This window comes from Oryctolagus cuniculus, chromosome X (genome assembly GCF_051225735.1).
Source record: "Oryctolagus cuniculus isolate XC-2025 breed Fujian yellow rabbit chromosome X, ASM5122573v1, whole genome shotgun sequence".
NCBI lineage: Eukaryota > Metazoa > Chordata > Mammalia > Lagomorpha > Leporidae > Oryctolagus > Oryctolagus cuniculus.
In genome coordinates, this window is record NC_142888.1 from 83,901,106 (window position 1) to 84,955,046 (window position 1,053,941).

Below are 1,053,941 nucleotides of genomic sequence, written 5' to 3' on the forward strand. Positions count from 1 at the left end.
AAGTTAAAAAAAAATGGCCTTCTTCCACCCCAAACAAAGACTATAACCAGGCTTTGACAGGATCCAGATATTCCCCACTAACTGAACTATCTTTCAAAATAAATATTAATCTTTGATGGAAGATAACACAATCCACTATTCTTTTTACCCTAAGTAGTAGAAAAGTAAGAGATTGAGCATTTCGTCAAGTCGTTGCAACAGTTACACATGCACGGCCTGTGGGATCATATAGGAACTGTGAGTACACAGTAAACAAGGCACTTACCCCCCATCCCCACCCTTGCAGACAGGCCTGGGTATCAAACAGCTCCTTGATAGTCTTGCTAGCAGGGAGGCCTCAGTAAAATGACCTTGTCCAAGCCTATCACCCACCAAGAAATGATACTAACACGGATGGCATTAAGGGCATTCTCAGAAAGGAGTCTTCTGAATTAGGTACACGTCATAGATTCAAATGATCAGCTTTGGAGTTCCTCAATATTTCACAAAGACTGTATCTGATGATACTAGGTTTGATATTATATTTTAATAATATCTTAGGGCATTCCTTCAAGTCTTGATTAACTGAATCAAACACAAGAAACAAGAAAGCAAAACATTCGTTGTACCACTGTTATTTTCTTAGGTAACTGCAACCTCACTACCCACTCCTGCCCATCCACAGAAAGGAGAGTTGCAAGAGAATCCTCTCCCTTAAAGGAGCAAGATTTATAAGCTTTCCTGCGGCAACTCAATTTTATGGTGTTTTTCTTCCTGCAAAGTCAATAAGTGAGTCACTTCATTGTGTACTGAGAAAAGAGTGTGTGGTTTCAAGTGTATCAGTACATGGACAGCTTGTAGGCTATTAGCAAATGATTGGCAGGGATGGTGCTGTGGCATAAAGTAGGTTAATCCTCTGTCTTTGGCGTCAACATCCTATATGGGCGACAGTTCTAATCCCGGCTGCTCCTCTTCCAATCTGGCTCTCTGCTATGGCCTGGGAAAGCAGTAGAAGAAGGCCCAGGAGCTTGGGCCTCTGCACCCCGCATGGGAGACTTAGAAGAAGCTCCTGGCTCCTAGCTTTGGATCAGTGCAATGGCTATTTAGGGAGTGAACCAGCAGATGGAAGACCTTTCTATCTGTCTCTCCATCTCACTGTCTGTAACTCTACCTCTCAAATAAATAAATAAAATAAAATTAAAGAAAGAAATTATTGGTTTCCATGTATGTGTCAGAATGGTAAGTTGAACACTGATCACCTCTTTCTAATTCCTCTTAATGCCCAAATGTCACATCATATGGACATTGCCACCTGCTCATAATTTAAGAGCAAACTTATTTATACATAAGAATTTTGTACAAATTGTCAAGGCAACCCTGTTATAATGGACATCAAGAAAAAACACAAATAACTCCATAGTTGTGTCTTTACTATTTGTACTGTTGTCAAGTCTCTCTGAGGACTCCACATCAGGAGGAGATCTTCTCTCTATCATGTCACTGGGTAGACAGTATTATAGTCCTTTGTGCGTTCCCAGGACCATAACCATTGATATAGTATACTGAGCCATAGGCCCCTACAAAGTTTAGGTTACATTGAAGCACATCTACTGGAAATTTTGGTGCTGAAAGATGTTCTAGATTAACTTCTTCAAAATTTTCATAGTCAAATTTGTGGTCAAATTACACAATAACACAATCCAGAGGAGCTATAACACATCATGCACAGTGCCTGGTATACAAGAAAATAATTTCTAGGATAAGTGCAGGAACCAGGAAAATGTGAACCATGATAGTTAAAATTCATTTGAAGGAAATCTAGAAGTGATATATCTATTAGAATTAACAGGAAAAATGTTTAAATACTTGTTAGTATAAATATGTATTATAAAACAGAGAAAATACGGGAAAACTCTATAAAGAAATGTAAAATTTCAACAAAGAAAGGGAAAATTTAAAAATAACATGCTTTCTTTGTGTTAATATCACATTAACATGAAAAATAAGCTATCAGATGATAAAAACTATTTCAAATACAAAAACATTTCTTAAATGAAAAATGGAAAATCTTAGCAAAGAAATAGGAGGTATATAAATAAAGAACTGGATGGTAATTCTAGAATCAATACACTGAAACAAAGAGGTCATTAGAATGGAAGAAAAGTGAATATAACAAAAGGATTAAACTCAAAAACAGATATTATTTCATCTCAAAGATATAAAAAATTCAAACTAAACCAAAAATATAAAAAAAGAATAAAAGGGAAGGAAAAGAACACACCATTTGAGACATTTAGGGAAATATCAAATAGTCTAGTATACATGTAAGCAGAGTCCCAAGGGGTAAAGAGAAACAGAAAGAAGCATTAGCGGGTAAAGCCACTGACTGCAGTGCTGGGATCCCATATGGGTGGCAGTTCGAGTCCCAGCTGCTCCACTTCTGACCCAGTTCTCCTCTGTGGCCTGGGAAAGCAGTGGAAGATAGCCCAAGTCCTTGGGTCCCTGCACCCTCATGGGAGACCTGGAAGAGGCTCCTGGCTCCTGGCTTTGGATTGGTGCAGCTCCAGCTGTTGTGGCCATCTGGGGAGTGAACCAACGAATGGAAGATCTCTCTCTCTCTGTCTGTCTCTGCCTCTCTGTAACTCTGTCTTTCAAATAAATAAATGAATAAATCTTGTTAAAAAATGAATAATGGTCAAATCTTTTGAGTATTGGTAGGTGATGCAAACCAAACAATACAAGAAACTCAGTAATTTTCAGACAGGATAAACACAGGGAACACGCATATGGACATCATGTTTGAGTACTAGAGAACACTGGTAAGCAGAAAAGCTTGAAAGCAGTCAGAGAAACTCAAGAGGCTTCCATAGCCTTGGCAACTCATGACAGGAGCCTTGGGTGATCACTGACACCATAAACAAGAGTGTCAATTGTTAAATCAACAACAGGAGTCACTGTGCACTTTCTCCCCATGTAGGATCTCTGTCCTTAATGTGTTGTACTATGTGAATTAACGGTATAACTAGTACTCAAACAGTACTTTATACTTTGTGTTTTTGTGTGGCTGCAAAATGTTGAAATCTTTACTTAGTATATACTAAATTGATCTTATGTATATAAAGATACTTGAAAATGAATCTTGATGTGAATGGGATGGGAGAGGGAGTGGGAGATGGGATGGTTGCGGGTGGGAGGTAAGTTATGGGGGAAAAACCCGCTATAATCCAAAAGTTGTACTTTGGAAATTTATATTTATTAAATTAAAGTTAAAAAAATAAAATTATACTAAACCTGTAGCTTGGGGGAAAAAAAGCAGTCAGAGAAGGAAGTGACATTACATATAAAACAATACTGATAAGAATGATAGCTGACTTATTATCAGAAATAATGAAATACAGAATACCATATTATATTCTTTAAAACGAATGTAAATATAGATATTTTAGAGAGATAAAGGTAAAAAAAAATTCCCATTAGACTTGTTCTATATGAAGTAAATTAAACAGACTGAAGAAAAATAACATAAGTTAGAAACCTAGCTCTTAAGGAAGAAATAACAGGAAGAGTAAATTGGTCAATAAAAATAAATAGGCTTTTAAACATATATTCTGATTTTTGTACATTTATTATTAAATCTCTTAAAAACTATTGACTAGTATAAACCTGAAAAGCGATGTGCAGTTTATGGCACATGTGAAAATAAAATATATGATAAGAACCAAAATGGTGGGAGTAGTTGCATATACTATCATACAATTTTAAATAGTTGATGTAGTTATAAATTTTGAAGATAGATCATGATAAGCTAAAGATGTGTTTTATTATCTCTAGAATGATAATTAAATATTATAGAAAGAGGAATAACTAAAATGTCAATGGGGAAATACATTGAAGTACCTAAGAAACTTGATTAAACTCAAAAAAGTTTAGGAAAGTAGGAATTAAACAAAGAGCAGATGAGTCAAATAGAAATCAAGCATTAAGATGCGAGAGTTAAATCTAAAATATCAATAATTATATTAAATGAAATACACCAAACACCACAATTAAAAGGTAAGGCAGTCAACTGGATGATAAAGTTAGACCCCCATACGTTTCCTAAATGACACAAACAATAAACCTAAGAATACAAATATATTGCAAATGAAAGGATAGAAAAAGGCATTCAATGAAGACTGTAAGCATTAGAAAGATGTGATTATCACTGCCACACAAAGTACAATTCATGAGGAAGAGAATACCTAGAGATCAATATGGATAACTCATAATGATAAAAGTGTTAACTCAATCAGGAAAAATAGCAATCCTAAATATGTTGCACCTAAAGACAAAGTCCATAGTGGTGGGTGTTTGGTGTAGCAGTTAAGTCACCTCTTGGGAGGACCCACATCTAGTATTAGAGTGCCTCGTCCAAGTCCTGGCTCCTGGCTCCTCCACGTCCAACCCATGCTTTCTGTTAATATGCATCCTGGGAGGCAGCAGATGATGGCTCAAACACTTGGGTCCTCACCACCCATGTGGGAGACCCAGATAAAGTTCTAGGCTCCTGGCTTTAGACTGGCATAGCCCTGGCTGTTGCAGGCATTTGGGGAGTGAACCAGTAGATGAAAGCTCTCTCTTTCTCTCTCTCTTTCTAATTTTTCTAAATGCAAACTCTCCAAATATAGGAAGCAAAATGTATCAGAAATTTTAAAAGTACAGAGAAATCTATAAATGCGGAGATTTTATTTTCTCAGGAATTGATTGAATGCATATAGAAACAATCAGAACAAATGATCAAATATCAAGCATTTCACCATTTATGGAATATCAGACCCATAACAGAAAAACGTGGATTTGTCTAAAGAATCCATAAAACAAGTCCCAATATATTTCTAAAGATTTACATCGTATGGATTATATTTTCCAACTACCTAATGATTAAAATAGAAACCAGTAATACCCATCTGTATAATGAGCCTCAGATATCATGAAACTATATAACACATTACAAAATATCTCAAAGGTCAATGAAAAAAAAATCACCGACACTGGAAAATATTTTTAAATGAGTTATAATAAAAAGATTTTTCAAAAAATGTGTGATGTAGCTAAAACATTTCTTAGAAATTGATAACTTTAACTGTTTGTCAAAGAAAAATTATATATAGAATCAATGACCTCTATTTCTATCTTAAGAGCCAATTAAGCCCAAGTAGAACAAGGGAAATAATAAAAATAATATTTAAATTCATAAAATAGAAACAAGCAATAGAGATTGCCAACAAAGACAGAACTTGAGGTTTTTTAGAGGTTAATAAGATGAATAAACACTGAACAATATTTATTAATTATATAAAAACAAAACAAAGTATTAATATCAAGAATAATAAAGAGGATGTCATTACACATTACACAGATGTTACAAGGATAAAAATAGGATACAGGGGTGAGCATTTGGTCCACATCCCACATCAGAATACCTGTATTCGATACCTGGCCCAAACTCCTGAGTCCAGCTTCCTGCTAATGAAGAACCTGAGAGACAGTAGTGATGGTTCAAATAGTTGGATTCTTGCTATCCATGCAGGAGACCTGGATTGACTTTCTTGGTTCCCTGCTTTGACTCTCCAGCCATTGCAGTCATTTGGGGAGTGAATCAGAGGGTAGGAGGTTTCTCAAGCTGTCTCTTTCTTGCTGTCTATCAATTTCTTTTTTAAAAAAATAAGGGATATGATGAACAACTCTAAGTCAATAATTCCAGCAATGTAGAATTTTTAAAAAATTATTTGAAAGAAGCAAATTACCAAAATGAATATAAGAAGTAGGAAATCTATATTAGTCACACACATGGGAGACCCAAATTGTGTTACAGGCTCCTGGCCTGGTCCTGGCCCGGCCCCAGCTATTGCAAGCATTTGAGGAGTGAGCCAGATATTTATCTGTCCCTTTCAATTAAAATGAAAAAAATTTTTAAAATGCCACTCCTGAGACATTTGGGAGGTTAGAAGGACTAGATGAGGTCATGAGGGTGGCATCTCCTTGACTGCATTAGTGGCTTGATGTATGAAGGAAGAGAGATTGAAGCCACCCAGCTTGCTCTGTCTCACCACATCATGCTCTGCACTGGATCAGTATTCTGTGGAGAGTCTCCACCAGCAAGAGTGCCTTCACAATACAGACACAGAGCATTGGCCCAGAATTTCTCTTTCTTCTATGCCACACTTTGGCCTCATCTTCAAATACCGTTAACATATGACTTTGTGGATTAAGTCCCCAATACATGAATTCTTGGAAACGTACCAAACCATATATTAGAGATATAACATGTTGTGTAGGAAGCCTCAGTACTAAGATGGCAATTCTCAACACATTGACCTGGAACTGTGCTTTCCAATATGGTAGCCACTAGTCGCATATAGCTGTTTAAATTTAAAGTAATTATTGTTAAATAAAAAAAAATCATTTTTCAGTCTTACACACTGCATTTCAATTGCTGAAAAGCCAACTGTGTATAACGACTACTATGTTGGATAGCACAGATAAATATTTTCATCATTATAGAAAATTTGATTGAACAAAAGTAATTCAGTTAAATCCTGGAAATTCCATGACATTTTTCTAAAACTTCGCAAATTGAGGTGGACATTTGGTGCAATTGTTAAGACATTGCTTGGGATGTACTGTATCCTACATTGAAGTAGCTAGGTTTGAGTCCTAGCTCCACTCCTGATTCTAGTGTCTAGTAATGTTTACCCGGAAAGGCAGCAGGTGATAGATCAAATAGTTGGATCCTTGCTAGCCACATAAGAGACCCAGACTGAGTTCTGGGCTCCTGTCTTCAGCCTGGTTCCATCCCAGTTGTGGCAGGCATTTGAGGAGTGAATCAATGGGTGAGAGCGCGTTCTCTCTCTTTCTCTCTCTCCCCCTCCCATCCTCCCTCTTTCTCTCTGCCCTTCAGATAAACAAAATAAATTTTTAAAAATAAACAAAAAATTACAAGCTGATTTTAAAATTTATTTGGAAAGGAAAAGGAACTAGAATACTGAAAAAGAACAATCATGATGCCTCACATCACCTGACTTCAAGATTGTATGGAGCAACAGTAATCAGGAAAATGGGGCACTAACAACAGGATAAACAAATACATCACTGAGACAAGGTAGAGTCCATAAATACACCCACATATATGATTTTCAGAAAGGATACAAAGTTATTCACTGGGAAAATGGAGCATTTTATCAACAAATGATTCTGGAACAACTGGATATCCATATGAAAGAAAACCCTGGACTTTTACATCAGACAGCACACAAAAACAGTATTTAAGATGGATCACAACACTTAAAACTATAAAGCTACTAGAAGAATTCATAGGATAACATCTTTTCAAACTTGTGGTAGGTAGAGATGTCTTACAGAAAACACAGAAAGTGGGAACCAAAGAAGAAAAAGGATTTTTTATTTAAAGATTTACTTTTCTATTTGAAACTCAGAGTTATACAGAGAGAAGGAGAGGCAGAGAGAGACAGGTCTTCCATCCACTGATTCATTCCCCAGATGGCCAAAATGGCCAGAGCTGTGCTGATCCGAAGCCAGGAGCCAGGAGCCAGGAGCCAGGAGCCAGGAGCCAGGAGCCAGGAGCTTCTTCTGGGTCTCCCACATGGATGCAGGGCATCTTCTACTGCTTTCCTAGCCCAAGCAGAGAGCTGAATTGGAAGTGGAGCAACTGGGACTCGAACCGGCACCTACATGGGATGCCGACACTGCATTTCGTTCATCAAAATTAAAAACGTCTCCTCACCAAGAGACAACATTAAAGGGTGGGAAAAGCAAACTATAAATTGGATGAAAACTATTTGCAACAAAGAACAAAAAAATGACATGTGTCCAGTATAGAAAAAAAAATAACTCCTACAACTCAATAGCATGAAAATCTACTCAGTAAATGTGGGCAACATACAAATACACTGTATCAAATAAGATATATTGATAGCCAGTAAGAATATCATAGAGTGCTTAATATCATTGTTTATCAAGAAAAGAAACACAACAACCATTACAAATGCCAGGTAACTTGGTCTACCGGTTAAGATGCCAGTTGGGCTATCTGATTTCCATTCTAGGGTACCCACATCCAGTTCCCGTCTCCAGCTTGTAATTCCATCTTCCTGCTAATGTAGACTCTGGGAAACAGAAATGATGGCTCAACTAATTGGGTCCTTGCCACTCACATAGGAGACCCAGACTGAGTTCCAAATTCTGGGCTTGGGCCTGGCCCAGCCCAGGCTATTACAGGCATTTGAGGAGTGCACCAGATGATGGAAATCAATCTCTCCCTCCCTCTCTCTCATTCTCTCTCTTCCTCCCTCCCTCCCTCCTCTTTTTCAAATAAATACATAATTAAAACAATATACTCACTAGAATTGCTAAAAAAAATTGACAACAGTAAATGTTGGAGAAACATGGAATAACTATCAGTAATACATTAGTGATGAGAGAGCAAAATGCTACAACTTTGGAAAATTATTCAGCAGTTACTTATAAAGTTAAATACATATTTCCCCTATAACAAAGCAATTTCACTTTTAGGCATTTATCCAAGAGAAATGAAAATGTATGTTCACAAAGGCACCTGTTCGAGTATGTTGTAGCAGCTTAATTGATAATAGCCAAAATACAAAAGCAGCGTATGTAGCTACAGACAGGATTATGATAAACTGTGGTTATAGTTGTACAATGGAATACTGCTCAGCAATAAAAATTAATAACCTACACCAGTGATTGAAGTTAAAAAAATATTCTGTGTGAATGAAAGTAAAGGGGATGGCGCTGTGGCGCAGTGCGTTAAAGCCCTGGCCTGCAGCCCTGGCATCCCATAAAAGCGCTGGTTCAAGTCTCAGCTGCTCCACTTCCGATCCAGTTCTTTGCTATGGCCTGGGAAATCAGTGGAAGATGGCCCAAGTCCTTGGGCCCCTGCACCCACGTGGGAGTCCTGGAAGAAGCTCCTGGCTACTGGCTTAGGATCACTGGCTTAGGATCAGCTCAGCTCTGGCCGTTGCAGTCATTTGGGAAGTGAACCAGCAGATGGAAGACTTCTCTCTCTCTCTCTCTCTCTCTCTCTCTCTCTCTCTCTCTCCCCCCCCCCTCTCCTTCTCTCTCTGTGCAACTCTTTCAAATAAATAACATAAATCTTTTTTAAAAAAGAAGGACGGGGCCAGCACTGTGGCGAAGTAGGTTAATCCTCCGTCTGCGGCGCCGGCATCCCATATGGGCGCTGGGTTCTGGTCCCGGTTGCTCCTCTTCCAATCCAGCTCTCTGCTATGGCCTGGGAAAGCAGTGGAGGATGGCCCAAGTGCTTGGGCCCCTGCACCCGCGTGGGAGATCCGGAAGAGGCTCCTAGCTCATGGCTTAGGATCAGCTCAGCTCTAGCTGTTGCAGTCATTTGGGAAGTGAACCAGCAGATGGAAGAACTTTCTCTCTCTCTCTCTCTCTCTCTCTCTCTCTCTCTCTCTCTCTCCCCCTCTCTCTCTCTGCTTCTCCTTCTGTCTGTGTGCAACTCTTTCAAATAAATAAATCTTTTTTAAAAAGGAAGGACGAGGCTGGCGCCTTGGCGAAGTAGGTTAATCCTCCGACTGCAGCGCCTGCATCCCATATGGGCGCCAGGTTCTGGTCCTGGTTGCTCCTCTTCCGATCCAGCTCTCTGCTATGGCGTGGGAAAGCAGTAGAAGATGGCCCAAGTGCTTGGGCCCCTGCACCCTCGTGGGAGACTGGGAAGAAGCACCTGGCTCTTGGCTTTGGATCGGCGCAGCTACGACCGTTGTGGCCATTTGGGGAGTGAACCAACGGAAGGAAGACCTATCTCTCTGCTTCTCCTTCTCACTGTCTGTAACTCTTCCTCTCAAGTAAATAAATAAAATCTTAAAAAAAAAAGAGAGAAGGAAATAAGGTGAACTCGGAAAGTACATACTGATGATTGAATTAATATGAAATTCTGAAACAGAAAAACAACCAACTTGTGATGACTGATACCAGATCAGAAGATAGTTGGTGGTGGCAAGATTGACTAGGAGAGCTTGAGAGAATTTTCTAGGGCAAAGGAAAGAATCTGGATCTCAATAAAAAAGCAGATAACCTGCATGTATGCATTTTACACAACACCGAATGGCATACTTTGGATCTGGGCCTTTTCTTGAATGCAGAATATAACTTGTATTCACTTCCTTTCACTAAAAAGCAAATTGTCACACACTTACTGACTTAAAACATCACCTGCTTATATTTCAGAGTTCTGTACATCAGAAGGCAGCATTACAAAATTGGATTCTCTGTTAACGGTGTCACCGGGTTGAAACCAAAGTCCCAGCTGGTTTGAGTTCCCAGGTGGGAGTCTGTGGCTAAAATATAATTCCAAACTTATTGTTGACAGAATTTATATCCTTGAGGTTGTTGGACTGAAAGTCCCCCTTCTACTCATGAATGTCTGCCAGGGACTGCTCTCAGCTACTTTGAGCTCCTTGTCCCATGAGCTCTGACATCTCAGCAACAGAAAGTCCCCCTTATACTGACTGTCACTTGAAAGTCTCTGACTTCCTTCTTCAACTATCAGCCAGGAAAAAAAAAATCTCTGCTTTAAAAGGGTTGATTTTATTAAGTCAGGCCCAATCATATATTTTAAAACAACTGATTTGTTACTTTAATTATATCTGCAAATTACTGTCACAGCAGTACCTCTACTAATGAACAGTGAAGGGCCAAGAATCTTGGGGGAGGAACATTTTAGAATGCTGTCAACAATGTAACCTAATAAAAAATGAAGGAAGAACAAAAACCTTTTCAGACAAACAGCTGAGAGAATTGTTACCGAGAGACCACTGCATGAAATACAAAAGGAAATTTTTTCAGTCAGAGTGAAAAATGATGACTCCAGGTGGAAGCCTGAATCTGCAGGAAGGGATGAATAACACTAGACATGGTAAATATAAGTATTCTGTTAATATAAAAGACCATTTTTAAATGCCTCCAGAAACTTACTGCCTGTTTAAAGGAAAAAAAGATAGTAAAAATGATAAATTACGGACTGTCTAAAAGAAAGGGAAAAATAATAAGAATATAGAAGTAAAATATGTAATGATAATTGTACAAAGGGCTAAATGAGTTAAAAAAAAGGAATTGCACTGTTGTGAATTTCTTACATGGTCTGTAAAATGGTACCATAGTAATTCAAAGTAAGCAGTGATGAATTAATGATGCATATTGTATCTTTATAGAGAAACCATTAGAAAATTAGTTAAAATGTATGCAGTTTAGAAAGCAATAGAAAAATGCAAATTTAATTACTAACAAATTCTTGATCAACTAGCAATTAGACTGGGAAGGGGAAGATGCTTATTTGGCTTAGTGTTAAGGTGCTGCTTGGGATGCCCATATCAGAGTGCCTGCATTCAAGTTCCACCTCTGTTTCGATTCCAACTTCCTAATAAAGTGAACCCTGTGAGGCAGCTGATTCTTGGGTCCTCACCACCCACACGGGAGACCAGGACTGCCTTCCCAGCTGCTAGCTTTGTCATGATCAAGCCCCGGGTTGTGTGGGCATTTGGAGAGTGAAACAGAAGAGGGGATCTCTCTCTCTCTTTCAAATAAGTTAAATTAATTAATTAATAATGAAAAAGAAGTCATGGAAGCAAATTATAAAGCAAATAACAAGATCTTAGACTTAAAGTCAACCATTTCAATAATCACATTAAATATCAATAGATTAAGCCATTTGATTAAAAACAGAAATTGCAGATTATGTTTTTAAAGAACCAGCTGTATGCTACCTAGAAGATATACTTTAAACATAGGGACATGAACATTTAAAATATAAAGTTGGAGAAAGGTACTTGTATATAATGTAAAAACTATTATTGGAGTATTAATCTTAGATAAAATAGACTTCCAGAAATGGAATACTAGCAGATATAAAGAAGATTATGTTACAATGAAAAATGGTTCAACTAATCAAAAAGACAATAATCCTAAAGGCACCTGATAACATAACTTCAAAATAAATTAAGAAAATATTGGTAAAACTAAAAGTAAAATTTCTTAGGTCCACCATAAGAGCTGGAGATTTTAATGCTCTTTTCAAAGTAGTTTATAGGACAAGAAGACAAGACATTAATTTATAGAAGAGTTAAACAATCTGATTGAGATTATTGAACACAACATCTAAAAACACTGAAATACACATTCTCCACAAGTGAGCATGAAACAGTTACTAAAACAGACCATATGCTACATCTTAAAATAATTATCAACAGATTTCAAAAGTTTGAAACACTAAAATCAGTTGAAAAGTCAATTTTACTGAATGCTAATTATAATAATAAATAATATGTTAATCAGACATCTAGCAATAGACTAACGGAAGTTCGAGAAAGAAAGAACAGCAAAATACAGAAAAGGAAATTATTTTTAAAATAATGCATAAAATCTTCCTAGAATTGCAAGACAGTAATCTTTTTTTTTTTTTTTTCATTTTCGATTATCTTAATATACAGAAGATCAGCTTAGTATACATTAAGTAAGGATTTCAACAGTTTGCTCCCACACAGAAACATAAAGTGAAAAATAATAGATGATTTTTTTTAATGATGATGAAATCAGATCAGACCTATTGTCATGTTTAATCCCAGTGAGAGTCAAGTTGGGAGTTGATAATTTCTTTTCTTTTTTTTGTTTGTTTTTTTTTTTTTTTTTTTTTTTTTTTTTACAGAGGATCAGTTTAGTATGCATTAAGTAAGGATTTCAACAGTTTGCACCCCCATAGAAACACAAAGTGAAATATATTATTTGAGTACTCGTTATAGCATTAAATCTCAATGCACAGCACATTAAGGACAGAGATCCTACATGAGGAGTAAGTGCACAGTGACTCCTGTTGTTGACTTTACCAATTGACACTCCTGTCTATGGCATCAGTAATCTCCCTATGCTCCAGTCATGAGTTTCCAAGGCTATGGAAGCCCCTTGAGTTCTCCGACTCTTATCTTGTTTAGACAAGGTCATAGTCAAAGTGGAGGTTCTCTCCTCCCTTCAGAGAAAGGTACCTCCTTCTTTGAAGACCTGTTCTTTCCACTGAGATCTCACTCACAGAGATCTTTTGCCAGAGTGTCTTGGCTTTCCATGCCTGAAATACTCTCATGGGCTTTTCAGCCAGATCTGAATGCCTTTAGGGCTGATTCTGAGGCCAGAGTGCTATTTAGGGCATCTGCCATTCTATGAGTCTGCTGAGTATCTCACTTCCCATGTTGGATCACTCTCCCCTTTATTTATTCTATCGGTTAGTGTTAGCAGGTACTAGACTTGCTTATGTGCTCCCTTTGACTCTTAGTCCTTTCATTATGATCAATTGCGAACTGAAATTGATCACTTGGACTAGTGAGATGGCATTGGTGCATGCCACCTTGATGGGATTAAATTGGAGTCCCCTGGTATGTTTCTAACTCTACCATTTGGGGCAAGTCAGCTTGAGCATGTCCCAAATTATATATCTCTTCCCTCTCTTATTCCTACTCTTATGTTTAACAGGGATCACATTTCAGTTAAATTTCAACACTTAAGAATAACTGTGTATTAATTACAGAATTGAATCAGTCATATTAAGTAGAACAGACAAAAAAACTACTAAGAGGGATAATGTATTAAGTTGTTCATTAACAGTCAGGGCTATGCTGATCAAGTCACCGTTTCCCATAGTGTCCCTTTCACTTCAACAAGTTTCCTTTTTGGTGTTCAGTCAGTTGTCACCGATCAGGGAGAACATATGGTATTTGTCCCTTTGGGACTGGCTTATTTCACTCAGCATGATGTGTTCCAGATTCCTCCATTTTGTTGCAAATGACTGGATTTCGTTGTTTCTTACTGCAGTATAGTATTCTAAAGAGTACATATCCCATAATTTCTTTATCCAGTCTACCGTTGATGGGCATTTAGGTTGGTTCCAGGTCTTAGCTATTGTGAATTGTGCTGCAATAAACATTAGGCTGCAGACCGCTTTTTTGTTTGCCAATTTAAATTCCTTTGGGTAAATTCCAAGGAGTGGGATGGCTGGGTCGAACGGTAGGGTTATCTTCAGGTTTCTGAGGAATCTCCAGACTGATTTCCATAGTGGCTTAACCAGTTTGCATTCCCACCAACAGTGGGTTAGTGTCCCTTTTTCCCCACATCCTCGCCAGCATCTGTTGTTGGTAGATTTCTGAATGTGAGCCATTCTAACCGGGGTGAGGTGGAACCTCATTGTGGTTTTGATTTGCATTTCTCTGATTGCTAATGACCTTGAACATTTTTTCATGTGCCTGTTGGCCATTTGGATTTCCTCTTTTGAAAAATGTCTATTGAGGTCCTTGGCCCATCTCTTAATTGGGTTGTTGGTTTTGTTTTTGTGGAGTTTCTTGATCTCTTTGTAGATTCTGGTTATTAACCCTTTATCTGTTGCATAGTTTGCAAATATTTTTTCCCATTCTGACGGTTGTCTCTTCACTCTCCTGACTGTTTCTTTTGCAGTACAGAAACTTCTCAATTTGATGCAATCCCAATAGTTAATTTTGGCTTTGACTGCCTGTGCCTCCCGGGTCTTTTCCAGAAACTCTTTGCCTGTGCCAATATCTTGAAGGGTTTCTCCAATGTTCTCTAGTAACTTGATGGTGTCAGGTCGTAGATTTAGGTCTTTAATCCATGTTGAGTGGATTTTTGTGTAAGGTGTAAGGTAGGGGTCTTGCTTCATGATTCTGCACGTGGAAATCCAATTTTCCCAGCACCATTTATTGAATAGACTGTCCTTGCTCAAGGAATTAGTTTTAGATCCTTGATCAAATATAAGTTGGCTGTAGATGTTTGGGTTGATTTCTGGTATTTCAATTCTGTTCCATTGGTCTATCCTTCTGTTTCTGTACCAGTACCATGCTGTTTTGATTACAACTGCCCTGTAGTATGTCCTGAAATCTGGTATTGTGATGCCTCCGGCTTTGTTTTTGTTGTACAAGATTGCTTTAGCTATTCGAGGTCTCTTGTGCCTCCATATAAATTTCAGCACCAATTTTTCCAGATCTGAGAAGAAGGTCTTCGGTATCTTGATTGGTATTGCATTGAATCTACAAATTGCTTTTGGGAGAATGGACATTTTGATGATATTGATTCTTCCAATCCATGAGCATGGAAGATTTTTCCATTTCTTGGTATCCTCTTCTATTTCTTTCTTTAAGGTTTTGTAATTTTCATCGTAGAGATCTTTAACATCCTTGGTTAAGTTTATTCCAAGGTATTTGATTGTTTTTGTAGCTATTGTGAATGGGATTGATCTTAGAATTTCTTCCTCAGCCATGGCATTGTCTGTGTATACAAAGGCTGTTGATTTTTGTGCATTGATTTTATACCCTGCTACTTTGCCAAACTCTTCTATGAGTTCCAATAGTCTCTTGGTAGAGTTCTTTGGGTCCCCTAAATAAAGAATCATGTCATCTGCAAAGAGGGATAGTTTGAGTTCTTCCTTCCCAATTTGTATCCCTTTAATTTCTTTTTCTTGCCTAATAGCTCTGGCTAGAACCTCCAGAACTATATTGAATAGCAGTGGTGAGAGTGGACATCCCTGTCTGGTCCCAGATCTCAGTGGAAATGCTTCCAACTTTTCCCCATTCAATAGGATGTTGGCTGTGGGTTTTTCATAGATTGCTTTGATTGTATTGAGGAATGTTCCTTCCAAACCCAGTTTGCTTAGAGTTTTCATCATGAACGGGTGTTGTATTTTATCAAATGCTTTCTCGGCATCTATTGAGAGAATCATATGGTTTTTCTTCTGCAGTCTGTTAATGTGGTGTATCACATTGATTGTCTTGCGCACATTAAACCATCCCTGCATACCAGGGATAAATCCCACTTGGTCTGGGTGGATGATCTTTCTGATGTGTTGTTGCATTCTATTGGCGAGAATTTTATTGAGGATTTTTGCATCTATGTTCATCAGGGATATTGGTCTGTAATTCTCTTTCAGTGCTGCATCTTTTCCCGGCTTAGGAATTAAGGTGATGCTGGCTTCATAGAAAGAATTTGGGAGGATTCCCTCTTCTTCGATTGTTCTGAATAGTTTGAGAAGAATTGGAGTTAGTTCTTCTTTAAATGTCTGGTAGAATTCAGCAGTGAATCCATCTGGTCCTGGGCTTTTCTTTGTTGGGAGGGCCTTTATTACTGTTTCAATTTCTGTCTCAGTTATGGGTCTGTTTAGGTTTTCAATGTCCTCCTGGTTCAATTTATGTAGGTTGCATGTGTCCAGGAATCTATCCATTTCTGATAGGTTTCCCTGTTTGCTGGCATACAAGTCCTTGTAGTAATTTCTGATGATTCTTTTTATTTCTGTGGTGTCTGTTGTTACATTTCCTTTTTCATCTCTGATTTTATTGATTTGGGTCTTTTCTCTTCTTTTTTTAGTTAGTTGGGCCAATGGGGTGTCAATTTTGTTTATTTTTTCAAAAAAACAGCTCCTCGTTTGGCTGATTTTTTGTAATGTTTTTCTTGATTCAATCCTGTTGATTTCTTCTCTGATTTTAATTATTTCTCTTCTCCTACTAGATTTGGGTCTGGTTTGCTGTAGGTTTTCTAGATCCTTGAGGTGAATAGAAAGCTCATCTATTTGGTGCCTTTCCAATTTCTTGATGTAGGCACCTATTGATATAAACTTTCCTCTTAACACTGCTTTTGCTGTGTCCCATAAGTTTTGGTATGTTGTGCTGTTATCCTCATTTACTTCCAGAAAGTTTTTGATTTCTCTTTTGATTTCTTCTATGACCCATTGTTCATTCAGGAGCATGTTGTTCAATCTCCATGTGTTTGCGTATGCTCTAGGGATTCCTGAGTTGTTCATTTCCAACTTCATTCCTTTATGGTCTGAGAAGCTGCATGGTATGATTCTAATTCTTTTGAATTTGCTGAGACTTGCTTTATGGCCTAGTATGTGGTCAATCCTAGAGAAGGTTCCATGTACTGCTGAGAAGAATGTATAATCTTTAGCTGTAGGATTGAAAGTTCTGTATATATCTGTTAGATCCATTTGGGCTATAGTGTCGTTTAAATCTACTGTATCCTTGTTGATCTTCTGTCCTATTGATCTGTCTATTTCTGAGAGTGGAGTATTGAAGTCCCCCAGTACTATTGTATTGGGGTCTAAGTCTCCCTTTAAGTCCGTTAACAAATCTTTTAGATAAACCGGTGCCCTGTAGTTAGGTGCATATACATTGATAATTGTTATATCTTCCTGTTGAATTGATCCCTTAATCATTATGTAGTGTCCCTCTTTGTCTCTCTTAATGGTTTTTGTGGTAAAGTTTATGGTGTCTGATATTAAGATGGCTACGCCTGCTCTTTTTTCATTTCTGTTGGCATGGTATATCTTTTTCCAGCCTTTCACTTTCAGTCTGTATGGATCTTTGTTGGAAAGATGTGTTTCTTGTAAGCAGCAAATAGATGGGTTTTGTTTTTTAACCCAATCAGCCAAACGGTGTCTTTTAACTGGACAGTTCAGGCCATTCACGTTCAATGTGACTAATGATAAGTGGTAACTTTGCCCTGCCATTTGCCAAAGATAAGTTCTAATATATGCTTTGAATTCCCTGTGATCTTTTGCTGTGAGCTTTCCTTCCTTGGTTTCCTTCCTTTACCTTCTTTCATATTGATGACCGTGTTTCTTTGTTTCTGTGTGTAACACATCTTTAAGCATCTTTTGTAGGGCTGGACGAGTGGCAACAAATTCTTTCAATTTCTGTTTGTTATGAAAAGTCTTTATTTCACCTTCATTCACAAATGATAGCTTTGCAGGATATAATATTCTGGGCTGGCAGTTGTTCTCTCTTAGTACCTGGGCTATATCTTGCCATTCCCTCCTAGCTTGTAGAGTTTCTGATGAGAAGTCAGCTGTGAGTCTGATTGGAGATCCTCTGAGAGTAATCTGACGTTTCTCTCTTGCACATTTTAGGATCTTTTCTTTATGTTTCACTGTGGAGAGTTTAATTACAACGTGCCGTGGTGAGGGTCTCTTTTGGTCGTGTTTATTAGGGGTTCTGTGAGCTTCCTGTACTAGGATTTCTCTGTCCTTCTCCAAACCTGGGAAATTTTCTGCTAATATCTCACTAAAAAGGCCTTCTAATCCTTTCTCCCTCTCCATGCCTTCAGGAACTCCTAGAACCCGAATGTTGGGTTTTTTAATAGTATCCTGAAGATTCCCGACAATATGTTTCAGATTTCTAATTTCCTCTTCTTTTCTTTGGTCTGACTGTATCCTTTCCTGTTCTCTGTCTTCTAAGTCCGAAATTCTCTCTTCTGCTTCTCCCATTCTGTTTGTAAGGCTCTCTATTGTGTTTTTCATTTGATCTATTGAATTCTTCACTTCAGTCACTATCCCAGTTTCCTGTTGTACTAGTTGTTTCGTTTCATTTTGATTCCTCCTTAATATTTCATTTTCACGAGAGAGATTTTCTATCTTGTCCATTAAGGATTTCTGTAGTTCAAGAATTTGTTTTTGAGAACTTCTTAATGTTCTTATCAATTTTTTGAGATCTGCTTCTTGCATTTCTTCTATGTCATCATCCTCATAATCTTGAATTGGGGTGTCTTTTTCATTTGAGGGCTTCATGGTGACTTCCTTGTTTTTATTACCTTGGTTTTTGCGTTTGTTATTTGTCATATTGGAGATATTTGGTTTCTTCACTGTGGTGCTTTTTCTTGTTATACTATGACTCTAGATTAAGTGGACTATCTGTTTTTGATGGAGCCTTAGGGCTTGAGATGGGTGTGGCCTGAGAGCTCTGTTTGGTGTGCCAAAGGTGACACTCCCAGGTTAGGCGTGGTAAACCTCTCTCTCTCTCTCTCTCTCTTTTTTTTTTGATTCAACAGGGAAGTTATTCTGCACAGCTGAACAAAGTTGGAGGTAGTTAGCAGGCAAATGATATACCCACAGGAGCCAGAGATCGGAAGCTCTTTCCCAAGGACCACACAGGGAATCTGTTCGGCCCTTAGCGTGGGCTCAAATTCTCCTTCAGTCTCCCACTGGGTTGCCAAAGTTACGGAATTGTAGCGTCTCTGGAGAGTTCTCACGTGAATTCCGTGAGTTCTCTCCCCCACCGTCTCTTTTTTCACAGTCTCAGTTCAGTAGCACCATAAATTTACTAAGTCCTAATCTCCTGTTAATTTGCCCCACCCAGAGTCAGGTTTTACTGCTAGGCTCAGGGCCGGTGCAGACCTGAGGTCGCTCTGCTTATGACGTATGTCCAAGATGGCGCCTAAAAAATATGGAACGCTTCACGAATTTGCGTGTCATCCTTGCGCAGGGGCCATGCTAATCTTCTCTGTATCGTTCCAATTTTAGTATATGTGCTGCCGAAGCGAGCACGCAAGACAGTAATCTTCAGATTGAAAGAGCCCATCATGTTTCCATAATAGTAAATGAACAGGAAACATGCACAGGCACAAACACACAAACACGTACACGAACACAAATACACTAGGTCTTGTTATTGGAAAATTGCATAATACCAGAAATAGAGAAGTTCCTAAAAGTTTTCAAGTATCTTTAAAAACCCAACCCATTTAAAACAAATAGAGCCAAGATGGCCTCAGTTTTCTCTGCAGTTCTGAACACTTGAAAGATAACAGACAATGCTTTAAAAATTCAAAAGCAACATTATTCTCAATCAAAAAATCCTAAAGCAAGTCAAATTGTTAATCAAAGGAGACTTATACTCACCCACCCCACCAACCCCCAAAACGAATGCAACTTTACTTAGGGAATTAGTTGAAGATGAGCTTTAGCAAAATAAAGGAATAAACAAAGAAGAGATTCAGGAAATTTTGCATTCAGCCTAGGAGAGCAGCCAAATCACAAAAAGAGCATTGCACAGTTTGAAGTAATTGGTCAGAGAATCTAGCAGAAGTGAATAATATTTGAGTGTCCACAATAATGTAAACACTGTTTGTCTAACTAAAAAGAACACTATAACTATGGTGGAACAATTGGATTTTCTGAAGTGGTAGTAGAATATGAGAATAAAATCCTAATGTGTCACATTTAGAAATAAATAGATAATATCTAGAACTAAAATATCAGAAATAATATAATGAGCATATTATTTAAGCATTGGATTGACCGGCGAAAAAGTGAACAGGGATTGTATTTGAGGAATGAGGTATAAGAATAAATTAGACAGAGAATTTTTTTTCCATTATAAACCTATTGTATTTGTTTTTTTTTTAAATGAGGAGTTTGTACTACTTTGAAATATAGTGCATACTATACAAGACTAAAATCACACTTTTATTTAACTACCAACTAAGAAGAATTTCAACAAATAAAGAAAATATTTCTGTGTACATTTTGAAGAACATACAAACTAAAGATATAGACAAAGAATAAAAATTTAAAGAATTTTTTATTCAATTTCTGTGACACTTAATGGCATGCAATAGACTAGAGTCTTTCCTTGACCCTTTGTAAAAGCATATTTTATTTCAGCAAATCAATGCCTTTGGTATTCCTGCCCAAAAGGACAGGCTGGTTAGATGTATTTATTGCCATTTCCTCCAATAATGACAATTATCAATAACAATACATAATAGTACCAAACACATATATAGTGTTTACTGTGTAGCAGGCACGATTCCAAGACTTTACATACCTTAATTATATTAATTCTCAGAGCAACACAATCATGTAGGTGCATTTATGTTTCTGTTTCACAGATGAGAAAGCATGGTTCTTCTGTTACCTAGTGTGTGCTTATTGCTCAGAGTAGTGTCTGCTACAGAGTCCTCTAAGTTCCCAGTCACTGTGTTGGGGGTGAAGGGAATGCAAAGAGAATGGAATGAGTTGCAGTCCCTGAATAGAAAAGGGAACTCAACAAATTCCTGGAAGCCAAAAAAGCAGATTGAAAAATGGTTAACTGTTCAAGTAGAAAAGAGGAAGCCATAATCTAGGAAATACTCAAATGGAAGCTTAAGTACGTGGAGTTAGGAAGTCCTTCCACAAGAATCGAAGAGTGGGAGAGAGAAGTGAGCTGAAAAGGGAGAAACTAACACAGATCTGTGTATGGAAATGTTGGCCTCCTTACACATTTCCCTTTCCCCCACATACAATGTCATGAAGCTAAGCATTTACCCTTAGGAAAAGACTGATGGGAAAGAACTTGAAAGCTAATGTGGGTGCCGTTGTCTCAGAATGAAGCCCTCCTCATGCCAGCATCTAGAGTTCTCCAGCACAGCAGCTAACTCATGGCCTACTCGCCCTAAAGCAAAGCCTGCTAGACCAGAAGCCCTGTTCCTGCACACTGACTTAGTCTTTCTGTTTTTTGTTTTTTGTAAATTTGAATGGATAATCACTGACCATAAGACAAGTGAAGAAAACTCTAACTTGAAAGAGACCAAATTAATAAAAGATGATCTTCGAGAAAAAGAATGTGTGGAATTAAAGATAACTCCAAGACAACCACAAAAAAACAAATAAACAAAAAGTTCAACTAACTGCCAAGAAATCATAAAAATGAAAAGATACCATAAAGAAAACACAGAACAGCCAAGGGCTGTTGTAAATTGTGAATGCAAAAAAAAAAAAAGTCAGATAGAAAAATTGAAACATAAAGTCATGGAAACTGTCAGTCTTTCATTTATATTAAAATATTGATTTGGGGGCTGGCGCCATGGTGTAGTAGGCCAAGCCTCTACCTGTGGTGCCAGCATCTCATATGGATGTCGGTTCATATCCTGGCTGCTCCTTTTCCCATCCAGCTCTCTGCTTATGGCCTGGGAAAGCAGTAGAAGATGGCTCAAGTCCTTGGGCCCCTGCATCCATGTGGGAGACCCGGAATAAGCTCCTGGCTCCTGGCTTCGGATCAGCACAGCTCCAGCAGTTGCGGTCAATAGGGGAGTGAACCAGCAGATGGAAGACCTCTCTCTCTGTTTCTACCTCTCTCTGTAACTCTGTCTTTCAAATAAATAAAATAATTCTTTAAAGAAAAAGGCATTATAAACCACTTGTCAGTAGTTTGATATTTTTAAAAAATTTATTTGAAAGGCAGAAGGAGAGAGAGAGATACACACAAAGAGAAAGATATCATTCATCTGTTGGTTACTCCCCCAAAGGCCACATTGTCCAGGGCTGGACTTGGCCGAAGCAAGGGGCCAGAAACACCATCCATGTTTCTCTCACATAGCTGGTAGCACCAAAGTACCTGGTCATCTGCTGCTGCTGTGGCATACTGGGTAAAGCCATCGCCTGCAGTGCCAACATCCCATATGGACACCAGTTCTAGTGCCAGCTGCTCCACTTTGATCTAGCTCTCTGCTAATGCACCTGGAAAAGCAACGGAGAATGGTCCAAGTCCTTGAGCCCCTGCACCCACGTAGGAAACCTGGAGGAAACTCCTGGCTCCTGGGTTCGGATAGGCTAAGCTCTGGCCATTCCAGCCATTGTTGGAGTGAACCAAGGGTTGGAAGATCTCTCTCTCTCTCTCTCTCTCTCTCTCTCCTTCTTTCTTTCTTTCTTTATCTCTGCCTTTTAAATAAATAAATAAATCTTTTAAAAAGAGAAAAAAGACACAACACCAAGAGCATAATCCACAAAAGAAAAAAATGGAGGGAGGATGGGAACATGGGCAGAAGGGAAGGTAGAGTGTGAAATACCACTATCCTAAATCTGCATATATGAAGTATATGAAATTTGTTCACCTTACGTAAGTATAAACTATTAATAATAAATAAATAACTGAAATTCATGAAGTTTATTAATAATATGCATTCTCCATAAACTTCTTGAAGGTTCCTCATATGCATGGATTTCTTTTAATTGAATCTTCCAATTTTCCACTAACTTTTTGAGATACCCTTGTATCTAACATTTCAGAGGTAACTAGTGGAGAATAAACTACCCTGGGAGAAGGAAAGTTGGACAAGGAATTTATACAAATTGACCACGTCCTTAACTTGCATTGACAGGATAGCAATAGCCAATGCTTCAAGTCAATTAAGGAATGGCAACTTAAGCATATTAGACATATTGAGATGATTTGACAACATTTTAAAACATTTGAGAATGTTGAAAACAATTGGCGGGTCCGGCGCTGTGGTGCAGTAGGTTAATCCTCCACCTGTGGCTCTGGCATCCCATATGGGCGCCGGTTCTAGTCCCAACTGCTCCTCTTCTGATCCAGCTCTCTGCTATGGCCTGGGAAAGCAGTAGAAGATGGACCAACTCATTGGGGCCCTGCATCCATGTGGGAAACCCAGAAGAAGCTCCTGGCTCCTGGCTTTGAATCGGCACAGCTCCAGCTGTTGCTGCTATATGGGGAGTTAACCAGTGGATGGAAAACCTTTTTCTCTATCTCTCCTTCTCACTGTCTATAACTCTACCTCTCAGATAAATAAATAACATCTTTAGAAAAGAAATTGGCACTGTGGACCAAGGTAATGAGGTATGGGTAAGGGAGAATTTCATTTCATTTCATTTTATTTTTAGTATAAATTTGTCCATGCTATTTCAATTTTTACCATGTATTTGATCATTTTACTATGGTACAAATTTTTTTTTTTAAGTTTTAAAAATGAATGACTTTGAAGGATTTGATAGTGAGCTACACACATTCACACACAGAGACAGAAAGAGAGAGAGAGAGAGAGAGAGAGAGAGAGAATACTCTGTATACTCTACAACATTTATCTAGGAATTCTTCAAAATTGTGTTGGTAAGAGAGATACAGTTCTGCAACTAATGCAGAAATGCCCTCACAAGATGATTAATTCTAATTGTTTCAGTTATTCAGTGATTATTACTGATAAAAAAGTGAATTCTCTGTAACTGCACAAGTTCATACCATGTCTTCATACCATGCCACAGATACAGGAAACCATGGTAAATATAAATAGCAATCATTGTGGCATTGCTTCCCTAGTCTTAGACACTAGGGAAGTACAATGTATTTTAGCATATGAATTTTGGAACAGGCTGACTTATACTAGATTGTTTAAGATATTTCCTGGAAACCATTCCATGTAAAGGATTTTTTAATGTAGTGTGGATAATTAATTCATTTATTGTTCTTTTAAAAGGATGGGCTTGGAGCCAGTGCTATGGCATATTAGGTTAAGCATCCGCCTGTAGTGCTGGCATCCCATATGGGCGGGTGCTAGTTTGAGCCCCAGCTGCTTCATTTCCAATCCGGCTCCCTGCTGATGGCCTGGGAAACCAGTAGAAGATGGCCCAAGTGTTTGGGAAACCCAGAAGAAGCTCTTGGCTCATGGCTTAGCATCAGCCCAGCTCTGGTTATTGAGACCACTTGGGGAGTGAATCAGCAGATGAAAGACCTCTCTCTGTCTCTCCCACTCTCTGTCTGTAACTCTTCTTCTCAAGTAAATAAATAAATATTTCTTTAAAAAACGGGCTCAAAATTGACAAATGGGATTACATTAAGCTGAGAAGATTCTGCAGTGCAAAAGAAACGCTCAGCAAACTGAAGAGGCAACCAACAGAATGGGAGAAAATATTTGCAAACTACACAACTGATAAAGAGTTAACATCCAGTATCTATAAAGAGCTCAGGAAACTCAACAGCAACAAAACAATCTAGTTAAGAAATGGGCAAAGGACTAGAAAAGGCATTTTTTAAGAGAGGAAATTCAAATGGCCCACAGACACTTGAGAAAATGCTCAGGATCATTATCCATCAGGGAAATGCAAAAAAAAAATCACAATGAAGTTTCATCTCACTCGAGTTAGAATGGCTCTCATACAGAAATCAACAAATGACAAATGCTGGCGAGGATGTGGGGAAAAGGTACCTTAAGCCACTGTTGGTGGGAATATAAACTGGGGTAGCCACTGTGGTAGACAGTATGGAGGAGATACCTCAGAAATCTCAGTATAGACTTACCATGTGATCCAGCCATCCCACTTTTGGAATTTACCAAATCCAAAGAGAATCCAAGAGAAATCAGCATATGATAGAGTTATTTGTACTTTCATGTTCATTGCAGCACAATAGCTAAGATATATAATCAACCCAGATGTCCACCAACTGTTGACTGGATAAAGAAATTATAATATATAAATACTATGGAGTACTACTCAGCTGTAAAAACAAATTGAAATCCTGACTTTTTCAACAGAATGGATGCAACTGGAAACCATATACTTAGTGAAATAAGCCAGTCCCCAAAAAACATATATCATGTATTTTCTCTAATCCAAGGTAACTAATAGAGTACCTAAAGTGTAATGTATTGGAGTGAAATGGACATTTTGAGATTCAATAATTGTTTACAGCCCTTGTCTCTTCTGTTGAGGAATATTGCTTTTTTTTCTTCATACTGCTTGTTGAACTCATTTACTTAGTGTAGGGTTAACTTTATGATCATTAAGTAAACTGAAAGTAGATCTTTGTAAAAAAATTTATCAGTGGGAATAAGAGAAGGAGAAAGAAGAAGGGTTGTAGCGTGGGCTGGAGGGGGTTGGGTGGGAAGAATCACTATTTCTAAATCCATATACGAAATACATGGACTTGTATAGCTTAAATAAAATTTTTAAGAAAAAGATTGACTCATATATTGAACTAATGCTCAAATTTTTAAAAAAGTAAAACAGAATCTCATTCTCATAACCATAAAATTGTTGGTATTGAGTACCACTAACCCAGACAATACACAAAATGACTTAAAACAGAAATAATATTTTAATTGCCAAATACTCCTGAAATTCCCTCTAAGCACTCTGTCATAAAACCACAATCGCTAAAAGAAATAAAACCAGCAAATACACATATAATCATTTCATAGGTAAAGGTTTTACTTCCAGGACCCGTGTTGTGTGACAGTGAGATAAGCCTCTACTTGCAATGCTGGAATCCCACACTGGAGTGCTGGTGCAATCCCAGCTACTCCACTTCTGATCCGGCTCCCTGCTGACGCATGTGGGAAAGCTGCAGAATACGGCCCAAGTACTTGGGTCCCTGTCATCAACGTGGGAGGCCTGTTGGAGTTCCTGGTTCCAGGCTTCCAACTGACCTAGTCCTGTCTGTTGCAGCATTTAGGGAGTAACTAGTGGATGGAAAGTACTCTCTCTCTCTCTCTCTCTCTCTCTCTCTCTCTCTCTCTTTCTCTCCCTCCCTCCCTCCCTCCCGGCCCTGTCACTCTGTAATTCAAATAAATACAATTTAAAAAGGTTTTACCCCCAAGAGCACTTGAAATTTAAAATTTTAAAAATAAACTAGTTTTATAAGCAGCATTTTACTTTATCTTTTATATTTAAAACCCTAATTCATAGTCTTGATACCAGAGGATGATAGCAGAAAAGTGGCTCCTGCCTATTGCCTCCATACATATTTCTCTTTTCCTTCTTTCTTTTCCATCTTGCCTTATTTCCAACTGTCCTACTTGCTTTATGGTTTTTCTCTTCCTCTCTTCCTTCAGCCCAAGCCTCAGGACTACCACTGGCACCCAGTGGCGCCCCAAGGCATTGCTGATTTTACTCAAGTGTTTTCAGTGGTTGCTGAACATTAGCATTATTTCTATGCTAAATACCTTTTCCCTTAATATTTATTTATTTACTTACTTATTCATTTATTTGCAGAGAGATAGATAGACAAAGAGAACTCCCATCCACTGGTTCACTCCCCAAATGTCCACAATAGTCAAGGCTGGACCAGGCCAAAGCAAGGAAATGTGAGCTCATTCCAAGTCTTCCACATAAATGGCAGGGACCCAAGTTCATGAGCCATCATCTGCTTTCTCCCATGGTATGCATTAGTAGGAGACTGGATTCAGGAGCTGGAGGCAGGTATTAAACCCAGACACTGTGAGAAGGGATGCAGATCTGTTTCCTGCCCCAGGAAATATCTTGATATTTTAATTGGGACATCCAAATTCTTCCTTAATGCTTCCTTCACTATAGCACAACTTTGTTCTTAGATGCCAGTGCTCTATTGTCTTTGCTATTAGTGTGTTTTCTTTTCTTAAAAGATATTTATTTATTTTTTTGAAAGGCAGAGTTACAGAGAGGCAGGAGAGAGAGAGAGAGAGAGAGAGGTCTTCCATCCGCTGGTTCACTCCCTAGATGGCTGCAATGGCCAGAGCTGTGCCGATTGGAAGCCAAGAGCTAGGAGCTTCTTCTGGGTCTCCCACGGGGGTGCAGGGGTGCAAGCCTGGTCTTCCAGGCCATAGCAGAGAGTGGGATTGGAAGTGGAGCAGCCAGGACTCAAACCGGCGCCCATATGGGATGCCGGCGCTGCAGGCCAGGGCTTTAATCCACTGCACCGCAGCACTAGCCCCAGTGTGTTTTTGAAAATATGAGCACCACCTGTTTGCATTTAAAAATTTCTTTAAGATGGTTAAACACATCAGTTCACTTAACCTTTCTGCTTGAGTCAGAGTCACAAATGTCTGTTTCTTTGGCTACATTTCACAATACTTATTTCTCACTAACTTATTTTTTAAGAATGAGATGTGAGGCCGGCGCCACGGCTCGCTTGGCTAATCCTCTGCCTGCGGTGCCAGCACCCCGGGTTCTAGTTCCTGTCGGGGCACTGGATTCTGTCCCGGTTGCTCCTCCTCCAGTTCAGCCCTCTGCTGTGGCCCAGGAAGGCAGTGGAGGATGGCCCAAGTGCTTGGGCCCCTGCACTTGCATGGGAGACCGGGAGGAGGCGCCTGGCTCCTGGCTTCGGATCCGTGCACCGTGCCGGCCACAATGTGCCAGCTGTAGCGGCCTTTTGTGGTGTGAACCAAAGGAAGGAAGACCTTTCTCTCTGTCTCTCTCTCTCACTGTCTAACTCTACCTGTCAAAAAAAAAAAAAAAAAAAGAATGAGATGTGAAATATAATGCATTGGCTTAAGAAAATGAACTTGAATGTCTAGCTATGACTTGGCAAACATAGTCCAAAGGAGATGCTTATTAGCAAAGACCAGTCCTTCAGAAGTGAGTTGCCAATGAGGCGAGGAAATGGGTTTGTGAGCTGAAGGGTCCTGCTAATGGAAATCAACACTAGTTTCTAGTTTCTGTTTGAAGAGGCAGGTGGGGGTGGGAGGAAACTTGAGAATTCCTGTTCTGGGGTCTACTTATTATGTTTATGAAAGAGTCGATAGCATTGTTCACACACTTCTCCCAAAAGAAAATTGCAGCCAGCTCAAGGACTCTAGTTTTCTTCCTGAGGGCTTTCCCAAGCCCACTTTCACGTTCTGTCTGGCAGAGCTGCCCAACAAGCATGCCTTTCTGTGCACATACTGTCATTCATTTTATTTTCAAAATCTCGATCGTTGAAGATCATTTTCAAACAAGATAGTACTGTATTAATACTTGTCTCCCCATCCTGAATGCTTTCCTCTGAGGAATGGTTGCTTAGTGGATAAGTACAAAGAGGTAACACAATACCCTCTCATGCCAGCCACCTCAGTCAGAAAAGAATGCTGTGTAGTGAAGTCAATTCGTAATTAACCAGGGCCATGAGGAGCAGGCAAAATATGGATTAAGTGTGATTCTACAGGTGAGCCCTACAATTCATTTTATCCATTAATTTCTAACTCTTTCCTAATCACGAGTTTTACTAGATCTCTTGATAATTAAGTAAATATAGAGATTTGTGTTTCACTTCCTTTCTTATCCCTGTCTAATGAGCAGGGAACTGGAGAGTGGGGAGCAAGGGGTGGTGGTATTATCTTCTAATATGATAATTAGTTACTGGGTCTGAAAGAGTAGTTGTTATTGGCTCATTATATAGCCGTAGTTTCTTCGGGGGTTTTATTATTAACATTGGACCACAAATCAGCAGTCAAAAGAATAAAGCAGAGGTGATTTTTCATAAATCCAGAATTGCATTTGATGTGTGAAACACAACTACCAACTTGTAGTCCTGGGATCTACTATTACTACTGCAGGAAGTTTTGGCCCTAGTACCGCTTTAGTGTCTTGAGAAATATTTCTGATCATCTTTCACATCTATGAAACAGGAATTCCTCAGACTATCCTAGGGTTAGTTTGAAAAAAAAAAAAAAGCCGATAATGACCGAAGAGCGTGTTTGGTAAAAAGAAATGCACAGTCAGTGTGATCATCGTTGAGCTGTGTTCTGCCGGGACTCTGGCCCCAGCAGGCTACACTGGGAGAGTCTGGCCTGATGGGGATCCCTAGCACCTCTGAATCTCCTCCATGTGAATACAAACCGGGGCAAAGGTCGCTAAGCATTTTTCTAACTTAAGTTGTGGGTGATTCCAGATCTGCATTATGGTCTCCCCTTCCTAACACAAATGAGCAGTCAAGGCAATTGTATATAATAATTGTGTGCTAGTAAATAAATCAATAAATCCTTAGCTAGATTAGAGTTTCTCTTTTTCTTGACCTCATTTACTCCCCATTTGTAAAATGAAGAGGATGGAGTAGGTGACCTCCAAAGTATCATCCAGCTTTATAAATCTGTGATGCTACTTGTAAAATTTGCAGCTCTGCCCTTTTTCTTCTATCCTTTGAGCCTTACCCTCAGTAGAAAATCAAAGTCTTAACATCAGTTCAAGCCATACTGCTGAATAGAAAAAAAAAAGAAGAAACATGAACTTCTCTACTGCTTTTTTGTAATTTTATTTTACTTCCAAGACAATATATTAAATATATATAACATATTAATACATATTTAATATAAATAAAATTAATATGGATGAAAATTATCATTTCTATTCTCCATTCCAACTTTTATACTTTGTAGTCTAACAATTTTACCAAGGTAAGTCCATATGTTAAATGAAACTGAAAACAAGATACCACTTCACAATGATGATTTAGGTTGGTCTTCATAATAAATAAATAGCATTTTTGAGTGAAAATACATACATTGATGTTATTTTTTTACATGTTTGGAAAGAATGGATCACTAGTATCCTGGGAAAACATATATAACATGTTGGGGCAAGCGCTGTGGTACAGTGGGTTAAACTGGGGTCTGCAGTGCCAGCATCCCATATGGGTGCCAGTTCGAGTCCCTGCTGCTCCACTTCTGATCCAGCTCCCTGTTAATGAGCCTGGGAAAGCAGCAGAGATTTTTTTCTAAGTCCCAGGGCCCCTGCACCCTCATAGGAGACTTGGAAGAAGCTCTTGGCTCCTGGCTCTGGCCTGGCACAGCCCTAGTTATTGTGGCCATTTGGGGAGTGATGAAAGATCTCTCTGTCTCTGTCTCTCCTTTCTTTGTAATTCTACCTTTCAAATAAATAAATAAATCTTTTTTAAAAACGCCTGCCATCTCACATCAGAGTGCCTGGGTTCAAAGTGCATGTGTTTGATTCATAGCTCTAGCTCCTGACCCAAGGTGCCCCCTAATAACATATTGAAATATATACATATATGTATACATCATATATAACAGATGTTATGTTATGTTACATATAACATAACATATATTATATTATAGACATCGATCAGCAATAATTTTCTTAAGCCAGTTTAGTAAAGACAAAAATAGATGTCAATAGAAAAATGCAAAGCAATGTGTCTGTATATTGACGTAGAGGATGTCACAAAGAAGTACAGTATCAGTTTGAACTAGAAGCAGAGGAAGTAACCAGAATAGAGGTGTGAGTGTACACACACAAAGTAATGCTCAAGAGCCAGATTATAAAAAATGCTATAAATCCCAATAAAGAGTTTCAACTTGATCTTGCAAGCCACTGTCTCTCAACATGAGATATACATAGGAAGAATGGTTTTGAGGGTCTATAGGTAAATGTAATTATTTTAATAGCTTGTTATTCATTTTAATGTGTATCAGAAAAATAAATTAGTCTAGGGCTGGAACTGTGGGGTAGTGGGTGAAGCTGCCGTTTGCATTGCTGGCATCCCATATGGACGCTGGTTCAAGTCCCAGCTGCTCCACTTCCGAACCAGCTCTCTGTATGGCCTGAGAAAACAGTAGAAGATGGTCCAAGCCCTTGGTTCCCTGCATTCATGTGGGAGACCCAGAATAAGCTCTTGGCTCCTGTCTTCAGATTGACTCAGGTCCGGCCATTGTGGCCATTTGGGGAGTGAACCAGCGAATAGAAGACCTTTCTCTGTCTCTCTCTGTCTCTCTGTCTCTGTCTCTCTCTCTCTCTCTGCCTCTGCCTCTGCCAGAGTTACAGAACTCTGCCTTTCAGATAAACAAATACATTAAAAAAAAGAAAATAAATTAGTCCATCCAAACTTTGATTTAATAAATATTGCTTAAAGAAAAGCTATTTTTAGGCCGGCGCCGCGGCTCACTAGGCTAATCCTCCGCCTTGCGGCGCCGGCACACCAGGTTCTAGTCTCAGTCAGGGTGCCAGATTCTGTCCCAGTTACCCCTCTTCCAGACCAGCTCTCTGCTATGGCCCGGGAATGCAGTGGAGGATGGCCCAAGTGCTTGGGCCCTGCACCCCATGGGAGACCAGGAGAAGCACCTGGCTCCTGCCTTCGGATCAGCACGGTGCGCTGGCCGCAGTGCACCAGCCGTGGCGGCCATTGGAGGGTGAACCAACGGCAAAAGGAAGACCTTTCTCTCTGTCTCTCTGTCTCTCTGTCTCACTATCCACTCTGCCTATCAAAAAAAAAAAAAAAAGAGAGAGAGAGAGAGAGAGAGACTGGATTCGACATTCCTCCCACCCTTCAACTTCCTACTAGTATCTTCTGTCAGTTGAGTCCAATCAAAGGGTCTCCACATGAAGGCCTGGGAAACAGAGGCTTCAGGGTTTAGTGCTTCTGTAAGAACAGGGCAGACCATGGAAGAGTGATGAACATGTCAAAGGGCAAGCTTGCCTATGATTGGTACATTTGGATGGAAAGTGAAGAAGAAACATGTACAACAAAACTTAGGCTTATGGCTTGAGTAACTGGTTTATGTTGTCATCGTTTGAGACAAGAAATGTTGGAACAGAAATAGCTTTCAGGGTAAAATAGATTCATTTCTTAACCAGTTACCTCTAAGGTAATTGGTATTTGTGGAGTATTCGATTGGAGAAAACCAGTAGGGAATTGAAACACAGTAGGAAAACTGGCTGGGGATAGAAATTTAATCATTTTATGGGTGATAGTTAAAAACATGAAAATAAATTAAATTACTCAGAGATATTGTGTATGTTGAGAATATATGAGGGCCAAGGATGATGATCTAGGGAAAGCTACCATTAAATTCGTAGAAAGAAGAGAAGCCAGAATAGGATCCTGAGAAGGAAGCCTCAAAAAAGTGGGATTAAATGTAGTGTCTCAGGAGACAAATTAGGAAAATGTCAAGAAGGAAACCTTCAACAACGCCAACTGCACTCAGCGTCATCAAGTAAGATGTGATTCAAAAAAGAATCCACTGGCTCTGCTATTAAGTCATTAATGTCCTTTGCATAAGCAGTTTCAGTGAAGACTTAAAAGGAGACATCAGTTTATAATGATCTGAAGAGGGGATAAAAAATAAGGAAGGCATTAGAAATAGTGGTGTGGATCCCCATGTAAGATGCCCGTGAAAGTAGAAGCGGTGGAGAGAGAGAGAGAGAGAGAGAGAGAGAGAGAGAGAGAGAGAAGTAGTAGTAGTAGCTTGAGCAGAATGCGGGATGCAGGATCCAGATAGAGCTAATGAATTTTTGTCATGACAGCAATTATGACTTGTTTGTATGTCAACAGAAAGGTTGGAGATATATTTAAGATACAAAGGAGAGAAAAGAGCTGATAGAATGAGGTTCCTGAAGAAAGGTTCAGAGGTAGGCAAGAGCAACAGTCCATTTGGACAGGAGCAGGAAAACTTCTAGGACCAGAAGGAAGCAAATGAAAGTGGATCCTGATAAAGGTGATTTCTAGGTGTGGGAATTTGAGAGTATTTGTGGAATAGCCTCAATTTACTCTGTTAAACAAAAGACAAGGTCAATTTCAAGAGAGAATGGGGAGATGGTGTAGTGGGAAGCTTCAGAATGGACACCCTAAGGTTTGCACAAGTTCAGTAACTAGAGGCAAAAAGCTGAAAGTCAGTTGAAATTGGAGAACACAAATTTGCCACAACACTGATTTTTTTGCACCACTGTATGAGTTTTTCAGAACACTAGTTATTTACTGGTTGTAGAAATTGAAAAGCAGGTTCTTGGAATGATCTGAGATTGGAGTTTAGAAAAATAGACATATCAGAAAGTAAAGAAGTGGAAGACATGGAAATTGTTGATCAAGAAAGTGCTTTCACTGAAGTAGTATGCAGTCCAAGCTCAAGAGGGAAAGAACTGAAGTGTAAAAAAGAAACTAAAGATAACAATTATTTGCCCAATTCTTTCTCTAAAATTTACAAATACAACAATGCTATAGTATTGGTTTCTTCGTGGCATATTTCTCTTTAGTTTTGTGGTCTAGGAAAAGAAAGTAAAGGAATGAGTTGGAAGTCTATCTTTGTGTTATATCCTAGTTATAAGGTGTATTATTTTAGTTATTCTTCACACAATTATTGTACAGAGTAGATATCCATTATACAGAGCACACAAATGATACTCACAGAAATTGAGAAAACTTGCTGAAGTTAACCACAGTTATGAGCACAGAAAGGATTCAAGTTCAAACCCATGTACCTTCAAGTTCAGTTCAATTTCCACTATTAACTGCTGTCTCTTTACCAAAAAAGAAAAGAAAAGAATTTATGTGAATTCACTATATAATCCAATGAGCATGAAGCATTCTTGGAAAGCAACATTCACAGAATGGAATCTCCAAATGGGACCAATGGTGGTCTCCAAAGGTCACTCTTAGCAGGTCTGGAGACTGATCTCTTGTATGCGTTAACATTTGCAGTACAGCAAGGCCTATACTTTGGTTTCTGGCATGAATAAATCATTCACTTATGACATTTAAACCAGACATCATCTCATTGGTGTCTCATTTAAAGTAGTGCCAGGCTTCCCATTAGTTTGAAGGAGTTTGGGTTTTGTTTTTTCGCCTGTGGCAAGTGAGAGTTGGAGGAGCAGGTGATCCACAGAGCCTTTACAACTGGACGAGGTCCACATGCTGAAAAAGACAGAAAGCCACTACATCAATGTCCTGGAAGCTGTGCCTTGCCTTCAGGGTTTAGTTAAAGAAGTGACTGTGTATTTCAATGAGGTAATGCTGGACACTCAGACTCCTGACTACAGTCAATGAAGGCCCAGAGTCAGGGCACTTTAAAGTGGCATGACAACCAAAGCTAGTGAGCCAGAATCCAGCATCTTCTCTCCAGAAATCCTTCTGACTTCCAGCATTAAGCTCGGATGGATATAGGAGAGCTGACTGCTCTGGACTCCGGCATTTGCTATTGAAAACAAGAGAAGGCATACTTTTCTCTCTTGATGTAGGGACCTACCCTTTCAGAAAAAAAAAGCCTAATACTTATAATATGATTAACTTAGGCAGCAGACAATCTGGAATGTGTCAGTGATTCTCTAAAGTAAAAGGAAGCAAGCATTTATTGAGCACCTAATGCATGCCAGGCACTCATTTTTATATTCATCATAACATTCTGAAGCAAGCGTCATCACTTCTTCATCACATTTTTAAAAATGAAGACCAGAGAGCCAAATTAAGTTTCTCAGTCATGCAGTCAGTAAACAGCAGAAATGGGGTTTGCACTCAGATCTATCTGCATGACTTCAAAATTCCTTATACCATAAACCATCTGAGTAGCAAGAAGGAAGCAAGCATTTCTGATAGTGATCTAAGCAAGGAGACTACAGCTTGCACATCCTGCAAGCTATTTGCAATGATACTGCCCATGCATCTGGAACAACTTATAAGAGTTCCCAACAATTATTTTTAGTGCCATGGACTCCTTTAGTGTCTGGAGAAGCCTATGAAGCCCTTTTAAACCACCAAAATAAATAGGATGATGAAGAAAATGTATTAATGTCAAATTTAGTTATCAGAAATGTTTAAATCCATATGGCAATATATATGTATTATCTTCATTAGTCAGGTCGACAGTGGATCTATTCATAATTTCAAAACACATTCATGATCAAAGGAAATCCTAAATTTCATTGAGAGGTTAATAAAAGTAAAGATGTAATTTTTCTTATAGAACTTAAAAAAAAAAAACCTGAATTCTATCTATGGACATGTTAAGGGCTCCACAAGGAGTCTACACAGCGGTGTCTTGGAGCTGATATGAATTGACTTGCAAGAGAGGATTGCTGAATTTTTCAGAAAGTTTACAAATTAGTTGCATTTAGCAACTAATGTTGAACTATATAAAAATATAATATAAAAGTGAACTATATAATTTTACAATTCAATTGATTTATTAAAAGCAAAGATAACACAAATCTAAAACTTATAATTTTATTGTTTCACTGTGTTTTATTATTATCCATAATCTCAAGATTATTTATTCATATCTATTGCATATGTCTAATAGAAATACTATATAACAGCATAGTACCAGGCCAGCTCTTCTCAGCTCCAGGGACATTGAGTTGGTAACCTAAAATATGGAAACTGGTAAATGCTACAAACCTGGGCTTTTCATGCTTCAGAGGCAAGTGTTAAATATTTAATAGCACTCCACTGGATCCCTGGCTCCAGTTTAACATCTAGTAGGACAAATAACACACCTGAATATTTATCTCTAGGGATCACTTTCAAATCAAGTATTTTAAGGTAGGCCTAACAAACCTTTTTTAGAAACAACACCAAGAGGGGCCAGCACTGTGGCTTAGGCACTGGTTCAAGTCCCAGCTGCTCTGCTTCAGATCCACCTCCCTGCTAATGTGCCTGGGAAAACAAGAGAGAATGGCCTAGGTGCTTGGGCCTCTGCACCAACGTGGGAGACCCAGAGGAAACTCCTGGCTCTTGGGTTCTGATAGGCCAAGCTCTGGCCATTGAGGCTGTCTGGGGAGTGAACCTGCAGATGCAAGATCTCTCTCTGTCTTTCTCTGCCTCTGCCTCTCTGTAATTCTGCCTTTCAAATAAATAAATAAATCTTTTAAAAAAGAAACAACACCAATAGTATAATCTACAAAAGAAAAAAAAATAGGCTTCATTGAAATGAATGATTTCTGCTCTTCCGAGACACAATTAGAAGAATGAAAAGACAAGCAACAGATCTACAGCAAATCACATAACTGATAAAGGACTTATATCTAGACTATAAAAGAACTCTCAAGTGTCAATAATAAGAAAGCAAGCAACCAAGTAAATAAGATCTAAGCAGACACTTCACCAAACAACATATACGAGCACCAAGTAGGCCCATGAAAAATATCCAATATCATTAGTCATTAGGGAGATAAAAATTAAAACCACAAGGGAATATCACTACACACACACACACACACACACACACACACGAATGGCTCAAAGAATATTGACTATACCAGGTGTTGGCAAGTATGTGGAGCAACAGAAATTCTCATATATACATGATGGGAATGTAACGTGGCACAATTACTTTGGAAAATAATTTGGAAGTTTCTTATAAACTTTCTCCAATCATATCACTCAGTCTGTCCAGTTCTAGGTATTTCCACAAGAGATATAAAAGCTTATGTCCACACAAAGATGCATATGCAAATGCTCATAACATCTTTGTTTTTAATAGTTCCAAACTGGAAACAATCCATATGTCCATCAACAGATGAGTGTATAAAAAATGCGCTGTAATAATTTAACTAAATACTATTCAGTAACAGGGAAGAAGCTATTAATAACAAGGAAACTTGCATGACACTTTTAAAAATTATGTTGAACAGGGCTGGCATTGTGGCATAGTAGGTACAGTTGCTGCCTACAATTCCTGCATCGTATATGGGCAACAGTTCATGTCCCGCCTGCTCCACTTCTGATCCATCTCCTTGCTAATGACCTGGGAAAAGCAGCAGAAAATGGCTCAAATGTTTAGGCCCCTGCCACCTACATGGTAGACCCGGATGAAGCTCCTAGCTCTTGGCTTTAGCCTGGCCCAGTGCTGGGCATTGTGATCATCTGGGGGAGTGAACCAGCAGATGGAAAATCTCTCTGTATCTTTCTCTGTGTGACTCTGACTTTCAAATAAAAATAAGTAAATCTTTAAAAAAAAATCCTGAAAAGGCTAATCCAAAAAAATACATGCTGAATGAAAGAACTCAGCCAATAAAGAGTAAAGAGTGCATATTGTATAACTTCATTTATGGAAAATTCTAGAATGTTCAAGCTGTGGCCTAGAGCAGAAAAATGGTTGCCTGGGCATGGAGAAAGTCAGGGAAGAGCAAGAAGGACATATTACTAAAGGACATTAGGAAACTTTTGAGAGTGATGGACACGTTCATTATCTTTCAATTGTAGTGATAATTTCATGGGTACATGCTTATGCTAAAACATTGAATTGTACACCTTAGACAGTTGCAATATGAGGTTACTTCAAAAGGTTTGTGGAAAATGAAATTAAAAGATGTCTATTTTGATGAAAAAAGTTTAAAACCCATGCATATGAAGCCTTTTTTAAAAATTCATGTAAAATGTCTTATATGAAGAAGTTATGCATAGATTTCAAAATGTTCTTGCATCCAAAGAAACTTGCCTTTTAATTCTATTTTTGAAGTGTCCTCATATATTGTATGTCAATTATATCTGAAAATCCTTTGTTTTTAAAGAATAGGACTGATTCTATTAGCAAAAGATTTAAACAGGCATAATAGCAAAGAAGATATATGGATGACAAATAAGTTCATTAGGCAGGCTTATTATCTTTCTTGATTAATGTTTTTGATGCCGCTTAATTATGGCTAGTCATTGGGGGCCAATTATTTGCGGAGGTAACTGTTTCAGATTGGCTTAATGTATTCTAGTAAAGTTCTAAATATCCCCCTCAAAAGTAAATCACATATTTTCCCTCATATTCCTCATTTATTACATAAACATATGTGGAAGGAGCAAGAGGAGTGAGTTTTCCTTTATAGGTGGGGCAGCTGAAACAGAGAATTTAAATGATGTGTCTCAGATCAAACAAGAGGTCAATCAATGGCAGAAATAGGACTAGTTCAGATCTCCATCCTCTCAGTCAAATGATTAAGGAAAAGGTCTGTTGGAAGAAAGAATCTTCTGTGTAGTTTTGCAGGTTATCAAATTACTTGGAATTCATGGCAGGTTAATGAAAGGTAAGCTTGCCTGCTGGAGGAATCCATGTACTGTTCAAGTTCAACATGACCTTAGGAGAGATTTCAGGACAATCTTACAAACTTGGCACTCCTAAATGAATAAACCATGTCTTATGTTGGGTGGCAATTTTGCTTCTTAATCAAAAGGTCTCTTATCAATATGTTGTTGCTTGATGCTACTAATCTGTCCATGTAGTACAGAGAAAACTCCAATTGGTTGTATTCCCCCCCTCCCCACACCATCCCTTTTCCCTTTAGATGTTGCTTGGGAGATTTGGGCACAGCTTAGAAAGAGCAGAAGGGAAATGGGTAGGAAAGAGGGAGTTAAAGGGCCAGTTACCAGGGGCCACTGCTCTCACAACAGTCAAAAAAAAAAAAAAAAGGAGAAATAAGAATGGGAAAACCCAAGTCTGTGCACCAATCTCTCAGAGGCAAGGCCGCTGTGTGTGGGAACCCTGCCAGAAAGGTTAAGGTAGCTCAGAGAAGGAAGGCAACAGGGACTGAGCATGCTCTTTTACTCCTGTAGGGACCATTTACTGAGTACAGACCATGTGTTATACACAAACCCTTAGTCTTTAATGCAGATACATGGCCACCCACCCATGCACACACAATGGTCAACAGAGACCTCGGCAGCTACAGAGACAGGTGCACACTCTCTGGCAGAAACAAAGGGGCACATCAAGGAAACACATATTTTTTTAAGTCAGCAAAAGATTAACCAGGCACAAAGGAGAAATATGGGAAAAAAGAGGAGGGAACGCCCTAGATGATGGGAGAGGTAGGAGGGGGACTTGGGTGCGAGTAGGGGACAGAGGTGAGAAACTGGATTAGCAGTTAAGTGTGAAAGAGAAAGGGTCAATGAGGTAGTCCGATTCCATAGAAACTCCACTTAAGGGTGAATGAGAAGAGAATGAGACACAAATCTCCGCACACACCAGCCTTTCAAAGCTAGAATTTTCTTTCAAGCCTTTGTATTTTCTCTGTACTCAGATAAATTCTGCTCACTTTTCCCATATTTTCCAGTAGATTCACTTTCCAGAACAACTAACTGTGGAAGTGCAAAATGATCATATTAGTGTGTATGTATAGACTTACTTTACTTAAATCATTCAAACCTGTAGAAAGTATAGTTCCGAGGAAATGAGACTATACCTTAACTGATAGAAAGGCAAAAGGCCAAAAGTAAAACAATCATAGCTGTCTAAGAAAAAAGTGCACCCAATTGAGAGCATCTTCTAATCATTGAAAAGCAGAAATTAAACAAAGAGAATTAAAAAAACTACCTTTTTTTTTCCTTTTGGAATTGTTTTTAGTGCTGGCACAGATTTGAAGGCACACACACAAGCTGTTAAATCAATGCCCAATATAGTCCCACTATTGTGAGTCAGCGGAGGCAGGGCTAGGCTGAAGTAGTGGAAAAAGTGAAATAGACAGTATTTTTAAAGACATGCACTTTTATTACTTTCAAGGGCAGACAGTTACTCTAACCATGTTAAGAGAATTTTGCCTAGTAAAGGACCTGCTTTCCACGAAGAGTCCAGAGTGGATTGTTTAGCACAACTGCAATTACCTTGAATCCCGCCAAGAGAAATTTTCAATGAAGTAGATTTTCCCTTGGCACTCCATCTTTCTGAGAAATAACAATGGCTAATGTTTATTGAGTACTTCCAACATACAGGCAAGCGATGGCGCAAGCAATTGTACATGCATTGGCACATTTACTTCTTAAGGAATAGCCTATAAATAAGTTACGTGTTTATCCCCATTTTACTGATGAGGAGACTGAGACCTTAGCGGGTTAGATAGCTTCCTCAAAATCACACAGGTAATAAGAGGTAGAGCCCAGTTTTGGACCCAAATTGGCTGATTGCAGAGCCTGTGCTATTAACTGGAGTACTGTGCTGCCTCAGATAAACAAGCTCTTTTTTTTTTTTTTTTTTTTTTTGCCTCAGGTTAAAAAAAATCTGATATCAGGGATTCCTTTTCAAAACCAATGCAACTTTCAGAGTATGTTTTGGCACTGGCACACACTGAACCCTCTCTTCTATATCCTCCGTCTCTGCAGCTACAGACGTGGTTCCAAACAAAGACCGCTGGCTGGCCGAGGCCTGAGCCTCAGGGACTGCGGGATACTCTGGCATCGAAGAAAGAGCCAGTGAGCTGCAGTAGGCTGTATTACTAAACTGGAAAGTAAACTAGCCCCTTCAGAGGAATTTGTGATGTGGATGGAAAACATAAAGGTTTACTGCTTAGAAGTCAGTTACAAGCACCAATCCCCGAACAGTCCATGTAATCCAGGCTTTGCTGCAATGAGGGTAACAATTGCTCACATGTATACCAGTGTGCTTTTAAAAGTGCACCTCCAATCATATCTATTTGGCAAAGCTTTTATTTTTTTTTCTTTAGCTAATTTATAGACGACTTTCCACCCAGCCTTGCCTCATCACATTGCTCAAAGATGATTACTTACAAAAGTCCGGATTAATGAAGATTTATGTATTTACCCTGGATGAAAAATTAAAAAAAAAAAACTAGGGACATTCTAACATAATCATGCAACATTTTTATTGTGTAATAAGCAATATTACTGTATGGATCAGAAATGATTACGATTAGAACCCCTCCCTCTCCCCCTCCTCCCCCAAAAAGCAGAAGAAAATTGAAGAAAAACTAAAGGAATCATCTCTCGATTGGTTGAAAAGTTAAAAAGCTGCTGGGCAAGTTGCCATGGATACCATGCCCTGAATATAATAGTGGGCTTTTCCTCACAGTTAAACACTAAAGGCCTCATTCTCCAGCTGCACACCTCTTTTCTGGGCATGCAATAGCAAGTACTTGAAATGGAAATTCTGTATTTTGATGAATAGGGATACAATGGGAAATTTCCTGTGCAAGAATCCGAACCTTCAGAGGAGATACTCGAATGGGGTTAATTCCAAAAGGATTTTTTAATCAGATTTCAAAACTACCCAAGACTTCTACATCAAACTCAGTGTCCAACAACCCTTATAAATCTATAGCAAAGAATCAGCAATCAGGAATTGGTCAAAGCTCAATTGATCTGTATGGCGCTTTTTCATCATTAATGCCTGTCACCATTGGCACATATTCTTACTGTCTGTTTATTGGGACTTTACGGGGTCTGGGAAAAACAAATAATATGGCAGACTGAAAATCCCCTCCACAGATCACAGAGACAAGCACACCAGAAACATTTACCAAAATAAGTTAACAGTTCACTGCTCCTTCATATTCTTTGGATTTAACAAAACGACTAAGCCATTTCTGTTAAATTATAAGAAAAAAAACTGAACGCCTAAGAAGAGTCCTTTAAAAAGGTAAATAAGGCACGGAAGAAGCACTCTGTGTAGCACATGAACCATCAGGTGAAGCGAACCCAAAGTTAGAGTCTAGTAGGTTCAGATCCCACCTCTGTCACTTTATTAGCTGGCAGCCCTTGGTTAGGGAAATGATTCAATCTGAATAGTACCTTTGTTATAGAGTTGCTATATAGATAAAATGAGTCATAAATGTAAAATATTTGAACTAATGTTTATTCATCACTCTCTGACAGCTCCAAATCACCTGTTTCACTTTGACTAAGGCAAAAATGCAAACTTCTGGTAGCATTCATTGGTACTTGCCATATTCTCAGGGTGCACTGGTGAAATTTTCATGAAGCTTCCAAGCCCTCTCCCTCCCTCCCCCTCCCCCAACTCATTCATTAACCTACAAACCATGAGGCATTGTAGCCTGCTGCCATCTGACCCCTGCTTCACCTGGCAATGCCTTATATATATATATATAGCTCATGTTCTTCAATACCCCACTCTGTTCCATGGGAAATAGAACCTACCTTTTGTGTGGCCTTGACTCTTCATTGCCCCTTAGTTTTGTGATTCAGTGGTTTTCCACAGCCTTCGGGACTTCAGCTTGTTCTCAAACTGTCAATTCACACCTTCCCTTATTTCAATTTTGTGAGGTGCCTACTTAATCCCAAATGGTCCTCCTGCTCTGCCTCTGGGAGACATTTCTAGTTCTGCTTTCGCCTGTTCCCTCTATAGTGCCTCTCTATGAGCCATATACATTGTTTGTTTCACAATCTTCAAATATTGTTATACATTGAGAACATAGATTAAAATTCTACCTAAACTTTAAGAATGAGCAAGAAAAATAAATATGCATAACTATTCCACAAAGCCAAAGAGAAAACTATAGGTACAAACAGAATTTTAAAATTATGACACTATATATAATCTCTTATAAATTAATTTGAAAGCCTAAATGAAATGAAATTAAACAAAATGACACAAATCTGTCCAAAAGAAACAGAAAATATGGGGCCGTTGCTGTGGCACAGCATGTTAACGCTCTGGCCTGAAGTGCTGGCATCCCATATGAGTGCCGGTTCAAGACCCGGCTGCTCCTCTCCCACCCAACTCTCTGCTGTGGCCTGGGAAAGCAGTAGAAGATGGCCCAAGTCCTTGGGCCCCTGCACCTGCATAGGAAACCGGGAAGAAGCTCCTGGTTCCTGCCTTAGGATCAGCACAGCTCCAGCCGTTGCAGCCACTTGGGAAGTGAACAGAAGACCTTTCTCTCTCTCCCTCTCACTATCTGTAACTTTACTTCTCAAAAAATAAAATCTTTAAAAAAAACCAGAAAATACGAATGAACAATCTCTTACAGATTTTAAACAGTAGTCAAACGTGTATTCCCTAAAACTCACTTGTGGCCCCGGTAATAGTACCGCCAGACATTCAAGAAAGAGACAATTTCCATTCAAACTATCCCTGAGTATTAAAAGCTGATGAACACTATCAACATGTTTCTCCCCATTTTATATACCTTGAAAAGAAAGGTAAAAATCAGAAAACATCCAGAGGTAAAAAGAATAGTATCCCGTGATAAAAGGCAAATAAATCCTACAAAATCCATTAATGAAATCTATCCATTAACAAGTCACTGGACCAGCATTGTGGCATAGTAATCTAAGCCTCCACCTGCAGTACCAGCATCCAATATGGGTGCTGGTTTGAGTCCCAGCTGCTCCACTTCCAATCCAGCTCTCTGCTATGGCCTGGGAAAGCAGTAGAAGGTGGCCCAAGTCCTTGGGCCCCTGCACCCGCATGGGAGACCCGAAAGAAGCACCTGGCTCCTGGCTTCGGTTCAGGCCAGCTTCTGCCTTGCAGTCATTTGGGGAGTGAACCAGCGGTTGAAAAACCTTTCTCCCTGTGTCTCCCTCTCTCTGTAACTCTACCTCTCAAATAAATAAATAAAATCTTTAAAAAAAATTACAAAGGAAAGTGCCAATAAATTTTGAAAATAATTCAACACACAAATATAATTTTTTAATCAGAAAATTAGACTTTCTGTAACTTAACAAAAAGTCTCTACCAGAAACCCACATAAAGTATCAGACTTAACTGTTTATCATTCAAATTCTCCCCTCTCATATCAGAAACAAGGGAGTAGACATTTAGTCTAGCAGTTAAGATGCCAGCATCTCACATCTAAGTGGGTTTGATCTCTGCTTCCATTCCCTGACTCCAGCTTCCTGGTAATGCAGATGCCGGCAGTCCGCAGGGCTGATTCAAGTAACGGATTCCTGACACCAACTTGGGAGACCTGAATTGCATTTCTGTCTCCCAACTCCAGCTCTTCAGCTTCATCCCTGGCCCATGCATTTGGAGAGTGAACCAGCATACGGAAGTAGGTTTCTCTCTCTCTCTCTCTCTCTCTCTCTCTCTCTCTCTCTCTCCCCCAACATGTGTGTGTGTATGTGTGTATGCGTGTGTGTCTCCTTCTCTCTCTGTAACACTGATTTTCAAATAAAATAAATAAACCTTTTTTTTAAAAAAAAGAGGGAAAAATCAACATCATAATTTAAAAACACAGGCAAAAGACAAGCAGATTTTTAAAGTGATGTACAGCATTTGAAGATATTAAAAAGATGTTCAGCAGTGGGTACTGTGATGCAGTGGATTAAGTTGCCCCTCATGGCACCTGCAGCCCATTCTGGGGTTGCCAGTTCAAGTCCAAGCTGCTCTGCTTCTGATCCAGCTTCCAGCTAATGTATCTTGTGAGGCAAGTGGATGAGAGCTCAAGTACTTTGGCTCCCATCACTCATATGGTGAGTGTTCTCTGGCTCTTGCTTTCAGCCTGGCCCAACCTTGACTGTTACAGGCATCTAACGAATGAACCAGCAGTTGGAAGATCTCTCCATCTCTGCTCTGTCTCTCTCATCCTTTCAAGTAAATGAAAATTAACTTAAAAAATTTCAAAAAGAGGTTTAACTTCACTCAATAAAACAAATGCAAATTTGAAATAATCCAAAACATTACTTTCAATCTATCAGATTGGCAAAAGATCAAAGACATTTATAAAACACTGTTGAAGAAACTATGCATAAAAGTCAGTCTCGTATATTGCTGAATTGAATGTGAGCTCGTATAATTCCTGTGGCATTGGGGAGGGATATGGCATTATGGAAGCCAATTCTATATGCTTTTTTTTTTTTGACAGGCAGAGTGGACAGTGAGAGAGAGAGAGAGAGACAGAGAGAAAGGTCTTCCTTTGCCGTTGGTTCACCCTCCAATGGCCCCCGGCCGGCGCGCTGCGGCTGGCGCACCGCGCTGATCCGATGGCAGGAGCCAGGTACTTCTCTTGGTCTCCCATGCGGGTGCAGGGCCCAAGGACTTGGGCTATCCTCCACTGCACTCCCGGGCCACAGCAGAGGGCTGGCCTGGAAGAGGGGCAACTGGGACAGAATCCGACGCCCCGACTGGGACTAGAACCCGGTGTGCCGGCGCCGCAAGGCGGAGGATTAGCCTAGTGAGCCGTGGCACCAGGCCTCTATATGCTTTTGATGCAGTAATTCTACCTCTAAGAATTTATTCAGGGGCCGGCGCTGTGGTACAGTGGGTTAAAGCCTCAGTCTGCAGTGCCGGCATCCCATATGGGCGCCGGTTCAAGTTCCAGCTGCTCCACTTCCGATCCAGCTCTTTGCTATGGCCTGGGAAAGCAGTAGAAGATGGCCCAAAGTCGTGGGGCCCCTGCAACCACATAGGAGACCAGGAAGAAGCTTCAGGTTCCTGGCTTCGGATTGGCTCAGCTCCAGCCATTGCAGTCATTTGGGGACTGAACAAGCAGATGGAAGACCTCTCTCTCTCTCCTCTCTCTCTACCTCTCTGTAACTCTGCCTTGTCTAATAAATAGACAAGGCAGAGTTTAAATTTTAACTGAAAAGTGATCCCTGTTAGGAATTTGGAAAACATTATGTTGAGTGAAATAAGCCAATCCCAAAGGGACAAATACCACTTGTTCTCCTTGATAGGTGACAACTAACTGAGCACCAAAAAGGAAACCTGTTAAAGTGAAATGAACACTATGAGAAACGGTGACTTGATCAGCCCTTACCCTGACTGTTGATGAGCAGCTTAATATGTTATCCCTCTTAGTATTTTTTTTGTTTGTTCTACTTAATACTTTTGGTTGAATACTGTAATCAATACACAATTCTTCTTAAGTGCTGAAACTTAACTGAAAAGTTAATATTCATTAAATAAAAGTTAAAAAAAACTCTGCCTGTCTAATAAATAAATAAATCTTTTTTAAAAATTTACTTGGAGTCTACTCTTCCAAAAATATCCCCTAAAATGAAATTTTAAATTAGGACATTATTTTTAAATTGTAAAATATAAGAAACATATAAGGGCCTGTACAAGGGAAATTGAACACACCAGTATTATAATTAAGATTCACAAGCTGGCGCCACGGCTCACTAGGCTAATCCTCTGCTTTGCGGCGCCGGCACACCGGGTTCTAGTCCCGGTCGGGTGTCGGATTCTGTCCCGGTTGTCCCTCTTCCAGTCCAGCTCTCTGCTGTGGCCAGGGAGGGCAGTGGAGGATGGCCGAAGTGCTTGGGCCCTGCACCCCATGGGAGACCAGGAGAAGCACCTGGCTTCTGCCTTTGGATCAGCGCGGTGTGCCGGCCGCAGCACGCCTGCCGTGGTGGCCATTGGAGGGTGAACCAACGGAAAAAGGAAGACCTTTCTGTCTCTCTCTCTCTCTCACTGTCCACTCTGCCTGTCAAAAAAAAAAAAAAGACTCACAGTAGAGTATTATGTAATTGTTAAAAACAAAAAAGTGATCAGGATCTCCAAAAACAGTGATATGAATTCCAGGATAAATTAACTGCTTTTAAAAATGCAGAGTGAAAGATCCTGAAAGTTCAGAAACAATCAAGCAGGATAAATGCCAAAACTATACCTATCCATATCATTTTCACCAACAAAATCAAAGATAAAGAAAAACATACTGGGGGGAGGGCAGAGCTGTGGCAGGTTAATCTTTTGCCTGTGGCTCCCGCATCCCATCTGGGCACTGGTTCGAATCCCAGCTTCTCCTCTTCCAATCTAGCTCTCTGCTATGGACTGAGAAAGCAGTAGAAGATGGCCCAAGTCCTTGGGCCCCTGCACCCGCGTGGGAAACCCAGAAGAGGATCCTGGCTCCTGGCTTCAGATCGCCGAGCTCCTGCTCTGCGGCTATTTGGGAAGTGAACCAGCAGATGGAAGACCTCTCTCTCTCTGTCTCTCCCTCTCACTGTCTGTAACTCTACCTTTCAAATAAATAAATAAAATCTTAAAAAGAAAAGAAAAGAAAAGAAAAGAATAGAAAAAAACACTGAGACCAGCACTGTGGCTCAGCAGGTTAAAGCTCCAGCCTGCAGTGCCAGCATCCCCTATGGCTGCTAGTTCATGTCCTGGCTGCTCCTCTTCCGTTCCAGCTCTCTGCTGTGGCCTGGGAAAGCAGTAGAAGATGCCCAAGTCCTTGGGCCCCTGCACTCGCGTGGGAGACCTGGAAGAAGCTTCTGGCTCCTGGCTTCGGATCAGCTCAACTCTGGCCGTTGCTGTCATCTGAGGAGTGAGCCAGAATGGAAGACCTCTCTCTCTGGCTCTACCTCTCTCTGTAACTCTGTCTTTCAAATAAATAAAATAATTCTTTTCTTTTTAAAAAAAATACTGAAAAAAAAGAAAGAAAATATACCTTCCTTAAAGCCTCAGAGTGTAGATAAGAATTACATCTGACTTTTCCTCAGGTGCAATTCTACAAAATTTGGATTAATTTTATAGCTTAATAGTGTTCTATAGTGTATTGTATTGTCTGCCGGATTTTCTACATCCATTCATCAGTTGATAGATATGTAGATTGTTTGTAATTCTTGGCTATTGTGAATAGTACTGCATTAAACATGGCAGTGTGGAAGTCTTTGATGAACTGATTTCAATTTCTTTTGCATATTAAAGATTTCTTTAAAAAGTACATGGCAGGGGCCAGCGCTGTGGCTCACTAGGTTAATCCTCTGCCTGTGGCGCTGGCATCCCATATGGGCGCCGGGTTCTAGTCCCGGTTACTCCTCTTCCAGCCCAGCTCTCTGCTGTGGCCCGGGAGGGCAGTGGAGGATGACCCAAGTGCTTGGGCGCCTGCACCTGCGTGGGAGACCAGGAAGAAGCTCCTGGCTCCTGACTTTGGATCAGCGCAGCACGTAGGCCATAGCAGCCATTTAGGGGGTGAACCAACGCGGAAGGAAGACCTTTCTCTCTGTCTCTCTCATTGTCTGTCAAAAAAAAAAAAAAATAGTACATGGCGGGGACAGCGCTGTGGTGCAGTGGATAAAGCCTCCACCTGCAGTGCCAGTATCCTATATGGGTGCCAGTTCGAGTCCCGGCTGCTCCACTTCTGATCCAGCTCTCTGCTGCGGCCTGGGAAAGCAGCAGAAGACAGCCTAAGTGCTAACCCGGCCCACAGGAGCCCACTGGTTTTGGCTTATAAACAAGCTTGGATTCTAGTTTTCACCTGTCAAAGGGGCTGCAGCTGTTTCTCCAGGTGGTCGATTTTCTCCAGTAAATGGTGTTCTCCTTTTTTCTGAAACTCTTCCAAGTGCAAAACTGGGAACAGCCTGTGAACCAAGGATTTCACGTGTTCCATCTCAGTGGTGTGTTCACTACTTAGATGTTCTTTCTTGGGGCACTGCACATCATATGCTATGTTATTAATGACAACTTTAAAATGTTTCATTAGCAAGATCTCCAGCAAAGTGACAGCTGGAATGAACCCACTGTTGACAATCGTGGTTTGACTACAACTTGACAGCGCTCTTTTCTGGATGGCAAAGTAAGTGTTATCAAAGGAAGGCGATGTCTATAATTAATTGTTATTTCATCGGGTGGCGCCACTGACCTATATAGGTGTCACTGGTAGTCTTTCAGATTCACCCATAAAATCTCCGACGTGCGCGGCCTCGGCAGCAGCAGCAGGCACCGAAGCCAGAGGAGGCTCCTCGCGAGCATCATCGCCAGGGCTCCCGCAGCGTCAGTGGCGCACAAAATGAAATCTTTTTAAAAATGTATTTTTTGCCTTTTAGTCCATCCTGTAGTTTTTTCTTCGTAGTCAGACATGGCATAATAGGCAGAAGGGACTGCTATAAATAGGCCTTTAGTAATGTGGTGGCAAAGGGTCAGGGATGGAGACATGTTCTATAGTCCGATGCCCGCATTTCCGTCTGTTAGTGACATCTCCGGATATTCTCAGTCCTTTCCCCGTTCTGGCAGAACAAAGAGGGCTGAATTGAGTATTTATTTCCCTTCCTCCAGGTCGGTTAGGCTCCCGTGAAACAGTTTCTTCTGAAGGCAGCCTTTATGAAGAACAGAAAGCTCTGGTAGATTTCAAAAAGGTTCTCCGCTGCGCGCACACACCCCCCCACCCCCCCACCCCCGCCTCCGTGCCTCCCCGCCACCGCGCGTGCGCTGCAAGCACAAAGGAGATTTTTCTCTAACATTCTAATATTGATTCTGCCAACCTGGTAGAAATCCAGGAGGTAAAACTAACAAAAATGAAGGAAATGTCTCCAGTGACTGGGTCCCCCCTAATTTTTTTTTAATCTCCCAGATTTGTGTACACTTAGCCTCCAACAATTGCTTATAAAGCAGGTTTCCCTACCTGAAGACTTGTTCCTGTGGAGACTTGTACCTGTGGGTTTCCGTTCCAGCAAGCTGGGATAGTCTGCATTTGTCTCTTGGTGTTTGGGGTAGTAGTTTGCCCTGTATTCTCACCTTATGATAGGAGTTACTGAGTTTTTAGTTTGTTCAGTATTTTTCTTAATTTTAGGATAGGATTGAGACTACCAGTTTCGTCTATACTGAATCACAAACTAGACGTCCATAATATTTCTGGAGAGTTGTCCATTCAATGCATATTTATTGAGTACCTAGTTTGTGCTTGGAGATAGAGCAGGAACCAGACACATTTATTGCTTTGGGATTGGGAGGTGCTTATCATCAAGTAATTTCTGTGCTTCTTGTATTGCTTGACATTTTCGCAATGAGGATATATTGATGTGGTATTTTTTGTAACAAAAACATTATATTTAATTAAAGAAAAAGACTGTTCAGAAAACAATGAAGTCGAGGTCTTGTAAGAGAAGGAGAATTGGGGGTGGGGACGAGTCTAGGTGTTAGGTGCTTTGAGGATGAGATCAGGAATGCCAACTTCATTGGAACACAAGGGACTCCAGCATTCCAAGAAAGGCTGTGGTCTCTGTGCTAAAGTAAATTTAAAAGGAGGAAGAAGGTCCTGGGGCACATGCTCAAAGGGTTTCCACACAATGTTTCAAAAAGTTGTAGGAATTATCCAGGCCTGAGGGGGTAGGGAGAAAGGAGTGCATGGGAAAAAGCTATAAGCACAAGATGAAAGGCATGGAGCTACAAGTACTCTGGTGAGGCGGCCTATACAAGAGGAACTAGTTTTAAAAAGTAATAAAGTAAGGCTGAACAAGGAATGTATCAGTTAGGGTTCTTGGTTGCAAGCAACAAAATCCACGCTAGCTATATAAAGCCATAACAGCACTTGTTTATATACCTCAGGTGGACGAAATAGCTTATGGCCATGCTTCTAAGTGCAATACCCGAACTACGCCAGAAAACAGGCCTGAAGAGCAGGAGATTAGAGTGTCTGGCTCTGCCAACCACTAGGTTTCAGGAACTTGACTGGATTAGACTGTAACTGCATGTCTCTGCTGCTGCTCCTGAAAATTGGACGCCTCTGCTACACTTGTGTGAGAAAAATGAAAAATCCCAAGTCATTTTCCCCATGTTTCTCCCTTGCAAGTCAATGTGTCACATAACTGCCTGTTTGCTTCCTAGCTGCAAGTGATGCTAGAAATTTGAGTTCTGACTTCTATAGGTGAAGGGTGAGCCTAATATCAGGAGAATTTTTCTAAATATAGAAAATATATTCAGAATATGATGAAATATCAGTGACCACTGCAAGAATCAGACTGTGAAACTCCTTGCATATCTCTGCAAACAAACAAAGAAAAAAGGAGTTGGGACCGGCATTGTGGTGTAGAAGGTTAAGCCTTTGCCTGCAGTGCCAGCATCCCATTTGGGCGCCTGTTTAAGTCCCGGCTGCTCCACTTCTGATCCAGCTCTCTGCTATGGCCTGGGAAAGCAGCAGAAGTTAGCCCAAGTTTTTGAGCCCCTGCACCCATGTGGGAAATCTGAAAGAAGCTCCTGGCTCCTGGCTTCAGCCTGGCCCAGCCTCAGCTGCTGCAGCCATTTGGGTAGTGAACCAACAGATGGAATCTCTCTCTCTCTCTCTCTCACACACACACACACACACATCTATCTCTATCTCTGCCTTTAAAATAAATAAATAAAAAACTTTTTCAGAAAAAGTTACACCTCATTTCAGTAGGCAATGAGGAGTAAGCAAAGGTTTTAAAGTAGGGTAATGGATTGCTATTTCCGTGGCTTTTAAGATATTTGTAAAATTTACTAGAAGTTGAAGTAGCAAGATCACTTAGCATCTTAGAGTGTCCAAGGGAAATAATATAAAATTCTAGGCCATGGTAGTAGGAGAGAATAAGAAGGGGCATGCTACAAATTACTTTGGCGATCAGATGTGGAGGGGTAAAGGCAAAAGGGGAGGATGAGGTCTACTTCTGATTTTAGACAACTGTCCTAGATTAGCTATCTTGTTTTTCATTTGCTTGTTTGTTTTTTGTGTGTTTTATTTTGGCTTACTATAATGAAATATTTTCATTTTCTTTTTCACAAATAAGATTGTTCACATGGGTCATTTTTTTTTCATTTGACAAATATGCTTTGTACTTAAAGAGATTTTTTTGGCTCTGAATTTCAGAAGGACTTTAATTGTCACTAACCTTCTTTATATTCAACTCATTATCTGGGGGAAATATTATCCTTGTCATTCTTTCACTTTTTCAGAATTATTTAGTACATTCTATGGACTGAGTGTTAGCTTCAAATCTCTGATGGCAGATTATTATACTTATTACATTAGAAGTATCATTATTTCATCAAATTAAATATTTTATAAGTATAAAATATTATAACCAACACACAATCACAGTGAAAAAGTTTGTAAGTAAAATTGGAAAGAATGAAATATTGGAAGAAATGTTTTAAAGATATTTGACATTTCTGAGGATTGAGAAATTATTTTCCTTTTGGCTTGCTGGATTTAAAGAAAGGCCTCACAGACTGTCATTTAGACATGCAAGATAAGTAGGATTTGTATGACAGTACAAATGTGGAAAATGGAATTAAAAGACAAGTTATTTTCATGCAAAAAAAGTTTGAAATGTATGCATGGTTTTTTCATGATACACAATTCTCCCTATGAAATATCAGTTGATGGCCCAAGTGCTTGGGTCCCTGCCACGCATGTGGGAGACATAGATTGAGCTCCGAACTCTTAGGTTGGTCCTGGACCAGCTCCAGGTGTAGTTGGCATTTGGAAACTGAAATAGCAGATGGAAGATATTTCTCTCTCTCTCTCTCTCTCTCACTCACTTTCTCTCTCCCTCTCTCTCTCTCCTCCCAACCTCTCTCCCTCCATTTCAAACAAATAAATAAAGCCATGCCTAGAATACATTTTCACTAAACGTTTTGAAGAACCCTCATACCTATAGAGATATGGGTTAAAGGGGAAGGAAAAGCATGAGTAACAAGGACTATTTGAAGAAAGAACACAAGTCATTTTGTGCTATGGTAAAAGGGCGAAGGTGAAATGGTACATTGGGACCATATAGTGGAGGATGTTGAATCCCAAGCTGAGTGTTCTCTGTTGCATCTAGTAGGCAATGGCAAGCCACTGAATGATTTGATGAATGTGAGGACTGTGAGGTGAGTGGTCTCATGATTCAGAAGCAGGGAGATCAGATAGAAAAATATTGCAGTGCTTCAGGTGAGAGATAATAAAGAGTAATGGGGAGGTAGTATAGAGAAAGAAATGGATCTCAGGACCGCTGGGGAATGGAATTGAGTAGTTGTGGGCTGCAAGGAAACACACCAAATGTGAGGCTTATCAGCCTGGATGAATGAGAAGGATGTTATTCACCCTTCAGACTAATTACATAACATCAAAGAGAAAAAAAACACTTAGTGATTTGTATACAATGAGTAGGAACAATTATTTAGATAATTGAATGGAAAAATCTGCCCTGGAGATAGAAGGAAATTGTCCACACCTAAATTGACAAGTTCCATCATCTAAATCACTCAGCACTCCTTTCTGTCATGATTATGTAGACAGAGGTTTGTGAACTCACGGCAAGGGAAAAACCACAAAATATGATCTTTGCTAATGGGAAAGACCAACATTCATCATTCTTCACCAATTTCTAATACAGTAAGTGTTAGTAAGACAGAGTATTTAAGTTTTACAAGGGCAGGAACTTTGCCTGCATTGTTCAGTGCCATAACTCTCACACCTACAACGGTGCTTATCACCTGGTAGGCAACCAATACACACAGGGGTACTTCCAAAAATTCTTGGAAAATTGGAAGGAAAAGATAAGCTTATTTAGGTGCAGAAATATTTTGAAATTCGTGGATTTTGTTTCATAACATGATTTACCATGAATTTTTGAACAACCCTCATATGCATAGATTTCAAAAAATTTTCTCAACAAAATAAACTTAGCTTTTCATTGCTGTTTTTCCACAAGGCTTTTGAAGTACCCTCCTATATGTTGAATGAATAACTATATATAAACAAACTGGGAAACTTTTTCTCTTATTTATAATGCTATCATAAAGCCACATTGCTCTAATGGGTATACTTTGTTAATCCAATAGAGAAACTGCACAGCAACAAAATTAACAAGATTACAGATTAATAGGATTTTTAAATTCTTAAGCAGTGAAATATTCACCAGCCCACTTCCACTGGGTGAAAAAGTAGAGGGCTAGCACTGTGGCATAGTAGGTAAAACTACTGCCTGCAGTGCTGGCATCCCATATGGGCTCCAGTTAGAGTCCCAGCTGTTCGACGACTGATCCTGACCTCTGCTATGGCCTGGGAAAGCAGTAGAAGATGGCCCAAGTACTTGGGCCCCTGCACCCATGTGGGAGACCCTGAAGAAGCTCCTGGCTCCTGGCTTCAGATAGGTGCAGCTCCAGCTGTTCCGGCCATTTGGGGAGTGAACAAGCAAATGGAAGACCTCTCTCTCTCTCTGCCTCTGCCTCTCTCTAACTCTGCCTTTCAAATAAATAAATAAATCTTTAAAAAAAGAAAATAGCCCCTCCACCTTCCAATAAACAAATAAAAAAACCACAGAAGCACTATCAGACCTGAATAAGATCAGCTACATGATTTGCAGGTGACAGTGCAAAATAAAAAAAAGTAGGACTCCATATTTTAAAATATTCCATCAGAAATATTAAAACATAAAACGTTTCCCTTCCCTCCATAATTTGTCATCCCCTAGGATTTTAAGTGATTTATATTTGCTATTTAATGTTATTATAAATAGTAAAAAATTAAATTAACAACATGAATTTTATTATTTATCCTCATATTGTGCAATGTCAGTTTCAGATGCATGCAAAAGAGCATTAAACTCATATCTGGAATCACCAAATTAACAATTCATATTTCAGAACCCAAACATGCATATGCATTGCATTCTTGCAGAGCTGTGGAAACACTGCACAAAACCAACTCATCTGTTGGGTTCTTTTTTCACTTATTGTTACCCTCTTATTCTCCCATCACTCCCTATCTTCAGTTTACTAATGAGTATGGAAGGACTGAAATGAAAAGGAGAAATGTTTTGCTTTGGTTTTCTTTTTCTTATATGCATTGTTTCTAGATTGAGTGGCAGGATGGCATGAATAACAAATACAGGTAAGAAAAAACACGATATGTTTTCTTGATGATCTTTTTTAGAATGCTATTGACTTCCTTCTGTGTTAGAAGAAAGTGTCGGTAGGTATGGAAAATATGACCTCTCCAGCAGATAAAATCTTACTCATTTTGTCTGAATGAACTCCCACATTGACCAGGACCACAGGAATTCTTGCTGTGGGACATCATGAACACCACATGAAAGTAGGGTGGCATGGTGGCAGACACAGATAGTGCATATATTTTCTCTGCTCGCATGTATATCTCATTGTCCCATCTGACTATACTTCCACAACACAGTTTCAAAGGAAAATTATTGAGACAATCAAGATGGAAACAGCAGAGCAATAAATCAAGTATGGGACTCTCCTGAATGTGGAGCCCTGCATGACTCCACGTGTTATATGCCCATGAAGCTGGCCCTGGACCTTACCTTATCCATCTTAAATTCTTCGTTATTGACAAAGGTTGTGGGTGGTGACATGAGATTGAGGAGGCAGCAAACTCTTCTGAAGTCCATCTGCAAGGAAAACTATGAAAGAGAATCTCCAAGTCACTTCGGTCAGAAAAAGTGTGTTTAATATTGTGTTCTGCCAGTTGGGGCATCTGTGAGTGTCTTCATTCACATCAATGGGAGCATCACAATCAGAGTTTACACTCCTTATGCAGGTCCTCCACGCGGAGACAACCACAGTTGATTGTAAACTCCACCTGCAGGCTTTAGGAAAAAAACACATAAATCCCTATAGCATGTTGTCTACCTTCACAGTAAGGAAAGGAAGATCGAAAGGATATGAACGAAAGGGAGAAGGGAGGAGAGATAAAAGGAAGACAAGAGAGGGAGGGAGGCAGGCAAAGGATAAACAGACAAGCAAGTGAAAGAAAGATGAGGGCTGAATGGTGGCTAAGCAAGAAAAGAAGGTGAAAGAGTCACAGTCACTTGTTGCTGTTCTCTACTGACAGAACAGGAAGTTGAGTGATTCAAAACCATGACTTGTTTACAGATAATGACAAATTTCCTCTAAAGACAGGAGACACTCTGCCCCCTGCAGATGCGTAGGTGGTGGAGTTGAACCATTTGAAACTAATAAGAGAATCAAACAAATATACGATTTCACCATGCTACAGAATAGAACTTATCCAGCTCCTGTCTTTTATAGGGTTTACTGAATTTCTTAAAAGGAAATTGGGTTTCTTACCTCATTAGCCACGTCCAGGTAATGCTAGTTTGCTGTTGCTTACTTTATCAAGATTTCTGTGATGTCCATTAGTTCCAGTTGCAACTAGGCATCTGTGCATAGTGGGTCTCAGCCAATAAGACTTTGATTTTCTCCTCTTATGAGAAGTATGAAGTCTCCAAGGAAACAACACAGGACAATTGTACCAGCTGTTGTTTAGGTTCTTGAAAAGCTGTTGGAAGTGAATTCTTTCACAATTGAGACCTTATTGAACTTTATAGTTCATTTTCCTCCAAGGACATCAGCAGGAGCAGCATTTTATAAGCAAGATCATTATTATCTGAGAGCAGGTCAAAAGCACTGCACATTTATTTGGTTCGATTTTAGTGCTCCCTCTCCACCCACCCGCCTTCTACTTCTTTCTTTTCAAGGGTAGTTGTGGTCTTCCTGTCTGTGTACTTCAGGGCATGCTCACTAAATTTGAAATAGGAATGATACTTTCCACTGTTCAGAAACTTTCATGAGTCCAATCACAGTGTATTGCAGGGGGAAATGGCTAATGCTGCAATATCCAAAAGAAATTGTGCAGGTTATTTTCCCTTTATAAACTTTACTTGGCTACTGTAAGCAACGAGGAATGCCAATATAAGTAAATGTAGAAGATTTAGGATAGTCAGATAGAGTCCTATATAGTACACCTAGTTCCAGTGGGGAAGAGGGGGACCATAGTATGAGAGATCACATCCTTTAATTTTTTCCTTTTTTCCCTACTTTAATGAGCTATAATTGATAAGCAAGTATTTTATACATTTAAGGAGTACAATATGATGATCTGATATATGTATACAGTGTGAAATGATCACCACAATCAAATTAATTAACTTATCTAACTAATATTGTTACTTTTTTCTTGAGAGAACTTTTAATATCCATTCTCTAGGCAAATTTAAATGATAAAACATAGTATTATTAACTATAACAGGTTGCCTCTTAAAACATTTCAATAATAATGATAGCTTCAGATAAGCTTCTTCCACTTAACTTCATAGATTTCTACAAGGTAGAGTAAGTATTAATTTGCTTGTGGATGATAAGCAAGACACATGGCCGGCACCACAGCTCACTTGGCTAATCCTCCACCTGTGGTGCTGGCACCCCAGGTTCCAGTCCTGGTTGGGGCACCGGATTCTGTCCCGGTTGCTCCTCTTCCAGTCCAGCTCTCTGCTGTGGCCCAGGAAGGAAGTGGAGGATGGCCCAAATGCTTGGGCCCTGCACCCGCATGGGAGACCAGGAGGAAGCACCTGGCTCCTGGCTTCGGATCAGTGAGCTCGCCAGCCCTAGTGGCCATTTGTGGGGGGTGAACCAATGAAAGGAAGACCTTTCTCTCTGTCTCTCTCTCTCACTGTCTAACTCTGCCTGTCAAAAAAAAAAAAAAAAAAAAAGATAAGCAGACACAAAGAGGTCAAATTACTTGCCTGATAACACACATCTAACCAGTACCAGAACTAACCTGGGATCTCAGGGCTGTAATAAGACACAGCATTATTGTTAATTTTATTGCAGTAGTACATATGCACAGAAAAGTGAAGAAAACCTTTCTATTCAATAAATTTTCACGTAGTGAACATTCCCAAGTAACAGCACCCAGATGGAAAGGCAGAACAACATCAGCATTCCAGAAACCCTCCTCAAGTCTCCTGCCAGTCACTGCATCATAAAAGGTAACCACTATCCTGACTCATAACATCGCGTTTCACTGTTGCCTGTGTTTGTACTTCCCACAACGCAATCATTCTCCATGTACTCTTTAGTATGCATTTTTGACTTACCATAATGTGTTTCTCCATAGTGTTTATGGTCGTTTGAATACAATGTTTAGCTCATGATAATGCAGCTATAAGTATTCTTATAGTTGATAATTTAAAAGCATTTATTTTGAGGGAGTAGCTAGGAGTGAAATTTCTGTGTTGTATGGTATGCATATATACATATCATAGAATCTTTTGAAAAATGAGTTTTCCAGAATAATTGTCTCAATTTATACTCTCAGCAGTACTGTATGAGTTCCAATTACTCTAAATATTTGCTGTTTTTCTTATTTTGGAAATTTGGGGTTTATATCCAGTGACATCTCATTATAGTTTTAATTTGCATTTCCCTGATGGTTATCGATCTCGAGCATTTTTTTATGTATTTATCGACTTCTTTTGAGATGTGTCTTTTCAAATCTTTTACCTATTTTTGTATTGGGTATGTTATATCTGTAAAATTGATTTGTGTGTATTCTTTATATATCCTAGATGCATCCTCTATCAGATATATAGATGAAAAACAACTCATTCCGTGACTCGCCTTCCTAATGACAGTTACTTGTAAAACAACAATAATGCCTTTTCAAAATGGTACTCCAACTATTTCATTTGTCCTTGGATAAATCCTTCAGCAAGGCGGGGGAAGAAAATGCTGTCAATTTCACAGCTGTGGACATCAAAGAGCCAAGTTAAGGCATTAAAGCCTAGACAAGAATCTCACTACCCTGATTTTGTTGATGTCCCATTAGCACCAGATTCTATTTTGAATTCCTCTCTCCTCAGCATCCTCAGTCCCTCTGACTAACACAAATCTACACACAACTTGATTGCAAATTAACACTTGTTCCCTCTCTGAAGAAGATCAAGCTTGATGTCAACTGTACACCAAATTAGTTTCTGGTTCTCTACTCCATTTTATGTTCCTAAAGAGAAAACACAATCATAAAATTGGTCAGCAATTAAATATTTAAAATAAGGGTAAAGTACAGTATGGGTGGAATGATGGATCATCTATTAAAAGTATAGTAGTAACTTCTATGTAATAATAGCAAAATTCACACTGAAATTTTAAGGTTAGCTGAAACAAAAGACCAAGGTACCCAGAACACTTACTTCTGGGTGGAAATAGGTTTTCAGATTCTCACTCAATATTCATCAAAAGTTAAAAAATAAGGTTTGCTTTGCCTCCAGAGAGGCCCTGGAAGCCTATAGGAGTTCATTGGGACATATTTACCAATTTCATAACAAAGAATAAGATTTTGAACTTTGATATTTCATCAGAGTAGAATAAAGATACATGGGAGCACTTCCAAAAGTTTATAGAAAATGTATATTATAAAAAAAATTATGCATGAATTTCAAAGGTTTTATAGCAAAATAAACTCATCTAATTCTATCCCGCATGAACTTTTTGAAATACCCAAATATACCATCACAAATTAGTTAACCCAACATCCTGATGTCTGTGCCTTTCACCCAGTGCAAGGCTAGTCAGAGTCACAGAAGGATGAGAAGCCAACAGTTAAAATGGAGTAACTTTACAGGCCCAAGGGTGGCTCATTCCCCAACACCCAGGTATTTCCCTATGATCTTGAAAATATGCTCAGATTTCATTTTCTACTTTAAGGTTTTGATCTCTCTTGAAACTGAATTTAGATATATGGGTCCATAGAGTCAAGAACATTCTTTAAAATTTGTTCAGATATTTTCTTGCTGATAGATTGAAAGAGGGAAAATTTGTGAAAGGGGAAGAGGTGTGTTGAGAGACAAATGCATTTATTGGAGGTTTTTATGATTGGAGGCTTAAGCTGTAAAGGAGATTTCAGTAGTTCTTTTGGCCTAAATGTGCTTTGCTCTGAGTTTGTCTCCCATTCTGGATGAGCAATCATTAAAATTCAACTTTATACTCTTTTCTCACTTTGAGTTCCTTCCCAATAAGTATCATCATTGTCAAGCACATATCATAATTCAATATAGGCTAACAAAAGCCTGTACTCTGGAAGAAGTCCTTAAGACAATCTGCTTTAATAAAAATAGATAAGAATACTTGTTAATTAGGATATCAGTTGTTTTATATGAAACAATTTTTAATTTTTTTTCTAGGGTTCTTGAATACAGTTACTAGTATTTTGCAAAACTGAAGAGAGGAATCTCTAGCTAGGTTGATTTTGAGTCTGGTTCATCCTGATTGTTTCAATTACTGAATTGTTATAATCAGATTTTGTGAGGGTTCTCATCTAGATTACATGGGTACCCAGGTCTGATTAGTTCATAATGCATTCTGTACAACTTCCAGTACAATGGACACTTACTACTAATGATTTACATAAAGGTGTGTTTATTAATAGATTTTGTAATTATTGAATTCACAATTTACAATATAATATGTTCATGTATTAAACAATTGAGTGTATTTATCAGGCACTGTGGTAGAAGTTAAGGATAAAAATTCATCCTTCTATATGAAAGATAGAGGTCTATAGTGGATGATACTCATATAAGCAAATCATCTGAATATCAATTGAAAAATATTATAGCTTCAGCAAAATATCATAATATCACAAAAGTAAAAAAATCATTATTTCAGGTATTGTGTCAGAGAAAGGAACATTTGAGGTGGCTCTTGAAGGAAGAACAGAAGTTCGTGAGACTGTGGTGGAGTGGAGAATACAGACCAGCAATGTTAAGAAAAATGGCAGATTCTTTTTTAACTTTTATTTAGTAAATACAAATTTCGAAAGTACAGTTTATGGATTACAATGGCTTCCCCCCCATAACTTCCCTCCCACTCGCAACCCCCCATCTCCCGCTCCCTCTCCCATTCCATTCATATCAAGATTCGTTTTCAATTAGCTTTATATACAGAAGATCGATTTAGTATATATTAAGTAAAGATTTCATCAGTTTGCACCCACACAGAACATAAAGTGTAAAATACTGTTTGAGTACTAATTATAGCATTAATTCACATTGGACAACACATTAAGGACAGAGATCCCACATGAGGAGTAAGTACACGGTGACTCCTGCTGTAGACTTAACAATTTGACACTCTTGTTTATGGCATCAGTAATCACCCTAGGCTCTAGTCATGAGTTTCCAAGGTTATGGAAGCCTTTTGAGTTCGCCGACTTCGATCTTATTCCAACAGGGTCATAGTCAAAGTGGAAGTTCTTGCCTCCCTTCAGAGAAAGGTACCTCCTTCTTTGATGGCCCATTCTTTCCACTGGGATCTCACTTGCAGAGATCTTTCATTTAGTAGTTTTTTTTTTTTTTTGCCAGAGTGTCTTAGCTTTCCATGCCTAAAATACTCTCATGGGCTCTTCGGCCAGAGCCGAATGTCTTAAGGGCTGATTCTGAGGCCAGAGTACTGTTTAGGACATCTGCCATTCTATGAGTCTGCTGTGTATCCCGCTTCCCAAGTTGGGTCGTTCTCTCCCTTTTTTATTCTATCAGTTAGTATTAGCAGACACTAGTCTTGTTTGTGTGATCCCTTTGACTCTTAGACCTATCAGTGTGATCAATTGTGAACTGAAATTGATCACTTGGACTAGTGAGATGGCATTGGTACATGCAACCTTGATGGGATTGTATTGGAATCCCCTGGCACACTTCTAACTCCACCATTTGGGGCAAGTCCGGTTGAGCATGTCCCAAATTGTACATCTCCTCCCTCTCTTATCCCCACTCTTATATTTAACAGGGATCACTTTTCAGTTAAATTTCAACACCTAAGAATAAATGTGTGTTAATTACAGAGTTCAACCAATAGTATTAACTAGAACAAAAAAAGTACTAAAAGGGATAAAGTATTAAATTGTACATCAACAGTCAGGACAAGGGCTGATCAAGTCACTGTTTCTCATAGTGTCCAATAGTGTCCATAGTGTTAAGAAAAGTGGCAGATTCAGACAGTTTATATAGGAAGAATTTGGGATGATAATCTGGATCATATAAAAGTCATATAAAAGTCTAGGGAACTTTTCTTAATGTAGAATAAGCCACTTTTTCATAGGATACCCATCAGTGAGCATTTATTTGGGATAGCTTTGGCAAGCCAGTGGAGGTTATGGGGGCTCCAAAGTCTTTCCAAGTTTTGCCTACATGTTCAGCAAATGACAGAGAACAAGTTCAGTTTGACAGAGACATTGCGATGTGGAAAGTTAGAAAAGATGACCTTCCCTTCCCTAGTAGAAATGACAAGTGGTAAAGCTTTCAATGTAACAATCTTTCCACCTCCCACTGGGGGACAATTAGTTATGCAAAAATACAAACTGACTTTCTATTAAGACAATTAATTTGGTTTTAGTAAGGTGATTTACCATCACCAAAGTCATTATTTCCTGATAAGGCAATAGCACTTTTGAAATTTACAACAATATTTAAAGTCCATGTGACTTCTATTTCATGGTAGGGTTAAGAGTTTCCATAAATAGTTATATGTATTTGTCATTATAATCAAGGCGTAACAGCAAATGGATGTTTTTTACACTACACATGGTAACCTCAACTCCATATCATAAATTTCCTGGTGTTCTTCCTTGTGGAGGAAATTAACTGATACCCCTGTCTATCATCTTGCTATTTCCAAATCAAATACACCTTAGTCTAGGTTGACCTACAAAATCCACAAGCAGCATAAACTTTACAACCAACGGTATGCATTTTCCTCATTTCTCTACACACTATACAGAACACAAACAAAATTATAAGAATAAGCAACAAGACAAAGATCAGATATCAATTTCTTCCCTTAAACTGTCAGTATTATGGGTGAATGCTTATCCCAGCGCTTAAAACTTCGGTTATGATGCCCATGCCCCATATCAGAGTGCCTGGATTCAATGCCCAGCTCCTGATTCTGGCTTCTTACTAATATGCATCCTGGAAGACTGCAGGGACGATTCAAGTAATTGGGTCCACGCCACTTATGTGAGACACCTGGATTGCATTCCTGGCTCCCAGCAGCACTTTGGGGAGTGAATTAGTGGGCGGGAGTGCCAGCTAGCACTCTCTGCCTTTCTGTCTCTGCCTCTCAAAAATGCCAATATTAGAAGAAAATATGCTAATGGAATTAGTTTGTTTTTCTCTTGAAATAGGCAGATATGTAGTGGGAAAGAATGCCAAAAATATCCGGAAGTTTCAGAATTGGCACAGACTGCAATCTCGATGGTTATCAAGACTGACTATGAGGTGTACTCTGGGAAGATAGAATACCTGCTTAGTTGGGAGCCGTGGGCCAATGGTGGGCAGGTAAGTATTAAACAAACAACACAGGGAAAAGAAAAAAGCTGAGGCTTGGTCACAGGCAAAAGCAGAAACTTGAACAGAAACATATTACCATGGCAGGTAAGGTGGGGAAAGGTCATGGAAAGGAAGGAGAATTGAACAGGTAAGGGCATCGTAGGTAGCACTTGTTCCAGCAGATCTCTGAGACAAGAGTTAGTGAGTTAGGCAGAAATGGGATTTACAAGAAATCTAGAACTATAAAGGGTACAGGAGTGAGAGATGGCAGTCAGGCTGGAGGGGAAGCCCAGCAACATACGAAAAGAATCAATGATCTGAGTGAAGTGAGTGAAGTCTGAGCAACTGCGCATCGCTGTGAAATGTCCCTGAAAGCATGCAAGAAGATTGTGATTTGAAGTAGAGCTGGGCTGAAGCCAGACCTGTTATTGTGAGTGTCAAATGTTACATAAGGGCAAACATGAACAGAGATTGGAGGAGTAAGGACTCTTCTATCCCTGGTATCTGTCAGGTCACCGACAAAGAACATGTATTGACACATTGTGCAGCATAGATGTTGCAGAGAAAATGGAAAAGAAAGAAGTTAAGAGGGAAAAGGTCATCTAGGTGCTCATTACCCACATGAGAGAAGGTGCGGCAAGGAGAGAAGTGAGTCTGAGCTGTCCATGTGATGAAGAGTATGTGAATGAAAACTGAGATGTACTAAGTTTAAGGAAATATTTCTCTACCTTACCTGTGTCCTCTGAAGGATGTGGTGGGAGGAGGGTGTTGGAATAATGATCAGTAGGGTCTTCAGTCAGCACTGATCCTCCCAGGTTTCCTTTGTACCGGGAAGCTCTTCGTGTGTCACCAGCATGCCTCTTCTCCAGTTCAATGGAGGTGAAAGGATCTCCCATGTGTTGAAAAAAAGCCTCATTGGTGACTCCACGGAGAAATATGCATTTGCAGGCTAGAACCAGAGTTCCAATTTGGGAAGTAGTAAGGTAAAATAGGTTCTAAGATTTGGTAGATTTTAGGTTGTCTTACATAATTAACTGGAATAAAGAGAGAGAAGATAAAGAGTCAGATATGATTTCAGGAATGGATTGAAAGAATACTGTGGGGTTGTTAGGTTTAAAGGGATGACCACCGTAATAAGAGGGTTGAAATAGTATTAAGAACATGCAGAAGAGTGATGTGGGAAGGATTTTATTGAATAATACATTAAAGATCAAGGGGCAGGCATGCACAGAGAAAAGAGAGTACAAATGAACAAACTCGGGATCACAGGAAGAATATCAGTTTGAAATGAAATAACTTGACCTTTTAGTCTCATCCTTCTCTTCTGATTATTCAACACATAAGTATGGATAGATCTTAATTTTCCCGAGGCATTATGCCATAATTCAAACACAGGAGCTTTACAGCCAAACAAACCTGGTTTGAATCCAGTTGTGTCCTGGCTGATTGACCTTGAATAACTTACTTTGATGTGCTGCACCTCATTTTCCTTAGTTTCAAAGAGGGTGATAATAGTACATACATCATAGAATTATTCTGAAGCTTAAAGGAATTAACGCAAATACAAATCTTCTGTCCTCTTCTCTATAGCCAATCAACTCCCATAGCTATTACCTTAATCCTTATGCTACTCTTGTGTCCCAAGGTGGGATCCAAAAGATAAAAGACTGGTAGGTTGCAAAATGTTGTTAAACATCCTGTGGCCACACTCTTACGTTGGAATGCATGCAAGTCTTGGAATGAGACAAAACTAAGTTCAAATCCAAATTCTGTCTCTTATAAGCTGTTTCACCTTGTATTACTTAACTTCCCTGAGCCTTCATTTACTCACTTCCATTATGAGGAAGGAATGAGGTAAGTACAGTATAAAATAGCAGGTGACCATCAATAAAATTCATTCCCTATTATTTTCAAGACCAAATTTCTAGAGTGAGTTGTGAATACTTTGTGTTACAAATCTTTGGATTCTCCTTATGATTTGGCTTATTAGGGCCACGAAAAAATGCAATGCCACATCAAAGAAAAGTTTTTCTTTATCACTTCTACTTCTCTGCTGCTGTTGGTACCATAAATCATTACATAATCCCAAACACACTCCACAGTATGGACTCCAGTTTGCGTGTTGTAGCTTTGGCTTCTTCTATAATATTTGTTTCCATACATCCACATCAAAGCATTTCCCACTGGCTTTAAGACTCCCATTTGGGCTTTTTTTTATTACTATACAAATGAGGCCCTGTCTGTTCTTAGAAGAACTGTTAGCGATCTAAAGGGACTCATAGACTTTCTCACTATAAGAGAGGAGAAAGTTAGTTTAAAAACTAAAAGCTGCGAACAAGAGAGATAAAGGTACCCCTTCCTTGGTGAATTAAAAAAAAAAAAAAAACCAGCCAAGCTAAAAAGTGCTATCAAGAAAGATTAGCAGCTATGTGCTGATTGCCCAGGCTATAGGGTTCTTGCTGCAATTCGAACACCACCAAGGAGAACAATTTTGAATGTGGTGGGTTTCTTGTATCAGGGTCAATACCATCTGTCTCCTGGATTCAATTATCGTCTCCGTGGATGACACACAAATCTACTTGTCTATGCTGTGCTTAATCCCTGGGTTCAGTCCTGTATAACTAAGGCAACCATATTTTCTGCACCAAAAACCAGGAGAGACATGCATGGCCTGACAAAGGATTGTGTTTTTTTTTTTCTGATCTGTGAATTATTCATATGAAGACTTGAAACTATAGAAAAATTCTATCTCATTTAGTTGTACTTTTAATGAATTTACTTTACTGAAAAGATATCTGGCAGATGTCTATCGGTGTCACCATCAGTACAAGCACACATTTCTCCTCTGCAATTTCCTTCAGGCTAAACTTTCCTGTCACAAATGCAAAATCTGATCATTTTTCTTACATCCCAAGTGAGGTAATTTAGGGTGATATTCAACTCATCTCACTCCTTGTTCCACACATCTAACCCGTTTTTAAATTATCACATCTTTAAGGGAAAAAATGCTTTTTCTCCCTACTTTATTACCCCAAATCTGCTGCTATTCTCTTCACACAGGATGATGTCTTATCAACTTCTGCCTGTGCCAGAAACAAGTGGGGAAGCTGATTAAAATGACAGATTCCTGGGCCCCCATCCACACCGTGATCGATTTATTAGACCTAGGTGTGGCTTCAGAGATTTGCAGTTTCAACAAGCTTCCCATTGTTTCTAGTGCAGGTGATCCCAGTACCAAACTTTGGGTAACACTGTTCTGTGTGAACTATCCACTTCGACATTTCATGTTTAAATTTAACTGTTATAACAAAGGCTTCTATTTATGGCCACAAAAGGATATTGAGGAAAAACTGATGTCTGTGATCCAACTCGAAGATAAAGCGTGTGTCTTGTAGATTTAATCATGATACTGAATAGATCAGGGCACTACTGGCCTCATTCTGCTAACACCGGAATCTCATTTTGGACAAAATTCCAACAAGGAAAAAAATCGCTCCTAGAGGACTGAATCTACATCCTGAGAGTCACAGCATAAGAATGACAATGGCACCAAAAAACCCCACAAGATGGACAGGCAAAAGCTGCTTGCACTTTGTTTTCATTTTTATTTCAGTCTTATTTGTCACCTCTTTTATACCGTTAACCAACTGCTTATGTTCAGTTAGCAGTAACTTCAGGTATCTGTGCATGCCCATTTTATCATGCAAATTGACAGAGAGGTCATAATCTGACTTTATATAGCATCCAGTCTTACTTCTTATCCACTTTCTAATCTGCGATGTGGGGTCATCCCAGGCCCCGAGGAAAGTTGGATCTAAATGAAATATGAAGTGGTCTAATATGTCACCTCAACAGTACACACTGCCTCTCACCAACTTCATGTTCCAGGAGCACACTTTTAGAAACACTGTCACAGGTTCACTTGTACCGTCTCTCTTCTGGTATATGACCCATGATGTTGGAATCTTTTTCCTACCCAGCCTCAAGTCTACCTCCAGCATGTCCCTGCATACCATTGCCATTGATCTCCACTGCTTACATTTTACCTTGCTTCCCTTGTAATCACTGCTTACACAGGCAATGTTTGTTTAGTCCTGTACAGGCAAACGGGAAAAAGAAATCTTTTACTACCATTGTACTTAACAAATGTTCCAGGATAAAGGCAAAATTATATGATGTTTCTTGACTGATGCCAGTTCTGTTTTCCAACTCTTGAGCCTGTTGAAGCTCTTTGTCACCTCCTTGTGTTTTATAGCTTAGCAATATCAGTATGTCCTGTGAGGCTGCCATTCTGCTCTTGTTTGTTGGTTTGAGGGATAAGAAATACATATATATATATATATACACATATATATATATATCTTTGTATAAATGTGAATTTACTATATTTACTATACACAATGTTCTCCACATTGTTTATTTCACTTAATAATCTATCTTGGACATCTTTCCATATCATTAATACAGAGCTGCCTCTTTTGAAATACTGCCAAGTATTCCATTGTATGAATGTACAACTGATTTAACTAACCTCCTAATGAAATATGTGTTTTCTTCCAATCTTTTGCTATTACAAATAGTGCTTTAATGAATGTCCCAATACATACATTATATGCACATATGCTTCTAGAAGACTGACTCAGGGGATGTGTTTTTTATGTGGATATATATGACCACTTTATCCTCCAGACAGTTTACATTCTATTGATGATTTAAAATGCTAACAGTAAATAGTTCTTCCCTTATGGATGCTAATAATATTCTCTACTTTATATCATTTTTACATTATTTAAAATTAATATCTCTCAGGGCCAGCACTGTGGCACAGCAGGTTACAGCCATGATCTGTAGCACCAGCATCCATTATGGGCTCCAGTTTGAGTCCTGGCTGCTCCACTTCCAATCCAGCTCCTTGCTAATGTGCCTGGGAAAGCAGTGGAAGATGGCCCAAATCCTTGGGCTCCTGCACCCATGTGGGAGACCTGGAAGAGGCTCCTGGCTCCTGGCTTCAGCTTGGCCCAGCCCTGGCCATTGCAGCCATTTGGAGAAGTGAAACAGTGGATGTAAGATCTCTCTCTTTCTCTCACTCTTGCTCTCAACTCTGCCTTTCAAATATATAAATCTATTTTTAAAGAGATTAATTTTTAAAGATTTATTTATTTATTTGAAAGGCAGAGCTACAGAGACACAGAAGGAGAGTCAGAGAGAAAGCGATCTTCCATCTACTGGTTCACTCCCCAAATGGCTGTAATGGACAGGGCTGGATCAGGCTAAAGCAAAGAACCAGGAGCTTTTTCCAGGTCTCCCACATGGGTGCAGGGGCTCAAGGACTTTGGACATCTTCCCAGGTGTCTTTGGCTGCTTTCCCAGGTGCATTGGTAGGGAGCTGGATTGGAAGTGGAGCAGCCAGGACTCAAATCGGTGCTCATATGTGATGCCAGCACTTGCAGACCATGGCTTTAATTTGTTGCGGCACAGTGCTGGCTCCTAAAATTAATATCTCTTTGAAAACCAACACATTTTTAGAGTTGGTTAAACCTCTTTGTCACCATTCCCAGGTCTTAACTAATTACTTTTGCCTTCAAAGTAAAGACCGTTTTAAATGTACATGTTATGGTATTCTTGACATTTTTGAATGCATTAGAAATACATGATACAGCTATACAGTATTATTTTGTGGTTTGAATTTTTTCATAAATGTTATATCAAGTATATCATTTTGCATCTTTTTTTCTTCTTACCAATAAATTTTGGAATTCCCTCAATATTTATCAACACACAAAAAAAAAGATGTAGTTCTCGTGCAAGCTATGTGTTCATTGAGAGTTGCTAAAGGGTTCTACTCATTATAGTCACTCAAGGAATCAGGTTGGTGGAGCGGCCATCATTTTTAACTTTTTAAAAAATATTTATTTTATTTGAAATATAGTGTTAGAGAGAGGGATACATCCAGAGAGAGATAGAGAGGTCTTTAATCTGCTGGTTCACTCCCCAAATGACTGCAATGGCCAGAGCTGAGCTGATCCGAAGCCAGGAGCCAGGAGCTTCTTCCAGGTCTCCCACATGGGTGCAGGAGGCCAAAGACTTGGGGCCATCTTCTACTGCTTTTCCAGGCCATAGCAGAGAGCTGGATTGGAAGTGGAGCAGCCGGGACTTGAACCCTGTGCCCATATGGGATGCTGACATGGCAGGCTGGGGCTTTAACCTGCTGTGCCATGGTGCCAGCCTTGCAGCTGCCATTTTAAACATTGACAGTATCCACAGCAGAAGGAAAGAGAGCTCATCACATGTTCCCACTTGACACAGAAATAGCATCTCATTGGCCAGACTTCGATACATAACCCCAATCAACCATACCAGAATCACTGAGTGCAGTCCTACGGTGTACCCAGAAGGAAAGAAGAGCTGGTTAACAATGAATAACACTGATGACTCTAATTATGAGAAGTAAAATTGATGAGTCATAATGTATACAGATTTCCCATTTTAATAGACACCTCCAAATTATACTCCAAAGTGTCTATGCCAGTTTGCATTCTCATTGTCAGAATATGAGCATCTGTACTTACCCATATTCTTGTCAACACTTGTTATTATCATGCTTTTATAGAGTATTTGCAGTCTAATGAGGGAAAAGTGGTGTGGAGATTGTATTTTTCTGATTGTTAGTGAAGTTTGACATCTTCTTACTTGTATTTCCTCTTCTGTAACTTACACATTCACATCCTTGACCATTTTGATATTGTCATTTACTATATTGTTATCAATTAATAGAAGTTCTTTATGTTTTCTGGATACAAATTCTTATCATGTGTGTTGCAAGTTTTTCTCTTCTTGCCACTAGATTAACTTAAGTCCAATTTTTTTGTGTTATTCTTCATGGACACAGAAAACAATTGCTTTTACTCTATCTCATGAAGTCCTCTCAGTTGTTTGAAAATAGTTACCAAGTTACACTCTAGCTTTCTCTTCCTTGGGCTAAATAGCCCCAAGTCCCTTTCCCTTTCCTCATAAGACTGATATTTCAATTTCTTTAATGATATTTCCACTGTGTCTATACCTTACTACACAGTGGTCTACATAGACATTGTACTAAACTCCTAACTGTATCACTGGCCTGCTTTCTTTCTTTCTGCCCTTTCAAGTTAGGAGCTAAAAACTTTAAAGGTAAGTTTACATTTCACCAACATAAAGACCCATATCTTTATATAGTTTGCCCCATTTCCAGTCCTCTTATGTCTCCAAACTTGTTTATTTTCTTCTTTGCCATTTACTTTTAATTCACATTGCATTTTATTTTATGTGTCATTATAAGAAGCCTAATTTTTTCTGGGAAAAGGCAAGGTATAAATAAATAGCATAGATGGTGAAAAAAATAGAGAAAGGAGAAAGAGAAAGAGCAAATGAGCAAGCGAGTAAATTTATGATTAAAAAGATCATTTCCCAGAAAATGTTTACCTTAAATTCATCTCAGTGTTTGGTTGTAAAATTTTTCTACAGCTTGATGCTTCAGATTCTGCAAAAAATTCTGTTCCTCTCCACCCCACCCAGGTTTTTTAACTATCACTCTCTTCTAAAAGTAACAATTCACATTTCCCCTTTTTAAGTTTCATTCTTTTTCTGGTGGGGATTTTCCCCAAATGGCTAAGATTTTTTTGAACTGAATTTTGTCCTTGAGAATATTTAGCAGCCCCTGTGTAATTCAGTATCATCTGCAAACTAGATGAGTTTTTCCTCAAACATATATCTTGGGCCAAATTGCATACTTAAAGACAATTGCCATCTTGATAGTTTGATTAGAATTTTATTGTTTTCTGATTGCTGATGATTTCTAGTGGCACAGCTATTTATTTCAGTCTGAGTTGGTAATGTCAAGCAGTGTTCCTGCTAAGCAGAATCACCAGAATGACAGTGCTCCTTACAAGATAATATACCCAGACCTGCTGGGAACAACTGGAGGCGCCAGAAAACTTGCAAATGAATTTCTATGGCTTTGTCTTCTTTCCTTCCAGGTAGCACTTGGGTCAAATCCCTCAACAGCTACTGTGTCTTCTTTTCAAAAACTCTTGTTACCGCTGTCACTGTTACTCCTCCTTGTCTGCGTTCATCATCTACACCTTGTGCCAGTTAGTTGTTTCAATCACCTTTATTCTATGAGATCATTTTGTAGTAGAACACCACCTAGTTCAGCATTGTTCCAACAAGAAGAAAATTGAGGCAGGCAGATTTCAGCTTGCTATAAGCAAAACATTTTTACGATTGGGGCTTGTTACAAAAGTGGAACAGACTGCTTGGAGTAGGCAGCTCCTGATCCCCAGAGGTAATCAAGCAGAGGTTTGGAAAGCTGCTTTTTCCCTCTAAATTATACCATCTGTCATCATTAAACCAATTAATTAAATTTTTAAATGGAAATATCTATTGTTTTTTCTGAATACACATGAATATTGTAAAACATTAAAACTGTACAGAGAAAATTATAGGCCCCCTTATTATCCTAATCCCCCAAGGATTCTCCAGTGTTAAAATTTCATGTATGTTCTTCCAGACACCTAATTGTCTGTATAAACTTACTGGTTTTCACACAAATGAGATTATACTATATATAATTTTTTTATTTATTTTTTATTTATTTTTTATTTATTTATTTTTTGACAGGCAGAGAGAGAGAGAGACAGAGAGAAAGGTCTTCCTTTGCCGTTGGTTCACCCTACAATGGCCGCTGCGGCAGGCGCGCTGCAGCCAGTGCACCGTGCTGATCCGATGGCAGGAGCCAGGTGCTTCTCCTGGTCTCCCATGCGGGTGCAGGGCCCAAGCACTTGGGCCATCCTCCACTGCACTCCCTGGCCACAGCAGAGAGCTGGCCTGGAAGAGGGGCAACCGGGACAGAATCCGACGCCCCGACCGGGACTAGAACCCGGTGTGCCGGCGCCGCAAGGCGGAGGATTAGCCTAGTGAGCCGTGGCGCCGGCCACTATATATAATTTTTATAAACTGTTTTGTCCACTTGAAAGTTGGATATCATGGGGCTGGCTCTTTGGCTGCAGCACTGGTTCAAGTCATGGCTCCTCCACTTGCAATCCAGCTCTCTGATATGGCCTGCGAAAGCAGCAGAGGATGGCCAAGTCCTTGGGCCCCCACATCCCCATGGGAGACATGGAGAAAGCTCCTGCTCCTGGCTTCAGATAGACTCAACTCCAGCCATTGTGGCCATTTTGGGAGTGAACTAGTGGATGGAAGGACTCCCCCTCCCCCCACCTCTGACTTTCAAATAAATAAATAAATCTTTTTAAAAAGTTGGATTTCTTTCCTTGTCAATAATGTACATTTTGTATTATAACCTTATAGTAACTGTTCATTTATAAGCCTATGGCAAACTCAGGGTCATGGCAAATCACAAAAAGAGAGTTACAATGAGAGCATGGTATGCACACTACTTTTCAAATTTTTATTATGAAAATTTTCAAACCTTCAGAAAAATTGCAAGAAGTGTACAACAAATCTCTCTCTATGCCTACCATCTTGGTTCTGCAATTGTTAATATCCTTTTTGCTTTATTATACATCAATCCATTTTCATTTTTATGCCTTTCAAACTAGATTGCAGAGACTAATCAGTTTATCCCTAAATACTTCTGTATGCTTATCTTTAACTGGAGTCCAATAGTTGTTTATGGTTCTTTAATTAAACAAAATTCACAAACAAGAGCATGTGTTTCACCTAGCAGTTAAGATGCCTGCATCTCATACCACAGTGCTTGGATTCAAGCCCTGGCTCCATTCCTGATTCCTGCTGGTGTGCACCCTGGGAGGGAGCTGGTGATGGCTCCAGTGGTTGGGTCCCTACCACCCATGTGGGAGGCCAGGATTGAGTTTCCAATCTCAGGCCTTTCAGGAATGAACCAATGTTCAGAGCTCTCTGTCTCTGTTTCTCTGTATCCTTATCTGTCTTCTATTGCTCTGCCTCTCAGATTCATTAACTTTTTTTAAAAAAAAGTATGCAGTGAAGCACACATATTTTAATGGAGTAGTTTAATTAAATTTTTTACAAACAATGTTATTCATTTTTATTTGCGAGACAAGCAGAAGGATCTTCAGTCTGCTAGTCATTCCATCATTGCCTGCAATGACTGGGGCTGGGCCAGGCTGAAGCCAGGAGTCAAGAACTCAACCCAAGTCTCCCACGTGGGTGACAGGGATCCAGGTATTTGAGATTAACCCAAGTAACTGCTGACTACAAGGGTGCTGCTCATTGATATCCAAAGCAGAGCTGAGACTCAAATCCAGACACTCTGATATGGAATGCTGTGCTGAACATCCACCCCTAAAAAGCTTGGTACACAATGCCATCTCACTTGTTAAAGTGATAAGTTTAAGTACATAATTGATCAAAAAGATAGGTTAAGTGTCGAAGAGATTTCACAAATAAGACCAGTGCCTGCAAATAATAAAGGATAGAATTAAAAGGGAGAGAATGATCCTGCGGGGGAAGCAGGACACACAGCAGACTCATAGAATGGCAAAGGCCCTAAACAGCACTCGGGCCTCAGAATCAACCCTTGGGGCATTCGGATCTGGCTAAAAGGCCATGAGAGTCTCACAGGCATGGAAAGTCAAGACACGGTGGCAAAAACGACCTGAATGGAAGATCTTGGTGAACAAGACCCCAGCAGAAAGAATGGGCCATCAAAGAAGGAGGCACCTTTCTCTGAAGGGAGGAAGGAACCTCCACTGTGATATGGCCTTGACTAAACAAGTTCAGAGTTGGTGAACTCAAGGGGCTTCCATAGCCTTGACAGCTCATGGCAAGAGTCTCGGTGATTGCTGACGTCATAAATAAGAGTGTCAATTGTTAAATCAACAACGGGATTCACTGTGCACCTGCTCCCCACGTAGGATCTCTGTCCTTAATGTGTTTTACTATGAGAATTAACGGTAAAACTACTAGTTGAACAGTACTCTATATCTTGTGCGGTTGCATGGGTGCAGTCTGTTGAAATCTTTGCTTAGTATATACTAAGTTGATCTTCTATATGTAAAGATAATTGAAAATGAATCTTGATGTGAATGGGATGGGAGAGGGAGTGGGAGATGGGATGGCTGCGAGTGGGAGGGAGGTTATGGGGGAAAAAGCCACAATAATGCAAAAGTTGCACTTTATAAATTTACATTTATTAAATAAAAAAAAAGCTTGGTACAAATGCAAACATTCATGTAATCTAAGGTCCTCTCAAGATGACACTTAGCACTCCCAAAAGTTCTTGCTGTATGCTATTAAAATCATAGGGTGATCATCATTTGTTGTGAATAAATATAGATTTTTATTCATTATAATTATAGAACATGTCTATGTGTAAAATTCAAATGGTCTTTTCCTACCCAAAGAGCTGATATTATATAAACAATATTGTTCTGCAACTTGGTTTTGACTTTCATTTTACAGCATGAAGGCACTTCAAAAAGTCAGTACAAAGTGGAATTAAAAAGTTAAGTTTATTTTGGTGCAGGGGCCAGAGCTGTGGTGCAGTGGGTTAAAGCCCTGGCCTGAAGTGCAGGCATCCCATATGGGCACCGGTTCGAGACTCGGCTGCTCCAATTCTCATCCAGCTCTCTGCTATGGCCTGGGAAAGCAGTAGAAGATGGCCCAAGTCCTTGGGCCCCTGCACCCACGTGGGAGACCCAGAAGAAGCTCCCGGCTCCTGGCTTTGGATAGGCACAGCTCTGGCCATTACGGCCAGTTGGGGAGTGAACCATCTGATAGAAGACCTCTCTCATCTCTCTTTCTCTCTCTGCCTCTCCTCTCTGCGTAACTCTGACTTTCAAATAAATAAATAAATCTTTAAAAAAAGTTTATTTTGGTGCAAAAATATTGAAATCCATGCATATATTTTTCATAATTCACATTTTCCATGACCTTTCTTGAAGGCTGTTCATATGTTCTGGGCATCTTTCCATACAAGTACTTACTGAGCCATTAAATCATTTAACAGATATATAGTATTTAATAACATATATGTACATAATTTATATAACCACTCCTCTTTTAATGAATATTTTTTCACAGGTTAACATTGCCTTTTAATTCTATTTTTCCATGAATGCTTTAAAGTATCCTTATAGATAGCTAGGCATATCATGGCTAGGTTTTACGATAAATATACATGCATTTAACTTATTTTTTTATTCTGATCTCCAAGTGCAGAGATCTTTTATTTAGTAAATATAATTTCCAAAGTACAGTTTATGCATTACAGTGGCTTGTTCCCCCCATAACTTTCCTCTCACCTGCACCCCTCCCATCTCCCGCTCCCTCTCCCATTCCATTCATATCAAGATTCATTTTCAATTATCTTTATATACAGAAGATTGATTTAGTATATATTAAGTAAAGATTTTATCAGTTTGCACCCACACAGAACATAAAGTGTAAAATACTGTTTGAGTACTAATTATAGCATTAATTCACATTGGACAACACATTAAGGACAGAGATCCCACATGAGGAGTAAGTGCACAGTGACTCCTGTTGTTGACTTAACAATTTGACACTCTTGTTTATGGCGTCAGAAATCTCCCTAGGCTCTAGTCATGAATTTCCAAGGCTATGGAAGCCTCTTGAGTTCTCTGACTTCAATCTTATTTAGACAGGGTCATAATTAAAACGGAAGTTCTCTCCTCCCTTCAGAGAAAGGTACCTCCTTCTTTGATGGCCTGTTTTTTCTACTGGGATCTCACTCGCAGAGATCTTTCATTTAGTAGTTTTTTTTTTTTTTTTTTTTTTTTTTTTTTCCAGAGTGTCTTAGCTTTCCATGCCTAAAATACTCTCATGGGCTCTTCAGCCAGATCCGAACTCCTTAAGGGCTAATTCTGAGGCCAGAGTGCTGTTTAGGACATCTGCCATTCTATGAGTCTGCTGTGTATTCCGCTTCCCAAGTTGGATCGTTCTCTCCCTTTTTGATTCTATCAGTTAGTATTAGCAGACACTAGTCTTGTTTGTGTGATCCCTTTGACTCTTAGACCTATCATTGTGGTCTATTGTGACCTGAAATTGATCACTTGGACTAGTGAGATGGCATTGGTACATGCAACCTTGATGGGATTGTATTGGAATCCCCCATCACATTTCTAACTCCACCATTTGGGGCAAGTCCGGTTGAGCATGTCCCAAATTGTGCATCTCCTCCCTCTCTTATTCCCACTCTTATATTTAACAGGGATCACTTTTCAGTTAAATTTCAACACCTAAGAATAAATGTGTGTTAATTACAGAGTTCAACCAATAGTATTAACTAGAACAAAAAAAAGTACTAAAAGGGATAAAGTATTAAATTGTACATCAACAGTCAGGACAAGGGCTGATCAAGTCACTGTTTCTCATAGCATCTTTTAATGAATATTTGAGCAGTCTAGTTTTTCAATATTGAGAACAAGGTTAAAATTAAAACTGTATATTTATTCTAAAAATACATATAGGTATGTACTTTATACTTAGAACAAATTCCTAGAAATGAAATAATTGGACTTTTAAGCAACGTTCATTCCCACACACATTCTGCACATCCAAAAAGCAGTGTATGTGATTTTTATTATTTGAATATATATTTTCTGGATTTCCAGGAGTGACAAGATAAAGCTTATATTCTAAGGCTGGAAAGTCAAATGAGATATATAGGCATGGAAAGCTAACCTAGGGTTTCTGATCGAGAAATCCAAGCATCACAAAAACCATGCACAAAAAGAACTGGAATAATCCTCACAATAATCATAATAACAAATGCCTAAAAAGAATTTATTGCCAACCCTATACAGGAAAACCATGAGCAAAAAAATTTGTGATTATCCAAGGAATTTAATAAAGTGCAGAAATCTAGAGAAGTGATTCTCAAACTTGAATTCATACCCTCAAAAGTTTCTGATTCAGTTGGTCTTCAAAAAATTTATTAACAGTAACTGTACATATTTGTGGACTACATTGTGAGGTTTAGTACATGTATAGATCATGTACTGATCAAATAGGGTAATCCGCATTTGCTGTTCTTTGAAATTGCTTTTTGTGATTGGAAACTTGGAGCTCCTTTCTTCTATTTGCTCATAAAGTATATACAAGTTTATTGTGAACTGTAGCCTCCCCATTATATTATATAACACTGAGAACTAATTTTGATTTGATACCCATTATACAAACTCCCTCTACCCCCAACCATCACATCCAAGCCTCTAGAAACCACTCACTCTTCTGTAGTTCAAATTGAATTTGATGAGACTGAGAATTTGAATTTCTATCAAGTCGTCAAATGATGCTGATGCTGCTGGTGTAGGGGCCACACTGAGAAGCACTGATCTAGAGAATGTAATCTAGAAAGATAACTCTCTTATTTTTCAATCCATATTGTTGTAACTTTTCAGTTTATGTGGGCAAATCTATGTAAATAGAGATCTAGTGACAACAATTTTGTTTAGCTTCTGTTTGAATCTCCTTTTTTCTACCTCTTTATGAAATCAAGCCAATTCCCATTTAATCTCTGTTAACTTGATGTTCCGAATCTTTCAATCTCCACTACAAGACTGATAATACACATTTAAAATTTAATGAGAAGCATCTTCAATATCTGAATTTATCAAGCCACTACATCTGAATCGTAGGTACAAATCTTTGTCACACATGCCTGCATAGACCCTATCTAGACAAATATACCGAATTAATATGTGTAGTAGAAAGTTGAATTAACTATGTTTCTCTAGAAGCAATGAATATTAATTCTGCTAATTTACAGGGCTACATGCCAAAGTCAAATCATGCTGAATCAGTAAAAGCAAAGTACAAATATAAATGCTTGTGTATGCGCATACACAGTATCCCTCAGGGCTATTTAACTTTTGAGACATGAAATTTACTAGACTTTCAAGAACATAGCACATCCACATGTCACAAAATCTCATGTAAATTATCAAGAAATATTAAATGAATGAAAGATTACATGCTTAGTTTTGCCATTTATCTCATTTCTGTGTTACTGATGTTTTAATTAAAAATAAACTTCTAAATAAAAAGGGTAGCCAAAATAATATCATATCATGCAGTTCAAAAGTATATATGTTTCCCATATTTACTGAATACGCAGTTTGTAGTGCTCACTAGATTCGAGGAGTATCAAGAATACTGAAGACAATGGTTCCCGTACTTCAGTAGTTCAGTCTAGTGGGAGACACACATCAATAAATACCTATAAGATGATGTGAGAAGGTCTGTCACAGGAACATAGAAAGAAAAAGTGTGGAACCACCAAGGGAACGAATCGCTATGTTTCTTGTTGAAGGAATGAGAATGATCTTCACAAAGATTGTGGCATTTTAAGTGGGTCTTCCAGGAGTTGCTTGCTGATAAAGACAAGAAATCCCATTTCAAGCAAAGGGCTTGTGTGTGGGAAGATATGTGGACTTATGAAAGAGATTAACGTCTTGAGGAGAGAGCCAGAGATTTTGTGCGAGTGCATTCTAGGTGCTAGGGACAGGAGCAGTGGGGGCATTGCAGGAAATGTGGGTAGAGGCTAGCCTGTGAAGGCCTTTGGAATCCATGCTCAGGAGCTGGGGCATTATGATGAGTGGCGAAGCTTTGAAAGAAACAAGTGGTGTTTGTCTGTTCAAGAGAAACACTTCATTCCACGTGTGGAAGTGCTTCATTCATTTATTCATTGATTCAACAACATGGGACTCTCCTATGTGAAAAGCACCACACCAAATCACTTTGAGAACTCTGAGGTACAGAAGATACACATTGTGAAAAAACTACACACGGGTTGTAAAGTCCTTTACAGATAACTTGATTATGCACAAAAGTATGGCAGAACCTCTGAGCCTTACAGATTGAGGTCAAGTGCTCACAGAGCATAAGAAGCACATGTACAGTATCCCTTGGCGTAGTTATCCAGTGACAAAGGACTCACTACATAATGGAGTAGCCTATTCCATCATGAATAACTTGGTAGTTATAAAAGTCTTATAGCAAGAATGTACTGTCAGTCTTTAATTGGCACTTGTCCTTTATTTTGCTCTCTAGAGCCACAAAGCACAGATTTTTTTTAACTTTTATTTAATAAATATAAATTTCCAAAGTACAGCTTTTGGATTACAGTGGCTCCCCCCCCATAACTTCCCTCCCACCTGCAACCTCCCCTCTCCCACTCCCCCTCCCCTTTCATTCACATCAAGATTCGTTTTCAATTATCTTTATATACAGAAGATCAATTTAGTATAGATTAAGTAAAGATTTCAACAGTTTGCACTCACACATAAACACAAAGTCTAAACTACTGTTTGAGTACTAGTTATAGCATTAATTCACATTGGACAACACATTAAGGACAGAGGACAGTGACTCCTGTTGTTGACTTAACAATTGACACTCTTGTTTATGATGTCAGTGATCACCCGAGGCTCTTGTCATGAGTTGCCAAGGCTATGGAAGCCTTTTGAGTTCACCAACTCCGATCTTATTTAGACAAGGTCATAGTCAAAGTGGAAGTTCTCTCCTCCCTTCAGAGAAAGGTACCTCCTCCTTTGATGGACCGTTCTTTCCACTGGGATCTCACTCGCAGAGATCTTTCGTTTTGCTAGCTCCAAGAAGCGTCAAGAATTGATTTTAAAAACTTAAATCTTGGGCCAGGTTTTTGGCAGAGATTAAGCCATAACTTATCATGCCAGCATCCCATATCAGAATGTCTGTTAGAGTCCCAGCTACTCCCCTTGTGATCCAGCTCCCTGCTAATGCACCTGGGAAAGCAGCAGAAGATGGCACTAGTGCTTGGGCTCCTGCCATTGATGTGGGAGACCTGCATGGAGTTCTGGACTCTTGGCTTCAGCCTGGCCCAGCCCTGCATGTTGTGGCCATCTAGAAAGTGAACAGGCTGATAGAAGTGCTCTCTCTCTCTCTCTCTCTCTCTCTCTCTCTTTCTGTGTGTGTGTGTGTGTGTGTGTTTCACCCCTCTCTCTGTGTCATTCTGCCTTTCAAATACCTACCTACATACATCTTTTTAAAAACAGACTCCATTTACCGTAAATTTACCTTTATAAAATGATGAGACTGAAGATTTGTGCTCCTTCCAGGAACCATATTTGGAAAATGTAATTGGCTAGGAACTCCTACCAGAAAATTTACCTTAAGTCACTTGCTTGGTGCTTACCAACACGATCGTTGCAACTGCTGCTCTTACACCTGTGCTACATCCCATCTGATTGCAGCTTATGGGTTGTGTGCTTAAGATTCTCCAGCTCTTCAAGAGCTCTCTGTGTTGCCACACTGTGCTGTTGCATGGATGCGTTTTGTTATTAAAACACAGTCTTTTCCTTGCACCTAAAAGGTCGGCTGTGTATTTGGATTAGGAAGAATGGTGTAGTAGAAATTCCCCAGATTACTGGGCAGAAGAACTGAGCTCCTTCATTATAGTCACTTAGAAACTATTACACGACTGTGAGAAGTATCCTAATACCTCCGTACCTCAATTTCCTAATCTCTAGTATGGGAGTATCATTTGCCTTTCAACTATGATTTTGTGATGAGAGTAAAGTGAAAAGTTATTAAAAATAACAGTCTGTACAGTCTTATTCTAAAATCACTTTAGAGACTTCCATTTCTGGCAAGATCTAGCAGACATACATTTCTCTATTCCTTCCACTAACATAAACTCTATATATGGACACAATATATAAAAGCATAAAAAGACTCTGAAAGGAAGAGAGGAGTAGGCAGACTAAATAGAACCTTCAGCATCTGAACAGCAACACAGTGATGAGTTCTCTAGGTTTTCTTTTCGCTGCATATAGCTCGGATTAAGTGTGAAGGAGCCTGCAAGCCACACATGCCAACATGCCCAAAGAAAACCCAACAAAATCCTGTTTTTTAAGCCAAATGACCAGGAAAGAAGCAACTGAGCAGGACAGAAAACCTTTAGAAAATGAATACTATATTCTTGCTAGACACCATAGAAAACACTGTGGTCCCCACCCCCAACCCCCCCCCCCCCCCCCACACACACCACGGAAGGCCACACTAATCAGGCTGTAATAAGGTGCCACAAACATCCTGCTATGGTGGTATAGAAGACCAAGAGTAGAAATTAGGCTTCATCAATGCTGGACAGTAATAAAGTTCTCTTCGCTGACCCTTGGCACCTCAGTGTCAGTGATGACCACGTGGGGAACCTGAACCTTACTCCCATCTGTCAGTAACAAGCATCACTCCTCCTTCCACTGGGCTATTGTCAGATGAGGCCTGCAGAGCCAAGACTGTCACTATCACCCTGCAGTAATGGGACCACCATCTGCTAAGGCAGCACTCATGTAATGAGGTATTACTCCCCCTCCTCTACTGGTGCAGTCTTAGAGGAGCCCAGTTAAATAGAAGGTCTAAATAGGAACCAGATCCTCACAACATAATAACCGCAACCTAGATCTGAATAGAAAATCACTCACAAAAAGAGTCAGGAAGATATCTAAATTGTATGAAAAAAGAAAATGAATAGTTGTCAACACAGAGAAGAGAGACATTAGAAAAGTCTGACAAAGACTTTAAAACAACCATCATAAAAAATGCATCAAAAGCAATAGTGATTTTGCATGAAATAAATCACAAATAGAAAGAAGATGCCAGCAAATAAATAGCAGATATAAAAGGAACCAAAGGGAATTCATCAGTTATAGGGTGCAATAGCAACATACAAAAATGTGTTGTATTTCTATATACTAGAAATAAACAAAATGAAAATGAATTTAATGAACCAATTCCATTTACAATAGCATCTAAAAGCATAAAATACACAGAACTAAATTTAATCATGGAGGTATGAGATGTGCACACTGAAAATTACAAAACATTGAGGAAATTCAAGAAGACTTAAATGAATAGAAAGGCATCCAATACTAATGGATTAGAAGATTTAGTGTTCTTAAGATGGCAATACCACCCAAAGCAATCTACAGATTTAATGCCATAGCTATCAATAACTCAATAGCCTTTTTGCATAAATGGAAAACCTAATGCTGAAATTAACATAGTAATTCCAAAGGATTCATATGATTTCAGGATCACGTGAACTCACAGGCAAATCCTACTAAACTTTTAAAGAAGCATTTTTACCAGTTCCATATAATTTCTTCCAGAAAAATATAAGGGAAAGAGGAAAGTAATGTTATGAAGCTAATATTGCTTTTTATCAAAGTGATACAAAGTCAATTAAAAAATTACAGATCAATGTTCCTTATTAATATAAGCCATTCGTTGAACACATCTTTTCTTTATTGAACTGAAAAAAAAAAAAACATAACAAAAACTAGTGATGAAAGTCAGAACTAATTGAAAGGATTATCCAGCATGATAACATGGGGTTTATTCCAGGGATGCAATTATGTTCAAGTATTTGAGAATCCATCAGTAAAATCCACATTACTAGGCTAAAACATTCATATGATCTTATCGATCAATGCAGAAAAACATTGACAAAATTCCATACCCATCCATGATTAAAATTGTAATTCTAGGAAACATAGAGGTAGAAAGAAATTTCCTCCATTTGGTGAAGAGTTATACTTAATGGCAAAAGACTGAATGCTTTCCTTTGAAGATGGGAACAAAACAAGGATGTTGACTCTTACCACTCTTATTCGGTATAGTTCTAGACATGCTAGCCATTTGTAACAGGTAAAGAAAATGAAATGAAAAGAACAAAGAATGTAATGAAAAAAATAAAGCGGTTTCTATTTGCAGATCCGTTGATTGTATTTGCAGAAAATCTCAAGTGTCCTACAAAAATCTCCTAGAAATAATAAGTGAATTCAGAATAGTCGAAGTATGTAAGCTAAACATGCAATAATTTATCATGTTTCTCTATGCTAATAGTGAAAACATATGGCTAATGAAATTTTAAAATATAGTATAATTTATATCATTGAAAAATAAATTACTTAAGTATCAACATAAGAAACTTATACAGTACTGAAAATTAATGAAATAAATCAAAAAGATCTAAATAAATGTAGATAAATGCTGTCTTATTGGATTGGAAGACTCAGTTAAGATCCATTTTTTCCAAATTGATGAACAGGAGACATTCCTAACAAATTCCTGTCAAATCTCAGCAAGATTTTTGGTAAATACACACAATATTATTCTAAATCTAGAGGATTTTAGTCTGTGAAGGCTGCTGTAACTAAATACCCTAGACTGGGTAAATTACAAATAACAGAACCTTTTATTAATGACAGTTTTGAGGGTTGGTAAGTCCAAGATCTAGCAAGAGCAGACACAACATCTGGGGAGGACTCACTTTCTGCTTCTTTCTATGCCCTCACAGGGTGGAAGCTGGCAAACAAGCTCCCGAAGGCTTCTTTTATAAGGCCACTAATCCCATTCATGAGGGCAGGGAAACCTCATGACCTAACCACCCCTGCCCCCGCAAAGTCCCCATCTCTTATTACCATCACCTTAGGGTTTAGGTTTCAACATATGAATTTTGGGGCGACACAAACATTCAAAATAGAGGATATAGAAAGGTAAGGTAACTAGAAAAGAGGAAACAATTTTGAAAAGTCAGTCAAGTGAGGGATTCACTCTGCTTTGAAGACATATACCATCAGTAATCAAGGCTGGATGGTATTGACTGTGGGATAGACAGATAGATCAACGGAATAGAATAAAAAATCCAAACGTCGACTCACACATTTATGGCCAACTGACTTTTGACAAAGCTGCAAAAGCAATCCAATAGAAGAAAGGTGTCTTCAGAAATGATGTTTGAGCTCTTGGGCATTCATAGACAAGAAGAAAAGACCACAATAAACATTGTCCTAAGTCCCACACATTATACAAACAAATGTTAACTTAAAATGTATTATAAAATTAAATGTAATCTGTAAAACATATACACATTTTAGGAAGAAAATAGGAAAAATTCCTGAGAGTCTAGAGCTAGGCAAAAGACTTCTTGAAATAAATAACAAAACCACAATCCATAAGAGCAAAAACTGATAAATGAAACCTCATTGAATGGGGGGAAAAAAGCCTTTTGCTGTATATATAAAAAAAAAAACTGGTGAGCAGATTAAAAGGCAAGGTATAGATTTGGAACAAATATTTGTAAACCACAAGTCTGACAAATAACTTGCTTATGTAACATGAAAGAAAAAAGCAGGGGCCGCGCTGCGGCTCACTAGGCTAATCTTCCGCCTGCGGCGCTGGCACTCCAGGTTCTAATCCCGGTCGGGGTGCCGGATTCTGCCCTGGTTGCTCCTCTTCCAGTCCAGCTCTCTGCTGTGGCCCAGGAGTACAGTGGAGGATGGCCCAGGTCCTTGGACCCTGCACCTGCATGGGAGACCAGGAAGAGGCACCTGGCTCCTGGCTTCGGATCGGCGCAGTGTGCCTGCCAAAGCGGCCATTTCGGGGGTGAACCAATGGCAAAGGAAGACCTTTCTCTCTGTCTCTCTCTATCTCACTGTCCACTCTGCCTGTCAAAAAAAAAAAAAAAAAAAAAAGAATTCAAAAGCAGGGAAAAAAATGTCACTTAGAAAATGAGCAAAAGACATGAGTATGAACTTCACTAGGAGGATGTACAGAGAACAAAGAAGCACATGAAAAAAATTCGAAATTTGTCATTATGAAAATGCAAATTAAAATCACAAAGAGGGATGGTGGTTGCGTTGTGGTGGGTTGAACCTTTGCTGGGACACTTGCATTCCATATCAGAGTGCCCAGGATCGAGCTTGCCTCCATCTCTGTTTCTAATCCAGTTCCCTGCTAATGCACCTGGAATGCAGTAGATGTTGGCCCAAATACTTGAGTCCCTGCCACTCATGTGGGAGACCAGGACGGAGTTCCTGGCTCCTGGCTTCATCCTGGTCTATCCTCGCTGTTGCAGGAATTAGGGGAATGAAAATCTCTTTCTCTTCCTTACTCTCTCCATTTTAAATAAATCTCCTTACATTATGATAAATAACATGAATCCCTTACTTTTTGATATTAATATCTCTGTTTTCAAGGAAAAAATAGTATGTATAATATCTGCACATGAAGTGAATGTGGCAAAGAGTTTAAAATTTTTAAATTTTACTGCTGAAAACAATAAACAACAAAAAATTTTAAAAATTAAAAAAACTATTTTAAAGCACAATAATTAGGTGTCAACACATTGCATGAGGTTAGTTCCCGTTTTATAAATAAGAAATTTAAAGAAAATGACTAAAATTTTAAAAATAAGCAATAATATCAAATACTGGTTAGGATTCAGAGAAAATGGCTCATTTGATTGTAGTGTGAAATGGTGCAGCCACTTGGGAGAACAATTCAATGATTTGTTAAAAAGCAGCAATTATCATACAACTGAGCAAGTGCATTTTTGGACATTTATCTCAGAGAAATGAAAAATTACCTCTAGAAAACCCTGTGTATTAATGTTCATAGCACTCTTATTTGTCCCATAGCACTCTTAATAGTCCCAGACCGAAACAATCCCAGTGTCCTTCAATGGGTGGGTGCTTAAACAAACTGCCGTATAGCCACACCATGATGTGATGGCTCATTTGAGGTGTCAACTTAACTGGGTTGGGGGATATCTAACTAAGTGTTTTGAGATACTTCTGGGTTTGGTTTGTGGGGAATTTTCCAGAGAAGGTTGGCATGTTGGTCAGCGAACGGAGTGGGGAAGATCCGCTCTGAATGTAAGCAATAGGCAGCACCATGGAATAGGCTGGGGGCCCAGGTGGAATAAAAGGACAGAAGAAATCTCTCTCTCTCTCTCTCTCTCTCTCTCTCTCTCTCTCTTTTTATTTGGAAGTCAGAGTCACAGAGATAGAGGGAAAGAAAGAGAGAGACAAGTCTTCCATCTGCTGGTTCACTCCTCAAATGTCCACAACAGCAGGGGCTGGATCAGACTGAAGCCAGGAGCCAGGAGCTTCTTCTAGGTCTCCCATGGAGGTGCAGGAACCCAAGCACCTGGGTCATTTTCTGCTGCTTTCCCAGGCACATCAGCAGGGAGCAGGATAGGTAGTGAAGCAGCTGGAACTCAAAGCAGCGCCCATATGGGATGCCAGCATCATAGGTAGTGGCTTTAACCATTACACATCAATGCTGGGCCCAAGATAAATCTTTTTTTTTGTTTGTTTTTAAATGGAGGGGCCAGCACTGTGGCATAGCGGGTAAAGCTGCCGCCTGTGGTGCCGGCATCCCATATGGGTGCCAGTTCAAGCCCCGGCTGCTCCACTTTCTATCCAGCTCTCTGCTGTGGCCTGGGAAAGCAGTAGAAGATGGCCCAAGTGCTTGGGCCCCTGCACCCACATGGGAGACCCAGAGGAGGCTCCTGGCTCCTGGATTCGGATCAGCACAGCTTCGGCCATTGCGGCCAATTGGGGGGTGAACCAGCGGATGGAAGACCCCTCTCTCTCTCTGCCTCTCCTTCTCTCTGTGTGTTGTTCTGACTTTCAAGCAAAATAATAAATCTTAAAAAAAAAAAGAAATGGAGAGAGAGGAATAATGAGGACTCAGGGTACTAGTAATGCTTTTTTCTTAATTTGGTTATTGATTATTAGTGTTCTCAGAAGACAAAAACTCATTCATCTGTACACTTTGGTGCCTTTCTTGGTAAGTATACTATATTTCAATAAAATGTTTATATGATTAAAAAAAGAAAAAAGTCATTGAGCTTGTGTCTCACTGGACTATGTCCCTCATAGTCTACCCTGAATGAAACTGCTATTAACCTTCTAAAAACAATTAAAAAAAAAGGCTACACAAATGCTGTGAGTTATAACATTCCTTTTTATTTTACATCATTTTAAGGGGAGATTATTTTTCTTCTCCATGGTCTTTCTGAGTTGGAAAACACTAAAGAAATTGGAAAGATTATTCTAGAACCAAAATCTAAAATCAAAACAGAGTAAGAACTAAGCAACCAGCAGTGTATGCATTTAGAACTGAGCATGTGAATATATTGCGATGGGTTACAGGAAAGTCTAAGAAAAATGCCCTGCTTTTGAGCAATTTATAGCCTAGGCAGGTACACAAGAAATGATACAATTTACATAAAACCATATTTCATCAGTTCTAATATTATGTACATTTTTCTCATGTAGAACTTTTCTGAAATCAGAATGACATCTGAGAGTCAGTGAAATGCCATAGACAAAAGGCAGTATGTGACGTACTAAGGAAATAGGATAGGCAGAGTCCTCATAATAATTTACAGGATAAATCATTGTAATAAGAAAAAAAGTAGAAAGAGAAGACTACATAAAGGATGTAGGAATGAACTGGACCTAAGGCATGGGGAAAACCACAATAGACAAATGATAGGTACTTGAGTGCTTTAAATGGAAAAGCAAAGAAAATGGAGTTGATCATATGGTATGGAAAGAGAAGAGTAGTAGTTGGGAATATGCGGCTCACATTTCAGGTAAGAGACTATGAACCCATCAGCTTGAATAGAGTATACACTGAAAGGAAAAAATAGAACCCCTGTTTCTGACAGTTGTGGACTACGTAATTCTTACTGATGGCTCCCAGTAGAGAAATGGCTTAAAAATCATCAGAATGCTAATGTCATAGGAATTACCTTTCAACATCAGAAGCAAGCAGTATCCCAAAGAGGTGAGCCTAGTACTGAAAGCTGCTTTTTCCCTAAGGTGGTTTGTGGGCAGTCAGGAAGAAGCAACTGTGAAGCCGAGTTACGGTTTTGGCAATGCCACAGGGTGAGAGGGCAGAAATCAAAGCCTGGAACTTTATCAAGTGGATAGTTTTCAAAATCTTGGACCCCAAAATGTTCCATCCCTTCCATATAGTCGCAACTCAGTTCATGAGTGATTCAGGGAATCTCATGCCATCAATTTAGGGTAATAGGATCCCAGATTGCTAATTGCCTCAGTGTCTTGCAGAATCAAGCAAAAATCTGCTCTGGTGAGGCTGCATACATTCTCTACCTCTAACCATTTTTATTAAATGCTATGCATAGGTAATTGTTAGTCTACAAAAAAAACCAGGCTCACACAGGAACAGTGTATCATTCAAATCAAATAGCCAAGATGGGTCCTTAACACTTCAGATTTCGTATTTATCAGCCACGGACTATAAAAAAAGGATACTTTAAAAAGTTAGCTGAAAATACAACTTTTATGGGGCCAACACTGTGGCACAGTAGGTTAATCCTCCACCTGTGGTGCTGTCATTCCACATGGGCACCAGTTCGAGTCCCGACTGCTCCTCTTCCTGTCCAGCTCTCTGCTGTGACCTGAGAGGGCAGTAGAGGATGGCCCAAGTGCTTGGTCCTCTGTACACACATGGGAGACCTGGAGGAAGCTCCTGGCCCCTGACTTTGGATCAGTCCAGCTCTGGCCATTGTGGCTATTTGTGAACCAGCAGATAGAGGACCTTTATCTCTGTTTCTCCCTCTCACTGTCTGTAACTCTGTCAAATAAATAAATAAAATCTTAAAAAAGTTAAAATATAACTTTTATTATCATTTTTATTTTAGGTAAACAAATTTTATGTATTGCATATATACAGGTTTAGGAACATGGTGATACTTCCCACCCTAGCCTCCCTACCACCCATGGTCCCACACTTCCTCTTCTTCTCTTACTCCCACTCTTAAATTTTACAGTGATCTACTTTCAGTTTACTTTATACTCATAAGATTAACCCTGGACTAAGTAAAGAGTTCAACAAATAGTAGGAAGAAAAAAAAAAAAAACTGTTCCTCAACAGTAGAGGCATGGGCTGTAAACAGTCATCGAATCTCAAATTCAGCTTCACTCCTTTGCATTACATTTTTGGTACCACATATCAGGGATAACATATGGTATTTGTCTTTTTGGGATTGGCATATTTCACTAAGTATAATGGTTTACAATTGCATTTGTTTTGTTACAAAAGGCAAGATTTCATTCTTTTTTATAGCTGAGTAGTATTCCCTAATACATATATAATATTATATATATATAAATATATACACACACACACAATTTCTTCATCCAGTCATCAGTTGAAGGATGTATGGGTTGATTCCGTATCTTAGCTATTATGAGATGGTCTGCAATAAACATGGGGGTACAGTTCACTCTTTCCTATGCTGATTTCATTTCCTTTGAAAATATAATTAAAACATAAACTCATTTTGGTGCAAAAAGTTTGAACCCCATTCATATGAAGGGTATTCGAGTTAACAAAAAATGCTTGAAATGAAAAAAACTGCAGGGGTTTCAAAATTTTTTGCATCAGAAGGAACATTTAATTTTATTTTCCACGAAGTTTTTGAAGTTCCTATCTATGTTTACAGTTCTTAAATAAACAAAAGCATGGATATTTCCATATAGAACATTCAACCAGAAAAAAACTGACATAGCAGATCAGAACCAAATATAACTTACATTACTGAAAAATTAAATATCAAAGTTGAGTCTTTGTCAGGTGTAACAACAGATTATACACAGCTAAAGAGAGATGGGTGAGCTAAATATATGTCAAAACGAAATATTCAGAATACAATATAAGAGCAAAACACACAAAAATTGTAGAATACTCAAAAGAGAGGTTAAAAGGATAGAGAAAAAAGAGAAGAAAAAAGATTTGACATATATATAATTTGAACACAGAAGAATAGCAGAGAAATATTTGAGTAGATAATGGTGGAAAGTTTTCCTAAGGTAATGAAAATTCTCAATCTATAAATTTGAAAAGTCCTAGAAATATAAAGCAAAATAAATATAAAGAAAGCCCTAACTGTGGGGTGCGAATGGTGGCTCAGTGAGTTAAGGTGCACCTTGGGATACCCACATCCCATCGCACACTGCCTGGGTCTGAGTCCTGCTTCCCCTTCCAATCAAGCTTCCTACTAATGTGCACTCTTGTAGGTAGCAGATGATGGCTCAAGTGCTTCGATCCCTGACACTCACATGGGAGACCCAGATGGAGTTTCTAGCTCATAGCTTCTGCCTGGCTCATCTTCAGCTGTTGCAGGCATTTGGGGAGTGAAGCAGCAGATGGGAGATTTCTCTCTTTCTCTCCCTCTCCTTCTCTCTTTGTCAGTCTGCCTTTCAAATAAATAAATAAATAAACTTTAAAAAGGAAAAACATACCTGGAAACATCATGATGACATTGAACTAAACAAATGGAAAGATAAGCCATCATAGTAAAATGGAAGTAAATAGAGAAAACCTTGAAAACAGCTTGAATTTAAAAACAAATTAACATCGGGGCCAGCGCTGGGGCACAGTAGGTTAATCCTCCACCTGCAGTGCTGGCATCCCATATGGCTGCTGGTTCTAGTCCTGGCTGCTCCACTTCCAATCCAGCTCTCTGCTATGGCCTGGGAAAGCAGTAGAAGATGGACCAAGTCCTTGGGTCCCTGTACCCCTGTGGGAAGACCAGGAAGAAGCTCATGACTCCTGGCTTCAGATCAGTGAAGCTCTGGCCATTGCGGCCATTTGGGAGTGAACCAGAGAATGGAAGACTTTCTCCCTCTCCCTCTCCCTCTCCCTCTCCCTCTCCCTCTCCCTCTCCCTCTCCCTCTCCCTCTCCCTCTCCCTCTCCCTCTCTCCTTCTCCCTCTCCCTCTCTCCCTCTCCCTCTCCCTCTCCCTCTCCCTCTCCCTCTCCCTCTCCCTCTCCCTCTCCCTCTCCCTCTCCCTCTCCCTCTCCCTCTCCCTCTCCCTCTCCTTCTCTGTGTAACTCTGACTTTCAAATAAATAAATGTTAAAAAAAGAATGTACTCCAGGAAAAATGGAGGAAGGAAACAAGGAAATTCATAAACCTATAAATAAATCTAAATTAATGTTGATTGACACACTAATAATTGTTATTTTAACAACACAGAATTTAAACACAGCAGGGGCTGTCTCTGTGACGAAGCAGATAAAGCTGCTACCTACAGTGATTGCATCCCATATGGGCTCCAGTTTGAGTCCTGGCTGCTCAATTTCTTTCTTTCTTTCTTTCTTTCTTTCTTTCTTTCTTTCTTTCTTTCTTTCTTTCTTTCTTTCTTTCTTTCTTTCTTTTTGACAGGTAGAGTTATAGACAGTGAGAGAGAGAGACAGAGAGAAAGGTCTTCCTTCCGTTGGTTCACCCCCAAAATGGCCGCCACGATCGGCACTGCACAAATCCGAAGCCAGGAGCCAGGAGCTTCTTCCTGGTCTCCCATACGGGTGCAGGGGCCCAAGCACTTGGGCCATCCTCCACTGCCTTCCCAGGCCACAGCAGAGAGCTGGAATGGAAGAGGAGCATCCAGGACTAGAACCCTGCGCCCATATGGGATGCTGGCGCCGCAAGCAGAGGATTAGCCAAATGAGCCATGGCGCCGGTCCCCAGCTGCTCCATTTCTGATCCAGCGCTCTGCTGTGGCCTGGGAAAGCAGTGGAAGATGGCCCAAGTCCTTGGGCCCCTGCACCCACGTGGGAGACCAGGAGGAAGCTCCTGGCTTTGGATCTGCACAGCTCTGGCTGTTGTGGCCAATTGGGGAGTGAACCAACAGGTGGAAGACCTCGCTCTCTCTCTCTATCTGCCTCTCTTCTCTCTGTGTGTAACTCTGACTTTCAAATAAATAAAATAAGTCTAAAAAAAAAAGAAAATACGGAACTTGCAACTGACCAAGTGTGGAAAACTAACAGAAAAAATGTTAAGGTTTCACACCTGGGAAAACAGTCTGTCAGTGAAAATAGTTTTCAAAAGAATCATCACCTTAGCAGGATAAGCACCAAATTCAATAAGTTATTTCAATAGATAATGAGTGAAACAACCAAGTGAGATTTGAAAAGTAAAGCAGCCTAGAAGCATATTAGGACCTGCGGAAAGACTTGGCAGTCATACACGTTTTAGGGACATTTGAAGCAGTGCGAGAAAGGACATGCACAGAGAAAAGCAGAAGAGTTAAAGATTGAAGTACACACATTTGAGAAATAAGATTAGAGAAGAGATCCAGCAAAGACAGGAAAAAAAAAAAAAGAAAGTAATGGCTAGAGAGGAAAGACAAGAGCACTGCAGTGTGCAGTGTCATGGAAACCAAGAGAAAAACATTGCCAGAAGAAGAGAATGATCTACATTAAGAATTACACCTAGAGATGCAGGAAAATGGAGTCTGAGGAGAGGCCCTTGAGGCATCACCTTTTCTCTTGTTACAGCCTCATCAGCTGCCACTCAAGGGGGAAAAAATCCCTTGTGAAATCCCAAGAAAACAGAAATTGAATTAAAGGTCATGTGCATGTCATTTTCATTTACAGTTTGAATTTAAACTTCTCCAAGATTTGTATGGTGGTGTACTATTATGCTGTTCAACCAAGCCAGCAGGGATAGCTGTTGGTAATACAGATGCAGAAGTCTCTGAGTGTTCCCCAGAATCTACCAGGAGAGGCAAAGGAGAGAAACGTGACATCAGTGTTTCTGGCAGTGAGCTGTATGTATGGGGCATGGAGCTAGCTTTCTCTGTTCTCTTTTCTAGCTTCTCTCTCTCCCTCCCTCCCTCGATCTTTCCTCCCTGTCTGTCTCCTCTTTCTCACCACTACCTTGTGACAAAAAGTAGTGTATATATTCACTGTGTACAAGATGATGTTTTTAAATATGTACATAATGTGAAATGCCTAATTAGAGCGAAATAACACATGCATTACCTCACATTACCAATTTTGTGGTAATAGCATTTAAAATCTACTCTCTTGGCAACTTTCAAGAATCCAACTCATTGCTTTTAACTACAATCATCATGTTTTACAATAGATTTCTTAAACTTTATCCTTGTATCTAGCTGAAAATGTATATTCCTTGACAGGCATCTCCAACCACTCAAGCTACTGGTAACTACCATTCTACTCTCTGCTTCTTATGAGTTTAACTCCTTTAGTTTTCACAGATGAGAGTATATGGTATTTGTTATTCTGTGCCTGGCTTATTTCACTTGATGCAATGACTTCCAGGTCTATCAATTTTGTAGCGAATGATAAGATTTCATTCTTTATGGCTGAATAGCATTCCATTGTGTATGTATATGACATCTTCATCCACTCATCAGCTGATGAAGATTCAGATTTTTCCCATTTCTTTGTTATTGTGAAGAATGTTGCAATGAACAAAGGAATGAAAATATCTCTTCAACATACTGATTTCATTTCTGTTTGACGTATACATAGTAGTAGGATTTCTGGGTCCTATGGAATTTCTATTTATTGATTGATTTTGGATTTTTTAAATTTATTTTTATTCTTCAGATTTAACCAGTTTTAACATTTTTCCATATCCACTTCATTTGCAAATTCTATGCACACTCATATATACTAATTTTTCTTGCAAACGGGGATATTAATAGCACAAAATGTGAGACCCATGACAATGATCATAGAGTGGGGAAAGAAAGGTATATTGTTATGTATATGGTATAATTCAAGGAAGAAATATTTATAACTATATATCAAGTGATATGACACCCACACAATTTTCTACTTACATATTAACTTCCACAAATAAGACATGTGCTATTCGTCTTTCGGGGTCTGGCTTATTTCACTTAGCATAATAATCTCCAGTTCCACCTATTTTATTGTAAACATTTATTCCTTTAGAAGTTCCATACTGTTTCCCATAACAGACACAAAAATTTACATTCCCACCAAAAGTGTACAAGTGTTTCTTTTCCTCCACATACTTACCAGCACCTGTTATCTCTTGAATTTGGGCAATTAGCAAACTCACTATCATTTTAATTTGTTTTCCTGATTATTAGTGATGTTGAACATTGTTCCATATACCTGTTTGGCCACTTGTATGTCTTCTTTTGAGAAATGTCTATACAGATCCTCTGTCTATTAATCAAGTTAATCAAGTTGTTCCCTTCCTATTGATTTGTTTGAGTTTCTTATTTATTTTTGATATCTGTCCCTCATGAGATAAATGGATTGCAAATATTTTCTTCCATTTCATAAGTTGTCTTTGTTAATTGCCTCCTTTGCTGGGAAGAACATTTTTAGTTTGATATAAACTCATTTGTATATTTTTGCTTTTGTTGCCTGTGCTTTTGGATTGTTATTTAAAATCCGTTGCCCATATCAATATTATAGAACATTTTCCCATTGTTTTCTTTTAGTAATTTTACAGTTTCAGGTTTAATATTAAATTCTTTATTCCATTTTGAATTTATTTTTTGCATATAGTGTGAGAGATAAGGGTCTAATTTTATTCTTCTGCATGTAGATATCCATTTTCCCTACCATCACTGAAGAGAATGTCTTTTGTGTTTTTGCCACCTTTGTCAAAAATCAATTCACTGTAAATTTGTAGATTAATTTCTGGGCCCTTTTTTCCTTTTCACTGGTCTGTGTATTTGCTTTTATGTCATTGATATTATATTTTTATTACTATACCTATTTAATGTATTGTGAAGTTGGGTAGTTTGATATTTGAAGTTTTGCTATATTGTTAGTTGAAAGCCTTGACATTTCAGGGTTTTTATGGTACCATACAAAATTTAAGCTTTTTTTTTACAAGTTCTATGAAGAATGTCATTGCAATTTGGTTTGGATTACATTGAATCTATAAATCTCTTTGGGCCTTATGTACATTTTCACAATATTAATTCTTCCAACTCATGAGCATAGGATATATTCCTATTTATTTCTCCTCTTGAATTTTGCTTATCAATGCTCTATGGTATTCAGTGTACTGGGTACTCATTTCTTTGATTAAAATTGTACTAAGAATTTTTGTATTATAATTTTTATACATGTATTTTATTGTAAATGGGATTGCTTTGTTAACTTCATTTTCACATGCTTCAGTTTTTTGTGTATAAAAACCTTACTGATTTTTGTATGCTGATTTTATACCCTACAATTTTACTCTATTCATTTATTAGTTATAATGAGATTTTTGAAGTGAAGCTTTTAGGTTTTTCTACAGATTTGATCATATATCATCAACAAAGAAAATATCAACAGAGACCATTTTATTTCTTCGTTTCCTATTTGGATGCCTTTTCTTTTTTTCTTACTCCTTATTGCACTGACTCCAAGTAGAATGGAGAATAGAAAAGGCAAAAGATTGTATCTTTTCCTTGCTCTTCATATTAGTGGGAAAGCTTTCAACTTTTCGCCCATTTAGTATGATGTTAACTGTGAATTTGTCATATATAGCCTCTATTATATTGAGATACATTACTTCTAAACTTTTTTGTTGAGAATGTTTGCCATGAAGTGATTTTGAGTTTTGTCAGATACCTTTTCTGCATCTACAGATGATGATAGTTTTTGTCCTTCATTTTGTTAATGTGATGTATCACACTTAATCTTTGGCATATAAGAGTATCTCAGGGCTGGCGCTGTGGTGTAGTGGCTAAACCTACCGCCTGCAGTGCCAGCATCCCATATGGGCACCACCAGTTCCTGTCCCGGCTGCTCCACTTCCGATCCAGCTCTCTGCTATGGGCTGGGAAAGCAGTAGAAGATGGCCCAAGTCCTTGGGCCCCTGCACCCACTTGGGAGACCCAGAAGAAGCTCCTGGCTCCTGGCTTCAGATTGACGCAGCTCCGGCCGTTTCGGCCAATTGTTGAGTGAATCAGCAGATGGAAGACCTCTCTCTCTCTCTGTAACTCTTTCAAATAAATAAATGAATCTTTTTTTAAAAAGGAAAGTATGTCAAAGAGTTTTTTGGAAAAGTTAATTAATAAATAATTATATTTTGATACAAAATGTTTTGAAATCCAGGCATATTTTTTTCATAATATGCATTGTGTTTTGTAGACTCCACATATGCATAGAATTAAAAAATTTTTGCATCAAAATAAACATCTTGTAATTCCATTTTCCACTAACATCTGTGAAGCATCCTTGTGTGTTTAACCAGCATTATATATCAGGGATAAATCTCACTTGACTATGGTGAATATTCCTTTTATTGTGCTGTTGAATTGGTTTGCTAATATTTTGTCAAGGACTTTTACATTTGTATTCATCAGGGATGTTGGCCTGTAATTTTCTTTCCTTATATTGTCTTTATCTGGCTTCAGAGTTATGGTAATTCTGGCCTCATAAAGGAGTTTGGAACGATTCCCTCTTCTTCCAGTTTTTGAAATAGTTTGAGAATGATTGTTGTTAGTTCTCCAAATGTTTGACAGAATTCAGGAGTAAAAACCATCAAGTTCTTCATTTTTAGTTTTTAGTAGGCTTTATGTTAATGATTTAATTACTTTACACCCTATTAGCCTATTCAGATATTCTATTTCTTCATGACTCAGTCTTGGTAAGCTGCTTGTATCTATAAATTTATCTATTTCTTCTAGTTTATCCAATTTATTGGTATATCATTGTTCTCAGTAGATTCTTATGATCTTTTATATTTCTGTGGAATCAATTGTAGTGTCTTATGTTAGTCAGTTTTCATCATTATAAATACCTGAAACAAGCTACTTATGATGAAAGGAGGTTTATTTTCACCCATGGTTTTGGAGGTCCACAGTCCAAGATTGGGTACAAACATTTGAATTGGCAGCTTGGTAAGCCTGGAAGATGGAAATGGTGGCATGTGGATGAGTAGGAATAACCATATGCCAAGCCAGGAAACATAGAGAATGGCAGAGTCCAAGTCAGGTTTTTATAACCAACCTACTCACAAGAACTACCTTATGAGAACATGTATCCAATAACCTAGTGACATCTTAGTAGATCGACCTCCTGAACACCATTATTGAATTAAATTTTGATTTTCTTAGTATCATTAACTTATGACTTTGGGAATTAAACATGTCCCGGAGTTTGGGAGCCATATCCTATTCAAACCGTAGTATATCTCTTTTTTTATTTCTTTTCTGACTTTATTTATTTTAATTTTCACTTTTTTCTTAGTCTAAAGATTTTTAATTTTATCATTTCAAAAAAGCAATTCTTAATTTCTTTGATCTTTTCTGTTATTTTTTGTTGTCTATTAAAGTGACTTATGCTTTTATGTTATTTCTTTTCTTCTGTTAACACTGGTCTTTATTTGTCTTGTTTTTCTAGTTTCTTAGAGTGTTACAACAATTTCTTTTTATTTGATCTATTTCTTGGTTTTGGTTGAGGTAGGCATTTATTATAATACACTTTCCTTTTGTAATTGCTTAGGTTACAGTCCATAAATTTTGTGTTGTATGTCCGTTTTCATTTCTTTTTACTTTTTAAGATTTATTTATTTATTAATTTAAAAGTCATGGGGCCGGTGCTGTGGCACAGTGGGTTAACACCCTGGCCTGAAGAGCCAGCATCCCATATGGGCGTCAGTTCAAGACCCGGCTACTCCACTTCCGATCCAGCTCTCTGCTATGGCCTGGGAAAGCAGTAGAAGGCCCAAGTCTTTGGGCCCCTGCACCCACGTGGGAGACCCAGAAGAAGCTCTTGGCTTCTGGCTTTGGATCAGCGCAGCTCTGGCTGTTGCGGCCAATTGGAAAACCTCTCTCTCTCTCTCTCTCTCTCTCTCTCTCTCTCTCTATCTATCTCCCTCTCCTCTCTATGTGTAACTCTGACTTTCAAATAAATACATAAATCTTTAAAATAAAAAAAGAAAGAGTTACACAGAAAGAGAAGGAGAGGCAGGGAAAAAGAGAGGTCTTCCAACCAATTGTTCACTCCCCAAATGGCCGCAACAGCCAGAGCTGTGCTGATCCGAAGCCAGAAGCCCGGTGCTTCCTCCAGGTCTCCCATGCGGGTACAGGGACCCAAGCACTTGAGTCATCTTCCTGTGCTTTCCCAGGCCATATCAGAGAGCTGGATCAGAAGTGTAGCAGCCAGGACTCGAACTGGTGCCCCAAGAAATACCGGCACTGCAGGCAGCGGCTTTACCTGCTATGACACAGCGCTGGCCCCTGATGGAATATTTTATGTGTCTGGTAAGCTAACTTGATTTGAAGCACAGTTCAAGGCCAATGATTCCTTTCTTCAGTTCAACTTTTTAGAAAATGTTTTACCTTTTTATATTTTATTTGAAAGGCAGAGAAAAAGGCATGAAGTGTGATATGGTTCACTCATCAAATGCCCAGTGCCTAGAACTCCATTCAGGTCTCCCACATGGGTGGTAGGGACCCACATACTTGGGCCATCACCTGCTGTCTCCCAGAACACACATTAGCAGGAAGCTGGATTGGAGATGGAATAGGCAGTGCTTGAATCAGGCACTCTGATATGAGATCCAGGAATCTGAAGCAGTGACTTTAATTGCTGCACAAAACACCCATCCCAATGTGTTTTTTTTTTGTCTTGATTTGTGCATTGCTGAAAGTGGAGTAGTGATTTTTCCTAATATTATTGTATTATATTCCCTCTTCAGATATATTAATGTTTGTATTATATATTTAGATGCTCCAACAACAGGCACATATTTTCAATTGTTACAGTCTCTTGTTGACTTGACTACTTCATCATTATATAATGACTTCCTTTGTCTCTATTTATTTCAATTTTAATATTCAGTATTGACTTCTATTTTCCCTAATACAACTAGAGCTCACCCTGCTCTCTTTAGTTTTCATGTCATGTGATGTGGTTTGAATGTCTCCCCCCAAAAACACATGTTGAAATCTTAATCCCTGATGCAACAGAGATAGAAGGTAGGAAAAATGGGAATAGTTTAGGTTCTGAGGGCTCTGCACCCATTAATAATTAATACTGATCCTATAAAGGATTAAAGCTGCAAATTTGCTCTCATTGTCAAATTCTCTTGCTCTTCCGCCTTCCACCTTGGGATGATGCGACAAGAAGGTTCTTGTCAGATGCAGGCTCTTGACCTTGAAATTTCTAGGCTCCAAAACTATTAGAAATAAATCCATGTCCTTTATAAATTACCCAATCTCAGATATTCTGTTAAAGCAACACAAAACAGATTAAAATGGAATATCTTTTTCCATTTTTCACCCTAACTCTGTGTGTTCTTAGAGGTGAATCTCTTATGTTTATCATGTAGTTGAATCTTATTTATTTATTTATTTTTGACAGGCAGAGTGGACAGTGAGAGAGAGACAGAGAGAAAGGTCTTCCTTTGCCATTGGTTCACCCTCCAATGGCCGCTGCGGCCGGCGCACCGCGCTGATCCGCAGCCAGGAGCCAGGTGCTTCTCCTGGTCTCCCATGGGGTGCAGGGCCCAAGTACTTGGGCCATCCTCCACTGCACTCCCGGGCCATACTCTATGTATTTTTGATGGAAAATTTCATCTCTTTACATTCAACATCTTTGTTGATAGGTAAAGACATAATAATGACATTTTGCTAATTGTTTTCAGGTTATTTTATTTGAATACTTCATTTCTTTCTCCCTGTCTTCCTTCATAGCAAAGTGATTTCTCTAGTGATATGTTTTGATTTTTTTATTTTTATCTTTGTTGTACCTATCATTAATTTTGGCTTTGTGGCCACCGTCTGATTATACAGAACATCTTATAGATTTTGCTTAGCAGGTAATAACTTAATTTTGATCACCTAAACATATTCAACGCTTTTATTCAACCCACCCAAATTTTGTTTTAATTGTCATACTTTACATCTTTTTGTACTGTATACACTTTAATAAATCATTGTAAATACAGTTTTTGATAGTTTGTCTTTTAACATTTATGTTGAAGACATAAGTGATTTATGCATCACTATTAGGGTGAGAATCCTGAATTTGTGTACTTAGCTTTACTGATGAGTTTTGTACTTTCTGCTGTTCTTGTGTTCCTTTTCTTTCCTCTTGAAAAACTCTAACATTTCTTTTAAGACAGGACTGGTGGTGAAGAATTCCCCCGGCTTTTATTGGTCTGGAAAATCTCTGTTCTTCATTTGCGAAGTACAGCAAGCAAAACTAGATATAGTATTTTTGCTTGGCGAGGATTTTTTTTTTTTTTTTTGCTTCAGGTCATTGAATATGTAATCTCTCTCCTGGCCTATAAGGTGTTTACTGAGAACACTGCTGCTGGCCTATTTTATTTTCCTTTTATAGGCTATACTTCTTTTCTCTGGCTATTGTCAGGATCCTCTAATTATCTTTGATTTTTAACAGTTTGATTACAATATGCCTTGGTATAATATCATTTGACATGAATCTTCTTAGAGATCTTTGACTTTTCTATACCTAACTAGTTAGGTCTTATCCTCATCAGGAAATTTCTTTTTTAAATATTTATTTATGTATTATTTATTTGCAAGGCAGAGTGACAGAGAGAAAAAGAAAGAGACAGAGGGGGAGAGGGATGGGGGGGAGAGAGAGAGAGAGAGAGATCTTCCATCCACTAGCTCACTCTTCAGATATCTACAACAGCCAGGGCTGGGCCAGGATGAAGCCAGCAGCCAGGAATCCACTCAGGGTTTCCCAGGTGGGCAGCAGATCACAACCATGTGGGTCATCATCTGCTGCCTCTCAGGTACATTAGCAGGAAGTTGGATTGGAAGTTTGTAGTAATCGGGGCTCAAATCAGCACTCCAATATGGGATGTGGGCTTCCCAAGTGACAGCTTAACCTGCTGCACCACAGCACCCACTTAGAAAATTCCTGTATAGATGTTTTGTAATGTGCATTCTAATTCTAACTCCGTTTCCCCCCCGTCTTCTTCAACACCTACAGCTTGAACATTTGCTCTTTTCAGGCAGTCCCATGAATTCCATAAGCATTTTTCATCCCTTTGCATACGTTTTTCCTTCTCTGACTATATATTTTCAAGTAATCTGTCTTTAATTTCAGATATTATTTTTTTTGTTTCATCAGTTCAGCTATTGATGCTTCCTGTTGCACTTATTTGCATTTCATTCACTATATTTTCTTTTTTTTTCACAAAGAAATCTTTTATTTAAGGAATACAAACTTCATGTATACCATAACTAAAACTTCAGGAATATAGTGATTCTTCCCACTGTACCTGCCCTCCCACCCACAGTCCCACCTCTCTTCCTTCTCCCTCTCCTATTCCCAGTATTATTTTTCACTAAGATCTATTTTGAATATACTTTATACACAAAAGATTAACTCTAGAGTTCAGCAAATTGTATGGGAAAAAAAAAAAAACTGTTCCTCAACCGTTGAGACATTGGCAGTTCAAAGTCATTGGATCTCAAAGTTAATTTCACTTCTTTTTCTTTTTTTTTTTCTTTTTTTTCACAGGCAGAGTGTACAGTGAGAGAGACACAGAGAGAAAGGTCTTCCTTTTTGCCGTTGGTTCACCCTCCAATGGCCGCCACGGCTGGCGCGCTGCGGCCAGCGCACTGCGCTGATCCGAAGGCAGGAGCCAGGTGCTTATCCTGGTCTCCCATGGGGTGCAGGGCCCAAGCACTTGGGCCATCCTGCACTGCACTCCCGGGCCACAGCAGAGAGCTGGCCTGGAAGAGGGGCAACCGGGACAGAATCTGGCGCCCCGACTGGGACTAGAACCCGGTGTGCCGGTGCCGCTAGGCGGAGGATTAGCCTAGTGAGCCGCGGCGCCGGCCAAATTTCACTTATTTTTTAAGCATTTTTTTCACTATATTTTCGTTTCCAGAATTTCTAATTTCTTTTTTTTTTTGAAAAGTGAAGGAAATTTAGTTTCAGAATTCGTTTGTGTGCTCTCGCTCTCTGTCCCTCCCTCTCTCTCTATATATATGTGCGTATATATATATATATGACATGTACATATGTACAAATATATGTGTGTATATAAAATATTATATACAGTGTAAAATTTTAATCTAGCTCCAATTTTCCATTTGAATTACTTACGATTTTCCTGATTTTCTGAGTTGTTTCTGTGTATTTTCTGGAAGTGTGTTGAGATTCTTCATAACAATTATTTTGAATTCTTTGTCCAGTGGTTCATTATTCTCCATCTTCAAAGGTTCATTTACTAATGCTTTATTTTATTATTATTTTGTTCCTTAATATTTTAATAAGAGTCTTCTGACAGACTGGCCTGATGCCTGAGTCAAGAAGTATCTAGGTAATGGGCCTGGGTCTAGGGGACTGCTCCAGGAGCCTGGATCCACTTGGGTGGGCCTATTGATTGAGCTCATGTGGATGGGCATACAGTCTGGGTCTCTGGTAAAAACCTGGATCCTATGTCTGTGGGGCCTAGCCTGAATCTTGGCTCCATAAGGGCTGACCTGGGACTCAGTCAGACCTTAAAAGCTTGAGGGCTGGAATGGACCTGGAGCCTACAACCTTGGGGATGGGACTGGATCTTGATTGCATAAGGACTGGCCTGGAATTCAGGTGAAATTGAAGCCTGAATTTACAGAGATGGACCTGGAGTTAGGGTCAATGGGAGCTGGCTTGGAGTCTGGGTCTGCTGGAGCAAGTCTGTATCCTGGATCCATGGGAGCCAGGTGATTTGGTGACTAGTCTGGAACCAGGGACTGCATGATGCCCAGACAAGCATGGAACCTGGGTCCATGGGTTCTGGACTGGATACTAAGATGGTAAATTTTTGCACTGTGCTGGATCCATGGGGTCTGACCTAGAGATTGGATATGTATTTGATGAACTGCAGTCTCAGTTCATGGAGAATGCCCTGTGTCATGGAGGCTGGGTCTGTGGGAGCCTGTGCAGGGCAGTAGGGGGATCTATAGGGATAGGTCTAGAACCTGAGCTTGCAGGATAATGGGAGGACAGGGCTGGAAATTAGGGTAAAGCTTCAGGGACTTGCCTGACACCGGGCAGGTGTGCAGCATGGATCCATGAGTACTGGAATGGTGCCTGAGGCCAAGCAGGCCAACTTGATACTGATGTAGGCTTGACCCTGGAAGTGTGTGGGCACATCTGGTTCTCTGGGAATCTGGAAACTGGCCTGGGCCTGGATTCTGGATCCTCAAGGGCTGTCCTAGAGATGGAGTCTATGTGTTCGCCTGATGATTAGCTCTGCAGGGGTGGGCCTGGTGGTGGGGCTGGGCTAAAGCCTGAGGCTATGGAGGCATGCCCAATACTGGGAGTGGTGTGGAGTCTAGTGTTACTGGGGCCTGTGTGATCCTGCGATGAGTCTGAAGACAGTCTTCTAAGTGAGCCGACAGCCTGAATATGTGGGTATGAGTTTGGCTTTCGGGCCAGCTTAAACCATTGGGTTTTGCCTGACAGTGAGGCAGGCTTGGAGACCAAGTCTGCTCAGAAAATCTGGAATGTGGAGCTGTGCAATCTGGCCTAGTACTGAGGAGGACCTCCATCCATGGGTACCAGTTTGGAATCCGGAGCTATGAGAAACCAGCTTGCCACTAAGTTTTACTGGGATAGGCCCAGCTTTGGGGTTTAAGGCAAAATAGAATGCCTACTTCCCTCTCCTATACACAATTAAAAAGTGTCTCTCTCCATGCAGTGCTGCTTGGGGTTGGGGTTACTCAGCTAATGTAAAACTGTCCATCATACCGCCTTTGGTGCATCTTTTCTTATTTCTTTGCCATGTGAAGTTGTGCTCTTTCATCTGATTTCCTCAGCTCATATGTATGTATTTTTTCCATGTGAAAAGTTGTTCAGATTTGTATTTCTGCAGAGGGATGAGTGCTAGAAACTCCTTTTACAACATCTTGTTGATATCCAGGCTAATGATGTGTGAACATTGTGATGCACTATCAGCCAAGTTGGATTTTACAATAAACCAAAGGAGGAAGTGATCAGTAGCTAATATTTCCCAAAGAAATTTCTATGTGACTTTTTTTCTCTGTTGTAATTTAAACTGCACATTAGTACAACCCCCGAAAAGCATCAACATTGTGGACAACAAAGGATATATGTCTCTATTTTCATGCAAACTTTATTATTTTTCTATAACTTCTTTTCAGGAGGAAATATTGTTTTTTGTTACTTAATTAATTAATTTTTTAAGGAATACAAATTTCATAAGTACAACTTATTCTTCCCACCATACCCGCCCTCCCACCCTCATCCCACCCCCTCCTCCTCCTCCCTCTCTATAATTTCTTTTACAAACTTTTTTTCTCATTGATTCAGGTAAGGCATAGTTTCTGATCATGATTAAATGTGCATTCTTTGGTCCAAACATCAATTTTCAGCGTTACTTTTTGCCTGAATCTCAGTCATAAAATGAATTAAATTGATTATGAATATGTCATATTCACTATTTCACACTCTAAACTCTACATGCTTTAAACATCTTCAGGTAATTTGGCTGAGTTATAAATACGATCATGATAAAGATCATATTTGCTTTGCTGGGAAAAGATGGCCAATTATAGCTATCTATCTTTGTGCTAGTCCATGTCTCACCTACTTTAATCACATGCTACCATTCCTGATCTTGGACAACTTCCTTCCATCTTACGAGTCTGGTCCCAGATTCCTTCAGCTACTTGCAATTGTTTCATATTTCTGCTTATAGCATCATTATCATTTCTGTTTACTCTCATCATTCTGTATGCTGCCTGAAGCTATAGGAGCTGAAACTATAGAATGTTTGAAAGTTTTCCCCTCACACTCATGCGCAACTATCAGGAAATCTTTCTTTTATCAAAACATTCCATTGAAATTGTCACCCCCAGAGGGAGATTCTGGGCAGATTTGTAAGCATAGAAGAAGGACAAATAGACCTGCTGCATGATTTATATCAGCCCTTAAAGATACAACTATTAATCTTCTTATAAAGTATGCAGAATTAAGGAGGTTGATGTTTAGATGAGGTCAACTCCATATTTCTTAGTTGATGGAGGACACAGAATGGAAACTCATTGTTGTAGTTGATGTAACGATTTCATTTCCCACATCATCAGACTCATGTATTAATTTTATGATTGTATCAGTCAGAGTTCTCCAAAGAAGCAGAACCAATAGCACATGTATGTATATATACAAATGCATCTGTAGATGAATATACAGAAAATAATATGAGAGATTTATTTATTATTAGGAGAATTTCCCACATGATTATAGAGGCAAAGAGTTCCATGATCTCCCATCTGCAAATTGGAAATCCAGGAAAGCCAGTGGTCTAATTTAATCCCAGGGCAAAGAACTGAGAGCTAACGTAAACCAACGGCATAACTCTCAGGCCATTGCTGAAGGCATGAGTAACCGAGGGGCATCTGGTATTAAGTCTTAGTGCCCGGGGCTGGCGCTGTGGCACAACGGGTTAAAGCCTTGGCCTGAAGCGCTGGCATCCCATATGGGCACCGGTTCTAGTCCCGGCTGCTCCTCTTCCGATCCAGCTCTCTGCTGTGGCCTGGGAAAGCAGTAGAAGATGTCCCAAGTCCTTGGACCCCTGCACCTATGTGGGAGACCCAGATGAATTTCCTGGCTCCTGGCTTTGGATCAGCGCAGCTCTGGCTGTTGTGGCCATGTGGGGAGTGAACCAGCGGATGGAAGCCTTCTCTCTCTGTTTCTACCTCTCTCTGTAACTTTGTCTTTCAAATAAATAAAATAAATCTTTAAAAAAAAGCTTTAGTGTCCAAAGCTCCAGGGATTCAGAACTTCAATATTCTAGAGTAGAATAAGGCAGTTGTCCCAGTTCCAGAAGAGAGAATTCACTCTTCCTCCACCTGTTCAGACCCTCTGCAGATGGATGATGCCTACCCATATTGATGAAGGCAGTCCTTTATTAAGTCTACCAATTCAAATTCTAATGTCGTCCAGATACACCACCACAGGAACATCCACAAAGAGTGTTTCGCCAGCTATCTGAGCATCTCTTAGAACTATCAAGTTATCACAATAGTGATAATAATAATGCATTGAATAGCTAAAATTTTTCGAGCCCTTAACATATGCAAGGTACCTTTTCTTAATGCTCCACCCGTATAGTGCCAGACACAATTTATAAGAGTCAAATACCACACTAGGCATTGTGGAAAACACAAGGTGAGTAAGACTTGACTCCATTTACCACGCAAAAGTTAACATCTACAATATAAATTATAAGTAGAATATAAAATCAAAAGCTTTTCTGTGGCAAAAGACTTGTTAAGCAACCAGAAAAACAACCAGTGAGGAAAAATATTTGAAACAAGAATGACAGATAAAGTTCAATGTCTTTATTACAAAAATAATTCTTTTGGGGTTGACGTTGTGCTGTGTGTTAAAGCCAACAATTGTGGTGCTGACATTTCATATCAGAGTCCCAGATCGAGTCCCAGATGCTCTGTTTTCCATGAAGCTCCCTGCTAATGAACCTGGGAAGACAGGGGAAGATGGCCCAAGTGCCAGAATCCCTGCACCCAAGTGGGAGATCCAAAAGAAGCTCCTGGTGCTTGGCTTCATTCTAGCCCTGCAATGGCCATTTTGGCCATTTGGGGAGTGATCAACAGATGGAAGACTCTCTCTCTGCTTCTGCCTCTGCCTTTCAAATAAATAAATAAATCTTTAGATTTATTTGAAAAGGTTTATTTGAAAGGCAGAGATACAGAGAGAAGGTGAGAGAGAGAGAGAGATAAAGAGAGAGCTTCCATCTGCTGGTTCACTCCCCAGATGGCGACAACGGCCAAGGCTGGGCCAAGCTGAAGCCAGGAGCCAGGAGCCCCTTCCAGGTCTCTCACATGGGTGCAGGGGCCCCAAGGACTTGGGCCATCTTCTACTGCTTTCCCAGGCCATAGCAGAGAGCTGGATTGGAAGTGGAGTAGCCAGGATTCGAACCAGTGCCCATATGGGATGCCGGCATTACAATGGAGGCTTAACTCTACTCCACAGTGCCGGCCCCTCATATATTTCTGATGGTAGGATAAGTTATTGTAATCCTTTCTGAGGGGCTATTTGACAGTATGCACCAAAATTCCTGAAAAAAAAAAGAAAAGAATGTCTTTCATCTAGAAAGAATGTATTTACTATAAGAAATGTATTTACTATAAGAAAATAATAAAATAATGTTGCAAGAATACATGGACAAGGATATTTATCCCAATTTTGTATATAATATTGAAGTATTGAAGAATAAATTTCAACCATAGAGGATATATTGAATATAATATAGTATGTATGTAAATTGGAATATGATATAACCACTAAATATTATGTCAAGTTGTATGTGTTGGAGTAGACAGATATTCTTGATGAATGAAGTGAAAAATTTACTATAAAATGGCATGCATAGAATGGTCCTATGTCTGTACAAAGCATGTACATTATAATGTATTTGCACAGACAGCAAACCAGAAGGTACACTCCCAAATGCCAATAATATTAATTATTATAATTTTATTTATTTATTTTTATTTTTTTGACAGGCAGAGTGGACAGTGAGAAAGAGAGAGACAGAGAGAAAGGTCTTCCTTTGCCGTTGGTTCACCCTCCAATGGCCGCCGCAGCCGGTGCGCTGCAGCCGGCGCACCACGCTGATCCGATGGCAGGAGCCAGGTGCTTTTCCTGGTCTCCCATGGGGTGCAGGGCCCAAGCACTTGGGCCATCCTCCACTGCACTCCCTGGCCACAGCAGAGAGCTGGCCTGGAAGAGGGGCAACCAGCACAGAATCTGGCGCCCCGACCGGGACTAGAACCCGGTGTGCCAGTGCCACAGACGGAGGATTAGCCTAGTGAGCAGTGGCGCCAGCAATTATTATTATTTTATATATTATTAAAATTAAATCAACTTGAAGAGAGTATAGTTGGCCTAAAACAAAATGCATAAATTTTTTAAAATTAAATTTTTACTATATGTAACTTAAGTACAAAATACAATGTTATTAGATAGAAATAAGTAGCAAAATGCTTACAGTAGTGAAATATTGACATATCCGTTATCTCATATAGTTATTTTGTGTGTGGCTAAAGTGGATACAATCAACCCATCTATCAAAGATCCTGAATGCAATTCATCATTATTGACTATAGTCCTCATGCTGTACATTACATCTCTATAGTTGTTCATCCTACACATCAGCTACTTGGTTTATTCGGACCTATATGCCATATGTCCCACTGCCACCTCCCCCCCTCAACTCCTGGTAACCACTTTTTATTTTCTTTCTCTCTACCTCTCTCCCTGTCTTTTCCTTTCCTTCTCTTTTTCTCTCTGTATATATCTTTAAGGTTTCATGTATAAATGAGATCATGCACTGTTTTTATTTTGGGCTTATTTCATATAACATAATTACCTCCAAGTCCATCAATGTTGTGGCAAATGACAGGGCCTCCTTCCTGTATAAGACAAAAGAATACACACACATATACACACACCTTCAAAAAGTTTGTGAAAAATATGTACTATGACAGAATTATACACGCATTTCAAAATTTTTGCACCAAAATAAGTTTATTTTTAAATTCCGCTCTCCATATAATCAATAGGTCCAATTTCAAATGGAATCTCACCAAGGTATTTTATAGGCATAGACAAACTTATACTAAAAGTTATGTGGAAAGAAAAAAAAATAGAAGAGCTAAAATAATTTTGAAAAAGGAGTATAAAGTGAGAATATCACTGTTCCTGATTTCAAGAGTTATCTGTGGTAATCCATACTGTGCAGTATTGGTGAAAGACTAAACACACTGTGCCACAACACCAGTCCCAATTTTTCATTTTTTAAAAAATATTTAATTGTTTGAGAAACAGAGAGAAATAACTTTCATCCACTGGTTCATTCCCCAAGTGCCCATAATGGCTGGGGCTCACTTGAAGCCAAAACTAAGAGCTACAACTTAATTTGGTTCTTGCCTATGGTTGGCAGGGACTTAACTACTTGAGCCATCACCTAGTGTCTTTCAAGGTCCACATTAGCAGGAAGCTGAATCAGGAGCCAATGTCAGCAATCAAACCCAGGTACTCTGGTGTGGGTTGCAGCTGTCTTAACCACTTGCTAAATGCCTTCCCCAAACCTTTGGGGAACGTTTTGTGATGTATAATTTTTTTCTATAATGCTGAATTCTCTTCAATATTATTTTGTGAAGGATTTTTTCACCTCTCTTCTTAAGTGGTATTGGTGTGCGGTTCCAAAAACGTATACATTCTAATCCTCAGAACTTTTAAGTGTTACTTTACGTAACTAAAGAGATCCTACAAGTATGATTAAATCAAGGACCTTAAGAGTTGGAGAGTATCCTGGATTTTCTAGGTGGACCCAGTTTAATCACAACCATTCCTAAAAGCAGAGAGCTTTTCCCAGAGAGAAATGCAAAAATGGAAGAGAGAACCAGACCGATGACAGTTTGGGAAGAACTCACCTTGTAGGTTCCAGCTTTGATGGGGCCATGGGTAGCCTCCAGAACTAGGAAACTTCAAGGAAATTCATCCTGCTCTAGAACCCTGAGCAAGGAATACAGACCTGTTGACATCTTTAGTTTGCCTGGTGAGACTCATTTGGGACTTTTGAAATCTAGAACTGTAAGACAAAGAATTTTGTGTTGTTTTAAGTCACTAAATTTGTGGTCATTTGTCACAGTAGCAATTAAAAACTAACACTGGTTTTCTTTCTTTGTGCTTTAATTTTCTGCTTATGGAATTCTGCTAAAAATAACTTCATAAAATGAACTAAGAAATTTTCTTTTCTACTTTCTTAAAGAGATGGTGTCAAATTGAAGAAAATTATTCTGTAATTATTTAGAATTCTCCAGTGAAACCATCTGGGCCTAGGAAGTTCTTTTTCATTAGCCTTTAAAGATTATAAATTCAATGTCTTTAAATGCTGTGGGATGATTCAAGTTGTCAATTTCATATTGGATAAATTTTGGTAATTGATATTTTTCAAATAATGTTCCCATTTGATCTAAGTTGTCAGTTCACATGGCAATATTTCCATCCTTTTTGTGGCTCAATATTCCATCGTGAGTGTATATATGTCTATATAAGAAAACTTTAAAAAAAAAGAAAAGTTCATGGAAATGGAATTAAAGGAGAAAACTTAAAAATACAAACTATTTCTCAATGCAAACTCTATCCAATTCAAGACACCTTTGTGAGCAATAATATCAAGTTTATGTCTAATGATTTCTTATTGAAACTCTCTCAAAATTTCCCATGATTGATGAAAGGCAGAAGCAGAAACATTGTTATGGTGAAGAATGCTTGTCTTGTGAAGAGTGTTCAGATTTTTTTGCTAAAGCTTTGGCTAACTTTCTCAAAACAATTCGTGATAAGGAGATGCTGTTCTTTGGTTCTCTAGAAGATCAATAACCAAATATCTTGAGGGTCTCTAAAAAGCTGGTGCCATGACCTTTGCTCTTGACCAATGTGCCTTCTCTTTGATTGGACCCCTTTCACATCTTAGTTGCCATTGCTTTGATTGTGTTCTGCCTTCAGGACTATACTGGTAAAACCATGGTTCATATCTGCTTACAGTTATTAAAGAAATGCTTCAGAATCTTGAAACCATTTCATTGTTAAAGATTTGTTTATTTATTTGAAAGGCAGCATCAGAGAGAGAAGGAAAGAGAGAGAGAGAGAGAAACAGAGAGGTCTTCCATCCATTGGTTCACTCCCTAAATGGCCACAACAGTCAGGGCTGGGCCCATCTGAAGCCAGGAGCCAGGAGCTTCTTCTGGGTCTCCCACATGGGTTCAGGGGCCCAAGGACCTGGGGTATCTTCAGCTGCTTTCCCAGATGCATTAGCAGGAAGCTGGATTGGAAGTGGAGCAGCCAGGACTAGAATTGGCACCCATATGGGATGCTGGCACTGCAGGAAATGGCTTTACCCACTATGCCACAGCACCAGCCCCTCATCCATTCATTTTTAAAATGAGTATGAATTTCTTTACTACTGATTTCTTTTCGACATTGTTTCCACAAAAATCTCACAAAGTATATTTTTCACCATTTTCTACCCTAAGAGTCATCATTAATTTGTTGTTTTTTTCTTGTTTCAAGTTTAGCAGAATTCTAGTCATTCTTATAGAGTATCTTTGCAAACTGATGTCATCTTTAATGCCTCAAATAGATTCTTTTCAAACACGTTATAACAAGTTAGTGTGAGTTTATTTTGGCCCAAAATGTTTCTGAAATTCATGTCTAGTTTTTTCATAATACACATTTTCATTGAAATGTTTGAAGATTCTGTGTGCGTGTGTGTACACATATACTATATGCTATGTACTCTTTATCCATTCATCACCAGAGGGCACAGGTTGTTTCTACATCTTGGCTATTGTGAATATGCTGCAATGAATGTGATAATGCAGATATTTCTTAAAGGTATTGATTTTGTTTCTTTGGGGTATGTACCCAAAGAATTCAGATAGCTAGGTAGTTCTATTTTAAAATTTTGTCAGGATATGATATGATAGTTCTATTTAAAAAGAAATTCAAGAACTATCATACTATTTTCCATAGTGGTTGTACCAATTCACGTTCCTTCCAACAGTATGCAATGCTCCCCTCCTTTGCACAACTTATCACTTATATTTTTATAATAGTCACGGTAAGAGATATGAAGTGATATCTGACTGTGATATTTATTTTAAATTTCCTTTTAAAGATTTGTTATTTTTTAAAGATTTGTTATTTTTTGTCTTTCTAGCCATATATTTGGAATTAGCTTATTTATCATATGACATCAATAACAATTATAGTTACAGAGGTTAAACAAGTCTAAGAAAAAAATCTTGTAGCTAAATAACTGATAGTAGAAATTATAAGTTAATTTAAGCAACTTTAACATATGATATACATTTGACACTTCTCTTGTTATAGGAAAACGGTGGCAAAGAAATTGTTGTTACCTCGGTTCTTTGTCGTACTTGGAAGAAAAATTTCAAAGAGGATGGCAAAGAGATTTAAAAGTATTTATTAGAATCAAGGACCTCCGGCTGGAGCAACATGGAGGGGGGCTCCCAAGAGAGGAAAGAACCCAAAGGGACTGATGGTTGTGGACTTTTTAAGTACAATTTTGAAGGAAAAAAAAACCTTGACAATCAGATTGTCATTCAGTTACCAGGCAAGGAAACCCATCAAAGGTCTGATTTACAATTCTCCGTCCTGCTAAGAAATAGCATGTGAGCCTGGAAAATCAGGCTCCATGCTATTCTGTAATACAGAGTCCACATGTCTGCTCAGAACTTTGTTGTGAAAAATAATTCTTACTAAAATAAATAAGGGTTGGTACCTCATATAAGCTTAATTGTGCAGTAGTTTTCCTTCTGTGTTTGTCTTATTTCATTGAGTATGATGTTTCATCTATTCCACTTATTTGAGACATTGAACAAACAGTCAAATTCATAGAAGCAGAGAGTGGACTGGTGCTGGCCAGGGACTGGCAGGAGGATGAAATAGGGAGTTGTTGCTCAAAAGGTATACAGTGAAGAAGTCCTGGAGATCTACTGAACCAAACGCTGCTTATAGTTAGCAGCACAGTACTGTGCATTTAAATGTTGTTAAGAGGGTAAATCTCGTTTTAGCAGTTCCCACCACAAGATGAAAACAAACAACACACACACACACACACACAAATTTCCTGATAATTGGTGACATGAAGCATCTATATACCAATTGATCATTTACAGATCTTAGTTGGAAAAATATCTATTGAGAACATTTGTCCATTTTTAAATGTTTATTTGTTGGGTTTTTCTGTTTGCTTGGTTTGCTATTGAGTTGCATGAGTTACTGATATATTTTGGATATTAGTCACTTATCAGATATATATTTTAAAATATTTTCTTCCATTTCATATGTTAGCTTTTCATCTTGCCTCTTGCTCCCTTTGCTGTGTAGAAGTTTCTTAACTTGAAATTGTCTTACTTTTTGATTTTTGCCTTTGTTGCCTGCCCTTTGTTGTTAAATTCAAAACTATCATTTTCAGAATTCATGTTTATAAAAGATTTATCTGTATCTTTTATTCTAGGAGATTTATTATTTCACATTTACAGTTAAGTCTTTTATACATTTGAGTTAATTTTTCTGAAGGGTGTGACCTAAAGGTGTAATTTCATTGATTTGATGTGGGTAGACAGTCTTCCCAGAATCATTTATTTCAGAACTTTCTTTCCCAATTGTGTATTATTGGCACCTTTGTCAAATATTGTTTGCCTGTGTATGTGTGGTTTTATTTCTAGCCAATTGATTCAGTTCCATTATTCTATGTGGGTTTTTTTTAATTCCAGGATCAAATTATTTTGATCATTGTAGCTTTGCAGTATAGTTTGAAAACAGGAAGTGTGATTCCTCCCAATTGCTTTCAGGGCCGACATTGTGGTACAGCGGCTTAAGTCACTGCTTGGGATGTCTGCATTCCGTATTGGAGTGGCAGTTTGAGTCCTAGCTACTCCATTTTTGATCCAGCTTCCTGCTAATGCATCGTGGTAAGCTGCAGGTGATGGCTCAAGTGCTTGGAGCCCTGTTAACACACATGGGAGAATCTCTCTCTCTCTCCCTCTCTCTCTCTCTCTTTCAAGTATATTAACATAAATAAGCTTTCTTTTAAAAATAATGCTTTTGGGGTCATTGGAAACTTGAAGATTGCTCTTAATCTATAGATCATTTTGAGTATAATGGGCATTTTGAAAATGTTTATTGCTCCAATTACTAACATGGAATATCCATTTGTTTTTGTCTTCTTCATCCATGTTTTATAATTTCCCATCTACAGATATTGCTCCTCTTTGGTTAAATTTATTCATAGGTATTTTATTGTGATTTTTCAATGATTCTGTAAGCAGGATGGTTTTCTTTATTAGTGTATAGGAACACTGCCACTAGGTTTTGTATGTCAATGTTGTATCATGCACTTCCTTGAATTTGGTTATTAGTCCTGTTACAGGTTTTCTTTGGTGTTGTTCAGTCTTTAGGCTTTAGACATGTAGTCTACAAACAGACAATTTCATTTCTTCCTTTCCCATTTAGAAGTCTTTTATTTATTTGCTTTTGCCTAATTGCTCTGAAAGGTAAGACATGAAGTCAATTTCAATTAGTAACATTAGATGTTTTCCCTATAGGGTTGTGAGGTTACTTTGGAACTGTTATCCTTTTCTCCTTTCTTTTTACACCTTATGGAATGGAAATACATATATATATATATTGTATATATAATATCATAATACATATAATATATATTTATATAATATATAATATATATTTATATATAATATTTATATTTATATATAAAACAGCTGTCTCACTATTACATCTTGGCGGGGTCAGGTTATTTCAAAGAGTTCATGGGAGCCAGCGCTGCAGCTCACTAGGCTAATCCTCTGCCTTGCGGTGCAGGCACACTGGGTTCTAGTCCCGGTCAGGGCGCCGGATTCTGTCCCAGTTGCCCCTCTTCCAGGCCAGCTCTCTGCTGTGGCCAGGGAGTGCAGTGGAGGATGGCCCAAGTGCTTGGGCCTTGCACCCGCATGGGAGACCAGGGGGAAGCACCTGGCTCCTGGCTTCGGATCGGCACAGCGCGCCGGCCGTGGCGGCCATTTTGGGGGTGAACCAATGGAAGGAAGACCTTTCTCTCTGCCTCTCTCTCTCTCACTGTCTAACTCTGCCTGTCAAAACAAAACAAAACAAAACAAAAACAAAGAGTTCATGGGAAAACTGATTTTTTCATAATACGCATCTTACATGAAATTTTTGAATACCCCTAGTACACAGCACTTTCAGGAGCTTTTTTGCTCCAAAAATATACCTTCTACAATTCTGTTTTCCATGAACTTTTTGAAGTACCATGCATAGAACTTCTTTGCTGTCATAAATTCACAACTGGAGAGCAATTTGCCTCAGATGAATCATATCTTGATCTCACCTATACCTTGTTAAAATAATGTTTAGTAAGACTTTGAATTCACACTTTGAAGTTGGAAATAGTTAAGCCATTGGAGGAGCTTTGGGGGATAGAATGAATGCATTTTGTGTAGGAGAAGGACATGAATAGGGGGACATGGCAGAATGCTATAGTACGAATTTTGTGAGCCCTCCAAAATTCATGTTGAAACTTAATGTTGCATGCAGTAGTATTAACAGGTACAGCTTTTAGGAGGTGTTTAGGCCATGACGGCTCCTCCCTTGCAACTGGAATTAGGATCCTTGTAAGAGGCTTCACATAGGGTTTGGCCATTTTTGACCCTCTGTTTTTTTCTTCTGTGTGAGGGCCCATCATTCAAGGCACCAGCTTGCAAGCAGAGTCGGGCCTTTGCCAGGCACTTAACTTAATGGCACCCTGCATGTTACCTTTTCCAGCTTCCATAACTATGAGAAATCAACTTTGTTCCTTATAAATTACCCAGTCTATGGTGCTTTTCTTATAGCAGCACAAACAGACTGAAACTTTCACTGCTTTCAAATTATCTCTACTTTCAAAAAAAATTTTTTACTGTATTTGAGAGAGAGGCAGCAAGCTCCCACTCCCTTGTTTATTTCCCAAATGCCTGCACTTTCTGAGGCTGGACTGAGGCTGAAGCCAGGAGCTAAGGATTCAATTCAGGTCTCTCATATGGATGGCAGAAACTCAATTAATTAAAACACTACTCCTGCCATCCACGGTCTGCATTAGTAGGAAGATGGAGTGAGGGGCGGAGCCCAGACTCAGGTACTCCCATGTGGGATATGGATGTCTTAACTGCTAGGGCAAATGAGTGTCCCTAGAAGCATCCCATATTCCCAGGAGACTCTGTCTTTTCTCATCTGCCACTCAGGCACCAGTGCTGATAGGACATGGAATCTGAAGCATTTGGCACCTGGTGAACGCCCTTAGTACCAAGGGAGTCTTTAGGGGAACACGCCCTGAAAAAAATAGGCTAAAAACTAAAGACATATTTATGGCTTTTCTCTCACCCCAAAGGTATGTGCACATCTGTCTCTGTCACCAGAGATGCTTCTAATCTAGCGTGTCACAGTTTTCATCTCCTCATCTATCTCTACGAAGCCTTTCTTCCCCACCCCTTTCCCTTAACCTGCAGCTGGAGCTGTGGTTCTCAATTTTTCAGCTCCCTTTTCTACTTGCCTGTGAGCCGGGATGAAAGCACCCAGCCTCTGAAAGACCCATACCCAGGGCACCCTTTCTAGGACTCAAAGAAGTTAGAGAACTAGACGAGAAATCTTCCGGGAAGAAGACTCTTGAGAACAGAGGGTATCCGAAGCAGAGGGTGGGGGAGGAAGTCAGCTGCAAACCTCTCTTACTAGCAGCTTCACTTCTCTCCACCTCTCTGGTGTGCAGGGCAGGGTAAGGTGTCAGTCACACAGCCTAGAGTGCCTGCCGTGTGGAATCCTGATCCTGGGAACCAAGTATTGAAGTTATTAGGTTGGCACAGTCAAAATATTACCCACTTCCTTATTTTTCTCCTTTGTCTGTTTGGAGCGTTCCCATGGATTTCCATCCAAGAGGAATATCATCCAGAGTCTGAGTTGGCATCTGGAGAGGTAAGTATTTCTCGTTACCTCCTAAATGAGCAACAGTTGTCAGTGGGCTTAGTTGCATCAATAATAAAAGTCCTTGTGGGGTAAATGGTGAAGAGGATGTAAGGGCCAATTGATAAGCTACAGGGCAATAAGATTAATCCTCTCCATCATAGGGCAGACACAAAGATGTGCCCACTCTCCATCTTCTGGAGAAGGGGGTTATTGCGTCTAGAGCGACAAGATGATTTCGCCTCGAGGTAGTTGAGAATTGGGAACTCTGGACTGACTCATTGGATTATTTGCAGGAAGAGCGATTTTGAGTGAGACATAAAATGATAAGTAGATAAAATATTGCTCAACCTAGCTCCTGACAGATTGCTCCAAGGTCATCAGCAGAAAGACAGATTAGCTTTTAGGAGGCTCAGTGAAAATCACAGGCATCAGTGAGGTGAGCAGCTGCCCTACCTAAGCCTGGGAGCAGAGAGTTCAGCTTGCTGGTTTTCTCCGCTGTCTGCACAGCCAACCCAAGGGTGTGCCACATTTAAGCGCAGCTCCTCAGCTGAGCCCTGATACACTCACAAGCTGCCTAGACAGCAGCCTCTGTTGCTGTGAGGCCCAGAGCAGGGTGGAGCATCATCTGGCTAACTACAGAGGGTTTCATGCTTGAAAAGAATTTGGAGGGGAGGTTACAGGAAGTGGGGATTGTGGGAGAGAAATAAAGAAAAAAACAGCAAGGCAGTGCTTGAGTATTCACAGTAAGTGCTGGGAAATGTTAAGGTAGTATACAAGGGGTCTTCAAAAACTTCGTGGGAAATCCATATTATGAAATATATGCATATGTTTCAAAATTTGGGGCATCCAAATAAAACTATCTGTTAATTCCATTTCCATGAACGTTTTGAAGTTCCCTCATAGATGGTCATAGGCAACTTTACTGAGACAAGTTTTAAGTCTGCTCAAACAGCAAAATGGTTTTAGACCCTCTCAAGAGAGGGTGGGAGGATATCTGGGTGCTGTATTTATGTGCACAATATTTTGGACAACATGATGAAGGAAGCACAATTTTCCTTTGCTCTACTCATATTGTAACCAAATCAAATTTGAGAAAAGTGGTGTGTGTGCGCGCGCGCGCGTGTGTGTGTGTGTGTGTGTGCAGTTTCCAGGGGCACAGAGTATTTCACCCACAGCATGATTTTCAATGCCTGTCAAAGTGCCTTTCTTGGCCCCTCCTCCAGCAGCCCCTGCTCACCACCTCCTGGATTGGGTTTTTCCTGCTTCCCTTCCCCCCCCCCGCCCCCTTCTTGGTTCCCCTGCCTCCTTTCACCTTAGGTCCCTGGCCCTTTTCCTTCTTGGCTTCCTTCTCTGGGCTGCTCTCTCTCTCCTTGAGTTCCGCTCTCTGCACTCCCCTTCTTGGGACCCCTCTCTCTCACTGTCTCCTCCTTCCCTCTTAATCCACCTCCTGTTTTCCTTCCTTGTGATCCATCTGCTCAGACCTCCCAGATTTCTCCCCTCCAGGGCCTCAGTGTTGATGTTCTGCTCTCTGCTTACTTCCTTCTCATGCAAGGCAAAAAGGAAAAGAAAAAAAAAAAAAGTTAACTGCCTTATTACCTTGATTTATCCTAATTGTGGGGTGGGTGTTGAGGATGGGAGAAAGGAAGGAGCTAAGATCTGTTTCAACTAATGAAAAATCTAAGTGATGGAGCAATTTGCAAGAAATATTATACTACTTTCAAATACATTCAGTAATACTGCTAACACGAACACAATCCAGGAGTCTTGTAAGTACTTTAACAAAGAGATAAAAATCATGTGTAATTGGCTTTATTTGAGCATAAATGCAACTGTTGAGACCCTCACCATTAAAGAGTCTGCTAATTCCCTTCTTAGACTCTAAGTCTGTTTGCAAACCCCATTTCCTAGCCACAGGTAAAAGTCCTGTTATGAGGGTTCTTTATAACGGTGATTTCCATTTCACTGCAGATGGTCTGTTATAACAGTGCTTTTCTTGATCTGTTTACTAGAATTATTGATGCCAATAATGTACAACAAATGGTTCCTATCTATTTAATAGCTAATCTCTATAAAGAATGTGAGTTCTTTTCCACTGCAGATGGTAAACAGGAGAGAGGAGTCAAGATGAGTTCTTCTGCAGCTGAGCCATGTGGACATGTGCGTTAGGTATCTGTGCACAGATCTTTGGCTGGCTATTTGTGAGCGCTGTAGAAGCGAGAAGGATTTAAGGTTATAGTAGGAGGTAGAAAAGAGTCTGCCTGTGTATCTGTATGTCTAAGCATGGTACCTAGATATGTATGTAGGTATCTAAGTGTGTTTGCATCAGTGCGTGTGCGTCTGTGTGTGGGGTGGGGGAGAGAGAGAGAGAGAGAGAGATCTGAGTCTTTATATAGACACTTTGTGAGAAAACTTGTATAAATATTTGTGTGGAGTGTAGAAAATTGTAGTTGAACTCAATATATAACTGTGCGCAATGTATCGTGTGTGTGTGTGTGTGTGTGTGTGTGTGTTTGAAAAAGAAGAGTATGGCTCTGCACCTGTATTTCTCAAACAAGATTGCAGGAGCCTTGTTAAGTCCTACTCCTCTCCAAATCAGATCCGTGGAGCTCTCCCCTCCGTCTTGCTTTCTCAGTTTCCTCTTTCTCTCGATTCTCTTCCTCCACTTGCCTTTTCCCCCCTTTCTTGTTTCACAGCAAAATTTCTCAATACTTAACCAGTAATTCCTGTCTCTTATTCTCCACTCACAGCTTTGTCAGTTTCACTCTACCGGAACATTCACCCAGGGTTAATTCAGAATGCCATTCCAAAGCGTGCTCAGCTCTCTTCCAGGACACCAAGGCAGGCCATTATAGGGAAGGAGATTAGCCTCCTGTGTTGAATCCAGCCACTTTAGTATAGCCGGTCTCTCAGGTAACACTCCTTCCATCGCCCTGGTGCCCCTGCAAGCAGCCACAGTGGCCTTAGTTTCCTTCCTCCCCGTGGTCTTCCTCCCCACTTCCTCAGCCCTCTCAGGGAAGCTTCCTCCTTTGGCTTTCTTACCACTGACAGCTCTTCTAGCTCCACGACTTCCATCAGATTCTGAATTTTGATCACTCTTACTATAATCTCTTGTTCATTCATTTACTGATTCATTCAATAAATATTTAATAACATATTATTCCAGGTATGTGTAATACATACTCAAAGTCAGATAATATTCCAGCTATGTGCAATCCATCAGTGAACAAAAGGGACAAAAATGCATGCCACTGACTTCACTCTAATGTGGAGAGACAGACAACTACAAACGAACATTAAAAGGTAGGTAAACAACATGTTATGTGGGCAGGTGATAAGTGCGGTTGAACAAGGTCAAGCAAAGTAATAGAGATTGGGAGTCTGTGTGTTTGAGTGTGGTGGTGGGTGCACGGATTGCAGTTTCAAGAAGGGTAGTTTGGATTGACCTCACACAGGTGACATTTGAGCCCAAACTTAAAGCAGTTGGGAATGCATTATGCAGATTTCTAGAAAAGAATTTTGCAACTAGTGCAAAGCTCCTGTGGTGAGAATATGCCTAATTACTAGAACAAAGTGAGCAAATAGCTGGAAACCTGAAGGAGGAAGGGATGGGAAAGGATGGGGAAGGGGTGCATTTACCCACACACTTCTTATCCTTCGTGTTCTGTTGTTTGCTTGCACTTTGATTTCCTTCCTAATAAAATAGTTAATAATTAAAAACACACGTAAGGTACTTGGGCCATTGTAGGCCCTATGGAATGCTGGTGTCCTTAGCACTCTCCATCTGCATCTCATGACTGGCCCTCTCAGCCAGAGAGCAGGGAGATTCAGTGAGAACACCTATGGCTTCTTTCTCAAAATCTTTAGCTTCACCCTCTCTCTCCCTCTCTCAGTACAATTTGTCTTTAAGAAAGACTTGTTCCTCCTTTCTTGCAAGGCTCACTCTTCTCTACCTGTGCATTCGTTCCCCATCTCTTCTCACTCTTCATCCCCTTTCTTGTCTGTAATTTTCAAACCCTCCCTTTCAACTAGCTGCTTCCTTACTGGAGACAAGTATGCACAGGTCTATCTTGGCACAGAATACCTTCCCTTAACCCTACTACATGCTCAAGCCACAGATTCATCTCTTTTCCCTATTAAATGTGTTCCAAGTGTCAAGTTGCTATTTCCCACAGACCATATGCAATTTCACTTTCATTTTCATTTCTGTACAAAAACTGAACTCTCATTGGCTCCTAATGTCCTCTTTCTCATCAAGTCCAAAAGTACATTATTAGTCCTCCTTATTCTTACCCCTTTGCTGTATGCTTTGATGAAAAGAACAGTCTTTGTCTCAAAACAGATAGATTAAGATTAAAATTCTGCTGACTTTTTAGAGCTACATTTTTTCATACATAAAAAGGAGTTGAGGGGCTGACGCTCTGGCATAGCAGGTAAAGCCGCTGCCTACAGTGCCGACATCCCGTATGGGCACCGGTTCCAGTTCCAGCTGCTCCACTTCCGATCCAGCTCTCTGCTATGGCCTGGGAAAGCAGTAGAAGATGGCCCAAGTCCTTGGGCCCCTGCACCCGTGTGGGAGACCCAGAAGAAGCTCCTGGCTCCTGGCTTCACATCGACGCAGCTCTGGCTATTGTGGCAAATTGGGCAGTGAACCGGCAGATGGAAGACTCTCTCTCTCTCTGCCTCTCCTTCTCTCTGTGTGTAACTCTGACTTTCAAATAAATAAGTAAATCATTAAAAAAAAAGGAGTTGAAGGGAGAGCATTGTGGCACAATGTGTTAAGCCATCACTTGGGAGCTTACCTCCCATACTGTATTACCTGGGATCCAGTCCCAATTCTGCTTCTGGTCTAGCTTCCTGATAATGCACACCTCAGGGGCAGCAGATGATGACCTAATTACTTGGATTCTTACCACTCCTGTGAGAGACCTGAATGGAGTTCTTGGCTCCTGGCTTCAGCCTAGCCTAACCCCACCTGTTATGGGCATTTGGGGAGTAAACCAACAGGTGGAAACTCTCTCTCTCTTTCTCTCTTTCTCTCTCTCTCTCTCTTTCTCCCTCTCTCCCTCCCTCTCTCCCTCTCTTCCCTTCTTCTATCTCTCTCTCTGTCATTCTGTCTTTCAAATACCTAAATCTGTTTTAAATAGGGGGAGGTGGCCATGCAGTCCAGCTTCACGAAAACTCTCGCTGCACTATGGCCCACAGGCACGTGGCACGCGCCCACCCTGCCGCCAGGATGCCCAAGGGGAAAGTCAGCTCTGCCCAAGGGACAGCGAAGGAGGAGCCCAAAAGGAAGTTGGCGCGGTCGTTGGGGAAGCCGGCCCCCGTGAAGGTGGAAGCAAAGCCCAAGAAGACCGCAGGCAAGATAAGTCATCAGTGCAAGCGAAGGAGAAGAGAGGAGCAAAGGGAATACAGGCCGAGGTGGCTAACCAAGAAGCTAAAGAAGACTTGCCTGCAGAAAATGGAGACACTCAAAATGAAGAGAGTCCAGCCTCTGATGAAGCAGAGGAGAAAGAAGCCAAGTCCGATTAATATCATACACCATGTGTTATCAGTGGTTCCTGTCTTCCTTCTTGTACAATCCAGAGGAATATTTTTATCAACTATTTTGTAAATGCAAGTTTTTTAGTAGCTCTAGAAACATTTTTGAGAAGAAAGGAAGCCCACCTCATCCCATTTTTTAAGTGTAAATGATTCTTTTTTAGGAGGTGAAATCATTTGTTGGTTGGTTCTTTTTTGGTACAACCAGAAAATAGTGGCATATTGAATTATGGGAGGCTTTCACTGTCCTGGGGGTAAGCTTAACATTCCATAGGCGAGGGTGGTTTTTGTATCCTACAGTACAATTCATACTAAATGGCGATTTGGAGTCTCAGTTGTGCATTTAATCTGTCTTGAATATTCTCAATTACTTCTCCTATGCTGTTTAGTAGAATTGTTTTCTACAGAAAGCCACTCCTTGTTGCTGTGTCAGAACCATGTGCACTCTGTAACACCTTTGGTTGTGGTAGTCCAGTTTTCCTAATGATTATGTTAATGTGCCATGAAAGATTGAAAATTTCAGTATTCAATTGTGGAGGCAGGGGATTTATGTAGCAGCAATATTTGAAGATACTGGCAATTCATGGCTTTTTAGATTTTTGGTACATATGCAAAGAATTGTGTACAAATTAAAATGTGTGTGCTGATTCTCAACACCAATAAAATCTCAATTATGGGGAAAATGGAGGGAGGGAATTGACAATATCTGTCTTATCAAGAGTTGGTGAGAATTGGAGAAAACTGATGTCAAGCACCCAGTATACCACAGGCATTAGCTGTTTTCTATACATCTGTGATTGCATTAGTAAAAAGATTTTTTTATTTATTTGAAATGAACAGTGACAGAGAGAGTGAGAGAAACAGAGAGACAGGGATCCACAAATGGCCACTCAGAAAGGTCTGTGCAAGATCAAAGCCAGGAGCAGGGATCTCGATCTAGGGCGCCCACGTGGTTGACAGGGGTCCAAGTGATTGGGTCATGTTCCATTGCCTTCCCAGGCACGTTAGCAAGGAGCTAGATCAGAGGTGGAATAGACAGAATTCAAACAAGTGCTCCTATATGGGATGCTGGTGTCACAAATGACACCTTAAACTGTTGCACCACAGAGCTTTTATAAAGATTGCTTTTTAGAAAAAGGATTTATTTATTTATTTATTTATTTGAAAGTCAGAATTACAAAATGAGAGAGAGAGAGAGAGAATGAGAATCTTCCATCTGCTGGTTCACTCCCTCAAATGGCCACAACAACCAGGCCTGGCCAGGCTGATACCAGGAGCCAGGAGCTTCATCTGGGTCTCTTGTGTGGGTGACAGGTGCCCAGACATTTGGGCCGTCTTCTGCTGCTTTCCCAGGCGCACTACCAGGAAGCTGGATTGGATTGCACCTGTGTCATGATGCCAGCCCTAATTGCTAGTTAGAATAATTTATTTTTGCTGGTTTTCCACCTACTGCCTTCTTAGAAGGTTTTGGATACTTCAAGATTTTACCCTTGGATCTCTTCTCTCATCATACCATGGGTCTTCAAAAAAGTTCGTGAAAAATATAGATTATGAAAAAGCTGTGCAAGGATTTCAAAATTTAAATATATTTTCTCATTCCATTTCCCAGGGACATTTTGAAGTCACCTCACATTGTAACTCCCAAGTGTCTTACGTATGCCCACCTCTTTAAGTCATACAATGTGTCCATGTGGGTCTAGATATCACAAAGGCCTCTCCTAGATGCCTTACGTGGATTTCCCACTCAAAGAGCCATTCCACTACAGGAGTTTCACTTTCCATGATTCCAGTTACTTTCTTTTTCTTTTTCTTTTTTTGACAGGCAGAGTGGACAGTGAGAGAGAGAGAGAGAGACAGAGAGAAAGGTCTTCCTTTGCCGTTGGTTCACCCTCCAATGGCCGCCGTGGCCAGCGCACCGCGCTGACCCGATGGCAGGAGCCAGGTGCTTCTCCTGGTCTCCCATGGGGTGCAGGGCCCAAGCACTTGGGCCATCCTCCACTGCACTCCCTGGCCACAGCAGAGAGCTGGCCTGGAAGAGGGGCAACTGGGACAGAATCCAGCGCCCCGACTGGGACTAGAACCCGGTGTGCCGGCACCGCTAGGCGGAGGACTAGCCTAGTGAGCTGCGGCGCCGGCCTCCAGTTACTTTCAGTCAGTCGTGCCCTGAAAATACAAAACGGAAAACTTCAGACATAAGCAAGTCGTAAATTTTAAATCACACACCATCCTGAGGAGCATGATGAAATTTCTTGCCGTCCCACTCCCCCCCCCCCAAGACATGAATCATCCCTGTGTCCAGGTATCCATGCTGTATCTGCTACCCACTTGTTAGTCCCTTGGAGATGCCTCTGTTAGCAGATCCGCTGTAGTTGTATATAGAGTTTGGATTCAGTTAACCCTTGTTTTACATAGTAATGCCCTCTGAAGCACAAAATCAGTGATGCTGGCAATTCAGATATTCCACAGTGAAGCTGTCAAGTGTTTCCTTGAAGTGAAAGGTTGAAAGTTCTTGGCTTAAGGAAAAGAAAATCATTTGCTGAGGTTGCTTAGATTGATGGTCAGAATGAATTTTCTGTCCACAAAATTGGGAAAGAAAAAGAAATTTATTTTAGTGTTACTGTTGTACCTCAAACTGCAAAAGTCTCGGCCACATGGTGTGCTAAGTGCTTTGTGCAGAGGGACTAGACATTAAATTTTTGGGAAGACATGAGCAGAAAATGTTTTCCAACTGACAGCAAGGCGTTACTTAAGAAAGGAATGAGCCTGTATGAATACTGTAGTACGGGATCCTCTGAAATGAGTGGCAGCTAGCCACTTAAAGTAAGGGGTGGTTGCACAGATTCAGGAATGGTTGAACTGAAAAATACATAGGCAGCACTTGCCACTACCTGAAGTTGTAGATATCCACGGGAAGGTCTTGGAATGTGTCCCCTGTGGATAAGGGGAATCTGCTGTATATTCTTTCTTGATTATTTTTGGGATGAGAGCAGAATTTGGGAGGGATATGAACAGAGAGAGATCTGAAGTAACATACTCAATTTTAGGCTAGAGTTTGGCTTGATAAACTCAGCAGAATAAAAAGGTTCAGTGGAATGGAGGAACAGGGTTTGAGTTTAGCATCTGTATGAGAAATGCACTATAGCCAAGAGAAGCTGGGACAGGAAAACCATTTACGATGATATTGCTTAGGGTTGGCATTGTGGCACAGTGGGTTGGGACACCGCCTATGGCGCTGGCATCACATATGAGCGCATGGTTCAAGTCCCGGCTGCTCCACTTCCAAGCCAGCTCCCTGCTAATGCACATGGGAAAGTAGCAGAAGATGCCTCAATGCTTGGGCCCCTGCACCCATGTGGGAGACCTGGATGAAGTGTCTGGCTTCTGGCTTCAGTCTGGTCCAGGCCTGGTTGTTGTGGCCATTTGGTGAGTGAAAGAAGATATTGCCTTAACCTAGATATAACTGAATGTGATTTTAGAAAGGAAAAATAAGTGCCAACCCAAGGAGTTTTATAGAAAAAGGAGGGAAGAGATGTATAATTTGGGACATGCTCAGGCTGACTTGCCCCAAGTGGTGGAGTTGGAAGCATACCAGGGGATTCCAATTCAATCCCATCGAGGTGGCATGTACCAATGCCATCTCACTGTTCCAGGTGATCAGTTTCAGTTCACAGTTGGTCATGGTGAAGGGACTGGGAGTCAAAGGGAGCACATAGACAAGTCTAGTACCTGCTAACGCAAACTGATGGAGTAAATAAAGGGGAGAGTGATCCAACATGGGAAGTGAGAATCTCAGCAGACTCATAGAATGGCAGATGTCCTAAATAGCACTCTGGCCTCAGAATCAGCCCTAAAGGCATTCGGAGCTGGCTGAAAAGCCCATGAGAGTATTTCAGGCATGGAAAGCCAAGACACTCTGGCAAAAGATCTCTGCGAGTGAGATCCCAGTGGAAAGAACAGGCCATCAAAGAAGGAGGTACCTTTCTCTGAAGGGAGGAGAGAACCTCCACTTTGACTATGAGCTTGTCTAAACAAGATAAGAATCAGAGAACTCAGAGGGCTTCCATAGCCTTGGAAACTCATGACTGGAGCATAGGGAGATTACTGATGCCATAGACAGGAGTGTCAATTGGTAAAGTCAACAACAGGAGTCACTGTGCACTTACTCCTCATGTAGGATCTCTATCCTTAATGTGCTGTACATTGAGATTTAATGCTATAACGAGTACTCAAACAATATATTTCACTTTGTGTTTCTATGGGGGTGCAAACTGTTGAAATCCTTACTTAATGCATACTAAACTGATCCTCTGTAAAAAAAAAAAAAAAAAAAGAAAAGAAAGAAATTATCAATTCCCAACTTGACTCTCACTGGGATTAAACATGACAATAGGTCTGCTCTGATTTCATCATCATTTTAAAAAATCATCTATTATTTTTCACTTTATGTTTCTGTGTGGGAGCAAACTGTTGAAATCCATACTTAATGTATACTAAGCTGATCTTCTGTATATTAAGATAATCGAAAATGAATCTTGATGTGAATGGAAGGGGAGAGGGAGTGGGAAAGGGGAGGGTTGTGGGTGGGAGGGACGGTACGGGGGGAAAGCCACTGTAATCCATAAGTCGTACTTTGGAAATTTATATGCATTAAATAAAAGTTTAAAAAAAAATAAAAAATAAAAAAAAATAAAAAAAATAAAAAAAAAAAGAAAAAGGATAAGAAAAATCTGGAAGTACACTGGATGCAGTACAAAGGTTTGAGCTGAATTGAAAACATATTAATGATACCCATTGAAGTGAAATGGACACTATGAGAGACAATGACATGATCAGCCCTTGTCTAGACTGTTGAAGAACAACTTACTATTTTATTCCTTTTAGTATTTTTGTTGTTGTTGTTGCTCTGTGTGTTCTACGTAAGACCACTGGATGAACTCTGTAATCAATGCACAATCATTCTTAGGCATTTAAAATTAACAGAAAAGTGATCTCTGTTAAACATAGGAGTGGGAATAAGAGAGGGAGGAGATATATAGGTTGGCACATGCTCACTTGGACTTACCTCCAATGGTGGAACTAGAAATGTGCCAGGGGATTTCAACTCAATCTTACCAAGGAGGCAGGTACCAATGCCAGCACACTTGGTAAAGTGATAAGTATAGATACACAACTGATCAAAAAGATAGGGTATGTGTCGATGAGATTTCACAAATAAGACCAGTGTAAGCAAATAATGAAGGATAGAATTAAAAGGGAGAGAATGATCCTGCGGGGGAAACAGGACACACAGCAGACTCATAGAATGGCAGCACTCCTGCCTCAGAATCAACCCTTGGGACATTCGGATCTGGCTAAAAGGTCTATGAGAGTCTCACAGGCATGGAAAGTCATGACACGGTGGCAAAAAACAATCTTAATGAAAGATCCTGGTGAACAAGACTCCAGCAGAAGGAACAGGCCATCAAGGAGAGAGGCGCCTTTCTCTGAAGGGTGGAAGGAACCTCCACTGTGATACAGCCTTGACTAAACAAGTTCAGAGTCAGTGAACTCAAGGGGCCTCCATAGCCTAGACAGCTCATAGCAAGAGTCTCGGGTGATTGCTGACGTCATAAATAAGAGTGCCAATTGTTAAATCAACAACGGGAGTCACTTGGTACATGCTCCCCACGTAGGATCTCTGTCCTTAATGTGTTTTGCTATGAAACTTAAAAACAACACTACTAGTCGAACAATACCCTATACCTTGTGCAGCTGTGTGAGTACAGCCTGTTGAAATCCTTGCTTAGTATATACTAAGTTGATCTTCAGTATATGAAGGTAATTGAAAATGAAACTTGATGAAGGGCGGGATGGGAGAGGGAGTGGGAGAGGGGAGGGCCACAGGAGGGAGGGAGGTTGGGGGGGGGAGCCACAACAATACAAAAGTTGTATGTTGTAAATTCACATTTATTAAATAAAAAAAACTATATAACAAACAAACAAAAAGAACTTAATACTTTACCCTTTTAGTATTTTTTATGTTCTACTTAAAACTGTTGGTTGAACTCTGTAATTAATACACAATTACTCTTAGGTGTTTAATTAATGCTATAACTAGTACTCAAATAGTATTTTACACTTTGTGTTTCTGTGTGGATGCAAACTGTTGAAATCTTTACTTAATATATGCTAAATTGATCTTCTGTGTATAAAGATAATTAAAAATTAATCTTGATGTGAATGGGAGGGGAGAGGAAGTGGGAGAGGGGAGTGTTGTGGATGGGAGGGAAGTTATGGGGGTGGGGAACTATTGTAATCCATAAGCTGTACTTTGGAAATTTATGTTCATTAAATAAAATAAAAAAAAACATATTGCAGCTGCAAGGATAAGGCACTAGAATACTTATGGTGCCATCAGTGGTAACACAGGAGTTAGGAAGAATTCTTATTTTGAAAAGCCCAGGCCAGTGAAAGAGGAGAATGATTAAAATTTTGATATATTAAATTTCAGGGGACAGTGGGAAACCCATGAGAAAAATATCTTGTAGGCAATTGGAACAGAAAAGACTGCAGAAAAGAAAATGGGTTCAAGTTAGTCAGTGTTGGCGCTGTCTATATTGGAGTCATTTGTATACAAAGAGTAGCCAACATCAGGAGGATAGATGAACACCCCTGAAGGGGTGAGGACAAAGGGGAGCTGGTGGGGAAGAACTGACTTTGGGAAACAGCTGCAGGGAAGAAGTGGGAGGTAGAAGCAGAGCTGGCAGAGCTAGGGTGAGAGAAAGCAAAAATACAAAAGTAGAAGCAGTATGAAAGAAGCCTACTGATTCTACTGCTAATTCATTGGTACCGGACTTGTGCTTCCGTTATGTGCCCACTTTCTTTCACTCCCCCATCTTAGTCCCAGGCTTTTCTTGCCATCCATTGTTTAGATGGACCTCATAGGCCTGGGAGTCTTATTCCTCCCGTCTAAACCAGTCTGAATGTATGACTCCCTGCACCCATCAGCCATTAACTCTTCCTGCCTCCATGGTAAATAGAGTTTACTTACGACCTGCTGAATTCTTTATTTACTGGAGGGTTAAGCTTGTCATTATAAAGTAGGTTTAAAGTATGTCATTGTAAAAGTTAAAGGAAAAATACAAAAAGGAGGAGGATGGAAGGTGGGAGTAAGGGAGGGAGGGAGGGCGGAATGGGAAGTATCATTATGCTCTTAAAACTGTATTATGAAATACATGAAATGTGCTCCCTTTTTACAAATAAAAAAGTAAAAAAAGGAATATCCATTTATGAAAAACATGCAAAGGATGCCATCTTTGCTACTATACTGGGATGCAATAGTAGTCATATTTCTTTCCCAATAGGAGGGCCTGCATTTATTTGTTCAGAAACATTGAATGACATATCACATCATGATGTTTCTACCAAGTTCCTACTATGTGTCCAGTTTCTACAAATTTATGAAGACATTGTAAACAAATTAACATTTAATATGGATAGTAAAAATGTGTAACATCTTACCTTATGAGTATTCTGTTGCTATTTTAAGTGTTTTCTTTCCTCAATTTACATTGTACATTTTTCTTCTATTTATCTCCTTTTTTCTTTTTTATACATTTGTTTATTTAAAAAGAGAAAGAGAGACAGAGACAGAGAGCTCTTCCATTCTCTGGTTTACTCCCCAAATGCCTACAACAGCCAGGACTTGGCCTGGCCAACATCAGAAGCCCAGAATTCCATCCGGATATCCCATGTTGGTAGCAAGGGCTCAAGTAATTGGGCCATCATATACTGCCTACCCAGACAAGTTAGCAGCAAAGTGGATGGAAGCAGAGGAGCCAGGATTTGAAGCAAGCATTCCAATCTGGAATGCAGGCTCAACCTGCTGCGCCTTTTTCTTTTTTTTTTTTTTTTTTTTCTTAAGATTCATTATATTTATTTGAAAGAGTTCCAGAGAGAAGTAGAGACAGAGAGAGAGGTCTTCCATCCACTGGTTCACTCCCCAGATAGCTGCAACGGCTGGAGCTGCGCCGATCTGAAGCCAGAAGCCAGGAGCTTCTTCCGGGTCTCCCACATGGGTGCAGGCGCCATCCTCTACTGCTTTCCCAGGCCATAGCAGAGAGCTGAATTGGAAGAGGAGCTGCTGGGACTAGAACTGGTGCCCATATGGGATCCTGGCGCTTCAGGCTGGGGCTTTAACCCGCTACACCACAGAGCTGGCCCTGGCACTACCTTTTTCTTTCTTTACCCTCAATCACATCTCTTTGCTTTTGCATGCTCACATTATACACACATCCACAAATACTCTCAAAAACTCAATAACATTTTGCGTACTAGCTTGCACAGAAAATCTTCTATTCATTTGTTTTTTATGCTTTTTCCAGCTTGGGAATTCAACCAACATTTATAAGACAATGAAAAAAATGTCCTAGCCATGTGACGTAAGAATTAAATAATTTATACCTTTCTGTCTTAGTATCTCTAATAACATTTGGTAATAGAAGGTACAACATAGGGATTTAATATTGCCTTTCATTCATAAATAGAAGTTTTTGCTTTGATTTACTTTTCCTTTATTATATTCATACAAAATAAAAATGTCTTGGGGCAAGTGCTGTGGAGTATCAGGTTAAACCTCTGCCTGCAGCACCTGCATCACATATGGGAACTTTTTCGAGTCCTGGTTGCTCCGCCTCTGATCCTGCTCCCTGCTAATCCTTGTAGGGAAGCAGCAGAAGATGGCTCAAGTCTTTGAGCCCCTGAACCCGTGTGGTAGATCTGGAAGAGGCTCCAGGCTCCTGGCTTCAGATAGGCCCAGCTCCAGCCATTGCAGCCATTTAGGGAGTGAATCAACAGGTGGAAGACCTGTCTTTTTACTTCTACCTCTCTGTCTGTAATGCTGCCTCTCAAATAAATAAATATTTAAAAAATAAATAATATGTCTTTATTATTTCTTCTGATTAGTGAAGCAGTATGTACTCATAGTAAAATTCTAAAAATTTGTGAAAGTGTAAGGAACAACAACTAGAAGTCTTCTGTAACCATGAAAGAATAACTGGTAATTGACTTGCCCTCCTGCTATAAATAACTATGAAACTGAAAGAAGTATTTGAGGATACTGTTGTTGGGAATTGCAAGAGCAATGTGAATTGTAGGAGAATGGAGGCAAATGAGATGAGCTGCACATTCTTCTCATCTCTCTGGAAGCGATTTCCATCGACGAGGCAGGCTGCAGTAGTGTGCAAGAAGATTTCCTATAGGCATTTGGCTTTGGTATGAGCTGCACAAGTACATGACAAGCTACCGTGAGGCTTGACGGAGAGTGACTACTAGAGGTTGTGAGAAGAACAGAACTATAGACATAATACCAGTGTAGGGAAATATTGGAATGCACTCCAGCCAGACTGAAGAGATTTTGTTTAAAAACCTAGGTACAGAGAAGAGGCAGCAGAGACACCTCCAAAGAAAGTTTGGAACCAAAGCTCCTGAGGTTTAAGGAAAACCACAAGTAAACTACCTGCCAGAACAAAACTCATCACTCTTTAATGGTAGTCAAACTGAGACTGCTTGAAATGCATCACTTACACTTACTAGTATACAATAAAAAATTACCAGACATGTGAAGAAGCAGGAAAGTGTGAACGAAAATAAAGAAAAGAATATACTGTCAAAAGAAAACAACTTTGTCATGATCCAGATGTTGAAATTATCAGTGAAGAATCCAAAACAATGATTTTTAAATATGACTGAGTTGAAAACATGGTCCTAATGGATAAAACATGGTGAATCTTTGCAGAATGAAAGTTGTAGAGATTAGAAGTACAAGCATAACATAAAAGTAAGCTGGATGAATCTAACAGCAGATTGAAGATGACGGACGAAAGGGTCTGTGAACTTGAATACAAAGCCTTAGAAAGTACACAATTTGAAGAATAGATAAAGAAAATATTGAAAAGAGAAAAGCTTCTCAGTGACCTCTTGGAATACTGGAATAAGAGGAGATAGAGCTAGAATATGAGCAGAAACAAATATTTGAAAAATTAATTGTTGAAAGTTCTTCAAGTTTGGCGATAAATGGCAATCTTAAGATCCATGAGTGTTTGGTTGAGCTATTTACTTAACATAGAATTAATCATAGGTGTATTAAGTCCATTGGAAATAGATCCCAGTTAAAAATAAGAGTGGGAATGAGAGAGGGAGGAGCTGTACAGTACAGCACACATTCCCACAGACTTACCCTTAAGGGTGAAGCTAAAAACTTGCCATGGGACTCCAAATTACATTAAGCTGGGTGGTACTAATCTCATCTTACATGATAAAGTGATCATATTAAGTGTGGAATTGATCATATAGATAGGATTAAGTGTCAACGGGATCACATAAATAAGACCAAGTATCTGGCAATAGCAATAGATAGAATTACAAAGGAGAGAATGATCCAACATGGGAAGCAGGCCACACAGCAAACTCATAGAATGACAAATGCCCTAAACAGCACTCTGACCTCAGAATCAGCCCATAAGGCATTTGGATCTGGCTGAAAATCCCATGACAGCATTTCAGGCATGGAAAGCCAAGACATAGTGGCAAAAACAGTTCTGCATGAAGGGTCTCTGTGAGACGCCAGTGGAAAACAGGAGCCATCAAAGAAGGATGTGCTTTTCTCTGAATGGAGGAGAGAACTTCCATTTTGCATATGGCCCTTTCTAAATACTGATGGAGTTTGTGGACTCAGAAGTCATCAATAGCCTTGGAAGCTCATGTCAAGAGCCTTGCGTGATCACTGACATCAAAAATAAGAGTGTTGTTAAATCAACAGCAGGAGTCACAGTGCACTTACTTCCCATGTAGGACCTCTGTCCTTAATGAGGTGTACTATGAGAATTAATGATAAAACTTGTCTTCAAACTGTACTTTATACTTTGTGTGTCTGTGTGGGTGTAAACTGTTGAAATCTTTACTTAGTATAGAGTTGGTCTTCTGTATAAAAAGTCAATTAAAAATGAACCTTAATGAAGAATGGGATGGGAGAGGGAGCAGGAGGTTGGATGGAGTGGGAGTGGGAAGATGGGAATGGGGAGAAGAACCACTATATTCCTAAAAGCTGTACATATGAAATTTGTATTCATTAAATAACAACCTTCTTAAAAAATATCCATGAGGCTAAGTACACTCAAAGCAAAAGAAAATACAAGGAAACTCATACGTACTTCCATCACAGACAACCTTCTGAAAATTAAAGAGAAGGGAGTGGTTTTTAGCCTAGAGGTTAAGATACCTGTATTCAACTCCTGACTCTGACTCCTGGCTCTAGCTTCCTGCTAACGAAGACCTTAAGAGGTTGTGGTGATGGTTCAAGTAATCAGACCTGGGCCATTCATGTTGCAGATCTAGATTGAGTCCCCAGATCCTGGCTTCAACTGCAGTCCAGCCCCAGCCATTTCAAAGCATCTGGGGAGTGACCCAGCAGATGGAAAGTCTCCTTCTCTCTGGCTCTCAAATGAATTGAAAGTGGTGAATTAACCTGTGATTATAGAATGAACTGAAATTATGTTTCTGCAAAAATTAAAGAAATAAAAAAGCAAGGAAGGAAGGAGGGGAATTCAGGTATTGAAGGAGAGAGAGAGGGAGGGAAAGAAGTATGATTATCTTCTTAGAACTGTACCAATGAAATACATGAAATCTGTTCTCTTTATGTCAGTAATTTTTTTAAATTAAAAGAGAAAAGTTGAAATTGGTGATAGTAAAATAGCACATTACATACAGAATGTTTCAGTCTATTTGTGCTACTGCAGCAAATGCCATAGACTGGTAACTTATAATAAAAAAATTTATTTACATACAGCTCTAGAAACTGGAAAGTCCAAGATTAAGATGCCAATAAATTCAGTGCCTGGTAAAGGCCTCATCTCTCTGTTCCAAGCTGGTGCTTTGAATGATGAGTCCTCACATGGAGGAAGGCAGAGAGGCAATAAGGGCCAAATCCTGCATGAATCCTCTTTCATAAGACCTTAAACTCCATTCACTAAGGAGGATCCCTTATGACCTAAACATCTCCTAAACACTGCACTTGTTTTTTTAAAGATTTATTTATTTGAAAGGCAGAGGTACAGAGAAGCAGAGGCAGAGAGAGAGAAAAATTGACAAGTGAGATATTACATCAAATCGAGATGCTTCTGTACTGCAAAAGAAACACTCAGCAAATTGAAGAGGCAACTGACAGAATGGGAGAAATTATTTGTAAACTATACAACTAATAAAGGATTAATTAGCAGAGTATATAAAGAAATCAAGAAAATCAACAACAAAGCAAACTATCCCATTATTAAATGGACAAAGGATTTAAACAGGTATTGTTCAAAAGAGGAAATCCAAATGGCCAACAGACACATGAAAAAATGCTCAAGATCACTAACCATCAGAGAAATGCAAATCAAAACCACAATAAGGTTTCACCTCACCCATGTTAGAATGGCTTTCATACATAAATGAACAAACAACAAATGCTGGTGAGGATGTGGGGAAAATGGTACCCTAATCCACTGTTGGTGGGAATGTAAACTGGTAAAGCCACTATGGAAGACAGTATGGAGATACCCCAGAAATCTGAATATAGATGTACCACATGACCCAGCCATCCCACTCCTGGGAATTTACCCAAGGGAAATGAAATCAGCATATGAAAGAGTTATTTGCACCCCTATATTAGGGTTGTGAATGCAGCTCAATTCACAATAGCTAAGACATAGAATCAACCTAAATGCTTGTCAACTGAAGAATGGATAAAGAAATTATGGGATATGTACACTATGGAATATTACACAGTGGTAAAAAAAAATGAAATCTGGTCATTTATAACAAAATGGATGTATCTGGAAAACATCATACTTAGTGAAATAAGCCAGTCCCAAAGGGGCAAATATCACATGTTCTCTATGACCTGTGATAACTAATGGGGCACCTAAAACTAAATCTAGCCTAGGCAGCTCATGTCAAGAGCTGCTGGTGATCACTGATGTCATACATGAGAGTGTTAATTTTTAAAGTAACGAGTGTCACTGTGCACTAACTTCCCATGCAGGACCTCTGTCCTCAAAGAGTTGTATTATAATTATGTATAAGTGCTTGCAAAAGATATATCATTCCTGAGGGCTTCTTTAAAGTTAATTAAGTTTTTTTTTTTTTTTTTAAAAAGCACAGCAGACCCATAGAATGGCAGATGTCCTAAACAACACTCTGGCCTCAGAATCAGCCCTTAAGGCATGCGGATCCAGCTGAAAAGCCCATGAGAGTATTTCAGGCATGGAAAGCCAAGACACTCTGGGGGGGGGAGACCTAAATGAAAGATCTCCACGAGTGAGATCCCAGTGGAAAGAATGGGTCATCAAAGAAGGAGGTACCTTTCTCTGAAGGGAGGAGAGAACTTCCACTTTGACCGTGGCCTCGTCTAAATATGATCAGAGTCAGTGAACTCAGGGGGCTTCCATAGCCTTGGCAGCTCATGACAAGAGCCTAGGGTGATTACTGATGCCATAAACAAGAGTGTCAATTTGTTAAGTCAACAACAGGAGTCACTGTGCACTTACTCCTCATGTAGGATCTTTGTCCTTAGTGTGCTGTACATTGAGATTTAATGCTATAACTAGTACTCAAACAGTATTTTTCACTTTATGCTTCTGCGTGGGAGCAAACTGTTAACATCTTTACTTAATGTATGCTAAATTGATCTTCTGTATATAAAGAGAATCGAAAATGAATCTGGATGTGAATGGAAGGGGAGAGGGAGTGGGAAAGGGGAGGGTTGCGGGTGGGAGGGACATTATGGGGGGGAAGCCATTGTAATCCATAAGCTGTACTTTGGAAATTTATATTCATTAAATAAAAGTTTGAAAGCAAAAAAAAAAAAAAAAAAAGTAAAATTAACTTCAAGATGCAATGACTTTGAACAGCCCTTGTCTCGACTGCTGAAGAATCATTTTTGTTTTGTTTTGTTTTGTTTTTCTCTTTTGTGCAAATTGTTTAACTCTTTATTTAGTATAGAGTTGGTCTTCTGTGTATAAAGTCAATCAAAAATGGATCTTAGTGGAGAATGGGACTGGGAATGGGAGAGGGAGGAAATGGGGGGTGGGAGGGTGGGTATGGTGGAAAGAATCGCTATATTCCTAAAGTTGTACTTACGAAATGCATGAATTTGTATTCCTTAAGTAAAAGATTTTTTGGGAAAAAAAATATTTATTTATTTGAAAGCTAGAGTTACAGACAGGGAGACCCAGAGAGAGGAAGTGGGAGAGGGACACACACACGCGCGCGCGCACACACACACACACACAGAGAGACAGACAGACAGACAGAGAGACAGAGAGAGATCTTCCATCCACTGGTTCACTCTCTAGATGGCTGCAATGACCAGGGCTGGGCCAGACCAAAGCCAGGAGCTTCTTCCAGGTCTACATAGGTGTCAGGGGCCCAAACACCCTGGACATCTTCCACTGCTTTTCCCAGGCCTTAAGCAGAGATCTGGGTTGGAATTAGAGCAGCCAGGACAGGAAGTGGCACCCCTATGGGATGCTGACATCAAAGACAGAGTCTTTACCTGCTATGCCTCTGGCCCCCTGATTTAGTTATCTTAATATGCCACATTTTCTGTTGCTCTGGAAATAAGAACCTCTGTTCGGTACTGTTCAGAAAATATAATGTTTTTTTTAAAAGAACTATATATTTAAATTACATAATAAAAACACAAGCAGCATACAATTTCACATAGAAGTTTTAAAAGCACATAACAAGTTGCCTTGTTGAGGTAGCTAGCTAAACCATCACTGAGAACATCACAGCTGATGGTATATAACCACCTGTAAGGAAATTCCTACACTGAATTGGTGTTTTAGTTCAGCTAATCTTTAAGGTTTCTTCTGAATCATAGAGCTCAAGAAGTAACCTTGGAGGGTTTATCCCATGATATTTAGCCCACAGACAAAAATACTAGGCCCTGGGAGCTCTCCATGTATGTATCGTGGATGTCTGACATTTTGGGCATGCCTGGTGCACACTCTGATCTCTGGAATAGTTTTAAGACAATTTCAGGACTGCCAGAGTGTCTGATTGTCTCTTTCCCCTAGGTAGGCAGCATCGGCTATTCCTCAGTCATACCATATTAGGGACAAAATGAATGATTGCAAATCCAAAGCTGTCACAGAATACCTGCTTTCTGCTATCTAACAGCATAGTACTGACACTCTGTCCAGGCCATAGTCCCTGGTCTAGACAATTTGCATGCAAGTACTCCTTTACCAGGGCATTCTGTCAGGTAGCAGGAACCAATAGTCTTTCAGAGGAGGAATTCCTGGAGAAATTCTTACCAAGTGATTCCATAAACCCTCTCTACATATGTCTAGATCTCCATATAGTAAACTAAGACACAAGTAGAACTGTGCATTGAAATTAACATTAAATGAGAAAAAAAAAGTTAAAGTAGAGGTGCTGGAAGTGGAAAACAGTGTTCCAATTACTTTGCTTCGCAGATAATTGCATATTTTATGAGATAATTGTATGTTTAAAGGTATCAAATGTTTTTAGTGCTCACATGGGGAGTCACTTCTCTCTTAGTACTTATCCTCTTGATCAAAGAGGCCAGGACAATTTTGAATTCACAGTGGTCTAGGAAAAACTCTGCCTCAAATCTGCTACTGGGGCTGGCGCTGTGGCGTAGCGGGTTAAGCTGCCGCTTGCAGTGACGGCATCTCATATGGATGCTGGTTCAAGTCCTGTCTGCTCCTGTTCTGATCCAGTTCTCTGCCATGGCCTGGGAAAATAGTAGAAGATGGCCCAAGTCCTTGGGCCCCTGCACCCACGTGGGAGACCCAGAAGAAGCTCCTGGCTCCTGGCTTCAGATAGGCACAGCTCTGGCAGTTGCGGCCAATTGCGCAGTGAACCAGTGGATGGAAGACCTCTCTCTCTCTGCCTCTGCTTCTCTGTGTAACTCTGACTTTCAAATAAATAAATACAGCTTTTAAAAAATGCTACTGATTTATTGCTTAGTTCCTAAGATGTTGAGTTACTTCTAGATAAGATGCAAGGTCACACAGTGTACCAGTAAATACAGTGATGACTGAAATTATTTCATATGATATATGCTTTAGTGGGTAAGCAGAAAGAAAAAAGAACAGATGAATGGACAGGTAAATGGGAGAATAGTTTGCACTGGAATGAATAGCTCTGTAGGGAGTTGGTGGAGCCTACTGTTGAAATCTTAGAACTATCACACTTAGCCTCTCTGAATTTTGTATCAATTGTTAAATAAGACAAAACAATAGTCCTTTTTAATAGTAAAAATATAGATTGGAAGATATAGCTGTTATTATTGGTAAAGTGGATTTCCTGACACTGAGTCTCAGAATTAACAATAATATCCACCGAGTCATAAGCAATACGGTATGGGAACATGGGATTCATGGAAAATTCTTCCATTACGAGTGCAAAAGAAGATGCAGATCATTTCAAGAAGAAAGAGGGAGGCCATTCAAATCCTGCTTTTGTTTCCAAACTCAGTAGTCACATCATTCCAGCTCTCACGGGGAAGAATAGGGAAGGGTGGAATGTATTACAAAAACGACACTCCTTCCACAAAGCAGGAATACCAGGAGTGGAGAAGAAGCATTTCATTCCACTCATCTCAAGGTGGGCTTTGAGAGAGGAGAATGAGTGCTTAGAGAAAAGACGATAAAATATTTCTCACTTTTTTGATGACAGAAACACTCTTAGCAAGATCCAAAGTGTTCTATTATTTCAGCCTACTTATGAGGGATCTTCAAAAGTTCATGGAAAATGTGTATTATCAAAGAAAGTATACATGGATTTCAGTTTTTTGCACCAAAGTAAACTTATTTTAACTCAATTTTTTGAACCAACTTTTTTTGTTAACTAACTATATTTGAATCTAATTGGCTTAGTGAAGTCTTCAGGTCATATACTACAATGTTGGGGAAAAATGTTACAGGCACATTTAAATATCCTCTGTGATATAGAAATGAAATGACCTCATCTAAGGTAATTTTAGCACAACAATGATGATTTCTCTCGCCGAGCTTGGTAAGAGTTCCAAGACCCAGAATAGAAATAAAACATCATTATTCATGGAAAGCAGCTGCTATTAGCATTGAATAGCAAATATCTAAGAACTTGCATAAGCAATAGCAGAATTCCTTTGGGACTGATCTTTTAGTGACAAACACCTGAGTAAGGCAAGCTGTCTCTTGGATTTTGTAACCACCACCATCTATCCTAGATGTGGATAGGAAATTAATATTTTTCATTATTCTAGAAGGCAGCCGCATAAACAAGACAAAACTTAATAACCTTGTCTATCAATCATTACTTATAGATGGACAAATGCGATATTGGACTTAGAACTATGGAAGAAGTTAGGAAGAATTGCAAGCAACACAAAAAAGATCTAATAATATTGCATGAATTCTGAACCAATCTCCATCTGCATATTTAGGATGAATCCTGGATGGAAGGCATTACTTTTAGCATGATTATTTTCAAATTTAAAATTAAAAACATATTTCCTTAATCACCACACGTAATTATAACCTGCATTATTTCTCTGAAGATGTTTTAAAGCTGCATGCAATGTAAATATAATTTGGTTGGATACATAACTGATATTGATATCAGGCAGAGACTAGTTTATAGTTAGAACATGCAAATTACATGCAGTGCCCCAATTTTGATCCTCTCCATAATGACTAAGGCTGTTGCCTCTGAGATCAAATTTCCAAATGAAACAAATGGAAAAGATGATGAGAGACTGTCTTTTGATTACTATACAAGCTACAGTGAAGACAAACCATCAATGAGAAAAGTGATTAACAACACCTCTGCCAGTTGACACGGAGTTATTCCCTATTTCAATTTCTCCAACACTCATGAGAAAAACAAACAGCATAAAATATATAATTTGATAAACATGTTAGCTTTAATGTTGGTTATCAACATCTGATTTTAACATTTAAAATATAGTCTGTCAAATCTACAATATCCACCTTCCAGAGTTTCTAAAACAATCAAAACATCAAGGGTATTTACATGACAACAAATGTTGTTATCCATGACGTTAGATATGTAGTCTTGTGTGTGCTGTGATTTATTTTTTTGGGTCCAATCAATATATTTCCCACACTTATAACTGAAATTCTATCCATTCTTTGCTTTCAGGAACTCCCTCTATGGCTTTTTACTTCCTGTTATCCTATAAAAGCAACCAATATTTATTGAACCTGACAATTCCAGACAGAGTACAGGTTGCTGAGGTTACAAAGAGGAATAAGAGCCATTCCCCACCCCCAGGTAGTAAAAATACTCCTCAGAGGAGTATCATTAAATCCCTAACACCTTAGTGAGAATTAGTTTTATCGATTTTTTCCTGCAAGAGATACCGAAGGATAAAAAGGTAGTTGGAAGGTGATTGCACTCTGGATTTGAAAAGACAAGGAAAGGAAGGATTTTGAAATGGGGATTTGGAATGTACATCTCCTAGCAGTAATGAACGACTTTCCTGAAAGACATTCATCTCTAAGTTTTATCAAGAATAAATTCCAAATGCATGAAATGTAACAGTAATTATGCAAAAGCTCTAGCTGCTCTAGTAATATATAGTCTTATTTCTTCTCAACTACGAGCTAGAAGCAGGTTCTGTTGACATACTTCAATTAGTAAAAGTCAGGTCAGGGTAAGGTGAAGAAAGCCCTCCATTCAGAGGCAGAATTGCACAAGTTTCAATCCAAACGCTGCTGTTTATTACAAGTGTGATCTGAATCTCTTATTGGTCCTGAAACTGTTTCCTCATCTATAAAATCAGGCCAAGAATGGATAATGTATGCAAAGCAATAAGCAAAGTTCCAGGCTCGTAACAGGTGTTTCATAAATATTGTGCCCTTTTCTTTACACAATACTGTAGCCAGTCTTCATACCTTATCAGGGTATCCATAAGATCAAAACTATTTTCATAAAGATACTAAAATAACATTTTCCTTTTTTTCCCTCATCCTACAAGTTTACAGTAGAGTGGGATGTCACAATAGATTGAATGTAGAAGCATATATGAGACCAGTTGTATTCTATTAAGCTAGACATTGAAGAGATTCGCCAAAATGTAAAATAACGTCACACTTGCCACTGGTATTTTTTATTTTTGAAAATGCGGGGCTTTTGTTACAAATATGCTACTATTTTAATATCTAATGGATTATTTTTCATTTTAAGTGAAGTGAGTAATAAATATTATTTTAATATTTGTCACTTCATTTCTAATGCACCAAACATTGATGCGTATGATTCATTCAAATGAAAACTCTTTGGGTGCTCACATTTCAGAAGGACTGAGCACAATCACTGAAATTCTTAACATGTCCCCAATCTAATTTTTTTAAAGATAAATTTTATTTATTTGAAAGAGTTACAGAGAGAAGTAGAGACAGAGGTCTTCCATTTGCTAGTTCACTCCCCAGATGGCCACAATGGTCGAAGCTGAGCCAATCTGAAGCCAGGAGCCAGGAGCTTCCTCTGGGACTCCCATGAGGGTGAAGGGGCTCAAGGACTTGGGCCATCTTCCACTGCTTTCCCAGGCCATAGCAGAGAGCAGAATCGTAAGTGGAGCAATTGGGACTAGAACTAGTGCCCATATGAGATGCCGGCGCCTCAGGCCAGGGCTTTAACCCACTTCGCCACAGCGCTGGCCCCCCAATCTAATTTTAGATCCCTGAATTTCCTCTATTTACTTGTTTACTCTCCATAATTAACAAGTATCAACTGACTTAAGTCTTTACTCATTCTCATTTTAAGTCCTGTAGTTTCTTGGCAGAAGAGTGACTATGTCAGGAACCAGCCAAAATGTGGGCAAAGAGAAAAGACAAGACCTTGGGGTTTTTGTCAAATAGTTCATTAATTCTAAAAAATTGTTAACTTTTAATGGCTAAATAATATTTTCCATTGTACTTGTTAAAATATGATTTATTCAGATACAGTAAAATTCTCCATTTTGGTGTATGGTTCTGTGAACTTTAACATGCAAACCAGCAGTGTTTCCACAACCAAGACCCAAAAAGTTTCCTTGTACACCTTTGAAGTCAACTCCCTTCACCCCCAGCCCAGTCGCTGGCAGTCACTCGTCTGATTCGCATCATTATGGTTTTTCATTTTCCAGAGTGTCATACAAATGGAACTGATCATGATATGGCATTTTGAGTTTGACTTCTCTCGATTAGCAATACGCATTTGAAACTCATCCATGTGGTTGTATGTATCAATAGCTTGCTCCTTTTTATTGACAAACTGTATTACGTTGAATGGATGGAGGAATCAGTTTGTTTATCCAGTCACTAGCTGACAGATATATGGGCTTTTCAATTCTGGAGAAATGATAAATAGAGATGCTATTTAAAAAAAAAAAAAAACCACATACAAGTTTTTGTCTGGGCATACGTTTCCCTTTCCCATCAATAAATATCTACTAAGAAATATTTGAACTGTTTCACAAAGTAGCTGTAACAATGATTTTTCCAGCAGGCATGCCTTTGTTAGAGATTTTAGGACTTTGATAATAAGAAAGTCTACCTCGTATTGGAAAATTTTGTTTATAAAGAGTAAAGAGAGTCCTGGGGCCAGTGCTGTGGTGCAGCCTAAAGCGCGGGCATCCCATGTGGGCGCCGGTTCTAGTCGCGACTGCTCCTCTTCCAATCCAGCTCTCTGCTGTGGCCTGGGAAAGCAGTAGAAGATGGCCCAAGTCCTTGGACCCCTGCACATGTGGGAGACCTGGAAGAAGCTCCTGGCTCCTGGCTTCGGATTGGCGCAGCTCCAGCCATTGCAGCCAACTGGGGAGTGAACCATCAGATGAAGACCTCTCTCTCTCTCTCTCTCTCTCTCTCTCTCTGCCTCTCCTCTTTCTGTGTAACTGACTTTCAAATAAATAAATCTTTAAAAAAAAAGTAAAGAGCAGGCATTTAGGAGTATAAATGCATTCTGATTTTCATCTTAAATTTAATTCCAAGGAGAGGCATTTGGCACAGCAGTTAAGATGCCACTTGGACTGCCTGCATCCCATATCAGAGTGCCTAGCTCTGCTCTCAAGTCCAGCTTGCACTCTGGGAGAAAGCAGGTGATGGCTCTAGTACTTGGGTCCATGCCACTGACATGGGAAACCAGGACTGAGCTCCCAGCTCCTGTCTTAAGTCTACTCCAGCCCCAGCTACATTTGAGGAGGGGAGTGAAACAATGAATTAGATCTCTCTCTTTCAAGAAAAAAAAATTTAATTAAATTAATTTAATTCTGAGGAACTAGGTAAAAACTAATGCAACTGTTGCTTTTCAATTTTATGAATTACAAAATATTATTTATATTTTATTGCCCACTATAAAATATGAGCTTACCCATGCTTTGTAGTACTGTCTTTTTGTCTGTCATCACCCTAAAATATTAAAAAAGCTTGCAGAAAACATTCTTTTCCCCACTTAAACAAGGGAGTGACCACTGGAGAGTTTAAAATCGTGACCCTAACAATGTGATTTTATCTGTTTTTCAATAAAACCTTAATGAGCCAGTTAGAATCAATGTCTAGATCATGGAGTAGTAGTTGCCTTCACTCTCAAAATCACACAGAGCCAAAGGAGATTATTACTAGGATAAGAGACCTGAGAATTGAGGAAAGACACATTCTCTAAGGTTCAGTTTTTCTGTCAATAGCTAGAATTGTGGAATCTATATTTTTTTATAAGACACTATTCAAAATCTTGTAAGCTATCTTGAGTTGCAGGTACCTCTTTCACACATTTCTTACAACTCGAGTTTCTGTATTAGTACATTAGATTGCAACAGTAAGTCACGTGGTTCTTTTTGAGAATGATGGTTAGAAATTGGGCTTCATAATCATATCATGTTGAGTACTACCATAAGAGAAAATGTCTTTTCATTGGCCATATGAAGGTCTAATCACTTGGCTACAAGGATAACTATCAGTGTTCAAGTGAATGTATTTAATAATATTAAGTTAAATTTTAACTCCGACAATATTTTACAGAGAAAATGCCTACTTCAAAACAATTGTTTATAAGTCTATTCTTTTTTAGCTGTTTTGGCAAATGTTGACATCTCTTTTCAAAATTTCAAAAGTCCATGGGGCCTGTGCTGTGGCGTAGTGGGTAAAGCTACTACCTGCATTGCTGGCATCCCATATGGGAGCCTATTCAAGTCCAGGTTGCTCCACTTCCAATCCAGCTCCCTCTTAGTGTGCCTGGGAAAGCAGAAGAAGATGGCCCAGGTTCTTGGACTTTAAGGAACTTATGGCTTCTGTAATTTGAAGCAATACAGCCTGTCCTCCTCAAAATGGGCTTATGTTAAAAATAATCTCCCTTCTTACTTTTCCCTCTCCAAAAATTCTTGTTTTGTCGTCTGACTAGCCAAGAAGAAATTTGATTACTAAATAAAATAATTCATACTAAGGTGTGAATGACTGATATATTCAAACTACCTGTGTGAACTATTTTTTATTAGTTCTCCCAAATCTATTTCCATCCTTCTCCATCTTGTTCTATGATCTTTAAAAGGTTACGTGAGCTGTATCAAAGAGTCATCTGGCCTCTGTCTTCCTATCAGGTTTGGCTAATGAAAGGTACTGACAATTATGAACAGTGTGATCAAGATAACTATTTGCCAAGTTGCCACTATGCTGTATCACCATGGGTTGTCAAAATCCTCTAATCAAAGGCCAACTCTTCTCTCAAGCAACCCTTTCATCTAGGTGTTTATACATTCTAGTAACTGTGAAGTCCTCTTGCCTCTTTGGGCCTATATGCTTCCCAGTGTTTCTAGGCTTAGAGTTTTGTACCATCCTTTGTTGAATTCCCTTAACTCTGCCCACATCTTCGCTAATAGTACATTTAATAAACTTTCCCTATTTATCCCATTTAGTGTGCCATCTTTTCCTCTGCTAAGATGCTAGCAGAGATCCTAGAAATGAAGAAAACTGTGCCTGAAGTTGTGATATGTTAAAAATGTGTCTGAAGTAAAAACTAAAAAGAAAGCTTTTACAGTAGATTTGATCAAGCAGAAGAGGGAATCAGTGAACTCAGGGGCATAACATTTGAAATAATCCAGTTATAGGAGCAAACATATTTCAAAAAATTAAGAAAGTTTGTGGCAATTTTAGGATATTATCAAGCTACCTTGGAAGGAGAGAAGGAAGGGAACCAGAAAACACTTTTAAAGAAGTAATGGCTGTAAACGTCTTCAAATGGGAGAAATATGACAACATTTAGGTACAGGAAATGCAGAAGACTCCAATCAAAGTTAACCAAAAGAAACATTCACCAAGACAAGCATAAAATCAAAAAGAAAAGAAAAAGAAAATTCTGAAAGCAGAAAAAGACGCATATCAAATACAAAAGAGTCCCAAAGTGGATATCAGTAGAATTCCCAGCAGAAGCATGGTAGACTAGGAGACAGTCGGGACAATGTATTTGAAATGCTAAAAGAAAGTAACTGCCAATGGAGAATACTTCAGCCAGAAAAATTGCCCTTTGGAAATGAAATAAAAATAAAAACATTCCCAGAAAAAAAAACTAAGCCAATTTATCAGCACTAGGTCTGCCTTATAGGAATTGCTAAAGGGAATTTTTTTAAGCTGTAAGAAAAGGCCAGTAATTAGTAATGTTAAAAAACATGAAAACAGACTGTACATTGAGATTTAATGCTATAACGAATACTCAAACAGTATTTTTCACTTTGTGTTTCTATATGGGTGCAAACTGTTGAAATCTTTACTTAATATATGCTAAACTAATCTTCTATATATAAAGATAATTGAAAATGAATCTTGATGTGAATGGAAGGGGAGGGGGATTGGGAGAGGTGAGGGTTGCAGGTGGGAGGGAAGTTATGGGGGGAAGCCATTGTAATCCATAAGCTGTACTTGGGAAATTTATATTCATTAAATAAAAGTTAAAAAAAAAAACATGAAAACATAAAACTCAACAAATAAGTAATATTCAACTTCCAAATACTCTAAAACTGTAATGGTGATATGTAAATCATTTCTGGTACAGAGATAAAAAATAACTATCAAAAAATATAGATAAAGGCTGGCACCATGGCTCACTTGGCTAATCCTCCACCTGCAGGACTGGCATCCCATATGGTTGCCGGGTTCTAGTCCCGGTTACTCCTCTTCCAATCCAGCTCTCTGCTGTGGCCCCGGGAAGGCAGTGGAGGATGGCCCAAGTGCTTGGGCCCCTGTACCCGCGTGGGAGACCAGGAAGAAGCTCCTGACTCCTGGCTTCGGATCGGCGCAGCGCCGGCCATAGATGCCATTTGGGGGGTGAACCAACGGAAGGAAGACCTTTCTCTCTGTCTCTAACTCTGCCTGTCAAAAAATATATAGATAGATAAAATAAATTTTTTAAAAGCCTTATTTATTTATTTATTTGAAAGGCAGAGTTACAGAGAGAGGAAAGGAGAGACAGAGAGAGAGAGATCTTCCATCTGCTAGTTCACTCCCCAAATGGCCACAATGACATATAATGATATATAATGATATATAATGACATATAATGATAAAGATATCGAATCATCAAGAAGATATAGCCATTGTAAAAATATATGCACACAATATCAGGGTAACTAATACATGAAACAAACAGTAAAGAATCTGCTGGAAAAAGCAGCTTGCAGTATAATAATAGAAGACTTTAATTCCTCCCACTTAACAGTGAAGAGATCATTCAGACAAAAAAATCGCTGAGGAAATATCAGACTTAAACTATACTGTAGACCAAATGCACCTAGCTGACATATATGCAACATTCTATCAAAGAGCAAAAGAATACTCATTCTTCTCAAGCACACATGAAGTGTTCTCCAGGCTGCATCATATGTTAGGCCACAGAACAAGTTCAAATAAATTTATTAGTGAAAGATATCAAGCATGTTTTCTGAGCAAAATGGTTTGAGACTAGAGAACAATAAAAGTAGAAATCTAGGAAAATGTATAAATATGTGCTACTTATACAACATGACCCTAAACAACTAATGAGTAAAAAAAAAAAAAAAAAAAAAAAAAAAGAAATCAAAAAAGGGGGACTCCAAGATGGCTGAATAATGAGAAGTCATACTGGCTTCAGCTGCAGTAGGATATCAAAACAAACAAACAAAAAAAAAAAAAAAAGAAAAAAGAAAGGGTCATGTTTCCAGGGGACTGACTGACAGAAGTTTTCAGTGTGGAAGTGACAGAACAGAGACTCTGTGGGACAGCGAAGAAAGAGGACAGACATGCTTCTGTGGCTGGCCACATGGTGCAGCCAACTGCTAGCTAGGAGTCATCATCTTCCCAAGTCAAGATAGGAAGAATGGCCATGCACCATGCCCCTGGCAGCTGCAGCAGAGGGAGAATTCCACACTCAACCATTGACTTGAATTCCAGCCTGAGGAAGGGGCTGGGTCTGAAGAACTGCTCGGCTCTGAGAAGGGAAGCCATATCGCCTCCCTCCATTTCCCCCGCCCCTGCAAAGCGCCAGACTCGACTGTGCAAAGTTGTGCACTGATCCCTGTACTGCTGCTACCAGAAGTGGTGAGAGCCAGAGTCAAGGCAGCTTGGAGGGAGGATAATAGATCCCTGCATCCTACAACTGTGGGAGCTATGGGCATAAGTCCCAGGGCAGCCCTCACTCTATAGGATCCAGATGGGCTGCCTTCAACTTCTTGGGTCTACTACCATCAGCAACAGCCCATAAAAAATCTTGGTGTGACCCGAGAAAGTTCTCTCTTCATCTCCTAGTTCATGGTGTTGTGAACCCTGGATACGAATTCCTGCGATACCCTTATCATGCCATCTGAGAACTGGAGGCAGTTTCATTTGTGCCTCGTGGAACTGCACTGTTAGTATTGCAATCTTGTGAGTAGTTTACACTCACTCACAGTATCTGGAGTACTCTATCTGCAACACTTTTCTTCTGAGAGCTGGCTACCACTATACACAACACCTGACTCACACCCTAGGAGATCTGGGTAATGACCCCCACTGTACCCGGCAACACCAGCACTGTGACAATCAGTACCAATTTCCTCAAACCCTCTGGAATCTTCCTGGTGTGATGTAGGAAAGAATCTACCTGCATTCCATCTCTCCGGATCCATCTCTGCCAGTGCAAATTATCCTGTATATATTATTGTCACCCTGTAGCACTAAAGCAAGGTTTGGTTCTGGGATTAAAGCTGTTGATGTTATAAGCCCAAGTACCAGTTGCACACTCTTAGCAGGACCTGAGGAAGGGCCCATCCACATCACACAGTCCTAAAGCCACAGCTGTTGGTGCCACGAGCCCCAGCATCACTCAGGCTTGCAAATGGGAAAAGGGTACAACCCCATTTGTCTCCCTCAATACCAAGAACAAGGCCCTGGCCATCCGAATCCCCAGTGTAACTTACATCAAACTCTGTGGTGACTGAAAATACACATGCTAGGAAGCCAACATTCACCTCAAAGTCACACTTCTATCCCTACCTCTATAAACTGCAGTGGACTAGACATCCATGGGACTTATAGACCCAGCTTACTTAATTAAAACAAAAGAAATAACTTAGAGGCTACACTTCTGGGCTCGCCTGGAAGTCAAAAGCCAAAGCAGCCAGCCAAGCAATACCCCGCATTACATCTAAACCGTAACTATTTTAAAATAAAGCATATTACATAAAAAGGGACTATTATACCAGATGTGAAGAGTCAACATAAGGACACAGGAAACATGAAGAAGCAAGGTAACATGACACCTCCAAAAGAACAGACTAGTTCTCCAGAATTAGATCCTTATCTGAAGGAAATATATGGAATGCCAGAAATAGAATTCAAAATAATAATTGTAAGGAAACTCAATGCAATACAAGAGAATACAGATAGACAGCATAAATAAAGGAGGAAATCAATGAGTGAAAGGAGTGAAAAATTCACTAAGGAGTTAGAAATCGTTAAAAAGAATGAAATACTGTGGAATACTACTCAGCAATAAAAAAGACTGAAATCCTCTCTTTTGCAACAAAATGGATGCAAATGGAAATCATTATATTTAGTGCAATAAGCCATTCCAAAAATGACAAATATCATATGTTCTTCCTGATATGTGGTAACTAATAGAGTACCTAAAATGTAATGTATAGGAGTGAAATTGACATTTTGAGATTTGATGATTGTTATAGCCCTTGTTTCTACTGTTGAGTAACAGTGTTTTCAATTTTCTTCTTACTATTTGTTGAACTCTTTACTTAGTGTAGGGTTAATCTTATGAGTATAAAGTAAACTGAAAATAGATCTTTGTAAAAATTAGCAATGGGAATAGGAGAGAGAGGTGGAAGAAGCATGGGAACGTGGGCAGGAGGGAAGTTATGGGGGGGAAGCCATTGTAATCCATAAACTGTACTTTGGAAATTTATATTTACTAAATAAAAGTTTTTAAAAAGTTGCCAATCATTTTCAAACACTTACAAAACATTAATGAAGAAAAATACTTCCAAGCTATTTTGTGAGGTCAGCATTATCTTGACTTGAAGTCAAACAAAAACACTACCATCCTCAGTACATTAAGTGCTTGAGCCATTGCCCCTATTGGGGGGACTAGGATGGACATTCTGGCTACTGGTTTTGATCTGGCCCAGTTCAGGCCTTTGCAGCTATTTAGAGCGAACCAGCAGATGGAAGACACCCCCGCCCCTTCTCTCTCCTCTCTCCGTGTGTGTGTGTGCGTGTGTGCATGCATCTTTGCGATGCTCAGCTTTTAGCTTTTCAAATAAATATTTTTTTGACAGGCAGAGAGGACAGTGAGAGAGAGAGAGACAGAGAGAAAGGTCTTCCTTTTGCCGTTGGTTCACCCTCCAATGGCCGCCGTGGCCAGCGCGCTGTGGCCGGCGCACCGCGCTGATCCGATGGCAGGAGCCAGGTACTTAACCTGGTATCCCATGGGGTGCAGGGCCCAAGCACTTGGGCCATCCTCCACTGCCTTCCCGGGCCACAGCAGAGAGCTGGCCTGGAAGAGGGGCTACCGGGACAGAATCCGGAGCCCCGACCAGGACTAGAACCCGGTGTGCCAGCACCGCAAGGCGGAGGATTAGCCTAGTGAGCCGCAGCACCGGCTTCAAATAAATATTTTTAAAAAGAATAAAAGAATCTACATAATTTACAATAGCCAAAGAAAAGTAAAATACTTATGAATAGACTTAACAAAGGAGGTGAAAACTATAACATTTTTTTTTACCTTTTATTTAATGAATATAAATTTCCAAAGTACGACTTATGGATTACAATGGCTTCCCCCCCATACCGTCCCTCCCACCCACAACCCTCCCCTTTCCCACTCCCTCTCCCCTTCCATTCACATCAAGATTCATTTTCGATTATCTTAATATACAGAAGATCAGCTTAGTATACATTAAGTAAGGATTTCAACAGTTTGCTCCCACACAGAAACATAAAGTGAAAAATAATAGATGATTTTTTTTAAATGATGATGAAATCAGATCAGACCTATTGTCATGTTTAATCCCAGTGAGAGTCAAGCTGGGAATTGATAATTTCTTTTTTTTTTTTTTTACAGAAGATCAGTTTAGTATGCATTAAGTAAGGATTTCAACAGTTTGCACCCCCAAAGAAACACAAAGTGAAATATATTGCTTGAGTACTCGTTATAGCATTAAATCTCAATGCACAGCACATTAAGCACAGAGATCCTACATGAGGAGTAAGTGCACAGTGACTCCTGTTGTTGACTTTACCAATTGACACTCCTGTCTATGGCATCAGTAATCTCCCCATGCTCCAGTCATGAGTTTCCAAGGCTATGGAAGCCCTCTGAGTTCTCCGACTCTTATCTTGGAAAACTACAACATTTAAAAAAGAAATTGAAGAAGACACAAATACTAAGGAAAAAAATAATCCATCATCATAAATTTGACAAATTAATACTGCTAAGACTCCGTATAGCCCTGTCTAACTACAGATGGAGTTTGTGGACTCAAGAGGCTTCCACAGCCTTGGCAGCTCATGACAAGAACCTCGGGTGGCCAATGAAATAAAAAATAAGAGTGTTAATTGTTAAATCAACAATAGGAGTAACTGGACACTTACTCCCCATGATGGACCTCTGTCCTTCATGATGCGTACTATGAGAATTAACAGTAAAACTAGTCTTCAAACTGTACTTTATACTTTGTATGTCTGTGTGGGTGCAAACAGTTGAAATCTCTACTTAATATAGAGTTGTTTTTCTGTATATAAAGTAAATTAAGAACAAATCTTGATGAAAAATGTAATGGGAGAGGGAGTAGGAGATGGGATGGGAGTGGGGATGGGAGGGTGGGAATGAGGGGAAGAACCACTATATAAGTATGAAATTTGTATTCATTGAATAAAAAACTTCTAAAAAAGACTCTCTATAATCCAAAGCAATCTTTTTTAGCATTCCAATAACATTTTTCACAGAAATAGAAAAAAGTCGTAAAATTCATATGTAGTTACCAAGAAGCCTGAGTAGTGTAGACAAATTAAGTAAATAAAATAATGGTGAAAATATCAGACTACTTTATTTCAAGCTATATTATAAAATTATAGCAAGGGGCCTGTGTTGTGGTGTAGCAGGTAAAAGCCACTGCCTGCAGTGCCAGCATCCCACATGGGCACCAGTTTGAGTCCTGGCTGCTCCACTTCTGATCCAGCTCTCTGCTATGGCCTGGGAAAGCAGTAGAAGATAGAAGATTCTCTCTCTCTCTCTCTTTCTCATTCTGCTTTTCAAATCAATAAATAAATCTTTTTTAAAAATATAGTTATAGCACAGCAGACTCATGGAATGGCAGATGTCCTAAACAGCACTCTAGCCTCGGAATCAGCCCTTAAGGCATTCGGATCTGGCTGAAGAGCCCATGGGAGTATTTTAGACATGGAAAGCCAAGACACTCTGGCAAAAAAAAAAAACCCTAAATGAAAGATCTCTGCCAGTGAGATCCCAGTGGAAAAAACGGGCCATCAAAGAAGGAGGTACCTTTCTCTGAAGGGAGGAGAGAACTCCCTCCCACTTTGACTATGACCTTGTCAAAATAAGATCAAGTCGGCGAGCTCAGGGGATTTCCATGGCCTTAGGAACTCATGACTAGAGCCTGGGGAGATTGCTGACGCCTTAAACAAGAGGGTCAATGTGTTAAGTCAACAACAGGAGTCACTGTGCACTTACTCCTCATGTAGGATCTCTGTCTTTAATGTGTAGTTCAATGTGAATTAATGCTATGACTAGTGCTCAAACAATATTCAGCACTTTGTTTTTTGTTTGTTTGTTTTGGTTTTTTTTTTTTTTTTTTTACAGGCAGAGTGGACAGTGAGAGAGAGAGACAGAGAGAAAGGTCTTCCTTTGCCGTTGGTTCACCCTACAATGGCTGCCGCGGCCGGTGCGCTACAGCCGGCGCACCGCGATGATCCGATGGCAGGAGCCAGGTACTTATCCTGGTCTCCCATGGGGTGCAGGGCCCAAGCACTTGGGCCATCCTCCACTGCACTCCCTGGCCACAGCAGAGAGCTGGCCTGGAAGAGGGGCAACCGGGACAGAATCCAGTGCCCTGACCGGGACTAGAACCCGGTGTGCCAGCACCGCAAGGCGGAGGATTAGCCTAGTGAGCTGCGGCGCCAGCCTGCACTTTGTGTTCTGTGTGGGTGCAAACTGATGAAATCTTTACTTAATATATACTAAATCAATCTTCTGTATATAAAGATAATTGAAAATGAATCTTGATGTGAATGGAATGGGAGAGGGAACAGCAGATGGGAGGGTTGCGGGTGGGAGGGAAGTTATGGGGGTGAAAAGCTATTGTAATCCATAAACTGTACTTTGGAAATTTATATCAACTAAATAAAAGTTAAAAAAAATAGTTATAGCAAACAAGAGTGCATAGCACAGGCATCAAAGTAGACACATAGACCAATAGAACAGAATACAGAGCCAGGAAATGAACATAGTCACTTACAGTCAACTGATTTTTTGCAAAGTATCAAGAACCCACAATGGGGAGACAATATTCTCTTCAATTAAAAATGTTTGGAAAACTGGATATTCATAGAAAAAAAACTAAACTCTTATTTCACAGCATATACAAAACTGAACCAGAAATGAAGTAAAGATTTTAACATATCACTTGAAATTGTAAAACTGCTAGAAGAGAACATAGGGGAAAAGCTATAATATTGGTCTGGACAATTTTTAATTTGACCACAAAATCTTGGGCAATAAAAACAAAAATTGGGGCCAGCACTGTGGCGTAGCAGATAAAGCCATTGCCTACAGTGCCGGCATCCCATGTGGGCGCTGGTTCAGGACCTGGCTGCTCCTCTTCTGATCCAGCTCCATGCTAATACACCTGAGAAAGCAGCAAAAGATGGCCCAAGTCGTTGGGCCCCAGTACCCACGTGGGAAACCTGGGGAGGGAGTGCTCCTGGCTTCAGATCAGCTCAGCTCCAGCCCTTGTGGCCATTTGGGGAGTGAGCCAGCAGATTGAGAACCTCTCTCTCTTCTCTCTCTCTCTCTGCATCTCCTTTTTTCTGTGTAACTCTGACTTTCAAATAAATAAATCTTAAAAAAATTTGTGCAAAATTTCCTTCGAAGGACTAAATGGAATTACCATATGCCCCAGCAATCCCACCACTGTGTGTTTATATAAAAATTTATAAACATATCATAAATATATATAAATTAATCAGTGAATCCAAGAGATACCTGTATATCCAAGAGATATCTGCAGGCTCATATTCATTGCAGCATTATTCACAATGGCCAAGATGTGAAATCAAGGGCCGGCGCTGTGGCATAGTGGGTAAAACTGCCACCTGCAGTGCCGACATCCCATATGAGCACCAGTTTGAGTCCTGGCTGCTCCTCTTCTGATCCAGCTCTCTGCTATGGCCTGGGAAAGCAGTAGAAGATGGCCCAAGTCCTTGGAATCCTGCACCCACGTTGGAAGACCTGGAGGAAGCTCTTGGCTCCTGGCTTAGGATCAGCGCAGCTCCTGCCGTTGCGGCCATCTGGGGAGTGAACCAGCGGATGGAAGATCTCTCTCTGCCTCTCCTTCTTTTTCTGTGTAACTCTTTCAAATAATAAATAAATCTTTAAAAAAAAAGATGTGAAATGTCCATCAGTGGATGAATGGATAAGGAAATTTATTGGAGTCAACGCTGAGGCTTAGCAGGTAAAGCTGCTGCCTACAAAGCCGGCATTCCATATGGGCACGGGTTCGAGTTCCAGGGGCTCTACTTCAGATCCAGCTCCCTCTTAATGTACCTGGGAAGAGAGAGAGATAGCTAAAGTGTTTGGGCCCCTGTACCCAAATGCGAGACCTAGGAGAAGCTCCTGGCTCCTAGCTTTGGATCAACTCAGTTCCAGCTATTGTAGCCATTTGGAGAGTGAACCAGCAAGTGGACGTTCTCTTTCTCTCTGTCTCTCATTCTGTCTCTCTCTCTCTCCCCCTCCCTCTCTCTCTCTCTCTTTGTGTGTGTGTTGTATAACTCTGCCTTTCGAATAAATAAATCTTAAAAATAAATTTATTATACATACACAATAGAATACTATTCAGCCTTTAAAAGAATGAAATTCTGTCATTCATGACAACATGATAAACCCGGAGACATTAGGCTGAGCGAAATAAACTAAGCACAGAAAGACAAATACCAGACGATCTCCCTTATGTGTAAAATTTACAACAATAAAACTCAGAAGCGAAGAGCAGAATCGTGATTAGCGGAGTCTTGGAGATTGGGTGGAGGGGAAAGGAGAGATATTGGTGAAGGAATACATAATTTTGTTAAGCAAGAGCAATGTTTGAAATCTATTTCACGGCCGGCGCCGCGGCTCGCTAGGCTAATCCTCCGCCTTGCGGTGCAAGCACACCAGGTTCTAGTCCCAGTCTGGGCACCAGATTCTGTCCCAGTTGCCCCTCTTCCAGGCCAGCTCTCTTCTGTGGCCAGGGAGTGCAGTGGAGGATGGCCCAAGTGCTTGGGCCCTGCACCTGCATGGGAGACCAGGAGAAGCACCTGGCTCCTGCCATCGGATCAGCGCTGTGCACCGGCCGCAGCGCGCTGGCCACGGCGGCCATTGTAGGGTGAACCAACGGCAAAAAGGAAGACCTTTCTTTCTGTCTCTCTCTCACTGTCCACTCTGCCTGTCAAAAAAAGAGAAAGAAATCTATTTCATAGTAATACAGTTAACAATAATGTATTATCTATTTAAAAATTGCTGAGAGTAAATTTCAAATTTTTCCACCACAAAAGTAAGTATAGTAGTTCTTCTTTATCTGCAGTTTTGCTTTTCCTGGTTTCAACTGCCTGTGGTTAACCATGGTATATTCCTGATAAACAATTCATAAGCTTTAAATCTCGGGCCATTCTAGGTATCATGATGAAATCTCCCAACATTCCATAAAGACCCACCCAGGAAGGGAATCGTTTTATTGTCTCTTGTTTCCACATATTATATGCTGTTCATTCTTTAATCCTTTAAGTAACCTGTGCAGTTTTCAAATCAACCATCATGGTATCATAGTACTTGTGTTCAAATAACCCTTATTTTACATAATAATGGCCCCCAAACCCAAGAATAGTGATGCTGGCAATTTGGATGTTTCAAAGAAAAATTTCCTTTAAGATAACAGGTGAAAAATATGAAAGAATATTTTGAGAGAGAAGAGACCACACCATTATTATAGCATATTGTCATAATAGCTTTATTTCATTGTTAGTTATTATTAATTTTATATTGTACCTAATGTGTACATTAAGCTTTATGCTATGTATGTATAGATAGGAAAAAGTATAGTGTGTATAAAGTTCAGTACTATCCACAGCTTTAGTCATCTGAATCTTAGAACAAATCACCCATGGATAAGCAAGAACACTATACGTGAAGAGATGGATATGTTAATTAACTTGATTTATTCATTCCATATTGTATCTGGCTATCATAAGGTCACTTTGTAACCCATATATACACATCACTGTACTGTGTCCATTTACAATAAAATAATAAAAGAAGGACCAAATATTTTGTGAGTACATTGAGGAAAACCCATAAAGCATTCTGTGAAGAAAATCACAAAACTTTGCTAAGAGACAGAAAGGACAAAAAAAGAAAAGCTACATAAATGCAGAGATGTGTCATCCCAGAAGACAATTATGTAAAGACGTGCCCATGACACATTCTTCTCTTGGCATTTATGCTAGAACCCTCCCCTGGTTTTTCTGTTGTCTTGCCAGCTATTTTCCAGGCGTCTTTCCTGGGGTCTCCTTTTCCAGGAAATTCTGAAGGATTTGCTCCTTAATTTACTCCTCTATTTGCATTCTCCTGAGCAAACTCACCTTCTCTTATGGTTTTAAAGATTAACTATGTGTTGACACCAGCCCTGACCTCTCCCCTGACTGCCAGAGTCATATATCCAACCATTTGTTTGACATGTCACATGGATAAATCTTAAGAGGCTTATCAAACTTGAAAGATACAAAACAGAACTCTTTTAACTTCAGCTTGGAACACTTTTCCTTGAGCTCTCCATAGGCTTTTTCTCATTATTCAGATCTCCTCAGGTTGCCTTATGTAAAAACTAACCCTTGGGGCCAGCGCTGTGGCTCAGCAGGTTAAAGCCCTGACCTGAAGCGCTAGCATCCCATATGGGCGCCAGTTCTAGTCCCGGCTGCTCTTCTTCTGATCCAGCTCTCTGCTATGGCCTGGGAAAGCAGTAGAAGATGGCCCAGGTCCTTGGGCCCCTGCACCCACGTGGGAGACCTGGAAGAAGCTCCTGGCTCCTGGCTTCGGATCGGCACAGCTCCGGCCGTTCGACCAATTGGGGAAAGAACCAGCGGATGGAAGACCTCTCTCTTTGCCTCTCCTCTCCCTGTCTAACTCTGACTTTCAAATAATAAATAAATAAATCTTAAAAAAAAAGAATTGTATCTATAAAGCACATAGACTCTGTTAAAAACTAAATAAAATTTTTAATATTTTTAAATCTCCAAAAGTGTATTTTTTCTAGAAATTTATTTAAGGAAAAATTAAACAAATTTAAATATATGTATGTCCTTAATGCTATTATCTGTAATTCAAAAAATTAGATGGGGCCAGCGTTGTGCTGTAATGGGTATAGTCTCTGCCTGCGATGCCAGCCAGCATCCCTTATGGGTGCCTGTTTGAGTCCAGGCTGCTCCACTTCCAATCTAGCTCCCTGCTACTGTGCTTGGGAAGGCAACTGAGGATGGCCAAAGTGCTTGGGCCCCTGCACCCACATGAGAGACTCGGATGAAATTCCTGGCTCCTGACTTTGGCCTGGCCCAGACTTAGTCATTTTGGTCTTTTGGGGAGTGAACCAGTGGATAGAAGATCTCTCCCTATCCACTCTCCCCCAATAACCCTGCCTTTGAAATAAATAAAAATAAATCTTGGTTCTATCACTGTGGTGTAGCAGGTAAATCCACCGCCTGCAGTGCGGCATCCCATATGGATGTCCTGACTGCTCTCTGCTCCATCCATTGTGGTCATTTGGGGAGTGAGCCAGTGGATGAAAGACCTCTCTCTCTCTCTCTCTTTCTGCCTCTCAAATATATAAAATAAATCTTCTAAAAATCTTTAAAAAATTAGAAACAACTGGCCGGCGCCACGGCTCAATAGGCTAATCCTCCACCTTGTGGCGCCAGCACACCAGGTTCTAGTCCCGGTCGGGGCGCCAGATTCTGTCCTGGTTGCCCCTCTTCCAGGCCAGCTCTCTGCTGTGGCCCGGGAGTGCAGTGGAGGATGGCCCAAGTGCTTGGGCCCTGCACCCCATGGGAAACCAGGAGAAACACCTGGCTCCTGGCTTCAGATCAGCGCAGTGCGCCGGGCGCAGCACCCTGGCCGCAGTGGCCATTGGAGGGTGAACTAACGGCAAAGGAAGACCTTTCTCTCTGTCTCTCTCTCATTATCCACTCTGCCTGTCAAAAATAAAATTAGAAACAACTTAAATCTTTCAGAATAAAATTGTTAAATATTTTAATTAATGTAATAGAATAGTATGAAGACACTAAAACAAGCATATAGGTGATGGGGATGATGATGATGACAGATAGATAGATAGATAGATAGATCATTAGATATATTAGGTATGTGGAGATAGGTAGGTAGATATATAGGAAAAGAATCCCTGAAAATCAAGTGAAAATAGTTATCTGTATTATTGTCATATTTACAGAGGCAAATTGTGGAAGGATGTATACTAAAAAGTTAACAGTAGTGGGCTACAGGTTATTGAATTTCACTTGCTTCCCTTCTAATTTTGGTCATCAGTATTTCTAAACTTTTATAGGAAAATAATATATAGCTTGTGGAACTAAACATATGCTATATGTGCATACAAAGTATTTTTACCAATCAATTAAAAAACCCTGGCCGGTGCCTCGGCTCACTAGGCTAATCCTCCGCCTGTGGCGCCAGCAAACCAGGTTCTAGTCCCGGTCGGGGCGCCAGATTCTGTCCCGGTTGCCCCTCTTCTAGTCCAGCTCTCTGCTGTGGCCCAGGAGTGCAGTGGAGGATGGCCCAAGTGCTTGGGCCCTGCACCCCATGGGAGACCAGGAGAAGCACCTGGCTCCTAGCTTTGGATCAGCGCCGTGCGCCGACTGCAGCGGCCATTTGGGGGGTGAACCAACAGAAGGAAGACCTTTCTCTCTGTCTCTGTCTCTGTCTCTCTTTCACTGTCCACTCTGCCTGTCAGAAAAAAAAAAAAAAACAATGTCAGGGTAAAATGAACACAAGACATAAGAAAGCAATTTATCAAGTAGGCAGTACAATGGGAGGTAGGACAATAAAAAAAGTGCTAAACAACTTAGTAGTTAAATTAATTTAAATAAAACAATATGCCATTCTTCCACGTTGGATCCACAAAAATAATCCGTAGGAAGCAGTATTCCTCTAACAAAGGTGGCTGGTCTCTGATATAAGCATTTTGAATATGTTTTTGTCAGTAAAGACCAAAAACTTTTAAAATGTGCACATCGTAGAGTTCAAGCATTTTACTTCTTTTTTTTTATTTGACAGAGTTAGACAGTGAGAGACAGAGAGAAAGGTTTTCCTTCCGTTGGTTCACCCCTCAAATGGCCGCTACGGCCGGTGCTGACAAAGCCAGGAGCCAGGAGCTTCTTCCTGGTCTCCCATGAGGGTGCAGGCGCCCAAGCACTTGGGCCATCTTCCACTGCCTTCCCAGGCCACAGCAGGGAGCTGTACTGGAAGAGGAGCAACCTGGACTAGAACCCGGTGCCCATATGGGATGCTGGTGCCGCAGGTGTAGGATTAACCAAGTGAGCCACGGCGGCACCTGCCCGCATTTTACTTCTTGATATGGGTGTTTGGTTTCGCTGTAAAGAAGCTGCTTGTAATGCCTGCATCCCGTATCAGAGTGCTTGCATTCAAGTCCCAGTACTGGATCCCTGTCACCCACATGGGAGAATTGGAATGCGTTTCTGGCTCCTGGCTTCTGCCTGACCCAGCCTTGGCTGTTGCAGCCATTTGGGGACTGACCCAGCTAAAGGGAGATCTCACTCTCTAGCATGTACATGCTTCATCTCTCCCTCTCTTTCTCTGATTTTCAAATAAATAAAATAAATTCATAGGAATTTTGAACATGTTCATGGTAAAATCGAATTAAAAGGCAAGGTTATTTTTTTTTAAAGATTTTATTTTATTTATTTGAAAGACAAAATTACAGAGAGAGGTAGAGACAGAGAGAGAGGTCTTCCATCCGCTGGTTCATTCCCCAGGTGGCTGCAACAGCCAGAGCTGCGCCAATCCAAAGCCAGGAGCCAGGAGCTTCCTCCAGGTCTCCCACGTGGGTGCAGGGGCCCAAGGACTTGAGCCATCTTCTACTGCTTTCCCAGGCTGTGACAGAGAGCTGGATCAGAAGAGGAGCAACCAGGACTCGAACTGTTGCCCATATAGGGTTCTGACACTGCAGACTGGGGCTTTAACCCACTGTGCCACAGCACCAGCCCCAAGTTTATTTCTTTTAAAAAAGAATCATTTTAGAAAATAATCAGACAAGGGTAAAAAATTATGTTTTATTTAGAGTATTCACAAATATTAATTATGATACCAGGATGTCAGAATTAATCTCAATATCAGTTGGTTAAATTATAGTAAGTCTATGTTATAAAGAAATGATATACAACCATTAAAATTCTTGTGGTAGTTTGTGTGTGTGCACTACTGGCACAGAGAATCAATACATTTTTAAGTAACACAAATAGATTACATATATATGCTAAAACACAGATGAACTTTGAAAATATGATGCTAAGTGAAATAAGCCAGACACAAAGGACAAGTATTGTGTGTTTCCACTTACCTGAGGCATGTAGAAGAACCAAGTTCATAGAGACAGAAAAAAGTATAAAGGTTACCCAGGGCATGGGAGAGGGGGGAATGAGAGTTAGTGTTTAATGAGTAAAGAATTTCTGTTTGGGATGATGTTAATATTCTGGAAATGAACAGTGGTCATGGCTACAAACATTGTGAATGTACTTAATGCCACTGAACTCTACACTTGAAATATTTAATACAGTAAATTTTATAATACATACATTTTATATCAAAAACATATCATAAATACATATGCATAATATGACCCCATTTTGTACCTCCCCATTTATGTTCACATTCACTAAAAGACCCAGTCGACTAGGCATTACATTTTGTGAACAGTTCAATGTCAAGTGGCAGCTTTATAAGTAGGTTTATTTATTTTCCTTATCTATGTGTGTTCATACTTTTTCTTTCATGAGTATGCAATACTTCTGTAAAAATGTTCTTTAAAAATAAAAAATGATAAATATATGATTAGTGAAACTATTGAATTAGCAGAAATGTTCAGAATTTTAAGAGAAATGAAAACCAAATATAGCTCTTAATTAACGTACATTTCCCAAACGAACATTATTCTTTACTACTCTTTGGAAGCAGAGTCTCCACTTTAGGATTCAGGCTGTTTATTTACCTATATGAATGTTTTAAAGTTAAACTTAAAGTCTTATTTCATTTAAAACAAAGGGAGAAGGAGGGAGGAGGAGGATTGAGGGCATGAACATGGTTATAGTCTTAGAATTGTATCTATGAACTATACTGAATGTTCTCTTTGTATTAATATCACATTAACATGAAAAAGGTAATGTATTAGATGGTAAAAAAAATCTTCAGGAGAGGAAATTTTAACATAAATCTTTATTGTGACTTCAGCTTCCTTTTAGTTACCTTGAAGATTTCTGCATTTTGTTTTTAAATCGGTATCTCCAAAGTCTTAACATTATTTAACAGATACATATTGAAGACCTTTTTGCCTTCTAATTCAGATAATGCATTAACTTAGAAATGATGCTTCTAGCAACGCACTGCAAATTAAAATCTAATGGAAATGAGAGTAAATAAGATGGCATTCACTCAGTCATCAAAAATATTTACTGAATACCAATACAGCGGTGACCAAAACAGACTTCATCTCTACTTTCATAAAAAGGAGAATCTCAGTTAAGACCTGAAGAATGAGCGGAGTAAGTAACGATAGTTAGATGAAGAATCAGCGGGGGAGGAAGGACACTAAAGCAGGAAGAGGGACTAGCTTGTGCAAGTTTCCAGAAGCAGAAAAAAGCTGAAAATGCTTGGACAATGGGTCATGAGGAAGAATATGGCTAGAGCAGACAGTGTAGCGATATGAAGGAAAATGAAGATGGAGAGATTGCGACCGGATCGTGGAAGGGCTGGAAGGCCTAATACTGCTTTTAAGCACAATAAGAAGTCATGAGGCGGTATGATATAATTAATGTGCGTTTTTCAAAGGTCACTTACCAAAACTCCCTTTGCTGTATTTATAGCCAGTAGGTTTTACGGGAGTACTTGAAAGTCTCGGAGGCCTATCCACGCAATTATCCCTCCACATCCTGTTGGGTAAATATATTTTCCCCTTTATCCTTGGGAGGAAGGCTAAGTTCACACAATGTCAAGTGTATTCACCCGGGTCAAGTAGTGAAGGGGTATGATCAGGACTCTAGTTGAGTTCTCCTGACTCGGGATCTTGTACTGTCCATTAACCCACTTTGAATATGAATCATGCCACGGGGATTCAACTCTCCAGGTCCTTTTCAGTAGGCTTTGAAACTTTCATCTTAAAAATACAGGGCACCAAGGCGGTGACAGCAGCAGCGGGGACTGTGGAGGGGTCGGGGCTCCAGGCTGGCGTGGCGGCACCATCTTGTGCCCTGGACGGGGCCCCTGGAGGCTTAGGGGGACTAAGGGAACAACCTGGAGTCTGACAAACCGGAACCTGGGGAGCTGTTGCCAGAGCCTGAGCCCGAAGAGGTGACACCCAGGCCCTGCGCTCCCCCGGGAACTCTGGGTCCTGGGCCTGGCTCAGAGCCCGCCCTCCCTCCCCCAGCAACCAAGAGGAGGAGGAATCCGGACTGGTCAAGGGTGACCCGGGGGACAGCGCCATTGAGGACCAGGAGTTGGAAGCGATCAAAGCCAGAGTCAGGGAGATGGAAGAGGAAGCGGAGAAGCTAAAGGAGCTGCAGAACAAAGTGGAGAGGCATATGAATAGGAGTCCATCTCCAGGCGGTGCTGGCCCAGTGATCGTGTTTACTGAGGAGAGAATGGAGGCTGACGCCCATTCCATCTGTGTTGGCAATGTGAACTACGGTGCATCAGCGGAAGAGCTGGAAGCTCACTTTCATGGTTGTGATTTTGTCAACCATGTGACAAGTTCAGTGGCCATCCCAGAGGGTTTGCATATAGAGAGTTCTCAGACGGTCAAAGAGGACTTCTCTGGCCTTAGATGAGCCCCTATTTGGATGAAGACAAATCAAGGTGATTCCAAAACGAACCAACAGACTAGGCATCAGTACAATAGACCGGGGTTTCCCACGTGCCCGCTACCGTGCAGGACCACCAACTACAACAGTTCTTGCTCCACATTCTACAGTGGTTTTAACAGCAGGCCCCGGGGTCGCATCTACAGGGGCCGAGCTAGAGCGACATCATGGTATTCCCCTTACTAAAAAAAAGTGTGTATTAGGAGGAGAAAGAGGAAAAAAAAGAAGGAAGAAGCAAAAAAAAAAAAAAAAAAGAATTAAAAACAGATGACCTTGATGGAAAAAAAATTTTTTTTTAAAGATCTAGTGTGGAAAGGGGAGAATCCTATAACTAACTGCTGAGAAAGGGCCTGCTTTGGGGAGTAGGGGAAGGCCCAGGGAGTGGGGCAGGGGCTGCTCATTCATTCTGGGGATTCGCAGTGGACACGTCTCAACTGTGCAAGCTGCTCCCCGTGTTTCCCTGCCCCACTCCACGCCTTTGGGGGCTGCTCAAGGGTAGGTGGGCAAGGGTGGTGGGAGGGTCTTTTTACCCAGGGCTCTGGAAGGACACCAAACTGTTCCGCTTGTGACCTTCCCTCCTTCTCCTCCAGCCTCTCACAGCCCCCTCCTGCCTGCTCCTGTCCTGCCAGCTCTGCTGCCCACCCCACCCTTCTTTCTCCGGCTCCCTGCCCCTGCAGATTACCTGGTGATCTATTTTGTTTCCTTTTGTGTTTCTTTTTCTGTTTTGAGTGTCTTTCTTCGCAGATTTCTGTAGCCAGAAGATCTCTGTCCAGCTCCCAGCGGCTCCAGGGTAAATTTCCCTTTCCCCTGGAGAAATGCACTACCTAGTTTTTTTTTTTTTTTGGGGGGGGGGGTTTCTAGTTTTTTGGGTTCTTTTTTTCTTTACCTTTTTTTCTTTTATTTGGAGGGAATGGTAGGAAATGGGAACAGGGCAGTGGGAGGTGGATTTTGTGTATTTTTTAGCTCATTTCCAGGGGGTGGGAATTTTTTTAATATGTGTCATGAATAAAATTGTTTTTGAAAATAAAAAAAACAGGACAGGAGAATTCTTTGCAATCCACTTATTTTTAATAGAAAAATAAAGGTCTTGTGGATGTGGAGAAATAGTTGAGTGTTCTACTTAGGAGAAATCCAGCTAATAGTAGATTATTTGTACAAGATGAACTGCATTCAATGTGGCTAATGCAGTTTTCCAGAAGTTTGATTATGAGACATGAGAAATATAACAAAACAAAATAGAAAAAGGCTAAGGTAGACGCACACGAAATAGGGTACAATAGTTAATACAAGTAAACACTGCAAAATGAAAAGCACTTACCCGTAAGTCAAATGTAACCAATTATTGGAGAATGTTTTCCATAGAAAATGGTTTTAATAGTAGCTGTAGCTAAACGAAAAGATGCACCTTCAAAAACATACACAAAACCATGGAGCATGATTTGGGTACATACAGGCAAGTACTATTTACCAGCAAGGCTCTATCTATCTATCTATAAGTGCACAATGAAAGCACTGAAACCTAACCAATCTGTTTACCTTGTTACTCTCATGATTGACATGGCCAGCCAGATGATTGAGTGAGCCAGAGCAAGCAACATCAATATTGATGATGACCAAAATGAACAAAACGGCTGTCCCTAACTCAACAACACAAGAAGTCAGGTGAACAGATGTTTTTATAGCATCAATCATATACCCAGAAATGTTCTAAATAATTTTGGAGCTACACAAACTGAGAAGACATAGTCTGTGCCCTGAACTAATTTATAATTTTGTTAAGGACATGAATTCCAAATATATAAATGATCAAAATAATATTAGTACAAAGCAAACAATATATGCTTTATGGCTTCAGAGATCTATATGAAACAAAGTGAGCAAAAATATGTCAGACATCAAAGAAAAGGCTTGAATTGTTGAAGAGAAACAGAGAATTGAAGCTCACATTTGCTGAGTGCCTTCCAAAAAGCCTGTTTATAGTTTCTCTGGTAATATTACTTAATTCATGTTGGGGAACCTTTCCATCGACAATTTTCAGCCAAGTGCTTTAAGCAGAGTGACTCTAGTTCTAGGAGTGCATCGTAATTGTCTTAAGTCACTCAGGCTATTCCATCTTCCCAGCACGAGTGGCAGACACAGGGGTGGACATGTAACCAAGCCTAAACCAATTACTGCATCTTATTCTGCTGCACCCAGTAATCAATTTGAAGTAGATACTGAAAGGATCCCATTAGAGGAAACTTCTGTACATTTTCTGAGAATGCCAGGTCACAGATTCTCTGTTCTTCTAAATAGTGTTATGGGGTTTCAAAGCATATAGCAAATCACATTGTGTGGCGGAGGGAGACTGGCAGAACTATGCTGTGGTCCTTGAGGGTTGGTATGGACACCACTGCAACCAGAGCAGAAGCGATTCAGTATGAGCATGGATCCTTGTAACATCATTAAGCCACTAGACGAATCCTTCTCAGAAGCCATCTCGGGTGCTTCAGTTCAATAAACTACTAAATTCTTTTCATCGTTAGAGTGAAAGTTGATTTTGTTCATCGCTTGCCACACTGCATACTGGTAGAGGAACATTCTAAGTAATAGTACTAAGGTAAAGGTGAGATGAGAGATCAGGTATTTTCTAGTGATTACCTGACCTAGAGCAAAGGTTTCATGTTGAGGTATACTGGACAACCATATTAGATATTGAAAAAATCCAAGATTATAGAGAAATTTGAGTATTAGGGAGAGGATTTGGGACCTGACTTTATAGACAACTTGGAGTCATGAGTTCTCCCTGAAAAAGAAAAATCAAATATCATAGATTTAACCAAGGATGCCAAAGATCTCTATGATGAGATTTACAAAACATTAAAGGAAGAAATAGAAGAAGATAAAAAAAGGAAAAATCTTCCATGTTCATTCATTGGAAAAATCAATATCATCAAAATTTCCATTCTTCCAAAAGTGATCTACAGATTCAATGTGATACCAATCAAAATATCAAAGATATTCTTCTCAGATCTATTGAAAAAATGATGCTGAAATTCATATGGAAACACAGGAGACCTCACATAGCTAAAGCAATTGTACAGAACAAAAACAAAGCCAGAGGCATCACAATACCAGATTTTAAGACATACTACAAGGCAGTTATAATCAAAACAGCTTAGTACTGGTACAGAAAACAGATGAATAAACCAATGGAACAGAATAGAAATGCCAGAAATCAATCCAAGCATCTACAACCAAGTTATATTTGGCCAAGGAGCTAAAACCAATCCCTGGAGCAAGGACAGTCTATTCAACAAATAGTACTGGGAAAACTGGATTTCCACATGCAGAAGCATGAAGCAAGACCCCTACCTTACACCTTACATGAAAATGCATTCAAAATGGATTAAAGACCTAAATCTACAACCTGATACCATCAAAGTACTAGAGAACATTTGGGAAACCCTGCAAGACATTGGCACAAAGAGTTCTTGGAAAAGATCCCAGAGGCACAGGCAATGAAAGCCAAAATCAACAAATGGGATTACAACAAATTGAGAAGCTTCTGTACTGCAAAAGAAACAGTGAAACAGGAAAGTGACAGAATGGGAGAAATTATTTGCAAACAGTGCAACTGATAAAGGATTAATAACCAGAATATATTAAAAGATCAAGAAACTCCACAACAACAAAACAAACAACCCAGTTAAGAAATGGGCAAAGGACTTAAACAGACATTTTTCAAAATAGGAAACCCAAATGGCCAACAGACACATGAAAAAATGCTCAGGATTGGGCCGGCACTGTGGCGTAGTGTGTAAAGCCACCACCTGCAGTGCCGGCATCCCATATGGGAGCCGGTTCGTGTCCCGGCTGCTCCTCTTCTGATCCAGCTCTCTGCTATGGTCTAGGAAAGCAGTGCAAGTTGGCCCAAGTCCTTGGGCCCTGCACCCCGTGGGAGACCCAGAAGAAGCTCGTGGCCCCTGGCTTTGGATCGACGCAGCTCTGGCCATTGCTGCCAATTGGGGAGTGAACCAGCAGATAGAAGACCTCTCTCTCTATCTCTCCTTCTCTCTGTATAACTCTGACTTTCAAATAAAATAAATAAATATTTTTTAAAAATGCTCAGGATCACTAGCCATTAGGGAAATGCAAATCAAAACCACAATGAGGTTTCACTTCACCCCAGTTAGAATGGCTTTCATCACATGTTGTGATGTTTGTTTATTTCTATATGAAAGCCATGAATGAATGAAAGCCAAGAATGGCTTTCATATAGAAATAAACAAACATCACAACATGTGATGAAAGCCATTCTAACTGGGGTGAAGTGAAACCTCATTGTGGTTTTGATTTGCATTTCCCTAATGGCTAGTGATCCTGAGCATTTTTGAGTGTCAACTGGTAAAGTCAACAACAGGAGTCACGGTGCACTTACTCCTCATGTAGGATCTCTGTCCTTAATGTGCTGTGCATTGAGATTTAATGCTATAACGAGTACTCAAACAATATATTTCACTTTGTGTTTCTATGGGGGTGCAAACTGTTGAAATCTTTACTTAATGCATACTAAACTGATCCTCTGTAAAAAAAAAAAAGAAATTATCAACTCCCAACTTGACTCTCATTGGGATTAAACATGACAATAGGTCTGATCTGATTTCATCATCATTAAAAAAAATCATCTATTATTTTTCACTTTATGTTTCTGTGTGGGAGCAAACTGTTGAAATCCTTACTTAATGTATACTAAGCTGATCTTCTGTATATTAAGATAATCGAAAATGAATCTTGATGTGAATGGAAGGGGAGAGGGAGTGGGAAAGGGGAGGGTTGTGGGTGGGAGGGACGGTATGTGGGGGAAGCCATTGTAATCCATAAATCATACTTTGGAAATTTATATTCATTAAATAAAAGTTTAAAAAAAAGAAAGAAACAAACAACAAATGCTGGCTAGGATGTGGAGAAAAAAGGTACCCTCATCCACTGTTGGTGGGAATGTACACTGGTAAAACCACTGTGGAAATCAGTTTGGAGATACCTCAGAAATCTGAGTATAGACCTACCATATGACTGAGCCATCCCACTCCTGGGAATTTACCCAAGAGAAATGAAATCAGCAAACAAGAGTTATCTGTACCCCATGTTTATTGCAGCTCAATTCCCAATAGCTGAGACATGGATTCAACCTAAATTCCCATCAATAGAAGACTGGATAAAGAAATTATGAGATATGTACTCTGGAATACTACACAGCGGTAAAAAAAAAAGGAAATCCAGTAATTTGCAACAAAATGGATGAATCTGGAAAACATCGTGCTTAGTGAAATAAGCCAGTCTCAAAGGGACAAATACTTTATGTTCTCTCTGATCTGTGACAACTGAGCACCTAAAACGAAATCTATAGAAGTGAAATTGACACTTTGAGAAGCAATGACTTGATCAGATCTTGCTTTGACTGTCGAGAACATGTTTTTTTGTTTTTGTTTTTGTTTTTTCTTAATGGAGAATGGGACTGGGAATGGGAGGGGGAGAAGGAGATAGGGGTGGGAGTGGGGATGGGAAGGCAAGTATGATGGGAAGAATCACTATATTCCTAAAGCTGTACTTATGAAATTTGTACTCATTAAATAAATGGTTTCTTTGGAAAAGAAAATGAAAACCAGAGGCAAAAAATGTATGAAGCAGCTTAAATGTATGACTTAATTTAATTCTTAAAACAACTCTGTGAGGTAGAGCATTCTACAGATAAAGAAACTGAGACTCAGAGGGTTTAATGGACATCTTCAAGAATGTATAGTTGAAGCTCAAAGTCAGAGCTTCAGACTCTGAACACCATAGCTTTTAATGGCTTGCTGTCTTCAATTTAAAATACAAACATCAGGGTGGGAGCTCCAGTGCCTCCGAACTCTAGGCCCTCAGAGCAAAAGTCCATTATTGTTGGTAAGTGCAGCAGAGGCAGCAGATGCAAACAGCATCAAAGAGCCTCTGGATTATTGTGCAATATTCCCACTTCCATGAGGAATGTTACCTTTGTGCTGAGAAGAAAAAAGGTCTTATTTATGCCATTACTTACTAAGCAATCTCAGAGACATATTTCCCGGTGTGTGGCATACTGTGGCATCATACTGAAGCTAGGATCTCATCTAAGGGTCTTTTCCTATTTAAACCCACATTCTAGCAGAGAGCTTGATCAGAAGTGTGGCATTCAAGACTCAAACCAGCACCGACATGGGGTGCCCGCATCACAGGCCCCACAGCAGACTTTTTTTTTTAAGATTATTGATTTATTTGAAAGTCAGAGTTACAGAGAAGGAGAGGCAGAGGGGGCAAGAGAGGGAGAGAGACAAAGAGGGAGGGAGAGAGAGAGAGAGAATCTTCCACTGGTTTACTCCCCAAATGGCCACAGCAGCCAGATCTGGACCTGCCTAAAGCCAGAAGCCAGGAGCTTCTTCCAGGTCTCCATGTGGGTGCAGGGGCCCAAGGACTTGCTTCCCAGGAGCATTAGCAAGGAGCTGGATTGGAAGTGGAGTAGCCAGGACCTTAACAAGCACCATATGGGATGCCGGCACTGCAGGTGGCGGCTTTACCCACTACACCACAGCGCCAACCCCAGCAGAACTCTTTTAATAGTAGTAGGCTACACAGGAAGACTAGGCTCTCCTTGAACAGAAGGCCACCAGGAATTTGTATTATGAAGGATCATGAAGCAAGCTAGCGGAAGAGGCAGACTGGTGTACATGTCAGTAGAATAAAAGAGGCGAAATAGAGTTAGTGACAACTGTGTCAAGGCCAGGTGGTGGTAAACAGAAGATTGCAGGCTATACAGGATACTCTCTTAAGTAAACAATGACACACATAGGGGATGGTTTAAAATAAGAATACAGTATATTTAAACATGTATTTTCATACTTTGTATGGGAGGTACACACATCTTCCCATATACTTTAAGTCTAGATTACTTAATATACTTAATACAACATAAATACTTATGGGTGTTACAGTGTATTGTCTAGGGGACAATGACAAGAAAAATTTCTATACATATTCACTACCAATGCAGCTTTTTAAATATTTTCAGTGTGCGGTTGGTTAAGTCAGGGTGGCTGAATGTATGTGTGTGTTTAAGGATCAATATATGCCATATAAGCATAGCATGTTATCCAAGGAAATTTTATGAATAAAACAATATTTTTAAAATATAAAATGTGTTAATAAGGTTAGTAGCCTACAGTTGATACAAAAGACTAGACAAGGACGGGTACGGTGAGAAGAATCACTATATTCCTAAAGTTGTGTTTATGAAATGCATGAAGTTTGTATTTCTTAAATAAAAGGCCAGGGCCAGTGCTGTGGCATAGCGGGAGAGGCCGTCGCCTGCAGTGCTGGCATCCCATGTGGATGCTGGTTTGAAACCCGGCTGTTCCACTTCTGATCCAGCTCTCTTCTGTGGCCTGAGAAAGCAGTGGAGGATGGTCCAAGTCCTTGGGCCCCTGTACCTGTGTGGGAAACCTGGAAGAAGCTTCTGGCTCCTGGCTTCGGATCGGCGCAGCTTCGGCCATTGCAGCCAATTGGGGAGTGAACCATCCAACGGAAGACCTCTTTCTCTCTGCCTCTCCTCTCTTTGTGTAACTCTTTCAAATAAATAAATAAATATTTAAAAATAAATAAATAGTTTCTGGGAGAAAAAGAATAATATTATTTTGAAGTGATTTTTAAAAGTATTTGTGTGAGCTTTTAATTTGTGAAAGTATGTTTTTAAAAAATATCAACACCTACATTTTATCGTCACTCTCTCTCCTAAAATTGAGTAACCAAGTGATAGATAAATCACATTTTCTTGTTTGAGCTACAATGCAAAATTAATTTCCTGCTATGTAGTAGCTCCTATAGATAAACTTTTGGGTCTTGGCAGGTTTCTGGCAGGACTTCTTCTTTACCTATAGGAAGGGTTTCTAATTCAACAGGAATCAGGGCTCCCAAACAAGACTCTGAAATCCCTCATGGATTTGGAAACCCGCATCTTTCTGGTAGCTCATTCTAGAATTATTTCATCAGATAAGAACACAAGTAAAATACCAGTAAATTATTTAACAGCAGAGATAAACATGCAATTTCCATAGAAGCTCACAATTCTGTTTTTCTTTTAATGCACACTTGACCTTTACAGTTATTTTCCATAAAACTACTTCTCATAATTTGGCTTCCCATTTTGGCTATCTAAATTGCAGCTTTGTCAAATGGCATCATTCTATGAATTTTAAAAATGACTTTTTCATACACTTAAACAGCTTCTAACTCTATTGCCAACACTATACTTTTTTTTTAACAAATGTGCCACTTTATTTTTAAAGATTTATTTATTTATTTGAAAGAATTACACAGAGAAAGGAAGAGACAGAAAGAGACAGAGAAACAGAGAGACAAATCTTACATCCATCAGTTCACTCCCCAAATAGCCACAACAGCTAGGGCTGGGCCAGGCTGAAGCCAAGAGTCAGGAGCTTCTTCAGGGTCTCCCATGTGGGTGCAGGGGCCCAAGCACTTGGGCTATCTTCCACTGCTTTCCCAGGTTCATTAGCAGGGAGCTGGATTGGAAGTGGAGCAAACAAGTCTCAAAGCAGTGCCAGTACGGGACGCTGGCATCACAGGTGGCGGCTTTACCTGCTAACACCACAATGCCAGTCCTCACCACCTGTTTTTAATTGAATTTTTATTTAGAGATCATCTTAGATTCATGTGTAGTTGTAATAATAAGACAGAAATATCCCATATACGCTTTAACTGGTTTCCCTAAATGCTAACATTAACATAGCACAGTATCACAAACAGAATACTGACATTAATAAAATCTACTTATCTTATTCAGAATGTGCCAGTATTACTTGTACAATTCCAACACCATAAAAATCACACATGCTGCCCTTTTGTAACCACATCCATTTTCTTGCATATTCTTAATCCCTAGCAATCACTAATCTGTTCTTTATTTTATTAGTTTTGTCATTTCAGGCATGTTATATGAACTGAGTCATACACTATATAACCCTAAGGATTGGTATTATTTTATTTTATGCCATTTAACTTTATTTAAGGTCTACAAATTTCATAGACACAGATTCAGGGACATAGTGATACTTCCAATCTTATCCTCCCTCGCCACCAGGCTCCCACCCTTTTCCCTCCACTCTTAGTTTTTACAAAGATTTATATGTATAAGGTTAACCCTACACTGAGTAAAGAGTTCAACAAATAGTATGAAGAAAAAAAAAAACTGTTCCTCAGCAGTCAAAACAAGGGCTATTAAAAATCATTGCGTCTTGGGGCCAGCACTGTGCCTTTAGCTGGTAAAGCCGCCACCTGCAGTGCCGGCAACCCATATGGGTGCAAGTTTGAGACTCTCCCGCTCCACTTCTGATCCAGCTCTCTGCTATGGCCGAGGAAAGTGGTAGAAGGTGGCCCAAGTGCTTGGGCCCCTACACCCACATGGGAGACCTGGAAGAAGCTCCTGGCTCCTGGCTTTAGATCGGCGCAGCTCTGGCCATTGCAATCATTTGGGGAGTGAACCAGCGGATGGACAATCCCTCTTTCTCTCTGCCTCTGCCTCTCTGTAACTCTGCCACCCAAATAAATAAAGAAATATTTATCCACACACACATGAAAAATCATTGCATCTCAAAGTGTCAATTTCACTCCTATAGATTACCTTTTAGGTACTCTATTAGTTACCACAGACTGGGGAGAACATGTGATATCTGTCTTTTTGGGACTGGCTTATCTCACTAAGTATAATGGGGACAGGTCTTTTTACCCAGCATAATACCCTACAGATTCAACCAGCCTGTCATATCAATTATTTATTTAAAAAAAAGATATTTATTTATTTGAAAGGCAGAGTTACAGAGAGGCAGAGAGAGAGAGAGAAAGAGAGCGCTTCCATCTGCTGGTTCACACCCTAAGTGGCTGCAGTGGCCAGAGCTTGGATAATCTGAAGCCAGGAGCCAGGAGCCAGGAGCTTCCTCTGGGTCTCCCATGCAGATGCAGGGGCCCAAGCACCTGGGTCACCTTCCACTGCTTTCCCAGGCCACAGCAGAGAGCTGGATTGGAAAAGGAGCAGCCGGGACTCAAACCAGTGTACATATGGGATGCCGGCACTGCAGGCGGCGGCTTTATCACTATGCCACAGTGCTGGCCCCATCAACCACTTATTTTTATTGCTGAATACTATTCCATAGTACAACTGTTTAAGCCTTTGTTTGTTAAAATATATCTGGGGTGTTTCTAGTTTGGGATTAGTAGTAAAACTGCTGTGAACATTTTTTAAAGATTTTATTTATTTGTTTGAGAGGTAGAATTACAGACAGAAAGAGGGAGAGACACAGAGAAAGGTTTTCTATCTGCTGGTTCACTCCCCAAATGGCCACAACTGCCAGAGCTGAGCGGATCTGAAGCCAGGAGCCAGGAGCTTCTTTGGGGTCTCCCAAGCAAATGCAGGGGCTCAAGCACTTGGGCCATCTTCCATGGCTTTCCCAGGCCATAGCAGAGATCTGGATCAGAAGAGGAGCGGCCAGGACTCGAACCGGCACCCATATGGGATTCTGGCACTGCAGGCGGAGTCTTAGCCTATTAAAATACAGTGTTGGCCCACCGAGAACATTTTTATGCAGGTGTGTGTGAACAACTTTTTTTTTCATTTTTCTGGGATAACTGCCTATGACTGAAATTTATGATTCATATGGTAGTTGAATGTTTAGATTTTTAGAAATTGGCAGTTTTCCAAAATGAGTGTACAATTTTATGTTTTCATCAACAATTTATCAGTGATCTAGTTTCTCTGAAACCTTGACAGCAATTTGTCTTGACACTATTTTTATTTTATCCATTCTGATGAGTGAACAGTCATAGCTCACTGTGGTTTTATTTGCATTTAGGTGATGTTGAACTTTTTAATGTGCTTATTTAATACCCATACATGCATCCACTCATCCTTTTAGGTGAAATGTCTATTCGCGTCTTTTGTCCTTTTTCTGATTGAATTGCTTTTTTTAGTGAGTTAGTTTTGGGAATTCTTTTTATAGTCTAGATACTAACTTTTTTTCAGATATAGGGTCTGAAAATATTTCTTGTATGTCTATAGTTTTTCTTTTCATCCTCTGAACAGGATCTTTCATAGAGCAAAAGCTTTTAAAATGGCAGAGGTCCAATTTATTAATGTTTGTTTCCATACAGTGTATTGTTGGTGTTAAGGCTAGGAACTTGTTGCCTAACTCTCAGTCCTAAAGATTTTTTGCTTTATTTTCCTTAAAACTTTGATAGTTTTGTGTCATACATTTAAGATCATGATCCATCTGGAGTTATTTTTATGAGGTTAAGGTATGAGATTAAGTTGACTTTTTTTTTTTTTTTTTCGCTTGCCTACTGTTGCCCAATTGTTTCAACATCATTTGTTGAAAAGTCTATCCTTACTCCATTGAATTACTTTCACATCTTTGTAAAAACCATTTGGGGTGTATTTTTGTGGGTCTACTTTTGGATTCACTATTCTGTTCCATTTATCTATGTGTCTATTCCACCACCTATGTGACACGATATTGATTACTGTATCTATATAACAAGCCTGAATATCAAGTGGAGTCACTTCTCCCAGTTTATTCTTTTCAAGATTATTTTAGTCTAGGACCTGTATTTTTAATATGATTTTTAGAATAATCTTGTCTGTATTTTCAATTTATTTGTTAATGATTATAATTCAGGTTGTAATCCAAATCCTTTCTCTTTTATCTTTTTTTTTTTGAGGTGGGAGGTAAGGAGGGAGGGAGAAAGAGAGAGAGAGAGAGATCCCAACTGCTGGTTCACTCCCCAAATGCCTGCAACAGCTGAAAGAATGGGCAAATCCCAGATCCAGAAACTCAGTACAGTTCTCCAACACTGGGTGGTAGGAACCTAACTGCTTGAGCCATCACCACTGCCTCTGAGGGTATGAACTAGCAGGAAGCTGGAATAGGAGCCAGAGCTAGGTGTCAAACACAGGTACTCTGATGTGGAACATGGGCATCCTAAATGGGGTCCCAACTACTAGGCTAAATGCCTACTGCTTACCTATACTTTTAAAGATTTATTTATTTTATTTATTTGAAAGAGAGAGAGAGAGAGAGAGAGAGATTGATTTTCCATGCACTGGTTCACTCCTTAAATGACCACAATGGCCAGAACTGGGCCAGGCTGAAGCCAGGAGTCAGGAGCTTCTTGAGCCATTGTCTACTGCTTTCCCAGGCCACAGTAGAGAGCTGTATGGGAAGCAGAACAGCCGGGACTTGAACCGGTGTCCATATGGATTGCCAGTGCTGCAGGCGGTGGCTTAACCAATAACCACAATTCCAGCCCCACCTATACTTTTAAATATTTATTTCAGTTAATTTTAAAATCAGAAATACAGAGATAAACAGACAGACATCTTTCCTCTGCTGGTTCACTCTCCAAATTCACACAACAACCAGAATTAGGCGAGGCTGAAGCCAGGATCCAGGAACTCAATCCAAGTCTCCCACATAGGTGACAGGGATCCAGTACTTGAGCCACCATCTGCTGCTTCCCAGTGTGCTCATTGGCAGGAAGCTGGAATAGGAATGGAGGCATGACTCAAACCCAGGCACATAGATGTGGGATGCCGGCCTCCCACGTAATATCTTAATTGCTGGACAAAACACCTACCAGCTTTGTATTTTAAAATTCTGGCTATGACTTTAATAGAAATTGTATTAAGTCTACAGATCAATTTCAGAAAATTAACACTCTTCCTATATTAAGTCTTCTGATCCATGAATGTGCAGTACCACAGCACAATATGTCGGTCTTCCTTCTGCTCAAGTCAGGGTTCTCCTGCACATAATACATCATTTCTCTTTGGTTCTTGTGATGATTTTTCATTTGCCTTTATTTTTCCTGTTTAATTAGGATGTGTCTTAGATTCTTTTGGATTTATCCTGCTTGTGACTTGCTCTTGCTTTCAAAATCTGTAGATTTATGCCCTTTTCCAAACTTGGAAAGTTTTCAGTTATTATTTCTTTCAAAACTTTTCAGTCCCACATTTTTTCTTTTCTCTTCCTAGGTTTCATAAAGTGAACGTTATTTCTTAGTGTTAGATTTTTCAATATTGTAACACAGGCCTTTATGCTTCTTTACATTTCTCTCTCAGTCTATTTTCTTTCTGCTATTCAGAATGAGTAAATTATTTATCTGTCCTCTAGTTCACTGATTCTATGTTTGATCCTAGCAACTATAATTTATTCACTCCAACCAATGTTCTTTTATTTCAGCTTGTATTTTTACTTCTATAATACCCATTTGGTTATTTTTACATCTTGTCTTTCTTTGCTGGTATTTTCCCTTTTTACATTGTTTTGAGTTTTTTTGGTTTTTTGTTTGTTTGTTTTTGTTTTTTTTTTTTTAAGAGAGAGAAGAAGAGATAGAGAGATCTTCCATCTGCTAGTTCACTCCCCAAAATTCTGCAATGGCCAGAGCTGAGCCAGTCTGAGGCCATATACCCTCGTGGGTATAGAAGCACAAGCACTTGGGCCATCTTCTACTGCTTTCCCAGGCCATTAGCAGGGAGCTGGATCAGAAGTGGAGCAGTCAGAACTCTAACCAGCTACCATATGGGATGCCAGTGCTGCAAGTGGTGGCTTAACCTGGTACACCATAGCACTGTTCCCCTCCAAGATTATTTTTAATTACTGTTGGGGCTGGCGCTGTGGCATAATGGGTAAGGCCGCCACCTGCAGTGCCAGCATCCCATGTGGGCTCCTGTTGAAGACCCAGCTGCTCCACTTCCAATCCAGCTCCCTGCTGTGTCCTGGGATAGCAATGAAAGGTGGACCAGGTCCTTGGGTCCCTGCACTCACATGGGCGACCCGGAAGAAGCTCGTGGTTCCTGGCTTCGGATTGGCACAGCTGTGGCTGTTGTGGCCAATCAGGGAGTGGACCAGCAGATGGAAGACCTCGCTTTCTGTGCCTCTCTCTCTCTCTCTCTCGCTGACTCTCCTTCTCTCTCTATGTAACTCTGACTTTCAAGTAAAATAAATCTTAAAAAAATTACTGTTGAAGCAATTTTACAGTGATTACTTTAAAATCTTTTCGTGTTGTTTCAACTCCTGATTCACTGTTACTTACCATCAGTTGCTTTTTTTTTCATTAGTTTCTGATTTTCTTGGTGAATTTCTATGGTGTATATTTTGTTTACTAGGAGACTCTTGATAAGATATAGATCTTCCATTTTAGCAGATAATCATCTTGTTTAAGTGTGGCACATAGGCTCTGGCCCACTCTTTTTTTTTTTATAGGCAGAGTGGACAGTGAGAGAGAGACAGAGAGAAAGGTCTTCCTTTACCGTTGGTTCACCCTCCAATGGCCGCCACGGCCGGCGCGCTGTGGCCGGCGCACCCCACTGATCCGAAGCTGGGAGCCAGGTGCTTATCCTGGTCTCCCATGGGGTGCAGGGCCCAAGGACTTGGGCCATCCTCCACTGCACACCTGGGCCATAGCAGAGAGCTGGCCTGGAAGGGGGACAACCGGGACAGAATCCGGCGCCCCAACCGGGACTAAAACCCAGTGTGTCGGCGCCGCAAGGCAGAGGATCAGCCTATTGAGCCACGGCGCTGGCCCTGGCCCACTTTTGTGTTCTGTAGTCCCAAAATCAACTTAGATTTCTGAGGTCTTAACAAGCTATTCTGTTCAGCTTCCTTTTTCTAGCTCTGTTTAAGCCCCTCCTGGATCCTTGCTGGCAGCACCCTGTATCCTTAGGTGTGTAATGGGGATGGATATCAGTCTCCTAACACGCAGAGTGTTTCCCCTAGCCTATTGTCTCATCACTAGATGTTTATCAGTGAGCTATCTATTGTGTCTCTGCTTTTGCCCCCAGGGGCAGAAAATACCTATTTTCTGCCACTAGGTGGCGGGCCAGGAGCTACTGAGACTGCCACTGCCACTGACAAAAGGGTTGGGAAACACCAAGTCATTCTGTTATTGGTGAAAAGTTAGGGGATACCAACCATGCTGGTGCCTCTACTGTGCACAGAGGGGTCCACTTGATGCCTCCTGGTGTGGGGCATGGGGTGAGTTATCCTGCTCCAGTTCTGCTATTACTGCTGTTGGCAGACTGTGACCATTTCCGCTGGCAGGTGGGAGGCGTAGGGTGGGGCAGCACTCCTCAGGTCAGTGCACTTTTGCCATTTCTTCGAGTAGGTCTGGTGTGCTGACCAGTGTGGGTCTCTCTGCTAAGTCCCTGAAGTAGTTCCTTTTTGGGGATTTTCAAATTTATTTATTTTTTGACAGGCAGAGTGGACAGTGAGAGAGAGAGAGACAGAGAGAAAGGTCTTCCATTGCCATTGGTTCACCCCGCAAAGGCCGCTGCGGCACGCCGGTGCACCGTGCAGATCCGAAGGCAGGAGCCAGGTGCTTCTCCTGGTCTCCCATGGGGTGCAGGGCCCAAGCACTTGGGCCATCCTCCACTGCACTCCCGGGCCACAGCAGAGAGCTGGACTGGAAGAGGAGCAACCGGGACAGAATCTGGTGCCCCAACCGGGACTAGAACCCGGTGTGCTGGAGCCGCAGGCAGAGGATTAGCCTATTAAAAAATATTTTTGGTCTTGCTTTTCAGGTTATTTTGTGAGTTTGTCTGGGCTGCAGAACATTCCAGCAGGCAGCCCAGGGTACCTGGAAGATAAAAAAGAAAACCAAGAGATCTCACTCCACCGTCCTTCTGTTACCGCTAAGTGCCCTATCCAGTCCACCTTTGCCTTCCTACATTTTGGAGTCCTTTCGTGATAATATTCAGTTGTATTTAGAATAAAAGAACAGAGAAAACTGAGACTATGCCATCTTGCCCCAACAGCAACATCCTTTTTCTGTTGGCTTTCCAAGTATTAATTAAGACAAATTTGACATCATTTGCACCTCTTTGGGTGATAAAATATCCAATGATTTTATATTTTAGTATGCATTACTGTGTATCATAGGTCAAAAAACGATGGCCTGCCATGGGCCAAATCAACTTCCACATTACAAAGTCAGAACTCAGTAGTTAGTATGTTTGCTTTTCAAAAACATTTATTTTATTTATTTTCAAAGTCACTGTTATGGAGGAGGATGGGGGAGTGGGGGAGAGAGAGAGAGAGAAAGATCTTCCATCTGCTGGTTCACTTCCAAGAAGACCACAATGGCCAGCGCTGGGCTAGGCCAAAGCCAGGAATGAGGAGCTTCATTCAGGTCTCCAACATGGGTGGCAGGGGCCCAAGGACTTACGGCACCTTCTACTGCTTTTCCAGGAAGCTGGATTGGAAGTGGAACTGCTGGGACACAAACTGGCACACATATGGGATGCTGGTGTCACAGGCAGTGGCTTTACCAGCTATGCCACAACAGAGGCCCTGAGACTGCATGTTTCTCATTAAACCTAAAATATTTATTGTATGACCCTTTACAGAAAAGCTAATCTTTGCCCTATAATACTTTAAGCTCTGTTATTTAAATAATTATTTTGTAAATATAGGCACCACCATAAAAAGACTTATTACAATGTAAAGATGAATTTGTACGCCGGCGCTGCGGCTCAATAGGCTAATCCTCCGCCTTGTGGCGCCAGCACACCGGGTTCTAGTCCCGGTCGGGGCACCAGATTCTGTCCCGGTTGCTCCTCTTCCAGGCCAGCTCTCTGCTGTGGCCCGGGAGTGCAGTGGAGGATGGCCCAGGTGCTTGGGCCCTGCACCCCATGGGAGACCAGGAGAAGCACCTGGCTCCTGCCTTTGGATCAGCACGGTGCACCAGCCGCGGCGGCCATTGGAGGGTGAACCAACGGCAAAAGGAAGACCTTTCTCTCTCTCTCTCTCTCTCTCTCTCTCTCTCTCTGTCTCTCATTGTCCACTCTGCCTGTCAAAAAAAAAAAAGAATTTGTATAGAATGTTACCAATGTTGCACCAGTGTAACAAAAATTGATATCCTAAATACAAATGCAAAATTATGAAATCCCTGGAGATAACGTTGTAGAAAATGGGGGTCATCTCAGGTTTGGCAATCTGCTGTGGCCAGGGAGTGCAGTGAAGGATGGCCCAGGTGCTTGGGCCCTGCACCCCGTGGGAGACCAGGATAAGTACCTGGCTCCTGCCATCGGATCAGCGCGGTGCGCCGGCCGCAGCACACTGGCCGCAGCGGCCATTGGAGGGTGAACCAATGGCAAAAGGGAGACCTTTCTCTCTGTCTCTCTCTCTCACTGTCCACTCTGCCTGTCAAAAAAAAAAATAGCTTCTTAAATAAAACATTCAAAACACAATTCTTAAAAGAAAAATTTGAAAATCTAGACTCAGTCAAATGAAAAGAACTACTCTGAAACTGACATTGTTCAAAGAAATCTACAGCCTGGGAGAACAGCTTTAATATAGCCAAAGACTGGTATCCAAAATATACAAGGACAGCTTCAAGTTCAACAACAAGAAAACAAAGAACCCAATTAGAAAATGGGCTGAAGATGTGAAAAAAATCATAGAAGAAAGACAAATGGCACTAGATGCCCCTACATCATATGTTGTTATAGAATTCCAAAGTAAATAACCATGATATACCACTCACATCCAACACTGACAACACCAAATATTGGCAAGGATATGGAGCAACAGGAATTCTTATTCATTGCTAATGGAATGCAAAATGATACAGATATTTAGGAGGCTAATTTATCAGTTTCTTATAAAACTAAACATGCTCTTCACATATGATCCAGCAATCATGCTCCTTGATGCTTACCTAAATGAATTAAAAATTTACGCCCACCCAAAAGCCTGAGAACAAATGTTTATAGCAGCTTAATTCATAGTTATGAAAACCTGGAAAGAACCAATATGTCATTCAATAGGGTCATGGACCCACAAATCAAGCTGCATTCATACCACGCAATATCCCATTCAGTAAAAATAAACGAGCTACCACAAGACCTAGACAAACCATGTATGCTAAGTGATGGAAGTCAGTCTGAAAAGGCTACATAATGTATGACTCCAGCTATTTGGCATTCTGGAAAAAAAAAAAAACTACTACTATAGACACAGTGAAAAGATCAGTGTTTGTCAGGAATTTGGAGAGCGGGAGAGAGAATGGAGGGAGGGGTAGGTGGAGCACAGAGCATTTTCAAGGCAGTGAAATCTTTTTTCTTTATGATACTGTGATGATGGATACATGTCATTACAAATTTTTCAAACCCCATTGAATGTACCACAAAAATAATGAGCCTGAATGCAAACTGGACTTTAGTTAATGAGTCACCATTGGTTCATGATTTGTAACAAATGTACCATATTAATGGATGATATTAAAAACAGAGGGAATTATTGGGGACAGTGGTGATGGGCATATGAGAGCTCTACACTTTTTAAAGAACTTTTTCTATAAATCTAAAACTGCCAAAAAATCCTTAATTGCTTTTCATCTATGAGGAAATATCGGTGAACTTCAGTTCCAGGATATATGATGGCGTTTCAAAAAGTATGTGGAAGGGGCCGGCTCTGTGGTGTAGCAGGAAAAGCTGCCACTTGCAGTGCCAGCATCCCGTATGGGCAACAGTTCGAGTCTCGGCTGCTGCAGCTCCTAACCAGCTCTCTGCTATGGCCTGGGAAAGCAGAAGATGGCTCAAGTCCTTAGGCCTCTGAACTCACGTGGGTGACCAGGAAGAAGCTCCTGGCTCCTGGCTTCAGATCGGCATAGCTCCGGCCGTTGCAGCCAACTGGGGAGTGAACCAGCAGACAGAAGACCTTTCTCTCTGCATCTCCTTCTCTCTGTGTAACTATGACTTTCAGATAGATAAATAAATCTTTAAAAAAAAAAAAGTATGTGTAGGGGGGCCAGCAGTGTGGCACAGCAGGTTAAAGCCCCGGTCTGCAGTGCTGGCATCGCATATGGGTGCTGGTTCAAGTCCCAGCTGCTCCACTTCCAATCCAGCTTTCTGCTATGACCTGGGAAAGCAGTGGAAGATGGCCCCAGTCCTTGGGCCCTGGCACCCACGTGGGAGACACGGAACAAGCTCCTGGCTCCTAGCTTAGGATCAGCACAGCTGTGGCTGTTGTGGCCATTTGTAGAGTGAACCAGCAGATGGAAGACCCTCTCTCTCTCTCTCTCTCTCTCCCCCTCTCCCTCTCCCTCTCCCTCTCTCTCTGCCTCTGAGTCTCTGTAACTCTGCCTTTCAAATAAATTAATATTTTTTAAAGTACATGGGGGCCGGCGCCACGGCTCAATAGGCTAATCCTCCGCCTTGCTGCGCCGGCACACCGGGTTCTAGTCCCGGTCGGGGCGCCGGATTCTGTCCCGGTTGCCCCTCTTCCAGGCCAGCTCTCTGCTGTGGCCCGGGAGTGCAGTGGAGGATGGCCCAAGTACTTGGGCCCTGCACCCCATGGGAGACCAGGAGAAGCACCTGGCTCCTGCCATTGGATCAGCGCGGTGTGCCGAATGCAGCGCACCAGCCACGGTGGCCATTGGAGGGTGAACCAACGGCAAAGGAAGACCTTTCTCTCTGTCTCTCTCTCTCACTGTCTACTCTGCCTGTCAAAAAAATAAAATAAAAATAAAGTACATGGGAAATTAAATTAAAAGATGTCTATTTTGGTGCAAAATTTTTTAAAATCCTTGCATATCAGGGTTCCACAAACAAGGTTATGAAAAGAAGGAAGAGAGGTGGGAGTGCAGGTGGGAGGGTGGGTACAGTGGGAAGAATCACAATATTCCTATAGTTGTATTTATGAAAAAATAAATAAATTGTTATACATTCAAAAAAATAAGATAAAAGAAGCTAAAAAGGTTATGAAAAATACAAACATGAAAAACTATCCATGGATTTCAAAAAATTTTTGCACCAAAATAAACTTATCTTTTAATTCCACTTTTCCACAAACTTCTTAGGGTGCCCTTTCGTGGTTAAATGAGAAAAATAAGGCTCAAAATATCATCTATTCTATGCTACCTTTTGTGTAAGGAGAAAAAAAGAAAGAAAAAATATGTGTATGTAATCATTAATGTGCTCACTTATGCGAGAGGAAACACAGGGAGGAAAAAGTAGAAATAATGAGATTGGTACCTACAATTTCTATGACTATATGGCATCTCTGAAGTTCTGATTTTTGGAGCCATGATAATGCTTCACATAACCAATAAAGGCATGACTTGGCCGGTGCCACGGCTCAACAGGCTAATCCTCTGCCTGTGGCGCCGGCACACCGGGTTCCAGTCCCTGACGGGGCGCTGGATTCTGTCCCAGTTGCCCCTCTTCCAGGCCAGCTCTCTGCTGTGGCTCAGGAGTACAGTGGAGGATGGCCCAGGTCCTTGGGCCCTGCACCCGCATGGGAGACCAGGAGAAGCACCTGGCTCCTGGCTTCGGATCAGCGCAGCGCGCCGGCCACAGCGGCCATTGGAGGGTGGACCAACGGTGAAGGAAGACCTTTCTCTCTGTCTCTCTCTCTCACTGTCCACTCTGCCTGTCAAAAAAAAGGGGGGGGCATGACTAACTGTCGCTCCCCCCCTTCGCGGAGAAACGACACAGGACCCTGCACTGTTCTTTTGTCTGCTCGGCCCTTCCCTGGTTGGCTGCCGACCCTTCCACCTCCGTGGAAGGGCGGTGCCCCCTGCCACTTTCCCCACTTCCGCGGGGGGGTGGCACACCGCTGGCCGGCTCTCTCGGGGGCTGCACAGATGTTCCTTCAGATAGATGTTCCTCTTAGATGTTCTTGGTGCATGTTGTCTCTCTCCTCCTTTATAGTCCTCTTCCACCAATCCCAACTCTGCTACCCACACGCCGAGTACGCTGCTCTCCTCCAATCAGGAGCAGGATCAGCTCCTGCAGGTTACTGGTTGAACTGGAGGCAGCTGTGTAAAAGTTGTTTTTACTCCTCTCCCAGCGCCATATTGTGGGAGAGCAGATGCATAGAATAAGTCTTAATTCCAGTAACTTAGTCTAGTCCTAGTTGCTCCCCACAACTAACAACAAGGATGGATAAAACAACATAAGATGGAAAGAGAAACAAATGAAGCTAACTTATATTGAAAAAAAAATACATTCAATTGATATTTCAACATAGTATTTTATCTATGTATCCTAAGACTAAGGAAAGAAAAAAGAAGTAGAAACAAATATTGAACTTGGTTTCTAGATGGGTTTTTCACAGTGGCATGGATTAGCAGGTTTTTTTTAAGATTTATTTTATTTATTTGAAGGACAGAGTTACAGAGAAAGGTAGAGCCAGAGAGAGAAAGAGAGGTCTTCCATCTACTGGTTCACTCCCCAAATGACCTCAACGGCCAGAGTTGAGCTGATGCGAAGCCAGGAGCCAGGAGCTTCTTTGCACCACAGCGCTGGCCCCAAGGGATTAGAAGTTATAAAACTGCCTGGCATCCCTTCTAGGAATGAGACAACACAGATGTCACCTTGAAAGGGCTTTTCCTGTTCACATCTAGGACCACCTGAGTATTAAAGTAATGATGACAGTGAATTACAATATCTCAAATAATATAAGAATCCAGGAATCTATATTACCATAAGTAAATAAATATATAAATAAATAAAAGAAACTCATCCTACAGTAGAAGGCCAACTAATAAATGTAGAGGGGCTGATGGAATTAAGAAATCATTTTTTTTTCAATCATCATAACAATCAACTCAGGCAAGAATTTCCAGTGTATAATACAAGTCAGTGAGAGTTTCAGGAGTAATAAGATATTTAGACAGTCTCAAAATATCTCTCCTAAGATACGATTACTTACAAACTGTAACCTCACAGATTCTGCCCTAAGTCATCAAAATCAATATTAACAGAAAGGTGCAATCAACATTGTTGCTTCTTCATATGATCTCCTGAGAAGGAAAGGAAATTATTTTTGTAGTGCTTTTACCAAAATCTGTAGCCTGAATCTAGTCGTGGAAAAAAATTAAATACAATTTAAATGTATGCTACTAAAATAGCTAAACTCTTTAAAACAATCAAGGTCATTAAAGTCTAAGAAAGAATGAGAATTGACCTAGGTAAAAAAAAAAAAAAAAAAAAAAAAAAACAAAACAAAAAAAAACAAAAAAAAAAAAAAAAAAAAAAAACAAAACACTAGAGGGGGCAGTGCTGTGGTGCAGCAAGTAAAGTCCCAGCCTGCAGCACCGGCATCCCATATGGACACCGGTTCTGGCTGCTCCTATTCAGATCCAGCTCTCTGCTATGACCTGGAAAAGCAGTAGAAGATAGCCCAAGTCCTTGGGCCCCTGCACTCGCATGGGAGACCCAGAAGAAGCTCCTGGTTCCTGGCTTCGGATCACCCACCACAGCTCTGAAAGTGTTGGTCATTTGGGGAGTGAACCAGCGGATAGAAGACCTCTCTCTCTCTGGCTCTATCTCTCTCTAATTCTGTCCTTCAAATAAATAAAATAAATCTTAAAAAAAAGAAACTAGAGACATGACAAATGTGATACGCGATCCTGAACCAGAAAACCAAAATATTTTTCCAAAAATTTTGTTATTAGGATAATTGACAAAACTTGATGACATTTGTAGATTAGATAATAGTAATGAGGCAACATTAATTTCCTGATGGTGATAATTATAATGGAAGCAGTTAAGGAAAAAATTTTAAAGCACATTCAAATACTTAGGGATAAAGGATCATTATGTCACCAAATTACTTACATATTTTATATCCTATATATTTGATATCCATATTTACATCTATATTTGATAGAGAGATACACACATAATGTGGTATAGATAACACTAGCCAACCTTGGTGAAGGATATATGGGAATGTATCATTTTTTCAAATTATGTGTAATCTGAAATTGAGTAAAATATTAAACACTTTTCTTTTTTTAAAGTTAAAATATCATAGACTAGGCAGGCGCCGCGGCTCAGTAGGCTAATCCTCTGCCTTGTGGCGCCGGCACACCGGGTTCTAGTCCCAGTTGGGGCACCGGATTCTGTCCCGGTTGCCCCTCTTCCAGGCCAGCTCTCTGCTACGGCCCAGGAGTGCAGTGGAGGATGGCCCAAGTGCTTGGGCCCTGCACCCCATGGGAGACCAGGAGAAGCACCTGGCTCCTGCCTTTCGATCAACGTGGTGCGCCAGCGGCAGCGCACCAGCCGCGGTGGCCATTGGAGGGTGAACCAAAGGCAAAGGAAGACCTTTCTCTCTGTCTCTCTCACTCACTGTCCATTCTGCCTGTCAAAAAATAAATAAATAAAAATAAATAAAAAAAAGTTTCACTTCTCCCTTAAAAAAATCATAGACTAAAAAATGTTCACCTGTGAGTATATGATAAAAAAAGTACACACCAAAATATAAGGACATGGTTAATTTGAAAGTAAAGTAGTGAAAATAAAGATAAAACATTTGTTAGAGTGAGTGTTGTAGCACAGTGTGTTAAGCTGCTGTTTAGGATGCCTGCAACCCCTGTGTGAGTATCTGATTTGAATTTTGGCCATTCTGCTTCCAGTCCAGCTTCCTCCACTATGCCTGGGAGGCAGAAAATGATAGTTAAAATAATTGAGTCCCTGCCTCCTACATAAGAGATCCAGCTGGAGTTCCCTGCTCCTGGATTTGTCCTGGACCTGCCCGAGCAATTGCAAGCATTTGGGGACTAAACCAACAAATAGAAAATCTCTCTCTCTCTCTCTTTCTCTCTCTCAACAGTTACAAACCTGGATATTTTTAACAATATGGCCTTCAAATACACAAAGCAAAAACGTCATATAATTAAAATAAACAATAGACAAGTGTGTCAGCATAGTGAGAAAAATTTAACACACTTCTTTCAATAATTAATTTATAAAGAAGATGAAATATTGGTAAGGAAATAGAAGAGCTTAATGGTACAAATAAACACTTGAGCATATATATGTGTATATATATTATATATGGGGGGAGAGAGAGAGAGAAAGGAGGGAGAATATTGAATCTAGCTACTATAAAACATACATTTCCAGTTATACACACACATGCGCTTATACATAATATAAACAAAAAGCAGTAAAGCATACCAGGCAAGACAGAAAAAGAAAATAATATTGAAAAAAGCATAAATTTAGGAAATAAGTGAAAGTAAAAAATAGAAAGGATGAAGCCAAAAGATGATGCTTAGAAAAGACTAATAAATCACTGCCAAGACTGATGAAAGAAAAATATCATGCAAAGAGAAATAAACAATATTAAGAAAGAAATAGAATACCTAACTACAGGTACTGCAGGAAACAAAATGAATTTTTTAAAATATTTCTTTTATTTATTTGAAAGACAGAATTAGAGGGAGTAGGGAGAGAGAGAGGTCTTCCTTCCATTGGTTCACTCCCCAGATGGCAACAATGACTGGAGCTGCACCGATCCAAAGCCAGGAGCCAGAAGCTTCTTCTGGGTCTCCCATGTGGGTGCAGGGGTCCAAGCACTTGGGCCATCTTCTACTGCTTTCCCAGGCCATAGCAGAGAGCTGGATCAGAAGACTGATACTAGAGCCGGAGCCTATATGGAATGCTGGTGCTTCAGGCAAGGGCTTTAACCTGCTGCGCCACAGTGCTGGCCCAACAAAATGAATTCAATACATAATGAGGGACCCGCATTGTGGTGAAGCAGGTAAAGCTGCCGCCTGCAGTGCCAGCATCCCGTATGGGCGCTGGTTCGAGTCCTGGCTGCTCCTCTTCTGATCCATCTCTCTGCTTTGGCCTGGGAAAGCTGCGGAAGATGGCCCGAGTCCTTGGGCCCCTGCACCTGCCTGGGAGACCTGGAAGAAGCTCCTGGCTCCTGGCTTGGGATCAGTGCAGCTCTGGCCATTGTGGCCAATTAGGGAATGAACCAGCAGATGGAAGATTTTTCTCTCACTCTCTGCCTCTCCTTCTCTTTGTGTGTAACTCTGACATTCAAATAAATAAATCAATATTTTTTTGGAAATAGCTTTTTTATGCTCTATCTATAAATTTATTCCTTTATTTATACACATAAAATAGAAAATTGCTAGATTAAACCTCTGTTATAAGTACATATCATATATATGATATGTGGTATGTCACATATATTATGATAGGTATTTGCAAAAACCAGTTCAAACTGGCACCCCAAATTTCAATCAAAATGAAATGAAGAACTCAATAGATCAAATGACAAACATATTAGAGAGCTTTAAAAACAGAGTCAGTGAGACACAAGAGAGAATATCGGACTTAGAAGACAGAGCACAGGAAAACATACAGTCAAACCAAAGAAAAGAAGAGGAAATTAGAACTCTAAAAATATTGTTGGGAATCTATAGGATACTATTTAAAAAACCCAACATTCGAGTTCTAGGAGTTCCTGAAGGTATGGAGGTAGAGAAAGGATTAGAAGACCTTTTTAGTGAGATACTAGTAGAGAACTTTCCAGGTTTGGAGAAGGACAGAGACATCCTAGTACAGGAAGCTCATAGAACCCCTGGTAACCACTACTAAAAGAGATCCTCACCATGATACATTGTAATCAAAGTCACCACAGTGAAGCATAAAGAAAAGATTCTAAAATGTGCAATAGAGAAAGGTCAGATTACTCTCAGAGGATCTCCAATCAGACTCACAGCTGACTTCTCATCAGAAACCCTACAGGCTAGGAGGGAATGGCAAGACATAGCCCAGGTGCTAAGAGAGAAAAACTGCCAGCTCAGAATATTATATCCTGCAAAGCTCTCATTTGTGAATGAAGGTGAAAAAAAGACCTTTCATAGCAAACAGACATTGAGAGAATTTGTTGCCACTCGTCCAGCCCAGCAAATGATGCTTAAAGATGTGTTACACACAGAAACACAGAAACACGGTCATCAGTATGAAAGAAGGTAAAGGAAGGAAACCTCACAGCAAAAGATCACAGGAAGTTCAAAGCATATATTAGAAAATATCTGGGAAAATGGCAGGGCAAAGTAACTGCTTATCAGTAGTCACATTGAACGTTAATGGCCTCAACTCTCCAGTTAAAAGGCACAGATTGGCTGAATGGGTGAAGGTACAAACCCCAACTGCTTACAAGAAACACATCTTTCCAACAAAGATGCATGCAGACTGAAAATGAAAGGCTGGAAAAAGATATACCATGCCAACAGAAATGAAAAAAGAGCGGGCATAGCCATCTTAATATCAGAAAACATAAACTTTAACACAAAAACTGTTAAGAGAGACAAAGAGGGGCACTATATAATGATTAAGGGATCAATTCAACAAGAAGATATAACGATTATCAATGTATATGCACCTAATTACAGGGCACCGGTTTATTTAAAAGATATGTTAAGGGACTTAAAGGGAGACTTAGACCCCAATACAATAGTATTGGAGGACTTCAATACTCCACTCTCAGAAAAAGACACATCATCCGGACAGAAGATCAACAAGGAAACAGTAGATTTAAATGACACTATTGCCCAAATGGATCTAACAGATATCTACAGAACTTTTCATCCTACACCTAAAGAATTTACATTCTTCTCAGCAGTACATGGAACCTTCTCTAGGATTGACCACATACTAGGCCATAAAGCAAGGCTCAACAAATTCAAAAGAATTAGAATCTTACGATGCAGCTTCTCAGACCATAAGGGAATGAAGTTGGAAATTAGCAACTCAGGAATCCCTAGAGCATACACAAACACATGGAGATTGAACAACATGCTCCTGAATGAACAATGCGTCATAGAAGAAATCAAAAGAGAAATCAAAAACTTTCTGGAAGTAAATGAGGATAACAGCACAACATACCAAAACTTATGGGATACAGCAAAAGCAGTGTTAAGAGGAAAATTTATATCAATAGGTGCCTACATCAAGAAATTGGAAAGGCATCAAATAAATGAGCTTTCAATTCATCTCAAGGATCTAGAAAAACTGCAGCAAACCAGTCCCAAATCTAGTAGGAGAAGAGAAATAATTAAAATCAGATAAGAAATCAATAGGATTGAATCAAAAAAAAAAAAAAAAACAGAACAAAAATTCAGCCAAACGAGGAGCTGGTTTTTTGAAAAAATAAACAAAATTGACACCCCATTGGCCCAACTAACTAAAAAAAGAAGAGAAAAGACTCAAATCAATAAAATCAGAGATGAAAAAGGAAATGTAACAACAGACACTACAGAAATAAAAAGAATCATCAGAAATTACTACAAGGACTTGTATGCCAGCAAACAGGGAAATCTATCAGAAAAGGATAGATTCCTGGACACACACCACCTACCTAAATTGAACCAGGAAGACATAGAAAACCTAAACAGACCCATAACTGAGTCAGAATTTGAAACAGTAATAAAGGCCCTCCCAACAAAGAAAAGCCCAAGACCAGATGGATACACTGCTGAATTCTACCAGACATTTAAAGAAGAACTAACTCCAATTCTTCTCAAACTATTCAGAACAATTGAAAAAGAGGGAATCCTCCCAAATTCTTTCTATGAAGCCACCATCACCTTAATTCCTAAGCCGAAGAAAGATGCAGCATTGAAAGAAAATTACAGACCAATATCCTTGATGAACATAGATGCAAAAATCCTCAATAAAATTCTGGCCAATAGAATGCAACAACACATCAGAAAGATCATCCACCCAGACCAAGCGGGATTTATCCCTGGTATGCAGGGATGGTTCAATGCTCACAAATCAATCAATGTGATACACCACATTAATAGACTGTAGAAGAAAAAACATATGATTATCTCAATTGATGCAGGAAAGCATTTGATAAAATACAGCATCTTTTCATGATGAAAACTCTAAGTAAACTGGGTTTGGAAGGAACATTCCTCAATACAATCACAGCAATTTATGAAAAACCCACGGCCAGCATCCTATTGAATGGGGAAAAGTTGGAAGCATTTCCACTGAGATCTGGTACCAGACAGGGATGCCCACTCACACCACTGCTATTCAATATAATTCTGGAAGTTTTAGCCAGAGCTATTAGGCAAGAAAAAGAAATTAAAGGGATACAAATTGGGAAGGAAGAACTCAAACTATCCCTCTTTACAGATGATATGATTCTTTACCTGGGGGATCCAAAGAACTCTACTAAGAGACTATTGGAACTCATAGAAGAGTTTGGCAAAGTAGCAGGATATAAAATCAATGCACAAAAATCAACAGCCTTTGTATACACAGGCAATGCCACGGCTTAGGAAGAACTTCTAAGATCAATCCCATTAACAATAGCCACAAAAACAATCAAATACCTTGGAATAAACTTAACCAAGGACATTAAAGATCTCTACAATGAGAATTACAAAATCTTAAAGAAAGAAATAGAAGAGGATACCAAAAAATGGAAAAATCTTCCATGCTCATGGATTGGAAGAATCAATTTTATCAAAACGTCCATTCTCCCAAAAGCAATTTATAGATTCAATGTGATACCAATCAAGATACCAAAGACATTCTTCTCAGATCTGGAAAAAATGATACTGAAATTCATATGGAGAAACAGGAGACCTCAAATAGCTAAAGCAATCTTTTTTTTTTTACTTTTTTTTTGACAGGCAGAGTGGATAGTGAGAGAGAGACAGAGAGAAAGGTCTTCCTTTTGCCGTTGGTTCATCCTCCAATGGCTGCCGTGGCCGGCGTGCTGCGGCTGGAACACTGCGGCTGGCGCACTGCACTGATCCAATGGCAGGAGCCAGGTGCTTTTCCTGGTCTCCCATGGGGTGCAGGGCTCAAGCACTTGGACCATCCTCCACTGCACTCCCTGGCCACAGCGGAGAGCTGGCCTGGAAGAGGGGCAACCGGGAAAGAATCCGGCACCCCGACAGAGACTAGAACCTGGTGTGCCGGCGCCGCTAGGTGGAGGATTAGCCTATTGAGCTGTGGCGTCGGCCATCTAAAGCAATCTTGTACAACAAAAACAAAGCCAGAGGCATCACAATAACAGATTTCAGGGCATACTACAGGGCAGTTGTTATCAAAACAGCATGGTACTGGTACAGAAACAGATGGATAGACCAATGGAACAGAATAGAAACACCAGAAATCAACCCAAACATCTACAGCCAACTTATATTTGATCAAGGATCCAAAACCAATCCCTGGAGTAAGGACAGTCTATTCAATAAATGGTGCTGGGAAAATTGCATGAAGGAAGACCCCTACCTTTCACCTTACACAAAAATCCACTCAACATGTATTAAAGATTTAAATCTATGACCCGACACCATCAAATTATTAGAGAACAATGGAGAAACCCTGCAAGATATAGGCACAGGCAAAGACTTCTTGGAAAAGATCCCGGAAGCACAGGCAGCCAAAGCCAAAATTAACATTTGGGATTGCATCAAATTGAGAAGTTTCTGTACTGAAAAAGAAACAGTCAGGAAAGTGAAGAGAGAACCAACAGAATGGAAAAAATATTTGCAAACTATGCAACAGATAAAGGGTTAATAACCAGAATCTACAAAGAGATCAAGAAACTCCACAACATCAGAACAAACACTTAAAAGATGTGACAAGGACCTCAAGATATTTTTCAAAAGAGGAAATCCAAATGGCCAACAGACACATGAAAAAACGTTCAGGATCACTAGCAATCAGGGAAATGCAAATCAAAACCACAATGAGGTTTCACCTCACCCTGGTTAGAATGGCTTACATTCAGAAATCTACCAACAACAGATGCTGGCGAGGATGTAGGGAAAAATGGACACTAACGCACTGTTGGCGGGAATGCAAACTGGTTAAGTCACCATGGAAGTCAGTCTGGAGATTCCTCAGAAACCTGAATATAACCCTACCATTCAACCCAGCCATCTAATTCCTTGGAATTTACCCAAAGGAAATAAAATTGGCAAACACAAAAGCTATCTGCACCTTAATGTTTATTGCAGTTCAATTCACCATAGCTAAGACCTGGAATCAACCCAAATGCCCATCAACAGCAGACTGCATAAAGAAATTATGGGACATGTACTCTATAGAATACTATACAGCAGTCAAAAACAATGAAATCCGGTCATTTGCAACAAAATGGAGGAACCTGGAAAACATCATGCTGAGTGAAATAAGCCAGTCCCAGAAGGACAAATATCATATGTTCTCCCTGATTGGTGACAACTAAACGAGCTTCAAAAAGGAAACCTGTTGAAGTGAAATGGACACTATGAGAAACAATGACTTGATCAGTCCTTATCATCACTTCTGATGTACAATTTAATACTATATCCCTTTTAGCATTTTTGTTTGTTCTACTTAATACCATGGGTTGAGCTATGTAATTAACACACAGTTATTCTTAGGTGTTCAAAGTTAGCGGAAAAGTGATCTCTGTTAAATATAAGAGTGGGAATAAGAGAGGGAGGAGATGTACAATTTGGGACATGCTCAAGCTGACTTGCCCCAATTGGTGGAGTTAGAAATGTGACGGGGGATTCCAATTCAATCCCATCAAGGTTGCATGTACCAATGTCACCTCACTAGTCCAAGTGATCAATTTCAGGACACAATAGACCACAATGATAGGTCTAAGAGTCAAAGGGATCACATAAACAAGACTAGTGTCTGCTAATACTAACTGATAGAATTAAAAATGGAGAGAACAATCCAACTTGGGAAGCGGGATACACAGCAGACTCAGAGAATGGCAGATGTCCTAAACAGCACTCTGGCCTCAGAATCAGCCCTTAAGGCATTTGGATCTGGCTGAAGAGCCCATGAGAGTATTTTAGGCATGGAAAGCCAAGACACTGTGGCCAAAAAAAACCTAAATGAAAGATCTCCACGAGTGAGATCCCAGTGGAAATAACGGGCCATCAAAGAAGGAGGTACCTTTCTCTGAAGGGAGGAGAGAACTTCCACTTTGACAATGGCCTTGTCGAAATAAGATCAAAGTCGGCCAGCTCAAGGGGGCTTCCATGACCTTGGCAACTCATGACTAGAGCCTGGGGAGATTACTGACGCTTTAAACAAGAGTGTCAATTTGTTAAGTCAACAGCAGGAGTCACTATGCACTTACTCCCCATGTAGGATCTCCGTCCTTAATGTGTAGTTCAATGTGAATTAATGATATGACTAGTGCTCAAACAGTATTTGGCACTTTGTGTTCTGTGTGGGGACAAAGTGATGAAATCTTTACTTAATATATACTAAATTGATCTTCTGTATATAAAGATAATCGAAAATGAATCTTGATGTAAATGGAATGGGAGAGGGAGCAGGAGATGGGAGGGTTGCAGGTGGGAGGGAAGTTATAGGGGGGAAAAGCCATTGTAATCCATAAACTGTACTTTGGAAATTTATATCTACTAAATAAAAGTTAAAATAAAAGAAAATCATAGGCACACAGACACACACATATACACAATGAAATAATATTCATCCATCAAAACTGGTGAAATTCTGAAATTTGAAACCAATGGGTGAAACTAGAGATCATTCTACTAATTAAAAAGCTAGACATAGACAAATACCAAGTTTTCATTCATATGTAGGAGTTAATACTATATATATAGATAGAGAGAGGGATATTATTTGGTTTAACAATATATAGATATTTATAAATGTTATCTTCACTGAATTATATTCCTTCGTAATATATACTCTTCTTTCTTCATTTTATGAACTTTGTTATATGGTATTTTTTTTTGACAGGCAGAGTGGACAGTGAGAGAGAGAGAGAGAAAGGTCTTCCTTTGCCGTTGGTTCACCCTCCAATGGCCACCGCAGCCGGCGTGCTGTGGGCGGTGCACCGTGCTGATCCAAAGGCAGGAGCCAGATACTTATCCTGGTCTCCCATGGGGTGCAGGGCCCAAGCACTTGGGCCATCCTCCACTGCACTCCCGGGCCACAGCAGAGAGCTGGCCTGGAAGAGGGGCAACCAGGACAGAATCTGGCGCCCCGACTGGGACTAGAACCCAGTGTGCCTGCGCCGCAAGGCGGAGGATTAGCCTGGTGAGCCACGGCACCGGCTTTCTTATATGGTATTAATATACCCACCCCTGCTTCTAATAAATATAGTATGCACATACATCATACATATATTATATATAAAGTATTTATATATGAAGCAATATGGCAAATATTTAAAAATATTAAATCTATGCATGCTCATTGAAAAAAACTGGAAAGAATTTAAAACCATTTCTAATATATATAATAAAAATTTCAGATAGCTGCAAATAAATTTAATGAAATTTAAATTTTTACAATGAAAACTACAAAGCAATGCTGAGAATAGACATAGATAAACTGAGTGTTATATCACGTTTGTGAGTTGGAAGACAAAACTATATTGGGATGTCCATTCTCAAACAAGTCAAATTACACATTCAGCCCAATTCTAATAAACTTCCACGATGTTTGTTTGTGAAAAATTGTTGAGGCTAATTTAAAAATGTATATGAAGTGCAAAGGATCTAACATAATGAAAAATATGTTGAAGAACAAAGTTGGAAGATCTACACTAGTTATACTAGATTGCATGACTTACGGTGAAGCTGTAGTAATTAAGACGGCATCATATTGGCAAAAAGATAGGCAAATAGATCAATGATAGCAGAGTCCAGAACAGCCTATCTGATGACTACCTCACCTCACACCTCAGAGAAAAATTAATTCAAAACGTATTGTTTAGGGGCCGGCACTGTGGCGCAGCGGGTTAATGCCCTGGCCTGAAGTGCTGGCATCCATTTGGGTGCCGGTTCTAGTCCTGGCTACTCCTCTTCTGATCCAGCTCTCTGCTGTGGCCTGGGAAAGCAGTAGAAGATGGCCCAAGTGCTTGGGCCCCTGCACCCGCGTGGGAGACCCAGAAGAAGCTCCTGGCTTCAGATTGGTGCTGTTCCAGGTGTTGCGGCCATCTGGGGAGTGAACCAGCGGATGGAAGACCTCTCTCTTTGTTTCTACCTCTCTCTGTAACTCTGTCTTTCAAATAAATAAAATTAATCTTTAAAAAGTATTATTTCTAAATGTAAATTGAAACAAAAACAAAAACATAAGGAAATGATTTAATGTCCTTTGGATAGACAAAGATTTTCATTTTTGAGGATTTATTTGTTTATTTGAAGGGCATAGTTAGAGAGAGAGGGAGGTATTCTATCTGCTGGTTCACTCCCCAAATATCCACAATGGCCAAGACTGAGCCAGGACAAGCCAGGAACCAGGAGTTTCATCCAGGTCTCCTGTGAGGGTGTCAGGGGCCTAAGCACTTAGTCCACCTTCTTCTGGTTTTCCCAGGCAGAAAGCTGGATTAGAAGTGGAGCAGCCAGTGTTGCATAGCAGGTAGAGCCACTGTCTGCAGTGCTGGTATCCCATATGGGCACTGATTCGAGTCCTGGCTGCTCCTCTTCTGATCCAGCTCTCTGCTATGGCCTGGGAAAGCAATACAAGTTGGCCCAAGTCCTTGGGCCTCTGCACCCGGAGATGAAGCTCCTGGCACCTGGCTCCTGGCTTCAGATTGGTCCAGCTCCAGCTGTTGTGGCCAATTGGGGAATGAACCAGTGGATGGAAGACTCTCTCTCTCTCTCTCTCTCTCTCTCTCTCTCTGCCTCTCCTTCTTTCTCTGTGTAACTCTGACTTTCAAGTAAATAAATAATTTTTTTTAAAAAAGAGAGAGAGAAGTGGAGCAGAGGGCCTTGAACCAGTGCCTATATAGGATGCTGGCACTGCAGGTAGCAGCTTAACCTGCTGCACCACAACACCTGTCCTGACAAAGATTTTCTAAATAGAATAGGAAAACCACCAATAATTTTAAAAGGACAAACTGGAATTTATCGATATTAAAAACTCCTGTTACTCAAAATATCATTATTAAAATAATGAAAATTCAAAAATTTTGCTTGTGAAAATACATTATGAAGAAAGTGAAAAGGTAACTCATGGAATGAGAGAACATAATTACATATTATATAGCTGGCAAGGCACTTTTATCTAGGAGGTGTAAACAGTTCTTACCCTCAACGATAAGAAGGAGAAATATCCAATTAAACATGGGCAAATTATTTGAATATACATTTCTCCAAAGAAGGCATACACATGGCCAATAAATAAGAGAAGCTAAACATCATTAGCCTTCAGAGATACTCAGATTAAAACTATAATAAGGTATCACTTCACATCCACTGAGTGGCTATAACAATAAAATAAAAGAGGCTTTAGGAATCATATGGACAGATTGGAATTCTCTTATATTTCTTGTGGGAACATAAAAAGGTTCAGTCACTTTGGAAAATGATCTTTCAGTTCTTCCAACAATTAAACAGATACTGTATCAAAATATGATACAGCAGTTCCTAGGTATGGTCCCCAAAGAAATTAAAACATATGTCTTGGGGCCGGCGCTGTGGCATAGCAGGTAAAGCCGCCGCCTGCAGTGTCGGCATCCCATATGGGCGCCAGTTCAGGTCCCAGCTGCTCCACTTCCAATCCAGCTCTCTGCTATGGCCTGGGAAAGCAGAAGATGGCCCAAGTCCCTGGGCCCCTGCACCCACATGGGAGACTTGGAAGAAGCTCCTGGCTCCTGGCTTCGGATTGGTGCAGCTCCAGCTGTTGTGGTCAATTGGGAAGTGAACCAGCAGATGGAAGATATCTCTCTCTCTCTCTCTCTCTCTCTCTCTCTCTGCCTCTGCCTCTCCTTCTCTCTGTGTGTAATTCTGACTTTCAAATAAATAAATCTTTAAAAAACGAGAGTGTCAATTTGTTAAGTCAACAACAGGAGTCACTGTGCACTTACTCCTCATGTAGGATCTCTGTCCTTAGTGTGCTGTACATTGAGATTTAATGCTATAACTAGTACTCAAACAGTATTTTACACTTTATGTTTCTGTGTGGGAGCAAACTGTTGAAATCTTTACTTAATGTATGCTAAACTGATCTTCTGTATATAAAGAGAATCGAAAATGAATCTTGATGTGAATGGAAGGGGAGAGGGAGGGGATAAGGGGAGGGTTGCGGGTTGGAGGGACATTATGGGGGGAATCCATTGTAATCCATATTCTGTACTTTGGAAATTTATATTCATTAAATAAAAGTTAAAAAAATAAAAAAATACATATGTCTCTAAGATCATGTACAAGAGTATCCATAACAGCAGTGTTTATAATGGTCACAAAGTAGAAACACTGCAAATGTCCTTCAGTGATGAATGGATAACCGAGCGGGGGTGCCTTTATGCAAGGAAATGTTATTCTGGAATAATATGGAAAGAGGTGCTAACACATGCTCTAACATAGTTGGATGTGATTATTCTAAGTGAAAGGATCCAGTCAAAAATTATCACACTTTGTATAATTGTTTTGTTTTACATGAAATTTCTAGAAAAGGCCTATCTACAGAGAAATAAGGAAGATTAATGGGCACTGGAAGACAAGAGACAGAGACTACTAGCGAATAAGTAGTTTCTTTTGAGGGTAATGAAAATATACCAAAGCTTATTGTGTTAATGGTTGCACAATTCAAAAAGTTACTGCATTATAACTTTCAATGAGTAAATTGTGTGGGAAGTGGATTAAGTTTCAGTAAGGCTGTTTAAAAATACATCATTAGCAAAATGAAAAAAATAAGCTATATAATTGCAAAAGACATCTGCAATGCGTATATTTGAATAATGACTCAATAGATTATACATAAAGAAAACTGACGAATTAAGAAAAAGGGAGCTCTCTCCATCCCATCCCCTCCCCGCTGTGGCATAGCCCATGATGCTGTCACCCACAGGGTCAGAATCCCTGGTTCACAACCCAGATGCTCCATGTCCGATCCAGCTACGTGCTTCTATGCCTGGGAAAGTAGTAGAAGATAGTACAAGTGCTTGGGTCCCTGCCACCCAAGTAGGAGACCCGGATGGAGTGCCTGGCTCCTAGCTTAAGATCGGCCCAGCTATGGCAGTTGTGGCCATCTGGGGAGTGAATCAGTGGATGGATGATCTCTCTCTCTGTCTCGGCCTCTCTGTAACTCTGCCTTTCAAATAAATAAAGAAAAAAAGAAAAAAGAGAAAGACATAACAATTAAACATGGCAACAAACATGAAGAAACACTTTACAAGAAAAGATACATAAATGACCATTAGTGTATGTAAGGATGCTCATCATCAACCAATAGTCACAAGTGAAATGTAAAGTAATGCAACAATGATATACCACGCACCAGACTTGCTCTAATTTAAAATACTGGCTGTAGTGCAATGCATTAAGCTGTTGCTTGTAATGCCAGCATCTGGTGTCAGAGCCCTGGTTTGATTCCCAGCTGCTCAGTTCCAATCCAGTTCCTTGCTATTGAGCCTGGGAAAGCAGCTGAAGATGGCTCAAGTGCTTGGGGCCCTGCCATTCATGTGGGACACCAGGATGGAGTTCTAGGCTCCTGGCTTCTGCCTGGCCCAGTCTTGGCCACTGTGGCCATTTGGGAGTGAACCAGCAGATGGAAGATCTCTCTCTGTGTGGATGTGTGAATGCATATGTGTGTATCTCCCATTCTCTCTGTCACTCTGCCTTTCAAATAAGTAAATACATCTTTAAAAAAAATTTAGGGGCCGGCATTGTGGCATAACGTGTAAAGCCACTGCCTGCAGTTCCAGCACCCCGTGGAGGCCACTTATCAGTAGGATCCTTACCAAACCAAAAGGGGTACACCAGCATCCCGGTAGGAGCCCCAACTCTAGGTCTATAGCCACATCCAGCAGACCTGCAAGAGTCACCCAGGTGCATCCCGAAAACAATCCTTACCTCTCCAATCCAGAGAAAAGGCCCTCTTGCAGGCCTTTAACTTTCCTGGCCAATGCACGAAATGTTGCATCCACTCATCAGCTAAAATACAGTGCTACAAAATCCAGTGACAGACACACATGAATTTTATTGAAAATGAGAGGCAAATAAGAGACAAATGAGAGGCAAGGCAACTGATTGGACCAGCCACCGATTGTAACCAACACTCCTTACCAGGGTGCGGCCCCCAACAGCGAGTTACACAGCTTTTTATAGTATTCTGTCCACTAAGGCTCACAATTTCAAACCCCTGGTATGCAGTGAAGAATTAAAAAAAAAAAAAAACAGAATATGGCTGTAAGATAACAGTTAACAATAACAAACCCAGGAACAAATCGCAGATCCAAGATGTGGTTGTAAGATAACAGTGCAGTGCATAAGATGACAGTGCAGGACACATTTCTGCCAACTTAGTTCCTTGGACTTTGGGTCCACATGGTTTCACAAGATACACCCTTAGCCCTTAGCAAGCAAAACTAATATGTACAGAAGCAAGAGATCTGCAATTAGCTTTTAGCCACACTCACTCCATTTTGATTTTGACTCTACAAAATGGGCACTGGTTCAAGTCCTGGCTGTTTCACTTCTGATCCAGCTCCCAGTTAATGGCCTGGGAAAGCAGTAGAAGATGGCCCAAGTGCTTGGGCCCTGCACCTGCATGAGATGTAGAAGAAGCTTCTGCTCCTAACTTCAGCCTGGCCCAGCCCTAGTCATTGTGGACATTTGGGGAGAGAACCAGTGGATGGAAGACTGATTCTCTCTCTCTCTCCGCCCCCCCTTCTCTCTCTGTATTTCTGCCTTTCAAATAAATAAATAAATCATATGTGTGTGTGTGTGTGTGTGTACACACACTTTGATTGGAATGACAGCAGGAACAATAATAGGGGAATGTATGAGAATAATATATTTATATTAACAATGACAAGGTTGGGGATTATGTTGATATATAGAATTTTTTGTGTGAAATAATATTAAAAACAATGTCAAATGGTTCAAAGATCCTGATTCCCTTATTATAGCTGTTCAAAATCATGTGAGTCTGCACTTAAATACAGAAAAATAAGAGTTCCAATAGAGTGTATTGTTCAGTGACTTCTATTTTTTGTAAAAAAAAAAAAAAAAGGTTTACTTCATAAGAACTCCATCAAATCTGTTCGTGCCAAACACCTAAGCCTCATCACTGATTCACCCCTTTTCCTTATACTGTAAATCCAATCCCTCTGCAACTTCTGTAGATTTTACCCTCCAAATATATCTCAATTTTGTCCACTTATCTCTACCTCCAGCGCTATCACCGTGCCTAAGCCACCTTTATCTGGAGCACTAAAATACTATTTTCTTAGCTGCTCTTCCAGCTTCCAATTTTGACCACCTACAATTGGAGTGACAGCCAAAGTGTTCTTTTGAAAACATAAATCAAATCATGTCACTCTCTTGCTAAAACCTCTCTAACGGCTGTCCATTGTAATGAGAATAAACTCCAGACTCTTTACCTCAACCTATAGTTGAGTCAGGTGGCTCTTTGCTCCCTGCCTCCTGCTGTTTGACCCAGGGGTCTTTCAGTTCCTCAAGTACTCCAAACTCATACACGTTTTAATACCTTTGTACTTTCTCTTCCAGTGTCTGAAATTCTTCTGATCCTTGCATGACTAGTTCCTGCCTGGCATCTGCATCTCTGAGCAAAGTCATTTCCTTAGAAAGAGACCTTGACTACCCAACATGGTTGAATTCCCTAGCATATCATCCAGGTCCATTTCTCATCACAGAACCTGTCTCCACCTGATATTTTCTTATATGTTTGTCAATCCCCTACTACAATATAAACTCCATGAAAATAAAGACCTTGTCTGTGTTATCCACTACCACTTGTGCAGGACCTACAGCTCATTTGCAGGAAACATTTTTGAATAAATGAGTAAAGGAAGGGCTGGCGCTGTGGCATAGTAGGCTAAGCCTCCGCCTGCTGTGCTGGCATCCCATACGGCTGCCAGTTCATAATCTGACTGCTCCACTTCCGATCTAGCTCTCTGCTAATGGCCTGGAAAAGCAGTGAAAGATGGCTTGGGTCCCTGCACCTGTGTGGGAGACCTGGAAGAAGCTCCTGGCTTCAGTGTGGCCCAGCCCTGGCTACTGTGGCCATTTGAGGAGTGAACCACTGGATGGAATACCTTTCTCTGTGTCTCTCCCTCTCTCTGTCTGTAACTCTACCTCTCAAATAAATAAATAAAATCTTTTAAAAAAATCTTAAAAAGGAAAGTAAAAAGAGATGTAAGCAAACTTGCATCTTAATCATTTAAGATGTCCAGTTCTTAAGATGTTTGATCTCAGGGCAGAGTAAAGATTTCTGTGGATATTCAAACTAAGGAACTGTCTAAATATGTAGCATAGATGGATAGACACATCTGAATGGTGTCCAGCCTCTTTCTACCCATCTCAGAAACATTAAAAAGCACTTTGCTCTAACCTCTCATTTTTTAAGAGTAAACTAGGATTAGGGACCAATGCCATGGCGCAGTGGGTTAATCCTCTGCCTGTGGTGCTGGCATCCTATATGGACACCGGTTCTAGTCCCAGCTGCTCCTCTTCAGATCCACAGTGAGTTTATGTATGTGTGTATGTTTTTTGAAAGGCAGCGCTATAGAGAGAGAAGAAGAGAATATATGAGTCTGCTATCCACTCACTGGCTCATTCCCTAAATGGACACAAAAGCAAGGTCTGGTTCAGACCTAACTCGGTAACTTGGAACTCCATCTATGTCTCCCATTTGGATTATTATCTGCTGCTCCCGAGGCACGTTAGCAGGGAGCTGGAATGGAAGCAAGGTAGCCAGGAATGGAACCAGCACTATAATTTGGGATAGAGGTGTCACAAGCAGAGGCTTAGCCCACTGTGCCACATGCCAGCCCCCAAAGTGATTTCTAGAATAATGCTTTAAAAGATTCACAAATCACATCATGCTATACAATTTATATTTCAATCATTTTAATTGTACAAATACCCTAAAACAATTAGTGATTCTAATTGCATCCAGAGCATATACTTGGCATGACAGGAGACTGTGATCCTTATATTGTCCAACACATTCTTTTGGGTAGAAAATGGGGGAGACAAAGCAATCACAAGCTATCTGAATGTGACATGCATGAATTTGCAAATCAAGCAAAAGTAATAGATGACTAACAGAACGAGCCATGCAGGGAGCATGAATGATGGACAATAAGGTACCCCTCTCTTCAAGAAATTTCCAATCTTGTTGATGGCATCCTGTTGTTATACTGTACACACATATATACAGAGTGTATAAAGAAACAAAACTAGTTGCAAAGGAAAAGTAAGTACGCCTTGATGAATATCAGCTGGTACAGCTCAGTACTGGGAGTAGAGTTTCAGAATTTACATGACTCACTTTGTGGAGTGCTGTTCTCAGCTTTAATTCTATAACACTGCAAAGATGGCAGAGGAGTGCTGAACCGTGTGACAGGATGTTGCATCCAGTCGTCAGCTAAAACAGAGCATTACAAAAACCAGTAACAGTCACACATGAATTTTATGGAAAATGAGAAGCAAATGAGAGACAAAGGAGAGGCAAGGCAACCGATTGGGACCGGCCACCAATCGGGACAGACACTCCTTGCCAGAGTGCGGCCTCCAACAGCGTGTTACACTGCTTTTTAGAGTATTCTGTCCACTAGGGCTCACAATTTCGAACCGGACCCCTGGTATGCAGTGAACAATAAAGAGGAAAACCAGAATATGGTTGTAAGATAACAGTTAACAACAACAAACCCAATGACAGATCCAAGATATGGTGGTAAGATAACAGTGAAGGACACGTTTCGGTCAACCTAGTTCCTGGGAATTTGGGCCCACAGAGTTTCACAAGATACACCCTTAGCCGTTAGCAAGCAAAGCGAATATGTACAGAAGCAAGAGATCTGCAATTAGCTTTTAGCCACACTCACTCCATTTTGATTCTGATTCTACAAGAAGTTTTCAGAGGGCTCTTCAAGCAATTAAAAAAAAAAGATTGCTTTTTAATTTATTTGAAAGACAGAATGATAAGGAGAAGGAGAGACGTGAGAGGGGGAGGAGAAAGAGATCTTTCAGCCACTGGTTCACTCCCCAGCTGCCTGCAACAGCCCAAGTTTGGGCAGGGCCTTAGCCAGGATCCCAGAATTCTGTTCTGGTCTCCCACCTGGGTGGCAAGAACCCAAGTACTTGGGCCATCATCTCCTGCCTCTCAGGATGCTCGCTAGCTGGAAGCTGGATCAGAAGTGGAGTAACTGGGACTCCAACTGCCAGAATGCCCACCCCAAAATATCCTTCTTTTAAAAAGATTCATTTATTTTATTTGAAAGGCAGAATTACAGAAAAAGAAAGAGAGAGAGAGAGAGAGAGAGGTCTTCCATCTGCTGGTTCACTCCCCAAATGGCTACAACAGCTGGAGCTGTGCCTATCTGAAGCCAGGAGGCTGGAGCTTCCTCCGAGTGTCCCATATGGGTGCAGGGACCCAAGCACTTGGGCCATCTTCTACTGCCTTCCCAGGCCATAGCAGAGAGCGGTGTTGGAAGTGGAGCAGCCGGGACTCGAACCAGAGCCCAAATGGGATGCCAGCACTGCAGGTGGCAGCTTTACCTGCTACACCACAGTGCCAGCCCCCAAAATGTCCTTTTAAAAAATCTTTTTAAATGGGCAAGATATTTTTTTGCTTGTTTTGTATTTATTGATACTGAAATCATTAATTTTATTTTCCAAGGGACACTTCATTCTGGATACAAATGTTACCTGTTTCTTGAACATTACATTATTATTCCTTTCTGAATGCTAATTAGCAAAAATGAATGGTTTATACAGATCCTTGATTTTTTTAAAAGATTTATTTATTTTATTTGAAAGGCAGAGTTACAGAGAGGCAGAGAGAGAGAGAGAGAGAGAGGTCTTCCAGCCACTCCCCAAATGGCCACAATGGCCAGAGCTGAGCTAATCGGAAGCCAGAAGCCAGGAGCCAGGAGCTTCTTCCAGGTCTCCCACACAGGTGCAGGGGCCCAGGCACTTGGGCCAACTTCTACTGCTTTCCCAGGCCATAGCAGAGAGCTGGATTGGAAGTGGATGAGCCGGGACTTGAACCGTCGCCCATATGGTCTGCTGGCACTTCAGGCGGTGGCTTTACCCACTATGCCACAGTGCCAGCCCCACTGGTCCTTGATTTTTTTTTTTGGTCCTTGATTTTGAATCAGTATGAAGTATTAAATGCTTACCTCTTTGAATCTGATTTTTCTTTAATATGTTTTTTTTTTGGTGGTAAAACATATCATATACATACAGACACATGTATAAAATACATGTTTAATACAGCTTAAATAACAATTAAAACTGAATGCCCATGTAACTCTCACACAGGTTAGGAGGTATGATCCCATGTAATTTTAATACATTGTCACAGAAGGAAGTATAGTATGAGGAAGTCTAAATTTCTTTGTCCTCTGATCAAAAATGAAAGTTTTCTCTGTTTACTCTTCTTGACTGCTTAACCTCACATTTGGAAAATGTCTTGAAATAAATAAGCATAATTATTTCACTTCCTAACTCCTTAACTCAAGTAACATTCTTTACATAATAGTTCATAATTCTCCCTGATGATGTATTTAAGAGGAAGAGGGAACATATAATTAATGAAGAATGAAATATTTTAAACCTATGCTGCTGATATTTTTATAATTATGATTTATTGTTGCTCTTTTTAATAAACGTCATGTGAAAGAAAATACGACAAGAAGCAATGATTAACAAGCCTGAACAAAATGTGGTCTCTAACCTGGCTCTCAACAGCAATGACCCTAAGTACTAAAGAGTGTCTTGAATGCCTGATATTTTATCTTTTGCAAAAATAATAGTCTCTGGGCTCATCATTTCGTGTTGTATTTTGCATTTAGATAAAAATCGATAATTCAACATTTGGTCACGGAGTTTAGTGCAGTATTAGATGCCATGAAGAGAAGAACAAAGGTAGAAAAGTGTGATCCCTGCCCTCAGTGGGGTGGGGCTTACAAAACACCTGGAAAGATAAAGCATCCACATAGGAGGCAACTGAAGAGTTCTTACAACTCAGAACCCATTCTCTCACTGTAAAGTATTGAGTGAATACAAAATTCAGGACTAACTCACAATGGTTACATTTCAGATAGCAGTTTGTAAGATGGTTGTTTGCAACTTGGAGCATATTTTCCCAACATAAACGTGCATCACTACTGATTGGATTTATAAATTTTCCCAAAGACTCCTATTTGATGAATCATTAATGACATTGTGTGGTACGTTTACCAGTGAAATATAGTAGAAAGCAAAATTGTTGTGATGCAAGCAATTAGGCAGAAATCAGAAAAAAAAGTGACTATGAGATACACTTATGAAATACATCTGGGCATATTTTGAATGCTGCTGCTTGAGAAAGAGTATGCTTAATTAGATAAGTGAGGCTTTCTGGGAGATTCTGAAGGAAAGCTCTCAAGAGCATTTGTAGTTCAGGAAGTTTCTATTCTACTAGCAAACCATGTATTTTTTTTTTTTCATTTTCATTCACTAATCCAATAGCGTTTTAAAAATATTTGTTTACTTATTTATTTTGAAGGGCAGAGAGACAGAGACAGAGAAACAGAGAAAGAGAGATCTCCCATCTGCTCGTTCACTGCCCAAATGCCCATGACAGCCAGGACTGGGCCAGGCTGAAGCAGGCATCTGGGAACTCAATCCAGGTCTCCCACATGGCTTGGACAGGCACCTAATTACTTGAGTCATTACCTCTGCCCTCGAGGGTGTGCAATAACGGGAACCTGAGATGGATGGGGAACAGAACAGGGACTGGGACCCATGCACTCCAGTATGGGATGTGGGCAGCCCAAGTGGTGTCTCAACCACTGTGCCAGACACCTTCCCCTCAACAGTATCTATTGAGAATCTCTACTATGTGTTAGGCACTGTTCTAGGCTCTGGGAATACATGGTGACATACATGGAAAATGTATAGGAATACAGGGAGCTTACATTCTAGTAGGGGAATAGTAGGGAAAAACAACAGTATCAAGAACAGACAAGTGTGGGGCTGGCGCTGTGGCGCAGTGGGTTAATGCCCTGGCCTGAAGTGCCAGCATCCCATATGGGAGCCAGTTCGAGACCCAGCTGTTCCACTTCCAATCCAGCTCTCTGCTATGGCCTGGGAAAGCAGTGGAGGACGGCCCAGGTCCTTGGACCCCTGCACCCATGTGGGAGACCTGGAAGAAGTTCCTGGCTCCTGGCTTTGGATCAGCGCAGCTCTGGCCATTGCAGCCAACTGGGGAGTGAACAATAGGATAGAAGACCTCTCTCTCTCTCTCTCTCTCTCTCTCTCTCTCTCTCTCTCTCTCCGCCTCTCCTCACTCTGTGTAACTCTGACTTTCAAATGAATAAATAGATCTTAAAAAAAAAAAAGAACAGACAAGTACCAGGTTGATCTTTATTTATCACCCTCCAGGATCAGAGTTAGAATTTCTTCATCCTCAGATGTAATAAGGGAGGGAGGGACAAACATAGGGTACAGATACTTCCTGAGTTTCCAGACAACCATCGCAAAATGACACGTGAGAAGAGTCTCGGACTGATGACAAACAAAAAGAAAAGATGGGCAGGATGCTTTTGAAGGGGAAAAGATGTGAAATCAGGCCAAAGCCACCTAGCCTTACCGGTCGTGGGAGGCCTTGGGCACTGTGACAAGTGATCTGGAGGGGGACATAGTCTGCATTGACCATTTAGACCTGGCTTGAACATTTCTTTTCTCTTCTTTCCTTTTTCCTTCCCTCCATCCCTCCCTGCCTCGTTCCTTCCTTCTCTTCCCTTCTTCTTCCTCCTCCCTTTACTCCCCACCTCCCTCCTTTCCTACATTCTCCCTCCCTCCCTCCCTCCTTCTTTCTTTGCTTTTCTTCTTTCCTTTTCCTCTTCCCTTAGCTCCCTACCTCCCTCGGTCCCTCTCTTCCTTCATCCTTCTCTCCCTTCTCCCTCCATTCCTTCCTTCTTCCTTTACTGCTCTTCCTTCCTTTTGCCCCAACTCCCTTGCCACTTCCTCCTCCCTTCCTTCCTCCATGCCGTCCTTGAATCAAACACATACTAGGGAGAAAACCAAGATGAGTATGACAAAGTCCTGATCCTCAAAATGTTTATAGTCTAGAACAATATTCCCAACTCGGGGATTAGTTGTATTGATTATTTTAACTATTTATTTATTTTTAAAGATTTAGTTATTTTATTTGAAAGGCAGAGTTACAGAGAGAGAGAGAGAGAGAGAGAGAGAGAGAGAGAGACTCAGAGAGAGACAGACAGAGAGAGAGAGAGATCTTCCATCTCTAGTTTATTCCTCAGATGGCTGCAACAGCTGGAGCTGGGCTGATTTGAAGCTAGGTGCCAGGAACTTCTTCTGGGTCTCCCACATGGGTGGCAGGGGCTCAAAGACTTGGGGCCACCCTCCTAGGCTTTCTCAGGCACATTAGCTGGGAGCTGGATGGAAGTGGTGCAGCCCCAACTTGATCCAGGATGCTGACACTGCAGGTGGCCCCCCATTTTAACTATTTAACAACCTGTGTAGCACAAGTCAACCAATCAGAATGTATGCTAATCAGGGTTCAAGTTCTGGGGCCCAGGAAGCCCCCCACTGCTGTGTTAGCAGCTAACCTCATAATTGTTAGATAGTGAAGAGGAGGTGGGAGTTCCTGAGGGAGGGACTTGAGTAGCCAGTATTGGGTGGACAAATGGAGTTGGGGGTAGGGGGGTGCAGATTACCAAGTGGTAAGAGGAGTGTTACTGATTTTAACAACTGTCATTTAACAATGATTTGACTATCAATGAATACCATCTAATTCCTTATCTCTACCTACATCCAAATGTTTAAGAAGATTAGGTGGTAGTGGCATTGGGATTATGTGAGTGAGGAAAGCTTTACTGAGTCTTGATCTTAGTCTTGAGAGAGATGACTGGCATCAGTTGGTAATGATAATGGAAAGAGCATTTTAGACCTGTGGAACAGGTTAAGAAAAGGTGGAAATGGACAAATCATATATGAAAAGCCATATAGAAACCAATGAACCAGAGTGTGGACAGTGAGAGTGGATTCTAAGTAGAATAAGGGGGAAGTTTGGTTATATGCAGCAAGAGTATATGAGAAAGAGGGTTGGTTTTGGTGTCAATGGGGAAAAAGTAAACTTACATGTTAGGGTTAGGAGTTTAGGTCTGATGCGGTGGGGGTGGGGTAAAGGAGGGACGGGTATGATGAAAGTGACAAGTAAAGGAAAGTATTCTGCTGGCTATATGAAGAGACTGACAAGAGAGAAGCCAGTTGAGGAGGTTACTTCAGCCATCCTGCTAGAGTTGATCATGGCACAGACCTGGATGGTGACTGTGGAATTGAAAATAGGATTCAATCTGATGACCCCTGAAAAGAGTAGAGAAAGAAGACTCACGATTAAGCATAATACCTATGATAGGGCCTTCAAAATGCATGGAAATGTGTATTTTGAGAATTCTATGCATAGATTTCAATTTTTTGCACCAAAATAAGCTGATTTTTTAAAAATCTATTTTCCATGAATTTTTTGAAGTACACTTGTATTGTCTTAAATTATCTCCCATTGTAAGATAGCTGGTTTTCTAAACATCCAAAGGAAAATGCAATTCTATAATACTAACTCTTTTAAAAGAGCAACTGTAAGCATTTAATGATCCTCTTTAATTTACAAAGATTCTAACTTGAAGACAAGGTGGGATGAACTGACAATTTTGAGACTAAAAACAATCGTGCCACATGATACCGATAAGAAACAACATTCAGCAGAATTTCCTGTTGTTCATAGAGAACGTATGTGGTTTGAAATTGATGAAATCTGCGTGAAACCTAGCAGATTTCATTGTTCTGATGTTTAGCTTCCTTACTGAAAGTCATTCCTATGTGAAACTTTTATCTTTTGAAGGTGGGAAAAAATGCTTGATTTTTAACTGAGTTAATTTTCAGTTGACTCTTCAGATAACAGGGAAGCTTTAGCAGCCTAATTAAACCACATATTTGTCCTAATTACTTTAGCTGCAGACTGCTAGGGAACAAAAGCAGCAAACAGACCTGTTCTGTGTGCAGCAGTCAGGCATTTGATGGTTGTTTTCTCCAGCAGAGGTTTTGAGTAGCACAGAAGTAAAATCTGAGAAGCAAAGCCATCATCTGCAAACGGTGGCTGCAGCCACAAATCACAGGGAAACCCTTATTCACGCGCCGTGTATAAAGCATCATTCATCCTGCATGACTTCAGTGATGTCCAAACACAGAGAAAGCGATCATCACTGCTAGCATCATTTTTTCAGTATCATGAGCAGCACTGCATTTTTATCAACGTAATTGGGCATTAGCTTACAAAGACTATAGCGTTAATACTTAAAGGATAATTTACACATTTGGCAAGACTAATAGTTCTCTTCATACTCCTTACTTTGCCCCATAAGCTTTAGCCTTTTAAAATAATGTCATTCATAGTTAATGTAGCAGTTTAAATTAAGTAAATTTACACTTCAATTATCCATTTTGATTTTAGCACAAGTTGAGTTTGGAATACTGACGATCATATATGTATTATCCTTATGCACAAAGGAAGAAGTCAGACGAGTTTTTATCATCACTGACTAGTCAATTCAAACAATTGCTTTTTTAACACCAAAATCACAGGAAATTCCTTTTAAAGGCAAACCCATTAAAGACATGTTTCTTCGTTAGATGGGATTTGGTATAAAGGTAGTGTGTTTGTTTATTACTTTACCTTAGTTTCTAGATGCAAAATGCCAGCTGCAACTTTGCTTTTTTTCAGGGGAACTGGAAAACTAATATAATAAATACTGTGGATTCTATTACTTCTTATCTGTTGTTTAAGGAAAAAAAAATCTGTATTTCGGGCTCTTGGTTCCAGACATTTCGCAGACATTCTAAATAGACATGCAAACCCACTTTAACTTTGAAAGCAGTAAGTTGCCCTAAAGATAAAAACAAAAAATGAAAAGGTAGGAATCTACAACCAAAGGAGGTTAAAGCAGTAAAGCAACCATCTGGTGAGTTCAGGGCAAATACAAAGTCTCCAGTTTTTGCCTGACTCTCTAGATGTCTGTACCACCCCTCTGCTTTATTTTGCCTATGGAAACCTGACCTAAACTAAACAACTATTCTATATCATTAAGTTGTCCAGGAAGATGAAAGTTTAAATATACGTCAGACAAGCCGAAGCATCTGGTGCAATTCAGTAATGATGGTCTCCTTCGGAGAGCTCAGTGTTGGAACAACTTTAGAATGGAGGAGGTTTGGTTGACTTGTGGGAGGAAAATAATGTCCTTCTAGTCAAACATTCTCGGTGTTCACAAGGACTCGTACTTGCCAGTTCCTCTCCCATTGAAGGCAACGCAGAGTAAATCCCTTACGAAAATCTCCCTGTGTACAAAGTGCTCAGTACTGTTGTTCCTTTTCCACTATGGCTATTTTACAAATTATTCCCACACTGCTTTGTTAATACAATAACTAGTACTAGGCTTTTCCTCCTAAACTATCATGTCTTATAAAGTACTGTTGTAGAGTGAGCCTTAAAATCTAACTAATTTAGACGCTCTCTTATAGTTTGTTGACATGAGAACAAACTACGTTCTCCCTTAGATATTTTAAAAGGTTAGAAGTGATCATGCTGACATGTGTGTGTGTCGATTGCTGCCTTTTAAACTGTGCTGCAAACTACCACATACCAAATTTATAGATCTTTCAAAGTAGAAGAAAATCTGATTTAAATGTGATTTTCAAAATCAATAAGGAAGACACTTGCAACAAACATAGAGTTTTAACATTTTTTATTATGTCAACAAGTCACAAATAATAAGGAAAAATCACTAAAAATCAAATCCATAGGGCAAAGGACATTAAAAGACATTTTATAGTAGATAATATATTGTCAGTAAACTTACACACAAATGTTTTATCTCACTAGGAAACAAAAATGCAATTTAAAACAACGGAATGCCATTTCATCCACCATATTAGTGATTTATTTTTAAAGTAAGAATAACCAATGTTGGCAAATGTGGTGACAGAGTAAATTGATATAATATTTTTGAAAAATAAGGTATCAAATATTCTTCCTTTTAAGTTCAGTAATTCTAGTACTCAGTTTGCATCTCAAAGGATGAACTTAAACATAAAAAAGCTGCAGGAACAAGATACCCATTGCAGCATATTTATAATATTGAAAAAAATGAAAACACACTAAAAACCCCAAAGCAGAGAGAAAATCAGTTATATTAATATATTTTAACTGTGTGAGATACTATACTGCATTTAAGTGATGTTTTGGCTGATCCATACTAATATCAGTACATATTATTGTGCAATGCTGAGTGAAAACAATAGGACACAAAATTACATATATTGAAGAGCTTGTGCTTTATGTAAAACTCTATGCACAGGAGAATAAAGGCCCCGAGAATTTTTAAATTTTTTCTTTACAGTGGTTTCCAAATTTTACATAACATGCATTTTCATGCTTCCAATGGATTAAAAACTGTCATGTTATTCTTCAAAGCTGTTTCTAACTCAATGTTTTCACATTTTTCTCTAATGCAAAACCTTGTGCTTAGCAAGACTGATAAAATATCATAATGTTTATCACGAAAATTCCAAGTGAGTATTCATCCTTATTTTGGCTGTAAGTGTAGCGAATCCCGGACATATGTGACTAGGCAGCTGAAACCCGCAGGTAGCAGCCCCAGCCAGGGCTCTCTCAGCATCCACACTCATTCGGCCTTCAGCCCTTTTCAGAAACCACCGCTGCTCCTGCACTTGTGAATATACTGTGCTGATAAACAACTGGCAGCACAGGGAATGTTAACGATCGTTTCTAATATTTGCAGCACAATCAAAAGCAATTTCTTTTCCTTCAAAATTAGAGCATCGAAAGGGAGCCATTTATTCAAATATGTTTTTTTAACAGAGTAGATTCTCAAGAAAGCAAAGATGAGGTGTATTTTTATGATGTATACATTGCCTAGCATACTGTTAGCTTTTATAAATAACACCCTTTGCAGTATTTACCCTAGGGCAATGGCGAACTGACATTCCATTCCCGTGAAGAAAAATATCGTGTGTCTCCCCTTTTCTCCAGTTGAATCCCTCTTTGTAAATGTGGTCACTGCTTAGACTCTTCAATGTAATCCCGACCCATCTCCACCCCTGAAGAGAGAGAGAGAGAGAGAGAGAGAGAGAATGAATTAGTTCAGGAGGTTGTGGGTTGTGGTGTCAGGAAAGATCTTTTCTTGATGCGAGGGATGTGAAATATACTGGGATATATTTATTCGGTATGGTTCTTTGTTCTGGGTAGGAGTTTTTCTCTTTCTAAAGTTTTTCAATGTCGCTCAAGGAACAGAAAAGTTTATATTTTCAAATTCCCGTTGAAGGCACCTCTCAAAGCCTCCCCCACGGAAAACTCTCATCTCAGCTCAACACTTATGGGTTTCAGAAGAATACATCCCGATTTTTGAAAAACATGGCTGTAGACTCTGCAGCCCACCAAATCTGTGCTTTCCTAGTTATCATTAATCGTACAGCCAGAAACACCATCTTTTAGCGAACCTGTGTTTTGTGGGCGACGAATGCGCTCCGATTAACGATTAGGTTCATTTGGAAGGCATCACCGTTATTCGTGGGACTCAAGAGTCGCGGGCTTTTGTCAGCGGACCAGCGGGGCCGACGAGCGCCAGCAGCACAGTGGGCGGCAGGTCTGAGGGCTCTGGTCCTTAACGTTTTCAGGGACGTAGTATTTCAGGGACACTCCCCCCCCCCCCGAAACTCACGGTGGCAGAGAGTGGACCAGACTGCTGTGACAGGAATAGAGAATGTTTGGGAGTGACAAGGAGCAAGAGAGAGGGTGCCCGACTGGGTCCCCGGGTCCCCGGGGCTCTGGGATTTGCACGAGTTTATCACCACCATTAACAGCGACTTGCGGAGGGTTGTTTACCGCCTGAGTGCGCTACAAGCAGGCAGCGAAGCCCACTCAGGGACCCCGGCCACGCCCCCTCGCCTCTCCGTCCCCCCCCCCTTCCCCCGCCAAACTAATGAATTCAGGGCCGCCTTCAGGCCAGACCCTCCCATTGGCTCCTGTCCCAACCAATCAGATCCTTGCAACAGTTTCACCTGGTTCCCGCTTCCCAAATAAACAAACAAACCGTCCCGCGACTGTGCCAGTCCTGCTCTCCGGTGTCGCCGGCGCCGAAAGCGCCCCGCCGCCTCCCGCCACCTCTCGCCACCTCTCGCCTCCTCCAGCCAATGGAGCCCTGACCGTGGGGCCCCCGCCCAGCCCCGATCCCTGACCTCTCCCTCCTCCGACCCTCCGAGCCATCTCCGGTTCCCTCTGGCCTTCTTGGACTCCCAGCTAGGGTGGGCGCGGCCAGGCAGCCCTGCACCCTTCCTGTCGCTCCTCTGCTGGCCCACAAGCCGGGAGATTCACAGAGAGGGCTCGGCCGAGCCGCGGCTGGCCCCGCCTCCCGGACTCGCTGCCCCCCTCCCTCGCACACCTCTACTGGTGGCCGCCTGCTCCCCTCCAATGCGCCGGTAGCAGGATCCGCAGCGGCCGCCGCGTGAGGCGGCGGTCACGTGTTGTTTTGCCCGCTGCCGCGCGCTCGGAGTGAAGTGGGCGGGGGCGCGGGCCAAGGCGGGAGGGGGCTGGGGCGGGCGGAAAAGGGTAGACGGCCTCTTTCCCCAGCCCTCCCTTCCCCGAACCCCCCCCTCCCCTTCGCGCACCTTAAAACCACCGTGCATCACCATGGCGAGTTGCTCCTTCGCTCGCGACCAAGCGACAAGGAGACTGAGGGCTGCAGCAGCGGCAGCGGCGACAGCTCCAGCAGCGGTGGCGACCACCCCGCTTCTTACCTCGGGACCGCCGACCGCACTCATTGGGACCGGGTCGTCTTGTCCGGGAGCCATGTGGCTCTCCACGGCCACTGGCTCCCGGTCAGACTCCGAGTCCGAGGAGGAGGACCTCCCCGTCGGGGACGAAGTCTGCAAACGCGGCTACCTGCGAAAGCAGAAGCATGGGCACAAGCGTTACTTCGTGCTTAAACTCGAGACCGCCGACGCCCCAGCTCGGCTGGAATACTACGAAAATGCCAGGAAGTTCCGGCACAGTGTCCGCGCCGCGGCGGCTGCGGCGGCAGCGGCCGCCTCGGGCGCCGCGGTCCCCGCGCTCATCCCCCCGCGGCGCGTGATCACCCTGTACCAGTGCTTCTCGGTGAGCCAGCGAGCCGATGCAAGGTACCGACACCTCATTGCCCTATTCACCCAGGACGAGTACTTCGCCATGGTGGCCGAGAACGAGTCGGAACAGGAAAGCTGGTACTTGCTGCTCAGCCGCCTCATCCTCGATAGCAAGCGCCGCCGCTGCGGCACGCTCGGCGCACTGGCGGACCGAGAGCCGGCCGCGCGGGCGGCAGCGGCGGCGGCGGAGCCACCCTTCTACAGAGATGTGTGGCAGGTAGTAGTCAAGCCCAGGGGGCTGGGGCACAGAAAAGAGCTGAGCGGCGTGTTCCGGCTGTGCCTTACCGACGAGGAGGTCGTGTTCGTGAGGCTCAACACCGAAGTGGCTAGCGTGGTCGTCCAGCTCCTGAGCATCCGTCGCTGCGGGCACTCGGAGCAGTATTTCTTCTTGGAAGTCGGCAGGTCCACGGTCATCGGTCCGGGAGAGCTCTGGATGCAGGTGGATGACTGTGTCGTGGCCCAAAACATGCACGAGCTGTTTTTGGAGAAGATGAGAGCCCTGAGTGCAGACGACTACAGAGCCCGCTGCCGCAGCTACAGCATCAGCATCGGTGCCCACCTGTTAACCCTGCTGTCCGCTAGGAGGCACCTGGGCTTGCTGCCGCTCGAGCCCGGCGGCTGGCTCAGGAGGTCCCGCACTGATCAGTTTTGCCACCTCCGGGCCATCGGTGACGGGGAAGACGAGATGCTCGTCACCAGGCGCTTCGTGACACCCAGCGAGCCCGTGCCCCCCTGCAGGCGAGGGAGACTGTACCTGCCCAGAGCGCGCAGGTCCAGGAGAGCGATTTCCATGCCAGCGAGGTTTTTTCGCCGATTACCAGCCAGCCAGGTACGTGCCCCGCACCGTGAAGCAGCCGCTAGCGACAGAGCTTGCCTGTCTGCTGAAGCAGCTGGCTCCGGCTCCGGCTCTGGCAACTCTGCGGAGGAAGGCAATCCCCAGAGCAAAGAGGGTCAGGAGGGAAGTGGAGACGACTACATGCCCATGAACAGCAGGGGCTCAGGAAATGGCCGAGGCTCGGGAGGTGGGCATGGCTCAAGTGGCCAAGGCTCCAGTAGTCGGACCTCCGGAGGAAACCAGTGCTCTGGCGGGGAGCAGGGATCCGGAGGCGGCCAGGGCTCAAGTCGCCGGCAGGGGTCTGGAGGTGGCCAGGGCTCAGGAGGAAACCAGTGCTCCAGAGACGGACGAGGCACTACCGGTGGGCATGGCTCCGGCGGTGGCCCGGGACCCGGAGGTGGGCAAGGCTCCGGCGGTGGTCAGGGACCTGGTGATGGCCATGGCTGGGGCAGAGGCAAGAACTCTGAAGGGGACAAGGGCTCAGGACGTGGGAAAGGTTCCAACGGTGATGGTGACCGTGGAAAATCTCTGAAGAAAAGATCCTACTTTGGCAAATTAACTCAAAGCAAGCAAATGCCACCACCTCCCGCGCCGCCGCCGCCTCCACCCCCAGCAGCTGGGGCAGCTGTTGGCAAGGGGAAGTCTGGAGGAAGATTCCGACTTTATTTTTGTGCTGACAGAGGAGCCACAAAAGAACGCAAAGAAGCCAAAGAACTGAAAGACCTGGAGACCCCAGAAGGTGCTGCTCGGGGTCTCCACAGAGCAAGAGCTTTTGATGAAGATGAGGATTACGCGTACATGCCAATGAGGCCCGGGGTGGCTGCTTCTCTGGCAAGCTCCAATGATTATATGCCAATGGCTCCTCAGAAAGTCTCTGCTTCACTAAAGCGCCACTCTCGCCCACCTTTTGAAGATGCCAGAGGGTACATGATGATGTTTCCCCGAGAGAGCCCGCCACCTGCCCCAAGTCCTCCCAAGGCAGCTGATCCCAATAAAGAAGGTGACTCAAAGGATGATGGGGACAGTGACTACATGTTTATGGCTCCTGGGGCTGGTGCAATTCCAAAAAACCCCAAAAATCCTCAGGGTGGCGCTTCCTCGAAAAGTTGGAGCTCCTACTTCTCTCTGCCAAATCCTTTTCGGAGTTCATCCTTGGGACAGAGTGACCACAGTGAGTATGTGCCAATGTTACCTGGAAAGTTCCTGGGAAGGGGCTCGGACAAAGAAGTGTCTTCTAACTGGGGCCCCCAAGATGCAGGTCCAAAACCTTCAGTTGAGGGGTCACACTCAAAGCCTAGAAATGGGGGGGCACCCTTAAAGCCTTCAGATGATGGGCCCCCAAAGAATAAGGCTAAGAGACCTAACCGACTCTCTCTTATGATAAAAGGGAATACAATGAAGCCCAAACTGCAAAAGCCCAGGAGTGAGCAGAGACAAGCTGACTACGTCAACGCTGACTTCAGTGAAAGAGTTCGCAATATGCCAGCCCCTTCCACTGAAGGACTGCCAGGTTCGTGGGGTGCGATTGCTAATCCCAGACACTCACTCTTTTCTAGTTACCTGAATGTTGAGTTCGGAGTGCCATTTCCAAACCCAGCAAACACCCTCTCAGATCTCTTCTTAAGGGCTATGCCAGGTGCCAACCCCTTCTCTCTGGACGGTGCTAGGTGGCCACTTCCTCTTCTTCCTCTCAGGGCCACGGGTAGCAACGCTAATGGGGACGAGGGGGACTGCATCAAAGTGATTTTCAATCCAGCGATGACACCAGCCGTGCCTTTTGCTGACAGTGCCATTCGCTATGATGCTGAAACAGGTCGAATCTATGTGGTCGACCCATTTTCGGAGTGCTGTATGGACATTTCACGCTCCCCTAGCCGATGCTCTGACCCCCCACCTGTAGCTAGGCTGCTGCAGGAAGAAGAGCACGGAAGAAGACACCCACCAAGCCGTTCGCAAACTTTCTTTGCAGCCGCCAGAACCGCAGTGTCAGCTTTTCCAACTGACAGCCTCGACAGAGACCTTTCTGCCTCCTCAGCCCCGGCTGCTGCTTGGGCAGCAGCGCCAACCTTAGCCGTGGGCCGGGCGTTAGCTGCAGCCTCGGCGCTCGCCGCTGCCCCGGGCATCGGCGCAGCCGCCGCGAGCTTCGAGGCCGCAGCTGGGTTTGACTCCGCCTCCGCCCGCTGGTTCCAACCTGTTGTTGCTGCTGCCGCTGCCGCTGCTGCCGCCGCCGCCGCTGCCGCCGCCGCTGCTGCGGACGCCGAGGCGCTAAGCGGGGTGCAAGACATTGCCGGTGGCTCGAGCCCTGGAGCCCCAAACCCACCCGCAGACCTTGTCAGAGGCGAGAATGGGGCGGGCCGGGCCGCCACTCCCCCACGGCCACTTCGCCGTCGCTGGGTCCGGAGACCCCCGGAGAGAGAAGATTCTGACAGTGACAACTTTTACCTGAGAATGGGCCTTGTCAAACCTGACTACAAGAAGTTTAACTCTCCCAAAAGAGGTTGGTAATTTTAGAATCAATTTCCCTTAAGTTAATAGTCATTACTTAATGAATGAGTCCATGTGGTACAACGTTAGGGATAAGCGGGGGCTAATATTTCCTGAATTGGTGCGATTTGACATGGAGGAGAACTTCAGTTTTAATTATTCGCACAATACCCCCTTTGATCTTGGCATCAACTGACGCTTTTATCTGCAGAACCAATTACTGTTGAAACGTGGGTGCTACTGTTTTAGGAACGGTTAAATCTCAAGGGCATGTATCATGAATAAGCTTTCACACATCCTTCCCCCAGCATACAGTAATAATGCAAAGCAGGGCATCATAAATTATTTGCAAATTGACAGTAGAAACCTGCTTCCCTACAACTGCCCAAAGTTAAGCGCAGGAATTTAATAAGAGCATGCAATATTATTCAATGACAGCTGTTAACGTTGTGGGGGGGGTGACTTTCTGCTCTGAAAGTCACTTTGTTAACAGGAGTCATTGTTATGGTAGTTTGCTGTGATTTACCTCGTCAATGAAATCTCAGTGGTTAGAATGAATGTCTGGGTGGTAGGGAGGGGAACAAAATATACGCAATCCAAAACAGCAGGTGACTAAAAGAAGACAGCTTTCGGTTCTGGAATGGGCTTTTGTGTTGATTATTGTTTTATTTTCACACGCGATCACTTGCCAGAAATCTGGAGTGTTCCTTTGCTCTGTCACTGGTAGTGATGAGCAAGTCATGTTTGCTGTGCCTTATTTTCTTCTTTTAATCCACCCCCGCCCTCCTTAAAGAGTATGTGGTGACCACTTGATCATGGATATGAATATTGTTTCAAAGGTTTAAAAAGCATTGGAAATATTGAATTGGTGTGTCTTCTTAGAAAGCAAGGAAAGCAAGATAAGAAAGCTGGAGGAAGACCTGAGCCTAGGGGCAGTCTACTGTGGAGCAGTGGGAACTGTCTAAAGGGCTGATTTTCCAAAGGAAGAAGGAAGAGTGGGAACTCTGGGATTTGGAACCAAGACTTAGCAGAAATCCACATTGCACGATGTTGTCATCAGTGTGTCTTGAGACATTCTCAAGAAATGATTGCAGAAGATGGTGTCTCCATAGGACTGCCTTTTCTCTTTAGTAGAATATGCTTCTTTCCCAGTGAAGGGAAGGGATGGACCCCAGCAGTTTTCATTCCAGTAGTCAGTTTAGTGAAGATTTTTGCTTTGCTTGCTCTGTGGAATGCTTTTGTGATTGGATCTGTGCCCACTGTGCCTGATCAGGCAGAACAAGTCGGGGACTGATCACAACAGTCACCTAACAAGCTCCCTATTTAGTGCAGGTGTAGCCCCCTCCCTTTCCCTTTCTCCCCCTGCTGTAGAAAACTGGCCATACAAAAACTCACATTTGCAGCACGGACACATTAAAGAGTGATCATTAAAACAACAAAAGGATGCTTTGGCTTGCCAAATGATTCAATTCAGATCTCTTTGTAAATTGTGAGCCCCTCCCCAACACACACACACACACACACACACAGCACTATTACCATAAGTATGCATTTAAAATATATAATTCTATTTCCAAGAATTTAATTCCTAATCAGCTTTTCAAGAACAGATCTACTTTGTTCTGTAAAGTACACCTGAAAATTGGCCTCAAGCTATGGTTTGAACCTAATTGTTGAAGATATGGTTTAAAATTTTGATGTAGGTGATATAGCGAAGTAGCTGCCTATACCACTGCGGTGCTTCAGAAAGAATACACTTTCCTAGAGGTTTGTCTGTACTTTTCAATACTTTAGTCTTTGTTTAAACCCAAATTAAAAACAGTGACATCTTGTTGTTCCTCAAATAAACCCTGACTTCCTAAGGAGTATCTAGAACCATTGGCCATCATTTTAGCATAAATTACTGATTTGTGATGTTACAGCTATTTTGGATTTAACTTTCTCTAAGTGTGTTGCTTGTGGAGGAACTCCCTACCTTTGTTGATTGACTAAGCAAAGAGGTTATATCTTACTGAGAGGCAGGAGCTAAGGTTGAAATAAGAGAATGAATGTGGAAACACTTTGGAACATTAAATCTAAGATATTTTCATTGTGTTATTGGATTAATACCAAAATGAAAATTCAACAGTTAAACTTGATTATTTCTTTTCTTGGCAAAATGATTAGTCCCTATGGTGATCTCTGCATGTAATTTTCAGAGATTATGTAGAAGGGACGTCAGAGGAAGGGGTGGTGGCAAAACAACTCATTACAGGAAATGACTTTGCTGGGCATATTAATGTAAATTAATAAGGTAGAATGTTGTTTGGGAAATGTAAAGAACAGGCTGGATGAATCTGGGGGGTGCTTTTTTGGACTATAAACATATAGGCTAATTTTAACCCATTTCAGATCTATCTTCATTTTGCTATGTAACAGAAAAAGAACAACTTTGACAGAGGAACAAAGGCACAGTCTTTAGGACTCACTTATCTCTAAAAGTAATTTTAACTTCTGGAAAGTACTTAGAACAGCGTGTGGCACATAACAAGTGCCACATATGAATCATTATCAAGCTGTTATCAGTGTTGTGGTTATAGTTACTATTACGATTTGGAAACTGAATTAAATTCTCTACTCAAGTCACATGTTTTAGTAAATCTTTACTTTTCATTTAAAGGACTTTACATGGTTGTTCAGCATTGAGATTTTTCTGGGTGGAATTTGTTTATTATTTAATGAAGTGAGATTATAAATCAGTGGGACCTTTTTTTTTCAAGTAACACAAAATGACTATGTAATCTCATTTACCTATAGTCATGCTGCAATATAAGTCAATACATAATGGCATTTGTTCAAATCGATTAGAAACACCAAGAAATGTAACCTGGCTGTGACTTTTTTTATAAATGAAATAATTTTAAGTAATTATTGGAAAGGAATCCCTGCATGTTAAGCACTTGGATTAATGGGCACTAACATTCAGGGGGAGAATGTAGTTTCCCATGTGGTTTAATTGCAGTCCTAACCTGCATTTGACATGGAGTGTGCTACTGCCACATCCTGCTGCTATCAATTATATGTGCTGAGAGCAAATTATGTTTATTGCCTCGAAATTATTTATTATAAGTTACTAGAATAAAATCTCCATATAGCAGAAATTTTCCAGTTACCACTGATGGGTCACTTAGGCAGCATTCATCCCCCACAAAATTGGACAGTCGTTTGGAATAATGAGGTATTTGACCTATAACAACTAAAGAAGACCTCATTCAATTAAAGTTAGCTAAAGTTGTTGGCAATCATTATTCATTTGCATTCATTCTATTTTAAGAGTAAAAATTTTGGCCACTAGCAAAGCATCAACTTTAAACAAGTACTAAGGCATTAATTGAGCACAGCAGACTACCACACATTCATAAAAATTCAAGCAAGAACCCTTGCTTTCTTTTCCTCTCCCTAATCGCCAAACATTAACCAAAATACTTCAAGTCTTTGGCAGGGAACTGTTTTGGGAACAAACTCAGGCTTTTCAAAGGGACCCAAACAAATTTCACACTGCAACAGGTGCAACTGAGCAGTGTAGGCAGAAGTAAGGAATTGTGTGTATGATTTTTAAAAAGGGCTGTTAAGTTGTTAACTTGTTGATTTGAGGGAATGCTTTTCAGTTGCAGATTGCCTTATAGTTTGCAAAGCACATTCACATTCATTACGTTACTGATGGATGGTAAGTTTTGGAAATGAAGCTGGTGTTAAGATTTTTCCTGTGGTCAAAAAGGTAAGTGTCAGAGCTGAAAATCTAATCCCATACATCTGGTTTCGAGCTCAGCACATCACACCTCCCTTTAATCAGGTGTTTAACCTGTATTTTCCTATTGATGAAAGATTATGATATAGTCAAGGGCTGGGACAAATTACCAGCTTGCCTGAATTTATTAGTGGCAAATTCATTGTAAGTGGCTTATTGAAAGTGTTATAACTGGGGACCATCTGGCAGGGCTTGGCTGATTTTCATTACTTTGAATTTAACAATTTTCATTGCTAAGAACCATGGTTCTTCAAATAAAATAATTTGACCTGTGCTGGAATTGAATGTCATAATCTGATCTGGGGAGGGGTTAGCTAATATTTACCTCCCAAATGCAAATAGTCTGTGCATCTATTTAGATTCCACTGAAACTTTGGAAGAAAAAAAGTGAATTGAGAGTGCATGCAGTAAGCTTCCAATAATGATCGTTTCCTTAACTGAAGTTACATTTCCTTGGATTTCCTAAAAAGCCAGGGTTATATGCCAGTTATAGCAAAAGTCTTTTCATTTAATTTTTTCCTCCTGTACAAAATCTGATATCCTAATATAAACCATTGCAGTGAGCAACACAGTATAAAATACGGCAGGTAGACGAAAAAAAGCACTTGTAGGCATAGAGGCTTTTCATTTGTTTAAAAAGCAAACTTGCTTTTGGCATTCAGGCAAGCAGATTTTAGAAGCGTTGGTACATAAAAGTCCTTGTTTAAAATTAAATTCATTTTGTTTAGCACCTTTTTAAGGCTTTAAGACTATGTAAAAATAGCCCAGACATTTTATTGGCAGTATTGGAAAATAGCTTTTGTAAAATGCTTAATTAAAGCCTGCAGTATGTTTTGTCTAAGAGGTGCTGCCAGGCTCTTAGATGGTGAGGATCACTTACTGGAACACATTGCTTGGTCCTGAGTGAGAAATGGGAGACTTTGAAAGCTACCTATTATAATAGTGAAATGGACCCCACCAGGCACTCAGTGTTGAGCACATCTATTGGACTGCAAATTTCAAAGCTATTGATAACATTGCCAAGGTATTTCACTTGCCATTTGACCTGAAATACATTCCCTGACAGTTCTGCAGTGAACATTGGTTATATAGTTTTACATTTCCACCATTTCTTTTCTTTTTTAAGTAGAGGTCACACTTGAGAAATGGGAATTTTAAAGGATTTCTTTAATGTAGACATATTACTATTTTAGATTTGCGTTCCTTCGGAGGATACCTTTGAACTGAGGAATTAATTCATGTTAGAATGGAAAATGTGCACTTAAATATTTACTTAGCAAAGTGAAAAAGTTACTGCTATTTGCTTTTTTTTTTAAAAAAAAGAATTATTTTATTTATTTGAAGGGCAGAGTTACAGAGAGAGAGAGAAAGAGACAGAGAGATCTTTCATCCGCTGGTTCACTTTCCAAATGGCTGCAACAGCTGAGGCTGGGCCAGGCAGAAGCCAGGAGCCAGGAGCTTCTTCCCGGTCTCCCATGTGGGTGCAGGGGCCGAAGGACTTGGGCCATCTGCTGCTACTATCCCAGGAGCATTAGCAGGGAGCTGGATCAGAAGAGGAGTATCTGGCACTTGAGATGAGATGCCAGCATCAGAGGCAGAGGCTTTATCTGCTACGCCACAGCACCGGCCCCGTGGTTACTGCTGTTTTCCCCCCAGCTTCCTGACATACCCTTCTTATTCAGTTTTTGATGGTTGTATTCTGTGAGTCTTGCCTTCATGTAACCTTTTCCACACTTGTTCCCATAATTTCAGGAAAACATGCCCTTTCCTGATTTGTCTCTGCCTGAAAAAGTGAGGACCACTCTGGGAGTCCCACAGGGCCCAAGACAACTCCTTTCCCCAGCTGCTGCTCACTGCTAGTTCCCAGCCCGCTCATGCTTAGCCTGCAGGAATAGCCTTCCATGTAGAGGTACTTGTTGTACTCTTTCCAAAGCTGTGGCTGCTTGCTGGGCTCTCACTTATTGGCACAGAGGCTGCTGTGCTGGTTGCTAAAGCTATTTTTATGGTTGCATTGACCACAATATGTTTGATGCTAGCCAGACTTTCTGAATTTAAGAATATCCGATTCCCCATCAATTGTAGTCACTTTGGCTAATTTTTCACAATTTATGTCATTTGTCCTAAGATTACTAGTTCTTGACTTGTAGACTTGTAACTTAGAGAGAATATCAATGGAGTCTCTATCTCTAAATTCCTCTTGAAAAATACTCACATGGGCACCCATGGTGCCTTTAAAAGTCTGAGCAACTGGGGCTAGTGTTGTGGTGTAGTGGGTAAGGCCACATCCCATATGGGAGCCAGTTCAAATCCTGGCTGCTCCCCTTCTGATTTAGATTCCTGCTAATGCTCCTGGGAAAGCAGGGGAAGATGATCCAAGTGTTTGGACTCCTGCATCCAAGAGGGAGTCCTGGAAGAGGCTTCTGGCTCCTGGCTTCAGTGTGGTCCAGCCCTAGCCATTGCAACCATTTGGGGCGTAAATCAGTGGATGAAAGATCTCTCTCTCTCTCTCTCTCTCTCTTTTTCTCTCTCTCTGTAACTCTGCCTTTAAAATAAGTAAATCTTAAAACAAAAAAGTCTGAACTACAGATGTTGTACCTCCAGCCTTGAAGGGATACCAGCCTGTCCTCGTCAAAGCCCCCTACCCCACATGAAGGAGTCCTTATTGTGGTGGCAGCTCTTACCATTTCCTCTCTGGGGTCACTGTGCCCGAAACTGTTCCAGCCACTTCAGATTAGGGAACACTGTTTTTGTTGCCATGGCTGGAAGACATATTTTCCTGGAGTCATAGATGGAAACTTCAAATGCATCTTTACGCAGAAATGATGGCTGCGTGTACTCAAAGCAGTTCCTCTGTTAGTTCAGGAACTGCGTAGGTTAAATACAGATGTGTGTAGGTGAAACCATGAACCTACCTACCATTTCCTTGACTTGATTTCTATGAGGTAGTTTACTCTGAGTATCGACCAAACAATGAGCCTTAGAACATGTGTCTTTTAAATTGGAAACTGCCGGTATTAGGATTCTCGTAACTTGCATTCTTTAAGTTGGTGGTAACTTTGCAGCAGACCAAAGTGGCTCAAGTGTGTGTTGGGAGGTGGTGGACAAGCTGCCCTGGGATGAAAATCCTGTAGCTGATTCCCAGTTTGTGGTCTTGTCTTCTTTCTTTCTTTCTTTCTTTCTTTCTTTCTTTCTTTCTTTCTTTCTTTCTTTCTTTCTTTCTTTGACAGAGTGGACAGTGAGAGAGAGAGAGACAGAGAGAAAGGTCTTCCTTTTGCCGTTGGTTCACCCTCCAATGGCCGCCGTGGCCGGTGCGCTGCGGCCGGCGCATCGCGCTGATCCGAAGCCAGGAGCCAGGTGCTTCTCCTGGTCTCCCATGGGGTGCAGGGCCCAAGTACTTGGGCCATCCTCCACTGCCTTCCCTGGCCACAGCAGAGAGCTGGCCTGGAAGAGGGGCAACCGGGACAGAATCCGGCGCCCCGACCGGGACTAGAACCCGGTGTGCCGGCGCTGCAGGCAGAGGATTAGCCTAGTGAGCCGCGGCGCCAGCCCCAGTTTGTGTTCTTATCAAGACTGAAACAACCATGTTGAAGTGGTCCAGGACCAGCTAACAGGTGTGAACCAATTGAGCTGAACTCTGAGAAGGAGGTTTTACAAGTGTCATCCATTTCCCTTACAGATTCTTTTGGCTTTTCTGTCACCAAGCTGTTGCCACCATGGGGAGAAGTTGCATTTTATCATCTGATCTATGTAGGAGATAATAGTCTGGCAGGATTGGTGTTGTAAAGACTAGCAGCAATTATTGCACGGTTTCACCCTTAAGGGATAGCACTTCATTTTTATCAAGTCCAGGTTACAGGGAAGGTGTGACCTGTTCTTAATTGAAAATAAAAATTATACATTAGGGGGTTTCAAAAAGTGCATGGAGGGGCCGGTGCTGAGGTATAGAATGTTAAGCCTCCATCTGCAGTGCTGGCATCCCAGCACTTCCACTTCTGATTCGGCTCCCTGCTAATGTGCCTGGGAGGGCAGTGGAGGATGGCCCAAGTGCTTGAGCCCATGCACCCATGTAGGAGACCCAGAAAAGCTCCTGGCCTATTGTGGCCATTTGGGGAGTAAACCAGTGGATGGAGGATCTCCCTCTGTCTCTCTTTTTCTCTCTGTATCTCTGCCTTTTAAATAAATAATCTTTTTTAAGATTACTTATTTATTTGAAAGAGTTACACAGAGAGGCAGAGAGAGAGAGAGAGAGAAAAGAGGTCTTCCATCTGCTGGTTCACTCCCCAATTGACCACAACGGCCAGAGCTGCGCCGATCGGAGCCAGGAGCTTCTTCCGGGTCTCCCACGTGGGTGCAGGGGCCCAAGGACTTGGGCCATGTTCCACTGCTTTCCCAGGCCATAGCAGAGAGCTGGATTGGAAGTGGAGCATCTGGGACTTGAACTGGTGCCCATATGGGATGCTGGCACTATAGGCGGCGACTTTACCTGCTATGCCACAGCACCGGCCCCAATAATCTTTTTTTTTAAGTGCATGGAAATGCAATTATAAAAAAAACTATGCATAGTATCCAAAATTGTTTTTGCACAAAAATAAACTTATTTTCATTACATTTTGTGTGAACTTTTGGAAGCTAGCTCGTGTACTCCAGAGACAATGATAAATAATATAACTGTGTTACTATGTACCCATTTTGGAGTATACTCTTCCATTTCTCTGTATTTCCTTTTGCTTAGTTTCCTTCAACACTTTACTTGGTTGCCCCGATTTATGTGATCAGCAGTTGATCCCTGGGATAGCATACTAATGAACAGAGTGAGGATTTTTAAAAGACCTTGAAAGACATTTTTGAGTTCTATGAAAATTGGAATTGAAAAGATAGTTGAGACAAGAAGACAGGGGAGAATGTAAAGAGAATGAGCGAACAACTGGAGATTTTGGTATACTTTCCCCTTGCTCTGGGCAGGGGGACCATTGCTGTTTTAGACTGTAATAGAGACATGTTCATGATTCCTAGGAAAGAGGTCTGCACTGCCCAGGAGGAACTCCCTGCTTTGCTTCCCCTGCAGATTTCCAGGGATATTGAAGTCATGTGTGCTTTAGTAGTATACTAAAGATTGATGTGCAGGTTTGCACCAGACACACATGGAAACAGAGTGTTCACTTCATTAGCTTTTGAGAAGAAAATGCTACCTGCCAGATTTTGGAGGAAGAGAGAAGTGTTTTGAAGCGTCATAATCCATTGAAGTTTTCTCTCTTGCAGTGAATAATTGTTTGAATGGTATATATATACCACCCATTAAAAGGGGTGATATTAACTTGTCATTAAAAGAGTCTTTGATTAATTGGAAAACAAGAATATACAACAAGGTAATTATTTGTGACATGTCATTATTAATGTGACTGATACATTAAAACCAGACCTTGTTATTAAAATCATTGCCATTTGCCTTGCTGTCGGTAAACTACTATAAAAATGAACAGGAGACACATCTACGGTTGAATTGTCAGCCCTTTAATAGCCCTTGTGGGGACTGTTCATGACTCAGTTTTGACCTCGGATTTCTTTCCATTGCCACCCAGAAAGCTTCTGAGTTACTTCCTTATGCTGTTCTTTGGAATGTGCTCAGGGAATGTAAGCTAATTTTAATATTGGCCTAAGTGAAACAGGATTATAAAGGCAAATCTGTAGCTCAAGTTCCCATAATGCATTTTGAAAGCAAATCAAATTATTTTGGGATTATCCTGTTTCAGATAGTCTTATTCCTTTCTACTAGCAGTTTACCAAGAATTGACAGATCTATTTTGTAAAGTTAACTTGAAGTTACAGTTATTTGACAGATTTTAGTAAGTTATAAAGCATTCATTCAATGCTGGTGTAGGTGTCATAGGAAAGCAAGTGAAATACGTGTCATTTTTAGTAGAGCCCCTGTCATTGACAAAAAATGAAGAAAGAAAGAAGACTGCGTCCTAATTTCAGGCTTACTGTTGATGGGGTAGCTATATAGAGCTTAGCTGATATGTTTCTGGAAAAAAATGTGTTTGAAATGCAATGTATCATATCAAATAATAAGAAATTCCTGTTAAAGTACATGCAGTATGCTTACTTGAACACATGATGATATTTTCATTGTAAAACCAAATAGTCAATTATATTAGGTGATGTACCTTTCTAACCTTGAATTTCAGGTAAAAACACGTAGCTGATGTCTGCTGCTGAGTGCACCTAATTTTGCAGGAAATAACATAGTTGCTAATATGGACTTCCACGGTTAACCTGTGCTTATCCCAGGTGGCTTTCTTCCTGTATAAACTAGATACCCAGGATCGAAAACTTCCTAAGTCCACGGCTGACAGGAAAACTGAATAGCTTTACTACTCTAGGCCATTTATTTTTTTAAGCTCCTTACTGTGGAGGAACAGACCTCTAAGTGAATCATGCCCAACAGCCACATAAAGGTGAAAGGGGACTGGAGACCTTAGATGCACCTTCCAGTTGCAAGTTGGGTACATTTCGAAAACTTCTGATGAAACAATGAATAGTTAAAGCTTATATTTCTGGTTTACTGAAGGCAACTCCAAAAGGTTCCTTGCATGGATTTGTTGAGGTTGTCTCAAATGAAATAGAATACTGGGGACATGGATATGACCCAATCTTATGTGACACCGGCCTCCCATAATCAATTTGCTGACCATTTATCCCCAGTCCAGCACCTTCATCTATGCCTGATTCCCACCTCAACCACCACCACCCTCTCTTATGCACTGTCTCAATAAGTAGAAAGCCTAGAGACTAATACTGGAACTCTGTTTTTATTAGGCTGATGGGGACTCCAGTCAAACCTCCTTTGCAGTTATGATTTTTGTTCTTTTAGAAGACATTCATTGATCAAGCCTAAAAGCTATTACCAGGGCCATACTTAAATCTGCTGATGTGTGCCACGTGATCTGGTGAAGGCATAATCAAGCATGTTGGAGAAGGAAAAACAATGGTAGCCTAATGCCAGGCTCACTGGAAGTGGAGCAGTGCACATAACTGCAAAGCCGTCAGCCGCTAGAAATGTCCGGGTGGCAAAAGGACGTAGACAAAGGAACTGCTCTTGGGTCTTTGACTGGCTTGTGCTGGTATTCGTCACAGGCAGCTAGCAGAGCTGATTAAGCGCACCCATGCCAAGGCAGTCTCCTCAGTATCTCTCCAAAACTTCGAGTTAGATTTTGTTTTAGAGTGAGGTCAGGGGTGAAAACTCTTCATCTCAATTCTGAAATAACCTTTGTTTTATCTTTTTTTGTAGAGTGATTACATCGCCACAAAAATACATTCTAGAAGAAAAGTGGTGTTACAGAGATTCATCTTCGTCTACGCTAGATCTACCTAAAAGAAAGCAACTCCAGAAGCTTCTGAATAGAGAACAACCTACGTTTCTGCACGCCAACACGTGGACTGTGGCAGGTGGATAATCCTGTTCCTGCAGATTGGTCATACTGTTGCCTTATGGAGCCAGTGATTTGGAATTGAGAGTATTCACACTGTGCTTTGTTTTCCTCCCCAGTTTGACTCTTTGAAAGGAAACAAAAACTATAAAAGTGAGCACCTCTTAACCTTTTCTTTCTTTAAAAGTGTTATTTACAATATGTGTAAATGTGACCAATTCCAATACTGACAGTGTACATTTTAATTTTGAATTTTAAAAGCCTCTGAATAACAGCAGATAAAGAAAAAGGTGTATTAACGAGAGGGTAGGTATGATCTAGAATCCTTTTGTCTGAGTAGTACATACACAAAAACATTTCTTGATCAAGGAATTTAATGTCTGAACTGACAGACAGGCAGAACTAAAGGGCAGATATCTCAGTTTTGGCTCATAACAAAACTGCAACTTTCTGTCCATATTAATTAAATGTCAATTAAACCGATATCTTGATCGGGCATTTCCAACATTTGCATGGCACAACTGAGGGACAGATGATCCATTTGCTCATTTACAACCCTGCGGTATTCTGCCTGTCAGTCCATTGAGCATTTCCAAACCTACTCTTTTCATGTTCTTTTAAAACCAACGTTTTCCTCATGAAAGAAGCAAGCTTCTTCAAAACTCTCCTCCTCACTCAGCTCCTCTCTACCTATCTGGGCCTCTTTTTGGTCACCCTCCTCCCCTCCCCTCTTCCTAGCCTTCTTCATGGTACACACTCTCCCTCCTGTGCCCAGGACTCCTATAAATAGATCAGTTTCCCACATTCAAGCAATTAGTGTGCAATTATCAAGCAAAATTCAGACTAAAATGCAAGCCAAAAGGAACCTCTTATAAGGCATTGTTTCCTCCTGAACAATGAGCTGATATGAGATGTACCAATCAAAAAAAAAAAAAAAACACACAATCAGAGCAAGCTCCCTCCTCCTACTGTTGCTTGCCTCTGATGGAAACTGAGTTAAGATTTTAGGAACCTGGACCTTTGAGAACATGACACCAACGGGTGGTGGCCACAGAGGATAGGTGCAAAGGTCTTGAAGCTTGCTTAGAGCTTTGTTACGTGGTGGTACACACATCTTGGCTCGTTGTACCATCACTGGCAAACCTCATCATATCACAGATGGGTATGAGTGTGTGAGTGTGTAAGTGTGTGAGTGCTAGTGTGTGTGTGCATGCACATATTTGTGTGTATGCACACCTTTGTGCACCTGTGAACACGTGATTGTTGATGTACCTGTTGTGCGTAACTCTTAAAAAAATTGCTTCGCATTTAATGTGCAACTTTGAAATAGTGTAATATTTAACTGAAGTTTATCGCCACTCGGGTTTTGATGTCTTTGAACGTGTACTTCTATCTTTCAGCAGGCTTACAGTACATGTTGCTAAACTAACCTTTCCAAAGAGCTAAGTCGACTTGTATTGTTTTTCCTTGCCTACCAACAAAAGGGATTGGGGGGGGGGCTCTTTGTTTTTCCCCTTGTGAGTGATGCTGAGGAGGGGATGTGGCTAGGGTACCAGTCACTACTCCAGTTACTGGTCACTGCTAGGGCATCAACTTCATCAGTTCCTTCTGTTCCTCTCTTTTCCCAACCTAATGAAATATTGCAGTGTGGCTTTTGTTCATTATGATAACCGTGTGCTCTTTTTGGCAGCCTTTATTCAAGCCTTCTGTCACTATCTTATATTCAAGTCAGTTAAGTCATAATCGTTCAGAATTGTGGGAAGGGAAGATTATTTTGGGGAAAAGGCTTTAACACTTTTATTTGCATTTTAGGTTCAGGGCTGCCAGCAGACAGGGTGCAGAGGGGACAGCACAGATATAACATCGCTGAATAAATGAATGGGAGACTTCATACATAACAGTACATACAAATAGTAACAGGTACAAATAGTCACAGTAAGCATAACAAATATGCAATCTTTTTGACACTACTTCTTAGTTTACAGACACAATTTATTCAGTATTGTGCTGGAAGAATCTTTGTAGAATATGTGTACCAGCATATCACTTACCTTCCAGCTACCAGTTTATGCTGCTGTTAAGAAACAAAACAATGATGGAACGATTTTTTGTGACCTCTACATTTAATTTGGTATCAGACATACTCACTTGGTCAGTAAAAGCGAAAACTTGACAGTTTCAACAGTCTTTACATTTACTGTTTCTGCTTTACAGATCTGCTTTGAGTTGCTCTGGCTTTGTCTTCCTTTGTAAATATTCTTAGACTTTCTTTTCTTTGTAAACATTGCATTTGCAGTTTTGGGAGACAACCTTGCAACTCTGTATAGTGTTTATATATATATATATATAAATAAATATATATATATATCTGACTTGCCGTCCCATAGAGCTACTTGCAATAAATGTGTTCATGTAAATTTATCGTGTGCAGATTCATGTTTTTCTTACCAATATTGTCTCTGCTCTCATAAGTTTTCCTGCTTTGTGATAGAATTGACTGTTTCAGATACTTGGTTTTTCAGTAGAGTTAATAAAGTCAACTGTCTGTGTTTCAAATGTGGAGGTGATCCTGATTTACAAAATGACTTCCCAGAGCTTTCATGTGGAACATGATAATGTGTAAATTCTATCCTGGAACGTCTGATCAAGGAAACTGAGGGGCCCATTTACAATTGTTTTTCTGTCCCTTTCCCGTGCTGCTTACTCTTGGCCTTTAAACACTCCATTTTCATTTCCTTACTTGTAAGCACTAAGAAGGCAAATATGAGTAGATGGAAAATATACCAATGAACTAATATCACTTTGGCATTGATGGAATATAGGATAGGCAGACTGAATATCAATAACTTATTAGCAAATTCTATGTCAGCCTTACCGAAAGTTTAAAGAAACACTAGAAAAATAATTGCACCTCCTTTGCTGATTTATTAATTTATTCATTTATTTTTACCAAATTACCCTTGCTACGCAGGAGGGCAATGAACATAAACAAGACTCTAGGACCAATGCCTGGCCCAGATCAATGGTGAGGAAGGAAGGCATCTGGGGGTTCAGATGAGCCAAAGAGTAAGAAGGCAGGTGCCATCAAACTCCAAGAGGTATCTGTACGAAGACAATTTGCTTGATTGTATAGCTTGACCTTACTTGATGCACTTTAGAAGTTGCATATAGAAGTAGAGCACAGTAAGGGGGTGTAATAAGGTTCTTATCATTAAAAAAAACTGTCCACACAGGGACAGGCATTGTGGTACAGTGGGTTGAGCCACCACTTGGGATTGCTGCATCCCATATCAGAAGGCCTGGTTCAAGCCCTGGCTTCTCCTCATCCCATCCAGTCTCCTGTTAATTCAGTCTGAGAGGCAGCAGATCATGGCTAAAGCACTTGGGCCCCTGCTATCCACGTGAGAGACCTGAAAGCAGTTCTAGACTCTTGGCTTTAGCCTGGCCTAGCCCTGGCTGTTATGGGCATTTGGGGAGTAAACAAGCAGATAGATATTCTCTCTCTCTCTCTCTCTCACTCTGCCTTTCAAGTAGATAAAAATAAATAAACATACAAAAAGCTGTCTACACAGAGCATTTTCAGGATCTATCTATGTACTTCAAAAAGTTTGTGGAAGATGAAATTAAAAGACAAGCTTACTTTGGGGCAAAATTTTTGGAATCCATGCAGAGTTTTTTCAAAATAAACATTTTCCCCAGAACTTTTTGAAGGTCCCTCATACACACACACACACACACACACACATATATATACACACTTACATATGTGTGTGAACTCTAAACCTCACTTCAAGGGGCAATCTATGTTTCTCAGGGCATAACTCAAAAGTATTTTATTCATCTCTAATAGCCTGTCAAAGACAAACAGGTGCATCTGTGCTTACTAAGCCACATGATCATTGTGTGTTTATTTGGGTTCACATCTTAATGGGACTTGAATTCTTGGAACAGTAGGCATAGTCTGCGACTGCTTCAATAATCAGCAGAACTCACTAACAGGATCTGCATTCAAGAGTGCATAAATACAATTTCAGCTTTCCTGCTCTCCTAGTCTCACACATAGAAATCAAGTGTTCTTTGTAGACTGTATAGGGGTACTGTTTCCTTAAAAGATAAAACCTGCCCAGAAGACTTGTGAGGTAGGAGATGCCTAAGTATACATTTGTTAAGCACCTCCAGTGACTTCTTAGAAAAATATTACCAGGTGTAAATTGATCCCAAAGGGCATTTTGGAAATGCATCAAAATGTTTTTTAAAAATGATTCCCAGAACAATACCAACAAAGGCGCAACTCAGAAAATGTGAACATGAGAGTTCGTGTGGGTAAACCAGACACAGCCCCTAATTTTTAAAATGTGCAAGAGAGAAAATAGGCAAAATTAACGTGCAGGAGGAGGTCGAATTGTATTCTGTTTTAGCAAAACCAATTCATTTCCCCTCCAAGATATGCATGTTAATGGATGCTGGTTTTCAGGCAGCTACCTTAAGTCCCCGTTTGCTGCTTAAGTGTACTTCAGAGATAAGAAATGCAACTGAGCTGTACAAAATGAGACAACTTCCCTCCTGTCTCTCGTGCATGATAAATGCTCAAGCAATTAGGAACCACTGTTGCATGCTGCTTTGGAATTTGTCAGCGGCATCAGTGCTGTGCTATGTAAATTGAGGAAACTTATTCAGAACAAAGTCCAGAGAATTTAGCAGGAGGCTGGTCATTGATTTTTCTTCATATTAAACATTTAGGTCCATAGACTTGAACTAGAAACAAGTCTGTCCTGACTTTTCAGTCTCAGAATATCCATTATAGGGTCTTCTATTTCACTGGGAGAAATCTGAATTAGCATTTCAATAACAAAATGAGCAAAGAAAAATTGAAATGGAAAGCGGATCCTTAAGTGTCTAAAGAAAATGTGAAGCTTACTATTCATTCTGTATTTTCACACTTGTAACCCTCAAGAAAGTATTCAACACTTGCATTTTTGACATCACTTTCAGGGAATTAAATGTATGTCGGCCATTTAAAATATATCCCTGTTCAGAATTTATTACTGTTTTGTTTTAACGTCTTGGAAACAACTTAGGAACTATCTGACTGATCTTGCTTTTTTATGTTGTTTTTTCCCCTTTTTATATAAAGATTATACTTATTCCAGGAAGACATGAATTGTTGGTGGTGGTGCTTAGTACTTAGAATTAAAGCTAAATCTATTATATTACTTATGGTAAATTTCACTCATCTAAGATATAGATACTCAAGCAATTTTTTTGTCTTTTTGTGGGGTGTGATAATAACACTAGGTCATGATGTATTATCAGAGCGTGGTTTGGTTCCTTAACACTTTAGAATGTGATAGTTGACTCTTTGTGTAGACTTGATAGTCTGTAATTGGGTTTAGAGCTACAAGGAGTCTTAAATGTTGTATAGACCAGACCCTACCAGCCTTTCCACTATTTCTTGTTTAGCCACTCCTCCACCTTGCAGAAGTTACTTCAGTCACCTTTCATAGCTATTAAAGTCCTGATAAAATGTCCAGTAGGGCAATCGGATGGAATTATTGAAAAGACTTCCTAGTCTAGACATGATGAGCCAGGATTGTCCATGGAAAATGAAAGTTTTCCATATAGGATTTTTTATGTAAGATTTATTTAGTTTTTGTTTGAAAGGCAGAGTTACAGAGAGGCAGAGGCAGAGAGAGACAGAGAGAGAGAGAGAGGGAGAGAGAGAGAGAGAGAGAGAGAGGTCTTCCATCCGATGGTTTACTCCCCAGATTGCTGCTATGGCTGGAGCTGTGCTGATCTGAAGCCAGGAGCCAGGAGCTTCCTCCAGGTCTCCCACGTGGGTGTAGGAGCCCAAGGACTTGAGCCATCTTCCACTGCTTTCCCAGGCCATAGCAGGGAGCTAGATCAGAAGTGGAGCAGCTAGGTCTTGAACCGGCACCCATATGGGATGCCGGCACTGCAGGCGGTGGCTTTACCCTCTATGCCACAGGGCCAGGCCTGCCATATAAGACTTGAAAGATTTTTCCTTCTCTCTGTTTTGACAATCCACATCCTTACTAATAAATCTCTTCATTACACCTGACACAATATTTCTCTTTGTAAATTCAGATTTTACCCACTTAAAATTAACTAAAATCTTATTCTGCTCGAATTAATGATAAAAATAGCTTGAGTGAAAACTTCAATTACTCAGAACTGAGACAAAAGACTAGACCATCTTAATACAAATATAAATATACCATAAGAGACATACTTGATGGCCCTACATTGTAAGTTCAATGTGCCACACAGTAAGCAAAATTCCATAGAATAATTTTGATCTACTGTTTAGTGAATACATATCCTGAGCTGTCACCAAGTCATTGCAAGTAATGAGAAATAAAAAAAGCTTTAGGAAGACTTCTACTCTTGGCCAAGATAGACCAGATTTACCTTCCCACTTGAATGACCCTAAAATATAGAACAAGGATGTTCAAGATACTTGAGGTCAGACAGTAAGAGACAGAGATCCCTGAGAGATGAGACACAAACTGGTTGAGCCTTACAATTGCCTTGGCTTACTGCATAGACAGCAATTTCAGGCCATGGAACAGTAGGGGAGCCCAAGAAGACTTCTGGAATTGAGGAGGTGGAGCTCAGGGTGCAGAGGCCAGGATGGCTAGGCTCCATGGAAGGGAGTATCAGGGAGGAGAGGTAGCTACACACACACCCACACACACCTACATGTGCACCTGCAGAACACTGATCACCCCATGCATCTGAGTAAATTATCTGAGTGAAGAACAAGGACTACCTGATTGCATTAGAAGTAACAGTGCTTGACAGTCACACAGATTCAGAAATAGCATATGATGCCACCAGGCAGAATAGAAAACCTCAAGATGCATGGAATACAAGTACAAAGAAGGGACTTGCACTAGTAATGAGAAAAAATTAATCCTAGACTGAGCACTGCTCCAGACTTATTTTAAAAATCTTACAAGCAAGACATAGAGGGAACAATTTTCAAGAAATTTAGCTATGTTCCAAAATTAAGCTAACAATCATAGAATTACAAGAATATCAATCATCCAACAGGACAAAATCACAACATCTGGCACTCAATAGAAAATTACAAGACACGCAAACAAACAAAATTATGAGTAATAGTGAAGAGAAAAATCTATGTAAATCTTTCCAGAAATGACACAGATAATGGAATTGTGTACAGTTACAGTTGTTATAACTATATTCTATATATTAAATCACTAAGTAGAGATGGGGAAGATATAAAAATGATACATATGGAACTGTTACACTTGAAACCTGCAATATCTGATATAACATGTATACTGGCTGGAACTGACAGAAAATTAGACAGCAAAGAAGCAAAAATAGTCAACTTGAGGTCAAAGCAGTAATTTAGTATGAAACAGAAAGAGAAAAATAGAAGTGAAAAATCAAGAGAGCATCCACGAAACATGGGAAAACAGCAAATGGCATCATGAATATGAAAGGAGTCCACGCAGGAAAGGTGGGAAAATATTTTAAGAAATAACAAGTGAAGTTTATCAACAGATTTGTTGAATGCTGTAAGTCCACATGTCTGACAGACTAAATGCATGCTAAATACAAGAATCATGAATAAAATCACACCAGGACACACCATGATCCCAGGATGTATGGAGGAACAAAGTTAGATATGACAGTAGCTTTCTCACCAGAAATTGTGCAAATGAGAAGACACCGTAAAAACATCTTTAAAATATGGATAGCGTTTAAAAAAACTGTTCACTAGAGTTGTAAAACCAGTAAAAAGATGTTTTAAAATTGAAGGTGAAATAAAGATTGTTTTTCAGATATATAAGGCTGAATGGATTCATCACCCGCAAAGTGCACTACAAGAAATGTTGGATGGTGTGCCCTCATGCATAGCAACACAGAGATACAGATCCACACAAAGGGATGGAGAGCGCTGAGAATGGAAACTATGTGAGTACACAAGTAAACCACTTTGTTTATTATTTTCTGAGATTTAAAGAGGAATATTAGTGGGAATGATGCTGTAAGTTTCCCCCAAGTCTTTTATTCATAAAAGCCAGAAGACCACTAAGGAAAATGATCAGGATCAACATTTTTTTAAAAATATTTATTTATTTATTTGAAAGGCAAAGTTACAGAGAGGCAGAGAGAGGGAAAGAGAATCTTTCATCTGCTGTTTCATTCCCAGATGGGCACAATGGCCAGAGCTGGGCCTATCCAAAGCCAGGAGCCAGGAGCCAGGAGCATTTTCTGGGTCTTCTATGCGGGTGCAGGTGCCCAAGGACTTGAGCCATCTTCTACTGCTTTCCTAGGCCATAGTAGAGAGCTGGATTGAAAGTGGAGCAGCCAGGTCATGAACTTGGCCCCAGGATCAACACTTTTAGAAGTCTAAAAATATTAACCAAAATCTTGTAGCATCCTAGGCAGTGTCTATTCAATAAAAATGGCTGGATTTCTATAAAAGCAGTAAGCTTCTTGGTAGTGTTTTTTAAGATTTATTCATTTATTTGAAAGTCAGAGTTACACACAGAGAGAGGGAGAGGCAGAGAGAGAGGTCTTCCAGCCGCTGGTTCGCTCCCCAGATGACCATAACAGCTGGAGTTGCACCGATCCAAACCCAGGAGTCAGGAGCTTCTTTCAGGTCTCCCAGGTGGGTGCAGGGGCCTAAGGACTTGGGCCATCTTCTACTGCTTTTCCAGGCCATAGCAGAGAGCTGGATCGGAAGTGGAGCAGCCAGGACTTGAAGTGGCACTCACATGGGATGCGGGCACTGCAGGCGGCGGCTTTACCTGCTACGTCAGAGCACCGGGCCCTCTTCTTGGTGGTTTAACTTGTTCTACTTCCATCTCCTTCTACCCAGATATGTACTAGCTGAGAAAACTCAATCATATGGAAAACCACCTGGAAGCCACTGGCAGGAAGTAGAAAGGCGTTGAACCTCCTTCAAAGACTCATTCCCAGAAAACACCCATTACAACCTTTATTTAGCTTGGCACAGAGCTCCACTAGTGGAAACAAATTTTCCTTGGGAGCATTTGTTGAAAACAGCCAATGCCAATTGTTTAATATTGCAGCTGTCTGAAGTGGTAGATAACAGTTGAAAAAGCAATTGGCTAACCAACAACCTGAAAAGGAAAATCTAATGGGTGAGATGCTAATAGGAAGCTTTGAGAAGGTCTAAAATAGTTTGATAGTCTAGAAGAAGAAACACACCTATAGAGATATAAGCATGCTCAGGGATCTGCGCATGTTCACAAAAGACTTGAGAAGGCCTGAAACTCTCAGCGTCGCCTGACATTGAGGATCCTAGGCAAGCAGGGAATGAAGCCTAAGACAAAGTTGTAAACTTCCTGGCTACACGTTGGTGGTGTGCATTCATGAGCACATAGAACTGGCCAGCAATGACTGGGAGGTTTTTTGGTTCTAAGTATTTAAGGGAATATCTGTTGTTGTGTTTTTTTTTTAAGATTTATTTTATTTGAAGGTCAGAGTTACACAGAGAGAGAAGGAGGAAGACAGAGGTCTTCCATCTGCTGCTTCACTCCCCAATTAGCCGCAATGGCCAGAGCTGTGCCGATCCGAAGCCAGGAGCCAGGAGCTTCTTCCAGGTCTCCCACGTGGGTGCAGGGGCCCCAGCACTTGGGCCATCTTCCACTGCTATCCCAGGCCATAGCAGAGAGCTGGATCGGAAGTGGAGCAGCCGGAACTAGAACCGGTGCTCGTATGAGATGCTGACACTGCAGGCGGCGGCTTTATCTGCTACACCATGGCGACGGCCCCAGGAAATATTTGTAAAATAATTAGTTGGACATTAATTTAACCGAGAAAACAATATTGTGTCACATATGGCAAAGAATATCTATTTTACAAAATTAGTACAGTGGGGCTGGCGCTGTGGTAAAGCCACTGCCTGCAGTGCCGGCACCCCATATGGGTGCTGGTTCAAGACTCTGCTGCTCCACTTCCTATCCAGCTCTCTGCTATGGTCTGGGAAGGCAGTAGAAGATGGCCCAAGTCTTTGGGGCCCTGCACCCACATGGGCGCCCTGGAAGAAGCTCCTGGCACCTGTCTTTGGATTGGCCCAGCTTCGACCTTTGCAGCCAACTGGGAAGTGAACCAGCGGATGGAAGATCTCTCTCTCTCTCTCTCTCTCTCTCTCTCTCTTTGTATAACTCTGACTTTCAAATAAATAAATAAATCTAAAAAAATTAGTACAGAAATACCATTAAAGAAACAATAGGTCCGCCGGCGCCACGGCTCACTAGGCTAATCCTCCACCTAGCGGCAACGGCACACCGGGTTCTAGTCCCGGTCTGGGCGCCGGATTCTGTCCCGGTTGCCCCTCTTCCAGGCCAGCTCTCTGCTGTGGCCAGGGAGTGCAGTGGAGGATGGCCCAGGTGCTTGGGCCCTGCACCCCATGGGAGACCAGGAGAAGCACCTGGCTCCTGCCATCGGATCAGCGCGGTGCGCCGGCCGCAGCGCGCCGGCCGCGGCGGCCATTGGAGGGTGAACCAGCGGCAAAGGAAGACCTTTCTCTCTGTCTCTCTCTCTCCCTGTCCACTCTGCCTGTCAAAAAAAGTAAAATAAGGCCGGCGCCGCAGCTCAATAGGCTAATCCTCCACCTTGCAGCGCCGGCACACCGGGTTCTAGTCCCGGTCTGGGCGCCAGATTCTGTCCCAGTTGCCCCTCTTCCAGGCCATCTCTCTGCTGTGGCCCGGGAGTGCAGTGGAGGATGGCCCAAGTGCTTGGGCCCTGCACCCCATGGGAGACCAGGAGAAGTACCTGGCTCCTGCCATCGGATCAGCGCGGTGCGCCAGCCGCGGCGGCCATTGGAGGGTGAACCAACGGCAAAGGAAGACCTTTCTCTCTGTCTCTCTCTCTCACTGTCCACTCTGCCTGTTAAAAAAAAAAGTAAAATAAAAAATAAAAAAAAGAAACAATAGGTAATAAATAGCTGGAGCTGGAGGTGGGAGGAGTCTGATTTCCAAGGTGGCCACAGGATATTATTTTTAATATCCAGCTTTCAATAAAATAATTGTGAATAGATAAAGAAGCAAGAAAGTATGGCATGCACTACAAAGAAGAGAAACAATCAACAGACAGTCTCTAAGGAAGCCTGGAACTTAGAATGACTAGCAAAGACTTTAAATCAACTATAGTAAAGTATGATTAAAGAACAAAAGAAATCGTGTATAAAGAATTAAAGGAAAGTATGAGAAGTTTCCTCATCAACTAGAGAATTTCAAATACAGAGACAGAAATTATAATAAAAAAATCTGGAGTTAAAAACACGGAAATGAAAATTTCACCAGTAGGGCTCAATTATAGATTTCAGCTGGAAAAAGAAAGAATCAGCAAGTTTGAATATAGGTCAACTGAAATTATATGGTTTGAGGAACAGAAAGATCAAAAATGGGAAAAAATATGATCAGAGCATCTGAGAAATACTGGGCACCATCCAGCATACCAACAGTCATATAATGGGAATATCAGCAGGAAAGGAAAAGGAAAGAGGAATAAACAATAATCAAAAATTAATGGACATAAACTACCCAAGTTTGGTGAAATACATTAATCTATACATCCAGGAAGCTCAATTAATTCTACGTAGGAATATCTCAAAGATAACTTTATAGCACACATGATAATTAAACTATCAAAATCCAGTGACAAAGAATCTTGAAAACAGCAATCTAGAAGTAACTCGTCATGCACAAGTGTTGCTTCGTAACATTATCAGTGAATTTCTCATTAGAACTATCAAGGTCATATTCAAAGTGCTGCATGAAGGAAAACACTGTCAACCAAGTGTCCTAATCTAGCGGAATTATTCTTTAACAATGGAGGAGAAATTCAGAAATCACCAAACAGTCCCTGAGAGAATCCAGCGGCAGCAGACTGCCTTACAAGAAGTACTCACTATGTGGGATCCTTTAAGCAGAATGAAAGGGCACGAGACAGTAACTCAACAAATGAAGCACACTGGCATAGGTAACTGCAGGAGTAAATATGGTGGAAAGTAGAACTCTTTTTTTCTCCTAACTTACAAGACAGCTACATAAAACAGTAATTATGAATCTGTTTTGGTGGGCATACAATTAATAGAGATGTAATTGTAATACAATACCAGCACAAATGAGAAGGAAAATAATGGAGTTATAAGAGGTAATGTTTTAGTGTACTATGAAATTAAGATGCTAGACTATTATAATTTGTTAACGATACTCCATAGGGCAAAAAACTGGAAATTAACTCCAAAATATATAGTAAAAGAAATGACAAGGGCATGTACACAAAACAAGCAGTGGAATTGTCATCATAAATCCTACAATTCAATCCTGTATGACATGAGAGTGGATCGACCAATCCAATCAAAAGAGATTAGCAGAACATAAATAAATATGTAAAGTATTATCCAGGCATGTGCTTCCAAGAAAAGACACACGTAGAAGTCAAAGACATGTGGGACAGACATTGTGGTACAGCAGGTGAAGCCATCACTTGTGATGCCAGCATCCCATATGAGAATGAGGGTTCAAGTACTAGCTGATCCATTTCCAATCCAGCTTCCACCTGGAAGGCAGTGGAAGATGGCCAAAGTGCTTGGGCCCTGCCATCCATGTATGAGGTGAGTATGGAGTTCCTGGCTGCTCGCTTCGTCCTAGACTAGCCCTGGTTATTGTGGTCATTTGAGGAGTGAGCCAGTGGATGGAAGGTCTCTGTCTTTCCCTCTCTCTCTGTTGCTCTGCCTTTCAAATAAATACATTTTCAAAAAGACACACACAGATTGAAAATAAAGGGATAAGAAAAAAATGTATCATTAACAGTAACAAAATTGGAGTTGTAGTGTCTACACTAATATTAAACAAATAGACATTTAGGACTGAATTGCTACTAGTGATGATAAAGGACATTTTATAAGATTAATTTTAAAAGATTAAATAGTAAAGGTGATATAATAATTATAATATATACACATCTAAATGCAGAATATAAATATTAAAAAAAGAATGACCTCAAATCAATAATCTAAATTTCCATCTAAGCTAAAAAATGATGAACATATAAAACCAAAACAAACAGAAATACTGGAGTAAAATCTATGACATGGAGAGTAGAAAAGATGGAAAAAATTACAAAATCAGAAACTGGTTCTTCGAAAACAAAATTAACAAGATGGAAAACTATTTAGGTACACAGACTAAGGAAAAATAGAAAGGTAAAATTATTAAGGTCAGAAATGCAAGAAAGAATATCACTACCTACACTAGAGAAATAAAAATGTCTACAAAAGAATATTAGGGAGTAGTTTTGTTCTGCCATGGATTAAGCAACTGCCTGCAATGCTGGCGTCCCATATGAGAGATGATGCGGCCATTTGGGTGGTGAACCAGTGGATGGAAGGTCTTTCTCTCTGTCTCTCCCTCTCTCTGTAATTCTGCCTTTCAAGTAAGTAAATAATCTTTTTGATTTACTTATTTATTTGAAAGAGTTACAGAGAGGCAGAGGCAGAGAGAGGTCTTCCATCCGCTGGTTTACTCCCCAAATGGCTGCAACAATGGCCAAAGCTGGGTTCATCCGAAGCCAGGAGCCAGGAGCTTCTTCTGGGTCTCCCACATGGGTGCAGGGGCCTAAGGATCTGGGCCATCCTCAGCTGCCTTCCCAGGCCATAGAAGAGAGCTGGATCAGAAGTAGAGTGGCCAGGACTCGAACCGGTGCCCATATGGGATGCTGGCACTGCAGGTGGAAGCTTAACCTACTATGCCAAAGCACCAGCTCTATAAGTGAGTCTTTTTTTTTTTAAAGAAAATATTAGGAAGAAATATATGAAAATCAATTAGATACACTATATGTAATAGCAAATTTTTAGAAGGATATGAACAACAAAAAGTGACAGGAAGAAGGAGAAACTCTGCAAAGATATAAAATACAGACTAAATTATTAAAATATTTCTTTTTAAAAATATTTTATTTATTTGAGAGAGAGAGGAAAATCTTCCATTTCCTGGTTCACTCCCCAAGTGGCCTTGATGGCCAGAGCCAGGCTGATCCAAAGTCAGGAGCGAGGAGTTTCTTCCAAGTCTCTTACAGGGTACAGGGGCCCAAGCACTTGGGCCATCTTCCACTGATTTCCCAGGCCATAGCAGAGAGCTGGATGGGAAGTGGAGCAGCCAGGACTCGAACCGGTGCCCAAATAGGACACTGGCACTGCAGGCGGCGGCTTTACCAGCTATGCCACAGCGCCGGCCCCAACATTGTTTCAAGGTGAAAACACTGGACAGCTGGGAACACAAGAGAATTTCCCTAAACTGACAATGCGCATCTATGAAAAATCCAGATAACATTACACTTTTTTCCCACTTTCCCAAACTTTATTAAAGAAAAAAAAAAGTTCTGGTAAATCTTTAGAAGAAAGTCAGTTTCCTGGGATTCCTCCTATGAAAATGTGACATTAGATTTCCATAGACATGCCAGAAGTGTATGTGCTTCCCAAGTAGTCAGGAGGGGAGAAGCTGAACTCCAGTGTTCACCTGCCACGTTCCCCAGTCTGTGGTCTGTCTTTGGGTCAGCATTAATTGCTTGCACAGCAACTGTGGCTTCATTAGTTTTTGTCTGTAGCTCTCTCAGCTCTTCTCTATTCAGCAATCACAGAATCTGAGCATCCCCTGTGTCAAAACCAAGGATACAAGAATATGTTTGTCTATAGCAACAGGCAAGCCCTCTTTTGTTTGATTTGCTTTAGCAACTGCATCACATGTCTGGTGCTCCTGACCCAAAATGCGAATTGCCAATTGCTGTAAGCATTAGCAGGTAGTCGTCATGTCTGACATGAGGTTGACTCTGAAGAAAGTTAGCCAAAGCCATTACACCTGCCTTGAAATCAGGATTATTTACACCCAAACTGATCAGTGGCTCTGCATTTTTAGTTGCATTGTCAGCTTTTTTGAATTATCAGGTACTAAGCCCTTGTATTTTCAGCATTATCTCCATATTCAAGTTTAACATCTGAACCAAGAAGGCTGTCAGTTGCTTCCTGTCAATCTTGAATCTTGACAGGACAGTTAACATCTCTAAGATACATTTCAAAGAACTTGGGCAGGTCACTGCTAGGGATGTTTCTTAAATTTCCTGTCTTCAATCTTCTAGTGCCTGACTTTCTTATCTTCAAGCCAAATAACAAAGTTTCTAAATTCCCTTTCACCTTTGTAGTTAAAGCCAGCAGGGCTCCAATCCAGCTCCCTGCTAATGCACTGGGGAAAGCAGCAGCAGATGGCCCAAGTACTTGGGTCCTTGCCATCCACGTGGGAGACCCAGACGGAGTTCCAGGCTCCTGGCTTCAGCCTGGTCCAACCCTGGCTGTTACAGTCATTTGGGGAGTGAACCAGTGCATGGAAGATCTGTCTCTCTGTCTCTCCCACTCTGTAACTCTGTCTTTCAAGTAAACTAAACAATCTTTAAAAAAATAAAAAGAGTGGAGTACTGGCACACGCTACGGCATGGATGAGCTTTGAACACATTCGGTAAAAAGAAGCCAGGCACAAAAGGCCCTATATCTTATCATTTTGTTTATGTGAAATATCTGGAACAGGCAAATCTGCAGACAGAAAGTACATTAGTAGTTGCACAGGGCTAGGGTTAGGAAGGAGTAGAGAAAATATGGACTGACTGCACATGGCATGGGGTTCCTTTTGAGTGATAAAATGTTCTGGAATTAGATAATGATGATAATTCAACAATTTTGTGAATATACTAAAAACCATTATATCGTGCCCTTTAAGAGTGCATTTTATGGTATGTCATATCCCATAAAAAGAGAATATACTATTTAAACAAAAATAATAACAGTGTGGATTATTTAAAAAGTACAGCATGTGGAGATACTCAAGGGGGAGAATTTTTAAATAAATTATTTGAGAGGCAGACACACACACACGAGTAATACAGAGAGAAAGTGAGAGAAAAAGAATGAGAGAGAAAGAGAGAATCTTCAATCCTCTGGTTTATCCCTCAAATGACTTTGGTGGCTGGGATTGGGCTGGGACCAAAAAGTGTGGAAGCCAGGAACTCAATCCATGTCTCCCATGGGGGTGGCAGCAACCCAATTACTTGAGCCATCACCACTGCCTCCCAGAGTCTGCCTTAGCAGGAAGCTGGAGTCAAGAGCCATAACTGCATATCAAACACAGCCACTCCAATGTGAGACACACACATTGTAACTGCTAGGCTAAACGCCTGCCCCAAACCAGGAGAGGTGAATGTATGCTATTGTAACACATTTAGAGCATACAAATGTACTTCAAATAGTCTGTGGGAAATGAAATTAAAAGATAAGTTTATCTTGATGCACAAAAAGTGGGAGTCCACGCACAGATGTTTCAAAATATGCATTTCCATGAACTTTCTGAAGACTCCTTTTACATACAGTAGTATTATGTGACTTAAATACAGACTGTGATAAGTTAAAATGTGTGCCTTTATGGTAAAGCAGCCACCGAATTTACCAACCAAAATGTTATCATTACTGTGCCACAAATGACACAGAATGGAAATAGAAAATAATATTCAATGAATCCAAAACAGAGCACCAAAAGTGAACAAAATACAAATGGAACAAAGACAAAACCAATAACAAGAGGACAGGTTTAAACTTAACCATAACAATACCATGTTAAATGCAGTCTGTTAAAAAAAAAAAAAAAAACCCAGACTGTCAGGTTACATAAAACACTAAGATCTCAGTATACTAATAGAAAATAAAAGGTTAAAAGTAAAATAATGGGAAAAATGTATCAAAGAAAGCTAGAGGACTATATTTCTATCAGTGTAGCCCTCAGAGCAATGAATTGACATATCCTTCACTTTATTACAATTATCATAATGACAAAGGGATCATTTTATCAAGAAGACATAAAAATCAGGAGTAACTATGCACCTAGTAACAGATTTTTTTTTATTTTCTTAAAGATTTATTTATTTATTTGAAGGCAGAGTTACAAAGACGCAGAGGCATAGAGAGAGAGGTCTTCTATCCACTTGTTCACTCTCCAGATGGCCATAATGGCCAGAGTTGTGCAGTTCTGAAGCCAGGAGCCAGGAGCTTCTAACGGGTCTCCCACAGGGGTACAGGGGCCCAAGGACTTGGTCCATATTCTACTGCTTTCCCAGGCCATTGCAGAGAGGTGGATTGGAAGTGGAGCAGCCGGGACTCGAACTGGCACTGTAGGTGGCAGCTTTTCCAACTATGCCACAACACCAGCCCCACAGATTTTCTTTTTTTTTTAAAAAAGCTTTTAATTTAGCGGTTCTCCCCCCATACCCATCCTCCCACTCCCACTCCCACTCCCACTCCTGTCCCACCTCCTACTCCCTCTCCCATCCCATTCTTCATTAAGATTCATTTTCAATTAACTTCATATACAGAAAATCAACTCTATACTAAGATCTCAACAGTTTACACACACACAGACACACAAAATATAAAGTACTGTTTGAATACTAGTTTTACTGTTAATTCTCATAGTACAACTCATTAAGGACAGAGGTCCCACATGGGGAGTAAGTGCACAGTGACTCCTGTTGTTAATTTAACAATTAACACTCTTGTTTATGACATCAGTGATCATCCCAGACTCTTGTCATGAGCTGCCAGGGCTATGGAGGCCTTTTGTGACCACAAACTCCATCAGTATTTAGACAAGGCCATAAGTAAATTTTCAAAATAGATGAAGTGGGGGCTGGCGCTGTGGTGCAGTGGGTAAAAGCCACTGCCTGCGGTGTTGACATCCCAGATGAGCACCGGTTTGAGTCCCGGCTGCTCCACTTTCGATTCAGCTCTCTGCTATGGCCTGGGAAAGAAGTGGAGGATGGCTCAGGTGCTTGGGCCCCTGAGAGACTAAGAAGAAACTCCTGACTCCTGGCTTCAGATCCGTGAAGCTCCGGCTGTTGAGGCCATCTGAGGAGTGAGCCAGCAGATGGAAGACTTCTCTCTCTGCTTCTCTGTAATTCTACCTTTCATAGAAATAAATAAATCTTTTTTTTTACAGGCAGAGTGGACAGTGAGAGAGAGAGAGACAGAGATAAAGGTCTTCTTTTGCCGTTGGTTCACCCTCCAATGGCTGCCGCGGTCGGCGCACCGCGCTGATCCGATGGCAGGAGCCAGGTGCTTCTCCTGGTCTCCCATGGGGTGCAGGGCCCAAGCACTTGGGCCATCCTCCACTGCACTCCCTGGCCACAGCAGAGAGCTGGCCTGGAAGAGGGGCAACCAGGACAGAATCCGGCGCCCCGACCGGGACTAGAACCCAGTATGCCGGTGCCGCTAGGTGGAGGATTAGCCTAGTGAGCCGCGGCGCCAGCTGAAATAAATAAATCTTAAAAACAATAGATGAAATGAAAGCAGAGCTGCAAGGAGAAAAGCCTCAGCACAGTTTCAAACCCCACGGCTGCTTCTGCTTGCTCAGGGAGAATAGAAGAAAATGCAGGTTTCCCAGAGTAGAAGATGAGTGTGTGAAGATGGCTTAAGGCTGTTAGCATGTTACACTCCACAGTGGGGAGTTCTTGTGTTGCCACTGTCCTTAAGGTGGGCGACAGCTGTCACATCTGAATGTACATAGTGGAGTTGAGGACATACTTTAAGTCAGTAACCCCAAGGGCACACTTTTTATTTTCTGACTACTCTGAGCCAAGCACGACACTATTTTAGCCTAGATGTTTTCCAACTTTTCTTTAACCTTTTCTGCCTCTCTAATCAGATAAACAGCTACATACTGCTTGGCCCACTTGGCTTGATATCTCTTCATTTGATTCCCAGCCTAAATTTCTGCTGAACGGGGCCAAATAAGGAAAACTATTGCGTGTGAAATATGACCAATGGAGGTTATGGTTAGCAAACTCAAGTTGCCTCTGTGTGCATTTTGGTATAGTAACTAAAATATTAATGAACTTTTCTGTTGGAACTAAAGGAATTTCCCCCTCCTCTGAGCACTTTCTGCGCTGTCTGTGACAGATGATACATAGATATTATCTTGATGGTCTCATACTTATGTAACTGGTCCTTACTTGGACAATAGTCAGGCTGCAGACTTTGTGGACCAGAATTTGGATTCAAGAGCTCGAAAGCAGCTCACACGGGGTGGGTGCCAGGTCAGATCCAAAAGGGTTTCTTTAGCTACAGAAGTTTAATTCAGACAGACAAGAATATCCTAACATATGGTGGATTCACTACAAGTCCCCCATGTCCAAGGGCTGATTTCAAAGGGTCTCTGGTGCTGCAATGGTGCTAGGAAAAGCATCCAATTTTAACTCGGAACCAAGATTTCCAAAATGTGCAGGCTCTATGAGTCTCTAGCACACAGTATTCTGAGTCTTTTTTTTTCTGATAGAAATATCTTTATGGCTAAATGATAATGGATAGATTTTCCCCCAAAAGAAACCTTTTATTTAAGGAATACAAATTTCATGCATTTCATAAGTACAACTTTAGAAATATAGTGATTCTTCCCACCATACCTGCCCTCCCACCCATTCTCCCACCCCTCCTCCTCCTCTCTCTCCCATTTCCAGTCCTGTTCCCCACTAAGATAATGGCTAGATTTTGAGTGGAAAGAACTTAGTAACTTATCCTGTGACCTAGAGAGAGTCAGTTAACCATTCCAAGACTCCGCTCTGTGACTGTAAATTGGAGCTAATCCTTGCATTGCATTAATATGTTGAGGCTAAGATGAAACATGTCAAGAATGACATTTTAATGACAACTACACAAGATGTTACTCAGAGCTACTGAAGCATTAAAGGTAGCCTTTCTCAGAGGCCAAGTAAGGGTCAAATTATTGTGCAAAGAAACACATGAAGATTGGACATGCGAGTTTACCATTGTATCTAATGATACATGGGCAACAGCAAGTACTTTAATGGCCTTGAAGAAATCAACTAGAAAACTATTTTATATGAGAAGAAAGCATGTTCACATCTTGGTAGATGTCAGGTGGCCCTGATTGAAATTAGCAAGTCGTCTTAGACTGGTTTTGGCTTTAAAATCTGTCCTGCCTTCCACATTCCCTAGTGTGAGCATTCACTCTGGTATCGTTGTTGAACAGATGGGAAGCAGATCTGAACTACTGCAGGCTTACCTCTCACAGATGTTCTTGAAGGTAGAAAACCACGACTAAACTGCCCATGTCCCAGCTAGTAACACTTCAGGGCTTTTCACTGGCTGCAGGCCCGTCCACCTAGCTTGGCAGATCCCTCTAGTGGGAGTACTGGAGCTTTCAGATACCAGTTATCAGTAGTTACAATCTAGCCTGCCAATGAGGCAACAGAAATTCTTCATTTGGAGTAGGATGGAGCAAGCCAAATGACCCCCTAGAGAAAGTCAAAGTGCATTCTTTAGAGATCCAACAGGACCACGTTTGGGAAAAGCTAAGTAATTTAGGAGTATAATGAATATATTTTGCCTCATTTCACCCTAAGAACTTTGTAAGATAGCTTCCAATACAGCTTATTGAACTAAGTCTTAATTAAGTGGTGCTAAATCATGTTTGCTAGTCTAGTCCAAAATTGCAAGTGGAAGATGCTTAATCACGCATCTCAATTTTATTAATTCCCCCTAATTTTCCACCTATAGAAGAAAGCACCTCCCCTAGATTTTGGAAATGAAAAGCAGTTGTGTACTCATCAGGATATCAACAGCAAACAGACAACACCCTTAGGTTAGAATCATCTGAGGAGAGTTTAATTAGAAAGATACAAGTGGTTTTAAGGGAACCACAAAAGGAAATTCAGGAATCCAGGTCTACAACATAAGACTTTTACTGTACCTAGACCCAACGGGATGAGAAAAAAGAGGTTACTGTAATCAGAAGGGGAGATAATTTAGAACAGATCATCCAGAAAGGAATAGGAATCCGAAGGCAGGAGCCAGGTGCTTCTCCTGGTCTCCCATGGGGTGCAGGGCCCAAGTACTTGGGCCATCCTCCACTGCCTTCCCGGGCCACAGCAGAGAGCTGGCCTGGAAGAGGGGCAACCGGGACAGAATCCGGCGCCCCAACCGGGACTAGAACCCGGTGTGCCGGCGCCACTAGGTGGAGGATTAGCCTAGTGAGCCACGGCGCCGGCAAGGATTGCTATCTTTCATGGTACCTTATAGCTATTAAACATCCAATGAACTCTATAGATAGACCCTCTGGATTAATTCCCTTCCATGGCCCAAGTTATGAGTGTTTTTACAAAACAAACCTTCCTAGCATCCTGAATATACTCTATACTGCTATAAAATGAAAAAATATGATTTCACAATATTATTCAGTTTAACTTGGAGCTGCCTCAGGATGAAGGTGTTTGTACAGTCCAGCATAGAATCAAGCTTTTCTGCCAAAGAAGCCAATTGAAGTCCTCACCAAACAAAAGTGATTTCTCTCTGCTTCTGTGTTGAGAGCCATGAGGGGTGCTACCCCAGCCAACTCCTAATCAGGCTCTTAAAAAGAGAATCTTTGACAGCAAGTTTGTTTCTTCACAAGGGATGCAGACATTGGGAACTGGCCCAACTCGTGGAATATCTGCTATCGATTTTTATGAACCTGGAAGAGTACATGCAACTTAAATCATGGAATCTAGAGGTAGACTTTTGAGTAACCTACCATTAACTCAACAAACTTTTACACATGCTGATTCATTTTTATAGGCAATAGTGCCCTCTTGTGATTAACTTCTGAATAAACTTTAGATGGCTTGGCATGACCAGTGAGTTTTCAATTAACCATGCTAGAGCAGACAATCCCGCTGGCATAAAAAATATATGAAGTGCTCTTCAAATCTGTCTGGATGGGGAAAAACACTGCACAAACACATGATGTCAAATAAAACCTCTATTGGAAGTTATCAGTGTGACACCAACATAGCATTAGACTGCAGGCCAAGCCAACGAGACAGAAAAACAATAGGAACATAGAGTTTCCTATATAACATATATGTCCATCCATCCATCCATCCATCCATCACCTACTGACCTAGCTACTTACCTCTTTTGTTTCTTTTAAAAGGTGGAGATCGTGAACCAGTTTTTCCATATAGCTATAGGCCATTAGGATTTAGTCCTTTACAAGTTGAATCATGAAAGATCCATCTTTTAAAACCACATTTGTTACACTAAATCATTTGGTAATCAACCTATATGATTAAATGAACAGCTCACTCGTTGCCTGCTTATGTGGGAAAATCATTATTTGTGTATGACCCCAAAACTCACCAAAGGTAACTATAAGAGTAGCTGGACCGAAATAATCTTTGGGTAATTGGTGGCAAAGGAGTTCCACCAACACTAAGGTCCTGGAATGGAATTAGGTGTGTGTACTTCAAAGAGCAAACCAGGGTTGGGGAGTCTTAGGGGATTTAAAAAACACAAAGAAGCCAGTGCTGTGGCATAGTGGGTGAAGCTGCCTCCTGCAGTGCCAACATCCCATATGGGCACTGGTTCGAGTTCCAGCTGCTCCACTTACAATCTAGCTCTCTGCTATGGCCTGGGAAGGCAGTAGAAGATGGCCCAAGTCCTTGGGCCCCTATTCCCTTGTGGGAGGCCTGGAGGAAGCTCCTGGCTCCTGGCTTCAGATCAGCCCAGCTTTGAGCCATTGCGGCCATTTGGGGAGTGAAGCAGTGGATGGAAGACCTCTCTCTCTCTGCCTCTGCCTCTCTGTAACTCTGCCTTTCAAATAAATATAAATCTTTTAAAAAAGTTATATAAAAAACCCACATAAATCCATTAACATGCAGTAATTTATAAAGTAATAAAAGGAAGTTATTTTTGAGCCAAGGTTTACATTCAGCTATATACAAAGACAGAAAACTACAAAGGGCAAAATCATTAGTGTTTACAATGCACCTCAAGCAGCAACCTTTGAATATAAAGCATGTAGGAAAACATATAAGATGTAATATGTGTGTTTTCAGTTATAGTGACCCACTGGTCTTTGCATGTATGGGACTAAATGGAACAATAGAGCTATAATTTTTAATTGGCTAGCCAAAATCAACTAAATAATTAGTTACTATTTGTTTTTTTTGACAGGCAGAGTGGACAGCGAGAGAGAGACAGAGAGAAAGGTCTTCCTTTGCCGTTGGTTCACCCTCCAATGGCCGCCGTGGCCTGCGCGCTGTGGCCCGCGCACTGCGCTGATCCGAAGGCAGGAGCCAGGTGCTTCTCCTGGTCTCCCATGGGGTGCAGGGCCCAAGCACCTGGGCCATCCTCCACTGCCTTCCTGGGCCACAGCAGAGAGCTGGCCTGGAAGAGGGGCAACCGGGACAGAATCCGGCGCTCCGATCGGGACTAGAACCCGGTGTGCCGGCGCCGCTAGGTGGAGGATTAGCCTAGTGAGCCGTGGCGCCGGCAGTTACTATTGTTTATATCCTAAATTTTACCACTATTGGCTCCAAACTGTGAGATTTTTTTTTTTTTTTTTACAGGCAGAGTGGACAGGGAGAGAGAGAGACAGAGAGAAAGGTCTTCCTTGGCTGTTGGTTCACCCTCCAATGGCCGCTGCGGCCGGCGTACCGCGCTGATCCGAAGCCAGGAGCCAGGTGCTTCTCCTGGTCTCCCATGGGATGCAGGGCCCAAGCACTTGGGCCATCCTCCACTGCACTCCCTGGCCACAGCAGAGAGCTGGCCTGGAAGAGGGGCAACCGGGACAGAATCCGGCGCCCAGACCGGGACTAGAACCCGGTGTGCCGGCGCCGCTAGGCGGAGGATTAGCCTAGTGAGCCGCGGCGCCGGCCCAAACTGTGAGATTTTTGCATGGGTTCGTATTAGAACAAAAAATTCTCAAAACTATTTTCATTGTCTAACATTTTAGCTGCAACAGAAAATCTTTTAGAGGCTTTTAGCAAGTCTTCAACTATTTTGGAGAGTGACGTGTTCATCTCAATAATTAAAAATATCAGCACACTAATCTGCTTTAAATGTTATTAACAAATTCTTCCCCAAATAGAAACTAGTTCTACTTCCTCAGTCATCAACAAAATGTTGTGAAGAAATTTATTATCTCAAAAACACCCTCTGAGAGATAGCTTTCTTACTCAGCTTTCTTACTATATTTTGCTGTCATCTCTCAAAGTGATTAAAGTTCACAGAAACCGATTCTCTGAGAAAGATGACTTGTTCATGTGTAGATGTGTAATTTATCTATAAACGAGCAGGTTTCTTAAATGTAGGCTGAAGAGACACACAACAAACCATGCTTATGATATGTATCTTTAATTAAATTTATATTGGTGGGTTAAAAAACATTAAGTGAGAAGATGATTGCTAAGGAAGTAAAGTATCCTATAGCTATTTATAATAAAATGTTTAAAATAAAAAAAGAGTAAGAAACATCAGTTGACGTTTTGTAATCGAAGAGACAAGACTAACAGAGTGTTGTCTCCCCAGTTCTCATACAAGCATATACCACAGGAGAATAATTCTTACATAAGAAGCACCAGTATAAGAATCATTAACTTTTGTGTGTAACTTTTGTTTCTCAAAATTGTGGGGGAGAACTTTGCCCAGTCAGGGATGAGCAAAAACAAGAGTGTCTTGCAGAATATAGTAAAAAAGGAATTACTCTTAGGTATTATAATTTGGTATGTGTATGTATATGTGTATACTTTTTTTTAAAAAAGTGAAGTGAGAACTTTGGGGGATAAAATTCAAAATAAATTTTCTCTCAGTAGTAATGATGTAAGACTATAAATTCTCTCACTTTGAGAAACATGGATATAAAATCTTTCCATCTGTATTCTAGGCTTTCTTACATTTTCTGTAAAGAGTGAATCATTCCAGGTCACATCTAAATGACTCAACATTTTGAGCTAAAAACTGTTTACACAATATACACATTCTTTACTTACAGAGTGAAATAAACTTAACATTTTTATATTAAAAACCTGGGATACAGTAGGATTAGTAGCACCATGAAAAATAATTCTTCCCCCAAACTGCAGTGTGATTCTTCTCTTAGTTGACTTTCTAATGTGCCATTTTAATAAGTGGGCAAAACATATATTCTTCATCTTGTAATCCTCAGAAAAAGTCATTCTGATCCCAAAAGGTAAATCCATTTTCTTATTTCTTTCACAGAAAAACTTGCTCTGGCACATTGCTGAGGTACGTCTGAATCTTCGTGGTTACTAGTCAGCATGCTCTCTTGGTCATATATAGTAGCACCATTGGTGGCAGCAGTGGTAAGGTTGGGGAGAGTGAGACATTGCATTCTGGGAATTTTATATATATATGTATATATATATATATATGTCACATTTAAAAACACACAAGGAATTCTTCAAAATGTTATGTCCTCTTCATGCACACTTGACACCGGCTAATACGTGTCCTCAAGTCTCCAGCTTTCAGTGTTTCTGATTGAGGTTTACTGGGAAATGAGAAAGAAGACAATCAGATTCACCCTCCCTGGTATTTCAACTCTATTATGGGTTCAAATTCAGAGTCAGACGTTCTCTTTGTGGGAGGTAGACATAATGGTTTATTTTTGAGAAGTGACTGGTATGGCCTTAGAGCCATAACTGGGTCATAGGTATTTTATAACTGTTCTCTCCACCACTATTACCTTTACATCCTTGTGCCTCCCTCTCTACCTCTGAAACCTTTTTTCTAATACTCATAGAATGAAAGAGATCTGTGCAACTAATAATGAATACATGATACAGACCATAACAATATCCAGAAATGATAAGTTGAGAGAAGCAGCAAATAAAAATAAATTTAAAATGAAAAAAATTCAATAGATTGAAATATCCTGGGGTAGATGTATTATATGTGTTCTTACTCATCCAAACAGAGAAGAGAGCTTTTGAAAATATTCTGGGAAGGTAGATAAATGGACTTAAGGAGAAAACACAGACTACAGTTTCAGTCCCTGGCTGACCTTAAGTCTAGAAGAAGAGCAGCTGATTTCTTACCATACAAGTCACATAAGGTTTGCTTGTCTCTACCTGTTAGTGAAGAATTAGTATCAAGCCATCTCAGACATACTTACCCTATGTTAGTGAAGTCTGTTTTTCTGACCTGAGTCACATAGATGAGAACAAGCCATAATAAAGAATACAGACCAGTAAGTTCCTAACATTCGTTGGGGATAAGCCATCTAAGAATTCTCCCTCTCTTCCCCACCATCTCTGAAGGAAGCTATCAAAAGGAACTAAAGCCACAAGCACCTTACCTGAACATGTCTGACACATCTACAGTTGCCAGCCAAAAACTGTAGGAGTTGGCATAGTAGTTACAGGTACCCCGCCCGTGACATTCAATGAAGGGAGCTGAACGAAACTCCTCCAAGCAGGAACCAGGGGATGCCAGAGCTTGGCCTGAGCCCTCTGCTCCAGCACTTGTATGCTAGAAATGACAAAGAAAAATATGCCATGATACTCATATGTCATAATAACTTAGAGAATCTTCAAAGATATATGCTAAGCTTGCTAAAAAAATTCACAGCCAGTGAAGGGACAAAGACCAGTAGTAACAGGTTAAGCTGCTGCTTACAATGCTGATATCCTGTATGGGCACCACTTTGATCCAGCTACCTGCTAATGTGTGTGGGAAAGCAGCAGAGGATGGCCCAAGTGCTGAGGCCCCTGCACCCATGTGGGAGACCAAGAAGAAGCTCCTGGCTTCTGGCTTCAGCCTGGTCCAGCCCTGGCCACTGCAGCCATCTGGGGAGTGAACCAGTGGATGGAAGATCTCTCTCTCTCTCTCTCTCTCTCTCTTTTTCTCTCTCTCTCCCTCCCTCTATAACTTTTTCTTCCAAATAAATAAAATCTTTTTTTTTTTTAAGAATAGTATCCACACCAAGGGCAGTGAACAAATGCAGTAGGTAGATTATGAAAATATGTTCCGGAAAATGTGTGAGAAGGAACCTGGTGGGTGGACAGAAGTTGCTTCGGGATAGCTCGCATTGAGAAGAAATGTACATACTGGGGTCAGTCAGCTATGATGAGGAGGCGAGGCAGAGTGTTTCATACCATCATGAAGGAATAGCCAATCCACAGAGAATCCCATCCCTGAGGACAGTGGGGAATCTGGATGGTCTGACTGTGAACGGCGATCACCACAGCTGGAGCTTCGCACACTGCACATCTGGTGAAGGAGAAGGAAAGGAACACAATCCACAGAGTGAGTATACAGGAAATAGCCGGCTCGCTTCTTTGGAAAGCTTTCTGGTACAGAAGCCTAGGTCACGACTAAGAAAAGGAGAAAATGCACATTGAGAACTGCTTTTACATAAGCCCTGTCTCCCAACATATATAATAAAGTAACAGACTAAAACTAAACTTTTTTTCCATGAAATTGTAGAATCACTGCTCTAGCATTTTAATTTTCCATTCTGACCCACATTTGTATTCCAGCTTGTTATTGGCAATGCCGTAACTGCTGTAAGAGCTTGGCTTAGTGTATACTACTTGCTGTCCAAGTGCCCAACTGGAGAGTAGAAACTTTGTAATGCTGAAATTGTGTTAAGAATGATGTCTAATGAACTAGAAAAAGATGAGAAACAGACACTTTCTCCATCTTTACCTGTTATTTTTAGTCCAAATGACATTTATTAACCATTTGGCCATGTTTGGAGGAGTGTGACACATCCAGAATGCTGGGCATGTACCCAGGCACTTGGAGATGTGGCTGAAATCTATTAAATCAAGTCAAATATCAAGAGAGTGAATATGGCTGAGTCCACCAGATCTCTAATAAAGAGCATGAGGGGCGCTCTTGAAATATGACTGAGGCCAACTTGGCACACTTTACTTATATAGCAGGCCTTTTACTCTCAAGGGTTGAGACCGACAAAAATAGCATACATACACACACATACCACATACAGACATACACATACACAAATTTCTAAAGAACACAGACAAATGTATTATAAAGCACTCCATGAATTTGCAGTTAAGGATGAACTAGGTCTAATCTTTTTATATTCAATGGCAAAGAAATGAAAATTTTCAATGATTCATCCTCTATGGTTACTATAATCCCAGGTCATGATCAGAATAGAAATGGCAATAGGCAACCCTCTTAGGAGATTGAAGTAAACTAGCATTTCCAAGTGGCAAAATCCCAGGAAATCTCTATTAATGATACCATCTGTCTCCTTGTTACTTGTGTGCCAAACCTCAGCTATCACTTTCTCCTTCCTACAGCTAATAAATTGCCAAATACTGTGATACATGACCCCATGATGATTTTTAATCCATTCACATCAGGCCTGTAGCACTAGCCTTCGACCTAACTGGAGTCTTTACCTCAGGACTGTCCTTTTTGTAATTAATTCATGTTACACACTGATGACTCTTCCTTAAAGTGTAACTCAAGAATTTAGGGGCAGAAGCTTTTTCTTATAGAGCAAATAAATTCCAAACCATAATTTGGCACTTTAGTCTTCTACCATCTGGGCTCAAGTTATTTTCCCAATCTTTTGCAACATTTCTATATTAAATTCTAAACACATTAGTGCATAACCCATTCTTATTTTCTCAGTTTAGTATGTCTTTCCTCTTTACAACTTCCTATGCCTAAAGTCCTCCAATCCCTCAAGGACTGACCAGACCAAAACACATTTCTTCCATACAGTCATCCCAGATTTCTCCAGTTGGAATTATAATCTTTCCCTTACACTTTCATAACATTTTATTAGATCTTTTTCTAGCACTTAACCCAAGCCTGACATGCATTAGATTAATTCATACATACATTCGCTGCAATTTTCGATATGGTTTGAGTTTTCCCCACGGCTTCCTGTGTTGAAATGTAATTCCCAGTGTGAGGTATTAAGAAGGTGGAAACTTAACCTGACTGTGGTGTTCAGAGGTGGGGCTTTTGGGAAGTGATTTGGATTGGCTTTATAGGAAGAGGGAGAGAGACCAGACACACACGCATGTGCACTGTCTCTTGTCATGTGATGTTGTGTATTGCCTCAGGACCCTGCCAACAGCAAGGTCATCACCAAACGAAGTCTCTAGACCTTAAACCTCCAGAACCATGAGCCAAAAATAAATCTCCTTTTTGTTATGAGATAGCCTACTTCAATATTTCACTGCAATAACAAAAATAACATGGACTGACATATTTGCCTAGTGGCTAGACTGTGAGTTCTTTGGATATTATACGTACATGGGGTCTGGTCAAAAGCAGATCTTATATGTGCTTTGGACTTATTTCTGCCTAGCTAAACTAACTGAGAATTCATGAGTCAAAACTAGACCAACGGCTCACCGACTAATGAATGGCTCGATGCTTTGGCCCTTCAGGGGTTCCATGCTCATTGGCATGGGTTCTGGAGTGGATAGCCAGTATGAATAGTCATTTCTTGAAGCAAAGTTGCAAACATTATTGATGTTGCAGAACATGAAAGGCATGGTACTGAAGCGACGAAGGCAGCTGCCAGCCGTTCCTAGGAAGAATCAGAGACAAAAAGATGAGGGACTGCATCGTGATGAATCTTTCATTTCTTCTAGAACAATAACACATTTTCAAAAAGAAACTTGCTTTAGTTCTTAGATAATAAATACATTTTCCTTTGAAAAGTCTAAGATATACTCAGTTTAACACTTCTAAATTTAGGATGTATTTTATAACTTACGTGGACATTTATTGTGATAGTTCACTATATATGCCCCAATGCTGTTTTTAAACTATGTTGTACCTTATAAATAATGGTGTCTTATGGAGAAGAGTCAGTAATTTACGGGTACAAGTGAAGGACACACACTGAGTCCTTAGGAGACCATATCAATATTTCCTGGTCCAGGTTGCCCTTCCTCTAGGTTTCCCACAGTATGTACCTTGTGTGGGTTTGCAATCACTTTATGTCTAGAGACAAGACTAGTGTTGACCAACATGTGCAGCAACCACAGACAGATCTGAGGGTGAATAAATAAAAGGAAAAAGAGAGGAAGAAAGGATGTGAGTGGGGAGAAAACACAAGGAGGAATCTTTGAGTTTCAGTGCTAGTAGGTGCAATAGAAGTTATCTCAACCAGTGATCAAGTCTTTTTTCTCTAATTTCCTAACAAAAGAATAAAGAGAAATGATGTTTCCTCTCTCACATTTTTAAGCGCTACTGTATCTAAATCTTTGACACCTAAATTTCTCTGTCAGAAGTTTAAATTATTACTGTGCCAATATTAAAATATTTGTTGTTGTCTCTCACCTTTAAACTCATCCTTGTACACTCCCTTTTGTAGTACCAAAGGCTAGAAATTTGCAAGCAGCATTTCTGCATTGCCAGCTGGTCATGTTTTGGGTTTGGGAATATAGATATTTAAAAGCAAACTTTTTAAAAGATTTATTTATTTATTTGAAAGGCAGTTACAGAGAGGCAGAAGCAGAGAGTGACAGACAGACAGACAGACAGGTCTTCCATCCACTGGTTCACTCCCCAAATGACCACACAGTCCAGAGCTGGGCTGATCTGAAGCCAGGAGCCAGGAGCTTCTTCTGGGTCTCCCATGTGGGTGCAGGGGCCCAAGGACTTGGGCTATCTTCCACTGCTTTCCCACTCCTTAGCAGAGAGCTGGATGGGAAGTGGAGCAGCAGCTTTACCTGCTATGCCACAGCACTGGCCTCTAAAAATAAACTTTTGCATCACTCTTTTAAAAAAAGATTTATTTATTTATTTGAAAGTCAGAGTTACACAGAGAGAGGAGAGATGGGGGTGGGGGACAGTCTTCCATCCGCTGGTTCACTCCCCTATTGGCCACAACAGCTGGAGCTGGGCTGATCTGAAGCCAGGAGCCAGGAGCTTCTTTCGGGTCTCCCATGTGGGTTCAGGGGCCCAAGCACTTGGGCCATCTTCCACTGCTTTCCCAGGTCATAGCAGAGAGCTGGATCAGAAGTGGAGCAGCCGAGTCTTGAACCAGCACCCATAAGGGATGCCGGCGCTTCAAGCCAGGGTGTTAACCCACTATATCACTCTTTTAAAATGTATCCAATGTCATGATCTGAAACCTAACATTAACCTCTTTTTAAAAATCCATAAACTCATCTTTGATAGCTGGAAATTTACATTGCCTTTTGTAACTGGAAATGATATTTCTATTCTACTCATCTCACACAGTTTTATCTCAATATATTTTTGTGGTTCACAGTCTGTTATTGAACATCTTATTATGTTTCTTAAAACAGAATGTTAAAAGTTTTAAATTTTCTTGAAGTATGTCTTTACACATTAAATCTTTTATTTTGATCTGTCATTAGTTATTATCGATTCACAACTGATCAAAATATAGATATAACTGTTAATAATTATTAAACTAAAATGTAAACTCTTAGAAATATATTTCTTAATGAGATAGATGAGACGTAGTTTATAGATCCTGAGTTAATAGACGCTTTCAAAAAAACTGTTTTTTTAATTGTCCTTTTGAATTTTTCTCTCAGAGGTTTTCATACTACAAGGCAGAATGCCATAGTGTGATTCTTCTATAAAGTGGGAGAGCCTGACAGGGGACATGGGAAAGATTACCCAAGGCACATTCACCAGCAGAGTAACTTTAGGAGAAAGTGCACAAGAAAGTCAAATATTTGGCAATGGATTCCTTTAAAATTATGCTTGTGTACCACTTGGAAATTCTTCATGTACCCGAAGGGATAGCCTTATTTATTAGACTGAAGATAATTGATAAAATATCAACTGTTGTTTAAAACAGTAGATACTCAGAATCATTTGAAGTTTTTAAATAATAGGTTTTGGATGGACCTAGGAATCTTCCAAAGTTTCCCAGGCTGAAAATTACTTAGTCTATTTTATAAAACAAACAAACAAAGTGTAACTCAAGGTAATGTGAGAGTGAAAGACAATATGGCATAATTTAAAACAATTGATTTATAATTGGAAGAGGTTAGATTCAAGTCTTCATCACTTTCTGTGTGGCTTTTGTATAAATGACTGAAGCTCTTAGCCAGTTTCTTTGTATAAAATATGGAGGGGCCGGTACTGTGGCGTGGTGGGTTGAGCTGCTGCCTACAGTGCTGGCATCCCATATGGGCACCAGTTCGAGTCCCTGCTACTCCACTTCCCATCCAGCTCTCTGCTACGGCCTGGGAAAGCAGTACAAAATGGCCCAAGTGCTTGGGCCCCTGCACTCGTGTGGGAGACCTGGAAGAAGCTCCTGGCTCCTGGCTTCAGATCAGCCCAGCTTTGAGCCATTGTGGCCAGTTGGGGAGTGAACCAGCAGATGGAAGACCTCTCCCTCCCTCTCTCTGCCTCTCCTCTCTCTCTGTGTAACTCTGGCTTTCAAATTAATAAATAAATCTTTTAAAAAAAACATGGAATAAACCCCACGAAATATTTGACCTATATCTTGATCGTAGTTGTGAAAATCGTTAGATAATGTACATGAAAATTCTTTGTATATTATAAAGCAATTTATAAAGAAAATTTACTGTCTAATTTGAGACAGAGGTAGAAATGTTTTTGCTTTCATAAAGATAAAAGGAAAAGGTACATAAAAGGAAGGCCCATAACTCTGTGATCAGAGGTGTTTGTGTCTGTGTTATGCGCTGCCCACAATGATGCAGAATCCTGAGTTACAGTCTCCAAAGTTTCAAGCAGAGGGTGATCCTATGCACCCTCAATGCTTCCCATAGCCTAAAATAATATAACATTTAATAGACTAATGGTTCATAGTATGTTTTATCCTCCCAGAAACATTTATAGTAACCATCCTCTTTTTCACATACCATAATCCTTCCACTAATCCAATGTGGACTGTATGTATCTTACCAGTTGCTTGTTTAACAGCAAAGCTATAGCTACCTTTATTCTTTGTTCAGTCATAAAGATATCTCCAATTTGATCCTTCTGTGAGCCCTGGTAGAGCTCATGCAATCGAGGAATTCTCTTGAGATCCTAAGCCCTACCATAGACATCCTGTGTCTGAGGCCTAAATGGTATCAGAGTCATGGCTGGTTTGTAGGATTGAAGTCTTAATGCCTATTTTGATGACTTCCTTGAACAAGTACATACATTCTGAAAAGTGGCAAATGGCCTACTGGATAGCAGATCTCATTTTCGCTTTGCATTATATTTTTTAATCTCATAGGGCTCAAAAACTTCTAATAGTTCTTATTGATTTGATAGTTCAGGGATTTGAATTTTATAAGTTTGATCGTAACTTTGACTTTGTGACACAGAAGAGAGAATGGACAAGAAAGGAGAATTTGATGGGAAAAAGATGACAAAATCATCCAAATATTTTTAATGAATTTGATATTTAATTAAAACTACCTAGATAATTTAATTAATTTAATGAAGACATCAATTATAACATTAGAAAATGATGGAAAAAACAAAAGAAGGAAGGTAGCAGTATAAAAATCAAAAGGAGAAAAAAAGAAAAGGAGAGGAAGAAAAGAAAAGTTGAAGAGGAAGAAGAACGTTGTTGGGCAAACCTCTACTTCATTTGGCTTCATAAAATGGCCTATGGCCATCGGCTTCCACATCAAGTGGACGTGACTACTTGGGTAGACTTGTATTGGCTAGCAGGTGTGCCATACGCCCTCGGAACAGATTGAGTAGAGCACACCCCTGCTGAAGAACTGTTTTTAAACAGCTAATGAGACCTCAGGAGGCCTCGTCCCATAGAGATCTCAGAAACTGGGAACCCAGATTATCCATCTCGTCTTCTTTTTTAAAGTTTAAAAACAATATTTTGAGAGGCGGAGGAGAGAGGGGGAGAAGGGGAGAGACAGAAAGAGAGAGAGTGAGAGAGCTCGCTATCTCCTGGTTCACTCCATATATGTCTCCAACAGCTGAGACTGGGCCACAACCAAAGCCAGGACCTGGGGACTCAACACAAGACTCCCACATAGGTGGCAGGAACCCACCTACTCCAGTGATCACCACTGCTTCCCAGGGTCTGCACTGGCAAGAAGGCAGAGTCAGCAGTTGGAGCTGGGATTTGAACCTAGGAACTTTGACATGGGACATAAGCATTTTAACTGCAAGACTAAATGCTCACTCCCAGACTATCTTCTTGAATGTCTTTATGGAGGTGAATGAGATAATAAGTCCTAAAATGGGCAGTCCCAGGGCAAACAATGGAACCTCAACATCCAATGTCAAATTGCAGAAGAAGAAATCTTGGGAACTGAAGAGTCTCCGAGAGTTATCCAGTTCACCATTGTATTACCAAACAAGCTGCTCACTCCAGTAGAGAAGATATAAGGTGTCTTCAAAAAGTTCATGGAAAACGTGTATTATGAGAAAAAGGCATGGATTTCAAATTATTTTTTCAACAACATATACTTATCCCCTAATTTTATTTTCCTTAACCTTTTTGAAGTTACCTTACACATGGGAACACTTCAAATGAATTGGATTTTATATCAAAATTTGGTGCTCTGTATAGCTTTAAAGTACTATGGTAATACTTTATGAAGCCAAGGCATACATTTCAGAAACTACAAAGCAGCATAATTCAGCAATGACTTTACTTTTTTTGATCTAGGAAATCAAGATTTTCTTAAGAAATCATCTTTCAACTTGATGAAGACTGATCTTAATGAAGAGAAACCTATTTCCCATGAATTACAAACATTGCCCACTGAAGAAGCTGCTATGGTATAAAGAACACAGAGAATTTGTTCTCTTAATAACTAACCTTGGGGCCGGCACTGTGGCTTATTGGGGAAAGCTGCCACCTGCAGTGCCAGTATCCAATCCGGGTACCGGTTTGAGTCCCGGCTGTTCCAATTCCAATTCAGCTTTCTGCTATGGCCTGGGAAAGCAGTAGAAGATGGCCCAAGTGCTCGGGCACCTACACCCATGTGGGAGACATGGAAGAAGCTCCTGGCTCCTGGCTTTGGATTGGCCTAGTTCCGATCATTGTGGCCATTTGGGGAGTGAACCAGTGGATGGAGGACCTCTCTCTTTGCCTCTGCCTCTCTGTAACTCTGTCTTTAAAATAAATAAATAGATCTTTTTAAAAAAAGAACTAACCTCTAACTAAAAGTAAAGGTGCCCTTTCTTTTCAAACATTTCTTGCTTTAGTTAGGCCAAGAATTGTAACTTAAACTAGTTCATTAATGCTTTCAGTTAAGTGTTTATTTAAACTCACAGAAGTTATATTCAATTACCCGTGATATGGTCTTCAATTTGGAAGTCCCAAAAGAATGGAGATGCGTTCTGGCCAAAGCTAATCTGGAATCCACCAGGATTTTCAAAACAAAAACAAAATGTATAGCAAGCAATAAGATGCTGATTATCTCACCCAAGTCTTGACCGTGAGCTCTTTTATTTCCTTGTACATACAGGAGAGAGAAGCCATCATAGATGTGAACTGTTCCCTGTGGGCATTGTGGTGCATCTGTTGTCTGGCTGTGGCGTGTGATGAGGAATCCATGGGCAATAGAGGAGGTTCCAGGGGGACCTGGGGGACCCTGCAGTCCATCTGGCCCAGGGGGTCCATCCAAACCACGGGTACCTATTTCCACAAAATCATCAGTATACAACATTAAGTAAGCCAGGATCCATTATTATGGCCATTGAAAAACATCTTGACCTCATTTGTTTAGTTCATATATTCAATAATTATAGAATATCTTCAAAGGCTTGGTTACATATCATGGGGTTGGAGACAAATAAGATATGTTCCCTGCCCTCAAAGAGATTTAGATGTGTTTCCCCCCTCTGACATTAGTTGAAGACAGCAGGCAATAAAACACTGGGAAATGGAGCTTTCGATGGGAAGAACTGGTCCTTATTTGGAGAGATTGTAGGTTATCTAGTTTCTTCCTGTATTGATGAAGGCATTCGAATCCCAAGACCACATTTAGGTTCGCTGTTTTGCTCAGCAACAAGAAAGGAAGGGTGTGGTTACCCTCAGTCTTCCATCTTCAGTGCTGAAAAACATTTTCCTGTGGATCTGCCTGGGGAACTATTCTTAAGCATACCTTTTTGTTTAGAGAACAGGCAGGGCGTTCTGAAGAAGCCTTTTCAAAATGTCTATTTTCAATCTATCATTGACTTCCCTTTCCCATTTAGCCTCTTGATTTGAACTTATTTAAAAATTCTCAGGCTGTTCTCTGGTCAATGTGTCTATAGATTTTTATTGGGGAAAACTTGTCAGCAACACCTGTAATGAAGATGATACTAACCTGTTTCTCCCATAGAAACAGAGTTAATGAAATGTAGCATGTTACCTCTAGGGAAGCCATGTGTGTCACCACATTGCCTTGTTGCCATGTATATGTTTTGCCAACACAAAATCATTATGTTTATATTATTTTATATTATTTAGAATTATATTATCTATAGAGTTGCTAACATATATTAGTAATCTATTGAGTTTATGATCTTCTATTTCTATTTTAGCAGTCTTACATTAGTGTGTATCTATGATTTTTGCAAGTTACCTTCAATTCTTTTTGCAAGTAGGTGCAGTACAGGTTGGAAATCTAGTAGATAACAGATTCAGTATTATCAGGAGCACCTAATAATGAGTGACCTCAAATATTTGCATAGCAATTTATCATCTCAGCCTGAGATAGCGCTATGACTCTCAAAGGTCTACGGGGATCAATTAAACTTTTTCTTTATATTTACCCCATCTTATGGGGAAAATTACAACCTATTGTGATATTTCAAATGTGGAAGGGTCGGCAAGGGTTTCATGGTAGTCAAGGGATTTAAACCAACACTGAGAACTAACTCAACAGGTAAGTACAATGAGTACCTGGAAGCTCCCCATCTTGAGGATGAGCTGAGTTTCCTGGGGCTCTAAGTACATAGATAAAAGGGACTTCGGTAGTTGTCTCTCAGAGTGGCAGATCTCCTTCTACGTGCCTTCCTGTTTTCCCTCAGCTACAGATTTACAAGTCAGCCGTGCTCTCTCAAGAGGGAGATCTCAAGCTCCACGTGGAGGCCACAGGTCCCGAAGTCTCCCAGACTTAATGACCAGCCGCAGCAGCACCGTTTTACTTGTCTCACCTGGCTGGCCTGGCAGACCTGGGTCTCCTTTGCGTCCTCCTGCTCCATCAAAACCAGGGAGTCCATTGCGCCCCGGATCTCCTGGAGGGCCAATTGGACCTGCAAGAAAAGAAATGGGATTTTAAATGCGGCTAGAATAATTCCTCATTCACATCGATCTAAGAGACTCAGGTTCTTGAAGATGCTGGATTCATAATCTGATATTGGCTTAAACCCAAGCAAATGAAAGAGTATCTAAAATCCAAGACAAAAGAAGCAGACGAGGACTTGGCTTTGCTTTCAAACATTCCATTTGCTTCTGAAGAGATCCCCTTAATATGGCAGCTGTGTTCCTTTGCCTTCATGACCACACAGGAGTGCCGGTCCTAACTTTTTTTATCTATCCCACCATAGGTAGAGCTGTTACTATGAGGCACACTTTATTTATGGAAAGGCTGCCACTCAGTCTCTTAATAAGGGGAGGAAAACTGAAGTTAGTTCCAGCTTTTTAAATTGGCTGTAAGCACAGAGTCAAAGCCAACTAGAGAGCAATTTTCTTAAAAGTCAAGGAGCCTCACAGTGGGAACCTAACAGCACACCAAATCAGCCTTCCATCTTTCTGTTGGGCGAGGCAAAGAGAACACCAGATCTTCAATGCATTTCCACTTCATTACAGAGTTTTAAACATTATTCTAGTTCAAGTTAGAATAGCTACAGGAGGTAAAATAAATCTAACTGGGTCTGAAAGACATTCTGACATGATAAATTAACAGTTTCAAAAAAAAAGGGGGGGGGGGGGAAATAGGTCCTGTGGTGGTCTGGTATTCTGCCAGTGTCTGACTCCTATTGTCAGAGACAAACTCTGAGCTGTAAAAAGAAAACTAGGGAGATGTTCTTAAACAGATTGGCCTTAAAAATCAATGTGCAAAGTACCTGGTAAGCCTTGAGGTCCTGGTAATCCTGGTGGACCTTTTAACCCAGGTTGGCCAGGGACCCCTGGAGGACCAGCATCTCCTTTGATTATAATACTCTGTCCCGAAGGACCAGGTAATCCAGGAGGACCTAAGAGGAAAAACACTGGGATTTAAAGGTGAGGAACAGAACATTGAGAAGAAATGGGTGCTAAAGTGACCTAGTGTCAGAAAAGGAATAATATTGAGACAAACAAGCTACAGGAATGAGGGGATTTCAAAAGGTTCCGGGAAAATGTGTATTATCTTTTAATTCCACTGTTCCATGAAAATGTGGGGGTTTTTAAAGATTGATTCATTTACTCAACGGGGCTGACGTTGAGGCACAGTGAGTTGAGCTACTGCCAGCAATGCTGGCATCCCATATGGGTGGCAGTTCGAATCCCAGCTGTTCCACTTCTGATCCAACTTGCTGCTAATGTGCCTGGGAAGGCAGTGGATGGTGGCCCAAGTACTTTGGCCCCTGACACCCAGCGTATGTATGTATGTATTTATGTGAAAGGCAGAGGGAGAGACATAGAAAGAGATATTCCATTCTCTGGTTCACTCACCAAATGGCCACAACAGCCAGGGCTGGGCCAGGCAAAACCAAGAGCTGAGAACTCCATCTGGATCTTCCACATCTGTAGCAGGGGCCCAAACACTTGGATCATCATCTACTGCCTTCCCAGGCACATTAGCAAGAGGCTAGATCAGAAGTGGGGTAGCCAGGACTTGAAATGACATTATGATATAGGATGCTGGCATTGTAAGTGGCAGAGTAACTGCTGTCCCACAAGGCTGGATTTCCATGAAAGATTTTTTTTAAAACATTTATTTATTTGTTTGAAAGGCAGAGTTACAGAGAGGCAGAGGCAGAGGCCAAGGCCGAGGCTGAGAGAGAGAGAGAGAGAGAGAACTTCCATCCACTGGTTCACTCCCCAAATGGCTGCAACAGTTGGAGATGGGCCAATCCGAAGCCAGGAGCCAAGAGCTTCTTCCCTGTCTCCCATGGGGGTGCAGAGACCCAAGGACTTCAACCATCTTCCACTGCTTTCCCAGGTGCATTAGCAGGAGCTAGATTGGAAGTGGAGCAGCCGGGACTCAAACCAGCGCCCATATGGGATGCCAGCACTGCAGGCAGTGGCTTTACCTGCTATGCCACAGTGCAGCTCTCCATGAAAGTTTTAAAGTACTTGATTACTGTTATATCCAACAGAAATCTGGGGAAACTACCATTATCTCATCTAGAAGACTGAAACATAAAAAGCTTTCTTAGGGTCATTGGAAAAATAATGCTTATCATCTATATTTTCAAGCTGTGAGCATTACAGATTTACTAGAAAACCTAGTCCAAATGTAAACATTGCTATCAGAGGAAGACGAACCGATTCCTTGACAAGTCCTTTCTGATTGTAACATAACTTGCAGTCCTGTTTGTTTGTTGCATTTCTCAAGGAACTCACTGAACTACTATGAAAATTGAGTAGATGCCCTATTTGACAGTTTATAGGAAGGTTTTATAAAACCTCTTAGCAAAAAGAATTATTTTAATGCAAAAAAATACAAACCTGTATATATGGCTTGCTCTTGTCATTTGTGTAACTGAATATGGGAAAGCTGGTATAAAAGCCAGTAAAAATCTCAATGAGGAGGCTGGCATTATGGCACAGCAGATTAAATCACTGCTAGTGACATTGTATATCAGAGTGCTAGTTCAAGTCCCTGCTGCTCAGTTTCTGATTAAGTTTCCTGCTAATGTACCTAGGAAGGCAGCAGAAGATGGCCCAAGAGCTTGGGCCCCTGTCACCATGATGTCACCAGATAGAGTTTCTAGCTCCTGGCTTTGGTTTGGCCCAGTCCCAGCTGTTGCAGTCATTTGGAAAGGGAACAGTGGATGGAAGATCTCTCTTTCTCTCCCCCATCCCCCACCATGCTCTACCTTTCAAATAAAAAAAAAAAAAACAATCTTTAAAACATCTCCCTGAAGTATTATTATTCATCCTGCATTTATCTTAAATTTAAAAAGTCTACTATTGGGGCTGGTGCTGTGGTGTAATAGGTTAAGCCTCTGCCTGTGGCGCCAGCATCCCATATGGGTGCTGGTTCATGTCCTGGTTGCTCCTCTTCCAATCCAGCTCTCTGCTTATGGCTTGGGAAAACAGTAGAAGATGGCCCAAGTGCACCCATGTGGGAGACCCAGAAGAGGCTCCTGGTTTTGGATCAGCCCAGCTCCAGACATTATGGACATTTGGGGAGTGAACCAGTGGATGGAAGACTTCTGTCTCTCCCTCCCTCTGTCTGTAACTCTCTCTCTCAAATAAAGAAATAAATATATTTTTAAAAAGTTTATTAATATTACATGAAAAAATACAGAGTTGAAGAAAATAGCAAAAAGGGGGAGAGACTTGCATAAGACTTTAGCTTTTGAGAATTTGCTTAAAATACAGAATGCAAACTTTCAAATTATTTAATGTATCTAGGTATTGAGTATGACTAGCTTTAGTAGTGAGTCTTACCTGGAGGTCCAGTAAGTCCTGGTTCCCCCTCAGGGCCAGTTGAACCAGGCATTCCACTTGGTCCTTTCATGCCTGTAAAGAAGGTAAGTACAACTGTATGGCAAAGCAAGAGGGTCATAGTATTTACTCAATCAAATCAGAAAATGGCTATCTTGTTCCAAAGGAATTTAAAGGAAAACCCAAGAACATTCAAATACCTGGGAATCCTGGAACACCAGGGAGACCAGGATCTCCTTTCATTCCATTGAGACCAGGCCGGCCAGGGTTACCCTGAGTAAATGAAATCATCAATGTCAGAAAAAAATTGGGGTGATGTAGGGGAGTCAAGTCAGAGGTATAGCATAGTGGTTTACAGCACTATGTCTACAGTCAAACTTTCAGGATTCAAATCCAAATGCTGTGACCTGAGTTGGATATTGGATCAATTTGATCCATAATATTTTTTTCATTTCTTTTTTCATTTTATTTATTTATTTGGGAGGTAGAGTTACAGACAGGCAGATGGAGAGAGAGAGAGAGAAAGGTCTTCCATCTGTTGGTTCACTTCCCAAATGGCTGCAATGGCCAGAGCTGAGCTGATCTGACCCAATTCCACCCAGGTGCAAGGGCCCAAGCACTTGGGCCACCTTCTATTGCTTTCCCAGGCCATAGCAGAGAGCTGGACTGGAAGAGGAGCAGCTAAGACTAGAACCGGCACCCATATGGGATGCCGGCGCCACAAGAGGAGGCTTGGTCTGCTACGCCACAGAGCCAGCCTCCTTTTCATTTCTTCTTTAAAGATTTATTTATTTGAAAGATGGTTACAGAGAGAGAGAGAGAGAGAGAGAGAGAGAGTGAGTCTTTCATCCACTGATTCACTCCCCTGCAGGGGCTTGGCCAGGCCGAATCCAAGAACTTCTTCTGGGTCTCCCACATGGGTGGCAGGGGCCCAAGCACTCGGGCCATCGTCAGCTGATTTTCCCAGGTGCATTAGCAGGGAGCTGGATTGGAAATCGAGTAGCCAGGACTCGAACTAGCACTCATACTCAGTGCCAGCATTGCAGGAGTTGTCCTAACCCACTGTGCCAGAACACTGGCCCTGTTTTTTCATTTCCAGCACTGAGAAAACATAGTGCCTACTTCAAGGTGGGGAGGGATATTAATCAATTTGCATGTAGTGTGTACTTGATATATGGTCACAATTACTATTAACCAAAACACTTAGTTTTTAGTATAGACCTGAGGTGCTGACCACTTGGATTAGAATCACATATGCAGAAATGATAATATCTGAAATGCATAGCAAAAATATAGTAGGGCCTGTTAATTAACTGGGTTTGCAAATCACAAAAGGTATGGGAAGAAGAGTTGAAATTAATTCTAGAATGGATCTAGAATAGTAATATTGTTTAGGAGGTTACAATGCTAAGCCAAGTGCAGGACAATGAAGCTTGCATTAGTAGGAACAAAGAAGAAACAAGCCCAAAATGTCTTATAATGTAAAAATAAAAGAAACTGCTAACTCAATGAGGTGGGGCATTTGTCAGGAAAATACAGAAAGCAGCTTGAAGGGGCTTATAAATCTAGAACAATATGAGCATTCAAAATAAGTAATGGTAGTTTTAAAATGTATAAATCATTGAAAAAAGGGAAATAATGAATCCATACTGATAACAAATACATAAATAAATAGGCAAGAAGGGAGAGCTCTTGCTTATAGTGAGCTAAGTGGTATATGTGGTAGTGCTAGAGTTGGAAATTAATTATTTTGCCACTATTCCTTTAGAGAGTATTTGAAGCAAAAAATCATTAACAGATGTTAAGTCTCAGGGAAAATTTTCACAAAGAACAGTATGCTTGTATGCTCTTAATGTACCTTCCCATAATTTTGCTTACCTATTAGCTGCAGGGAAGAAAAGTAGAAATTATCACAGTTGAGAAACTGAACAACAAATTCATCAAAAGTAAATCACAAGGTGGGCACTGTGGCACAGTGGGTTAAGCTGCCACTTGGGGAACCTGCATCCTGTGTTGGAGTGCCACCTCCGCTTCTGATTCAGCTTCCTGCTAATGTGCCTGGGAGGCAAGAGATGATGGCTCAAGTACTTGGGTTGCTGCCACCCACGTGGGAGACCTGGATAGAGTTCTGTCTCCTGGTTTTGACTTGATCTAGCACTAGGTGTTGCAGGCATTTGGGAAGTGAACCAGCAGATGGAAGATTTCTCTTTCTCGCTTTGCCTTCCAAATATGTAAATACATATTTTATAATACTCAAATCACAAATGAGGGGTAAATGGACATATGGATCCATTTATCTGTTATTGTGAGAAGGATATATCATTCATGTAATATTCTAGCTGAGTATTCTAACCTCAATCTATTTATGAAGAAACATCAGAGAAAAGAAGGAATATTCTATTTAAAAAATGGTGAGGGTAAGGCTTTTAAATGCCAAAGTCATGAGAGGAAAAAGAAGGCTAGGGAATTTTCCCTGATTAAAGAAGACTAAAGAGATATGACAAATGCAACACCTGATTTGGCCTGGGTCGTCTTGTACTGGAGGACACAATGCTAAACAGGATATTACTATGTCAACTGACATCATTGGAACATGAAAGGTAGAAATTAAAGTATTTATATCTATGTTCGATTCCTCAAAGTTGATTAACTATACTCTGGTTATGTGAGAATACCTTTAACCTTAGGAAATATGCACTTAAGTGTTTAGATACTTTTCTTTTCTGGAAGACAGCAGCCTGTGGAGTTAAAAGACAGCCCAGAACATGTTGGCTGCCAAATCTACTAACAATCCACTTGAATGAATGAAGGAAGCTTTCAGGATTCATAAAGAAGTACGTGACTCTCAGGGTTACTCAGACCAAGGTAGAAAGCACATGAGTGGATATGCTATTATTCTTTCTTTAATAGGTGAAGACAGAAACCCAGAGTGTCTGTTTTCCTCACACACAAAGCAGAAATGTGCACTGGAGCTGAAATTGGACCCTAACTTTATCTAATTTCAAAGTCTAAAATATTCCCAATCACCATAATTACTTCCCTATGGGTGGACTCATCCACATGCAATGCTCTGACATATGTATCTCCTTTACATAAATTTACTTTCACTGAAATGAAAGCTTCTCAAATCTAAATACTATACACACCAAAGACTCTAGATAACGTATCTTTTGAGAAACCTGTTTGGTATAATATAGCAAAAATCCCCTTAGTAAGACTACAGGAAACTTGCTTCCTACATTCTTTTTAATTTGCCAGTGAGCCATGCATAGAGACTTGTCCAGAGAGTGCTAATTAAATGATGCAGTTTAGAATTCTCATTTTGAATGCAAATATCCACATTCTTCTCTTATCAATTACCTACTCCCATTTCCTACCGGGAGTCCTGGTGGTCCTTGGTCTCCTTTCAAACCAGGCAAGCCAGGCTGCCCGGGTGGGCCTGGGTTTCCTCTCTCTCCTTTAATAGCTCCATTTCCAGGGAGACCCCGAGGACCCTCTGGACCTGGTAGACCTTGATAATGCACAACAAATGATCACAAGTTCAGTATAGCATAAGAGTAGCACAAAACGCAGGCTTGTAAAATATCAGCCATCTTCCTATTAGTTGGAAAAATCTAATTGTATAATGTAAAATCTAGACTACATCAAAATATATAGACCTGTGCTGACTCCCTTTCTAACATAAATTGGACTAGGTTCTTTCTGTTATTAACACTGGTTTGTAGACTCTTTTAGTTTATTTTTTTATATAGTAAACCCAATAAGCTCATATCTAAAGAAAGGACTCAGGACATAATAAAATTTGCTTCTGTAAGCTTCTCACAAAATGACTTAAATCAAAATGAAATAAGACACTGCTGGGTCCTGTTCTCAAATTGGAGCATGCATACATCAGAATCGCATGGAGGAGTTGTTAAAACAGATTCCTGGGCCCACCCCCAGAGCTTTGGAATCAGCAAAGCTAAGGAGGGGCCTAAGACTTTCCATTCTCCTAAGTACCCTATAGCAGCTGAAGCTTCTAGTTCCAGGATCACATTTTTAAGAAGCACTACTATAGGGCAATCAGGGATTTAAGCCATTTGTCTTGCTGTGATTAAAATCAAATTGTTTTATTTGTAAGTAGCTACATTTATTCAGCTTTTTATTACTATGCAATCAAGACAGTTATTTAAGCAAATTAACTGATCTCATTTTGATATGCTTGATACATGGGAACATTTTTAAAATTTTTATAGAATAAACATACTTTTATTTTGCATTACACTACTTTAAAACAAAGCAAATAGTCTAGTACATAACGTGTCTTTTTCTTTCTCCAATATAATTGTGTTATTTGATTATAAAGTTCAGGTTTTCTATTTGACCTTAGGAGACATGCAATTTTGGCAGTCAGTGCCAGGTGGTAAATGGCCAATTTAAGAAAAACAGGTAATTCTTTCTTTATTTTGATTTTAACAAGAATGTGAATCACCAATCCAGCATTTTTTGAAGTACCATTAGTGTTCAATCCCTTACATTTCCCCTTCGCACCTATTATGGTTCATTTGCTTCAAAGAATTTGTCAGCTTTCATGGTAGTTACCATTGGTGATAAAATAATGTCAATTATTCAATGGATAACCACATAATCCCCATAAAAATAATTGAGGAAAATTATTTTATGATCAATGCATTATAAATCCAAAAATGGAATCCAAAATATAAAATGCAATGATTTTGTATTTTTTGCCATCTAAGAAAATGCAAATATATTTATTTTTAGATGTTAACTGACACATAAAAATTGCACATATTTATGGGGTACCACACTTCAATACATATATGCATTGTGTGATTTCCAGATCAGGGCAAACATACTTATCTCCTCAAACATTTATCATTTCTTTGTGGGAAAAACATTCAAAATCCTGTCTTCCATCCCTTTTAAGAAATATACAGTATATTACTGTTATCTTTAGTCACCATGGGAATGTTTTTAAATGTCAGAAATTTGTACTTTAAAATTTCTTCATATTCTTTACAATTTATTTTGAAAAATAAAGAATTCTACACATGTCTTGTAAACAAATAAGATAATTTAAAATGGGATTTTTGCTAGTTTTTTTTCCTACTGCTATGTTTTTAATCTGCCTTTGCAAATAAATGTAGAAGGTCCATTAGGCAACCATGGAGATAGTATCATTCATTGACCAAGTGTTTTGCCACTAGGTGGGAAATAGGTGCTACTTGCTTGCAGTGTTTAGTGGCTAAGGCTGAGACTAAGTTGTCCTGCCTTAAGAAAATAATTACAAAACCCTAGTTAGCACTTATGCCTTCTCTCCTCTGATAGTCTCAGATACATTTTATTGATTTCAACCGAACAGGAAAATATGTTAAGATTTTTTTAAAGGAACTACCATAGATATATGCATTTAGAATACTGAACTCATGCTTACACGTGGACAAAGGGTCATCTTTTTAATCAGAGAGTAAATTTGAACATTAGTTCCTTTCCCAATACTCTTACGATTCAGAATCAGTGGCTACACAATAAAAAGGCAGGATGGCATAATTATTGAGAATATTAACTCTGGAGACACAATGCTGGATTGGAATCCCAGATCCATTAATCATTAGCTATTTGACCTTAGCAAGAGTATCAATTTCTTTGACTTCATTTTCTTTAAGAAAAATGAAAATAGTAATAGCCTCCACTTTATCAGTATGTTGCAAGATTTAAATGAGATAGCACATATGAATTACTTAGCACAGTGCCTAGTACAAAGTAAGAGCTATAGGAAGTTTTTTAATTCTTATTTTAGTATTATTATAATTATTATCTTAATTATTAGTAAAATTAAAGGTAAGAACATATCTTAAAATATGAGCCCACTTCTAATCTTTCAGATATTCCTACATGATTTCATAATATAACACTATTGGCACACGAGAAAGAAGAAGCAGGTTCACAACACTACAAAAATCATTTTTTTCCAAAAAACAACTCATATAAGTCTCCTTACCCAGGCAACCAGACACCACAAATTTTTTTTTACCGAATCATAAAGAAAAGGCTGGGGTACTTGGTATACAAAACAAAACAAAACTTATTTAATTCATATCCACTAGATAGTTATCTCAGTAAACCTGCTAGTTTTCATACATAATGTGTGATTTAGACTAGAAATTAGGTAGCATATCAATGTATTAAGAGAAAAATAAGCCGTGAGTCAACCTGATAACAATGGCAAGATAAGGGGGGTCGGGGGAAGAAATTTTGTGTAACTGTATTCCCCAGTTTGAAAAGTTACCAGAACACTGTATCATTTGAAAACAAAACAAAAAACTAGGACACTGCTCTTTTTGCAATTAAAAGATACACGTTAATTCGGATCTGCTATTCAGAGTCCTACTAAAACAAAAGGGACATATAATTTATTTAGCAGTATTCAGAAGTTTCCCTCTTCCATTACTGAAAATAATCATGAGTATACCGATCAGGGCAATTTGAGGCAACAAAATTTGAGAAAATGAAATAAATATGAAGAGATCACAAACGCACCACATGCTTGCCTAAATATCTTAAGTGTATTTCCATTTAAAATTCAACATGCTTTCACATATGGATTAACTATTAAGAACAATCTAAATCACAAAGACCTAATGTCATTTCAAAGTCAATTATAAACAAGTCACATTACCTTCACCAAAATGTTAAAACCTGAGCAGGTGGTATTTGAGGATAATAGCACTCTTCAATGACTTCTGAATTATAGCAAAAAAGGTGCAATTTCTCTTATCATACACATAAAGCATTAAAAAAAAAGAATTGACCAGTGAAGAGTCTAACCTTGAAAACCTGGGAAGATCAGAGTTCACCAAAGCCCAAAGATCGATGTTAGCAGTATCAGACATCACACAGTACAAAATAAGATTATGAGTTAGAAGTGGTTCACATTATAGCACAAGTTAAACAATAATACTCTTTGCCAGCATTTTTAATATCTACAGCATAATATGAATGCAAACAGAACCATACAGGAGTATGGAGACTCAGACCTTTTCAAATAGAGCTTGTTCTACAGAATAAGTTGTCTTTTTTCATTAATTCAAAAAATGAAAAACTACTAAAGACATTATGTTAACACTGCTACTGTGACTTTTGAAAAGCCACATGTTAGCGTCTCAAACATTAAAGTTGGCAAAAATAGTACATTTCACTGACAGCCTTCAGTTCCTGTAGCAAAAGGATAATTATGGATAAATGTTTATCTTGGCTTCTGCTATCCTTTATTAAAGACACAAGGTGCATATTTCTTGCTATGTTCAGACTGATTCAAAGAGATAGCAGTTAACTTTAAAGGCCTCATTGACAAAAAAAAAAACTACAAAGAACATAGGTGAGTGAATAGAAAAATAAAAACATGCTTATGCTATGTCCATATTAACCTGTATTTTTGTCTTATTTGAAAATCATTCCATGAAGTCACATTCTGATTTTTTTTCATAACTCATCGGGAGGTTTTTTCCATATATTACTACTTCCAACTAGTTACTTAATGAGAAAAAAAAGTACACTTGCACATCACTAAATTGAAAATTAAGATTCACATTTTCCAGAAATGTGAAGACTGTCAGTGAAGGGGTGCTTTAACATATCTTAGCATGCGATATTCCACCCCATACCACAGAAAATATCACATTTACTTTATTATTATTCAATGCACATATTAAGTTAAGCTATTCACTATTAAAAGAAGGCTCATTAAATAAAAAGATAAAACCTTTTGGTTAGTGTTAACTGACTACAAACACAATTTCTGCTTCTTACAAGTCTTGCTATGATATATAAACACTGAATATCAGAGAAGAGAACACTGAGTTTAAGAATCAGAAGACTTAAGACTATTCTTGACTCTGCTGTTTGATAACTGCAGTGAATTATCTGGGCAATTCATTGTCTCTGAGCTCATATTCTCACCTGTGTAACGGGAACGCTATTATCTGCCCTAACCTCCTTCACAGAATTTTTTAAAAATCAAATTCAATTTAAATAATATTGACCTAAAATATTTTAAAAAATAAAAAATATTGACCTAACATCTGCCATGTGCAACGTGCTACAAAGGAAGACAAAAATGAGTTAAGATCAAAACTCTGCCTTCAAGGAACTTACAATAAAATACATTAAATGATGTAAATGAAGATATGTCATATAAATGGAAAACATTATCATCATTGCCTAATAACGCAGCTTTTAAAGCATCCAAGACTTTGAAATTCATAAAGCTAAAATTGGCTTCTGTTTATTTAAATGGTTCCTGAACCATGTACAGCAAGCTAACACAAGACAACATTTAGAGCAGAGTCTGGCCACATGGCTAGTTAAATAAATTAAAATTCCTAGCTAAGATAATTCAGAATTTAAGTAAAGATAATTTATATGTGTGTTTGATATAGAAGGACCAATAACAGAAACTATTAGAAAAACATTTCATTGAAATATGATGCTTCAGTCTGAGTCAGGAGTAAGAAAAACTTTGGATCATATCATAGCAAAACTTCTAAGATTTTCATTTCTAAAATGTAACATTTTAATGAGTTATATGCCAAGTCAATTTTGTATATAAGGCCTTCAATTCACCATTTTTTATAGCATCTAACGAATTTTAACTGAAAAACAAAATGAAAACAAAACCTAAAGTCTTGTACATAAGTGATAATTTTTTAACGATCAGCTGTTGAGCTTACTGGTATATTTTAAATCCAGCTTCTACTTAAAGTTTTAGTTTTCAACTATTGCAAAGAATACAGCGCCACAGAAACCAGGTTCTAATAGTTATGCAATTTAGAGCATATTTGGTAAATAAGAAGTTGTTAAATTGATTTCAAACAATGTGGCTATTTTTCTTTTTTATTCTTTGAATATATTCTATATTTTGTCTCAGCTGAAAGAAATTTTCTGGCTGACAGTATAGTCTAGCAGTGATCAAGGTAGCAAAATTCCATGCAAATCAGACAGTGGAGATCTTAAAATTACTTCAAAGTTGTCCCTGGCCTTCTCTTTATCTTGGTAATAGTTAAATTAAATAGCAGGATAGCATTCTTTTATGAAGGACAAAGGAAGCAGCTATTAGGGGTTTATGAAGCTTTTGAGATTACAGAAAACCAGAAAGTGGATGTGAGGTCCAAGCTGCTATGGTTATGGCTAAGAGTCTTCTAAAACAGCAGAAACAGCTTTGCTCATCACTTGTCATATTTATAGCTAGAATAAGACACCAGATTATAAACATGAAGCCATATAAGAGCCTTTGTGGAAGGATGATATGGTGCTCACCAGGATAGTCATGTAACTAAGCACAGATGTGCACTAAGGCAGATTCCCAGGTGTGACAGTCACTGCATTACTCTAACCAAGCTGCTTCTTTGCCCCTCAGTCTTCTCATAGGTCATCAAACTCTTATCTTCACCATACTTTAGGTGGGCTCCCCCCTGAGCTGCTTCTTGACTAGGCCACCTCCTTGGTCCCGGATACAGCAAGAATCCTGCTTTATCAGTTTGGGGAGACTCCCTCAGTCACTCCTCCAACCCCTTATGCCAATAGTTTCTTCTTCTCTGCAATAACCTTGAATAAAATGTCTCCCAGTCTTTAACAATGTCCAGTGAGTAATTTGTCTTGAGCACATCTAAGATTTTGGTTTCTTCTAGAAAAGACATTCTAAGCTTCAATGAAATAATGGGTTTGTGGGGAAGTACAAAACTAGGCGATCAATTCAGATAGATATAGATGACCTCCTAAAAATAATAGTGAAAAACTATTGACTTTAAATATGTAAGAGATAAAATTGTCCTACTCTCATTAGCCACTCCTCAGGAGTATACTTTTTCCTCTTTTAATTCCACCTTAGAAATGTGAAAAGAATGATTTACCTTGAACAATAATAAATACATTCAAGTATTTATGGCTTCTTTTTTACTCTTGATTACATCAATGTATTTCATTATGAGCCTGCAATTATCCGTAGATAGATCTTGGTCATTTTTCTTTGGCGTGATTATTTACATGTGTATGATGGATATAAGATGGAAAACCTTCTAATCTGTGCTGGATGCATTGATTTTTCTTTTTACTCTGTACCTATCAGTCTTTTTTCACATAAGTATAATTTAGAACTTTGTGACAATTCAGGATGTGAAGATGGGATGGCTTCACAACCTGCAAGAGGTATGGCAAACCGACAATTTCATATTTGCAGGAATTGATAATACATATTATTTCAAAATGAATGCCTCTTTGAAGGATAGCTTGATACAATTGGCAATGAAAGATATAAAGCAAAGATCAGAAATATTCTTTATTCTGAAGGAAAGGTAAAATATTATGCAATGCTGTTTTGGGTAGTATAAATTTTCAGGTAAAATAATACGAATTCATGCATTTTGGAATGGAGACAATAATTTTTCTAATTAGGTAATCTGTGGTCATTGCAATAGACAGAAACACTGAGCTTTACAAGTTCCTGACAACGTACAGAAATAGGCCACCATGTAAGAATTGAATTGGCATATATGCTCTGCTCTTAAAATATATTCAAACACTTAAAAATTAAGTAGAGGTGTATATATATACATATACATAATACACACATATATGTATACATACCCACATATAAAATATATGTATATAAGTATATAAGAAAAGTTTCAAACTTCATGCAGTTACTACTTTAGAGTTAAGGAGCTAACCTGTAGGACCTGGATAGGGATCAAAGTTCACCAAGGCCCAATGACATCATTAACAAAAGGGAAAAATATCAAAACTGTTAGAAATATCAAGATACTAAATCATTACACTAAATATTTTCAAGTTAAAATTTAATTCAATGAAAGAATATCCTGCAAGTTCGTTTTCATGCATGTGTACATAAACCAAATTATCATCACTTAGCATCAACACTAAGATGAAAATAGCACAAGTGCCATATTTTGAAAGGCCAAAAATCATTTTCTCATAATCCTTACATGAGCTCAGATTAACAGTAACTGAATTTAAAACTTCATTTTCATTTGTAGTATACAAACAAGTTAAGAAGTTGAACACTCATCAGGTATATGTTCTTCTGAGTTGTTTTTAGTATTTCTTTAAATCCAGTAATTTTCAAGCAACTTTGTGACTAGCAGTTTTATGCTGACATGTTTTAAAATGCCAGTCAACAGTGAGCTCCATCATCAATAAAAATGACAAATCACAGTGCTGAACTGAAGGGGATAATAGTTTGGTTTATTTGAATTATTACATGCAAAACAAACCAAGATACTTGTTGTCATTTTTTATATTACATGCAAGAGACTTAATATGGCTGAGACGTTCACTGGTTTTTCTCCAACAAAAAACAAAGGTAAAAACCTTAATTAATGCTTCTATAGTCAAGTCAGAGCAGATTAACATTTTGTTTTGAAAATTATTCTCTGAACATGGTATGTTATCTCATATGTTTTCAGATAGTGTCTTATTAAAATTAACTTCAACCACTTAAGATTTTACTGTAATTTAAATGAAACTTTTCACTTTTAAATGCATTTTAAAAATAAATCATGGATATGGACATGAAAGGATAATTGCTGTTTCTTTAATCGTAGAATTCTCTTATTTCTTTCAATCAATGAAGGCCAAATTCTCAAGGACCAGAAATAAAAACTGAATATCAAGTCTCAAAAATCTGTTAATAGCCTATCACCAGTGATTGAGCTCGGCAATATTAATCACAGATGAAAATGAACATTTCCAAATTAGTAAAATGAAATGACACAGCATAGACACAAAATGGAAACGTGACCATTGGATGCAAAATTGTGACGAATAAAGCAATGAACACAAATGAGGTATAGACACAAAGATGGTATGAAGAGATCACTAGTCAATTTGATCATGCTGTGATGCTGAAGATAAATTTGATTGCCTAATTCCTAGACAAGATACAATTTTTTATTGTGCCTGGTGATATTTGCTGATCACGTGACAGAACCATAGCAACACTTTTGATATGGGCCACAAGCATCTATTGGGTGATCACTAAAATGATTTCTGTGATGACATGCTGAGAAGCTCACATTTAAAAATGCACATGGCAATTTGCTGCCAGGTTATCAGTTTAGCTTACTCTTTGAATAACAAGACTAATAAAACCACTATTTCCTTTTGCTCCTCTAGTCTGCTTTGTCTTACTTCAAGTTTAAGTAAATGATTAAACATGTTATTAAAAAGGATATACAAGAGGCTAGGGACATGGATGGAGGAAGCTATAAACCAAGCTATTTATTTGTAAGAAATTCTAATACTACAGATTCTCAAGTACTAAAGTCTGAATAACCTGCCAGCAAAATGCAATAAATGGGCTAATAAATAGAGCATTCTCCTACCACTCATGAACATACCTGGTCTCCCAGGAGGACCTTGGGGCCCAGGGTTGCCTTTGGGGCCTTCCAGAGCTGGACCTGGAGAACCAGGAGGGCCTGGAGGACCTTGCACACCAGGGAAACCCTGAAATCCTGGTTCTCCCTTTGGACCTGGAAGGCCAGGGTTTCCTGGCATGCCAGGTAATCCTCCATCACCCTTTTGACCTATAAAAGTAAAGTGATATTAGAGAACACATTAAATGACACTGAGTTATAGGTTTGCCTTTAAGGGTAAAGCTATTCACTGTTATTTGAACACCTAATGGAATTCACTACAGTGATTTCTATCTCCCACAAAACCTAAACCCACCCAGAAAATCCCTTTTCCTATTCAATGTATGTATCTTTTATCAGAAGTATTTGTTAAAGTATGTATAGGAACAATAACAGCTTGGACACAGAAAGTTCTCTCTTGCATTGGGACATAGAGCCATAATCATATGACCAGTAGTTATGAGAAAAAAATTAAAAAAGTATAATGCTCAAGAATATGTTCAAGGGGTAGGTGCTGTGGCATAGCAGGTGAAGTTGCCACCTGCAGTGCCGGCATCCCATATAGGTGCCAGTTCAAGTCTCCACTGCTCCACTTCTGATGCAGCTCTCTGCTATAGCCTGGGAAAGCAGTGGAACATGGCCCAAGTGCTTGGGCTCCTACACCTGCGTGGGAGACCCAGAAGACGCTCTGGGATCCTGGCTTTGGATCCACACAGCTCCGGCCATTGTGGCCATCTGGGGAGTAAACCAGCAGATGGAAGACTTTCTCTGTCTCTCTCTGTCTCTCTGTCTTTCCCTGTATCTCTGTCTCTCTCTCTCTTTGCCTCTGTCTCTGCCTCTCTGTAACTCTGCTTTCCAAATAAATAAATAAATCTTTAAAAAAATATGTTCAAGATAACTAGAGGCAATTCTTAGAATATGTTTCAAGCCTAATTTTGAGACTAACGGAAGATACAGATTTTCAATAATCACTATGTGTCCCTGAAGATCATTCTAAGCAAGATTTATAATCACAATCCAGACAAACTCTTCTTTGAATTTTTTCTGCATCACTAATATGCTTAGCCAAAAGACAGTGGTGCATTAAAATAATTTTTATGTTGCAATCTGAGAAAGATATGAGCATTTCTAGGAGATAGGTATATGGTTTGAAGAAAGCCTCCAGAGACTAGCCAATGGTCATTTCAGAACACAAATAAATATATGTGTGTGTGTGTGCGTGTGTGTGTGTTGTGTGTGTATATTGTATACACACTTATATTTTTTTCTATTAACTATTTGGTGCTTACAGGGAGAGTATGCATAAGCAAGAGAAGGTTGATGTGCATATGCACATACCCATCCAAATATGCAGAAGACATAGTAAGATGGAGTTTTCAAGAAAGTTTTATATTGGTACATATTCCTACAGAGTTTCCTTATATTGCCTTGATACTGCTTCCATGGGGGAGAAAAGAGTAGATCTTTTTCTGGTTCAGTGAGTTCTTAAAAGACTAATGAAATCTACTTTTTCTATAATTTTGCTTGTATTATTTCATCAGTATTTATTCCTGAAGTTAATTAAGAGTATATACAAGTAAATTTCCTTAAGGACACATTTTCATATAGTACAATTCCTTATACTAACTTGATAATTAAGAAATACTTTCAGGTATAATTCCAGTTTTGAGCTTCTGGGTTTGCTTGTGTATTTTATTATAGAAAGTGGTAGACATGTAAAAATAATCTTACTGGAGAGTATTTTCATTTTATGAATTGATTTAGCATGTTTTATTAAGGTTTACCAGAAAGTCCTGGGAGTCCAGGGGGTCCTGGGATTCCAAAGCCTGGTTGACCTGTCAGGGTACAGAACAAAAAATAAATCCCAAATTGATAATAATAACTGAAACAGGTATTATGTGACCACTATGGTTTTTATAAGCTATATAAACCATGTGGAAGATTGATTTCCAATACAGAAAAAAAATTCCAGCACTATTAGAATACTATACAAAAACATATCCTATTTGATTATTAAATACACCTTTATAGATATATATCATATGAAAATATATAAACAGTATATGCTGCATACTGAAGCAGAGAAATCTGAAAGAGCTGGGTAGCATCTTGACATGAAAATTGGACAAGGAAAGATACGGAGTTTTTTGTAAGACAGAGGCAACTTGATCAACAAAAAAAATGACCTAATAGTCTCAAGAATAAGATGGTAATTAGGAAGGAAAAAATCTACCAACAACAGATGCTGGCGAGGATGTGGGGAAAAAGGGACACTAACCCACTGTTGGTGGGAATGCAAGCTGGTCAAGCCACTATGGAAGTCAGTCTGGAGATTCCTCAGAAACCTGAAGATAACCCTACCGTTCGACCCAGCCATCCCACTCCTTGGAATTTACCCAAAGGAATTTAAATTGGCAAACAAAAAAGCGGTCTGCACCCTAATGTTTATTGCAGCTCAATTCACAATAGCTAAAACCTGGAACCAACCTAAATGCCCATCAACGATAGACTGGATAAAGAAATTATGGGATATGTACTCTTTAGAATACTATACCGCAGTAAGAAACAACGAAATCCAGTCATTTGCAACAAAATGGAGGAATCTGGAACACATCATGCTGAGTGAAATAAGCCAGTCCCAAAGGGACAAATACCATATGTTCTCCCTGATCGGTGACGACTGACTGAACACCAAGAGGGAAACCTGTTGGAGTGAGGTGGACACTATGGGAAATGGTGGCTTGATCAGCATAGCCCTGACTGTTAATGAACAACTTAATACATTATCCCTCTTAGTAGTTTTTTTTGTCTGTTCTACTTAATATGACTGGTTTAGATCTGTAATTGATGCACAGTTATTCTTAAGTGTTGAAAATTAACTGAAATGTGATCCCTGTTGAACATGGTGGTGGGAATGGGAGAGGGAAGAGATGTATAATTTGGGACATGCTCAGGCTGACTTGCCCCAAGTGGTGGAGTTGGAAGCATACCAGGGGATTCCAATTCAATCCCATCGAGGTGGCATGTACCAATGCCATCTCACTGTTCCAGGTGATCAGTTTCAGTTCACAGTTGGTCATGGTGAAGGGACTGGGAGTCAAAGGGAACACATAGACAAGTCTAGTACCTGCTAACGCTAACCGATGGAGTAAATAAAGGGGAGAGTGATCCAACATGGGAAGTGAGATACTCAGCAGACTCATAGAATGGCAGATGTCCTAAATAGCACTCTGGCCTCAGAATCAGCCCTAAAGGCATTCGGAGCTGGCTGAAAAGCTCATGAGAGTATTTCAGGCATGGAAAGCCAAGACACTCTGGCAAAAGATCTCTGCGAGTGAGATCCCAGTGGAAAGAACAGGTCATCAAAGAAGGAGGTACCTTTCTCTGAAGGGAGGAGAGAACCTCCACTTTGACTATGACCTTGTCTAAACAAGATAAGAGTCGGAGAACTCAGAGGGCTTCCATAGCCTTGGAAACTCATGACTGGAGCATAGGGAGATTACTGATGCCATAGACAGGAGTGTCAATTGGTAAAGTCAACAACAGGAGTCACTGTGCACTTACTCCTCATGTAGGATCTCTATCCTTAATGTGCTGTACATTGAGATTTAATGCTATAACGAGTACTCAAACAATATATTTCACTTTGTGTTTCTATGGGGGTGCAAACTGTTGAAATCCTTACTTAATGCATACTAAACTGATCCTCTGTAAAAAAAAAAAAAAAAAAAAAAAAAAAGAAATTATCAATTCCCAACTTGACTCTCACTGGGATTAAACATGACAATAGGTCTGCTCTGATTTCATCATCATTTAAAAAAATCATCTATTATTTTTCACTTTATGTTTCTGTGTGGGAGCAAACTGTTGAAATCCATACTTAATGTATACTAAGCTGATCTTCTGTATATTAAGATAATCGAAAATGAATCATGATGTGAATGGAAGGGGAGAGGGAGTGGGAAAGGGGAGGGTTGTGGGTGGGAGGGACGGTATGGGGGGGAAGCCATTGTAATCCATAAGTCGTACTTTGGAAAATTATATGCATTAAATAAAAGTTTAAAAAAAAATATTCAAAAAAAAAATTAAAAAAAAAAAAGTGTATGATAGCTTAGAAGGTAAGAAAGAGTGTGTCTTGGAACAAAAAAATGTCTTGGAAGTTGGTTTATGTATTCTGTATTGATAATAAAAGAAGTTTAAAACTGTATAAAAAAAAAGAAGGTAAGAAAGAAAATGTAACCTCACTGTTGAAAAAATAGCAAGTTAAAGTAGACAAGGAGGAAATCAGAAAATTAGGAAAAATGAAAAAATATATACAGCACCTGGTTCACCCTTCTGTCCAGCTGGTCCAGGAATACCATCTTGACCTGGTTTGCCCTTCTCACCTGGAGGCCCTGGTGACCCAGGACGACCTCCACCACCTAAAGAATAGAATACAGCAGGTTAATCCCTGTTGCCGACTCCCTTTTCCTTTAATATACTTCATTCTTTCCATGCTTCCTTCAAATAATTCTACTGAAATGACATAAAGTGCATCTGACACACTCCTTTAAATAATGAACTCCTATAAAAAGGAAGCATAAAAATGAAGGAAGATAATAAGGAACATCTTAATCATTCACTCAATATAAAAAAAAAAAAACTCCGTTTTTCATTTTAGTATGGCTTCAGAATATCCAAGAGAGTAATGTGCAAGAGGTGGAAGAGTACATCATAGGCGTCACATGGAGCCAAGAGAAGTCTTACTATAGATGGCCATGCACGAATACAATTGTTGTGGCCTGCCATTCTAAAAAGAAAAATATCAGTGTCTATCTTCTATTATAGAACACTTGAATTAACTCTCTCCAGAAAAAGTGAGCCTCGCAAATAAGGTCTCATTATAGTAATTTTAAGTAACGTTTATTAATAGCTTGTTCATTTTGTACCTAACACACAGAGCTAAATGAATGATCACTGCATTTTCTTGGTTTGAAAATGTTCATGGCTCAACATGATTTAACTTTCCCAAACTGAATATAACTTGACTTTATCAAATAGAGTGTGATCAGCTTCAGTTTTACAGAACAGCAAACTCTTATTTTTTTTAATGCTTACCTACAGGACCAGGTTCTCCTGGAAGGCCAGGGTTTCCTGGAGGACCAGTGACACCTTTTGGTCCAGGAAGGCCTGGGGTTCCTAAAGTAAAGAGCTCAATTTAAAAATGAAAGACAAACTTCATTGCTTTTAGAGCTACAATTCAAACTTAAACAATTTGTTGTGTTAGCAGAGAAATGGTGACGAACAAGGTATGGAATTGCAGGGACTTAGAAAAGGCATATGTTGTGTTTTATTAAAAAAAAATACTGTTGAACTGTTTTATGCCAACAACAATGTATGAGAATTCCAGTTGTTCTAGATTCTTGCACAATATATTGATGACATCAGTTGTTTGTAGCCATTCTGGTAGGTATGTATTACCACTTCATTTTGGTTTTAATTTGACTTTCTCTGGCTAATAATATTGACCATATTTCCATGTGTTTGTTGGCCATCTTTATATTTTTTGTGTGTGTGAAATGTCTATTTAAAAATTTCTCCATTTTTCAAAATTTGACTGTATGTGTTTTTGCAGAAGTTCTTTATATATCCTAGATATAAGTCATTTGTGGGGCACAGCGGGTTAAAGCCCCGGCCTGAAGTGCTGGCATCCCATATGGGCACCAGTTAGAGACCCAGCTGCTCCACTTCCAATCCAGCTCTCTGTTGTGGCCTGGGAAAGCAGTAGAAGATGGCTCAAGTTCTTGGGCCCCTGCACCCATGTGGGAGACCTGGAAGAAGCTCCTGGCTCCTGGTTTGGATCAGCACAGCTCTGGCTGTTGCAGCCATCTGGGGAGTGAACCAGCGGATGGAAGACCTCTCTCTGTGTCTCTACTTCTCTCTGTAACTCTTTCAAATAAATAAAATAAATCTTTAAAAAAAAAGATATAAGTCATTTGTCACATACATGTTTTACAAATATTTTCTCCTGGTCTGTGCCTTTCTTATTCACTCTCCTAAAAATGTCTTCTTTTTTTCAAAAAATCATTTATTAATTTGAAAGGCAGGGGCTGGTGTGGTGGCATAGTAGGCTAAGAATCTGCCTGTGGTGCCAACATCCCATATGGGGACTGGTTCAAGTCCCAGCTGCTCCTTTTCCAATCCAGCCATCTGCTATGGCTTGGGACACAGTAGAAGATGGCTCAAGTGAATGGGGCCCTGCACCCATGTGGGAGACCCAGACAAAGCTTGTAGTTCCTGGCTTCATATCGGCTCAGCTCCGGCAGCTGGGGACATTTGGGGAGTGAACCAGAGGATGGAAGACCTTTCTCTCTGTCTCTCCCTCTTTCTGTAACTCTAACTATCAAATAAATAAATAAAATCTTTAAAAAATTCTAAGGCAGAGTAATAGAAATAGAGAGATCTTCTTTGTGCTTGTTCACTCTCTAACAGCCAGTGAAAGACAGGCTGGGTCAAACAGAAGCCAGGAGCCAGGAACTCAGTTGACCTCCCATGGGAGTGGCAGGGACCCAAGTACTTGAGCCATCATCTGCTGCCTCCCAGCAGTATATATTAGCAGGAAGCTGGATTGGAAACTGATGTAGAAGGCAGAACTCCTAAGCACTCCTATATGGGTGTGGCCATCTCAAGTGGTGGCTTAACCTGCTATGCCACAACATCCACCTAATGATCTCTTCTAAGGAGCCGAGGTTTTAAATTTTGATTTCTTCTAATGTATAATTTTTCTTTTATAATTACTGATTTTTATGCCCTAAGAAAATTTTACCTGATCCAAGTCATGAAAATATTCTATTTTTTTCCTCTAAAAGCTTTATGGTTTGAGCTTTTAGGTTAGGACTAATAACAAATTCAAAATAATTTTTCTATATGACATAACATAGATTAAGTTTCATTTTGCCCCCGATGAACATCTAGATGTTCCAGAGCCATTTGTTGAAAAAAGTTTGCTTTCTCTATAGGATTACTTTGGTACCTTTATCAAAAGGCAGTGTGCTGAATGATGTCACTATGTTCTATTAATAAATATATCAATCCTTACACAAGTACCACACTGCCTTACTTACCATACATCTTGAAATCAGGTGCAAGTCTTTCAAATCTATTTTCCTTTTTCCATATCCTATGTACTTTCCATTTTTACATGTATCTTAGAATTAGTTTGTCAATTGTTCTCAAAAAAGATAGGAAAGCCTGGTGGGTTATTAACTAGAATCACTTTGAATCTATGTAACACTTTGAGAAAAACAGGGATCTTAGCAATTTTGATCTTCCAATCCACAAATATGCTCTATTTCTTCATAAATTTATCAAAGCAGGTTTTATAGTTTTCAGTGAACATATCTTGCAAATATTTTATAGGAACTCTTAAATAATTTTCAGACCAGCTAAAATGGAATTAGCCCTCTACAGCCTGTTTTATCCACTGATTACAATTAAAAATTGGACAGAATATAAAAAGCAATTATTCAATGACTCTGAAACAAAACAGGCATATTTGGGAGGGAAGTAAAAACTTGAAGAATAACCAGAAAAGCAGTGCATTTGTTTTCTATGGTTGTATAACAAATTACTCCAAACCCAATGACCTAAAACAACACCTGTTTATTATCTCACAGTTTTGTAGCTAACATCCTGGGCATCTCTGAGCTGGGCTCTCTGTTTAGTATAGAATGAAGCCAAAATTTAAGGTGTCAGTCTGTCTAAACTCTCATCTAGAAGCTTTAGGGAAAGATGCACTGCCAAGTTTACTGAGGTTGTTGACCAAATTCACTTCCTTCAAGTCTCTGCTTCCTTGATGGCTAGCTACCAGGATCCACTTTCAAATTCTGGAGGAAATTCACTTTTACACCCCATAGGTTTTCTCCATCATAGCAATGGAGATTCTCCCTTACGTATAATCTGTCTCATATTTTTAACCCCCTCTGACAGCCTCTTCTGCTACCAGTTAGACAAATTTTTAAAGACCTCATTTGATTAGATTCGGCAACCCAAAATATTTCTATCCAGTACAATCAACTGATTTGGAAGTTTTATACCATCAAAATTCTTTCACAGTACCTAGATTGAATAACTAACAGCCAGGAATCTTAGTGGGGAGCATCTTAGAATTCTATCTACTACATAACTCAATAATTAAAGAACAATAAGGGGGTCCGCGCCGTGGCTCACTTGGTTAATCCTCTGCCTGCGGCGCTGGTTCTAGTTCCGGCTGCCCCTCTTCCAGTCCAGCTCTCTCCTGTGGCCCAGGAAGGCAGTGGAGGATGGCCCAAGTGCTTGGGTCCCTGCACCCGAGACCAGGAGGAAGAACCTTGGTCCTGACTTTGGATCGGCATAGCTCCAGCCATAGCGGCCATTTGGGGGATTAACCAATGGAAGGAAGACATTTCTCTCTGTCTCTCTTACTGTGTAACTCTATCTGTCAAATAAATTTTTAAAAAGTTAAAAGAACAATAAGAACATTTTTCTAATGAATGGCAGCTGGAATTTGTTGTCAAGAGACTCTACTCCAAGAAATACTAAATGTGATTTTTTTCAAATGAAATGATCCCACATTTAAAAATCCTCACATTCCAGGTCTAAGGGGATATACCTAAGACCAAGGGCAATGGAAAATTGCCCTGTCTTAACAAAGCCTAAAAATCATCACTGCAAAGTCAAGTTGATTCCCATGTAATTGATCTGCCCACAAGAATAGTATTCAACATTCTTCAAAGAAATTTAGCAGAATCCAGAGAACTTCTGTACCACACTACCATGGTATTCAATATACAAATATAATTTAAAAATTGGGGCCGAACTGTGGCGTGATGGTAAAGCTGCCACCTGCAGTGCCTGCATCCCATATGGATACCGGTTCGAGTCCCGGATGCTCCACTTCTGATCCCGCTCTCTGCTATGGCTTAGGAGAGCAGCAGAAGATGGCCCAAGTCCTTGGGCCCCTGCACCCACATGGGAGACCTGGAAGAAGCTCCTGGCTTCAGATGTGCACAGCTCCGGCCATTGTGGCCATCTGGGGAGTGAACCAGCGGATGGAAGACCTCTCTCTCTCTCTCTCTCTCTCTCTCTCTTTCTCTGCCTCTCTGTAACTGCTTTTCAAATAAATAAATAAATCTTTTAAAAAACAAATATAATTAAAAATAGATATGAAGGCACTGAAAAATATGACTATTGTAAAGAAAAAAAGACCTAACAATGTAAGTAGATCCATGGATATCTAAAATATTGGAAGAAGCAGAGAAGATCTTTAAAATATCTATAATACGTATGTTAAGGAATTCACAGGCAAAGATGTATATAAGTTGTGAAAAAAACAGGGAATTTCTGGAGAAGGTAACTGTAAAAAGAACCAAATGGAAATCAAAATTTTTGTGGCAGGGATTAGCAGCATATTGAACACATTAGTGAAAAAGGATCAGTAAGCTTGAAGGTGGGGAATAAAAACTACTCAAAGCACAGAGTGAAAAAGCATAGAAAAACATTGACAGCACAGCAGTGTTCTTTCAGACAACAGTGAGTGATTTAATATGCATGCAACTGCATTCACATAAGAGGGGAACAAGTGGCTAAAGAAATGTCCAAACAAACAGCTGGCATTTTCCAGTTATTCAAAACAACACTACAGATCCAGGAATATAAGCACATATAAGATGAAATAAATACATCCACAACTAATAATGATGAAAAGAAACAATGACAGATAAAAATCTTAAATATATTCAAAGAAAAAAACAGATATTACAAAAAGAGGAAAACAATCATTGTTGACTTATTATCAGAAAAAATGGGAAAAAAAGAAAAAAATGGAGATCAAAAGAGAGTATAAGACATTTTCATATAATTTAAAATTGAGACACTTTATCAACAGCAAAATCACCATACAAAGTAAATGATAGTGGAAATATGTCAGCCTTTAGGGAATGATACCAAATGGATGTTTGATACACAGGAAAATAGGACATATTTTCCAGTACTTTCATATCTGTTTTTAAATTATATTTGTATATTGAATGCCATGGCAGTGTAGTATAAAAATTCTCTGAGTTCTGCTAAAAATATGTAGGTATGCATAAAAATTAGTTTTTTTCACAGTAAATTCTTTAGAAGACAACAGTCTATTAAAAATTATAGCAATAAATTCTAAGACTGATTATAAAAACATGAACACAATAACATAAAATAATATGTAGTAAGTATAATATTATAATAAGTAAATAGAATTATACTGTTATAAGGATCTTGCATTATATGAGAAGCAGAACATTGTTCATTTAATATAGAGTGTGGTAAATTAAGAGAGCATATACAAATATCTGAGGCAGTCACTTAAGTACAGTAGAAAGAGGTATGCGTTAAAGGAAAGGAATATCAAAGCATAGTTAATTGACACAAAAGAGAATAGGAAAGGAATGATGAAGGACAAACAGCAAACAAACAGAAAGACGGTCAACTAAAACACAAATATAATAATAATTACATTAAATATAAATGGACTACATACAACAAATAAAAAAGAAAACTGTCCAACAATTGCAAAAAAGGAAGATAGAAATTCACACTTGGATATAGGAGACATATTTTAAATATAGACAGGTAAAAAGTAAAAAAATAAAAAAGATATAGCATACAAACATTAAGCATAAAGAGTCTGATATATCTAGATTGATATCAGATAAAGAAAGACTCCAAAGAAAAGAGTATTATGAAAAAGAAAGACATTCTTGACAGTTTCATGCCAAACTTGGTAGAGAAATCAGATGTTATAAACAAGCTTGGAGTCATTTTCTGCTGTTGTCAGGATTTGTTCATTAAAATGCTTCATCTCTGTGTCTCAAAACATGGTCATCAACAAGAACGGGGACCTGTTATGAACATTACCCTGATTTCGTCAGTAAAATCTATCAAGAATATGGTGGGTATAGGTAGGAAGAGGGATTAAAGAATATTTGTTGTGGCTTTTTAAAAAGATTTTATTTATTTATTTGAGAGGTAGAGTTACAAGACAGTGAGAGGGAGAGACAGAGAGAAGGTCTTCTGTCTGCTGGTTCACTCCCCAGATGACCACAATAGCCGGAGCTGCACTGTTCTGAAGCCAGGAGCCAGGAGCTTCCTTCAGTCTCCCACATGGGTGCAAGGGCCCAAGCACTTGGGCCATCTTCCACTGCTTTCCCAGGCCATAGCAGAGAGCTGGATTGGAAGAGGGGCAGCCAGGACAAGAATTGGCGCCCATATGGGATGCTGGCACCGCAGATAGAGGATTAATCTAATGCGCCACAGCACCAGCCCCTCCCTGCTGTAGCTTTTTTTTAAAACTTGGAAACAGCCCAAACGCCAATCAATAAATGACTAACCAACAAAAAGAGTGCCAAAAAGAGGTTCTTTATCGTATGACAAAATAGTCAATTCTTCAAGAATACATGTTTCCTGAGTTTATATACACCTAATACAAGAGTTCCAAAATACATAAGACAAAAAACTGAGGGAAATAGAAGACATAGAAAAATCTACAATTGTATTGGAATATTTAACACCTACCCCTCAGTGATTCCTAGAACATTTGGACAAAAAGTTGGTAAAAATATACAAAATTGTAGTAACACTACTAACCAAGTTGAAAATGGATATTTATAAAATGACATATAAAATTTAAAGTGTAAATTATTTTCAACTGTATAGGGACATTTTCCCCAGATACAACATAAGCTGTGCCTATGATAAGTCTTAATGGTTAAATTGTATAAAGAATGTATTCAGACCACAACAGAAGGAAACTAAGAATCAGTAACACCATGATATTTGAGAAGTCCTCAAATATTTGGAAATTAAGAAACAGTTCAATAGCTGAGACAGAAAAAGAGAAAGAAAATTATATAGAGTAATAGAGCAAGAGAGAGAGAGAGAACTCCTACCCACTAGTTTACTCCCCAAATGGCTGCAATAGCATGGTCTGGGTCAGGCTGAAGCACAGAGCCAGCAACTCCATCCAAGTCTCCTACATGGATTTCAGGGGCCCAAGCACCTGGACCATCATCCACTGACTTCTTGGGCACATTAACAGGAATCTGGATCAGAAGCAGAGTAGCTGGAACTTGAACCAGCGCTCTGATTGGGATGCTTGGGTGGTTTAACCAACTGGGCCATACCACCAGCCCCCAAACACTCATTCGTGATTTTAGAAAATTTAAGTAAATTATGAATATGAAGAAATTTTCTTAATTTTATACACACACAGAGACACACATACAATAAAACACACACACCTCTGGCACTAACAATAAATTTATTGGAAGAACAGTAAACATAGTTCCTCTGAGTTTCAGAAAAATATAAAGATGTTGACTATATTTACTGCTATTAGATATTACACTGGAGGTCCTAGTTAGGGTAATTAGGGAATAAAAAGAAATGAAATGTATAAAGAATTAAAAGATATAAAAAATCTGAGATCATATGTTAGTTCAAAAACAAAAGAAAAAAATCTATCAACTAAGACTGAGTGAGGGGCTGGTGTTGTGGTACAGTGAGTTAAGCTGCTACCTGTGACTTTGGCATTCCATGTGAGTGCTAGTATGAGTCCTGGCCTCTCCTTTCCAATCCAGTGCCCTGGGAATACACCTGCAGCAGAAGATGGCCCAAATGCTTGTGCCTCTGTCATCCAAGTGGGAGACCCAGAGGGAGTTCCAGGCTTCTGGCTCTAACCTGGCCAAGCCCCAGGGAATGCAGCCATTTAAGGAGTGAACCAGTGGATGCAAGATCTCTCTCTCTCTGTCTTTGTCTCTCTCTCTCTCTGTTTATAACTCTGTTTTCCTTTTAAATAAATACTGTCTTTAAAAAAAAATAAGTGAAACCAACGATCTTCCTGCACACAAAATCAATATTTCAAAATCAATTATTTAGACAGGTGCTGTGGCACAGTAGGCTAAGCCTCTGCCTGTGGCACCAGCATCCCAAATGGTTAGTGTCCCAGCTGCTCTTCTTCTGATCCAGCTCTCTGCTATGGCCTGGGAAAGCAGTAGAAGATGGCCCAAGTCCTTGGGCCCCTGCACCCACGTGGGAGACCCAGAAGAAGCTCTTGGATCCTGGCTTCGGATCGGCGCAGCTCCGGCCATTGTGGCCACTTGGGGAGTGCACCAGCGAATGGAACACCTTCCTCTCTGTCTCTCCCTCTCTCTGTTTGTAACTCTACCTCTTAAATAAAGAAAATCTTTTAAAAAATCAGTTATTTATATAGAATTATAACAAATGATTGGAAAATTAACTTGGAAAAGCAATACTGTTTAAAATACCATGAAAGGGGCGGGCATTTGGCCTAGCAGTTAAGAAGTCCCTATCTCATAAAGGAGTACTTAAGTTTGATACCCAGTTCTCTCCTGGCACAAGCTTTCTGGTAACGCAGACCTTGGGAGATAGCAATGATGGCTCAAGTGATCAGTTCTTGCCACCTAGGTGGGATACCTGGATTGAGGTCCTGGCTGCCCGCTTTAGCCTCAGGACAGTACCAGTACAGGTATTTGGGAATTGAACTAGTAGACTTTTCTCCTCTTTCACAAAGATAAATAAAATAAATTAGTACATTGAAAATACCATCAGAAAGCATCAGATTTCCAGATAAACTTAACAAAAGATGTTCAAGATTTATAAAATGAAAAGTGTAATGTATTGTTGAATTAAGTTACATATCTAAACACATATTCATTGGGTTATAAGATTAAATACTGTTAAAACTGCAATTCTCCTTAAAGTTATTTAAAGATCTATTGTAATTCTAATCAAAATCATAGCAGGAATTTTCTAATGTAAATTGATAAAATGACTCCCAAACTCATACAAGAGACCCAGAATAGCCAACACAAACTATCATGGCTCAAGACTTTATATAAATTTACAGTAATTCAGACAGTGTTGTATTAAGTAAGAATAGAAGATAAACCAGTGGAACAGATTATAGAATACAGAAACAGACCCTATAAATTTGGTCAATTTGAGTTTCTGAAAAAGGAATGACTGCAATTTATTGGGATAACTCAGGTTGCTTTATAAAATAAAATAATGGGGAGCAACTACATGTGTATAAAGTTAACTGAAAATAGACCTTAGTAAAAAATAAGAATGGGAATAGGAAAGGGATGAGGAAGAGGGGTAGGAGTGTAGGTAGGGGGGTGGAAACAGTGGGAAGAATCACTATATTCCTAAAGTTGTATTTATGAAATGCAATAAGTTTGTATTCCTTAAATAAAAGGTTTCTGGGGAAAAAATGAACCTTGACCCCCTACCTCACACTATAAAAATATTTTTATTTGAGATATATCATAAACCTAAATGTGAAAGTTTAAACATTAAAGTTTATAAAAAACTAAGGGAATAGCTACATATCCTTGAATAGGCAAATATTTATTGAATAGGACACAGAAAGTACATGGAAGAAAAGATTAATAGGGGCTGGCGCTGTGGTGCAACGGGTTAACACCCTGGCCTGAAGCGCTGGCATCCCATATGGGCGCCGGTTTGAGACCCGGCTGCTCCACTTCTGATCCAGCTCTCTGCTATGGCCTGGGAAATCAGTGGAAGTTGGCCTAAGTCCTTGGGCCCCTGCACCCACGTGGGGGACCTGGAAGAAGCTCCTGGCTCTTGGCTTCGGATCAGCGCAGCTCTGGCTGTTGCAGCCAACTGGGGAGTGAACCAGTGGATGGAAGATTCTCTGTGTAACTCTGACTTTCAAATAAAAATAAATAAATCTTTAAAAAAGATTAATATACTAGATTTTATTAAATTAACAACTTTTTTCTCATTACATGACATAATTAAGAGAGTGAAAGGCAGACCTGAAGGAGCAAGAACATATTTACAGTATATTTTTAGTATATATTTATAATATATAATGAAGGACTCATACTCAACATAGGTAAATAACTACTCCAAATCAATAAAAAAGCACACTTAAAAAATGAAAAATAATTGAGCAGTCACTTTAAAAGATGCTATCAAAATGGCCAATAAATTTATGAAAATGTTTATTGTTTTGATTCTTCAAAAAGATACTTCTATATACTCTCCAGGGCAGATGAAATAAAAAGATTGACAATACACAGGGATGGTGAGGGTATCGGCAGCTGTATGTAACATACACTTTTTGTGGGACTCAAATGTATAAAATCACTTTTGAAAATGGCGTGGCACCACCTACTAAAGTTAAATGTACATCTATCCTGTGATTTCAGGAAATCTATTGCTAGGCTTTTGTCTAAGAACAATCAGTATATATGTCCACTGAAGCACATGTAAAAGAATGTCAGTAGCATCTTTTTGTATAAGAGTCCCACAAAGGAAATAACCAAAAAGTTCATCAATAGGAGATGGGTAATTTAATCTCCTCAATGAAATATTACATAGTAGTGATAAATAAAATTATAGACACATAAAAATATTTTTACAGACATAATGATGAATGGAAAAATCCAGATATGACAACATTCTGTATGGTCCCATTTATATAAATTTTAGTAACAGGCAAAATGAACTAGTGATGATAGAAATCATAGTAGTATTTATCTTGGGGTGTGGGATTCCCTGTGAAGAGGTATTGGTAAACTTTATTGGATAACTGTCTTATATCTTGATGTGTATGGTAGGTTTATGGAAATACACATGGGTAAAAACTCATCAATAGTCTTGTATACTTAAGTGCTTCACCATATGTATGTTACACTTCAATAAGATTAAGTAAAAGATAATCAGAGACCCACTCATCTGTCCTTCTGTGCAATTAAAGCAATAAACAAAAAATTAAGTGTTAGTATGAACAAGTAGGTACTATAATAACCTAGTTCAGGCTACCAACTTGAATATAGTGCAAAGTCCCTTCACTTGAATGATTGAATCCTTGCCATCTGAGTGAACTGTGTGATTGTTCCACCAACAGTCACCAACTGTGTGCCTGCCTACAATTTTCTAAGAGAATCAGCAGCAGGCAAGAACTTGGCAATGTATATTATCACCTACAAAAATAGTAAGGCTTCTTAATTGATTTGTGGCTAACAGTCAAAGATTGAAAAATGCTTCACCAAACAAGTCTCTCTGCCCACAGGATATTGTCCTGCTGAGTCAGTAACACTCATTCTCATTTTATATAGAAAAAAATGTTAAAGAGCTAGCTTGAGGTTATGCTGCAAGTTAGTATCTGATTGGGAAATAGAATGTTAAGTCCTGTTGCTCTGTGACACTGGTTAGAGTAGATAAGGAAGGAGACAAGGAAGTAGTTAAGAAGAGGAATATTTACCTGGAAATCCAGGAAGGCCCGGTTGTCCTTTTGCTCCAGGGGACCCTGGTAACCCAGGCAAACCAATATCTCCCACGGAACCTTTGATGCCTGGGTCTCCTGGGTGTCCAGGTAGACCAGGTTCACCCTGAAAGCACAATAAAGAAACTGAAGTCTGTATATGACATAGGTTGTCTAACAAAGTGACATTATTTATAGAGCTTTTACTATATGTAACATACATTGCTTCATTTAATCATCACAATATACTAGTTAGGCTTTATCATCTCAATGTATAAATGAGAAAATTGAGTCTTAAAGAAGCAAATGCCAAGGTCTTTAGGAAATGGCTAATGGGATCAGAATCAAAGTCTGTCTGACTCAAGAGTTCATGTTATTCCCACGGTAGGTAAATGCATCAATCACATTAATCCTTACCAGTATTATCAGAAAGCTGTTATTATTATCTGCATGGTCTAGTGATATAGCTAGAAAGTGGTGAAATCTGGATTTGCATCCAACAGTTGGACTTCACAACCTGTGACTGTCCTCCCTACTGTATTACAGTGTAATTCATTGCTTACAATAAGCATGTCAACTACAGTAGGTTTTATTGCAGAAGGTTAAGTTCATTTTAATGTGAAAAAGTCTATGAACTCTACAGTGGACATTTAAATCCCACTTCTTCCATGATATCATGTTGTACTAAGCTTACCCCAGAAACTTAAGGTAGACTTTACTGTGGGGAGCAACTAGGAGCAACTCGGACTAGACTAAGTTACTGGAATTAAGACTTATTCTATGCATCTGCTCTCCCACAATATGGCGCTGAGAAGGGAGTAACAGCTTCTACACAGCTGCCTCCAGTTCAACCAATAAACTGTAGGACCTGCTCCTGATTGGAGGAGAGCAGCGTACTTGGCGTGTGGGTAGCAGAGTTGGGATTGGTGAAGAGGACTATAAAGGAGGAGAGAGACAACATGCACCAGGGAACATCTAAGGGGAACATCTATCTGAAGGAACACCTGTGCAGCCCCCGAGAGAGCCGGCCGGCGGTGTGCCGCTCCCCTGCGGAAGTGGGGAAAGTGGCAGGGGGCCCGCCCCTCCACGGAGGTGGAGGGACGGTAGCCAACCTGGGAAGAACCAGCAGCAAACCCGGGGAGGGCCGAGCAGACAAAAGAACAGCGCAGGGTCCTGTGTCATTCCTCCACGAAGAGGGGGAGCGACACTTTACTCATATCATGTCTGTAAAAGTTTCACATATGCAAGTCTTAACTCTTCAATTATACCGAAAGTTTTTTTGTGGTCAGAGATAATTCATATACAACCACTGTGCTCAATGAATATTTTCCCCATATCTTCTTATAGAGCCTTAGAAGAATTCATACCAGCTTTCAAAATTAAAATGTTTTTCTGAATATTAATTAAAACATAAAAGGTTATTTCAGAAAGTTTGTGGAAAATGAAATTAAAGATAAGTATATTTTGGTGTAAAACATTTATCCATGCATAATTTTCTCATATACAGATTTCCCCTGAACTTTCTGAAGTCCCTTCATGCATTACAACTTTAAGTCTCTACTACAGTGGGCTTACAGCTCTGCCTATGAGGACAACGACCTCTCCAATGAAGTGTTAGTGTTCAACGTCACCTACTGAATGCTTCCTTGCTCACACTTCTCTAAGTAAAATCTCTAACACATGTTTCTGCATTAATAGCCTTTTATTTATATTTAAAATTATTTATTTATTTATTTATTTGAGAGGTAAGGAGAGAGAAACCTGCAGAGGGATGGAGGGAGGGAGAGAGGCAGAGAGCAAGTGAGAGAGAGTGTGTGTGTGTGTGTGTGTGTGTGTGAGAGAGAGAGAGAGAGAGAGAGAGAATTAGTTCCCATCTACTGGTTCATGCATCAAATCCATGTAATGGCCAGGGCTGGGCCAAGGTGGAATTCAGGAGCTCGGAACTTAATCCAGGTCTCCATGTGGGTGGCAGGAACCCAACTATTTGAGCCATCATTGCTGCCTCAGTCTACATTAGCGAGAATGTCAGAATCAGGAGCTGGGGCTGGGAATCAACCCCAGGCAGAAGTCGTAATTGGCATCTTAACTGCTAGACCAAATGCTTGCTCCAGGCGATAGGTTTTTAATGTAATTGCTTTTTCATGACATTCTTATAAAAAACAAGAATCACGTTAATATACTGTACATTTCTCTATTAGAAAACCAGGAGATGGGATTTTGCATATTTTCAAGACAGGAAAATGTTAAATGTTTGAGGAGATACATATATTTACCCTAACTGGGCATTACACAATGTACACATGTTGAAACATCATATAGTATCCCACAAATATGTACAATTTTTTTTGTTCTAGTACCATTGGTTGAACTCTGTAATTAACACACAATTATTCTTAGGTATTTAAATTTTAACTGAAAAGTGATCCCTGTTAGGAATTTGGAAAACATTATGCTGAGTGAAATAAGCCAGTCCCAAAGGGACAAATACCACTTGTTCTCCTTGATAGGTGACAACTAACTGAGCACCAAAAAGGAAACCTGTTAAAGTGAAATGAACACTATGAGAAACGGTGACTTGATCAGCCCTCACCCTGACTGTTGATGAGCAACTTGATATGTTATCCCTCTTAGTATTTTTTTTTGTTTGTTCTACTTAATACTTTTGGTTGAATACTGTAATCAATACACAATTCTTCTTAAGTGCTGAAATTTAACTGAAAAGTGATCACTGTTAAATATAAGAGTGGGAATAAGAGAGGAAAGAGATGTGCAATTCGGGACATGCTCAAGCTGACTTACCTCAAACGGTAGAGTTAGAAACATACCAGGGGATTCCAATTCAATCCCATCAAGGTGGCATGTACGAATGCCATCTCACTAGTCCCAGTGATCAATTTCTGTTCACAATTGATCATAATGATATGACTAAGAACCAAAGGGATCACATAAACAAGAATAGTGTCTGCAAATACTAGCTGATAGAATCAAAAAGGGAGAGAATGATCCAACATGGGAAGTGAGATACACAGCAGACCCATAGAATGGCAGATGTCCTAAACAGCACTCTGGCCTCAGAATCAGCCCTTAAGGCATGCGGATCCAGCTGAAAAGCCCATGAGAGTATTTCAGGCATGGAAAGCCAAGACACTCTGGGGAAAAAACAAAAGAGGACCTAAATGAAAGATCTCCGCGAGTGAGATCCCAGTGGAAAGAATGGGTCATCAAAGAAGGAGGTACCTTTCTCTGAAGGGAGGAGAGAACTTCCACTTTGACCATGGCCTTGTCTAAATATGATCAGAGTCAGTGAACTCAGGGGGCTTCCATAGCCTTGGCAGCTCATGACAAGAGCCTAGGGTGATTACTGATGCCATAAACAAGAGTGTCAATTTGTTAAGTCAACAACAGGAGTCACTGTGCACTTACTCCTCATGTAGGATCTTTGTCCTTAGTGTGCTGTACATTGAGATTTAATGCTATAACTAGTACTCAAACAGTATTTTTCACTTTATGTTTCTGTGTGGGAGCAAACTGTTGACATCTTTACTTAATGTATGCTAAACTGATCTTCTGTATATAAAGAGAATCGAAAATGAATCTTGATGTGAATGGAAGGGGAGAGGGAGTGGGAAAGGGGAGGGTTGCGGGTGGGAGGGGCGTTATGGGGGGGAAGCCATTGTAATCCATAAGCTGTACTTTGGAAATTTATATTCATTAAATAAAAGTTAAAAAAATGAAAAAGAATTATGGGCTGGTAATATGTGTATTTTTTTCTGAAGCCTTATAAATCAAACAACTAGCTCATTTTAGGCACACAGTAGATGTACAATAAAATTCTGGATTGGTTTCAGTTTAGATGTTTACCCAGAAAAGCACTGATTCTTTTTATTATTTATGAATATTAAATATATATACATACCAAAATATAAAACAAGAAGAAAATTCTACTATTCTCCTAGTGAAAGGCAGTGGACAAACTCATGCTTATTTATGATACTGAAGTATGTTTAATTCTAAAAATAATCCTGTCGCTAACTTCAGTCACCGTCAATATAGTTCCTTTCATAAACCTTACACCTCTACTCCTTTGAGTCAAGGAAATTTTAAAAAGAAAGTAAATATTTTGTTAAGTTTTTTGAAACAAGAAAATTTGCTAGCTTCAACTTTATCATTATTTATACACTTGCAGGGAAAACAAAGAGTTTCAAATAAGGTAAGCAAGAACAGACAAAGAAACAAGTACTAAGAAAATCAACAAGCTAGCCAGGAATCCCATATATCACTCACAGAAAGGAAAATTCGGGTCTATTTGCACTACTTACATTAAAAGTGGTGTGAATTCAATTAAACTGCAAATATTGACATCTGTTATAATCCCAAGTTTTGATAAAATTTTGAAAATGAAATTTATTATTACCCGATGAATCAAATTTATCACTGTGAAATTATCTAACAAATATAGTAACACTGGAAGACCAGAATGTTTTTCTAAACTAGCTTGAAAACAGAACTGCTGTATCACATGCAGTCTATGTAGAAAAAGAAGCCAATTTGGTACCTTTCTTGTTGTTAAAATTCAAATATGTTATCAGAGTATTAGCTCATAGTCAATCTTTATTATGTCATAGTAGTAGTATCTTCTCTTCCATTCCATCCTATAATAACTTAAGGCTCAGAATAAAATTATAAGCCTGCCATACTTTACAGAAAGGGAGACATCAAAGTTGGTGAGAAAGATAATCTTTTATGTTCTTGTGTTGTATTATAATATATTGAAGTAGCATTGCCACTGAAAACAAATGAATACAAGTAGAAAATTTTGGAGATAAAGAGTAAAAAATATATTTTGCTTTATGGTAAGAAGAATATAACAAAAGTAGTCCCTCAAGTGGAAGGTGTGCTCTCCACACAACTGCTAATTTTTTGTAGTCCTATCTGTATTTAAAGACTAAAAATACTATGGAACAAAGCCATAGTAGTTTCTATGTTATACAACAGATTACTAACAACAGAGGAAATTGAGTAAATACAAGTATCATTTTTCTTAAAAGCTTTGAGATATAATTGATACATAAAAATGTACATATTTGGGGCCAGCGCTGTGGTGTAGTGGGTAAAGCCACCACCTGCAGTGCTGGCATTCCATATGGGTGCAAGTTCAAGTCCTGGATGCTCCACTTCCAATCCATGGCCTGGGAAAGCAGGGGAAGATGGCCCTAGTCCTTGGGCCCCTGTACCCGCGTGGGAGACCTGAAAGAAGATTTTTTTTTACCATGCAAATTGTTGAACTCTTTACTTAGTATAAAGTATAGTGTAAAGTTAATAAAAATGGATCAGCACAGCCCCAGCCATTGCGGCCAATTGGAGAGTGAACCAGGGGATGGAAGACCTCTCTCTCTCTCTCCCTCTGCCTCTCTTCTCTCTGTGCAACTCTGACTTTCAAATAAATAAATAAATCTTTTAAAATGTACATATTCAATATATATATTTTGATGATTTGATACATGCACACACCTATGTTAGTATACCCACAATCAAGATACTAAACATATTCATTACCTTCAAAATTTTCCTGTGTGTTTTTGTGTGTGTTTTGTATTAAGAGCACTTAAAGTTAAACCCAGCATTTTAAAAATTTATTTATTTCCCCCCAAAGAAACCTTTTATTTAAATACAGATTTCATGCGTTTCCTAAGTACAACATTAGGAATATAGTTATTCTTCCCCCTTACTCACGCTCCACTCTTTCACCCCTCCTCCTCCCCCCTTTCCCATTCCCAGTCCCATTCTCCATTAAGATCCATTTTTGATTAACTTTATACATGGAAGAACAACCCTATACTAAGTAGAGTTCAACAATTTGAATGGCAAAAAACAACAACAACAAACAAACCAAACCAAAACAAAAATGGTTTCTCAACAGTTGAGACAAGGGCTGTTCAAAGTCATTGCTTCTTAAAGTCAATTTCACTTTTTTTTTTTTTTGGAAACTTAATTAACTTTAATGAAGCACCCAAGAATAATATATCTTTTGGGAGCACTTAGACATGTCTAATTTTTTAGAAGGTTTTTCTTTAATGAATACAAATTTTACATATACAGCTTTTAAGAATATAGTGGTTCTTCCCCCCATTCCTGCCCTCCCAGTCCCACACCCATCCCACCTCCTACTCCCTCTCCCATTGCATTTTTCATTAACATGGCCATTTGGGGAGTGAACCAGTAGATGAAAGATCTCTTTCACTCCTTCCCTGTCTCTCCCTCTCTTGTTTTGCCTTTCAAATAAATAAAATAAATCTCAAAAAATAAATGGTTTTGAAAAAGGAGTATACAATCAGATCTTCAAGTTTACATGTCAGTTAGCTCGCTCATGCGATGAAATGGTAAGCTGATAGGGCAACCTGACAAATAATGGCCCAAGGCTGCCTGGGCAGGCCAAAAAGGTACCTCCATGAGATTTAACATGAGTACATGTAAGGTGGTGGACTCAGAAAAATAACTTGAGCTAAGTTTTTAAGATAATGGATTCTATAATGTCCTTTACTGTTTAAGGAAGCAATATTAGCAAACTGCTGCAAACATCATCCCAGTGTAGTCAAAAATGATTCAGAATGTTAAACATTAGGGAAAAAATATCACTCGTCAAATCATGCTATGCCATACTAGCATAGCATGTGTAGCTATAGTAGTCACACTACACAAAATTACTTAAAATATATTAAAAATGAAGTGTGCAGAAAAGAATAATGTGCATTTGCTCAATGAATATTAGGAATCTAGAAGAATAAACACAAGACAGGGCTTAGAGAACAGGACGTCCAGCTTCCCAGTCCGGGTCTTTGGAGGGGAGTGCGAGCCACTAACGAGCGAGTTAAAAATGGGTGATGTTGAGAAAGGCAAGAAGATTTTTGTTCAGAAATGTGCCCAGTGCCACACTGTGGAAAAGGGAGGCAAGCAAAAGACTGGACCAAATCTCCATGGTCTGTTTGGGCGGAAGACAGGTCAGGCCATTGGATTCTCCTACACAAACACCTACAAGAACAAAGGCAACACCTGGGGAGAGGACACTCTGATGGAGTATTTGGAGAAGCCCAAGAAATACATCCCTGGAACCAAAATGACCTTAGCTGGCATTAAGAAGAAGAATGAAAGGGCAGACTTGATAGCTTATCTCAAAAAAGCTACTAATGAGTAAGAGTTGGCCACCTCAGAATCAGCCCTTAAGGCATTCGGATCTGGATGAAGAGCCGATGAGAGTATTTTAGGCATGGAAAGCCAAGACACTCTGAAAAAAAAAAAAAAAAAAAAAAGAAGACGACCTAAATGAAAGATCTCTGCGAGTGAGATCCCAGTGGAAAGAACGGGGCCATCAAAGAAGGAGGTACCTTTCTCTGAAGGGAGGAGAGAACTTCCACTTTGACTATGACCCTGTCTGAATAAGATCGAAGTCGGCAAACTCAAAAGGCTTCCATAGCCTTGGCAACTCATGACTAGAGCCTAGGGAGATTACTGACACCATAAACAAGAGTGTCAAATTGTTAAGTCAACAACAGGAGTCACTGTGTACTTACTTCTCATGTGGGATCTGTCCTTAATGTGTTGTCCAAAGTGAAGTAATGCTATAACTAGTACTGAAACAGTATTTTACACTTTGTGTTTCTGTGTGGGTGCAAACTGATGAAATCTTTACTTAATATATACTGAATTGATCTTCTGTATATAAAGATAATTGAACATGAATCTTGATGTGAATGGAATGGGAGAGGGTGCAGGAGATGGGAGGGGTGTGAGTGGGAGGGAAATTATGGGGGGGGAAGCCATTGTAATCCATAAACTGTATTTTGGAAATTTATATTTACTAAATAAAAGTAAAAAAAAAATAGTTGGCCACTGCCTTATTTATTACAAAACAGCAATGTCCCGTGACTTTTTTATGTGCACCATTAATTTAATTCTCATACACCAGAATTCAGATCATGAATGGCTGACAGGCTGACAGAATATTTTTTTCTGACAGTCTAATATTGCCTTGAATGGTTAAATAGGATTGGGTTTATTGAAATTTTGGTAGTAATTCTAGTTCAGTAAATGCCCTCACTGTTTTCCCCTTCTAAGGATATGATTGGACTTAACTAACAAAAATTGTGAATGTCATCCCAAAACCTGCTGGGAGGTTGGATTTAGATTTCAATACTGGGGAAACCACTGTCTCAGAATGGAGCAAGATTCACCTGCTAAAGACAAGAGGTGAAGACAGCTGAGAACATCTTCGTATTTCTGGTCTTAGCTGTGGCAATCTCATTAGAATTTCCTGTATCTAAACTTCTGCCTTTTATTTACTGAAAGGCATTTTAGTGTGGTTTATGTATATCAAATAAAGAATATTTAACACTTAAAAAATTAAAAAATATGATAGTAATTTTAAAACAAATAAGAACATTATATGTTACTTGTATAAACCTGGCAGATTTTCCAATAATTAAGTCTTTAAATTACTTCATTGAAACATAATTCACATCCCATTCAATTAATCCATTTAAAGTCAATAATTTGGCATTTTTAGTATAGTCATAGATTGAATGACCATAATTATGTCCTTTTCTGGGCATGTCAAACAAGTGAAATCATTTGACTTGTGGTCTCTTGTGTCAGGCTTCTTTAACTTGGCATAACATTTTAAAAAATATTTTATTTATTTATTTATTTGAGAAGTAGAGCCACAGAGAGGAAGAGATAGAAAGGTCTTCCGTCTGCTGGTTTACTCTCCAAATGGCTGCAATGGCTGGGGCTGGTACGGTTCAAAGCCAGGAGCCAGGAGCTTCCTCCAGGTCTCTCACATGGGTGCGTGGGCCCAAGCACTTGGGCCATCTTCCACTGTTTTCCCAGGCCATAAGCAGAGAGCTGAATCATAAGAGGAGCAGCAAGGACTTGAACTGGCACCCATATGGGATGCTGGTGCTGCAGGTGGAGGCCTAGCCCACTAAGCCACAGTGCCGGCCCCCAACTTAGCATAACATTATGAAGTTTCATTCATGCCATACCATATATTAGATCTTTATTCTTTTAAATTGCCAAATAATATTCCATTGTACTGATTACAGCACAATTTGTTGACCAATTCATCCACTGCTGAACATCTGTTTTTTCCTCATTATGAATATTATGAATAACGCTGTTATGAATAATCACACACAGACACACACACAAAGATATATATATGTGTGTGTGTGTGTGTGTGTGTGTGTGTATCTTTGTGGAAATAAATCCTTATTTCTCTTGAGTATATACCTAAGGAGCAGAACGGCTAGGTGATATTTTAACTCTGTGTTTAACTTATTGAAGTATTACAAAATATTTTTTCAGAGCAGCTCTAATATAGACATTCTCAACAGCAATGCGTAAGAGTTCTAATTTTGTCAAAACTTTGCCAAACTTTGTTATTTTCTGTCCTGAGTATGGATATCCCAGTGAGTGTGAAGTGGTATCTCACTGTGGTTTTGACTTGAATTAACAATATAACTGATGAGGTTGGACATCTTTTCATGTACTTACTGCCCATTTGCTCACTTCATAAGTGAAATGTCTATTCAAATCCTTTGTGCATTTTTTCACTTGTCTAAAATTGGTTTATTTTTAATTCAGAAATAATTGTATATATTTATGAGGTAAATATTATAATACATATATTTTCAAATGGTTCAATCAGGCTAACTACCATATTTCCACTTCTATGCAGCTTTTTATTGTGGTAAAATACACAAAACATAAAATTTTATCTTTTTATATGCATGGATCAGTGGCATAAAACACTCTGACTTTATTGTGCAAACATCACCACCATATTTCTCCAGGACATTTTTTCAACTTTCTCAACTGAAATCACATCCATATCCACGATTATGGAAGTTAACACATCTATCACTTCATCTAGTTACCATTTTTCTCTTGTGTATGGTGAAAATATTTTAAAACCGCTCCCAACAAATTTCAATTATACAAATCAGTTAACTATAGTTAACATTCTATACATTAGATTGCCAGAAATTAGTCAACATTTTTATTCAGATGCACAGAGATACGGAGAAAAGCAGAAAGACACCCCCAAATACTTGCAACAGCCAAGGCTGGACAAGGCCAAAGCCAGGACTCCAGAACTCAATTCAGGCCTATTTTGGTGGCAGGGAGCAAAATACTTGAGCCATGATCTGCTGCCCCTGCCTATATGCATACATTAGTAGGAATCTGGATGGGAAGCAGAGTAGTTGGACCTGAACCAGGCATTCTGATATGGGATGCAAGCATCCCAACTGGAACATTTTTTTAAAAGATTAATTTATTTTACTTGAAAGTCACAGTTATACAGAGAGAGAAGGAGAGGCAGAGAGAGAGAGGTCTTCCATGTGCTGGTTTGCTCCCTAAACAGCCACAACAGCCAGTGGCCAGAGCTGGGCTGATCTGAAGCCAGGAACCAGGAGCTTCCTCCGGGTCTCCCACGCGGGTACAGGGGCCCAAGGGCTTGCGCCATCTTCTACTGCTTTCCCAGGCCACAGCAGAGAGCTGGATCGGAAGTGGAGCAGCCCACACTAGAACCATATGGGATGCCAGCACTGCAGGTAGCAGCTTTACCTGCTATGCCACAGTGCCGGCACTCCAACTGGCATCTTAAACCACTGTGCCAAATGCCCACCCCATATTCACCTTATAATTAAAATTTTATACCCATTGGCCAATATCTCACCATTGACCTGTCTATTGCCTAATTTCAACAATAATCAATATACAGTCAATTTTGTTTCATACTACTAAATTATTTTGAAATAAATCCAAGATCTTTGCTTTAATCTCTATTTCCTTCCTTCTGCTAGCTTTGGATTTAATTTGTTCTTCTGTTTGCAGTTCATTAAGTTATAAAGTAAGGTTTTTTATTTGATATCTTCTCTAAAGTAAGCATTTAGAGCTACTAATTTCCTTTTTAGCATTACTTTCAGTGTATCTCTTAATTTTTGGTATGTTTCATTTTCATTTGTCAAGATAATTTCTAATTTCTCTGTTGACTTTTTTCTGTTTTATTAGTTGTTTAAGAGTGTATTATTGGGGCCAGCATTGTGGCATAGCAGGTTAAGCCTCTGCCTGCAATGCCAACATCCCATATGGGTGCTGGTTTGAGACCATGCTATTCCACTTTCACCCCAGCTCCCTGCTAATGTGCCTGGGAATGCAGCTGAGGATGGCTCAAGTCTTTGGATCCCTGCATCTGCCTGGGAGACCTGAAGGAAGCTCGAGGCTCCTGGCATTGGCCTGGCCCCGCCTTGACTGTTGCAGCCACTTGGGGAGTAAACCAGCAGTTGAAAGATGATTTCTCTCTCTCTCTCTCTCTCCGTCTATCTCTCTTTTTCTCTCTTTGTAACTCTGCCTTTTTTATAAAATAAAAAGTAAATCTTTAAAAAGGGTGTGCTATTTAATTTACATATGGTTGTAGATTTTCATCTACCTTTCACTGATTTCATTCAATTGTTATTGGAAGTGATTTATACAAATGTTTTTATATTTATTTTAAGTTTTTATATTTTAATATTTTCATATTTATTTTATATTTTAAATATAGCAGTAGTATTATATTTTAGTTATTAGATTAAAAAATTTAAGTTGTATTTATTTACTTGAACAGCAGAGATACAGGATGGGAGAGTCAGAGTGGGAGATTTTTCATCCTCCATTTCACACCCCAAATGGCCACAACAGTCAGAGCTAGGCCAGACTAAAGCTAGGAGTCAGTAACTCCATCTGGGTCTCTCACATGAGCGGCAGGAATCCAAGTACTTAGGATACCTCTGCTGTCTTCCCAGGTGAACTAGCCGGAAGCTGGATTGGAAGTGGAGTAGGCTAGGCCTTAAACTGGCACTCCAATATGGGATACTGGCATCACAAGCAACAGTTTAACATGATGCACCATAATGCTGGCCTCAGATTTAACAATGTTTAATATTTTTCCATATTCATTTCACATGTAAATATTATACACATATACATAATTACTATTTTTCTTGAAGGCAAGGACATTAATATATAAAGTAGGATCCATGTCAAGGATCAGAAAGTGAGAAAACAAGGACATATTATCATACAGAGGGTATAATTCAGCGAAGGCAACATTTTTAACTATCTATATACCAAATAATGATACCCACATATTTTTATACTCTCTATATATGTGTATGTATATATATTCATATATATGTGTGTATTCATTTTGATTCATATTTATGTGTGTATGTGTATTAAGCTCCACATTGAGAGAAAATGTGGAATTTGCCTTTCTGTGTCTGGCTTATTATTTTTAATCTTCTAAAATTAACATATGGTTTATTTTGTAGAATGTTTCATGAGCACTTGTGAAATACATAATCTGATGTTGAATAGAATATTGTTTGTCTATTAGCTTTAATTCACTTTGTGTATTATAAAAATTGAGTTACTTGCTTTCCTATTGAACTACACATTTCTTTATATATTCTGGATATAAACCTTTATCTGATATATTGTTTTCAAATATTTTCTCCAATTCTGTGACTCCTCTTTTTAGTTTCTTGATAATGTCACAGCTAATGTGTGTCATAACTAAGAAACCATTACTTAACCCAGCCAGAGTCATTGTGATTTAGTCATGTTTTCTTCTAAGCTCTTCACAGTTTTAGTTCTTATGTTCAGGTCAATTATCCATTTTCAGTTAATTAATTAACTGAATTAATTGTTTTGTTTTGCATGCAGATATCCACTTGTCCCAGTAATACTTGTTGAAAAGACTGTTCTTTACCTTTTTAACTGTCTTGGCATCCCTGTTGAAAATCAATTGATCCAAAATGTATAAGTTTATTTCTGGACTCTAGTCCATTGATCCCAAACTATCAACTAAGTTTTTAAATCTAGAAGAGCGTGTGCTCCCAATTCGTTCTTTTCAAGATTTCCTTGGCACTTCTGTATCTTTTGTATTTCCATAGGAATTTTAAGATGCGCTTTCTAGTTTCACCAAAAACATCCATCAAGGATTATGACAGGGACTGCAGTGAATCAGTAGTATGATTAGATCTTAGGAAGGTGTTATGGAGGTTAGAACCATTATGTCATGTAGAAAGAATGTTACAGATTCATATAGTCCCACAGATTGATTAAATTTAAGGTATTTTAGGGGCTGGCACTGTGGCATAGTGGGTAAAGCCTCCGTCTGCAGTGCCATCAACCCATATGGGCTTTGGTTTGAGTTCCAGCTGCTCTACTTCAGATCCAGTTCTCTGCTATGGCCTAGGAAAGCAGTAGATGATGGCCCAAGTCATTGGGCCCCTGCATCCACGTGGGAGACATGGAAGAAGCTCCTGGCTCCCAGCTTCGGATCAGCCCAGCTCTGGCAGTTGTGGCCATTTGGGGAGTGAACCAGTGGATGGAAGACCTCTCTCTGTCTCTGCTTCTGCTTCTGCCTCTCTGTAAGTCTGCCTTTTAAATAAATAAATGTTTTTTTTTTAAAAAATTTAAGATATTTTAGAAATCTTAGCAACCACCTTCTCCAGCCTTATCATTTTACAGATAAAGAAATATTATGTATAGGGTCTTTTATAATCTTCAGGTTTTTAAAAAAATGTCATTAAGGCTCACAGTAACTACGCAAAAGGCAAGATATTGCCTCTTCTCCTTTTACTGAAAAGGTAGTGAAGATACATAAGAATTATAAATGACTTGTCAAGGTCATATATACTCAGTATCCTAAAAATTAGTAATATTGATTGGAGAGGGATTTAAATTGTCCAGAGAAAAAAGTATTTTCAAAACCATCAAATACAATATCTCTATTATAAGTAATTTGTAGGCTAATTAGTAATCAATTTAGCTATTCATTAAATCTTTTTCCAATGATATGATATTATAGAAAATATTTGGATAACTCAATCCTTGTACCTGAAATAAATTAAATAGCATTTACATAGAAAAAAAAATCAGGACTCAAATTTCTGCTCATTAACTCACTTTCTTAGATTTCAGTATATAATATTGATCATGCTTTTTTTTTTTACTATCAATGACACTGTCTCACAAACTATGCCCTTTGAAAAACAAACTGATTTGATCTTTTACCACTATTCCTGTTTCTTAACAGTGTAATAACTATAGAAATTTATTGTATACTTGTCACTCTCCAATCATTATATTTCCTCAAAGTTTTCTTCCCCTCTTCCTTCATGATATAGGCACCCCTTGATTTATCTGGTGGTGTGGAATTGTAAAAAGCCCAAACTACTTCAAGTGATCTTAATAATCAACAGGAACTATTATGATTATTTCAGGGACTTTGACATTATTTTAAAAAATTTCTCTATATGTCAGTTATACATGTATAGAGAATTAACAAATATTAATGTTAATTTAGCGTATTTTAATTTAAAATATTAAATACAATTATAGAGTGCCTGACTTCTTTGTAAAAATTTAACCAAGAATAATTTGAGTACTGTCTCACTCCTTCTCAACATAAAACTTACAATATGGAACACACATCTTTTCCTCAACTTGACATAGAAATTGCCACATTACTCGAATCAGCTTCCAACATTTTTATCTTTGCACTTCCAATTTTGTGAAATATCTCTAAGAGATCTTTTAATATGCAGTTATGTGTACAGTGACACTTACTTTACATCTTCACCTTTTTTCGTCAGTGCCATGTGCCCCATTCATGTTGATAAGTTTGCCTTTACCAAGATTCTTAGCTACACATGTATTTTCTCTAATGGTACCACTATCTACATTCCTATGGTTACCTATTTGTACTACTCCATTTACATTAGATTCAAATCTTGCAGTGTTATTACTTTTCATTACTTGCTACACTTTTTTCCTTCTTTTTTTTTTTTTTTTTTTTTTTTTTGACAGATAGAGTTAGTGAGAGAGAGAGACAAAGAGAAAGGTCTTCCTTCCTTTGGTTCACCCCCCCAAATGGCCACTAAGGCCAGCGCTACGCCAATCTGAAGCCAGGAGCCAGGTGCTTCCTCCTGGTCTCCCATGCGGGTGCAGAGACCCAAGCACTTGGGCCATCCTCCACTGCACTCCTGGGTCACAGCAGAGAGCTGGACTGGAAGAAGAGCAAACAAGACTAGAACTGCCACCCACATGGGATGCCGGTGCTGCAGGCGGAGGATTAACCAAGTGAGCCACGGTGCCGGCCCCCATTTTTTTCCTTCTTGGCTAATTTTTTCTTTTAATTACAATTTTTGTAAAATGCCACATTGGTTTATCACTGGGAAGCAGTGACTACGTGCCTTTCTCTCAGGGCATGAACTGAGCAGATGCATGGCAATTAATACTGTTGGAATTTGAAATCTGTGAAATAACTGCTCACTACTTAAGATGCACATCTCTTTATTTACACGGCAATTTATGGACTTATATGCTAATATAATATGGTAACTGAAATTTGAGCTCTGCTATTGTGGATCAGCATTATTTAACTTAATCATGGTAACTGAAATTTGTGAAATAGAACTTGCTTGTTGAAATATAGGCCATAGGGCCAGTGCTGTGGCATAGCGGGTAAAACCGCCACCTGCAGTGCCGACATCCCATATGGGCACCAGTTCGAGTCCCAGCTCCACTTCCAATCCAGCTCCCTGCTATGGCCTGGGAAAGCAGTAAAAAGATGGCCCAAGTCCTTGGGCCCCTGCACCCATGTGGGAGACCCGGAAGGAGCTCCTGGCTCCTGGCTTCGGATCAGCACAGCTCCAGCTGTTGTGGCCAATTGGGGAGTGAACCAGTGGATGGAAGACCTCTCTTTCTCTCTGCCTCTCCTTCTCTCTTTGTGTAACTCTGGTTTTCAAATAAATAAATAAATCTTTAAAAAAAAAGAAATATAAGCCACATAGAAAAGCTCAAAATTAGCCTCTTACTTGAAGAATTGAATATAAATTAGTCAATTGAAATAATTTTTCTCTATCATTCATTATAAATTGAGAGATTATTTACTATGGTAATTTCTGTTCTATTACATACATGTTAAAGTTCATTCATTCTGTAAAAAACCATATGAACATATGTAGGAATTTTTTAAAATGAAATTTTGAATCAGTGAGTAGAATTCGAGTTTGTAACAAATGGGGTTGGATTGATAGGGTACTTATTTGGGCAAAGTATAAAGTGACTTCCTCCCTCAGAAAATCTACAAAAAATTCAGAAGGATTTAAGATATAAAGTACAAAAACACAAAAATACTGAAAGAAATATATAAATCTATTTTTATAATAGGATGTAGAAATCTTAAGTAGATCAAAAAATAAACCAACAGACTTAAAAGTCAGGCCTACAACTTTAGTCATCTCTTTCTCCCTTTTCCCTCCTGATGAATTTCCACCTTAGCGTGTGTTCCTGATCTTTCTCACCATACCTACTTCTTCCAAAATCTTTCTAATCTCAGCATATAACAACTCCATGCTTACAGTTGTTCAAGATAAAAACATCTATGATCAATTTCCAAAAGTAAAGCTGTGATATTTCTTTAATCTTTAATGTGGAATCTTTTTTTATATTTGTTACCAATTTTCCTCAGTAATAAAAGCCTTTACAGTAACTTTTAATTACCTAACTTATTTATCATGCTTTGTAATGAATTTTCTGATGTGAGCTTTGATTTTGAGGCTGGAATATAAAAAAATATAAAATATTATATATATTTTATATATATATTGTAAAATATAAAATATAAAAATTATATATATATTTTATAAAATATAAAAAATAAAAAATATAAAAAATAAGAAAACTGTGTTCCTGATCTTTCTCACCATACCTACTTCTTCCAAAATCTTTCTAATCTCAGCATATAACAACTCCATGCTTACAGTTGTTCAAGATAAAAACTTTATAGTCATCCCTGAGACTTCTATTTCTCTCATATTCTGTAAGCAAATCTTTCTGGCTTAGAAAGTACCTTCAGAAATCTTGGGACAGGCATTTGGCTTAGTGGTTAAGATGCCACATGGAACATCACATCTCATACTGGAGTTCTGGGGTTTGAGTTATGGCTCTGCTCATAATTCCAGCTTCCTGCTAATGCACACCTGGTAGGCAGCAAGTGATAGCTCAAGTAAATGGGTTCTTGCCATACATGTAGGACACCAGAATTGAGTTTATGGCTCCTGGCTTGGGCCTGGCCCAGTCCTGGCTGATGTGGACATTTGGGGAGTGAACAAACAGGTGGGACATTCTCTCTCTCTCTCTCTCTCTCTCTCTCTCTCTCTCTCTCTCTTTCTGGCTCTTTATGACTGTCTCAAATTTAAAAAAGATAAAATATGTTCACAATCTGACAATTTCTTATTACTTCTACTGCCACCACCATCATCAAGTTACCAGTATCTCTAACCTGTATTATTTAAATAGCATCATAACTGGTCTCCCTGCTTTAATCTTTGCTCATCTATGATCAATTTCCAAAAGTAAAGCTGTGATATTTCTTTAATCTTTAATGTGGAATCTTTTTTTATATTTGTTACCAATTTTCCTCAGTAATAAAAGCCTTTACAGTAACTTTTAATTACCTAATTTGATGTCCTTTAACAAATTGAGCTCATCTGCTCTTTACTTTAATTTCACTCATTCTGTTTAACCATACTGGCCTCACTTGTGTTCCTTAAATATGTCAGGTACGTTCCCCACACAGGGTCGTTGCATGACTCATTCCCTTAATACAGAGAAGTCAGTCCTCAACTGTCTTTGGAGAGACTCTCCCTTACTTCTTTCACAATGTAACTTCTCAGTGGTTCCTATTCCCAAGCATTGCTTTAATTTTTCACGAGTTTTACCACCTTCTACCCTATTTTATGCTTATTTTGTTTACTACATGAGAGGACTTCAAAAAGTACATGGAAAAATAGAATGAAGATAAGGTTACTCTTATGAAAGATACTTTGAAATCAAAATTGTTTTTCCATATGATATATTTTCCATGAATTTTTGAAGACCCCTCCTATGTCTCTTTGACTAGATAAAAGTTCTGTGCAGGCAGTGAATTTTTTTGTTTCTTGAATGTTGTATCTCCAGAACCTAAAACAATACTTGAAACATGTTAATACTCAATAGATATCTTTGAATGAATAAAAGAATGAGTATAAAATTTATTTATGTCAAAATTTTAAACTTCTACATGATAAAATGCACAGTAGACAATGATCTCAGACAAATAATTGGAGAAAGTACTTATAACATACAAAATAGACAGTGGATACATCATCCCTATATGTCATTAATGGACTTTCACAAATCACTAGGATTTATACAACCAATTCCCTCCTAAGAAAGTGTGACAAAGGGAATGAATAGACAATTTATAGAAGAGATATAAACATATAAAACCCCAATTGTAATCAGAAAAAATTCAACTAAAGGAATAATTATATACCATTTTTCACTCATTAGGTTGGTAAAGTTCAAAAAGTTCATTAAAGAGTATCATCAAAATGTTCATTCTTCTGAAAACAATTTACAGATTCAATGTGATACCAATCAAAATACCAAAGACATTCTTCTCAGATCTAGAAAAAATGATGCTGAAATTCATATGGAAACACAGGAGACCTCGGATAGCTAAATCAATCATATACAACAAAAACAAAGCCGGAGGCATCACAATACCAGATTTCAAGACATACTACAACAAAGCAGTTTTAATCAAAACAGCCTGGTACTGGTACAAAAACAGATGGATAGACTAATGGAACAGAATCAATCCAAGCACCTACAGCCAACTTATATTTGACCAAGGAGTTAAAACCAATCCCTGGATCAAGGACAGTCTCTTCAACAAATGGTGCAGGGAAAACTGAATTTCCACATGCAGGAGTATGAAGCAGGACCCCTAACTTACACCTTACATGAAAATCCACTCAAAATGGATTAAAGACTTAAACCTATTACCTGATACCATCAAATTACTAGAGAACATTAGAGAAACCCTGCAAGACATTGGCACAGGCAAAGATTTATTGGAAAAGATCCCAGAGGCACAGGCGATCAAAGCCTAAATCAACAAATGGGATGACATCCAATTGAGAAGTTTCTGTACTGCAAAAGAAACACTCAGGAAAGTGAAGAGGCAACCGATAGAATGGGAGAAATTATTTGCAAACAGTGCAATTGATAAAAGATTAATCACCAGAATATATAAAGAGGTCAAGAAACTCCACAACAACAACAACAATAACAACAAACCCAGTTAATAAATGGGCCAAGGACTTAACAGACATTTTTCAAAAGAGGAAATCCAAATAGCCAACAGATACATGAAAAAATGCTCAGGATCACTAGCTCTTGGGGAAATGCAAATTAAAACTACAACGAGGTTTCACCTCACCCCAGTTAGAATGTCATTCATACAGAAATCAACAAACAACAAATACTGGCAAGGATGTGGGGAAAAAGGTACCCTAATCCACTGTTGGTGGGAATGTAAACTGGTAAAACCATTATAGAAATCAATTTGGAGATACCTCAGAAATCTGAATATAGACCTAGCATATGACCCAGCCATCCCACTCCTGGGAATTTACCTAAGGGAAATGAGATCAGTAAGCAAAAGAGCTATCTGTACCTCCATGTTTATTGCAGCTCAATTCACAACAGCTAAGACATGGAATCAACCTAAATGCCTGTCAACTGAAGACCAGATAAAGAAATTATGGGATATGTACACCATGGACTATTACACAGCGGGGAAAAAAAAAGAAATCCAGTCATTTGCAACAAAATGGATGTATCTGGAAAACATCATAGTGAAATAAGCCAGTCCCAAAGGGATAAATACCATATGTTCTCCCTTATCTGTGATAACTAACAGAGCACCTAAAAGGAAATTTGTAGAAGTGAAATTGACATTTTGAGAAGTAATGACTTGAATAGCCCCTGTCTTGACTGTAGAGGAACAGTTTGTTGTTGTTGTTTTTCTTAATGGAGAATGGGACTGGGAATGGGAGAGGGAGGAGGAGGTGGGGTAGGAGTGGGAATAGGGGTGGGAGGGTGGGTGTGATGGGAAGAATCACTATATTCCTAAAGTTGTACTTATGAAATCTGTACTCATTAAATAAATGGTTACTTTGGGGAAAAGAGTTAATTAACACTCAATATTTTTAAATGAAAAGAAAACGGTCTTATGCTAATAATTTTCATAAGAGAATAATTATTTAATAGGAAAATTTGGCAGTAATTGTCGATATTAAAAGGCATATAAATGTTAGCTTCCTGTAATTCTACCCAGAATTTATTCTGTAGCAGCATTTACCCAAAATTCTTAAGATACGCATATGTAAGAATCATCAGTATCACATGTATCTAATTATACAATTATGGAAATGACTTTAGTACTAATAACAAGTGAAATTATGGGAAACCAACAAAAGGATACTAGATACTTATTGAAAAGAATGAGGCCTGTATTTATGAGCTGATAAAGGGAGTTTGCCAAGATTTACTAAGTGATGATAACTACATAAGAAGATGCACAGGGTGATTTTTAATGTGTAAATAAAAATATCCAAAGAAATACAAATTTGGAAGATGCAGCATCATTTCATGCATGAGCTATTTAGGAAAACTTTTTCCAAGTTGAATTGTAAAATGCTTTTTAAGATGTACTGCAGTATCAGAGATTTTGAATATAACAACAATGACTCTTAAAATCATTTAAATATAATGTAGGCATGTGTTAACAAATGTTTTCTTGAAAAGCACATTAGAAAGTGCTAAACTGATTACCCTGGGGATGACAAACTGGGGGTTTTGGGTTTGAGAACATGTAGAAAGAAGACTTCTCAATTTACATCTTTCTATTCTGGTTGTATTTTATAATCAAGTTCGTATGTTATCTATTATTTAAAAAAACTAAAAAGACAATAATTTAAATGTACTTATCCTTTCATCCAAAATTTCACATTCCAGGAATCTATCCAGTATAAATAATTATATGTGCATCCACAGATATAATATATAATGACAAAGGAAAATTTTTAAGATAAATTGAAAAAGAAAATTGTGATACAGCAAGGTATAGGATAGCACATACACCATACCCTCATATATACACTGTGTAGAAAAAAGGAGAATTCCACATACATATACATAAATGTGTAGAACAAAGGATTCAAACATAGACACCAATTATTGACAGTGAGCCTCAATAGTGAAGGGGATGGAGAAACAAGAGGATGGGTATGACGATTTTCACTATTGCTTTTTATATGCCTGAATTGTTACTTTTTAAAAAGGATTTACTTGTTTATTTGAAAAGTAGAGATGGAGGGAGAGGGAGAGGGAGAGGGAGAGGGAGAGGGAGAGGGAGAGGGAGAGGGAGAGGGAGAGGGAGAGGGAGAGGGAGAGAGAAAAGGTGAGGGAGAGGATGTTCTATTTACTGGTTCACTTTCCAAATGGCTGTGACAGCCATGTCTGGGCCAGGCTGAAGCCACAAGCCAGGAACTCCATCTTGGTCTCCCATGTGGGTGGCACACAGGTACTTGGGTAATTGTCTACTGCCTTCCCAGGCACCTTAGCAGGGAGATCAATTGGATGCTACTTGGCACTCATACCAGCATTCCGATATGGGATGCAGGTATCTCAAGTGGGGGCCTAAGCTGCTATGCCACAATACCAGTCCCTGTATTGTCATTTTTTTAAAGATTCGTTTTCATTTATTTGAATGGCACAGTTATGGGGTGGGGGTGGGGGACAGAGAGAGAGATTGGTTTCCCTATCTGCTGTTTCACTCCCCAGATGGCTGCAACAGCAGGGGCTGGGCCAGATTGAAGCCAGCAGCCTGGAACTCCATCCAGGTCTCCCACAAGGGTTCAGGAGCCCAAGGACCTGGGCCATCCTCTGCTGCCTTCCCAGGTGCATAAGCAGGGAGCTGGATCAGAAGTGGAGCAGCTAGGACTTGAACTGGCACCCACATTAGATGCTGGTGTCGCAGGCAATAGCTCCACCTTCTACACTACAATGCCAGCCCCACACTATTAGCTTTTTTTTTTTTTTTTTGACAGGCAGAGTGGACAGTGAGAGAGAGAGACAGAGAGAAAGGTCTTCCTTTGCCGTTGGTTCACCCTCCAATGGCCGCCGCTGCAGCCGGCGCACCGCGCTGATCCGATGGCAGGAGCCAGGATCCAGGTGCTTTTCCTGGTCTCCCATGGGGTGCAGGGCCCAAGCACCTGGGCCATCCTCCACTGCACTCCCGGGCCATAGCAGAGAGCTGGCCTGGAAGAGGGGCAACCGGGACAGAATCCGGCGCCCCGACCGGGACTAGAACCCGGTGTGCCGGCGCCGCAAGGTGGAGGATTAGCCTATTGAGCCACGGCGCCGGCCAACTTTTAATGAAAGTGTATATGGGAGTCAGTGCTGTGGTATAGTGGGTAAACCTGCCTCCTCCAGTGCCAGCATCCCATGTGGATACCGGTTCAAGTCCTGGCTGTTCCACTTCCAATCCAGCTCTCTGCTATGGACTGGGAAACCAGTGGAAGATGGCTCGGGTCCTTGGGCACCTGCATCTGCATGGAGACCTGGAAGAAGCTACTGGCTCCTGGCTTCAAATGGGTTCAGGTCCGGCCATTGCAGCCATCTGGGGAGTGAACCAATGGATGAAAATGGGTGGAAGACTTCTTTCTCTCTCTTTCTCTCTCTCTCTCTCTCTCTCTCTGCTTTTTCCTCTCAGCAGCTCTGCCTTTCAAATAAATAAATCTTTTTTTAAAAAAGAAAGCATATATATATATATATATTACTGGTAAAATATAACAAAAATTAAAATCCAATTCAATAAAGTTTACATAATTAAACCAGAATTAATATGCAAAAATTTCCCTTGATTATGTTTTATAATAAGTTGAGTAACCAATCAACCAATAGAAATTTCCTTTAAAATATATTTTAGAAAAATAGAATTTCCCTTACTGTGTGTATCAGTATTGCTGCAAATATAGTTTTGTCAAACTTTGCTTTTATATCTCTGTCAAACCAATTGTTAAGAATGATATATTACTATCATTTTAATGATCTGTGGTTAATTTAAAATTTTCTGAAATAAATCTTTAAAAAAAAGGGGCCAGCGCTGCGGCATAGTGGGTAAAGCTGCTGCCTGTAGTGCCCACATCCCATATGGATACCAGTTCTAGTCCCAGCTGCTCCACTTCCGATCCAGCTCTCTGCTATGGCCTGGGAAAGCAGCACAATATGGCCCAAGTCCTTGGGCCTGTGTGCCCATGTGGGAGACCCAGAAGAAGCTCCTGGCTCCTGGCTTCAGATCAGTGCAGCTCCAGCCGTTGGGGCCATCCGGGGAGTGAACCAGCAGATGGAAGACCTCTCTCTCTCTGTCTCTCTCTCAGCCTCTGACTCTGTATAACTCTGCCTTTCAAATAAATAATTAAATCTTTTAAAAAAAGTTCTGTATATGAGGAAAATGGATATCATTTAATTTTGTTATTGTTTATAACCCTTGCCTATATTCCCATTGAATTGTGGTCTTTTTACTTTTTATTTGTTGAATTGTTTATTTAGTTGAGGATATATTATCAAAGAGAGAAAGAAATAAAGAAAGGGAGGGAGGGAAGGAGGGAAAGAGAGGGGGAGGAAGTAGGGGAAGGAAAAAGGGGAAGTGGGGGAAGGGAAGTATCATTTTATTCTTAGAATTGTATCTATGAATTACATTCTTATGCCAAAGATTTATACATAAAACCTGTCCACATGAAATTATTGAGAGACATTTTGTTTCAGTTTTACACACATCCACACACACGAAATCTTAAAAATGTAATAAAGTTGAAATTCTAACTGGAGAATGGAAACCTATCTATCATCCTTTTTATGAGTAGACAGTTATGACTGCACCAAAATCCCAATTCCCTTCACCCGACAGTGTGTTGGTAAATGGTTAGCAGATTAGTTTTTCAGAGGAAAAATTACTCAGAAGTTCTGATTTATGGCATTTGTTGAATTTCTTTGTGTAAAATACTTTCATAATGGGAAACTCCAAGTTACCAATGGTTATAAATCTGTTGGAGGAACTCCTGAAGATTTAGCAATTAGTTCTTGTAATCTGGTAGAAATACATAAAACTGTATAACTTAAATAAAATATAAAAATAAATAAATAAATACATAAATTTTTCAATAAAAAAGAATGCTTCTACATTGCAGGCTGGTGTTGTGACACAGAGGGTTAGGCTGCCATTTGTGATGCTGGCATCCCATACTGGAGTGACAGTTTAAGTCCCATCTGTTCTGCTTTCAATCCAGCTTCCAGCTAATGCACCTGGGAAAGCAGTGGAGAATTGTCAAAGTGCTTGGGTCCTTGCCACCCAGGTGGGAGACAGGGACAGAATTCCAGGCTCTTGGATTTAACCTGGCCCAGCCGCCACTGTTGTGGGAATTTGGGAATTTGGGGAGTAAACCAGAATATGGAAGATTCATTCATTCTCATTCTCTCCATCTCTCACTGTCTCTCCCTCTCCCCCTTCCCCTCCTCCATTCTCTCTGTTACTCTTCCTTTCAAATAAATACATCTTAAAAAGAATATTTCTATGCTTTCATTAGCTTCTTAAGTCACTTTACTTATAAGTCTTTTCAAATTAGTTAATAAGAATATTGAGACAAAGATCAGCAACTCCATCACTAAAAAGGAAAAATTAGGAAGAAAATCAGGAGGAAAATATGCCTAATTTATTTAAACATGCTTGGAGATCAAGAAAGAAACAAAATAAAGAGATCAGAATTTTCCCCCCTTCTTTTAATGCACTGGCCACAAATGGTATGACACGTCTTCTTACAATCTAAGAGAAAAGAGAAAGAATAAACCTCTGACCTAAAATAAAACATGTCATCTATAGTTTGTCTAATAAAGAACTGGGAATGAGTGCGTTGTTAGAGAAAAATCCCATCTGGTCAGACATACACTTAGGGTATGATTACCTTCGGGCCAGGAAGACCTGGAAGACCAATGCCTGAAACACCAGGATCACCCTTTTCTCCTTTCTGTCCAGGAAATCCTGGTGAACCAGGTTGTCCAGGAACTCCAGGAGGTCCAGGGGGCCCTTCCACACCTTGTGGGCCTGTTGAAAATATAATGTATACTATTTAATAAAATATCCTTTACTCATGATGGACCTAAGATGTCTATGACCAAGCAAAAAGATAAAAAACACCACACAGAATATGAGTTATACAATAATGAGCTTCACAACCAGGATTATATAAAACCTATTTTTAACAGAAATTTAAATTAAAGGAGTACAGTTTGTTAATTCCAACTTTTTAGGTTTCTAAAGCTCTACCCTTTAATTCCCACTTCACATATTTGTGTAACAGGAGAACGTCTACCCACAGATCATGTTAGATGTTTTCTCAATTTTTCCTCAATAGTCACTTTACTGATAAAAAAGAAAACGAACTGTCATTTTCCATTAATGAGGCTAATGAGATTAATGAGGGGTCAGAGGTTTGGCCTAATAGTTAAGCCACTGGTTGGGAAGCCCACATTCCATATTAGGGTGCCTGAGTTCATGTATTGGCTCCTGATTCCAGTTTCCTTCTAATTCAAATCCTGGGAGGCAGCTAGCTGCTGGGTACTTGTCACCCATGTGGGAGACCTGGACTGAGTTCCCAGCTCCAAGATTCAGCCTGGCCCAGGCCCAACCAATGCAGCTATTTGGGAAGTGAACTAGCAAATGTGAAATCTGCTTCTAAAACAAACAAATATTTAGAAGATTTTCATCACTCACCTGGAAAACCCATATCACCTAGATTTCCTTTAAGTCCAGGGGGTCCTATAAGTCCTGGCTGCCCAGGGAGACCAGGGTTTCCCTTGGGACCTAAAAAGTTACATTGCTATTATTAAGAGAAGTAAACAATATTGCATTTGTCTGGTTTCTTAGAATGGGCAGTAATTAAAGTGCCAGCATGGGATAGGATACATTAAATATTAAATATATGATTAAAGTCCACAGCTATAATTCAGTATAAAACAGGCAAGCAGTACCTAAGAAATCTCTGTGGGAACATGTTACAATATAATCATGGTAACAGAGGTCTCCTAATATAACTTTATAAAAAAAATTACCAGGACACCTTGTCCTAAAGCAATTCTAATCACTTGAAGGCTCATTTGTTGTATGTGTACAACTACCCTACCCTTACTCTATTTTCAAGATATATCCAATATAATAAATCTGTTTTTAAAAGGTTCAGAATGGCTTACTCATGTAAAGCCTGAGTATATGAGACCAGGAAGAGGAAAGGTGATACACTGTCACAATATAGTCCTGTTACATATTAGGCCAGCAAGAGATACAGGATGATGGAGTGGTACTGGGAAGACATCTCAAACAGGCATGGCTGCTCTGTTTGCACATACTTCCTAGATGACTGGTACTTGAACTCTGTGGTGATACCTAAGTATTTTTCAAGGATTACAGTGTTATCTGAAACTTTTTTTTTCCATTTTCTCTCATACTGACTTCCAATTTGAGGGAGAAAATACAGAAGATATGAGAGAAGACAAAGAATTTCTCTTTCCAACTATGTCAAGGCAATATGGTGTGGCATTAAGAGCAAATTAGTGACCTATAAGTACATATATTGTTCTTATAAGGATAGGAACTAGCTGCTCTTTATTTCTTTAGGGGACAAACAAAAAGAATATTGTTTATGGAACAGCCGAAAAAAGTTTTAACAGAAATAAAAAAATGTTGACTGTAAGGGTAATTAATTCTGTAACAGACTACCAATAGAGGTTGGGAAATTTTCATATGTAGATGTTTTTAAAAATAAGACAGAATTAGCAACCATCTGTTTTACGTGGCTTGATTATTTATTTGTCTGAAGGGGAAACAACTGGAAAAGGTGAATTATTCAGACATGTACCAAATAATTGTCTTACTTATGTATTGCTATGTATATAATAAAAAGCAGCACCAGAGTTGGATCATACTTCTGATTCTGTATATTCACAAAAAGAAGAAATTAAATGAGCAAGGCAAGTAGCTTATAAATTTTCACTGTTGAAACTTGGGACAAATGACAACATTTTTGTCAAAAGTGAGCTCTACATTTCAGTAGCTACCCTAGCCAAATCTGAAACATCATAAAATATAAATACATAATTACTTTTCAAGGGTTCAGATCAGGCATCAATTGGTACAAAGGTTCTATCAAGCCTACCTGGTGATCCCGGTAATCCAGGCTGTCCGCTCAGTCCAGGTTTCCCTGGGTCTCCAGGCAGACCCTGGTAACCTTTTGGCCCTGAAATTCCAGGAATACCTTCCAAAGATGAGTAAAAGATACCATTAGACTGATACCAACACATGAAGTGAATTTGCCAGAACAAGCTACTTCGAACTATAAAATGAGAAAGAGAATCTGGTGATAATCTGATATAACATGAACCATTAGTGTTGGACTCCTATTATAATCCTCCAATTTTTATTTTTTTACCACTGAGAAATGCAAAATACTCAGAAACTGAGTTGTTTTCCTCTTTGAGCTTCAGTGTCTTACACTGTAAAATGAAGAAATTGTGACTGATGATCTTCAGGCCCTTTCTTAGATTCTATGATTATCTTTAGTAACCTTCACAGTAGAGCCCAAGTATACTTTACTGCCCCTATTATCCTGGAAGCATAATTGGAAGAGAAAACAAGATTTGCAAGGGGAAAGACAAGAAAGACATCTCAATTAACCTTTGTACACAGACAGCAATCTGAACAGCTATTCATGCACCAAGTTATCTTCACAGGAATTACAGAAACCAGGTGAGAGACAACAGTGCTTTGCTGTAATATGATGATAAGGAAAGTCACAATGAATAAAGTAGGAAGGAAACATTTGCTTGCTACACCTCTCTCAGAGCTCCAAGGAGCACAGCATGAAAGAGACGTCTCTTGCTGGAAGTAGGAAAAAGGAACTGAATCCCAGTGTCTGCCAAGCCTGTGATTGGCAAGTATGTGATAAAATTCAGAGTCAGACAAAATCTCATGGCCTCTAGTCCCAGGCTGAGACCTGAAGACTGAGTACTGGGACCCTACATAGCCAGGTAGCCTCTGCTACCCCTTTCCCAACCACTGGCACAAAGCTGAGCAAGTCAACAACCACTACAGAGTAAGGCAGAAGAGAGAGCTTAGGACCTTGCTTTGGAGCTCATGTCTGGACTGGAGACAGTGAGGAACCACAGGACTGTATTGGGACTCTGTGCCATGCTGACAAGACTAACTACTGACAAGGTCCTACTAGTCATAACCCACAGGCAATATTTGTAAATAGAGCTTCTGGCCTGCTTTGATGCCAAGTGAAGTTCTGTGCCCACAGTTGATCAGTCTTAAACCCAAATCAGCAACTCCAAAGGCTTGTAGGAGTGGCATTGGGCAATAAGTCCACTTGACTAATAGGCAGACCATAGCTTGGTGTATTTTGATTCTACCCTCAGGCTGCACTGGTCTCTGTGGGTTCTGCGTGTCATCTATCATGGTGTTAGTAGCAAAAGGTTCAGGTATCCAGGCCTACCCAAACCTCAGGAAGAGGCTTATAAGGCATTGTCTACCCTTTTTAAGGAATTTCCACAGATCATTCTTAACAAAAATCAACTATTGATTGGGGATATATTTGAGCTTAGGCAATACTGTAAAACTGAAACAATGCAAAGATACTAAAAACAGACCTGCAGCAAACTTTGATTTAGAGTACTATCTAGTGATGAAGTAGTACAAGTGTCCACACACTGAAAGAAAATAAACAGACTGCTTATAATTTCTGGTACAGCCGTAAAAAAAGTCAAAGTATTATTAACTAGTCTTAACATCACAGTTTAACATCATTCAACAAAAAACATCAAGTAATTCCAGGGAACCCTGACCTCACCTAAGGAACAAATTAAGGTACCAGAAACCAACCACCTAGGAACTGAAATTTCAAAATGCTCAGATCGAGATTTCGAAATAGCAGCTTCAAGGAAATTCAATGAACTTCAACTGAACACAGAAAAATTATTTGATACTCTAACAGAGCAACTTTGCAGAGAGATGACAGTAATTAAAATAAATCAAGAAAAACTGGTAAACTGAAAAGTACACTAAACAAAATTTAAAATGAGATGGAAGGTATTAACAACAGAATAGATCAAACAGGAAAATCAGTGAGTTCCAAGATAGGTTAATTGAAAATACACAACTGGAGGAGAAAAAGAATCAAGGGAAATGAAGAAAGCTTAGAGAACTTTGGAACTTCACAAAAAGAGCAAATATCCAAGTAATTTGGATTCAAGTGGGATGTGAGAATGCCAAAGGTGTTGAAACCATATTCAAAGAGATAATAACAGAAAACTTCCCAAACCTAGAGACATATATGACTATTCGGGTGCAGAGAGCTTAAAGATCACTGGTCAGATTCAATCCAAACAATTCTACCCAAGACATATTTACTTATTTATTTAAAGATTTTATTTATTTGAGAGGTAGGTAGAGTTATAGACAGTGACAGGGAGAGACAGAGAGGTCTTCCATCCACTGGTTCACTCCCCAAATGGCTGCAATGGCTACAATGGCTGGAGCTGGGTCGATCTGAAGACAGGAGCCAGGAGCCTCTTACGGGTCTCCCATGTGGGTGCAGGGGCCCAAAGCAGTCATTTCACATTCTAATGCTTTCTCAGGCCATGAGCAGAGAGCTGGATCAGAAGAGGAGCAGCCAGGACTAGAACCAGAACCCATATGGGATGCTGGTGTCACAGGTGGAGGATTAACCTACTGCGCCACAGTGCCAGCCCTGCCCAAGACATATTATAATCAACCTCTTCAAGGTTAAAGATAAAAAGATTCTCAAAGTTCCTAGAGAAAACAAATCAGGCAAATTGAGACCCACATATGTGTTTAAAGGGGTCCCAATTTGCCTGATGGTCTCAGAAGAAACCTTTATAGGGCAGGAAGCCATGAGCTGAGACTTTCACAGAACTGAAGGGAAAAAAGCTGCCAGTTAAGAATATTCTACCTTGCAAAGTTATTCTTCGGATATGAGTGTGAGATAAAAGCAATATCAGACAAACAAAGCTGAGAGAATTGATAACCACTATACCTGACTAACATGAAATGCTAGAGGGGATTCTTCAAACTTAAACAAGAAGAAAACATTAACACAGAACTCACTGGTAAGAATAGCTGAAAAAAACAAATTCAGAATGTTATAAAACTATAAACATGGTGTATAAACCATTCATATCATAGTGTGAATATTAAAAGACAATAAAATGGTAGCTATATCAAAATGTTAACACATAGACCATATTCAAAATGACTTGTTATAATCAACAGAAGTGTTTTGTATAACCCATCATAACCACAATCCAAAAATCAATAGTGGATATATAAAAAATAAGGAAGACATACAAAAAAAGTACTGGAGAAAATTCCTTGACTAAAAGCAAGATTGCAAGAGAAGGAGAAAGGAAAGGAAAAGAAAAGAAAAAGAAAAAAATAAGGAATTAGTTAAACCAGAAAAACAGAATCAAACTGGAAGTAGTAAGAACTTACTTATCAATAATTACCTTAAATGTAAATGGATTGTATTCTCCAATTAAAAGACACAGAGTGACAGAATGGATTAAAAAATGAGACACAATTCTATGCTTCTTGGAAGAAACTCTCTTCACCTCTAAGGACATAGGCAGACTAAGAGTAAAAGGATAAGATATTCCATGCAAATGGAACCCAAAGAAAATCAGAAGTAGCCAGACTTCCACCAGTTGAAATAATTTTAAATCAAAAGCAGTAAAAAGACACAAGGAAGGTCACTATATAATGATAAAGGTTCAGTCCAGCAACAGGAAACAACAATTGCAAACGTGTGCAGTCAATATTGGAGCACCCAAATATATAAAGCAAGTATTAATAGACCTACAGGGAGAGATAGACTCCAATGCAATAATAGCAGCAGGCTGTAACACTCAATTTTCAGAAAAACATCATCCAGACAGAAAATCAACAAAGACATGGCAGAATTAAATTTCACCCTAGATCAATTGGACCTAACAGGTATAAACAGAACATTCAATCTAATGGTTGTGGAACACACATTCCTAACAACACATGGAACATTCCCCAGGAGAGATCTTAGGTCACATAATAGTCTAGACAACTTTTTAAAAGTAAGATTAATATCTTGTCACAGTGCAATAAAACTAAAAATCAACAATAAAAACTTTGAAAACTATGTAAATAAATGGAAACCAAACGACTTATTCCTGAACAGCCAATGGATCAAGGAAGAATATAATGAAGAATTGAAAATTTTCTTGAGGCGATATGGGATACAAGAGCAATACTAAGGGGAAATTTACAGCAACTAATGTCTGCATCAAAAAAGCACAATGATCTCTGATAAACAACTTAGCACTGTATCTTAAGAAATTATAAAATAACAAGAACAAATATATCTCAAATTAGTAGAAGGAAAAAATGATAAAACTCAGAGAACAAATAATGACCTAAAGTTAAAAAAAAAAGTCAATGAATCAGAGCTGATTCTTTGAAAAGAGAAAAACATTGACAAACCCTTAGCTAGATCAAGAAATAATAGAGAAGGTATAAGTACATAAAATCAGAGATGAAAAGAGAGACATTATGACTGACACTACAGAAATACAAAGAAGTGTTAGATATTACTGCATATAATTATTTGGCAACAAATTTAATAAATTAGAAGAAATGGATAAATTCCTGAACACATATATCGTAATTGAATCATGAAGAAATAGATTAACTGAACAGAATAATAATGAGTAATGAGATTGAATCAGTAACAAAAAGTCTTCCATCAAAGAAAATCCCAGGACTAGATAATTTCAATGCAGAAGTCTAGCAAGCATTTAAGACAGAAATAACATAAATTCTTCCAAAACAACATAAAATGAAAGAATTCTTCCAAACTCATTCTATGTGGCTAGTATTACCTTGAAACCAAAAAGAACACAAACAAAAAGAAAGCCATACACGAAATAAACTTGATAAACAAAAAAGTAAAAATTCTCAGCAAAATACTTGCAAACTAAATCCAACAGTACATACAAATGATTATTCACCATGATCTAGTGAGATTTATCCCAGGGATTAAGGATAGTTTACTGTATGAAAATCAATAAACATGATACATCACATCAACAGAAAGAAGGATAAAAATCATATGATCATCTCAAAAAGACATTTGGATAAAATTCACCATGTTTTCATGATAACAACTCTGAAAAAATGGGCAGAGATGATATGTACCCCAACATGGTAAAGCCCATTTATAACAAGCCAACAGTAAGCATCATACTGAATGGGGGAAAGCTGAAAGTTTTCTCTTTAAGATCTGGAACAAGGCAAGGATGTCCAATTCTACCATTTTTATTCAATATACTATCAGAGGTCCTGGTCTGAGCAATAAAGCAAGAGAAAGATAGAAATGACATCCATCAGAAAGGGGGAAGACAAATTGTACTCGTTTGCAGATGACATGATTTTACGTATAGAATATCCGAAGATTCCACCAAAAAAAAAATACCTGTTAGAAGTAGTAAAAAATTCAGCAAAATTTCAGGATACAAAGTCAATGTGTAAACAAACAGGAAAACCTATCAGAAATGGATAGATTCCTGGACACATGCAACCTACCTAAATTGAACCATGAAGACATCGAAAACCTAAATAGACCCATAACTGAAACAGAAATTGAAACAGTAATAAAGGCCCTCCCAACAAAGAAAAGCCCAGGACCAGATGGATTCACTGCTGAATTCTACCAGACATTTAAAAAAGAACTAATCCCATTTCTTCTCAAACTATTCAGAACAATCGAAGAAGAGGGAATCCTCCCAAATTCTTTCTATGAAGCCAGCATCACCTTAATCCCTAAGCCAGAGAAAGATGCAGCACTGAAAGAAAATTACAGACCAATATCCCTGATGAACATAGATGCAAAAATCCTCAATAAAATTCTGGCCAACAGAATACAACAACACATCAGGAAAATCATCCACCCAGACCAAGTGGGATTCATCCCTGGTATGCAGGGATGGTTCAACATTCGCAAATCAATCAATGTGATTCACCACATTAACAGACTGCAGAAGAAAAACCATATGATTATCTCAATTGATGCAGAGAAAGCATTTGATAAAATTCAACACCCTTTCATGATGAAAACTCTAAGCAAATTGGGTATAGAAGGAACATTCCTCAATATAATCAAAGCAATTTATAAAAAACCCACAGCCAGCATCCTATTGAATGGGGAAAAGTTGGAAGCATTTCCACTGAAATCTGGCACCAGGCAGGGATGCCCACTCTCACCACTGCTATTTAACATAGTTCTGGAAGTTTTAGCCAGAGCCATCAGACAAGAAAAAGAAATCAAAGGAATACAAATCAAGAAGGAAGAAGTCAAACTATCCCTCTTTGCAGACGATATGATTCTGTACTTAGAGGATCCAAAGAACTCTACTAAGAGACTATTGGAACTCATAGAGGAGTTTGGCAAAGTGGCAGGATATAAAATCAATGCACAAAAATCAACAGCCTTTGTATACACAAGTAATGCCATGACTGAGAAAGAACTGCTAAGATCAATCCCATTCACAATAGCTACAAAAACAATCAAATACCTTGGAATAAACTTAACCAAGGACGTTAAAGATCTCTACGATGAAAATTACAAAACCTTAAAGAAAGAAATAGAAGAGGATACCAAAAAATGGAAAAATCTTCCATGCTCATGGATTGGAAGAATCAACATCATCAAAATGTCCATTCTCCCAAAAGCAATTTATAGATTCAATGCAATCCCAATCAAGATACCAAAGACATTCTTCGCAGATCTAGAAAAAATGATGCTGAAATTCATATGGAGGCACAAGAGACCTCGAATAGCTAAAGCAATCTTGTACAACAAAAACAAAGCCGGAGGCATCACAATACCAGATTTCAGGACATACTACAGGGCAGTTGTAATCAAAACAGCATGGTACTGGTACAGAAACAGATGGATAGACCAATGGAACAGAATTGAAACACCAGAAATCAATCCAAACATCTACAGCCAACTTATATTTGATCAAGGATCTAAAACTAATTCCTGGAGCAAGGACAGTCTATTCAATAAATGGTGCTGGGAAAATTGGATTTCCACGTGCAGAAGCATGAAGCAAGACCCCTACCTTACACCTTACACAAAAATCCACTCAACGTGGATTAAAGACCTAAATCTACGTCCTGACACCATTAAGTTATTAGAGAACATTGGAGAAACCCTTCAAGATATTGGCACAGGCAAAGAATTTCTGGAAAAGACCCGGGAGGCACAGACAGTCAAAGCCAAAATCAACTATTGGGATTGCATCAAATTGAGAAGTTTCTGTACTGCAAAAGAAACAGTCAGGAGAGTGAAGAGACAACCAACAGAATGGGAAAAAATATTTGCAAACTATGCAACAGATAAAGGGTTAATAACCAGAATCTACAAAGAGATCAAGAAACTCCACAAAAACAAAACCAACAACCCACTTAAGAGATGGGCCAAGGACTTCAATAGACATTTTTCAAAAGAGGAAATCCAAATGGCCAACAGGCACATGAAAAAATGTTCAAGGTCACTAGCAATCAGGGAAATGCAAATCAAAAGCACAATGAGGTTTCACCTCACCCCGGTTAGAATGGCTCACATACAGAAATCTACCAACAACAGATGCTGGCGAGGATGTGGGGAAAAAGGGACACTAACCCACTGTTGGTGGGAATGCAAACTGGTCAAGCCACTATGGAAATCAGTCTGGAGATTCCTCAGAAACCTGAATATAACCCTACCGTTCGACCCAGCCATCCCACTCCTTGGAATTTACCCAAAGGAGTTTAAATTGATAAAGAAAAAAGCGGTCTGCACCCTAATGTTTATTGCAGCACAATTCACAATAGCCAAGACCTGGAACCAACCTAAATGCCCATCAATGGTAGACTGGATAAAGAAATTATGGGATATGTATTCTTTAGAATACTATACCGCAGTAAGAAACAACGAAATCCAGTCATTTGCAACAAAATGGAGGAATCTGGAACACATCATGCTGAGTGAAGTAAGCCAGTCCCAAAGGGACAAATACCATATGTTCTCCCTGATCGGTGACAACTGACTGAACACCAAAAAGGAAACCTCCTGAAGTGAAATGGACACTATGAGAAATGGTGACTTGATCAGCATAGCCCTGACTGCTAATGGACAACTTAATACATTATCCCTCATAGTATTTTTTTTTTGTCTGTTCTACTTAATATGACTGGTTTAATTCTGTAATTATCACACAGTTATTCTTAAGTGTTGAAAATTAACTGAAATGTGATCCCTGTTAAACATAAAAGTGGGAATAAGAGAGGGAAGAGATGTATAATTTGGGGCATGCTCGGGCTGACTTGCCCCAATTGGTAGAGTTGGAAACATACTAGGGGATTCCAATTCAATCCCATCAAGGTGGCATGTGCCAATGCCATCTCACTATTCCAAGTGATCAATTTCAGTTCACAATTGATCATAATGAAAGGACTAAGAGTCAAAGGGAGCACATAAACAAGTCTAGTATCTGCTAACACTAACCGATAGAATAAATAAAGGGGAGAGTGATCCAACATGGGAAGTGAGATACTCAGCAGACTCATAGAATGGCGGATGTCCTGAATAGCACTCTGGCCTCAGAATCAGCCCTAAAGGCACTCGGATCTGGCTGAAAAGCCCATGAGAGTATTTCAGGCATGGAAAGCCAAGACACTCTGGCAAAAAGATCTCTGTGAGTGAGATCCCAGTGGAAAGAACAGGTCTTCAAAGAGGGAGGTGCCTTTCTCTGAAGGGAGGAGAGAACCTCCACTTTGACTATGACCTTGTCTAAACAAGATAAGAGTCGGAGAACTCAAGGGGCTTCCATAGCCTTGGAAACTCATGACTGGTGCATAGGGAGATTACTGATGCCATAAACAGGAGTGTCAATTTGTAAAGTCAACAACAGGAGTCACTGTGCACTTACTCCTCATGTAGGATCTCTGTCCTTAATGTGCTGTACACTGAGGCTTAATGCTATAACGAGTACTCAAACAGTATATTTCACTTTGTGTTTCTATGGGGGTGCAAACTGTTGAAATCTTTACTTAATGTACACTAAACTGATCTTCTGTTAAAAAAAAAAAAAAGAAACTATCAATTCCCAACTTGACTCTCACTGGGATTAAACATGACAATAGGTCTGATCTGATTTCATCATCATTTAAAAAAAAATCATCTATTATTTTTCACTTTATGTTTCTGTGTGGGAACAAACTGTTGAAATCCTTACTTAAGGTATACTAAGCTGATCTTCTGTATACTAAGATAATCGAAAATGAATCTTGATGTGAATGGAAGGGGAGAGGGAGTGGGAAAGGGGAGGGTGGTGGGTGGGAGGGACGGTATGGGGGGGAAAGCCATTGTAACCCATGAGACGTACTTTGGAAATTTATATTCATTAAATAAAAGATAAAAAAAAACATAAAGATAACAACCACAAAAAAAAAAAAACAAAGTCAATGTGTAAAAATCAGTAGCATTAACATACATCAATAGTGAATTAACTGAAAAAGAAATCAAGAAAGAAGTTCACTTCCAATAGCTTAAAAATTAAAAATAAAATTAACCAAAGAGTTAAATATCTTTACAATGACTTTAAGTCAACTGATTATTGAAAAGGACAAAACAAAATAGAAAGATATCCCTATTCATAGACTGAAAGAATCAATATTGTTAAAATGTTCATAGTATCCAAAGAGATTCACAGGTTCAATGCAATCCCTATCAAAGCATCGATGACATTTCTTTTTTTTAAGATTTATTTTATTTATTTGAAAGACAGAGTTAGAGAGAGAGGTAGAGACAGAGAGAGAGGTCTTCCATCCGCTGGTTCACTCCCCAGATGGACGCAATGGCTAGAGCTGCGCTGATCCAAAGCCAGGAGCCAGGAGCCTCCTCCGGGTCTCCCAAATGGGTGCAGGGGCCCAAGGACTTGGGCCATTTTCTACTGCTTTCCCAGGCCATAGCAGAGGGCTGGATGGAAGAGGAGCAGCTGGGACTAGAACCGGTGCCCATATGGGATGCCAGTGCTTCAGGCCAGGGCTTTAACCCACTGCACCACAGCACTGGCCCCATCAATGACATTTCTCACAGAACTAGAAAACCAATAAAAAAAATTTGTATGGAAACACAATAAACCCTGAATAGCCAAAGAAATCTTGAGCTAAAGAACAAAGCAGGAGGCATTCCATTACCTGACTTTAAAATATATTACATTGCTGCAGTAATTAAAACAGAATGGTATTGACACAAAAATAGACACATAGGGGCTGCCACTGTGGCACAGCGGGTTAAAGCCCTGGCCTGAAGTGCTGGCATCCCATATGGGCGCCAGTTCTAGTCCCAACTGCTCCTCTTCAGATCCAGCTCTCTGCTATGGCCTGAGAAAGCAGAAGATGGCCCAAGTCCTTGGGCCCCTGCACCCACATGGGAGACCCAGAAGAAGCTCCTGGCTCCTGGCTTCAGATCAGCGCAGCTCTGGCTGTTGCAGCCATCTGGGGAGTGAACCAGCAGATGGAAGTCCTCTCTGTCTCTACCTCTCTCTGTAACTCTGTCTTTCAATAAATAAAATAAATCTTTTAAAAAAATAGACACATAGACCAATGGAACAAAATAGAGATCTCAAAAGTATATCTAGATAGCCACAGCTAACTGAACTTTGACATAGGTGCTAAAAACATGCATTGGAAAAAGAGCAATCCTTTCAATAAACAGTACTTAGGAAAACTGTATTTCCACATACAGAAGAGTAAAGCTAGATGTGTCACCTATCTCACAGCATGTACGAAATCCAACTAAAAATAGATTAAAGATCTAAACATAAGATCTGAAACTTTAAAACTATTGAATAAAACAAGGGAGACACCTCAGGTCATGGGAATGGGCAAAAATTTTTTGGATAGGACCCCAAAGCACAGGAAACAAAAACAAATCAGACAAATAGGATTTCATCAAACCACAGAGTACAGCAAGGGAAACAATCAAGAGTAAGGAGACCCTACTGAATTGGAGACAACATTTGCATGATATATATCTAACAAGGGGTTAACAGACAGAATATATGAGGAATTCAAACAACTCAGTAGCAAAATTCAAATAATTCAATTAAAAATGGGTAGTACATTCAAATGAACATTTCTCACAGGAAGACATACATATGGTCCACAGGTACATGAAAAAGTACTCAACATTACTAAATATAAGGGAAATGTACATCTAAACCACCATGAGATACTCTGTCAGTCCAGTTAGATTGGCTGCTATAAAAAAGATATAAGATAACAAACACTTTTGAGGATGTACAGAAAAGGGAAACCTTGCATACTGTTGGTGGGAATATAAATTATTACATCCATTGTTGAAAACAGTATGGAAGTTCCTCAGAAAATTAAAGCTAGAACTACCTTATAATCCACTAATCCCATTACTGAGTATATATGCAAGGGAAAAAAATCACTCTGTCAAAGAAACTTCTGTACTCTAAAATTTATTGCATCACAAGATGTAACAACCCAGAAAGGGAAACAATCTAAGTGTCCATCAGTTAATAAATGGATGAAGAAAAGGTGATATGTATACACAAAGGAATACCATTCAGCCACAAAAATGATGAAATCCTGTCATTCACAACATCGATGGAACTAAAGGTCATTATTTTAAGAAAAATAAAGCATACGTGAAAAAGGAGTACCACATGATTTTACTAATAGGTAGAATCTAAAATTGCTATCTTTTGGAGACCCAGAAGAAGCCAACTGGCTCCTGGCTCCAGCCGTTGCAGCCATTTGAGGAGTGAACCAGTGGATGGAAGATCTCTCTCTCTCTTCCTCTGCCTCTCTGTAACTCCACCTTTCAAATAGATACATAAATCTTTTAAAGAATTGCTATCTCATAGAGCTTAAGAGTATAATGGTGGTGATATTATCAGAGGCTGGAGTGGGAAGGGGAGAGGGAGACAAGGGAATTGTTGATACATGGGTACTGTCGTAGTTAAGTAGGAGTAAGAAGTTCTAGGGTTTTTATTACATAGTAGAGTAGCTATAAATAAGTTAATAAACATATATTCCTCTATAAAAATCCCTGGAATATAGATTTTAAAAGTATTTTTCCCCATAAAGAAATGTCAAATGTTTGAGCAGATAAATATACTTACATTGATTGGACACTATACAATATAATACTTATAAAAAAATCACATGATATCCCGTAAATTTATATATATATAATTTTAAGTGTTAAAAACTTTATAAAAATAAAAATTATATAAAAAATTCTAATTAGGTGGCCCTACCTCTTTTGTGACTATACACAAAACTACAATAATATTATTTATACACCTTTTTGAGGAATAGTGACTTTCACAGGAAAACATCACATCGTGTCCATTGTACACAGTCACGTGAACACATGGACTAACAATATTAATGGCTAGAACACGGAAAGAACTACAAACTTTACTAGAAGCTACAAGTAAGCATACTTTGTTTGAAAGTTCCATACTGCTTTAAAGGCTATTCTCCACATATATTGGTTTGTAAGTCCTTATATAGTGACTTCTGCTTATCCACATTTTGCAATGTTTTGTTATGAATATGTCATACTTCTACAAAAGGAAAATGATTTTTTTTAAATTAAAAACAATCTATGTTATACATCACATCTTGTTTGCTTCTAACAAAATAAGTATTATCACAGCAACTTCCCTCAGGGCTAATCTTGTCTGTTCATAGTCCAATATTTGTTTATTCTGCCAAAGTAAAGTAACTTAAAATCTAAGTATAATATGAGTATCAAAATATTATAGTACAACAGTGTATCATTAATCCCCATCCGGTTTCAAGGGAAAAATTCTGAAAAGGACTACCAAATTTCCTAAATAATAAATTGTGCTTTCCAAATGATTATGACTGTAATATTGTTTTCTCTCTTCTACATCCTATACTACTTTCTGGAAGGCTTGAAGATGAGTGCCTAAGTATATGTTAAAAGCTTACCATTTGTGATAGGTAAACTACAAAGAAAAGACTCAAGCAAACATAGATCAGTGGAACAATATGAATCAAACAAAAATTGAAATTCATTATCAGACTTTGAGGTACCTAAATACCTTTTGTTGGTGAATCCTATGTTACAAAAATATGCTCTTTAAAAAATTAAACTTCAGATGTACCAGAAAAGTACTCAAATAAATGCATTCACTCACCCGGTAAGCCAGGTTCCCCCTTCTCTCCTTTTGCACCCAGCAGATCTGGATCCACTGGTCCAGGAGGGCCTGGAAGGCCAGGCTCTCCTTTGCTACCTTTTTCTCCTGCTGGGCCAGGAAGTCCTGGCTGACCCTGTACGCCGTCATCCCCTAAAACCAATGTGTGTGGAAAAGGTACAGCAGATCAGATTTATCTATCCAGGATTAATCTATATAATGATTATTCTTATCTTTTGTAGCTTGGCTGCTAGCCACCCAAAATATTCATGCGGCTTTGTTATTGTATATTAATTAATTGAGCACATATATATTTAAATGATAATAATCTTTCTTCTGCAATTTCTTGATAATGAAAGAGATTTATTATAAGAAAAAGAATCAAAGTTGAATTCTTATTTTTTTGTCATTTTTAGCTAATTATTTACCATGTCTCATGGCATCCAAATGAAGCAGCCACACAATTGAAAATAAGCCTTATTTGAACACAATGCCACATAAAAACAAAATAACTAAGCATTGCTATTTTAAAGCAGTCAAGCAAAAGTATCCTGTACTGGCATCAAGCAACGTTTGATTTTCTCTCTCATACACATCTGTCAGCAAACTCTGAATATTACCTTTAAGACCTGGAGCACCACTCCTTCCAGGAATTCCCAAAGGTCCTGGTGGGCCTGGAGGTCCCATCATACCCATTTCGCCTTTGGCACCTTTGAAAAACATCAATAGGTAACTTTTGCCTTTCTTTGACTTTGGAAAGATGAAAGCTAAGTTTTAAGATGTCAGGAAGGCACTGTGAAGTTTTACTCCTTTTCACTTGCCTACAACATTAGTGCCCACTGTTGCTAGCATCAATGAATAAAGAGACTCACTGTGGTAACTAATATCCTAAGATGCCCCTCACCAATGGACCCTATTCCCAGGATCCACACCCTTATGTAGACTTTTCCTTTGAATTTGGGCCAACTCTGTGCCTTAACCCAACTAAATGATACTGTGTGATTCCTTTGGCTAAATCATAAGAATCTTGCAGCTTCAACCTGGGGTTCCTCAAACACTTGCCTTTGGCTTTGGGGGTTCTCTCTTCAAAGCCATCTTCCATTGAAGGAAAGCAACTAATCAATTACCCTGGTACTACCATAAAGTGAGGGGTCCAAGCCATGTGAAGAGGCATCACGGATGATGAGATGCAAGGTAGACAACGAACACTCAGGTGCAAGAAAAGTGCCATCTTGGAAGTAGATCCTTAAACCCTAACCACTGCCTTCCTTTAATTCCTTACCCATAAAATCTTGAACAAAATTAAAAGCTTCATTTTAACCTTTATGTCTTGGGGCTGTTTATATGACTGGAACTCTCACAGAGGAGAAAAGTTGTAATGTGAGTTTCTTACAAAAGACATTTAACACTCTTCATTAAGGATTAGACTCTATCCAGAAAACTATTAGTTTTAATTTCCTGAATACAAAACCAGAGGATACATTAAGCAAATTACCTGGAAATCCAATGGCACCTGCTTTTCCTGGGGGCCCTGGTGGTCCTGGAGGTCCCATAGGACCAGGTACTCCAGGGACTCCAGGACTGCCTCTCTCCCCAGGGGGACCTGGAACATCAAACCCAGGAGGTCCTGGATCTCCTTTCTCTCCTGGTATTCCATGTAAGCCTAGTATGTAAAACACCAAAATTAATAAGCATTGAAGTAATTTTAAAAGATGTATCGAGGGGCTGGTATTGTGGCAAAAGCAGCTTAAGTTGCTGCTTGGCAATACCTGCATCCTATATTGCACTGCAGGTTTGAGCCCCGGCTACTCTACTTCCAATCCAACTTCCTGGTAAAGCAGTGGAAGACGGCCCAAGAATTTGGGCTCCTGACACCCATGTGGGAGACCAGGATGTAATTCCTGGCTCCTGACTTCAGTCTGGTTCAGATTTGGCTGTTGTAGGCATCTGGGGAGTCAACCAGCAGATGGCACATCGATCTGTCTCCCTCCCTGTCTCTCCGCCTTTCAAATAAATAAATAAATAAATAAATTTTTGTAAAGATTTTAATTTATTTATTTGACAGAATTACAGTGGGAGAGAAAGAGAGAGAGAGAGAGAGAGAGAGAGAGAGAAAGGTCTTCTTTCCGTTGGTTCACTCCCCAAATGGCCACCACGGCTGGCGCTGCACCAATCCAGGTGCTTCTCCCTGGTCTCCCATGTGGGTGCAGGGGCCCAAGGACTTGGGCCATCCTTCACTGCCCTTCCGGGCCACAGCAGAGAGCTGGACTGGAAGAGGAGCAGCCGGGACTAGAACCCGGTGTCCATATGGGATGCTGGCGCCGCAGGTGGAGTTTTGATTAACCAAGTGAGCCACAGCGCCAGCCCCAATAAATAAATATTTTTAAAAAGATGTATCTGGTTATTTTTCTAATAAACAAGTGATAGAACCCTGTGTATATAAAGTTATGTGTGAGTTATAAGCATCATGCACAAAAAAATCAAGCTTTAGGATTTTCAAGCATATTTCTCTAACACATTGCTTCTCAAATTATTTCCAGTGAAAGTTCAACCTTTTCTTAATTTCTAGTCTTTCATGGAAGATTTTTTTGTAAAATAATTACTTAGGAATGAAATAAAGACAAAGACATACACAATGAAAGTCTAATTTTTGCTATTATACTCAACAAATAGTCACACTATCAAATGGCTGTAATACTGTACAAATGCTTACTCTCAATATGCTCCAATCCCACTGTAGACTGGCAACCATTTTTGATTCAACACTGGTCTACTACCACATTGCATTTACACTATTTTAATATATTATGATACATATTTGGATTATTTCTAAAAATGGTTAATTATTGAATAACTCAATTATATGGACTTCTTTTTTTTAAGTTTTTATTTTCCCTTTTATTTTTATTTTCTGAGATTGCCATATTGAAAACATATTAGGTAATAAAAATAAGATTTTTTTCCCTGCTATTCAGTGTAAGAATAAAACTCTAAAATGAACTTCAGAGAACAGAAGCAAGAAGAGCGGGCCAGGAGCCCTTGCGCCTTTGCTAAAAGATGCTCAGTCCCATCCAGCAGGCACACTGGCTGTACAGATCCCGGTCTCTCAATTTCCTCAGCTCCAGCCGAAGGTAGACTCAGATGGAGAGCACGAAGTGGCATTTCCAGAAAACTTCCAAATTTTACCTTATCTTTGTTTTACATATTTTAATAAATGTTATTGTTAGTTTTTGCTGTTAATTTTTGTTTTTCATTATTTCAACCAGGGTTTTTTTTTTTATCAACCAGGACTTTTTAAAAGGCTTTTTTTTATTTATTTGAGAGGCAGAGTTACAGAGAAAGAGAGAGAGAGAGAGACAGAAAAAGAGAAAGAGAGAGATCTTCTATCCACTTATTCATTCCCCAAATGGCTGCAACAGCTGGAGCTGGGCCAATCTGAAGCCAGGAGCCAGGAGCTTCCTCTAGGTGTCGCAAGTGGGTGTAGGAGCCCAAGTACTTGGGCCATCTTCTGCTGCTTTTCTAGGCACATTAGCAGGGAGCTGGATCAGAAGTGGAGTAGTTGGGACCTGAACCAGCATCCATATGGGATGCCAGCACTGTAGACAGTGGCTTCACCCATTACACCATAGCGCAGGCCCCACTAACCAGTATTCTATAGAAAAAAATGCCACTGCAAAACTGTTTAACCTTAGTAAATCTCTGTTATACTGAACCACTCCAAAAATCAAGGTAGTTTAAAAAGAATATGTTAGACCAGTGCTGTGACATAGCAGGTAAAGCTACCGCCTGCAGTGCTGGCATCCCATGTAGGCACTGGTTCGAGTTCTGGCCACTCCACTTCTGATCCAGCTCTCTGCTATGGCCTGGGAAAGCAGTAGAAGATGTCCCAAGTCCTTGGGCCCCTGCACCCACATAGGAGACCTGGGGGAGGCTCCTGGCTCCTGGATTCGGATCTGCTCGGCTCCGGCTATTGCGGCCATTTGGGGAGTGAACCAGCAGATAGAAGACATCTCTCTCTCTCTCTCTCTCTCTGCCTCTCTAATAAATAAATAAATAAATCTTTTTAAAAAAATAATATGTTTATGGGAAAAGCATTACAGTAAAAACATCATGCAAGTTGCCACTCCAATATCCATAAGCTGAGAGATTTAAGTGAGTCCCTTAATGTAGCTAGTCCTCATCTGCTAAGTGGGGATCAGGCCAGAACTGACTGGAAGGGGGAAACTGGAGGTTGAGTCAGAGTCCCTTCAACAGTAAGATACAATTTTTATTGTTGACATTTCATAGGTGATCATTTTGATCTTAAGATCTCTTTGATAAGACAGTCCAATTTACCCTAAAATTGACAAAATTCACTTTACAGAATAGAGAACTTTACTTATTTGGTACAGTGGTGGTGGATCCAATGCTGCCTTTTATAGTAAGGGGAGAGAATTTTTAAATTGTATTTTTGAAGTACAATGAATGAGACACCTAATTATGAGCACTATTATAACCATATTGATCACTATGTATTGTTATAATAAAGCCAAAGAGAGAAAGAGAGGCAGAGAGAGAGAGAAAGAGAGAGGTCTTTCATCCGCTGGTTCACTCCCCAATTGGCCATAATGGCTAGAGCCGTACGGATCCGAAACCAGGAGCCAGAAGCCTCTTCTGGGTCTCCTATATGGGTACAGGGGCCCAAGGACTTGGGCCATCTTCTACTGCTCTCCCAAGCCATAGCAGAGATTTGGATCAGAAGTGGAGCAGCTGGGGCCAGTACTGCCAGTACTGCAGGCAGCGGCTTTACCCGTTAAGCCACAGCACCACCCCAGCAGTTCTTTTAATAACTGAATTTTAAATGCAAATAACTGGCCTTTAGAAATATGCTCCAAGTGGCCCTGTGGCGCAAGTTAAACTGTTACCTGCACTGCTGGCATCCCATTTGGGCTCCAGTTGAAGTCCTGGCTGCCCCGCTTCCCATCCTGATCCTTGTTAATGTGCTGAGAAAACAGTGGAATATGGCCCAATCTTTGGTCCCTGCACCCATGTGGGAGACCAAGTTGAAGTTCCCAACTCCTGGCCCAGCCCTGACTGTTGTGGCTATTTGGGGAGTGAACCAGAGGATGGAAGATCTCTCTGTCTCTCTCTCTCTCTGCAACTCTGCCTTTCAGTAAATAAATCTAAGGAAAGAGAAGAGAAGAGAAGAGAAGAGAAGAGAAGAGAAGAGAAGAGGAGAGGAGAGGAGAGGAGAGGAGGGGAGGGGAGGGGAGGGGAGGGGAGGGGAGGGGAGGGGAGGGGAGGGGCACTACAAGACAGTGGTTCTATAAAATAACAATTACTAAAAAAAATAAATTAAGTAAAATCTCAAGAGATCTTGCTTATTTTTCATTTTAAAGTTTTAGTTTAAGTTACAACTTTCACGAAAGAACTACAATACTTGGTATACCTGAAGTTCAAGAATCATGGAAATATAGTTCAGCAGAAGTAGAGCCAGCCAAGCAGAAGTAAGTTGCAAAATGATTTATTAGGTTAGAAAACAAAACTAAGCATATAAAGATTGGGGAAAAAACTGAAAGTAGAAGTTTTTACACATCAATTCACTACTATTATTTACTGCATTAGGTGTGAATGAAAGAACTTAGTAGGTCATGGAATGAAAATCATTTTGTTTCTAGGCCTTTAGTAGTTTTATTTTACTTCCCTGCTCAGAAATGAAGAATTCATATTCAATAGGACCTTAATTTATAAACCTATGTTTAATCGTATAGTCTGCCTTGGAAAACAGAAAGGTATACTGTAAAAGCTTAATAAGAGTAGAAAACTAGAGTCAAAAGGAAGACTGAAAAGTATAATGTAAACATTTCACACTAGACAGATGAAAATAGAGAAGACTTTGCATTACATTTTCTATTATAAAATGAAGCACTAGTATATTAAACAAGCTTATAGAAAAACATTAATAATTAAAATTTTTAATCATGCAGTACAAGTCAGATTTATCAAGATATTAGTAATAGTCTTGCCCTATTGTTGAGATGATTGGGAATTACAACATTTTTAAAAATATTTATTTATTTGAAAGAGTTAGAGAGAGAGAATCTTCCATCTACTGGTTCAGTCTCCAGATGGCTGCAACAGCAAGGGCTGAGCCAGGCTGAAGCTAGGAGTTTCATCTGGGTCTCCCACGTCGGTGGCAGGGGCCCAAACACTTGGGACATCTTCTGCTGCTTTCCCAGGCCATTAGCAGAAGGCTGGATCGGAAGTGGAGCAGCCGGAACACCAACTGGCACCCATATGGGATGCCGGCATCATAGGCTGTGGCTTTACCCGCTATTTCACAATGCTGGCCCTGAATTGCAACATTTTTGAAACAGACTAGGGTAATATTCTGCTTTGGTGATTTAAATAAAATTTACTTAAAAAGTGAGTATATGTGTTTGATATCAAATATGAAACATGGTCCATTCCATGGCAAAAAAGGCAATTGTGATTTGAGAAAATTTATACATTATGAGTGCATTGGATACCTTTTCACGCTAGCTGCAATTAACTTCATTTATTTGTTACATGCTATTAGTTAAGATCTTGCTGTGCAAAGCATATATTTACAGAAGAAAGAAGTGAAGTTAAATTCGGTACTATTAGTTTTCCTCTTGCTCATCCTATCTATACTTTAAAAATCAATATATCTATATATGCTCTCAGCTCAGAGACAGAGAATACTAGATAAATGAAATATTGCAGAGTAAAGGATTTGATAAAGCATGAAACATGTATAAACATCTGTATTTTATTCAGATTGATATTAACATATCTCTACTTTATTCAGATTGACATTAATGATGATCTCCTTTTATTCTCACTCTGCTGTGATTTATGGATTTAAATGCGTCCAAAAGCTCCAAACCAAAAGAAATGGTAAAATACAACTGAAATGATAAATTTGTTTTATACATCTTTGTGAAACAACAGGTCAAGCTTATGATGGACGTACCTAAAAATAGTTTTTTCTCAAGATCTCTCTGCTATGCTACTTGAGCAGAATGATTTTTTCCTGAGTGATGAAGCAGCAATTTTATAACAACCTGGCCCAAAGCCTCACTCTAAGTTTCCTTATTTTTATATCAGTAGTGAGTTTTAGGGATTATAATAAAAGGTACAGTGTGTCATAAACTCAATTTTTAAAAATAGGACATAGGGGTCGGCACTGTGGCGCAGTAGGTTAATCCTTCGCCTGTGGCGCCGGCATCCCATAGTGTGCCGGTTCTAGTCCCAGCTGCTCCTCTTCCATCCCAGCTCTCTGCTATGGCCTGGGAAAGCAGCAGAAGATGGCCCAAGTCCTTGGGCCCCTGCACCTGCGTGGAAGAACCTAAAGAAGCTCCTGGCTCCTGGCTTCGGATTGGCACAGCTCTGGCCATTGCGGCCATTTGGGGAGTGAACCAGCAGACACAAGACCTTTCTCTCCGTCTCTCCCTCTTACTGTCTGTAACTCTACCACTCAAATAAATAAATAAAATCTTTTTAAAAAAGGACATAAATAAAAACAACATTTTAAAGGTTTTTTTATATCATTAACTGATGTTTCCAGATTTTTAGAACAATAATTGACACAATACCTATTACAATTTAAGATCAGAGAATATATTTCTATTGTTTCAATGAAAATCTATGCACATTTGAACTCTGTGTTTAAGCTTTCTGATAAATTCATCTGAATTAATGAATGATGAAATAATGTTCCATATTAATAGCATAATGGGGTCTGCTTCGGTTAAGATTAGATTACCATGTTTACCTAGATTAAGATAATGAGAATCCATGTCACCAGATGGCTTGGAATCCACAAACTTGATATGTTCTCAAATATAAAGAAACCATATGTTTCCTTACATAATTCATTAGGTGACATGTTGGCAAAACTTTTCTGAGTATCCAATAAAAATATGAAAAAAAAGTTTAGTGCTGATACATTGCAAAGTGATTGCTAATTTAAGGGACAAAAAGAAGAAAAAAATCAATTTAATTAGTTTTTTCAAAATGAAAGACATGAGAATGCCTCAAACATGTTTTTTACAGAATGTTTTTGCTGAACCCTAACTCTAGTTCTCATGTACTAAGACATGCTAAGAGTTTCCAGAAATAGAGGTTTAATTAATGTCATACAGCTACTCAGATCTGAAATGATCACATTAGATGACCTCATGAATTCTATGTCAATGGTAGCACACTGTAAAATGTTATATTTCACTATTGGAAACAGATGAATTCTATGTGAACAGAGAGTGGGAATATCAGGGGTTAACAGCTTTTATGCTATGAGCTGTACTCTTCACTTTCACAAAATTAAGCATTTAGATATGTTATCTCTTAAAGTCTATTTTCTGGATTACCATTACAGGTTACACTTTATTAATTAACTAACCAACCTATATAAGTGTGTACAGAATGCATATTTAATCTAATCTTACCAGGTTGACCTACTGGTCCAGGAATTCCTGGTGGTCCTGGTGGTCCCTGAACACCTGTTCCTGGCAGCCCAGGAGGTCCCACTGGCCCAGGTTGTCCATTTGGTCCAACATCACCTTTTAAGAAATAAATATAGTTTAGACATTAAATACAACAGCTGTGTTACTAGTTCTTAAATACCACAATTCTCATGTGAAAATGTACATCGGGGCTGGTGCTGGGGCGTAGTGGGAAAAGCTGCCGCCTGTGGTGCTGGCATCTCATATGGGCACCGGTTCAAGTCCCGGCTGCTCCTCTTCCAATCTAGCTCTCTGCTATGACCTGGGAAAGCAGTGGAAGATGGCCCAAGTGCTTGGGCCCCTGAACCCATGTGGGAAACCTGGAGGAGTCTCCTAGCTCCTGGCTTTGGATCGGTGCAGCTCTGGCCATTGTGGCCAACTAGGGAGTGAACCAATGGATGGAAGACCACTCTCTCTGTCTCTGCCTCTCCTTCTCTCTCTGTGTAACTCTGACTTTCAAATAAATAAATAAATAATTTTTTTTAAAAAAGAAAATGCCCATCATATTAAGTAGCAATCTTGAAAAACTAGCATTAATTTCGCATGAAAACTACAACATATAAACACTCAGAGCAGAAGCCAAGGAATTCATCAGTAGTTCTATTCTTATAATTTAACATATGCTGACACTCAACTTTAGTCCTTAAATCAACTCACAAAAGAATACAAACGATCACAAACCACACATTTGTTCTACATATAATTCATCTTGGGCAAATACCTATCTATTAGTTCAAAATACACTTAAAATTACTTGCTCTTTAAGGTTGATAACATTCAACTTCTTATTACTGACTCAGAGCTATGGCTTATAGACATGCCTTTTCTATCATTGATAAACCCTATCTTTGACATTAGAAATTTCATTGCTCCTTTCTTCATCTCTGTCAATTTTCCTTCTTTGTTTAAAATTCAATTCTTGCAGGTGCCGCGGCTCACTAGGCTAATCCTCCGCCTAGCGGCACCGGCACACCGGGTTCTAGTCCCGGTTGGGGCGCCGGATTCTGTCCCGGTTGCCCCTCTTCCAGGCCAGCTCTCTGCTGTGGCCAGGGAGTGCAGCGGAGGATGGCCCAGGTGCTTGGGCCCTGCACCCCATGGGAGACCAGGAAAAGCACCTGGCTCCTGGCTCCTGCCATCAGATCAGCGCGGTGCGCCGGCCGTAGCGCGCTGGCCGCGGCAGCCATTGGAGAGTGAACCAACGGCAAAGGAAGACCTTTCTCTCTGTCTCTCTCTCTCACCGTCCACTCTGCCTGTCAAAAAAAAAAAAAATTCAATTCTTATAGCTATATAGTAGTATATAACTGACATTTTAACCCACATTTCATAATATTAAGCATCTTTACATGCTTATCATCCATTTAGATCCCTCCTAGTGAAGTATCTACTCAAATCCTTAGATTACTTTTATATCTCTATAAATAGAGGTTATTTTAAACAATTTTTAAAATCTGTTTTCATTTTACTTGAAAGGCAGAGAGAGAGAAACAGAGAACATGACAGAGTGAGATCTTCCAAGTTTTTTGTGGAAATTTGAGTATACTCTGGTTAAAAGTACTGTTAAGATATATAATATGAAAGCATATTAATTTTAATGAAGTCCAATTTAAAATTTTTTAATTAATGGATTGTTCATTTTTTTTAAATTTTATTTAAGGTAAACAAATTTCACATATACAGATTTTGGAACATGGTGATACTTCCCACCATATCCTCCCTCTCATCCCCGCTCCCACCCTTCCTCCTCCTTCCTCTCCTTCCTCTCCTATTCCCTCTCTTACATTTTACAATATGTACCCTCAGTTACTTTATACTCATAAACTTAACCCTACATTAAGTGCCCTATGCAAATTATTTGACATTAAATGATCAAATGTGAACCCCAAGCCCCATGAGGTGGTGGAATCTCTTGATTTGGGACCAGGTGTATATAATTAAATAACATGTTTGGAAACAAAGAGCTTATCTAAGAAGAGTTTATGTTGGATTGACGAGGGGCTTTTACTGTTTAATATTTGGCTGGGTTTCTTTATGCCTTAATAGGAATAACTCCAACACATTTCAAGAAAACATACATGTTGGCCAGCGCTGCAGCTCACATGGGAGACCAGGAGGAAGCACCTGGCTCCTGGCTTCAGATCGGCACAGCGCGCTGGCCGTAGCAACCATTTGGGGGGTGAATCAATGGAAAAGGAAGACCTTTCTCTCTGTCTCTCTCTCTGTCTAATTCTGCCTGTCCAAAAAACAAAACAAAACAAAACAAAAAAAAAAAACAAAAAACAAAACAAAAAAAAACACATGCATTTCTAGATTATTCTCAGGGGGCCTAAATACTGATCAGGAGTCCAGTTTCTTGCACACTTGAAAGGACAAAGAATTGCAAAACCAGCTATGCTAATTCTAATCCTGTATAAAATTAGGAATTCAAATTCAAGTGGGTAGAAGAAACTAACAGAGAAATGAGCAATGCATATTATCAGTTTATAGAAGAAAAATATATTTATGGCCCTTAAACAAATGAAAAGATATCAATTTCACTCATATTAAGAGACACACACATTTAAGTCAACCCAAGATTAAAGGCAAAGGACCTACCATGGCCATTTTTTTAAGAAAAGAAAATTGAAGGGCTTAAATGATCTAACTTCAAGCATTAATGTAAAGCTACAATAACATAAACAGTGGGGATGTAGTTAGAAGGTAGTAAAATAGATAAACACAGAATCCATAGGACAGAATTAGATCCACACATACACAATCATTTGATTAGACACAGATGACAAAGTAATCCAGTGGGGAAGGGGATAAACAAATGGTGCTGAACAAAAATGATTTGAGATGAAAATTTTCAGCACAGAAACTAAAACCATAAAGCTTATAAAATAAAACAGAATATTTTGGCAACTTTGGGGGCAGGCAAATTTTCTTATAGAAAACACAATTATCACATAAGAAGAAATATGATGAATGAAACTACAATAAAATTAAAACTTCTGTTCATTAAAATATGAAAATGAACAGACAAGTGATACAGAGAAAAAATACTCATCAACATGTAAAGAGTACCTCAAAAGGTTCACGGAAAATGAAACTGAATTTTATATCAATATAAAAATGTTTATAATCCTGCATAAGAGAGCTCTGCAAAAAATTCATGGAAAATGCATACTATGAAAAAATGTGCCCGGATTTCAAATGGTTTTACAGCAAAATAAACTTAGCTTTTAATTTTGTTTTCCACAACTTTTTGAATTACCTTTGTATGTCTGAGAAAGGAAAAGTTACGCTGTATATGTAAAGAACACTTCCAATTTAACAATAAAAGAAGAAACAGCCCATCTCTTCAAATGGACAAATGAGTGTGTATATAGTCCTTAAGTACGTAGAAAGGAGCTTAATGTCACTCATCATCAGGGAAATATATAAACTGAAACCACAATATGTTAATACCATACACTTACCAAAAGTCCAAAATTGGAGAGTTACAAAAAAAAAAACCTGAGACTTTCATATCATATTGGTGTAAATTTAAAATGGTACAACCATTTTGGGAAAAGGTCTAGTAGATTCTTCTACAAGTAAGCATACACCTTAACTTATGACTCAATAATTCTACACTTAGTTACTTGCCCAAGCAAAAATGAAAGCACATATTCATAAAACGATTTGTAAAAATATTCTCAAAAACAGTCTCACTGGCAATTGTGAAAATTTGACACAGCTTAAATGCCCATGGTATATTTATACAATGACACACTCAATAATTTCATTGAAAGAGAAGAATCATTAATGAACACAACAAAATGGAGAGATATCAAAAGCTTTATATTATATAATTCCATTTATTAGGAGCTGTAGAAGAGGTAAAATAATTTTTCTTTTTTTTTTTTTTTTTGACAGGCAGAGTGGACAGTGAGAGAGAGAGACAGAGAAAAAGGTCTTCCTTCCGTTGGTTCACCCCCCAAATGGCCACTATGGCTGCTGTGCTGCGCCAATCCGAAGCAAGGAGCCAGGTGCTTCTCCTGGTCTCCCATGCGGGTGCAGGGCCCAAGCACTTGGGCCATCCTCCACTGCACTCCCGGGCCACAGCAGAGAGCTGGCCTGGAAGAGGGGCAACCGGAACAGAATCCGGCGCCCCAACCGGGACTAGAACCTGAGGTACCAGTGCCGCAGGCAGAGGATTAGCCAAGTGAGCCACAGCGCCGGCCAGAGGTAGAATAATTTCTGAGGACACAATCATGACAAAGTTGCCACTGTGGATGGTGGTGTAGAAACTCACTAGGAAGGGACATGAGAGAAGTTTCTGGAATGATATCATGACAGGGCTTTGGGTTATGCAGGTGTATGCATTTGTCAAAATCCAGCAAATGTACCCTTGAGATTTGTACATGTCATTTAATATGAATTTGATATCAAAAGAAAAAATACACAGCTATGGAATTTTAGTTATGGTATACATGCTGAAATATTTAAGGGAAAATACACTGTTAAGCAATCTATTTTGAAATGCATTGAAAATACATCACTGGGTGGAGAGAGGGATGTACATATGGACACATATGTGACAAAGTGTGTACAGTAAAATACTGACAGAATATCAATTATGGGTATATTATAGGTACTACGATATTTTTTCTACTTTGCTGTATATCTGAAATTTTTTAAAATAAAATGACAGGGAGATAAAATGTTAATTGCAGAACCCAGGTGATAGAGATATGGCTTTTCAGTGTACAATTCTTTTTTCTATGTGTATAAAAATTGTCAAGTGAAATATATTTTTAATCTATACTTAGAAACTTACTTTCATAAGGCCAGAAAAAATACCAGTTTGTCAGTATACTCATTTAGCAAGGCTTTAGAGGAAACAAGCACACTCTTACATTGCTGGAGAGAATGTAAAATGGTACAAATGCAGAAGAATCTGACAATATCTAGAGATGCATTCAGAAAATCTATTTTCGTTACTCTACTGTTATACTTGCACACAGGAAGTAATATATGTGAAATACTATTCACTGTGCCACTATTTGTAATAAGAAAAATTTGGCAAAAATCCATTTTAGCAACTACCAACTCACAGAATGAACTATAGTGTAGCCATGCAATTCAATACCAGGCAGGTTTTTTCTTTTGTTGTTAAATTAAGATCTCAGGGTGGGTATCATAGTGCAGCAGGTTAAGCCACCACCTTGGATACCTACATCCCATATCAGGGTGCCTGGAACTGAGTCCTGCTTCAGCTTCTGATACAGCTTCCTGCTAATGTGCAACTCTGGGAAGCAATAGACAATGACCCGAATACTTGGGTCCTGCCAACCATGTGAGAGATTCAGATGCAGCTCCTTGCTCTTGGCTTGGACCCGGTTTAGCCTTGGCTGTTGTGGGCATTTGGGGAGTGAATCAGTGGATGGGCAGTCTCTCTCTGTCCATCTGTCTTTGTTTCTCTCTCAGTCTCTCTAACTTTCAAACAGATAAAAATAAATAACTTAAAAATTAAAAAAAAATCAGGATTTCTATGCACTGGCATTGAGTGATCTCTAGGATATAAAATTAAGCAAAATAAGCAAAAGGCAACAAATCAAAAGATAATACACTACCTTTTAAGAAATGGATAAAATAAAAATATTTTCTGTATTTCTAGTATTTTTATGGAGGGACGCTGGAAAGATAATAAACTAAAATGTAAATACATATTGGGGTAGAGAGGAACAGAATGGATGGAGACAGGGTAGAAGGAAGACTTCTCAGTGTTAGTTCTATGCATAAATATTTGTATTATTTATTTAGTGAAATGAAAGACAACAATTAACAAGGATTAAAAAAAAAGTGTAGCAGTGACAGAGGGGCAAGATGAGTTTTCCAGTTGATTGTCACTTATGAATGATTCCCACAGATATCACTTTCTATTAAAGTTGAAAGCAAATCAAGAAGTAACAACAATCTCCATACCTTTTGGTCCAGGTAGCCCATCCAAGCCAGTGCGTCCTGGAGGACCTGGGGGTCCTGGAAAACCACGATCACCTTTTGGACCAAGTGTTCCTTTGAAACCTGGGAGTCCTGGTGGCCCGGGTGGTCCAGGTAATGCAAACCCTGGCTCTCCCTTGAGGACACACAAGACAAAAAATACAAAAACTCACATGAATTTCCTGGTGCTTATAGTTTAAGATAGAGAATTTTAAGACGAAATACAAGGTAATACTCTTTTACATGGGGGTAGGCCGGAATAATTAAGTGAAAATCAGCTGGACTTTTGGAGAGAAAATATCTGGAAGGATGGAAAATAGGTTTTAGTAAAACTAAATGAATTGGATTGTTTTCAGGATAAGAAAAAGATGAGAGAGTGTGAGACTGAAGAATAGTCAATAGTCTACCCAAGCAAAAAATGTGATTATAGAAAAAATAATTATTTTTTATGTTCATTTGTTTCATTTTATTTGAAAGGGAGGGAGGGAAGGAAGGGGGTGAGGATAGTTTTCATATGTTAGTTCATCCCTCAAATACCCACAAAAGCTGAAGCTAGGATTGCCTGAAACTTAATCCAGGTCTCCCACACAGGGGACAGGGACCCAAGCACTTGAGCCATCACTTGCTGCCTCCCAGGGTGTGCATAAGGAGGAAGCTGGAATTGAGAGGAAGCACAGTCCAAATATGAACCCAGGAACTCTGATATGGAATGCGGAGTGTCATACACGGTGTCTTCACCACTGCATCAAATGCTTGTCCCCAAATACTTATTAGACTGAGTATGATAATAGCATTGTGATTTTGGTATAAAATTTCCATTTACTTAGAGATGAATGCTGAAGCATTTATAGGTGAAATGGCCTGATTTGGAGATTTGGGTTAAAGTACTTAAGGACAGAAAAAAGGAACAGAGGGAGCGCATGTCATAAAATCTTAATAACTTTGAAAATGTATGATGGACATATGAAAGCTTTTTATATTATTCTTTTTACTTTTGCTTTCATGTGAAAATATTCATAGGGACCAGTGTTGTGGCCCAGCAGGTTAAGTCACTGCTCATGACACTGAAATCCCATATTGGAACCCCAGATGCTCTGCTTCAGATCCAGCTCCCTGCTAATGTGACTTGGAAAGCAGTGGATGATTCCCTCAAGAACCTGGGCCCCTGCCACCCATGTGGAAGATCTGTATGGAGTTTCAGGCTCTTGGCTTCAGCCTGGCCCAGTTCCAGCTGTTGTGGCCATTTAGAGAGTGAACCAGCAGATGGAAGACCTCTCTCTCTCCCTCTCTCTCTGATACTCTCCCTTTGAAATAAATACATCTTAAAAAAAACACACAATAAAATGATAATAATCACAATCAATCAATAGAGAAATGGTCTTCTTATGAGAGCTAGGGTCATTGTCAACTGTTCTTACGGAAACAAAAGTAATAATGATGAAACACAAGAATTTTAATTAAGCACAGAGAAAATACAAGAACAGTTAGGATAATTATCTACAATTGCAGTTTGCTAAAGGTTGACTGAGGAAAGTTTGAGATTAGATAAGATATAATAAAAGGGATGGAAAATCACTCCAATACAGTTTTATTTATCACTAAGTCAATAGTAGTAATTTGCATTATGTATACATGATGGTCCCGAGACAGTATAGGAGAGACTTCACATGATATTAAACACCATTTCAATAAATCATCACATAGCCATGGCCAGAGCTGAAATGGGATGATGGGGCTATAGAGAGGCACAGAAGGAGCTGATCACTGTATTCACTCAACTTATTGGCCATTCCAAAGTGATTCATAAACTTGTTTTGCTCCAAATATGACTTCTTGGACTATTAAAGATGGCTTGAGGTTAAACATTTTTAAGTGAAAATATAACAAGCCAAGTTTTACTTATAAAGTAAAGGCTTGGGACAATGTCTAAATCAGAGAGATAGGAAGGTAGAGGAGATAGGAAAATGAGAAGGACTGAATTAAAATATCCCAGACCTTTGGTCCTGGAAAGCCTGGTGGTCCAGGAGGGCCTTCCAGACCAGCTCTTCCAGGTGTCCCAGGTGCTCCAGGAGGTCCTGGAATTCCAGGAAAACCTGTAAAATGATAAGTGATTTTTCATCCCCAAAGAGAAGACACTTTACGAAAGATATTCAAATTTGCAATCCCATATTTTAACCTTATCAAATGAGGCTTAGCGACTATAGTAGATATTAAAAGGACAGTGACACTCTATATGACTACTTAAGATCAAGCCTAACAGATACCTCATAATGCCTCTCAATCATCTATGACCCTATTATTTTCAGGGTTAATTAGTGTAGAATATATGTTCTTCTGAAGAAAACCAAGAACTACTACATATTAAGATTGAACTAAACCTAAGGAATGAATCCCACACACAAAACACAGAGCTTTTCTACTGATTATATCTATACCACAGTAAAGAGCCTGCCATGTAATTCTAGAAATGAGTTTAAAACAATTGCAGATATTATAACATATGCACACACAATTAAATCTGACACTTATGAAAGCATTTGAAATAAATGAGTATGGACATGTTTAGGAATGGTCTTCAGCTGAATGTACACTCTTGCCATTCATGTGAATACATTCTGGGAGGAATAAAACAGAACTAAAGCAACAGCCTTACAAAATTGCAATAAATTAAGAGAATACTTTTTAAGACAAAACATTGCTTGGATACATGTGAAAAATAAATCTGTTTTCTTTTTATTATAATCCATTAATTTAATAAATTCCTGTTGAGTTCTTAATACGTGCCCTGTTTTTAGCAATAAAATACAATGGTGAACATAAAAGACAGTAATTTTTGCGATTTTTTTCTTAGCTTATATATTATTTTTGGTTATGTATGATTTATAATATTTTCTTATCTGGACTGTTTAAGATACAATGAAATTACAGTATATACATACTGTGACTTTTCATTTTTATTATTCACTGCACACAGGAAAAAGGTAAAATTAATGAATTTTATTTGTGGAACGAATGCATCAAAGAATAATATCAGCCTATATTTCATGTTATCCAGTCCAACATACCTTTGGGACCAGGTGGTCCAGGAAGCCCAATTCCAGGAATACCTGGTTCTCCTTTGCTACCAGGTATTCCTGGTAAGCCTGGTTGGCCTGGGAGTCCAGGGTCACCTAAGGAGAAATAGTAGGATTTTGAAAGGGAAGTATACAAAGAAAGAAGCCAATAAGTATTGAAGATGTTTTGAAATAAATTGCTTACATACCTGGAAGACCTACTTCCCCATCCCTGCCTGGGACACCAGGCAGGCCAGGCTTCCCTGGCTGGGTTATGGTTTGACCTGGCTCGCCTTTAGGACCTGAGAATAAGATTGAATCCATAGTGAATGAGAAGTGTTTGCTGGACTAAAGATTTCTTTTAATTAAAACTAAAAAAAGGAAATAATTAGCAATCTTTTAAACATGAAAACCAATAAAATCTACAATAATCCCACATTATATATTCAAGGAAAATATTAAACAAAAGGATAAAATTTCGAAGAGAAAAAGTAGATGACAGCTTTAAGAGTTTCTATTATTGGAGATGTATGATGGTTAATCTTATGTGTCAACTTGACTGGATTAAGGAATGCCCCAGATATCTGGTAAAGTGTTCAATCTGGATTTTTGTCTGTGAGGGTGTTTCTGGAAGAGAATGGCATTTGAATCAGTGGACTGAGGAAGGAAGATCCACCCTCACCCAAAGTGGGCAGGTACCATCCAATCAGCTGAGAGTGTAGATAGAAGAAAAAGGCAGCAGAAAGGTGAATTCACTCTTTTCCACGTAGAGCTGGAGCACCTATCTTCTCTTGCTCTTGGATGTCAGATCTCCAGGAGCCTTTAGACTCTGGGACTTGTAACAACAGCCCCTCAGGTTCTCAGGCCTTTGGACTTGGACTGAGCCATGAAAAGACTCCTCTGGTTCTCCAGCTTGTAGATGGCCTATAGTGGGTCTTCCTAACCTCCACAATTGTATGAGTCAATTCCGCAAATAAATCCCCACCTATTTATCTATATATCTATCAGAATCTACCTATCTACCTACCCAACTACCTATACTTATTATCTATGTATCTTATTTCTTTTGTTTCTTTAGAGTGCCCTAATGTGAGATGTTATCTATAAAAATGCTTTTAAAAATGTATACCAAAAGCACCTAAAAAAATCAAACTCTAGTAAACATAGGAAATACTTCTTTTTGGCTGTTGGAACTGTAAGGTTTTATATGTTTAAAGTACAACTACATCTCACTAATTGAAACAGAAGCTTGAAATGAGTTCAGGACAAAGAAGGATTTCTGAAACATGACACAAAAACACTAAGTATGAGAGAAAATATTGATGTATCTGACTACATTAAAACTGCCTTCTTTTCATTAAAGGCATCATGCAGAGGGTGAAAATGATGAGAAATGGTAGGTAAAGACTTCTTGCAAAATCCAAGTATATAACTAACAAAGAACTACTACACAGACCATATAAAGCACTTACCCTATTGCTCAAAAACACTAATGCTAAATTCATACCCTAGTCTAGAGATTGGAAAACTTTTTCAACAAAGAGCCAGAGAGTAAACACTTTAGGCTTTGTAAACCTTATGGTCTCTGTGGTGATCGCAACTCTGTTACTATAACGCAAAAGTAACCAGAGACAATGGTGAATGCGCATGGATGTACGCAAATAAAACTTCAAAATTTATTATTTGAGAGTCAGAGAGACTCAGCCAGAGAGAGGGAGAATCCGTCATCAGATGGCTATCTCCCCAAGTGCCTGCAACAGCTCCAGTCATGGCTGAGGCTGAAGCTGGGAGCCAGGAACCCAATTCAAGTCTCTCTCGTTGGCAGTAGGAACCCAATTACTTGAGTTATAACCACTGCTTCCCAGGGACAACATTAGCAGGAGGCTGGATTCAGGAGTGGAGCCAGGTATTGAACCCAAGTACTCCAATATGAGACATGGGTTCCTTAACCAGCATCTTAACTGTCTGGCCAATCTCTCACTCCCAAATAAAATTTTTATTTATAACAACAGGTGGTGGGCAAGTATGATGACCCTAAACTACAGCTTAGAAATTGTACCTATGAAATCTGTTCTCTTTATATTAATATTTTTTTTAAAATAAAGAATAAACACTGTAAAAACAGAATAGATTCTAAAGCACAACTGAGATCATACTGAAAATCAAGTTCTGATAAATAATTTTACTTTAACAGAAAAAAAATACAAGTAGTGTACCATATTTGGTTCATGTATCGAAGCTTGCCAATCCCTGCCATAGAAAAGTGTAAACATGTGAACACCAGAGTACATATATGAGCATATGTACATAGAAGCATTATTCATAACAGGCCTAAAGCTGTAAGTAACTCAATTGTCTGTTAACAAAAAGAATAATTACTTGTGATACACATATACACACATACATACACATACACACAGGATTACTATACAGCAGTGAAAATTAATGCACTATAGTTACACAGTTGACATCAAGAGTACTTTAGGATTCCATTAATATGAAGTTCAAAATGAAGCAAAATTAAAGTACATTATTTAGGAATGCATATATAGGTGATAATAGCAGGAAAAAGGAAGAAAATTATGCAAAAGGACTATCATTATATTTAGAGAGGATGAAGGGGACTGTGATGAGAAGAAGACAAGGAAAGGCGGGTCGGGGTTTCTAGGATGCTGGCAATGTTCTGTTTATTGATGTGCAAGGTAGTTACTTGTGTGTTTGCATTATAATTATTTGTTAACCTTGTATTATGCATTATGTGCTTAAAAAGAACAAAAATAAGGGGCCAGCACTGTGACACAGTGGTTTAAAGCCCTGGCCTGAAGTGCAGGCCTCCCATATGGGTGCCTGTTCTAGTCCTGGCTGCTCCTCTTCCAATCCAGCTCTCTGCTGTGGCCTGGGAAAGCAGTGGAAGATGGCCCAAGTCCTTGGACCCCTGCATCCACATGGGAGACCCGGAAGAAGCTCTTGGCTCCTGGCTTTGGATCGGCAGCTCTGGCTGTTGCAGCCATCTGGGGAGTGAACCATCGGATGGAAGACTTCTCTCTCTGTCTCTACCTTTCGCTGTAACTCTGCCTTTCAAATAAATAAAATAAATTTTAAAAAAGAACAAAAATAACAATAATGAAGGCAGAAAAAATGTAGAGAATTGCTCCTTTAAAAACATATATTGTATTCCCTTTCTCAGAGGCTCTGAAAAGCCCAAGTATCCAGAGAAACACATTTCTCATGAAACAAAGTCAAGAGTAACCAAATGATAGTGTATTTCTCCTTTTAAGCAACATATTTAAGACAAAACAAACAACTACAGTAAACTTACCTGGTATTCCTGGCTGGCCTGGGTTTCCTGCCACACCTTGTATGCCTTTTTCACCTGTTGGGCCTGGAGGGCCGAAACCAGCAGGGCCCATGGGCCCCACATTTCCTGGTAGACCTGGCAAACCTGGGTTCCCAGGAGGACCTCTTTCACCCTTAAAAGCAAGTCCACCCTGTGAAGGGAAAAGGTTAGTACAGAAAACACATAGATATAACTGGTATCTGTGGGTTGGTATTACTCAATACAACTATGGAAATGATATAGTCATAAACCTTCTTTAAAGATGTTAGGAGATGGTATGTGCAATCACTCTATTTAGTCACTCATTCTCACAGTAAATATTTTTGAACTTCTATTACGTGTCAAGTGCTGGTAATACAGTAGAGAATGAAAATAGATAAAAATCTCTGGTGTCCCAAATCTTGTATTCTAGTCTAAGTCAGGAAGGCCAGCGTCTAGCTAATTTATAAACTATCTCTTCCTAACTAAACATCCTGTGCTGTGGATTATGTACAAAATGAGACTCTGAATTTATTTTCAATCTTTTGGCTCTGTAGCACATTTAACTTGACCATGTTAAGATAAATCTCTAAGCTTAACATATAAAACAAGATAGTTTTCTGGTTCTCAGGTCTAAATAAACTCAGACAAGGATATGTGGGCTATGAGAGGGGCAATCTCACACTGACTCAAGCATCTTAACCTCCTGCTCACTTATTCACAGCCAATAATACTCAACATAATAGGTTAAGAAGTTTATAAAACTGATATAAGCTACTAGTGAGGAAATCCTACATATGAACAACGTACCATAACTATAGAAAATCACATTTTTTAAGCATTGGCTGAGTGTTCATCTCAGCACCAAATCCACTCCTTGTACAGAATTAGGAAATATTTCTAAGTGACAATTTGATACAACAACCAAGACTATCAAATTCACTCACAGGCTCTCCTTTGGGGCCAGGAGGACCTGGTAACCCATCTTGTCCGGGGGTGCCAGGTAAACCAGGAAGCCCTGGAGCTCCAGGGGAACCCAACTCTCCTTTGTCACCCTTCATTCCTGGAAAAGTGAGGATGTCACCAGGTTCACCTTTAGATCCAGGAAAGCCTGGAGCACCTGGAGCTCCTGGTATGCCCTAAAGGAAAGGCGGGGGGGGGGGGAGAGAAGAGAAAAAGAAAGTTGTTTTTTCTCTAATAATTTATTCTCTCCAGTTTCCCTCATCAACCCACCCAATAACAGTTGGTGTACAAAGCACTGAATCAAGGGCTGGCACTGTGATGTATTAGGCTAAGCCTCTGCCTGGCATCCTACGTGCGCACTGGTCATGTCCTGCCTGTTCCACTTCTGATCCAGCTCTCTGCTATGGCCTGAGTAAGCAGTAGAAGATGGCCTAAGTGCTTGGGCCCTGGCACGCACATAGGACACCTAGAAGAAGCTCCTGGCTCTTGGCTTTAGATTGGCCTGATTCTGGCTGTTGTGGCCATTTGGGGAGTGAACCAGTGGATAGAAGACCTTTCTTTCCGTCTTTCCCTCTGTCTGTAGCTTTACCTTTCAAATAAATAAATAAATAAAATCTTTAAAAAATCATTGAATCAAGTGAGGCATGTGAGTCAGGAAGAGTCAAGGAATCAAATAAAAATCACAATTGAATAGAAAAATATATACAGAGAAAGATATGTATCATCTATCAGTCTATCTCCCACCCTCCATAAGTGAAAATCTAAACGCAAATAATTTTCTTCTGCTTCTTTTTATTCTCTAATATGTTGAAAACTTACTGGTAATCCTTTGGGTCCAGTTGCACCAGCATGTCCTTTATCACCTTTCTGTCCTGGGAAACCAGGAGATCCTAACACACACACAAAACAATGTGAGCATTGACCCTGAAACCCTGACAAGGTTCATACTGATACCAGCAAGTCAGGGAGGCAAGTTTTAAAACAAGAACACCATTCAATCCTACTTATGTCACATTTTAATTTCCTTCCTCTATGTTTTCAAGATGAGTAAATCATCGTTTATTTTAAATAAATGTAACAGTTTCTGTTAAATTTAATATTGTATCTTTAGGTGTTTCCAACTCTGAATCAGCATTTTTCAGAGCTTACAGTCATCAAATATGTAGAGGTTCCTAAAAGTACTGACAGGGGATATGACTTTGTTTTTACTCTATATATGTTTATTCTGACTTGCATGATTTTCCTAGATCTTCACCAGTACTCCCTTTTGGTTTTCATCTCCTAAAATTTGGCTTATTAGAAAAGTATGGTGCACCAAGCTAAAAAAGTGTGTTCTCCAAGTGGACCGCTATATGAGCTACATCATCATCAAGATGTTCTACATGGAAATGCTACTTGTTGGGCCCCCCAGTCTGTATCAACTTAATCAGAAACTTTGAGGGTGAGGCCCAGCAATCTCGATTTTAATAAGCACTCCATGTGACTGAGAAGCATTAGACTAGACTAGAGGTATGAGGCTAGATTATTATCACCTAGAGGCAGTGATCAAACTTGCTGAACGTGTTTCCAAGGCCAAATAAATTGCTGTTCATAAAAATACCCCACACTAAATAGAAAGGTAACAGATATGGTATCTATTCTCAGCCCTGACTCAAACATCACATATGACTTTAAAAGAACATAATATTGGGATATCCCCAAAGGCAGCTGACTAAAGCAGTTTTGAGTCTGATATCAAATACTGTTTTAATTGGAAATAGGGAGGAAGGAGTTTTATATAGAGAGTCATTGGCAGTTGGTTGTGAAACTTGAACAGAAGTGCGGTTCCTCAATGACAACAAGTGATACCTCCCCCAGTGATTAGAAACTGCCACTGGAAACTACATTCAAGCCATAGTCACTTTGAACTGTCTTCCAGTTTTCCAGAAGAAGGAAGTTTCACTCTCTATTAGCTACCTCCCTAAATGGAAAATAGGGAGGATAAATTTTCCTGGAATATTATCAAAATGCTTCAATAGAAAATATTGGTAGTTTCAGGTATTAGAAACAAGAGCGTATCTTATCCTGTAGAAGATAGAGGCATTTCATATTTCATTACTTATAGATATAAGTGACTAGCTATAAAATGAAAAAATGGTAACATTCTAAAGCCATGAGCTCACTAAAGTCTAGCTGAGAAATACTTTTAAAGATTGACCTGAAATAGAATGTTTTACCTGGAGGACCTGGGAGACCTGGTAAACCAGGTTGACCTGGAGGCCCTGAAATACCAGTTCCAATACAGTTGAAGCAGGTATCTCCTTTTTCACCTATTTGAAATTATAAGAAAAATGTTACTGGAAGGATTATACATAAGTTCTTTAGTTATCTTTTAAGTTAGTGCAAAAAGATAGCATTCCCACCTAACAGAGCAGTTAGAGAAGCCTATATTTAGAATCAATTCATTTGACAAATATTTATAGAGTGCATACTGTTCCAAAATCTGTTCCAGGTGTTTGTGATACATTGTTAAACAAAACAGACAAAAAAATGTACCTTCTTAGAGCTCATATTCTACCAGTGGAAAGGAATAATAAACAATGAAGGCAATACATTATTAAATTATACATGAGCTATTTTAATATAATATTTGAAATACTATTTTATATATTAAGAGATGTTATGTTTATAGGAAAAAGAGAGCTGATATGTCAGTGATGGGAGACAGATTGCAAATTTCTGTAGGGTTGTCAGGAAAGATCTCCTTAAAGATGATACATGGTGGAAAAATCTTCAAGGACATAGGACACGTACAAGGATCAGCAAGAGATCAGGTTATAGGACTAGAGTGAAAAAGAGGAAATAGGTCAGAGTTAGCAATGTATAAAAAGTGAGATATCACGAAGCATCATATAGGCTGCAATAAACACTATGGCTGTTAATGTGAGTGAAATGAAAAACTAGTAGAATAATTTCATTAGAAAAGCAATTTGATATAACTTAAGTTTTAAAAAAGATGTCTCTGGCTTTTATATTAAGGACATACTATGAAGAAAGGTATGGAAACCAGGTAACCACTTCAATATCTACCGCTGTAATGTTCTAGGAAGAGATGATGGTAGCTCATACCATAGTAACAGCAATGAGTATAGTCAAACCAGTCAGACCTGTTAGATTCTGCACATATGTGAAAGCAAAGTCAAGGGAATGTTCTTATGGATCATAAATGGGACACAAAAGAAAGGAACCAACAATGCTCCCGGGTTCTTAACCCATGCAATTAAAAGGCAGGCACAGTAGCCTGTTTTTTAAGTAAGAAGATGTGAGTGGAACAATTATGGGAGGGAATGGGCAGCAATTAGGAATTCAACTTGATTAGGATGTCAGTAAGCAGTCTGATATACAAATCTAGAAGAAAGATGTTTCTGAACAAAAGACACAAATTTGGAATTTACTGGCAAGTATATTGTACTAAAAGTCATGAGACTAGATGAGTGAGGATAGATAGAGAGAAGGAGAGAAATAACGACTGAATTTCAGGGCATTTCAAAATTAAAAGTTGGACATATCATTCTAAGATGCACATATGAAATATAAAAAAACTTAGACTATTCAAGAATTACTATAGACCATAGAAATTATGACAGTTTGCTGTTGGTGCAGGGAGAGACAAAGGAACAGAGAGGTCAGACAAAGGCTCATACATATATGATTCTATAATTTACTACAAAACTGCTAATGAATTCAGTGAGGAATTGATGATCTTTTGTATTACAGCACTGAGTCAATCAGACATGCATATTGGAAAAAATGAACTTTGATCCCTACTTCAACTTTACTTAAAAGTTACACAAAATTACACAAAGATGGATCAAATCTAAAACGTAAAAAAAGGAAATATCTAGAAGAAAACATGAAGGAATATGATCAAGTCTTTGGGATAAACAAAGATTTTTAAAACAGGGAATAAATAGTACCCATCAAAAAACAGAGCATTAAGAAATTTTATTTCAATTAATTAACAATTTCTGTTTGACAAAAAATGGAAATAGGGGCTGGCGCTGTGGTGTAGCAAGTAAAGCCGCTGCCTGCAGTGCTGGCATCCCATGTGGGAGCCAGCTGAGTCCTGGCTGCTCCACTTCCGATACAACTCTGCTATGGCCTGGAAAGCAGTGGAATATGGCCCAAGTGCTTGGGCCCCTGCACCCATGTGGGAGACCTGGCAGAAGCTCCTGGCTCCTGGCTTCGGATCAGCACAGCTCCGGCCATTTTGGTCACTTGGGTAGTGAACCAGCGGATGGAAGACCTGTCTCTCTCTCTGTTTTTCTGCCTCTCCCTCTCTTTCTGTATAACTCTAACTTTAAATAAATAAATCTTTAAAAAATAGAAATAAAAAACAAGTTAGAATGAAGGAAGATACATGTAATAAATATATCTAGCAATTGGAAGAGGAGCAGCTGGGTCTTGAACTGGCACCCAAATGGGAAACTGGTGCTTCAGGCCAGGGCTTTAACCCACTGCACCATAGCGACGGCCCCTTAAGTAACTTTGTAAAAGGGCTTTGTGATTTCTAGGAAAAAAAATCTACATCTACCCTATAACTCTGCAACTCCATTCCCAGAATAGCCTAAACAGAATTAAGGGCTATGTCCTACAAAACACGTGTACAAGAGTATGCATGACAGCTTTTTTATAACAGTCCAAGAACAAATTTCCAACAATAGGATGGATATTGAGGTAAATCTGTACAATGGAATACTGAAGGGCAGTGAAAAACTACTACTACAAACTAAAATGGGGATGTATCTCACAAATACAATGTTTAGCCAAAGAAATCAGGTACAAAAGGGTTTATACAGTATGATTTCATTTATAAAAGGTCAGGGTTCAAGATTAGGCAAACTAATGTATGAGAAAGCATAAAATCATAGTTACTTTTAGGGATGCTGACTAGGGGGCACAGGAGTCTTCAAGGTCCTGTGTCGCTCCCCCATTTCGTGGAGGAACGACACAGGACCCTGCGCTGTTCTTTTGTCTGCTCAGCCCTTCCCGGGTTTGCTGCTGGTTCTTCCCGGGTTGGCTGGCAACCCCTCCACCTCTGTGGAGGGGCGGTTCCCCCTGCCACTTTCCCCACTCTGCGGGGGAGCGGCACACCGCCGGCTGGCTCTCTCGGGGGCTGCTCAGATGTTATCCGGATGTTCCTGGTGCATGTTGTCTCTCTCCTCCTTTATAGTCCTCTTCCACCAATCCCAACTCTGCTACCCACACGCCGAGCACGCTGCTCTCCTCCAATCAGGAGCAGGATCAGCTCCTGCAGCTTATCAGTCAAGTTGGCGAGAGGCAGCTGTGTAGAAGTTGTTTACTCCTCTCCCAGCGCCATATTGTGGGAGAGCAGATGCATAGAATAAGTCTTAATTCCAGTAACTTAGTCTAGTCCGAGTTGCTCCCCACAGTCCTGGATGGTACTTTGGTTTAGATGGAAGACATGTGGAATCAATACACATACACACATACATACATGCATGTAGCAACCAGGGAATTATGAAGAAAACAGAAAACATGTACAAAGTCCAAATGAAGAATGCTTAAAGAGGGGTCTGCACTATGGCATACTGGGTTAAGCCTCTGCCTGTAGTGCTGGCATCCTATATGGGCACCGGTTTGAGTCCTGGCAGCACCACTTCTGATCCAACTCCCTACTAATACTCCTCAGGAAAGCAGCAGAAGATGGCCCAAGTGCTTGGAGCCCTGTACCCACATGGGAGACCCAGAAGAAGTTCCTGGCTCCTGGCTTCGGATTGGCCCAGCTTCAGCCATTGCGGCCATTTGGGGAGTGAATCAATGAATGGAAGATCTCTGTCTCTCCCTCTCTCTTAAATAAATAAATATTTTTTTTAAAAAAATGAATGCTTAAAGAAAGGGCAGGTTGAAAAAAAAATGACTGGGATGACATTTCAATTAGCAGGGTATAGGTTAGCAATGAATTTGACCAGCATCTACAGAGTACTAGGCAGCAAACAGGAAATCCTGAATGGACTATGTTTAAGGAAAAAAATGGGAGTATATACAGATATCAAGTAGAAAATTCTTGAGGAGTTTTGCTACAAATGGGAGCAGAAGAATAGAGTGGTAAATGACAGTGGAAGTGGGAACATCATGTTATTTTTTTACGAGGGTGAAAAAAACCATATTTGTATGAGGGGTCTTCAGAAAGTTTACTAAAAACTGGGAGTGGATTCCAAAATGTTTCTGCACCAAAAAAACTTATCTTTTAATTCTATTTTCTACAAAAATTTTAAATTACCCATATATGCTGCTGAAAATGATCCCACAGAGAGGGAAGAATTGATATTGTGAGAGAGGCAAGAATTTCTAGAGAACAAAATCCTCCAGGAAACAAGACTGAATGGAATCTACAGCACAAATAGAAGAACTGGATTTAGACAGGGAGACTACCAGGGATAAGCAAGAAGGCTGAACATGGGAACAGATGCAAGCAGAAGTGTAAACATAGCGGCAATCTGTGATCCTTCTATTATTATTACTTTAGTTGCTCAGTAAAGGTAGAAGCCAGGTATGAATCTTAAAATGAAACTAGGAAAGGAGGTAGTTAAAAGTGTGAACAGAGAAGAGAACAGGCAGACTCATAAGAGATGGAAATTTGGAATTTGTAGGGTTATGCTTTGTTCCAATGAATACAATGAAATGAGAGAAGGGCAACTAATGTAGGAACATATGACTGGGATTACAATGACTGATCACAGAATATAATCAAGATTAAAAGGAAAAATAGGACACTAAAAAGTTGAAGAATAGTCAAAGTTGGTAAGTCTTAGTTGTGTTAGAAGAAATGTTAGACACTCTGACCTCAGAATCAGCCCTTAAAGCTTCCTCGTCTGGCTGAAAAGCCCATAAGAGCATTTCAGGCATGGAAAGCCAAGACACTGTGGCAAAAAAATGTTCTACATGAAGGATCTCTGTGGGTTAGATCCAAGCAGAAAGAAGTGGCCATCAAAGAAGGATGTACTTTTCTCTAAAGGGAGGAGAGAACTTCCACTTTGCTTATGGCCTTGTCCAAACACTGATGGAGTTTGTGGGTTCAAAAGGCTTCCATAGCCTAGGCAGTTCATATCAGGAACCTAGGGTGAGCCCTGACATCATACATAAAAGTGTTAATTGTTAAATTAACAACAGGAGTCACTGTGCACTAACTTCCCATGCAGGACCTCTGTCAAGGAGTTGCATTATGAGAGTTAACTGTGATATTTGTTCTCAGTTTTTGTGTGTGTGTGTGTGGGAATGTTTGTACAATTGTTGAAATCTTTATTCAGTATGGTGTTGGTTTTCTGTGTACAAAGTTAATTGAAAATGAATCTTAATGGAAAATGCGATTGGAAAGGGGAGAGGGAGGAAGAGGAGGGGTGGGAATGTGGGTGGGAGGGCAAGTATGGTGAGAAGAATCACTATATTCCTAAAGTTGTACTTATGAAGTTTGCATTCCTTAAGAATAAATTAATTAATTAAAAAAGAAGAAATGTTAGAGTCATGTTATAAAAGAGGCAGCAAGTGAAAAGATAGGAGAGTGATTACAAAAATGGGATCTGTGACATCAAGATTTTGTGTTTACTGTTGGTAATGAGACAATCTTGGGGTATGACCAGGGGAGTGGGTAGCTGAAGTAGGATGGGGGATATAGGAGAGTTGCCAGTTGATTTGAAATAATGAAGGACTGAATATGTTTAAGGATCCAACCTTTCACTCCTTGTTCTCCTTGGAGTCCTTTATCACCTGGTGATCCCGGAGGGCCTGGAGGACCTGCTTCACATATCTCATCACCTGGGATAAAATACAGATGAGATAACAAATTAATTCTTGTGAAATACCCAGAAGACTAAGCAAAAAGGAAGCCTGTCAGGATGGGGAAAAGGACCCATTTTCAGTTACTTCTCTGCAGAAATAAAACTACCTACAAGCAAAAATATACACATCGTCGATAATAAACACTATTCGATGAACAAATTCAAACATAAAAGAATCACCAAAACCTAAAAGTAGAGGCAGAAGAATTTCTTAAAAATCAGAAAGAATGATGCCAATCTTCAGCTAGATTAATTTATACATTAAATATACAAAACAACAGAACCTAAGAAGAGAAAAATACAGCTTACTAGGAGGTATGTGAGGGCCAGGAGGGCCAGGAGGCCCTGGAAGGCCAGGAGGCCCAGGCTGTCCATCAAGCCCAGGAGATCCAGGAATGGAAATTCCAGGTGGACCTTCATCACCTTTCTGGCCCCTTTCTCCAGGAAATCCAGGGGGTCCAGGAGGACCCACAATTGCAGTTCCTAAGATAAGAAAAAACATCCATTAAAATGATCAAAACTATATTTTAGAGATAACTTTGGCTGTCAATGAAATATTAAATGATAAGATCTTTTATTAACTTATAATGTTGTTCCATAAGACAGATTTTCATTACTGCAATAAAATATCTGAGACAAACCAGTTATGAAGGAAACAGAGCTTCATTTAGTCAACAGTTTTTCGAGGTTCAAGGCCAAGATCAGGCTGTCCTATTGGTTGGGCATCTGGTGAGTTTAAGCAGAGGAAGGATCACACAGGAAGCCAAGAAGCAAACAGAATGCCGGAGTCTTACTCAGGCTTGTATAAACACCCCTCTTTCTACTCACCCTAATTGAATTAAACTTCCACCCTTTTAGTAACCACTAATTCACGACTTTGGAGGTTTTTTTTTTTTTTTTTTTTTTTTTTTTAGCTTAACTGTCTACATAAGTTTGCCTGCTGAATCATGTTCAAACCACAGTAATGGATTATATTCTAATTTTTTCTATGATATTCAATATGTGGGAAAAGGATGAGAACTTTCAAATAATATTAAGTAACAGTGTGAGTGAAAGCACCAGAAATTTAGCTTTATTACTTTTGGAAATTACTAATAATGTTCTAGATACCCTTGACACTATGATTTCTTCATCTCAGAAATACCAAAACTCATTAGCAAAAGAGGCATTTCAAAATTTCCATGTAAGCATGGCTGTATTACCACATATTCTTCTGTTTCATTGTTTAATCCATATCATTAACTTATTTTTTTGGTTAAAAGAAGTTTATAAGCCTTTCAAAAACTGGTAAGGAAAATAAACCCATTTTAGCTCTTTTTAAAAATCTTCATGGGACCAGCACAGTGGCATGGCGGGTAAAGCTGTTGCCTGCAGTGCCAGCATCCCATATAGGTGCCTGTTCAAGTCCCGGCTGCTACACTTCCCATGGAGCTCTCCTGCTGTGGCCTGGGAAAGCAGTAGAAGATGGCACAAGTCCTTGGGCCCCTGCATCTGCGTGGGAGACCTGGAAAAAGCTCCTGGCTCCTGGCTTCTTATCAGTGCAGCTCTGGCCATGTGGCTATTTGGGGAGTGAACTAGCAGATAGAAGACTTCTCTGTCTCTCTGCCTCTGTCTCCCTGTAACCCTGCTTTTTGAATAAATAAATGCCTTTAAAAAAAGATCACTTAAAAAAATCTTCACTATACTTACAAATAATTTATAATATTGATTTCTCACACGAGTAATAATTAAGCATATCCCCTGTGTACTCAATAATTTCATATTGTTTAATAATATTTTTAAAATTCTGCAAAGAGGAGTTACATATCTTTTGATGAGTTTATCTTTGGGTTTGCATGTTTTGTTACTATTGTGGATATATCTGTATTTATTGAACTTGATCTCTTTTACTTTGTTAATAAATTATAACAATGTTGAACTATCTTTATAATCTCAGACTAAATTTTACTTGGTCATAATTGTACTCTTTAATATATGTCTGAATTGATTTGATAATCTTTCTAAAAATTATTTATTTATTTAGTTGAGAAGCAGAGATACACACAGAGAGAGCTCTCATCTTTTGATTCACTCCCCAAATGAACTTTTTAAAATTTATATAAAGGGAACAGTTTTCATATATTTAACATATACAGGTTTTTTTAAATTTTTTTATTATTTATTTGAAAGTCAGAATTACAGAGAAATGGAGAGGCAGAGAGAGAGAGAGAGAGAGGTCTTCCATTCGCTGGTTCACTCCCCAATTGGCTGCAATGGCCGGAGCTGCGCTGATCCGAAGCCAAGAGCCAGGAGCTTCCATTGGGTTTTCCACATGAGTGCAGGGGCCCAAGGACTTGGGCCATCTTCCATTGCTTTCCCAGGGCAAAGCAGAGAGCTGGATTGGAAGTGGAGCAGCCAGGACTTGAACTGGTGCCTATATGGGATGCCGGCACTTCAGGTGGCAGCTTTACCTGCTATGTTACAGCACCGGCCCCTCACATATATAGTTTTAAGAGCATAATGAGAGTTCCCACCTTACCCTCAATCCCTCCTTCTCTTAACCCTCCTCTTCCTTTTTTCATTTTTCTTTTAATTTCTACAATGCTATACCTTTAATTTATTTATAATCACTTTAACTTTCCACTAAATAAAGAATTCAACAAATAGAAAGACCACTGTTCCTCAAGAGTATTGACAAAGGCTATAAACAATAATCAAATATTAAAAATGTCAATTTTGCTCATATACTTTTTATACTCTGTATATTAGTTAAACATAAATCAAGGAAAACATATTTGTCTTTTTGGGACTGGCTTATTACACTAAGCATAATGGTCTCCAGTTGTATCCATTTTATTGAAAAATACAAGATTTCATTCTTTTTTATGGCTGAGTAGTATTCCATTTGTATACATACCACAATTTTATTTATCCAGTCATCTGGATTGATTCCATATCTTAGCTATTGTGAGTTAAGCTGCAATAAACATGAGGGTATAGATAACTCTTTTATATGCTCATTTCATTTCCTTTGGGTAAATTCCCAGGAGTAGCTGGTATCTTAACCACTAGGTTAAATGCCTACCCTGATTTCATAATATTTTATTTGGGTTCATTTCTCCTATGTTCATCAGTGTAATTGAAGTAGTTATTTCTGATGTTATCCCCTTTGTGGTTTGATATCAGAAGAATTAAATTGAATTTCCCTGTTTTAGAATGCTCCAAAATAGATTAAAATGTGGGAATTACCTCTTTAAAAATTTTTCATTCCTTTTAATTATTTGTTTGAAAAGCAGAGGGACATAAAGATAGTTCCCATGAGACATAGAGATAGATCTTTCATACACTGGTCCACTCCCCAAATGTATGCAACAGCCAGTGCTGGGCCAGCTGAAGTCAGCAACCCAGAACCCCACCTGGGCCTCCCTTAGGGGTGGCAGGGACCCAACCACCAGAGCCATCTCCTGTTGCCTCCCAAGGTGCATATTATCAGGAAGTTGGCATTGGAAGTGAAGCCAGGAACCATACCCAGGCACTCTCATATAGGATGTAGGCACCCCTAAAATTATCTTAACTACTGTGCCAAATACCCACTGCAAAAATTATCTATTCTTTGACAACCTGGTAGAATTTATCTATAAAATTACAAAAGCACCCATAAAGCCAATGCTTTTTCATAGAAATCATCAACATTTTACAATGTTCTACTTAGGTTTTCTACTCTCTAAAGACAATTTTAGTAATTTGTTTTCTCCTTCATGCAGCATTTATTTCATCTAGAACTTTGAATATAATTTTGCAGTTTGATAGCTTTTGTTATTTGAATTTCTAGCAATAATATTCTTCTTTTTAACCAATTTGTTTGTGATGTCTTTTATCTTGATTGTACTTGCCAAGCTTCATTAATTTTAAACTCTTCTCAAAGTATCATCTTTTATTTTCCCCATTCAACTACAAATGTTTTTGTATCTAAGTTTTTTTAAATTTTTATCTTTTCACTTATACTCTGTGCTTTTTTTGTGTGTGTGTATCTTTTAAACTTGGCCCATTTACTTTTAGTATTTTTGATTTTGTGATAAAAATACTGTATTGGCTATATTCAGTGAGTTTTGATACGTGATGATTTCATTGTTGTTTAGTGTTCTGTAGTTTGCCATTTCAGCTTCTGCTACCTATTTATCTCTAAGGATATTTATAATTGTGTATCATGTTTATGCTTTTAGATGTTATTTTTTCACTTTATTTCATTGTGATCACACAGCATGGCCTGAATACAATTTTAAGTTTGTTTCCTGTCCTAGTAAATTTCTATAAACAAACCTTGTCTGTTTAAAAGAATATATATATATATATATGGATTTCAATTTCTTTTGCACTAAAATAAACATTTTAAATTATATTTTCCATAAACTTTTAAAATACTCTTGTATATTCTTTGCTGCAAAGTTTTTCTCTTCCCTATATATATATACACATACACATATATACATATATATATATCTGTTGATGTTGCTCAAACCATTTGTATGTTTGGTTTTTATAATTCATAATTCTATTTTGATTACAAATGTGTATTTTCTACCTCATCAATTTCAACTAGATCAACCAGATAAACAGAACAAAAACACATGCTCATTTTCTTCTATTGAGAGTGGGATAGAGGGAAAGGATCTGTAGAGTTGGAACAGAGTTAAAATGTTCAGTAAATGTCAGTGAAAAGATTTGTGTGGAATCTCCAGCTAGATGACCATGCATCAATGCTTTTGTGACATATCCTTATTTTTTTACCCATTGGATATGTTAGGGATTTGCCAATTTAGTCCTTGTAGCTTATATATATATTTTCACTTTACATATTCAAAGCTATTTTTAGTTGCATATTAGCACATTATCCACATTTTTAATGGAAAGGAACCATAATTTATTGAATATATAATATAATATAATTTATTGCATATATGTGTGTGCCAGGTACTGTATCTGATGCTTTTGCAAATTTTACAAAAATCCTTAATATCAATCCATTAAAGAGAACATTTAAATAAACATTATAGATAAGAGTAGTGCTCAATTTGTGGTCAGATCATAAATACTCCACTACACTGTGTGTCTTCAAAGAGAATAATATAGAACTTAGCCTTGAGACCTAAAAAGTAAAATTGCCATGAGGATTTTTAGTTGTATGTTTCTGGAATTCTAAGTAGACAGTAGTGCTTACCATTTTTATATAGGAAATCTTGCAAAACTGGACATTAGTAGGGCATCATACCCTTTACTAATAGCATAAAAAAGTCTGATGATTCTTCCATTTTATCATAGAAATGTTTGGTGTAATTTATTAATTATGAAAGGTAGAAAATTATTCTTAGGATAAAAAGGCACTATTCAAGTGGAATTTAAAAACACATATAAGTAAGGAATTGGTGATAATGGCTATAAGAGTTGGGAAGTATTTCTCAATCTTAAATGACCTGTCCCTTCTACCACCATACCCTGGAGCTAATAGATACACAAATACACAGATAAGTAAGGATGCCATAAGCACAAGGACATAAGTAAACTCTCTTTTACCTGGAGGTCCAGGAAGGCCTGGTAGACCCTGTATTCCAGGAAATCCTCGCTCTCCTTTTTCACCAGGCAAGCCAGGTAATCCAATGTTTCCTTTTTCTCCCACAATTACACCTGTCCCAGGTCTAGGAATTACCTTATTTATGAAAGGAAAATATAAAGGAATTCGAAGAGGAAAAGGCTTGTTCTCCTAAAAACAATCTAGCAATAACATGATTATAATGATATCCATTACACAAAGTGCTCAGATGTAAAATCAGCTATATTGCTACATAGATTATGAGTACCAGTCCTTATTACTCGCATCCTCCAACTGTTTAGAAAATGTCCAAAATCACTAACAATATTACTATCCTCCCAATCCCCAGATTTACAAAGCTGGAAGTATTTTTGATCTTTCTTCTGCAATAATTCACATTCAATTCACTCCAATAACCTAAGTCTTAAAATTCTTTATGGAAAACATCACTCCAATTTGTCCCTTCATTCCTCTTGCCACAGCTACTATCCTAATAGTACTCTCAGAAGCACCACTGAGTTTGTCCCTTTGAATTAGAATGTATTGTTAGGATACAGTGCCTCAAAAACCAATTTTTCTGTGTTAATTAGCATGTTTAAAGACAAATTCACTCACTTCTTCTTAGTATATGTAATGCAATTTTTAATCCTGGACTCTGGAAAGTCACTTCTCATTTCAATACCTCTCCCACTTTTTCATCTATTATTTCTAGCAACGAATTTTTATGAGAGAACTTGTACTGATAACCACTTCATATAACTTGCACATTTTGTCTGTAACTTTGCATATGCCATTTGAAACATCTGAAATGCCTTCCCCCAATTTTCTGTTTATCAAGTCACAAGTATTTTTTTCCTTTTAAAAAGAAAATTTAAAAAAAAAAGGAAAACTCATTTCTTCCAGGAAATTTTTACTGGTTAAATCTAAACTGATCATTGTCTTTTGCTCTGTCTTCATTGAATACATTACTTAGTTTTTCTTGAAGAACTTCTTACCAAATAAATCAAATATTTAAAATTTACCTCATACGCCTTATTGTGTGTGTGTATGCGTGTGCATGTGCATGTGCGTGTGTGTGTGTGTGTGTGTGTGTGAGAGAGAGAGAGAGAGAGATTTACACAAAAGGAGGCCAAAAATTTTGTGGGACCTATAATTGTGATAGTGGTTGAAAAGGGAAAGTGAGTTACGGATAAGATTGCAATCTCAAAACATCCACTCCTTCTGATACTCATCAAAATTTTAGCATCTCATTGTATAAAGAAACTATTTCTTAGAGAACTGAAACTTTGATATTAAAATGAAAGTGAATAAAAATTGTCTAAGATAGTCTCTAAGTGTATCCTCATTAGATATAGTGCATTCCTATGTATTAATAACTGAAAGTCACTACAGACAAAAACAATGTTACTAAAATGGGCATATAGAATAGGTTTTATGACATTCGTACTATTGTAGATTCAATTCAAGAGTCTTACCAAATTTCAACCAAAGAAAAATCAAGAAATCAAACAGTAGCAATGATGTTTTATTATTAACGTTGGAAATATATTTGACTTAAATGTTATTGTGAACTCAAACATGATGGACAATCTGTAAACCCAACAATGATTCTTTCATAGAGCAGTGTCCTACATATGTTATTAAGAGCCCCTAGAAAAGATACATTCAGGAATGAGTTATGAATCAGATAATTACAAGTTATGTAAATTTATTAGGACCAAATCCATCGTTCCCCTGAGCTCTGCCGGGGAAAGGAGCAATCCCCACTACCTGTTTTATAATTGAACCTTTATAAGCTACACTTGCACCACCTGCTGGTTGCTTAAGAAATATTTTGGCAATCATGCAAAACAATACAATGCCATAACTGGATATTCACTATGAGGAAGTAATACATAGTCAGAACAAATGTAAAGTTCTTGAGTTCAAAACTACTGAAGTTTTTAGATTAATGTAAAGGCTTTTGAGGCAACAGACATTGATAATAACTAAGAGCTTAGAACTATATGTATGAGGAAAGCTAGTGAATGTAAATTAAGAGGCAAAAAAGACAATGCATTACTGAATTTGATAAATGAAGACTAAAACAAATACTTACAAGTCCAGGGGGCCCAGCTGGGCCAATGTCACCTTTTTGGCCCTGTTCAATGCAATTGTAAAACAGGTTAGTAAAAATCACATGAAAACATCAATTTCCTCAAGAATATAAGAGATAAGCCTCAAAACACCCAGGAATCAATAATAATATACTTCAAATAAAAAATAGAAAGCAATGTAATGAAACAATACCGGGCAAAAATCTGGAAACAACTGCAATATCTGAGATTAACTAGCTATCTAATCATAATTAAATCAAATTTCTGGCACTTAAACAAAAATTAAGTCTTTGTGATGTAGGCAGACATATAGGATGAAGCTGATTAGATTTGTGAGCTGGAAGACCATGCCTTCACCATGCCCCTGTGTGATCTCATCCCCCTACCTGACCCCACCTGTATGCCCACCTGCCAATCAGGCTACATAACCACTCCCCTTGGAAGTGGATAAAAGGTCTGAAACACAGTGGGGCCAGCCCTCTTTTTTCCCTCCCTATCCTTGATTCCCTTGCTGCCCCGCACCTCCAGGTCACCCACTCCATGCTTTCTGGCCTGCCTACTCCTCCACGTGGCTGGCTCCTGGCTTGCTCTCCGCTCTATATGAATCCAGATTTCCCTCTCTCTTTTAGAAATGGCCCTCAATCTCCTATGCATTTCTCTCACTAAATAAAAAGCTTAAAATCTTACCATGTTGCCTGGTTTATTTGAGCCAGTATTAAGAATTCTCTGAACTCATAGCAAGAACCCACATAGCTTATTAATTTCAGGAATATTAATAAGCAAATCAGTATCATTTGGATTGTATTTCAGCAATATTTTTGCTATAACATTTGTGAGTTTTAACTCTATTTTCTAGCAAATCATATTCCAAAATGAAAATAATGAAAGGATTTTACCATTAGAATTAGTCAAAATCATTATTTGCTCTACATTTAGCCTTGTTCTTCTCATAAAACTAGTAAAAGGCATAAATCTAGCATTTTAGAAGTGATGGACTAAACTATCATCATGGACAGCTAATAAATTCAAAATTGGTCTTGTGAGTTTTCCTTTAGAAACTAATGGAAGACAAATTCACACAAATCTTTTATTCCCTAATCAGTAGCTACAATAGCATGAAGAACACAATACTCAACTGTTACTCTACTGGCCAAGATCCAAGGACAAATGTCTCTCTCATACTTCCACTCTGGTTCCAGACCTTTTCATAGAAATCTTTTATCTATATACAAATGCCTTTTAGTTTATGGTGTACTCTATCCTATAACACTACTTACTAATTGGAAACAAAAATACCATTCTCTAAGTATTTGCTACCTACACGAATTCTAATTGTGTCCTTCAGCCAAGTTAAAACTTGGACCTAATTTAGAGATAAACCACCATTAAAATGTTTGTCTTTTGCATACATCCAAGTTTGTAACACTTTTTCTTACTTGCTTGAAAAACAGTTTTATGTTTGGTTTTGATACAAAGTAATTAGAGATCAGAGGGTTTGGAGGATTGTATATTTTGCAGTCTGCTAAAAATAGGATAATTGTGTGCTTCATACATTCTTTCAAAGTCACTTTTAAAATAGGTAACTAAATAGATGATCTCAGGCTGCACTGGCTGAGAGGAAAAACTCAACAACAAAGAATTAGCCACAGACTGACAATAATTGCCTACAGAATGTTTAGAGAAGACAGTCTAAATTCATAACTATAATCCTTTCTAGTACGAGGACTTCACTAAAATAGCGCTAAATGCTCTTTCTAGAAAACACAAATTTTGCCCTTACATGCTCAAAGTAAAGGAACTTATTTTTCACAATGGGAATGCTATATTTAAACAATCCCTCATGTATTTCTACCACATGGACTGTGATTTAGAGCAATGTAAAAAAAAAATAGAGGATGTGATATAAAAGAAAAATGATTTAGAAATTGATTTTAAAAAGGTATATTTTGAATGTAAAAGCTAGTTATTTAGAACTTTTTCATTTGTAACTAAATCTTGGGGAGAAAAGGATTATGTTGATTGAAATAAGACCAATAACTTCTGAATATTAAATTCTTACCTTTTCACCAGCCCTGCCTGGTTCACCAGGGTAACCAGGATCACCAGGCAAACCCTTTAAAACGTAAAGGAAGAGTAACATCAGCAGAAATTATGGAAGAGGACTTTCCAAAATCTTCTCTTCCATAGAAGCAATGAGAACACATGCAAAAATGGTCAGAATCAACTTTCTAAGAAATGTGGAAATTAATTAAATCTTGCAGTAATCTATGGAATTTTGTAAAGGCCTAATCTTGGTAAGAACACAGAGCTTTGTGACATTTTTATGTATCTCTATTCCCACCGCTCCACAGTAGCTGAAACACTCAGCAGTTGGCAATCATGGCGAAAAGCAGAAGCTGACAGCAACTGGAAGGAAATGACCATGACTGGAGCTTCTTCAAATCCCCAGTCCCAGAAAATTGTCATTGTTTGATCTGTGTGATGATCACAAGAAGATCCCACGGACAGGCTACTTTTATTTGGCCTGACTTGCACACTTCCAGTGCGAACAGAGGACAGCCTGCCTCCAGGTCCTTCCCTCAGGAGTTTGTGGAAAACAATCCCATGTGGGGCCGGCACTGTGCGCAGTGGATTAAAGCCCTGGCCTGAAGTGCTGGCATCCCATATAGGTGCCTGTTCTAGTCCCGGCTGCTTCTCTTCCGATCCAGCTCTCTGCTATGGCCTGGGAAAGCAGTGGAGGATGGCCCAAGTCCTTGGACCCCTGCACCAGGGCGGGAGACCTGGAAGAAGCTCTGGCTCCTGGCTTCGGATCGGCGCAGCTCTGGCATTTGCGGCCACCTGGGGAGTGAACCAGCAGATGGAAGACTTCTCTCTCTGTCTCTACCTCTCTCTGTAACTCTTTCAAATAAATAGAATGAATCTTAAAAAAAAAAAAAATCTGAGGGAATCCTGACACAAAGGAGAGATTGGCGCAACGGAAGCCAGGAACTGAGGCCCTGAATTTAACTCCTGGTGTGTGGGGGTGTGTGTGTGTGCCTTTTGAAAATTAAAATTTATAAATTGATTTTTGCTACATCAAATCATCTTGAAATTAATTTGACTGATTTTAGTATTTCTAACTTCCTGTTTTTGTTACAAATTACCACTTTCCTTTGGAAAGGCATACAAATTTCATTCAATTTATTCTATTTGTCCTTAAAAATTCTTTTGATGCCTACTGGGGATACTCTTTTGAAATTGAGGCTTCTTGAGATAATGCTTCTTGATGTGTGTATTTTTATTTTCCTCTTTCTTTCTTAGTATTTAGAAGAATTACTTGTCAAAACTTTTACTTATGAAACTTTCGTTCACATAAAAAATTGCAAATGAATGTTTATAGGTTTTTTTTTTTTTTTGACAGGCAGAGTGGACAGTGAGAGAGAGAGACAGAGAGAAAGGTCTTCCTTTTCCACTGGTTCACTCTCCAATGGCCACTGTGGCTGGCGCACTGCAGCTGGCGCACTGCACTGATCCGAAGCTAGGAGCCAGGTGCTTCTCCTGGTCTCCAATGCGGGTTCAGGCCCAAGCACTTGGGCCATCCTCCACTGCACTCCCAGGCCACAGCAGAGAGCTGGACAGGAAGAAGAGTGACCGGGACAGAATCCGGCATCCCAACCGGGACTAGAACCCGGGGTGCTGGTGCCGCAGGTGGAAGATTAGCCTATTGAGCCGTGGCGCCGGCCTATAGGAGTTTTATTCATAATGGTCAACAACCAGAACAACCAAAATATCCTTCAATGGGTAAATGGATAAATACGCTTTGGCACACTCAACCAAACACTGAATATTTCAGCAACAAAAATGAATGCACTACTAATGTACAACACAATACATTATGCTATGTAAAAGAATCCTGATTTAAAAGGTTACATATAAGTCCATTTATATGGCATTCTAGAACAGGCAAAATTATAGAGATGAGTAATTATCAACTCTGTTGATGAGTTACCGATAGAAACTTAGGAAGGGGGAATAGAGGAGGGGACAACTGCAAAGGAACGTGAGGGAATTTTGAGGGTGATGGCGCTGTTCTGATTGTGATGGTAATTATACAGCTGTATATATCTGTCAAAACAAAACTGTGTAAAACACAGAAACTAAATAATGGTTCATTTTACTATATATAAATTATGTCAATAAATATGACTTAGGGGAATCTTGGGGCCTGCATTGTGGCACAGTGGGTTAAGCTGCTGCTGTAACACCAGCATCCAATATGGGCACCTGTTCAAGTCCAGGCTGCTCCATTTCTGATCCATCTCCCTGCTAATGCACCTGGGAAAGCAGCAAAAGATGGCCCAAGTCCTTGGGCCCCTGCACCCACATGGAAGACCCACATGGATTTCCAGGCTCCTGGCTTCAGCCTGACCCAACCCTAACTGTAGTGGCCACTTGGGGAGTGAACCAGCAGATGGAAGGTTTATCTCTCTATCTGTATCTTTGCCTTTCAAATAAATATAATATAAAATTTAAAAATATATATTTTAAAAATAGAGGAATCACAAATTTGTATTTAAAGGAGAAGCAAAGATGCTTTCCATTCATTTAAACTATTTCTAAACCCTAGACACCATACCATTTTGCTTCTTTACTACCACCTATGTGGAAGACCCAGAAGAAATTCCTGGCTCCTGGCTTCAGTCTGGCCCCGCTCTGGCCACTGCAGCCATTTGGGGAGTGAACCAGCAGAAGATTCATTCTCATTCTCTCTCTCCGCCCCCCCCCCACCAACTCTGCCTTTCAAATAAAATAAATAATTTTTTTTTAAAGAAAAGAACCTTAGTTACTCACTGGAATGCCTGGTTGGCCATTCTCTCCATCTTTGCCAGGTTTACCCTGTAAGACACAGAAAATGGTGGGAGCAAAAACAACATTTGTTAGGTAGGAAGTATGAGGGAAAAAAATAACAAGGCTTATTCCTGTTTTGGACTATAGTAAGTAGATGTTTTAGACTTTGATATTATAATAAACATTAAATATAAATATGTCGGTATTGGTATTTTGAAACAATGAAAGTAAGATTTAGGAAGAAAGAATAATAACCCCACTCCCTCTCCACCCCCCACAAACTCACATTTAGATTTTTTGCAGACAGTTTTAGCACTTAGAATACTTACTCTTTTGCCTGGTTCTCCGGGCTCACCCTTCTCACCTTTCACACCACCTGGAGGACCCTGCATAAACAAAATTAGATTCACATTGGCTAACTGAACACTGTGTATCTATCAATTTACAATAAATGATGTTAAAGCCTTTTTGGTTACGTACTGGAGGGCCACGTATCCCTGGAGGTCCAGGAGGTCCCCGGTCACCAGGAAGACCCTATATGTAGTAGGAGAAAAGAAAGCAATGTTAACTTTGTAATACAGAATTCTCAATTCTAACTACTATAGCTAGCAAGGAACACTTAACAAGCTGCACTGTTAAGTGCAGTGTAACCAAAGGTAATAAGATGTCTCTAAGCCAAAGTTGAAACCTGCTAGGTCAAAAAACCTGGAGCTAGGGGCCAGCGGTGATGCTGGTATCCCTTATGGGCACCAGTTTGAGTCCCAGCTGCTCCATTTCCAATAGTTTCCTGCTAATGTGCCCAGGAAAAGCAGCAGAGGATGGCCCAAGTGTTAGGGCAGGGAGGCCTGGCTTCTGGCTTTGCGTCTAGCCTGGACCTGGCTGTTGTGGTCATCTGGGGATTGAACCACAAGATGGAAGATCTCTCTATCTCTATGTCTCTCTGTCTCTCCCTCTCTCTGTAAGTCTGACTTTCATATAAATAAATCTTTAAAAAGAAATCCTAGAGCTCACTCAAGATAATTTCTAGTGTATACATAAGTCAAGCTTTGAGATAAATATTATTACAACATTAAAATGAAAATATTCATTTTATTCTTATATTTTATAAAAAGCAAGAGAACCTAAAGCTGGGAGATTTGGGAGCTGTATAGCACATACACATTTTAGCAGAGAATTAAATGGCCTAACCCATATTCATGGTAGATTTTAAATATAATCCCCTATTCCTAACTTTCTTATTAGCATCTAAATGAAACAAAAATGCACACAGTCTGTTTGTTTAAAAGTCAGCCAGTACTCTATTTTTTAAACAAATTTATTTATTTATTTGGAAGTCAGAGGTACAGGGGGAGAGGGAGGGAGGGAGGGAGAGAGAGAGAGAGAGAGAGAGAGAGAGAGAGAGAAAGAGAGAGATCTTCCATCTACTAGTTCACTTCCCAAATAGCTGCAGCGGCCAAGGCTGGACCAGGCCAAACCCAGGAGCCAGGAGCTTCTTCCAAGTTTCCCACGTGAGTTCAGGGGCCCAAGCACTTGGGCCATCTGCTGTTTTCCCAAGAGCATTAGCAGGGAGCCGGGACTTGAACTAGAGCCCATAAGGGGTGCTGGCAGCTTAACCCACTGAGCCACAGTGATGGCCCCCAGCCAGTACATTATTTTTTTTAAGATTTATTTATTTATTTATTTGAGTGTCAGAGTTACACAGAGAGAGGAGAGGCAGAGAGAGAGAGAGAGAGAGAGAGAGAGAGGTCCTCCGTCCACTGGTTCACTCCCCAAATGACAACGGCAAGGGCTGAGCTGATCTGAAGCCAGGAGCCAGGAGCTTCTTCCAGGTCTCCCATCTGGGTGCAGGGACCCAAGGACTTGGACCATCTTCTACTGCTTTCCCAGGCCATAGCAGAGAGCCAGATTGGAAGCTGAGCAGCTGGGACTAGAACCAGCGCCCATATGTGATGCCTGCATGGCAGGCGGCGGCTTTACCCACTATGCCACGGAATTGGCCCTGCCGGTACACTATTAAAAAATATATTTGATCATTTTATCTACTCTAGTAGAAGCAAGGTATCAGATAATGATTTCTAAACACACAAAAGAAAGGTTTACAGAATAACATCATATTTCTCCTTGCATATAATGAAATGTAGAAAACAATCAACTAAGACAATAACAATCTACCTAACCATGATCTATTTTATATAGGAATGTATTACTGGGGCCGGCGCTGTGGCGCAGTGGTTTAACGCCCTGGCCTGAAGTGCCAGCATCCCATATGGGCGCCGGTTGGAGACCCGGCTGCTCCCCTTCTGAACCAGCTCTCTGCTATGGCCTGGGAAAGCAGTAGAAGATGGACCAAGTCCTTGGGCCTCTGCACCCTTGTGGGAGACCCAGAGGAAACTCCTGGCTCCTGGCTTCGGATCGGCGTAGCTCAGGCCATTGCGGCCAATTGGGAAGTGAACCAGTGGATGGAAGACCTCTCTCTCTCTCTCTACCTCTCCTCTCTGTGTAACTCTGACTTTCAAATAAATAAATCAATCTTTTAAAAAATGAATGTATTACTAAAATAGCTAAAAATGGAAACAACTGAGTGTACATTAACTGATGAAGTGAGTAAACAAAATATGCACTACCCACACAATGGAATATTACTTAGTCAAAAAAGAATGAAGTATTGTCACACACTACAAAATGTTTGAACTGGAAAATATTAGGTTAAGAAGGCAGACACAGAGGACAATATATCATTTAATTCTACTTATAGAAATATCCAGAATAGACAAATTTACAGAGCCAAGAAGTAGATGATTACTTGTTGTCTAGGGATGGAGAGTTTGTAGAGAAATAAGGGGTAAAAAAAAAATAGATATGGAGTTTTTGAAGAAGGCTAAAAATTTTCCAAAACCAAATTATGGTAATTGGTTCACTACTCTGTGAGTATAGAAAAAAAAGGAGTTGTAGATTTTAAGTGAGTGAAGTGTATGGCATGTAAATTATGTGTCCATAGCTGCATTAATTTTGTCATAACTTTAATGAAAATACCTAGAAGGAACTACTTAGGAAGGAAGATTCATTTCAGCTCATAGTTTTGGAGGTTCACAGTCAAAGGTCAGGCAGCCTCATTAGTCTGGCGTCTCATGGAGGCAATGGATGGCACCATGTATGTGGAAGGAGGACGACATGGAGAGCCAGGAAGTAGAAAGACACGGAGCACATTTTTAAAACTACCCTCTATGTGGCCTCTTCTTATAATGCCACCATGATTTGATCATGGAGGTCCACTATACCAACCTAACCCAATCCAATGACTTCCCAAATGCCACAACTTCAGACACCATAATTTGATCATGCCTCAATCATAATTCATCAACCATTAATACTAAGCCATTAACTGTGTTATTTTCCCCAGAAACCTCTTATATAGGAATAAAAACTTCATGCATTTCCTAAGTTCAACTTTAAGAACATAGTGATTCTTCCCCCTGTAACCATCGTTCTTAAATCTTTGTTATTTTTAAAATATTTTTAAAATATTCCAGCTTGTAATATATTTTAAAGGAATGTCACTTTCTTTTTTATAGAGTTATTTCTTTATTTGAGATGTAGAGATACAGACATAGAGAAGGAGAGACAGAGAGAAAGGTCCTCCATGCACTGGTTCACTCCCCAGATGGTCACAATGATCGGAACCGGGCAGATCTGAAGCCTAGGAGCTTCTTCCTGGTCTTCCACGTGGATAGAGGGGCCCAGGCATGTGGGCCATCTTCTGCAGTTTTCCCAGGCATATTAGCAGGGGGCTGGATTGGAAGAGGAGCAGCCAGGACATGAACCTGTGCCCATATGAGATGCCAGTGCCACAGGCAGAGGCTTAGCCTACTATGCCACAGCACCAGTCCCCAGTAATGTTACTTTCATAACAAGATGTTTTTAGCTTTTTTATTTTTCCAGCTTTACTGAGGTATAATTATGTGTATATCTAAGGTTTACAGTATGATGTTCATATATATATACACACACATTATGAAATAATTACCACAATCAAGTTAATTAACATATACATAGGAAGATTTTCATTGATGATTTCCTCTCTCCCTACTCACCTGATCTCCTTTTTGAAATTCAACATCAATAGGTCTTTTCTGTTCACTGATCTGCCCAGGTGGCCCAGGTGGACCCTGAAGACCTTGCTCGCCCTGTTTGCAAGATAAAATAAAAGATATAATATACCACACACCACGCTATAACACGTAAGCTAAGTCAGCCTCAAGAAAGAAAAAGAGAGTTTAAATGACTATGAAAGGTGAGGCTGAAAAATCAACTGTTTTTCTTTACTCACCTTTTCACCTTTGGGTCCCTGGAAATTTAAGCCCATATTTCCCTGAAAAGAGACGTTTCAGCTTAAAATCTCACTGACAACAGAAAATAAACCCCCTGCTAAACAAATGGTGTAAAGGAAAACAAAATTACCTTTGGTCCTGGAAGTCCTGGTGGACCGGGAGGGCCCTGAAATGACATAGAAAGGTGAAAATTACATTATTAAGTTTATTTCCAAAATTATTTGCTTTCATAAACACTTGAGATTGAAAGACTCTATAATGTCTTACCAATTCATTTCCCTCACTGCTTTGTAGTCAGGGAACATATTTAAATTTATGAAAATAACTAGATGAATTTGGAGCCTTCTGGTGACAGAACATGAGTAGGCAGGGGTAGAAAGTTAGGATAAGTTGAAGGATAGCACCAGTCTCAAAAGTCAATAAAAGCAGTTAACCTCATTAAGCATATTGCATTTCTCATATCAGAATTACAGGTCAATTTAGGTACCAAAAAGCAATGAACTCTCTTACTCTAAAAAGCATATGTATATGTTTTAAATCCAATTTTATTTTTATGTAATTTGATTTTTATTTTTGAGGATATTTTAAGGTTTGAAATATTAAATAAGAATTGGCCTGCCCAACTATGTTGCTTCTTAATCTCAAGGGATCTATTTATTTATCTATTGTACATTGGTGGCATATCTGAGAGTTTCCTTCACCTCTTGAATCAGAGTTAATTTAAGGAACATTCAGAGAAGTGTAGAGTGAATTGCTTAAGTGGCCACTAGGGTTAAAGGAATTCAACGTATAAGAATGCAGCCAGGGTACATCGATTTTGTAACAGCAGAGCTAGGGAATAGTACCGTAGTCCAGAATCTCATGCTTTGCAGGAGGTCTCCAACTCAGACATACTAAATAAAAGGGTTTTCTAACCCTTTCCCATGGAGTTCCAGGAAAGCAGAAATCAGTCTTTTCTGGTAGATTCTTCTAATATTTACCAAACGTTATTTCCTTCATTTAAGAGTAGAGGACCAATTGTCACGAACAAAAATGAACAATCTATAAAGCTATAATGAAAACTGTCACATAAATATATGGTAGATGAGAGATAGAGTGGCACATGAGAAATTGCTCTGACTGAAATACAATTTTCTTGCCCTTTTAAGAGGGCAACTGCAAAGTGCTAAATCCAAAACATGACTTGAATGACATCTAAGTATTTCAGTGGCAAAAATACTGAGAATTTATTCATGTGGAAAATCAGAGTGGCCACAGTGGTAGTACAATAAGAGAAGTGCTTGCACATTCAGGACTGTTAGAGGTTTTTGCTTCTCTCCCAGGGCACACAAATCTAGGATCCACTTGCAATGATCACTTTTCCCTCACAAATCCTACTATTTTGTCCCTGACCTCAAAGAAATGAGAGCCAATATTTTCTGAGGCCCAATTTTTGTTCTTCCTAAACAAAATAACTGACATTTGAAGAAACATTTTTCAAGTAACTAAAAAACTGCCTTGGAAAATTTCCTGAGACAGCCAGAATTGACTTCAGTGCTGACACATCAAGAGGCAACCAACAAAATACTTTATTTTAAATCTTTCTTTTTATATACATTTTTCCCAGGTATAAATGGAGCTACTACTTAGAATGCATATTTTCACCATAACTTAAAATCACTCTTAAATGAGAAAGTTATAGATTATGAATATTGACAATTTATTACACCTTAAAATATTAGGAATAATATTAACATTTGTGAGAGAAGTCATAAAGAAAGGAGGAGAAATGAAATTACAAAAGGAAGCTTACCATCAAACCTGGTGGTCCTGGGGGACCAATTGGCCCTGGTATACCAATGGGACCAGTTGGGCCCTGTTATAAATGGAGTAAGGAAAAGTATGAGAAAAAAAAAAAAGTAAAACAAGCCCCTCACTGTATTACAAAGAACTAAGTGGATGAATTTTAAACAAGTTGTTGCTGGAATTCTCTTGTAAAATTCTATAATGTTGCAGTATTATAAGCAGAATTTAAAATATATAAGAATAAAAGGATTAAGTAGCTATAAAAAGTCAACTACACAGGATGGATGCAGCTTTCAAAAAGTTTATATTTTATAGTTGCAATAAAATATAGAACAAATAATAAGGAAAATTTATTAAAAAAAAGTGATAAACATGGGCATTTAGTGCAGCTTTTATGCTATAAATGGGAAGCGCAAGGTTGTTACTTTCAAGGTAGTTTCTCTAATTTCAAAATAAATAAGATTCAAGATAAAGAAGGGAATAAGAATAACCACATACATGATAAGGCAGTGATGTAAGTGTTAGGGGATAAAGTTTAGCATCTAAAAAACTGAAAATTTACCTGCCTTGCAAGCCAGCAACTCTACTCCTAAACATACATTGTAGAATGTTTTATCATGAGAAAAATCATAGTAAGTTCACAAATGGAAAGTTATATGGAAGTGAAAGTGAGTGAACTACAGCCAAATACAACATGGATGAGCTTGAAACCAACACCTTGAAAATATATTACAAGAAAAAAGTACAAGAGCTATCATGAAAATAAAGCTAAACACTCTAAACAAAAATTGCCAGCAAATTGTACATAAAATTATAAAAAATAAAACGAATGAAATTTTAATTACAAAATGCAATATGCATAGAAAAAACAAGTTACAGAAAAGCACATAAAATATTATTTTTACAAAGAGACATTAAATATTCTATGTTTGGAGATAGATGCAAGTAGAAAACTCAAGATATTCGTTATTCCTTGAAGGAATGCAGAAGAATTTGACTGTCAAGAACACATAGGATGGCTCAAAATTATTTAATTTTTTTTTAATTTTTTTTTTTTGACAGGCAGAGTGGACAGTGAGAGAGAGAGACAGAGAGAAAGGTCTTCCTTTTGCCGTTGGTTCACCCTCCAATGGCCGCCGCGGCTGGCACGCTGCGGCCAGCGCACCGCGCTGATCCGGTGGCAGGAGCCAGGAGCCAGGTGCTTTTCCTGGTCTCCCATGGGGTGCAGGGCCCAAGCACTTGGGCCATCCTCCACTGCACTCCCTGGCCACAGCAGAGAGCTGGCCTGGAAGAGGGGCAACCGGGACAGAATCCAGCGCCCCAACCGGGACTAGAACCCGGTGTGCCGGCGCCGCTAGGCGGAGGATTAGTCTAGTGAGCCGCGGCGCCGGCCTCAAAATTATTTAAAATGTTTTAGCTTTTCAATGTGTTGGGTTCATAGATGCTCATTTTATAGCTATGTTTCATAAATTGCACATATCTTGCATATAACTTTTTGTATTTTCAAACATTACATAATTTATCAAACATAAAGGGTGAGAATGAGCACACTTGAGAGAATATTGGTAGTTAATTGATGTCCAATAAGGAATGAGAAGTTTGCTAGTAAAAAAAAAAGTCCCAATATATCTTAGTGATTAAACACCAGAAAGTAATGATTATTATTTTTGGTAAAAAACAATTCTTATGATTTATTAACCCTAAGAAATTGACTTCCTAATCTAAAAATACTCAAAACCAAAGGCTTTATACATATTATTTGCAGGCTAACAATTTTTTCTTAACATTACATTTGAGGGCCCACATTGTGGCATAGTGGATAAAGCCACCACCTACAGTGTAGGCATCTTGAGTGTAAGCAGTTTGAGTCCTGGTTGCTCCACTTATGATCCAGCTCTCTGCTAACGTGCCTGGGAAAGCAGCAGAGGATGGCCCAAGTCTATGTCCCCTGTACCCACATGGGAGACCTGAAAGAAGCTCCTGGCTCCCAGCTCCTGGTTTTGGACTGGCCTAGCTCTGGCCGTTGTGGCCATTTGAGAAATGAACTCGCGGATGGATGATCTCTCTCTCTCTGTATCTCCTTCTCTCTTTCTGTAGCTTTGCCTTTTAAATAAATAAATCATAAAAATTATTTAAAAAGACTACACTTGATGATCACCATGCATAAATTGTATTCCTCCAGCCTCTGAAACATGTATTCATATGTTATGCAATGATAGTGTCACAAATGATGCTTGTTAACCTCTTAAATGAGAAACAATTTTAAAAGTTATTTAATTATTTACTTTATTTGAGAGACAGAGAGAAGGACAGATAGACAAACAGATGGAGAGAACATCTACCTGTTGGTTCATTCCTCAAATGCTTGTAACAGTTAGAAGTAGGCCTGAAACTCCAGCCAAGTCTCTCACATGAGTGGCAGAGACCAAAGCACTTGAGCCATCACCTGTTACCTCCAGGGAATCCCAACTGGTGGCTTAACCACTAGGCCAAGGCCTGGCACTGATCTTTAATTTAATCATGTCATATACCGTTCCCCACAGTATAAAAACAAGAATATAGGACCCTATTTATGTGGCCAATTCCAAAACAAAAATTTCCATGGAAACTTAAGAGAAAGGTAGAAGACCAAAGAATTACTTATTAAAATTATCTCTGGGGGCCGGCACTGTGGCATAGCAGGTTAACACCCTGGCCTGAAGCACCGGCATCCCATATGGGCGCTGGTTCGAGACCCGGCTGCTCCACTCCCAATCCAGCTCTCTGATGTGGCCTGGGAAAACAGTGGAAGATGACCCAAGTCCTTGGGCCTCTTCACCCACATGGGGAACCTGGAGGAAGCTCCTGGATCCTCGCTTCAGATCATCACAGCTCCGGCGATTGTGGCCAACCGGGGAGTGAATCATCGGATGGAGGACCACCTTCTCTCTCTCTCTAACTCTAACTCTAACTCTGACTCTGACTCTGACTCTGACTTTAAAATAAATAAATCTTTAAAAAAATTATCTCTGGCCAAGATTGCTTTTATTTTCAGGTAGGAGGTACATGCAATGTCTACCAAACTTCTGATAATAATTTCTATGACTAAAATGGAGGGTACTAAAGGTTGGGTGGTTTCTGTGATCTTTATTTAATAAACAGAGCAAAGAAGAGAGTCATTAGATGCTTACTTGTATTCCAGGAGGACCTGGATATCCTGGATTACCCTTTGGTCCTGGCAGTGATGACATAATTATACTACCTGATTCCCCCTGAAAGACACCATCAAAGGAAGCTGTAATAGTTATAATACACAAAAAGTGGCAAGAACACAAAAATGATTTGAGTATGCAATTTGTTACATAAATATACTATTATAAGACTAGAACATATCAATAATGAAAATGAATAAATTTATTTTTAAAGGAAATTGAGGAAATGGCTAAATAGATTTAACTGTGGTATCTTCAGTTATTCATTCATTGCAAAATATTCATTAAATATTCACCAAGACCAGGAGCTGCAGAGGAAACAGATTGATAAGTAGCATTCCAGGATGAAAGGACAGCCCAGTGTTCCACCTCTGCACTTGACTACTGTCTCCCTGGCTGGACCTGTCTGGGATGTTACACCTTGGCTGCAGGGCTCCTGGTTTCTTAACTCCTGAGGCTTAATAACTATTTCAACAGGACCTTGTTTTTCTTGCTTTGTAAATAATCATGTTTCAAAAAATACACAAAAGCAGAGGGAAGATTTAATCACCAAACAAGAGTGAGCATAAGCACTCTTGAGATTTTGGTGTGTGACCTTCCAGATTTATGTATGTGTGTTCATAGATTTTTTAATTTTTTTGTCAAAATGAATTCATCCTTTCCCTATTGTGACCATCTTGTTTCAAAGCATATTATTTTCCTATGTCATTAAATAATCCTGTCCACCTTGTAAAAAAAATATTCACCAAGAATTGTGCTCAATTTTGAACACTTGGTAGTGAAGATAAACAAAGACTTTTTTTTCTCACAAAACTAACGATAAAATGGGGAAACACAGACCATAATATGTAAAATGACAATATGTTCGATCAAGGACTATGAAAAAAACAGCAATATTGTGAGAAAGAGTGGAGAATATTAGTTTGGGTAGTTAAAGAAAGGTGATTTGTCAAAGAAGGGTGATCTGTGAAGGTAATATTCAGCTCGAGACACAGAGGATAATAAGGAATCAGCAAGTAAAGGCAGGGGAAAGAGTATCAGGCAATGTAAACAGTACATCCCAAAGACCCCCAAAAAAAAACAGAGTTTGGCACATTCAAATAACTGTATGCAGACTGATGTGATCAGTGAGCCAAGGGAAAAGTGGTTTAAGGTAAGCCTATAAATAGAGGCAGGGACCAGACCAGGCAAGTCTTAGAATCATGGAAAAGAATGTGGACTTTATCTTAGATACACAGTGGGAAGCCCTTGAAGGTTTATAAGCAGGGAGATTAAATTACTGATTTACATTTTTAAGAGATCATTCTTGGTTGCTTTGTAGAGAACAAATCAGGCTGGGAGTTGGGGGTTAATAAGAGGGAGGGAGGGAAGGAGAGGGGGAGGGAGGGAAGGAGAGGGAGAGGGAGGGGGAGGAGAAGGGGGAGGGAGAGAGATTAGTTAAGAGGCTACTGCAATAGTGCAGAGACATTGTAGCTTGTATGGTAACAGCAGAGATGGAGGACAGTAGATGAATTTCAAATGTTTTAAAAGCAAACTTAATAGTATTTAGTTATAGAATGGAATTGGGAGGTTGTGAAAGAGTGGAATGTGTAAATGCTAATTCTCAGGTTTTGAGTTCATGTAAGAGTATTCAAAATACGTGTATTTAGTGCTGCAAATTTTAGATTGAGGAAGATTGAGGGCATATTTATTGGGGGGCAGGTTAATTTTGAATATGTTAATTTGAATGTCTGGTAGATACCTGAGTGGAGATGTCATTGGGGTAGCTGAATACATGCAAGTTACATAAAAATAATTTAGAGAAACAAATGTAGGCATTCAGTAGACAGTAATCAATGCTATTGGCATTAGTAATATTGCTGGGCATGGAAAAGAATGGGCCAAGACTATGTCCTGATGCTTTCTGGACTGGATAAAAGGAACTTGTTCAGAAGACTGCAAAACAGTTAGAGATGCAGAAGAAAAATAGGAAAGGGTAATGTCACAAAGCTAAGGGAAGAGAGTACTCCTGCAGAATGCAGGTGGTCAACTGTATTAAAGTGTTATGTGATAGAGAACGGAAGGTGTCAGAAAAGAAACTTGAGTCTGATATATACTTTTTCAAGTACTCAGCACACAGAAGGTACTTAAAGTCATGGGGGCAGAGGAGACTACTTAAGAAGAGCTCTCAAGAGTGCCCCTGCACAAATTCTAGAAGCATCCATCTTAAAGACAGAAGTCCAAGTCATGATCGTATTGAAGTTACAGGCTTTCCAAATATTTTATTCAAACAATTCACCCTTTTTAAATTTATTTTTAAGGAAGACAAATTCATAAGTACAACTTTAGGAATATAGTTATTCTTTCCACCATACCTGTCCTCCCACACTCCCACCCCTCCACCTCCTCCCTCTCCATCCCCAGTCCCATTCTCCATCAAGATTCGTTTTCAATTAACTTTGTACACATAAGACCGACCCTATACTAAGTAAAGATTTCAACAATTTGCACACACACACACATACACACACACATACAAAAAAACCCACTGTTTGAGAACTAGTTTTACTCTTAACTCTTAGAATACAACTCTCTGAAGACAGGGGTCCTGCATGGGAAATTAGTGCACAGTGACTCCTGTTGTTAATTTAACAATTAACATTCTTATGTATGACATCAGTGACCAACAATTCACCTTTCCAACATAAAATGCTTACCTTCATACCTGGGATCCCAGGAGGCCCCTATTATTGAAAAGAAAATGGATCATTTTATATGCATGAGTGGAAAGCAGACAAAAGAACTCAATTTTTTTGAAAAATAGAATACAAATGGAATCCATTGTCACAAGATCATTTCTGCGAAAGAAATATCTTAGGCTACTTAGAGATAACATATGACATACCATAGAATACTTGCTTTTTACAGCAGAGTTATACTGCAACATTTTTCGTTTAAAAAATTATCTAGTTTACTAATTTTAAACACACTACTTTGTTTCACATGAATGCATCAGGCTCACTCCTTACAATTCTGCTCCTTCTGTTAATTTCCATATTGTTTATAACCCCAAATTTTATAACTTACTGGAGGACCCTGTAAACCAGGAAAACCAGGACTGCCTGGAAAGCCACGCTCTCCCTAGAAGGAGTTAAAAATAAAGAACATGAAACAACAGAAAACAAAGAATAACGATACCAGCAAACTGATTTATTAAAAATATTTCTATAAAAGCCATTTTGAAACATGCCATACTGCCAAAATTAGCCTTCACTTTCCAATTATTTCAATATTACTATCCATATCAATTCAACCTTCTAAGATACTTTTACCCCTACTCATCCACCCCAATCAGAAATAAAGAAAAAAATCTCCTACTCCCGTCATTTGCTTCTGACAAATCCATTTTAAGACCATCACACCACAGATTCCTTGCCTATCATCACATTTAATAGTTAATGATTTGCCCAATTTTCTGCCAATGTATTATATAGATTCTTATTTTAACTGCCCTATTGCATTTTGCTTTTACTGTAAACTATTTCAAATTATTTTTGTAAAGAGGAAAGGATGGTAAGAAAGAAGGCCGTTAATATCACCAAGAGGACAATAACAGGAATAGTTCTAGCAATTGCAGGTCGTTATGTTGTCTAGGCACTCGATTATTCTCACTCACTATTGTAAAGTACTGATACGGACATTTGGGTTAGAAAACAAAAGCTAAAATTGCTGCTGAAGAACCTCAACGCAAGTTCCTTTAAATACCTATATGCCACAGTAATCCTAGAAACAACAGTGATAGAGGGTTCAAAGAATAAAATTACTACAGTTGCATGCCTTTGAGTTACTTTCAAATATTTCCCTCTCTCTATCACTTTTTGCACATGGAAAAAATAGGTCAAGAGAGTAAGGAAGCAGTCTCTACATCTAGATTAGAAAATAGAAAAAAAGAGCCCATACGTTACGGTTACCACTCCAGTGTTCATCCATTCACTTACATAGTAAGAAATATAAGGAAACCAGTGCATCTGAATGCATGAATAATAAACCTATTTAATTTGCTTAAAATTTGTGGCTCACATAACTTGGGGCTTGAAATAAATTAACCATTAGGTCTGCTAAGGTACTGATTTATAAAAAGGTAAAAAAAATCTTAAATCATTTGGTATACTATACTCATTCTAGACACATTGGCCTTCAAATTTAAAGTTTGTTGATTAATACATATTGGTAAAAAATAATAACCATGATGGGTACAAGAATGTGTAGTCCATCTTAACATGAACTGTGTCACGTATACTAATGCCATATTCACCCTGTTACTATGGGACTGCCCCAGTTTAAATGAAGAACACAGGTAAGCCTCTCACATCCAAAAAAATTTAAGATTATTATCACTGTTATCATTATTGGTGGCAAGGATCATACTAACCTGGAGAAATATTGTATGTATAAGGAATTGTAGTGCCTTCAAATATATACTGATACTACAATAATTATTACATAACATAGACATCATAATGCAAAGTAGTTTGTTTAAGTTTAAAATTTGACCAAATATAAAATCTGACACATGCCACTAGTTAGAAAGGGCTAGGATATTCCTGAGTAGTTTTCCAGAATATTATGTGCAGAAAATAACAAGGTCAAAAGGATATACACAAAATAATGTTGTATAGCACTAACCGGAAGGAAAAGGATTAAAGGGAGAAAGTGAGAACAGTGGCTACAATATGGAAGCCTTTTATAAGAGTCACTTTTCCTCATCTTTTTGTTGCTATCACTTTATATTGAATTCAAACAGTTGACTAAAGATAAGAAAGTGGGTCAGGAAAAACTGTTTGCCATATCTAAAGTTTTGTTTCTCTTTTCAAATTGTTCAAGGTATCCATCATTTTTGCTGACAGGGAAGAGTTTCAATTATCATACTAACAGTTTTAGCAAAAATTGATGTGCTGCATCACATATAGATTATCTTTTTAAGGAAGTAATTTGTTAAGTTATAAAAACTGCTGTCTTACTACTTTTTACTTGTTGACTATTATGATTAGTGGTGCATTAAGCCTCTGAATATAGAGTGCATTAAAATGATGTCTTTGCAAAAATTGATGAAGAGAGGGGAAGGTGGGAGGACGATTTGAGGGGAGCAGCAGAGTGAGGGAAGTGTGGCTGTCTCCTTGGAACTATACCTGCGGAATGCACAAAGTCTGCTTCTCTTTATGTTAATAAAATTTTGTTAAAAAGCTATAAAAACTCAAAATATGAAATATTTGGATACTTAAATAGTATATAGTTTTACAAAAAGGCAAAGGTAATGAATGATAAACTAAGTTCTACTCTAAACAAATGATACAAAATTTGAAACATGTATATCCTAATTCCTTTTTATTTATTTATTTATTTATTTATTTTGACAAGCAGAGTGGACAGTGAGAGAGAGAGACAGAGAGAAAGGTCCTCCTTTGCCGTTGGTTCACCCTTCAATGGCCGCCGCAGCCAGCGCACCGCGCTGATCTGATGGCAGGAGCCGGGTACTTATCCTGGTCTCCCATGGGGTGCAGGGCCCAAGCACTTGGGCCATCCTCCACTGCACTCCCGGGCCACAGCAGAGAGCTGGCCTGGAAGAGGGGCAACCAGGACAGAATCTGGCGCCCCGACCGGGACTAGAACCCGGTGTGCCGGCGCCGCAGGCAGAGGATTAGCCTAGTGAGCCGCGGCGCCGGCCAATTCCTTTTTAATTCTATTTTAGTCTAAGGTCAAAAAAGAATTTTGTGAATAATCTTGTACATGGTGCAATATCCAGCTAATTACGTATATTTAAAGAAATTACTGATGTTTCAATATAGTGAAAATATTTTCAGAACACATCTTACACATGTCCTAGACAAAAACTATTATATCTCTTCAACATTCTTCAATTTACTTCTTCCTATTTTTGTGTTTATTACCAGGCATACTGTCTGAGATGGAGCTGAAGAAATCTCACCTTGGTTCCATTGCATCCAGGGATACCTTGAGGTCCTGGGGCCCCATCATGGCCTGGCATTCCCTTTAAAAAGGGACATAACACATGTATAATATTTCTTAAATTACTTTTTAAGGAATTTCAAAATGAAAACATGAGATCCTACTTACAGGAAGGCCGGGTGTCCCTGGAAATCCAGGAAGTCCAGGAGGACCCTATGAGAAGAAATGAGTTCCTTTAACCAAAAGACAACCAATAACAATAAAATAACATCCAACCTAAGGATATTATGAAAGTTATATTTAAAATAGAAATGGATAAAGTGAATCTTATTTGTAATTACCATTCTTTTTTAAATGTCAGAGAAAAATGTCCTATATGTATTTAAAAGCCTGTTTTACAGAAAACAACCATAGAAGAAACTACTTACTTGAAGGATCATTGTGCTCAATGTACTTAGTAGGAACAGGCAAATTTGTAGATAAAATATCTAACATATAAATGCCAGGTTTGTGAAGAACAATGAATCCAGGATGGGGAAGTAGAAAATATATATTCCCCTGAGGACTTTAATTAAGTGATAACCCTCAATTTTTTTCAATTAAATTTCCTTGACAGGATTGGCATAAATACAAGTTTGACAACATTTTCTGTGGGTGAATCCATGGGAAAAAGATACTCTTATATACGGTTAGTAAGGATTTCAAATACTATAGAGGAAATTTAGAAGGATCTACCAAGATTACACATGCATTTTCCCATTGACCTAGCAACTCACTTCATTTCTACACTAGAAATCATGAAACAAAATATGATATCCAAGATGATTAGTCAGTATTTTTATAGCTAGTTTAGAACCAACCATATAACCACCACTTGTAATACTTATACATTTTCATGTTGTATGGTACAATTATTTCAACACATATACACGCCATGAACTGATTAAACTGGACAACAAGCCTATCTATTTCCTTACCTTTTACTTCTGTTTTTTTTTTTTTTTGACAGGCAGAGTTATTGAAAGAGAGACAGAGAGAAAGGTCTTCCTTCCGTTGGTTCACTCCCCAAAATGGCCACTACAGCCAGTGTGCTGCGCGGATCCGAAGCCAGGAGCCAGGTGCTTCTCCTGGTCTCCCATGGCGTGCAGGGCCCAAGGACCTGGGTCATTCTCCACTGCACTCCCAGGCCACAGCAGAGAGCTGGACTGGAAGAGGAACAACCCGGATAGAATCCGGCGCCCCAACCAGGACTAGAACCCGGGGTGCCGGCGCCGCAGGTGGAGGATTAGCCAAGTGAGCCACCGCACCGGCCACCTTTTACTTCTGTTCAATGTCTACCAGCTCCTTTCTTTCAGCTCTTGGTACAGTACATATTACATTATTGTGATCTACAGTCACCCCACTGTGCTATGGAACATTAGTAATTGTTAGTTTTATGTGACTGTGTTTTGGGACCCATTATTAAGTAAATTTTAAAAATTAAAATAGAAATTAAAATTTGGTAAAAAGGAAATTCTTAAAAATTGAAAATAAACTATAATTAGCAAATCTATTTCAAGTTGTTGACGTAATCACAGAGATAAAAGAATTACTTCAAGCATCTTTCAAAAAGGGTATTTTGATTATAAATAGTGGAATTTAGTAAACTCAACTGAGGACAAAAACAAAAAACAAAAAAGCAGTATTCAAGAATCCTATTATTACTATTAAAACTGAAACTGTTTTTGTTAATTTACAAATTATTTTAAAGCTATTATAAGGATATTGTAGGAGAAAGTAAATAAGAAATTATATTAATGTCACTAGGAAACAAGACTTTCACATTAACAGAGAGACAAAAGTGTGGGAGAGAGATAAGTATACCAATTCTTTTAATTTTAAATTTCAATTGTAAATAATAATAGGAACTCTTTTTTTTCTTTTAAAAAACATTTCTAACTGTCCACTGAAAATTCCTCAAAACAATGACAAATTCAGTAGCAATGAAAGCCCTTAACATTTAGACTGTGGTATCTAAACCACTTTTTGCACTAAAGGAACCTGGAATCAGAGACATGGACCATTCTAGACCTAGAGAGGAAATAGAAGATGAAGGACAAATGTCTTGTTGTGCCAGAAGCCTGAAACCATTATGCTTAGTGAAGTAAGCCAGTCCCAAAAAGACAAATGCCATATGTTCTCTCTTATCTGTGGTAACTAATAGAGTTCCTAAAAGGTAATCTATAGGAATGAAATTGACACTTTGTGATGCAATGATTTTGAATAGCCCTTGTCTTGACTGTTGAGGAACAATGTTTTTTGTTTGTTTTTTTTTTTTCCTTCATACATATTTGTTGAACTCTCTACTTAGTGTAGGACTAATCTTATGCATATAAAGTTAACTGAAAACAGATCTTTGTAAAAATAAGAATGGGAATGGGAGAAGGAAGAGGAGGAAGGGTGGGAGTACGGGCAGAAGGGAAGTAGTGTGAGAAGAATCATTATGTTCCTAAATTTGTACATATGAAATTGCATGAAGTTTGCATTCTTACATAAAATTTAAAATAAAATAAACACAACAGAAAAATACTCTATTGGTTTTTATCTGTTTTCATCACAAAGTATTTGATAAACAGCAAATATTGCTTACTCGGATTCCTTTTGGTCCTGGTGGCCCTGGAAGTCCATCATCACCCTGAAAAACAATATATTTAGTTCACTTCCCTTCAAAAGACACTCCTCAAATAATGAATTTCAAATTATAGGAGACTCAAATTTTTCTAAAACTTTGGGAAAGTTAGTGAGAAACTTATGCACCTAAGGAAGAAGCATGTATTATGGAGTCTGAAAAACCTGAAGTGATTTATATGCTCAAAAATAAAGGTCTTTGCTTACTAAAAAGGAAGTTGTTGATATATAGAAGAAACTTTATACCTGTAAAGTGTGAATCATGTAGGAAAACAAAGATGAAAGAAATAGCAAAGTAGATATTCTCTGAATAATTTAAAACAAAACAAGTGTTGAAAATCTGGGCAGTTTCTATATCATGCCCATCTGCTTCTCATTTCTGAGCTTTAATATGTAGCATTCTTGAATTTGCTGTTCTAAACATGTGCTTTGTTTTATAAGGCATTTTCTATGGCAGAGCTTAAAGCTCAATTAGAAAGAATTACACAGTTTTCCTTTCCAACTTCTGCTGTCAACTCCATGCAAAAGAGACTATATACACACATGCATGTTAATGTGAGTATATGCACTCATTTTATTCACAACCACATTGCTGACAATTTAGAGTTGTACCTCACTAAGATTTTATTAATTTTCTTTAAAAATGTAATAAAGAAAACCTAACTGTCCTCCAAGAGAAAGGAATTTCAACAAAGCACATAGTAAGCCACTTTATGAAGGTTTAAAAAACGTGTATTAATTGGGGACATTATTCTTTACACAAATAGCTTCCAAGCTACTCAACTTATAACTCTGGATGTTGCACTGGAGGCTCCTCAAAGTTATGTTACATTCCTTTAATCACAGCAGCTCTATTTTTTACAACCTTTTATGCTACTGTATAAAGTTTTATTTGGAGAAAAGATTATCTGGCATATGAGTTGTCTTTTGCTGCTATCACAATACCCAAACACAGTAGCTCAAAACAAATGATTATCATGCAGCTTTAGAAGTCACAACGACAGGAGTCTCAGTAACAGAACTGTGCTCCTTTCTGGAGTTACTTTCATTGTCCAGCTTCTAGAACTACCAGTATTCTTGAACTCGTGGCGTTCTACTATCTTCAAATCCAGTCACAACCCAGTGAGTCTTTTTCAAACCACATTACTCTGACACTGATTCTTCTGCCTCCCTCTTCCAGATTTTAAGGACCCTTAGGATGACTTTGGGCCCACCTGGTTAATACAGAATACTCTTCCCAGCTTAATGTCAGCTGAATATAAACTTTAATGCTATCTGCAACCTTAATTTTTGCTTTGACATGTGACAGAACATATTCACAGATTCTGAGGATAAGGACATGAACATCTTTGGGGGTACCCATTGTTCACCCTACCACACCTTGCTTTTTTAAGTTTAAAAATCTGGGAACAGGTATTAGTGGTTAAGATAGTATTGCCCTACATCAGAGTACCTGGGTTCAATACCCATCTCCAACTCCTGATTTGAACTACCAGCCAAAGTAGACTCCAGCAGACTGTGATTCTGACTCAAGTAATTAAAGTTACAGCAACTCACATGAAAGATTTGGATTGAGTTCCCAGCTCCCAGCTTCAGCCTGACCCAACTCTGGCTGCTACAGAGTCAGCCAGCAGATGAAAGATCTCTCACTGTCTCTGTCTCTGTCTCTGTCAGTCTCGTTCTGCCTCTCAAATGAATAAAAAAGTAATGCATTTCCCCTTCTCACAACAGATGCATTTCTAAAGAGATTAAAGCAAATCAGGGGCCTGTGTTTCACAAAGCAGTTAAGACACCACTTGGGACATCCATGCACTCTATAAGAGTTCCTAGGTTTGAGTCCTTGGTCTGCTCCTAATTCCATTCCAGATAATGGCCACATGGGAAATACTGGCATTACAGAGATCAAAAGCCTGGATTTTCCAAATCAGTTCTGATGACATTCTCTGTCTAACTGATGTGGGATAAACAGGCAGGCAGCTAGATATGTCTATGTGAGCTGAAAGTACCTACAAGCCCCTATCCCCATGGTAATTATCTCCTCCTACTTGTCCATCAAAATGTCCTGTTTCACACTCTGGCCTCAGAATCAGCCCTTAAGGCATTTAAATCTGGATGAAGAGCCCATGAGAGTATTTTAGGCATTGAAAGCCAAGACACTTTGGCAATGAAAAAAAAAAAAGACCTAAATGAAAGATCTCTGCGAGTGAGATCCCAGTGGAAAGAACGGGCCATCAAAGAAGGAGGTACCTTTCTCTGAAGGAAGGAGAGAACTTCCACTTTGACTATGACCTTGTCCAAATATGATCAGAGTCGGTGAACTCAAAAGGCTTCCATAGCCTTGGCAACTCATGACAAGAGCCTAAGATGATAACTGACACAATAAACAAGAGTGTCAATTTGTTAAGTCAACAACAGGAGTCACTGTGCACTTACTCCTCATGTAGGATCTCTGTCCTTAATGTGCTGTACATTGTGATTTAATGCTATAACTAGTACTCAAACAGTATTTTACACTTTGTGTTTCCGTGTAGGTGCAAACTGTTGAAATCTTTACTTAATATATACTAAATTGATCTTCTGTATATAAAGATAATTGAAAATGAATCTTGATGTGAATGGAATGGGAGAGGGAGCAGGAGATGGGAGGTTTGCCATGGGAGGGAAGTTATGGGGGGGGGGGAAAGCCATTGTAATCCATAAGCTGTACTTTGGAAATTTATATTTATTAAATTGGTATGTTGGTATGCCTGGAAAATCCAAAATAATTACCTTAAAATTGGTATAATCAGAGTTCAAGCCTTGCAGTTAATACGTGGGGTAAGATCAACATCTGCTCCACTCCCTTACTCCAGCTTCCTGCTAAGGCAGACCCTTAGGTGACGGCTCAAGTGATTGAATTCCTGCCACCCACAAAGAAGATCTTGATTGAGTTCCTGGTTCCTAACTTTGGCCCCAGCCCAGCCCAGGCCATTTGTGGTATTTGGGGAATGAATCAGCAGGTAGGAGTTCTCTCTGTCACTCTGCCTCTCAAAAAAGCAAATAAATCATTTAAAACCAACATAACTACTATAAACTAAATTATTGACTCATAAAATAGCTGAGCAAAAAAACTAATAGTAAGAAATCAACAACTTTCATATACTAATTTGAAATTATGATGAAGAAAATATTCAATTTATAATACAAAGAAAAATATTCTGTAATGCATTTAAGTTATATAAAACTTTTCAAAAAGAAAACTTTAAAATACTTCTTGACGTTCACAAAGGAAATTGAAGTTTCACAAAGGAAAACTTAAACAAATGGAAAGGCATTCCATGTTTTTGGATAATAGAACTCAACACTAAAAAAGTCAATTCTCAACCATCCTTTTTGAAGAAAGTTTTTTTGAAATTTTTATTTATTTATTTTACTTAAAAGAGTTAGAGAGAGAGAGAGAGAGAGAGAGAGTGACAAACAGATACAGACAGAGACAGAGATATAGAGATAGAGTGAGAGCAAGAGCGAGAGTAAGAGAGAGATATCAATCTTCCATTCATTGGTTCCCTCTACAGATGGCCACAATGGCCAGCATGGGCCAGGCCAAAGCCCAGAGCCAGGAGCTTCTTACAGGTCTCCCACGTGGGTGCAGGGACCAAACACATGAGCCACCATCTGCTGCTTTTCCCAGGCCATTAGTAGGGAGCTGGATCGGAAATGGAGCAGACAGGACAAAAACCAGGGCCCATATGGGATGTCACCGTCACAAATGACGGCTTTACCTGCTAATGCCACATGCAGGCCCCTGAAATCTTTATTTATTTATTTGAGAGGCAGAGAGACAAAGAAAAAATGAGAGGTAGAGGCAGATGGGTGAGGGGGGGGGGGAGGAAGGGGGAGGGAGGAGGGGGGAGAGAGAGAGAGATAAAGAGAGTCCTATCTGCTGATTCACTCCCACAAATGCCTGCAATGGCTGGCACTAGGCCAGTCCAAAGCCAGGAGCTTAAAATTCAACCCAGGTCTCACATGTGGGTAGTGGGAACTCAAGCTTCACTGACTCCCAGGGTCTACATTAGTAGGTAAGTGAGTAAGGACTTGGAGCTGGTCGTTAACTCCAGGTACTCTAATATGGGATGTTGTTCTCCTAATTGGTATCTTAACTGCTAGGCTAAATTCCTACCCCTCAAGGTTTTTTTTTTAACTGTACAAGAACATATAGAAATACAAACAAACAAGGATATTGACAAAATTTTAAAGACAGTGAAATGAAAGGACACTAGCCCTATCAAATATAAAAACATAGGATAATAGACCATTGGAATGTTCACGATTAATTCATGAGAATTTGGTATAAAATGAAAGTGACACTGCAAGGGAGTGCGATAAAAATGATTTGAGACACACCTATACTAGGATAAGTTCCACATGAGTAAAAATTTTACAAGTAAACAATCAAACCATTAGAATATGAGAAGAAAACACTTGAGAATTATATAATCATATGGTAGGGAAGACAAACTCCACAACCGTAAAGGAAAAGATCTTTGAAAAACACATATCCGTACACAGAAATGCATACCTTGCATGTGCACATTCAGCAAACACAAATGAAGGGCCCGGCGCTGTGGCGCAGCGGGTTAACGCCCTGGCCTGAAGCGCTGGCATCCCATATGGGCACCAGTTCTAAAAAATCCACCTGATATACTTCTAATTCCCAATAGATCATGGTCAGCATTCTCCCAAATCCTAAGTTCTGGTATAGTTAAGTGTAAAAAAGTATTCGTGTACTGGGGCCGGCGCTGTGGCACAGTGGGTAAAGCTGCCGCCTGCAGTGCTGGCATCCTTCACCCTTGCTAAGATCATTGATGACACTACTTCAGTTTTGGAAGCATGACACCCTAGCCTCAATTCTTTCACCCAAGTAATACTGGATAACCAGTAGCCACTGACTTCCCGCTAGCCGACTAAGAAGGCATCTATGTGATTGCTGGCACCACATGTTGCACCTAGATCATGGGAACTGGCAAAGTATAACAATCTACGACAAAACATCAGCAAAACTCCTCTGGCTCTCCAAATTACAGCAAGTGGGCTGTGGGACACATACTCCTGACATGATAGCAGTAGGAGCTCATGACTACATTCAATTCTCCATGTAATATTTTGAATAGAATTAATCATAACCATGACAACACTGTGACTTCAGACAAATTATCCAGTTTTTGAAGTAGCCTCTTAAAGGCCAACCCATGCAATCCATGTGGGCAGCCTATGCTTCTCAGTCAGATCCTGAAAAAGAAGTGGGTAAAATTAAAGAGTCTAGTTCCCATGTAAGCATTTTTCTGGGACTTTTCAGGCCCAAAAAAAGGCTCAGAGTAGGCCTTATGTATTACAGATGCCTCACCCACAGGAAATTTGGTACATAACGAGTGCACAGCAGTCTTAGAAGGACATTACGATCAAGAATTCACACTCACCCCAGCTGACTTTGCTCTTAAATCTATCTGTATTTGAGGGCCTCTTTATCTGAGAAATTAGGATGAAACACTGAATATGGGAGGCGAGGGAAACCCTGAAGACATTTTTCTGAACTCTAAGTACTTTTCGAATCCTAGCCTTTCTCCTACTCTCTTCTGCCACCCTGCCCCTGGGTTCAGACAACTGCAGGAGGTTTTGTTCAGTGCTTCCTGAGCAGTGAAATGATTCTCGACATCTTGCTGACCCATCTGAGTCTTGCTGGAGCTGTGCCATGGGGAAAAATGGAACAGGGGAAGAGTTGGCACTTTTTCCCGCTTAACTTCTTGCTTATAATATTGCAGTAAGTAAAGGTCTGACTGTTCGTTCTGGTTCTTGTGTTAATCAGGTAATCTGACACTTGGCAGCTCAGCTCTCTCCAGCTCAGCTGAAGTCCTGGCAGAACTTAATTTTTGTTAAGGATCTTAATAATAGCATACAAGTAAGAACATCTTCCAAAAGCCTTCTAATATGGTGGTAATACCAGGTTTCAGAGCAAAAACAACAGACTCCCTACCATTTCATTGTTTCATTCAAAGATGAATGCCTGAGTATAATTTAGTAATATTTTAGTGCATTTGACACCTAGTCACACATTTAAGTTAGCTTCATTCCTCTGTTATTAGTAGTTGGCAACTTGACACATACCTTTTGTCCACGAGGCCCTGGAGGCCCTTCAGGACCTGGAAATCCAGGCAAACCTGGATGGCCTTCCAAACCTGGAAATCCTCTTTCTCCCTGCAATTGAACAGGAATGAAATGTAAGGTCATCTGTGAATTTTTAAGCACAGGAAGGAATGATATTCAAAAAGATCAAGACAAAACAAAATCTAATAATAGTACATGAAAATTAGCTAGTATCATGGCAAAAACTCTAAGATATAATGGCACAAACACAAACCATTCCAATTTTATACTCTTTATGAAAGTAAAAAGCTGGGGCCAGCATCGTGGTGTCGCGGGTAAAGCTGCCACCTGCAATATTGGCATACAATATTGGCGTCGGTTGTCCCAGCTGTTCCACTTCCAATCTAACTCCCTGCTAATGGTCTGGAGAAAGCAGCAGAAGATGGTCCAAGTATTTGGGGCCCGCCTACCCACGTGGGAGACCAAGATGAAGCTCCTGGCTCTTGGCTTTGGCCTGGCCCAGCCCTGGAGCTGCAGCCAGGCATGTGGGGAATGAACTAGTGGATGGAAGATTCTCTCTCTCTCTCTCTCTCTCTCTCTTCCTCTCCCTGAGTTTCAAATAATTTTTTTTTTCAAAAAAAGTAAAAAGTTTATCAGAGATTAAGTGACAAACATACTGACATCAAGAGATTACCAGGAAAGATAGCACTAAGTCCAAGAAACCAGGTTACCTGAAATAACTATGGGATAGGGATGAAGAAGGGCAATAGAAAACCATTAGAGAAGTTCCTAGATTTGTTGTAGAGTAGAAGAGTTGCAGGGTTATTCTGAATGAACTACATTAATTGACTAGAGATAAAGTAGTTAGAAAAAGCTTTTAGAACAAAATCAAATATTTTATACATTTTTATGATTGTAAACTTAACACAAAAATGAATAGATGCTCATCGGAGAAAACAAAATATATGTCTATGTAAAGGAAGCACCACCAGGAGTTATTCTACTCAGAATAATGACTTGAATTTTGACTCAATCTGACCAGAACACTTACTAGGCCTCCTAAGGCTTGAAAGCTGTCTGGGATTATACCTTGCTCTGGGAACCTTTCTGCCAGATCCTACCCACAGTGGCAGCTTGAGAAAGAAAAAACTTTCACACTACAAGGTGATTAACGAGACATTAAAGACATATCTCTAAAGGTTAAGGAACAGCAGAATTTTATTCCTACCTCCAAAGTTATGGGTGTGGGCATGTGCGTGTGTGTGTGCGTATGTGTTTTAAATACTAAAATTAGCTTAAAGATTTTAGATAAATTTGTATTGAATACTTTTTATAAATACTTGGAAAAGATTACTTCTGATCAGTTTCTACTTATAATTTTAAAGCCAATGAAGCAAAGGTCAGTCAATTAATGATAGATCAAAACATTCTTGTAGCTTTTACAATAATTGCTATTGATACATTACTACTTTTCTGTTTTCTAGAAATAAATCAATTTACTACTTTCATTAGTTAGAATAGTATAATTTAGTATTCACTGACATCAATTTTCCAAAAATAGTTTAGGGGAAGGAAGAAATAGGGCAAGGCGAGAAATTAATGTTTCAACATTTTAGCACTGGATTGCTTCAAATCATTATCTAGTCCATTACTGGCAGAGCTAGTAGAAGAAATCTGATCACAAATTCCAGTTCAAAAGAAAGCAAAAGGGAAAAATATGTACTTCAAGTAGATTTCCATAAGTGGAAAACAGCTATATTTTGGGATTTCAGCTGGTATTTAGAGTATACTGGTGCCAAAGGTTGAGAATAAAATTTGAAGTAATCTGTATTTTCTTAGAAGCAAAACTGTTTTCTGGGCTACATGTAAGAGAGAAAACAACTAGGGGCTGGTGTTGGGGTGTAGCAAGGTAAGCCGCTGTCTGCGATGCCAGCATCCCAGATCAGAGCACTCATTCAAGTTCTAGCTGCTATGCTACTGATCCAGCTTCCTGCTAATGTACCTCAGGAAGCAACAGAAAATGGCCCAAGTGTTTGGGCCCCTGTCACCCAAGTAGGGCACCCAGTTGGAATTCCTGACTCCTGGCTTTGGCCTGGCCCAGCCCTGGCTATTGCAGCCATTTGGGGAGTGAACCAGTGCATGGAAGACTCTCTCTGTAACCCCATTTCAAATGAATGAATGAATGAATAAATAAATAAATAGCTTTTAAAGAGAGAGAAACTAGAAACTGATGGTGAAGGATGCTAAAAAGTTTGTGTTGCTATTAGTAAAACAATTTACCTATAAGTGATACATCCTCATACAATAGTTCAACAATGTTGTGGTTCTATGTAGCTGACTGAGCAACATACTAGTAAGAAAGATAGAAGGGTAGCCATTGTATAGCAGCAAAAAGAACTGTAACAGTAATCCAAGCCTTTAGAAGGTAGGAAGTTGTCTGTGATATAGTACAAACTGTAGAAGCCTTATGTGAGGAAGGAGAGGTGAGGGGCCTTTACTGCCTAATGCAGATGGTAGGGAAGGGATGACATCTGTTGTGTGCCTATGCTTTGCTAACTGTCGTGAGGCACTCATTTTAAAACTACTCTAGATGTTACTGCAACTTGTTAATGCGCACGAACAGAAAATGATCTAGTGTGTCTATTTCTGGAGCTCAAACTTAAGAAAACAAAAACTGGTTTATCCTGCTTGTCCATGTTTGGATAAAAAAATCCTTCACATTTTCCTTTGTAGAATAATACTTGTCTCCCTCTCACTGCCCTTTAAATATTCGTAGTGCTCTGAATTCTTTTTAAGGTCTTCTCTCTCTTTTCCTGGAAAATCTGAAACCTTATAACGCTCTTTTTCTGAAAAGCTGAGCTCCAATAGCCAACTGTCTTAAACATCTGCACAGGCACCTAAAACTTTGACAATAATAATGGCTACCATGCACTGAGTATTCTCTATATGCCACAGATTATTCTAAACTCTTCTCATGTTTTATCTTGTTTAATGCTGCCAATGACAACATGAGGTATATACCATTATTATTTGCATTTTTCATGTGAATAACTGGGACAAAGAATTGTTATTTTCCTATGAGCAAATTTGATATAAACAACACTGACTATCTTTATACCACCTTCCCTATTCCAGAAAATAGCATAAGCTAGTTATACCAGTCAGTAATTTGAAATAACCTTGATTCCAGACTCTCTTTAAACCGTTCATCTAATTAATCATGTCTCTTTCAACCTTGTATTCTTAGTGCACAGCAGAACAAATTGTAAATATTCACTCAATAAATGAACTTCCCTAATGGATTACACAAAATTTATGGCATGTCATTTTATCCAAAATTCAGAAAAAAAATAAGAGGGTTAAGAGAAATTATACAACGGATGAATTTTTAGTACAAAAGCTGGTTTCTGTATCACACATTACTATTGAGAAGGATAACAGCCTGATCTACTGAGAAGCAGACCACAGTTGTGAGCTAAAGGCATTCAGAAAAACTTTTACCATTTTACAAGAGGGGCACTTCATAATCAAAAGAAAGTTGCATGATCATGGGAATGAAAAAAATGTTTAAGAACAATTTCTCAAGGAAGATTTAAATTTAAGAGGAAAAATATTAGATACTCATCTGATAGGAAAAAAATTAGAACTGTTATAATGACAGTTGAGATTAAAATTATTTTGAATTATAATATTGTAAGAATATAGAGAAGACATAATTACATCGGCAAGCCAAGCCCCTTAATGAACAAATGAAAGCAATGATTTGATTAGGTAACGTAATCTTGTTTTTTCTGTGTATTGCCTATGCTATTTTTGTAATTACATAGTACAAAGAAATATTTTATGTAATCTATTTAGGTGACCAAGATGGATATTTGTTAACTGTCGATATGGAGAAACTCTAGGTCAGAAGATCTAAAACTTCAGCTTGCATCAGAACCAGCTGGAGAGCTTGTAATAACACAGACTACCTGGATGCACCACCAGAGTTCGACGAGTGGGTCAGCTGTGGAGCCTGAGCACGTGCATTTCAAATCCACTCATAGGAAACAGTAAATAGTGATGATGGCTTCTCGGCCTTTTGGCTAAGATCAAGTGTAGGAAATAGTGATGACACTGGTAGAGGAACCAACTTTGTTTTGGCAACGCATAACTGTGATGTGGATTTTAGGTTGTCAACTGGTTAATTTCTTGCTCTCATTAGGATTCTAGTAAGTTTTACTTGTTTTTAGCAGTGTGTACTTGGATACATCCCTTTAAAGGAAAGCAGATATTTTTAATTCTATGTTAAACTTTTTAAATGCAGTTTGATTCAAGTAAAATTAACATACAACAAACTACACATATGTAAAACATAAAATTTGAAATGTTTTCACACATATAAACACTAGCAAATCAGTATCACAATCAAAATGATGAACATAACCATCACTGACATAAGTTTCCATGTCCCTATATAGTCCTCATGCTGCTTACCAATTCTCAACCCATCCCCTACCCCAGGCAGTGACTGACTAACTTTTTGTTTGTTTGTTTTGACAGGCAGAGTGGACAGTGAGAGAGAGAGACAGAGAGAAAGGTCTTCTTTTGCTGTTGGTTCACCCTCCAATGGCCGCTGCGGCCGGCACACCGCACTGATCTGAAGCCAGGATCCAGGTGCTTTTCCTGGTCTCCCATGGGGTGCAGGGCCCAAGCACCTGGGCCATCCTCCACTGCACTCCCTGGCCACAGCAGAGAGCTGGCCTGGAAGAGGGGCAACCGGGACAGAATCCGGCGCCCCGACCAGGACTAGGACCCGGTGTGCCGGCGCCACAGGCGGAGGATTAGCCTATTGAGCCGTGGCGCCAGCCTTGACTTTTTATTATTATAAATTAATTTGAATTTTCTAGAAATTTATATAAATGCACTCTTTTTGCCTAATTTTTCATTCAGCATAATTATTTTGAGATCCAAACATGTTGTGATGGCTAACAATAGCTCACTACTTTTTATTGTTGAGCAGTACTCCGTTATATAGACAAACTGCAATGTGTTGATTCATTTACCTGCTTGGGTTGTTTCAGTTTCTGGCTAATATAAATAAAGATATTATGAGCCTTCATGTAGAAGTTGTGTATGAACATACGCTTTCATTTCTCATGGGATGGGATTCTCATAGGAATGGATGGGGTCACACAACAGGTATAAATTTAACTTTTTAAGAAACTGCCAATTTGTTTTCCAAAATGTATACATGAAGTTTGTATACATTAAATAAGAGGTTTATAGGTTAAAAAAATGTTTGCATCATTTTACATTCACACCAACAACCTATAATAGCTTGGTGTTCCACCTCCTCATCATTACTTAGAATGGCCAGTGGTATAATATGTAGATATTCCCATAGGCTTACAGTGGTATCTCATTATGGTTTATTTTGCATTTCCCTAATTAATAATGTTCAACATAGCCTCAAATATATATTTCCATCCATATATCTGCCAATTTGCTTCTATTTTTATTCAGGAATATATGTTTTATTAATGAATTTTTAGTTATTTATATATTACGAATATAAGCCTTTTATCAGATTTGTAAATTGTAGATTTTTTCCCCTAGACTGAAGGTTATGTTTTTCATTCTCATAAAAGTGTCCTTAGAAAAAAGCAACCTCTTAATTTAAAAAAAAATGATTTGTGGGGAGCAACCCGGACTGGACTGAGTTACTAGAATTAAGACTTATTCTATGCATCTGCTCTCCCACAATATGGCGCTGGGAGAGGAGAAAACAGCTTCTACGCAGCTGCCTCTTGCCAACTTGAGTGATGACCTCCAGGAGCTGATCCTGCTCCTGATTGGAGGAGAGCAGCGTACTCGGCGTGTGGGCAGCCGAGTTAGGATTGGCAGAGGAGGACTATAAAGGAGGAGAGAGACGGCATGCACCAGGAACATCTAAGGGGGACATCTGAAGGAACCCCTGTGCAGCCCCCGAGAGAGCCGGCCGGCGGTGTGCCGCTCCCCCGCGGAAGTGGGGAATGTGGCAGGGGGAACCGCCCTTCCACGGAGTTGGAAGGGACAGCAGCCAACCCGGGAAGAACCAGCAGCAAACCCGGGGACGGCCGAGCAGACGAAAGAACAGCGCAGGGTCCTGTGTCGTTCCTCCACGAAGACGGGGAGCGACATGATTCATTTATTGGAAAGTCAAAGGAAGAGTGAGAGAGGGAGAAAGGGAGAGAGGGAGAGAGGGAAGGAGGATGCAGGGAGGGAGGGAGAGAGAGAGAGAGAGAGAGAGAATCTTTCATCTGCTAGTTCACTACCCAAATGGCTGCAACAGTCAGGTCTGGGCCAAGCTGAAGCCATGAGCAGAAATTTCATCCTGGTCTCCCATGAGGGTAACAGGGGACCAAGCCTTTGGGGACATCATCTGCTGCCCTCCCAGACCTTAGCAGGAAGCTTCATAAGCAGGACATGAACCAGTACTCCAATATGGGATACCAGTATCAGCAGCAGCAGCTTAACCAACCGCATCACAACGCTGGGCCTACAAGTTCTTCACTTTGACCAAATAAACTTTAGCATTATTTTCTTTTATAGATCAGTTTTTATATCATTTCTAAGAAATACATGTAAAATCCAAGGGTTCACAGATTTTTCTCCGTTCTTTTCCTTCTTAAAGACTTACAGGTATAGATTTTAAATTTAGGTATGATCCTTTTTTGAACTATTTTTTGAACTATTTCTCTTTTTTTTGAGATAACATGTTTTAATTTACATTACAGTCAAAGGCTTAGTGATCCTTTAAATAAAGAGTTCAACAGATGAAAAGTAAAAAGATCATAGATCAGCAGGAAAATAGGCAAGGGCTATAAACAAAAATCAAATGAAAAGATGTTCAACTTCACTCATATAAAGTAAATTTTAAAATAGTCACAAAATCATTAAAAGTACAGTAGTATATAATTCTTAACAATTTGTTTGACAAACATGTAAAACAAAGTTTAACAAAGTGCTATAAAAATAATGAAATTGTACCATTTGCATCAAAATGGTTGCAACTGGAGGATATAATGTTAAATGAAATCAGCCAGACCCAGAAAGACAAATACCTCAGGTTCCTCCTTATATATTAGAGCTAAAACATTTTTTCAAACTCAAAAAAGGAAAAGCAAAAAAAGTAAAGAAGCACCCCTGTTCATCAGTTTTGTTGAAAATATAGTGTATTAAAACACTATATAGATTAAACTATTTGTTCAGCAGTTTCATTATGATAACTTAGGTATAGTTTTCTTTTGGTTTTCCTGACTGAGGTTTGTGAACTTCTTACATCTGTAAATTTATATGTGTGTATGTGTATGTGTGTTTAAAGGTTTGCTTATTTATTTGAAAGGCAGAGTTAGAGAGATGCAGAGGCAGAGAGAGAGAAGTCTTCCATCCACTGATTCACTTCCCAAATGGCTGCAAGGAGCTAGGAGATTCTTCCAGGTCTCCTACATGGGTGAAGGGGCCCGAGGACTTGGGCCATCTTCTACTGCTTTCCCAGGCCATAGCAGAGAGCTGGATCGGAAGTGGAGCAGCCAGGACTCGAACTGGCGCCCATATGGGATGCCAACACTGCAGCCGCCAGTTTGATGCGCTACATTACAGTGCCGGCTCCTGCAAATTTATATTTGTGTGGGGAATTCTTGCCACTATTACTGCCCCATTATTTATTATTCTTTTTATTCCCCATCGTTTCCCTAATGTCCTTATAGGACTCCATTGACGTTTTTATTAGACTGACATTACACACAGGGCACTGAGGCACTATTCCTTCTCTTTCCCATTTTTTTCCTCTGTGTACTTAAGATTAGATGATCTCCTCTGTTTTATCTTTAAGTTCACTAACCCTTTCTTCTTTGATCTCAATTTTTCTGTTAAGCCTATCTGGAAATTTTTTGTTTGTTTGTTTTACAGTTTTTTTCAAATCTATAGTCTCCTTTTTTTTGTTTCCAGTGTTCTGTTTTTATTCCTTATCTGTGCACTCATTATGAGGTTTTTCTTTAAACCAATACATATATTTTCTTATCCACTTAAATTTTTGTATACAAATTCTAACTTCTGTGTTGTTTCAGAGTAGATTTTCATAGATTTTTGTTTCTTGATTATGGATCACTTTAATCTAGCCAATTTTAATAGAGATTCTGGATTCTCTGACCTGCCTCTGAACACAATTTATCAAAGAGATACCTGCACCACCATGTTTATAGCAGCACTGTTCACAATAGCCAAAATTTGGAATCAACCAAAGTGTCCATCATCAGATGAATGGATAAAGAAAATGTGGTATTTATACACAATGGAATATTATTCAGCTATAAAGAAGAATGAAATTCTATCATTGGCAGCAAATGGATGCAACTAGAGGACATCATGTTGAGTGAAATAAGCCAGACACAAAAAGACAAATACCTCATATTATTCCTTGTATATGAGAACTAAAACTTAAGAAAAACAAACATGAAGAAATGTGTGTGCAACAGTTTTGCTGCAAATATAGTTTTGTAAGATGTTGTTTTATTCCTTTGTCAAACCAATAGTTAAGAATGCTATACTACTATAATTTTAACGTTCTGTGATTACTTTTAAAATTTACTGTACATGGGTGAAATGGTCATTTTTCCATTCAATTATTGTTTACAGCTGTTGTCTATATTCCCACTAAAGTAGGGCCTTTTTGCTTTTTATTTGTTACATTTCTTACTTGGTTAAGTATTAAGCCTTTTTACTGTATTGTAAATTTAAAATGTTTTCTCAAAAACTAAAAAGAAAGAAAGGGAGAAAGAAGGAGGATGGGAGTGAGAGGAGGAGAAGAATGGGAGGGAGGAAGAGATTATCACTGAGTTCTTAGAATTGTATCTACACATCACATTCAATCTATTAAAAACTTTAAAAATTAAAATTAAAAAGTTTTTAAAAAGTTAACTCAGTTGAACTGAAACTTAAAACTGTTTTCCCTTAAGTAGACAGTTCAGTCTATACTCAGTAATTGTAGTTTTTCTGCTGCTCCTTTTCACTGAGCTGCTTGAGTTCTCTCCTACATATGTAAAGTTCAAGATTCAATTAAGAATTTGAATACAGTCATAAAGCGGATTTTTGGGCCTCCCTGTCTGTGTGTCCCTCCTTCCAGTGTACTCTTCTCTCATTTCCAGTCATTCTGGCATCCACAACTCTGTCCTATGACTTCTCAAGACAGTAAGACTTTGGCTTTCTGTTTGGGTTCCAGACATCCTTTGCCATTCATACTGAGCTATGTACTCATGACACATGCCATATATGCAAAGTAACAAAGTGTACTTTTATGGTTGGCTAAAAGTTTGGGTGTTCCCCAAAGGCCCATGTATTGGGGTTTATTCTCTGAAGTCTTGTCTTAATGGTAATGGATGAAAGGTGCAAACTTGATCTAACAATGCTGACTAGGAGATGAACCCAGTGTAGACCACTAAAGCACACCCTTGGAAAATAGTTCTCTTGAGAGGGGTGGTAACTTAAGCAGAGTTCTGATTAGCTTCTCTCTCTTGGCTTACTGGCTCACTAGGACAAAATTAAGTGACTGCAGACTCAAGAAAACAGAGACAATTTTTAAAAGCTGACTAATACAACTTCTTTCCTCTAAAAGTACAATCCTCTCCACTTTCTTCCCTTGGTCACTTTCCTTGCTATCAAATAGGTGTTATTTTTTTTTTCCCAGAGGTTTTAAGGCTTATCTAAAAAGTAAGTTTGATAAAAGTCACTCTACTATCTGAAACTGATCCTTTTTTAAAATCAGTGCATAAAGCACCCTTACAACAAAACTACTTCTGAACTAATGTCAGTTATGAATGTTACTTATTCTATAGAATACATAGTCAAAAAAGGTGTTCTGTTAGGGAGAATATGGGTTACATGGTCAAATGGGGTTTGGAAATGCAGTGCTGCAAAAACAAATATGCGTCTTTGCTATAGAACTTTCAGGAATCTTTAGTATGGAAATGGTCCTTCTACTTCCCTGAGAACTATGACATTGCCCTGAACTTTTCCACAGAGAATTAGTAACACTCATTCATTCATTCACTCATTCTAAACTACTTACTGAGTCCCAAACAGTGGAGTCTGGAATATAATCCTCTGTCTCCTAGTATAATTCTCTTTGTGCTACGATTTACTGTACTTTTAAAATTTTCTAGTTTTTTATACCCATTGACATTCACAGTGGCTAGGTTTATGCTATTTAATCTTCTCCTATACGTAATCATATACACACACACACACATACATACATGTGTATACACACACGAACATACACACACAATAGGAGGGTTTGCTATGGAAAAAGTAAGACAAAAGTTGCAATTCACCTATCATTAACAGGCATGGATAAGATGAAGATGAGTGAAATTGTCTAGCACGGGATCCATCTCAGATTAGTAGACTGGAGTTTGCTTCTTATGTGTCTCCTTTTGTTTTTGCCTATTAAGTCAATTATTTCAGCAAGACTGATGAGGGCTTGGCAGATAACAGCTCTCAGGCCAAATGCTGTCAGAAGCTTATTTTGTGCGGCTCAAGCTCACGAAAAATTTTAGTCATTCAAAACATTTTTTAACATTTTAATTTATTTAGTTTATTTGCCACTTTTAAAGGGCTTTTTTTTTGTAATGGAAGGACTATGTGACAGGGAGCATATGTGTTTACAAAGCCTATAATATTTACTATATGGCACTCTACAGAAAATATTTGCTGATCCTTGAGAAATAGTCTAATTCTCATATCTCTAAAACAAAGCAATATATGACTCTTTTTACTTAAGTGCTGAGATAGAAGCCCTGTTTTTTTTTTTAAGTGCAAGAAAACACTATTTTATTCATTTTACTCGGTTTGCAAAGGTCCATCTCAGAGATTACCTTTTCCCCTTTGACACCGCTACAGTCACACTTTGATCCTGGAGAACATCCATAGCAGGCCTATGAGGAAGAGAAATAGGAGAAAATCATTAAATATGAACCTTAAAAACCAGACTGTGAATTTTTTTTCCCCAGGCAGAGTGAACAGTAAGAGAGACAGAGAGAAAGGTCTTCCATTTCCGCTGGTTTACCCTCCAATGGCCGCCGCTGCCAGTGTGCTGTGGCCGGCGCATCGCGCTGATCCGAAGCCAGGAGCCAGGTGCTTCTTCCTGGTCTCCCATGGGGTGCAGGGCCCAAGCACTTGGGCCATCCTCCACTGCACTCCCGGGCCACAGCAGAGAGCTGGCCTGGAAAAGGGGCAACCGGGACCCCGACCAGGACTAGAACCCGCTGTGCCAGCGCCACAAGGCGGAGGATTAGCCTAGTGAGTCACGGCGCCGGCCCAGACTGTGACTTTCAACTCAACAGAATTCAACAATCCAAACTTGTAAACAAATATAAAAAAAAAAAATCTGAAAGGATATCAACCAAATGGACAAAATTGGTTACTTCTGTTATTTATATATATATATTATAACATACATATATTATATATATGTCTGAAATTTTTAGTGAGCAAATGTAATTTTTATTAAAGTGAAAATATATTTAAGAAGACATTAAAAATGGAAAAGAAATTAATATGAATTCCCTGTAGCACCATTTGTCACTTGTCTAAGCCCTTCAGAACTCTTTTTTTCTACTAACATAGCTTATAAGCAGTTACCTCTCGGGGGCTGGCCTGTGGCATGGCAGGTAAAGCCACTGCCTATGATGCCAGCACCCAACATGAACACAGGTCTGAGACCTGGCTGCTCCACATCTGATCCAGCTCCCTGATAATGCAACTGGGAGGGGAGCAGATGATGGCCTGAGTGCTTGTGCCTCTGCCACTCATGTGGGAAACCCAGATGGAGACCTCATCCAGCCCCAAACATAGCTGCCATCTGGAGGAGTGAACCAGTGCATGGAAGAGCTCTCTTGCTCTTGCTCTATCTCCCTTTCTCCTTCTCTCCATCACTCTGCCTTTCAAATAAATCTTTTAAAAGGTTATCTCTACTAGCAATGAGCTTCGCAACTAGCCAAGGATGCATACTGCTTGAAGTCCCCTTTTTCTCTGCATTCGTGAGTGCTCATGGAGCATACAATATTTTACCACATTGCTTTTCTTTGACTCCCCACACCAGTCACCAGCAGCAGCTCAAACTCTAATAGCTCCAACTTTACCACAAATGCTGCTCCCTCAACCTAGATGTCCTAAATAGTGCTAACACACAGATTCATTCACATGTGTTAGGAATTGTGGTCCTGAAGCTAGAAAAATATCCTCCTCTAAAATAATCTACATTGGACAAGCAAATGGGAGATGACTTTGGCCATTGAAAAGCATAGGGCCATTGGTTCGTTTCCCTGCTGCTCTGCTTCAATCCAGCTCCCTGCTAATACACCTAGGAAAGCAGCAAAAGATAGCCCTAGTCATTGGGCCCCTGCACCAATGTGGGAGACAAAGATGAAGTTCCAGGCTCCCAGCTTTAGCTTGGCTCAGCCCCCGCTGTTGCAGACATTTGGGGAGCAAACCAGAGGATGGAAGGTATCTCTCTCCATCTCTCCCTTGTGTTCTCTACCTCTGCCTTTCAAATAATACATCAATCTTTTTTTAAACAAAACTATCATTTACTCAAGCATGAAGTTGAGCTGCTTAAGAAAACAAATAGTAAATAGCTTAATATATGTAGACAAATCAGAATTTATATAAAACAGATATCAGACTGACTTATGGAAACCTTTATGTGATGCAAAGACCACATAATATTCATCGTGCCCAACCTTAAGGGCTTATTACTTAAATAGTACCTCAGCCTCCTGCCCAATGTTCCATGCTTTCCATTCCTTTAGTCACAATAAGAATCCTTTCCCCAGTTCTCCAAGGTACTAGAAGTGCTGACCTTGACCTTCTAGTCAGAATTCTTAACCAGTTGAAACTGCAAGTTACCCTCATGCTGAAACCTCTTTCCCAAATTATAAGAGCAAATAATAATGGCTTCAGCTTGGAAGAATCTCTCACTCACAATGCAAGAGGCTGTTCCAACAAAATATGTGTTCCTGACACTTCAATTTGAAACTGTTATGCAAACAAATTTTATTAAACATAGGTGATTAGGTTGTACATTGTTTTAGTGTTACATGTTAATAGCATTACAGATTAATAGGCTTGTTCAGACTTACTCATTCCTCAAACATGAATTAAGTATGATTAGAGGTCAGAAAAGTTGTTAGGCACTAGAGATAAGCCACAGTTCCCTCCAACATATATAAGTAATTCAATAAACACTTATTGATCAACTGCCATGCACCAGCCCTGTATTAGGTACATGTAGAGATACAAAGAAAGCACATCAATGCTCTCTAATGAGAAGGATAAACTCATATACAAAATATTACAGTACAATGTGCCATCAATAGAAGTTAATTAAAATATATATTATTTTATGTTAAAATAAACACTAGATTCTAAACTATAAGCTTATAAATTTTAGAAGTTACTTATTCCCAAGTAAATACTGATTCACAAGTTCACAAATAAGAATTATCATTTGTCATAGTCACTGAATTAGATTGCTCATATAGCGACTACTCAGTTAAATGTATTAATGGATGAGTAAAGAGTATAGATAAGCCAAAATGGCTGTTAATGGAGAATAATTGATATTTGATTTTGGAATATATAGCTATATCGTTTTAAAGATTTATTGATTTATTTGAAAAATAGAGTCAAAGAGAGACAGAGAAAAGGGGACAACACACACACACACACACACAGAGAGAGAGAGAGAAACTTCCATCTGCTGGTTCACTCCACAAATGGCCACAATGGCTGGAGCTGGGCCAGTCTGAAGACAGGAGCTCATGGGTGCAGGGGCTTAAGTAATTGGGCCATCTTCTGCTGCTTTCCCAGGAACATCAGCAGAGAGCTGGATCAGAAGTAGAGCAGCTGCGACTCAAACCAGTGCCCATATGGGATGCTGGTGCCACAAGCAGTGGATCTACTTGCTATGCCACAGCACCAGCCCTCTGTGTCTATATCTTATACATGAATATATGAAGATGAGTTTTTGTTGCAATAAGCAGAAGATGGTATAACTTTGCATCTTCAGTCTTTATTGAGATTTTCCTCTGTTAAACATAAATTAAGATCCTGAGAACTTTGCAAAGCAATAGCCTAATAATATTTCATTAATATGAAGAAGTACGTGACTTTTCTTTATAACTATATTTTTCTTTTTAAAATTTAATTATTTGTTATTTATTAGAAAGGCAGAGAGACAGAGAAAGATCTTCCATCTGCTAGTTCTCTCCCCAAATCCCTGCATCATCCAGGACTGGGCCAGGTTTAAACAAGGAACCCAGAACTCAATCTGAGTTTCCCAGGTTAAGTAGCAAAGACCCAATTACCCAGTTACCTGAGACTCCCAGGGTATGTGTTAACAGGAAGCTGGAATTGGAAGTAGAGCCTGGACTCAAACTCAGGCACTCTTGATACGAAACTTAGGTGTCCTGAGCAACCTCTCAACCATTGTACCAAAGCTGTGCTACATAATTGTATTTTTCACTTCTCAGTATCCAACAATATTCCTCAACTCTGAGTATCATTTATAAACAAAGGAACTTTACATACATTTGCTTGTCATTTTTCAAGAGGGCCTATGAAATATGTTTCTTAAAAAATAGTTTTGTCTTATTTTATTATACCCTTTCATTAGTTAACATGCACTTTAGAGAAATCAATATTTAAAATACTTAGGAATCATAGATCAATTTGTTGGAATCTATTTAAATATTTAAGTTATGTTCTTTTTATTCCATCTAACTTATGAGAAGGACTGTATTCATGGATTAAAAACCCCCCAAAAACAAAAACCAGACAATTGTAATACACACAGCAACCACTAGATGCCATATTCTATACATCTATAACAGTGGTACCCACATGGAAATAAGCCCAAACTGACATCTGGTTAATGGAACAATTTATTTTCTTTTACTAAAATGTATTGATATTTATTAGGTACATATTAAATACAAATTACAATATTAAGTATACAAATCATAAAATAAGTATAGGTGTGGTACTGCCTTTAAGGAACTTCCAATCTAGTTTTCTTAAAAAGGCATAAACAAATGAGAATAAAATTTAAGTGCAATGGAATAACGATACAGTAAGTAATGGTAACTGAGAAAGCAATACAATATATCCTGTGCTTATTTTAGTAGTTGAATAATTAGGCAACCACAGATATTCTCATATTAAACAGCTATTTTTCATTTATAAAATGATAGGCATAGACAGTATGATCTCCTCAGGTAGTTTCCAGTTTTCAGTCTGATTCTGTAGGATTCACCATGTAAAAATGAGCAGCATAGTCAATAATTTCTGTTACAGTTAAGATAGACAGTTCCTTGAGGCCTGGGAGTATTGACCAAAGCTCTTTAGAGAAGGTCAGTACCTGGACTTCGATTTGGAAGGATAGACAGATACCTAGAGGGAAAATGACCAGACTAAGCAATAAGATAAATATGCAATTTGCCTGGGGTAAAGAGTCAAGTAAAATGAACATTCAGAACCTTATTGTATAGGATTTCTAAGTCCTTATGAAAAAAGTAGATTAGGAGATAAGGCTAAAACATCTTTCAAAACTGTAGGAAAAGCTATTTGATTCTATAAAATAAAGACTGTTAAAGCAAGATAGTGATAGAACAACAGTAATAGTTTAAATTCTGTATGATAGGAAAAATAATAAAAGTTAAAGGAAGATTTTCATATAATCACACAGTAAAATATATAATAAAACTAAAGTAGTTAAAACAGTATGGGATTGCTCAAAGCACAGATAGCTCAATGAACCAAATCAGAAAGGTCAGAATCAGACTACAGCCACACACACATACACACACACACACACACAAATACCATACGATAAAAGTTGTCATGCCAATTAAATGTGTATATGTTCAACATATGGTGCTAGGACATATATATCAAATAATAAGCTTGGACCTGAGGCTGAGACAGTAAACATACAGACTGAATATTCCTTATTCAAAGTGCTTGGGACTAGACACATTGTGAATTTCTGAATATTTTGGATTGTAAAATATTTGCATACATGTAATGGGATATCTTAGGGATGAGACCCAAGTCTAAACCATGACATTCATTTGTGTTTTTTTTTTTACACCTATACACATTTCCTTTTTTTTTATTTGACAGATAGAGAGAGAGAGAGACAAAGAGAAAGGTCTTCCTTCCATTGGTTCACCCCCCACATGGCCACTATGGCCGGAGCTACACCAATCTGAAGCCAGGAGCCAGGTGCTTCTTCCTGGTCTCCCACGCGGGTACAGGGGCCCAAGCACTTGGGCCATCCTCCACTGCCTTCCCCGGGCCACAGCAGAGAGCTGGATTGGAAGAGGAACAACCGGGACTAGAACCCGGCACCCATATGGGATGCCAGTGCTGCAGGCGGAGGATTAGCCAAGTGAGCCACAGCGCCAGCCCCATACACCTACACATATTTCAAGAATATAATTTTATACAGTATTTTTTAGTGTTTCTATATTTTGATTGTGACCTATCACAAAGTCAGGTGTGGAATTTTTTTTACTTATACCATAATGTCAGCACTCAAAAAGTTCTGGATTTGGAGCATTTCAGATTTTGGATTTTTGGTTTATAGACATTCAACCAGTATTGGACTTAAAAGAATAAAATCAAACTTCTATGTGCATTTAGATCACCTAGAGAATCTCACAAAAACTCAGATATCAATTACCTATCCTAGAGATTATATTTTAGTAAGCTTGAAGTTGAATAGTAAAACATGAAATTTTAATAAATATCTCTAGGTCATTCTAATTCTGATTCTTCAAGAAGACATATACTTTAAAATAATGGCATACAGACACAAGAATATTTCAAATATTCCAATAATATGGCTAGTTATCTAGACTGGTATGCTTACTTAAAAATGAGAAAAATGCTCAAATACCTTCCCCAAAACATCAAAGAGTAGCACAATAGAATTTAGCAGGTCAAAATTTAGGGGAAAAAACAGTGAACTGGCCAAGAAACTACTTTTGCTCTGAGGGCATTTGTCAAATTTGGAGAATCTGAGGCTTTTGTTTTATAACTTCTTTGAAACAGAGTGTATCATATGTAAATATTCCCCACAATCCCACTCCCAGGAAACTAGAAGAAAATATATTTTGGTTTTCAGCAGAGAAGTGCAAGAAAACAGATCCTTAAAAACCCATAACCACAAACTCTCACATAGATTTTCAATCCAAATTAACATTGCACAGGTGGCCCAGATGGCCCACTAATCTTATAGTGAGAATTTTTTTAAATTGGACTGAGGCTACTTTGACCTCCTAGAGGCTGAGCATACATACTTACAAATACTCTGCAGATAAATGTATCTTCACAGCCAACTTCAAAGAATTTCAGTACATAAATTTTGAGAGGAAAATGAAATGCCCATTGAAAGTCATTAAAGAAATAAGGAAGCAAAATACCACAGGCAAACCCAGAAGAAACATCCAACAGCAAAAACTAGTGAGCAAAGATTTCCAATATTGGAATTAGATAAATTATATTAGATAAAAATATATAATAGCCAATAAAATTATAAACTACATTTTTAAAAGCTGAAAATAATATTTAGCAAATTGTATAAAGAATGAAAGACACTTTGAAATTAAAATTAAATATAAATGCTAGAAATAAAAAATATAATAACTGAAATCTGAAATTCAATAGATGGACTTCAGACTAGATACAGCTGAAGAGAGACTTGGTCAAGTTAAAAAGAAATTTTAGGGGCAAGTTTTCTCACAGTAGGTTAAGCTTTCACTCGAGACACCTGCATCTGATATCAGCATGCCTGGAATCGGGTCTGTCTCTGCTTCAGATCCAAACACCTGCTAATGTACTTGGAAGGCAGTTGATGATGGCTCAAATACTTGGGTTCCTGCCACCCAGTGGGAGACCCAGACAGGGTTATTGACTCCTGGCTTCAGCCTGGCCCAGTCTTATTGCATCTTGCAGGCATTTGGGAATTGAATCAGCAGATCAAAGATCTCTCTCTTTCAAACCATCAGATTCATTCTCATTGTTTCTCTCTCTCTCTCTTTCTCTCTCTCTCTCTCTGTTACTTTACCTTTTAAATACATAAATATCCGCATTCTTATATTTAACAGGGATCACTTTTCAGTTAAGTTTCAACACTTAAGAATAATTGTGTATTAATTACAGAATTCAACCAATGGTATTAAGTAGAATAAACAGAAAAAATACTAAAAGGGATAAAGTATTAATTTGTTCATCAACAGTCAGGGCAAGGGCTGATCAAGTCACCGTTTCTCATAGCGTCATGTCACTTCAACAGGTTTTCTTTTTGGTGCTCGGTTAGTTGTCGCCGATCAGGGAGGACATATGATATTTGCCCCTTTGGAACTGGCTTATTTCACTCAGCATGATGTTTTCCAGATTCCTCCATTTTGTTGCAAATGACAGGATTTCATTGATTGCCCAAATGGTACAGTTAGAAACATACCAGGGGAATCCAATTCAATCCCATCAAGGTGGCAGGTACCAATGCAATCTCACTAGTCCAAGTGATCAATTTCAGTTCAAAATTGATCATAATGATAGGACTAAGAACCAAAGGGATCACATAAACAAGAATAGTGTTTGCAAATACTAGCTGATAGAATGAAAAAGGGAGAGAATGGTCCAACATGGGAAGTGGAATACACAGCAGACTCATAGAATGGCGGATGTTCTAAACAGCACTCTGGCCTCAGAATCAGTCCTTAAGACATGCGGACCCGGCTGAAAAGCCCATGACAGTATTTTAGGCATGGAAAGCCAAGACACTGTGGCAAAAAAAAAGAAAATGACCTAAATGAAAGATCTCCACAAGTGAGATCCCAGTGGAAAGAACAGGTCATCAAAGAAGGAGATACCTTTCTCTGAAGGGAGGAGAGAACTTCCACTTTGACTATGACCTTGTCCAAATATGATCAGAGTCAGCGAACTCAAAAGGCTTCCATAGCCTTGGCAACTCATGACAAGAGCCTAGGGTGATTACCGACGCCATAAACAAGAGCGTCAATTTGTTAAGTCAACAACAGGAGTCACTGTGCACTTACTCCTCATGTAGGATCTCTGTCCTTAATGTGCTGTGCATTGAGATGTAATGCTATAACTAGTACTCAAACAGTATTTTTCACTTTGTGTTTCTGCAGGGGTGCAAACTATTGAAATCTTTTTTTTTTAACTTTTATTTAATGAATATAAATTTCCAAAGTACAGCTTATGGATTACAATGGCTTCCCCCCCCATAACAACCTCCCACCCGCAACCCTCCCCTTTCCCACTCCCTCTCCCCTTCCATTCACATCAAGATTCACTTTCAATTCTCTTTATATACAGAAGATCAGTTTAGCACACATTAAGTAAAGATTTCAACAGTTTGCTCCCACACAGAAACATAAAGTGAAAAATACTGTTTGAGTACTAGTTATAGCATTAAATCTCAATGTACAGCACACTAAGGACAAAGATCCTACATGAGGAGTAAGTGCACAGTGACTCCTGTTGTTGACTTAACAAATTGACACTCTTGTTTATGGCATCAGTAATCACCCTAGGCTCTTGTCATGAGCTGCCAAGGCTATGGAAGCCCCCTGAGTTCACCGACTCTGATCATATTTAGACAAGGCCATGGACAAAGTGGCAGTTCTCTCCTCCCTTCAGAGAAAGGTACCTCCTTCTTTGATGACCTGTTCTTTCCACTGGGATCTCATTCACGGAGATCTTTCATTTAGGTTTTTTTTTTCCCCAGAGTGTCTTGGCTTTCCATGCCTGAAATACTCTCAGGGGCTTTTCAGCCGGATCCGCATGCCTTAAGGGCTGATTCTGAGGCCAGAGTGCTGTTTAGGACATTTGCCATTCTATGAGTCTGCTGTATTTCACTTCCCATGTTGGACCATTCTCTCCCTTTTTCATTCTATCAGCTAGTATTTGCAGACACTAGTCTCGTTTATGTGATCCCTTTGGTTCTTAGTCCTATCATTATGATCAATTGTGAACAGAAATTGATCACTGGGACTAGTGAGATGGCATTGGTACATGCCACCTTGATGGGATTGAGTTGGAATCCCCTGGTATGTTTCTAACTCTACCGTTTGAGGTAAGTCAGCTTGAGCATGTCCCGAATTGCACATCTCTTCCCTCTCTTAATCTTCTGTATATAAAGAGAATTGAAAATGAATCTTTATGTGAATGGAAGAGGAAAGTGAGCGGGGGGGGGGGGTGGGAGGGAAGTTATGGGGGGGGAGTCATTGTAATCCATAAGCTGTACTTTGGAAATTATATTCATTAAATAAAAGTTAAAAATACATAAATAAAAGTTTTTTTCAAAAACAAAATTATAGGAGCCGGCGCTGTGGCATAGCAGGTGAAAGCCACCACCTGCAGTGGGCACTGGTTCAAGTCCTGGTTGCTCCACTTCCCATCCATCTCTCTGCTATGGCCTGGGAAAGCAGTGGAGTATGGCCCAAGTCCTTGGGCCCCTTCACCCATGTAGGAGACTTGGAGGAAGCTCATGGCTCCTGGCTTTGGATTGGCACAGCTCTGGCTGTTGCATCCAATTGGGGAGTGAACCATCGGATGGAGGAGGACCTCTCTCTCTCTCTCTCTCTCTCTCTCTCTCTCTGCCTCTCCTTCTCTCTCTGTGCAACTCTTCCAAAAAATTTAAAAAAAAAATTATATATAATTCACCACACAGATAAAACATGGAAAATCTGAAATAATAGTTAATAGACACAAAAGAGTGAGAAAGTATAACATACACATACTCTGGTCCGGAAGAAGAGATATAAGAGATGAGATGGGACAGAGGCAGTAGCTTAAGAGACCATGTCTGATATTTTTAAAGTAATAATTAAAAGTATTTGTGATTTAAGAAGCCCAACACATCCAATGGAAGAAAAATAAAACCAAATTAGATACAACACACCATAACTGCAGAACATAAAAGCAAATAATAGATCCTAAAAACATCAACAAAGATAAGATAGATTGCTTTTAATGTAGTGAAAATTAATTTATAGGCTGGCACCGTGGCTCACTTGGCTAATCCTCCGCCTGTGGCGACGGCACCCTGGGTTGTAGTCCCGGTTGCTCCTCTTCCAGTCTAGCTCTCTGCTGTGGCCCGGGAGGGCAGTGGAGGATGGCCCAAGTGCTTGGGTCCCTGCACCCACATGGGAGACCAGGAGGAGGATCCTGGTTCGGATCAGCACAGCGCCTGCCGTGGTGGCCATTGAGGGAGTGAACCAACGGAGGGAAGACCTTTCTCTCTGTCTCTCTCTCTGTCTATAACTCTCTCTCTCTCTCACTATCTAACTCTGCTTTTAAAAAAATTAATTTATAGATTAGTTCACAGAAACAACAATGGAAGAAATAAGATTGTAGAATGGCATCTTTAATATGATTAGAAAAAATTGCCAGCATGACATTTTACCCAGTGAAAATACTTTCCAAGAACAAAGTCAAAATATTTTTATTCCAAGCAAATTTTTAGACCAACAAAATCTGAGGTGTGCCCTGACAGAACCTCACAGAAATAAGTCAAAGGGAAGTCCTAAAATACCAAAAAGATTAAAAAGCAAAAAGATGGTAAGGTTGTAGGTGAATTATAATGATAAACACAGATGTACCTAACAAAAGAGTACCCAAATATGTGGGGGGAAAGTAGGCCAAATTGAATAGAGAAATAGACAAGCTAAACTTCAATGATCTACTTTATATAATGGGTAGAAGAGTGAGGTAGATGATCAATAGGGAAATCGAAGATATGAATAAGAACATAAACCAAATATACTTAAAAGACAACTATATATTTAACAATCCACCAACAATTTACACACATTCTTCTCATGAATACATAGAACATTCTTCAAAATATATCATATGGTATGCCATAAAAGAAATCTCAATAAGCTTAAAATGACTGAAATCATACACTGTATGTTTTCCAATCACTATGCAGTCAATTAGAAATGAGAAATTTGTTATAGTCACAAGTATGATGAAAAATAAATCACTCTTCAGGATCTAATGGGTCAAAAATGAAATAACAAGGTATGTTAGAAATACTTTGAGATGAATGAAAATAACACTGCAACATACCAAGTCATGGAATGAACTTAAAGCCATACTTAGATGAAAACTTGTAGCAGTAAATATCTATGCTTAAAAAGATGTCAAATTGATAAACTAACCTTTAACTTTCAGACAGAATAACAAAGCACAATAATCTAAAGCAAGAAGAAGGAATTAGAATCATACAGATTTGAACTAACAGTAATGAAATGAAGAATACAAAGGAATACAGAAAATCAACAGAAACCAAGTCTGTTATTTAAAAATTCCATAGAATAGACAATCAAGAATAAGAGTTAAGATTCAAATTACTAAAATCAGGAATTACAAAGGGCATATAAATATCAAGGTAGGAATAGCAGGAAACTTCCTCAGCCTGAGAAAGGATACCTACCAAAAAAAAAAAGAAAGAAAAAAGAAAAACAGTTAACAGCGTATACTTAATAGTGAAAGACTAACTCATTTCTCCACAAAATCAATTAAAAAAAAAAGATGTATACTCTGTCATTCCTTTTCAATATAAAACAGATTATTCTATCTTAAGCAATTCGACAAGAAAATAAACCAGTCATATTGAAAAAGAGGTAATAAAGCTATCATTATTCACATGTTATATGGTATTGTATTATTACACAGCAGTGTATATAGAAAATCCTATTAGAACTAATGAATGAGTTCAGCATTTATCTTGTACATGGTACAAGATCAATATATAAAAAATACAATAATATTTATATACATTTGCATGGAATAAAGTGAAAAATCCATTTATAACAACATGAAAAAGAGTAAAATTCTTAGGAAGAAACTTAAGTAGGAGACTGGGTGGCTTTGCCTATTGGTTAAGACAACTGCTTTCCATATTGGAGTACCTGGGTTCTGGCTCCTGCTAACAGAGACTCTGGGAGGCAGCAATGATCATTAAATAATTAGGTTCCTGCCATCTATACAGGAGTCCTATATCAAGTTCCTGGATCCTGGCTTTGGCTCTGGCTCAGCCTCAGCTGTTGTGGGTATTTGGGGAGTAAACCAGTGATGGGATCTTGCTCGCATGCTCTCTCTCTCCCTTTCAAACAAATAAATAAATGAAATAATTTTAAAAGAAGAAACTTCAGTAAAAATGCAAAACATATACATTGAAAATTTAAAAATATGATTGAAAGAATTTAATTAAAACTCAAGTAAATGGGAAAACATCTCATGTTCATGCATCGGGAGACTTAATATGGTAACACTCTCCAAAAGTTTCTGCAGATTCAAGGTAATACTTATAAAACCTCCAACTATCATTTTAGCACAAATTAGCAAGTTTATCCTAAAATTAATATGAAATTCATATGGAAATGTACAGAATGCCCAAAACAAGACAATATTGAAAAAGAATAAATTTGAAGAACTTAGACTTCTCAACTTCAGAACATATTACAAACCGACTATAATTCAATGAATGTAGTACACACATACAAATAAACATCAATGGAATAGAATTCAGAGTCCAGAAATAAACCCAATCATCAGTCAGCGCTGGCCCCAAAATTAATTTTCTTTAAAGATTCATCAAAATTAAAATAGTTTGTGCTTCAAAGGATCTATCAAGAAAGTGAGAAGACAATCCACAAAATGAGAATATGCATTTGTAAATCACATATCTGATAAGGTACTTGATTCCAGAATATATAAAGAACACTTACAACTTATTAGGATGATAAATAATCCAATTAAAATGTAGAAACGATATGAATAGATATTTCTCTATATATAAAAATATATAATAAATACATGAAAAGATATTCAACATCATTAGCTATCAAGGGTATGCAAATCAAAAGCATTATGAGATACTATAGAACACACATTTGGCCGGCGCCATGGCTCACTAGGCTAATCCTCCGCCTTGCGGCACCGGCAAACCGGGTTCTAGTCCCGGTCAGGCACCGGATTCTGTCCTGGTTGCCCCTCTTCCAGGCCAGCTCTCTGCTGTGGCCCGGGAGTGCAGTGGAGGATGGCCCAAGTCCTTGGGCCCTGCACCCCATGGGAGACCAGGATAAGCACCTGGCTCCTGCCATCGGATCAGCGCAGTGTGCCAGCCGCAGCGCACCGGCCGTAGCAGCCATTGGAGGGTGAACCAACGGCAAAGGAAGACCTTTCTCTCTGTCTCTCTCTCTCACTGTTCACTCTGCCTGTCAAAAAATAATAAAAAAAAAAGAACACACATTAGATAACTATAATCAAAAAGATAAACAATAATGTGTTTTGGAGGATATGGAGAAGTTTGGGCCCTCACACATTGCCTGTTGGGATGCAAAATGATGAAACCACTTTGGAAAACAGTCTAGCAGTTCCTCAAACAATTAAACATACGATTTAGCAATTCTACTCCCAGTTTATGACCAAGGAAAATAGAAACTATGCCCACACAAAAACATGTACATGCACACTCATAGCATCTCTACTTATAAAAGTCAGAAATGTATAAAAACAATACAATCATCAAACTTATAAGCAGAATGAAGTATGTGCACACAGCAGACATGGAAACATTGGAAACATTATGCAAAATAGAGAAGCCTAACACCAAATACCATAAGTTGCATGATTTTACTTAAAAGAAATGTCCACAATAGACAAACATTGGACATTGCCTAGGGATGGTAGGTTGAGGGGCAAAGGTAAGTGATAGAGCTAAGGAACGTGGAGTTTCTACCAGGGTTGATAAAAGTGTTCTAAAATTGATTTTGGTGATTGTGAGTCCCTGAAAAATTCTAGAATCTATTGAATATTTATACTTTATACTTAAAATGGGTAAATTTGTATGGTATATAATTTATATCTCAATAAAACTATTAAAGTTATTGCTTTTCCCGTCTTGCAAGATGGCGGGTGAAAAAGCTCCCACTGCAAAGCCGGACGCTACCAAGAAATCTCCAGCCAAGAAAGCCGATCATGCCCGCGGCAAGGCGAAGAAGAAGACCCTCGCGGAGAAGAAGCCCAAGAAGGGGAAGCCCCACTGCAGCCGAAACCTCGTCCTGGTGAGAGGGATTGGCAGATACTCCCGCTCCGCCATGTACTCCAGGAAGGCCCTGTACAAGAGAAAGTACGCGGCTCCCAAGTCCAGGATTGAAAGGAAGAAGAAGAGGGAGAAGGTGCTGGCTACCGTCACGAAACCAGTTGGTGGCGACAAGAATGGTGGCACCAGGGTGGTCAAGCTTCGCAAAATGCCGCGGTACTATCCCACCGAAGATGTCCCTCGGAAGCTATTGAGCCACGGCAAAAAGCCCTTCAGTCAGCACGTGAGGAAGCTGCGGGCCAGCATCACCCCTGGGACCATCCTCATCATCCTCACGGGGCGCCACAGGGGCAAGAGGGTGGTTTTCCTGAAGCAGCTGAGCAGTGGTTTGCTGCTTGTGACTGGGCCTCTTTCCCTGAATCGGGTTCCCCTGCGTAGAACACACCAGAAATTTGTCATCGCCACCTCCACAAAAATTGACATCAGCGGTGTGAAAATCCCGAAGCATCTCACCGATGCTTATTTCAAGAAGAAGAAGCTGCGGAAGCCCAGACACCAGGAAGGCGAGATCTTCGACACGGAGAAGGAGAAATACGAGATAACAGAGCAGCGCAAGGTTGATCAGAAAGCTGTGGATTCGCAAATACTGCCGAAGATCAAGGCTGTGCCGCAGCTCCAGGGATACCTGCGGTCTGTCTTTGCTCTAACGAACGGAGTTTACCCTCACAAACTGGTGTTCTGATTTTGGAGGGGAAGCTCATTAAATAACGAACAACAACAACAACAAAACTATTAAAGTTCTTGTTGTCAAATAAAATGTGCAAAGACCATTCAGTCAAGAACTATGACTATTTCCTACTTGGAAGTCAGGCTGCCACAGTTTTAAAGATGCTGACTGAAGATACAAGACTTCTTGATCAGTGACAACAGACATTCTACAAGGATACTTCAAAAAAAAACCTTTAAGAGAAAATGAATGAGAAGTTCAACTCTGTGTCAAAATTTTTTGAAATCTACAGTTTTTTTCATAATACACATTTTCTTCATGAACTTCTTGAAGACCCCTCATATTACTCACAGCAATAACCTGGGCGTCTCTGAGCCAGCTCTCACAGTGATGCAAAGGAGACAAAGCGATGCTTTCACATGTACTGCATGATTGGAACATGGGAGAAACTGGATGTGTAGAGAACCCACGTACTTTATACTGAGCAATAAGCTTGCTTGACCTTTGCACTGAGATACTATCTTTATTATACTAGAGGATAAACTAACCTGGCCTTTCCTCCAAAGGGAGATACTATCTCTGTTTTCCAAGTTGTTCACTATCCTTGAAATAAGTATTCTTGAAAAGAGAGTACAGAACATCCTTCAAAGGAGAGTTTAGTGAGAGGACAGTTACTTTCCTCTCAAGATATACAGACATGGAAAATTTTCTTACAGCATATTCCAGAGTTTTAAAAATTTAAGAGGAGAAACAAATGCAATACATGAACAACTATTAAAGACTTAATTAACATTAGTAAAATTTGAATATTACTTGAATATTAGGTGATATCTTAAAATTACTGTGAATTTTTTTAAGTTCAACAACTATACCATGCTTTTGTAGGGTAATGTCATTTTCCTTCAATGTGGCATTTGGGCATATAAAGCATCATGATATCTGAAACTTACTTTTAGATGGCTTAGCATAAAAGAAGTGTGTACATACACATATACTTATCTAAACTTAAACACATGTATACAAATATCAACACATGGGAGGGCAAGATATATACAGATATTATGCAAATATGGAAAATACTGGCAAGTGTTGAATCTATACAAAGATACAACGATGTTCACTGTATCTTCTTTCGATTTTTAAAATGACTTTGAAAAGATATTTATTTGAAAGGCAAAGTTATAGAGAGAAGGAGAGACAGAGAGAGATTTTCCACTTGCTGACTCACTCCCCAAACAGCCACAATGACTGGGGCTGGGACAGGACAAAGCCAGGAGCCAGGAGGTTCCTCCAGGTCTCCCATGCCAGTGTAGGAGCCCATGGACTTGGGTAATCCTCTGCTACCTTCCCAGGAACATTAGCAGAAAGATGGATTAGAAGTGGAAGAGCCAAGAATGAAATTGGCACCATATATGATGCTGGCACTGCAGCCTGTAGCCTTAACTGGCTGTGCCATAGTACATGCCCCCTGCTTTCAATTTCTTGAAAATTTTATTATTAAAGTGTTATATATGAAAGTACTTTGAGAAAGATGCTAAAAACAAATATCCACACATGGCAAAAAGTGGCAAAGTTCAACAGGTATAGGCCAGCGCCGCGGCTCACTAGGCTAATCCTCCGCCTAGCGGCGCCGGCACACCGGGTTCTAGTCCCGGTCGGGGCGCCGGATTCTGTCCCAGTTGCCCCTCTTCCAGGCCAGCCCTCTGCTGTGGCCCGGGAGTGCAGTGGAGGATGGCCCAGGTGCTTGGGCCCTGCACCCCATGGGAGACCAGGAAAAGCACCTGGCTCCTGGCTCCTGCCATCGGATCAGCGCGGTGCGCCGGCCGCAGCACGCCGGCCGCGGCGGCCATTGGAGGGTGAACCAACGGCAAAGGAAGACCTTTCTCTCTATCTCTCTCTCTCTCACTGTCCACTCTGCCTGTCAAAAAAAAAAAAAATTAAAAAAAAAAAGTTCAACAGGTATGTCATTTACATGAGAAATCAAAAATTAAGGTTATATGGAAAGGTTGAACTCAAAGGTGAAACAAGTTACACACAGATAATAAACAAGGAAAGTTGGTAAAGCTATATTAATTTCAGATATAGTAGACTTTAGGACAAAAAGAATCCTGGAAGTTAAACAAGGTCACTTCAGAATGATAAATTTTTGGTTCACAGGAAGATAATGAATAAAACCCCTTGAATTTGTAGGTGCTAACAACATCCTCATAAGACATAAAGTAAAATTTTGAGACCTACAAGGATGAATAGACAAATCCACAATCATATATTTTCCCTGATCTAACTAATAGAATACCTGAAATGTAATGTATTGGAGTGAAATAGATATTTTGAGAATAGATGATTGTTTATAGTGCTTGTCTCTTCTGTTGAGGAGCAATATTTTGTTTTGTTTCATTTTGTTTTGTTCTCTTTCTCTTCATACTATTTGTTGAACCCTTTTACTTAGAGTAGGGTTAACTATACGATCATTAAGTATACTGAAAATAGATCATTGTAAAAATTAAGAATGGGAATCTGAGAGGGAGGAGGAGGAGGAGGAGGGGTCGGAATGTAGATAGGAGGGAGGGTAGAGGGAGAAGTCCCAATATATTCCTAAATCTGTATCTATGAAATATATAAAACTTGTATAACTTAAATAAAATTTAAAAAAATTTGAGACCTGCAAGGATGAACAGACAAATCCACAATCTTAATTGGAGACTTTAAACATATCTGTAATATCCAATAGAACAATGCAAACAAAATAATCTATAAGGATGTAGAAAGTTCTGAACATGTATAAAAAACTTTTCTAATGGATATATAGAGAGTACTCATTAAATGAAGAAAACATGCAAAAATCAACCATACACTGGGTCTTAAACCTAACGTAAAGAAATCTCAGAGGGTGAAACTCATACAGAACATAATTTCAAACCATATGCAAATTAAGCTAGAACAAGAAAAAATAAATTTAACCAAACTCTTCCAGAGGACAGAAGAGGAAGGATAAAGCTAAAGATAATCTTGATACCAAACCTAAATAGGACTTAACATGAAAGGAGAACTATAGGTTGACCTTACCAATGAATATACATGTAAAATCTTAAATAAAATATGATAAATTTGAGCTTAACCTAGGCCCTAGTCATTGTTGAAAGGAAAGGTTTAGAAAAAAAGAAACAAAATATTTTCACAGATAATATGATTGCATAGAGAGAAAATACATATGAATCTACAGAGAAATTAGAATAAATAATTTTAGGAATATTAAAGTGAATTATATTTTATATACCATAAACTAAATCAGAATATTTTTAAAAACACATACAATGGTGTTCTCAATATAGTCTTCCAGGAAAAAAGTGACAGAACTAGATATGATGAAACTTTTGAAAAAGAAAAAAAAAAAGTATGGGGCCAGTGTTGTAGCACAGCAAGTTAAGCTGCTGCCTGGGATGGCAGCATCTTCTATCGGAGCACCAGTTCAAGTTCTAGTTGTATATTTCTAGTTGTAACTCCCTGCTAATGCACCTGGGAAGGCAGCAGAAGATGGCTCAAATACTTGGGCCACCTGCATGGGAGATTTGGAGTTCCTGTTTCCTGGCTTTGGCCTGACCCAGCCCCAACCACTGAGGCCATTTGGTGAGTGAACCAGAGGATGGAAGATATTTCTCTCTCTCCCTCTCTGTCATTGTACCTTTCAAATAAATAAAATAAATCTTTTTAAAAAATGAAAAGAAAAACTTAATGTATTACAAATATAAAAGAAATATAATTAGAAACTACAAGAAAAGATACAGAAAAAATATAATCATAAAGCATTACTCAGTAATACAATGAGCAATATATTTATCAAATTCAAATATTCAAATAATGTAAATGTAGCTTATTGATTTAATTGAAAAGAGAACACATTGGGAGAAGACTGAAGAAGGGAGATAGGAAAACTAACACTCAAAAGCACCTCATCTGTAATAGCATAAATAAATAGAAAATGCTGGTCAGGCAAGTTATTTGCAATTTTTGCTTTTAAGAAACTAAACTAGAAAGTCAAAAAGGATGAGGAAAGGAACTGATGTGTTCCAGTATTACACCTACTTTCTTAAAAACCATATACATACAGTATTATGCCATATTGCCATGTAATGGCCACTCCCATGAGCCTCAGAAGCTCTTAGAAAATTTTACTTTAAATTTAGCATTTCAAAACAGAAGTCATCTTCATCCTGTCTAACTTCAACACTAAACTTCCATTTTAGGGGATATGGATTCATCATTCTTTAGTGGTCTAAAACTAAAATTTTAGACATCTTTGTTACATCCCTTTATTGATATCCCATCACAATTCATAAAAATATCTTGATATTTCTTCATAATAAATACTATCAATAAAAAATGTTACGGGAGTTGAAAGAGGTCTTAGAGGTTAATCTACCTTAATTTTACCAGTCGATGACAGAAACAGAGCTAGAACCAGCTTCTTGACTTTTCCAATATTTCAAATTGATTTCCATTTGCTAATTTTGAGCAGAGCCAAGATACTTTGCTAGACATTCTCTCCTTGCTGTAATAAGTCTTTATTTAAAAATAAATTTATAAATGAACACATTAATCAATTGGAAAGACATTTAACCAGAGGCAGCTGTCATTTTCTACAAACTCAACTAAAAATATTAGAGAAGACTTGTTAAATATGATGACTATAACAGTTCATCAATACTAACATATTTTATTATTTTATTTGATTAAAACTTTACAATTTTAAGAAAACCAATGAATGCAATACACTCATTTAGTTTTTGAGATACTATAAGGTTTTTTTATTCAATGAGGGTTGAAGCAAGGTTGGGGAAAGGAAGTGAGAAGCTTAAGAGAGGTTACTAGGTAGAAGTATGTTGGAGTTTAAGGATGTTCCTAAACTAATATTGATCAAAGTTGGTCCAAAGATTTTAAAGACATCAGTTATCAGCCAGTGGGGTTATTCTAGAATCCAGTCTGGACAAATTAATAATGGTTTCATTACCAGTTACTTAAACCTTAATATCCAGCATAGAGATTGCTTATATTGACCTCAACAACTTTACAATTGAAGTAAGGATTCAATGGCTACAGCTCATTTAGTATAAATTTTTCATTTTATAAATACTTTTGGGTACTATTTTGAAATATGTTAAATGGTGCCTTTTTAAATAAGAGGCTTTTAATGAAACTCAGGTAAGTGAGATTTCTATGGCAGAAATTACCTAAGTCAGAATTGCATTTGTTAAGAGTAGTTTCTATGATTGACAGACAGGAAAGAAACCAAATGTAAGCTACTTTAATCAAGAGCAACCTCCAAGTTATAGGTACCAATGACCATAAAATTACACTTGAGAAATTTTAATTGAGTACTGGCTGAGTATAAGTTAATTTGAAGTATATGGAGATTATTCAGTGTCTTATTTCTCCAGAACTTCATAACATAATAAGTGGAATTAGAGAAACAACATAATAGTTATTAGAATGGAAAAATGAATAAAATTAATATAAAGTATTGAATATTCAAAAGAGGAAACAATGTTTAGAAAATTGGTAATGTACACAAAATATTTTTCACATGGTTTTTAGATTATTCTTGAAGTTCTGAAGTGAAACTAGCAATATGTAAAGCAAATTATATATGTATGCTTATGATCATGATCTAAATTAGAAAACAAATGAAAGTAAGGATTATGACATAGAAGAATTAGAATCATTTCAGTTCTTAGCTCTGTAAGAACCATATCTACCTAAAACATTTCTAGCCATCCAGTGTCAATCTTTTTTTTTTTTTTTTTTGACAGGCAGAGTGAACAGTGAGAGAGAGAGACAGAGAGAAAGGTCTTCCTTTGCCGTTGGTTCACCCTCCAATGGCCGCCGTGGCTGGCACGCTGCGGCCGGCGCACCGCGCTGATCTGAAGGCAGGAGCCAGGTGCTTTTCCTGGTCTCCCATGGGGTGCAGGGCCCAAGGACTTGGGCCATCCTCCACTGCACTCCCTGGCCACAGCAGAGAGCTGGCCTGGAAGAGGGGCAACCGGGACAGAATCCGGTGCCCCAACTGGGACTAGAACCCAGTGTGCCGGCGCCGCAAGGCGTAGGATTAGCCTAGTGAGCCACGGCGCCAGCTCAGTGTCAATCTTTTTAACACATCTAGTGATGAAGTCACAAAGCAGCTACCCCACAGTACTGAGATTTAAGAATATTCACTTTGCTTACATCCCTTGTAAAGAAAATTCAATGATGGGAAATCAAGTAACAGGTTAAAAGAAACTTAATGAAATCAATTCAATGAAACATGTAATATCATTTCTTAAAAGCTGTAAGAGAAGCAACATAGAAAACATTTATTTTCCCCATTCAAACTAAAATTAGTTACCTTATTTGGGAATGGAGATTGATGGGCACTGCTTATAGAAATATTTTTCTGCTGTAATGATTGTTGTTGATAATGCAACCTTTGTAAGAAAATGTGAGACGTATATTTTCAGCAATAAAATGAAACATATTCTCAAATCCTATTTGATATCTAACCTGAAACAAAAGGGATTATATACATGGACCATGTAGTAAGACATATGGTATGAAGGGTTGCAAAACAACAAAAATGATAACATTTCTAGGAACTCATTGAAATTTACAAATAATGTGGCATTTATCTAGTCTTCTCAGCAATAATTCTGTGATGGAAGCAGTTATCATATATAGAAATTGAGGTTTACAGGACTTAAGACGACTTGATTTAGGACCACAGAGTAAACCAACACTGAACTCAGATTTTTGTCTTTTATCTCCAAGTGCCACATTTCCTCTGTACCTAATTTTTCTGGAAGACAGTACCAAAAGCCTCCAACTAAACTTAGTGGTCCAGCATGACAGGGTGATAAACATGAGGAAAAATCACCAGATTTTATAACAACTTATTTATGGATATTACAAAAATTCCCATCATTTGGAAATTATTTACTTTTATATAAATAAATTAGCCACGGCTATGGTCTCAGTACAAAAAGAAAATTGAGAAGATGAAACCTGATTTTATGGTAAATAATTACAAACTGGCTATTCACAGCACTGCAGCTTTCCATTCTGTCTGGCATGTACAGACATATCCAGAGTTTCAGTATCTTTCTCAGGATTGCAGTAAAGTGGCTCTATAAATGTAAGGAGATTAGCACAAGCTGAACTTATCTGTAGTTATTTAACTTGGCCTTGGAAAAGTACTAACATCATAGATAAAAGAAGCAAGCAAAAAGACCACAGTACCACGATAATAAGAATACAAACTTCAGAGTTGTGCTGCACATAAATATGTCTGGAATGTCTCCTATGAAGCAGTCAAAACCTGTGTTCTAAGTGCATTTAAGACTCAGTGAGTCCAACTCCAGGGCTCTATGCCAGTGTAAAAATGCTCTAACTTGTTTTCTGCCTACAGAAAGGTAAGCTGAAATTGGGTTTTGTTCTTAACACTGAGTAGACCAACATTTCCTGTGCATCTCTAACAGAATTACTGGCTGATCATCTCAGCAGCTGGTATTCACAACAAGAGGAGCTATAATATGATATTTATTTCACAAGCAGAAAAATAAGAAGCTCTGCTATCACTTTCAGTAAGGCAAATGTTCTGCATGAAAGCCCCAAAGGTATTTCCCAGCATGAGCAGAAATCTGGAAAACCCTAGTTTAATGTAATCACAAAAAGAAGGAACGTTTCAGTCCTGGTTGTTTCCTTTGTAACCAACAAGAAAATACAATTCATTCTTAATAATGTTCTTGATTAAAGGATATTGATTACATAAAAAGCACATATTAAGGATGGGAAATAGGGGCCAGTGTTGTGGTGCAGTGGGTTAAGCTGTCACCTATGACACCAGGATCCCATATCGGAATGCCAGATGTAGCTCTCGCTGCTCTGCTTCTAACCCAGCTCCCTGCCAATGTGCCTGGGAAGGCAGATAAAGATGGCCCAAGTACTGGGGCCCCTGGATTTATAGCCTAGTCCTAGCCAGTGTGGCCACTTCGGGGGGTATACCAGCAGATGGAAGATCTGTCTCTCCTCTGCCCCTCTCTGTCACTCTGCCTTTCAAATAAATAAATAAAGTTTTATATAAAACAAAGGATGGGAAATGCATCATCACTACCACATCCTCTTCCAAATCAGAAAAGTTTCAGTTCCATGCAATAGAGTAGTAACTGTCAATATTTAGAAAATTTAGAACAGCCTACAAATTTAAAGCTCGCAGCACTTTTTCAATACCCATTACTCCAACAGAAAAATTAATTCCAAAGCAGTTTCAATGTGTATACTACTCAAAATCTATTGTTGTGTTATGTTTTTACCATGAGAAAAACCTGTCCTTTACTTAGTCCATCTTAAAGAGACCAAGATAAGCATAGATAAGAAAAAGATGATTTCACAAACAGACCTAGAAGATGGAAGTAGAGAATTCTTCACAGAAAAAGTCCAAGATATGCTTTATGTTCACATAGGTAATCAATCAGCTTTAATTTTAATAAAATAGCAATAACATGGCAATTTTATTTCACTTTAACATGCAGTGCATGGGAATATACTTGATTTCTACCATCAGCCCATTTTTCTCAAGAAGGAATATTAGAGTGCTAGGTGAAAAGCCTTAAAGAAGCACACATTAATTGGCAGAAACAACTTTAGAAATTCATATCTAAATTCATGGCTAGTCAAATATAAACATAAGTCAAGAAACACTGAATTTGTAACAAAAGAAATGAAACAAACACTGCATAATGGAAAATTTATAAAAAGGAAATTCCAGTTGTATCTCTAATAGAACAAGAGCTACACATATGTGATTAAACAAAATTAGAACAGAATGTGTGCTATCTTGTAACTTAATTTTTGAAAATGGAATTCGTCTCTGTTCTTGAGGGAGTACTGGCCACATTTGTAGTTACTAACCATCTAAAATATGTAGGCACATCAAGAGATAGTTTTATACAATTCAATTCCATAAATATTTACTGAATGCTTTACTATCTCAAAAATAGTAAGTACTGCTGGGGCAGAGGAAAGACAACACAGACCAATTGTTACACAGGACCTACCATCAGAGACCATGCAAATTAATAAGAGAAACGTGTGCAAATTAGTTGCTGTACTATAATAAAAGCAATGAGAAACACAATTCTTTGATGGATGGAAGTATAAACAAATTGCTACAAGACAAAGAATTCTAACTCGGAGGAAATTATGACAAAAGAAAGTCAATAAGCTTTTTTGAAAGCATATTTTAAGAGAAAATAATATGGACAATTATTCTCTTGTAACTGCTCCATCCAATACGGTAGACACTAGCCACATATGTCTTCTCAACACTTGAAATGTTGCTAGTCCAACTTGAGATGTGCTATAAATATACACTGTCTTTCAGAGTGTAAAATATTTCACATTAAGTTATATAATAATTACATGTTGGAATGATATTTGGTATATAATGAGTTAAGAAACATGTGCTATTAAATTCCATTCCACTTGCTTCTTGATCCTTTAATGCAACTGCTAGAAAACTTAAAATTATGTATGAAACATGCATTATATTTCTATCAAATAGAGATGATCAAAAACTGACAATTATGATTTGGGTTATAAGTAGTTATTCTATTATTGAATACAGTATCCTTAGACAACATAGAGAATCAGAAAAATACACAGAACGATGAAGAACAGAGCGGAAAAAAAATCTCATGATAAGAAATATTAAGAGCATGATAAAGAACAGACAAAAATTATCTCATCATCACTTGAATATTAGAAGAATTCTATACAGCTTCCTTTTCCATTTTAATATTGGTCCTAAATCTGACTGCCTTACCCCAACCCAGACCAACTGTATCTAATGTGCATCTATCTAGGGTTGAGAACTAATATGTTAAAATTAGAAAGACTCAGTCTGGAAATGAAATCAGATAATGTCCAACAGAAGCTTTCTGGACATTAAGCCTCAGGAGCACAGTCAATTTAACTGACAATTATCAAGAAAAAGGCACCTAAGGCTGAAAAACTGTACTGTCAGATTGGAATTATTAATATTATGCAGGGAAAGATAAAAATAAGCATAGTCAACTGCATATTCTCTAAGTTAATGAGCATATATTTGAAAGTTCTCACTTATGACTGTGATTCCATGGTCAAATACTAAAAGGATAGCAATTGTGGACATTTCTAAAAGAACACACTTCTATAGGCAAACATGAGAATTCAATGAGAAAGAAAATAGGCATGTGACTAAACCAGAGGAACTACACAGGGAACACTCTGAAAACACACAAATTTTTAAAAAGTTTTTCATTTTATTTATTTGAAAGGCAGAATGACAGAGAGGGAGGGAAAGAGTCAGAAAGGGAAAAAAAGAGTGTGTGAGAGATATTCCATCTGCTGGCTCACTCACTAAATGTCTCCAACAGCCACGGCCACGACAGGCATAAGCTAGAAGTCCAGAACACCATCTGGGTCTCCACAGGAGTCTCAGGGACCCAAGTACTTGAGCCATAGCTGGCTGATTCCCAGGTACTTATTAGAGGGAAGCTGAGTCAGAAGTGGAGCCAGCACTCAAATTCAGGTAGTACAATATGGGATATGGGCATCCCAAGTGGTTGCTTAACACCTGCACCACAATACCTATCCCAAAAAACTACATTTAGTATATGTGCTGCCGAAGCGAGCACCCAAAAAATTACATTTAAAAGACATGTGAAAAGAAAAAAGGGAGGGGGGGCGGCGCTGTGGCACAGTAGGTTAATCCTCTGCCTGCAGCGCCAGCATCCCATATGGGTGCCAGTTCGAGTCCCGGCTGCTCTTCTTCCAATCCAGTGCTCTGCTAGACCTGGGAAAGCAGTAGAAGATGGCCTAATTCCTTGGGCCCTGCACCCGTATGGGAGACCAGAGGAAGCTCCTGGCTCCTGGCTTCGGATTGGTGCAGCTCCAGCTGTTGCAGCCATTTGGGGAGTGAACCAGCATACGGAAGACCTTTCCCTCTGTCTCTCCTTCTCACTGTCTGTAACTCTAACTCTCAAATAAATAAATAAAATCTTCAAAAAAAAAAAAAAAAGAATGGGGAAAAGAAATGAAGACAGGAACAAATGAGTAACAGAAATTTGTAAGAGCAATCACAGTATTGGGAGTATGTGTGTTGGGGTTGGGGGAAAAGTGGGAGAGACGCTTAGAGAACCAGAAGTAGCTAACACAGAAGTGCTGTTTGGTACTTGGGGAACATTTTATTTAGCTCACCTGCAACGAGCAAGGTGGCTTCAAATTAATGAGAAAAAGGAGTTGATACTCTCAGGACAGGAAAGTTAACTCTTAAAGACACTTACTTTTGCTGGTTCAAATAAATTATTTACTAAGCTAATGTGAGCTTTCACATAACAATGTTGGAAAAAATTTAAATATATGTAAAGTAAGAAAGATGTTTAGATGGCTCAAACTGGACAGTTTGCAGGCTTGTGAAGAAGGGAAGAGTTACAGGAACTATAGAAAAGTTACTATGACATAAATTTCAGATGAAACAAGGGAATAGTTTTTTATTGGATTACTTATTTTTTTAGGTACAGGAGGATAGAGTAGCATAGCATCTTTAACTTCAATAAAGAGTTAAACGCAATATTGCTGTAGATAAAATAATGAAACTTGGATGGAATTAGCATCTGGTCATATGAATTTTCTAAAGTCTTTTTTTTATTTTTTTGTTTTTAGCTTTATTAAGGTGTAATTGATAATTAAGATAGTATCTATTTAAAGTAAATAACTTGATGTTTTGATATATGTATACATTCTTTTTTTTATCTTTTATTTAATGAATATAAATTTCCAAAGTACGACTCATGGGTTACAATGGCTTCCCCCCCATACCGTCCCTCCCACCCACAACCCTCCCCTTTCCCACTCCCTCTCCCCTTCCATTCACATCAAGATTCATTTTCGATTATCTTAATATACAGAAGATCAGCTTAGTATACCTTAAGTAAGGATTTCAACAGTTTGCTCCCACACAGAAACATAAAGTGAAAAATAATAGATGATTTTTTTTAAATGATGATGAAATCAGATCAGACCTATTGTCATGTTTAAAGGGGAGAGTGATCCAACATGGGAAGTGAGATACTCAGCAGACTCATAGAATGGCGGATGTCCTAAATAGCACTCTGGCCTCAGAATCAGCCCTAAAGGCACTCGGATCTGGCTGAAAAGCCCATGAGAGTATTTCAGGCATGGAAAGCCAAGACACTCTGGCAAAAAGATCTCTGTGAGTGAGATCCCAGTGGAAAGAACAGGTCTTCAAAGAGGGAGGTGCCTTTCTCTGAAGGGAGGAGAGAACCTCCACTTTGACTATGACCGTGTCTAAACAAGATAAGAGTCGGAGAACTCAAGGGGCTTCCATAGCCTTGGAAACTCATGACTGGTGCATAGGGAGATTACTGATGCCATAAACAGGAGTGTCAATTTGTAAAGTCAACAACAGGAGTCACTGTGCGCTTACTCCTCATGTAGGATCTCTGTCCTTAATGTGCTGTACATTGAGGCTTAATGCTATAACAAGTACTCAGACAGTATATTTCACTTTGTGTTTCTATGGGGGTGCAAATGATTGAAATCTTTACTTAATGTACACTAAACTGATCTTCTGTAAAAAAAAAAAAAAAAGAAACTATCAATTCCCAACTTGACTCTCACTGGGATTAAACATGACAATAGGTCTAAAGTCTTTGTAGTCACAAAGTAGTCCCATAATGTCTGAATCCCTGGCTACCTCCTATTTCTTAACACTATCCTATTCTCTAACTGCCTTCTATTGTTTAACAGAAGCCCAATTTTGTGTGCTTTATAGCTTTTGCCTCTGGCTACCATACCCAATTAGAGAAATTCACATGGCTGAAAGACTCATTTTATTTTGGTTTTACCTTAACTATCTCTTCATACAGTTCTGCTGATCTTGCCATCTAAAAGAATAAAACCATCATTCCCCAATTCCTAATTTTCTTCATAGCACTCATTACTGAAATAGATAAATACTACTTTGATATATACATACACACACATATATATGTATATATATATATATATATATTCTGCATCCTCACCACAATGTAATCTCCATGAAGGTATTGAGATTATTTTTTTCACCAGAAAATCCCAGTATCTAAAATGGTGGTACTATTTTTTTCCCTCCTTTACTATTCATTCTAAATTCACCTTACCCTCAACTAGCCCCTAGACAGGTCTTGGTATGTTCTCTAGAGTTGTAACTCAAATCTTCACTCTGGTCTTGTCAGTGTTGCTACAGATGCCCATTGTCAGTTTAGATGGGGTGTGAAAGTACCAGGTAACATAAAGTAGATCCCCTGAGTTCTACATGTATTCCTCCCTGACTTCATTGTGTAAAAGTAGTCCAACAGAGCCAAGCAGATGCTGGCATCATGCCCTTGAATTTCCAAAACTGTGAGCTTAATAAATCTCTTTCTTTTAATAAAGCACCCAACCCTATGAGGTCTTGGAAAAGACCTCAGAAGCAAGTGCAATCAAAGCCAAAATTGAAAGATGGGATTACATCAAATTGAGAAGTTTCTGCACTGCAAAAAAAAAAAAAAAAATACTCAGCGAAGTGAACAGACAACCGAAAGAATGGGAGAAAATCTTCGTAAACTATGCAACTGATAAAGGATTAATATCCAGAATCTAATTGCTCAAGAAACTCAACAACAAAACAAACAATCCAGTTAAGAAATGGGCAAAGGACTTCAACAGGCATTTTCCAAAAAGAAGAATCCAAATGGCCAACAGACACATGAAAAAATGCTCAGGATCACTTTCCATCAGGGAAATGTAAACCAAAATCACAATGAGGTTTCACCACATCACAGAATGGCTTTCATACAGAAATCAACAAAAAATTGCTGGTAAGGATGTGAAGAAAAAGGTACCCTAATCCACCGTTGGTGGGAATGTAAACTGGTGTAATCACTGTGGAAGACCATATGGCAATACCTCAGAGATCTGAATATAGACCTACCATATGACCCAGCCATTCCACTCCTGGGAATTTACCCAAATGAAATGAAATCAGCATACAAAAGAGTGATCTGTTACCTCCATGTTTATTGCAGCTCAATTCACAATAGCTAACATATGGAATCAACCCAGATGTCCATCATTTGAAGACAGGATGAAGAAATCATGGGATATGTACACCATGAAATATGACACAGTGGTAAAAAAAATGAAAAGCTGTCATTTGCAACAAAATGGATGCAACTGGAATACATTATATTTAGTGAATATGCCAGCCCCCAAAAAGACAAATACCATATGTTCTTCCTGAAATGTGGAAACTAATTGAGCATCTAAAAGGTAATCTATAGAAGGGAATTTGACATTCTGAGTTGTGAAGACTTTGAACAGCCCTTGTCTTGACTGTTGAGGAAAATGTTTTGTTTTGTTTTGTTTTTTCATACTATTTTTTGAACTCTTTTAACATAAGATTAACCCTATACTAAGTAAAGTTAACTGAAAATAGATCTTGGTAAAAAAAATAAAAATGGGAATAGGAGAGGAAAGAGGAAAAAGGGTGAGAGTGCAATTGGGAGGGAGAGTAGGGTGAGAAGAATCACTATGTTCCTAAATTTTTATTTATGAAATGCATGAAATTTGTATACCTTAAATTAAAAAAAAGGAATCTAAATTAAAAATTAAATCTAGCAGGGTTTTTGGTAGAAAACACAGTAAAAGCAATTCATACAAAAGACAAAATCATCTGTTATAAATGAGTAGTAATACTGGGTTGTTGATTTGTTTTTAGGAGACATGGTTCCATTTTCATCTTCATATAAATGACCAGCATAAACACTGTTTATATTCATGTTTTCCTAGTTACGTGTGCAGGTCACAGCATTATGCCTTTGGTGTAGTCACTGCTGAAAGGGTGAGGGATGCAGTGATGGTCTGCAGGGATGGTCTCCTCTTTTAAAGCAGGTTGTGTACAAAATTCAGTACACTGAAGGTAAGCTAACCACCAGCATCACTGATGTTTTAAAATGTTACTTTATTGGAACAACTGACAAATGAGGAATATTAGCTTTGTAGCAAAATTCCTTGCCTGTGTGATAGCTGATCTTATTTTTTGGCCTTGTAACTATGACATTGTTACAGTTTCTGTCCTATTCCTCACATTTAAAATTTGAAGAGTTTGTACTTGGTGAATATAGTGCCTTCAGTATACTGTGTCTTATTAACTTTTTAAAAATCAACTTGCTAAGGACATATACATTTTTGCAAAATAAAGCTGCTAATAACACGGAAACAATGTGTACTCTTCATTTACTAATTACAAATGTTAAGGCCTAATTAATACAAATCTTTAACTATTCATATATCATTTTTGAGGCAGCTGCTTTATGGCAATAGTATTTTTCATTTGTTCATTCTGTTCATTATTTGTGATCATGTTGTCTTACAATACAGACATAATAACATTCTTGAAAAAAGCAGCTAGTTTTTAAAAGCAGTAATTGCTGCTTTACCTTTTATTTCTTTTGTAAATTAAGTTTTTCAAAAAAAGAATGTGACTATAAGTGTTGTCTATTGCATAAAACAGTTGACACTCATTGTAAAGATTGTTCTCCTGCACGTGAAGTGGACCATGCAGATTTCAGTATGTTCTCAGTGTGCATCAAAAGATAATAAAGTCTTTTTGTGAACACGATGAAAAACAAAACATTTCATAAAAGAAAGACATGATTAATTGGACTTCATCAAAATTAAAATTTTTTGAACGGTGAAAACAATGTTAAGTGAATGAAGAAACACTGGACTAAGAAATCATCATAACCACATTATAAACCAAGGACTTGTATCTCAAATATATAAAGAACTCTGAAAATTTAATAGTAATTAAAAATCCAAATTTTAAAATGGGGAAAGAACTTGAACAGTTACTTCACGAATGACCCTATACAAATGGCTAATAAGCACATGAAAATATGTTTGATATCATGAGCCATTAGGGAAGTGAAAACTAAAAACAAAGATACAATATTGCTACAAGGTAGACATAATGTATGTATGACCCAGTTTCTCTATTCTTTGTCATTACTTGGTGTTGTTGCCATTTTTATTAAGTATAAACAGATATCTCACTGTGGTTTTAATCTGCATTCCCCAAATGGTTCATGTTGAATATCATTCCATGTGCTTAATTGCCAACATCCAGAGAGTTATTGTATAACCCTGATTAAAACATGAATTTATGGATCGGGCAAGATGGCGGAATAGGAAGGGAGCAGTCCGGAAAGAGACAGTTTAATAAAAGTGGAGATACTGCAGGTTCAAGGAAGAGTAGGGGAAGAAACAGCAGAGGAAGCTCTTTGGGAACTACTGATTCACGGTGGACTTGCGTGGAGGGCGTGGGAGCCCACAGTTTGGGATACCAGCAGCAGACTCAGCACACTAGCGCTGGAACGCGAGGTGAGCCGAACCTCAATAGCCTGAGATACCGGCAGGCAAGTGGAAAGAGGAGACTAGAGGGAACGAGGCTTGAAACCCTGTGAGGAAAAGTTCACCAGGCTAACTAGAAGAGAGAGGGAAAAAAAAAGTGACCGATATGGACACGAGTTTCTCTCTCTCTGCTCACCTCTCAAAGGCGAGCAAAACAAAGAGCAGGAGTCATTTTGGACATACGTCATAAGCAGAGTGACCACAAGTCTGCACCGGCCCTGAGCCTAGCAGAAAAACCTGACTCTGGGTGGGGGTGGGGGGTTAGGGGATGAAATAACAGGAGATTAGAACCTAGTGAATGGGTGGTGCTAATGAACTGAGACTGTGAAAAAAGAGACGGTGGGAGAGAGAACTCACGGAATTCACGTGAGTGCTCTCCAGAGATGCTACAATTCGGTAACCTTGGCAACCCACAGGGAGACTGCAGGAGAATTTGAGCCCACACTGAGGGCAGAACAGATTCCCTGCATGGTCCTTGGGAAAGAGCTTCCGATCTCTGCTCCTGTGGGTATATCATTCGCCTGCTAACTACCTCCAATTCCGTTCAGCTGTGTGGAATTACTTCCCTTTTGAATCAAAAAAAGAAAGAAAGAAAGAGAGAGAGATTTACCACGCCTAACCTAGGAGTGTCACCTTTGGCACATCCTTAACCCTGAGGAACCAAACAGAGCTCTCAGGCCACACCCATCTCAAGCCTCTAAGGCTCCATCAAAAGCAGACAGTCCACTTAATCTAGAGTCATAGTATAATGAGAAAAAACACCACAGCAAAGAAACCAAAGAATATCTCCACAATGACAAACAAATGCAGAAACCGAGGTAACAAGAACAAGGAAGACACTACGATGCCCCGAAATGATAGACACCCCAATTCAAGATTATGAAGATGACGAGATACAAGAAATGCAAGAAGCGGATCTCAAAAAATTGATAAGAACATTGAGAAGTTCTCAAAAACAAATTCTTGAACTACAAAAATCCTTAATGGACAGGACAGAAAATCTCTCTCGTGAAAATGAAATATTAAGGAGGAATCAAAATGAAATGAAGCAACTAGTAGAACATGAAACTGTGATAGTGATGAGAAATCATAATGAAACGAAGAATTCAATAGATCAAATGACAAACACATTAGAGAGCCTTAAAAACAGAATGGGTGAAGCAGAAGAGAGAATATCGGACTTAAAAGACAGAGAACAGGAAAGGATACAGTCAGACCAAAGAAAATAAGAGGAAATCAGAAATCTAAAAAATATTGTCAGGAATCTACAGGATACAATTAAAAAAAAACAACATTCGGGTTCTAGGAGTTTCTGAAGGCATGGAGAGGGAGAAAGGATTAGAAGGCCTTTCTAGCAGAAAATTTCCCAGGTTTGGAGAACGACAGAGACATCCTAGTACAGGAAGCTCATAGAACCCCTAGTAAACATGACCAAAAGAGATCCTCACAATGACATGATATAATTAAACTCACCACAGTGAAACAGAAAGAAAAGATCCTAAAATGTGCAAGAGAGAAACGTCAGATTACTCTCAGAGGATCTCCAATTAGACTCACAGCTGACTTCTCATCAGAAACCCTACAAGGTAGCAGGGAATGGCGAGACATGGCCCAGGTACTAAGAGAGAAAAACTGCCAGCCCAGAATATTATATCCTGCAAAGCTCTCATTTGTGAATGAAGGTGAAATAAAGACCTTTCATAGCAAACAGAAATTGAAAGAATTTGTTGCCACTCGTCCAGCCCTGCAAAAGATGCTTAAAGATGTGTTGCACACAGAAACACGGTCATCAATATGAAAGAAGGTAAAGGAAGGAAACCTCACAGCAAAAGATCACAGGGAATTCAAAGCATATATTAGAAAACATCTTTGGCAAATGGCAGGGCAAAGTTACCACTTATCAATAGTCACACTGAACATTAATGGCCTGAACTGTCCAGTTAAAAGACACCGATTGGCTGATTGGCTTAAGGAACAAAACCCATCTATTTGCTGCTTACAAGAAACACATCTTTCCAACAAAGATGCATACAGACTGAAAGTGAAAGGCTGGAAAAAGATATACCATGCCAACAGAAATTAAAAAAGAGCGGGCGTAGCCATCTTAATATCGGACAACATAAACTTTAACACAAAAACTGTTGAGAGAGACAAAGAGGGGCACTATATAATGATTAAGGGATCAATTCAACAGGAAGATATAACAATTATCAATGTACATGCACCTAATTACAGGGCACTGGTTTATTTAAAAGATATGTTAAGGGACTTATAGGGAGACTTAGACCCCAATACAATAGTACTGGGGGACTTCAATTCTCCACTCTCAGAAATGGACAGATCAATAGGACAGAAGATCAACAAGGAGACAGTAGATTTAAATGACACTATAGCCCAAATGGATCTAACAGGTATCTACAGAACTTTTCATCCTACATATAAAGCATTTACATTCTTCTCAGAAGTACATGGAACCTTCTCTAGGATTGACCACATACTAGGCCATAAAGCAAGTCTCAGCAAATTCAAAAGAATTAGAATCATACCATGCAGCTCTCAGACCATAAAGGAATGAAGTTGGAAATTAGCAACTCAGGAATCCCTAGAGCATACACAAACACATGGAGATTGAACAACATGCTCCTGAATGAACAATGGGTCATAGAAGAAATCAAAAGAGAAATCAAAAACTTTCTGGAAGTAAATGAGGATAACAGCACAACATACCAAAACTTATGGGACGCAGCAAAAGCAGTGTTAAGAGGAAAGTTTATATCAATAGGTACCTACATCAAGAAATTGGAAAGGCACCAAATAGATGATCTTTCACTGCATCTCAAGGATCTAGAAAATCTGCAGCAAACCAGACCCAAATCTAATAGAAGAGAAATAATTAAAATCAGAAAAGAAATCAACACGATTGAATAAAAAAAAATTACAAAAAATCAGACAAACGAGGAGCTGGTTTTTTGAAAAAATAAACAAAATTGACACCCCATTGGCCCAACTAACTAAAAAGAGAGAAGACCCAAATCAATAAAATCAGAGATGAAAAATGAAATGTAACAACAGACACCACAGAAATAAAAAGAATCATCAGAAATTACTACAAGGACTTGTATGCCAGCAAACAGGGAAACCTACCAGAAATGGATAGATTCCTGGACACATGCAACCTACCTAAATTGAACCAGGAAGACATCAAAAACCTAAACAGACCCATAACTGAGACAGAAATTGAAACAGTAATAAAGGCCCTCCCAACAAAGAAAAGCCCAGGACCAGATGGATTCACTGCTGAATTCTACCAGACATTTAAAGAAGAACTAACTCCAATTCTTCTCAAACTATTCAGAACAATCGAAAAAGAGGGAATCCTCCCAAATTCTTTCTATTAACAGACTGCAAAAGAAAAATCATATGATTATCTCAATAGATGCAGAGAAAGCATTTGATAAAATACAACACCCGTTCATGATGAAAACTCTAAGCAAATTGGGTATGGAAGGAACATTCCTCAATATAATCAAAGCAATTTATGAAAAACCCACGGCCAATATCCTATTGAAAGGGGAAATAATGGAAGCATTTCCACTGAGATCTGGTACCAGATAGGGATGCCCACTCTCACCACTGCTATTCAATATAGTTCTGGAAGATTTAGCCAGAGCTATTAGGCAAGAAAAAGAAATTAAAGGGATACATATTGGGAAGGAAGAACTCAAACTATCCCTCTTTGCAGATGATATGATTATTTAGGGGATCCAAAGAACTCTACTAAAAGACTATTAGACTCATAGAAGAGTTTGGCAAAGGAGCAGGATATAAAATCAATGCACAAAAATCAACAGCCTTTGTATACACAGGCAATGCCATGGCTGAGGAAGAACTTCTAAGATCAATCCCATTCACAATAGCTACAAAAACAATCAAATACCTTGGAATAAACTTAACCAAGGACATTAAGGACCTCTACGATGAAAATTACAAAACCTTAAAGAAAGAAATAGAAGAGGATACCAAGAAATGGAAAAATCTTCCATGCTCATGGATTGGAAGAATCAACATCATCAAAATGTCCATTCTCCCAAAAGCAATTTATAGATTCAATGCAATGCCAATCAAAATACCAAAGACATTCTTCTCAGACCTGGAAAAAATGATGCTGAAATTCATATGGAGACACAGGAGACCTCGAATAGCTAAAGCAATCTTGTACAACAAAAACAAAGCTGGAGGCATCACAATACCAGATTTCAGGACATACTACAGGGCAGTTGTTATCAAGCAGCATGGTACTGGTACAGAAACAGATGGATAGACCAATGGAACAGAATTGAAATACCAGAAATCAATCCAAACATCTACAGCCAACTTATATTTGATCACGGATCCAAAACCAATCCCTGGAATAAGGACAGTCCATTTAATAAATGGTGCTGGGAAAACTGGAAGTCCACATGCAGAATCATGAGGCAAGACCCCTGCCTTTCACCTTACACAAAAATTCACTCAACATGGATTAAAGACTTAAATCTATGACCCGACACCATCAAATTCTTAGAGAGCATTGCAGAAACTCTGCAAGATATAGGTACTGGCAAAGACTTCTTGGAAAATACCCCAGAAGCACAGGCAGTCAAAGCCAAAATTAACATTTGGAATTACATCAAATTGAGAAGTTTCTGTACTTCAAAAGAAACAGGAAAGTGAAGAGGCAACTGACAGAATGGGAAAAAATATTCACAAACTATGCAACAGATAAAGGGTTGATAACCAGAATCTACAAAGAAATCAAGAAACTCCACAAGATCAAAACAAACAATCCACTTAAGAGATGGGCCAAGGACCTCAATATACATTTTTCAAAAGAGGAAATCCAAATGGCCAACAGGCACATGAAAAAATGTTCAAGATCACTAGCAATCAGGGAAATGCAAATCAAAAGCACAATGAGGTTTCACCTCACCCCGGTGAGAATGGCTCACATTCAGAAATCTACCAACAACAGATGCTGGCGAGGATGTGGGGAAAAATGGACACTAACCCACTGTTGGTGGGAATGCAAACTGGTCAAGCCACTATGAAAGGCAGTCTGGAGATTCCTCAGAAACCTGAATATAACCCTACCAAACAACCCAGCCATACCACTCCTTGGAATTTACCCAAAGGAAATGAAATTGGCAAACAAAAAAGCTGTCTGCACATTAATGTTTACTGCAGCTCAATTCACAATAGCTACGACCTGGAACCAACCCAAATGCCCATCAACTGTAGACTGGATAAAGAAATTATGGGACATGTATGCTATAGAATACTATACAGCAGTCAAAAACAACAAAATCCAGTAATTTGCAACAAGATGGAGGAATCTGGAAAACATTATGCTGAGTGATTAAGCCAGTCCCAAAGGGACAAATATCATATGCTCTCCCTGATCGGCGACAAGTAACTGAGCAGCAAAGGGGAAACCTGTTGAAGTGAAATGGACACTATGAGAATCAGTGACTTGATCAGCTCTTGTCCTGACTGTTGATGTACAATGTAATACTTAATCCATTTTTCTATTTTCTCTTTGTTTTGTTCTAGTACTATTGGTTGAACTCTGTGATTAACACACAATTATTCTTAGGTGTTTAAATTTTAATTGAAAAATGATACCTGTTAAATATAAGAGTGGGAATAAGAGAGGGGGGAGATGTACAATTTGGCACATGCTCAATCGGACTTGCCCCAAATGGTGGAGTTAGAATCATGCCAGGGGATCCCAATACAACCCCATCAAGGTGGCATGTACCAATGCCATCTCACTAGTCCAAGTGATCAATTTCAGTTCACAATTAATCACACTGATAGGTCTAAGAGTCAAAGGGATCACACAAACAAGTCTAGTGTCCGCTAATACTAGCTGATAGAATCAAAAACGGAGAGAACAATCCATCATGGAAAGCGGGATACACAGTAAACTCACAGAATGGCAGATGTCCTAAATAGCACTCTGGCCTCAGAATTAGCCCTTAAGGCATTCGAATCTGGATGAAGAGCCCATGAGAGTATTTTAGGCATGGAAAGCCAAGACACTCTGGGAAAAAAAAAAGGAAGACCTAAATGGAAGATCTCTGCGAGTGAGATCCCAGTGGAAAGAATAGGGCCATCAAAGAAGGAGGTACCTTTCTCTGAAGGGAGGAGAGAACTGCCACTTTGACTATAACCCTGTTGGAATAAGATCGAAGTCGGCGAACTCAAAAGGCTTCCATAGCCTTGGCAACTCATGACTAGAGCCTAGGGAGATTACTGACGACATAAACAAGAGTGTCAAATTGTTAAGTCAACAACAGGAGTCACTGTGTACTTACTTCTCATGTGGGATTTGTCCTCAGTGTGTTGTCCAATGTGAAGTAATGCTATAACGAGTACTGAAACAGTATTTTACACTTTGTGTTTCTGTGTGGGTGCAAACTGATGAAATCTTTACTTAATATATACTGAATTGATCTTCTGTATATAAAGATAATTGAAAATGAATCTTGATGTGAATGGAATGGGAGATGGAGTGGGAGATGGGAGGGGTATGAGTGGGAGGGAAATTATGGGGGGAGAGCCATTGTAATCCATTAACTGTACTCTGAAAATTTATATTTACTAAATAAAAAATTAAAAAAACAAAGTTTATCAAAGCTATTTCTGTAGCAATACTGATACACACAGGCATTTTTTTTGTTTTTATTTATTCATTTTAACTTTAGCTCCCGATATAAGGTAGAACATGCAGTATTTGTCTTTCTGTGCCTGCCTTATTTTACTCAACATGTCATTCTGTTGCATCCATTTTGCACCAGTGATAGAATTTCATTTTTAATAGATGAATAATATTCCATATATATGACACATTTTCTTTATCCATTCATCTGATGATGGGTACCTTGATTGAGTCTATATTTTGGCTGTTGTGAACAGTGCTGCCATAAACATAGTAGTGAAGGGATCTGTGATACAATGTGTTCCTATATTTTGGGCATACACACAGAAGTAGGATTGCTGGATCATATGGCAAGTTCATTTCCATTTGTTTAAGAAAACTCTATACATCTTAACATTTATTTTCAAGCCAAAGAAATGCACAGTACATAATAGTTAAAAACATGGAAAATAGGTGGCAGGTGTTTGGTGTGATGATTAAGACACCACTTAGGATACCTGCATCCCAAGGCAAAAGTACATGGGCTCAAGTCCCAACTTTGATTTTGATCTCAGCTTCCAGCTGGTGCTTACTCTGGGAGGCACAAGGTGATAGCCCAAGTACTTTGGTCCCAGTCATTCATGTGGGAGATGCAGATTGAGTTCCAGAATCCTGGCTTTGGCCCTCAGCTGATGTGGGCATTTGGGGAAGAAGCCAGTGAATGGAAAGCATCTCTCTCTCTAATTCTCTCTCTCTCTCTTTCTCTCTCCCTCCCTCCCTCCTTAAAATAAATTTTAAAAATTAAAAAAGTGGAAAACAATTGATGGGTTAGACACCAAACTCTGACATGGCAAGAGGGGTTCCACAATTTAGTACATTACATTCCAGTGATTCCTCAACTACTCACAGTTCTAGAAGGGAAGTGTTCCTAGGTCCAAAGGTACAGACCACCAGAACTCTGTGTTTCTCACTTGTAGATCATGAGTTGAATACCTGAGACCCCAAAATTCCTTACCCAAATAATCCAAGTCATTTTTATAAACCCTTGTTGGCCTCTTTCCAAAGTCAACTCTCCACCAGTTTTTTATAAGCCAAGATCCTTGGAAAGAATCAAACCCTAAAGTAAATAATTCCTATAACCATTTTCTGCATTCTCTCAAATCTAGTAGAAGGCTGGTAGCAATTTAACTTTTCTACTCAGTGGATATACTAAGGTATTATAGCTTAATTCTTTTCTGGAACACATTTTGAAATGCTGATTTAGAGGTTGGAACTTGACATCTACTTGCCCATTATTAAGTCCAGGTTGTGGTCAAAGGAGACTGAAGGTAGGTACTGTCGCTCCCCCTCTTCGTGGAGGAACGACACTAAACCCTGCCTAGGCTTCATATCCGAGTCACGGCACCATTATGTCGCTCCCCGTCTTCGTGGAGGAACGACACAGGACCCTGCGCTGTTCTTTTGTCTGCTCGGCCCTCCCCGGGTTTGCTGCTGGTTCTTCCCGGGTTGGCTGCCGTCCCTTCCACCTCCGTGGAAGGGCGGTTCCCCCTGCCACATTCCCCACTTCCGCGGGGGAGTGGCACACTGCTGGCCGGCTCTCTCGGGGGCTGCACAGGTGTTCCCCTTAGATGTTCCTGGTGCATACTGCCTCTCTCCTCCTTTATAGTCCTCTTCCACCAATCCCAACTCTGCTACCCACACGCCAAGTACGCTGCTCTCCTCCAATCAGGAGCAAGTGCTACAGTTTATTGGTTGAACTGGAGGCAGCTGTGTAGAAGCTGTTTTTCTCTTCTCAGCGCCATATTGTGGGAGAGCAGATGCATAGAATAAGTCTTAATTCCAGTAACTCAGTCCAGTCCGGGTTGCTCCCCACAGGTACCATGGATGGAAATTAACTACATAGGTTACAGTTTAGAATACATCAGAAAAAGTCCCCATATGATGCAAAACAGAACCATGATTAGAAAGAGAAGGGGTCACCCAAAGGATAAAAGCTAGCTTTCCCAGTACACTTACGTTCCAGTGTTAAACTCTGAGAAAAGTAGAGTTCTAAGTCTCAACTTGACATTCTGGATCATCATAAATTTAAATTTCTAAAAATAGATGCACCATTATTTTATTTGTCTGTTAGCTTGGTTTATAACAACATTTTTATACATAGGGTTCATATATCAGCATTTGTGTAGTTGGCTCACTTCATCCATATGTTGTAGCAGGCTTGAATATGTATCAATTCTCTACAAATTCATGTGTACACTTAACTCCTATCAATTTTTGAAACAATTCAACTCCTCTCAAAAATCAAGCCAATTAGTTATCTCCATAAGCCAATGAGGTTCAAACTGGATAACAAACAAGAGGTAACTAGTTCCCAAGTGATTGATACTTTACTATATTTATACAGGATACACAAATATTGTGAGATGAAAACATTTTGTCCATTTTTCAGAAAAATAAGATGTACAATGCAAAGATTACCAGCAGCTTTCTAAAACCAAGAACTAAGAAAAATCTGGATCAACACTGCATTCCAGTCAACCATAATGCAAGGAAAATATTTTTTAATAAAAACTAGTTTTTAGACCTAAATAAGCCTACTTGAATGACAAATGTTTTCAGAAACCACTCTTTGTTTTTGTACATAACAAACAACTAACCAAAAATCTTTTCCAAGTGAAATCATCTTGCCCACAATCCCTGCATGTAGGCCATCATACTTTATGCCACATGACCTAAGACATCTGTTTGTTCTGTACTCATATGGAGGAAGAGGGAGAAAACTATTTAAAATCCCTTTTATAGACTACAATGACCTCCAATGGTTCAATCTCCAATTACCATTACATTGGGAATTAGGCGTAAACCCATTCATTTGGGGGTGACATGAATGTTCATTCTACAACATGTATTTATGGTATTACAACTTTAAAATCAGTATTAATATCATAAACATAAAATATTAAGACATTGGTAATAGGCATTGATTTTTTGCATAAGACATCAAAAGCACAGACCACAAAAGCAAAAACTAGGGGCAGGTGTTTAGTGCAGCTATTGAGTTCCTCTTTGGGACATGCATATTCCATATCAGAGTGACTGGTCTGAGTTTGGACTAATTCATTTTAAATCAAGATTTCTGCCAATGCACACCATGGGAAACAAGCAGATGAAGGCTCAAGTGCTTGGACTCCTGTTACCCATATGAGATTCAGATGGAATTCCAGGTTCCTGGCTTCAGACTGGTCCAGCTCTGGCTGTTACAGACATTTGGGGAGTGAACCAGCAACTGGAAAATCTCTCTATATATGTGTTTCTGTCTCTCTTCCTCTCAAATAAAATGGAAATAAATATTTTATTTATTATTTATTTATTTGAAAGGCACAGTCTGAGAGACAGACAGAGACAGAGATTGTCCATCTGGTTCACTCCCCAAATGGCCTCAATTGCTAGGGCTTGGCCAGGCTGAAAGCAGGAGCCAGGAGCTTCTTTCAGGTGCAGGGACCTAAGCACTTTAGCCATCATCCTCTGCTTTCCAGGCACATTAGCAGGGAGCTCAATGGGAAGTGGATCAGCTGGGACTCAAACCAGTGCCCATACAGGATGCTGGCATAGCTACACAAATGGTATGTTGTTAAACCAAGAAGCCTGTGCATAACCAAAAAAAACAAAATCAACAAAGTGAAAAAGCAACCTACAGAATGGGAAAACATTTTTATAAAGCAATCATCTGAGAAAGGATTAATACCTGGAATATATAAGGAATGCAAAAAAGTTAATAACAAAATTAAAAATGCACAAACAGTATGAATGGACACTTCTCAAAAGAAGAAATTCAAATGGTCAATAAATTTATGAAAAAATGCCCAACATCATTAGCCATCAGGGAAAAGCAAGTCAATATCACAGTCGAGATATCATCTCACTCAATTAGAATGACTAATATATAAAATATATTTATTATGTATATATATATTTTATATATATAAAAAACAAAAAAGCAAATGCTGGCAAGGATGTGGAAAAAAGGGAACTCTTATACACAACTGATAGGAATGTAAGTTAGTACAGCCATAATGGAGAACACTACAGATGTTCCTCAAAAAACTGAACGTAGATCTACATAGGGCCAAGCTATTCCATTTCTGGGTACATATGGAAAGGAAGTGGAATCAACATGAAAGGGATAGCTGTATGCCCGTATATTTGCAGCAGGTACTATTCCCAGCAGCTGAGGTATGGATTCAACCTAGATGCCCATTAACAGATGAATGAATAAAAAATGTGGTAATTTACAAAATGGAATATTATTCAATCATAGAAAGAATATTATTATTTGCAGCAAAATGGATGTAACTAGAGGACATTATGTTAAGTAAGTTAGACATAGAAAGACAAATACTACATTTCCTCTCTCATATGTAGAAGCTTTAAGAAATCCATCTGAACCTAGAATAATAATTACTAGAGATTTAGAAGTGTGTGAGTGTATGTGTAAAAGGTGATAGAGAGGCTATATAACAGTTACCAAGATACAGTTGTATGGAAGAAATAAGTTCTAGTATTGTACAACACAGTAGGGTGACTTGTTCACAATAATCTATTATTCATTCTATAAATAACTAGAAGAGAGGATATTGAAAGCTCTAACCATCAAGAAATGATTGGATAGAAATGCTAATTGCCCTGACTTGTCAGCATACATTATACACATGTTAAAATATCAACTTATATTTCAATTATATATATATATCTAAACTATTTAGTGTTTGAAAATTTTAAAAACAAAAGTTTTAGGAAATATAAATTATAATTACCCTGATTTGATCATTATACACACTACGTACATGTATTTCAGTATTGTACTGTACACCACAAAAAATATAAAAATGTAAAAAATTAAAGTCATCTATTAATTCCAATGGGGCAACATAAATACATCTGTACCATTAATGAATTAATGAACATAAATGAATGAACTTAATTGTTCTCCATAAGCCTGTAACAGTTGAAATCCAGATTCATACATGTATTCTCATCTGAAACTAAAACAAGGAAAACACACTAAATATTATTCTGGATAAAACAGTCTGAATGGTGAAATAGCATAGTATGCTCATGGCTTGTAAGACTCAATTTGTAGAGATGCCAATTCTCTACAAGTTGATGTGTATGCTTAATCCAACTCCTATCAAAATTCTAGGAAAGGTTTTATAGACACAAACAAGCCAATTTTAAAATTTATATGGAAATTTTTAAATTTATATAGGGCACAGGCCCTAAAGTACATAAAACTGTCTTGAGAGAGAAGAAAATAGGAGGAATCAATCTGCCTCATCTTAAGGATTATAGCACAGACACAGTAATCAAGACAATGCATTACTGGTAGAAGGACAGACACACAGATCAATGGAATACAGAAGCCAGAACTATATCTACATAAATAAAGCCAAGTGACTTTAACAAAGGGACAAAATCACTTCAAAGAAGAAAGAGTAGCCTTTTCAACAAAAGGTGCTGGAACAATTGGACATCCGTGAGCATAAAGATTGACTTTTAATATGAAACCTTTTATAAAACCTAATCTAAAATGGATCACAGACTTAAATGTAAAAAAAAGTAATTTTTAAAAAAATATATATTAGAAAACCTTCATACCTAGGGCTAAATGAAGAGTTTTTAGATTTGACACCAACAGCAAAATCAGTAAAAAGAAATACTGATAAATTGCACTTTATAAATTGTAAAATCTTATGCTCTGCAAAAGACCTCCTTTCAAAGATGAAAAGGCAGACTACAAATGGGGAGAAATGTCTGCAAAACACATATCTGACAAAGTTACTAGTATTTAGAATATATAAAGACCTCTGAAAACTCAGTAGTAAAAACAACAAATAATCCAATTAGAAAATGGACCAAAAGATATGAAGAGCCATCTCACTTAAGATACATAGCTGGCAAACAGCACATCAGAAGGTGCTCAACATGATTAGCCACTAGGAAACGACAAATCAAAACCACATAGTGATAGCTATGCTGCAAACCACATATAAAGATTGGCTAAGACAATAGACAGCCATGGGGAGAGGGGGAGATTTGGTCTAATGGTTAAGACACCAGTTGGGATGCCCATATCCAGTATTAGAATTCGAATCCCTGGCTCAAGTATTAGCTTTGCTTCCAATTCCATCTTCCTAATAGTGCAGGCTCTAGAAGGCAGCAGGTGATGGCTCCAGTACTTGAGTCCCTGCTACTCTTGTGAAAGACCTGGATTACATTCACAGGTTGGCCCGCCTCCAGCCACTGTGGACATTTAGGGAGTAAACCAGTAGATTGGAGCTCTTTCTGCTTCTCTGTCTCTGGAATACATCAATCAATCAATCAAATTTAAAACAAGTAAAGACAATAACAAATGGTGATGAGAGAAAAAACTGGATCACTCACGTATTATTTCAAGACTACAACACTCCATCGTGATGGAAATATTACTCTGTGATATAATTTGGCAGTTTCTTATAAATTGAACATGACACTACTATGCAGCCCAGCAATTGCACCACGGTCATTTAAAGAAATGAAAATATAAGGGGCTGGCATTGTAGCACAACAGGTTAAGCTGCTGCCTGCAATGTTGGCATACCATATGGATGCCAGTTCATAGTCCTGGCTGCTCTGCTTCTTTTTTTTTTTATTTGACAGGTAGAGATATAGACAGTGAGAGAGAGAGAGACAGAGAGAAAGGTCTTCCTTCCATTGGTTCACTCCCCAAATGGCTGCTACGGCCAGCGCTGTGCCGATCCAAAGTCAGGAGCCAGGTGCTTCTTCCTGGTCTCCCACATGGGTGAAGGAGCCCAAGCACTTGGGCCATCCTCCACTACCCTCCCGGACCACAGCAGAGAGCTGGACTGGAAGAGGAACAACCAGGACTAGAACCCGGCGCCTATATGGGATGCCGGTGCCACAAATGAGCCATGGCGCCAGCCCCTGCTCTGCTTCTGATCTAACTCCCTGCTAATGGGCCTGGGGAAAGCAGCAGAGGATGGCCCAAGTGTTTGGGCTCCTGCACCCAGGAGACCCGGATGAAGCTCCTGACTCCTGGCATCAGCCTGGCCCAGCCCTGGCCATTGAGGACATTTGTGGAATGAGCCAGCAGATGAAAGCTAGTTCGCTCGCTCTCTCTCTCTCTCTCTCTCTCTAACTCTCCTTCTCTCTGTGTATAGTTCTACCTTTCAAATAAATAAAAATAAATCCTTTTAAAAAAGAAAAATATATGTTTACAAAAAAACCTACATATAGAAGTATCCATAGCACCTTTCTTTCAAACACCCCAAAATTGGAATCAGCCCTTATTCTCCTTAATGTGTAAATGATTTAAAAAACTGTGGTATACAAATTTCATGCTATATTACTCAGCAGTAAAAAAAGAACAAAATATTAATATAAGAACCTAGATGAAATTTCAGGAACTATGCTGATAAAAGTCTAACCATACAATGTTATATAACGTATTTTTCTATTTGTGTAAGTTTTCTACATGATGTTTTAGAATTAGAGAACAGATTAGTGGTTGCAATGGGTTAGGATGCTAGTGGTGGGGAATCATAAATGGGAAATACAGGGACCCATATGGTGTTGACCTGCTTAGCATTTTAACTTTGTTGATGAATACATGAATATATATATATATATATATAATGATAAAATTTGTAGAACTAAAACATACATACACAGATGAATAAAGGTAAAGCTGGTAAAATATTTAAAAATATTAGTATTCAGGCCGGCGCCGCAGCTCACTAGGCTAATCCTCCGCCTTGCGGCGCCGGCACACCGGGTTCTAGTCCTGGTTGGGGCACCGGATTCTGTCCCGGTTGCCCCTCTTCCAGGCCAGCTCTCTGCTGTGGCCAGGGAGTGCAGTGGAGGATGGCCCAAGTGCTTGGGTCCTGCACCCCATGGGAGACCAGGAGAAGTACCTGGCTCCTGCCATCGGATCAGCACGGTGCGCCAGCCGCAGCGCGCCGGCCGTGGCAGCCATTGGAGGGTGAACCAACGGCAAAGGAAGACCTTTCTCTCTGTCTCTCTCTCTCTCACTGTCCACTCTGCCTGTCAAAAAAAATATTAGTATTCACTTAATCAACCTTTCCCCATCTTCCTTATCCTTATCTCTCCCCAGCATCTAAAAGCCATCATTATACTTTTTTTAAAAAAGATATATTTTATTTATTTGAAAGAGTTACAGAGAAAGGTAGAGACAGAGAGAGAGAGGTTTTCCATCTGCTGGTTCACTCCCCAGATGGCCGCAATGGCTGGAGCTGCACCAATCTGAAGCCAGGAGCCAGGAGCTTCTTCTGGTCTCCTACGCGGGCGCAGGGGCCCAAGAACTTGGGCCATCTTCCACTGCTATCCCAGGCCACAGCAGAGAGCTGGATTGGAAGAGGAGCAGCCAGGATTAAAACCGGCGCCCATATGGGATGCTCGTGCCCCAGGCCAGGGTTTTAACCCACTGCGCCACAGCACCGGCCCCCATCATTATACTTTTAAATTCTGTAAGTTATATCATTCTATGAGTGATATCGTGTGGTACTTCCCTTTCTATGCTTGTTTTAATTTCACTTAACATAATGACCTCCAGTTCAATTCTTGCTGCAAATGATAAAATTTCATACTTTTATGGCTAATATTCCATTGTGTATATATACCCCATTTTCTTTATCCATTCATGGGTGGATGGTTAGGTTCTTTCCATTTTTAAACTACAGTGAATAGTGTTACATTTTACACCAGAGTGCAGATGTCTCTTCAACAGACTGATTTCATTTCTCTTGGATGTAAGCCCAGTAGTTAGGTTGCTGGATCATACAAATATGTATTTTTCACTTTTGAGGAAACTGCATACTGCTTTCCACAATGGCTATCTAATTTACATTTTTACCAATCATGTGGGAGAATTTCCTTTTTCCCCACATCCTTACCACACTTGTTATCTTGGCAAAAATCTCATTTTTAGAACTGCATGTGAAACCATAACAATCTGAATTAAAAAAAAAAAACACTAGTCATTTGAAAAAGTTCATTCTGTCATAGAATATTCTTAATTACTTAATATTAGCAATGACCAGAACTTCAACTGCACATTTCAAATTGCCTACATAAATTGGGAATCCTAATGAGATGAAATAATATCCCTTATCAAAGTATCCAATCAACCCAGTATTGCCTACTAAATATTCAGAACTGCCTATGTCTAGAATTGAAGCAGGGATTTGATGGAAAAGATGATGAACATCAAAGAAATAAATACAATAAAAAATCTATCTCTTCATTGCTATTGTTAGAGATGATTTCAAATAATTTTTCTTCCAATAATATTAGCACAAAGTAAACTTGCATAATATTAGAAAAAGACTTTATAAAAAATAAAGTTAAATAACATGCCAGAATAACTTTTTTAAATGCACCCTCAAGGCCAATGTTGGTGTGCAGCAGGTTAAGCCACCACCTGTAATGCCAGCATCCTATATGGATGCAAGTTCAAGTCCCGGGTGTTTTACTTCCAATCCAGTTCCCTGCTAATGCACCCAAGAAGGCAGCAGAAGATGACCTAAGATCTTGGATCCCTGACACCCACATGGAATTTCAGGCTCCTGGCTTCAGTCTGCCCTGGACCCGACCATTGCAGCCATTTTGCGAGAGTGGATTTTCTTTCGCTCTGTCTCTACCTTTCCCTCCTTCTGTGTAACTCTGCCTTTCAAATAAATAATAAATTAATTTTTAAAAAGTGAAAACTCAATGTTGGGCATTTAGGCTAATTAAGACATGGGTTGAGCTATCTGAATCCCATATTGGCATTTGATACTAGTTCTAGCTCTTGATTCTAGGTTCCCGCTAATGTGAACTCTGGGAGGTAGGGGTGTTGGCTCAAGCAGTTGTGCTGCTGCCACCCACATAGGACACCTATATTGAGTGTTCAACTCCTGGTATTAACTGTTGCAGGCATTTGGAGAGCGAGTCAGGATATGTGAGATCTCTTTGTCCCTATGCCTCATTAAATAAATAAATAAATAAATAAGCAAGCAAGCAAGCAATTCAGAACCCCAATATAAATGTGATTTGATCCAATTCCATAAACATTTAAGTATGGAGTATATGTAAAGCTCCAAGCCAGATGTAAAGAGGATTACAAATTATATCTTATGGAAGTTCACAATCCAGGAAGAAAGGCAGACACATAAATAATGAATGATGATACATGACAGACTTTGATAAGTGTTATAACAGAGATAATCTACAGTACCATAGACAAAGCTCTGGGAACAATTTCTTCTGTATGCAAAAGAAGTCCAGAGCCATTTATGAATCAGTCGCACACATTTAAATATATATTGAACTTCTCACCTTCCTGTAATGTGGCTTAGGTATTGAGAAAGGAAATTCTAAACACATATTTCAAATGCAAACATATCATAATTTTAAATAATTCTGTGCAAAGTTTAATACACTGGTAAGGTTCTAAGTAAAGGATGATTCTTGAATCGTCTTTATATGAAGAAAATATTTTTATAAAGAACAGCATATGTACTAAGAAGCAACAAAAACATTGAGTTAAATTTCTCGAGCAATTTAAATCATTTAAAATTACCACAGGATGTTGGTTCATTTGTCTGACAACTATGATATGTTAGTTGTAAAATGAGTATAAAAAGCTCATGAATTTTTAAAGCACATAGTGTTTCTGGCTTAGAATTTATTTTGACCTAAACATGCTTTTTGAAATCATCCTTATTTTCTATGTAAAAGGATATTCCCAGAGATATAACGTAAGGAGAAAAGACATTGTGGTTATCAGTCGAGTAGCAACACCGCCATCACAAAAAGATTATTTTTATAAATATCACCAGGTCTTAAGTATATGAAAATATGCTCATCCCGTACTCAAAACAGAAATGTAAATTAAAACCACAATTATAAAGCATTTTCACCTCTCATATTAGCAAAGATACATATTTGATAGTACAATGTGTTGGTGAAAGTTGAGGAAATAAACACTTTTTATACATGCTAGCATAAGTATAAATCGGTACCACCTCTATAGAGGACATTCTGATAATATCTATCAAAATGACAAAAGCACATAGCATCCAAACCCACAGTTCTATTTCTAGAAATTCACTCTACAGATAGCAAACATCTGAAATGACCTATTATAAGATTATTCATTGCAGAAATGAGATAGCAAAAGATTGGAAACAAAGTAAATATCCTACAATAGGTGACTGGCTAGACAAATTATGGCATATCCATATAATCAAATCATGTCACAGCTCATTATGTACTAATAGTAAATGCAAACTGCAGAAATAATGTGTACAAACAAGAGAAAAGAAAAGAATGTGTGCACACATTTGTGACTACCAGGCTTTGGTATATGTGGTACTCCTAGAAGTAAAAACAAGAAATAGTAACACTGTTTGCCTCTGAGAGGGAAAACTGCATGTCTGGGCACAAAGAAAGAGCAGGAGCTTTTAATTGTCTTCTCTTTTATAACTCTAACAATTTCAAACTACAATGAATGTATTACCTAATCCAAAATGAATGAAAGAGAAAGAGAAGAGAAAAAATAAAGGAAAACAATTCAAGGTAGCACATCTTGCTTCCAGAAAAAAAAATATTACTGCTGATTTTCTTTGTTCCAAACACCTTAGGTCAGGGTAAGAATCAAAGGTACCATTTTATGAATCAGTAGTTAATCATGCTGATGCCTGTTTCATATTATACTAAGAGAGCTTTACCTTTAGCATATCTCCCAGTTCCAAAAGAGAGTATTTGGTCAGAGAAAAGAACATTCTGGAATCAACCAATAAATCAATATTTTGGGCCTATTGGTGGTGGAACATACCACATAAGTGCAACAATCCATTTGATTTGCTTATTTTTCCACTCAGAACCAATCATGTTAACTCATTCATTCCCTGTACTCCCACATACATACATATACACATACACAGAGTTTACTTCCCTAGTAAAACCTATGTGTTCTTTAAAACTCAATTCAATCGTTTTCTTTCTTTGCCTATGCACAGTTGCACTATTTCGTTCATCATGGTATCTTGTAATTTCTCTCTCAAAAGAACTGTGAGCTCTTGGAGGAGACTATCTACTACTCAGCCTGGCACATGCACTGCAGCACAAAAATTTCAGGAATGTATGATAAACTTCCTCCCTCAAACACTTTATTTCATAATTTGCTTTATTCTGAGAAATTCAAGATGAAAATATTAAATGTTATGTTATTCACTTTTTTATTCTGAAAAACTTGGTACATTTTACTTTAATCTTAGTCTATATGAACATTCACACATAAAGCTATTTATTTAATTATTTTAAAGATTTATTTATTTATTTGAAAGGCAGAGTTATAAAGAGGCAGAGGCAGAGAGAGGTCTTCCATCCACTGGTTCACTCCACAAATGGCTAGGTCTATCTGAAGCCAGGAGCCAGTAACTTCTGGCTCTCCCACATGGGGGCAGGGGACCAAAGACTTGGGTCATCATCTGCTGCTTTCTCAGGCACGCTAGCAGGAAGCTGGAGCAGCCAGGACTCGAACTGGTACCCAAATGGGATGCCAGTACTGCATGCAATGGCTTTAGCTGTTACACCACGTTGCCAGCCCCTAAAACTATTTACATATGACATACAGATCAGATAAACAAAAGTATTTTCCAAAGTACAAATAAAAAATTATCTTGTGTATGATTTAAGGGATTGAAAAGTAGGTTCCTAAAATCCATGTCACCCCAGAACCTCAGAATGTGATCCTAAATGAAAGTAAGGTCTTGGCAGAAGTAACAAAGTTGAGATGAGATCAAACTGGATTATGCTGAGTCCTAATTCAATGACTGGTGTCTTTATAAAAAGAGAGAAATTTAGACAGAGAAAAAATACCACATGATGAGAGAGGCAGAAATTATAACCTGTAAACCAAGGATTGTAAGGACTGTAGGTGACAACCAGAAGCTAGAAAGGAGAAAGAAAGGATCTTCCCCTGGAGCCAGCAGACAGAACAGCTGTGACAACATCTTGATTCCAGATTTCTAACCTCCAGAACTGTGTAAGACAAAAAATATCTGTTATTTGAAGCCACTCAGTCTCTGGTACTTAGGGCAGCCCTAAGAAACTAACACACATGGAAAATTAGATGTTCAATGTCAAGTAAAATGAAATAGTTAACTAATGCTAGTAGTATTACCAGATTTGTAAAAAACCACACTAATATATTAACGTTTTCCAACCCAATTAGAATGAGATAATCAACAGAAGGATAAAAATTATTTTCCATTTTAACAAACATGAAATCCTGTTAGGCAGTTTAGTCTCACAAATCCCAATTAAATAAAGCACAGTCCTTGTTCCAGATTTTCTTTCAGCTCTTTGGCTTTTTCCTCAAATTTCCCCAAACACATTAGCTGTCCACTCAGCTCCTTTATTTCATAACCATTCTTCAAAGGTGAGCTCTAGCTCTATGTACTACATGGAAGGTTTCCACAACGAACAGAAGACACAGTAATTTCTGCCTTCAATGTCTATCCAAAGCAATTTTGGAGAAATTCTCAGACTGATTTGTCCAATTCTAAAGTCAATTCTCAAATTGATTTTACAAAACATCAAATTATCTTCTTTTGAGACTTTTAGTAGTAAGAAATCTAGTGATGAATAATATTTGTTGACTTATTTGTCTACAATTTCAAGCATAAGATGTTTCACAACGTAAATATACTTTACTGAACAATACATTTAAACATAGTTAAGATAATGAAGTTTATTTTACATATTTTTACCACAACCAAAAATTTAAAAATTATTTAAAAGAGATACAACAAAACACAACTACTGCTTTCTCATTTAAGTCACAGACCAAATAGGATGGTATTGTTAAAGGCCTGTCAGGTGACCTTAATTGTGACCTCAACCCAAAATTCTAGTGTAAATTTTAAAAAGGAAAATACCAGTTCTTAAGATTCACATCTTTGTTCATTTCCAAGTGACAAAAGCAACATGCATAAGCTGAGACCACCTAAACTTGCCTTCAGTTTACAATTCTGCTTCACAGAGCACTTAGTCATTTGTTCCTGTTGCTAAATCAAAATTTTTTTTTATTTTTTATTTTTACTATTTTTTTTTAATTTATTTGACAGAGTTAGACAGTCAGAGAGAGAAAGAGAGAAAGGTCTTCCCTCCGTTGGTTCACCCCCCAAATGGCCACCATGGCCGGAGCTATACCGATCCAAAGCCAGGAGACAGGTGCTTCTTCCTGGTCCCCCACACAGGTGCAGGGGCCCAAGCACTTGGGCCACCCTCCACTGCCTTCCTGGCCCATAGCAGAGCTGGACTGGAAGAGGAGCAACCAGGACTAGAACCCGGAGCTGGCGGAGGATCAACCAAGTGAGCCATGGTGCAGGTCCCACTAAATCAAAATATTAATGAGACTAGGAGTCTCATCTGTTCTTTTCACTACTATTCAACAAGCACAATACCAATTCTCTCTTTAAAATAAATAAATGTATCAGATTTCAAGTAACTTAGATGTCTTTCTGAAAACTGGAAGCTCCATAAACAAAGGGACTAAGTACTCCAATTGTCTTGCAAAGAACCTGACATTTTCAAAATTTCACTCACCAGTCTACTATTTCAACATTATTAAATTTGTCAAAAACATGAGAAAATTCTTTAACAGAATATTTGTCACATTTTGAGGAGATTTAAATAATAAACACAAAAGTTATTTTGTTTCTCTGTGAGATGGACTCTTTCCAAAGGAAGGTTTCTGTTAGGCTTGCAGATCAAAGACTAGAATCTCTCTATTTGGGAATATCAGGGAAAAGAGAAATAGATAGCATTTTCAAAATGATGATTTTGATTGAATCTTGGCATAATCAAAAATATATTTAGCACTTTTATAAACGACCCTGAAAGACCAATGGGGAAACAACATCACTGCTCTTTATATTTCATTCATATCTAAAATTTAGCAATGAATTAAGCAAATTAGTACCAAAATAATGTATCTTCATCTCATTGTCTTGATAATGCTTTTTCAAAAGAAAAAAGTTTCTGAAAAGTATATTTCTCCTCCAGTCAAATTTCATAAAGTGCTACTTTGACTATGACCTTGTCTAAACAAGATAAGAATCGGAGAACTCAGAGGGCTTCCATAGCCTTGGAAACTCATGACTGGAGCATAGGGAGATTACTGATGCCATAGACAGGAGTGTCAATTGGTAAAGTCAACAACAGGAGTCACTGTGCACTTACTCCTCATGTAGGATCTCTGTCCTTAATGTGCTGTGCATTGTGATTTAATGCTATAACGAGTACTCAAACAATATCTTTCACTTTGTGTTTCTATGGGGGTGCAAACTGTTGAAATCTTTACTTAATGTATACTAAACTGATCCTCTGTAAAAAAAAAAAAAAAAAAAAAAAAAAAAAAAAAAGAAATTATCAACTCCCAACTTGACTCTCCCTGGGATTAAACATGACAATAGGTCTGATCTGATTTCATCATCATTTAAAAAAAATCATCTATTATTTTTCACTTTATGTTTCTGTGTGGGAGCAAACTGTTGAAATCCTTACTTAATGTATACTAAGCTGATCTTCTGTATATTAAGATAATCGAAAATGAATCTTGATGTGAATGGAAGGGGAGAGGGAGTGGGAAAGGGGAGGGTTGTGGGTGGGAGGGACGGTATGGGGGGGAAGCCATTGTAATCCATAAATCGTACTTTGGAAATTTATATTCATTAAATAAAAGTTAAAAAAATTTCATAAAGTGCTATCTGGAAAAATAATTCAAATACGACTTCTAGGACTTTGTGTTGAAAATCTCATTCAGACACATGTGAAAAGTCCTTTTCTCCCTAATATTCAAAGTTTTCCAGAAGAACCTCATGGAGCTTTTTAGAACAAGATTTGACTCGGTTGCAAAAGATAATTCCAGAAAATTAAATTTAAAATACTTTGTTAGAAATAGATCTTAGTTTTCGCCCAAAGCAAGTAAACATACTTTATGTGTTAGTATCCAATTTTCATTAAGATACAGTCAAGAGACTATTTTTTTCTACACTTGTGGCTAAGAAAATAAACTGATAGAGGACAGGGATGACACTAAAAGAGAGCTGTGTTATAAGACTCTATATTCTACTTTCTTTAACTCAGATATAAAAGCTTCTAGTGAATAGTTTCAACATTAACATTGGTATAATCAAAATAAATAATCTGGATCAGTGGAAATTTTAGAAAAAAAAATTTTTTTCACACTTTTTATTCTTCAAGATAATTACCAAAAACATAAGCAAATGCTTTGAAGCATGCATAATTGGGGGAAGAATGGGGTCTGAAAGCATGAAGATTTGTCAGAAAGCTGTGACAGTAGTCGGAGTCTCAGACCATCCCTGGAATAAACTACGATAGACTGTCAAGCTCTTTATTGCATACATAAGTCTTGGCTGCTCATATCATTTTGATATTCATCAGAACAACACGGAATTGGAAACGATTATTTTTATCTAATGGTAGCATTAGAGAAATAAAATGTCTTAGTATCAAGTATTGAAATGTGCCTTTTGATATTTCCAAACATACCAAAAGATGGATTCTAAAAACTGCCTACTTGCAAAATTAGTTCTTTGCAATTAAAATTCACTTCAATTACAGGTTATTTTTCTTGCAGTTAAAATACATTGCATTGATAAGAAATGACATAGAATCCAACCAATTTTCAATATTAAACCACAAGCTTTCCCAGGCCCACAGCTGCTTCATGTTTTAAGTTTGTAACCAAAACTTATCCAGTGGCAAAAACTGACAGGCACCTATGGAAGGCTACTTATAGTGTATACTCTGAAAATGATTATTCATAAGTTTTACTATATAAGATGTACTTTTCTCTAAAGGGAGGAGAGAACTCCCACTTTGCATATGACCTTGTCAAAAAACCTACAGAGTCTGTGGACTCAAAAGGCTTCCATAACCTTGGCAGCTCATGTCAAGAGCCTCAGTTGATCACTGACGTCATAAATAAGTGTCAATTGTTAAATCAACAATAGGAGTCACCTTGTACTTACTTCCCATGTTGGAGCTCTGTCCTTAATGAGGTGTACTATGAGAATTAACAGTAAAACTTGTGTTCAAACTGTACTTTATACTTTGTGTGTCTGTGTTGGTGAAAACAGTTGAAATCTCTACTTAGTATAGAGTTGGTCTTCTGTATATAAAGTCAATTAAAAATGAATCTCAATGGAAAATGGAATAAGGAAGGAGTGGGAGGTGGGACGGGAGTTGGGGTGGGAGGGCGGGAATGGGGGGAAGAAACATTTATCCCTAAAAGCTGTACCTATGAAATTTGTATTCACTAAATAAAAACCTTAAAAAAGTTTTACTATACATAATATGTTTAATTATGAAATGTTAGATAATATGCTTAGTAAATAATAAAACTTTCTAAATCCTGACTTCCAACCTATATAAGGATTCCAATTAAGGGCCTATAGATAGTCTTTCAGATATATTGCTTCACTCTTATTTCCCTGTCATGTTAATTAAATACTTGTCTCAGAAATAGGCTTTCTGGGCCGGCGCTGTGGCTCACTAGGCTAATCCTCCACCTTGCGGCGCCGGCACACCGGGTTCTAGTCCCGGTCAGGGCACCAGATTCTGTCCCGGTTGCCCCTCTTCCAGGCCAGCTCTCTGCTGTGGCCAGGGAGTACAGTAGAGGATGGCCCAAGTACTTGGGCCCTGCACCCCATGGGAGACCAGGAGAAGCACCTGGCTCCTGCCATCGGATCAGCACGGTGCGCCAGCCACAGCACGCCAGCCACGGCGGCCATTGGAGGGTGAACCAACGGCAAAGGAAGACCTTTCTCTCTGTCTCTCTCTCTCACTGTCCACTCTGCCTGTCAAAAGAAAGAAAGAAAGAAAGAAAGAAAGAAAGAAAGAAAGAAAGAAAGAAAGAAAGAAGGAAAGAAAGAAGGAAAGAAAGAGGTTCTCTGGATTAAACTTCACAAGTATGTATGGCGGGGCATCCCTTAAGAAGGCAGGGGATTCATATAATGTGAGCACAGCTGTTATTATCAATACCAGGCAAAGATATCATAAAATAGAGAGAATATAAGAAGAAAGTTTGGAAGGAAGGAAAGCAAGGAATATGAGGGATGGAGAAAGAGAAACAGAGACATACACAGAGATAGAGAAGGAGACTGAGAGGCAAGGAAAAAGACCTGCAGATCAAAGTTTCAAAAGCATGTACATACAAATAATTCAAGAATATTAGAAAAATTCTCAAAACACATATTGAAGATAATAAAGATCATTTCAGAAAATAAGATTGGTTTAACACTTTAAAATCAGTCAAGGTAATCCACTATATTAAAAGAATAAAGAGAAAAAATAATGTCGGTAGATGCAGAAAGAAAATGTGACATAAATTTAAAACTCTCAATAACCTAGGAATAAAATGTAGTCTCTTTAATGTGCTAAAGGGCATCCCTTAAAACGTACAGTTAATACAGAGTTTCTCCACAACTGTGCGATTGACATTTTGGGCTGGATGATTCCCTGTCACAGAAACTGGGTGGGTGGATGCTTGTGTATTCAGAATGTTAAACAGCAAATCTGATGTCTACACACTAAATGCCAATAGTAGCCTCCAATTGCGCCAACCAAGAATGTCTCCAGATATTGCCAACTGTCCTCTGGTAGGCAAAGTTCTCCCACACATCAAGAATCACTGAGCTAACTTAGCATTCACTGGTAACAGACAGAATGCTTTCACCCAATAACACAAACAAGGAAACGCTGCCAGATCTCACTATTACATTCACTGCTTCTATCAAAAATTGTCTTGAAGGTCCCTGCCAAGGCATCAAAGTCAGGAAAACAGAAAATAAGCATACAGATTGGACAGGGAGACATAAAACTGTCTCTTTTCAAAGAAACCATAGTTGTGCATAAAGAAAAGTCTGACAAAATGTCACAAAGCTACTATTGGTAGTGATAAAACTGGGACACTGAAATGTACATGATCTTGCTAAGAAACATGAAAATGACCTAAAAATAAATATACCATTAATGCGCAAGATGCAATTTTGTTAATGTCAATTTATCTGGTTCATGATATTCAAAACAATATCGGAACCCAAGTTAAATGAGCACAGACTTCATTTATCATAACACGTAATAAGAGACAGTTTTTGCAAAAATAAGCAGGAAACATAATTAAGCAAATGAAGATATATAGTCTTCAATAATACCACAAACTCTGGTAAAGAAAATATGATTTCCACAATTACCACATTAAAATATTCAAATGCCCAATTGTTTATATAACATACAAAGAAGCAGGAAAGTATGGTCCATTTAAAGAAAAAAAAGTCACCCATGAGGATTATCCAGACATTGGTTTTACTAGACAAAGACATTAAAAGAATTGTATTAGATATACTCAAAGAGCTAAAGAAAACATGCAGAAAGAACTAAAGGGAAAGAGAAGAATAATACATGAACCAAATGAAAATATATGCAAAGATTCAGAAATTATTAAAGGAAACAAGTAGAAATTCTAGACATAAAAATGACAATATTTGAAATGAAAATTTTACTACAGTAATTCAACAGTGGATTTCAGCTGACAGTAGGACCAACCAATAAATTTGATAACAGGACAATTAAAATTGTATGGTGTGACAAGCAAAAAGAAAAAGAATGAAGAAAATTGAGCAGAGTTGGGGCCAGTGCTGTGGCACAGCAGGTTAATGCTCTGGCCTGAAGCGCCAGCATCCCAAATGGGTGCCGGTTCGAGTCCCGGCTGTTCCTCTTCCGATCCAGCTCTCTACTATGGCCTGGGAAAGCAGTAGAAGATGGCCCAAGTCCTTGGGCCCCTGCACCCACGTGGGAGACCCGGAGGAAGCTCCTGGCTCCTAGCTCCTGGCTTCAGATCGGCGCAGCTCCAGCCATTTCGGCCATCTGGAGAGTGAACCAGTGGATGGAAGACCCCTCTCTCTCTCTCTCTCTCTACCTCTCTCTGTAACTCTTTCAAGTAAATAAAATAAATCTTAAAAAGAAACAAAAATTGAGCAGAGTCTAAGGGATCTGAGTAACACTATTAAGTAGACAAACATATACCTAATGGGAGGCCCAGAAAGAGAAGAGACAGAAAAGCTCGAGAAAAAAAAAAAAAGTAAAAAAAATACTAACAGAAGACTGCCCAAATATAATGAAAGACATGAACCTACACATTGAAGAAGCTCAGTGAACTCCAAGTAGGGTAACCTCAGAGACTCACAAGAAGACCACTATAATCAAAAGTCTCAACACAGACAAATCTTCAAAGCTGCAATAGAGAACTTGTCACAAGCAAGAGATCCTCAAGAAATTATCAGCCAATTTCTTATCAGAAACAATGGCAAATAGTAAATATAAAATCACTCTTCATCGAGAGTTTAGACAAGGAATAAACGATAATCAAATATCAAAATGTCAATTTTGCTCACATACATTTTTAATAGGGAAAATGAGGACAAAAACATAAAAGACCTATAGAAAACAAATACCAAATGGCAAGTCCCAAATCCTCAGGCCCCTGCAACCATGTGGGAGACCTGGAAGAAGGTCCTGGCTCCTGGCTTCGGACCAGCTCAGCTCCAGCTGTTTTAGCCATTGGGGAGTGAACCAGCAGATGGAAGATCTCTCCCCCTCTCTCTCTGCCTCTGTCTCTCTGTAACTCTGCCTTTCAAATAAAATAAATAAATCTTTTTAAAAATGGATCAGCAATCTAAACGTAAGAACTGAAACCATAAAACTCATAAGAAAACATCAGTGTAAACCTTCATGACCTTGAATTTTTTTTAAACTTTTATTTAATGAATATAAATTTCCAAAGTACAGCTTATGGATTACAATGCCCCCCCCCATATCTTCCCTCCCACCTGCAACCCTCCCCTTTCCCACTCCCTCTCCCCCCCTTCCATTCACATCAAGATTCATTTTCGATTCTCTTTATATACAGAAGATCAGTTTAGCATGAAGTAAAGATTTCAACAGTTTGCTCCCACACAGAAACATAAAGTGAAAAATACTGTTTGAGTACTAGTTATAGCATTGAATCTCAATGTACAGCACACTGAGGACAGAGATCCTACATGAGAAGTGCACAGTGACTCCTGTTGTTGACTTAACAAATTGACACTCTTGTTTATGGCATCAGTAATCACCCTAGGCTCTTGTCATGAGTTGCCAAGGCTATGAAAGCCTTTTGAGTTCACCGACTCTGATCATATTTAGACAAGGTCATAGTCAAAGTGGAAGTTCTCTCCTCCCTTCAGAGAAAGGTACCTCCTTCTTTGATTACCTGTTCTTTCCACTGGGATCTCACTCACAGAGATCTTTCATTTAGGCATGACCTTGAATTTGGCAATGAATTCTTAGCAACGACAAGTAAAGTATAAGCAAGACAATAAATTTAATTTCATGAAAATTTGAAATGTGCATAAAAGAACATTATCATGAAGTAAAGACAATCTACAGAATGGGAGAAAGTATTTGTAAACTATTTATTTGTCTAATATACAAAATACATAAAGAGATCTTACATCTGGACAACAAAAAGACGAATAGCCCAATTTAAAAATGAGCAAAGGGGTGTGGGTTGCGCACAGTGGATAATCAGCAGCTTGGGATGCGTACATCCCATATCTAGGTGTCTGGGTTCAAGTCCTGGCTCTATTCTGCATTCTAGCTTCCCACTAATGTGTACCCTGGGAGGCAGCAGGTAATGGTTCAAGTTATTGTTTCCCTGATACCCACATGGAAGACCCAGAACAGTTTTTTGCATCTGCTGGCTTCAGCCTGGTCCAGCCCTGGCTGTTTTGAGCATTTGGGAAATGAACAAATGGATAGGAGCTCTCACTCTTGCTCTTACTCTCACGGTTTCAAATAAATACAAACTCTAAAAATAAAAATGAGCAAAGATTTGAACAGATATTTCTCCAAAAAGATATACAAATTTACATTACGCACATGAAAAATGCTTAACATAATTAATTGTTAAGAAAACACAAATCAAAACCACAATGAAGAACTACTCTGTAGCAAACTAGCATGGAAAAAATAGATGATAACAACGGTTGGTGAGAGTGTGGAGAAACTAGAATGCTTATATATTGCTAATAGAAATGTAACTGTTTAGGGGCCGGCACTGTGGCACAGAGGGTTAATACCCTGGCCTGCAGTGCCAGCATCCCATATGGGTGCCGGTTCAAGTCCCAGCTGCTCCACTTCCCATCCAGCTCTCTACTATGGCCTGGAAAAACAGTAGAAGATGGCCCAAGTCCTTGGGCCCCTGCACCCATGTGGAAGAACCAGAAGAAGCTCCTGGCTCCTGGCTGCTGGCTCCTGGCTCCTGGCTCCTGGCTTCGGATCAGCGCAGCTCCGACCATTGCGGCCAATTGGGGAGTGAACCAGCAAATGGAAGACCTCTCTCTCTCTCTCTCTCTCTTTCTCTCTCTCTGCCTCTCCTTTGTGTAACTCTGACTTTCAAGTAAAATAAATAAACCTTTAAAAAAAAAGGAAATATAACTGTTTAGCCACCATTGAAAATAGTTTGACAGTTCTTCAAAATTTAAATGTACAGAGGCTGGCATTGTGGCACAGTGGCTTAAGCCATTACTTGCAATGTTGGCTTCCCATATTTGAGTGCCAGTTTGAGATCTGACTGCTCTGCTTCCAATCCAGCTCTCTACTAATGCACCCAGGAAAGCAGTGGAAGACAGCACAGTTACATGTGTCCCTGGCATCAATGTGGGAGATCAGAATAGAGTTCCTGGCTCCTGGTCCATCCTCATCTATTACAGCCATTTGAGGAGAGTACCAGTGAATGGAAGATTGATTCATTCATTCTCTCTCTCTCTCTCTCTCTCTCTCTCTTATGTGACAGGCAGAGTGGACAGTGAGAGAGAGAAAGACAGAGAGAAAGGTCTCCCTTTGCCGTTGGTTCACCCTCCAATGGCCGCTGTGGCCGGCGCACCGTACTGATCCGAAGCCAGGAGCCAGGTGCTTCTCCTGGTCTCCCATGCCGGTGCAGGGCCCAAGGACCTGGGCCATCCTCCACTGCACTCCCGGGCCACAGCAGAGAGCTGGACTGGAAGAGAAAAGTGATCTCTGTTAAACATAGGAGTGGGAATAAAAGAGGGAGGAGATATATAGGTTGGCACATGCTCACTCGGAGTTACCTCCAATGGTGGAACTAGAAATGTGCCAAGGGATTTCAACTCAATCTTACCAAGGAGGCAGGTACCAATGCCAGCACACTTGGTAAAGTGATAAGTATAAATACACAACCGATCAAAAAGATAGGGTATGTGTCGATGAGATTTCACAAATAAGACCAGTATAAGCAAATAACAAAGGATAGAATTAAAAGGGAGAGAATGATCCCGCGGGGGAAGCAGGACACACAGCAGACTCATAGAATGGCAGCACTCCTGCCTCAGAATCAACCCTTGGGACATTCGGATCTGGCTAAAAGGTCCCTGAGAGTCTCACAGGCATGGAAAGCCATGACACAGTGGCAAAAAAACAATCTAAATGAAAGATCCTGGTGAACAAGACCCCAGCAGAAGGAACAGGCCATCAAGGAGAGAGGGGCCTTTCTCTGAAGGGAGGAAGGAACCTCCACTGTGATACAGCCTTGACTAAACAAGTTCAGAGTCGGTGAACTCAAGGGGCTTCCATAGCCTAGACAGCTCATAGCAAGAGTCTCGGGTGATTGTTGACGTCATAAATAAGAGTGCCAATTGTTAAATCAACAACGGGAGTCACTGGGTACATGCTCCCCACGTAGGATCTCTGTCCTTAATGTGTTTTGCTATGAAACTTAAAAACAACACTACTAGTCGAACAATACCCTATACCTTGTGCGGTTGTGTGAGTGCAGCCTGTTGAAATCCTTGCTTAGTATATACTAAGTTGATCTTCAGTATATGAAGGTAATTGAAAATGAAACGTGATGAAGGGTGGGATGGGAGAGGGAGTGGGAGAGGGGAGGGCCACGGGAGGGAGGGAGGTTGCGGGGGGGAAGCCACAATAATACAAAAGTTGCACTTTGTAAAGTCACATTAAATAAAAAAAAACTATATAACAAGCAAAAAAAGAAAATAAAAGAACTTAATACTTTACCCTTTTAGTATTTTTTATGTTCTACTTAAAACTATTGGTTGAATTCTGTAATTAATACACAATTACTCTTAGGTGTTTAATTAATGCTATAACTAGTACTCAAATAGTATTTTACACTTTGTGTTTCTGTGTGGGTGCAAACTGTTAAAATCTTTATTTAATATATGCTAAATTGATCTTCTGTATATAAAGATAATTGAAAATTAATCTTGATGTGAATGGAAGGGGAGAGGGAGTAGGAGAGGGGAGTGTTGTGGGTGGGAGGGAAGTTATGGGGGGGGGGAAGCTATTGTAATCCATAAGCTGCACTTTGGAAATTTATGTTCATTAAATAAAATAAAATATATATAAAAAAAAGAATCCGGTGCCCCAACCGGGACTAGAACCTGAGGTGCCAGTGCCGCAGGCGGAGGATTAGCCTAGTGAGCCGCGGCGCCAGCCCTCTCTCTCTCTCTTTCTGTCATATTTATTAAATAAACCTTTTTAAAAAGAATTAAAGATACAACTACCATATGGCCCAGTAATTTCACTCTTAGGTATATGCCCCAAAGTGCTAAACACAGATACTAAGGCAAACACAAGTGCATACTGTTCATAACAGCATTGTTCACAATACATAAAAGGTAGAACAGCCCAAATGTCTGTCAATAGATGAATAAACAAAATGTGGTATATCCATACAAGGCAATATGATTTGGCCACAAAACGGAATCAAATACTGATACATGGCAAAATAAAGATGAACTCTGAAAATATGCTAAGTGAAAGAAGCCACACCTAATGGGCACATAATATATAATTCCAATTATAAAAAATATCCAGAATAGGTAAATTGATACAGACAGGGGGTAAGGTGGAAGGAAGAATGGGGAAAAACTATTGGACCAGGTTTTATTTTAGAATAATTAAAATTCTGAAACTAGGTGGAGATAGTGGTCACACAACCTGGTAAATGTACTAATTGTCACTGAACTGCTATTAAATGGCTAACTTATATTATGTGAATTTCACCTCAAAGCTCACAAGCAAATTGAATCAGGATCCCTACCTCACACCTCCCACAAAAATAAATGGATGAAAACTGAAAGCATCTGGGCCCATTTTGTAGCAAAGCCAGTTACTTGCTGCATGTGATACTGGCATTCAATGTCAGAGTGCTACGGTTCAAGTTCTCATTACTTGGCTTGTTTCAGGTTGTGGCTAATGTGCACCAGAAGGCAGTGGATGATGGGCCAAAGTGCTAGGGCCTCTGCTACTCAGAGGGAGACCAGGATGGAGTTCTTATCTCCCAGCTTCAGCTTGACCCAGCTCTGGCTGTTGCAAGCATTTGGGGAGTCAAACAGGGGATGGAAGTTCTCTCCCTCTCCCTCTCCCTCTCCCTCTCCCTCTCCCTCTCCCTCTCCCTCATCCTCCCCCCACTAACTCTGCATTTCAAATAAATAAATAAATATAGCTTGTTTTAAAAAGGTGAAAGAGTCAAATATTTACAAAAGGACGAAATATAAAATTTCAATTAAAGTATTCTTATAAATGATGCAAAGAGTCATAATGATAAAGAAAAAAACTGATAAACTATGCTTCATTAAATTTAAAAATTCTGTGAATTGAAATACCCTGTTAGGAAAAGAAGATAAAATCCATATATTAGAAAAATACTTTGGGAATACATGTACATACTATATATACATATAATATGCATGTAACAATTTTTGTATTCTGAAGATAAAATCTCTTACAAATAAAAAATATAATTTTAAAAAATAGGTAAATATTTATGAAGACACATCATAAAAAAAGATATCTAAAAGACCTATAACCACAGGAAAATCTGGTCACTATCCAGAAAATGCAAATGAAAACGAGATACTACTTCATTCCCATTAAGATGGCTACAATGAAAAAGTTCCTATATACTGCTAGTGACAATGTAAAATAGGACAATTTCTTGACAAGTATTTCACCAGTTTCTTGTAAGATTAAATACACTACATGTTTATATAGTCCAGCAATTCTATTCCATTGCATTCACCCAAAAGAAATGAAAAATCATATGTGCAAAATGATTTGCACATAAATATTCATAGTGACAGACAGCAGATCAGTGGTTTCCAGGGTACAGGGACAGAGCAAAATTTACTAGGAAAAGGACATTAGGGAATGTTCTCTGAAGATGAAACTATTAATGTTGTGACTGTTGTGAGCTTCATATTTGTCAAAAATCATAATATTGTACACTTAAAATTGGTGTTATTTTATGCAAAACATACCTCAATAAAGTTGATTTAAAAAACAGATGGGAGGAAATCCAGAATTGGGATCTTGACTTTTTCAGTAAGTTTTCCCCAGGCAACTCCCATGAGGGACGCTTCATTGAGGTCCCTCAGTATGCCAAGGAATGCAGAGGGAAAACATTGTTGGAATAGCTAAGTTATTCACTTGTTCCCTAAAATTTGCTAAATGGCAATATTTTATTTACTGAAATAGTCAAAGTATTTATTTAAATTTCCTTTGGCTGAGAAGGAACCCCCAAAATAATGATGGTATAAAATAAACATATATTTAACATACATGAACATAGACATATGTATACATACTATAAATATATAAATATTTAACTTAACAAATAAATGGTTTAATAATTTAAAAGTCTTAAGGATCTGACGGGAAATCAAAGTGGGAAGACTAGTTTTAATGATTCTTGAGCTGCAGCTAAATCTGCTTTCTTGGTTACACATTAGTTTTAATTTTCTGCTTGCAACTACTACCAGTTTTCAGTGTTCGTGTCTCTTTTGGGACCATTTCATTTTTAATGAAACCACAGTATTGCAGGGATTAAATATTTTTAATTTATCAACATTGGTAAATGTATATAACTGACATGATATCTAATGAAAATCTCTAATAATAAACTAAAAAAAACGTTTCAAAACATCATTCCCCTCTATGGTAAAATGTCAAGAGATGAAGGAAACTGATCAAGAAGGAAACCAAATTATGAGGTCTAACAGCAAACTAAATTATAGTGGAAAAGGACCCTACATGTCCTACGAAACATCAGTCACCATTAATTGAACACTTCCTCTGTGCCAGGCACTGACACTTTAGGTTAACACTAGCCTAATCAGTAAGTAGAAGAGTCAAGAGTTAAATCAAGATTCACATTAATGTCCATGCTCTAAAATAAACCATTACACTAGACTTTGATAATACACTATCTATTACTAATATACTACAATTTAGAGCCAGCTATCAGCAGGGATTTGTACTGGATATAAAGAAAGGCACCTGTTCTACCTATTACATAATACCAAAATGCTAAAGCATCCCATCTTCTCAATTATTAATCCTTTCATGTCCAGGATAAACTCTCTGAATATTTGCTTTCTACCCCAGTAATAAAGTCTAGCCTAAATTCCAGATCCTTCTGTTCCTAATAATTTTCTGTGATAAATTACTACAATAAGCAGAAGTAGAGAAGTTGAATGTACTTCCCACACTACACTTTGACTACCAGACAAAGGAATGACTGAGAGAATCCTAGGTAAATTAAAACTATGTCACTGCAAAAATTAAAATAATAAAGGAAGTAGGAGGGAGGGTGTGAGTGAGGAAGGGAGGGAAGAAGGACAGGAAGTATCCTTATGTTCTTAAAACTACATATATGAAATACATGAAATCTCTTTCCTTTATATAAATAAATAAATAAATTTTTAAAAAGAGGATGGGTACAATATGCCTCAGGAGATGTCATTCTGGTTTCTTCCACTTGCATATCTCCCCCTCACAATATATCCTCTTTCAGTATGGCTATGGAGTCAATTCTCAGATATTCACTGAGGGTGACAGGATTTTCTTCAGCAAATTTGCAATGAATATTAAGAAACAGAAGAAACTAGTAAAAATTTATTTCATTAAGGCCTTGCAATAAATTATAGTACTTATAAGTACTTGAATATTAAGATACCTTTTTGAATTGTTTATTACGGAGTTGCTACATATTTGATAAACACTGAATATTCCTAATTCAACCAGAAACACTTGAGTAAAACATAAAGGTTTAGAATTCTTCATTCTTTCCCCAGGAGGGAAGTTGTATTTTATAGTAACTTCTGTGTTAACTTATCTAAAGACTTTTATATATTCACAGGACCTTAAAATACAATCACAGGTTTCATATTTTCATTACACAGCTCACTCCAAGTATCAGCGGAAAAGGCTGACTCAGCATCTAAAATCCCTCAGTTTAGTGCTGGTGAAGTGAAAGGTGGGGAGCTGTTTGTCACTCAGTGTACGGAAATGATACAAAGAATACAAATGTCCATATTACACTGTATATGAAAAAAAGCACATACAAATTAAAGATGACTCTTCTCCATTACATTAAGTGACAAAATAATTACTGGCATTCGTTTTATCCTGGTAGTCTCTGAAATGCTTTTTTTACTTAAAAATCCACTGAAGTTCTACTTAAAGAAAGGCAAGGGTAGAAAACACTAAAATATACCTCAAGCATTTATTCAAACAATAAAATACTGCTTTGGTTTTCCATAATTTCTTCTAGCTTTGTTTTCCTTTAATAACAATGATGAATAAACAACTGCAAAATACATTTTTAAGCTTTTTAAATTTAAAAATACGGAAATAGCTGGGAGCCAAGATGGCGGAATAGTGAGGGCGCAAACCGATAGTCCGGGAAAATTTAGTTTAATAAAAGGGGAGTTACGGTAGCCGCAGAAAATAGAACCAAACAAAAATTGCAGGGGAAACCCTTCTGAATGGAGCAGGCGTGAATCGGACAACCTACTGGGAGAACAAGGTCGCCCACCGCACGGAAGCAAAGTCGCGGGACCCAGCCGCAGAAGCCCCAGGGTCTGCGCGACAGTGCTCCAAGGAGAGTGCACGCCACACAGAAAACAGCGGGGAGACTTGAGACGCTCAGGGCTCCGAGTCCACACATCGGCGCTGGAAGGGGAGGTGAGCTCAATAACCCGAGACATTGGTGGGGAAACGGGGGTCAGAATCTAGAGGGGGGCCGGAAAGTGCAGCAAACTCACTACCGGAAAGAAGGAAAAAAAAAAGCTTCGGGGTTTCTCTTCCCCCTAACCTTGCAAAGGTTACAAGGCCGCAAGACTTGAAGAATTCCCAAGAGACAAAGAGCAGGCCTCCTCTTTGGATTTACATATCAGTGGGGGAGAGTTAAGGAACTGAGTCACTACAATTCAGTAGCCTAGGCAACCCAGTGGGAGTCCAGAGGAGCCAAAGACTGGAAGCTAAATACCATCAATTCTGCACAGCCCTGCCCTGCAGTGTTACTTACCCCCTGAATAAATAAAATAAATAAATAAATAAAAAGAGAGAGATTTACCACGCATAACCTGAGGGTGTCACCTTTGCACACCCTTAACCTGGAAGAACCAGGCAGAGCTCTCAGGCCCCACCCATCTCAAGCCTCCAAGGCTCCTCCAAAAGCAGGCAGTCCACTTAACACGGACACAGTATAAAAAAAAAAAAAAAGAAAAAAAAAAGCGCACAGTGACGCAAGAAGAATTAACTATGCCGAGTAACAAACACAGAAATAGAGGGAGCAAGATCAACGATGACACTATGATGCCTCCAAATAAGCAAAACACCCCAAGCCAAGAGTATGAAGATGATGAGATAGAAGAAATGCAAGATACGGATTTCAAAAAATTTATGATAAGAACATTTAGAAGTTTTCAAAAGCAAATCCTTGAACTACAGAAATCCTTAATGGACAAGATTGAAAATCTTTCTCGTGAAAATGAAATTTTAAGGAAGAGTCAAAATGAAACTCAGAAACTAGTAGAACAGGAAAGTGTTATAGTGAAGAGAAATCAAAATGAAATGAAGAGCTCAATAGATCAAATGACAAACACATTAGAAAGCCTTAAAAACAGAATGGGTGAAGCAGAAGAGAGAATATCGGACTTAGAAGATAGAGCACAGGAAAACATACAGTCAAACCAAAGAAAAGAAGAGGAAATTAGAAACCTGAAAAATATTGTTGGGAATCTACAGGATACTATTAAAAAAACCAACATTCGAGTTCTAGGAGTTCCTGAAGGCATGGAGAGAGAGAAAGGATTGGAAGGCCTTTTTAGTGAGATACTAGCAGAGAACTTTCCAGGTTTGGAGAAGGACAGAGATATCCTAGTACAGGAAGCTCATAGAACCCCCAATAAACATGACCAAAAGAGATCCTCACCACGACACGTGGTAATTAAACTTACCACAGTGAAACATAAAGAAAAGATCCTAAAATGTGCAAGAGAGAAACGTCAGATTACTCTCAGAGGATCTCCAATCAGACTCACAGCTGACTTCTCATCAGAAACCCTACAAGCTAGGAGGGAATGGCGAGACATAGCACAGGTGCTAAGAGAGAAAAATTGCCAGCCCAGAATATTATATCCTGCCAAGCTCTCATTTGTGAATGAAGGTGAAATAAAGACCTTTCATAGCAAACAGAAATTGAAAGACTTTGTGGCCACTCGTCCGGCCCTGCAAAAGATACTTAAAGATGTGCTACACTCAGAAACACAGAAACACGGCCATCAATATGAAAGAAGGGAAAGGAAGAACACCTACCAGTAAAAGAGCATGGGAAGCTCAAAGCATATACTAGAAAATATTTCCGGGAAAATGGCAGGGCAAAGTCACTACGTATCAATTGTCACATTGAACATTAATGGTCTGAATTCTTCAGTTAAAAGACACCGTTTAGCTGACTGGCTCACAGAACACAACCCAACTATTTGTTGCCTACAAGAAACACATCTCTCTAACAAAGAGGCATGCAGACTGAAAGTGAAAGGTTGGAAAAAGATATTCCATGCCAACAGAAACCAAAAAAAAGCAGGTGTAGCCATATTAATATCAGACAAAATAAACTTTAATACAAAAACTGTTAAGAGAGACAAAGAGGGACACTATATAATGATTAAGGGTTCAATTCAACAGGAAGATGTAACTATTATAAATGTATATGCACCTAATTACAGGGCACCGGTCTATTTAAAAGATATGTTAAGGGACTTAAAGGGAGATTTAGATTCCAATACAATAGTACTGGGGGACTTCAATACTCCACTCTCAGAAATAGACAGATCATCCGGACAGAAGATCAACAAGGAAACAGCAGATTTAATTGACACTATTGCCCAAATGGATCTAACAGATATCTACAGAACTTTCAACCCTACATCTACAGACTTCACATTCTTCTCAGCAGCGCATGGAACCTTCTCTAGGATTGATCACATACTAGGACATAAAGCAAATCTCAGCAAATTTAAAAGAATTAGAATCATACCATGCAGCTTCTCAGACCACAGCGGGATGAAGCTGGAAATTAGCAACTCAGGAAACCCCAGAAAGTATGCAAACACATGGAGACTGAACAACATGCTCCTGAATGAACACTGGGTCATTCAAGAAATCAAAAGAGAAATCAAAAACTTTCTGGAAGTAAATGAAGACAACAACACAACATATCAAAACTTATGGGATACAGCAAAAGCAGTATTGAGAGGCAAATTTATAGCAATAGGTGCCTATATCAAGAAATTGGAAAGGTACCAAATAAATGAGCTTTCAGCGCACCTCAAGGACCTAGAAAAACTGCAGCAAACCAAACCCAAATCTAGTAGGAGAAGAGAAATAATTAAAACCAGAGAAGAAATTAACAGGATTGAATCCAAAAAAACATTATAAAAAATCAGCCAAGCGAGAAGCTGGTTTTTTGAAAAAATAAACAAAATTGACACCCCATTGGCCCAACTAACTAAAAAAAGAAGAGAAAAGACCCAAATCAATAAAATCAGAGATGAAAAAGGAAACGTAACAACAGACACCACAGAAATAAAAAGAATCATCAGAAATTACTACAAGGACCTGTATGCCAGCAAACAGGAAAACCTATCAGAAATGGATAGATTCCTGGACACATGCAATCTACCAAAATTGAACCATGAAGACATCGAAAACCTAAATAGACCCATAACTGAAACAGAAATTGAAACAGTAATAAAGGCCCTCCCAACAAAGAAAAGCCCAGGACCAGATGGATTCACTGCTGAATTCTACCAGACATTTAAAGAAGAACTAATCCCATTTCTTCTCAAACTATTCAGAACAATCGAAGAAGAGGGAATCCTCCCAAATTCTTTCTATGAAGCCAGCATCACCTTAATCCCTAAGCCAGAGAAAGATGCAGCACTGAAAGAAAATTACAGACCAATATCCCTGATGAACATAGACGCAAAAATCCTCAATAAAATTCTGGCCAATAGAATACAACAACACATCAGGAAAATCATCCACCCAGACCAAGTGGGATTCATCCCTGGTATGCAGGGATGGTTCAACATTCGCAAATCAATCAATGTGATTCACCACATTAACAGACTGCAGAAGAAAAACCATATGATTATCTCAATTGATGCAGAGAAAGCATTTGATAAAATTCAACACCCTTTCATGATGAAAACTCTAAGCAAATTGGGTATAGAAGGAACATTCCTCAATATAATCAAAGCAATTTATAAAAAACCCACAGCCAGCATCCTATTGAATGGGGAAAAGTTGGAAGCATTTCCACTGAAATCTGGCACCAGGCAGGGATGCCCACTCTCACCACTGCTATTTAACATAGTTCTGGAAGTTTTAGCCAGAGCCATCAGACAAGAAAAAGAAATCAAAGGAATACAAATCAAGAAGGAAGAAGTCAAACTATCCCTCTTTGCAGACGATATGATTCTGTACTTAGAGGATCCAAAGAACTCTACTAAGAGACTATTGGAACTCATAGAGGAGTTTGGCAAAGTGGCAGGATATAAAATCAATGCACAAAAATCAACAGCCTTTGTATACACAAGTAATGCCATGACTGAGAAAGAACTGCTAAGATCAATCCCATTCACAATAGCTACAAAAACAATCAAATACCTTGGAATAAACTTAACCAAGGACGTTAAAGATCTCTACGATGAAAATTACAAAACCTTAAAGAAAGAAATAGAAGAGGATACCAAAAAATGGAAAAATCTTCCATGCTCATGGATTGGAAGAATCAACATCATCAAAATGTCCATTCTCCCAAAAGCAATTTATAGATTCAATGCAATCCCAATCAAGATACCAAGGACATTCTTCGCAGATCTAGAAAAAATGATGCTGAAATTCATATGGAGGCACAAGAGACCTCGAATAGCTAAAGCAATCTTGTACAACAAAAACAAAGCCGGAGGCATCACAATACCAGACTTCAGGACATACTACAGGGCAGTTGTAATCAAAACAGCATGGTACTGGTACAGAAACAGATGGATAGACCAATGGAACAGAATTGAAACACCAGAAATCAACCCAAACATCTACAGCCAACTTATATTTGATCAAGGATCTAAAACTAATTCCTGGAGCAAGGACAGTCTCTTCAATAAATGGTGCTGGGAAAACTGGATTTCCACGTGCAGAAGCATGAAGCAAGACCCCTACCTTACACCTTACACAAAAATCCACTCAACGTGGATTAAAGACCTAAATCTACGTCCTGACACCATTAAGTTATTAGAGAACATTGGAGAAACCCTTCAAGATATTGGCACAGGCAAAGAATTTCTGGAAAAGACCCGGGAGGCACAGACAGTCAAAGCCAAAATCAACTATTGGGATTGCATCAAATTGAGAAGTTTCTTTACTGCAAAAGAAACAGTCAGGAGAGTGAAGAGACAACCGACAGAATGGGAAAAAATATTTGCAAACTATGCAACAGATAAAGGGTTAATAACCAGAATCTACAAAGAGATCAAGAAACTCCACAAAAACAAAACCAACAACCCACTTAAGAGATGGGCCAAGGACTTCAATAGACATTTTTCAAAAGAGGAAATCCAAATGGCCAACAGGCACATGAAAAAATGTTCAAGGTCACTAGCAATCAGGGAAATGCAAATCAAAAGCACAATGAGGTTTCACCTCACCCCGGTTAGAATGGCTCACATACAGAAATCTACCAACAACAGATGCTGGCGAGGATGTGGGGAAAAAGGGACACTAACCCACTGTTGGTGGGAATGCAAACTGGTTAAGCCACTATGGAAATCAGTCTGGAGATTCCTCAGAAACCTGAATATAACCCTACCGTTCGACCCAGCCATCCCACTCCTTGGAATTTACCCAAAGGAGTTTAAATTGATAAAGAAAAAAGCGGTCTGCACCCTAATGTTTATTGCAGCACAATTCACAATAGCCAAGACCTGGAACCAACCTAAATGCCCATCAACGGTAGACTGGATAAAGAAATTATGGGATATGTATTCTTCAGAATACTATACCGCAGTAAGAAACAACGAAATCCAGTCATTTGCAACAAAATGGAGGAATCTGGAACACATCATGCTGAGTGAAGTAAGCCAGTCCCAAAGGGACAAATACCATATGTTCTCCCTGATCGGTGACAACTGACTGAACACCAAAAAGGAAACCTCCTGAAGTGAAATGGACACTATGAGAAATGGTGACTTGATCAGCATAGCCCTGACTGCTAATGGACAACTTAATACATTATCCCTCATAGTATTTTTTTTTTGTCTGCTCTACTTAATATGACTGGTTTAATTCTGTAATTATCACACAGTTATTCTTAAGTGTTGAAAATTAACTGAAATGTGATCCCTGTTAAACATAAAAGTGGGAATAAGAGAGGGAAGAGATGTATAATTTGGGGCATGCTCAGGCTGACTTGCCCCAATTGGTAGAGTTGGAAACATACTAGGGGATTCCAATTCAATCCCATCAAGGTGGCATGTGCCAATGCCATCTCACTATTCCAAGTGATCAATTTCAGTTCACAATTGATCATAATGAAAGGACTAAGAGTCAAAGGGAGCACATAAACAAGTCTAGTATCTGCTAACACTAACCGATAGAATAAATAAAGGGGAGAGTGATCCAACATGGGAAGTGAGATACTCAGCAGACTCATAGAATGGCAGATGTCCTAAATAGCACTCTGGCCTCAGAATCAGCCCTAAAGGCACTCGGATCTGGCTGAAAAGCCCATGAGAGTATTTCAGGCATGGAAAGCCAAGACACTCTGGCAAAAAGATCTCTGTGAGTGAGATCCCAGTGGAAAGAACAGGTCTTCAAAGAGGGAGGTGCCTTTCTCTGAAGGGAGGAGAGAACCTCCACTTTGACTATGACCTTGTCTAAACAAGATAAGAGTCGGAGAACTCAAGGGGCTTCCTTCCATAGCCTTGGAAACTCATGACTGGTGCATAGGGAGATTACTGATGCCATAAACAGGAGTGTCAATTGGTAAAGTCAACAACAGGAGTCACTGTGCACTTACTCCTCATGTAGGATCTCTGTCCTTAATGTGCTGTACACTGAGGCTTAATGCTATAACGAGTACTCAAACAGTATATTTCACTTTGTGTTTCTATGGGGGTGCAAACGATTGAAATCTTTACTTAATGTACACTAAACTGATCTTCTGTTAAAAAAAAAAAAAAAAAAAAAGAAACTATCAATTCCCAACTTGACTCTCACTGGGATTAAACATGACAATAGGTCTGATCTGATTTCATCATCATTTAAAAAAAAATCATCTATTATTTTTCACTTTATGTTTCTGTGTGGGAACAAACTGTTGAAATCCTTACTTAAGGTATACTAAGCTGATCTTCTGTATACTAAGATAATCGAAAATGAATCTTGATGTGAATGGAAGGGGAGAGGGAGTGGGAAAGGGGAGGGTGGTGGGTGGGAGGGACGGTATGGGGGGGAAAGCCATTGTAACCCATGAGACGTACTTTGGAAATTTATATTCATTAAATAAAAGATAAAAAAAAAATAAAAAAAAATATGGAAATATGTCATCTTAAACTTATATTAAATACTTGAAATCATTTTACTATAAAAACAGTAGACATTTACTGTAGATAATTGAGAAAATCCTTAAGAAAAAAGAAAAAAATAACTCAATGTTATCACCAATATTTTATATTAGAATATATTATCCTCCACATATTTGATCCCATTAGTTTTGAATAAGCATTACCATGGAGAAGATGTATGTTAAAATAAAAAATTAATTTCTTGACTGATGATGCATTTTTAAGGCCAATTGTAAGGAAAGAAAACTAAACTTTGGCTCCTAGAGTATTCTACGCAAAAGGTGCCCAGCTAACATTCCTAGGAGTACCTATTTCCAGTCATTGTAATTTAGTAAGAACCTATGTCTACACTCTAGTCTTTTATATTATTTTCCCAACAAAAATATTTACAGATACTTTTAGTATAATCTAGAATATAGATTAAAAAGTAGGCATGTAAACAAAACTAAGAGAAAGAGATTATAAACTGTAATAATCGGGGGCTGGTGCCGTGGTGCACTAGGTTAATCCTCCACCGGTGTGAGCACCGGCATCCCATATGGGCGCCGGGTTCTAGTCCCAGTCTTCCAATCCAGCTCTCTGCCATGGCCTGGGAAAGAAGGGAGACCATTCTCTGTCTCCCCCTCTCACTGTCTGTAACTCTACTTCTCAAGTAAATAAATAAAATCTTTAAAAAAAAAAAACTGCAATAATCTAATCCCTTTTCTCTGAATATTCCATCTTTCGAAATTAAATTGCAACTTAGTCTCACAGAAGTCCGAAAGACTTGCTTTTGAACCCTTTTTTTTTTAATATATTACATATTTCAAATTATAGAGTTAGCCATCGAGGAAAATAGATGCCTCCCTTCCCCTGTTGGGGTATCATGAAGTGGAAAAAAATGAAAATATGAATATGAAAATCTACTATGATATAGGATGTCCATAAATGCATGTTTTAATATAAATATTGTCAATCTGCAAATTTAAAAGTAGCAGTCAAATCAGTCAGGAAAACAAATCCAAGCCTCTGAAGATGAACCTCATTTTCTGCTACTAGTAGGAAAGGTGACCTTTTTCTGTTTGATCTAACTTGATCTAACTTACTACATTAGCTTGTGTTTTTTTCCATTATACAGTATATACAAATGAAGGCATGAGGGCTGTGATAAGGTCTAATAAGCTTGTGCTATAACAAAAAGAAGTCTTTACTGTAACTGTGGAGAAAAATGAAATGCCTAAATAGGTCATAAAAGATAAGCAAGAAAATAGAATTGAGAATTGATAGAAGCTAAGCAGGAATTTAGTCACCATTAACCAAACTGTTGTAACATGAGTTTATTCACTCTGATGTAAAAACAATATTTTTAAAATTAAAAACCCAGGAAATCACCTGACCATAAAAATTGACAGGAAAAAATAAATTATTCTCTCCTTCCAATACATGTCAAATATCTTCAGGGAAGCGTTGGAGGGGCGGCAATCCATAATCCGGGGAGATGAATTTAGCTACACAATAGAAATCTTCAATGTACCCATATCTGAGGAAAATGTACAGCTTAATTTTAAAAACCATAATGTAAAAGAAATTGACCCTTTTATTTTGAGGCAAAGTAATGAAAATAAACATCAACTTAGAGCTACAGCACATTAGTTTGTTTATCGCCAACCAGAAAAACTACTCAGAAAGGATACTGAAGCTGAAATAAATTCTTCATATTTCAGAAAGCTTTCAGAAACTAAATTAACTCAAAATATTAATGTAGGCTACTTCCTGCAGGGTTGCTGTTCAAGCACTACCCTACAAAGTTAAGTCAAAAGGATGTGAAGTTAGGGAAAGTCTTCTTTATTTAAAAAAAAAAAAACACTTAATTGTATTTTTTTCTAAAATACTTTTATCAGTGAGCAAATATGATATTTACACATGGCTTAATTTCTTGTTTTGTACAACATTATCAATGAGAAATGAGATAGTTGAGCAAAGAAATACAAGGTAACAGGAAATAAAAATTAGGTTAATGATCAGTCTTTTCCTCACAGGAAAGATCAGAATTACCTCTATTATATAATGAAAAGGATATTCTGGGTGTGAGAAAATTAATCATAAAACATTATTTTCCATTAATTTAATGAAAGGCCATCTGCCAGATGATATAAGTTACTTCATTTGCTCTTGAAGTAGTTCTCATACTATAGGTATAAATATACATGTAGAAATAGATATATGTATGTAGATAGAAATATACAGTTTTACAAGTCTGCTCAAAGGAAACAGTCTGAAACTAAAGACAGATTCTAACATATTCACAGCATTGCTATTTACAAATATCAAGAAACTGAAAGGAGGCTATGTTGGAATCATTGATGTTGGACTTTCTCTGTCATCATGAACAACCAGAAAACTGTACAAAACATGTGAAACAAATGTTTCCAAACACTTGGAAAAGGTAGCAAAGGACTGAGATCTCAATACTTATTTATTTATTTAAAAGTCAGAGTTACACAGAGAGAGGAGAGGCAGAGAGAGAGAGAGAGAGAGAGAGGTCTTCCATCTGATGGTTCACTCCCCAATTGGCCGCAACGGCCGGAGTTGTGCCAATCTGAAGCCAGGAGCCAGGAGCTTCTTCCAGGTCTCCCACGTGGGTGCAGGGGCCCAAGGACTTGGGCCATCTTCTACTGCTTTCCCAGGCTATAGCAGAGAGCTGGATCGGAAGAGGAGCAGCCGGGACTCGAACTGGCACCCATATGGGATGCCGGCGCTTCAGGCCAGGGCGTTACCCTGCTGTGCCACAGCACCGGCTCCTCGATACTTACTTTAAGCTTTCTCTTGATACTCATAACAAGTATAATAAGAGAAAAAAGGAATATGCAGTCTAGAAAGTAAGAAGTAAATCAATCTTAATTCACAGAAAACATAATCATGTATGTAGATAATTCTAAAGAATCCATTAAAAACTACTAGAAATAATTAATTTAGCAGGATCACAGTATACAAGTCAATATAAAAAATCAATCATTTTTCTATATACAAACAAATGACAATAAAAAGCAGTATAAATAACACTCAATACCTTATAAAATTATAATATACATTGAATAAGGTACATGAGACATACATACTGAAAGGTATAACATATTGCTAAGAAAAATTAAAGACTTTAATAAATGGAAACACAGATTATGTTCATCTATCAGAATATTGATTACTATTAAGACATCAATTTTCTGTCAACAACAGGAGTCACTGTGCACTTACTCCTCATGTAGGATCTTTGTCCTTAGTGTGCTGTACATTGAGATTTAATGCTATAACTAGTACTCAAACAGTATTTTTCACTTTATGTTTCTGTGTGGGAGCAAACTGTTGAAATCTTTACTTAATGTATGCTAAACTGATCTTCTGTATATAAAGAGAAACGAAAATGAATCTTGATGTGAATGGAAGGGGAGAGGGAGTGGGAAAGGGGAGGGTTGTGGGTGGGAGGGACGTTATGGGGGGGAAGCCATTGTAATCCATAAGGTGTACTTTGGAAATTTATATTCATTAAATAAAAGTTTGAAAGCAAAAAAAAAAAAAGAAATTAGAAGTCAGTAATAATTAAAATTTATATGCCATTGATTCATTTTATTTCTTTACATCATCCATTTATTAAAAAAAGACATCAATTTTCTCAAAAAATAAACACAATGCAATATAAAATCCCAGAAGTTTTACTTGTATGAACTGACAATCTTACTGTAAATTTACATAAAAAACTAAAGAAGGAAGAGGAGATGATCTAAAAACTTAAAAAGAAAAATAACTTTGATGAGCAAATATGACCTTATTTCAAGCCTTATCATAAAATCATAGTAATGGGGGCCAGAATCATGCGGCAGCAAGTTAAGCTGCTGACTGCGATGTGATGTTGGCATCACATATGAGCACCAGTCTGAGTCCTGGCTGTTCAACTTCCAACCCAGCTCTCTCTTATATGTCTTGGAAAGCAGTGGAAGATGGCTCAAGTGCTTGGGCCCCTGCCACTCACATGGGACACCCAGATGGAGTTCCAGACTCCCAGTTTCATCATAGTCTAGACCAAGCTTTGAGGCCACTTAAGGTGTGAATCAGAAGATGGAACATCTTTCTCTTTCTCTCTCTCTCTCTCCCTCCCTCCCTTCCAAATATAGTAATGAACACAGTGTGGTATTGACCTAAAGATAGATATATAGATCACTTGAACAAATTAAAATAAAAAAGAGACACATATACATGGTCAATTTATTTTGAATAAATGTGCCAAAGTAATTCAATGGGAAAGGGTAATATTTTCAATGAATAGTGCCAAAAATAGTTAAACACATGGGAGAAAATGAACCAGTATCCTTACCAAACACCACACACAAGGTAACTAAATGTATCAAAAATTAAATATTTTTCAAGCAAACATGGTGACATTGAGGTAGTCAAAGATTTCTCATAAGTACACAGATAGCCTAAATCATAAAAAAGTGATATACCTGACTGTTAAAATATTTATTCATTTGAAAATCTTAGTTAAAAAAAAGGGGGTGGGGTCAGCTTTGTAGCATAGCAGGCTAAGCCACAGCTTGCAATGCCAGCATCCACTGGGGCACCAGCTCGAGTCCCAGCTACTGCAATCCCAATCCAGCATCCTGCTGATGTGCCTGCACCCACGTGGGAGACTCAGATGAAGCTCCTGGCTCCTGGCTTCAGCCTTGCCCAGCCCTGGCCACTGCTGCCATTTGGGGAATGAACCAGTAGATGGAATATCTTTCTTTCTCTGTCTTTCCCTCTTTGTAACTCTGCCTTTCAAATAAATAGAATATTTTTTTTAAAAAAATGAAAGTCAAAAAATGGGTGAACATATCAACATAGTGTGTTCTTTTTAAAGATTTATCTTTATTTATTTTAAAGAGAGTTACAGAGAGAGATAGAGACAGAGACAGAGACAGAGAAGTCTTCCATCCGCTGGTTCACTTCCCAAAAGGCCACAATGGCTGGAGCTGAGCTGATCCAAAGTCAGGAGACAGGAACTTCTTCCATGTCTCCCATGCGGGTGCAGGGGCCCAAGGACTTAGGCCATCCTCTACTGCTGTCCCAGGCCATAGCAGAGAGCTGGATCAGAAGAGGAGCAGCTGACTAGAACCGGCGCCCATATGGGATGCAGGTGCTTCAGGCCAGGGCTTTAACCTATTGCGCCATAGTGCTGCCCCAACATAATGTGCTTTTATCAAAGATATTATAACCATAATATATAAAGAGCTCTTACCATTCAATTATAAGAAAACACATAAAAATAAATGATCTACTGCTGTATACAACAGGATGAATCTCAAATGTATTATGCTAACAGGAAAATGCTAGATTCAAAAGATTACATACTGGATGACTCAATTTACATAAAATACATAAAAACAGGAACAGAAAAGAGATAAGCAATTTTCAGAAGCTGCAGGTAGGTAGAGGTTAATTACAAAGGGACAGCATGAGAAAACATTTGGAGGTGATAAAACTTTTCTGAATATTTATTACAATATGGCATGCTTTAACCAATTGAGACACTAGTACAACAAAATAGTGAATTGTACTTAATCTAAATTAAAAGATGACTATATGAAAACTGCAATCAGATCCCAACACCCAGACATAAAAATGGCTAAAATGAAAAAGAATCAAAGGGGTCAGTGTTCTGGCGCAGTGGGTTAACCTATTGCTTGTGATGTTGGTATCCAAATGTGAGTACACGTTCAAGTCCTGGCTGCTCTGCTTCTGATCCAGATCCCTGCTAATGTGTCCGGGAAAGTAACAGAAGATGGCCCAGGTACTTGGATCCCTACTACCCATGTGGGAGACCCAGGTGGAGTTCCAGGCTCCTGTCTTCACCCTGGCCCAGATCTGGCTGTTGCAGCCATTTGGGGAGTCAACCAGCAAGTGGAAGATTCTCTCTCCATCTCTCTCTCCCTCTTCCTCTAACTTTCTCTGTGTGTAACTTTGACCTTCAAATAAATAAATCTTGTTTTTTTAAAGAGTGAAAATAGGCTTGGGCAGCTCTTAAGACACCCTATGGGAGACCCAAATCCCATATTAGTGTGCCCATATTACACTACACTTACAGCTTCCAGCTAGTATGTACCCTGGGAGGTAGTTGATAGCAGTTCAAGGATTTGAATTCCTGCCTCCTATATGGGAGATACAGATTGAGTTCCTGGCTCCTGGCTCTGGCCTAGCACAGTCCTGGCTGTTGTGGGTATCTGGAGACTGAACCAGTGGATTAAAGATCTTACCATAATGTCTGTGACTCTTTCTCTCTGCCTTTCAAATAAAAATAAATAAAAAAAAATGTTTAAAAGACTCACAGTAGCAAAAGCAGGTGAGGATGAGGAATAACTACACTTTCATACATCGGTGGAATATACAATGGTAAGATCACTTTGGAAAAGAGTTTGGCAGTTTCATGCAAAATTAAAAATAGACAAGATACAACACAACAATCCCATCGCTTGATATTTATCCAAGAAAAATAAAAGCATAGGTCTCCGGAAGTACTTTTTCTCAAATGTTCACAGCAGAGGAAGTGGAGAAAAAATTTAAACACTCTTTTTCCACTCTCTGACTCAGTACTAGGTACTTTTCCATGCCTACTCTTTGCCCTCTTCCCATTTCAGAAGCATATTGTTTGGGGGTTGTCTTGTCAGAGAGAGGACCCACACTCCCAGGCCTGTGCAGATCCATCCTACCATGGGGGAAAATGTAACTGGGCTGGGAGAGTAATCCTTAGTACTTTCTGTGGCTTAGCCTCTTGTTTATACAATCACAGTAAGTGATTAAAGGCTTCACTGTTATTTTCATTTTGGCTGTTGTCTTAATCAGCTACTCAGATACTAGTAGCTCAGCTGAACTCCTGATAATATGACTGTTTAAATGAAATAATCTTTGATAAAAATTTAACATTAATTGCTTTTTGAAAAAAAGGGACTTCCTCAAGCTATATTATGTAGTTAACTATAGAAAACTTACAGTTCACAGTTCACATTAAAATAAAATACTGAATATCTTCTTCAAAAGACAGAGAACCAAAAATGGATATCATCCCTTACCTCAGCTATTAAAATTGCACTTGAGGTTCTAGTCAGTGCAATAAGGAAGCCAGCACAAAAAGTAGGGATTCGAAATGAGAGAATATAGCTCTATTTGTAGATGGTATGAATGTATACATAGAAAATCAACATAACTGATGCAACTACTAGAACTATTTAATAAATTCAGTAATGCTGTTCTATATCCTGATTAGAGACTACACTTACGCTGCTGTATGCTTCTTTCAAAAACCAAAGAAATGTGCATAAAATCAATAAATGTTTATCATATATAAATTGTTCCATAAGAAAAAACAATTAGGGGCTGGGCTGGTGCTGTGGTGCAGTTGGTTAATCCTCCACCTGCGGCACTGGCATCCCATATGGGATGGTTCTAGTGCTGGTTCAAGTCCCAGCTGCTCCTCTTCCAATCCAGCTCTCTGCTGTGGCCTGGGAAAGCAGTGGAAAATGGCCCAAGTGCTTGGGCCCCTGCACCTGCATGGCAGACCAGGAAGAAACACCTGGCTCCTGGCTTCAGATTAGTGCAGCTCCAGCCCTCGTGGCCAGTTAGGGAGTGAACCAATGGAAGGAAGACCTTTCTCTCTGTCTCTCCCTCTCACTGTCTGTAACTCTACCTCTCAAATAAATAAATAAAATCTTAAAAAAAGAAAAATTAGTGCTATCTTAGGGTAAAAGGATCAGTATAAAAGAAAATATATGCCCCTAACTTAGCAAGAAGCAATCTAAAATAAAATTTTTAAAATGATATCATTTATAGTAGAAATAATTATGTGTATAGGAAAAAGTTTAACAAATAATGTGCACTACTCTCTGAGGAGGAGTTATTAAGAATACCTTAATGGGGAAGTTTACAGTATTCATGGATTTAAAGCAACCAATAATTTGAAGACTACAAATGTTTCCAAATTGATCCATAGAATTGTTCAAAAACCACAAAACATGTTTTAGTAGAAATTGACAAGATGAATCTGAAATGTATGTGTAATAAATTGCCAATATTACACCTAAGTCAATCTTGAAGGAGAACAAATTTAAAAGATTTATATACAGGTCATAAAGAATTTTAATGCCAAAGTAATTAACACAGTGTGCTACTGGCATAACGATAGACAAATGGATCAACAGAATAGAGTTCTGACCTTAGACCTGTACATACACATTCAATTGATTTTCAATAAAGTCATCGAGGCAATTTAATTAAAGGAGTTTTCTTTTCAATATACAGTGCTGGGAAAACTGGATATCTACATAAGAGAACAGACCTAAATAAAAAAAATCTGAAGCTACAAAGATTCTAGAAGAAAAAAAATGATATCTTTGCACCTTAAGAATTTATAATTTTTTTCCGACTACAGACAAAAGGCATTCGAAAGGAAATGGGCATAAGGGAGCTTTCTAGGATAAATAGAAATGGTCTATATTTTGTGCATATCATTTTATGCAAATTACACCTCAATAAAATATTGTAAAATTGCAAAATAAAAGTTCATAGCAGCTTTACCTTAATAACCACGAACTGCAAACCACCCAAATCTCTATCAATGAAGTGTGGTAAAGTCATTGAATGGATTACTTCTCAGCAAGAAAATACTGAACTATGGAGACACATCATAATATTGATGAATCTCAAAATAATTACAGTGAGTAACAGAAGCCAGGACAAAAGAAGTATATGTACCACATGATTTTGTGTGTGTGTGTGTGTGTGTGTGTGTGTATATATATATATATAAACTCTAGAAAAGAGATCAGTTGTTACTTGGGATGAAGCATGGGAATAAGAATACAGAGATTACAAAAAGGCATGAAAATCTTGTAGTGTAATTTACATATTCATTATTTGGAATATAGTGATAGATTAACATGTCACAACCCAAAGTGTGCACTCTAAATATATTCACTTAATGGCATTTGAGATACACCTCAGTGATGTCTTAAGATTATAGAAGCAGATCTGAATTCAATAAGAATATCCCTTCTAGCAACCATAACCATAGAATCTTAAAGTTAAGAGAGACTTCAGGGGCTGGCGCAGTGGCATAGCTGGTAAAGCCACCACCTCCAGTGTCAGCATCCCATATGGACGCCAGTTCGAGTCCCAGCAGCTCCATTTCTGATCCAGCTCTCTGCTATGGCCTGAGAAAGCAGTAGAAAATGGCCCAAGTCTTTGGGCCCCTGCACCCACGTGGGAGACCCAGAAGAAGCTCCTGGCTCCTGGCTTCGGATAGGCACAGCACTGGCCATTGCAACCATCTAGGGAGTGAACCAGTGAATGGAAGATCTCTCTCTCTCTCTCTCTCTCTCTCTCTCTCTGCCTTTCCTTCTCTCTCTGTGTAACTGTGACTTTCAAATAAATAAATAAATCTTTAAAAAAAAAGAGAGATTTCATAGGTATTACAGCCATCTCTTGACAACCATGGAAGACTGGTTCTATGATACCCCTAACAGAAACCAAAATCCACAAATGCTCAAGTCTCTTATATAAAATGGTGTAAGATTTGTACATATTCTTATAAACCTTAATTTCTTATGATACCTAATACAATGTAAATGCGAATTGTATGTAAATAATTGTACTGCATTGTTCAGGAAATGATAAGCAAAAAAGCAGTTTGTGTTCAGTACAGATGCAAATTTCTTTTTCAAATACAGTATTTTTTGTTCCATAGTTGCTTAAATCTGTGGATGCAGAACCTACAGATATGGAAGGCTGGACTACACTAACAAAATAACATTCACCCTACATTTAGGGACTTTTAGTAATGAGACACTAGTATTACTAAATAGCTTAATCACTAAAAAGATCCATGATATAGAGAGCTCCTGTAATTTAACCCATTGATTCTAGGCCATGCCTCTTGGTGCTATGCATATGAATTTACTCTTCATCCAAATTGAACACTCATCCAATAGCTAACTATTGAGAACCAACTATCAAGTCCTTTAAAAATACATAGAGGTGTGGGGCCAGCGATGTGGCATGGTAGGTAAAGCTGCTGCCTGCAGGGTCAGCATCCTATATGGGCACCAGTTCGAGTCCTGGCTGCTCTACTTCTGATCCAGCTCTCTGCTATGGCCTGGGAAAGCAGTAGAAGATGGTCCAATTCCTTGGGCCTCTGCATCTGCATGGGAGACCCGGAAGAAGCTCCTGGCTTTGGATCAGCCCAACTCCTGCTGTTGCAACCATCTGGGGAGTGAACCAGTGGGTGGAAGACCTCTCTCTCTCTCTCTCTCTCTCTCTCCCTTTCTCTCTATCTGTAACTCTGCCTTTCAAATAATAAATAAATCTTTTAAAACAAAAGGGTTCACAGAGGTGGGTGTTGTGGCAAAATAGGTTAAAATGCTACTTGGGATAGCCACATCCATAACAGAGTAACTGGGATTAAATCCTGGCTCCTCTACTTCCAATCCAGCTTCCTGCTTATGTGTCTGAGAGGCAGCAAATGGTGACCCAAGTACTTGGGTTCCTGACTCCCACATGGTAAACTCAATGGAGTTACTGACTCCATGCTTTGACCTAGCTATGACAGGCATTTGGAGAGTAAATCAGCAGATGGAAGACCTCGTCCCCTCCCCTTTCTCTTTCTCTCTCTCTCTTAGTCACTCTGCCTTTCAGATAAATAAATATATCTTTTTTAAAGGGGCACAAAAATAGAACTAAAAGATGAGTTTATTTTAGTACAAAAATTTTTTAAACCCATACATACAAGTGGTCTTCAAAATGTCCACGAAGTTATGTATTATGAAACAAAAAACTATGCATCAATTCCCAAAACTTTTACACTAGAATAAACGTATTTAGTTGCATTTTCATCAACTTTTTGAAGTATCCTCAAAAGAAACCAGTCTATACATTTTGGTGAGTGCAAAGATATGTAAGACAAGGACCTCAGTTTTGTGGATTTTCCAATTTAGTACCTAAAAGCAACTGATTTTTAGCTGTCTTTATTAGTATCTCCTCTGCTATGGTTTGTATAGCAAGAATGTTTCTGACTTAGAACTGGATTGAAGAGGTTGGAAAGATGAGAACAATTTGGCATCTTCATTTTGCTTGGTATTTTAACAGCATCTAACTTAATAAATAAAATCACAAAATAATATTACCAGCTCACCGATTCCTAAACCAGAGTGCACACTGAAGAAAGGTCTGGAATACAACAGAGGGAAGATGGCATCCATCTCTACCTCTGCAACTACCTAACTATATCTTTCACCAATTACTTCATTTTCTTGTAAAATGATAAAGTTGGTCTCTGTAGAGTAGCAGTTTCAAACTTTTTGGTCTCAGGAACCTTTTATTAAAAATCAATGAGGAGGGGCCAGCACTGTGGCATAACCAGTAAAGCTTCTGCCTGCAGTACCAGCATCCCATATTGGTGCTGGTTCGAGTCCCGGCTGCTCCACTTCCGATCCAGCTTTCTGTTATGGCCTGGGAAAGCAGTAGAGATGGCCCAAGTCCCTGGGCCCCTGCACCCGCATGGGAGACCCGGAAGAAGCTCCTGGCTCCTGGTTTTGAATCCTTGCAGTTCCCAGCCAATTGAGGCGTGAACCAGAGAATGGAAGACCACTCTCTCTCTCTGCCTCTCCTTCTTTCTCTGTGTAACTCTTTCAAATAAATAAATAAATCTTTTAAACAAAAAGAGTAATGAGCTAGGATTTTAAAAAATTATAGGGAATGCAAGAACTTTTGTTTATGTGGTTTATATTTATCAATATGTAGCATATATTAAAACTGAGTAATATTTAAAAGAATTAACTTCTTAGAATTGTAATATATGAAATCTGTTCTTTTTGTTAATAAAAGTTATAAAAAAGAATAGAGTAGTACTATATAATATTAACTATCTTTCTGCAGAGATATAAATGAAGACAAAAATAAATTGCTAAAACATTAAAGAAAAGAAGTAGTGATAGCAAATATCCTATTAGGAGAAATTTTTTCAGCTGTTTCACCACTGGATATGATCTTAGCTATGTTTTATTTTTGTAGATAGCATTTATATGGCAGAGCACACTCCCTAATATTGTTTGTATGTTGAATGTTTTTATCACAAGGATATTAGGCTTTGTCAATTGTATATTTGTAATTTTATTACTTCTCTACTAGTTAACTCTTTTATAGCATGTGCTTCCTTGCTTTTAATAACAGCTGTCTTATAACTTTACTTTTTTCTGAGAAAAATAGAGACAGTTCTCTTTTGATTATATTTTGTAAAATATACCTTTTGTATCCTTTTACTTTCAGCCTTTTTATGTAACTGAATCTAAAGTGTGCAGACAGCAGATTGCTGGATAATTTTACATAATATTCCAACCCATGACTTCTGATTGGAAAAATCTGTCCATGTTCATATAATATAATCATTGATTTATAAAAAAGTAACAATAAATCCATACACATTAACATAGCTTTTATGAAAACTAGGTATATTTCTCAAACAAAAAATATGAAAAGAGGAATTGTTTTACAGTTTTTTTCCAACCTCTTTGCTTTGTATTCATTCAGTTGCAATATACTGCTTTGGTGAAATATACAAAGAAAATCTGGCTTCGTGAAGCTATACAGTTGGAAAAATGGGTATTCTAACAACCTCTTCAGATGATTGTGGATGTCTTTCTTTGATACTATGCTGAAGTTCAACAAGTAGTGAACTCTTACTGTTAGTTGCAATGCAGAATCTAAAATTTTATCAATTTTTTGTACATTATTAATTGAAACTCATCGTTCTATCTTGTCCTTTGAATGAATCTTTTACCTAAACATGATTTTCTCACATCATTCATTAGTCATTTGGAAAATGTTGTCCATTGAGATATGCAGACCTTCCAAAAGTTAACACATTTATAGTATACTATCAAGAAAAATCATACACATGAATATAATAACCGTCATTAGAAAAGTCTAAGATTTGGGAAGTTGTCATGCTCACTGTACAGATTTCAGCTTTTGAAAATGCTAATTCTTAATTGAAAGGCTCAGATTTTTCATTGGTAGCAAATGCTGCCAGTAGTTTTCCTTCAAGTGATAGACTCACTTTGCTCATTTTAAAGAAAATGGCTGCCAAAAACCCAAATCTAAATAATCACACTCAGTCTCAGTTATTTCAAGCAAAAATGTGTTTCACACAAAAAATCAGCTAGTTCACACAACTCAAATAATCACACAAGTACTTTTCCTAGAAGCAACTACTGTACTTCAGCCACTGGAAGTGCTTGGCACATACTTTCCATTTTGCCATTATGCCATTTTGCATAATGTTAAAAAAGATGTACACTCCAGAGTCTAGCTTAATAAAATTAAGGCAGGAGGGCTGGCTCTGCACAGTTGGTTAAAGCCCCAATTGAAATGTCGGCATCACATAGATCAGTTCAAGTCCCGGCTTTTCCACTTCTGATCTAGCTCCTGGCTTATGCCCCTGGGAAAGCAGTGGAAGATGGCCCAAGTACTTGCGCCCCTGCACTGCGTGGGATACCAGGACGGAGTTTCTGGTTCCTGGCTTCAGCATGGCCCAAGCCTAGCCCTTGTGGCCATTTCAGGAGTGAACCAGTAGATGGGAGATTCTCTCTCTCTCTCCCTCTCCCTCTCTGTAATTCTGCTTTTCAAACAAATAAATAAATACATTGTTTTTAAAAAAATTAATGCTACACTGAGGACATTCTTAGGCAAAACCAGGCTTTTCCTCCTTCAGCATGTGGACACAACTACTAGGAAAATTTGGTACAGTGTACCAATAGATTTGCCCACCATCAATGCCAATACAATTTTTAAAAGTAAAGAAACTCATAGTTGCTAGGGCTTGAATGTCCCCCCCCCCAAAAAAAAATTCTTCTGTTAAATCTGCAAGGTGATGGTATCAGGAGGTGGGACCTTTTGGAGATGATTGGGTTATGGGGCAGCATCCTCATGAGGGGGATTAGGGCCCTTATGAAAGCATCCTCAGGGAGACCTTCATCCCTTCCACTATGTGGCAACACGGCAAGAAGGTACTATCTATGAACCAGAAATCAAGCCCCCACTTGCCAGAGAATCTGCCTTGATCTTAGGCTTCCCAGCCTCCAAAATTATGAAAAATAAATTTCTGTTGTTCAGAATCCACTTAGTCCAAGGCATTTTGTTCTAACAACCCAAATGGACTAAAGACAGTCTTATTCTTAAAATATTCCTCACGTTCCCCTGATAGGATCTTGCGAACTCCAAAGGTTCATAGATGACACTGACAAAAAGAATCGTTAATGTCCCTCCAGCTTTAACATGTATATTTTTCATACAACTGTATAAAATATTAGTTTCCCTATATGATACATGTTACATTTAATAAATACACACATTTCTTACAAATCTTTTGTATCAACTGCTCCTGAGGACAAAGTCACATGATCGTAAAGCAGAAGCAGTTTCTTTCTCCCTCAGCCTTTCCCACCCCTCCAAAAGAGAAAACCTCTTCATTTTATTCAGATTTTTCTCACCCTCCAAACTGTACAGGAAGTGATGGGCTCTGGCAGGGAAGAGTTGTGTAACTGACTAGTCTAACTCTTCTTTTATGGTCATATTCTACTTGCCAATGTATTGGTATAAGAATATGCACTTCTAACTAACCATGCAAAAGGCTTTTTTTTTCCTTCAAGGCAGAGGTATGGGACTCCTAAGAAAGTTTTCATAGTCAATTAAAAGGGATATACATGGGGCTGGCATCATGTTACAGTGGGTTAAGCTGCCACTTGCAATGCTGGCTTCCCAGTTTGAGTTCTGGCCACTGGGCTTCCAATCCAGCTCCCAGCTAATATGCCTGGGAAAGCAGCAGATGATGCCCCAAGTACTTGGGCTCCTCCCCACCCCCACCCCACCCCACCCTTGTGGGAGACCCAGATCCTATTGCAGCCATTTGGGGAGTGAGCCAGGATATGGAAGATCTCTTTCTCTCTAACTCTGCTTTTCAAATAGATTAACCTTTCAAATAAAAGAGATACACACAAACACTTCATACCCTCTTTTGACTGGGTATTGTGGTGTCTGCATGTGATCCCTGTGAGCACAGCAGCCATTCTACACAAATGAAGGACACTAGGACAACACACTGGAAGTGCAAGTTGATAGGCAGAGTATCCCAGAGCAGGGAAATGGAAAGAACCTGGGGCTCTACTGGCTAAATTAATTAACCTTGGAGACAACCTACCTCCAAACCTGGTTATGTGAAGTAAAAAAAGTCTTAATATTTAAGTGTCCACTTAGTGTTTTCCTCCCACTTGCAACAGAAAGCAACCTGACTGATAAAAACAGGCACTATTATGGCTATATTTGTCACACAAAACCCTTTAGTACCTCAATTAGATTGTGATGTTATGGACAGAGTAGAACCCTGCTAAACGAGGCAACATTCTACAGGTCATATCAATACAGAACTCAATAAACAACTTTTCACTAGTATTCTCCCATTAAGAACACTTTCTCCCCCAAAACTAACAGAGCTCCTTTACTGCTCAATTACTGTCATAGATGCTACAAGACAATCTGGAAGCAAATCAAGCAATTCTCTCATTGTTGATTAAATTATGAAATGACTATAAATGCCTTAGACTCTCTTACAGCCTTATTTTATTACCCATTATCAAAAACTAGAGTAGCACTTGCTCATAAGTGGTGCTTAATTCTTTCTATGTTAATAAGCAAATTTCCAGAAAATAAATTTAAAAGTTAAAAATTGAATCTAGAAAAAGCCTGTTTAATTCATATGTGTTGCTGATTATCTTTAATTAGCAAATAACAAGGGATTTAGGTTCCCACTTTAACAGAGTAGCAAGGGCCATCACAGACTACCCTTTTGAGTAAAGGCCAGCAGAAGCTGCTACAGGAACAAAGAGCAGTTGAATGTGGAGAGATTTGGAAGGTAAATAAACTCAAGCACTGATGCATAAAATGAGAATCTGGTTTGTTCAAATGAAAGGAACCTTGTGTGTTAGATATCACACTAAAGGTATCTCTTTAAAATAAAAAAAAAAACACCTCAAGAATTACCGCTATTAAAAATAAATCTTCATAATAAAGATTTAGCCATGTATCATGGTGGCTCATTTATAATTTTAATTAGAAAGAATATCTTCTCAAAAACCACTGCTATTCCTTCATTACTAGTGTCAGAAAGGGGTGAGATGATGCAATGATTGCATTTAAAAAAAACCATTAGAGGATAAGGACCAAATCAACCAACCAACTGGCAATCTATTGAGCATCAGTTTCATAGTTACTGTTATCAGACAGGAAAAACATTATTAAAACTGTCTCATAGGCATTCATATACACCACTGATAGCAGTATAATTGCTAAAACCATTCTAGAAAGTTAATTTGGCAAGAGCAGATCCCTATCATTCAGAAGCTTAAAGTTTAGCTATTCAAATGCCACCTGGAAAAGCCTCACTGTATAACAGTTTGGGATTTTGCAGGGGAATACACTTGAACTGCACAAGCTGCAACACTGGCAAACAGACAACAAAGTCATTTGGCTATTGAGGAAATGCAGGAGGAAAAGAGATTAATAATTAATAGGGGGGAGTTTCTGGAGTATAGCTAAAGGAGAGATGAAAGGGAGGGCCAGTACCAGTACTAGGCAAAGACATAGTCATTTAAGTGTGTAATGTAAGCCTAATAGGCAACTACAGTGTAGAGGCTAGTATAGAGGCGGGAAAGAAGAGCGTAAGGGACTCTGATTTCAGATACATTCACAAAACTGCCCTGGGAGAGGAGGCATGACCGTGGATTTGTACATTACACCTTTGTTACAGCTAGGAAGAGGGCAGCAGTAGAGGCATTCATGGAGAGCAGGCTCCACCTTCTGTCCAGGGGAAAAATAGGGAGACGCACCGGTCACAAATTCAAACTTAGGTCCTTAAGGACAAACAGCCTAGGCAGTTATAGTAAAGAATTAGGAGAGATGAGCCAGTGATGAGCCTATCTTTAAAATCAAATCAAGTAAGCAGTTACATAAAGGGGTTAAGAAAAAGGTAAGTGGGAATTATTCAATTTTTCAGCATGATTTTATTTTTCTGTTATCTATCATGTATGCAATAGGGACTGAAGGAAAACTCATGAACAGAGCTGTAGAACCTGAGCCAAATCAGTTATTAACTGCATGACCTTGAGCCTCAGACTCCTTCTATATAAAAATGGAAATTGTATTATCTACCTAACAGGGTATAATACAATAACAATTCTAAAAAGTTATCATAATTCATCTCTTGATAAGGCCTTGGTAAATATCAGGGTCTACTGCATGTATCAAAGACTTAAAAAATACTGATAGCTGGGGCAAGCACCGTGGAATAGTAGGCTAAATCTCTGCCTGAAGCGCTGGCACCCCATATGGGCACCAATTCATGTCCAACAGCTCCTCTTCCAAACCAGCTCTCTGCTATTGCCAGGGAAAGCAAATGATGGTCCAAGTCCTTGGGCTCCTGCACCTATGTGGGAGACCCAGAAGAAACTCCTGGCTCCTGACTCCTGATCAACCCAACTCTGGCTGATGTGGCCTTTTGGGGAGTGAAGTAGAGGATGGAAAATCTCTGTCTCTCCCTCTCTCTGTCTGTAACTCTACCTCTCAAATAAATAAACAAAATCTTTCTTTTAAGGTTTTTTTTTTTTAAAGATGAAAGGCAGAACTACAGAGAGAGGGAGACAGAGAGATCTTCCATTGCTGGTTCACTCCCCAAATGGCCACCAACAACTGGGACTTTGCCAGGCCAAAGCCAGGAGCTTCTTCTGGGTCTCTCACGTGGGTGCAGGGGCTCAAGCACTTGGGCCATCTTCTTTCTACTGCTTTCCCAGGTGCATTCGCAGAGAGCTGGATCAGAAGTGGAGCAGCCGGGACTCGAACCGGTGCCCATATGGCATGCCAGTGCTGCAGGCCGGGCCTTTAACCCACTGCACCACAGAGCCAGCTCCAATAAATAAAATCTTTAAAAAAAATACTGATACCCTTTAGCTCACTAATTTCTCAAGAAGGAGACACTAATGATAAAATAATTTTAAAATGTGCAAAAAGAAATGAAAGTACTTCTTACAATGACTAAAAGTCCTGCTATTTTAAAATATATTCTACAAAAATGAAGTGGTAAATAAATTGTGGTGTGTACAAATATAATATGTAAACAATTTCAAATAAGGTTTTAAAACTAAGAATCTTAGTAACACGAGAAAATGCTTGATAACTGGAAAATTTATAAAACTGTATATAGAATGTTCCAACTTATTGCTTATTTTAACTCACTTTTATATGAGTATATTCAGAGGAAGCAAAACACCAAAACAATGAGGGATTATTTGTGACTATTTATAGACTTGCGGATGTATTTTATTTTCTTCCCTATACTTTTCTATATTTTCTAAGTTTCCAACATTGAACATGTATTATTTTATTATCAGATAAAATCAACATGTAAATTGGTTGAATGAATGAACAAAGACACAGTTATTACCTCCAGATAGTCTATAATCTAAAAGAATAGACAAAATCCCATGAAACAAAATGCTTGTGAGACCAAATGTTGATACTCAACTGAGAGAAGACATATATTACAAAATTTCAAAGATGGGTACAATCAGCAATCGATATGATAGTAAAAGAATGTCGCATGGGACTTTTTCTTTTTTCTCATTGACATGAAAATTCGATGAAGGCAGAGACTTTGTTCTATTCGATCCCCTGTATCTAGCACAAAATGATTTTGTGCACAGTACCCCTCCATGAAGATAGAAATAGAACATAAATATAATTCTTTAATACTTAATAGTTGCTGAATAAGTATCTAATGAATTAATGTAAACATTATGATGAAATTGGGTAAAGGCTTGGATCCATAAGGTCGTAATAAAACATAGGAACATAATACATCCACAGTGCCCGAAAGATTATACGTGAACTCACCAAGGCTAGAATGGAGTGATTATACTGGAAAATGTAATGAAAACTACAGTTGGATGAGGGGAAAGGTCACAATTGACCTCAAAAATTAGGCAGAGTATTTGGGAGTTAATGTAGTAAGAAATGGAAAGTCATTAACAGTTTGCAATAACAATAATAAAATCTAAAAATAATAATAAAAACAATAAAAATATTGCAAAACAATAAAATCTAAAAAATACCAAGCATTTACGATGTGTAAAATGCTATTCAGAATATCTTACACATTTTTTCATTTTATGATCGAAGCAAGCTGTGAGAGAGGTACTCCTGCCCCACTTTCTCCAATGAAGAAATTTAGGCTCAAATGTTATGATTTTGCTGAAGGTCACACATCTACTTACCTACTTGCCTCCAGAGGCCAATCTCTTAAAGGTTATGTAAAAGACCTGTACAAAACATGTTTGAGAGATACCAGAAAACAGTAACATCCCACTACATCAAAGATGTATGCTTTATTCTGTGGCACTGGACTGGAATTAGAGGTATCACTATGAATTCATGATCTTTAAGATATACAAATGTGTGTTCAAAAGCTCATGGACATGCAGATATGGGAAAATGAGGCACAGATTTCAAAACATTTTTACACAAAATAAATTCATCTTTTAATTCCATTTTTCATGAATTTGTTAATATATCCTCTTGACAGAGACTGCGGGAAGGTGATATAAAAGCAGGTATATGTCTTTGGATACATATGCATGTTTCTTAATTTTGTCTGCTGTAAGGCCTAGATGCGATGACACCTCAGTATCAATGAACATGCTAAGCACCTAGGTTTTGGTTTCTAAATACACACCATTCTCCATTCAAAAAAATCAGAACTCCTTGGAGAAATGGTTGATTCCAACGTTGGGACAGGGAAACTAGAAAATAAGCCCAGAATATCCTGTGTTGCCAGAAAATAAGCAGGTGCTAAAAGAAATGATGGGAAATACACTGAAAAGATGTAGCAGCCAATTTGGAGGAGCTCCTATTGGACAAATTCTGGGGTAATTTCAATAAAAATAACCCATGGAATAAAACAAATATTCATTATGTCCATACTGCTATAAACAAATAGCTTAGAAACTAAATACATAAATACATAAATGATGGAGAAGGGAAAGTTCCTTAATACAGAATTCTACCAAGTAATAAATGTAGAAAACAAAAATCACCATTTGACAAATGTAACAATAGTAATCATTTTGGCAAGAATCATCAATACATGCTAAAATTAGTGGGCAAAAGTATGATGAGAAATAAAGTATTTATACCATCTCAGAAGATCACCCTGCATGGTTTCACAAGATCTGTTCACTTTGCAAAGGGAAGAAATACTGATTTTACAGTGAGTAAACCTGGCAGACGCTATCTTAACCAATTTATCACAGTTAACTCAAGATAGAGTCTCATATCAGATATCAAAAGCTTAATACAAACATGAAAAAATGCACACACTCTTACAGTCATAGGACATATACATACATGAATATATGCATAAAACTAATGCTCCATAGCTGGCTGCGCTGTCAACAACCTGCTCCCCTACCGTCCAGTTTTACTGTGAAGGTCACCAATATCCCCAGAACTAGCATGCTGAGCAGATACCAGTCATATTTTTGAGGTGATTGAAACACTTGTCTAACTAGAGTATTGATGTGTGAAGCAGGAAAAACAAGTCCCTATTTTAACAGAGGCACAAAATCCTAGTGATAGGAAAACTATATAAAAAGTTCTTTTAAGTATTATATATGATGAAAAGGAAAAAAACAATTACTTCACGAATGCCTAGTTGTTACTTTAAGAATCCAAAAACACAAGCTTGCGCCCAAGTTTTGTCAATCATAAAAACAAATTTCATTTTAATATAAATACATTTTAATATAAATTGATGCACAGTATTATACATTCCTGTATAATTAGCATCTGGTGCTCAATATCAATAGCAACATCAAAAGAAAAATAAGATAAATATTTAATCAAACTTCCACAAAATTTGTCCCTGGGGCAATTGCCATAGGCAGCAGGCACCAAGAAGATGTTTTCAAATGAACTATTTTCATGAACATAATTGTACTTTTATGCAAAGGCCTGTAGCCCCACTGACTGGCTAAATCTTGTTCCATGAAGATGCTGTGCATCAAAAAAAGCAATTTTAAATCAGTTATCTACTTTGATGAAGCAAAATGATGACATGCATGGTTTAAAATATTTGAGATGCATGGTTTTGCAGCAGATTTGCCATCCCAATTACCTTGTGCTTAGAGTAAGATCAAAGTTTTCCTATCTTGAGTACACACTTTCTGAAGAATAGAGAGGGCAGTGTGATGTGAAGCATGCTGAGTGCAATAGAGAAACTAGACAACTAACTTAAAAAGTGGACCCAAATACGTCGTATCATAGCAGCTGCATATAAAAAACGATCAATCACTCAACCATGTAAAGGCCTAAGCCATGATCTCATCTGAAAGTGTTTTAAGAACAATCCATTATGATCACTCAAACGTAACATTGAAATAATTTGTAACACAGTTAATTCCTTAGAGGTTAAGTGAAATTAAAGATGATGGGCTTCAGGTTGGAGAACATTTTCTCTGACAAAGTCATTCATTCCTTTACATCTGCCTCTCATTCCCAGGAGGATAGTGGATGGGACTACCCCACCCCAACCTTCCAGGAGATACACTGAGGTTTTAATTCTACATTCCTAAATCTGGCTGGAACTTTTTGCTCTGTCTTTTCACATGCACATCCTCCCCCACTCTACATTCATCCAGAAAGCTCATCCTCTTTTCAACAAAGAGAATTAGTCTCCTTTAAATAGTTAGTGGGCAAATTCTCAAGTTTTTCAGGTGCCTCAATGAATGTATAAAAAAAAAGTAAACAAAAACTTTGAAGAGAGAGAGAGAGAGAGAAGAAACAGCAAAAGATCTGAAGCCTGAGGCCCTGTATCTTTGCTTTATTCTTCTTGGTATGCTACCTTCGCATTTGTAAGAAGGATGTCAGAAGGGGAAAACAGGTCAGTGGCTTTTCCGACCTCAGGTGGGGGTAGGTTCATGTTGCTTAAGGACAGAGCAAAAAGCCAAGAACTTCATGAGGCCTTTAACACTTTGATGGAAGCTGGCCTTTTAGAAGACCCCAAATAAATATTAAGCTATAGGCAAAGTTTAAAGAGTGCGTGGGCTGGGTTCAAGTCGCGAAAGGTTAACCAGAGGCAGGGAAACACTGGCAAAAGGGGGGGGGGGGTGGAAAAGTTTTAAATATCCACCAGAGCCTAGTGATCCATTAACAGGCATCCCCCACCCCGGCTGCGCTCCTGCCCCTAGACAGAGCGAGCTGCAGAGAAACAAGCAGCCCTATTTTTAAACACTTAAAACTCTCCCCTGGACTTCAGAAGGCTAGAGTTACCAGCGCTGGAAATAATGTTTCTTCCCAAGCAAGTGAAAGCAAATTTGAATTCCCCACCCAGGCCGAAGAGAAAGGAAAGTTAAAGGGACGAGCTGTGGTTTCAGCGGGAGAGTGCGGTGATGGAGTTGGAGGGCGAGGACTTACCGCAGCCTCTGCAGGCTGCCCCCAAAGACTCAGGGCCAGTAAGAACAAGCCGGCAGCCAGGCGGACTCCACGCAGTTGCATTCTTCTCCGGCTCCCGCAGTTCCTTCAGCACCCGCACGAAATCCCCGACTGACTCTGATCAACTGACATAATCTTGAGGTTTTATTGCGAGAGAGCTAGAGCCGGTGAGGGACAGCGAGGGTGTCCCAATTGGGCCGGTCGGCTTGGGTGAGGAGAAAGCTTTTTAAGAGTAGAAAAAAAAAAAAAAAAAAAAAAAAGCTATTCTTCCCTCCCCCCTCCCCTCCCCAAAGCCGGTCTCTGGGGAGCACTTTTCTCTTCGGTCGAAACTTGCAAACTTTTTCCTCACTCAAGTCGTAGAGATCTACTTTCCTCCCCCTCTTGCCCCCGCACCGCCCCCTCCCCACCGGCACCGGGGAATTTGAGTATCACTCCGCCACAGCTTTAGACTCCACCAGCAACCTGCGAGGGAGTGACGCTCAGCTATTTGGGGGAGGGAAACTTCCAACCCAGTTGACTGAGCACCAAGAGTCACAACCAGGAAGCTTTTCTTTTCAAAGTTTGCACCTTCCCTTGATACTACTCTTTCCTGCCCAGTCCCACTCTCACTAGTGTGCGCCCCCAACCCAAATACAAATAAACCTGAGCTGGGACTATTTTTTTCAGCGGATGGATCTCGGACGGTGCTTTTTATTGTTAATCATTAGAAACAAATTTTGATCGCTGCTCCCCAGGCTGCTGGTCTCCTTTGCCTTCCAACTGCTTACAGGACAGAGAGTTTCTACATACTAGTGGATGTGAAAATACTGGAAATATATAGATATGGGTATATGCTTATAAATGAAGTAAGAAAATTAACAAATTATGACAGCTTTATGTGCGCTATATGCATATAAACTTCGGGGGCATTCAGGGGTATCAGAAATTACTATATGTTGAATGATACTATAATATATTCATATCTACCTATTTTGAAGGTCATAATTAATATTTATCTCCTATACTGAGCTAACGTAAGAGATATTAACTCATTGTAGTTATGTTTCAGAAGGATTTAGGTAAAGGAATTAACTTTAGTGCAATTATCCTTAGAATTAACATAAATACATAATTGGAAATATTTTTGAGGAGTCCGTGGCAGTGGAAATGATGCCTCTCAAGTAATGCAGTGTGAAACATTACCTTGATAATTCTGATTTTTGAAAGTGCTAAAATATCCAGAAAATACTTCATATGGACTTCTTGGAGAGTGTTGCAGGAATTTGCAAAAGAATTCTTCAGAACACTTCTGTTAACTCAGTCCCTAAGTTTAACCACGTTAGTGTCTTTCTAGCATTTAGAGCTATTTCATGTGGGCCCATTCATCCTCAGGTTCCACTGAGCTCAGAGTAGATTTAAAACTCGATAAGCTCCCTCCATTCCCAAGAAGTTAGTGTATAATCAATTAAAATAGGGGCTGTGTGCATTAGGACATGTGTGCAGGGACACTTCGGGGCCCATTTATGTAGTAGTATGCCTAAGTCTGTTTAAGTGCAAGTTAGCAATGGTTTATGGCAATCTATGATGTGTAGTTGCTTAAGTCTCAGTGCATAAGTCTCTAGGGGCCTGTGCGTGAAGCTGTGGAGACGCTTGGGACTGTTGTGGTTCCAGGGGCCTGAAAGAGACACACACAACCCGCTGCCCAAGGTGGGGGGGAATGATTGACACCAAGCAGCCCCGCCCCTTTCCCCTCCATTCCTTCCTCGCCTGGTGCATGGAACTATCTCCTGAGTGCGGCAAGTTGTAGCGGGCACAGCGGAGCCTCTTTCCCTTTGGGACACTTCCTTATCTGGAAGCTGAGTTAAGTTTCTTTCGAACTACAGCGCTTCGCGCCGTTACCCTGTCCTGAGTAAGGAAGCAGCCGCCAAGCATCAGCAGAGCCCCGATGAGCCAGAGCCACAGAGCCGTTTAGCAGTCTCCCGGGACCCAGCTCCGGAGGAGCCGAAAGCATGCACCCTGGGTGAGCTGTTGCTGCCCTAAACTCTCCTCTTTTCCACTTCAGGCTACTTTGCCAGGCCGGGGCAATACTTGTACTTCTGTCATTGCAGTGAAAGTGGGAGCAGGCATCCAAAAGGGGTCGGGGAGCTAACTACCCGCAGACGTAGGATCCCGGAGCTTAGAGAGCCCGTATCACTCACCCTCCTTCCCGTTTCAGGTTGTGGCTGCTCCTGGCTACATTGTGCCTGACCGAGGAACTGGCTGGAGCGGTGAGTCTCTTCCTCCTCCGACCCCTTCCCCTCCTCCTCCTTCGACCCTTCCCTCCATCCCCACCTCTTGTGTTTGTGTTAGGAGGTTACAGTTGCACCGGGAAGCAGAGTTCACACCACTCTACTTTTCTAGTGGGAGCTAATGGTGTTCTTGGAGAGAAAGAGCATGGTGTCAAGCTAATTCCCCTGGAACCCAGGCATCGCTTCCTTTGTAACTGGTTGGGGAAATAAAAGTCGAAGACACCAGATGCACACATTTCTTTCTGAGTCTCTTCCTGGACACCTTAAGATGACTGACATCTGATGCCTTCCTCTGCATAGATCCTCAAAGCAGAAGAAATGCAATTTCCCCTGGTCTACCCGACAGAAACTGGCGCACAAGTTTGGGAGTGGGAGGAGAGCACAAGCAGAGGGACTTGAAAGTGCAGCAAAATTTCTGGGAATTAAACTTAAGTATTTGCTTGTGAGTCCTTTGACAGCACCAGGTGACAACATCTGGATTGAAGTGATATCCCTAGATGGTGTTCATTTTCTGCCTGATGTTCTTCCCTTTTTCTGGTTTTCTGCGTCATCAGAAAGTTGAAAGTTAAAGTAGTTAGAGTGGAATAAAATGCTAAAAGTGAACACGTCGTAGACTTTTTAGGTTATCATCTATCAAATCATGTAAGGACTGCAGGCAAAGGAATTTCTCTAGACATCTGGACAAGAGAAGTTTAATGGGTTCCAGAACATAGGGACACCTCCAGTGGAATTACTAGGATAATTTCACAAACGTGGAGTAACTAATGGAGTGACTGGAATAATCAGAGATGTTGCAGTTTCCAGTTGCACTGGCTACTTAGGCTGGCAGAAATTTAGTCAACACTTGAACTCAAATATGAAGTTGTTCAACTGCTGAGTACCACTGTATATTAAAATACCTCCTCTCTTAATACTCAGTCATTCACTACATAGATGACACAAGTATTTTAAAAGTCTTCATAGAGCCATACTTAATTCAACCTAACAGAATCACCTAATATGTTTATAAGAAAATAGATTACTTGATCCTAACATATGTTGTCTTTAAGAAAATACCAGAATGAAGTGAAATGGTTTGTGAAGAAAAGATAATGCCAGAAAACTTCAGTTCTAAGGCTTGTGACCCCTTAGATCAATATCAGCTCTCATGTAAGTAAATTCTAGACTTTGACAGTAGGAATACTGATCCAGGGCTCTGCATACTTCTCCATGTGATGCCTCCACCACACAAGTTTAATTATGTGTTACCTTGAGGCTCAGTACTACGTTTCTTGAAAATGCCAGGTTCTGATTAGTTAACAATTTGTCTAAGAATCTTGTCACTTCAGAATGTCATGTTCAGGCAGAATACCCTTCAGTAAAACCTTTGTTTTCAGACTTTGGCTGATCTTATTCAGTGTACTTTTGGGAAAATACCTACAGATCATTCAGGATAGCTGAGAACTTCCCAAATATCGCATCTTATCATTTGATATCCATGGTAGCTGCTAGCAGGTGAAACTTTTAATCCTTAAAAGTGTTGAATGAGTCTCCAAAATCAAGCACTGCTTTGATGTGTAGTTTTTGGACTCTACTTCATTATTTTAAAATTGTCAATGTGGTTGGCCTGGTAAGACTAAAATAAAATTTGAGATGCTCTGAGAATATTTTTTACCTCATTTATGTTCAGAGTTGATTCCTTCACTGTTGTTTACTTATGCACAATATCTTTTACATTGTAAAGCTATTTTTTTTTGTTTCTGGAGACATGACAAAGAGAAAGGGGGGAGTCAAAAGATAAGTCCTCAGAAGGTGACTTTTCATTATTTGACAGCCTGCACTAGATTCTTACCTATGTTGGCTTGATCTCATCTTCTACTCTCGATGCCATTGGATCCCCCATATGTTTGAGTCTTTTTCACCATTCAGATGGTTTTAAACATTTGAATTCTATGTAATTTATTAATGGAAATTGTTATTATAAATTGATGACAGGACATATGTTATGTTTCCCCATGAGAAAGTCTCCTCACTGGGAGAATTAAATTACCAGTAACAGAACATTGGTAAGTATCTAAAGAAAGGGTCATTTCGGTGCTCTTGAGCTTGTACTTTTTCAGGGCATACAAAGCAGTTCTGTATAAAAGACTGGAAAACTACATATTAAATTCCAGTACTAAAAAGTGAGCATCCATTAGATTTATTTTAAAGGAGTGATGATCTTCACTCAGGTAACATATCTGCAAATTTATCTGAATGAAAGAGAGCCTAGGATTTCAGAATATCCATAACCATCTTTAGTTTTGAAGACCCTAACTACCTTAAAGGACTCTCTTAGGCTAGGCACAGCATGTAAAGATTTATTTAAACATAATTGCCAGCATTCTAGGAGTTTGCATTCTCAGATTCTCATAATGGTGATTATGTTCCTTAAAAGACAAGATGCTTAATGATTAAGTGTTATCTGACATACTAGCATTGTGCTAGAGAAGAGATTAAAAAAATACAAATCTGATCATAGGGCAACATACCTAGAAGATAAAATATATCCCAAAGAAGTCAGAGTCCTTTTGTTTTCTTCCCACTTTACCCCTTTCCAAATGACTTTTCATGAAAGCCTCTAATACATTCAAGCATATATACTTAAAGACAAACACTAAGTAGGAGAAGAAGGAAAGGGGAGAATACATATCTCTTGCCCTTTCTGCAAGAAAGTATCAGTAAAATTGCCCAGACACATTCAATCAAGGTCTGATAGAAATACCAACTTCTTTCTTTAAAGTTATAACTTGCCCAAGTGATCTATTCCACTGATTTTCCTAGTCATTATAGAAGTCAACAAAGGATGACTATCATGATAAGACAACTAGAGCTGCAGAAATTTTCTTCCTACTCTCAATATCAAGAGAAGTATTTGCCTTGTTTGAGGCATTGTCTATGAATTTTTACATAATATTCTACTTTCCCTGTGAGCATATATCCTGTATGAGCTATTTATAAATAATTACAATATATAATATATGTATATGATTATATATACATACAATATGTTAAGATGACTGATGATACTGTCAGATATATGAGCACACCATCAGGTAAATCACTAACTGACTAGTTAATAGGTAGGTAATAGGTGATTAGGTAATTCATGGATGATAATATTTCTATATTATTGATGGGTCAAATACAAGTATATTTTAAGACAAGAATGGAGGGAGGAAGTAATATATTATTACTTGATATTTTACTAAAGAAACAGATGTATTAACATACTACAAATTTGTTTTATTTTGTATTTTGATGATTATATTGCAGTATAATTGGTTTCCTTTGTAACTCTATGTATTTCCTTATATACATTTAAGAATATGATTCTAAAAACGAGTTTATGCAATTGATTTTTACAGTAAACAAATTGTCTCCTTCTAAAGTTTGTTCAGGCTGAAGGGATTAGTGCTAACGATTGGTATCAACAGTCTTTTGAATTTTAGGCATAGTATAAAGTCTCTAGTAAATACAGCCATTTTTCTGTAAGTTTACAAACCACAGAAGCAAAGTGTGCACTATTGTCTTAAGTACCTCTTTAAGATAAAAACAAAACTGGTTGACCTATTAACTATCAATACATTCTAGGTTTTTGCTTGCCTGAATTATATGAATAATCCCATAATTTCACCATCATCTTTGGAATATAGACTTTTTCTTTGCCATATAGATGATAAGACATACTCATATAAAAAGTACATACTAGGAAAGCAGCAGACTGTATTAAATTACCAAGTCCATTTTAGCTGACTGAATGTCTCAATGAGGCAGTGCATAGGGTTTTAACTAGTTTCAAGTCTAACTAAATGTAAATAGACAACCTGACTTAAGCATACCCATGGGAAAATGATGATGGGAAAATTAGCTAAGAGCAATTAATTATCCACTCTCTTACCTTCTTTAATTAATCTCTCTCCTGAGGTTTCTTTTTTTTTATTCTGAAAAGAATATTGAAGTCAATTCTAACATATAAGCAAACAAACAAAAAAATAGTTTCATTTGCCCAGTAAGTCTAACCTCCACAGTTACATTACTGTCAAATTCCTGGGGATTGCCTATTCTTCTTCATCAATCATTTGCGCTTCAACGTATTATAGTCTAAAACTGACTCCGCACCAAAATTGCCCTATTTCAAACTACTAAGGGCCGCCTAAATACCAAGCCCAATGGGTTTTTGCAGTTCTCCTTCTGTCTTTTCTACTGTGTTATTTGGCATTTTCCAGCCATTCTGAAACCTCCTTTCTTCCTTTGATTTCCATGACACTATGCCTCATTGGTTCTTCTTATAATTCTTCTGATTTTTCTTTAATTTTATTCAGTCAACAAATATTTATTGAGCAACCACCATTGTCTAAGTAGTGTGCGAGGTCATACAGACACAGTAGTGAACAAGTGAGGCATGATCTTTGCTGTAATGGAGTTCACAATTTGTATCTCTCCCTGGTCCTAAAATGGTGGCTTTTTACAGCATTTCATCCATTTCCTTCTTGTTTCATTGGTTTTGACTATACCTCTTATACACTGATTACTATCAAATTTATATGTCCAGCCCAGACATCTCCTTGAGCTCTAAACCTGTATTTCAAATTGCCTACTAAACCCTTATATGTGTATTTCAGTGAATTGATGTATACAAAGCACTTAAAATAGTACCTGGAATTTAATGTAAGCACACAAACAAAACCAGTGGTCATCAAATTTTTATTGGCCCTAATACAGTATATCCAAAAACGGAACTATTTCTCTAGTTCTTCCCATGACATTGCAGTCTACTGAGATCTTTTTTTTAATCTTTGTTAATTGTCATTGCCATCCACCCGGTTTCAGCAATCAACTCTCATTATGTCTACCCTTCTCACTAAGTCCCATTGCTCACACTAAAAATCTATAGAATAATTTTTCCATTCATTTTCTCCTCTTGAAAGCTTCATCATCATACAATGATAGCTTCCTAACTGGTTTTTCTGCCTCCTGACTCCATTCTAATATCTACACTACCACCACCAAAGTTTTTTTTTATTGCTAATATAGCCAATTAGAGTGTATCTTGATTTAAAACTTGTGTTGGTTTCCTGTTTCTTTCAGGATAAAATACATATACTTGGCGTGGCACATTTAAGAACTTTCATTATCTGACCCCAGCCACCTTTCTATTGTTTCTTCCTGTCACTCCTCTTTCCCAAACTCATAGTGTATATTATACTCTCACCATACAAAATCACATTATGTTCTTTCACAACTCTCTGCTCTTTTATGTACTGTATATTCTGCCTGGAATATCCTTTTCCATCATTTCTATCTTTATCTGGTGAACTTCTACTCAATCCTTAATACCCAGATCAAATGTCACTGTCTTTATGAAACAGTCTTAGACGTCTAAGAAGGAATTAATTCTTCCTTCCCTTATGCTTCCTTGGCTCTTCAGGAACATTGCCCTATGGTGTTGAAATCTTGATGCTTTTATAACTAGGTTTTCTCTTCAACCTTGTACTTGCAGTGGCCAAGCAAGTCATGGGTGATCAATAAATGACTTCAAATGAGTAAGCAGATCTACTCCTAATGGCCTATTACAACTCCATTTTCCTTGTCTATCTTTTTTTTTTTAACAGACAGAGTGGACAGTGAGAGAGAGAGAGAGAGACAGAGAGAAAGGTCTTCCTTTGCCGTTGGTTCACCTTTGGCCGGCGCACCGCACTGATCTGATGGCAGGAGCCAGGTACTTCTCCTGGTCTCCCATGGGGTGCAGGGCCCAAGCACTTGGGCCATCCTCCACTGCACTCCCTGGCCACAGCAGAGAGCTGGCCTGGAAGAGGGGCAACCGGGACAGAATCCGGCGCCCCGACCGGGACTAGAACCTGGTGTGCCGGCGCCACAAGGCGGAGGATTAGCCTAGTGAGCCGCGGCGCCGGCCCTTGTCTATCTTAAGATTACTAATGTTAACCTCAGTGACTATTGCTCTGATGGAAAAATAGCAACCCTGTTTAATGGTATAATACTTAAGAGAAAGGACTCTATAAAGTCAAACTCAATGATGCCTCTTCCTATACTTCCTGGTTATATAATTCAGGGCAACTCATTTTCCCTTTCTGAGACTTGTTATTCTCTTAAGTAGAAAAGGATAATAATACTTTTCTCCTGAGGTATTTTTGTGTGTGTACAGACAATGAATGAAAACATACTATGTGCAGAGTAGCTACTAAATTCCACCCCCTCAAGCATCTTCTGTTACTTTTCAAATTGTTTTTGTTTATTTGAAAGGCTGAGTGACACAGAGAGAGGGAGAGACAGTGAGAGAAATTGATCTGCTGGTTCACTCCCCAGTTGGCCACACTGGCCAGAGCTGAGCTGATCCAAAGCCAGGAGCCAGGAGCCTCCTCGGGGTCTCCCATATGGGTGACAGAAACTCAAGTTCTTGAGTCATTGTCTGTTACCTCCCAGATGCTCTAGCAAGAAGCTGGATAGAAGCAGAGTAGCCGGATAGGCACTCTGGATGGGATGTGGGTATCCCAAGTGGTAGCTTAAAGCTCTGTGCCACAATGCCCACCCCTCTGTTATATTTAATCTGAAGGGAATTTAAAAGTCATTTTCGTATTTATGTATGATATAATTATATGACATGATGAGAAAAAGAGAAAAGTCAGAGAAGACTCTAATTTGTCGATTTTGAATCTACAGCAATGGTCATGTTTCTCAGTTGTCCCCTGTCATCATTTTTCCTGCTGCCACCACTATAATAACATATATTTTCTCATCTTTCAGGTTTATATTTTGTTGGCTACTCAAAACTACCCCCATGAAATAGAGAGAGCAAGTATTCTCATCCCACAAAGATTAACTGACTTATCTACGGTCAAAGATCCAAGAAATGACATTTTGGATTATCCCCCTACACTGTGTTGTCTCCCTAGTTTAGGCTTTTCATCCTCTCTTATCTGGACTTCATACAACAGACCTGACTCTTCTTGTTTTTAGTCTCTTCTTGCCTCCCCCTCCCCTTTTCTGATATCCATCTTCTCTGCAAGCAAAGGGCTTCTTCTAAAACACCAATATCATCATGCTGCTCCTTTGTACCTTTCAGCCCTATCTCCTGTTATTGTCCTCATATAGCCCATGTTTAGATAAGTTGTACCTGTGATGTTGGCTTAACGTGCCATGGATCGTACTCCTCCTGCTTTTCTGTCTGTGTTTTTCATCCTTGGCCCTCCTCCTATCTCTGCAGATGGTCATCTTATCCTTGCCTTAAGATCCACTTTAGCAGATATTTTTCTGATACCTCCCCTTCTTTGTGTCCTTGGGCTCTTCCTGTTTTTCCATTATTACTCTCTTTAATGAATATTTGTTTAGTTCCTATTGTGTGCCAGGAACTGTGATCTACCTTGTTGCAGGAAGGATCATGTCACATATTAAGCCACTGTGACCAGAGAGCATGGGGAGGGTTAAGTGGAAGGAGGGAGATAGAGCACTTCCTGAGATGAGGCCAGAGGGTGAAGAAAGCATCAGACCTGTTCTGCCCTTGTATTAGCTCCCTGAGGCCTCTGAGACTTTGCCTAATGCCTATGATGTGGCACATTTCTCTGTGCGGATGTTGTTGGAATTATGGTTAGCACTGGCTCCCCACTCTGTGTCCAGCACTATGCACAGAGGACTCATTCATGTGTCACACATCTGCCCCTTCCCGGTTTATAAAGTTTGTACAAACCACTAGTTATGTATTTATTCTTGAGCCCTTTTTGAGTTCCCTGTTTAAGTGTTGAGGCTCACTTCCTGATTTTTCTCTATTGGTTCTTTATGGAATGGTTAAAAAACAAAGACTTCAAATTTGGAGTCAAATATTCCTCCTAGTTTCAAATACAGACTCTAGTAACTATAACCTTATGACAAATCACTAAATACATTATTAGCTTTAAAAATATATTTTTTTAAAATTCTTACTTCACTGTGATTGGCTCTCTTCTGGAAACAGGTGGTGAGCCCATTTTGGGAGTTTAGGGAAAAATTGCTTAATTGTTTGTTGAATTTGTTTTTCAATCTTCCTAGGGGGAGAAAAGGAGTTAAAATTGTGATTATACTTGTTCCCCTTTCCCTAAAGCCACTTGTTACCTTTGTGACCTACTATGGAGACCTGGGTCCCAGCTGAAGATTTTGCCTGAAGGCATCTCCCCAGGTACCTTTGAAGCCCCAATTCCCCTTTGTCTAGCAACAATAGGTCTAGTTAGCCATTATCTTTCAATCTGGTTTGCTTGCATTGAGGGGGAGTTGGTGCTCAGTGGAAATTTCCCTGGCCCTAAAGCATAACTACTGTTACCTCAGAGAGACCAGGCTTTCCCAGAATTCTCTGGCCCCTCTGGCTATGAGGCTGAATTGGTCTTTTGGAAGAGTTATCCAAGAGTTACCTCTTGGATAGGGAATTCAGTGTTATCTTTTCTTGCTCTGTAAAACACTGAGTGACCATTTTTCCTGACCCAAGAGAAGCCAATTCACAGAGAAAATGTAAATATCTTGAATCCCTGAATTCTGTTTGTGAGTGTAGCAGATCCCTTAAAGATGGAGATAAACTTCAGACTTGTAAGATTTATATTCCCTTTGAGATGTAATTAAGTTGCATACATACCTTCCAGCACCTAGCTTACACTTTCAATGTTCAACATATACTCAAAAAATTCTATTGATGTTGATAATGAAGAAGAAAGAATTTACCAGATCATTTATCAATATTTATAAGAGCAGACCTTTCCCCCTCCTCAAACAAAATCCCATGTGGCTCCAAAAATAAAAGTCAGATCAAAATAAGTATTTAGCTCATTAGTCAAAGTTGATAATATTTCCTTTTAGTCAAGAAGAGACTGAAAAGAATCTTAAATTGGAAATTGAACACTAAAGAAGTCTTTGTCTACAGTTTACTTCTGTTTCATTTTGATCATAGAGCATTAAGAAATTCAATGTCAATAGTGAACATCATGAAGACTTTGTTTAACACTCTGTCTTGCCAGCTTAAGATCGTCTTCAATTAAACAGTCATAATAAGAAATCTTATATTTCCAGATTTATATTTCCCTCACTCTCTCTTATGACTTGTTAGCTTGGTGACACGCATGAACACAATCGGTAGTGGCTTCCAATGTGTTTGGTATGTAACACATTTGTTCATTGCTTTCGTTTATTACAGTTTTAAAATAATTTTAATTATATATTTTTAAAGATTTATTTATTTGAGAGGCAGAGTCACAGACAGAGAGAGGAACAGACACACAGAGAGAGAGAGGTCCTCCACCTGCTGGTTCACTCCCCAATGGCCACAACAGCTGGAGCTGGGCCAATCCAAAGCCAGGAGCCAGGAGCTTCCTTCAGATTTCCCACGTGCATGCAAGGGCCCAAGCATGTGGGCCATTTTCTACTGCTGTCCCAGGCCACCAACAGGGAGCTGGATCAGAAGTGGAGCAACAGGAACTTGAAATGGAACACATATGAGATGCAGGCACTGCAGACGGAGGCTTAACTTATTATGCCACAGCGCCTTCCCCAATTATAATTATATTTTTAAATGAAATTAAAATCTTATGCTGTGAAATGACTGAAATACTTCACAATTTGAAAACACTGAATTATTTGATAATCAGTCATTAAGTTTCTTTTTAAAAAAGGTTTATTTATTTGAAAGGCAGAGTTACAGAGAGGCAGAGGCAGAAGCAGAGAGAGGTCTTCCATCTGACCATTCACTCCCCAAATGACCACAACAGCTGGAGCTGCGCCAATCCAAAGCCAGGAGCCAGGAGCATCTTCCGTCTCCCACGCAGGTGCAGAGGCCCAAGCACTGACTCATCTTCTACTGCTTTCCCAAGGCCACAGCAGAGAGCCGGATTGGAAGTAGAACAGCCAAGAACAGCTGGAACCGGTGCCCATATGGGATGCAGGCACTGCAGGCTGTGGCTTTACCCACTGTGCCACAATGCTGGCCCCCTGTTACTAGATTTCACAGGACACAATGAAGTGCTATAGCAGGTGAGGTCAATAAGATTGTACTTTGGGAAGGATTCACAGAATTAGAATTTGTGCTGGGCCTTAAACGAATAGTAGAAAATGGGTGATAAGTATCTGTACTCTATATTCTAGATTTTCCTGGACATCCCTGGTTTCAAGTGTTCTCCAGGTTTCTATTTATGTGAGTTTATGACACGTTTCCCGATGAGTACTGGGGAGACGAGCTGATTAGAGATCATGAAGATCATGGAGGAGGAATCAGAATGCTGCCAGCCAATATAGCATCTTTAAAATTAGATCAAGGTGGGGCCAGCGCTGTGGCATAGTGGGTAAATCCGCTGCCTGCAGTGCCGGCATTCCATATGGATGCCAGTGCGAGTCCCAGCTGCTCCACTTCTGATCCAGCTCTCTGCGATGCCCTGGGAAAGCAGTAAAGGATGGCCCAAGTTCTTGGGGCCCCTGCACCTGTGTGGGAGACCCAGAAGAAGCTCCTGGCTCTTGGCTTCAGATCAGCACAGCTCTGCCCATTGCTGCCAACTGTGGAGTGAACCAGTAGATAGAAGACCTCTCTCTCTCTCTTTCTCTCTCTCTCTCTTCATCTCCTTCTCTCTCTCTGTGTAACTCTGCCTTTCAAGTAAATAAATCAATCTTCAAAAAATTAGATCAAGGTACCCTTTCCTCTAAGTAGTCATGGTTCTGTGTCAAGGTGCAGTTCTTGGTGAGCAACCATCAGACTGGATTGCAGTTGGTGTCCTTTTGCAGTGAACCCTGGGAACAACTATATACTACAACTCTAGGAGGAATGAATATGAATGATGCAATAGAGGACAGTGAGCTGTGACACTTGGCTAAATGACAAAATGGTTTTTGTGGAGAAGAAAGTGATTGTGGTCAGGTGGAGAAACATCAGGCTACGGAGGCCTTCACATTGAGGCATAGACATTGATTTAGCTTTCGTTGAGTGGGCATGTGTGCGTGCTGTTATAATTTCTTTTCTTTTAAACTTCTGTCTCTTTTTAAATATTTTACTTTTTAATGTACTTGACAGGAGAGTTGCAGAGAGGAGGAGGAGAGACAGAAACAGAGATTTTCCATCCTCTGGTTCACTGCCCAAGTGGCCACAAGGGCTGGGGATGGGCCAGGCCAAAGCCAGAAGCCCAGAGCTTCTTTGGGGTCTCCCATGTGGGTGCAGGGGCCCAAGCATTCACAAAGAGCTGGATTGGAAGTGGAGCAGCATATGGAATGCTGGTGTCCCAGTCAGAAGCTTAACCTGCTGTGCTACAACCTTGGCCCCTATTATAATTCCTTAAGTAAGGGAAGGATAGCAGTGGTGATTTAATAGGTTAGTGTACAGAAGGAAGAAGCTGAAGGTAAAAACTCTGGTCAAAGCTAAAGTCTTTATGATAAAAAAAATAGATAAATAGTAGGCTGTTGGTATTTATGCTTGATGCACAGACTACAAGGGTTATATGTGTAAATAATTAGCTGGCATGGCAACAATGGGCAGAAGACCCTTTAATTTCTTCAGTATTTCCCCAAATAACAGTCAATACTGTGCTTTGTAGATGGCTAAAGACATGGACGTGTATCTTTTTTAAAGATTTATTTATTAATTTGAAAGACAGAATTACAGGGATACAGAGGCAGAGAGAGAGAGAGAGAGAGTGAGGTCTTCCATCCACTGGTTTACTCCCGAGATGCCTGCAACGGCCAGAGCTGTGCAGATCCGAAGCCAGGAGCCAGGAGCATCTTCCGGGTCTCCCACGTGGGTGCAGGTCCTTGGGCCATCTTCTACTGCTTTCCCAGGCCATAGCAGAGAGCTGGATCAGAAGTGGAGCAGCCGGGACTCGAACTGGTGCCCAAATGGGATGCCAGCGCTTCAGGCCAGGGGTTTAACCCGCTGTGCGACAGCGGCGGCCCCAAAGAGGTTTTTTTGTGTGTATTTTATTTATTTATTTATTTATTTGAGATGTAGAACCACAGACAGAGAGAGGGAGAGACAAAGAGGTCTTCCATCCGCTGGTCACTCCCCAAATGGCTGCAATAGAGCCAGGATCCAGGAGCTTCTTCTGGGTCTCCCACATGGGTACAGGGGCCGAAGCACTTGGGTCATCTTTGACTGCTTTCCCAGGCCACAGCAGAGAGCTGGATTGGAAGTGGAGCAGCTGGGACTAGAACCAGTGCCCATATGGAATGCCAGCATCACAAGCAAAGCTTAGCCTAGTTCACCACAGCACCACCCCAGGGGAAGAGTTTTGACATAAAAACATTGATTTTGGAATCCATTCGACAGCAGTTCTTTTCAGTATTTTGAAGGCCCTCATTGTACTTTTTTTTTTTTTTTTTTTTGACAGGCAGAGTGGACAGTGAGAGAGAGAGACAGAGAGAAAGGTTTTCCTTTGCCATTGGTTCATCCTCCAATGGCTGCCGCCGCCGGCACGCTATGGCCAGCGCACCGCACTGATTAAATGGCAGGAGCCAGGTACTTATCCTGGTCTCCCATGGGGTGCAGGGCCCAAGTACTTGGGCCATCCTCCACTGCACTCCCTGGCCACAGCAGAGAGCTGGCCTGGAAGAGGGGCAACCGGGACAGAATCCGGTGCCCCGACTGGGACTAGAACCCGGTGTGCCGGCGCTGCAAGGCGGAGGATTAGCCTAGTGAGCCGCGGCACTGGCCTGTACTTTTCTATGTGTACATTTGTCTATAAGTTTTTTTATGCTGTCCCTGTATATACCTTTGAAAGTATGTATTCATTTAAGGTATTATGTTTATCAATTTGTTTTCTTCTTGGTGTTGAGTGTCTTTTTACTGTGTTGTTTTTTTTTTTAAATTTGGAAATTGTCTCAAGATTATAGAAAAGTTTCAAGTATAAGAAAAGTTTTTTCTTCAGCCACTGGAGAGTAAGTTTCCAACATGATGCCACATTACCATCACATACTTTAATATGTTTTTTCTAGAAACATATTTTTTCTACTGTATACCCATCTTTCTATTTTTAAAAAGCTATTAAATATTTTAGGTAACAGGCCGGTGCCGTGGCTCAATAGGCTAATCCTCCACCTTGCGGTGCCGGCACACCAGGTTCTAGTCCCAGTCGGGGCGCTGGATTCTGTCCCGGTTGCCCCTCTTCCAGGCCAGCTCTCTGCTGTGGCCCGGGAGTGCAGTGGAGGATGGCCCAAGTGCTTGGGCCCTGCACCCCATGGGAGACCAGGAGAAGCACCTGGCTCCTGCCTTTGGATCAGCGCGGTGCACCGGCCACAGCGCGCTGGCCACGGCAGCCATTGGAGGGTGAACCAACGGCAAAAGGAAGACTTTTCTCTCTGTCTCTCTCTCTCTCACTGTCCACTCTGTCTGTCAAAAAATATTTTAGGTAACAAAGTTAATATATATCCATAAGTATATATAAACAATAAATTAACAAACGTCTATATGAGCATCACACCGATTAAGAACTAAAGCATTCTGGATGCAGTTGAAATCATCCATGTGCCACTCTCACAGCCTCACCTCTGCCATCCTGAATTTTGTCTACGTGACTCATTCCTACACTGAGATTCCTAACTGGGATTCAGGTGGGCCTATGAACACCTTGAAATTGCATATAGAATTTGAAGCATCTGTGTGTTTTCTCCTGAGGAAAGAGTCCTCACATTTGATGAAATTTATATGGTTAAAGGTAAGATATGTGTGAAGTACTAGATTTCATGAAAAAAAATTGTCTACTCTTAGTGCAGACGCTTTTCTATCATTCACTTATTATTTAGCTCTTTGTATTCTGGCTTTCTTCCCAAACCAATTCAGTGAAATGCATTTCTTAAAGGTTGCTTCCTAATCACCAAATCCAATTCAGTCATTATCCTCTTTAAAAAATCTTTTTCTTAGCTCCCTGTCCTTGTAGACTCTCTCCTTTCCCTTGGCTTTTGCAGTCTCTTCATATTCCCCATTGTTCTCCTTTGGACAATGTAATTTCTAGCTCAGATGTTTATGAGGATTAGCTACAATGTTCCTAAAGTGCTTGGTTACTGTTTGTACCCCATAAATTGCAGCTGTTACTGGCAGTTAGTTCTCATAGCATTGTGATGCACCTCATCATCTTCTCTTGAAGATGTTGCTAATGGACAAAGGTCAGACCAAGAAAATAGCCAGCAATTACTGTCTCAACTTCCTGCAGTGCTGTTCATTAGCCTGTTAGTTTTCCTATGCCTGTTAGTAGTTCTGCTTAAAGCAGTGTCAGTTAATCCATAAAGTCTTCAAGAGAAAATAATTTAAAGACTAGTTAGCCATAAATTATTTAGATATATGTATATTTTTTTTAAAGATTCATTTATTTATTTGAAAGTCAGAGCCACACAGAGAGAGGAGAGGCAGAGAGAGAGAGGTCTTCCATCTGATGGTTCACTCCCCAATTGGCCGCAATGGCCAGAGCTGTGCCGATCCAAAGCCAGGAGCCAGGAGATTCCTCTGGGTCTCCCATGCGGGTGCAGGGGCCCAAGTGCCTGGGCCATCCTCCACCGCCTTCCCAGGCCACAGCAGAGAGACAGATCGGAATTGGAGTAGCCGGGTCTCGAACCAGCACCCATATGGGATGTCAGCGCTTTAGGCCAGGGTGTTTAACTCGCTGAGCCAAGGCGCCAGCCCCTAGGTATATATTTTTATATACTCCAAGTTTTTTAAATTTAATTTTTATGGTTAACTGGTACAAAAGAAGTGTATACCTATTTATGAGGCACTATGTAATGTTTTAATATATTGTATAATGTTCAAATCTACTTCCCCCCAAATTTACTGTTTCTCTAGGATGGAAACATTCAAAATATTTTCCTTTAACTTTTTTTAAGATTTATTTATTTATTATTTTGAAGTTAGTGTGACAGATAGAGAGGGAGACAGAGGAAGAGAGAAAGATTTTCCATCTGCTGGTTCACTCCCTAAATGGTCACAATGGCCAGAGCTGGGCCTGGCCAAAGCTAGGAGCCAGGAGCTTCTTCCAGGTCTCCCATGTGGGTGCAGGGTCCCAAGCACTTAGGCCATCCTCTGCTGCTTTTCCAGGTCATAGCAGGGAGCTGGATCAGAAGTGGTGCAACCGGGACTCAAACTGGCACCCATATGGGATGCTGATACTGCAGATGGCAGCTTAACCCACTACACCCTAGCGCCAGCCCCATCTCACTTTTTAAAGAAAAGTATACAGCACATTGTTGTCATCTGTAGTGGCTCTACTGTGTAACAGAACACTATAATTTCTCCTATCTATTACTTGATACCCTTTAATACACCTTTCTCTACCCCCCACCCCTACTGCTCACAAGTCTGTGATTACCACCATTCTACTCTCAACTTCTATGAGATCAAGTTCTTTTAAATAGATTCAACATATGAGTGAGACCATATGGTACTTGTCTTTCTGTATTTGGCTTCAATCCCCCAAAGTTTTTAATGCTATCCTCAGCCTAATCACCTTTTAGGAGCTGAGAGGGTAAAAGCGTAGCCCGCGCTTCCTTGATTATCCAGCTTTTCTGCCCCTCTGCTACTAAATAGACAAATGAAGGTGCCAACTCTATTAAAGAAGGATACCTGCTTGCTTCAAGTTGGCTTCGAGCCAGTTACTCTGGACAGGCCATTGAAGAACCATATGCCTTTCAATCACTATTGACTTGGAACAAAATGAGAAAGGATTTATTTATATCAAGTTACCAGTCCCCCGAGCCTGCCCTGTCCTGAGCTGTCCTCCTTATTTTTCATGCCCACTAATAGCTGCCAGTAATAGTGGCATACTTGTGTTCATATTCATGATAGAACCTTACAATATTTTAAGGTGCAGGCCTCTGAGAAGCAACAAAGCCCTAACTGGGGCTTCCACCCCCAGATACAAACAGCCAAGCTATGTTTGCCTTCTGCTACATAGAATGTTTGACCTCATAACTGCTATCTATTCTCGCAAAACTGAGTAGGTTATGCTATCATAACAACCAACTCCCCAAATCTTGGTGGCTTAGAATAACCAAGGTTTATTTCTTATTTATACTACATGTCTGCCCTGGGTCACCTGGGGGACATTCTGTGGTCCTCCATATAGGGCTGAGATGGAGCAGCCACCATCTGGAAAACTGCTTATTGTCATGGCTGAGGAAAAGCGCATCCAGAGGTCTTGTTCACAGTGCCACTGACATCTGTGGATGGGACAGGTGTCACTTTTTCACATAGACCATTGATTGGCCCTGATTAAGGATCAGTTAGTGGGCCAGGAAGTGCAATTCTACTTCATATTCTGAAGGTGGAAAGCTAGAATTATTCAGTGGTGAGCAGCCCTCAGGCTCTTACTTAATGTACCCTGCAGGAAGATATCACTGGTCTCACTAGCTCTGTCCTTTCCCCTGGACCATCTTGCTAAGTCACTTCTCAGTTCCACCCATTCTTGTGTCCTTCCTTTTTCAGAAACCAAATACATTTTTTTATCAGTTTGGTAATTGTTGTGTATGTTGTGGTTTAATGGAAGGTGATGTTTTTTAATTGCAAGGCTGTGTGTGTGTGTGTGTGTGTGTGTTTTTTAATGCAAAATGGTAGAGTTTTTTTCTTGATTTGAATTCCTTCCACTTGTGTGCTGAAATGACTAGCTTAGAATGGTTTTGTTTCAATAATATGCTGGTTATTGACACCTCCTCAGCTCCTGCTGTTTACTGTTATGGTAACAGAATAGCCATAATTCTGGGATCCTCTGACCATAAAGAGATTAAATGACTTGCCCAAGGGTATGTAACTAATTGATACTGTAATAGAGGAGCCTGAACTGGAATTCAGGCTTTCTACCTCATAATCTATTTTCTTTTTATCATGCCGAGTCCTATTATAAAGAAGATTGTATAGCTGATGGCAGAGTAATTTGCTCCCAGAGACAGCTGGTAACAACAGAATCTGGTCTTTAATCTTGAACAGAAGGAATTTTCCACCTACATGTCACCTTCTTAGTATTTTTTATGAATTCTGTGTTATAAAATCAGATTTGTGAGATTTGTATGACAACAAACATGTATTCTTTCTTGAAGCAAACAGTTGGCCCAGGATGGATTAATGCCATGATCCTGTCTGTAAGACTCAAACAAATATGAATTTTTGCCACCCCTGCCTCACCTCAGTTTAGAATAAGACATTTTGTACGTTGACTTTTCACAGGATTGCTTCATACTAGTGTTTAGAATGTCAGATGATATTCAAGAATTAAAATCGCAAATAGAATCAATAGCCAATTTGGTACTACTTTTGTATGACATAGTGTAGGCTTTGGGATGTATAGTTTGTCATAAAACTCTCCAGTGATACCTCTTGTCTTTACTAAATTTTCTATTGATGATGTCTTAAGATCAGGCCCTAGCCAATGAAATTATAACTAACAATCATAGCTGACAAATGAGACACTTCAAATATAAAGTTATGTACTAATAGACAGGCATAGACTTCTTGCTAAGCCATCAGTCAAATGTGATGTGGATGGTCCAGAGTATGTATCAGTAAGACAAACCTCTCTGCAGGCTATTGTGGAGGAATATAGCATGGTGGTTTTATCTAGATTCAAAATATAAATTGTAGCCAGAAGAATTAAACCTTTTTAAAGATTTATTTATTTCTTTATTTGAAAAGCAAAGCCACTGGAGATAGAAGAGAGACAGAGATCTTCCAACCAGTGCTTCAGTCCCTAAATGGCTGCAACAGCCAAGTCTGGGCCATGCTGAAGCCACAAGACAGTAAATCCATCCTGGTGTCCCATGTGGGTGGCCGGGGCCCAAGTACATGAGCTGTCTTCCATTGCTTTCCCAGGCACATTAAAAGGAAGCTGAGCCGGCGCCGCAGCTCAATAGGCTAATCCTCTACCTTGCGGCGCCAGCACACCAGGTTCTAGTCCCGGTCGGGGCGCCGGATTCTGTCCCGGATGCTCCTCTTCCAGGCCAGCTCTCTGCTGTGGCCAGGGAGCGCAGTGGAAGATGGCCCAAGTGCTTGGGCCCTGCACCCATGGGAGACCAGGGTAAGTACCTGGCTTCTGCCTCGGATCGGCTGCGGTGCACCAGCCGCAGCGTGCTGGCTGGGGCGGCCATTGGAGGGTGAACCAACGGCAAAGGAAGACCTTTTTCTCTGTCTCTTTCTCTCTCACTGTCCACTCTGCCTGTCAAAAAAAAAATTTAAAAAAAAAAAAGAGGAAGCTGGATCATAAAGTGGGACAGCCAGACTTGGAACCAGCGCTCTGATGTGGGATGCCAGCACAGCAAGTGGGCCACAACCTGCTGCACCACAATGCTGACCCCAGAGTAAAGCTTTTTTAAAGAGCGCCATTCAGAAACTATTAGAATGATGTTCCTGATTTTTTTCCCCAAGTTTGTCTTCTTGGATCAGGTGATCTTGATTACGCTTCTGACAATAAAAATCTGGGATTATTATATGTGGAAGCATAAGGCTAGATATTTGACAGTGTTGACCATTACTGCAAAATATTTTCCTTATAGTATATCTTTGGTGATATAGGTGGCTTCCAGAATATTTGCTGACAGAGTTCTTTGTTGTAATCATTTAGCTACCAGGCCAATTTTTTTTCCTCATGGAAAATGTTATACACGGACAAAGCAGAGAAAACACAATAAAACAACTCCATCTTCCTGTCACTGAACCTCAACAAATAGCAGCGGGTAGCTGATTTACTTTATGAAGATTATCATGATCATTTGTACTTCATTGTTGTATTATTTAATGTCTTCACTTTGTATAGTAGCCATAGGTATAAATGTTAGATTTTTACATTCGGAAATATAATTTATTCAAATTATTTGAAAATAATATCCAAAATATCCATGCCACTAGAGTAACTCAACCATAGACATTATCAACCAGTTTCTGAAGATATTTTTAGAGACAAGGAAGCCAACATCCTTCTATTAGTATCTTCATTTTATCAAATCACTTATCATTTAAGGGGCTATTGTGGTACAGTGGGTTAAGCCACTGCTTGCAACACCTGCATCCCTTATCAGAGTGCCACTTTTACCACCTGCTCTGCTTCTGAATCATCTCTCTGATAATGTACCTGAGGAAGCAAGGGATGATAGGCTAAGCACTTGGGCCCCTGCCTTCCACGTAGGGGACTAGGATGGAGTTTCCAGCTTCTGGCTTCGGCCTGGCCCAGCCCTAGCTGTTGCAGCCACTTGGGGATTAAACCAGAAGATGGAAAAGTCTCTATATCTCTCCCTCTCTCTCTGTCACTCTGCTTTTCAAATAAATAATCACTTAAGAGCTAGAAAAGTACCAATGCCTCTCATACTTTAGTCTGACAACATTTGGGTGTCAGCAAATGCATTCTTGGGGATCCATTAGTTTATAAGTTTTAGAAAGATTGTTTTAATATCAAAGTGGAAATAATACTTTTGAGTGTTCCTCTTAATCTCATGTTGAATTATTTTACCAGTGCTTATCTTTCAAAATGGTAACGCATTATCAAAAGTCATTTTCATAAAGTAAGATTTAGTGTTTTTTTGTCATTGTTTGTCAACCAAGTCCATGAACTCATTCTAGAATACCTTAGAGTTATGACGGATGGGAAATGTACAAATGTAGAAAATATTGAGAGTTTCATCAAACAAGTTGGCAATGACAGAATCAAACAAGTTGGCACTGACAGAAATGAAAGGCCCTGCATGTTTCAGTAGTTATACTGACTGTGAACAAAACGTGGACATCGTGATGGAGAAAAAAGCTTTAGGAAAAATAATAGGGTTGAAAAGTTAGTGGTAGAAAATAAGGTTAGAATGTATATTGGAACTGGCTAATTTAAAACAAAATATATTACTGTCAAGTTAAAGAATCTCTACTTTTATGTTGTGAAATTCTTCTGTGTAAGTGTAGGAGTGTTGTCTTCTGTAAAGCTTGGTTCTGTAATTTTGGTAGGTCCAGTAGGAAAAGAATATTCTGGATGCCATTTAGTAGTAGAAGCCTATTTCAAACTGCAGGTAGGATGCTTTACTGGTTTTTGCAGAGTTAGAGAGAGTGAGAGAGAGAAAGAGAGAGAGAGATTTTCCATATGCTGGTTCACTCCCCAAATGTCTGTGGCAGCCAATGCTGGACCAGGCCAAAACCAGGTGCCAGGAACTTCTTCTAGGTCTCCCACATAGGTGCAGGAGCCCAAGCACTTGGGCCATCCTTTTCAGCTTTCCCAGACACATTAGCAGGAAGCTGGATCAGAAGTGGAGCAGCTGGGTCTTGAACCAGTGTCCATATGGGATGCCACTGTCATAGGCAGAAGATTAACCAACTATGCATTACCACCTCCCCTTTATTATTTTTTGCTATATTTGATTTTTTAAACATTTATTTATTTATTTATTTGAAAGTCAGTTACACAGAGAGAGAAGAAGAGGGAGAGAGAGAGGGGGAGAGAGAGAGAGGTTTTCCATCCACTGGTTCACTCTCCACAATGGCTGGTGCTGTGCCAATCTGAAGCCAGGAGCCAGGAGCTTCCTCTAGGTCTTCCCACACAGGTTCAGGAACCCAAGGACTTGGGCCATCTTCTACTGCTTTCCCAGGCCATTGCAGAGAGCTGGATCGGAAGTGGAGCAGCCGAGACTCAAACCAGCACTCATATGGGCTGCCAGCACTGCAGGCAATGGCTTTACCCACTATGCCACAACGCCAGCCCCATTCGTTTGTTTTTAATACTACATAAGTAAAATGTTATTCATTCTATATCTATTAACACGCATTGAAATTTTTATAGAAACTTTATTTTATTTTCAATTAATTAATTTTTAATGTATACAAATTTAATAAGTACAACTTCAGGAACATAATTATTCTTCCCACCATACCTGCCCTCCCACCCCTCCTGTACTCCCTCTCCCCTTCCCAGTCCCATTCTCCATTAAGATTTTCAATTAACTTTGTACACAGAAAACCAACTCTATACTAAGTAAAGAATTCAACAATTTGCATACACATGCACACACACAAAAAACTGTGATAACAAGTATCACAGTTAACTCTCATAATACAATTCCTTGAGGAAAGAGGTCCTGCATGGGGAGTTAGTACACAGTGATTCCTGTTGTTAACAATTAACATTCTTATGTATGACGTCAGTGACCACCAGAGGCTCTTGACATGAGCTGCCTAAGCTATGGAAGCCTTTTGAGTCCACACACTCTGTCAGTATTTAGATAATGCCATAAGCAAAGTGGAAGTTCTCGCCTCCCTTTAGAGAAAAGTACATCCTTCTTTGATGGCCACTTCTTTCTGCTGGGTTCTTGCTCACAGAGATCCTTTATGTAGAACATTTTTTGCCACAGTATCTTGGCTTTCCATGCCTGAAAAGCTCTCACAGGCTTTTCAGCCAGACAAGGAAGCCTTAAGGGCTGATTCTGAGGTCATAGTGTTGTTTAGAGCATTTGTCATTCTATGAGTCTGCTGTGTGGACTCCTTCCCATGTTGGAACATTCTCTCCTTTTTTAGTTCTATCTATTATTATTACCAGACACTTGATCCTATTTATATGCTCACTTTAACACTTAATCCTATCTATATATTCACTTTAACATTTAATATGATCACTTTAACACTTAGGATAGCATTTTTACCACCCAGCTTAATGGAATTTGTGTTTCCATGACAAGTTTTTAAATTGTACCCTTAGAAGTAAGTCCATAGGAATGTATGCAGAACTATAAAGCTTTACAGTTACAAACTTCCTCCTTTCTCTCTTATTCCCACTCTATTTTTTTACTGAGATCCATCCGCAATTGACTTTACTACCAGGCAGTTATAATAACAGCCTGGTACAAAAACATATGGATGGACCAATGGAACTGAATAGAAATGCCATAAATCAATCCAAGTATCTACAACCAACTTATATTTGACCAAGGAGCTAAAACCTATCCCTGGAGAAAGGACAGTTTCTTCAACAAATGTTGCTGGGGAAACTGCATTTCTACATGCAGAAGTATGAAGTGAGACCCCTACCTTACACCTTACACAAAATCCCATTCAAAATGAATTAAAGATCTAAATCTATGACCTGACAATAATGCATAACATTATTGGAGAACCTTGGGGAAACCCTGCAAGACATTGGCACAGGCAAAGAGTTCTTGGAAAAGACCTCAGAGGTACAGGCAGTCAAAACCAAAATTAACAATTGGGATTACATCAAATTGAGAAGTTTCTGTGCTGCAAAAGAAACATTCAGCAAAGTGAAGAGGCAACCAACAGAATGGGAGAAATTATTTGCAAACTATGCAACTGATAAAAAATTAATAACAATAATATACAAAGAGATCAAGAAACTCCACAACAAAACAAACAACTCAGTTAAGAGATGGGCAAAGGACTTAAACAGATGTTTTTCAAAAGAAGAAATCCAAATGGCCAACAGACACATGAAAAAATGTGCAGGATCACTAGCTGTCAGGGAAATGCAAATCAAAATCACAATGAGGTTTCATCTTACCCTGGTTAGAATGGCTTTCATACAGAAATCAACAAACAACAAATGCTTGTTAAGATGTTGGGGAAAAAAGTGACACTAACCCACTGTTGGTGGGAATGCAAACTGGTAAAGCCACTATGGAATACAGTATGGAAATACCTCAAAAATCTGAATATAGACCTACCATATGACCAAACCATCCCACTCCTGGGAATTTACCCAAGGGAAATGAAATCAATAAATAAAAGAGTTTTCTGCAGCTCCATGTTTATTGCAGTCAATTCTCGATAACTATGACATGGAATCAGCCTTTTTAAATGCCCATCAACCGAAGACTGGATAAAGAAATTATGGGATATGTACACTATGGAATACTACACAGCAGTAAAAAAAATTGAAATCGTCATTTGCAACAAAATGGATGAATCTGGAAAACATCATACTTAATGAAATAAGCCAGTTCTGAAGGGACAAATAACATATGTTCTCCCTGATCTGTGACAACTAACATCGCACCTAAAAGGAAACCTGTAGAAGTAAAATTGACACTTCGAGAAGGGATGACTTGAGCTGCCCTTGTGTTGACTGTCAAGTAACAGTTTCATTTTTTTCCTTCATACTATTTGTTGAACTCTTTACTTAGCATTGAAATTGACAGCAGTGAATATTTTAGTCCTTTTTGTCATACAGAACTGTATATTCATAAATTTTATACTTATGTTACCTGAATGACCAATTTGCTAGGGAGAAGGTGCCAGTGTAACTCAGTGTACTAACGCACAGGTTATTAGGTGGCAGGCAGAGGTTCCTAAGCAACCTTCAGAGTGGCAACTCACCAGGGCTTTCATGTCTCACTCCAGAACTGGGAAAGTACAAGAACATATGATAAGACATCCTATGTAGATAATAACTAATTACAATACAAAACAATAACAAAATGATGGTAATACTACATGCCGGTCATTGAAATGAGAACCTTATTTACATTTTTCATTTCGTCCTCATGACAAAGCAAAGGGAGTAAAGTAGTATTTTTTCCTTCTTGTTTGCTCAAGGCACTGCTGTCAGGCAGCATGCTTTGGTGGAAGCCCCTGGAGCTCCTCTGTTGGCATTTTGATCTGGTTTCTCCATTTGCATCTTGCAGTGGGTTGCTGCTGCTCTAACACTCATTCCCTTTTCACAGCTTGAGCATTTCATCAGCATCCGATGTTTGTATGCTGTTAACAAAATTTCTTTTATATGCATTATCTCATTTCATCCTGGCAGGTACACTGTGAAGAAAGGAAAATGCAGTATTCTACTAACTTTAGATGAGAAAATAGAGGTTGAGGTATTTCATTTTTTTTAAAAAAGATCTATTTTGAAAGTCACAGTTATAGAGAGAGGGACACACACACACACACACACACACAGATCTTTCATTCACTGGTTCACTTCCCAGATGGCTGCAACAGTCAGGCAGAAGCCAGGATCCAGGAGCTTCATCTTGGTCTCCCAGTTGGGTGGCAGAGGCCTATACACTTGGGTTGTCTTCCACTGCTTTTCCAAGGTGCATTAGCAAGGAGCTGGATTGGAAATGGAGCAACCAGGAGACAAACTCGTGCCTGTATGGGATACTGGCATTGCAAGCAAAGGCTCTTCCCTCTAAGCACTACACTGATCCCTATTTCTTAATAGATCAAAGCACAGCTCTTCTTCTCATAACCTTCTTTTCTACTGCTGCTCTATGAAATCTTTTTTAAAATATTTATTTGAAATATTTAATATTTATTTGAAAGGCAGAGTGACAAAGAGGGAGGGAGAGACAGAGAGAGATCTTCCACCCACTGGTTTACTTCCCAGATGGCCACACTGAAGCCAGGTGCCTGGAATTCCATTAGAGTCTCCCAGATGGGTGGCAGGGACCTAAGCACCTAGGCCATCTTCTGCTGTTTCCCAGGTACATTAGCAGTAAGCTGGATCAGAAGTGGAGCAGCCATGACTTGAACTGGCATTCAGATATGGGATGCAGGCCTCACAAGCAGTGCCTTAATCCACTATGTTGTATGGAATTTTGACTCCTTTTTAACTGTTGAAAGTGCAGTCATTGTTTTGTCCACTAAATAGAGAAACAGAAACTAATTCTCATTTATTATCCTCCTACACCCAATGTTGTATCAGGCATACAATAAGCACTTAATAAATGTCTGTTGAACTGACTCGTTAAATGTTGTATTTAAATGGATAAAGAGCTAGAAGAATAAACTAAATTTCAGGTAAAGCTTGTTGTTGGTTAGTATGTGATGATTCATTAAGCTGTATCCGAAATCTTCATAGTAACACTACTACAGAAGGCCTCAAATATTTTCCTACTATTTATCACATATTTTTTACAAGTAGAGTATTGTAGGTCCATTCCTTTGTCCATAGATAGTCCTAAGTTACATTATCCTAAATGATCCTAAATTACATGTGTCTCTAGAGTACAGTTTTCACCTGCGTACAAAATAGTGTGTTTTTCTTTATCTTTGCTGAAGATTTGGCTATAGTGGTCTGGAAAGAGTTAAAAAATACATTTGGAACAGGGATGACTATTAGGGTTGTGAAGGAGTGTTTAAGTTATTCATTATCTACTATAACAAAGGTAACCAATATTGTTGAGCATAAACTGTTTACCTAGCTCTATTCCATAAATACTAGTACTATCCCATCTGACAAACAAAGCCTTAGAATCAAAAGAGATAAATAACTTGCTGAAGAACATAGGGCTAGCGAGTGGCAAAACTGTGACTTAAACCAACAAGCCCAAATCCCCTGCTCTTAATCATTATGTTTCATTGCTTTATCAGTGATTGTAGGGAAACAGAATGAAAAAAAGAAGTAGAAATGCTCTCTAGCTTAAATACCCAAGCCAAATGTTAACTTAAGTCTCAATGGAGACTGCAGATCTGTGGGTCAAGTTGTACAGTAGGTATTGTAACCTGGATTTCCCTTGGTAACCACCGCCCTTTCATTCAGCATCACTAGCTATTTTGACTTTGCTTGTGGTTGTTTACCCTCTTTGATCTTCAGTATTGTTCTTTCTCAGGTGGATCCTGAACAATAGAGCCAGATCTTTGTGTAAGCATTATCTCCACAGTGCAGCTCAGAATGTGATACTTACACATTCTTCCACGCAAGGCCACTGGGAGCAATGAACAATACATAATGAGAGTTGCCTTTTGCAACTAATGAATTGAAAGGTTGATCATTCTTCCAGAGTGAACATTAAACAACCCATTCCTGCAAGCTGGAATGATGAATAATAATAATCATAATGCCTTCACCTTGTGTTTAGGGCATGCATATGTGTTATCTGAATTGAACTACCCCCCAGTTTTATGAGATCATTAGGGTTTATTATACTAATTTTATACATGAAAAGAACTGGGGTTAATAATATTAAATGATTACATGACTGATAGAAAAACCATTTACAGAGCCATGAGAGGAATCCATTGGTCTTCCCACTATCCTTCATTTGCTTATTTTTCTACCTATCCTGTGACCTGATAATCCCATCTGACAGATCTACTATTTTATTCCAAGCTCCCTCTTCCCCACCCCATGAACCAAATAAATGGTACAGACATTAAATCCTAGAGTAGTCAGTTAGGGAGATTAAGAGGAGAGTCTATCTGGGACTGGGGTAATCAGGATGGGTTTCCTGGGGGGAAGTGAAATGAGTCGCAACCTCAAAGAATTATCACACTCTCTCATTCTTTCATAAATCCGCTAGCTGGGAAAGGGATATGTCTTGCTGATTCTAAATTGGCAGGACAATGTATAGGTATATGCTGGCAGAGATGGTTTATAGACTTTTTATGTTTACATGAAAGAATTGTTGGATGGAAGACAAAACTCACTCATTTCCAAAGTCCTTTTAAATTCCCTTTCGCCTGCAAGCATGCTAGACTGTCTGGCCTCTATTAATCTTCTTTTTCTCTGAAATTCTCTAATAATTGTAGTCTAGACTTGAGGTTACAAACTGGTGACCCGTGGTCCAAATCTGGTTCAAAGACCTGTTTTGTTTTCAACAGTGCTGCTGCATGGTAGGGGTAGGATTTTGTTGGCTTTCTTGGAAAAGAGGGCAGGACACTGAGCCCACAAACTTGCCACAGTCCTCCCAAGAAGCCCTCCAGGTGGTCAGGTGTGATGAAATACAACCGAAGTGGGAGATTCGAGTTTCAACACTTCATAGCTAAAGATGTACGGTCCCTTGAACAAGATGCCCCTCTTGTTCCTCAACATTGATGTAGAATATACCTAGGAACACTCTCAGTATTAGCATCTTTCCAATTGGAGAGAGAAAGCAGAAAATGGCATCAAGTTTTCTGAGAAATTAGTTCACTGCCCTATTATATTTCTCTCTGGCTCAGAGCATTCGCCCCTGAAATGGATTAAAGCCTTGTAGTTACCAGGCAGATTGAATATAATCTTTCCCTCCTTAACCTATTAGTCACTGACTACTGAGCATAACTGTGAGAAGTTTTGAGTAGAGAGGTCTATTTAAAATTGCCATGTACTGTATTTTCCATGTCTCTATGAATTCCCCCTTCCTCTGTGCAGTGAGTATAGTCTTAACCCTCAACTCATGCACTTTGTAACAAATGACATGGGAAGAGAATGAAGCCTTTAATTAGTGTCTCATAAGGATGTGATGGGTCTGAGCAGCTCTGAACAGATGAGAGCCACTAAATATTAGCCACACTGTACCTGAAAACCAATTGTAACAGATAATTAACTCCTGCATTGCTTTCAACCTTTACAATCCTTAAGAGTACAATGGATAAAGACAGGGAATTCAGTTTATACTGGGCTGTCTAGAAGCAGGGCTAGGCTAACACATCTTGTTTCCAGTAAAGCAGTGGCGACCACCTCTGTAAAAACCATCCCTCAAGGTCCTTGAGAGCATGCTGAAACAGCTCAGATGGACTGGAATGATCCAAACTCCCCAGTGTTATGATTAACTCAAAGCTACACAATTGTTTAACTCAATTCCATTCAAAAGGTCATTTTTTTCCTTTAAAATATGTTAAGTTTAGATCTATCATTTTTACACCAAATTTTAACGTTATTACTTTCACTTGGAGATTCACGTTTTTATACACTAATTTTGTCTGAAACTGTGGTGCTGACTCTCTTGCATAAGAATCCCCAAATAAAGCCTTTCCCTACCTTTTATTACTTTAACAGGTATAGTAATCCCCCTGTGTGCTATTAAGACTACTACATATTCAAAGTATACAACCTACTCCTCCAAATTCTACAAGATATTACTGGCCATCTTCCTTCAAATAAGAGCAAATGATTCACATGATAGCAACTGTGGAGAGATGACTAACAAGACCTTTCAAAAGAAAGTCACTTCCTCAGCTTTGATTCTTTGGCATGCATAGACCAAATCAATTACGTGGGACTCCAGGCTGTGCTGATTTTTTGATAGTGCCAGAATTTTTGCTGGATTAGCTGTAGCAGGAAATTAAATGTGTGTTCTCCTGGGTCAGAAAAGTATCTTTTTTAGGCAGTGGTTTTTGGCTAATAGTTGTATGCTCACTTGTCTCGTTATACGCTGACTGTCAGAACCCCACCCCTCCTATGTCACCCAGACTCCCTTTCCCTTCAGTAGATTGGGTGGCTGAGGCTATTGAAGGTTACAGGAGAGGCAAAGGCGTCCAGTGTTTTTGTCAGATTATTGTGGGCAGCAGTGAAGTGCAGGGACAGCTCTACTGATCTCATAAACAGAAAATGTCTCCTCACATGGCATATCATGATGATGCACCCTTCTACCTCACCTTTACTGCTTCATTATTTCTGAAGTTACTGCAGTCCTGGACTTAGCAAAGTTCTTCACCCAATAGGCTAAGGCATGTTTTGCTGTGAGAAACTATCCCTTTCCACATTTGCTGTAAGAGGAACATAGAAATTCTGTGCAATGTGCCGTGCTTACTTTCTCTGATACTTCGGTGGGAATATAAATAGGTTCCCTATGTGCTGTAATGTCCTCTGACTAACATAATTACAGTGAATAGCAAGACACCAGTATTCACATACAATACTTGTTTTTGGAAGCTAGATAAAGCTACAAAACTACTGACACCATCTCTCACTCCTTTCACTGAACAGGCATTTTGGATGGGTCCCAAAACTCATTTCCTGCTTTTCTAGTAAAACAAACACTAATGTTATGCCTGTGAGTCTTTTCTTTTTCCCTGATAAGCCTTATCTCTTGCTCCTCTTCATTAAGATCTAGGTGTGCTTTTGTGAAAATGCCTATTTTATCCTGTGAAATGCTGCCTCCTGCACAACAGGCACCCCACGGCTTCCTTTGCATAGTTGCCATAAATCTCTCTTCTTCTGGTCCTGCCCTTGTCCCTCCAAATAGCACTGGGTTGGGAGGTGGGGGGTGGAGTTGGGGGTTGAGGATGAAACTAAAGAAATGCGCTTGAAATACCTGCAGGTTTTGCAAGAAAGTTTAATGTTCTAAGCATCCACTTTGGCATGCACAGGCATCTTGGATTTACAAGTCTCAGATAATTACAGTTGTAAGCATTTGAAGTACATCTCATTGTCTTTCCTGCTGTTATATTAGAACATCACAGAAAAATTAAATTCATAGGCAAACTAGTACCCTTATATAACTCTCCTTTTAAAGGGGATGGGAATAATGAAAACTTACTGTTGGCTGACTGTGGGGACTTCTGCCCCTGTATCATAGGAAATTCAATTCTTCCTGATTTGTTTCATTGTACAGATTACATTATCTGGCCTTCTCACCACATAGGACTGTGGCCAAGTTCCCCCATGATAATAGATGTATACACAAGGCCCCAAATCACTTGAAGTCATCTCTTCCCTATCACCCAGGAGACACAATTGGCTACCTCTTCCTATCAATTGGCATCTAGGAAAAAAATTAAAGGTTAAACTTACCATAATCATCAATCTTGTCTGTTGTTTTCTATATTTTGAAGACACTGTCCACTTGCCAAGATGTTGATTTCAGTGTGTAATTATGATTTACTGGCAAGGTTTTTAAAAGAAGGCATTAACTGGTTCTTGTCTTGGCCTACCTCTGAGCTTATCTTTCTTGTGCATTAATCACCATATTGAAAAGCAATTTATTTATTTTTACAGATGCTAATTGTTTTGTCCTTTAAAACTTTTTTCTGACTTCTTGCTATGAGTTGATGGCTCCACAGATAATAGTTAATTAAAAGCTTGGGAAATTATTATTTTCCTAGGTGGCCTGATGGAGGGTTTGCTTAGAAGTAAACAGTCTCTGTTTAAACTTTAGAAAGCATAACTCGTTTCTCATTCTTATGAGATGGAAATTGAGATATACCTGAGAATGTTACTTGAGAAGGTGGAGGTATGGGGTACTGAAGTTTCCTGAATGGCTGGCGTCTTGCTGGGAGAGTACAAAGCAAGCCTTTGTTCACTTTAAAATGGTGCTAATGTGTTGTCAGAGATACGTCTATTGCTTGATGATATTAATGATGTTCTTATGGCTGAAGTATTAAATGGGAGTGGAGTAAATTATTTTTCAATGGTAATGCTCAGTTCTTCTCCGAAAGAAATTAACTAAATGACCTTTAAATTATCTTACAACTTCAAGATTTCTCAGCTCTATCACGTATTATTGAAAAACTGCTAATGCCAATCAGTAAATTTCTATGTATCTATTTTACTTAAAAAGCTATACATCATGAACCGGCACTGTGGAGCTGCAGGTTAAGCTGCCATCTGAACCATATGAGTCACGCTTGCTCTACTTCCAATCTAGTTCCCTGCCAATGCACCTGGGAAAGCAGTGGAAAATGACCCAGTAACTTGGGCCCCTGCACCCACCTGGGAGACTGGAAGAAGCTCCTGGCTCCTGGCTCCTGGCTTTGTTCTGACCTAGCCCTGGCCATTGTGGCCTTGTAGGGAGTAAACCAGTGGATGGAAGATCTCTTTTCTTTCTATTCTTTGTCTCTGTAACTCTGATTTTCAAATAAATACATGTGTTCCCAAACTCTGGGTTGGGCAGGGGGAAGCTATACATTGACAACCTCTGGAAAATATTAATAAAGGCCAACCATCTAGTCGTCTGGAATGTCACCTGCTTTAATCTTTGACTCCTTGTCTGCAGCAAAAGCTTTGAGTGTCTGAATTATTTTAGTATATCCTTACCTAAGTACCCATTAATGTGCTTTTGCTCAGAGTAAGTGTTCAATAAACGTGAAATTGATTGATCAGGTAATTCAAGACTACACTGAGGCACAGAATTGAGGAGGCTAAGGAGTGATAGGCGGCTTATTGAGGGGCAGTCAGTTGGTGCAGTGGTGAAGCCACCACTTGAGATGCCCACATCCCGTATTGTAGAGCTTAAATTTGAGGCCCATGCTCTGCTATCCATTCCAGCTTTCCATTAATGTGCACCATGGGAGGCAGCAAGTGATGTTTCAAGTACTTGGATCACTGCCACTCATACGGGAGACCTAGACTGAGTTCTAGGCTCATGGCTTTGGCCTGGCCCAGCCCTGGCTATTGTGGGCATTTAGGGAGTGAACAATTAGATAAGGGATCTTTTTTGTCTCTCTACCCTTCAAATAAATAAAAAAATAAAGAATTGAAAAACTTCCCATTGACTTAATGGCCATTATTTTCCTCTAGCATCTCCATTATTATGCTTCCTAGACCATTTTTTGGAGAACATTTCACTGTTTTTATGACTTTGGGCTCTGCCCATTTGATTTGAGCCTTTAAAAAACCTATTGATTACTTCCCAAATACCCCCTGACCTACTAGTTGATAGCTAGTTTAGAAACTCCTTCTTAGGGCTAGTGTTGTGGCTCAGTGAATTAAGCCACTGCTTGCCATGCCAGCATTCCATATCTGAGCATTAGTTCAAGTCCTGGCTGCTCTTCTGCCAGTCTTGCTCCCTGCTTATGCACCTGGGAATGCAGGAGATGTTGACCCAAGTACTTGGGCCCCTGCCACCCATGTGTCAGACCAGGATGGACTTCCTGGCTCCTGGATTTGGCCTGGCCCAGTCCTGGCTGTTACAGCAATTTGGGGAATAACCCAGAAGATAGAAGATCTCTCTATTCCACTCCCCTGCGCACTGATGCTCTCTACCTTTCAAATAAATAAATGCAACTTTTTAAAAAAATTATTTATTTGAAAGGCAGAATTACAGGGAAAGAGGGGGAGAGATAAAGAGAGACAGACAAACAGAGACAGAGAGAAATCTTCCATCAACTGGGCTAACTAAATGCCCACAATGGCCAGGATGGGCCAGACTGAAGCCAAGAGCCAGAAGCTTCTTTTGGGTCTCCCACATGGGTATAGGAGCCCCAAGGACCCAGGCCATCCTTCACTGCTCTCCCAGGTGGCCTGGTAGGGAGCTACATCAGAAGTAGAGAAGCCAGGACTTGAACCAGAACGCATATGAGATGCCAGCATCACAGGCAGTGGCTTTTACCCACTATGCCACAACACCGGCCCCATAAGTATAACTTTTTAAAAAGAAACTCCTTTTTTAATTTTAATTCCTTGTCTTCACAAGGATCTTTCTCCTAGGTGATAAGAGGAAGATCCTGGGAAAGACTGACAAACCTGAATGAACATCTTGAGACAAACAGAAGGGTTGATCACACTTAGCCCAGGGAAAGCATTTTTGGAGACAATGTCATTTGTCATACAATGAAAAGTGAAGATCATTTACCACCTTTGATCACGTACTGCCTCTGTTGTCCTTAAGATGGACATGGCTTTCAGCAAGGTTTGACATTCACCCACTCTGTGTGATTCCTTTCCATTCTTTGCTGCTACTTCTGAGGGTCTTAAATTAAACAGAGAAGCATATAGAGCTTTTATATAGTTGACTGGTTTTGAGGATTCAGTTTACCATCATGGATAAGAGCATAGGAGATAAGTGTTAAACAGACCCTGGTTCAATTCTAAATATTCCACAGCCTAGCAGTAAAGTCCTGCAGAAGTGACTTAGCTCCTTTGAACTTATCCAGGCCTGATATTTACACTGGTAAACTAGGGTAATAGTAGTACTCATCTCCCAGGATGTTTAGAGGAATAAAAGAAATAATACCTTTTAATTACTTATTGTAATAATCACTTGATTATAAGTGATAGTTGTTCCCAACATCATAATTTCATTATAATAAAAAATAAGTTCCTAGATGTGTGGCTATTAAAGGAGGTCTCTAAGACACTGAACTGGACACAGCATAGGGAGAAGAGTTGGATAAATTTCTCAGTTGTTCCTCCAAAGTATGTCTCCTACAAGAACAACCTGCTTAGAAGGTAGGCATTGCCTCTACAAGATTCCCAGGTGTGGGGACAATGATCCTGAATATGCACCTGAGCTGCATATCTTTTTTATTTTCATAATATACATTTAAGTTTTTAATCTGACACATAAAATGATATATATTCATGAGGCACCATGGGATGTTTTGATACATGTACACATCATGTAATGTCCCACCAGGATAAATATATCTATCTTCTGAAATATTTAACATTTCTTTATGGTGAAAACCTTCAAAATCCTTTCTTCTAAGTGTCTAAAGAGAAGTATACAGTGTATTATCATTACCTCTAGTCACCTCACTTTGCATAGGAACATCCTATCTAGGTGTAACTTAATACCCATCAATCAACCTTTCCCCATTCTTCCCTTCCCCCTACTCCCCTCAGCCTCTGGTAACCACCACTACAATCTTAACTTCTATGAGATCAGCTTTTTCAAATTCCATGTGTGAGTGAGATCATGCAGTACTTGTTTTTCTGTGCTTGGCTTATTTCATTTGACACAGCAACCTTCAGTTCCGTTCACTTTGTTGCAGATGACAAGATTTCATAGGACTTACTGGTGTTCCATATGCACCACGTTTTGCGCATCCATTAGTCAGTGGGAGGACACTTAGATGGTTTCCGTTTCTTGGCTACAGTGAATAGAGCTGCAATAACCATGAGAGCGCAGATGTCTCTGCAACAGAGTAATTTCATATCCTTTGGATAAATTCCCAGTAGATGGGTTACTGAATCATAAGATGGTTCTATTTTTAGTCCTTTGAGGAACCTCCATACACAATAGCTGTACTAATTGGCATTTCCACCAACAGTCCTCGGTAGAGCTTATCTTTTTCTTTTTGATAATAGCCAATCTAATGAGTGAGGTGATATCTCATTGGGATTTTGATTTGCATTTCCATGATGATTAGTGATGTTGAATATTTTTTCATGTACCTGTTTTGTCCTTGTATGCCTTCCTTTAGAAATGTCTTCTTAGATCTGCCAGTTTAATAGGATTATTTCTTGTGCTTTTCTTTTGCTATTGAGTTATTTGACCTCTTTATATACTCTCATTATTAGCTTTTTATCAGTTGTATAACTCTTAAATATTGTCTCTCATTGTTCACTCTGTTTCCTTTGTTTTACAGATACTTTTTAGTTTGATGAAATTCCATTTATCTACTTTTTATTTGCTTCCTGTGCTTTTGAGGTCTCATCCTCAAAACATTGCAGTGTCCTTAAATTCCTCTATTTTATTCTGGTAGTTTCTGTGTTTCAGGTCTTATGTTTAGGTTGTTAATCCATTTTGAGGATTTTTCTTGTATATGGTGAGAGATGGTAAGGGGGGAGGCAGTTTCTTTCTTCTCCATGTGGCTATCCAATTTTCCTATCACCCTTCATTGAAAAGACTGCTTTTCCTAATGTCAGTTCTTAGCACCTTTGTCAAGGAAAGTTGGCTGAAATGCCTAGGTGTACATCTAGGATGTATATTATGTTCTATTGGTCTATGTTTTTAATGCCAATACCATGCTGTTTTAATTAATGTAACTTTGTAATATATTTTAAAATCGGGCAGTGTAATACTTCCTGCTTTATTCTTTCTGCTCAAAATTGTGTTGGTTATTTAGAGTCTTTTGTAGTTTCATACAAATTTTAGTAGCGTTTTCTTAATACTTCTGTGAAAATGCCATTGGCACATTGGTAGGATCTGCGTGAATCTGTGAAGAGCTTTAGGTAGTACAGACATTGTAATGATATTGATTCTTCTATTTGTTAATATTTGTTTTGTGACCTACATATGGTCTATCCTGGAGAGTGTTCCATGTGCTTTTGAGAAGAATATATAGTCTACAAGTTGATGCATGGAATGTTCTGTAGATATCTGTTAGTTCTACTTTATCTACGGTGAAAATTAACTCTGCTGTTTCTTTATTGATTTTCTGTTTGGATGATCTGTCCTTTTTTTTTTTTTTTTGAAAGGCAGAGTGGATAGTGAGAGAGAGAGACAGAGAGAAAGGTCTTCCTTTTTGCCATTGGTTCACCCTCCAATGGCTGCCACTGCTGGCACGCTGTAGCCGGCGCACCGCGCTGATCCAAAGGCAGGAGCCAGGTGCTTCTCCTGGTCTCCCATGGGGTGCAGGGCCCAAGCACTTGGGCCATCCTCCACTGCCTTCCCGGGCCACAGCAGAGAGCTGGCCTGGAAGAGGGGCAACCGGGAAAGAATCCAGTGCCCCGACCAGGACTAGAACCTGGCGTGCCAGCGCCGCTAGGTGGAGGATTAGCCTATTGAGCCACGGCGCCAGCCTGTCCATTTCTGAAAGTGAAGTTTTGAAGTCCCCTATTATTGTATTGGAGTCATTCGCTACCTTTAGGTCTATTACTGTTTGCTTTATATATGTGGGTACTCTGATATTGGGTGCCTATATATTTACAATTTTTATTTCCTCTTGCTGGATTGAACTCTTTATTACTATGTAATGATTTTCCTTGTCTCTTTATGGCCTCTGACATAAAACATATTTTATCTTATATAAAGATGGCTACTCTTGCTTTCTTTTGGATTCTATTTGCATAGACTATCTTATGCCACCATTTCAGTTTCAGACTAATGTGTCCTTAGATGTGAAGTAACTCTCTTACAAACAACATATGGCTAGGTGCTTTTTAAAAATAATTAATTAATTAATTTAAAAGTTGGGGAGACACACAGGGAGGGAGGAAGGGAGGGAGGAAGGGAGATGTAGAGAGAGAGAGAGAGAGAGAATGAAATGAATGAGAATCTTCCACCCACTGGTTCCAGGAGCTCAAAACTCATTCTGGATCTCTCCCACATGGGTAACATCAACTATTGCCTCCTAGTAACAGGAACCTGGAATCAGAAGCAGACCTGAGACACAACCCCAGTCATTCTGATATGGGATTCAGGCATCCCAAGTGGCATCTTAACTGCTGCACCAAACACCTGCATTTACTTGGTGTTTTTTTTTTAATCCATTTAGTCACTTTGTCTTTTAATTTGGTAATTTGATCCATTTAAATTTAATGTAATAATTGGCAGGTAAGGTCTTATCTTTTGTCATTTTGATACTTTTTTCTATTATTATAGTTTCCCTCTCTCTCTCTCTCTCTCTCTCTCTTTTTTCTTGGTGTGTTTTGATTTCTTTCCTAATTAGTACTTTTGGCAAGTCTTTTATAGCTTTTTGCTTTTATTTTCCTGAGGCTTACACAAAACATTTTTGGTTTTAACAAGCTATTTTGAAATGAAAGCTACTTGATGTTGATTTTACAGAGATGGAAATGAACAAACAAAAAAGATATGAGAAATACTAATAAAGAATTGTATGATTGCATTCCTTTCCACATCTTAAATTTTTAATGTCCCACTATACATATTTTCTGCATTCTCTATTAGTGTATTAGTATAGTTATTTAAAATTGCTTTGGATTTTAATCTTCACACTAAATATATGAGTAGTTTAGGCTTTGTGATCAGACTATTATGAATATGTCCATATAGTTATTCTTACCAGTAAGTTTTCTACATTCTGGTATTTTATTGTTTTCCCATTAATTTCTCTTTCAGTTTGAAGTTTTCCCTTTGGCATTTGTTGTAAGATCAGTCTGTTCCTCAGCATGGCCTGGGGAAGTCTTTATCTTTCCCCCATATCTAAAGGTTAGCTTGACTGGGTAAAATACTCTTAGCTAGCAATTTTTTTTCCTTCAGTGCTGTGAAAGTCTCATTCCACTCTGTCCTACTTTTTACAATACCTGCTGAGAAGTCTACAATCAGGCAAATTAGTAAAAATTCATATTATTTCTTTCTTTTCTCTTGAATTTGTGTGAATCCTCTTTTAATCTTTAATCTTGAAGAGTTTGATTATGTCTTGCGCAGACTTGGTTGAGTTGAATTTGACTGGTGACCTCTAACCTTCCTGTTCCTGGATAGTTGTAGCTTTCTCCTGTTGTGGAAAGTTTTCTGTTATCTCTTTGAAAAGATTTTTGACACATTTGGCATTCTCAATTCTCTCTTGAACCCCCAAAACTCAGATATTTACTCTTTTCATACTGTCCCAAAATACCCCATAATGTTTCTTCATTTCTCTTGGTTCTTTTTCTTTTTTCTTCACTGATTGTGCATTTTCAAATAGCCGTTTCAAGCTTATTGATTCATTCTTCTCTTTGACCCATTTGATAATCTGGCTACTGATAATTGCTACTGCTCTTTTGTTTTTCTTCATGTACTTTTCAGTTGATGTATTTCTGTTTATTTTTTACAATTACTTCTACCTCTGTCATGTCTGAGTATTAAATTGTTTTCCTGTAGTCTCCTGAATTTTGTTAAAATTCCTTAAAAGTTATTTTTTAAATATTTATTTGCTTATTTGAAAGGCAGAATTGCAGAGAGGCAGAAGCAGAGAGAGAGAGAGAGGTGTCTTCCACCCACTGGTTCACCCCCTAAATGGCCGCAGTGGCTGGAACTGGGCCAATCCAAAACCAGGAGCCGGGAGCTTCATCTGGATCTCCCACGTGGGTGCAGGGGCCCAAGGACTTGGGCCATCTTCCACTTCCTTCCCAGGCTGTAGCAGGGAGCTGGTTGGAAGTAGAGCAGCTGGCCTCGAACCAGTGTCCATATGGGATGCCGGCACTGCAAGCAGCAGCTCCTCCCACTATGGGACAATATGGGCCCCAAAACAGTTATTTTTAATTTTTCATTTAATCATTGTAAAATATCAGTTCCTAGGTAATTGATTTATGATACTTTATTTTCTTCATTAATTGAGATCATGGTTCCCTGAAAGTTTTATAATATATATATGCTCTTTTTAAAAAGTTTTATTTATTTATTTTATTTATTTGAAAAGTAGACAAGACATACAGACAGATAGATCTTTCATCTGCTGCCTCACACCCCAAGTGTCTGCAATAGCCAGGGCTAGACCAGCTCAAAGTCAAGAGCCCAGCACTATATCAGGGCATCCCATGTAGGTGGCATGGTCCAAAGTACTTTGGCCACAATCTGCCCCCAGAATGTGCATTAGCAGGAGCTGTGTCAGAAGCACGGTAACTGGGACTCAAATTAGGCACTCTGGTGTGGGAATGCAAATGTCCTAAGCAGCAGGTTAACCACCATGCCACAATGCCTGTTTCAATCCCTGAAAGTTCTTAATGCTTGTTGTTGTATGACATAATCTGTGCATTGAGGGCTTAGTTATTTGTTTTCCCAATCTTCATAACCTGGCTTCCATTGTGACTGTCCTTCCAGAAATTCCAAGCAATCTACTTATTTTCTCCAAGCCTATGGACACTTCTGCTATTTGTGCACTGGATGGCACCCGAGTTGAGGTTTGCCTTGAGTCCACTATTGGTTTGCTGTCCCTGTGTCTTCCCTAGAGGATGCCCCAAGCCCAAATTTGTCCCAAATCCACATTTGGTGTGTTATTTAGAATGAACTGAGTGGTTGTCTAAAAAGGAGTTGTCCATCCCTACACGTATCTTCCTGGGGCTAGGATGGGCCTGGATGCCTAGACCTGTGCCCACTCACACTGCAGTGCTAGATCATACTTGGAACCTGCAGCCTATTGAGACGAGTATGGTACAGTGGTGGGGCCAAAGCCCACACTACTGTGGTCTATGTGCTGATGTGGTGGTCCTACAGAACAAGCCTCAGGTGATGTTTACTGGCATATAAATCTGTTTAATTGGGGTCGCAGGATTATACTTGGCACTAGAGGAAGTCCAGAGTCTTTGTCTCCAGGCAGTGGCCTTGGGACAGCAAACATTAGGATCTGTCCATTGTTGGGTTTTACCATTGTGGTACTGATTCCCAAGACAAGGACCTTGCTGTCTTACCAAGGTTATGGAGGGGAGGTGGGTGTGCGGGAATGATGAAGGCAGGCTCATGGCCGCCCAGGCTGGCACTAAGCTGGATCACACCTAGGTCTCACAGCCACTAGGCCCTGTGAGATTCAAAGGTGCATGTCATATTCACATGAAACTCGTGGTGGTATACACTGAAACAAGTCCATCACCCTGGGGGATAGGACTCTTTCTGGTGCCTGGGAAAGTTAAGAGGCTGTTTGCAAGCATTAGACTGGGAGTAGCAGTCTTTGGGCTTTATCAGGTTCTGTATCTCAAAGGCCAGCTCTGAGTTTCAGGGAAAAATCCTGAATTCCCTTTCCTTCCCTACTCCACAGTGGCTGGAGTCTGGCTCCACTCTCTGCTGGAGATATTGAAAGAGTAAGTGGAGTGAGTTCCCCAGCCATTTGGTTAAGGAGGTTCCAAAGCTTCCGTCTGCAGGTGTGGGCCTGGGGACAGGGTTGGTAGGGCCCTCCTCCACCACTCCACAATACGCTCAAGATCCTGCCTCGCCATTTTGCAAGTCCTACCTGTTAATATAGCATCTCTGATCTAGTTGTTATGTTGATTCTCCTCTGTCCATCAAATTGTGAGAAATTTGGAGAACTGAAGACTTGATTTATAAATACAGAGATAGTGGTACTGGAATAGAATGTTTTTTTGTTGGTGAAATCCATGTAGGAAAGGTACAAAAAAATTTTCCCTCTCATATGATAAGCACGTATTATTCCCTATCAGAGAAATTCTGAATTTTCTATTTTGAATATTTCTGTGGTTTTAGAAAGATGCATCCTAGTGATGACATGCTAACTTTTCATCCCCATTGAAAGAAAAACATAAGGGAATTTTAGCTTACATGGAAAGGGCAATTGGGATTTTTCAGGTCTAGAATTAAGTCAAGACTTTACACTTAAGGTTCTGAACTTCTGGCCTCAATTCCCTCTCTATCTTCCAAACTGGAGTCAAGGCATCTTTCTCCATGCCACACTATTTGAAGCTGGGTGACATGGGCACCTCTTCCCTTCCTGCTTTCTTCAATGAGTCTTTTATTATTCTATTAAAACCAGACACCCTGTGGTCTCTCACCTGGCCTTTGTAGCTTTTGTGAACGTGATGTGATGTGTGAATAGTTGTTCAAATGAACGTTTCTGGGATCAGGTATTTACCCTAGCCGTTAAGAAATCCGCATTCTGTATCAGAGTACTTGGGTTTGATTCCTGACTGCAGCTTCTGACTCCAACTTGCTGCCAATGCAGAACCTGGAAGGCAGAAATGATGGCTTAAGTAATTGGGTTCCTGCCACCTAAGTGGGAGAGCTGGGTTGCAATTCCAAGTCCTGGCTCAAGTCTTAATTCAACCTTGCCTCTTTCAAACATATTAAGAGTGAGCCACCATATGGGTGCCCTCTCTGGCTCTGGCTCTGTTTATCTGAAATCAATAAGAAAAATTGCTGTCTTTGTGGGGAGACGAATGCCACAATATCTTACTCATCTACTGTCTTACTCCATCTCTGCACCTCTTTTTAATTCCAAGAGTCCAATCCTTAAATTGATTCCATCAATGCCTTTCAAAACTTTTGAATGGGAACCTATCCCTTTTGCTTCCAAGCTAAATCATACACAGAGCCACAATAGATAAATCATATATAAGTAATATTTCATTAGTATAGAATTTTTCATAGATACATATATATGATGTTTATATATGGTTTTCAGTGAAAAAATGAAATTAGGCACTAATATGATATAGTCTTTTAACAATGTCTATAATTCAGTTTTTTCTGCATTTTCTATATAATATTCTAAATAATAAAATTCACATAAACATAATAAGTACAAGTGGCTACAGTGTTTCTTTGTTTTAATAACTGATCCACAACCTTAACTGAATACTAATGGGAAAAATTGTGTCGTCTTGCATAAACTGCTTAATTTCCTTTAACCCTCGTTTCCCCATTTTTAAAATAAAGACTGTAATAGTACCTATCTCAGAGGCTTCTGAGGACTAAGATACTGTTTGTAATGTTTTTGAAGCAGTTGACAGAATTTCTGAATTCTTTGCACATATGTAATCAGTAAATACTAAAACTAGTACTATCTGGATCATCACCACTACTATCAGCAGCAACATCTGTCCGAATGGCATAAATCATATAGCAACAGAATTGGTGAATTGACTCCTTATGTCTTTGCATCTTCATTGTTTGGTGAAAAATGCTCTTTCAAATGTGTCTTACAGTGTTTGAATGGGTGAGTGTTTGGCCTAGAGGTTAAGGTGCCTGCATTCCATGTTGGAATAACTGGGTTTGAGTCTCGGCTCTGCTTCCAAATGCAGCTTCCTTGTTAATGTGCGCCCTTAGAAGCCAGCGGTGATGACTTAAGGAGTTGCACCAACACAGGAGACCTGGCTTCGATTTGTCCCAGTGTTGGCCATTGCAAGCATTTTGGGTGTGAACCAACAGATGGGAAGCCCTCTCTGTCTGTGTCTGTCTCTCTGCCTGCCAAATAATAATAATAAAAAAGATACTTTTAAATATATGAGTTTATTTTAAAATAGAATAAAATCCTAATCTCACGTGCCTTTCTGTCAGATCCTATATCTACATTCTGTGGCATGCGATTTGGAAACCAATGGTGTTCTAGTCTGTTTAGGCTTCTGCAAAGGCCTTGCCTGGCATGTTATGAGCTCTTTGAAAGCAGGAGCTGTGTTTTATTTACTTGGGTATTCCTTGTGGTGTCTGGGGCAGCAAATGTTCAATAACTATTTCTTGACTTATATTCATAGTCACTTCTCTGGATTTTAAAGAAGTGTACTTTAACTTATAATCACTTTTCCATTTAAAATGAAATTTTAGTTTTTCCAACATTATTGTAAATTTTTAAAATTATCTCCTGACTTGAAGGCCCCAACCTTTTGACGCTAAGGAATTCCTTAGTCCCTCTGTTGGAACTTCCATATTTTGAAGGCCTTAAAATTCTCTGAAGAAGGAAAGCAAATTAGTATTGCTCAGTGTTCACTAAGAGATCATTAGCCATGCTTCTCAAACTCAAAGAGTTTGAGCCTCTCTCGAGAGTTTGTCATTTGGCTTTAATCTCTCAAGGGAGAGCTTTTTAAAAATTTTTTAATTAATAATTTATTTGAAAACACACAGGCAAAACTTTCATGCTGGTTCACTCCTCAAATGCCTGTAACAGCCACAGCTGGGCCAATATGAAGCCAGGAGCTGGAAACTCAACCTGAGTCATTTTGTGGGTGGCAGGAACTCCCACTACTTGAGGTATTAATGATGGCCCTGGGGGTATGAATTAGTAAGAAGTTGGAATTAGGAATAGATCTTGGCATTGAACCCAGGTACCCTGGGTTCATAGGAGATGCTGGTGTCCCAACCACTAGGTCAAATGCCCAACCCCACCATTTGATTTTAGACTTGACAGTTTCTGTTTATAAACTTGATTTTAGTAACCATCTAAAAGCAGGGAAGCATATAAAGCAGCCTCAGTGGGACATCCTAAAGGATAGTTAAGAGTTATCCAGGGAAAAGGGTAAAGATGGAAAGAAAAAGACTATTTCAGTCTAAGGTTGCTATATTGAGCATAAAAGCAGGGCAAGAACCAGCAGGGTGTGCGTGTAAAACTCAAAGTATGTCAATGTTAGGGAAGTGAGAAGTGCCAGGTAGAAATTAGTGAAAAACAAGACCAGAATAGGCAGCCATCAGATCCAGGAAGACATTATATAACATAGAAAGACTGAAGTTGATCACGTAAATGATCGAAATCTGCTAGAGATTGTCGTGTAAGAAAGGAAACTGGAAGGCTAGAGAAGTGACTGACAAGTTTCCTAAGCAGTTCAGTAAGAGATTAGGATAACGGTGGGAGCAGGGGAAGGATGATAGAAGTAGATTAGAAAGAGCAGATCCAGAAAACACTTAGGAGATAGAGTTGGCAGGATTTCATGATTTAGTATACATAGAGAAAAAAACTCCCACCCTAGATTTCCATCTTAGTGATGTCAATGACTGATACAGACAACACAAGAAGAAAGGAGACTTAGGGAGGGTTAGACCTGTCATCAGTTTTGAATGTGTTAATTTTGGCATCCTTTGGTCCATAAAAGGGGAACTAAACACAAAGCAGTTAAAAATACTACTTCTTGGTAGAGGTTTGGGTTAGATTTAGATATAGGAATGATGAACATACTGATAGAAATTGAAACCATGGAAATGGATGAGTTTACTCAAGAAGAACATGTAGAGTAAAATTAACAGATCTAAAATACAGCGTGGGCACAACACCAATATTTAACAAACATTTCCTCAGTGCCAAAGCTAAATACAGAATGGCCTTGATCTCAAGCACTTTGTAACCTAGTTAAAAATAATATGAATTCAAAATGTTCCTCAAAGTGCCAGGGTTCTGAGGAGCTACAGGAGATAAAGAAGAGGCTGAGCATTCTCTTCATTTATGAGAATGGGGATTTTTTTTTCTGCCAAAGGTCATTTAACTATTTACATCATTTATGGGCCACACAAAATTTTCAACTTAAAAATTAGCCTGCTATAGATTTGTTGAATTTCGAATCCTGTCTATGCCTGTGTTGCCTTGGCAGGGCCACATCAAATGATTCTGTAGGCCTTACATGGCCCAAGAGCCAGACATTCCCCACCACTGAATGGTGTAATTAGAACAACTTCACTCCTACCGTGTGTGTGTGTGTGTGTGTGTGTGTGTATGTTGCCATTGTATGTATTGTTCAGGGAGGTGGATGAGGAAGAGAGAGAAAGAGAGAAAGAGAGAAAGAGAGAAAGAGAGAGAGAGAGAGAGAGAGAGAGAGAGAGAGAGTTTGGCAACCATTGCTCTAAAAGACTGATTGAAATATAGTTTTTTTATAAACATCTTTTTTTTAACTTTTTTTATTTATTTATTTATTTGACAGGCAGAGTGGACAGTGATAGAGTCAAAGAGAAAGGTCTTCCTTTGCCATTAGTTCACCCTCCAATGGCCGCCGCAGCTGGCGCGCTGCAACCCACGCACCGCGCTGATCCGATGCCAGGAGCCAGGTACTTATCCTGGTCTCCCATGGGGTGCAGGGCCCAAGCACCTGGGCCATCCTCCACTGCACTCCCGGGCCACAGCAGAGAGCTGGCCTGGAAGAGGGGCAACCGGGACAGAATCCGGTGTCCCAACCGGGACTAGAACCCGGTGTGCCAGCGCCGCAAGGCGGAGGATTAGCCTACTGAGCCGCGGCGCCAGCTGTGATTGAAATATAGTTTAAAAAAAATCAAAATATCCAGGATGTATATATGGTTCAAACTGTACTTTTGAGGAAAAGGAAAAGATGAGATAAATGTTTTAAATTTTGGTAATGATATATGGCTGGCATTCACTTCTGTTTCATTCATTTCAGCATCATTAAATCATTATATATTATTAGGAAAGAATAGAGGGGGAGGAAAAATGCATATTGACTAAGATGTACAAGCCATATGAAGTATCTCTATAGGAACAAGGCCAAATTATATTTATTATAAAATATTATGCTACTGAGTTTGGATATGGTCAGATGAACAATTTGAAGCCATTGTTCTCCAGTAGACTTCTGTCATTATGTATGTTTTAGAACTATCAGTTTTACTGTTTCACTGATCACATATGACACATGAGGTGAATTGATAATTGCTATTTCTAAGTGATGACATTTCTACAAAAGAAAACTTGTGCTGGGATGTTGGCCACTGCTTCTTCTGAAACCTGCAAAATGCATGAAGTGTATCAGGGGTTATGGCCTTTGCCTCCCCTCCATCCACTCTAGTAACTAAGCTACAAAATTTATATCAAGTTTAGGATTTATCAATACAGGAAATAAGTTCCTGGAAGTTGAACGTATAAGAATAATTAATGTTTTAGTTTTTTGATGAGAATGTATTCGTGTTTTAATAAGGGTTATACATTTTAAAAGCAATGAAGTAGTTATTACCAAGACACTATTTTTATTTATTAAAGTAAGGTGTCTTAGGCAATTCTGTGCTGCTAGAATAGAATACCATAGACTTGGCAGTTTACAGGGAACAGGAATTGATTTCTCCCCATTCTGCAGGCTGAGAAGTCTAAGATGCAGGGGCCAGCAGATTTGAGGTTGGTCTATCTGCTTCTAAGATGCAGCCTTGAATGCTGTGTCCTCCAGAGAGGAGAAATACCATATCCTCAGATGAAGAGAACTATTCCTGCAAGCTATATAATGTATAGCAGCATTAATCCAGTGATGAGGGCAGAGCCCTCATGGCATAAACACCTTCCTCCTACAATGTTGTATTGGAGGTTAGGTTTCTAGCACATGAATTTTGGAGGAGACAGAAACATTCAAACCATAGAAAAAAGTGTAATTGGTCTGAGATTGGGATACATTCCCAAAACACACAATCCCAAATGCTGAAGTCTAAAATTCCAAAAGAACAAAATTCCAAAATGTAATTCTGCAAAAAATAACTTTATAAAAACTTTAAAGACATTTTATTTACATTTTAAAAGGAGAATTATTTGAGATACATAAATATATTACATAACATTTCACAGGCTACTTTACATAATAGCAGGCAATAATACATACATATTTTTGCAAGTGTATGTACTTACATATAGTAATGTGTTAGAGTTATGAGCAGGCAAACTGTATTCACAAATTACGTCAAAAAGTGAAATGAATAAATCTGTATCAATATAGTTTGCACTTGTGCATCCAGATTTGTACCATGATGGATAGCCTAAGTTTTTTGATGACATTGATCAAAAACTGCAGTGGGTTACCAAATGTGCATATGCAGTGACCCAAAGAGCCAAGATCTCGAGAAATCTTACTTATTACAAATGCATATGTGCATAAAAGGGCATCACTTCATTTATTGAGAAAATTTAAACATGTTACATACACTCACACTGCTTATATACAGTGTTGTGATAATGCAGTTTTGAACACGATACATCCCAGGAGTGGGATGGCTAGGTCATATGGCAGATCTATTTTCAGTTTTCTGAGGAATCTCCATTCTGTCTTCCACAATGGCTGTACTAGCTTGCATTCACATCAACAGTGGGGAACCTTTTTCTCTAGAATTTATTGTTTTTTGATTTCTGTATGAAAGCTATTCTCACCTGAGTGAGGTGAAGCCTCATTGTGGTTGTGATTTGCATTTCCCTGATGGCTACGGATCCTGAGCATTTTATCATGTGTCTGTTGGCCATTTGAATGTCCTCTTTTGAAAATGCCTGTTTCAGGCCCTTGGTCACTTCTTGACTAGATTGCTTTTTTCTTGTTGAGTTTCTTGAGCTCTTTATAGATTCTGGATATTGATCCTGTATTAGTTGCATAGTTTGCAAATATTTTCTCCCATTTTGTTGGTGCCTTTTCACTTTGTTAAATGTTTCCTTAGCAGTGCAGAAGCTTCTTACCTTTATGTAATCAAATTTGTCTCTTTTGCTTTGATTGTCTTGCTTCTAGGGTCTTTTCCAAGAAATCTTTGCCTATGCCAATGTTGTGTAGAGTTTCCCCAATGTTCTCCTCTAGTAATTTGATGGTATCAGGTGGTAGAGTTAGATCCATGATCCATTTCAGTTGGTTTTTGTATAAAGTGTAAGGTAGGGGTCTTGTTTCATATTTCTGCATATGGAGATCCAATTTTCCCAGCACCAGATTTTGAAGAGACTGTTCTTTCTCCATGGATTGATTTTACCATTTTTGTCAAAAACAGGTTGGTTGTAGATGTATGGATTGATTTCTGGGGATTCTATTCTATTCCATTGGTCTATATTATCTATTTCTGTTCTAGTCCCAGGCTGTTTTGATTATAATTAATTACCCTGTAAGGTGTTTTGGAATGTGGTATTGTGATATCTCTAGCTTTTTTCCTGTTCTTTAAAATTGTCTTAGCTATGTGGGATCGCTTGTGTTTCCATGTGAATTTAACATCATGTTTTCTAGATCTGAAAAGAATGTTTTGGTATTTTGACTGGGATTGCATTAAATCTATAAATTTTTTGGTAGTATGCACATTTTGATGATATTAATTCTTCCAATCCACGAACATGGAAGATTTTTCCATTTCTTCTGTCTTCTATTTCTTTCTTTAATTTCCATCCTAGAGATCTTTCACATTCTTGGTTAAATTTATTCCAAGTTACTTAATTTATTTTGTTGCTACTGTGATCGGAACTGATCTTACAAGTTCTTTCCCTGCCATGACAGTGTCTCTGTATACAAAGGTTATTTACTTTTGTATGTTAATTTTATATCCTGCCACCTTATAAACTCTCTTTTATGAGTTCCAAATATCTCTTAGAGGAGTCATTTGGTTTCCCTGTATACAGAATCATGTCATTGGCAAAGAGGGATGATTTGACTTCCTTCTTTCCAATTTGTATACCTTTCATTTCTTTTTCTTTCCAATGGCTCTCACTAAAACTTTTGGTACTACACTGAACAGCAATGGTGAAAGTGGGCATCCTTGTCTGGTTCCAGATCTTAGAGGAAATGCTTCCAACTTTTGCCCATTCAATATGATGCTGGCTGTAGATTTGTCATAAATTGCCTTGATTGTGTTAAGAAATGTTCCTTCTTTACCCATTGCTTAAGGTTGTTATCATGATAGGATGTTGTATTTTATCAAATAATTTCTCTGCATCTACTAAAATCATATGATTTTTTATTCTTGAATTTGTTGATGTGATGTATCACATTTATTGATCTGCATATGTTGAACTATCCCTGCATATCAGGGATAAATCCCACTTGGTCTGGGTGAATCATCTTTCTGATGTGTTGTTGGATAAGATTAGCTAGTATTTTGTTGAGGATGTTTATCATGGATGTTGGTCTATGGCTCTGTTTCTTTGCTGTATCTTTTTCTGCTTTAGAAATTAAGGTGACGCTGGCCTCATAGGAGTTTGGGAGAATTCTCTTCCTTTCAATTGTTTTGAATAGTTTGAGAAGAATTGGAATTAATTATTCTTTAAAAGTCTGGTAGAATTTAGCAGTGAAAGCATACGTTCCTTGACTTTTCTTTGTTGGGAGGGTCTTTATTACTGATTCAATCTCCATCGTGGTTATTGGATTGTTTAGGTTTTCATGCCTCAATTTGATAGATTGTATGTGTCCAGGAATCTATCCATTTCTTCTAAATGTTCCAATTTGTTGGTATATAACTCTTTATAGTAATTCCTGATTATTATTTATATTTCTGTGGTATCTGTTTACATCTCCTTTTTCATCTCTGATTTTATTGATTTGGGTCTTCTTCCTCTTTTTTTGGATAGTTGGCTCAATGGTTATTAGTTTTGTTTATTTTTCAAAAACTCAGGTCTTCATTTCACTGATCTTTTGTATTTTTTTGTTTTCAATTTTGTTTGTTTATTCTCTAAGTTTAAATATTTTTCTTCCTACTAATTTGGGTTTGCTTTGTTGTTGTGTTTTTTTTTTTTTGGTCTTTGAAATGCATTGATAGCTCATTTATTTGATGCCTTTCCAGTTTCTTGATATAGGCAACAGTTAGTATAAATTTCCTTCAAAACACTGGTTTTGCTGTATCCCATAAGTTTTGATATGGTATTGTCATCTTCATTCATTTCCAGGAATTTTTTATTTCCATTTTTATTTCTTTTATGATCCACTGTTTGTTTAGGAGCATGTTGTTCAGTCTCCATGTATTTGCATATTTTCTGGAGCTTCTTGAGTTGTAAAGTAAAATTTTAAATGTAAGAAATATAAACTACAAAATCTTAGAAGCAAATCTAGAGAAATGATCATAACTGTGGACTAGACTTGCTAAGTATGTTCTAAAAATATGAAAACATAAAGAAAAATATTATTATGCAACTTTCTAAATTTTTAAACTCAAAAATTTATCATGAAAAAATTAGAAAACTGCCACACTCAGGAAAGCATTATGTGCAAAACAAAACCTTAATTCATTATTATATAAAGAGATGACAGCTCTCTACTGTTTACGTCTGTGTGTTTATTTAAACGTGCACATACATACACACATACACAGAGGCTATTTTCTAGAACCATAATTCCAAGCTTTACCTTTTGACCTTTTTCAAGCTGGAAATTGGAAGAGAGACTTTCTTTTTTTTAAGATTTTTATTTATTTATTTGACAGGTAGAGTTACAGACAATGAGAGAGACAGAGAGAAAGGTCTTCCTTTGCCGTTGGTTCACTCCCCAAATGGCCACTACGGCCAGCTCTGCACCAATCCGAAGCCAGGAGCCAGGAGCCAGGCACTTCCTCCTGGTCTCCCATGTGGGTGCAGGGCCCAAGCACTTGGGCCATCCTCCACTGCCTTCCTGGGCCACAGCAGAGAACTGGGCTGGAAGAGGAGCAACTGGGACTAGAACTCAGTGCCCATATGGGATGCTGGCACTCCAGGTGGAGTATTAACTAAGTGAGCCACGGCGCTGGCCCTGGAAGAAAAAAAAGGCTTTTCACTCTGAGGTTCAGGTGAGATGAGGTAGAGCAGTTCAGCTTTGTATATCTGGACCCCGAGAGAAGGCATATTTCTTTCATCATTTGAGAAATAGCTATAGTCTTGAGTTAAGGGCAAAAATTGGTGGGCTATGAAAATCTCAGTGTGATTACTAAAATTCTGATAATTAAATTAATTTATTCCAAACTAAAATGGGCAATGAGATAGTACCAGCTCTATGTGATTTGTGATCAAAGTGTTTTTAGTAAAGAAGTCTTGTTTTGTAAGACTCTGAAGGAAAGAAGAAGAGATAACAAAATTCTACTATGAGTATAGAGACATATATTTCCTGTTGGTAATAGCAAAATATTAATCTAGCATTAAGCACAGCAAAGAAACCATTTCTTAGAAGATTGTCTTGGGCATATTTTCCTAGCAATTATTATTCTTTACTAACCTTCACCTCATAATAAAGGAGGCTTAATATTGGTCTTCAGCAAAGAAATGCTTTATTGGCAGTCTTGTAGCCTGGCTGGTATGTCTTATAGAAATCACAAAGCATGCCTTGACTGGTAGTCATGATGATAAAGATAGAATGGCTCTCAAGCTCTGAAAGGAACTTATTAAACTCCCTGAAATCAGCCATCAGCACTACATTTCTCAATGTGAAACTGACAGTTGCTAGCTTACAACTCAGTGTGATCTCCATGATAGAGAAGTAGGATAACCAGAGTGGACTGGGAATATTGGAAGCTACTCCATTACCTGGGTTTATGAACTTAGATTGTCTTTTCTATGGACCCTTTTCATTATCAAACTTTCAAAATGGTTATTAATGAAATATGCTGGGGTGAATCATTGGATTCTTCAATGATTATTAAAATGTGCTGCCTTCTCTGGGTGCCTCATCTCCCTTCCAGCCTGAGTGTTTTGTGTGTTGAGATGAACATTGCCTGAGGGGAAAACATTTGGACAAACAGTACACTTGGAAACAATCCAACAAAAAACTTTGAGGCATGTTTGTGACCCAAATAGGAACACATCCTATTGTCTTTTTGTCCCTGTTGCTTGATTTATAATATCTAAAGAATTGAGGTTTTGAATAAATTGCAGTCTAGTTTATGCCAACCTACAATATAGAAATAATTTGCTAATTGAAAAATTAGATTAGTACTTTTTAAAGAAACAAAACAGAGAAACTTAGAGACTATTTGAAACCATTAACCAGGGCAGAATCTAGCATAGTACGTTGAACTCGGTGGTCGTTTATGGAGAGAGCAAGGAAAGTATCATTATATTCTTGGAATTGCATCTATGAACTTCATTGAATCTGTTCTCTTTATATTAATATCACATTAGCATGATAATTGTGTTGTAGTAATTATCATGCACTTGCTGTGACCCTAAGAATCTAATGTATTAAGAAATTCCTTTAAAAACAACAAATGTTTGTTAAATTGAGTGAATGAATTCACAAAAACAGCAATTTTTTTCACTGCCTTGCTAAAAATTCAGTGATTTTCTATTAATAAGAAATCCAAGTTCAGTTCCTCTTTCCATTCTGAATTCAGAAGTATTCACTGGTTTTATTTCATATGATCTACAGGTACACCTCCTCCACCACCATGACCAAATTGATAGACTATCTCCCAAGTCCTTGAATGCCGATACTACTTAAAGGATGCTGTCCCTTTGACTTAGCCAAACACTTCACATTCTTCCATTTATATAATGGGTTGCACATCTTTCCACATATTCTATTTTGACACTCTAGCTTCAAAGTATTTATTCCCACATGTCTTATTTGGCTTTCCCTCACTTTGGGAGTGAGCCAGCAGATGGAATCTCTCTCTCTCTCTCTCTATCTCTTTCTCTCTCTCTCTCTCAGATGCCAGTCTGCCTTTCAAATAAATAAAAGTGAACAAATAATCATTTAAAGTAGTATATAGCTCAATGAACTTTTATAAGGTGACTGTAACTGTACAAGTAGCACCCAGATCAAAGAGCATTACCAGAATCTTTAAATAATATAAATAACTGCTTAGTTTATGCATTTAAAAGCATTATTCTGAAAAGGTGCCCAAAACCTTCATCAGACTGCCAAATGAATTTGTAGCACAAAGGAAAGAAAAATAAGGTACATAACCACGGAAAACATCTTAGGTTTTTCCAGCTGTAAGATTTCTAAGTTTTTATAAAATGGGGAACATATACAGAAGTGATTGCAAAAGTAAAATGACTCAGAATCTGATAATGCCTAAAATAGATGGGCAGTGCCAGAGGTTTCTGAAGGTTGATTCATCATTAGTCAGTTTTGCTGTGAGGGAGGGTGGAGAAAGTCCTCTTTGACTTAGCAAAGTGAGCTTTATTTAACTATTTTATCGTATGTTGCCCACGGCTTTGTGTTTTTCTGTTTCACAACAAATTGTGAACAAAACTCGCACATCATCTAGCACAGGGCCTTGCATGCGAAAGGACCTTAGTAGATACCTATTCATTCATGTTGTGCTTCTCTTGGCCATTTTGAAACAAAATGTCAGCAAATTCACCATTGAAAAGGTACATGTTTTGTCTCATTGGCCATTTTTAACAGACATCGGTGGAATTTGTTTGCTTAGTGTCAGTTGCAGAGGGATTTGCTTGCACTGAGGACAGACAACACTGCCTGGACATGTAAGTATGGACAGATTGATCTACCTCAGCAGGAAAAGCTACAAATGAGCATCACTTTCCTGCAAATGGCACTGTGATATAAATGTATCAGGATAGCTCTCCATGTGCTTTGTTTAGGCAGTTAGGTGGCTCCTATTTGCTTGTTCTTTCTGCCTAGCATTTTTTTTGTCCTGAATATCTTCCATTCATCAAATGTCATTTTGTGAGAGCTTACTATGCACACAAGGCTGCATTCAATGCCTGTGGCAAATGAGGAAGAAATAACTATGCAGGGCCCAATCATCTAGTAATAGGTAGTTTAAGAAACAAGACGGGCCTGCGCTGTGGCACAGTGGGTTAATGCCTGCAGCGCCGGCATCCCATATGGGTGCCTGTTCGAGTCTCGGCTGCTCCACTTCCAATCCAGCTCTCTTCTATGACCTGGGAAAGCAATAGACTATGGTTCAATATGGGTCCCTGCATCCACGTGGGAGACCCAGAAGAAGCTCCTGGCTCCTGCCTTCGGATCTTCTCAGCTCTGGCCATTGCAGTCATTTGGGGAAGGAACTAGCAGATGGAAGACTTCTCTCTCTCTCTCTCTCTGGCTCTACCTCTCTCTGTGATTCTTTCAAATAAATAAAATAAATCTTTTTTTTAAAGAAACGAGACATAACAAAAATGAGCAACAAAGAGGTGCAAGGCTAATGCTAGAAGGATACTTCAAAAAAGTTCACAGAAAATTTGATTAAAATGTAAGTTTATTTTGGCACAAAACATTTTTGAACTCAGACATGTAAGTATTTATACAGCAATGATCAATAGTAAAGGCATTAAAATTATTGAATGTTAAGTAAGTAACCTCACTTTGGGGAGGTTGAGGGAGGACTCAAAGATCAGACCATCACCGTATGGCTAGTGCTGAATTTCTATATAGGAGAGGCTGAAGGGGTAATAATCTGATTAGGAGGGAAAACTAAAGGACTTATCTTGAAGCTGCATTTGTATCAGCAAACACACTATTCTTATGTGGAGTATATGTCTATTCGTGGTGGATCTCAAACAGGGCCTTGCTTAGGGAGGAAGACAGATCTTCTTGATCCAGAATTCAGAATCTAATGTTTGTTACTTGCCTTTTTGGAAAATATAGTGTGTAAGATAAGGTTCATATTCTCAGGAAAGTTGCAATCAATTTGGAGAAGCATGATATCCCTGCATAGAAAGTCATTAGAAATAGAAAGCATTTTTGAGATAAGTGCCAAGTTCAAGTACTAAGTAACCGAGAGAGACAGACAGACACATAGAGAGACCGATTAAAATTTGCTTGGGTGATCAGGGAAGCCTTCCTGGACTGGGCAGAATTTGAGCTGGGCCTTGAAATTGGCAAGGCAGAAAGACAAGGGAGCTTAGATAGGATTACAGTGATTGTCTTCCCTTTCTTCCCAGTCAGCCCTGAGCTCTTCCTATGAGTCATCTTCTGAATGACATCACTTTATAAACCTTAAGTGCATAGTACCTTGTTTTTGAGTTGCAACCTCGATTTCCCCCAGCTAGCCTGTTGAATGATGATTTAACCTTGGGAGGTCATGATGGATCATTTCTTTCTGTCCTGAAAGAGTTAACAGAGCTTCTATAGGTATCTCACAGCCAGGAGTTCAGGCACTGGGCCACAGACTTTAGATAAGAAAAATGCTTTTGTGCTGGAGTGCACTTGATGAGAGAGAGAGAGAGAGAGAGAGAGAGCGAGAGCGCTCTGCCCCACACATCTGATGAATTTCCTCTGTTTGGGAAAATCCAGGCCAGTGCCCAGTTAGGATGAGTAAAGAAAAGGCTCCATTCAATTTCTTCATTCCAAGGTTGTGAATTCATTCTTGGGAGGACTTGAGAAGGAAGGGTGAAAAGAGTAGGAGGAGGGGGGTGGAGGTGGGGGATACAGAGTTTCTGACCTGAATTCCACAACAGAGGAATGTGTGAACAGTGAGAGGCACAGGTACAGGCTAGTGCTCTCACATGCCTGGGGAAGGAAAACAGTTTTTATCCAACTCCCATTACTCCACAGTCAGTTGAAAGTTTGCTCCAAAGAGTTAATATTTTCATTTCATAATCGTATTTATAGATATTTAATATTTTTATTTTTCCAGAGTTTGAAGAATTACGGGAAGTACAATTAAAATGGGGAGAGAATTAATGTTTTAAAATTTTAATTATATTTATTTGAAAGGCAGAGAAACAAAGACGGAAAGGCAGAGAGAAATCTCCCATCCCCTGGTGCACTCCACAAATGGCCACAACAGCTGGGGCTGGGCCAGACCAAAGCCAGGAGCCAGGAACTCCATCTGGGTCTCCCACGTGGGTGGCAGGGACCCAAGTACTTGAGCCAATATCTGATGCCTCCCAGGGTGTTCATTAGTAGGAAGCTGATAGGAAGCAGAGGGAGGACTGAATCCCTGACATTCAGATGGGATGCAGGCATTCCAAGTGTCAGCTTGACCCACTGCACCACAACACCTGCCAGAGAATCAGCATTTTAAAACACTAAAACACACAGAAGAAACTGACTATAAAAATACCTGATGAATGGTTTTATGCCACTTTAAAACTGTCTTGGAACAGCCGTGTTGAAATAAGGAATATGAAGGACACAAATCATGTTAGTTCTAATTCATCGAAAAAGAATAAGGTGCTTAGTTGGGAGGGGACATGAGGCCAGCCCCTCCTATTACTGGATTCTTTGGAAAAGCTAATCTATTTTATTTTTAAAAGATTTATATATATTTGAAAGGCAGAATGGCAGATGGAGAAGGAGGGAGGGAGGGGAGAGAGAAAGAAAGAGAAAGAGAAAGAGGTAGAGGTAGAGGTAGAGGTAGAGGTAGAGGTAGAGGTAGAGGTAGAGGTAGAAAGAATCTTCCATCCATTGGTTCCATGCTTCAACAGCCAAGGCTGAGCCAGGTTGAAGCCAGGAGCCAGGGACTTCTTCCTGGTTTCCCACATGGGTGACATGGATCCAAGTACTTGGGCCATACACCACTACCTTCCCAGGTACATTAGTGGGAGCTGGATTGGAAGCAGAGTAGCTGGGGCTCAAACTGGTACTCTCACATGGGACGATGGTGTCCCCGGCAGTGGCTTAGTCCACTATTACACAATGCCTGCCCCAAGTCAAATCTACTTTAGTTTGTTCTTGGTGAAGGACTCCTGGAATAGAATTTGGGTTCAGTCAATGCAAAATATCAGCTTGCACGAGAGTAGGATATTTGTTCAAGTTGCTATGCAAACTCGCAGCAAATATAGGATGTAATTCATGGCACATGGAAGTTAAGGAAATGTGGAACGTCCGCCAAATCGGACTGAAAAGATAAACCAAAGTTAAATCGTTTCTGTTTTATCAAAGGCAATTCTTTCTACATATTGGGCTAAGGAAAGATTTTGAGATATCTGTGGTTATAATATCCACTCACTGTAATTTTTCAGCTATAGTACTTTTCCTTTGAGATTAATAAATGCTGTCTGTGAAGCTTTTTCTTCCCACTTAAAGAATGGTCCTTTTAACTGAGAGGAGGCGTACTTTCTAGTGCACACAGATTCTGCCGTTGTGGAGAACAGCCCACCTAAACTGAGAGGTCTTCCCACTTTAAACTGAGTCAGACTCTGATGTTCCCCAAATAGCATGTGGAAGACCATGCAGTAATAAATTCTTAGCCTTTGATGAAGACCTGATAATAAACTTCGCCTAGGTAAAGGAATCCTTGTCCTTAGTTTTCTTTCTGTAATGCATTAAGTGTCAAAGGCAAGCAATGGTAAACTGGTTGAGATTTGAATGAAATAGCAATAACATTAATATAAAGCCAATCTTTGCTCAATCTATATCTGTATCTTCCTAAAATGGTGGTATGGCAACATAGACAACCAGAACCTAAATTCATATGTGGATAATTTTTACTATCAATTTGTTACTTGAATAATAATACACATACAATAAAGTGTACAAACCTTTACTTTTTTTTTTTTGACAGGCAGAGTTAGACAGTCAGAGAGAGAGAGACAGACAGAGAGAAAGGTCTTCCTTCTGTTGGTTCACCCCCCAAGTGGCCGCTATGGCCAGTGTGTTGCGGCCAGTGCACTGTGCTGATATGAAGCCAGGAGCCAGGGGCCTCCTCCTGGTCTCCCATGCGGCTGCAGGGCCCAAGCACTTGGGCCACCCTCCACTGCACTCCCGGGCCACAGCAGAGAGCTGGACTGGAAGAGGAGCAACCGGGACAGAATCTGGAGCCCCAACCGGGACTAGAACCCAGGGTGCCAGAGCCGCAGGCAGAGGATTAGCCTAGTGAGCCGCAGCGCCGGCCCTTACTGTTAAGCTCATATACAAAACCACTTCCTATATGGAGATACAGAACATTTCCAGAATCTCACCAAGCTCTCTTCTTTTTAACTTTTATTACCATAAATTAGTTTTGAAGGTTCTTAAATTCATAATGAAATAAATTCATCATAAAATCTTATGGTGTGCATTATTTTGTGTCTAGCTTTTTTGTCTTAGGTCTATGCATTCATTCATATTGTTGCAAATAGAATTTGCAATTTTTTTAAAGATTTGTTTTATTTATTTGAAAGGCAGAGTTAGAGAGAGAGAGAGAGAGAGAGAGAGAGGTCTTCCATCTGCTGGTTATTCTCCCCGTCCCCCAAAATGGCATTGATAGCCAGGGCTGGGCCAGGCTGAAGCCAAGAGCCTGGAACTCTATTCAGATCTCCTACATGGGTAGCAGAGACACCAGTACTTGAGCCATCTTCCACTGCTTTCCCAGGTGCATTAGCAGGGAACTGGATCAGAAGGAGAGCTTCCAAAACTTGGACCTGCGCACCTGTGGGATGCTGGTGTCGCAGGTGGAAGCATAACTCACTGCACCTTAGTGCTGGCCCGGGCAATTAATTTTAATGCAAACCTATAAGGGAACAATTGAGTGATTCCAAAAGTACCTAACAAATGATTGTGCTAGATGTGAGCAATAGCCCTTTATATGTGCGTTTTGTCTTCAAGGTACTAATAGCTTATTTGAAAAAATGAACAAGTGAAAACAATAATATAGCCACACCAGCTTTTTCTGATTAGTGTTTGTAAGGAGTACCTTTCCATCCTTTTATTTTCAAATTATTTTTATTTTCAAATTTTATAATGTTCTTCTTTTCAAATTATCTTTATAATTATTTGGAAATAGCTTTATTGAGAGAGACAGCACATACCATGTGGTTGAATTCCATTTGTCATGTACAGTTTAGTCGTTTTTAGTATGTTCTCACCTGTCTGAGATATGTGTGATATTCACCACAGTCAATTTTAGAAGATTTTTCTTTTTATAAATTTTATTTATAATTTATTTTCCTTTTATTTGAAATTTAGAGAGAGAGAGAGAGAGAATCTCCTATCTGCTGTTTTAGTCCCAAATGTCTTCAAAAGGTGAGGCTGGTCCAGGCCACAATTGGGAGCCAGGAGCTCAGTCCAGGTCTCCCACGCAGGTGACAGGGACCCAAGACTTTAATCCATAACCTGTGCTTCCCAGGATTTATGTTATCTGGAAGTTGAAATTAAGACTGGAGCCAAGATGCAAAACTAGGCACTCCGATATGGATTACATAGTAACCATTGCACCAAATGCCTCCCCAGGAATTATATTTTATGCAGATTTTGATAACAGTTCTTTTACTTAGCATGTTTTCAAGGTTTATCAATTTGCAGTATGCATCAGTCATTATTTGCTTTTTCTGTTTGAATATTATGATATTGTATTTGTGTGTGTGTGTGTGTATGTGTGTCACATTTTGTTTCTTCACCACTTGAAGGTTATTTGGATTTTTTGTACTTTGGGGCTATTATGAATAATGTTGCTATGAACACTTGCATGCAAGTTTTTTCATGTAAATGCATGTTTTTGTTTCTCTTAAGTATACGAATGCACTTCAAAATGTTGGAAGAAAAAAGTTGAAAGATAACTTTGCTTTAGTAGAAAACTTTTTTGAAATCCATGCATAGATTTTTATAATATGTGTTTCCACCAACTTTTTGAAGACCCCCATATATCCCTAGGTGTGAAATTGATGGATCAAATGATAACTCTATGTAAACTTTTAGGGAACTACCAGACTGCCTTCCAAAGTACTACAACATTGTATTTTTCCAACAGCAGTGTATGAAGATTCAAATTTCTCCCCTCCATCAGCACTTATTATCATCTTTTCTTTTATAGCCATTGTCTTTTACTGTTTGGATTGCCAAAACACAATACCACAAACAACATAAATTTATTTATTTTTAACAACAGAAATTTATTTCTCACAGCACTAGAGGCTGGGAAATCCAAGCTCAAGGAACCACCAGATTCAGCATCTGGCAAGACCCCCTTTCTGGTTCCAGGACAAGTTTCTTACTGCGTCCTCATGTGGTGGAAGAAATAAACCAGCTACCCTGGGTCTCTTTTATGAGGGCACTAATCCCATTCATGAGGGTTCCATTTTCTTGACCCAAGCACCTACCAAAGGACCCACCTCTTAGTACCAGCGCTTTGGGGGCTAGAATTTCTACATACACAATTTTTTTTAAAAAAGATTTTATTTATTTGCTTGAAAGTTAGAGTTACAGTCAAAGAGAGAGAGAGAGAGAGAGAGAGAGAGAGAGAGAATATCTTCCACCTGCTAGTTCACTCCCCAAATGACAACAATGGCCAGGGCTGGACCAGGCCAAAGCTGGCAGCCAGGAGCTTCACCTGAGTCTCCCACATGGGTGGCCAAACACTTGGGCCAGCTTCTTCTGCTTTTCTCAGGTCATTGCAGGGAGCTGGATTGGAAGTGGAGCAGCCGGTACTCAAAAAACGCCCATATGGGATGCCTGCCTTGCAGGTGGCAGCTTTATCTGCTATGCCACTACACCAGCCCTTCAACATACAAATTTTGAAGGGACACAAACATTCAGAACATAGCTACCATTCTAGTAGGTATAAGGTAGCATCTCATTTTGATACCAATTTTCATATCCATAATAGCTAATAAAATTGAGCATCTTTACATGTGCTTATTGACCACTTATGTATTTTTCTTTGGAGAAATATATATTCAATTAGTCCAACCATAATGACGTCTTTCTATTATTGATTTTTAAGAATTCTTTATTCTACATACAATTTCTTATCAAATACACAAGTAGATTTTGCAAATTTTTCCCGTTATGTGAGTTATTTTTTCAGTTTTTAATAGTGTTGTTTGATGCACAAACATCTTTAATTTTGATGAAATCCACTTTTTTTTCTTTTCTTTCTCATATTTTTGAAATCACATATAAAAATCTGTTGGCAGATTTTAGCTCATGAAGATTTACCTCTGTGTTTTCACCAAAGAGTTTTAGAGTTTTAGCTCTTATATTTAAGACTCTGATTCAGTTTAAGTTGATTTTTTATATGGGCTGTCAGGTAGCAGTCAGATTCACTCTTTTGCTTGTAGATGTCCCATTGTTCCAGCCCCATTTGTTGTAAACACTTCCTTCCCCTATTTAAAGGTGTTGGCACCTTTGTTAAAAACCGATTGACCAAGATGGATGCATTCATTTCTGGACTCTGTTCCATTGATCCGTATGTCTAGCCTTACAAGAGTACCACACTTGGAACCAACTTGATTCATTTTGCCTTGAAGTAAGTTTTAAAATCCAGAAGTGTGAGTCCTGCTACTTTTTTGTTATTTTTCCAAATTGTTTTGGTTCATCTGAAACCCTCTCAATTCCAAATGGGTTTTAGAATCAGTTGGTTAGTTTCTATAAGAAACCATCTAGGATTCTTATTAGGAGTTCATTGAATCAGTAGATCAATTTGGAGGAGTATTGCTATCTTAAAAACATTGTTTTCTGATCCAAAAAGTGGATGCTTTTTGATTTATTTAGATTTTCTTAGTTTCTGAATATGTTTTGTATTTCTTTTGTTAATTCCTCAATATTCTACTTTGATACCATTATAAATGGAATTGCTTTCTTAATTTCATTTTCAAATTGTTTATTGCCAATGTATAGAAGTAAGTGTATGTATTGATTTTGCATTCTACAACCTTGCTGAATGCTTTCCCTAGTTCTAACAGTTTTTTAGCGATTACTCAAGATTTTCTATATAAAAGATGAGATCATTCATGAATAAAGATAGTTTTGTTTTGCCATTTTCCTATCTGGATGGCATTTTTTATACCTAATTGCCATGGCAATAATTTCCAATACAATTTAGACAAATGGCATGCTTTTCTTGTTCCTGATCTTAGGGTGATAGTTTTCAGTCTTTAACATTCTGTCATCACCAGTAAGTATAAGGTTGGCTATGGCTTTTTTTTTTTTTTTTTTTTTTTTTTTGGACAGGCAGAGCTAGACAGTGAGAGAGAGAGACAGAGAGAAAGGGCTTCCTTTTCGGTTGGTTCACCCCCCAAAATGACCGCTATGGCCGATCCGAAGCCAAGAGCCAGGTGCTTTCTCCTGGTCTCCCATGGGGTGCAGGGCCCAAGCACTTGGGCCATCCTCCACTGCACTCCCAGGCCACAGCAGAGAGCTGGACTGGAAGAGGAGCAACTGGGACAGAATCCGACACCCCAAATGGGACTAGAACCCGGTGTGCCGGTGCCACAGGCGGAGGATTAGTCAAGTAAGCCAGGGCGCCGACCGGCTATGGCTTTATGTAGATGTTGTTTATCAGGTTTAGGAAGTTCTTTTTTATTCCTAGTGTGTTCAGTGCTTTTACCATGATAAGAGTGCTGGATTTATGTCAAATGCTTTTCTGTTTCTATTGATATGGTCATATGTTTTTTTAAAAATTATTTATTCTGTTTGCATATTTTATTCTATTGACTACATTTATTTTTTAAGTCTAGTTCACACTTTACTAATTCCTTAGTATGTAAATTTAGGCTATTTGAAATCTTTCTTCTTTCCTCATATAGGCATTTATATCTACAAATTGCCCTCTAATCACTGCTTGAAGTACAGCCCATAGGTATCGAGATTGTGTTTGTCTCAGGTTATATTCTGATTTCCATTTTGACTTATGCTTTGACCTACTAGTTATTTAGAAGTGTGCGGTATAATTTACACAAATTTGTAAATTTCCCAAATATTTTCTTTATATTGATATATAATTTCTTTCCATGGTAGTTGTAGAGCATACTTTGTATTATTTCTATGCTTTTAAATGTATCAAGGTCTGTTTTATGGCTTGTCATATGATCTATCCCGAAAATCTTCCAAGTGCACTTGAGAAAACTGTGAATTCTGCTATTGGTTGGATGAGTAGGCCATAGATGTCTGTTGTGTCTATTTGTCTTATGATGTTAAAATTTTTATTTTCTTGTTGATCTTCTGCCTACCTATCATACCCATTATTCAAAGTGTGGAGTTAAAGTCTCTAACTATTATTGTTGAATTGTCTGTTTTTCTCTAATTTTTTCAGGCTTTGCTTCTTGTATTTTGGTGCTCTGTTGTTAGTTGCATACATGCTTATAATTGTTATATCTTCCTAGAGAGTTGACCCTTTTATCACCAAAAAATGTCCCTGTTAATCTCTAGTAGCACTTTTTGTTTTAAAGTCAGTTTTGTCTAATTTTGTCTTTATATAAAGTGTAACTCTTTGTATTTAAATTATGAGTTTAGAGTTTTGTTAGGTCGTTTTTATTCATTCTGATTATCTCTGCCTGGAAATTGTAATGTTTAGTGCATCTACATAAAATGTAATACTTCTATGATTGAGTTTAAGTCTACTAACTTTCTGTTTGTTTTATGCTTCTCTCTTCTTTGTTCTTTTGAGGTTTATTTTCCTTTTTTAATTAACCAAATTTTTACATTTTGTTTGTTTTACTTTCTCATTTGTTTTCTCTCAATATTTGCTTCCTAAATATGTCTCTTGTTTATTATTTTTTGAGGGAAGAAATATTTTGTAGTGCTTGCTCTAGGGATTACAATTAATTTATCACAGCATACATGTTCATGGGTATGGACGTATGGAACAATCTGGTATGTTTGTAAACTGAGATATTCTTCGTGCCTGGATCGTAGAGATTAAATAGGAGTTAATGTAACTATTAGTCAGACTGGAGTTGTGATAATATTTCTTTTATATCAAAGCACAGTGGTAGCTGCTTTATGTACCTTAAATTAAGTAATTTAATCCTCTCAACCACCAAGCGGAGAAGATAGGAGAAAACCAGAGTTCAGCAACTTTCTGATGGTCACATTGCAAATGAAAGGTAGGTCCAGGGTTAAAACCCAGAAGACACAATAGAGATGAAATGGAAATAATGAATTGATGTTAATATGCATCTGAAGATTACTGAGCAGAGGCAAGATGTGAACAGATTTGTATTTAATCAACCACAGTCACTCTGGCTGCTGTAATGTGAAGGAATTGGAGGGCACCAATACTAGGACTGAGATACCAGAGAAGATACTACAGTTACAATCTAAGTGAGAAATGATAAGAGCCTAAAATAAGACCATAACAGTGGGGGTGGAAAGGAAAATTCAGGAGAAAGAGATGCATGCATTAGAATCAATATGAACATATTAAATTAGAGAGAGAAAACAGAATGAAAACTCCCTACTTTGTGCCTGGCAGTGTTCTAAGCTTAGAAAGGATAAGAATATCAATTATTATTAATAATGATATCAATTGCATATGAATGTATGTATATGTTAGGCTGTGTACTAATGCTATTGGCATTAATAACAATGTTGTTATTGTTAATGATACTCTTGTTACCAGTAACTTTTTCAATGATTATGATAATGGCTAACATTTACTCCCCTATGTTTAGGTACTTTTCTATTTGTTTTCTTTACAAATATGATCCTCATTAATTTCTATGACAGTCTTATAAGTTATAGTCTATCAGTTCCATTTTGCAATTGTGGAAGTCGAAGTACAAGGAGGTTGGGTAACTGCTCGAAGTCAAACACGCTAGTAAATAATATAGCCAAATCTAGCCTGTAGTTATTGATACCTTTTATTTGCTCTGTACAATTTATTTTTTCCTTACAAAATAATTTGTTTTCCATGAGTAAGCATCAAAAAAATCACCTTTTAAAGTGATATAGATTTTCATCTTCTTTTAATTTTTTTTTTTTTTTATATTTGAAAGGCAGAGCTGGGGGAGGGAGAGAGACAGAAAGAACTTCTCTCTGCTGATTCACTCTCCAAATGGCCCCAACAGCCAAGGCTGGGCCAGACTGACGCCAGGAGCCAGGAACTCTATCTGGGTCTTCCACATGGGTGGCAGGGACCCAAGCACTTGAGCCATCATCTATGCCCCTCAGGGTGTTTATTAGCAGGAAACTGGATCAGAAGCAGGGGCAAAATGGAACCCAGGCCCTCTCTCATGAGATATGGGCATCCCAATTGGTGGCTTAACCCGCTGTGTCATAATGCTCACCCTTGCAGCTTCTTTTAAAGCATACGCTAGAATCTAACTATACCACATGTGCTTTCACACAGGATAATGTTCAGCTGAACTTAATGAGCTGCCCCTTTAGACAGAACATAGGCTCTCAATCAGACCTTAACGCCCATCCACCTTGCTTAACTCAATTATGTTCTCTGTTCTTTGTGGGAGCTACATGCCAGCATAAGACGCATCTACAATTCTTGGGTAATTTTGGATTAAGATAAATGGATAAAATAAATAATATAAGTTATAATTTATTTTTAATTTTCAAATTTATATGAGAGACTGAGAGCTAGAGCTCTCATCCACTGATTCACTCTCCAAATGCCCACAACAGCCAAGACCAGGCAAGGCCAAAGCCAGCAGCCAATAACTCAGACCAGGTCTCCCAAGGGGTGGCAGGCATCCAACTCCTTGAGGCATCACCGGCTGCCCTCCTGGATCTGTGTTGGCAGAAAGCTGAATTGAGAGTCAGAGCTAGGACTCAAACTCAGGTACTCTTATAATGGGACATGATCATCTTAAGCTCTAGGCTAAACACCTACCCCACAACTTATAATTTAATACTATACTCAAGGTTAAGGGCACATTTTAAAGGAATGTTGATGAACTAGGCATTTTTATAGCAAATGGTTTACACTGAAGAGTAGATACGACTGGAATCATAAAAATGGGGTTCCTCTACTTTATAAGAAATAGTACCCTAATAATAGTGCTCATTTTGTCTCAGACACTGTAATAAGTGCTTCATACATGTATATCCCTTTGAACCCTTTCAACATACCTATGAACTAGATTATCATTCACTTGTTTTCACAGTTGAGTAAAATGTGGCCCATGTCAATTTGGTGATTTCTTCAAGGACAGAGAGCTACTTAGTGATTCAAGAACCCCAGGCTTCTGATTTTTAGCTGAACATGCTTTAGAGGGTAGTTTCAGAAAGTACTGAAAGTCTGAACAGTTTCTCTATTCTCTGAGGAGAGTTTGTAGACTAAGGAGGTAATAGTGTTGCAGTGAACTTGGGAGTATGATTTGCCTTAGGTATTTCATCGTTGCCTTTAAATTTCTTTCAGGGAGCTGTTGAATAAAAGATGAGACAGATCAGTAGTGGTGAAAGAGATCCCTAAAGTTAATCAATACCACAGATTGTTCTGGATTAAAATTGATGTTATTGCCTTATGGAGAAGCTCCTAGGTTCAATGTGTATCCAGTCCCCTGTCTATTGTAAAGCTCAATCAATAACCTGCAGGCCAATGGAGACTTCACTTTTCACTGTGGCCAGTGCATGATCTATGCTTCCAGCCCTGAAGAAATCCAGTTTCCAAAAAGTGATTCAGTTAAACTTTTTTTCTTAAATGGCAATTCAGCTATTTATGAACTAGTTTACTGAGATAATCCCCTTAAGCTCTAGAAAGCAATTTATATAGAAAGAACATCAACAACATTCTTGGCTCACAGAGGTAAAAAAAAAATAGCCTTCTTAAATTTAATCTGTGTTAATTAAATATACTAAGCTCTCCATTAGCTTGTGTTCTTAAAATAGTGGATTGATAGCATTACCTGGTTAACTGTGTATAGAGCAGAAACTCCCCTGCTAAAGAATCACAATAAATGTCTAAACTCAGGACAGTCTATGCTGAATCCTTAGCATATTGGGTTAAGGAGTGGATTTTTGGGATCCTTATCAAATATTGGGGGCAGAAGGATTTCTAGGACAGAAGAGCAGGTGCAGCCTTCTGAAGAGCTCTGGTCACTGACAGCAGTGAAGAAGGACACAAAGCGAGTTAATGGCAGAGCAGAGGGAAGATGTGAGTCTCCAGCTCCTAAGCAGTGTTCTCCTATCTGCACCAGCCGGCCTTGAGAGCTTTTGGAAAATGTTCATTTCTTTTAAATGCGATATGGCTCCATCAGCTGTGAGGTGTATAGCAAATAACATAATAAAATACCACAATTTGTGGATTTTTAAAATAGAAATAAAGCAGAGTCCATGTTATCCTGTATATGAGTCAAGGTCTCGGTAGGAAAGAGCAAATTCAAAAGAAGTTATTGATGTGACTGTGTGACTATTCACAAAAATATAGGCATTCTCCCTGAGCACAAAATAGAGTGGGAAAAGGTGAAGAGTTGGTCTGCAGGACCAAACAGAATACCCAGTGCATCCCTTAACAACGTTAGGTCAATTGCAGCAACAGACAAACCACAAATGTCAGGGATTTGATGCAATAATTACCTTATGTGGGTCCCTGAAGGAAATAGATGCCTCTGGTCCATGCATTCATCCAGGGACACATGCTCCTTCCATTAGCTTTCTACCAATGACCCAAGGCAGAGGTCAGCAAGCATTTCTGTAGAGGGCCAGTCTTGGTCATAACTACTAATTTCTTCTGTTACTGAGCATGAAAGCAGCTACTGACAAGCAATGAATATGGCTGTATTCCTACAAAATTCTGTTTACAAAAATAAGTGGCAGTTGGATTTGGCCTATAGGCCATAGTTTGCAACCCCGGCCTAAGGCTCCATAATCTTCCATGTAATCCTTTGCATCTGAGGGCAGATAGGAGCTGAGAGTGAGGATTGCTTGAGAAGTTTTTACGGATTCCACCTGGAAGTGGAGCACATGAACTCTACTCATCTCTCACTGGTCACATTTCGGTCACAGCACTGCACCTAACCTCGTGTGAGAGCGGTGAAGAACTTCCTGACTCACAGAAACTATAAGAGAAAATAAACCTATCCCACAGAGCATGACAATATGACAAATACTAGTGTACCAAGCAACTCAGGGGACATGATCAATTCATGAAAGAAAGTGGGCGGGGTGGGGGCAGAATCCAGTTATCCAGTTTCCATTATTAGCAAAACAAAGTATGGTGACTAAGTCTCTTCTGAACTCTCATGATACCCTGAGCGTACGTACCTCCAGCTCTGAACAAATACTATGACATTTTAAGATTCTATGTTTAAAACCTGACTAAAATGAGCTATCTCCAAAGACTAACTAGAGTTCCTGGTACATAATTGATACTCATTAAAGCTTACTGAAGGGAACTGAACAGAGGAGTCATCAAATTATGGGAACTGGGGTACAGAGACAGGGCCAAATCAGCAACGACTGACATTTAAGTGTCATTAGCCATAGAGTAGAAGTTGAGTTAGAGCTCTTTAAGTGCTTCCCCCTAACTGTTACTTAGATTTATCCTAGGGACTGAATCATAGTTGAGGCTACAGGTGGGAGGCAATGGTTCTGGAAGTGAGGACCGCAAATGCTGGAAATGAGGTAGGGGACTTACTCATATTTTAATATACATGAAGTAAATGTAATGTTGGAATATCTAATGGCACCTGTTCCATACCAGAATACAAAGGAGAAGGTTAAAAGCAAGTGGTTGGTAGCATTTGCCAAGATTCTCAGACATCGTGTTAAGTTTCTAAACTCTCATTGATTCTGATGCTAAAATCTCTCTCCCTCAGGCAGCCCCAAACAAAAAAATCTTTTAGGATAATGCTACTGTCTTTCATCTTCCAGTAGGATTAGTACAGATTCTTGAGACCAGCGATTTGAGGCTCTTGAAACGGTAAGGAGAAGCATGCCAGCCATTGGAGATGAGCAGTATTCACCAAAGAGGTTGATTATCACACAAACCCACACTCACCAATGTCCTTCATCAAATATGAATTTTGTTTTTTTAAAAAACTCTCAATTCCTGAAAAAAAACACCACCCTAATGACTGAAAATCTACCATCCAAATCACTCAAGTCTTAACCCCTAGAGATCCTTTTCCCCTTCAACCTAGTTGAATGAAGAAGGTACTTTCCTGGAGATGGCGATTAGATTTGAAAGCCTGGAGCCTTCCCCCTTGATTACTTAAAATGATGCTCAGTCCTTGAGCTAACTTAGATGGATGGTAATGGTTTCCAGGGGCAAGACAACTCTGAAAATATAACTCCATTGCACTTTCTTTCCCATTTACTTACTTAACACTTTGGCAATACCTTTGTCAATTTTATTAAAGAGGTTGCTTTTAAAAATGAATCAGAACACTGTCTCCTAATTTCAAATAGCTGAATGAAAGTCTGCCAAGTGCTGCTAACAACAATCCTTCTGCGTCATGGCTGGTCAACCCTTACTCCCACCCTTATAGCAAGTGTGAAGTCTAATCAGTGTAATGAATGAAGTGGTTATTAACATTTTGAAAAAAGCACTTCCATGAATTATATACTGGTAGATTCTAGCTCTTTTTCTTAGTGAGACTGCTAATCCAGGGACTTCGTGATTAAAAAGGCAGAAGGTTGTTTACCAAATGGATAAATGAGAGGAATGTTTACCAAAGAAGTCACTCACCCCTGGGAACCTTCTTCATGAATTGAAAATAGAATTTGATTTATACCCCTTTTAAAATTACCTTTGTAGACGAAAATGTCAAGCACACCTGGGCAATTCATTTCAGGGACCATTCTCTTAGTCTTTTACAAGCGTTAACAATCCGTGGAACTTCCATCCCACATCTATGTACTTTGGACAGCTTTAGGGCCCCACAAGTCACTTAGCTTGACTGTCTTAGTTTCCCCATTGTTCAAGCGGGATAATAATACTTTCCTAACTTCAAGAGATGCTTTCAGAATTAAATGATAAGAGAGCTGCTTTGAAGAGGAATCTCTGTGTTCCATGGTCCCTTTTGGTTCAACTTTGGCTCAACTGCTACAGCAGTTAAACAGACATATAATGTTGTAAATATGCCATGTTTGGTTTTCATGTAAGTGTACTCTCTTGAAAATAAAATTTGCTTAAACTATTTTCCCACTTCTCTGCCCTTGTTTTGTGTGAGACTTAGGGTTAATTAGCACCAGCAAGCTCTTATCTGAGCCTTTCCTAAGGACTAATTAACTAGTGTATACTTTGTCAAATTCTAATAAGAACTGATAGGGGGTCTCTTTTGCCCTGTTTTATATTTTTCCCTTGGGGAAGAATATATATATTTTTAACAAACATTTGTTTTTCTTTTTTGTCCAAGGAGATGATATTTGTTAACCAGTGTTTACTAAGCACCTTTAAAGCCTCTGGAGGAAACAAGGCAATCTAAAAGAAAAGTTTATAAAGGAGCTGATGGATCTGAGGAGGTTACGCTAGTTATAACAATCTGTAAGCCACAAACATGAGGCTTATGTGTGAAGAGAGTCAGTGTTTGAAGTGGATTAGGGTGACAAGCTTGACTGATGTAGAGGCCCCGCTTTGGATAGTAATGAACAAAATTAAGAGTGGAGGATGGACTGGGGGTAGGGAGACGTAATGAGCTTAATCAGGAAAGGAGCACTTGATCGGGAGTGAGGGTGAGGAAGCAGAGGGGCTAGAGTAACAAGCGTGGTGCACCAGGCTTCCGGAGAACTGGGTTTGGCCAAGACACAGACTTCGCCCTTCTGCAACTCCTTGACCTTTGGCTCGCCTTTTCTCTCCAAACTTCCCATGGCCCCTCCATAGTGGGACAAGGTAAGGGACTTCCCACCCGGGCATTCTAGGATTTGAAAACTTCCAGTAGACAAGTGAGTTCTAAATTTTAAATGCAGTCAGCCTCTCAAGTTCTCAAGGGGTCTCAGGGCCGAAGAGAGAGATTACAGGTAAGAGGATTGAAACTTTCGAAGGCCCCTCCATTAAGGCCCAGAACCAGAACGAGCAGAAGCCTTCTGGCGAAAAAAAAAAATATGAGAGAGAAAATTGTGCAACAAATGTGTTCGATAGATCCCTGGAAATGTGGTATTGTGTAGTGGAAAGAACAGAATCTTTGCACTTGACTTTGAGTCCTCATTTACCCTCTTAGTTGTGGTTTCAGGCAAGCTCCTTAACCTCTCTGAGCTGGAATTTTGATAAACTGGAATAATAATACTTCCTATTTAATAGGGTTGTTTTTGAAGATTCAGCGGGTTAATGTGAGCCAAGCGTGTTGCTCCTCACCAGGCTTGCAATAAACACGAAGTGGTGACCATTTATAGCTCCCAATTACTAGAGCCCTGGTTTATCCTGACTGTTCTGCTAGACAGGTTAGCTTACACAAAGGGGCCTCTTCAGCTCCTTTCTAAAGAATGAGCGTTTATCGTCTTGAAATTGAAGGCTTCCCTGTCAGTTTGCAGGACGGCCACCTCCCCCCAACACTGGGAGACTTCCTCAGAACAGGTTTTGAGGCATCTCTGCTTTTTTTCAAATTTGTCCGCATCTGGGTCTGCCAAGTCAATGGTGACAGAGAGAGTTAGACTGTATCCTTGCCTTGGGTGTATCTGATTGAATTCCTATTGATGGAGAGTTTTCCCAGAACACTAAGGAAGCCATTTCCCACAGGCAGACAGCCTGACCACCCTTCCCCTCATTCACAGGGGCTTACTGGAGGCCTCTGCTGGGGAAAGATCTCAGCTCCCTTACTCAGATACATTAGGCAAAGATCTGTTTGGTGATTAGTTTTGATTAGATAGGAGTTCAGCACAAAAGGGGCTTGTGCATTTATTGTAGTTACTGAGATTAAGCGAGCCAGGTACTGCTGTGGGAAGCTGCCCCATTGAAAAGAGGGGCTCTTCTTTGATGTTGAGAGGCCTTGCTTTCCCCAATGAGAAAAGTGACTATTAGTTTCCTTGATTTTGCAAAGGACTTGAAAAGCACTTTAACCAAGTCTTTGGCTTTGATAATGCTTGTTGGAGGGTGGGCGTTTAAGTCTGTGCAGGGGAAGCAAAGCAGAGATTTCATTTTTTTAAAAACATGTTTCCCATGACCTCAGCAGCAGCTCAACTGACTTTTTTTTTTTTTTACTGATTTTCTTCTTTCCCCCTTTCCCATCTTTTACTTACACTTAGTCACACACTCTTCTTCCTTACCTCCCATACTCCTCTTTTTTCCCAAGTACTGCCTCTGTCGTGATCTCCATTCTCCTACCCCATGTCTCTCTGTACACTCACACATTTTATTTATTTTCTTGTCCATACAACCTCTTGCACTGCACACACTCCTTGCGCTTGTGCTCTTTCCCCCTAACATCTAATTATTGTATGATTGGAAAACGAAGAGCGTTACAGACCATCCTAAAGAATGTGGATTTGCCTCTGAGTACAGTACCGTGCTGAATATCAGAATAGAAGTGTGTTTGATATTGAAATAGCCACTTACGGAAATCCTGAAGACACACAACGAGAAAGTCGTAAAGCATGAAAACTGCAGAAGTATTTCACTTTGCCTTCTCCCTTCCTTGTGCACTACTCCGTAGTGAAGCTGGATAATGTCAGCCCGCGCACTGACAGTAAAGATAAGCCTAAGCTACGTGGAGCTGCTCTCTTCTAGCTCCCACCCCATTCTTAGCCTTCATCTTCTCTCCTGTTTCTTTTTCTAAAAAAGTGTTTAAAATTTTTTATTTATTTCTTTGAGAGGTAGATTTACAAATGGGGGGGATCTTCCATCTGTTGGTTCACTCCCCAAATGACCTCAACGGCCGGAGCTGCACTGATCAGAAGCCAGGAGCCAGGAACCTCTTCCAGGTCTCCCACACGGGTACAGGGGCCCAAGGACTTGGGCCACCTTCTACTGCTTTCCCAGGCCACAGCAGAGAGCTGGATTGGAAGTGGAGCAGCCGGGACTTGAACTGGTGTCCATATGGGATGCCAGTGCCGCAAGGGGAGGCTTAGCTTACTATGCCACAGTGCTGGTCCCTTCTCTCTTGTTTCTTAATGTGTAGAATATATTCAGCACTGGTGCCAATGGGCAACAGTTAAACCAAACCCTGGTCTTCCCTACCCCTTTCCCTGCTTTATTTTTCTACGTAACACTAGTCAGTATCCGCCATACTTTTTATTTCATTAGTTTCTTGATTGTGTCCATGCATGCCATTCTGCTATGCACACATCCATGCATATGCACAAAGACAATGTAGGCTCCACAGAGGAAGAGGTGGTAGATTTTTAAAATGTTTATTTATGTATGTATTTGAGGGACAGAGAGCCCTCCCATCTGCTGTTTCACTACCCAAATGCCTAAAAAGGCTGGGACTGGGCCAGGGCCATAGCTGGCAGCCAGGAACTCAATGCAGGTTTCCCATGTAGGTGGTAGGTACCCAGTTACCGGAGCCATCACTGCTGCCTCCCTGGATTTGCATTTGCAGGAATCTGAAGTTAGGAGCAGAGCAGAGTATTGAACCCAGGCATTCCAATATGGGATGTAGGCATTTAACCACTAGGCCAAATGCCCGCCCACCCCAGGGATTTTGGAAATTTTGATCACTGCTTTACCACTAGCACTTGGAATTGTACCTGATATTCAGTAGTCGCTCAATAAATTTTTGTTGAATAAATTAAGTAGTTTCTGTCTGTCTGTCTTCTCCAAGGCATTTGATTAGCTATGTACTCAGATCCCCTTGTGCTCATTGATCCCAAAGAAGAAGCTGAACCAGACAACCCATCTATCTCATTCTTGGTAATGATGGGACTTATATTAAGGTGAAAAAAAATGTGTATCCCAACACCGAGGGCAGAAACAAAAACCCAGAGCTATTAAGGCAGCTAAATGTACATTACTATCAAAGGAAGGTTTTTGTTATCTAGATGTTGAGATCAGTGGAGAAAGTGAAGCAATCTTTTCCTAGAACTGTATGATTTGGGAGAGAGTTGGGAGGTAGGAAACAATGGTACAAAAACCTAAAAAAGGATGTGGGCATTTGATACAACAGTTAAGTTGTCACTTGGGATGCTGGCATCCCATGCTTGAAATGCCTCGATTGGTTTCCGGCTGCTCCATTTCTGATCTAGGTTCCTGCTGGTGCACACACTGGGAGTCAGCAAATGATGGCTCAAGAGCCTGGTTCCCTGCTCCCCATGTGGGAAGCATGGATGGGGTTCCAGGCTCCTGACTTTGGCCTGACCCAGCCCTGGCTGTTGTGGGAGTTTAGGGAGTAGAACAGTAGATGGAGGATCTCTTTCTGTATGTCTCTCTAAATCTCTCCTTTCTCTCATTTTTCTCTCTCTCTGTATCTCCCCTCTCCTTTTAAAGTAAAAGGAAAATAAATAGTAATTTTTTAAAAAGATTTTATTTATTTGACAGGTAGAGAGAGTTACAGAGAGAGGGAGGGAAACAGAAAAAAAATCTTCCATTTGGTAGTTCACTCCCCAAATGGCTGCAATGGCCGATGCTGGGCTGATCTGAAGCCAGGAGCCAGGAGCTTCTTCGGGGTTTCCCAAGTGGGTACAGGACCCCAAGGACTTTGGGCCATCCTCCACTGCTTTCCCAGGCCACAGCAGAGAGCTGGATTGGAAGAGGAGCAGCCGGGACTAGAACCAGTGCCCATATGAGATGCTGGCACCACAAGCAGAATTTAGCTCACTACGCTACAGTGTCGGCCCCAGCAAAATAAATAAATAAATAAGTAAAGAAAATTCAGAAAGGAAGGAAGGAAGAAGGAAATTTCCCAAGAACATCTCTAGGTTGAAATATTGAGAAGGTATTTAGTGCACCAATTCTCAAACTATACAATCTCTTTGGCAGTTAAAAAGTTGGCTGTTGCCAAGTGTTAGCAAGAGTGTGGGAAATGGTTGCTCTCATACTCAGTTGGTGAAAATGGAAATTGATGTAGCCTTTTTCTTGGGCAGGTTAGCAACACACATCAACATTTAAATCCACAGACTCTGATATATCAGTTCCACTTCCTGGAGACTGTCCCACAAACATCACATTTCATTGATTGTAAGATACACATCTATTTTATAGATATGCATTTTTATACACGTTTTAATATCCCTATAATTGGGAAGCATTTTTATTCAATGAAATGTGATCCCTTCTCATATTCCCAAGGAGTTACTATATGAGTTTTTATTGCAGTGTCACTTGTAACAGTAAGACTGAGAAAGGCCTAAATGTCTGTAGTTACAAGACTGGTTAATTCAGTTACATTCATCCAAAATAATATCCTATGCAGCTACTTAAAAGAATGAGGTTGAACTCTATGTGATTATTTGAAATCATGCCTGATATATATAATTAAGTGGAAAAATTAAAGCGTCAAACAATATGTTTTGAAGAACTTAAAAATGTTTTAATAAGACACAGTATAGGCCAGCGCCGTGGCTCAATAGGCTAATCCTCCACCTTGCGGCGCCGGCACACCAGGTTCTAGTCCCGGTCGGGGTGCCGGATTCTGTCCCAGTTGCCCCTCTTCCAGGCCAGCTCTCTGCTGTGGCCCGGGAGTGCAGTGGAGGATGGCCCAAGTGCTTGGGCCCTGCACCCCATGGGAGACCAGGATAAGCACCTGGCTCCTGCCTTCGGATCAGCGCGGTGCGCCAGCCGCAATGCGCCGGCCGCCGTGGCCGTTGGAGGGTGAACCAACGGCAAAGGAAGACCTTTCTCTCTGTCTCTCTCTGTCTCTCACTGTCTACTCTGCCTGTCAAAAAAAAAAAAGAATTAGCAATTCTTCCCCACCTTCACTTAAATAATAGAACACAATGGGAGCTTACTACTCACACATTATAAAAAAAAAAGACACAGTATATACATAAGTTCTGGCATATATGTACAAGTACAGATTATACAAGAAAATGTTATTAAAGATTTCTGGGGTGAGGATTGGATAGTGAGAGACATTTAATTTTCACTTTGTTTTTGTACAGTTGGAATTTTCCTACCATGTTCATATATTGCTTTGTTTTTTTAAAGGCCAAGAGGGGATTTTAAGAGATGAATTATTGTTCTTTTTTTCTTTTTTATACTTTTCTGTATTAAAAGCACACAATAGATGCTATTTTAAGAAAGGAAATCAATAAGACAGCCCCTGTCTCACTAGAGTTCATCGTGAGAGTGATAAACCAGAAAACAGATGTTTTACTAGATCCAAGAATAGAGGTTTGAACAAAGTGCTGGGGGCCTCAGGAAAGTATCACAGAAGAGGTGACACTGGAGCTGAGGCCTGGAAAGGCAGGAGATTGGTGGGCAGCATTCTAGGAAGAATGGACAGCCCATGCGAACACATAGCATGGAAGGCCATCGCTTGGTCAGCGGGTACTGAGAGGCTCACTGAGGTCACATGGCGAGTCATAGCACAGGTGAGTGCACACTACGTGCTCTGGGCTAGGAGCTTTCACTTCTTCACCTCTAATCCTCAGAAAGATGTTCAGGAAATGTCTGGCCTCAAGAACAGCATTAATGGTGGAAACAGCCCAGAGTTGGGGTATAGAACAAATGGGGTTACAACCCAAGTAATTTAGTCTGTCTAATCCTTCCTAAAAAGCACTGTATTGCGGCCTTAGAGAAGCCACACTTGATGTGCTTGACATAAAGTGTGAACACAAAAACTGTAGCTGTGGGCAGGCTTAACGCTGATGCTTGGGAGTGCCTGGTTCAAATTCTGGCAATGGCTGCTCCTCACTTCTGATGCAGCTCCCTACTAGTGTGCCTGGGAAACACTAGGTGATGACACCAGTACTTGAGTTCCTGACATCCAGATAGAATTCCTGGCTCCTGGCTTTGGCCTGGCTCAGCTCCAGCTCTTGCAGGCATTTGGGGGAGTGAACCAGCAAATGGAAGATCTCTCTCTTCTCTGTCTCACCCTCTCTGTGTGCCACTATTAAAAAAACAGTAGCTACTATTAATACTCTCATCCTTACCATTCCTCGCCTCCCAACTCTAGGTGAGCGCTGCACATATGGTAGGTGAACCCCTGCTTCTAAATGATCAGTGTGAGAGTTGGGTAAGGTATACGGTAGGACATGATGTCACAGAGCTGTCATCTCCTATTTTGCCATCCCGCGTTTCATACCACAGGAGAAGTCTTCAGAATGTTCATGGAAATGGCATACTATAAAAACACTATGTGTGGATTTCAAAATATTTTGCCCCCAAATAACCTTATCTTTTTTTTTAAGATTGATTTATTTGAAAGTCAGAGTTACACATAAAAAGAAGCAGAGGCAGAGAGAGAGAGGGAGGTCTTCCATCTGCTGGTTCACTCCCCAGTTGGCCACAACAGCCAGAGCTGTGCCAATCCGAAGCCAGGAGCCAGGAGCTTCCTCTGGGTCTCCCACGAGAGTGCAGGGGCCCAAGGACTTGGGCCATCTTCCACTGCTTTCCCAGGCCATAGCAGAGAGCTGGATCAGAAATGGAGCAGCCAGGATTCAAACTGGCGCCCATATGGGATGCCGGCACCGCAGGCAGTGCCTTTACCCACTATGCCACAGTGCCAGCCCCAAACTTATCTTTTAATGTAATTTTCCATGAACATTTTCAAGTACCCTGGTAGAATCCAGAACATTTTCGCTATGAGAATCTAGTATACACTGAGTTTGAATTTTTGAGGAGGCAGAACTCCAGAAACTTGAACAAAACAAAGAGTCATATGTTTTCTTTACGAAGCTGAGCCCTTCCAAGACTTTCAGACTACAAGGATGACAGACTAAAAAATGAAACTTAAAATCAGCAATACAAGTCAAATGTGAGATAAGGCCCCTTACCATCAATAAACAAGGCAGGGTAGTTCTAACACCAGGATTGAAGTCGGCACACCCTGAAATACAGCTGCTGTGTAGTGTCATGGGAATTGAAGTTGAGAGCTGAAAGTCCCCACTTTCATTTATTAGCTGTGTGATCTTGAACAGTGTGCTTTTCCCCTCCCTGGGGAAATGGTCCCTCTCTGTTCTCACCTATTATGTATCTGAGTAGGATTAAGCTTGGATTGAAGTTGTTAGAGCCAGCAAACTGCAACTAGATCAGTCTGTCTGTCACCTGTTTTTGTAAATAGTTTTATTGGAACACAGCCTGCCTGTTGGTTTAAGTATTGTCTGGTTGCTTTCACACTACAACGTAAGCAGAGTCGAGTAGTTACAACAGAGACCTGTAAAGACTAAAGCAATTACTATTAGATCTTTCACAGAAAGTTTTTTAAACCTTGATTAATATGTAAGTTCCCTTCCACCTATGACATTCTGTGATATCTGTATTGCTAAAGGCTTCATGTGCGAGACCATTCACAATCATTACATTTGCCTCAAACATTTCATGAAATGTGTAAAGGGCCTAGTGGTTTCATCTATATGACTTCTGTTTTTTTTATAATGCAACAACATTTTTTGCAGCATTTGCTGTTTGCTAGCTACTGTGCTGGTTCTGGGGTGTGCTGGGGAGCAAAAGAAGATGTGATCCTAGCACTCACGGAGCCTACTGAAAGACACTGCTCTTTAACTGAACCTTAGCATAGCTTTCATTCTGGAAAGCAAAGCTAACAAATTATTTCATGGTAGGTTGAATGAATGACTGTATTTACATACATGCTCATGAGCTTGTTTATTCATTCCTTTATTAGTTTGTTCATTCATTCACCATATATTTATAAGATACCTGCTCTATGTTTAGCTGATAGGCTGGATTAGATGCTAAAATGTAGCAGTGGAAAAGACAGGCAAAGTTCCTCTCCTCATGTACCTTATATTATGTTAGGGGAGATACAAGCTGATAAAAAAAAAACACACAAATAAATATGTAATGATCAGTTATACCGAGCATTCTGAAGAAAAGGCACATGGTGATGTAACAGTATGTAGTAACAAAGGAACACAACCCAGACTGGGGAGATCAGGGAATATATTTTCAGGGAGACTTTCAGCTCAGATAGGAAAGATGACCAGGCCCAGTAATCTAGACAGTAATTACTGAGAACTGTTTCTTTTCTTGAGTAATGGAAATGGAGTTTGGGGGCCATGTACATCTGTATTTTTCAAACTCCAGATTGAAACTCATTCTTTTATTATCATCATCATCATCAATTATATGGATAGTGACCACAGTTTATTTTCCTTTTTTTAAAAAAATATTTATTTGAAAGGCAGAGAGAGAGAGAGAGAGAGAGAGAGAGAGAGATAATGAGATCTTCCATTCGCTGTGTCACTCCACAACAGCCAGGGCTAGAACAAGCCAAAGCCAAGAGCTCCTGCTGAGTCTCCCATGGGGGTGGCAGAGGCCCAGGGATTTGGGCCATATTCCTCTGCTTTTCTCAGGCACATTAGCAAGGAGCTGGATCAGAATTGGAGTAGCCGGAACTCAAACTGGCCTCCATATGGGATGTTGGCACTGCAGGCCATGGCTGCACACCACAGCATTGCTCCACCCCTCCAATGTTTCATTTTTTAAAAAATTTTATTTAAGTTAATACAAGTTTCATATATTGCATATATACAGATTTAGGAACATAGTGACACTCCCCCTACTCCCTCCCACCCACGCTCCAATGCTTCCTCCTCCACCCTCCTATATTTCCCCTCTTAATTTTTACAAAGATCTATTTTCAGTTTACTTAATGATTGTAAGTTAATGCTACACTAAGTAAAAAAGTTCAACAAATAATATGAAGAGAAATAGCACTGTTTCTCAACAGAAGAGAGAAGGGCTGTAAACAATCATTGAATCTCAAACTGTCTACTTAACTCTAATGCTTTACATTTCAGGTACTCTATTAGTCACCTTGGACCAGGGAAAACATATGATATCTGTCTTTTGGGGACTGGCTTATTTTACTAAGTATAATGGTTTCAAGTTGCATCCATCTTGTTGCAAAAGACAGGATTTCATTTTTTCAGCTGAGTAGTATTCCATAGTGTGTATATACCAAAATTTCTTTATCCAGTGAAGAGTTATGGACATCTGGGTTGATTCCATTTCTTAGCTATTGTGAATTGTGATGCAATGAACATGGGGATACGGATAACTCTTTCATGTGCTGATTTCTCTTGGATTGGATAAATTCCCAGAAGTGGGATGGCTGGGTCATATGGTAGGTCTATGTTCAGATTGCTGAGGCATCTCCATACTGTCTTCCACAATGGCTGCCTCAGTTTACATTCCCACCAACAGTGGACCAGGATACTTTTTACTCACATCTTTGCCAGCACTTGTCATTTGATGATTTCTGTATGAGAGCCATTCTAACTTGAGTGAGGTGAAACTCATTGTGGTTTTGATTTGCATTTCTCTGATGGCTAATGATCTTGAGCATTTTCTCAAGTGTCTGTTAGCCATTTGAATTTCCTCTCTTGAAAAATGTCTTTTCAATTCCTTTGCCCATTTCTTAACTAGATTGTTTTGTTGCTGTTGAGTTTCTTGAGCTATTTATAGATTCTGGATTTTATCCCTTTATCAGTTGCATAATTTGCAAATATTTTCTCCCATTCTGTCAGTTGCCTCTTCAGTCTGCTGAGTGTTTCTTTTGCAGCGCAGAAGCTTTCAGTTTGATGTAATCCCATTTGTCAATTTTGGCTTTTATTGCCTGTACTTCTGGGGTCTTTTCCAAGAAGTCTTTGCCTGTGCCTGTATCTTGCAGAGTTTCCCCAATGTTTTCTAATAATTTAATGGTATTGGATAGTGGATTTAGGTCTTTGATCCATTTTGAGTGGATTTTTGTGTAAGGTGTGAGGTGTGGGCCAAAATTTATTTTCTAATGCAATTAAACAGAATGGACAAGGTTGGGCTAAAATAGAATGAAACTTCACAGTTGTATTACTGAAAATAATTGTTTTGTGCAATTATGTGAAATGTATTTCTTACCGTGGCTCTCAGTCCAGAAAGTGACAGCCACTGATCCAAATGAACTGCCTTGGCTGTATAGGATTAGAATTTAGCAGGTAACAGATAGCTTCTCTGTTTCCTGCTTTGGAAGACACAGGGATGTGCTCTGTTGGTCTACCTTTACTTTCATGTTCTTTTCAGAGTAAGTGTAGGAGTGAGTGGGAGAGCAGCAGCCCTCCAGCACCTACTCTGATCTCAGTGTACAAAGTACTTAATACCCATTACACATACCATTTGATCTGCACAGAATCCTATACGATAGGCATAACTCATTATCTCATTTTCAGAAATTAGTCAAATTTGAAAGGATGATTTAGAACCTGCTAGGTTTCTATCACCTCTTTAATGATCCAAGTTCTGTAGACCTCTGAAGTCAATCTCATCTCGCTCTCCTAACGAAAAGTGTTTTCTAATACTGAGCTACTTTAATGCATTTGGACCCACTTAATTCTGGTGTGGAAAGCATTGTTTGCAACTGAAAGGAAGCATGAGGAAAATATTACTCCTTTAACTCTTCAGATCTGCAAAAAAATAAATTAAATAAATAAAAGAATCTCTAAAAAAGTGAGGTTTGGGTGGTATAATCCTCTAAGATCACAATCCACAATGACAAAGTGATCAGTTCTCTGGGGTAGGATATACAAACAAAAGATTCATGGAAGTGAAACTACAATAGTGAGGCCTCAGGGAGGAGGTTCTGATGCTCCCATTGAGGGATTCAAACTGGTCCCACTTAATTTTCCTGAACAAAATAGATTCACAGATGCCTCTTCACATTCTTACTCCAGTAATTTCATTCTTCTTTCACATACAATGAGAATGGAGGGGGACAAGGAGAAACCCCTTTGTGACTAAGTAGAAGGAAATTAATACTCTTTTGGGTCACAGAATTAGAATTCTAAAGGCAGATTTTCCTTAGCCAGATAATGAGCTGCAGTTAAAAAGAAGATTAGAATAATGTGAAGATAATTTCACAAGTGCCCCTTTGTAGGACCCTCTGGTTTAAAGTGGCAGTCTGCCATGTGATGTGATGAAAAATGACTTTGGAGTGGAAGTCATAAAAATTTGGCTTTGGTACTGCCTCTCATCCAACCTTGGGTAACCTTGGGAAAGTAACTTCACTTCTGTGAGCCTCAGTTTCCCCATCCCATAAAATGGAAATGGAAACAAAACACCTGACCTAACTCAGGGTTGTTGCATGAGTCAGATGACAGTAATGTGTAGGAATAATATGTTTTCTATTTAACAACTTAGAGTGTCAAGATGACACATTAGGTTATTAATAATTTCCAATAGAAAGTCAAAATTCCTCACAAGATATTTTTAGGGTAAAAAATTTTTAAATTATTTACTTGAGAGTGATAGACATATAGAGCACCCCACAACCCCCCACAATCCACCAGTTCACTTCCCAAATACTTGCAAAAGCTGGGGCCATGGGTGAAGGAGGCAAAGCCTGGAGCCAGGTATTCATTCCAGGTCTCAACTTGAACCATCACTGCCATCTGCCAAGGCCTGCGTGAGCAGGAAGCTGGAATCAGGAGCCAGTGGTAGGGACAAAAACCCAGGCACTCCAATGTGGGATGTGCGTGCTTTGACTGCTAGGCCAAACGGAGGCACACATCCAGATAGTTCGTGATGCAGCAAATAAGTTGTCCCCTCCCAAGCTCTATAGTGTTATCACCAATTATGCCCTTAAAAGACCCCTCTGCTCAATTTATGTGGGTTCCTTTACTCTCCTGAGAATTGAGCATTCTCTTTTCTGCTTCTGTTACTTTACTTTATACTGTCCCTCCTGCCTACGGTACCCTTTTTACCTAGTTCAAACAGCTAGGAAATACACCTAGTTGAAGAAGTGCCTTTGCCTTAAAGGCTTTCTATACTCTCACTACTCAAAATACGGTCCTCACCCCAGCAGCATGAGCATCACCGAGGGGTCTCTTAGGAGCGCGTATTTTCATGTCTGCCCTATTGAATCCGCTCCTGCATTTTAACAAATTCTCCAGGTGATTCTTTCACACGTTACAGTTTGAGAAGTGCTGTCTTACACAACTCCAGCCCACACTCCTCCCTTCTCCGAACTTCTAGAGCATTTACAGTGCTCTGTCTTATTATTGAATTACTTCCCTGTTGAACCATTCATTTCAATTTTGAGACTGTAGGCATGTGGGTAACAATTACACGTTTAATGATTTAGTGTTTAAGAATCTTTTTTAAACCTGCTTTCAATGCCATGCAGGTTTATTTTGGGTCTTTTATGTTTAAGCTCCTCTGGGGACAAAAACTGAGTAATATGTAATATCAGCCCTAAAGAGGCTCAGGGTCTTGCAAAGGCAGAAACTGCTTGCTTGCTTCCTTCCTTCCTTCCATGCATCCTTCAATATGTCCCAAACTTTGCTCCAGGTGTACTGCACTAGTGTTGGGCGTAGGAGGATAACCAACATAAAGCCTCTGCTTTTGAGTCTATTAGAAACACACACGACCATAAGCAAGTACCTTTAATAAAAAAGCATTAATTCCATGATAACATTGTCTTGGGAGTGCAGTCTAGTGATTAGCTTACTGAAGCAGGGAGGAAGAAAAGGCTGCAGAAAGAACTCAGAAGCTGAATATGAACACCCTGGTACACATGGGTCTCCCACACAGAGGGAATAGCATGAGCACACACTCACTAACTACTCGTTATGTTTAGGGAAGGGCAAGTCATCAGGTGTGGACTTGTGTGTGTGCTGGGGACAGAGGAGTATGGGTGGCTAGAGGTGAAACTCAAAATCCAGCTGGGAGTCACATTACAAAGGTCCTATAGAACATGTATCAAGCTAAGGAACTTAGGCTGGTATAGGCCCTTTCGTAGGACAGTGGGGAGTTCTTAGTGATTTTCAGATATGTTATCTCATAGCAGGTGCTCAATAAAATTTCCTTGAATTGATTGTGAAAGAAGGGAAAAGTGCCGCTTAAGGGTGTAGGCAAAATATCCTTTAATTTGCTCTGAATTCTCTAATCTTTTTTTTTTTTTTTTTTTTTTTTTTTTTTTTTTTTTTTTTTTTTTTTTTTTATTTTTTTTGACAGGCAGAGTGGACAGTGAGAGAGAGAGACAGAGAGAAAGGTCTTCCTTTGCCGTTCGTTCACCCTCCAATGGCCGCCGCGGCCGGCGCGCTGCGGCCGGCGCACCGCGCTGATCCGATGGCAGGAGCCAGGAGCCAGGTGCTTTTCCTGGTCTCCCATGGGGTGCAGGGCCCAAGCACTTGGGCCATCCTCCACTGCACTCCCTGGCCACAGCAGAGAGCTGGCCTGGAAGAGGGGCAACCGGGACAGAATCCGGCGCCCCGACCGGGACTAGAACCCGGTGTGCCGGCGCCGCTAGGCGGAGGATTAGCCTAGTGAGCCGCGGCGCCGGCTGAATTCTCTAATCTTGATTAGGATTGTTAAGTGGCTACTTTGATGCAGGCAGAAAATGTGCCTGGCCGAAGAGACCTCCCTATCAGAATGGCAAAGTCAACACACAACTTTAAAGACTCAGAACAAAGGAGTGAAAATAAAATGCAGGGTATTATGCCATCCAAACCCAGGCAGAATGTCTAATGTAAGCGAAACATACTTGAAGGGCCCCCTTCTAAGTAGCAGGTGTGCAGGAAAGTGAAGTACAAGTACATGTGCCCGGTATTGACGTAAGCTGGCAGCTGTGAAAATAAGACCTGTGCTTTGGAATCTGGAACCCAGCTTTCCAGCTTTCCTCTCCTCCTTACTAGTTGTGTGATTTGGGGCGAGTTATGCCTGGGTTTGGAGGCTGAACATACACACCTGCTACTTCATATTTCTATCACCTGCTTTCCTATTCAGGCCAGATCAGATCTTGTGCGCAACCTCCAGGGAAGCTATGGTGTTGCCCTCTTCAATGCCCACTAGCTTCCTTGCAGGGTCTTGCTCTACTGACTACACTCTTGAGGAACCTCTGGAGAGGTTTTTTTTTTTTTTTTTTTTTTTTTTTTTTTTTTTTTTTTTTTTTTTTTTTTGACAGGCAGAGTGGACAGTGAGAGAGAAAGACAGAGAAAGGTCTTCCTTTTGCCGTTGGTTCACCCTCCAATGGCCGCCGCGGCCGGCGCGCTGCAACCAGCGCACCGCGCCGATCCGAAGGCAGGAGCTAGGTGCTTCTCCTGGTCCCCCGTGGGGTGCAGGGCCCAAGCACTTGGACCATCCTCCACTGCACTCCCGGGCCACAGCAGAGAGCTGGCCTGGAAGAGGGGCAACCGGGACAGAATCTGGCGCCCCGACCTGGACTAGAACCCGGTGTGCCGGTGCCGCAAGGCTGAGGATTAGCCTAGAGAGCCACGGCGCCGGCCAAGGAGAGGTTCTTGATTATCCCAGATGTAGAGATTGATGAGCCATTGTAGGATGCCACTTGCTTCATGGGGTCATGGCCTTTCAAGGATTAAAGGAAATGGGAGAAAGTATCATCAGTCCACCACACCCCTCTATGACTTTGCCTACCACAGAATAAGCTTGCTTTGTGTTTATGTCCTTCCCGTAGGGTACATGTTGCCTCCAGCCCACTCTCACCTTTGCTAGTGCAATTCTGTTCAGCTGGCCCCAGCTTTAAGTGGTTCACCCTTGACTTGAGCTACTGTAATTCTCACATTGTATACATAGAAATAAACATAGCATAGCCTCTAGACATAGCGTAGTCTCTAGACCTAGAGACTTAATTGTCCTGCATTCTTCCGCACTTGAGCTGAGATCATACATCAAAGTTTAAGGGGAGTTCTGGGCCATGTGGCTTAGCACACAGGGAAAGCAACTGAGTTGTGCCCCCAAAACAGTGGCTTAGCACATGAGAGTGCAGGTGAAGCAAGTGAGGCTGTTGAGACTGGAGAAAATGAGGCTTCTGGACAGGTTAGCTGGCTTTAAATATTTGAAGGGCTGTCTTGGGCAAAAGGGATTAACCTTTTTCTGCATTGCCACAGGACTAGAGCTAGGATCAATAGGCTGAAGCTACAGGAAATAAATTTCAGCTCGATATGAGGAAAAGCTGTCTAAGAGTGAATTCTCTTAAGGAGCAATAGGCCGCCTTGAAAGGGAAAGAGTTCCCAGCAACTGTGCTGCTTATTCAAACATAGGCTGAATGTTTTGTTTTGTTTTTTGAAAATAGTAAGGATGTTGCAGAGGATATTTCAACATTGGTTTGGGTACCTAGCTCTCTTGGCCCCTTTGCTGGGTGCTTGAATGCTTCCAAGAAACTCTGATGCTCCATGGAATCATCTGAAAACCACTGCACTATGGGTCCTTTACAGCCCAGCTTCTCCCTGTGATCAAGCATCAACATGTTACCACTTGTAAAGGCTCTACCTTCTTCGGACCTGCTCCTCTTTTTAAATATTTTTAAAATGTATTGTAAGAGGAGAGCTCTGTTTATTAAGTTGTATTGTTTGTGATTCCAAATGGGGTCTTCAGCCAAATGACTTTCATCCTCTCCCAAATGCAGGCAAACGAATTACTAGAGTTATACGTGTAGTACATTCTCTCTCTTTCCTCTCCCTCTCCCTCTTTTCTTTCCCCACCCCCCATCTCAAACACATACACACACCTAGGTTGATGCAACTGAGATCAAGAAATGTAGGGGGCTGGTGCTGTGGTGCAGTGGGTAAAGCCGATGCCTGCCGTGCTGGCATCCCATATGGGCACCGGTTCATGTCCTGGCTGCTCTGCTTCTGATCCAGCTCTCTGCTATGGCCTGGGAAAGCAGTGGAAGATGGCCTAAATCCTTGGGGCCTTGCACCCACGTGGAAACTCAGAGGAAGCCCCTGGCTCCTGGCTTCACATCGGCTCAGCTCTGGCCGTTGCAGCCATCTGGGGAGTGAACCAGCGGATGGAAGACTTCTCTCTCTGCCTCTGCCTCTCTGTAACTCTGCCTTTAAAAAACCTATCTAATTACTTATGCAAAATCATACAGCTACTTAAACTATATCCCAAATGGAACCCAAACAACTTAAGCTCTATCATGTATGGTGTGCCTTGAATTTCAGAAGAGACTAGAAACCCTTCTTATCCTCTAATATATTCACTAAACACTTAATGAATTTATTTAGAAGAGTATGTTGGTAAAATAAATCTATGGTTTCATGATGTAAAACAATATCTAATACTATTTAGGTCTTCTTTCATCTCCAATCAGTGAGTTTCACTAGCTTTGGAAGCTGCTGTGATCTTAATGCATGAGACGTAAGATGACTATGGGCATGCCTGCTGCTCCTGGGTGCTCTCTAGTAAAAAGATTCTGGGATCTTTATGCATGCTGTCCAGGTTTTATGACTTGGACGTTCCATCCAGCTTCCTTTAAAATCCCTTGGCTAAAATCGAATGCTGTCCCAGGAATGACTTAGTGCACTGGGCCCTGGGAGTGAGGGCTTCCTCTCTTGGATGGCTGAGTAGCTCCTTTAATCTATTTACCACAAGTGTTCATTGCTCTGGGGCTCTGGGATTCTTCAGGATGAAAGCCCTCTATAAATATTTGTTATTGTTATGATAAGCAATATGGCTTCCTGAGTGAGATAAATTTGTCTTCTGGCTTCTGCTTCTCATAGCTTCCCTCCCTATCCTTTTATTTCTCTCTCCAGATAATTTTTGTGTTAGAGAAACAATCTATTTGTGCAGTTAATTAAGCTGAGTGCAATGTGATAGGCGCTAGTGACTTTTCAGGTTGTGACTGCTAAGGGATAAAGGCCTTAGAGCTGGGGCTTCATGCCATAAATATATTATTTTAATCAATGGGGGGGGGGAATCCTTGAAAACAGAATTAAAAGTGATATCAGAAGAATAATTAAATACTGCACGGAGGGGTCATGGGGACTGGTTTCTACAAAATTAAAAATGGTAAATCAATGTTTGCAATATCCTATAGACTATCGTCATGATGGCTCTGGCTTTCTGCCCCCTGTGAGACGACACACTCTTTACCGGGCCCAGACTCATTTGCCAGACTCATCCTCCTCTCTCCATTGAATCATTTCCATTCTTCCTTGCTTGTAAGCACCCCCACCTTCTCACCCACCCCCCACCCACACACTTTTAAAGGAGCATGGGCTGGTCCTCCCAGAGTTCAAGTAACAACTGCTTCATGTAACTGCTCTGACTGTTCCAACCCCCAAAACATCGATCTCTCTGCTCGTCTTCTGAAATCCTACACTCCTGCCTGCATTTTCGTTTGGGGTGTCATAGTTTAGGACAATAAATTCTAGTAATTGTCTCATGTGAGTCATTCTTGTCTCCTAGATATTTGCAGTTTGTAAGCTCCTGAGAGATAGAGCCTAAGGCTGCCTTATATGATGTGCCCTTATGTTCCCAACAGCACTATCTACATAGTAGACGATGGATTAATTGATTGGTGATAAATTCACTCTGAGGAGAGTCATCTTTGAATAGAATGGAAAAGTTCACAGTTGGATACTGAGATGCATGAAAGGATGTGAGCAAATCAACAAATAAATTGAAAGAAAACTGGATAGATCTTTGCGGCTTGGGATTATTTAGTTGTTAGGTAAGAACATTTGATTCTGGCTACCACACAGACCAAAACATCTTGTTACCTCCAAATAAGATTGACACAGCTGTATGGTGTGCTTGGAAATACTTCTCTAAGTTAATGACTTTCGTCCAGCTGTGGGAGGTCCTCTAGCAGCTGCTCTGGATAGAGCAGTCTTGAATTACATCTGTTGACTCTACACAGCAACAGAGTGAGGACCTAGTAGGTACTTAATCCATTTTTCCAAGTATAGCTGATTTAATTAAAGCTCTGCTAAATAGTCTAAAGGCTAAGCAATTTGTTTAATTTTTACAAAGAAATGACTAAGGATAGATATAATAATGAATCTCCTGGTACAGGGAAAAGTGTTACATGGATGGTGTAGACAGTTACCCTCCATTATCTTGGAAGAGGGGATAATAAGAAAAATCCTGCAATTGCAGCTTGCCTGAGCTAGGTAAGAAGGCAGAATGGGATGGTCCTTTGACACAGAGGCCCCCTGAGACACCTGCGTTCACAATCAGAATGCCTGACATACATCCTGAGAGGCACAAGATGATGATGGCTCAACTACTTAGGTCCCTGTCTTTCATGTGGAGACCCAGATTGAATTTTGGGCTCTGGTCTTCAGCCAGAACCAACCCTATCCATTTGGCCATTTGAGAAATGAATCAGCAGATGGAAGAATCATTCTCTCTCTCTCTCTCTCTCTCTCTCTCTTTCTCTTTCTCTTTCTCTTTCTCTCTCATATATATATATATAAAATAAAAATAAATAAATAACTTAAATAACTTTTTAAAAGTATGGGGTTGGGGGCCGATGCTGTGGTGCAGTGGGTTAAAGCCTTGGCCTGAAGCGCCGGCATCCCATATGGGCGCCAATTCTAGTCCCGGCTGCTCCTCTTCTGATCCAGCTCTCTTCTATGGCCTGGGAAAGCAGTAGAAGATGGCCCAAGTCCTTGGGCCCCTGCACCCATGTGGGAGACCTGGAAGAAGCTCCTGGCTCCTGGCTTCGGACTGGCGCAGCTCTGGCCGTTGTGGCCATCTGGGGAATGAACCAGTGGATGAAAGACCTCTCTCTCTCTGTCTCTACCTCTCTCTGTAACTCTTTCAAATAAATAAAATAAATCTTTAAAAAGATAAAAAATAAAAATATGGGGTTGGTGTTGTGGCACAGTGGGTTAAGCCACAGCCTGAGACACTGCCATCCCATATGAGTACCACTTCAAGTCCCAGCTGCTCCACTTCCAATGCAGCTCCCTGATAATGCACCTGGGAAAGCAGTGGAAGACGGCCTAAGTGTTTTGGCCCCAGACACCCATGTGGGAGACCTGGATGGAGTTCTAGGCTCTTGGCTTCAGCCTGGCCCAACCTTGGTTGTTGGGGCCACTTGGGAAGTGAACCAGCAGATGGAAGATCTCTCTTTTTCTCTCTCTCTGTAAGTCTGTCTTTCAAATAAATAAATTAAAAAAAATAAAGTTCATGGCCTGATTTTAAACAGCAACAACAACAAAGGCAATATCAGTGGGATGGTTGTTTAAAAACAAGGACTTTTGTGTCAGATGTGGATTACAGTCCCTTGCTCTGATTACGTACCAGCTGTGTGACCTTGAGGAATTTACTTCATTCTCTGCTTCTCCGTTTATTACCTAATTCATGGAGTTTGTTTGAGTTTGAAATAATGCAGGAGACTTATACATTTTTAGGAGGTGAGGATACAGTCACTGAATATTGAGAGATTGACAATATAAGAAAGAATGGGAATAACTAATTGGCAAGGACTTAGAGATAATATCTTTAGAATGCTGTGGATCAGCCTGCTTCCAGAATGGTTTGGGATTCTGCTCTGTGTTAAACCATGTTGAAATTATTTCTCTCTAATGGGGATCCAATCCCTAGGTTTCCAAAGCAATTTTCAGTGTATGTTCTCTCCCTATACTGGATTTAGAAATGCCACCCTATGGAAAGGACTCCTGGCTGTCCATTTCAATCAATCGCTCTGTTTTCCCATACTTTATCTTATGCTCTGTTGCCAGCTCATAGAATTAAAAGAAAAGATTGTTGAAGAATGTCTTCTATTCTGTTATATCTCCAGCGTCTCAAGTAAAAAATAACATCCCGACTTATGTCATAACAAATTGAATAAGAAGATGAAAAAAGTTCTTACAAGCCATTATCCATTGAACTGAGGTCTCCTTAGATGTCTCAGGTAAAACAAGGGGGAACCATACTAGTTCTCAAAAGAATTCTCGCCCTCGCCCTCTCGCCCTCACCCTCTCGCCCTCGCCCTCACCCACCCCTCGCCCTCTCTCCTTCTCCCTCTCCCTCTCTCCCTCTCTCCCTCTCCCTCTCTCCCTCTCTCCCTCTCCCTCTCCCTCTCCCCGCCCCACTCTGCTTCTCCCTCTCCCTGTCCCCCTTTCCCCCCTCCCCCTCTCCCCCTCCCCTGAAACTGCTACAAAGGATTAGAGGTCAGTCTAGAGTGAGTAGAATGGATTTGTGTGGACAAAAAGTACTTAGAGTTCAAAACTCCATTTTCTTCTTAAAGTGAATGGAAAATTTTTTTTGCTCTTTGTTGGTATGAGAACAGTGAGTTAATGTTTGTAGGCATTTTGCACTTTTTCACATGAAACATGCTTCCACTGCTATTATTATTTGAATAAAAAAGTATTACAGATGACAAATTCCAAGGAAATAAAGAATGCTGATTACATCCCTGTACCAACTGTCTGTATTGATGACATGTTGCCCACTTCTTCACAGTTATCTCATTTAATCAGACCATTTTTCTTGGAGAGCTCTTTAGGTAAGTGCTAAAAACTTGGATTTATGATTTTTGCTTATGAGGAAGGCTAATACACTCTGGTATTTCCAGCATTTTTGATGACACTTCTGAATGTTATAGAAAAGTATAAGTGTGGGAACACTTATACTCTGTATAAGCGTATAACTCTGTAGATCAAAATTCTCTTTCAAATATCACTGAATATGAGGTGAGTTCTTTCACTGCTCAAACCCAGCTACTTCCTAGGAGCCCAGCCTTTTGGTTGGCCCCATACCTTCCTATCCTGATTCATAAAAGTCTTCTCAGTCTGTGATAGGGAAACTCCAATTCTTTTTTTTTAAGATTTTTATTTATTTATTTGGAAGACAAAGTTACAGGAAGGCAGAGGGAGAGGGGGAGAGAGGCGGAGAGAGAGAGAAGTCTTTCATCCACTGGTTCACTCTCCAATTGGCCGCAGTGGCCAGAGTTGTGCCCATCCAAAGCCAGGAGCTTCTTCCGGATCTCCCATGTGGGTGCAGGGGCCCAAGGACTTGGGCCATCTTCTACTGCTTTCTCAGGCCATAGCAGAGAGCTACATCAGAAGTGGAGCAGCTGGGACTTGAACTGGCACCCATATGGGATGCGGACGCCACATTGCTGGCCCCGGAAACTCCTATTCTTAAGGTAGACTCTTAGATTGAATACCTCCCTTCCCATGTGGTTAAGATATAGATTTTGGAGCAAGATTGTCTAGATTCCAGTCCTTGACATGCCATTTAGCTGCTATTGACCTTAAATGGTCTTTCAGCTGCTCTTGGCTCAGTTTCCTCCTCTGAAGGATGAGATTATTAATAGGATCTATCCTGTGGGATTGTGGTGAGCATTAAATAACTTCAATGGGTAAAGCATTTGCACAGTACCTGTCACGAAGTCAATATGATTATCTGCCTCAGAAACTCTTGGTTTGTGGTCTCCTCTATTCACAATTTTCTTTCCTAATACTTCTGCATGTCTGACTTTACCATTCCGTAGACATCCACTCAAATGGCATCCGCTAAAGGAGATCTCTCCTCACCATGCTCCATCACATTACAAAAGAGTTCCTTCATTGTTTGTATCCACGTTCTGTTGCTATCTGGTTTCTTTATTTATTTCTTGAGCTTGCTCTCTCTAGAAAATCAGCTCCATGAGTCCAGGGAATTTGTCTACCTGATTCACCACTTTATCTATAAAGCACAGGGCAATGTTCAATTAATATGGATTCAATGAGCAAATGCAGTGATTCTGTTTTCTTTTGAAGATTTATGTATTTATTTGAAAGGCAATGTTACAGAGACAGGAAGAGAGAGAGGGAGGAGGAGTGAGAGATCTTCCATCCACTGGTTTACTCTCCAAATGGCTGCAACAGCCAGGGCTGGGCCAGGACAAAGCCAGAGCCAGGAACTCCATCCAGGTCTCCCACATGGGTGACATGGGTCTAAATACCTGGGCCGCCATCTTCTGCTTTCCCAAGCACATTAGAAGGCAGCTGGGTGGGAAATACAGTAGCCAGGACTAAGGCAGCACTCCATTATGGGATGCTAGGCATTGGAAGTGGCAGCTTAACCCACTGTGCCACAATGCCATCCCAGATTGTATTTTCTGATCCAAAACCCATGGCACCTCTTCTGTCAAAGAACCTTTATAAAAGAACCTTTATATGCTTCTAAGTATAGAAACAGTTGAAGGGTATACTCTGGATCCTAAAATATTGAAATTTCTCAAACGTTTTTGATAGTTCTGCTAGAGTTGTATCAGCAGGGGTATATTCATCTTACTCCAGGCTTTTGCCTCACACAAAGACAAGCATTCTAAGTTGATACATATAGATGTACAAAGCGGTAGCAATATTCAATAGGTGAGAAAATGAACGCACCTATATGGCATGAGCATATGTTGCCCAATGCAGAGAAATACCCATTATGATAGGATTGCCTAAAGGGAGAAGGGATAGGGAGAGGGAGAGAGAGCACCCATGCAGCATCGTGATACCTGGAGAGAGGGAGAAAGAGACTGACTCCCTCAATATCGGTCCCTTTTATGAGGCAGGGGCTGCTGCCTCTATGGGTGTGAAGCCACTTAGGAATTTATAGTACCTCCACAAGTTCCACATGGAGCTGAATATCCTCACTTTCATGGCATCCCTCTTAGGTCCCAGGTGAAGGAGGTGCATCCCAGGAAACAGGGCATTTTGATGGACAAGCAGGAGGAGATAATTACCATGGGGATGGGGGCTTGTAGGTACTTTCAGCTCACATAGACTTATCTAGCTGCCTGCCTGTTTATCCCACATCAGTTGGACAGACAATGTCATCAGAACTGGTTTGGAAAATCCAAGCTTTTGATCTCTGTAATGCCAGTATTTCCCATGTGGCTTTCCCTGGATGGATCTTACCATCTCAAGGGATATGACTTTGCCATTTTTATTATGATGGCCAAGGGACACTCAGCACGGTGATTTGTTCCCAGTGGGTTCTCAATCATTGCCTATTCTGTGAATAGACTTTCTCTATTCCTTTATTTGCTAACAAGATGTGGAAATAAAAGAGACCACCCGAACAGGATTTCAAGAGTTAGGGCTTATATTTGTGGGTTTGAAAAGCAGATACACTAAAAACAGCCAACTTCTCAAAAAGGGATTGTCTAACCGCTGCCCTCTAGACTTCTCAAAGAGTCCATTGTTTGGTAAATTCAAGGTGGGCTGCTTCTTAGGCTCTCAGGTTGCCATAGAGATGGCATGTTTTTCTTCCTAAATGATATTTGCATGTAATCTCAGAAGTCTGTTCAGCGAATTAGCACAGGTGATTTCGGAATGGGAACCCGGTGGCGATGGCAGCTTCCAGCCTTGCTACCCTGTAAAGGCCTAGTTTGCTAAATGCAGTGACAAGAGGTAATTTAATCATCTGAAGAAGAAGGGGTTTTGATGAACCCTTTCTTTTGCCTTCCTGTGAATGAGGAGGTATGAATACATGGAAAGAAGGCAGGGAGGGTTCTAGTTCCTAGGGTTCAAAATTCCAAGCTGCAATGTGCTGTAATAGTTATTACTACAGAAATTAGCAATTGCAAGGGATATGTGTGTGGAGGAATAGTTGCAATCAGTGCCATATAATAAAGCATGTCTAGACCAGTATTGAGCAGCATGGGCATTTTTCAAAGTGTATGTTAGTTTAAATTTATCTGATTCTATGCCTCTTGAGGGAAGAGCCCACGAATTACGGTTCCATTTGAATGCCATATAGCACCTTAACCTATCTGATTTCCAAGGTCTCTCCTTTTTCCTGCTTTCCTGTATTAATCTTTCGGAATCACTTCTCTGATGGCATCATTTTCTAACAAAACATTTAATGGCACTTCCTTATAAGTTAAGTCAAAGCCTTAAGCCTAACACTAAAACCCTTTCAGGATCTATCTTCCTAGCTCATTTTCCCACCAATTCCATAATGTACTCTAATCTCAGACATCCTGTAGTACTTATCTTGTGTTTCCTGCATATGCCCTGTGCTTTTTTTGGTTTGATCTTTCCCACCGCCCCCTCCTCCACTGAATGTTTGCTTGTGCTGCTCCTTCCCTCTGGAATGCCTCTCCCTCACCCTATAATCTCTAGCTAATGAAATTCTTCCCATCCTTTAAAGTACATTTAAATGCTACCTCAGTGGGGAGTGTTCTTTTGGTGTTCTGAATCCCTTTAGCCTTTTCTTCTACTCTTCTTTTCATCCTCTGGAGTCTCAACACAAAGCCTCCCATATAGGTATTCAAATATCTTTTAAAAATCATAAACGAACTATAGGGCAATTCACAGTCATGTCAAGGCCACAGAGGCAGAAATGAGGGCCACCTTGCAAGGCTAGGCAAGAGGTATTCCCTGTACTAAAACTTTGTTTTTTCATTATCTTCCATGATTAAAAACAATATGAACATGGTAATTATTTGGGAAGTCATAATCAGGCAATGAGAAGGGGACTTACTTGGAGGCAACTGACAAGGAATGTCTGAGGAAAGCTGGCTTTCACTGCATGAAGGAGTAGAACCCTGGCCCTAGGTAAAAGGGCACTGGGACCTAAAAATAGACTGTGGCATTGCTTGGCCTTTCTTAATTTTGTTACCACTAGTCTGTGTAACTCACTGCCTTTGCCATCATCTTTTTAACCAGTAGCCTATCACCCTGAAGCCAAGGAAACTATATGATGGGGACTTGATATGAGGAAAGAAAAAATATGTGTGTGTGTGTATATATTATATATATATATATATATATTCCTTTATTTAAGACATTCTCACAAAGAATCTCACTGTTGTAGCAGATGTCCTAAGATGGTAGACAAGAATTGCCTGCTGCCATATTTAGAAGAAATATAAGCACATAATACTTGAGGGACCTTGACCTGTTGATCCAAAGCACCCACCATAAGTTCAGTTCCTGTGCTTTATCTGAAAAATTCTGCCCTGTTTTGTATTTTCCAAAATGTGCTTTTCTCCAAATTATGTTTATTGGAATATTTAAAATAATGTTTTAAGTTAAAGTTGATGGGGCCAAAGATATTTCGAGGTTTGTGCTGTGTCTTTCCAGGACTGTCTGTAACACCTTTGCTTAGCCCAGGAGCATTCTTAGCCATGATTCAGTGTGGTAAGGACTAAATGAGATAATACTTAAAAAGCCAAAAACACAGGCGGTGTGGCATGCGGCGTGCATGGGGCTCTTTGGTGGTTAATTCCTCCCAGAGTACAGTTTCTTCATCCATTAAATGAGATTACTATCTTCCCCAAGGTTTGTCACGAGGATTCTGTGAAGCATGTACATGAAGCACACGGACTCCTTGCTTCCTGCCCAAATCAACTTCCACTCCTGGGGGGAGCGTTTTCCCAGCCGCACCTTACAGACTAAAATGTTCGGTTGGATTCACAGTCTCCATAGTGTGTGAACGTACTTCTTTTGTGTCCATGCGTCCCTCCCTGTCTAACTGGAGACAGAAGAGGCCTTTGTGAAGGTACACTCTTCCCTTTACAACAGCTTCGCAAATGAACCTCCAGACACCAGCACCCACCAGTCTCCAAAGAAAGAGCTGTGGGCAGGTACTCTCCGACCAAGATTCCTATGTCCCAAAGGCCTTGCTACATTGATGGGAAGAACAGGTTTTATATTAAGTAGCAATTACCAGGCAGTTAGCAGAAGATATTTTACCTGTCGTTACGCTCTCTGGCAAAAATGATCCCTGATTACAAGCCTTGTGCAGTGAACATACAGATAACTTGTTTTCCTATCTTGCCTCTGTGTGTGTGCCCGCACCTTTTACTGTGTGTCTAATTTACGTTTCTTGCTGCCTGAAGAGACTCAGCTTCCATGACTTTTCTTTTAGTATAACATCACTATTAAGCCCCAACTGCAAATAACTTTATTTTATGGTTCTTATTTTTCTCCCCTTCTTTCAGCCTGTGTGCAAGCAATGCTTTCTGTTGAATCTTGAAACATCTGACTTGAAAATCAAGATACAGTCTTGTGAGTGTATGAGTGCCTTAGCAGTAGGTAACAGCTTTGGGGTTTTATTTCCTCAACTTGCAGCTGCGAGAGTCTCTCCAGCTATCCTTCCAACATACGCTCAGACCTACACAGGCATACGTGTATGGAAACACAGATTCATACTCAGAGGCATCTACTTTTTTATACTGCTTGGTTTTTTAAGTTCAAATGTTACATTTTGAAAATTCAAAATTAAATGGATACCCGCAGCTAAGATAACTTATTTTAAAATCAGAAAATGCAGAGAAGTATACAAATGGAGGAATAAAATAAAAAGAGAATCCCGCCTCTCAGAAACAAGTACTGCTAACGTAACAGTGAATATGTTGTCTTTCGAGAACACACATTCACTTAATTTCACCTTCATAATGAAAAGGAAATTGTCAACAGGGCATACTTCTTTGGGGGATGACAGTAAGGTGACTTAAAACGAAGCAGTGTCAGTGTGCACACCTGAGAGTTCACTGGGACCCCTGAGGCTAAGCTTGACTGCAGCCCAATTCACTGTGGAGAGAACAGAGAATTAAATGCCAGAACAGAAGCCATTTCAGAGGGATTGACTGTCCTTTCCCAGGCTCTGTAGAGTAAGCAAAAACTTTCCCTGCTCTTTGCTGGCTAAAACCCTGGGATCTGAGTCTTGAGAAGGCAGCAGTTAGGTTTTGACAATCGACTCCCGTGTTCAGCACCTGCTTCTATCCCCAAACCAGACACAGTGTCGCTGCTAAATTCCAAGGTTCTCTGAGTGCTCGTTGATTTTTCCAGAAACTACTCATTGAAAAAAAAAAAATCAGTGCTAGGTGCTTTTGGCGGGGGGAGTGGGACATGTGGCAAAGTGACAGGAAGCTGGGTGCTCTGCAAGGTTTAGTTGCTATTTATGGAAAGATGAGTGATTTAAAGCTGTCTTGAAGTTGAAGCACTTTAAATATTCACATATTTTGTCACCACCCACAAGCATTTCAGGGCAACATATTTATATATAAAGAGTGCTCCAGACACCTAAATGGAATTCATTTTTCACTCTTTCCATTTATTCCTACAATTCTGGCTCTGAAATTGTAACGTGCCTCAGAAGGCCCCTTAGGGCTTCAGGGTGGAGTGATGCTGCACTCAGAGTGTCTGACTTAGTAGGTCTGGGGTGGAGGCCTGAGAATTTGCATTTCTCTCAAGTTCCTAGGTGATACTGCTGCTCTTGCTGGCTTGGGGACCAGATTTTGAGAATCACCGCCCTCCAAGAATAAGTAGAATGGGCCCATCTTGAAATATTTAGGGAAAAGATCAACTATGTTTTCCAAGCTAATTTTATATAAAATTATATATCATCTATACTCTATACCTCTTCCGTATTTTCTTTTTAATCTGTGAGACGGTTGTTTGTTTGTTTCAGAGTTCCTTTTACCTATCCTATCTTTCTACCTTCCAAGCAACAGTATTTCTCCCCTTGTTTGTCTTCCTCAGAAAAACGTAAGTATCCACTACCTCCAATAGTGTCCGGGCAGGACTCTTTTGGAGGGGATTTCTTGCTTTGCCAGTTACTAACTGTAGAACCCTAAGCAAGTCCTTTAACATTGCTGCGCCTCACTGTCCACATGTGTGCAAAGGAAGAAAACCGCAGTGAACAGAAAAGCACCTGGTTCACCTAGGTAGTGGGAGCACTGGACGAGTGGGAGCTTCTACAATGCCTAGCACAGGGGACAATACATGTTAGGCCTCTATCACCTGCCACTGTTTCTAATGTTGATCACACTGTGATAGGGTTTAATACTTATTTCACGGAGCCTAGGGCACATCTCATAAATAGCAAACCAGGTTTTCCCTGCGGTTGTAAGGCATTTGGTATCAGGGACAAGTGGGAACAGGTTTAATAATTATAGTTGAGCATTTTTCATTGCCTGCTTCCATGATTACTGAGAATGATCTCATCTAATCCTAGCGACAGCCCTATGATGAAGGTATTATTATTATTATTTTACAGGTGAGCAAGTAGAGGCTCAGAGAGGTTTGGTAACTTGCCTGAGGTCACACAAATGCTAAGAAATGAAGGGCCAAGATTTAAATCAAGGGCTGTCTTCCCTCTGAAGTCTGTTTTTAACACAAAGATTTATTTATTTGAAAGGCAGAATTATAGAGACAGACAGACACACACACACACACACACACACACAGAGAGAGAGAGAGAGAGAATTGATTGCATCTGCTGGCTCATTCCCCACATGACTACAATGCTCAGGGCAGGACCAGGCTGAGGCAGGAGTCTGGAACTCTGTTTGGGTCTCCCACATGGGTGCAGGGGCCCAAGCACTTGGTCCATCATCCACTGCTTTCCCAGGCATGTTAGTGGGGAGCAAGATTGGAAGAGGAGCAGCCGGGACTCGAACAGCTGGGCCACAGCACCATCCCCTCCCCATCCAAAGTCTTGAGCCCCTAACCACTGTACCACACTGCCTCTACCACTCAGAATTATAAGCTTTCCCTTTCTGGGAAGGATCTTAGATATCACTGAGTAATCCTTTCATAGTAGAGATGAGAAAACTAAGGCCCTGGAGGAGGAGTAAGATCCCCCAGCTGACTAACAGCAGAGTCAGTTGCTAAACTTGGGTTGACTCCAACCTCTGCAGTTTTCACAGCAATATAGGTTTGCTTTGGTAGAAATAAAAGTTCTCACTCCCCAGTTCAAGCATTAGACAAACAATGGCTCTGCTGAATAGGAGGGGGAAGTTAGACATTCCCATGTTTAATAACCAGCTCTCTGTGGGAAGAGACGGAAGCTCTGATTCATAACATTTGCCAATTTCCACGGTACAAATACTCTCACCCAGGCTGATTTTCAAGCTAGCCATGTGATGACCCTGGATGCTGGGTTGGGAAGAGATGTGTGTAACCCACTGCTTTGAGGTGGCATGTGCTGGCTCTAGCATACACTGCCTGCATCCTTATAGAAAATGACAAACCAAACCCTGAGTATTATTTCAAGGGAAGACTCTGATAGTCAACATAAAAACGAGTTTCTTTACACCAGGATTCTGAAATCCAGTAGAATTGATATTCTGGCCAACTCTTCTTTTCGAGTTTAGGGCTGGCTCTATTACTGAGATCAAGCCCCTGCCAAGGGCCTCTTGTGACTTATTTATAGAACCTTCTTTTTCCCCAAAAGGGTACATGAATATATTGTGTCATGCTCTATCTTTAGAAATGCTAATCACTTGTCTCAAGTGATATCTCCAAATTGAGGGTAAATTAAAAAACACTTATACAAAGTTGTTTGTTTTTATTTTTAAAATGTCAACACTGAAAACCCTTTTAAAACTCATAAAATGACCCAAAGAACACATATCTATTTTTCGAAATTTAGAACATGCAAGCAAACAAAAGCAAATAGGGTTTCAAAGCAGTCACCTGTTATTCCACGATCCAGAGATAAACAGGTTCTGCATTTTAGTGTACGTATATCTAACATTTTTCTCTTCCTATATGCAGTTAGAATTGGTTTTGAAAAACAGCTCTACTGTAAAGGAAATCCATTTACAAAATGAAAAGCTATCACAGATTATTATACTCCCTGACCAGGTCCTGCCACTCTATCTGTATTCACGGGAATGGTATGTTAGCTATATTTATGCTGATGTTCTGCACGCATTTGAAGATAATACTACTAATGGGGATTGTTATCTGTGAGTACAGATGGGGCCAGAAAGACCAGGGTGACAGTCTCAGCCCTTTCCACTCTGTAGACCACTGCACACACAAAGCTGTTTTGGAGTTACAGTTGCAGCTGTGCCGATATGGTGCTGGATTGGGACTCCGCCTCGGAGAGCCGAGGTCATCCTGGAGCTCAGAAAACAACCCCCTCCTGGACTCCCTTCTTGCTGTAGCCAGCTTGGCCTGCGTGCTGCTGGTTTCCTGCTGCCTGCAGCGCCGCTCCATTGTTTGAAGTGGGGCTTCAGAGCCGCTTTAATGGGTTTTGCTCGGCCCTCCCTGCTTGGGGTTGCCTCAGTGCAGTTCGCCATACAACGGTCTGATCTGGTGTCCTGCGGCCATCCATCCTTCACACATGTCCAGCCCAGTGGGGTGCTGGTAGAAATGGAATTTGTTCATTCCCTCCGCTCAGTCTTGATTTGAGTGGAACAATACCCTAGAAAAATGGCCCAGTCATAATAACAATGCGAGATGGCTGACTGTGGGAAATTCATGTTTCTTTCTCAAGTGGATGCTCATTACGAGGTGGAGGCATAGGGGCAGTAGGACTTCCCAAGAGGTGAGGCGAAGCAAATGCCCTCTCTGGCAGCTTTGCATTTGGCTGTTGTTCATCTCGCATGAGGATTTTCTTGACCAGATCCTCTTCTGACTTGTTTCCTGAATTGGACTCCCTCCCCAAGGGCCAAGGTCTAAAGGCAGAATAGCACAAAATATTGCGGGAAATGCAACTCTTAATTAGGAGCTGCTTCGAGCGGTGCTAAATTGGACGTGCGTGCATGAGTGAGTGATATATGGTGGATTGACGCTGATTCTTTTATTAGCATACTTTATTTATTAATAGGGGTACATTGTCTGGCTGCCTCCAGGGAGCAAGTACCTTTTATTTGTTTGGTTGGGGGAAACAATGTGTCAAAAAAGAGAACCCAGGCCCCTGCCTTATGAAAGACAAGAATTTTTTCCCATTTCGGAGGCGTTAAGAGAACTAACTGGCTGACTTTAGGAAAATCATTTCACTTGTCTTTGCCTCACTGTGCTCCTCGGTGAAAAGGCAGTGACAGGAAGGCATCCTTCACAGGGAGGGAGTAAGGATTAAACGAGAGAGGGAGCCCGAAGCGCTCCACACTTAGTGCCTGGCCCAGAGTCTGCAATGTGTATTATACGTTGACTGTTTTCTCCCAGGAGAAGGCTCCAGTTAGAAGGTAATGATTCCAGCCGGCGGCGCCGGCACGCCAGGTTCTAGTCCTGGTCGGGGCGCCGGATTCTGTCCCGGTTGCCCTTCTTCCAGGCCAGTTCTCTGCTGTGGCTGGGAGTGTAGTGGAGGATGGCCCAAGTGCTTGGGCCCTGCACCCCATGGGAGACCAGGAGAAGTACCTGGCTCCTGTCATCGGATCAGCGCGGTGCGCCGGCTGCGGTGGCCATTGGAGGGTGAACCAACGGCAAAAGGAAGACCTTTCTCTCTGTCTCTCTCTCACTGTCCACTCTGCCTGTCAAAAAATAATGAGAAGGTAATGATTCCCACGCAGGGGAGGCAGCTGACCTTGCAGTACAATGTTGGTGCAGTACAATGTTGGTGAGAGAGATCCCTGGTTTCCCTTCTCATGTTGCTTTGATTCCTTGTGAATCATAACATTGAGATTTGTGCTTCTCAACCTTAGCTGCACATTGGAGGCACCTGGAGGCCCTTAAAAATATGGACCCCTGAGTCCAACCTCCAGAAATTCTGATTTCATTCATCGGGAGTGGGGCCTAAACGATGGAATTTGGCCAAGATCCTGTAGCGAATGTGCAGCCAGAGCTGAGAACCGTTTGATTGGAGGCACATGCTGCACATCTGTGACAAAGATCATGAAAATTAACCTCATGTTATTGAAGGCGGCAGGGTGCCACTACAGCCTTGATCGTGGTTTTGTCCCAAATCTCGTGACCAGGGGTAATAATCACCAACCCACAAAATTGACACTGGCTCCACCTGTATTTGCCGGATGTCACCCAACTATACTGCACCCCCTCTCCGTTAATACATGCAGTTTGCAAAAGACAGGTAGAATGCTCATACCTGGCCTTCTAACCAGGTTGAGTAAATGTACCATGGTAGCCTAAGAGTTAACCTCATTAGTGCTGATCTCCTATGCTTGGGCTGTTAGCTGTTGCTTGGCTTTTATTAATTTAGGCTTCGACATGTATCTGCCTTGTCCACAGTCCCAGATGGTGCTATAACTCATGCCCTTCTGTCGGTTCCAGAAGATGACTACATGTGTTTTATTTAGATAAACTGTAATTATACTGACTTTCAACTGTTTGGGTAATTTTGGGCCGTTTGTGGATGATAAGTGGTAAAATCCACTGTTCATTATTACATAGCAAAAAGTCATCTGAAAACAGATTTGTTTGGTTAATGAAGTCTCTTGGGATAGGCTAGATGGGAGAGGGAACACAGCACTTAAGGTTTTAGTAAGTATGGATTAAAAACAAATAGGACAACTTTTGTTTGCTTGGAGGGGTGAAAGCCAGGTGAGAAAACCTACCTTGAGAGGGCAGCAGCTAGAAGAGTCCTTTACCCTATATGTCTATGATGTATTCCAGCTGACTTCAGACACTTAATCCATGCTGGGGCCTGTTAGTAACATAGGCACATCATTCATTTCCTACTTACCGCTCGTCATCAGTGTTCAGTTAGGTAGTTACAGTTAATGTCTGTAAAATGGAAATAAAATTATACCCATGCAAATATTTCCATTTCTGTCTGGATTCTATCTGGGAAAGGTCTCATTGCTCTTAAAGGAGGAATCGGGCATGATTTTTACATCAGGACATGATTTATGAGGTGGCTAGCTGAACCCCAAAAGCCTAGTTACAAACAAATTGTCTATTTGAAATCAAGGGATCTGGACTTAGAAACAAATGATGGTTGATCATATAATACTGTATTAATTTAAAGCATTCTTTTCTCATAATCACTCATTGAAAATGAATTATCGATAATACGGCTTTTAACATGTGACTGAAATTACTCAAGAAAAGAAAAACGTGTCTTTGTGAAACATCAGGAAAGGAAGTCTTCGGGAAGGGCCTTAGTGCTGAGCCTCACCAAAATGCAAGTTGTATCTTAAGCACAAATCTTCAATGTTCCAAAATATTCCCGAAAACTCGGAGATTCTGCCAAGTGGGATGAAGCAAGCAGGAGGGGAGGGAGGAGAGTCGCTCTTTGTTTTGTTTGTGAAGCCTTTCCTTTCTTGTTTATTCTTGGTGGCCAGGAGAGACGTCCTGGGTTGCTTTGTTCTTTGGCTAGAATCACTATCTCACCGTATGAAGGAATTTTCAAAGCTTTAGTCTGCTTCCTTGAAATGAAAGTAGATGCAACTTCTGCCTTTAAGTCCATTCTCAGCGGAAACTAACGTGGTGGGTGTTTACAGGGGCTGACTTTAGACATAGAGTCCTGTCCTGGAACTTTTAATGAAGAGCTGAGCCTCTGAGAAGCATAACTTTTTGGAACAGAGTTCATGTTATTCTTGGGGCTTGAGAAAATGGATACAGTACTTACTAACTACAATCAGTAAAGTGGATCTTTACAGACAGAACATTCATGAAAAAGAAAACAACAAAAATCAAGCAATTGTATTTATCCCTACCATTTGATAATAGTTAAGGTTGTCTAATCAATTTCACTATTGTTGTTCTTCCATGCTTCTTGATTGGGTCACCTTTGGCTAATGGCTAGATATGTTTAAGTGGCAGGCAACTTAACTCTCCCATTTTTCCTCTTCCCCGCCTCTTGGCTTTTTGCCTTTGCAGCCAAAAATAACTGGCAAATTATGTTCATCTACATCCTAATATGGACTAGCAGGAGAAAACCAAATTTTTACTGCACTTTTTGGTGTCTCAGTCACTCTAGATAGTTACTGAGTATTTGGTAAATGAATTCTGTTTTCCATTTCAACCCGGAGTTAATTTATGAGCAAAATCAAATCTCAAACTTAAGATCCCTTCCAATCCCCAAATCCTGTTCATCTCTGATGCCAAATTTATATGCCTATCTGGGTAGGTATATTTATTAAATATTTAATATATAAATATGAATATATGTATTAATATTTATTAAATATATATTTAGTAATGTGTTTTTTTTTTCTTGAAAGAAGAGCCATTTTATAAGCAGTGACTCTCATTCAATAATTAAACATCCCATCCAACAAAAAATGGACCTTGAAGATCTTAATCAATTTTGGCTGCCCTAGATTGTTATTTTATACATCCCAGATCTTGTCACAGTGCTGGTCACATGATTCAGATGGCATAAGGGCAGGAGCCATATTTTAATGGCTTACATATAGCAGATATTAGTTAAATTAAATAACATCTATCTTGGTAGCTTATAGGTACAACATCAACCCCCAGCCTTTGCATATATGAATAGTTGGTGCTCAACAAATCTTGAAAAATGGAATCAGAAATATGTGTTTGAATTAAAATAAGGAAGGAATCGGAGACCAACCTTAGCTAGAATGTAACTTTATTATTATTTTTTAGAATGTGACTTTATAAGTAAGTTTATGTACTTGTGATATATCAGTTGGGCCATGTTAGAAAACCAGGTTACTCTTGAAATAACTTTAGAAATTATTTTTAAAAGATTTATTTATTTATTTGAGAAGCAGAATTGCAGAGAGAGGGATAGAGATAGAGATCATTCTTCCATGCATTGATTCACTCTCCAAATGGCCACAACAGCTGGGGCTGGCCAGGCTGAAGTCAGGAGCCAGCAGCATCATGCAAGTCTCCCACGTGGTTGCAGGGGCCCAAGCACTTGGACCATCTTCCACTGCTTTCCCAGATGCATTAGCAAGAAGCTAAATCAAAAGTGGAGCAGCCGGGACGTGAACCAGTGCTCATATGGTATGCTGGTGTTACAGGCAGTGGCTTAACCTGCTGGACCACAATACCAGCCTCAGAAGTTATTTTAATCGTACACATTTATGGAGTGCAGTGTGATAGTCTGATGACTGTATACAATGTATAATGATTAAATCAGATTATTTCTGCTGAAATATTCATATTCTCAAATTTCAGATTTTAAGCAATTTAAATGAAAACATTCAATAACAACATTTTCAGTCATAAATATTTCAGTGTATATTTCTAAATTATAAGTTTTTTTTCCTTTTCTGAGATTTATTTACTTATTTAAAAGGTATAATAGCAGATGAAGGGAGGGAGGGAAAGAGAGAGATCTTCTATCTTGCTGGTTCACTCCCCAAATGTGTGTAACATCTGGGACTAAGCCAGGCTGAAGCCAGGAGCCAGGAACTCCATCAAGGGCTCCTATGTTGATGGCAAGAACCCAAAGTACTTGGCCATCATTCACTGCTTCCCAGGTGCCTTAGCAGGAAGATGGATCAGAAGAGCAGAAAGCTGGGACTCAAACAAAGTACTCTGATGTGGAATGTGGGCATCCCAAGTAGTAACTGACTGAACTCACTGTGCCACAATGCCTACCCCAAGAGGATTTTGGTTTTTATTTTTTAAAAACTTCTATAGTATTATTACATCTACAGAAATTAACAGCCATATATATATATATATACATATATACATACATATATATTTGAATGGGAGAGTTACAGAGAGAGAGAGGGAGAGATGGAGACAGGAGAGATGTTCAATCCACTGGTTCACTCCCCAGATGGCTGCAATGGCCAGAGCTGGGCAGGCCAAAGCCAGGAGCTAGGAGATTCATTCGATTCTTCCATGTGGGTGCAGGGGCCCAAGCACTTGGGCCATCTTCTGACGCTTTCCTGGGTGCATTGGCAGGGAGTTGGATTGGAATAGAGCAGCTGCGACATGAACTGGCACTCATATGGGATGCCCATATAATGTTTATTTTTTTAAGATTTATTTATTTGAAAGCAAAGTTACAGAGATGCAGAGGTAGAGACAGAGAGAGAGAGAGAGAGAGAGAGAGAGAGAGAATTCTTCCATCCAAGAGCCGCAAGCTTCCTCCAGGTCTCCCACACAGGTGCAGGGGCTCACAGACTTCAGCCATCTTCTACAGCTTTCCCAGTCCATAGCAGAGAGCAGCAGGGACTCGAACTGGTGTCCATATGGGATGCTGGCACTGCAAGCAGCAGCTTTACCTGCTACACTGGCCCCATATTATGTTTAAAAGTTAGATGTAGGGGCTGCCATTGTGTCATAGTGGGTAATGCTACTGCCTGTGATCCTGACATGCCACGTATGCACTGGTTTGAGTCCTTGCTGCTGTACTTCAGATCCAGCTCCCTGCTAATGTGCCTGGGAAAGCAGTGGGAGATGGCTCAAGTGTTTAGGCCTTGCACCCACGTGATGAACCTCCTGGTTCCTGGCTTCAGCCTGGCTCAGCCCTGGCCATCGTGGCTACTTGGGGAATGAGATGTCAGATGGAAGACTTCTCTCATTATATCTCTCTCTTTGGGTAACCTTGACTTTCAAACAAATACATAAATCTTTTTTAAAGTTAGATGTGCTTACATATTACCCGAATTTCCCCTACTTCTACTTACTGAGTACTTCTTGCCTGCCTCTGAGCCCCCCTTTATTTTACATTGTCTACTCTGTTGTGCTTCCTTGGAAGAATGAAAGCCATGCAGTTTTTGGTGGAGTATAACAAGTCTTTCTGCATCACTCATTGTGGGTCCTGAGCTTGGATTTTTTTAAAGATTTATTTATTTATTTGAAAGTCAGAGTTACACAGAGAGAGGAGAGGCAGAGAGAGAGAGATCTTCCATCCACTGATTCACAACTGATTCCACAATGGCCGGAGCTGCGCCGAATCAAAGCCAGGAGCCAGGAGCTTCTTCCGGGTCTCCCACGCGGGTGCAGGGGCCCAAGGACTTGGGCCATCTTCTGCTTTCCCAGGCCATAGCAGAGAGCTGGATTGGAAGTGGAGCAGCCGAGACTAGAACCAGTGCCCATATGGGATGCCGGCGCTTCAGGCCAGGGCGTTAACCCACTGCACCACAGCTGGCCCCGAGCTTGGATATTTTTAAAATTAGACTACATACAGTCAGAAAATGTGAGCTTTTTTGTGTGTGGATATTGGGCCAGGCACATGAGTGCCACATCTTTAATCCTCACAATCCTCCTGCAAAGTAGATTTTATTGAAAAATACTTGGTAGTCGGGTTTTCTAAGTCACTTTTAGACACAGAATGAGTCTATATAGCTGATCTGAACAAGACAGAAAAAAATAGAAATAAATGAAGCTAATGACCACTTATTGATCATGTCTATGAGGCAAGCCTTATACTAGAAGCTTTTCATACATTTCATTTAACTTTCAACCCAAAGAAGGAATGATACTAACATAACTCTACAGATGAAGAAACTAAGATTCAGGCATGTTAAGTATTTACTTGTTTTTGAGACCCTTAATTCAAAAATCTGGAATGTGGTAGGTTTGAAATTGATTGCGTAGAATAAGAAAGGCACTAAATAGTCCAGGTTTGCTCTTTGTGATTTATCACATAGTCTCACCAAAAGTCATAAAAGATGTGTCATTTATCCTCATTCTAACTATTAGGCTCAGCAAACTTAAGTCACTTATCCAAGGGACAGAGGTAATAAGGAAACATAAGAGGAACTTGGGTCCAGGTCAACTCAAAGCTTATGCTTGTCTTCTTGCCACTAAATCTAAACATGCATAATCGCCTTTCACCTTTCTTGTGTCAGTTAATACATATTATTCTGTATTCTGATATGTGTAAGATAGTTCATTGTATTCTCAACTGAATATAAACAGAATGAGGCCAGAGATCTTTGTTTTTTTTTTTTTTCTTATTGTTGTTGTTCACTGATACATTCACAAGGCCTAAAATGATGCCTGGTGCATAATAGGTGTTAAAATAAAAATTTGTTTATGAATTATTTTTGCTCCCATGAGATGTATACTTTTTGTGGGCAAGTAAATTTGGTCAGCTAAGACAGCAACTACCACAGTGCCATGTCCCTTAATAAGCAACCAATAATAATGCCTTTAAACCAGACTTTTCCAGAGTGTTATTATGAATGTTAACTTTAGCGTTAACATAAATGAAAGACCTAAGGGACAGCATTTATAAGAAGTGTCAGGAGGTTGTGATACTCTCAGTGATGGGAGAGAAAAAAAGGGACAACCTCCGGGCAAAAAGAAAGAGATTTCTCTGTTCTGGAGAAATCAGTGAGAGTTAGCAACCCCTAGGTCCCAGCTAGAGAGTAAGCTAAAAGATCTATGCAATTGTCAGGGCAGCCACAAATCCCTGTGTGCTCTCTGGAAGCGGAGTGGGTCTGATTTCAGTCTGTATTTCCATAACCTCATGCCGTCTAGCCCCTGACTCCTACCCCAGGTGACTTGGCCCGTAGCAGTGGGAAGGAAATATGTCCTGCCTCCCTCCAAGATTTGGTGGCTTCTGATGAAGGAACAGGACCCACATTTTCCACGTTTATCACTTCATTTGATCTTCGTGTTAATCCAGAGAAAGAGCACTTATTCATATCCCCATTTTCTAGATGGCTACACTGGGGTACAATGAGGTTATTTGGCTTGCCTAGGGACATACTGCTATTAGTTGGAAATTCTGATGGTTAGAATTATTTTGTTCTTTCCACATATCTCTCAGTAAATATTGAACACCTTATTTGTAGGGATCTTAGTATGGTTTTGGTGTATAGGATATAAAGGAAAGGGAAGAATCAAACAGTAGAGTGTTATTGAAAGTAATGGCAAGGATCTACACAAGAGATGAGGAGCCTGCCCTGTCACTTAATAAACTATTCAAAAGTCCAGCAGGAGCTTCTTTCCTTGCTTATTATTGGACCTCTCATTAGTACTCAGCAGAGGTGTCTGCTCTCTCCCCTTTAGTGCCTTAGCTTTCCCTGATCTCTAAATGTTAGGCTTTGCCAGGTTTGCCCCAGGATCTTTGCATCCTAGTCAAATTTAAGCATTTCCATGGCGTTAGTGATTCCAGATATCCTGATGACTTTCAAACTTATGTCTCTAGTCCAGCTTTGGGTCTGAGTTCCAAACTCACTGGTATATTCATTCATTCAACAAGTATTTGTTGAGTGGCTACGTGGCCAGGCACTATTATAGGCACTATGATTTCATCACTATGCAAAAGAGACAAGAGCTTTTGTTTGAGTTACGCTGATGGTAGAAGGACACAATATACATATAAAATAAGTAAGCTGTATACTCATATTATGCTAGAAGGTCATCGCTGCTGTGGTGAAAAGAAAGGAAGAGCTGGGTAAGGGGAGGTTGAAAATGCTGTGAAGAGTGTTGCAATAATAGAGTAGTCAAGATAGGCTTCCTATCTTGAGGGTGAGATTTGGGCCAAGCCTTGAAAGAAATGAGAAAATTAGCCTTGAGGCTATCTGGAAACAGAATGGCCCAAGCAGAAGAAACAGCCAGTGCAAAGGTCCTGGTATATTTTAGCAAGGCAGGCAGTGTAGCTAGAATGAAGAGAATGAGAGGTAGAGTTCAAAGGAGGAATGGGCCGATCATGTAGATCCCTGTAGGCCATTATAAGGATTTTACTCTGAGTTAAAACATGAAGCCTTTGGTGGATTTTTGACAAAATACATATAATAAACTAATGTTTTAGAAGGAAGACTGGCTGTTGTGGGAGCAAGAAGAGTTGGAAGGAGACCAATTAGGAAATAATTGTGAACTGAACTATTTGACATCTCTTCTTGGATGTCTTATAGGAATCCCAAACTCATTCTGCTTTTCGTTCCCCTACAAAAGGCAACCTGATGTTTTTTTCCCATTGTTTTCTATCACAGAGAATGGTTCTACCATTCATGCAGTCATTCAAAAAGAACCTTGCACACCATCCCTGATCCTGTCCTCTTTTTTACCCCCATATCCAATTCTTCACCAAATGCTACTGATTTTTATTTCATACTACGTTTCCCTTTTTCCACTCATTTTTCCAGGGCACCATCATCTCTAGTGGGAATTAGTACAGCAGCCTCCTAATAGTCTCACTGTATCCATTGTCTGCTCCTAATGTATTCTTAACAGGGAAGTTACATGATTTTTCAACGAGGCTTACAAGATTCTTTGTGGTCTGGCTCTGCATCCACTACCAGTTTCAACTCAGTCGCCCCTTTCCCTTTCTTATGACACTTTTGTTTTCTTGACAATACTGAACACTTTCCTAACTCAGGAACTACATATTGCTTATTCTTTTTTTCTGGAATGTTCTTTCTCCCATTTGTTTTTATGGCTACCTACTACTTCAAGTCTTAGTCTTTTATGCTACCTACTACTTCAAGTCTTAGTTTGAATATTCATCTAATTTAAGATTTTGCATTGATTTTTCTCATAGCACTCTTATTTCATGCTATCTATTATAATTTCTAAATTTCTAGCTTGATAAAAACCTAACTACCTATCTACATACAGATAAAAACACTTTTTGGTACCTTTCTATATGCTGGTCCCTTGCAACTCAGTGTCCCTCTTATTTTCTACTATATCTCCAGTGTATGATAGAGTATCTAACATATATAAGGTACTCTCAAATGCAAGTTTGATTAAATGATCAGTCTCTTTTGTTACCCATAAACCAGCCTCATACAACTCTCTAATTCTACCATGCAGAGCGCATGCAGTCAAAGTTTCATTCCATAAATATCCACTGGGTAGCTTTGTGGCCAAACACTGTGCTCGCTGCTAAGAATTTAGCAAAAATGTGCCTACCATCTTAATATATGCTAAATTGATCTTCTGTATATAAAGATAATTCAAAATGAATCTTGATGTGAATGGAAGGGGAGAGGGAGTGGGAGAGGGGAGGGTTGCGAGTGGGAGGGAAGCTATGGGGGAAAAAGCCATTGTAATCCATAAGCTGTACTTTGGAAATTTATATTCATTAAATAAAAGTTTGAAAAAAAGGTGCCTACCTTTAAAAATCTTGTTTCAAAGTAGTGATGTGAGGCACACCCGGACAGCAAGACATGTGCTTAAAAGTATCAACAGACTGTGCTGTTGCTGTTCCCACTCACTGAATGGAGTGGATTTTTGATTCAAAAGGGATGACGGCCTAGGAGTGTTCTCAGGGTAAGGTTACCTGGCCCTTTGAGTGTCACTTATTTAGTTCTCCAGTATTTCAGGGTCTGGCCCCAACCTTTATCCACTTAATTTTGTGATCCCAGAGGTAGTTGGGAATATATTTCGTAGACCCACACTGGCCAAATTCACAAGAGATAGACACCTAGACTAGAATACTAATACATTGATTTAGCATAAGAAAAAGTAAATACTGAGAACTAGATGATCATATAAGGAAGTCCTCTACCTGTGGGGAAAATATATGCGGGAAGCCAAAAGATAGCACAAACGTTGCTTGATGTATATAGCACCACTGCAAGGAGAGTTGGTCGTGCAATCCTAGTATTTGCTGGCAGCCAACTCTAATGCACTGAACGTGCAATGCACGTGAAGATGGGGATGTGCTGACCTCAGTGAATGGAAGGTAGATTTTTCGAGCCAAAGGTTCCTTCCTAGCTTTGGCAAGGCTGCATTGCCAAGGATTTCCTTTTGAAAGTCCGAAATACGCAGTATTTCCCACTGACTTTCTTCTTCCCAGTGGACTCTTTCTTTCTTTCTTTAGATATGATAATAATATTGATTGGGTTACTGTCTAGACTGGCTCTCAGCCTGGAACATTTACTGTCTCTTTTGAATCTCTGGTCTTATTTAATGTGTTTTATTTTTATTCATCAAATCCCTCAGAGATTGGTGTTTATATTGCATTGCTGGGTTCCCCAGCATTCTTTATATAATCTAGTATAACTCTCAAATGGAAGACCAAAATGTATTTTTGACCCAAAAGTCATTGCCAATTTTTTTTTCAGGTAGAAGAAAAATTACTCGTTGGTGGGAGTGATTAATTCTGTCTTGGGAGGTTAGGAAAAGCTTTCTAGAAGAGCTGATATTAAAGACAAATCCCAAGTTGGACACTTTAGGGGTGGGATAGAGGGGATGGTAATTTCCAAGTAGAAGGAACAACTTGTGTAAATATTGTTTACCTGTAGGGCACTGTTGCATATTGGCATGACTAAAACACAGCCCCCTGGGAGTTTCGGTAAGCATAACGCTAGAAAGCTCAGGTGCATCACTGTTATATGACTGTCATTCAGCCTTAGAAACCCTGAGCACAGCTGCTATTGGCCCTTCTGGCTAAAACACTGCACATAAGCCAACCCTTGATCCCTGAATTGTCAAAAATCTCTTCTAAGTATGCAAACACAAATATGAAAGTTCCTCTTGTATATGATTCTAAGACATTTTTCTTCTCGTGGGCCTTAGAAGGTAGAGTTATTTGTATAAATATGCAAGTTTGACCTGTCTTCCTGCCCACCTCCCCCCGACACACACTAGTAGACTATCAATTCCTGTATTTTTAAATCAGCTTACTTCAGATGTTTGTCATTGCTATGCATGTCTTCATATTTTTACTATACTCTTCAACAATGTGCAGTATCATTTTACATGCTTTAGACCTATATAAATGATATACAGCACATAATTTTACAGGTTGTTGTTTTCCTTCAATGTTATGTGCTAAAGTTCATCTGTGTTGTACTTTCATACTTCTGTTTCTTTTGTTTTAACTGTTAAATGGTATTATATTGTATGCTAACTTTGTTAGTCTTTTTATCTCATGTTGTATATTTAAGCCACACAGACAACTACTTGGGGAAACATTTGGCAATATCTAGTAAAGTTGAAACTGTGCATGCTTGTCAATCAATCAGGCAAGTTCATTCCTGGATATAAAACATATGTCCTTTCCAATATGGTAGCCTAACCACATGTGGCCACTCAGATTTAAGTTCAGTTAAAATGAAGTAAAATTTAACTTCAAGTTCTTTAATTTAGCCATATTTTAAATGCTTAATAGCCACAAGTGGCTACTGAATTGAACAGCAATAAATATAGAGTATTTGCATCATCACAGAAAGTTCTTTTGAATTCTCCAATAGTACCATGGATAATAACTTTATTTGTATATCCCATGTATGTCATGGACAGAAAAATCACCAATATCTATGGAATGCATGAATGAGCATTACAAGGCTATAATCATAGTTCCAGGAATAATAGCTATACAAGTTTACAGGGGGATGATCTGAGCAGAGTATCAGGGTCCTACATGAACTTGGCAAAGAACTGAGCAAAGTGTTTATCCAGAGCAATTAGCTGCAGCATAGAAAAAGAAATAGTTGGAATCATTATTATGGAGGAAATAAGATAGCTCACAAAACAGAGAAGCAGGAGCAAGAAACAAATTCAAGGCAAGACCGTGAGTGGGGAAAATAAGTCCTGAGGTCAGAAGCCAAAGAGAGTAGGAGGCCAGGACACGGAGTGCAAGGCAGGTCAGAGAGAGCAGCTCAGGACAGAGGTTGTGAGCATTGTGAATGAATCTGAAGCTGGTGCCCTGAGTTTTGGGAGGTGAGTAAACTTTCATCCTAGAGGTCAAAATCTGTTCATTGCCCAAGAATATTGCCTTCACGCCTGAGAAGGGAGGTCTGCCTACTTGTATTGGAAGCTATGGTTAGGAGAGGGTTGTCTTTAAGTATGTGAAAGATAAGGATTCACCTCCCACTACATGTAGTTATCAACATTTGGAAGGGCGAAGGGGAACAGTGCTGCTAAGAACTGAAGCTCTGAGGGTCATTGCTGTGGGAAGAGCGCGAGACTGGGGGTAAGAGTGGACCACAAAGGAAAGGGGGATGAAAAGGGCAATGGTCAGCTGAAAATAGAATCAATGAGACAGAGCAGTCTTAGTATCAGCTTGCAGTTAATTGTAGACATCTTTCTGTAGATTAAAACAGCAACAGGGATGTGGTTTTGTTTTTTTCTTTTTCTGAAAGCCTCCCACCCCACAACCCCTGCTTGCAACTGCACTGATTCCTTAAGTTAGAAGTAGCGATTTAAAAGTCTGGATCCCAGTTACTTTGGTGTGGAGGGGACAGGTGTGTGGCCACAGGGGATGTTGGGTATGAGCAGAAAAAACAGAGATAATCATTTAAAAATGCACAAGCAGGCTATCTGTCTTATTCTTTCATATCCTGTGAAGTTTAGCTTGACAATAAAAATCCTATCTCTCCTGTCCAACCCTCATCCTTTTACGTATTACAGATAGGCCAAACTAATTTGAGCTTTGAATTGTTATTTTCAAAATTCAATAATCAGATTAGGGCTGACTTTTGCAACAAGTCGCGGTATGACCAAGTCTAGGACTAGAACAAACAGTGCTGTGCTTCTGTGCTTGCCTGCTTGCATGCGATCTTACTTTTAACCGAGGCTTTGAGAATCACTCTGGATTGCAGAAGGGCTAGTGACAGCTCACCCAAAGGGGCAAACGACCCATTCTATCATTAGGAAAGTAATCCTTCCGATGGAGACTGGGCTTTCAGAGAGCAGCCAATTGTCTACCGACAGTGCGTTGACCATTCCAGAAACCGCCCCCCCCCCATGCCTTTCTATACCCTCTAGCAATACTGAGCGAGTTTTGGATTCCGAGCAAGACCAGTCTGAAAGAACTATGTGTGTGCTAATTCTTTACAAAGATTACAGCTTTTTTTTGTTTAATTCCCAAGGCTATATCTTGCTCTGTCTCCTCTTCTACTTTTTCCCACTTCATGGAACTTCACTCTTCAGCCTCAACTCCCTGTGCCCAGGCATGAGACCATCTACTCAAAGGCAGGCAGCTGTCTTGGCATGCATGGGCAATCAGATGTTTGAAGAAAACTGATGAATAACCATGTGTCCAAGAGATCCACAGGGCTTAGGGAATTAAAAGGCTTATTCTTATGGTTAAACACTGGGAATGCCATCTCATTCCCGTCCACTGATTTGTCTATTATCAGCTGGAAAGCCACCAGCAGATCCCTTGTTCATCTGCCAGGATGCAAACTAGCCCTTCTTTCAAGTCCCACTTTTGTTCTCAGGGTTAGAAACGCTGCAGTTATTTAAAAAGGAATCTGGCTGGCACAGCTAATTGGACTTATTAGGTCATAATTACAGTATCACAGTACCAGGTTGAATTTTCCTAGATTTGATTAATGAGCCTCATACTGTACATCTTTGGGTCCTGATACCACTACTTAAGACACAGTGGTTGAACCTCCCATACTATAGATAAATAGGCTGAGTGCTTCCTTAAGTCCTAGATCTATTAAGAAAATAAACTTTCCTTAGGAAAAAGCGTTGGGAAGCAAATTGATAATCGGAAATACTAACATAGTGAGTGCTTGTTATGTGCCTAGCACTAATGCTTGTATTATCCTATTTAATATTCACAACGAGCATACGATGGTATGTATTAGTATTCACGGCCCCAAATTTCCAGGTGAGGAAGCTGAGACTCAGGGGGCGAGGTAAGTTGCCCCAGATTTTACAGCTAGTAAACACTGCATTGGAATTTATTCCTATGTCTGTTTTGATTCAAAACATGTGGTCTTGCCTCTTCTTGGAAGGAATCTGTCTGCTCCTTGCTTCACTAGCAAGAGCTTGTCTGATTTTAATTTGTTAGAGACTGAAAAGACAATAGAATAAACAGATGTTTCCTTTCTGATTGGAGTAGTGGATTATACTTTTCCATTTCGCAAATCAGCAACGGTTTTCAAGATTATTGTGGAAATTTGTACGTCATTGACTTTCTAAGATTTGCTTATTATTTTTTAACTTTTATTTAATGAATATAAATTTCCAAAGTACAGCTTATGGATTACAATGGCTTCCCCCCCCATAACGTCCCTCCCACCCGCAACCCTCCCCTTTCCCACTCCCTCTCCCCTTCCATTCACATCAAGATTCATTTTCATTTCTCTTTATATACAGAAGATCAGTTTAGCATACATTAAGTAAAGATTTCAACAGTTTGCTCCCACAGAGAAACATAAAGTGAAAAATACTGTTTGAGTACTAGTTATAGCATTAAATCTCAGTGTACAGCACACTAAGGTCAAAGATCCTACATGAGGAGTAAGTGCACAGTGACTCCTGTTGTTGACTTAACAAATTGACACTCTTGTTTATGGCATCAGTAATCACCCTAGGCTCTTGTCATGAGCTGCCAAGGCTATGGAAGCCTCCTGAGTTCACCGACTCTGATCATATTTAGACTAGGCCATGGTAAAAGTGGAAGTTCTCTCCTCCCTTCAGAGAAAGGTACCTCCTTCTTTGATGACCTGTTCTTTCCACTGGGATGTCACTCGCGGAGATCTTTCATTTAGGTTTTTTTTTTCCCCCAGAGTGTCTTGGCTTTCCATGCCTGAAATACTCTCATGGGCTTTTCAGCTGGATCCGCATGCCTTAAGGGCTGATTCTGAGGCCAGAGTGCTGCTTAGGACATTTGCCATTCTGTGGGTCTGCTGTGTATCTCACTTCCCATGTTGGATCGTTCTCTCCCTTTTTTATTCTATCAGCTAGTATTTGCAGATACTAGTCTTGTTTATGTGATCCCTTTGGCTCTTAGTCCTATCATTATGATCAATTGTGAACAGAAATTGATCACTGGGACTAGTGATATGGCATTGGTACATGCCACCTTGATGGGATTGAATTGGAATCCCCTGGTATGTTTCTAACTTTACCGTTTGGGGTAAGTCAGCTTGAGCATGTCCCAAATTGCACATCTCTTCCCTCTCTTATTCCCACTCTTATATTTAACAGTGATCACTTCTCAGTTAAGTTTCAGTACTTAAGAATAATTGTGTATTGATTACAGTATTCAACCAAAAGTATTAAGTAGAACAAACAAACAAACAAAATACTAAGAGGGATAACATATTAAGATTTGCTTATTATTTTATTTATGTATTTAAGAAGCAGAGAGAGCTACAGAGACAGATTGACAGAGAGCTCCTATCTGCTGGTTCACTTCCCAAATGCCTACAATGGCCAGAGCGGGGCCACTGCCCAAACCATGAGCTAAAAACTGAATCCGAGTCTCCCACATGAGTGGCAGGTACCCAGCTACTTGAGCCTCCCAGGCATTGTCATGAAGCTGGAATCAGGATCATAGCGGGGACTTAAACCCAGGTATTGTGATTTGGGCCACAAGCCTCCTAACCAGTATCTTAACCACTAGGCCAAACACCCGCTCCAATCATTCATCTTAAGTATCTGTTGATCATCTATATGCTAGCACATGGTAGGTGATTCAGGAATCACCACTAAGGCAGTGATTGCGATGCAATGGGTTAAACCATGGCTTGAGGTGTCTATATTCCATACTGGAGTGCCTGGTTCTAGCCCCAGCCACTCTGTACTTCCCATTCAGCTCCCTGCTAATGTGCACCCTGGGGAGCAGCAAGCAATGACAGAACTACTAGAGTTCTTGCCACCCATTTGGGAGACCCAGATGAAGTTCCTGGCTTCTGGATTTGCCCCAGCCTAGCTCCTGCAGTTGCAGGTATTTGGGAAGTGGACCAGCTGATGGGAGAGTCTCTCTTCCCCTGCCTCTCCCCCCTCTCCTCCTCCTCTTTCTTTCTCCCCCTCTCCACATATACTTTAGGAAAGAATCACCATTAAGGAGACAATGTCTTACCAGAGAAATAAGACTAATTGACAGGAACACTTCCAAGAACACAAGAACATATTTCTGCATATAAAATACTATGCTAACTCATGTAACAACTCTAAGTGCTGTGGGAGACACTGAGCTGTTAACAGAAAGGGCACTGGCCTAAGGGACCAAAAGCTACTATTTCAGGAATAGTTGTGCAATGTTAACTATTAATGTGAATCTAAAGATAAATTAGGCCTACCTTGGTCATTCTGGGTTTTACGTTTAGACTTTGTTTTTAATTCTTTTGGATATATACTTAGCAATAGATTTTTTGGTTCATATGGTAATTTTATATTTAATTTATTGAAAAAACGCTTTGCCTTTCACAGGAATCCAGAATATTAACTAAATGCAAGGACTTTGAAGTTTGAGTTGAATCCTGGCTTTGTTACATACTAGTTGTGTGACACTGAGCAAGTGATAGAAACTTTCAGACTCAGTTTGCTCATCTGCTGAATTGGTTGCTTTGGGGATTACATGACATAATGCATAATAATATGAAGACTTAGTGTACTGCTTAACGCGTCCCAAGCACATTCATGGCAGCCACTAGGAATTTCTTAGGTAAGTCTCATGCGAAATGTGATGTGTAATCCCACATTATGGAAACATAGAGGCACACCCCTCCTGACTTTGATAATTACATCTGCTTCCCCACTTTGTAGAGTTCAAGAGGTGGTCTGAATTTCTAGAAAAAAAATGACCCTTCTCATTCTTTAACTGCTCCCTATCTTTTTAAAACAATTATTTATTTATTTGAAAGGCAGAGTTACAGAGAGGGAGGGGCAGAGGCAGAGAGAGAGAGATCCTCCATCCACTGGTTCACTCTGCAACTGGCCACCACAGCCAGGGCTGGGCCAGACTGCAGCCAGGAGCCAGGAGCTGCATCTGAGTCTCCTGTGTGGGTGCAGGGGCCTAAGCACTTGGGCCATCCTCCACTGCTTTCTCAGGTGCATTAGCAGGGAGTTGGATTGGAAGTGGAGCAGGTGGTGGCTCAACACACTACACCACAGCACTGCCCCCTACCCCATCTTTAATAATGTGTGTGTACGTCTATACAAACACGTTTTTATGTAGATTAATTATTGTAATGAAAAAAATTTTAGCATTAAATATTTTTTCAACTTTTATTTAATAAATATAAATTTCAAAAGTACAACTTTTGGATTATAGCAGCTTTTCCTCCACAAAAAAATTTTCTTTAAAATCTCAAAAGTCTCTCTATTCGTAAGACACTTCCCCAAAAGAGGTAAGACAGTATAGTAAACAGCATACGTTCTGAATAAAAACAGATATGGAAATAAATTTCAATTCACTGTTTCCTAGCTGTTCATTCTTAATCAAGTTACCTCACCCCCTGCTTCAGTTTCCTCATCTGTAAACATGGAATACACACAACAGTACCTATCTTTGTGGATTTGTTGTGAATATTAAATAAGATAGTGCAAGCATTAGTCAAGGCACAAAGCAAGCACTCAACCCTGTGGTGTTACAGAGATGGCCAGGGATTTGACCTTCATTGCTTCCCTGCACAGCTCAAGCCATCAAAGGGGCCGTGGGAGTTCAAGAGCCAAGGGGCCTTAGGTAGACCTGAAAGAACATCAGATGATCAGAAATATTCTTTGCAAAGGAGCTGAAAATCCACTGTAACAAAAGCCGCTGCAGACTATGTAATCTCAAATGCATCTTTTTGAGTTTCCTGCTTATGCTTAGTCTCTGTTGTAAGTTATATTTTTCTAAGATGGCACAGAACAGATTCATATAGTATTTAAGCTGAAAAGGAGTTCACATCTCTAGTATTCTATGCACCGAACTTAGCTTTTTTGGTCCCAACAACCCTGTCAAGGGCTAAGTACCCTCAGGCCCATTTTGAAGCTGCAGAAACCGGGGCTCGCAAGTAAACTTCTGAGGACTAGGAAGTGTCAGAAGCGGTATTTTCACCCAGATCTTTTGGAAGGCTTCAATTTATCATACCTCTTTTGTCTTAAATAATTTCTGAGATCTTCTTTTGCTGTGGGTGAAGCACAAACCATGAAAGGTAAAGTGAGTTGCCCAAGATCACTCAGCCAGGTAATAATAAAGCAGGGATTAGAAACTGGTTCCATGAATGCCACCTCATGTTACTTTATTGCCTCTGAATGCATGGATAATATAATGATTTATCAGTTTTAAAATGACCAAAGGATTGGAGAGAATCAGAAAATATATTCCATCTGTCTCTTAATTACTTCCCTTTCATGTTGCTCAGGCTTTCTTGAAAAACTATTTTGTCCAGTAAGAAATGATCCAGTGGCCTGGTGTTCCCTGGTGTCTGTGTGATCACTTCATTCCCTATTTGATGTTCAGAAGCAGATACGCTAGTGCAGGCAGTCCAAGGTGCTTTTCGCTTTTAGCATATAAGTGAGCATAAGGGAACAGCCTTGTGGCACAGTGGATTAAGCTGCCATTTGGTACAACTGCATCCCATATCAGAGTGCCCGGAATCAAGTCCTGCCTCTGCTTCCCATCATGTACACTCCAGGAGCACCAGAAGATGGCCCAAGTTCTTGGGTCTCTGAAACTCACGTGGGAAACCCAGATGAAGGTCCTTTCTCCTGGCTGCAAACTGGTCCAGCACTGGCAGTTGCAGGCATGTGGGGGAGGAAACCAGTGGATGGGAGGTGTCTCTGCTGCGGTCTCTCTGTCCCTCTCTCTCCTCTCTCTTGCTCTTGCTCTGACTTTCAAATAAATAAAATAAATAAGCATTAAATTTTTAAATTAAAAAAATAGGCATTTTACCACTGTGGTGCATAGATTCATGTGTCCACTACGGCCAGGCTATGGTGCCCAGATGTTTGGTCAAACACCAATTAATATGTTACCGTGGAGATGATTTTAAAGAAATGTTTATTTTCATCTACTTGAAAGGCAAAGTGAGAGAAAGAAAATAGATAGTTTCCTTCTATTGTTTCACTCCCCAAATGCCCACAACAGCAAGGGATGGGCCAGGGTGAAACCAGGAGCCTGGAACTCCATCCAGGTTTCCCTTGTGAGTGGCAGGAACTCAAGTACTGAGCGCTCTCCACTGTTCCCAGGTGCATCAGCAGGAAGCTGCTTTGGAAGCAGAGTAGCCAGGATGCAAATCAGCACTCCAATATGGGATTGGAGTGCACAAAGGCAGTCTGGAGGCAGAATTTCTTCTTCCTCAGTATTTTTCTCTAGAGGACTTCAACTGATTGGATGCAGCCCAGCCTGCAGCACCATGACACCTGCCCAGAGATCATTTGAAAATGTGGTCAGTAGACTTTGACTAAAACAGATTACTGTCCCTAAGGCTGGTGGACTGCATCCAATTGGTTGAGGTCCTCTAGAGAAGAAGATTGAGATCCCGTTAGGAAGAAGGAATTCTGCCTGCAAACTGCCTTTGTATTCCAACCTGCAATAGAAACTCTTCCTGAGTCTCCACCCTGTCTGCCTGCCCTGCAGTTTGGAGACATGCTAGCTCCAACATTATTAAGGAATCAGTTCTTTAAAGTTACACACACACACACACACACACACATGGACATGCACACACTTGGTTGTGTTTCTCTGGAGAGCTCTATTACAACCACCCACGATTGTATGAGGCACTGTGCTAGACTATGGAAATATAGAGAAGAGGTCTCTGTACAAAGAGATTTGCACAATGTGGCATAATGTGACAGTGCACATTGGCAAATCTAGGACAAGGTGGGAAAACAACGGCACAAGAAAAGCACCCAGGTACATTTCATAATGTCCTTTACAACTGACAACAATACTAATCACACTCAGGCTTTTATCTCTAAGTGGGCAATTTACTAAGTTTAGAGGAAAAAATCTTGCAAAAATAGTTGCAAAAATGGATTCACCTTCTCCCTTTAGAGTACCCTGATTGGTTACATCTATTGACTGAATTTATTTACTCAATAAAGCTTTCCTGAATGTTGGCTTTGTGAACCATGTGCAATGACATAGTGGTGATGTCCTAAGGAACTTCAGCATTGTCAAGGTGGCTCCCTGAACTTGGCCTAATCTCTGGAACCCAAAAAAGCAAAGGAAAAGTTGCTTGGTAGAGCTGTAGAGTGAAAATCAGATCCCTAGAAGCTCCTGATAAGCCCACCTATCCCTCTGACAACCTCATTTGAACTGAATTAGCTAGTGAACTTATGTCCAGGGCAGTAACCTATGCCCAGCCATTCATCTCTGGGTTTCTAGGACTGTTTGCCCAGTTTTCAAGTGTTATCAGTATCTGGTTCTCATTCATCTCCCATTTGAAAGGTTGTCCCTGAGTATTTCAGGGAAGGATCATGTCCTTAAAACATGGCGATTTCTACTGATTTCCAAAGAAGCAAGCACTTCTCTGACTCCCGGCACAGTCTTGTGGGAAATGAAGCTAATGAATGCTCTTAGAGTACTTGGAGAGCCACACAAGGCAGCATATGAACATTTTTAAAATTGTGTCTTCTCCATGGTATGTGGGACGGTTGTTAGGCCTATAGAATTTCATTGAGTGTGTCTCCCTGCTAAAGTGTGAGCTTCCGAAAGTGGGAGTCTTGGTCCCATTCTGCTTTGTATTCATACAGATTTGAGCTACGACTGCCCAGATCTTTAGGGTAGGTGTTCCTCAGGGTTTTCTTCAAGGACTTCTCTCTCTGAACACAATCTCATCCATACATCCTGCATCTCTTCCAAGCTTCAAGCCCAAACTGCTTAGACATATCTGCTAGACTGTTCACAGATATTCCAAACTTGGCGTGTCTCAAATTTAACTCATTCTCTAAACCCACATGCACACGCTCGGTCCTGCTCCATGCTTCCCCATCTTAGCAAATGGCACTACCACCCTTCCTGTTGCTCTAACTGAAGGAGTCACCTTTGACTCTTATTTCTCCCTTGCCTTAATCCATTCATTTATTCATGTACCAACTCAGAAACCTAAATTCCTCTTCTGAAATTTCAAACATATACAAAATAGGATAGAAATAAAATTCCTCCCATGTACCAAGTGCTCTGCTTCAAATTTACCAATTCATAATCTTGTCTCATCTGTCCTCACTTCTCTCTATCCTCAATTGTTTTGAAACATGCCTCAAAGATCATTTCAGGGGCCAGTGCTATGGCATAGTGGGTAAAGCCACCACCTGCAGTGCTGGCATCCCATATGGGCTCTGGTTCAAGTCCCAGCTGCTCCACTTCCAATCCAGCTCTCTGCTATGGCCTGGGAAAGCAGTGGAAGATGGGCCAAGTCACTGGGCTCCTGCACCCACATGGGAGACCCAGAAGAAGCTCCTGGATCCTGGCTTTGGATCAGCACAGCTCCAGCCACTGCAGCCATCTGGGGAGTGAACCAGCAGATGGAAGACCTCTCTTTCTCTGTCTCTCCTTCTCTCTGTGTGTAACTCTTTCAAATAAATAAATAAATCTTTTTAAAAATGTCATTTCAGTGTATATCTCTAAAAAATAAGTCATGAAAACATCCAAAATCCAATTACCACACTAACAACAAGATGGACAATAATTCCATAATATAATCAAATGCCCAGACTGTTCCCCACATTGCAATTGAATAAGTCTCTTAATCACTTTAATTTGCAGCTTCCCTTGAATTTTTCTTTTGTCTCTGTGCAGTAGTTTAAGAAAAGTGGGGTGTGTTGCTTGCTATTCCCCTATATTTACTATAAAGTACTGAGAGTTAGATTTGAAACTTGATCAGTTTCCATTTCTCTTCCCACCCTACTCCCCTGCAAGACTAGTTTGTGAAGGGTGTTTTGATCTTCCATCATTATTGATGTACAAAATTCCCACAAGGTCTGCTTGTTCCTCTTTCTGTAATGTTAGTAGCTGTTGATATTTATCTCCTATTGGGGGTTGCAAATGTTGGTTCTACAATTTTGTCTTTTCATGTGCATACTTGAATAGTTCATTTAGAAGAAACATCCGTTCATTAATTTTTATGGTTACCATGAACTGTATTTCATTTATCAAGGGCAGGATAAATGCTACCCCCCTTTTTAGCCAATTTTTAAAATAATTAGTTCTTTCTCTAGTATCCTTCAAAGGTGACCAATGAGTGGCTTTGTGTATGTGTGTGTTTTGGGAGGGGGTGGGGGAAGAATACCATTATGGACTTGTAGAACTTTAAGTATTTTACGCATTTCATTCCTTCAAGTTACCATTATTGATGCTCAAATGATCACTTATTTGGCTAGAGGACAGCTGTTCAGATTGGTTTCTGAATCCCTTTGGGTGACCCTAGTTTATTGTGTGTTTCTTTAAATGGTGTTAGTGAAGTATAATTGATTTACAGTAAATTGCATACATTTAAAGTGTACATTTTGGGGCTGGCATTGTGATGCAGCAGGTTAAGCCACTGCCTCTTGTGTCAGCATCACATATGAGTGCTGGTTAATTCCTGGATGCTTCACTTCCAGTCCAGCTCCCTGCTAATGCCCTGGGAAGGCAACAGAGGGAGCACAAGTGTTTGGATCCCTGTACCCACGTGGGAGACCCAAATGGAGTTTCAGGCTCCTGGCTTCTGTGTGGTTGAGCCCTGGCTGTTACAGCCCTTTTGGGAGTAAACCAGTGAATTGAAGTCTCTCTCTCTCTCTCTCTCTCTCTCTCTCTCCCTCTCCCTCTCTTTCCTCTCTTTCCTCTTTCTTTCCTCTCCCTCTCTCTCTCTTTCCTCTCCCTCTTTCCCTCTCTCCATAACTCTGACTTCTTTCAAATAAATGAATGAATCTTTAAAAAGATACAGTGTACATGTATATAACCATGAAAGTATCACCACAATGATGGTAATAAACATGTCCATTTCTAAAAGTTTCATCATGTTCCATTGTAATTTGTCTCTCTCACACCCCTCTACCACCCTCATGCTTGGACAATAACAACTCTACTCTCTATGACTGTAGATAAGTTTTAACTTTCTAGAATTCTATGTAAATGCTTTAAATATATTCTGTTTTCATTTTATTTGAAATGTAGAGAGACAGAGTAAGAGAGACATCACTTCTCAGCCTTTTGGCTAGGATCAAGTGTAGAGTTAGAGAGAGAAATATCTTTCATCCACTGGTTCTCCTCAAATGCCTGCTTCAACCAGGGCTGAGCCAGGCTGAAGCCACAAGTTAGGAACTTCATCCACTAAGGCAAGGATCTAAGTATTTGAACCACCACGTGCTATCTCCAAGGGTGTGCATTAGCAGGAAGATGGAATTGTGAACAAAATTGTGACTCAGACCTGGGCACTCTGATATGGGTTGCAGCAGTCCCAAGTGGCAACTTAATCACTATACCAAACACCTACCCTGGGATGCTTTTTTTTTTACAGGCTTCTATTCCTCAGTGTAATTATTTTGATATTCATTCATGATGTTGTTTATATCAGTAGTCCCTCATGATACATGTGATATGATTTGCAAATATTTTCTCTCTGTCTGGGGCTTGTTTTTACATTTTCCTAAGAATATCTTTCAAAAAGTAGATGTTCATACTTTGGATGGTGTCCAGTTACTTATTTTTCTCTTTTCTACACAAGATTTAGGTATTATAACTAAGAAATCTTTACTTAATCTAAGAGAGAAAAATAGTTTCATAACTGGAAAAGTTTTCAACTGGAGAGTTTTTAAGTTTTGGTCTTTTCAATTGCAATCCATTTTGAATTATGCTTTTGTATATAACATGAGGTGCAAAACAAAGTTCATTGTTTATATTTCATATGGGTATCTATTCCAACACCATTGGTTAAAGACTATCCTTTCTCTACTGAATTGCCTTGCAGCTTTGTAAAAAACATCAGTTGGCCTTTCTGTGGGGACTGGACTCTGTGCTTTTGGTGTATCTGCCTATCTTTATACCTATACTACACTGTCTTAATTTCTTAGACCCATGGTAAGTTTTGAAGTCAAATCCTATGTCTTAAAGCTTCATTTTTTTTCTTTTTAAAAATTGGCTATATGTTTTCATAGTTATTTAAATTGCATTGAGTCTCATAATAAATTAGGGGAAATCCATATCTTAATTTTTATTTAGGGTAAATAAGTTTCATGTAATTCATAATACAGATTTAGGAACATAGTGATATTTTCCACCCACCCTCCCATCTTTCCTCCTCTTTCCTCTCAATAAGAGAGAATAACTCTCTCAATTTTTACAATGATCTACTTTCAGTTTACTTTATACTCATAAAATTAATCCTGTACTAAGCAAAGAGTTCAACAAATAGTAAAAACAACACTGTTCCTCAACAGTAGATACAAGGGCTGTAAACTAATCATTGAATCTCAAAATGTCAACTTCACTCCTATACATTACATTTTTTGATACTCTGTTAGTTACCACAGATCAGGAAAAACATATGGTATTTGTCATGTCTTCCTTATTCTTCTTTCATGAATTTCTGTGTTTATTTTTAGGCATTTGTAGAAATACTTGTTTTCTCCTCTGGTGCATTTTATCTTTGGACTATACCTCTGTGGCTTAGTAGAGTGTCTGCTCTTTTAGTGAATACCCAGAGGCATGTTCTGGGTGTGGCTGGGGAGCTCTGGTCAGTGCTCCAGGGTGGGGCAAGTATCCAGGGTGACTCCCAAGTTACGCATGGTGGATCGCCTCTATTGTCAGCATAGGGGAGGGTGCGATCACCTCTGGTGGCATAATCCTACCCTCACCTCCTTTCTTCCATGGTGATCAATGCCCGGGGTTAGTCCACAGTGGGTACACCACTCACCCATGCTTCCACATGAACTACACAAAGGAGCTGTGTAGTCTTCAGTGTGAGTATGGATCCTACTGCAATGACCCACCTTAGGCAGTCAGGGAGCTCTGAGCCTCTGGCACCAGCCACAGTGATTGCCCAGAGACCCAGATACACCCTATGCCCTCTTGTGCAGTCACAGAATTCCCACAGTCTCAGTACACAAGGCTCCCACAGTGACAGGGTGCAAAGGATCTACTCCATCCCATTAGCCTGTCCCATCCACAAGCTCCACCTTGGCTGTTTGAGCCCCAGAGTCTGTGAAATGTTGAGAGGCTGGGGTACCTCACAGTCCTACACGGGTGCCCAGCCCCCTGTCAACCCTCCCTGCCAACTCTTAGTCAGTGGGGAATGCAGATTTTTCCCTCTGGTAAGATCCCTGGGTCACACACATGCACGAGTGTCATCACAGCTGCTACTGGAATCAAATTAGCACCTTCTCCTTGCCAGTTGCCAGGCGCCCTTGTGGGAGTATGGGGAGAAGGAAACATGCTTTATTTCTACTGGATTAGGTGGATTCTCTGCCCCCAATTAAGGCACCAGGCCAGACTGGAAAGACAACATAGTCTGCAAGGCTCTCCCTCTGGCAATATCACCAATGGCACGGCTGTTGCAGTCTGGTCTCATCTCGCTCTCCTAAGCTTGCATATCCTCCAGCTGTAGGCTACAGGGGTCGTGTGTGATGCCCACGCTTGTTGCTGTGTGTCCACTCCTTCCACGCTGATCCACAACATCCCTCTTCCTGCTGTAGAATTTCCACTGCAGATTTCTCTCCAACTCTCCCCTGGGAACGCACTTCCACCGCTTTTTTTCTGCTATGTTCCCCTTGCATAAAGCAGTATATTGTTTCCCTATTCAGCCATTTTGGACAGTCCAAAAATCCATACCTTAACAATATTTTCCATTTATGTTGAGTCTTTAATTTTTCTCAACAGTTAAATCCTTAGTGTACAGGTACTTCATATTTTATACCAAATTTATTCCAATTTCATGTATTTGATGCTTTCATAATATTTTTCATTTCAATTTCCAATTGTTTGTGGCTAGTATATAGAAATATCATTGATTTTTGTACACTGATCTTGTATCATCTAGCATTAGTTATTAGTTCCAGTAATGTTTTATAGTTTTTCTTATTGTTTTGTGTACAGATCATGTCACCTGTGAATACAATTTTACTTATTCCTGTCAATTCTGGATGCCTCCCACCACAACCCTTCCCTGACCCATGCTTTATTGCATTGTCTAGAACCTCCAGTACAATGTGAAATAAAAGTGGATAAGGAAAAATCTTTGCCTGTTCTTAATCTTAGAGAAAGTATTCTGGCTTTTTTCTTTGGGTATAATATTTTTTCTTTCCAGATTCTCCTTAACAAATTTAAGAAGTTACCTTTTATTTTTAGTTTGCTTTGAGGTTTTGGATTTTCTTAATTTTTTTGATCTGCATTTACTAAAACAATCATGTTTGTTTTCTTTTTTGGTCTGCTAATATGGTGAATATCGTAGATTGCTTTTTGATGTTAAACCAATCTATAATTCCTGCAATAAATTGCACTTGATCAATTTCATAAATTTTATGTCATATCATTCTGCATATCATATCATCTCATTCTTTTTTATTTTTTTATCTCCCAAAGAAACCTTTTATTTAAGGAATACAAATTTCATAAGTACAACTTTAGGAATATAGTGATTCTTCCCACCATACCCACACTCCCACTCCTCCTCCTCCCTCTCCCCTTCCCAGTCCCATTCTCCATTAAGATTCATTTTCAATTAAGAATGGGCCATCAAAGAAGGAGGTATCTTTCTATGAAAGGAAGAGAGAACTTCCACTTTGACTATGACCTTATCTAAATAAGATCGGAGTTGGCGAACTCAAAAGGCTTCAATAGCCTTGGCAAATCATGACAAAAGCCTAGGGTGATTACTGACACCATAAACAAGAGTGTCAATTTGTTAAGTCAACAACAGGAGTCACTGTGCACTTACTCCTCATGTGGGATCTCTGTCCTTAATGTGTTGTTCAATGTGAATTAATGCTATAACTAGTACTCAAACAGTACTTTACACTTTGTGTTTCTGTGTGGGTGCAAACTGTTGAAATTTTTACTTAATATATACTAAATTGATCTTCTGTATATATAGATAGTTGAAAATGAATCTTGATGTGAATGGAATGGGAGAGGGAGCGGGAGATGGGAGGGTTGCAGTGGGAGGGAAGTTATGGGGGGGAAGCCATTGTAATCCATAAGCTGTACTTTGGAAATTTATATTTATTAAATAAAAGTTAAAAAATTGATTAAAAAAGATTCATTTTCAATTAACTTTGTACATAGAAGACCAACTCTATACTAAGTAAAGATTTCAACATATTGTATCATATCATTCTTAAATTAGTATCTAAATGTATAGATATTATATATTCAGTTTCCTAAATTTTATATTTGTATCCCTAAAAAATGTTCATCTGTAATGATAATTCTAGGCTCATAGAATGAGTTAGGAAGTAAACAGTCATCTTCAATTTTCTGTATGAATTTGTATAAGATCAGTATCACTTATCCCTTCCACGTTTGGTAGAAATCACAGGTGAGGCCATTTGGCCAAGGATTTTCCTTTTGTGGGGAGGATTTTAACTACAAATTCCATTTCTTTAATAGGTAAAACATTACTCCTTCAGATTATCTGCTTCTTCACTGAAATTTAGTAGTTTATGTCTTACAAAGGAATTAGCAAAAGTTGTAACTAAGGTCTGCCCACAGAAGAGCTTTATAAAACCAGTCTTGTATATTATGTTGCTTTGCCAAGAAACAGAAAGAAAAAGTACATGAGTTTTGAAGTCATTAAACATGAAATCAGAGACAGAACCTCTGAACTACTCCTTTGCCTGTGGCCTTTGGCTAAGACCAAATAATCTGTATAGGAGAGGCTGGTATGGTAGCGCAGTGGCTTAAGCCACCGCTTGTGACAATGGTGTCCCATATCAGAGCACCAGTTTGAGTTCCGGCTGCTCTGCTTCCAATTCAGCTCCCTGCTAATATGCCTGAGAAATACTTGGGCCCTTGCTATCCACATGGGAGACCTGGATGGAACTCCTGGCTACTGGCTTCAGCCTTGTCCAGACCTAGCTGTTGTGGCCATTAGAGAGTACACTATCAGATGAAAAGTCTCTTTCTCTCTCACTTTCCTGTCGCTCTGCCTTTCCAATAAATAAATCTTTTTGAACAATTTTGAGCTGGGAATTTGAACTTTGCTTATGACATACACTACTTCATTTTGTAACATGATGCTTTAAAAGTCTATTTCCATCAACCAAGTTGGCTACTTGACTAGTTTCTACATTTTGCATATTAGAAGGGATTCGGGTTTTTTCTTCTAATTTTAGCAATGCAAGCATACACGACAAGCTGGTTCATCTTGCTTGTGTTGCAAGCAAACTGAAAATTATTTTCTGAAAGCATTTACAGCTTAAAATTCAGTCATAAAATTAGGTAAAAGGAACATATTGTTTTTGACAAATGAAGATAGGAGTCCTGGTCTGCTGTTTATTGGGTCTCATACTTTGTGAGATTTTTTTCCCCTTTCATTTTTCCTCCTAGCCATGAGGGACGTATTTGCTACGAGCCATTCTATTTTCCAGATTCAGGGTCTCCTCTCTATTTCATTTTATCTCATCTCTGAGGAAAATGAAACATCTGTAGCCTTATTGACACCTTAGAAGCTACGTCATGATCTCAGTATCAAACCACATTTTATCTTTGTGGGAAAAACCTGTATTTTCCTCCAATTCTCTTTCCTGTTTGTTGCTATTGCTGGTGACCTACACATAGACTTCCTATTTGTCTCAACTGGACATTTGTTAGAATCCCTCCCTCTAGTACAAAAGACAGAAATGGCAGTGACCTTGACCATTTGTACTTGATAACAGAGGATATAGTCTGTCAGGATATTTCCGACAGGTTGCAGCCTCTGTCCTCGAATCCCAATATTTCCTGCTATAGATTTTATCCCCCAGTTTTGGAAAGCTAGTCAAGTCTTCCATGCTAACTTAGGCTCCCAACTAGAATCAACAAAGGATTTCACTTCCAACTTGGCATGGTTTTCTAAAGGCACCATAATAATAATAATAATAATAATAATATAAATGAGCAGTGAGCCTCTGGGCAATTGCCACTAAAACCCATGACACTCGTTGCATACCTAAAGTCTATGAGCAAGAGGAGGTTCACAGAATATGAAGAGCATGCAGCCCCACCACACATTGCAGGGGAAGGAAATGAGGCCCAGCCTAACTACCTGAAATAAGATTTTATGTTTATATTGGAAAGCTGGCACCACAGTCTCTCTGAAGTAGCCAAAGGGAGGTTATTAGAGTACAATACCATGGAGCATGAAAGGTGCAGTTATTGCTGGAGAAGAAAGAAGGTGACCATTAAGATAGCAGATGTAGGCCAGGGCCGCAGCTCAATTGGCTAATCCTCTGCCCTGGGTTCTAGTCCCAGTTGGGGCGCCGGATTCTGTCCTGGTTGCTCCTCTTCCAGTCCAGCTCTCTGCTATGGCCCAGGAGTGCAGTGGAGGATGGCCCAAGTGCTTGGGCCCTGCACCCCATGGGAGACCAGGAGAAGCACCTGGCTCCTGGCTTCAGATCGGCGCAGCGCACCAGCCATAGCGCCATTTGGGGGGTGAACCAATGGAAGGAAGACCTTTCTCTCTGTCTCTCTCTCTCACTGTCTAACTCTACCTGTCCAAAAAAAAAAAAGATAGCAGATGTAGATTGTATGATATTTGAATTATATGTCAATAAAATTGTTTAAAAAAAACCCACAACTGACTAGGATTTTCAGAGAAATGGAAATGTTGTTGTAATTTTGACCGATATATATTTGCTTTGCCTATTCTAGAGTTTCACATCAAGGAATTCATGGTAGTAAACATGCTCTTATGAATCTGGCTTTTGCTCAATATAATATTTGTGATATTCAACCATAGTTTGTTTCTTTTTATTGCTGGATAGTATCCCATTGTACAGGTATACCATAATTTGTTTAACCACTCACCTGTCGGACATTTGGGCTCTTTCCATTTTGGACTTGTCATTCGTAAACAAGTCATGTTCTATTTTTCATCATCATTTCCCCCAGAATCTAGGACAGGGCCTGGTATACAACAGGAACTTAGTAAATGTTGCTGAGGGCTAGTGTTTGGCTAATCATTCAAGTTGCTGCTTGGAACACTCACATCTCCCATCACAATACCTGATTCCAGTCTCAGATCCTCCACTTCCTACCCAGATTCCTGTCAATGTCATCCTGGGAGGTAGCAGATGATGTCTTAACTATGTGGGTGCCTGCCACCAACATGGGAGACTCAGATGGATTCCCAGGTTCCTGGCTTCTGCCTGGCTCAGTCCTGGCTGTTGTGGACATTTGGCATGGGAACCAAAAGATGAAAGATCTCCTCTACTCCTCTTCCTCTTCTTTCTCCCTCCCCCTCTCCCTCTCTCTGCCTTTGAAATAAAATTAAAATAAATAATAAATATTTAAAGATATATCTGTTGAGAAAATGAATGAATTCAATCCATACTATGGTGGTTAGAACCCTACCTCTCCCTCCTACTTTAAAAAACACAGTATAACATAAATTAGTAAGAGTGATATTTACAAAAAGAAACCAGAGTTTCCTCTTAATTTTCCAAAAAGTAGATCTTACTTTAACTGTTATTACTAACCATTTTTTTTCTTTTTTGACACAGCTCATAGCTCATAGCTTAACCTGTCATGCAAGTGTCTCATCGTCCTATTTATAAGGCTTCCACTAAAATAGATGATACTCAGTTAAATTTGAATCACAGATAAATGATGAAAAAAAATTTAGTAGAAAGTATGTCCCAAATATTGCATGAGTCTTTGGACATGTAAGAATTGGAAGCAAAAAAAAATGTGGACTTGGGAATGTTCTGGAGCCAGCTTGCTCCCCACAGTCTCAAAACTATCCCCCACTGAAGCATTAACAAAAAACATTGCTGGCCGGCGCCGCAGCTCACTAGGCTAATCCTCCGCCTTGCGGCGCCAGCACCCCGGGTTCTAGTCCCAGTCGGGGCACTGGATTCTGTCCCGGTTGCCCCTCTTCCAGGCCAGCTCTCTGCTGTGGCCCGGGAGTGCAGTGGAGGATGGCCCAGGTCCTTGGGCCCTGCACCCCATGGGAGACCAGGAGAAGCACCTGGCTCCTGCCATCGGATCAGCGCGGTGCGCCGGCCACAGCGGCCATTGGAGGGTGAACCAACCGCAAAAGGAAGACCTTTCTCTCTGTCTCTCTCTCTCACTGTCCACTCTGCCTGTCAAAAAAAAAAATTGCATGGGACATTCTTAGACTAATTTGGGTAATACATACATGAAAAACTTCCTTTTTGTTTTTCTGACATTCAGTCTTGACTGAGCATCCTGTAATTTTATGCTGAGTCTGGCCACCCTAACTGTGTGTGAGCTGTGGGATCTTTGAACCTCAGGTCTCTTGCAGCCTTGAAGCATATTCCTCACCTGCTGCCAGTGACTAGCCTTTGGAGATGCTGCTCTTTCCCTGCTGCTCAGTACATTCTCAGTGAGAGAGGAAAGGGATGCATCTAATTTAAGAACATTATGGGCAACATTTAGTTTGTGTATTTGTATGTTATGCATTTGCTTAGCACACTCACTTTAAGTTCTAACTCAGCAGTACTACATTCCCCGAGGCCCTGTTTCATTCTGGATGGCTGGGGTTTTTCAAATGAAATCCAGCATGCTTATTCCTCTCCCACTCCCTAACTCAGTTATGTTTGTGTATGGTGTGAACATAGCTGGACAGATGTTGGAGGGAGAGGCCTTCCTGAACTACTCAGCAATGCCTGGTGTCAGCGTCTTCCTGAAAATAAAGTGTGGGTGGCAACTCTCACCTGATAGGGAGCCAACTCCCACAGGTCACTTCCTTCTCTTCCTAGAGTCTTTCATTCATAAACTCATAGTGAACCGTTCTTTAGAGGGAAGCACATATTTTTTTTTTCCATGAACTTTTTTTTTATCTTTTATTTAATGAATATAAATTTCCAAAGTACGACTCATGTGTTACAATGGCTTCCCCCCCATACCGTCCCTCCCACCCACAACCCTCCCCTTTGCCACTCAGAGAGAAGCACATATTAAACACAGAACAGGACCCAGCTTGGTTTTATATGTGTGTATGTTTACATTTCAATGAGCAGGTCTTTGTTTTAGAATTACTACATTAAAGCCATGCTCTCTGTACTATTGACACAAAGTTCAGAAAACTAAGATAATATCAAACCAGAACTGGATTAGTGGAAGAGTTCTAAGATTTTGAGTCAAACCTAGGTTTGAATATGTGTAACTCCCTAGCTCAGTAACCTTGGGCAGACCAATTATATAATCATTCTAGCCTCAACTCCCTCTTCTGTGATATGATGCTAAAAATAGTGCCTACCTCACAATGAAAATGAGACAGTTCAGTAAGATAACAAAAGTGAAGTACTTAGTAAGACACATAGCAGATGTTCACGGTAGCCATTATTATCAGTATGACATTAACAATGGGTCTGATCCAGCCAAAGAGGCCTCTTCAGATTTCTGGACCATAAGTAGGCACTGAAGTTTATAAAAGAGCACTTTGGCATCTTGTGTAATTTTTTTCCTTGGTAGATGTTTAGCTGTGCACTGAAGAAAAAAAAGAAAAAGCCCTGACTTTCAGTCTTCATTTTGTCACTTAGCTAACAATGACATCAGCTCTATGAAACTCAGGAGGTTTTTTATTTGTTTGTTTTAAATAATTTTATTAATATAAAGCGAACAGATTTCATATATTCCATAGATGCAATTCTAAGAAGATAACCATACACTTCCCTTCCTCTGCCCCTCAATGTCCCCTCTTTCCTTCCCTTTTTCTTTTAATTTTCATAATAAAATAATTTCAGCTTACTTTACAATCACAGGCTTAATGCAACACTTACCATAATGTTCAATGAGTAAAAATTAGAAAGACCACTGTTCCATAGGAATATAGACAAAGACTAAAAACAATAATCAAACCATAAGATGTCAGCTTCATTAAAATACTATTTTTGTATTCTATATTAACTACCACATATCAGAGAAAACATTTGATATTTGTCTTTTTGGGACCAGCTTATTTCACTAAGCATAACAGCCTCCAGTAGCATCCATTTTGTTGCAAAAGACAGGATTTCATTATTTTTTATGGCGAAGTAGTTTTCCATGGTGTGTATACCACATTTTCTTTATCCAGTTATCACTTGATGGACATCTGGGTTGATTCCATATCTTAGGTATTGTGAATTGAACTACAATAAGCATGGGATACAAATGACTCTGTCATATGCTGATTTCATTTCCTTTGGTTAAATTCCTAGGAGTGGTATGCCTGGATCTATTTTCAGGTTTCTGAGGAATCTCCATACTGTGTTCCATGATGGTTGTACTAGTTTACATTTCCACCAACAGTGAATTAGGGTACCTTTTTCTTCACATCCTCACCAGAATTTATTATTTTTTGATTTTTGGGTGATAGCCATTTTAACTGAGGTAAGTTGAAATCTCATTGTGGTTTTTATTTGCATTTACCTGATGGCTAGTGAGCCTGTGAATTTTTTCATGTGTCTGTTGTATTTCATCCTTTGAAAAATACCTGTCTAAGTCCTTTGCCCATTTCCTAACGTTTGTTTTGTTATTGGTGAGTTTGAGATCTTTGTAGATCCTGATTATTAATTAATCTTTTTTTTAACTTTTATTTAGTAAATATAAATTTCCAAAGTACAGCTTATGAATTACAATGGCTTTCCCCCCTCATAACTTCCCTCCCAACCGCAACCCTCCCAACTCCCGCTCCCTCTCCCATTCCATTCACATCAAGATTCATTTTCAATTATCTTTTTAATTAATATTTTATCAGATGCATAGTTTGCAAATACTTTCTCCCATTCTGTCAGTTGCCTCTTTATTTTGTTGAGTGTTTCCTTTGCCATGCAGAAGCTTCTTAGCTTGATGTAATCTTATGTGCCTGCTTTTGATTTCATTGCCTGTGCTCCTGGGCTCTTTCCCCAGAAGTCTTTGCCTATGCCAATGTATTGATCCTGCAGCACCACCATCCCTTATAAGAGCACCAGTTTGAGCCCAGGCTGCTCCTCTTCCGATCCAGCTCCCTGCTAATGTGCCTGGGAAGGCAGCAGAAGATGGACCAAGAACTTGGGGCCCTGCCATCCATGTGGGAAATCTGGATGAAACTCTTGGCTCTTAAATTGATTCTGGCCCAGCCCTGGCTGATGCAGCCATTTGGGGAATGAACCAGCAGATGGAGGATATCTCTCTCTGTCCTTCCCTCTCTCTGTACAACTCTGCCTTTAAAAAAAGTGTTAATTTTTTCCCCTTTTTTTTCAAAAATAGTTTTGTTTCAAAAGTAGTTTCCTTTGTTTCAAAAGTAGAATCATATATTAAGGTTATTTAGAAGGTGTACAGGGCCGGCGCCACGGCTCACTAGGCTAATCTTCCACCTAGCGGCGCCGGCACACCAGGTTCTAGTCCCGGTTGGGGCGCCGGATTCTGTCCCGGTTGCCCCTCTTCCAGGCCAGCTCTCTGCTGTGGCCAGGGAGTGCAGTGGAGGATGGCCCAGGTGCTTGGGCCCTGCACCCCATGGGAGACCAGGAAAAGCACCTGGCTCCTGGCTCCTGGCTCCTGCCATCAGATCAGCGCGGTGTGCCGGCCGCAGCGTGCCGGCCGCAGCGGCCATTGGAGGGTGAACCAACGGCAAAGGAAGACCTTTCTCTCTGTCTCTCTCTCTCACTGTCCACTCTGCCTGTCAAAAAATAAAAAAAAGAAGGTGTACAAATGGTACAAATAATGTAAATTAAATAGTGTGATAATCATAAACAATGCAAAAAGGAAAGGTAACTCTCTCAATATTCATCTCTCTTTCCCTGACTTCTAAGTTTTAGGATAATTACTGGATTTAGTGTCAGCAGATCCAATAGAAAAAAAATGAGTGGCATATATAATGAGGATATTAGCTTCTCATTCCAACTCTGATACTTTACTTCATATGTTGAAGAAACCATCTAACAACTGAACCTTCACTGGTTCATCTTTAAAATGGGAATTAGTCATTGAGTGAATACCCATTAGGTGCCTTCATGCACAATGCTAGATACTATAATTACAAATAATATCATCTAACCTATATTAAACATATTATGTGTGCCAAGCACTACACAAGGGGCATTGTATCTTTTACCCTCATGAAATCCTGAAAAGTAAAATATTATCCCTATTTTATAACTTAGGGAATTGAAGCTTAGAAGATTTAAGTTGATTCATCTTATGGTGAACAAACCAAAGCCTTCATTTCAAAGGAACTTAATGTTTTAGGAGGAAAAGTAGAAATGTAAATAATCCATGTAATATTGGGTATGTGTTTATGTCCCCTAGACATACATACATCTAACATATCTGTTTTGGAGTTGTGGCGGAAAACCTGCTGATACTTGATGCGAAACCTATTTTGAAGAAACCTGAAGTTACGAAAACAGGACAGATTTTGTTATATTGTGTGAAACCAGGATTGAACAGCCATTTCATCCACCATTTACTTAGCTGATCTAAAAAGTATTTATGATATTCCAAGAATTGTCTTGTTTTGCACTATGTAAAACATTAACAGACTTTAGACTCTTTGACGTAACACCTCTTTTTTTCTTTTGAGTCACAGTCACTGTCCCAAAACCCATGCATTGCTTCAGCTCTACCAGCATCAACCATCTGTTGATCCTACTACCTTTCTGCTGCCCTTTAACCACTGCCCATTCTCAGTTCCCTGTTTAGGAAGCCTGGATTCCATGGTCCATCATTGTAATCAGTTCTTTCCATACACCCATGACTCCCTTGCCTCTCTTTTCTTTTATAATTCTCACCTAGCAGAATACAGTCCTGATTAAATCCAACTCTTCTTCAGATTAATCTGTATCTGTACCCATGTGACTGGACAAGGCTAAAGAAAACCTTACAATATTGGTCATTGGTGTTCCTTAAAGTCCATGACCACTAATCTTCAGTGGGCCCTTGGAGCTGTCTGGCAGTTCTGTCACATTTCCCTATTCACATTCTCTTACTCTCCAAATTGATTGTTTTACATCTTCTCTCTCCTCAAGCCTCCAGGACCTTCTCTCCATTCTTACTTTCAGGTGACAACATTGATTTGTGTTTCACTGGGGGACAAAAGTATAATTAAGACAATTCCTGGATACTCAGAATCACCACATCAACCAACCTACATGCACATGTATCCACATAGTCTTCCTTCCCACCTCTCAAAGTAGAGAACTTTCCACACTCTTATCCAAGGGGCATGCCACCAACTTGTGTATGAGAAACCATTGTTTCTCATCTAATTATAGTCACCCTCCCCAACAATTCCTGTCCCCCACCCACAAAAACACATTTGACCTTGAAATACTAACATATTCCAAAATTTCCAATCTTAAAAAAAAAAAAAAAAAACATTCTTTTGGCCTTCTATCCCTCTGCAGCTAAACTGTCATTTATCACTTTCCCTTTACTACTTGAGATTGGATTTCTCTAGTTCCTCATTTCCCATGCCCTGTTGAACACACATAATTGACTTTTTAAAAAAGATTTATTATTTATTTGAAAGTCAAAGTTATACAGAGAAACAAGGAGAGGCAGAGAGATGATAGAGAGAGAGAGAGGCAGAGAGAGAGAGAGAGAGAGTCTTCCATCCACTGGTTCATTCCCCAGTTGGCTACAACAGCTGGAGCTGCGCCCACCCAAAGCCAGGAGCCAGAAGCCTCTGCTGGGTCTCCCACGTGGGTGCAGGGGCCCAAGGACTTGGGCCATCTTCCACTGCTTTCCCAGGCCATAGCAGAGAGCTGGATCGGAAGTGGAACAGCTAGGACTTGAACTGGCATCCATATGGCATGGCAGTGCTGCAGGTGGTGGCTTTACCCACTACACCACAGTGCCAGCCCCATAATTGACTTTTATCTCCACCAAACCATTGAATTTCTCTGGTCCAGATCACCACATTGCTAAATCCATTGGTGTGTTATCAGATTTCATCACCACACTTTACTACTCTTTCTGCCCTTTAAATGTTTTTTATTATTATTATCATTATTATTTGCCATCCGGGACCCTGTCTAAGTTGTTTCTCTACCAGTCTCACTGGATATTCCTGGTGCCCCGTTACGCTGTATCCACGCTGAAGTGCCTCACTGCTCCATTCGAGAACAGGCTCTCTAACCTTCATCTGCGTTCATTCCCTCGGTGTTCTCATCTCACCTTGTGGCTTTATGTATCATTGGTGGCAGAGATGGTGCTCACAAGCAATCCATGTTCTCTCCTGCCTCTTATGTTATGCTTTCCAGTGTATCTGTTTTTTGGGGGGATTATGAGCACAAACCATGCACGAGTCCAGTCAGGGGAAGTTAACACAAAAAGGGTGCTAGCATGTGAGACAGTGGAGGTGTAGACAAAAGGAGCTTAGAAATCCAACTCACCTTTGGAAGAAGGACACTAAGGAAAGCTGCCTGCCCCTCACTGGATTGTGACATGAGCAAGAAATAAAACTTCCTTTGAGATAAGCCATAGAGATTGCAGGTGTGTTCCTACAACATAGTTGAATGTATACTGACTAAGGCACCACGTTCACATCTTCAAGCTAGCTGTCCTCTTTGAACTCCAGACTTCCATAGCCAGCTGTCTACTCCACTTCTCCATTTCGAAGTCTAATAGACATTTCAAAAACATAATTTCTGATGTCCTTAAGTCATCTCCTCCAACAGTTTTTCTCCATCTTAATAAGTGGCAGTTACATCCTTCTGGTTGCTTAATAGAAAAACCTTAAAGTCATCCTTGATTCCTCTCTCTCAGTCGCATCCCACCTCCAATCCATCAGCAAATCCCAGCAGTTCTACCATCAAAATGAATCTGGGGGCTGGCACTGTGGCGTAGCAGGTAAAGCCACCACCTGCAGTGCCGGCATCACATGTGGGTGCCGGTTTGAGTCCCGGCTGCTCCACTTCCCATCCAGCTCTCTGCTATGTCCTGGGAAAGCAGTAGGAGATGGCCCAAGTCCTTGGGCCCCTGCACCCTCGTGGGAGACCCAGCAGAGGCTCCTGGCTCCTGGCTTCAGATTGGCACAGCTCTGGCCATTGCAGCCAATTGAGGAGTGAACCAGCGAATGGAAGACTTTCTCTCTCTCTCTCCCTCCCTCTCCCTCTCTCTCCCTCTATCTCCCTCTCCTATGTACTTTCAAATAAATAAATAAATCTTTTAAAAAATGAATCTGAACTCTTCTCCCTTCTGACGGTCTCTGTGACTGCCCATCTCGCTCTGGCCACCAGCGTCCTTCTGTGAGACCACTACATCAGCCTCCTAGGTGGCCTTCCTGCTCTCGTGTTTGCCTCACTGCAGTTCATATGGCAGCTGGCATGATCCGTGTCTAAAAAAGGCAATCAATTGGTGTCACTCATATGTTCAAAACCCTTCACTGACTTTCCAAAAGCAAAATTCTTAAGTGATATGTTAAATCTTATATGGTCTGGTCCCTGCTTTATCTCTGGATTCACTGTTATTCCATCAACTTCTTCACTCCACTCTAGCATTCTGACCTCTTTGCTATTTGGCCAAAACATCAAGCGTGTTTCCTTGATTATTGCCTTTTGCGCTTGCTGTCCCCTTTCTCTGGAATACTCTTTCTCTAGATATCTGCAGAGCTTGCTCCTTCATTTTCTACACTAGTGTTTCTTCAGTGTTAGTGTGCATTGGAATCAACTGAATGATTTCTTAAAACATGCATTGCTGGGCCCCACTTTGAAGTTTGTTTTAGTAGATCTACTAGGGGACAAGAACTCGCATCTCTAGCAAATTCCTAGGGCTCCTCCGCTGGTCCAAGGATAGTGTTTTGAGAAATACTCTTTTCTGTTCAAAAGTCATCTTATAAGTAAGACCTCCCCTGGGTTCCCTATATAAAACAGCAACCTGACAGCAACACTCCCTGTCCCTCTTGCTCTGATTTTGTTTTCCCCATAACACGTATCATTTGACAAATATGTACATAACATTTATTTTCTGTATCTGCCCTTTGTATTATAAATACCATGAGAGCAGGCACTTGGTTTCACTTGTGGCTATATGATATAGCATCTATCTTCCATATCTAAAAGAGTGGAGCAGCCACTATGTTGTGCTTAGTACATAGTAAGTGCTTAATAAATATCTGTGAAATGAATGGTCAAAATGAAATATTTCACAGCCATCCTTTTGTGACCCAAGCTTCTGAATGAAATGGCTCACATGATAACTCAATTTTGCAAATGATTCTAGCACTCCATCTAAACCCCTCTCACCTTCTATCTCTTGCTTCCTAGGTTACCTTTTAAATTATAGTCATTTCTGCTGCTACCCATGCCCGAAAACACTGCCAATGACTGGGAAAGCATATTGGCTGATGGAAGGACACTTTGATGTATCCCTTTATTGCAGGAAACCAGGGGAAGAGGGACAAGCCCAGGTGATACTGATCTAACGCTTGTAACACAGTTGTGCCAAGAACAGTTATTGCATGATCTTTTACTGAATACCTGCTGTGCCAAGGCTATAGAGAAGAAGACATTCTTCTAATCCAAATCTTGTGGAAGAACTAAAATAAAATATGGCAAAACACCATCATCAAAGAGCAAAGAATAAGAACTTCTTACTTGACATGGCTGAGAGTACAGCCAAAATTTTGAGCATCTTCATCAATAAGATGGTGTTTGAGCTGGTTTTGAAAATGAATATGTTTCATTCATGCTAAATGGGAAAGGAGAATAGGAGGGTATTTCCAACACAGGAGTCAACTCCAGCAAAATGATGAATGTGTGAGATAATAAAACTATTTAATAATCAGTTATCCACAAACTTCAACAAATCTAAGTGGACACCATGACCAAGCAGAGTGGACATCAATTGAAGACAGTGCATGGCCACACCATTATACACCACTTTACAGTCAGCTCCAGAGAGGGGCCAGAATGTTGTAGAAATGCTGAATGGCCTGGCATAGCTAATGCTAGTGTAATAATAACTGATACTTTGTGCTTACTATTAGTTATAGTGCTTTGCATACCTTATCTTATTAAGTCCAGGGGTTGGTGCTGTGGCGCAGCAGGTTAAAGCCCTACCCTGCAGTGCCAGCATCCCATATGGGTGCTGGTTTGAGTCCTGGCTGCTCCACTTCCCATCCAGCTCCCTGCTAATGCACCTGGGAAAGTAGCGGAGGATGGTCCAAGTCCTTGGGCCCCTGCACCCACGAAAGAGACCCAGAGGGAGCTCCTGGCTCCTGCCTTCAGATCACCTCAATTCCAGCCATTGTGGCCATTTGGGGAATCAACTAGCAGATGGGAAACACTTCTCTGTCTCTACTTCTATGTAACTATATCTTTCAAATAAATAAAATAAATCTTTAAAATAATCCTCCAATCAATCCCTATACTGTTGCCATCCTCATATGAAAGATGGCAAAATTGGGTGTCAGAGATAAAGTCACTTACCCAAGTTCACTTAACTCAGAAATATTACAGCTGAAATGTAAGCCTATACAGATTAACTCCATAACTTATATTCTTAACTAAAGTTTACTACCTCAGGGAAGGCAAGAGCATAGATTTGATTTTTCAACATTATGAGGGTATACAAATAGGTAAAATAAGCTGACTTTTCCTGTATAGATGTGAGTGTCTGGCTAAGGAAACAAGATTCCCAGTCATGCGCCATTATAGGAGTATCCCATAGCAACATGTGACCCTTGTGCAATGTGTAGGACATTTAGTGAGTGCTGTAGCTTCTTACCAAAACTGGAATGGTTATGGAGAAAATGGAACTTGAAATTAGGCTTCAGAGGTAAGGAATAATGGGAAGAATACAGCATTAGGTCAGAAGTGCTATGTCAACTCACTAGCAGTGTGACCCAGGTAAAGTAATTTCCTCTGTCTTGTCATCTGCAAAGTGGGTGATTTGGGTTACACTAGTGGTTCTTAATGGAAGTACCTCTTCTACTGCTTTCCCAGGCCATAGCAGAGAGCTGGATCGGAAGAGGAGCAGCCAGGTCTTGAACCAGTGCCCATAGGGGATGCTGGCACTGCCGGTGGCGGCTTTACCTGCTACACCATAGCACCAGCCCTGAAATTATCTGAGTTTCGAGCATAACCACATTTTATATATTGAATGAATTTTTTATGGTTTTATTGTTATGATTAAAGCCACCTTGTAACTAAAGGGAAAATTGTACTTCTTTCCCAGAACCTTGCCATGAGTTATTTGCCATTTCAGAGAATCACCGCAGTAATAGCAACTACGTTCCTGGTACTTGGGTCACCAGTAGCACAGCTCAGTGTCATTCTGTTCTGTGTGAGCAGGCTGTTGCATTCATGATGATTCCGTGTAGAGCTGTTAGCTGCTCACTTTGTTTCATCTCCTAATACAGCCAGACATGAGCTTTTACATACTGAAATATATGTTATGTTGATATAAATTATTTTCCTTTGCAATATGATTAACAAATATGTGTTTCTTAAATTACTGCTTATGTATCTATTATAGCTTATTTCTATGAATTTCTTTTTCAGGATAGCAAGGGAGAGTAATAAATAATTGCAGTAAAATTATGTGCTGGACTAATAGAGTTAAGTATTAGATTAAGTACTAGACGATTCCCCCAAGGCCTTTCCAGTGTTAATTTTCTGTGAGCATAAGGAAGGTTGGATTTTGAGGGGAAAGGGAAAATCTTCCGAGGTGACAATGATACCAGTGATGTGGCCTGGTTGTGGAGGTGTTGAAATGTCCCCCAGACAAGCCATAATAGGACAGAGGCCTCCTCATGGCCAAGTCTGGTCATGTTCCCTGGAAGCTACTTCTAACCCCTCCCACCTCACTGTAATTGAAGACTCCTGGGGAAGCTGCCAGGGCTGGCATTACAGGAAATTGCCTTTTAGCCAGTGGGGCTTCTCTGGTTACTTTCCTCAGTGACAGAGGACAGTGATGGCTTCCTGTCTGTTAGCTGGATATCTTTGCCTTCTTGTTCTGGCAAGCTCCTGAGAAATGCTAGCTTCTGCTCCTTATGATTTTACTCAGCTCCTGTTATTGGGATTTTCCCCCCGTCTTATCCAGTCCCCTTGTTTCTAACATCCATGCTTCATGTTGGGATATGGAAACTTTTGGTGTATAATAGATGATTCTTTTTCTTCTGGAATCTTGTTTTTTGTCGGTTTGGTGTTTGTTTGCTGATAGACGAATTTTATGGGACACCCGACTAGACACTGCTTGGCAGTAAGCCATAGCTCCAAATAGATGCCATTTGACTTTGACAACACCTACTGAATCTTCTCCTTTGAAGGGGATGACTTCTGTCATATAGGGATACGTGTTATCTTTTGCTCCCTACTAACTATACGTACCCATTAAAGACTACTTGCAAAATACAAAACGTTTGGAGAAGCAAATGCGTATTACCCATAACCACAAGAAATATAGTTTATAATATGAGACAAGTTGACAGCATAGGTAAAGGTTAAATTCAGTGCTCTTTGTTCTCAATTCTATACCAGCCACCAAGGTTCCTCCTCCCAGAGCACTTCTTGATATCAACCATATAAAAACTTGTCTGTCCTATACACCATAAAATGGAGGGCAAACTGGAAAGTGTACAGTAGCACTCACCATGTCAAAGGCATATAAGAGAGATAAAATATCTCATATCAGGAAGGTGTTTAGAATCTAAAATAGCAATATTTTGTCATAGCTCTGCCATCACTACCTTATTACCGAGGTGTTCTGGTGATAAAGTGTTGTGGGAATGTCTAAAGAGATAAGAGACCATTTGAGAAATTCACAGTGCTCCATGGGAATTAGGAAAAGACACAGAGTGCACAGAGGCAAGAATGATTAAGTGTGAGGCCAACTCATAAACATGCCTTTCTCTTTGGAAAAAAAAAAGCCAACATTAAACAAAAAAAGTTAGATGATACTAAATCCATCCCAGAGATAAAGTTCTTGTACAGATATTGGAATTAATGTTTTGCTTTTTTCCCAAAGTGGATAAGGTCAGAATGGCAGTTTTCCTCATTTTTGAGGTCTGGTTTTGAGGCTTTGGTACACAAAAGACTTAGAATATAGTGAGGCATAAGGGTTAAGGTCAAAACATTGCAGTCAGTCAGACCAGGGTTCAAATCTTAGCTTAATTCCTATAGCCATGAAACATTTTTTGCATGCCATCCATTGTTTTAGGTGCTAGTGTTACAATATTGGCCAAGAAAGAGAAGGTACCTACTTACATGGATCTTATATCAGGGATGATAGAATATATAATGAAGAAAAGACAACAGAGTGAAGTGATTGAAAGAAATAGAGACCAGTTTATGCTGAGTTGTTAGGAATGGCCTCTCTGAGAAGACAGTTGAACTGAGACCTGAAAATAGGTCAGTAATAAAAAACAACTAGAGGAAGAACATTCCAGGAAGAAGTAACAGCTAAGGCAGAGGCCCTGAGGCAAGAATAGTCTTGATGTTTTTACAGAATAGAATGAACCCACACCTATTAGATTGAAACTGAGTGATCCAGGGTTGGAGAGAGTCAACACGCACCAGGTCATGTGAAGGCTTTGTGGAAATTCACCTAGAAATCATCTTTATCTTCATCATCATCATCATCACCATCATAATCATAATCATCACTATCATCATTGTGGTCGTCATCATCATATTCATCAAGCAGAGGAGAAGAAAAATGAAATTGGCGTGTTTGGAGGATACTGTATGATATGACCTGATGAATTTGGATCTGACTCCTCAGCACAAAAGTACCACTATAGACTTTGAGTGGCATGCTAGAAATTCAACCCAGGGAGAACAATTCTGGGAGTAGAACACAGGGTGGCCATGTTCATCTCTCACTGCATTCCTGGTGCTTGAACATCTCTCAAGTTTCTGCTACAACTACTGCTTTATTAATGAGTTAAAATGCACAAGTCACTTGACTGGTATACATCTAAGGTCTATATTTAGCTCTCTGTTAAGAAATTATCTTGTACTTTGTGACTGAAATTTCCACCAGTGATGGGGCATCTAAGTCAGAGTTTGAAAAGCAGCTATCAAATTGGCTGTTTGGGAAAGTATAGGCCTGAACTAAAAGGTTGTTGGTTTTAGATGAGCTTTTCTTTAATTTCACTCATGACACTGTCAGATGAGATCATTTTGCTACTCTAAACTGACTTGCTTAGGAAGAGTGTGGCCAAGTGCTAGATTCCCTAGAGCAATGTTACTTCTTGGTTCACATGTTTTACTAACAGTTGTTTGTTTGTTTGTTTGTTTGTAATAGGGAGAGAAGAAGTCCCATGGACAGCCATGCGGGGGTCAAGACTGCAGTGGGGGCTGCAAGTGCTTTCCTGAGAAAGGAGCAAGAGTAAGTTGCTTATTTCGTTGTTGAAAGACAAATAGTCACAGAAGTTTTCTTTAGTATTAAACTGCTTAGAATTTGCTCTTTGACCTCATAGAACAAGCAAACTAATGAGGACCAGCTGGAAAGAGCTTTGATAACTAATGATAGGCAGAAATAGACTGATCAAAGTCTCTGAGGGACCAAGAAGAGGTTTCCTTCATTGACTTCCTGCCAAGGTTTCCTCAGGGGTTCATCTGGAGTATTTCCAAAAGCCAATTAGGTTGTGCAGAACCATATTGTGGTGATGGTTATAGATATGTGTAAATTTTCATAGTTCATTTTAATCTACTTGGTTCTTCCCTACCAGTCTCGGGAACCAGTGACCCAACTGTTAACTGCAGTCTAGGGATGGGACTTGTCCAAAATCACCCCCCTTGTCAGTGGTAGAATCAAGATTACAGGGTAGCCATAAGTCCAGAAATGCAGGTGACTGTACATAAGGAGTGGTTTATAGAAATTATGCTAAAACACATAGGCTATGTTTTAAAAAACTGTGACATATTCGATATATTGTCCCTCATTAGAAATGTACAGTTCAAATCGTACAAATTGCAATGAACATTGGCACAGCATCTCCACCAAGCCCAGTAATATGCATAACCCTCAAATGACTACTTGTATATCTGATTTTCACTGAACAAACTATGGCTTTAGCATAACCCATAGAAATATTCAAGGGGATTTAATTTATAAAATGCTATAGAACATATATATGATATTATGTAAATATAATATGTATGTATATGTGTGTGTGTGAGTGTGTGTGAGGTCTATGCTTCCAGAATTTATGGCTAGAGTAAAAAATTCGGATCTTCCAACATTGTGTTTGCACTCTGGTCACACTCAGGCCTAAGAGCTTACACTGTCACGGGAAGGTACCAGCATAAATAGGTCAAACAAATCTTCAGAAGCGTAGCCAAATAGAGAACACAGTGACCGCTCCACCTTCTCTTTCATTATCTTCCATTTACAGTGAAGTGAAATGTCAAACCCTGACAGAATTTGAAGGAAAATAATAAAAAGCCATCTCTTCATCAAAAGGGATCAGACCTATTATACATTAAAGACACAGACTTAGGGGATCATAAAATATGAAAGCTTCTCATCTTGTCCACTGATTATACAGAGGGAACAAACTAAGTAGTAAAATGGCTTCTCAGAACCATACAGCAAATTGAGGAGAGATTCCAGGCTATTACGTGGGTCCTTTGATTTCACACCTATTTACTCAACCACTTACCCACTGCTGCCTCCCAGGGAAGCATGTAAACTATAGCCACTAAGACCTACGTCCTAACCTCTGATCTACAAGCAGGAAACGTCTTAGAAAAAGCTAATTCTACAGCAATTATATGATTGTAAAACAAGTCTCCCTTGGTGCTCTCTCTGTACAACTCTTTTTCAGTGCATAATCAACAATACAAGGGGACTTGAAGAAAATCATAAAATTGGAATGAAAATGTAAAAATATTTTGGTGCAAAAATTTTAAATTCACGCATCATTTTTCATAATATGCATTCCATGAACTTTTTGAAGACCCCTCATATGTATACATAGGTATAAAAATAGTTTGCTTTTCTGATTTTCTTTTCTAAACTCTTGGCCTTCTTTTCACCTGAAATGTCCTGGAGATGTTTCCCTCTACACCAGGATTCCATTCAGCCATTCCCCTCTTGATGGAACTTTTGGTTGTTCCCATATTTTTGATAGTTTATAAAATGGCGATGCTACAGTGGAAATTTTTTAAAAGCTCTCTTTATCCTAATCTCTAGCATATCTAAGAATCTGAATTATCAGTTACAAAAATAATAGACTTGTTTAACTTTTAAAACTACTTCCAAATCACCCCCCAGCAAAAGCTCTTCTGATTTATACACCCATTAGCATGGCTCAAGCATGCGCATGTTTCGGCATCCTTGGTTGACTTTTTTGCTATTATCATGAGTAAAAATCATCTGAATTTTCTCACTACATATGAGTTTAAGTGTCTTTTTACATATTCACTGGAAGTTTCTATTTCTTTGATAAATTTAAATTTCCTAGGCATTTCCTCTACTGCCTTCCTACTGATTAAGCCTCCAAAGATATGACAGAAACAATCCAAGTCGAGGCAAATGAGATTTGAGATTTCACAAAAGGGATAGTTCCTGATGGATTTGGGGGTAGGACTGTTGGGGACACTATTAGACTCAGCAATCAGGGAACTGAAAAGATACTCTGGACTATTTATTGTGTTGAGGATCCTTTAATAGTAGAAAATCTTATATGTATGGACTTAACGTCAGTCTATACCGGGCAAGTGTGCCTACAATGAGATCATTGTTTAACCCCTGGCTGAGATTTTGGTCTTTGAATATGGAAGGCAGTGGATTTACTCTCTGAGGAGTCTTCGTTTGGTTTCCAAACGTCTAGAGCCCTAGTCTGCCTCCTGCTTTGAAAATATCTGAGTGGTTGAAGCAAGGAGGGATGGAGAAAAATAGAATATCACTGTACAGATTGTTTTCTTCAATATTTAAAAGACACAGACTGCACCTAGTTAAAACATGTTCCTAAAAGTTTATTTGTGAAGTCTGGAGTTTGTGAGAACGTTTGTCAAGATATTGTATTAGAGCAAGCTGCAATGCAAGAATGTCCTAGTTCCCAAACAGATAAGGAGGCCAGTGCTTACGGAGCAAAGGCTGTGAACATGGATGCTTGATGCCCGCACCACCATGTCCAATTTAGCCATCCACCCCTCCCTCCTACACTCCCAGGGCCATGCAGGATTGTTTGAAGTGAGCCCAGCGCTATTGACTCTGAAGGACAGCCCTTCTGCACCCCTTTTATGCAGATGTCAGAAAGATTTGAGACTGTTTTCCTTAGCTGAGCAGAGGGCCCCATTTGGATTTCAATCTATTCCTCTCAAGCTGGGAGGGGAAGGGAACTTTGGGTCAGCCCTGGGCAATGCTACGGCCCTCGGCAAGCCCGCCTCCGGCCTTGGAGGAGACGTCAAGCACATAGCTTGCTGGGCAGCGTGTACTTTTCCTTTGCCAAAGGCCTCTTGAGCTGACTAGGACATTTACACAACACCTAGCACTCCTTCAAAACTACAGTCCAACCCTTTTTTGGCTGAAAGCATCTCAGACCAATGTCTCCAAGCTCTGCCCTGCTGGATTAAAGCCCTTGCCTAACGCTGGTGCACTGCTTTGTACTTTCCAAGCATCTTCTCTCGGGGGCTGTAGTGCTGACTATATGGAACAAATAAATTGATAAGAAACTCACCCAAGACCAGTAGCCTTTTAGTGGCTAAACATTTAGCTTAGTTTAGGAGTATGACAACTTGAAAGAATGACATAACACCTAGTGTTAAATAAAGTATTTCCCCACCCCACCCCCCACCCTGAACACTTAGATTTATATTTAGCACTTGACTTTTGGTTTTCTTTCTTGACGGGCAGGTTTCACTACCTGGAAGAACTATTCTTTTGAGTTGTTCTCTTCCACAGTGTTTTTACCCTGCCATTTGATTGAGCCAAACATTTAAGGTTGACATTTCCATCCCCTCTCTTTTTCCCTACTGAATTTGAAAGCATTTCACCCCATCAGTGTGTGTTTATCTAAAGCTAGGGGCAAGAGTAGGAAGCTGCTTGTTTTGTTCTGAACCTAGCATTCCTCAGTATTGTTTAGAGTTTTCCCTGTTCTCACAATGTTCTGGCATTTATATACAGCACGGTGACCTCCTCATTTTCCATGACATGACATCCAAAGGAGAATTAGCACAGATAATCCAAAAACAACATGGAATGTTTAGATTCCCCTCTAGGTAAGGGCTATTTGCCCCCTGTTTTATGGCTTGGGAAGATTTGTTCTAACTTGACAGTTTATGAGACTAGCCTGAGTTGCATGTGAAATTGAGCCCAAAATTTCTTAATTCCTTATCTCCTGCCTGCAGCCTGCTGCTTCACTGCCGCAAAATGTGTTTGCCATGAATTCTAGAGAGCCCAGATGCGTTGACCACTATGTCTTTAAATTATTCTCCTGCTGCCACAAAGTGTTCCTTTGTGTCAGTTGACTGGTGCCATGGCTACCAAGAGGTCTTCTTTACATTTTTTTTCCTGAATTGGGCAGTTGCTATGTACATCTTTCCCTCCTCCCTCTGCATCCCACAGCGTACCTGTCCTGACCAACCACTAACACACACACACACACACACACACACACAAACACCACATCCTCATTCTCTATTGTTCCACAGTGGAAAAGCTCATGTTGCACATGTCCTCCCGCCTTGTTCTAGCTGCCCTCACTTAGTCTGTGTGCTTTTATTGCCCATTTACTACTTAGCTCTCTTGTGGACAGACCTTATTGCTAACGCTAATCACCAATAACCTCTGCTTGTTGCCAAATCCAATGGATGTTTTTCCTTCCTTATCTTCCTTGATGTCTCTGGTGCATAAGATGCCCTTTTCTGTCCTACAGCTCTATGATCCCTTAGACTTCATAATACGATTCTCTTGTAGTTCTTTTCCTACTTTGGAATCCCCCAGGGCTCTATCTTCATTCTGCTGCTGTTACTGTACTCCTCTCCCAGGGTGGTGTTATACACTCCAGGGCCTGCAGCCACCACCACCCCACACCACCCATGCAATGATAACTATTAAATCTCTAGCTCAGGTTAAGCATCCTCGATTTCTAGCTGGGTATCTCTGCTTGGATTTTCCCTGACTCCTTAAACATGTCTCATACAGAAGTCAGCAACTAACTGCCACCAGACATGTTCCTTCCCAAGTCTTACATGTGTCTTCCACATGTTAACATATAGCGTCACCAAGCACTCAGTTGCTCAAGCCAGAAATCTAGGATTAATTCTTATCTTTTCTTTCCCCTCCCTACTACCAACTTAAACCCATCATCAAGTCCTTCCCATTTATCTTCTAAAATGAAGCTCAAATCCATCCAATTTTCTTTTTATTGATATTTTCTGTCCAGGCCTCTATCATTTCATTAATTTATTTGAAAGGCAGAGAGAGAAAGAGAGAGAGAGAGAGCACTAGAGATATTCCATCCACTGGTTCACTCCTCAGATGTCTGAAACAGAATGGATTGGACCCAGCCAAAGCAAGTCTCCGCATGGATGACAATGACTCACCTACTTAAGCCATCACCTGCTTCATTGCAGGAAGCTGGAATCAGGAGTAGAACCAAGACCTGAACCCAGGTGCTCCAATATGGGAGGTGGGCATCCCAAGAAGTATCTTAAAACTACTGTGTCAAGCACCCACCTCAAGTCTTCATTTCATGACCAAATTACCATGGTAACCTCCAGACTGGTCACCCAAACTCCATCATTGTTCCATTTATTTTTTTCCCTGCTGTCATAATTTTTTAAAAACAAATATGATGAGATTCTTAGTTAAAATTATTCAATGATTCCCTGTGGATTTTATGATAAAATCTTAATTCTTGCGAAGTCTCCATGACCTAACCCTTGTCTGTCTCTCCAGTAGTATCTCTTATCACCAGGAACCATCCTCTGTTTCCAGGAAACAAAACAAGCCAAAAATTTTTAAAGGATAAACATGCATTTGAATTCTTTACATTTCTCAGATCCTGGTATGTTGTTTAACATATTGCATATTTTATGCCTGCCTCCCTCTATCTGCACCTAACTTTCTACTGGCTCTACCATTTCTCTGTTGAATTGTTTTTTTATCCGTCCTTTAAAACTGAATGCAGATTTCACTTCCTTATGAAGCTTCCCACAATCCACAAAGCTACGGTTGCCTACTCTTTTTTTAAAAAAAAGATTTATTTATTTGAAAGGCAGAATTACACATACACACACACACACACACACACACACATATTGATGGAGAGAGATCTTCCATCCTCCGCAGGTGAGGAGCTTCTCTGAATCCCCGACGTGGGTTCAAAGGCTTACGTGCTTTGGCCATCTTCCACTGTTTTCCCAGCCCCTTAGCAGTGAGATGAATCAGAAGTGGAGCAGCCAGGACTTGAACCAGCGCCCATAGGGGATGCCAGCATCACAGGCAGCAGCTTAACCTTCAAGGCCACTAGGCCACAACACCAGCCCTGGGGTTACCCACTCTTATCATCATTCCTCTCATACTAAATGGCAGGAGTTTATTCACTTGTCTGCCCTCTACTGTCCTCTGAAAGACTAAAGGGCAGAGACGGGATCTTAGACTGCACATAGGCAATAGGCACTATAAATTGTTTCATGAAAGACTGACCAATGAACTGAGCAATTTTGCATGAGTGTAGTTCCAGACCTACTCTCCACATCCTAGATTAGTTATTAGGTTGCAGGGAAACCAATGGGAGTCTTGCATCTAGGAATGTATCACTGCTGCTAAAAGAAGGCAAAGAGCCAGGGCAATCATCGCCACATCTTTCTGAGACCCTGTTAGTTACAAGGGTTCCATACTCTGGTCGCTGTAGTTTGCTTCGGGATTCTACTCTCTCTGACTCTTCTGAGTTTTTTGCCCCTGATCTCTTTTTATGCCTACAGCTTCTTACTCTGCACCTACCAACACAAGGAACTTAGTAAAAGGCTTTTGTTTTGCTGCTAACAATTCATTCTTCCTCGAAGAGGAGGACATTGTTGAATAACTGAGTCAAAGGTAATTCTAACTTTATTTTTGACAGTGATTCTACCCTTCTCTCCAAGAACCCATTTGCTTAAAGCCTCTTAACCTTCTACAAAACTAATGGTTTTGAGCTTCCTTTGTTCTCTTCATTGAGCAATAAAGAGGAAAGTCACATCTGACCATGGAAGTAGCCACTGGGTGGCAGTAGGGGAGGGAGGGAGGAAATCAAGGGTCCCTGCCTACTTACATATGGCTATGCAGGCCCTGGATAATTGATGATAATGTTAAAACTTAGTGTCTCTGCACCAAATCAATACGTAATTGTAGCCAAGCAGATGTTCAGGGTTATCTTAGTCATTTGGATGGTCCTATTGGGACAGTATGGGGTTTATGGAACATATTTTCCATACTAGTGAGGGAAGCTTGGGCTAGCCAGGAGCTAAGGAGCTGGAGAAGCAGATAATACAGTGTTGAGTCAAGAGCACTCTTAGTTATCCAGAGACCAAAGGGCTATGCCTGAACTTTGCCAACTAGACCACTTTAGGCAGGGGCTTTCCCCTTTTGGGTCTCAGCTTTCAAGAGAGACAGGAATTTCTCTTCACCAAAACTCTGTAATATCTTCCCCACCTTGCCTAGGGTAATTCTTGCTTTAGAAACTCACTTTTAAGGTTAGCACTGGCTTCTCCTTGAATTGTTGTAATAAATTGCAGTGGGCTCTCTGATGAGAGGAGGCAGGCTGACCCTGCATAGCTGGAAAGCAGTTGTGTACGCAAATCACAGATCTTTAGGGGCCACTCACTTTTCCTTGAGCTGTCCCTACTAACGCATATGCCAGAGACATCCGATAGCAAGACACGGGTGAGCATGTCAACATGTGATATAGTCTCTTCTCCTAGAGTGTGCACTCTTCCTCCCTTGCTAGATGTTGTACCCCTGTTTTCTCCTTGTTTTCTTTCCTCTCTAGTCTCTAACTTCCTCCTTTCCCCCCCTATATTTTCCTCCCCTTTGTTCCAGCATTTCTAGCTCGGCATCCCTTACTCCTCTTTTCCCTACCATGACCTTCTCACCCAGACACTACCCCCGACCCCACTTTCAGTACCACCTATCTTTCACTCCATTTGCTGTTTTTGTTTTTATTTTGTCATCTGTCAATAAGCTCGAAAACTGCAGTAGCAGGCTAACAGGAAAGAGTTGCTGTGTTGTACTTTATAGAAGCATGCCACTTATCCAGACTGTCTAAGTCTCAGAGTCTGGATCAGTGGTCTCCAAAATTGAGAGGTGGGGGCCTGCAAGTCAACTGAAAATCCAAAAGGAAATTAAGATTTGTATTAAATGGTTGAACTTTGGTAAAGTGCTTCAAACTGTCTGGTACACTAAGTGCAGTGTACATACCATGCTAGCTAGTTTTATTACTACTGTTAAGTCTTTCATATATGTAATACATGTATTATCACTGACACCCTCATCTGCTGAGTCTGTCTTCGGTTTGCCTGCTACATATGCTCTGTAAAGGTATCCAGAGAGGGGCAGGTATTGGTGCAGTGGTTAAGCTGCCAATTGGGATGCCCAGGTCCCACACTGGAATACCTAGCTCCTAATTCCAGCTGCCTGCTAATACAGACCCTGGGAATCCTACCTGAGAAACCTGGTTTGAGTTCTCGGCTCCCAGCTTCAACCCTGTCCATTTGAGAAGTTAACCAGTGGATGGGAGTACTCTCTCTGGCTCTGTTTCTGTCTCTCTGTCAGTCTTTCTGTCTCTCAAATAAATAAATAAATAAGTACATAAAATAAACAAATAAAAGATCTCGAGGGAAGAGTGAGATATCCACAAAATGCAATCATAGGACCCTCACTTTTTTCTTCCTGTATGTATATGAGAGATACTGTTGTTTCCTTAAACTCACTTAAGTGAATTTATGAATTCTGTGATCTAATTCATTAATCCTCACAAAATGGGCAAGTAACTTAAGAAGATTCCAGCAAATAAGTCACATATTGAAGATAATACTAATAATGTAAGCACACAAAAATGGCAGAAGTCACATTTCTACTCCTAGAATGAGTTTTTCATTAGCCTCATTAGGAAGCAAAAACCATGATGGTCTCATTACACTTGATAAGAAGGCAACTAAAAAGCAATGCAATGATAATCAAGAAAACTCTATGAAATATGGGTTTATATTCCTTCTCAATAATGAAAAATCTTGCTCTAAGTATATATCATGCCTTGAAATATTAGCTAAAAATATACAAAGCCATCAAAATTAGCAAATCATTTAATGTGCCATTTATTTCATCTTTATTGTATCATTTTATATTTTTATTTGGAGTGTGTTTTGATTATTTAGATATTGAAATATGTTTAGAGGATATGACCTATGTGACTTAGTAATATGTTGCATACATATGCATATATTGAGGAGGCATGCTCAAGGTTGATTTTTTTAATTGAAAAATATATGCAATCAATATGATTTGGATACCACTGGCCTAGACCATGCTTAAAATACCTAGGGACCCACAAAAGTGGCAAAAGGAACCATGCACTGGAGGAAAATAAGTAAAAGGACTCTCACAAAGTCTGTTGCTCTTTTCTTATACAGTAGTCATGCAACAAATTCTAGAGCCTGACCCCAACAATGTCATATAAAATAAAACTATAGGGAGCTCAGGAGTTGGAAGAAGCGAGAAAGCAGAACAGTGAAAACCGCGGAATCACGTCTGGGAAGTTGGGTCCAGCCCCGCAGTGGCAGGTCATAGTTTACAAAAGCGATGCTCAGAGTATCAGTGAATGCCCTTTCCCTTGCTTTACATACAAATAAGCTTAGGAGAGAGTTTTGGAATGATTCAGAGACTTTCCCAAGGTTCCTTGTAAGTGAGAGCTCAGATTTGAGGAAGGGTTACAGAGAGAGGTAGAGACAGATGGGGCAGGGGGTCTTCTATCTGCTGGTTTACTCCCCAAATGGCCACAATGGCCAGAGCTGGGCTGATCCGAAAACAGGAGCCAAGAGCTTCTTCTGGATCTCCCACACGGGTGCAGGACCCCAAGGACTTGGGCCATTTTTAGCAGCTTTCCCAGGCCATAGCAGAGAGTTGGTTTGGAAGAGGAGCAGCTGGGATATGAACTGGCACCCATATGGGATGCCAGTGCTTCAGGCTGGGGCTTTAACCCTCTGCACCACAGTGCCAGCCCCCAAATGACCTCTTAAACACATGGTCATAATCAGCTGAGCACCCCCTGATTACTCATTGTGGCTAAATTGCTGTGAATGGAGGAATACCTGTAGTAGAGGAAAATCTGCTAAGAAGACATAGACCAGATAACAAATCAATCACCCTTCTTCCTCTGCCCCAGTGAGTAGTAACTCCTGACTGCATATAGAGTATCTGTTTATATTCTTGTCTCGGTCTTAAAATGTTTTTCTAATATTCTTGTCTCTTAAAGGTTAAGGAAATGAAGTCCATGCTTAAGAGAGGTCTGGTTTTCATCTGTGATTACAAGTTGTGTGAGGAATTGCATCAGCTTTTATAGCTCTAATGCAAGTCTGTCCCTCTACGTTGACTATTTGCTATATGGGGTTTCACTGCAAAGGAATTAGAAAAGTGTGGAGATGAAATTACCAAGTATATGTCAGGGAAGTCATTTGGTATCTACTTAAAGATGGCTTGCATTAGTGGAAGCCTTCCAAGAATGTTTAGCAAAAGTAATTGCACAGCATCTCTCTTAAGCTACAGCAAAAGTTAATGGGAAAATGTGCATTGCTTTGCAGAAATTTGCCTCACTGTCATCTTCTCAGAAGAGCTTTTTTCAAAAAGAAATTATGCACGTGGCCAATTATTTAATGCCACCTTTACTTTAGAGGTAGAGGTCTAGACTATGTCCTGTATTTTTTTTTTATTATTATGCTGTGAGTTTCAAGCCCAGTGGACAAACATATAAGAAAGCACAAGGGGCTAAATATTGGTGCAGGCACTGTGGAGAATGCAAACATATTACAAGCACCGGATCACTACATAGGGAAACTACATACATACATACATACATGCACACACACACACACACACACACGGAGAAGGAGGGGGACAGACAGACAGACACAACCCAGCATTGTATCTGATTAAAAGTCTCAATGGTAGAACAACAGTTCTCAGAAAGAGAGCTTGCAATGCTCTGGGGTGATGAAGCAAACTGTTTTTAAAATATTAAGAGAATACTGTTTCTTGTCTTCAAAGAAGGAGGTACCTTTCTCTGAAGGGAGGAGAGAACCTCCACTTTGACTATGACCTTGTCTAAACAAGATAAGAATCGGAGAACTCAGAGGACTTCCATAGCCTTGGAAACTCATGACTGGAGCATAGGGAGACTACTGATGACATAGACAGGAGTGTCAATTGGTAAAGTCAACAACAGGAGTCACTGTGCACTTACTCCTCATGTAGGATCTCTGTCCTTAATGTGCTGTGTATTGAGATTTAATGCTATAACGAGTACTCAAACAATATATTTCACTTTGTGTTTCTATGGGGGTGCAAACTGTTGAAATCTTTACTTAATGTATACTAAACTGATCCTCTGTAAAAAAAAAAAAAAAAAAAAAAAAAAAAGAAATTATCAACTCCCAACTTGACTCTCACTGGGATTAAACATGACAATAGGTCTGATCTGATTTCATCATCATTTAAAAAAAATCATCTATTATTTTTCACTTTATGTTTCTGTGTGGGAGCAAACTGTTGAAATCCTTACTTAAGGTATACTAAGCTGATCTTCTGTATATTAAGATAATCGAAAATGAATCTTGATGTGAATGGAAGGGGAGAGGGAGTGGGAAAGGGGAGGGTAGTGGGTGGGAGGGACGGTATGTGGGGGAAGCCATTGTAATCCATAAGTCGTACTTTGGAAATTTATATTCATTAAATAAAAGTTAAAAAAAAATTTCAAATTAAAAAAAATAGTAAGAGAACACTGTTTCTTTAGTAAGATTCATGTGGTGACAGTTGCAAAGGGTGGATTAGAGTGAGAGACGTGACAGACAGATTCGGTACTCCTTGGACTTTTAGGGATGAAGTGGCATTTCCAAAGTCCCCTAGCACAGCAACGCAAAATGTGGAGTTTCACCTAGTCAGATAAAAATCTTTATTCATTTGTCTAAGGTTTATTTATTTACGTAAAAGAGATAACAGGGAGAGAAGGGAAGAAAGAAAAAGAGAGAGCTTCCATTTGCTGGTTGACTCCTCAGATGGCCGTAACATCCAGGAGCTTCATCCCGGTCCCCCACGTGGATGCAGAGGCCCAGATACATGCTCCATCTTCCACTGCTTTTTTCAGTCCATCAGCAGGAAGCTGGATCAGAAGTAGAGCAGCTGGGACTCAAATCGGTGCCCATATGGGATGCCAGCATCATAGGCAATGTGTTTACCTGCTACGCTACAATGCCAGCTCCACAATCTTTCTTTAAATTATCCCCTCTGTTCCTGAAAACACACACACACACACACACACCCCTTAACTAGTGATTTGATGATGGGGTCCTGTGATACATTAGATGAGTGTATCACCTTTTTATTTTTTAAGTAACTAGAAGTTGATGCTGGTTCCTTTCTCTCACATTCCTCTAACTCTTTGAAAACCGATGTCTCCATTTGCTAGTCCTCCATTTGAGGAGAATTCAGGCTAAAAAGCAAGCAAAACAAATATGATCGAGGCGGCCCTGTCTGGATTGCAGAGGTAGGACTGTGTGATGCTTTTCTTCCTGGCCCAGTAGGAGCTCCTGTTGTGCTCAGGAAGGAAGACCAACTCACGGGATTCTGAACATGGGTTCTGAAAGGACTTGTTTCCTCCTTGAGAAATTGTGTTGAGGGGGTTGTGAGTGAGAAGTAGGGTTAGGGAAACCAGGAAGGGAAGGGAGTCGTCAATTTCTATGAGACGGATTTTGAAACCTTGGTCAGTGGAGAAATCAGCTGGATTACCTGCGGTGACCGTGGCAGCCACATGCTGTGGACTTTGCTAAGCACTCAGCTTTGCAATCAAAGTTTGTACGCCTTTTGTGCCAAACTTTCTAAGCTTAGTTTTACTCTGCTTTTTTTTCAACTCCTTCAATAAATGCTCATGCCTTTGGCCTCCAGGAAAATGACTGTATCTACTTGGTTATCATCCATAACACAGAAACCAAGGTCCCGGTCCCTGTGCATGTCTTTGCTAGTTTAAGCCGTCGTAGTGACTTGATATTCCACTGCCTTGGTTGGGTTCCCGCTCCGAGCTGACCTGAGCCAGCGATTGCTGCCCTCTTCACAGGTTGTTGGGGGAATGCCAGTAAAGCTCTGAGCAAAGGAGGGGGCTGTGGAACAACAAGCTGTGGGGCCCAGAACGGAATGAGGAGTAACCAGGGTTCAGCAGCCAGGTTTCCCCAGAGAGAGACAAAAAGAAAGCAAACAAAAGCAAGAGACAGGTCTCAACAGGCTCCCCAGACAGGGCCCCTCGTGCTGTTCGAACAGAGCTCTAAACTTTACAGAGGCCAGGGAGCGAAGCGAGGCAGGGGTTAAGCATGGCCTTTCAGTTGAAGAATTATTAACCGAGCATGCATAGAGCGAACAGCCACGCATACACAGAGCCACTGTTGTTCTTCTGAAAACCCATTCCGACACTCCACAAATTCAGAAATGTACCTAAACCTGTCTATCCACATGGATACTGATAGTGCCCTCCGCAAGCCACACACGCACCATAAGGGCACAGTAAGTAACCGGCTGAGCAGCAGGCAGACACACAGAGGCCCACTGTGCCTAACATGGGCTGCTTTCTGAGACACGCGACAAGGACTTCAGTGACCAGATGCAATCCGTGAGCAAGACCAGGGGCCTGTGGCTCCAGTGATTGGTACTGCAGTTGAAAATGAACTGAGTTTTACCTTTGAGATCAGGTCCACACTGATTGTTTTCTGAGAGCAGGATGAGAACCTGTCTCCAACCCCACTGCCACCCCCTGTGAACTGAGGAGAAATCGAATGGCCATGTTGCAGAGCCTCCTGTCCCCCTTGCCCCATTGACAGCGCAATGCCAACATGTCCCAGGCCCACAGTTTGTCCAGTCCTCTCCCTGTGAGTTTCCCAGATTCCTGAGGGGAACCTGATCTTGCCCTGGGATCAGCGCGGGCTCTTCACATCATCCCCGAGAAATTCCCACTCCTTGGGAGCCCCAAGAACAGTGCCTGTTCCCACCAGCAGTCAGTGCCCCAGTGCTGTCTGCCTGTCCACCCACGGGTGGCTCTGAGGTGACTTCCCAGAGTCAGCGGCAATGCTTCCAAGGGAAGGGGCCTGACATCTGAGCCCAAGCACAAGCGACAGAACTTGCCCCTGCCAGCCCAGGCTCCGAGGATGGCAACGAATGGTCGAGCCCTTGATGCACCGCCCTAGCATGAGCACCCACGGCCCAAACCAGAACAGCCCTTAGCGGTGGAAGGAGCCAGTTGGGAAGAAGCAAACACGGCACTAAAACAAACACAGCCTGGGAACTTTGCCCCAGCTTCCAAACTGGAAGTCCTCAAATGTCCCTTGTCCCCTTCCCGCCCAACGCAATGTTTACTTCGTGTAAAAGGGGAGGGCACTTGGACTCCCAGGACAGGCAGTGGAGCGAGAACACCTTAGGGATCTACTCCAACCCTTTCATCCTACATACAGAGAAACTGAGGCTCAGGGTGGGGAAGAGACTTAAATGCTAAGCAGTGTTTAAAAATGCCTTTCACTGATTATTAAGGTTATGGAGGGGTGGGTCAGAGGAAGAGGGAAGAGGGAAGGGGGAAGTGGGAAGAGGGAAGAGAAGGGAAGAGAAGGGAGAGACAATATGCAAGCCTGACCAGGGAACTTCTGAGCTCTTACTGTAGTGCTTGAATTTCTCCCCACTTTCCAGGGGCCCCTAGGTACCCAGAACAGGGTATAGAAATACACCATCTTTGAGAGTACAAGTAAGTCCCGTGGTGGACAGCATGGAATTTGGAATCAGAAAGACCTACATTTCAATCCCTGGCTCTGTCCTTTGTAGATATGTAACCTTTACCTAATGGTTCCCAACCACGGGCAGTACAACTCGCAAGGGAACACGTGGCCATGAATGGAAACATTTTCTCTTGTCACAACTGGTGGGGTGCTGTTGGCATCAAGTGGGTAGAGAACAGGGGTGCTGCTGCGCATCCTACAATACACAGGGCAGCTCCCCACAACGTGGAATTTGCCCGTTGCACCATGTTGATATTGCCAGGGTTGAGAATCCCTACCTTGGCAAATAGCTTTAAGCATTCTGAGCTTCGGTCTCTTCATCTGTCACTGAGAGTGATAGTACCTATCTGGCGAGATTGTTATGATAATTAAATAGGCTAGCCCACATGAAGCAACTAGTGTAGTGGCTGGCAGAAAGTAAATGCTCCATTAATTATTAAATATTAATACTATCAACCCTACCCTAGCTCCACTTATCTATAGCTACCATAACATTTCTCTACTCTCATTATAGCATACTTCTTTGAAATAGATTCTTATACTCAAAATCCTCACTTATCCCATTCTCTCTTGAACCCACTCTAATAGGGCTTTTTCTGCCAACACTGGTTTCTTATAAAGGTCATCAATGATATGTACATTGTTAATTTCAATGATAATTTCTCAGTCCCCATCTTTCTTGACTTGCCATAATCTTTTGAAATGGATTCTCACTGCTTCTTTTTAAAAAATATTTTGGGGGCCAGCGCTGTGGCGCAGTGGGTTAAAGCCCTAGCCTGCAGCGTCAGCATCCCATATGGGCACCAGTTCGAGTCCTGGCTGCTCCACTTCCGATCCAGCTCTCTGCTATGACCTGAGAAAGCAGCACCCACATGGGAGACCTGGAAGAAGCTCCTGGCTCCCGACCTTGGATCAGCTTAGCTCTAGCCATTGCGGTCATTTGAGGAGTGAACCAGAGGAATAGAAGACCTCTCTCTCTCTGGCTCTACCTCTTTCTGTAACTCTGTATTTCAAATAAATAAAATAATTATTTTAAGAAAATTTCTTTGCTTTACCTCCAGAAAATCATTTCTTTGATTCTCCTCTTACCTTGATTGACAAAGCTTCTCATTGCCTTTGTTACAAGAGGAGAGGACTTAGTATTGTCTTTTTTTTTAAATGAATGAACGAATTGTATTTATTGTGAAAAGTAAGATAATGTGTATATAGTGCTTAATATACATTAAGCACTCAATAGTCATCATCACCACCTCTATAGCTATTAATGATGATGTTATTGCAATTGTTGTTATTACTCTCCCTTACTGGCGATGACTCCCTTGCAAATGGGATGAATGTTTTGTTTTGATCCACCCTTGTTCCCTTGTATAGAATTTTATTCAATAGAAGACGATATATCCAACTCTGTATATTTATCAAGAAAACAGAAGGACAGGAGTTGCTGAAGAGGGCATCAAATTGGAGCAGGGCCTCAGAGTAGAAAAGGGTTATGAAGAGTTTGACTGGGGATTGGGGTGGGTGGCAAGAGGCTCATAGGAACAGACATCCAGAAAGGAGTCACACCCTAGCTATTTTTACTCCCTCTTCATAAATGATGTGACCATAGACGAGAGGGAGTAGCAGTTCTCCCTATTAATCATCCCAATACCTCCTCTCCTAAATATGGGGGAGAAGTGGGACTATGGCCAAATGTTAGCATGAACAGAGCTTATCTGTTGGGCTTGACAGAGTAAACAATACAGATTCGCTTTTCTTGCAGTAATGAATTGAGTTCATGTTCAGTCATCTTGAACATTAAGCAACTTTGTGCACTTAACAGCCCCTACCACCATCTTTACAGATTTTCAAGGTAGCATTTGTATTATCTGTTAGGGGTAACCTAATAGAAAAAATATGTAGCCCAAATTTTACTAGAAAACTTGTGGACATTCAAAATATCCATCAGGTGTTGCTGATTGTTTTAGTAACATAATTTGCCAGCATTTAACTAAGTAGGACCTTTGAATCAAGTTTATTCCAACAAAACAGAATGCCTTGGGCTGATTATATGGTGCAGCAGGTGAAGCCACTGCTTGTAACACCTACATCCCACACCCAGAGTGCCAGTTTGAGTCCTGGCTACTCCACTTCCAGTCCAGCTTCTTGCTAATGAGCCCTGGGATGCAGCTAATGATAGCCCAACTACCTGGGCTCCTGACATCCATGTGGGAGACTCAGATGGAGCTTCAGGCTCCTATTTTCAGGCTGGCTCCATTCTGGCTATGTTTTGGTATAATAAGCTATGGGTCTTTGGTCAATGAACTAGTGGGTAGAAGATCTCTGTATTTCTGTATCTCTGTGTGTGTCTCTGTCACTATGCCTTTCAAGTAGATGAAAAATAAATAAAACAGTCATTTTTTAAAAACAGACCGTCTAATTTTATAATATTCATACCAGTAACTACTGCCAACTTTCTCATCTTACCTTCATCACCCACACCAACAAAATGTCCACAACTTGGAGCTTGACCTAGAAGTGGTATTAAATAAAACCCATATGTTTCCAGTCCCTGACCTCCTACTCAGTTGCAATATAGCCTGTAAGGAGTAACCAAACTGCTTTGCAGATGGAATAGCCTATCTTTAAATTGCCAGATGGGACTTGCCCAAATGCAGAGAAAAATTTCAATCTGGTTTACATAAACAAAGAAAAAATGTTTGAATACAAACACCCTAAGCCATTGACTTCAAAAGGAATTATGTTTTTATTTTATTTTATTTTAATAAATATAAATTTCTAAAGTACAGGTTTTGGATTACAGTGGTTCCCCCCCATAACTTCCCTCCCACTGCAACCCTCCCATCTCCCACTCCCTCTCCCCTTCCATTCACATCAAGATTCATTTTCAACTATCTTTATATACAGAAGATCAATTTAGTATATATTAAGTAAAGATTTCAACAGTTTGCACCCACACAGAAACACAAAGTGTAAAGTACTGTTTGAGTATTTGTTATAGCATTAATTCACATTGTACAACACATTAAGGACAGAGATCCTACATGAGGAGTAAATGCACAGTGACTCCTGTTGTTGACTTAACAATTGACACTCTTGTTCATGGCATCAGTAATCACCCTAGGCTCTTGTCATGATTTGCCAAGGCTATGGAAGCCTTTTGAGTTTGCCGACTCCAATCTTATTTAGACAAGGCCATAGTCAAAGTGGAAGTTCTCTCCTCTCTTCAGAGAAAGGTACCTCCTTCTTTGATGGCCCGTTCTTTCCACTGGGATCTCACTTGGAGAGATCTTTGATTTAGGTCTTTCTTTTTATTTTGCCAGAGTGTCTTGGCTTTAAAAGGAATTATGTTAATACAACTTTATTTTCAAATCAGAAGTTTTTCCCTTGAGTTTGAACTTGCCATCAACTCTAAGTTCTTCTAAAACATAACTTAGGGGTGGAGTTTGTTCTGCTAGCTAAGATGCCACTTGAAATGACCCATATCCATATACCTAGGCTCAAGTTCTGGCTCTGTTCCTGATTCCAGCTTCCTGCTAATGCACACCCTAGGAGGCAGCAAGTAATGGCACAAGTAGTTTGGTTCCAGCCACCTGTGTGGGAAACCTAGACTGGTTCTCCAACTCCTGTCTTCAGTCTTTCCCATTTCTGGCCATTGGATGGAATCTCTCTCCCCCTCTCAAATAAAAAAATAAATAAAATAAAAATTTACTTAATTTCAAAATTTTCTAAATTTATTATTTATTTACTTTTTTATTTGAAAGGCAGAGTCACAGAGAGGCAGAGACAGAGAGAGGAAGGGAAAGGTTTTCCATCTGCAACAGCCGAAGCTGTGCTGATCCAAAGCCAGGAGCCTCCTCCAGGTCTCCCACTTGGGTGCAGGGGCCCAAGGACATGGGCCATCTTCTACTGCTTTCCCAGGCCATAGCAGGGAGCTGGATCAGAAGTGGAGCAGCCGGGACTCGAACCAGCACCCACATGGGATGCTGGCACTTCAGGCCAGGGCTTTAACCCGCTGCACCACAGTGCCGGCCCCCAGTCTTGTTTTAAAACATTCCAGCAGGTGCTTAATAAATATGCAAATGACACGAAGGCCACCTTGATTTTCCAACTGGCTGGGCTATTGGTAGCTGCTGGCAGTTCAAATAGTATTTGTCAAAGATCTTCCAGTATCCATCTGGGCCCACAGAAAGCCAAGGCTCCTGAAAGAAGTGTTGATGGAACCCAAGGGGGAAGTTGTAATTCACTCTGGAAAGGTGACCCAGCTGCCTGAGTCCCCTGTGCCTCCCTCCTCTAGATGCCAAATGAGCTCCTAGCCTAGAAATCCCATCTGTGATCTAAATGTATCCAGAACCCGCCTGCTCATCTCCTCCTTTTGACTAATGTGCTCATTCAGATGCATTTTTTTCCTATGAAGATATAGGGATTGCTGTCAGAACTATTAGAGAAAATAATTGTCATCTTTTTCATCATCAGCAACATTAAAATAAGGATAACACATAGCAACGAGACAGTACTCTTGGTAGTTGTTACCACTTACAAAGCATTTACTCTAAGTCAGACCTTGTGCTAAGTATTTTATATATGTTGTCTCATTTAGTTTTTAAATGAGATATCGATATCATACTATAAAGCTTATCTCCTAAAAGTGCCCAGGTTGGCAGATTTTCCTACATTCAAAAGATTATACTGCCATCACTACAAGCTAATCCTAGAGCATCCCATCACCCTGCCTCACTTAAACTTGCACGGTAGTCCTGCGGAATAATCATTTCTTTTAAACCCCATTTTACAGATGAAGCAACTAAGATACACAGAGGTTAAATGATGTGTCTAGTTCCCACAGCAAAGGTGATAGAACTAAGAGTCCAAATAGATCTCTCCAGCCCCCAAACTCATGTGTCTCTTTCTACCTCCCTGATGCTCCTTTCTTTTTTCAAAAAAATTTTTTTGTCTATTTATTTGAAAGGTAGAGTTACAGACAGAAAGGGGGGAGGGAGAGGGAGAGAGAGAGCGAGAGAGGTCTTCCATCCCCTGGTTCACTCTCCAAATGGCCCCAAAGGCCAGAGTTGAGCCAATCCAAAGCCAGGAGCCAGGAGCCAGGAGCTTCTTCCAGGTTTCCAACGAGGGTGCAGGGCCCCAAGCACTTGAGCCATCTTTTATACCTTCCTAGGCCATAGCAGAGAGCAGGATCAGAAGAGGAGAAGCCAGGACTCAAACCACCATGCATTTTGATGTCAAGCCTGGGTTTTAAATTCTGCTTTGATTTCCCCCTGCTAAGGTATCTTGGGAAGTTACCTGCTCTAAGCCTCAGTTTCCTCAGCTGAAAATGAGGCTAATAATAGTATGTATACCACAAGACTGTCCTGAGGACTAAATTCAATATATACAATAAATGTTTAATTCAATATCTTTAAACTGAGTACATGCTCAATACAAGGGTACTTTAAAAAGTTTATGGGAGGGCCGGCGCCGCGGCTCACTAGGCTAATCCTCCACCTTGCGGCGCCGGCACACCGGGTTCTAGTCCCGGTCGGGGCGCCGGATTCTGTCCCGGTTGCCCCTCTTCCAGGCCAGCTCTCTGCTATGGCCAGGGAGTGCAGTGGAGGATGGCCCAGGTGCTTGGGCCCTGCACCCCATGGGAGACCAGGATAAGTACCTGGCTCCTGCCATCGGATCGGCGCGGTGCGCTGGTTGCAGCGCGCCGGCCACGGCGGCCATTGGAGGGTGAACCAACGGCAAAAGGAAGACTTTTCTCTCTCTCTCTCTCTCTCTCTCACTGTCCACTCTGCCTGTCAAAACAAAACAAAACAAAACAAAAGTTTATGGGAAAAATTAATTAAAAGGGAAGTTTATTTTGGAAAAAATTGAAATCCATGCATAATTTTTTCATAATATTCATTTTCCATGAATTTTTGAGTGCCCCTTTATACATGACCTTCAAAAACATTTGCACCAAAATGAGTTTATTCCATCTCCATGGCCTTTTTGAAGTACTCTTATAAATGGTTGTAGTTAGTTTGGTGACCTGGTTGGGTATAACAGAAAATTATTGCGCACCCATCAAGTTATACAACCTTGAATCTCCCCAGGCTGCCTGCCCAAAGGCAAGCCTTGATAAAAAGCGTTTATTAAGCAGGGAAGTGCATGCCAGGTAGTATAGCAATCAAGTTCAATAGTTTCTGCAAATTCTTGCCAGTTTAATCAACTAAAAGCGTAAAGATCACTTTTGGCGTTAAATCTCTGAACTGCTCTCCTCCCAGCAGTCACAACATTTCCCTTTTTAAGAATCTACAATGATTCCGGGTTGTCATCAAAAAGCAAAACTTCACTTGACCCCTAGGGTACTTAGCATAGCCAAGAATTGCATTTCACAGAGTCAGGTAGGATCTGACCTGCCTGAGTAGACCAAATAGTCCTGGCAGACCTTCTTAATTAGATAGATGCCAAAATCCCAGGTACAGTTGAGATCTTAACCCACATGCTATTTTAGAGTTAGCAGGTTGGAGTGAGAATCTGGAATAGATTTCAAGCCACGTTATCAGTTTACAGTTTAAGTAGATTGCAACATCCGATCCATACATAGGCCGGATGAGCTGCCAGCAGAGGTCCAAATGGCAGGTTGCTCCTATACAACCTAAGAGCAAGTACCGGAGACCCATAGTATGGCTGCGAATTAAGTACTTACCATATTTGCGATGGTTTGCCTAGGACTTCACTGTGCATTAGCTCATTTAATTCTTTTTTTTATTTAGTAGATATAAATTTCCAAAGTACAGTTTATGGATTACAATGGCTTCCCCCCCATAATTTCCCTCCCCCTTACACCCCTCCCATCCCCCACTCCCTCTCCCATTCCATTCACATCAAGATTCATTTTCAATTATCTTTATATACAGAAGATCGATTCAGTATATATTAAGTAAAGATTTCAGCAGTTTGCACCCACACAGAAACACAAAGTGTAAAATACTGTTTCAGTACTAGTTATAGCATTACTTCACATTGGACAACACATTAAGGACAGATCCCACATGAGAAGTAAGTGCACAGTGACTCCTGTTGTTGACTTAACAATTTGACACTCTTGTTTATGGCATCAGCAATCTCCCTAGGCTCTAGTCATGAGTTGCCAAGGCTATGGAAGCCTTTTGAGTTCGCCGACTTCGATCTTATTCCGACAGGGTCATAGTCAAAGCGGAAATTCTCTCCTCCCTTCAGAGAAAGGTACCTCCTTCTCTGAAGCTCATTTAATTCTTTGAAAAAATCTTATGAGAGTAAGTAGTAGTACCCTCTACTTTTTTTTTTTTTTTGAAAACAAAGAAAGCCAAGGATTTCATAGCTGGAAAGCTATGAAGCTAGGATTCAATCCTGGATCTGTCTGGCTCAAACATACATGCCCAAAACCCCAGCATGCCACTGGTTACCAATGGCCACATACTTGGAGACACAGGTACAAAGATAAAATGGCCCCAGCCAAAAAGCTGACTTGATGCTTAGCCAGACAAGTATGTAAGTGAGAGCCATGCTTCTTTTGCTACTGTATGGTGGCCTCAGCAACCAAGAGTTTGAGACAAGGGCTCAGACTATTGACAAGTGGCTAAGAGCGATTCTGAGTTGAATTGAAGCAGCTTACTGCAGTAACTTTCCAGGAGCTTATTTCATTTGCTGCTGTACACAAGTTCACTTTGCCCTACAGATGTGTCCTGGAAATTTTGTCTTGACAGCCTCAAATTCTAATATCCAATAGTGATTAAATAGGATAATAGCTTCTGTCACTCTACCTTTACATTACTTTTTTTTTAAGATTATATTTATTTATTTATTTATTTGAAAGTCCGAGTTACACAGAGAGAGGAGGAGAGGCAGAGAGAGAGAGAGAGAGAGAGAGGTCTTCCATCCGCTGGCTCACTCTCCAATTGGCCACAATGGCCAGAGCTGTGCTGATTTGAAGCCAGGAACCAGGAGCTTCTTCTGGGTCTCCCACATGGGTACAGGGGCCCAAGAACTTGGGCCATCTTTTACTGCTTTCCCAGGCCATAGCAGAGAGCTGGATCAGAAGAGGAGCAACCAGGACTAGAACCGGTGCCCATATGGGATGCTGACACTGCAGGCTAGGGCGTTAACCCACTTCACCACAGTGCCGGCCCCTACCTTTACATATCATACCTCTTTCCCATGGTCTATAAAGAGAAACTACAACAAACAGGAGGAGATGATTCTGGAAACTCCTGGTACATCAAGTGACAGCAATTCTTCTAGGAGGTGGCCCCATTTTGCAAGAATGGAGCTTGAGAACTACAGCAATAGCCCCAGTAGGAAATAGCTAAAGAGGGAAGACAGCGTTAGGTGGGCGGCCTCAGTTGGAAACCACCTTGGTCCCATTTGGAGGATAGAAATATACTGTGAGTTACCTCTGAATGTTTCCTCCCCACTAGTGGTCAGCAGGTGGAGGGTTGCTGCCCACACTTGACTGTGAATGCTATCTTGCAAGTAACATCGAAAAAAGATGGCTTCCTTAAGAACAATGCTATAATTGGAACTATGTTTCAGACCAGGAATGCTACATCAAATAAATTAAAAATATGACCAACTATTTGTTGTATTAGTGAAGGCACAATTACAGTAGAACTAGAATAACCCTAAATAATGAAATTAAGTCGTGTGCCTTATAATAGACCTAGATCTACTCCATATAATGACTATAAAATGGCTTCTGCTCTATTATAATCTTAGCCAAAATGCCACCTATAGTGAACAATACTATGCACATGGACTGAACATTGCACTAACAATTTTGTTTCCCTTCTCAGCTCCACATCCACCCAGATGTTATTCAAAGCGTTTCCAAATGTATCTCTAAAGTTAATACTGGCCATTGCAACTTCTCATTTAATCTTCTGCATTTTGGTGATATGTATCAGTAGACTTAAAAATGCTCACAGTCTTTGGCCCAATAATTCAACTCTCATGATTGTTAATTGAAGGAAATAAAGCAGCACAAAAAAGATTTATGAATGAAGGTAGTCATCAGAGCCCTTTTATAACAGTAAAACATAGCAAAAACCTAAGTGTCTTACAATGGGGGAATGATTAAATAAAAAAGCATGGTATATCCCTTAGAGTGGAATATCACAAGGTCCTTAAAAGTGATGTTTCTCTTAGAGTAGAATATCACAAGGTCCTTAAAAGTGATGTTTCTTTGAAGAATGTTTAATAACTTGGAAAAATGTTTATGATATAATGTTTAGTGAGAATTATGGGAGACGAGTATTTATACAACATATCATAATTGTATAACTATAAGAATTATAATACACACTTGTTTTTTTTATTTTTAAAGATTGATTTACTTATTTCAAAGAGTTACAGAGAGAGAGGGAGAGACAGAACAAGAAAGAGAGATCTTCCATCTACTACTTTACTCCATTGTAGTCAATGGCCAGGATGGGGCCAGGCAGAAGCCAGGAACCAGGAGCTTCTTCCAGGTCTCTTGCATGGATAGCAAGGGCCCAAGCACTTGGGCCGTCTTCTGCTGCTTTCACAAGTGCATTATCAGGGAGCTGGATTGGAAGTGGAGCAGCCAGGATACGAACCGGCATCACAGTCAGCAGCTTTACCCACTATACCACAACACCAGTCCCACACTCATTTTTTTAAAGATTGAGAGAATATGTGATAAAAAAAATCATCAGTGGTTATCACCAAGAGATAGGATTGTGCATAAAATGTTGGACAGGCAGAGGAAGATGAGCCCACAAGGGATACTGGAAAAGTACCAATGAGTAATATTCTAGTGAGAGATGTGTGGGTGAGGTGACTGGAGCTGGGTAGTGGAAAGGGGTAGACGCCCTTCTCAGGTAGAGGCCTGGGTCTATACTGTGAAGGAGAGGGTGACCAATCATCCTGGTTTTCCCGGACTAAAGATGTTTCCCAAGACATGAGGCTTAAAGTGCTAAGACTGGAAACATTCCATGTTTGCTAGAATGAATTAATCACTACAGATGCAAGACATATTTCATTTACAAGTCCCTTTGTGATCTTCAAATTTAACTCCTTTATTTTGCAGTTTTTTTTAAAAAAGCGCCCTGAAGCTGGGAGATGAGAAGAGTCGTGACCAAAGTCACTGAGGTATCAAAGCTCAAAGAGCTCCCTGCTCTTTGGCTTCCTAACAAGACACTTAATTTGAAGCTTAGTTAAGGATATAAACACTTGCCTTGCTTGTTTGCCAGGTCTTTACACAGAAAAAATTCAATTATTCACAAGTACGAGAGGTTATCAGTAATAATAAATATTCTAGACACATGCTACATTGTGTTAAGCACAGTTCTAAGATCAAATGGGTATTAATCTAAATTGATAGAACCAACTGAGATTGTATGTTTCATTTTAGTACAATGCTTACCTTCTATTAAGCGTTCATTAACTATTAGTTCTGATGATTCTCAGTCTCTATCTGAAATATACATATGAAAATCCCATATCATTTAATAGCAACTCTATGTTATAGGCCCCTGTATGAATGTTCCCATTTTACAGATGACAAGACAGTGGCCCAGAGAGGTTGTCTTACATACATTAGGACAATATGACAGGGCCATCTGTCTCCTGGCCCAGTATAATTTTTTACTTCATTAAGTGACCACCCATTGAAATTCCTTTTTGCATGACACTACATGGAGCTAATAGTTTTTGCTTTTACTGTAGACCACCTTCTGCCTACCAACACCTTCAGTGTAGTCAAGGCCTGCTCTTGGACTACACAGAGGCTACCAGGAAACATTCTATGAGATAGTTTGTTAGCAATTTTCAGAGAACTTCGAGATCCTTTAGAAAAGACTCTAAAATAATTACAGGGTCCACATACCAACCATCACAAGGTAAGGATTAAAGGCAGCAGTGTTCTGGTAGAGGTTTGACTGCCGGGTCTCAGTGGGGAAGAGGACCCTGATGTGTAACATTTGCAGTTATTGATGATGTAAATATTTCCACCATGGCTGATTTCAAACCTCATATGAGATGGGCTCCTGTGAACCAGTGCTAGCCAGTACAAGCCAGTACAGATCAGCTTCAGCATACCACTGGAAACAGAATTCTACCTTTTATTCTACTGCTTCCTTGAGTTTATATATAAATATATATGTGTATATATATACTCTTGAGTTTATATATGTATATATATATATATATTCAGGGTGAATTAAATATGAGCATATGAATTAAAGTGTGAACATTATTCAAGGAGCTTGGTCTTTTTTAAAAATTTATTTTATTTATTTGAAGGAGTTACAGAGAGAGAGGGAGAAAGAGAGAGAGAGAGGTCTTCCAATCTATCTGCTGGTTCACTCCCCAGTTGGCTGCAATGGCCGGATCTGCACCAATCCAAAGGCAGGAACCAGGAGCTTTTTCCAGGTTCCCCACATAGGTGTAAGGGCCAAAGGATTTGGACCATCCTCTGCTGCTTTCTCCGGTGCATTAGTAGGGAGCTGGATCAGAAGTAGAGCAGCCAGGACTAGAACTGGTGCCCGGGGCTGACGCTGTGGCGCAGTGGGTTAAAGCCCTGGCCTGAAGCGCCAGCATCCCATATGGGCGCCGGTTTGAGTCCCAGCTGCTCCACTTCCGATCCCGCTCTCTTATGGCCTCCTCAGATGATCAAAAGGGCCAGGGCTGAGCCAGGCCAAAATCAAGAGCCAAGAGCTACACCCAGGTGTCTCACGTGGATGTCAGGAGTCCAAGTACTTGGGCCATTTTCTGCTTTTCCCAGGCCATTAGCAGAGATCTGGATTAGAAGCAGAGCAGCTGGGACTCGAACCAGCATCCATATGGGATTCCAGTGTCTCACGCGGCAGCTTTACTTGCTATGCCACAACACTGGCTTCTATTTTGCACATTTTCAAACTTATGAAAAAGTTACAAGAATAGTATACTGAGCACACATATACCCTTCACCTAGATTTACTAATATCCAAGATTTTTCCACATTTGCTCTCTCTAGTCATAAAATATATATCCATATTTTGTTATTTATTTATGTATTCATTTATGAAAGGCAGAGAGAAAGAGACAGTGACAGAGATTTTCCATCTTCTGGCTCACTCCCCAAATGCCCACAACAGCCAAGACTGGGCCACGCCAAAGCCAGGAGCATGGAACTCATTCCAAGTCTCCTACTTCAGTGGCAGGGACCCAAGTACTTGAGCCGTCACCTGTGCTTCCCTGGGGTGCATCAGCAAGAAGTTGGAATTGGAAGTGTTCGGGGTTTTAACTCAGTACTATGATACAGAATGCAGGTGTCCCAGGCAACATCTTCACCACTGCACCGAACCCCCACTTTCTATACATTTTTATATACTATTTGAGAATCAATTACAGATATCTTGAACTCTTCATCCCTAAGTACTCAAGTATGAATCTTCTAAGAACAAGCACACACTCATATATACACACATATACACACATATGCATAAGATACAGTCACCACACTTGGGAAATATAACATTGGTAGAATACACAGATATAGATTCAATATTCAAACCTCCTCAGTTGTCCCAATAATGTCCTTATTGCTTTGGTGTTTTTTTTTTCCTTTTTGGTACAGATTTTAATCAAAGATTATGCAATGCATTTAGCTGCCTATCTCTTTGATCTCCTTTAATCTAGGGCAGTTCCCTAGGCTTCCACTTTTGTGTGTGTGTGTCTTTTCTGACATTGACATTTTTGAAAAGTCCAGGCCAGTTATTTTACAGAACGTCTCTCAGTTGGATTTGTCTTGATTATTTCTCGTGCATACATTGAGGTTAAGTCCTTTTGGTGACTATGATGCTATGTCCTTCTCTGGCCCACCTCAGGAGCCATTTTTTCTCATTATTGGTGATGTCAAACTTAATCATCAAGGGCCGGCGCCGTGGCTCAATAGGCTAATCCTCCACCTTGCGGCGCCGGCACACCGGGTTCTAGTCCCGGTTGGGGCGCCGGATTCTGTCCCGGTCGCCCCTCTTCCAGGCCAGCTCTCTGCTATGGCCAGGGAGTGCAGTGGAGGATGGCCCAGGTGCTTGGGCCCTGCACCCCATGGGAGACCAGGAAAAGCACCTGGCTCCTGGCTCCTGCCAGGATCAGCGCGGTGCGCCGGCTGCAGCGGCGGCCATTGGAGGGTGAACCAACGGCAAAAGGAAGACCTCTCTCTGTCTCTCTCTCTCACTGTCCACTCTGCCTGTCAAAAAAAAAAAAAAAAAAAAAAAAAAAAAAAAAAAAAAAAACTTAATCATCTGGTTAGGGTGGTGTCTAACACATTTATCCATTGCAGTGATACCAGTAAAGCCTTGAGTTTATATGACTATCCTGTCCCAGAAGAATCCTCTTTATTGCTGAAAGTATAAATTACTTGGTTCACTGCAGAACCATGAGTTGAAAAGGTATTAGCCCTAATTGTAAGAAAAAATAAAAGAGATTTATTTTTTCTAAAAAAAAATGAGCTGGCATTAAGCCTCTTAGCCAAATTCATGAGCTACTCACATGACAAGGAACCTTATCTAAATAAGGGCTTCCTTATCTAAATCGTCAACTGCTGCTGGAGCATTGGGCCCCAGTCCATACATGCCTCTGTCCCTTGAATCTCGCCTAGTGCCTAGGCTATCATAGATGTTCAGAAAAGGTTTATGGAATAAACGTCCATCCAACTGGAATTGTTTTCTAAATGAGTGAGAAATTAATCACTCCAGAAAAAAACGAGTGTACTCTGGTTTGTCAGCTGGCTCCAGCTGGACTTGATTCAGCTGCTCAAGCACTGCCCTGCTCATGGGAAATGACAGTGCCTTCGGTTTTCTCCCAGGTGCTTGGCCTTACTCGGGAGCGAGTCAAGATTCTAGTTGCTCTAAAACTTAGCTGCTTTATATTGAACTTAGAAATTGTTCTAAATAAATCAAGAATCAGCCCTGTACTTACTAGATTTGGCTGTAAAACATGGAAATCACCACATAGCAGGAGGTTAGACAATACAGCCATTTATTTCTCTCTGATGTAAAAATTCCCACTTCTGGCCAAGGCGGAGTAACAGGGACCAGATTTGCCCCCCTGCCTGAAACAAGTGAAAACCCAGACAAAATGAAAACAATGGTTTTCAGACATCGGACATCAGGCAACAAAGACCAGTGATTCCCTGAAAGACAGGAAACAAACAAGGAAATCCCTGAGGTTGCCCCAGCTCACTGCCTGGGGAGATTTCCAGGCAGTGGTATGGGAGAGGGGAATGAGGCAGAGCCCAGTGGATGAGGAGACAGAACTGAGAGTCCAGGGAGATCAGGGCAGCTAAAATTTTCAGGCCAGAGTCCTGGAGAAGGGTAAAAACGAAAACTCCAGATATCTGTAGAGACTCCCCTTTGATGTTCAGCCAAGTACTGATCGACATATGTATAGAAGACAAGTAACCCAGATCAGGGAAAAAGCCACAAAGAACTAAAAGAAGGAGCAATGCTCAGATCACATAGGGCTGGGAATAGTGCCTATCCCACCAGCCAGAATGGAAAAGCTCCTAATTCACAGAGCATCAGGCGGAGTACTCAATAGTAGTGCCAAATTAGCTGTAGACTCAAGGCTGTTCTAGACCTCCATCATAAAGTTTTAAAATCAGCCTTGCTTTAACTGTGTCCCAGAACAAAGCCCAAAAGTATTTATAGAAACACAAAATATCCAGTACCCAACAAGACAATATTCACATTTGATATCCAATAGAAAACTACAAGGCATTCAAAAGAAGCGAGAAAATACAATCCCTAATGAGGAAAGTTTGCCAATCAAAACTGACCTAGAAATAGCACAAATGATATATAGGATTAGTAGACAAAAACTTTGAAACAGTTAACTGTAACTGTTCTCCTTTTGTTCGAGAACCTAGAGGGAAGACTGAACATGCTAAAACGTGAAAGATATTTAAAAAGTCCAAACAAAACTTCTAGAGATGAAAAGTCAATCTTGAGGCGATGTAAAAGTCCATGTAGGCAGTGAAGGGTTTGAATGGCAGCTCTATGATCATCAGGGACCCAGGCTCTTTCTATGTTGTTTCTCTACCATTTTAACATGTGGTTTCCATTTTAGGGTCCAAATTGGCCGCTCTGGCTTGAGCCATCCTATCTGCATTCCAAAAGCAGGAGAAGACAATAAGGGAAAGGAGTATGCCACTCCAGTTAAAGACATTGAGAAATCTCATGACCTTTTGCTTACATCCCATGGGTCAGATCTTAGTCTCAGGGTCATAGTCATCTAAAAGTGAAATCAACAAGCTAGATGTACATCAATTAATGATTGGATAAAGAAAATGTACACATACACAATGGAATATTATTCAGCCATAAAAAATGAAATCCTGCCATTTGCAACAAAATGGATAGAACAATGCTAAGTGAAATAGCCAGATCGAGAAAGACAAATATCACGTTTTCTCTTACTTGTTGAGGTTAATATAGAGAGACTATAAAAAAATTAAAAATAGAGGCCAATGCTGTGACACAGTAGGCTAAGCCTCTGCCTGTGGCGCCAGCATCAAATATGGGTGCCAGTTTGTGTCTCAGCTGCTCCTCTTCCAATCCACCTCTCTGCTAAGGCCTGGGAGGGCAGTGGAGGATGGCCCAAGTGCTTGGGCCCTGCACCCTTGTGGGAGACCCAAAGAAGCTCCTGGCTCCTGGCTTCAGATCAGCCCAGCTCTGGCCATTGCAGCCATTTGGGGAGTGAACCAGCAGATGGAAGACCTTTCTCTCTGTCTTTCCCTCTTTCTGTCTGTAATTGTGCCTTTAAAATAAATGAATAAAATCTTTAAAAATGCTCATTGCACTTACACCACCTCATTTACAAACACTTAAAAGTGAGATAAAAAAATTGTGGTCATTGTTCTGGGAGGCTGTGTGGCAACATAATGTCAGTCTGCTACTACTTGGTAAAGAATAGGAGAACTGATATAGGAAGACAAGTAGCTATCATTTCGCCAGTTTGGATAACATATGACCCGACTTTAAAATTATCTAAATGAGATTGTCCCTCCATAGACTTGATCATCAGAAACCAAAATTCTAGGTGATTTGGTTTGGAATTGTTTAAATTCTAGCCCCCACACCTCCACATACTTTGAGCTTACCCCAAACAAACTGCCAGAGTGTCTCTATTTCCCAAATCAGTGACACCAAGCTGGAGGCGGAGCCTAGCATTTTGTTTAACTCAATGGCTACGATTATTATGACAAGGAAACCAGGGCCACTCAGAGTGTTTATGCCCTGATTTTGAAACAACTCACTTTCTTTATTTCCTAATAAAATCACTAACACCTGAAACCAATTTTCACAGGGCCCTTCATAGTGCATGTCTTGGAAGCCCAGAGAGTTCTGATAGAGAAAACTTGGCACGTGATAGACATAAACTTCCTAATGGACCATATAACTCTTATCCATGCTTTCTTTCTCATGGCCATATAACTATTCCGAAATCTCAGATCTCCTGGCCATTACAACTCACTGAACATTTCAGTATTTCTGGGGTTATTATTGTTCTCATGGTGCCAAAGTGGATGCCATTCCTTTCAAGAGATGGTAGGTGGTTGATCTGTTTTTGCAAGCAAAAAACTATTGCTAAAAAATGATTTTTTTCAAAATGCCATGCAAACCATGTGTTGTAGCTGGCTTACTGAATGTTCCTGCAGAGCATTTTGCACTAGCTCTGTGTGCTATCTTGAGCAACTCAGACCAAAAAAATCTGCAGGAAGCCAGGCCTGGGTGCTTTCCAGTCGCTAATGGCTTTGATTGCTTTAACAACCTTATGCTCAGACTTTGTAGTGTGACATTTCCACTTTTCCATATAAAAGCTTTTTCCTCCTGTAATCACACTGCTTCTCTATGATTAGCATCACCTGTCATCATTATTCTTCACACTAAGTAATAGTGCATTTTGAAGTATAGCATTCATAAGGGTTTAGGATAGCAAACTAACAGCCTAGATACCTGCTTTGGTGAAATAATTTGGGATGGAACTTCCAGTGATGATTTGGACTCCAGATTGTGACCTCAGGGGAGGACTCTTTCCTATTGGACTCTCCTACTGTGAACCTGTGCACAGAGGTTATGATGGTATAGATCCAGTAAACACAGTCAGTGATCTGCTGTACCTTATCTGATTTTATTTCCCTTTAGGGACCCAGAGGACCCAGAATATATAGACTGGGTCACTTGGGGAAGCAGGTGGTTTTTGACTTAACAAAATGCCATTTGTCAGGTACAATTTTCTTTCCAGTAAGACCTTACTGTTTGGATCATGTGAAGGGTAGAGATAAAGAGTTGATGGAATATATGCGATTGGACTGATGGAGAAATGGATATCAAGAGGTCGTTTTCCAGGTGAAGAAGTAAACCTTTGTTTGACATGGAGGCATGTTTACACCTCCTTGATGCTTTAGGAGCTCTGAAGACCAGATCTTGTTTCCATTTATTTTAAGTGATTACTCTTTGACCATGACTGTCGAAAGATTGGGGTGAAAATTTGAATTGTCAATGACTATTGATATGTAAATTGAAATTATTCTCAGCTGAATGCCTTTCTGACCCCTCTTTTTTATTGATTTGGAAAACATGATGTTCTATGAACTGATTTGCTCCAGATCTATGACATAACTGCATCCAAATAGTGATTTTCCCCTGTGGAGACAAAGAATTTTTGTGGGCTTTACAGAAAAAAAAATGCACCCATTGGTATACCAAAAAACAATTCAGCTTAAGGCCTTTGTATCTTGCTTTTCAGTGGATTAAACCTAAAGTACAAGAGTTGTCTGTCCTCTGCCAGTCAAGCAGGGCAAAAGAATAATATCAGTAGATCAATAAATGTAGCACTAAGCCTATTGAACATGTTACAGTTCTTCCTCTGCGTTTTGGGCTTCTTCATCAGGCCCACATTTCTCAAGTATGGCCCTTCCTTAGATGTTGTCTTCTTAACAGCAAATTAGTATCCAACAGTCTTCCTCCCCCCAACATCCTCCCACTCCTCTTTCTCCTGGGAATCCCATGTCTAATACATTCTTGTCACTTTGTGTGCCATTGTCATGGTAGATTTTTTTTTGGACAGGCAGAGTTAGACAGTGAGAGAGAGACATAGAGACAGAGAGAAAGGTCTTCCTTTTTTCCGTTGGTTCACCCGAAACCAGGGGCCAAGTGCTTCGTCCTGGTCTCCCATGCAGGTGCAGGGCCCAAGCACTTGGGCCATCCTCCACTGCCTTCCCAGGCCACAGCAGAGAGCTGGACTGGAAGAGGAGCAACCGGGACTAGAACCCGGGGTGCCAGAGCCGCAGGCGGAGGATTAGCCAAGTGAGCTGCGGCGCCAGCCGCCATGGTAGACTTTTAAAAGCTTTCTTAAGTGCTCTAGCTATAAAGCACGGTGTCCTGCTGATCCCTGAAATCAAAGATGGCGGATCCCACAATAGCCAACTTTAGCTAGTGAAGATAATGGAATGATAGCCTTACTTCCCTCCTGAAACTTTAGAGGAATACCTATGGCCAGAGCAGGTTGTTCATCTTAAGGCACAGAAGTCCCAGGGCAAATACTCTCTTTGAACTAACAGGCACATAGAAGTACTTCACTCTTGTTAAGTGTACAAAATTGAGTTCAGTACGGGAGCAAAGGTATAAGACTGGAATGGCCTGGTTTCCACCTTGGAAGATGTTCTATTTTCAACTTGAGGAAGGAGAAATAAGCTGCAAACAAAGAAGAGTGAACTTCCCAGCTAATGAAATATCAGTTGTTAACAGCTGGAAACACCATATTTTTAAACCCGGACTCCTAGGACATAAGATTGAGCAGTGTGCTTCGCGGGCTGCACGTATGACCTTCTTGCACCCACCCCTTTTAACCACTGGCACTGCTTTGAGCTTCTGTAAAATTTTCCTCAACGTTTCCACATGTTCAACATTTCCTAAGTCATTTACCTAGTCTAGTCTTGTCATGACACAGAGGAGGAACCAGAGTCCCAGAAAGGTAAGGAAATTTGTTGGAGGACACACACGTAGCCAATTCCAAGCAGAAATGCTCAGTTTTCTGACTCCAGAGATCTACTTCTCCATGGCACATGTTAGCCCAGAAGTAGATATTTGAAAAAATGTCAGAGCAGGGGTAGGCATTTGTCCTAACAGTTAAGTTGCAGGGTTAGATGCTCACATGTCATATCATAGTACCTGAGTTCAACTCCTAGCTCTAGCTCCCGACTCCAACTGCCTGCTAATGCATACCCTGGGAGATGGGGGGGGGGGGGTGAAGAGGAGTTGATGTCTCAAGTAATTGGGTTCCTGCCACCCATGTGAGAGACCTGTATTGAGTTCCTGACTCTCAGCTTTGCCCTGTCCTAGTCCCAGCTTTTTCAAGCATTCGGAGAGTGAACTAACAGATGAGAGTTCTTGTTTGCTCTTTCTCTTCCTCTCTCCTTCCCTCCATCCCTCTTTCCCCCTCCCCCTCAAATCAGTTTCGAAAATGTAATAATGTTACAGTGACCTTTTACTTAGGAAGAGCCACTTAACTGAGGAGCAACAGAAAGTCGCTTTTGGGTATCCTCAACCACATGCTCAGGTCCTGAGTTACCCCAGGAGGCCAAAGAAAGGAACGATTAGCCACCCATTCTGCTGCCCTCAGTGCCTTCGTCTTTCACAGAAGGATAAGAGTACATAGCTGGTAGAGTGGTTGTGAGGGTTAATTGAGATCATACATGCAAAGTATCCATACATAGTAGGTACTAAATAAATTTTGGAACTTAAGAGTATTTGTTTGGAACATAACCAGGTATCTTTCAGAGGTGTGGTTCCAGATTATTCTATAAGCCAAGAAAATGAGGATTTGTGGATTGTAATCCAGATCCAAAGAGTGTTAATCTGGTTTACAAGCTGAATGTCAATTTCATTGTCATTGGGTGGGATCAAAGCCTAACCTTAACTTCCCAGGGAGCTTGGCAAGGTTTGGCCATCCCATTGTGCCCCACTCTAACAAAGCAGAGAGTGTAGTATTGGTTTCTCTTAAGTACAGACCTTAAAAAAATACTATACTTTGTCTTATAATCTGACTAGCATCAGTGGAGGAAAAGATTGCCATAAGGGATGATGATTTTCTTGGATAAATTTACAAATAAAATTTCCCCACCTTGCTATATTGCTACTCACACATTGCTACAAAAGGACCTAAACAAGAGGAGCCCTCTGTTTTGGAGAAATGGCCTGCGAGGCATCATTGATGGTATTGTTTCATTGAGCACTTGCTTCCTGTTTTGCATTTGTGACTTTGGCTGGGGAATTTTCCAAGGCAAAGGTTATGTTTTGGGCTTGAACTTCAAAGCTCCACTCGTTTGTACCCCCATCCCAATCTCAGTCCCACACAGTTGGTTTCCTCCTGAAGGCACATGTGGTTTCCTTTGGATTTCTGTCTCAGAGATTGCTATTCCAGTGCTCCCACTCTGCTAATTACTCTTAGGTTATGAATTGCATTCCCCTTTCTCCTAATTTCCTTATCTCTTTTGAGCAGTGGTCCTGATTTAGTAAAGGATAAGCAATTTACACCCATATTGCTCAGCTAGAAAGTGGCAAGAGCCAGGAGTAACCTAGAGTTTAGGAGCTTAACCTCTATGCATTCTTGCTTGGGGGTTTCTTTTTATTTATTTATTTGAGAGGTAGAATTAAAGACATACAGAGAGACAGAGAGAAAGATCTTCCAACCACTGGTTCACTCCCCAAATGGCCACAACAGCTGGAACTGAGCTGATCTGAAGCCAGGAGCCAGGAGCTTCTTCTGGGTCTCCCACGTGGGTGCAGGGGCCCAAGGACTCGGGCCATCTTCTACTGCTTTCCCAGGCTATAGCAGAGAGCTGGATCGGAAGTGGAGTAACCAGGACACAAACTGGCACCCATATGGGATGCCGATGCCACAGACAGAAGCTTATCTTACTATGCCACAGTGCCAGCCCATTCAGGGATTTCAAAAATGGGAAGAAATAGCTCACAGCTGGGAGAATGAGGAATGACTTCATAGAGACAACTATAATGGACCTTGAGGGATGGATACGATTTTGACAAACATGAAGGAATGGAGTAATATGAGTATGCTAACACAGGTAGGAAAGTGCGGGATAAATGTGGATTAGGGTACTTGGCTGGAATGTGAGGTCATTTTAAAGAGGTATTGGAAGATGATTCCTTGAACATAGTTAGGGTTACGTTATTGAGAACCTGTTTTGACTGGCTGAATTCATGCTTAGCTCAGTAAATAATTAAAGATTCTTTCCCCCATCCTTCTTTCCTTCTTTCTTCAACAAAGATGATTAATGTTAACATACGAGGCATTTCTAGGTGGTATTTTTCAGATGGAATTAATTTTTAATCTGTAAAGCATGTATATTACGGATCATGGGGGAAACAAGATTTGTGAGTGTGTATAACTATATATAGTTAGTCGTATAAATGCTTCTGTGTAGTGGAAGGTAGAATTCTAAGATTCCCATTCCCTGCCTCTGTGTCCCTTTATAATCCTCTCCCCTTGAGATCTGTGACTATGATTGGACCTTGCTCTCCTATGATTAAATTATGTGACATGGCAGAGATACCAAGATCATCACTGCTCTGATTACATTATATGAGAATTCCCAGCTAGTCTAGGAACTCCAGCTGACCCCCAACAGGAAGTCAATAAGAAAGCAAGGGCCGGAGCCAGCGCTGTGGCGCAGTGCGTTAACGCCCTGGCCTGAAGCTCCAGCATCCCATATGGGTGCCATTCTAGTCCCAGCTGCTCCACTTCCGATCCAGCTCTCTGCTATGGCCTGGGAAAGCAGTAGAAGATGGCCCAAGGACCTGCACCCACGTGGGAGACCCGGAAGACGCTCCTGGCTCCTGGCTTCGGATCGGCACAGCTTCAGCCATTGTGGCCAATTGGGGAGTGAACCATTGGATGGAAGACCACCCCCACCACCTGCCTCTCCTCTCTGTGTAACTCTGACTTTCAAATAAATAAATAAATCTTTGAGAGAGAGAGAGAGAGAGAGAGGAAGGAAGGAAGGAAGGAAGGAAGGAAGGAAGGAAGGAAAGAAGGAAGGAAGGAAGGAAGGAAGGAAGGAAGGAAGGAAGGAAGGAAGGAAGGAAAGAAAGGAGTCACAGTCCTAAAACGCCAAGGAGCTGAATTTTGCCAGCAACCAATGAGCTTCCGTCCAGACCTGACTGATACTGTGATTTCAGTTAGATGAGTGCGTTAACTATATTTTCTATATTCTTGATGTTCTGAAGTCTGGAGCATAGGAGACTTCCCAAGGCTAGCCAAATCATAGATATAGTAAATAATTTGCCCAGAGCCATGTTTTTATTTACAGATCAACTAATGCAAAACCCATATCCTGAAACAACTCTTCTTATCAGGCTCTTACATGCCACGAGACAAAATGTCTCTGTTCCTAATCATCTAAGGGCTGGGCACCAGAGAAACCAAGACAGTCCTTATACTCTAAAGTTATTGAAACTTGCCAATCCTACACCTCTGGATCCTGCCTGGCCTTGTCTCTCCCAGCACAACCACAACGAAGGCCCCTGCTCATGCTTTCTCCTCACTCCTGTCTCAGCACTGGCCCCTGGTGCTTCCTCGTGGGGCCCTGCGTGGTGTGGTAAGCCCCTATCTCTGGGAGCTATACCAAACTATCTTTTCAATGGCAATCAGCTCTTCATCTTCTGGCCTCACCCTACCTAATTAATAATAAAACCTACATTTTAAAACATTGAAAGTTCCTGAGCAAAAGGCCTAGCTAAAACATGCCCAGACTCCTGGCTTATGGAAACTGTGACTTAATAAATGTGTGTTGTTTTAAGCTGCTAAGTTGCAGCTGCTGTTTGTGGAAATTTGTCATGCAGCAATAGAAAACTAGTACCACATGTAAAAAGTATGTTTAAATATACTATATTCCTCTCTAACCTATGTTGAAAGATTTTGATTAAGGGAATAATTTAAAGCTTTTGATTAAGGGAATAAAACACCTGGAGCTGAGCAGTAAGATACGGGATAAAAGCAGGATACAGAGGAAACATTATAGGACATTATAGTGATCATCTGGATTGGTTCTTAAACTTGGAATCATCTAGAACCATTTTTGAAAGTGTTATTTATTTATTAGAGATAGAAAGAGAGCTCTCCCATCTGTTGGCCCACTCCCCAAATGGCCATAACAGCCAGGGCTGGGCTAGGCTGAAGCCAGGAGACAGGAACTCTATCCTGGTCTCCCACATGGGTAGCAAGGGCCCAGATACTTGAGCCATCTTATGCTTCCTTCCCAGGTGCATTAGCAGGAAGCTGAATTGGAAGCAGAACAACTGGGACTCAAACCAACACTCCCATATGTGACGCCGGTATGGCAAGCAGCACTTCAACTCACTGCACCGCAATGCCAGTCCCTGTAGAACCATTTTTTGAATACTGATACCTAAGGGACAGGTAACTTAGATTTCAGAGGCTCTTCGGTACATTTGAAGGCAGCTGGATAATATAGGGCATGCATCCATTGGGGAGATGGGTGAGTGCTAGATGGATTAGTAGTTCTCATTTCTCACCCTTGGGAAGGGAGAGAGCTACCTTTGGCTAGTTGCGTAAAGTGAGAACCAGCCACCTCCACTGCCAGTAATGAGAGCACACAATTTTCCCCCTTTATAGATGCTCAAGGGGGACCTTCCTGGGGCTGGATCTGGTTGTGATTCACAGTTTTGGCCGTAGTTCAAGCCTTGGCGTGTGACATGTAAGCTGGTCACTCGTAGCTGGGGCAGCAGATGGCTGTTCCTCCCTCCCTTAAATGGTTGAGTCGGCCCAGAATCCTTAAGAGTGTAAATAATTTACTCTCTATTCTACTCAGCCCAGTTCACGTAATTTCTCAAAATACCCTTGCCTGTGCTCTCACATTTACTTAGACTCTTCTTGCCAAGGTCTTCTAAATATCCCTTCTGATATTTATTTTCTTGGTAGGAATACTGGCTTGACCAAAACTCCGAAGTAAATTGTAAAGGGTAGGAGCATCTTTAGCCAGCCCAGTGGGATTTTTAAGTACAACTGTCCCCCTCCCTTGGGGGAGTTCTGTACCAGAAACAACTGTGCGGGATCCTGCTTTCCATCAGGGGTTTATTGGTTAATGAGGCCTGTGGCTGGTGTGGTTTTCCTGTGTTTAGCTTTCGGAGCTCTCCGAGACAGTTGCTTGGAATAGAGAGCTGACAGAATTATGGCCCGGCAAGCTTGCCGGCCCCAGCCCCCAAGACTCCACCAACACTGACAAATTTTATGGCTGATTTAGTGACCAGAGCAAGAGTTTGAAGAAGCGGAGCAAAGAGCTGTTGGCGTCCTGTTCTGCTGTCTGAGGGGGTCTGGAAGTCTCCTCATTAGGCCATCCCGTTTCTATCTCTTTGTGCTCCAGGAACTGGTGGGCAGCCATAGCTTCAGGATGAGGTCACTAGGCTGCCCTCGTGGGACTTAACTCCCCTAGTTTTCTTGTGGCAAAGGGGACCCTTTCAAGTAAATCCTGTAGGAATAGGAAATGACCAAATTCCACCTTACCTTAGCAGCCCAGGCTTTCAAGCCACTCACTACCTTTTTTTGTTTAAACTTTGGAAAATTTCAAAAACTACTATCATATATTATCATATGAGACTCATACCATTTCTGTGAGTTAATGTGTCAAATAGCTGTTGCTGTCACTATGTAACAAACCACGCCAAACTTTGTTGGCTCAAGACATTATCTTGCTCACCATTCTCCAGGTTTTCTGGGCATCAGCCAATCTAGACTGAGCTCACTTGGGAGTGTGTGGTGACCTGGGGGTCCCTGATCTAGGATGGGAGTGGCCTGTTTCACATGGTCCCCATTTGCCTCCTAGGACCAGTGGGCTAACCTGGGCATATTCTTTACATGGTTTTGGCTTAGATGCTAGAACAAACAGAAATGCACAATGCCTCTTAAGACCTAGGCTTATAACTAGCTTCCTGCTACTTGCATAGTATCCTGTTTGCCAAATAAAGTTACATGATCAAACCCAGAGTCAATGAATGGGAAATATACTCCACCTCTTTTCTGGAAAAAAAAAAATAGTCAAGTGACACAGACAGGAGGGGCAAAGACTTAGGGCTGGTAACACAATCTGCCACAGATAGGTACAGTAAAGATAACTGTTCCCATTTTACAGGTGAGAAACCGGAAAATCAGAGTGCTAAAATGATTTGCCCAAGGTCCCACAGTAAGTTTGGGCAGTGATGAAATGCAAACCCAAACCCAACTCTCATGACTTTAAATCCCATCTTCTTTTTGCCACACTAAATTATTTTCTTTGTTATATCACTAGGATTTGTCCCATTTGCTTCCTGCACAGTCATTACCACCTACGTTTTCATTTGAACCTGCTTGGGGGTAAGCAATGCATGAAATTCCTCCTGCTAAAAAACAAATAATCAAGTTCTTCTGTTCTTGGAACAGATATACAAGTTGCTCCATTTTTAAAGAAAAAATGATTTTCTAAAGAATCCAAATATCATATGATAGCTGAAGCAGAATGACCTCAAACCCCAACATATGAGGGATCTTCAAAAAGTTCATGCATGATGGATGCTATGAAAAGCTATGCATGTATTTCAAAATGTTTTGCACCATAATAAACTTGTCTTCAATTCCATTTTCCATGAACACTTTGAAGTACCCTTGCCCTATGGTTCTTTGAAGAATGGAAGTATTATAAAGATCTGAAATCTGTCAACATGCTTATTGCTGACTCTGACATTCACTTAGATATTGATAGGCTCAGGGTAGTTTTCCATTAGCCCTTCGCTGGATAACTCCAAATATGCCTCATCCTGACCAGTCTGCTCTGGGGAGAATGTTAGACCATCCTGGCCTGAAGACCCATGAGCTGGTGTCTCTAATACAGCTAGTGAAATTTTCTCAGGTGGGAGTTTCCATGGCAAGTCTATGCCTCTGACTTTCAACACACTTGCATGAATCTACATCTGGCCTCAGGTATCCTACAGGTAGAAGGTACCATCTGATCTCGAATTTTCCTCCTCTGGATTCCTAGCCAGCCTGCACTGACAATATGTTTGGCTCTTGTGAACCTTCTAGATAGAGGTCTCCATGACTATGGGCCCTGGTTGTCCCTTCCTTTTTCTCGGCACAGGTTTTTTTTTTATGATTCATTTTTTAAAAAGATTTATGTATTTATTCAAAAGGCAAGGTTACAGAGAGGCAGAGAGAGAGAGAGAGAGAGAGAGAGAGAGAGAGAGGTCTTCCATCCACTGGTTCACTCCCCAATTGGCCACAACAACTGGAGTTGTGCCGATCCAAAGCCAGGAGCTTCCTCCAGGTCTCCCATGCGGGTGCAGGGGCCCAAGGACTTGGGCCATCTTCTACTGCTTTCCCAGACCACAGCAGAGAGCTGGATCAGAAGTGGAGCAGCCGGGGCTAGAACCAGTGCTCATATGGGATGCCAGCACTGCAGACAATGGTTTTATCCGCTGCACCACAGCACCGGCCCCTATATTTTTTTCTGTAGTACAACTTGCAGCAGCTGAATGAAACAACTGGCTGGCTCTCCCATTCAGTGAGGCTCCATCTAACCTTTTCTCATTCTAACAGCTAGCAGGCTCAGTCACAGCAAAGGTCTGAGTTCTAGTATTCTCTTTCCCCATACTTCCACGGAAGACTGGAAGACAAATTATTTTCAGTGATTTCTGGAGGCATAAGGTGAGTGGCCTCTATAGTGGTAAAACCAAGAGGGTATGATGGTTGCCCTTGAGCCTTCAGAAATGACAGCTAAATCCAGAGGACAAATAAATAGGGACAAAGTTGTAAGGAAGTTGCTGCTAGGAAAAAAAATAGGTGTTGCTGATATAGGACGTGAAGGAAGAATGTGTCAGAATAATGTGAGATGAGAAAGACTCCTGATGTTGCTGGCTCTGAAGATGGAGGAAGGGGCCACAAGCCAAGGAATGTGGGCAGCTTCTAGAAGCTCGAAAAGGCAAGGGAATGGATTGTTCCCTCAGAGCCTCCAGAAAGCAAAACCACTTTTCCATGAACGTGATTTTAGTCCAGTCTAACCCATTTCAGACTTATCCCCTAGAGAATGATAACATAGTAAATCTCCATTGTTTTAAACCTGTACATTTCTAGAAACTTGTTACAGCAGCAATAGAAAACTAATAGAGCGTTTGAGCCAAGCTGATGACAAATGACAAATACTGTTCCCTGACCCACTAACTATGCTCTCAGGAAACTCAGGTCCCTCACGCTTTCAAATGCTCTACCCATCAGACTAAAGATACCATCCACGTCTGGACTTCGTAGCACCATATTTTGTAAGTACCTACTGCTTTCCACACAGTATGCTAATCACTAAAGCCACAATGATGAACAGCATAGATATAGTATCTGTCTCCATGAAACTTGCAAGTTATTTTCGTTACCTTTTGCCATTTCAAAACCTATATTCGGGTGGGATGGGGAAGTCTTAGAACCTTCCTCTCTCTGGACTGAAGGACACCTGTAGTTTTTGGTCATTTGTGAAACAGAATATTTAAGCCATTACTAACTCCGCTCCCCCTTAAGTCTTTTCTTCAGATTATCTTCGATTGTGACCCTGGCATTTCCACTTCGACCTATTCCTCCATCTCACAAAGTGATTTTCCAAAATTCTGTCATCACACTGTTCCAACATCAAAATATCAGCAACAAAACCGACATTTCTATGGTCTCTTCCCAATTGGCCATGTTCATTCTAAACTTCCACTCCACTCATACTCATGCTTTCCTCCATCCAAAATGAACCACCTCATCAAACCCAACTCTCTCATTTACCATGTCTAGCTTTTGTCTGCCTTCAATGACATCCTCCAAGCCCTAGCAACTCAGGTTTGCCTCTACAGTGCGTATAATTCGGAATCACACACTTTTGCCCCTTATCATTTACTATGTCATTTTGTTTCCTAGATGTTATACATGGAATCGCTGTTTTGACACTTCCATGAATAGACACCCCTTCAGTGGTTTTTCCACTGCTCTCGGGATGAAGTCTAGTGTCTTTATCACACCCTTGTGGGACTTTTTAATCCCCTGGTCCTGGTTTTCTCCCCATCTTCAGCTTGTGCCATTCTCTTCTGTATATCAGCAGCAGCCATTCTGACATCCTCAGGTACACCTCTGCACCTCCACTTTATGATTTTACCTTCCCCAAATGCTCTTCATCAGCTCTTCCTTTTCTTTTCTTTTCTTTTCTTTTCTTTTCTTTTCTTTTCTTTTCTTTTCTTTTCTTTTCTTTTCTTTTCTTTTCTTTTCTTCTTCTTTTTTTTTCTGACAGGCAGAGTGGACAGTGAGAGAGAGAGACAGAGAGAAAGGTCTTCCTTTTCCGTTGGTTCACCCCACAATGGCCGATGCGGCCGGCGTGCTGTGGCCAGTGCACCGCGCTGATCCGAAGCCAGGAGCCAGGTGCTTCCCCTGGTCTCTCATGCGGGTGCAGGGCCCAAGCACTTGGGCCATCCTCCACTGCACTCCCTGGCCACAGCAGAGAGCTGGCCTGGAAGAGGGGCAACCGGGACAGAATCTGGCACCCCAACCGGGACTAGAACCCGGTGTGCTGGCGCCGCAAGGCGGAGGATTAGCCTAGTGAGCCACAGCGCCAGTCTGCTCTTCCTTTTCCTACTCCCCCCACCCCGACCCTCTTAAGCTGGTTTGCTCACCTTCCAATTCACAACTCAAATATTACTTTCTCTGAAAGTCATCACTGTATTAGGCCTCCTGTGATAGTATTCTGCCTCAGACACATAATAATACCTTAGCATCATGCTTTTATTGGTAGCACCATGCATTTCCTTATAGCATCTAGTGACTTGTAGTTATATGGATTTTTGGTGTTCCTCTGACTATAAGGTCAATGCTCATTGAAAAAGGTGAATGAGTCAATGTACCAATGAATGAATGGATTTTTAGTCTCAACTTTCTAAGGCGTTTACTGACTATCCCTCCCACTAGAATGTAAGCTTCCTGAAGGCAGGAACATTGTCTTAATGCTGGAATATCACCAGTGCCTGGCTTATAGTACATCCCAAAAATACTAGCTGGAAGCAATGTTAAGATCTTTGTTAAAATGCAAGAAAAAATACGTTTTTATTAATTCTTAAGCCATTCGTAAATAAGGAGGGAAAAAACGAAGGCCAGAGGAGTTTCTTTTGTTTTGGAATTCCACCTAAACCTGGAATGTGAGTTTCAGTCCATCTCCTTTCATGTAATCTAAATAAAGTGAGTTAATAACACTTAAAATGTCTATAATGTCATTTCCCTCAAGTACCTGTACACAGTTTTCCCCATATGAATTTTTTAAAGATTTTTTTTATTTTATTTATTTGAAAGTCAGCATTACACAGAGAGAGAGGCAAGAGGTCTTCCATCTGCTGGTTCACTCCCCAGTTGGCGACAATGGCCAGAGTTGCGCCGATCCAAAGTTAGGAGTCAGGAGCTTTTTCAAGGTCTCCCATACAGGTGCAGGGGCCCAAGGACTTGGGCCATCTTCTACTGCTTTCCCAGGCCATAGCAGAGAGCTGGATTGGAAGTGGAACAGCCAGGACTCAAACTGGCACCCATATGAGATGCCAGCACCGCAGGCCAGGGCATTAACCTGCTGTGCCACAGCACTGGCCCCCTCCCCATATGAATTAATCTTATGTTTTGTAGGACAGGTCAGATGTAATTGTCCCTGTAACATAGACCAATGGCTCTTAAACTTAAATGTAAACCATATCACCCAGAATGCTTGCTGACATGGCTGATTCCCAAACCCCAGCCCAGAACTGGGCACCAGTTCTAGTCCCAGCTGCTCCTCTCCCCATCCAGCTCTCTGCTGTGGCCCGGGAAAGCAGTGGAAGATGGCCTAAGTCCTTGGGCCCCTGCACTCACGTGGGAGACCCAGAAGAAGCACCTGGCTCCTGGCTTTGGATCAGCGCAGCTCCAGCCATCGCGGCTATTTGGGAAGTGAGCCAACAGAAAGAAGACCTTTCTCTGTCTCTCCCTCTCACTGTCTGTAACTCTACCTCTCTTAAAAAAAATTGCTAAAAAATACAGAGTGAAAAAGTGAAAGCAAGAGCAAGAGATCTTCCATCTACTGATTCACTCCTCAAAAGACCACAACATCTGAGGTGGGCCAGGTTTTGCAAAGCTAGGATCCTAGAACTCTATCCAGTTCTCCCACATGAGTGGCAGGGACCCAAGTACTTGGGACCTCTTCTGCTGCCTCCCCAGGCACATCAGCAGGGAGCTAGATTGGAAGCGGAGTAGCCAGGACTCAAAGCAGTGCTCTGATATGGGAGGAAGGCATCCAAAACAGCAGCTTAACCCACTGCTCTACAGCACTCACCACCCCTACCCCCGTTATAACTCTATAGATCCAGGATGTTGTCTAAAAATTGAATTTTAACAAGCTGATGCTGATTGTGCAGAAATCACCTTTTGAGAAAGACTAATGCCTTTTGGATTTTGAATGGGATATGAAAGCAGTGTTACTGCTTGTCAGGTACTGATCTGTTCTAAGAGGCTTGTAATTTGCCCAGAGTCACACAGCTAATTAGTAGTGGAGCTACTCAACATAACCTGCCTCCAAAGACTGCACTTTTCGCCCCTAATTCCAGGCAGCATGCCTCCCACAGAGGTCTCCTCATTTGTAGACTTCTGGATACTTGGCATGCTTAATGTGCACTTACCTTCCCAGTCCTAATCAGAATTATGATCTGTTGCCTTTAAAGGTGCTTTATTGCAGGTTACCAAGGGGGAAGAGTCTTGTATTCCTGCATTTCACTCTTCTTCACTTGTTGAAACAACAGCCCCCAGGGAAAGAGGCCCTGTTTTAGAAGAAAATAGTATGTTCTTTCTGCTTTCTTCACATACCACATTAATTGTCAGCTACAGAAGAAACTGCTGAAACTTCTGGCTCACTTGACCATTCTTTTTCTCCAAAGCAGGAAGCAGCACAGCAAGAGATGAGTTTAGGGGCAGCTGTTTAGTGCTGCAATTACGACACCTGCACCCCATATTGGAGTGCCAAGGTTCAAGGTCCAGCTTCCAGCTAGTGCACACCCTGGGAAGCAGCAGATGATGGCCCAAGTGCTTGGGTCCCTGCCACCCGCATGGAAGACATGGATGGAGTTCTGCGATCCTGGCTTCATCTTGGCCCAGCCCTGACTATTGCAGGTGTTTCGGGAGTGAAGCAGAGGGTGGAATATTGATCTCCCTGTCTCTCTCTCACTCTTTTTCTCTCTTTCTGTCCCACTCTCTATGAAATCTCTCGCTCCCTCCCCTCCATCTTCCAAATAAAACTAAAATAAACAAACGTTTTAAAAAGTCTACAGCTCAAGTACTCTCCTGCATACCACAGCCTGGGACAAAAGTTCAGTGTGCTGGGTGTGAGTCCTTTAATAAGGAAGCCTTCAATAGGTGGAATAGTTAGGGAAAGTAGATGGAGGTGTTCAAACAAAATCATCAGGGATTTAGGGTAAAAATTGGGGGAACTCCCTTCAGGCTTGGCCTCTCCTATTCGCTTGGTATTAGGAGGACAGAGTCCCTCCATTAACCCTATAAATAGAGAAACTTGCTCTGCACAGGACTTTCTGTTTTCAGCAGAAGCTATGTTGGAAGTTCTTCACAGGGTGCTAGCGGTAGCTAGATGATGGATCTCTTTGTTAAACTTACTTGTGGCTTCTACCTTCTCCTGCTGCAGAGCAGTATCCTGGAGGACAATAATCTGGAAGTGTAAGTGCTGTGTCTAGAAACAAAAGCCAGGAAGGACTTTCCAGAAATCTGGGAAGATTTCTGCCAGACAGGACCTAAACTGAAAATAGGAAATAGTAGTTACGCGCCCACTTCCTGCACGGAATGGGCTATCTAGAACAAAATGAGGTAGTGGGGAGAGTTAGGAAGCACTACTGGAAGGAGTGGCAGAATTGATTAGTGATATCTGCCATGGACATGAAAATACAGAGGGCTGACAATAGGTTACAGTTTTGCCATCCTTTCTCCAAGCCAGTACTTGCTAAATGTGATAGTACACAGAATTATTAGGAACTGAAAAATGTTAATATCTGGGGTCCACTCCAGATCAACTAAATTACACTCTCCTGAGGTGAGACTTAAACATTGGAGCCATCATGGTTGAGAGTCACTGCTCTATACCGTTATAGACATACAGCTGACTTAATTCAATACTTCCCAAATGTACTTCCTCCAATCCAGACCTACCCGAGGAGCTGACAAAATGGTGGACTCCTGGGACTACCTTCTAAAAATTCTAATTTGGAAGTATGGGAATCGAGCCCAGGAGTTAGATTTTTTTAAAAACCTCACAGGAAGAAGTTGATGGGAGCCATTCTTAATGCTTCATATGAATGAGAACTTGGAGTACAACCTCATACTCTAGGACAACAGTTTCCAACTATTACTGTCCACTGCAATGTCCTGGGGAACATTTTAAAATTACCAGTACCTAGGTCAACCTCCAGATCAATTAAATCAGAATCACTAGGGTCAAATCTGAATGCTTCCAACTGCAGCTAAAATGGAGAATTACTGCTCTAAGAAGCAGGGCACAGAAGTCCCATTTGAGAGCCTCGTCGGTAACATTTCATTTCTCTTTTTCTGTGGATTTGTTCAGACTTAGTCTGGCCACCTTGACTTAATGTTAGGTGGTGGAGCGGCCTCTCTTTCCTGAGCTCTGTTTACCACTACAATCTGCCATTTGCATTGGTTCTGGTGTTCTTGTGCATCTTTCTGGACTTAGTAAACATTGGCTGCAGACATTTATTCATTTGTAGAAACAAAGTTACTGGATGTAGCATAGTGTTTATGAAATATGGCTTTAGTCATCTTCTACCTGTATAAATAAGGGTTTTGCTTAAGTGCATATTTAATTTTTTTAGATAATAAAATGAAACATAAGGCAGTCGAGGCTCTTTAAAGGACAGAGGCTTTGTAGAGACAAAGCTGTTCTTAAAGCTAAAGGCCTGCAAAGCCCCATAACTGTGAATTAGCAGGAGCAAATAGACATCTTAACTGCCAGTATGTGATTGGCATTACTGGTCTTTTTAGAAGCAAATGGAAGAGATGTGATGTTGTTGTTTTGGAAGCCTGGCCTTTATGTTTACCTGCCTCGCATTACTTGTGTAAGACAGCCAGACAATCACAAACACAGCCAGCCTTGTGGGGCCGGTCACACCAAGACACAGTGAGATTGGAAGAACATAACAAGACTCCCTTCTCAAAATTCATCTCATGAAAAAATTGTATCCATGTTCTTAGAATTGTATCTACAAATCACACTGAATCTCTTAAAAATGAATTAAAAATTTAAATTAAAAAGTTTGTTAAAATAATAAAAAATAAAACTTGTATCCATTTCTTCATTTATGCTTGAATTTTCACTATAAGTGATGAATGGGTTTAATTACATTTCCTTATACCATCTTGGAACTGCCATGGGAGACTTTTAGATCTGTCCTTGGACCCATCCAAATGAGATCCAGCAGCAACCTTGTGAAGGACAGCCTAATTGGCCTTGTAAACAAGAGTATTTCCTTTACCCCCATGGAAAACAGGAACCCTTATGTGATTTCCACCATTAGTGGTTAATGTATTTGATTTAAACCTTCCCTCTTCATATCACTGATTTTAAATAGAAGCGAGAATAAGACCTTAAGTCCCTGATACCACCCATACTCTCAGAGGGCAGAGCCATGACTTTCTTGTTGGAGGAATGACTCCACAGGAGAGAGGTTAAAGGACCTAAGTTGAGGTTGAGAGAACCAACTCATCCTGCCAATGCCAGTAGGTCTGCCTTGTGCTTCCCACTACCTGTTTACTTTGCAGGGGTGACCTGTTTTGAAGTTGTATAGTTCAAGGGCCATTCCTGAGAATAGCATGAGGGTAGTGCACTGGGCCCAAATCATCTTTGTAACTCATTAGCTCTTGATTTGAGGTAGTGGAGGGAATGGCAGTCAATGAAAATGTTCTAACCTAAAACTGCCATGGGAGATTTTGGATCCGGAATTGGATTTATTTATCCAAATGAGACCCAGCAGACAAAGCTCTGAAGGATAGCCTAGTCAGCCTTGTAAACAAGGCCATTTTCTCTACCTCCATGGAGAACAGGACCCAACAAACTCCTTGCTGATGCAATGTCCCTATCCATAAGCTCGAAGAATAGACCATTGTGTTTTCGCCAGGAGTTGGCTATCTGGTGAATAACAAGCTCCTATACATTTACACTTACTGCAGACTACCCTGGGACATGTTTATAGTTAAGAAAGGTTAGTATTAACATTGTGGCAGGGGATTAAGCCATTTTAATTGTAAATGCCAAGAACAAACCTGCTTATTTGAGACCCAGATGTATGACTTTGGTTAAATATTTATAGATCAGTTGGAGTGTTTACTCTTAATGCTAGAGCCAGGTATTTACTTGCATAATTGCATACTCCTCCCTATCCTCTCACCCCATCCAGTGTTGTTCCGATGTTTTCCATCTAATATATAAGTGTGTTGGGGAGAGATGATGGCAACATCTGGCTACTGGTCTAGAGCTACTAGTGGAGATGAGAGGTAGTCCTGGGCTAGCAGAGCACCCAGAAAAATGCCCTAGGTATGTTAACAGGATCATGGAATAATTATAGTCCCAGTTCTGCTACAAACTACCTATGTGGCCTTCTCTGAGCCTCAGTTTCCTCATCTACAAAGTGAATTCAAAATCCAGCTATGAATCTTTATAACAGCTTGTGCTAAGCCGTCTTGGAACCCCCAAACTACACCAGATGCAATGTGTATGCTTTCTAGAATAGCACCATCCAATAAAACTTTCTGCAGTGAAGGAGGTATCCTATATCTGTGATGTCTAATATAATAACCTCTAGTCACATGTAGCTATTGAGTACTTTAAATGTGATTAGTGTGGTGGAGGAGTTTTTTTTATTTTTTCATTTTACTGATTCAAATTTAATAGCCACATGCAGTTCGTGGCTACCATATAGAGCAGGACAGTGGTCCATGATTATCACTGATGTTGGCCAGCTCTTTGAAGAAAGTGGTTATCTGTGTTAATTATAGCGTCTCATTTGGGGAAGATTAAAGAGGTAGTTGGTGAATACTACTCAGTAGAAATGATCTCTCCACTGTGGAAGCTGGATACACTAAAATATTCTAGATGCATGGATATTTTCTGAATGTACAACTCTTGAGTTCTTATTAGTTCCACTAAAAAGTGGAAGGGGGTGACAAGCCACTGAACTAATTTTTCTTTAGGTCCTCTCTGAAATATTAATATCCTTTTAGCCACATTATGTTAAGCTTGGAAAACATTATCACTGCAGGGCATTCGAAGACATACACAGCAGATTGCACAGAATCAACTTCTAGCAACCCACATTAATTAAACATTTTCTCATACAAAAAAAGAGATTGTTTACTTAATTTGCAAAATGTTTCCTTTCCATTTAATAGTTTATTGATCTATAACCCATAGCATTGACTGAAGAGTTATTAATCTATCTGAATTAAAAGCAGTGACAGATCCTCATTATACAACTCATTGAGTTGAAAGGCAACTATGGACCAGCAGGTAGATGCTGTTTGCAATCTTCCCTTTCCTGCTTTCAAATTTATAATATTTGTCAGAATATATAAAATAATAATTATTATTGGTTATTACTATTAGTAGTATAATTAAATGATTATAAACATTTATTATGTAACTAAGACTTTTATATCATAGTTTTAAAGAGCATATAACAGTCATAGTAAGTTTCAGGGTATTTGAAAAAATATGAAACTCCAGTTCCATAAACTGGTTAGAATAAAGACTCCTCTCTAATATGATCCAGTTACCCAAGTTGTAATATCTATACCTGGGGTGGTAAATCCATCACATGAAAACTATCTTTTTCCATTCATTCCTTTGCCATTGTTTCCTGCTGAGCTGGGACCTAGCCTTAGAATTTTTCTCAACACAGTGTTCTAAGTAGCCAGCATCAAGCAGTCAGGCATTTAAATGACAGACATTAAAATGAAATTTATTCTCCCTCTTTAATCTTTGATGTTTGGACATGATCAACTTGTAAGGAACAAAAACACAATAAAATGTGTACAGCTCTAGAGCTGAGAGGGACCCTAGAGAGCACTCAATCTAATCCTCTTATCTTATATATAAGAAGCCTGAAGCTTAAAGGAAGGGAGGTGGGGGTAACTGTGAATACACCGTCAGCTGGGGGCAGAAATGGGACTAGATCCCCCTCTTCTGACTCAGCGTCCAGCAAGACACTGCCTCCAATCCACCATGTGGTAAATGAGCTTGAAAGTTTGGGGCAGGATTATCGTAACTCTTGAGTTTTTTGGAAATGATGTCTACTTGCCTGGACAGTTGATACTAGATAGGCCTGACTTATCAAACTGAGTCAAACGATCAGTTTGTAGAATGGTCACATCCAAACTGAGATTATTTGATGTATTTTCCTGGGAGTTTGCTTTCTAGACAACTGTCCACTGCTAACTGATTGGAAGGAAGAAGTTGCAGTCCATGAATTAAAATATGCAATCCCAGTCTTATAGAATCTTCTGGAATACCTAGCTCTGATCAACACATGCAATACTTATTGTTATCAGTAGCAAATTCCTGGATGTTTGCCTTGGTCAGTGTGTTGCTCTCCATCTAAATAACTTGCGGCCATTACTCATGGTCTGTGCTCTCCATAGGAGTTGTTCTTATGCCAACATTGTGTCTATTAAGTGTAATGACTTTGGTATCACTGTCAAGCAGAACTTCTGAGTTTACCCCTCACAGCTTCAATAGAAAGGAGAGAAGCTTGCTATTCTAATCAGAAGCAGCAGCAGGAACCAGGGAGTTCTTTCGATTATCTTTAGGACTTCAATAATTCTTTGGTTTGCAATGGTAAATGATTTGTAGAGTGAGAAATGCTATTAGTATTTATTAAATAGTATAATTACAACAAAGGAACAATCAACAGAAGGGTGTAATTGTGGCTAACGGCCTTATCATTTGCCTGCCAGATGCATCTGTTTCTGAACAAACATCCTGGGACTCTGTTTAGAAAATGTGTTTATATCCTGAAGTTTCCTCTGCTGTTGAACATTCCCGCTCGGCAGCAAGTTGTATTAGGGTAATTTACTCCCCGCCCCATTTATTTTCCCTTTTAACTCTTTGTTGTGTCTGAAAGAGCCTGTTCTTGTTCTTGCCCTTATAATCCTTTTTGTAAATTTATTTATTTATTTATTTAAAAGTCAAAGTAACACAGAGAGAGGAGGAGAGGTAGAGGTAGAGGTAGAGAGAGAGAGAGAAAGAGAGCGGTCTTCCATCCGTTGGTTCACTCCCCAATTGGCCGCAATCGCTGGAGCTGGGCCTAACTGAAGCGAGGAGCCAGGAGCCTCTTCCGGGTTTCCTACATGGCTGCAGGGACCTAAGGATTTGGGCCATCTTCTATTGCTTTTCCAGGCCATAGCAGAGAGCTGGATCAGAAGTAGAGCAGCCAGGACTCGAACCGGCGCCCATATGGGATGCTGGCACTGCAGGCGGAGGCGGTTTTACCCGCTACGCCACAGCGCTAGCCCCTAGTGGCATATTTTCATGGCCACCACAAACCCTAATAAGCACTGGGTTTGGTTCATTGGAAAATCTTTATCTCCAGCTGCTACTCTGACCTAAGAACTGTAAGTAAATATTATTTCACCTGTGTCAGTGTTGTGTCTCATGGCACAGTTTGTTAGAATTAATCATGTGTTTCTTCAAAACCATATCAGTTAGTTCCCTTCCACTATCACTAAAAGTTATTAATCAGTTTATATCATATGGTGACAAATCCCAGCCATCACCTTCTTTTTCCCTGGGTCCATCTTTGCATTTCCAGTCCTTTGAGATATAGCCATCTTCCTTGTCCTTTGTGACCTCAAAGCCACTCCACTTTCTTCCTCTTCTGTTTCCATCATCTTAAACTGGCTCCTTCACTCCTACTATTGGACAGGTCCAAGTTTCTCCAATTGCATGTAAATCTTCACTCTACGTAATTTGCCATCGAAATCACTTTCCACTCATTCCACACCTGCTTGTTGTTGGTTCAACATACTCTAGGACAGTCCAGCATAGTGTGCACACTCAAACTTGAATCAGGAACTTGAATGGGAATCACCTGTTGGGCTTGTTAAAACACAGGTTATTGGACTCCACCTCCAGAGTTTCTGATCCAGTCTGTTTGGGGTAAGCATTTGCGAATTTGCACTTCTATCTAGCATCTAAGTGATGCTGATGCTGATTCTCCTGATCCAGGAAACATACTTTAAGAAATACTGGCAAAGAAGTCAAGGGGTGTGGCTTCTGGAAGCAATCTGCCCCAGTTCAAATCCTGGCTTTGCCTCTTCAGGTGTGTGACCTTAATCAAGTTTCTAACTTCACTATATCTCCTTGTCCTCTTCTAAAATATAGAGCTAACAATAGTGCCTACTTTATACGGTTGCTGTACAAATTGCCTGATTCACTATGTATAAAGTGTTCAGAACACTGAGACCCAGCAAATGCCTTGATGTGTTCATTAGTATCATTACCCAGAATGCTAAAGCAAGTAGGAATCATTTTTTCCCTTTGGTCAGCAAATTCAAGTCAAAATCTGCATAGTACTTTTACCTGCACTATAGAGAGTACTTATTATTATACTAAATACCTTTCTTAAGTTGATTCTCAGCTTTATCTGAAGAAATTTATTTTACATTTAAACTGCAGATGGAAAACCAGTGTTTTGCTCATGTAAACTCAAATAAATACAAAACAATTAGAATAAAAAAGATGTGTCCAGCCACCAGTACTCTGGGTAACCCTCTTTGAAAAAAAGACTGATTTCATACATCAGCTTTCTTTTTCCAGAGAAAAGTAGGGACTCACTTAGGATAGGACATTGATGGTAGAGCTGACACCTCGTCTCCCAGCTTCCTGGCTCGTGTGATTCCTAGACCACCTGTTGAAGAAATGCCCCAGTACTCCCTTCCTTGGGCCTCCTGACAACTGCGGAGCAGCTATAACTGTAACACTACAGATAATTTAATTTCCTATCAAAGCTTTGTCTTTTAAGCTAATTTTATTAAGTTTTGTGAACATGTCTGTTGTTACCTCCTAGAGGCTGGGCTATGGTGGATTCTTGTCACAAGGGTTTCTAGTTGGAGGAGAGAGCAAATGTGCTGGCTGCCAGATGATTAGGTGGAAGTGTGAAAAATGAACGTGGGCAAAGAGTCAGTGCTTGTTAACAGGGTGAGGTTGGCAGAATCTGTGACAAGAGAGAACTGAAAAACAGACTCAGGGTACACGTAGAACTTGGCTGTGGACAGTTAGGGGAAAGACAAGAACGAGGAGGAGAAAAGAACCTCTGAATGCTGTATTGTCTGTGATGGGCCTTAAGCAGGCAAGAGAAAAAGTGTATTTTGCTGCTGAGTCTCTTTAGTGAGCCATCTCCTTCTCTCTGTCAAGTTCTTGCACCCCCAAGGGCATTCTGACCCTCCCTTTGAAACAAGCTGCTGTACTTTTCAGAGCTACTAAAGTGTGGAGCACTAAGGCAGACTCTTCAAGATAATGCAGAGCCTGTCCTTGGTCCAATTCAAACAGCAGGTCCTCAGAACAGAACTTTGTGACAGCTCTCTTCAGGAAGTAGCCCCTCCCCCTCGATTCAGGGGTGCCTTGCCTTTGTCTCCCCCCGCCCCCCGCGGGACTTAAAGTGGCTTGAGCAATCAGCAGAACTAACACTGGGGGTTCTTTGTAAGTGTGCCCTCCAGAGGGGTAGAGCCTTCTTAGGGCTTCAAACTTTTGGAAAGCTTCCCTGGCAGATCTAGAGAAGAGTTTATACAAAACTTGGTCAGAGTTTGCTTTGTCCCTCAGGCACCATTTTTCATTGTTGCTTTCTTTCTTTCTTTCTTTTAATCACTCAGTGTTGAGAAGTCAGGATTTGCCCAGATAAGGTAAGGTAAACAAAATGCTTCACCCCGCTGATGGTTTCTTGAGGTTTAACTTCCCTTCTCCCCATTCACTGGACCCCAGCCCCCCAGGGTCCAGGCATACCCTCACCTCTCACCCCTTTTTCATTCTGCACAATTCCTCAAGATAAGCAAAACTAATATTCAGAGTGCCTACTGGTATTAGCACCTCTGTTGATACAAGAATTAGAGAAGTGTATGCGCTATGTAAAATGGACACGCCAGCATTAATGTGCATTCGACATGGACAGTTGATTGATTTCAGCTTTTTTTTTCCTTCCGTAGACTAGAACTCATTATTCCCCTTGCCTTTGAACAAATCAACATGTCAAGTTGTTTTTGAATTATTATTGTATTTTATTATTTTTTCAATGTGCATTAACAAGTAATATCTGTCTACCTTTGTATGGATTACAGTGCAATGTTACAAGTCCTTTGGGAGTAGGAGGGTGTTCATTCAAACCTCACTACAGGAGTCCCCTGATGTCAGCTGCCATTGTCTGGGAGGACTTTCACTAAAATCCTATTTAGCCACTGTAGGGATGAAGGTTGTAGAGTGAAAGCGATTTCCTTTAGATTAAGTACACCCTGTAGGGCTACAGATAACCCACTGAAATACTCAGTAAAATCTTGCTCAGTCAAACCTTTGCAGTTTAGGATGTTTGTGGCACTTCTCTCTTAGAAGGATTCATAAATGACAAGAAAATGACCTGCGAAGAAGCAGGGCTATAGCCCATAGGAAACAAGCAGCCTTGGGGTACTGTCCTGGGATCCCGAGGCATTTTTTTTCCTATCTCCTACACGTCTTGCAACTGAAGTCTCAGACAATCAAAAAAAAATGATCAATTGGAAAACAGCTCAGGGCCCCAGTCAGTCCTCAAACAGGAAACTCTTTTTGCCATCTTCACTTGAGTGTACCTTGTGAGCCAGGAATGCTTTTGCTGCTAATGATAAAGGGTTTACCCTTAGGCCTTAATGAACCAAATAATTCTATAAACTTGCATAGTCTCCACTACATAAAAGATCTGCTGTAATCTCTAATAAATGCCTTAATAAATTAATGGACCCTCTGAAAGACGAGGCTCATAGGAACCCACAGATCCTAGAATAAAATTCCTAGGGGCTGAGCAGGGGATTGTGAATCGCACAGTGCCCCCTCCAAGGTGGGCAAGAACTGGGGGTTCTGGATCTATTGCAACCTGGCCTGGACTCAGCTGAGCTGGATCTATCCTCTTTTCTTACTTAGTTCCTGAACTTTTATATCGAAATTTACTGAGTGGTCCCAGTACCTACAATGGCGTGCCAGGATTCTCATTTCAACAAATATTTCTTCAACACATAACTGAGTTCTAGGGATACAAATATGAATAAGACATAGTCCTTGCATTCAAACTGTTCACTCCCCAAAGATAGAAGGAGACCAGGAGATTAACCATCACAATCCAGGGAGGTGAATGTTATTATAAAGGTATATACATAGTACAATGTGAACAAGTTTTGTTGATTTAACAGCCTGTGGAAATGGCTATGTGGATGATTATTTTCTTTTGCTGGTGACTACTTTGTTATTTTGGGTTAAGATCAGATTTATTGGGGCTGGCACTGTGACATAGTAGGTTAAGCCTCTGGCATTGTGACATAGTAGGTTAAGCCTCTGCCTGTGTACCAGCATCCTTTATGGGTGCTGGTTCGAGTCCCAGCTGCTCCACTTCTGATCCAGCTCTCTGCAATGGCCTGGGAAAGCAGTGGAAGATGGCCCAAGTCCTTGGGCCCCTGCACCCACGTGGGAGACCAAGGAGAAGCTCCTGGCTCCTAGCTTTGGATCAGCCCAGCTGCAGCCATTGCAACCATTTGGGGAGTGAACCAGTAGATGATGGGCCTCTGTCTCTTTATCTCTCTTTCTGTCTCTCTCTCTCTCCCTCTTTCTGTCTGTAATTGCCTCTCAAATAAATTATTCTTTTAAAAAAGATCAAATTTATCTGAACTAGAAAAAAAGAAACATAACTGTATATGATAGGGTATGTATTGACCTGTTTAAAACTTGTTGCATAAAAATTTGAGTTTGAAAACGTATGGTTGACTCTTTACTATTTAAAATTTCATTTTTCTATCTCCCCCCTACTATAACGTAAGCTACTTGAGGGCAGGGCATGTTGTCTAGTTCATTCACTGCTGTATCTACAGAGTCTAGAATTGCAGAGCCAGTGTGTAACAAATATTTGTTAAACAGATGAGCAAAGCAAAGGGAGATATTTAAAAGTTACGATGAGCACTGTGGAAGAAAATGACCATATGTGACTGGAGAACATGACAATGGAATCTGCTGTGGACTGGGGCAATGGGATAGACATCTTTGAAGAAGAGACCCTGGAGCAGAGATGTGAGGGAGCTAGGAGCAGCTGGCCAAGACAAGAATGTTACCTGTCAGACAATGCACAGCTCACAGTGGCATACAGAAGCCTCCAAGAATCTGCCGATATCTGCTTTTTAAGTGATTCACATACTCAGCTGGCGTGTTAGGGAGTCCATTTGCAGCAGCAAGTTGTATGTTTTCCTTGTTCAGAAGATGTTCTCAGTCTCCCAGCTATACCTCAGTCATTGGGCTTATTGCCACAGAAACAGAGCTGAGACCCAGGCTTCGCTCCTGACTCAGTCCCTGTGTGGAATTCTGTGCTTCGGGCCTTTTGAAACGCCTCTCTGGCCCCTGCCTGGCTGGCACCTCAACTCAGGAGGCTCTTCTGCCTTGGCTCGCCTGGTGAGAGGTGCGTCTGCCATCTGGAGTCAGAAAGACAGCTTGCCAGCCACAGAGCAGTTCAGCCCGGGCCCTGGACAATGAGAATCGGGCAATAGCCAATTCCTTGTCTGCAATTTGCTGATTATCACACCCCAGGGTGTGGGACTGTACAGGCAGGACCGCTTTGCTCTGCCTCTCATCAAGGCGGAATGAACACAGATCCTGACAGGTCAAATCTTCCCCCAGACCTCGGAGGTTGCTGTACAAAGGACCAGGCTTAATCTCTGGCCAAGTGTGTAATTCATTTATCTGCATGGTCATGAATTCTGGGCTCTCAGGGCAGGAAGCGTGGGTCATTGTGACTGGTTCTACAGGCCCAGGGAGTCACTTAAGCCCTGATTGTACTGTGAAGGGAGGGATTTTCGAGACAAAGGCCCCTGTCCTCCAGAGATTTGAGCAGACTGGAAGGGGAGCCTGTGCACACAAAGGAATGGCGCTTTAGGGAGAGGTTGACAGCCTTGTCATCAATGCCCATGAAGTTCTCTAGATCATGTAAGTGATGACAAGGGGGCTGGAATTATTTCATAGACTTTGGCCAAGAAGAATTGAGATAGGTTAAAGAGTTCATCTCAGGATGTTTGCCTAATGCACATCTGGCACTTTGTAGCGGAGGGAAGTTTTAAACACCACGACCTATTGTTTCACTCTTGTCCTTCTCAGGGAGTTGTTGGAGGTCTTACTCCAGGCCTCCAGCTGTTGGAGCTCCTTTGCCACCAGCCCAAAGACAAAGTAAAAGGCAGTGCTCCACAGAGAGCAGGCACTTTAAAGCGCACTGGAAGTCTACCGTCTCCTGGCTTGATGCGTTGGCTTTTCCTCTGATCTTCTAGGCTTCCCGAGGAACAGAGATGGGGATGGGGTACTCCTGGAGCTTCATTTGCACAGTTCCACAGTCTGAGAGCTGTTGAACCATTGCAACAAATCTAACTTCAAAACTAGAGCTATTTGGATTTTGAAGTGTTTCAGCCTCCATGTCTTCAATGCCACTGTAACATACATTGAACTTTGCAGTGGGAAGCATTTTACTCACAGATTGTATGTTGCATAATTCAGGCTCCTGAAAGGAAAGAGGTGCATGCCATGGAAGGAATGGAGAGAACGGGGCTCTAGTACCTACGGTGACCTCAGACAGGCACCTCACCACATTGTATGGGAAAAAAAATCGGAGGCTTACTGCACCAATAGCCATAATATTCTACAAGTAAAAGAAAGAGCCCATTTTTCCCTTTTTGCCTATTCATTTTTGGGTGTGATGTCAAGGGCATGAGGAAACCTCAAGCCCAGATCTCCCCAGCAAACCCTGTTAGTGCCTACACCAACAATCATTCCTCATTGCAGTAAAGGTCTTTGAGTGCAGCCATTATCTGAGCCAGGATCATGCATTAAATATATTATCAGTTGTTAATACTTTACCCTTCAAATGCATTTAGCAAATTAGTCTTAACAGAAAATTGGGACCCCTGAGGAAGTGAACTGTTGAGTACAAAGCTTTCTGGGATGACTAGACAGAATCTTACCTCTCAGGTTTTTTACCTCTTTGACATCACATTTCTAGACCATCAGCAAGTACTAGAGAATGTCTGCTTCATGTGAATTCACTTATCTGCCCATGAGAGTCTTAGAAGTGGTAGAAACAGCAGAAGGTGCTATTTCCCATTACATCCCAAGAAGTTTATTGCTTTGCCTGAGTTCAGCATGAGTTCCAACACAGCATTGAGTCCTATAGAGGATATGGAAAGTATTTCTATAGTCTCTCCTTAATGAACTTGCTTTTAGAGACAAAAGTGGGAGATAAAGTCAGTAAAATATGCAACTAACACATTAAAGAATTGTCTGCTTAAGTTCAATAATAAGTGGACGAACAGAGAGTTCTGTAGTGGCAAAGTAGACAGAACAGTCAGAGTAAATGCTTTAAAAATTAATTACATAAAGAGAACAGATTTCATGTTTCATAGTTACAATTCTAGGAAGATAACCAGGATGCCCTCCCTCCAACTCCCCAACCCTCAATCCCCTGCCTTCCTTCCTTCCTTTTTTTCTTTTTGCAAATACATAATTTCAGTTCATTCTGTAATCACAGGTCCACTGCACCAATAACCATAGTGGTCCACAAGTAAAAAGTAGAAAGACCACAGTTGCACAGGGAGACAAACAAGGGCTAAAAACAACAATCAAATCACAAGATGTCTGTTTCATTCTTATACATTTTTTGTATTCTATATTAACTACTGTATATCAGAGAAAGCATATGATAGTTGTCCTTTTTTTGGGACTGACTTCCAAATAAGCTTTTGATGGAGGTAGGATTTTTCCAATATGCAGAGAAAAAGGAAGAGGATAATCTATGCAAACTTGAACTAATATCTATACATGGAAATGAGCTATAATATACAAGGGCACTTGAAAAAATTCATTGAAAATAGAATTAAAAGATAAGTTTATTTTGGTGCAAAAAATTAAAATCCATGTATGATTCTTTCATAGTAAATGTATGCCATAATACACATTTTTTAAGATTTATTTTATTTATTTGAAAAACAGAGTTACAGAGAGAGGTAGAGACAGATAGAGAGAGGTCTTCCATCAGCTGGTTCACTCCCCAGTTGGCTGCAATGGCTGGAGCTGTGCTGATCCAGAGCCAGGAGCCTCTTCCAGGTCTCCCATGTGGGTGCAGGGGCACACGGACATTCACAATATGTTATGAAGCATACAAAAATTCTACAGGATGATATAATAAAATGAACAATAAAATTCTAATTTTTTAAATATTTATTTATTTCAGAGGCAGAGTTACAGGCAGAGGATGAGACAGAGAGAGAGATCTTCCTTCTGCTGGTTTGGTCCCCAAATAGCTGCAATGGCCAGAGCTGGATCCAAAGCCAGTAGCCAGGAGCTTCCTCTGGGTCCCCCAAATAGGTGCTGGGGCCCAAGGACTTGGGCCATCCTCCACTGCCTTCCCAGGCCATCAGCAGGAAGCTGTATTGGAAGTGGAGCAGCCGGGACTCAAACCGGCACCCATGTGGGATACTAGCACAACAAGCAGAAGTTCTAGTATGGAGTCAGCCCCAGTTGTAATATTTTTTTTTCTCACACTCCAGAGAACCTTCTTGCAATGCCCTATTCAGTACCAGGGCACCTACTGTACTGGATAGCAGAATTTTAAAGCATTAAACATTTTGGGACTGCAAACCCTTTAAAAATCTGTTGACAACTACATATCCTCTCCTCTTTCCCAGAAACCATATATGGATGCCCAGCTTTTTCATATGGTTAATTTCATGAAGAGGGAATGGGCTATGGGACCTCTGAATCCCGCTCTTGGAATGGGTTTAAGTTGCATGGGGTAGAGAAAGATACCCAAGGCTTTTGAGTAGCTTAGTGATCTGTAGACTTTAACCCTTTAACCTTTTAGGAATCTGGTCAGTGTGTACGAAATGCATTAGCAGCCGTGAAGGGTAGAGAGGAGGCTGAAAGCAGAAGTACGCTGTTTGTTTCAAAACCTTATGCCTGAAAAGTAAATATAATGGCAATGGGAAAGAAAGGATAGATGCAGATGACATTGCACAGGAAGCATAAGCAAATCTTGGTGATCAATAATAGATGAAGGGAGGGAGGGGAATCAGTGGTGACTCAGGCCTCAAATCTGAGGTTTCGGGGCAATTATTTGGAGTGATGAACTGGTTCAGCTGATAACCTGGCATCCCAACAGAAATGGTCTCTGAAGGCATCAAGAACTTTGAGGATGAAGCTTGGATAGAACAATCAATCAGGATGTTGAAACAGTGGCAGTAGAGCAGACAGAAGAACAGAGAGAATAGCACTAATAAATATTTATGTACCAAGCATTGTTCTAAGCACTTTATCTAAGTTGATTCAGTTAATCCTTAGGCCAACTATGAGGCAAGTGTTATTATCATCAACATTCCAGAAACAGAGACTAAACAATTTGCCCAAGATCACATTGCCTGGGAGTATCAGAGTAAGGAGTAAGCCCAGCACCTTCCAGAATCTATGCCCTGCTATGCTATGCTGCCTGTGAAGAATGAAGGGAAAAAAGTGAGCTATGGAAGAGTCCACAAGGGAGAGGAGAAAAGGAGGAGCAGAGGAAAAGAGTAGTGCCTATTTTTGTTTTTGACAGGCAGAGTGGATAGTGAGAGGGAGAGACAGAGAGAAAGGTCTTCCTTTTTGCCGTTGGTTCACCCTCCAATGGCCGCCACAGCTGGCGCGCTGCGGCCGGTGCACTGCGCTGATCTGAAGGCAGGAGCCAGGTGCTTCTCCTGGTCTCCCATGGGGTGCAGGGCCCAAGCACTTGGGCCATCCTCCACTGCACTCCCTGGCCACAGCAGAGAGCTGGCCTGGAAGAGGGGCAACTGGGACAGAATCTGGCGCCCCGACCAGGACTAGAACCTGGTGTGCCGGCGCCACTAGGTGGAGGATTAGCCTATTGAGCCGCGGCACCAGCCAGAGTAGTGCCTATTGAGCACACATATGGATCAGGCATTGTGCCATTGCTTTCATCATCATCACCATCACCATCACCATCACCATCACCAAGAGCTTTCTATGAGCAAGGCACTGTGCCAAGAACCTTATGGGTCGTAGTGAATGTGTCGTTTCTCTAAATCACTCAATTTCCAATTACCTTTACTAGTTGGAAAGAATCCCCCATTGTACTCAGATGAGTCTTGGTATGCAGTGGGATCCATCTCTCACTGTGAAAACCAAAGGAAGCCAAATGCACTTTTTGCTCTTCCTGGGTAGCTAGAATGTGGGCACAGGACTGATGTGTCAATAGGACACTTTCCCTGGAACCTTCAATTCGGAGCAACTGAAGCTAAGATGATTAAACAGAATTCACTGAGTGAATCCGTGGCTGTGGCCATGGTTATCCTGGCCAAACTGCACCTGTTGTCCTACTTCCAAGATCTCCTCCACCCTTTAGTCTATTCTGGAAGTCCTTATAGCACAGATAGGAAAACTATAAATCTGAATCACTACCTTTTGTCCTATGAAAATTTAACTGGAGCACAGCTATACTTGTTTGTTTATGTGTTGTCTCTGACTCATTCTGTGTTATAGAGGTAGAGTTGAGTAGTTGCAACAGAAAGAGTATAGCCCACAAGGCCTAAAATATTTACCATCTGGTCCTGAGCAGAAAACGTGTGCCTACCCATGCTCTACATCCTTCCAGTAATCCTGTTTTTTACTTAATGTATTCAGAGTTGATTTCTGTTGCTTGCATTCAGGAATTGTAACCAATACAAATAGATGGTCTTATCTAATCCTTAAAACAACCCTGAGAAGTAGGTGCTAGAAGATAAGAAAACTGAGACATACAGAGGTTGTCTGCCCAGGATCACATGGCTAGTAGGTGCTAACAAGTGACACCCCTGAAATTCCAACCATATCATTTGACTCTAACTTACTTGAAAGAAATGAAGAAAATGGAGATGGAGCAGTTGGCAGTTCCAGACCTCCTTTGAGATAACAGAGAAAAGGCAATTATTTCAGTGGCACCCAAGTGATCAATGCCATGGAAACAGAGAGGAAAAGAAGAACAGAGCTAGAAGCAGCTTGGGTTTGACATGTTTATCTCTTTCTTGGCTGCTTCTAAACCATCTATTAAAATGTTGGTTTGCACCTCTGTCAAAAGTTTGCTCTGACCTCTCAATTCTTGCATCTGTTGCCAGCCATTTGCCTCTTGAGAAATCTAGAATACATTTGGGTTGCTGCCCAGAACTATATGACACCATGGGGCTTGAATGGCTTCTGTCGGGTCACTGGGACCTACCCTGGCTCCAGATAACAGTAGCCAAAGTACCACATTGTTTCCTCTGCTAGCATGTGCACTTTTGAGGTCTGGGTGTAAGGCTTGCTCACTAATCCCACCTGTGTATGGCAATATGGAGTCTGAGCCCTGCTTCTAGGGGGCTCCTGTGCAGAAGATCACAAGAGCTTATTTCATTAGCAACCTCTGTCTTGATGTGCCTGGGACAGATGATCATTTTCACCCCTGGCTAAGCAGCAATCTGGAGCTTTTGCTTGGCCAGATACAATGACACTGGTCAATAAGCCACAGCTTTGGTTGAGGGTTGGGGGCGCATGGATGAGAAGTGGTTCAGGCATAAGCAGCTTTTCAGCCTTACCCACTGGACCTGGAATTCCTTCTGTGTGATTCCTGTAAATGCTAACAATAACATGGTGTTCCCTCTGTTCAGTGCACCATTTAATTGAGCTAATTAATGACAAAAACATCTCACAGCAGCACGCCTTCTGTTGTAAGTGTCTGAAGGGAGGGAGGATCAAAATGCAGACTGATAAAGGAGGCTTCTTAGATAAAAGCAGTTGGAATGTTATTGGGCTGATCTGTTCATGTGTGTGCATGCATGCATGCGTGCCCCCTTCTGTTGAAATAGTCTACGTCTTTTAGGCTAAGTGGGAATGTTTGTGAAAGAGGTGTTTTTGTGTTGTCACATATACAGAGGAAGTATTTTCCTCTGTGATTTTATGCCTAGCAAGCTTCTAGCTCTGTTAGTGAAAGAAAAAAAAATCCTACTTCTGCCAAGTTGTTAGTTGGGAGAGAATTGGTAAGAACCCTGTTTGTTGTAGCACATGACTGGCTGCCCAGGAATATGTTCCTTTTACTCTCCACTAATGCAGCCAAGGAATATCTGAATGATGTCTTAACATAGATAACTCTTTGCTCTGGGGTCAAGCCCAGCTCTGTGGCCACTGGAACCAGCTCTTTTCTGGTGAGTGCCTGGAACTAACTAGCAAAAGAAACCAAGGAAGCTATTAGAAGGGTTTTTTATTATTATTTCTTGATCATCTTCATGTGGGCAAGAAATTGTGGTTATGACAACCAGTCTAAAGCTTACTCATCCCCACCACCTCAGCACACTCAAACACTCTCACTGCTTAATCCCTATGTTTGGATCATGCTCATGTAGTAGTGAATCCTTTTCCAAAGTACTTTTACTATCAAATATTTTCATTCAACCGTCACAGCCGTCCGGTGAAAATTCCATGATTAGTTTCTACTCGGCATCTGGGCTGGGAAGCAACAGTGCCTTTCAGCCAGGCAAGTGTGTAGATGTGTGTTTCCAGGCACCTTAGGCCTGAGATGTGGGGAATTGTGGCATTATTGCTTAGCCCGAGGAGAGGCAGAGACTAAGCAAACTGAGTTCAGAGTGGCATGGTTTTTGTTTGTTTGTTTGCTTTTTTGATTGGTGACTAACAATGCACAGTAGATGACCAACTAAACCCCTTGATTTATCTCACCTAATCCTATGATTTTGCTGTAAGAGTTTTTCAGATTAAACCTGTCCTTTTCTGACCAAACTCATTGCTGATTCTGAGCACCCCAGTTCTCAAAATGTTGCCTTAAAGTGAACACTAAATAACACATTATAGCAGTGCAACTTGCTTGGTATAGTCAGACATGTGTTTGATAGCCATCCTATCAGTCTCCTGTGTAGGAAGCAAAAAACTCTTGCTGAACATATCTAAAGAGTTCTTCCCAGGGGCCAGCACTGTGGCGCAGTAAGTTAATCCTCCGCCTGTGGCACCAGCATCCCACATGAGCGCTGGTTCTAGTCTCAGCTGCTCCACTTCCACTCCAACTCTCTGCTATGGCCTGGGAAAGCATTAGAAGATGGCCCAAGTCCTTGGGCCCCTGCACCCACGTTGAAGACAGGGAATAAGCACCTGGCTCCTGGCTTCGGATCAGCGCAGCTCCAGCCATTGCAGCCATCTGGGGAGTGAACCAATGGATAGAAGACCTTTTTCTCTGTCTCTCCCTCTCACTATCTATAACTCTACCTCTCAAGTAAATGAATAAAATCTTAAAAAAAAAAAAAGAGTTCATCCCATACAGTATTTCCCAAATGCCTACTCAGATAAGAGGGGATCCCATGCCTTGGTTAAGCTCACAAACAGAAAATACAAATTATAACATTGTTGTCAGCCTTTCTCTTGAATAGAATTAAAAGAGAAAATGTGGCAGCTGTCATTTCATAAATGCCTCCTAAGCTGTCCCAGCTTTGGGTAAGGCACTCGTGTCCTGATGGCTATGACTGACTTAAACAGGAGAGGGGCTCATGTCTATCCTCTAATTAATTTCTAATGTGGGCTGATGCTTCTCCGGGCATATCTGGTAGCTTTACACAGGTAATGCGACTTTGATGTTACATCAGTCCAGCTACTGGAACAGAGGTTTGCAAAACCTCATCTGTCCCTTATAATCACCCTGGGAGCTTTTTACAAATTCCATTGCCTGAGCCACACCATATATTCTTAGTCAGATTGGGCTACTACAGCAAAATGCCATAGACTGGGTGACATCCATAATACAAATGTATTTTCTCACAATGTTGGAAGCTGTAAGTCTGAGATCATGGTGGCAGCATAGTTGGGGTCTGGTAAGGGATCTCTCTCTGACTCTATATGACAGGGGTCTCCTTGCTTTGTACTGCCATGGCAAGAGGGGGCTCTGGTGTCTCTTCCTCTCCTGATAAGGGCATGGATCAGGGCTCTACCCTTATGACCTCACTGAACCATCTCCAATACAGCCATATGAAGACTGGGGCTTTACCATGTGAATTCTGGGAGACAATTCAGCATATAATATACCCTTAACCAATTAACCAATTCATTCAATCAAATTGTCTAGGAATGGGACCCAGGATCAGGGTATTTTTTTTAGGATTTATTTATTTTAAAGTCAGAGTTACAGAGAGGAAAAGACAGATCTATCATCGGTTGATTCATTCCCTGGATGGCCATGATGGCCACAATGGCCAGTGCTGGGCCAAGAGCTTCATCTGGGTCTCTCACCTGGGTGGCAGGGGCCCAAACACTCGGGCCATCTTCCACTGCTTTTCCCAGCCCATTAGCAAGGAGCTGGATCAGGAGCAGAGCAGCTAGGTCACAAACCAGCACCCATATAGGATGCTGGTATCACAGGTAGTGGCTTTACCCACTGCTCTATAATGCTGGCCCCACTTCAGTATTTTTCAAAGCTCCTACATGATTCCAAGATGCAGCCAAGTTGAGAATTACTGGTTCATAGCCTTGCTATTCCAGGTGCAGTCCATGGATCAACATGGACTGCAGCGTCAACATTATCTGTGAGCTTGTTAGAAATGCAGAACCTTGGGTCTCCACTCTGGGATCTCACCCCTTATCTATTGAATCAGAACTTGTATTTTAATAGGCTCCCTAGGTGATTTGTGTGCACAATACAGTTTGAGAAGCACTGATGAAGAGCGTGTAACATGTTTCTACTCCAGAGAATCTTCCTTTCTTTCTGTAGTCAAATACTTACCGTAGCAATGTGAGATGTGAGTTCTTTACCTATTATAGGATTATCCCTAGTACCAGATGCTTGGCTGCACAGTCATCCAACCATTGCTTGATGATACAGAACATATGAGATGGCATGCTGGTGGGACTGGAAAGGCCACCAGAGACATCCAGATTCGGGGTTTGATCACTGAGGCACCGTGCACATTGCTGGGTGACTGCCAGACAGTGTGGCACGTGACCAGTCTTTGGTGCTCTTCTGAACCAGAGGTGAAGTCCCCTAGTTCTTCCTGGTGATTTGTTTACTTTTGCGTTGTTTTCACAGAATTGTCTCCTCTCAAAACCATTTGCAGCTGTTGTTGAGGTTATGGATTTCACTCAAATTTGTTGTTTCGTTTATTATCACCAAAGATTTGTTTAGTAGAGGGTTCACCAATCTACATGTTTCATATTTTTAAAGACTTATTTATTTATTTATTTATTTATTTGAAAGACAGCATTACAGAGGCAGAGAGAGAGAGAGAGAGAGAGAGAGAGAGAGATCTTCCATCTGATGGTTCTCTCCCCAAATGGACACAACAGCTGGAACCAGGCTGATCTGAAGCCAGGAGCCAAGGGCTTCTTCCAGGTCTCCCTTGTGGATGCGGGGGCCCAAGGACTTGGGCCATTTTCCACTGCTTTCTCAGACCATTAGCAGAAGGCTAGATTGGAATTGGAGCAGCCAGGACTCGAACCAATGCCCATATGGGATGCTGGCACTGCAGGCTGTGGCTTTACCTGCTATGCCATAGCACCAGCCCCCTACATGTTTCTTAAATGTATGACTCATACTTAGTTGTTTCCATGGTTCCTATATAAATCAACCTCCCTATCTGGTCTTATTGTAACTCTCATTGTTAACTGCATGGTCCTGTTTCTCTTTGGCTCCAGCTACACTGGACTCCAGGTTTTCTTTGTTATAAAAATGCATCTTACTGGTTTCAGTTGGAGAGGATGAAAAAGATCTGGAGATGGATGTTGGCAATAGTTACACAACAATGTAAATGTACTTAATGCCACAGAACTATACATTTAAAATGGTTAAATGGGTAACTGTTATATTAGGGATTTTTACCATGATTTTAAAAACAAAGTTTAATGTACTTTACTAAATGTGATGAAGTAACCTGGCTTTGATCCCAGAACAGAAAAAGTATATTAGTATAAAAACTGGTGAAATTTGAATAAAGAATGGGTTTTGTTAATAGTATTATGTGAGTGCTAATTCCTTAGTTTTGATAAATGTACAATAGTTATCTAAGATACTAACATGAGGAAAGCCAGATGATGGGGATAAAGAGTATACCAGTACTCTCTGCTAGCTTAGCAGTTTTCTATAAATCTAAGGTTATTTCAAAATAAAAAGTTTATCAAACAAGAAGAAAATGCTCCTCTTCTGACCCATCATTTTGGAAAGGAAACAGGAGGAAGCATCAGAACAATCTTGCAGAAGACTGGATCTAGAGCCCTGTTCTTCTTGAGGGCTTCCAGTTTGAGGCCCATAGAAATGGTGACAGCTTAGGTTATGGTCAAAACATAGCACTCTGAAAATGGCTCTGTCCCCAGAAGACTTTTCTCTCAGCACTCTAAGCTTTATGTACATTCAGTCGGCCGTCCATGTGGATATGGATGGGTTCCACATCAGTGGGTTTCAACCAACCATGGATTGAAAATGTCCAGGAGGAAAAATTGCATCTGTACTGAACATAGACTTTTTTCTTGTCATTATATTCTAATACATGCTAATAACTATTTACATAGCATTTACATTGTGTTAGGCATTATACATTACCTAGAGATGATTTAAAGTATAGGAGAGGATTGTGTGGGGTGTAAGCAGATACAACACCATTTTGTATAGGGTACTTGAACATCTGTGGATTTTAGTATCCACAGGGGTTCTGGAACCAATCTCCCCACAGATGCTGAGGAGCAACTGCATACCCCGAGATTACTTATAAAATTGGATACAATGTAAACATTATGTAAATAGCTGTTATACTGTATTATTTAGGGAATGACAGTGAAAAAAGTCTGTTCATGTTCACTAGATATGCAAATTCTTTTCTAATATTTTTGGTACACTGTTAGCTCATTCCATGGATGAAGAACTCAAGATCACTAATTACAGAATGGTGATTCAACATAGTATCTATGAGTCAGATTGCATGGATTTGACTGAATTTGGTTAGTACTTCTACTATTTTTCAACTGAATGACTATGGGTAGTTATTTAACTTCTCTTGGTCTCATTTTCCTCATAAGTAAAATAGAAATTATAATAACACCTACTTCATCGGGCTTGTCTGAACATTAATTGAGACCATCCTTATGGGGTTCTTAGCACAGAGCTGACATAGTGTAAGTGCTGGGTGTTACTATTATGCCCCAGGATTTTATGTACATTTATATTACTTGCCAACCTCCTATAAGTCCCATTTTTTATCTTTTACAACTTCTAAATTACATGATATTATATATACAACATCCCAAATCATAACTGTAATTCACAAAGAATTTTTACAAAGTTAACGCACCCATGTAATCATGAAGAGACCTCAAATATACAAAATTATCATCACCCCTAAAGTCTCCCATATACCCCTTCCAGTTCTAACCCGCCACAGTTTACTCCATTTATTTCTGTTTCTATTCAATTTCAGGGATCCTTCCCCATCCATCTTTTATATTGGTTTAATTATGAACCTATTAATAATTTAAAACTATGCATTAATTATTAATCTATTTTCTCTTTCTTCCAATATTTAATTTGAAAGAACATGGTTAATCTATTTTTAAATGAGAATCACATGGCATTTTGTCAAAAAATTTTGTGGATAATAATTTCCAAAGCATGCTGAAGTACTTCACAGTCTCTTCAGTTCATTTCAACCAATATTAAGTGAGCACCTATTTTGGCAAAGGGGAGTGGAATGAAGGGTGAACCAGATAGAGGCCCAGTTTTAGATGATACAAGCCCAGTTTGGGAAACAGGTATTAGATAGAATTCTAGTCCAAGATACACCCTGAATATAATGATATAGGCACAGAGTTCTCTGTGTAAAATTACCATTCACAACAACAACAAAAATGAACACCTGCAAAACATATTATTTTTTGTTAATAATTCACCTAACAAAAAGTATATTAGGCATTTAACAGTTAATTCTACTAATAGACATAAAAGATCTGAATAAGTGATGGAATACATCATGTTGATTGATGGGATGACTTAATATTACAAAGATGCCAACTTTGCCCAAATCTGTAAATTGAAAGTCAGTCCAATGAGAAACCCGGAAGGGAATTTTAAGGAACTTGAAAAACTTATTCTAAAATATATATTGAGGAATGGATGTCTTGGGATATGACATTTGACTCTGAAAAAAATAAGTGAAATATTTGCCTTTCTTTTTAAAATAAAATTTATTTATCTATTTGAAAGGCAGAGAGAGATCCTCCATCCACCAGTTCACTCCCCAAATGCCTACAATGCCCAGGACTGGGCCGGGCCAAAGCCAAGAATCTGGAACTCCATTGGGTCCCCTTGTGAGTGACAGGGTTCCAAGCACTTGAGTCACCCTCCACTGCCTTCACAGGGAACTGGATCAGAAGCAGAGTAGCCCAGAAGGTGAGCCAGTGCTTATATGGGATGCCAGCTTCCCAGGTGGCAGCTCATTCCACTGCTCAACACCACCAATCTCAAGACTTGCCTTTCAGCAGTGGAGACGTGCTACAGTGATATAATAATACTGATGATAATAAGCAGGGCTAGCACAATAAAAGGCCAATGAACCCAAGGAATAGAATATAGAGTTCAGAACCAGGTGAATATAAGATAAAAGCAATCGCACAGCAGGGGAAGGATGATTGTTTCATTTTAGAAAGACTGAATTACTATGGGACAGAGCTCACCAACTAGTGTGTCACATTACCAGCCACAAATGAACTATAGGTGTGGAACTGTTGATTTCCTAGACCCTAGGATAGCCACGCAGGACCCAAACTGACTGAGCCTCCCGGCCTGGTGGCCTCTACCTCTGACTATGAGCAGCCCCAGCAGTTTACCACATTATGCTGAGCATGTGCAATCATGTTCTCTTGGTGCCAGGACCTGAAAAAGACTGAGAAGCACTGCTAGATGGAGAAAATGAAGTTGGCTTGCTACTGCATTCCGTAACGTGAGACATAAATCTATAAAGGTAGAATTCGACATGGTGTAGGACTTCTTAAATAGGACTCCAAATCACAAAACATGAGGTCAAAAGGTCAGCAACTCTAAGACTTTCAACTCAATGAAGAATACCATAGAGAAATTCTGTTAAGACAAATGATAGGCTGGAAGGAGCTATTTGCAATATCTAAAACTGACAAGGCATTGATAATTACAGTGTCCAAGGAACTCTGGTAAATTAGCAAGCAAAAGGGCAGCAAACATAATCATTAAAATGGCAAAGCAAGGGGCCGGCGCCGTGGCTCACTTGGTTAATCCTCCGCCTGTGGCGCCGGCATCCCATAAGGGCACCGGGTTCTAGTCCCAGCTTCCCCTCTTCCAGTCCAGCTCTCTGCTGTGGCCCAGGAAGGCAGCGGAGGATGGCCCAAGTGCTTGGGCCCTGCACCTGCATGGGAGACCAGGAAGAAGCACCTGGCTCCTGGCTTCAGATCGGCGCATTTAGGGGGTGAACCAATGGAAGGAAGACCCTTCTCTCTGTCTCTCTCTCTCACTTTCTATATCTCTACCTGTCAAATAAATAAAATAAAATAAAATAAAATAAAATAAAATGACAAATCAAAGTCACAGAATGGACAACTCACACAAGTGGAAACTGGATTAGGTAACAAGCCTATGAAGAGATGATTGATTTTGCTACTATTCAAATTAAAATAACAGTGTAATATCAAACTATACTCATCAGGGTCACAAAAAGTATAAAGTCACTTAATGCCCAGTATGTATGAACACACTGGGAAAAGGGATGCCTACGGAGCCAGTGTTGTGGCACAGTGGGTTGAACCATTGCCTGCAATGCCTGCATCCCATATGAGCATCAAAACCCAGCTCTTCAATGGTTCTGAGAAGGCAGCAGAGGATGGCCCAAGTGAATGGACCTGTGCAGCCATGTGGGAGATCCAGATGAAGCTCTGGACACCTGGGTCAGGTCTGGCCCAGCCCTGGCTTTTGTAGCCATTTGGGGAGTGGACCAGTAGATAGAACATCCATCCATCCATCCATCCATGCATCTCTCTCTCTCGCTCGCTCTCGCTCTTGCTCTCGCTTTCTGTGTGTGTGTGTTGTGTGTATGTCTGTAACTCTGCCTTTTGAATAAGTCAATCTTTTAAAAAATGGAATGTCTACATATTGTTAGAGCACAAACTAGTGTATCTTTTTGAAGATCTGATGGCATGTATCAATAGTAGCTAAGATGAGTGAAATAAGCCAGTCCCAAAGGGACAAATATGATATGTTCTCCCTGATCGGTGACAACTGACTGAACACCAAAAAGGAAACCTGTTGAAGTGAAATGGACACTACAAGAAACGGTGACTTGATCAGCATAGCCCTGACTGTTAATGAACAATTTAATACGTTATCCCTCTTAGTATTTTTTTTGTCTGTTCTACTTAATACTACTGGTTTAATTCTGTAATTAATATACAGTTATTCTTAAGTGTTGAAATTTAACTGAAATGTGATCCCTGTTAAACATAAGAGTGGGAATAAGAGAGGGAAGAGATGTACAATTTGGGACATGCTCAAGCTGACTTGCCCCAAATGGTAGAGTTAGAAACATACCAGGGGAATCCAATTCAATCCCATCAAGGTGGCATGTACCAATGCCATCTCACTAGTCCAAGTGATCAATTTCAGTTCACAATTGATCATAATGAAAGGACTAAGAATCAAAGGGATCACATAAACAAGTCTAGTACCTGCTAATACTAACCAATAGAATAAATAAAGGGGAGAGCGATCCAACATGGGAAGCGAGATACACAGCAGACTCATAGAATGGCAGATGTCCTAAACAGCACTCTGGCCTCAGAATCAGCCCTAAAGGCATTTGGATCCAGCTGAAAAGCCCATGAGAGTATTTCAGGCATGGAAAGCCAAGACACTCTGGAAAAAAAAAAAAGGACCTAAATGAAAGATCTCTATGAGTGAGATCCCAGTGGAAAGAACAGGTCTTCAAAGAACGAGGTACCTTTCTCTGAAGGGAGGAGAGAACTTCCACTTTGACTATGACCTTGTCTAAATAAGATAAGAGTCGGTGAACTCAAAAGGCTTCCATAGCCTTGGAAACTCATGACAAGAGCCTAGGGTGATTACTGATGCCATAAACAGGAGTGTCAATTGGTAAAGTCAACAACAGGAGTCACTGTGCACTTACTCCTCATGTAGGATCTCTGTCCTTAATGTGCTGTACATTGAGATTTAATGCTATAACGAGTACTCAAACAGTATTTTTCACTTTGTGTTTCTGTGTGGGTGGAAACTGTTGAAATCTTTACTTAATGTATACTAAACTGATCTTCTGTATATAAAGAAAATTGAAAATGAATCTTTATAAGAATGGAAGGGGAGAGAGAGCAGGAAAGGGGAGGGTTGCAGGTGGGAGGGAAATCATTGTGGGGGGGGAGCCATTGTAATCCATAAGCTGTACTTTGGAAATCTATATTCATTAAATAAAAGTTTAAAAAAAATAGTAGCTAAGAATATATTCCTACAACCCAGCAACCTCACTCCTTAGTATGAACCCTGGAGAAATTACAATGTTTCTAAAATGAAACACAAGAAATTTTATCACAGAATCCTTTGTGTAACGTATTAGAGGCAAACTAGGTGCCCATAAGTGAAGGGATGTACACATAAAGTGTGGTGAATGAATACTATGGAATATTACACAAGGGTTAGAAGCAATAAAGTCATTATGCAAATAGCAATATAGATCTTGAAGACATTGTCATTAAAAAGAAAGAGATAGGGACAGGTATTTGGCTTGGTGGTTAAGTTACCACTTGGGAGGCCTGCATCCCATATTCATGGAATGCATGGCTTGGAGACTTGGCTCCACTCCTGATTCCAACTTGCTGTGGAAGCACATCCTAGAAGGCAGCATGTGATGGCTTAAGTACTTGGGTCTTTGCCACCCACATGGGAGACCTAGCTTGAGTTTCCAGCTCTTGGATTTGGGCTGCCCCAGCCCCAGCTGTTTCAGGCATTGGGGAGTGAACCAGTGGATAGGAAGTCTCTGTCACTCTCTCTGTTGCTCTGTCTTTCATACAAATTAAATAAATAAAAATTTTTATAAGTAAGAAATAACATGAGATCTGAGGTAGGTGTTTGACCTAGTGGTTAAAATGCCAGTTGGTGTACCCACATCCCAAATTGGAGTGCCTATGTTTGAGACCCAGCTCTGCTCCTCAATCCAGCTTCTTGCTGCCCATCCCAACCTGTTACAGATATTTGAGGAATGAACTACCTGATGGAAGCTTCTCTCTCTCTCTCTCTCTCTCTATCTCTTTCTTTCTCTCTCTCCCTCCCCCCCTCTCTGAATCTCAAATAAAAAAGTGAATGAGAAGAGAATTTAAAAAAAAAAAACAACAGGAATTGATATCTATAGCCCAAACACAACTACATCAATTTAAATACACACACAAGCACAGCAACAACTCAATATGTGAATAAGTAGCTAAGTAGATAGGTAGATAGATAGATATCCTGGATTGACATCAAATACATTACAGAGGTTCACTGAGAGGGGGCAGGAATGGGAATGAGGGTGGAGATTGAAGAAAATAATGAAACTAAAGGAGGGACCTGATGCAAACTCATGATATTTTGCTCTGAACTGAGGAGTGGGATGGACTTGAATCTCTTTAGTTGAGTTCCCCCAAAATTCTTTTAAGTGCTATTGGAAAGGAGACATGAATTTCAACCAGAAAAGTTTGAGAAGTCAGTTTGGAAGAGGTCAGATTTCAGCTGAGCTTTGAAGAATGGACAGAGCCTTAGGTAGGGAATTCTGTAACAAAAGAGTATTCTTGGCAAAGAAACAACTTGGTTGGAAATCAGGTGGTGGGAGAGAGTAGGATGGGCTTAAGTATCAGCAAGGACACTGTTATGTCTGAAGTGTGGGGGGAGGTAGAGATGTTTAGAGGAAAATAAACCTGCAAGACAGGTGGGAGCTGGATGGTGAAGGCCTTTCAGTGCCTCATTAAAGAGTATGGGTTTTATTTTGAAAGGAGTAGAGAGAGTAATAGAGAGTAATTTATAGTTTTTGAGCAGGGGAGCCATACAACCAGATCTAGAAAGCTATGTCCACAGAGAGTTAGTGGAATTGCAGCAATGTTTTGGATGCTGAGAGAACTCAAGAGTTGGAATTATCCTACTGGGAGCTAATGAGGGACTGAACAAGGCTTTGGTTAATGATTGGTCCCTAGTGGAACCTGTAACGGTGATGGGGATATGGCTCGAGAAATTGACAGGACCTGAGAAATAAGTTCGTGCACTGTCTTCTTCTTATTGAGCAGGGAGTGGAGCTGTGGGAGGTGGATAAAATCAAGACAGAGGCAGCAGCCTCCGGGCAGAATGGGAGAAGCCAGTAAAGACAGCTAGGAGAGGACAAATGACTGAAGAGCCCGCAGCAAAGTGCACTGAAGACCAAGGAGAAGGTTTGCATGGCAAGTGCTGCTGAGAAGGACCGTGTGATTACAGTGGAGCAGAAATCACTTGTTACTTTCTGGGCAGTGCTCTCAGGAGACACACTGGGTAGGCCCAGGTTGCCCGAGGTTGGGGAGAACGGGGAGGAGTGGAAGGGGGGGCAGTGAGTTCTGGCTTGTCTATGAAGAAGTTTGTTTTGGACGAGAGATGGAGGGATGGGCAGGGAACTTGTGAAAAGGTAACTTGTGTAAGAGGGAGCATTTGGGGTGGGTTTACTTTTTAGTATCAAGCAGAGCGGAGCGTGTTTTGAAAAAGCCACCAGTCCAGTCCGGCAGAGGTAAGGGAGGAAGAGGAGCGTTACTGGGATAGGGCCGCAGTGGACAGGAGCCCTGGAGCAGCCTGTCTGGCAAGGCTTGCTGAAAACTAGGCTTGCTGTACCTTGATTTACACCTTCCCCCCTCCCCAGTCATGCTTTTGTTCCTCGGAGTTCCGGAGACTAGTTGAAACCGGATTAACAAAGGAACTTCTTTGTCAGTTAGCAAGTCAAGAGAAGTGATTAGCTTCTCCGTTCTCAGGCCAAGGGACCCGAAGCACTCAAGGCCTAGCAAGCGGAAAGTCCTTGAAGATTTGTTTTCCCCTCAGCTACAGGGGACAACTGTTGCTATTCTTGGCTGTGGCAGGCTCCTCTGGGGACTTTTTCCCTACAGAACTCTCTGTCTTAACTTTTTCTGAAAGATTGCCAGCACCAGATCGAGAAGCTTTTAAAATCCTCATAAAACTGGAGAATGAAAAAAGCTGCGGTGAGGGAGGGTAAGAAGGGACAAGGGGCCACCCGCCTAATGAACCAGAGCAGGCCAAACCCCCACACTGGCCTGTTCCCTTGTCACCTCTTTCTCTCCCCCGGGTCCCAGGCTCTGACTTGTTTGGCTTCCTTTCCCCTTCCCAATCTCCTCCCCACCCCCATTGTTCCCTTTTAGGCTAATTTCCCGATTTATCCCTTGCTCTACTTTCTCTGGGAACCAGATGATTGACTTTTAAGCTATTTACAGTGTTTTCATTGTTACTAACTTCAAGGGCACTTTTGGGCAGAGTGACATGTAACTGAAAAGTAAAAGATATTATGGATGTGGCCAAAGCACAGAGGACCAAGAACTCTGACAAAGTAAGTGGGCTGCCTGTTTCCCTAGTACCTACAGCAGCCATTGAGTCTGGCCCGTGAGATAGCACCATTATCTCCAGAGCAGCCAAAACCATTTCACTTTGAGTCGGGTGCTCAGCCACACAATAAGGTCTTCCGTCCGGGGCAGATGTGAGATGACGTTGCTAAGAGTCTGGTGGATTTCTTCCACCTGTGTTCTCCTTGGCTTCAGATCTGTCTGGACAGATGCTGTACGTAATTTATATCTATAGGGAGTTCAGGCTTCTCACTCTGAGCAATGCCAAATTCTCTCATAAACGTCTGGCAGATCGTTATTTACCAGGAAATGCCAGCACCCCTTTGGCTCCCTCTCCATCCCAGACCCAAGCTCAGCTGTTTCTACAAAGTCCTCACCATCTTCCTGTTGGGCCTATCCTCCTTCACCCGAGCCTGAGCCCAGTACTTCTGATGTATCTGCCAGTGCCCAACCCTGGAAAACCCCACCACCTGTTTTGCCTGCTCCACTTTCTCGGCTGCCAAGTATTGTTTGATTCCCCCACGCAGCATGTTCTCCGGTGTCAGCAGAGCGCTCAGGGCTGCTTGGCAGGCCTTCGTGCTTTTCTACCGACTGGTTTCCTGCTGTCTGCTCCCCAGCATCTCCTCCCGGCCCTTTCCCCTCCCGAGTGACCTCAGCTGCCTTCCCTCTCTTCCTGTGACCTCACCTCCTTACCTTTATTGAGACAATTGAGATCAATTTGAAGTAGACTTTTTCCACTTGCGGCTACTTCCCAAAACTTGTCCTGGGTCATTTTCCTAATGCATACTTTGTCCCTCTCTAGGGTGGTGGAATGGAAGCGCTCTGTCTCCAGGAAAAGCCCATCAGCCATCCTTGGCTTCAGAATCGTACCCCTCCTGCTTCCCTCGCCTAATAATACACGTGTGTGTGTGTGTGTGTGTGTGTGTGAGACCTTATTTTTCTGACTGAACCAAGAGCCCTTCAAGATCCAGTTCCATGTTGCATTCATCTGTGTGTTCCCAACATGTAACACTATGGCTTCTACGTAGCAGAGAATGTTTACTGAATTAAGGAGTTCTGAGGGGAGCTAGTAGATTGGTTTGGGTCCTCTGTCCTTTGTGCATCTGCTTAGTTGGTTAATAAAGGTGCAACTGGGGGGTTGGTGCCGTGACTTACTTGGTTAATCCTCTGCCTGCGGTGCCGGCATCCCATGTAGGTACCGGGTTCTAGTCCCGGCTGCTCCTCTTCCAGTCCAGCTCTCTGCTGTGGCCCAGGAAGGCAGTGGAGGATGGCCCAAGTGCTTGGGCCCTGCACCCGCGTGGGAGACCAGGAGGAAGCACCTGGCTCCTGGCTTCAGATCGGCGCAGCACGGCGGCCATAGTGGCCATTTGGGGGGTGAACCAACAGAAGGAAGACCTTTCTCTCTGTCTCTCTCACTGTCTAACTCTGCCTGTCAAATAAAAAATAAATAAATAAATAAAAGGTGTGACTGAGCAGCAAGAAGGATCAAGGAAATATTCAAGTGGATTCCATATGTTTCCGACTCGGGGTTTTCGGTGGAGTTACATGAAGTTTTAGTGAAAGGTTTTGACCAAGACCTGGCCCCCATTGCTTTATAAAGCAAGTAGCAGAAAGAGCACTAGACTGGGACTAAGAAAACCTGGCTCTGCTGCTCAGAAGCAGTGTTGCCATGGACAAGCTAATTAATGTGTGGACCTCAATTACTTTCTCCAGCACATTGTAGACAGGCTCATTATCAGCATTAGATGGAGTCACGGATGTGGAACCACTTTGAAATATGAAACACTTTTTTGAAATTTTAGAAGCACTTCTTGAGTGCAGATTTGTAGCTGTTATTTCGAATGTCACCAATGGCTCTGGAACTCCTACATTTCATCAATACCACAGCTGCCACCACCTCCATGATGCATCTTTCCTGTTGCCCACAGTGCTGGATTTCATCTCAGCTTCCAAGGAAAAGGTCTCAGAAGTATGGAGCCCCTGACCCCACATCCCCTTCTCATGTTCTCTTTGGCCTGTGTGTGTCTGTGCAGATGGCCTTACCCGTCCACAAGGATTACTGTGTATAGTTAAGTGAAGCAGGAGGTGAGCTATAAGTCATTTCATCTTCTTGAATTCAAATCCATGGCCAACTTAGAGGTCCATGGTAGGCTATTCCAGAGTGCCATTGACCCTACCATCTTAGCAGACTCCTGGGCCTCCGGGCAGGTGTCTTTGGGTTGAAATGTGTTCGTCTGTATCTGCGTGAGTGTGGATGTGACTGTTCCTCTGGTTCTGAAGGAATACCAGCATCCGGGCTGGCGTGGGAACAGTACTGAGATGATGTGAGCACGTTAGTCCCACTCATCCCACTCACAGCTTCCCAAGTGCTCTGGCAATGGCGTCCTGTCGGGAATTTTCTCCAAGCCCACCCTTCCTTTCCTCCTTCTGCTTAAGGAGTGGTAGTTGGTTGATTGCTATTACTCCTCACTCCCAAAACTTGCTGGCCTTTTACCAGAGACTTGGGGAAGGCAACATTGATCCAGAAGCAATCAGCTCATACCAGCTCCGTATTAGACCGAAGGCTGTATAATAGATCAATGATTGGTAATTTTTATGTCAAAGAAAAATAAGAAAAGTGTCCCTTGTCTAATGGAATAGATACACTATAGAAAAAAATTACTGTACAGTGAATTGCTGGTAAGTCCTATTTCACTGAGATTTTCATTACAAAACCACAGCTATGTTTTACTAAAAAAAGTCAAAAAGATTGGCTCCTGGTTGTAATTAAACCATCTATTTAAAAACAAACCTCATATTTTTAATAGTGTAGGTCTAATCATTTTAAAACTCTAATGAGAATCCTACATTTCCCAGCTTTAAATTCCACTGCTTGTCTCATTCACTATTCTTTTTTCTATTGAAACCTTTTCCTGGGGAAGCCTTTATTCATTTAAAGGCTTATTGCCTTATGAGCCCAGAAAACGAGAGTTTTCTGAGAACTGCAGTCAGTTATTCAGGTTTCCCTTCCTAAAAGCAATGCTTTGTCAATGGAATGAACATGCAGTAAATTTTCACATACATTGTCTCCACTGATGCTCAAAGCACAACCCAGGAAATAGATTGGACAATTAACGTCCCCATTTTGTTGATGAGAAAATGAAGGCCTTGAGATTAATTGGCTTTCTGAAGATGATCCAGCCAGAAATTGGGAGCAGGAAATTGAACCTAAATATTATGAATCTTCTGATTCTGCTTCAAACCAGAGAATTTTCTGAGAGGCAAAAGCAACATCAATCCAAGTTTGCTGGAAAGCTTTTTAAAGAGGAATAAGCCATCAAATCATTCTCAAGTTGCCCTTCTGAATTTAAAGAAGGAAAACAAATTTATGGAAAATTAAATATTTCATGTTTCTCCAATAGGTGTATTAGTTTTAGGTTAAATTCGTCCCAGGTAGAGCTGTGTTTATTTTCTCATGTAGTCTGAAAACTCAGTACACACTGGAGCCCTCTGTATAGCATGCACGCCCATTCCAAGGGATGTGGGGGCTCATTGAAACATCTGTAGTAGTTACAAAGCTGTTTATTCTGTGTTCATTTTGATGGCCAACTGTTGATCGCGTTTACAATGTTCAGCTTTGATTCTTGAAATTCCCAGTAATAATAATAAAACAAATGTAGATTTTTTTTTCTTTCTGGTTTCTGGTATAGTTTTATGAACATGTTTTGAAAAAAAGAAAAACCTGGTAATGAGAATTCTTTATCAACTGTATTCGCCTCTATCCTGGCAAGCAATTAAGACATCACTTAGGATGCCTGCATCCCATATCAGAGTAGCCAGGTTTCACTGCTAGCTTTGCTCCCAATTCCAGCTTCCTGCTAATGCACACTGTACGAGGCAGCAGGTGATGGCTCAAGTACTTGGATCCCTGCCACCCATGTGGGAGACTCATAGTGAGTTTCCTGCTCCTGGCTTCAGTCTGGTCCAGCCCGGCTCTTGCAAGCATTTGGGAGTTGAACCAGTTAATGGAAGATCTCTTGGTTATCTCTGTTTCTGTCTTTCAATTAAATAAAATAAATAAAATTATAAATTCTACATTGTCCAATTTCTGCTCAACACAATGATCATCAAATTAGTGTAGTCTCTCTTCTGCCACTGAATTAATATGCTAGCATGAGAGAATCATAGCATATCTGAGTTTGCCTACTAGAGTCTAGCAAACTATCCATTACCCACAGAAGAATTTAGGAGTTCACTTTAATTGTGGATCAAGAAGAAATCACACATCTGTTTAAGTTTTAGCATGAGCTATTCCCTGAAGTTCATCTTATGACTTACTTTATCAGTCATGTTAGTTTCTTTTCACCCGTACTGGTTGCAGTGGGAAGTTTGGCAACATTGGAGTAAATGCCTCTGGTATCCATGCCTAGAGTACATCTTGCTGTTCCTCTTCGGGTAAAGTTGTGCTTGTGCACTCAGTGCATCATTCAGTATGGACAGGCTCTGTACTTGGTGGGAGAAGGAAAGGATTTGATATCACCGAAATGAGTTTCCTCTGTTGCTTGCTGGTGTGACCCCTGGCAATGCCTTCACTTCTCTGTATTTCAGTTTCCTCATCTGTAAAATGAAGCTAATACACACCTAGAGAGGATTCAAGGAGACAGATTAAAGGTGCTGGCACTTAGTAAGCCCTTGGTAAAAACAAGTCATTATTATCTTTTAGAAGAGAAATAGGAGCAAACCAGTAGGAGGGAGGGATGCAAAGTGCAGCCTAGCAGGAGTTAACTTTATCAGTCTGGGAGGTGTCGTGCCCCAAATTTCAACATGCTGACGATAGCCAATGGAATGGGTGTGTTTGTGTGTCTTTGGAGGCAAAACATGTGGATGCATGTCCTCATGCCTGGGCTGGCTGCTTCGAACGCTGACTGCAGCTGGAGAACCTGCAAAGAAATGTGATTTCATTTGCATGTTGAGGGGGAACTTCTGAGGATCTGGGAGGTTTACTCTTTGCTAGATACTAGTCGCTATCAATCTATCTCTCTGTTGTTTCTTCTTTATTTATGTAGATGGAAAGGCTCACCGCTCTTGCTGGCAAGTTGGAGAATGCTAACTGAGTCAGGGCTTTCTGGGCCACACACGGGGTCTGTGTATCTGCATGATCTGAGTCTTTACCTGCCCTATGCTCCACATATTCTTCAGCGACTGGTTCTCTTTTCTTTCTTCTTTCCTCCTGCAGACAGTGGTATTCCTGGATGCTGCTACTGGGAGAGAGGCAGCTAGGGTTCTATGGATTCCTGTCTCTATTTGTTCCAACAGAAAGAGCCCAGTGTTGACTTGGAGGCCGTGCTACCAGCCCTGCCACTGAGCAGCTGTGCGACCATAGCGACATTGGCCAACTGTCTTACAGAGGGCGCGCAGCCAGGTGCCCTCAGTTTGCCACACAGATGTATTGTGATGAGCCAGTGGAACAGCAAAAAGAGAAAGCCGTGGTGCATTGTTAACAGCGTTTTGTTCTTGCAGGTGTTACCATGACAGTCATCCCCCATTTTCTGTGAGGAATTGAATCCAGGACCCTCAAGGGTATCAAAATCTGTAGATGTTCAAGTTCCTTACATAAAATGACGTAATATTTGCACATAACGTATGTAACCTCCCAATATACTTTGTTTACTAATAACTAAAATTCTAAAATACATTTTTTAAAAAGCCAGAGCAACAGAGAGAGACAGAGACAGACAGAGATCCTCCATCCATTGTTTCACTCCCCAAATGCCTACAAAAACCAGAGCTGGGCCAGGCTGAATCCAAGAGCCCAGAACTCTATCCGGGTCTCCCACATAGGTGCAGGGGTCCGAGGACTTGGGCCATCCATCTTCTGCTGCTTTCCCAGGCACATTAGCAGGCAGCTGGATCAGAAGTAGAGCAGCCAGGACTCAAACTGGCGGCCATATAGGATGCTAGCATTGCAGGCAGCAGCCCAATCTGCTATGATACAGCGCCAGCCCCTATGGCACAATTTTAAAAATTCACTGCATTATGGGTTTATCTCCAATCACTTCTTCTGATGTGGCCTTATCTCCTCCAGCAAACTTAAATGTTCCTTGAGAGTATGGTTCATGCAGTTTGTTTCCTTTGCGAATTATCTTCTCATCCATCATATATATGTGATACTTGCCCACCAGAATGCAGCACAAGATGGAAAGTGTTGGCTTAGGTTGGTGATAGGCCATGCATCATCTCTTTTCAAGGGGTGGTGAAACTGTAGGCTCTATGAATATATGTGCCTTACTGAACATCTTAACCCCAGTGCCTGGCCCAAGGTAGTTGCTGAATAACAACTAACTGTTTAATGGATAGATACAATCAGGATGGAACTAAAGTTGTTTCACTCAGAGATCTTAGGGAAAGGAGCTTGCCTGAAAGCAATGATCAGGTGTGAATCATTTCTGTTATCAAAGCCTCTAAAAATATTGTAGTGTTGTGCATTTAAAACTCTAAGCCTGATATCATACCAATTTGAGCATGTTCCTGCCTCATTCTGTATGTCAGTTTCTCCATCCTGACCTAGGTGATTTCCTGAGTCTCACACAGCTCTCTTTTTCTGTAGTTCTGTGACCAGATGCTTCTTGATTGCCCTCTGTTGCAACTATTTAAACTTCCAAAGAACATATTGCCATGCCAAGGCCACTGGCTTCTCAGTTTTTCAGTGTGTGTATTCATTCATCCATTTCTCCATTCATCGACTATTTCCTGAGTGCCCACTGTACGCCAGGCACTGTTGCTTAGCACGGGTGATTCAGTGGGGAGTAAGACATGGTCCTTGTCCTCAAGGAGCTCAGTCTGCTTGGGCATCTGGACACCTAAACAGGAACCTTGGCCCACAATTTGTGTGTGTGTGTGTGTGTGTGTCAGGGGGAATAAAATTAACATAGAAAGCTTCCCAGAGGAGCTTGATACCTTTGTTGGAACCTGAAAGATACATATGAGCTAGTCAGGATAACAGAGGCATCTTCTAAGGCTATGTGACAAGATGCTAGAGGAGAATAAAGCAAGATTGGAGAATGGAGAAGCATTTGGGAGTCTGTGGCAATGCCCTAAGGTAGAGATTAGGAAGACCTGATCTAAGAGATCATTGGGCAAGTTTGAGGTGGGATTCACAATCTTTGGTAATGGATTAGATGTGGGAGATGAGGGAAAAGGAGGGGTCGTAGAGACCGCCAACTTTGAGGATAATTCCATATACTGAATTAACCCCATTAACTCAAGAAGGAAAAGGAGCTGGTTGGGGTGGGATTGAAGAGAAGACAGAGTTTAGTTTGGGTCCTGTTGAGTTGGAGTTGGAACATGCAGGTGGAGAGGTCTGATAAGCCATTTGCTATAACAATCTGGCAAACTCCAAAGAGAAATGTGGCTGGGGGTTCAGATTTGGAAGTCATTAGCATGTGGATTGAGGTCCCTTTAGGAAAACAAGCAGCCACTGAGGAGCTGAGTGCCCAGGACAAACAGGACACAGGTGGTCATTCTGTCACCAATGTGTGTGTCAGTATGCATGCTCCTTCATCCCAAGGCACTCTTTCCTGCCCCAAAGAGACTTTCTCAATGATGCTCATGCACCTCCCACTTAAACTTAAGGCAAGAAGCATCAAGTACCCATCCTAACTTCTCTGCTTCACCATAAATGATACCTGCCAGGTGTTTACATTCATTAACTCCCTTACATGCTCACCAGAATCCTACACACGAGCTATTATTGCACCTGAACCCTTGAGAGTCAGAATCGTTAAGCCACTTGCCCAAGGTCACACAGATATTAAATGACAGGAGATTTGCCTGCAGGTCTACCTAACAGCACTACACCCGGCTGCTGCAGCCTATTGATGGGAACAGTCCCAGGGGTGGGCCCAGGCTGGGGGAGGGCTGTCTCAAGGACCCCCCTAGGATGCAGCTGAAGCTGTTGGCTTCCTGGGAAGGTGGCTAGAGCTGTCAGGAGGGCCTGCACACACCTTCTCCCTTCCCCACTTTGTAAATATCATTTGCACCCCCTAGCTTAACACTTTGCTCTCCATTAAACTACAGTCCCCCTGGGAAGAGTAAAGTTGTCGGTCATGTATCCCTCAGTGGGAATGCGCTTCAGGAATTCCTCCTCAGGAATAAATTTTAACTTTATAGAAGAAAAACAGTGGAACCTTGAAGGAGGGATTTTTAAAAGAAAGGAGCCAAGGGATGAAAAGTCAACCTCCATCAATTTCTCCATCCTACTTAGCCCAAGGCGTGTGCTTTTAAGGGTCTTAGATGCAGTTTCTGCTATGTCAACTACTTTCAGGACAGTTGCATTTCTGTGTCTGTTACCCCAATTATCAGGGTCTAATCAAAGGTAAATTTAAAGTACACACTGATTCCAGCCCACTGTGGTCAGCGGGAGTTAGGCAGCCTGGGCTCTGCTTGTCAGCCTGCCATTCTGGGTCTGTAGTTTCTGGCCTTGCTAAGGCACAAGTCCCAGTTCATTCCCTTGAGAATTAGACCCTGATGTGCATATTTAAAATCCTGAGCAGATGGAGGCAGGAGAGCTTGTTGGAAAGACTTGGAGGAGTCCCTTCTGCCCTGTCTGGGTCTATTTGCCAGTATAAATGACATGTATCAGGGCAGGGCATTGATCCAAGCCCATTGAAATTCTGCTAGCAGTCCAAACAGTGATGGTGTTTCAGATTGGTTCTGTGAAATGATCGGGGATAAGAAAAGAGAAATGATGTGTGAGCATCTGGCTGCTGCAGCCTACTGATGGGAACAGTCCCGGGGGTAGGCCCAGGGTGGGGGAGGGCAGCCTCAAGGACCCCCCCCCCAGGACATCTGCCACTGGCAAACAAGGGAAGAGCCAGGCCCTGGCAGCAGGCAGTCTGGTGTGAGTCCCATGCTGTTTCTGTTAGCTATGTAACCAAAACGAGTCCTTCCTCTTCTCTTGGCGTTTGTTCCCCCACGTATAAAATAAACCCCGGGTTGAATGGTCTCTAAGGGCCTCCCTGCTTGAACATTCTGTGCCTTCTATGACACTGGTTTGATTTCTTTTTCTTTTTCCTCTGTAGTGGGAGAGGGCCACCCACCCACCCACCTGCTTATCTGTAGCCTCTATGTTCTCACACTGACCTCTGCTGGCCAGCTTGAAAAGTGTCACTGACTGTGTTTAGGGAAAGAAAAGCTATTTATCACTGATTGAATATTAAGCTTCAACAGTACACTGGGGGAGGGGTGGTACAGTGGCGTAGCGGGTAAGGCCACCTGCAGTGCCGGCTTCTCACATGGACACAAGTTCAAAACCCGGCGGATCCACTTCTGATCCAGCTCTCTGCTACAGCCTGGGAAAGCAGTGGAAAATGGCCCAAGTCCTTGGGCCCCTGCACCCACATAGGAGACCCGGAGGAGACCTAGAGGAGGCTTCTGGCTGCTAGCTTCGGATTGGCACAGCTCCAGCCATTGCGGCCAATTGGGGAGTGAACCAGCGGATGGAAGACCTCTCTCTCACTGCCTCTCCTTTTCTCTGTAACTGTGACTTTCAAGTAAAATAAATAAATCTAAAAAAAAAAAAAAAAAACAGTACACTGGGTACTGAGACAGAAGCCTTGTGCATTGGAAAGGAAGGAAAAAGATCATATAGCTATAAGCACAGAGCAAGCCAATCCAGAAATAAGTGGCAACAAAACCCACAAAATAAAGCTGTCTCCTTCAGTTTGTTCCTTGGCCACCTTTACCTGGTGTGGTCCTGTCCGCCACTTGTGTGAAAGGATCGCCATGAGTGGGCAAGATCTTTGCCTTTTTTAAGGATTGATTAATTAATTTATTTATTTATTTTGAAAGTTGGAGTTACAGGAGTGTTATAGAAGGAGAGGGAGGAGCCAGCACTTGTGGCACAGTGGGCTAAGCCTCCACCTGCAGTCATCCCATACGGGTGCTGGTTCATGTCCCGGCTGCTTTTCTTCTGATCCAGCTCTCTGCTATGGCCTGGGAAAGTAGTGGAAGATGACCCAAGTGTGTGGGCCCCTGCACCTGCTTGGGAGACCCGGAAGCTCCTGGCTCCTGGCTTCAGATTGGCCCAGCTCCAGCTGTTGCAGCCATCTGGGGAGTAAACCAGTGGATGGAAGACCTCTCTCTCTGTCTCTCCTTCTCTCTGTCTATAACTCTGCCTCTCAAATAAATAAATAAATATTTTTTAAAAATGTTCCAACAATAAAGTTTTTTTTAAAAAGGAGAATGAGAGGGCATGGGACACACACACACACACACACACACACACAAACAAACATAGAGAGAGACAGAGAGACAGAGAAAGAGCACTTTCATCCACTGGGTCACTCCCCAGATGGCTGCAATGGCCTGTGCTGAAGCCTAGAATTCCATCTGGGGCTCCCATATGGGTGCAGAGACCCAAATACTTGAGTCATCTTCTACTGCTTTTCCCAGGCCATTAGCAAGGAGCTGAATCAGACATGGAGCAGCCAGGACTCAAGCCAGCGTCCATATGGGATGCTGGCATCACAGGCATCAGCTTAACCCACTATGCCACAATACTGGCCCCAAGATCCTTGCCTTGTACCCTATGACTGCAGGCGCCAGAGTGGCCTGGCACCATACTGAGGAGGCAGTTCAGGGCCAGCAGCACCTCAGACTCTTAGACATCTCAAAGGCCCTGCTTCTAGCCCTGCAGCCAATCTGAGAGGTTTCAAGCTGGGCTGCTGACATGCCTAACAATCCAAACAGCCGGGCCCACCTAGAAGTCCATGGTCTTCCAAGAGCTGCCTTTTCACATGCTCCATGGGAAACAGAAGTTTTCAAAAGCATCATGAGTTCTTTAAGCAACTCACTGTCAGTTCTCTGGCTGGAAGAGAGCAGGGGGCAACTTCCACATGCCCACCCAGACATGAGAAAGGAAGCAGGCCCATGCACCTCTGCCTTTGCTGGACAGAGTCAGGGTTGTTGTATAGTACAGCCCTAGACTCCCTCACTGCTAGGTGTCCTTGCTTTCCCCTTGCTGATGAGCCTTTGCTCCCAAGGCAAGGCACCAGAGGTGGAATGTGCCAGCCCGTGGGCCCACACCAGGGCCCTACTTAGGTTCCTCTAGTGCTGTGAGCAGGATGGGACCTGGGCCACACCACAGTCCCCTCTGTCTCTGGGTCGCTGTTGGATGGCTTACTGTGCCCCCTCCCCTTGCCCTTTCTTGATGCAGGAAAACTTTGGGCAGGGCACAGATTTGGGTCAAGTATTCACTGCCCTGAGTGGATCCTCACTGCTGGTAACCACACGGCCATCCGGGCCCCGCATCCTCCCACCATGCAGGCCTCTCCTCTCAGACAGCTGGTTCTTATCTGCCTCCCTTATTCCCGCCTGAGGCAGGCTGCCCTGGCCTCATGCTGATACACACATGCTGTCCTGAATGCGGCATGATGACTTCAGCCCTGAGCAGCTGCTTTCCTCCCAGCCCAGGCCTGCTCCCAAGCCTTGCAGGGTTCCCTGTGTCTCCCCCACAGCAAATCTGCAAGTTGCCTGCCTCACTTTGGGGGCAGGGGCCCCCTTGACCCTTCCAGTGTGGCCCATGACTCTCCCCATCTCAAGGCCCTCCTTGGCCAAATCTGCCTTTGCATTCTTGCAGCACTTACCCTCTCTTCCAGACCGCTACTGTTGCTATGGTTTGTAGACATTAGTCTTCAAAGGTAGGCGCACATATTTCACTTCCTCACTCATCCTCAGTAGCACCTTGAACTATTTTTTAAAGTGTTTCCTTCTGTAGTTCTCTCTCCCTACACACACACACAAACACACACACACACACACACGGTGGGGCTTTTGTGGAAAATGGAATTAAAAGATAATGTGAGGAGGCTGGCGCCACGGCACACTAGGCTAATCCTCCGCCTTGTGGCACCAGCACACCAGGTTCTAGTCCCGGTCGGGGCGCCGGATTCTGTCCCGGTTGCCCCTCTTCCAGGCCAGCTCTCTGCTGTGGCCCGGGAGTGCAGTGGAGGATGGCCCAGGTGCTTGGGCCCTGCACCCCATGGGAGACCAGGAGAAGCACCTGGCTCCTGCCATCGGATCAGCACGGTGCACCAGCCGCAGCGCGCTGGCCGCGGCGGCCATTGGAGGGTGAACCAACGGCAAAGGAAGACCTTTCTCTCTGTCTCTGTCTCTCTCTCTCACTGTTCACTCTGCCTGTCAAAACAAAACAAAACAAAAAGATAATGTGAGGGGCTGGCATTGTGATGTGGTTGGGTAAAGCCACCACCTGCAATGCTGACATCACATGTGGGTGCTGCTTCGTGTCCCAGCTGCTCGACTTCTGTTCCAGTTCCCCGCTAACAGCCTGGGAAAAGCAGTGGAAGATGGCACAGGTATTTGGGCCCATGCTACCTATGTGGGAGACCTGGAAGAAGCTCCTGGCTCCTGGCTTTGGCCTGGCCCAGCTCTGGCCGTTGCAGCCATCTGGGGAGTGAACCAGTGGATGAGAGATCTCTTTCTTTCTCTCACTCTGTCTCTCCATCTCTCTGTCTCTCTCTGTAACTCTTTCACATGAATAAAGAAATAATAAAGAAATCTTATTTTTTTTAAAGTGTGAATTTTTCCATGAACCTGTTGAAGACTCCTTGTGTATATCCATGAGGGATCTTCTAAAAGTTCATGGAAAATGCATATTACCCAAAAAAGTATGCATAGATAGATTTCAGTTTGCAGCAATATAAACATCTTTTAATTAAAATGTCTATGAACTTTAGAATTATCATTGTGTGTGTGTGTGTGTGTACACACATATATATTGACCTTGTGAGAATTACAAGGACAATTGAGAACAGATTTATTGCAAACAGAATTCCACCAGTGAGAATTAGGAGCCTAAATGTGAGAAGGGACATCTCCCCTTCACCCTCCCCTCATCATTCTGGGAGGTTAGCTGATTAGGCAGCCTGTAGCCTAGACCCTTGTGGGCTGCAGGCTGGGTATTGGGAAAGGCTGAGTGGTTGGCGATGCCCTGTCTGAGAAGGGCAGCCCCTTGGGTAGAGTGCCTGATGGTCCTAGATCTCCCTGGGCCTGACTGACACTGAAAATTACACGCCAAAGGACCAGCACAGCTGGTGGCCACTGTCACCCACAGTAGCCTTTCAAAAAAAGCAAACCTTGAAGGTGACTAGTAGAGGGCACCTTTAATGGGCTTTTCGCAGATTTGTAGGCAATTGCGTGCAGTCAGTGCAGGGGCTGCCAGATGGAGATGGGGAACAGTTAGGAAAGTAGGTGTCCTGCCTGGTGTGGCGTTGTGTTCTCCAAGAGGTCATGCACATCACTAATGCTTTTCGCTTCTCTGCAAGGCTAATTCAGTCCCTACTGAGATCTGTTCTAAATGATAGTCCAGCCTGCCTGTGTCACACCGGCTGGGGTGCATTCTCAGGTACAGGCTGCCGAGAAATGTCAGCCTGAACTCCCAGACTTAATTGTTACCAACATTTTATAATCAGGGCATTCGAAAGCCTCAGGCTGCTCCCTCTTGCTATCTGAATCGATACTTAATATATATTTCTTGGCAATCTCTGTGTGTGTGTGTGTGTGTGTGCTCAAGTGCAGTTGGGGGGGGGTGGCTATGATCTGCCAGCAAAGCTGAATTCTGGAAGGTTGGCCAGTTCATGGCTTTCTGGGTGCTCCCCTCTCCCGCCCCGTGCGGCAGTGTTCTTTAGGCACAGCCCTTACTGGGCTGCACTGCAAACGTGTGCTCGGCCATTTGGATGTGAGTTACAAAATGCCACGATGCTCTCCAGCGTTCTGTTCTTTCACTATTTTGACAATCTGATGGATGGCCTGGCATTAACTCGGAAGAGGACAATATTATCCAGCCTGAATAACGAATCTCCTAAGAAGTACAAAGTTGAAGGATCTTGGTGCACATGAATCTTATTAAATGTGCTTATAAAATGTGTTCTGTCCAAATAAGCTTAGCAGCCCCTAAAATAGCCCTTTCTGGTGCATGTCTGGAACTTTGGCCTGCCTCACAGATCGCTAAGCCAAGATCATTTAGTGAAGTGATGACAGTGTTCTTTGTGCATGGGAAAATGGGAAGTGTTCATTTGAAGTCCTCTGTTGACTAATGGCTCCCCTCTGTCCATCTTAGGGGCGACCCGGTCCCATTGGAATTCAAGGTCCGACGGGTCCTCAAGGATTCACTGGCCCTACCGGTTTATCAGGCTTGAAAGGAGAAAGGGGCTCCCCAGGCCCTCTGGGACCATATGGACCAACAGGAGATAAGGTAAACGCACAAAACAGTTTGACTGAAGCGTGAGCCACAAGTATGAAGGTCAGTTTTCGGTCTCCATTCTGCTCATTTATGGAAATAATGCTATTCCTGAATACTCTGGTGCCAGGCTACATACTTTAACAAGAACAGAGTGGGTGATGTGCTGCTGATGGATCGGCCCATTTCTGGAGAGGCTCCCATTGCAAACAAGCCACAAAGTGAAGTATTAACTGCTTGCTAGATCCGTGGGCTCACTTTGGTGGGAAGTCATGTGGGTTCAAACTGGGCCTGAGTCAGAAGTCCAATTCCCCGGGCAGTGGAGATCAGGAATCCAAGCAAAGGGACTGGCAAGCGAGGGGTCAGAATGCTTGTAAGCAATTCGGGCCACAAATATAGGGAAACAGCTGTTAAGAAAGGAGGATTATAGTGTCAGGGAGGCTGGCTGGCTGTTTAAGCAGCTTGCTTTACGTTCTTTGCCTAGCTTAATCACTTGCTATTCGCTCTGTTGGTGCCGGCGGGATTTCCAAACTAGGATTATGTGAATGGCCAAAGACACGACACCCTGGACAGATGAGATCCACTGCACCTCATCAGTCACATGTACTTGCATATGCACTCCTGGGAGGTGGGGGGCACGGCACACCACATAGGGCTACACGGAGGCTACACTCGGGCATAGAGTGAACTAGAAGAGACTGTGGGAGCAGACTTTTGGAGGATCAAGCAGATGGGGTGCCACCAGTTCCTGACAGAAGTCGTCCTTGGCTTGTTTGAATAACTCAGTGGTGGACTGAATCCACCACTCGGGATAAGCAGGAACTGCACCAAGGTACCTGGTGTGGAGGGTTGTTTGACTAGGGCCCTTATCCATGAGCGGAGGGGGCAGGGGGGCTTGTTAGTTTCCTCAAGGCCCTCCCAGTTTTTCTCCAGTTGTCAAGGCAGCATGCGTCAGTGAGCCTTAATTTGAGACTTTGGCCTATACTGCCTAAGACAACAGCTGGTCTCAGAGCCCAGATATGTCCAAGGCAACAGGTAGCATCTTCAAAAAATGTATGAAAAGTATATATGTTACGAAGAAACTACGCATGCATTTCAAGCCATGTTTGCATATGTTTATCTTTTAATTCCACTTTCCATGAACTTTTTCAAGAGCCCTCATTCAATGTGAAAGAGGTAAAAAAAAAATAAAAATAAAAATAAAAATAAAAAACACTTCTTAAAAGTTCGATCATTGATTCACATACACAGGCCTCCGGAATCCAATGGACATTGGTTGGATTGTCTCTCACCTTCTTCTCCCTCTTCCATTCTTTAGGGTCCCATGGGAGTTCCTGGCTTCCTTGGCATCAATGGGATTCCGGTGAGTGTGTCCCCAGGAGCATCTTTCATCCCACAGTCTAGATGCTGTTTCATGACTCAGGCACTTTGGCCTTAGCAACATCCGGTCTCATGCAGGCATGCTTGGGATCAAGTGGTGAGATATGAGTGGTGAGGTTTGAAGGGCAGTGTTCATACCCAGTTCTCCCTTGGGTTCAGGTCCAGGCAGCCCTAAGGGAAATGGTTGGGGGATGCAAGAATATGTGCAGCCATTTAAAAATTGATATCTTAGCCTAAATGATTTAGGTCTTGTGGGTTGAAGAGAGCTTAGGTTGGAGAAGAAGTCTCAGCTCTTTGGAAAGGAGACAGAGCTGCATTAGAGTATAGCCACGCAAATTTTAGGAAAGGCAAGAAGGTGCATGGCATTAGATAGAAAAATACTCGTTAAGAGCTTAATATAATTCATTCTAATAATTCGGTCTCTTCGGCCTTACCTCATTGCACATTGGATTTCTCTAGTTTTTACAAAGCAACGACTCCAAAGATCACTTGGAGGTAACCTCTTCCATTCGTCCCATTGATGCCTGCTTTGCTAGGGATAAGCGGGGCACTTGGAGCTGATGAGCATCTCCTTTTGTCTATTCCATCCTGCCAAATTGCTTAGTTTCTCCATATGTGTCCTGTATCCCCGGTCAGCCTACCAATGGACATTCCAGGATAACACTTCACCAGCCTGCAAAATACTGAACTTGGAACTTAGGGGTGATCACTTTTTAGTTGTGTCCTTTGGGTTAGGGTTAGGGTTAGGGTTAGGGTTAGGGTTAGTTTGATCCTTAACCTGAGCTATGTTTGCCTATACAGCAGTCATTTTTGATCCTAACAACAGAACTTGGGCAGGAACAGAAAAGATATGCAGTTCCTCTGTTTGAGATAGGCCCTGAAGACTGATTTTATCCTTCCAAAAGCTTCTAAGGGGTCCTTCTGAACCTTATAAAAGCACAGTATGGGAAAGCCCCAGACTTAACAGTTTCTTGTGTTATGGTACTTAATCATCTAGTATCAAAGAAAGGGATTGAATTCTCTATGTGTCAATCATTTTTAAAACAGATTATTTATTGAAAGGCAAAGTTACAGAAAGGCAGAGGCAGAGAGAGAGAGAGAGAGGTCTTCCATCTGCTGGTTCACTCCACAGATGGCCACAATGACCAGAGCTGGGCCGATCTGAAGCCAAGAACCAGGAGCTTCTGGGTCTCCCACAATGGTGTGGGGCCCAAGCATTTGGGCCATCTTCCACTGTTTTCCTAGGCCATAGCAGAGAGCTAGATTTGAAGAAGAGCAGCTGGGACTTGAATCAGTGGGTTGCTGGCACTGCAGGCAGCAACTTTAACTGCTGTGCCACAGCACCAGCTCCCATGTCAATCACCTTTTAAGATTTGTTTATTTATTTGTAAGTCAAAGAGAGAGGGAGAGATGAGGGGGAGAAAGAGAGTGAGAGAGAGGTCTTCCATCTGTCAGTTCACTCTTCAAGTGGCCACAATGGCTGGAGCTAAGCCAATCTGAATCCAAGAGCTTCTTCTGGGTCTCCCATGTGGTTGCAGGGGCCCAAGGATTTGAGCCATCCTCCACTGCTGTCCCAGGTGCATTATCAGGGAGCTGAATCAGAAGTGGAACAGCCAGGACTCGAACCAGCACCCATATGGGATACTGGCACTGTAGGCTGGATCTTTAACCCGCTGTGCCACAGCACTGGCCACTCACCTTTTATTTGTTCCATATACCAAGTCAGTCAGCAGATTTCTGCAAAATGCCCAGACGAAAGAAGTGGACAGAGTTGACCTTCCTTTTATGATATCTGTTGGTCCTTTCTTGTGGCTATGTTCTGGCTACAGCCACTTTAGCTAGAATCTCCATTCACAGTGTGTATCTTCTGGAAGCCAGTGGGTGAGGGAAACTAGCAAACTGGAGGCAGACTCTATCACTCATCCAATGGACCTGGCTTTGCCAAATATGGGCGGGCATTTGGAGTTTGCATTGTTAATATGCCCCTACTCCTTGCTGTCTCTTTTTAATGGGAGCTGAGAGGAAGTGAATCCTATGAGGCCGAGGTCATTTCCAGTTCTGATCTGGAACTTACCCCCATGTTCAGCTGGAAACTTCTGCCTCCAACTTGTGGCCACGAGAGCTCTAGAGGTTGAGCAGGAACTGCTCAGTTCTTTGTAGGGCTTCACTGTTTGGGAGAATGTTTTGTAACTGACCAGACTTCATGCCTGCTCCTCCCAGAAGAGGTCCTCACCCCCTTGGTCTTTACCTTGACCGAATGGGGCATATATTTTCTTTTGATTTTTGATTGCTGTGGCTTAAAGATTCAAGTTTCACCATTCCATAAAACCCTTCTCTATTGTTCTTTGCCTCGCTTCCAACTATTTAGTAAGTATGAATTGAACATGTCCTGTTCAGTGCTTACCTCTTGTTTCTATCTCTAACATATTAGGAGTCCTTGGTGTCTGTCCCACAGATTCTAGCTCCTCATCACACACAGTCCATGGTGTTTATTGATTATCTTGTGTGATAGTCTTATTTACCTCCTAGAAAGCACAGAGCATGTCTTCTGCTCCTCTCAGAGGCCCAAGAGGCACAGGACTGAATTCAGCCTATAATAGGGACTCTAAAAATGTTTGGGGAACTGACTCCAACCTCCAGTGCCTATAAAAGCAACAGTTCTCAGGAATCCCTCCAACAGGAAAACACAGACTGACACCATAAGTCTAGGCAGACTAATTGTTTTGTTCAACTTCCAGCAACATATATTAGGAAATTTGGCTGAAACCAACAGCTTTCCCAACACGTTGAACTAAATGGGATCGCCACACTGATCTGGTTCCCCTCTTAATATTGGCTGATCATTAACATATGCGTCACTGGTTTGGGTCCCAAAATTCCTTTTTTGTTGCCATGTGGACAATTTCAACATGAGTAAGTAAGTATTTATTTCATAATAATTTAAGTCTTTTCAATGAGGGGCATAGCAACCAATTGAGAATGTGAACAAATATGCACTCACCAAATAGCTAACTTTAGGACAATGTAGACTAGGGATAGAAGGCTGTGCCTTTTTAAATGATGTTTCAACTGTGAGTTGGGCTGTTGGCACCCACAAGAAACATATGTTTATAAAATGTTTTCACAAGGAACGTATGTTTATCAAATGTTTTCACAAGGAGAGTATGTTTATCAAATATTTTCAGTTCAAATAGTTGGAAGTCGAGGTTTTCAAGTTGTCCTCTACAATTTATGTTTAGCTTTTCCCATGAAGTCAATCTCAAACATTTTCCTGCCTTGAGACTTGCAAATGAGCATGCTAGATTTAGATCCTCAAAGTGAGCTCATACCATTCACCACACGGAAATTTTCCTTTGAAACTGGGTTCTGAGGAATACTGCTTTTCTGGAATATAGCAGGTCCTCCTAGTCTGTGTGTTCAGTCCCTTGTGGCTATAAGGAACCAGGATTTCCTCCCTTAAAGAAACAGGGTCTCTCTCTCTCTCTCTCTCTCTCTCTTTTTTTTTTTTTTTTTTTGGCAGGCAGAGTTAGACAGAGAGAGAGAGACAGAGAGAAAGGTTTTCCTTTTCCGTTGGTTCACCCCCCAAATGGCAGCTGCGGCCGACACTTCCTCCTGGTCTCCCATGCAGGTGCAGGGCCCAAGCACTTGGGCCATCCTCCACTGCCTTCCCGGGCCACAGCAGAAAGCTGGACTGAAAAAGGAGCAACTGGGACAGAATCTGGCACCCTAACCGAGACTAGAACACATGGCGCCGGCGCCGCAGGCGGAGGATTAGCCAAGTGAGGCGCAGCGCCTGCCGAAACAGGGTCTCTTACTGACACGTTTATACAATCATTAGCTGTAACCAGAAAGGGCAAAGTACTGAGAATTGAAAGGAGGTAGACATCAGGCCAGTGCCTTATCCTTACTGACTTTCATGAGAATAGACTCACAATTCATTAAGCACCTACTTAGTAAGCTTAGTCTCACTTAATTTTAACCCATACCCCAAAGGTATAGGCATTATTCATTTTTAATGTTGATAACACTATATAGTAGATGTCAAGTCAAGAACTTTCATCTTTTCACTTAAAAGAAGCAATTGACAGCTTCCCTTTGGCATATGTGAATGGCCAATATCACTCTTTTGTACTTTGGGGCTATTAGAGGGTAAATCAGGATTACTTGAACACAAGTATTGTGATGCTCTGAAAGTTGATCTAAAAACCAAGATGGTTGTTAAGTGGTGAACAGGCAAGTAATGGATACTCTGGGCCAAGGGATGATTCATATCCTAGGTGGGTTGACACAGAACAGCACGAGATTTCATCACAGTATTCAGAACCACAGTTGTCTGTGGGGTAACTGAAACCCTGGATAAGGGAGAAGTACTGCAAATTTGAAAAGTTCATTTTTTACCGCATGTTTCCTTCCTTAAAATCAAAAAATGTATGCTGGTACACTTGGCTTCCAAAAGCGTGCTTGGGGGATGTGAGGATCTACTTCTTTTTATTGACCCATCCAGATTTCTGGTTTTCAGGTCATCTCTTTGCTCTGTACCTGATATACAACCAGTTTTTGATAGATCCATTACAACAAGGTGGAATTGACCGTTGGCCTATTATACTACTTATTAGGATGCCTGTATACCACACTAGAGTACCTGGTTTCAATTCCCAGCTCTGCCTCCTGACTTCAGCTTCCTGCTAATGTGGATCCTTGGGGGCAGTGGTGATGGTTCAAAGTGGTTGGGTTCCTTCCAGCCACATAGGAGACCAGGATTGAATTTCTGGCTTCTGGCCTTAGCACCCAGCCTGGGACATTGCAGGTATCTGGGGAGTGAACCAATGGATAGGGGGGATCTCTCTCTCTTTCTCTCTCTCTCTCTCTCTCTCTCTCTCTCCCTCCCTCCCTCTCTCCCTCTCCCCCACAAAATATTTTTCTTATTTATTTAAAAAAAAAAATTAAAAAACCTTTTAAAGTAATTCTATGTACCAAGGAAGCCCAACTCTGGAAAAAAATTACTGAACTCAGACAAACTGAGAATGATTGCTAATTCCCCAACAAAACAACTGCCTCCGTTTGAGAGCACGTGGCAAAGGGAAGATGCCATTCCGTCACTGAAGCAGCAGCCTGACATGCGACCAGGATAAAGTGAGATTGAAAGTGGTTCTTGCAGGACTTGCTCATTCTGGAGCAAGCAGATTTCAAGAGAGAAGGCGCTATGGGAACTACCTCTGCTCTGTTCATCCAAATGCAACATCATTGCCCAGGTAGAGTTTCCAATACGGAACGCTGTGCCAGGCTGCTCAGGTTCTGTCTGATCCAAGGCCTGGTGTGGTTCCCTGTTGGTGGCAATTCAGCTACCAAATAGCTAAGCCCCAGTTTTGTTCATTTAGGTGAAGTTGTAGCCCCCATCAGTTCACACTTGATCCCTTTCATTGCATTTTATGAAAGCATCAGTCTTTTTAGGAGCGCTAGCACTGAGATGTGGTTAGACACATATGCCTGAGTATAAAGGTAACATATGAGAGTGTACATGATAGGGCGGCTAAGGGAGTGGACAAGGAATCAGAATTTAACAGCATATTTGGCTTTTCTCATTGTGGACTTTTTCAGAGTAGCTGGCAATACAGTGGATGACTAACTTGATCTCTTCTTTTCTCTCTGAACAGGGCCACCCTGGACAGCCAGGCCCCAGAGGTCCTCCAGGCCTGGATGGCTGTAATGGAACTCAAGGAGCTGTTGGATTTCCAGGCCCTGATGGCTTCCCTGGGCTTCTCGGACCACCTGTATGCTGTCAGATCTTTGCTCTTTATTTCAAATAGCTTTGCTGGCCTCCAGTTGTGCCCCCTTTACTACTTTTCTGGAAACCTCAGTAAGCTTCTGTGGGGCAGCCACTGCAGCTCCTTTTGCAATGCATGAGTCTATGCTGGTAATACCAAAACAATAGAATCTAAAGAATACCAGTTACAGGGCGTGGGGAGGAAAATATACACATGCAACACTACTTAGGTTTTTTTAAAAAATTATTTGTAATGCTGCTCTTGGATTTAACAAGATTATTAAAAAAAAAGCTGTAGTAAACTTAAAAATAAAATACATACTGGGCTATTGGACATCCTCTCACATCAGACAATATCAGGAAATGCTTAGAAGGCTTACATGGGATCATGGGAGCACTAACAAGAAAACAAAGGGCTTAACAAGCTTGGTTTATAACAGTGGTTTTAAACCTGGAGGAATTGCCCCTCCAGGGACTTGTAGCAATTGATAATTTTGAGGGTTGCAACTGGACATACGCTGGTGGCACAGGACAACCACCCCCCTCCCCCAAAAAAATCAAGAAATCATTTGACATAAAGTGTCAATAATGCTATGATTGAGAAACCCTACTCTATACCAATGGTTTGTACTCACAACCTATGTCATAGCCCGTGGTTATGTGATTGATAGGATATTTATGGGCTCCTGGGATCACCACTCTTATTCAATCTCATCCATCCAGATAGGGTTCAGGTATTTGAAAATCTAATGGAGTTCTAGTAGATATTATGCCCATACAAGGCTGATTTCATAAGTGGCTAGAGAGGTATAACATGTTTCAAGTCCATCCTTTACCTCACACACATTCCATAATTCTACATGAATTAATGAGCACCTCATTGAGAGAATGGCACCATTGCCTTCAGTGACCAGGGTATGGAGGCAGGTATGCGGGAAGAAAGTGAAACAGTGAAACTGACAAAGCACATGTGCCAGATGGTCATAAAAGACCTTGACATCTAAAGGACCATACCAATATGTAGTGGGGGGGAGGGGGCAAAGAAAGATGTGTTCCTGACAGAATGAACCATGTGAGTGACAAAGGCTTCCAGTCTCTGCCATGGCAACAGCAGTAGGGCAGAGAACACTGAGTTGAGATGGAAAACTATGAAAGCAAGAGATCACTTCCCAGAGGAGGGGAAAAAATGGCGAGGTAATTACATCCTTTGACAAACAAACGAGGGTGGAAACCTAATGTTGCCCTTGAACCTCACGCTTAGCCTAAATAATAATTGAAATATGTATTTTACTAAACTGAATTATACCCTCTGCTGAACACTAAGCAGGTTTCCGTTCCTTAGGCTTCCTTTTATGTAATTTTATTATTATATATTTTATTTTTATGAAGTTATTAATTAACATGTAATACTTACACAGTTTTATGGGTCACAGTACAATATTTCAACTACTTTGAAGTTTCTTGGAAAAGAATAGTAGCTACAAGGACAAGGAGAAACGGGCAGTATTAGGAAAGAAACTGGGTTACGTTCCTGGAACAAAGTTGTTCTCCATCATTCAATCAATGCTTCAGTCCCCGAAGTGTAGCCCTACCCCTGATGCTAACATTGACTTCCCCTAAGGTGTGAGGCCATTGATTTTCCTCAGGACACATAGCTATTAGGCAGCATCTTCCACTGAGACAGCAAAATATCTGGTGGAAACACTGGACTTGGGTACTTCAAATTTATTTTCCTAGGGACTTGAGACACACCCTCCTCTTAGACAGGTGTTGAAGCTGGAGTCGTGTGGTAGAAGCACAGAACTAAAGTAACTTTGTAGTTATATCTTAGAGTAGGGGTCTCTAAACTAGCCCTCAAGGCCCTTGGCCTGTGGTCTACTTCTATATTTTTAAAGGTTTTAAGAAAGGAGAGGCAAGAAAAGAAGGGAAGAGAAGAGTGGAGAGGAGGGGAGGGGAGGGGAAGGGAGGAAGGAGGGAGGGAGGGAGGAGGGAAGGAAGGAAGGAAAGGAGGAAGTGAGGGAGGGGAAGGGGAGAGAAGGGGAGAGGAAAGGGAAGAGAAGGAAGGAAGGAAGGAAGGAAGGAAGGAAGGAAGGAAGGAAGGAAGACAGAACACAGATGTAACCCCAAAGCCTATATTACTTAATATCTGGCTCTCTGCAGAACAATTTGCGGTCCTCAGTCCTAGACAAAAGCCTTGTCAGTGACTTCTACTTGTGAGAGGTGAAACAGTGGATTCTAGGCTTATGCATGCCATATGTTTGCTCAAATCAGTGCTCTGGGTGAATGTAAGGTTTCCTATTTCTAACCACCAGACCTTGTATAGACCCCACCTTAGAGGTGAGGGGATGGGCACACAACTGGGAGATGCAGTAACTCTTCAGGGGATGTGTTCGCCCATTGGCACAGCCATATCTGCCATAGGATGTTGAGAGGCTTCCTTTTAGGTTCTTGCTAGTCCATCCTCCGACTGATTAGATCATACTATTACCAAAACTCTGTGTGTGTGTGTGTGTGTTTGTGTGTGCATTTTCTAACAAGTGTTTCTTACTGTTTTACTCAGGGGCTTCCCGGTCAGAAAGGTTACAAAGGTGAACCTGCTATTGATCCAGGCAGTTTCAAAGGAATGAAGGTAAGACACTGTAAGACAGAGAGCTGAGAAGGCTGTAAGCCGGCTTCCCTGAAATGGACCCCACCCCCCAGTACAAACATTTCCAGAACTAGCATCTGTATCTCTATTTAAGGAGCAGACCGAACTGGATTTAAAAGGATCTGCAGCTTTTTGTGGTAGAAACATTGACAAACATTTGCAACCATACTGTCAAAAAGATTTTCTTTGTAGGGTCTAGAGCAAAAATAAGAAATCACTCAGCAAACAGTTTTCATGGGTGTCCTTTTCTTTGACGGTTGCTGGAGGTAGATGCATTTCGTCTGCTCTAGAATCCTTGATATCTATATACTTGGGTTTGAAGCCATGTGTGTCTCTTCCCGTCTCAGCATGGCCATCAGCCCAGGATCCTGGCCCCTCCTTTCCCTGTCCCTGCACACCAGCCCATTCCCCTAACTGGGCCCCCTGGATGTCTGCAAAAATGGTCCTCAGCTCTGCAGCTGGCTGGAACCTTTCATCTCTTGATAAGAACCTCCTGTTTTCTTGTGACTTTTCTCTTGATACGTGTTGCCTGATATCCCGTGGGGGCCTTAGTCAACTCTGGCTCCAAATGATTGAACTTATTCCCTTGAAGAGTGGGAAAAGAGCCCATCGCTGCCTTGGTAACAAACAGGAGTCTACATGCTCAACATCTGAAGGGAGGATGCACCCAACTCATTCAGTTAATTGATACCACTTTTCTGGCTTCCACTCGTGCACAGAGCCAGAGACGCTGGAAATCACTGTGGAAGGCAATGGTGGGGGTGGGTGTCTGGAAGACAGGAGAAGCTCCAGGAGGACTTAGGCCCTTGACTGTAGGTGCCACAGCAGAAGGTAGAATGCTAGAGTTGGAAAGGACCTCGTGATTGTTGTATTCATATGACTCATGTTACAGACAGAAAATCCTCAGGTATACTGCGCTATGTGACTTGCTCAGACTCACACGGCCAGTCCACCAAAGAGCTAAACCACAGCCAGTGCTCTTTCCACGCTATAGAGACTCACTAATTTTTGACTGTAAGCCATGTAGGGTAAGACTAGCAGGTGTCAAAATATGAGCATTGTCTTAGCAAGCATTGATTAAATGGTTTTGCCAAAAAGCAGAGATCCTGGATCCAGTGAAACACAGCAGTTTCCACAATATGGTTATATTACAGATTCATACAGTGGCTTAAGATGCTGCAAAGTAATTAAAATGTAATCAGAGACTGTATGCTCTGGTGATTTTTCCTTGAAATGTCTGATTTGCATTGTATACATATGGGCACAGATTCTCTGGGGATGAAGGCGCACGGGAAGGTAGCTTTGCTTTCCTTTTAAAAGAGCAGGAAAATCACCAGCCTGCAGAAGCACTTTCTAATTGATAAGTTCCTAGTAAAGGTGAAAATTAATTAATCCAAGTAAAATATGAAATCCTGTTCATCCAAGGCTATAATACTTATCTCCCAGAGTCCAGATTTGTCCTAGGAAAAAAAAGTAAATGCTTGGATCTGTCCAACTCATACATTTTTATCCCAATAAATCTTTAATTAATTGTCTGAAATACTACAAGCTTGATTTATTCATCTCTTCAGTGTCCTTTTTGTCTGTTTCTCAGGGGAATCCCGGATTGCCCGGACTGGATGGAATCACCGTAAGTTGTTGTCTATGTGATGAGCTCTCAGTGTTTAGTCAACAATCACTAATGGTGCTTTTCCATTCTCCTCTATGGTATTCAAAAGTCTTTATAGATGTTCTCAAGGAAAGTCTAGAACTGAGGTAGAATGAGTTGTGCTATTGCTGTTTTCCAGATGAAAAGGTACTGAAAGGACAAACCTTCTGCCTTAAATTGTGCGACAGGCGGGCTTTCCGCCAGGGGCCTACATGCAATAATTTCTCCCCTTTTCCCTGGGGAATATGTTCCAAGACGTCCAGTGGACTCCAAAATTACAAATAGCACCACAAACACACACACACACACACACACATATATATGTAACTTTTTTATATGTGCATGTCTATGATAAAATTTAATTTATAAATTAGACAAGGGAGAAATTAACAGTAGCTCATTATAAAATAGAACACTTACAACAATATACTATACTAGAAATTATGTGAATATGATCTCTCTCAGAATATCTTGTACTGTACTCACCCTTCTTCTTGTGACATAAGATGAATCATGGGATGAAGGGAGGGAATGATGTAGGCAGTGTGCCATAGCATTCAGCTGTTATGTAAGGGTTACTTGAACATGAGCCCTTGCCATACTGTGGTGGTCAATTTGCTAACCATGATGACAACTAAGTGAGTAATGGGAGGATAGTGTATATAGCATGGATACTCTGGACAAAGGGACCGTTCACATCCTGGGTAGAATGCTGTGAGATTTCATCACACCACTGAGAATGGCATACAATTTAGAACTTACGAATTGTTTATTTCTGAAATTTTCCATTTAACATTTTTGGACCATGGTTGATCACAGGTGACTGAATCTCTGGAAAGAAAAAACATGGATGGGGGCGGGGGGAACTATTCTATTCTATATTCCCTGGGATGTGTTAGGAAAGTATTTGGCCTTTTATTCAGCAAGCATTTACTAAGTGTTTCTTTGTGTTTAATTTCATATGTAAAACAAAAGAAGTCAGGGCTAGCATTTGGCTCAGCAGTTAAGTCACAGTTTGAGATACCTGCATCCCATATCAAAGTGCATGATTCAAGTCCCAGCTACTCTACTTCTAATCCAGCTTCCTGCTAATGCACACTGAGAAGAAACGGATGATGGCTCAAGTACTTGGGTGCTTGCCACCTATGTGGGACACCAAGATGGCTTTCCATGCTCCTGTCTGGCTTTAGCATGGCCCAACCCTGGCTTTTGTGGCCATTGAGCAGTGAACTAGTGGATGGAAGATTCTCTCATTCTCTCCCTCCCTTACTCTCCCCTTCTCCCAAATACAATGGAAAAAAAAAGAAATTTAAAAACAAAGGAAACAGAGCCCACTTTAAGATATTGCATGGAAAAATTCCTGTTAGAGATTCTGATAATAGTGAAAGGCCATAAGTTGTATTAATAAGACCTATTTCTTTTAGATTCCACATTCTCATCACTTTCCTTTGAAGTAGCTTAAGAAAAGTCCCTTCTTTCTTCTTTCCTCTATTTATTTATTCCTTCTTCCCTCTTCTTTTCTTATACTATTTCAGGCCCTAACAGATATTGAGCACGTACTATCAGCCAAGTGTTATGAGTGAAAACTGAGAAAACACTGTCTCTGTCCCCTAAAGATGTGGAAAAGAAATAGTAGGAATGCGACATAAGAATTCCACAATAAGGGCTGATGCCGTGGTGCGGCAGGTTAAACCTCTGCACACCTCTGTAACACCCATTGTCCCATATGGGCAAAGGTTCGAGTCCCAGCTGTTGCACTCCCGATCCAGCTCCCTGCTGATGCGCCTGGGAAAGTAGCAGAGAATGGTCCAAATCCTTGGGCCCCTGCACCCACGTGGGAAACCCGGATGAAGCTCTTGGCTCCTGGCTTCAGCCTGGCCCAGCCCCTGCCTTTGCGGCCATTTGGAGAGTAAGCCAGTATCTGTCTGTCTGTCTCTCTCTCTCTGGCATAATATATAAAGTGCTTCAATTTGGGGAGAGAGTATTTCCCTCCCAGTCAAACCCTGCTCCCCAAAGGCCACAACCATTCTGATTTTTCTCCCACACAGATCAGGCTTTGCCTGTTCTAGAATGCCCTATATAAGGATTCATATAGTATGTAGCCTTTTTGGCTTCTAAATTTTTAAAATTATTTATTTATTTGAAAAGCAGAGTTAGAGAGTGAGAGAGGGACAGGTAGAGAGAAAGCTCTTCCATCCACTGGTTTACTCCCCAGAAGGCTGCAATGGCTGGGCTGGACCAGTCTTGGGCTAGTCCGAAGCCAGGAGCCAGGAGTTTCTTCCAGGTCTCCCACGTGGGTACAAGGGTCCAGGCACTTGGACCATTTTCTACTGCCTTCACAGGTGCATTAGCAGGGAGCTGGGCCACAAGTGGAGCATCTGGGACTCTAACTCGTGCCCATATAGGATGCCAGCATCACAGGTGGGGCCTTTCCCCACTATGCCACAATGCCAGTCACCTTTTTGGCACAATATTTTTTTTAAAAAAAAAAAGGATGTATTTATTTATTTGAAAGACATAGTTACAGAGAGGCAGAGGCAGAGAGAGACAAACAGATCTTTCATCCGCTGGTTCACTCCCCAAATGGCTGTAACGGCCAGAACTGGGCCAATCCAAAGCCAGGAGCTGGGAGTTTCTTCCCGGTCTCCCATGTGGGTGCAGAGGCCCTAGGACTTGGACCACCTTCCACTTCTTTCTCAAGTGCATTAGCAAGAAGCTGGATCAGAAGTGGAGCAGCCAGGACTCCAGCTGGCACCCATATGGGATGCCGGCACTGCAGGCGGCTGCTTTACCCTCCATGCCACAGCAGCAGCCCCAGCACAATACCTTTGACATTTCTCCACCCTGTTTCCTATATCAGTAGTTTGCTACTATTTATTATTGAGTATTTATTGCACTGACTGCGTGTGTCATAGTTTATGTCTCAAACCTTATACCAATGAACACCTGGAATGTTTCCAGGTTTTGACCATTATTTATAAAATTCTACACACATTCTTGTACAGTTCTCCTTCACATACGCTTTTCCTTTTTCCTGCATAACTGTCTTACTTTTTGACCTCAATAGAAACTTGTGTTTCTAGGGCCCACAAGGAGCACCAGGATCTCCTGGAGCTGCAGGACCCATGGGATCACCAGGATTACAAGTAAGACCAACTGAAATCTAATCCGTGACGATGGTGTTTGCACAGCCATCTTCCCCACCTTGCCATGAATGTAATGTGAGCCTATGTAGCATACGACTTGCAAGGGAGGGACAAACTCCGTCCTTGCAGGATTAGGTGAATCACATTCTTGCCAGGAGCTATTGGTTGTCTACATTTGCTGGAGTCTTTCTAAGCATCCAATCTATGCCTCGGAAGCCTCTAGTCTAGCTTAATAGCCCGGGGATAGTGGATACTTGTGACACATCCGTCGTCCCCTTCTGCTCCCTCACCCATGACAGCATTTGCTAAGTAGTCGTACCACCACCCACCCACCCTGAACGCTGAGAAAACCTGCAAATGCGTCTAGTACTGTACCTGCGGCAGCTCTACCTCCTTGCCTACCTGTCTGATACCAGACTGACTTCCCATCACTGATACAGGAGATGCACAGCCCCACATCTGTGTGGTTCTGGGAAGGTGCTCTCCACGGGACTGTTCTTTCCAGTTCTCGAAATCTCATCATGTATTATTCAAGTTTAGCTTCTCCAAAGATCATCATTTAAAAAGTTGCCACCTGTTTGCAGGAATGACATGTGAAGTCTTCACTACGGCAACATGAATGGGATAACCCGGTCAATTTAGCAGATTTCAAAACAGATATAAAAGGAATCTTGGGAGAGGGAGCTAGGACCTGCCCCCACATTACACCAAATGGGGAAGGGACTTATCGCCAGTGGTTCTCCACATGCCCATGTTCTTTTTGATTAAAACTAACAATTGTTCATACTTTTTTTTTTTTTTTTTTGCATCTAGGGTCCCCCAGGACCCCCTGGTTTCCCGGGCCCTGATGTAAGTATACTTTACCTTGGGGGCATTTGTCTCCTACCACTAGGTACTCTCATTCCACAGAGATATACCAGTTTGGTTAAAACTAGTTTCTGGAAAAAAAAAAACTGTATTCCAATTACAATCTATAGCGTGTTTAGTAATTGATTTCGTTTTTCCTCCCTGCATCCCTGTGCCCCAGGGTAATATGGGGTTAGGTTTCCAAGGAGAGAAAGGAGTCAAGGTAAATCACTTTTGGAAACTATAATTTGTATTCCATATGTTCCAAGAAATTTCTCTGGTTACACCCATGTATACTCGTGTAAGGGTATTTGGTTCTTCCCTTTGGGAAATGAGCATTTCCCAAACTCTGTAGGTCCATGGGTGGGACCTCTTGAGGGCGGCATGTGCACCTGCCACACATGGGCCATTGTGGTTCTCTTCCCTTCCCAATATGGGCATCTCCGGGCTGCCTGCCTGTAAAGTGTGCATGTCTTACAAAGATGCTCTCTTGAAACATGTTCCTTCTCTTCTTTCCACCTGGGTATTCTCTTGGTGTTTTGTGTATTTGTCACTTTCCCTCCGCTTCCTCCCTTCCTTCCATCCTCTTCCTTGTCTCCCTCCTTGCTCTCTACATTTCTTTATCTGTCTATTGCCTCTATCCTTTTCATAACCCCTCTTTGACCATTCTTCCGTTTCCCTCCCTTCCTCCTTTTCCTGTATACAAATTGTATGGAGGTCGGGGGCTTGCTCTCCCCACACTTCCTGGCTGTCCCATGGATTGCACCATTTTCTGAAGGAGCAACTGCAGCCTCCCATATTCCAGCACAGATTTGACTGCCTCTGCTTGTGCTCTTGACAGAGATTGGACCAATTAGAGTGTTGCCGGTGGTAGCCATTCACCTTGCTCCAACTGCTTTATAGCCCTCTTCTCAAAACCCTTTTGTGCATGACCATGGCAACCTTGAACCTGTGGTTTCCTTTCATCCATCTCGCTGCTTCCTTCTGCAGTGGTGGTACAGAATGCATTTATTTGGACTTAGAATTCTTCTCATGCCTTGACAATGAGTTTTGTTTCCTCATTGATGCAAAGGTGAAGAGGTCAAAGGAATGGCTAGTTTCTTTGTGACGTGTATTCAGTGAACAAACTTGCCCTTTGGAAAAAAAAGGTCTATGTGATTTATACTTTGCTTACTGTTACCTTTCATTTTATAGGGGGATGTTGGCCTCCCCGGACCTGCAGGACCACCACCATCTACTGGAGAACTAGAGTTCATGGGACTTCCTAAGGGGAAGAAAGGATCAAAGGTAGCAAACATTTAAGAAGGGGAAGAATTAATAAGCCTTTTCCTATTAACACCATCATTCAACTCTTAAAACCAGACAACACTGGGAGAACCGAGGGTTCTGGGTAGTGGGTTTTTGTCTGCACCTGCGGGCCAAAGTCTTCTTTGTTTAGTTCATTATGACAAGCTTCCTAAAAAGTCTCTTTCTTGGTGTGGAGGTGTGAGTATGCCTGGGTTTCTGAATGTTCGATTAAGTGCTATTTTCTCTCAGTTTTCCAGATTGAATTTTGATATTTGGAATAATTTAAAACAAGGGTTAAGTAGTTGGAGTTTTTTTCTTCTAACTCAAAAACTTGTTAACACTTACGTTGCCACCAAAGCACTGTGATGGAACACTTAGGGTATATGTGATTGCATTTTATTTATCTTTTAAAGATATGCATTTACTTATTTACTTATTTGAAAGGCCAACTGACAGAGAAAGAGAGTGATGGAGAGACAGAATGAGAGAGGAAGGGAGGGAGGGAGGGAGGGAGGCAGAGAGAGAGAGAGAGAGATCTTCCACCCACTGGTTTGCTCTCTCAATGCCCTTAACAGCCAAGTCTGGGCCATGCTGAAACCAGGAACCAGGAATTCCATCCTGGTCAGTCGCCCATGTGGATGGCAGAGGCCCAAGCACTTGAGTCATCTTCTGCTGTCTTCTCAGGCATATTAGCAGGGAGCTGAATCAATAACAGAGCAGCCAGAACTTGAACCAGTACTCCCATATGGGATGCTGGCTCTGCAAATGGTGGCTTAACCCACTGTGCCACAGTGCCAGCCCCTGACTTACCTTTTGGAAGAAGCCATTTGCCCTCCAAATCTGACCCCGCAAATAGGATGTACTATCACAAAGTGGCAGTAGATGTCCTAATACACCTGGTCTGAACTACCGAGGCTTAAACCGCAGGCCCATTTAACTGAGATAGTTTACAATCTGTATTTTTGTGTGACTGTGTACTATATACGTGGTTGTGTTTGAACGGCTGTATGCTGTTAAGTTGTGCAGATATCTTTGAGCCGCCTGCATTCTCTTCCTTCCTGAGGTTCTTATACGTTTCGTGATTCCATTCCTATGGTTAAGTGGCCTACATACTAGAACATGTTCAGTCCCATTCCTTTAGCTTTATCTTAATGGAGGCAACAGGTCCAGGCCCCTCCAGATTGACAAGAAATATTCAGTGATTTGAAAACAGCCTGCGTGCATATGGAAGATTGCCTATCTCCCTGATCGTTCACAAACCTTAAGGAGCCCCTCTAGGACATATAGCATATCAGGGAAAGGCAAGTTAGAGCATTACATCTCTACATCCAAATTGGAATTGTTACCCATTTCTACAAACTGTAGATTTCTTTGCAGCCTGTAATTTGCTACAGGAAATCGTACTATACAGCTTCTTCCCTGAGAAAGAAAACAGATAATTATCCATTGTGTCTCCCAATTAGCCCGAGCAGTAGAGATTATGTTTTGGGCAGTCCTTGGCTCTTGGTCCTTTCCATACCGCAAAGGACTCCCAGAATGAAGACATCCCATGATGCTACCAGTCAAGAAGCCCTGAGAATCCGCACCATCCCCTGCTGCCCACTGCAGATACCTCACTGGTTCTCCACTTCTCACCCCAACTACTTTGAGGAAGCCATTCTTGATGTTTATTGCTTCCTGCTGCCACTCACTAAACTTTCATTTGGTTTTCCAGGGTGAAGCGGGGCCTCAAGGTATACCAGGCATACCTGGACCTCCAGGGTTTCCAGTAAGTCTCCCTATTTGATCAACATACATGCAAGGGTCTTATTGGACAAAAGCTGTAGCAATAGAAGGCTAACAAGAAGACCTCTCCCCATGGTTATTGTAGAGAATGCCACATCTTCATGATTAGAAGGCCTTTCATATTATTTCTTGAACCCATGGAGACATTAGCATAGTTTCCCATGAGACTGAATATCTTTACGGCTATTAGCTGAAGCTCTAGAGTTAAAACAGACCTAGGCTTGACTTCTGGTGCCATCTGTTTCAGCCATGTGGACTTGAACAAGTTTTTTCGTTTTGCTGTGCCTCAGTTTCCTAACCTGCAAAAAAAGGGATAATGATGGGTGTGGTTGCAAGGATCAAATGAGATAGCATGCATGAAAAAGGGCTTCATATATCCATTGTGCGATAAATAGCAGCTAATCATAGTTATGTTGGTTTCATTTTTCTATCTGCCTGCCTATCTTACAGTCTTTCTTTGAGGGCTCCTATGTACCAGACACCTTGCTAGGTTCAGGGGCTACAAAAGCAACTAAATAAAACTCCCTGTCCCTGAGATGACATTCTGATGAGGAAGTGAGCGAGGATACAGCTGACAAGCAAGTGAACAGATGAATCAGTACCAAGCCCGTATAGTGCAGTGCGTGAGGAACAGGCTGGACCACTCGACACAAGAGTTGTCAAGTGGGGCCTCTCCAAGGAAGTGATGCGTGGGCTGAGGCTTGAACATTATGAGGAAGCAACTGAAAGATCAGATAAAGAGTTTCAGAGTGAGGCAACCGCAAGTGCCAAGACCTTGAAGTTGGAAAAAGCTCAGTGCTTTTGAGGAACAGCCAAGAAGGTAAGTAAGAAGAACAGAGTGAGCAAGGCCAAGAATTAGGCAGAGAAACAGGAGCCAGATCTCAGCCACCTTGCTGGTTCAGACGTTGCTTTTATTTTTAATGTAACAGAAAAGCATCCAAATGAAGGCTCTGATTGGTTTGTTTAAGATCACAGCGACTGCAGGGGCTGGGGGCCTGGGGGTTTGCGGGGTGGAATGGCAAACACAGAGTCTGTTGCAGCAGTCCAAGCAGGTGAGGGTGGCTAGGACTATACTGATAGCAATGGAAATGGAGAGAAGTAGATGGTTTCCAAATTTTAAAATAAATAAAATGTTAAACATTTTATTATGGGACATTTGAAAATCTACAAAAGCGGAGAGAGTGGCATACCCGTCACCTACCGTCAATCGTTAGGAACTCATAGCCAATCTGAAGCAAAACATTGACATAGCACTTTTTCATAAATACTTTGGTATTTCTAAAAGATGAGGACTTTTTAAATACAGTGGCAATACCATCATCAGTAATTAATGATCAGTAATTACTAACTGCCAATTAGCAAGCAGAATTCAAATTGATGATTGTCCCATAACTAAATGCATGTAAACGTAAAGTTAAACATCTATATATTTTAAAGGTACTTTGTTTGGATGAGAATCCCAACAAGACCAATACATGACATTTGGTTCATGTGTCTTAAATCACCAGAAGTGTTTTTTGCAGAAGGAGCTGACCGTATTTTCCTGGAGCAAGGGTAGGGATCTGGCGAGAAGTGGATGAATCATAGATACTGAGGCCTGCCCCTGCTTGCTGGCACAATGGGAATCAATGACTCTGGCCCTGCCCTACAATACTTTGGAGCACTATAGGTCTCTCTAGGTAGTTAGAATGCAGAGCCAATGGGGCCAGTGGCACAGGTTGCTTCCATTAGGACTCCTATTACACATTCAAAACAAAGGGGCATAGAGAATTATCAGTTCAATGTCCTTGATTTTAATCAACTCTGTATCTAATGAATCAGAGAGGAAGAGAATCCTAGTGTTGGAGACAGAACACCCAAACCTTAGACCCCACTCTAGCTCTGGGACTTTAGCAAATCGCTGAGCTGAATGTGTGTGTGTGTGTGTGTGTGTGTGTGTACAATATGGCAATGATGATATCTACTCTTTTGAGGCCCAAGTAACAATATACATGAAGTTTCTTGACTAAGTATAAAGCTGTGCTGTCCAGTAAGATAACCACTAGGTACATGTGCCTACCACACCTAGGAGATGTGGCTGGTCAGAAATGAAATATACTGTGAGTGCAAAATACACACCAGATCTCCAAAACTTAGTAAGAAAAAAAAGTCAAAAATATCTTAGTGACAATTTTTACTTCAATGCTAAAATGCCGATATATTTGCTTAAAAATGATATTATTAAAATTAATATCTTATGTTTATTTGACCTTTTTACTGTGGCCACTAGAAAAGAGACAGGACCATAGTCACTCAGCTTTTCTTTCTATTGGACAGCACAGATATAACATGCCTTGCAAGTAGGTTTGGGAATAAGACGCGCACATTTCTTTATAGAGCATTTTGCATAAATTCGCGTCCCCTTGCATTATGCCCGTGAAGGTAGCATATGCCCATGAAGTTGAGCTGGGCTTATCCATCTTGTATGGACGAGAAAACTGGCCTGCACCATTGAAGAGGCTTGTTCAGAGTCACGTAGCTGCTTATTAGCAGGGCTGTGATCAAAAGTGAGCTTTCTTGAATTCTAGCCAGTGCAGGGCTTTTCTCCCATACCATACTGCCCTCTGCAGGCCAGCACCTGCTAGCCAGGATGGCCATGGTGGTTTTCTCCATGAATCTCTAGGGAAGGAGTTTGCATCTCCTCTGGTGTCACAGGGGGCTCCTCCCTCCCCCTCCCTTCAGCTCAACCTCATAGGATTTCCCCTGCTGCAGTTTCAATCTGTTTCCATTTGTCCTGTTAAAGAAAGAGAGTCCCAGTGACGGCAGCACACAGTGATAAGTTATTGCAATGCCATTTCCAGATCAGTATTTTACAATATGGGCTGCAAACCAGAAACCCCAGTGCTATAGCCATCAAAGCGGCAAAATCTCTCCCTTTACATAGGACGGCTTGTTTTCACAGGGTGGGAATCAAAAACCCAGCATTCCCAGCCCACTTCCGCACGGATACCACACGTGACCCTGGCCACATCATGTAACTCCTTCGATCCTAATAGCTCTGTCTGCTTAATGGAAACATTCATGGGGAGCCTACCTGCCTTCTGGCAGAATGGTTGGGAGGAGGAAGGTGGTAAGGTGTTTGAGGTACTCTGGGCTTTTCAGAGGAAACACACTTCGCAAATCCGAAGCCCTTGTGTTGGCTTTCAATTACCCATGCTCACTGAAAACCAAGGCAGTGCTGAGAACAGACATCTCTAGGGATCCAAAATGTTCCCTTTAACCATTTGTTTCCTTCCCACCCACCTGAGCTCCAATCTTTGCAGGGGACCAAGCATCCAGCCTGGCAAGATTTATGCCTCACCTTCTTTCTCTCTGCAGTGAGCAAAGAGTGCTGATTTTTTTCTGGCCCAGTCTCAGCTTCGCACGCACCATCCCGTTGTTCCCAGCAGCACACTTAACACTTGGAAGCCACAGGGCCTCCCATTAGAGGTTGTCACCGATCCCTGTATGGCCACGTGCCCTCTGTCCAAGGGACCAGCGAGCACAAGGGAGGCAAATGGAAGCGACGCAGGGAGGGAGAGGAGAAGCTGGTAAATCTTGAGAACTATTCAGTGTGTGGGCAGAGGGGCTTCTCCTTCAACTGAGCCTTCGCAGAACCACAAAGCAGGAGTCCAGGGCAGAGGAGGAGAGGCTTGCAAATAGCTAAACTAGTGCTCTGATGAGGCTGTCTGGGCCCTGGGACAGCACAGTGCCGGTGAGGACGGCAGTGGCGGAACCTCCTAAGACATGGGTGAAGTGTCACAGGGTCCACAGGGCCAGGTCCCAGAACATTTTGCTAGAACAGCGTGTTCGGCGGGGTCCCTGTACAGTGTCTGCCCGTGCTAGGAGACGAGCTGAGCCCACAGCACAATGTCTCGCCAAGCCATTTTTCTTTTATTGGCTCTGACCGGCCTCCCCCCACAAATTTCTTTTATTTTTTTCCCTTTAAACACTTTTCAAGTCTTTATCTTTGTTCACGATGCAACACAAGCTCTCAGACTCCCTCTCTAAGACAGCAAGAATCCAGAGGCTCTCCCTGTTTCCCAAAGGAATACAGAGCTCTCTTAGAATTGTGGGCAAGGCAGAGGAGGCAGGAAATGAAATGGTTTCTGCACATCATCTCCTGCCTGCTTTGGTACAGTTTGGTTCTCTCAGTCATTATTCCATTCAGTCCAACAAGTTATTTCATCCAAACCACCTTATATGTGGTTAGACTGCAGCAACATGACTAGCAGGGAGATGGAAGAGACTGTGGCAGGAGCCTGCTGCTTACAGAAATTTCATACATATCCAGTCATAGCCCTTTAAGACATTGGAGCTGCCTGGGCTGCGTTAGCTTGGAATCAGGGTCAGATCAAAGAAGGCTGCTTGAAGTGTTTGACCTCAGGAGGGCAACAGACACTCCACTAGGTGGCAGTATGCCTTGCTTTCCCACTCGGGATGCAGAAAAAACTAAAATTTCAAGTATGTTTGCATTCCGTTTGAGCTACGGACCTTTCAAGTTAGAAATTCTACTCAGCACGAGGGCTAAGCTATTTGACACATAACTGTGGATGCAGAAAAGGGAAAAGGCAAGGAAAAACCAAAGGCTGCTTTGAATTGGACCCTTCACACACATACACCCTCCCCTCAATAAAAAGATAATATAACAACCCACGTTTAAAAAAAAAAAAAACCTGCAGCCCAGAAAGCCAAAGGGTATTCTGCCAACTTTCAGTGGGAATGCACTGAGTATGTAAAAGGAAGAAAAAGTTAAAATGGGTTTGGAGTGGTGCCCTCACACCAGCTAAGCTGGGTCACATCCAGGGGACAACAGGAGATGCGCCACAACATTCAGCATCTTTCACCAGCTCACATTTGAGAAAACTTCCCTGAGCCCTTTATTCTCACAATAGGCCTAAATCGGTTTTCCAAAAGTTCTCTGTTCCATGAAGTATAATATTAAACAACAACAAAATGCTTTCAGTTCAGTTTTCCATCCACTTTGATCATGAACCTTTCTGTATCTTGGGGGCTAGGGATGTTTGCCTTGGACCTAAGAAGTGAGGAAGCTGTTACTCACTCTGCTTCTTGGATGCCCTGCTTCTACCTACAAAACCCCTAAGTCACACCTATGGCTAAAAGTCCTCACTTCCTGTGAGTGGGACAAGAGGAATTGGATACCGTCTCATACTCCCCTTTGCCGGGTTCCTAAAGCTGGCCGAGAGCCCTGAAGTCCCAGCACAGGCGCTGCAGGTTCAAAATCCTGCCTAGACAGAAATACTTCTCTGCACAGAAAAGGGTGTTACAGCCAACATGTCTCCAAAAGGGGAACACTCTTCCCTCTCATAGCAACCCCCCAGGATTTGCACAGGGCTCTGTTTCTGGATCACACACTCAAGTTCCTAGATGGTAGAAGGCAGCTTGTTCGCATGGAAATGGCCCGGGAATGGAAGTCAGAAAACCTGGCTTTCTCATCTGTTCTTCGCCTTTCTGGGTGTTATAGTCTCCATCTGTAAAGTTAATGAGCTTGGATAGTTAATGATCCCTATGCTGTTAGCCATGATGCTATAAACACATGTCATAGGGTTCTGGTAAAAAGACATCACTCTCAGAACCAAAACGGAACCTTGAATGAATGGTCCAAACTATGTTCAGACCCAATGTCCCTTTGCAGGCGGTGACCAAAGACTCAGTGTGATGAGGCTTCGAAGTGGAACAGTCGACCTCGTTTGAAATTGCTTCCCTGCTTTAGAAGGAGTCTGGAGATGCATGAGCAAATGAATTCTATAACTTCTGGCTTCTTTTTTTCCCTTCAGGGATTTGGAACCACTGGAGAAAAGGGAGAAAAAGGAATCCCTGGTTTGCCAGGACCCAGGGTATGAACCTGGAATGTTGCTTGCCTAGATTTGTCCAATTGCTGTCTGCTTCCTTCTGTTACATACCTTGATGGCTACCTATGCTACTTTTTTCTTCCTTAACCCTCTGGCAGCTTCCTAAGACCTCCTTCTCTCCACTTAGCCCCATGTCCTTCACTGCGTGGCTCCCATGAATAAAGAATGCTGTGCCTGCTGTTTTAAGTGGCTCCTCAGCCTTTTAGCTCCCTTGCCCTCGCATATAACTATCTTCTGGAGTAAAATGATGAGAGTGTTGGCTTGTTTTTATTCCATTGTATTTCAAGGGAATGTGGGCAGGAAATGGCACAGGAGTGGATGAAAGAGGGTCAAGTGCAATCTTTATAGGAAAGAAACAAGCCTGGGAAGTTCTAGAACATGGAGAGTGATGTTTGGAGTCAACAGTTTCCAATAATAATCTTACTTCAATTGGATAAATAATTATCAGACTCTTTGGTTCCTAGCTTTAGGCACTTAGGTCTTGAGCTATAAGCAGTTGGCCAACTTAGGTTGTGATTATACCATGGCCGTGGGGTTTGTTAAGAGTTGTTTGAATATCTACCAATATTCATTCATTACCCTGCCATTTATTTCTTTATGTTTCCTTCTCCCTTGGTCTTGAAAACACATAATCACCAACAAATAATGCATTTGGGGTAAAAGATAAGAGAGCCTCTCCCGTAAAAATCTCCTGACTTGGAAATAATGCAGACTAGGTATAGTACCCCCTAGTCATTCTACCAAATTCTACCTACTACTTAAAATGTTTCTATTTATTTAGCCCTTTAAAAATGTGCTCCATGTGGCCATTCAGCCAGATGGATTAGTAGTTAGAATTCATTAAGGCAGGTCTATGAATATTCTCTTACCTGATTTTAGGAGCCACCCAATCCTAAACTTAGTTGGATAGCTTTGTTATGTAAGTCCAGCATCTTTCTAGTGTGACCTATTAATCTGTCTATGGTATAATTATTCTCTTTATAGGGTCCCATGGGTTCAGAAGGAGTCCAGGGTCCTGCAGGGAAACAGGTATTTTGGTTAATATTGTTAAAACCTTGGTGTACAAAATCCTAATGAAAAGCCCCCCTCCCCCGCTCTAACTTACTATGGCAAAGATATCATTGCTTATAATGCAAATTGTCCATCTCTCTTTTACTGGTATAATCTTGGCCTCTCTCTTCTTTTCACCTAATAATATGGGTATCCAGTATCAAATTCAGTGCGTTGTCATGCCATGATGTGGTCATGCATCTCTGGCCATGTTATCAGGGCCTAGTACAGCCAATCTACTTGTATCCATCTCTATCTAGCCTTGTGGCCTTTGTTCCACTTAAGATGTAAGTTGACTCCCTAGTACTATATTTTGCATTCCTAGAAAACATTCCGGCTTCCAGAGTCAGGTAGAAGCCATACATACCCTGGAATGCCAGCCACAGTCTCTGTGCCATTTGCCATTTGTTCTGGCCTAAAACAAAGACCAGCTCCTCTTACACCCTATTATTTCAAACTTGGTGGTAATGATGTTTCTGTCACAGGGCAAGAAGGGGACATCAGGTTTCCCTGGGCTAAATGGACTCCCAGGAATTAAGGTAAAGTCTCTGAAGTAAATATCCAGGGTTGAGGAGGTAGGAGAGTGGAGAATTCCATAGAGGTCTACATATGAGTTGAAGTATTTAAAATATTTTGATGTTTTAGATGTCACTCTTAAGAGATGCATGCTGTTGCTACCTGTTGAAATCTTTACTTAATATATGCTAAATTGATCTTCTGTATATAAAGATAGTTGAAAATGAATCTTGATGTGAATGGAATGGGAGAGGGAGCAGGAGAGGGGAGGGTTGTGGGTGGGAGGGAAGTTATTGGGGGGGGGAGCCATTGTAATCCATAAGCTGTACTTTGGAAATTTATATTTATTAAATAAAAGTTAAAAAAAGAGATGTATGCAACCCACTTTGCACACTGTAAAGCATTCCTTAAATAATACTTGATCAATGGTGAACCAAGGGAAGGATGCTGATGGAAACTAAGAGCAGGAGTATTTTATTACTGACATTTTAAAGAATTCCCCACTTTTAGGTTTTATTAATGTTTTAAAATTCTCTGTATACAATATATACCCTTATGGTCTGCACCTGGTATAAACAGCTCCACCACCCTACCCTGGATATGCTACTATATCTGGTTCTGGGACCTGAGTATCTACCCTCCCCCCCCCCCACTTTGGGGGATCATTAGGAACCCTTTGCCTTCCTCTAGATGGTATCATCCACTTGCAAGGGAAGTGACAGTAGCACATTCCCAGGTCTGCTGAGCATAGAAAACATTTGAAACTCTGCTCCCTCCTTAGTACCTCTCAGGTTGTTGTCTCTGCCTCTGACACACTTCCCAGGCCCAGAAGCAGATTGTCCTTGAGTAGGGCTGCAAAGCAAAATTGGGATCCCTTGTCCTTGACAGGTTTGTAACTGTCAGGCTGCTGGCTTCCCTCGTGTCATATTCAGCTTACATTTATTGGACATTGATAGTAACCTATGGACTAGCTGACCCTGGAAATCAGAGGTCACAGAAGGGGAAATCTTTGATTTTTCTAAGGATTGGCTTTGAAAACACTTACATCGTGGGTGATGAGGTCATGGAAATATTTGAGTTTAATGTGTTTCATTTTTGCAGGGTGAAAAGGGTGCCATCGGCCTGCCAGGCCCTGACATTTTCATCGATGTAGATGGCGCTGTGATCTCAGGTGCAACTTTTCATAGACTTGAGTGGAAGAGAAAGGATAGAGTTAAATTCCATATCCTCTGCAACTATTGAAAGGATACTTTCTCAGCTTTGGATTACTATGGAACTCAAAGCTTCCAGGGCTCCTTCATGAGTTCTGAGTTTGGAGGATGAACCTAACTCCAATCTCTAGCACAGAAAAAGACAAACCAACCACCCCATTTTTTTGTTGGATCCACCAAGATCAGCATTTTTGTATGTCTGGGGCTGTATTTGGTAAAAACAAAACAAAACAAAAATGCTTCTCTTGGCAATGCTTATGCGAGGACAGATGTCTCACCCAACTGGGATGACTTCAGTGTAATACTCTGGAATACTCAGGGTCCTACGTAGATAATTCCATACATGCTTGAGCTTGACAATCTCATAGGAAAAGGAAAAGTATGTCTGGCCAGAAGAGCAAGTAGTTGATGAGCCCTCAACAGTATGATGCTTAGAAAGTTTGTCTTCACCTCCCCTTGTCCTAGTTATTATGTGTGCCCAACCCTTCACTTTGCATCCTCCAAATGCCAAATGTCTCCAACTTCTTGCTTGAACAAAGGCTTCTACCATAGTGCCTGTTCTACCTGGATCTCCTTCTTTATCCCTTCCCTCTCATCCTCTAAAGATCATCCCCTATCTAGTAGTAATAGTTGACTTTGGATTTTTGTGTTCCATTTCCAGGAAACCTATGTGTATAACCTATGTGTATAAACAGTGAACTTCAACATCTTGCCCCAAATAGTGGATATTTGAAGAATTATGGCAGATTAATAGTAGAAGAACCTACTTAGTACATACCAGATCTTATCATGGAAGAAACCCTGGACAGACCAGTTTTGAACAATAACAGAGCCTTGTTTCTGGTTGGCCCATTGTCATAAGAGACCATGAGCATCTGAGAGACCTAGGGATGGCAGAAAGATCCTTCCTAGAACCAGATCAGCTCCCTGTATTGCTGCTTGGGCATTTTGTGGCATTTGTGAACCTCATCTGTGTTTGTTTACTGCTTTTTTTTCCATTGTAATTTCAGGTTATCCTGGAGACCCTGGTGTGCCAGGCCTCCCAGGCCTTAAAGGAGATGAAGGCATCCAGGGACCTCGTGGGCCTTCTGGTATCCCAGGCCTCCCAAGCTTGCCAGGTAGTACGACCTAACCCATGCCATGCAGAGATCAGTTTGCTAACCACTCCTGTTCCCAGAATCCCCTTCTATACCTCTGGGTTCAGGCACACACCTTGCCAAGGTCACGGCAAAGGTAGATGGTAGTCAGTAGGTTCCCCACTGCCAGCCTAAGGGTAATGGATGTAGGGGTAGGGCCAGGGTGAGAAGATTTCTTTTGGATTAAATAATGCATCGTATCTAGACAAGCATTTCAGATCATTATTGAGGGTTGTCATCACTGGAGAAGTCTGAATTGGGCTACTGGAGCCCTGTTACTTGTCTCTGGATTTGCCATCCAAGCTGATGCTTGCCAAAGAGGAGATAACAAAATCCCAGAGCAAAATTTGTACCCCAAACCTAACTAGGCTTAACTTGGGCACCAAATGGTCTTACACTCCTGTGGGTGACAGTCTTGAAACAGGTAATCAGAGGGGCATACCCATAAGTGAGTCCATAGTGACAGGCAGAACAAGGCCATGCCAGAGCCTAGAAAGTGGAAATATCTAATATATGAAGCTTCAACATTACTTCTTAAGTCACCAGTTTCTAAATTCTTTGGAGATGATTCTCTGGCAAAATACCTGTGCTTTTTAAAACAATATTTATTTATAATTTATTTATTTGAAAGGCAGAGTTGCAGAGAGAGAGGGAAAAACAGAGAAACAGAGACAGAAATAGAGAGAATCTTCCATCTGCTGGTTCACTTTCCAAACAGGCGTAATGGCCAGGGCTGGGCCAGGCTGAATCTAGGAGCCAGGAACTTCCTCCAGGTCTCCCATGTGGGAGCAGGGGCCCAACGACTTGAGCCATTCTCCATTGCTTTTCCAGGCACATTAGCAGGGAGCTGGATCAGAAGTAGAGCAGCCAGGATATGAACTGGTGCCCCTATGGGATGCCAGTATCACAGTTAGCAACTTTAACAGCTACACCACAATACCAGTCCTAAAATACCTGTGCTTTTAATGCTGCCATTTGGAAGAGGCAGAGATGGCCCTAGCACCAAGGTAGAAAAATTGAGAAGTAGGATATTAGACAGATTTTCCATTCAGATTTGCCACTAAGAAACTCCATGCCGCTAATCATGTTTCCCTGTTTCCCAAGAGTTTAGACCAATTCATCTTGAAGGACTCTTCTAACTTTGATCTCAGATTCTTCTCTTGGAGTTGTTTCCAACGTGTGCCACTGGTTGGAATACTCCTGAAGAACCGGGTGATATAATGAGCGTCTTCCTGTGGGTTTATCCTTCCAGGTACTCAAGGCATCCTAGGGCCTCAGGGATCGCCAGGCCTCAAGGGAGACCAAGGAAACCCAGGCCGTACCACAGTTGGGGCAGCTGGCCTCCCTGGCAGAGATGGTTTGCCAGGCCTGCCAGGCCCACAAGGCCCACCTGGCCCACCTGGTAAGTTGTTCATTGCTTTTACCTTGAGACTCAGGTGTGATTCAGACTGAAGAACAGTCATGATTTGGAGGGAGCATCCACAAGCGAAACAGCTAAGCCAGGACACCTAACAGCAGAGGGGTAGCGATAAAGTCTCCTGCCTCTCCAAGTCAGAACCCCGCTTCTGCTGGTACCAACTACAGAACTGTTCTTAATCAAGGGACAAACAAGCTAGGGTCATCTTGATAAGTAAACACACCTAATGCCTTCCAACTTCTTTACCCATTCCCTTCCAGCCTTCATAGTTCTCAACGCAAAGGCCTCTGGCTTTTCAGTTCTTAAAGGACCAGCACAGGCTCAGTAGAGTTCCTCCTGGTCCACAAGGCTCCAATGGGCTGAGCTAAGAGCCTCAGAGGAAACCAAGCATGGACACTCAAGGTGGCTGCTGAAAGCCTAAACAGGGCTTGTTCTCCTCAGGTCTTCAATCTGAGCGTGGGAATTCTAGATTCTGAAAGAAAGACTGGAAATATTCTTTGTAACCTAAATCCCATGACCATTACAGCTTATACTTATTTTGTCCTAAGGAAATACTCTGGGGTAGATACTGGGAATGCTGAGTTACTGGAACTACTTTGTTCATTCTTGTACCCCCAGTGGCTAGAAGAGTGCCTGGAACATTCTGAAACCATTCACTGAGTGATTTGAGCAAAGATTCCTGTTGGGTCTTTGCTACAGGCATGAGGTCTCTGTCTTGATTTTTGTTGATTTGTTTCTACTGTGGTGGTTGGGCCTCAAGGACTCAGGCCTTGGTGACTGAGCTGCTGCACTGTGTTAAGTGAGTCATCAGTCTCATGTAAATTGCCAACGGTTTCTCTTCCTTTTTCCTGAAGGTCCATCATTTGGAACTGGAACCCTACACAGAGCAGAGCCAGGTTTCCCTGGCCTCCGAGGAGAACAAGGTCTGAAAGGAAACCCAGGACTCAAGGGAGTAAAAGGTGATTTTGTCCCTTTGAGTTTCTTTGTTCCTTAAACTCCTTAGAGAAGGTTTTATATGGGGAATGAGCAAATCTACAGTCTGATGAACCTGAACAGACGCACTCTAGGATCTTGTTGGCCTCCCATATGGGATGCCGGCACTGCAGGTGATGGCTTTACCCACTATGCCACAGCGCCGACCTCTGAGCTGGTGTATTTCTCAACACTGTTCTCACTCCTAAAACAGGGACAACTCTAATGCTTCGCCTTCCGTAGTTCCATGGGATCAAAACGTTTTCTCTAAATATAGAATAGTGATAGTGAGTATCAAGCAGCATTGTACATGGGAATCACCTAGGGGAAGCTATTTAAAATCATATTCTTGGGGCTGGCATTGTGGGACAATAGGTTAAGCCACTGCTTGCTATGCCAACATCCCATGTCACAGTGCAGGTTCAAGTTCCAGCTGCTCCACTTCCAATCCAGCTCCCTGGTAATGCACCTGGGAAGGCAGCAGAGGATAACCCAAGTACTTGGGTCGCTGCCACCCATGTGGAAGACCCAGTTAGAGTTCAGGGCACCTGACTTCAGCCTGGTCCAGCCCTGACTGTAGCAGATATTTGAGGAGTAAACCTATAGATGGTAGATCTTTCTCTCTGCTTCCCTCTCCCTCTCTCCCTCTCAAACAAACAAATATTTTTAAAGACTTATATTGTTGAATATGACTTCCTGAGTGTAATGGATTAGGAATGCGAAGGGGTCCACCAAGCTGCCTCATAAACAAGTGTCACAAGTGACTCATGCTGGAGGTCCAGGGACTGTACTTGAGAAATACTAATCTGAAGAACAGATTATCCTTTCGGTGTTTCAGGTGTTATCAATTTTCTAAAAGTAGGAAGAGGCCCTTGAGCTACCTATGCTGATACCAGTTCCCTTTTTCACGACCGTAGGCATAGGAGGTATAGATGGCTGAGCTATAGTGTCAGTGATTAGTTGATACCTCCTCCAGTGGTGCTTTGCTTGGGATCCCTATTATCAATTTATTTGGCATTTGTGTTGCATGTACAAGAGTCAGGGGAGAAGACATATTGATGAAGAGAATGTTTGAATGGCTTGGATTCCAGACTCTCGGTGGGTTAGTAGAGGTCAGTGGTGCTCAGCTCTGGCTATACTTAAGACTCACTAGCTAAGCTTTATCCTAGACTAACGAAATCCCAACCACCAGTACACATCTACTCTGATAGGGAGTGAACCTCATTCATTTGAGTCTGTTTACTATAGGCCTTCTGATTCCCTCCGTCACAAATAACCACAATTAGTTCTTTCTTCTTCTTGGAAAGATGCCCCACTGTGCTTCATGTTGTCTTTGTTTTCCCCAGGGGACCCTGGATTTTGTGCTTGTGATGGTGGTGTTCTCGACACTGGACCACCCGGGGAACCAGGCCAGCGTGGGCCACAAGGTCTCGTGGGCCCTCCAGGAGTTCAAGGAACCAGAGGCGATCCTGGCTCCAGGGGCACACAGGGTCCAGCAGGGGCCCCAGTAAGTCTTGCTAAACTTTGGCCCTTAGCAATTAGTGGGAGCCTTCAAGTGCACTTTAGTTCGCAACAATCACTTTCCTGAAGTACATGAAAGAAACATGGGGATAATACAAAGCTTTGAGTTTTTGATGAAGTCTGACTAGATGTCTGTAGACTTCCATTCTGCTTTAGCCTACCTATGTTCCTTAACCTTTCTCCCTCCCTCCCTTTCACAAAATTATTTACATTTGCCCAGCACTGTGTTGGGCCCTAAAGATAATAGAGGAATTCAGATGAGCTTCTCATCTTCAAAGATTTATCGAAAGGACCATAAAATAAATGGGAAATTATTTTCCAATATGGCAACCATAACCAAGTGTACAAGGACCTAATGTCATACTGTTCTATGTTCCAGAACTCTATGAAGTCTACCAATCCTGACTATCCCCTTCTGTTTCTTTGTCAGGGTTCACATGGGCCACCGGGTCCTGCAGGCTCCAAGGGAGAGAAAGGGGAGCCGACTCTCAGTACACAATCAGGAATGCCAGGGGAGAAGGGTGATCCTGGCCCCCGGGGATTCCCTGGTGTGACAGGAGCCCGAGGCGAGGATGGCGCACCAGGCTTGCCAGGTTTACCAGGCCTCCCGGTAAGCTGATCAGTCCTGGTGCTTCTCTCTGTAAATCCTCACACCTGACTAGGGGAATAGGTGTCTGAGGAACACTGGACGGTGAGACAGGGCAGAACAGAAGCAATCTGGAGCACCTCACTTTTCTTCTGCCGCTGGCACTTTGACTCCATGCTTTTCCTTCCTGTTAAGTGGGAGTCTTTCTCCCAGACCAGGTCATTATCCTATTTGATAAATGACAGTGATACTTGATCTTATCACTTCAAAAATGCTTCAGTTTCTCAATGACTTCTGCTTCAGGTAACTCTGTTGCTTTCTATGCCCTCAAGGGTTGTTGTTGCCCTGCTGATTTCCTACCCTCTCCTTTTACGTTATCAGATCATCCAAAGCTGATGAGACTCATTGTCACTAACCAAACTCAGAGGAGGCCAATTGTTACACTAGCCTGCTAGAGAACTTTAACAAAATGTATTGGCTATACCAGTTACCTCTTTCTCACGGTCAGAGGACTCTCCAGATGAGTGTCTGAGTTGGACTTTCCTTATTTTCTTTGTGTTGTCTAGGGCGATGGTGCACAAGGGTTTCCAGGTGAAAGGGGATTTCCAGGACTGCCCGGTGAAAAAGGTCAACGTGGTCCAATCGGCCTCCCAGGGATTGGGCTCCCAGGACTTCCTGGACCTCGTGGGCTTCCTGGAGATCAAGGAAGAGATGGATTACCAGGGAAGCAAGGCCTCCCTGGGCCTCCAGGTGAGAAATGCCTCCATGGAATCAGATGGCTTTGAACTTAGAAAAAAGTCTCTTATAAAATACCTGTGACATGTGTCAGAAGAAGAGACTTGAATGACTCTAATCCTTACTTTCATTCTGCTTAAAGATGTTCACAATGACAAAGCATCATAGTTGTACCGTGGGAAGTTTAGAGGGCAAAACAACATAGATTTCAGCTGTACTTAGTGAGGAATTTCCTAACAGAGCACTCTGAAAATGTAAGAGCATCCTATGGAGGGCATGAGCTCATAATCCCTCAAAAAGCACAAGGACAAGCTAGATGGCCATTTATTACAACTGTCCTCAGTGGAATTAGTGGAATATTGGGAAAAGTATCTTGTAAATTGCATGGTAGTATCATCAGGAAAGACTCTTTCATCAATTTATGATATCTCAAATTGGAAAGAGACCCTAGTTGCTTCTAATCTAATCCCTATCTGATACATTAACTCCATCCCCTTAATGAAACTTCTTTTTCTACCTGAATTTCAGGAATTATAATGGGTGAGAGTCCTGCTAATAGATTATAGAGGTAGTATGCTAATAACTGGTCTTCTTCCATACAGCCAGAACAACTCTTCATCCCAATGTCTGTTCCCAAAATGTCTATGTTTCCATTACTGGCATCACACTTCTTTAAGTTTCATCTTATTTTTAATTGACACATAATAATTGTCCATATTTATGGGATACAATGTGATGTTTTAATCCATGTATACTTTATGTAATGATGAAATGGGGCAATTAGCTTCTTATGATCATCTGAAATATGAAAAGTTAAAATTATCTCATATTCTTCCTTTGCAATTCCTTTATATTCTTTCCTTCATTTTCTTGCTACTCAACTCTCATTATCTTAAGTCTAGTTGATCAAATACCTATATATACTTTGGAATAAATAGATAGTTGGTTGGGTGAGTAGATGGATGGATGAATGCCTATACAGATAAATGAATGGATGGGTAAGTAAGTGAATGAAAACTTTCTAAGTAGTTTCTCCTCTCGTACCTACAGACTTTTCCCATTTAGTTCTACTATGCACACTGCTGCCAATTTAACATCTACAAAGCAACAGTAGCATCATGCTACTCCCCTAGTGTAGAACCACAAATGATCCCCATTGAATGTAATGCCTAAGCCCTCAGCATGGAATTCAAAAGTCTCCAAACATAGGCACAGCCAACCTTTTCAATCTTATCTCATACTCTTCATAATTAAAAAAAAAAAACCAAGATACCAGTTTTCTTCACTGTATCCAAACACAATATATTCATTTCCAATGCTAAGATTTTGCCAATGCTACATTTTTCTGGAGTGTTCTTCCTCTTCCGCTCTTCTCTATGAAGTGGCATCATATCCATCTTTCAGGGATCAACATAAGCCCCAGTTTTGCCATTGAGATTTCACTGGATCTTCACAATATGCCTTTGGTACTTAAGTTATGTATCACCTTCCATTAATGCTTTTATTTTGCCACCTACATTGTAAGCTTCTGGATACTAGAGGTGATGAATAATACCTCTTAGCATTTCTGAACCTACCTAGCAAAGTGTAGTGCTCCATAGGGGACTAATATTTACTTTCAAAACAAGGGACCTTCTTAATAACCAAAAAACTATTTCTTAGACCTACTTTTCTTTCCACCTTGTCAACTTGAAGCATTATGAAAAAAGAAGACAAGATACTACATCTTGTAACATTTTGCTGATTTTGAAACCTATATTTTATGAATTAGTATAATACGAATGATGATACAGGTTAAAATTTAATCATTCATGATTGTTAAAAAGCAAGTCAGTATTTCATTTCACAACTTCTTATGAAAGGTGAGCAATTTTGTGAAACAAAATCATCCTGCTTTTTGGAAGTCCTGGTTGGTGTCAGCTATAGAGAACTTTTCTTCCAGTACTGTTCTCACGGATATTATTTATAGTCATTCCACTGACCCTCTGCCAATTAATGGGTCTCCATTTTAGGTCAACCTGTTTTGCAAGCAACTGGGTTGTAAACTGAATTACAATAACATGGCATTTATAAACTTATACACCCCCCCCCCCCCCGAAATCTGGGTATTGCCAGCGTTCCATCTGCTTGAGAACAGACTTGAGTCAACAGAAGAAAGCCCACAGGCAGATTTCTATACCAAATTGTACTGGCCCCTGGACAAAGAAACTCCTTAGGAATATAGTGCTACAGTAAACTATAGCCTAGGTCATGCCTTAGGCAGCAAGCATCCTTGTTGTAGTACCAAGACATTCAAAAGAGCTTCAATTAAGAGCATTAGTTTTATTTCTCTTTATAGAAACCAAGTATAACACCTCAAACCTAGCTTTCTTTGTACACAGTTTTGAAAACAACCAACTGTGGTCCCTAGACATTTCCGTGGTAGCCATTTCTGTTGCCACAAAAGATTCAGATGCCGTTCCTAACTGCAGCCACTCCAACCGCTGGTAGCGCAGACCAGGAGAGCATCATTGCCAGGAAATGGAATGTAGTCATCAGAAGCCTTTGAGCCTAGGAGCATGAGTTATTACAGACCCCGGGCAAGCAGACACTGGCTGCTTCCAAAGAGGCCCCACTCCAGATGCTCGTGATGATCAATCTCCCTAGTTATTACTGAAACAGCTACCGTGTACATCATACTGCGTGGGTGCCAGCCCTTTCCACTCAGACCAGATGGGGACATTGATTTGTGGGTATATCTGGGCAGCAGACAGGACTTCCCTGGAGCCCCAAAGACCTTCCATCCTGGTTTAATTGTCTTCTTTATTTGATTGGTCTAGGTGATTGCTGCTGCAGGGAGGGGATTGTAAAGGAGACTTAGAGAGGGAGGGGAGAGGCTGGCTAGGTCTACAAGTTTTCTGACCTCATTGTTGGCCAAAGATTCCTTCCTTTTTGTTCACCTTTGCCTGACATTGATGATAGCCTGAGCTCCACCCTGAAACCCCTGTTTGGGGAGGAATGATGTTAAGGCTGGATGCAAAAGCTTACATGAACACTGCCACGCCCACTGCTTCGAGAGTTCTTTAGCATATATCCCTTGAGCAGGAGTACAGAAGTAAGTGGTTATGCAGCCTCCAACATCCTTCACCATGTATCTTTCTTAAAAAACATTTATTTATTTATTTGAAAGTCAGAATTACAGAGAGAGAGAAAAGGAGAGGCAGACAGAAAGAGAGGTCTTCCATCCGCTGGTTCACTCCCAATTGGCCGCAATGGCCGGAGCTGAGCCAATGCAAAGCCAGGAGCCAGGAGCTTCCTCTGTGTCTCCCATGTGAGTGCAGGGGCCCAAAGACTTGGGCCATCCTCTACTGCTTTCCCAGGCCATAGCAGAGAGCTGGGTTGGAAGTGGAGCAGCCGGGACTTGAACTGGTGCCCCTATGGGATGCTGGCACTGCAGGCAGTGGCTTTACCCGCTATGCCACGGTGCCAGCCGGATATTTTTGTTTTTTTTAAGCTTGTTTCTTAAGATATAAAGCAATGAAACTACAGTGGCAGAGTTTCACACATTGGAGCCAATGGGATATCGAAGTAGTTGGCAGCAAGAGGGTCTTCATAGGACCCTTGTCGTTATACTGTCTTGTTCAAAGTTCCCAAGATGAAACCGAGCATAGGGTTAGAAGCCCTCCGTGCCCAGTGAAGCCTCATACCATGAGGTGCTTACCTATAGGTGCTTACCTATAGGGTACATTGCCATCGTAGGGAAATAATTCTCAGAAATAGCCCTGTCATCTTACTGTCTGGCAGAATGGAGGGGCGTGTGGCCACTTGTGGAAGAAGATTCAAGATTGTGGCCCCATCTCTACCTGTGGTGATATGACTAAGAAAGCTGAGATCTGGAAGGCAAAAAGTTGCTGCCCAGGCAACAAATTAGCGTCACTAACCCGAGCTAGAATCCAGAGCATGCCTTACACGAGCTCTTCTGAATACTTCTCCTAAAGTGAGGTAATAAGAACTGTTGTTCACTGAGCATGTACCGGAGGCCATGCACTGTGCTAAGTGCTGTTAGCCTGTTTCATGTGATCCTTACAAACGCCACATGAGATAGGTCATTCCCATTTTACCCCTGAGGCTCAGAGAGTTGAATTATCCTGTCTCCACAGCTAGTTAGTTGCATAACTGGGATACCACCTGAGGTCTGTCTTCCTTTAAAGCCCATCTTCTTAACCAATACATTACCAAGGCTTCATATCAGAAAATAAAGGTGGGGCTGGTGCTGTGGCACAGTGGGTTAAAGCCCTGGCCTGAGGCACCAGCATCCCATATGGGCGCCAGTTCTAGTCCCAGCTGCTCCTCTTCCAATCCAGCTCTCTGCTATGACCTGGGAAAGCAGTAGAAGATGGCCTAAGTGCTTGGGCCCCTGCAGCCACGTGGGAGACCTGGAGGAAGCTCCTAGCTCCTGGCTTTGAATCGGCACACCTTGGGCCATTGTGGCCATTTGGGAAGTGAACCAGCGGAGGGAAGACCTTTCTCTCTGTCTCTCCCTCTCACTGTCTTTAACTACCTCTCAGATAAATAAGTAAAATCTTAAAAAGAGAAAAGAAAATAGAAGTGGGCTTGGAAGAGGAATGCCAGCTGTTGAGGAAGCAGTCTGAATCATAGGCTGATGCACATTTTTCAGAAATGCAATTGTGATGTGTTTTAAGTACAGGCAAATGCTATAGCACTTTATTACAATTGTTGGCTTGGTAGTTTAAACCAGACCTTAGGGGATTATTTTGATGAATAGGCAAATCTCATTTTAATTAGCATAGCAATTGTTGGTAAATGGCACTTGAGAGTGTCTCCAAACAATTTGTTCACCAGTATTTTATTAAACCTCCCCTCTGTGATCTTATAAAAATCTTTTTCTTTGCTTTATGAATGAACAAGGAAGAATGTGCTAGGGTAAGGACTATGCATGCCAATTCTGACATCTAATGAATGCTGAAATTGACTACCCCATCTCCTTGAGCAGACAGTGTTAACTAAGGAGCTGAGAGAAAGGGTCAGCATTTGTCCGCCATGGCCAAGAGAGTAGTCTTCCATGTCCACCCAGTACAGACATACAGTACATATGACCAAGGACAATCAGTAGGTTTCAGTATATTTAAAAGGAAGTGTATCAATAGATCCAGGGGTTTAGGAAAAGCCTCATTCCAAGAAAAGTGTAGACATATGAATTTGAGAGATTATGGCTTCAAACTCCCAATCCAATGACATGGGCATAAAGGAGCCTTGGTACTAACCCCAGGCACCATCCTAGGAAGGGGCTCTGAGGTCAGAGTGCGTAGACAATTGGTGCTTGTTGCTGTTCCTGTACAGAACTCCTCTAGCAAACCTCGGTAGGTAACATCTGCCGCATAGGTGATCGCTTGCCCGTTGATTTGATCAGTGATATCCTGGCCCTTGGACATTAGAGGCGTTCTGATCTGTAGGCAGTTACACTGATAGCCACTCCCAAGAGCGTCTGATGCCATGATTTTTCTGTGTGGGCTCCCAGCCACCATGTAAAGGAAACTTGATCAGCCCGCTAAGTGGAATGGAAGTACAGGAGCATGCTGGGAGGGAATGCTCCCTGACTCAGTGGATTGACCAAATGCATACGTATTTCCATTTACAGGAATCACCTTGCCTTGTATTACTTCTGGATTATATGGCCCATCGGGATCTTCTGGAGCACCTGGATTCCCAGGTATGGAAAGAGGCTGAGCGCACTTGTAGGGGCCATGAGCTAAAGAAAGCAAGGTGTAGCCCACTAGGGTTCCCCATTTCTCCTGTGGGCAGCCTTAGGGATTGAGGAAACAGAATAGTTGCTGGAGAAGGCAGCAGGGAAAGGTGAGACCAGGAGAGGCTCTCCAAGATTCTAGGGTTTTTGATTGAACATCATAAATCATAACTAGCATTGTTGCCTTTCCTTTGCCTTCACTACTTACATTTGTGTTTTCAGGCCCTAAGGGGACCCAGGGCCTCCCTGGGACTCCAGGCCAGCCTGGATTACGTGGAAATAAAGGAGAGCCAGGAAACCCCGGATTGGTTCATCTCCCTGAACTGCCAGGTGAGGAAGGAAGCTTCTCACTTGTGTCTGCTTTTGTGTCAATGTGTTGGTGTTAGCCCTGTGCCGATTACAGGAAGCTAGGTTTGCTTTCTGGCGTGGATAGAATGATCCGATTTCATACCCAGGCAAGACAGAGTGCAGCGCTGTAGAATGGCAGTGTATCAGAGCACTAAGTGCTATTGGACACCCACTGGGACTCCCCCTTAACTTTCAGATGAGGAAACTGGGGCCCAAATGGGAAGGAACTCGCCCAAGTGGTGAAGCGTCCTAGTAACAGAGCCAGGACTCTGTAGGTTGTTTGCCTGCCAGTCCCGTGGCAGTTTCTGGGATCAGCTCCTGAAAGAGTCAGATCAGTCAAAGGGGAGTTGTCTATTTCTGCTCCTTTTCTCATATTTTGTTGCTCCAACCTGGACATCATGGTTCTCAAATTGTGCTCCCAGAGCCATCATCAGCAACACCTGAGAACATGTTGGAAATGTACATTCTCAGCCACAAACAGTTAGCTGGTGTTCACATGCTCACGCCGCTCTGGGGGCAGGCCTGGCAATCTGTATGTACACCAAGCCATTCTAATGCCTGGGCAGGTTTGAGAACCACCCCTGGTCTTGGTCTCCAGGCTCCCTAGGGCCCTGAACTCCTGGCTTTATCAGTGCCTCAGCTCCTTCCACCTCCCTCTCCCCACCGAAGAAGATGGAGGTGTGGCAGCAGGAGGTGGGGATGGAGCCTTTGCCAGAAGGCCTTGGCTGTCACCTGTGCTCTCAGCTGCCGCAGGAGCCCAGGAACAGTTGCTTATCCCCGCTTGCGGGCTGGGCTTGTGGACCTAGAACCTCCTCCAGGTCACGTGTGAGGCAGTGCCTGCTTCTGCACAAGCTGAACCAGAACCACAGACCTCCGATAGTCAAGAGAAACGATGTGTATTATTGCCATGCTAGTTTTTATGCTAGAAAAACCTGAGATCGCTACTGAAATGAATCACCTTTACACCCATGGCCTTTTCTTTCTGCCTCCACATTCAGGATTTCCTGGACCGCGTGGGGAGAAGGGCTTGCCTGGGTTTCCTGGGCTCCCTGGAAAAGATGGCTTGCCTGGGAAGGCTGGCGGTCCAGGTTTACCAGGTTCCAAGGGAGTCCCTGGTGACATCTTTGGTGCTGAAAATGGTGCTCCGGGCAAACAAGGCCTCCAGGGATTGCCAGGGGACAAAGGAGTTTCTGGAGACTCTGGCCTTCCAGGACCCAAGGGTGACTCTTTTTGCCCCTTATTTAACAGTCTGCAGAAAGCCTTAGAGTAACCGGTATTCTTGCATGAATCTGGGGTGATGGGTAAATGAGGGGGTTAAAATAAAATATCATTTGGCTCTGGCCCTCCTTTGGAGGAAATTTTCCTTGAATTGTCTGAGTCCATTCCCCTGACTTAGTAATTTCCGAAGTGGCCACACTAACTGGCAGATTTCTTGCAAAGCCTCTGGTTTACTGCTGGAAATAGCAAGAAGGCTGGAGCTGAGGAGATGATGGTGCCTGAGCTGAGTCCCAGGCCAAGCTCTTCTGCTGGAAGTTGTTTGGGGGAAACCAGGCCTTCTATTGCTCTGTGATCGATCATCTGTCCCTTCCTTTCATTAGGTTTGCATGGGAGGTCTGGCTTGCCAGGTCCCAAAGGCGAGCGGGGCAGCCCTGGATCACCAGGACTCATGGGCCAGCCAGGACCCTCGGGGTCTGGTGGTCTGTATGGCATCAAGGGCAAATCGGGACTCCCAGGAGCACCTGGCTTTCCAGGCATTGCAGGTAGGTCCCAGCTTGACAGACTTCAGCTAGGCCCTGGACCCAGGCATCCTGGCAGGGGGGGAGGGCGCAATAGCAACTGTGTGACAGGGCCAAATTTAGAATGCGACCTGACTTGCCTAGTGTTTCAAGTCTCAAATCACACATCAGCCTAGCAGTTCCAGCAGAACAGGTTGCTGCATTTAGCTTCCAAAAGATTATCACAAAACACTCTCTGTCTCCTCCTGCCTGCTCCATATCCCCTTTTCATGCATCAGCCTCCCTCCTACCTTCCATAGCAGGGGTAATGATATAGCACAGCCCCAAAGCTGGTTGGAAGAATTGCTATAGAACTCCCCAAACTGGGTCCGCCTACCTGATATGCAGAAAGCGAGTCACTGACGTCAGGGTGCTGGAAGAAAGGAGATGTTTCTTCAAAGCACAGAGCAAGGAGTCAGGCAGCTGTTGCTTCATTCTCCAGGCTCCTCAAATGCCTAGGAGTGAAAGTTATTATAAATTGATGTTGGGGTTTGGAGGTGCATGTTCAATGGTTGGTTGGTGCAGGTCCCTGGTTGCTTGGCGGTGCACACGGCCTTCCTTTGATTGGTTGGTGATTGTGTGGTGGCAAATTGGGCTTCAGTCAGTCTGGGGGCTGCAAGGCAGGTGGTAGTTACTTCCCGCTCAAGGCCTAGAGTTCCTGGAGAAGAAAGCCCTCGAGAGAAGACTGTATATCAGGTTGTTCTCCATTGGAGAAATAAATGACCTCATGAGGCCAGTGATTAGAACCCCAAAGGGCTGGGTGATTAGGGACCTCCTAGAGGCAGCTGCACCACTCCCTAAGTTCGGTGAGTTCATTTTAGTTAAGTGTTTAATCAGCATTCGTAAAAGCAGGGTGAGGACACTTTGAGCGAAGGAAGAGGGGCTGGGAGTCTGGGAAACTGGGACCTAGTGGTATCTAGCATCTACATCAAAGTGCCATATAGGGGCTCGGTTTTAATCTCCCCTATTTCTTGGTACTCTTCAGTCCCTTAGGGAGTAAGGAAGATCTTTCTGGCTATTTCCTGCTATTAAGAGATGAAATGAAATGTTTCAGGATCGGAGGAGAGGAATTTGTAGCCATTCATTTTAAGAAAATTCCTAGTCCTGGGCTTAACTGAATAGATTGTCTGTGTTATGATTGTTTGGCCTAGCTAGTCCCTACACAGCATTATCTAGCAAGTGCATCATCATTCCACAGTAATAATAAAAGCAACAACATACTAATATTCCTCTACCTATAATGCCAACCAAAAAGATTAGTAGTTTTTGCCACCAGGGACTTCCAGAAGTAGAGCCACTGATTAATTAAGATTTGGTGAAGGGTCAGATGTAGCATTGATCTAGGTGTGTAACACTATCGTTTAAGGCATGCTGAATGTGGTTTGTCATTGCTTTAATGTGCAAAATCACATCCTCCAGCCCTGTCTCTGGAAGAAAGATGGACTGCAAGTGATCATACCAATGCATGACAGACCTGGTCTATCCATTGCCAAGGCAGGGTTTGGAAATTGACATGCTTTTGTATATTTTTCCCATCTTCCTTGAACCCAAGGGAGGCTGAGAGCAGTCTCTCCCAGGGAAAGTCAGTGCCATCAACATCCCTTTCGTTAGTTAGAGTAGGTATAAAGGTTTCCTCTCTCACCTCTTCTGAGGGGTAAGGCATATGGGTGAGGGCTATGAGTTCAGCCTCCTGTACCAGGATACCTGGTGGCAATGTTTCTGTTTCCAAGGTTCTCTGGAGAGTTACCACTGCATATCTTTTTTTTTGGTAAAGATTTATTTATTTATTTATTTGAAAGAGTTGCACAGAAAGAGAAGGAGAGGCAGAGAGAGAGAGAGAGGTCTTCCATCCTCTGGTTCACTCCCCAATTGGCCACAATGGACAGAGCTACGCCAATCTGAAGCCAGGAGCCAGGAGCTTCTTCCAGGTCTCCCACACGGGTGCAGGGGCCCAAGGACTTGGGCCATCCTCCACTGCTTTCCCAGGCCACAGCAGAGACCGGGATCGGAAGTGGAGCAGCCAGGTCTTGAACCGGTACCCATATAGGATGCCGGCACTGCAGGTGGCACCTTTACCCACAACGCCACAGCACTGGCCCCCACTGCATACCTTTTAATTTCTCTGGTCAGTGGAGTGTTTCCAATCATGAAGAGTTCCAGCTCTGGGTCTCTAAGCGGACATCAGTCAGGTCCAGCCTGCTGGGATATACTTGTGAAATAACTTGTAAGCAGTCATATATATATATATATATATATAGAGAGAGAGAGAGAGAGAGAGAGAGAGATTCCCCAGGGAGATCTGGGGACAAGGTGGCTGGATTTAAAGGTGATACAGTTTTAGAGTACCATTTCAGTTATCAAATAGTAAGGGTTGATATTTCCCCATATGACTGGAAGTGAGCTGGTAACCTCTCTTCTGTTCCAGAGTGAATGGACTGCTTGTCTCCTGGAGTACATCATTCTCAGATCATCCAGCTTAGGGTGAAAATGTCCAGATTTTTGTAACATGTGCCATTGGTTACTTGTTTTTTACAAATATTGCCTCTGGTAGAGTCTTCCTTTATAACTCTTCAGGTTGATCTAATTGGGCTGAGGGCTGACACCAGTGACACCATCATGATGTTTATTCCCTCATTGTGATCAAGATCTTCTTTCTGGAAACACCACTGAGCAATCATCCTGTAGCTAGGTTCTGTTTGTTTCTCACTGCCACCTTGGATTTGACCTGGCTGTTGACTTGACCTGCTCCCCCATTGGAAGAGATGATTGAGAACCAAAAGTCAGCGTCAAAAGACCTTTTAGCCACATTTGATCACCAAAAAGGTTTTAGAAGGAGTGGTTCATAGGTTAACTTTGCCTGGATTACATTATTAAACTTTTTTTAAAAGATTTATTTATTTATTTGAAAGGCAGAGTTACAGAGAGAGAGAGAGAGAGAGAGAGAGAGAGGTCTTTCATCCACTGGTTCACTCTCCAATTGGCCGCAACAGCCAGAGCTGTACCCATCCGAAGCCAGGAGCTTTTTCTGGGTCCCCCACGTGGGTACAGGGGCCCAAGGACTTGGGCCATCTTCTGATGCTTTCCCAGGCCATAGCAGAGAGCTGGATTGGAAGTGGAGGGGCACCATCATCCCACATGGGCACCCGGTTCTAGTCCTGCTGCTCCTCTTCCAGTCCAGCTCTCTGCTGTGGCCCGGGAGTGCAGTGGAGGATGGCCCAAGTGCTTGGGCCCTGCACCCACATGGGAGATCAGGAAGAAGAACCTGGCTCCTGGCTTCGGATCAGTGCAGCGCCAGCGATAACAGCCATTTGGGGGGGGTGAACCAACGGAAGGAAGACCTCTCTCTCTGTCTCTCCCTCTCACTGTCTATAACTCTACCTGACAAATAAAATAAATAAATAAATAATTCTAAAACTCAGCAATTCACAAGGAGAGCCGGTGATGTTCATTGTGTATAATATCTTAGAAAGCACCTGTATGAGTTTTTTAATTTTTAAAAAAATATATAAAGGGAACAGGTTTCCCGCATTTCATATCTATGGTTTCAAGAACATCACAGGACTTCCCATGCTACCCTCCCTCCTTCCCTTGCTCTCATCCTCTCTCCTCCTTCCTTCCTTATTTTTCTTTTAATTTTTGCAATGAAATACTTTCAATTTACTTTAATCACAAGCTTAATCCTCTACTAAGTAAAGAATTCAACAAGTAGTAAGTAGAAAAATCACTATTCCTCAGGAGTGTAGACAAGGGCTGTGAACAACAATCCAACAGTCAAATCTCAAAATGTTAATTTTGCTCATATACATTACATATTTTTGTCTTCTCACAAAGCAGAGAAAACATACAATATTTGTCTTTTGGAGACTGACTTAGTTCACTGAGTAGAATAGTCTCCAATTGCATCCATTTTGTTGAGAAAGATGGGATTTCATTCTTTTTATGGCTGAGTAACATTCCATTGTGTATATATACCACATTTCTTTATCTAGTCATCAGTTGATGGGCATCTGCATTGATTATGGTTATACAAAAATGTCTCTTTTAGGCCTCTAGGATTGTAACACAAGGGGGCAGTCTCAAAGATGTCTGAAGGGCCCCTGGTTCTCTTTTTGCATTAAGAGAACAATCCTGGTGGTAAGTCACACCAGGACCACTAGACCTTTACAAATTTGATCTGTAAGACATATCAGTAACATACTATATAGGTATAAAGCTTAGCATCACTCACAACTTAACAGTGCTTTCCATACAGTGCAAATCAGCCTACTTAGCACTCGGGCCATCCTCTACTGCTTTTCCCAGGCCATAGCAGAGAGCTGGATTGGAAGTACAGCCACTGGGACAGGAACCGGTGTCCATATGTGATGCCAGCACCACAGGGAGAGCACTGACCCCCATCATCCAGGCTTTTAAGGGAAACATTTTTGGTGTACAGTCCTGCTAAATTAAAACTAAGGAGGGGGGCTGGCGCTGTGGCGTAGCAGGTAAAGCCGCCATCTACAGTGCCAGCATCCCATATGAGCGCCAGTTTGAGTCCTGGTTCCTGGTTGCTCCACTTCCAATCCAGCTCTCTGCTATGGCCTGGGAAAGCAGTAGAGGATGCCCCAAGTCCTTGGGCCCCTGCACCCACGTGGGAGACCCAGAAGAAGCTCCTGGCTCCTGGCTTCGGATTGGCGCAGCTCCAGTGGTTGCAGCCAGTTGGGGAGTGAACCAGCAGATGGAAGACCTCTCTCTCTCTCTCTGCCTCTCCTTCTCTCTCTGTGTAACTCTTTCAAGTAAAATAAGTAAATCTCTTAAAAAAACTGAGGAGGAAAAGGTGCTGACTATAAAGTCAGGAAAGAGAATCAGCAAATGCAAACTGCACAGGAGGGAAAACTACAGTCCAGAAATGACTGAAAGAATTAAGGAAAAACAGAATTTATTGCCAACATTTTTGCTAACAGAAAACCTTATTACTTTAACATAGAGGAGCAAATGCAGGCCTCAAGTCAGTATACCTTTGATAATAATGCTCAATTTTTAGAAAGCTTCATAAATAATTTAAGTTACAGTGAATTTTATCACGTTAATGATATTGAAAATATCTTAACCCCCACCTTTTAAACAACTTTAAAGCAGCTTATTTATCAAAGATTTGCTAAAGTTAGGTGAACCAACAGGCATTTGAGTTAATGTGCTGTTTCTGAACCATTATTCTAGGTATATCCCATTTTCTCTGTGTTGACTCACTTTGATACAATCACAGCATCAAAGCTTACATACATGGAACTCACTCCATTTTCTTTTCTTCTCATGAAGCCCCTATAGCTGAAAGACAGTAACATAACCCAGAGATCTATTAAGTGGCCACTTCCCATTCAATCTCAGAGAGCACTGTGGCAAGCAGTATTACTGTAAAACATCATCTTTCTTTACTAGGTTTCCAAGTAAGATTTCTTAATTTTGCCAAATTCATCATAGGAGAATCTAAGAATAGAGCTCTGGTTACCCACTGCTATTTCCAGCTGGACTTAGGAAAGAACCACGGCACAAAACAAGTTTAGAAAGCTACGAAGCTATTGGTCAAAGCAGTGATCTCTCTCCAGCTCCAAAAAAGGGAAAGGTCCCTTTAAGCTTACTAACTATTCAGTCACATCTGAGCCAGATTAACACAAGAGCTATTACTCTGCCATCCTCATGTACAAGATTGCTACTCACGAAAGGCATCTCCCCAGATTTCAGGCTGAATGTAAACCAAGTGTCTTCCACTCTAAAAGCACCTTGAGACAACGACACCTGGTGAGGCTGCCCCTGTGACAAACAGGTGTTCAGAGCACTGTGGGACAGCCCTGAAGGGGTCACTGTGGGCCAGGGACCAATATGCCACAGGCATGACGCCCACTCGAGACTGTAGTCCCTTCGGAATTGGCATTTAGAAATAGAACAGTCTCAAAAACTGGTTGAAGGAGTTGCTACAGAAACCCCCTCTGCCAAACTGGGTCCAGTCAACTGACACAGAGTCAGTCATTGGCATTGGGGTGCTGGAAGCAGACAGGTCTTTATTAAAAAGCACAGAACAAGGAGCTGGGCAGCTATCGTTTAATTCCTGGAATCCCCAAGCAGTTAGGGGTGAAGGTCATTATGGACTGAGGTTGGGCTTGAGAAGGGCATATTCAGTGCTTGTCCAGGTCCCTGGTTGGTTGGTCATGCTCATGGCTTTCCTTTGGTTGGTCATAATACCATGTGTGTCAGGAGATTTTTTTTTAAAGATTTATTCATTTATTTGAAAGGCAGAGTTACAGAAAGGCAGAGGCAGAGAGAGAGAGAGGTCTTCCATCTGCTGGTACACTCCTCAGATGGCTGCAACAGCCGGAGCTGTGCCAATCTGAAGCCAGGAGCCAGGAGCCTCTTCCTGGTCTCCCATGTGGGTGCAGGGCCCAAGGACTTGGGCCATCTTCTACTGCTTTCCCAGGCCACAGCAGAGAGCTGGATTGGAAGTGGAGCAGCCGGTTCTCGAACCAGGGCCCATATGAGAAGCCAGCACTGCAGGCAGCGACTTTACCCACTACGCCACAGCGCCAGCCCCAAGGGGATTTTTATGATGGCAAAATGGGCTTCAGTCAGTCTGGGGGCTACAATACAGGGAGGGGGGCAGTAGTTGCTTCTCTTGGCTTAGAGTTTCTGGAAAAGAAACCTCTGGAGACAAGACCCAACATTAGATGTTCTCCATTGGAGAAAAAAAAACACCTCATGAGTCCAGTGATTAGTACCCTTATGTCTGCTGACTGGGGGCCTTATAGGGTCAGCCACACCACCTTCTCAATTGGATGAGTTTGACTAAGTGGTTGATTAGCAATGAAAAAATCAGGTGAGGACACTTTAAGCTGCGGGAGGTAGGCTGGGAGACTGGGAGCTGGCCATATGTAGCATCTGCATTCCAGGCAGCGTATAGGGGCTCGTGCTCAGGAAGTTATTGTCATTGCAATGGATCTCGCCCCTCTCCATTGCTCTCGCTGAGGCTGCGGAGAGCAGGCGCTGGGCTGGGGAACAAGGACATGCTTCCCCAATGCGTTTTGCTTAGCCGTGAGGCCTGCCACCCACCCCCCACCCACCCCCACTTCCAGCTTACTGTTTGCAACCTGCCTTTTGCTTGCACCACCTGCCTCGCTCCCACTCAGTGACCACATCCACCCCCCTCCCCTTACGCCTGGCCAAGTGACTGAAGCCGAGTTCTTTGCAGAGCCATTGAGACCCTCTGGATCGCCTTTGTCCTCCTGTCCTGCTGCCATCTTCTCGTAGACTGCCCTGGTTTTGAAATCACAGCACACAAGGTCACAGACTAAGACCCCCACCAGGGAATTCTCTGATTCTACACTATGACATGGTCTTGTTTACAAGGCCGGGCAGCCCTGAGCTCATGCTGCGGCCTTGGCTCCCATTGAATTCCCTTCCCTTGTGCTGGAGTCCCCTTCACAGCCTCCCATTGGAATCCTGGGGCCTGAAGCTACTTGATGCTTTTCATTTCAGAGGAAACCAAGTCAGCCATTCATTTAGGTCCTTGGGGGCTCAAATTCCTCTGTCGTCATTGATTTAATCCTTTGGTTTTCTTTTTTTTTTTTTTTTTAATTTCCTTGCTTTGTACCTGAACATTCCACTTTGGCAACAGCTCAGGAGATTAATCCCATTGACCAACTTAAAGCGTGATCAAAAACTGCTCACAATACCTAGGAGACCGAATGGGCCTTGTGGGTTTCTACAGCACTTGGCACTAGGGGGTCTTTCAACCCTAATGCCAAGGAACTGGCTGACTTCACTGCTGGCTTGAGGGATTAAAAGGGCAGCCCTGTAGCCAAGGCTCCCTGGGAGGCTGAAACAACAGCTCAGCTTTAACCTCTGTTTCACCGATTGAAACAGCCATTGTTCTGGGATTCAGACTGCAAGTACCGGGAAACTGGAGCCCACTCACCACCCTGGCTTCACAGAGCTCCATTCAGAGGCAAAAACATGAAGCACATTCATAAAAAGGAGAAGTTATAATAAGAAGGGGCTTGCCCTTGCCCCCAACTTCTATGCCATGCTGGAAGTGACAGCCATTGGGCATGGTGCTCTGGGTGCTAGGTGCTAAATGCTCTAGCCAGCCTGTTAACAGCTTGCATATGTCATTGTTAAAGGCCCATTCACAAAACACAGCAAGCCAACCAATCAGCCGCCATGGGAATAGGCAGTGGGCCAAATCTGGCCACAGCCTCACGTGACAGTTGTTTTGTGTTCTCTCCTCTGCTGATTCAGGACATCCTGGAAAGAGAGGTCCGAAAGGTGAGACAGGTTACCCTGGCGCAACTGGAAAGAGAGGCCAGCCTGGGCTCCAAGGCCATTCTGGATCTCCCGGGGCAGCCGGCCTCCTGGGGAGCCCAGGGTTGCCAGGGGACACTGGCTTGCCAGGCCTCCTGGGCCCGAAGGGTAAGTGAAATGAAGACAGACAGTGAAGTGACAAGGGAGCTTCCCAACTGCTTATCTTATTCTAGGCTCCCTACCCAGGGGTGAGGAAGAGGGAGGGAGGAAGGCAGGGCTTCTTGTGGCAAGGAAGTTAGACAAGCCAATGCTGGTGGTGAGGATCACCCTCCAGGGTGAGTCACACACCCTGCCTGCCGGGTGGAACACTGGGCTGTATAGCAGAGTCAGCAAAGCCCAGAGCAGGAACAGCCACACTGGTTGATTCATTTGCACGATCCCTAGGATTGCCCTGAGAGCCATTGGTGGTTGTGCAGGAGGCATCTGTATATTAAACCGAGGACAGAAACTGTTCCAAGGCCACACAACTGGTTAGTAACAGAGCCAGGCTCCAGAGCTAATCTCCTGCCTCCTGGCCCCAGGCTTTATTATTTTTCTAAGTGGCACAGGAGCCATAACTTGGTGAATCCTAAGAGAGGGGCTCACTTCCTCCCTGCTTTGTGGTGCTTAGTGCCATGTCCCTGTTCTGAGACTGTGGAGTTAGAGACACCTAACTTCTCTGCAATTTCCAAGCTGTGTGACTTTGGACCATTTATTCAACTTCTCTGAGCCTATGTTTCCTTTCATGCAAAATGGGGGTACTAGAAACTTTTCTTTCTCAACAGGCGAGAAGGGGTCCGTTGGACTGGTCGGTTTCCCAGGGGTTCCAGGTCTTCCTGGTATTCCTGGTACAAGTGGACTAAAGGGAATTTCGGGATCACCTGGGAAGTTGGGAGCATTCGGACAGGCTGGTGGTCCTGGTGAAAAAGGTAAGCTGGAGACTTGAATTCCAGAGCTATGACTCATGTTTTATAAGGTGTGCTGTGCTTGATGGCTTCGTCATATGACTCTATGTTAGATAAGATTTGAGGCTTCAGAATGAAGTCATTTGAAGTCAGAAGATCTAATGACTTCTGAGTCTCACTGCATGGTAGAGGCCTTGTCTATACCGTCCCAGGTGATCAGTGGAGGCGGGTTTTGAGTAGGGTCTAAAATTGCTGGCAGACTGTGGAAGTATAGAAGGAGAGAGCACAGACACAGACATGCGAGATTGGAGGCCTGAGAGCACGGAAGATGGAAGGGTGCAGGAAGAAAGCAAGCCAGGAGGTGACATAGGAAGGAACAATACGGAGGTCAATCCTTGCCTGGCCTCGTGTCTAAGCTCTCTGTTTCGGAAAAACCTGGCATATGAGAACCAGCTGCCGACAGAGAAGAGGATTGAGAGACCAAAGAAAGAGGACAAATCCAAGATTACATAGAGTATAATTTATTAGAGAGACTTTAGAGACAGAAGCATGGTCTTGGGCAGCCGTAAGATGTATGGATCTCTTCGTCATGGAGCAAGAAATAAGTTTTATAGACAAAGATGTTCTGCAGCTAACCTAAGTGCACCTGGATTTCCTTAGTAAATATTAACATTCCTGACACTAGATACGGCCCATTCCAGAGTCCAGCCTGGCAAGACAAGCCTGGCAGTTTATCTTAATGACTTCATTTATCCCATAAGATGTGCTATAACTCTTAGGATTACCGAAAGAGCAAGGTGGCAGTTACACCCAAGATGGCTGTGGACATATCAAGCTGAATCCTTACGTCCACGCCTTGTAACTGTCTCACAGTCTCACTAGCCCCTCCCTTCCGTGATGGACCCCAAGCCTGCAAGGGCTTTTTAACATTGTCTTGGTGAAATGTTTTGGGCCCATTTTTTGTCCAGCTTCTCAGCAGAATCCGCAGTAGCAATAGAGGCACAGGCATGAAAAGAGACCAAAGGTGATTATGCGGATTGTAATAACAATAGGAAAACCTTGACCGGAAAAGCAGACCCCAGTGGAAACAGCAGCAAAAACAACATTGGCCACAGCTGTGGATAGCAACTTTGTAAGGACTTAGCTTGGGCGATCTGCGCCAACAAGGCAATGCAGGCAGACAGCAGAGCAGCAGCAGCTGGGGGCTGGTGTTGGGGAGAGGGGGCAGACCGCACATGTTGGTTCTCTAGAGAGTGACAAGATCTCTAAAGCTAAGGGGGAAATGGCCTGACCTACGAGCCAACTTTAGTGCCCGAGGTGTTTCCTTTAGCTCACTCAGGGCATTAGCTGTGATCCCAGGTTTACAGGCTAGCGGGATAGAAGGGAGACCAATTTAGGAGGGCTGGAAACTCCTCCCACTGTGGCAAGAAATAGCCAATCGACTCCCAGGGCACCAGACCCTTCCAGCCCCGTTTCCATTGACCCCTTCCTGTGGGTTCTGGGTTTGTAGCAACTCAGGAAGCAGAGTATAAGGATGTGCAGCTCGGGCACGGATGCTGTCTGGGACTGGCGCTCATTAGGGCCAGGCGTGCCAGCCATGTGAGTGCTTTCGTGTATTCACGCTTCTCTAAGGGTTTCAGTTCAGTTGGCCAAGGAGGGTTTACCTAACAGGGTCCGTATTTATGGTTTTAACAAGCTATTTGTTTTGCACCACCAACTCTGCTGCCTGGGGGTTATGTGGCAGATCACATCATGTGCTTGAGTGTTCTATCAAGTGTTCTTCTAATGGTTCTATCACCCATAGTTTTGTTGATGGGCTGCCCTGATCTAACCCTGCCTCAAATCAGATAGCATCGTGGGTGGGTTGTGCTGCAATACCAGTCCAGACACATGTGTTCCCCCTGCAGAACCCATCTGTATACCAAGTATTTCAGGTACAGGAGCCACCCCTTGCACATAGTGGGCCTAGGCACTGAGATAATGGGAAATGAAAGGCCACAAAGGGCCTCACAGAAGCCTGTGCATCCATTACTATGTGGGATAAAGGGAAAGTTGGTGCTCTGTCAAGGACCATGCCAAGTATTAAATGGATCATTTGTAACGATGTATTTATTGATTTATAAGTCAGACTGAGAGAGAAAGAGAAAGAGATCTTCCATCCCCTGGTTCATTCCTCAAATTGCCACAACAGATGGAGCTGCGCTGATCCGAAGCCAGGAGCCAGGAGCTTCTTCCAGGTCTCCCATGTGGGTGCAGGCACCCAAGCACTTGGGCCTTCTTCCACTGTGTTCTCAAGCACACCAGTAGAGAGCTGGATGGGAAGTACAGCAGCCGGGACTCGAATTGGTGCCCATAGGAGATTCCAGAACTACAGACCGTGGCCTAAGCCACCGTGCCCCAGTGCCTGCCTGTTAAATTTATCTGACCCAGCTAGCTCACCCTGAGAAACTTCACAGATGGGCCAAGGCCTTGATTTTTGGGGGGACACATAGGCTGTCCGCTCACCTAGAAGTAGGTGCAAAAACGATCTACTGTCTCCTATAAGAGAGCATCATTCTCCTTTTAGCATGCTATCAATAGAACAAAACCAGCCAAATGCCAGTAGCAAATGAGAACAGGATGAGGTCCCCTTGCCAAAGACACAGTGAGAATAGCAGGAGTACGCAGATACGCTTGGGGCAGCACCTGGAAACTCCACCATCTGCCCTCCCTTGAAGGTGAAGGTGAACTGATCTGGTGAACCTGCCTGTAAAGGGATGCTGGACAAAGCCTTAGCTAAGTCCAAGACAGCAGGCACAGGACCAAGAGAAGCTGGTAGGTTTTCTAACACCTGGGTTATACTGGGAACAGCAGTGCCAAGATTGGGTCACGTTTGTTTTCTAGTTACCCAGACTGGTCTCTCAGTTTGCTCTTCCCCAGGCTTACTTTGTTCTCTTCCCTTTCCCTGTTTGGTGACAAGGCACACTGTATCACAGCAACATCCATTCTCTATCAAGTCAACTACAGCTTCCCCAGCATCACACCCATCCTGCCCAGCAACTGGACTAAGGACCTTACCGTTGAGGGCGAGGGGACTACTTTGTAACAGCTGGTGGTACACACACTGGTGATAAAAACCGCTTTACTGGGCCCCTCAAGTATCAGGGTGTGGATGGCCTGCCACATTCCCACTGTGATAAGGGAACAATTTCCCCTCGCCGGGCAGGTGCTATGCAGCCGCCTCTTAAGCGCTGAGTGGGTTGTGAGAGTATTCATTTTCTCAGTTCTATTTCCTGCCAAAGAAATACCAGCTCCTCCCAGAGCTCAAAACCTCACCACACAGGCAGTCAGACTCTCACAAGCCTGTTGTTTAAAAGTTTCGGCCATGTCTAACAACCCTTCGAGGTATATTCTCTAGTCATCAGAGGTTCGTGCACAGGGGCCAGTTCCACTTGAGCTGCCTGTTGTGTTCCTTGGGCTTTTGTCATTCACTGCAAAGGCCCTTGAGCAGAGAAGCACAGGTCATAGGTAGGGAGAGAGTCTTCCTCTCCAACTGCCTTAACATCTCCTCCCCCTCCTCCTCACTCCCTTCCTCCCAGAGATTCCAGTGTTTTATGACCCACTCATGTCGTGTAACAGTAGCCCTAACTTGTTGCTAATTCTACTTCCTGTCTCCTAGTCAGACAAAACAGCAGGCTAGAGTCTCTAACTTAGAATCCCATTCCTCTACTTCCTCTGCCAAGTTGGAAGCCAGGAGCTAAATGGAGATATGCCTATGCCTCTCTAATTGTAATTCCTCCTCAAGTTGTCTTACCTTCACCCTGTGGTTTGTTACATGGCCTGCAACAATGGCTATCCAACTGTGGTTTTGGTGACATTCAGCAAACAGTTGCTCCAAACCCAGCGATGCTTTGGGAACATTCCCATACTTACCCAGTGGGCTTCAAGCATCCAGCATGTAGGCCACCTCTCCCCACAGAGAGATAAATGACCTGCCCAGGATTTCTTCCAAGAACTCATAATATGACAATTGCTTTAAGTAACACTTTGACCTGAGAATCAGTCCTGAAGGCTTCCTGGTCTTCCTGAAAAGCCTAGCAAAAAATGTTCTACATGAAGGACCTCTGTGAGTGAGACCCCAGTGGAAAGAAGTGGCCATCAAAGAAGGATGTATTTTTCTCTAAAGAGAGGAGAGAACTTCCACTTTGCGTATGGCCTTGTCTAAATACTGACTGTGTTGAGTCAAAAGGCTTCCATAGCCCAGGCAGCTCATGTCAAGAGCCTTGGGTAGTCACTGACGTCATACATAAGAGAGTTAATTGTTAAATTAACAACAGGAGTCACTGTGCACTAACTCCCCATGTAGGATCTCTGTCCTCAATGAGTTGTATTATGAGAGTTAACTGTAAAACCAGTTCACAAAACAGTTTTTGTGTGTGTGTGCAAATTGTTGAAATCTTTACTTAGTATAGAGTTGGTCTTCTGTGTACAAAGTTAATTGAAAATGAATCTTAATGGAGAATGGGACTGGGAAGGGGACAGGGAGGAGAAGTAGGGGTGGGAGTGTGGGTGGGAGGGTGGGTATGGTGGGAAGAATAACTACATTCCTAAAGTCATACTTATCAAATTTGTATTCCTTAAAAAATAAATTTAAAAAAGAAATGCTTCCTTCCCCTTGCCTATTTCTTCTGTTTCCTGGCTGGCTTGACAATTCATTCAGGAAAAAAAAATAGTTTATGAAAACTGATCACCAAAGGTGGAAGCAGCCCAGAGATCAATGAAAGAGGACAAATCCAAGATTATGTAGAGTATAATTTTTCAGAGGGACTTATGGGCAGATGCATGGTTTCGGCCAGCCAGAAGACATTGATCTCTGCACCAATGCACAATGACATGAGAGAAAAAGTGTTTTAGAGACAAAAGTGGCCTGCAGCTAACTGAAGTACTCCTGGACTTCCTCAAGGCATACATTCCAGGCACTAGATAAAGGACATTCCAGGGTCCAGCCTGGCAAGACAAGCCTAGTGGATTATCTCAATGACTTTGTCTATCTCATAAGGTTTGGGATGATTGTTGGGATTACCTGAAGACAAGAATTGCCTTTACAACCCAAAAGACTACGGTATATCAAGCTGAATCCCAGTACTCTCTCACACACTTCACCTCCTGATCTCCATACCTGCAGGTCACAGGGGTGATCCAGGGCCAGCCGGAATACCAGGCTCAAGATTTCCAACGCTCAACATTTTGCTCAAAGGTGACAAAGGCTCTCAGGGCTCAGCTGGCTCCAGTGGATTTCCTGGCCTCAGAGGTAACTGGGCAGGGGGTGGGTAAGAGCAATGCTCAAAAAGGGGTTTTACAAAAAAATTTGGCTTCCTTCCTGAGAGAAGGCCTCGAAGTACAAAGACCTCACAGAGCAATAGTTTGAGTGGCAGTAAGGGGTGTTCAAGAAGGGTGCCATCCCTGCACTTGAGGGGTGCCTGAGGGGTTGAACTACAGAGTGTGCTACCTCTGGAGAAGCCTGGCAGATAGAGGGGCATGTGCACCGAGCTGCTGTCCTGGTGCTGGAACTTCAGTAGCCCTGACATTGCCCCATAAGGCTAAAGGCGCTCCCACTACCTACCACCACCCCTAAACTGCCACCTAAGCCTGTACTTGGTCTGTGACCCAAGGAACGTTCACCTTGGTGAGCAGGTGGTCACTTTCCAAGACTTTTTTCCAAGCCCTTTTGTTTCTTTCCCAGGAGACAAAGGAGAGATTGGACTCCCTGGGCTACCAGGCCTGCCTGGAACTCGTGGCCTGCCCAGCACCATCAAAGGGCTTCCCGGAAATCCAGGCCCTTCTGGTTCCACAGGACTGCCAGGTTTACCTGGTCTGAAAGGGTCTCGGGGAATTATGGGTTTCCCAGGAATGCCAGGAAAAAGTGTAAGTGTGACCAGATCTTTGTCTCACCACCAGGGAAGAGGCTCCATAGCAGAAGGACATGCCCCTGTTTTCCACCTTTCTGATCCCAGCCCCAGTGCCCAAGGGCATCCTTAGATAAAGCCCTCACCTGGGATCTTCTAGAACTTTCCCTCCCTTCCCTGAACATTCCCCCCTCCATGCGTTTGTCCACATTTTCTCCCAAACATGGCAAAGCTTCCCCCCAACTCTGTGATCCCAACACCTGCTTGCCCCTCAGATCCTACCCCAGATACCATCTCCTCCAGGAGTCCCTGAGTTCCTGCCACAGTGACACTAAATATGCTTCTCACTGCTTACATGGATCTTTGAAGGTTCTGTGGGGTGTTGAACTTCCTCAATGAGATTACTAGGGCTTGGGAACCAGAAACAGCTTGCATGCTTCTCTGTACGCATCCCACTGCCAGCATTCCACATTGAACTTGGCACACGGTAAAACTTCAGTACAGACTTCTTGGTGTTTTGCTGAAATGGTCTTTGGAAGGTCTACAAGTGGCAGCAACAAGCCAAGAATCAAGCCCACTTTCTCTGAACTCTTAAAAGGCAGAGAAGAATAGGGTTTGAATCTCAGCCCCATCACGTATTATTAGCTCTGTGATCTTGTGCACATTGCTTAACTTCCCCTGAACCTCATTTTGCCCATCTGTACAAAATGAGAATAATATCAAAATGTCCTTTTGGCAGTAGTGAGTATTAACTGAGATGATATATCTAGAGGACTTAATATTATATCCGGTACATGGAAGTCTCTATATAAACAGTTGGCAGTATTGAAGTGGGGAGGTCTAAAGAAATGGGCCGCAAAACACTACACACACACACACACACACCTGAAACAATTGCAAAATAAGTCACTCTGCACTGGGTGGTGCTGACTACTCACATGCTAGTATAAGTGGACACCAATGGGAAGGCGTTATTGGATGAGGAGAAGCCCAGAATTAGTTGTGGATATGGCGATATGCCAGATAGAAGCCAGGCAAGGGAGCAGGCAGAATGAAGGAACTGTCTTGGGTTGTAGTCCAGTGTGCACAGTGATCCTGCCCAGTACTCAGCATCCAGCATAAAGCACCAAGTGGCATATGTTTTCACTGGGTACTGAGTACATCTCCGAATGAACCCAAACTGTGCCAGACAGCAGAGAAAGAACTGTGCTGATGGCAGCTGACATGCCCGATTCCCAGACTCAGATAGTGAGTTGGACATTAGTCCATGTAGGCAGCTTTTCCTGTAAAAACTGGTAACCTTTGCCCAAATTCAGATTCTAGCATCTGTACACATGCAGCCTGCTACCTAGTGGCAGAAAGGTCTTATGTTCTTTGCTAGTCTTTAAAAAAAAAAGATTTATTTATTTATTTGAAAGTCAAAGTTACAGAGAGAGAGAAGGAGAGGCAGAGAGAGAGAGAGGTCTTCCATCCACTGGTTCACTCCCCAATTGGCTGTAACGGCCGCAGCTGCACCGATCCAAAGCCAGGAGCCAGGAGCTTCCTGCAGGTCTTTCCCACGTGGGTGCAGGGGCCCAAGGACTTGGGCCGTCTTCTACTGCTTTCCCAGGCCATAGCAGAGAGCTGTATTGGAAGTGGAACAGCTGGGTCTCGAACCGGCACCCATATGGGATGCTGGCACTGCAGGCAGTGGCTTTACCCGCTACGCCACAGCACTGGCCCCCTTTGCTAGTCTTTCACGGTAAAGCAACACTTCTCATATGAGTCTCCAGAGCTTTAGTGATGGGGGTGGGAGTTGACCGTGGAGCACATCAAGTCCTAGATGAACTGCGCTGATCTGTGTTTTCTAAGATACTCACTAGAGCACCACACCTTGATTTCTCAAGATTCCAATTGTTTAGACATTATTTATTTCCTTTCATTTTATTTAAAAAGCAAAAAGAAAGAGACATAGAGACACTGTCTGCTGGTTTGCTCCCCAAATGTCTATGACAGCCAGGGCTGGACCAGACTAATGCCAGGAGCCTGGAACTCTATCTAGAATGCCTATGTGGGTGGCAGGGACCTGAAAACTTGAGTCGTCACCTGTTACCTCCCAGGGTCTGCGTTACCATTACCAGACTGCTGTATTGGAAACAGAGGAGCTGGGACTCGAACCAGGCAATTCAGTATGGGATGCGGGCATCTCAAGGAGCATCTTCACTGTTACACCAAACGCCCACCCTGCTGGGATTCCAATTTTGATAGGCAGTGGGAAGTTCTGAATGGCAAGATGAGAATTGACAGGCAGATCAAACTCTTCGCCTACAAACCCTGAGTATGCACTTCTACCCTTTGCTCAGCACCTTCCCATTTGCAGGATGCACTTCTTCAGTGCACACCTGCCACAGGGTGCATGACACATCTCTGGGGTAGCGGCTGGTGGGCGAGGAGGGGAAAAGAGGGTAGGTGGCCCTGAGCTCTGAGCCGGAATGACGATTCACATATTGCTTTGAAGGGTTCGCAGGGTCTCAATGGGACCCCTGGACTCCCCGGATCACCTGGTCCCCAAGGCTCAAAAGGTGAGGACCATTTTCTCTCTTTTAGTGTGTTAGCATGTTTTTCTCAAGCAAGGGCTCTCTTGGGGGTCCTGTGTTTAGGAGAAAGTGCATTGATGTACGTTTCCCCTGTGGCCAAACTCCCTGTGCAGTCCTTGTGCTTCCAAGACATGCAAAAAAGCAGCGGTCCCTACCCAGATCTCGCTCTTGTGACGTTCATGGAGCCCAGGGCAAGGCTGTCCTTTGACTTTGTGGTTTGACCCATCTGTCTGCCTTCCAGATTCAGCAGCAGAGGAAAACCTTGGCTCCAGATAGTTTCTTTCCCAGTGAACCCAGACCACTAGGCAGGAAATTTTCCTGTTCTTACTGGCATCACTGTTCCATTCCAGTGACAGTTTATCCCTGCCCCATTCCAGTGATGGTGTATGGCCCCTCCTACCATCTTCTCTACCCGGACTGAGCCTAATGATATATTTCCCTACAGAGATAGTTTACGTATGGCAGCATTCCATGCCAGAAGCCTTGTAGAATCCTAGTTCGTGGACTGTGACTGGGTACCTTTCCCTCTTATTGTCAAGGCGCTCCTCTGTCTACATTGAATCTGAAAAGATTTTGTGTTCAAGAGTTATCATTGGTACAAAATGACCTCTGGCTTTTTCTGCCCATCTGAATGATGTCTTGCTATCCACAGGCGATCAAGGCCAGACTTTTAAAGTTTCTGGTAACCCAGGACCCAAGGGAAAAACTGGAGAGTCTGGCCTTAAAGGTAAGGTTGCTATATTCCTGACTCATGGGCCTTGCACACTGAGGATTGGAAGGGATTTTGGAGGTGAAACCCCCAGTTTTGCAGCTTCTATCCAGTGCAGAAACATACCTATCCACAGTTGTCCTGTGTAAACAAGCCTCCTCTTCCTTCAAAACTCATAGGCTGCTGAAACCTTTTGGGATGATGGTGTTGATTCCCCTAGTTTATATATTATCTAAACTCTACTTCTGGGCCCTTTTACACTCATTGCTCCGGAGGGCATTAAGAGCAAGCTTCCTAACTCCTCAATTGGGCGGCACCTTCTGCATGTGAAGGCAGCTGCCACTATCGTTTTCAGAGTCTCCTCATCAGCTCTTGCCCCGCTCAGCACCTTCCCATTCAGCCCTTTCTGTGGAGGAACACACTGCCAGACATGGGATCTGATCACTCACCTTTTTTTTTTTTCTGGTAGGACAAAAAGGAAAAGATGGGCCAGCTGGTGACATGGGTTTCCCAGGAAACAAAGGTGAAAATGGAAAAACTGGCATTGCTGGAGATATTGGCCTTCCTGGTTCCCCAGGTATCATGGCACAAGACAACCTTATCCCCAGAGTTCATTTGAAGCCATGCGCCATTGTGAACTTTTGCTTCAATTTCACATTTAGGACTTCCAGGGATAGCAGGTGTGAGAGGAGACCCAGGACTTCCAGGTTTCTCAGGTCACCCAGGGGTAGCTGGGCCCCTGGGATCTTCTGGCTTAGTAGGACCCAAAGGTATGTGTGTCAAGGAGACAATTGGGGGTGGGGGGGAGTGTCCTTCTATCAGTAAAGGGCAGTGAGTACTATCCCTTAGAAGACACTAGCTGGGTTAAGCCTTGCCTGGGCTGAGTCACTGACGGGGCCACAGGAGGAATAGCAGAAAAGGAGGAGACAGAGAAAGAAAGGCGGGCAAGCATGAGTGGAAAGAGAAGAATGTAGGCTCTGTGGGAAGAAGAGTCAGGGAGGGAGGTTGTCACTATGGCATGTGAAGTCTCTCCCTCATTTAGAGACTGGGCGACAAGCCTCTGAGAGCTGGCACCTCAAGGTCTGGGTACTGCTACCCTGAGTTCTTATCCGAGATACCTTGTTGGCTATCATCCTCCTCGTAAAGCTATATTTGTCTGACAAGAGTCATGATGCACGGTGTGGGTTACAGGTGATCTATTCTCTCGTAGTACATTAAGTAATATGTCCAGAAAGACCAGGAATTTACCATGAGGACATTGTAATGCCTTTAGGGGCAGGCAGCTACCTGTTGCTGAGCCTTCACGATTCAAAATCGCAGGAGCCATTTCTGATGTTCTCTCCTCTCAGGCTCTCCTGGACTTCCTGGTTTACATGGACTGAATGGACTTCCAGGCACCAAGGGTACCCATGGAACTCCAGGTTAGGAAGACTCTCACAGGCCACGAGGAGGGGACCAGCTCTCCTAGAATGCTGGAAGCTGGCTATGAGTTCTTGATTGTGGTGTAGCCCATATCTTTGAATTCATAGATCCCCTTCTCAGCCTGCAACCTGACATTCCTTGACATGAGAAGAAATGAGAATTGGGTTTGTCTTTCTACCTATATGGGGTACTGTCACTATAGTACTCTGTCTTCGGTGTCTGTTGGCCAGGCCTTTCAGGCCCTGAGCACATGAGCTAGTCACAAGGGCCTCACCGCCACTGAGTTCCTTTGCCTCCTCCTGCGTCTCCTCCTAGGACCCAGTATAACCGGCGTGCCTGGGCCTGCTGGCCTGCCTGGAGCCAAAGGGGAAAAGGGCACACCAGGGATTGGCATCGGAGCCCCAGGGAAGCCAGGTATAAGAGGACAAAAAGGCGGCCAAGGTAAGTGAGCCCAAATCAGGCCTGTGAAGCTGAGCATGGCCGTGCTGGGGACACAGGTATGGGGTTCATCAGGGCCATGTCTTTAGGTGTCTGGGAATCTCAGGACCTCATGAGAACTCAGAACTGCTGAGAAACAGAGGATAGGCCGTGCCTAGAGCTTTGTGGGGAAGAGGTATCACAGAGCAGTTCACCAAGTCCCCTTAGCTTCCACAGCCCCTCGTCTTCCTTGTCAACCTCAAGGCCTCTCTTTCCTTCTTAGCCACAGTCCAGGTTTAATGGCTGTCAGGGAAGGGGCTTGTGCGAGTGGTAAAACATTGGCCGGGATCCCCTCAGGGTCCAGTGTGGGTGGCCCTCCCAGGGCCCCAGGAAGATAGTATGGCTGCCAGAAGTAGCGGCAGCCTAAGAGAACACAGGTCTCCTCCCTCCCCCAGGGCAAGCCCACAGCATGCACTCAGTTAGCATTTATTGGGTTCACTGAAAAGCAGGTTCCACACTAATCTTAGCTCCCAACTGATCATCTTTCATCAAGACCCTTTCTGAGCCTCCTTTTCCATACCTTTGAAAAAGGTAGAGTGGATCCTGATTTTTCAAATTTTCTTAAGAATGGTCTGAACACACACACACACACACACATTTATATCCCAATTAGTGCAAACCTAGAAGTGAATTAAGTGTAGCTTCATGGTTAAGCATACAGGCTCTGAAGTCAGATTGACTGTGTTCAAAGTCCAGCTCCACCTCTCACCAGCTGTATGTCCTTGAACTCCAAAGGAACCCTCGGTTTTCCTGTTCTGTAAAATGGACAACATAACAGAACAAAGCTCACCGTTTTGGGGAGAAATCAACAAGGACTGAAGTTGTGTGTATGAAAACACTGAGTTTCATGCTGGCCTCTCTATTATTATTGTGTGTTACCTGCAGCATTCGTATTGCCAACATGTTGTGTGCCTCCTAGTTGTGGGGCCCGAGGCCTCAGCACACTTTGTTTATGGGCATGTTTGGACAATATGTGTGTTTGGACAATGATCAACATTTCCCAGGAACTATATTGGTCCGCACCAACCTGCTCTTTCCTGAAATCCAGCAGGTACTCCAAAGAAAGGACTCAAAGCAGGGACCAAGCCTACAGAGAGAGAGCGACCTTTTTTTCCACAGGCCATGGGGAAGAGGGGACCACATAGAAGGCCAGGAACATTTCCTTTTCTGTTTTCAAATCCAGCTTTTGAATGCCTGGTCATTAGATTATCCATTTCCGTCAGCTGTCTGAGGAAATAAGATCACAAATACAAATGCAGTAACGGCACGTGTCAAGATAGATATATTTCAGAGACATAATGTTGAGTCAAAAAAAAAATCACAGAGTACATTTGGTCTGATTCCATTGATAAATGTCCAACACAAAACTTTTTTTTAAAAAAAATTGACAAACAATGATTGTGCATATGTGTGGGCTACAGTGTGGCATTTCACTATGATCACAGCAGAATGATCAACATTTCTGCTTCTTTGCCATGACTTTATGATTGGAAGCTCAGAGCTTCTCTCTTGTATTTGTTCATACTATATCTACAAGGTTACTGTAAATGCAAAAATCAGGAATGGCTGCTTCTAGAGGGAGGGTAGGGGGTGGAATATGGGGGCATACAAAGAAACTCAAAGGGAATTTCACCTTCCTTTTTCTTAAATTTGGTCCTTGGAACACAGGTAGGTGTTCACCGTATCACAATTATTCTTTACATATTATTTATAAGCATTCTGTATCCTCTTAATATCTAATTAGAACAATTTGTTTAAAAACAAAATGGACAATATCATGTCCTCCCCATGAGAATCTATGCTTGATAATGGAAGTCAGTATAAAATGAGAATTTACCCCTAAGAAAACTCCATAGTGTAATCCTTATCCTTACAATATCTTTATTGAAATAATTTGAATTGTACTTTTACACTAAATATTTAGAGGCTACATTTGTATATTTAGGGTCTTTAAATTCTTATTTAAATTATTTGAAAGGCAGAAAGATACACACACACACACACATACACACAGATCTTCTATTCACTGGTTCACTCTCTAAATGTCTGCATCAGCTAGGACTGGGCCAGGCCAAAGCCAGGAGCTGTGCACTCCATCCAAGTCTCCCACATGGGTGACAGGGACCCAAGTACTTGAGGCATCGTCTGGTGCCTCCTGGGATACATATTAACAGGGGCAGGACCAGGAACTGAACACATCTTATAGGAGATGTAGACATGCCAAGTGGTGTCAACTACTATGCAAGATGCTACTACCACATTTAGTTATTTTTAAGGTTTTGACACTGGAAGGAGTTATGAAAATAAGCCAATTTGTATTTTCATCTGCTCTTTTGAAATGTTTTATTCTTTAATAAATTTTTAATTTTTTTATTTATTTGAAAGGCAGTCAGAGAGAGAGAAAGAAAGAGAGATAGAGAGGGATAGAGAGAGAGTGTGAGAGAGATTTCCCATACACTGGTTTACTCCCCAAATGCCTGCAACACCCTGAAGCCAGGAGTCAGGAATCCAGTCTGGGTCTTTCATGAGTGGCAGGGACCCAACTACTTGAGCCATCGTGTGCTGCCTCCCAGGGTGTGCATTAGTAGGAAAGTGGAATCAGGAGTAGAACCAGTACTGAGACCCCGGCACCCCAGTAGGGGAGGCAGGCATCCCAAGCTGTGGCTGCACTGCTATACCACATGTCTGCCCCAAGGGTTTTCTTGTTAGTCAAAGAAATGCATATGCTTTCCATACTACCTGGGGTCAGTAGTACCTTCATTTCTGATTTGATAATATATTGGTGGAATTTTAAAATCGAGAAAGGTAAAGGGAGGAGAAGGCTCTAAAAACGGCCTTGGGAACTTGTGTCATCTGTGTGCTGCCCACACTAACTCTATAATAGGTAGATACGCCCTGTTTTTGCATAAGTCCAGTGTATATTGATATAGACATATATATATATGCACAAAGCTATATTTTCAGGGAAAAAAAGAGTCCAATTTGTCTTTCTTTTCAGGTGCTTTCCCCTATGAAAAAGAAAACCTCTTCAAAGGTCCATCAAGACACAACTGATGTGCCGTACCTAGCGTAGCGCCACGTGGCTCAGCAATGAGCTTTGTTTTATGTTTATTTTTCTTTTTTGCAGAACTAAAATAATTGAGAGAATTCTCCCAACATCAGTTTTTCCCTGCCTCCGATTTTCTCTGGATTCCATTCATTAATGAACTGTTTTAAAGCACCTGAATTCACCAATCTCCCCTCTTCTTTCACTAAGTTTTCATGGATTTACTATCTTTTTAGATGAAATACAAGAGAGGAAATTCACCATTAATGCTTTTGGATTTTCTTTTCACAAACAAATTAGAATCTCAACCAGCAGAGCAGCTTATCAACTGGTTGGAATTGCTCTCTCCTCATTTGAGTATCTTCTAGATGCCAAAGAAACGAATACATTTCATCCGTGCTACATGTTTAGTGTGAACTTGAACATCTGGGCAAACACCTTTTGATATGTTTGAGATTACCATCTATGTATTTGATATACATACTAAATAAACCTTAAGCCATCCGGTGGACAGTTTGGTTTTGAACACACTATAATAGAAATCATCCCACAAACAGAAAACATGTAACGCAGTATTAAAATTTCAGCCTGGGCCCAGCGCCGTGGCTCACTTGGCTAATCCTCCGCCTGCGGCGCCGGCATCCCATATGGGCACCGGGTTCTAGTCCCAGCAGCTCCTCTTCCAGGCCAGCTCTCTGCTGTGGCCTGGGAGTGCAGTGGAGGATGGCCCAAGTGCTTGGGCCCTGCACCCGCGTGGGAGACCAGGAGGAAGCAAGCACCTGACACCTGGCTCCTGGCTTCGGATCAGCTCAGTGCCGGCCATAGCAGCCATTTGGGGGATGAACCAACGGAAGGAAGACCTTTCTCTATGTCTCTCTCTCTCACTGTCTTAACTATACCTGTCAAATAAGTAAAAAAAAAAAAATCAGCCAACAGGGGCCAGTGTTGTGGTGTAGCAGGTGGAGCCACTGCCTGTAACACTGGCACCTCATAGGGGCACCAGTTCATGTCCAGGCTGCTCCCCCTCTGATCCAGCTCTCTGCTATGGCCTGGGAAAGCAGCGGAGGATGGCCCAAGTCCTTGGGCACCAGGATCCGCATGGCCAACCCAAAAGAAGCTCTTGGCTCCTGTCTTTGACCTGGCCCTACTTGGCCATTGTGGCTATCTGAGGAGTGAACTGGCAGATGGAAGATTCTCTCTCTCTCTCTCTCTCTCTCTGAAAAATAAATAAATCTTTTTAAAAAAAGATTTTTTTAAAAAAATTGAGCCAACAATAGTCCATATATCATCTCAGAAGTGACTATTCAATTTAGCCAAAAAGGGAGGAGAGAGTTAGTACAGAGAAGTTTGTTCTACAGGCAGCTAAGCAATCATTCGGCCAATATCATGAATGCCCTGTAAAAGATTGTTTCCCGGCCGGCGCCGCGGCTCACTAGGCTAATCCTCCGCCTAGCGGCGCCGGCACACCGGGTTCTAGTCCCGGTCGGGGCGCCGGATTCTGTCCCGGTTGCCCCTCTTCCAGGCCAGCTCTCTGCTGTGGCCAGGGAGTGCAGTGGAGGATGGCCCAGGTGCTTGGGCCCTGCACCCCATGGGAGACCAGGAAAAGCACCTGGCTCCTGGCTCCTGCCATGGGATCAGCGCGGTGCGCCGGCCGCGGTGGCCATTGGAGGGTGAACCAACGGCAAAGGAAGACCTTTCTCTCTCTGTCTCTCTCTCTCTCACTGTCCACTCTGCCTGTCAAAAAAAAAAAAAAAAAAAAAAAAAGATTGTTTCCCAGTTTGCCTGAGAGCCCCAAAAGACAGCCCAGAAGGCTGGAGAGCTCAGGCAGGCACAACACACTTGCTGCCTCCTCTGGCATCAGGCAGGTGCCTGCTGGGGCTGCCCAGGGCCCGTGGCCAACGTCTGTCTGTAAGCTTTGTGCAGCCTCTGGCACAGCTGGCTAACTTCTGAACTGCTATCTGACAAGGACCACGCGTTCAAAAACACCGGGGACACCCAGATTGCAGGTGTTCAGTCATACCTGCTTTTCTTTCTGATTTGGAGAGAAGTCAGCCTACACTATGTCCATGACCAGTGAGATTGGGAAACTCGAACTTCCCGCAGCTCTGTCAGTGCAGCGCCAGCTGGAAAGAGGGCTTGTGAGAGCCCTGCTCAGCGAGGATCGCCTGCTCGCTGGGCAACAGTGAGAGGAGCCCCCTGCTGGCGTCCCCTGCTCTGGCTCCTCCCTAACGGCTCCCATTGGCTCTGAGAGAGCCTGGCCCTCACGCTGGCACACAAAGTCCACCCAGCCCTTGTCCTTTACTATTTGCAGGTTTCCCAGGTCTCCAAGGTCCTGCTGGTCTCCCTGGTGCCCCAGGCATCTCCTTGCCCTCACTCATAGCAGGACAGCCTGGTGATCCCGGGCGACCAGGCCTGGATGGAGAACGAGGTAAAGACAGGACCGGGCTTTGCCTTCCCGTCAGTCCTTAGGCCTCCCGCAGCAGCCACTCCCTGCTCACCTGCCCCTCTTCCCTCTTCTGATCTTCTCCCTAGGCCGCCCAGGCCCCCAGGGACCCCCAGGGCCTCCTGGGCCATCCGCGGATCAAGGCGACTCTGGAGACCCAGGTTTCCCTGGAATCCCTGGGCCTCGGGGTCCCAAGGGAGACCTAGGAATTCCAGGCTTCTCTGGCCTCCCTGGAGAGCTCGGACTGAAAGGTATGGCTACTGGGTTGGCTGGTTGGGGGCCTCTCGCACTCCCTGATCCCAGATAGCCCCTTCCTCCTACAGCCCTGGGAAGAGAGGCCGATGGATATTTCTCCTCCGGGCTTCACCGCCACCTGCTCCCCCCACCACCACCCCCAAGCCATGCCCTGATCGGCTTTCCTTTGGATTTTGCCAGGCATGAGAGGGGAGCCTGGCTTCATGGGAATCCCAGGCAAGGTTGGGCCACCTGGAGATCCAGGCTTTCCCGGCATGAAGGGGAAGGCAGGGTCAAGAGGTAAGTTGAGAGGTCCTGCTGGGCTGCTTCAGAGCCCCAGGAGGGTAAGGCCCGAGGGGCCAGTGTGGATCCCCGGAGAGGACACTCGCGCCTCCATCAGCTCCCACACTCACAGGCTGCCTGCTGCGTTGCTGCCCTCGATCCTGCCGCTGACCTCCTTGCTCTGCGCTGTTTCTGCATTCATGGCACCCAGATCACCGTTCACACCCTGTGAGCCCAGAACAAGCCCCGACATAATGGCTCTCGATGTCCTGCGCTCACCTACTGTCCCTCTACTGCTATCCCCGTGGTCCCAACCACCACCATTTCTCCTGCACTATGCTTCTCCCTATCCTACTCCCACAATCACTTTTCTGCACACTAGCCAGAGACCTCATATAAACCCAGAAATCATACAGTGGCTTCGCATGGCAGAGAAATAACTGTGGCCCACCACACTACACTATGTGACATGTTTCCCTTCAGCCTCATTGCCAGCCATTCTCCCTTGACTTCTCACTTTGCCCCTGCCACACTAGCCTCTTGCAGTTACCCAAAAACACTGAGCCCTGGCCTACCACAGGGCCTTTGCACATGCAAGTCCTACTTCCTGGAATGGTCTTGTCCCCTCCTCTTCCAATGGCTAGCTCCTTCTACTGTTTCAATGCTCTCAACTTCAATGTCACTGCATAGGAAGGGTGACTGACCATTATCTACAGCAGATTCCTCCACCCTATAACACCATCTTCCGCCTCCCAAAGTCACCGCACTGATTCATTTCCTTCATAGCACTTGAATGATCTGTTTACCTACTACCTACCAGACTCTGCCCTGGGTCCTGAGGAGGTAGGACAAATAGGATGCAGTCCTACCCTCAAAGGAGCTACCAAGCCACTGGGGAGCTAGATGGGCAAAGTGCCACAGGTGGGAAGGGCTGTTACCATGGTCAAGTGTCCAGTGGGGATTATGGAGGCCAACAGAGAGGGCAGAAAGGAAGGCTCCTAGCCTGCCTCGGTGCCTCCTCCTCTGCCTCGACCTCACGTGCCCACATGCCCCCTGCCCGCACGCAGGCTTCCCCGGCCCCCAAGGTGCTCCTGGACAAACGCCCATTGCAGAAGCCATCCAGGTTCCTCCGGGCCCCTTGGGTCTACCAGGCATTGATGGCATCCCTGGCCTCACCGGGGACCCTGGGACTCCAGGCCCTGTCGGCCTACAAGGTAAGCTGGAGGCCAGGGAAAGGGGACTTGAAAAGGTCGTGGCTGCCACTAGCTTGGAACCCCAGTTCTGGAGTTGGGGGGGCGGGGATTGGGTAATCATCACCCTCACCTAGCATTTCCTCTGCCCCTTCAGGACACACCCACACGACCTGCCCCGCGGGAGAAGGGCCCGGCCAGCAGGGCCGTTATTGTCGGTGTTCTGGAGAGCGTGTGGGCATAGCATGGCCACGCCTCCAGACAGCTCCTCCCCCCACCTCCCTTTTTTTTAAAAGTGCAACTGAGATGGAGTGAGTGTGGTGGTGGATCCAGGGAAACACGAGGCAGGCGAAGAAAGCCCAGGGCTAGGGGAACAGGAATCCTGCCTGCTGCTTTTACTTTTGAAGACTTAGTTGTTTGAAAGGCAGAATAGGAGAGACGGAGAGTGATCCTCCATCCGCTGGTTTCGCTCCTCAAATGGCTGCAATGGCTAAGGCTGGGCCAGGCCGCAGCCAGGAGTCTGGAACTCAGTGCCCAAGCCAAGTGGGACAGCCGGGACGTGAAGCAGCACTCATGTGGGATGCTTGTGGCGGCTTAATCCGCTGCGTCACAATGCCGGACCCCACCCTCATTTCTGATACAGGCTGCCGGTCTTTGCCCTGCACTCCCTGGTATGGCTGGGGGCGGGGAGGGGGGAGGGAGAGGACAGAAGCAGGCAGTAGGCATGCAGGGACTCAGAAGAGCTAGGTGGGGAGCGCTGTCCCAAGGCAAAGAGGCTACAGGGTACTAAGGACTAGCCCCGCCCCCCGCAGGCTTCAGCCCAGGTGCGAGCTGAGAGCCAGGGCGCCCTCTCCTGGTGAGGCCTGGGCATGCCATGCACTTCCCTATCCCTGGGGCGGAAACTCAGGACCCTGAACTAACTAGCACGCACTCCCCGTGCGCTTTGTCTCCTGCAGGCTCTAAAGGTTTGCCCGGCATCCCTGGCAAGGATGGCTCCAGTGGCCTTCCTGGCCCACCTGGGGCTCTTGGTGATCCTGGTCTGCCTGGACTGCAAGGCCCCCCAGGATTTGAAGGTCTGGTGATGTGACATCTGGAGGCAGTGGGCTCTCTGTGAGGCTTTGAGGCTTGGGGATGGGTCCAGAAACTCAGATCTGGGACACAGTAAGCCCAGTGGCAGAGCGTGACACTATTAGGGGGCTCAAAATCTGGGCTCTTGTCCATGCACGCACCACTGCCTTCTGGGCCTCGGCAGGGCTACCCTGCATTCCAGAGGGCAGAGGACAGCTCCCAGTCCTCGGAGTTCTCTTCCAGTTCCGTAGCAGCATGGCTCCTGCCCTGCACCTCTGCTTTCCACCTGGAGTTCCTGACATGGATGGGCATGGGGGCGGGGCTCAAGGGATCACAAAATTGGAGATGAGGAATGGCTGTCCCTACCCCTGCAGCCTAACAACATGTTGCCCTGCTTATCATCTATCTATCTATCTATCTATCTATCATCTATCTATTTATTTGAAAGTCAGAGTTACACAGAGAGAGAAGGAGGGGCAGAGAGAGAGTCTTCCATCCACTGGTTCACTCCCCAAATGGCCGCAATGGCCTGAGCTGTGCCGATCCGAAGCCAGGAGCCAGGAGCTTCTTCTGGGTCTCCCATGCGGGTGCAGGGGCCCAAGGACTTGGGCCATCTTCTGCTGCTATCCCAGGCCATAGCAGAGAGCCGGATCGGAAGAGGAGCAGCCAGAACTAGAATTGGTGCCCATATGGGATGCTGGCGCTTCAGGCCAGGGCTTAACCCACAGCGCAGGCCCCTGCTGTGCTCATCTTAACCCTGTCTTTTGTTAAAAAAAAAAATCTTTCTTACAATTTGCTTTTTGAAAAAGAGAGAGAAACACAGATCTCCCGTCTACTAGTTCACTCCCAAATGCCCACGACAGCCAGAGCTGGGCCCCACCAAAACCAGGAGCCAGGGACTCAGTCTGGGTCTCCCACATCGGCAACAGGGACCAACCACTTGCTGCCTCCCAGGGTGTGCAGGAAGCAGGAGAGAAACCGGGACTCATCCCCACCAAGAGAGAGCACAGGCCAGGGGTCTACATAGGGCAGTGGGAGAATGTGTGTAAGTGTGTGTGTGTGTGTGTGTATGATGAATGGGGACTCTGTAGCCGGATACATTTGAGCTGGAGTTGTGGCTCTACTGCTGACTGGCGGTGGGAGTGCTGAGCCCCAGTGTGCTCACCTACAAATGGGGGTAATAGCTACCATCTCGCAGGGGCAAGGTCATGCATGTGTGTGCAGAAGGGGTCTCGCGCGCGGCGCGGCACAAAGCAAGCAGCTGCGGTTAGCATGAGCTGCCCTGGGGTCACCCACTCCTGCTCTCTCCCTCTCTCAGGAGCTCCGGGGAAGCAAGGCCCCTTCGGGAGGCCTGGCATGCCTGGTCTGAGCCTGAGAGTGGGCTACACATTGGTGAAGCACAGCCAGTCGGAACAAGTGCCCCAGTGCCCCATCGGGATGAGCCAGCTCTGGGTGGGTTACAGCTTGCTGTTCGTGGAAGGACAGGAGAAAGCCCACAACCAGGACCTGGGTAGGTACCAGCTGCCGGCCCACTGAGCACTGGGGGAGGAGAGGAGGTTGCTGGCCCACTGTTGAGTTGTTGGGTTATCGAGCAGCAGTTCTGGATTCAAATCCTGGTGCTGCCACTTCCTAGCGGTACACTGCGAGCAAGGTATCCAACCTCGCTAATCTTCTGCTTCCTCCCTGGTGGAACAAAGCTAATCCCGGTGCCTGGGCACGTAGGGTAGTGTAAGGAGTACGTGAGCCACACAACGTAAGATGCTTAGAGAGCAACATTTGGCATTGAGGCCTGCAGCCGGGCAGTGCTGACCGCCCGAGCAGTCACCGGACTCCCTGCAGGCGTGCTGCCTCCCAAACACAGCCTCAGTCTATTCACCGCGGCTTTTCCAAAGCAGATAAACCGGGAGTGACTACTCACTTTTCAGAAAGTCCCGCCATTATAAAACTTCCCCCAGCTCATCCGTAATACCGAGGGGACTTCAAAATGTTCATGGAAAACGGCATTAAAGGTTTATGTGGGTGCCACGCATATTTTTTTCAGAAGACATATTTTCCATGGACTTTATGAAACCCCCTCATAGGATCTGAGGGACAGACCCCGCTGGGTGTTCCATGCCACGGGATTGTAAGCCGGGCGCTGCCTGGGCCGGTACAAGCGTACAAGTGGTTCCGTGTAAAGCCAAGGCACTGGCTAGTGCCGTTCCTGGTGGCCCTGCATTCAGCCAGAGCTCACCTGTCCCTGCCACCACCCCTCTTCCAGGCTTCGCGGGCTCCTGCCTGCCCCGCTTCAGCACCATGCCCTTCATCTACTGCAACATCAACGAAGTGTGCCACTACGCCAAGCGCAACGACAAGTCCTACTGGCTCTCCACCACCGCCCCCATCCCCATGATGCCCGTCGGCCAGGCCCAGATCCCGCAGTACATCAGCCGCTGCTCCGTGTGTGAGGCGCCCTCGCAAGCCATTGCTGTGCACAGCCAGGACACCACCATCCCGCAGTGCCCCCTGGGCTGGCGCAGCCTCTGGATCGGCTATTCCTTTCTCATGGTAAGCCCCGCCCCCAGAGCCCAGTTGGGCAGAAATGATGGCTAGTTAGGGGGTGAGGGCAAGACAGCAGTTTGTGCTCAGTGAATCATGGGCGGAGCCCCTCCTACCTCTGTGCCTGCTGCCGTTGGTGTCCCACCCAACGGGGCAGGAGGAAACACTGGGGGACAGTGAGGAAAAAGCTGTTCCCACGCAGGGCTGGGACACACTCTTGCTGGTGAGGCCAGGCATGGCCCGAGTCTTCAACCCATCCCCCTCGTTCCTTCTGGCCGCTGCCGTCTTCTCCTGAAAGGCCAGCTAAGGGCATGCTGCATGTCTAGACCCCTGATGGCATGTCTGCTACCTTCTCCACTTCGGTGGGAAGGCAGTGGCCAGGCACGCCACGTGTCTTGTTAAGCAAAAGAACACCTGTGAGGCCAAGGAGACCTTGAGTCCCCTAGCTGACATTCGGTGCACACCTGGGGATGCTTCATCAAACGGAAGGTCGGGGGAGGGCCAGGACACCTCCCAGGGACAGCCAGCGTGGCAGCCGGGCTCCTCAGAGCATCCCGGCTGAATCACCAGGGCTCAGCTGGGGAGAGCCTGTGTGATGAGCAGTCTTCCTCCCATCCCAGGGGTGCCTGCCCTGGAGGGAGGTGCTTCCTTGTTACGCTGTCTTGTGCATCGGCCAGTTTATCCCAAAGTACAGAATTGTCTCCCCTGTGGCTCTGTTCTGTCCACAGGTCAGATCAGGAAAGGCAAAATCCCCAAGGGCATCCCCAAAGAAGCAGTGCAAAGGCCAGGTACTGAATCTGCTGGCTTAGCTCTGGGGAGAGCTCCTCGCCTTTACTCAGAATCTCTTGCACTTTACACATAATTCCAACATAGCATATGTTCTTCTCCCCTGAACGTGTGTAAGGGTGAGCATTTGGACTTCCTAGTGAGGCCTCCAGAAGCCATGAGACACACCTCCTAAAAAGGAGACACAGGGGGAGAACAATTGAAAGGAGGCCCAAGAATCCCACAGGCTGCACGCCTCCGCGTGGGCCTTTTGCATAAGCACCTCCCCACACCTCCCCCCACACACAGACACACAACCATGCAAACTGTCACTCACCATGGCAAGCCTGAGCCATCTACGAGGGTTAAAATACATGGCGGCGGCTGGTGCCGCGGCTCACTAGGCTAATCCTCCGCCTTGCAGCGCTGGCACACCGGGTTCTAGTCCCGGTCGGGGCGCCGGATTCTGTCCCGGTTGCCCCTCTTCCAGGCCAGCTCTCTGCTGTGGCCAGGGAGTGCAGTGGAGGATGGCCCGAGTGCTTGGGCCCTGCACCCCATGGGAGACCAGGAGAAGCACCTGGCTCCTGCCTTTGGATCAGTGCGGTGCGCCGGCCACAGTGCGCCAGCCGTGGCGGCCATTGGAGGGTGAACCAACGGCAAAAGGAAGACCTTTCTCTCTGTCTCTCTCTCTCACTATCCACTCTGCCTGTAAAAAAAAAAAAAAAAAAAAAAAAAAAAAACATTGGCGGCAGCTGTTTTGCAGGGAAATGTGGTGTGCATTTTAGAAACTTGTCTACATGAGAGTCAAAATGGGGAAGTGATCGATGCTTCTCTAGTTGGGAAAGGGCACGTGAAGAGGCACACGGACATTCTCACTGTCCCAAAAGTTCCACAGAGTAAGGGGGTTACTGGGGGTCCGAGTGTCTGACCCCAGGCTGTTGGCTCACTCAGGTGCGTATCAGGCCCCTTCCCTACCTCCTGTGTTAAATAAGGAGTGGGGGGTGGTGGAGGCAGGGGAGACAGGGGCCACCGTTTGTGGGTATGTTGACTCAAGACTGTTGGCTCATGAGCAGCCATCAAAGTCAATGCCAAGGGAGCACACTGAACATGCGGGCTTGGGCTTTTAGGCCAAATATAAGGCCCACTTTTACTCAGCAGCTAACAAACGCTGTAGGAAGCTAGTGGGGAAAATGAGATAACTAGGTGAGTTTCTTTGGGTGCATAAGATTTTGGGACTCACATGTGTACAAGGGGTCTTCAGAGACTTTGTGGAAGATGTATATTAAGGATCAAAAATGCATGGATTTCAAAATTGGCATCAAAATAAACTTATCTTAATTGTATTTTTCCATGAACATTTTGAAATCCTTTCATATGTCACCCTAAAGGATGTGGCACAAATTGAAAGTTTAAGTCATTCTCATAAAGGTCAGTTCAGAGTAAGAGCTATGGATGGTATGCTGGTGGGAGGGTTGGGGGCATGGTTTATTTTATTATTATTTTTTAAAGATTTATTTATTTATTTTGAAAGAGTTACAGAGAGAGAGAGAGAGAGAGAGAGGAGAGGAGAGACACAGAGAGATCATCCACCCACAATAGCCAGCACTGGGCCAGGCCAAAGCCAGAAGCCAGGAGCTTCATCCAGGTCTCCCACATAGGTGGCAGTGGTACAAACACTTGGGCCATCTTCTGCTTTCTCAGGCACATTATCAGGGAGCTGGATGGGAAGTGGAGCAGCCAGGCCTAGAACGGGCGCCCAAGTTGGATGTCAGTATCGCAGGTGGCGGATTTACCCTCTATGCCACAAGGCCAGTCCCCCTTTATTATTTTTAAAAATATTCATGTATTTGAAAGGCAGAGTTACAGAGAGAGATGGAGAGAGAAGGGAGTTGGGGGACATGAGAATATCTTCCATCCACTCATTCACTCCCCAGATGGCCACAATGGCCAGGGCTGGTCCAGGCCAAAGCCAAGAGTCAGGAGCTTCTTTTTGGTCTCCCGCAGGGGCCCAAACACTTTGGGCATCTTCCACTGCCTTCCCAGGTGCATTAGCAGGTAAGTGGATGGAAAAGTGGAACAGCCAGAACACGAACCAGCATCCATAAGGAATGCCGGCACCACAGGCAGTGGCCTAACCTGCTAAGCCACAACACTGGCTCCAAGGGGCATGGTTTAACCAGTTCGTGGAAACTGCATATTCTTTCCCTTACAGTACAGTGCACAGTAGATGAAGGGCTTGGAGAACTGTGTTCTGAGGGCCTGTTGTATTGTCCTGAATTCCGCCTTTTTCAGATGTGTCTGTGGACATTCGGTGGTGAGGTGATTGAACACACCTGCAAACTCAGGGGGACAGCAATAGCCTGAGAAACACTGGTTGACACGTAGCCTTTGGCCCCATGCGATGGGTTAAGTGGGCACAAGGGAGCCTGAAAGGGGGGCATTGCTGGCCCTAAAGGCTGCTATAAGGGAGGATGGGCAGCCCCTGCCCCTGCAGGCCAGAAGCTGGGGCCGCCCCTCGGGGGCAGTGCTTCGGAGCAGGCATCCACGTGTTCCCCCCACGGCAGCCCACACAGCCACCCTGTCTGTTTTAGCACACGGCCGCCGGCGCCGAGGGCGGAGGCCAGTCCCTGGTCTCCCCTGGATCCTGCCTCGAGGACTTCCGGGCCACTCCTTTCATCGAGTGCAGCGGGGCGCGAGGCACCTGCCACTACTTTGCCAACAAGTACAGCTTCTGGCTGACCACGGTGGAGGAGAGGCAGCAGTTCAGGGAGGAGCCAGTGTCTGAAACGCTGAAAGCCGGGCAGCTGCACAGCCGAGTCAGCCGCTGCCAGGTGTGTATGAAAAGCTTGTAGGGTGGCACCTGCCACTCTGCCCCTTGCCCTCCCCTCCCCGTCACAACAGTCACCTCACAAACCTGGCCAGACTGAAGAAGGACGGCCTGGGCCCTTTTGCCAATCTGTCCAGTTGTCTGCTGGAGTCTCATTTGGGCTGGACGACTGGACGTTCCTATCACCCCAACCCTCACGCCCGATAGATGAGTCCACTCTGGATCTGCTGGCCCGTTTCAGTCACCCTGGTGCTACCGTTGGATTTGCATGTTTGCATGACTTTTCATGGCTACCTCGGAAAGATTTGCTGGGCCGCCACCTCCTTAGACTGCTGGCTTTCCTCGCTGTCTTGATCAGAAAGCTCTTCACCATCACTACTGTCATTTCTTTATGTCCAGAGGTCACTACACATGACTCGGCTTAAACCAGAGCCCAGTGTTTCCAGGTTTAAAAAAGAAATCTCTGGCTGGACATTTCTGGATGGCTCCGGTCTGCCTAGTACAAGCCCTCACTATTGAGAGGCCCACAAATGGAACAGGGTGCCAGCCAGGGGCCTAGGTGTGAACTCTGACTCCTTCAGAGTGAGCTAGCCTGGGCCTCCTATGGCATAGGAAGTCCTGAAGGCCAGCGGCAGAAAGGGGCTCACTAACCTCATAAGGTCCTAGACTTCCTCCTGGCTGGCTCTCTCCTCAGCCAGAGACAGAGAACTTGGCCAGGTCTAAAGTAGAGCATTGGATGCAACCAACATGGCCAAGCCCATAAAAGCACTCAAGAATCACGGCCCTTTTTCCTGAGCCGAGGGTAGAAAGGTGCATGGCTAAGGAGGTGTAAATTTTGCTTTCGACTCCAGGAACAAAAAGGTAAAGCTCCATTTCTCAGAAGTCCTTGTTTACTCCAAATGTCATCCAGATGTGTGCCATGTGGCAAATTCAAACTCCAGTGTGTTAGTTCCTTTGCATTCTGAGGCTGTTACAGAGACGTGCCAGAAAAAAAAATGGGCATCCAACTGTTCTTTCACAGGTAGCCTATTAAACGATTTCAATGTGTTTTTATAAACCTAATAAAAATTAAGCACACTCCTCTCATTAGCAGTTAGCAGACCTAGAGCAAGCCCAAGTTGGCTATAAAGTGTTTTGTATTCTGTTTGGGGGGATTTATTTTCGCCATTTTCTGTCATTGCCAGTTTCCCAGAATCCTCTTAGCTCTGTTGACATGAGGCAATTCCTTTCAGGGGATTCTGTTTCCTTAAGTATTATGTCCACTGTGCCAATACAGACAACGCATAATCAGTGTCATCTGAATAATTGCTACCTTCACCTCCTGAGTAATAAGCATGGCGTCGGCTTTGTATATAGCCAATAAAATGAATGAAATCTGAACATGGACTCTTTGGACATTCTTCGATGACAACTTTTCTAACATTCAACACACTACAGTCCGTGAGTTCCCCCTCAGAGCCTTGGATGTTCCTGTTACTGAGAGTGGAAATCGGTAATAAAACATTGAGGCAGGAACATATCAGAAAATGATCAAAGTCAAAGGGCTGGTCTATAAACCCTTGATTCAAGACAAGCCTACAACTGCTTTCCTCCCCTTGACAGGCTAGAGTTTAAGGAGTTTCTACACTTTTGTACTGTCAGGACTATTTATAGATAAATCAAAAGTTGAGAAATGTTATAGTTGTTAAATCTAAGCTGCATATGTGTATGTGTGTATATGTGTGTGTGTGTGTGTGTGTGCATATGAATATTTTATATATGCAGAAAACACACCCTCTGGAAAGGATAAAGAAGAAATTAATAACCTTGGGAGTTTTCAGGGAAGGGAACTCACCTGTGGGAGGGAAAGACATTTCGCTGAATAACATTTTGGATCTTTTGAATTTTGAAGCATTGGAATATATTACCTACTTGGGCGGGGGGCGGGGACAACCACAGGCTCCAAGGAAACAAGTCACTTAGCTTAGTGCTAGCTTCCAAACCAAGGAAAGGAAAATGGGAAGATATTTCAGGGATTTGAGCTGAATTCTCACAGGACAGTGGCTAGCCAAGCGAATTTGATGGATACCTGCTTTAAAACTTAGCATGTTGCTAATCCTGAAATGATTTGAAATGGTATTTGAGGCACCAGTTAAATGTCACCACATGAATGATTCTTTCTAAATATGGCTGCTAACCAAAATAGCATAATTGAAACACAATATATTTTTAATTTCTCGAAAACCAAAAATAAACCATTTAAGTGCATGATTGGCAAGCTACAGCCCGCTGGGCAAACCTAGTCCTCTGCCTGTTTTTGTAAATAAAGTTTTACTGGATTACAGCCAGGCTCATTTGCATGCACACTGTCTGCGGCTGCGTTTGTGTTTCCACAGCAGAAGTTGAGCAGCTGGGACAGAGGCCGCATGGCCTGCAAAGCTTAAAATATTTACCATCTGACCCTTTCCAGAAAAACTGTGCTGACCCCTGATTGAAGCAACCATGATTGGATTTAAGGATAGGGTGATGGCTGACAAAAGTATCAGTGACGCTGGGGACAGTGAGCCATCAAATAGTGAGGTTTCCCTAAGTATGCAGGAGATCAGCAAGTGTACATTGGACATAATTTCCTTGAGAAATGTTTTGACAGAAATTATAATTATGTCAAGTACATATTCAAATAATTTATCAAGAACTTTTTAAATCCCTGATTCAGTTGCTTTATTATTTGAGCAAGAGAACAGATTGCTTCTTAGTATTTAGCCCCAAAGAGGTCACACCCGAAAGGGTGAAGAAGAACAGAGTAACCATCTGTCATCCGGAAGGAAGCTGAGAGCCGCTGTCTGCCTTCCAGACGTCCATCGCCTCACCTCAGAGCTCAACACTCGCTCTGGCCATGGAACACCAGCTGGGAAGCAACAGTCTCCTCCTCATCTTCTCCCTCCGGGGCGCCACGACTGCGCTCTTTCTTTCTAGGGAAGGCTTGCTGTCATGTGTTTGTTTTGCCTTTTGTCTGAGAATTGGCAGTTGGCTCAGTCATGATTGCTACTGAGTTTGTATGCTGTTGGCATATCAGGCACTTGCTGACTAGGAAAGTTTTGTGTGATAAGTTCGTGTCCCTATGGTGCCAGATGGAAGACAGACCTCCAAGTTGAGTTTCTACTACACTACACACTCAGAATCTCAAAATCTTCCTCCAGGTCCAACTCCTCCAGTTGTTCAGTAGAGTCGATGAATTCTGTTGGAATACATGAATGAGAAAGAGAGGAAGCTCGACACTTGGGTTGAAGGGACCAATCAGTACATTACTCAGCAGCTAAGACTACACATTCTTAAAATCGCTTTGCTTGCTAAAGAAAAACTTGTCGGGAGGAGACACAGTTAGGACCATTGCCAGGTGTAAGAAATTCTCTATAAGACTCAGAACAATCCTAGTCATCACAAGGCCTAATTAGAATAACGGGGCCAAGGCTCTACTACCCCCTCGAGATGCCTCTTGAATCATTCATGGCCTCTGAATTGTGATTCTGCACAAGACCAGGAGAAAACAATTCTAGTCGTCTTGATTTTTCATAGAACTTTTGCTTCTAGCTATTCTTCTTTTTTATTGTTCTTTGAGATTGGCGACGATGAGCTTAGCAGAAGATTTAAAGTATAATTTTTTCTGTATCACAAAACAATCGCTCGATGCGGGTCTGCTGAACAACAGCTTACCTGCCCCAGTGGTTGTCACTTCTGGTTTGGCTGGAGGTACAAAGGGAGGCCAGTGTGATGGATGCTTCTGAACTAATTCAAACATCCTTAAATTCTCCTTTAGAATTTCCTGGGGAGACACAGAAACAGCTGTAAACACTACTACACTTCTGTGCAGGTGGCAATGTGTGACCCCAAACCCACCAACCTGGTGGCTGACAGAAGAAAACAAAGGCCTAGCAAATATACCCTTCCTCTACTTGAACCATCTGAAGACCCAGCCATCTTTACTTCCAGATACTGTTGGCCAGCAAAGGAGGATACTGGGAGTAACTGAGGGCAGTACCCATCACCCTGCCTCAATACTCAGTAATCTGCTATGAGGCTTAGGCCCTGTGCCACTTACATTAGTCCAGCTCAATTTTGGGGTGAGATGTTCATGAAGTACTGTCTCCAAAGAAATGTCAGTTAATCATATTAAATCTGCCCCAGAAGAGTACTGGTAGCTATTGGTGTGGGTTCAGGTGTGATCCACAATTTATAGCAAATGTATCCATTTAAATGGCATGGTGTGACCAGAAATGTGATATATAGTTTTACTGCATTCTGAAATGTTAAGTATTGACTTTAGAAAATAATTCTCCTTATATCTCGGGGAATCATTACCTGGGGTATTAACTTTGTATTCACTTGTGAAGAAAAAACTCTTCCCTCCTTACACTTTCAAAGGCTCTGAGAGCCCATCTGTCCAATGTAGTGGTATAAACAGAGTAAGGAAGAATTTCGATTGAGCAATATAAAATTGGCATTTTCAGTTCGAATGGCAGAATATTATCTATTTCATGATTCATCGGCTTAATGAGATGAAGCATCAAGTGTCATCACGGACATCACACACTCAGCATACAAAGTATATCTCAATCAAAAGTTTTGTTTTTCCAGTTTCCCAAAAGTTATACACAATTTCCCACATCCAACAGTTTCTTTGATGCCATAGTTTCTTTTTCTTGCAATACAATCATATCAGACTAGGTTTACACTACTGTGAAAAATAATCTTGAAAAGGAAACATATTGAGTTACTTTCATTGTTTAGGACTAAGAAAAACATACATCTTTACCTTCTGAACAAGGCTACACCAGTTATCAAAGTCTTTTTCTTCTTTGCAGAAAAATCCCTTGGGGGTGGGGGAGAGAAGCAAAAGAACACAACTTAGAATTGCCCTTTGCAACATGGAGCTATGGGCTCAGAATCCCAACATGGGTCCCACTCTCCCCAAGTGCAGTACAGGAAGAAGATTGGCCAGGCTTCTCTTTCTCCTAGTTCATTGCCTCACTTGGACATAGACAACTGTGTTCTCTCTCTCTCTCTCTCTCTCTCTGTCCTTCTCACTTGCTTGCTCTCTTTCTGTTTCTTTCCTTCCATGTCCCTCCCTGCTCAAGCTGTGAGTTCTTCTAACTTGAAGACCAGACTCCAAAGCATGAGGTTAACTGCATCATATTCAGAGTATGCAAACACACATCTATAAAGAATATTCAATAAAACAAGCAAACAAAAGCCAAAGAGCATTTTCAACTAGAAACAACACTGGACAATGTGGCTTTGACCTTCAAGTTATTAGAGTGGGTTACCTGAATAGAGAGCAATGTCAGTCTCCTTCCCTGTGCAACAATGGTCCAAATCAAGAGGAGGACTATCAGCTTGTGCTGGTCACCGTGCTCTGACAGTTGGATTACATGGGAAGAGAGGATGCAGACAGGCCCCAGAACCACTGCTACTTCACAGTGCGTACAGGTAGCAATCAAACTTCCTGTGGGGGAAATCCTGCAACTTCCTGGACTGTGTGCACTGAGAAATGGGCACAGTCCTCCCAGGACTTCTTACTCCTGCATCTCTCCCTAGCTATAATCCACCTTCGCATGTCGACAAACGGAGGCCAAGAAGGAAACCAGGATAAGATGGTAATACTTGGGGCAGGCTCTGGGGCACCATCACCCCATGTTGGAGTGCCTGGGGCTGAGTCACACCTCTGCTGCTGCTCTGGCTTCCTGCTAATGTACAACCTGGGAGGCAGCAGATGATGTCTCAGGTGCTTGAGGCGCCTGCCACCCACATGGGAGACCTGGAAAGGGTTCCTGGATCTTGGCTTTGGTCTGGCCTAGCTCTGCCTGTTGTAGGCATTTGGAGAGTGAAATAGTAGAGGAAAATTCTCTCTCTCTCTCTCTCTCTCTCTCTCTTTCTGTGTGTGTGTGTGTGTGTGTATATTGCTGCTTTTCAAGTAAATAAAAATAAGTAACACTTTTTTGAAAAAGAAAAGATGAAGTACTAACAATAACATTCATAGACTACTTACAGTGGGCTAGCCCTGTGCCAAGTACCTGAAACACAATGTGTCCATGTAACCATACAAGAAAGAAGTATGGTCTTCTTCACTGTATAAATGCAGAGACCAAGGCTCAGAAAGGTAAGCAACTCCAGTCTACAGCTCAGATGTGGCAGAGTCTGGAGCTGATTGGCTCCAGGGCCCATTCTTTCCCCCACTACGCTGCGCTGCCTCTTATGGGCCTGGTGAGCAGACAGATTCTTGCCAGCCTACTCAGCAATCGGGCTAACTCCTGGGGAACCAATCTGCAACGGAGTTGTGCCATATCCCCTGGCCCACCCGACATTCAGGTACCCACCAATGCCACAGAAGGATCCAAGTTCAGAATGTTCATTCGCTGTGGGGACTGCAGGCAGTGGAAAGTCTGGTCATCAACCGTTCCGTTCTCTTCAGTGTCGACAAAGGTCTGGGTTGTATGAGGGTCCAAGAAGATGAGCTCATTACCTGTTTTGAAAGAGACAGGCTTAACCTTAGAAGAACCGCTGGCCCTGGCCCCACTGCTGTCCTCGGAAGAAGGCCCTCTGGTTCTGCTAACCCTCCCTTGGTGACAATGTGCATGGGATGACAGAAAGCCTGAAGCCACGGTAAGCATGCTTGAAGGAAGACACTTGCACTTAAATCTCATCATTCAGTGAGAAGACTTGCCCTAGCATTTACATTCCCTCAATGTCCAGGTCCAAAAATGGAAAGTGACAGGTTTGGACATGAGAGACCACAGATGACATGGCAGGCTCTGTGAGCAGCAGTAGCAAAGAGCAGGTGGGAGGTAGAGTCACTGGGCCATGAGCCCAGGGGCCATTAGGGACCTTTCTGCCTCTTCTGACATTGAAAAGCATCTTGACCTAGAATCATCACTTCTTAGACTTACACTCAGGGAGTGTCTCTGGTAAAGGAAAAAGCCTTGGACTCCAAAAGAAATGCTCCCCAGATCGAATGAGGATGCTAACTCTGCTATGGATGAGATACTAATGAGCTGACTTCCGGTCCTGATTAGGTAACAAGTTGGTGATTGTCAGCAAGGTAGTAGATTTCTGTCAGAAAGCACTGCCTTTGCCTCTCTAACATCAGTACAGATGTGACTCACTGGGAAAACTCACTTTGGGACGGTTGACTTTTGCACCTAAGAGAAAAGCCATGTGTTGTTAAATTGAATAAGCCTTACCCAAAAACTGTCCTGGGAGGAGTTCTGGGTAACATTTCTACTTGGACCTAATCTTCCGAGGGCTGAGAGTCCTTCCAGCACTCATCAGCAACAACTGTGTAAGCAAAAATACCGAAAGGGACACCCTGACCTCACCGTCCAGGCTTGAGTGCCATCTAGGCCTCTGTGTTCTCAACTGTGCCAGGCGACCAAAGAGACATCTACTTGCATCAGGAGACTGGGGGGGGGGGATGCCCCCAAAGCCCTCCTTGGTATGGCACTGAAGATTGATTGGGCACATTTATGTATTTCTGTTGGCAAAGAATGTGCTTCCCAGAGCCGATGAAAAGTTTCACTTTATCATAAACCAAGAACAAACCACTTCATTCGCTCTCTTTGAATGTTCTTGTTTATAAACTGGGGTCACTGCGCCTGTCTTGGAAGATTCCTTCCTGGAATCTTGGAAACCTGGAAGATTCTACCTCTGTGAAATGCTTCTAACACAATACAGGTACAAGATGGCCACAGAAATATCTTCCTTTAAATCAAGAGCATTTTCCGGTAAACATGTTGACAAGTATATGGAAATCGATGTTGCCATATGACCAGTCAAGTGACTGGCTCCTCCTAGAACACAGGTGGGCAAGATCAGTGATAGCAAAAACACCTCGGGTCACACTAGAGAGCAATAACCAAGATGCTTAAAGGAAGCCTACCTGAGACCATACTAAGATAAGAGGAAAAGGAAGTTGTGGACAAGGAAACTGAAAGCCAAAGAGGGCTAGAACTCAGCCATCTGCTGGAGTGTTGTGAGTTCAGGCAGTGGAAATAATAACCTCTGCTCTGGCTCTGGCCAGGACCTTTCTCTATGAGGGTGAGGGTGTGAGTGAAGTGTGTGTGTGTGTGTGTGTGTGTGTGCAGCTGCCTTGTTTCTCATAGTGCTGGTAAGAAACATAGTAGAAGATGGAAAGAATCCTAGAACTGCTGTGGGGAGTACGCACAGGTCTCAGATGAGGCCCCGGGGGAAGGTGCAGGCTGCTCAACCCTGCAGAGACAGGGTTAACACAATAGATCTCAAGGTGGCAATCTCTCCTCAAGTGCAGCAGGCAAAATGTGACAACCTGCATCTTCCCAGGACCACAGCCTGACACATCTAGAGGTTCTCCCAGCTTCCCGCCAGGCAGGAGGGTCTCAGGAAAGCAATGGAGTGTGGCAGGCACAGATACCCTAGTTGGAACCAAATGCTAGCTTCACAACTTTCTAGCTGAGTGACTTTGAGGAAATAACCTCTCTTAGTAGTTTCACTAGGTGTAAAATGGAAATAACGGTCTGGACTTCACAGGGGACAGAGAGATGGGGAGAGAGAACTATGCAGAAACCCAGGCATAATACAGGTGTTCAAAAAATGGCAACTCTCAACCCTCGCCTCCCTTTAGACCCTCTGCTGATCCGGGCCACTCAACCTCATCTAATAAGGGGGTGAGCCACAAAGGGGGAGCTGGAAGACTTGGGAGCCACACGTTTGCACAAGGGATTTACAAATGAGTGAGAGGATGGGCGCTATGTGAACCACTATCTTGGATTATTCAAGAAATAAAGCTTGCCTGGATCTCGTTAATGAGAAGTCAGATTCAGGAAATGGGGTTATGCCAGCTTGGCAAATTCTCTCTGGGCATCTTGGGATAGGGAGGCCAGGGTGCTCAGGAGCCACATACACTATTCACTGAGATCCCTTCCAATCTGTTCCAAACGTGTCTTAAAGTATTGTTCTGGAATGAATATCTGTGTTTCCGCAGAATCCATATATTAAAAGCCTATCCCCAGTGGGCTGGAACTAGGAACTGGGGGCTTTGAGAGGTGAAACACTGATGAAGGTAATAGGATTAGTGTCTGCAGAGGCCATACGAGCTCCCTCGCACTTTCTACCACGGGAGGACACAGTGACAAGGTGCCATCCATGAACTAGGGAGCAGGTCCTTACCACACATGGAATCTACCAGTGCCTTCATCTTGGAATTCCCAGCTTCTAGAACTGTGAGAAATAAATCACTGCTGTTTCTACACCACTCAGTCTGTGGGACACTGGTAAAGCACCCTGAACAGACTAGGACAAGCATAAGCAATAGGAAATAACTGTTTGCAATATTTTCTTTGTCAAGAACCCAGAAGCTTAGGAATCAAGGGCATCTAAATTTATATAACTCCAAATATTGAGTTTTTTTTTTTTTTTTTTTTTTTTTTTTTTTTCAAATATTGAGTTTTGTACCTAGGAAAAACAAAAGCCACCATGGGCTCTTAGTTTCCATTCATCTGTAGTTCTTAGGATTGACCAATAGATGGCAGCATTAGAGAGCACAGAAGCAGCTGTGCAAAAATCCCCTTTTTCTGGAAGAAAGAGGTAGCAAAGGAAAGAGGTGTGGGGGTGAGGCAGGGTGGAGCTACCTTTCGCCATGCGCGGACCGGAAGCCTGGCTCTTTGTGAATGCTTTACTGTGAGATGACCCGACAGTGAGTTGGGTGTTAGCCATGTTTCACAGAAGACAAACCACGACTGAACGACTTCATATCCTTTAACTGCACTAACACAACTTGGCAAAAAGGAGACTAGCACGCAAAGTGAGGTATGTCTGTTTCCATCGCCCCTCACCTCCACGAATCTCCAGGAGATGTGTGGGGGAGGCTGACCAAGGCCATAGGCCATCTCTACCCTGTCCTCTGCACATCCCTTCCTGCCATGTTCACAGAACCACTCTAGCTCTCCCTCACCTATGGACCAATCTAAGCTCATAACTTCCTTGAGACCCAGTCTCAGTCTACCCTACCCCTGCCAGAGGTGTGCTGGAGGCACCACTCCCTTAACCCACACCCTGGTCTTCAAAGCAGGGTCTGTGGACTAGCAGTACCGGCACCACCTAATTTGCAATGCAGACTCCCAGGCTCTAAGGCAGGCAGACCCCCTGAATCTGCATTCTAATAGGTAGTCAAGGTGATTTGTGTGCACGGTGAAGCTCACTGTGTGTGTTGAGGGCCTTAAATGCTTCTGATGGCAGCCACTGAGTGAGAAAGGTGGCTGGGTTTGTGGAGGCACTGGCCTATGCAAGGAGTGTTGGGCTGTTCCTTTCAGGGTTCATGGTAGGAAATCAGTGCCTTGAAGGCTTGGCCCCTGTTGTCAGGAAAGGAATAATTCTGCCTTTGCCTCCTCTAATTGCCACTCTGTTATGGCTCTAAACAATGAGCCAGCACACCCAGCTCTGGGGACCTGGGAAGGCAGAGGGCACCTCCTAGCTTAGCTGCCTGAACCCCAATAAGAAGGAGATCAGCAAAGCCACGGGACTGAAATGCCACTGCCCTGGGCCTCACAGGCAGGAAAGAGATGTGCTGGATGAAGCTGTGACCTTGTGACCCACCCGGTGAGAAAGCTGAGGAACCATGTTACCAAGAGGCAAGGAAACAGAGGCTCTCAAAGGTGGCCTGCATTCCGCCAGGCACCCGTAAGCATTCCTCTCCATAGATCAGCCTAGAAGACAGAAGGAGCAGACCAGACGCCATAGCAGCGCTGAGCTACACAGGGGCCCACTCATTGCCATCACCTGGTCTCCCAGGCAAACCTCATGCCCACTCCCTCCCGTTGCCCATGGTGACTTACTTGTGAGTCCTCCTTTCTTACCTAAGAATCCTATGAAATAATAGGCGTTATTTGGTTTTCCTCCTAATGCCCCTAAAGACTGTGGCATCTTAAAACACTCCTGGAGGGAAAGAGAATGCAAGATTCTCAACTCACTTGTGGACTGCTGCTCACGGATCTCTGTGCTGGCATGGCGGTATGATGGGCAGGCAGCAATGGGCTCAGGAAAAGGGGCAACTTACTTTGAATGCATCAACATAGACAGGATTGATTTGGTTTATGCCCAGCCGGAGGGGCACAATGAGCAGCAGGGGTTTCCAGGCTGGGCAGCAGGCAGAGGTGCCCTTACTCTGGTTCGAAGCAGTCAGAGAATCATGGAGCCTTTCACCAGGTGTGTTGGCACTCAAGGGAAGGACACAGCACATTTTTTCTAGAACGGGAAGGTAAGAAAGTTAGGTAAGTAAGGGGTAGCCAGCTGTTGGAAATACTGCAAATGCAAAATAAAGGGGCGCCTCAGGTAATACTCCTTGCCTGGAGGGCCCTCCCCACCACCACCAGGGCACAGCTGGCCCCAACCTCGCATAGGAAGCCTGGGCCATTCCTTCAGTCTCATGCTCTTCATTCTGGTCACTGCCTGCTTGTTTAGCTCCCAACAGGTATTCTGGGTTTATTAAGGAAATCTCATTTCTCAGCTAGTTCGCAAGGGCCTCTGAAACAGGAGCTGTGACTTTAGGCTTCGCCATCCCCCATGGATGGGAGCACAGGCCTGGATAAGGGTGGATCTTTACAAAAGATCTATCAATGGCTTAATGAAATGCACAGTCTGGATTTCCCACAGGAAAAGGGTATAGTACCTCATCAAGGGGCAGCAAAGATCCTCCAATGGCTTACTCCGTCACAGAAAGCCCAAGCAGAAGAGCGCCAGAGCCCAGTGCTCTCCTAAGCTTCCCCGCCCTGGTGAGGGAGGCCAGAGCCCCAGTGCTCTCCTAAGCTTCCCCGCCCTGGTGAGGGAGGCCAGAGACTCTCTCTGGCCTTAGATTTCTAAATGCTGAGGAAGGAACTCATCACCCCCAACACGGAAGATAAACAGGTTGAGCACTCACTGATGTCTTCAATGACCACTGTATTATCCATTGAAACATAAACAGCCAAGGAATTCCATTCATCAAATAAAGCAAGTTTTCTGCAAAGCAACATATAATGAAGTCACAACTGGGTAAGATGGGCAAGTCAGCAGGAAGCAATTATAATGTACAATTTATGCCCAGTGTTCCCAAAGTCACTGAATGTGGAGCCACAGAGAAGCTGGTACTCAGGTCAGCACTGGCTCCTGTGACAGATCTCTAGGACAGTCCATATCCGGGGACTGTGAGAATGCCAGAGTCACTGTATCTGAACTTCAAAACAAAGGCATAGCTTACAACATGGAATAGTCTACCTCACAAAATGAAGGCTTCCTGCTGGCCAAAGAAAAAGAAAGAAAGAAAAGTCAGCCACACAGCTACTCTCAAAGTTGTGGGAAACTGTTTTTCTTAAATCAATGACATTCCTACTATGTGTCTGAAAAAAAGAAAACTGTCATTGAAATATATATTTGTTGGTGAGCATACATAATGTGGACAATGAGCCCCCCAGGAAAACCCAGAGGGAGATATGAAGATACTTCAAAACATTCATGGAAAACAGAATTACAAGATAAATTTACTTGGGAGCAAAAAAAATGTAAAATAGATATATACGAGAGGTCGTCAATAAGTTCATGAAAGTACAAAGTATGAAACAACTATGCATAGATTTCAAAATATTTTTGCACCAAAATAAACTTTTTCTTTTACTTCTATCTTTCTTGACTTTTTTGAAGTACCCTGGGAGCAGGGAGGAGGGGAGAAAGAGAGAGAGAGAAATGTTCTCTCTCATACCTCACCCCCATCACCACGAACACTCTTCAAGGAGACTTATGTCACAGACTGACTCTGGTTGAGGCCTACCCGGTCAGCAGCTGAAGAGACAGCATGCCAACTTGCATGAGTTCAGGGGCTGTCACAAAGAAAAACCCTTTGAAAGAGAGATGATCTCAGGTCATCAAAAAAGCACCCTGCGATTTTTCCCTTCCCTTTCACCTGTCGACTTCTGGGATTCCTAGGAAAGGTCTAGACTCACTAGACAAAAGCAAACAAACAAAAACACCAACATTCTGTCTACCAATGTAGCTCCCTGCAAGAGGTAAATTACCATTACACTTTTATTTCGCTCATTTTGATGTATTATCTTTCTCCAGAACAATATAAATACTACTATTAATAATACACTGACAGTCCTCAATTTAGATAGTTCAACTTAGGATTTTGTTGACTTTATGATGTTGTGAACTTGATACACATTCAGTGGAACCTGTAGTTCAAATTTTGAATTTGAGTCTTTTCCCAGGCTAGCAATATAGGGTACAAAACTCTCTTGTGATACTGGGCAGTAGCAATGAAACACAGCTCCCAAGAAGCCCCACAATCACGAGAGGAAAGGACTGTGTTAAGCTGTGATGTTCAGTAGGGCAGGTGTATTAAATGCTTTTTCCATTTAACAATACTTTCAACTTACAATAGGCCTATCCAGACATAACTCCATTGTAAGTCGAGGATCCCCTGCACTATGGTTAATGAAAACATGATGAATCAGAACCCACTTGAATTCCTCAAAGAATGCCATTTGCTTCCTGTTGCAAGCCTCAAAATTTAGAAGAGGCAAATTCTGAAAGATGCCATTTAGCAACAAACCATTGCACGCTTCAGTTTGGACCCTGACATAGTCATTCTAATCTCTCATATTTTCTACCCTGGTTTCCTGCATTGGTTCTCAAAATACTGCCAAGTCCTCAGCACAGACAATGATGCCCAAAAGGCCATTCTAAGACAAGAAGTGGCCTCGGAGAGGCTACACTATTAGCAAGGAGTCAAACCAAGATACAGGTTTTTCTTTGGGTCTCCAGTAATTCCAGACCACTCCCCTGACATGCACATTTCCAAAACATCCCAGTTCACTGCAGATTGGCTAATAATTGTTAAAGGGCCCCATATGTACTCTGCACATGGCAGGTGTCGCCATAATGCCCAGAAATTGAAGTACGGAGCATCAAAGGAGTCCAAGTAGTTTCAATCTTCTGATCCCTAAATCTGGCTTCAGATCCTGGTTGCCATTTTAATGTACTAAATGAGTATTTATTGAGTACTTTCGTGTACCAGGAAGCTCCACAGAAGAAACAGGACAAATCTCTGCCCTTATGGGCTCTGTATTTGGTGGTGTAGGCTGTCAGGAAAGAGTGACCACAGGTAGGGTGAGCTGCAGGTGTAGGCACTGATGCCATTCACCACATTAACTCCCCAGAAGTTGGTCCTGGCCTCTCCTCTGCACCTCTCATAGTGGGAGGTGAACTCTGGAATCCTACAGGCCAGCTGTAAAAGTATCATATCAGGGTACCCGGAGTCTTCTAAGAGATGACAAACTGATTCCAAGACTCCTTCAGGGTTTGTCTCCTCCAAGAGGTAGTGAGTTCCTTGAGGCAAGGAAGGTGTCTAGCATCTTGCTATACACCCAGCCCTTAGCATAGTCAAACCATGCTGTCAACGTGGAATGAATTAACAGGTTTTTAAAATACTATGCAGGGTGAGAGTCCTTTATTTTCTTAGGCTGGTTCAGCCTTCACCACATAAAATGACACTTTCAGCTTCAAAAGGACCCTCAGCTTAATGGCTCAGGGCACATAAGTGTCCATTTGAAGGGTGAGACACTGAATGTGTTCTGGGGTACAGGTACATATACTGATGCCAATGAATACAATGCTGGGATAGCAAGGCAAATATCTATACTTACACGTTTCAAAGAACCATCTAGATGTTTGATGGCATACTGGGAAAGGTGGCTTAGTGGGTTTGCAAGAACACTTAGGTTGATGGGAGGTTTAGCTGGGTGGGTAGGGAGGCACAGGAGACAGCAGAATAAGGCACATACCAGACTTTTTTACTTACTTTAACACCTGTGCAACTGTATTTGGTCCAAACCATTCGCCAATTGATTTCCCTTCTCCTACACCCATTTGTGCTGTTTTATGTGGAAAAAATTAACATGTTAGTAAAATATCTTCCAACAAGCCACATACCCCCAATAATTTTTTGTATAAGTAATTAAGCAGATGAACAACTTAGTGAAGCCACATGTAAGCCAGGGGACAAAAAAGAGCAGATATAGGCATTGCCATTAAACAAACTATTGACTGATGACCTTACCCATTTGATGAATAGAGTAGCAACAGTCTTTTCTATCTAAGAAGCACTGTAGGATTCGTTGGTATTCTTTGGGTTGTTCTTTTTGTTTCTCCCAGTTCCAGTCTTTTGAAGGGAAAAAAAAAAGTGTTAACATCATTTTTACAACTGTTTGTTACCTCTCTGAAGTCTTATTATAACTGTAAATTAGGAAGAAAACACATCCTTCTTTTCAATGCCAAAGACATCTAGAAACTAATTACTATAAAAGATTCAGTAGGTTTAAAGGGAAAGCCAAACAAGAAGTTAACCAAGGAACTGACTTAGCTCAAGGACTAGAGATAGATAAATATTACATAAAAACAGTGGCACAAAGGCCTTTCTGGTCAGTCCCTTAGTGGAACAAGAGGCTACCACAAAACCTGGCAGTATAGCTATACATAACTCAGACGCCATAGTGTTTCATCTCCACGCAGAGAGCAATGGCTTTTGCCCTTATATTTTGGCAACCTTGCCAAAAGAGTCTCAGAGAGGGGCTGAAGTATTCTTTTTATTTTTTTTTTAAGATTTATTTGAAAGAGTGACAGAGAGAGAGGAAGAGACAAAGAAAGGGATATTCCATTTGGTAGTTTCCACCCTAAATGGCCACAATGGCTGGGGCTGAGCCAAGCTGAAGCCAGGAATCTGGAACTCCATCTGGGTCTCCCACATGAGTGCAGGGGCCCAAGTACTTGGGCCACCTTCTGCTGCTTTCCTAGATGCATTAGCAAGGAGCTGGATCAGAAGCAGAGCAGCTAGCACTTAAACCGGCACTCTGATATGGGATACTGGTATCACAAGCAGTGACTTAATCCACTGTGCCTCAACACCACCCCTGGGAATGCACTATTCTAACATACAACACTCCACAGGGGAATATACACAACTAAGGGGAATTCACAACTAAGAAAGCTTTCAAAAAATTACATATTGCTACTTTTACACTACCTTTTTAGTTTTTGCTTTGTTTTACAATTTTTATTTTTATTGAGTTTTAACAGATAGATATTCATAGACACAATTCTAAGAATATAATTATTTCCCTTCCTCCCTCCCTTTTCCTTCCTTCCTCCCTCCCTTCCTCTTTTCCTTCCTTCCTTCCTTCCTAGTTTTTGAGATAACATATTTTTAATTTATATTATAGTCAAGGTCTGTATATAAAGATAATTGAAAATGAATCTTGATGTGAATGGAATGGGAGAGGGAGCAGGAGATGGGAGGGGTGCGAGTGGGAGGGAAATTATTGGGGGGGGGGGTGGAAAGCCATTGTAATCCATAAACTGTACTTTGGAAATTTATATTTACTAAATAAAAAAATAAATAAATAAAAATATATTATAGTCAAGGGCTTAATTCTCCACCAAACAAAGGATTCAATAGGTAAAAAGCAAAAAGATCCTAATTTAGTGGAAATATAGGCAAGGGCTGTGAACAATAGTTAAATTACTCCACTTTTTTAAAAGTTCACACTGAGAAGCTGGTGTTTGGTCTAGTGGTTAAGATGCCTGAGTCCCACATCATAGCGCTTGGGTTTGATACCCAGCTCCAGCTCTTGACTCCAGCTTCCTACTATTGCAGACCCTGGGAGTCGGTGGTGATGGTTCAAGCAATTGGATTCCTGCCACCCACTTGAGAGACCTGGTTTGAGTTCCCAACTGGATTCTGGGCATTTGAGGAATGACCCAAAGGATGTGATATGTCTGTCTGTCTGTCTCTCTCTACCCCTACCCCCAACCCTCAAATAAATAAATGTTTTTTAAAGTCCACACTGAGCTTTGCCAAAACTAATATCTTTTCTATCAGGTGTTCAAGGTTTCCTTAAGACAAAAGGCAAAATAACTACATCTGTGGGGTCCCAGCTGTGCCTTAGGCATAGTCCTCCCCACCCTCTCTCACCCCCATATCCTACATAGATCACTTATAACTTTACTGAGGACAACTGTAAAATCCCCACATAATCACTGCTGTGGGCAGATTGCATTACTCCCATCCTCTCAGCTCTAGGAACTCTAAGGGGACCGATTGTTGAGGCTTAGTCTGCTTCCAAGACATAAGTTTCTCTCCTGAGGTTTTAGAGAGAATTTGGATAAAGAGCTTACAAGCACTTGATGCCAAGGGCTATTATCTCTAGAACCTTTGGTTTTCTTTTGCTTCTAATACTTCTGAAACCAAAGTTTTAAACTTTAGGTCCAACACAGACTTCAGAGAGTGAACTACATTCAACTTTTTTTCATCAGTGACTGAACTGCCCAAATCTAGGGAAATCCTGATTAACTGGCTGCTAAGTACCATGCGGTATTTACTGATGACAGTGCTAAGTGAACACCCCAACTCAATTTTAAAATAACTGAAGAGGCAGCAATCCAAAAGGTTTCTTTACAAAATTACATCTTGTAATTTATCTTAACTACAGGATCTATTTCCAAATTCTCCCTGCTACTTGTGTTTATATTAAAACGATTGGGACTGCTGACTGTGAAGGTTTTTCTCCAATTTGCTGCTACCTCCAGAATTAACTTCTGGATTAATCACTTGAATGAATGATAAAAAGTTAGATAGTAAGAACGAATCTACTCTCAGAAGCATCTCTACAGCAGGGAAGTCACTACATTCTATTCCCAAACCTATGTTCTCTTTTGATTTGAGCATGGGGCAGATCACCTTACGTCCCAGAGTCAGTTTCCTCTTGTGAAAATAGAAATTATGATACTACCCTGTGGAAGTGAACACAGGATATCCTAAACCCTGATGAGAAGGATATGCCCTGAAGCCTTTCCAGATCCTTCTCCAGTCCTCTCTGGAAACAAGCAAGTCAGGCAAGTTTCCACAGCAGGGAAAGGAGAGTGACGTTTGCATAACTCTGAACCTCAGTCAGCAACAGCCAATGAGATCAGAAGCCCAGTGTTATCCAAAGTGCCCTTTCACTCTCTCTGAAGTCCAACCAGACTTTCACCCAAGTTCCTGGACTGGCATCCAACCAAGGTCATCCTCCAATGCCCACAAGGAAGGACACACACGTCTTAAGAAAGCAAGACTTGAGAGTTCCAACAATGATTACCAGAAAGTTCTTAATTAATAAAGCAGCCTCCTGAGGAAGCTGATTTAAAGATTTCTTCTTCATCAAATGGGCATCCTCAGTGAATGGAAACCAAAATAGCACCAGTTGCTTCATTAGGTATATCCTTTAGGTCACTTCTATCCTTCAATGGGCAGATATTTCAAATGAGGCCAAGAAACAGACTCACCACCACACCCTTCTTCCAGTTCCTTTTGTTATCTGGTATTTTTAAGGACTCACTCAAACAATAGCAAAGATGGAACCTCTAAATGACACACCTGCCTCAGCATTCAATTGTGTACCAGGAAAAGAACTCTCTGGCTTGGTGAGTCACAAGGAACACTAGCTGTTTCCTTCCGGTGAGGGACTCTGTTGCCTTGTCAGACCTACCATGTAAGCTTGCAAAGAGCATTTTGGGACCTGCAGCTTTGTTCCTGAGTGTTCCTAGGTCTCAGCATCAATGCTAAACCAACACTGGGAAGTGATACTACACAGGTATCTGAGGCAGTTTATAGAACAAATTTAACTCACCCCTTCCCAAGTGTCTACAGATAAGGGCTTGAGCCAGCATCATCTGTCCACAACGCAGCATACAACCCCAGCCAGCATCAGATGAAGGGCCTGTTCCCCCTGTTGGTAAAATGGATGGGAATGAATATGGGTTCCTTAAATTGCCTTTTCCTGAAACATCAGCATATTTGAGAGTCACACACACAAAAAAACAGGCAAATACACATGCACTCAAAAGGGAAGTGGAGGACTGAACAGGATTTGAGTATAGGGTTAGAATTTTCAGAGATAATTCTGAGTCAACCAAAATGGGTTTGGGGGCCAAAGACAAAACCAACAAATGAACTAAACCTGCCTGTTGGATGTTCTGCTTGGAGACTTCTAGGTATACATGATACAACTTTTATAGATGACAGCCATGCATGGCTACTAACACTTAATGCATTCCATGGCATCACCTGCCAGACCAAACTTTGACTTGTACAGCTCACTTGCATGGCCCTGAACTTCTCAGGAGAGCCAGTCTTACCTTAGTTAAAAAACAAATACTACCAAAGATTGTCATCAACATGATCAAGAGACTTGGAAGGCTCTTAACTATTCTACAAATACATTATAAAGTTCTGAACAGCAAGAAGAACAATGTAAAAGAGAGGAAAGAGATCTGCGTTAGGCACCAGAAGTCTCTAGTTACCTAATCCAAGTCTCATTTACAGACTGGGGATAACAGAACATGGTCAGCCTACTATTGGTGGATAATGTGAGAATCAAGTGGGATATTTGTCAAAGTGTCCTAGAACCCATACAGGATGATACAAATATTTATTGTTATGATATGGTCACAATTTAAAATAGTATTAATAAATTAGAAATGTACCATATCTTTGAAATATATAAAACCAGTTAATAAATAAGACAACAGGGTCCATTTGAAGAATACTTGACATAAAGAAGATCCCACATATATGGTCAGAGTGAGCTCAATATCCTTTTTCAAGGGACCAATGAAATCAGGTCGCTTGGATAGCAGAGGGGATATTTTTCTTTCATTGTCTTCCTTTTCCTACAAGAAAGTAGGAAGTATGCTACAAGCATTATGTCAGGTGACTAACTTTAAAGGGAGCCATCAGCCTTGCAAGACAATCGAGCTAAGGTAGTCCCTTCTTTCTTTTTGTTGTGGGGATTGAAGGACAGTTGCTACCCCAGTAGGGGGAGGAGAGCGGCCATTTCTGAGCTGGCTCTTTGTTAATGCATTTGCTCTTGCTAATGCTGGGATTACAGGCCAGATCAGTGTGGATAACGCACAATGAAGCCCCCATAAAGAAGAGATCATCTATTGCCAAAACATTGTCAGAGTTGAATTGGAAATGTTGTCCAGCCTTGAAGAAAAAAAACTCTCCTAGAGAAATAACAGTTTATACCCACTGCATATTAAAGATTGTTCTTTTGTTTCTATTACTGTTTGGAGTACCCTCTGTGGGGGGCAAAAAAATGTGTGTGTGGGTTTCATTTTGTGCACTTAATGGAAAGGCTGTACCTAGTCACTAGGTACAGTCTTGCAACAAAATTGGTCAGACAGGTTTCCTCTTAGGAGTGTAGCTTCTGCCACTTGTAGGTCCTTTTCCTTCAGGGTCATGATATTAGGAAGTAGCTACCATACTTGCAAATATTTTACACAAGTCATCTTTAGAGGATTCACGTAGCTTATTGAACTGCCCTTTTTTTCTATATCACAGCTCATAACACCTTAGAATGAATTTCAAGAACATCTATTATAATTTATCTCCCAATAGCAAGGTACTTTCATTTTGTAAGGAAAAAGAAACCTAAGGAATTATATTCTTTCCTTCAAGGCACAATGGACTTTATTAAACAAGTAATTTCACAAAGCAATTCAATGTAATTTAATAGTTATTATCCAAATTAAGAGCTTATTTGATTTTTTTTCTTTACTCTCAAAAATACAACAAGTTATACCATCTGGCGCCAAAACCCTTGGAGGTGGGATCAAAAGTATACTGGCATAACACATCAATAGCATGGAACTATACTTGATAGAATACCTCAATAATGAGACTTTTAGTGAAAGGCTTACCTACTCCCATAAACCAAATTCTTTGCCATGATGAGCTGTTAATTCTGAGGATTCTGGGAAGTCACTGATAACATCAGGCAAGCTATCCCCAGGAAGAAAGTACAGTACAACAAATGATATACCTACCAATTGGTGAAAATTTCCTTCTGTATGTAAACCATAGACGAGCACTTATATCAGACAACAGCTTAGATTTTTCTGTAATTAAATGTGAAATTAAAATTAAATCATTATATCCCATCTAAAAATGCCTGCTTTTGACTTCTGCACCAGCACAACTTCATTTTCAAATAAGCAATAGCAATCCCAATGTAATGGGGCTAGGAAAATTCATAGGAAATCCAGTCTCACATTAGCCAAATGATTTCTTCCCACCTGTGTTTTGACCAGAACTACTTGACTGATCTAGTAATGTCAAGTGGTCCCCGTCTCCTTTTTACTGAGCTCCTTGGCCCTGGCAGTTACTAACACTGAGCTCACGGCCAAAATGCAAGGAATGGGAAAAGAAAGGATATAGAAAACCCACTAATAAGGTACTCAGTCCTGAACTGAATGGTAATGGTTGGTTGAGCCGCTCATCAGTACCCACTATCTGTTATTTGAAACTAGTGGTTTGTGTTTGTGTGTGTGTACATATATTCATATGCTCAAGAATTTAACTAAAGAGGAAATGTCCCTGGTTAAGTAAATTACAATGTGTGAGAAGTTTATCCATAGTATCTAGTACAACCAGCATTTGTAATATAAATGAATATATAACATTAGGTATATTTTTTCAAAGCATGCTTTCTTATATTTTATGACATAAAGTTATTTCAATGGCCACAAATATGGCTTCCACACTTCCATCTGTTCTTCAACCACATATCCATATTTGGATTCTACAGAATTTATAGTCATTGCACTCTAAAGGAAGAAAGGGAAATCAATTTTAGCCAATAGTTTCTTATTTTCTCTCTTCCCTTTCCTTTGAACAATTTGGAAATTTGATCTGTCTGCATTTTGCCTTCCCTTTATGGCCTCAGTGTTCTGGCACATTTTGAGAAACAGATGTGTAACAGTTAAGAGAAAGATTTCTAAAATCATTCTGTGCCTAGGCTTGAACCCTGTCTCTGCTACTTACCAGCTGTGTAACCTTGTTACTTAACTTCCTGGGCTTCAGTCTCCTCATTCATAAAATGGAGAGAATAATACTACCTACTCCACAGGTACAAAATAATATACACACAGTGCTTAACAGTGCTTAGATGGTACTTGACTTGGATGCAGTATGTGACAAATGTTAGCTGGTATTATAAAAGGGGTCTTCAAAAGTTCATGGAAAGTATGTATTATGGAAAAACTATGCATGGCTTTCAAAATCTTTTTGCACCAAAATAAACTTATCGTTTAATTCCATTTTCCACAAGCTTTTTGAAGTACCCATCCTCTGAAATGTCCACACCACTCACTCTTGCCTCTGATAGTCTCTATGCCTTCTAGCCTGGCTTTTTGCAGGGGAAGTTGCTTGGAATGTTAGCATTAATTTCACTTTGAAAGGCATTTCCCAACTTAATATTTGAATATGAGCATATCTGACAACATGGGGATTCCTGCTGTCAGGGAAAGCAAAATTAGAAGAGATTCTCTCCAATCCCCATGTCAAGCAATTATGAAGGAAGTTAAGGTCCAGAAAGAGAAAGTGACTTACCTGAGTTGGGAGAAGAGTCTGAACACAAAAGGTCTCCTAACTGCTATCTCCAGGCTCTCCACTGTTCACAATTCATCAATCAAAATAAGGAGCCAGATTCAGGAGGAGCTGGACAATGCCTAACTTCCTCTCCTGCCTTTTTGTCAGCTTCTTCTTGTCCCTTACTCCATGCTGAGGGCCTCTCAAGAGGACCTCCCCTCAGAAAGACATGAATGTCAGAGCTGCCTCTTTCCAAGCTCGGCTTTACCTGGTTGCTGAATCATTAGCAGTTTCAGATTAAAAGACCTCTCTCAATCTATAAGAACGTAATGGCAGGGAAGAAAAAAGTCAAGCCTTCTTTCTATCTAACTGCAGTGTCTAAAATTTCAATACAAAATTAGAACCAAGACAGTGGTACAGCAAGTCAAAGATCTAAAACCTAAGACCTTCCATACCTGATATTGTTTCTGACAACCATGGGTTGTTTGTTTAGAAGTCCCTGGGTGTTTTTATCTAGACAGACTAGGATGTGAGAGGAATGAGAAGTATTTAGCCCAGTTCCTAATTAGATAGCCCTCTGTGATACCAGGAGTGGCTCTGTGATTTTTTTTAAATCCAAGGCTTCTAGAATTTGGATGTTCTCCTTCAAGGAAAAGAATAAAAATATATTACTTTCACAAATTGTACAAAAATTTGTAACCCTGTGAACTCCCGTTCTAGGGCCTCTCGGTGCCTTGGATAGGGCTGGTACAAGCAAGGGGCCTAAGGCTTCAGCACCACTGGCTACAAGGCAAATTTGCTTGGGAGTAGCATTAGCACTGATCAAGGTAATGCTCTATCAACTCAGGTGCCCGCCTCACTGGGGTTCTCACAGACAAATACTATGAAACCTTACCTGTTTTAAGGAGATGCTGCTTCCCCAAGATCCATACCAGCTCATCTGTATCTGGAAATTCTTCTAGGTAGTCAGTGAAAATAGTAATCTGGTTTTCATACTTGGACAAAACTGAAAGAAAAGGAAAGAAACTTCAAAATAATCTGGCCACAGTTACTCCAAAACTCTTGGGTTTGGCATCGTGGTGCAGCAGATTAAACTACTGCTTGTGATGTCAGCATCCCATATCAGAGTGCCTGCTGGAGTCCTGGCTGTTCTACTTCTGATTCAGCTCCCTGCTAATGTACCTGGAAAAGCAGTACATGATGGCCTAAGTGCTTGTGACCCTGCCATCCATGTCAGAGACTGGGACTAGGACTGGGATTGGGATTGGGAGAGGGAGAGGGAGAGGGAGAGGGAGGGGGAAAAGGATCACTTCTCCATCTTCTGGTTCACTCCCCATGGTCAGGGCTGAGCCAGGCCAAAGCCAGGAACCTGAACTCCATCTGCGGAACTCCACCAGGGGCCCAAGTACTTTGGCTATCGTCTATTGCTTTCCCATGTACATTAGCAGGGAGTTGGATCAGAAGTAGAGCAGGTGGGACTCCAATCGGTGCTCATAGGGATGCAGACAGCGGCTTAAAGCACTGCATTAGAGTGCCAGCCCCTATAAATAAATCTTTTAAAAAAGGGAAAAAAACCTTTATTTTTTCCCATGGGACCTTCTTTGTAAATAACCACTTCATGTAACTTCTCTGAGTGGGAGTGTCTCATGGTGATTGAATAATACTGGGTGCATACCTAACTCCTGCCCACATCACAGGGAGTACCACAGGGTTTCTATTATGAGTTTGCTCATGGCCAGTGGCTTAGAACTGTGACAAGCCTAGAAGATTGTTCAACTACAGAAATGGCAATATTTAGCTGGAATACCATATCCTTTATTGTATTTTTATTTGCCATCTTATTCACATATAGCTTCTGCAAAGAAGGCTCTTGAGGCTGATGATATTGTTCTTGGGATTCACAAATGATTATTGTGATACTGTGATATAATACAAAATTAAATGTCTTTGGGACGGGTGCTGTAGCATAATGGGTATAGCCGCCGCCTCCAGTGCCAGCATCCCATGTGGGTCCTGGTTCGAGTCTCGACTGCTCCACTTCCCATCCAGCTCTCTGCTATGGCCTGGGAAAACAGTGGAATATGGCCCAAGTCCTTGGGCCCCTGCACCCATGTGGGAGACCCGAAGAAGCTCCTGGCTCCTGGCTTAGGGTTGGAACAGGTCCAGCCACTGCGGCCATCTGGGGAGTGAACCAGCGGATGGAAGACCTCTCTCTCTTTGCCTCTCCTTCTCTCTCTGTGTAACTCTGACTTCCAAGTAAATAAATAAATCTTAAAAAAAAAATGCCTTGTCTCCATTCCCATTTTCTAGCACAGCGCTCCAAAAACTCTTGTAATTTCCTGAGAAACAGGGATGCTAGGTGAATCTTTTGTTCAGATAGTTGGCCTTTGACCGCCAATTCCGGACTAAGGGCTCCTAATCATTTGGAATTTCCTGGGTGATAAGAGCATCTTCGTGTTCCAATAAGGCAACTCTTGGTGAGTTCCTGGATGGGGGCTAGTCACCAGAATGACCAAGCCATGATTAGAAAGCTTGAAACCTTCAGCTCTCTCCTACCATTCAGGAAGGGGATAGGGGCTGCAGATGGAATCAAAAATAGATCCCGCTGACATGACAGAGCCTCCATAAAAATTCCTCAGCTATGGGATGGGGAGCTTCTGAATCTCTGAAGAGTACAGCAGCCTGGAAGGTAGTACCGCTGGAGAGAACAGGGAAGTTCCTTTCCCATTTATTGTTCCCTGTGACCCTCTTCTGTCTGGCTGTTCATCTCCTTTGCCATATCCTTTATAATAAATGGATAAATGTAAGGAAAGTGTTTCCCTCAGTTCTGTGGGCCATCCTAGCCAATTATGGAATATAAGAGGGGGTCACAGGAACCCTAACCTAAGCCATGCGGTCAGAAGCAGAGTTCCCAACTTGGGACTTGCAAATGACATCTGAAGTGGGGGCTGTCTTGGGGGACTGAATCTTTTAACTTGTGGGATCTGACTCTAACCCCAGGAGATACTGTCTAAATTGCACTAACTTACAGAATACACTAAAGAACTGCTTGGAGTGTGGTGAAAAACCTCCACACAAACGGTATCAAAAGTGTTGAGAGCGTGGGCCAGTGTTGTGGTGCAGCAGGTTAAGCTGCCACTTGTTTGGCTGGTAACTCGTATCTGAAGGCTGGTTCAAAATCTAGCAGCAATGCTTCTGATCCACTTTCCTGTTAATGTGCCCAGGAAGGCTGCGGAAGATGGCTCAAGTACGTGGGCCCCTGCGATCCATGTGGGAGTCCAGGATGGCATTGCTGGCTCCTCACTTCAGCCTGGCAGTTGAAGCCATTTGAGGAGTGAACCAGTGCGTGGAAGATGTCTCTCTCTCTGTATTTCAAATAAATATTTTTTAAAAAAGTGTTGAGCATCGAGTGTGAGAGTAGAAAAACAGTCTGGTTAGGCCGGCGCCGCGGCTCACTAGGCTAATCCTCCGCCTTGCGGCGCCGGCACATCGGGTTCTAGTCCCGGTCGGGGCACCTGATTCTGTCCCAGTTGCCCCTCTTCCAGGCCAGCTCTCTGCTGTGGCCAGGGAGTGCAGTGGAGGATGGCCCAGGTGCTCGGGCCCTGCACCCCATGGGAGACCAGGAGAAGTACCTGGCTCCTGCCATCAGATCAGCGCGGTGCAAGGGGCCGCAGCGCACCCTCCGCGTGAACCAACGGCAAAGGAAGACCTTTCTCTCTGTCTCTTTCTCTCTCTCACTGTCCACTCTGCCTGTCAAAATAAATAAATAAATAAATTAAATTAAATAAAAAAAGAAAAACAGTCTGGCTTTTTTTTATCTCATACAACTATGCTTATTTCTCAGGATAAAGTAACCAAATAAAATATAAGCTGTCTTCAATAAGTTCATGAAAATGCATATTATGAAAAATCAATGCCAGGATTTCAAAAACTTTTTTGCATCAAAATAAATGCATTACTTCCATTTTCCAGCGAACTTTTTGTAGTGCCCTCATATAACTAAATCTCTTTACTTCACAGGCTGTACTTTTAGAACTTAAGACCACACCATACCAGAGGAATTCAAATTCAAACTCACTTTTTACCACTTAGGGGGAAAGCATTCACTAAAAGACTCAAGACTGACTTGGGCTAGTCGTGTGGCACAGCACATTAAGCCACTGCTTGGAACACCCACATCCCATGTTAGAGTGCCTGGGTTTGAGGCCCACCTCTGCTTCTGATCCAGCTTTCTGCCAATGTACATAAGAGGCAGCAGATGATGGCTCAAATACTTGAGTCCATCCACGCCACCCACATGGGAGACCAGGGTAGAGTTGTCTCCTGGCTGGCCTGGTGTAGCCTCAGATGTTGCAGGCATTTGGGGAGTGCACCAGAGGATGCAGATTCATTCTCATTCTCATTCTCATTCTCTCTCTCTCTCTCTCTCTCTCCCCTCCCCCTCCCCCATCCCTTTCAAATAAAAAAAAGAATAAATAAACATTTGTCTAAAAGACTTATGAACAGATCCTATCTCCAAAGTTCTTTATAATTTTCCAAGAGAAATAATGTTGTAGTTGCATGTAAGTTTCCAAGCCGGCCCACAGAAACCTACTTTAACCTATAACCAGAAAAAATAAATTGATAGTATGTTTCACATTTATGGTGCTATTTCTATGAGAAAAATATCTTTCCAAGTTCAAAACCAAAATACCCAACACACCTTCCCTCAGCTTTTAGAGCCTCCCTTGCCCTTCTGGGGAGAGGAGCTCAGAAACAGAAAGGGTTCTTTTCTGTAGCTACAAGTGGCTGCATGCACTCTCCCAAGGTAGTCCCTAAAAGTCATATAGCAAATGACATGATGAGATATGTTTATCTTACTTGAAAGTTGTTTTGTTTTGTTTCCTAAAGCAGGCGCATGCTGTTTTCACAGAAATAAAGGTTCCTATATATAAATGAGTCTTTTCTGATTATGAAAACAACTTCACATGTTCAAAATACTTTGTTGTAAGTTGCCACAGCAGAGAGCTGGATTGGAAGTGGAGCAGCCAGGTCTCAAACCAGCACCCATATGGGATGTTGGCACTGCAGGCAGCAGCTTTATCCGCTATGTCACAGTGCCAGCCCCTCTCTTTCAGTCTTTCCTCTTCTCTCTGTAACTTTACCTTTCAAATAAATAAATAAATCCTTTAAAAAAAATCAAACAGCCATTTCATTCCCCAGCAAAAACTCATCACTACCTAATCTGCCAGGGAGCCTGTGCCCTCTTAGCTTCTCTGCTTGCTGGCCTCAGCCCCTGGCCCATGCCCAGGAAATACCAAGCTAAAAATGATCACCCAGGTCAGGCCATCCCCAGGAGGTGGTAGACCAAGGCGGGGTAAATCACGCTGTGTACCTCCCCACCCTACTGTCTGCCCCTCACAGCCAATAGAAAGTTTCAAATGCATATCCAGTGTAGCCCAAAAGGAGAAAGAAAAGCAGAGAACAAGTATCTTGAGAAGAGTTTGGGAAAAGAGCAACCCCTCTGGCATTGCCCTCGTAGGGGTAAGAAAGGGTGGCACTGGATGAATGTACAGCATGTTTGCATATAAGCCTTGGGTCTTTTTTTAGTACTGGCTGAAAAGAAATCATTTCTCTATCGCCAACCCTCTGTTGGTGACTCACTACCCAGCTCTCTGGTCGAATTAGTACAGCCCTTTAAAGCCCGTGACAACTGCCCTGCTTCTTTGGGGATGGCTCTGATCAAGATGGTAGCCAAAGAATTCAACTCTCGCTCGTCACCCCCTCTCAGGCCTAGCTAGGTCAGCAAGAAGGTCATTACCATCTAGACTCTTCTGGATTCTCCTCTTAGAAGACAGACTCCCAGAATGCAGTTTGGCAGGCCATAAGCAGCCCTGAGTCGAACTTACATGTATAGAACAAATAAAAGACAGAAGAGAATATGCAAGTGACAGAAGTGAAGAGCAATTCCAACGTGGGGATTACATACAAGGGAATCTGGGGATCAACAGGCCCTACACAAAGAGAATTCAGGCAGATGAAAAAGCAATCTGGGAAGTGGCTCAAGCATAGAAATGAAACCTCATTTGCAACACAATCAACTTATAGCACTCAAAAACCACAAATTACGTTTGTCTGGCCTTAAGATGTTAACTAACCAAACATTAGCCTGAGTTTCCTGCTCTTTCAGCCTGCTTAAAGAGATAGAGGTAGAGCTGCAAAGGTGTAGTCTGGTGGAACAAAAATTCACTTCCACAAGGTCTGAGGGACAAACTGGCTTCGCCCTGTTCCATTTTGCTTTAGACTGTGCTGGGTTATCTTAATGGCCAGCTAATCACTAGACCAGGATTTCCTTAAACTCCTGGAACTGAAAAGTCTCCTAGTCTTAGCCACAGGACTCTGTGTACATGTTGAAGCATGTCTTCAACACTCAGCCAGGCAGTTGATGACTCTGACTTACTCTTCACTTCCTGCTGGTACAGAGCTCAAGATCAACGAGTGTGAGTGCTTAGGACCTGTTCAGATCTTTCCTGCACCTGGGTACAGCCCTGGGAATGCACACAGCCCTATGCACGTATATGATCTTCTAGAATATGCTCAAACCTATTAAAGCTTCCAGGAATCTCATTTTTCCCCAGCTTTTCCTAAAACTTTCTGGTTAGCTGGAAATGTTATCCACTGCCTCAGGCACCTGAGATGTTAATCAATGGTGCTTGATGGTTTTCCAAAAAAAAAAAAGGCCCTAGAAAAAAGACTTTCTGCAGCTCCAAGTCAGGGGAAATAAATAGTCTTGTAAGTGAGGTCTTCCAGGAAGAAGACCTGTAAAAATGCGCTCCAACCCCATTCTGTCTCCTCTGATGGCTGCCAGGCTGCTGAATTTCCCTGTGATTGCAGACTGCAGATTTTCAAGGCTACTGCAGAGTTGGGGAGCAAGAGATGAGAATAGGGCAAGTGAAAACACCAGAAAGCTCACTATTCTTACCAATGTGCAAGCTGTTTTTCTTGAATAAATGTTCCCTGGATTGCTACGAGCCTTTATTTTGTTTCAAGTCCTGAAGAAGTTGATTCTGAGGATTTCTGCCAATTTATTTGTTGCTTTATGGAGAGACTGCAGAGGGCTTCACCATGCCATTTTTTGCTGATATTTTACTTTAATGATATGCTTTTCAGTGATTAAATACATTTCTAAAGGTTATTTTGGAGAATTGCAAGTAAATGAGAAAATAGCTTTGAAAAACAAATTTTTCTGATAGAGTTTAACAAAGACACTTGGACATCAAGGTTCCCAGATTCTGTAGGGCTTATGCTAAAGAAAGAAATATCACAAACTCTCCAAAGTGAAATCAAAACACCACAGAATTTCAGGGCCAGCAGGGGCCTGAGACACAAGGTAACTTCCTTGTAGGTCACCAGAGGCTAACCTGTCAGGATATTGCTGGTTCAAAAACAGCCTTTTCAGCAATACATTCAAGGGACCTTCAAAAAGTTCATGAAAAGCGGATTTCAAATGTGTTTATTTTGGTGCTAAACAAAATTGAGGGGCGGGCACTGTGGTGTAGCAGGTAAAGCCACCACCTGCAGTGCTGGCATCCCATATGGACTCTGCTCCACTTCTGATTCAGCTCTCTGCTATGACCTGGGAAAGCAGTTGAAGATGGCCTGAGTGCTTGGGCCCCTGCACCCACGTGGGAGATCTGGAAGAAGCTCCTGGCTCCTGGCTTCAGATGGGCACAGCTTTGGCCTTTGTGGCCAGTTGGGGAGTGAACCAGCAGATGGAGGACCTCTCTCTCTCTCTCTCTCTCTCTCTCTGCCTTTCCTCTCTCTGTGTAACTCTTTCAAATAAATAAATAAATATTTTTTAAAAAATTTGAAATCTGTGTCATTTTTTACAATATACAAATTCTATGAACTTTTTGAAGTCTGTATTTCTGTTTTTTGCACCAAAATAAATTTTTACATTTTAATTCAACTTTCCATGAACTTTTTAAAGGACCCTTGTACATATTTAATATGCTGTCGGGTCACATCTTCACAAACAGAAGAAAAGGTCCAGAGAGGGACAGACATGGTAATGGGTGACTGATCCTTGCTGTTTTGTTCCATAAACTGTACAGGGTACCTACTATATGCGAAGCGGAGGGGATACATTTGGAAACAACTAACAACAGGGAGTGCAGTAGAGAACGGAAAGTGGTCTGAAACGGGGTGGGGAGACAAATAATTAATTCCTACTGGGGTTCAGTGGGCTTTTCACCATTTAGAAAGGCTGGCATCAGAGCTGGGCCTTAATGGAAACAAGATATAAGTGGGAAGGGGGAAGGGAGGAAATTCCTGGATGAGGGAACACCAAAAGGACCTGGCAAGCAGCTGAGTGTGGGTGGGGCAGGGAAGAGTGAGACACAGAGAGTCAAAAATAACTTACAGTTTTCAAGTGAGGTGATGAGACGGCGGCAGAAAAACATGAGTGTGTAGGGAGACTAGAAGCTCCCGTGGAGCCCAACACAAGTCAGACCTGCAGATTTACTTAACAAAGGCACAGGTTTTTAAATAACAAGTGAAGAAGAAGTGGTTCTGCATAGGGAATTTGAAGAGGCTTGGTGGCTAGAAGGCTGGGTAGCAGAGCCTAGGAAGGCACGGAAAAGGCAGAAGACCAAAGGCTCTGATACAGCCTAAACCGCGCTCCCACCAGCTTCCTCCTGGGTTCACTTAACTGCCCTGTTCTTCTGCCCACCTACACACATTCCCTTCCCCGTCTTCACCTCTGTGCCCTGCTTTTCCGACAACCAAGAACTTAGAAAAACAGACAGCATGGAGATTCCTCAGAAATATGAAAATAGATCTACTATATGACCCACTCTTGGGAATTTACCAAAAAAATTAAGTCAGCATATGAAAGAGTTATCTGTACCCCCATGTTTATAGCAGCTCAACTCACAATAGCCAAGCTATGGGATCAACCCAGATGTTCACCAACTGATGACAGGACAAACAAATTGTGGTGTATATACACGATGCAATACGATTCAGCCATAAAAACGAATGAAATCTTGTCTTTTGAAAAAAAAAAAAAAAAGGATGCAATTGGAGATCATTATGCTTACTGAAATAAGCCAGTCCCCAAAAGACAAATACATATGTTTTCTCTCATTTGTAGTAACTAATACATAGAGTACTAAAAAGAAAAAAAAATGTAATGTGGGGCCAAGGTTGTTGTGTAGCAGGTAAAGCAACTGCCTGCATTGCCAGCATCCCATATGGGCTCCAGTTTGTATCTCGGCTTCTCCACTTCTCACCCTCCCTCCTCCTTCCTGTGCTATTTTTCTTTTTTTTTTTTTTCATGATTTCTAAGTTTAATTCAACTGCTATACCCAATTTTGCTTTGTAACAATAAGAAAACGTTCCTATCAAAATTACATCGCGATGTTAAGTACAGGTTTTTTGTTTTGATACAGCTCTAAAAAATGTTAGCACCAAATGCATTTAAAAAGTTTTAAGGCTTAATAAAAATACAGACTAATAATTTCTTAATGCAGCCTAGACTTTGAGAACAGGATGCTAACACTATTTAAACTTCCAAGTACAGACAGTCCCCAGCATAGAACACATCTTTCAAATGCATTTGGTGATACCCCTCCTGGACTCCAGCTCCTCCCAGCACCCACCTTGCCCAGGGGCTACTGCTCTGGTTCCCCATTCCCCAAAACCCCAGCTTCCACTCAGGTGGAAAGAACTAGAGCCTTCCTGTCACCTGCCTGGGGGGGGGGGGGCAGCCACAGGGCAATTCAATTTGTAATTCCTTACAAACAGCAACAAACGACCTCATTTCCACCCTTAGACTATTTCCCTGTAAGCTAACAAGTCAGTGTGTTTGGGCTTCAAGTTCAGCACCATCTAAGATGCCCTCCCTACCCCCACAATGCTCTTAATTCTTAGAAACCACTGAACCAAGCCACCTGCAGTACCTCTAAGGCTGCACTGAGTAAGTGTGCCTTGGCTCTAAAGTCTTTGGGCACCAACAGGAGAAAAATGGTCTTTGGTGGATAAAGCCTGTGCAGACCCCTCAGTGTGCCAGGAACAGGAAGTGGAAGGTGGGATCAGGCACTTAAGCAGCTAGGGTGAAGGGAGTGTGGCTGAACACAGCCATAGCTTTTATGAAGCTTAATAATGATTTAGAGTTTTCTAGTCCTGGTGCTGGCTATGCAGGAACTCAGAGCTGTGGGGACACCTCCCAGACTAGGAAGACAGCCCTCTGGGGTGACTGGAAGGGGCTCAGGCCAGCCCAGGATCTCTGTTCCTGCTGGCAAACGACTAAATCTCTAGTCACTTGCATTGAGGATGAGTGGAGGTTCTACAAAGCGCTTCTTCCTCCTCTTTGGTGAACCTGAGCAACTGACTGTTTCTGGAGAGGTGCTGGAAACAGAACAGGGTCAAGAGTCATTTACATGAGGCTGGTTTTTTGTTTTTTTTTTTGTTTGTTTGTTTGTTTGTTTCTTTGTTTGTTTTGACAGGCAGAGTGGACAGTGAGAGAGAGACAGAGAGAAAGGTCCTCCTTTGCCGCTGGTTCACCCTCCAATGGCCGCCGCGGCAGGCGTGCTGCGGCCGGCACACCGCGCTGATCTGATGGCAGGAGCCAGGTACTTATCCTGGTCTCCCATGGGGTGCAGGGCCCAAGTACTTGGGCCATCCTCCACTGCACTCCCTGGCCACAGCAGAGAGCTGGCCTGGAAGAGGAGCAACCGGGACAGAATCCGGCGCCCCAACTGGGACTAGAACCCGGTGTGCCGGCACCGCAAGGCGGAGGATTAGCTTATTGAGGCGCGGTGCCGGCCAAGGCTGGTATTTTAAGACAGCTTCTCAGATACTAAAGAAGCCAAACTAAGAGTCCAGGTCCTCAAGTCTCTCCTTCCCACCAACTAATTACAGAAGAATCTAAATAAGCCTGTCAGTGATAGCTGTGGGCCCCAGAAGAGCCCTGGCTTGTGAGAAGAACTATTCACATCCCCAGTGAAGAACAAAGGCTGGGGCCAGAGCTATGGCATAGTGGGTAAAGCTGCCACCTGCCTTGCAGGAACTCCATACGGGTGCTGGTTCAAGACCCTGCTGCTCCACTTCCGATCCAGCTCTCTGCTATGGCAGTAGAAGCTGTAGAAGTAGCAGAAGATGGTCCAAGTGCTTGGGCCCCCGCACCCATGAGGGAGACCCAGAAGAAGCTCCTGGTTCCTGGCTTCGGAATGGCCCAGCCCTGGCCGTTTTGGTCATCTGGGTAGTGAACCACTGGATGGCAGATTCATTCTCTCTCTCTCTCTCTCTCCCTGTGTGTGTGTGTGTAACTCTGAATTTCAGATAGATAGATAGATCAATCGATCGATCTTAAAAAAAGAAAAAAAGACCGGGCAACAATTCTTAGCATTTCAATTTTTACATTCAAAATTGTTAGTTTTCATAAACTTAGTAAGTCACAGCCTAGCAATGCTAGGTTGTCAAATAATGCAAAATACATGAATGATTTGTCTACAGATCAGTACAAACTCTGAGTCCCTAAAAGAATAGTGTCCTTTTTAGACTTATATTGGAGAATCTTAACCAAAGGGTTAACATTCAGCCAGAGAGGACTTTATAAGGGTCTGTTTAACTGACTTGTGTTAGAGCACAAGAGGTTGCATCTGACAAATTTCAGGGCAAGTCAGAAAAGTAATAACCAGTCCAGTTGGCAAAGGACCAATGTTAAGGGGGTAACATCCATGGATTTTCTGCTAGAAAAGTCAATAGGGCTGTAGGTAACCACTTGGGTACAGAGAATACAATAGTGTTTAAAGATTCCAATCAATTCATCCCACTGACATAACAGTAATTCCACTGACAAATGTAATACAGTACTGAGTTGTTTCTGAGTTTGCTTTAAAGGGATGCTTTTTGAAAACTTCTTGCCTTATAAGTGTATGTTTGTTGTGGTGGTGGTTTTCACTTAGGCACAAATTGCTGCCTGCTGTCTGATGACTGAAATGCACTTGAAAACTTCCACAAGGAAATTGGATTCCATGTGCAAACTGGTCAAGAATGCACATAACACAGACTATTTCACCTCCACACTGCTACCTCTTTTTGCTTTTGATAACTCTGATATTTTTGGAGAACTGCATCTTTTCAGAAAGAAGAAAAAATGACTAAGTTTGAGAGGAGAGTCTAAATACCTCTGATTAAAAAAAATCAGTACTCAGAAGATTGCACCATTGAAAAGGCTATTATCTTTGTTGATAAAGCACTCAGAAAGGGGTAACCCACTGGATTCATGAATGGAGAAAAATCCTTGACTGGCTATATAATGCAAGACTTGAGGCATGTCTTCCACAAACTGAGATGGGAATCACCTTGATTCTTCATCAAAAGGGTTTTTAAATTTTTTTTTATTAACATGCAATATTTGTAATTTTTTTTACAGTGCAGTACCTCAACACATGCACACAGCATAAGCTGACCAATTCAGGCAACTGGCTCCTATATCTCCCTTTCATTTCTCCGCACCCAGAGGCCGCATGCTCTCTCTCATCAACCTGCTAGTCAGTTGTCACTGAGTAACTGGAGGCTCTCTGCTGTGGCCCGGGAGTGCAGTGGAGGATGGCCCAAGTGCTTGGGCCCTACACCTGCATGGGAGACCAGGAGAAGCACCTGGCTCCTGGCTTCATCGACGCAGCACACGGGCCGCAGCGGCCATTGTGGGGTGAACCAACAGAAAAGGAGGACCTTTCTCTCTGTCTCTCTCTCTCACTGTCCACTCTGCCTGTCAAAAAAGAAAAAACGCAGTTGTATTCGCAAGGGGAACAGTTTCACATTAGTGCCACTTGCCACTGCCAAGTGACAGAGTGGGTCAGAAGTGAGCCTCCTATTTTATCTTCAAATGTGGACACTAAAATCAAACTAAAAGGCTGTAATACTCAAAGACTGATCTCTTGGGTCATATAGGAATAAAGATGCAGGGACAATATTTAGTCAAAATGAATATTGTGCTAACTAATTTTCTCTAACATTCAGCATGGTGAGGAAAATAGAAAAGGAGGAAACATCTCTTATCCCTGTTAGAAATAGCTCTAGCCAAAGAAATTCCAAAATTTAGATTCTAGTCCCACCCTGCCATTAAATGACTATGTGAACTTGGAGAACCTACTGTACTTCTTTGGGCCTCAAATTCTCTAACTACAAAAGAAGCTGTGTTTTTAAAACAGCATATCATCATTTATCAGTGGATTGTGAAAATCTATATAGTGGGTTGCAATCACCATTTTTAAAAAATGAAATTGAACAGGAGCCATCATTGTCACACAGTGGTTTACCCTGTTGCTTGCAATGTGGGCATCCCATATGAGTGCCAGTTCAAGTCCTGGCTGCTCCACTTCCAATCCAGCTCGCTGCTAATGCTCCTGGGAAAGCAGCAGCAGATGGCCCAAGTACTTGGGCCCCTACCATCCATGTGGGAGACCTAAATGTAGTTCCAGGCTCCTGGTTTTGGCCTAGCCCAGCCCTAGCCATTGTGGCCATTTGGGTAGTAAACCAATGGATAGAAGATCCCTCTCCCTCTCTCTCTCTCTCTCTCTCTATCTGACTCACCCTCTCTAACACTGCCTTTCAAATAAATAAATCCTTTTTAAAAATGAAGTTGAATAAAAAAGAAAATATTGGACTATGTTGCATATAATGATAAGTATTGTTTCATGAAACTTGTTTTTGTGTACATAAACCAGGTTGCAATTTAAAATGTATTTTTCTTTCTTTTTAAATATTTTTTCATTCTTAATTATTATTAATTGAACAAATTTATGGGGTACAGTGTGATAATTCAACTCATATTCAATGTGTGAAGAACACACCAGGTCCAGGTTGGTAATTCTGATTTAGTACCCATTATCTAACCTCCCTCCAACTCCCTTCCCCCTCTGCACCCTATCCCCCACCTTTCCTGGCCTCTCATTATCATTATCCTATGTTCAGATCATCATTTTTAGGCTTCAACATATGATAGGAGAACATGCAGTGTTTGTCTTTTTTCATCTGGCTTATTTTACTTAACACAATGTCCTTCACAAAATGTGTTTTTCACTGTGTTGTTGTGATTTAAAAAATCACTTGTCACTTGCTGCTGTTTAAATTAATAAAAATGAAATAATTTGGTTCCTCAATTGTACCAGTCACATTTCAGACACTCAATAACTATATGTGGTTAGTGGCTATGATAATAAACAGCACAAATACAGGACACTTTCATCATCTCAGAGAACTCTACTGGATAGTTCTATTCTAAAATCTTTTCTTTGGTTTCATAGAAGATAGAAGTTGGGGGAGTTGTTAAGAATATTCCAAGCTCTAGGAAGAGGTGATGGGTTCATTTGTCTCTCTCTTTTAAGAGTGTGCATGTGAATTTCTAAATAAATGAATCAACAATTGTTTATTAGCATATGAACATCATTCTGTGAGGAATACAGAAGAAATATCTTCATAAACATTCACTAAATGAGAAGAGAACCAGCTAAAGCATCATAAAACCACAATCTAATTAAAGATATAAGCCTCTGTAAAAGAAAGAATAATAAAAGGCAGTATATAGGCAAGGGTTGACAATAACTAAGTACTGTCAAAATTCAGAAAAGGCATGGGGAATGATGAACATGGGAGTCATCAGGAAAGATTTCAAGAAGGAAGTAGGATTTGAACTGGTTCTTAAATTTATTGCTTGGCTTTTGATGAGCAGAGATAAGAGAGGAGGTTATGCCAGATGAGGTGAATAAAGTGGGCATGCAAGCATTGGAGAAGGAGGTAGGTTCTAGGGAATACAGACAAATGAAATTACAGAAGTGCCATGGGACTGGATTGCCGAGGGTGTAAAACAAGCTACTGAAGTCCAACTCTTTGTAAGGCCACTGACAGTTTTCAAAGGATTTTCATATGATCCTGGAGGCATACTCATAAGATAGGCAGGGCAGAGACCATTACCTCTACTTTAGAACTGAGCAAACTGAGTCTTGAAGAAGTGAAATGATTTTTCCAAGGTTAGATGGCTAGGAAGCAGTATATCCGGGATTCATACTGAGCTAATAATATTCTCCATGCAGTATCCTGCCCAACATATGTAGCTGTTATGATGAAAGCCGGAGTAAAGGCACTGGAGACAAGGAGATCAGTGAGAAAAATGTTGCAATAATCCATGCATAAAGTGTTGAAGGCATGGCCTAGGTGGCAAGAAACCAGATGCTCTGGTTATATAACATGCTATAAAACAAACTGACAATGCAGTTCCCACTGTTTATAAGGGAGAGTAAGAGTAGACAGTCTGAGGTCAGAACACCATAGCTATATTTAACTGGAAGTGATCTAAACTAACCCCAAAGGAATAAATATTAACAATATAATTCACATACTGTGTCCGGATTTTTCCAGTCAACGGGAGGCAATGTTTTGGACACAGTTCCTAAGCAAACAACCCTTTACATGTCTATGCATTTTTATGAAACATTTCTGTCTTGGTAGTATTTCTCTTCCTTGTCAATTTCAGTTTTTATTTATCAGAGCTAACTGGTCATATGATCTGTTACCTCATCCAGATTTTCAGAAGAAAAGAGTGGTGCAAAAAGGTCAAGGAGCTAAAGGCCTTGGAGTTTTTCCACACTATGAAGTAAAACTATCAGCCTAGAAATTAATTACTTAATAATGATTCACTAGGATATACCGTTGCCAGACTAATTTTAAGAGATCTCTCTGCTGGCATCACTAAACTGCTAAAAAAAAACCTTCCATACGCTTCCAAGATTTTTCCACCTGATAGGAATCAAACAGACTCATCAGGTTGGAATTTAAGGCCTTTTGCTATAGGGAGCTTCCTACATTTCTACTTATTTCCCACTGCTCATTACTCCTTCATAATATCTACTCTTTTCAGCCAAAACAAACAACACGACACATTGGAGATTCTTACCTTTGTGCATTCGTGTCTTATTTGCCCTTAAATCCTACCTTAAATGATTGATGAACACTTCTTCCTCAATTCTCCCAACAAGAAGCCCTTGTTCCCTCTTTTAAACCTCTCTTCATAGCTCCTTTATGACACTGAGCACTTTGTACTTTAGATTATTGTTCTTTTCAGATGTCATCTCTCTGTTACTGAGATGAATTCCTTACAGTCTAAGTCCATGCAGTGTTCATCTCTGTAACTTCTACAGCTCTAGTAGTCATAGTGCCTGCAATAAGTTGTCCTCTAAGGCCCACCAGCTTATTGACAGAATAGGCACACTAAAGATGTCTAAAGGCTGACTGATATGTACATCCAAATGGTAATTTAATAATCTTTTACTGAATGCCTACCATGTGCCTAGCACAATGCTAGGCCCTGAGGTTAGCAACAGACCTTAGTAACTCCAAGTTTAATGGAAAAAGTGAGGAGTGAGTTCATTTTACTACAGTATGGTGACTGCATGGGGGGGGGCCTATGGGACATAGAAGAAAGTCACCTAAACCAATCGAGGGCACAAAGAAGGCTTTGGAAAACAGCACTCAGCAGCACTCAGCCTCAAAGGATGAGACTGAGTTAAGCAAACTGGGCAAGGAAAGGACAATCCATTTAGAGGAAGCTTGTACCAAAACATGAGGGCTGTGAGACTATGGAATAATGCTGACCCATGAAGACTGGCAAGGATTGAGGCTGAAGAGGCAGGTAGGGTCAGGGAATGCCAACCTTGGTAGCCCTGGCAAGGATTCTGGACTTAAACCAGGCTTCATGGAGCCCCAAAAGCTTTCCAGTACACCCAAGCTAAGTGTAGATATTCTACAATTTATAGAACAAAATGGTATGCCAAGTAATTTCCTGTAAAGCAAATTGTAGTTTTCCTAACATTCATTTTCAATTTAAATTCTGTTTAAAAGGGAAAAAAGGCTGGAAGTGACTATCTTTGTTGAGGAAAGGGTTACAGTTGGTCTCTGTCTTGCAGCTGCTGAATGTTACAGCACCCTGGGAAAAGTCCAGAGTCCTTTCCAGAAACCGTATGCTTCATTTGGAGTACTTTCCCAGTTTTTCTCCTTGGTTTACAACCACCTCACCCGCTTCCCACACCACAAGAATTTTCCCCATACCGTTTCAACTTCACACTTCATTAGTAAATGTTGCCAGCAGACATATGATGTTTAAAAATTCTTTACCTTCGAAGTAATGTAAAATCATACTGCCAGAGTAAAGTTTTTAAATTACCTAAAATTATATGTGTACCTTCACTTTCAAAACAAAACATATATTCCAAGTTAATCCTAAGGCAAATTTCTGCAAAGTGAACTTGATTTTTCAATGTTATTTTATGATCATTTGAGCCACATTACCCAAGAAAAGACAATTTGATTCCATCCAAAAAAGATACAGCTTGCAATTAAATGGCTCCTCATCCCTGATGTGCACCCTATGTGCCAGACACTGGGAAAATAAATATCTACCCACAAGCATGAAGGACCCAGCCCACTGATCAAAATCAAAATAGTCTCTAATGTGGAACTGGCAAGGAATCTTGACCTGTTAAAGAAAACACAGACCCATTTTCATCTCCAACAATGGCTCCTTATAAAATGGGTTTTCTTTAAGGTGTTCAGCTATCAGTTCCTTCATTAAGTTTTTTTCCAAGCTAAAAAAAAAATTGGGCGGGGGGGGGGGCGGCGCCGTGGCTCACTAGGCTAATAGGCTAATCCTCGGCCTGCGGCGCTGGCACTCCGGGTTCTTGTCCCAGTTGGGGCGCCAGTTCTGTCCCAGTTGCTCCTCTTCTAGTCCAGCTCTCTGCTGTAGCCCGGGAAGGCAGTGGAGGATGGCCCAAGTGCTTGGGCCCTGCACCCGCATGGGAGACCAGGAGGAAGCACCTGGCTCCTGGCTTCAGATCGGTGCAGCACCGGCCCCAGCACGCCGGCTGTGGTGGCCATTTGGGGGGTGAACCAATGGAAGGAAGGCCTTTCTCCCTGTCTCTCTCTCTCTCTCACTGTCTAATTCTGCCTGTCAAAAAAAATTGGGGGGGGGGGGCAGCACTGTGGCATAGTAGGTAAATCCTGCACCTGCAGCGCCTGCATCCCATATAGGTACCAGTTCTGGTCCTGGCTGCTCCTCTTCCAATCTAGCTCTCTGCTATGGCCTAGGAAAGCAGTGGAAGGTGGCCCAGGTGCTTGGCCCCTGCATCCACGTGGGAGACCCAGAAGAAGCTCCTGGTTCCTGGCTTTGAATCAGCTCAGCTCTGGTCATTGCATCCATCTGGGGAGTGAACCAACAGATGAAAGACCTTTCTGTCTCTCCCTCCCACTGTCTGTAACTCTACCTCTCAAATAAATCAATAAAATTTTAAAAAAAACTTCTTATTTCACCTACCATAGAGAGTCCATACATTGGTTTACAGGCAAGAAAAATGAGTGTCTGTATCTATCAAAAGATATGGTCAAAATGTCTTAGAATATTACTTATAATATTCAAAATCTAAAAAAAATCCATATGTTCATAAATAGGTGAATGGATTAAAAATGTGGTGTATCACACATGGGAATACTACACATCAAAGAAAAAAATGAAATCTAACAGATATTTATTAAACCAAAGAAGTCAAAAACAAAATATTACATATAGTATGATTTTATTTATATAAAGTTTGAAATCAGGCAAAATGAACCTATGATATTAGCCATCAGAATAGCTGTTACACTTGGGACAAGGTATTGGCTGGGAAGATGCAAGAGGAAACCTGACAAGGAACTAGAAATATCTACATATTGATCTCAGTAGAGTTCCCATGTATATAAAATTTCATTGAACTATATACTTAAGATTTGTATATTTCATTGTAAGTATACCTTAATTAAAGAAAAAAGAAAAAGGTAAGTCTCTGCATTAGGTTTATCTCTGGAACAGACTAGAAAAACAGATCAAAATTATGCTAACAAAAAATTGTTCTTTCCTTATTAGCACCAGAGATACAGTTCCAAATGTGTCCCACCCCCTCCACCCCCGTACACACAGATACATGCAAGCAGTTACACATTTCAGATATTATCCATAAGGCTAATTTATCAGATTTTCAATTTATAAAACTACAAAATGTTATTTATATTTATAGACCCACTTTTACTAGAGATTCATGAATTTATTAATTATTCTTTTCTTTTTTAAAAATAATTTAATTAGAGCCAGCATTGTGGCTCTAATTAAGCTACCACCTGTAATGCCCACATCGCATATGAGCAGTGGATCGAGTCCCAGTTGCTTCACTTCCGATACAGGTCCATGCTAGTGTGACTCAGAAAGCCACAGAAGATAGTCCAAGTGCTTGGGCTCCTGCCACCTACATGGAAGACTCAGGTGGATTTCCAGGCTTCTGGCTTCAGCCGGGCAGAGCCCTTGCCATTGTAGCCATTTGGGGAGTGAACAAGCAGAAGCAAGATTCTCTCTCTCCCTTCCTCCTTGTCTCCCTCCCTTTCACCGCCCCCCCCCCCATCTCTGTAACTCTGCTTTTTAAATCAAATAAATCTTTTGGGGCTAGCACTATGGTAGCCATAGTAGGCTAAGCCTCTGCCTGCAGTACAGCATCACATATGGGTACCAGTTCAAGTCCTGGCTGCTCCTCTTCTGATCGAGCTCTCTGCCTATGGCCTGGGAGAGCAGTAGAAGATGGCCCAAGTCCTTGGGCCCCTCCCTCTGTGAGGGAGACCTGGAAGAAGCTCTGGCCATTGTGGCCACTTGAAAAGTGAACCAGTGGATGGAAGATCTCCCTCTCTGTCCCTCTCTCTATCTGTAACTCTGCCTTTTGAAAAAATAAAAAAATCTTTATGTTAATAAAAACATTTAATTAGGAGGCCATTAGGCTGAGACAGCCCCAGGGTCTTCGGTCATATTTAGCAAATATTTCATACCCAACTTAGTGTAAACAATACAATGAAATTTAACTTTAACCAATCAGAAACCACCAACTAACCTCTAACTAGAACCCTTCCACCTTAACCAATTAAATATTTTCTTTGTCTTACTTCCACTAGAAGTTTTTCTTTCATGCCCAGTCTGTGGAGGTGAACCACTTGCAGTTTGGTGCTGCCCAATTCATGAATCAGGGCTCAAACTCTTTAACATTTTAATTTGGCTGAATTTATCTTTTTAACAAATTTGTTCTCCAAGTTTTATAGAAAGAAAAGTAGACAAAAATGCTGGTCTGTGAATTAGGAAAGCTGAGTTCTCTTTCTGCTCTGCCATTTTATTGCCAAGTCACCTTGGGTGACTCTTTTTTTAATTAGTTTATTCATTTGAAAGACAGAGGGAGAGACAGAGACCTTTTGTACTCTGGTTCACCACCACCCCCCATGGCCTCCTGGAGCCAGGAGCTTCATCCCGGTCTCCCACATGGGTGGAAGGTGCCCAAGGCCTTGGACCATCTTCTGTTGCTTTAGCAGGCTCATTAACAGGGAGCTGGACCAGAAGTGGAGTAGCAGGTACTCAAATTGGCACCTATATGGGATGCCAGCATCTGGGCTGCAGCCTAACCTGCTATGCCACAACAACAGCCCAAGGTGATTCTTTTAAACTCTCTAAAATTATCCTTCCTCATCCATAAAATGGAGACAATACCTTCCCTGCAAGGCTGTAGTGAAAAGTAAATGAGAAGATGGGTTTTCAAGTACCTTGTAAAGTTTGAAGAAATGTCAATATGCCCCAAATTAAGTGTTTAGTAAGAGCTTACACCTGGGTGTGGCCAGTAGAAAATGTACTTACATTTCTAAGCTTGTACTCCAGTTTCACATATCTTACATTTCACCCAAGTTGGGATCAGCAAGCACACTCAAATTCTAATATCTCTGAGAAGTTGAAACAATTCCATTTTTATAAGTACTGAAAACATATGTGTTAAGGGAAGGACAATTAAAAACTTTCTTCCTTACTTTTCCCAATTATGACTTTTAGATGCACCCATAGCCATTTAATATCCATTACATTCTGTTCACATGTCTAGAACTTTGAACTGTTTCTGCTACACCTATACAGTACGCACAGTGTCACAGTTCTCCCCCTATTCTGAATTTCACAGTAACCGCCCACTGAAGGCAGCTCCCATTTCTACCTTCTATCATCCATCATGACCCCTATAGCAAAGTCTAAAAATACTCCTCATTCTGAACTCCCTGTAAATGTCCCAAATGCTCCTCTCCAGAGCCCCAAACGGAAGGTGCCTTTTCATGTGACACCTTTTGAAGACTGTTTATCTGATGAGAAGAAGTGATCTAGGCTAAAGTTAATGTTGAAATGTTTCTGCTACCAAGTATTCTTGCCAATAGCTCCAGCTGAAAACCTCCAATTGAAGCACAAGTGTGAAAAGAGCTTGAAAGAAGGAAAATTTATGTGATCTGCTGGTTGTAAGGGCCCCAGTGGTTCCTGTTGTTGGAGATTTATTTCTTAGTTCTACAACAAAGCTTTCCAAACTACAGCAAGCCCACAAATAAACAAAACAGACTAGATAGAGAAGACAAGTCCTGAACCTCTAAACATCCTTGAGAAGCATTGACTTCAGGCATCAAGTCCAACCAAGAAGATTTTTTTTTGAGCCTACTGAGCTGAGAAATGGAGCTCAATTTTACAAAAGTAGGGTTGAAAGCAACAAGAAGGGCCAAATGACAAAGAAAGAGACAGAGAATCATAATAACCTAATATGGATTTATAGACACACACACACAGAAAGAGAGAGGGAGAGAGAGAGCCTAAATGTTCTGACCATTTGGTACAAGGGTAAACATTAAAAAACATTTCAGGGGTTGGCATCATGGTGTAGTGGGTAAAGCCACCACCTGCAATGCTGGCATCTCATATGTGCACAGATTGGAGTCCTGGCTGCTCCACTTCCAATTCAGCTCCCTGATAATGTGCCTGGGAAAGCAGTTGAGGATGGCTCAAGTGCTTGGGCCCCTGACACCCATGTGGGAGACCTGGAAGAAGCTCCTGGCTCCTAGCTGTGGCCTAGCCCTGCCCAACCATTGAGGATATTTGGGGGGAGGGGGGAAGCAGCAGATGGAAGATCTCTTTGTCTCTCTCTCTGTGTGTCTATAACTCTGACTTCCAAATAAATAAAATAAAGTTTTTTTTAAAAAAAAATGAGTCTTCTTTAAAAAACATTTCAATAAGTCCTATTTCACTATACTAATAGGAAAACATAACAATTGATAGTCCTAATACTAAATGATACTTAGTCAAAAAGATCAAATTATTATACTTCATATACCCTGTTTAAGAAGTCAGGAGGAAAGTTATACTTCTGAAATTTATATTTATTAAATAAAAGTTTTAAAAAATAAGTAAGAAGAAGGAGGGACATTGGGCATAGGAGTTAAGACATCACTTGAGATGCCTACATCCCATATCACAGTACCTAGGTTCAAGTACTGGTTGTGCTTCCAATTCTAGCTTCCTGATAATGCACATCTTGGGAGGCATCAGGTGATGACTCAACTTCCTGGATCCCTGCCACCCATGTGGGAGACCTGGATGGAAGTCCCAGCTCCTGGCTTTGGCCTGGTCCAGACCCCAGCTGATGCAGGTGCTTGGGGAGGTCTCTCTCTCTGTGTCTCTTATGTCTGTCTCTATCTCTATTTTTAACTTTCAAATAAATAAAACGTAAAAACAGAAGACAAGGGTGTATACTGCCACCCTTAAGCAGTCCTGCTAGGGCCTCAGGTTCAGAGTCACTAAAAAACCTTATTCTTAAGGAATAATGATAGTGAATAAAGAGAAAGATGGGGTGCAGACCCTGGTCCCATTCAATTGAATAAAGGAGCCAGCTAAGGCGTCATTGCCTAAATAAGTAAAACCTTTGGCATATTCAGTAATTTTGCCAAGCAGCAAAGAATTGGAAGCACCAATGGAAAATACATCTATAGATCTGTACCCTGATTTTATTGGAAAAGCAAGGTTTAGCAAAATGTTTTTATTTATACCAAATTTTTTATTGAGTATATTGAAGTATACCAATGGGAAACTATAAAATACTGCTGACAAGAATACAAAAATAAATGGAAAAATATCTTATCCTCAGAGATTGGAAGACTTGATATTATTAAGATGTCCATACTATGCAAAGCAATATACAGATTCAATGCAATGCCTATCAAAATCTCAATGATATTTTTTGCAGAAATAGAAAGATAGATTCTAAAGTGCATATGGAATCTCAAGAGATCCTGAATAGGTAAAACAGCTTTGAAGGAGAACACAGTCAAAGGATTCAAATATCCTGAGTTCAAAACATATCACAAAGCTACAGTGATCAAAACAATATGGTACCAGTACAAAAGCAGACAAGTCAACCAATGCAATAGAATATACAGAACTAATATGAACTCTAGCAATATGATAAAATGATCTTCCACAGCAGTACCAGGATCACTCAATGGAAAAAGGACAATCTCTTCAATAAACGCTGCTGGAACACTGTATATCCACATCCTAAATTATGAAGTTAAACCCTTATTATACAATATATACAAAAACTAGCTCAAAATGGATTAAAGACCTAAACATAAGACCTAAAACTACAAAATGACTGGAATAAAATGTATAGGAAAGGCTTAGTGACACTGGACTAGGTAATGATTTTTTGGATATAACCCCAAAAGCACAGACAATAAGAGCAAAAAAAGATAAATGGGACTACATTAAACATAAAAAAACTTTGTGCATCAAAGAATGCAATCAAAAGAGTCAAAAGACTACCTACAAAAATGGGAGAAAATATTTGCAAATCAAATATCTGTAAGGGGTTAACACCCAGAATATATAAAGTACTCCTATAACTCAAATATTAAAAAATCAAATAACTTGATTAAAAATGAGCAAAGAACTAAACAGGCAGTTGTCTAAAGATGATTCACAAATGGTCATGAGCACATAAAATCCCTCAGTATCACTGATCTCCAGAAAAATGCAAATCAAAACCACAATTAGATATCACCTCACATCCATTAGAATGGCTATAGAAAATACCAAATGTTAGCATGGATGTGAAGAAATGTAAAACCCTGTGTATTGTTGGTGGGACTGTAAAAGGATTCAAGCACTATGGAAAACATATAGTATATGTAGTGTAGATGCTACTCAATGATTAAAAGTAGAACTAACATAATAATCTCACTTCTGGATAGGCATCCAAAAAGATTCAAAACAGGGTCTCAAGGACATATTTGCATAGTTCTGTTCATAGCAACACTATTCTCCATAGTCAAGATATGAAAGTGACCCAAATATCCATTGATAGATGAATGGATAAAGAGAGTGTGATACATATTTGCATTTGCTGTGTGTATGAGGTATGTAAAGTAGTTAAATTCATAAAGCTAGAAAATGGAATGGTCCCCAGAGGTTGTCAAGGGACTGGAGGTAGGGGTCAAGGTGATTTTACTTGCTCTGAACTAGATTTTTTTACTGGGAGAATGGCTAAAACCAACACAATATCCGTGTTTTCTTGGAGTAACCAGTTATACATCCTTGTTCCAAGAACAGGTGGAGCAGATGCATTTTTCTCTATTCCTCCCACTAAGTAGAGCTAAAACACTAGTTTTTATAAATAAATAAATAAATCATAAATCTCTCACAGGTAGAGAAGGCAGTCTAGTGGCAAGGAAACTCAAGACGTGGCATGTAACAACATGGCAGTGAGTTCCCTGAGTTCTATTTTTGAGTAATAAATACTGAACCTGTGGCACTGTTGCTGTGGTGTAGCAGGTAAAGCTGCTGTCTCCAGTGCTGGCATCCCATATGGGTGCCGGTTCGAGACCCGGCTGCTCCACTTCCGATCCAGCTCTCTGCTATGGCCTGGGAAGATGTTGGAAGATGGCCCAGGTCCTTGGGTCCCTGCACCTACGTGGGAGAGCTGGAAGAAGTTACTGGCTCCTGGCTTCGGATCGGCACAGCTCCAGCCATTATAGCTGATTGGGGAGTGAACCAGTGGATGGAAGACCTCTCTCTCTCTCTCTCTCTTTCTCTCTCTCTGCCTCTCTGCCTCTCTTTCTCTGTGTAACTCTGACTTTCAAATAAATAAATAAATCTTTAAAAAAATACTGAACCTGGTGATGGAGAAGCCAGCAACTCAACAATGCCAATAAGTCTGCAACACAACAACAAAAAGTCCCTCAAAAAGTCATCTATCTCTATCCAAAAGAACCAGAAAGAGGCAACCTATAAAGGCAGATGATGTTTATACAGTAACTTTAATAATCCAGCTAAAAATCACAGGAAAAATTGCACTCTCACTCCCACTCCTATCAGCAAAGACCAAATGGGAAGCCTAGACTTCCACCTTCAACTGGCTTTAAATATTCACACATCTCTTTCCTATTCTCCTATAAGTGGTTTCAGAATGATCTGAGTGGGAATCTAGGATTTTCATCCTCAAGCATGTGATGGTAGCGTAGCTATCTCTACAAGCCAAGATGGTATCAATGGAATCCTACTGAAGATCCTGAAATTTAATCCTTACCCAGTAATAATGGTATCCATACCCCAGTTATAAATGGATGGTGAGTGGGAAACCTTGACTCTATACTCACCTGGCAGTAATGAAGTCAAGTTCTCACTATCTCACCAGTGTGGTTTCAAAGTAGGTTTGCTAACAGAAGATTGAAATAAGATCCAGAGATGTTTAGCATAAAATGTCTAGGATCCAGGGGTGGGCATTTGGCACAGTGGTTAAGATGCCACTGGGAATGTCTGCATTCCATATCAGAGTGTCTGGGTTCAAGTCCTGGCTCCACTTCTGATTCTACTTTCCTGCTAATGTGTACCCTAGGGGGCTTCAGGGTTCAAGTATTTGGGTCCCTGCCAAATACATGGGAGACCCAGATTTAATTCCTAGTTCTTGGCTTCTGTCTGGCCCAGCCCCAGCTATTGCAGTCATTTAAAGATTAAACCAACAAATGTTAAAATCTTCCTCTGTCTCTCTGCCTTTCAAATAATTTTTTTAAAGTTTAAAGAAAAAGTCCAGGACACAGTGAAAATCACTCATTCATGATATTAAGAACCAAAAAAATTTCGATTTGAATGAGAAAAGACTTTCAACAGATACCAACACTGATATGATATAGATACTGGAAACATTCAACAAGGATTTTAAATCATCCATCTTAAAATTACCTCAACAAACAATTACAGACATGCTAGAAACAACTTAGAAAAAGTCTCAGGCCGTTGTTGTGGCACAGCAGGTTAAGCTGATGTTTGTGATGCTGGCATCCCATATTGGAGAACTGGTTTGAGTTTTGGCTGTTCCACTTCCAAAAAGCTTCCTGCTAAAGTGCCTGGGAAGGCAGCAAAAGATGGCCCAAGTATTTGGGCCCCTGCCACCCTTGTGGGAGACCAGAATGATCCTTGCTTAGGCCTGGCTCAGACCCAGCTGTTGTATCCATTTGGGGAGTGAACCAGTGGAAGAAAGATTTCTCTCTCTCTCTCTCTCTCCCCCCTCCCTCCTCCCTTCTCTCCCTTCCTCCCTCCCTCCCTCTATTTCTGTCACTCTGCCTTTCAAATAAGTCAGTTAATAAATAAATAAATAAATAAACTAATAAATAAATCATTTTTAAAAAGAAAGTCTCAGGGCCAGTGCTGTCGCGTGGCAGGTTAAGTTGCCACTTACATCACCGGCATCCCATATGGACACCAATTTGAGTCCTGGTTGCTCCACTTCCAATCCAGCTCCCTACTAATGACCTAGGAAAAGCACCAAAAGATGGTCCAAGTATTTGGGCCCCTGCCATCCATATAGGAGACCCAGAAGAAGCTCTTGGCTCCTGGCTTCAGCCTAGCCCAGCCCCATTTTTTGCAGCCATCTGGGGAGTGAACCAGCAGATGGAAGATACCTCTCTCTCTCTCTCTCTCTCTTTCTCTCTCTTCCCCTTTTCCTCTCCATCTCCCTCTCCCCCTTTCTCTGTGTAACTCTTTCAAAGAAATAAATAAATCATAAAAAAGTCTCAGCAAATAAAAGATGTAAAGGAAAAGCAAAAGGAAGCTTAGGGAAAAAAAAGTCAAAATGAATAATTCACTGGATAAGCTTAATGGCAAAAAGATGATAGAAGAACCAGTGAAACTGATGGTAGAACAATAAAAATTATCTAATCTGAAAAACAAAGAGAATATAAATTTTTAAAAAATGAGCACAGCTTTAGGGACATGTGGACCTCTAATAATACATTAAACATTCATGTGTTCAGACATCCAGAAGGAAAGGATAAATAGTATGGTGCTAGAGGAGTATTCAAAAAAATGGGTGAAAATTTCCCAAATTTAAAAAAAAACTGGAGCCAGTGCTGTGGTGTAGCGAGTAAAGCCGTTGCCTTTTAGTGCTGGCATCCCATATGGGTGCCAGTTCGAGTCCCGGCTGCTCCCCTCCAATCCAGCTCTCTGCTATGGCCTGGGAAAGCAGTACAAGATGGCCCAAGTCCTTAGGCCCCTGCCCCTACATTGGAGACCTGGAAATAGCTCCTGGCTCCTGGCTTAGGGTCAGCCCAGATCCGGCTGTTGTGGCCATTTGGAGAGAGAACCAGTGGATGGAAGACCTCTCTCTCTCTCTCTCTGCCTCTCTGTAAGTCTGCCTTTCCAATAAATAAATAAATCTTTTTAAAAATACCTAATTGAAAAATAAAAATAGTAAATATTTATAGTCTACAACTTGATGTTTTCATATATGCATACATTGCACAGCTAAAACAAGCTACTTAACATAAATATGCAAAATTTTCCAAGTGATGTAAATCTACATATACAAGACTGTATTCATCCAATAGGATAAATCCATAGAAAAGAACATGAAGACACATGATTATCAAATTCCTTAAAACTAAAGAAAAAGAAAAAGCTTGCAAGCAGTGAGAGAAGTGACATCTTACGGAGGAAAAACCACTTGAATGAGAATACTTTACTTAACAGGAATCACTGGAACCTAAAGGGAAGTGGCATGTTTTCAAGTGCTAGGAGAAAAGAACCGGCAATCCAGAATTCTATATCCAACTAAAATACCCACTAGGGACAATCCTAGATGAAGAGAAACTACGAATTTGTTGCCATCATACCTGAAGGAAAGGACAGCTAAAGTAAGTCTGAAACATAAAGGCAAAATGAAACAAGGAATTCTTGAACAACAGGAAGGAAAGAAGAACAACAAAAAGTTTAAAAAGTGGTAAATACAATAGAATTACGTTCTTTTCACAGTATTCTAAATTGTTTGTGAGCTAAAGCAAAAATAATAGTCTGATGTGATTCTAAAATTATTAGGAGAAATATTTAAGAAAAATACATTATAAATGGGGGAAGGTAAGGAGACTTAATGGAAAGTAATGTTTCTGTACTTTCCTCAGATTGGTAAAATGTAAACACAGGAAACTCTGGTAAGTTACCCATATATGATATAATGCCTAGAACAATCACTAAAATGTATATATATAAATAGATGTGTTCGGTGCCGGTGCTGTGGCACAGCAGGTTAACGCCATGGCCTGAAGTGCCGGCATCCCAGGCGCCGGTTCTAGTCTCAGCTGCTTCAGTTCTGATCCAGCTCTCTGCTATGGCATGGGAAAGCAGTGGAAGATGGCCCAGGTCCTTGGGCCCCTGCACCTGCATGGGAGACCTGGAGGAAGCCCCTGGCTCCTGGCTTTTGATCGGCAAAGCTCTGGTTGTTGCAGCCAATTGGGGAGTGAACCATCAGATGGAAGACCTCTCTCTCTCTCTGCCTCTCCTCTATGTAACTCGGACTTTCAAATAAATAAATAAATCTTTAAAAAAACAATAGATGTGTTCAAAAACACTATAGATCAATCAAAATAGAATTTTAGAAAAGGTACAAGCAACCCACAGGATTCCAGGTAAAAGAAAACAGAACTAAAGAACAGAGGGAAGAAACAGAATTTTAAAAATAATAAAATAAAATGGCAGACTTAAAACTCTAATTTGTCAATCATTACATTAAATGTAAATGATACCAGGGGCCGGTGCTGTGGCGTAGTGAGTAAAGCCGCTGCCTGCAGAACCAGCATCCTATATGGGCACCGGTTTGAGTTCTGGTTGTTCCACTTCTGATCCAGCTCTCTGCTATGGCCTGGGAGAGCAGTAGAAGATGGCCCAAGTCCTTGGGCCCCTGTACCCACATGGGAGAACTGGAAAGAGCTCCTGGCTCCTGGCTTCGGATAGGCGCAGCTCCAGCCATTGCAGCCAGTTGGGGAGTAAACCAGCAGATGGAAGATCTCTCTCTCTCTCTCTCTCTGTCTCTCTCTCTCTCTCTCTCTGTGTCTCCTTTCTCTGTGTAACTCTTTTTTTTTTTTTTTTTGACAGGCAGAGTGGACAGTGAGAGAGAGAGACAGAGAGAAAGGTCTTCCTTTGCCGTTGGTTCACCCTCCAATGGCCGCCGCGGCCGGCGCGCTGCGGCCGGCGCACCGCGCTGATCCGATGGCAGGAGCCAGGAGCCAGGTGCTTTTCCTGGTCTCCCATGGGGTGCAGGGCCCAAGCACCTGGGCCATCCTCCACTGCACTCCCTGGCCACAGCAGAGGGCTGGCCTGGAAGAGGGGCAACCGGGACAGAATCCGGCGCCCCGACCGGGACTAGAACCCGGTGTGCCGGCGCCGCTAGGCGGAGGATTAGCCTAGTGAGCCGCGGCGCCGGCCATGTGTAACTCTTTTAAATAAATAAATAAATCTTTTAAAAAATGTAAATGACATCAAATAGAAGACTGACATCTGCAAAGTAGATAAAAATATGGCCAAACTATATGCTGTCTATAAGAAACTCATATCCAATATATCAATACAGGTAGACTGAAAATATAAGTTTGGAAAGAAATATATCACACAAACATTAATTTTTAAAAAAGCACTAACAGTCATATTATATTGAGTAAAGTAGACTTCAGAGCAAAAATATGCTGGGGACAGAGGAAATTACATACTTATGAAAGGGTCTATCCATCAAGAATATACAGCAATCTTAAATTTGCATGTACCAAACAAAAGAGCCTGAAAATACAGAAAGCAAAAACTGATGAATATGAGAAGAAAAGTGAATAAATCAACAACTATAGTTAGGGAGCATGAAAACTGAAAAATCTACTAGACATAAAATAAGGAAGAATATAGAAGATGCCAATAACAATCAACAGGACCTAACTGACATATATGGAACGCTCTGCAAAAACAGCAGAATACACATTTTTTCAAGCCCCTATGAAATATTCACCAAGACAAATCATGTCAAGTCATAAAATAGATGAGAATATTTGAAATTATGCAGTATGTCTCTGATTATAATGGAATCAAATTAGAAATCAATAACAAAGAAAACAAGAAAGTTTCCAAACAACTGGAAATTAAGCAACAGACTCCATTTTAAAAAAACGTTTATTTACCTGAAAGGCAGTTACAGAGAGAGGGAGCGTGTGCACCGCATGCGCATGCACACACACACACACACAGAGATCTTAAATGGCTCCAATGGCTGGGGCTGCAGGTCTCCCACGTGGGTGGCAGGGGCCCAAACACTTCGGCCACTTTCTGCTGCCTTCCCAGGGACATTACAGGGACCTGGATCAGAAGTGGAGCAGCAAGGACTGGAATTGGCACCCATATGGAAGAGCACTATTGCAGATAGGGGCTTAACCCACTGCGTCACAATGCCAGCCCCACAACATACTTTTTTTTTTTAATTTATTTTTTTTTTATTTTTGACAGGCAGAGTGCACAGTGAGAGAGAGACAGAGAGAAAGGTCTTCCTTTTGCCATTGGTTCACCCTCCAATGGCCACCACAACCGGCGCGCTGATCCGAAGCCAGGAGCCAGGCGCTTCCTCCTGGTCTCCCATGGGGTGCAGGGCCCAAGCACTTGGGCCATCCTCCACTGCACTCCCGGGCCACAGCAGAGAGCTGGCCTGGAAGAGGGGCAACCGGGACAGAATCCGCCGCCCTGACCGGGACTAGAACCCGGTGTGCAGGCGCCGCAAGGCAGAGGATTAGCCTATTGAGCCACGGCGCCGGCACAACATACTTCTAAATAATCCATTAGTGAAGGAGAAAATCCTAAAGAAAATGTTTTTAAAAATATATTGAACTAAATGAAAATAAACAAAACATATTAAAATATGTGACACAGAAGCAAGATAAAACAGGAAGTCACGGCTCTCACTCCACCACAAAAATGCCACTATAACAGTGATAAATAGACAAAACTAACTTTTTGAGAAATCTAGAATTTAACTAATAACTTGTAGTACCCATGATGAGTACAGTGAAACACAAAAGAACAGAGATTTCATGTTACCTGCATTAACCTCTCCCTCTAAGTGGCACAGCTCGACACAGGAGGTAATACTCCAACTCACTACTTTGGAGAGGTGGGGAGATAAACAATAAAGAGTGCCCTCCCTCAATGCTCTGGCTTTTCTGGAGAGCTGCCTGAGGAACTAGTTTCTGCCTTGCCTCACTAGGAGCACTGACACAATCAGCATATTTTGGAGCCCTGGGGGCCACTGAGAACAAAAGAAAGCGGGCAGGGTGGCTTGCTGCAAGCAGTCAGTGTAGCTTGCTGCAATGGGAAGAAGGTGCACGACTTGAGGCTTCTGGAGAGGGAGGGAAACAATTAGACTCTACACTGGCATTCTGAAAGGTTTGCACAAGACAGTCCCAGGTACTGGAAGACGTCCTGCCTGACTCAGGGGGCTGAAAGGAAGCTAGCATACACTGGATGCCTGGAATCCACTGAGAACAAAGCAGAAACTGGGGCAGCTTAATGCTATAGACCCAGAGAATTTACAGAGCCATAGACTCCAGGAAAACCTAGTGAATATGAGCTACTGAAAAAGAAATTAGCAAGTCTCTACTTAGAAATTATATGCACAGGCCCACAGGAGTCACATCTCCCCCAAAAAGGTCTCAGAGGCCCCCCAAAATCTCTAGTCATGCTGACTGATGAGGGTCTTCTCCTGTGCAAAGCCAGTTCATAATGACTAGGAAGGGGCTGTTGTCTCAAATGTGCAGATCCCAACATAAACTTAACACAGGAAGAAACATGGGGCTGGCCCTGTGGTGCAGCAGGTTAAGACACGGCCCACAGTGCTGGCATCCCATATGGGCACCAGTTTGATTCCCTGCTGCTCCACTTCCAATCTAGCTCCCTGCTAATGTACCTGGGAAAGCAGCAGAAGATGGCCCAAGAACTTAGATCCCTGCACCACGTGGGAAACCCAGATGAAGCTCCTGCTTCCAGCCTGGCCCAGGCATGGGCCCCAGACTTTGCAGCCATATAGGGAGTGAACCAGCGAATGGAAGACCTCTCTCTCTCTCTGTCTCTCCCTCTTTCTCTGTAACTATGACTTTCAAATAAATAAATGAATCTTTAAAACATACATACACACGCGTGTGTGCACACACACACACACACACAAAGAACAATGAAACATGGGCCACAAAAGGGACAAAACAGATATCCAGAAATCAATACTAACTAAATCAAAGTATATCTATTTCCTGATAAATAATTCAAAATGACCATCATAAAGATGCCCTATGAGCACAAACAAACAAAATGAGTATTATCAATGAAAAGTTAGAAAATATGAAAAAGAACCAAATAGAAAATTTGGAACTAGAATAGCTGAACTGAAAATAATCACTAGAGGGGTTCAATAGGCAACCTGATCAAGCAGAAAAAAACAGTTGGTGAATTTGAAGACAGGTCATTTGAAATTATAGAAATTATATAGTCAAAGGAACAAAAGGAAAAAAACGAATGAAAGAGTGAAGAAAGCCTAAGGGACTTATGGGAAACAATCAAGTGAACAAATCAACACATTATGGGATTCCAGGAAGAAAAAACTCAGTAAGTTGGATGGGATAAAAGTTAAAGTTCTCATTCTGTAGAAAACCCTATTAAGGTGAAGAAAAGATAAACCATGTATAAACTACTTATCTGACAAAGAACTGGTATCTAGAATACATACAGAACTCTTATAACTCAACAATAAAGAAAATACAATCAGAAAATGGACAAAGGCTATGAAAAGATATTTAACTGAAGAAGATATATAGTGGTGGCAAAGAAACACATGAAAAGATTTTGAACATCATTAGCCATTAGAGAAATATAAACAAAATCACAATAATGTATCACTATACACCTAAATTAAAAAAAAAATGTTGGCCTTGTGGCGCTAATCAACTGCTTGCCATGCCAGCAACCTATATCTGAGCACTGACTGGAGTCCCCACAGCTCCACTTCTCATCCAGCTCCTTGCTAATGCACCTGAGACGGCAACATAGGATGGACCAAGTACTTGGGACCCTCCCACCCATGTGGGAGATCTGGATGGAGTTCCAGGTTCCTGGCTTTGGCCTGTCCCAGCACTGGCTGTTGTAGCCATTTGGGGAGTAAACCAGCAGATGCTAGGTGTCTCTCTCTCTCTCTCTCTCTCTCTGTGTGTGTGTGTGTGTGTGTGTGTCTCCCTCTCTGTCACTCTGCCTTTCAAATAAATAATAATTAAAAATAACAGTAGCAATACCAGTCTCCCAGTCTCTTAGCTTTTTACTGAGATGCTGACCTTGTCTATCAAGTGTACTCTCTTCATGATTTCTCTTCATCAGACTTTGTTAGCAGGGCTGACACTATGGTGTTGCGGGTAAAGCCGCAGCCTGCAGTGTCAGCATTCCATATGGGTGCCAGGTTGAGTCCCAGATGCTTCACTTCCAAACCAGCTCCCTGCTAATGTGCCTGGGAAGGCAATGAAAGATGGTCCAAATTCTTGGGCCACTGAACCCATGTGGCAAATTTGGAAGAAGTCCTGGCTTCGGCCTGGCTCAGCTCCAATCAGCAGCCATCTGGGGAGTGAACCAGTGGATGGAAGATCAATCCCTCTATCTCTCCACCCCCCAGCCGCATAACTCTGCCTTTCAAATAAATAAATAAATCTTAAAAAAAATAACAGTAGCAATACCAAACACTGGCAAGGATGAAGAAAAACTAGACAATTCTTACATTACTGGTGAGATTGCAAAATGGTCCAGCTAATTTAGAAACTAGTTTTGTTGACTTTTTAAAAAATTTATTCATTTTTACTTTTATATGAAATATAGAGAGACAAAGAGAGATTTTCCATCCACAATAGCCAGGGCTGGGCCAGACCAAAACCAGGAGCCCAGAATTCAATTAAGGTGCCCCACACTGGTTGCAGAGACTCAACTACTTGAGCTATCATCTGCTGCCTCCCAGGTCCATATTAGTAGGAAGATGGAAGTGCAGTGAGCACAGGAACCCATGCACTCTGATACAGGATGCAGGGGTTCCCAGCAGCATCTTAACCACTGTACCAAACACCTGCTCCTGTCAATTTCTTTTAAAATTAAACACATACTTAACCATACCACCTAGCAATCACTCTCCTGGGCATTTCTCTCAGCAAGTGAAAACTGATATCTACACAAAAGCCTGCACCTGAATGTTAATAACAGTTTTATTTGTAATAGCCAAAACCTAGAAACAAAAAGTTCCCCAGTAGGTGAGTGGTTTAACTGTGGTATATGCATATTATGGAATATTTCTCAGCAATAAAAGGGAACAAATTATTGATATCAACTTAGATGAGTCTCAAGGGTAATATGCTGAGTGAAAAAAACGGAGAAGGTCACATACTTTGTATAACATTTAAACAAATACAGAGAAGGAGAACAAAGTCTTTATCAGGGGTTATGAAAGTGAGGGTAAGTGGTGCGTGTGATTATAAAGGGATAGCATGGGAGAGACTTTTGGAGTGACTGAATATTTCTTGATTGTGGTGTTGGTTAAACAAATCTACACGTGTCATAAAATAACAAACTCTACAATACACCTTTTCAGTATTAATTTCCTGCTTTTGATAAGGTATTACAATTATATAAAACGTGATTGTTAAGGTAAAACAGATGAAGGTAATTTGGAAACTTTCTGTACTATTTTTGCAATTTCTTATGTATTTTATTATTAAAAGGAAAAAAATTAAGAAATAAGAAACCACTTATAAAGCAAACAACTCAGAAACAAGACTGTGAAAGCAAAAATTGGAATAAATAAATGTTTATTATGACAGCCCACGCCACTATGCCAGTTTTATGAAATGATAGAATGGGAAAAGTCTGTATAAGTCAGTGACACAAAATACCAAGGACATTTATCAGTCGGATGAAAAATGTACAATTTTTAAAAATCAGACCCACAGATTAAAATGCCTCATCCTAATCCAAACAGCTGACAATTGTGAAGTGCTAGCAATATGCCATAGACATTACATTCACAAACAATGAAAAATCAATTGCAATGCTTTCAAGGGCCAGTTGTTCAAACCTTATCTGATAAACAGTATGAATGGAGAAGTGTCATGCAGGATAACCCAGAACCCATTTCTGAGTCTGTCATACAGTTCAGTGACTTGCACACACCCTCTGTAAGGTGTTCTCAACTTGGTTTTCACTACAGAGTATACTCGTTTCCAGTTGGGCTATGGAAAGAATATTTGCATTGCGTTAAATATTTAATGATAAGTAAAAAGGAGCAAATGGGTGGACGGATTGTCTCTTTCTTGACTGTTCAAAATGGTCACCACTAGTCACATGAAGCTTTTTAAATTTAAAATAATCAAAATGAAATAAAATCAAGAATTTCATTTCCTAGACACATTTCAAGTGCTCCATGGCCACACATGGCTAGTGGCTAGCATATGACAACTTTACCATCATCACAAGAAGTTGTATTGGAGAGCATTGTTTTAGAGCATGACAACTATTTTCCCCAATCATAGGTAGAATTATACCCCCAAAGAATTCTGACAGGAATTGGTATTGCACTATCTAGGGATTGCATTACACATAATTCTACCTTCAGCAATATTTAACAGTATGCTGCAGTAGTTAAGTGCTAAGGATTTGGGATAAAACAGGCCTAGATTTCAATTTTAGCTCTTTTAGTAAATTGTGTGATCCTACACTGTACTTCACTTCTCTGTGTCAGTTTTCTCACTTGAAAAATGGTAAGGGCTGGGGATGGCAGTATCTATCTCATACAGTTGTTGTGAGCATTGTAATAGATTAACTCAGTATCTGACACATGTGATCCATGAATGTTAGTTATTATTAGCATTATTCTAAAGAATAACTTGACTTGCTCTAATATCCAGAATCTAGATATCTAGTGGTGAAATTCTGGTAATGTATCCAAATGAATTGAAATCATCATATCAAGGAGATACCTCCACACCTATGTTTAATGTAGCATTATTCACAGTAACCAAGATATTGAATAAACCTAGGTTCCCACTGATGGATGAATACGTTCATAAAGTGTGGTGTATATATACAATGGAATATTATTCAACCATAAAGAAGAATGAAATCCTGTCATTTGCAGCAAAATGCATGGAACTGGAAGACATTATGTTAAGTGAAATTAGCCAGGCACAGAAAGATGAATGCTGCATGTTCTCTCTCACACATGGAAGCTAAAAAACGAGTTGATGTGACTGTAGAAAAGTGATTACTAGAAGTTGGGGTGGTCGGGAGAGAGAAAGGATAAAGGGAGATTAAACAAGTATTAAAACACAAAGAGAAGGGATATGTTCTAGTGTTCCACAGCACAGTGGGGTGACTACAGTTTACAATAAACTATTATATATTTTATGAAGAGCTACAGAGAAGAGCTTAAAGGTTCCAAACATAAAAATGATAAGAGATAGAAATGTTTATTATCATGATTGGATCCATCTGTACCATATAAATGCCTTGAAACATCACACTGTATCCCATAAATATGTACAATTATTATATGTGAATAAAAATGCATAAAACACTTATGGAATATAAAAATGGAAAATTAAAAGAAGAAAATAGAGTATGATGGATAAAAGTGTAAATTCTGAACTGGGTTTGAATATCATCTCCATTATACTATACCTTTACTTATTTCACCTTAATGTCTCTCTCAGTTCCTTATCTGAAACCCAGAGATGCTAACAGTTGTTAGAAATAAATATAATAATATGGGTAAAACATACATAGTGTCTGGCAGTAAATGTTAAAATTAATATTTTTTAAAAGGCAGTAGAAAGCATTCACCCACATGAACCATAAGGGACTCATACCCTAACAGGGCCCCTCTCTTTGACTCTTGACAGATATGAAGATCCACCACATAATTCCTCCATAACTTGAGGCCAACAACAATAGATCTTCTCCTCTGATATCTATTTCTCTTGAAGCCATCAAAAACTCAAAAGGCACATTACCCTTGGCCTTAAAGGACTCTGAATTAACTATTATGTCATATAAAATAAAAATACATATATTGTCTATAAAAGAAGAATGCTCAAACCAGTCACTAGGAGAGGCACTTGGAGTTCCTTTTCCAGTTGTTTCTGACAATCAGATGTGATTTCTTGGTGTATTATTATAATGAAATGTCACTATCTGCAATCTTTTGCAAATACCACACAACAGGCCTTTGATATCTCCATACTAAACTGAGATGAGTATTTAGCAAACACTACCACAGAGTATTTTTGTCCTACCCCAGTCATCAGTGAACTATGGCTGGTAGGCCAAATTCAGTCTGTCTCGTGTTTTGTGTGACAAGAAAGATAAGAATGACTTTTACATTTTTAAGTGAAATGCTATCGTTTGAATGCATCCCCGCCCCCGAAAAAGTTCATGTGTTCAAACCTTAACTCTGAGCACAACACTATTGAGATGCTCTAGTGTGTTTAGGATGAATTAGAGCTTTTTCCCTCCAGTGAGTTCTTGCACTCATGGGACTGTATTAGCTATGACAGTGGATTGGTAGCAAGTTCACCTTTTATATTTGTATTTTTCACATGTTCCCTCTTGCCCTGTCCTCTTCCACCATGAGTTGAAGCGACACAAGGCCATCACCAGAAGCTGAGCAGATGTAGGCAACATGCTCAGATTTCCCAGGCTCCAGAACCATAAGCAAAAATAAATCACTTCTCTTTATAAATTGCCCAATCTCAGGTATTCTGTTACAGCAACAGAAAACAGACTAAGGGCAGGAGCTTTCAACCACTATGATTGAATGGTGAATGACTGGAAATTTGTTTTTGCTCTAGACCTGACAACGTTTCTTAATTCAAAATAAAAATATAAGGCAAAACAATGCTTATATGTGAGACTTACACTGTAGTAAAATCATTTTAACAAGTAGAATTGTTTGAATTATGAGTAATATCAAGATGCATTATACCCTTCCCATACTGTCACAATTCAAAACAAGACCACAATGAGACAAAAACCCTAAAATGGCTACATAAAAAAAAAAAACACAGACATCAATAAGTATGTGTTAAGTATTTGTAAAGATGTGGAGAAATTTGAACCTTCATATTCTGCTAGCAACATGGCATGGTCACTTTGCTAATGAGTCAGACATTTCCTTAAGAAGTTCAACATAAAGTTATCATATGACCCAGCAATTCCATTCCTAGATAAGCACCCAGGAGACATGAAAACATGTGCCTGCAAGAAAACAGTACATGAATATTTATTGCAGCATTATTCATAATAAGCAAAAGGTTATAAGAACTCAAGTACCCACAAACTGAAGAATGGATAAATAAAATGTTACATCCATAAAATAGAATATTATTTAGCCATTAAAAGGAGTGAAGTACTGATACATGCTACAATTTGAATAAACTTCAAAAACATTGTGCTAAGTGAAAAGAAATCAGTCATAAAGGACCACATATTATATCCTTCTATTTATAGTAAATTCAAAAAAAATTTTAAATGGAGAGGAGTGGGCATTTACCCTGCCAGTAAAGATTCCAGTTAATACCCACATCCCATATCAGAGTACCAGGGTTCAATAACTGGCTCCAGCTCCAGACTCTTGTTTCCTTCTAGTGTGGATCCTAGGAAGCAGCAGTGGCAGCTCAGGTAATTGAGTTCCTGCCCCTCACGTAGAAGACCTGGATTGAGTTCCTGGTTCCTGGCTTTGGCCCAGCTCAGCCCCAGCCACTACAGGCATTTGGAAGTTGAATCAGTGCATGGGAGCACTCTCTCTTTTGTGTGTTTTTTTTTTTCCTCTTTCTCTTTCTCATACAAATAAATAAATTTTAATAAAACTTGAGAGACAGAAAATAGATTAGTTTCCTTGGACCTTGGGATAGAAATGGGGAATGACTGAAAATAGACACAAAATTTTTTTCTGGGGTGATGGAAATGATTTAAAATAATATTGTGGTAATAGTAGCTCTATAAATATAGTCATTAAAGCTTACACTGAAAAGCAAGAGTTAGAAATCAGTTTAGTGGTTGTCAAGAGCTGGGGGTGAGGGAGAGAAATGAACACAAAGGAGCACAAAAGAACTTTTGAACATGATGGAAATATTCTATATCTTGATTGTTGGTAGTTATGTAATAATATATACTTATCCAATTACACTGAATTTTACAACTAAAAAGGGTAAGATTTATTATCAGCAAATTACACCACAATATAGTTGACTTTAAAAAGTTAAACTAAGAAGGAGTTAAACTAAGAAGATATGCATCTCACACAAATCTGCAGCATTTTAATTTCCAAGTCCAAACTACAGTTCTAGCAGCAATTTTTGGATCTTGAGGAAAGTGCAAAGGATATTTCACTATTCCAAAATCCCTTCAGCTGTTCAATTGAGGAGGCTTCACCTAGCCTTCTATTGGAAGAGATTATTTGTAAAGTAAGGACACGCTAAAAGGCAAATAGAAGAGTCTAATAGAATTCTATTCCAAACAATGAATATCCTCCATCAAAACCATACACTCGTGTACCCTTGACAGTATATGAGGGAACTTGAAAAGTTCTTATAAAACGGAATGAAAAGATATTCTGGTGCAACATTTTTTCAAATCCATGCAGTTTTTTCATAATATATGATTTTCATGAACTTTTTGAAGATCTCTTATATGATAAGAATGGTACTTAACCTCTGCAGACTTCCTCCCAAAAAATATAATCCCAGTCTAATCATAAGAAACATATCAGACAAATCGAAACTGAGAGGCTTTCTACAAAACATCTTACCAGTACTCCTCAAAACTACCAAGGACATTAAAACAAGAAAATTCCAAGGAACTATCACAAATCAAAAGAGCCTATGGTGGCATAGTGACCATACATTATGTTTTACCTTGCATTTGACACCATCCAGGGATACATTAGTAAAACTGGAATAAAGTGTGGAGTATAATCCACAGTCACATATTTAATGTGGGTTTATTAGTGTGGCACATACAACATAGCAATATAAGATGTAAATGATAGGAGACTCAGCAAATAGTACTACTAATAATTTGAGGATACACAAAAAGTTGCACACTCAGGGCCGGTGCTGTGGCTCAGCGGGTAAAGCCGCCGCCTGCAGTGCCGGCATCCCATATGGGTGCTGATTCGAGACCCGGCTGCTCCACTTCCAATCTAGCTCTCTGCTATGGCCCGGGAAAGCAGCAGAACAAGGCCCAAGTCCTTGGGCCCCTGCGCACTGTGTGAGAGACCCGGAGGAAGCTCCTGGCTTCGGATAGGCCCAGCTCCAGCTGTTGTGACCAATTGGGGAGTGAACCAATGGATGGAAGACCTCTCTCTCTCTCTCTCTCTATCTCTCTCTGCCTCTCCTTCTCTCTGTGTAACTCTGACTTTCAAATAAAAAAATCTAAAAAAGTTGCACTTATATGCTTACCTCATATCACACATTAAAAGTAATTCAAAATGGATCACAGAGTTAAATGTAAACCAATAAAACTTTTTTTTTTGGACAGGCAGAGTGGACAGTGAGAGAGACAGAGAGAAAGGTCTTCCTTTACCGTTGGTTCACCCTCCAATGGCCAGCGTGCTGTGGCCGACGCACCGCGCCTATCCGAAGGCAGGAGCCAGGTGCTTTTCCTGGTCTCCCATGGGGTGCAGGGCCCAAGCACCTGGGCCATCCTCCACTGCACTCCCTGGCCACAGCAGAGAGCTGGCCTGGAAGAGGGGCAACCGGGACAGAATCCAGTGCCCCGACCGGGACTAGAACCTGGTGTGCCGGCACCACAAGGCGGAGGATTAGCCTAGTGAGCCGTGGCGCTGGCTCACCAATAAAACTTTTAGAGGAAAACATTGAGACCTTGAATTAGTCAAAGACATCTTAGGTACAACACCAAAAGCATGTCCATAAAAGAGAAAAAAATGATGAATTGGTTATCATTAAAATTCCATTTTTTTACTTCAAAAGACACCAATATTGAGGTCAGCACTGTGGCATAGTAGGCCAAGCCTTTGCCTGCAGTGCCAGAATCCCATATGGGCACCAGTTCGAGACCCGGCTGCTCCACTTCCTGTCCACTCTTCCTGTTCCGTTCCAGCTCTCTGCTATGGCCTGGGAAAGCAGTGGAGGATGGCCCAAGTCCTTGGGCCCCTGCACCCACATGAGAGACCCAGAAGAAGCTCCTGGCTTCGGATCGAACCAGCTCTGGCAGTTGCGGCCATTTGGGGAGTGAACCAACAGATGGAAGACCTCTCTGTGTCTCTCCCTCTCTCTGTCTGTAACTCTGCCTCTCAAGTAAGTAAATAAATAAATCGTTTTTTTTAAAAGACACCAATATGTAAAAGAAGGAAGGGGGGTCAGTGCTGTGGCATAGCGGGTAAAGCCGCCGCCTGCAGTGCTGGCATCCCATATGGGTGCTGGCTCTAGTCCTGGCTGCTCTGCTTCCGATCCAGCTCTCCTGCTATGGCCTGGGAAGGCAGTCCAAGATGGCCCAAGTCCTTGGGCCCCTGCACACTGTGTAAGAGACCCAAAGGAAGCTCCTAGCTCCTGGCTTTGGATCAGTGCAGCTCCAGCTGTTGCAGCCATCTGGGGAGTAAACCAGTGGATGGAAGACCTTCTCTCTCTCTCTCTCTGCCTCTGCCTCTGCCTCTCTGTAACTCTGCCTTTCAAATAAATATATAAATCTTTTTTTTTTTTTAAAAAAAAGGAAGGACTGGGCATTTAGCCTAGTGGTTAAGACACCAGTTAAGATGCCCATGTCCTGTACTGGACAGGCCTGGCTTTGTTACCCAACTCTCACTCCTGACTCCAGCTACCTGCTAATTCAGACGCCAGGAGGCAACAGTGATGCCTCAAGTGATTGGTTCCTGCCACCCATGTGGAGATACTTGCATTGCATTGCCTGGGCTCTCAGGTCAGTCCAGGCTCAGCCCCAGCCATTGCAGGCATCACGTGATGCCGGTAGATGGCAGCTCTCCCTCTGTCTTTCTCTGCCCCTCAAATAATTTTTGAAAAACAACTTTTAAAGAAAGGAAAAGACAATCATACAACTGAGAGAAAATATTTCCAGAGCATTCAACTTTCAAGGACTTGTACCTAGAATATATAAAGAATTCTTATAATTTCAACACTAAAAAGATGAACGGCCCAATTTAAAAATGGGGAAAGATAGGAACTGACACTGACATGGTTCGATCCGTCCCCCTTGGGTTTCACGACTTCGGGCTCGCTACCTCTGCTCACCGCAGCCGAGGCTGCTGCCGCGTGGGCTCGGGGACGGCACGTTCGGGGCCCTGAGCCTGACCCTGGAACTGACCATCGCCCAGTAAATCCGATTCTGGAATGATTAAAGGCCGTTTTGTCGTCAAAAAAAAAAAAAAAAAGACAAACACATGAAAAGATGCTCACCATCATTAGTCACTAAGGAAATATAAAACAAAACTGCAGTGAGGGTGTGGGCATTTGGCACAGTGGTTAAGACGCCACTTAGGATGCCCACATCACATATTGGAATGCTTGGGCTTGAGTCCCAAGTCCACTTTATAGTCCATCTTCCTGCTACTGCACACCCGGAGAGGCAGCAGATGATGACTGGGTCCTTGTCACTTATGTGGGAGACCTGGATTGAGTTCCTGTCTCCCAGCTTCATCCTGACCCAACCGAGGCTGATGCAGGCATTTGGGGAGAGAACCAGTGGATAGGAAATCAATCATTATGTCTCTCTCTCTAATGGGATATAATTTCTCATCCACTTAGGATCGCTACAACAAAAAACACCCAATAAAAAGTGTTGGCAAGGGTATGCAGAAACAGAAACTCTCATATATTGCTAGTGAAAATACAAAATGGTATTGCCACTTTGGAAAACAGTTTTGCAATTTCTTAAAACGTTATGCTTAAAGTTCCCCTATGACCTAGTAATTCAACCCTTAGGAATCTACCAAAGAGAAATGAAAAACATGTCCACACAAAGACTTGCACATCAATGTTTTTAGCAGCATTATTCATGACAACTAAAAAACTGGAAACATAATGTTTGCTACCTGGTGAGTAGACAGACAAAAATGCATTACATCCACAAAATGGAATACTGTTTGGCAATAAAAATTAGGAAATACTCACATGCTACACTACTAAGGAAACTGAAAGACGTCAGGCACCAAAGACCACATGTCATATGATTTCATTTATATCAAAGGCCCAGAGCAGGCAAACTTATAGAGCCAAAACAGTAGATGGTCGCCTGGGCCTTGCAGCAGGAACAGGGAATAACTGTCAATGGATGTAAGGGATCTTACTGGGAGGATGAAAATGGCACCACTCTGTAAATTTGCTGAAAGTCATTTAATTACTCACTTGAAATAGGGGAATTTTCTGATATGTAAACTTTATCTCAATAAAGCTATTAACATAGAGAAAAGCAGTAGGGGAAACTGGGTAACAGATATACAGGAATTCTGTGCTATCTTTGTAATTTCTCTATAAAGCTAAAACTAGTCTGAAAATCTTACAAATGTATTTAGCTAAAATTTTAAAAGTATTTGTTCAAAGGATGATATCAATATTTCTGCAGTACTTCTCTGTGTGAAAAGACATTTTCAAACACAAAATAGGCAAAATCCCATTACACATCAGCCTTAACAGATGAATAATTGGAATCAAGTTTGACCACAGAACACTAACTTTGAGCCCCAACCGAGCAAAACGCTATCACCCCAAAAGAAGACATTCTTATTAGTAGTCCTGTATTACAAAAAAGCACTCATTATATTTTTAACTTCATCAATAAATATTTGTTGAAATTTGTTTTATCTCTTCTCATATCAGTACCTACAAAATACTCTCAATTTTGCCTTTTGGCCTGCAAAACCTAAAATATTCACTACCTGACTCTTTACAGGAAGCTTGCCAAGTTCTGTTCTATATCATAAACATAAACAGTTTCTTTCTTGAATGTATTCTTATCATTATCTAGCTTTTGGTATAATGCCCTTCTGTATATGCCCTATAAAGATTAAGCCTTGCATCGCTTCTGCCGTAGTACTATTTGCGATTTCCATAAAAAGAAGCGATATTAACTTAATAGCTTAATAGTCTTAGCAAAGCCTCGATGTCATCGTTATTATTGTGACCTTAAAGTGCCAACACCAAAGAAGCAGCACAGTATCCCTAAGATGACCCTCATCAAGTTGTGATGTCACCAGGCTGGGGACTCACTGAAGTCTCTTAGATATCAAGTAGCTCCCGCGGCATCACACCCTGCCTTTGGCATCACCCTGGCACATCACCTTAGTATGGTGTCATATGCTATCACTGCTGTGGCAGAACTGTGCCCTGATGCCACGGCGCCGAGATGTCAGAGTAACTACCCCCCGCTTCTTTCCACTCCCTGGGCGGTGGCAGGGAGGGGGAGGGTAGCCACAGTCGCTGGTTCGAGCTCAGCAGGCAGTACTCAGCTCCAACTGTTGTCCCTTCCGCCTGCTACAGCAGGTCAGGGCCCCCGGGGATAGGACCTTTAGACTCCCGTAACTCTCCTGCCCTGCCCCCGCACCCGTTTCATGTAGCCAACTCAAGGGCCCAGCAGCGACCACCCACCCCGACTCTTCTACACGGTTTCACACGAAGCCGCTCCCCGTACCTGACTCCATTCTTCAGCTGTCATCCTGGGCCAATTCCACCGGCAACTTGACTACGGCGATCGCAAGGGACCCTGGGACTTGTAGTTCCGCACGGCTAGTCACGGAGGGCGGCAAAGGCGCCTCTCTCCCCGGAAATGCCCTTAAACTGCAACTCCCAGAGGCGCCGCGCGATGGGAAAAGAAACAAGGGGACGAGGAAGGTCTGTGATTGGTGGGATTCTACTGGTTCCTTTGACTGGCAAGCGGCGCCAGCGACGTGAGGCGGGCGTTCCTGGCGCTTCGCGGAGATCCTGGGAAAGCGAAATGGAGGGGTGTGTGTCTAACCTAATGGTCTGCAACCTGGCCTACAGCGGGAAGCTGGAGGAACTGAGGGAGAGCATCCTGGCCGATAAATCCCTGGCTACCAGAACTGACCAGGTAAAGTAGCTCTAGGGCCTGTCCACAGCCTGCAGCGTCGCCGAAGCCGTACGTGGCTTTGAGGGCCCGGCCCACGCGGAGGCCGATTCTCTGAGAGGCGCATCCCCGCCCCCGCCGCCCCATCCGTACCCCAGGGTCATCTCGGGACTTGTAATCGGGCTGCAGAAGCTAGTGCCGCAGACCTCAAATATTTTTTTTGGCTCGGAGCTTAACTTGCTGAATTTTGGATAATTCTAGGATGTCTACCACATTTCTCAGAAATGCCGAGGCTTTGAGATATCCACGAGGAAAGTTTTTTTTTTTTTTTTAATAAGATGGAGTAGTGTCTTTACCTTCACTAACAACTGCTTTCAACGAAATGCGTGTAACCGAATGCCTCTTCTGTGCCAGGCTGTTTGCTAAGAGCTGGGAATATTGTCGAGTGGGAAATACAGATACTAATAAAAGTCGCAAAAACATATGTCCGATTACAGGTTGAGGTAACCACTCAGGAGAGAAGTTTATACGTGGGACTTTCAGAACTTTAATGGGACTTTCAGAACTTGTAATGGGAAAGACTTTGCAAAGGAGAGGTGAATTAGACCCTGGAGGATGATTGGGGATTTCCATGGGAAATGAATAAGGTTTTCTATAAGCAGACCCGAAGGAAAGTGAATGGACCTTGGGAAGTGTTTCTTTCTGCCCTCCTGCTGAAAGGACTCTCTGGCTTTCACCATGAGTTTCTGGAAAGATTCGCAGTGCCCTCAGGAAGCCTACAGATGCTTATAGATTGCCTTCTGTTTGATAGGCACCATTGCAAGCCCTGGCAAGACAGTGTCCTGTACTTACGTATCTTCATTTTGTGTCTTTTGGAATCAAATTTGAATCTGGAGAATGCTTTCTCTTCTCTGGAATTTTCCATCATTACTCAACCTGAAAATAGCCTTGTATTTTTCTAGTTTACCTTCCTTCCGGTCTAGCCATATTTAATAATTTAAAGTTAATGTAATAATTCACATGAAGATTTAATAACACTCCGTGAAAAGATAACCATTATTCAGTCAAGGCAAGGGCATAAAAAAGTGGGGTGAGGGAGTTCTTCAGGATCAAGAGACTTAAGGATCATAACCAAATGAACTCTATGGACCTTGTTTGGATCCTGATTTAAACAGACCAGTTGCTCAAGGACATTTACTGGATAATTGGGAAAACATGAATACAGACTGGGTATTAGATGCTATGAAGGTGTGTTAATTTTCATAGGTGTGATAGTACTCTCATAAGAAATTATCCTTATTTTTTAGATACTGAAATATTTGAGGGTGAAAAGTCATGATATGTAGGATCGGGTTTTTAAAAACTCAGCAAGAAAAAGTAAACCAGGTGAAACAAATGTGACAAAGTATTTACTATTAAATCTAGTAGTAGGCGTGCAGGTTTCAACTAGATTCCCTCTGTTTATATGTATGTTAGAAACTTTTTACAATAAAATGCAAAAATACGACTTTATTATGTAGGACTGATTAAGATAGACCAGTCACTGCCTTTGAGAAACATGACTTCACTCCTAGTGTATTTTTTTTTAAAAAAGGAATTTCATTGCCTTCTAATTCTGTATGTGGTGTGTTAGAAATGCTTATATAGATAGCATCAACTAGGATTATGAATGTTTCCTTCCCCATAAGATTCGTGTATTCTTTCTAGAGTATAACTTGAGGTCAGTGTGGTAGTCAAGACTTAAGAGTCAGACAGGAATTTGTGTCCTTACTTCATGGTTGATTGTCCAAGTAGCCTTGACCCCAAGCAGTCTCAGTTTCCTTATCTGTGAAATGGGGATAATAGCCAGTGTATAGGAAGGTGAGGATTAAATGAGATAATGAATGTAAAAATCGTAACACAGTGCCTGACATAAAAGTACATAAATAACATAAAGAGCCAAAACTGTTCCTGCCAAATCTTGGAAGTCAGTTTCATCAGCTTCTTCTGCTCGGAATTACTTAGGTTCATCAATACTGTTCACCCCATGTTACCAAAACCTTGATCTCTCTACACTAGTAAGAAATACGGTTACAGATTACTTACCTGCGGATCCAGTGCTCTCCATTCCTTATTTTCAAACTGTAGATTTGCCAGCGCCAATATTCTGTTTTTCTGCTTCTATTTGTCCTCAAGAATGTTGATTTATTGTTTCTCGGTTTCCCATATAGGACAGCAGAACCGCATTGCATTGGGCATGCTCAGCTGGACATACAGAAATTGTTGAATTCTTGCTGCAACTTGGAGTGCCAGTGAATGATAAAGACGATGTGAGTACTAGGCAGAGTTAATAAATTCCCACTTATCTCTAGACTCCAGACTGGTGTTTATAGAAGCCTGAGTATTAAGCTCATAAGCAAACTTGCAACCTTTATGACTAGGAAGTTCCAGTGTGGCCCAGGTGATCAAGCATGAGTCTGGTGATCGCATTATTCTAGAATGTTAATTTTGCCACTCACACTCTGTGATTTAAGGTGAACATATAGGTTATGGTTTATTGTGGTTAACTTCAAAGACTACAAACTCTTTTTAATATGTGAGAATTTTTTTTATCAATATTGTATGAATAATGAGGGCCTAAATGTGTTTTTCGTTATATAGAGAGACTTGTTGTAATGGTGTTAGTTTTTTTAGGCTTACATTTGTGAAGTATAAGAATGGAACTTTTTGGTAGGCAAAGATTGCTTTTCAAGGATGCTTACTGCAGTAGTAATAACAATAGCAAAGAAAGAAAGAAAAACTGGAAAAATGCCTGAGTAGAGTAAGGTAGATCCATACAATAAAATAATATGCAACCAAGGATGGGCATTTGGCACAGCAGTTAAGATGCCACTTAGAACACCTACATCCCATATCAGAGTTCCTGGATTTGTGTCCTGGCTCCACTTCAATCCCAGATTCCTGCTGATGTGTACCCTGGAAAGCAGGAGGTGATAGATTAAGTATTTGGGTCTCTGTTACTCACATTTGACACCCAGATTGAGTTCTGGACTCCTGGCTACTGTCAGATCCAGCCCTGGCTGCTGTGGGCTTTTGGGGAATGAACCAGTAGATAGAAGACTCATTCCCTCCCTCCCTCCCTCTCTCTCTCTCACACATTGTGTGTGTGTCTTATTTCTCTGCCTTCCAAATAAATATTTTAAAAAACAATATACAACCAATAAAGTTATACTTCTTGAGAATGACGCATACAAATACAACATAACGGTAAGTGGAAATCGTAGAAAACTCAGCTTACAGAACTTTATATCCTCTGATCTCAATCTTGCTTGCTTTCTTTAATTTTATTCTTAAAGCTTTATTTTTTTGAAAGTCAGTGTGACTAAGAGAGAGGGAGAGATAGAGAGACAAAGAAGTCTTCCATCCACTGGTTCACTCCCCAGATGACCAGTCTGGGGCTGGGCCAGGCTGAAGTCAGGAACGTGGAACTCCATCTGGGTCTCCCACATAGGGTGGCAGGGGCCCAAGTACTTGGGCCATCTTCCCAGGTACATTAGCAGGAAGCTGGATCAGAAATGGAACAGCCGGGACTCGAACCAGCCCTCTGATATGGGATGCCAGTGCCACAGCTTAACCTGCTATGCCATGATACCAACCCCTTAATCTTTATTTTTAGCTGATTTAAAAAATGTGCATATTTATAGGGTGCCATGTCTTAAAAATATATCAGTTTCATGTTAAAAATATAATATGGTAGAAAACACATCAGAATTAGATTTACATGTCGGTATGGTCTGAGTTATGGGATGTGAAGGTTTTTTCTTTTTTTACACATTCTGGTTTCCTAGTTTTCCACAGGACTTAAGAAGGAAGAAAAAAAAAACAATTTCATGTTTTAAAACTACTCGCACCCAGCTCTTAGTTACCCCTGCCTAAGTGTTAGCATGGCTATCTGGCTGGTTTTTGTCCTGCTCATCTCTTTTACAGGCAGGTTGGTCTCCTCTTCACATCGCTGCTTCTGCCGGCCGGGATGAGATTGTAAAAGCGCTTCTGGGGAAGGGTGCTCAAGTGAACGCTGTCAATCAAAATGGCTGCACTCCCCTACATTACGCAGCTTCCAAAAATAGGCACGAGGTATGGTTCCACCCCTCGGGGCTACTTTTGTGGAGTTCTAAACATGTCCCCAAAGCATGAGTAGATCTGTGCGTTATTTTCTTCTCTCTTTGCAGATTGCTGTCATGCTACTGGAAGGCGGTGCTAACCCAGACGCTAAGGACCATTACGAGGCTACATCAATGCACCGAGCAGCAGCCAAGGGTAACTTGAAGATGATTCATATCCTTCTGTACTACAAAGCATCCACAAACATCCAAGACACTGAGGGTAACACTCCTCTGTAAGTGACAAGCAGCAATCATTTGCGTTCTTTCTGGCATTTGCCCTCTTGCGCTAGCTCTTACATGTCATTTCTTTTTTATATTCTGCTTATAAATGCAATACTTAGTACTGGCAAAATCATTTTAAAGCACACAAAAACAGATAAAAATAATTTTTTAAAGATTTATTTACTTGAAAGGCATTACAAAGCGAGAGAGGGAGAGAGGTGTCTTCCATCCGCTGGTTCACTCCTCAAGTGGCCGCAACTGCCACAGCTGGGCCAATCTGAAGCCAGGAGCCAGGAGCTTCCTCCGGGTCTCCCACATGGGTGCATGGGTCAAAGGACTTGGGCCATCTTCTACTGCTTTCCCAGGCCATAGCAGAGAGCTGGATCGGAAGTGGAGCAGCCAGGACTCAAACCGGTGCTCATATGGAATACCAGTACTACAGGTGGCACTTTACCTGCTACACCACTGCACCAACCCTGATAAAAATAAAATTTGTGTATCAGCTTGCCACCCAGAGATAGATAGCCACCAATAACATTTTCAAGTATTTCCTCCCAGTCTTTTATATGCAAGTATGTATATCTTACATATAAATGCACATATAGTTGAGCAAAATTGGGGTCATACTGTGTATATAGTTTTATATCTTGCTCTTTTCACCTCATAGTGTACTGTGAGTACGTTCCAAGGTCATTAAATGTTTAACACATTTGTAATGACTATCTGCAGTTCCTTTGCATGGATATGCCATAATTTAGTCTTTTCACTACCACTGTGTATTTAAACAAGTTTGAGTTTTCCACCAGAGTAAGTAATGCTGCATTGACCAACTTTGTACAAAATCCTTTGTACATATCGCTGAATATTTCCTTAATATAGGCTCCTAGAAGTTGCATTGCTGAGTTAACAAAAACATGTTTTAAGACTGTTGCTGTATATTGTCGGATTGCTTCCAGAGGAGTTGTAGCTTTGTACCCTCCCCTCCCAACAGCCATTTAAAGAGTACCTCTTACCTTCTCACCAACACTTAAATTACCCTTTTGCTATATGAGAAATGGTATTTAATAGTTGTAAATTACATTTTTGTCATCAGTGAATTTGAACATTTTTATTACCTATGGCTAATTACATTTCTCATTAAATTATAACTTTTTGCATCCATTTCTTTGTTTCCTTTTGGGAATTAATTTGCTTTTATTCGGTTTTGAGTGCTTTAGATTTGACATGCTAAGAATATTAACTGTCTGCCATATTTGTTGAAAATATTTTTCACGGTTTGTCTTGTTCATGATTTTTTTTTAATAACAAAAGTTTTAATTACCGTGTGGTCAAACTTGTTAATCTTCCCTCATGACTAGAAAGCTCTTTTTCACCCTGAAATTAGTTAGAAATGCACCCACATTTAATTGCAGGTTTTGTTCAGTGTCTCATTGGTTTTGATTGAGGGTTATTATTATTGTTTTGCAGTTAACTCTTAACTCCATTTAGAATTGATTTATGTGAATGTCTGAAGGAAGCCTAATCTACCTTGATATTTTTTTCCATAGTACTGAGCTACTTTTCTCTTGTGTTGGATGTTGACCTTTTTTTAGGAAAAAAAATATTTATTTATTGATTTGAGAGGCAGAGTTACAGAGAGAGAGGGAGAGTCAGAGAGAGAGGTCTTCCATCCATTGGTTCACCACCCAGATGGCCACAATGGCTGGTGCTGGGCCAATCCAGAGCCAGGAGCTTCTTCCAGATCTCTGACGTGGGTGCAGGGTCCCAAGGACTTGGCCCATCTTCCACTGCTTTCCCAGGTGCATTAGCAGGGAGCTGGATTGGAAGTGGGGCAGATGGGACACAAACAGGTGCCCATATGGGACTCCAGCCCATAGGCAGAGACTTAACCCGCTACACCACAGTGCCGGCCCCAAATGGTGGCCTTTTTTAAACAAGAGATCCTCTAGTCTTCTTTTTAGTCTAAAATGAAGTTCAACGATTTGCCATTTGATTTTAAAAAGTGTCATTTTTTAAGATCTTACTTTAGAATTTGTTTTCCTGTCATTCTGAATGATGCCCATGTATTCTAACACTTTGCTCAACAACTTTTCTAGAAAAGCAGGATGGCCTAGAGGAAACATAGGAATCAAGACAGTACAATGTCATGGGATCAGCATAAGATTTAGGAATACCTAATTGCCATTGACCAGCTGTATTAAATATTTATATTATGCAGTTTAAAGCAGTTACTTAGCCTTCTTGAGTCTTAATTTCCTCATCTGAAATATAAGGATAATAATTCCTTCCTCAAGTACAATAATATGTAAAGTGCCTGCTACCCTGCCTGGCAAATTCTTAAGGGCCTGACAAAGGTTAGTTTCCTTCCACACTCAATGTATACTGCTCAGCCAGGTCATCACAAGGAAGAATTTTAACCTCTGATACAACACAGTTAGTGACACCTTGCGAACTTAAAAGATATGTGAATCAGATGAGATAAAAATCTTACAAACTATTTTTCTAAAATTTAAGTCATACAGGTTGCTAGCACCAGATTATAAATTGAAGCTTTTCTAAATTCTAACTTTGACTCATTCTGTATAATGTTTGAGGTGAACCGCTACTGATCTCTTTAAAATGAAGAAATTGTTCCTTAATCTGGTGTTTAGATCCCTTCATCTATTTGTAGTAGAATCACAGTTATGATTTATGATGTGATAAGGCTGTTCCACTGAGTCGTAACTTTAACAATGTTTCCCATGTAAATTGATTTTCCTTTCCTGATTAAACAACTTTCCAGTATAATCACTGTCTAATATGCAGTTTAGACCACTGAGCAGGAGATCCTAACCATTACCTAGAATTGGTAGGACTAATTGGTCTTTGTGGTCCCTGATTTCAGACACTTAGCCTGTGATGAGGAGAGAGTGGAAGAGGCAAAACTGCTGGTGTCCCAAGGAGCAAGTATTTACATAGAAAATAAAGAAGAAAAGACACCCCTGCAAGTGGCCAAGGGTGGCCTGGGTTTAATCCTCAAGAGAATGGTGGAAGATTAAACAGCTTGAGTTTATCCTTACTTTATGTTTTCTCTGTTGTCCCCAATGTCCTGGAAGCTGATATACTTGTGCACCAGGTACCCTCTATGAATCGTGACTTTTTTCACCTTCAAAGTCTTACAAACATGTTGCCTAATATTCCTGCTGAGGTACCTGTTCTAAATTTACAACTTGGCTTTCTAGGCATAGCTGTCAAGATTGTTCTACTGTTGTTGTATATTAGTCTGTATTGAATATTGGTTTATTTGGAATATGTGATTCTGTGTCTGTTGCGAGTCTTCAGCACTCTCCCATGCACTTTCCATCCCCCTGGGAAGCAGAAGAATCCCAGTAGCAGCAGGCCCATCGTCCTGCCATATGGTTCTAGGTAGATTCTCTATGTTCCTCCATACACTTGAAACACATCCTAACTTGTTTCTCAAGTTCACTCAGAGGCCTATGCCAAATATTTCTGATTGCTGGATTTTTCTTTCAATTATAAGGTTTAATTTATTTTTGTTATAGGAGGAATATATATATGAGTGGACCAAATTTTAAGCTGGAGGACATGCTCTAAAGTAATGGAAAGTAATAGCCTGTGGACCATGTATCTTACTGATGACTTGCTTCCTCTCTAAAACAAAACATTGTTTTTGAAAAGGAAGCATTGAAGTTACCTATATTCAGTCATCCTGTATTGAAAAGAATGTTAAGCTTGCTAAAATGATATGTAACAAAAATGTATTTTGATTTGTATTAAAGAAACTAAAAAAACGTTGAAAGAATCTCCCAGTTTTCTTTGAAATCAGTCAGACACTCAAACCTTAAAATCCTTGGTAAAGACAGTTTTTGAGATTCTAAAGTCTTGAACTGCAACTAAAATCTTTAAACATAGTAGTCTTCTGAGTTGCTAATTAAATATACAACAAAATGAAATTAAGTGTAAACTTGTTCAATTTAAGGAAGCATCTTAAATGATTATTACTCATAAAATCTAATGAACTTCGAGTAAGTCTTCAATTATTTTTTAATTTCAATTTTACACTGTCAGTATTGCTTAAAATAAATTCATCCAGGTGAGTACAAATTTGTGTTAATTTTGGGTCAAAGACTTAATGCCTAGTAGCTAAAATGAGATGCGTAAGCAGGAATCATGTTATTGATACACAACTCTTTACATCCATGTCTATTTCATGTTTAAAAAGATGCATTTATTTGTGTATTTGGAAACTCCCCAGATCGCTGCAGTGGCAAGGGCTGGACCAGACGAAACCAGGAGCTTCATCCAAGTCTCTCACATGGGTGACACGGGCTGCTTTTTCCCAGGCCATTAGCAGAGAGCAGGATCGAAGTGGAGTAACCAGGGTATGAACTGGCACCCATATGGGATGCCAGCATCACAGGCTAATATAGCCCTATATCTGTTTCTTAAATTTGTCTTCCTGTGACAGAGAGAGGAAGAGTGTCCACCCCCTTCTTGACTCCGCAAATACCCACAAAGCCTTGGAGTGGGCTAGGCTGAGGCAGGAAGCAAGGACCTCAATCTAGTTCTCCTATGTGGGTGATAGAAGCCAAATTACTTGAGCTATCTCAGCTGTCTCCCAGGGTTCGCACTAGCAGGAAGCTGCAATCAGGAGCAGAGCCAGGTGTCAAAATCAGGTACTGCAGTGTGGGACATGGATATCCTAACCAGTGTCTTAAACTGGAGGCCAAACGCTGGCCCCTACATCAATATTTTTGAGTGCTAATCTTTATATAAATATGCACACTGATCAGGAATGCATCCTTTTAAAAAAGAGTTATTTATTTATTTATTTATTTGAAAGTCAGAGTTACACAGAGAAGGAAAGGCAGCGAGAGAGGTCTTCCATTTGATGGTTCACTCCCCAATTGGCCACAATGGCCAGAGCTGCACCGATCTGAAGCTAGGAGCCAGGAGCTTCCTCTGGGTCTCCCATGCGAATGCAGGAGACAAAGGACTTGGGCCATCTTCTACTGCCTTCCCAGGCCATGGCAGAGAGCTGGATTGGAAGTGGAGCAGCCGGGAGAACCAGCGCCCACATGGGAAGCGGCACTGCAGGCAGCGGCTTTACCTACTATGCCACAGCGCCAGCCCCTCTTTCGAAGTTTTTATGTCCATTCTCAACCATAGCCTTTAAGAAGGCAGAAAGTATCTCCATTTTAGATTAGGAAACACCCAGAGCTAGAGAAACAGTCTATCCAAAAATCTAACTTTCTTGGTTCCTAACCCATTTTCTTTTCTGCGTCTACTCTAAAGCATCAGACCAAATGGAGGTTCTCTGGTGTTCTGAAAATTGGCCATTAGTTATAACACCTACCCCAGTGCTTTTCTTTAAGTTGGCTGTGACATAAAGAATATATATTCCGGGCTGGCATTGTGGCACGGTGACTTAAGCCACAGCCTGCAAACGATGGCATCTCATAAGAGCGCTAGTTCAGGTCCTGGGTGCTCCACTTCCAATCCAGCTCCTTGCTAATGTGCATGAAAACAGCAGAAGATGGTCCAAGTGCTTGGGCCCCTGCCACCCACGTGGGAGAGCTGAATGGAGTTCCAGGCTCCTGGCTTCAGCCTGGCCCAGACTTGGTTGGTCCAGCTATCTGGGGAATGAATCAGGAGGTAGAAGATATCAGTCTGTCTCCCTCCCCTGCCCTCTCTCTGCCTTTCAAATAAATAAATCTTTTTTTTAAAATGCATATTCAGTCCTGGCCCCTGGCTTCTGACACAGAACTAAAATCCTTATAATTTCCCGAGTGATGGAAGTAATAGGTCTTAATACCAACTGCCTGAATCCTTTGGAATTTTGTGTATAAGAGAATCTTTTGGTCTAATGATGTGACTTAATGGGCTTCTGAAAAGCTTCAGGAAAGGAGATGTTCGCCAGAATGATCAAGGCTTGATTAGAAGCTCATAAGTTTCAACCCCAGCCTCCTTTGCCTTGGGAGAGGAGAGGGCTCGAGAGTGAGTTAATAATCAGTCATGCCTGCGTGATGAAGCTCCCATTAAATTCTTCCAACTGTGAGGTTTTATGAGCTTCCAGGTTGGTGAACTCATCCGCATGCCAGGGAAATGATGCACCCCAACTCCACAGGGACACACGCTCCTGTGGACCCCACCCTATATACCTCTTCAGCTGACTGTTCATCTGCATCTTTCCCATAGCCTTTGTAATAAGTCAGTAAGAGAGTATCTTCCTGAGTTCTGTGAACCATTGTAAGCAAACCATTCAACCCGAGGAAGGGATTATGGAAACCACCAATTGGTAGCCAAGTTGCACAGAAGTGTGGCTGACCTTGAGCACCCTCTACTTGGAACTGGCTTCAGAAGGAGGGGGCAGCCTTGTTGGACCTAGCCCTTTGTCTGTGGGATCTGTGTTAACTCTGAGTAGTGTACCAATTGAATTAAATTGTAGAATGCCCACTTGGTGTTCCCAGAAAATTGGAGAACTGTTTGGTAGGAAAACCCTCTAATTTGGTGTCAGAACTTTTGTAAATAAAAGAACCAGTTTTCATTATTAGCATATCCTTTTCTGGTTCCCTGCAACTGTCATTATCATCCTCAATTCTTTTTTTTTTAAGATTATTTATGTATTTATTTGAAAGGCAGAATTAAGAGAGAGAGAGAGGGAGGGAGAGAGGGATCTTCCATCCACTGGTTCACTTCCCAAATACCAAATAGCCATAACATCCAGGGCTGGGCCAGGCCTCAACCTGGAGCCAGGAGATTCTTCTGAATCTACCACGTGGGTGCAGGGGCCCAAGCACTTGGGCATTTTCCATTACTTTCCCAGGCACATTAACAGGAAGCTGGATCAGAAGTGGAGCATCTGGGACGCCAGCTGAGGCCCATCTGGGATGCTGGTGCTACAGGCCCTGCCTTAACCTGCTATGCCACAGTGCCAGGCCCAATCCCTTGAGTCTTGCCAGGCCCAATCCCTTGAGTCTTTGTTTTATCTTTAGCTTCAAAGACAACTGAAATTATCAAGTCTTTATTTGTTGGTTTGAAACTTTTATGAAGCCCTCTAACCTATTTTCTAGCATGTAGACATTGTAAGACAACATTTTTGAAAGATTTATTTATTTATTTGAAAGGCGAAGTTACAGAGAGGCAGAGGCAGAGAGAGCTTCCATCTGCTGGTTCACTCCCCAAATGGCTGCAATGGTGCCCATATGGGATGCCGGCACTGCAGATGGCAGCTTTACCCGCTACACCACAGCACTGGCCCCATAAGACAACTTTTTATACTGAACCTTGGGTTTGCTTCATTGAAATTTGTAGTTTGATACAGTTCGAAGAAGCAGTACATTGGGAATCAGGATTATATCTAGTCTCAACTTTGTGGGATTTTAGGCAAATTATTTTATTGCTCTTTATTCAGAGATTTTACTGTCAACTTTTGAAAAGTACATCTGCTGCTTTCTGCCTCCCACTGAGAATGTACATCATCTCCCAACTCCAGCCCTCTGATTGTCAGGAGTGCACCATCATATGTGTGTTAGAACCCTCTGGGCTGCTGGGATTTCAAAAAATGTTGAGTCCTACTGATTTCAAAGCTCTTTTTTCCCTCTCACATTCTTATTGGAAGTTTATCAAATCTGAGTTACCCATAGGCCAGTGTAAAATTTGCAAATATTAACTTCTCAACAGAAGTACTGGAGAGGGGAGGTATAACAGTACATGGTTTATTAGATAATGGTCAAGATGTACTGTTTGATCCCATGTCATTGTAGATCATTATGATTTTCTCTAGTGCAGTACAAATTCCAGCCTTCACCTCCTACAGTCCACACATTATTGTTAATGACATACAAGAACTTGTTATAGTTAGCAAAACTGTATTCTCCATAAGGACAATGGCTAGCTCTGGTACTGCTCACCATTGTCCCACTAGCAACAGTATCTGGTTGCTAATAGCCATTCAATAAATGTGCAGTGAGAGATTGAATTAACCAACAACTTTGGAGAGAATAAAGACCTGTAGCCAAAAAACTGTTCTGTTGACTTTAGCATACCCTAGGTGTGCCATGCAGAAACAAAGGGATGAAAGAAGTTCCTCTTTGGTGAGAATGAATGATTAAGAAGTTTGAAGCTGACTCAAGACTTTATTGGCACAACCCACTTAAATTTTAACTACTTGTGGCAAGATCAGTACTCTCTTGGAAGTGAGAATTCTGCTCAAGCAGTTATCTGACTGAATGAGCTCACTGAATAATGAAAGATCATGTTCACTGGACAAGAACAAGTTACAGAACAGCTACTTTTAGAAAGGGTGGCAAGGGGGGCCAGTGCTGTGGCGTAGCGGGTAAAGCTGCCGCCTGCAGTGCCAGCATCCTATGTGGGCGCTGGTTCGAGTTCTGGCTGCTCTGCTGCTGATCCAGCTCTCTGCTGTGGCCTGGGAAAGCAGTGGAAAATGGCCAAAATCCCTGGGCCCCTGCACCCACATGAGAGACCTGGAAGAAGCTCCTGGCTTTGGATTGGCCCAGCTCCAGCCGTTGCTGCCATTTGGGGAGTGAACCAGCAGGTGGAAGACCTCTCTCTTTGTCTCTGCCTCTGCCACTGAAAGCAAAGATCTGAAGGTCCAGCTTCACAATGACCTCAGTTTCCAACCTTGCCCCCAGCTAGGGTTTCTGCCAGGGCAACGTGAACTCTCCATTGTTACATCCAGATTTGTCCAGTCGTTCCGGCCAAATTCATTATGTTGATTTCAACTCAGCTTCCAAGCTATCAAAAATACAGCATAGTAACCATCTCCTCCCCCAGGAGCAGGTCATCTACAAATTTATGAAGTATGCTTCTGTGATTGTACCTAAGTCACTGGTTTTGGATCTGGGATTCAGGGAGTGTGGAATTAATTCATCTGGAGCTGCATGTGATATTTGGTGTGTTATGGTATTTTTCAGTGGAAAGGAGTCCAGAGTTTCAGCCAATTCTCAAGGTGATCTGTGACCTCAAAAAACATTAAAACAACGAATATAACTATTCATCACTATTTTGAACAGAAGGGCTAATCGGGACAGAGCTCTGTAAGACTGCCAACAATGCCTTTGTTCCTAGTTGCACCGATCCATCTGAATTCGGGCAGCATAGCGGACTATTACATAGCAGTTTTTTTTTTCTTGTGACTTGCCTCTACATCAAATGGAAGGGAAAATGAATTCCAGTTACGTGGGCATTCAGGTAATTAACATTTTATATTGTTGGTGAATAGTTTTTACTCTCTAAACATTATTCTTAAGACCTTCATCATTTTGTTTCCTGTACCCATCAGACACCATGTATCATAGTGTTGTATTAGTCTGTGAATAGAATTATAGGTGCTTCAAAAATTCAAGAGATTGGCTGAATATTGACACATCAAAGAAAATATATAAGGGGCCAATGTTGTGGTGCAGTGCATTAAGCCACTGCCTGCAATGCCAGCATCCCATATGAGTATGAATTTTAATCCCTGCTGCTCCAATTCTGATGCATCTTCCCGCTAATGTGCCTGGGAAAGCAGCCAAAGATGGCTCAAGCACTTGGGCCCCTGCCACCCATGTGTGAGACCTGGGTAGAGTTCCTGGCTCCTGGTTTTGGCCTGGCCCAATGCAGCCATTTGGGGAGCAAACTAGCAAATGGGAGATTCATCTCTCTCTCTCTCTCTCTCTCTCTCTCTTTCTCTATCTTCCTCCTTCCCTCCCTCCCCCCTCTCTGGAACTCTGCTTTTCAAATAGATAAAATTTTATAAAAAGAAAATACATAAGTCAAAATTTGCTATCTCTTCTCTCCATAGCTCTGGACAATATAATGTTAATTTCCATTTCAACCCACTTTAAAACCTATAGATACTATACCTCAATCATTATATGGCTATAATGTATATAGAAGGGGATTTGCAGTTTAAAATCCTACATGAAAATCTGGATGTGGTAAGAGAGATTCATTACTTCCTTTGGAAAGGATTCACCTTGAAGGAAGGCAGACACAAAAAAGAACAAACTGTATGATCCCATTTCGGCAACACTAATCTCTAGTGATGAAAGACAGATCAGTGGTTGCTTAGATCCAGGGTGATGGTGGAATTGCACGAAGAGGCATGAGGGAATGTTTTCCCTGATGGAAGTGTTCTCTATCTTGATGGGGATGGTGGTTTCACAAGTGTGTCCATGTGTCAAAATTTGTCAAATTGAACACATGAAATGAGTACTATTTCCTATACATAAATGATATGGCAATAAAATTTTTATGAAAACATTTACCCTAGGAGTCATTTAAAATGAAATTTTATTGAGTATTATTTATTGAGCCTTAAAAGATTGATTACACAAATGAAAAAAGTAAGTCTACCTGTAAATTTTTTCAAGGTGGGATGAGGATGAAATATGATCATGAAAAGACTTTTAAACAGGTAAAGAGGTGATATCAATGCATTTTAGTTAATATTTAGTGTTCCTACAAAAATGGTATGTCTTCATTAATGTGAAGGGTACCAACAGTGACACAGATCATTTAAATAGTCGAGATAATCCAAAATAGATCTTAAATGTTCATTTAAAACACTTTCTTAGTCTGCTCCTTCAGAGTAGCTAAGATCAGACACAACTGATAACATAATAGCTTATTCAAAGCCAAATTCTACATCACCTATGATATCAACACTTTGTATTCACTGTGGGAAAGCGATTTAAAATCATTTACCTCTACCTTATCCGGCCTTTAAAAGTTGGGTGATCTTTTGAAACTTGTTATGCTTAGATATTGAAGATGAATGAGGGTGATTCCTTGGAAAACCTAACATGACACATGAGGTGTCAATTATACGACCTTGTTTTAAATGCTGTGTAACAATTACCAGGTACCCTTTACTAACTCTCCTCTGTTGTTTTTGGAGAACTTTTTTTCCAATCAATGAGATAATGCTGTTGAGTTCTCTTAGTGCTAAGTGCAAAAATGAATGGGGAAGCCTGACAACTCACCTAGAAGTGATATTGAATTTCATTAATGCCACCTTGTCATGTACATATGTGGAATGTAACCAAGTCGAGCTAAAAATAGAGAAAAAAGATTTTATGAAATATAACACAGATGCTGATGCAAAATTCTTTCAACTGAGTTAGAAATCACTTGCCTTGTCATGTGTAATGCATGCATGTTAGTTACAGTTGTAAGTACTCTATACTAGTCATACAGGAACCCTTGCATTTATTTAGTTGCTATCTTGACCCATTTGTTTTGGAATCATGGTAAGGATGAGCACCTTGTTAGAAGAGGGTTGGTCAGAACTGAGAGAGGACATGGGGATTGGTTAGGGGAACTGAATTCCAAACACCAGTAATGGGTTCCGCAGTGATCATGAATGATGCACTTGGGGCCCAAGCCTATGGCTTGACCACTCGCTTTTTCTCATCACGCTGGGATTCGGCTGCAATCCCAGGCTCTGGCTCCAGCACTGGTTCTGGCTCTAGCTCGATCTCAAGCTCAGGCTGCAGAACAGGCCCCTGTCTTTGGACACCTTCTGGCCCCGAGGCCAGCTCATGGTCTGGTTCCATGATGGTGGCAGGGTCGGTCTCATGAGTGGAAGGTGGCAGAGCTGCTTCTAGCTGAACAACGTCTTCAGTCGGCATGGCTTCAGTCCCTGCACGTTGGGTTTTTTGGGTCATTGGTCTGGAAGAAAGAAATCCCAGAAAAGCCAAGTTAGCAACATCCTAAGTCTAAAATTTCACTCTGTAGCTCCAATGACAAACGTCCCAAAGCTACTCAAGTCATCTGTTATGTATGATCTTCTGACTCACTTTCATACTGTTTGTGTCCCTAGTGGGATTGAGAAAGCTTAGGTCTTGACAATGAAATGAAAGTTCAAGACATACAGACTAGTGTTTAACAGGTGGAAAACTAATGTCAGGATGAAAGAGTCTAAAAATCTAAGGCGCTTTTTGAGGATCAAATGCACAGTTCTGATGCATCTGTATCCCCCACTCCATCTAGCACAGTAGTTGGCACCTGCTCAGTACCCAATACATACATGGGGGAGCAAGGTGATGGAAGGGTGGCAAATGAACAAACGTGGTCTCCACTAGAGAAGAAATAGAAGAGTGGTTAATAGCATGGGCTGTGGGGAGGCTTCACTCTGATCCCCATGGGCTCTAGGTACTTGTCCTTTCATGGCCCTCTTATTCCATAAAAAGTATTTAAAATTATTAACGACTTTGCAAAAATTGAAAGAAACAATAAAAAAGGAAGGAGGAGCATGGGCAGGAGGGAGGGTAGGGTGAGAAGTATCACTAGGCTTCTAAATCTGTATATATGAAATTTGTTTTCCTTGTATAAATTTTTAAAAATATTATAATGGTTGGCATAAAGACAAGTACGTTAATATAGTAACACATTTTCCTGAACCTAAAACAGTTGTGGTGGTTCAATGAGTCTGTTATACATCAAGTGGGTAGAACAGAGTTTGGCACAAAGGACTCAGTAAATGGTGGCCTTCGTGATTCTTTTTGTAAAAGCAATGAGAGTGAAGAAAAAGCTGCTTCTGATATTTCTTGCTGCAAGGAGCGCTGTGTAAAAGAGACAGGCCAGAGAAATATTTGCACTTGGGTGAAGACAACAAAATAAGGGCTTACTCAAGTTCTGTGGTGGCTTTAGTATTCCTCTTCCTGTCCTTGGCCTTTGATTTGTTTCTGGCGAAGCATACCACAGAGGCGATGATGGCAGCACCCACAAGGGTGCCTATTAAGGCACCGATGATGATCCCAACTTCCGGATCTGGAAGACACGAGCCGATAGTCAAGCGGAATATCCTGTCATCTGACACATGTGTGTTTGTGACTAGTGGGGGAGGTTTGGGACATGCACATAGCAGGAAAGGGACTTGCATACGTGAGTTGGATTGCAAACTCCTAGAACTCTGCCAACTGGGCTCATTGTGGAAGACAGCTTGACTTGATCGTGCAGCTTAACCCCTGGCATTTACACTCACGATGAAAAAAAATATATATGCCCGCCCTGGGGAGGCAGGGTTGCTTCCAAAATGGGGTTTAGGGAAGTCTTCAGTGTACATTCGCTTGAACAGAGAGTGACACCATGGAGTGACAGTGAGTCCCTAGAGATATGCCTCTGCAATAGGTCCCTCTCAAGACCATGCTCATCAAGGAGCCTCACACCTTCTCCTCAGCAGGAAGGAAATGCCCATTTCCGTAGTAGACAAGCAGCTGGTGAGAAAAGCCATCCAGCTGAGCGCAACGCCTCCAAGGTGGTGTCCCTGAGAGACCATGTCTGGGGAGGAAGCCAGCCCCCTCCCAGGCTGCCTCCCCTCCTACAAGGACAGACAGCTGATGTCTTGAGAGGAGAGGCTGGGTGAGTCGCCATTTCTTTTAACTGTTCATGAAGAATTTTTTTTATGATTTATTCATTCATTTGTAAGTCAGAGTTACACAGAGAAAGAGAGGCAGAGAGAGAGAAATAGAGAGAGAGAGAGAGGTCTTCCATCCGCTGGTTCACTCCCCAATTGGCCACAACGGCTGGAGCTGCATCAGTCAGAAGCCAGGAGCTTCTTCCGGGTCTCCCAAGAGGGTGCAGGGGCCCAAGGACTTGGACCACCTTCTACTCCCCCCACCTCCAGGCCATAGCAGAGAGCTGAATCGAAAGTGGAGCAGCCAGGACTCGAACCAGCACCCATATGGAATGCTGGCATTACAGGCAGCAGCTTTTTACCCGCTATGCCATAGCACTGGCTTGTTCATAAAGAATTTAAGAAGTCAAATACTGCTACTGAGCTTCTAAGAACAATAGCAGCCCTCTGCTCCATTCCTCCCTGTCTCTGAGTCTCGTTCACTGGGGAAAACTACTCCTAACCTTAGTTTGAATCTTCTGGCCCTCATCTTTCTGTTGATGCTTGTTCTGATGCGTCCTTCCGTTTCATCACTTCCTCCCGACTTCCTACTCTGGAAGTTGGAGATGAACTCTGTGACACCACTCTCCTCATACCCCATCATATTCTCCTCTAGAGTTAGTTATATCTTAACTTGTCCTTAGAGTTTCCAGGATTCTGACTAGGTAAAAATGTGTTCAAAGCTGATTCTTCCTTGTACAACATTTTTTTGAAAATTTCCCTGAGGTTAATAATCCTCATTAATCCCAAATCCTCATTTGGGGATTTGTTGAGATACTTTTTAAAAAAATTTTTTTAAAGATTTATTGATTTATTTGAAAGTCAGAATTACACACAGAGAGAGGAGAGGCAGAGAGAGAGAGGTCTTCCACCCTCTGGTTCACTCCCCAATTGGCCGCAACAGCCAGAGCTGCGCTGATCCAAAGCCTGGAGCCAGGAGCTTCTTCTGGGTCTCCCATATGTGTGCAGGGGCCCAAGAAATTGGGCCATCATCTACTGCTATCCCAGGCCACAGCAGAGAGCTAGATCGAAGTAAAGCAGCCAGGACTCAAACCGGCGCCCATATGGGATGCTGGCACTGCAGGCAGCGACTTTACCCGCTATGCTACAGTTCCAGCCCCTCTTTTTTTTAATGCATCATCACTCATCCCAAAATTTCCAACAAAACAATTCATTTCCATAGATTTGAACACATCAGATTCTCCATTTCTTCTGTTTTCCCCTCAAACACATCCTTCCTGGAATCCTCACTCCCTCTTCCCCCACATGGCCTGGTTGCCCTCCTGCGTCTGCTCTCTCCTGTCATCATTTGGCGTCCATATTTTCTAGACCAACAGGCTTTGCCAGTTCCTTCAAGATCCAGTCCAAGAGGCGCCATGTTGGTGAGGCCGGCCCCAGTTCTTTATGCATCATTGTTAGTTCATTGGTGGCCTATAGACCCTGCACAGGCCTCTCCCAGAGCATTTAGCATGTTTCCCTCGTTTATTTATTCTTCTAGTTGAACTGTGAACTCCTTGAATGTAGAACAAAGATCTTCCTTAATTTCTGTATCTGCATCACCTAGGATGGTCTTGGCACATAGTAGATCCCCAATAAATTCTTGAGGAAGAAAGAAAGGGAGGCAGGCAAATGCTGAGTAGCACTGGAAGGATTAGGAAGGGGGTGGGGCCCAAGCCCCAGTCTGATGGGTGTCTGTAGGTGCGGTGTGAGTATGCATCTGGGAAGGCAAAAAGAGATTGGAGGAGACCTGAAGAAAGACAGCAGGAGTGACTAAAGGAAGATGGCTGCAAGTGAGAGGAGAATGAAGGAACAAGCTTCAGGGTACACGAAAGGATGGAAGCCTAGCTTCACCCGGAGAGCTATGTCATCCCAGGGAACCTGCTACCCTTGGAAAGGGCTTATATTGAAACCCAAATCCCAAGTAAGTTAGAAGACAACGCAGAGACAAGATCCCAGATGTTGATGAAATGATTCTCGAGAGGTGAGGTGAGACAGCCTTTGTAAGGGTTTCTCCTGGATGGCCCGGCTAGAACAATTCCAGAAGCCTTAAGGCTTATGCTTAGGGAGTAAGTAAGCACCTTTGAATGGGAAGATTGAGGTTCAGAGGCATCCCAGCTCTACCAGCTACTTCCTGGGCAACCCTGGGCAAGTCTTTGACCTTCCTGAGCTTGTGTGTCCTCCTGAGGAACGAAAGGCTACCGACTGGATTCTATCCCCTAGATAGCGTGTTTGGAAAGATTGAGACAATGCTCACCCAGCACGCAGCCGACTGTCTGGCATCCATTTTGTGCTGCACAAATACTAGCTTTGGAGGTGTGTGTGATCACTACTATTCTTATAAGAGGCACCTCTTAAAGCAGTCAGGGACTGGACAAGTTTGCAAGCCATGTACGCATCACATAAATAGCTACAGTGTCATCTGGACCTACCACCAGCATCACAGAGAGAAATTCAGTCCAATATGATCAATAAGCTTGCTGTTTTACATATCAAATAGCAAGGCCAACTTCCTAGAGGTTTTGTGACGCTTAAACAAATTGCTTTTTGTAAAGGATCTAGGGCAGTGTGTGGGATACATTCAGTATTGTCTAAGCACTAGACAGCGGGATGGTCGTTCATCATATCAGCCTGTAAATAATGCACACAAGACCCTCGGAGAGGCAGGACTGATTAGCCAGAGATCCCGATTCATTTACTTGGCTGACAGGCCCAGGCCCCATAACTTAAGGAGGAAACTGTTGAAGTTGTATAGTCAACTCACGTGAAGAGGTTAGATCAATTTCACAGGAACTGTTGCCAAGCATGTTGATGGCAGTGCACTGGTAATAACCTTGTTCAAAATTTGTCAGATTGCCGATATCCAAAATCCCAGTGGCTGGGTCTGTCGAAATCAGGAAACGGACTTCTGAGATCTCTCGTGAGGGGCTAGATCACATCAGTGTGACAGAACACGTGGCACCCGCCCACTTCCCCACAGTGGTCTCCCCTCTGTTGAGGCATCCAGGGTCCAATCTGGCCCCTCAGGACTGTTCCCAAGGCAACCCACCTGGGACCATGCCTATATTCCCCTCCGTATTCACCACCTCTTGCTTCTAGAGTAGACCATACCACACTCATCATGCTGGAAGTTGTTCTTTTTAAATCCCACCCCATCCCCCAGCCACCTAAGGGCAGATCTCCCTGGACAAGCAAGGAGCCACACACTCATGCTGTCAGCCACACCCCAATGCCAGGCCTTCTCGGGAGCCGCCAAAGGCTGTACTTACTGAAGCTCTCTTTCACTGGCACGATGTTTGTTCCCTCAAGTTTATACCAGTAGTACACAGGGGATGGTGTTCCAAGTGCAGAGAGACATGAAAGAGAGATAGCATGGCCAGCTTCTGGTCTTCCTTGGATGCTACAAAAGGGCTTAGAAGGTTTGACTGTAAAGCAATGACAAAGAGTGAAATTCTTGCAGGATGAATGCCAGTCTCTGACAATTGCAGACACTTCCTCATTTACATTTTGCATAATATATATTTTTAAAGAAATCTAAAAACCCATTGGACAGTTTTATGATTATACCACCAGGTGGCAGTAAAGCACTTCAAGTGCAGGGACCTCTAGCCAAGGCTATTAAGATTCAAATAGTGTCTTCTCTGTCTGCCTCCTCCCCAAGTCTACAACCACGAATTTTGGCATTGTATCTAAAAACATGCCTTTATTAAAACAGCCAAATGTGGGCCCGCCATTGTGGTGCAGCAGGTTAAGTTGCTGCTTGCGATACTGGCATTCCATATCACAGTCCTGGTTCCAGTCCTGGCTGCTCTGCTTACAATCCAACATTCCTGCTAATGCACCTGTGGAGGCAGTGGGTGGTAACCCAAGTGTTTGGGCCCCTGCCACCCACGTGGGAGATCTGGATGGAGTTCCAGGCTCCTGGCTCAGCCCTGGATATTACAGCAACTTGTGAAGTGAACCAGCAGATGGAAGACATTCTCTCTCTCTCTCTGCCCCCCCTTCAAATAAATAAATAAATAAATCTTTAAAACAGCCAAATGTAAGCAAACACTGTGAGAAGCCTGTCATGGCGTGGCTATCACAACACGAAAACGACTAGGAGCATAGTTTATACTTTAAAAAGCATAGTTTTAAAGGAAAATAGAACCCTTAAATACTTTGAGGTCACCTGTTCTTTTGCAAAATTGGTTTTTTATTGATGCTGTACTATTCTTTTCCTTTAGGAGGTTGTTTTTGTTTGTTTGTTTGTTTGTTTGTTTTAGCTTTTATTTAACTGCAGGTGGCGCAAAACAGATGGAAGGTTTAGATGTGCCCGCGACCCTCAACAGTAGGGGAAGCCCATTTCTCGGGGCGGGGGTTGGGGGTGGGGCTGGGGAAGGGGCGTAGCTATACAGCGCCGAGACCTTCATTCATCTTTCCCTCTGCGCGCATTTAGTGATGTGCCTTCTGTGTGCCTGACACTGCACCAGGCCCCAGGAGCCCAAACGCGCATTTAACACCATTCTGAAGTGGGATGGGGGAGTGCTGAGAGACGACGTTAGAGAATGGTAGAGGCCACATCCTGGAGGGCTACTGAGAGCAGAGGGCCTGAGGAAAGAGCCAAAGCAGGGGAAGTGGTGATCACGGGCATCTTAGCATTTTCCGTGGATTAGCGCCAAGACAGGCGTGCCTGAGCCAAGGAAGGAGAGGAGACAAATTCGAGAGGTATTGAGAAAGTAGAATCAAGCAGATGGCCACCACCTGCATATGGAGGGGGAAGCCGAGGGTGGGGCCCACGGGGAGGAGTCCGAACCGCCAGCCCCAGCGATAAACAACGCAGGAGGAGGAGCACGGGCTAGGGGCGAATGGGGAGGCGGGAGGGGCGGTGAGGAGGCTCTTTCAGAGGTGTCTTCCTTTGCACAGCTTATTGGACCCTTAGTTTTATAAACAGACAATGATCTCAACTTCTGTACTTTGAGACTCCCCTTTCTTATCTTATTTTGGATATGAAACTCCCCAGTGGCCTAGGTTTTTCTGACCTAGATGAGTTAACCCTTAACTGCTCTGACCGCTCAGCCCTCCAGCTCTTACTTGGGATGCAATAGTTAAGAGCACTGCTGTGGATCCACATAAAATCCTCGCTCTGCAACTTTACCCCTGCTGTGTTCAAACAGCTTACCAAACCTCAGTTGACTCATCTGGAAAATGTGAATAAGAGATTAACCTCTGGCTGATCCAAAGATTAAATGAAATAATTTATATAGGGCTTTGCATATGGAATTCTTATTGGCCATGGGCAGAACTAATTCCTTTCACTAAAGTTAATCTTCCAGGGCTGGCATTGTGGTGTAGCAAGTAAAGCTGCTACCTGTGTCCCTGGCATCCCATATGGGTGCTGGTTTGAGTCCCGTCTGCTCCACTTCCAATCCAGCTCCCTGATCAAGCACCTGGGAAAGCAGCGGAAGATGGCCCAAGTGCTTGGGCCCCTGCATTTGCGTGGGAGACCCAGATGAAGCTCCTGGCTCCTGGCTTTGGCCTGGCCCAGCCCCAGCCATTGCGGCCATTTGGGGAGTGAACCAGCTAATGGAAGCGCTCTCTCTCTCTCTCTCTTTCAAATAAATAAATCTTTTTAAAAAAGAGAAATTAATCTTTCACTGACATCCGCTCTACACAGCCATCTCAGATTCTAACTGTTGGTACACATGAGTGAGAAGACATAGCTGTAACTCTTGCAATCCTTCACCACCACCCCTTTAAGCAGGTGCCCCTGTTTGGGACAGGCATTTACCAGCATGGTGAAGATGCCACTTGGGATTCCCACATCCCTTATGCAAGCGCCTGCATTCAAGTTGGGCTCCTCTTCTGACTCCAGCTTCCTGCCAACACACATCCTGGGAGGTAGTAGGTGATGACTCAAGTACTTCGGCCCCTGCCACCCACGTGGGAGACCAAGATCAAGTTCTGGGCAAGATTGACTTTATGCATTTGGGGGGTAAACTACTGGAAAGGAGAGAGCTTTCTTTCTCACTTTTTCTGTCTGCATTTCAAATAATTGAATAATTTAAAAATATGTCTTAGTTAAAAGAAGTCTTCTTCTACTTACCTCTTTATTCTCTCTTCCTTACCAATGATTTTTTTCAGATGGGAGCGATGTGTTGCATTTGCCTATCCTAAACTAGGCGATCTAAGCAGAAGTCTATTGCAATTACCCCTAGATTTAGATACTGCTTTAAAAAAAAAGATGGTGATTTTACAACCTTCATAGCAGATTAGAACAACTGCAACAGAACATCCGATGGAAGTTTTTCATCACAAAGTCAGACACCAGGGCTTGAACTAAGTTATGGACAAAACCCTAGGATGACTTGCACTTCTTCCTTGAGCCCAGATTAAAACTCGAGTAGGCATCTTTTCCTTTTTTTTTTTTTTTTTGGCAAGCACCTTTTTCTCCTTTTATTATCAAAACACGCAGTGAATCACTTTGAGGCAAGTCCTACACATATATATTTTCTAGAATTACTGAATCGGGATCGAGCTGACACTTCATCTAGTTAAAGTCCTCGGTAGAACGGGGCGTTTTAATGGCAGAGCCATTGATCTACCCTTTAGCTTTATTGCTTTCAACAGGATTGAGCTGGGAGGAAAAGGCTCACCTCAGAAAATAAATGAAAACGCTCTGGTGTGTTCTCAAACCCCCTCTAAATGAATCACTTTCTTTTTATGTGCCAAATTGCAGAAGGTAGATGATACTCATTCCAAATGCACACAAAAGAATTATTCAAACTCTATCTGGCTATTTTTCAGAGATTCATTTCCCAGGGTTGTCATACCTAATGGAAATCTCTCAAATGAATGGCCGTGCAAACCGCCTGGTCCTTTTGCTCATGGCTGTTTCCTTCACCTGCATGGCGCTTGCTACCCCAGCCTCTAGTCCGCCCGACACCGCGCTGGCACGCCCTTCAAGATTCAGCACAAAGTCACTTTCCCCGAAAAGCCTTTTCCAGCTCTCTCGGCCTTTTCCCTGCACCCCCCCACCCCCCACCCTGCAGCTCGCCACAGAAAGCTCTCATGTCACATATCTGTCTGCTTGACCAAACCAAAAGCTCACAGGGTTTGCACCCTACATTTTACATCTTTTCCATCTCCGTGGCTTTAGCACAGTGCCTGGCACTTGTGTCCAGGGTTTGCCAAATGCATTTATGAACGGACAAGTGAATGCACGGGGCTAACGTCCATCGCTACGTGATGACGTGTCGCTGAAAGACAACGTTGTTAGCAGAAGACATCTTTAAGGAAATCGCGAACCCACTCCCCACAATTGCTCTCCCTTACTCATGTGGCCTCACCTTGCTTCTGCCCAAAATCAGGGCAAGCAGAATGGGTGAGCCTGGAGAATGCGATTTGCAAACCTACAAACAGCCTCGGCAGTTGTTAGAGAAAACTAGTAGTCTCAAAATTTCCAGAGAGCCTGTTTGTAGGATGTCTTTGCTCTTCATGCAAGGAATACAACTGGGGTTTTTGAGAGCTCCCAAACAAGAAAACTCACAGACTCTTCTGCTTCTTGCCTTGCCTGGATCCTGGTTTACAGAAAAGAACCAGGATGCCCTCATGGTGGGAGCTATTTGATGCCAAGCCTCAAGAGAAAGAACAACTTAAAATGGAAGTGGCTCTCAACTTTTTATGGCGATGGCTTTGGGATTCTCTGAGCTCTCAATTTCAGAAAATTGACCTTCTTGTCTAGCTTTATGTCAGGGCTATTGCCGTGCCCTGGGATGAAGAGGCTTAGCCTCTTTAGATTATTTCTGGTCAGAACACCCCAGAGACAGAAGGTAACAGAAAATCATTAGATGATTAATCTCTCACATTTGTTGAACATTTAAAAACCCTATAATCTCCGGTATCTCATTTGATCCTCATAACAAATCTATAAAGAAGACAAGGCAGGAGCTACAAACCCAACTCACAATGGCCAGAGAACAGTGGCCTACTTGCGTGAGGACACTGAGTACAGAGTAAGCCTGGAACCTAGGCCTTCTCACTCCCAGCTTGATGCTTTGGCATTTATACCACGTCATTTAGTTCCCGGGTATATGACTTGTTTTCCAGACTGGAGCGTGACCCTCTCAGGAAAGTGTGCAAGTACTACTTCTCTTGTCTGTCCTTGTACCGCAATGCCTAGCACAGGGCTCAGCAAAATAAAAACATGATGGATTGTGCTAGCCCCTTCTTAGAAATGAACACTTGGGTAACTCTCCCTCTTTCTAATTTTCTATCCAAATTGTTGTATTCTAGAAAGATTATAAAATCTCTATCATTTAAAAAAGGCAGTATCAAAATCTCATCATAGTTGCAATAGATTTCTGGTCAAATAGCCTAGTTTAAGATAGGCAAATGCAACACATTGTTCCTGTCTGAGCAAACATTTGGTAAGGAAAAGAGAATACAGAGCCAGATAGTGGAGAAGTGCATAGGAATATCAGCTGGCACCACCTAGGCAGCACAAGGCAGCTCTGGACAGTTCTTATGGGTATGCACCTTGCCTCAGATTGCTGATTTTCTAATAGACTCAATTAGTAAGTCACTGGTTTTATCTAGTCCTCCTTTTTACTTATTTATTTACTTGAAAGAGAAGAGGAAGAGGAGGAGGATGAGGAGGAGGAGGAGGGGAGAGAGAGAGAGAGAGAAAGTCTTCCATCTTTCACTCACTGGTTTTCTCCCCAAATGGCCATAACAGGCAGGGCTGGGCCAGGCCGAAGCCAGGAGCCAGTAGCTTCTTCCAGGTCTCCTATGCAGGTGCAGGGGCAAACACTTGGGCCATCCTCTACTGCTTTCTCAGATGCATCAGTAGGAAGATGGATCAGAAGTGGAGCAGCCAGGATTCGAACCGGTGCCCATATGGGATGCCAGCCTTGCAGGCGGCAGCTTTACCTGCTTGCTATGCCATAACACTGGCCCCTCTTGTCCTCTTTTCCTGTTATGTATGTACCAGGAGTCTTCAAATAGTTCGTGTAATATATATTTAAAAAAACTATGCATGATTTAAAATTGTTTATGCCAAAATAAACTTATCTTTTAATTCCATTTTCCTATGAACTTTTTGAAGTACACTCATTCACAACTTGAGAGGAATCAGGGAGGAGATCAGCTCCATTGAGTTTACCCAGATGTGGGAAAACACTTAGCACAACTGATTACTCGATAAAGGTTGAGAGTCCTTTCATTCCTCTCTTTAGAACTTCCCACCCTCAGGGCCTGCAGAGAGGAAATTAGCACACATTGTCCTCTCAAAGGTTGAAAGGAACCTTACAAATTGTCAAAATTGAGAGCTTCCCTGGGGGCAGCAACTATGAGCTTACATCACTAAAACGTTATCACTCAATAAATACTGAATAAGTGAACCATTCCAAATTCATCCTAAGAGCAAATATGATTTTCCCAGTGTGGTACCGTGAATATTTGTGTATGCTCAACTTACTGTACTTCTTTTTCCAAAGATCACTATCATTTTAGAGAGAACCTGCTGCTTTCATTCTAAAGGATGATGTAATAGCCGGGAGGGCATGCTTAGGAGAGGCGATAAGCTGGCAGGTGTCTCCCTAAATAGGTCTGGCTCTAACTGGAAGTTCCCTCTGAAAGAGCTGCGGCTGCTGGTTTAGTGGGTCTGTGGAGTGTCCTATCTACTTGCGTTGCATCCCTCAGAGACGGGGATCTGGTCCTCCACTGCTGACTTTTGGTGGCCCTTTGTGGCTTTGACAACTGTCCCTACATGTTTTATGAATGCTCTAGGGGGGGTGGGCTGGTGGTGTGGAAGGAGCAAGGAGGATGTTACCCCTTGAGACGCTATTGACATCATGACCCGGTCCCTGGCTCATTCAGTGCCCTAAGTTGCTCCAAGAAGAGAAAAGGCAGGAACAAGTGTCCATACCTAGCACACTGACGTTGACAATGCCTTGATTTCTGCCGGCGAAGTCTGGGGGGTTGTTAACATCGCAGATGTAAATTCCACTGTCTGCTGGCTGCATGTTCAGGATGGTGATAGAGGCATTACTTGGGTTGTTGGTCCCTATAATTCGGTCTTTAAATCGCCCGATGGCTGCAGCTTGTCCGCCTTCAGAATAGTAAATCTAGGACAGAAAAATAACCGAAATGAGGACTGGAGGGTGTCTGGGACTAGGATACGCTGCCTGGAAGCTCCTTCTGTTTGTTATCTTTCGTAAGCAGCAGTATCTTTCTCCCAAGAGAAATAGGTGTCTCCCCCGGGCCCCCCCCCCCCGACCCCGTGGCCAAGGCTTCTCAGCTCCGTGGGGTGCTTAATTTTTCTCCCAGCTGCTAACAGCAGAGCAGCTCCATGATGTCATCAAGGCACTGATAAGCCTATCTTACAGCGGAAAAGACAGCTGGAGCTGACAGAATTCAACTTCTAAGCTCAGGCTGGGAAACCAAGAAACTCACTTGATAAGTCTGCCTGGAGGAAGCTCTACGTAAGACACAGCTGTCTGCTGAGAAACCGAAACTGTCCATTTTTAAACCACTGTATCCACACTTTCACATTTGAACCTACCTTTCCCAATGGGACGTATCTGGTTGCCCTAAAAAGTCAAATGTTCCTACTCCTCTTATGCTCCCATACCCCTCTGGATAAGCAACCTTGAGTTTGTTCTGCTGGCTAGAAGCGTAAACTTTCAGAGCACAAAGGCCCTGATCAATCACCTGCTATCATCGTGTCCTAGTGATGTTGTGAGCTAGGAAAGGGGCAAAGAATTGCTTAGTCAGTGGTAGCGAACCCAGAGAGATTAAAGGACTCATTGGCAGCTGCCAGGATTCGCTTGTTATTCATATAACTTACTAGGTTGAGAAGACCTGGAGTACAGTCCCGTCTCCATTCAGGAACGTGACCCTCATTAATGACAAGCACGAGGAGAGTACCATCTGGTGAAAACAGGCCTGGCCTAAGAGCCAGAGAGCCTGGGTTTCAGCCACAGCTCAGCCTCTGTGACATAGTCAGCCGAGGTGGCCTCTAGCTTTGCCTCCAAGGCAACCTGCTTTGTGATAAGAAGCGTAGTTATTTAATCTCTCCAACCTTTAGTTTCCACATCTGAGCAATGTTTCCTCAAGTATGATATGTATTCCCAAAGTATAGTTACTGAAGTTGATTTTAGGTGATACAGAAATGAACACGCAGATATTTTAAAGAGTATTAGAAAAAGACGTACCTAGCGCATCAGAGCTGGGGCTTCCTGGATATTGCTGCCTAGGGTGAGACTAAGGCAGATTTTTTTTTTAATATTTGAAGAAAGCAAGTCAATACAGGAAACAACACTATATGATTCACAGTGTTAATAATACAGAATATGACAAAAATCGTGAAGATGGCCCCTGAATGGCTGAAGCTTGGGAATGATTGTGTTAGGTAATCACGCGGTCTCTCCATAATACACACTGGGCACACCCTCTGCTAGTTTCCTGTGAATGTGCATAATTTGAGTGATGGTTACTTGTCAATAGGTTGGTATTGCCCTAGTCCACTAATATTAATCATTAATATTTTCATCAAATCTACTAGAAAGATCTCACAAATCATTTAATGTACTCCTCTGATTTTACAACAAATAAACAAACAAAAAAGCTAAAGCACAGACAGGTACAAAGGAGGAGGAGACGACACACAAAAGCAGCAGTTGCGGCCGCAACCTCATTCTAATTCCCTGTCCAGTGCTGTCTCTTCCACTAAGCCAAATAAAGAGGGAAGGCATTCAGGAAACCAAAAATATTATCTACTGAATTCAAATGTATCTGCATCTAAGCAAAAATTCAATACATTTTTAAACTCAAGTATAAAGGTAGATTTTGAGAGAAAGTTGTTAAAAAAACATGTTTGGGAGAGGAACTTGTTTCTCTCATCTCTTGTTTTTCTAACATAAATATGTTTTCTTGGGAATGTCATTGTGGCATAGCAGGTAAAGCTGCCGCCTGTGATGCTGGCATTCCATATTGGCACAGGTTTGAGTCCCAGTGCTCCACTTTAATCCAGCTCCCTGCTAATGTGCCTGGGAAAGCAGCAGAAGATGGCCCAAGTGCTTGGGCCCCTGCTACCCACGTAGGAGACTCAGATGAACCTCCTAGATCCTGACTTTGGTCTGACCCAGCACTGGCTGCTGCAGCCATCTGGGGAGTGAGCCAGCAGATGGAAGATCTATCTCTCTCTCTCTCTCTCTCTCTCTCTCTCTCTCTCTCTCCCCCTTTCTCTCTGTCACTCTTTCAAAATACATAAATCTTAAGTTCTCTTTCCTGTTCTAAACGCAATCATTTATAACCCATTCATACCCATTTAAAACACAAATTTTTGTCTCCAAATGGTCTTCTTTTGGCTTTTAAACCAGAACACCATTTTATAAGTGGGACAGGAGGAGGTTCACCTCACCAAAGGTTTATCACCTTCATTTGACTTCGTATCCATGCTGTCCTGCTTATTTTCACTATCCAGCACATAGCTTGTTGAATTTTGAATTGACAATTGGATGTCCTGTTGGTCGCTGGGCATCAAGAAAGCCCCCCTTTTTTTTTGACTGGCAGAGCTAGACATTGAGAGAGAGAGAGAGAGAGAGAGAGAGAGAAAGGTCTTCCTTTCCATTGGTTCATCCCCCAATGGCCAGATCCGAAGCCAGGAGCCAGGTGCTTCCTCCTAGTCTCCCATGCGGGTGCAGGGCCCAAGCACTTGGGCCATCCTCCACTGCACTCCCGGGCCACAGCAGAGAGCTGGCCTGGAAGAGGAGCAACCGGGACAGAATCCGGTGCCCCAACCGGGACTAGAACCTGGGGTGCCAGTGCCGCAGGCAGAGGATTAGCCAAGTGAGCTGCGGCGCTGGCCAAGAAAGCCGTTTACAGACTGATCATCTGCCCAAGAAGACTGGGGATGAGTCAGCCCAGTTTTATCCTGGTGCCTGATCAACCTCCAGTGAGAGACAACACGAGGCCCACAGATAGTCCCAGAGGATCCAAGAGGAAAGCCCTTGGTGCTGCAGAGATTGGGGGCCAAGAAAGGAGGCTTTAGGCCAGGACTTGGATGTGAGAAATAAAACCCCATTAAAGTCCTGTAAAAGGGCCAGTGCTGTGGTGTAGCGTGTTAACGCCCTGGCCTGAAGCGCAGCAACCCATATGGACGCCAGTTCGAGTCCCGGCTGTGGGGAGCAACTGGGAGCAACTCGGACTAGACTAAGTTACTGGAATTAAGACTTATTCTATGCATCTGCTTTCCCACAATATGGCGCTGAGAAGGGAGTAACAACTTCTACGCAGCTGCCTCTCGCCAATTTGATTGACTGAGCTGCAGGAGCTGATCTTGCTCCTGATTGGAGGAGAGCAGCGTACTCGGCGTGTGGGTAGCAGAGTTGGGATTGGTGGAAGAGGCCTATAAAGGAGGAGAGAGACAACATGCACCAGGAACATCTAAGAGGAACATCTATCTGAAGGAACATCTGAGCAGCCCCCGAGAGAGCCGGCCGGCGGTGTGCCGCTCCCCTGCGGAAGTGGGGAAGGTGGCAGGGGGAACCGCCCTTCCACGGAGGTGGAAGGGACAGTAGCCAACCCGGGAAGAACCAGCAGCAAACCCGGGGAGGGCCGAGCAGACAAAAGAACAGCGCAGGGTCCTGTGTCGTTCCTCCGCGAAGAGGGGGAGCGACATAATGGGGCCGTGACTCGGATATGAAGCCTAGGCAGGGTTTAGTGTCGTTCCTCCATGAAGAGGGGGAGCGACACCGGCTGCTCCACTTCCTATCCCGCTCTCTGTTATGGCCTGGGAAAGCAGTAGAAGATGGCCCAGGCCCTTGGGCTCCTGCATCCACATAGAAGACCCGGAAAAAGTTCCTGGGGTTGTGGCCAATTGAGGAGTGAACCAGCAAATGGAGGACCTCTCTCTCTCTCTCTCTCTGCCTCTCCTCTCTGTATAACTCTGACTTTCAAATAAAATAAATAAATCTTTAAAAAAAAGTTCCGTACGTGGGCAGGAAATCAAGGTGAAATGAGTAAATAAGCACGGAGACACAGGACCTGTAACTTACCTGGGACTGAATAAAGGCGGCTCTCAGGAATGAGGATAGGAACGGGGTCGGGGGAGGTAAGGCGGACTAACAAGGGAGATGGAAAAGGGAAAGACTTTGGCTTCAGGGTGCTAGGTGGGAAGCAAAGTCCCCAGGGTGAGACAGTGGCCAGACACATAGATGGAGGGGCTTTTTGTTAGGGGAAGTCCACGTTGTCACACTATCCTTGCAAAGGAAAAAAGAAAGAAAGGTTTTTCCTGGTCTTGCTTATCTAATCACACAGGAAGGACTACAACTTGGTTCCATTTTCCACAAAAGAATAACTCTTTGAAAACTCACAGCTGAATAATGGCCAGAGCCTGGCCCGTGATCCTGTATAGTTTGCACACTTTTCAAAGAAAGAATATTGCCGGTACAGAGATCAAAGCCATCGAGGTCCAGGAGAGCCATGGATGTTCAACTAGCCACATACTCGGCAGGAATGGGGTGGGGTGAGTCCTACTTGAAGAAAATCCAGGGGCTGGCGCTGTGGCGTACTGGGTAAAGCTGCTGCCTGCATGCCGGCATCCCATATGGGCACGGGTTCAAGTCCCAGCTGCTCCACTTCCGATCCAGCTCTCTGCTATGGCCTAGGAAAGCAGTAGAAGATGGCCCAAGTCCTTGGGCCCTTGCACCCGCGTGGGAGACCGGAGGAAGCTCCTGGCTCCTGGCTTCAGATCAGCACAGATCCAGCTGTTGCGGCCAACTGGGGAGTGAACCAGTGGATGGAAGACCTCTCTCTCTCTCTCACTCTCTCTCTCTTTCTGCCTCTCCTTCTCTCTCTGTGTAACTCTGACTTTCAAATAAATAAATAAATCTTTAAAAAAAATCCATCTACATGTTCCTTTTCCTAAGTGGTGCTTGTTTATTGTTTTCCCACTTGCCCTTTGTATCTGTGTCCATGGCAGACTGCCCTCCCTTCTTCCAAGGTACTCTGTGCCTCCCCCACTTGGCGATGCCGGACGCCGAGGTGTGCAGTCACAGCAGGATGTTAGTTATCAGATCCTCTTCCAGATTGCCTCGTTCATGGTTTCTAAGGCTAAGGAGGCTTCAGGAGCCAGTTACATGTTGGAACCAAGGGGAGGGGAGGGGCTGGCAGCTAGTGGTAAAATTAGAGGGGACAGTGGGGACTGTGGTGAGCTACAGAGCCAGTGCCAACAAGGCATTCAAACTGTGGGAACAATCAAAATACCTGATGGCTAACTGAAATACGAAGGGTCTCCCAAAAGTTCATGGAAAGTGTGAATTGTGAAAAAAAGAAAAACTGTGCATGGACTTGAAGCATCTTTGCACCAGAATGATCTGTTCATTTCACTTTCCCACAGACCTTTTAGAATCTAGCACCTTCATATAGCCAATGGCCAAAGCTGGCCCAGGGGGCTGTCGCCTGTGATCCCTTCTGCTAGAGAGAAGGGCACTGAGTTCCCAGTAGAGGAAGGGATTTTCCCAAGGTCACATAATTTACAGTCAGGCCTGGAATCCAGACCTCTTGATCCATATGGACTACATTAAGATAAGTTACTCGTAGCCCTGTCTGAAGCGAGGCAGGCAATTCTTATGAAATGTTCCCCATTTGGGGCGGTTCCAGTCTGACCCTTGCTCTTGCCAATTGCTATTCTCCATTGGCCTGGTGTTTCTCAGGCCAAGAGGGCCTTGCCACGTGGTGCTGTCCACATTGGCCAGCTGCCTCGCAGGCCCCTGATTCTATACAAAGCAGCCTTTCCCCTCCTACTGTGCCAAGAGACTAGTCACTTGAGGCCTTGCAGCTGGGAGCCAGATTGGTCCTTAAAGATTGTCTCCTCAGCTTTATGACATTGCTCTCCATCTAGGGGCTTGGCATAGACACAAGGAGCGTAGGAAGAATGCTGTCTGCTTTCTATTGGAGTCTGAGTTGGTGTTGCTAAATGCTTTGAGCTTCCAGAAATGCTTTTACTGCATCTGGGGATGCAGAGGGCATGGAAGTCCACAGCGAACCACCCATCCTTTCCCTTCCAGCTTCGCTTTCTTGCACCATTCATAAAGGGGCAAGTCATGGCAGGGGGTGCAGTAGTGATGGGGGGTGATAAGGGTCTCAAGCCAAGCATTTTCTCTGGACTGCACTTTGGGGGGCTGGGATTGCACACGGAAGGGATACAATACCAGCAGAAAACTTCTTTTGTCCCCTCCAAACCACTTTCTTGCCAGCTTGCCATTTGCTTGAAATATCTGCCCATTTGAATCACTGCTTTTAGGTAAAGGCATGACAGATCCTTGCTTAAACGCACTTTTTTGGAAGAGAACAAGCTATCACCAATTCTTAACACTTTAACATTAGATCAACTTATAGAAGATATGAGGGAATGGGACACAGAACAGATAAACTTGGATAAAGAGGAGGAATGATCCCATGCAGTGTTGCTCAATGAGGGTGACACTGACATTTTGGGTAGATGATCCTTTGTTGTGTGTGTCTGTCCTATATATTGTAGAACATTTAGCATCTCTAGGCACCACCTAAGAAATGCCTGTCATGACTCCCACTCAAAACAATAAAACCAACACCTCTTCCATTCTCAAATGACCCCAAGGAGATGGAACACTCCAGAAAGCATTTAATACAACGCTACCTGTAAAGAGCATCCAGGTTGGGCAATCTGAAAAGCCAGAGTACATGAAAACACCAGCTCCTGGGAGACAAGGTGTCCAAATTATGTGTGTATTGGTAAGGACATGAGAATGGCCAAAGGTTTCTCCTGCTAGAATATTGGGGAATAGTAAGGATCATGTGAGAGACCCCTGTAAAGTAGGGTAAATAGGTATTCTGTTCATGGGTAGTGAGGTCTCTGTAGTTTTACCAGTAACAGGCTGAGGGGAAGAGGAGGCCATCTGTGTGGCCATAGAGTCACCATACCACTCCAAATGTCCATACTAGCCTGCCTGTGCCCAGCCGAGACTCCCTGCTGCGGGACTGAGGCTGAATCCTTCCATATTTGCTGAGGAAGGGATTCTCTGAGAGGAAGACTATGTTGATGAATATCCTGGCCCTCTTTCCAGGAGACTTGTAGGATACTCCTGCAATCATTACTCACCAAAGGAACCCTCTGGGAGGGGATGGTCAGTAAGAGATCACACCTGCCCTGGGTGTTAAGAAATGTCAGGTGATATAGGTAGGCACATAGGATAAATTCGACTAGATTTGTGAGCTGGAAGACCACACCCTCAACCATGCCCCTGTGTGATTGCATGCCCCTACCTGATCCCACCTGTACACACACCTGCCAATCAGGCTATGTAGCCACTCCCCTTTGGAAGTGGTAAGGCCTGGAGCACGGTGGGCCCCTCCATTTTGTTGCCCCTTTGTTGTCCTTGCTGCCCGTGCCTTCAGGGCCCGTGGCCTTCGGGCACCTGCTCCCTGCCTTCCTGCCTGCATGCTTGCTGCACATGGCTGGCTCCTGGCCTGCTTAGCCTCTAGAGTTTTCTTTCTCCCCTAAATAAAGCCCTCACTCTCCTACTCATTTCTTACACTGAATAAAATCCTTAAAACTTACCATGTGGTCTGGTCTATTTGAGCCAGTATTCAGAATTCTTTTCTGAATACATGGCAAGAACCCACGAGCTTATTGATATTGAGAAAATATTAATAAGCAAGATGGTATCACAGGCCTCAAGATCAAGGGCTTTTTTTAGCACAGGATTTGAGGGAGGATGGGAGGCCGGGCATATGGCAAGAGCTATCCACTGCCCTGATTAGGGCAGCTGTAGGGCTCTGAGTCTTTCGGAGAGGAGGCAGAAAAGAGTTCCAGACATGGACGTGAGAAGGTAAACCCAAGACTGCCCAGGCCTTGTCACAGGGTTGTGCTGATCTACATCATTACCAAACTGAGACCCTCCCGCCCCACTCCGAAACCTGCTGCACGTGCCCTGGAGACTGGAAGCAGTGAAAAGGTCCAGTAGTGCATCAATAGGTTTTCTTACCTGAGAAGTCCAGCTACATCTTCCCCGAGCGTCTCTTGCATGCGCCATTTTTAGACACTGACTGACTGCCTTTTCCTCCATACCCTCAGTATTGAGGCACGGGCTGTGCTGTGTTTGAGCAGAAATGGGTGGATCTGAGAGCCGAATGCTACATGGTATACTGCCACATCAACCCAGGAGTTGAATCGAATAGCCCCGTGGTCAGTCTGGCCATATTTTACCCCCCATAAGTCACAGAATTGTCTAATAGTACAGCAGACTCTTTTTAACACCTCCCCCTCCGCCAAGTGTTCCAGCAGCAATCCTTGGATTAACATACAATGTGATCCAGTGACTTTCAAATGCATGGAAGTGCTCAAATCTCATGTTGAAGAGTACCATCTCAACACCCAATGTCTTCAACCTCTTGGTTGAGCCAGCTGTCTGTTCAGGGATGAGGAGCAGAGAAGGGTCTGGGCCCTCCCATGAGCTACAGGGACCCAGTAGGGAGTGGAACTGGAAGACATTCTTGCCTCTGATGTCTCTGAAGAGCACTCTCCCCTTGCTGTTCAGTCTTGCCAAGTGTATCTTGTTGGGCTAGGTTCCCTAGTGCCAATGGCCTATGGATTTTACAAAACCACCATTTCCAGAGTGATGCTGCTGATAATCATAGCTCACATTCACTGAAAGCTTATTGTGTTGAAGGCTTCCTGGTGCCTCACACACATCTCATTTCATCTTCACATTACACTTTTGAGGTAGACCAGTAGTTCCACTGCACATAGAAAAACTGAACCTCTGAAAGATCAGATGACTTCTGTAAGGTCATCCAGCCAGTAAGTCAGTGGTAGAGCAAGAGTAGAACTCACATCCATCAGATTTCCACTGGGGTTCAAAACCACTCGTCTGACAAAGCAGAGAGAAGTACATGCCTGCGGAGTCTGGCAGAGCAGGCAGGGACACTAGTTCTCCAAACAGTAGAGACCTGAGGATGATTGTAATGGAGATCTAGCTATGGTGAGCTGAGGCAGCACAGGGAAACAGAAGGAAGAGAAGGTTTGCCCCTTGGGGATGCTTTTGATTGCCCTCAAGCCAAGAGCTGGCCCTACTCTGCCATGACTGCTATATGGCTAACTCATAGGCGTAGCCCAGGTCTCCTGAAGTTTTAAGGTCAGGGAACATGTTCTCGATCCAGCAGTTCCATACAGAGGATATCCTTTGATTGGAACACCCCCTAAAGAGTAGTTATCTTAAATTACACTTGCCCCTCCTGTGTCTGACACTTTGGAAAGTGTGGTAAATGGCAAGTAAATAAACTACTCAGGGTCCTGTGTTGTGGCTGCCATCTGTGATGCCGGCATCCCATATGAGAAGCAGTTCTAATCCTGGCTGCCCTGCTTCTGATCCAGCTCTCTGCTAATGTGCCTGGGAAAGCAGCAGCAGAAAGTACAAGTGCTTGAGCACCTGCCACCCACGTGCTCTCACGTGCCACCCACGTGGGAGACCTGGCTCAGCTCTGGCCAGTGCAGCCATTTGAGGAGTCAGCCAGCAGATGAAAGATCTCACGATATATCCCCCTCCTCTCTCTCTTCCCTCCCCCACCCTGTAACTTTGCCTTTCAAATAAATATCTTTTTAAAAGCTACTGAATACATTTTTTGTTAATAAATTTTCTTTAAAAAGTGTTTCTATGAGCTGTTCTGAGCTAAAGCCACCTTCAGTTCAAACACGTATACCTTCTTCCCTGCCCATAAGCTCTTTCAGTCCCTTAGCTCCCTCTCAGCTCCTCATGATCTACTCAGTTCAACCAAGAGGTAACCTTTTAAATCCCAGTGTCAAGAGGAGGCGTAAGGAAAATGTTGTGATTTTGAACTCAGACTAGATTTGCTTGGCCTCCGGGCAGTTGAAGACATCTTGATTTGAGTGTCAAGCACAAAACATCTCACTCAAAATATGTTGGCAAGGTCTCTCTAAATTCAGCCCCCACTGTCAAAAGGAGTGCTCAAGTCTATATAGATAAATAACACATTGAAAAGGATAGTGTGGAGGTTGAATTTTAAAGGAAGAAAGAGCATTTGATTATTGCTTTCCATAATCGGAGAGCAACATGCAAAAGAAAGTGACAATTTCTTAGTTGATTCCAATACGCAAGGTCTTAGGTCAGGGCATTTGGGTGACAGAAACACGTAGAATCACCATTGGTGAACCTGGTGCTGCTAATCGCAATGGTGGTTACATGGGATAAAACTCACAGGGCTTTATATTTTTTTCCATGTGTTTTCACATGCTTTATGCCAGTTGAGTCCCCATGAGTATTGCTGTTCTACCACGTTTTAAAGAAAGGCACAGAGTGATTCAGGTATTTGTCCAAGGTAGCCAGTACCAAGCAAACTTATTTAACTTTGCTCAGAGGGAGACATTGATGGAAACTCCTCTTGAATGGTGATTCCTGCTAAACAGAAGTGACGCTGGCCAAGGTGTGGCTGCTCCAAAGTAATGCCCGCCTTTTCCTCCATCTCCGTCCCTGGCCTTCCCCCAGCCCATTCGATTTGTTCTCCCTGTATCTTTCTTCTAATGTAAACCCTTCCTTTCCTTTAGAGCCCACCTCAAATGCATTCCACTATTCCAAACCACACTAACTTGTCTTTTCTTTAAGCACTGTTTTGGGTCATGCATCCTTTTGGGAATCTGATGAAAACTTTCAACCTTTTCCATCAAAGGATGTGTGTGGGCATGCAATGGACTATATGCTCATGTATATATGTACACACACACACACACACACATCTTTGAGTACACAATTTTAATCCTTGGGTTAATTTCAAGAAGGCCAGATGGAGGAAAATTTGGGAACGGGCAGCTTTCATATAGAATCATTCTCCTTCCTTGGCTTTCATCCACCAACCTCTTCTCCAGGATCCTATGCCTACCCACCCTACCCTCTCCCCACTCACCTCATGCTGCTTTTCATCACCCAGGATTCATCACCAGCATGGCCTCTTCCCACCTATCTGGGGAGTCTCACTCTGTTGGAACTCAGCCTGGCATAACGAGCTAGCTCACCTGACAGGCAGATCCCAGATATTAAGTTCGTCAGACACCTATCAGTTAAACTTGCATTTAAACTAGAATTTTCTGGAAATAATGAAATATTTGTGTCTGTATGTGTGTGTGGGGGGGTTGTGTGTGGAATTCTTTCAGAACTACCGTCTCTCTTACCTATGAGAATGGCTGCTCCTGTTTACTCTGGAATGCATCATACACTTGATGTTGACAAATACAGAACGGAGATAATGGGGAATGATCAAATATGAAAAAAGGCAAAGGCTGAGTCACTTAGTTGATGGACTTCCCTAAACAGCTATCTTCAAACTCTTTGTCTCAGAGGTTCTGGCACCACCAGCACTGGTACAGCATTCCTTTACACACTTACCTCAATAGTTTTCAGTCAGAACTACCAAAAGGGAAGAGTTTAGGAAAAGAGTCCTTACAGAAATTGGCTCCAATTCCTTCTTATGGAAGAAAGACCACTGGATGGTGAGCTTGTCCTGCGAGGTCACAGTGGTTTTGTAGAGGCAGACAAGGGTGGCATCAGATCCAACGGTCACATTCACAAAACCCTCTGGGATGATCACTTGTACCACTCTAACCTGACCTGGAAAGATAATCATCAAAAAGACAATGATATATATATGTACATTCTGCTGACACTTTTTCATCACAAAAATTTTAAAGATGTTTTAGCTGATTCCGAGGGAAGACAGAGAAAATAGAAGGAACCATACAAGAAAGCTAAGCCAGCAATTGAGGCAAGGGAAAGGAAGTTTCCAACAAACTTTAATGTGAAGATGAGCAAATCCTATGTGAAGCTGGGGCAATAACACTGAATTGAAAATTTCCTCTGTGTGAGGATGGCCTGACACAGAGGTTCTGGGAACTCAAAAAGTCAGCGAATATGAAGAAAGACCAACCTAGTTTGACCAGGGCCACAGAGGTTCCTTAGATGTGGGATTTGGGACTTTCAGTTCTACCATCTGCTAAGTCTCAGAGAAACTACACCAACTTGCTAGAATGTTCAGGGAGAAGACAAGGGAAGTCCCAGGCAAATTAATACTACATGTTGGTTACCCTATCCCTAAGACCATTTTGAGCGGCTGTGGGAGCAAAGCTCTATTCATAGTAATACTAAGATGTTTCTCTGGGGATGGCATTGTCGCGCAGTGGCTTAGGCTGCAGCTTGTGATGTGAGAATTCTATGTCGGAGTGCCAGTTCAAGTCCCAGCTGCTCCACTTCTGATCCAGCCCCCTGCTAATGTACCTGGGAAAGCAGCAGAAGATGGCCCAAGTCCTTGGGCCTCTGCCACTCATGTCAGAGACACAGACAGAATTCTGGGCCTCTGGTTTTGGACTGACCCAGCCCTGGCTGTAGTGACCATTTGTGGAATAAACCGGTGGATAGAAGATATTTCTCTCTCTCTTTCTCTCTCTCTCTCTGCCTTTCAAATGTATAAATAAATCTTTTATAAATGCTATTTTTCTTTTTCATTTTCATCCTTTCATAAATGTACAATAGAGTTTTCTAGAAGTTACATAATAGGAAATGATGTTATTGCTTTGGCATCTAATGGAATGTGAGCTTATGTGTCCTATGTTTTCAGTTTTAATTTCTAGCACAAAAATTATAGATAAAAATAACTCAAATAGAGAAAGATCTTTGGGTTTCTTGGTGATTTTTAATTCAAACTTTCATTGAAGTAATTGTAGATTCGCATGTAATTCTAAAAAATAAGACAGAGAGCCCATGCACAATTTACCCAGTTTGTAAAATTACACTATAATATCACAGCCCAGATACTAACATTAATACAAACCACCAATCTTATTCATCTTTCTCCAGTTTTACGTACATGTGTATGTGTGTTCACTTAGTGATATACAACTAAGTGTGTAGTTCCATGTAGCCACCTCCGCAATCAAGATATCGAACAGGGGCAGGCATTTGGCACAGCAGTTAAGATACCACTTGGGATGCCCACATTGCATATTGGAGAGCCTGGGTTTGAGTGTCAGCTATGCTCTCAATCCCAGCCTCCTAGCAATTCACACCCTGGAAGGCAGTAGATGACAGTTCAAGTGCTTGAGTCCCTGCTACTCATATGGGAGACCCAGATTGAGTTCCAGGCTCCAGGCTTCCATCTGACCCCTCCCCTCCCTGCCCTGGATACCCACCATTCTACTCCCAAGAGTTCAACGTTTTTAGATTCCACTTATAAGCGAGATCACACTGTATTCATCTTTCTTTGCCTGGCTTATTTCACTTAGCATAATGTCCTCCAGGTTCATCATGTTGTCACAAATGACAGAATTACCTTCTTCCTTTTATATTTTCATAAGTGTCTTTTCTGAAATTTTCAGTTTTTCACTTGTTTTAAGATAATGTTCAGGGGCCAGTGCTGTGGCGCAGTAGGTTAATTCTCCACCTGCAGGGCCAGCATCCCATATGGGCACTTGGGTCATCTTTGGCTGCTTTCCCAGGCACATTAGCAGGTAACTGGATTGGAAGTGGAGCAGCCAGGACTCGAGCTGATGCCCGTATGGGATGCCTCAGGCAGCGGTTTCCCATAGAGAGCAGGCATTTGAAGAGTAAGCCAGTAGATAGGAGATGTCTGTCTGTCTCTGTCTCTATGCCTTTCAAATAAATACAAAATTATTTTTAAAAAATACTGGAGAGTGGTATTTCCCAGGGACCCCTCATATTGTGCTCATAATCACATCCACCTGCCTGCTGCACTACATCCTGTTTCTAACCAATGATAATCACTAATCTGTCTTCCATTGGTAAATGTTACACAAATAGAATCACAGAGCTAATAAATGTTGGAACTGGCTCTTTTCACTCACCATAATTACCTAAAAATTCACCTAGGTTGTTGGGTGTATCAGCAGTGGTTTGTTGCTTTTTATTGCCTTGTAGCAGTCAACAGTGTATCAGTCATGTGTTAGAACAATTTGTCTATTCACATTTTAGGACATCTGGGCTATTTATAACTTTTAGATATTGAATAAAACTGCAATGAAAATTCATGTAGAGACTTTTTTAAGTTTACAAGGTGCTTCACTGTTGTTTTCATTTTATTATTTATATATTTCAGAGGCAGAGAGATAGAGAGACATACAGAGAGTGCTTCCATCTGTTCACTCTCCAAACATCCACAACAACTTTGGCTGATCTGAGACTAAAGCCAGGAGCCAGGAGCACAATCTAGGTGTCCCACATGAGTGGCAGGGATCCAAGTACTTGAGCCATCACTTGATATGCCCCCAAGATGTTCATTAGCGGGAAGCTGGAATTGGAAGCAGAGCTGGGACTGGAACTCAAGCATTCTGATACGGAATGCAGATACCCCACAAGGCAAATTAATTGCTAGGCCACACACCCACACCATTGTGTACAGATTTTTGTGTGAATAGACATTTCCATTTCTCTGGGACAAATGCCCACAAGTGCAATCGCTGAGTCATGTGATAGTTGTATGTTTAATTTTATTAAAAACAAGCCACACTATTTTCTAGAGTGGCTACACTATTTGACATTCCCATTAACCAAAGGAGTGATCCAATTTCTCCACCTCTTTAGCAGAATTTGATGCTGTCACTATTTTCCCTTTTAGCCATTCTGATAGATGCATAGATGGAATAACAGCACATTCAATTAGACCCTGTTAGTTGATTGTCTTTTTCAGATCTTCCATTTCCTTGCTGACATTCTGTCTAGTAGATTAATTAGCTTCTGAGAGGGAGAATTGAAGTTACCATCTGTAATTGTGGCTTCCTCTCTTTCCTTTTAGCTTGCTATCAGTTTTTGTTTGTGTCTTTTGAGACTCTGTTGTTTAACGTGTATGCATTAAGAACTGTCATGCCCTTTGGCTGGATTGATCCTTTTGTCTTTAGATATTGTCTTTTTGTTTCTAGTAATTTTATTTGCTCTGAAGTCTACTATGTCAGATATTCATATAGCTACTCCAGATTTTTTTTAATTAATACTTACATGGCATAAACTTTTCTGTCCTTTTACTTTCAGTCTACTTTGTCATTAAGTTTAATGTGAGTTTCCTGTGAGCAACATGTAGTTGGATTTCCATCCAGTGTGCTTACATTTTCTATAATCATTGATCTGTTAGTTCTTAGGCATGCCATTGTATTATTTGTTGTTTTTCTCCTTTGATTCTTATTCCTCTATTACTCTTTCCTTACCTTCCTATCAGTTACTTGAACATTTTTTTATAATTCCATGCTTATTTGTTCATAGTGTTTAATCTGTACATCTTTGTACAGTTTCTATAGTTCTTGCTCTGGGTAAGTATATAGGAGTCAACACAATCTACTGGTATCAATATTTTAGTACTATGAGTGAAGTGTGGAAACCTGACTTACATTCAGGTCCACTTTAAAATATCACTGCCTTGAGTATAAGATGTTATAACTATTGTTTCAATGATGAAATATGATTTATGAAATTCACAAGTTAAAGGATAGTCTATTGTGTGTGCTCACGTTTCTGCTACTGTTGTTCCTTCATCCTTCTTAATGCTCCAAGATTCTTTATCATTTATTTTCTGTTTGAAGACATTTGTTTAGCCATTCTTTAGAGTATGTCTGCTAGCAATACATTTTTTTTGTTTTCCTCTGACTGAGAATCTTATTATTTCCCCTCCATTCCTGAGGGGCAGTTTCACCAGTTGTAGATTCTATTTTCTGCCATCTCTGCTCTACCATGGAGCCCATAAGGAAATTTTTCATTTTTGGTATTGCATTGCTCAGTTCTATAATTTGTGGAGGTAAACAATCCAACTTTATTAAAAAAATAATTCAGATAGAGAAGAAGTAAATTGAGCAGGAACCTATAGATTAAAAGGGTCTTCATAGAAACAGACAATTGCAGTATATAGCTTTTATTTGGATTCTTTTAATTTAATTTTTATTTGTAGTTGACAAATAATAATTGTATATATGCATCTGATGCTTTGAAAAATATGTGCATTGTGAAATGATTGTATTAGGGTAGCTAAGTACTCACTTCACTCATTCATCATTTATAGTAGTAGCAAGAACATTTAAAATTTATTGTTTTGGCAATTTTGAAATGCATAGTATATTATTATTAGTCACGATCACCTTGCTCCTATTGCACTGGGATTTTGTACTCTTTGATCAACTTCTCCCAATTCTCTCACCCCTCCCCTCCCAGCCCTGGATACCTACCATTCTACTCCCAAGAGTTCAGCGTTTATAGATTCCACTTATAAGCAAGATCACACTGTATTTGTCTTTCTTTGCCTGGCTTATTTCACTTAGCATAACGTCCTCAGGTTCATCATGTTGTCACAAATGACAGAATTACCTTCTTCCTTTTATATTTTATAACTGTCTTTTCTGAAATTTTCAGTTTTTCACTTGTTTTAAGATAATGTTCAGGGGCCAGCGCTGTGGCGCAGTAGGTTAATCCTCCACCTGCAGGGCCAGCATCCCATATGGGTGCCAGTTCGAGACCCGGCTGCTCCTCTTCTGATCCAGCTTTCTGCTGTGGTCTGGGAAAGCGGTAGAAGATGGCCCAAGTCCTTGGGCCCCTGCACCTGCATGGGAGACCTGGAGGAAGCTCCTGGCTCCTGGCTTCAGATTGGTGCAGCTCCAGCCGTTGTGGCCATCTGGGGAGTGAACCAGCAGATGGAAGACCTCTCTCTCTCTCTGTCTCTACCTCTCTCTGTAACTCTGTCTTTCAAATAAATAAATTCTTTAAAAAAAAGGAAATTATAGTGTATTTATATACTATGCAGTACTGTGCTTAGCTGTTAAAAAAAGAAAAATGAATCCTATCTTTAAAAAAAAGATAATGTTCAATGGTTCTTGATGCATTTTATAATGACTATTTTGAATCCTTTGTCAGATAATTCCAACATCTGATTCACCTCAGTGTTGGCATTCATTGATTTTCTTTTCTTTTCTTTCTTTCTTTTTTTTTTTTTTTTTTTTTTTTGTCTATAGCCATACCACTCTAAGCGTGCCTGATCTCGTCTGATTTTCTTTCTTCATTCGACTTGGGATTCCTTGTTCCTTGGGATGCTTGATGACTTCTGACTGAAGGTTTTGTCTATTATGTTAGGAGACTCCTATTTTAATCTTTCATTCCACCCTAGTGGTCTGTTCCATATGCATGTGTTGGCCTATTTTTTGTGAGCTAGGGTTCTAACAGCAGTTTCATTTTTAGGGTCTTTGCAGTGTTGTTTTGGCTGGTTTGGTTTATCTGGTTATCACTGGGGTTTTCGTTTGTCTCCTGACCCTACTGCTCCCGGAGGCAGAAACGTTTCCCTAGGTCAGGTTGCCAAGTGTCACTCAGCAGGACTTGGGTGTTGTGGTGCCCCCTGCTGCCCTGGTGTTTCTGTGGAGTGAGCGGAGCACAGCCAGAGATCCACAGAAACAAATAGCCTGCCCAGACTCTTCCACTTGCCAGGGCTCTGTCCCTCTCGTCTGTTCCACGCTCCCACCTCCGTATCTGGAGGTAAAGAGGGAGCATCTGAGGCCCAGTGGAGAAGGAGCATCTTTCTTCCGCCCACTAATGTTAGTGATGTTAGAGGGACTCCCATTTGATCTGGGGGAGGAGCGAGCTCACCTGGGCTGTCCTCTGTTACTACATTGGAGGTCGGGACACACCAGGACTGGGTCCCCTTCTACAGGGTGGGAGACATAGGATACTTTGTCTCTGTTTTTTTCCAGGGGCCCAAAGCAATTTGCTTTCTTCTTGCCACCTTTCAGATTTCTCCCTTGGTTGTCCCTTGCATTATTTTTCATTAGCATTGCTTTTCATTATTTTTCATTTGTGCTTAGAAGGGAGCATCAAGGAGAAGTAGGTCTATACCACATTGTCCAGACCAGAAATCTCCCTCAATTTTAAGATTATAAAACTGTCCTGAGACCAAAACTCTTTTTGCAACTGTTGGCCTTAAAAAAATTTGTGAAGTAATGAGCTTCCCATGTGATCTGGAGGAGTGCCAAAGAATCTTCTACCCCCAAATCCAGCCTGCTACTGTAATGACTCTCTGGACTACACAAGCGCATCCTAAAGGACTGTGAAAGGTGACAAAACTGTAGGTAACATTTATAGAGGCACCAGCTCATCTGATTAACTGATCATTATTAACTGTAAACTCAGAAAGTGTAAAGTTCTCCAGCATGGGACACAGGACTGGTGGGTAAGCACTGGAAAAGATCAAGTTCAAACAGAGCAGCTCTTTATGCTGCAAGAACAGCCCAGTCTTGAGAGTCCTAGCTGCCTGAAGGGTTACAAACTGGGGGAGGAGTGCAGGGGTGGGCTGAGGACACAGAGATCATGAGAGGCTTAGGGGAAATGGTACAGACAGACAGATTCTTGTCCTCTCCGCCTCAATCTTGCATAGACAAAGACTTCTGTATTTTTCTTACTTAATGGCAGCAGCCAGACAAAAAGAACTCAGGCGATTGACAAACATTTTGAAAAACTGATAGAAAAAGCAAACCATCATCCAGATTATGCCTGATTTCTTGGATTCAAATAGCTGTGTTCTCTGTCACCGTTGGGCCACCTGGCCCAGCTGCTTCCTTGTCCGAAGCTGGCTGTTTGTCTGACCAATAGTGGCCTGACGCATTGGGAAAAGTACTTTAGCAAGGTAGACATGAACACTGCACCTTCGACTTACATGCAGAGTTCTTCTTCCCAATGTTCCTGCCCTCATGTGTTCTGGGTTCCCGTACTGTCTCCCTCAAAAGGATGCTGGCCTTCGGAAAGCAGCTACTCTTTCCAGTGGAAACTCCACTGGAGAAAGCTGGTCCCCTCTACTGGAGGGAAAACTGGATCCTCCCTTCAACTCCTGGAAGTTAGCCATATAGATGAATGTGCTTAAAGGATGACTTCCGGGGCAGATGCTGTGCTGTAGCTGGTAAAGCCACCGCCTGAGGCATCCATATGGGCGTCAGTTTGAGTCCTGGCTGCTCCACTTCCAATCCAGTTACCTGCTAACGTGCCTGGGAAAGCAGCCAAAGATGACCCAAGTGCTTGGGCCCCTGCACCCATGCAGGAGACCAGGAAGAAGCTTCTGGCTCCTGGCTTTGGCCTGGCTCAGCCTGGGCCCTTGCGGTAATTTGGGGAGTGAACCAGTGGAGGGAAAATTCTCTCTCTATCCCTCTCTCTCTCTCTAACTCTGTCTTTCAAAATAAATGAATGAATCTTTAATAAAATGATGACTTCCAGGGGCCAGCACTGTGGCATAGCGGGTAAGGCCACTGCCTGTAGTGCTAGCATCCCATATATGGGTGTCAGTTCGAGTCCTGGCTACTCTACTTCCAATCCAGCTCTCTGCTATGGCCTGGGAAAGCAGTGGAAGATGCCCCAAGTCCTTGGGCCCCTGAACCCACGTGGGAGACCCGGAAGAAGCTCCTGGTTCCTGGCTTCAGATCAGTGCAGCTCCGGCTGTTGTGGCCAAATGGGGAATGAACCAGCGGATGGAAGACCTCTCTCTCTCTCTCTCTCTCTCTCTCTCTCTCTCTCCCCCTCTTCTTCTCTCTCTGTGTAACTCTGACTTTCAAATAAATAAATAAATCTTTAATAAAAATGATGACTTCCAAATGTCTTTTAAATGCCCAACAGTGAAAGATTAGAACTGGGGATTTGGTGGCCATTCAAGTTTCCAGAAACTTTTCCCTAAAAACAGTTTTGAAGATATAATTTGACCATTTTTTTCTCTAGTTTGGGTGCTAATAGCTGTTATGCGATTGGCCAATTGTGAGAACTTGACCAGGTGAGAGCTTTGGACCAGAATCCCTCGACAGCCACTCTCAGCAAAAGCGCTTGAAGGCAGAGTAAGCACAGTTCCCACCCAGGGCAAGCCACAGGAGAGTCCATGGTGCCTGGCAACAGGCGTGTGTTGAGCACCTGTGTGTTGTGTCACAAACAGTGCTGAGCACTGGGCAACCAATCTTGACGCAGACAGATGCAAGCTCTGCTGGCCATGTTAATGCAGCCGGGAGCCCTTTATAGTACAGACCAGAATGGAGGTGAGTGAAAATCAAACATCTGGGAGCCATAAGTCTGATTCAAATAGTTCCAACATTTTTTAAAAAATGAAGATATATAAATATATAACTAATTTGAGATCTGTGAAAGCTCAGTGGTATCACTTGGAATTAAGATGGTAGTTCCAACATTCAAAGCACAACGGTACTGTTTTTTAAGGACACTACACATTGTCTTATAAATAGGTGGCAATCCGCAAGGCAAACCCCCCAGATCATTTTATTGCCCAGAGTTCCAATGCTCAGCATCAAAACCAATGCCTAAATTCTGAAGGAAAGAGGGTTTGCAGAAATTGTCCAGCCCCAAGAGAGCAACAATGCATTTAAAGTTAAGAGCTGTATATTTCCAGGTGAACTTTGAATAACGTCACATCATTCAATCATTGTGTATTACTTAAACTTCTGAGCTCATCCTCTGGTCCTGAGCCATTCAACGGAACTTTCTGCGGTGATGGAGATGGTACATCCCTGCGTTAATTCAGTAGCCACTACCCACGTGCAGCTACTGAGCACCTGAAAAGTGACCAGGGGGACTGAGAAACTGACTTTATAGTTCTCCTTAATCTGGATAATTCAACTGTAGATAGTTACATGTGGACAGTGGGCAGTGCAAATTTAATCTTAAACTTGGAAGTGATAAAATAAAATTATTTTCATTTGGATTAATTCATTCTAAATTGACAAGTTATTTAAAAATTATAAAGGGAAAATCTCTAACAGCAAATCTCTAATAAATAGCAAGCTAAAAGATGAATACCTGAACCCAGGGTTTCAATTTCCCTTGTTGACCTGACTGAATAAAAAAATACATATGTTGTGGAAATATTTGTGATTTCTTTTAAAATAACCAGTGCTTATTGTTAAAGGAAGAATAATCCAAAGTTCAAAGTAATCTACATTTTAAAAGATTTGTTTTTATTTGTAATGCAGAAAGAGAGCGTGGGAGACTTTTTAGTGTGTTGCGTTTTTGTAATGATTGCTCATTCATTTATTTAATGTCCACAATCCAGCAAGCACTTAGCTGATGGGAAAGTTATTATCCTCCTCCTATACTACAGCAAAAATATCCCCTAATAGCCTAATTTAACCCTGATGCAGTTGAAATGATTTAATTTACAGCAACTTCATGTATAATCACTTCATTTTTGAGTTAGGAAATAACCAAATTATCACTCATTTTTGGATTTGACTGCAAAACCAAAATTCAAATATATTGCAACTTTAAAATGCATAGAAATACCTCTAGAAAATGAAAACAAAATATGAACAAAATGAAAACAAAATATATGTTTCCAACAGGTGGATAACACATATTACAAATATCACACACTTGATCTTAGCCAAAAGGCAGAGAAGCAATGCATATCAGAAATATCTAAGATTATCTGCAGGGATTTTTTTTTCAAAAGAAAATGTTTAGTTTCTCTGAATTGGAATATGACCTAAGACTTCCTAATTAGTGAACGGAAATATTTTGATTATAATAAAATGTATCCTGCTTAGCTATAAAGTTGATTTTAAATATGTACATGAAAAATAATTTCTGAGTGTTTAGGGTTGGAGAAGGTAATTAATGCTGTCAACAAACATATATCATGACCTACTATGTGCCATGCACCATGCTTGACACCAAAAAATGGCATTCTCTTTGAAACAAATTTAGGTAGCATATCAGACTGCACACTGATGGAAGTATTCTCAGTGTTTCACAGCCATACAATATACATTCCATGTATAGATTACTGCACTCTTCCTTTCTCTGCTTTCCATATGTATAGCAAACAACAATATATGTATTCCACTAAATTCCCATTACATCTGCTGGATTGACACTACATATTTTGCTTTGGGCCAGCTAGATCCTATTTGTGTATGTGTATATGTGTGTGTGTATGTGTGTGTATACACTACACACTGAGAAAGCCAGTTATATAATAATTTGAGAAAAAACACTCTTAGGTATTTATTGGTCCTTCTGATTTGGCCTTGTTCTAAAGTCACAGTGAAGTAAGATCCTGATATCATGCCAAGTAATTTTTAAACATAAAGAAATTTATACAAGGTACAAACCCAGTTTTTAAGGTGATAAAAATACTTGAAAAGAAAAAACAATTACGGAATTCACCTAAATCTTGGTGGTAAGATTCCAGATGATTTTGATTTTCTTATTTGTATGTTTTGACATTTTCCCACCCTTTCTGTGATGATGATACATTATGTTTATAATCAGTAGGATTTCTAGGAGTTTCGGTTACAGGCCAGATGAAGGGCTCCCGTGGGAAAGTAGATATTGACTGCAAGGATCTTAGAAGCCTGGTGTGGAAGGCCCAGAGCTCATGGGCCCGATTGGCTGACGGCTAGAAGCCCTCTGAGAAAGGACAAAGCCTTCCACTGTCACTGTTAAGGGTGCATGTAAATGAATCTCCCTGAGAGGAAGGGAGACTGTGAACATGTGTTTCCAGCTCTAGGGCCTGGTGAGCTCACTGAATGCATGCAGCGTCGCCTTCCGTGACCTTTAACTTCGTACAACATCTATAGCTAAACTTTGAGTAATGAACATTTAAAGACACTTTTCTAATTGTAAAACCAGCATAATATTCTTTGGAGAAAACCGAGAAAGCATGAAAAAGCTAGGTAATAAAGTCAAAATCATACAGGGGTGGGCATTTGGCACAGTGGTTAAGATGCCCCTTGGGACAGCCGCATCCCACATCGGAGTCCCTGGCTCTACTCTCCATTTCAGCTCCCTGCTAATGCACACCCTGGGAAGCAGCAGGTGATGGCTCAAGTAGAGTCCCTGCCACCCAGGTGAGAGACCACATTCACTTTCTGGCTCCAGCTGTGGTCTGGCCCAGCCCCAGCTGTTGTGGGCCTCTGGGGAGTGAATCAGCAGATGGAAGGTCTGTGTCTGTCTCTCTCTGCCTCTCTCTGCCTCTCTCTCTCTCTCTCTCTGTGTGTGTATGTGTGTGTGTGTGTGCGTGTCCCTCTGCCTTTCACATAAATAAAACATTTTAAAAATAATCTACAATCCCATTACCCGAGGTAACCACCATGAGCACTCAGTATATAAGCTTCTAGTAATTTATTCTAAGCATGTGTCTATATCCTGCTCTTTCACAATATTTTATCCTGAGAATTCTTTGGTCATTAAATACATTTACTACACCTGATCTTAGCCAAAGGGCCGAGAAGCAATAAATACATTTACTAACTCTCATTCTAATGACTGCCTGATATTACTGAGAGCTTAAAAATATTCTCTTTTTTCACAAAAACAATGTTATTGAATTACAATGTACTCAATGTATCATAAGAACACATTCAAACTATAACCAGCATTTTAAGAAAACTAGCCAAGGTATTTTCTGAATTAGTAGTCTCTCCTGGGTCTAACCAACAGATTTTGACTCCAGACAGATTTTGTTCAACTCAAATCCCTAAAATCACCCATATTGTGCACAACGATAAATCACTCACATATTTTCCAAAACCCAACCTTAGAATTGGAAAACCACAACTCCCTAAGAAATAGTAGCTAATAAAGCACTTTGAAAAATCTCTGTTTTTCCCACGTGTCAGCCCTGGCAGCACCCCCCACCCCGTCTCAACCCAAGCTCTGCCTGCTGTAGCAAAACAAGTCATTCACAGCGAGCTTAAAGGGGACACTAAAGTAAAATGAAAAAAAAAATTATCCTTAGTACAAACTTCGGCCTCTGGGAAAATTATTTGTCAACCTTTCAAACTAAGTAAAGAAAGATACTGCTATTTAAAAAAAAAATTCACCCAAAAGCTCCACAAAACAATTCTATTACAGCCCAGTACCCCTCAAATATCAACGTGGCACATATTTGCTAAGCAAAAGCACTGAAAATTATTTTACTCAACAAACTAATCTCCATTCCTTTGAAGTACAAAGGAGGAAATTCTATGTCAAAGTCTGCAATTTCAATTTAAAAGAAAGCTCCATTCCCAATCTCTTCGGTAGCTTGGGGATCCTTTCCTTACCTATAAGGCAGTTTAAGATCAGAAAGACCTTCCAAAATGCGAACACCATTGTGTCCAGGTTCGTGGAGAGCAGCAGGTGCCAGTAGCTTGCCTGGGCTAGACTGAGTCTCAAACTGGCTTCTTCAATCACACCAACGTTCGCCAGGCTTATCTGCTGGGCATCACCATGCAAACATGCCTTTTCGGGCTTACTTATTGGGTACAAACCTTTCTCAGAGCAGATTTGTGTTTCTTTGAAACACTTTTCATGGGGCGTGTTTCCTTGATATATTTGCTACTGTGTTAATAATAAACCCACATATTTAAATTCTTCAAGCTCTTTGTACACAGATTCTCTAAGTCTCGTTGTTTAAAATCAATCTTATTAAAAAGTTGTACTTGAGGGGAAAGATACAGTTGGAAGAGGGCCTATGCAAATACAAGCTGACAAGGCTAATTGATTTCAGATATTTCCATGAAAGTCTCATAGCATTGATTCACTAACCTCCTTTTACAATTCCTGTGACTGAACAGGTGCTATAAAGTTTCTTGGGAAGATGAGGTTCACAAGAGGGGCAGAGGGGTTATGAAGCAAAAACTCTGGATATCTTGAAAACACTGGTATTTCTCACTACCTTCCACCAAAACTCACAGCAGAATGTTTACGTTTCCCGAGTTAGAAACCTTATAGTGCTTATTCACTAACCTCATTTTTCAAAATCAAGTTAGTAAATGCTTTATGATTGGACGAGTCTAAATTTTTGCAGAATTAAGTTGCTGAATACATGGTGTAGGATTTCCTTAGAAAGGAGGGTTCACTAGGAGGACATGGGAAGGTGTTCAGGTAAAGAACCTTCCCACGAACATGACCTTCTATTAGAGTTCTTAATTTGCCCTGAGAAACCTATGGGCCTCCTCTGAATCTCCAAGCGAACTTTAAGGTCCATGGTTTCCACCCTTACTACAACTCTCGGATTTCTTCCTTCTCCAACCTGGTGCTTCTGTCCCGGTCCAGGTCCTCAGCTCCCCATCCCTGGCCTATGTCTTAAGCATACTACCCATAGCAATCTCCTCAATGGTCTGGCCCATCTCCTCCTTCATCCTGTGTATCAGCCCGGGCCAACATTCCAACCCTAAGCACACATTTTCAATAACCATGTATGGACTCTTTTCTCAATTCCAAAGTCCTTAGTCTGGATTCCCAGACTTCCCAGATCTGCTTCTCACCTCCTCTGAACTTTAGTCACATTAATGCAACTACCTAAAAAATTCTATCATGGTGTATTGCCTTAAAGTGTTCAGTTTCATGAAATGTGCATAGGTTTCAAGGATCATATCTTATGAACTTTTTTTCACAGCACATCTTTGACCACATCTCACCTTAGCCAAGCCAATTTCCCACTGTTTCTCAGAAAGTCATCTTGCTTCCATCAGGCCCAATTCTTTCCCACAGCCTTCTCTGTCCATGCTCATGTGATGCCAATCCTTGGCTCCCAGCAACTTTTGTTACCACTTATAATTTTCTCCTTCTTCCTGCTACCCAGGTATATTCTTTTTGTTAGCTATTTATTTATTTGAAAGGTAAAGTTACAGAGAGGCAGAAGCAGAGGCAGAGAAAGAGGTCTTCCATCTGCTGATTCACTCCCCAAATGGCCTCAACAGCCAGAGCTGGGTTGATCTGAAGCCAGGAGCCTGGAGCTTCTTCCAAGTCTCCAATGTGGGAGCAGGAACCCAAGGACTTGGGCTATCTTCTGCTGCTTTCCCAGGCGCATTAGCAGGGAGATGGATTGGAAGTGGAGCAGCTGGGACTCACAATGGCACCCATATGGGATGCCGGCGCTGCAGGCAGTGGCTTTGCTTGTTACACCACAGCGCTGGCCCAATTCAAGTGTATTCTTAATGCAGAGCAGTCGTGATGTCCTGTGTGACGATTCAAGGAACCTGCAGACCACTCTTCTCTGGGCTCTCATTAGCATAAATCCACATTCTTCTTGCACCCAATATCCTACATGGGCACTTGATTGCTCTGCAGTGGTTTCTTGTTTATTAACTGAGTCTCCCCTACATCCATTAACTGTGAGATCCTCCAGGGTGGAGATCAGGTCTCATACAGGCAGTTCGCAACTTAAAAAACACTGTGTCCCAAAAAGTACTAGTGAGCTCATTGACTGGAATACACGCTCCTGTGGAGCAATCTTTTAATAGATGTCTCATTCCCAGATGTATGTAATTGATAGCATAGCACTGGCTTAAATTCTCAGTGTTAGGCTATCAGTTACATATGTCTGGGAATGAGACATCCATTATAATATAGGGTAGGGGAGAAGGAGGAACAACAAGTAGCAGAGAAAGAATGTTCCTCTCTTTGACCAAGACATGGGATATACCCAAGACAGTATTTTTCCCCAAATAATTGTTGTAGGTCTCCGACATTCACCTTCCTTTCTGACTCTCCCGGTTCCCTGGGTCCTTGTGTCCCTTGGTTGCCTTCAGGGACAGGCCACCAAACCAGAGGAGAGTACCCAAACACAAAGCAGGTGCTCAGTAAGAGCTTCTTAATGAATTCAACATGTTCAAGCTGGGTGACCCGAAGACTGGTTGGGTAGAGGGTATAATTCAAGGGTATATCAAAACCCACCAGAACCAGAATCTATCACACAAACCCATGACATTCCGGAACGTTGAGAGGTAAAATACCCACACTGCTACTGTGTGAGACCTAACTGGGAAAGGAAGAAATCTGCTAAAACAAATTCTCTGCCTGGAACTGAATGTTGATGTTACTGACGATTGCCTACCAAAAGTGAGCTATTGGGGCCGGTGCTGTGGCGTAGTAGATGCAGTGCCAGCATCCCATATGGGTGCCAGTTCCAGACCCACTTCCCGATCCAGCTCCCTGCTATGGTCTGGGAAAGCAGCCGAAGATGGCCCGGTGTAGCTCCGGCCATTGTGGCCAGTTGGGGAGTGAACCAGAAGATGGAGGACCTCTCTCTCTCTCTCTCTCTCTCTCTCTCTCTCTCTCTCTCTCTCTCCTCTCTCTCTGTGTAACTCTGACTTTCAAATAAATAAATTAATTAAAAAATAAAAAACAAAAGTGAGCTATTAACCAGCATATAAAATATTAAGTAGCCTCTGCATTTTTTTACAGAACTTTATCACTTCAAACTACTTTTCCATTTTATCTTTGCAACTGTACCAATGAAGCAATGGGCCAGTTATTATCTACATTTTCTATATACGAAAACCAAGGCTCAGAAACGTTGTGTCTTTCACAAGGCCACATAGCACGCATTAGAAACCGTTCCCATCACCCTGCCCAGCGGCACAGTGTGATGATAATGTAACAAATATGCTACTTTCCCCAGGAGTCTTTCTTGGGAACTTCTGAAAGTACATGGTGTCTGACCTATCTCTCAGGTTTTTTACTTATAAATTACAAAAGTATACATTTGGATTTAAAAACAATCTGGCAAAACAAAGAAGTATACAGAGAGAGAAAACTGTTCCCATGCATTCACTCACACGTAGAATCCCATGCCCAGATTTACCAACAAGAATTTAGCACTTTTCTATGCATTCGCACACACACACATATGGTTTTTTTTTGACATAAAGATAATAATATTGTTATTTTATAATTTGCTGTTTTCTCCTTTTAAAACACATTTTTATTATCTCTTTCTGTAATTGTCCAACTATAACCAAAGATATATCTTACCTGTTTTAAGGCTACATGATATTTCTTTAAAAAAAAAAAGATTTATTCATTTATTTGAGAGGCAGAGGCAGAGAGAGGGAGGGAGGAAGAGAAAGAGAGAGAGAGAGAGAGAAAGTCTTCCATTCACTGGTTCACCCCCCAAATGGCAGCAACAGCCAGAGCTGGGCCAATCCGAAGCCAGGAGCCAGGAGCTTCTTCCAGGTCCCCCATGTGGGTGAAGGGGCCTGAGGACCTGGGCCATCTTCAACTGCTTTCCCAGGCCACAGCAGAGAGCTAGATTGGAAGAGGAGCAGCCGGGACTCAAACCGGCGCCCATATGGGATGCCGGCACTGCAGGTGGCAGCTTCACCCACTACGGCACAGCACCAGCCCACATGATATTTCATAGTATGGATGAATCATAACTTCTTTAACCATTGTTCTATTGGAAAATTCTTAGATCATTTAAGAGTTTTTCACAATTATCCACAATGGTGCAATGAACACCCTTTTGTTTAGATTTCTGCCCAATTGTGTGATTATTTCTGTAAGCTAGGCTCCTGGAAATGGAATTGCTGGATCAAAGACCACAAGCATAGACATCTGTAGTAGACAGCAATAGTTGACCACCAGAAACTTGTTATAAATCTAGGCCTTGTCCCTTGAGTGTACATGCAAGTGTGTTGTCAACAGCTTTGTGAAGAACTTCAATGATCAGTCTTCTGTTTTTACTGGTATTATGGGTGAAAGCTGATATTGTTGTGTGGCATTAATGTGTATTTCTCTCATGAAACTGAGCCTCCTCTCACAGGTTTATTGACCTGCCTGGTATTCCCTTCCCTGTGAAGTGCCTGCTTGTGGCCGTAGCTCATTTTTCAATTGGGTTATCTGTCTTTTAGTATTGTAAAAGTACCCTTTAGGTGTTATAAAACTTGCCCTGGGTTTTGTATCTACATTATAAAAATTTTATCCTGGTCCAGAATTTTTCTTCTTAGTTTTATATCTTTCACCATAAAGAAGTTTGCATCTTTTTTGTTAATCTATCGATTTTTTTCTTTATGACTTTGTTTCCCAGATTCTCTAAGAAAACTTTGCCCAATTCATGACTATAAAAATATTATTCTACAGTATTATTAAATATCATTATATTATATTATGTTATATATTCTTTTAATGCCTCCATAATTCGTCTCCTGCCATCTCAGTGATAGCAACTTTGTCTTTCTAGTTACTGAGGACTAAGTCCTTGCTGTCACTGCTGATTCCACTGCCTCTTTCGTATACCACCTCTAAGTCATCAGATAAATCTTTCTTTAAATATTTATTTCTTTGAAAGGCAGAGTTGGGGCCGGCACTGTGGCATAGCAGGTAAAGCCACCACCTGCAGTGCTGGCATTCCATATGGATTCTGGTTCCAGTTCAAGTCCAGGCTGCTCCACTTCTGATCTAGCTCTCTGCTATGGCCTGGGAAAGCAGTAGAAGATGGCCCAAGTCCTTGGGCCCCTGCACCCACGCGGGAGACCCAGAAGAAGCTCCTGGCTCCTGGCTTTGGATAGGCGCAGCTCCAGCTATTGTGGCCAACTGGGGAGTGAGCCAGCGAATGGAAGACCTCTCTCTCTCTCTCTCTGCCTCTCCTTCTCTCTGTGTGTAACTCTGACTTTCAAATAAATAAATAAATCCTAAAAAAAAAGAAAGGCAGAGTTACAGTGAGAGAGAGAGAGAGAGAGGCAGAGGCAGACAGAGGTCCTCCATTCAGTTTCACTCCCCAGCTGCAATGGCCAAAGCTGCACCGATCTGAAGCCAGAAGCCAGAACTTCCTCCTGGTCTCCCACAGGGTGCAGGAACCCAAGGACTTGGTCCATCCTCTACTGCTTTCCCAGTCCATTAGCAGAGAGCTGGATTGGAAGTGGAGCAACTGGGACTCGAACCAGCACCCATATGGGATGCCGGCACTGCAGGTGGCAGCTTTACTTGCTACACCACAGTGCTGGCCAGATAAATCTCTTTTTTTAAGATTTATTTATTTGACAGGCAGAGTTACAGAAGGGGGTGGGGGAGAGAAAGTTCTTCCATCCGATGGTTCACTCCCCAAATGGCCACAATGGCCAGAGCTGAGCCCATCCAAAGCCAGGAGCCAGGAGCCTCTTCCAGGTCTCCCACATGGGTTCAGGGACCCAAGCACTTGGGCCATCTTCTACTGATTTCCCAGGCCATAGCAGAGAGCTTGATTGGAAGAGGAGCAGCCAGGTCCCGAACCAGCACTCATATGGGATGCCAGTGCCACAGGCGGAGGCTTAACCTTCTAAGCCACAGCACCGGCCCTCATCAGCAAACACTTTTCGCTCCATGTTCAGAAGCTCTAGAAACTGACCAATTTCTCTGCCTTCATCATCCCCACCTTACTTGTCTGCCAGCAGCGCCAATTGCTTGGATCACTGTAATGGCCTCCATTTGTGTCCTTGCTTCCTGCCCACTCAGTCTATTTCTCAACACAGCAGCCAGAAGGATCCTTTCAATATGCACATCAGACCATGTCTTACCTTCGTTGAGATCCATCGCTAGTTCCCGATTTCTCTCAGGAAAGAACCAAAGTCTTTAAAACAGCTGAGAAATCCATAGCCCATATGTTAAATTCCTTGGTTAAACACATTCTAGATGGTTGATGGGGAGAGGAACAGTTACAACCTCCTATAATTCTAGTGCCCTATATATTTCTCTTAGAGCTGTGCTGCCCAATGTGGCAGCCATAAGCCATTTACGGCCTTTGAACTCTTGAAACGTGGCTAGTTTGTGTTAAGAGGAGGAGAGGAGGTATAAATGTAACATACATATCAGTCTTCAAAGACTTAGCATGAAACAATTGTTTAAAAGAGCTATTTTATTTATCTGAAAGGCAGGGAAAAAGAGAGAGGAAGAGGGAAAGGGAGAGGTAGGGAAGAGGAGAGAGAGCGAGCGAGAGAGAGAGAGATCGTCTATCTACTGGTTCTCTCCACAAATGGCCACAATGTCCATGGCTGAGTCAGGCCAAATCCAGAAGCCTGGAACTTCAATCGAGTCTCCCACATGAGTGAGAGGGACCCAAGTACTCTGACCATCTTCCACTGCTTTTCCAGGCACATTCGCAGGGAGCTGGATCCAAAGCAGAGCAGCCAGGACTCTAACCAGTGCTCCAGTCTGGGGTGTCAATGTTGCAAGTGGCAGCTTAACTCCATGCGCTACAGCACTGATCTCTGCATGACATGGAAAAAAAATTAAGCACAATACCATTCATTTTTAAGCTGATTACTTACTGAGATGATAATTTTGTGGACACATGGGGTTAAATAAATTGTTATTAAACTTTTGCAGAAGACCCGAAAAATAATTGTCTCAGCTACTCCACCACCTATCTGGCCTCATCTTCTGTGATCATCCCCCCTCTCTGCCCCAGTGCCACTGCTATCCTTAGTCTCCAGCTAGCTAGGCACACTCCTGCTTTGGACAGCATTTGTAGCTGTGGTGGACTCAAAAGGTGACATTTCCTCCGCAGCTGTCAGCAAGGCCAGCTCCCTCACCTTCTTCAGGTCTTTGCTTAATTGTCGATTTTCAGCAAGACATACCTCGTTCACACAATTTTAAATTTCAGCTTCCTCCACTCCAGCCCTTCCAATCCCTCAGTAGTTTTCTTGTTTGATAGCACTCAGAACCTTCTAATCTACTCCAAAGTTAACTTTTATACACTTCTCCACTCCCACCCCCAAGCTAGAATTTACATTTCAAGAAGGCAGGGCCTTCTGTCTGTTTTCATTATTTCTCCCAGGGGCCTAGCACAGTGCCTCATGTAGCAGGTGCTCAAGAACTGTTGGCTAAGTGGGTGAATGTATGAGTCTGGATTTAACCCACTGGAAATGTATTTTTTGTGTATTATGTGATCGGGGGAAATGTATTCTAAATGTCCCAATGTCCTACCTAGCAGCCAATCATTACCCTTTGAGGGAGTTTGGCTCTGTGGAAACAATCAGGTCATTCGAGGTTAATTCTCAATGAATAAGGTAAGGGATCACGTTGAGGAATGGTGTTGTGTGAGCAAGACACACAATTTAATCATAAATTGAAGAGGCTGCTATCTGCATGGCTTGAGAGCTGGCTCAGAAGTCAGCCCAGGATTTCCAAAAGGCACACTGACACCATTCTTATGGCAACAGCACAAGGGAGAGAAGCAAAGCAGAGACAGAGAGAGAGAGAAGGAGAGAGAGAGAAAGAAATTTGGGCCTAAAATTTCTCACATGTAGTTTTTTTTTTTTGATAATCAAAGGAGACATTATAGGGAATTCAGAATTTATTGAACTTCTTTATATATATTTCATGTTTTTTATGCTTCTAAAAATTTTGATTACATACGGAAAGGCACAATCTAGTAAGCACTTAGAGTCTAAATATTTAAATTTGTTTTTGTTTCACTGGTTCCAAAAAGGTTTTTCAAAAATCCATTGATCCAGCTGGGCATTTGGTGTAGTGTTTACGACATTGCTTGGGATGTCACATCCATATTGGGGTGTCTGGGTTCAAGTCCCAGCTCCATTGTCCATTCCAGCTTCCTGTGAACGTGCACCCTGGGAGGCTCAAGTACTTGGGTCCCTGCATCCATGTGGGAGACCCAGATGGAGGTCGCAGCTCCTGGCTTCAGCCTGGTCTCACCCTGGCTGTTGTGGGCATGTGAGGAGTGAACCAGCAGATGGGAGATTTCCCTTCCTCTGCCTCCGCCTCTGCCTCTCAAATAAAATAAATCAGTTTTTTTTTTTAATTTGACAGGTAGAGTTGTAGACAGAGAGGGAGAGAGAGACAGAGATAAAGGTCTTCCTTCTGCTGATTCACTCCCCAAATGGCCGCTACGGCTGGCACTGCATCGATCCAAGGCCAGGAGCCAGGTGCTTCCTCCTGGTCTCCTATGTGGGTGCAGGGGCCCAAGCACTTGGGCCATCCTCCACTGCACTCCCTGGCCACAGCAGAGAGCTGGCCTGGAAGAGGGGCAACTGGGACAGAATCCGGCACCCCAACCGGGACTAGAACCCAGTGTGCCGGCACCGCAAGGCGGAGGATTAGCCTAGTGAGCCACAGCGCCAGCCCCAAATAAATCAGTTTTTAAAAACTCCATTGGGCAATCACAGCACCACTGAAGCTTCATTGTCTTTTCAACCGCTTGCCAGGCAAACATTATAGACTCCACTGGTGCTTCAAATTCCAACTCACCCACACCCACTTCTGTCTCCAAATGTCTGCCACTTCCCAACTATCCTTGGGGGTGTCGCACTCTGCCTCTCCCTTAGGGTATGCTTTGACTCCTGCTTCTATTCATCCCACCATTCCACTAGCATCAAGCCCTAGTGCGAATAACTCGGAAATTTCTCATTCGTGAAGCCTCTTTCCATCTCCTCTGCCATCCTTGAGGTGAGCTCCTATTATCTCTCAATAAGATGGCTGCCATAGTCTCCTAGTCCATTGCCTGGCCTCCAACTTCCTCCCTCTCAAATCCACCCTTTACCAGATAAGAGTTCCTAAAGTCTCATCAATGGCCGGAGCTGCACCGATCCAAAGCCAGGGGCCAAGAGCTTCTTCTGGGTCTCCCAGGCAGGTGCAGGGGCCCAAGGACTTGGGCCATCTTCTACCACTTTTCCAGGCCACAGCAGATTGGAAGTGGAGCAACCAGGTCTCAAACCTGGCGCCCATATGGGATGAGGGCACTGCAGGTGGGAACTTTACCCATTATGTCACAGCTGTGGACCCAATACTTTTTTTTTTTGACACTAATGTAATATTAATACAAAGAGAACAAATTTGATGTACTTCACAGATACAATTCTAAGAATATTATGATATTCCCTTCTTCCGTCCCATCCTTCCCTCTTTCCACTCATTCCCCTCCTACCCGTCCTCCATTCTTCCTCCCTCCCTCCCTCCCTTCTTCCTCCCTCCCTCCCTCCCTCCCTCCCTCCCTTCCTTCCTTCCTTCCTTCCTAGACATAAGCACTTTTATCTGTCATTCAGTTAGCATCCAACCTGTCTTTCCCATCTATTTTCTGCTATTTGTACAATGAAGCATGTCAGAGCAGGTCTGGTAGAAGTCTAGCAAGTGATCTCCAGACAAAACAGAGTCCTCCCTGTTATCCTGACAAATCCTTCCCTTTGCCGCCCTGCACCTTTGCGTAGGCTGTTCCCTTCACCTCGATCACTCATGCCACCAAGTCTAACTGCCAAGAAATCTCTTCAGCCTGGGAGCCTCGCCTCAATGCCAGCTCCTTCCTGGGTTGTCCGCTGATTCATACACGATGTGATCTCCCTCCGCAGCATTAGTTAATACCTTTCCGACAGTGCACCATAGCTACACTTCCTACTGATCCTCTTCACGCCTCCAAAGCGTCAAGCTCCTCAGGAGGACAGGGACCATGCTTTGCTGATTTTACACACACACACACACACACACACACATCCACACACATATACACATACACACATACACACACGGGCTAAATTGTGCTAAATGGCTTCCAAGCTTTATCTCTTTTTATCCCCTTTAACAGCCTTATGAGGTAGGTAGTTTTATTCCCATTTTGTAGGGCAAAGAAAGTGAACCATAGGGAAGCAGCAGTTTGAATACAGCTCCCAGAGGGCAACAGGTGGATTCAGAACTCTTTTTTAAAAATTGTATTTATTTATTTATTTATTTGAGAGGTAGAGTTACAGACAGTGAGAGGGAGAGACAGAGAGAGAGGTCTTCCCTCCACAGGTTCACTCCCCAATGGCCGCAATGGCCAGAGCTGTGCCGATCCGAAGCCAGGAGCCAGGAGCCTCCTCCCGGTCCTTCCACACAGGTGAGGGGCCCAAGCACTTGGGCCATCTTCTACTCCCCTCCCAGGCCACAGCAGAGAGCTGGACTGGAAGAGGAGCAGCTGGGACCAGAACCGGCGCCCATATGGATGCCAGCACTGCAGGCGAAGGACTAACCTACTGTGCCACAGCACCAGCCCCGGATTCAGAACTCTTATTCTCACCTGTTTTTACCCACTACAAATACTCCAGTTAGATAGCCTGTGCCCTGTGACACCTGCACAGTTAGATGGTGTGCTGTCCTCTTCAGGGGGTGGTACCTATGGGTTTCCCCGGTAATTCATTGCCTGTGTGTAATGAGGACCCATTGTAATCTTACTTTAGCAGCTCCCTGTTGTGAAATGGCTGCCAGTCACCCGCTTCATACACGTGCCTGTTCAAAGTCTCAACTGTTCAAAGTCTCAGGCCCCAGTAACCACCTTATTACTAAGACTGAGGTTCAGGGGGAAATCGTACAAAGAGCAGATAAAAGCCCAAGTCCACTGGTTCTGGAGCATGTGCTCTTAGAGCTTTAGGGACCTGGCCTGGGATTGGCACACAGCACATGTCAAAGCGATGTTTGGTGAACTTGTCTTTCTCAAGTTCATGGTATCTCCAAGTGAGTATTTTGAAGGGTAGCATTCAATTGTACATCCAAGACATGGAAACCAGCCTAAGATTTTATTGTTATAATCATCAACAACAAACTTCCTTAGTCCAGGTTAAGACTTGGTTGGCTTGAAAACAACAAAAAGAAGAGGAAGCAACACATGGTTCTAAAACTCTCTAAACCAAGAAGTTGGGAGTGCCAGATTAGAGACTAAAAAGTGAAACTCTGGGTGGGCATTTGGTTCCACAGTTGAAACACAAAGTGAGATGCCCACAGCACATATCAGGTGTCTGTGTTCGAGTTGCAGCTCTACTCATGATTCCAACTTACTGCTAATGTGTACATTGGGAGGCAGTGATGGTGACTCAAGTAGTTCAGGTCCCTGCCACCCACATGGAAGACCCAGATTGAGTTCCTGGCTCCTGGTTTCATCCTGGCCTGGTCCTGACTGTTGTGGGCATTTGGTAAGTGAATTAGCAGATGGGAGATCTCTCTCTGTGTCGATCTACGTTTCAAATTAATTAATTAATTAATTCAATAGAAGGAGAAACTCAAGTAAATTCTGTGATGCGAGTCCTGCTTCTCCCTGTCATCTCCACATGTAAAGACTGGGATGTCTCTCAACCATGAACTTGGTGGGAATATGCGATCACTAAGGGTACCGTCTGGATACCTTACAGGAAGTCCTGCAGAGGCCTCCAGAAAAGTGCCAGAAGTGGACTTCAGTAAGGCTGTTAAGCAGTGGCACTTCAGAGGTATCATTAAGGCGACTCATAGGTGTTTCTATCTTCTTGAATTTGGGAAATCTTTGTTTCCTGTCCTAGAGGGAAGAACCATGCAGAAAGTTCTCCTTTGGCAAGTCGTGTTTCAACAATATGTATGAGTCAGCTTGCGTTGAGTAGCCTGGGATTGCTTACCTAGCGATAGTAGGGAGGCTGGAAAGGGTTAGTACCAGGAACTCTGTGTTAACCGATAGTGTGACTCAACCTGCTGTGTACATTAAAGTGTTTGGGAAAGCCTACTCCTAGGCAGTTTGTGTTGACGCACTGTACAAACACATGTCATAGAGTCTGCCTGGAAAAAATCGTATACATGCGCAGTCACACACATGGCCCCCATGCATGCACACTCACACACACATGCACACATACCCATGTTCAACACAAAGAGATCTTAGATCCTCCAGACCCCCCAATTCCTTCCATTCAGGAGAGGTCAAGTTTGACTTGAACCATGAAAAATCGCATTCTTATGTATGATTGCAGGGCCTGATTTAAAAAAAAAAAAGGTCCTACTCCACATTTCCTAAAAATGCCATACTGTGAAATTAACTGCAATTAACCCTAAGGGGCTTGTGTGGCATGGCGGGTTAAGCTGCTGCCTGTGACACTGGCATCCCATATCGGGGAGCCAGTTCAAGTCCCACCTGTTCTGTTTCTGATTCAGCTCCCTGCTAATGTGCCTGGCAAGGCTTCAGAAGATGACAGGGCAGGGAGCACTGTGTGGTGAGGCCACTGCCTGTGGTGCCGGCATCCCATATGGGCACCGGTTCAAGCCCCCGGCTGCTCCACTTCTGACCCAGCTCTCTGCTGTGGCATGGGAGAGCAGTGGAGGATGGCCCAAGTCCTTGGGCCCCTGCACCCGTGTGGGAGACCCAGAAGCAGCTCCTGGCTCTTGGCTTCAGATCTGTGCAGCTCCGGCCGTTGTGGCCAATTGGGGAGTGAACCAGAGAATGGAAGACTCTCTCTGCCTCTGCCTCTCTGTAACTCTGCCTTTCGAATAAATAAATAAATCTTAAAAAAGAGAAGATGATGGCCCAAGTACCTGGACCCCTGCCACCCACATGGGAGACCCAGATGGAGTTGCAGGTTCCTGGCTTCAGCCTGACCCAGCCCTGACCTTTTTTGGTCCTTTGGGGAGTGAACCAGCAGATGGAAGATCCATCTATCTCTCTCTGTCTCTTTCGCCCTCTTCATCGCTCCCTCTTTGTCACTTTGCCTTTCAAATAAAATAAAATAAATATTTTTTAAAAAAGGAAGAAATTAACCCTAAAACCCAAAGATCCTTTTAGAGTCAAGAGAGGGAAGTGTGTCACAGCTGCCCAAGATGATTAATGGTGTCTGTTACATAGTAGCAAGGACAACCACATGCTGAGGGGTTACTAGGTGACTATCAGGCCCCGGGGTAAGCTTTTATGGGCAGTATACTTTGTAATAATGCGATGGAGGTATTCATTATGCTCTTCATGTTATAGATGAGGAAAATGAAGTTCTATGCGATCACAGCATGTAGATGGCAGATCTTGGACCCAAGTGGGACTGCTTCAAAGCCTGTGGTCTTAGGCACTATACCATAAGGACCTCTCGGCACTGGGCAAGGGACCGTGGAATACATAGTCAGTACAGTCCCTGCCATCCAGGCTCACATTCTCACTGGGAAGACAAGACATACACACACAAAACAGGGATTGATACTAAGAAGTACATGATTATGAAAAGGCTACATTATGTGACATACGTAACAAATAAACACAGGTAGAGAAAAGGGCCTGGGGGCTGTTGCAAGGGATGCCTGTGAGCCCCCAAACCCACGTTGCTAAATGTACTCCATGGGGCCTACCTGGCAGGGAAGAATAATTCTGGGATGGTTTGAACAGGATTTAAACATATTTTTTAGGGGCCAGCACTGTGGCACAGCAGGTTAAACCACTACTTACAATGCTGGTATCCCATATCAGAGTGCCATTCAAGTCCCAGCTACTCTGTTTCTGATTCAGCTCCCTACTAATGTGTCTGGGAAATCAGAAAATGATGGCTCAAGGGCTGGCGCCGTGGCTCACTTGGCTAATCCTCTGCTTGTGGCGCCTGCATCCCATATGGGCACCGGGTTCTAGTCCTGGCTGCTCCTCTTCCAGTCCAGCTCTCTGCTGTGGCCCGGGAAGGCAGTGGAGGATGGCCCAAGTGCTTGGGCCCTGCACCCGCATAGGAGACCAGGAGGAAGCACCTGGCTCCTGGCTTCGGACTGGCACAGCGCCGGCCATAGTGGCCATTTGGGGATTGAACCAATGGAAGGAAGACCTTTCTCTCTGTCTCTCTCTCTCACTGTCTAACTCTACCTGTCAAATAAGTAAAAAAAAAAAAAAGCCAAGCATAATGACTGGCACAGAAAAAAAAATGATAGCTCAAGTGCTTGGACCCCACGTGGATAGACCCAGATGAAGCTCCTCTCTCCCAGTTCGGGCTTAGCCCAGGCCCAGTATTACAGCCATTTGGGGAGTGAACTGGTAGACTGAAGAGATTCTCATTCTCTCTCTCTCTCTCTCTCTCTCTCTCTCACCACTCTGCCTTTCAAATAAATAAATAAATCTTTAAACATAAAAAAACTTTAATTTGACATAACTGTACATATTTATGAAGTATAGTATATTTTTATACATGTATTGAATGTATATTGATCAGACCAGAGCAGGAGGTTTGAAGGTGGAGACCTCAAATGGATGATGAAAAGAGAAAGAGGCAACATTTCATAGGACAAGAATGACAGAAAGGCCAAGAGGCAAGACTGCTTGTGTGCGGGGGCCGGAGAGGAATCAGGGTTGGGAATATCGTTAAAGACAAGAGTTGTTACGATAGGAGTCAGGCATGAGGGTGCTTACAAAGCAGACAACAAGCTGGAGGAAACATCAAAGGCAGTCAGTTTTGTTGGGTCTGACAACAGGTTTAAAGCCCAGGAGGCAAACAAAAAGTCTCAGGCTTTTTGCTTTCAGTTCTGCATGGCGTCCTGCATGTGCTTCGTTTTTGCTGTCTTCGGTTTATCATGTACTTGATATTTTCTTCCACTTCTTAAACTTAAAAATTATTTATATAAAGGGTACAGATTCCATGCATTTCTTATCTAAAGTTTTAAGAACATAAAAATTCTTCCCATCCTATCCTTCCTCCCTCCCTCTCACCCCCCCATCCTCTGTCCTTTCTTATTCTTCTTTTAATTCTTGCAACGCCACACTTTCAGTTTACCTTATAATCATGTACTTGTTTGGATGAGAGGCAGCAGAGCATAGTGACAAAGAGTGTGGACTCCAGAATTGGGCAGCTTGGCTCTATCTCTGGGCTGTGCCACTGATCTGTTGCGGGACCATGGGTAAGCACTTAATTTCTCTGCACTTCATTGCCATCGTCCACAGCATGAGGTCTAATAAGACCTACTCTGTAGGGTTGCTGTAAGAACTACACAAGTTGGTTTTTGCAAAGTGCTCTGAATAGTGCCCGCAGAAAGGGTTACCGATATGCTTGTTGTAGAAACACACATGTAACTAACTTTTTTTTAGATTTATTTTATTTATTTGAAAGACAGAGTTAAAGGAGAGGTAGAGACAGAGAAAGATGACCGCAATAGCCGGAGCTGTGTCGATCCAAAGCCAGCAGCCAGGAACTTCTTCCGGGTCTCCCATGTGGGTGCCAGGGGCCCAAGGAGTTGGGCCATCTTCTACTGCTTTCCCAGGCCATAGCAGAGAGCTGGATTGGAAGAGGAGCAACCGGGACTAGAACTGGCGCCCATATGGGATGTTGGCACTTCAGGCCAGGGCTTTAACCTGCTGCGTCACAGCGCCGGCCCCATGTAACTAACTTTTTTTTTTTGACAGGCAGAGTGGACAGTGAGAGAGAGAGAGACAGAGAGAAAGGTCTTCCTTTTGCCGTTGGTTCACCCTCCAATGGCCACCGTGGCCGGCATGCTGCGGCCGGCGCTGATCCGAAGGCAGGAGCCAGGTACTTTTCCTGGTCTCCCATGGGGTGCAGGGCCCAAGCACTTGGGCCATCCTCCACTGCACTCCCGGGCCACAGCAGAGAGCTGGCCTGGAAGAGGGTCAACTGGGACAGAATCCGGCGCCCCGACCGGGACTAGAACCCAGTGTGCCGGTGCTGCAAGGCGGAGGATTAGCCTAGTGAGCCACGGTGCCGGCCCCCATGTAACTAACTTTTAACACGGAAATATGGGAAATTCCTAAAATCATATAATGATTTTTCATTTTAAAGACTTATTTATTTATTTGACAGGCAGAGTTACAGAGAAAGAGAGAGGGAGAGACAGAAATCTTTCATCCGCTGGTTCACTCCCTGAACAGCTGCAAAGGCCAGAGCTGGGCCAATCCAAAGCCAGGAGCCAGGAGAATCTTCTGGGTCTCCTATGTGGGTGCAGGGGCCTGAGCATTCGGGCCAGGAGCATCAGGGAGCTGGATCAGAAGTAGAGTAATTGGGAGTCCAACCGGGGCCCATATGGGATGCCAGCATTACAGATGGTAGCTTTACCTGCTATGCCACAGCGCCAGCCCTACAATTTTTTTTCTCTTAAAACAACACTTGGTCGGGTGGGGCCATCCAAGCAGGTTGCAGGCCAGAGTGCTGAGCAGTGGCTGCCGCCTTTAGAAGTAACACACATCTTCCAGTTCCCACAGTCCCCACCACTCCCAGTCCACTGCTTGTGATCTTGTCACATTCCTGGTGTGAGTGAAAGGAGCATCTTGGTTCCTAATACACCCTGATAGTGACAGAGAGCTCATAAAACAAGCAGCTTGGACTTAGATCCTAAGCCTGGCTGGGTTCCCAGGCCGCTCTTCAGTTAGAATGCCAGGCAAAGAATTTGTCCGCCCCTCCCCACTGCCACCCCTGCAGCAGAAGTCCATCCTTGATCTCAGATGCTGAGCCACTAGGCTGCACAAGAACACTCTGTCCCCAAAGCCTCCTCCACTGCCTCAATTCTTTCTGCCCAGTTCGGCACTTCTGGTGGGAAGGAGGCCTTAGGCCTCCCACAATCCCTTGCGGCAGCAACTCTGAGGGAAGCCCGCACTGAGATGATGAAAGCTAAGAATGTGCAGCCTGCCCCTGGGTTTCCAGGCCTTAACAAGAGTGTGACCTCCGGCTTACATTCCTTTACTAGCTTCAACTGGGCCTCCGGATCTGAAAAATCCCGAGCTCTGGAAAAACTGATGCAGCACCTAGCTCCAAACCACACCACAGGATTGAGCAAGGTGTTCCCAGGGCGGGAGCGCCCAAGTTTGCCCTGGACTCTTGGTGCTTGGGAGCTGTTCAGGGACACTAAGGAGCGAGCCCCCACACGGGCGCCTCCCCCGGGCGGGGCCGGTTCCTGACAGTCTCAGAGCCTGCGTTGCTCTTTCCGTGGGGAAAGATGCCCTTTGTCTCAGCTCTCCTGGAGGCTGGCTGAGCCCTGCCTGGGCGGGGCGGGTGTGTAGGCCTTCGGGCTCCCAGGAGTCACCGCTCAGACAGCCTCCCCACCTTTGTTTGTAGGCAATGACTCATGGGAATGTTGGGGCATGCAGCAAAGACGAGTCCATGGAGTGAGATGTTTTGGAGGACAGATTCTGGGGCTTTGACATGGCCCCTGCCACCTGCACTGCTTTTTTGTTTTTTCAAAAAGCATTTATTTTTATGTATTTGAAAGACAGAGTTACAGAGAGAGGTGCAGACAGAGGGAGGTCTTTCATCCACTGGTTCACTCTCCAAATGGTGGCAATGGCTGGAGCTGTGCCGATCCAAAGCCAGGAGCCAAGAGCTTTTTCCAGATCTCCCACATGGGTGTAGGGGCCCAAGGACTTGGGCCATCTTCTACTGCTTTCCCAGACCATAGCAGAGAGCTGGATCGGAAGAGGAGCAGCCAGGACTAGAACCGGCATCCATATGGGATGACAGTGCTACAGGCCAGGAACTTAACCCGCTGCACCACAGTCCAGCCCAGTTGTGTTTATGTCAGTGGAGGGCAGTGTGAGGAAGGTTCCTGGAGGCCTATTACACAGGAAAAAAATTAAGACCCAGAGATGGCCCAACAGCCCCAGAACATCAAATCCAAAGGTCTCGCTTTACAGAGCGCTGAGCTTGCTCTGAGTCTGAAAACTCATTGTGGAGGTAGAGCAGGGAGAAGGACGCAGGTCTTGCTTTTGGTGGAACTTCCTGGGAGAGGGAGAGGTGCAGAGGTGGGAAAATAGAGACCTGTTCTAAACAGCAGCATATCTGATGAATAACAGCTCCGGGGCCCTTTCCAACTGGGCGGAGGTGCACAGCCTGGCCCCAACCCCAACCAGCAGGAAACAACTTGGGCCCTTCTCCACCAGTTCATGGCCCTCCCAAGGCAAACAGTGCCAGGTCTCCCATAGGCCTTGCATCTGAGAGCCCTGTGGGAAGAACTCTGCATAAGGACAGAGCTATGGGAAATAGTGAATCGGAGCAAAAGCTGTTTTGATCCCCATAGATTGTCTTAGAACTGCCACTATTCACCCTAGCAAGCCCTCAACTCCTTACCCCACTATTCACCTAGGTTATGTGTTTGGTGGTGGTTGAGTAGGTTGATGGCAACATGACCTGGCCTTCTATTCCCTTGCTGGCCTTATCTCCCATCATTCTCTCCCTTGCTCATTCCCCTCTAACTACTCTGGCTTCCTTACTGTTCCTCAAACATGTTAACCATGCTTCCGCCTCAGGGCCTTTGCACTTGCTGCACTTTATGCCTGCCATTCTTTTCCCCAGGTTTCTCTACAGCTTGCTCCTACTTACCCTCAGCTGTGGTCAAATGTCACATTCTCAGTAATTTCTGCCTGTGAAAGTGCCCCTGTCACCCTCTGCCTTAGTCCTTTTTCTGTTGCTAGAACTTAACACCACAGACTGAGTATTGTATAAAGAAAAGAGATTTATTTTGCTCATGGTTCTGGAAGTCCAAGAGCATAGTGCTGGTATCTGCTTGGCATCTGGTGAAGGCCTTCTTGGTGGGTCACAACATCGTAAAGGGAGTCACATGTTGAAACAGAGCAAGCAATCCACAGAAAGCTTGCTTTTACGACAAAGCCATTCCTGCTAATCCATTAATTTATATGTGGATTAATCCAAGCATCTCTTAAAGGCCCCACTTCACAATAGACATATAATTTCTACTTAAGGGGTCAGTGCTGTGGCACAGAGGGTTAAAGCCCTGGCCTGCAGTGCTGGCATCCCATATGGGTGTTGGTTCGAATCCTGGCTGCTCCACTTCTGATCTAGCTCCCTGCTAATGCTCCTGGGAAAGCAGTGGAGGATGACCTAAGTGCTTGGACCCCTGCATCCATGTGGGAGACCCAGAAGAAGCTCCTGGCTCCTGGCTTTGGATCGACCCAGCTCCAGCCATTGCCACCATTTGGGGAGTGAACCAGCAGATGGAAGACCTCTCTCTCTGTGTCTCTACCTCTCTCTGTGTCTCTACCTCTCTGTAACTCTTTCAAATAAATAAAAATAAATCTTTAAAAAAATATCGGCTTGAGTTTTCGGGAGCACATTCCATGCATAACACCCTCTAACCCCTTACCTGCTCAATTCTCTCTTTATAAAATTTCTCACCATCTTATAGTATGGTAAATGTTTGTGTTTAGCGTCTTCTTGTACTGACATAGGAGCTCTGGGAGAGCAGAGATTTTGTTTGGCATAGTCACTCCTATAGCCTCATCACCTAGATCAATCCCTGGAACGTAGTAGGCATGAGAGAAATATTGTCTGAATGAGTGGATGGTTAGATAGAGAAAGGACTTTTATATTTGTCTTGACGCATGTTTACATACAGCAAAGTGCATTGTAAACATGTTTTCATTCCATTTATATCCCAAACTTTCCCCTCAGCCTAGTGGAAAAGAAACTCGAGTAGATGAGAAATGACGCAGTCAAGCAGGGTTTTTGGAAACACAAAAAGAACTGGTTTAGGTTTCTCAAAAGAGATGCCCCTTTGGGCCAGCATTGTGGCCCAGCAGGTTAAGCTGCCACTTACAAGGCTGGCATCTCATCTCAGAGCACCAGTTCAACTCCCAGCTGCTCCACTTCCACTAAGGCATCTGGGAAAGCAGTGGAAGATGTCCCAAGTGCTTCGGTCCCTGCCACTCATGTGGGAGACCCGGAGGAAGCTCCTGGCTTTGGCCTTTGCAGTCATTTGAGGAGTAAACTAGTAAGTGGAAGCTCTCTCTCTCTCTCTCTCTCTCTCTCTCTCATTGCTGTGCCTTTCAAATAAATAAAATAAATCTTTTCAGAGGGAGATGGCTCTGGAGGAACAGACGTGAGTCAGGAGAAGAAAATGAAGTGCAGTGTGGAGAAGGGCCCTTCAAGCAGGGGGAACAACCTGGGCTAGGATGCAGTGGCTCATCTAGGCGACAGCTCCACCATACCAGGCAGCAGAGTGTCAGGAAGGGAGAGATGCCAGCAGAAGCGAGGCTGGAGATGAGCCAGACGTCTTAACTGGAGAGCTCTGCCCACTGTTCTAAGTATAGTAGTCTCCCTTATCCACAGGGGATACATGCCAAGACCCCCAGCGAACAGCTAAAACCACAGAGAGTGCTGAACCCTATATACACTGTGTGTTTTCCCATACCCACATCCCTGTGGCAAAGTGTGCTTTATTAATTAGGTACAGTGGGAGATTAGCAACTTATAATAAAATAGAATAATCATAACGATATGCTATAATACAAGGTATTTAAAATGTAGGAATGGTTAATTTCTGGAATTTTCTATTTCATATGTTTGGACCACGGGCAACTGAAACCATAAAAAGCAAAACTTATGCAAATAAAGAGAGACTGCTGTATAGAGTTGGGTGTTTAAATCAGAATGGTGCATTTGTCAAACATGGAGAAATCTGGCCTGTAGAAATATATGGTTTGACCTATAAAAATGTTTCTTCCAAGTTTAGTGGCCAGCACTTTAAAAATTAAAACATTTCACCTAACAATCTAGAATTGTTAACAATCTAGAATTGTATCTTTTCCTGATATACCAGAATATTACTCATACACCTACCAGGCCCACATGGCTGTAACTGCCAGGATCCGAGCAAGAGTTGTCCCCATGAAACGTGGCTTTTACTCTCCAGTTTATCAGCGTCTCCACCCAGTCTGTTTCGTGTAGTAAGTTATGGTTAATCCCCAATCCCTGGTATGGCTGGGGAGTGGCCAGGATTGGGATTCGAGCCTTTCTCAGTAAAACTTTACTCAGTTAATGCCTGCAACAAGAAGGCACTCCACAGTGCTCTATCTGAAGAACGAACATCCTCATACCATTGTCTCCTCCTGGGAGCCCTTTCCCTCGGTCTCTGCTCTGCCGTGTTCTGCCCTGTCTAGATGCAGCTCAGATACAACCTCCCTCATGAACCTTCTCTGCTTTCAAGCCGTGCACCGCGGCGCATGTGACTACGGCTCTGAGATGGAGGACATGAGGGCAATCAGATGGGGACACAGGGGAGTACCGAGGGAGGGAAGCACTGGGATGGTTAGAGCTGTGCTGTGGATGTAGGGGAGACTGGAGGTTTGAACTCCAGTAAGCATCTGAGTAGGCTGTGCATAAATGGTGGGAGCTGAGAGGCAACAGGAAAGGAATTCAAACAGATCTCAATTTTTCCTTGCTTGGAATTTTGTCTCTCTTTTTCCTATTTTTTCTTACTGATTTCTTGCCTTTTTTCCTCTTCTGTCTCTCCATCCTCCATCCCTCGCACTGAACAGTCAACAGACCACTCACAGACTTACAAAGACAGCTTTCAAAAGAACTGTTCTGACGGAAGCCAAAGTGAGATTGCCCCAAACATCCCAAGGAAGAGTCGCAGCGAACCAGAACAAGCTCTTCTCATCCTGTAAAACCCTGATCCTGCTTTGGCTCAAGAGTTGCCTAATGTTGCTCTCAAAATGCACGTCAACTGAACAAGCCAGCAACCTCTGTTTGAGTCTCTCTAAGTACTTTGTCCTTGAGAGTTCGGGTGCTGTGACTCGAGTCCACCAAGGCTTCAGAGAAGTACAGAGCAAGTCAAGAAACTGTCTACCTCCCTTCTTGGAGGCCCCTCTCAAGTCACTGGAAGTAGCATTCCCACTCACGCACTCTGATGTTGGTTTGATCACAGGAAGTTGCAGGTTTTGATTCTTGGGAAGGGCTCATCTATTGTCTGACTGAAGTCACTACCTCTTTTTTTTTTCTTCCCTCCCTCCCTCCCTCCCTCCCTCCCTCCCTCCCTCCCTCCCTCCCTCCCTCCCTCCGTTCTTTCTTTCTTTCTTTCTTTCTTTCTTTCTTTCTTTCTTTCTTTCTTTCTTTCTTTCTTTCTTTCTTTCTTTCTTTCTTTCTTTCTTTCTTTCTTTCTTTCTTTCTTTCTTTCTTTCTTTCTTTCTTTCTTTCTTTCTTTCTTTCTTTCTTTCTTTCTTTCTTTCTTTCTTTCTTTCTTTCTTTCTTTCTTTCTTTCTTTCTTTCTTTCTTTCTTTCTTTCTTTCTTTCTTTCTTTCTTTCTTTCTTTCTTTCTTTCTTTCGCTCATTGCTCATTCATGTCCTTTAAGCTTTCTGGAAGCAGAGAATCAGATGATGATCATTAGGGAGGACAAGGTTCTTCCCCGCCCCCTTCTTCTGCACTGGACCTTTTGTTGTTCTGAGCTAAGTGGTGTGACTTCAAGGTGGACAATTTTGAACTGCAGTAGTGTATTTGGAACTCCTGGGACATGCCACATGTGCACGGTGCTTTAGAACCAAAAGGAAATGAGACAGCTAATCTACAAGGGCAGCTTTCCGTAACTGTTAGAAGCTGAGGGAAAAATTCAGAAAGGTTCCAATTTATTGATTCCTCTTTTAAAACATCCCCCCCACTCTCTTCCCAAGGGTCTCCTTTCTACACAAATCTTTCTGCCCCTTTATTATAATCTGACTCCCTGCTGGCCTCTCTACTCTCCTACTCTCTGTTCTCTGCTCTCACTTTCTTAGCTTCCTGTCACTTTTGGACCACACCTTCACCTTGTCTGGATATGCAAAAGCCATAGCCTTGGTTGGGGGGAGTCTTGAGGGCCATCAGGGAAGATTTTTCCTTTTCTATTGATTGAGGAGTGATCCAAACATGTCAACAAAGGCATGCTAAATCTGTTGCTAATTTTAAAGACGGCTTAAAATCCTTTTTTAAGGAATACTCAGAGTTCAACGTGAGCATTAACATCCCAAGACAATCTGTATCTTCTTTGTTAATGGCCTTCAGCCTGTTATATCAGATGCTATTCAGAAGCATAAAACAGGCTGGGAGCCACACCCATTCATAATTTGCAACCTTGTGAGTCCAGCATTTTGGGGGAGAGCATAGTAAACCACACACTGCCAAAAGCTTTTATAAACTGTTTGGTGGAAACAAAAAGCCCTCCAAGATACAACACAGACAGACAGATATTTGCCAATAGTGCAAATAGAAAGACACTGGGCTTGCAACTGTCCTACTTTAGCAAGAAAATAAGACACCTAACCAGGGTGGCCATATTTAACAAATAAGAATAAAGTAAAAATTAGAATTTCAGATAAACGAGTAATATTTTAGTATAAGTACTTCCATGAAACATTCTATATACACTTATACTAAAGAAAATGGTTCCTTGGCTATGTGACCTTGAAATTTAACCAAATTTCCTGTGTTTTATCTTTAACCCAAACAGGTTGCTCAATCTGAAACACAGTGATTCTTCTTCTCCGAGGAAGGTCCAGGGTATCCCCAATCACTTTTGGATTGGCAAGGAGAAATGACTCTATTTATTCCTAAATGGTTATCCAACCTTCTTTTCAGTAGCCACTGGAGCCATACTCTCAACCACTAACACCCTCACATTTGCTACCACTCTTCTTTTGAGGAACTGCCAAACAGTTCCACAGTGATTACACCATTTTACATTCCCACCAGCAATGTATAGGGTTTCCCTTTCCACATCCACACACTTGTTACTGCCTGTCTTTTTAAAATTATAGCCATTGGGGCCAGTGTTGTGGAGTAGCGGGTAAAGCTGCCGCCTGCAGTGCCGGCATCCCATATGGGTGCTGGTTCCGGACCCAGCTGCTCCACTTCCGATCCAGCTCTTTGCTATTTCCTGGGAAAGCAGTAGAAGATGACCCAAGCCATTGGGCTCCTGCACCAGCATGGGAGACCCAGAGGAAGCTCCTGGCTCCTGGCTTCAAATCAGTGCAACTTCAGCTATTGTAGCCATCTAGGGAGTGAACCAGCGGATAGAAGACCTCTCTCTCTCTCTCTCTCTCTCTCGCCTCCCCCTCCCTCTGCCTCTCTCTAAATCTGCCTTTGAAATAAAATAAATCTTTTTTAAAAATTACAGCCATTCTAGTGGGTGTGACATAGTATCTCCATGTGGTTTATGATGTGCAGTTCCTTAATGACCAATGCTGGTGAGTGTCTTTTCAGGGGCTTATTGGCTGCCCATAGATCTTCTTTGGTAGGGTGATGCTCTTAATCTAGCTAATTTATTCTCTTTTCCAGACTAGGAGAGAAGCTCATATTATTTAACTTTAACATGAGAATTTTACCTACCTCTCTCTGATCTCCTCTACAAAATTGATTTAGAATTCTTTGTAAATGGGTCATATCTTGAGACTGAACCTACATTTCCAAGCCATTGCTACTTTCCAGGAGCTTATTGAAGACAATTGCCTTCTGAAGTCAAGTTCTCACAAATGGACAAATAGACTTCACTATAGCCTACCAGCCAGCAAAGAATAAACAAGCTAACGTATAGACAGAAAGTAGTTAGGCCTTTGGTATGGCTTATGATTTGCACATGCTCTGGTAACAACAGAGTTCCCTAACAGCTGCTGGTCCTTCCAATTAGCAGTGTGAGCACAGTCAAGCCACTTAAAAAGTGGCTGAGGGGGCTGGTGCTGTAGCATAGCGGGTGAAGCTATGGTGCCAGCATTCCATATGGGTGCCGGTCCAGTCCCCGCTGCTCCACTTCCGATCCAGCTCTCTGCTATGCCCTGGGAAAGCAGTAGAGGATGGCCCAGGTCTTTGGGCCCCTGCACTCACATGGGAGGCCCGGGGGAGGCTCCTGACTTCGGATTGGTGCAGGTCTAGCCATGGCGGCCATCTGGGAAGTGAACCAGCGGATGGAAGACCTCTCTCTCTCTCTCTCTGCCTCTCTGCAAATCTTTCAAATAAATAAATAAATCTTTAAAAAAAAAGAAGTGGCTGAAGGAAGTGGCTGCCATTAAATATCAGAGTACCCTCATTTGAATCTCAGAGAAGCTTCTGGTTCCAGCTTCGTGCTAATGTAGACCTTGAGAGGCAGTGCTGATGGTTCATGTACTTAGATCACTATAATCCACATGGGAGACCCAGATTGAATTCTGGACTTCTGGTTTCAGACTGACCAGTCCTAGCTGTTGCAGGCATTTGAGGAGTGAACTAGTGGATAGGAGATATTTCTCTCTCAAATAAAATGAAAATAAAATATAAAAAACCCTCAAGCCTTGGGTAAGAGAATAGAAATTATGTTCACTAAGTATTCTAAATAATAGTAGCAAGTGGGGCCGGCACTGTGGTGTAGCAGGTAAAGCTGCCGCCTGCAGTGCTGGCATCCCGTATGGGTGCCGGTTCAAGACCCAGCTGCTCCACTTCTGATCCAGCTCTCTGCTGTGGCCTGGGAAAGCAGTAGAAGACAGCCCAGGTCTTTGGGCCCCTGCACCCATGTGGGGAAATCTGGAGGAGGCTCCTGGCTCCCGGCTCCGGATCGGCGCAGCTCCGGCTGTTGTGGCCAATTGGGGAGTGAACCAGCAGATGGAAGACCTCTCTCTCTCTGCCTCTCCTGTCTCTGTGTAACTCAAATAAAAAAATAAATCCTTTTTTAAAAAAAATAGCAAGTGTCAAGGTGGTTATAGGAGTCTGGAGCTGTACAAAGTCTGGCCTAGAAATACAGATTTGGAAGTCATCAGCATACAGGTTATAGTTGAAACCACAGGACCAGGTGAGAGAATTCCTCGTTGTGGGAGGCTATCTGCACCACAGGATGTTTAGCAACATCCCTGGCCTCTACCTACTGGATGTCAGTAACAACTCCTGAGTCACCAAGACCAAAACCAACTCTAAACATTGCCCAATAGCCCGCAGGGATAACAAAATGACCTCCCGTCAATAAACATTGATCTACAAGTCCTCTCAGCTCTGCAATCCAGGTGATGATGAACCTCAGGCAGATGGTTAGGAGAGTTTGCAGCTTTGGAGATAGGCCTGGATGAGGGCACATATCTGCCAGTTTATAAGCGCATGGCGGTAGTAGAAGTCATGAACATGGATGAGATTACTCAGAGACAGTGTATAGCATCAGAAAAGAGGAAGATCCAGGACAGGACCCTTGAGAGCACTGGCATTTAAGGGGAAGCTGAGAAGGGGGTTCAGAGAACTAGAGATGCTGGGCCTACTAACATCACGATGATCATTTACTACCAGTTGCTATGTGCCGATGACTGTGTTATGTGTTTGCAAGTATCATCCTACTTAACACTGAAAAAAACCCTTCGTGAAATGAGCATTATCACTCCCATTTTCTGTGAAGGGAACTGAGGCTCACAACATGAGGTTGACCCGCTGAAGTTTACGCTGCTAGTCAGTGGCAGGCAGGGCCAAGACTGAGACGTGAGTTCGCCTGCCTTTTTGGTTCACACGCTTGATCCTGGGACCCAAGGACTGAAGGAGTACAAGGAAGAACAGAGCGATCCACAGGGCAGTATCAAATCCAAACGTTTAGTCAAGTCAGATAAGTACAGAACAGTGTCCAACAGATTAACAAGGATGTCGTGGGTGACCTTGGGAGGGACAGTTTCAGTGGGTGGTGGGAACTCCAGCCAGAATGCAAACAACTGAGGAGAGAAATGGGAGAAAACAAGTGGAAACAATGAATGGAGACTATCCGAAAGTTTAGAAGTGAAGGGGAGGGAGGTGAGCGATAAGATGGTAGCTAGCGGAAGGGAGTAAGTCGTATCTAGGGAGCTTATTTTTTCCTTACTACAAAAGTTATACTTAGAGTAGAAGATTTAGAATAGATTGCTGAATAAAAGGCATCCCACACACCAGAAATAACTTACCTTTCCGGCCCTTCATTGTCCTATACACAGAATACACACATTTTTGCAGAAATGACTTCAAATCAAACACCGTTTTGAGACCTGTTGTTTTGAATATAATACCTTGTAAACACTTTGCCATGTTAATAAATGCCCTTGTGTAAGCATCATGCTGCCAGCTGCTTGGTATTCCAACAGGCCATATTGAAGCATCATTTTTTGAAAGATTTATTTATTTATTTGAAAGGCAGAGTTACAGAGACAGATCTTTCATCTGATGGTTCACTTCCTACATGGCCACAATGTCCAGGGCAAGCCAGGAGCTATGTGGGTGGCAGGGGCCCAAACACTTGGGACATCTTCTGCCTCTTTCCCCAGGCCACCATCAAGGAACTGGATCAGAAATGGAGCAGCCTACATACGAACTGGGATGTGGGCATCGCAGGTGGAGGCCTTACCCACTATGCCACAAGGCACACCTCTTGCTTTTTAAAAGATTTATTTATTTATTTGAAAGTCAGAGTTACAGAGGCAAGCCAGAGGGAGGGAGAAACGGAGGGAGAGAGGGAGAGAAAGAGAATATCTTTCATCTCCTGGTTCACTTCCCAAATGGCCATCCCAGCATGGGCTAGGCCAGGTCAAAGCCAGGAGCCAGGAGCGTCTTCCAGGTCTCCAATGCGGGTACAGGGTCCCAAAGACTTGGGCCATCTTCTGCTGCTTTCCCAGGTGCATTAGCAGGGAGCTGGATCAGAAGTGGAGCAGCTAAGACTTGAACCAGCACCCATATGGATGCTGGCACTGCCGGGAGAGCCTTTACCTGCAATGCCACAGCGCCAGCCCCAACGCTGGCCCCTTTCACTGCAGCATCCATCCCTTCCTCTCCCCGTCTTTTCTCACTCCCCTCCCCTATATAAGCTACTGTACAGTGCAAGTCTAACTCAAAATAAATTTAATAATTACTGAAAAATTTATTAAACACTTGTTTGAAAAAATTTTTTTAAGCTGAGTGATAGCTGAACATATTTATACCTAACAGGGTGTCTGTGTGTATGTGTGTATGTGTGTGAATGAGAGAGAGAGAGAAAGGCTGGTCTAGAGAGGGAAAGGTTGACGATACAACTGGGGCAGGCAAGGCCTGGGGCCGGTGCTGTGGCATAGTGGGTTAATGCCCTGGCCTGAAGCGCCAGCATCCCATATGGACGCTGGTTCCAGTCCTGGCTGCTCCACTTCCGATCCAGCTCTCTGCTATGCCCTGGGAAAGCAGTAGAGGATAGCCCAAGTCCTTGGGCCCCTGCACCCACGTGGGAGACCCGGAAGAAGCTCCTGGCTCCTGGCTTCGGATTGGTGCAGCTCTGGCTGTTGTGGCCAATTGGGGAGTGAGCCATCCAGCTCCCTACTAATGCACCCGGGAAAGCAGTGGAAGATGGTCCAAGTGCTTGGGCCTCTGCCACCCACGTGGGAGACTAGGAAGACGTTCCTGGCTCCTGGCTTTGGCTTGGCCCAGCCCCAGTCATTGCAGCCATTTGGGGAGTGAACCAGCAGGTGGAAGACCTCTCTCTCTCTGTCTTTCTCTGTAACACTGTCTTTCAAATAAATAAATAAATAAATATTTTACAAAAATTACTGCCCTGTATTTTCCTCTAAATCATTACATTCTAAAGTAAAAGCCTTCAGCATGATTTTTATTTTTAACAACAAATTTATTAATTATAAAAGTAATACATGCACATGATAAAAACATCAAGTACAACAGAAAGCTATAGATGAAAAGAAAAGTTCCTTTCCTCTTCTTCCCACTACCCTGCTTGCCAAATTCCTCCTTCAGAGGTCATCGTCATTAGCAGTTTCTTATTTGTGTCCTTCCATCATTTTCTGGACGCTTACATCCATGCACATACACCCTCTGTGCACATATCCCCTCTCACTAATGAGCTGTGCGCCCTAGAGCTAATCGCAACCTCTCTGAGCCTCATCTTCCCACCCTGAAGAATGACTGGGAAACCATAGTAAACATTCGCAACACAATACATGAATGTAAAGCACTATTGCTGAAGACATGGGAATGGAGGTGCTTCTTTCTCTTACACCCGAGCTAGAGGATGGTTCTGTGTGAGTAGCAGCAATCACTGCTGCTTGTTTTAAACTAGCATCCTCAGCCACGGCTGACAGGTTGGGAGAAATAATACTGCACAGCTGCTAGAGATGGTCGGAAATGGAGGAGCTCGATATGCAGCCAATGGGTGCGTTCTCCTTGGCGACTACCAGGTGATTCCAGGCTTGCTGCGTTTTAAGGCTTCCATCTTCCTAAATGTATCGTCGTGTAAATGATCTGTGTCGATGCTGTGGAGACAGGAAAGTCTTGCATGAAGTCAAGCCATCAATGCCAGCAGAAGCTTCGTGATGCTTAAGGATGAGCGTCCCTTTCACACTTGCTCCATGGCACTGCTCAATTACTTCACATCCACTCAGCTATTTACCTCCTCGGCCAGCCTCAGCTCCTGCCCTGGGATCTCAAAAGACAAAGTGCTCACCTTCCTCTTGGACTCTTTACTCCTGTTCCTCCCTGCCTCGTCCAAGGCTCTGCTTCTTCAGTCTATTTGTTTTCTATTCCTGTAGCTGCATCCCTCCCTTTGGCTTCCTGTCTCTCAGCTGGCAGATATGCCCAAAGCAAAAAAAAAAAAAAAATCCTTACTGCCTCCAGTCCTACAACTCCCTGCAACTGTGTCCCCACATCCCTTCCCCTTTCCACAAACTTCTTGTAAAGCTGACCTCTGTTCTCTTTCTTCACTTATCTCCCTTACATCTCTTCCAGTCATGGAAGTATGGTTTGAGGCCCTACCATACCTAAAAAACAGCACTTCACCAGGTCACCTATGGCCTCCTTATTGCTAAATTTTCAGTACTCATTTGATGGTATTGCGCTGTTGAGCATTTCTTACTTGAAAGTCAACTTTCCCTGAACTTCCTGGATATCATTCTCTCCTTGTTCTCTCCGTGGGTTTTCCTTTCCATATCCACTTCTTAAAACTTGGTACTGAGGCTGGTGTTGTGGTATAGTGGGTAAAGCAGCTGCCACTGTGCAGGCATCCCATATGAGTGCCAGTTTGAGCCCCAGCTGCTCTACTTCCAATCCAGCTCTCTGCTGTAGCCCGGGAAAGCAGTGGAAGATGACCCAAGTCCCTGGGCCCCTGCACCTGCGTGGGAGACCTGGAAGAAGCTGCCGGCTCCTGGCTTCAGATCGGCCCCTCTCCAGCCATTGCAGCCATCTGGGGAGAGAACCAGTGGATGGAAGACCTCTCTCTCTGTCTCTCCCTCTCTCTGTAACTCTACCTCTCAAATAAATAAAATCTTTAAAAAGTTGGTATTGCCTAGGGCTTATTCTTCAGAGATATTTATCAGAGATTTTCTTTTTATCACTCGTCCTAGAGGACCTTATCCACTGTCATGGCTTCAGCTACCCCACATCTACAGAGATGATAACTTCCTAAAGCACACTCCTATATCGAACTTCCTATATACTAGAAAATCTTCTTGGAGGGTCTCCTAGACACTTCGAAGTTCAGACACACACACACACACACACACACACACACCAATCTGTGGTTGATTAAAGAAACTCATCTAGACTCAGCCACCTCGATACATATGGTATTTTATAGAACAATGGCTGTCACTTTCAGTGTGGATGAAGATATTTGTAACTCTGGAGCCCAGTATAATACCACAGCAGGGCTGGAAGGGATCCCAGACTAGCCAGCGCATCACTGTCCAGTCACCAAGCTTCTGTTGGACTATGCAGGATTAGTTCTCAAGATCAACACTATGTAAGCAGTCAAAAACAGCATCAGCAGTAGACTGATTCTCCACCAAGCTTTGGAAAGAAAAGTGGGCTGAGAAGGAGCCTCAAAATATTCTCCCACTAAAGCATGCTATAGTAAGTCATGGACGACTCAATTTTTACTCAGAATTCAGCCAACAGGTCTAACTTACTACATGTGGTATACAAAGTTCAGTCTCCTCAGTCCCCTTTGTTGACATGCTCTGCTTTGTGTTTTATGCTCCAGCAACAAAACTTCCTGAAGATTCCCCACCCCATCCCTATAGAGTGACAGAAACTATGCTGTCAATTGCCTGGGTATCATTTTGATCTAAATATTTATTTATTGATTTGAAATTCAGAGTTACAGAGAAGGAAGGAGAAGGAGAAGGAAGAGAGGGAGGAGGAGAGATGGGAGAGATGGGAGAGATGAGAGAGATGAGAGAGATGAGAAAGAGGGAAGTGAGGGAGAGGGAGAGGGAGAGGGAGAGATCTTCCATCTGCTGGTTCACTCCTTAGATGGCTGTAATGACCACGACCGGACAAGGCTGAACCCAGGAGCCAGGAGCTTCTTCTGGGTCTCCCACGTGCCCAAGCACTTGGGCTATCTTCCACCTCTTTCCCTAGGCCATTAGCAGGAAGCTGGATTGGAAGTGGAGCAGCTGGAATACAAATTGGCTCCTATTTGGGATGCCAGCATAGCAGGTGTCAGCTTAACCTGCTACGCCACAACACCAGCCCCAACTATCTGGGTATCTTTGTTCATGTTATCTCCTAAGCCTGAACTTAATCTTCTCCATCCTTGCTCCCATCTTCCCTAGCTAGTCCTAATATTCAATTTAGGTGGCTCTTCCTCCAAGAAAATTTTCCTGACTCTGTTGGGTAGGATTAGCTGTATCCTGCCAAAGCACCCTTAATATCTCATGATTATCCCATTGTACTGATTTATGTGTCTGTCTCCACCACTAAGATCCACTGGCCCCTAAGAGCACATATCTTGTCTCATATTTTACTCATTATTATTTTCTAAGCACCTGGAACATTTGTCTGGCACAAAAGATGTATCTGGCAAGCGCTTGAGGAATGAACGAAGATGATCTTTGTTACTTTGAGGCCACAACCTCTTCATTGACCTTCTGAATATCTAGACACCTAGCTTTTACCCAACATATCATCAATTGTCTCCTAGACTTGCCTCTGGATGCTCCAAATTACTAACTGGTTTCCATAGGCACTTACACATGCAAAGTAATGCCTCGAGAAGTTTACAAGTGAAAATACAGTGAACTCTTAGGAATTAACCTTCCTGGGGCCAGTGTTGTGGTACAGTGCATTGAGCTGCTGTTGATGATATCAGCATCCCAAGTGATCATGTCCGGGCTTCTGATCCAGCTCCCTGCTAATGGCCTGGAAAAGCAGTGGAAGATGGCCCAGGTGCCTGGGTCCCTGCCACTCATGTAGAAGACCCAGATGCAGTTCCAGGCTCCTGCCATCAGCCTGGTCCAGCACTGGCCATTGAGGCCATTTGGGGAGTGAACCAGCAGATGGAAGATCTGTCTTTCCCTCTAACTAACAATGCCTTTCAAATACAAATATAAATACATACATAATAAAAAAAAAGAAATTAACCTTCCTCCAAGCTTTCCAGTTGTCAGAGAAGAGCCCTACCACCTTCTAAAAGGCTCTGCAGGGTTTGCTCCTCTCCAGCTTACCACATGAAATTATCTGTATCTTCCTCTCACCATACTTGGTATGTGTATACTTCCTTTTTTAAAAGATTTTATTTATTTATTTGACAGGTAGAGTTACAGACAGTGAGGGGGAAAGACAGAGAGAAAGGTCTTCCCTCCATTGGTTCACTTCCCAAATGGCCACCATGCCGGAGCTGCACTGATCCGAAGCCAGGAGCCAGGTGCTTCCTCCTGGTCTCCCATGGGGTGCAGGGCCCAAGCACTTGGGCCATCCTCCACTGCACTCCCGGGCCACAGCAGAGAGCTGGACTGGAAGAGCAGCAACCGGGACTAGAACTAGTGCCCATATGGGATGCTGGCACCACAGGCGGAGGATTAACCTAGTGCGCCAAGGCACCAGCTCCGGTATGTGTATACTTCTACTGATTCAAATTCTTCTACATTCAAAATGTATCTGACGTCAACAAATTGTGGCTATGCTGTGTGTGGGTGTATCTGTGTGTCCTGTATTTTGTATGCAGAGCTATTATTGCACACTGTTAGCGTAGGTTGTAAGGGTTTAAAGGTTGGCTTGAAAACACAATGGAAGCATACTGGTTTTAAAAAAAAGCAGTAGAGAAATAGGTAATGGTGTAGCCATTTAAAATTAAAAAGGAAAAAATGGCATGCCACTACCAACAAAAGAATTGCTCCTTGCTGTTATTTAGGACCTGTACTATAGCATGCACTGTGGAGTGCTGCCATGTTAACTTGATCTGTGTTTAAAGAAACATTAAGGTTGACTGAGGTGTTTATTCCAAGCTGTTGACAGTAAAGGCTCCATACACATCTTTCTACGAAAGACGACACAAAGGTCTCTAAACTCCTGAGGCTTAACATGCGAATAATTCCCCCTGCTTGGGCACTAGTCACTACATTCGTGAGCCTCTGAAAAGAACACATGTTCACTTTGCCATTAGAGAACCAGCTTCTGACATAGACTCAGGTCTTGGGGGGAATGTCTAGCCTCACAGTTTAGACACCTGCACCCTACACTGAAGTGCATGGATTCACTCCAGTTCCTGGCTCCAGCTTCCTGCTAATGCAAACACAGGAAGACAGCAGTAATGGCTCCAGAAAGTGGGTCCTTGCTACCCACGTGGGAGACCTGGATAGAGTTCTTGCCCCCAGCTTTAGCTCCAGCCCAGCCATAGCTGTTGTGAGCATTTGGAGAGTGAATCAGCAGATGGGAGCATGCACACATGTACACGTGCTTCCTCCCTCTCTCTCCCTCTAATAAAATTTTTTTGCCATTTTCAATTAAGCTTCAATCCATCAAATTGGCTTTGGGATGTGGAATTTTCACACTGGCATTTATCTTCCATTATGTTTTCCAGTTCTGAATGCCAGGAGTGAATGGTCATTTGGCTACTGGTTGCCTCCCAACAGAGCACAGTTTTATCCTAATTAAGAATGACCTTGGCTGGCGCCGCGGCTCACTAGGCTAATCCTCCACCTGCGGCACCGGCCCCCAGGGTTCTAGTCCTGGTCGGGGAGCCGGATTCTGCCCCCATCGCTCCTCTTCCAGTCCAGCTCTCTGCTGTAGCCCGGGAGTGCAGTGGAGGATGGCCCAAGTGCTTGGGCCCTGCACCCGCATGGGAGACCAGAGGGAAGCACCTGGCTCCTGGTTTTGGATCAGCGCAGTGCGCCGGCTGCAGTGGCCATTTGGGGGGGGTGAACCAATGGAAAAGAAAGACCTTTCTCTCTGTCTCTCTCTCTAACTCTGCCTGTTAAAAAAAAAAAAAAGAATGACCTTGTGTGTCATGGTGTCATGCCAACCTGCTGAGCTGGCAGACAGACACTGACCAGAAAGGGTCAAGAGCTCCATCTTCTCTAACTGTCCTATTTCCGCTTCACTCCTTCTGTTTTGAAGACTCTTACAATGTATGCATCGAGTCCTCCAGCAGGTTTTAGAAGCTGAAATGGAAAGAGTGTGGTATTTATAGACTGCCTCCTAAATGTCAAGGGCTGCACTAGGGACATGCAAGACTGCTGTTTCAATTCAATTCCCGTTAATCCCAGGTAGTCAGGTACTGGCATTTTCTCCGTGTTTCTAGGCAAGGATACTGAGGTTCAGAGAACTTAAGCAAGAGTGCTCACATAGCGAGTAGATGCTAGGTCTGGTGCGGGACAAGACTGCTGTTTCAATTCAATTCCCGTTAATCCCAGGTAGTCAGGTACTGGCATTTTCTCCGTGTTTCTAGGCAAGGATACTGAGGTTCAGAGAACTTAAGCAAGAGTGCTCACATAGCGAGTAGATGCTAGGTCTGGTGCGGGAGCCAGGTCTAGTAAAATCTAGATGCTATGCTTTTTCCTATACTACGCCACGTCCTTTAGCAGTGAGGTACAGAGTCATCTGCACTCTGCCTCTCCCTGCTCCCTTGTCCGAGAAGGTTAGATCTACTGGTAGTTTCACTTACTTTTTTATTTTGCATAGGCTTGGCCTGCCCTCAGTTTTTCTCCTCTTCCTTCTCGGCAATGGCCTATGACCAAACCTGGCGTGCTTATCCCCACCCCCTCCCTGCCACTTCCCCCACCACAGTGACTTACTAGAATGTCTGAAGTTTACATACTGGATGAATCAGTGCATCACACAGCATCTGCACTCCAAAATCTCTGAGGTGATTTCCACTTAAGTCCAGCAATGTTAGGTTCTCATTTCTGCTAAGGACAGAAGCAAGCGCTCCACAGCATGCATCTGTGAGATGACATTCTGCTAACCTATGAGGGACAGAAGATTCAAGAAGCAAAGTAACTTTACCCCAGTTCCCCAAGGACCGTCTCTTCCATATGCAGCCTGGAGCAACAGCCCAACAGAACGCATTCCTGTGCACTTACCACAAGGTCTGGAGCTTGCAGTAAGGGTGTTTCAGCCCTTCACAAAGTACCTGCATGCCTTCATCCCCTAAGGCATTGTCACTAAGGTCAAGGTCTCTCAGGTGTTCATTGGTGTACAGTGCATTACACAGATCCTGACAACACGCCCCCGTCAGATGACAGGTCCACAATCTGCCAGAAAGTAAGGGAGACAAGCCTGGCATCATTTCATCTACCCTAGAGTCACTTTAGGAATTGTGTTTGTCCATTAGAAAAACAAATGAGAAAAGCAGAGTGTCATGTTAAAAGGAGGGGAGCAGTGTTGTGGTGCAGCAGGTTAAGCCACTGCCTGCAATGCTGGCTTCCATGTGAGCGCAGGTTTGCATCCCAGCTGCTCCACTTCCAATCTAGCGCCTTGCTAATAATGCACCTGGGAAAGCAGCAGGAAATGTCTCAAGTGCTTGGGCTTCTGCCACCCACATGGGAGACCCAGATGGAGTTCCAGGCTCCTGGCTTTGGCCTGGCCCAGCTCTGGCCATTGCAGCCACCTGGAGAGTGAACCAGAGTATGGAAGATCTCTCTCCCTTCCCCCTCCATCTCTCCATCTAATTCTGCCTTTCAAATAAACAAAATCTTAAAATCAAATCCTGTCAGGCCAGGGCCAGGCAGAGATTGCAGGGCAAGAATGATTTATCTCCCCCCTCCAAAATTATTCAATTTGTCATTAATTGCTTCCTTGGAGATTCAATTACCAGGTCAAAAGCGACTCATTTAATTTGGGGAGCTGCTGAAACATCAGGAAACTGCCTGTGGCTAGAGTCCACCATACTCACGCCAGATCCTTTAACTGACAGTCAGGCTGTTTTAATCCTTCACACAGCAATTTCAGTCCCAAATCTTCAATTTTGTTATTAATTAGCAGTAGTCTTGTGAGACTTCGCGTGGAGCTTAGGACTTGGGCAAGGGGCTCGCAGCAAGCTGCGGAGAGGGAACATTCTGAAAGCCTGGAGGGAGAGGAACAGCAAGGGGGCTGTTAGCCCCGGCAGCAAGCAGTGCTAATGACCCTCCAATGCCAAGGCCAGGGAGAAGGACAAGCAGACACTTACACAAGGTTCTTAATCATGCCCTTCGCATGCAGCAGACCTTCGCAGAGACGCCGTACTCCTGTGTCCCCCAGGACATTGGCGAACACGAACAGTTCTTGTAGAGTCTGACTCACTTGCAAGAAGGAAGAGAGCTCCACACAGCTAGCATCTGTGAGGGAACAGGTGCTCAAGCTATCCAGAGAAAAAGAAAAGAAGTATTAGCCACCGCCATCATTTGGGCTTCCTGGAAATGTTCAGCCAGTCTCCACACTTTGGTACATCCTAACTGGGCTTTAAGTTCCGGCTCCCGCCCCATCTCTTTCATAGAACCTCCTCTTGAGGTCTCCAGCCCACAGTGACCCCCTCTTCCCTTGACTCGCCTGGATTTTCAAAAATGATTCTGCAGTATTTGATACCTATGTAGGTGTCCTTAAGGGCAGTCTTGTCACTATCCATATCTAGCCTAGTTTTGGATACATAGCAGGCATGCTTTATTATGTAGTTAGCATCTAAACAATGCAACTCCTGTAAACACATGTAGCTGTGGTACACTGGGAAGAGCATGGGATTTGGAGACAGATTTTGGGGTCAACATCCTGGCTATACTACTTGCGAGCAGTGTGATTTTGGCCAAGTCACTTTTCCCTTGATCTTGAGTTTCTTCATCTACACAAGAGATGAGAAAAACTACCTTGTATGACTATTTGAAGGAGCGAAAACAGTCAGATAACTTGTGGCAAGCACCAAGCAGGTACCAGAAAAGTTCAACAGACTGGCAGGATGCTAGATAGTTCTAAGAAACTTACTCGAGTTTCTCCACTTTACAGTTGGCATGTCTGAGACCCTCGCAAAGATACTTCACCCCTGTGTCCCCCAGAGGATTTTCACTCAGGTCCAGCTCAGTGAGGTGTGGGTTGCAAATGAGAACAGAGGCAAGATACTTGCAAACAGCTTCTGAGCTTTCTGGGAGAAGGCTAGCACACAACCTGGAGGGAAAGATGTAGAGAGACTCACTTCCTATCCAGGATACCACACAAGCAGAGAAAAGTAAAGGCCTAAGACACAAGACTCCCCATTGGGAGCATGTCACAGCCCCTTACTCCCCCACGACAAAGACTTGTACACTACTTGCAAAGCAATGCACCCCATCATAGGAACTTGACTGTCCGAGGAAAGCAAAGGGCTGGGAGGAAATCATAAAATGATGTAGTCTCATTTTACATCCCTGTATGAAATCCGTACTCTCTCTCTCATCTTCTTTCTAATCCCGGGGAGGAGGGGATTCTCCAATCATTTTACAGTCAAAAGGTCTTTTCCTCTTATTTAAATGTCCATTATTTATTAATTTGTCCTTAGAGAAACTCAGTCCATCATCATCATCATCATCCATATAATAATATTCCTTCTTTAGCACAAAGAGTGGTTTTTACTGACCTCCATGTCTTCTCAATTTTTGTTTCTCCATTACAATTCTGTAATTCCTCGAATCATTTCCCACCAACTTTTTCTTTTAATGCTAAATAGCTTTTGGCTGAAAATAAATCGCATATATATACAATGATGGTTAATTTAACATGTCAACTTAGGTAGGTCATGGTATCCAGATATTTTTCTAAATGTTTATTTGAAGGTACTATTTAAATGAGATCAATGTTTTCATCAGCAGACTTTAAGTGAAATAGGTTACCTCTGTAACAGAGTGGGCCTGACCCAATCAGTTGAAAGTCTTAAAAGAAATAGAACAGATTCCTCAGAACAAGGATGGGTTCTGCTGTTAGATCACCTTTGCACTTGAATTGCAAGATTTTGGACTTCTCAGCCTCAATGATGATGGGAGCCAATTCTTTAAAATAAATCTCTTCCTCCCTCTCCATGTATACATCCATCTACACACTCAGACACAAATACACACACAGGCATATAAATACACGTCCCATTGACTGCTTGGTTGTGGTTCTTTGGAGAACCTTGACTAATCCATATGTGACAACACATTTTTGATTAAGGTAATTACTGTGCACTTTCAGGCACACTTAGGTTTTGAATTCTGCTTTTATCATGGTTTTTAGCCTAATAACGTTGGGCCCCCATTTCCTCATATGCTAAAAATGGACATCATGGGGGCCAGTGCTGTGGTGTAGTGGGTAATGCCACTGCCTGAAGTGCCGGCATTCCACATGGGTGCCGGTTCAAGTCCCGGCTGCTCCACTTCCAATCCAGCTCTCTGCTATGGCCTGGGAAAGCAGTACAAGATGGCCGAAGTTCTTGGGCCTTGCGCCCACGTGGGAGACCTGGAAGAAAGCTCCTGGCTCCTGGCTTCAGATAGGCACAGCTCCAGCTGTTGCGCCCAACTAGGGAGTGAACAGTGGATGGAAGACCTCTCTCTCTGCCTCTCATCTCTCTGTGTAACTCTTTCAAGTAAATAAATAAATCTTTAAAAAAAATGGACATCATAATCTGGACCTCTCAGAGCTGCTGTGCAGATTACAGGAAATCATGTATCTAAAACATTTAATGCAATGGTTAGTACAAAGTAATTGCTCAGTAAATGTGAGTTATTACTGTGGTTGATGACATTGCCACTTAAAAGGAAACTTTTCCTCCTAAGCTTATTACCTAGGAACAATTCTAGGGCCTGCCATTTTTATTCTTCCTTTCCGTGATTCCTTGAAATGCATTTTGCTCATACAACATCCATCTTGAGGTGCGTATTTTAAAAACATTCTTGCAGAACTGAAACTAACATTCACAACTTACTTGAGTTTCTGTAATTTGCAATTTGGATCTTTTAAACCTTCACAGAGCAATTTCAAAGCTGAAGCTTCCAGTTTTGTTTCACTAAATTCCAGCTCAGTGAGCCACTGATTGGTGCTAAGAACAGCTGCAAGAGCGCCACAAGAAGCCGGAGAGATAAGGCACCGGTACAACCTTCAGAGGACAGAAAAATGGCTTCATTACCTTATTTATGCTCTCCCAAAAGAAGCGGAAATTGATAAAAGAAAAGTTATGAATATAAACAACAAATTAGCCTGCAATCGGTTACCTCAATTTCTGTAGTATACAGTTTGGCCGTTTTAATCCTTCACACAGAAGCTTCAATCCTGAATCTTCCAGGGTGTTTTTGACAAATTCCAAATCTGTCAGATACTGGTTGGTTTCAAATACCGAGGACAGGTCTCTACCACAAGAAGCTGTGAGGTGACAGAAAATGAGTCTGTGTGGAGAAAAAGACATTTCAGCAAAGAAAGAGAATAGGGTTCCCAGCAGGGAGGGTGGGTACTGTGGTTCAGAGAGTTAATTAAGCTGCCACCTGCGATGCTGGCATCCAATACTGGAGCACCAGTTTCATTCTCAACTACTCTGCTTCTGACCCAGATCCCTGCTCATGTGCCTAGGATGGCAGTGGATGATGGCCCAAGTACTTAGGTTCCTGCCGCCCACATGGAAGGCCACCATGGTGTTCTGGAGGTCCTGCCTTCAGCCTGGTCATGCCCCAGCTGTTGCAGGTATTTGAAGAGTAAACCAGTGGATGGAAGATCTCTCTCTGCCCCCTCTGTGTGTGTATGTGTGTGTGTGTGTGTGCATGCGTGTGTGCGCCCTGTCACTCTTTCCAAAAAATAAATAAATATTTAAAAAGAGAAAAAAGGGTTCTCCTTAAAGGTATTTGTTTGTACCTTAGTGATATAATGTAATTCATTCAGCAGTTAATTTATTAAGTGGTTACCACTGTGCTAGATGCTGGACACATGGAGAAAATTAAGACACAGACTATGCCTTGGAGGGATGCCAAATTAATATGAAAAAAAAAATGGTTAGAAAATCATGAATTACAATAAAATGTGAAAAGTACTGCAAGAGATATGAACAAGGTATTATAGTGACAAAGAAAGGTTGCATAATTCAGGCTAGTTTGAAGTATGGTTTAGAGAGCCAAAATATATAAATATATAAAAATATATATTACAATATAATTACATATTACATATAGTAATATATAAAATATATTGCAATATATAACAATATATTTACATATTACATACACACACACACACTTGGGGAAAAACGCTTAAGCACAGCCAAGAAAAGGGATCAGAATCTGAATAGGAGTTAAGTAGATGGGGAGAATGTGGATGGAGAGAGATGGAGGGGCTGAGAAGCAGCCTGTGCAAAGGCCAAGAGGCAGAGAGAGAAAACACTTCATTTGAGAAATGGCAAATTATTTGCTGTGGTCTATTTTTAAAGATTGGCAGGGCATATATAAACTATCAAAAGTGGTTACTTCCCAGGTTGGAGGAAGGGTGAGATAATAGGACGACATATATTTTCCAGGTACTTAACAATTAATTACAATTATCAGATGTTACTGGGGGAAAAGGCTTTTGTTAATTTGGAAAAACATAATACATACTTACTATAAACACTTTTTACAGTGAAGAAAAACAAATAATAAACTTTTTGAAAGATTTATTTATTTGAAAGTCAGAATTACAGAGAGAAAGGGGGAGAGGGAGAGAGAGGGAGAGAGAGGGGGGAGAGTGAGAGAGGGGGAGAGGGGGGAGAGAGGGAGAGAGAGGGAGGGAGAGGGAGGGAGAGGGAGAGGGAGAGAGGGAGAGAGGGAGAGAGGGAGAGAGGGGGAGAGAGGGAGAGAGAGGGAGAGAGAGGGAGGGAGAGGGAGGGAGAGGGAGAGAGGGAGAGAGGGAGAGAGAGGGAGAGAGGGAGAGAGAGGGAGAGAGAGGGAGAGAGAGGGAGAGAGGGGGAGGGAGGGGGAGAGAGGGGGAGAGAGGGAGAGAGGGGGAGAGAGGGAGAGAGAGGGAGGGAGAGGGAGGGAGAGGGAGAGAGGGAGAGAGGGGGAGAGAGGGAGAGAGAGGGAGAGAGGGGGAGAGAGGGAGAGAGAGGGAGAGAGAGGGAGAGAGGGAGGGAGAGGGAGGGAGAGGGAGAGAGGGAGAGAGGGGGAGAGAGGGAGAGAGAGGGAGAGAGGGGGAGAGAGGGAGAGAGAGGGAGAGAGAGGGAGAGAGGGAGAGAGAGGGAGAGAGAGGGAGGGAGAGGGAGAGAGGGAGAGAGGGAGAGAGGGGGAGAGAGGGAGAGAGAGGGAGAGAGGGGGAGAGAGGGAGAGAGAGGGAGAGAGAGGGAGGGAGAGAGGGAGAGGGAGAGAGGGAGAGAGGGAGAGAGGGAGAGAGGGAGAGAGGGAGAGAGGGGGAGAGAGGGAGAGAGAGGGAGAGAGAGGGAGAGAGGGGGAGAGAGAGGGAGAGAGAGGGAGAGAGAGGGAGAGAGAGGGAGAGAGAGGGAGAGAGGGGGAGAGAGAGGGAGAGAGAGGGAGAGAGAGGGAGAGAGAGGGAGAGAGGGGGAGAGAGAGGGAGAGAGAGGGAGAGAGAGGGAGAGAGAGGGAGAGAGAGGGAGAGAGGGGGAGAGAGAGGGAGGGAGAGGGAGAGAGGGAGAGGGAGAGAGAGGGAGAGAGAGGGAGAGAGAGGGAGAGAGGGAGAGAGGGAGAGAGAGGAAAGGAGAGGGGGGAGGGAGGGAGGGGGGAAGAGAGAGAGAGAGGGAGAGAGAGAGAGATCTTCCATCCACTGGTTCACTCCCTAGATGACCGTAAGAGTCTGGGCTGGACCAGGCCGAAGCCAGGAACCAGGAGTTGCTTCCAAGTCTCCCATGTGGGTGGCAGGGACTCTAGCATTTGGGCCATTTTCCACTACTTTCCCAGGTCATTAGCAGGGAGCTGGATGGGAAGTGGAGCAGCCAGATTACGAACTGGTGGCCGTATTTGATGCCAGCATCGCAGGTGGCAGCTTTACCCATTATGCCATAATGTTCCAAACAATAAACTTTGGTAAAAAGATTTATTTTATTTCTTTGAAAGACAGAGTTATGGGCAGTGGAGGGGTGGGGTGGGGAGAGAAACAGATCTTCCATCTACTGGTTCACTCCCAAATGGCTGCAATGGCCAGGGCTGGGCCAGGCAGAAGCCAGGAGCTTCATCTGGGTATCTCATCTGGGTGGCACCTGGACCCAAGCACCTGGACCATCTTCTGCATTCCCAGACACATCAGTAGGAAACTGCATTGGAAGTGGAACAGCCAGGACTTAAACCAGTGTCCATATGGGATGTCAGCATTGCAGGTGGTGGCTTAACCCACTACAGCACTACACCCACCCAATAATAAACTTTTGAAAAGAAGTAACATATTCCTATCCAAAAATAACCACTATTAATTCGTTAGTATGCAACTGTAGAGAATTTTTAATGCGTGTTTGCACAGGTAGTTACATGTTCTTTGTAACAAATGAAATCTGAAACATATGTATTTTTTTAAAGACCTATTTTATTTATTTGAGAGGTAGTTACAGAAAGGGAGAGGGAGAGACAGAAACGTTTTCCGTCCGCTGAGTCACTCCCCAAATGGCCACAACAACCGGAGCTGGGCCCATCCGATGCCAGGAGCCAGGAGCTTCTTCCGGGTTTCCCACACGGGTGCAGGGAACCAAGCACATGGGCTATCCTCTACTACTTTCCCAGACCATTAGCAGGAAGCTGGATCAGAAGTGGAGCAGCTGGGACTCAAATCAGCACCCATATGGGATGCTGGTGCTGCAGATGGAGGCTTAGCCCACTAACACCACAGCACCAGTCCTGAAACATATGCATTTTAAAAAGTTAAAAAACACTTTCCTAATCTGTCAACTATCACATGTCCCACAGATAACTAATGTTAAGAGTATGGTGTATTTAGTTGGTGCTGTGGCACAGTACGTTGAGCCTCCATCTGTAGTGCTGGCATCCCATAGAGCTGCCAGTTCAATTCTCAGCTCCTCTACTTCTGATCCAGCTTTCTGATATGGCCTGGGAAAGTAGTGGAAGATGGTCCAAGTCCTTGGGCACCTGCACCTGCATTAGAGACCTAGAAAAAGCTCCTGGTTCCTGGCTTTAGATTGGCCCAGCTCCAGCCATTGCAGCCACTGGGGGAGTGAAACAGCAGACAGAAGACCCTCATCTCTAACTCCACCTCTTATGTAAATAAATAAATAAAAAGAGCATGGTGTACATCTTCTCCCATCTCATTCTCTAAGATTACAAAAATATATGCAAACATATAAGTATATATACAAAGGGGCTTCCAAAAGTTTGTGGAAAATGGAATTAAAAGATGTTTATTATGGTGTAAAAAAGTTTAGAATCTATGTATATGTTTTTCATAACATGCATGTCCCATGAACTTTTTGAAGACCCATCATATATATGATTTGTACATTTTCTAAAAATGGGAGTCCTAGAAAATATCACTTCAACTTTACAGTCCTCATCTCAGGCTCATAGATAGAAACTGTGATTCAGTTATAAACACGATGTATAATTACATACACAAGAAGTGGCCAGGGCTGGCGCTGTGGCGCAGTAGGTTAATCCTCCGCCTGCGGCGCCAGCATCCCATATGGGCGCCGGTTCATATCCCAGCTGCTCCTCTTCCAATCCAGCTCTCTGCTGTGGCCTGGGTAAGCAAAGGATGGCCCAAGTGCTTGTGCCCCTGTACCCACATGGGAGACCCAGAAGAAGCTCCTGGCTCTTGGCTTTGGATTGGCGCAAGTCCTTGGGCTCCTGCACCCTTGTGGGAAACCCAGAAGATTCTCTTGGCTCCTGGCCTCGGATCGGCGCAGCTCCAGCCATTGCAGCCATTTGGGGAGTGAACGAGCGGGTGGAAGACCTTTCTCTCTCCGTCTCGCTCTCACTGTCTGTAGCGCTACCTCTCAAATAAATAAATAAAATATTTTTTATTAAAAAAAGTGGCAAAATAGGACTCAATCTCAGATCTGTCTGGTTTATCCTGCGGGCCTGAAAAAGTCGTTGAAGGATCTGAGAAGCACTATCAGACTCCTCTGACCACAGGGTAAGGCAGGAGACCACCCTGATGTCAGAGCTCTGCAGTGGTAGAGGGAGGAAATGAGGGAAGCTGGACTAGGACTAACCATTAGGGGTGGACAGATTCAAGACACCTCGGGAGGGGCTGAAATGGCTAGGACTCATGAAGAAGCTATTGAGGGTGACTCCAATGTTCAATCTTGCCAGTGAGGGGACAGTTCCCTGGCCCCACCCTCTTCTTGAAGGCGGGGAGCTGCGGAAGGCAAGGCACCATTTCTCATTCTAGAACATTCCAAACCTAGGAGCTGGTCCCCTGGCGTGGAACAAACCATTATGGTAGGGTGGTGGAACAGTTTTTACTTGATTGCAAGTTGTTTTATTTTATTGGTTCTGTGTTTTTTTCTGACCACGGTTGGTTTCTTTCCATCTTCAAGGGCTTTCAGCCTTGTAGCAGGTTCCTTTAGGTCCTGGGGGAAGGGGAGGGGCCTTCCTCCTGCATCCCTCCTCCCACCCTCGCCGTCTCTGGAAGTTGGAACAGTCCTAGAATAAAGGACTCGTGTGCTGGTTCCTAGGCTCCCTTTCCCACCCCGGAGCGCTAAGAGAAAGACTTCACTCTCTTTGGGCCTGGTAGGCGGCGTCATCAGCCTGCACCTCCTTGGGTCCCTGGCAGGAAAGGTGAGGCCTGGAAGTGGAAGTGTCTAGGGCGGGATAAGCTGATTGGGGGGGGAGGGTCACCATATTGCGGGGTTGCCGGGGGTGGGGGGAGGTGGAGAAACAGGACTAGGGAACGGAGAGGGCAGAAGGGCAAGGAGGGAGGAGTCTGGAGGGGTTGGGGTGGGTAAGGGAGCAGGAAAGAGACAACCAGCATCCCACTCCACAGAGCCAGCGAAGCCGAAGTCGCTGAGATCATCAGTCACCATGGCCTTGAAACCAGAGGACCCCTGTAGTGGGTTCAGGCATAGAAAGGTGATAGACTTCATCAATCAGAAAATGGACATGCACCAGAAAGGCTCCAAGTTCTACTGCGATAATATGCCCCTGTCCTGGGAGGAGGTGGAAAACAAGCTCCAGGTCGTCTTAGAGGACAGCGAGGTGTCCAAGGAAGCCAAGGAAGCCTGCGCTTGGGGCAGCCTGGCCCTTGGGGTGCGCTTATCCCGAAGGCAGGGACAGTTACAGGGGCGCAGGGTGCGGTGGCTGCATGACTTCGCCAAACTGCATAAGTCGGCTGCACAGGCTTTGGCCTCAGAAATGAAGGAGCTCAGGGCACAGCACGAGATGGAGCGCAAGGAGGCAGCATTCCGACTGCAGCTGGCCCACGCCAAAGTGGCAGAGTTGCAGAAAGAACGGGACATGCTGAGCTGGAAGCTCCTGCAGGCGGTAAGACTGCTCAACTCCCAGCAGGAGCCCCGTCTCCCAACAAGAGCCTCCTCTGCAGCAGGAGCCCCACCTCACCCTTCCCTGAGCCTGCTTCCCCCAGACCCGACCTCAGTTCCAGCCACTCTTCTCCAGGAGCTGAACAGCCGCTGTGAGTGGGTTACAGAGAGACCAGTCCTGGCCAAGGCCAGACGGGCTGCAACAGGAGTATTGGGTGGGCAGGAGGAGGCGGCGGCTGCCACTGGCACTAGCAGAAGAGGACGAAAGAAGAGGGAAGTAGAGATTGTCCCCTTGGAGGCCACCCAGAAGCGAAGTGGAGGCCTCCCGAGGCTTCTTGGAGCTGTGGGGCGGAAACATGACAAGTCCGGCAAGCAGAGGGAGGGAGACCTCAGGTCAGTGGAGAAAGCCATGTTTTATTTCTCTGGGACCCTAAATGCAGGGCCCACAGCCTCACAGGCACTTCTTCCTGTCCAGCTCCCTGCCTCGTTCTCATACCCCTACGCGCCCCCCTTCCCAGCCCCATCCACACCACCCCTAGCTACAGCCAGGGTCCCAGCACCTGCTGCACCTCAGACGTTCCCCCACTGGTCAGCCTCTGATATCGGCCTGTGGTCTGCCACGGGGGCTCAGGGAGTAGACCCTCCAGAACCTCAGAGAGACGAGAAAGACTCCGAAGCCCAGCAGCAGAGAAGACCCCCAGTGTTCCGCAGGCCGGGGGACTGGGACTGCCCCTGGTGTAATGCTGTCAACTTCTCACGGAGGGAAATGTGCTTCCGCTGTGGGAGGGGAATCTGGCTCCAAAGCCCTTGAATTCAGAAATGTGAAATAGAAGCAGCAGCATACCCCAATGGGAGATCGATTTTTCAGAGGGAGCCGGGAGAGGTGGAGAGGGGACAGGGAAGGAATGGAAGGGAGGTGGGTGGAGTATAGGTAGCTGGGGAAGAGCCGTGTCTTAATGACCCCCTTTTGTGTTCTGGAATGTTAGCTCTGTTGCAGTTTCTGTGTGTGTGTGAGTGTGTGTTTGCCCCCGTACCCTAGTGTCTGGTGGCCCTGGCCTGCCATGTGTATCACATATCGCCCTCTCCCTCAACCTAGGCCTAGGCCTTACCTGGTTGGAACAGGAGTGGACATTTGACCTATCTGAGCCAAAGAGCATGCTCAGGCTAGGAAATCTGGACATAGAGCTGTTTTTCACAGCCAGGGTGGTTTTAGACAACGAGGCAGTGGGTCACTTGGAGTTGGGGGCAGGGTCACAGCTGTCAAGGCCACAGCTGAGGCCTGGTGCTGGGTGTGAGGCTGCAGAATGGGGGACTATACAGAGGCAGGTGTCTTTTGTAGGATTCCTGTTCCAGAAAGCAGACAGGCACAAGAGGAATTAGTTGATTCTGTGACCCCAGAGATGAGGAGAGTGGCAGGGAAAGCAATCACTTTTCTACAATTGTGTTACATAAAAATCCATTTTGCAGATTCACTTCTCTTTATGCTAACTTGAGTGAGCTCCTGTTCTGGGCAACCAGATTATTTACAAATCAGAAACTGGCACCAGGAGAGCAGCTGCAAATAACCATCAAAGAAAATGTTGCGCCTGGCTGGGGCAGTGCATCCAGGTGTGTGTGGCAAGCTATGGGGTTTCCTGGATCCCGAGAGTCCCCAAGTATGAACTGAATGGGAAGCTCATTCATGTTCTGAGGGAATTGTATTACAAGAAGCAAAACCAGCGTGGGGTTAGCCCTGGGTTTATACTTTTACTCAAATCAACACAGCAGAGATCTGCCACTCCTAAGGGACTCTGTCAGGGCTGCATACAGAGGATTTCAGCACTGACTGCAGGCGAGGACTGCTGTGACTGTACAGCCCCATGACAGGAGAATCCTCCCAAGTCCCCATCAGGCAAAGCCACGGACAGTCAGATCGGAACAGGGAACCATGCCACTGCTAAGGAGGCGAGTCAGCAGCCGATTATGCCTGGGGGGTTTGCTGATCTACACCACTGACCAATGCACAGTGCCATTCTGAGGGATTCTCGCCCCAAACCACCACTATGACAAATGTATGGGGCTGGTGGGTGGGAATTTGGCTGCGAAGCTCTCACTGACTTCAGAAACATGAAGTAGAACAGTGGCATATCCCAGTGGGAAATCAGCTTCCAGACAGAGGGACAGGTTGGGGATGATGGCAGTGGGTGGAGTAAGGGGGCAGGTGGGAAGATGGTCTTCCTCTGCCCTCTGATGACCACAGACTACATTCAGGGGGGGCTGAACTTGGGTTTCAGCCCTCAGGTGGGTGTATGGGGAGAAGTTTCACCTGACCAGACTGAGACATGAATAGAGGAGTCCCAGACATCAACTAGGGATTGTGGGCCTAGAGCCTGAGAAGTTGTGTCCCGGGGACATCTGCAGCAACTCAAAGTGACTGGGTTGTCTTCAGTTGGTGAAGGTGTGGATAATCACTGTTAAGAGTTGGAGGCTAGATTCCTGGCCTGAACAGGTGATAACTGTCTTTGACCTTGTTCCTACTTCTCTAGGCCAGGGTTTCCTAGGAGCTGGATAATTCTTGCAGGGAACTGTCTAGTGTATTACAGGATGTTTAGCAGAATCCATAGCCTCTACTCCCTAGATGTCAACAGCACCCACCCCCAGGTTGTGACAACCAGAAATATCTCCAGATTTCGCCACATGTAGCCTAGAGAACAAAATCACCCCCAGATTGGAACCACGGAGACAATGGCATACCTAGGAGCAAACAGAACAAGGTGGAATGAAAAGAGAAGGAAGGAGGTTACAAAGGTGGAGGGGTCCTGTGAGGTAAGATCTGAGAAGTAGCCACCAGGTCTGGTGTCTGGCAGGTCCAGCAGAGTGGCAGGTGCAGAAGCCCACCTGCACGAACTAAAGTGTGAGTGGGAAGCAAGAAAGTGGAACCAGTGAGGGCAGGCTCCTCTCCCAGGACCCTGAGCTGGGAAAGGAAGGAGTGGAGTGGAGTACATTGAGTACGTTGAATGGTGGTTCTTTTGAATATGAGAGAAACCTCAGCCACGAGGAGGGAGAAGGCTGAAGGAAGCCTGAATGTGTGAGAGCTATGAAAGAATGATGTAGATCTTGCATACTGTATTGGAGGCATGGCCACTGCATTGTCAAATGAAAGAAGCCATTTGATAATGGTCATGTTCTTCCTTAGATACCTCCCCCCCAAAAAAAGTTCTGTTTGTGTATATTTGTTGTATCTATGCTATAAGCTTATGTTTTGAGTAAGCACTGGCAAAGCTCTGGAAAATATTGAGCAAACAAGGTATTGCCTAGGGTGGGGCCTCAGGGTCAGGGGATGTGATGCAGTGGGAAGCAGGGTGAGGTCTGGGGTACCCAGGCTTTGATTTCCTTATAAACTGTGTTGTGAAAATAAATATTCAGAAAAATACAAAAATGGAAGTGAATTTATTGGTTTGGGTAGGTTTAGAAAGACCATGTCTTCCTCTGGGGCAGGAAAAAAGAGCAGACACTGATGTGTGTGCCAGAGGCTTCTATGTTCATGATACTGGCAGAGCACCTCGGAGGGGGCAGGGCTGGCCAGGGCTGGGCCGGGGACATCTTTGGGCACTTTGGGGAATAACTACTGGGGTGGGGTGAGGGTGTTGGAGAAGAGGATCATCAAGCTGCAGGGAACAAGATAGGGCTCAACCTGAAGGAAGACAGAGGAAGGCCAGTGGGAGTGTGAGGAAAAGGAAGGGGCACGGGTCAAGGCGGGACACCAGTACACACTCACGGCAGCAGAGACAGTGCACACAAACGGGAGAAGGGGGAAGGGTGGGCAGGGATTGGCCTGGTGCCCACCTTCCACCACAGGTTCCTAGCTTAGCTTGTCATTTGCTGCTCCACTATGGAGAAGCTGAGCACTAGTTACACTTTATTTTCAGGTTCAGTCACCTAAGAGTGTCATTTCCAGCAACACAGTCTCTACCTGAAAATACCTAAGTTTAAAGCAGAGTTCAACTCACTTCAGGTCTTTGATTTTGCAGTATGGATTCTGCAGTGCTTGGCAGAGCAAATGCAGCCGAGACACTGGTACGTTGTACAGCTGAAAGGACCTAAAAGAGATAAGAAAAACAACAATTTCAACTGAATCTTAAGCAGAAAATAGATTTTGGTTGCTATTAACTTGCTAGTTCTATTTTGCCCCTTCTAAAAATATTAGGAGGTATTATCCCATTTTGCACATAAGGAAATGAAGAAACAAAAAGTTAAGGAATTTGTTTAAGGTCACAGAAGTAGGTAGAGAATGGAGTTCTGACTCCAAAGCTGTGCTATGCTGTGCCAGGCACTGAGGTAGGCACTTGACAACACACACATTATGTGACCCCTAATCAAATGACAGGTATTGTCATCACCATTATGTAGATGCTCTAAGAAATCAAGTGACTTACCCAAGCTGCCATTACAATAAAACAGATTCTTGGTTGTCGCTACTAATAGAGAAATTAACAATAATTCAAAACCAGGAAACTTCAAGAGTTAACTCTCACCTAGCCAATGTATTTGGCAAAGGAATATTTAGGCTTAATTTTTTTTTAAAGATTTCTTATTTAGGGGCCAGCTTTGTGGCCCAGCAGGTTAAGCTGCTGCCTGAAATGCCATCATCCCATATGGACACCAGTTCAAGTCCTGGCTGCTCCACTTCCAATCCAGCTCCCTGCTAATGAGCCTGGAAAAACAGCAGAAGGTGGCCCAAGTGCTTGGGCCCCTGCACCCATGTGGGAGACCAGGAAGAAGCCTTGCTTGACCCAGTTCTGACTTTGGCCATTCAGTAAACCAGGCAGATGGAACACTGTGCTCTCTATCGCCCTCTCTCTGTCTCTCTGCTTGGTTTACTATCCAAATGGCCAAAACTGTCAGGGCTTGGTCAGGCAGGAGCCAGGATCTCCATAAATTTTTTATGAGAGTTTAAGCCCAGGGCTGGCTCTGTGGCACAGTGGAGTAATCCACTGACTGTGATACCAACATCCCATCTGAGCACTGGTTCGAGTCCCAAGCTGCTCAGCTTCCAATCTAGCTCCCTGCTGATGCGCCTTGGGAAGCAGCAAAAGATGGCCCAAGTACTTGGGGCCCTGCTACCCATGTGGAAGACCTGGATGGAGTTCCAGGTTCCTGGCCTGGCCCTGGTTGTTGTAGAACTTGGGGAGTAAACCAGCAGATGGAAAATTAATATACTTTCTCTTTTTCTTTTTCTCTCTCTCTCCCTCTAACTCTGCCTTTAAGATAAATAAATACGCAATAATAAAAATCTTAAAGAGTTTAAGCACTCTGATAAAGGCAATAAGGGCTGGAGGTGGGTATTCCATCTAAGATTGATTTTTCTGGAAACCCAGAATAAACTAGAAGCCTCTTTTTGTTTCTGTTAAGTGTTTTAAATCTCTCAAATGTGTTAGTCCATTTTTCTTTTTTAACTTTATGGTAACAGCCGGAAGGAAGCTGACATCAGTCAAAACCTTGTAGCCAAGTTCCCTCACAAATCTGAATGCATTTTACTGCTCCTGCTCCTTCCCCTTCTAGTTCTAAACACAGACACATAGACACATCCTATCTACCTCCTCCTCCTCACTTCCCTCAAGCATTCATGATCGTGTCCACCTCCACCTCCATGCTATTGCCCACAGAGGAAATACAATTGTAAGAGATGAGACCTGAGTGAACTCACTCCTCGAGTAGAGCCTTCTACTTACTTTCCTCTCCTTCTTAAGGTCTCCTACCACTCTGCCGGCCCTGCAACTGAGGAAGAGATACTGCCCATTTTCACCCAAATATTGAGAACAGACTCACTGTATTTTCTGGATAACACAAGTATTATAGCCCTTTTTTTTTTTTTTTTTTGCTGCTCTACTCAGTAAGTTGGTAGAACTGTATTGCATAGTATGCAGAGTCTACAAGTGGCTTTATAGCTAGATACACCGGAATATAGCTATCCTTCCATAATCTGAAGTTCTTTGTGGTCTTAGTGATGAAGTATATATAGAGGAGAATGATAACCAATCCAATATTAGGTTCACAAAAACAGCAGAGTCCTCAATGATAATCTTGATGACCTTCCGTGTTCCTAACACTGTAATTACAAAGCATAGTGAAAACACTATCACACAGACACACAACTATGGCGGCTAGTACAATGTCTTACACATAGTAAGTTCTTCACCAAGGTTGGCCTTCCCTTAGTGTTCACCCGAGTCAGTCAGTGATTAGCACATGGCAGATCACTGACAAATCCTTAGTGTATCAACTGATATAAAACATGCAAAGCTGGCATGACTGCTTTATGTACAGACAATGTTAGAAATAATATCCCTCAGTATACCAAACAAACAAGTGGTGAAGGTCAAAAATGAGAGGAAAGACAGGAACATACTCACTGATTCAGTGTTAAGGCTGGTGGTGTCAATGCTGAGGCTTGTTCTTCCTCCTGAAACCCAAGTATGTGCTGACACTTCAGAGACACTGACAGGTGACTGTGACTGCTTTTTACACAAAACGACATAGCCAACATGTCCATCTTTGTATAGGTAGGCTGAAGCAGTATAATTGACTGTAAGTCATCAATTATCTTCTTTGTATATTCTTCTTCCTGAATTTCATATAAACAGTGAAACAAGTCCACAGGCTCAATCTGTAACCTCGAGGATTTATCCTGTATTTCTCTCTCCGTCCACTTCAGTAGCTCCTCTCGAAGCCCTGGAGAGACTTTCCTTCCGAAAGTAGTTTCCACAGTGTGTCCTTTTCCTCTGTGTAGGAGGCCGAATAAGAATCGTATCAGTAGTGATGAAAACCCTTTTCCGTACTGCTGGAAGATTTCTTGCCACGTCTTCCCTACTTGATCAAAAAACATCCAGCTGCTGTCATTCTTCAGGGCATAGAATACAGCAGTCAAGAACTCCTGGAAACTGAAGTGCAGGAAAGTGTACACATTGACGCCTCCTTCGGCTTTTTTCAAAAAGTGACTGAGAAAAGCGCAGTTGGCGTCATACACTCCTATCCCGTGTCTCCTGAGGTCACTTGCCGCAAACAGAACCTGATGCTTCTGCAGTCCCTCTGCAGCCAGAGAGCAAAGGCCCCAGAGGCAACTTTGTCCTTTCCACACCGAGACTCCTGTGAGGGTTTTGAGGCACTTGGAGAAGTAGAAGAGATACACATCCGACATGGTCTGAAGTGACTTCAGAAGAGTCCTGTCACCCTCTCCCTGCGACTGCAGGACACTGCATATCATCCAGGAGACGATGGGGAGAGAAGACATAATGTCAAGGCCTTCATTTTCTCGCAGGGTATAAAAGACTTTCATTGCGGCGTTAGCACCTGAAAAGCGACTCAAGAAGTATGCTCTCTTTTCAGTATCTGTAAACCACAGGATTTCCGCCTGGATGGGTTGCTTTAACAGAGAGTGCAGCTTCTTCATGGCTGTGGGCCGGGCAGTTATCAGAAGGGAGGATTCAGGGAAAAGTTTCTTACTCACAAAACTGCATAAGAGGCTCTCGACTGGCTTTCTCTCCTGGGGGTTAACACTAAGATCCTCTTCTTGGTCACTCACGGGGTACTGCAGCTCAGGAAATCCATCAAGAATGAATAAAAGCTTTTCTGGATAGAGGAGAACAGTATCCAGTATCGGTCCTTTCAAGTCTTGAAAACTGTTAGTGATCAGGTCAGCAGCACTAAGGTTAGCAGTACGGCTTATTTCTCTGCAGTTGACATAGATAAGGTAGTCAAACCTGTCTGGAGTAACCATGCCTGCTGCCCAGTCAAACATGAACTTGTGCACCACAGCTGTTTTCCCAATCCCAGCACATCCCTGAAGCACCACCGTTCGGGATGAGCTGCAGCTCTCTTCATTTGGACCAAAGACATGTTCCAACTCAATGAAATGATCTTGTTGAGGAATTCCACAGGGTGTCTTTTCTGATATACCGTGTTCTTTGACAAGAAGCAGTCGTGGCCGTATATGCTTGCCGTGGTAATAGCATTTATCGACTCCTATTTTTTGGTATTTTTGTTTGAGATGTTTTTGGAATGCTTCTCGGTAATCTGATGAGGCAACACCAAGAGACAGTAATCACCAAATCATAAACAACCATACAAACAACAACTCTAGGTAATACCACGACGACCACCAGTCCTACCTGGATGTCTCAGCAGCTCCCCAAACTTTATATATCTAAACCTTGACTTCTCCACCTCTTCTTCCCACAAAAGAACTTTTCCCAGGCATCTCAAATCAGGTAATAGTACCATCCAGTTGCTCAGAAAAATGTTAGGAATTATCATTCATCATTTTTTTTTTCCCTTCAATCCTCTACATTTAATCAATCAACAAGGTCTATCACTTATACTTCCAAAATAAGCCTCAAATCCATTTATCATTATGCCCTCAAATGCTACCCAAATCCAAGGCATTATCAACTCTTTCCTGGACTGCTGAGATAGCCTCCTACTTGTCTACTCTTGTCCTTTGTCTCCCCTCCACACTGTAGCCAGTCATCTTCTACAAACATCAATTAGATCAGTCACTAGCCTGTCCAAAATGCTTCAAGAGCTTTTCATTGTTCTTGATATGAAATCCAAAATTGCTGGGGCTGGCACTGTGGCACAGTGGGTAAAGCCGCCGCCTATAGTGCCGGCATCCCATATGGGTGCCAGTTCCAGTCTCGGCTACTCCACTTCTGATCTAGCTCTCTGCTATGGCCTAGGAAAGCAATGCAAGATGGCCCAAGTCCTTGGGCCCGTGCACCACGTAGGAAACCCGGAAAAAGTTCCTGGCTCCCAGCTTTGGATCAGTGCAGCTCCAGCCGTTGTGGCCATCTGGGGAGTGAACCAGTGTAGGGAAGACCTCTCTCTCTCTCTCTCTGCCTCTCTGCCCCTTCTCTGTGTAACTGACTTTCAAATAAATAAGTAAATTTTTAAAAAAGAGACTTAGACAAAAAACAAAACAAAACTACTACCTCATCCTACAAGGCGTTGCGTGATCTAGGTCCTATCCACATCCCTTCCCCAGTCTCAGCTATGTCATTTGGAGACTCCCTAAATAAAGCCACACTGATTTAGTGTGGTGGAATGAGAAGGCCATGCCAAGATGGCTGCTGGCAACAGTCTTCCTGGCAACAGGCTGTGATTGGATGGTTTCAGAAACCACATGACAGCAGAGTCTGCCTGGCAATAGGCTGTGATTGGATGGCTTCAGAAACTGCCTGGCAACAGGGTGTGATTGGTTAGGGCATAGACCACCCCTTGACTAGATAGGCTGCCTTGGCTATATAAGCTGTTGTAGCAACTGAAATAAATGAGTCTGCAGGCTGCTTGCCTCAGGCCTGCTTTCACCTGACTCCCGGGGTCTGTGTGGTGACTCCGCGCCTCTTGCCCCCACCACGCTCCTCCTCCCAGAAACGAATCCACGGCAACAATTAAGTTTCTCAAAAATGCTATCTTCTCTCCTACCTCAGGGCCTTTGCACTAGAGCTAGTCTCTACTTGCAGCAGTTTCCTTCCATTTCTTCTAATGGAGAGCTCCTTTTCACCTTCTGATCACAACTTAACCATTACTTCCTAAAGCAGTATGTGCCTGACCACCCAATTTAAAGCAGACCTTCTCCACTCTCCCCCTTCCCAGCAACCCATTTCCCCTGTTACAGCACTTATCACAATTTACAACTGTCTTGTCTGTTAACTTTTTCATTGTCTGTCTTTCCTAAGTCTACATGAAGCCGGCGCTGTATCGCAGTGGGTTAAAGCCCTGGCCTGAAGCACCGGCATCCCATATGGGCGCCAGTTCGAGTCCCAGCTGCTCCTCTTCCGATCCAGCTCTCTGGTATGGCCTGGGAAAGCAGTAGAAGATGGCCCAAGTCCTTGGGCCCCTGCACCCACGTGGAAGACCCGGAAGAAGCTCCTGGCTCCTGGCTTCGGATCGGCGCAGCTCTGGCCATTGCAGCCATCTGGGGAGTGTACCAGTGGATGGAAGACCTCTCTCTCTCTGTCTCTATCTCTCTCTGTAACTCTTTTAAATAAATAAAATAATTCTTTTAAAAAAATCCTACATGAAGACAGGGGCCTGTTAATTCACCAAAGTACCCTGAATACCTAACATGGTATCCCACATATAGTAGACACTGAACAACTATTTATTGAGTACAGCTGAAATGCTTTTGAATTAAAAACAATTCATTTATTACTGCCTGCCTATTCTGAGTGAGATACTGTACCCTTTATGCATACTTTTTTTTAAAGATTGACTTATTTGCTTGAGAGGCAGAGTTACAGAGAGGTAGAGGCAGAGGCAGAGGCAGAGAGAGAGAGAGAGAGAGAGGTCTTCCATCCTTCCATCTGCTGGTTTACTCCCCAGATGGCTGCAATGGCCAGAGCTACGCCAATCTGAAGCCAGGAGCCAGGAGCTTCTTCTGGGTCTCCCACATGGTGCAGGGTCCCAAGGACTTGGGCCATCTTCTACTACTTTCCCAGGCCACAGCAGAGAGCTGGATTGGAAGTGGAGCAGCCAGGACTCAAGCCGGCACCCATACAGGATGCAGGCACTGCAGGTGGTGGCTTTACCTACTATGCCACAGCCCCTATGCACGCTTCTGATGTAATTCTCACAGTAATCCCTTAAAGCAGGTATTATCAATATTTGATAGTTGAGGAAACTGAAACTTACAGCCAGGGCCACCTTTATGACTGTACTATCTGTGTAGTCACATAGGCCCCTGTGCTCAGAAGGACCCAAGCTTCAATTAATGTTCTGCTACTGCTGACTTGAAATTCCTAATATTTGAAGAAGAAGGGATCTTGACTTTTCATTTTGTATCTCACCTTACAAATTAAGCAGACAATCCTGCTAATAGCACCAGGGAACTTGCCCAGTGCTAGTAAGTGGAAGAGCCTTAATTTAGATTCCGGTAGTGTGAGGTCTATGTTCTTAAATACTGTACTAGGTAGCTTTTCACCTTCTCCAACTAGGAAAAAAAATAACCCAAGGAGTCAGTCATCAAGCTCAAATTTCTGTTAAGTGAATGTCTAAGGCAGCATTTCCCAAATCTATACAAGACACAAAAAAGAAAGCTGTGGAAAAAAAAAAAGTGTTCTTTGGTCAAACAAGTTGAAGGGGATACACTATGGCAGAGAGGTTCTCATTGCATATTAGAATATGAAGGGCTCTTATATTAGTATGTGAAAGGCTTCTTTACTCTCCTGCAGTAAAATAAAGAAAAAAAAAAGCAATGATATAACCTTGTAGATTCCAAGATTTTCTTGTCTTAAATGACTACAGAATCCTTTTCTAGCAGTAAAGTTACTAACTCCTGGAAAACAGTGGTCTGTAGAACTGAGTTAGGAGAATGCTGATCCAGATATGGTTTACAGACATTTTCTATAAAGCTTCACAAATTCATAAACAGTTTAGGATTGGGGGGGGGGGTCTCTGCCATATTAGCATTAAAGTAACCTTAGACAATATATAACTGAATAGCTCTGTTGCAGTAAAATTTCATTTATTAAAACAGACAACTGCTGGTGCTGTGGTTGCAGTGGGTTAAAGCCCTGGCCTGAAGTGCCGACATCCCATATGGGCGCCAGTTCTAGTCCCGGCTGCTCCTCTTCCGAATCAGTTCTCTGCTATGGCCTGGGAAAGCAGAAGATGGCCCAAGTCCTTGGGCCCCTGCACCTGCATGGGAGACCTGGAAGAAGCTCCTGGCTCCTGGCTTTGCAACCATCTGGGGAGTGAACCAGTGGATGGAAGACCTCTCTCTATGTTTCTACCTCTCTCTGTAACTCTGTCTTTCAAATAAATAAAATAAATCTTAAAAGATAAATAAAGTAGACAACTGGGGCTGACATCATGGCACAGTGGGTTAAGTTGCTACCTACAACACCAGCATCCCATATGACTGCCAGTTCAAGTCTTGCTGCTCCACTTCTGATCCAGATCCCTGCAAATAGACCTGGAAGTGCAGCAGAAGATGGCTCAAGTACTTAGGCCCCTGCCATCCACATGGGAGAGCTGAAGGGTATTCCAGGCTCCTGGCTTCAGCCTGCTCCAACCCCAAGCAATGTGGCCATTTGGAGAATGAACCAACAGATGGAAGATCTCTGTCTCTCCTTCACTCTCTGTAACTCTGCCTTTCAAATAAATAAATAAATAAATCTTTAAAAAAAAAAAAAACATAACAAGGGGCCGGCGCTGTGGCTCAGTGGGTTAACGCCCTGGCCTGAAGCACCGGCATCCCATAAGGGTGCCGGTTCTAGTCCCGGCTGCTCCTCTTCCAGTACAGTTCTTTGCTGTGGCCCAGGAGGGCAGCAGAGGATGGCCCATGTGCTAGGGTCTCTGCACCCGCGTGGGAGACCGGGAGGAAGTACCCGGCTCTTGGCTTCGGATCAGCACAGCACCAGCCGTGGCGGCCATTGAGGGAGTGAACCAACAGAGGGAAGACCTTTCTCTCTGTCTCTCTCTCACTGTCTATCTATAACTCTCTGTCTCTCTCTCTCTCACTGTCTTAACTCTGCTTGGCAAAAAATAAATTAATTAATTAATTAAAAAAAAAAACAGGCCAACTGGCTTTATTTGGCCAAAATGCCATAGTTTGTTGGTCCTAACCTAGATAATACCAGGAAAGGACTTATTTTTTGTAACTATAAAAGTTGCTACATCGGATAGAGAATCCTCAGAAATCTGGAAATAGATCTAACATATGATCCAGCTATCCCACTCCTGGGAACGTATGCAAACAAAATGAAATCAGCATATGAAAGAGTTATCTGTATCCCCATGTTTACTGCATTTCAATTCACAATAACTGAGATATGGAATCAATCTAGATGCCAATCAACCGATGACTGAATAAAAAAAATGTGTATATATACTATGGAATACAACTCAGTGGAAAACAAAAACAAAAACAAAAACAAAAAACCAAGTCCTGTCTTTTTGCAACAAAAAGGATGCAAGTGGAAACTATTATACTTAGTGAAATAAGCCAGTCCCAAAAAGGCAAATATCATATGTCTCCCCTGATCTCTGGTAACTAATAAAAAAACGTAATATGAGTGAAATCGACATTTTGCAATTTGATTATTGTTTATGGCCCCTTGTCTCTACTATTTGAGGAACAGTGTTTTGTTTCTCCTTACTATTTGTTGAATTCTTTACTTAGTGGAGGGTTAAGCTTATGATTATAAAATAAACTGAAAGTATGTCATCATAAAAATTAAAGAAAGAATAAGAAAGGAAGGAGGAGGGAGGGAAGGTAGGGTGGGAAGTATCACTATGCTCTTAAATCTGTATATGTGAAATACATGAAGTTGGTTCACCTTATATAAATTTAAAAAGGGGGGGGGGTTGCTACAGTGGGCTCTTGACCTCCACCACCAGTGATCCTCTGAGTATTTCAGTACCTGTTCAAGTATAGTCTATATGACATAAATGTTGTTAGGATAGTTTGTTATTCAAACATCCTTATTTTTTTATCCTCATAAAAGAATAAGGAGGGGGAATGGGAGATGAGTGGAGATGAACAGCTGAGTTCCCAGGAGACACTACACTCAAAATAGAAAAAGAGGGTAATACGGAAAAGACATCTACCTGTAAACTCCTTCCATGACAATAAAGCCAGTGAACTTGAAGTAGCTGTGGGAGAAAAACAGCTGGGGTTAGGAGGAGAAGTACAAGTAAATCTTTATCTCAAAACATGGAATAAACAGGAATTTACCTATACTGTTACAGCCACTCATGCTGTTCCTCAAACACAAATACAACACAGAAACTAAGGCTCCTCACATCTTTTCTAATTTACCCACAAAGACATTTTGTAGTTAACCTCCAACATAAAATAAACCTTATGAATGTTTCTTACATCTATATCTAGGGTGTGACCATTTTAATTTATATAATCAATAAAGAAAATGTTAGGCATGGACTTAAAGAAGCATACACTATCTGAAATGACTTTTTTTCTGGTATTTTGCTTTCTATTGAACATTAGCCTATGGCTCCTGCTGAGGCCAACTTGTTAATGGAAAAGAATAAAGCACTGCTGGATATTAGCTTGACAACTATATGTAATGGTCTACTGTCATATATATATATATATATTCAATTTAAACACTTGCACATTGATATATAAATAAAAATCCCTAAGCGCACACACACAACTCCACATTCCTGTAGTTTTTTACTATTTGTACAACTTTAAAAAGCAACAGTGAGGGGGCAGGGTTTAGCCTAGCTGTTAAGATGTCCTGCACTGGAGTTTCATTCCTGGTTTCACAGTTGGAGTTTCATTCCTGGAGTTTCATAGCTGGGTTGCATTCCCAGTTCCTGACTCCAGCTTCCTGCTAATGCAGACCTAAGGAGGCAGTGCTGCCAGATTAATTAACTAGGTTTCTGCTACCCATGTGGGAGACCTGAATTGAGTTCGAGGCTGCTGGCTCCAGCCCCAGTCCAGCTTCAACTGTTGCAAGCATCTGGGGAGTGAATCAGTGGATGGGCCCTGTCTCTCAGAAACTGAACTGCACTGAACTAAACTAGATATAAGCAATAGTGAGAACTGTAGTTGGGAAGAAGGTGTGACTAAATGGGTAATAACAGGTGGGTGGGAGGAAGCAGGGTCCGGAGAGGCAGACATCAGAGTATTACAGAGACGGTAGACAAGTAAGTGCTCTGCTAAGGATAACTGGTTTCCATGCCCCACAATCACACATTCCTTCAAGTTCAGGAATTAGCCACCAAGGGGGAGACTCCAGCAATCTTTACTCTTTGTTTTTCTGTGCTACCTCCTGTGACAAGCTGTGGTTACAGCACAAGGGGAGACCTAGAGTCTTCGACAATTATAAATGTTTTGGGGATTATGGAAAACAACAGAAATCAGAATTGCTTTTTCTCCTTTCTTTTTCCACATTTCCAGAAGCACAAAAATTGTGGAGCCAGCTTTAAGAGATTATTAATGGTTAATATATTGTCCACACACTGATATATACACATGCATACACACAGCTAGTAAAGTTTTAAAAGTTCAGAAGAATCCCAAAGGCTACGGGGAGAAGTAGGAGAAACAGAATAAATAGGCTTACTTCTCTACAATAGACCCTCCATTACAGGCTGAGCACGATTTGTCTCCCCCAAACTCATTCTTGTGTCTAAACTCTGATGTCTTAATGGTTGATGGATTGCTGGCAGAGAACGGATCTAGTGATGACATCTGGGAGGTGGGGCCAGTGGGTTTTGGGGCCACTAGGGGTGTACCCTCAGAGGGGGTTCTCATGTGAGGTTCCTTCGAATTCCTGTTCAGCCTAGGTTGTCTCTCTCCTCCTGGCCTACCATGTGATCCTACCTCAGCACCCAGCATAACCAGCCTCCACCAGACGCCAGACTACGGGGACACCCAATCCTGTAACCTCAAGCTGTAAGCTGAAATACTTTTTCTTTCTCAAAAAGCTCCTTTCAAGTATTTTAGTTAAAGTAAGAAAAAGCAGACTAATCCACCCTCTCTTAACTTTATTCACTTACTCACCTTTCTTTTCAGACAATAAACTCCAGGTACAAGCTGGTTCCATGTCTTTCCTTCTCTTGTGACTGTTCATCCTGGCAAATCAAAAAGACTGCAAGCCAAAACAGAAATGATGACTGTAAGGCCTACCGGAAGTTCACAGCAAAATAAGTCATTCAAGAAAGTCTCCTCATTCAAGGTATTACAGGGTTAGGGAAGTGACAAGTTCCAATGACAAAAGAGACTGCTGTGGTGGAACTGACAGGATCCCACGAAGACAACCCACAACTAAGAGTCTCTAACTGGAAGAGAATAAAAGCTAAAACACGACAGAATAGCCATAACGTTTTGAAGGCCACAAATATGGGCTATGTCAAACTGGGCTCTGAATTGGGTTACTAAGGAAACTATAGAATTTAGGGAGTATTGTTTTAATGTTCAGGGTCAAGATAAGTAGGAATAACTAGGTCCTCCCACATCATATTTCCACGGGAGAGTTTTAAGACTACAGATTGGAATACTATGGTGCAACAGAGTCCAGAGAGCTGAGAAACCTAGGGCCTACTTCCATTCTATCCACCTATGGACCCTGAGTAAGATTCTTCTCCCTTCTGATGCAGGCAGGGAATTAACCAGCAAGAAGGAACTGAGGTAACCAACCCCTCCCTGCAGCCCCGCCTATGCACTGTAGCCCTGCTTGCACCACGCAAACCCATCACCCCTTCCGTGCCGGGGCAAACCCCAGCTGCGATGAAAACACTGCTTAGAACTGGTGCTAGCCAAAAACAACCCATATGGCTGCCGGCTGCATCTCTCATTAGAATAATCATGATACTCATAATTCTCTCCCCATGCACCTGATGCTATGATACTTCCAAGATTTCCAAAAAAGGGAAAGGAAATGAGTGTTAATAGCTCTGCCCAAACACTCTAGCCCTTATGAATATTCCACTGAACCTTGCTCCAGACACCACCCCTTACGCCTCTAGATCATGTAAAAGAATGGACTCGACCTTCATTGAGAACAACTCTCTCTTGAGCATGCTTTCTTTGGTGTGTGCTTTAACTTTGCATGCAAATAAACCTTGTTTCTCTGCTGACCTTTACTTACATTTCATCCTTGAATTCCTCCTTGCATCAGAGACAAGAACCTGGACCCAGCCTCCCCACAACACTTGTAGTTCTGTTTTACTGTGTCAACACAGCTGAGGGAATATTAGGCCAGGTATCCTTCCAGGGTTAACATTGTAAAATGAGTGGTTCTTAGTTTTAGCTTCACATTAAAATCACATTTATATTATCCTCCAGAATATTTGTTCATTGCAATATTACTTATCACTTTCTAATATGTTTTCTAATTTATATAATGCAATGATTATATTTCCCATCTAATTTGAATGACTAGATAAGTTCCCAGTCTTTACCATACACTTTACAATTCCATATGATCCAATCATTTGTGTTTGAGCTCAGCCAAAAGACTTTCTTTGGCTAATGGAGTATACCCATAGTTGGGCATCCCCTTGTGTGGTGGAATGAGAAGGCCATGCCAAGATGGCTGTTGGCAACAGGCTGTGATTGGATGATTTCAGAAACCACATGACAGCAGAGTCTGCCTGGAAATAGGCTGTGATTGGATGGCTTCAGAAACTGCCTGGCAACAGGGTGTGATTGGTTAGGGCATAGACTGCCCCTTGACCGGATTGGCTGCCTTGGCTATATAAGCTGTTGTAGCAACTGAAATAAATGAGTCTGCAGGCTGCTTGCCTCAGGCCTGCTTTCACCTGACTCCCGGGGTCTGTGTGGTGACTCTGGGCTTCTTGCCCCCACTGCACTCCTCTTCCCAGAAAGGAATCCACAACACCACCCTCGTGATTCTGTTACTGTCACGAAAGGAGGCACAAGAGAAACAAGCTTCAGCTAGTCCACTGATTCAAAGAGGATACGAAATACACGAGTCACTCATCCCATTTACCCATAGTGCTGGCAAGAAGAACAGCAGAGCCACCGCAGCCTGAGTCAGAGTTGCCCATCTTACTCAGCTGGCCTCCAGATATATGAGAATCAATGCTTAATAAGTGCTTTTTGCTGCCATGGAAATTTTGTGGTTGTTGCTATGCATCACTGTGGCAATAGCTAACTAATGTGTCTCACCAGAACATAAATACCTAAAAGGTGTTTGGCACAGAGTAGACATTCATTAAAGATTTATTGAATAAACTGAATGATGAATAGAAGCTTTAAAAATCCAATAAATAGTCCATGTTCCTGGTATATATTATGTGAGAATATTTTAAAAAATTTTTATTTACTTTCATTTGGATACATATATAAACATACATTTATATAAATATATATATAGAGAGAGAAAGAAATATGAATCTCTTCTGTCCATTTGTTCACTTTTCCAAATCCCCGCAACAGCATTCAGCTGAAGCCAGGAGCCAAAAACGCCACCCAGATCTCCCACCATGGGTGGCAGGGACCCAAGTACTTGAGCCATCATCTGCTGCCTCCCGGGATGCACATTAGCAGGAAGCTGGATGGCAAGCAGAGTAGCTGGGACCTGAAACAGGCACTCTGATATGGGACACAGCTGTCCCAGGTGGTGGCTTAAGCCATCACACCAAATGCCTACCCCGTATCAGAATCATTAATGATGAGGCTTCTTAGCAATCAACCAACCAAAACAAAACAAAACAAAAACAAAAAAACCCACCACCACTACCACCACCACCACCACCACCACCACCACCACCAAAAAAAATCTCCCTAAGTGATTCTAATATACAACCAGGGAAAGGGAATCACTGTTCTAGGATTTGATTATTTTTGATAGAAAAAAAGAGTATATTGGTAAAGCACATAGGCTTTAGACTCTAACAAATGTGTACAAATCATAACTCTACTACTCACTGACTGTGTAACAACTATAAACTCTCTCTAACCCTCATATTCTTTCTTTGTTGAGAAGAGTTCACAATCACTTTGCTTGTAAAGTTAGTATGAAGATTCAGTGAGATAATCGATATAAATTGCTCAGCATACTACATAGCACACAGTGAGTGCTCAATAATTGCAAACTACTGTTAATATTTGTATTACTGTATAATTTAGTATGGAATAGAAATGTACTTGGACTCAGTCTGAGCAATATGACTCTGAGGCATATTGCCTATCTTGTTAATTTGTTGTGAAGATTAAATAACATGACATCCATAAAACACCTAGCACAGGGCTAAATGCAACAGAGATGCTAAATGTAAGAGAAAAGTAAGATGGCATTAAAACTGACAGAGGTTACATTTCATTATAATATTTACATAACAATTTCATTCTTATGAAATGTGATGCTCCCAGTAGAGTGCTATATTCCCACTCTCTGCACTCTTTTCCCACTCTCTAGAAATTCAAAGAGGATAAGAAATATCATTGTCCTCTCCCAAAATAGGAACAATTCGGGGCTGGTGCTGTGGTGGCAGTGGGATAAAGTCCTGGCCTGCAGTGCCGGCATCCCATATTGGCACTGGTTCCGAGTCTCAGCTGCTCCACTTCTGATCCAGCTCTCTGCTATGGCCTGGGAGGACAGTAGAAGATGGCCCAAGTCCTTGGGCCCCTGTACCTGCGTGGGAGACCTGGAAGAAGCTCCTGCCTCCTGGCTTCGGATCAGCTCAGCTCCAGCCATTGCAGCCATTTGTGGAGTGAACCAGTGGATGAAAGACCTCTCTGTCTCTCTCTCTCTATCTCTACTTCTCTCTGTGACTCTGTCAAACAAATAAAATAAATCTTTTTTTAAAAAATAGGAACTTGGCCGGCGCCGTGGCTCAATAGGCTAATCCTCCACCTAGCGGCGCCGGCACACTGGGTTCTAGTCCCGGTCGGGGTGCCGGATTCTGTCCCGGTTGCCCCTCTTCCAGGCCAGCTCTCTGCTGTGGCCAGAGAGTGCAGTGGAGGATGGCCCAAATGCTTGGGCCCTGCACCCCATGGGAGACCAGGAGAAACACCTGGCTCCTGCCATCGGATCAGCGCAGTGTGCCGGCCACAGCGCGCCGGCCGTGGCGGCCATTGGAGGGTGAACCAATGGAAAAGGAAGACCTTTCTCTCTGTCTCTCTCACTGTCCACTCTGCCTGTCAAAAAAAAAAAAAAAATAGGAACAATCCTCTAGCTACAAATCACTCCTGCCCTTGAGTAGTGGACCTGGAGGGGAGCATGGCTTCTCACTCTCTTCCTATGCATTCAAAACCTTGTCAATTATTTTAATTATCCTTGTAACTCTTTTTTTTAAGATTTATTTATTTGAAAGTTAGACTTACACACACACACAGAGAGAGAGAGAGAGAGAGGTCTTCCATCTGCTGGTTCACTCCCCAATTGGTTGCAATGCCGCAGCTGCGCCGATCCGAAGCCAGGAGTCTTGAGCTTCTTCTGGGTCTCCCACGTGGGTGCAGGGGCCCAAGGACTTGGGCCATCTTCTACTGCTTTCCCAGGCCACAGCAGAGAGCTGGATCAGAAGTGGAGCAGCCGGGGCTAGAACCGGTGCTCATATGGAATGCTGGTGCTGCAGGCGGAGGATTAACCTACTGCGCCACGGCGTCGGCCCCATGACTCTTGTTTATCCCAATTAGCCCTCTCTTCTGAGATCTAGATTTATCCATCTAAAGGCCTCCTCAACAGCTCCATTTGGATGCTGACACTTCTGTTTACCTCCTTCAGTAGCTGCTGTTTGGTTTGTCCAGCATTCTTTTACTGACCTTGGTGGTGGTTTAGAGATCTCATTCTTCTTAACAGAACAATCAGATTCTCAGGTTCAGCTACTCAAAAGACTCAAACTCCTTGGGTCCAGAGCCCCTTGAGGTCTTGTCTTTAGCATTTCAATTTACATTTTAGCAACTACAGTATCCTTCCAAATATGGTTATTTTTGCTCAAATTATGCAAAATCCACTTCTGTTGACTGCAACTAAATTCTTATATAAAAAATAGAGAGTAAATCCCAGTCAACAGACCTTTGGGGAATTATGGCGGTATTTTTTTTTTTTGACAGGCAGAGTGGACAGTGAGAGAGAGAGACAGAGAGAAAGGTCTTCCTTTTGCCGTTGGTTCACCCTCCAATGGCCGCCGCGGCCAGTGCTGCGGCCGGTGCACCGCGCTGATCCGATGGCAGGAGCCAGGTGCTTCTCCTGGTCTCCCATGGGGTACAGGGCCCAAGGACTTCAGCCATCCTCCACTGCACTCCCTGGCCACAACAGAGAGCTGGCCTGGAAGAGGGGCAACCGGGACAGAATCTGGCACCCCGACCGGGACTAGAACCCAGTGTGCCGGCGCCGCAAGGCGGAGGATTTGCCTATTGAGCCAGGGCACCGGCTTATGGCGGTATTTTAGAACTGGTTAATCCTGGTTAAAGACTGTGAGATGACCCAAATTCCAGGATGAGAAAGCAGTAGCCACGATAAGCCCCACGAGGGCTTACAGAATCTCTAAGCAAAGTAATAAAGGTTCCTTCTCCAAGAAGAAAAATTAGACTAAGATGACTCCTATGGGAAGTTGAATTACAAAATCATAAACAGTGCTCTTTCCTCTAGGATGGGGCAGCCCCAAGATAGGGCACACAAGTGAAGAGCAGAATATGGGCTAATTTCAGTCCCCATTCACATCCTTGGCAGTCTGCCTTTTCAGTCAACAGACTATACAACTTTGCCTGGTGACTGCACATTGTATGGGTGCTGCCAAAAATAGCTGTGGGAAATATTGCAATTTTCCCCCCAGTTTTAAGATGTATAACTGGCAAAAACTGTATATATTTAAAGTGTACAATCTGATGATTTGGTATACTAGCATGCACATTTTCAAATCATTACAACAGTTAAACTAATTAACACATACATCACTTTACATAGTTATAACTTTCTGTGGTGAGAATATTTAAGATCTACTCTTAGCAAATTTCAAGTATACACCACAGTATTATTACCTATAGCTGCTGTGCTGTATATAAGATGCCCAGAACTTATATATCTCATAACTGAAAGTTTGTACCCTTTGACTAACATTTCCCCATTTCCTCCATCCACCAGGCCCTGGTAACCACCATTCTATTCTTTGCTTCTGTAAGTTCAGTTTTTTAAGATTTCACATACAAATGAGATTATACAGTATTTACCTTTTTCTGTGTTTGGCATATTTTGCTTAACATAATGTCTTCTGGGCTCATCCATATTGTCATAAATGGCAATATTTCCTTCTTTGATGGCTGAATAATATTCCATTGCATACAGTTCCTATATCCATTCACCCATTGACACTCAGATTGTTTCCATATCTTGGCTATTGTAAATAATGCTGCAATGAGCATGCTATTGCAGATGACTCTTCAGAATTGGGATTGCCGGATCATATGGTAGTTCTACTTTTTTTGTGGAACCTTCATCCTGTTTTCCATAATGGTTTTATCACCATATTCATGCCAATAGTACAAGGATTCCCTTTTCACCACACCTTCACCAACATTTGTTACCAATTGTCTTTTTGATAATAGCCATCCTAGCAGGTGTGATATGATATCTCATTGTGGTTTTCATTTGCATTTCCCTGGTGATTAGTAATGTTGAACACCCTTTATAAACCTATTTGCCATTTGCATTTCTTCTTTGGGAAAAATATCTATTCAGATTATTTACTCATTTTCAGTCTGGTTATCTATGGTTTTTGCAATAACAATTTAAAGATCAATTCTCACCTCCAGACTTAAAGTGAGACTGTATTTTTAAAAACTGAGGCATAATTCACACATCATGAAATTCACTTTTTTGTGCAATTCAATGTTTGCAGTATTTACACAAAGTTTTGCAATCATCACCATTAATTCAAGAACATTTTCATCACCCCCAAAATAAATACTATACCAATTAAGCAAATACTCCCCATCCACCTCTCTTCCTAGCTCCTGGAAACCACAATTGTGTCTTTACAGATTTGTCTATTCAGAATATTTGTGTCAGTGGAATCATCCAGTATGTGGCCTTTTGTATCTATTTTTCACTTGCTATAATATTTATAAGATTCATCCATGTTGTAGCATGCATTGGTACTTTGTTCCTTTTTATGACTAAATGATAATCCACTTCACATCCACTAGGATAGTTATGAAAATAGCAAAGATGTAGAGAAAGGGGAACACTTGCAGGAATATAAGTGCAGAAAACAGTTTAGTAGTCCCTCAATAAGTTAAACATAGAATTACCATATAAACCAGCAATTCCATACCTAGGTGTATATTCAAAAGATCTTAAAATATTGTTTAAGAATGCTTTTAAGAATGTTCATATCAGCACCATACACAATAGCAAAAAGTTGAAACAACCCAAATATCCATCAGCTGATAACTGATAAATGAGATGTGATACACAGAAATACTATTCAGCTCAAAAAGGAATGAAGGGTTGGCGCCGTGGCTCACTAGGCTAATCCTCCGCCTTGCGGCGCCGGCACACTGAGTTCTAGTCCCAGTCGGGGCGCCGGATTCTGTCCCAGTTGCCCCTCTTCCAGGCCAGCTCTCTGCTGTGGCCCGGGAGTGCAGTGGAGGATGGCCGAAGTCCTTGGGCCCTGTACCCCATGGGAGACCAGGAGAAGCACCTGGCTCCTGCCTTCGGATCAGCGCGATGCGCCAGCCACAGCGCGCTGGCCGTGGCGGCCATTGGAGGGTGAACCAACGGCAAAGGAAGACCTTTCTCTCTGTCTCTCTCTCTCACTGTCCACTCTGCCTGTCAAAAAAATAAATAAATAAAAATAAATAAATTAAAAGGAATGAAGTAGGAATACCCTGCTATGCACAGATGATCCTTGAAGACATTATACTAAATGAAAAAAGTCAGAAACAGCCGGCGCCGTGGCTCAATAGGCTAATCCTCCACCTTGCGGCGCCGGCACACCGGGTTCTAGTCCCGGTTGGGGCGCCGGATTCTGTCCCGGTTGCCCCTCTTCCAGGCCAGCTCTCTGCTGTGGCCAGGGAGTGCAGTGGAGGATGGCCCAGGTGCTTGGGCCCTGCACCCCATGGGAGACCAGGAAAAGCACCTGGCTCCTGGCTCCTGCCATCAGATCAGCGCGGTGCGCCGGCTGCAGCGGCGGCCATTGGAGGGTGAACCAACGGCAAAGGAAGACCTTTCTCTCTCTGTCTCTCTCTCTCACTGTCCACTCTGCCTGTCAAAAATAAAAATTAAAAAAAAAAGTCAGAAACGAAAGGCCACATACTGTGTGACTCCATCCATATAAAACATCAATAGGCAAATGCATAGACAGAAGGTAGATTAGTGATTACCAGAGGCAGGAGAAAAGGGGGACCTGGTAGTGACTGCTAACAGGTATGTAGTTTCTGTTTGGAAATATTTTTTAATGAGATAGTGCTGATGGATAAAAAGCACTGTGACTATACCAAATATTAATCAAATGTATACTTTAAAATAATGAATTTTATGGTATGTAAATAGAGCCCATATATATATATACAGATTAAATAAAATCAACAAAAATGCCATTATAAAAGAAAACAGTACATAGAAACAACCCAGATGTCCATCAGTGGATAAGTAGATAAACAAAATATGATATATATATACACACACACAATGGAATATTATTCAGCTCTAAAATGGGAGGAAATGTTGACACATGGAAAGACATAAGACATTATGCCAAGTGGGATAAGCCAAGCATAAAGAGACAAATGTTGTGTGAATCTACTTGCACAAATTATTTAGAATAGTCAAAATTCATAGAAAGTAGAATAGTTAGTGCTGGCATTGTGGCTCAGTGGGTTAAGCTGCTGCCTGTAATGCCAGCATCCCATCTGGGTGCCAGTTCGAGTCCCAGCTGCTCTGCTTTCTATCCAGCTGGCTGCTAATGCACAGAGAGCAGCAGCAGACGGCCTGAGTGTTTGGGCACCTGCCAAGCACTTGGAAGACCTGGATGGCATTCCAGGCTCCTGGCTTTGGCCTGGCCCAAAGCTGGGGCCATTTGGGGAGTGAACCAGCAGGTGGAAGATCTCTCTTTGTTTCTCCTTCTCTCTCTGTCACTCTGCCTTTCAAATAAATAAAATCTTTTCAAAAAATAATAGATTCATCTCACTTATGAACTTAAATACAAAGATGTGTAACTATAATGACAAAATTGGACATGTACAAGAAAGCAACAGGCCAACATTTTTCACAGGGGTGCTAGTGGCATTTTGAGACAATTCTTCACTTAGCATCCATATTCCCCACCTACTAAATGCTAGTTGGACTCCCTCCACATACACTTGATAAACTGTCAAAATCAAAAGTAACACTGCCATTTATTTCCAAATGCCTCCTATAGAGGTGATTTAGCCTCAGATGGAAGATAAATGCTATAGGAAATTTCACACTCAAATACAGAAATGCTATATAAAATATTAGTCACTCAAATCCTGCAGATTAAAAAACATATTTGATGCCCCCAATAGGTTAATCCTAAAAATGCAGGGAAGGTTTAATATTTAAATATCTGTCAATGTGGATGGCACAAGGCACTAACTCCTTACTTGGAAAACTGACAATTAAAGGGAAGGAATTAAGTATTTATCCTGTATTTCCTAAAGGAGCTGTATTTTAGGCTTACCATATAGCCCTAGTAGATACTGTACAGATCTTCTTTTTTAAAGATTATTTATTTATTTGAGAGGCAGAACTGGAGAGGGGAGAGAAGAGAGAGAAAAAGGAGAGGGGAGAGGGGAGAGGGAGAGAGAAATATCTTCCACCCACTAGTTCACTCCCCAAATGGCTGCAACAATCAGTTGGGCCAGGCCAAAGCAAGGAACCAGGAGCCTCCCCTGGATCTTCCATGTGGGTGCAGGGGCCCAAGCACCTGGGCCATCCAACCCAGCCCTCCCAGCAGGAAGCTGGACCAGAAGCAGAGCAGCCAGGTCTCAAACCAATGCCATACTGGATGCTGGCGCTGGAGGTGGCAACCACCACGCTACAGAGTCAGCCCCAATGTACAGTTCTTGAAGGATTCTAGGGGCTGGTGCCACCAGTTCGAGTCCTGGCTGCTCCACTTCCAATCCAGCTCTCTGCTATGGCCTGGGAAAGCAGTGGAAGATGGCCCAAGTCCTTGGACCCCTGCACCATCGTGGGAGACCCAGAAGAAGCTCCTGGCTTCTGGCTTCAGCATGGCCCAGCCATGGCTGTTGAGGCCATTTGAGGAGGAAACCAGCAGACAGAAGATCTCCCTCTATCTCTGCTCTTTGTAACTCTGCCTTTCTAACAAAATAAAAATATTTTTTTAAAAAAACTTACCTCAAAATACTCCAGAACAAAACAAGGAATGGGGATATCTAAAACCACTATGGCAAAATGTTGACAACTATGGTGCTGATTTATGGATATGGGAGGGGGGATGCTTTTGTGACCTCCACTATTGTATATGTTTGGAAATTTTCATAATAGAAAGTTTTTACACAAAGTTTCCAATCATTCAATACGCTAACAATGTGAAGGGGAAAAAAACTACATGCCCAAGTTAGAGTTGGAAAAGTTACTGATAAAATTTCATACCTACACTTGTGTTTTAAAAGCTTCAAACAGATAGGAATTAAAGTTATTTCACTTAATAAAAGTAATTGATGGCCGGCGCCGCGGCTCACTAGGCTAATCCTCCGCCTAGCGGCGCCGGCACACCGGGTTCTAGTCCCGGTCGGGGCGCCGGATTCTGTCCCGGTTGCCCCTCTTCCAGGCCAGCTCTCTGCTGTGGCCCGGGAGTACAGTGGAGGATGGCCCAGGTGCTTGGGCCCTGCACCCCATGGGAGACCAGGAAAAGCACCTGGCTCCTGGCTCCTGCCATCGGATCAGCGCGGTGCGCCGGCCGCAGCGCGCCAGCCGCGGCGGCCATTGGAGGGTGAACCAACGGCAAAGGAAGACCTTTCTCTCTGTCTCTCTCTCTCTCACTGTCCACTCTGCCTGTCAAAAAAAAAAAGTAATTGATAACAACCAGCAGTAAGCAGAACACTTAATGATGAAATTTTAGAAACATTCCCCCTTAAAGAGAGGGATAAGGATGTCTGACAGCAGTGCTATTATTTAATCTTTTACTGGAAGTCCTAACTAATGCATTAAGACAAGAAAACTGTCTTCCACACAGGTTGAAGCAGAGACAAAAACTATCAATATGCACACATAATCTATTTTACTACTTGGAAAAGCAAATAGAATGAGTAAACAAACTATTAGAATGAAAAGAGAATTTAGCAAAACTTGACACAGATTATATACAAAAATCAAGTATCATGTAGTCATAACAATCATACAATGAAAGAAAAATTCTATTAAGAGCAAAAAACATAAAAAGTATCTAGAAACAAGACAAACAAGATATTTTTAAGATATTTATGAAGAAAATTATGAAAAGAACTTAGAAATTTGGCGCAGGGGGCCAGTGTTTGGGTATAGTGGGTAGAGCTACCTGTGATGCTGGCATCCCATATGGGTGCCAGTTCCTTTCCCAGTTGCTCCACTTCCAATCCAGCTCCCTGTTAATGAACTGGGAAAAGCAGCAAAAGATGGCTCAAGTGTCTCAGCCCCTACCACCCACGTGGGGGACCCCAAGAAGCTCCTGGCTTCAACCTGGCCCAACCCTGGCAGTTGCAGAATTTGGGGAGTTAACTAACGGATGGAAGATATCTGTCTCTCTGTCTCTGTCTCTGTAATAAATAAATAAATCTTAAAAAACCAGAAATTTGGTTCAATCGAAATTCACGCCATGTTTATTCATATAGAGGCAGACTCATTAATATACAGATGCCAATTATTCTGTCTGTAAACTCAGTGTAATCCCAACAAAAATGATAATAAGATTCTATACAAATATTATAATCCAATTTAAAAATCCATATAACAATATGCAAGAATATTAAAAATTTGAAGAAAAAGGAAAGTATTTCAATACCAGATATAAAATATATCACTGCAGCAGGTTTTATGTTAGCAAGAATTTTTAAGCATGTAAATGGGGAAATGGCTACTCAAATCATAAACTACCTATTCCATAAATACTATACAAAAGTGGAAGAGTAGATTTATATTACTAATACAGACATATTAATACTTCATAATATAGAATACAGATATATGTACTATATGTAAAAAAAAAGAAAGTGTATATATACACTAATACGAAAAGCTCTCAGAAATACTGTTGCATGAAAGTACCAAGTAGCAGAATGATACACAGAAGTACATTATAAAATTTTTATTTTTTAAAAACACTGAATAATATATATTCTCCACACATGTATGCATGTAGTATCTGTGAAATGTTTGCAAGCATTTACGAAAAAGCATGAGAGAAGTTAAGTAAAACAGTGAGCAGGGATGGGGAAGATGGGGAGGAAACCAACGATGATCAATGGAGTGTAGGTTTTTAGCTTTCCCTGCAATGAAAGAAAAATGTATTCATGTATCACATGTGTAATTAAGTCAAATATAAGAAATTAAAAGGAAAGATAACAAGGTGGATGATTCCAGTTATGTACAAAATTATATAAATGTCCAAGTTCTTACTTAGTTATATAAAATGCATGGAGGGGCTGGGGCTGTGGCGTGGCAGGTGAGGCTGCCACCTGCAGTGCTGACATCCCATATGGGCACCAGTTTGAGTCCCAGATGCTCCACTTCTGATCCAGCTCTCTGCTATGGCCTGGGAAAAGCAGTAGAAGATGGCCCAAGTCCTTGGGCCCCTGCACCCACGTGGGAAGACCCAGAAGAAGATCCTGGCTCCTGGCTTTGGATCAGTGTGGCTCCGGCTATTGTGGTTAATTGGGGAGCAAACCAGTGGATGGAAGACTCACTCTCTCTGCCTCTCCTTCTCTATGTAACTCTGCCTTTCAAATAAATAAATAAATCTTTTAAAAAATGCATGGAAAGTGGACCATAAGGATATTTTCCAAATTGCTGGCAACTGATTGTTTTGGGTTTGGGGTTGTGCTTTTTATTTTTATTTATTCATTATTGTGATGGGATGGTAAACAGAGGAAGCAGGAAAGACAAGTCTCAAGATTTACTCTACCTGTGTATGGTTTTGATCTTTTATCATGAAAACATATTAGTAAGTAAAAAATGAAAACATGGAAAAAGTCAAAGACACACTGTTAAGTAGAAAAGGTTAGTTATAAGATAAAGCAATATTAACCTATCATATAAAAAGAACCAATAAACCAAACTAAATATTCTGCATGTGTTTATGACCAGAGAGAGGTACAAAATGGCGTGGACTAAAGAACAGGTGTTAAAATAAGGGGTAGGACACTGGACTGGAGTAGGGTACAAGAAGATAATGAGATAATAAAGACACAGTTTCAACAATTACTAGTGGTATGACCATGACCTCATGCAAGTTATCTGATCTCTTTGTGCCTGAGGACTCTCATCTGTATCTCATGGATTGTCTCATCTACCTAAAGCATTTAGAATGACGCTTGGCAGGGGCATTGATAAAAGCATTTACTATAGAAGAATTTAGTGTCATTACTATATAATTCTATATTTTTACAATTTTATAAAAATTATTCCTGTATTTCCTCATGTAATTTAAAATTTACAAAAGCATTTATTATAAAAGCATTTCTTCTCATTATAATTATTTTTATAATTTTATAATATGCATATATCTCATGTAATTTTTTAAAAAATAAAATTTACAGAATTACAGAAAATTTTAGAAAATGACACACTGTACAATATACAATTAGAGACCATTTAAATGATCTGCAATAGTGCAATAAATAAAGCCTTAAGAATGAGGTAGATCTCTATATGTGGACATGCAAATATGATCACTGTACATTTAAAAGTTTTAAAGTAGCAAATGGTATGTATCATGCTTTAAAATATTTATTTATTGACTTGAAAGTCAAAGTTACAGACAGGCAGATGCAGAGAGAGAGGTCTTCCATCCCCCAGTTCACTCCCAAATGTCCCCAATGGCCAGAGCTGGGCCAATCCAAAGCCAGGAGCTTCTTCTGGGTCTACCACATGAGTGAAGGGACCCAAGGACTTGGGCCATCTTCCACTGCTTTCCCAGGCCATAGCAGAGAGCTGGATCAGAAGTGGAGCAGCTGAGACTCGGAATCAGTGCCCATATGGGATGCTGGCACTGCAGGTGGTAGCTTTACCCATTATGCCACAGTGCAGGCCCCTCATTTTTATACACTACATTTACATACATCTATGAGTATTACATGAGAGTATTTCAAAATTTCATGGAGGGGTCAGTGTTGTGGCATAAAGGGTTAAGTTGTCATCTACAGTGCCAGCATCCCATATGGGCGCCAGTTCAAGTCCCAGCTGCTCTGCTTTTTAATTTTTTTTCCCAAAGAAACCATTTATTTAAGATGCTCTGCTTCTGATCCAGCTCTCTGCTATGGCCTGGAAAAGCAGTGGAAGATGGCCCAAGTGCACCCATGTGGAAGATCCAAATGAAGATCCTGGTTTCTGCCTTAGGCCTGGCCTAGCCCCAGCCGTTGCGGCTATCTGGAGAGCAAACCAGCAGACAGATGTCTCTGTCTCTCTCTAACTCTGGCTTTCAAATAAATAAAATAAATCTTCAAAAACAATAAAAATAGGGGCCAGCATTGTGGCATAGCAGGTTAAGCCCACTGCCTGCTACGCCAGCATCCCATATGGGTTCCACTTCTGATTCAGCTCCTTGCTAATGCACCTGGGAAAGCAGCGGAAGATGGCCCACATCCTTGGGTCCCTGCACCCACGTGGGAGACCCAGAAGCTCCTGGCTCCTGGCTTCAGTCTGGCCCAGCCCTGGCTGTTGTGGCCATTTGGGGAGTGAACCAGCAAATGGAAGATTCTCTCGCTCATGCTCTCGCTCTCGCTCTCACTCTAATTTTGCCTTTCAAAAAATTTTTTTAAAAAATAGGGTCGACATTGTGGCATAGTGGGTAGTGCTGCCACCTGAGATGCCAGCATCCCAAATGAGCGCCATTTCAATTCCTGGCTCCTCCCCTTCTGATCCAGCTCCCTGTTAATGGTTTGGGAAAACAGCAGATGATGGCCCAAGTGCTTGGGCCCCAGCACCCATGTGGGAGACCCTGATGAAGCTCCTGGCTCCTGGCTTCAGCCTGGCCCACCCTTGACTGTTGCAGCCATAGAGGGAATGAACCAGTGAATGGAAGATCACTCTCTGTTGCTTTCCTATCTCTGTAACTCTTTCAAATAAATATTTTTTAAAAATTAAAAAATTGAAAAGTTCATGGAAAATTTAATTCAAAGATAAGTTTATTTTGGTGCCAAAAAAACTGAAAGTCATGCAAACAAGGAGGGTCTTGAAAAAGCTTGCAAAAAATGTGTATTATGAAAAAATTATGCACATATTTCAATTTTTTACAACAAAATCAACTTACCTTTTATTTCCACAAACGTTTTGAATGCCTTTGTGCTTATATATTACAGATATGTATTATATTTGAGTATGTACACACACGCATTAACACATACACAAACCGACCTTTCACAATTTACTCTATATACTTCTGTGTATTTTTTATAAATACATAGTGATACATAAGAAACACAGAAATGCAGAGAAGTCTGATTAAGTCTTTCACCTGCTCAAAATCCTTTAACAGAAATATTCCCATTGCTATTAACATGAAGTCCAAAATCCATAAGGGGGCCTTCCATTCAGTGCTAGGTCACAGTTATCCTATGGTTAGATCACTGCTTTATCTGCTCTAGCCACTGGAAATACCTTTCAGTTATTAAAATTCACTATAGCTGGCTCTGCTTCCAATTCCAGCTTCCTACTAACATGCACCCTGTGAGGCAGCACATGATGGCGCAAGTAGTTGGGTCCCTGTCCTTTACTTGGGAGACCTGGATTGTGTTAAGGCTCTTGGCTTCAGCCTGGTTCAGACCAGCTGTTGCAAGCATTTGGGAACTACCCAGCATATAAGACTTCGGTTTTCTGTCTCTTTCTCTGCCTTTCAAAGAAATAAATATAAATTAAAATCCACTACACATGTACTACCTTCAAGCTTTTGCACATATTTTTCCTCTATCTGAAGTACTTTTTCCACTTACTCTTCATCTACCCTAATTTATTTTTTTTAATATTTAAAACATTTTCTAAAGATTTATTTATTTGAAAGACAGAGCTACAGAGAGACATAGAGCCAGAGAGAGGGAGAGAGAGCTGGTTCACTCCCCAAATGACCACAACGGCCAGAGATGAGCTGATCCGAAGCCAGGAGCCAGGAGCTTCTTCAGGTCTCCTATGTGGATGCAGGGGTCCAGGAAGTTGGTCCATCTTCTACTGCTTTCCCAGGCCATAGCAGAGAGCTGGATCAGAAGAGGAGCAGCCAGGTCTTGAACCAGCGCCCATATGTGATGCTGGCACTGCAGTCGGCAGCTTTACCCGCTACATCGCAACGCCAGCCCCCCTAATTTATTCTTTATTTCTTCAGAGAAGCATCCCCTGACATTCCGGACAGGGTTGGAACACCCATCTTATGCAAGGGATCCTCATAAAGTTTGTGGAAAAAGGACATCATGAAAAAACTGCATGGATTTCAAGACATTTTACACCAAAATAATTGTATATTTTAATTCCATTTTCTTTTTTAAAGATTTATTTATTTGAAAGTCAGAGTTACACAGAGGGGAGAGAGAGAGAGAGAGAGAGAGAGAGAGGTCTTCTGTCCTCTGGTTCACTCCCCAATTGGCTGCAATGGCCAGAGCTGCACCAATCTGGAGCCAGGAGCCAGGAGCCTCTTCCAGGTCTCCCACGCGGGTGCAGAGGCCCAAGGACTTGGGCCATCTTCTACTGCTTTCCCAGGCCATAGCAGAGAGCTGGATTGGAAGTGGAGCAGCCAGGGCTTGAACTGGCGCCTATATGGATGCTGGCACTGCAGGTGGCGGCTTAACCCACTAAGCCACAGCGCCGGCCCCTTAATTCCATTTTCTATGAACGTTTTGAGTACCTTGAAAGTGCTTAAAGAATCCTTATCTTTCCTTCATAGCTCTTATCATAGTTTGAAGTTTACATGATTATTAATGTCTATTTTAATCACTCCTGTGAGACTATAAATTCCCTGAGAGCTATACTCTTGTGAGTTTCCTTATGCCCTGACATGTAGCAAGGGCTCAGTAAATATTTCTGAAAGAAATGACCATTCCCTATTTATTACAGTGGACCTTGGATTTGGTGCTGGCTCTATTTTCTTCTGTTTCATCCCTGCCATCATGTAAGCAACATCAATGTTTGTGGGTGACCCACTCAACATGTTAGTCTCATCGTCCCTACTTCAACAACCTGCAACCACAGGCCACTTCACATGTCATTTCTACCCACTGGTATCTTACCCTATAGACAAGGAGCTACCTCACTAAGAATTCCTAAATTCTAATATTCCAGTCCTGGCTACAATCACCTGCCCCTCTTACTTCTTGGTTCTCTGAATATCCATTTCTCATTTTCATAAAGATGTCCAACGCTTTTATCCAATTCTCCAGCTCATTACCACCTCATGGTTTCACTCCCTGTCCAGTCTAGGTGCCACAGTACATCAATTTAACCACTATCTTCTTAACAGCTTCACTGCCCTTAGCATTATTATTTTTTTTAATTTGAAAGGCAGAGAGAGATGGCCAGAGAGACAGAGCTGCCATCTGCTGGTTCACTCCAGAAATGCGCCCAATGGTTGGGACTAGGCCAGGCCAAAGCCAGGAAATGGGAGCTCAATCAAGGTCTCCCATGTGGATAGCAGGGACTTAACTACTTGAGGCAACAGGTATTGCCTCCTTGGGTATGCATTAGCAGGAACTGAATTGGAAACTGGAGCCAAGACTTGAACCCACGCACTCCAAAAATGGGATGTAGGTGTTCTAATTGGTGGCTTTATGGCTCGGCAAAACATCCACCCCCACCCTTATTGTTTTTAATCTACCATTTATATAGCAGTAATATGGGCCACACTACATATATTATCTCTGCAACATCTCACAAAATTCATATGAGAATACTACTATTCTTTTATAAATAATGAAGCATATCCTTTTCTTAAAAAAAGATTTTATTTATTTATTTGAGATTTAGAGTTACCAATAGAGAGAGGGTGAGACAGAGAGAAAGGTATTCCATCGTTGGTTCACTCCCCAAATGGCCACAACAGCCAGAGCTGTGCCGATCCAAAGCCAGGAGAGGGGAGCTTCTTCTGGGTCTCCCATGTGGGTGCAGGGGTGCAAGGACTTGGACCATCTTCTATTGCTTTCCCAGGCCACAGACAGAGAGCTGGATTGGAAGAGGAGCAGCTGGAACATGAACTCATATGAGATGCTGGCACTGCAGTCGGCAGCTTTACCCGCTACGCCACAGCACCAGCCCCCAAATGAAGCATATTTTTAAGGAGAAGTAACTTGAACAATGTCACACGGCTAGAAACTGGTGGATCAGGGTGCAATTGGGATCTGAAGAAGCCTGATCTAACTCCAAGGTCTGTGATCTAAATCAGTAGAATAGCTGTATAATTCTGCATACATTGCTACTGACTAACAGTTTAAAAACTTGCCATGGGACTGCAAATCTCATTAAGCTAGGTGATATAAATGTCATCCTTAGTGTTAAAGTGATCATATTAAAGTGAACATATAGATAGGATTAAGTGTTAAAGTGACCATACAAATAGGACCAAGTGTCGGGTAATTATAATAGAATTAAAAAGGAGAGAATGTTCCAGCATGGGAAGCAGTTCCACACAGCAGACTCATAGAATGACAACTGCTTTTAGTAACACACTGACCTCAGAATCAGCCCTTAAGGCTTCCTGGTCTGGTTGAAAAGCCCATGAGAGCATTCTAGGCATGGAAAGCCAAGACACTATAGCAAAAAAAATTCTACATGAATATTTTGGATCTCTCACAGAGATCCCAACAGAAAGAAGTGGGCATCAAAGGATGTACTTTTCTCTAAACGGAGGATAGAACTTCCACTTTGCTTATGGCCTGTCTAAATACTGACAAGAGTTTGTGGATTCAAAAGGCTTCCACAGCCTAGGCAGCTCATGTCAAGAGCCTTGGGTGATCACTGACATCATACATAAGAGTGTTAATTGTTAAATTAACAACAGGAGTCACTGTACACTAACTCCCCATGCAGGACCTCTGTCATCAATGAGTTGTATTATGAGAATTAACTGTGATACTTGTTCTCAGGTTTTTTTGAGTGTGTGCGTGTGCAAATGTTGAAATCTTTACTTAGTATAGGGTTGGTCTTCTGTGTACAAAGTTAATTGAAAATGAATCTTAATGGAGAATGGTACTGGGAAGGGAAAAGGAAGGAGGAGGAGGGGTGGGAGTATGGGTGGGAGGGCGGATATAGTGGGAAGAATAACTATATTCCTAAAGTTGTACATATGAAATTTGTATTCCTTAAAAAATAATTTAAAAAAGCAAAAAAATAAATAAATAAATCAGTACAATATTTGATCACTCACAGAGGGAAAACACTTCTGAAATGACATGGGGAATGAAGGAGGGGAAAACAGGCAAGTGTGAAGGCTAAGAGACCAAAGCAGCAATCCAGATGATAGTGAATGGTGGACCACTCATCACCCGCTTGAACACTGAAAATAATTCAAAATAAGTTCCATTTCATCAGGTGTGTGAGTTTAGCAAGGGTGGGGAAACTTTTTTCTGCCATGGGCCATTTGGATATTTATATCATTCATAGGCTATACAAAACCATCAACTTAAAAATGAGCGGCTACAGATATACTGAATTTCAAGTCCCAGCTGTGGTTGCCTTGACAGGGCCAGACCACATGATTTCATGGGCCTCATAGGGCCCTCAAGTCAAATGTCCCCCCCACCCCTGCTGCTTTACAGGATGGATTGTTGGGCTGTGGCTGAGGAAAGCAAAACTAGGTGCCTAGAAGAAGCCAAAAATAAATCTAGTGGTTTAATATATTCTTTCAGGACATGATTTTCATTTTAACTTCTCTAGAAACATACAAAGGTACCTCAAAAAGTTCATGGAAAATAAAGTTAAAAGATAAGTTAAATTTGGTGAAAAAAATTTAAATCCATATATATGAGGGATCATCAAAAATTTCAGGGAAATGTATATTATGAAAAAAACTACATGTGGCTTTTTTTTTTTTTTTTGCAGAAGCAGAGAAAGGTGGCAGCTTAGTAAAGTACTCTGGTGATGATCATCTCTCCCATCTCTCCACAGAGGTAGTTATTCTATGCCAAGTCACCTTAAGAGCTACAGAAGCTTAGTTTTCATATAATAATAATAACAACAACAGTTGCACTGAAAAAAGCAGGAGGGAGTTGCTGCATCACCTCGCCCCCAGCTTCAAGTGTCCCAGTATGGAGATCTCTTGCATTCTGCTTGGCAGAAGGACAGGAAATTCAGTCTAGTCCTTAGAATTGAAACACAGTACCAGTACCACCACAATAAAAGCCAGTGTTGGGTTGGGTGGGTGTTTGGCCTAGTAGTTAGGATGCTGGTTAAGACACCCATAGCCCCTATCAGAATGCTTAGGTTCGAGACCTAGCTCCAGCTCGTGGCTCCAGCTTCCAGCTAATATACACTCTAGGAGGCAGTGATGATGGCACAAGCACTTGTGTTCCTGCCACCCAGTACACCCACTGTGACACATGGATTGGGATCCTGGATCCTGGCTTGGGCTCCTGGCTGGACCCAGGGTCACTGTGGGCATTTGGGGAGTGAACCAGCGAATGGGGCCTCACTCTTTCTCTAATGCCTCTCAAATTTTAAAAATCAGGTTTGTTTTTTTTTTTTTAAAGATTCATTTAATTATTTGAAAGGCAGAGTTACAGAAAGAGGTAGAGACAGAGAGAGAGAGAGGTCTTCCATCTGCTGGTTCACTCCCCAAATGGCCGCAATGGCCGGAGCTGTGCCGATCCAAAGCCAGAAGCCAAGAGCTTCTTCCGGGTCTCCCATGTGAGTGCAGGGGCCCAAGGACTTGGGCCATCTTCCCCTGCTTTCCCAGGCCACAGCAGAGAGCTGCATCAGAAGAGGAGCAGCCAGTACTAGAACTAGCGTCCATATGGGATGCTGGCACTGCAGGTGTTGTCTCTACCGGCTACACCACAGCTTGGGCCCCAAAAATTAGTTTTAAAACAGGCTTATAACTGCAGAATGCACTTTATATCCTCCTTCGCCAGGCAGCTCAGAGACCTCCTCCAAAATCCCTTCCCCAACCTCCAGCAGACAGGAGAGCAAGACTCCAACTGTTGGGGAGTAGGACAAGAGAGAGAACCAGAGACTTCCCCTGAGGGCTTAGAGGCAAGCACAGCACGTGTGAGATTCAGCACCTGATAAAGTCCAAAGGCCACCTTCTCCAGATCAGGGCTCACAGACAGAGCCTCTGAACATTCCCTAGCATCAAGTGGACCTGAGTCCCAGTCAGGTAGAACTGATCCAACTTTTGTCAATGCCAGCCTCACATGGCCCTGGCATGCTCTCCTGAGACTACACAGGACATGGTGATGAGGAGACCCAAGGGTGACTCAGTTTAGTGCCAGCCTGGATGGTCAAGGTGCTGCCTTTTTTTTAATTTATTTTTTGACAGGCAGAGTGGACAGTGAGAGAGAGACACAGAGAGAAAGGTCTTCCTTTGCCGTTGGTTCACCCTCCAATGGCCGCTGCGGCCGGCACATCATGCTGATCTGAAGCCAGGAGCCAGGTGCTTCTCCTGGTCTCCCATGGGGTGCAGGGCCCAAGCACTTGGGCCATCCTCCACTGCACTCCCGGGCCACAGCAGAGAGCTGGCCTGGAAGAGGGGCAACCGGGACAGAATCCGGCGCCCCGACTGAGACTAGAACCCAGTGTACCGGCGCCGCAGGCGGAGGATTAGCCTATTGAGCCACGGCGCCGGCGAGGTGCTGCCTTTATCACCCTCTCCCCCACCTTGATCAGACAGCAATGCCAGACTGGTAAAAGCTCAATACTGGGTAGATCCTATTGGTACCCATCCCTAGGCCAGAGCTTGTAGACAGAGCGCCAAGCATCAGGTGGAAACCTGTACACCAACTGGACTGGTTTCAGAGTGTATCACCACCAGTTTCTGTGGTTGTTGTGCACCCCCAAAATTGTAGAGGGCCTGGTGACTGTGAGACCAGTGGTGACATAGCTAAGTGCTAGCCTGAGTGGCCAAGGAGCTGCTTTTATTACCCTTCTCCCTACCTTGAGCAGACAGCAAGTCACCATAGAACTATGCCTCAGGACTTAGGTGTGAGGCAGGTAAAACCCAACACTGGGCAGATTGATCTATTTATTTATCTAACTATCTATTTATCTATCTTCCTTCCTTCCTTTCTTCCTACCTTTCTTTTGAAAGTCAGAGTTAGAGAGAGAGGAAGAGACATAGATCTTCTATCTTCTGGTTCAATCCTCAGATGGCTGCAATGGCCAGTGCTGGGTCAGGCCAAAAGCCAGGAGCTTCTTCCAAGTCTCCCAGGTGGGTAGCAGGGGCCCAAGCACTTGGGCCCTCTTCTGCTGTTTTTCCCAGACCATTAGCAGGGAGCTAGATCAGAAGTGGAGCAGTTAAGACTTGACTGGCATCCATATGGAATGCTGGCATTGCAGGCAGTGGCAGTTCTTAATGGTTGCCATCCCTGGGCCAGTATCAGTGGCCAGAGCCTCTGGACCTGCCCTGGTGCCAAGTGGAGTCATGTGGCCCCAGTTGACTGGATATGTATCCCAATCAGCATCAGCTGTGAGTGGAAGTACCAGGCTCAGGCTATGAGTCCACCTCAGCAGCAGAAATCCAGGAGCAGTGCAGACTCTGAACCAACCCCTATGCTCCACTGGTCTCTGGGGCTGTAGGCTCTGGATGGCATCTAGCATTGTGGCATTGGTGGCCACAACACTGGGCATATAGGCCCCAAGAGCATGTAGCATGGACAACCTTATTTTAGACTTCCCCAGTTCATTCTGAATGACACACCAAAGGTGGATTTGATGCAAAGCTAGTGATGACCCCAGGACTGAAACAATAACAACACACCAACAGCAGACGTGCAGCAGACCTCAACACATGGCTCCATCTAGTGCTCAAACAGCAGATGTGTCCCCAGGCTCAGAGAAAATTAGCAGACTGCTCAGAATTTCTGGAAGGGCAGACTCAAATGAGGTCAGATTACAAAAACGAATAGCCTTTCAATGCACAGATGATATTGTAGACAAACAAGAACTTTCAGGGAACCATGGATCACACCTAAAGAATTAAGTAACTTGCAAGAAATCAATTACCTAGGAACTGAAAATTTCATATGCTCAGATGAAGACTTCAAAATAGCTGTTTTAAGGAAATTTGACAAGCTTCAAGAGAACACAAAGGAATGGTTTACTACTCTAACAGAGAGACGTGACAGAGATCTGGAAGGAATTTTTAAAAATCAGAAATTCTGGGGCAGGTGTTGTGGCACAGCAGGTTAAGCTGCCACTTGGGATGCCAGCACTGCATATCAGAGTACCAGTTGAGGTCTCAACTTAGCTTAAGTCCAGCTTCCTGCTAATGCATCCTGGGAGACAGCAGATGATGGCTCCAATGTTTGGGCCCCACCCACGTAAGTGGGAGATCCAGATGGAGTTCCAAGTTCCTGGCTTCAGCCTCACCCAGCTTTGTTGCAGGCGTTTAGGGAGTGAACAAACAGATGGAAGATGAAAATAAACAAGCATTTTAAAAATTAGAAATCTTTAAACTAAAAAGTACACAAAATGAAATTAAAAACATGATGGAAAGCATCAATAGTAGAAAGAGGGGCTGGCATTGTGGCGTAGCAGGTTGAGCCTCTGCCTGCAATGCAGGCATCCCATATGGGTGCTGGTTCGACACCTGGATGCTCTACTTCCAATCCGTCTCCGTGCTAATGTGCCTGGGGGGCAGCACAGCATGGTCCAGATGCTTGGGCCCCTGCACCCACGTGGGAGACCCGGAGGAGGCTCTGGGCTCCTGGCTTCAGCCTGGCCATTGCAGCCACTTGGGGAGTGAACCAGTAGATGGAAGCTCGCTCGCTCTCTCGCTCGCTCTCTGTGTGTGTGTGTGTGTGTCTCCTCTCTGACTCTGCATTTCAAATAAATAAAAAATTAAATAGAAGAGATCAAACAGAGGAATCAGTGAGCTTGGACAGGTCAGTTATGAAAACACACGGTTAGGCGAAAAACGAATGAAGAGAAATAAAGAAAGTTTATGGGAATTCTGGGACTCAGGAAAAGGGCAAATACCCAAGGTACTGGGTTTCAAGAGGCACTTGAGGATGCCAAATGGATATAAAGCATATTCAAAGACATAATAACAGAAAGCTTCCTAAATCTAGAGAAACATACAACCTATCCATGTGCAGGAACATTAGAAGTCACTAGTCAAATTCAGCTCAACCAATTTTATCCCGAAACACATTATAATAAAGTTCTCCAAGGCTGAATATACAGAGATTATTCTTATAGCTGCAAGGGTAAAAAACACCACATAGAAAGAATCCCAATTCATCCAACTTAATTCTTCTGAGCAGAAACTTTATGGGGCAGGAGGCAGTGGGATGAAACTTTCACAGAACTGAAGGGGAAAAAAATGCTAGCCAAGAATACCACATGCATCTAAGCTACCCTTTGAATATGAACAAAAGATAAAAATATCCTCCAAATAAAAACCTGAAAGAATGTATCACCACCAGACCTGCCTTACAAGAAATACTAAACTGGGGCAGTCACTTGGCCCAGCAGTTAAACTGCTGCTTGGTATGCCCACCTCCCATACTGGATGGCCTTAGACAAAATTCTAGCTCTGCTCTTCACTCTAGCTCCCTGCTAATGCATACTCTGAGGCAGAAGCTGATGGTTCAAGTAGTTGTGTCCCTTCCACCCATATGGGAGACCCAGACTGAGTTCCTGGTTCCTCGCTTTGGTCTGACACAGCCCTGGCTGTTGCAGGCATTTAGGGAGTGAACTAGCAGATGGGATATCTATGTCTCTCTGCCTTTCAAATAAATAAATAAAAAATTTTTAAAAGAAATATTTTAAAGATATAAATACTTTTTAAAAATATTTATTTATTTGAAAGGCAAAGTTATAGAGAGGGAGACAGAAAGAGGTCTTCTATCCACTGGTTCACACCCCAAATGGCCACAATGGCCAGAGCTAGGCCGATCCAAAGCCAGGAGCCAGGAGCTTCTTCCAGGTCTCCCACGCAGGTGCAGGGGCAAAAAGGACTTGGGCTATCTTCTACTGCTTTCCCAGGCCATAGCAGAGAGTTAGATCAGAAGTGGAGCAGCTGGGACTCAAAGCGGCACCCAAATGGGATGCTGGCACTGCAGGTGGCAGCTTTACCCACTACACCACAGTGCTGGGCCCAAAAAAGAAATACTAAAGGGAGCTCTTCACCGTGAAAGAAAGTGATGCTAGCAAGCAAGAAGAAAATATCAGAAGTTGGAAAATCACTAGTAAGAATAACCATAGAGACTAATTCAGAATGCTCTAATATTGTACACACGGTATATAAGATATTGAAATCTTTAGTATGAAGACTAGAAAACAAACTATTAAAATAATAATTAGGGATAGGTGTTGTGGTTGGTGTAGCTGGTTAAGCTGCCATTTGGGATGCCCACATCCCACATCATAGTGCCTGGTTTGTGTTCCAGCTACTCTGCTTCCAACCCAGTTTCCTGCCAATGTACCTGGGAGGCAGCAGATGATGCCTCAACTACTTGGGTCCCTGCTACCCATGTGAGAGACCCAGATGGAGTTGTTGCCCCCTGGCTTCAGCCTGGTCCAGCCCTGACTACTGCAGGCATTTAAGGAGTAAACCAGCAGATGGAAGCTCTCTCTCCCCCCCTTCCTACCTCCGTCTCAAATAAATAAACTTTTAAAAATAAAATAAAAACTACATTAATATGTTAGAAGACAGGCCTTAATGGAAAGATGTAAAAATGGGACATCAAAAATTCAAAATGTTGGGGAAAAATGGAGTACAAAAGTAATTTTTATTAGTACTCATATCTTTCATTTTTTGTTCACTTACATATCTTTATCATTAATGTCAAGATGTTTTTATTTCAAAAAAGCTTGTTATAACCAAAAGATGTTTTTGTGAGCCTTGTGGTTACCACAAAACAACAATATATAATAGAGGCTGATGTTGTGGCACAGTGGATTGGACTGCTGCCTGAAACACCAGCATCCAATATGGGTACCAGTTGAGGCCCCAGTTGCCCTTTTTCTGATCCAGCTCCCTGTTGATGCACCAGGGAAGATAGATGATGGCCCAAGGAATTAGGCCTCCATCACCCTTGTGGAGGACCCGGATGGATTTCCAGGCTCCTGGCTTTGGCTAGGCCCAGCCCTGGCTGCTTCAGTCATTTGGGGAATGAACCAGTGATGGAAGATCTCTCTTGGTCTCTCCCTCTCTCTGTAACTCTTTCAAATAAATAAGTCTTTGGAAAAAAATATATAAGAGAGTTACCAAAGATTCCTAAGCAAGGAATCAAAACACATTATGAGAGAAAAATCACTTAACCACAAAGGAAGATTTTAAGACAGGAAGAGAGAGAAGGGAAGGAACTAGAAAACAAGTATCAAAGTGGCAGCAGTAAGATCTTTTCAATAATTACCATTAATTTAAAGGCATTAAATTCTCCAACTATAAGATGTGGAGTGATAAAACAGATAAATAAAAAAGACCTAACAAAATGTTGCTTACAAGAAATTCACTTCACGGGGCCAGCACGGTGGCATAGCGGGCAAAGCCACCACCTGCAGTGCCAGCATCCGATATGGGTGCCGGTTGGAGTCCCAGCTACTCCACCTCCGATCCAGCTCTCTGCTATGGCCTGGGAAAGCAGGAGAGTATGGCCCAAGTCCTTGGGCCCTGCACCACACGGGGGACCCAGAGGAAGCTCCTGGCTCCTGGTTTTGGATCAACGTAGCTCTGGCCATTGTGGCCAGTTGGGGAGTGAACTAGCAGATGGAAGACCCCTCCCTCCCTCCCTCTCTCTCTCTGTCTCTCTCTGTCTCTCCTTCTCTCAGTGTAACTCTGACTTTCAAATAAAATAAAAAAAAATTAATAAAAAAAAGAAATTCACTTCAGGAGCTGGTGTTGTGGTGTAGCATAAGGTTAAGCCACTGCTTGTGGTGCCAGCATCCCATACGGGTGCCAGCTCAAGTCCCAGCTGCTCCACTTCCAATCTGGATCCCTGCTAATGCTCATGGAAAAGCAGAGGAGGATGGCCTAAGTGCTTGGGTCCCTGCACCTAAATGGGAGACCCGGAAGAAGCTCCTGGGCTCCTGGCTTCAGTCTGGCCCTGTCCTGGCCATTGTGCCCATTTGAGGAGTGAACCAGTAGATGGAAGCAAGCTAGCTCACTCGTTCTCTCTCTCTCTCTCTCTCTCTCCTCTCTTTGTAACTCTGCCTTTCAAAGATATAAATAAATCTTTAAAAAAAATAAAAATATTCACTTCACTTCTAAGGAAGCACATAAACTGAAAGTAAAAGGAATCCGAATGAAAGTCGGAATAGCCATAGTTCTATCAGACAAAATAGATTTCAAATCAAAAGCAGCAAAAAATGGCAAGGAAAGACACTATATAAGAAGAAAAGGTTAAATCCAACAAGAGGAAATAACAAATATAAATATATGCACCCAATACAGGAGCACCAAAATATATAAGGTACATATTAATGAACCTAAAAGAAGACATACATGCCAATGCAATATTTTTTAAAGATTTATTTATTTATTTATTTGAAAGACAGCGTTACATAGAGAGAGAAGGGGAAAGGGAGAGGGAGGGAGAGGGAGGGAGAGGGAGGGAGAGGGAGGGAGAGGGAGGGAGAGGGAGGGAGAGGGAGGGAGAGGGAGGGAGACGGAGGGAGAAAGATAGGTAGGTCTTCCATCCACTGGTTCATTCCCCAATTGGCTGCAACAGCCGGAGTTGCGCCAACCTGAAAACAGGAGCCAGGAGCTACTTCTGGGTCTCCCACATGGGTGCAGGGGCCGAAGGGCTTGGGCCATCTTCTACTGCTTTCCCAGGCGATAGGAGAAAGCTGGATTGGAAGTGGGGCAGCTGGGACTCGAACCAGCGCCTGTGTAGGATGCTGGCATTGCAGGCGGCTGCTTTACCTGCTATGCCACAGAGCCAGCCTCCAGAAGTCAATTTAAAAAAAAAAAAGAGATTATATATCAAGAATCATTTCTTACCACAATGCAATAAAATTAGAAATAAATAGGAAAAACTTTGGAGACTATATAAATACATGGGGATTAAACACATTACTTTTTTTTTTTTAAGATTTATTTATTTTTATTTGAAAGTCAGAGTTACACAGAGGAGAGGCAGAGAGAGGTCTTCCATCTGCTGGTTCACTCCCCAGTTGACCGCAACGTCCAGAGCTGCGCCGATGTGAAGCCAGGAGCCAGGAGCTTCTTCCAGGTCTCCCATGCGGGTGCAGGGGCCCAAAGACTTAGACCATCTTCTACTGCTTTCCCAGGCCATAGCAGGGAGCTGTATCGGAATTGGAGCAGCTGGGTCTCGAACCGGCGCCCATATGGGATGCCAGCGCTTCAGGTCAGGGCATTAACCTGCTGCACCACAGCGACGGCCCCAACAAATTATTCTTGAACATCCAATGGATCAAGGATGGAATTAAGAAAGAAATTTAAGTTTCTTGAAATGAATGAAAATGGAAAGCAACATACCAAAACCTATAGGATACAGCAAAAGCAGTACTAAGATGGAAGTTTATGAAAATAAATGCCTATATTTTTAAAAACTCAGATTTCAAATAAAAAGTTGATCACAGCACCTCAATGAGTTAGAAAAACACAAAATTGCTTCTCTTTTCCCTGGCTTCTTGCCAGGAGGGGGCTGGCTGTAGCCCTGCACCCCAGGGCACATGGCCTTCGGGCCACCCGCCCTAGGCTTCCTGGCCTAGGTGCTCCTCCACGTGGCTGGTTCCTGGTGCTCGGTATGAACCCAGATTTACCTCTCTCTTAGCTATAGCTCTCACTCTCCTATGCATCTTTTGCACTAAATAAAAGCCAAAAATGTTAAAAAAAAGAAAAACACAAAATCAAACCCAAAATTAGTAGAAGGAAAGAAGTAACAAAATGCAGAGTAGAAACAAATGAAACACAGAAATAAAAGATAAAAAAATAACTGTCAATGAAGCAAAGAGTTAATCCTGAAAAGATAAACAGAATTGAAAAACCCATGGATAGAAAAATCCAAAAAGACTCACATAAAATCAGAGATGAACAGGAGATGTTACAATTGACCAAACAGAAAAATAATATACCAATTACAGAGAATATTATGAGCAATTATATGGCTAGAACCTAGATGAAATGGACACATTCCTGGTCACATACATCTTAACCAAGATTGAAATCACACAGAATACCTAAACAGGTTGATAATGAGTAGCCAAATTGAATCAGTAATAAAAATTCCCCTATCAAAGAAAAGCCCAGGGAAGACTGCAGAACAGTGAGAAGCCATACTGACCTCAGCCACAGAGAGATAGCAGAGAAACAAAGGACGGACCACATTTACGGGGGATTGATGGGAGACATTTTCAGTGGCAAATAGCCAGAACAAAACACACACTCTGTGGGGCGGCAAGGAGAGAGGACAGACATGCCACCAGCCACTCTGGTATCTACATGGCCATCCTGACTGGGAAGCACCATCTTGTCAGGGGGAAGCAGCCCCCGCCACTGGCAGCTTTGACTGACAGAGAATTCCACAGTCCCCAGTGGCATGGAGTACAGCCTGGGGAGCTGCCGGGGGTCTGGGTGACTCCTTTGTTCTATGAAGGGGGGCGACATTGCCTCCCTCCTCTTCCCCCACCCAAGTGCCAGACTTACTTTGCTTATGTGAGTTTTAACTGAACTTTGTCCTCACTCAGGAAACAAGAGGCAGACCTGCTGCTGAGAGAGACCACCACTGCTACAGAGGGGGCAGCTTGCAGGATGGAGAGTGGACCCCTGTATCCTGTGACTGTGAGAGTTCTGGGCACAGGCCATGGAGCGGAAAGGGTCACAGCTGGGTTTCCTGGCACCCACTGTGTGTGACTGCACAGACTCAGAGCTCCCTGCATGCTGGGGATGGAACTCGTGGAGGGGTCTGGGGACACACTCAGAGTGAGTCAGTGCCCTGCATGGTACCCATGCCTAGGTGGGTAAGGTGTGCTGGCACTGGGAGCTCACTCTAGGCTATGAATCAGCTGGATCACTCTGGCACAGAGAAGGACTGGGACTATGAACACACTAGCCAACTCCAGCTTCCCCTCCCCCCACTGACTGTAGCCAGAGGCACTCCACCACACCCATTTTCAGTGTCACTTTGGACTCTTTCCCCACCCATAAATGGTGGCCAAAGCTTCCTAGCTCTACCCGGAACACACCCTTGGAACTCACCTCTAGGTCTTAGGTACTCCACTGAGCCCCAGAGGCACATTTCAGGAATAAAGTCTTCAATTAAAAAAAAATCCTCCAGAGAGATAGTAACAAGAGAACCACCATTCGGATGCAAAAAATCAATATAGAAACACAAGAAACAAGAGCAAAAAAGGCAATATGACTCTCCAAAAGGAACACAGTGATACATAAATACTGGACTGTGAAGAAGGGGACACTGACAAAAATGCCTGAAAAAGAATTCAAATAATAAGGATATCAACTAATGATATGGGTGAGAAATTCTGAAAAAGAGATAGCAACACTGAAAAAAAGAATTATTAGAAATGAAATATTCATTTCTAATAAAAAAAATCAGATGAAATAATAAAAATAAAAAATTAAATAAATAAAAATAAATCAAATAAAAAATTCAGATGAAAGCCTTAACAACAGATGTAGAGAGGCAGAGAAAGAATACGTGATCTAGAAGACACATAAAATAAAGAAAAAAATTAGAAAAACCAAAAAGTGTTGAGGGTCTATGAGATACCATCAAACAACCAAATATAGAAGTCTTAGGAGATCCTGAAGGTATAGGAAAAAAAAAAAGTCTTGGAAAACCTAGTTAATGAAATAACAGCAGAAAAAATTCCCCAATTTGGAGAAAGATATGGACATCCAGATACAGGAAGCACACAGAGCCCCAAACAGGCACGATCAGAAAATATCCTCACCACAGCACATTATAGTCAAACTTTAAAAAGTAAAAACAAAGGGAACAGCCTAAAATTTGCAAAAGAGAAATGCTAGATCACCCTTAAAGGAACTCTCACTAGATAGATTTCTCAGCAAAAACCCGACAGAACAGGAGAGAAAGGAGAGATATATCCAAGATCTCAAAGGGGGAAAAAAACTGCCAACTCAGAATATTTTACCTGGCCAAACCCTCATTCATAAATGAGGGTGAAATAAAGACCTTCCAAGACAAACAGTGGAAGAATTGGTCACCTCCCAGCCAGCCTTACAAGTGATACTTAAGGATGCACTACACACACACAGAGAAAGATGATCAGCATCATGAAAGAATGTGAAAGCAGAAAAATCTCCTAGCAAAAGAACCATAGAGATTCAAAACAAACAACAGGAATATATATGTCAAATGGCAGGACCAAATCAATACTTATCAGTAATAATCTTGAATGTAAATGGACAAAATTCTCCAATTAAAAGATACAGAGCAGCTGAATGGCTAAAACAAAAAACAAAAACCCCAAGAACCATCTATATGCTGCCTATAAGAACCACACTTCACCAATAAAGATACATAGAGGCTGAAAGCCAAAGGATAGAAAAAAGATATTCCATGTAAATGAAATCAAAAGCAAGCAGAAGTAGTTATATTCATATGAGACAAAATAAACTTCAAGACAAAAACTGCTAAAAGAGACAAAGGTCATTATATAAAGATTAAGGGATCAATTCAAAAAGAAGATATAACTACAATAAAGGTATATGCACCCAATGTTAGGACACTCAGTTTTACAAAACAAATGTTAGTGATCTACATGGAGAATAAGCTCCAATACAATAATAACGGGGGGCTTCAACACCCCACTTTCAGCAATGAACAGATCAACCAGATGAAAAGTTAAAGAAACAGCAGAGCAAATCTACAAGACAGATCAAAGGGATCTAATAGCTATATACAGAACATTCCTTTTTAAAGAGATTTATTTATTTAATTGAAAGTCAGACTTACACAGAGAGAGGAGAGGCAGAGAGAGAGAGAGAGAGAGAGAAAGGTCTTCCATCTGCTGGTTCACTCCCCAGATGGCCACAATGACCAGGCCTGGGCTGACCCGAAGCCAGGAGCCAGGAGCTTCTGCCAGGTCTCCCACATGGGTGCAGGGGTCTAAGGACTTGGGCCATTTTTTACTGCTTTCCCAGGTCACAGTAAAGAGCTGGACTGGAAGTGGAGCAGCTGGGACTCCAACCAGCACCCATATGGGATGCCAGTGCTTCAGGTGGCAGCTTTACCTGCTACACCACGGCACTGGCCCCATCTACAGAACATTCTATCCCACAGCTGCAGAATACATGTTCTTTCCATCAGTGCATGGAACATTTTCTAGGATATACCATATTCTAGGACATAAAAAAAGTCTGAACACATCAAAAAAAAAAAACTGAGATCATATCAAGTATCTTTTCTGATCACAATGCGATGAAGCTAGAAGTTAACAACAAAAAATTATAAACACATGGAGACTGAACAACATGCTCCTGAATGAACAGAGAGTCATATAAGAAATCAAAATGGAAATTAAATTCATTGAAATGAATGAAAATGAAAACAAAACATATCAAAATTTATGAAATTCAGCAAAAGCAGTGTTAAGAGGAAAGTTTATAGAAGTGCCTACATAAAAAATGGAAAGATATTAAATAAATGATCTAACAATGCATTGCAAGGACTTAGAAAAAGAACCAAACCAAAAATTAGAAGGAAATAAGTTATACAAATTATGAGAATAAACAACCTAGAAATCAAAAAGAAACTATACAAAATATCAGTTAAATGAAGAGCTGATTTTTGGAAAAAATAAACAAAATTGATAAAGCACTGGCAAGCCTATCCAAATAAAGGAGAAGACCCAAATTAATAAAATCAGAGATGAAAAAGGAGCTGTTACAACAGATACCACAGAAATACAAAAAATCATTAAGAATTATTACAAACAGCTATATGCCAACAAATTGGAAAATATAGAAGAAATGGAAAAATTTCTGTGTACATATAATTTACCAAAATTGAGGCATGAAGACATAAAGAACAAACCAATAACCGAAACTGAGACTGAATCAGTAATAAATAGCCTCCCAACGAGGAAAGAACTTCCACTTTGACTATGACCTCGTCTAAATAAGATAAAAGTCGGAGAACTCAAAAGGCTTCCATAGCCTTGGAGACTCATGACTGGAGCATAGGGAGATTACTGATGCCATAAACAGGAGTGTCAATTTGTAAAGTCAACAACAGGAGTCACTGTGCACTTACTCCTCATGTAGGATCTCTGTCCTTAATGTACTATACATTGAGATTTAATGCTATAACGAGTACTCAAACAGTATTTTTCACTTTGTGTTTCTGTGTGGGAGCAAACTGTTGAAATCTTTACTTAATGTATACTAAACTGATCTTCTGTATATATAGAAAATTGAAAATGAATCTTGATATGAATGGAAGGGGAGAGAGAGCGGGAAAGGGGAGGGTTGCGGGTGGGAGGGAAGTCATCGGAGGGGGGGGAGCCAATGTAGTCCATAAGCTGTACTTTGGAAATCTATATTCATTAAATAAAAGTTAAAAAAAATAGCCTCCCAACAAAGAAAAGCACAGGACCAGATGGCTTCACTGCTAAATGCTGCTAAACTTTAAGGAAGAACTAATAGCGATACTTCATAAACTATTCAAAAAATTTGAAAGAGACAGATCCTTCCAAACTCACTTTATGAGACCAGCATTATCTTACTTCCAAAACCAGAGGGGGAAAAAAAAGAGAACAGTAGAACAATACCCCTGATGAACATAGATGCAAAAATCTTCAACAAAATAGTCGCAAATTGAATCCAACAACACATCAAAAAGATCATCTACCCAGACCAAGTGGGATTTATCCTAGGGATGCAGGGATGGTTCAAAATACATAAATCAATAAACATCATACATAATGTCAGCAAAATGAAGATTAAAAACCATATGATTATCTCAATAGGTGCAGGGAAAGCATTTGATAAAATATAGCATCTTTTCATGATTAAAAAGACTTTTAAAAATTGAGTATAGAAGAACATACCTCAACACAATTAAGGCAATATGGGACAAACCCACAGCCAGCATCAGATTGAACAGGGAAAAGCTGGAATCACTTCCACTAAGATCTAGAAACAGACACGGATATATACCCTCATTAACTATTATTCAATATACTTCTGGAGGTTTTAGCCTGAGCCGCTAGGCAAGAAAAATAAATCCAAGGCATACAAATTGGAAAGGGAAAGTCAAATTAACCCTATTTGCAGATAACATGATCTTTTATGTAGAGAAACCAAAAGACTCCACTAAGAGACTATTAGGGGGCCAGCGCTGCGGCGCAGCAGATTAATGCCTTGGCCTGCAGTGCCGGCATCCCTCATGGGCGCTGGTTTGAGACCCGGCTGCTCTACTTTCGATCCAGCTCTCTGCTATGACCTGGGAAAGTAGTGGAAGATGGCCCAAGTCCTTGGGCCCCTGCACCCGCGTGAAAGACCCGGAAGATGCTCCTGGCTTCAGATCAGTGCCGCTCCAGTCATTGTGGCCAATTGGGGAGTGAACCAGCAGATAGAAGACCTCTCTCTGCCTCTCCTCTCTCTGTGTAACTCTGACTTTCAAATAAATAAATCTTTTTTTTAGAAAAGAGACTATTAGAACTCTTTATAAGAGAGTTTGGTAAAGTTGCAGGATATAAAATCAACACACAAAAATCAATAGCATTCTTATACACCAACAATGCTCTGGCAGAGAAAGAATTTATAAGCTCAGTTCCATTCACACTAGCTTCAAAAAGTTAAAACATTTTGGGATAAATTTAACCAACAATGTGAAAGATCTCTATGATAAAAATTATAAAACATTAATAAAAGAAATAGAAGACGACACAGAAATAGAAAAACTTTCCATGTTCGTGGGATTGGAAGAATTAATATCATCAAAATGGCCTGGTCTAAATATGATCAGAGTCAGTGAACTCAGGGGGCTTCCATAGCCTTGGCAGCTCATGACAAGAGCCTAGGGTGATTACTGAGGCCATAAACAAGAGTGTCAATTTGTTAAGTCAACAACAGGAGTCACTGTGCACTTACTCCTCATGTAGGATCTCTGTCCTTAATGTGCTGTACATTGAGATTTAATGCTATAACGAGTACTCAAACAGTATTTTTCACTTTGTGTTTCTGTGTGGGAGCAAACTGTTGAAATCTTTACTTAATGTATGCTAAACTGATCTTCTGTATATAAAGAGAATCGAAAATGAATCTTGATGTGAATAGAAGGGGAGAGAGAGTGGGAAAGGGGAGGGTTGCGGGTGGGAGGGACGTTATGGGGGGAAGCCATTGTAATCCATAAGCTGTACTTTGGAAATTTATATTCATTAAATAAAAGTTAAAAAAATGTCATACTACCCAAAGCAATTTACAGATTCAATGCAATCTCAATCAAAATAACAAGGACATTTCACAGATCTAAAAAGATCCTAAATCCATATGGAAACACAAAAGATCCCAAACAGCCAAAGCAACCTTAAATAATAAAAACAAAGTTGGAGGCATCACGATACCAGATTGCAAGTCATACTACAGGGTTGTTATACCCAAAACACCCTGACACTGGTGTAAAAACAGACATGTAGATGAATGGAACAGAATGGAAACTCCAGAAAGTAATACACACATCTACAAACTAATCTTTGACAAAGGAGCTAAAATCATTGCCTGGAGAAAAGACAATCTTATCAACAAATGGTGCTGGGAAAATTGAAGCCCTGCATGCACAAGTATGAAACAAGACCCCAGGGACAGCACTATGGCGCAGCGGGTTAAAGCCCTGGCCTGAAGTGCCGGCATCCCACATGGGCACTGGTTCTAGTCCCGGCTGCTCCTCTTCCCATTCAGCTCTCTGCTATGGCCTGGGAAAGCAGTAGAAGATGGCCCAAGTCCTTGGACCCCTGCACCCGCATGAAAGACCCGGAAGAAGCTCCTGGCTTCAGATCGGTGCAGCTCTGGCCGTGGTGGCCATTTGGGGAGTGGAACAGTGGATGGAAGACCTCTCTCTGTATCTCTACCTCTCTCTGTAACTCAAATAAATAAAATAAATCTTTAAAAAAAAGAAACAAGACCCTTACCTTATACCCTGTACGAAAATCAACTCACAATGGATCAAGGATCTAAACTTAAGGCTCAAAACCATCAAATACTAGAGGAACACATAGGGGAAATGCTGTAAGGCCTATAGACTTCTTGGATAAGATCCCAGAAGCAGGGGCAATAAAAGCAAAAATTCTGCACAGCAATGGAAACAATTAACAAAGTGAAGAGGCAAAAGACAGAAGAAAATTTCTGCAAACTATGCATCTGACAAAGGATTAATACCCAGAATATATAAGGAGCTCAAGAAATTCAACAACAAACAACCCAGTTGACAAATGGGCAAAAGATATGAACAAACATTTTCCAAAAGATTAAATACAAATGGCCAACAGACATGTGAAAAAAATCTTCAGAATCACTAGCCATCTGAGAAACACAAATAAAAACCATAATGAGGTATCACCTCACCCAAATTAGGATGGTTATTATGCTGGCAAGAATTTGGAGAAAAAGGTACCTTAATACACTGCTGGTGGGAATGCAAATCCATACAACCATTATGGAAAACAATTCATCAGAAAACTAAAAATAAATGTACCATATGGCCCAACTACCTGACTCCTGGGACTATAACCAAAAACAAAGGCAATAAGCATATGAGTTAGCTACATGTCTAGTACCATGTTTACACCAGAGCTCAATTCACAATAGTTAAGATATGGAATCAGCTTAGATAACCACCCACTGATGACCAGATATAGAAAATGTGATGAAATATTAATGAAGATGAAATATTAATCAGCAATAAAAAAGAATGGAAATGGAAAGACATCCCATGCTCATGAATTGGAAGAATCAATATTGTTAAAAAATCCTTACTACCCAAAGCCATTTACACATTCAATGCAATCCCATCAAAATATACATGACATTTTTCCAGGCCAGCATTGTGGCACAGTAGGCTAAGCTGCTGCCAACAACACCAGCATCCCATATGGGCACCAATTCAAGTATGAGCTGCTATACTTCCCATCCTGCTCCCTGCAAAAGTATCCGGGAAAGCAGCAGAAGATGACCCAAGTACCTGGGCCCCTGCCACCCACATGGGAGACCTGGATGAAACTCCTGGCTCCAGGCTTCTGCCTGGCCCAGCCTCGGATGTTGCAGCCATTTGGGGAGTGAATCAGCAGTTGGAAGTTCTATCTCTCCTTCGCTCTCTAAGTCTGCCTTTCAAATATATAAGTAAATCATTTTTAAAAGATTTAATTATTTTATTTGAAAGGCAGAGGTGGAGAGAGAGACAGAGAGACAGAGAGAGAGATGTCTTCCATCTGCTGGTTCACTCCCTAGATGGCCACAACAGTTGAGGCTGAGCCAATCAGAAGCCAGGAGCTTCTTCCGGGTCTCCCACGCAGGTGCAGGGGCCCATGGACTTGGGCCATCATCTACTGCTTTCCCAGGCCACAGCAGAGCTGGATCAGAAGTGGAGCAGCCAGGACCCAAACCAGCGCCCATAAAGGATGCCAGCACTGCAGGCGGTGGCTTTACCCATTACGCCACAGAGCCAGCCCCTAAATAAATCTTTAAAAGAAAATACCAATGACTTTTTTCATAAAACTAGAAAAATGATACTTAAATTTGTATGGAACCAAAAGACCACAAATGTCCAAAGAAAGCTTAAGGGGGTAAAAAAAAAGAAGAAAGAGGGAAGCATTACAGTACCTGACTTTAGCTACAGTAATCAAAACACCGTAATATTGGTAAAAAAACAGACACACAAACCAATGGAACGAGACGCTCAAAGTAAACCCACACGTCTACAATTAGCTGATCTTTAACAAAGGTGCTAAGTATAATCATTAGAAAAAGAACAGTCTTTCAATAAATACAGTTGGGAAAATTGATATTGACATGTAGGGAAATGACACATGTCCTTATCTCTCAGTATGTACAAAAATAAACTCAAGGGGCTTACGCTGTGGTACAGCAGATTAAGCCACAGCCTGTAACACCAGCATCCCATAGGGGCACCGGTTCAAGTGCGGGTGCTCCTCTTCAGATCCAGCTCCCTGCTAATGTGCCTGGGAAATCAGTGGAAGATGGCCCAAGTACTAGCCCCTGACAAACCACATGGGAGACCTGAATGAAGCTCCTGGCTCTTGACCTCAGCCTGGCCCAGCCCCTGCCCATTGTGGCCATTTGGGGAGTGAACCAGCAGATAGAAAATCTGTTTCTCCCTTTCTCTCATAACTGCCTTTCGACTAAATAAATCTTTAAAATTCTCAACACAAAATGAATTAAAGATATAAATAATGGGGCTGGTGCTGTGGGGTAGCAGGTAAAGCTGCTGCCTGCAGTGCCGGCATCCCATACGGGTGCCGCTTCGAATCCCAGCTGCTTCACTTCTGATCCAGCTCTCTGCTTTGCCCTGGGAAAGCAGCAGAAGATGGCCCAAGTCCTTGGCCCCTGCACCCACGTGGGAGACCCAGATAAAGCTCCTGGCTCCTGGCTTCGGATCAGCATAGCTCTGGCTGTTGCGGCCACCTGGGGAGTGAACCAGAGGATGGAAGACCTCTCTCTCTGCCTCTACCTCTGCCTCTCTGTAACTCTTTCAAATAAATCTTTTAAAATATATAAATAAAATCTAAAACTTTGAAACTATTAAAAGAAAGCATAGGGGAAATGATTCAAGACATTGGAAAGGGCAAGAATTTTTTTTTTTTATTGGACCACGAAAGCACAGGAAACAAAAGCAAAAATATACGAATAGGATTTTATCAAAAAGCATCTGTACAGCAAAGAGAAACAATCAACAGAGTGAAGAGACAATATACAGGAGAAAATATTTTCAAGTTATTTATCTGAGAGGGGGTTAATAATCAGAAACTATAAGTAACTCAAACTACTTAATAGCAAAAAAGAACCCCAAATAATCCAATTTTTTAAACTGGCAGATATAAACGGACATGTCTCGAAGGAAGAGATACAAATGGCCAACAGGTGCATGAAAAATGTTCCATATCACTATCATAGAAAAACAAGTTAAAACAACAATGCAATATTTCACTCCAGTTAGACTAGCCATTACCAAAAAGACAAAGGGTAACAAGTGCTGACAAGGAAATGAAAAAAAAAGGAACCTTTGTATACTATTGGTAGAAATATAAATTAGTACAGCCATTGTGGAAAAACAGTATGGAGGTTCCTCAAAAAAAAATAAATAAATAAACTAAAACCACCATATGATCCACTGATCCCACTACTGGGTATATAACCAGAAGAAATGAAATCAGTCAGCTGAAGAGATGGAAACCCAATTGTCTAGCCGCTAAAGAATGGATAAAGAATATATGGTCCAAATACACAAAGGAATACTATTCAGCCATTAAAAAGGATGAAATCTTGACATTTGCAACCACACGGATGGAACTGGAAGTCATTATGTTAAGTGAAATAAGCCAAGCACAGAAAGACAGGTACCTCATGATGTGGCTCCTATGTGGAATCTAAAAAATCAACTTCATACATGTTAAGAGTAGATGCTGGGGACATAGGGATGGGGAATAACTGATTAATGGATATTAAGTTCTAGTTGGACCAGAGTAAGAAGTTCTGGTATTTTATCACATAGTAGGTTGATTACAGATGATGCTGTACTTACATCTGTCAAAAAAAAAAAAAAACTAGAAGAAAGGATTTTGAATGTTTTCACCATAAAGAAATATAAAATGTTTGAACAGATTGATAGATTACCCTGGACATTATACAACATATACATGCATTGAAACATAACACATTTTTGTATCAGTTAAAAATTTTGTACCAAAATAAATATTTTAATTTCCCCAGGAAGTTTTTGAAGTCCACACTCATGTATATTATATATTTATAAATACATTTACATGTATATAACCTGCAGGTCAGCCTCCTTTCCATGTATTTATATTTAATAAGTGTACTTATATTTAACAAATATAAATCCGTTGATATAAATTTAAATGTATATATAATTTTTTAACAAATATTGCCATTTACTAAAGGGTTCCCATGTGCTGGGAATTTATTATAGTCTCATTTACACTTCCACCTTGTGAAGGAGATATCACCTTCTTTTATACATGAGAGGAGTGAGGCACAGGAAGATTAAGAAAACTGTTTAAGGTCACAGAGCTAATTAATGGTAAAGATGGGACCAGAACCCACATCTGTGGGCCTCCTTGGAGTTGTTTATCCAACAAAGTCACAACCTTAGATCCATATTCCTCCCACTACCCACACGCTGTCCAGACCCTCGGGGAGGGAGAACATTCCACGAGAAGCCAATCTCTCGGCAAGGAGCCCACCAGCAAGCCCCGAGGCTCCTGAGAGGACCCGCCAGGGAGGAGTTTTGTATGCCATGCACCTCAGTCCAGCTTTATCCTGAAGGCCCCTAAGGCACCCTCTGGGGAGTGATTCTGTTTCATATACCCCACCTTGAGGGCACCATCTTCACTGGAACAGCAAACGTAGTCTACCCAAGCCCAAGACAGAAAGATCAGACAACAGCCTGGTCACCTGTTCCATTTCGCCACAGACTCAACCACCACAGGTGATAAATAGCAAAGCAACCTATTCGGGGTCTTCCCCAGCCTCTCAAACACCAGTGGTGGGTGAGCCTCCACAGAATCCTCGATGCTCACATGTAAACCCTATGATTTTTGTTTTTCCCACATTTTCAACGGGCACCCTCCCGTCCATGTCACAAAAAGGGGGTTAAGAATCCTAACTTCAACCTTGTTACCCCACAACTTCTCTAACTTACCGCAGAGTCAGTCCCGCTCCCGCAGTAAATCAGCCTTCCTTTCCGTTCCTCCCTCCCCCACATGCACGCCTACACGCACGTGCCCCCACGCACGCAACACCCCCCACGCACGTACCCCCACGTACGGATCCCACACGCACGCACGCACGCACCCCGCGCACACGCTTAAAAATGCCCTCACGCCCACCTACACGCACCCGTCCACGCCCGAGTGCCTCTCAAGCTGGCGCACACACCGGCAGCGATACCTAAAGAAATCGTCACCTGCTGGCATCTGCACACGGCTCGCTTACTTACGCGCTGCTACACACATGCCCCTCGTCGCACACGCATTGCCCCTCACCACACGTTCTAGCCCGCCGGCACACGCACACACCCCAAGCGTGCATCCTCAAGCCCCCCCCCCCCCCCCCCATGGTGGCTTCTGCGGCCAGCCCTCCTCCGCCTGCTAGCTTCCCAGCGAGGTCCCTGTCCGAGCGAGCGAGCGCAGAGCTCAGCCCTGGGGAGCCCGCAGCAGGCCCGCCGCACTGCGCTGCGGCTACCCTCCTCACATTCCAGGAGACACCGGGCGCGGTGTGACACCTCCCACGTTTGGCTTTAAGGGCCTTCAGGTGGTGGGCCGCCAGCCCCTTGGCCTACGGAGGTGTTTCTCATTTTCGCTGATGAAAGCGCTCACCTGGATTCCCAAAGCCAGTTTGCCCTTCCTGTACTTCCTGCTGGCGGGGAAGGGGTAGGGAGAGCGAGCCAAGGTCTCTGGGGCGGGGAAGGGGAAATGACTCAGAGAGGAGGCGGCCCACAGGGAAGCACCCTGCTGGAGCGAGGGAGCACTGAGGAGCAGGAGGGAAAGGGGAGGAAAATAAAATGGGAAGACCGCGCTGCGGGCGGTTTTGAGAGTGTCTAGGGACGGGGCCGACGCTGTGGTGCAGCGGGCGAAGGGCCCGCATCGCACATGGGCGCCGGTTCTAGTCCCGGCTGCTCCAATTCCCATCCAGCTCTCTTCTGTGGTGTGGGAAAGTTCCAGCCGTTGTGCCCAACAGCTGGGTCATTTCCTAGCTAGTCTACAGTCTCCAGCAACCTATGGTATATTTCAAAATAACTAGAAAGGGGCCGGCGCCGCGGCTCACTAGGCTAATCCTCCGCCTTGCGGCGCCAGCACACCGGGTTCTAGTCCCGGTCGGGGCGCCAGATTCTGTCCCGGTTGCCCCTCTTCCAGGCCAGCTCTCTGCTGTGGCCAGGGAGTGCGGTGGAGGATGGCCCAGGTGCTTGGGCCCTGCACCCCATGGGAGACCAGGAAAAGCACCTTGTTCCTGGCTCCTGCCATCGGATCAGCGCGGTGCGCCGGCCGCAGCGCGCCAGCCGCGGCGGCCATTGGAGGGTGAACCAACGGCAAAGGAAGACCTTTCTCTCTGTCTCTCTCTCTCACTGTCCACTCTGCCTGTCAAAAAATTAAAAAAAAAATAACTAGAAAGGAAGAGTAGAAAGATTCCCAACTTATACAATATTATGGAGATGGAAATGCTAAATACCCTGATTTTGATATGGAATAGCTAGCCTAGAACCACGAAGCTGGACGTCACAAACCACAAGCCCCGTCTCAGGTGATTCTACGCTCCTACTTGTCAGTCCAAGCCCACAGAATTTTCTCTGGAGGGAGGTGCCATGTAGGCACTCCCCTTCCGACCTCTAAAACAGGTTGGCAGGTGGGAGGGGCTTGTCTTCTGACTCAGCGCAAAAGGACCGGTAGGTGCAGGAGGTGCCCTCTCTCTACTTTCCCTCACTCACCCCTTTTCTCCTTTTGGCCCACTCTGCACCCACCTATACCCACTCGTGTATTTGTTTTCTCACGTTTTAAAAAAACTTTATCACTCTGTGCATCGTGTATGTGCCTGTACTTAGAATGCTTCGCTAAGTAGAAAGCAAGGACCTGGAATAAAAATGAGATCCTACTTCCTCTGCTTCAATTTATGACACCTTGTGTACACGTATGAAATTATACTGTACCTCATAAATATTAGGGTACTTCAAGAAGTTCAGGGAAAACAGAATTAAACGTAAGTTTAGGGGTCAGTGCTGTGGCACAGCAGGTTAAGCCACTGCCTGCAACACTGGCATCCCATATAAGCACGCATCTGAATCCAAGCTGTTACTTTCTGACCCAGCTCCCTGCTAATGTGCCTGGGAAAAGCAGCAGAAGATGGCCCAAGTACTTGGGTTCCTGCTACCCATGTGGGCGACCTGGATGAAGTTCTAGGTTTCTGGCTTCCACCTGCCTTTTGGGAAGTGAACCAGTGAATGGAAGATATCTCTCTCTCTCTCAACTCTGCCTTTCAAGTAAAATAAATATTTTTTTTAAAAAGGTGTTTATTTTGGTGCAAAATTTTTTGAAGCCCCTGCATAGTTTTCTCATTACACATCTTCCATGAACTTCGTTTGAAGACTCCTTTATGGATGGACTTAAAAAATTTTTTTGCACCAAACCAAACTTACCTTTTAATTCCAGGTTTCCACAAACTTTTTGAAATACCTATTTTTGTACAAATATTATGTATCAATAAAATATAATAAAAAACAGCAAAAAAGATCCCTGGTGGTCACTCTGGGCATTGGCATAGATATTAACTCTTCATGCTCTGGAAACCCAATAATAGTCTTTTCCTTCTAGGATCGCTGCAAGGATTGAGTTACACTGAAAGAAACCAAGCAATGATTCCCCATGATTAGGAAAGCATTCATTCACTGATCGTTTCCCCTCAAGATTATGAGTCTCACAAGGGCAGGGACTATGTGTCTTATCACTGAACTCTAACGCATGACACAAGGAGACTACCAGTCAATTATTGGTTAAATGAATGAATAAATGAGTGGTTGAATGTTAATTTGGACTAGTGGTGATATCAAGACCTTTTCCTCTGCAATATAAGGGCTGTGTTTGTGGGAGTTTGGACAGAAAAGGCTATGACTGGGAAATGTGGCACACGAAAGCCCTGTGGGTTACTATATCAACTGACCTGCACTGCCCTGCCTTAGGAACTGGAATGTCTTAGGCAATTTCCTTGCATGGACACGTGGAAAACTGTCAGGCAGCTGTTCTGAAATGTGGAGTCTAGACATGGCTAGCTAGAGCAGTATTTGCATATGTACACTTAGTGAGTAAAGCAGGATGGGGGAGAGGGCCGAAAAGGAAAGCTCAAAAATAATGATGTGGGGCTGGCAGTGTGGCACTCTGCCTGTGACAGTCTGGGCAGTTTGGGCCTCTGCCTGTGACATCCGCATCCCACGTGAGTGCCAGTTTTTGTACTGGATGCTCCAGCTTCCTGCTAATGAACCTGGGAAAGCATCAGAAGATTGGCCAAGTACTTTGGCCCCTGATACCCATGTGGGAGACTCGGATGAGGCTCCTGGTTCCTGGCTTGGGCCTGGCCTAGCACTAGCCCCAGCAGTTGTAGCCATTTTGAGGAGTGAACTAGCAGATGGAAGATTCTCTCTCTCTCTCTCTCTCTCTCTCTTTCTCTCTTTCTCTCTCTCCCTTCTTCCCTCCCTCGTTAACTCTGCCTTTCAAATAAATAAATAAATCTTTAAAAAATAATGGTGGCAGGGCAGGTGCTGTGGCACAGCAAGTTAAAGCCCCAGCCTACAGTGCTGGCATTCCATATGGGAGCCAGATCAAGTCCCGGCTGCTCTTCTTTCCGATCCAGCTCTCTGCTGTGGCCTGGGAAAGCAGAAAATGGCCCAAGTTCTTGGGCCCCTGCACCTGCGTGGGAGACCCGGAAGAAGCTCCTGGCTCCTGGCTTTGGATCAGCTCAGCTCTGGCTGTTGTGGCCATTTGGGGAGTGAACCAGTGGATGGAAGACTTCTCCCTCTTTCTGTAACTCTTTCAAATAAATAAAAAAAGATTCTAAAACAATAAATAATGGTGGCAAATATAAGTTGGGGGGATTGGCAGGAGAGCCCCAAGTGCAGCAAATTGTATATAGGGGAGGATAGTCATCCCAATGGTGAATCTGGTGATGGTTCTAAAGCAACAATAACATCATCCAACTCTGTTCTGGTCATAGGATTCCTGATGATCTGTCCTAATATCCCAACATTCTTAGGGTAGGTTTACAGGTTAGACTCCTACCATCACATTGACTAAATTTGCATTTATGGGAATCCATACTGCTAGCTCTAGAAGGGACCTTAGAAATTAGCCATGAACTTCAATTCAGAGTTGAAAAACTAAGAGCTTGAGATAGCAGGGAGCTTGGACCTTGGGATTCTCTGGCCTTGCTACTGAATCTTGCAGGACCTGAATTTGTTGCACATATGATTATTCCTGTAATCATTGCCACATCCCCAAGGAGAATGAGAATTAAAGGACACGAAGGTCAGCAGAAGGGAAAGAGAGGAGGCACCTCAACAGACCCTGACTCTACTTAATTTTGCTTCTCCGTTGGACGAAGTTACCTGGACTTCCAGCTAGCCTCTGTAGAACCGCTCAGCTCTGGCACCATGGTGCCCTTGCACTATCCACATAGGTAGCGTAGATAAAGGCTTGAATCACAGCTAATCTAAACTTCTGCAAAAGGCCTATGATCTTCCCAAAGTACAAGAGCACAGGAGGCCTGAACGGAGCTGCTTTGAGATCATCTCCCACTCACCTCCTTATCTTCCCTGGGGTGTCATGAGAGTTCTTCATCATCTCCCACCTCCTGGATTCAGATGACTTAGGCTTCTAGACACTTCTCTCAGAACTGAGCTATATACTATAAAGCCACTTAGCTGCAGTCTACAATTGGCTTCTTAGCTATGGGATATCCCACAATTTACATGGCAGTCCTCTGGCCACTTTTATTTTAGTGCATCCTTTTTGGTGTTTGGGACAAGGACCACCAACAGCTAGGAACTTTGTTTTTTCTTTCACTATGTAAATAATGAACTATTTGAATCTATAAGTGATTCATTTATATCTTTACCTGCTGAATCCAATAGGCCTGGGACTTGGCCTTGCCTTGTGTGCTTGACAACTACCTGCTGTGCATTTCACATTTCTGGTATATCACAGCACCCTCCCTTATCACCGAGAGTTGAGCTAGACAAAAACATGCATATAATAATGGCTTTTTCTTGCCTCTGTATATCAAAGGGAAAATCAGCCCAAATTCCATTTTCTGGGACTTTCAATCTGGCCAGAGGAGTAGCAGATCCTCCTTGCATTCTGTGAATGAGGCTGTTCCTACAAAGAGTTGGCATCTGTATCACATTATTTGAAAAGACTCTCCCTGGGTCAAAATATATATCCTATAAGCCAACCAGGGCACTGTCAGCTGAACTTTTTCCATCTGAAGGGGGGAAGCATGCCCTTGCCAGCTTGTCACCCTCAGGTTGGACAACAAAAGCATCATCTTTTGAAGGTACTTGGTAACTTTTCGTATTCTCTAAGAAGGAAGAAATAAAGAAGGAGTTGGTAGGGGTGTGAATTTTGCCCTCACCCCTTCATTAGCACATAATTGATGGCTAATTTATTAACTCTTCTAATTGCTTTCTTTGAAGAAACAATGACAAAAAGCAGCCATGGCAATGCTTGACCAGGAATATGTGCCTGAGGGGGGATTATTACAAGGGATAGTAGTGAGTTCATCTAAGACATACCTTGCAGTGTATGGAGTGGCTGCTGTCATTCTGCGCATCAGAATCAGGTTCTAATTTTATTCAAGTAGCATTTACTAAGCATCTACTGTGTAGAAGTCTTTATGGTTGGTCCTGGTAAGAGTTCCACTCTCACCCCTGTGTCTCCAGGGAATGGTCCCTTTTTCAACTACAGCTAGTACCTCATTGAGTTCCCAGATACAAACTTATTTTCAGTAATTATTGAATTGGGTACTCTTTTATAAACTATATTTTCTCATCTAAATAACCCCCAAAGAGATGAGAAGAGTACAAAGAACATAACAAATGACCAATAAACACATTTTGAATGACTAGGCTGAACAGTCACAACTGTAATTTGTATATTGTGCCCAATACTTAAAGGAACACCACCTTGATTCTCCACCCCAAGAAATTCACAGTGGAGACAAGTCATCCTCATTAAATATATATATATATATATCATAATATAAAATAATGATTAATATCCATGTAAAAATCTACTTGGTCTCTTATTTCTAACATTCGTTACTGAGACTTCCTCACCTCCACCCACATGCTCAGCTTCACTGAGACCCTAGGACCAACCCTATTCATACATAGGGGAGCATAAAGAACCCAATATCTGCTCTGCCTGGCCCATTAAGTGAAGATGACCTTTCCAAACATCACATCACACACACAGACACACATACACACACAAATTACTAAAGTCAGCTGTGGATAATATCCCCATATTTGGCATTTTCCCAAGCTATCTTCCAACTAGACCACTAAGCCCTTGATACTC

The 1,053,941-nt window shown here is 41.3% G+C and overlaps 8 protein-coding genes, 1 non-coding gene and 5 pseudogenes across 21 annotated transcripts; 8 read left to right on the forward strand and 6 right to left on the reverse strand.

The window, feature by feature from the left end:
- Nucleotides 1-19,271: 19,271 nt before the first annotated feature.
- LOC149119688 (U6 spliceosomal RNA) lies at nt 19,272-19,378 on the reverse strand. The gene has a single exon (XR_016228562.1). It is a non-coding gene; the product is annotated as a U6 spliceosomal RNA (small nuclear RNA).
- Nucleotides 19,379-46,781: 27,403 nt separating this feature from the next.
- On the reverse strand, nt 46,782-48,429 carry LOC149119689 (calcium uniporter regulatory subunit MCUb, mitochondrial pseudogene; annotated as a pseudogene).
- A 72,487-nt stretch (nt 48,430-120,916) lies between these two features.
- Nucleotides 120,917-121,212, forward strand: LOC100339426 (non-histone chromosomal protein HMG-14 pseudogene; annotated as a pseudogene).
- Nucleotides 121,213-161,804: 40,592 nt separating this feature from the next.
- LOC100339184 (polyadenylate-binding protein 2 pseudogene) lies at nt 161,805-162,341 on the forward strand (annotated as a pseudogene).
- A 51,336-nt stretch (nt 162,342-213,677) lies between these two features.
- On the forward strand, nt 213,678-231,605 carry IRS4 (insulin receptor substrate 4). Of its 3 annotated transcripts, XM_089324841.1 has the most exons (3): nt 213,678-216,196; nt 216,413-217,522; nt 228,585-231,604. In XM_089324841.1, exons 1-3 carry the CDS (start codon nt 213,700-213,702, stop codon nt 228,587-228,589), a joined length of 3,612 nt encoding a protein of 1,203 aa, XP_089180967.1. In that variant the 5' UTR covers nt 213,678-213,699; the 3' UTR covers nt 228,590-231,604. The 3 variants fall into 3 exon arrangements, with proteins under 3 accessions (XP_089180967.1, XP_089180966.1, XP_089180965.1); XM_089324840.1 differs by having other exon boundaries at nt 213,678-217,522; nt 228,585-231,605; XM_089324839.1 differs by lacking the exon at nt 228,585-231,604 and having other exon boundaries at nt 213,678-217,530.
- A 21,358-nt stretch (nt 231,606-252,963) lies between these two features.
- On the reverse strand, nt 252,964-512,648 carry COL4A5 (collagen type IV alpha 5 chain). 2 transcript variants are annotated; one of them, XM_002720176.6, is made up of 51 exons: nt 512,233-512,648; nt 415,312-415,371; nt 404,438-404,527; nt 398,259-398,303; nt 395,798-395,842; nt 395,649-395,711; nt 392,750-392,803; nt 392,380-392,406; nt 389,663-389,743; nt 386,500-386,562; nt 384,838-384,873; nt 384,707-384,748; nt 384,471-384,563; nt 380,860-380,913; nt 380,709-380,765; nt 380,383-380,427; nt 377,612-377,665; nt 375,555-375,596; nt 373,441-373,573; nt 368,200-368,373; nt 367,784-367,867; nt 362,269-362,361; nt 360,872-360,942; nt 360,037-360,228; nt 359,093-359,261; nt 355,983-356,075; nt 355,786-355,890; nt 354,716-354,813; nt 352,706-352,856; nt 346,700-346,813; nt 339,745-339,912; nt 338,870-338,959; nt 338,253-338,402; nt 325,109-325,207; nt 323,671-323,760; nt 322,862-323,001; nt 297,894-298,020; nt 286,679-286,759; nt 285,904-286,002; nt 283,366-283,416; nt 281,567-281,752; nt 272,531-272,664; nt 269,354-269,426; nt 269,157-269,228; nt 266,621-266,749; nt 265,709-265,807; nt 263,991-264,203; nt 257,993-258,170; nt 255,742-255,856; nt 254,943-255,115; nt 252,964-254,135 (listed from the first exon to the last, which is right to left on the reverse strand). In XM_002720176.6, exons 1-51 carry the CDS (start codon nt 512,311-512,313, stop codon nt 254,054-254,056), a joined length of 5,058 nt encoding a protein of 1,685 aa, XP_002720222.4. In that variant the 5' UTR covers nt 512,314-512,648; the 3' UTR covers nt 252,964-254,053. The 2 variants fall into 2 exon arrangements, with proteins under 2 accessions (XP_002720222.4, XP_089180265.1); XM_089324139.1 differs by lacking the exons at nt 252,964-254,135; nt 254,943-255,115; nt 255,742-255,856; ... (5 more) ...; nt 269,354-269,426; nt 272,531-272,664 and adding an exon at nt 279,787-279,886.
- On the forward strand, nt 304,639-305,163 carry LOC108178730 (cytochrome c pseudogene; annotated as a pseudogene).
- Nucleotides 429,433-430,373, forward strand: LOC100359331 (large ribosomal subunit protein eL6 pseudogene; annotated as a pseudogene). Its single transcript, XR_016227609.1, has one exon. The product of XR_016227609.1 is annotated as a large ribosomal subunit protein eL6 pseudogene (transcript).
- Nucleotides 512,649-513,991: 1,343 nt separating the features above from the next.
- Nucleotides 513,992-826,981, forward strand: COL4A6 (collagen type IV alpha 6 chain). 2 transcript variants are annotated; one of them, XM_008272863.5, is made up of 45 exons: nt 513,992-514,249; nt 514,445-514,496; nt 658,575-658,658; nt 749,401-749,535; nt 750,839-750,883; nt 756,555-756,671; nt 759,225-759,293; nt 760,906-760,941; nt 764,043-764,105; nt 764,919-764,954; nt 765,133-765,174; nt 766,146-766,238; nt 767,953-768,006; nt 773,840-773,899; nt 774,899-774,943; nt 775,450-775,503; nt 776,582-776,651; nt 777,702-777,809; nt 779,080-779,229; nt 780,099-780,203; nt 781,563-781,723; nt 782,168-782,347; nt 782,890-783,073; nt 788,697-788,768; nt 789,024-789,131; nt 790,148-790,369; nt 790,748-790,909; nt 799,193-799,363; nt 800,020-800,163; nt 805,304-805,429; nt 805,862-806,043; nt 808,522-808,585; nt 809,253-809,327; nt 809,779-809,886; nt 809,972-810,079; nt 810,659-810,730; nt 811,047-811,172; nt 816,566-816,682; nt 816,787-816,948; nt 817,133-817,231; nt 818,281-818,427; nt 819,360-819,476; nt 820,790-820,981; nt 821,732-822,018; nt 825,366-826,981. In XM_008272863.5, the coding sequence occupies exons 1-45, from the start codon at nt 514,239-514,241 to the stop codon at nt 825,624-825,626; spliced, it is 5,076 nt and encodes a 1,691-aa protein (XP_008271085.2). In that variant the 5' UTR covers nt 513,992-514,238; the 3' UTR covers nt 825,627-826,981. The 2 variants fall into 2 exon arrangements, with proteins under 2 accessions (XP_008271085.2, XP_089179860.1); XM_089323734.1 differs by lacking the exons at nt 816,566-816,682; nt 816,787-816,948; nt 817,133-817,231; ... (3 more) ...; nt 821,732-822,018; nt 825,366-826,981 and adding an exon at nt 814,207-814,394.
- Nucleotides 826,982-828,276: 1,295 nt separating this feature from the next.
- Nucleotides 828,277-893,106, reverse strand: ATG4A (autophagy related 4A cysteine peptidase). 2 transcript variants are annotated; one of them, XM_008272860.5, is made up of 13 exons: nt 892,969-893,106; nt 848,941-849,051; nt 846,503-846,574; nt 844,303-844,401; nt 840,699-840,800; nt 840,441-840,513; nt 837,525-837,604; nt 836,664-836,851; nt 836,464-836,542; nt 831,955-832,100; nt 830,394-830,450; nt 829,295-829,403; nt 828,277-828,818 (listed from the first exon to the last, which is right to left on the reverse strand). In XM_008272860.5, the coding sequence occupies exons 1-13, from the start codon at nt 892,976-892,978 to the stop codon at nt 828,748-828,750; spliced, it is 1,197 nt and encodes a 398-aa protein (XP_008271082.1). In that variant the 5' UTR covers nt 892,979-893,106; the 3' UTR covers nt 828,277-828,747. The 2 variants fall into 2 exon arrangements, with proteins under 2 accessions (XP_008271082.1, XP_089179861.1); XM_089323735.1 differs by lacking the exon at nt 892,969-893,106 and adding an exon at nt 856,447-856,895.
- Nucleotides 893,107-893,241: 135 nt separating this feature from the next.
- PSMD10 (proteasome 26S subunit, non-ATPase 10) lies at nt 893,242-901,524 on the forward strand. 2 transcript variants are annotated; one of them, XM_008272861.5, is made up of 5 exons: nt 893,242-893,385; nt 895,572-895,670; nt 897,328-897,474; nt 897,570-897,736; nt 900,610-901,524. In XM_008272861.5, the coding sequence occupies exons 1-5, from the start codon at nt 893,272-893,274 to the stop codon at nt 900,761-900,763; spliced, it is 681 nt and encodes a 226-aa protein (XP_008271083.4). In that variant the 5' UTR covers nt 893,242-893,271; the 3' UTR covers nt 900,764-901,524. The 2 variants fall into 2 exon arrangements, with proteins under 2 accessions (XP_008271083.4, XP_008271084.4); XM_008272862.5 differs by having other exon boundaries at nt 897,570-897,657.
- Nucleotides 901,525-908,006: 6,482 nt separating this feature from the next.
- VSIG1 (V-set and immunoglobulin domain containing 1) lies at nt 908,007-945,457 on the reverse strand. Of its 2 annotated transcripts, XM_008272858.5 has the most exons (7): nt 945,224-945,457; nt 932,608-932,771; nt 921,035-921,233; nt 914,397-914,552; nt 913,892-914,011; nt 910,364-910,505; nt 908,007-909,404 (listed from the first exon to the last, which is right to left on the reverse strand). In XM_008272858.5, the coding sequence occupies exons 1-7, from the start codon at nt 945,270-945,272 to the stop codon at nt 909,119-909,121; spliced, it is 1,116 nt and encodes a 371-aa protein (XP_008271080.3). In that variant the 5' UTR covers nt 945,273-945,457; the 3' UTR covers nt 908,007-909,118. The 2 variants fall into 2 exon arrangements, with proteins under 2 accessions (XP_008271080.3, XP_089179862.1); XM_089323736.1 differs by lacking the exons at nt 932,608-932,771; nt 945,224-945,457 and adding an exon at nt 929,139-929,237 and having other exon boundaries at nt 908,977-909,404.
- Nucleotides 945,458-973,893: 28,436 nt separating this feature from the next.
- Nucleotides 973,894-1,048,334, reverse strand: LOC100358819 (NACHT, LRR and PYD domains-containing protein 12). 5 transcript variants are annotated; one of them, XM_017349976.4, is made up of 13 exons: nt 1,048,200-1,048,334; nt 1,006,400-1,006,487; nt 1,004,473-1,004,517; nt 997,278-998,937; nt 994,875-994,964; nt 984,707-984,877; nt 984,421-984,591; nt 982,470-982,649; nt 981,685-981,855; nt 981,412-981,582; nt 980,600-980,770; nt 980,312-980,482; nt 973,894-974,554 (listed from the first exon to the last, which is right to left on the reverse strand). In XM_017349976.4, exons 2-13 carry the CDS (start codon nt 1,006,467-1,006,469, stop codon nt 974,473-974,475), a joined length of 3,153 nt encoding a protein of 1,050 aa, XP_017205465.2. In that variant the 5' UTR covers nt 1,006,470-1,006,487; nt 1,048,200-1,048,334; the 3' UTR covers nt 973,894-974,472. The 5 variants fall into 5 exon arrangements, with proteins under 5 accessions (XP_017205465.2, XP_089179863.1, XP_069923546.1 ...); XM_089323737.1 differs by lacking the exon at nt 1,048,200-1,048,334 and adding an exon at nt 1,047,639-1,047,683; XM_070067445.2 differs by lacking the exon at nt 1,048,200-1,048,334 and adding an exon at nt 1,047,524-1,047,640 and having other exon boundaries at nt 980,335-980,482.
- TEX13B (testis expressed 13B) lies at nt 990,308-991,811 on the forward strand. Its single transcript, XM_051827234.3, has one exon. It carries the CDS (start codon nt 990,431-990,433, stop codon nt 991,694-991,696), a length of 1,266 nt encoding a protein of 421 aa, XP_051683194.2. The 5' UTR covers nt 990,308-990,430; the 3' UTR covers nt 991,697-991,811.
- Nucleotides 1,048,335-1,053,941: the final 5,607 nt, after the last annotated feature.

Coding starts and splice junctions, on each gene's coding strand:
- COL4A6 (XM_008272863.5), top strand. Junction 790,910..799,192: donor TGGCTTTCCAGGCATTGCAG/GTAGGTCCCAGC, acceptor CTGCTGATTCAG/GACATCCTGGAAAGAGAGGT. Junction 806,044..808,521: donor CAGGAATGCCAGGAAAAAGT/GTAAGTGTGACC, acceptor ATTGCTTTGAAG/GGTTCGCAGGGTCTCAATGG.
- IRS4 (XM_089324839.1), top strand. CDS start 213,700: ATGGCGAGTTGCTCCTTCGCTCGCGACCAAGCGACAAGGAGACTGAGG.
- PSMD10 (XM_008272861.5), top strand. CDS start 893,272: ATGGAGGGGTGTGTGTCTAACCTAATGGTCTGCAACCTGGCCTACAGC. Junction 895,671..897,327: donor CAGTGAATGATAAAGACGAT/GTGAGTACTAGG, acceptor TCTCTTTTACAG/GCAGGTTGGTCTCCTCTTCA. Junction 897,737..900,609: donor ACTGAGGGTAACACTCCTCT/GTAAGTGACAAG, acceptor CCCTGATTTCAG/ACACTTAGCCTGTGATGAGG.
- VSIG1 (XM_008272858.5), bottom strand. CDS start 945,272: ATGGTGTTCGCATTTTGGAAGGTCTTTCTGATCTTAAACTGCCTTATA. Junction 914,553..921,034: donor TGTCAACGTCAGTGTGCTAG/GTATGGACACTT, acceptor ATTGCTTTACAG/TCAAACCTTCTAAGCCCTTT. Junction 909,405..910,363: donor AAAGCCACCACAGAACTTGA/GTAAGCCCTTAT, acceptor TCTTTCTTCCAG/ACCAATGACCCAAAAAACCC.
- COL4A5 (XM_002720176.6), bottom strand. CDS start 512,313: ATGCAACTGCGTGGAGTCCGCCTGGCTGCCGGCTTGTTCTTACTGGCC. Junction 360,943..362,268: donor AGGTCTCCCAGGTCCTCCAG/GTAAAACATTCT, acceptor TGTGTGTGTTAG/GATCTCCTGGTTTCCCAGGA. Junction 272,665..281,566: donor AGGTCCTCCTGGGAGACCAG/GTATGTTCATGA, acceptor TGCATTATCAAG/GTCTACCAGGTCCAGAGGGT.
- LOC100358819 (XM_017349976.4), bottom strand. CDS start 1,006,469: ATGAACAGTCACAAGAGAAGGAAAGACATGGAACCAGCTTGTACCTGG. Junction 980,483..980,599: donor TGCAAGCTCCAGACCTTGTG/GTAAGTGCACAG, acceptor TGTCCCTCATAG/GTTAGCAGAATGTCATCTCA. Junction 974,555..980,311: donor TGTAAACTTCAGACATTCTA/GTAAGTCACTGT, acceptor CTGTCTCCACAG/CATCGACACAGATCATTTAC.
- TEX13B (XM_051827234.3), top strand. CDS start 990,431: ATGGCCTTGAAACCAGAGGACCCCTGTAGTGGGTTCAGGCATAGAAAG.
- ATG4A (XM_089323735.1), bottom strand. CDS start 856,486: ATGTTTTTCTGCCGCCGTCTCATCACCTCACTTGAAAACT. Junction 836,543..836,663: donor TCTATGTTGATGCATTCAAA/GTAAGTTGCCCC, acceptor CTTTCCCTCCAG/GAGTGTTTTAAGATGCCACA. Junction 830,451..831,954: donor TGGATCCTTCTGTGGCATTG/GTGGGTACCTGA, acceptor CCCACCCCCAAG/GGATTTTTCTGCAAAGAAGA.